Genomic DNA, 1,153,433 nt, shown 5'->3' with positions numbered 1-1,153,433 from the left:
ACAGTCAAAGACTGCATCATGAATATCAACGTTACCAAAATATTTCCCATTGTAATAAGCAAATTTCATCCTGTTAACTTGTGCAAGGCTACTTCTCCAATTGGAAATATTCTCCAAGTAATTTACCCATTGATTTTTCTACTTAATATTCTCCTTATAATTAAACAAAATAAGTGAAAGAAATATAGAAAATCTGGATTTTGTATTTACTTAACATTATTGAATCTTTTGAATGAAGTTTGGTTATATTCAACTTTACTTATCAATTGGACACTCAGTTGACTTGAATATGGCTTATGAATGTATGTGATGTGATGCTGAGGCTTTATGAGGCACTGGTGAGCCTCACCTTGAGTATTATTAACAGTTTTGGGCCCCTCATCTCAGAAGAGATGTGCTGGCATTGGAGAGGGTCCAGAGGAGGTTCACAAGGATGATTCCAGGAATGAAAGAGTTATCATACAAGGAATGTTCGATAGCTTTGGGTCTGTATCGCTGGAATTCAGAAGGATGAGGGGGCATCTCATTGAAACCTTTCGAATTTTGAAAGGCCTTGATGTGGAAAGAATGTTTCCCATAGTGGGAGAGTCTAGGACAAGAGGGCACAGCCTCAGGATAGAGGGGCACCAAAGGCTGGTGAATTTGTGGAATTTATTGCCACATGCAGCTGCAGAGGCCAGGTCATTGGGTGTATTTAAGGCAGAGATTGATAGGTTCTTGATTGGACATGGCATCAAAGGTTATGGGGAGAAGGCCAGGAACTGGAGTTGAGGAGGAGATGAAAAAAAGGATCAACCATGATTGATCAGCCGTGATTGAATGGCGGAGCAGACTCGATGGGCCAGATAGCCTAATTGGGCTCCTATGTCATGTTTTTATGGAATTCATGTCTTGCAAGTGTGACTAATTTAACTGACAAAGTTGAGTTGGATTGAAGAGATTATAATTCAGGGGAACTCAGCAGATGAGGCAGTATCTATGGAAAAGAGTAAACAGTCTGTCAGAAAGGTGCATCGGCTATGATTTATAATATTATTATGAAACTTAGGAAAGCTCCATTTGATAAGATTAGGGTAGATTGGGAACAGGAATTGGGGCTTACCATTTCTGTGGATGATTGGGGGCAGATTTTACAATTAGTTAATACTTCCTCTATTTGTGCTAAACATTCCCTAATTCAATTTAAAGTGGTTCATAGAGCACATATGTCCAAAGATAAGTTAGCGCGTTTTTACTCGCATATTAATCCTTTCTGTGATAGATGTTCGGGGCAGATAGCCTCTTTAACTCATATGTTTTGGTCTTGCCCTACTTTGGAAACTTTTTGGAGAGATATTTTCAATATTATTTCTAAGGTATTAAATATAGATATCTCTCCTCACCCTATTACTGCTATCTTTGGACTACCTAAAATTTCTAGTAATCTTTCCCCTTCAGCCCGTAGAATGATTGCATTTCTTACTTTAATGGCGAAAAGATGTATTTTACAACATTGGAAAGAGCTTAATGCTCCAACTACCTTTTTTTGGTTTTCTCAGACGATTTTATGTTTGAATCTGGAGAAAATTAGAAGTAACCTTTATGATTCTTCATTTAAATTTGAACAGATTTGGGGACCTTTTATTCGATATTTTCATTTAATGTAATATTTACCCTTCTTGTTTTTTTTTCACTGTTTTAATGGAGGTCGGGATTGAGGACGTGATTTTAAGTTTAACTCTGTTTGGTTTCAAGTTAGCCCATTGCTTTGCTTTGCTTTTAGGTAGTTGCACGGTGGGTTTTTTTTTGGGGGGTTTTTTTTTTTCTTTTTTTTTTCCATTGATATATATAAAATCTAGTATACTATTATGTTATCTTGGTTTCTTATGCTTAAATTACATTGTTTGTAGTATTTTCTTTTTGGTATTGTTATCTTTTGGAATTTTATTGTACTTTAACATTGTATTAATGTTTATATGGCTTACCTTTTTTGTATACTTACTCAATAAAAAGATTTAAAAAGAAAGAAAGAACAGTCAACGTTGAAAGGGTCTCGGACCAAAACGTTATTGTTTACTTTTTTTCTGAGATGCTACCTGACCTGCTGAGTTCCTGCAGCATTTTGAGTGTTTTGCTTTAGATTTCCAGCATCTGCAGATTTTCTTGTGTTCATATCAGGGCATTTTTTCTCCACAAACTTCACTAAGAAACCAGTCGATTCCAACTTTCTGTTGATGATGGTGGCAAAAACACTGAACAGAACAGATTGACATAGCTCAGTTAAAAAAATTATGTCAAAATGGTTGGCCAGTGGTGGGGTAGATCTTTCCTATTTTTGGTCTCATGGTTATTTGGGCTTCCACAGCCCTCTGTCACCCCTCTCCTCTGATTATATATTTATCCCTCACCTCCAAATTCTTAATTATATCAAGCGGTTTTCTTTCCTGATGGTAGTCTGTCTCCTCTTCTGCCGCAAACCCCACAACCCACCAACTATTCTCAGTCACAGTTGCCACTTTGAAATTATTCTCATCGATTCCATTGGAGGCCTAGATTAAGATTAAGTGATGACGTACAGTTATACTCCCAGGTTTTATAATCTTGAGAACATAATCCACATTTTACATCTTCACATCACTTTTTCCAGCACATTGAAATCCTGGGGGGATGATGTACCTTTTATGTTACAACTGCATCCTTTCAGTTTGTTTAAGGTCATTAGTTTCCAGAAACTGAATCAGCCTTGCTTTCTGCATTATGACACATCTTAAACAAACAGATGGCAAATTCTTTTAAATGCCAAGCTCATATGAAGCTTTATACTTAAGTCATCTCTGAAATGCCTCACCGATGAATCAATGTTGTTATCAAGCCTTTATTCCAAGACCCTTAGGGATAGTGACAAAGAAAGGGAATTAATTTTGCTTGAATTAGTATCTGTCAGAATGACTTTAAAATTGCATACAGTTGTAATAGGCCATCATTCCCTAGTTACACACTATGTACTGTAATTTCAGATCATATTCACACTTTGATGTCTGAAGTGATTAATTTAATAATATGTTCTTTCATGAGTACAGGCTTGGCAAGCCTCCTGGGGGAAGTTGGGATTGTTTCTCTGAAATGTGAAAGATACATGCACTAAACTATCATCAAACCATACCGATTTTATGTTAATTAATTTAGAAAGAATTAAGATGGTAAAGATTGGCATCTCTGAAATAAATGTAATGATGCAACATAATGGTTACCCGTGGAAGCATCGCCAATTAATATTAAATTATTAGTAATTATTAGTGTTTAGTAACAGAGCCTTTGTTTATCAGAATAATTTGCCATTTTTGCTTTTGAGGATAAAGCTTTGTCATGTTTTTTGAAAAAATTATCTTCCACTGACTCTTAAATAAAGGGATATTGCATATGAACTGTTAGAGGCATGATGTGATGGACCAATAACACTTTTTATATTTTTATCTTGTATTGAGGGTTGTGCATCTGTTTCACAAGTTAGAGTACAAAATGTTTCAGCTCAGAAACTTCCTTCCCACCCGCCACCCCCCACCCCTGACTTACAGAAATTTAACTTTACACAAATTCTTCCATACATTTTTGAAGGATTTTACAAGATTTTACAATAACAAAATGTTTACTGATATTCATGAATTACTAGGTACAGTATACAGTAATGTACAAAAGTTTTAGGCATACGTATAAAGCTAGGGTGCCTAAGACTTTTGCATAGCACAGTAGCAATTTGATGTGTTGCACTGTACTGCTTTTTCATAACAAATTTGATGTCATATGTGAGTGATGATAAACCTGATTCTGAAATGGGTCTTATTGTGGACTGAGAGTGGGAAGGAGTCAGGGAGAGGGGAAACGTGGTTTGGAAAAGGAGAGGGGAGGGAGTGGGAAGCACCAGAGAGACATTCTGTAATGATCAATAAACCAAGTGTTTGGAATCAAATGACCTTGCCTGGTGTCTCAGGGCTGGGTGTGTCTGCACCCATGCCACGCCTCACCCCTGGCACCCTTTCTGTGCCACTTGTCCCACATCCCTCCACGGCGCTCCACCCTCACCATTCCCAACAAGCTTTGCTCCTGCCAGATCTACAAACACACTGTCTGCTCCACGTTGACAAATACAGTAGTGTGCAAAAGTCTTGGGCACCCTAATAATAACGTAAGTCGCATCCGGAATTTTTCCGGGTAGCAGACGACTTCCTCCCACGCCATTCTGACGTATTGGGAAATTGTGTACGAGGCAAGTTACAGCAGTGGTTTGCTATTGACTTCTGCCGGGTGAGTTTTTTTTTCCAAAGAGATCACCAGCTCTTAACCCCGCAGGGATGGAAAGCGTGCCAGGGGGAGCTGGCTAGATTTGAACTATGGAACGTCTGCCCCGCAGTCCAGTGCTGATGCCACTATGCCACCAGCTGACTTGGGCACTATATATATCTCAGACTTTTGCACAGTACTGTATAATCCATTAGTTTAATTACAGACAGTAGCGTTAGGAAAAATATTCAATGAAATGAAATATTTATGGCAAGTCTATGTAGAGTAATGCATGGGTTGCTGTAGATGTTCCTGGCATACAGAGAAATCGGATTTTGTATGGTTCTCATGAAACTCCTCGTGTCATTGACCTGTGATATTGTGTCCAGAAAGCTGAGGCTCACACACTACCATATAGTTCCATTTACAACGAGAGATATTTTTTGTGGATAACTCAGATGGAAATCCAGTTTGTTCTACTTTCTCAAACAAGAGAAAATCTGCAGATGCTGGAAATCCGAGCAACACGCACAAAATGCTGGAGGAAGTCAGCAAACCAGGCAGCATCTATGGAAACTATGCTGTTTTCCATAGGTGCTGCCTGACCTGCTGAGTGCCTCCAGCATTTTGTGTGTGTTGCTTGTTCTACTTTCTGTGTGTGGGTGGGAGTATTTGCTCCCAGGGTGCGTGTGAAGCGTCTAGTGCGGTAGTGTTGTAGTGCTTGTAGTTAGTGCATGCTGTGTGCCACTCAGTGCTCTCTGCTTGTTACTCTCTGCTTACAGCTATTGCCACTGGCTAGCCTTCTTAATAGAGGGTGAAAAGAGGAGCTGAGTGTGTAAGCCTCCTCCCGCCAGTACAGAGCCTCTCCACCGCCAAGACTCCTGCAGTGCCTCCTCGGGACCATACACGGAAAATGAGTATTTTGTGGTCTCAGGCAAAACTACAGGGGAACTCAGAGCAGCAGTGGGCCCCCGAGACGTGGCGTGCGGGCGCACCACTGTGTGGACACGCCCTAGCACCCATCAGCCACTGTCCCAGCTATGGACAAATAGCCCCACTGCCTTGTGGTAAGTCTGTTGAGACAAGGCTAAGGGAGCAGAAAAGCAATGCGCTGGTGGCGTGCAGTAGGTGGGCCTTAACAAACAAAGGACCCGGCAGCCTCCTGCAGCCAAGATGTGGGACCGGTTGTCCTGGGATCACCCTTGCCACCGGGATTTACCTCATCATAGTGAAGATAGTGCTACTGGGGATGGTGCACCCCCAGTGGCACTTTAAAATCTTCTTTGCGCAGGTTTCCACCTCTGACCACAGTGAACAATACCTGGACCTTGCATATGGTTGAAGTCTGACGGTGATGGGGCGTCTGGCAATGAGAGCAGGTACGAGTGGACTGGAAGCTGCTAGTCAGAACCCTGCACAGCAGCGGCACAGGGTATTTGGTTGCTAGCAGCTGGGACTGAGTGGCAGCTGTTTTCAGCAGACCCCTGTGCGACTGAGCAGCCCTATTTAGGGACCGCACTGCTCACCCTAATTGGGGAAGGGCCTAGAAAAGGTGGCCTAAAAATTGCCCGTTCAATCACTCACCTGGATAGGTTACCGCGCGTGTTGGGTTATTCCACTACTGCGGTCAAAATAAGAAACAATACAATCTAAAATTGGCAGCGTGGAATGTAAGGACTCTCCTGGACTCGTACGGCATCTCTGACAGACCTCACCGGAGAACAGCCTTGATCGCTGCTGAGCTGAGGTGCTACAACATCGACATTGCTGCCCTGAGTGAGACCAGGCTCCTGGACGAAGGCTCTTAAACAGGGGAAGGGGTGGGTTACACCTTCTTCTGGAAAGGTTTCCCCCCCAAGTGGAAAACATCTCCATGGAGTAGGATTGGCCAACAAGAACACCTTTCTACCAAGTCTCACAGAAACACCTGTTGGCATTAGTGGAAGACTAATAATCCTCCGTATCTCCCTGGCAAAGAAACGTTATGCCATGCTTCTCAGTGCCTATGCACCAACTTTACCATTTGAGAATGAGGCCAAGGAATGCTTTTATCAGTCATTGGATGAAGCTCTTTGCCGGATCCCTAAGAATGATAAGATCCTTTTGCTTGGGGACTTCAACACTAGGGTGGGACAGAACAACAGGATATGGAGTGGAGTGCTAGGTAGGCATGGTATTGGCAAGGTGAATGCAAATCACATGAGGCTACTTACTCTTTGCTCTGAGCATAACCATACCATAGCTAACACCATCTTCCAGCAGAAGGCAAAATATAAGACCTCGTGCATGCACCCTTGCTCTATACATTGGCACATGATCAACTTCATCATTGTGAGACGTAGTGACATTAAGGGTGTTCTTATCACCCGTGCCATGAGAGGTGCAGGGTGCTGGACTGATCACCGTATGATTGTGGCCAAGCTCCATATGAAAGTGCGTCCCCCCTTGCAGCTGCAAAACCCCAATAAAAAGCGGCTAAATTGCAACCGCCTGAGAAACACGGAAGCAAGGAGTGAGTTTCGACGCATCCTAGCTGAGAAACTAAGGGAGCTGGAACCTTGTCTGAGCTCAGAAAATACCATGGAACAACGGTGGACCTATATCAGCTCTGCGCTCTGTGAGGCAGCAGCCCAATCCATCGGCCATAAGAGCAGGAACCACCCAGACTGGTTTGACGGTAACTCAGACACCATCCACAACTTGCACAAAGCACACCGGGCAGCTTTAGACAACCCGTCATCCACCAGCATCAGGCAGCTCGGAGGAAAGTGCAAGAGGCGATATAGGCCATACAAAATGAGTGGTGGACTGAAAGGCATATGAAATCCAGTCCTATACCGATAATAATGACATGCGGAATTTTTACAGTGCTGTCAAAACCACCTACGGCCCAATAAATCGATGCGTTACTCCCCTGAAAACAGCAGATGGTCTAACACTTCTGAAGAATCAGAATACTGCTGAGGTGGGCTGAGCATTTTAACACCCTGCTTAATCAGGACTCTGATGCAGACCCCACCATCCTGGAAGAACTGCCTGAACTTCCTCCTATCCACGACCTCAGTCTATCACCACCCTTCCAGGAGGTTCTATCAGCTGTCCATTCCCTTAAGAACAACGAGTACCCTGGCACTGACAGTATCACTGCTGAGTTACTGAAGAACAGAGGGTACATGTGTATGCGCACCCTCTACCAGTACATCACCAAGGCCTGGCCTGATGAGAACATCCCACAGCAATGGAGAAATGCAAAGATCGTTGTCATTTATAAGAACAAGGGTGACAAGGCCACCTGTGGCAATAGTACAGGCATATCACTCCTTTCTGTTGCTGGAAAGGTCCTGGCTAAGGTGATGCTTCAGAGACTCACCAGCAACATCACCGAGTCAATGCTGCCTGAATCACAGTGCGGATTTAGGAAGAACAGGAGCATGATCGACATAATCTTCACAGCCCGGCAGCTTCAGGAAAAGTACTGGGAGCAACATCAGGACCTGTTTATGGCCTTTGTAGACCTCTCCAAAGCATATGATACTATGTAAAGAGAGCTCTTATGGGATGTCCTCCTCAGGTTTGACTGTCCCAATAAATTTGTTAACATCCTCCACCAGGTCCACGATGGGATGACTGCTCAGGTGACCATAGGAGGACAAGAGTCTGAGACCTTCCTTGTATGCACAGGGGTGTGTGCTAGTGCCAGTGCTCTTTAATATCTTCCTCTTGTGTGTTACCAAGCTTCTCCACAACGAGATTGAAGACAGCAGCGGTGTGGCAGTGGACGTCAGATTAGATGGCAACCTCTTTGACATCAGGAGGCTCCACGCAACCACCAACCTCCATAGAGAGCGGGTCCTGGAGCTGCAGTGTGCAGATGACTGTGCTCTTGTGGCCCATACTCCGGAGGATCTTCAGACTGTCCTTGCTGTGGTGGTGAGAGCGTACAGCAGGATAGGGCTGACTGTCAATACCAGCAGTCCCCAACCACCGGGCCGCAAAGCATGTGCTACCGGGCCGTGAGAAAACGATATGAGTCAGCTGCACCTTTCCTCATTCCCTGTCACACACTGTTGAACTTGAACATAGGGTTGCCAACTGTCCCGTATAAGCCGGGACATCCCGTATATTGGGCTAAATTGGTTTGTCCCATACGGGACCGCCCTTGTCCCGTATCTCCCCTGCTAAGGTAGAGCGTTCCTATGAAACCTTTCGTGCCGAAATGGCATAAAGCGAAGAAGCAATTACAATTAATTTATATGGGAAAATTTTTTGAGCATTCCCAGACCCAAAAAATAACCTACCAGAATAACACTAACATATAGTAAAAGCAGGAATGATATAATAAATACACAGCCTATATAAAGTAGAAATAATATATGTATAGTATAGTCGGGAAGATTAAGCCAAAACCGATTTGTGGAAAAAAATCGGCACGTACACGCATGCGCACATAGCTGCCCGCGCAAGGCTTCATGGTCATGGTAGTCTTTCTCGGGGTAAACACAAGTGTGTCGTATTTGACTGCTACTTTTGTCCCTTATTTGGGAGTGAGAAAGTTGGCAACTCTAACTGTAAAAGACATAAACAACAGGAATTCTGCAGATGCTGGAAATTCAAGCAACACACATCAAAGTTGCTGGTGAACGCAGCAGGCCAGGCAGCATCTCTAGGAAGAGGTACAGTCGACGTTTCAGGCCGAGACCCTTCGTCAGGACTAACTCTTCCTTCAGTTAGTCCTGACGAAGGGTCTCGGCCTGAAATGTCGACTGTACCTCTTCCTAGAGATGCTGCCTGGCCTGCTGCGTTCACCAGCAACTTTGATGTGTGTTGCTGTAAAAGACATGTTGAGGTGAGTTTAACCCTACTTGACCCCCCCCCACAACCCGGTCGGCCAGTCCACAAGAATATTGTCAATATTAAACCGGTCCACAGTACAAAAAAGTTTGGGGACCCCTGGTCAATACCACTAAGACAGAAGTGGTTTGCCAATGGAGTGCCAGTGTCCCACCCACTCTACCTGCCTTCACTGTTGGTGATGAAAAGCTGTCAGTAGCCATCTTTCAAATATCTGGGGAGCATTCTCTCTGAGGATAGCGGCATTGAAAACGGCATCCAGAGCCGCATTAAACAGGCCTCAGCTGCCTCTGGGAGACTTTGGCATAGAGTCTTTCAGAACAGGAGCCTTCATCCCTCCACAAAGGTCGCCGTATACCAAGCGGTCTGTGTTACCACCCTCCTGTATAGCTGTGAAGCTTGGGTAACCTACAGCCGTCACATCAAGTCCTTGGAGCGCTTCCACATAAGCTGCCTCCAGCACATTCTGGGAATTACCTGGTGTGAGTGGGTGCCTCACACTGAAATACTTGTAAAGACCAACTGCAGAATTATTGAGGCCATGATCACCCAGCGTCAGCTGCAGTGGCTGGGGCATGTGATAAGGATGTCCCCATGTCGGCTACCCCGCAGAGTGTTATACGGCCAGCTACATCATGGTTGACGCTCAGCTGGAGGGCCGAGGAAACGCTATAAGGATCAGATGAAGAATGCTTTAAGGAAGTGCAAGATCGGACCCGAGGACCTGGAGGATGTTGCTGCAGACCGAATCATGTGGCGACAGCTGTGTAGGGAGGGGGTTCGTATTCTGGAGATGGAAAGAACAACCAGAAGACAGCAGAAGAGAGCCAGGAGAAATGCAGTCATGGTTACCACCACTACCACATATACATGTCCCACCTGCAATAGAGCTTGTGGGTCCAGGGTAGGACTGTATAGTCATCAAAGATCTCACCGTTAAAGGAGTGGACGTCGTCATCAGATTTCGATGGACAACCGAAGAGGAAGAAGACTTTCTGTTGAGTCTCCTTAAGTCACCAGAAATAAATAATGATTTCGCTCTGAGTTTTAGATATTTTGCTCTCCAATCAGTGATTTGGCAATAAGATTACAGACTGCATTCATTCATATCTGCAATGGTGAAATAATGGACGTGATACCAAAGACCAAAGGAAATTACAGAAATGGTTAGTAAGGCAGTGAAACTTGCAAAAGGTGAAATTCAGTGTCAGTAAATCTGAGGTCATATACTTGGAAACAAGAATTATTATATTTTGGATGGAGGATGAAGCAGATAGATTTGGGATTCAGATAATCAATGCACAAAGTTTCACTTGTATGTGAATCAGACAGTGGAAAAGCAGTGGAATACTAAGTGTTATGGTGAGCAAAAGAATAAAAGTTTGGATATAATGGTAAGTCAAGACTGCACTTCAATGACACGACATCTGGAGTTTTTCACCACACTCTACAAAGTATGTTGAGATAATGGAGAGCAAAAATTAAGATTCACAAAGATGCTATCTAATATGAGTAAATGTAAAGACGTGCAGTCTTGAAAACATCAAGTGGTTTTTGTCAAAGGATTTTAAGGACTGACTTGATGCAGACATTAAAATGATGAGGGATGGAACACAGATTATTGCTTCTGATAGTTAAGGTTCTCAAAAAAAGAGAGCACCAAACAGACCAAAAGCAAGAGAAACTAAAACTATTTTATGTACCATAAGAAATGTGTGGCTGTGAAATATAGAACAGAAATTTGTGGAATATATACTTGCCTGAGATTGCAGACTATTACAGCTGAATGTGTATCATTTTACACTCCACCTCGTTTTCTATTGTTGGTTTAGCGCCTTGTTTCTAATCTTGAATATCAGGTTTTATAATTGCAAGTTAAACACTGACGTTACAGTATAACGTGTTGCTGACTGGACTGAGGACCATGACCGGTGTCTTCATCTAAAGTGTGGCATGGAGAATGGATTTAGGTTCGGTTATGGCAGTACTTTGCTGCTGAAGTTCAAAGTCACAAGCTTGAACCTGCCTTTTCTCAGTATTGTCCTGTGATTCTGATACATATAGAGAGAATCACATTGCATTCTGTCCTCATAGTTTTCTTAACTGTATCTAGTTTACAAGACATCAGGGTAGAAAGCTACAGTGTGTACATTATTTGGAATTTATTTATATGGTGAGGGGGAGGGAAAAAACAAGTAATATCCTTCCAAATATAACGTTATCTTCTACCTTCAGTGTTGAATTTGTCTGCAGCAAATGGACTCATTCATAAGAATGTGGCATACCTTTTTGAAAGCTACTTTGCTGTCAGATGCAAAGAATGCTTTCAAGGATGAAGTGGTTGTAAATTCAATTAGATCCACAGTGACTTGACCATTTGGATTTTGAATTGGCTTGCCATAGAAGACGGAGGGTAGTTTCAATGGGACTTGTATTCCAGTTGCAGATCTTTAGCTAATGGTGGTCCACAGGGATTTGAACTGGGACCTCTGCTGTTTGTGATATATAAATGCTGCCGATGAGTGGGTTAATTAGTTTTCAGGTGACAGAAAGATTTGTGGTGTTGTGGATAATGTAGAAGATTGACAAAGGATACAGCAGAATATAGATCAGTTGCAAACGTGGGTGGAGAAATACCAGACAGAATTTAATCTGGGCAAGTGTGAGGTGGTGCACTTTGGGAGATGAATTGTAAAGAAAAAATTGGCATCTCATGGCAGGATCCTTAATAGCACTGACGTACTGAGGAATCTTGGAGTCCAAAGTCCGTCACTCCCTGAAAGTGGCCACACAAGTTTATAGAGTGGTAAAGAAAGCATATGGTATGTTTGCCTTTATTAGTCGAGGCACAGAGTTAAAGAAACAGGAGGTTATGTTGTGGGTTTATAAAGCTCTGGTTTGGCTGCATTCAGTTTTGGTCACCCCATTACAGGACGTATGTAGAGGCTTTGGAGAGAGTGTGGTGGAGGTTTGCCAGGATGCTGCTTGGATGAGACGGTGTGTGCTGTAAGAAGAGGTTGAACAAACTCATGTTGTTTTCTCTGGAGCGGTGGAAACTAGAAAGGAACCTGGTGGGAGTTTTTAAGATTATGAGAGGCATAGGTAGAGTAGAGAGCCAATCTCTCTTTCGCAGGATTGAAATGTCTAAGACTGGAAGGCTTGCCTTTGAGGTGAGAGGGGAAAAGTCTAAAGGAGATATCTGGAGCAAGTTTCTTTTATGCAGAGAGTGATGGATGCCTGAAATACTCTGCCATGATGGTGGTGGAGATGTTTGGTAGGCACAAGAGTATTCAGAGAATAGATGGAGCAAGTAGAAGGAATTGGTTTAATTAGATGTTATTAACTCAATTAGGTGAGCACAATGTTGTGGGCCAAAGGATCTGTTTCTGTGTTTTACTTTTCTATGATCCATAATTCTTAGTCAGTATACCTAAAACCTGCCCTTTACACAAGTAGATACCAGGGCCCTAAATTTTCACAGGATCTTCCTGGTAGCTGATGGCAACCATGGCAGAAGGTTAGTGAACCCCCCAGCAAAGCAGCTGTAGTGACCAAGATCCTCCCCGAGACTTGGTGCAGAAATTGCAGGTGCCACGGAGTCCTACTGTAATGGACATGCGGCCAGCTACACAGGCCAAACAGTAAACAAAACATGGGAAAAATTAATTGTACTATTTAATAAAAGCTGAAAAAGTATATCATTTTCAAAAAATTATTTCTTTTGTGAAGAATCTAGTTATATGGCTGCTATACTGGCATTTAATCAATTGTCTTCTAGTCCAGGAGCTACATTTACACAGCTTACACAGTTTAAAAGTACATTTTGAACTCTTTGCACTCTAGACATTCAACGTTGAAACTTTGAGAGCAATGGTAGGCACAGGTGTACTTCTTCAACATTGAAGATAATCAACTCATGAACATTTTAATGGTCAGATAAACATGGAGACAATAATGACAATCCAGACACATTTCAGTGTGATCACTCATGGGTATGCAAAGACATGAAGTTTAGCTTTATTATCATGAGGGCATTTGTTAAATCTGCCCTTTTATGGCTGACATTCAAAGAAAAATGTTGAAGCAACATCCAGTGTTGGAGGAGATTATCAGATGAAAAGACTGAAGTGTACTCAAAGTCTTCTTGCAGAAATGCAGTTATCGTATTGACTCCTGTGAATCTCTGGCCCACAAGCACTCAACATTTTCACTCGAGCAAGTGAGAACCTTATATTCACACATCAGAGCACAGTGGAACACACAGAAAGTACATTTCAAACTCTTTTTCTAGACACCCAATGATTAAACAGCAGAAAGAGTACTCCACAAGCTCATACCTTTTGCCCCATGTATTGAAGAGTCTGCTTTTTCCACCGTGGGCTCATCGGCTGCCTTCAGAACCTGTAAGACTGGAATGAAGTAGAGGGTTTTGGGCGTCTCTTGTTGGGCATGCAAACCATATGGTTGGCATATTGGATCTGGCAAAGCATAATCAGGGCCTCAGTGTTGGGAGGTTAGTTTGGGAGTGGGCACATGTTGTTTTACTCATCCTTCAGTGACTGTTGTGGTGACATTTTGATGTCTTTCGAGTGCCTTGAGGAGCACGTTCCAAGCAGTACAAGTTTCAAAAGTATAATATAGGAGTGCTGGGATCACTGCTACTCAATTGATAGCAATTTGGTGCCAAGTTTGAGGCCTTGACCTTCAATATCCTTTTCCTCAATGAACCAGAGCCAGTACTGGTGAATTATGAGCGACTGTGTACATCATCAATGCTTTCACCTAGGGGTGGTGGTTCTCAAAATATAAAGGGGGCCAATATTTTCCAGGGTGAGCATGCACCCTTACAGTTGGGATAATGAACATGAATCTCTAGTCTGTGAGGCGGCAACTCTACTAGCTGTGATTAGTAAGTTTGTAAATGATGTACACAACACACATAAAAGTTGCTGGTGAACGCAGCAGGCTAGGCAGCATCTGTAGGAAGAGGTGCAGTCGACGTTTCAGGCCGAGACCCTTCGTTAGGACTAACTGAAGGAAGAGTGAGTAAGGGATTTGAAAGTTGGAGGGGGAGGGGGAGATCCAAAATGATAGAAGACAGGAGGGGGAGGGATGGAGCCGAGAGCTGGACAGGTGATTGGCAAAGGGGATACGAGAGGATCATGGAAGTTCCGCCACCTCCAACTTTATCCCACCACTAAGCACATCTTTCCCTCCCCCCCCCGCATTCCGCAGGGATCGCTCCCTATGCGACTCCCTTGTCCATTCGTCCCCCCCATCCCTCCCCACTGATCTCCCTCCTGGCACTTATCCGTGTAAGCGGAACAAGTGCTACACATGCCCTTACACTTCCTCCCTTACCACCATTCGGGGCCCCAAACAGTCCTTCCAGGTGAGGCAACACTTCACCTGTGAGTCGGCTGGGGTGATATACTGCGTCCGGTGCTCCCGATGTGGCCTTTTATATATTGGCGAGACCCGACGCAGACTGGGAGACCGCTTTGCTGAACGCCTACACTCTGTCCGCCAGAGAAAGCAGGATCTCCCAGTGGCCACACATTTTAATTCCACATTCCATTCCCATTCTGACATGTCTATCCACGGCCTCCTCTACTGTAAAGATGAAGCCACACTCAGGTTGGAGGAACAACACCTTATATTCCGTCTGGGTAGCCTCCAACCTGATGGCGTGAACATCGACTTCTCTAACTTCCGCTAATGCCTCACCTCCCATCTGTTACTTATTTTTATACACACATTCTTTCTCTCACTCTCCTTTTTCTCCCTCTGTCCCTCTGAATATACCTCTTGCCCATCCTCTGGGTCCTCTCCCTCTTTGTCTTTCTTCCCGGACCTCCTGTCCCATGATCCTCTCATATCCCTTTTGCCAATCACCTGTCCAGCTCTTGGCTCCATTCCTCCCCCTCCTGTCTTCTCCTATCATTTTGGATCTCCCCCTCCCCCTCCAACTTTCAAATCCCTTACTCACTCTTCCTTCAGTTAGTCCTGACGAAGGGTCTCGGCCTGAAACGTCGACTGCACCTCTTCCTAGAGATGCTGCCTGGCCTGCTGCGTTCACCAGCAACTTTGATGTGTGTTGCTTGAATTTCCAGCATCTGCAGAATTCCTGTTGTTTGTGTTTGTAAATGATGTGGTGTCTTTGATAGTTGTAGGGTAGTTCTAGGCTGTGGGATGATATTAATTATTCAGTAAGGAAAATATGGAGAGAAGCTAGGATGGTGAGAAACATATTTAGAGAGAAATAGCGCAGGAATAGGCCCTTCAACCAACAGAGTCCATGTAGAGCATCAACCACAAATACTATACGAAGCCCACGTTCCCATCAATTTCCCCAAATTCTACCACTTACCTGCAGACTAGGGAGAACTTACATTGGTGAAAGAAGGCTTATGGGGCTGTTCATAGAATATATAGCAGGATGGTTACGGATTAACTTTACAAAATATTGGTTAGACCTCAATTGGAGTACTGTAGCTGGTTTGGTTTGCCATACTACAGGGAGGACATTATTACACTGGAGCGGGTGCAAAGAAGGTTGACTGGGTGACTCCGGGATGGAATGTCCTGGTAGGCAGGGTTTGGTGTCTTTGAAGCAGAGATGAGTTGAGTCTGTTTGACCGTGGTGGGACGAAGGCCCTGTTCCACCTCTGTACAACCCTGTGACTTTGTCTTGATGGTGTTGAATGTAAGGTCCTTCTTTTCAGGGAATGAAGCAACAGTGACTTCAATCAACACACACAAAATGCTGGAGGAACTCAGCAGGTCAGGCAGCATCTATGGAAATGAGTAAACAGTCGTTGTTTCGGGCCGAGACCCTTCTTCAGGACTGAGAAGGAAAGAGGAAGATGCCAGAATAAAAAGGCGGGGGGTGAGAGGGGCAGGATTCTAGCTGGAAAGTGATAGGTGAAGCCAGGTGGATCAAGGGCTGGATAGGAAGGAATCTGATAGGAGAGGAGAGTGGACCATAGGAGAAAGGAGAGGAATGGAGGAGGGTTTTTACTAAAGGAGAAATTGATGTTCATTCCATCAGGTTGGAGGCTACCCAGACAGAATTCAGGGTGTTTCTCCTCTACCCTGAGGGTGGCCTCATCTTGGCCCTGGACTGACATGTCAGAACAGGAATGGAAATAGAAATGAAGCTGTTTGACCACCACTGTTTTGGCAGATGGAGCAGAGGTGCACAACAAAGTGGTCCCACAGTTTATAATGGGTCTCACCAATGTAGAGGAAGCTGCATCGGGAGCACTGGACACAATAGATGACCCCATAAGGTTCACAGGTGAAGTGTTGCCTCACCTGAAAGGACTGTTTGGGGCCCTGAATGGATGTGAGGGTGGAGGTGTTTGGGCAGGTGTAGCACTTAGGCTGTCTGCAGTGATTTCAACCTTTAAACACCTGCAGACACAAGTGTCTCTGCTTTCTGCAGCTCACTACTGAGGTTCTAGTTCAATTGTTCTATTGGAATAGTTTCTCAATAAGATTAGTTCCAGATTTACAGGAATTTTGATGGAGGTGAAGAGCAACATTAGAGTGAGAACGTTTGTTAAATGTGTCAGGGAATAGCACGGCTTTGTTTGACTGTGCTGTTCACTGAAGTTGACTGTCGTTAACCCATTGATTGGAATCATAACTTGCATGCTATTTGGACGCAGATGAGCTTCTGTGGCCACCAAATTAGAAGAGGTCGTCAAAAAACTTGAGTGGCATCAAAAATCGACACTGTTGCTGTTCTCTGCACTTTTCATTGAATTGTCACACTATCTGCCTTGCAGATAATGGAATCTGCACTGTGATTTGGGCAGCAGCATTGACAGGGGATGATTCAGCAGGACCTTGGCAATAACATTCCCTGTGACAGGAGGATAGGAGATCCCTCAGTATTTACCACACTCAAATTCATTTTTCTCTATTTTGTTGACCATGATTAAGATATCTCTAAGATCCCCTGGTATGTCCTACTTTTCAAAGATGTGGACAATAAAACTGGATTCTGATGACTGAAGCTCTTCCCTGGCCAGTTTTAAAATTCCTGTGGGGATATCATCTGCTCATGACACCTTGATTTCTTTGAGTTAGAATATTTTCTTACTCATAAGAGTGGGAACAAGACTTAACCAAATGGACTATGTGGAAATGAAGTCAAGAGTGCTCACATTAAGGCTAGGCACAGCTGAAAATAGCTTCAAAGCATTCCTTTTAGTAAGCATTGAGTGCCTCTTTCCATCTACATTTGCTCTGTAGATATCCTTGATTATCCTAAAGCAGGGGTCCCCAACCTTTTTAGCAATGGTTTAATATGACAATAATCTTGCGGACCGGCCGATCCGTGGTGGGGGGGGGGGTAGGGTTGTCAGCGGACAAGAGTAGCAGTCAAATACGTTGAGCTTACCCTGAAAAAGACTACAATAACCATGAAGCCTTGCGCGGGCACCAGTGCACATGCGTGACTAACGAATGCGTGTTTGTGCCGATTTTTCTCTACAAATCGTTTTTGGCGATTCTGTTCGGGAGGGGGGTTAATCACGACTGAAATATAGGTGATAAGGTGCTAATACATTCAATTTCGTTTCTAAAAGGGTTTATCTAACGAATTTAACGTTAAACACACAGCGCATATTTTCCTCGCATGAATATAGTGATAAGTCAATTATCAGGGGAGGACAGGGGAGCTTGAAATAAGCGTTGAACGAACTTCCAGTAGAAGTGGTAGAGGCAGGTTCCATATTATCATTTAAAGAAAAATTGGATAGCTATATGGACAGGAAAGAAATGGAGGGTTATGGGCTGAGTGCAGGTCGGTGGGTCTAGGTGAGAGTAGCGTTCGGCACGGGCTAGAAGGGCAGAGATGGCCAGTTTCTGTGCTGTGAATGTTATATGGTTATATAAAGTCACTTATAATTCAATAGCATCATTTTAAGTAACGTTTGGATATTAAACACACAGCACATATTTTCCCCATATGAACATATAAAATCATTGCAACGCACCAATATCGCTGAATCAGGAGGAGCCCTGGGCTTGTTTCCCTGCAACAAGACGGTCCCATCGAGGGGTGATAGGAGACAGCGATACTCAAAGGGGGTTTTTATGTCCAGTCTATTCTGCAATTTAGTTTTCGTTGCATTCATTGCAGAGATATGTTGGAAATGGAAGCAACGTTTTCAGTGCTTTCGTGGCTATCTCAGGATATTTAGCCTTGACTTTGATCCAGAATGCCGGCAGAGATGTTATGTCAAACATACTTTTCCGCCTGCCGTCATTTGCAAGCTCAAGGAGTTGCTCTCCTTCCCGCGCTGACATGGATGACGCGTGGGTAATGACCTCGCATGCGTAATGACCTCGCGTGCATTCAAGCTCAACAGTGTGTGACAGAGAATGAGGAAAGGTGCAGCTGACTCATATCACCAAATCATATCGTTTCCTCGCGGCCCGGCAGCTCCTGCTTTGCGGCCCGGTACTGGTCCATGGCCCAGTGGTTGGGGACCACTGTCCTTAAGAACCCAGAGATGTCACAGCTTCTGAACCTTCTACGCTCAATCTCTTCATTACAATACTGCTTTTCTGCTGGATAACTGTCTTCAAATGCCTACAGTGCCCCTTCTTTTCCTGGAGGATCAGTGGAGCTGTCAGTCCTGGAATGCCTTACCTTTGTCCTCGACCCCACATTGGTAAGGTACCCAGCATGTGCACGCACACCTATATATGTGGGCGGAATGTACCTTTATAGTTACACCTCTCTTTTCTTCTTTAAGCCAAACCTCAAATCCCCTATCAGTTTGCTCATCTTGATTATCCTCTTCTTAATATCACCTGATGTGCCTAGGTGTCAAATTTTGTTTGATAAAGCTGACGTGTCATGCTTAAGGGTGTTCAATAATGTGAAATGCATTACAGCAATTTGGGATGATGCCGATGAAAGGAAGGATCATGTTACCATTTCAATTCTGTAGCTGACATGAAAAGCAGTTGATTTTTTTCCCTCATCTCTAACATCAATTGGCCTTCAAATCTGTTTGTTAAGAAACAAAATCTTGCAAGTCTTCTCATAGGTCACTAGGTCCCAGATGATGTTAATCAGTGAATTTTTTCCCCAGACTGACATCAACAAATGTCCGCTCCTCAGTCTGGTGACTCTAGTAAAATAACTACAAACATCCTGATGGGGAGGTATTTGAGGGTAGAGGCTGTGTTATCAGGCAGGAAACAGAACTTTGTCCACTTCCGCCAGCTTCAGAACCTAATTCCCAAACTTGGGAAAACAGAATTTGGACATGCTTAGTTGATCAGATTCCTTTATGTTCAGTGACTCAGAACTCAGTACAATTTGGTTCTGAGAACTGACTTTAGATTGCATTAGTCTGTGCTAATTCGGAAAGAAACAATTTTCTGAATTGATATTTATTATGTACATGTATAATTCAGTTACAAAGCTGTCAAAGTTTAAATGATGAATTTCAACAAAGCAATGTGCAATTGAAATGGGGAAAGATTTTAACATTGAACCATAAGGTTCTAATTCAAGCATCTGAATACTAATGTGTACACAACTTTAATGTCTTCTCCATTATTTGTTTACTTGGAGACGAGGGCAGAGCTGTGGAGCTGTTTATTTTGGCCTTGATGCAGAAGCCTCAGGGATTCTGTTAGATACCAGTGAGAAACTGGCAGAACTTCAAGAACATACATCTGAGGCTGGGTCCAGCTGGCTACCCGACATTTGCGGGATTTCCAAGGGAAACCTGTAAACCTATTAATGGCAAAGGTTTGGTGAGAGGCTGAGCAAAGCGTGGAATTGGCATAGGGATGCACTGTGCTACAGATTTCCCAGTTCTCATTTGGGTGTTTGGCAATTTGATGGCCATCTTGTGGAAACTGAGATTGGGCTTTCTGTTTTCCAGGTGGGAGTAAGTGGAGCCCATCAGGAAATTGAGGCCAAGAAAATGACTTCTGAAAACAAACATTCATTTGAACTTATTGCACAGTACGCTGAGCAGAAATTTCACAAAGGTGCAACAAATGGAATCAGGCAACTTCTTAACCCTTTGTGAAGGTGCCTGAGTTTCTGCTTGTGATATATATTGTCAAACCAGGTATCTCCTTTGGTCCTTTGTAATTCTCTTATTTATCATAAATCTTGACAAGCCTGGTGGGATAACACTAAAAGACTGGAATTCATGCCAGAAGAGTGAGGGGTTAATGCTGGAACTGTGTGTGTGACGTGATTTTACAATTATATTTGCTGCAGGGACATTGGATTATAAATGTATTGATGTATGAAAATATACTATAGTAAGTGTAAAAATACTTCACCTCAGAATCAGGTTTGATATCACCGGAATATGTCACGAAATGTGGCGTGCTGCAACAGCACATTGCAAAACATTATAATTAAAATGTAGTAAGGTTGTGTTCATGGGTTCAATGTCAATTCAGAAATCGGATGGCAGAGGGAAAGAAGCTGTTCCTGAATCATTGAGGGTGTGCCTTTAGACTCCTGTACCTCTTCCCTGAAGGAAGAAATGAGAAGAGAGCACGTCCTGGGTGATGGGGGGGTCCTTAATGCAGGATGCCACTTTCTAGAGGCATCACTCCTTGAAGTTGTCCTGGGTGCTGAGGACACTAGAGCCCATGATGTAGATTACTGAGATTACATTGTAGAAACACCTTTAACATTATATAGCAATAATAATGTCTAAGTTTGAGAGAGAGGAACTCTTGGGTTAGAAACATCCATATTTTATTTAAACAAAAGGAAATACAATGGAACGAGGATGGAGTTGGCTAGAGAGGATTGGCAGGAGTGGCAGGCAAGCAGTGGCAAATACTTGAGATAATTTATGACACTTAGCAAAAATGTACTCCAATTAGGAGGAAAGATTGTAATGGAGAGGAGAATTAACCATGGGTAGCCAAGGATGTCACAGAGTAATTGGCTGGGAAAGAAAATATATATGAAGGCAAAGGTTGACATTAGATTTGAAGGTCATTAAGAAGGTAAAAGTAAGCTAGCCAGTAATATTAAAGATTAAGGAGGATACAAAAAGTTTCTTCAGATAGATAAAGTATAAAAGATGAGTGGGAGTGGATATCAGACTGCTGGAAAATGATGCTGGAGAGGTAGTAATGTGGGACAGGGAAGTGGTGGATGATCTGAATAAGTATTTTGCATCAGTCTTCATTGTGGAAGGCACTAGCAGTGTGGTGGAAGTCCTAGGTGTCAGGGGTCATAAAGTGTGTGAAGTTACCATTACTTGAGAGAAGGTTCTTGGGAAACTGAAAGGTCTCAAGTTTGATAATCATCTGGACCAGATGGTGCACACCTCAGGATTCTGAAAGAGGTGGCTGAAGAGATTGTGGGGCATTAGTAATGATCTTCCAATAATTGCTAGGTTCTGGAATGCTTCCAGAAGACTGGAAAATTGCAAATGTCACTCCAGTCTTCAAGAAGGGAGAGAAGAAGAAGAAAGAAAGTTATAGGTCAGTTAGTTTGACCTCAGTGGTTGGGAAGCTGTTGGATGAGGTCTCAGAGTACTTGGAGGCACATGATAAAATAGGCCATAGTCAGCATGGTTTCCTCAAGGGAAAATCTTGCCTGACAAATCTGTTGGAATTCTTTGAAGAATTAACAACCAGGATAGACAAGGGAGAGTCGGTTGATGCAGTGTACTTGGATTTTCATAAGGCATCTGACAAGGTGCCACACATGAGGCTGCTTAACAAGCTATGAGCCTATGGTATTACAGAAAAGATTCTAGCATAGATAAAGCAGTGGCTGATTGGCAGGAGGCAGAGTGCGGGACTAAAGGGAGTCTTTTCTGATTGGCTCCCTGTGACCACTAGTGTCTGTTTTAGGACCACTTCTTTTTACATTATATGTCAATGATTTGGGTGAATGGCATAGATGGCTTTGTTGTAAAGTTTGCAGACAATATGAAGATAAGTGGAAGGGCAAGTAGTTTTGAGGAAGTACAGAGGCTACTGAAGGACAGACAGATTGGGAGAATGGGCAAAGAAGTGGCATAAAGCACAGGTGAGGCCTCACTTGGAGTATTGTGAGCAATTTTTGGCCCCTTATCTTAGAAACAATGTACTGAAGCTGGCGAGGGTTCAAAGGAGGTTCACGGAAATGATTCCAGGATTGAATGACTTGTTATAAGAAGAGTGTTTGATGGCTTTGGGCCTGTATTCACTAGAATTCAGAAGAATGAAGGATGGCGTAATTGAAACTTATCAAATGGTGAAAGTCCTCAATAGAGTGAAAGAGGAGAAGACGTTTTCTATGATGGGGGAGTCTAAGACCAGAGGACATAGCCTCAGAATTTCTTTAGCCAGAGGGTGGTAAATCTGTGGAATTCTTTGCCACAGTCAGCTGTGGATGCCAAGTCTTTATATGTTTATATTTAAGGCAAAGGGTGATAGATTCTTGATTGGTCAGGCAGGAAGGAATATAGGCAAAATGTTGAAGATTGGGGTTGAGAGAAAAATTTGGATCAGCCGTGATGAAATGGCAGAGCAGACTTGATGGGCCATATGGCCTAATTCTGCTCCTATATCTTATGGTCTTGAAAACTGGAATAAATTCAGAATCAGGCAAAGGCAGGAAAAAGATTGGGAAAAGTATTACAATCCAAATTAACAAAATAACAAATGACATTTGGGAAATCGTAATTCTATGGAGCAAAGTCAGCATGACTTCATAAAAGAGAAAGGCATTTGGCAAAGTTTTATCAGGATACTTTGAGGAAATCTTAACGGGGATGGATAGATTGGAGCCAGTGGATGAAATGTATTTGGACATCTAGGAGGTATTTAACAAGACACCTCATAAAAGGTTAAGTCACAAGATAAAAGACCATTGGTGTTGGAGGTAACATAGTTATATGATAGAGAATTGGCTAATAAGCAAGAAACTGTGAGCGTAGACAAGGAAATCATTTTCCTGTGACCAGTGAGTTTACCACAGGGATATGTGTTGGGTCCTTGACAGTTCACGATATATATTTATGATTTGGAGGAAAGAGGGAAATATAGAATAACCGGACAGAACAAAAATAGGTGAGAAGCTAAGTTGTGAGAAGGATGCAAACAGTTTAACAAGAGATATTGATAGGCTGTTTACAGGGAAATAAGCTGGCAATTGGGTGTATAGGGCAACCCTCACATGGCGGCTGTTTAGGTAATGGAAATTTTCGCTCACAAATCACCACCCAAAAAATTGAGAGGTAAAATAAAATTTGTTGTTAAGATTGTAGGTGGGCGAAAAGCTGAATGCAATTGCACTTCACTCTGAGATGTCTGTTCACCTGTCCTAGGACAGGTGGGGGTGTGGCAAAGGAGGGGCTCGGAAATACTTGGCATCGTGCATCATATCCAAATCATATATTCCACAGTATTGAGAGACTAAGATTAAAATAGACAAAATAATTGTTTCTTTCACAGGACCCTTGCTCATCCCAAGTCTAATGTTGGCCTCAGCTGTCAAATAATGGTAGCAATCAACAGGAATTCTGCAGAAGCTGGAAATTCAAGCAACACACATGAAAGTTGCTGGTGAACGCAGCAGGCCAGGCAGCATCTCTAGGAAGAGGTACAGTCGACGTTTCAGGCTGAGACCCTTCGTCAGGACTAACTGAAGGAAGAGTTACTAAGAGATTTGAAAGTGGGAGGAGGAGATCCAAAATGATAGGAGAAGACAGGAGGGGAGGGATGGAGCTAAGAGCTGGACAGGTGATTGGCAAAGGGGATACGAGAGGATCATGGGACAGGAGGTCCGGGGAGAAAGACGGGGGTGGGGGGGAACCCAGAGGATGGGCAAGGGGTATAGTCAGAGGGACAGAGGGAGAAAACGGAGAGTGAGAGAAAGAATGTGTGTATAAAAGTAAATAACGGATGGGGTATATAAAAATAAATAACGGATGCGGTATATAAAAATAAATATAAATATAAAAATAAATAATGGTAGTAGGTCACTTTCTCATCATCTATGAGAGAAAAAAAATCCCATAGGAGTGTACCTCTGCTTATAACATGGAACTCAATGAAAACAGTGTTTTACATTACAAAGAATCACAATATGGACAGTTTTCTAGGAACGTGACCTCTCCAGGAGAAAGTGTCAAGTTTGGAAGGTCGAACTAAAGAACCATACTATGTAAATAGAGAAAAACTGCAGAAAGCAGAGGCTCTAGTGGATTGGAGGGTTCTTATGCATGAAACATTGACGTGCCTTGAAGATGTTTGCTTTCATGATACGTTTTTAAAACTGGAGGGCATAGAATCAGATTAGAGAAATACTCATTTAATACTGACAGAAGGGAGGGTTTATTTTCAAGGGGTTGTGAGTCTTTGGGACTCTTTGACACAGAGAGCTATAAGACCAAAAATTCTTTGGATATGTTTAAGGTTGAGATACATTTCTAATCGGGCAGTTCAAGGGCAATTGGGTAAAGGACAGGAAAGCTGACAAGGAATTTTGGATAAGCCATGACTATAATGAATGTTGAAGCAGGTTGGCGAGCTTGTGTAGCTTATTCTTGCCTCTACATTTTACGGTTTTATTGTGGAGTGCGCAATAACTATTCCAGACCAAAAAAATAATACTGGGCAATTGCAAAGGGCATGTGTGACGAAAGGTAACCAGCAGCTGACTTCTAAATGGAGAGTGGAGTCAGCCTGGTATAGCACATTATACCAGCCAGCATTTAGAACAGTCACCTTGAGACAAAGTAGAACTTGCAAAAACTGAACAGGAACCTGGTGATCACATTGAGGTGCTGTGGCTGACAGTCCTGCTCATACCAGGATTTGCACTGTTTTAATGGTTTTAGGTCCAATGGACTTAATTATCACTGTCCTTTACAGAACAATTTCCAAAATACCTGTTTGTATTTTGAACCATCCCAACAACTCCACAGCCACTTTCCTCATCAGCCTGGTTGGGATTCTGAACAATTTTTGTTTCCAGTGGAAGTAAACAATATCATTGAGGCACACACAAAATGCTGTGGGAGCTCAGCAGGCCAGGCAGCATCCATGGAAAAAAGTACACTACTCTTTTCCATAGATGTTGCCTGGCCTGCTGAGTTCCTCCAGCGCTTTGTGTGTGTTGCTCGGATTTCCAGCATCTGAAGATTTTCTCTTGTTTGTGAATATCACTGAGTACTTGCTTTGCCCATTTTTTTTCAGAGGATAGGTGGTGGAACATTTGATTGCAAACTGATAAACATATTAGAGTTGCCCCTGCTCTTACTATTCTTCTGTTTTCCACCCTATCTCACTCAATTTCAAACGTTCCCAATTGTATTTGTAGTTCACGTTGTCAACCTTTATTTATCTAATTGTCTTAACTCGGTCTCGGTAAAGTTTGGGAGAATGTGTTGTTTATATATATATATATATATATATATATGATATCAATATTGTCTCCTGTAAAGGGAGAATGCAGTTCAGGAGGCTGGAACGTGAGTTATCAAAGAGCACTGCAAGAGCTCGTTAATGTCATAACCATGATGCCCATGCACACGTACAAGAATCCCAAGAGATGTCTGGCAATGGACCAGCTCACTGAACAATGTGACCAGTGACAGGAGGTTTCAACCTTTTTGATTAATCAGTGCATCAAAGTTCTGGGGGAGAAAGCAGGAGAGGGAGGGATAATACATCAGTCATGATGGAATGGGGGAACAGACTCGATGGGCCTAATGACCTAATTCTACTCCAATGTCTTATGGTCTTATTTTGTTGGTCTTTCAAAGCTGACTGCAATCACCGGGCCGCAGTCCAATTGATTACTTTACAAATCCTAAGTAGTCATGCTGTTTCCAGAATATTAAATTTGACCAAATCTGGACATTTTTTAAATTGGATTTAAAACATACAAAGTGTAAACATATGTTTACATACTTCTTGATCTGGAATTGACTGCATGGAGAGTCAATTCTAGATCCAAAAGTATGGAGAGAAACTAATGTATAGGGTTGTGGGAGAAGACCAAACAAATGTGACCAGCTCAGGTAGGCAACTTGGTCAGCAGGTACAAGTTGGGACAAAGGGAATGTGTCAGATGGGATTGCTCTATCAGGAGCTAGCATAGGCATTTTGGGCTGAATAGCTTTTATTGGTGTTGCAATTTTACGATTCTACTTTCAAAATTGTTAAACATTCATGAAACTGCAATTAAATTTCCATAAAACATTTATTGGAAGCATAATTTGTGATTTATTCAGTAATAATTCTAATCATTTAAAATTTCTCAAACCAGTAAAACAGTATGCAAACAATTGAAATCACAAGGCTTACAATAACCAACTGGAATAAAAAAAATGAAACAATCACTGGATTCTTAAACACATTTTGCAAGCTCTTTACAAGCACAAACATATCAGACTAAAGTTTGGAAAGCAAATAGTTAAAGTACTTAGCAGTTTCATATTTCACCTTAGAAACAAAAATGATTTCAAACCAGTATAAATATTTTGGTTGTTTTTCATTTATGAAAATTATTACTGGTTCATTTGAAAACCCTGAGGAAATTTCCAGTCCAAAGATCTTTGTAAGTAATACTGTTATTGGCCAGTAAAGTTCTAGTGCATTAATATTGGGACTAGGAGCCATTATAATATGCTGCAGTAGCATCAGCTAAGACTGAAATTAGACTCCTCTCTGAATTTGTGCCTCCCGATGGACTCACATCATGTAAGTGTGAATTCATTACCATCCCTGCTTGATGCAGTTGACTGGAGGTGTTCAAATATTGATCAAACTCATTGCGGTCCACTTCCCCCAACAGCTCAGCCTGGCTGATATGCTCCAGATTATCTAGGTGATGGTGGTCCCGTGGGGGAGAAAGGTGGACTGAGGTGCTTGAATTCATGGGCTGGAAGGCTGGATGTTGCATTCGGTTATAATAAGGAGGCGGCGGAGGGTGGCTGACTGAAGGGTGCATGATGGGTGATCTGTTTTGGGGGATAGAGATCTGATTGAGATTTCCACATTGAATGGGGCTTTGGCTGTATTCTGACTGATATATCACTCCATTCATCTGAGAAGGAGAATCTTCCGTACATGGAGGTGGAAAGAAGCTGTGATCAGCATCCACTACGTCTAGAGGGGACATCTCGGGTGTGGGTAGCCCATAGTTGTCGAAGTTATTCTTCGTGCTCTGTGCATCCCTGAATCTGCTGATTGCAGGAAGCCTTGAGGTTGCTAGATAGCCTTTATCCTCTTCCTCCTCCAGAGGGCCCCTACAAATTCTTCCACTGTGAACAGCAGTCTGATCGTGGGGGAAGTTGTTGAGCAGGAAGCTGGGGTCCACACGTTTGCACAGTCGTTTGATCTGTTTTTTCCTCCGAGGTCTGTATTTGTAATTGGGATGATCCTGCATGTGCTGTACTCGTAATCTTTCAGCTTCTTCTACGAAAGGTCGTTTCTGTGAAGGTGTGAGGGCTTTCCATGATTTGCCTAAAATGTATTGCAGGGTTTAGATCAGATGTAGCACAATCATATTTATTTGTGATTCATAACCAAATAACAAATCCTTCTAACTTCACTTTGTTAACCAAAGCTAAATTTTTGTAATTAATATTTTGCCATAAAATATAGAGTATATTTGTTTATGAAGAATAAATATTAATGCACTGTTATGGATAAAATTCACTCGTCATATACAAAAGGAAGCTAAACTGCCTTCTGTATAATAAAAATATAAGAAAATAATTTTAAAATGGAGCATTTAGTATATTCAGTGTTTCCAATAATGTTTATTGTTGGGAAACCATTGGATAATGAAACCATCCAAAAGGAATTACTCACCAGAAAAATTAATCTTGACTGCACAGTTTTCATTTTCATTTGACACAAGATCAATTATGTTTCAAATCTCTCTCAATGACATTATTGCCATGCCTCCATCGGCATACACCTTACCCTTCCACTCCTGAATATAGATAACCAGCAAGGCTTCTTGTGCAGGAGGCAAAGATATGCGTGTCATTGAATCGTGAATATGGGCAGAATACCTGGGTATGAACGTCCTTTCAGCAAACCCCATTCCTGATGTTAATTCGAGACTACACAGATGTGTTGATGACTTGTATCTTTTTTACGTTAACCCTAGCTGGGACCAACTTAGACTGTCTGGAAAAAAAAGAGATTTCTAGGTGTTCATGTTTACAAAGGATTTAAAATACCTAAGTGTATTCAAGAAACACTGAATTTTGTTTAACTGACGAAGTTCAACTTTCAATTTGTATCTTCTGTGTATTGCTGGTTTTCATTTATGGATGGACAAGATACCATTATCCTTCCAGAACATGAGAATTCAGTCTTTCCCAAGTCACAGGAATAAATCCTTTTCAAACCGTTGACGAATGTTTGATCAGAGGTACCTTCACTAAGTAGTTGTACGATAGCACTGGTGATGAATTATTAGATAAGTAACATCGTAAATCTTTTGCCAAGATCTCGGTCATTTCTTCTGATAGCCCGGCTGATCAGACCTCATAGGGTTTTATTCAATTATTTTTTCAGCTACATCAAATTTATTTAGATTCTTGATGCAAAATAATTAATCCTTTACTCATTTCAGCATCACTAGTCTCAAATATAGATTTCTGAAGATACTCACTTTGTAATCTAGAAAAATGAGTAACTTTTATATTTTCTTTAATGTAGCAATATGAGGATCATAACGTTGCGCTTGTCAATCACGTTATTCTGTTTAAATTATTATTTGTTTATATGGGTAAGGAGATGGAAAGCAGAAAGGAATGAGTGTGGTAAAATAAATGACATGAGTGTGTGCCAGGACAATAGACGTTATCATGTATGTGTACTGTGTGTAAAATGAGTGGGTTAGTAATGACTGGATTATGGAAAACAAAGAAGAAAAAGACCGGAGTGACGTACGGGGGTTGATTTTTCGCTGTAATTATAGATACCCGAGTCCAAAAATTGCTTTAGATGGCTTTCTGGAAAAAAGCACAAGAGACATGGGAGTAAGGGCAAAAAGTGGGCTTAGAGTAGATGAAGAAAATTGCCTGTAGTTGATGTGCCTTTTCTCTGCGTTCACAATAAATGAAATTTAAATTCCTACTTCTGTTGAACAAAGCCTTACATTCTTGATCTGTAAATAATTTGATTTCACAGCCTTTCATACCAAAAAATTTTTGAAAAAATGTTATGGGATGTTCATCTTCATGACCTCTGAATATGAAACATTCATCCTCTTACATTGACTGCTACCTTAAAGTCACTGAAAGTGAACTTACTCATAGTATGAACTGTTTGTTTCATCTTGGGCATCTGAACACGGACATGGGCAGGAGTAATTATTACACGTTCAGAAGCTGAATGCAAAGGGAAATATAAATTTATAAAGCTAGACCTCTGTGCTTGGAAAATACCAGTTTCAACTCAATATTAGTTTTCCTTGTACTATTTTTACATTTTATTTATTCATGGTTTAAATTAAGTTTACACTGGAGTACTTTTGGAATATAGTAATTCATGAGTTTTATAATTTTTAGATTTAAAACACTTTTTTCACACAGAGAGTGGTGGGTGCGTGGAATGCACTGCCAGCGACGGTGGTGGAGGCAGATACAATGGGGTCTTTTAAGAGACCCTTAGATAGGTACATAGAGCTTAGAAAAATAGAGCGCTATACGGTAGGGAAATTCAAGGCAGTTTCAAGAGTAGGTTACATAGTCGGCACAACATTGTGGGTCGAAGGGCCTGTAATGTAATGTCGATGTCTACATTCCATGTTCTAAAAGCTGGTTGCAATAAACTGTTCTACTATTTCCTTAAGATTATGTTTTAAAATATGGATTATGCAATAGGATATAAATTAATTAAACCCTCATAAACAGAGGAGCATTTGTAAATTATGTTGGCGTATTTACACATATTTCAAATAGCGAATTAGATTATATAAATCGTGGTTAATGACTCTTAATTTCAAACAACAGTGGGAAGGAGGGTTAGCCAGGTCTAAAAATAATTTCTGCAGAGGAACATCCTGTTCTTATATGGGCTTCCAACATACCCTTTGATAACTTTTGGAGCCTGTTGTTTCAATAAGAAACTCCTATATGGAAGGGAATAACAAAAGTGTCTCTATGTCATGAGAATGAACTATTACTGATTTAAGATTGCTCTTTACTAATAACTGTCAGGTAATAAGAGCTAAGATCAAATTGCTGGAAGAGATACAAGGAATGCAGGTTGCAATTAATATAAACATAATATAATTAAGATGTGGCTGAAAGGTCAGTTGAATCGGCTTTTGTAATTTACATTAAGGAAAGCAGTTGATCCACGACCTTCCTTCAGAATGTAATCCTGACTCTTTATATTTTAATCCATCCATTTTCAGTACGGTATAACCTCCTCTCTGCAAGTGTATGAAACCTTTTGCAGGCCATTTAGTCTCTGATTGCTTTCTTAGGGTATGTTTTGTATTCATTTACCGAAGGGGGACTTTGGTAGTAAGACTAGCACACTAGGATCCTCAGAGAGAATCCAATAAGCATTTATTGGTTCAGAATAGAAACAAACGTTCAGAATACAAATAAACGTATTCACTGCCACTGTTTTTTTTAAATCAAAACACTAATATTAATTGTTTGAACTTGTTCAGATCCTTTTTCAGATCATTTCTCTAGTATATAACCCATTGTTATCTTAAAATTAGAAGAAATAAAATAGCAACGTACAACCGTGGCCAATTCTAGAACAGCATGCCAATCACAAACAAGCAATTCATTAACGTTTCACGGAGTTGAAATTTTGCTGGTATTTATGCTACTCAAGTTCTCTATTCACTTTAAATGTGTGTTTTCTTGTCACTGCTTCGCTTAAAGCAATGCTTTAAATTTACTTCTCCTGTTTTTTTTCCCAATCTATTTTTCGTCTATATCGTGGTCCCTTGCAAGCCCTTTTTTTATGCTCTTTCCTTATTAGATGAAGTCTTTGACACAAGGGAGTAACTTCCAAGTGTCTTTCCATCCCCTTCTGTCCCTTGAATGTCTCTTGGTAACCAAAACTGAGAACAGCATTTGGGGTGTAGATGGATTAGGTTTTCACAACATCCTCGTACACTATCAATGCATTTCAGCTGCCTGTCTGTTTTGTTAGCTGCTGATTCACGAGGGCTGGGAATGTTAGCCTAGATTTTGGATCACCATTTCTTTTTTTACGGCCGTTAGCCTGTTTAAAATAAGTAGGTCAAGCGGTTAAAATAACAAATCCAAAGGGAAAATCTAGGCTGTTAAATGTCAAGACCTAGATTTCTATGGAATATTTGACACAATGCTTCCCCCCACCACCCCCCAATGCCTCTGCCAAGTTAACTGTACAGAATTTCAACTGCCAAAGGTTCATGTCTACCCAGATGCCAGTCACCCCACTTTGCAGCTGCATCTTATGTCTTAACCAGATTTAGCATAATCGGCAAGGTACAAATAGTAAATGGTCAGCCATCTTGGACCATTCGAGTAATTAGGGGAAAATTAATTAACCTTATTTTCCTTGTTTTACATATTTTTGCTATTGGATTATGCTGGAGTAATTCTTGTTTGTGAGATAGTTCGGTGTAAATACCATGTTCCGTCCTGGGCTGTACTTTAAATTTGACTTGAAGGAAGGAGGACTATCATTGAAACAAACTGACACTACTGCATGTCTGGAACTTAGCAAATGCTGGATGTTCTCAGTGTTTCTTTTCACATTTTGAAATGTGAGATTTAGGGAGGAATAGTACCACAAATATTAGACCTTTGTAAATAGCTCCCAGCGGGTTGGTGAACAGTAGAATTTGGGGGAGTTGTGGAACAGGGGGAGAATAAAATAGGGTAAGGTAGGGTTAGTGTAAATAGTGCTGAACGGTTAGTGTGGATTTAATTGTCTGAAGTGCCTATTTCCTTTCTGTATCTCACTATGACTCTGTACCTCTTCCCACAGTCTCCAAGCATCTCACCAAATCCCTTTCCCTCATATTTTCTTTTATTAAAGGCTTATTCTTGAAGAAGCTGGTAGTTAGCTGCCACCTAGTGGACATTCTTTTATTCACTTTGATCAAGATGAAAAAATTGATTAAACATTGAATTAAACAAAATTTGATGAACGAGGAATCTTTTTATTTGCAGTGTTTTGCTGCAAATTATTCCGAATGTTTCTGCATTAAAATGTAAAGTTTTGGTGTCTGTAAATGACTGATAACGTGGCCCGTTTAGATCCACTTCAAATCCAATCCAGGCATAAAAGCAGGAAGTATCTCAGCAAGGGAATAATGTGGAAATAAATTTAGAATTAGTTTTTTTGTGTAAACTAGCACCTTACTTGCATTTTTACGAACTTATCACCTCCATAGCTTTCCTGTTTAGCAAGCTAATTTTGTAGGATGGCATATAGCATTAGATACCCTGTTTCTTTATGGAAGTATAATTTGAAAGTCATGACAAGACAACAACAAAACAGTGACACTTTCCTCAACTACTGAGTAATTTTGGTTGAGAACAGCCTTGAAGAGACATCTTTTCACCTTCATTTGAATAGGAAAGTTAATTCAAAGTTATCAAGTTTCCAACAGAATTGGTCCTAGAGAATTGGGGACGGAGGCAACAGTAAATTCAATCCTTCGTAGACTAAATTTGCCAACAATTTTATAGAGTAAGCTTTTTATTAGTGTGACACTGAAACTAAGTACAACGATATTGTGTTCACTCAGCTTCAAAAGTATTTATGACTGTAAGCTTCAACAATGCTACTCCAAGGTGGATGGAAATATACCACTAAGTTATTAGAAATTCTTAATAGCAGTCCTATTATAGTTCTTATAAGATCATTGATCACAAAAGCAATTTTAAAAGGCACTCTTTTCTCAAGTTTTTGTTTCTTCTATTTATGTGGTCTGTAAATGAACAAAGTACAGTGTAGTAGGTAACGTTCACACTTGATTAATGGGCCACATTTTGGTGGTAGATTATCTTTATGCTCAGTTTTTTATTCAGCAGTTAAAAGCTCCGTCTAAATTGAAAAATCCTGCACTACATGTTTAATACAAAGGGTAAAATTTAATAATCAAGTAATTACAGCTCATCATTCAATTTACAAACATAAAATGGTGAAAAGGATGTACCATTAATTAAAACTCTGTGATAGAATGTTTCCTTTCTGTTGTGATGATCAGGTTCATTTCCATTACAAATAAATTTTATCTGAAAATCTTATGATAATTTGTATATTCTGCTTTACTTGTATGGTTACAGAGATTAAAAAATAGAGTAGACGATGTCTTGCCTTTAAAATAACTTGAAGTATTTGAAAAAGAGATTACAAGTTTTCCAATTGCATTGATATGCAGTTAGTTGTATAAGTTCCACTAAATAGCTTTGGTTAAGATTAGCGTTTGATAATATATTGTTTAAGTTGTTGTGCATACTTACCCAGCATTTTGCTAAGTTCTGCATTGTGTAAATCGGGGTTCTGGATGGCAAGTTTCTTCCTCTCATCCTTCGCCCAGACCATGAAGGCATTCATGGGTCTCCGGATTCGTGGCTCAGCTTTGTTTCTGGCTGGAGATTCGTGATCTGTGAGTCCAACCCTGGGCTTGCCTTCCCCAGCAGGAGAGTCCAAACCCTCTGTCCACGAGAACGGGCTCCCTATTGTAGCCATCACGGTGGATTGGGCTGCTTTGATTTTAAAAAATAATCCGTATAACTTTTTGAAACTTGTGTAAAAAGCAAGTAGGTTTAAATCACTGTGGTGCTGATACGTAAAGGTGGTGAGATCAAGTCCCAAATCAGGAAGAGAGACTCCCAGATTCATTTATTCCCACTGTCAGTTGATGGCAACTTTAACCAATTGCCATGAGCCTGTTTTAATAGAAGCTCCTCCCTTTAACTAGTTCTACAATCAAACAGCTCAAACGTAGCAACAAACCTGTAACTACAAACCAGTAAACTGAGTGTATATTTTGATCCTCTCAGCATCTATACAAATCAGTTTAGCCTGTAAGAAATTCCATCAACTGTGGATTAAATGGACTAAGTGCAGTATTTTGTCAGTTTATAATTATGTTGCTCATCTACTATTTAGAATGATAGTATTTTTAAGAAATGCTGTCAAACCAAACACTTTCTTAGAAACAGTTAAAAGAGAATGGAAACTGATGAGTACAAATTAAGAGGGGCGGTACGGACGTAGTGAGCTGGAAGGGTCTAGCGATACTGATCCCAAACCCACAGTTTCCCAGCTATGGTATTCGAGGTGCTTATCTAACTACATTGAAATGTTGTAAGATAGATGCCTCCACCACCCCCCAGGCAGTGTGTTCCAGATTTCATTCACCCTCTGTGTGGAAAATGTTCTTTGTCAAATCCTCTCTGAATTTGATTATTTATACAGATGTTCTCTAGTTATAATTGGTATTTGGTTTACCATTGTCATTGAAAATCATTGTTTTGCATGCCATCCATACGAATCATTTCGCATCAATGTTTCGAGGTGGTACAAGGAAAAAGCAATAACAGAATACAGAATTTAGTGATGCAGTTACATGGAAAGTAGACGACACAAAGATTGTTGGTGTAGTGGACACTGAAGGTTGTCATAAGTTACAACAGGATATTGATAGGATACAGGGCTGGGCTAAGACGTGGCAGATGGAGTTCAATTGGAAACGTGTGAAGTGACTCATTTTGTAAAGTCCAAACTGAAGGCAGAATACAGCGTTAATGGCAGGATTCTTAATGTTGTGGAGGAACAGAGAGATCTTGAGCTCACATCCATAGTTTCCTCAAAGATGCAGTACAAGTCGATAGGGTGGTTAAGAAGGTGTATGGTGAGTTTGCCGCTAGGTAATGTTGCAGCTTTATAAAGCTCTGGTTAGATCTTTCTTTGAGTACTGTGTTCATTTCTGGCTGCTTCATTTTGGGAAGGATGTGGAAGCTTTAGTGAGCATGCAGAGGAGATGTACCAGTATACTGCCTGGTCTTATGAACATAAGAACATAAGAAATAGGAACAGGAGAAGGGTCTTACTGTGCTGTACTGTTCTATGTTGTAAAGTACAGACAATAAGCTGCAAGGTCATGACAAGGTCAACTGAGGTCAGGAGTCCGTTTTACCGTACAAGAGGTTCATTCAATAGCCTTATAATAGTGGGATAGAAGTTGTTCTTGAACTTGGTGATACGCGCTTTCAGGCTTTTGTTGTTTCTGACTGATGGAGTGGGGAAGAAGTGAGAATGTCTTTGAAGGGGGAGTCTTTGATTTTCAGAATCAATTTTATTATCACTTGACGTGTGCCGTGAAATTTGTTGCTTTGTGGCAGCAGTACAACACAGGACATAAAGTATATTGTAAGTCACAAAGATAGATAGATAAATGATGCTAAAGCGGATAGTGAAGTAGTGTTCATGGGTCGGTGGACCATTCAGATGTCTGATGGTGAGTAGGAAGAAACTGTTCCTAAAATGGAGAGTGTGGGCCTTGAGGCTCCTGTACCTCCTCCATGATAATAATAATGGGAAGAGAACATGTCCCAGATGGTGAGATTCCTCAATGATGGATGCTGCCTTCTTGAGGCAGCACCTTTGCAGATGCCCTGGATGGTGAGGAGTATTGAACTGGATGGGCCTACAATCCTCTGCAGATTCTCTTGATTGTGTCATTGGAGCTTCCAGTGATGCAGCCAGAATGCATTCCATTGTAATTTTCTAAGTCTTTAGTGACATACCAAATCTTCTCAAACTCCTAAATGATGTATAGCTGCTGGTGTGTCTTCATGTTTGCACCAATGTGTTGGGCTCAGAGTAGGTCCACCGGGGCGTTGACACTCGGGAACTTGAAGCTGCTCATCCTTTCCATTGATGAGGACTGGTGTGTGTTCTCTCAACTTTCCCTTCCTGAAGTCTACAATCAATTCCTTGGTCTTGCTAACATTGAGTGCAAGATTGTTGTTGTATCGTCACTCAACCAACTGATCTATCTCATTCGCGTGTGCCTCCTCATTGCCATCTGAGTGCCAGCAGCAAATTTATAGATGGCTTTTTGAATTATACCCAGCCACACAGTCTTGAGTGTAGTGAGAGTAGAGCAATGGGTGAAGCACACATCCCTGAGGTGCGCTTGCATTGAATACCAGTGAGGAGGTGCTATTATTTCTGATCTGTACTGACTATGGTCTTCTGATGAGGAAGTCAAGGGCATAGTTGCAAAGAGGGGTACAGAGGCCCAAGTTTTGAAGCTTGTTGATTAGTAGTGAGGGGATGATGGTTTTGAATATTGAGATGTAATCAATAAACAGCAGCCTGATGTGTGTATTGCAGTTATCCTGGTGCTCCAGAGTTGAATGAGGAGCCAGTGAAATTGTTTCTGTTTAGACCTGTTGGAATTGAAGCCAGTCCATATCCTTGCCCTTCCAAGGCCATGAGAGATGCAGACAGAGTCTATTGTGGGGTGGTGGGTGGGGGTTGGGGAGCGTGGACGCCAGTTTTTGTGATATGCTGAGCAACAGCCACAACTCTCTTGCAGTTGTGAGCAGAGCAGTTGCCATGGTGCATCTGTCAAAATTGCTGAGGGTCAACGGAGGACATAACCAATTTCCTCTAAAATATAAACATGTCCTCTAAGGAGAAAGATTCTATGTACCTTATCTGTGCTCTTCAATTTTGATGCTTCAATCATAGAAAACCTAATCTATCCAAAGTCAACCCAATCTCTTCATAGGTGAAATATTCCATCCAAGATAACTCCCTGGTGAATGTCCCCTGAATATTCTCCAGTGCAGTCAGAATGTGCTGAACACTATACAGTACTCCAGCTGTGACCTAACTGATATTTTACACAATTCTGCCATGACCTCTCTGATTATCTTTCTATTGCTTAGCTAAAAGGCAAGTACTTTGTATGCTACTTTAATACTATCTACCATACAGGAATGCTTGGATCTGTTCCTCACTATTTCCGAGGATCCTTCTGTCCATGGTGCATTGTCAATCCTATCAATCCTCCAAAATGCATCACCTCATGTTTTCAGGATTAAGTTCCATCTGTCAATTCTCTTTCATCTTACTAAATGATCAGTACCATTCTCCTCACTATCAATATCACTACCAACCTTCTAACTAATAAATACCTCCTGCATTTGTACCCAGGTTAATGTACTTAACAAAAAGGTTGGGTCTAGCACTGATCTTAGCTGAGAATGTCACAGACCAGAGCTTGAGTTAGATTGTCACCAAGTACAGGCAATAGATAGTTGGGTGACTACCAGGAAAGGCAGAAGAGATAGATAGGCATTGGACCATAAGACCTGAGGACATAGGAGCAGAATTAGGCCATTCAGCCCATGGAATCTATTCCATCATGGCTGATCCTGGATCCCACTCAATCCCATACACCTGCCTTCTCACCATATCTTTTGATGCCCTGACTGATCAGGAAATGATCAACTTCCGCCTTAAATATAAGACTGTAACACCATAGATATGGAGCAGAAGTAGGCCATTCAGCTCATCAAGTCTGCTCCGCCATTCAATCATGGGCTGATCCAATTCTTCCAGTCATCCCCACTCCCCTGCCTTCTCCCCTACCCTTTGATACCCTGGCTAATCAAGAATCTATCATCCAGTATAATGCCAGAATCTATTGATTCTTGAAAGATAATTGTTAAATCCTCCACAATCTCTTCAGCTACTTCCTTCAGAACCCGAGGGTGCACTCCATCAGGTCCAGGAAATTTATCCACCCTCAGACCATTAAGCTTCCTGAGCACCTTCTCAGTCGTAATTTTCACTGCATATACTTCACTTCTCTGACACTCTTGAATGTCTAGTATACTGCAGATGTCTTCCACTGTGAAGACTGTTGCAAAATATACATTCAGTTCCTCTACCATCTCTGTGTCTCTCATTACAATATCTCCAGTGTCGTTTTCTATTAGTCCTATATCTACCTTCAACTCTCTTTTAACCTGTATATACTTAAAAAAAGCTTTTAGTATCTTCTTTGATATTAGTCCCCAGCTTCCTTTCATAATTCATCTTTTCCTTCCTAATGACCTTCTTAGAGTTTCCTTCTGCAAGTTTTTAAAAGCTTCCCAATCCTCTATCTTCCCACTAGCTCTGGCTTCCTTGTATGCCCTCTCTTTTGCTTTTACTTTGCCTCTGACTTCAGTTGTCAGCCACGGTAGTGTCCTTCTTCCATTCAAAAATTTCTTCTTATTTAGAATATATCTGTCTTGCACTTCCCTCATTTTTAGCAGAAACTCCAGCCATTGCTGCTCTGCTGTCCTTCCTGCTAGTGTCCCTTTCCAGTCAACTTTGGCCAGTTCCCTCTCATGTATTGTAATTTCCTTTTTTTCATTAAAATGCCGACACATTGGAATTTACAGTTGAAGTCAGAAGTTTACATACACTTGGGTTGAAGTCATTAAAACTCATTGTTTAACCACTCCAAGATTTCATATTAGCAAACTATAGTTTTGGCAAGACGTTGAGGACATCTACTTTGTGAATGACACGAGTAATCTTTCGAACAATTGTTTACAGATTATTTCACTTTTAATTGACTATATCACAATTCTCGTGGGTCAGAGGTTTACAAACAAACTCAAAAGAAATCAGCCAACACCTCAGAAAACAAAATTGTGGACCTCCACAAGACTGGTTCATCCTTGGGAGCAATTTCCAAACACCTGAAGGTACCACGTTCATCTGTACAAACAATATGAACACCATGGGACTGCACAGCTGTCGTACTGCTCAGGAAGAAGACGCATTCTGTCTCCTAGAGATGAACGTACTTTGGCGCGAAAAGTGCAAATCAATCCCAGAACAACGGCAAAGCACCTTGTGAAGATGCTGGAGGAAACAGGTAGACAAGTATCTACATCCACGGTAAAATGAGTCATCGACATAACCTGAAAGGCTGCTCAGCAAGGAAGAAGCCACTGCTCCAAAACCGCCATAAAAAAGCCAGACTACAGTTTGCAAGTGCACATGGGGACAAAGACCTTACTTTTTGGAGAAATGTCCTCTGGTCTGAAGCAAAAATTGAACTATTTGGCCATAATGAGCATTGTTGTGTTTGGAAGAAAAAGGGTGAGGCTTGCAAGCCGAAGAACACCATCCCAACCGTGAAGCATGGGGGTGGCAGCATCATGTTGTGAGGGTGCTTTGCTGTAGGAGGGACTGGTCCACTTCACAAAATAGATGGCATCATGAGGAAGGAAAATTATGTAGATATATTAAAGCAACATCTCAAGACATCAGCCAGGAAGTTAAAGCTTGGTCGCAAGTAGGTCTTCCAAATGGACAATGACCCCAAGCATTCCTCCAAAGTTGTGGCAAAATTGCTTAAGGACAACAAAGTCAAGGTATTGGAGTGGCCATCACAAAGCCCTGACCTCAATCCAATAGAAAATTTGTGGGCAGAACTGAAAAAGCGTGTGCGAGCAAGGAGGCCTACAAACCTGACTCAGTTACACCAGTTCTGTCTGGAGGAATGGAACAAAATTCCAGCAACTTACTGTGAGAAGCTTGTGTAAGGTTATCCAAAACATTTGACCCAAGTTAAACAATTTAAAGGCAATGCTACCAAATACTAACAAAGTGTATGTAAACTTCTGACCCACTGGGAATGTGATGAAAGAAATAAAAGCTGAAATAAATCACTCTCTCTACTATTATTCTGACATTTCACATTCTTAAAATGAAGTAGTGATCCTAAGACAGGGAATGTTTTCTAGGATTAAGTGTCAGGAATTGTGAAAAACTGAGTTTAAATGTATTTGGCTAAGGTGTATATAAACTTCTGACTTCAACTGTAGTTTCTCCTTCTCAAATTTCAAAGTGGACTCGATCATATTGTGATCACTGTTCCCTTAAGGGTTCCTTAACCTTAAACTCTTGTGATCACTGTTCCCTTAAGGGTTCCTTAACCTTAAACTCTCTTATCACCTCCGGATCATTGCACAACACCCAATCCAGCACAGCTGATCCCCTAGTGGACTCAACAATAAGCTGTCCTAAAAAGCCATCCCTTAGTAATTCTACGAATTCTCTTTCTTGAGGTACAGTACTGACCTGGTTTTCCCAATCCACTTTCATGTGAAAATCTGCAACGATTATCATGACATTGCCTTTCTGACACACCTTCTATCTCCTGCTGTAATTTGTAATCCACATCCTGGCTGCTGTTTGGAGGCCTGTATACAACTGCCATTTGGGTCCTTTTATCTTTGCCATTTCTTAACTCAACCCATAGGGACTCCACACCTTCCGATCCTATGTCATCCCTTTCTAATGATTTAATATTATTTCTTATACACAGGGCTACACCACCCCCTCTCCCTACTAACCTATCTTTCCGATACACCGTATATCCTTGGACGTTCAGCTCTCAATGGCAGCCATCTTTTAGCCAAATTTCAGAGATGGCCACAACGTCATACTTTCCAATCTGTAGCTGAATTTCAGGATCGTCCATTTTATTTGTTATGCTGCGTACATTCAGATATAACACTTTCAGTCCAGTATTTGTTGCTTTCTGTTGTAAATCATCCCACTGGCTGTGACTATGCCTCTTCTCCTGCCTGTTCTTTCTATCATCTCTGTTGCACGCTATCTTTGATTTATTTCTGTTTTCCCCTTCCTCAGCCCTTTCACTCTGGTTTCCATCCCCCTGCCAAATTAGTTTAACCCCTCCCTAACAGCTCTATGAAACCTGCCTGCTAGGATATTGGACCCCTTTGGGTTCAGGTGTAACCCGACATTTTTGTACAGGTCATCCCCCAGAAGAGGCCCCAATGATCCAGGAACCCGAAGCCCTGGCCCAAACACCAGTCTCTCAGCCACGCATTAATATGCTTGATCATGCTATTCTTGCACTCGTTAGCATGTAGCACAGGCAGCAGTCCTGAGATTACTACCCTGGAAGTCCTGCTTTTCAGCTTCCTCCCCAACTCCCTGAATTCTCTCTTCAGGACCTCATCCCTTTTTCTACCTATGTCATTGCTCCCAATGTGTACCAAGGCTCCTGGCTGTTCACCCTCTCCCTTCAGGATACTCTGCACCCGATCTGAGACATTCTGCACGCTGGCATGCACTTGGCCTTCACCGTGGTCTGTGACACAGCATTCCACAGATTTACAACCCTCTGGCTAAAAAAAAAAATTCTCCTTACCTCTGTTCTAAAGGGCCCTCAATTTTGAGGCTGTGCCCCCTAGTTCTGGATGCCCCCACCAGAGGAGGCATCCTCTCCACATCCACCTATCTAGTCCTTTCAATATTTAGTAGGTTTCAATGAAATGCCCGTGCATTCTTCTAAATTCCAGTGAGTACAGGCACTGGAAAACACACTTCATATGCTAACTCCTTCATTCCTGGAAACATCCTTGTGAACCTCCTCTGAACTCTCTCCAATGACAACACATGCTTTGTGAGATAAGGGGCCCAAAACTGTTGAGGGTACTCCCAATTGTGACCTGACTAGTGTCTTATAAAGGCTCAGCATTATCTCCTTGGTTTTATATTCTATTCCCCTTGAAATAAATGCCAACATTGCATTTGCCTTCTTTACTACAGATTCAACCTCATGGGGGTCTTGCACGAGGACTCCTAAGTCCCTCTGCAACTCTGATGTTTGACCCTTCTCCCCATTTAGATAATAGTTCACTCTATTGTTTCTTTTACCAAAATGCATTATCGTACATTTCCCAACACTGCATTTCATCTGCCACTTTTTCGCCCATTTTTCCAATTTGTCTAAGTCCTGCTTCCTCAGCACTACATACACCTTCACCTATCTTCGTATCATCCACAAACTTTGCCACAAAGCCATCAACTCCATTATCTAAATCATTGACAAACAATGTGAAAAGTAGCAGTCCTAATACTGACCCCTGAGGAACACCACTAGTCACCAGCAGCCAACCAGAAAAGGTCCCTTTTATTCCCACTCACTGCCTTCTGCCTGTCAGCCATCCCGCTAACCATGCCAGTATCTTTCACAGTATTTTATCTTGTTAAGCACCTTATCAAATGCCTTCTGAAAATCTAAGTAAATGACATCCACTGCCTCTCCTTTGTCCACCCGGCTTATTACTTCCTCAAAGAACTCTAAAAGATTTGTCAGGGAAGATCTCCCTGCACAGAAACCATGCTGACTTAGACTTATTTTATCATTAGTCCCAAATACCTTGAAACCTCATCCTTAATAATACTCCAAAACTTTCCCAACCACTGAGATAGGCTAACTGGCCTATAATTTCCTTTATTTTGCCTTCCTCTTTCTTAAAGAGTGGAGTGACATTTGCAATTTTCCAGTCCTCCAGGACCATGCCAGAATCAAGTGATTCTTGAAAGATCATGATCAATGCATCCGTTATCTCTTCAGCAACCTCTCTCAAGAATATGGAAAGTAGTCCACCTAGTCCAGATGACTTATCCACGTTAAGACATTTGAAATTGGCTCGTACTTTTTCCTTTGTAATAGTAATGGCACTCACTCCTGCTCCCTGACACTCACAGATCTCTGCCACACAGCTAGTGTCTTCCACAATAAGATAGATGCAAAGTACTCATTAAGTTCATCTGACATTTCTTTGTCACCCATTTCTACTGCACCAGCATCGTTTTCCAGTGGTCCAATATCAACTCTCACCTTCCTTTTACTCTTTATATAACTGAAAAAACTTTTGGAATCTTGCTTTATATTATAGTCTAGTTTGTCGTCATATTTAATCTTTTCCCTTCTTATAACTTTTTTAGTTGCCTTTTAGTTGCAGATTACTTCTGATCAATCCTGTCTCTCCAAGAAGATTTATTCCTGTCACAGTATGTGGACAGGCCGACTAGGGGGAATGCCATACTAGATCTAGTACTTGGCAACGAACCGGATCAAGTCACAGATCTCTCAGTGGGTGAGCATCTGGGGGACAGTGACCACCACTCCCTGGCCTTCAGCATTATCATGGAAAAGAATAGAATCAGAGAGGACAGGAAAATTTTTAACTGGGGAAGGGCAAATTATGAGGCTACAAGGCTAGAACTTATGGGTGTGAATTGGGATGATGTTTTTGCAGGGAAATGTACTATGGACATGTGGTCGATGTTCAGAGATCTCTTGCAGGATGTTAGGGATAAATTTGTCCCGGTGAGGAAGATAAAGAATGGTAGGGTGAAGGAACCATGGGTGACAAGTGATGTGGAAAATCTAATCAGGTGGAAGAAGGCAGCATACATGAGATTTAGGAAGCAAGGATCAGATGGATCTATTGAGGAATATAGGGAAGCAAGAAAGGAGCTTAAGAAGGGGCTGAGATGAGCAAGAAGGGGGCATGAGAAGGCCTTGGCGAGTATGGTAAAGGAAAGCCCCAAGGCATTCTTCAATTATGTGAAGAAAAAAAGGATGACAGGAGTGAAGGTAGGACTGATTGGAGATAAAGATGGGAAGATGTGCCTGGAGGCTGTGGAAGTGAGCGAGGTCCTCAATGAATACTTCTCTTCGGTATTCACCAATGAGAGGAAACTTGATGATGGTGAGGACAATATGAGTGAGGTTGATGTTCTGGAGTATGTTGATATTAGGGGAAAGGAGATGTCGGAGTTGTTAAATACATTAGGACGGATAAGTCCCCAGGGCCTGACGGAATATTCCCCAGGCTGCTCCATGAGGCGAGGGAAGAGATTGCTGAGCCTCTGGCTAGGATCTTTATGTCCTCGTTGTCCATGGGAATGGTACCGGAGGATTGGAGGGAGGCAAATGTTGTCCCCTTGTTCAAAAAAGGTAGTAGGGATAATCTGGGTAATTATAGACCAGTGAGCCTTACGTCTGTGGTGGGAAAGCTGTTGGAAAAGATTCTTAGAGATAGGATATCTGGGCATTTGGAGAATCATGATCTGATCAGGGACAGTCAGCATGGCTTTGTGAAGGGCAGATCATGTCTAACAAGCCTGATAGAGTTCTTTGAGGAGGTGACCAGGCATATAGATGAGGGTAGTGCAGTGGATGTGATCTATATGGATTTTAGTAAGGCATTTGACAAGGTTCCACACGGTAGGCTTATTCAGAAAGTCAGAAGGCATGGGATTCAGGGAAGTTTGGCCTGCCTGGTGGATTCAGAATTGGCTTGCCTGCAGAAGGCAGAGGGTGGTGGTGGAGGGAGTACATTCAGATTGGAGGATTGTGACTAGTGGTGTCCCACAAGGATCTGTTCTGGGACCTCTACTTTTCGTGATTTTTATTAACGACCTGGATGTGGGGGTAGAAGGGTGTGTTGGCAAGTTTACAGACGACACAAAGGTTGGTGGTGAAGTGGATAGTGTAGAGGATTGTCGAAGATTGCAGAGAGACATTGATAGGATGCAGAAGTGGGCTGAGAAGTGGCAGATGGAGTTCAACCCGGAGAAGTGTGAGGTGGTACACTTTGGAAGGACAAACTCCAAGGCAGAGTACAAAGTAAATGGCAGGATACTTGGTAGTGTGAAGAAGCAGAGGGATCTCGGGGTACATGTCCACAGATCCCTGAAAGTTGCCTCACAGGTGGATAGGGTAGTTAAGAAAGCTTATGGGGTGTTAGCTTTCATAAGTCGAGGGATAGAGTTTATGAGTCGCGATGTAATGATGCAGCTCTATAAAACTCTGGTTAGGCCACACTTCGAGTATTGTGTCCAGTTCTGGTCGCCTCACTATAGGAAGGATGTGGAAGCATTGGAAAAGGTACAGAGGAAATTTACCAGAATGCTGCCTGGTTTGGAGAGTATGCATTATGATCAGAGATTAAGGGAGCTAGGGCTTTACTCTTTGGAGAGAAGGAGGATGAGAGGAGACGTGATAGAGGTGTACAAGATAATAAGAGGAATAGATAGAGTGGATAGCCAGCGCCTCTTCCCCAGGGCACCACTGCTCAATACAAGAGGACATGGCTTTAAGGTAAGGTGTGGGAAGTTCAAGGGGGATATTAGAGGAAGGTTTTTTACTCGGAGAGTGGTTGGTGCGTGGAATGCACTGCCTGAGTCAGTGGTGGAGGCAGATACACTAGTGAAGTTTAAGAGACTACTAGACAGGTATATGGAGGAATTTAAGGTGGGGGGGGTTATATGGGAGGCAGGTTTTGAGGGTCGGCATAACATTGTGTTCTATGTTCAGATTTTCTTCCGATAAATTTCAGTCATTGATGATAGATTTATCCCTTTCTCCTTGCTTGTGTAAAGTTACCATACTTATGTGGCCCTGCAGTCATGCGATATCTATTCTGTGGCTAGAGAAGTTCAGAAAATTTATTTTTGAGCCCTAGTAATCTACTCCTTTGCCTCACATGGCAGCTGAGATATATCTCATGTTGTCTCATTACTGAAATGTTCCCAGAACCTCTGGACACACTTTCAAGGACTCTTAATCTCATGTCCTCAATATTATTGCTTATTTATTTATTTATTTATTTATTATTACTATTTCTTTTTATATTTGCAGTTTTTTTGCATACTGGTTTCCACCCTGTTGGTGTGGTCTTTCATTGATTCTATAATGGTTATTGGATTTATTGAGTATGCCGGCAAGAAAATGAATCTCAGGGTTGTATATGGTGATATATGTACTTTGATAATAAACTTACCTTGAACTTTGAAAACATCTGAACATCCTTTCAAACAGTAATTTGTCATAGCATTCGATATTTTCCCACCAGAATATCCTTCTTGATTGTGAATACAGATGAAAAGTATTCATTCAAGATCTCACTTTTCTCCTGTGGCTCCAGATTGCCTTTTTGATACCTAATTGAATCTTCTTTTTCCCTAGTTACCTTCTAGTCCTTAAGGTACTTTTCAAATGTTTTATAGTTTCCCTTAATCTCAGTCACCAGGGCCACTTTGCACTGACTCTTTGCCTCTATAAATATTTTTTTTAATCGCCCCGCTTTGTTTGCTATACTTCTGTTAGGCCGCATCTGTTTTCAGTAATCTATACCACCTATAGACAACTATTTTATCCAATATCTCTTTAAATCCAGGGTCCCTTGAAATAGTCAGCTCTATGTTTCACCTCTCATAACTGCCCTTAACTCATAATTTCTCTGCCACAGGAAACTGTTGAGGCCAGTTCATTGGCTATATTTAAGAGGGAGTTAGATATGGCCCTTGTGGCTACGGGGGTCAGGGGGTATGGAGGGAAGGCTGCGGCGGGGTTCTGAGTTGGATGATCAGCCATGATCATAATAAATGGTGGTGCAGGCTCGAAGGGCCGAATGGCCTAGTCCTGCACCTATTTTCTATGTTTCTATAATATTACATTTTTGAAATACAGTTTTCCCACTGAGTGCATATAGACTTGCCTACAAGTAGTTGCTCCCATTCTGCTTTTAACCCAGTCCTGGCATATCATCCTGAAATCAGCTTTCCCCCAATTCAGGCCTTGACCTCATAGCTCCCTAAAATTTAAGAGAGTAATGATCACTGCCCCTTAAATGCTCTGCCTCCACTGGTCCACTGCATTCCCAATTAGATTAGATCCAATCTTGCCCCTTTTCTAATAGGAATATTGATATACTTGCTTAAAAACCTCTCTTCACCACTCGTAGAAAATTTCATCTCCTTGCCTTTTACACTGAGGTGATCCCAGTTAATATTGGTGAAGGTGAATTCCCAACTACTATCAGCCTGATATTTTGCAATCCCCTGCATTCCCCTATGTATCTGTCTCTCTACCTTCCGTTGACTGGAGGTCTCTTGTACATCCCTCGCCTGTTTATTTCTGAGATCCAGTCAGGAATGGTGAACCTTTTTGAGATGTGTGCTCAGATTGGCAATCATCAAAAAAAATTCTCTTGCAGGCCATGGTAACTTTGAACATCATTGATTAATGAATTAGTAAAAACCATATGGTTAATACTGCAATGCCAACTCCTCTGTTGCATCAGCCCCCCCCAATCCATCACACCTTATATTTTCCACCCCCAAAATGCTAAGTTGCCAGTTCTACTACTATTTCAGTGTATCAGTGCAACATTCCCACTCAATTAGGTTCATAATTTTATTAGATGCTAAATTAACAAGTGGAGACAAGATCTTCTAAAAGATGTGCAACTGCAGATGTGGAATCTGGAACAACATGCAATCTGCTGGAGGGACTCATCAGCTGAGCAGCATCTGTGGTGGTGTTGGGGGCGGGTGGCAGAGGGAGGAATTGTTAACATTTCCGGTTGAAATCCCACATATGCATTAATGCAAACTTTTAACCTGAAATGGCGATATTTCCTCCCACAGATGCTGCTTGACTCATTGAGATCCTTCAGCAAATTGTTTATTGCTACCAATGTTTGAGTGTTATTACTCTCAATTTTATTCAATTCATGGTATTTTATATTTTATTGCACTTGTTGCTCTACTGAGTTGGTGTAATACTACCTCAAAGACAAAGTCTTTAGTATTGTGCTTCCATTGGTCTCTTTGCCAATTTCTTTCTCAACAGTATTGAAAAAGATATTGTGTTTATTGTACTGCAGTTTTTGGGATCTTGTTCGGCATTTACTGTTGCATTCCCTAAATTAGACGGTAACAGCACCTAAAGGTACTTCATTAACTGCAGTGCTCTTCGCGAGAACCTAAAGGAGATGTAAATGCTATAATACGTGATTTATTTTTCTCGTTTTTGCATCATGCCTTTGTGCTATCAGAGTATTAAACTATAAACTGTACAGCAAAATGTGGAAATTGTAATATTCAATACCTCAATTAGCAAACTTTGCAGATTGATGTTTAGTTGTCCAGATTTTTCTACTTATTTTCATTTGTTATGTGCAGAATTAATATGATAAAACACCAGTACAGGGTAAAAAAAAATGGTACGTTGACTCTTACTTATGAACGTATAAGCAGGAATAGGTCACTCATCCACTCAAGCCTGTTTTGCCATTCAGTGAGATCATGCTAATCTGATTGTAACTCACACTCTTCCTACCTCCTCATGCTAACTTGCTTTCCTAATGGAAAGAAGTGTAGCCTTTGAGCCACAAGTTAGGAAAACACATTGAAGCAAAATGGACAGTAAAAATACTGAACTTCTGAAAACTGCATGCTGCTGAGGAAGGTCTAGGTTTAAGGGACAGGTTGGAGTCAAACTCCTTTTTGTGGGGGAGCACACATCTAGTCCTTTTCCCTTTGTACCTACTTATTCCTCCATCTGTTTATTACCCACATACTCCTCCCCCTGGGTTCCCCAACCCCACTGTTCCTATCTGTACACCCACTGCCTTGTCCTGTGCTTCAATTTCCTTTGCTATCAGATGCCGTCATTATTTACACCTTTCCCTTTGCCTTAAGCTGTTCACCAATGATCCATATACAAGGATCCATCTACCACTTGCCAGCTCCTGCCCCATCCCAACTCCCTCTGTATACTAGCTATCTCCTCTCTACTCTCCCAGTCCAGATGAAGGGTCTTAACCCAAAAGATTAACTGACCACTGCCTGCAGTTTATTTCCTGCTGCTACATGCCACACTTGGTCAGGTGCTGTCTTGATATGAAGGGCAATGACATCATTTTAACTCTAGGATTTAGTTCTTGGCCCACCCTGTGCGGACCAAGGCTGTGAGAATGTCTAGAGCCTGGTTGTGCTAGCAAAACTTTAAGTTATTGATGAGAAGAGCCCATACACAGCACTGTTGCTAACACTGTTACTTTGCTGATGTGTTGGCATAGCTACTCAGATTGAATTAGACCTTTTGTTCTGCTAAGAACATACCTTGTTAATTTTCACATTGTTAGCAAATTGTCTAAAGGCTTCAATACTACAGTAGTGGACTATATACAACCTCAGGAGCAGCTGTGGACCTAAAAAGCAGGCCCAGTCTACCTTGATATGGGGAGGAATTTCCCACGTTCACATTGATAGAACAGAAGAGGCATTAGCAGAAGTGAGAGGATAATGTTTAGTAGGCTTATGATCCAGAAATGCTAGTACTGTTCCATGGGGGTGGGGGTGGGGGTGGTGGTTAAACTAGATTTGCAGGAGAATTGCGAACCAGAGTGTTAGAGCAGATAGTGAGGTGGAGGAGGATAAAGGTCATGCAAGAACTGCAAGTATAGTGCATGGAGTAAAGCCAGATCTAACATATAAAAAGGCTCTGAGGAAAGAGAAGCAGAATAAAGGTTGTAAGGGTAGTAAGGTAGAAGGGCTAAAATGCATGTACTTCAATGCAAGAAGCATCAGGAACAAAGGTGATGAACTGAGAGCTTGGATACATACATGGCCATTGCAAAGTCTTGGCTGGCACCAGGGCAGGAATGGATTCTCAATATTCCTGGATTTCAGTGCCTTAAAAGGGATGGGGGGGGGGGAAGGGAGGAGGGGTAACATTACTGGTCAGGGATACTATTACAGCTACAGAAAGGGTGGGTAATGTAGCAAGATCCTCTTTTGAGTCAGTATGGGTGGAAGTCAGGAACAGGAAGGGAGCAGTTACTCTATTGGGAGTATTCTATAGGTCCCCTGGTAGCAGCAGAGATACCAAGGAGAAGATTGGGAGGCTGATTTTGGAAAGATGCAAAAATAAGAGGGTTGTTATCATGGGTGACTTTAGCTTCCCTAATATTGATTGGCACCTGATCAGTTCCAATGGTTTAGATGGGGCAGAGTTTGTTAAGTGTGTCCAGGATGGATTCCTGTCACAAAATATGTGGACAGGCCAACTAGGGGGAATGGCATACTAGATCTAGAATTAGGTAACGAACTGGGTTAGGTCACAGATCTCTCAGAGGGTGAGCATCTGGGGGACAGTGACCACCATTCCCTGGCCTTTAGTATTATCATGGAAAAGGATAGAATCAGAGAGGACAGGAAAATTTTTAATTGGGGAAGGGCAAATTATGAGGCTATAAGGCTAGAACTTGCGGGTGTGAATTGGGATGATGTTTTTGCAGGGAAATGTACTATGGACATGTGGTCAATGTTTAGGGATCTCTTGCAGGATGTTAGGGATAAATTTGTCCCGGTGAGGAAGATAAAGAATGGTAGGGTGAAGGAACCATGTGTGACAAGTGAGGTGGAAAATCTAGTCAGGTGGAAGAAGGCAGCATACATGAGGTTTAGGAAGCAAGGATCAGATGGGTCTATTGAGGAATATAGGGAAGCAAGAAAGGAGCTTAAGAAGGGGCTGAGAAGAGCAAGAAGGGGGCATGAGAAGGCCTTGGCGAATAGGGTAAAGGAAAACCCCAAGGCATTCTTCAATTATGTGAAGAAAAAAAGGTTGACAGGAGTGAAGGTAGGACCGATTAGAGATAAAGGTGGGAATGGTATTGGAGGGAGGCGAATGTTGTCCCCTTGTTCAAAAAAGGTAGTAGGGATGGTCCGGGTAATTATAGACCAGTGAGCCTTACATCTGTGGTGGGAAAGCTGTTGGAAAAGATTCTTAGAGATAAGATCTATGGGCATTTAGAGAATCATGGTCTGATCAGGGACAGTCAGCATGGCTTTGTGAAGGGTGAATCGTGTTTAACAGGCTGATAAAGTTCTTTGAGGAGGTGACCAGGCCTATAGATGAGGGTAGTGCAGTGGATATGATCTACATGGATTTTAGTAAGGCATTTGACAAGGTTCCACACGGTAGGCTTATTTAGAATGTCAGAAGGCATGGGATCCAGGGAAGTTTGGCCAGGTGGATTCAGAATTGGCTTGCCTGCAGAAAGCAGAGGGTCATGGTGGAGGGAGCACATTTGAATTGGAGGGTTGTGACTAGTGGTGTACCAACTGCCGTAAAACAAGATACATAGAAACATAGAAAATAGGTGCAGGAGTAGGCCATTCGGCCCTTCGAGCCTGCACCGCCATTTATTATGATCATGGCTGATCATCCAACTCAGAACCCAGCCTTCCCTCCATACCCCCTGACCCCTGTAGCCACAAGGGCCATATCTAACTTCCTTTTAAACATAGCTAATGAACTGGCCTCAACAGTTTGCTGTGGCAGAGAATTCCACAGATTCACCACTCTCTGTGTGAAGAAGTTTTTCCTAACCTCGGTCCTAAAAGGCTTCCCCTCTATCCTCAAACTGTGACCCCTCGTTCTAGACCTCCCCAACATCGGGAACAATCTTCCTGCATCTAGCCTGTCCAATCCCTTTAGGATCTTATACGTTTCAATCAGATCCCCCCTCAATCTTCTAAATTCCAACGAGTACAAGCCCAGTTCATCCAGTCTTTCTTCATATGAAAGACCTGCCATCCCAGGAATCAATCTGGTGAACCTTCTTTGTACTCCCTCTATGGCAAAGATGTCTTTCCTCAGATTAGGGGACCAAAACTGCACACAATACTCCAGGTGTGGTCTCACCAAGGCCTTGTACAACTGCAGTAGTACCTCCCTGCTCCTGTACTCGAATCCTCTCGCTATAAATGCCAGCATACCGTTCGCCTTTTTCACCGCCTGCTGTACCTGCATGCCCACTTTCAATGACTGGTGTATAATGACACCCAGGTCTCGTTGCACCTCCCCTTTTCCTAATCGGCCACCATTCAGATAATAATCTGTTTTCCTATTTTTGCCACCAAAGTGGATAACTTCACATTTATCCACATTAAATTGCATCTGCCATGAGTTTGCCCACTCACCCAACCTATCCAAGTCACCCTGCATCCTCTTAGCATCCTCCTCACTGCTAACACTGCCACCCAGCTTCGTGTCATCCGCAAACTTGGAGATGCTGCATTTAATTCCCTCATCCAAGTCATTAATATATATTGTAAACAACTGGGGTCCCAGCACTGAGCCTTGCGGTACCCCACTAGTCACCGCCTGCCATTCTGAAAAGGTCCCGTTTATTCCCACTCTTTGCTTCCTGTCTGCTAACCAATTCTCCACCCACACCAATACCTTACCCCCAATACCGTGTGCTTTAAGTTTGCACACTAATCTCCTATGTGGGACCTTGTCAAAAGCCTTTTGAAAATCCAAATATACCACATCCACTGGTTCTCCCCTATCCACTCTACTAGTTACATCCTCAAAAAATTCTATGAGATTCGTCAGACATGATTTTCCTTTCACAAATCCATGCTGACTTTGTCCGATCATTTCACCGCTTTCCAAATGTGCTGTTATCACATCCTTGATAACTGACTCCAGCAGTTTCCCCACCACCGACGTTAGGCTAACCGGCCTATAATTCCCCGGTTTCTCTCTCCCTCCTTTTTTAAAAAGTGGGGTTACATTAGCCACCCTCCAATCCTCAGGAACTAGTCCAGAATCTAACGAGTTTTGAAAAATTATCACTAATGCATCCACTATTTCTTGGGCCACTTCCTTAAGCACTCTGGGATGCAGACCATCTGGCCCTGGGGATTTATCTGCCTTCAATCCCTTCAATTTACCTAACACCACTTCCCTACTAACATGTATTTCGCTCAGTTCCTCCATCTCACTGGACCCTCTGTCCCTTACTATTTCTGGAAGATTATTTATGTCCTCCTTAGTGAAGACAGAACCAAAGTAATTATTCAATTGGTCTGCCATGTCCTTGCTCCCCATAATCAATTCACCTGTTTCTGTTTGCAGGGGACCTACATTTGTCTTTATCAGTCTTTTCCTTTTTACATATCTATAAAAGCTATGTACAGACTAGTGGTGTCCCACAAGGATCAGTTCTGGGACTTCTACTTTTCATGATTTTTATTAACGACCTGGATGTGGGGGTAGAAAGGTGGATTGGCAAGTTTGCAGACGACACAAAGGTTGGTGGTGAAGTGGATAGTGTAGAGGATTGTCGAAGATTGCAGAGAGACATTGATAGGATGCAGAAGTGGGCTGAGAAGTGGCAGATCGAGTTCAACCCGGAGAAGTGTGAAGTGGTACACTTTGGAAGGACAAACTCCAAAGCAGAGTACAAAGTAAATGGCAGGATACTTGGTAGTGTGGAGGAGCAGAGGGATCTGGGAGTACATGTCCACAGATCCTTGAAAGTTGCTTTTCAGGTAGATAGTGTAGTTAAGAAAGCTTATGAGGTGGGTGTTAGCTTTCATAAGTTGAGGAATAGAGTTTAAGAGTTGCGAGATAATGATGCAGCTCTACAAAACTGTGGTTAGGCCACATAGGAGTACCGTGTCCAGTTCTGGTCGCCTCACTATAGGAAGGATTGGAAAGGGTAGAGAGGAGATTTACCAGGATGCTGCCTGGTATAGAGAGTATGCATTATGATCAGAGATTAAGGGAGCTAGGGCTTTACTCTTTGGAGAGAAGGAGGATGAGAGGAGACATGATAGAGGTATACAAGATATTAAGAGGAATAGATAGAGTGGACAGCCAGCGCCTCTTCCCCAGTGCACCACTGCTTAATACAAGAGAATATGGCTTTAAGGTAAGGGGTGGGAAGTTCAAGGGGGATATTAGAGGAAGGTTTTTTTTTACTCAGAGAGTGGTTGGTGCTTGGAATGCACTGCCTGAGTCAGTGGTGGAGGCAGGTACACTAGTGAAATTTAAGAGACTACGAGACAGCTATATGGAGAAATTTAAAGTGCGAGGTTATATGGGAGGCAGGGTTTAAGAGTTGGCACAATATTGTGGGCCGAAGGGCCTGTACTGTGCTGTACTATTCTTTGTTCTTTTTGTTTTGAAAGTTTCAATAATCCTAGTGAACTAAAGGAAGAGCACATTGCTGGATCACTGCAGGAACCCACAAGGTGCTTTTTGTCAGCAAGGCAATCAGTTGCAGTGATGGGACTCTGAGCTGCACATCATTGTTCAGAATTTTGGTGCTGCTTGTGCTGAAGTAGAAACTGTAATGTCAAGTCATCAGATGCCACATGATGTTTAGTAACTGGTTCTCTGCTAGAAAGGATGGGTTTAAATTCATATATACAGCCTGATGCCAAGTTGGTGCAGGACTCCTCCATGACCCTTGGAATTATGTTAAGGCTTTCTGGCAGCTCTACCAATGCTCTTATTATAATCCAGGCCCATGTCTGATGAATAGTTATTTTGGTTAAATAATGCATATCCCTCTATGCTGAGGCTGTGCCTCTTCTTCTGGACTCTTCCACTTTCGGAAACATCCTCTCCAAATCCACTCTAGGCCTTCCAATATTTGGTAGGTTTCAATGAGATCACCCTTCATTCTTCTAAACTCCATCAAGTTCAGGCCCAGAGCTATCAAATGCTCTTTATATATTAACCCTTTCATTCCTGTAATCATTCTCCTGAATCTACATGGAGCGCTGTTTCAGGACCCCAACTATCCAGGTCATGCTGTATTCTCATTGCCGCCATCAGGAAGGAGGTTAAGGAGCCTCAGGACCCACACCACTTGGTTCAGGAATAGTTATTGCTCCCTAACCATCAGGCTCTTGAATCGGGGGGGTTAACTTGACTCAACCCAACACTGAACTGTTCCCACAAACTATTGACTCACATTCATGAACTCTTCATCTTATGGTTTTGATATTTACTGCACAGCATTGTATTTGTCAACATGGAGCAGAAAGCGAATTTGTAAATCTGGTAGAGCAAAGGATATTGGGAATGGTGAGGGTGGGGCAACTTAAGAAGGGTGTAGGAAAGGTGACAGAGGAATGACCCAGGTGCAGACACACCCAGCCCTGAGACACCAGACATGGTAATTTAGTTCCAAACAACTGGTTTATTGATCATTACAGAATGTCTCTCTGGTGCTTTCCGCTCCCTCTCCTCTTCCTTCCCCTCTCCTTGCCCTCTTCCCACTCTCAGTCCATAGTAGAGACTCATGACAATAGAGTACTTATTATTATTTTGGGTTTTTTTTTTGCAGTTTGTCTTTTGCACATTGGATGTCCATCTTATGCGTTGTCTTTCACAGATTCTATTTGTATTTACTAAGAATGCCTGCAAGAAAATAAATCTCAGGGTTGTATATGATGACAATTTTCTTTGAACTTTACTTTCACCAGTATAATGAATATGTTCCAAATTTATGCTCTTAACTTACAGTAATACATATTGAAAATTTAAACACCTTTTGAAGTTCTTGATAAAATTGTGTGCAGGATGCATCTAAACATCTGCAATGTCCTCCCATTAAGAAGAAACCTCTGGCTGAAAGTCAAAGGCGAGTAATATAAAATATTTAGTACTTGTAATACCTGCACCATATATTATTTGGTGCATTTCTAAAATGTATAAATAGTATCATGTTTTTTTTAAACTAATTTCTTCATTACCAACTTTATTTAACTGAGAACATAGAATCATTATGACCATAAGATATAGGAGCAGAATTAGGCCATTTGGCCCATCATGTCTACTCTGCAAACAACAAAATCCTTAAGTGGTTTCTCAACACTTTATTATGTTAAGTTGTTTTGCAATTAATAAAACAACTTAAGATGCTTTTTATTATAAAATGTATTTCAGCAGATTCTGCTTTATATATTTATTGTTGTGTGTTAATCAAACCGAACTTCCAACAATTCAGCTTTTTCTAGAGGCAAATCTTCTGCTTAAAAGACTGTGGGTGTTTCATTTTTTATTTTACTTTCTTTTTTGACTTTTTGGTCCGAGGCTTTTCTTTAACTTGACTGTCTTCTGTCAGTCCATTACTTATCTCTCGGTCTCCATCTTTTATTTGTTTTTTGGATATGGATGGATCATCAAAGTTACAAATCTTCTCAATGCTTTTCTTCCGTTTTTTCTTTTTGGATTTAATTCTCACTTCTTCATTGGACAGCATTTCATGTCCTACAAGTTCCTGGGCATCAGTGGCTTGTTCGATCTCTTGTACCATTTTACAATTTTTACGCTGTGCCATTCTACTGGCAAAATACTCCTGCATTGTAAGGGAGCTGGTCACAGTATTGGTTTCAACTTTGAGCTCTGAGTCATCAGCAGTTTTTGGGGCTGATATATTGGCGTTGTCCTGAAAAACAACCACATATTGTTAAAAAATACAGATACTGCTTGTTTCATCTAAATAGAAGATCCATAAATAATTACTATAGATGTATTATTATTCCCACAACATTCAATGCATTTACAGGAACCTCTATAAATGGCACATGCAGGAAAAAATTAACTCAAGTTTGTTATTTCACCATAAACAATTACATATAATGGGAGAAAGTAGATTTTAAATAGTGGAAACATTCAGGTCAGGTAATGTTGTGGAAGAGAAATGGTTAACAATTAAGAACAGCTCATCCTGCATGGGAAGAAGTTAGTGCTAACCTCTGCTTTTGCATGTGTTTAAAAGTATTGGTAGAGTTGGAAGAGCAAAAGGAAAGTGAAGCTCGTAAAAAGGTGATAATCAGACAGGATGGTTGTGTTCAGCAAACTATTTGCGTTGGCTTCCCCTGGTCTCTCAAGCATGATGAGATGCTGAATTGTATGTTGCAAGCCTTCCTGCACTACACAATCCAACTACAATAAAAAGTTAAATGTGATTAAATTGCAGATTTTGCACAAGTTATGCAATTTCCATTCTGGGTCCTTCTGTTTCACAATACTCCTGCATAGATGACAGCAGACATGAGCAAAGCATCATCATTTTTATTTGTGCATGCACATCATACCATCCTATGGGTGAGACCTAAATTTATAGGCTTTCATAACACATGTGAAACTTGTTTCAATGTGCCTCAAGAGTGACAATCCTGAACACGGGTTAGCATTACCAATTCATATTTGTGCTCTTTAATATTGGTGCTGAACACCTCTCCTCTGCCCATTAACTCACACTTACTGACCACCAGGCAGTGGTGACTACAAACCCCCACTTGTCCAAGAGCAAAATGTCTTATTAGCCCCACTTTGCTTGATGTACATTTGTAACAACATTTTTCACTGATCATGTTCCAATTGACTTAAGAAAAACTGTTATGTTGTGATATTTAGATTCCTCCTAATTGCATTAAGTGAGCAAGTATGAGAAAAGGTAAAATCACTTATTTGCATCAAAGGCTTGTCTAAAGATCATGACCTTAATCTGAACTTCCTTTTGTGACTTTACAAACATACTGGTATGTGCAAAGGTCCCTTACAGACTGAAATTATAGTGGCTATACTGGGGCATGAGGAAGTGTATGAGACAGTAAACAAGTACAGAGGATTTCAGTTAATTGGGACCAGTACATTGTGCCCAATTAAGTGGCTTCCCCAATTAGCCAGTTTCATGGAAATAATTAAAAGGTATAAAAAAAGACAAACAAGTAACAAATTATATATTTAAATAAAATGCAGAACAAATTAGAATATTACCAAAACTATGACAGTATTATAAAACTGTATTAGTTTCTAATAGTTATCAAAGGAATTCATTCATGCTTTGACTGTAAATGAAAACAATCAGCGCACACACCTAGTGCAGATAATAGACTGCCTTTATATAATACTTTTGACAACTGCATCCTCCAAATCCTCTTTATCCTCATAACATTCAAGATGATTGCCAATACATTCAAATTCTTTGTTGTTCGTAATTTGGGGAGTAATGAAAACATTTTATTTTTTACTCCCGGCATCTCCAAACCTCAATGCTTGAAACCAGAGTGCGCAAAACAATTTTGAATTGTCTTTCTGCTTATCAATAGGTTCAAGAGGTACATTTAATGTCAGAGAAATGGGTACAATACACATCCTGAAAACCTTTTTCTTCGCAAACATCCATGAAAACAGGAGTGCCCCAAAGAATGTATGACAGAACATAAATCACTGCTTTTTGAACATAAACACACACTTCTGACAATTTTTTTAAAAAACTGTTCACTCTAAACACAGTGTAGAGTTTAATGGCTGCACAAGTGCATGTAACTGATGCTTGTTAGAAACTGTTTAGCAACAGTCTCCTGTCCCAATTAAGTGGCATAGAGTCCTAAATAAGCAGCTGCCCCAATTAACTGGAACCCACTATATTTTGCATCTGTAGTTTCACTAACAAATAGAAATCCTAGAACTTACACCTAATTACTTTTAAAAGGTGATGGTAGAGGCAGTGGATACGTTAGTTGAATGCCATAAATAATCCCAGTGAATTGGAAGATAAAAAAGATAAAAGGAGAGATAAAAAACTGACACCAAAGGTTTATTACCCAAACAATCTTCAGAGCCATGAATTGCTTAAGATTCAATATAACTAGGTAGTTAGGCTGAAGTGAACACCCTTATTTTTTTCTGCAACTATAAACAATTGTGTATTAGATGAGTATTGCACGAATTTATACAGTTGGGTGATTGCAGCAACTTCACACTGCATGTCTTTCCTTTTCAGTCTCAAGGAGTTGCTACAAGTGTCCAACATAAAATTTTTTGCAATACAGGTGTCCCCCGCTTTTTGAACGTTCGCTTTACGAAACCTCACTGTTACAGAAAAAGCAGCGCGCGAAAAACATCAGCGCGCACCCCGAGCAGGCACTCTCCCCCCGGATTCGGAACGGCATTCTCGCTTGCATTGCTTAAACACATGTCTGTGAGCAGCCGTTTGCAAGATGAGTTCTAAGGTATCGGAAAAGCCTGAAAGAGCTCGTAAGGGTGTTACACAGCATAAAACTAGACAGAATTAAGCGTTTCGATCGTGGTGAACGAAGCAAGGACAAAGTGAGTTTGGCTTGTGGGAGCTGACAAAGATGATGTTGAAGAGGTTTTGGCATCCCATGACCAAGAACTGATAGATGAAAAGCTGATACAATTAGAAGAGGAAAGGATAACAATCGAAACCGAATGAGTAATAATAAAGTACGACTTTAATTTTGAAACGGTACGGCGGTTTAGGGGATATTTGCAGGATGGTTTGAGTGCTTACAAAGAACTGTATGATCCAAAAATGCGCGAGGCTCAGCAGTCAAGCAAGCCTTCCACATCAGCCACAGCAGACGACGAACCTCGACCTTCGAGATTGAGGCCAGCAGTCATAAGAGAAGATGAGCTGTCTGCTCTAATGGAAACAGACGACGAGATGACACCCCAGTGTCCCACCACACCAACACCCAGGCCGTGGACAGATACTGATTCGTGGAGAATGCAGCAGTAGCCAGGAGACACACAGCACATCTTTAAGAAAAAAGCTGAAATAAACATGCTAATTAATTAGGTGCTGCCCGACACGTAATTGTCGGCCCAGATCAGAGGTGACGCACTCGGCAACTGGCACTGATCTGGGCCAACAATTACGCGCCGGGCAGTATCTAATTAATTAGCATGTTTATTACAGCTTTTTTCTTAAAGATGTGCTGTGTGCCTCCCGGTTACCGCTGCACCACAGCATGCTTCGCGGCAATGTATCGCTCGGCGGCCTGGAAGGTGGGGGCCACTGCACCACCCAAACTCCGACAAGTCTAACACACCATCATCAGTGTGCTCAGCACTGTCCCAATTCCGGTAAGTGATACTACACTGTACATACATTATTTCTACTTTATATCGGCTGTGTATTTTTATGTGTTATTTGGTATGATTTAGCAGCTTCATATTATGACTTAAAGGTTACTGGAGAGCTCTTGCAACATGTTTTTGCCATCAGCGCTTGCATGAGACAGTGCAGGCAATGATTGTGGAAAAGTATTTCTACCTTATATAGGCTGTGTATTTATCATATCATTCCTGCTTTTACTATATGTTACTGTTATTTTAGGTTTTATGTGTTATTTGGCATGATTTGGTAGGTTATTTTTAGGTCTGCGAACGCTCACAAAATTTTCCTATATAAATAAATGGTAATTGCTTCTTCGCTTTATGACATTCCGGCTTACGAACCGTTTCATAAGAACACTCTACCTTCGGATGGCGGGGGAAATCTGTAAAGCATTCAAGTTTGTGATTTTAAGCATATACAAGACCATAAGATATAGGAACAGAAGCAGGCCATTCAGCCCATCAAGTCTGCTCCGCAATTCAATCATGGGCTGATCCAATTCTTCCAATCATCCCCACTCCCCTGCTTTCTCCCCATACCCTTTGATGCCCTGGCTAATCAAGAACCTATCTATCTCTGCCTCAAATGCACCAAATGACTTGGTCTCCACAGCCGCTCGTGGCAACAAACTCCACAGATTTACCACCCTCTGATTAAAATAATTTCTCTACATCTCTGTTTTAAACAGACGTCCTTCAATCCTGAAGTCGTGCCCTCTTGTCCTTGACCCCCGTACCATGGGAAATAACTTTGCAATATCTAATCTGTTCAGGCCCTTTAACACTCAGAATATTTCTATGAAATCTCCCCTCATTCTTGTGAATCTTCTCTGAACCCTCTCCAACGTCAGTATATCCTTTCTAAAATAAGGAGCCCAAAACTGCACACCATATTCCAAGTGAGGTCTCACGAGTGCCTTATGGAGCCTCAACATCTCATCCCTGCTCTTATATTCTATACCTCTGAAAATGAATGCCAACATTGCATTCGCTTTTTGCACCACCGACTCAACATGGGGGTTAACCTTTAGGGTATCCTGCACTTCTGCATTGCACAACACCCAATCCAGCACAGCAGATCCCCTAGTGGGCTCAACAACAATCTGTTCTAAAAAGCCATTTAAACATTCTACAAATTCTCTCTCTTGGCCTGGTTTTCCCCAATCCACTTTCATGTTAAAATCCCCAAGGATTATCATGACATTGCCCTTCTGACACGCCTTTTCTATCTCCTGCTGTAATCTGTAATCCACATCCTGGCTGCTGTTTGGAGGCCTGTATACAACTGCCATTAGGGTCCTTTTACACTTGCCATTTCTTAACTCAACCCACAGAGACACTACATCTTCCAATCCTACGTCATCCCTTTCTAATGATTTAATATTATTTCTTATACACAGGGCTACACCACCCCCTCTGCCTACTAACCTCTGAAAGTTGTTCTAATCAAGGTATGGTGCACATAAACAAATCTTTCTTGAGTTGAGCAGACTGTGTCAGTAACCCGACTTTGTCTTTTTTTTTAAATATAGAGCAGGGCACTTCTACAACTCACACCTCAAACTTTCTGCATAATCATTCAAAGAGTTGAACTGCATGTGCATGTAACGAGAGTGTATAACTCAACTCCTTCTACTTCAGGCCACGAACTTATCAATCACCCCTGCTGTGGACCACTTTCTAGAGGTCCAGGACGCCGACCTCTATAAAGAAGGAATCCGTATGCTCCACAAACCGCTGGACTAAGTGTGTAAATGTAGGAGGGGACTATGTTGCAAAATAAATGTGCTAGGTTTTCTAAAACTGACTCCTTCTCCTTTAGGCCACGAACTTATCAATCACCCCTCGTACTAAGAATACTGCAAGTTGCAGTGAATTAATTCCAGATCCCCAAATCCTGCTAAACTTGCAAATGCAAAATCACTATTAAAGGAAGTGAAAAGACACAGAAGAACTGTAGACCAATTTTCTTATGGCTGTTGCCAGAGAAGTTCTGGCATCCAGAACTATTCAAATTCTAACTTACAAAAAAGCATGATTAGGCAGAGTCAAAATACTGTAGATACTTAACGATTTTTGAGGTCATAATAAGCACTGTAGATAAGGGGAACAAAGATGTATCATAATTGGATTTTCTTAATGCGTTTCATAAGATGTTGCATGAAAAATTAGGCTTGTGGGCGTGGTTAATGTATAAGCATGGTTACAGAACACGAGGAAGGAGGGATCTTTCTGGTATAAAGTCTACAGTTGAACATGAAGCAATTCACACCAAACATTTAAGCAAAGGAGCTCTCTTGCTCCTTGCCCATCTGACCATCCCCTGCACAACAACAGGAGTAGAGCTGAGGCCTGTTACCTGGTGAGCAAAGTATCAGATGATCAGGTTGGTTCCATCTTCACTCCTACTAAGTGTCCGGGCACATTTAACCCACTCTCCCATTAGTGTGATTAAACGACACTTTACAAAACTACCATTTTTGTATCATCCAGAATTACAACCTATTGCGAATATTTTCATTTTCTCATCTATATTCTTATTGGACACGGCATCAAAGGTTATGGGGAGAAGGCCGGAGAGTGGGGCTCAAGAGGGGGGATATAAAAAGGATCAGCCCCATGATTGAATGGCGAAGCAGACTCGATGGGCCAAAGGCCCAATTCTGCTATGTCTTATGGTCTTTTGGTCTATATTGGAAATATTAATCAACTTGAAAAAATTAAATCTCGTGACAATGGACTGAAATTAGTCCTGACGAAGGGTCTCGGCCTGAAACGTCGACTGTACCTCTTCCTAAAGATGCTGCCTGGCCTGCTGCATTCACCAGCAACTTTGATGTGTGTTGACTGAAATTTATACTGTTTTCAGCTCAAACAACAGGAATTCTGCAGATGCTGGAAATTCAAGCAACACACATCAAAGTTGCTGGTGAACACAGCAGTCCAGGCAGCATCTGTAGGAAGAGGTGCAGTCGACGTTTCAGGCCGAGACCCTTCGTCAGGACTAAATGAAGGAACTGTTTTCAGCTGTTAGTTCAGAGACAAAACAGAATGTTGGGGAAAAACTCTCAGCAAAAATTTGATCCATTACTTTCAATGTTACAAAGATGTAAAAATTTCCAGGCATAGCTTTCTCTCTCATATTTTCTACAACGTAAGTATTTTTCAAGACAGTGACCTGGGATATTTGTACATCCCTACTGTCACTCATCCTTTTATTCAAAAGATCTAGCAATACCATTCTTTTGCTAAGCTTGTTCAGGCCAAAGTTGTAACATAGACATAGAATAGTACAGCACATTACAGGCCCTTCGACCCACAATGTTGTGCCGACCCTTAAACCCTGCCTCCCATATAACCCCCCACCTTAAATTCCTCCATATACCTGTCTAGTAGTCTCTTAAACTTCACTAGTGTATCTGCCTCCACCACTGACTCAGGCAGTGCATTCCACGCACCAACCACTCTCTGAGTAAAAAACCTTCCTCTAATATCCCCCTTGAACTTCCCACCCCTTACCTTAAAGTCATGTCCTCTTGTATTGAGCAGTGATGCCCTGGGGAAGAGGTGCTGGCTATCCACTCTATCTATTCCTCTTATTATCTTGTACACCTCTATCATGTCTCCTGTCATCCTCTCCAAAGAGTAAAGCCCTAGCTCCCTTAATCTCTGATCATAATACATACTATCTAAACTAGGCAGCATCCTCTGTACCCTTTCCAATGCTTCCACATCCTTCCTATAGTGAGGCGACCAGAACTGGACACAGTACTCCAAGTGTGGCCTAACCAGTTTTATAGAGCTGCATCATTACATCGCGACTCTTAAACTCTATCCCTCGACTTATGAAAGCTAACACCCCATAAGCTTTCTTAACTACCCTATCCACCTGTGAGGCAACTTTCAGGGATCTGTAGACATGTACCCCCAGATCCCTCTGCTCCTCCACACGACCAAGTATCCTGCCATTTACTTTGTACTCTGCCTTGGAGTTTGTCCAAAGTGTACCACCTCACACTTCTCCGGGTTGAACTCCATCTGCCACTTCTCAGCCCACTTCTGCATCCTATCAATGTCTCTCTGCAATCTTTGACAATCCTCTACACTATCTACAACACCACCAACCTTTGTGTCATCTGCAAACTTGCCAACTCACGCTTCTACCCCCACATCTGGGTCGTTAATAAAAATCACAATTAGTAAAGGTCCCAGAACAGATCCTTGTGGGACACCACTAGTCACAATCCTCCAATCTGAATGTACTCCCTCCACCACCACCCTCTGCCTTCTGCAGGCAAGCCAATTCTGAATCCACCAGGCCAAACTTCCCAGAATCCCATGCCTTCTGACTTTCTGAATAAGCCTACCGTGTGGAACCTTGTCAAATGCCTTACTAAAATCCATATAGATCATATCCACTGCATTACCCTCATCTATATGCCTGGTCACCTCCTCAAAGAACTCTATCAGGCTTGTTAGACACGATCTGCCCTTCACAAAGCCATGCTGCCTGTCCCTGATCAGACCATGATTCTCTAAATGCCTATAGATCCAATCTCTAAGAACCTTTTCCAACAGCTTTCCCACCAGAGACGCAAGGCTCACTGGTCTATAATTACCCAGACTATCCCTACTACCTTTTTTCAATAAGGGGACAACATTTGCCTCCCTCCAATCCTCCGGTACCATTCCCATGGACAACGAGGACATAAAAATCCTAGCCAGAGGCTCAGCAATCTCTTCCCTCGCCTCGTGGAGCAGCCTGGGGAATATTCCATCAGGCCCTGGGGACTTATCCATCCTAATGTATTTTAACAACTCCAACACCTCCTCTCCCTTAATATCAACATGCTCCAGAACATCAACCTCACTCATATTGTCCTCACCGTCATCAAGTTCCCTCTCATTGGTGAATACCGAAGAGAAGTATTCATTGAGGACCTCGCTCACTTCCACAGCCTCCAGGTACATCTTCCCACCTTTATCTCTAATCGGTCCTACCTTCACTCCTGTCATCCTTTTCTTCTTCACATAACTGAAGAATGCCTTGGGGTTTTCCTTTACCCTACTCACCAAGGCCTTCTCATGCCCCCTTCTTGCTCTTCTCAGCCCCTTCTTAAGCTCCTTTCTTGCTTCCCTATATTCCTCAATAGACCCATCTGATCCTTGCTTCCTAAACCTCATGTATGCTGCCTTCTTCCACCTGACTAGATTTTCCAACTCACTTGTCACCCATGGTTCCTTCACCCTACCATTCTTTATCTTCCTCACCAGGACAAATTTATCCCCAACATCCTGCAAGAGATCCCTAAACATCGACCACATGTCCATAGTGCATCACACCCGCAAGTTCTAGCCTTACAGCCTCATAATTTGCCCTTCCCCAATTAAAAATGTTCCTGTCCTCTCTGATTCTATCCTTTTCCATGATAATGCTAAAGGCCAGGGAGCGGTGGTCACTGTCCCCCAGATGCTCACCCACTGAGAGATCTGTGACCTGACCCGGTTCATTACCTAGTACTAGATATAGTATGGCATTCCCCCTGGTCGGCCTGTCCACATACTGTAACATCAATATAAAAACTGGTTTCCATTGATGAGGAGAAACTAACTCCTTCTAACACAAAGGGCCCTGGTAAAACCAAAATCAGTCTGTAACAGGTGCAAACTCAGAGTCCTAGCATGGACAGTTCCTGTAGTTGTTAGAAACAAATCCGATGTGCTCAACTACAGTATATCACCATATGATAGTTAATTTTCCAAAGGATTAAATGTAATTTTTATTACTGTGAAATATTTAAACATCTGCCTCTATGCTTCTCTTTATGGCCATTTAGCTCCAGAATCCATAAATCACTGTGCATATTCTCGAATTCCACCTGTAAAAGCACACCCATCACCATGCCTTGCCTATGCAAATTGCTCAAATTCCATAAATCTAATCTATAAGCATGTATCACACATATAATTATTTTTCCAGCAAAGTTGGTTTCAGAAATAACAAAAGCATCTCTTTAAAATCGCACCACTTGGAGCACGTGCTGAATACAGAATTCAACAATTTTGCAACTAAATATAAGAGCTTCATCATGACTGTTCCACTTCAATTGTGATTTTTTTTGCACACTGCCTGCTTTTTCTAAGACTGAACAGCAGAGCTCTATCATGAACATGATTATTAAGTTAGGACTTGTGGTTTTTTATGATTGTCTACATAACACAAAAACACACCACTGGAAAAGAAATACTTGAATAGCTTTTACAATATTAAATTAGGAGGACTTTACTACATAAAATGCACTTTAAAAAGTTACATTCAGGGATAAGAAACAGGAAGAAGTTTTTAAAACTCCATTACCAGCGAGATGTATACAACAGGCCAAAATGTTAGTACAACACAGAAGTGGAACGCAAGCCAAAAAAGCTCTTTGGCATTAGTTACACAACAGTAATTGTTTTGATCTCTGATATAGTAACTCCGGTAGCATATACCTGAATTTATGGGAATGCTGAGACTTGCGGTCCACTGAACACAGAGCTACCAGGGCATGGAGACAGCCAGCTGAATGCCTCCCCCTTGTTAAACAAATTCCTGACTGATGAATGTGGGATATTTAAAGTATCATTGAACAGTTGGGAAACCTAAGTAGGCAATTCAAAAGATATAATTACCATGAACCAAATATCTCATTGTAAATGTGCAAATGGAACATTTATGCAACTGTGACATTAGGATATTTCTAGCAATTACAGAAGATTAAGATACAGACAAGTTCCAGATTTCAGTATTTAAAACCTACCTTCCTTAAAATCTTTTTGGATCCAAGATATGATTTGCTGGCAACTCAGGCAAGAAAGAGCCTTTTACCATGATTTCAACTAACCAGATTAAGTCAGACTTCCGATCAGATTTGCTGACAAACTTCTGAATGGTACAATGCTAAAGAGATGAAAATAATACAGCTTCTGAAACAATCAGTGGTAAAAGAAAAGATAACAGCAGCAGCCAGAATAACACCCTTCATGAAGTGGGAGTCAGCAGCGAGAGAACAGAGTGCATGTAAGAGGCTGAAGTTTTAAAAGGTAGATGGACCACTTAGGTTTTCAGACAAGAGTGAGGGCAGAGGTAATGTTTCCAAACTGAACTGTATTTGTAATATCTAAATTTTCTGTTGCAGAAATTAGTATATACTGATTTAGCCCAACTCTTCATTAGAAAGGAGAAGCTATTTGTCATGGGATAGCAAAAACAAAAATTATTAGCAATGCCATGAAAAGGGTACATAAAAGCCAAATTAAAAGACACTGTCCGGCTGAAATGTGATGATTGCCTCATTCGGCCTACCCACAACACAATTTAGAATTTCAGGTAACTTGACGATCTCAATCTCTGCTTGCCAGTGTCAGCATCAACTAATGCAGAGTAAGAGGCTCACAAAAGTGGGGGAAAAAACTTATAAATTTAACATTAATCTTGTACTTACTTGCATTTTTTCAGTTTAGCTCTGCTATCATGGAATAAAAACAGAAACCTGGCAAGAGCAGTTTAAGTAGCATCTGTGGAGATGAGACAAAGTTAAATTCAACAATGTCTTAAGTCAGTGACATTATCATCATAAAAGGGAAATATTAGAAATTAAACATGTTTTAAGTTATAGAGAAGTGGAAGAGGGGCAGCCTTCTGTAAGACACTGGAAAGTTCGGATACAGTGGCCTCAAAGGTGTTTTTGTCTTTTTTTTTTAAACATCTCTTTTATGATTGCAAGACAATGCAGGACATTAAGAACTTCAAGTACTGCAAGTCTACCCCATCAACAGCAGAGGAGATGGACTTAGTCCAGATAGTGTTACTGCCTGCTATAGAAAAGCATCGAATTCAGTGCATGAAGGCAGTGTGTAGTGATTGACTTGGATGTTTCTCTTGTAAATACAAGACCCTGTTGGACATTCGTAAGGTAAAATGCTGCAAGTCCATTTCTCTGTTTTTGTGAAGACTAAGGCTCAATACGTGGCCTTGCCTGTTGCAGCAGTCCAGAAAAGGAGATGCCAGAGGGGGTCCGTGCTGTCCTCAAAAGGTAGAACGATGAGCAGGATTGTGTGTGTATGTATGTTCACCTGCAGACTGCTGAAAACTGTTTCTTCTTGCTGATAACACCCATGTGCAATCAATTTACAGGACATTTCAGTCAGGGACAGTTTTTTTTTGAGTGATTATATGTTTATTTACTATCTTATGTGCGCCTTGTGCTGTGTATGACTGTTTGTACTGTGATTTACACCTTGGTCCCGAAGAAATGCATGGGTATTTATGTATGGTTGAATGATAATTAAACTTGAATTTGAGTGTACAAAGTGAATGTCTACGATAGGAGGGAGAGTGAATGAGACTGGAGTGGTGCCAGTTGAAAAAAGCAATTATCATTGGTGGTCACAAATCAGGCAGCATTGTAGGGAGAGGGAAACAGTTAAGATTTCAAGTCAATGAACTTTCATCAAAATGAATCAATTTTGAAACATACTGGAAAAGCAGATTACCTGAAAAGGCTGAATTTCTGTTGGATTCTGAAGTCTGCAATGGGCAAGACAGCAAATGGAGATGTTGTTACTTGACCTTATGTGGGCTTCATTATGACAGTATTTTATTGCAAAGAGACCTACAAATAAGGCAGATGAACAGAGGGCATTGGAATGGGTTCATTACATTGTTGTTACCTTGGAGATATAGCTGAAACTACTGCAGGAAGAAAGGAGGATATCCACAAAAGTTCTTCATTTAAGACCATGTGGGTATCCCTCAAACAAAAGGGATATACTACAGTCTTCAAACTGTTTGTTGGAGGTATGAAGTAGATATATAAGCACATTACAATGAAGTGTAAAACTATAAAATGATAGAAGGTGGAGATTTCAGCTTTCCTAATATTAACTAGATTACCTTGACGTAAACACTTGGTAGAGGTGAAATTTTTAAAATATGTCCAGAAGGGATTTTGAGGTATATAGACCTACAAAAGAGAAAAAAAACTGGTCCTTATCTTTGAGATTGGAACTAGACAAGTGGAGGGAGTGCTGATGGAGAACATTTCAGAGACAGTGGTCACGACTTAGGTAGTTATGCAGAAGGACGAGGATATACTGAAAATACTAAACTAGGAGGTCAACTTCAATGTGTTAAGACAAGCTGTGAGAAAATTGGACTGGGATCAGCTATTGTAGGCAGGTGACTGGAAGAAGTAATTAAAACATTAAAGAGAGTTCAAGCCTAAAATGTTCCAAAACTGAAAGGGAGGGTCAAGTATAATGAACCCTGGTTGTCAAGGGCTGGATAGAAAAAAAAATAGCTAATGGGAAATGTAAAGAATCAAAATCAGGAGGGAAGTCACAAGAGTAAATTGAGCAAAAGTGGAGTGGACAAAATGACATTTAAAGGCAAAATAATGGAAAATTCCATTAGCAATTTATGAGTATTTTAAGAGTAAGAAAGCACCCAGAAAAATAATTGGGCCTGTTAGGTGTCAAATGGTGTGTCTTTGGACCTTTGTGTGAACCGAGAGTAATAGGTGTATTCTTAGTGAATACAGATGGAAGCATTCATTTAAAGGAAGGACATAAGTCCACAAGATATAGGAGCAGAAGTAGGCCATTCAGCCCATAGTCTGTTCCGCCATTCAACCATGGGCTGATCCACTCCTTTCAGTCATCCCCAGTCCCCTGCATTTACCCCATACCCTTTGATGTCCTGGCTAATCAAGAACCTATCTATCTCTGCCTTAAATACACCCAATGACTTGGCCTCCACAGCCACTCATGGCAACAAATTCCACAGAATTACCACCCTCTGACTCAAGTAATTTCTCCGCATCTCAGTTCTAAAAGGACATCCTTCAATCCTGAAGTCGTGCCCTCTTGTCCTTGACTCCCTTACCATGGGAAATAACTTTGCCTTATCTAATCTGTTCAGGCCCTTTAACATTCGGAATGTTTCTATGAGATCACCCCTTGTTCTCCTGAACTCCAGGGAATAGAGTCCAGGCATTCCTCATTTCATTCCTGGAATCATCCTCGTGAATCTTCTCTGAACCCTCTCCAATGTCAGTATATCCTTTCTAAAATAAGGAGCCCAAAACTGCCCACAATACTCCAAGTGTGGTCTCATGAATGTCTTATAGAGCCTCAAAATCACATCCCTGCTCTTATATTCTATACCTCTAGAAATGAATGCCAACATTGCATTTGCATTTGACTCAACCTGGAGGTTAACCTTTAGGGTATCTTGCACAAGGACTCCCAACTCCCTTTGCATCTCTGCATTCCACATCCTCTGATAATTCAGAGAGGAGACAAAGAAATTCTACAACTTACATTAGAAAGGAGGTATTAGCAGCTGGATAAAAACCAAGGGCCTCACAAGATGTACCCTGAACAGGAGATGGTTGGGGAAATTTTCAAATCTCTTCTGTTATAGAAGTGGTGTCTGACACTACAGGACAGTCAACATGGAACCTTTATTCAAAAATAGGAGCAGGGATAGGTCAGATGTTTACAGGCCAGCAAGTCTAATGGCAAGGAAGCACCTGAATCTTCAATAATTCCATATCCTCTACTGATACTGCTCAACCCGCTGAGTTCCTTCAGGAGAATATTTGTTACACTTGAGAAAAGTTGAATTCAATTGAACTGTTAAAGCTAGTTTGAGGAATAAAATGTCCTGCTCCTGTTTCTATTTCCATGGTCTTCTTTCAAACATTTTGACTACTACATCTCTAATCTCTTATTTCTGTTCAAACTTCAGAATAAAGGGTTCTTTATAGCAAATTGTATTATTTTCATCAATAACATTTAAAAAATGGAACATTATGTCCACTGATATTCAATAAATTGCACTGCTAGCAATTTAATCACTTTACTATGAAAATGGTTATAAAATACAGGTTTTCTATGTCACATATGATGGTGAGGCATTGCAGTGAGGACCATAAATAGTAACCCAGAGCCTAGTGAGCCAACCAATAAGGAACCAGTACAGAAAGTCGTACAGTGCTGGTCTGAAGAAATAGGAGTTCCTATACAATTACTCTGAGTCAGAAAACTGGTCCATCTTCAAAGACCCAGCTGACAACCTAGAAGACTTTACAGACCATTAACAAGTGTGCAGAGGACTGTGTACTGAAGAGGTCAATCCAGATGTTCATAAATAAAAACTATGGATGAACAACTTCCGACTGAAGTCAAGGACTGTGGCATTCAAATCAGAAGCCCCTGGCTTATACAAGAAATTGAAACCTTCATAAAGCTATTGGGAATGCCAAGCGACAATATCAGTCCAAAAGCAAGTCCCAGACCAGCAGCTAGTTGTGACAGGGCTTAAATGCTATACGGACTTCAACACGATTTTGGGTAGCATCACTACCAACAATGCAACCCTTCCTGATGAGATTAAAGCATTCTATATGTGTTTTGAACAAAACAAATAGAATGTCACCACCCACCCTGACAGCCTCCAAAGCCACAGTCACCGTTGTGGATACAAGATCTGTCTTCCATAGAATAAAACTGCGAGAAATATCTGGCCCAGATGGAGTCCCTGGCCTCAAAACCTGAAACAACTTTTTATAAAAAAAAACAAATGTAATTGAACACCACTGCTGTGTCATAAAGATATAGTGTGAGTTGGCTTGCCCACAGTAGGCAAAGAGTGGTTGTAGACAAGTCATATTCTGCATGGAGGTTGGTGACCAGTGGTATGCCTCAGGGATCTGTTCTTGGACCTCTACTCTTTGTGATTTTAATAAATGACCTGGTTGAGGAAGTGGGGGGATGGGTGAGTAAATTTGTTGATGACACAAAGGTTGAAGGTGCTGTGGATAGCGTGGAGGGCTGTCAGAAGTTCCCAAAGTGGAAACCATGGATGAACCAGGAGATGCACTCCCTACTGAAGTCTAGGACTTCAGCAGTCAAATCAGATATCTGTGACCTTTACAAGAAATCAAGAGGCAATACCAGTCTAAAATAGAGTACAAGACCAGCCATCAGTGGTGGCAGGGCTTACACACCATAACAGGCTCAAAACAAAGTTAGGCAGCATCACCAACAATAGCACATCCCTTCCCGATGAGCTTTAACATAGTCTGTGCATGTTTTGAATTGAAGGGAATTGGAATGTCCAGACAGCTTCAAAGCACGTGAACCCACAATTACCGCTGCAAAAGTAAGGCCATTCTTCCAGAAAGTAAACCTGCAGAAAGCATCTGGTCTGATTGGCATCCCTTTAGATCCTGCGCAGATCAGCCGGTGAAGGCATTTGCACACATTTTTAACCCCTCCCTGCTTCAGTCTGTGGTTCCCACCTATTTTAAGATGACCACTGTGAGCCTTGTTCCATGAAAAGCAAACTTGAATGACTGCTATTCGATGGTTCTGACATCTACCATCATTGAAGAACAGTACTTTGAGAGGCTGGTCATTGCATTCATTACCTCCACCTTCCAACCATATGGAATTTACCTACCGCCTAAACAGTTCTACAGTTGACACTATTTCCCTGGTCCTACACTCATCTCAAGCGTCTGGACAATAGAGGCCTCTTAAGTTAGGCAATTGTTTATTGAGTACAATTCCACCTTCATTCCTATAATTCCAAGCAAACGCATCTCCAAACACCTAAATGTGGACTTAACTCCTCGCTTTGCATCTGGATGCTTGACTTCCTCTCCAACAGACTGTCATAATAGGGAAAGACAGCAATACCTTTGCCACGATTATTCTCAACACTGGCATCACCCAAGGCTGTGTTCCCAGCCCCCTACTTCATGATTGCATAGCCAGACTTTGCTCTAACTCCACCTGCAAGTTTGCAGATGATACCACCACAGGAGGCGTATCTCAAATAATGATGAGTCAGAGTACAGGAAGGAGATAGACTAGTGACATAGTGTGGAGATAGAGAGCCTAGTGATATAATAACCACCTTTCCACCAATATCAGCAAATCAAATGAGATGATAGTTGACTTCCAGCAAGGTGAGCACAGTCCTGTTTATATCAATGGTGCTAAAGTCAACAGGGTTGAGAGTTAAGTTCTCAGCAGTGAACATCACCATAGCTTTTTGTGATCCAATCACATTTACGTCATAGCCGAGAAAGCTCACCAGTGATTTTGTATTCAGTGAAAACAAAATAACACATTAAATGTGCGGCATATCTGACATTTTAATAGCACCTGGACTTGCATAATATTTTTACCATTGATCGCGATCTGATACATGATCTACACATCTATAAGCTGATCAAACAGTACCATATCCATATATGTGAAGAAGCTTGGGCCACCAGCACAGAACTGGATAGCCTGGGTTCTTCTTGGAGCAGATTACGCTGAGAGAGGATCTGAAAGGGTATACAAAGTTAGGCATAGACAGTGGAGACTGTGAGAAACTTTCCCATACCAGAGGTGTTTAAAAACCACAGCCATAAATTTGGGATTAGAGTAGGTGAACAGGAGAGGTTTGGAGGAGATCTGAAGTGTGGTTTTTCCGCCAAGGGGAAGGTTGAAATCTGGAAAGCACTGCCTGAAAGCATATGCAAACTATACACTTAATCAATCTCAGAAGCCAGAAGAAACTGCATGTCTCACATTGGCTTCATCTTCAGCTCACAATCAACAAGTCATCCTCAAGGGGCTATCTAAGGAGGAGAAGCAACATAGGGACTGTACTGTGCTGCAGGATACAAAAACTTAATTATAACTTAAGCAGTGCATTTAATTATATTCACTGATTTATGGGTCCTACCCTTCTTTTGGATATCAGAACTAGAAGCAAGAAGGCAGGACTACCGCAAATAAACCTTACCACTGAGCTTTACCTCCCATTAAGGCAGGCAGCAGACTAAATCTGGGATGGCACAGTATCGTAGTAGTTAGCACAACGCTTTACAGTACCAGTGACCTGGGTTCAATTCCCACACAGCCTGTGACCGCGTGAATTTCCTCCGGGCGCTCCAGTTTCCTCCCACAATCCAAAGGTGTACCAATTGATGGGTGAATTGGTCATTATAAATCACCCCACGATTAGGTTAGGATTAAAACGGGGGCAGTGGCTCAGCTCAAAAGGCCGAAGAGACAGATAGACAGAGCCAGACAAACAGATAGATGTGTTCTATAGAGTCCAACAGAGAAACATGAAGTTGTGACACTTCCCAATCTTATCTTATATATCCCTCCCCTAATGTTGCCTGACTTGCTGAGTTTCTCCAGTACTTTGTGAGTGTTGACAAACTAGTGCCAACAAGTTTGGAAATTTTACTTTTAAGCATGCTCACATGGAATTGTTCTGCCATGAAATTTAACCAATGTCTTTTCTCATCCAAACTTCATGAATTTGACGTCTTAGCATTTTAAAGCATCAACTAAATGCCTGTTTTTAATACGTTTTGCATTTAAGATAAATCGAATAAGATGAAACTAAGCATTCAGATAAATTATTAGGTTTAGATAAAACCAACAATTCAGTGGTTCGAGGAATGAGAAGGTGCGTTTATGAACACCAGAACTGAACACGTGGCATATTCCTTTAAAAAATACCGGCAGGCAGTGAAATAAAATGTATGCCTTAGCACTCGGAATTATGCTTTACAATTGGAAACAATGGAATACAAGGGAGGGGCCAGTACCATAAACCGGTGATGTGTTGGGAAAGTGAATACCAATAGGCTAGAATGGAAAAAGAACACATTTCCCTTTATTCTTCCGGATTTTGGTAAACAAGTTAAGTAATTAAAATATACCACTGCCAGGTATTTACTGGCAGAGAAAATTGTGCAACAACATAATGTCTCAACTCCTATAATCAATACCCTGACTGAAGGATAGTGTGCTAAAGGCCTTTTTCATCACCGTCTACCTGCAATGCTGCATTAAATGAATTGTGCATTGGCACTCCTAGATCCCTCTATTACATTACACTCCCCAGTGCCCCACTATTCATAGTACAAGTCCTGTGCTGGTTTCACTTTCCAAAATGCATCAACTCACACTTATCTGTAATGAAATCCATTTGCCACTCCACAGACCAGTTCTCCAACTGATCAAAATTCCTCTTTAATCTCGGATAACCTTCTTCGCCATCAACAACACTTCCTAATTTTGTTATTTCACAAACTTACAGATCAAGCCTGTCATTCGTATTGAAATAATTTATATAAATAATGAATAACAAGAGTCCCAACACCAACCCCTACAGAACACCACAGCTCACTGGTCTCCAATCAGAGAAACAACCTTCAACTGCCACCCGCTGCTTCCTACTGCCAAACCAATGTTGAATCCACCCAACCAGCACTACCTGGGTTCCATGCTTCCTAACTTTCCACAGCAGTCTGTCATGAAAGATCTTCAGTTTTACTATTGACATTTGTTTTATGGCAGAGGTACAGTGGAAGTATTAAAAAATACTATAAGTTACTATAAAAATAAATAAATGGTGCGAAAGAGGATCCTGTCAAAGGCCTTGATGAAGTTCTTCCTTTAGTGGCGGAATCAAAGACTGGGTGACATAATGGTGAGTTTCAAATGAATAAAAAGTAATGCAAGTTATTTTTAAATACAGTAAGTAGTTTAGCTGTAGAATGAATACGTTTCTAAAAATAGTGGTGGAAGCAGAGTTCGTAAGTACTTTAAAGAATTTGTAGGTGGGAAAAGAGACTACCTGAATTGCTCATACATATAGCCAATTCACTCCCTCTGCGCTGGAATGATTTTAGAGAATCTGTCAAGTATTTTACTTTTTCCAAAACAAAAATGTGCACTGGCAAGATTACTGCATAGTTTAACTCAACTCTGATACCATCCATTACAGAAAACAGTAGTATGTGGAGGTATTTCTGTTTTTAAACTTAGCAACAAATACCAAGAATGTATTGACCCAAATACTGCTGATGCTGGAAGTTTCTGCAATCTTGGTTGATATCAAAATGATATTTGAAGGCAGACATGTCATTAAAAAGAAATGTGAAGCTCCTGATCAAATGACTGGCTTCTGTAAAGATAGAGGGTAGCACTTTCAGACAGCAGATCATGGCCTTGGTATCACCATATATGAATTACATAGAGCTTATTACTATTAAATGAAATAATTTATTACAAATTTTAATTTAGACCAGTTGAAATTCTCATCCAAAAGACAACATTAAACAGTTCAGCATGAATTTGGTACTACACTTCAATATCAATGTAGATTATGTGCTCCTTAGGTAAGTCTTCATGCTTAAGTACATAATTTTCTAATTCAGAGACATCAGGGCCAACAACAAGGTTAACACTATTAACAAAGACATAAAGCAACTGACAGATATGTTATATAAGCAAATTCTAAGGCGTTACCTTTGCTTTCAGTTCTCTAATATGCACACTATTCCATGCAACAGTCACATCCTGACAATTTTCCAAAACTCTAATCATGGCCAACTTGCAAGATTCCTTCCACCCAACCCTTGATTATGCCCTGAACGCAACATTCTCCCAAGATTCACACTGGGAGCACCGATTCCCCACTTACTCGGTCTTTGTCCTGACCCCATACCCCAAACATACCAACCTTTACAAATAACTGCCAATGTTGTGTGTGGATTTTCATGGACTCTATTGTATTTCTTTGTTTTCCGGTGGATGCCTGCAAGAAGATGAATCTAAAGGTTGTATATGGCATACATACTTTGATGGGGGCGGGGGGGCTTGGAGTGGTATGGGCCAAATGCAAGAAACTGGGTGGGCACCAGAGTCAGCATGGATTCACTGTGTTAAAGGAAATGTATCTGTGCAATTTTGCTCAATGACTCTAGAAAGACATAACCAAAAAAAAACTTTTATCCCCAACTCTCACTTAATCCCATCTCGGCATTCCAACTTTTATTTTAGTTTTTGCACACAGTTAACTTAATATCTAGCAAGTTGGTGGATGTAGTAATGCTCACATTTGAAAACAGCACTTGGGTGTGTACTTAAAAAGCCAAGACCTTCAGGGAAGTCCTGATGCTAGAAAATGTATTAAAGTGAGTACGTTTTTTTCAAACAAAAGCAAACACAATGGGTTATACACTTTGCATATTAAAATTTCAGTGATTACTTATTCCAACAGCGGAAGTAAAATGGAGCAGACAAACCTACGCAATCCCAAAACCAATGGTGTCACATGTTACATAGTGAACAATTCAGTAGCTAACAGACGGAAGTGTATCATTGAGTAAAATGACAGATGATAACATCGACGGCAGTACCAAATAGCACCTAACCTACTCAAAGATGCTTGCTTTGGATTCTGCCACAATCTGAAACCCATAGGTATGCACCTCCAGAAAAACCAAACAAAACAGAAGACAGTGGGAATCTCCAAAGACATCACTACAGAAGTTCCTCAGGACTGAACTGAGACTCACTAATTTTCAACTCAATCATCCATGATCATCCCTGATTTTGGAAATTACGTACACCAATGAATGAAAAAGGTAGCATTACATTAATAAATTAGTATGTAATTCTATTCAAGATTGAACTTACAAGTCATGTGTAATGAACAAAATCAACAAAATAAAACTGTGGCAATGGCCATCTCCAAGAATCTATTCACCAGAGCTTCACATTCAAGAAAATCATTGCTAAAATCGTTATATACATTCAGAGGATCACCGAAACAAAACTATATTAAATATGAAACAAGAGTTATGGGGAACAGGCAAGAGTCATAGCTTCACACAGCATGAAAGCAGGCTATTTGGCCCAACTCGTCCATGCCAACCAACATCCCCTTCTAAGCTAGTCTCAGTTACCCATATCTTTCTAATCCTTTGCTATCTATGGATTATTCAAATGTTGTTAATGTACTTGCCTCAACCACTTCCTCTGGCAGTTCATTCCATATTCTGACTACACATTCATACCTCATAATTTTATGCACCTCCATAAGACTTTTTTTTAGCATGTCGTACCAGACAGTCAGCCATTCTTGTCTGGCGCGTGGTGTCAGGTTTGGTCTCCCTTCACATAAACTGGGTCACGATATGAACGTTCCTGACTCAACCCTTTTTTAAACGAGGCCGAGTGGCTAGCTCAATGCTCAACCCGGCACGGATGGAAAGCATGCTCGGGGGGTGGCCTGACCTGGATTCGAACTCGGGAGTCTTCACTCCGGAGTCCGGCGCTGATGCCATTGCGCCACCAGCCAGCCTTCCATAAGATCATTCCCTCATTCTCCTAATGCTCCAATGAAGGAAGTCCTAACCTGCTCCGGCAGGTCCTAGCAACATCCTCATAAAGCTCCTTTGCATTCTTTACAGCTTAATTAAATCTTTCCTACAGTGGGATGACCAAAACTGACCACAATATTCCAAATGAGGCCTCACCAGCATCCTGTGCAACTGCTACATAGCATCTCAACTTTTATACTCAGTTCCCAAATAGATGGAGGCCAGCCTGTCAAAGCTGCTTCACCACCTTCAGGGAACCATACAAAAATGAGAAAATCTGCAGGTGCTGGAAATCCAAGGCAAGATACACAAAATGTTGGATGTATTCAGCAGGCCAAGCAGCATCTATGGAAAGGAATAAACAGTCGATGTTTCAGGCTGAGACTCCTCTACACCTCTGATGTTTGAACCTTCTCCCCATTTAGATAGTAGTCTGCACTATTGCTCCTTTCACCAAAATGCATTTATCATACATTTCCCAACACTGTATTCCATCTGCCACTTCTTTGCCCATTCTTCCAATTTGTCCAAGTCCTGCTGCACTTGCATTCCTTCCTCAGCACAATCTACCGCTCCACCTATCTTCATATCATCTGCAAACTTTCCCACAAAGCCATCAATTCCATTATCTAATTATTGGCAAACAAGTAGTGGACCCAATACTGACCCCTGAGGAACACCACTAGTCACCGGCAGCCAACCAGAAAAAGCCTCTTTTATTCCCACTCACTGCCTCCTGCCTGCCAGCCATTCTGCTATCCATGCCAGTATCTTTTCTGCAGCGCCAGCAATTTAACTTGTCAAGTGGCCTCATGGGTGGCAACTTATCAAACGCCTTCAGAAAATCCAAGTATGTGACATCCACCGCCTCTCCTTTGTCCACTCAGCTTGTTACTTCCTCGAAGAACTCTTAACAGATTTGTCAGGCAAGATTTCCCTTTACAGAAACCATGCCGATTTTGACTTATCATTCGTTTGTCCTGCCTCCTCACTATTCCCCATTCCTGTTTCCCTCTCTCACTTTTTTCCTTACCTGCACATCACCCCCCCCCGATGATCCTCCTCCTTCCCTTTCTTCCATGGTCTTCTACCTTCTCCCAACAGATTCCTCCCTCCTCCAGTCCTTTATCTCTTTCATCAATCAACTTCCCAGCTCTTTATTCCCTTCCCTTTCTCCATATTTCACCTATCACCTTGTACTTCTTCCTCCCCTCCCCCATCTTCTTATTCTGACTTCTAATCTTTTTTTCCCAGTCCTGATGAAGGGTCTCAGCCCAAAACATTCTTTCCATTGATGCTGCCTGACCTACTGCATTCCTCCAGCATTTTGTGTGTTGCCATCTACCTGTATTCCTAGGTTCCTCTGGTCTATAACACTCCCCAGAGGCCTACATTTCACTGTGAAAATCCTATCCTCATTTGACTTCCCAAAATGCAAGTGCTGAATTATCTTGATTATCCCCATTGCTTCTTTAGGATATATTATATTAAGACAGTCCAATCTATCTATGTACTCACAGAAATGAATACACACTTTTCTTTGCAATAATGGACACACCCTTTTCAATTAATTCATGCTTAAAATTGCAAGCACAGACCCAGCTGATCCCAGCTGTTCTTTAAGAGTGAGATGACCTGATTGATCTGTCCCTCCCTAAACTAACACAAAAGATTCTCTTCTCCATATTTAAATTTTCCACATTCATTATGACAAATCTAAATTGTATGATGTAACTTGATCAATTATTTCAGATTTTAAACCCAGTAAAACATTGGATAAATCAGTTGAATGTGACAGGAGATTAGCTGTACCTATGTTTAAAAATTTAAGAGCCATGTTATTCTGGGTTTAAACTGGATTTCACTGCATCATATTCATTACTTTTCCCTCTTTGGAAATCAGTTGGGGAGTTAGGGATTAGTGTAGTTGAGTGCAACTCAATTCAATCCTCCATGCTTCTAAAGAGATTTCTAATTTTATACATTTTTTGGCAAGGCTTAAGGATAAGCATCTCCAAGGTTTGAGGAAGGATCTGATAAAGCTCCATCATTTTAACTCACTTTAAAGAGTGGCAAGTCATAATGAGGACGCAATTTCTTTTGGTATTACAGGTTTCCCCTGCCATCCGAAGGTAGAGCGTTCTTATGAAACGGTTCGTAAACCGGAATGTCGTAAAGTGAAGAAGCAATTACCATTTATTTATATGGGAAAAATATGTGAGCATTCGCAGACCCAAAAAATAACCTACCAAATCATGCCAAATAACACATAAAACCTAAAATAACAGTTATAGTAAAAGCAGGAATGATATGATAAATACACAGCCTATATAAAGTAGAAATACTTCTCGACAATCATTGCCGCACTGTTCTGGAGCGAAAATCTCACGCAAGCGCTCTCAGCAGAAACACTCTCTCCAGTAACCTTTAAGCTATGAAGCTGCCAAATCATACCAAATAGCACGTAAAAATACACAGCCTATATAAAGCAGAAATGATGTACAGTGTAGTATCACTTACCGGAATCGAGAAGTCAGCGCCGAGCACACTGATGATGGTGTATTAGGCTGAGTCATCAGAGGTTGGGGTGGTGCAGTGGTCCCCAACCTCCATACCGCCAACCGATACCGATCCGCGAAGAATGCAACGGTAGCCAGGATGCACCCAGCACATCTTTAAGAAAAAAGCTGAAATAAACAAGCTAATTAATTAACAAGCTAATCGGCAATTGCCTCTAATCTGGGCCGACGTTTACGTGCCGGGCAGCACCTAATTAATTAGCATGTTTATTTCGGCTTTTTCCTTAAAGATGTGCTGGGTGTGTCCTGGCTACCGCTGCATTCTCCGTGGCAATGTATCGGTCCGCGGCCCAGGGTTTGGGGTGGTGGGACACTGGGGTGTCATCTCATCGTCGTCTGTTTCCATCAAGGCAGGCAGGTCATCTTCTTCTATGTCTGCCTGCCTCGATGTCGAAGGTCAAGGTTCATCGTCTGCTGTGGCTGATGTGGAAGACTTGAAAAATGACAGTATGCTTGACTGCTTAGCCTCGCGCATTTTTCTATTATACAGTTCTTTGTAAGCACTCAATCCATCCTGCAAATATGCCCTAAACCGACGTACCCTTTCAAAATTAAAGTCATACTTTTCTGCAATAATTGCAGCGAAAATCTCACGCAGTTTCTTCACTTTCAGTTCCTGGACTACTTCACTTTCGGTCTGTTCGCTACTGCATTCGGTTTCAATTGTTATCCTTTCCTCTTCCAATTGCATCAGCTCTTCATCTATCAGTTCTTAGTCATGGAATGCCAAAACCTCTTCAACATCATCTTCGTCAACTTCCACAAGCCAAACTCACTTTCTCCTTACTTCGTTCACCATGATTGAAACGCTTAACTATGTCTAGTTTTACGCTAAGTGTAACACCCTTACGAGCTCTTTTAGGCTTTTCTGGTACCTTAGAACTCATCTTGCTAATGGCTGCTCACAGGCACGTGTTTAAGCAATGCCGGCTAGAATGCAGTTCCGAGGGAGGAGCTTGGCTGCTCGGGGCGCGCGTTGCCTTTTATTGCGCGCTACTTTTTTCGTGCACTACCTTTTCTCGTAACAGTGAAAACACCTTCTGTTAATGAAAACAGGTAACTAATGTAAGTCTTCCATAACAGTGAGGTTTCATAAAGCAAACGTTCGAAAAGCGGGGGACACCTGTAATCATCTTTGTAGATAATCAGACACTTTTTCAAATATTCATTTAAATTTATAGGAATACTTCTGGAAATTTGCAAACCTATACAAATGATTTTACATAGGTCAGATATTGTGCAACAACATAACCTACCAATGACCATGAAGAAAGCCACATACAAAAATATAATGATCAACGTGCCTCTAAATTCTCCTTTTTTGAGATGGCTATCATCAGGATTACTCCTTGGGGATTCCTGTTGAGGCATCAGTGACGTTGCCATGCAGACTTAACAACTGGGCAATAAAGTATCCTCCCACTAGGGCACCAGCATGGCAAAAGCATGAATTTTATCTTTAAGAATATATTTTAAAGAATGTAAAATCTAAATTGTAATATTTTAAGACTGAGAAATCAAGATATGAAAAAAAATTTCAAAAACTAAAATAAACTTTGAAAACATTGAAGAGCACAGGATCTTATGAGGAATGATGGTGTGGTTGTGTAAAATCATTTCTATACAATTAGAAATATAGCAAGCAGTAGTCTGAATGTGCCTTTAAAATTTTATGCAACAAAGCATTATACTTTCATACCTTCCCCCACCCCTTTATTATTATTATAAGATGTCCTTCTTTATAACAGCAAGTGCTAATTCCAGTTAGTGACATTTGAATAAGCTATAGGGACCGTAAGACATAGGAGCAGAATTAGGTCATTCAGCCCACTGAGTCTGCTGTGCCATTCCATCGTGGCTGATCCCGGATCCCACTCAACCCCATCCATTGTCTTCTTGTCATATCCTTTGATGTCCCGACCGATCAGGAAACAATCAACTTCCGCCTTAAATATACGCACAGACTTGGCCTCCACCACAGTCTGCGGCAGAGCATTCCACTGTTTTACTACTCTCTTGCTTAAAAAAAAGTCCTCCTTACCTCTGTTCTAAAGGGTCGCCCCTCAATTTTGAGGCTGTGCCCTCTAGTTCTGGGATAGGGTGAGTTCACCCTATCCTAGAAACTTATTATGGTTTCACCTAAAATTTCTATTTGTGCTTTTTTGGTAAATTTTATATGAACTCACATTACCTTTAAGAAACAAAATACAATATAACTTCAGAACATTACTGAGGGAACCTGGGGCCCCATGAATTTTGAAAGTATAGGAATGTATTTTTTAAAAAATTGAGTTAAAAATGAGAAAGTGTTCCATGAACTTAAAAGCAGTGTCTGAACAGATCAGGTGTCTTTGAAAGAAACATGGGATTCAAGGCTGGCTGTTGTGCATTTAAAGAAGGCATGGAAACCAAGGCATCAGTAAGTTCAAAGAAAATATATGAAGATGGTGGTTCTGCAGCGTTTAAATAAAATGTGGGCAGTAGGGCACCGGTGTTTAAAGGGACGATGTAATCCACCTAACAGGGTCTACAGCAGATGCATTTTCACTGGTTTTCCACTCTGCTTTGGAGCACTTACACAACATAACAGAAGTCAGATTGCCATTTAAAAACATGATCCTCGGCATTCAAAAACATGATCCCCTGAATATTAACCATCAAGCCTCTGTATCTCCCTCTGCAATTGGATCCAAGTCCTCATCACCAGTCAGGAGGGATCAGAGATGACACCTCCTCCTCACTGACAATCAACACAGAGACACCTCAAGGATGCAGTGATTAGCTCACTGCTTTACTCTCTCTACATCAAGTATCGTGTGGTAAAGCACAGCTCAAATACCACAGTTGTTAGTAAAATCTCAAATAGCAACAAGGAGATGTACAGGAGTGAGATGGATCAGAAGATTCAGTGATGTCATAATAACAATCTCACACTCAGCATGAGCTGAGGAACTGATTGTAGACTTCAGAAGAATACTCATTAGTCCTCACTGAGGGGTTAACAATGGAAAAGATAAGCAACCTTAAGATCCTGGGTGTCAACATGTCAGAGAATCTGTCCTGAGTCCACACATTGATACAATCATGAAAGCGTACCAGTGGCTTGATAGGACTCCAATGCACAGGATCACAAGAAGCTGCAGAGGGTTGCAGATTCAGCCAGCACCATCTCAAGCACTAACCCTCTCCATCATTCAGGACATCTTCAAGAGGTGATGCCTCAAGAAGGTGGCATCCATCATTAACTACCTTCATCCTTCACTGCCTGGGATATGTCCTCTTCTTACAACACACTGGAGGAACTCAGCAGGTTGGGCAGCATCCGTGGAAATGATCAGTCAACGTTTTGGGCCGGAACCCTTCGTCAGGACTGAAGAGGGAAGGGGCAGAGGCCCTATAAAGAAGTGGGGGGGGGGGAGGGTGGGAAGGAGAAGGTTGGTAGGTGCCAGTGAAAAACCAGTAAGGGGAAAGATCAAGGGGTGGGGGAGGGGAAGCAGGGAGGGGATAGGCAGGAAAGGTGAAGAAAGAATAGGGGAAAACACAATGGGTAGTAGAAGGAGGCGGAACCATGAGGGAGGTGGTAGGCAGCTGAGGGAGGGGGCAGAGTGAAACTGGGATGGGGGAAGGGAGGGGGAGGGAATTACCGGAAGTTGGAGAATTCTATGTTCATACCAAGGGGCTGGAGACATCCCAGATGGTATATCAGGTGTTGTTCCTCCAACCTGAGTTTAGCCTCATCATGGCAGTAGAGGAGGCCATGTCGGAATGGGAATGTGAAGCAGAGTTGAAGTGGGTGGCAACTGGGAGATCCTGTCTGTTGTGGCAGACGGAGCAGAGGTGCTCAAAGAAGCGGTCCCCCAATCTGCATTGGGTTTCACTGATGTAGAGGAGGCCACGCTGGGAGCACTGGATGCAATAGATGACCTCAACAGACTCACAAGCATTGCCTCACCTGGAAGGACCGTTTGGGGCCCTGAATGGTGGCAAGAGAGGAGGTGTAGGGACAAGTGTAGCACTTGCGCTTACAGGGATAAGTTCTGGGTGGGAGATCCGTGGGGAGGGACACGTGGACTAGGGAGTCGCGGAGGGAACGATCCCTACGGAAAGTGGAGAGGGGTGGAGAGGGAAAGATGTGCTTAGTGGTGGGGTCCTGTTGAATTTAGCGGAAGTTGCGGAGGATAACATGCTGGATCTGGAGGCTAGTGGGGTGGTAGGTGAGGACAAGTGGAACTCTGACCCTGTTGTGGTGGCGGGAGGATGGGTGAGAGCCGAAGTGTGGGAAATGGAGGAGATGCGGGCAAGGGCATCATTGATGACAGCAGAAGGGAAACCATGATCCTTAAAGAAAGAGGACATTTGAGATGTCCTGGAACAGAAAGCCTCATGCTGGGAGCAGATGCGGCGGAGACGGAGGAACTGGGAATAGGGAGTGGCATTTTTGCATGTGGCAGGGTGGGAAGAGGTATACTCAAGGTAGATATGAGTCATAATGGACGCTGCCTTTCTGAGACACCGCTCCCTAAAGATTTCCTAGGTAGTTTGTAGGCTAGTGCCCAAGATGGAACTGACTAGATTTACAACCTTCTGCAGCTTCTTTCGTCCTCTTCTTGTTGCTACTGTTAGGGAGAAGATTTAGGAGTCTGAAGATCCACACTCAATGTTTCAGGAACAGTTTCTTCCCCTCAGGTCATCAAATTTCTGAATGGTCCATGAATATTATTTCATCGTTCCTTTCTTTAATGCATTATTTACTTATAGTAATTTTATGTATTTGTACTGTACTGCTGCCACAAGACAACTTTTTATATTATACATGACAATGACAATAAACTTGATTCTGATTCGGAATTGGATCCCAGAGCGTGATTAAAGCATGGGAACTGGGCCCTGATGAGTTGAAAAAGAATGTGGGAAGGTTCAAGAGTTCCATGTCCCTCTGTTTTGTTGGGAACCATGAAAAACCAGAAGATCAGAATCAGGTTTATTATCAACGGCATGTGACGTGAAATTTGTTAACTTAGCAGCAGCAATTCACAATCTAGCAGAGAGAGAGAGAAAATAACAACAATAATAAATAAAATAAAAAATAATAAAAAGTAAATCAATTACTTATATTGAATAGATTATTAAAAATGTGCAAAAACAGAAATACTGTATATTTAAAAAAAGTGAGGTAGTGTCCAAAGCTTCGAAGTCCATTTAGGAATCGGATGGCAGAAGGGAAGAAGCTGTCGCTGAATCGCTGAGTGTGTGCCTTCAGGCTTCTGTATCTCCTACCTGATGGTAACAGTGAGTAAAGGGCAAGCCCTGGATGCTGGAGGTATTTAATAATGGATGCTACCTTTCTGAGACACTGCTCCCTACAGATGTCCTGGGTACTTTGTAGGCCAATGCCCAAAATGGAGCTGACTAGATTTACAACCTTCTGCAGCTTCTTTCGGTCCTGTGCAGTAGCCCCTCCAAACCAGACAGTGATGCAGCCTGTCAGAATACTCTCCACGGTAGAAATTTTTGAGTGTATTTGTTGACATGCCAAATCGCTTCAAACTCCTAATAAAATATAGCCGCTGTCTTGCCTTCTTTATGACTACATCAATCTTTTGGGACCAGGCTAGATCCTCAGAGATCCTGACACCCAGGAACTTGAAGCTGCTCTCTCTCTCCACTTCTGATCCCTCTATGAGGATTGGTATGTGTTCCTTCGGCTTACCCTTCCCATATACAAAATTTACAAACCTTTGCTCTGTTTAAAGAAGAAAACAAGATGAGGCAGGTGCTAAACCATCACAATTTCTAAATAATACAATAGCAGGTCATCAGAAATTACCTGTTCCTACATTTATTTGGCATCTTGACCTAACTAGAAGGACTTCAAAGCCCTTTTGAAATGCAGTCACTGGTATTATCCAGACATCTGCACACAGAAAGCTCCCTCCAAATACAAACAAGCTTTTCTGAGTAGCAAAAATAGCTTTTTTTAAGTGTTGGTTAAAAGCCAGTGTTGGCTAGGGGCACATTATGCTTTTCATAGTGTGCTCGTGGTTTGCTTACAACCACAAGCATGCCAAGGGAGCAAGCATCCTTTTATCATTCATCCATTGATAAATGATAATATTGTACTGAAGCATTAGACCAGTTTGAGGTTGAAATTTAGGATGAGCCTCAAACCTTCAGTGTTCTCTAACTCTCCCAAATTGACATTTCATACCTTTCGTGGCAATCCTCAAACTCTGCATCTACGGCCAGAAATCCACTTAAAATAGAAAAAAACATGCAAATTACTAATACTAATGCCAAATGAAATTAAGGGGACTGATTAATGTAGTATCTAAAATAATTTATTTTTGGATATATGAAGATAGGGACTCTAATTTTTTTTTAAATGTTCCATTTACATATTTAGGTAGTTCTGACATGATAGCCCGAAGACTAAGTCACGAAAATACTGACCCTTGCCAAACATTCCTTCTAAATTCTGTAACTAAGATATACTAATCAAACAGTAATTACTACTTAAAGAAATGGAGTGGTGGAGGTCCACAGTAATCAATTTGTATCAAAAAGTTCACAGTCCAATTAACATATGAAGTATTTATTGTCAAATATAGCCTGTTCACCAACAGCAATGACAGAGATCCAAATTGTCCAGTTTACTTCAATGTGAAGGCAGCTACTTCATCACTGGTTTATCTGTATTACTAGTTACAAATTAATTTTCTGCACACGTAATCAGTAGATTACTTGCAATAAACTTTAAAGGAATTGCAGTGAATTAGAAACGCAAACATGAGGAACTCTGCAGATGCTGGAAATTCAACCAACACACATCAAAGTTGCTGGTGAACGCAGCAGGTCAGGCAGCATCTCTAGGACGAGGTACAGTCGACGTTTTGGGCCGAGACCCTTCGTCAGGACTAACTGAAGGAAGCAATTCAGTTTCACCTTCAGTTAGTCCTGACGAAGGGTCCCGGCCCGAAACGTCGACTGTACCTCTTCCTAGAGATGCAGCCTGACCTGCTGCGTTCACCAGCAACTTTGATGTGTGTTGCAGTGAATTAGATTAGCTTTTCTGAGCATTGCTATGAAAACAGACAATTGTTGAAAGATCATGGACTCCAGAATTGGCTACACTCCAGTAGGTCAAGTCTTGATCTGTCCAAAAATACTTGGATGTTGGTGACAATAATGCAGTTAGCATTGTTTTACAACTTCTCTGCAAGGCCCACAAACATTCATACAATTGAAGTATTGCTAATATTGCTGCTGGAAACCTGATTTTATCAGTAGTACATCAATTTGTACTCTTTTGGCTCCTCTCACATGCAACAATGCAATAGCAACAGACTAAACAAAGAGAGTAGAAAAGAAAGTAGGGTGGAAAAGATGATGAAAATTGGTCAAATCAATGGATTTTAACGAGAATAACCAAGAACTACACAAAGTTCTACATCTGTTGATTGATTCGGAAATGATAGTAAAGGCTATAAGATCAATTATGATAACTACGTCCAGGCAGGAGCGAAATTTCCCAACATCAAAAAAACTTTTTACTCATAAAATTCCCTACAGAGATCTATAATACGGTTAAAGTTAAGAGCAACTACAACATGGTGTAAAATCTTCTGGAACAACTTAGACAGAGTGCACCAATATTCTGATCTAAATGACAACTTTTGTTTATTTAAAGTCAAAATTCTATGAGCAACTTTTTATTTTAAATCAAATACAAGTGAAGCTTTAATGAACACAAGCAAAACTTATTAGATGAATAAATGGTAGCTTTTCATTTTGTTCACCTATTAAGGTTAACTGCCTGACTATAGGGACATCGGCAAGTGTTTTTTGGAATACTCAATAATTTCAAATAAGAAAATTACACAAAATCAAGATTTTCCTCAGATTTCAATTATAGAATCACAGAAGTTTATTTTTCAAAATACTCAAAAATATTTGCTCAGAAACCAGAAAATAATGATTCTACAGTTAATTGTTCTCATTTTTGCCTTGGTTGAAAGTAACACTTACAGATTTTCTAGACTAGCAGCACCAGACCACAATTTAGATCAGAAAGAACCATCATACAACATTTCACTTTTACTCCCCCCCCGCCCACATTTCATGAATACAAATCTATAGATTTGCCAACCAATAGAGATAAAAACGCAAGTGCTCAGTATAAACAGTTGCTCGTTGGTATAAAAGTTGTAGTTTCCTGTGCAAGGATCCATTTTGAAATGCAAAGCAATACAACACCCGACTGAACAATTCATCAGACATGCATCAAAATATTGACACACAAATACAAATTTATAGAAAAATTACAAAAATCAATGTACAGAGCAACGACATAATTCATCACATTCAAAAATTATTTTTCCCTGTCACAGCAAGGTCACAAATTTCAAAACTCAAATTCTGAACTAACTGAAATCTGTTTTATGAACTACAAAGCCAGTAAACATGTCAATTGGATCAGCATTGCAATATTCAACGTAGCAGCGCTTGTGTTAAAGGATTTCAAACATGTCTTCCACAAAGATTGTGAATTTTCACCATGATGCTTGACGTTTACAGCCTTCCCCATATACAAGATAGCAGTAGTGCTGCTGCCTCACAGCTCCAAGGACCTGAGTGCGATCTTGACCTCGGGTGCTGTCTATGCAGCACTTTCATGCTCTCTCTCTCTTTGACTGAACAAGTTTCCTCAATATGCCCTGATTTCATCCCAAATCCCAAAAGATATTCAGGTAAATTATACCTTACTGCTGGTAACTCCGTTGTCGCCAGTACAATCTTCTATGTGGCGGTGTGCTAGGGCAATGGCGTTAACACAATTAATGCCAACTAGCTCAATAAACTGATTAGAAAGACTGACTCTGTTACAAGACCATAACCATAGAACACTACAGCACAGAAAACAGGCTATTCGGCCCTTCTAGTCTGTGCTGAAACATTCCACTAGTCCCATTGACCTGCATCCAGTCCATAACCCTCCAGACCTCTCCCATCCATGTACCTATCCAATTTATTCTTAAAACTTGAGTGAACCCGCATTTACCACAGAAGAGCAGAATTAAGGCCATTTGGCCCATCGAGTCTGCTCCGCCATTCAATCATGGCTGATCCTTTTTTCTCCCTCCAAAGCATTCTCTCCGTAACCTTTGATGCCGGGTCCAATCAAGAACCTATCAAGCTCTGCCTTAAATACACCCAATGACTAGGCCTCCACAGCTGTCTGTGGTAATAAATTCCACAAATTCACCACCCACTAAAGAAGTTTCTCCGCATTTGTTTTAAATGGACGCCCATCTATCCTGAGGCTGTGCCCTCCTGTACTAGTCTCCCCCACCATGGAAAACATCCTTTCCACGTCTACTCTGTCTAGGCCTCCCCTCATCTTTCCAAATTCCAGTGAGTACAAGCTCAGAGCCATCAAACATTCTTCATATAACCCTTTCATTCATGGAATCATTCTTGTGAACCTCCTCCGAACCCTCTCCAAAGCCAGCACATATTTTCTTACATAAAGAACCCAAAACGGTTCACAATACTTGAAGTGAGGCCTCACCAGTGCCTTATAAAGCTTCAGAATCACATCCCTGCTCTTGTATTCTACACCTCTTGAAATGAATGCTAACATTGCATTTGCCTTCCTCACTACCGACTCTATCTGCAAGATAACCTTTAGGGTGTTCTGCACAAGGACTCCAAAGTCCCTTTGCATCGCAGATTTTTGAATTTTCTCCCCATTTAGAAAATAGTCTGCACATTTATTTCTACTACCAAAGTGCATGACAATACATTTTCTAACATTGTATTTCATTTGCCACTCTCTTGCCCATTCTCCTAATCTGCCTAAATCTTTCTACAGCCTACAACACGCTGGAGGAACTCAGCAGGTCGGGCAGCATCCGTGGAAAAGATCAGTCGACGTTTCGGGCCGGAACCCTTCGTCAGGACTGTAGAGGGAAGGGGCAGAGGCCCTATAAAGAAGGTGGGGGGAGGGTGGGAAGGAGAAAGCTGGTAGGTTCCTGGTGAAAAACCAGTAAGGGGAAAGATAAAGGGGTGGGGGAGGGGAAGCAGGGAAGTGATAGGCAGGAAAAGTGAAGGAGGAATGGGGGAAAACACAGTGGGTGACCCGAGCACCTGCAGATTATTTTGTATTCTACAGCCTACTTGTTTCCTCAACACTACCTGCCCCTCCACAAATACCACTACGTCAGACTCTACTTTCTCCCTATCAAATTTCACATGCCTCCTAACGGCTCTTTTACCTTAAACTCCCTAATCACCTCCGGTTCATCATATAAGACCAAATCCTACATAGCTGATCCCCAAGTAGGCTCAATGGCAAACTGCTCTGAAAAGACATCTTGTGGGCATTCAACAAACTTACTCTTGAGATCCATTTCGAGCCTGATTTTCCCAATCGACTTGCATGTTGAAATCTCCATGACTATCATAACATTGCCCTTTTGACACACCTTTTCTATTTCCTGTTGTAATCTGTGGTCCACATCCCTGCCTGTCTATAACTGCCATCAGGGTCCTTTTACGCAGTTTGTTAACCCAATGCACAAGTATTCAACATCTTCCGACCCTATGTCACATCATTCTACTGATTTGATGCCATTCTTTACCAGCAGAGCCACGCCATATCTTTTGACTACCTTCCTATCCCTCCACGTGGCCAAGCGGTTAAGGCATTGGACTAGCGACCTGAAGGTCATGAGTTCAAGCCCCAGCCGAGGGAACGTGTTGTGTCCTTGAGCAAGGCACTTAATCACACATTGCTCTGCGATGACACTGGTGCCAAGCTGTATGGGTCCTAATGCCCTTCCCTTGGACAACATTGGTGTCGTGGAGAGGGGAGACTTGCAGCATGGGCAACTGCTGGTCTTCCGTACAACCTTGCCCAGGCCTGCGCCCTGGAAAGTGAAGACTTTCCAGGCGCAGGTCCATGGTCTCGCAAGACAAACGGATGCCTTTACTATCCTTCCAATACAATGTGTAACTTTGGACATTCAGCTCCCAACTGCAACCATCCTTCAGCCACGACTCAGTGATGGCCACAACATCATACCCGACAATCTGTACAACTGCAACAAGATCATTCACCTTATTTGCTATACTCTGTGGATTGAGAGAGAACACCTTGAGTACTGTATTTGCTACCTTTTTTGATTCTGCATCCCTAATACACAGATACTCACCCCATTGGCTGCAATTATGTCCTATCATCTGCCTGCTCTTCCTAACAGTCTGACTACACACTATCTTTGCTTTTTTACCATCCGTCCTATCCTCAGTCCCTTCAGTCTGGTTCCCACTCGCCTGCCAAATTAGTTTAAACCCTCCTCAACAGCTCCAACAAACCTACCCGAAGAGAATATTGGTTCCCCTTGAGTTCAGGTGCAACCTATCACTTCTGAACAGGTTATACCTCCCCCAGAAGAGATCCCAATGATCCAAGAACCTGAAGCCCTGCCCCCTGCGCCAGCTTCTCAGGCATACATTAATCTGCCAAATCATCCTGTTTCTACCCTCACTAGTGCATGGCACATGCAGCAATCCAGAAATTACTACCCAGGAGGTCCAGCTTCTCAGCTTTCTACCTAGCTCTCTAAGTACTCTTTTCAGGACCTCTTTGCTTTCCCTTCCTATGTCATTGGTACCAATATGTACCCGGACATCTGGCTGCACTCCCTCCTTCTCCAACATGTTGCGAATGCGATCTGAGCCGTCCATGACCCTGGCACCGGGGAGGCAACATACCATTCATGTGTCCCATTCACCTCCACACAATCTCTTGTCTGTTCCCCTGACTACTGAGTCCCCTATCACTACCCCTCCCTTTTCTCCCTCTTTCCCTTCTGCACCAAGCTCAGTGCCAGTAACTCGGTCTCTGTGGCATTCCCCTGGGAGGTCATCACCCACAACAATATCCAAAACGGTAAACTTATTATTGACAGGAATGGCCTCAGGGGTACTCTGCGCTTTGGCCTAAAAATAAAAAATAATTGAGCATCCAGATCAAGGCCAATTTAAGCTAACTAATCAGTAACAGGCAATTCAGATTCAGCCAATCAGGGTCAAGCATTAAGCCCCACCCACACCCAGCTCACTCGAGAGGGTAATCAAGAGGTGGTGCTAGTGGGACTTGTCACTTGTGCCTAAGGAACATGGTTGGGTTTACTGCTAAAATGTTGCAGTCAGTATCTGTGAGCATGTGATACTTACATACAAGTATTGTTATGGCCAAAGTATAGTATGGATAGATTTGATAGCCTGTAACAAAGCTTCAGTAGTCAGTTACATTTTACATGGACAAGTGCATGTTTAGTTTTTGTAATTTTGCTTTTCTTTAAAACATTTTGTAATAAAATATAACAACCAAAGATTTTCCATTGTATCAGATTGTACATAGACTAACATACATTTAAATCTACTTCTGGTTCTTTTAAATAATTAGTGACATGTTGAAGCCACCAGCTTTCAATGCCTATTCTTAAATGCATTTGGTGGTGAGATGTCTTCTCGGTAGAGTCCTCATCGACAATACACTTTCTGTTTGGTAAGGATATCTCAGATGTTGATTCTATTGATGAATGATTGGTAATAAATTTACAAATCAGGATGACAAGTGCCTGGGGAAAAATTGTTGCTTCCATGTACCTTTTTGGCTCATTATCCAAGAAGCAGATGTTAGGGGTTTGGGAGGTTTTGTCCATTGCAAAATAATTTAAACCACAATGGCAATAATGTTTTACTGAGCGGGTACAAAGCTTCCTTAAAAAAAAACAGGTCAGAAGCTGGCTTGTTGCAGGATGTTTGGTAGAGGGTACTTACTGGAGCCATAGGGAAGAAAGTGAATAATACAAGTACCCTGCTTTGTTGTGCTGATGGAGCTGTAGTCTCAAGGCATATGGAGACTATGGCTTCACTGTGTTCCTTGTATCTTTCATATGCCTGAAATGCTCTGCAGAGTTACAAGCTCTGCTACTTGCTACTGGATATCCAAGTTAAAGACAGAGTTATAGACACACAAATGGACCAAATTCCTTGTCAGTCAGTCTGCCCAGTTATACTAATCTTGTTTACTTGCACTAGGGCTGCATATTTCTACGCCTGCATTTTCAGTCCCTTTCTATAGATGTAAGAAAAAGTTTGTGAACCCTTTGCAATTACCTGGTTTTCTGCATTATTCATAAAATGTGGTCTGATTTTCATCTAAGTCACAATATGGACAAATGCAAACTGTCTAAACTAGTAACACAAACAATTGTACTACTCATCAATACTGAGTGCACTATTTAAACAACTTTGAACAGTCTAGGTTCAAAAAAGTATGTGAACCTCTGTGGTAATGCCTTCTATAAAAGCTATTTGTAGTCAGGTGATCCAATCAATGATGAAATGGGAGGTGTGGGTTGTAGAGTTACCCTGCCTTATAAAAAAAGATACAGTCAGGTTACTGAGAGAGCTTGCTCTTAAGAAAGATCTGTTTATTTGCACCGTGCCTTGATCAAAACAACTTTCACAGGACTTAGAAGAATTATAAAGATGCATGATGCTGGAAAAGGCTACAGAAGCATTTTTAAAGACTTGAGTGTTCATCAGTCCACAGTAAGATAAACTGTCTGCAAATAGAGGAAATTCAGCACTGTTGGTACTCTCCATAGGAGTGGGCATCCTGCGAAGATCACACCAAGAGCACAATGTGCAATGGTGAAGGTCACCCAACATCACAAGACCTGCAGAAATCTCCAGAACTTGCTGAAGTCTCTGTTCGTGCGTCCACCATAAGATAAACACTGAACAAGAATGGAAACCATGGAGGGAACCCCTGCTCAAAACAAAAAGCCCTTGCTGCATGTCTCAACTTTGGGGAAAAAACCACCTGGATGTCCCAGAAGCATTGTGGAACAATGTTCAGCAGACAGATAAGACAGAAGTTGAACTTTCTGGCAGAAATGCACTCAGCTATGTTTGGACGAAAAAGGGCACTATAAACCAACATCAAATCCTCATCCCAACTGTGAAGCATGGTGGAAGGAGCATCATGGTTTGGAGCACTTTGCTGTCTCAGGGCCTGGACAGTTTGCAATCATGGAGGGTACAATGTATTCAAAATAGTAACAAAGACATTTTACAGGAGAATGCCAGGGTAGCAGTCCGTCACCCGAAGTTTCATTGAAGGTGGATGATGCAACAAGACAATGATCCAAAATACAAGAGTAAATCAGCAACAGAATAGTTTAAAAAGAAGAAAATTCATGTTTTGGAATGGCCAAGTCAAAGTCCAGACCTTAACCCAATTGAAATGCTGTGGCATGACCTGAAGAGGGCTGTTCATGCAAAGTATCCCAGGAATATTGATGAACTGAAAGTTTTTTATGGAGGAATGGTCTAAAATTACTTCTTGCCATTGCGCAAGTCTGATCAGCAGCTACAGGAAACATTTGGGAGGTTACTGTGCTAAAGGAGGTTCTACCAGTTCTTAAGTACAAGGGTGCACATACATTTTCTAGCCTAGACTGTGAATGAATAAACAATGTGTTCAATAAAGACATGAAAAGTACTACTGTTTGTGTGTCTTCACTTAGATGAAAATCAGACCACATTTTGAGTAATTAATGCAGAAAGCCAAAGTAATTGCAAAGGGTTCACAAACTTTTTCTTGCAGCTATAAATGCCTCTAAACATAGTGATGTTATCTGACTCCACCTTTCTCCTCTGGCAGCAATATCAACCACTGTGGAAAGATAACTTGGCCCCCTTATTTTTGCACCCCAAGGTGGGAAAAGATTGTGGCCTTGCCTATGTTTCTTATTTTATATACTGTACCTCTGTCAGGTCACCCCTCAGGGAAATAAACCCAGCTTTCTTATCTCTCCCCATAACCGATTACCTCCAATCTGGGCAAATTCCTGGTGAAATGGCTCTGTACCCTCTCCAGTGTAACCATATATAGTGTGGCATCAGAAATGCATATAATACTCCAAATCTAAGGAGCAGATGATACAAGTTACTGTTGTATGATCCAACATAGTATTTTGAAGCAGCTAAGATATCATCACAGTATCCTAGATGTTTCACCTGTCACTCAGCCAGCCTTTCCTGGTGATGTTTGTTTGAAAGAGACATGTGGCACATATCCCTGGCATGTGAAACACTGGAATATGTAATCAGTCAGTATGTTATAGTAAACAGAAATTTTTAAACAACTGCAGATAATGTAAAATTGTAACCTAATATCTCAACTTTTATACTCCGTGTCCTGACCTATGAAAGCAAGCCTGCCATACATACCCCTCCTTCACTATCTACCTGCATTGCCCCTTTCACAGAACTTTCGACTTGAACATGCAGGTTCCTCTGCATGAACATTCCTTAATGCCCAACCATTTAATGTATGTTCTGCTTCTACTTAACTTCACAAAATGCATCACCTTGCGCTTGTTAGGATTAAACTTTGACCAGCTTTTGAAAGCTCCTGAAAACAAGTTTCATAGGCAGCTTTGTAAAACATATCGTCACTGTGGTTTAAGTTGTCTAATGACCAACACATCCAACATCTCAGCACAGCACTGAAATTTCATTCTAGATTATGGGCTCAGGTGCTTTATACACGAGCTCAGAAACCTGAATAGTAAGCATGTGCAGTAAAATCTCAATAGTCAGATAAATTAATCTTCTTTTGCTCCAAGTTGCTGAAATTTGATAAGTAACCCAAGCCAAATCAAAGAGTAAATGCCTGACATTTCTGCATTCAACAAGATCACAAGGCCAGAATTACTTAACCACAAGTTTTACGCTGTCAAAAGTAATTAAATTTGCACTCCTATTTCTCTCATCAGTTAAACTTAGGTAACACTACTTTTGATGAGTAATTACTTTCCATTTTTTTTTTAAACTGAATCATCTGTCAAATAGTTGTACAGGTAAGTCCAGTGACAGAAAATATTTGTGCATCAGCATTTGCTATAACGTCTGAAAACATCAACACACCCGTTAAGACTCTGAAGATCATGAATTAATTTACACAATGTTAGATTATAAATTCTGCTGATTCATCTCCTAGTTTAAGTGACTTCGCTTGTGTAGAAAGTTAGCTGTCACAATGACCTACGTAACATGGCACAAATAAAACAGTTATTTATTCATTTCAGTGAACAGGAAAGCCATAGTACTAAACAAGTTGTTTATTCTTGCTGTTCTCTACTCATTTTCAAGATCCATTGCAGGAAAGGTCAGCAATGAAAAGTGAACTGCCACCTTGAACTGCTTCAGGTTCTGTGGTAAAGGTAAAGGTGCTCCAACAATGTGCTCACAAGGATTTAGATCCAGCAGATCCTGCTAGTCCTGATGAAGGGCCTCAGCCTAAAATGTGGACTGTTTATTCCCCTTCATAGTTGCTCCCTGACTTGCTGAGTTCCTAGCATTTTGTGTTCCCAACAATAACCTTCAACAAGAAACTTACCATGTATTGTCAATATTAAAGACATTATCATTGCTGAATCACCCACCACCAGAGTAGGTCAGAGCTCATGCATCTTACAGCGAGTAATTTATCTCATGCATGATCCCAAGTTTCCAGTTACCAGCCACTTCACTGTCCCACTTCACCAGAATTCAGTGGAAGTGGGACAGTGATGTGGCTGGTAACTGGACACTTAGGATCATGCTTGTGTACTGAAGAAAGGTGCTTTGGAAAGCATGCCCATAATCCACATTTGGTCTTCCAATGCAGAGGACTCTGCTTCACCTGGGACATGCCTGAAACCCTGAGCAATTCAAACTTAGAATGTACAAAGGAATAAAGTAAAATGCATTGTGCCAATGCTTTTGAAAAAACAGGATGATGCAAAATTTATTCTGCACTGAATGGTTAACCTGGTTAGTTTAAATACAATTATATAATTAAAATGCATGGCGGGGAATTCCTAAGTATTATTTAGATATTTATTTCTATGAAAACAAAGCAGAAATTATTACAATCACATCTGTTTGACTTAACATTATCTTCAATGTTCGTATTCTAGAGAGAGGATTTGTATTCTGGAGATGGAAAGAAGAACTAAGAGACAGCAGAAGAGAGCCAGGAGAAATGTAGCCATGGTTGCCACCACCACTACCACATATACATGTCCCAACTGCAATAGAGCTCGTGGGTCCAGGATAGGACTGTATAGTCCTCAGAGATCTCACAGTTAAAGGAGTGGAAGTCGTCATTGGATTTCGATGGACAACCGAAGATGATTTTCAATGTTAATGCTACAGTTACTGTTCATCTCAGAGTACGGAGTTGCTGAAAACTGCTTTAATCCCCAGTTATAATGTTGAAAATGTGAGCTCTGGAATATACCTGAACCTTTTTAAACATCAGGTTATTTTGCAATGAAAACTTAATCTGCATTAATGCGTGTGATTAAAACAAAGTGCAATAATCTCACATACTCATCTTAAAAGAACACAATTTTAAAATTGCTTTAGTATTATACTGTAGTGTGAATCAAATGGGTAGATTCACAGGAAATTGAGCAGGAGGGATGGGTCAGGGCTAATGGGAAAGAGAGAACAGTTGAGAGAGAGGAGAGACAGTAGAAAGGTTGACTGGGAGGGGGTGGAATGTAACTCAGGGGAAGAGGTATAGCAAAGACCTGACTTTTCCAATGCTCAGATTTGATCTCTGGAACCCTGATTCTGCTGAATGCTGATTCCAAGTTTAATATGCCAGCTGCTCTCCAGCCATTGATCCTAGACCAGCACAATGTTTCTGGTGCTTCCTTAAGAACTGTTGGGAGCTGCTTTTGCTTTGGGTCTGCAGTTCCCCCTAGATTTAAATTCCATCCATAAGACCGTAAGACAAAGGAGCAGAAGTCAGCCATTTGGCCCATCCAGTCTGCTGCGCCATTTTATCATGAGCTGATCCATTCTTCCATTTGGTCCCACTCCCCCGACTTCTCACCATAACCTTTGATGCCCTGGCTACTCAGATACCTATCAATCTCTGCCTTAAATACACCCAATGACTTGGCCTCCACTGCCACCCGTGGCAACAAATTCCATAGATTCACCACCCTCTGGCTAAAAAAATTTCTTCGCATTTCTGTTCTGAATGGGCGCCCTTCAATCCTTAAGTCATGCCCTCTCATACTAGACTCCCCCATCATGGGAAACAACTTTGCCACATCCACTCTGTCCATGCCTTTCAACATTCGAAGAGCGGACAAACGTTCCTCATATGTCAACCCTCTCATTCCCGGAATCATTCTAGTGAATCTTCTCTGTACCCTCTCCAACATCAGCACATCCTTTCTTAGTGTGATTAATGCTCTTCATGTTGTTCTAAATCTGATTCTGGTTAGTGTTAGACTTTAGTCACCATCATCCAGAACAGGTGAAGAGGGAAGAACAGGAGTCGTATCAAACTAATCTGGAATGGGACCCACTCTTCCCATGACGTGCTGGGGGATAAATTAGCATCAAACTGGGACTGCAGATAGGATGGCGGCAAACAGAATTCAATTCCTGCTGCTCTCCCTTTAGAACAGATATACTGTAGAAAGTATCCTGACTGGTTGCATTATTATCTAATGCAGCAATTCAAATAAGCAAGAACGCAAAAAAATGTAGTAGTCTCTGCCCAATAAATCACTGGCACATCCTTCCCCACCATAGATTGTATTGACAGGAGGTGCTGACTCAAAGCAGCAACAACCATCATTAAAGATCCCCACTATCCTGGCTACCATTGAGCAGGAGATATAGAAGACTGAAATACCACACCAGAAAGTTCAAGAACAACTATTTGGTTCTCTTGAATCAACTGCCAAGACCCTAATTATTACAGTTTAGCAACACTGAATCTACCTTGCACTAAAATGGACTTTGTTTTTGTTGGCTATTGCCTACCAATCACCTCCCCCTTCCTTTTCTTCTATGGTCCCTCTCCCTTGCTATCAGATTCCTTCATCTCCAGCCCTTTATCTTTCCTACCCACCTGGCTTCATCTATTGCCTTCCAGCTCTCCTACTTCCCCTTCTTCCCACCTTTTTATTCCGGAGTCTTCCCCCTTCCTTTCCAGTCCTGAAGGGTATCAGCCTGAAACTTTGACTGTTTATTCATTTCCATAGAAGCTGCCTGACCTGCTGAGCTCCTCCAGCAATTTGTGTGTGTTGCTTTGTTTGTTGTTTTCTTGTAAAAAAAAGAAGTAAAGCTAATGTTTTATTCATGATGTCATGTGCCAGTAAATATGCTAGTAAATTTTTCATTGCACCTGTGCATACATGCATCTCATCAACATATACTACTCTTAGGAAATTAGATTTACTGTTGGTGCAATCAGTTTATTTCATTCTGGTCAACAATGATAAGCCAAAGGAAATCAGTATGTGCCAAAGGATAGAATTAAACAAATATCCAAGGATTTTAAAGCCAAAGAAAGTACAAATTTCAGAAACATGAAATGAAAACTAAGCAGGTTATACAGAGTCTATAGAAAGAGGAACAGAGTTAACACTGCAGGTTGATAAACTTTCATCAATATCATCACAGATTTACCTTTCTGCTAAAAAAGTCTGTGAGGCTTTCTCTCTACTAAGTATACTAAGTACTGCCTGACCTGCCAAGTATTTCTAGCAGGTTTCATCTCTGGATTATGGGACCAGCAGAGGTCACAGCAGTAGGGAGGGGAAATTCAAAGATTATAAAGCCAAAACATTTTCCACTGACTGATTAAAATTTAAAGACAGTGTGTTAGTATTATATTATTGTTAAGAGCAATTAAGATAACAATCTACTTGCACATAATTTTTCTTAAGAATTATTTTGAAGGTCTGCAATCACCAAGCTCCTGGTTATTTCACTCCAGAAATTGATTTACTCCAGGTACTGCTGACTTACTCAGTCTCCACTTTTTAGGATTATATGGAAGAGCGATACCTTTATTGTCTGGACAGGAAATATATTTTATATCAGTAGTTCAAAAAGACAGATTCAGACCAATCCCCCAACATATTCATCAACCTATTCAAGTCCTATATTTGGAGCTATGATCAATTACTGCTTTACTTGGATTCATAATCTATAATGCAGCATTTTTAATGCAACTCCAAAAAAAATTCTTCTAACATTCCTCTCCAAACAAAACATTTGTAAATTGAAGAAACTCTTCTTTAAAAAAAAATTTGCACCTTTGACAGGTTGAAATATGGCTACTTAAAATACAAAATATTCCATTTAAAAACAAACTGTAAACCAACAAAATTGATAATTTGAAAATGTGGCATTGTTTTTAGGAATCAAAACCAATGTCAAGTTAGATTACAGGTACAAATGAAATAGTAAAGTGAACAAATTAAGTGCCCTGGTAAGTTTTCTTTCACAAATATCACAAGCTGCTCAATAAAACTGGCAGTATATCTAAGCTTTAAAATTTACAGATGTCACATTTGTTTGCTTCAGAAGATAACACATCTAAACCAATAGCACTTATGGATATTTTAGATAGTTTAATGGATGGATAACTTAAGTCATTGAAAATTGTAATTATCAATAATTTAAAGCCATCTCATTTAAGGTACCAACACACTTTCAATAAATGCATTTGCTAGTTAATTACAAGTTATGAAGCTTGAACACTAGCTTAGTGGAAGTGTGGCATCGGTCTTCCTGCTGTACCTGCAGTTCACTGTAGCAGTAATTTAATAACTACAGCAAACGGGAGAAGGCATCTGCAATCTGCCTTCACACAAACTCAGGTAAAAAATTACTAAGTATTTGTGATATATGAATTCGGGAACAAACCATTTATCAATAGACTGGTTTACCTCTTCAGCCTGGTCCCTCAAGCCAAGCGCCATGTCATTCCCCTTTGACTGATTAATTAACCAATCACGGGACATTTTTCAAAGGGAGCAGGATGGTTTATTTCAGCTAATGTTCAGTCTCTAATGGTGACACGTTACAGCCAACTCTGCTTTCTGGTCGGATAAACTGACGGAACAAAGGGTTGCCGATAAATCAAAGCCTCTCCCTTCAGCTCTGCAGTGGAGCTTAACAAAGCCCCGAGGAGCAAGTACCTAGGGCAAGTCTCTGCCAAAAACTACCTCAACTGTCCGATTAAAAGTGGGTTTTTCCTAGATTTTCAAATGTACATCGGTCATCTCCTATGAATCTTTGTTACTATAAAGAGTAGAAACCATAAAAAGTTCAGGTATGATCCTCACGCTATGAAGAAAAAGGAAGTGAAGCATTTCAATGTTTGCCAATGTCACAATGCTGCTAACCGTTGCAGCAAAATGTGAGGGGGGGGGGGAGACAGTTATTGACACTGTCTCAATGAGAGAGTTTGAACAGGAAACACCAACAGTACACAAGCAGCAGCAAGGACTAGTAAAGTAAAAAATGGAAAAAAGTACACCTAGAAACAGTCAGTTGATGCAATTGGCTTAAAGGTCTCCCAGGTTTTCCCATCTGCAAGGCACTGTTAAGTCCAGAACGTCAGCTGATTTCAGTGACTGCTTCAAGCATTTGCCACATTGCTCAGTATAACTGAACATTGCTTCTGCAGACTCTCTCCCACCACTTCATTTACCATAACTTTTCTTATGACCAAACTTGCACTTAAGACTCCAGATAAACAGAACAAATTAATTCATCCCTCCCAATAAACAGAACCACAAACATTAGAAAAGGTAGATTACAAAACTTTGAAAGAAATTTATAATTTCTAAGCTAGAGTGCTTGTGTAGGAAGGAGTACTGACTGTAGGAGGACACAAATAAGTAATATTTATGACTATTATATGAACAGGCTGCTGCACTGTTTCTAGATACTGCAAATACAAACAAGAAAACATCACAAAAGCAGCAGATTACAAATGACAACTACCCCTCACCACCCACACCCACCCCAACTGGCTCTGTTGATAACACTTTAAATTGTTTCCTCTGTGATGCTATTCTTAACTTTTTTGACCAATACCAATTAAGCTAGCTTTAAGAATGCCATTCACCTCTGGTTTTCTGAGTAGTTAATGTTTACCTAATAATGGGTTCATGTTCACTCTACTTCCCCTTATGAAATTTTCCTTTCTCCACTGAAAGTTTTGACTCCTTGCTGCACTAAAGTTCAACTAGCATCTCAATCAAGTAGTCGATACATGAAATCTGACATGTCATTGTTTAAACAACCTGTCATAGGCGAGTCCACCTTTGCCAGACAAGATACAGTTGCTGCTTGCCATGGCTAATAAAAACAAAAAATGCTAGAAACACTCAGAAGGTCAGGTGGCATTTGTGTAAAGGAAAACAGTTAATATTTTAGGTCTACAACCTTTCATCAGTCCGCAAAATAGAGAAATCAAGTTAAAGTAACAGGAAAGGGAGGAGAATGAATGGAACACGGAACACCCCTGAAAAGGTGAGACTGGGTGGCTTGATATTCAATTGAAGCAGTTACCAATCATATTAAAGCTTCTTTATTTGCATCATACGTTACTAATGGCAAGGGTATGGTACATGCTCAGCAGATTCTCTTTTGGTTTCCCATTTCCAGCATGTTTATCTAATTTTCTTGCCAGGGCCATCAGATAAGACTGGTCAGTGTTTTTAAACCAGCAGTTATTTAATAAGTGAACTATTCCAAATAATAATCAGTAATGTTCAAGAATGTTTCATTTTTCATGGAGATATGTTTATATGTAATATCTAATCTAATGTAATATGTTGCTGATACTATGGTCAACACCACTTTGAAATGCTAAAATATACATCTTCACGCATATTGTTTTACTTGGGTAATGTAATATTATTTATAGCTTTATAAACTTATCTATAAAACAGGTGCAATAAAGGAGACCACCAACAGCCCTGATGGACGAAAGCAATACCTCCATTAGCTTGCTGCTTATTGATTACAGCTCAGGAGAACATACACCAAACGAGAGGTCAACAGTGAAAAAGCAGCTTCAAGTCCTGGGTGTCAATATCTCAGAATCTATATTGGGGTCAACAATATTGACACAATTATGACAAAGGAGCACTCGCAGCTTTACTTCATTGAGAGTTTGAGTAGATTTGGTATATTACCAAGGACTCTTAGCAAATTTCTACAGACGTAGCATGCATTCTCACTACTTGCATCACCACCTGGTACATAAGTGTCAATGCACACGATCACAAGAGGCTTTAAGGGTTGTAGACACAGTCAGCTCTATCAAGGGCAAAACCCTGCCCACCATCTAGGTCATCTTTGAAAGTCAGTGCCTTAAGAAAGCAATATTCATCATTAAGGACCCTCACCACTCCATTTGGGACATGCCTTCTCATTACGACCAGTGGGAATTGGGTACAGGAACCTGAAGACCCACACAATGTTTTAGGAGTAGTTTCTTCCTCTCTTCCATCAGACCTCTGAACAGACCATGAACACCACTATAAGTTGCCATAAAAATAGTGTGAAAGAGAAATAGCAAGGTAATTTGTTACACCTGCACTGCTGCCACAATTTAAAAAAAACACATCTTTTATCATGGTTCCGGGAGACTGGAAGATTGCAAATGTCACTCCGCTATTTAAGAAGGGGGCAAGGAAGCAAAAAGGAAATTATAGACCTGTTAGCTTGACGTCGGTGGTTGGGAAGTTGTTGGAGTCGATTGTCAAGGATGAGGTTACAGAGTACCTGGAGGCATATGACAAGATAGGCAGAACTCAGCATGGATTCCTTAAAGGAAAATCCTGCCTGACAAACCTATTACAATTTTTTGAGGAAATTACCAGTAGGCTAGACAAGGGAGATGCAGTGGATGTTGTATATTTGGATTTTCAGAAGGCCTTTGACAAGGTGCCACACATGAAGCTGCTTAACAAGATAAGAGCCCATGGAATTACAGGAAAGTTACATACGTGGATTGAGCGTTGGCTGATTGGCAGGAAACAGAAAGTGGGAATAAAGGGATCCTATTCTGGTTGGCTGCCGGTTACCAGTGGCGTTCCACAGGGATCAGTGTTGGGGCCGCTTCTTTTTACATTGTACATCAACGATTTGGATTATGGAATAGATGGCTTTGTGGCTAAGTTTGCTGATGATACGAAGATAGGTGGAGGGGCATGTAGTGCTGAGGAAACGGAGAATCTGCAGAGAGACTTGGATAGATTGGAAGAATGGGCAGAGAAGTGGCAAATGAAGTACAATGTTGGAAAGTGTATGGTTATGCACTTTGGCAGAAAAAATAAACGGGCAGACTATTACTTAAATGGGGAAAGAATTCAAAGTTCTGAGATGCAACGGGACTTGGGCATCCTCGTACAGGATTCCCTTAAAGTTAACCTCCAGGTTGAGTCGGTAGTGAAGAAGGCGAATGCAATGTTGCCATTCATTTCTAGAGGAATAGAGTATAGGAGCAGGGATGTGATGTTGAGGCTCTATAAGGCGCCGGTGAGACCTCACTTGGAGTACTGTGGGCAGTTTTGGTCTCCTTATTTAAGAAAGGATGTGCTGACGTTGGAGAGGGTACAGAGAAGATTCACTAGAACGATTCCGGGAATGAGAGGGTTAACATGAGGAACGTTTGTCCGCTCTTGGACTGTATTCCTTGGAGTTTAGAAGAATGAGGGGAGACCTCATAGAAACATTTCGAATGTTAAAAGGCATGGACAGAGTGGATGTGGCAAAGTTGTTTCCCATGATGGGGGAGTCTAGTACGAGAGGGCATGACTTCAGGATTGAAGGGCGCCCTTTCAGAACAGAAATGTGAAAAAATTTTTTTAGTCAGAGGGTGGTGAATCTATGGAATTTGTTGCCACGGGCAGCAGTGCAGGCCAAGTCATTGGGTGTATTTAAGGCAGAGATTGATAGGTATCTGAGTAGCCAGGGCATCAAAAGGTTATGGTGAGAAGGCGGGGCAGTGGGACTAAATAGGATAAAATGGATCAGCTCATGATAAAATGGCGGAGCAGACTTGATGGGCCGAATGGCCTACTTCTGCTCCTTTGTCTTATGGTCTTATCAGTGACAATAAATCTGATTGGGATTCTGAACAGCAGTAAGGAACTAAGTTATGGTTTTGCAATTAAAGTAGTATACATCTTCAATTTGCTTGTAAATCCCTTGAATTTCACGGCACATGCTGGTGATAATAAATCTGAATTGAGGAAATAGCACCCTCTACTGCTCAAGCCAATCTGTACCAGAAATTCAACAGACTAAATTTATGTACAAATCTCTTCTCAGGCTTCTAGCCAGGTCTAGGTGTCAATTTTAACCGATGTTTTGATGACAAGCTCTGCCATCTTTCTCAGGGACTTCATAAGATGGCGTTTATCATCAAAATGTGGACCTACTTGGAACCCCAAGAAGAGCTTCATATACACCAGGAAAGCACTAGATCCTTTTTCAAAAAAACACTGAACTCATCTTTGCAAATGTACAAAAGTGCTAAACACACAATATTAGGTGGCAATCCATTCTTGTATTTTCCTCAACTAATCAATCCCGATCATACTAGCTACTGGCACGGGCAAATAGTACGTTCTTTGTGGATTAGCTGGTAATCACTTTGTTTTTAAATGAGCTATTAATGGAAAAAAACAAACTCCAGAGGCTTCCCAGAAACATAGAAAACCTACAACACAATACAGGCCCTTCTGCCCACAAAGTTGTGCCAAACATGTCCCTACCTTAGAAATTAGTGGCAGTCATACTTTATTGATCCCGGGGGAAATTGGTTTTCGTTACAGTTGCACCATAAATAATAGATAGTAATTAAGCCATAAATAGTTAAATAGTAATATGTAAATTATGCCAGGAAATAAGTCCAGGACCAGCCTATTGGCTCAGGGTGTTCGACCCTCCAAGGGAGAAGTTGTAAAGTTTGGTGGCCACAGGCAGGAATGACTTCCTATGATGCTCTGTGTTGCATCTTGGTGGAATGAGTCTCTGGCTGAATGTACTCCTGTGCCCACCCTGTACATTATGTAGTGGATGGGAGACATTGACCAAGATGGCATGCAACTTGGACAGCATCCTCTTTTCAGATACCACTGTCAGAGAGTCCAGTTCCATCCCCACAACATCACTGGCCTTACAAATGAGTTTGTTGATTCTGTTGGTGTCTACCCTCAGCCTGCTGCCCCAGCACACAACAGCAAACATGATAGCACTGGCCACCACTGACTCGTAGAACATCCTCAGCATCGTTGGATAGATGTTAAAGGACCTCAGTCTCCTCAGGAAATAGAGACGGCTCTGACCCTTCTTGTAGACAGCCTCAGTGTTCTTTGACCAGTCCAGTTTATTGTCAATTCGTATCCCCAAGTATCTGTAATCCTCCACCATGTCCACACTGACCCCCTGAATGGAAACAGGGGTCACCGGTATCTTAGCTCTCCTCAGGTCTACCACCAGCTCCTTAGTCTTCTTCACATTAAGCTGCAGATAATTCTGCTCACACCATGTGACAAAGTTTCCTACCATAACCCTGTACTCAGCCTCATCTCCCTTGCTGATGCATCCAACTATGGCAGAGTCATCCGAAAACTTCTGAAGATGACAAGACTCTGTGCAGTAGTGGAAGTCCGAGGTGTAAATGGTGAAAAGAAAGGGAGACGAGACAGTCCCCTGTGGAGCCCCAGTGCTGCTGATCACTCTGTCGGAAACACAGTGTTGCAAGCACACGTACTGTGGTCTGCCAGTCAGGTAATCAAGAATCCATGACACCAGGGAAGCATCCACCTGCATCGCTGTCAGCTTCTCCCCCAGCAGAGCAGGGCGGATGGTGTTGAACGCACTGGAGAAGTCAAAAAACATGACCTCACAGTGCTCGCTGGCTTGTCCAGGTGGGCGTAGACATGGTTCAGCAGGTAGACGATGGCAGCCTCAACTCCTAGTCGAGGCTGATAGGCTAACTGGAGGGGATCTAAGTGTGGCCTGACCATAGGCCGGAGCAGCTCCAGAACGAGTCTCTCCAGGGTCTTCATGATGTGGGAGGTTAATGCCACCGGTCTGCAGTCATTGAGGCCACTGGGACGCGGCGTCTTCTGCACAGGGACAAGGCAGGACGTCTTCCACAGCACAGGAACCCTCCGGAGCCTCAGGCTCAGGTTGAATATATGGCGAAGTACTCCACATAGCTGAGGGGCCCAGGCTTTGAGCATCCTGGTACTGACACCATCCGGTCCTGCAGCCTTGCTTGGGTTGAGACGTTTCAGCTGTCTTCTCATCTGTTCAGCTTGAAGCCCACCGTGGTGGTTTCGTGTGGGGAAGGGGTATAGTCATGAGAGCAGGGTGGGGGACTGTGAGGAGGGGTAGGAGGGGAGAATGGAATATGTGTTGGTTGGGGGCCGACAACAGATGGCTCATGTGGTGGATGGGCAGAAGCCACAATGTCAAATTACTAGGCTTACCAATAGCCCTCTATTTTTCTAAGCTCCATGTACCTATCCAAAAGTCTCTTAAAAGACGCTATCGTATCCGCCTCCACCACCGTTGCTGGTGGCCCATTCCACGCACCCACTACTAAGTAAAAAACTTACACCTGACTTCTCCTCTGTACCTGCTTCCAAGCACCTTAAACCTGTGCCCTCTTGTGGCAACCATTTCAGCCCTGTGAAAAAGCCTCTGACTATCCACACGATCAATGCCTCTCATCATCTTATACACCTCCATCAGGTCACCTCTCATCCTCCGTCGCTCCAAGGAGAAAAGGTCGAGTTCACTCAACCTATTCTCATAAGGCATGCTCCCCAATCCAGGCAACATCCTTGTAAGTCTCCTCTGCACCCTTTCTATGCTTCCACATCCTTCCTGTAGTGAGGTGACCAGAACTGAGCACAGTACTCCAAGTGGGGTCTGACCAGGGTCCTATATAGCTGCAACATTACCTCTCAGCTCCTAAATTAAATTCCATGATTGATGAAGGCCAATACACCGTACGCCTTCTTAACCACAGAGTCAACCTGTGCAGCTGCTTTGAGCGTCCTATGGCCTCAGACTCCAAGATCCCTCTGATCCTCCACACTGCCAAGAGTCTTACCATTAATCTATATTCTGCCATCATATTTCCTAGGTACTCTGAGGGTAATCCCTTTTGTTTATAATTCAATAATGAAAGAACACATCAAATGTTTTGTTTAATTCCATTAAGCATCAATTTAAAAATAATAATATCTACATGGTTGTAATATTGAAAACACATTTATTTTTATTGCATCACCAGTTCTAATACACCTTTCACTATTCTCCCATCCATAAATAAAAACTAAACTTGATTTACTTTATAACCGGAGATCGAAAGACAATGGAAAAAGGATCGTTAATATTATTTTTTATCATCAGTTGGACCACAAAATTGATATAGGAACAGTCAAAATTGAAGGCCACTTTTGTCTAAACTACCCGATTCTGCCTCTCCTTCAACTGTGTCTAAACTGCTAATGAAAAAGTATGTCCATCATCAAGCTGCTCACTAATACAAGACAGCAAAAGGTAAAATTATGTAAATCTCTTACAAATACTATGTGGATGCAAACAAAAATTGCTCTTCAACCAACCTTCACAAAAAGTAATCTCACTATAATTTGCCAATGGAATAACTGATAATATGGTGAGCACTCAAATCATATTCAAAATATGATTAACTATACCATTACCTTACCAAGAAATGCAGACTGCTTATCAGAAAAAAGGCATATGCAGATTTCTTTATCTAAAGAACATAATTTGATAAGCTTCCAGTCAAAGTTATTACATGACTTCCCTAGCTTATGAACCCTCAACATATGTACAGCCTGCACATACAAATAAGCATTTAGAAGTCTGGCAGAATGGATTTACTGGTTGATGCAGAGCTGCAAGTATCTTCCGCTCTTTGTGAACTTGCTTCATAGCATTTGAACAATGCACTCAAACAGAGCTCTGCCATAACCTAGAAATGTTCAGCAAGTTCTTCTCATATCATTCATACAGAGCTAAATTTTATTACTTATTTGTACAACTACTTCCTGCTCAATTTGATTGTACAGGACTCCATGCCATAGGGAATAATTATACCGAAAGAATAACTTAAAATGGAAAGTAAAAAAGAAATGAGTAATTTTGCTCAAGTACAGATATCATATTGATGAAAGAGGGATCATAGTAGCACCAATGACACATGCTTCAGTATTACTTACCAAGACCATGAAACAATATTTCTCAAGGTTAGGTGTCTATTTTGCTTTATTTACACAATGAATGGGTAACCACTTTGTTCTGTCCATGGTGAATTCTTAATTATTTGATGACCCTTGGAGCACTTCTATAGCTTTCTAGATCAATATGCATCAGATGCCCTTTCTTTAATAGATTCATTAATTTCACCACTGCAATAATAAGTTCTACCATAACATCAATAAAGATTAAAGTCTGTCACGAGCCTTGTGGCCCATCAGGCTGGTGCTTATGCCAGTTTCCGTGGCGTGAAGCGACTGAGAGTACGAGACTCACCCCCCCCCCCACCCCGGATAGGACACCAGTCTATCATGAGGTTAACCCCCAGCATTTTTGCTGGTACCCATTCTCAGCTGGCTAGACTAGAACACTGTGTGGTTAAGTACCTTGCTCAAGGACACACACGCTGCCCCGGCCGAGGCTCCAACCCACGACCTTCAAATCGCTAGTCCAATGCCCTAACCACTTGGCCACGTGCCATACATAACATTAATAGAAGCACAGAAATTGCAGTGTTCATCAACATTTCTGGAAGTTTAACTCAACTGAATCCTTCTAAGTGCCTACCATAGTAATACTGATGCAGCAAATCATTTATTCACACAAACCTCCACAAAACGCCTCATGGCAGAAGAAACAGTGTGACTATTGTAGATCACTGCAAAACAACGAGAGAGCAATGTTTGGATTCTATAGTATAACTTTAGCAGCTGCTTCGTAAAACTGCAAGGGCAACGCAGGAAGAGGTTTGCAGAGGAATATCCAACTTTATTTCTTATGAACAGCTAATATAATGATCCAAGAGCAAGTGGAATCTTAAAAAAAATGTTGCACTCAATTCTTAAAGAAAATATGAAAATGAAATATGCACAAGTGATTGGAAAATTATTTTAAATACCAATTAAGGTATTTGTATGTGCATTAGATTTCATATTCACATTTTTTTTAAATATGGAATTTTCTGACATTTTGCTTAATGTAACCCACTGATGTTCCATTTTCCCACCAAAACTATAAATCATTAGTCAGAGTAATAATCCCTCTTACAATAAGTAGGAAGCTAGCATGACTTATTGTAAGAATGCACAGCTGAATTCCTCACATTTGTAGGGCTTGTATAGAAATTAAAAATAAAAACATAACACGTTATTATCATAACTCTTTGCTTCCTTCTTTCCTTTTGTTTCAGTTAAACTTGTTATTGAATTTGAAAATCCCTGCAAGGATATCACATACAATTTAAAGGGGATGTCTATTTAAATAAGGTGTAGATGTATTTGTCAAATATTTTGCAATTTACTTCAATAACAATAAAGGCTAAAGTGGACATTTCCTGTGGTGCCATTTTTAAATAGCTTACTATAATTTTTCTACAACATCACCTCAGTAAACATCTGTGCATCTCACATTAACTACATAATCAAAATGAAAAGTGTCACATAACCCAGCATTGCTTTTCGTTTAAATGTGCAATAAAAGATATTTTTGTTTGTTTGAACCTCAACTGTTTTTATTCACCTCATTTACGCAGTAACAGATGAATTAAAAACATTAAATACTCCTGATTAGAGGAGAGGACAAAAAATTAAGCTGAAACAAGTATCAGTTGTTAAACTCAGTTGTTGACGGAAGAGCTTGCCAAACTTGATCCAAACCTTGACCATTTTAGAACTGCACTGAGGAGCAAACAGCTTCCAGCATTCCTAAATTGCTCCCGAGGAAGCAGCAGTAAAAAATCTCAAAGCCATTGAAAAATGATTAACAACACCAGCGTCTGAACGACTGGCATAATGTTTTGAGTAGCTGGTCAAGGACTACATTTGCAGCATGCTGCCACCCACACTGGACCCCCTACAATTTGCCTACCGACACAACCGATCAACAGATGACGCAATAGCCACAGCTCTGCACACTGTCCTTACACATCTGGAGGAGAAAGATGCTCATGTGCTTGGTCTGCAGTTCAGCATTCAACACCATAATTTCCTCCAGGCTTGACAAGAAGCTCAGAGACCTCGGCCTTCATCCTGCCTTGTGTAGTTGGATCCTGGACTTCCTGTCAGGTCGCTGGCAGGTAGCAAGAGTGGGCTCCCTCACCTCCAACCCTCTGACCCTCAGCACAGGTGCCCCTCAGGGCTGTGTACTAAGCCCCCTCCTTTACTCTCTGAACACCCATGACCGTGTCGCCACCCACAGCTCCAATCTGCTAATTAAATTTGCTGACGACACTACATTGATTGGCCTTATCTCAAATAATAATGAGGCAGCCTACAGAGAGGAAGTCTTCACCTTGACACAGTGGCGTCAAGAAAACAAATTCTCCCTGAAATGTCACAAAACAAAGGAGCTGGTTGTGGACTATAGGAGGAATGGAGACAGGCTAACCCCTATTGACATCAATGGATCTGGGGTTGAGAGGGTGAACAGCTTTAATTTCCTCAGCATAAACATCACCAAGGATCTCACGTGGTCTGTACATACCAGCTGTGTGATGAAAAAGGAACAACAGTGCCTCTTTCACCTCAGACGGTTGAAGTAGTTTTGTATGCCCCCCCCACCAAATTCTAAGAACTTTCTATAGGGGCATGATTGAGAGCATCCTGACTGGCTGCATCACAGTCTGGTATGGGAACTGTACTTCTCTCAATCGCAGGACTCTGCAGAGAGTGGTGTGGACAGCCCAGCACATCTGCAGATGTGAACTTCTCACTACTCGGGACAGTTGTGTAAAAAGGGCCTGAAGGATCATTGGAGACCCGAGTCACCCCAACCACAAACTGTTCTAGCTGCTACCATCCAGGAAACGGTACCGCAGCATAATAGCCAGGACCAACAGGCTCCGGGTCAGCTTCTCCCACCGGGCCATCAGACTGCTTAATTCATGCTGATGCTACTGTATTTCTATGTTATATTGACTATCCTGTTGTACATAATACAAATATTTATTATAAATTACTATAATTGCACATTGCACATTTAGACTGAGATGTAACGAAGACTTTTACTCCTCATGTATATGAAGGATGTAAGTAATAAAGTCAATTCAACACATATCATCTCAATGATGCTGTAGTCTATTAGTTAATTTCAGATCCACGTTAAATCTCAAACATATGATTGAAACCAATACAACCTAAAACTGAGCACAACATTTTAGTATATGGGTAGTTAATCTCAGAGATGAGATAAACGTAGAGTTTTTTTTTCCAGTTTATATCTGGAGGCCACATAAGTAAAATGAGAAGAAAGTTTCTTCCCAGGGTGGCAAAATCAATTCCATAAAAACATACAAGCGAATCAAACTTCGCAAGGCTGGGAAGAAATTTTCTAGTTTGGATAACTCTTTCAGATAGGTAGCATACAAACACACTACAGGCTAAATGGTCCCTCCTAAGGGAGCTTAGGAGGCGATGGTGCCTAACTATGACTCCTTTGCTTGAATCTTCAGAAACAGCTCCATTTCTATCTTTAATATCTCTATTTTTCCCTTCAGGGTTCTTTTGAAGACCCTGACCTGGAGTTACACACTAACTTCAGTTATAGCAGGAATGGGACCAGCTCTCGGGGTCTCATGACTGGCCACTATTCGATATACCATGGATACAGCTGAGAAGATTAGCGCGCCGTCAGGGTTCTGGTATTTTGTGGCTCTGGAGGTGGGTGGACTCAAGGTCGGTGCCACTGCCTGATGTGTTGTGGGAGTACATGGAATAACAAAAGCAGCAAGCTGGCCGTTTGGGCCAGGATTGAGTTCTTTGGGCACAGTGCTCGGAAAAAGCGATGCAACAGACTTTTAACATCATAAATTAGTGAGTTGCTTGATATGTCTCCCTTCTCACTGTGTTATGGGGACACCCTTTTTTCCTTTATAAGAGAGAGAGAGCGAGCGCCTGCGGTATGTTGAATTATCCGGTGAATGAGTAGTCTTCGGGGTACTGCGATTCTGTGTCTTTATTGATGCCTTGCTGTACACTTGAGTGCTCAGTGGGGGTTGCGCCAATGCTTTTTTTGCTGGTGGGGGGGGGGAATTGTGGCTTTGCTACTGCTTATGCATGGAGGGTGGAGTTGGGAGGAGGGCTGTGGGGTTCTAACATTTAACTGTCACTCATTCTTTGGGGCACTGCTCTGTTTTTGTTGATTGTTGCGAAGAAAAAGAATTTCAGGATGTATATTGTATACATTCCTCTGACATTAAATGTACCTTTGAAACTTTTGAAACAACTAGATCCTTAACTTCCTCACCAGGATACCACAGTCTGTTTGGACTGGAAATAACATCTCCTCCTCAGAGACAATCAACATTGTTGCACCTCAAGGAGGTGTGCTTAACCTGCTGTTCTTCTCTCTCTACACCCATAACTATGTAGCTAAGCAATACCATCTATAAATTTGCTGATGACACAACTGTTGTTGGCATAATTTCAGATGGTGCTGAGGAGGCATACAGTCATCAGAGCTATTGAGTGTTGAAGTAACTACAGCCTTGCACTCAATGTTAGTAAGACCAAGGAATTGATTTTGGACTTCTGGAAGGGGAAGTCAAGGCAACACACACCAGTCATTATCGAGGGATCAGCAGTTGAAAGGGTGAGTAGTTTCTTCAATCTCCTGCGTGTCAACATATCTGAAGATATCTTGGACCCAACATATTTATACAATTACAAAGAAATCATGTCAATAGCTATATTTCATTAAGAGTTTGATGAGATTTGATATGTCACTGAAGTCTCCAGCAAACTACTACAATTGGACCATGGAGAGCATTCTAACTGGTTGCAAGATCATCTGGCTCGAGGGACCACTGAACAAGGTCAGAAAAGGCTGCAGACAGTTGCAAACTCAGCCAGCTCCATCATGGCTAGCAGCCTCTCCAGCATCCAGGACACCTTCAGAAGGCAATACCTCAAAAAGATGACATCTGTCACTAAGGACCCCAATCACCCAGGACATGCCCTCTTCTCATTGTTACCATCAGGGAGGAGGTATAGGAGCCTGAAGGTACACACTCAACATTTTAGGAACAGCTTCTTCCCCTCCACCATCAGATTTCTGAATGAACAATGAACCAACCCATGAATACTACCTCACTATTTTTGCTCTCATTTTGCACTACTTAATTTATTTTTAAAAGATATTTCTTATTGTAATTTATAACTTTAATAAAATGTATTGCATCATACTGCTGCCACAAAACAACAAATTTCACAACACACATCAAAGTTGCTGGTGAACGCAGCAGGCCAGGCAGCATCTATAGGAAGAGGCGCAGTCGACGTTTCAGGCCGAGACCCTTCGTCAGGACTAACTGAAGGAAGAGTGAGTAAGGGATTTGAAAGCTGGAGGGGGAGGGGGAGATGCAAAATGATAGGAGAAGACAAGAGGGGGAGGGATGGAGCCGAGAGCTGGACAGGTGATAGGCAGAAGGGGATACGAGAGGATCATGGGACAGGAGGTCCGGGAAGAAAGACGGGGGGGGGGTGACCCAGAGGATGGGCAAGAGGTATATTCAGAGGGACAGAGGGAGAAAAAGGAGAGTGAGAGAAAGTATGTGTGCATAAAAAAGAGTAACAGATGGGGTACGAGGGGGAGGTGGGGCCTAGCGGAAGTTAGAGAAGTCAATGTTCATGCCATCAGGTTGGAGGCTACCCATACGGAATATAAGGTGTTGTTCCTCCAACCTGAGTGTGGCTTCATCTTTACAGTAGAGGAGGCCGTGGATAGACATGTCAGAATGGGAATGGGATGTGGAATTAAAATGTGTGGCCACTGGGAGATCCTGCTTTCTCTGGCGGACAGAGCGTAGATGTTCAGCAAAGCGGTCTCCCAGTCTGCGTCGGGTCTCACCAATATATAAAAGGCCACATCGGGAGCACCGGACGCAGTATATCACCCCAGTCGACTCACAGGTGAAGTGATGCCTCACCTGGAAGGACTGTTTGGGGCCCTGAATGGTGGTAAGGGAGGAAGTGTAAGGGCATGTGTAGCACTTGTTCCGCTTACACGGATAAGTGCCAGGAGGGAGATCAGTGGGGAGGGATGGAGGGGACGAATGGACAAGGGAGTTGTGTAGGGAGCGATCCCTGCGGAATGCAGAGAGAGGGGGGGAGGGAAAGATATGCTTAGTGGTGGGATCCCATTGGAGGTGGCGGAAGTTACGGAGAATAATATGTTGGACCCGGAGGCTGGTGGGGTGGTAGGTGAGGACCAGGGGAACCCTATTCCTAGTGGGGTGGTGGGAGGATGGAGTGAGAGCAGATGTACGTGAAATGGGGGAGATGCGTTTAAGAGCAGAGTTGATAGTGGAGGAAGGGAAGCCCCTTTCTTTAAAAAATGAAGACATCTCCCTCGTCCTAGAATGAAAAGCCTCATCCTGAGAGCAGATGCGGCGGAGACGGAGGAATTGTGAGAAGGGGATGGCGTTTTTGCAAGAGACAGGGTGAGAAGAGGAATAGTCCAGATAGCTGTGAGAGTCAGTAGGCTTATAGTAGACATCAGTGGATAAGCTGTCTCCAGAGACAGAGACAGAAAGATCTAGAAAGGGGAGGGTGGTGTCGGAAATGGACCAGGTAAACTTGAGGGCAGGGTGAAAGTTGGAGGCAAAGTTAATAAAGTCAACGAGTTCTGCATGCGTGCAGGAAGCAGCGCCAATGCAGTCGTCGATGTAGCGAAGGAAAAGTGGGGGACAGATACCAGAATAGGCACGGAACATAGATTGTTCCACAAACCCAACAAAAAGGCAGGCATAGCTAGGACCCATACGGGTGCCCATAGCTACACCTTTAGTTTGGAGGAAGTGGGAGGAGCCAAAGGAGAAATTATTAAGAGTAAGGACTAATTCCGCTAGATGGAGCAGAGTGGTGGTAGAGGGGAACTGATTAGGTCTGGAATCCAAAAAGAAGCGTAGAGCTTTGAGACCTTCCTGATGGGGGATGGAAGTATATAGGGACTGGACATCCATGGTGAAAATAAAGCGGTGGGGGCCAGGGAACTTAAAATCATCGAAAAGTTTAAGAGCGTGAGAAGTGTCACGAACATAGGTCGGAAGGGATTGAACAAGGGGTGATAAAACAGTGTCGAGGTATGCAGAAACGAGTTCGGTGGGGCAGCAGCAAGCTGAGACAATAGGTCGGCCAGGACAGGCAGGTTTGTGGATCTTGGGTAGGAGGTAGAAACGGGAAGTGCGGGGTGTGGGAACTATAAGGTTGGTAGCAGTGGATGGGAGATCCCCTGAGCGGATAAAGTCGTTGATAGTGTGGGAGACAATGGCCTGGTGCTCCTTAGTGGGGTCACGATCGAGGGGTAAATAAGAGGAGGTATCCGCGAGTTGTCGCTGTGCTTCGGCAAGGTAGAGGTCAGTACGCCAGACTACAACAGCACCCCCTTTATCAGCGGGTTTAATAATAATGTTAGGATTAGTGCGGAGGGAGTGGAGAGCAGAGCGTTCCGAAGGAGTGAGGTTGGAATGGGGACAAGGTGCGGTGAAGTCGAGACGGTTGATGTCCCGTCCGCAGTTGGCAATAAAGAGATCCAGAGCAGGCAGAAGACCAGAGCGGGGTGTCCATGAAGAAGAGGAGGGTTGAAGACGGGAGAAGGGGTCATCGGTGGGGGTGGAAGAGTCCTTGCCGAAGAAGTAGGCTCGGAGACGGAGATGGCGGAAGAAAAGTTCCGTATCATGGCGAACACGGAACTCGCTGAGGAACAGGGTCTCGGCCTGAAACGTCGACTGCGCCTCTTCCTATAGATGCTGCCTGGCCTGCTGCGTTCACCAGCAACTTTGATGTGTGTTGCTTGAATTTCCAGCATCTGCAGAATTCCTGTTGTTTGCGTTTAAATTTCACAACATGCGTCTGCGATATTAAACCTGATTCTGATTCAGCAGGCTTCATATATTTCAAATTAATGATAGGATTGTGGGAAATTTGAAATTCTGCAGAGATGCTTTCCATTCAATTTCACTACTTTTAAATCTTGGTCAAGAGGCTCAAAGTTGTCCAGTTACTGCTCTTTATAAGAACTCTTGCAAATATAACAGAAGCACTGCAGATCATTATTCTGATTCCTCCAGTAACAGATTCTGAAAACAAAAGCTGCTGTTTTTCAAACTGAACCATCCAATGCAAGATTTAGCACAGCTAAATATCAGCTTTTACTGCTTTTGCACAATAAAACTAGATGCCTGAAACACCAAGGTGAATTTCATAACCTATTATGCAATGAAGGGTTATCACCTGCTAGGAATTTTTTTTTAAATCTTTTATTGACTCAACTATAGAGTCATGAATCAATGGTTACTTGACCTCCAGTACACCCTGCTTCAATATAATTTATCCTATTAAGAAGCCGATTTTCATACAGTCTTATAAAAATTGGTAATGCTTGATAATTAATAGAATATTATGGTCGTAAACACGAGGAATTCTGCAGATGCTGGAAATTCAAGCAACACACATCAAAGTTGCTGGTGAACGCAGCAGGCCAGGCAGCATCTCTAGGAAGAGGTACAGTCGACATTTCAGGCAGAGACCCTTCGTCAGAATATTATGGTGTTATTTTTGTTGTCAAAACATTTTAAATGAATAAATAAGGGAAGTACAGGGCTTCATTTGTTTTAACAATAGGTTTCAACTGCATGACTCCCTTACCAATGAACTGATCAATCATTAAGTGCAAACTCTATTAGTTTTCAGGAGAGTCGGAAGATAGAGCACCATGGTCAATCAGTACTACCTATCCACTACCAACAGAATAAAAGTGATTGCAATATATTAAACAAAAAAAATGACCAAGTCAGGTGCGGTCAATCGAAAGTAATAAGACTAGTAAGGAAATCATGTCATTGAAAACTACTGTTAAAATAAATTACCTCTTGTACTTCCATTGTAGAGCTACCTTAAAGTGTTTAGACACAAAAATACCATTCTATCAGTCAATATCACCAACTTACATAAAAATATAATAGCATGAAAATTACCTGCATGATAAGTTATGCTGAAGTAGACTGGCGAACAGAGGATGGGCCGCAACAACATAACAAACAATAGAAAATCGGGAATGCTATTATTCAAGATTCAAAATGAAAGAGATTAAAATGGATAATAGAGGCAACCAAAAAACGATCCATGTTTCAGTTTTGATCAGTGATCAGTTAATATTAAACAGGATGACTGATAGATGGAAGAAGGCCAATGTTTCGAAGTCTGGGTCTTTCCTTGATGAAACTGGTTGCCATTTAACAACGACAAATTTGCACTTAGCTATATTGTCTTTGCAGATAAACATCATTCTCCAGACTCATTAATCCTCAAAGTTCCTAGCATCTTTAACCCCCATGTTAGTGCCTGCTGAACTGTACTTTCATATATCACATTAAAGGAAGAAATACTTCAAATCAGAAGTATTAAGATACAAACAAAAATATACTATATGTTATATAAACAAAATATAATATCCATTTCAGGATTACCTATTTAATAAACAAGCACTTGAGAATAAAATTGCATGGCACTACATAAATAGAAGAATAAATACAAAAGCTTCAGCTTCAATTATTTTACTTCCGGATAAAGAAATCAAATCACCATAATGTGATTTTACTTGGTTAGTGAAATTTTAACCCCACGTCAGGTAGAGCACCAATAGGTTTCAACTGAAGTCATGAAATGTAACCACAATTAAACAATTCATATAACTGGCCAGAGCTGACATTTATTTATTTAGTGGTGCAGCATGGAGTAGGTCCTTCTGGCCTTTTGAGCCACGCCGCCCCAGCAACCTCAAACCCCGATTAACCCTAATCTAATCATGGGAAAATTTACAATGACCAATTAATCTACCTGATACATCATTGTATTGTGGGAGAAAACTGGAGCACCCAGGTAAAACCCATACCTTCCATGGGGAGGATCCATAGAGACTCCTCACGGAATGGCGCCAGAACCGAACTTCAAACTCCAGAACACCCCAAGCTGTAATAGAGTTGCGTGAACTGCTATGCTACCATAGTGCCCAATGGAATACACAGTACAGCTGGATTTTAGTGCTTATTAAGATTGTAATTAGTTTGTATTATTAACAGCATTTCACTGAAACAATTAATATGATAAAATGGAACGGAACTTGGAAATATTACAGTCTCGTTTGCTTGTTTTTGTTTCTAAAAAAAAAAAGCACTTTATCTCAGCTCAGTGTTAAATTTTGCTTGCATTCTTCCAAAGAATCATATGGTTCACAGCGATAAGATGCACTGCATTTCTTGAGTTACACCAAGGCATCACAGTCAAACAATTTGAATCAAGTGAACTCAGTGCACCCAAATCTAAGAAGTGAGTCCCTTCCCAGACGCAATCTTTTTGCAGGAACATATTGTTTAGTTGCAAAGTTTGTGACTGGTGTATGCCAAGCTCCTGTCTATCCTAGATCATTTTCTGCAGTGATAAGGCCACATCAGGAAACACAGCTGTAAGAGGAAGGAAGTAGTGTCTGAACCAAATGGGAAAAAAAACCTAAAGCTTCAGGATGTTCAGTTTGATAGAAAGCAATGGAAGCAGTACTTTGTATTTTCTCATTCTACACAAACACAGGAGCAAAAATAATTTTTTTTAAAAATGTGGAAATTTCTGGCACTGTGCATTTTGGGAGGTCCAACTATAACTTCAATTCAATATTTTCAAACTTTCTATCAACTTCTGAGAAAACTGCACGTTCCTGAAATGTGTACCGATATTCAAAACATACTTAAATACAAGAGGTTCTGCTTGTCTTTAATACAAACAAAAATAAGACCTGCATAGATAAACAAGATTACTTCCATGAATTGCTTCCCCCACCTCCCCCAAAAAGAAAGTACTTCACTAAAATCTAATTGCAAAGCAGAGAGACTGGTCATTCAGACAGTAAAATCTGCACAAGTATTTTTCCTTTTTATAAAGCAACTAGTCTAATAACACTCGTTTTGCTTCCCGCACATTTTAAGATTCAAGTCTCAAACAACTGTGTTCAAGTACACTGCTTTCAGATTTCCTCATATTAACTACAAATTAATAACAACTGGTTTCTCTTTTAAGTTACCTTTTCTCTTTAATATTTAAAGTTATACAATCATTGCTTCACACTCAATTTATCACACACTTCATAACCAATTTCACAACATGCACTTCCAATTCAGAGACATTTGCAAGTCTCTAATGAATTTTTCCCCCAATTACTAGGTACTAAATGTGCCTGCAAATAGTTTTTCAATAAAGAGTGAACAAAAGACAAGTAGAAATAAATAATCCTACTCTATTTCACATTTTAGTTCAATTAGTACATAGAACAGTATAGCACAGTACAGGTCCTTCGGCCCACAATGTTGTGCCAACCTTTAAACCCTGCTTCCCATACAACCCCCCACCTTGAATTCCTCCATATACCTGTCTAGCAGTAAAATAAGTAAATACATGTAATAGCCTCACCTCTGTTCTCTTATCATCTCCCAATCCTTTAATTTGCTTGAACCGTTTTCCAAATACACAGGCAAGATCAGTGGCACTTCGAGAAGAGAGATCCTTTCCTGTTAACCGATTGCAAAGAAAAAAGGTGATGATTAGAAATTATGCAAAACATGCTCAACTCAACTGAATTAACCAAAACTCTACCAAATGTAATGGGCCATAATCACCCTATTTGAACATGCAAAAGCTTGGGCACTCCGATCAAAATTTCTGTTACTGTGAATAGCTAAGCAAGTAAAAGATGAACTGATTTCCAAAAGGCATAAGTTAAAGATGACTCATTTCTTTAATATTTTAAGCAAGATTACTTTTCTTATTTCCATCTTTTACAGTTTCAAAATAACAAAAAAGGAAAAGGGCCCAAAGCAAAAGCTTGGGCACCCTGCATGGTCAGTACTTAGTAACACCCCCTTTGGCAAGTATCACAGCTTGTGAATGCTTTCTGTAGCCAGCTAAGAGTCTTTCAATTCTTGATTGGGGGATTTTCGCCCATTCTTCCTTGCAAAAGGCTTCTAGTTCTGTGAGATTCTTGGGCTGTCTTGCTCTTTTGAGGTCTATTCACAGATTTTCAATGATGTTTAGGTCAGGGGACTGTGAGGGCCAAGGCAAAACCTTCACCTTGCGCCTCTTGAGGTAGTCCATTGTAGATTTCGAGGTGTGTTTAGGATCATCATCCTGTTGTAGAAGCCATCCTCTTTTTCTCTTCAGCTTTTTCTTTTAAACAGACAGTGCGATATTTGCTTCCAGAATTTACTGGCATTTAATTGAATTCATTCTTCCCTCTACCAGTGAAATGTTCCCCATGCCACTGGCTGCAACACAAGCCTAAAGCATGAACGATCCAGCCCCGTGCTTAACAGTTGGAGAGGTGCTTTTTTCATGAAATTCTGCACCCTTTTTTCTCCAAACACACCTTTGCTCATTGCAGCCAAAAAGTTCTATTTTAACTTCAACAGTCCACAGGACTTGCTTCCAAAATGCATCAGGCTTGTTTAGATGTTCCTTTGCAAACTTCTGACACTGAATTTTGTGGTGAGAGCACAGGAAAGGTTTTCTTCTGATGACTCTTCTATGAAGGTCTGGTTAGGCCACACTTGGAGTACTGTGTCCAGTTCTGGTCACCTCACTATAGGAAGGATGTGGAAGCATTGGAAAGGGTACACAGGACATTTACCAGGATGCTGCCTGGTTTAGAAAGTATGCATTATGATCAGAGATTAAGGGAGCTAGGGCTTTACTCTTTGGAGAGGAGGATGATGAGAGGAGACATGATAGAGGTGTACAAGATAATAAGAGGAATAGATAGAGTGGATAGCCAGCGCCTCTTCCCCAGGGCACCACTGCTCAATACAAGAGGACATGGCTTTAAGGTAAGGGGTGGGAAGTTCAAGGGGGATATTAGAGGAAGGTTTTTTACTCAGAGAGTGGTTGGTGCGTGGAATGCACTGCCTGAGTCAGTGGTGGAGGCAGATACACTAGTGAAGTTTAAGAGACTACTAGACAGGTATATGGAGGAATCTAAGGTGGGGGCTTATATGGGACGCAGGGTTTGAGGGTCGGCACAACATTGTGGGCCGAAGGGCCTGTACTGTGCTGTACTATTCTATGTTCTACATCTAAGGTCATATTTGAGCAGGTGTTGCTGCACAGTAGAACAGTGCACCACCACTCCAGAGTCTGCTAAATCTTCCTGAAGGTCTTTTGCAGTCAAACGGGGGTTTTGATTTGTCTTTCAAGCAATCCTACGAGCAGTTCTCTCGGAAAGTTTTCTTCATCTTCCAGACCTCAACTTGACCTCCACCATTCCTGTTAACTGCCATTTCTTAATTATATTATGAACTGAGGAAATGGCTATCTGAAAATGCTTTGCCTTCTCCTGCTTTGTGGGCATCATTTATTTTAATTATTTATTTTAATTTTCAGAGTGCTAGGCAGCTGCTTAAAGGAGCCCATGGCTGCTGATTGTTGGGACAAGGTTTGAGGAATCAGGGTATTTATAAAGCTTTGAAATTTGCATCACCTGGCCTTTCCTGATGATGTCTGTGAACAAGCCATAGCCCTAACAAGCTAATTAAGGTCTGAAACCTTGGTAAAATTTATCTGAGAGCTCAAATCTCTTGGGGTGCCCAAACTTTTGCATGGTGCTCCTTTCCTTTCTTTCCACTCTAAAATTGTACAAAACAAAAATAATACACTAATCTTGCTTAAAATGTTGAAAAATAATGTTTCGTATTTAACTTTATGACTGTTGGAGATCAGTTCATCTTCTACTCACTTAACTATTCACAGTAACAGAAATTTTGACCAGGGGTGCCCAAACCTTTGCATGCCACTGTAATCCCAGATTACTGTAACATTTGAGCTACAATCAACATTTGCAGCTCCAAAAAAATTATTTTTTTTTATAAGCATACACTTGAAAGTTTCTGTTGTATACTGGAGTTATAACATTGTAAACACTGTACTGGCATGTAACATGATTTGCTGGGTTACAGTGTTTAATGATCAAAACAACTCTTTTTCTCCATTCTAACTTTTTGTTCTTAACTTCAGAATTGGAGAAAAGGATATTATTCTGCATACTGGGTAGAGCTTACTGCAACATTGACATAAAAGCAATCTAATCAACCAGAAGACTAAGTGGAAAAACAAAAATACATTATACTTGTTCATTTATTTTTTTGAGGAAAATGATCCAATATTGCATGTAACAACAGGAATTCTGCAGATGCTGGAAATTCAAGCAACACACATCAAAGTTGCTGGTGAACGCAGCAGGCCAGGCAGCATCTATAGGAAGAGGCGCAGTCGACGTTTCAGGCCGAGACCCTTCATCAGGACTAACTGAAGGAAGAGTGAGTAAGGGATTTGAAAGCTGGAGGGGGAGGGGGAGATGCAAAATGATAGGAGAAGACAGGAGGGGGAAGGATAGAGCCGAGAGCTGGACAGGTGATAGGCAAAAGGGGATACATGTATTTGTTGGAAAAAGTATGTGAATCTCTGGAGTAATGCATTCCACAAAAGCTATTTGGAGTCAGGTGCTCCAATCAATGAGATGAGATTGGAGGTGTGGGTTGCAGGGGTGCTCTACACTATAAAAAGACACACAAAGTCATGTTATTGACAGAGCCTGCTCTTCTCAAGAAAGATCGGTTTATGTGCACCATACCTCCATCAAAACAACTTTCTGAGAACCTTAGGAGCAGAATCGTAGAGACGCATGAAGGTGGAAAAGGCTACAAAATATTTCAAAAGACCTGAGTATTCACCAGTCCACACTAAGAGAAGTTGTAAACAAATGGAGGAAACTCAGTACTGTTACTACTCTCCCTAGGATTGGCAACCTGCAAAGAGCACAACATGCAATGCTAAAGGTGGTAAAAAATAACCCAAGGGCCCTGACTTCTTGGCCCAAGGACCCAAGAAGCCAAAGCCCTGTAGAAATCTCTAGAACTTGTTAAAGTCTCTGCTCATGGGTCCACTATAAGAAAAATACTGAACAAGAATGGTGTTCATGGAAGGACACCATGGAGGAAACCTCTGCTCTCCAAGAGACTGCGAATGCTGTAATCTGGAGCAAAGTACAAACTGCTGGAAAAATTCAGAGATAGGCAGCATCTGTAGTTGACATTTTGAGTCAAGACCCAGCATTAGCCCTCTCAAGCTAAAGAACAGTGGTGGTGAAGTGGACTAAACTGCTTCCATACTTGCAGTCACAACTTAAAAGTGCCTGAATGTGGACAAGAGACTCAACTGAATGGATCATAGTCTCAGTTCTAATTCTGAAAATAATCATTGTGAACAGTATAAGCTTTAACAGCAGATAGTCATTATGCAGAGGGATTAAAGAAATGCCTTCACAGTCTAATAACATGATCAAGGAAGTCTATCACAGAATGAGATTGAACAGGCTTTAGCAAATTTTTCCATCTTAAATCAAACTTGCGTAAAGTCGAAGGAAACTAATGGCACATCAATCTAACTATACTTTTCTAACAAACCATAGGCAACCTCAAGCTTAAAGTTAATATTTCTGGAGCTGACTACTCCATTGTTGAGAATCCCTTGAGGGGAAATTGGAAATATGGATCCCCATCGGCACAGCAGTACTATGGAGCTTTGACTTATTAGTTGGATTGAATGAATGATTTGATTTTTCTCATTGAGATTACAGCTGAGCACAAAATAGCAATCCAAAACCATAGATAGCATGAAATGATTTATCAGTCTGAAAAAACGAGGAGAAGCTTCTTCAGAGACTACATCAGTATTCTCATGTCAAACTATACATTTATGAAATATACTCCATCTGGTTGTTTATGACTTGTATCCATCCACTTCTGCCCACTAATTAAGCATCAAAGTAGCGTTGATAGGGGAAAATTAATTGCTTCAGAAAACACGGCTTTTGCAGGAGCTCTTGTATGCTTTACATTTTTCTAGGAAGTGTTGCAAGATTGCCACTCATCTTAATAGAGAATACCGCTTGGAAAGATGTCTAAGCTGAATTTTTTCTTTACAGGTTTCAATGGAAAAAAAGTGATAAAGTAAGATTCACATTAATACAAAAAATGCCATTAAATATAAATCCTTTACTTTTCAGTTATTTTTGTCATGTATTTATATTTACCCAATACAGAAATTAATTTTATTCAAAAGCATTTAATTGTTTGAAATAAACAAAATTTGGAATTTTCAAGCCTTATCCTCAATGTTATTTTAACTTTAAAATCATAGCAGATGCTCGATGTCACACATCAACTACAAATAAGTTAGCACACTTTCAGCAATAACTAAGTTCTGGAGATAGGGTGAGGGAGGTACAAGGTTTTTCAAAACATTTTGTCATTAATAAATAACCTACTGTCCTACATATTTTTCTTTACCCCTTAACAGACACTTATACAAATCATAAAAGTTAGGGATTATTCTGTTATGAAATTATGGATTAATTAAAAATTGAAAGGAACCTGTTAACATTTTAACAAACTGATGCTTTGTGCTCACTGAAACCAATCATTGTGTGTGAGATATTCTGATTCTGTACCATTGAAACTATAAAGGGGAATACACTTAAATAATGAAAGGTCTTGAAGAAGAGCCTCGGCCCAAAATGTCAACTGTTTACTCTTTTCCATCCATAGAAGCAGCCTGACCTGCTGAGTTCCTCCAACATCTTGTGTGTGTTGCTTGGATTTCCAGCATCTACAGATCTTCATGTGTTAGTGACATTAAATGAATGTCCACATTACACTAGATGAATGCCCAAGTGGTCATTGAAAACTTCAGGATGAGATCAAGGAAGGCTTTAAATGGCATTCCCTTGTTTTGACATTGTTAAAAGCGTACTCCTGCCACTTAATGTGCACTTCAGAGCAAAGCTATTTTGTCACTCAATATTATGGCTAGTTCTACATTCTGGGACCCATTTCACAACACTAAAATAAATGATTTATATTTTGAGTGTCTGGGGTTTCTGTTCAGAAGTTTTTGGATTAGCAAAAGGTATTTAAACATTCAAAGGGGTTCTACTAGTTGGGATATTCTACCATTGTGAATATACAATCTTGGAAAGTTATCTATATTTAAAAGCTTAATGTTAAGAAGGTAATTACAGGTATTGAGAGTGTAGTTAATTTGTTGTTCACTTTGTGTTCAGAAGTATAAAATATTGTGTCAGGACAGGAGAACTAGATTCTCTCCAGATCTGCTGTGTCGAATAAAGCCTTTTTATATCTTCCAATTACAGTCCTGTGTCTCAGTGCAGTCAGTTACAACAGCACACATAAATCATCCACCTAACAAGTAAATATCATGCTGTTAAAATTATGAATGTCAAAATTTGGATAAGAATTAATATCAACTACTCAATACTGCATACAAAGTGCTGCAACTTACCTTTGGTATATTTCTGGTAGTGGACTCGTTTCTTGGAAGATTTAGATTTTGCTTCAAGGCTAAATATTGTTTTATTCTCAGCCACTGATGATCCTATTAAAAACAAAAGCTTATAATATTTAGTCAGAAATAAGACCACAGCTAGAGTGAATTGATATTACTCTAATTTTGGTATCAAGGGAAAGGCTCAGAGAACTTTACTTTGTGAAATTATATTTTACTATACATCCATGATGGTTGGGATAACATGGGTAAAGTACCAATTATTTTAATCAGGTCCATGATCAATGACCAAAAACTAATTAATTTTTTTTGTAATTTATTTTTTATTGCAGTTCATCATCAAACATTTCCATAAGATGTATTTCAGATACTGTACATATATATCATATCATATTTGTCACAAATCTCCACATAATATTTATCTGAGGTATACACTTATAGAAAGGAGATGAAAGAAAGAACAATCAAAAAAAGAAAACTATGTACAAAGTAGGGAGCGATTTTTTTTACAACATATTCATTGACTTGTGAGAATAAAATCCGGCCTATGAGGTGTTATGTAGTTAAACCATTTTTCCCCAGTATGAATCAAATTGATCCAACTTATGATTAACAGATGCTGGATTTTAATTAATTTTTAATATACTGTACAACTGTCTTAAAAGGCAGTTCAGTACATGCAATTAATATCTATTTGCTTTCAATCAATGCTATATCCACAATTTTAAGCCTTTTCCACCATCCGATTTCAGAATAGTAGTTCTGTTCTGCTTCTTAGTAAATTATTAGAGATGAGAAACCAGGCACTATATAACTCTTAACCTTAATCCACGCAGGAAACATCATATGCAACTTCTGTAAACTACAACAAAATTTCAAAACAGACAATAATCTCAACAAATTTATGTCTGATTAACTATTCATATTTTGAGTAGCCAGATCATGTTGTTTTCTTCTAACCGTTCCTGTTGAATCATCTACTTTTGGGTGAAGAAACTGAAAGCAAAAACCTAATTTGTACACATTCATTGTAAAATCCAGAGGACTGATAAATTTGGAAAGGTGAAATTATCAGCTGGCTTTGCCAAAAGACTCTCTACACACTATCAATCTGCAGGTAATGGTGTTGTCAAGAATCCCCGGCATTATGCTGGATTCGTCATTTGGACGTAGCACAGGATCCAAAACCCCAGCAATTCAAATTAGAATTGAGCTTTAATTATTTTTCTTTAGTTTAATGTATTTAATACTCTGTAACTTTTGTTCATATAATTCTGTTATTTATAATTTTCTAATATTGTAATAATTTCAATTTTCTCAATGTACCAGATGTTTAAAAATTGATAAAAATAGCACATTTTACAGCTGGCAAAGCCCTATCCCCAGCAACATCCAATACCCTGTCATAGATTGGCTTTCTCTATCAAGTACTTTCAGATGTTTTACAATTTTGAAATTACAATATAAATAAAGATTTGGCCTTTTAATAAAAATTAAATATTCATCATAATGACAAATAATGCACAGAAAACAATGAAAGGAAACAAAATGGGATGAGAGAGCCCGAGTGCCAGAACAGACAGGGGAAGAGGTTGTTGAAAAAGACGTTAAGACTTCAAAGTCAAAAAGTTGAGCATCATGCTACTAATGTTATGAGTTCAAAGCAAATTTTATTATCAGAGTACATAGATGTCACCACATACAACCTTGAGATTCTTTTCCAGCGGGCATACTTAGCAAATTTATAGAACACTAACTGTAAACAGGATCAATGGAAAACTGTGCAAATGCAGATATAAATAAATAGCAATAAATAACAAGCATGAAATAACAAGATTAGAGTCCTTAAATGAGCATAGATATCCCTTTTCATTCAAGAGCCTGATGGCTGAGGAGTTCTTGAACCTGGTGATGCAAGTCCTGAGGCACTTATACCTTCTACCTGACAGCAGTAGCGAGAAAAGAGCATAGCCTGGGTGCTGAGGATCTTTGATAATGGATGCTGCTTTTCTAAGACAGCATTTCATGTAGATATCTCAATGGTTGGGACAGTTTTACCCATAATGTACTGGGCCAAATCCACTACCTTTTGTAGGATTTTCCACTCAAAGGCATTGGTGTTCCCATACCAGGCTGTTATTCAGCCAGTCAGCACACTTTCCACCACACATCTATATAGGTTTGCCAGGGTTTTTGATGACATGCCAAATCTCTGCAGAATCCCGAGGAAGAAGAGGCGCTGCCATGCTTTCTTTGCAGTTATATTTATATGACGGGTTCAGGACAGGTCCTCTGAGATAGTGACACTCAGGAACTGAAAGTTACTGACCCTTTCCACCTCTGATCCTCCGATGATTACTGGCTCATGTATCTCAGGTTTCCCTCTCCTGAAGTCTACAATCAGTTCCTTGGTCTTAGTGACATTGAGTGAGAGGTTGCTGTTATACTAATGTGCAGCCTAATTTTCAATCTCCCTCCTGTATACTAATTCATAACCAGCTTTGATACAGCCCACGACAGTGGTGTCATCAGCAAACTTGTATATGGCGTTGTATGCATTTCAATGCAAGAGGTATTGTAGGAAAGGCAGATGGTCTCAGGGCATGGATAAACACCTGGAATTATGATATCGTAGCCATTAGCGAGACTTGGTTGCAAGAGGGCCATGACTGGCAGCTCAATATTCCAGCGTTCTGTTGTTCTAGACGTGACAGAGCGGGAGGGATTAAAGGGAGAGGGGTGGCGTTACTGGTCAGGGAAAATGTCACAGCAGTGCTAAGTCAGGACACACTGGAGAACTTGTCTAGTGAGCTTTTATAGATGGAACTGAGGAATAAGAAAGATATGACCATGTTAATGGGGCTATATTATAGATCACCCAATAGCCCGTAGGATTTAGAAGAACAAATTAGTGGAGAGATCACAGATTATTGCAAGCAACACAAGATAGTGATAGTAGGTGATTTTAACTTTCCACATATTAACTGGGACTCCCATACTGTGAAAGGACCAGATGGAAACAGTTTGTCAAATGTTTTCTGGAAAGTTTCATTAATCAGTACACAGAAGTCTCAACGAAAGAGTGTACGGTACTTCATGTGCTATTAGGGAATGAGACAGGGCAGGTTACAGAAGTTTGTATAAGAGAACACTGCATCAAGTGATCATTATGCCATTAGTTTCAAATTAAATATGGAGAAAGATAGGTCTGGTCCGTGGGTTGAGATTCGAAATTGGAGAAAGGTCACTTTTGATGGTATCAGAAATGATCTGGCAAGTGTGGATTGGGACAGGCTGTTTCCTGGCAAAAGTGGGAAGCATTCAGAAAGGTAACTTTGACAGTACAGTGCTTATATGTGCCTGTAAGAATAAAGGGTTAATATAACAGGTTTAGGGAACCTTGGTTTTCAGGAGATACTGAGGCCCTGGTTAGGGGGAAAAAAAAGGGGCGGGTATATAGCAGGTATAGGCAGGTGGGAACAACTGAGGTACTTATGGAGTGTAAGAAATGGAAGAGGGAACTGAAGAAAGAAATCCAGAGGACTAAAAGAAGGCACAAGGTTGCCCTAGCAAACAAGGTGAAGGAGAATCCTAAGAGAATCTATGGATATATTAAGAACAAAAGGATTGCAAGGGACAAAACTGGTCCCCTGGAAGATCAGAATAGTAATCTCTGCATGAAGCCAAAAGAGATGGGGGAGATCCTGAATGGATGTTTTTGTATCTGTATTTACTCGGGAGACAGACACATAGAGTCTGTAGAAGTTAAGTAAAGCAACAGGGAGGTCATGGACTCTATACAGATTAGAGGAGGAGGTGGTTTCTATTTTGAGGCAAATTAGGGTGGATAAATCTCCAGGGCTTGATAAGGTGCTCCCTCGGGCACTGCAAGGGGCTAGTGCAGAAATCACAGGAACCCTAGTAGAGATATTTAAATCATCCTTGGAAACAGGTGAGGTACCAGAGGATAGCTAATGTTGTTCCACCGTTTAAGGAAGGATCTAAAAGTAAACCAGTAAGTTATAGGCAAAGTAGTGCAAAGGCTATTGAAGGCTATTCTAAGGGACCAGATACATGAGTATTTGGATAGACCTGGAATGATTAGTTAGCATAGTTTTGTGCACGCTAGGTTGCATTTAAGTTATTCGTTTGGTTCCTTGTCATAGCCAGGGGTGTAATGAGGACAAGCTCCCACTACCTATTAAATGCTTCCAATGGTGTGCACCTCAAATAGCCTCTGCCAACCCTGCTCTGGGACTTCATGTAGCTTAACTACTCAGCCCGGCAGAACCGTTTCTACTGACAAGAGGGGCAAAGGCAGGTTACTAGCGCCTTAAAACCAAACACTTCAGACAGATGGCGCTCATCAGCCATAGTTGGCAGCTCATCCAGGAGAAGGAAAACTCCGATCCCAAACCTTAGAGATACCCACTCATGGGGAAGGCTTCAGGAGTAAACCCAGAGGGAAAAATCCGGAGCTGGAGTCCCTAAGGCAGTCCTACATTGAGTTCAATGTTGTCTAGCAACTCCTCCAATGCTGCTGGCACCAAACTGTATCGGTCTCTGCCGGCCCTTTGGGTACATCAGACGCATGGAGAGGGTGAGCTTGCTACATGGGCAAAAGCTTGCTCTCCATATCATATTGCCTAGGCTTGCATATCCAGACAGCTAGGACACAATATTCTTACCGACTGAGGCCCTCACCTCACATTCCAGAGTTTTTTGAGGAAGTTATCAGAAAAGTTGATGAAGGCAAAGCAGTGGACATTGTGTACATGGACTATAGCAAGGCACTTGACAAAGTCTCACATGGAAGGTTGGTTAAGAAGGTTCAGTCGCTCGCATTCAGAAGGAGGTAGTAAATTGAATTAGACATTGGTTTTGTGGGAGAAGCCAGAGAATGGTGGTAGATGGTTGCCCCTCTGAGTTGAGGCCTGTGACTAGTGAAGTACCACAGGGATTGGTGTCGGGTCCATTATTGTTTATCAACTATATAAATGATCTCTATGATAATGAAAACTGGATCAGCAAATTTGCGGATGACACTAAGTTTCAAGGAGTAGTGGACAGTGAGGAAGACTATCAGAGCTTGTAGCAGGATCTGGGTCAGTTGAAAAATGTCTGATGGAATTTAACACAGACAAGTGTAGTGTTGCACATGAGAGGACCAACCAATGTAGGTCTTGCATGGTGAGAGGCAGAGCACCGAGGAGTGCGGTAGAACAGAGCAATCGGGGAATACAGGTCCATAATTAATTGTAAGTGGTGGCACAGATTGAAAGGGTCATAAAGAAAGTTTGTGGCACATTGGCTTTCATAAATCGAAGTACTCAGTATAGGAGATGGGATGTTATCTTGAAGTTGCCCAATACGTTGGTATAGCCTAATTTAGAGTATTCTGTGCAGTTTTGGTCACCTACCTACAGCAAAGATGTAAATAAGATTGAAAGAGTACAGATAAAATTTACAAGGATGTTGCCAAGACTGAAGGACCCAACTTATCAGGAAAGATTAAATAGGTTAGTGTAGCAGTGTGCTACACACAGCGCTAAAATAACCACACGTAGTCGGTGAGTTAGAGTTGTGATAAAAGAGATTTATTCAAACTTCGCAGCCTGCTTTAAAGCCTTCCCGTTCCTGCCCTCCCCGGGCGGGACTGCTGTGGGGAATGCATAATCGCGACACTTTCCGCGTGTGGGATTTTCTCCCTGCTGGTGAAGATGGCCTGGCACCCTTTTTGGGGCCGACCCCTCCGCTGGCGCGCGCTGGTTCATGTGTGCTAGAAAGTGGGTCGCCACATACCCCGCCCCCCACCCCCCAGAACCAGCGATATATCCCCCAATGTCCAGAGTCTGGATCGGCCTCTGTTTGGGAGGTCTGCCCCTGCGCCGTGGTGCCTGAGCCCGGACCGGCTGCGCCAAGTCCACATGGGCCGGTTTGAGTCGGTCCACCATGAAAACCTCCTCTCTCCACCCAATGTGCAGCACTACCGTGGACCCATTGTTCCTGATCACCTTAAACGGCCCCTCGTAGGGCCGCTGTAGCGGTGCCTGGTGTCCGCCCCGTTGTACAAAAAGAAACTTACAGTTCTGCAGGTCTTTGGGTACGCAGGTCGGGCTCTGTCTGTGCTGTGAAGTGGGCATGGGGGCCAGGTTACCGAGCCTCTCAAGTAGTCTGTCCAGGACTGCTGCGGGTTCTTCCTCCTGCCCCCTTGGGGCTGGTATGAACTCTCCTGGGACGACCAGGGGTGCGTCATACACCACCTTGGCAGATGAGGTGTGCAGATCTTCCTTGGGCGCCGTGCGGATTCAGAGCAGGACCCAGGGAAGTTCGTCCACCCAGTTAGGCCCTTCCAGCGGGCCATGAGAGCCAACTTCAGGTGACGGTGGAAACGCTCCACTAGTCCGTTCGACTGTGGGTGGTAGGCAGTTGTGTGGTGTAGCTGTGATCCTAAAAGGTTGACCATAGCTGACCATAGGCTGGAGGTGAACTGGGCACCCCTGTTGGAGGTAATGTGGGCTGGTACCCCGAAGCGTGCTACCCAGGTTGCGATCAGTGCTCGAGCGCAGGATTCGGAGGTGGTGTTGGTGAGCGGGACTGCCCCTGGCCATCTGGTGAACCGGTCTATCATAGTTAGGAGGTACCACGCTCCTCGTGACACTGGCAGGGGCCCCACGATATCCACATGAATGTGGTCGAACGTCCGGTGGGTGGGTTCGAACTGCTGTGGCGGAGCCTTGGTGTGCCGCTGCACCTTGGCCATTTGGCACTGCATACACGTTTTGGCCCATTCACTGACCTGTTTACGCAGCCCATGCCACACGAAACTGTTGGCGACCAGCCGGACGGTTGTCCTGATGGAGGGGTGCGCTAAGTTGTGAATGGACTTGAAAACCCGCCGGCGCCAGGCTGCTGGGATAACGGGGCGGGGTTAGCCAGTAGCTACGTCACATAGTAGGGTCCTCACACCCGGGCCTACGGGGAGGTCTTGGAGCTGCAACCCGGAGACTGCAGTCCTGTAACTGGGGATCTCAGCGTCTGCCTGCTGTGCCTCCGCCAGCGCTGCATAGTCCATCCCCTGGGACAGGGCCTGTATGGTCGGTCTGGAAAGTGCGTCCGCCACGACGTTGTCCTTTCCAGAGACATGCTGGATGTCCGTCGTGTACTCGGAGATGTAGGACAGATGTCGCTGCTGGCGGGATGACCAGGGGTCGGACACCTTCGTGAATGCAAAGGTAAGCGGTTTGTGGTCCGTGAACGTGGTGAAGGGCCTACCTTCTAAGAAGTACCTGAAATGCCGGATTGCCAGGTATAGTGCCAATAGCTCCTGGTCGAAAGCACTGTATTTGAGTTCGGGTGGTCGTAGGTGTTTGCTGAAGAACGCCAGGGGTTGCCAGCGACCCTCGATGAGTTCTTCCAGCACTCCACCGACTGCTGTGTTGGATGCGTCCACCGTGAGGGCAGTAGGAACGTCCGTTCTGGGGTGTACTAGCATCGTGGCCTTTGCCAAGGCTTCTTTGGTTTTAATGAAAGCGGCTGCGGCCTCTTCGTCCCAGGTAATGTCCTTGCCCTTACCCGACATCAGGGTGAACAGGGGGCGCATGATTTGGGCTGCTGAGGGGAGGAAACGGTGGTAGAAATTCACCATACCCACGAATTTCTGCAGGCCTTTGATTGTGTTGGGTCGGGGGAAGTGGCGGATCGCGTCTACCTTGGCGGGCAGCGGGGTTGCCCCGTCTTTAGTAATCCTGTGGCCCAGGAAGTCAATGGTGTCGAGTCCAAACTGGCATACGGCCGGGTTGATTGCAAGGCTGAATTCACTCAGGCGGGAGTAGAGCTGACAGAGGTGGGACAGATGCTCCTGCTGGCTACAAGGATGTCATCCAAATAGATGAATGCAAAGTCCAGGTCACGTCCCATCGCATCCATTAGCCGCTGGAACGTCTGTGCGGCATTCTTTAGACCGAACGGTATTCGGAGGAATTCGAAAAGGCCGAACGGGGTGATGAGTGCTGTTTTGGGGATGTTGTCCGGATGTACCAGGATTTGATGGTATCCCCGGACGAGGTCTACCTTGGAAAAGATCCTTGTGCCGCGTAGGTTTGCTGCGAAGTCTTGAATGTGCGGCACAGGGTAGCGGTTTGGCGTTGTAGCCACGTTCAGTCTGCAGTAGTCACTGCATGGTCTCCAGCCCCCCGTTGCCTTGGGCACCAGGTGCGGGGGGGGGGGAAGGCCCATGGGCTGTCGGACCGTCGTATGATGCCCAATTCCTCCATCTTCTTTTACTCTTCCTTCACCAGTCGGAGCTCATCCAGGGAAAGCCTTCGAGCATGGGCGTGGAGGAGTGGTCCCTGGGTCGGGATGTGGTGCTGTACTCCGTGAACTGCAGTGTCAGTACTGATGGGAAATCTGCTAGGACCCTGGTGAATTCATCGTCGGACAGCGTGATGGAGTCCAGGTGTGGGGCTGGCAACTTAGCTTCACCCAGGGAGAACATTTGAAACGTCTTGGCATGGACTAATCGCTTCCCTTGCAGGTCGACCAGCAGGCTGTGGGCTCCTAGAAAATCCGCCCCCAGGAGTGGTTGGGCCACGGCGGCCAGTATGAAGTCCCACATGAACCGGCTGGAGCAGAACTGTAGCCGCACCGTGCGGGTGCCGTAGGTTCGTATTCTGCTGCCATTTACGGCCCTCAGGGTGGGTCCCGGTTCTCTGTTGTGGGTGTCGTAACTCGTTGGAGGTAAGACGCTGATCTCCACTCCGGTGTTGACCAAAAAGCGGTGTCCCGACTGCTTGTCCCAGACATACAGGAGGCTGTCCTGATGGCCAGCCGCCGCAGCCATCAGCGGTGGCTGGCCCTGGCGTTTCCCGGGAATTTGCAGGGTGGTCTGCAGCGGTGGGCCTCTGTGCCTCACCACTGGTGGTAGAAGCACCATTGTTCGTTGGGCTCCTCACTCCCGTTGCCGGGTGTTGTTGGATCTGCTGCCGGGCCTGGTCTGGTCTGCCGTTGGGCACGCGGCTTGATGATCTGTGCGACAGACGCCCCCCTCTCTTTCCTGGCATTCCACAGCACATCTGCCCGGGCTGCCGCCGCGCGCCCCAGGGGTTGCTGAAATCTGTGTCGGACAGCAGCAGGCATATGTCCTCGGGCAGTTGCTCTAGGAACGTCTGCTCAAACATGAGGCAGGATTTGTGTCCTTCAGCCAGGGCCAGCATTTCGTTTATTAATGCCGACGGCGGCCTGTCTCCCAAACCATCCAGGTGCATTAAGCGGCGTGCTCGTTCACACCATGAGAGTCCGAAAGTCCTTATGAGCAGGGCTTTGAATGCTGTGTACTTGCCGTCCTCCGGGGGCGACTGTATAAACTCCTCAACTTGTGCAGCTGTCTCCTGGTCGAGGGAGCTCAGCACGTAGTAGTAGCGAGTGGACTCTGAGGTTATCTGCCGAATGTGGAATTGAGCTTCTGCTTGTTCGAACCATAATTGGGGTCGCAGCATCCAGAAGCTTGACAGTTTTAACCAAACTGCGTGAACAGATGCAGCGTTGGTCATCCCTGGTCCAAATATCGTTTGGGCCGTCGAGGTCACCAATTGTAGCGGTGTGCTACACACAGCGCTAAAATAACCACACGTAGTCGGTGAGTTAGAGTTGTGATAAAAGAGATTTATTCAAACTTCGCAGCCTGCTTTAAAGCCTTCCCGTTCCCGCCCTCCCCGAGCGGGACTGCTGTGGGGAATGCAGAATCACAGACCCTTTCCGCGCACGGCATTTTCCCCCTGCTGGTGAAGATAGGCTGGCACCCTTTTTGGGGCCGACCGCTCTGCCGGCGCGCAACGGTTCGTGTGTGCTAGAAAGTGGGTCGCCACATTAGGACTTTATTCCTTGGAATGTAGAAAATTGAGGGGAGATTTGATAGAGTATACAAAATTATGAGGAGTATAGATAGGGTAAATGCAAGCAAGCTTTTACCACTGAGGTTGGGTGGGACTACAACTGGAGGTAATGATGGGTTTAGGGTGAAAGGTGAAAAGTTTAAGGGGAACATGTTTACTCAGAGCGTCATGAGAGCATGGAATGAGCTGCCAGTGAAAGTGGTGCATGCAAGCTTGATTTTAATGCTTCAGAGAGGTTTGGATAGGTACATGGATGGTAGGGGTATGGAGGGCTATGGTCCGGATGCAGGTCAATAGGAGTAAGCAGTTTAATTGGTTCAGCATGAACTAATGGGCCGAAGTGCCTCCTTATGTGCTGTACTTTTCTATGACTATGAGAGAGACGAAATATAGAAAGGTAAAACTAAATCTCCAACAATAATTAAATACTGAGGACATGAGATAAAATTAAATATTCAGTACTGGAGAAGTTATCTGATGCAATACTACAGCATTAAAAATTCACCTATCCTTGAAAGAAGGAGCAATGTTTCTTGTATCATATCCATCTTGCATTGAATAGTGTAAGTATAATATTAGACTAGCCAAGGTGTTAAATTAGTAGGAAAACTACACAATGATTTTCTGATTTCTGCATTTAAATCCTTGTGATAAGTTGTTTAGCTTACCCTTTAACCATAATTGTTATTAATAGCCTCACCACTGCTACTACAAAGACCATTTTATACCAAAACCTGAAGATCAATCCCTACCCTTATGCATTTTATTCTACTCACTTCCACACTAGGCCAAGTTACATTGTTCAATAAACATACTAATCTGCACATTTTTGGGATGTAAGAGGAAACCGACACAATTATGGGGAGTCATAGAAAAGTACAGCACAAAGGCCTTTTGGCCCATCTGATCTGTGCTGAACTATTTAAAACACCTTCTCCCATCAGCCTGCAAAATTTACAGAATGTACAAAGTTCACACAAACAGTATCGGAGGTCAGGTTTGAACTGTAGTTCCTGAAGCTACGAGGCCATGCACTAGCTGCACTGCTTTGTTACCCTCACTAATTTTTGATGAGCAAATCTGTGAAGGATATTAACATGCCTTATTAATAGCAGAAAAAATATTGTAGAAGTATCCTCTGCAAATTTAAGGCATTAGTCTTGCAGAACAAAAGTGGGGAGTGTAATAATTTTAAACTTTGAAAGAAACAACTAATTTCATCAGCTGAAAATTTCAGGCTACAATAGGTTAAATTTGATCTTGAGAACAAGAAAGCATGACATGCCTACATTTGACTTTAAGAATCAGCCTACTGTCCTCAAAAAAAACACCAGGTATAACATTAATCTCTCTAACTCCCAGTAATTTCTGCCTGTCCCCCATTTGTTTTACCATTCCAACTTTTGGCTCCCCTTCCCTTTTTGACACCCACCTATCATCTCCCTCTGATGCCTCTCTTTCTCCCCTTTTTCCCATGGTCCACTCTCTGCTCCCATCAGATTCTTCCTTCTTCAATACTTTATCCTTCCACCTATCACCCTCTAGCTTTTCTCTTCAAACCCCTCCTCACCCACCTACTATCCCCCTCACCTGGCTTCACCCGTCACCTTCCAGCTTATACTCCATCCCCTTCCCCCACCTTCTTAGTCTGGTTTCTTTCCCCTTCATTTCCAGTTCTGAAGGTGGTTTCCACCCGAACTGCCAACCTAGCAAAGAGCAGAGGTTCACAACAGATTCCTATCGGGTGAATGTCTTTTTCTAAATAGGTACAAAGTATATATTTGTGACTGCCCATTCTCCAGGTTCAAGAATGCCAAACTAATCAGGTACAATATATATTTTATAGTGACTGACAAGGAAAGCAAATTTTTTTTTCACTCCAATAGGCAAAAGAGAGCAATCCGTCAATCTTAGCAAAACAAGATACTGTTTTAATACAGGTTTCCCCTGCCACCTGAAGGTAGAGCGTTCCTATGAAATGGTTCGTAAGCCGAAATGTCGTAAAGCGAAGAAGCAATTACCATTTATTTATATGGGAAAATTTTGTAAGCGTTCACAGACCCAAAAATAACCTACCAAATCATGCCAAATAACACATAAAACTTAAAATAACAGTAAAATATAGTAAAAGCAGGGATGATATGATAAATACACAGCCTATATAAAGTAGAAATACGTCTCTACAACGATTGCCTGCACAGATCTCCGTAGCGAAAATTTCACGCAAGCGCTCTCGGCAGAAAATCTCACGCAAACACTTTTGGCATAAACGCGCTCTCCAGTAACCTTTAAATTATGAAGCTGCCAAACCTACCAAATAACACGTAAAAATACACAGACTATATAAAGTAGAAATAATGTATGTACAGTGTAGTATAACTTACCGGAATTGGGAAAACAGCGCCGAGCACACTGATGATGGTGTGTTAGACTGAGTCGTCACAGGCTGGGTGGTGCAGTGGCCCCCACCCTCCAGGCTGCCGAGCAATACATTGCCGCAAAGAATGCAGCGGTAGCCGGGAGGCACACAGCACATCTTTAAGAAAAAAGCCAAAATAAACATGCTAATTAATTAGGTGCTGCCCGGCACGTAAATGTCGGCGCAGATCAGAGGCGATTGCAGATTGCATCGCCTCTGATCTGGGCCAACAATTACGTGCTAGGCGGCACCTAATTAATTAGCATGTTTATTTCGGCTTTTTTCTTAAAGATGTGCTGTGTGCCTCCCGGTTACCGCTGCATTCTTCACGTATCGGTACAATATCTGTCTGGGGCCCGGGTGTTTGGGTGGTGGGACACGGGGGTGTCATCTCATCGTCGATCAGGGTAGGCAGCTCATCTTCTCCTATGACTGCCCACCTCGATGTCGAAGGTTGAGGTTCGTCATCTGCTGTGGCTGATGTGGAAGGCTTGCTTGACTGCTGAGCCTCATGCATTTTTCTATCATACAGTTGTTTGTAAGCACTCAAACCATCCTGCAAATATCCCCTAAACCTATGTACCCTTTCAAAATTAAAGTCGTACTTTATCATTTCAGCCAAAACCTTACGCAGTTGCTTCACTTTCTGCATTCCGTTGCATTCGGTTTTGATTGTTATCCTTTCCTCTTCCAATTGCATCAGCTCTTTATCTATCAGTTCTTGGTCACGGGATGCCAAAACCTCTTCAACATCACCTTCGTCAACTTCGACAAGCCAAACTCACTTTGTCCTTGCTTCGTTCACCACGATCGAAACGCTTAATTATGTCTAGTTTTACACTAAGTGTAACACCCTTACTCTTTCAGGCTTTTCCGACACCTTCGAACTCATCTTGCTAACGGCTGCTCAATGCAACATATTAAAGCAATGCCATTCCGAATCCGGGGGAGAGCGGCTGCTCGGGGTGCGCGCTGCCTTTCTTCATAACAGTGAAAACACCTTCTGAAAGCGAAAACAGGGTACTGATGTAGGTCTTTCATAACAGTGAGGTTTCATAAAGCGAACGTCCGAAAAGTGGGGGACACTTGTACTAGGGGCAGCATGGTGGCGCAGTGATCAGCACAACACTTCCAGTGACCTGGGTTCAATTCCTGCCACTGCTTGTTGGGAGATCCCACATTCTCCCAGCATGGGTTTCCTCTGGGTGCACTGGTTTCCTTCCACAGTCCAAAGATGTGCCAGCTGGTAGGTTAATTGGTCACTGGAAATTGTCCCGTGATGAGGCGAGGATTGAGTTTGGGATTTGCTGGGCAGTGTGGCTCGGAGGAAGAGAGGTAGATACTGGGAATCACATACTCATAATTCTAAATAATACAAAAGCAAATTGTGTTGAAATTTCTAAAAGTGCACTGTAATTTATTAATTTTCAGCACAACAGACAGTAAGAAAGCAAATAAAAACCTAATTGTTAGAAAATAGTAATTGATTTTAGTGAACCAACCTTAAAAAAAGGCAATGACATCTAGTCAGATTAGACACGAAAAATAAAAACACACTATAATTAAGTATATATAAATCAAGTTTATGCACAGTAAGGAATCTTGAGTTTGAAGAAATACAGCAATGAAACTTGCACAAATGGCACTCCAATTGCATCCTCAAGTAAGGCTTCAATACAAGAACTAGATGTGAAAACATTTCTTGACCAAGGTGTTGCAATGCCGCAGATCTGCCTGACGCAATTTTTCTAAAAGTTGTGGAAGTTTTAATCACAGAAAGCAATAAAAATTAGACAACAGTACCCTCTAGTGACAAATACTTTACACCAACATAATTGTCACTGTACCATAACCACATGCATTAATTTGAGATAAAGTATGCAGAACATCAAGCTTTCTCTTTCACCAATTTTGTGAATATTTAAAGACTTCTCAAATCTTTGAAGTAGGCCTTCAAAATATGTACTAAAGATGCAACTGAAAGAGATATCCTGCTTTATACATAACACCTACAGTATATTCTATCCCCCAGAACAGTAAAAAAATGGGAATAATGGATGGTAGGTTTGGGTCATTGTTAGACGTGAGGTCACAAAACATGAGGAATTGCAGCATGATCTGACAAACACTGCAACAAATTCAGCAATTTTCATCTTAAAAAAATAATTTTTCCTCACGGAAAGTACGATCCAACTTCAATAACAAAGGCAGAGTACAACTTAGGAGATTTGTCAACAGCTCCAATCAAATGCATCTGAGTACAGAAAACAAAATATCAGCCCACATCACGTGAACTATGGTCATACAGTGATTTTAAACATAAATGAATACTATCAAACTAAACGCGACTGCACTTACCATTCTGTCCATGGCAATCATTTAGTTTAGATAAAAGTTCATTAAATTCATCTTGATGTGCAATCCAGTCATCCTAATCAAAAGTAAAAGGTTACAGTTGTTTTTTTTTTAATTTATTAGTTAATGCACATAGATAATAGCAGAAATGTGAAATAAAGAAAGATCAAGTAAAACACAGCTTAAACAATATACCAACAGAAAGGAATATTTTAGATGATACATTTCATCAATATCCAGACCCAATAAGATCTTCACTATTCATAGAAAGATAGAATAGTTACAGCACAATCTTGTGCACCATGGAATCTGTGCTGTCACTTGCCATTGCTTTTTCCACTCCCATAGATGAAACATTGCATCTCGCAGCAAGGACAATAACTTGTGTACAAAATTAACTGATAGAGTAATGGGAGTCTAGAAGCCACTAGCTGAAAAGGTGATGGAAACAAAAACTCTCACCATATATAGCAAGTACCTTGATGAGCATCAACCTACAAGCCAATGGACCTAGGTGGAATATCGACTGTCCATTTCCCTGCACTGATCATGCCTAACCCACTGACTTCCTCCAGCAGCTCAGTTCTTTGCTCCAGATTCCAGCATCTGCAGTCTCATGTTGAAGCCTTTATCTAGTTCTCTTTTGAAAGCTGCAACTAATACAGCAATTATGCCACTTACGGGCAGCATATTCCACATTTAACTTCAGCTCAGAACATTTGCCAGACGTTTACAAGACCTTGTCTAGTGCACCATGATAATTTTATCAACACAGTTTCTATTTATCCCATCCAAACCAATCAGAATTTTGCTCACTTTTAAACCTCTTCTCAACTTTTTTGATACTGCAAGAACAACCCAAAAGCCCATGCTAAAACCGATCTCTCATCCCTGGAATCATTTTATGGAACCGCTAAGGATTTCTCATTCTTTCCCTTTTCAGCTACAGATTTTAAATTTATGGTATGTATTGATTTTTAATAATTCTTTATTGTTTAAATCCATATATTATTTTTAATATTTAGGGACTTAGATTTAAGATTCAGCTTCAACTTTCTTATATTTTATAACAATATTTAGAGTCAGAGAAGTACAGCACAGAAACAGGCTATACATCCCATCCAGTCCATGCCAAAACCATTTAATCTGCCTCCTCCCATCGACCTGCACCGGGACCATATCCCTCCACATCCCTTCCATTCATATATCTAACCAAGCTTCTCCTTAACATTGAAATTGATCTTGCATGCACCACTTGTGCTGTCAGCTCATTCCACGCTCTCACAACCCTCTCTCTGAGTGAGGATGTTTCCCCTATGTTCCCCTTAAATTTCTCAACTTTCACCCTTAAGCCATGACCTCTGGTTGCAGTCCCAACCAACATCAGTGGGAAAAAAAGCCTGGTTGAATTTACCCTATCTATACCGCTCATAATTTTGTATAAATCTCTCAATCTTCTATGTTCTAAAGAATATAGTCCTAACCTATTCAATCTTTCTTTGTAACTCAGGTCCTCCAGACCCGGCAACAATCTTGTAAATTTTCTCTGCACTCTTTCAACTTTCTTTACATCTTTCCTGGATGTAGGTGACCAAAACCAAACACAACACTCTAAATTAGTCCTCACCAATGTCTTATACAACTTCAACATAACTGTCTTCTTCTGTACTCAATACATTGATTTATGGGGCCAATGTGCCAAAAGCTTTCTTTAAGACCCCATCTACCTGTGACACCACTTAGAATGAATTAGAGACCTGTATTCCCAGATCCCTTTGTTCTATTACACTGCTCAGTGCCCTACCATTCACTGTGTAAAACCTACCCTGGTTGGTCCTACCAAAGTGCAAAACCTCACTGTCTTCATTAAATTCCATCTGCTATTTTTAGGCTCATTTTCCCAGCCGATACAGATCCCTCTACAAGCCACGATAGCTTTCCTCGCTGTCCGCCACATCCCTAATCTTGGAGTCATCCACAAATATGATTATCCACTATCATCCAGATTATTGTTATTTGTCATCTATATCAAAGGATCCAGCACCGATCTCCAAGGCACACCAGTTGTCACAAGCCTCCAGTCAGAGAGACAATCCTCTGCTACGACTTTCTGGCCTCTCCCATAAAGCCAATGTCTAATCCAATTTACTACCTCATCCTGAATGCCAAGCGACTGAACCTTCTTGACCAGCCTCCCAAGAAGGACCTTGTCAAATGCCTTACTAAAATTCACGTAGACATCTATTGCCTTGTCTTGATCCACCTTCCTGGCAACTTACTTATACATGACCTACCATGCATGAAGCCATGCTGATAATCCTTTATCAGTCCGTGTCTATCCAAGTAGTTATATATCCAGTCCATTAGAATACCTTCCCAATAACTTTCCCGCAACTGATGTCAACTTCAATGGCTTAATATTTCCTGGATCCTATTTACAGCCTTTTTGTTTTTAAAAACAGTGGAACAACACTGGCTATCCTCCAATCCTCTGGTACCTCTCCTGTCACTAAGGATGTTTTAAATATCTCTGCTGGAGCCCATCAATTTCAGCACTTGCCTCCCGTAGGGTCTAGGGGAATACCTTGTCAGGATTTATCCACACTGATTTGCCTCGGGTAGCTAACACCTCCCCCTTGATAATCTATTCAGGATCTATGAAGTTGATGCTGCTTTGCCTAACATCTACGGACTCTGTATCAGTCTCCCAAAAAATACAGATGTGATCTCCCCCATCTGTTTTGGCTCCACACATGGATTACCATTCTGGTCTTCTGGAGGACCAATTTTGTCCCTAGCAATCCCTTTGCTCTTATATACCTGTAGGATTCTCCTTCGCCTTATCTGCTAGAGCAACTTCCTGCCTTCTTTAAGCCTTCCTGATATTTTATTTTAAGTGTTTTCTCATATTTCTTGTACTCCATAAGCACCTCATTTGTTCCTACTTGCCCATAACTTCTATGTACCTCCTTTTTCTCCTAACCGGGGACAAAATATCTCTTGAAAACCACAGTTCCCTACACTTATTATAAAATGTTTCAGAAATCAATTAAAATTTGCACTTTTTGCTTCCAGGTATATTGTGAGACTGGCTGCTCAGCAATTTAGTGATCACAAAGCTGTCAGGCAGCCATGACATCATGCTGACTGAGAAAAGACAAACTTCTCGTTACTGAGGGAACTTTCTTTTTGATGTCAACTTCAAAGGAGATGTTTTGTGATGGACTAAAAACTCTGGAAAACTTATCTTTCAACATCTCCCATGTTGAAATGCAGCATGTGCAGAAAGGTGGGTAGGAAAACTACCTCTCATTAGGCATTACCCGAGAGCCAGAGCATATTCCAATCATAAACGCATTGCAAAAAACAACAGAATTTTGACTTCACTGAGCTTTAAGTTGCTGGGTGTCAACATCTCACAGCATCTGTCCTGTGTAATCATGAAGAAAACACACTAACAAAAGTATTACGAGGAGATTTGGCATATCAAAGACCCTTAGGAATTTTTATAACTGTATAGTGGAGAACAATCTGTTTGGTTGCATCACAGCCTGGTATGGAGGCTGCAATGCACAGAATGGCAAGAGGCTGCAGAGCTGTAGATTTAACCAGTTCCGTTGCACAAGGCAGCAGTATTGTAACTACCCAGGCCGTACCTCTTGTCATCATCAGGGAGGTACAAAAGCCTAATGAACCACAATCAATGATTTGTAAACAGCTTCTTCCCCTCCACAAACAAGAGAAAATCTGCAGATGCTGGAAATCCAAGCAACACATACAAAATACTGGAGGAGCAGAAGGGTTTTGGCCCAAAGCACTGACTGTACTTTTTCCCATAGATGCTGCCTGGCCTGCTGAGTCCTCCATCTTGTGTGTGTTCTTCCCCTCCACCATGAGATTTCTAAATGGTATATGAATACTACCTTGTTATTCCTTTTTGCAGCAATTATTTTGTAGAGTGGTAGGGTGAAGAAATGTCTCTACCAAAGGAGGTACAAGGTCCTTACCCTCTGCTAACCTGCAGGTCACCCGTGGGCAAGTTGTAGCACCTGCTTAGCCCCCTAATATTGGTCGTGTGAAATCATAGGCACAGGTGGTGGATGGTCATATAAGCAGCTAGTGCATATCACATCCTGGTTATGTGACTACTGATGCCAAGCAGATAATCTCTGAAGAGTATTGATAATGGCTGGGGTATCCTGGCTTATAAAGGCACTGCCTAAAAGGCAAAGGCAAACCACTTTTGTAGAAAAATTTGCCAAGAACAATCGTGGTCATGGAAAGATGACATGGAAAGATGACTTCAGATGACATGGCACATAGTGAACGAACTAATTATTTCGTAATTTATAATTACTTTAGGTCTTTGCATTGTATTACTGTTGCAACACAACAAATCTCACGTCATGTAAGACAGTGATAGTAAATCTGACTCTAATTGTATCTTTCTTTTATGTCAGAATAATTTAATTCAATAAAGAAACATTATTTTTCTCAATTATACTTCTAGAAACTCATTTTAACATCATGCAACCTTCACTTATGTTTTAACCAGGCGAATAATTTTCCAGATAGAAAGTCAAAACTACATCAATGAAAATTTCATGTTTTAAGCCTCTCAATGCTCTCCATGGCAAATATAAAGTAGCCTCAAATTCCAGATTCAAAACCTTGGGCAAATTATTAAATTATAAGTTATACAAGTGATGCCAATCACTTGAAAATTTAAGTGAAACATTTGAATCTGTTGGCGCTCACAAATTAGAAGTGATTTTATAGCAGATGTCAAAAGAATCAGTTGCTGAAAAAATGGTGATTTCTCATTTGGAGAGATTCAAGATATTTATATTCTTAAGTATCACCTCATTCTTGATTCATGGCAACCAGAAATTTCATGCATTCAATAACTGGACTAAATTTGTGTAATATCAGAAAACTCACTTCATGATTCTGGGTTGCTCCTAAACCCATTTTGTTGTTTTTGATTTGGACTTTAATGTTTTCAGTTTCCCCTTGTTCATGAGCTCCAAGTCCCTAGAAAAAAAATAAATAAAATGAGCTGCTTTTTGTAAATTAAATGTATGAAAAGCTCACATCTAATTTTAATTGTTTTCCTTGGTTAACTTAGTGCCTATAAAAAGTATTCACCCACCGCCGCCTTGGAAGTTTTCATGTTTTATTGTTTTACAACAGTGAATCACAGTGGATGTAATTTGGCTCCTTTTTGATACTGATTAATAGAAAAAGACTATTTCGTGTCAAAGTGCAAACAGATCTCTACAAAGTGATCTAAATTAATTACAAATATAAAACACAGAATAAATGATTACATAATGATTCACATCCTTTAATATGACACACTAAATCATCACTGATGCAGCCAATTTCTTTTTGAAGTCACATAATTGGTTAAATGGAGATCACCTGTATGCAGTCAAGGCTTTCAATTGATTGTAGTAAAAATACACCTGTATCTGGAAGGTCCAACTGCTAGACCGAGGCTACATCCACACTAGACTGGATAAAGCCATATCCGAAGCTTCTTCTCTTCGTTTTGACCCTCCGTCCACACTGAAATGGCGTTTTCCTCCCCCGAAAACATAGCTTTTCTAAAAAGCTTTCCAGAGTGTTTAAATCTGAAAACACCAGTTGGGCGGTGTAGTGTGTATGGTAACCAGAGCTTTTTAAAAACGCTGTCATGACGTGCTGAAACAGATGGTGGCGGTAGCGCGGCATTTCATTGTTTTCTTGAACACAACCTCCAACACCACAACAACAATATCTGACAATAGATGTGTAACAGCCTAATGTAACATTGTATGGAAATACAAGATAACACTGATGCAGACATGTTTTATACATTTAACAAGGTACTTTATTAATGTATTGCTTGTGCAAACATTCAATAGATGCAATTGTCACTACTTCCAAAGTGTCATTTTTAAGTAGTAGCTTATGTTTGGCATAGACGTGAAAATGTTAAGGCCAAAAAAGGAAAACTGTAAGTTTCACTTTTACTCAGGCACAAATAAAATCACTTTTGCCCAGTAACTCGTTTCATTGCACATGTTAAATACAGCAAAATAATACAGAAAGACATGGCAAAAGTAAAGGCAAACAAATGAGGTAACAGCAAATTATTGCATTTAGTTGTAGCTGTCGTCCCTTTCATCGGTGAAGACACTATGGCTGTAGGAAAAGTTTCCAGGCTGACCCTCTGTGGGAGTGGGGAAGATGTTGGTGGGGCCACCCAGAGGGTCTGTGTGCCCGTATGTGTAGCTATTGTAGTGGCTGTAAGGCTGGTATTGTGGTGGTGAAAAGTACTGGGGGGGGGGGGCATCATATTCCTCATCATTGCAAATCCCTCTGCAACAGAGCTAGTCAGTTTTTCAATGTTCGTCGTCAGCCAAGTCATACTGTCCATGAACTCCCTGTCGGTTCCCTCCATATGCTCCAGTATTCGTTTTTTTAGTTTTAAGTCCTCCTGCGCAAGAGCCAATGTCGTCTGGCATTTTCGTTTTAAGTTTTTCTAATCTGTAACTGGACAAATGCACACCAAGTATACCGTTTCATCTTCGCTTGTTTTCTGTAGATGTGCATGCCCAGTAGGAGGAGATTCACCCAAATACCCATTTTAATGTGAACCGAAGTATTTTCAAAAACGCCTGGTGTGGACATCTACTGTTTTTACGCAAAACCGGCGTTTTCAAAATTATCCGGTCTAGTGTGGATGTAGCCTGAGTTGGAGTTGGGGTTGGCAGCAAGGAGGCATGTTGCGGCAGTATGTCGTGGGAAACTAAAATGTCGTAACTGTGGTGGGGAACACAAGTATGAAGATTGTGAAGGTATAAAGGTTAAATGTAATTGCAGATGAGAACATAGTGTAGCTTATAGAGGATACTAAATACTTAAGAAGGCAACTGAAGTTCAACAGGTTAAAGTACAGTCAGGTAGTACAGTTAAGTACAGAGGCCTTGCAAAAGTTAAACTGAATGTTGATAAAGTATTACCAGTCAGAGAATAGAATGTGATCAGAGGCTATATGTCCACTTCATACTAAAAATACTTTATTAGTTGATAACATGAAGCTTGTGATGTGGACTTACTGAATTGTACTGCTCAGACATCTAGTCATACTGAGAAAATTAAAATTATTGTGAAAGCTGCTGAAAAGTATCTGCGTATAGCTGGTGTTACGTGGGAAGCTGTAAATGAAGTCCTGATGGGTGGGGTATCTGTATTTCAGTCTCCTTGTGAAGGTACATAATGGGTATAAGAATTTTGCAATGAAATGAAAGAAGCCTGATTTCAAATGGTCAAGACTTTATGAAGTACATTTCTGATTTATCAAATCCACCTGATGTTGTATGTATTCAAGAAACTTGGTTGTTACCACATTTAAGTTTTTCCCTGCAGGATCATATTGTAATTAGGCATGATAGATTAGTTGGTAGAGGAGCTGGTGTTGCAAGTTTTATAACAAAAGGGATAGGACACAGCTGTGGATATAATTGAAGTATATGAGGCACTTGTAGTAAAGTACTTGATTCAACAGGTTAGGGCAGTAAAGTGGTAAATTTTTACAACCCTTGAGGAAAGCAGATGTAGTTCTAGCTCACCAAGGGTTGTATGGTGTGAGGATTTTAACACACATAGTTCACTGCGGGGCTGTTCACAGAATAATGGTAATGGTTTGACTGTAGAAGAAATTTCAGATATTTCACATCTTGTGTGTCTTAATGATGGGAGGGGTATGAGATTTAATGTTCATAACAGTTCTGAAACTGTTATAGATTTAAGTTTAGTTTCGAACATTTTGGCTAGAGAGCGAGAAGGATGTCATGGGAGATGAAACATGGGGGAGGGGCGAGGCAATCATTTTCCTATATTTATAAGCTTGGGTTTGGATTTGTACAGGGGTCAGTAGGCTGCATTTAGGAGGTGGAAGTTTGGTAAAGTAAATTGGGAGAAGTTTGAGGTTTTACGTGATGAGCATCTGCCTAGGCTGAATGTTGTGGATGATGTGGATTTATGCAACGGAAGGTTACGTTACATTATTTATCAAACTGTGGTGGAAATCATTCCTATTAAAAAGGGCATTAATAGGAGAAAATCAGTACTATGGTGGACTGAGGAGTGTGCAGAGGCAGTTAGGGAGAGAAATAAGGAGTTTAGGAAAGTTAAGGAGTATCACTCTCCGAGTAACCCTATTAAGTATAAAAATGGCACAGGCCGTGGAGAGGAAAGCTTGTGGAAAAAGGTTTATTGGGGGTCATATTGGAAGGGATATTAAACTTGGAGATTTTTGGGGAATGATTAAAAAAAATGGGGGGGGGGGTGGGATTCACAGGGCTACTAACATTCCAGTATTGATTAAAGAAGGTAATACGATTGTTACTGAAATAGAGAAGGTTGAGTTATGGACTTGGTCGTTTGCTGCAATTCATAATCAAAATAACTTCAGCAAAGAGACTAAACAATGTCAAAATAAGGCTCTAAGTGAATACCCTGATGTGTTGGAAGTCAGCTGTAGCAATAATAGTATTAGTGATAGAAATTTTTTTGTGTAAATTTAAGAAAACTATTAAGAGTACAAGTCGGGCAGCTCCAGGAAAGGATGTTATGTTATTGTATGTTTAAACATATGGCCGACAACACTCTTAAGATAATAAAATTTTTGAATTGTATTTGGAGTTTAGGCCATCTTCCCCTCAAAATGGCAGTAGTAGTGCCTATTCTAAAGCCTGATAAACCTCCCATCGGATCCTTCTAGTTATAGACCAGTATCACTAATGCCCCATTTTTGTAAACTTATAGAACGTATCGTAATAGAGGGCAGAGGGGGAGGCGTGGCTTTATTGGTTACTAATGATATTAAATCATTAGAAAGAGGTGATATAGGATCAGAAGGTGCAGAATCTTTATGGGTTGAGCTAAGAAATCGCAGGGGTAAAAGGGCCCTGATGGCAGTTAATTATAGGCCTCCAAACAGCTACAGTGATGTGGACTACAAATTACAACAGGAAATAGAAAAGGCTTGTCAGAAGGGCAGTGTTATGATAATTGTGGGGGATTTTAACATGCGAGTGGATTGGAAAAATCAGGTCGGCACTGCATCTCAAGAGAGAGAATTTGTAGAATGTCTGCGAGATGGCTTTTTAGAACAGCTTGTTGTTGAGCCCACTAGGGGATCGGCTGTACTGGACTGGATACTGTGTAATGAACCGGAGGTGATTAGAGATTGAGGTGAAGGAACCCTTAGGAGGCAGTGATCATAACATGATTGAGTTCACTGTGAAATTTGAAAAAGAGAAGCCGAAATATGATGTGTCGATATTTCAGTGGAGTAAAGGAAATTAGTGGCATGAGAGAAGAATTGGCCAAAGTTGACTGGAAAGGGACACTGGCGGGAAAGACGGCAGAGCTTATGTGAGAAGTGAGGAAGGTGCAAGGCAGGTATATTCCAAAAAAGAAAAAATTTTCGAATGGAAAAAGGATGCAACCGTGGTTGGCAAGAGAAGTCAAAGCCAAAGTTAAAGCAAAGGAGAAGACATACAAGGAAGCAAAAATTAGTGGGAAGACAGAGGATTGGGAAGTTTTTAAAACCTTACAAAAGGAAACTAAGAAGGTCATTAAGAGGGAAAAGTTGAACTATGAAAGGAAGCTAGCAAATAATATCAAAGAGGATACTAAAAGTTTTTTCAAGTATATAAAAAGACAGGTGACAGTAGATATAGGACCGATCGAAAATGATGCTGGAGAAATTGTAATAGGAGGTAAGGAGATGCCAGAGGAACTGAACGAGTATTTTGCATCAGTCTTCACTGAGGAAGTCATCAGCAGTATACCAGACACTCAAGGGTGGCAGGGAAGAGAAGTATGCGCAGTCACAATTACGACAGAGAAAGTACTCAGGAAGCTGAATAGTCTAAAGGTAGATAAATCTCCCGGACCAGATGGAATGCACCCTTGTGTTCTGAAGGAAGTAGCTGTGGAGATTGTGGAGGCATTAGCGATGATCTTTCAAAAGTCGATAGATTCTGGCATGGTTCCGGAGGACTGGAAGATTGCAAATGTCACTCTGCTATTTAAGAAGGGGGCAAGGAAGCAAAAAGGAAATTATAGACCTGTTAGCTTGACATCCGTGGTTGGGAAGTTGTTGGAGTCGATTGTCAAGGATGAGGTTACAGAGTACCTGGAGGCATATGACAAGGTAGGCAGAACTCAGCATGGATTCCTTAAAGGAAAATCCTGCCTGACAAACCTATTACAATTTTCTGAGGAAATTACCAGTAGGCTAGACAAGGGAGATGCAGTGGATGTCGTATATTTGGATTTTCAGAAGGCCTTTGACAAGGTGCAACACGAGGCTACTTAACAAGATAAGAGCCCATGGAATTACGGGAAAGTTACATACGTGGATAGAGCATTGGCTGATTGGCAGGAAACAGAGAGTGGGAATAAAGGGATCCTATTCTGGTTGGCTGCCGGTTACCAGTGGTGTTCCACAGGGGTCCGTGTTGGGGCCTCTTCTTTTTACATTGTACATCAACGATTTGGATTATGAAATACATGGCTTTGTGGCTAAGTTTGCTGACGATACGAAGATAGATGGAGGGGCTGGTAGTGCTGAGGAAACGGAGAGTCTGCAGAGAGACTTGGATAGATTGCAAGAATGGGCAGAGAAGTGGCAAATGAAGTACAATGTTGGAAAGTGTATGGTTAAGCACTTTGGCAGAAGAAATAAACGGGCAGACTATTATTTAAATGGGGAAAGAATTCAAAGTTCTGAGATGCAACAGGACTCGGGAGTCCTCGTACAGGATACCCTTAAAGTTAACCTCCAGGTTGAGTCAGTAGTGAAGAAAGCGAATGCAATGTTGGCATTCATTTCTAGAGGAATAGAGTATAGGAGCAGGGATGTGATGTTGAGGCTCTATAAGGCGCTGGTGAGACATCACTTGGAGTACTGTGGGCAGTTTTGGTCTCCTTATTTAAGAAAGGATGTGCTGACGTTGGAGAGGGTACAGAGAAGATTCACTAGAATGATTCCGGGAACGAGAGGGTTAACATATGAGGAACGTTTGTCCGCTCTTGGACAGTATTCCTTGGAGTTTAGAAGAATGAGGGGAGACCTCATAGAAACATTTCGAATGTTGAAAAACATGGACAGAGTGGATGTGGCAATGTTGTTTTCCATGATGGGGGAGTCTAGTATGAGAGGGCATGACTGAAGGATTGAAGGGCGCCCATTCAGAACAGAAATGTGAAGAAATTTTTTTAGTCAGCGGGTGGTGAATCTATGGAATTTGTTGCCACGGGCAGCAGTGGAGGCCAAGTCATTGGGTGTATTTAAGGCAGAGATTGATAGGTATCTGAGTAGCCAGGGCATCAAAGGTTATGGTGAGAAGGCGGGGGAGTGGGACTAAATGGGAGAATGGATCAGCTCATGATAAAATGGCGAAGCAGATTCGATGGGCCGAATGGCCGACTTCTGCTCCTTTGTCTTATGGTCTTATGAATTATATTTTGGGAGGGGATAAAAGAGGTGATTATAGTGTTTTTTCGGAAGCGTAGTATAACACTGGATTCAGTTTTACATTTGGAAGATGCTATTAGGAAAGCACAGGTAAAGTAGTTGTAATAGCAGTATTTTTTGATAGAGAAAAAGCATGTTATTGAGGGAGGGTCTTTTGATTAAATTACAGAAATTGGGGGAGAGAGAGGAAAGCTATATTTTCTTTGTTTTTTTTTATTTGGACAGTCTATGCAGGTAGGGTATATTAGGGCTTCTGAGATAGGGAATGGGACCCCACAAGGTAGTATTTGTAGCAGTTTATTGTTTATTACGATTTTTTTTCTCTGAGATGGGTACTGGGGTGGGTAAATCATTTTGCAGCTGAAGGAGCTTTATGCGTCAGAGGTAGAAATTTCAATTTAACTGTATTTAGGATCCAATTTGCGATTAAGGCGGCCGTAGAGTAGGCAAATAGATGGGGTTTTAAGCTTTCAGTAGCTGAAACACAAGTTGTATGTTTTACAAAGAGGATCAATAGACCTGCACTTAATTTGAAATTGTAGAGTCAAGCTCTTGAAGAAATATCAGTGGTTGGATTTCTTGGCATATGGTTGGATAATAAGCTGACATGGAAGCACCATATCAGTAAGATAATTGACAAATGTAAAGGGGCATTAAATATCCCAGTGTCTATGTGGGTATTCTTGGGGTGCTATACAAAAATCTGACCATTTATATTTGTTTAATTAGATCTGTAAATTGATCATGGCTGTGTGTGTTATGGATCAGTTTCTTCTTCAAATTTAAAATGTTTGGCTTTAAGACTACGTTGTGCGGTAAGGTCGTCCCCTGTTTCAGCTTTTTAGTGGTTGAAATATAATTACCCTTACAGTTGCAGAGGCTGAAGTTGTTAACATACCGGATTAATCTGAAGGGGCAGAGGAATGATCACCCCGTTAAGTGTGTTGGAAAACTGTTGGGAACATCACAAGAAGAGGGTTTTTAGTTTTGTGTGGCTGGATTCTTATCACACTAGGAATATGGGTTTGCTGGATTATACAATATGTCCCACTGTAGCTTTTTCAGTAACCCCACCTTGGTTTCCCCCCCCCACCCCAATGACTTTAGATGATTTTAGGCTGCATGATTTAATGAAGTCCAAGGATCCTGATATGTCTGAGAGTCTGTTGATTCATCAATATGTTAAGGAAAATTATTGTGATATGTTAACCATTTTTACTGATGGATCAAAAGATAAATTAACAAGGCACATCAGTGCGGCTGGGTTTTTTTTGTGCCTGTATTACAGGTAACAATAAAGAAAGGTCTTATCAACATATACTGCAGAGCTGGTTGGGCACTTTGGGCTTGCAGTGAATGGAGGAAATTTGTTCAGATTCTTTTTTGTTTTGACAATCTTAAAATGGGCCATTCAAGCAGTAGGTCAGATTTACTGATCTGCATGTCTTCTTATGGGTCCCTGCACACAGAGGTGTTGAAGGGAATGAAAGGGTTGATCGTTTGGACAAAAAGGCTGTTAAAAGTTCATCTGTGGATCTAGACCTTCCACTTAGCAAATCAGAAGCTAAGGGGTTGGTGAGGTGAAGAGTTAGGGGATTATGGCAAGATTTATGGAATAATGGCATAAGGGGAGACACCTTTACGAAATACATAAAACTGTTGGATTGATGGGAGAAGGGGGCAAGACAAGAAGGGAAGGAATTATATTGACACCTTAGAATTGGGCATACTGTGCTTAACTATTCCTTGTATCTTGTTGAAAAACATCACTAGGGCGTGTAGGTTCTGTTATCATTATGAAACAGTTGAACAATTTTTTTTTACGATGTGAAGTATATAAGGCTAAACGAAAGCAAGTGCAAGCTGCATTACCATCTTTGGGCGTTTAAAGTTTTTAAAATAAAAACTGTCAGTTATGCAAGTGATTTTAATTTAATTCACAATATTGTCTTTCATTATTGACAATCTATAGGGCTTTTTGGGGTAATTTAGTTTTCATTTGATGAAGAACTAGTGGGGTTTTTAATTTCCCAACACTCTACGCCACACACCAGTCCAGTTGGTGGCAGTAAGGCATCCTTACGTTGGACTGCCAACCAGAGGAAGAGGAAGAATACAACTGTTGCCTGGGTGCTTCACCAGTCACAGCTTTATGGGAGAGTGGCCACTGTTGGGGGGGGAAAAAAGACTCACATGAAATGTTGGCTAGAGTTTGCCAGAAGGCCTGTGGGAGACTCAAGTCAGCTCGAAGGTTCTATGGTCTGATAAAACCAAGTTTGAGCTTTTCAGCTATCAGACTAAAACAAACATCGCACATAATCAAAACAAACCATCCCTACCCTGGAGCATGGTGGGGGCTGCATCATGTCATGGGGACGCTTCACAGCAGCAGGCCCTGGAAAGCTTGTGAAAATAGAGGGTAAAATAAAGGGAAATCTTGGAGGAAACCCTGATGCAGCCTACAAGAGAACTGCAACTTGGGAGATTTGTTTTCCAGCAAGTCAATGACCCCAAGCATAAAGCCAAAGCTACACAGCAATGGCTTAAGAACTAGACACTAGAATACTACAGCTCAGTATAGGCCCTTCAGCCCTCGATGTTGTGCCAACCCATATATGCCTAAAAAAAAAAGTACTAAACCCACACTACCCCGTAACCCTCTATTTTTCTTTCATCCATGTGCCTGTCCAAGAGGCTCTTAAATACCCCTAATGTTCTAGTCTCCACCACCATCCCTGGCAAGTCATTCCAGACACCCACAACCCTCTGTGTAAAAAAACTTACCCCTGCTGTCTCCCCTAAACTTCCCTCCCTTAACTTTGCCCTCTGGTGTTTGTTATTTGTGCCCTGGGAAACAGGTACTGGCTATCCACCCTATCTATGCCTCTCATAATCTTGGTAGACCTCTATCAAGTCCCCTCTCATCCTTCTACGCTCCAAAGAGAAAAGTCCCAGCTCCACTAACCTTTTTTTTTCTTTTTAAATCTTTTTATTGAATAAGTATACAAAAAGGTAAGCCATAAAGGCACTAATACACCATTAGAATATAATAAAATTACAGGAGATATTAATACAAAAAAAAGATACAATGTAATTTAAACATAACCTACTAAGGTAACATAATAGTATACTAATTTTTATATATATATATATGTCAATAGAGAAAAGGAAAAAAAAAACCACTGTGCAACTAACTAAAAGCAAAGCAAAGCAATGGGCTAACTTGGAACCAAGCAGAGTTAAAAAACTTAAAATTACGTCCTCAATCCCGACCTCCATTAAAAACAGTAAAAAAAAACAAGAAGGGTATATAAATATGGAGCAAAAAAAGAGGAGAAAAAAATTACATTAAATTAAAATATTGAATAAAAGATCTCCACGTCTGTTCAAATTTAAGTGAGGAATCATAAAGATTGCTTCTAATTTTCTCCAAATTCAAGCATAATATCGTCTGAGAAAACCAAAAAAAGGTAGTTGGAGCATTAAGCTCTTTCCAATGTTGTAAGATACATCTTTTCACCATTAAAGTAAGAAATGCAATCATTCTACGGGCTGAAGGGGAAAGATTACTGGAAATTTTAGGTAGTCCAGAGATAGCAGTAATAGGGTGAGGAGAGATATCTACATTCAATACCTTGGAGATAATATTAAAAGTGTCTCTCCAAAAAGTTTCCAGAGTAGGACAAGACCAAAACACATGAGTTAAAGAGGCTATCTGCCTCGGACATCTATCACAATTAATACGAGAATAAAAGCGAGCTAATTTATCTTTGGACATATGTGCTCTATGAACAACTTTAAATTGAATTAGGGAATGTTTAGCACAAATAGAGGAAGTATTGACTAATTGTAAAATCTGCCCCCAGTCATCCACGGAAATGACAGACCCTAATTCCTGTTCCCAATCTACTCTAATCTTATCAAATGGAGCTTTCCTAAGTTTCATAATAATATTATAAATCATAGCCGATGCACCTTTCTGACATGGATTAAGGTTAATTATAGTATCTAAAATGTATGTAGGAGGAAGCATTGGAAAAGAAGAAAGTATAGTACTTAGGAAATTTCTAACTTGTAGATATCTAAAAAAATGTATTCTTGATAAATTATATTTATTACCAGCTCTGCTAACCTTGCCTCATAAGACTTGTTATCTAATCCAGGCAACATCCCGGTAAATCTCCTCTGCACCCTCTCCATAGCTTCCACATCCTTCCTTTAATGAGGTGACCAGAACTGAACACAATACTCTAACAACATACATCAAAGTTGCTGGTGAACGCTCGGCCTGAAACGTCGACTGCGCCTCTTCCTATAGATGCTGCCTGGCCTGCTGCGTTCACCAGCAACTTTGATGTATGTTGCTTGAATTTCCAGCATCTGCAGAATTCCTGTTGTTTGCGTTTAAAAACAATACTCTAAGTGTGGTCTCACCAGAGATTTGTAGAGTTGCAACATGACCTCTCTACTCTTGAACTCAATCCCCCAATTAATGAAGCCTAGCATCCTATAGGCCTTAACTATCCTATCAACCTGTGCAGCGACCTTCAGGGATGTATGGATTTGAACCCCGTGGTCCCTCTGTTCATCCACACTCTTAGGTAACCAACCGTTAATCCTGTACTCAGACTTCTGGTTTGTCCTTCCAAAATGCATCACCTCACACTTATCTGGATTGAACTCCATCTGCCACTTTTCTGCCCAAATCTACATCCTGTCTATATCCTCTTGTAACCTTCGACAACCTACAGCTCCATCCACAACTCCTCCAACCTTCGTGTCATCTGCAAACTTACTCACCCATCCTTCCGCCTCTTCATCCAGTCACTTATAAAAATCACAAAGAGCAGGGGTCCCAGGACAGATCCTTGCGGCACTCCACTAGTCACCGACCTCCAGGCAGAATACTTTCCTTCCACTACTACCCTCTGCTTTCTTCCTGTAAGCCAATATTTTTTTTTATCCAAACAGCCAGGGTTCCACTGATCCCATGCCTCATGACTTTCTGGATGAGTCTCTTGTGGGGGACCTTGTCAAATGCCCTGCTAAAATCCATGTAGATCACATCTACCACCCTACCTTCATCAATTTCTTTTGTTACCTCTTCAAAAAACTCAATTAGGCTCGTGAGGCACGACCTTCCCTTCACAAAGCCATGCAAACTATCCTTGAGTAGACTGTAACTTCTCCAAATGCTCATAGATCCTATCCTTAGGAATCCTTTCCAATAGTTTGCAAACCACCGACGTTAGACTCATTGGTCTGTAGTTCCCAGGATTCTCCCTATTACCTTTTTTAAACAAGGGAACTACATTTGCCATTCTCCAATCCTCCTGCACTTCCCCTGCAGCCAAAGAGGTTTCAAAAATCATACCTATTGCTCCAGCGATCTCTTCTCTCACTTCCCACAGCAACCTGGGGTATATCACATCCGGCCCTGGGGACTTATCAATCTTGACGTTTTTAAGAAGACCCAACACTTCTTCTTCCTTAATCTCCACATTGTCCAGCATACAGGCCTGTTCTATTTCAACCTCACCTTGATCAAGGTCCTTTTCACTTGTGAATACTGAAGTATTCACTTAGGACCTCCCAAACCTCCTCCGCCTCCAGGCACATATGTTGCCTTCTTTATCCTTTAGCGGCCCCACCTTCATTCTTGTCATCCTTCTGTTCTTCACATGCGCATAGAATGCCTTGGGGTTCTCCTTACTCCTACATGCCAAGGCCTTCTCATGCCCCCTTCGAGCTCTCCTAAGTCCTTTCTTAAGCTCCTTCATGGCTATCCTATATTTCTCATGAGCCCCTCCTGCTTCCTGCTTCTTATATCTAACATATGCTTCCTTCTTCCTCTTGACGAGTTGCCTCACGTGTTTCGTCAGCCACAAGTTAAGAACAACAAAGTTAATGTCCTAGAGTGGCCAAGTTAGAGTACAGACCTCAAACAAATTGAGAATTTGTGGCTGGACTTGAAAAGAGGTTATTCACTCACAATCTCCATGCAATCTGACAGAGCTTGAGCAGTTTTGTTAAGAAGAATGAAGAAAAAATTGCAGTGTCCAGGTGTGCAAAGCTGATAAGAGACTTATCCACACAGACTCAAGGCTGTAATTGCTGCCAAAGGTGCATCTACTAAATGCTGTCTTGAAGGGGGGGGGGGGAGAGTAATTATGCAATTATTTTGTTTAATAATTGTAATAAATTTAGACCAAGTTGTAGACATCTGTTTTCACTATGACAAGAAAGTGTCTTTTTCTGTTGATAAAACATGGAAAATTCCAGGGGGTGGGTGGGGGAGTAGGCACTGTATAAACACCTGAAATATTTCAATTATTAATAGCTACAGAAACTTGTAAATAAAATTTACGGACACTTCCCTCCATTATAGTCTCTCCATATAGCTTCAAAAATATTGACTTTTCCTCTACATTATCCAGCAAGTTAAAAACTCCAAACCAAATAAAAAGAATTCATTTTGAATGCTATTTTTTCCACAATAAGATTGGTGGTGTTATAGCTAACAAGGGTGGTTGTCTAAGGCTGAAACATGATACAAGCCAAGGAAAGTTGGACAGAGCAATGCATGGTGGAATTTAATCCTGACAAGTGTGAAGTGATGCATTTTTGAAGGGCAAATAAGGATAGAAGCCTGAGGGAGTTATAATGAACAGAGGGACCTTGGAAGAGGAAACACAGGTGGAAAGGGTGAAGGCAGCATATGGGATATTGGCCATCAGACATGGCAAATAATACAGGAATCGGGACATCATGTTTCAACTTTTTAAAACAGTAGTTAAAACAAAAGCCTCCCGTTTGCTTCTATAAAATAATAGCTTTCTTCTAATATTTAATAGAAGAAAATATTGAATTTTCTTCCGGCTGATGTTTACTCCGTAGCAGTCCAGCATGGATCAGGAATGAATGATGTAAATGCTTAGAATGCTTTAAATGTGGTTGGAAAACTCCAAGCCAAATAGTGGTTTGATATAGACAATAGGTGCAGGAGAAGGCTATTCGGCCCTTCGAGCCAGCACTGCCATTCACTGTGATCATGACTGATCATCCACAATCAGTATCCAGTTCCTGCCTTATCCCCATAACCTTTGATTCTGCTATCTTTAAGAGCTCTATCCATCTCTTTCTTGAAAGCATCCAGAGACTTGGCCTCCACTGCCTTCTGGGGCAGAGTATTCCACATATCCACCACTCTCTGGGTGAAAAAGTTTTTCCTCAACTCTGTTCTAAATGGCCTACCCCTTATTCTTAAACTGTGGCCTCTGTTTCTGGACTCACCCATCAGAGGGAACATGCTTCCTGCCTTCAGCGTGTCCAATCCCTTAATAATCTTATATGTTTCAATCAGGTCCCCTCTCATCCTTCTAAATTGTGTATACAAGCCCAGCTGCTTCAATCTTTCAACATATGACAGTCCCGCCATCCTGGGAATTAACCTTGTGAACCTACGCTGCACTCTCTCAATAGCAAGAATGCCCTTCCTCAAATTTGGAGACCAAAACAATATAGCGGCAATAGATAGTGGAGGATAGATGGAGACTACTCTTGGCTACATGAAAATTAGGCAAAATTGAGAAGGGAACAAAATGGAGAAGAAACTATTGATTCAAGATTTTGCAGCATTTCAGAGGAATAATTAATTTAAATAACTTGGATTTTAGACTTAAAAGGAAAAAGGAGCCAATACACTGCTGATGTGATGTATACTATAGGAACAGTGGAAACAAAGCATCTAGAAATACTTGACAAAATACAAAATAAAGCTAATACAAGAAATTCTAATGAAGGACTTCAATTATCTTACTAAAAACTGACAAACTACCAATGTAAGGGACAAAGTACAGGAATTTCTGAAAAATGCACAAGTACTTCAAATCAACAAATTGTAGCTAAATTAAGAAGGAAACAATGATGGATTTAGGATTGAAGAATGAAATTGTTTTAATGGAAAGTGTGTCTGTAGAGAGTTATTTTGTAAACAGTGATCACAACAGGATTATACTCCTGTGTTATATCATGCAATGAATTCAAGTGCGCAATACTGTAAACTCAACTATTACCATAGATGATTTAGCCAGCTCAGCACAGAACAGAAATTGGGCATACATGTGACAGATAAAGTTTAACACAGATTCTCTGTATTTAGAGAAATATAATTGCTCATATATAATTTATACATCTGACTCTCCTTTAGATACACTATAATTACCTTTCCTTTAGACCATCCCATTTTCTCCAACATCTTTAACCCAAATCTGGATTCATCATTTTTCCAGTTGTTATTTCTCGGATCCACAGACCACTTCTGCTTCCTACGGGCTAAAAAGAAAACAGTTAAAAATCATTTGGTACAAGAAATTCTATGTTTCTTTATTCATTCACTGAATGTGGGCATCACCAACAAAGTCTTTTCGAAAAATGCCTGAATGGGTGTTAGTGAGCTGTCTAGTTAAATCACTGCAGTCCTTCAGGTAAAAGTACAGTTACATTGCTGTTTAGGGCATAGTTCTAAGATTTTGACCAATGATAATAAAGAAACAATTATACATTTCCAAGTCAGGACAGTATGTGGATTGAGTTAGTGTCAACCTAGGCAGTAAAGACAGTGGGTAAAGTCATGAGTGAGTGCACACTGCAGCCTTAGAATAGTAGTGAAAGGAATGAATCTTCACAAATACAGTACTGTGCAAGAGTATTAGGCACCCTGGATTTTTTTTTAAATATATAAACTTTGTTTTAGATGTTCAGTTTTTTGTCTTCTGTATTAGTGTGTCTGTAGAAAAGAGCAAATGTTAAATTTTCAAACATTCATTTTCCAAAAAGTTAAATGTTTACAAAGAAATTTTTGTATTCTGGTTGAAGAAAGTAACATGAAGTAACAGACCACTTTTCAAATTCTTTGTAGATATATAGCCCAGTGCATGATTAAACAAAGATAACAGACAGATGCTAATGATCAAAGACAATGAGCTAAATGACCTAAACTGATTAAGGCTATGTCCACACTAGACCGGATAATTTTGAAAACGCCGGTTTTGCGTAAAAACGATAGGCGTCCACACCAGGAGTTTTTCAAAATACCTCCGTCCACATTAGAACGGACATTTGGGCGAATCTCCTCCTCCTGGGCATGCGCAGGACACATCTATAGAAAACAAGCAAAGAGGAAATGGAATACAGTACTTGGTACCCGTTTGTCCAGTTACAGACTAGAAAAAAAAACTTGAAAGGAAATTGCCAAACGAACGACTTGGTGCACTTTTGTCCAGAAACATATCCTACAGTCAGAAAAAAAATCAAAAAATTTTATTGTCATTCTAACCGTACATCAGCTCTGCAGGGCAGAATGAGACAGCGTTTCTCAGGAGCAGTGCAATCATAACATAACAAATGCTACACTAAATAATAAACATAACAATAAATAGTAAAACATAACAGCCACGTCATTTAAAATCAAGTTGTAAGTGTCCAGTGCAAGTTAAAAGAGTCCAAAGCAGAGTCAGGTAGAGCAGCTATTTAGCAGTCTGACTGCCTGTGGGAGGAAGCTGTTTAGTAGCCTTGTGGTTTTAGTTTTGATGCTCCTGTAACGTTTGCCTGATGGCAGAAGAACAAACAGTTCATGGAGAGGGTGTGAGGAGTCTTTAATGATGTACCATGTCTTCTGGAGGCATCGACTCTGAAAGAGGTCTTGGACAGAAGGTAGGGAGACCCCAATAACCTCTCCGCTCCCCTAACCACCCTCTGCAAGGCTTTTTTGTCGACAGCACTGCAGCTGGAGTACTAGGTTGTGATGCAAAAGGTCAGCACACTCTCAACCACGCCTCTGTAGAATGTAGTTAAGACGTTAGTGGGGAGTGATGCTTGTTTAAACTACCTCAGAAAGTGCAATCTCTGCTGGGCCCATTTCACAATCCCAGTGGTGTTCCTGGACCAGGTGAGATTGTCTGAGATCTGCACCCCAAGGAACTTGATGTTTTCCACTCTCTCCACTGATGAAAGGGATGACAGCTACAACTAAATGCAATAAGGCTTGTTACTAGGCAGAAGTGAAATTTGCTGTTACCTCATTTGTTTGCCTTTACTTTTGCCATGTCTTTGTGTATTATTTTGCTGTATTTAACATGTGCAATAAAACGAGTTACTGGGCAAAAGTGACAATTATATCTACTGAATGTTTGCACAAACAATATATTAATAATGTTACACAAGCATGGCAGTGGACAAACCCAAGTGCAGAAGGCAGGGGCAGAGTCGGGTTCCAGGAGTCTTTACCCAAAGTCTTGGGTTTGGAGAGAATACAGGAGCGATGCTAGACTTAGAACTAACAGTCTTAAGAACCATGAAACAAGGTTACTCACACCAGAGTCAACCAATGAACTGGCAGCTCCTTCTCATGATCACAGGGTCTTTATCCTGCATTTTCTGATGGAAAGCAGGTGTGTGTAGTTACTGGAACCTGGGAATGATTGGAAAATAAACGAGGGGATTGAGGCCCAATTCCTGAGGTAAATAGTAAGGTGGGGGATTGCCAGAAGGGACCATGATGAATAAAGCGCCTTGTTAAAGGTATAAAACGTGTCTGCATCAGTGTTATCTTGTATTTCCATCAATGTTACATTAGACTGTTACACATTTATTGTCAGATATTGCTGTCGTGGTGTTGGAGGTTGCATTCAAGAAAACAATGAAATGCCGTGCTGCCACCACTTGTTCCGGCACATCATGATAGCGTTTTTAAAATTAGCCGGTTACCCCATACACACAACAACGGCCAACTGCCGTTTTCAGATTTAAACACTCTGGGGAGTGTTTCAGAAAAGCTCCGTTTTCGGGGGAGGAAAATGCCGTTTCAGTGTGGACGGAGGGTCAAAACGAAGCGAGAAAAGCTTTGGTTACAGATTTATCTGGTCTAGTGTGGATGTAGCCTAAGTGAAACAGAAATGGGTGTAGAATCAAACTGGGTGACAAACAAACAAAGAGTGAAGGTATGGCACATGTGAGTTTAACCTTTAAATCATCAATTCTTACATCATGGCAAGAGCATAGCAACAAGACACAAGACATCCTGCATCAGCAAGGTCTCTCCCAAGCAGAAATCTTGTGACAGACAAGAATTTCAAGACATGCCACCCAAGCTCTTCTGAAGCACAAAAAACAAGGAAGGTTGAGGACCAGTGGTTGGCCACAGAAAATGAGAGCAGCAAAGGAGAGATATATTAAATTGGCATCCCTTCTAATTTGGAAGAAGTCTACAACTGCTTTCAGCTCTTAAATTACAGAAACCACTGGAACTCAAGTACATCCCTCTACAGTCCAGAGAAATCTTGTCAGAAGTGGTCTTCATGGAAGATTTGCTGCCAAAAAGCCATTCCTCCGAAGTAGAAACAAAGCCAAGAGACTTGGTACATGTAAAATCCCAAGGACTGCGGTACTGAACAATGGCATCAAGTGTGCTAAACTGACAAGTCAAAACTTGAACACTTTGGCTCAAACAGAAGCCAGTTTGTCCATAGAACAGCTGGAGAGTGCAACATAGTTGAATGTCTGCAGCCGACAGTGCAGAACAGCGGAGATGCCCTGCAGGTTTGTGGCTACATTTCTGCAAATGGAGTTGGTGATCTGGTCAAAATTAATATTTTTATTTTATTTTTTTTTCTGCTAGATTATATATTGCATTGAACTGCTGCTGCTAAGTTAACAAATATCACGTCACATGCCGGTGTTAATAAACCTGATTCTGATTCTGAATCCTCAAAGCTGAGAAGTACAAGCAGATTATTATCCATCATGCAATACCATCACATCAGGGAGGCATCTTATCAGTCCCAACTTCATTCTGAGCAGGATAAAGACCCCGACCACACGGCCAAGGTCATAACGAACTATCTTCAGTGAAAAGAACAATGAACTCTGCAGCAGAAGGTATGGCCTCCACAGAGACCTGATCTCAACATCAAGACATTACCTGGAGAGACAGATGCAAGCAAGACAGCGAATGTCTGCAGTAAAAGGTGTTGCACTGCGGTAGGACCAACCAGGGTAGGTCTTACACAGTGAACAGTAGGGCACAGAGAAGTGTAGTGGAACAAAGGGATCTGGGAATACAAGTCCAGAATTCATTGAAAGTGGTGACATAGGTAGATAGGATCGTAAAGCTCCAAGTACTGAGTACAGGGGATGGGATGTTATGTTGAGGTTGAATAGGACGTTATTGAGGCCTGATATGGAGTATGTCTACAGTTTTAGTACCTACCTACAGGAAAGATGTAAATAAGGTTGAAAGAGTACAGGGAAAATTTACAAGGATGTTGCCAGAACTGGAGGACCTGAGTTCTAAGAAAAGATTGAATAGGTTAGGACTTTAGCCTTTGGAACACAGAAGATTGAGGAGAGATTTGATAGAGGTATACAAAGTTATGAGGCATATAGATAGGGTAAATGCACTGATTTTGTAGACCACACTAGTCTTGTCTAATAGCTTGGTTCATTCATTTCGTCTATGAAGTTCTCTCCTCAATGTTGCTGTTGGCTTGTGCGTGACTGAAATTCAATGTTCTTGAAGTAGTCAGCCCATCATTTCTGACATAATTTGAATGTATGGAAGGACAACCCATTTCGTCGCTTCTTGGTTGATGCGCTGTCAACCTTGTAGGCATCTTTGTACAAAGTTCTGCAGGTATCTGTTTCATGTGAGTACCTTAGAGATGTTTCTCTTTATCCTCTAGTTCCACTGTGTTACAGTGGGTCACTGCTCTTTGGAACAAAGTTTTGATACAGCTCTTCTTCTGTGCATTTGGGTGGTTGCTGGGATAATTTATGATCTGATCTGTATACGTTCCCTCGTCTCAACTCGACCCAACCATAGGATGCCAATGTTATTTTATCCTCACTCTGCTTCCTGCCAATCCTCAATTTGTGTCAAAATACATTACCCACAGCACCATGGATTCTTCTGATTTACTTGTCTGCCAATCTCTGCCTTGAATATATTCAAAAAGTCTGTCTCAACAGCTTTCTGGGATGGAGAAATAGGCTACCCCTATTTTGAAACAATCCCCTCTAAATTATGAAAGACATAGACTCAGTGTAGAAATGTCAAACACCAGAAGTCATGTTTTTCAGGTTGGGTGTAGTGGGGAGGTTTAAAGGTGATGTGATAGTCATAGCCATACTTTATTGATCCCGGGGAATTGGTTTTCGTTACAGTTGCACCATAAATAATAAATAGTAATAAAACCATAAATAGTTAAATAGTAACATATACAATTATGCCAGGAAATAAGTCCAGGACCAGCCTATTGCCTCAGGGTGTCTGACCCTCCAAGAGAGGAGTTGTAAAGTTTGACGGCCACAGGCAGGAATGACTTCCTATGACGCTTTGTGTTGCATCTCGGTGGAATGAGTCTCTTGCTGAATGTACTCCTGTGCCCACCCAGTACATTATGTAGTGGATGGTAGACATTGTCCAAGATGGCATGCAACTTGGACAGCATCCTCTTTTCAGACGCCACCGTCAGCGAGTCCAGTTCCATCCCCACAACATCACTGGCCCTACGAATGAGTTTGTTGATTCTTTTGGTGTCCGCTACCCTCAGCCTGCTGCCCCAGCACACAACAGCAAACATGATCGCACTGGCCACCACAGGCTCGGAGAACATCCTCAGCATCGTCCGGCAGATGTTACAGGACCTCAGTCTCCTCAGGAAATAGAGGCGGCTCTGACCCTTCTTGTAGACAGCCTCAGTGTTCTTTGACCAGTCCAGTTTATTGTCAATTTGTATCCCCAGGTATTTGTAATCCTTCACCATGTCCACCCTGACTCCCTGGATGGAAACAGGGGTCACCGGTACCTTAGCTCTCCTCAGGTCTACCACCAGCTCCTTAGTCTTTTTCACATTAAGCTGCAGATAATTCTGCTCACACCATGTGACAAAGTTTCCTACCGTAGCCCTGCACTCAGCCTCATCTCCCTTGCTGATGCAACTATGGCAGAGTCATCCGAAAACTTCTGAAGATGACAAGACTCTGTGCAGTAGTTGAAGTCCGAGGTGTAAATGGTGAAGAGAAAGGGAGACACGACAGTCCCCTGTGGAGCCCCAGTGTTGCTGATCACTCTGTCAGACACACAGTGTTGCAAGCACACATACTGTGGTACGTGTGGTTGTGTGATGGTAGAGTTAAAAAAATGCCAACAGTGGTAGGTGCCTAGAGCAGGTTACCAGAAGAGCAGTGAAATCTGGCAGTTTGGCGGAGTTTAAGAGGCCTTTAGATAGACAACAATATGAAGGAAATGAAAGGATATGGACGACACAAACGGAAGAACATTTAGTATAAACTGACAGCAAAACATACTAGGCTAAATGGTTCAGTGCTGTGCTGTTCTACTTTCTTTGACTCCGTGATTTTAGTGTTCAGTACCAGAATCAAATCAAAGGTTGCCAGTCCAGTTATCGTGGACAGTTTAACAATTAGAAAGACTTGGAAGCTCAGTATACATCCATGTCTTCAACAATAACCATGACAGCACAAGCAAGCCCTTGCAACCGCTTTCAGCCACCAAGATCCACATTTGCCCACTTCCCAACTCCCATCCTTTTTTTTAAAAGTCACCTGCTAACCAATAATCTCAGCTCTAAGGCTTTACTGCAGGCCCTCATCATGGTGGTAACGCAACATCTTCAGGTATTCCTTCATGTCATTAACTGTCCTGAACCTGGTAGTGTGAGTAATAGACAATCTCTCTCCATTTAATTCTGCCGATCTTGCTTTGGGACAGGTGACCACCCTGGTTTCTCTCACTTTTTATTCCTTTAAAGCATTCCACATTAACTTAACCAAATCGTCCGATCAGTTCGCCGTAACTCCGTGTGGACGTTAGAAATGCTGGGGGATCTCAGCCAGCCTTTGGAGTAACTCGGCGACTGGGGCCACATCAGGACGGCGGTGGAAACGGGGCCGCTCGAGCGCCCGAGACCCGGCAGCGGCGCACGTGCTGCCTCATACTTACGCTCCGCCAGCATCGCCATCCGGCCGCCGTCTTCCACTCGCCACAGCACCCTCCGGAAAAAGGCCGACCAGCTTTTCTTCTTGTTAAACTGATTCAAAAGGCAGCCAGGAGTCTCCCCATTATATCAAAAGTAGCTTAATCCACATTCCTCGGCCTCTGAACCCAGATTTAATTTCCCATCAAGCAGGAGCTGAACCCTACCGCGCGTGCGCAGAAGAGCGCCCGTGACTGCGCGTGCTCACAAGCCCTGCTCCGAGGGTCAAACGAGCAAGTGGAGGTGCTTTGGCTGGCTCTGACTCAGAAAAAACTGTGGCCTCCTTGAATACTAATATCACAAAGGCAAGTAACGAGGAGAGTGCTTCTCTACTAAAGGTTAAAATAAAATACTGATGGGGTTCGATTTCCTTCAAAGTAGAAAAGATTGAGCAGGAACCTGGTTGAGCTATATATACAAAGTTAGGATGGTGTAGTAGATGGTGAGAAATCTCTCCTTTATTAGTGGTGTCTATAATCAAGAGGGTATAGATTTAAGGAAAGAGGCAGGGGGATTAGATGGGATTTGTTTTTGCTTCTCATCTGGATCGCAGTGCCGAAGTAGGTGGTTGGGTTAAGTACTCTTCACAAGCATTGGGATGAGCGTTTGAAGCACCAAAACGTTGAAGACAATGGATCAAGTGCTGGGAAATAGAGTTAGTATTGAGAGGTACGATGACCAGCATAGGTAAGATAGAATGAAGAGGCCCGCGTTAACGTTCAACAAACGAATGTGGCTAATTCAGTAATGCATTCGTTCTTAAAAATATCTTTCTTAATTATATCTTTAATATATACCGTATACACAATTGTATGCACTTAATATACATAACATACACCACTACTTTTCTCTCATGAAATTTCCACAATGTTAAAGAATAACAATCTGTACATTGCAGCATATTGTCAAGAATCATTTACCTACTTATAATAGTTCTGAATAAGCATACAGTCAGCATTAATAGATATGACCAATCAACATGTTTTATTGACCTCTGCAATCTCCAAAGAAATGGATCATTTTTTGTTTGGCAAGATGATATATCATAGAACCAATCCAAATTCAAATTTGAGATTATTTTGTGCGTTATGTTCTCAATTTCAGTGCACCAACTGATGGGCTTGCAACTTTCAGCATCTGTCATCCATAGAGTCACACAGCAAAGAAACTGGCCTTTCCATTCAATTCATTATTGCTCTCCAAGATGTCCATAATGCCACTTGCTTTCATTTGGCCCTTATCCCTTTAGGTCTTTTCTAACCACCTATAAAGTCCCTGGATTCCTCGAAGTTGCTGCACAAGTTGATAGGGTGGTTAAGAAGGTATATGGTATGCTGGCCTTCATTAGTCAGGAGATTAAGTTCAAAACCTGCAAGGTAATTTTGCAGATCTTCAAAATTCTGGTTAGACCTCTCAGAGTATTATGCCCTGTTGTGGTTGCCTCATTATAGGAAGGATATAGAAGTGTAAGAGGTTTCTTCTTTTATGTTACTGCGTAGTCTAATTAAAATGGCTCTTTGTTATGTTATAATTGAAATGGCTTCTTTGTTACGTTAACTGCTGAGAAAGTCCTCCGGCTAGCAGTTTGTTTGGATTATGTTATTGATAAGAGGGTGTTACGAACCAATTGGGCGGAAGGCGAGAGAGAGAGAGAGACAGAGGATGGACAAGGTGCTGTGAGTCCGCTAACGGAGTTGGACCCTGCGCAGGAGTCCGAGATCCAGGGTGTTCGGCGAGGAGAGGAGACGGAGACTGCACACAATACTCCCGAGTATGATCTGGTCAACAACTTGATGATAGTTGCAGCATGGTGTTCCTAACTGCTGTATTCCAATGCTACCAAATAACTTCACCACCCTGTCCACCTGAGTCGCTATTTCCAGGAACCTATACCCTAGGTCTCTCTGTTCTACAGCTCTCTTCTGGGTCCAACCGTTTAACGTGTCTTGATTTAACCAACCAAAATGCAACACTTCGCACTTGTCTGAGTTTACAGTGTAGGTCGTGACTTACAAGAATATTTGAAGAATGTAATATGCAAAAATAAAATATGCTGGAAATACTTAACAGGTTGTTCAAAGTCACAAGGGAGAGAGTGAGTGAGTGACATCTCACAAGGTGGGAGCCATTTGAAAACTGCAAGTCTTGTCTGGAGTGAATCACTGGTTGAAGTAGTGGGTGAGAGAGCAACACCTTGCAGGGTGAGAGCCATTTGAAAACTGCAAGTCTCATCAGAGGTGAGTCATTGTTTGAACCAATAGAAAGAAAGGTGTAAACGGAGTAGCAACTGTGTGAGTCGGGAATGTTAGAGTGGTTCAGCTTTGGTTTAACAGGCTTGGACAAGCATAGATGCAGGCTCTAAGCAAGTTTCCAGTAAGCTTTTTTTTCCTCTCTTAATGCATAACTAGTGTGCTGAGAATGGGTCCAGAGTTGGTGGAATGTTCCTTGTGTAAGATGTGGGAACTTAGGGAGACTTCTTCTAGTCACCATAATAACAACACATGCACAAAGTGCACTGAGCTGCAGCTCTTCGGAGGCTGTGTTAAGGAGCTGCAGCTCAATGACCTTCGGCTCATACAGGAGAATTAAGAGGTGATAGATCGGAGCTACAGGAGGGTAGTCACCCCTAATTTGCAGGAGTTAAGTTTCTGGGTGACTGTCAGGAGAGGTAAAGGGAATAGGCAGCCAGTGCAGTGTACCCCTGTAGCTATTCCCCCCAATAATAAGTATAGCGCTTTGGATACTGTTGGGGGTGGGGGTACCTACCAGGGAGAAGCCACAGCGAGCAGGTCTCTGACACTGAGTCTGGCTCTATGGCTCAGAAGGGAAGTTGGGGGGGGTGGGGGGGAAGAAATGTCCAGCTGTAATGATTGGGGATACGTTGGTCCGGGGAACAGAAAGCAGGTTTTTTGGATGAAAATGAGATCCTGGATGGCTTGTTGCCTCCCGGGTGCCAGAGTGTCAGGGACATCTCAGGTTGTGCCGGTTAACTCTGTGGTTAAGAAAGCATAGAGTGCATTGGCCTTCATCAGTCGTGGGATTGAATTTAGGAACCGAGAGGTAATGTTGTAGCTGTATAGGATCGTGGTCAGACCCCACTTGGAGTACTGTGCTCAGTTCTGGTCGCCTCACTACAGGAAGGATGTGGAAACCATAGAAAAGGTGCAGAGGAGATTTACAAGGATGTTGCCTGGATTGGGGAGTATGCCTTCTGAGAATATGTTGAGTGAACTTGGCCTTTTTTCCTTGGAGCAACAGAGGATGAGAGGTGACCTGATAGAGGTGTAAAAGATGATGAGAGGCATTGATTGTGTGGATAGTCAGAGGCTTTTTTCCCAGGGCTGAAATGGCTAGCACAAGAGTGCACAGTTTTAAGGTGCTTGGAAGTAGGTACAGAGGAGATGTCAGGGGTAAGTTTTTTACTCAGAGAGTAGTGAGTGTGTGGAATGGGCTGCTGGTGATGGTGGTGGGGGTGGATATGATAGGGTCTTTTAAGAGACTCCTAAGTTTCTATGTTTCTATCCAGTCCACAGTGTTCTTTAGTGGGATGATGAACAGCTTCCATTGTTGTCCAATGACATGAGTGGGAGGGGTGACAAGATCCTGGAAAGTTAATTCTGGCAGTTAGATGGTAAGCTAAAGGACAGGACCTCCATGGTGTGATTTTAGGATTGCTACCCATGGCATGTGCTAGTGAGGCCAGAAAAAGGAAGGTCATACAGTTTAACACATGGCTAAGGAGGGAGGGCTTCAGAATTTTGGATCACTGGGATCTCTTCCAGGGAAGGTGAGACCTGTACTGAAGGGACAGTTTGCACTTGAACTTAATATTCTAGAGAGGTTTGTTAGTGCTGCACAGGGGGAGGATTAAACTAGAGTTACAGGGGGATGAGAACTAGAGCGTCAGAACAGATTGTGGAGCGGTTGTGGAGAAAGAGGGTATTAAGCCTATATACAAAGTCAAAAATCATAAGGTTGAGCATGGAGGGACTAATATTCTGAGCTGCGTATACTTCAAAGCAAGGAGTATTGTAGGAAAGATGGATCAGTTTAGGATATGGATTAACACATGGAACTATTGTTGCCGTTAGTAAGGCTTGGTCGCAGGAGGGGCAGAACTGACAGCTCAATGTACTGGGGTACCATTGTTTTAGATATGATAGAAGGGAGGGGATTAAAGGGGGAGAGGAGGCGTTACTAGTCAGGGAAAATGTCTTGGCAGTGCTCAGTCAGGACAGACTGGAGAGCTCATCTAATGAGGCTCTATGGGTAGAACTGAGGAATAAGAAAGGTATGACCACGTTGATGGGATTACAGTCTGTTGGATTTAGAGGAGCAATGTAGAGCGGTTGCAGAATGTTGCAAAAATTGTAAGGTAGTGGTTGTAGGTGATTTTAACTTTCAATATACTGACTGGGACTCGCATTGCAAAAGTGCTGAATGGAAAAGAGTTTGTCATATGTATTCTGGAAAGTTTCTTCAATTTGTGTTTAGAAATCCCAACTAGAGAGAGTGCAATATTAGATCTCCTATTAGGGAATGAGACAGGACATGTGAGAGAAGTTTGTCTAGGGGAACACTTTGCATCTAGCAAACATAATGCCATTAGTTTCAATGTAATTATGGAAAAGGATAGGTCTGGTCCTCAGGTTGAGATTCTAAATTGCAGAAAGGCCAATTTTGATGGTATCAGAAAGGATCTCAAAAGTGTGGATTGAGACAGGTTGTTTTCTTGCAAAGGTTTGGTTGATAAGTGGGAGGCCTTCAAAAGTGAAATTTTGATAGTACAGTTTGTATGTTCCTGTCAGAATAAAAGGGAAGGATAACAGGATTAGGAAACCTTGGTTTTTGAGAGATATTGAGGCCTTGGTTAAGGAAAAGAAGGAGGTACATAGCAGGCAGGAATAGACCTGAGCATAAGAAATGCAAGAGAACACATGAACAAATCAGGAGTGCTAAAATGTTGCTCTAGCAGACCAGGTCAAGGAGAATCCCAAGGGCTTCTACAGATATATTAAGAGCAAAAAGATAGCAAGGAATAAAGCTGGTCCTCTGGACTATCAGGATGGTAATCTATAGGTGGAGCTGAAAGAGATTGGGGAGATTTTAAGTGGATTTTTTGCATCTGTATTTACTCAGGAGATAGACACAGAGTATATCAATATGAAGAAATGCAGCAGCGATGTCATTGTCCCCATACAGATTACAGAGGAGGAGATATTTGTTATCTTGAGGAAAATTATGGTGGATAAATCCCCAGGACCTGACAAGGTGATCTGTTAGACCCTGTGGAAGGCTAATGCAGAAATGGCTGGGGCCCTGGCAAAGATATTTAAAACATCCTTAAGTGTGAGTGACCTCCAAGAGGACCACAACCTTGTTGTTGGGTTTGGAGGCTTGTGCGCCTCACAGATCCCTGAAAGTTGCCTCACAGGTGGATAGGGTAGTTAAGAAAGCTTATGGGGTGTTAGCTTTCATAAGTCAAGGGAAAGAGTTTAAGAGTTGTGATGTAATGATGCAGCTCTATAAAACTCTGGTTAGGCCACACTTGGAGTACTGTGTTCAGTTTTGGTCGCCTCACTATAGGAAGGATGTGGAAGCATTGGAAAGGGTACAGAGGAGATTTACCAGGATGCTGCCTGGTTTAAAGAGTATGCATTATGATCAGAGATTAAGGGAGCTAGGGCTTTACTCTTTGGAGAGAAGGAGGATGAGAGGAGACGTGATAGAGGTGTACAAGATAATAAGAGGAATAGATAGAGTGGATAGCCAGCGCCTCTTCCCCAGGGCACCACTGCTCAATACAAGAGGACATGGCTTTAAGGTAAGGGGTGGGAAGTTCAAGGGGGATATTAGAGGAAGGTTTTTTACTCAGAGAGTGGTTGGTGCGTAGAATGCACTGCCTGAGTCAGTGGTGGAGGCAGATACACTAGTGAAGTTTAAGAGACTACTAGACAGGTATATGGAGGATTTTAAGGTGGGGGGGTTATATGGGAGGCAAGGTTTGAGGGTCGGCACAACATTGTGGGCCGAAGGACCTGTAATGTGCTGTACTATTCTATGTTCTAATAACCCAGAGAGCTATGTTGGTTGGAGTCAGGGCTATGTGCTTTGGCTTTTGGTAGGGTCACCAATGCCAAACAGGTCAAGGAGTAGATTACAGACTGAGAGTGGTCCACTGGTCCTCTAGATTCGGGGATTCAGCTCAGGGCTAACAACTCTGAATGGTAAAACAAAATTGATATGGGAACAGTAATGAAGAATCCTTCTACATCTGAGTGCAACGATATTCCTGAGTCTTCTCCCACGACTTGCGTGACTGACAGTAGTGAAAACTGAGAGGAAGCTACTGATATAATGAAGGAAGCCCTGAACACCGCCAGAGATGGAGGATCTTCATTGCTGCCCTAAACGCCGAGTTGGAGGATCTTCATTGCTGCCCTAAACACCAGTAGGCGTAATGGGTAGTAAATGAGTAAGTAGCTATGAGTGAAGTGCTGGAGGATTGGAGGATAGCTTACGTTGTTTATGAAAGACACTAAGAATAAGCCAGGGAATTAGAGGCCAGTAAATCTGACATCACTAGTGGGAAAGTTATTGGAAGGTATTCTAAAAGACCAGATATATGAGTATTTGGATAGACGTGGACTGATTAGGGATGGTCAGCATGGCTTTGTGCATGGTCGTTCATGTCTAACCAATCTTATAGAGTTTTTTGAGGACATTACCAGTAAAGTTGGAGGCAAGGCAGTGGATGTTGTCTACAGAGACTTCAGCAAGGCATTTGACAAGGTCCCATATGGGAGGTTGGTCAAGAAGGTTCAGTCGCTTGGCATAAATTGCATTAGACATTGGCTTCACAGAAGAAGCCAGAGAGTGGTTGTAGATAATTGCCTCTCTGACTGGAGTCCTGTGACTTGTGGTGTGCCACAGGGTTCAGTGCTGGATCTGGTGTTTCTCATCTGTATCAACTCTCTGGATGATGATGTGGCTAACTGGATCAGCAAATTTGCAGTTGACTCTGCATGTGTAGTGGACACCAAGGAAGACTATCAGAGTTTGCAGTAGGATCTGAATAAGCTGTAAAATTGGGCTGATAAATGGCAGATGGAATTTAATGCAGACAATTAGGAGCTGTTCCACTTTGGAAGGACCAACCAGGGTGCGTCTTACATGGTGAGAGATAGGAGTGTGGTAGAACAGAGGGATCTTGGGATACAGATCCATACTTCTTTGAAAGAGACATCACAGGTAGATAGGGTTGTAAAGAAAGATTTGGCACATTGGCCTTCATAAATTAATGTAATGAGTACAGGAGTTGGGATGTTATGTTGAAAGGCCTAATAGGGAGTAACGTGTGCAGTTTTGGTCACCTACCTACAGGAAAGATGTAAATTAGATTGAAAGAGTGCAGAGAAAATCTATAGGGATGTTGTTGGGACTTGGGGCCATGAGTTATAGGGAAAGGAATAGATTAAGACTTCATTCCCTAGAATATATAAAATTGAGGGGAGATTTGATAGAGGTACAGTATATAAAATTATGAGGGGCATAGATAGAGTAAATGCAAGCAGGCTTTGTCCACTGAGGTTGGGTGAGACTACAACTAGATGTTGTGGGTGAAGGGTGAAAGGTGAGAAGTTTAAGGGGAACAACTTCACTCAGAGGTTGGTGAGAGTGTGGAACGAGATGCCAGTACAAGTAGTGGATGCAAGGTTGATTTCAACACTCAAGGAAAATTTGGATAGGTACATGGATTGTTGGGGTATGGAGGGCTATGGTCCAGGTGTAGGTCAATGGGACTAGGTAGACTAATGACTTGGCATAGACTAGATGAGCCAAAGGGCTTGTTTCTGTGCTGCAGTGTTTTACGACCATGATTCTATCAAGTAATACCAATGGAGAAGGCAGCAAAGTTATTAGTGTCTCCCTGTAAAATTATTTAAAACATAAATATTAAACTAAATAAATATTAACATAAACATAAACTTTGGGCCCACAATGTTGTGCAACCTTTTAACCTACTCTAACATCAATTTAATCCTTTGCGCCCACATAGCCCTCTTTTTCTTTCATCCATGCATCTATCTAAGAGTCTCTTAAATGACTGTAATGTATCTGCTTGAACCACCACCCCTGGCAATACGCTCCATGCGCTTAATGCTTTCTGTGTAAATACCTGTGACATCCCCCACTATATTTTCTTCCAGACTTCTTAAGAGTATGTTCTGTTAATTTAGATATTTCTGCCCAGGGACAAAGGCACTGGCTGTCCACTCTACCAATGCCTGTCATCATCTTATGCATCTCCATCAAGTCGCTTCTCATCGTCTATCATCCTTTACATACATCGTTAATGTAACTCCTTTTACAACGGTGTCATTTAATTTAATTTTATCAGTTTGATAGTATCTTGTGTATAATCTTTATATCTTAAGATCGTTCAGTGGCTTGTAACACAACACATTCACTTTTCTTACTAGTCTTGCAGCTCATCTTCAGGGCACAGGTGGGTGTCAGCCTTTACCTATAGTAGCTCTTGTCTGTAGATTTGTCAATTTAACAAACTTTCAAAGATAATCAAGAGTGATGTCAATTATTGACTGATACCATAAAGTTAAACAATACTGTATCAGTGAGTATTAAATGCAGGTCCACACCTGACCACAAGATGCTACTGCAGAGCTGCCTATCAACTCAGCAGCTATGCTGGTACAGAAGTGAGGTGCAAGAAGATGCAGATTCTCCAATCTGGGGCAAAAAAAATCTGCTTGAGGAACTCAGCAACAGTTGTGGATGCAAAACAATAGTTGACTTTTTGGGCTGTAGCTCTGCACCTATCCTAAATTTGGATTCAAGTCCTATTCCTTGAATAAATAAAATCATTTACAAGAAAGAAATTTCAGAAGCAGCTGAAAATCAAAATAAATCTATTATCAAAGTACATATATCACCATATACTATCTCGTGGTTCTTTTTTTTGCTGACATTTCAGGAAAATCAAAAAAGTACGATACAATTTATGAAAAAAACGTAAGTTAAGATTAACGAACAACCAATGTGCAAAAGGAGACAAATTGTGCAACTAAGTAAATAATACCTGAGTTGTAGAATTCTTGAGACTGAGTCTGCAGGTTGTGGCATGAGTTGAGGTTTAAGATGAGTGAAGTTATCCACACCAGTTTAGCAGACCGGTGGTTGTAGTGTAATAATTGCGCCTGAACCTGGTTATGCGAAACTGAAAGGCTCCTGTACTCCAATGGTAGTAACCAGAAGAGGGCATAGCCTGGATGGTCGTTCCTTCATGATGGGTGCTGCTTTCTCATGGCAGCCCACCTTGTAAATGTGCTCAGTGGTGGGAAGGGCTTTGTCTGTGATAGACTGGGCTATACCACAGCTTTCTGCAGACTTATTTGTCCCTGGGCATTTGTGTTTCCGTACCTGGCTGTGATGTAACCAGGTTAGGACACTCCATTGTGTATGTATAGAAATTTGTCAAAGTTTTAGGTAGCATGCCAAATCTGCACAAACTTCTAAGAATGTAGAGGTGCTGTTGTTCCTTGTTTGTAATGGCACTTCTGTGTTGCTCACAGAACAGATCCTCTAATATAATACCACAGAGAACACTGTGATGAGGGCCACATTCTTGGTTGTTGATTAACAGATGAGAATTGAACTAATCACTAGTATAATTCTAGAAAAGAGAGGAGATCTGATGAAGATCTTCAAACTTATGAAAGGGTTCAATGAAATTGGATGTAGAGAAAATATTTTTACAGAGGTTGGATTTGGGATTCTGAGAGTTGAGGCCATAACTATCACATAGTCAAATTAGAAATTTAGAAATTCCTTTATTCATAGAGAGGTGGCTAATTGATCTAAATACCATAGATTTACATGGAAGGTAGGTAAGTTCAAGAGGGAGAAAGAAACATAAAGTACACTTATGTGAGCATAGGTAGAAATGTTTTCTTCCCCTCTGCCATCAGATTTCTGAATAGTCCTTGAAGCCATGAACACTAACTTATTATTTTCAGGGGTTTTTGGGGCTATTTATTGACTTTGTAATTCATAGTAATTTTATGTCTTTGCACTATACTGCTCCCCCAAAGCAACATATTTCATGCCATATAAACAGTGATAGTAAACTTGATTCTTGATGATTAGGCTAAATGGCCTTATTCAGTGATGTAAAATGCTGTATATCTGGGATCTCTGCCGCTCAGCTTTTTCTCACAACACTATGTTCAATTTAGACTAATTAAAGCTAACACCTAAATCAATGCTAGCCATGTTTAAAGAGTTCTTTATGAAGGCCTTTAACAAATTCCTGCATAGGAGGCTAGTCCAGAAGGTTAGATGAAGTAGACCAATGGATTTGATATTGGCTTAGAAGGAGAAGCCAGTGAGTAGTGGTAGATGGTGTTCTATCTCAGTGGAGTCCTCTGACTAGTGGTATGCCACAGGGATCGATGCTGAGTTCGATGTTGTTTATCACATGTTAGTGATTCAGATGACAATGTGGTAAATTGGATCAGCAAATGACACCAAGATTGAAGCGTAGTGGATGATGAGGAAGGCTATCGAAGCTTGCAGCGTGATCTGAACCAGCTGGAAAATGGGCTGAAAAATGGCAGATGGAATTTAATGCAGACAAGTGTGAGGTGTTGCACTTCGTGAGGACAAACCAGGGTAGGAGTTACATAATGAATGGTAGGGTACTGAGGTGTGGACCTGGGAATACAGATTCCTAATTCATTGAAAGTTGCATCACAGGTAGATAGGGTTCTAAAGAGAGTTTTTGGCACATTGCCCATCATGAAATCAGTGCATTGAGCAGAGCGGTTGGGATATTATGTTGAAATTGTGTAAGATATTGGTAAGGCCAAATTTGGAGTATTGTGTGTAGTTCTGGTCACCTACCTACAGGAAAGATATCGATAAATTTTGAAAGACTGCGGAAATAAACTACAAGAATGTTGCTGGGACTTGTGGATCTGAGTTATAGGAAAAGGTTGAATAGGGTAGGACTTTATTGACACAAGTGCAGGAAAATTTCTGGGGGAAGGTGACATCAGAGCAGAAGTGCAGGAAATGAATAAATGTGAATGATGTATGTCTCCATCAACCACAGAGCACAAGTTATACTACTTGGAAAAAGGGAGATATTATACAATGATAAAAAAAGTTATGAGGGGTATAACGAGTGTGAATGCCGGCAGGCTTTTTCCACAGAGGTTGGGTGAAGCTAGAACTAGAGCTCATAGTTCAAGAGTGAAAGGTGAAATATTTAAGTGGAACCACGGTAACGTTAAGGTTAGCTTGCCACTTTTCAGTTCCAGCAACCTGGGTTCATTTCCCACTGCTGTCTGTAAGGAGTTTGTATGTTCTCCCGTGACTGTGTGGGTTTCCTTCTGCCACAGTCCAAAGACGTACCGGTTGTAGTTCAAGTGGTTATTGTACAATTGTCCCATGATTAGGCTCAGATTAAATCAAGGGTTTGCTGAGCAGCGTGGTTTGAAGGGCCAGAAGGGCCGATCCCACGCCATATCTCAATAAATAAATAACTTCATCACTCAGAGGATGGTGAGAGTGTGGAACAGGCTGTCAGCGGAAGTGGTAAATGCAAGGCCTTTTGTAACTTTAAGGGAAGTTTAGTTAGTACAAGGATGAGAGGGGTATGGAGGACTGTGGTCCAGGTGCAAATAGTTGGAACTCAGTGGAAGACCAAGCTGGCATGGACTAAATGGATCAAAGGGCCTGTACATTAGTTGTACAGTCGGCCCTCCGGATCCGTGGGGGCTTGGTTCCGGGACCCCCCGCGGATACCAAATTCCGCAGGTGCTTAAGTCCCGTATATAAAAGAGGGCAGTATTTGCATATAACCTACGCACATCCTCCCATATACTTTAAATCATCTCTAGATTACTTATAATACCTAAGACAATGTAAATGCTATGTAAGTAGTTGTTATACTGATTTGTTTAGGCAATAATGACAAAAAAAAGTCTGTACATGTTGAGTACAGACGCAACCATCGTAGCTCTTCCGTGAACCCCGAGCAGCGAGAGTGGCGAAAAGCGAAAATAGCGTTCAGCCTTTGTTTTGCAGCGAGCCGTTACAGAGGCAACGTGCACCCTGAGCAGTGAGAGTGGCGAAAAGCAAAAATAGGGTTCAGCGTTTGTTTTGCTCTCAGCATCAGGCTACCATAGCTTTGAACTGCGTAAGATTTTCGCTACGATTGACAGTGATTGCAGAAAAGTATGACTTCAATTTTGAAAGGGCACGTAGGTTTAGGGCAGGTTTGCAGGATGTTTTGAGTGCTTACAAAGAACTGTATGATAGAAAAATGCGTGAACCTTCCAGTGTGCTCGGTGTCTTCCCGATTCTGGTAAGTGAAACTACACTGTACATACATTATTTCTACTTTATACTGTGTACATACATCTATTGATGCTTCTGGACACATCTTCATTTATGTTCCTGGAATCATCGGGTGTTTCGGGTCTTTCAACATCATACAACCTCCTCCAGGTGTCCCAGCCGGGGCTGATCAGACCCCAGCTTGTGTACAGATGGCTAGCTACTTATGACTCCATGGCTCCCCTCTTTTGAGCCACAGCCATCTTGAGGCCTTCTCTGCCGCATCGGTGATACTGCTGATGGCTCTCCTCTTCCTCTTTCCCTCGATGTCCAAAATGCTGAAGGCTCTAACTAAAGAATGGGCTACGAATCCCCCACAACCAACCTCCACTGGGAGACACCTCGCTCTCCATCCAGCCTGCTTACAGTTGCTGACCAGTCCTGCGTACTTGGAGAGCTTCCTTTCAAAGGCCTCCTCCAAGCTATCTTCCCATGGGACTGTCAGCTCCAGCAGCACCACTTGCTTAGTAGACTCAGACACTAGGACAATGTCTGGTCGCAGGGTGGTGGCTGCGATATGGTTGGGGAACTTCAGCTGCTCTTCGAGGTCCACCAACAGCTGCCAATCCCTTGCAAAGGTCAGAATGCCTGCAGATGTTCTTTTGGCAGGTATTAGCTGCTCCCCAGCTCTGACAAAGGCAATGGTCTGCTTGGAGGGTCGAGACCGCTTCACCCACTCAACTCCTGCGCTGACGGCTTCAGCGATGGTCTTCAGGACCTGATCATGCCTCCACCTGTACCGTCCCTCACCAAGTGCCCTTGCACAGCCGCTGAGGATGTGCTCCAGGGTTCCTCGCTTGGAGCACAGTGGGCACGTAGATGACTCTGCCTTGCCCCATGTGTGCAGGTTTGATGGGCTTGGAAGCACATAGTACACTGCCTGGATGAGAAATTGGATGCGGTGTGGTTCGGCTTTCCAAAGATCAGCCCAGGTCACTTTCCTCTCAACCGCATTCTCCCATCTTGTCCAAGCTCCCTGGTGCTTCATTCCCACCGCCTTGCAGGCTCTCATCTCCTCCACTACTGCTCTCACCTCCTCCTGAACTAGATGATGCCTTTCCTTCCCTCTGGTGTCCATTTGGGGAGTTGGAAAGGATCCTAGCCCAGCTCGGCCTTGTGTGACCACTCCCACCAGCCTCCTGTGACGCAGCCTCGCCTCTGCCTCCTGAACAGCTTCCTCTGCCCTCCACTTCGTGCCAGTACTTACTTGGATTCCTGCTCTAGCCAGCTTCGGGTCACTTGAGTCCCTATACTGTAGCACTTCTCTGGCTTTTGTTACCTTGAATTCTTCCTCCAAGGATTTGAAGGGCAGTTGCAGTTTGTTGTGGTGCCCATAGAGTGCGATGCTGCTCAGGCTCTTTGGCAGCCCCAGCCATCTCCTGAGGTGGTTGCTAACCCTCCTCGCTAAGGTTTCGACTGTCGAGATCGGAACTGCATAGACGAGGAGGGGCCACAGGATTCTGGGAAGAATGCCATGCTGATACACCCAGGCTTTAAACTTCCCAGGTAGGCCAGACTTGTCCACAGATTTCAGCCAGCCATCCAACTCGGTGCAAGTTGCCTGAATGGATGTTGTGTCCCTTAAAGAGCTGTCAAAAACTTTGCCTAAGCTCTTGACTGGCCTGTCTTGTGATGGTTGGGATGGCTGTGCCTGCGATGCTGAACCAGAACTTGTTCTCCACCTTCCCTTTCCTCAGCACCATCGATCTTGATTTGGCAGGTTTGAAACGCATCCGGGCCCACTCCACCAACTTTTCGAGCCCTTGCAGAATCCTCCGGCAGCCTGGGACTGATTCTGTGGTGACTGTGAGGTCATCCATGAATGCCCTGATAGGTGGTTGCCGTTGAGCGGAATTCATTCTGGGCCCACTGGACTCTGGTTCAGCAGACTTAGTGAACATGTTCATGGCTAGGGAGAACAGTGTCACTGAGATAGTGCACCCTGTGATGATGCCGACCTCCACCTTGTGCCGGGTTGATGTAATTGCTCCTGAAGAGACACTCATCCTGAAGTTCCTGTAATAATCAGCGATAAGGTCTCTGATTCTGCTGGGGATGTGATATTTGGTCAGTGTGAGCTGCACCAGCTTGTGCAGAATGGAGCCATATGTATTTGCCAGGTCGAGCCACAACACTGACAAGTTGCCCTTGTTCTCTCTGGCCTCCCTGATGAGCTGTGTCACCACACCGATGTGCTCCAGACAGCCCGGCATCCCTGAAATGCCACCCTTCTGGACTGATGTATCAATATAGGTGTTCTTTGCCAGGTAGGTGCACAGCCGGTTGGAAACTGCACTGAAGAAGATCTTCGCCTCGACACACAGCAGGGAGATGATGCGAAACTGATCTATCTGGGTGGCATTTTCCTCCTTCGGGATCCACACCCCTTCAGCCACTCTCCACTGTTCTGGGATCTTCCCCCTTCTCCAGAACATTCTAGGATCTTCCACAGACGCAGCCGGAGTTTGGGGCAGTTCTTGTACACTTTGTACGAGGTGTTGCTTGGTCCTGGAACCGAGCTTGCCCTTGCTTTGCGGATGACCTCTCTGACTTACTTTAGTTGCAGCTCTGACATGTCGAACTGCACATCCGGTTCAGGTGGGTCTATTAGGATGTCGCACTCTCCCAACTCCTGCTCTCTTTCAGGATCATTATATATCTTCTTCAGATGTTGGTCTATGTCTTCCTGCGAACAGGCCAGTTTCCCAGTGCGCTTCTCCCCCAGCAACTCCTTGGTGAACTTGAAGGGGTTGGCGATAAAGGCAGCACGTTTTCGGGCCCTTTCACGACGCCGCCTCCGATGCCACTCTGCCCAGCGGAGGACCCTGATCCTCTTTTGTAGTATGCACATCAGCTGGGCCAAGCCAATGCCCTCCTCTTCTCCTGCCTCCTTGTATTGGGACTTCAGCGCTTTCATCTCCTGCCTGATGTTGTGGATCCTCAATACTCTTTGGTTCTTCAAGTAAGATGTTTCGGAGCCTTCCTTCTCCTCTTCTCCAAACCGTTCAGCTGCGATACTAACAATAATTGTTGTCATGGCTTGCAGCTTCCTATCAACCCCTCCCTTCGCCGTTGCCTCCAGAATTTGGTTAACATCGTCATCAAACTGCTTCCACAGTGAAGTCATCTTAGCTGCAGGTTATCTGATCCGCCTCCTGTTAGACTTCATGTTAGAGGGATTAATTTGCAACACTTGGAGGTTCCGGGCACTATGGGGTGACTCCGGGCCTGGCCCCTCCTTCGTCTCACCAGGTTGGACACCTGCGCGTTGTGCTGCTCCTGCTCCCGCCAAACACTTCATCCTCGCTTGCTGGATCTTCTAGCCGTGATCGTTCTTGCAGATTTTGCCACATGCACACTGCTTCCTCGTCGTTTGTTCATTGCCTGGGTCTGATGTTGTTGTGTCCCTCCGACTGGGGTGCTCATCCTCCCCCCCTCTCGGGCACCCCTGGGGGTATCTTTTCCTTAGATTCTTTGTGGCTATGTAATTATCATATCATTCCTGCTTTTACTATATGTTAGGGAAACCTGTAAAATGGGAATGCTATGTAAATAGTTGTTACACTGTAGTCAGGGAATAAGAAGAAAGGGAGAAGACTTCCGGGTTTTGTTTTTCGATCCCGATCCGCGGTTGGTTGAATCTGCGGATACGGAGGGCTGACTGTAGTGCTCCATGACACTACTTCTTGCATTTGGTTCCATAAATTCTAATGCATTGTCTTTGTTAGGTTCTTTATTTTAAATATGCTGTAATAACTCCAGATTACTAATGGACGGGTTTTATTTTTCATATTTTTGTCAAGCAATTTAATGATATAGTATACAATCAATAATCAGTTAGCTCCCATGAGACAGACATTCCTACATAATATATGGATCAAAATAATGGAAATGATGATCTGAAAATTAAGTCCACTTGATTATATTTGACTTTCTCACTCATGTATAAATATATTCCAAACATTTCCATGACGTGAAGGTGTTTACATTTACCAATCCATTTTAAAGATCATGTGATAATGGCATGTTGTAATATCGCCAAGTTACTAGCAGGCAGCAACTGATCTTACTTTTCATATTTTTGTTAAGTATTTTGATGACATAGTATACAGTCAATTAAGTCTGTTATTTGCCACAGTTCTTTCTACATAAAATACAGTTTAAAATAATGGAAATAAAACTTAAGACTATTTGATCATGTTATGACCTTCTTGCTCACATACAAATGAATTCCATGCATTTCCTTGATGTGAAGGAGTTAGAATTTACCAATCGGTTTTCTGGAAATGATGTGAAGGAGTTTGTATTTACCCATTCATTTTCTGGAAATGAAATGTATTCATAACTGCAAATGTTTTCAAATGCCTAGCTGTTTTTTGTAGTTTTAAAATTATCAAGATCTTGACTTTTTGTTATATTAAAATTAATCTTTCCCTGACCTGGAAGTGCTGTTTCGGCCCCTGATGGTAGACAAGTGCTGCATCATGATTACAGGAGGAAGAGAAGAGTTGGATGATTAGGGACTAACAAATGCTGGAGCCATGGAGATAGTGGCCCCTGGCAAACTCAAAAAGGGATGGGAAGGGATGATGAAACTGGTGATGGAATCCCATTGCAGGCTGCTAGAGTAACATTTGAGGACCAAGGGAATTTATCTCTGTTCTGTCTATGGGAAGATGGGGTGAGAGCAGGTGGACAGGAAATGATGAAAAGCAAGTGATTCGTCCATGAATTACAGAGCAAGCTCACAGTTCTTGGGAAAACAGACGTCCAGGAATAGAAAGCCTCATTTTGAAAATGGATGTGCCAGATTTAGAGAAACTAAGAGAAAGGATGGCATCTGGGTGGGAGGAGATGTAGTTAAGTTATCTGTGGGAACCAGTGGATTTGTAGTAAATATCAGTAGATGGTCTCTCTACTGAGATGGACAGAAAGATCCAGAAAATGGAGAGAGGTGTCAAATTGCCAGTGATTCAGACAGCAGGATCAGATAATGGGTGGAGGGAGAAATGATGTTGAAATCAATGCACCTCATCAAAACTGGCATTTATGTTTTTGGCCTCACCCAAACTCTGGTGGGAGGATTAGCAGCTGGGATTTGCAAGAAACAGAAAACATGAACAAAACTATCTCAGAGGGTTGTAAGAAGTTAACATTGAAAAGAAGAAGCAAGGCCAAAGTGGTATGAAAACTAAGGACAAGAATCTTATTTGCAACACTTTGCTTTATTTCAGGAATTTAAAATCAATATGTTTTGAGCCATTGAAAATCAGTGAATGCAGAGATGGTGATTCAGTAGATCACAATGAGAAACGCACACCAGGTGCTGGAAGAACTCCGCCAGTCAGGCAGCATCTATGGAGAGGAATAAATAGTCGAATGTTTCGGGCCGGGATCGCTTCCCACCCTGTTTCCTGTAAAAGTGCTATTTCATTTTCTCACGCAAACACGAGGAAATCTGCAGATGCTGGAATTTCAAGCAACTCACATAAAAGTTGCTGAAAGAAGAGATAGTAAGAGTTGTAAAAGTACTAGCTCTTTCTTTCAGTTAGTCCTGACAAAAGGTCTCGGCCCGAAACGTCGACTGTACCTCTTCCTACAGATGCTGCCTGGCCTGCTGCGTTCACCAGCAACTTTTATGTGTGTTGCTTGTATTTCACTTTCTCAGTTCCTTCATCTCCACCGCATCTGTTCCCAGAATGAGGATTTCCTTTCCAGGACATCAAAAATGTCCTCCCTCTTCTAAGAATGGGGTTTCCCTTCTCCACAATTGATGCTGCCCTCACCCACATCTCTTCCATTTCCCAAACCTGAATTTCGCACTCACCCCCATCTTCCCGCCGCCTTAACAGTGATAGAGTTCCTCTTGCCCTTACCAACTACCCCATGAGCCTCCGCATCCAACACAGTATTCTCTGCAACTTCCACCATCTCCAAAGAGATCCTTTACCTCAAACATATCTTTACCTCAACACCCTCTCTACTTTTTTCAGGGATCAATCCCTCCATGATTCCCTTGTCTATTTGTCCCTCCTTACTAGTCTCCCTCCCAGCACATCCCTGCAAGCAGCCAAAGTGCTACACCTGTCCACTCACCTCCTCTCTCACCCCTATTCAGGGCCCCAGACAGTCCTTCCAGGTAAGGCAACACTTCACCTGCCAGTCTGCTGGGGTCATCTATTGTGTCCAGTGCTTCTAATATGGCCTCCTCTACGTTTGGTTAGACCCATTGTAAATTGAGGGACCACTCTGTCAAGCACCTCTGCTCCATCTGCCAAAAGCAGAACCTCCTGGTGGCCAAACATTTTAATTCCAATTCATATTCTGACATGTCCATCCATGGCCTCCTCTTGCTGCACAATGAGGCTACCCTCAGGGTTGAGGAGCAACCTGTCTGGGTAGCCTCCAACCTGATGACATGAATATTGATTTCTCCATCTGGTTAAGAAATAATTCCCTCTCTCTCACTTGTTCTTTTCCTAGCTCTGGGTTCTTACCTCTTTTCACCTGCCTATCACCTTCCCCTGGTGTCCTCCTTCTGCTCCACCCTGCACATTTTTACTCTGGTGTCTTCCCCATTCCTTTCCAGTCCCAAAGAAGGATCTTGGCCCAAACTGTTGACTGCTTTGTTTGCTTTTTCATTTTCATGGATACTGCCGGACTTGCTGAGTTCCTCCAGCATTTTGTGTAAGCGTTGCTCTGGATTTCCAATATCTGCTGAATTGCTCGTGTTAATCCTTCATCAGGAGTTTATAACAGCCACAGTGGATATTTTCCAGCATACAAATATTTTCTTAAGCATGCCTTGTGTAAAGTGAACTAATGGAGTTCAGATTATTGTCTCTTTGATAGCTGTTTTAACAGAATCCTTTCTTCCTGAAGCCTTTACTGACCATTATTTTTCCTCCAGATGCTGTGGTTTCCTCCCACGAACCAAAGACCTAGCAGGTAGTAGACTAATTGGTCATTGTAAATTGTCCTGTGATTAGGCTAGAGTTAAATAGGTGGTTTGCTGGGCAGCCTGGCTTGAAGGGCCTATCTCTAAATAAATAAATAGATTATTAGTTGACTTTAGATGTCAGAACATGCTGAGTTAAAATTAAAAATGTGAAATGCTGGAGATACTCAGCATGTGGCATAACATCTGTGGAAAGAGAAACAGATGATGAAAATCCTAAGTCTGAAACATTAACTGTTTCTTTCTCTTCCCAGATGCTGTTTGACTTGCTCAGTATCTTCAGAATTTTGTATTTTGATTTCACATTTCCTGCATCTGCAACATCTTATTTTTTGAATATGTCAAATCAGTAGATACAGTGGTGTCTCTCTTACCTGGCAGTTGTCTTTGCACTACTGCTGCTGTTCTGTTTCTGCACCATTGTGGTTCTGTCTTTCCCCTTGCATTTGTGGCTATTGGGCTCTAATTTTTTTCTCACTTGTTTCTCTTTGTCTGCACTGGTTTTCCTTTATGGTGGGTGTATAGCATGATAGGGAAGGGAACTATTGATTCATGGCAACATGAAAATAATGAGAACAGGCATTTGGAGAATGACATTTCTCCTCATCCAGGGTGTTGCCTGGATTGGAGAGCATGCCTTATGAGCATAGATTGAATGAACTTGGCCTTTTCTCCTTGGAGCGACGGAGGATGAGCGGTGACCTAATAGAAATGTATAAGATGATGAGAGGCATTGATCGTATGGATAGCTAGAGGCTTTTTTCATAGGGCTGAAATGGCTAACACAAGAGGGCATAGTTTTAAGGTGCTTGGAAGTAGATACAAGGGGGATGTCAGAGGTAAGTTTTTCACACAGAGAGTGGTGAGTGTGTGGAGTGCACTGCCAGTGAAAGTAGTAGAGGCGGATATGATAGGGTCTTTTAAGAGACTCCTGGATAGGTACATAGAGCTTAGAAAAATAGACTATGCGATAGGGAAATCAGATTAGATTATGAGGACACCCAGTCCTCGTTTATTGTCATTTAGAAATGCATGCATTAAAAAATGATACAATGTTCCTCCAGAATGATACAAAAACAGGACAAACCAAAACTAACACTGACAAAACCACATAATTATAACATATAGTTAGTGCAAAGCAATACCATAATTTGATAAAGGGCAGACCATGGGCACGGTTAAAAAAAAGTCTCAAAGTCCTGATAGCCTCATCATCTAACGCAGGCGGCAGAAGGGAGAAACTCTTCCTGCCATGAACCTCCAAGCACCGACAACTTGTCAATGCATTGGAAGCACCCGACCGCAGCTGACTCTTGAGTCCGTCCGAAAACTTCAAGCCTTTGACCAGCCCCTCCAATACAGCCTCTCCAAGCACCATCCTCTGCCGAGCGCTTCGATCCCGCCCCGGCCGCCGAGCAACAAACAAAGCTGAGGACTCGGGGCCTTCTCCGGAGATCTGGACCACACAGTAGCAGCAGCAGCGAAGCAGGCATTTCAGAAGTTTCACCAGATGTTCCTCCGTGCTCTCACATCCGTCTCCATCAAATCAGGATTATGCACGGCCCCCTACTTGACAAATAACAGACATCACCACCGGAGTGGCCGCTGCGAGCTGCATCGCGCCGCCATCTTCTCCTCCAGCCTTTGAAGCAATTTCTAGAGTATGTTACATGGTCAGCACAACAATGTGGGCTGAAGGGCCTGTAATGTGCTGTAGATTTCTATGTTTGTCCCCTTGCTGTGCACTCATACACTACGCATACAGTCTTAGCCCGGTACTGCCATAATTCTCTGCAAGGCTCTGTCACCTTTGACTCATTTTCTGAACTGTTCTCATCTGTTCTCCTTTTAATCTGCCTGGTTTGCCTTTCATGTGTTTCTGTTCATTACCTTTAGCACTGAACTTTAACAGTTTGTCCTTCTATTTCTTCAGGTCATGGATGGGAGTTGTTCTAACACAATGCTTCTCTGTCTGATGCTTCACACATACACCACTGTCAAGTTTTTACAACAACTTGACTTTCTGTGTTGTAGATAAACATGAATACTTCTCTTTTTACTTTCACTATTACTCATAGGGGTAACCGCACGCCTTTTTAATATTTTTAAAGATATCTTTGCAACACAGAGCAGAGAATAACCACAAAACACGTGGTAATCATCGAGTAATGCACAAGGGTCTGGCTATGATGACTGCTGAAAACAAAATGGCAGCAACAGGGCCCCACTCAGCGTACTTGAGGTCACTTCTCAGAACTACCCGCAGTGTGCAGAGACCTGCACATCACCTGGGAACCTTCTCAGCACCTGGTGGAATTTTCCATTTGTGGTGTCGTGTCAGTGCCCCAAAAAAATTGGGATTTCACATGTTTTTTGATTTTGGATTTTTGGATAATGAGTGCTCAACTTGTATCTATTCAGCCAGTAATGTGGCAGCAACATGCAGACAAGGTTAACAGGTTCATTTGCTGTTCAGACCAAACATCAGGATGGAGAAGATGTGATTTAAGTGGCTTTGACATTGCAATAATTATTGGTGGCAGACAGGGTGATTTGAGTATCTCAGGAAGTGCTGATCTCCTGGGATTTTCACACAACAGTCTTTAGTGTTTACAGAAAATGGTGCAAGAAACAAAAAACATCCAGTGAGCAGCAGTTCTGTGGGTGAAAACACCTTGTTAATGAGAGAGATCAGAGGAGAATGGCCAGACTGGTTCACGCTGTCAAGAATGTGATAGGAACTTAAATAACAACCCCCGCCCCGCCCAATTCACTTGTAGTCAAGTACGACTCTTCTCCTGGTGGTTGATCTGGTCACTTGTGGGTCTTGAGATGACTGAAGAGACCGATCCATGATACACAAGTCTTATTGCAGTATTGAACGGTGTAGGTCATTGAAGTGGTGGTAGATGTAGCTGGTTGGGCCTTTTTCAGTCTCTCCTTACATTGAAACCGCTTAGTCTCACTGGCACAGTGGAGATGTTCTTTGAGCTGTGCAGTCCCCTCCTTCTCCAGCTTTCCCCATCCTGTGCTAATTTCTCCCATCATTTCAGGTTGATGTGGCACTTCCTCAGTTGAGTCTTGATTTTGTCCTTGAACTGCTTTTTCAGCCCTCCAGGAGTGCACTTTACATCCTTGAGTTGGCTGAACTGGAGTTGATTAGGGAGGCGAGAGTCTGGCCAACTCATTGCAATTGGCGTTGAGTCGCGATTGTGGCTATGGAGTTAATGTTAGCTTCCTCCAGGATGCTGGAGACAGTACACCTGTTTTTCCAGCTAACTTTCAGAATCTTTCGAAGATTGTAGGTAAGTTTCTAGGGATTTTATGTGTCTGCTGTATGTTGTCCAAGACTCTGCTCCATATAGCAAGGAGGGAAGGACTATAACTTTATAGACCAGAAGCTCAGTGTTGGTCTTGATATCCCGATATAACCACAAATAATGCTCAAATAACCACATGTTACAATACAGGTGTGCACAAGAGCATCTCAGCGCACAACATGTCAAACCTTGAAGTGGATGGCACACAGCAGCAGAAGGCCATGAATGTGTACAAGAAGCACCAAATAAAGTGCCCACTGAGTGTTATCCAATGAAACAGTTATCTGATGTATGTAATTTTGTTACAATAGGAAGTTGTTTGAGTTTCCATTGGTTTTTATGATACACTCAAAGCAGGTAAGATATAATAGAAACAAATAGGAATTGATTTGCAAGCAAAGCTACTTATCAATTGAAAAGTATAGTTAAGCACAAATGTCAGAAACTGCATCAATTCAGTACTGGTTTATTTGTGAAACCTGCTGCTTATGATCCAAGTTGCTGTTTAATTATGAGCAATAAGTGTTTTCCTCCAATTTCAGGTAACAGAAAAATCACAAGGGAAAAAGTTTATGAATATTTAATTATCTCAAATTTAGTTATAGTGATTACTCAACTGCTGTTTTAAGTTTTTCTTTCCAAGATTTTAAGACTTTGAAACTGTAAAGTTTTGCGGGTTGGAAGAAGGATGATATTGGTCCTCCTACTTTTCACAATGCTGTCTGTTAGGATGATTAGATAAACACATGCCAAATTATGTGGGGCCTGCGTTCATTTCCCAGTCCTCGCTAACATGTTCTCCTTAAACACAAAATAATCTGCAGATGCTGGGGTCAAAGCAACACTCACAACACGCTGGAGGAACTCAGCAGGTCGGGCAGCATCCGTGGAAACGATCAGTCGATGTTTCGGGCCCGAACCCTTCATCAGGACTGTAGGGGGAAGGGGCAGAGGCCCTATAAAGAAGGTGGGGGGAGGGTGGGAAGGAGAAGGCTGGTAGGTTCCAGGTGAAAAACCAGTAAGGGGAAAGATAAAGGGGTGGGGGAAGGGAGGCAGGGAGGTGATAGGCAGGAAAGGTGAAGAAAGAATAGGGGAAAACACAATGGGTAGTAGAAGGAGGTGGAACCATGAGGGAGGTGGTAGGCAGCTGGGGGAGGAGGCAGAGTGACATAGGGATAGGGGAAGGGAGGGGGAGGGAATTACTGGAAGTTGGGGAATTCTATGTTCATACCAAGGGGCTGGAGACTACCTAGACAGTATATGAGGTGTTGCCGCTCCAACCTGAGTTTAGCCTCATCATGGCTCATACCAAGGGGCTGGAGACTACCTAGACAGTATATGCGGCCTCCTCTACATCGGTGTCCCAGTGCAGCCTCCTCTACATCGGTGAAACCCGACGCAGATTGGGGGACCGCTTCGTCGGGCACCTCCGCTCCGTCCGCCAAAACAGACAGGATCTCCCAGTAGCCACCCACTTCAACTCTGCTTCCCACTCCCATTCAGATATGTCCACACATGGCCTCCTCTACTGCCATGGTGTGGCTAAACTCAGGTTGGAGGAGCAACACCTCGTATACCGTCTAGGTAGTCTCCAGCCCCTTGGTATGAACACAGAATTCTCAACTTCCGGTAATTCCCTCCCCCTCCCTTCCTCTATCCCTATGTCACTCTGCCCCTTCCCCCAGCTGCCTACCACCTCCCTCATGGGTCCGCCTCCTTCTACCCATTGTGTTTTCCCCTATTCTTTCTTCACCTTTCCTGCCTATCACCTCCCTGTCTCCCTTCCCCCACTCCTTTATCTTTCCCCTTACTGGTTTTTCACCTGGAACCTACCAGCCTTCTCCCTCCCACCCTCCCCCCACCTTCTTTATAGGGCCTCCGCCCCTTCCCCCTACAGTCTTGACGAAGGGTTCCGGCCCGAAACGTCGACCGATTTTTTCCACGGATGCTGCCTGACCTGCTGAGTTCCTCCAGTGTGTTTTCCTTAAAACTTCCTCATCTGGAGTGTGTGGACCAATGTTTAAACTATGCATGTTCTGACTGGAGTAAAACTTGATTTGTTGTGCCTTTAGCACAAGCTACAGTTTGTGGCTTTGGGTGTACGTATCTCAGTTAGCTGGATTTTACTCCAGGGGAAACTGCCCATATTTGTCAGCAGGATAGGGAGAAGTCGCTTCTCTTCATCCTTAGATAATTGGAAAAGTTGCTCTGGATTGAGACTGCTGTTGTTTCATACACAGGGACAACCATTTACAATGAAGGCATACCTGCAGTAAGGAAGACTAGCAATAATGAAATAAAAGATGAAATCCATTAACAATCATGTGGTTGCTTGATGTGTTGTGTAAGCAAATTTCCTTCAAGTAAACAGAATCCAATATGTTAAATGGGTGTTAAACTGTAATGTAGCAGAACTGCTTAGATGCTGATGTAATTTATTTACAGTGATCCTGAGTGCCATAATTCATCCCCACTTCATTGTACCATATAGTGTGTAGGAATACGACAGACTCCCAGGTTATAGCATCAGAAAATACAGGTTAACAAGGTGTCACATATTAAGGAACCTGGATCAATAGTATTATTTTTTAGCCTGAATGCAAAAGTATGGATGTTGCTTGTTACTGTTCTTTGAATGCTTAAATGAGCACAAATACCGTGCAGTTCTGTTCCACTTTATTATCAATTTATTTTGAAGGTTATGATGTATCAATTATGTAGCTGCAGAAGGTTACTTTTGATGAGGTAAACAATGTGCCGCATTTGTCCGGAAACAACAGAATGGTTCACTGGTGTTAATTGAATTGCAACATGGAATTGTGTGCACACTGTCTCTGACCTTTAGCAATCGGATCTCTTCAATGTGACGTAAGAGCATACTAATCTGTTGTGTCAACCTTTCAAAATTCCACAAACTTTTTCATATTGATCTTTGCTAGATAAAACTTGTCTATCAAAACAAATAAAGAAAATGTATGTAGTAAATATGGATATCCTTTATCTGAACTAAATATGTAGCTGTGAAAGCTGATCTTTCTAAAATAAGATGTATTGTGGGAAGCACAGAATGTTTTGGTTATGATTGAATAGCAAATCTCTGTACCCACCCCTACGGACTGTGCAATAGCAAGAGGGGAATGTAATCCTGCCCTCTTACATATTGGCTGTCATTCAGTGTTGGTAATTTTAGCCAAGGAAAACTAACAGTAGTGTACACTGAGTGAATGAAGATAAAATCCACACTAACTAAGAAATAATGGTTGAGAAACTTAATACAAATTAAAGTCTTAAGGATCTGATTTCTGATTTCACAGACTCGACCCTGAAACTAATGCCCTTTCTTAAACATGTATGGCTGGACAGCAACTCCCACCAGCTCTACTATAATTTATTACTCGCAGATCAGCTGGTGTTGGATTTCTTCTGACTATTGCTGCTATCCCATGTGTTTGGTAATTTCCAGAGTTGTTTCAGTTTGCACAGATCTACACAGAGTTGTGTGGTGGGGCTGAAGGATTGGCTGCACTTGAAGCTGTAGCACTAATTAAGATATGAGCATATTAGCTCACAAAACTCCAAGAATACAGTGTACCTGGAGTACAAGCCACCTCTGGGTTATGAACTTTCAACTTGCAGACATGTACAGATGAATGAATTCCCATAACATTGTTAAATTCAAAGTCTGATGTACGTATGAACAGCAGAACTAGTTTCATCTCGATCCAATTTAAGTACTTGTTCTTATTAGCCCAATATTTTGATGCCATTCAATTACCAGACTGTGGAGGTATAGCTGCCATATTGAGAGATTTTTGTGTAGTTTCCAATGCATGGACAAATTTATCTTGAGGATGTCTATAAATACGGAACTTGTTCATTATCTGGGAATAATGTGTATAAGTCTAACTTAAGATAATCCAGCTTCCCAAGCACCTTCTTCAGTCACTATTACTAAGAAGTGCTTGGGAAGCTGAAAGGTCTGAAGGTAGATAAGTCACCTGAACCAGATAGACTACACCCCAGAGTTCTGAAAGAGGTAGCTGAAGAGATTGTGGAGGCATTAGTAATGATCTTTCAAAAATTACAAGATTCAAGAAAGGTTCTGGAGGACTGGAAAATTGCAAATGACACTCCACTCTTTTAAGAAGAGAGGGAGGAAAAAGACAGGAAATTATGGGCCAGTTAGCTCGACTTTAGTGATTAGCAAGATGTTAGAATCCATTATTATGGATGAGGTTTCAGGGTACTTGGAGGCACATGATAAAATAGGCCAAAGTTACTTGGTTTCCATAAGGGAAAATCTTGCCTGACATAGCTGTTGGAATTCTATGAGGAAACAACAGGCAGGATAGACAAAGGAGAGTCAGTAGATATTGTTTAATGGATTTTCAGAAGGCCTTTGACAAGGTGTCACATGTGAGGCAGCTAAACAAAGTAAGAGCTAAACAAAGTATTACAGTGAAGATACCAGCATGGACAGAAGAGACGACGAGGGGAAATAAAGGGGGCCTTTTTTGGTTGACTGCCAGTGACTAGTGTTGTTCCAGAGGGGTCAGCTTTGAGACCACTTCTTTTCATGTTGTATATTAATGATCTAGATTATGGAATTGATGGCTTTGTGACCAAGTTTGCAGATGGTACAAAGATAGGTGGAGGAGCAGGCAGTGTTGAGGTAGTTTTCAGAAGAGCTTGGTCAGATTAGGAGAGTGGGTAAAGAAGTGGCAGATGGAGTATAGTGTAGAGACATGTATGGACATGCACTTCAATAGAAGGAATAAAGGTGTAAATTATTTTCTAAACTGTAAGCAAATTCAGAAATCAGAGATGCAAAGGGACCTGGGAGTTCAAGTGCAGGATTCTCTGAAGGTAGTAGGGAAGGCAAATGCAATGCTAGCATTCATTTCTAGAGGACTAGAATGTAAAAGCAAGGGTATAATGCTGAGGCTATATAAGTTATTCATCAGATCACATTTAGAGTATTATGAGCAGTTTTGGGCTCCTTATAAGACCATTAGATATAAGAGCAGAATTAGGCCATTTGGCCCATAGAGTCTGCTCCACCATTACATCATGGCTGATCCATTTGCCCTATCGGACACAAATAATCTACTGGAGTCTTAATGTGAGATTTCAACCCAGAACATCAGCAATTCCTTTCCTCCCACAGATGGTGCTCAACACAGTGTTCCTCCAACAGATTGTTTGTTGCTTCTGGAGTAATTATCTGACTTAAATCTCAATGAGGAAATATATGTGAGAGACATTAGGGTTCTTCAAAAAACCAGTCTTGTTTGAGCCGCAACTGCACTGCAGCAGACTCAGAAGTGCGGTATGTGTAATGCCAATTGAATTTTACACATCTATATCTCCCGGGCTTGAGTTGAAACATTTTAAGTACCTTGCTGCTTATCACCCATTCATGAAGGAGAAACATCATTGACACACTCCATTTGAAGGCAACAGAACATATTCCATTGATGAAGAAAAGTGTGAGGCCAATGCACTTTGATCGGAAGATTCAGAAAGTAGATTATTACCTAAAATGGAAAGAGACTGCAAATTATGGAGAGGGATCTAGATGTTCTTGTGCATGGAACACAAAGTAAGTATGCAGATGAAACAACAAAGAAGGCAAGTGATATATTAACCTCTTTGCTCTTATCCATGCCAGGTCTTCACCATACCCTCTGACCTTTCCCTCTCTGAGGCAGAATTTTCTGTCCTCAGTAAGGGCCTCACCTTTGTCCCACCTCCACCTACACCTTAGTGTGTTATGCACCTGCCATAGTGCTGAGCTTTTCTTCTGCCACCTGCATCTCTGAGCCTACTTTGGCAAGGACTCTGTACTCCACATCAATGACCCCTTCTCTCATCTTCAGCCCTCCTCCTCTTCCTGGCCACCCCACCCTGGTCTTCTTCCAGCTCTGGAAGTTTTCATTGCCAACTGCCGACAGGACATCAACTGTCTCGACTTCAACACTCCTCTCTCCAATTCTTCTTCCAGCTCTGGAAGTCTTCATTGCCAACTGCCGACAGGACATCAACTATCTCGACTTCAACACTCCTCTCTCCAATTCTTCTTCCAGCTCTGGAAGTTTTCATTGCCAACTGCCGACAGGACATCAACTGTCTCGACTTCAACACTCCTCTCTCCAATTCCAACCTCACTCCTTCTGACCATTCTGCTCTCCACTCCCTCCGCACTGATCCTAACCTCACCATCAAAAACCGCAGATAATGGGGGTGGGGGGTGCTGTAGTAGTCTGGCATACTGACCTCTACCTTGCTGAGGGTCAGTAACAACTCTCAGACACCTCCTCTTACTGCTCAAACAGGACCCCACTAGGGAGCACCAGTCCATTGTCCCCCTCACCATCACTGACCTTATTAGCTCTGGGGATCTCCTATGCACTGCCACCAACCTCATAGTTCCCGCACCCCGCATCTCCTATTTCTACCTCCTGCCCAAGATCCACAATTCTTTTTGTCCAGCTTGACACCTTGCTTCAACTTGTTCCTGCCCCACTGAACTCATATCTGCAAACCTAAACTCTGTTTTATCCCCCCTCGTTCAGTCCCTTCCTACCTACATCCATGATACTTAACATTCTCTGATCTTTACAATGAATTCAAATTCCCTGGCTCCCATCATCTTATTTCTGTCATGGATGTCAAGTTTCTATCCACTTCCATCCCCACCAGGAAGGGCTCAAAGCTCTCTGTTTCTTTCTGGACACCAGACCCCCCAGTTCCCCTCCGCCACCACTTCCTTCAAACATGGGCACTTGCATGGGTCCCAGCTATGCCTGCCTTTTTGTCAGCTACGTGGAACGGTGTTCCAAGCCTACACTGGTGACCATCCCCTACATTTCCTATGCTACATTAATGACTGTATTGGTGCTACTTCCTACACCCATGCAGAACTTGTCAGCTTCATCCACTTTGCTTGCAACTTCCACCCTGCCCCCAAATTTACCTGGTCCATTTCTGATACCTCCTCCACCTTTCTCGATCTTACTGTCTCTTATCTTTGGGAGACAGCTTATCTACTGATGTCTATTATAAATTCATGGACTCTCACAACTACCTGGACTATACCTCTTCCCATCCTGTTACTTGTAAAAACACTATCCCCTCCTCTCAATTCCTCAGTCTCTGCCGCATCTGCTCTCAGGATGAGGCTTTTCATTCCACAACGAAGGAGATGTTGTCATTCTTCTAAAGAAGGGGCTTCCCTTCCTCCACCATCAATGCTGCCCTCAACTGCATCTCTTCCATTTCACATGTCTGCTCTCACCCCATCCTCCTGCCACCCTACCAAGGATAGGTCCTCTTGTCTTCACATACCACCTGACCAGCTTCTGCATCCAGTACATAATTCTCTGCACTTTGTCATCTCCAATGGGATCCCACCACCAAACACATCTTTCCTTCCCTCCCACTTTCTGCTTTCCATGGGGATTGTTTCCTACATGACTCCCTTGTCCATTCATTCCTCCCAACTGATCTCCCTCCTGGCACATACCCTTGCATGTGGAACAAGTGCTACATCTGCCTGTATACCTTCTGCCTCGCTTACCATTCAGGACCCCAAACAGTCCTTCCAGGTGAGGCTCCAATTCACCTGAGAGTCTATTAGGGTCATCTACTAAGTCTGGTGCTCCTGGTGTGGCCTCCTGCATATCGGTGAGACTCAATGTAGATTGGGAGACTGCCTCGCCGAGCACCTATGGTCTTTCTGCCAGAAAAAGCAGACTCTCCCAGTGGCCACCCATTTTAATTCCACTTCCCATTCCCATTCCAATATGTCTATCCATGGCCTCCTCTACTGTCATGATGAGGCCACACTCAGGTTGGAGGAACAACACCTTATATTCTATCTGAGTAGCCTCTAACCTGATGGCATGAACATTGATTTCCTAAAACTTCTGGTAATGCCCCCCCGCCTCCTTTTCCTTCTGTCACCTTGGTCCTTCGCCTCCCTCTTCTTTCTTCTGCAGCCTGTCCTCTCATTAGATTCCCCCTTCTCTAGCCCTGTATCTTTTTCACCAATCAACTTTCCAGCTCTTTACTTCATCCCTCCCCCTCCTGGTTTCAATTATCACCTTGTGTTTCTCCCTCCCCTCCCCCCTTTTAAATCTAATCATCATTTTTTCTCCAGTCCTGCTGAAGGGTCTTGGCCCAAAAAATCGACTGTACTCTTTACCATAGGTGTTGCGGGGCCTGCTGCGTTCCTCCAGCATTTTGTGTGTGTTGCTTGGATTTCCAGCGTCTACAGATTTTCTCGTGTTTGTTATTGACCTCTTTCGCTTGATAACTTCCAACCCTCTCATGGCTGAGTCTGTGGTTGCCATGTCGGCCTGATCAGCCACCTCATAACCCACAACAGAGTGGAAGCATGGACCTCCTTAAAAAGGTTATATTGAACCTGGTTTATTCTAATTGGTCTGGCAAATGCCAAGTTGTATTTTTCTTTCTTGTGAAATGCATGTGATGCTACAGCTTGTCAGTTCTTTGTTGCATCTGTGCATACATGGGTACTTGTGTGAATGACAATAAACACAACTTTGAAGTACATCATATGTTTAGTAAGATTTTGATATGAACAGTAAAAGGTAACATATTACTTACAGTCTTGAATGTGCCATCCTTATCCACACTAACACAAATGTTCATGTAATCCATGAATTTACTGACCTGTAGCCTCCTGCATTATGGCATGGTATGTTGGTGCAGGAAATGTAGTTACACTTGCCCCCAGCACAATTGTTGTTCATTTGTTTTGACACAAACACATTTTACTCGTGTTTTGATATTCTGATGTATGCATGACAAATATATCAATAACTTAATGTAAACGTAAAGAATAAAATGATTAACTATATCATGAACAGCAAAGATCCCAGCGCCAACCAATCCATTATCATCATGCCTTTGAGTACTGCATTCTTCAAATAAAAGGTATAATAATGATAATGGATGCTAATCTGAAACCAGAATAGCAGTTTTTTGCACATTAATGAATTTCCCTTATTTAGGGCTGTATAATACAATCCTATTTTCTGAATATTTCTGTTTTCATTTAACAGATATGAGAACAGCAAGAGAAATTAACATTGCAGGTTTTGTGAATGCAAATTTAAATGCATGGATTTTTTTTAAATCACATTTTCTATGTTTATGAAGCAGAATTTATTTCTTGCAAAATAAAATCCAAACATAATTTTTCAATAAAGTTAACTATGGATTCTTTCCCATTGGAAATGGAATCCAGTAAGAGGATCCAGCCTTCATTTCCTCATGCTCCTCTATCACTACTTTAGAATAAGGAAAAACACTGGCTAAATTCAAACAAATTCATGCCAAAGCATCTCAGCAGCCACTGCAAAAACAGTTGGTTATGAAATGCAATGACACAAGAATATTACAACCTCAACACCAAAAATATTCAGATGTGCATTACCTGCTGTATTTCTACACTGATGATCACTGTAGTGCGAAACACTGTTATTCTAAGCAATGGCCAGAGTTCAAAAATTCTACAAATGTTATTAGTATTTGATAGAATTATGTATACCCATATTCATTTTTAATATTGGAAACTAAATTTTTTGTAACAGTGTAACATTTTCTACTAACATCTTCAACAGAATTAGATAAAGAAACTGCAACCAAAGTAACCATGAACTCAACTCATTCAATAGTATTAAAAAAAATCAATGGCTCAAGATCAAGTCGCAAACATGGATCTTGTGACAGTAAGTTTTTTTTGAAGATTGACTGCACCTTCACTTTACCTTACCCCATCACTACCTCCTCCCTCCATATTCCAGCATAAAATGAAAATAATTTTAGAAATAAAACTAAAAGTAAAAAGGTATTGACCTAAATGCTGACACTTTTGGTAAAAGCATTATCTGTAGACCAAACACTTCAGCAACGTTGATGTATTTTGAACCAGTCAAGTCAGATTATCAACACCAATTATTAATTGAATTTTCTATCCACAAGATATACATCAAATCATAGCTGTCAGGTCAGTTCAAGTACAGATAAAGAAATATTTAAAAAGTTTTACAAAGTAACTCCTGCAGAAAGTTCTATGTACATTGGATCCCCTTGAAGATTCTGGTCCTTCAGAATTTTCACTCTTCATTTCCTAATTTGCTTGCCTCAGCTGTTTGTAAGTTGTGCTGAAATTCAGCATAGTAAACACCAGCTCAGGAAGATCATATTCATGCTTCCAGCCCCAGTCTTGCCGAGCATTGTGGTCATCAAATTCCATTGGCCAGCTATCAGCTAAGAGGAGAAATAGTTTTTAACATTTTAATATCCTTGATACTATTACAAATCTTATAAGAAGATTAGAACATTCACATCTTCCCAATGCAACAAGATTAATCTTTTAAGTGACAAACATTATAGAAACTATTTTTGAAGCACAGGACTGAAACTACTGTCCGAAGTACAAAACTCTTAAAGCCACGAATTTCCTGAACTTTTATATATTTGTACTTTACATACTCAGACTTCAGAGCAAACTAAAAGCAAGTTGGTACATTGGTTTCGCTTGAAGATTATGATCCTTCAGAATTTTCTCTTTAGTTTCCTAATTTGCTTGAATTTGTGGGTGAGGGACAACCAATTTGTTGCAAGACACTGATCCATGATAAATATTGGCCCAGATATTATACTGAGAGTTTTGGTGAGGCTAAAAGCGCTGTTTTATTCAGGGGCATGGCACTCTCAAAATGGGCAAGAGTTAATTACACCAAATTGTCAAGTTTAAGCAATTCAGTTATTTGACAGGCTGTGCGATGATGGTTCTGTCCATAGACTTACCAATTTCCTGGCGTACGTTATCAACTTTGTAAGTAACCTTCAGGTCAGTCAGATGCTTTTGGACTTCAGCTACCAGCTCTTCAGGAGTAAAACTTATGGCATTGATATTATAGGTTCTCATTCTGAGCTGCTCTGCTGGTGCTTCTAAGATTTCCAGTGTTGCACGCAGACAGTCATCAATATACATCATGGGGAGCTTTGTGTCAGGCCTTAGGTAGCATTCAAATTTTCCTGTTTTTATACCATCGTGGAAAATCTGAACAGCATAGTCTAAAAAATAAAATAAATATATAGTAATTGGGCAAAGTTAGCTCCCTTTCTTCAGTTAAACGGCAAAACATGTACACTCATCTCTTATTGTATGGATCTGATTTTGTAAAATACTCTACCTGTAGTACTCAAGCTGCTTAATTTTTTCTGAACGCAAATCCAAGTACATTTCAAAATAGCTCTAATCTTGAATTAAAGGCATACAACACATAACAGGTAGTCTATCATGCCTATGCTAATGATAAAGTACCCATCTACTTTAATCCCATTTTCAGAACTTGGTCCATAGCATTCTATACTTTAGGAGCACCTGAATTGTTAAAGTATAGAATGCTATGGACCAAGTTTAGTGTAAATACCTGCCTCTGTACCCTTCTCAGACAAAATATTATGGAAAATAACCACCCTAAAACTATTATTCATATTCACTCTAAAAACCCTTTCCAAATATTCACATAAAACAAATCCCTTATTTTATATATCTCTATCAGGTTCCCTCAGCCTCTCCCATCAAGGAAAACAAATCTGCTATCCTGAATGAAAGGGCTCCAAGTCAGGCAACATCTTGGTGAATATCCTCTGTACTCCCTCCACTGCAATCATGTCCTTGTGACCAGAACTGCACACAGTACTCCAAACTGAGACTTAATATTTTTATAAAGTTGTACTATAATTCCCTGGTCTTATATTCAATGCCCCAGATAATTAACACAAGAATCCCTTACGCCTTTTTCACCGGATTATCTGCCTGTGCTGCCACCTTCCCAGATCCTTGGCATTATCCATCAAGGACTTTGTTTCTCACTAACAGAGACCCACCATTTATTGGGCATACCTTGCCTCAATCATCCCAACATTATATACAGTTAAATTCCATCTAAAAATGCCCTGCCATCTTAATAACTGATTTAATATCTAAAGCCATTTTATTCACCAAACTATACACCAATTTTTGTGTAATCCAGCATCTTACTACAGTTCCAAATTGTTAACGTATTTAACTGGTCACAGACTTCACCTACCATCATCTATGAAGCCAACATGGGATGTACAAAAATTAAATATTAAGAATTTGACATTTACAACTTCTCAAGTAAAAAATGCATTCACATCTCTCACTCAAATATACAAAATAAAGAAAAATGCAGAAAGCCTTTGCAAGAAAAAGCGGTGATGCTCTTTAGAATAGTTTGCCAAGTTGAAATTGCAACTCCAATTTCAGCAGAATAGAAACCAAAATTAATGAAAATAGTAATAGTTTCCTCTCCAAATTACAGCACTTTGAAAACACCTGCCTCTAGAAAACAAGCCTCAAAACCTTTTCTGAGAAGTTCCTAAAAATCTAAGTGATTTTGTTTCACTTTTTCTTGGTGTTCATTTACACTGCAATAGCCACCTGATAATTTTTAGTATATTAAGTACACAATGCACCAAACTGTTTCTCAGAAATACAAATCAGAGAAGTCCCAAATGCAACCTTCAAACACCATATTGACTTCTGTGGGCCAGAGGTACATTTCGGTTCTGTAATATGTGCAATTGGGGAAGAGGAGCTTGGTTTCCTTTTTTTTTGATTGCTGGCAAGCCAAGTCCTTCCAAAACTTCCTCAACTAAACCCTATGTTCCTATCTTACATCTGCCTCACTAATCTGGTTTAACATGTTGGAATAGTTTAATACTTCTTACAGTTAAGGTTACTATGGAATGACTATTGAGCACTTTGGAGAACAACAAGCATCCAACTAATGAAAAGGTGGAATTAAGAGGCAAAAGTGTAGAAGGTGGTGGTTCATTTAGAATGAGTAAAGGTTCAGTTTCACATGTTGTATAACCTTTTCAGGAACCACAGGAAAGTAAAATGGTACAAAGAAAAGGACAAAAATTGATGACAGTAAAATTATACAAAATAACATGAAGCACTACAAATGAAGTTTCTACAAAAATGCTTTTATAATAAATCCCTAAAATAACCAAAACATACCGTGCCTTCTTGGGAAACCTAGTGAACTGCAAATTATGTAGCAATTTTAGATTTGCAATGTGTTCCATGTTCAAAAATAGCTAATGGCCATATGGTCACTTGTACGTAGGTTTTGTGTATCTATTTCATATTATGTCTGCTGCAACCTTAGCTGTGTGCAATTATTTGAGCACTGAACTCCATATTATTCCTATAATTTTTCTGGAAACCTCAATAAAAATTCTGGGTTCCATGCAGTTTTGCAGCATTTTACTAAAGAATAGCTGCAATTTTTATTGAAATAAACTATCAAATTAATGATGACAATAATTACACGTTGATAGTGATTGACAATCTTATACACTACTCAGCACTTGCATTGCAAGGACCCAAGCAGCTTTATGAATCAGGACAAATAAACCAGGCCAGAAACCACTTAAGATTGACTAAGTATAGTTGAAAAATGAGGGTTGATTATTCTTTTTTTTAAAATGCAAGATGAACTGAAAGGAGGGGAAAGCAAGGCACATTCACAAAGGGCTTTGCAGCTCCTCCTACTTGAGCGTGGTCACCATTTTATTGGAAATGCTGCAGAATGCATGTCCAAGTTCCTTCAAATTAATAATGACTACTGTAAGTGCAGGTCTAATTATCGGCCAAGAGATAGCAGGAGAAACAGTGTAGAAGTAACCCTTGTTTATGTATCTCTTACACTCACCTTAAAAAATGGACAAGGCCTTGATCCTCCAGCAATGAAACATACAGTATTGCATTGGAGCAAGTCGAACTTTTGTACTCAGATAGAACATGACGTCACAAACTACTGGTTCAAATCTCTTTCAATTGCTAAAGGAAATAATGCCTAACACCAACTTAACAAAAGTGGGCAGTTTAGGGCAGCAATATATACCTAGTTTATTGGAAAAATAGGTAATATCTGTATATTAAACAGATCCTGTGTTTCTGTCTTGCTGAAAGTTGAGATGGAGGAATTTACCCAGTTTTGTTTAAAAATGGATTTCTGAAGAGTTTTTATTGAAGCTAACTTTTCCTAAACTGCTTTGTTTGGTACAGTAATAGACAACTAATGCCGCTTTCTACTGCCTAGTCAAGGGTTTACCAGTATCTGGGATGCAGGAATATACAGCCTCATTTATTTCAAAGAGTTGCTCATCAAATTCTGGCTGCACATGACACCTTGGTATGGAAGGACTGGTGTAGTAGTCAAGTGATCTCTGTCTGATTCAAATCCTGGACACAGGGACGGTAGTCATCAGGATCTCTAATTTTTTTCTGACTCTCTAGTCCCTTTCCAAGGTTATTTAAAAATTCTCTCTACTCTCAAACTATTATTGGCCTGTTAAAATATGCACATTAATGTTGCTTCAGGCTCATGAGAAAGAAGATAGTTTGAATAGGGGTGGGGGAGAGGGAGAGGGGGAGGGGGAAATTACATCAGAAAAAGTGCTTGTTTAAAATTTCAATCTCAAATTTCCAAGTCCATCAATTAAAACTTAATGACACTTCACATTCATATTGATCGAATTTCAAGTGGCAAAGAATCTGACCAGTACTAAATAATATTTAGGTCCTTGTTAACAGTGTACTAGCACTTGAAACAACTTGCTTCAAAAGCAATGTTTGGACACTTGCATATAAACACCACAACCATTGGTTGGTTCCTATCCTTTTATCTTCTATACAGGGCCCATCACCTGTACCATCATCACCATTCAAAGTTTGGCAATAGACCAAAACCCTATTTGATTTGTATTAACAGCTTATCAATTTGATCAACCTTTTCTTACTAATATTTTTGAGGAAGCTGTTCATTGTCATTAAAATTAAATGGAGCTGTGAGGTAGAGGGTGTGGGAAAGGACAGAGCAGAGTGCACCAGTATGTTTATGCTGATATCTACATATTCGTGAGCCAAGTAGACACAGCAAAGCCTAATCTCCAACCATGGACTTCCTTATCAGTGAACCAAGGGCTCTCATTCAATTAATTCACTGATGGCTTCCAATGACAATGAAGTTAAACCATCCTCAATCCCACTTTATATCAAGCAGCAGCAGCAATGTAAGTTTTGGAGAGAAGAGCAGTCGAGGTCCCAGAAAGCAAAACAAGTTGGTCTGTGCCTTATCACTAAATGACGCAGTGTTTGCAGTGTGGTCAGATACAAGGAGCTTTTGAGAAAAGGAAAGGCCTACAGATCCGGAAATAAACTATGAAGTGTGTCAGAAGACTGCAAACTAAACACACAGTCATCTAAAAGTTGAGGACAATTAGAAAACTGGTTAGCTTCAAACTATTTTTTTAAAAAAGCGACAACAATAGCATGTATATTGCTCAAACAATAGGCAAGTTAATTCAGCCACGAGGAATTCTGCAGATGCTGGAAATTCAAGCAACACACAAAGTTGCTGGTGAACGCAGTAGGCCAGGAAGCATCTCTAGGAAGAGGTACAGTCGACGTTTTGGGCCGAAACCCTTTGTCAGGACTAATTCAGTTAATTCATCAGGCAGTATTATCAGAATTAACAGCTTCTCATGGGACAAAAATACATCATTTGTTTCAGCTTACAGCCAGGTCTGTTAGGTGGCTGAAAACATCTATTTTCTCTATAATGTTGAACTGAAATACATCTAATCATTTAGGCTGTAGAAATGGTAATGTTTGTTCTTGATACACGCATGTTGACTATTGTGTTGTGGGCAATCTTATAAAGCAAAATGTGGATAAAAGACCAAGGAGAGATTCTTGGAACCCTGGAATAATGCAAAGGAAATGGAAACATTGTTCATGTTAGGCCGGTTAGCCTAACGTCGGTGGTGGGGAAACTGCTGGAGTCAGTGTGATAACAGCACATTTGGAAAGCGGTGAAATGATCGGACAAAGTCAGCATGGATTTGTGAAAGGAAAATCATGTCTGACGAATCTCATAGAATTTTTTGAGGATGTAACTAGTAGAGTGGATAGGGGAGAACCAGTGGATGTGGTATATTTGGATTTTCAAAAGGCTTTTGACAAGGTCCCACACAGGAGATTAGTGTGCAAACTTAAAGCACACGGTATTGGGGGTAAGGTATTGGTGTGGGTGGAGAATTGGTTAGCAGACAGGAAGCAAAGAGTGGGAATAAACGGGACCTTTTCAGAATGGCAGGCGGTGACTAGTGGGGTACCGCAAGGCTCAGTGCTGGGACCCCAGTTGTTTACAATATATATTAATGACTTGGATGAGGGAATTAAATGCAGCATCTCCAAGTTTGCAGATGACACAAAGCTGGGTGGCAGTGTTAGCAGTGAGGAGGATGCTAAGAGGATGCAGGGTGACTTGGATAGGTTGGGTGAGTGGGCAAACTCATGGCAGATGCAATTTAATGTGGATAAATGTGAAGTTATCCACTTTGGTGGCAAAAATAGGAAAACAGATTATTATCTGAATGGTGGCCGATTAGGAAAAGGGGAGGTGCAACGAGACCTGGGTGTCATTATACACCAGTCATTGAAAGTGGGCATGCAGGTACAGCAGGCGGTGAAAAAGGCGAACGGTATGCTGGCATTTATAGCGAGAGGATTCGAGTACAGGAGTAGGGAGGTACTACTGCAGTTGTACAAGGCCTTGGTGAGACCACACCTGGAGTATTGTGTGCAGTTTTGGTCCCCTAATCTGAGGAAAGACATCTTTGCCATAGAGGGAGTACAAAGAAGGTTCACCAGATTGATTCCTGGGATGGCAGGTCTTTCATATGAAGAAAGACTGGATGAACTGGGCTTGTACTCGTTGGAATTTAGAAGATTGAGGGGGGATCTGATTGAAACGTATAAGATCCTAAAGGGATTGGACAGGCTAGATGCGGGAAGATTGTTCCCGATGTTGGGGAGGTCTAGAACGAGGGGTCACAGTTTGAGGATAGAGGGGAAGCCTTTTAGGACCGAGGTTAGGAAAAACTTCTTCACACAGAGAGTGGTGAATCTGTGGAATTCTCTGCCACAGCAAACTGTTGAGGCCAGTTCATTAGCTATGTTTAAAAGGAAGTTAGATATGGCCCTTGTGGCTACAGGGGTCAGGGGGTATGGAGGGAAGGCTGGGTTCTGAGTTGGATGATCAGCCATGATCATAATAAATGGCGGTGCAGGCTCGAAGGGCCGAATGGCCTACTCCTGCACCTATTTTCTATGTTTCTATGTTTCTATGATACAGTAAACATGTAAAGTATAATAGTAATATTCACTCAACAGATTCCAGTTTATAAGCAGTGTGGAAAACATACCAGATGTACCCTAAAAACTGCAAAGAAAGACTGACACATAGTCAAGTAACTCCACAATCCACATAATCATATAAAAGCTATCTAACCTTGCCACTACCAGAATCAGATTTAATATCACTGGCATATATCATGAAATTTGTTAACTTAGCAGCAGCAGTGCAATGAAATGCATAATAAATAGAATAAGTATACATTAAATTAAAAATAGTAATGCAAAAACAGAAATAATTAAAACATGTTGGTATTCAATGTTCATTTAGAAATCAAATAGCTGAGGGGAAGAAGCTATCCCTGATCACTCCTGGACCTTATATTCATATTTTGCTTTATAAGGTTGCCCTCAACACAATAGTCAAATGTGTGCAAGGTAGTTTTTTGGAGCAATACATAGAGAAGGGGCAGTGTTGGATCTCCTGTTAGGGAATGAGACAGGGCAGGTGACAGAGGTATATGTTGGAGAGCACTTTGGGTCAAGTGATCACAATACCATCAGTTTCAGTGTAATTATGGAGAAGGATAGGACTGGACCTAGGATTGAGATTTTTGATTGGAGAAAGGCTAACTTTGGGGAGATGCGAAAGAATTTAGAAGGAGTGGATTGGGACAATTTGTTTTATGGGAAGGATGTAATAGAGAAATGGAGGTCATTTAAAGGTGAAATTTTGAGGGTTCAGGATCTTTATGTTCCTGTTAGGTTGAAAGGAAAGGTTAAAAGTTTGAGAAAGTCATGGTTTTCAAGGGATATTGGAAACTTGGTTCAGAAAAAGAGAGGGATCTTCAATAAATTTAGGCAGCTTGGAGTTAATGAAGTACTCGAGGAACATAAAGAATGTAAAAAGAATCTTAAGAAAGAAATTAGAAAAGCTAAAAGGAGATATGAGGTTGCTTTGACAAGTAAGGTGAAAATAAATCAAAAGGGTTTCCACAGTTATATAAATAGCAAAAGGATAGTAAGGGATAAAACTGGTCCCTTAGAGAATCAGAGTGGACAGCTATGTGTGGAACCAAAAGAGATGGGGGAGATTTTGAACTATTTCTTTTCTTCGGTATTCACTAAGGAGAAGGATATTGAATTGTGTAAGGTAAAGGAAACAAGAAGGGTAATTATGGAAAGTATGATAATTAAAGAAGAGGAAGTACTGGCGTTTTTAAGGAATATAAAAGTGGACAAGTCTCCGGGTCCGGACAAGATATTCCCTAGGACCTTGAGGGAAGTTAGTGTAGAAATAGCAGGAGCTCTGACAGAAATATTTCAAATGTCATTAGAAACGGGGATGGGGCCAGAGGATTGGCATATTGCTCATGTGGTTCCATTGTTTAAAAAGGGTTCTAAGAGTAAACGTGGCAATTATCGGCCTGTGAGTTTGACGTCAGTGGTGGGTAAATTGATGGAAAGTTGACGTGGATAGGCTTTTTCCATTGAGAGTGGGGGAGATTCAAACAAGAGGACATGAGTTGAGAGTTAAAGGGCAAAAGTTTAGGTGTAACATGAGGGGGAACTTCTTTACTCAGAGTGGTAGCTGTGTGGAATGAGCTTCCAGCAGAAGTGGAAGAGGCAGGTTCGATGTTGTCATTTAAAGTTAAATTGGATAGATATATGGACAGGAAAGGAATGGAGGGTTATGGGCTGAGTGCAGGTCGGTGGGACTAGGTGAGAGTAGGAGTTCGGCACGGACTAGAAAGGCCAAGATGGCCTGTTTCTGTGCTGTAATTGTTATATGGTTAACATGCATGTATCAAGAACAAACATTACCAGTGATGGACAATTATAACAGATCAATAGAACAACTTTAGGAACATATCCATCATCAAATGGCACACACAAAATGCTGGTGGAATGCAGCAGGCCAGGCAACATCTATAGGAAGAGGTACAGTTGACGTTTCGGGCCGAGACCCTTCGTCGGGACATCATCAAATAGTATAGTCTACCAAGTGATTGCTAAAGACCAAAAACATTTGCAGCAGTTTGCCAGAAGTGTAGTGGACAATATATCTCAGTTTTGTCCCAAAGTCCTCACCATATAACTGGTCAGCTAATTCAATTTGCTCTTCACAACAAATGAAAACAATATAAAGTCTTTTGGGCCAAGCAACATCCTGGTTGTGATGCTGAAAACTTACAGAACCAGTTATACCTCTAGCTAAGCTGTAAAAGCATAGTTATATTGTTGGCACCCACTCAAAACACATGGAAAATTGCCAGAATATATCCATGTCTACAAAAGTTAGTACTACTCCAATCTAATTAATTACAGCTCTTCTATTTATAATCATTAGCAAAACAATTAACAAACAACACTATCAAGTGGCACAGACAATAGTCTGCATACCAATGCTCAATTTGGCTTTTGCCAGGATCACCCAACTCCAGACTTGAACAAATATTGAGTAAAGAGCAGAAGTCAAATGGAGTGATATCAGGATGTAATGTAACGAAGGATGATATCAAGGAGTCTGGAAATCAAGAGCAAACTCAGCAGTAGCTGGGGTGACAATGAAGTTACCCCCGCTGCAAGAGTTGCAAACAACCTTCAGATATGGAGTTAGTCACTGAAGATTGCAGTTTGTTCAATTTCATTTGGAGCTCTTTGAAAACTGAAGCAGCGCACTGCAAGATCACCTTCCTCTGAAACCTAAAGGCATGATTACCGACATTGTCCAATATCGGCTTTCTTGATGTTACAATTGACGAGGTTCCAGCTTAACAATCCACATAAACACCGTGGTTCAGAGAACAAGTCAGAGGCTGGGTTTCCGACAATTAAGTGACTTGACTCAACAATGACATTCTATTTTCTTAAAGTCAAACAATCAGGAGTAAGACCACAAGTTGTAAGCGCAGAATTAAGCCATTTGGCCCATCGAATCTGCTCTGCCATTCAACAGCATATTGCTGCAGATGCTGAAAATTGGAAGAAAGACAAAATATTGGAACCAATTAACAAGTCACATAGCGTATGTGGAGAGTATTATCAAATTTCATCTTATTTTTGCCCATTGTAACATCATGGCGCACAATTTGAGCATTGGCATTCCACAATATACACCGATGTGTAAGCAACATAATTAACAAACCTGTTGTGCCCCCACCGGGCTGGGTGCCTGCCGAAATTATGCCAGGGTACCTCAGACATCGGAAGTCCAGGCCATACTTATGGTGGTAGTACTAATGAACATATACACAAGACATTACATAAATCACTATATGGTCAAATACAAAAAAAAATTAAATGAGCTCTGACATTTAGATAGATACTTTATTGATCCCAAAGGAATTACAGTGTCACAATAGCATATAAATATTAGAAGGGAAGTAGAAAGAAAAAACACAAGTTACTACAGTCTAACAGGAGGGGATCATCACTTCTCTGGCTACAGGTAGACTCATTATAGAGCCTAATGGCTGAGGGCAAGAATGACCTCATATAGCACTCTTTGGAGCAGTGCAGATATCTTAGTCTATTACTAAAAGTTCTCCTCCGTTCAGCCAACGTGGCATACAGAGGGTGAGAAACATTGTCCAAAATTTGACCAAAGCTGCTGTGGTTGCACTTGACTATTCCAGTTTCTGTTGCTATAGTCTCTGGAATCTAGGAAACTTATTAAGTTTATCTTCCAAACACTGTAAAAAAAAGTTTATACCTTGTGACAATTTGCAAATGTTTTCAGTTATTAGTAAATGTGAGAAAGTTAAATTTTAGATGAAAAATATGAAGGATATTTCAGAATTGAGAGATTGAACAGATAAACAAAGTTACAGGATGAAACAGGGGTAGAGGTTATTCTGCTATATCTTCCGTAATCCACACACAAGCTGGTTAGCTCAAAATTGTGTGGTACTCAAGTGTACTGTGTATAAATACTAAACTATCAAATCCCTCCTCCTAAGCAATGCAAAACAAACTTTAAGAATTCCTGTCTAACCAACATAACCAAGTTACTTCTTTTAAAAAACATTTTTTCACATTTTCTGTATAACAGTTCTCTTTCTACACTCTTTATGAAGTAAACCAATCAACTAATCAACCCCTCCAATTACAAGTTCTTGCAACCCCTCCAATTTTCTTCCACACAATTTGCATTAACTAATTTATTAATTGCAAGTGTCAGAAAACTGCTCTAAATAATTCCCCTTCCTGTGCATCATTGCTAATTTATTTCTAAATCTTGTTAGGTAACTTGTTAATTTGAGGGTGTCCTCAAAGCTTTTTTGAAGTTTAACATTCCATAAGACATAGGAGCAGAATTAGACCATTCAGCCCATTGAGTCTGTTCCACCATTCAATCATGGCTGATTTATCATCTCTCTCAACCCCATTTTCATGCCCCATATCCTTTGATGCCTTTACTAATCAAGAACCTATCAACCTCTCAATGACATAGCCTCCACAGCTGTCTATGGCAATGAATTCCACAGATTCAGTACCCTTGGCTACAGAAATACTTTGTAGTCTGTTCGGAGAATGTGTCCTATGGTCCTAGACTCTCCCACTATTGGAAGCATCCTCTCCAATTTCATTCTGAGTCTTTCAATATTCAATAGTTTTTTTAAAGAGATTCCCTCTCATTCAGAATCAGAATCACTTAATTGCCAGTATTTGAAACATACCAGAATTGACTGTGGTTCAATGCCAAGCATAAAACATGGGACAATACCATAACAGACAATACAACAGCAACCAACAGTTTACAAAACAACAGTGCAATCAGCCATAAACAATCAACAGAATGGTCACGTGGAAACATCAATGATCAAACTTAAATAAATGTGAACATATGAACAGACTAAACAATTATCACCAGGAGGAGAGCAGGAAGCAGATGTTGTGGCAGGACATTTAGGGACACCCAAGTTTTCTTGAGAAGCTGGATAGCTACAGGAAAGAAACTTCAGAGATTACGTGTAGTCCTGGTGGCGATGGACTTGTAGCATCTACTTAATTTCAGTTTGGTTAATAGGTGACTGCCGAGTTAGGTGGAGTCAGCAATAATTTCTTTCAGCTTCTAAACTCATTGACTTTTGGAGGAATTTCTTATGCTTCTAATCCCTAGTAAGAACTGGCTCAGAGCCATCACACACATTCTCATACATTAACCCTTTAATTCATGGACTCATTCTTGTGAACCTCCTCTGGACCCTCTCCAATGACAGCACATTCTTTCTTACACAAGGGGCCAAAAGCTGCTTACAATATTCCAAACGTGGTCTGACCAATGCCTTGTAAAGCTTCAGCACCTCATACAGTCGCCTCCCACAAGCTCAAGGGGACACTTTATCAGGCCCTGCAGATTTATCTATCCTATTTTGGCAAGGCAGCAAGCATCTCCTCTCTTCTGTAATCAGGATACAGCCCATGAACTCATAAACCCTTTGCCTCATGCTATAGACCCTGTATGGCTACTAAGTATATATAGATGTTAAAAAAAAAATCCATTTAACATCTCCTCCACCTTCACTCCTATATAAGCACCCCGATCTTCAAGAGGAATAATCCATCCCCTGTTATGTTTTTTCTGTTAATATACCTGTAGAAGTTTTTAAGAGTCACTTTCTCTGCTGGAACTATCTTGTTATCGAGGAAAGAAAAATGAGGGCTAATACCTAGTAAATAGGGATGTGGATTGTGCTAATGTGATAACAGGGAACAACCAAGTAGAAATAGAGACATGGAATGCAGCAGCAACAGCCAAGTTTCAGGAACTTCACTAATTATGTTATGGCATGCACCTGTTGTTGTGATAGAAAACTGGATTTGCTGTTAGATTATGGATAATCATTCTATTCTCTAATCAGGACCTAGTGTGTTACTTCCTGTAGCCACTATTCTGTTATCAAAATGTAGTTTTACTGGTAATCTCGTCAACTGTAAAAGCTGTACCAAATTCATGCCCAGGTTGCACCAGTTTTTAATAAATTAGCCCATGATTTCAAACACAAACTGTATTGCCTTTCAGTTTGCTTATACATACCTCATTGTCCTCCTTTAGTTCTTCTGATTTCCCTCAAGTGTTCTCCTGCATTTCTTAAACTCAAGTGCCTGATTTGATCCTAACTGCCTATATATGTGCCTCCTTCTTAACCAGCATCCTCCTCTCATTTACCAAGCATCCCTTTGCCTGAAAACAACCTATTTTAAACCACACATGACAGATCTTTCCTGATGCCATCAAAATTTGCCTTTCTCTAATTTAGAATCTCAACTCAAGGATCAGTCCTCTCCTTCTCCATAATTACTATCTCAAAACTAATGCACTTCCATAAATAGAGCTTCCTCACAAATGCAGTTTTTGGCCAAGACATTTTAAATTACAAGGAACAGCAAGTAAAATCATAATTCAGAATCCATGAGCAGCTAACTAAACTTAATCACAATAGTCAAAACTAACAACTGCTGGGGGTCAACAAACCAACATGATTATAGCATGGTGAGAGGCCACTCGGCCCACTGAAACTATAACAAAAGAAATCTGGCTAACCCCTTTGCTCTTTTCCCCCAAAGCCTGTAATTTTTTCCTCAAGTAGTTATCCACTGTCTTTTTGGAAAAAAAAGTAATGAACCTGCTCTGCACAAGAAGTTTAATTCATATTAGTTTTGAAACTATTAGCCAATTTCCTTTATAAGGGTGTCAAACGATACCAGAAGGCTGGAGAATGGAGCCGAGAGGAAAAATACATCTGCTACGTTGGAATGGTGGAGCAGACTCGACTGGCTGAATGGCCCAGTTCTGCTCCTGTGTCATAAACTTGTTTTCCTCTTGTTCTTGACTTTCCACTACTAGAAACAGTTTCTCTCCATCTACCTCCAGATCCTTATTAATTTTACACACCCTCATTAGATCCCTCTCAGCCCTTCATTTCACGCAGAAACCCAGCCTCTTCAATCAAGTAAAAAAAATCAAACCACAGATAAAGTAACAGTATATGTACAGCTGTGACCATCATTCTGGCGAACAGCCTCATGCAACAATACTTTCAAGGTAAAGTTCAAAGAGGACAATGGAGGAAGATATACTAGAAGATCAATCAATGATTTTTTTTGCTCTGGTCACAATTAGAATACAGTTGAAGAATGTCTTTTATGATGCAGTCAGCAATTAACAAACCAGGTAGATTCAAGTACAATAAATAAACCATTTTGCATTCTATTAGCAGGATTTTTTTCTAAAAAGAGGCAAAAACAGCATTATTTTCAAAAATTAAAATTCAATCTTGAAAGGCCACATACCTCACCCATTAACTCTGCATGAACCTTAGAGACCCCATAGATAGTCCTAGGTCGCTGTATACAGAGATCAGGAGTTGGATTTCTTGGCGTAGTTGGCCCAAATGCACCAATTGTACTGGGAACAAACAGGCGAAGATTATGTTCAGTTGCAATATCCAAGACATTGTGTAAACCTGCAAAATAAAGGTATTTCTAAGAAATCTGAACATCACAATTAATGAAGTATTATTATTATGTTTAAGCAAAACCCAGGATTAGAAAGGGAAATGTGTCCATAATTATGGGTTTGGTTACACTGAATCTCATTAGGCAAGTAAAAATAGTTGTAATCTCATGGAAGCTTTGCACAAACAACAAATGTCACACATTTCTCACCTGTAATATTGACACTGCGTGCCAGAGGTACATTTGCTTCCCCAACAGCACTTAGCAAGGCACTGTAGTGAATCAGCCATGTAATACGATTATTGACAACAATTTCACGTAGGTTCTTGTAGTCCAAAATATCAGAATATATAAATGGCCCTAAACAAGGAAGACAAAGATTCCTAAATATTTACATTATTTTTCTCCTGCTGAAAGATAAACAATTTTTAAATGATTTTGAGTGCTTACCGCTGTGAAACACATTATCTGGTGGTTTTCTGATGTCAGATAGTATTATATTGTTTTTACCAAAGTGTTTCCTGTGAAAGGAATTAGGGGACTTTTTTGACCAAAGTTGCAAAAGAGACCCAAGCTTAGTTAATACAAAGATCCCTCCTGCCACCTACTCAAAAATTATCTGGGCTAAAATGTTTTTTTCTACCTGAAGATCATACTTGGTTGAGTAAAATATGTATTTACAAGCTAAACGCGTATTCAACAAACAAGTGATACTTAAATATCTATCAACACTTTGCTTACACATAAAACTTCAGTGGTTTTAAACTGTTTTTGTCAATTTCTTCATTAACTTGCAAGTGAGCAACTCACATCAGTTTTGACATTTAATTATTTGTTATATACATAATTTAGTCCTTTATCATTCAAATGTAATGTTACAGTTACATACCTGAGCAATTTAGCAAGCCCCACGCCAAGCTGGCCTAACCCACCTGAAAAGCAAAATATATTATGAGGATCAAACTGAAATATTGAACTGTTTTCAAAAGTGAAAGGCAAATGCCACAAATCCAGCTTGGTCCCGATTACCGCATACAAATAATAAAGAAACTCCTAGCAAGTTTTTGCTGAGCATCTTTTTCCCCTCCCCACACGTGGAAAAAAATGTGAGTACATAAAACATTCAATGTCTTGATAGAACAACATCCATAAATATGAGCTAACACACTATTGAAGTATCATTAGTTAAATTGTTCATAACACAAGTATTTTATTTGCCCAATAGTGCAACAGAGCAACCACACAATATCAAATAATTTGGCTGTGAACATTTTACAGGTTGCTGGGCAACAGAACAACTAATTTGTCAAATACAGAAGAATTATTTGAACATTATGGGATAATAACTTAGTCGTGCCGCAAACATTACATAATGCCAACTGAGTCTTTTGTACACAAGTCAACTTTGTAAACAGTACATGTAGTCACACCTGTTGGTCAGAAAAGGCTCGAAAATTGCTCTGGAAATCTACTGCTTTGCTTAAGAGCAGTGAAAGCAAACTAACTTTTATACGATCTCTTTTAAATTGGTAAAACATACATCAGATTGTTTTTTTTACTAAAAACACATGCTTAACTCCTCTGTAATAGTAATCTAATGCAAGGGAAGCATCATGGGGAGGGGAGGAGAAGATAGGGGCACGACGCAGTGCGCGCGGCCACTCCGAATTGATATCGTATTCGTGAAGTAGGATGCCATGCACAATCCTGATTTGATGGAGACAGCCATGAGAAGCACGGAGAAACATCTGAAATGCCTGCTTCACTGCCGCTGCTACTGTGCGATTGTGAATCTCCGGAGGGGGAAGGCCCCAAATCCTCAGCTTTGCCTATTGCCTGCTGCCAGGGCCGGGGTCGAAGCACTCGGCAGCTATGGTGCTAGGTGCTCGGTGTCGGAGACTCAAAGTTTTCAGATGGACTCGGAGTCGGACTGTGTTTGGGTGCTTCCAGGATGCTGCATCGGCAAGTTTGCGGCGCTGGAAGCTCATGGCAGGAAGAGTTTTCTTCCTTCAACCGTCTGCATGAGATGATGAGACTTTTGAGAGACTTTGAGATTTTTTTTACCGTGCCCATGGTCTGTTCTTCTATCAAATTACGGTATTGCTTGCATTATTGTAACTATATGTTACAATTATGTGGTTTTTGTCAGTTTTGTTTTTAGTCCTGGTTTGTCTTGTGTTTCTGTGATATCATTCTGGAGGAACAAATTGTATCATTTCTTAACGCATGCATTACTAAATGACAATAAAAGAGTACTGCGTGTCCTCATAATCTAATCTAAAATGGTGCCTTGTACACAATTTGTTTTGCACTTTATGAATGTTTGCATTTTAAATGTGAAACATACAAGCACAAGAACACAGGAAGGTAGCAGGAGAACAACCAGTTCTCTCAAGCCTGTCCTGCCATTTAAGATGATATTGACTTTTATTTAAATACATGTAACCACTCTCATCTTTTGATTTCGTATTGGTAGCAGTATTCTACATGCTAGTGCCGTTAACCATGATATTGATCTCTTATTGTGGCCATGATTTTACAGACTTAGAATGAAGACAGCAGTAGATTCCTGATTAAAACTATACAGTTAATAGCTCATTGACACTACTTTAGCCATTTCTGTTCTGGGTCTGCCACTGCGCTAAAGTGTCACTGGGACATGTTCAAAATACTTTTGAACTTTGGCCTCACTTACTCAGTGACTCATACCATAAATGCCCACAAGGAGCTGGCACATCAAATATGTAGCTATGCGAAATATTAAAGTCAAATATCCTAATGGTATTCATAACTATCATTCATACCTGAACAAACTTGATACAGTTGTCAGATGGTGCTGACTACCATGAAAGTTAAAGGTCTTTAGGGAGAAAAAAAAGTTAGAAAATGGGACTAAATTTGTACAGTTTTAAATTTGTTTTGTTGTATTAATTTAAAAGCGCTTTGGGAGTTTCCTGGGAGGTCATGTCAACAAGTAAATTGAAGTGGCTAATTGTACATGGAGACATTTTACACAAATATTTCAAATGCTACAAAAAGACTGAAGATACATACCAGTGATAAGAATACGAGGGTGATCTGATTCAGCAAAAGACACGGAGTGAAAGCTAGCATCTGCATTTACTTGTCTGGGACTCCAGCTCATTGGCCTGACAGTCACAGCAGAAATCTGGCAACTGCAACCATTGCTCAGTAGTGCCCGTTTGGCTATCTTGGTCAAGTTCCTAAAGAGTGGCATAATTCACACCTAAACAAGAAATAATGGCAGGTTTATTTGAGTAACTAGACATTTATACCAAATATGCTCGTTAAATTTTAAAATAATCTTCAGTAGCACACTCCTATTTGAATTTGCAAACAGAAGGCCAGGTATTCTAATGCATTGATTTTTGTTTTGTTTCTGTTCCACGGGAACCCACTCCTCTTCATCCATTATTATACCCTTCCACGCCTTTCCACAACAAATACCTACCTGGTTCCCCTGCAGTAAACATCTATTACATCAACTACTTATTATATTCCACATTCTAATTACTGAGTTTCTTGAATAATCTGATTTTGGACTATGCTTTTAAATTGAAATTGTACTCTCAGTCAGAACAATCTAGGCAGTATGTTTTCCTTTGCCTGCTCATCTCCGCTGTAATAACACTAAATTTTATTCCCATATGGCTGTGTAATTGGGCATTAAAACTAAAATCTCTGGCAAAGGCATACGTAACTGTCCATTTGATTCAACTACAAAATATCAGTAAACTATAAATGGTGCATACAAACTGTCAATCAAGATTATGAAAACATTTAATGGATTGGAAAAAAATTGCAACAATGATACAAGGATATTCAAGGTGAAAACATCAGTGAATAATTTGTTACAGATAAACAGTATTTACCTCACTTTACTGCCAACTGATAAGACTACATCACTGCAAGCTTACACTCTCCTTCCTGACTTTTTGAATGGTCATCCAATTATTCCTAATGTAATATGATTCCAGTTGTAGTGAATTATTTCGTGGAGCAAAGCCAAAATAAGCTGATCAAACTATGTCATGCACACATTATAAAAACTGCATCCTTTGGAAGTTGGGTTGATCGCCGAGCTCGGCAAAGTGTGCGAACATTTTGCAAGCTCGGTGATTAACCAAACTTCCAAATAGCCAACCTGAGCTACCAATATGTCAAATTGGAATCTTTACTGAACCCACCCCCACAACCATATTGATTTTTCCAAAACTTTTTCAGCCAAAATACAGTCAGATCAAACTAGAAATAATTGGCAACAGTTTGCCTACACCTTTTAATGACTTAACCACAGTAAACAAAGCAAAGTCATTGGAAATATCATCCCGGTCAGGAATCTATTCTAAATTTCTTTCAGTACACAATCTATGCAGATTGTAAATAACATCTTCACCTCACTGACAATTAACACTGGTGCACCTCAGGGATGCATGCTTAGTACATTACTCAACTTCCTCTACACCCATGACTGGGTGGTTAGGCTTAGTTCAAATGCAATCTATAAATTTGCTGATGATACAACCATTGCTGTTGAAATTTCAGATGATGACGAAAGGGCGTACAGTAGTGATATACCAGTTAGTTGAGTGGTGTTGAAACAACAACCTCGCACTCAACATCAGCAAGGTCAAAGAGCTGCTTGTGGACCAAAGGAAGGGTAAGACGAGGGAACACAAACCGATCAGAAAGCATGTTGAATGATTTCAGCATTTCTGTTTTTACATAATTCTGCATGCCTTGAAATTCAACTATTCTCCCTCTACATTTCCACTTTCACCAAATTTCCATTTGGAACACCTTTCCTCTGTAGTTGCTTTCACAGCTCACTTCTGCTAGTACTTCTGGACTTAAAGAGGTAAAGCAGTTTCTGTGATGTGGAAACCATAGAAAGGGTGCAGAGGAGATTTACAAGGATGTTGCCTGGATTGGGGAGCATGCCTTATGAGAATAGGTTGAGTGAACTCAGCTTTCTTTCCTTGGAGCGACAGAGGATGAGCCGTGTATAAGATGATGAGAGGCACTGATCCTGTGGATAGTCAGAGGCTTTTTCTCAGGGCTGAAAAGGCTGGCACGAGAGGGCATAGTTTTAAGGTGCTTGAAAGTAGGTACAGAGGAGATGTCAGGGGTAAGTTTTTTTTATACACAGAGTGGTGAGTGCATGGAATGGGCTGTTGGTGACGGTAGTGGAGGCAGATACGATAGGGTGTTTTAAGAGCCTCCTGGACAAGTACGTGGAGCTCAGAAAAATAGAGGGCTATGGGTAACCCTAGGTAATTTCTCAGGTAAGGACATGTTCGGCACAGCATTGTAGGCCAAAGGGCCTGTATTGCGCTGTAGGTTTTCTATGTTTCTATGTTAAAAGAGTCTTTCAATAGCACAATGTAGTCAGTCAGACCCAAGAAACAGTGATTTTAGAAGCTTTTAAAAGTATCAGTAATAATGGCCCTGAAGGGTAGGTATCATTCCACAGAATGAAGCCTCCCATACTAGTATTTGTCATTCTCACAATTTATTGCTCTTCCAAAAAAAAGCTCCACCGCAAGGGCCAGTTTGTACACATACCTAAGCAAATTTGCACTAATTGAAATGAAAACCGCAAGCTTGCAGATCTAGAAATATAACCCAAAACATGAGGGGAAAATAGGTTTGACATCACTTCTGTAAAGAAAAACTGATTTTAAGATAGTTGACTTTTCATCAGGTTGTTTATCGTTATAAAACTTTTGCCGTTTGCTTCCTCGCAGACGCTGCTGCCCTGCTGGATATTTTCTGTATTTTTTCCGCGTTGTTCTACAACGAGAATGGATGGGGGCAGGGAAAGGTTGACTTCGCAGTTGGCTGACATTATGGCCAAACTGCACGCACATATTTCTGCGTCACACACATTCGTGTCTTTCACTTGATCTTTAAGTCTACACCCCGCCTTTAGTTGGGATGGAAGTTGTTTAACGCATAAAGTTACTTGTAAGGTCCCCTACCTCAACCTATCTACATCCCGACAATGCCCATCCACTTCATTTCCCAAACAGTGGATTTTGAAAACAGCCGGCGACTTAAACAGGGCGAGATGACGGGAACCCCGGGGGCAAACGCGTGCGCCGAACACGGTATTAAGGACACAACACGATTACGGATGAACCCCGGCAGAACCTGAGCCAAGCACCGTCGCAAGTAGCGTAAAGGGTCCGTTACACACCGGCCCGGGCCAGGGCCCCGCTCAATCCCACACTGCGCTGTAGCGATCTGCTATGTCATCCCCCGTGAGAGCCGGGCACACTTTAACTCGCCGAACAGCCAGCGCAGCTGCCGGAGCTAGCTGATCAAGCCCAAAACGTTATCTCCCTTCCCGACAAATGCTGCCCGATCTGCCAGCCACCAACAGGCTTATTTCGGATTTCCGGCTTCTGTCTTTACACTTCTGTTTATTTTTCCGACCCATCGTAGGCATGACCTGATAGGGAGAGAGTTGTCTATAATGTATGTTATCCTTGTCCATCCCACTGGCCGGGGACGAGGTTTCATCTTACCTGGACCAGTCGCTTGCCAACCACCCTCCACACGCGTTACCATTTAGATTGCATCAGCCGCCTTCACGCTCCTCTTTTCTACCGGAGAACCGGGCGCTCGACTGCACTGTGATTGGCTACTGATGCCGACGCCTCAATTCCCATTGGTCTCGCTGGAGAAGTACTGACGTCGATCATCCTGCCGTCCTCGGCGATCTCAATCCCGCTCCGACCGTCTCCTAGCAACCCAGGGGCAGGTCCCCACGTGGCGCAGGTTGATGGATTTGCCAGATTGCTTTCGTATGTATCAAATTGCATTCCGGCTGCTGCGGCCGGGAGATTGGTCCGTCGCGCTGAGCATGACCTGATAAATTTGACTTTGTGCAGATACAATGAACAGAGATGCCGTTTCGCATTGCAGCAGGGTAGAGGAAAATAATTTCCCCCTTTATAAGCGCGTTGTTTTTATCAGGATTCATTTGAAAAAGACTGCAGTACAGTATGTACCTTGTTTCTATCAGATAACGCAAAAGCGTAATATTAACCCACGTATTAAACTAAGTTAAACATACTCGTCATCAAGGAAGATTTCAAGAACTTCTCGAAAGTGATTTGCTCTGCGCTTGCAGAACTTGCCGAAGGTTGGATTAAAATCTTAAAAACTCAGAACAATCCACATTGAAGTTGCCTGTTCCTTTGATTTTCCGTCCCAATTCCATCTATATCTTCTGTTTTCTACGTGGCATCAATAAAGCTAATCGGCTTGAAAAAGCATCTCATCGACCAAACAGGCACCTTCGAACATTAACCATAAACCACATGGGCAAAGGGTCAAGCACGACTTTAACCCTGTGGTATAGCAGGAAAGAGTCGTGCATACATCGGAAGCACAAAATTCCAATGTGTACTCTTTAAACACGCGAGAATTCCAGAGTGGAGGAGGTGAACACAATTCAGCAATGCGACAAGAAGTAGAGGTTGCAGGAGAGGTCGGATTTTTTTCATGTCAACTTTAGAGACTTTAGATAGTGTGGAGGGCTGTCAGAGGTTACAGCGGGACATTGATAGGATGCAAAACTGGGCTGAGAAGTGGCAGATGGAGTTCAACCCAGGTAAGTGTGAGGTGGCTCATTTTGGTAGGTCAAATAAGATGGCAGAATACAGCATTAATGGTAAGATTCTTTGCAGTGTGGAGGATCAGAGGGATCTTGTGGTCTGAGTCCATAGGACACTCACTACGCAGGTTGAATCTGTTGTTTAAAAGGCATATGGTGCTTTGGCCTTCATCAATCGTGGGATTGAGTTTAAGTGCCGAGAGGTAATGTTGCAGCTATATAGGACCCTGGTCAGACCCCACTTGGAGTACTGTGCTCAGTTCTGGTCGCCTCACTACAGGAAGGATGAGGAAACCATAGAAAGGGTGCAGAGGAGATTTACAAGGATGTTGCCTGGATTGGGGAGCATGCCTTTTGAAAATAGGTTGAGTGAACTTGGCCTTTTCTCCTTGGAGCGACGGAGGATGAGAGGTGACCTGATAGAGGTGTACAAGATAATGAGAGGCATTGATTGTGTGGATAGTCAGAGGCTTTTTCTCAGGGCTGAAAAGGCTGGCACAAGAGGTGCTTGGAAGTAGGTACAGAGGAGATGTCAGGGGTAGGTTTTTTTGCGCAGGGAGTGGTGAGTACGTGGAATGGGCTGCCGGCATCGACAGTGGAGGCGGAAACGATAGGGTCTTTTAAGAGACTCCTGAATAAGTACATGGAGCTTAGAAAAATAGAGGACTATGGATAAGCCTAGGTAGTTCTAAGATAAGGACATGTTCGGCATAGCTTTGTGGGCCGAAGGGCCTGTATTGTGCTGTAGGCTTTCTATGTTTTTAAATAAAATCATGCGATTATTAAAAATTAACTTTGAACATACAGTAGTTACAGTATAGACCAGAAGGCCATAAGACATAGGAACAGAATTAGGCCATTTGGCCTATTGAGTCTGCTCCACCATTTCATCATGGCTGATCCAATTTTCCTCTCAGCCCCTATATTCTGCCTTCTCCCCGTATCCCATCATTCCTTGACCAATCAAGAATCTATCAATCTCTGTTTTAAATATACATAAGACTTGGCCTCCACAGGTGCCTGTGGCAAAGAATTTCACAAATTCACCACTCATTGACTAAAAAAAAAAATTCTTCCTCATCTCTGTTCTAAAAGAATGCCCTCTATTCTGAGAGTGCGTCCTTGGGTCTTAGATTCTCCCTCCACAGGAAGCATCCTGTCCACATCCACTCTATCAAGGCCTTTCACTATTCAATGGGTTTCAATGAAGTCACCCTCATTCTTCTGAATTCCAGCACATACAGGCCCAGAGCCATCAAATGCTCTTCATCTGACAAGCCATTCAATCCTGGAATCATTTTCATGAACCTCCTTTGAACCCTCTCCACTTTCAGCACATCCTTTCTAAGATAAGGGGCCCAAAACTGCCCACAATAGTCTAAATAAGGCTTCACCAGTGTTTTTATGAAGTCTCAACAATACAGTCTTGCTTTCGTAAGACCATAAGACATAAGGGGCAGAGTTCTGTTCCTGAGTCTGCTCCGCCATTCCATCATGGCTAATCCCAGATCCCACTCAACCCCAGACACCTGCCTTCTCACCTTTTGACCATATCCTTTACTGCCCCAACCAATCAGGAAACTATCAACTTTCTCTTTGAATATATCCATGGACTTTGCGTCCACTACAGTATGTAGCAGAGCATTCCACAGATTCACTACTCTTTGGCTAAAAAAAATTCCTCCTTACCTGTGTTCTAAAAGGTCGCCCCTCAATTTTGAGTCTATGCCCTCTAGTTCTGGATACCCCCACCAGAGGAAACATCCTCTCCACATCCACCCTATCTGGACCTTTCAACATTCGGTAGGTTTCAATGAGATGCACCCCCCCCACCCCCCGCATTCTTCTAAATTCCAGTGAGTAGAGGCCCAAGCTGCCAAACACTCCTCATATATGTTAACCCCTTTATTCCGGAAATCATCCTTGTGAACATCCTCTGGACTCTCTCTAAAGACAACACATCCTTTCCGAGATATGGGGCCCAAAACTCTTGATAATACTCCAAGAGTGGCCTGACCAGTGTCTTATAAAGGCTCAGCATTACCTCCTTGCTTTTGTTTTCTATTCCCCTTGAAATCCCCATTGCAAGTGTACGACCATACACATCCTGACATTGTATTCCATCTGCCATTTCTTTGCTCATTCTCTGAAAATGTCTAAATCCTTCTGTAGCCTCTCTATTTACTCAAAATTACCTGCACCTCCAACTATCTTCATATCATCTGCAAACTTTTCAACAAATCCATCAGTTCCATCATCCAAATGATTAACATATAAATAAAGGGGCACATTGTGTAGTTCTGAGCAGACTTATACTGGCAAGTCCCTGAACTGCAGGATGAACCTTTGAAAAACTATGACTGAATGGTTAACATGACAATAACATGGCAGTAATTTTGTACAAGTGAGCATGCATTTGTTTCTTGGGGAACACATTTTATATCTTCTTGTCTTGTATTTTCCATTGACCACTGACTGTTATCACTCCTCTGCCAGCAGCCAATGTTCTTCAGCAAGCACTGATCCATTCCATCAGACAAATGACACAGGCAAGAAGGGTGCTGAGATCCTGCTAAGTGAGTTCAAGAAGCTAGGTGCAAGTTAAAGGACGGGATCTCCCAGATGGTGATCTCGGGATTAGTATCTGTGCACATGCTTGTGAGGCTAGAAATACGAAGGTAATACAATTTAATACATTCTAAAGGAGATGGTACAGGAAGGAAGGCTTCAGATTTTTGGATCATTAGAAAAGGTGGGACATGTACAAATGTGACAGTTTGCACCCGAACTGGAGGGGGACCAATGTCTAGTGCTGTTCTGGGAGATTTAAACGAAAGATGCAGGGCGATGGGGCTCCAATAGAATGGTTGTGAGGAAAGTAGATGTTAAGCCTGCGCATAAAGACAGGAACTGATAGCTGAGCATAGTGTGACTAATGTTCTAAGCTGTGCCTATTTCAATACAAGGAATATTGTAGGCAAGGCAGGTGAGCTTAGAGCATGAACTAGCTCATGGAATTATGATATTGTTGCCATTAGAGACTTCATTGCAGGAGGGGCAGGATTGGCAGCTCAATGTTCCAGGGTTCCGTTGTTTTTGATGTGATAGAGGGGGATATATTAAAGGGGTAGGCATTACACATCAGGGAAAATGAAACAGCAGTACTCAAGACAGTCAGGCTGGAGGGCCCGTTTGCTGAAGCTATATGTGTGGACTGAAGAATTAGAAAGAGGCAACCACATTATTTGGATGATATTACAGAGCCCCCCCTCACACACACACACAAATAGTTAGTGGGATTTGGGGGAGCAAATTTGTAGGGAGACAGTAGACTGTTGTAAGAAACACAAGTTTGTGATAGTAGGTGATTTTAACTTTCCACATGTTGTCTGGGACTTCCATACAATTAAAGGACTGGAGGGGATAGAAATTGTCAAGTGTGTTCAGGGAAGTTTATTTAATCAATATATAGAAGTCCCAACTAGAGACAGTGTGATACTGGATCTCCTTTTAGGGAACAAGACTAGGTAGGTGACAGAAGTGTGTGTAGGGGAACACTTTGGAACAAGTGATCATAATTATATTAGTTTCAATATAGTTATGGATAAGGATAAGTCTGGTCTTCTGGTTGAGATTCTAAATTAGAGAAAGGCTAATTCTGATGGCATCGAAAAGGATGTGGCAAGTCTTGATTGGGATAGGTTGTTTTCTGGCAAAGGTTTACTTGGTAAGTGGGAGGCCTTCAAAAGTGAAATTTTGAGAGTACAGTGTTTGTATGTGCCGGTCAGAATAAAAGACAGGGCTAACAGATTTAGCAGACCTTGGTTTTCAAAGGATATTGAGGCCTAGTTAGGAAGAATGAGGAGGTGCACAGCAGGTATAGGCAGCAAGAAACAAATGAGGCATGAGGAGTATAAGAAATGCAAGAGAACACTTAAGAGGGAAATCAGGAGTGCTTAAAAAAAGGCACAAAGTTGCTCTGGCAGACAAGGTGAAGGTAAATCACAAGGACTTCTACATATCAGAATCAGGTTTATTATTGCTGGCACGTGACGTGAAATTTGTTAACTTAGCAGCAGCAGTTCAATGCAATACATAATATAGAAGAGAAAAAAATAAACAAAATAAAATAACAATAATAAATAAATAAATTATAATATACATATATTGAATATATTTATACATATATAAAAATGTGCAACAATCAGAAATACTGCATATTAAAAAAAAATGAGATAGTATCCAAGGGTTCAATGACCATTTAGGAATCGGATGGCAGAGGGGAAGAAGCTGTTCCTGAATCGCTGAGTGTGTGCTTTCAGGCTTCTGTACCTCCTACCTGATGCTAACAGTGAGAAAAGGGCATGCCCTGGGTGTTGGAGGTCTTTAATAATGGATGCTGCCTTTCTGAGACACTGCTCCCTAAAGATGTCCTGGGTACTTTGTAGGCTGGTACCCAAGATGGAGCTGACTAGATTTACAACCTTCTGCAGCTTCTTTAAGTCCTGTGCAGCACCCCCCCCCTCCATACCAGACAGTGATGCAGCCTGTCAGAATGCTCTCCACAGTACATCTATAGAAGTGTTTGAGTGTATTTGTTGATATGCCAAATCTCTTCAAACTCCTCATGAAGTATAGCCACTGTCTTGCTTTTTTTTATAACTACATCAATATTTAGGACCAGGTTAATCCTCAGAGATCTTGATACCCAGGAACTTGAATCTGCTCACTCTCTCCACTTCTGATCCCTCTATGAGGATTGGTATGTGTTCCTTTGTCTTACCCTTCCTGAAGTCCACAATCAGCTCTTTCGTCCTACTGACGTTGAGTGCCAGGTTGTTGCTGCGGCACCACTCCACTAATTGGCATATCTCACTCCTGTACGCCCTCTCTTCACCACCTGAGATTCTACCAAAAAAACTGTACATTATATATTAAGAGCAGAAGAATGACTTTAAGAGGTTTGGATAGGTACATGGATGAAAAGGGTATGAAGGGCTACGGTCCAGGTGCAGGTAGATGGGAATAGGCAGAAGACCAAACTAGCAGAGACTAGATGGACCAAAGGCCTGCATCTGTGCTGTAGTGCTCTACAACTCTGCCTCTTTTATTTAGCTCTACTATACATTCCAATACATTGTTTGCTGGGTTCTTGGTTTTAAATAACCTGTTTCCATGTTGTAATAACTCCAAATTACAAGCAAGCAGACAGCAATTGATTTTACTTTTCATATTCTTGTCAGTATTTTGATGATATAGTATACAGTCAATTAAGTCTGTTATATTCCTCATCAAGGCTTTTCTACATAGTTTAATTTTCATTTCATTACTTCCATTTGATCAAGCCATGACTTTCTTGCTCTAATACAAATGTATTTTATGTATTTTTTGATGTAAAAGAATTTATTTATCAATCCATTTTCTCAAAATGAAATGTAATCAAATGCGCAACTGTTTTTTTAATTTAAAATTATTTTAAAATGGATCTTTCCGTGACTTGGAAGGGCTGTTTAGGTCCCTGGGTGGTGGTGAGGAAGGAGATGTTGGAATATATGCTGCAACCCCTGCACATACAGGGGAAGGGGGATGGTTGGACAGTTAGGGATTAGCAAACAAGGGAGGCATGGAGATGGTAGTCCCTGCAAAAAAATAAACAGAAAGGAGTGCGAAAGGAAGATGTAACTGGTATTGGAATATAGAAAGCCTCATTTAGAGAAGTTATGTCAGATTTCGAGAAACTTACAAGATACTGGGTGGGAGGAGATGTAGGGAATCAATGGGGTTGTGGTAAATGTCAGTAGACAGTTTGTCTCCTAAGATGAAAATAAAAGGATTCAGAAAAATGGAGAGAGGTGTCAAATTTCACTGATGAACGTGTTCTAAACATTTCTTTGATGTGAAAGATTTTATATTTACTGATCCATTTTCTATAGACAGATCTTCTGATCTGGTAACACTGCAGGGAGCCCTATAATGAGGACCAGATTTTCTGTTGCCTGTGATGTTGATAGAAGAATAAACATTGAACCAATCATCCATATAACTCTAGAAAAGAGGTGACATGATGGAGATCTTCAAATTCATGAAAAGGTTCAATAAAATTGTGTAGAAAAATATTTTTATATTGGTTTGATGGGGGATTCTGACCATAGACCGTAAGTATAACAAATTAGATATTCCTTTATTGATAGGAGAAGTGTAGTGCAATCACTAAAGTCAAGTAAGATGTTCTTCTAAAGGGGTTGTCTATTGGTGGGTCCTCAGGTGGCTATGGAGGTCGATCTGGGATCCACATATTCTGGTGCATTGGGGGCAAGAGAAAGTGGTGGCTGTGGTTAGTGGTTGGGTCTTTTGGTTGTTTAGTTTTCTCTTTTGCAGCTGCTACGTTCTCTGTACAACTGTGGAGGTCACTGTCAAGTAAGGCAGCTCCTCTTTGAACAGATTTCCTCCAAGTGTATCTATTGAGTGCTATATCTTCCCAGTTTTTGGATGTAAAGTTAATTTTCTTTGGGCTGACTTTGTTGTTATCCTTGAAGCCCAGCAAGGGCTGGGATCTGTTTGGGGAGACGCGAGTTAGACTACTAACCATTGGAGTTGGTGTTGCTTTATTGTGGTGGATAGGTTATTCATGTCAGCCTCCTTCAGTATGCTGGTGTTAGTGCAGTTATCCTTCCACTTGATCCGCAGAACCTTTCATGAGGATTGTTGGTGGTATTGTTTCAGGGGTTTCAGGTGCCTCCTGTAGGTTGTCCATGATTCAAAGTTGAAAGTTCAAAGTAAATTTACTATCAAAGTACATATATGTCACCATATACGATCCTGAGAGTCACTCTCTTGTGGGCATTCACAGTAAATAGAAACACAATAGAATCAATGAAAAACTGCACATGACAAAGACAAACAACCAATGTGCAAACACAACAAACACTGTAAATACAAAATAAGGAGAAAAAATAATAAATAAATAATAAACATCGAGAACATGAGTTGTAGAGTCCTTAAAAGTGACTCGATCGGTTGATGAATCAGTTCAGTTTTGGGGTGAGTAAAATTCTCCCCTCTGGGTCAACAGCCTGATGGTTGAGGGGTAAAAACTGTTCCTGAACCTAATGGTGTGGGCCTTGAGGCTCCTGTACCAACTTCCTGATGGCAACAGCAAGAAGAGAGCATGACCTGGATGGTGGGCATCCTTGATGATGGATAACGCAGTGCTCATTGTAAGTATGCTCATTGGTGGGGAGGGCTTCACCTGTGATGGACTAGGCTGTATCCACTACTTTTTGTAGGTCACTCTGGCTATGCTAGTGAAATATTTGATGTGCTTCTCTATTTGAGCAAAAAACTGTAAGTCACTTACAAGACATTGAAGATCAGCCACATGGGATAGGTCCGGAGTCACATAGACATGGGTCAGGCGAGGTAAGGGTAGGGATGCAGCTGATAAAGATACTGCTTCACAGCTGCAGTGAGAGATTCATTTCCAACCTTAGCTGCTGGCTGTGTGGAGTTTGCACATTCTCCCTGTGATTGGACGAATTTCCTCCCACGTTCCAAATATGTGTGGGTTGCTATCATCTGGAGTAAAGAATTGATGGGATGGGGGCGGGGTGGAGAATAAAATGGAAGGATTATTGATGGTCAACACATGACTCAGTGGGCTGAAGGGCCTGTTTCGATGCTGAATGAATAAAAGCACAGCACGTTGCCTCCCCTGAAGGGTATGAGTGAATAAGGTGTTTTTTTAAAATATAAAATCTCAGTGTTGTATTGTGGTCGTCATTCCTAATCCGACAGTGAGACTTTGGTTTAGGCACCTGGATTAATAATAAACAACAGCACTAGTTTGCCCTATGCCCTGCTCCTTCCTGGTTCTGTAACCTTCTCCAGCTCCACAACCTCCAAGAATTTATCAGTTCTCCAATTCTGGCCTCTCACAAACCTTGAATATAACCAGCACTCATCATACATGTCTTCAGATGCAAAGGTTCCATAACCAACATTCACAACACGCTGGAGGAACTCAGCAGGTCGGGCAGCATCCGTGGAAAAGATCGGTCGACGTTTCGGGCCGGAACCCTTCATCAGGACTGTAGAGGGAAGGGGCAGAGGCCTTATAAAGAAGGTGGGGGGAGGGTGGGAAGGAGAAGGCTGGTAGGTTCCAGGTGAGAAACCAGAAAGGGGAAAGATAAAGGGGTGGGGGAAGGGAGGCAGGGAGGTGATAGGCAGGAAAGGTGAAGAAGGAATAGGGGAAAACACAATGGGTAGCAGAGGGAGGTGGTAGGCCGCTGAGGGAGGGGGCGGAGTGAAACTGGGATGGGGGAAGGGAGGGGGAGGGAATTACCGGAAGTTGGGGAATTCTATGTTCATACCAAGGGGCTGGAGACTACCTAGACGGTATATGAGGTGTTGCTCCTCCAACCTGAGTTTAGCCTCATCATGGCAGTAGAGGAGGCCATGTATGGACATATCTGAATGGGAGCGGGAAGCAGAGTTGAAGTGGGTGGCTACTGGGAGATCCTGTCCGTTTTGGCAGATGGAGCGGAGGTGATCGACGAAGCGGTCCCCCAATCTGCGTCGGGTTTCACCGATGTAGAGGAGGCCGCACCGGGAGCACCGGATGCAATAGATGTCCCCAACAGACTCACAAGTGAAGTGTTGCCTCACTTGAAAGCATTGTCTGGGGCCCTGAATGGTTGCAAGAGAGGAGGTGTAGGGACAGGTATAGAACTTGCGCTTACAGGGATAAGTGCCAGGTGGGAGATCCGTGGGGATGGACGTGTGGACCAGGGAGTCGCGGAGGGACCGATCCCTGCGAAAGGCGGAGAGGGAAAGATATGCTTAGTGGTGGGGTCCTGTTGAAGGTGGCGGAAGTTGCGGAGGATAACGTGCTGGATCCGGAGGCTAGCAGGGTGGTAGGTGAGGACAAGGGGAACTCTGTCCCTGTTGTGGTGGTGGGAGGATGGGGTAAGAGCCAAAGTGCGGGAAATGGAGGAGATGCGGGTGAGGGCATCATTGATGACAGCAGAAGGGAAACCAGGATCCTTAAAGAAAGAGGACATTTGAGATGTCCTGGAACAGAAAACCTCATCCTCGGAGCAGATGCCGCGGAGACGGAGGAACTGGGAATAGGGAATGGATTTTTGCATGTGGCGGGGTGGGAAGAGGTAGAGTTGAGGTAGTTATGAGAGTCAGTGGGCTTGTAGAAGATGTCAGTGGATAGTCTGTCTCCAGAGATGGAGACCGAGAGATCGAGAAAGGGGAGAGAAGCGTCCGAGATAGACCAAGTGAATTTGAGGACAAGGTGGAAGTTAGAAGTAAAGTCGATGAAATTGACGAGCTCAGCATGGGTGCAGGAAGCAGCACCAATAAGCAAAGTTTTTCTCCCAGAAATTGGGTCTCAAAAATGGAAACTAAAAGCATTTTGGAATCTCTGTTTAAATTTCTTCCCATTTACTTTTTATGATAGTTCTTCAAATCATCTTTCTGATTACTGCATTCGTGAAGGCTGGCCAAGATCCTGGGAAAAAAAGGTTAATGGATAAGGAGTGTTTGGTGTCTCTGGGGCCTCTACTCATTGGAGATCAGCCCCATATATTAATGTGAGAAGGATGATTGTTCTATAGACCAAAGTTTTGTTTGGACCTATCGTCCTGTGGGGGCATGCCTTATTCCGATTGTTGAAAGCCGCTTCCGTTGTGATTGGTTAGTTTAGAAGGTGCAGCTGCTTTTCCCATTGGATAGATGCCTGGTGTCCAATTTCAAATGTCCTGGATGTATAAAATAGTACATGGAAGGGGCTTGCTCTCTTCTTCCTTTGTTTCAGGTGAGACCATTTGGGGAAGTATGCTCTGTGTGCACTTCTAACCAAGTATATTTCTTGAATGTATGCATGTTTGATGAGTATTCAGCTTTGTAGTGTGTAACTTGGGGGCCTTGAATGCTTGGTCTAATTTTTATTGTTTGTAAATAAATTATTAATACACCTATTCAAAGTCAGTGCATTTCCTTGTCTCACTTGCTAGACATTGAACATTACACCTATAGGTTGCAGTCTTCAAAGACTCCCTTCCTTAATTACCACTAGCACCACGTAGGAGGTGGTTGGTCTCTAAGTTGATGTCATAGAGAGGTGACTAACTGATGTCAATTTAGGAGGAAACAAAGGACACTTAGGTTAGCATTGCTAGGAACAGCTTCTGTCATCAGATTTTTGAATACTTCCCCAAACCCATAAACACTACCTTGTTATTCTGTTTCTTTTTGTGTGCTATTTATTGATTGTGTAATTTAGTAATTTTATGTCTTTGCACTCTGCTGCTACCACAACAAAACATGTTTGATGTCATACTGATAATAAACCTGATTCTGATCTATTAGGCTGAATTGCCACCACCTGTGATGTGAAATGTTGTGTTATTATATAGTCCTTTATATCTGGGATGTCTTATCACTCAGGATTTTTCTCATAGTGCTATCTTCAAATTAGACTAATTAAAGTTAACACTTAGAAATCAATGCTAGTGATAGGAGAATAAGGAAAATTTAAGAGAGGTATGCATAGGGTAAATGCAAGCAGGCTTTCCCCACTGATGTTGGGTGGGACCAGGCCTCGATATCATAGGTTTAGGGTTAAAGGTGAAATGTTTAAGGGGCTCTCTTCATTCAGAGGGTGGTGCCAATGTCGAAGAGCTGCCAGCAGAAGTGGTGATTGTGTGTTCAATTACAACATTTAAGAAACTTTGGCCAGGTACATCTGGGAGAGATATGGAGGGCAATGGTACATGTGGGTTGATGGAACTAGCTAGAATAACAATTTGGCATGAACTAAAAGACCTATTTCTGTGCTGTAGTATATGACAATTAGACTAGGGGGAGGTGCAAACACAAATTATTTCATCCAACTGTTACCTGCCACTCACAGGAGTTGTAGGCTCCACTTACATCGCCATCAGCTGTACATTACTTCCCCCCAGCACACAACGATGGTTTCCCAGCTGTGATGCAAGCCACACACTGAAAATAACATGCACTTCTAACTCGTGTTACCATTGGTGTCTCACTGCCATTTCTCTCTCCCCTTTTTTGACAATGACAGCTGGTAGAGTTAGTCAATGTGAGAGGGAGAGAAAGAATCAAAATAAGGTTCATTATTACTGATATACGTTGTGAAATTTTAAGGACTGTTCAGAAATCTGATGAAGGCATATTTTATAAAGCCACTCTAGCGAGGGCCTTATTGAATGAATACTATTGTAATTTACAAGCAGAATATTAAAAATGACTAATTACAGTATAACTTAATTATGAAAATATTAATTCAATTTTTGCACTAAAATTACCAAAACTTTTAGTTATTGCTTCTCTTCCTTAGTATAACCTTAAGACATTTAATTTTATAACATGGTTAATAATAGGCAAAATAGTTTATTCAGTCAAGAGAAGCAATTGCCAGGCAGGCAGAAGATTCAAGGTTATGTGCAAAGCGTTCGCAAAGAAATGCCTCATCCACAGTGACTTCTGGGAATCTATCGCCAACGAGTACTCAAAGTAGAGAAGTACTTGAGAGGAGACAAACATTGAAACCATGCACCATAAGCATGCAGAAATCCACTGTGTGTAGCAGAAACAGAAGACAACCTCCTGAATTACTTACCTCTCCCATCTGTGGAAGTGTCTGTAGCTCACACAGTGGCCTCATCAGGTACCTCAGAACCTACAAAACCAGACTGAAATTAAGTCAGTGATCCTGTTAGTTCATGTCGTGCATGTTAGTTCATATGAAGAACAAGGTGTCTAAACTTTTGTAGAGCATCTTAAACTTCAGTGCCATACAGTTGAACTTACAGTACATCAGATTTACAGATCGGAATGCAATGATTAAGAATTAGTGGTTTAATTATTAATAGGACAGAGAACTCCCATACTGCTAGACTTGGGGAGTCATGGGACCCAGAATTTCATACAAGAATTAAACAAGAAATATAACCCCTGATTGTAATTTTAAATTTCATTTCAAAATGTCAAATTAAAATAATGCAAAATGATTTTGTTGAAAATAAATATAAATGAACACAACAGCTAGGGTCATGTGTATTTAAAACATTTAATGCCAAAAAAATTACATTTCAAGGCAATGCATGCATAACATAATTTAGACAGTACTTAATTAAAGATAACAGTTCACACAAATAAACATCCCGTTGAATTTGCAGAAAGACTGAAGTTGCATTAACTTCAACTATCGCATCACCTACATATCATCTGGTTCACATAATCATAGTTTGAAATCAGCTGTTTTCATATACATGCATTACATTGGTCATACAGTATTATAAAATGATTTAACAGTATTTCTGATTTTAGCATAAAATGTTTCACAACCATAAACACTAACAGAACATTTTAATGCTAATTACTCCAGTCCATGAGAGATTAATTATTGAGAAAAATTACATCCTTTTCAAGATTCTCTACTGTCCCTATTAAGCAAGCTCCTACTACAGAAGGTAAAAGGGGCAACTATCAGAACTGCAAGTCATATTTTCTTGATACAATCTAAATGAATTAGCATTTACATCATCTATTTCAAAATCATGTTGCCACTGGGAAAAAAATATATTCCCAACTGTACTTGAAATGTATCCATCTTTAATGGACTATAAATACAGAACATGAAGTTATTTTGTGAAAGTATTTAATGAGGTTTATCGCAAAATTGTATCAGCAATAGTCACACTAACTTTAAAAGTTACCTGACCATAGACTCTACCGTAAGCTCAAAACTGGCATAAATTGAACTGGCTCCACAAAGGAAGAGGTCACTGTTTTCCCTCTTGGATGAGATGGGATTTCAGGTTGAAGGGTAATAGGTTGTAACATTTAAAAAAAAACACTCACTCTACAAGAAAGAGGTTTGAACATGTTATTAGTATCTCATTGTTCTATTAATGTGACCATATTCTCTCATACTTTCTGGATCCAAACTTTCTGGAACTATAAGCATTTATTCAATTATACAATTTTCAGAATATTGAAAAATAGTAATTTGACATAATAGTCAAAACAATTTCAAAAACCTCCAAGGACATCTCTGATATATTGGACTTTGTGTTCCCCTCCAAAATATCCAGTTTTTATAATGTAGTGTAACAAAGACAGAAATATACTTTTTTTAAGTATCTAAACAAGCACTTGCATAGAGATGGAAAAATGTATTGTGCCATGATTTCCTACATTGATTTTGCAACTTTATCAGCAACAATTACTTCAAGATCATTACAAATGATAATTGGCAAAGCAAGAATTCCAAAGAATTACAAGCAAATGCAGATTAAAATTTCAATGACTTTGCAGGTTGAAGGTTAAAGTGCGAGTCCAACTAAAGACTGGAAATGATTGTTAGAAACGTGCACATAGTGTACTTTCAAATCCTCTTAACTACAGTTTCTTCAGCAAAATGATATACTTGAATTGTGCAACTTAGTGGTCTGTTACAAAAAAGCAGCCACTAAATTTTATGAAGATATTCTACTTAGAGTAGTCCTGGATTCATTTAACATTTACTATGTTAATTTCATAGAACAAGTTACCACCAGATGATGATATAACTGAAGTATATTCTTCATAAAGTGCAAACAATGGTTTCACAATCCAGAAATAGATTACATCCACGTATTAATGCCTTGCCCTTCGAAGAACAGTCTTTAATATTCTTGACAGGAACTTTTGCTGTCTAATTTTGCAGTTATTTTTGTCTGCTGAATACAAAAAAAAACTTTCCATCTTTGCAGCTAGCTTGGTCCTCTTCCATTTCAAATTAAAATAAGCTGATCATTTCATTATAAATGAACTTACAGTAATAATTTACATAATTCACCTCAGTCTGAAAAATCCTATTTGTCATTGAAAAGAATCATTGCCTCCGATTTGTTTCATATTTTAGTACGATAACCAGCACGATGAGTGTTTCTAAAGCTTCAAGTGATAACAAATAGGTCTGAACATCTATCAATAGCAATCCGGCACTGTCGGCAGAAATCATTACCTGCGACATGTAGTATGTGCAATATTTCTGCATGAGTAAGTTTTAGTAACTGGTGAAAAGATCATTTCCAACAAAGTCATTTTTTCCCAACCAGAGTAGAGATAGATTTAAGCACAATAGCTACTAGAAGTATCAAACTCAAATTAGTAATTTTCTTTGCATTGGCCAAAGATTTGCAGCCTGAAGTACATTACCTACATTAAATTATACTCTCCCATTGAGATACATATTACCTCATGTCAAAATACGTTTCTAAAAAGATGCTGCTTCTGAATGTTAATTTTTAAATTAAACAAAGGTATATTTTAACAAGTTCTCAATGTGTTAATACTTCCATAATTCATTCATCCTTCTGATTCAATAATTTGATTGTTTAACGGTTCCCATAATCAATGATTTGCTCAGACTTTCCATAAGGATAGGACCTAGTAAACAGCAGTGACACTACATTAAGATGGAAAGCGGAGGTACACAGGCAAGGTTCTATATAAGGAATGCCTTTCAAAACTTGATGGTTAGCAGCTCTATTTGCAGATTTACTTTAAAACCGTACTGAAAAATATTTCTCCTCAAGAGTAGTTTTCAGGGCAACTGAATTATTACCATGTAACTAAAAGTGAGGGTTTATCTAAACGTCCTCTTCCTGTAGATAACTTGATGTTTACATATATTTAAGGATTAACCCATACGCAGCATTATATACAAAGTATTACTTTTTTCAATTGAGGAAAATGTAATAATTGCTAAATATTTTTCAAGGACTTTCAAGTTCTCCATCTTCTGTTTGTAGTTCAGCTAACTGACGTCGAAGTGCATTTACTTTTGCCTGTAAATCCTTATTGTATTCAATAATATGGATTATTTCATCCCAGGCCTCATCCAAATATTTTGACGAACGATTCCATCGGAGAAATACACCTAGAATTGAAAATTTAGATAAATTTCCTTTAAGATATAGCCAGTCTTCTTTATATCTGCAAAAATCTACAGCAATTACATCATGACAGTGCACACTATTAATGACTACACAGAGCCGAACCATTTTAATCTGGATAGACTTTTTTTTTCTGCCTTCTCCGAAAGACTAAACAACACCTTTCCACATCTTTGTGATGATTGCACTACCGGCAGGTGATGTACACTTCCTTTAGTCATGTGGAATTACTGTACATGTTTAAGACACTTCATGGGAGATTTAACAAAAAGAGATGTATGGCCACAAATAGTAAAAAATTCAGTTATCTAGAATTTCGTTAACTGTTATTTCAAAGGAAACAAGGGGGCTGACATTGGGGCAGTTTTGAGGAAGCAGTCATACTGCTGTTGAGTTAACCAGAGGATCTGATTAATAGTCTACTGAATGAAAGAGCTTCATCCGCAAGATCACACAAGGACTTAAAAGGTTGAATTGTTTAAAAATAGAGCTAAAGGCCAGCAAGTAAAATTGATTAGACTATGGTGAATGTTAGAATGCAGGAAGAATTGTGTATGTCCTTAAGAGTAGAAAATGAGGACCTGGCCAAGAATACTTTGGAATAATGTAATAAAGATTTGAATAAGATTTCATCATATAAACTGATCTGTAAGCGATTTCAGTTTTCCCCTTAATTTACCTAGATATCAGTATTACTGACAGATGTTTGACAAATCTTATTGAATTTTTTGATGAGGTTACTAAGAAAGTTGATGAGGGTACAGCGGTGGATGTTGTCTATATGGATTTCAGAAAGGCCTTTGACAAGGTTCCACACAGAAGGTTAGTTAGGAAGGTTCAATCGTTAGGCATTAATATCGAAGTAGTAAAATGGATTCAGCAGTGGCTGGATGGGAGACGCCAGAGAGTAGTGGTGGATAACTGTGCGTCAGATTGGAGGACGGTGTGTAGCGGTGTGCCTCAGGGATCTGTACTGGGTCCTATGTTGTTTGTCATATATATTAATGATCTGGATGATGGGGTGGTAAATTGGATTAGTAAGTATGCAGATGATACTAAGGTAGGTGGCGTTGTGGATGATGAGGTAGGTTTTCAAAGCTTGCAGAGAGATTTAGGATAGTTAGAAGAGTGGGCGGCTGAAAGATGGCAGATGGAGTTTAATGCTGAAAAATGTGAGGTGCTACATTTTGGTAGGACTAATCAAAATAGGACATACATGGTAAATGGTAGGGCATTGAAGAATGCTGTAGAACAGAGGGATCTAGGAATAATAGTGCATAGTTCCCTGAAGGTGGAATCTCATGTGGATAGGGTGGTGGAAGAAAGCTTTTGGTATGCTGGCCTTTATTAATCAGAGCATTGAGTATAGGAGTTGGGATGTAATGTTGAAATTGTATAAGGCATTGGTAAGGCCAAATTTGGAGTATTATGTACAGTTCTGATTACCGAATTTATAGGAAAGATGTCAATAAAATTGAGAGAGTACAGAGGAGGTTTACTAAAATGTTGCCTGGGTTTCATCTCCTAAGTTACAGAGAAAGGTTGAACAAGTTAGGTCTTTATTCTTTGGAGCGTAGAAGGTTGAGCGGGGACTTGATAGAGGTGTTTAAAATTATGAGGGGGATTGATAGAGTTGATGTGGATAGGCTTTTTTCCATTGAGAGTGGGGGAGATTCAAACAAGAGGACATGAGTTGAGAGTTAAAGGGCAAAAGTTTAGGGGTAACATGAGGGGAAACTTCTTTACTCAGAGAGTGGTAGCTGTGTGAAATGAGATTCCAGCAGAAGTGGTTGAGGCAGGTTCGATGTTGTCATTTAAAGTTAAATTGGATAGATATATGGACAGGAAGGGAATGGAGGGTTATGGACTGAGTGCAGGTCGGTGGGACTAGGTGAGAGTAGGAGATTGGCACAGACTAGAAGGGCTGAGATGGACTGTTTCCGTGCTGTAATTGTTATATGGTTATGGTTATATGGTTACAATGGCCTTTCATCTCCCAACTGGCCTGTCCTTGGGCGTGTCTATACTTTGCTAATAAAGGACTTGCTAAACTAGGATTGACAACCTCACTGTTTAATAATGTTTCAGATTGCACCGAGATGCTGCTACTACTGTTTTGATTCTGTCCTATTCTAGCACACTGGAAATGCCATTCAAAACAATAGGGAATGATCTCAGTATGAAAAAGTGCATTCTTTTCTGAAGGATTAGGTGGTGATTTCACCTATATACTGTCCAAGATAGCCACATCTCTGAAAGGTAGATTACTGACAAAGTCAATGAATATTAGGTGTGCTTCTCTCACCTTCTACCAGTGACCCAGGACTGCATCAGAATGCAATTCAAGTGATAAATAACAGGAAAATTACAATGAAGATAATTGAAAGTAAATCAAAAATATAATCTCTGCACCATGATCTAATTAATTAATTCTTTATTTAAATCCTTTCAGCTCTGTGTGCATCAATAATGTTGATAGCAATTCTATACACTAGGAGCAATCCAGTCTGTACTTAGTTGCTGATAATACACTCAGTGGCCACTTTATTAGGCATCTCCTTTACTGCTGTTGTAGCCCATCCAATTCAAGGTTTGACGTGTTGTGCATTCAGAGATGTTCTTCTGCACACCTTTATTGTAACACATGGTTAATGTCACCTTCCTGTTTGGTGGCCGCTCCCAGTCTGGCCACTCTCCTCTGACCCCTCACATTAACAAGGGGTTTTTACCTACAGAATGATGGTTCACTGGATGCTTTTTTAATTTCACACCATTCTCTATAATCTATAGAGACTGTTATGTGTGAAAATCCCAGGAGAACAGCAGTTTCTGAGATAATCAAACCACCCTGTCTGGCACCAATAATTATTCCATGGTTAAAGATCACATTTCTTCCCCATTCTGATGTTTGGTCTCAACAACCATTGAACCTCTTGACCATGTCTGCAGGCTTTTATGCATTAAGTTACTGCTATATGATTGGCTGATTGGATATTTGCATTAATGAGCCGGTATACAGGCATACCTAATAAAGTGGCAAATGAGTATTTCAAAAGAATAGAAAATAGTGGAAACACTTTGGTTACACTGAGTTTATTCTGTTCCTCTAGAAAGGCTAGATGTATATGATGCTAGACCTGCTGAGTATTTTTTTTACCATATTTTGTTTGTATTTTTAATTTCCAGCATTTTTCAATTTACAATTGGTAATACACTTTTTAAAAAAATATAGACTATTTAAAATCCTTAATGTAGAAGTCCACGGTGGGAACTGAATTTGTGTTTCTGGCCTGATACTCTAGGATTCTGGTTTAACAGAACAGTATAAATGAACTAACACCACCAATCCCAAACCTGGCAAGAAAGTGCATTACATTTGCGAATATCAGTACCCTAATTAAGCAAATTTAATCCTATGCCCCACTGAATCCAAAATAAATGCAAAGCTATACAACTAACTTTAAAACGATTGGGAGCTGGGAGTACATAAAGAAGTGAGTGACTATGTTTAACCTCTACAAAGTCATCAGAAATATATATAACAGCACAATATTGTGTGTAAAGTAGGAGTATCTGCTGAACACTGTCAGGAAGTTGGCAAAAACAAACAAACTGAGGAAATCACAATCTGTAGAAGAATGAAATCACCTTCCCAAAGCTGTAAACTTTGTGGTGCCACTGAAGGCCAGATGACTAAACTGTTTGCTTCATACAGAGGGTTTAAGTACTTTTCCAGCTCTTTTGGTCTATTCACCCAAGACCATAGAGAGACAGTTTTCTGCTGAAGCTTCAGTTTGCGCCTGGACCAATAAAGAAAAATAAATTTCAGCATCTTTCTGTGTAAGTAATCAAGTAATATAAATTCATATTTACCAGCACCTAGCTTAAAATAAACTTAGTTACTAATTTATCAAATAACACAAATCAAATTATTTGGTGCTCCAACATAATCTCACTCATATCGCAAGTCAGCACATCTTAAATCCGACATCTGAAACTGTTCTCTGTCACAACCTCTTATGGTTTGCATTTAAGTTACCAAAAACAATCTGGAGGCCTGGATGAACAATCCATAGAAATTCCTCAGAATTTTTTTTTCTTTTTCAATCTTTTTATTAAGTTTCAGGTTAATAAGCATAACAATAATAATGATACAAATAAATCGGGATCACATTAATAACAGTTAATGTATACAGACACAAATTCCAAGTAAGATATGTAATTTAAACCCCCCAATCTGTTAATAATTGAGCATGAAAAAGAATTTTTAAGCAAGAACCCCCTAAACTAAAAAAAAATTCCTCAGAATTTGGTACACCAATGGAAAGAAATAGCCTTGAGAGTTCTCAACAATGATTGTAGACTCACTGCATCAGGCCAAACATGAGCACATATACCTCCTGATTATCAATACAGTCCTTCCTCAACCAATGAGCTAGTGTTCCATGTTGGACAACACTTGGAAGCATGGAGCAGCAGAGGGATGAAAATGCATTGTTTACTACAAAGAATGGCTTGACAGACTCAATACTGGCCGACTCCTGAAGACCTTTGTTACCAATCAGAGTACAGTATGTAGCAAATAGCAAGCAAAACATCATAAGGGTTAAACCATCTTGACTTCATTCCACCTATAATGGATTTATCCATCTACAGAGGAAGGGATCACCATGTAATCTTGTGAAGATAAAGTCTCAGCATCATACTGAGAATGTTCTTCTGTTGCGCTATACTGAAATTGTACCAAATGGAATAGACTGAGAACGGATCTGGTCAAAAACGGGCATCCAGGATTGTTAACCATCAAAAGTAGCAGGAATGAATACCACCATAACCTGTATACTTCGATTCCTCACTACAACTTCTACCAAGTCCTCAGATCAGCCCTGGTTCAAAGGGGAGTGTAGAAAGACCAGCCCAGGGCAACACCAAGCTTACCTAAAAATGAGGATGTGACAGCTTATTGAACTGCCAATTGCAACCATATTTAAAATGAAAATTAAAAAGCTTCTACCTTAATCTTAAATGTATTTTCCCATCTTTACGTATAGCATGCATAACTACATTTTAGTTTACTTCCACTATGTGGGAGAATTCTTTAATGTGATTGCATGATAAGCCAATTTAAAAATCTTCCGCTGCAGCTGCAGGTCAGTGATTTTCTTGAGCTGAAGCCTGAGAGCAACTCACATGTGAGTGTTAGAGTGAGTTTTTGGGTAGATGATTTGTTTACACTTGAATGACTTTGGCCACCAGACTTCTATTTGACAAAGTACTGTGGATTGAGTCCACAACAATGCGCTTCCTAAAAGGGTGTGAATACCAGATGTTTCTGACGCCATAGTTTGACCTGATGCTGTAGTTTCGAAGACAGTATTATCTATACATTATAAATATTAATTGTCTTCTATGTTAGCACGGGAAATGCCAAATAAATGTATCGTAGACTTAACTTGCATTCCTAAAGACTGTGGATGCCAACCCAGACACGTTGGTGTCGGAAGGAAAGGATGGTGTGATATTTTGTATGTAGCTTCAATAGGAAGCATTGTCTATGCATTGTCTATAACTTTTTAAGTAGTGATTGCCTTTGTGTTTAGCATATAAATATCGAGCCCACATTGAGCTAGCAGACCTTTCTCCCGAAAGCGTCTCTGTATGATGCCTGCTTGTTGTGTCGAATAAAGAAGCTGCTTTGTATCTATCAGTGACCCTGTCTCTCCGCTGATTTCATCCATGCTACAACAGTGAGAAAAGGATGGCCAGACTAAACCAAATGCAAAATTGCTGTAGCCATCTGTTTGAGGTCAGCAACCAGTGCTGCTGCTGGATAAACAAGTGTAAAATCCAGGAGATTATGTCATAAAATTAGAGACTGATCTTAGCTGAAGATACATACACAACATGAAGATAATAAATATTACTTTTGATGGATTGCTAATTAGTGCAATTTTAGAATTTTCTTGGACATTTTAGGTAAATTAGTTTTATAGCAGCTTCTAAATCTCTAAAAAAAATGACTCCCTGTGGAGGAAGGAAATAATCACATTTTCTTCCTCTGGCCTCATAAACTTCAAAACCCAAAATCAGAGAGAAAATTTTGTGTGGTAAATGCTAATATTCATCACATTCCTCCTCTTTCTAAATAACTCAAAGAACTGAATCATATATTTACTGTTTTTATTGGAATACCATTTACTAGTAAGGGTAAAAACCTATCATAGTGCTTAGTCTAAAAATCTCCAGACCTGTGCCAATATTTCTAGTTCCAACTGTTGAAAAATTAGTCAGAAATACTAGAACTACTTCATCTGCTTAGGTTACATTGTAAGAGAAAAAAAAAACATTGCCCAAAGTTTAAGTAGATGTGATCTGTGATCTTGAATTTATAATATTCTAATTATCTCTGCTGCAAGATCAGGTTAATTGTGATTGAATGACCTGGAAAAGGAATCAAAATGCAATGTTTTCAAGTACAATGATCATGTGAAAAAACTATGTGGAAAGGAATGTGCCACCAGTAAAATAATATAGCTTTAAGAAAGGAATGGTGATATGGCAGGGTAATGGGATTGCAGAATTCTCTCAAAGAGGAAGGGTGAAATGGCCTTTCTCAATGCTGACAAGTTCAAGGATTTAATTTTATTTGCCTGACATACCACTGAATAAGATCACAGTTGATCCTTCACTTGAAAAGTATTTCCTCCCTTCGACTATGAAGTCTGTTCCTACATGGACTCCAGTAAATGGGACTGCAGAGATGTTCTTAACCCCAGCATTTGCCAAGCAACAAGGCCTTCAGACTTAATTGTGCCTGGAAATAAACATATTGTGTCTCTCCCAGTATACTGTTTCTCATTACCACTATATTCCTTTTCACTTCCCTAATTTAAATAACCTTCTATACTATAATAATTTGCTCAATTATACTCACAAGTCCAATTAACCTACTAACCAGAGTAGGTCTTTGGAACATGGAAGGAAACCGCAACACCCAGAAGAAACCCATACAGTCAAAGGGAGAATTGTATAAATTCCTTACAGAGGGCGATGGAATTGAACCTCAGTTGCTATTAGATTATGAAGACACGCAGTCCTCTTTTATTGTCATTTAGTAATGCATGCATTAAGAAATGATACAATATTTCCTCCGGTGTGATATCAAAACACAGGACAGACCAAGACTGAAAAAACTGACAAAACCATATAATTATAACATATAGTTACAACAGTGCAACAATACCATAACTTGATGAAGAAATCCATGAGCACAGTAAAAGTTCAAAGTCTCTGAAATGTCCCACATCTCACGCAGATGGGAGAAGGAAGAAAAACTCTCCCTGCCATGCCCGACCACAATCCATCTCTGAGTCATCCGAAAACTTCGAGCCTCCGAATCAGCTCTCTGACACCGAGCACTGAGCGCCATCTCTGTCCGAACGATTCGACCTCAATCTCGGTCGCCAACAGCAGGCAAAGCCGGGGATTTTGCGGCCTACCCGTTGAAAGATTCCCGGCCATGCAGTAACGACAGCAGCGAGCGAGCATTTCAGGAATTTTTCCAGATGTTCCTCTGTGCTTTCACATCCGTCTCCATCAAATCAGAATTGTCCACGGCCCCTATTTAATGGATATGATATCATTTTTCATCGGAGGGCTGCGCACGCGCAGTGCGCTGCTCTCTCTCCTCCCGCCATTTCCAGCATTGTGCCAATACGCTACAGTTACTACAATCAGGGAGTGTTGTGCTAAAATCATGCTCATCTGAAAGATGGCATCAAGGACAGTGCTATCCTCTCCTTCATGGGACTCAAGTTCAATTTCTTTACCAACTTCAAACCCTAACAAATTTCATCACTAAACCACAGGTAACACCTATTACAACTCCGGATAACTTACTTTTTTAAATGATTTGCCTAACATGCCTTAGTTAATATAGTGTCTACTACAATATGTAAATACTTACCATTAAAAACTACAGCTATCAAAAAACTACTCAAAACATTAATTAGTTGTGGCTACAAAAAAAACCCCGAATACTGCAAAGATACACTCATTTTGGGTCAACTTTAGAAAACCATACACATTAATGGTCACATCAGGATTAAAATGTAGTGTCTTTGGTAAACCCATGGACTGAATGCCATTATTACAACTCTGAAGCCTGAACTAAAGTGGTATCCAATCACTTTAAATACATCCAGGGGAGGAATGGATTATGTGCTAAGCTCAAGATAGAGTCAAGCATAGATAATAAATGTAATGTTAGCAATGATCACAATTCACAAAGAAAGAACCAAAAAGTGAAATGAGAACTGTAAAAGCCAAACCCACTCCACAAAGATACATTGATCACTTGGTCACCAACAATGGAGAAGTCGGACTTTCTTGTTCTCATAGTTAAAAGAATTATATGAAAATAGGAAATGGGACGATTGCAGGTTGAGGGGAAAAGCTACTCTTTGGGGAATGCAACAAATTATTTCTATCTCAAGGGCCACTCACCTTTCATTTTCATTGTTACCCAAGAAGGTCCCAAATTGGGAGGCATAAGCGTGTTCAAATAACACGATTAGGAACTGTTCATTAAACTCAAATGAACATGGAAATTGGTGCTGGATCTGCCAGCAGCAATCCAGAAAGAGGAGAAATGTAGGAGCTTCATTCTTCTGCTTGGAATTGGAATACGCAGACTGAGCACACCGTTGCTGGAATGGATGGCCAGCCTAAAACAAATAAGCAATATGAGTATAATTATTTCGGGTATTTAAAAAATCTTCCCTTCAATGCAGAAGGTGATAAGGACATCAAACAACCAACATTCACGAGAACAAAGTAGTAGTACAAATCAGGTCTGCCTTTCATAGACACATAGAAAACCCACAGCACAATACAGGCCCTTCGGCCCACAAAGCTGTGCCGAACATATCCTTAGCTTAAAAATTACCAAGGATTACCCATAGCCCTCTATTTTTCTGAGCTCCATGTACCTGTCCAGGAGTCTCTTAAAAGACCCTATCATATCTGCCTCCACCACCATCACTGGCAGCCCATTCCACACACTCACCACTCTCTGTGCACTCTCTGTGTAAAAAACTTACCCCTGACATCTCCTCTGGACCTACTTCCAAGCACCTTAAAACAGTGCCCTCTCGTGCTAGCTATTTCAGCCCTGGGAAAAAGCCTCTGACTATCCACATGATCAATGCCTCTCATCATCTTATACACCTCTATCATGTCACCTCTCATCCTCTGTCGCTCCAAGGGAAAAAGGCCAAGTTCACTCAACCTATTCTCATAAGGCATGTTCCCCAGTCCAGGCAACATCCTTGTAAATCTCCTCTGCACCCTTTCGATGGTTTCCACATCGTTCTACACTGAGGCGACCAGAACTGAGCACAGTACTCCAAGTGGGGTCTGACCAGGGTCCTATATAGCTGCAACTCTTGGCTCCTAAACTCAACCCCACAACTGATGAAGGCCAATGCACCGTATACCTTCTTAACCACAGAGTCAACCTGCGCAGCAGCTTTGCGTGTCCTATGGACTCGGACCCCAAGATCCCGCTGATCCTCCACACTGACAAGAGTCTTACCATTAATACTATATTCTGTCATATTTGACCTACCAAAATGAACCACCTCACACTTATCTGGGTTGAACTCCATCTGCCACTTCTCAGCCCATTTTTACATCCTATCAATGTCCCACTGTAACCTCTGACAGCCCTTCACACTATCCACAACACCTCCAACCTTTGTGTCATCAGCAAATTTACTAACCCATCCCTCCAATTCCTCACCCAGGTCATTTATAAAAATCACAAAGAGTAAGGGTCCCAGAACAGATCCCTGAGACACACCACCGGTGACTGACCTCCATGAAGAATATGACCCCTCTACAACCACTCTTTGCCTTCTGTGGGCAAGCCAGTTCTGGATCCACAAAGCAATGTCCCCTTGGATCCCATGCCTACTTACTTTCTCAATAAGCCTTGCATGGGGTACCTTGTCAAATGCCTTGCCGAAATCTATATACACTATATCTATTGCTGTACCTTCATCAGTGTGTTTAGTCACATCCTCAAAAAACTTCAATCAGGCTCGTAAGGTACAACCTGCCTCTCACAAAGCCATGCTGACTATTCCTAATCATATTATGGCTCTCCAAATGTTCATAAATCCTGCCTCTCAGGATCTTCTCCATCAACTGATCAACCACTGAAGAAGACTCACTGGTCTATAATTTCCTGGGCTATCTCTACACCCTTTGTTGAATAATAGAACAACATCCGCAACCCTCCAATCCTCCGGAACATCTCCCGTCCCCATTGATGATGCACCGATCATCGCCAGAGGCTCAGCAATCTCTTCCCTCACCTTCCACGGTAGCCTGGGATACATCACATCCATTCCTGGTGACTTACCCAACTTGATGCTTTCCATAAGCTCCAGCACATCCTCTTTTTTAATATCTACTTGCTCAAGCATTTCAGTCCTCTGTAAGTCATCCCAACAATTGTCAAGATCCTTTTCCGTAGTGAATAGTGAAGTGTTCATTAAGTATCTCTGCTGTCTCCTCCTGTTCCATACACACTTTTCCATTGTCACACTTGATTGGTCCTATTCTCTCACGTCTTATCCTCTTGCTCTTCACTTACTTGTAGAATGCCTTGGGGTTTTCCTTAATCCTGTCCGCCAAGGCCTTCTCATGACCCCTTCTGGCTCTCCTAATTTCATTCTTAAATTCATTCTTGCTAACATTATAATCTTCTAGATCTCTATCATTACACAGTATTTTGAACCTTTCGTAAGCTTTTCTTTTCTACTTGACTAGATTTACAACCGCCTTTGAACATTTGCCACATTTCTTCCATACATTTCCCTGAGAACATCTGTTTCGAATTTATGCTTCAAAGTTCTTGCCTGATAGCCTTATAATTCCCCTTACTCCAATTAAATGCTTTCCTAATTTGTCTGTTCCTATCCCTCTCCAATGCTATGGGAAAGGAGATAGAATTGTGATCACTATCTCTAAAATGCACTCCCACTGAGACACCTGACATCTGACCAGGTTCATTTCCCAATAAAGATAAGTACAGCCTCTCCTCTGGTTGGCTTATCTACATATTGTGTCAAGAAATCTTCCTGAACACACTTAAACTCCAATCCATCTAAACCCCTCACTCTAGGGACATGCCAATCGATATTTGGGAAATTAAAATCTCCTACCATGACAACCCCGTTATTATTACACCTTTCCAGAATCTGTCTCCCTATCTGCTCCCTTCCCTTCCGCTATCCCTATGTCACTCTGTCCCCTCCCCCAGCTGCCTACCACCTCCCTCTTGGTTCCGCCTCCTTCTACTACCCACTGTTTTCCCCTATTCTTTACCTTCCCCTCCCCCACCCCTTTATCTTTCCCCTTACTGGTTTTTCATCTGGAACCTACCAGCCTTCTCCTTCCCACCCTCCCCCCACCTTCTTTATAGGGCCTCTGCCCCTTCCCTCTACAGTCCTGACAAAGGGTTCCGGCCCGAAACGTCAACCCATCTTTTCCACGGATGCTGCCCGACCTGCTGTATTTAGCAGTTGTTGCTTTGGTAAAATAGTGCACAATAAAGCTGCATTTTTCACATTGTGGCAACGGCACATCAAAGATAGAAAAAGGCAAGCACCTTTTCCCCAGGGTAACGAAGGCTAATACAAGACATCACAATTTTAAGGTGACTGGAGGAAACTATAGGTGATGCCAGATAAAGGTAGGTTTCCTTCATTCTTTCTTTTTTAAACACAGAAGGGTAAGTATACAGATCTCAGTGCCGGGATGGTGGTAGAGACAGATACTTAAGGTTCATCTACAAGACTCATAGATAGGCATATGAATGAAAGAAATATGGAGGGCTATGTAGAAGTGAAAGTTGTCACTTATGCCGCTTGATTTTACTTTATAAGAGGTGATAGCATTCAAATGTTGTCACAACTATTAAGCGTCCTTTGTTTATTCAAGTTTAGTCCGGAATTGCCACTTCGCTCGTGATGGCTTTCCGGAGATTATACCTGGACCTCTTGTAGCTTTCTCGGTCACCATGAATAGCTCTGACCTGGCCCTCAAGACGATTGCGGATCTCATGGTTAATCCAGGGTTTCTGGTTGGGGAAGACTCTGAATGGTTTTGTGGGGACACACTTGTCTACAACTGCTTTAATAAAGTCTGTGACAACCATGGTGTATTCATTCAGATGAGTCCATGAACATGGCCCAGTCACCCCACTCGGAATGTAGCTGCTCCTCTCCCTCCCGCGACCTTTTATTTGTCCTAATCTCTGGACCTTTTCTCTTTAGCTTCAGCCTGAATGCAGGTAGAATGACAGCCAAGTAATCCGATTTATCAAAATGCAGTCTGGGCAAAGAATGGTAGGCCCTCTTTATCTTAGTATAACAGTGATGGGACCTTTGATGCTACTGGTTATATGCTGATGGTAGTTTGGCAGGATTTTCTTCAAACAAGCCTGGCTGACGTTGCTTTGATTTGAAATGCGTCAATATGGACTGTTCTGTGTTTGAAGATGCATCATGCAGTATCTCAAGCACTTGAATATTTTTGGCCACTGGTGGTATGTAAACTGTGGCCAGGACTCTGGAGAACTTCCAAGTTAAATAGAATGGATGACATTTGACTATTAAGTGTTTAAGGTTTGTGTACACCAATTCAACAAAACTGCCGGATCATACCACCACTGAGAGTTTACTATGAAACATACACCTCCACCTTTTGCCTTTTCCAAATCAAAAGAATGGTTCATCCTGTGAAATGTGGAATCTGTAGGTCTCATCGCCATATCTGGCATGCTGGGAGTAAGCCATGTCTCCGTCACACATACAACACAACATTTTCTCATTCCCTTCATATACAGCAATCTTTCCCTCAGGTCCTCAGTTTTGTTCTCTAGTGATGGCACATTTGTTAAGAAGATGCTCGGGTTGGGGGTGGGGGGTGGGGGGTGGTGGTTGTGGTCTCATTCCTCTGTTTTGGCCTGGAGTGACCCCACTCCTGCCTCGCTTCCAGCCATGGTGATGAACCATCATCTGCTTAAAGGTGCTGTACCTGCTAGCTTGAGAGTCATCCACAGAGTCCATCAGAAGATCATGAAATATGCAGTTCATTAAGTCAATTTAACAGTACATTGCTTAAAAGGGAGTAACATGATGCAGATTGCAGTTAGAGTAATTCAAAGAGTTATATTTAGAGGTATTGTATAAAGCCTGCAGAACATCACCGTAGTTCACTGGCGCCATCTTTCCCATATGACTTTGGATTATGGGAGGAAATCAGAGCACCCGAAGGAAACCCACGAGGTCACGGGCAGAATATACAAAGTCCCTACAGATGGCACTGGTATTGAACTCTGGAATCCTCAAGCTGTAATAGTGTCATGTTAACCATTACGCTATTGTAGCATCCTACTGTGAATGCCCACAAGAAAATGAATCTCAGGGTAATATATGGTGACATACATGTACTTTGATAATAAAATTTGCTCTAATTTCATTTCAACAATGGGCTGTTTCTATTGTTCTCACTGTGCTCTTTCTTGCATCATTTATGTTTTTCTTGGGAATGTTCTGTATCCGATGCTACGTGTGTGCGATGCTATTTCAAATGTATTTTAATGCAACTCTGCTTACATGTACAGTTGCAAGGAAAAGCTTATGAACCTTTGCAATTACCTGGTTTTCTGCATAAATTACTCATAAAATGTGGTCATAAAGTACTCATAAGATTACTCACCAAGTGTTTCCTGTAGCCGCTGATCAGACTTGTACAGCAGTGAGGAGGAATTTTAGACCATTCCTCCATATGAAACTGTTTCAGTTCATCAGTATTTCTGCGTTACCTTGCATGAACAGCTCTTTCAATTCGGTTAAGGTCTGGACTCTGACTTGGCCATTCCAAAACACAAATTTTCTTCCTTTTAAGCCAATCTGTTGTTGATTTACTCGTGTATCAGATCATTGTCTTGTTGCATCGTCCAACTTCTATTAAGCTTCAGGTGTCAGACCACTACCCTGACATTCTCCTGTAAAATGTCTTGTTACAATTTTGAATTTGTTGCACCCTCAACGATTGCAAGCTGTCCAGGCCCTGGAGGCAGCAAAGCAGCTCCAAACCATGTTGCTCCTTCCACCATGCTTCACAGTTGGGATGAGGTTTTGATGTTGGTGTGCAGTACCCTTTTTCCTCCAAACATAGCGGTATGTACTTCTGCCAAAAAGTTCATCTTTGTCTCGTCGGTCCACAGAATGTTGTCTCAGAAGCATTGTGGAACATCCAGGGGTCTTTTGCAAACTTGAGACATGCAGCAAAGTTTTTTTTGGAGAGCCGTGGTTTCCTCTGTGGTGTCCTTCCATGAACACCATTTAGTTCAGTGTTTTTCTTATAGTGGACACATGAGCAGAGACTTTAGCAAGTTCTACAGGTTTCTGCAGGTCTTTTGCTGTTACTTTTGGGTTCTTTCCCACTTCCTTTACGAATGCACATTGTGCACTTGGTGTGAACTTTTCAGGATGTCCATTCCTAAGGCGAGTAGCAACAGTACGGAATTTCCTTCATTTGTAGACAATTCTCTTACCATGGACTGATGAACATTCAGGTCTTTAGAAACGCTTTTGTAACCTTTTCCAGCTTTATGCATCTCAACAATACTTCTAAGGTCCTCTGAAAGTTGTTTTGATTGAGGCATGATTCACATAAACAGATCTTTCTTGAAAAGAGCAGGCTCTGTTAGTAACCCGACTTTTGTGTGTCTTTTATAGGGCAGATGAAGATCAGATCACATTTTATGAGTCATCAATGCAGAAAATCAGGTAACTGCAAAGGGTTCACAAACTTTTTCTTGCAACTGTACGTACGTATGACACTAACCTTAACTTTCACTTACTTTCTCTCACTTCCTTCAACTGCAACCAAATCATAGCAACAATATTAAACATATTTATATTGTGGCTACATCTTTTAAAAGAATAATTCCATATTAATGAGCAAAAGCAGCCAAATTAGATCCATTATACCTGCAACCATTCACGTTCTATTAAGGCTTCAAATCCATTAATTGTTCTTGATTGTGGATCTAGGATAATGTGGGCAAGAGAGGTGACTTGCAAGGTGGAGTCAATGCCTTCACTGCCATGAACCAATACAGATGCACCTTCTCTAAAACAGGAGAAACAGAAAGAATTATTTGAAAAAAAAAGTAGGTTGTACTATGAATAACCTCAAGAAAAATACAAATTTGAACTCTATGGATCACCAAGCGCCCCAAAAAATTACTTCTCCCAATGTTACAATTCCAAATAAAATGTTTTTGTTGTTAAAGCTTTATCTTAGTCTCTACTAGTATTGATTGCAAACAAAATGAGAAATTCAAATCATAAACAAGCAATTCTGCAGATTGTGTAAATATATCTGTAACCCTAAAGTCTTTATGAATTTGTAACTTCTGTAAAATGTAAAGTGACAAAATGGAACCCACAAAATCCCAAGGTGTTTTGCTGGTTTGAATGCAAGGCTTACAAGTCTGTTTGTGTGTTTTATGATAAGAAGCTGTATGTGTGTATGTGTTTTATAATAGGAAAGTGTGTGTGTGTTATATAAGAAGCTGCATGTTTTTTTTATGACAGGGGAAGTTTTGATAATAGAGGTAAACAGACACAGTTTCTAACGAACAAATGCCAGAATAAGACAATGGAGGAATGTTATGCACTGGAGCATCCCAATTCCTCGTCTCTCTAAAAAGTATAAAAGTGCTTTGTTTATGATATACAGCAGCTCGCAACTATTCTCCAACAGGGCGAAGAGACAATTTCGAACGAAGCTGGAGGCTATATCAGATGCACAGCAACTCTGGTAGGGAATGCAAGATATTACTTCCTACAAAGCGAAACCCAACAGCATGAATGGCAGCGATGCTTCACTACCAGATGAACTCAACACCTTCTATGCCTGCTTTGAAAGGGAGAACACAACTACAGCTGTGAAGATCCCTGCTGCACCTGATGACCCTGTGATCTCCATCTCAGAGGCCGATGTTAGGCTGTCTTTAAAGAGAGTGAACCCTCACAAGGCAGAAAGTCCCGATGGAGTACCTGATAAAGCTCTGAAAACCTGTGCCAACCAACTAGCGGGAGTATTCAAGGACATTTTCAATCTCTCACTGCTACTGGCAGAAGTTCCCACTTGCTTCAAAAAGGCAACAATTATACCAGTGCCAAAGAAGAATAATGTGGGCTGCCTTAATGACTATTGCCCAGTAGCACAAACATCGACAGTGATGAAATGCTTTGAGAGGCTGGTTATGATTAGACTGAACTCCTGCCTCAGCAAGGACCTGGACCCTTTACAAATTTGCCAATTGCCACAATAGGTCAATGGCAGATGTAATCTCAATGGCATTCTACACGGCTTTAGACCACCTGGACAACACAAACACCTACTTCAGGATGCTGTTCATCAACTATAGCTCAGCATTTAATATCATCATTCCCACAATCCTGATTAAGGAGTTGCAGAACCTGGGTCTCTGTACCTCCCTCTGTAATTGGATCCTTAACTTCCTAACCAGAAGACCACAGTCTGTGCAGGTTGGTGATAACATATCTTCCTCGCTGACGATCAACACTGGCACACCTCAGGGGTGTGTACTTAGCCCACTGCTCTACTCTCTGTATACACATGACTATGTGGCTAGGCATAGCTCAAATACCATCTACAAATTTGCTGACAATGCAACCATTGTTGGTAGAATCTCAGGTGGTGACGAGAGGGCATACAGGAGTGAGATATGCCAGTTTGTGGAATGGTGCCACAGCAACAACCTGGCACCCACTGTCAGTAAGACGAAAGAGCTGATTGTGGACTTCAGAAAGGGTAAGACGAAGGAACATGTACCAATCCTCATAGCGGGATCAGAAGTGGAGAGAGTGAGCAGCTTCAAGTTCCTGGGTGTCAAGATCTCTGAGGATCTAACCTGGTCCCAACATATTGATGTAGTCATAAAGAAAGCAAGACAGCGGCTATAATTCATTGGGAATTTGAAGAGATTTGGCACGTCAACAAGTACACTCAAACACTTTATAGTTGTACTGTGGAGAGCATTCTGACAGGCTGCATCACTGTCTGGTATGGAAGGGGTACTGCACAGGACCGAAAGAAGCTGTAGAAGGTTGTAAATCTAGTCAACTCCATTTTGGGCACTAGCCTACAAAGTACCCAGGGCATCTTTAGGGACTGGTGTCTCAGAAAGGCAGCATCCATTATTAAGGACCTCCAGCACCCAGGGCATACCCTTTTCTCACTGTTACTATCACGTAGGAGAGACACAAGCCTGAAGGCACACACTCAGCGATTCAGGAACAGCTTCTTCCCCTCTGCTATCCGATTCCTAAATGGACATTGAACCCATGGACACTACCTCACTTTTTTTTTAATATACAGTACTTCTGTTTTTGCACATTTTAAAAAATTTAATCAATATATGTAATTGATTTACCTGTTTATTTATTATTGTTTTATTTGATTTATTATTTTTTCTCTCTCTGCTAGATTATGTATTGCATTGAACTGCTGCTAAGTTAACAAATTTCACGACACATGCCAGTGATAATAAACCTGATTCTGATTCTGATTCTGACATTATGTCTGGAGGTAGCTTCCCTTATAAAGTAAAGGCATCTGTTAGTCTTGCAAGACCATGGATCTGCGCCTGGAAAGTCTTCACTCTCCAGGGCGCAGGCCTGGGCAAGGTTGTATGGAAGACCAGCAGTTGCCCATGCTGCAAGTCTCCCCTCTCCACGACACCAATGTTGTCCAAGGGAAGGGCATTAGAACCCATACAGTTTGGCACCGGTGTCGTCGCAGAGCAATGTGTGATTAAGTGCCTTGCTCAAGGACACAACACATTGCCTCCGCTGGGGCTCGAACTCACGACCTTCAGGTCACTAGTCCAATGCCTTAACCACTTGGCCACGTGCCTTACAAGTGAATAATAAATGTGCTATAATGTGATCCACTCTGAATTTGCTGTAGTCTTTTTCCTGTATATTAGGAGACTTAGCTGAATGGTATACAACAAGATGCTAGAAATGCAAATAATATTTTCAGTATTGGATTTCATAAACTCAAATTATAACCTGGCAATAACTACTGCAAGACCTACAAGGCAGTTTTTGAATAATTAACTAAGTTAGGGGTAGTAACATGTATTTTTAAACATTTTGCAGATAAACGAGTATTGGAAAGCAAATACACTGATAATTTATGAGAATGAGGAAAAACAGTTTTTAGTCAGAATCACTGGAGAAAGTCATGTATTAAGAACAGTTATAGAACATAAGCAAATTTATCAACTGATGGTTCCAATTTAAAGCATGATAATAAATGTTTGTCTGGTATCAAAAAGCTTTGTTATAAACAAGAAAACTGTAGATGCTGAAGATCTGAAACAACAAAAGGTACTGGTACAGGTTAGTGATGCATTGGCAATATTAGGAAACAGAGATGCAAGTTAACTTTCTGTCAGAGAGAAGGTGGGAAGGGATATGTGCAACAAATGCAGTACGTTGGTAGGATCTGTTGGTAGCTAGATTTAATGAGTAGGATAAAAACAAACCAATAAAAAAAGCAGAAAATGGAAAATGCTGGAAAAACAAGTCAGATAGCATCAGTAGAAAGAGAAACAGTTAACATTTCAGACAAATAGCAGAACTGAGAATGAGAAAAATAGCTTTGTTTAGCTCACAGCAGAATGGGTGAAACCAAGAGAAACAATGAAACCAAGTCGAATCAAATCAAATCAAGCAACACACACAAAATGCTGGTGGAACTCAGCAGGCCAGGCAGCATTCATGGAAAAGAGCATAGTCTATGTTTTGGGCTGAGACCCTTCAGCAGATTTTCTCTTGTTTGAAATCAAATCAAGTCTACTTATCATTCAAGCCATACATAAGATATAGCTGAACGACACAAGCCAAGCCAAGGTGTAAAACATACAAAATAGCAAGTAAACATTCAAAAATAGCAAGTATCATGATTCAAAATATCAAGTAAAAAAGCATATTCACTGGAAAAAAAACATATATAGTCCAAGACCCTAAGCGACAATGTCCAACAATCTCCTGGCAATGTACAGATGCATGCACTCCAGCACACACTCCAGCGTGTGTTGTGAGTGTTGCTTTGAGTTTTTCACCTGGAACCTACCAGTCTTCTCCTTCCCACCCTCCTCCCACCTTCTTTATAGGTCCTCTGCCCCTTCCCTCTTCAGTCCTGACGAAGGGTTCTGGTCTGAAACGTTGACTGATCGTTTCCAAGGATGCTGCCCGACCTGCTGAGTTCCTCCAGCATGTTGTGAGTGTTGCTTTGACCCCAGCATCTGCAGATTATTTTGTGTTTAAGTTTAGAAAAGAAGTGTTTTATTTGGAAGAATGATGAAAGGAATATGACATGAGGATATATGCATAGAAATCCAAAATGGAACATTTTGTTTCTATTAATCCACTGAGTAGTTGTGATCCGAAATGCACCGCTTGAAAAGGTTGTGGTATTAATCAATGGCTGAAAATACAAGGACAATTTTGCTACAGGAGTAAGTTCCTAGCACGATGTGAGTGTTTCATTCCATGCCTTTGTGAAACAAGGTCTTACCTGTCAATACACTGTGCAGCTAGGCAAGCAGTGGTTAATATTTCCTTTATGTGTGACAACCAGCTAGAAGCCTCCAATTTGCTCAGCCACCTATCCATGTTGTGGGACTGGTCGTTAGAAGCTTCAACCAGTTTAATTAAACTTTCCTGAAGAATGTGGTACCTAATTAAAAGAAACAGAACATGTAACCATGAAAGATTCTTGTACTTAGGATATATAACAGCAACATGGAAGGCTTTCAATGATCTGTGTAACCAAATATTTTTGCACAGTCGTAGAACAATCAACAATATGGATACACTATACTTGCTTCATTTTGTGGTGCAAGACCCCTACTCTAACATGTAACACTGCTAGACATTAGGACTTCCACTTTTCCCCTTAAATAATACAAAATTTCAGGGCCGGAGTAAGTGTCAGCCTTTATTTTTGCACGATGGAGACATAAAGAGACTACAGATGCTAGAATCTGGAGCAACAATCTGCTGAAGGAATTCAGCAGGTCCAGCAGATCTCCAACACATTGCTTGTTACTTTATTTTTACAGTTTTAAAATTTTAAGTGTCATCATCTTTCGACAGATACTTAGCAGATATGGTTTGGCTTCTGGCTAATGCTACCTTAGATCTAGTCCTGTGCAATGAGACAGGTAAGATTAACGATCTTGTAGTCAGAGATCCTCTTGGAAAGAGTGTTCACAGTATGATTGAATTTCGCATACAGATGGAGGATGAAATAGATCTAAACTAGTGTATTATGCTTGAACAAGGGAGACTACAATGGGGTGAGGGAGGAGTTGGCTAATGTGGATTGGGAGCACATGCTGTTTGGTAGGACAATTGAGGAACAGTGGAATACTTTCAAAGAGATTTTTCACAGTGCACAACAAAAGTATATTCCAGTCAAAAGTAAGGACAGTAAGTGTGGGGCGAGCCAGCCTTGGATAACTAAGGAAACAAAAGATAGTATCAAATTAAAGGTGTGTGGCGCGTGGCCAAGTGGTTAGGGCATTGGCCTAGCGATCTGAAGGTCGTGGATTCAAGCCTCAGCTCAGGCAGCGTGTGTGTCCTTGAGCAAGGCACTTAACCACACAATGCTCCAGTCTACCCAGCTGAGAATGGGTACCCGCAAAAATGCTGGGGGTTAACCTCGTGATAGACTGGTGTCCTATCTGGTGGGGTGGGGTGGGGTGGGAGTCTCCAACTCTCAGTCGCTTCACACCACGGAAACCAGCATAAGCACTGGCTTGAAGGGCCACAAGGCTCGTAACAGACTTTAATCAAATTAAAAGCTCGTGCACAAAGTCGCAAAGAGTAGTGGGAGACTGGAGGACTGGGAAAACTTTAAAAAGTAACAAAGAACAACTAAACAAGAAATAAGGAAAAGGAAGATAGAGTATGAAAGTAAATTAGCACAAAATATAAAAACAGATACCAAAAGTTTTTATAAATATATAAAGCAGAAGAGGGTGGCTAAAGTCAACGTAGGTCCCTTGGAAGAAGAGAAGGGGAAGTTGATATTAGGTGATAAGGAAATGGCTGAGGCATTGAACGATTATTTTGTGTTGGTCTTCACGGTGGAGGACACATCATATGTTATGGACAAAATGGGAGGTGAGGACATCGATAAAATCACTGTCACTAAAGAGATAGTGATGAGCAAACTAGAGGGCCTGAAGGTAGGTAAGTCCCCTGGTCCTGATGGGATGCATCCCAGGGTGCTGAGGGAATTGGCGGAGGTTATAGTAGACGCGTTGGTAATCATTTACGAAAATTCTCTTGACTCTGAGCAGGTCCCCGCAGATTGGAAGACAGCAAATGTCACGCCACATTTTTAAAAAAAGGATGTAGGCAAAAGTCGGGCAACTATAGGCCAGTTAGCTTAACATCTGTAGTCGGGAAAGTGCTTGAAGCTGTCATTAAGGAAGAAATAGTGAAACATTTAGAAAGGAGTGGTTCCATTAGACAGACGCAGCATGGATTCAGAAAAGGCAGGTCCTGTTTGACAAATTTACTGGAGTTCTATGAGGACATAATGAGTACAGTGGATAGAGGGGAACAGGTGGATGTCGTATATGTGGATTTCCAGAAGGCGTTCAATAAGGTGCCGCACAAGAGACTTAGAAATAAGATACGGATGCATGGGGTCGGAGGAACTATATTGGCATGGATAGTGGATTGGTTAACCAATAGAAGGCAGAGAGTTGGTATAAATGGGTGTTTCTCCATTTGGCAGTCAGTGGTGAGTGGGGTGCTGCAGGGGTTGGTGCTGGGCCCGTGGCTGTTTACCACTTGCATTGTTGATTTGGAAGCAAAATTTGCTGATGACACTAAACTGAGTGGAAAAGCAAATTGTACAGAGGATGTGGAGAGTCTGCAGAGGGATACAGATAGGTTAAGAGAGTGGGCCAAGGTCTGGCAGATGGAATACAATGTTGGTAAGTGCAAGATCATCCACTTTGGAAGGAATAACAGAACAGCAGATTATTATTTAAGTGGTGAAAGATTGCAGCATGCTGTTGTGCTGAGGGACTTGGGAGTGCTTGTGCATGAATCACAAAAAGTTGGCTTACAGGTACAACAGGTCATTAAGAAGGTAAACGGAATGTTGGCTTTCATTGCTAGAGGGATTGAATTCAAGAGCAGGATGGTCATGCTGCAACTATACAGGGTACTGGTGAGGCCGCACCTGGAGTACTGTGTGCAGTTCTGGTCTCCATACTTGAGGAACTCCATACTTGATGTCTATCCCAGCATGTGAAGACAGACTCCGGCGGATTGAGCGGACGAGACCAATGGAAGGTCCAACGGTCAAGAAGGCGGTCTCTGCAAGCGTCGTGGAACGTGTAGAGCAGGACAAGACACAGAAGATGTCCTGGTCATCCACTGCGCCTAGTCCCATCTCCAGCCGTCTAGACTCTGTCTTGCTACTGGATCCAGATTGGAATTGGGAAGAGAGAGTGAGGCTGACGCTGCGCAACTCTCCCTCACTTAAATCCAAATCACGCGCTAGTCTCGACACCATCATAATGGTGTCGAGGTCCTCATCGACATCAATGATGGACGAACAACTTGAGGAAGGATAAACTGGCTTTGGAGGCAGTGCAGAGGAGGTTCACCAGGTTAATTCCAGAGATGAAGGGATTAACCTATGAGGAGAGATTGAGTTGCCTGGGACTATATTCTCTGGAATTCACAAGAATGAGAGGGGATCTTACAGAAACATACAAGATTTTGAAAGGGATAGATAAGATAGAAGTAGGAAAGTTGTTTCCATTGGTAGATGAGACTAGAACTAGGGGGCATTGCCTCAAGATTCAGGGGAGAAGATTTAGGACGGAGATGAGGAGAAACTGTTTTTCCCAGAGAGTGGTGAATTTGTGGAATTCTTTGCCCAGGGGAGCAGTTGAGGCCTCTTCACTAAATATATTTAGGATACAGTTAGATAGATTTTTACATAGTAGGGGAATTAAGGGTTATGGGGAAAAGGAAGGTAGATGGAATTGAGTTTATGGACAAATCAGCCATGATCTTATTGAATGGCGGGGCAGGATCGATGGGCCTGATGGCCTACTCCTGCTCCTATTTCTTATGTTCTTATGAAAACCTATAATACTAGGTTTCAATACTGCAAAAGCATCCTTTTTTATTACTAAGTGTAACCAGATTTTTTAAAAAAAATGCAAGCATTGTTTGAGCAGCAAAGGAGGAATTTTGCTTGCAATAAGTACAGTCAAACTCTGAGAACCATCTGGAAATCTCGAAGGCTCAGCAGGCAGTTTACAGTGCTCCTCCTAAACCACATTCTACCCTACCAAATCACATCCATGCAGTTCTGTTTCAGATCTCGATTCCTTTTCACTATTTTACAGTATAGGTTATTTCAGCCATGCCATTGGTTTTCTTTCATGTCTTCCTTTCAGCTGAAAGGCAACAGTTTTCCATGCTTTGTACAGCATAGTGAGAAATCTCTTCTCCTATCTACCTTACATTTGCCTATTGGCCCAAATGTATCCAGTGTGAGGGAGTGATGTTATGTATTAGAATGACATTGGGAAGCCAGTGTAATACCCTGGGAAGGTTTCACTGCTAATGTAATGGTCTTTCTGTAGAAGCAGTGTTTGGGTTACGGTTAGAGATAACGGGAGTTTTGGAATGTGAGCTGTCCAATGAGGGGAGTGTGTTTTCGTGCTGCGTGCTTGATACTGAGGTGATCTGGGTCCTTTGTTCAACGGGAGATAGAGAGAGAAGACACCAGAAAGGAGAGGTTGTAGACACCAGAAAGGAGTGGACGGAGTGGGGCCAGGAGTCAACAAAGCCAAGGGAGTCAATGGAGGATCGACAAAAGGGAATCCGTAAGCTCCAACTACTGCACATTAGACAGTGTCATTAAAATGGGCCCTTTTCTTTTTGTTTTTCTTTACCAACCCTTTAGTCAACTTAAGAATTATAAAGCTAAATCGTTTAATTGCATATGGTATTCTGTCTGTTATTTCGTGGTACTGATTGGTAACACATCACACGGCATCCACACAAACAGGAGGTTTGCACCTCAATCTTACACGTCTGGAGGAACCAGAGATCGTCCTGCCTAGACTTACACAGCCGACAACAAAACCTTAGTATTCACAATTATTAGAAATTATTATACTTACTAATTTATATGGGATATAAATTATAACGGGAGATAGAAAAGGAACGTAATAAGGGCAAAATTACAATCGTCGGGATTTCAATATGCAGGTTGATTAGAAAAATCAGGTTGGTGCTAGATCCCAAGAGAAGAAATCTGTAGAATGCCCATGAGGTGACTCTTTAGAGTAGAGTGTGGTGGAGCTCACCAGGGGAAAGGCAATTCTGGATTGGGTGTTGTGTAATGAACCAGATTTGATCAGGGAGCTCTTAGGATACAGTGCTCATAATTTGATAGAAGTCAGCCTACAGTTTGAGAGGGAGAAGATAAAATCAGATATATCAGTATTACAGTAGAGTAAAGGGAATGAAAGAAGCATGAGAGAGGAGCTGGCCAAAGGTATTGTAAGGAGACACTAGCAGGGATGATGGCAGAACAGCATTGGCTACAGTTACTTTGGACAATATAAAAGGCATGGGATGCCAAAGATGAAGACATCATTCTAAGGGGAGGACAAGGCAACTGTGGCTATCAAAGGAAGTCAAAGACAACATTAAAGCTCAAGAAAGGGTATAAAATGTAGCAAAAATTAGTGGGAAGTTAGTGGATGAGGAAGCTTTCAGAAACCAACAGAAGGCAACTAAAAAAGCCATAAAGAAAGGAAATTATGGAATACGAAGGAAAACTAGCTAATAATATAAAACAGTATACCAAGATATTTTTCAGATATATAAAGAGTAAAAGAGAGGTAAGAGTGGATATCGGACTGCTGGTAGATGACACTGAAGGAGGTAGTAATGGGAGACAACTAAATGGTAGACAAAGTGAGTAAGTATTTTGCATTAGTCTTCACTGTGAAAGACACGAGCAGTGTGCCAGAAATTCGAGAGCGTCAAGGGCAACAATGAGTGTAGCTGCTATAACTAAGGAGGTGGTGTTTGGGAAGCTGAAAGGTCTGAAAGTAAATTAAGTCACATGGGCTACAAAGAGATAGCTGAGGAGATTGGGGAGGCATTAATAATCTTTCAAGAATCACTAGATTCTGGAATGGTTCTGATTGGAAATGCCACTCCATTCTTCATGAAGGGAGGGAGGCAGAAGAAAAGAAAATACAGGCCAGTTATCTTGACTTCAGTGGTTGGGAAGATGTTGGAGCGTATTATCAAGGATGAGATTTTGGGATACATAGAGGCACATGATAAAGTCAAAATCAGCCTGGTTTCCTCAAGCGGAAAATCTTGCTTGACAAATCTGTTGGAATTCTTTGAAGAACAGGGTAGACAAAGGAGAATCAGTGGTTGTTGTTTACTTGGATTTTTGAAGGCCTTTGATAAACTGCTGTACAGGAGGCTGCTTAACAAGATAAGAGCCCGTGGTACTACAGGAAAGATACTAGTGTGGATAGAAGATTGGCTCACTGGCAGGAAGCAAAGAGTCAGAATGGCGGTGACTAGCAGCATTCCACAGTGGTTGCTGCAGGGACTGCTTCTTTTCACAATATCTGTCAATGATTTGGATGAAAGAATTGATGGCTTTGTAGCCACGTTTGCAGATGAGGGCTAGAGGGGCAAGTAATGCTGAGGCAGCAGAGAGTCTGTAGAAGGACTTAGATGGGTTGGGAGAAGGGGCAAAGAAGTGGCAGAATGAATATAATATAGGGAATTGTATGGTCATGAATGTATGGTCAGTAGAACAATAACAGTAATAATAATAAATATAATATTAATAATAAAAATAAAGAATAGTAATATACAGAATAATTTACCAATGTGCAGTACTGTGCAATAATAATGTACAAAATAATAAAACAGATATTTTCTCGTTTGCTGTTCTGTGATGCATGTTCTCCTGTCGCACAGAGATGAACTGTTGTATATGCTTATTGCATTTGGTAGGAAAGATTTTCTGTAAGATTCCTTGTGCTGGTGGAGCTGAATGAGTCTGTTTGTAAGGGTGCTCCGCTGCTTATTCAGTAGATCATGGAGAGGATGTGCCTGATTGTCCATAACAGTTTGTTTAGTGACCTCCTTCCCACCACTAACTCAAAAGAGTTTACGTTGTAGCCAAGGGCGGATCCAGCCTTTTTGATCAGTTTATTTAGCCTTTTTGCGTCGTCAGCTCTGATGCTGCTCCGCCAACATAAAGCTGTACAGAAGACTGCACTCGCTACAACAGACTGGTAAAAGTTTTCCAACATCCTGCTGCACACATTGAAGGATCTCAGCTTCCTAGAAAAATAGTGGCATTGTGTATTTTCTAAACAGGGAGAGAATTCAAGAACCAGAGGCGGAAAGGGACTTGAGTCCTTGTACAGGATTCCCTAAAGGTTAACTTGCAGGTTGTGTGGGTGGTAAGGAATAAAAATGCAATGTTACCATTCCATTTTGAAAGGACAAGAACACAAGAGCAAGGTTGTAATTGTGAGGCTTTACAACACATTGGTTAGACCACACTTGGAGAAGTGTCAGCAGTTTTAGAAACATAGAAAACCTACGGCACAATACAAAGCTGTGCCGAACATGTCCTTACCTTAGAAATTACCTAGGGTTACCCAGAGCCCTCCATTTTTCTGAGCTCCGTGTACCTGTCCAGGAGTCTCTTAAAAGACCCTATCATATCCACCTCCACCACCGTCGCCGTCAGCCCATTCCACGTACTCGCCTCTCTCTGCGTAAAACACATCTGACATCTCCTCTGTACCTACTTCCAAGCACCTTAAAACTGTGCCCTCTCGTGCTAGCTATTCCAGCCCTGGGAAAAAGCCTCTGACTATCCACATGATCAATGCCTCTCATCATCTTATACACCCTCTTATCAGGTCACCTCTCATCCTCTGTCACTCCAAGGAAAATAGGCTGAGCTCACTCAACCTATTCTCTCAAGAGTCATGCTCCCCAATCCCGGCAACATCCTTGTAAATCTCCTCTGCACCCTTTCTGTGATTTCACATTCATCCTATAGTGAGGTGACCAGAACTGAGGACAGTACTCCAAGTGGGGTCTGACCAGGGTCCTATATAGCTGCAACATTACCTCTCAGCTCCTAAACTCATTCCCACAATTGATGAAGGCCAATGCACCATATACTTTCTTAACCACAGAGTCAACCTGCGCAGCAGCCCCTTACCTAAGAAAATATGTGATGGCATTGGAAAGGGTACAGAAGAAGTTCACAAGAGTAATACTGGGAATGAAAGGGTTTTCCTATGGGGACGGTTATATAGCTCTGGGCCTATACTTGCAGGAATTTAGAAGAATTGTGGGGGGTGGGGGTGGAGGGAAATCTCATCGAAACTAATTGAATATTGAGAAGTCTAGACAGAATGGATGTGGAGAGGATGTTTCCGATCGTGGGTAAGTCTAGAACCAGAGGGCACAGCCTCAGAATAGAAGAATGACCCTTTAGAATGGAGATGAGGAGGAATTTCTTTAGCCAGAGGATGGTGAATCTGTGGAATTCATTACCACAGATAGCTGTGGAGGCCAGTCATTGAGTATATTTAAAGTGGAGTTTGATAGGTCCTTGATTAGTCATGGCATCAAAGGTTATGGGGAGAAGGCAGGGGATTGAGATCGAGAGGAATAATAAATCAGCCATGATAGGATGGCGGAGAAGACTTGATGGGCCAAATGGCCTAATTCTGCTCCAGTGTCTCATGGTTCTATAGTCTAAATGTCATACATACTGCAAAAATATTCTGCTATTATACAGAAATCTCAATAGTTCAGGATCTGGCTCATCAAGACCTTCTTCCCACTCTTTTTAAATACAACAAGGCCTTTTAACCAAGCTCCTTTAAAACACATTTTGTTTCCCACACTCCCTTTCAACTCATTCTGTATAATGGAAAATTTATTATGTTACTGATGAGACTAAATTATATGTTGTTGTTGACAGTGAACCTGTTTTCAATCAATTACAAAGAGAAGGGCTGAGGAATGACAAATGTATTTCAACTTGGGTAACTGTGTGGCATTTTTCACATTCAAACCTGAGTAGGACCTATTCAGTGAATGGAAAGGCATTGATGAATGCTGGGGAACAGAGGGACCTGGGAATACAAGAGCACAGTTTGCTAAAAACAACCATGCAAATAGACAGGGTGGCGAAGAGGACATTTAGCATGCTGGCTTTCATGAGTCAGGGCACTGAGTTTAGGAGTAAGGACAGTATGTTGCAGTTATACAGATTGTGGGTGAAACCGCACTTGGAGTATTGTGAGCAGTTTTAGTTATACTGTTTTTGGAAAGACATTTCAAATTGGAAAGCATGCAAGAGATTTATGAGGATGCTGCCTGGACTAGAAGGCCTGAATTATAGGGAGAGGTTGGCCATGTTGGATCATTATTCCTTGGAGTGTAGAAGGATGAGAGGTGACCTCATAAAAGTTCATAAAATTATGAGAAGCATGGATAAAGTTGACGGTCATAGTCTTTTCCCCAAGGTTGCGGAGTCCAAAACTGAAGGGCACAGATAGAAGAGGGGAAATATTGAAAACATATCTGAGGGATAGCTTCTTTACACAGAGGGTAAAGAGTACCTGGAATGAACTTCCAGGCAAAGTGGTTGAGGTGGGTACAAAGGCAAAATTTACAAGGCATTTGGATAGGTACAGGGACAGAAGCGTCTTGGAGGGTTATGGACCGAACACAGGCAAATGGGACTAGCACGAAGGATGCTCTGGTCTGAATGCATCAAATAACTTTCTGTAAGTATTGTCCCCTATGTATTATATGGTATAAAGCACGCTGAAATTCTGTTCTGATTACATCATTTTCCTTCATTAAAATTTTCAAGTGGATTCTAGTTTCCAGAGCTTAGGGGGCAATGCTTTATTTAGTGGTCCTTTTATTTTAAAGAGAATTCTGACAAAAAATAATTTGGTTATAATTAAACATTTGATTTTGATTCTAAGCTTTCATTTTGAAGTGTTTTCGCTAAATTGTTCCAGAAAAAGATGAACATCCTTTTGCACGCTATACAACATAAACAAACACTTATGAAAGCAGTATAAAGTGAACAGCTGTGGTTCTTACTTACCTTTCAATGGACTTGTGAATACGTCGCCACTGAGGATAATGTGCCTCTTGTTCAAAGCCACCTCCTCTGGCTCTGGCTTGCTGAGCAGCAGTAAGTGGTCTGGTGTCAATTATATAACCACGTTTCCCTGCTCGTAGAGTGGCATTAATCAATCTTTCATCTTCCTTGCACCTTCTTCCGTTGGTTCCAGTCAATGGCTGTGCGCTGCGCATCATTACCTAAGTACGTTCCATTATTAAATTAAAAAATTGAAAAATTGGATATAGCTAAACAAATATTCTTATTTTAACACAGTTAATCAGAAGTAAAATCATGAACTTGATTCAATTTGTTAAAGATACATTTGCCCCAGTGTTGCAGAAACTATTTTTCCTGCACATGAAACAAAATACATGATGAGACTTCGGATTTTATAGTCAGTAGCATTGAAACTTGCTATTGATCTTAACAAAATCTGCCAAGTAAATGCAAGTTGGAATGTGCCATGTTGGTTGCATAGTTAAACACTATAGTTTCACAGACTATAAAGCAAGAAGTAAATAAGCACCAACTTTAAGTGACTTTTTTAACGTAATTAAGAGGAAAATGAAATAATTGAGACCATCAAGTAATTAAGGGAGAAGCTAAAATGTCAAGTTAAAAATACTAGATTTGTAAAAAGCAAGTAATTTAAAAATAAACTATGGGGATAACAATCAACATTTTTAATAAAGAGTCTTAGGGCCAGAAGGGTAATTATGCCATAATTATGATTAGTATGCCATTAAAAGCTAAGCTACTTCACATTCAGACATTATTTGACAGCATTTTTTCTTAAACAGGAGGCACAGTTCATGACTCAAGTTTGTCAGTTTCTCCCAACTATACTAAGCATACTTACAACACTACATACTCTGAAGCTGCAGGGAACTATTAACTGCAAATTCTGGATTCTTAAGCTGTAACTGCACATGTGCAAACTCTGACATTTGTAAACTTTCATAGCCTCTCCATAATTTCACTGTAAATTATAGACCAGTTTAAATAACTCCAGATGTTTTCTGATCTGTTTTTAATTTGCTAACATTATGAAAAAAGTAACTGAGGAATCCTCCTATATCTATGAATGTCAGGTTGCTATTCAGTGTGGTTCATCATTTCAATGAAGCCATCACTTCAACATTAGAAGTTATTTTTAACTAAATACATCAGCAGAGCCATACTGGTACAGATCACAATCCTTCAGTCACATTTCACAGCCAGGCTGTACCACAAAATTTCCTACAAAGTTGACTGAAGTAGGATGGCTTGGTTTCCACAAAACCTCTGTTTTCAGACATGTTTTTTTAAAAAATAAATACTTAGTTTCAGATATCCAAAGCATTGAAAAAGGACCTACATCCAACAAGAATTAACACCAACACAGCCAACATTTTCAAGAAGGGTGCTTACGTGGTCATCCTACAAATTCCTCTCATTTCTGTGTTCTCATTACTCTTAATTCTAACGTGTTCATGTAATGATCTGAAGAAAATGTTGCCACATTGATTTCACTGCCTCTCAAAAATTTGTAAGGTTGATGGTCTACCAAAGCAATCCACCCCCTTCCCCACAATAAAAATGAAAGTGAAAGAATAAAAATGAGACTTCCTCTCGCCCAGCAGACTTTCAGTAACTGTTCTTCCATACCATAATCAAGTGACCCCTTTCCACTGGCTATTGCTCCAGATTTCTTGCCTATTTCCAATGGTCAGGTCTCTCAGTCTGTGACACTCCTCTTCTAAGTGTCTTAAGGTGCTCATTGTCTAAAGCCCAATATAGGTGCTATAGTTATTGCATATAGTTATACATAAGTTTAAAATGCCCAATTAGAAACTTTCTGCCATCTTGTCTTGGTTAATGTCATCTTAAAATTTTAGCTGAACACCTGCAGTTGAAAATTAAGTAAGCCTCAAAATTGTTTCATCAAAAGTTATACAATATTATATGCCCAGAAATTCCATCAACTTTTAAAGCACCATTTATAATTAAGAAATAAAATCAGCAGTTTGAAGAACCTATAACCCCATTCTCTGATCCATTCCTTTGCCCATACTGAGAAACAATCCTAAAGGAAAACATTACAGATCCAGTTTAGTTGTACTTTGAAATGCAAATTAACAAGCAGCCCTTCGTGATTGAAGTTTCTCATTCCAGCTGGGTGGGTGCAGTCAACTCTGAACTCTTAAAAGGGCAACTGACATGATCATGATGAAGCAAAACAAATGGCAGCATGTGACCCAGGAGTGCCGATGTCAAGTTCTGCTCTAAATACATAAAATACCCAATATCTCAGCTTTAAAGCAGAGATGTCTGCTACTATATCTACATATCCTATTCCTTCCTATTTGGTTTGCAACCAATCTATTTTTGTCCTACTTTTTCCAATCCGCCCACTTCTATCTTTACATCTCCACTTCATTTTTTTTTGCCCTCAGCTGCCACTGCAGCCAGTCCACTTCCTCTCCCACAAATGACCTCTATCCATTGGGGAAATGTTAAAATGATAGTGCAACTTCCTGCCACTTTAACAGGGATGGAGTTCCTCGTCCTCACCTACCACCCCATGAGCCTGCACATACAACACATCATTCCCCACAACTTCCACCATCTTCAACGGGATCCTAACACCAAAATCATCTTAATCTTCCCTCCCCAAACCCCCACCAACTCTCTGCTTTCTGCAGGGATCGCATCCTCCATGATTGTCATGTCCATTTACCCCTCCCCACTGATCTCCGTCCCGGTACATATCCCTACAAGCGACAGAAAGCTTCACCTGCCCATTCACCTTCCCCCTTACCTCCATTCAGTTGCTGCAGGTGAGGCAACACTTTGCCTACAAATCTGTTAGTGTTGTATCCAGTGCTTTCGATGTGGCCTCCTATACATTGGTGAGACCCAAAGAGGACCGCTTTGTCGAGCACCTCCACTCCATTCACCAAAAGCAGAATTTCCCAGTAGCCAGCCATTTTAATTCCCATCCCCATTCCAACATGTCAGTCTATGGCCTCCTCTTCTGTCACAACGTGGCTACTCTCAGAGTGGAGGAGCAACACTTCACATTCTGTCTAGGTAGCCTCCAAATCGATGGTGTGAACATAGATTTCTCTCTCCAGTACTTCTTTCCTCTCCTTCCCTCTTCTATTCTCCACTCTGGTTTCCTACCTCTTTTCCTCACCTGCCTAACACCGCCGCACCCCGCCCCCCAACCCAGTATACATCCCTCCTTCCTTTTTCCTATGGTTCAGTTTCTTACCCATCAGATTCCTTCATCTCCAGCCCTTTACCTTTCCCACCCACTTGGCTTCACCTATCACCTTCTAACTACCCTCCTTCCCCTCCCCCCACCTTTTTATTCTGGTGTCTTCCTCCTTCCTTTCCAGTCCTGATGAATGGTCTTGGCCTGAAATGCTGTTTATTCATTTTCACAGATGCTCTCTGACCTGCTGAGTTCCACCAGCATTTTGTGTGTGTTGCTCTAGATTTCCAGCATCTACAGAATCTCTTGTGTTATTGCAACTTTAAAATGGCTACTTAACTGCATCTGTGTACCCTTATCCAATGCTCCTTCACTTGAAAACTGTAACTATTTCCACAGTAAAAACCTGAAAATGTCTACATGTAATATTTCCCTTCCCAATAAAATAATCTGTTGTTTTCTTTCATAGCCACTCCTATATCGTTTGCTGGAGTGTAAGCAAATGAGAATCTTAAATTTTAAAATTAGATGACTACTGTAAAATCCCATTTCTAACCCTGGAGAATTGGTTCTTGGTCCTACAAAATTTATTATTCACAAACACACATTTCAAATTGAAATTAAAATTTTACAGACAACAAAATCTGAACTCTAAACAGAGAAATAGATGTAAACAACTGCATAGCAAAATAAAAATTTCTCTCATGTACTTTGCAGACCCTTTGCAAAACCTACATGGCAACACAATCTGTCACTAGATTAAATATTTCTAGCAGTATCATCTTTCACTGTGTATTTTTGGCTGCGAAATTAAAATTGCAAGTTTGGCAGACATAATCCTCCACTTGAAAACTGAGCTTCCAAAGACATTATCACATGCTTCCACCAAGCTGATGCACTTCTCACTGCAATCAATCATGTCATACTAAGCCAGACATGATAGTTAAGGATTTCCCCGAAAAAATGCCTTCAAGAAAATTGCAGTGTATTTTTAAAAAATTCTCATGTAGGTAGAAAATAGTGCAATGATAGGACTAACTACAATTGCACAGACTTTGGAGAGCATTATATTTCAATTATGGCCAGAACCGGACGGCTTGAGCTACAAGGAGAGACTGGATAGGCTGCTGTTTCCCTGAGGCATAAGAGGGTGAGGGGTGACCTTACAGAGGTGTATCAAATCATGAGGAGTGTAGATAAAGCAGATTGTTACCATCTTTTTTTTCCACCCTGGAGTAGGGGAGTCAAAATGGTACTGGTGAAAAATGGCACCGCTTTGCAGGCAGCTTAAAAAACTTCTAAATATATAGCCTGATGAAGGGTCTCAGTCCGAAACTTTGACTGTTTACTCTTTTTCATAGTTGCTGCCTGGCCTGCTGAGTTCCTGTGTGTATTGCTTTGGATTTCCAGCATCTGCAGATTTTCTCATCTTTGTGGGTCTAAATATACTCTTCTGAACTACTCTCACTGCAATCTACAGGATGTAATTTCCCTTCAAGTAGCGTACTTTCAAGCCATCTTAATGAACTAGCCATTTCAGTATCTGATGAAGGACTCGGTGGATTTAACTCTCAATGCTACTTGTACTGCAAGGTACATCACCATAGCCGTGAGGAGGCAAAGTGTGGGAATAAAGGGAGCCATTTCTGGCTACCAGCCGGTGACTAATGATGTTCCACAGGGACCTGTGTTGGGACTGATTCAATTTAGGTTATATTGTCAGTGATTTGGATGATGGAATGGCTTTGTTGCAAAGTCTGCAGACGATATGAAGACAGTTGGAGGGGCTGGTAGTTTTGAGGAAGTAGAGAGGCCACAGAAGGACTTAAGACATTTTAGGAGAATAGGCAAAGAAATGGCAGATGGAATACAGTACAGTATTGGGAAGTGTATGGTTATGGTAGAAGAAATGAAAGGGTTGACTGTTTTCTAAATGGACAGAAAATACAAAAAACTGATGTGCAAAGGGACTTGGGATTCCTTGTGCAGGATTCCCTAAAGGTTAATTTACAGATTAAGTCTGAGCTGAAGAAGGTAAATGCAATGTTAGCATTCATCTCAAGAGGAAGGATATAATGTTGAGATTTCAGAAAGCACTGGTGAGGCCTCACTTGGTGTATTTTGAGCAGATTTGGGCCCCTCATCTTAGAAAGGATAGAACATTGAAAACATAGAAAACCTACAGCACAATATAGGCCCTTCAGCCTACAATGCTGTGCCAAACCTTAGAAATTACCTAGGATTACCCACAGCCCTCTATTTTCCTAAGCTCCATGTAGCCATTCAGGAGCCTCTTAAAAGACCCCATCGTTTCCGCCTCCACCACCATTGCCGGCAGCCCATTCCACTCACCACTCTTTGCATAAAAAACCTACCCAACATCTTCTCTGTACCGACATCCAAATACCTTAAAACTGTGTCCTCTCGTGTTAGCCATTTCAGCCTTGGGAAAAAGCCTCTGACTATCCACACGACCAATACCTCTCATCATCTTATACACCTCTATCAGGTCACCTCTCATCCTCCATTGCTCTAAGCAAAACAGGCCAAGTTCACTCAACCTATTCTCATAAGGCACACTCCCCAATCCAGGCAACAACCTTGTAAATCTCCTCTGCACTCTTTCTACGGTTTCCACATACTTCCTGTAGTGAGGTAACCAGAATTGAGCACAGTACTCCAAGTGGGGTCTGACTAGGGTCCTATATAGCTGCAACATTACCTCTCGGCTCTTAAGCTCAAACCCACGATTGATGGAGGCCAATGCACCATATGCCCTCTTAACCACAGAGTCAACCTGTGCAGCTGCTTTGAGCGTCCAATGGATCCGGACCACAAAGTCCCTCTGATCCTCCACACTGCCAAGAGTCTTACCATTAATACTATATTCTGAAATCATATTTGACCTACCAAAATGAACCACCTTGCACTTGTTGAACTCCATCTGCTATTTCTCAGCCCAGTTTTGCATTCTATCAATATCCCGCGGTAACCTCTGACAACCCTCCACATTATCCACAATACCCCCAAAGTTTGTGTCATCAGCAAATTTACTAACCCATCCCTTCACTTCCTCATCCAGGTCATTTATAAAAATCACAAAGAGGAGAAGTCCCAGAACAGATCCCTGAGGCACACCACTGGTCACTGACCTCCACGCAGAATATGACCCGTCTACAACCACTCTTTACCTTCTGTGGGCAAGCCAATTCTGAATCCACAAAGCAAAATCCCCTTGGATCCCGTGCCTCCTTACCTTCTCAATAAGCCTTGTATGGGGTACCTTGTCAAATGCCTTGCTGAAATCCATATACACTACATCTACTGCTCTACCTTCAATTTGTTCAGTCACATCCTCAAAAAATTCAATCAGGCTCATAGGGTATGACCGGCCTTTGACAAAGCCATGCTGACTATTCCTAATCATATTATTCCTCCCCAAATGTCCATAAATCCTGCCTCTCAGGGGATCTTATCCATCAATTTTACCAACCACTGAAGTAAGAATCACTGGTCTGTAATTCCCTGGGCTATCTCTACTCCCTTTCTTGAAGAAGGGAACAACATCTGCAACCCTCCAATCCTCCAGAACCTCTCCTGTCCCCAATGATGATGCAAAGATCATTGCCAGAGGCTCAGCAATCTTTCCCTCGCCTCCCACAGTAGCCTGGGTACATCTCGTCCGGTCCCGGTGACTTATCCAACTTGATGCTTTCCAAAAGTTCCAGCACATCCTCTTTCTTAATAAGTATATGCTCAAGTTTTTCAGTCCGCTGTAAGTCATCCCTACAATCACCAAGATCCTTTTCTGTAGTGAATACTGAAGCAAAGTATTCATTAAGTACCTCTGCTATCTCCTCCGGTTCCATACACACTTTTCCACTGTCACACTTGATTGGTTCTATTCTCTCACGTCTTATCCTCTTGCTCTTCACATACTTGTAGAATGTCTTGGGGTTTTCCTTAATCCTGTCTGCCAAGGCCTTCTCATGGCCCCTTCTGGCTCTCCTAATTTCATTCTTAAGCTACTTCCTGCTAGCCTTATAATCTTCTAGATCTCTATCATTACCTAGTTTTTTTGAATCTTTCATAAGCTTTTCGTTTCTTCTTGACTAGATTTACAACAGCCTTTGTACACCACAGTTCCCTGTACCCTACCATCCTTTCCGTCTCATTGAAATGTACTAATGCAGAGCTCCACGCAAATATCCCCTGAATATTTGCCACATTTCTTCCATTCGTTTCCCTGAGAATATCTGTTCACAATTTATGCTTCCAAGTTCCTGCCTAATAGCCTCATATTTCCTCTTACCCCAATTAAACACCTTCCTATCTAGTCTGTTCCTATCTCTCTCCAATGCTATAGTAAAGGAGATAGAATTGTGATCACTATCTCCAAAATGCTCTCCCACTGATAGACATGAAACCTGACCAGGTTCATTTCCCAATACCAGATCATGTACAGCCTCTCTTCTTGTAGGCTTATCTACATATTGTGTAAAGAAACCTTCTTGAACACACCTAACAAACTCCACCCCATCCATACCCCTCACTCTAGGGAGATGCCAATCCACATTTGGGAAATTAAAATCTCCCACCATGACTACCCTGTTATTATTACACCTTTCCAGAATCTGTCTCCCTATCTGCTCTTTGATGTCCCTGTTACTATTGGGTGCTCTATAAAAAACACCCAGTAGAGTGACTGACCCCTTCCTGTTCATAATTTCCACCCACAGAGACTCCATAGACAATCTCTCTGTCTTCCTCCTTTCCTGCAGCCATGACACTATCTCTGATCAACAGTGCCATGCCACCACCTCTTTTGCCTCCCTCCCTGTCCTTTCCGAAACATCTAAAGCCTGGCACTCTAAGTAACATTCCTGTCCCATTCAAATCTCTGTAATGGTCACAACATCACAGCTCCAAGTACTGATCCACGCTCTAAGCTCATCCGCTTTGTTCATAATACTCCTTGCATTAAAATAGACACATCTCAAACCATCTGTCTGAGCACATCCCTTCTCTATCACCTGCCTATCCTCCCTCTCACACTGCCTACAAGCCTTCTCTATTTGTGAGCCAACCGCCCCTTCCTCCGTCTCTTCAGTTCGGTTCCCACCCCCCAGCAATTCTAGTTTAAACTCTTCCCAATAGCCTTAGCAAACCTCCTAGGCAGGATATTGGTCTCTCTCGGATTCAAGTGTAACCCGTCCTTTTTGTACAGGTCACTCCTGCCCCAAAAGAGGTCCCAATGATCCAGAAATCTGAATCCCTGCCCCCGGCTCCAATCCCTCAGCCACGCATTTATCCTCCACCTCATTCTATTCTTGTACTCAGTGTCACGTGGCACAGGCAGTAATCCATGGACTACTACCTTTGAGGTCCTGCTTCTCAACTTCCTTCCTACCTCCCTGTAGTCTGTTTTCAGGACCTCCTCCCTTTTCCTACCTATGTCGTTGGTACCAGTATTAACCATAATCTCTGGCTGTTCTCCTTCCCACTTCAGGATATCGTGGACTCGATTAGAAACATCCCGGACACTGGCACCTGGCACCTGGCACTGTGACACATCCGTGTTTCTTTCCTGCGTCCTCAGAATTGCCTGTATGACCCCCTAACTGCACAGTCCCCTATCACTGCTGCCAACCTCTTCCTTTCCCTACCCCTTCTGAGCAACAGGGCCAGACTCTGTACCAGAGGTACGGCCACTGTTGCCTCCCCCAGATAGGCCAAACCCTTCCAACAGTACTCAAACAGGAGGGGGGCAGCCACAGGGGTACTCTCTAGTGTCTGACTCCTGCCCTTCCCTCTCCTGACTGTTACCCACTTATCTGTCTCCCAAGGTCCCGGTGTAACTACTTACCTATAGCTCCTCTCTATCACCTCCTCACTCTCCCTGACCAGACGAAGGTCATCAAGCTGTATTTCCATTTCCCTAACCTGGTCCCTAAGGAGCTGCAGCTCGACGTACCTGGTGCAGATGTGGCCATCCGGGAGGCTGGCATGTGCTGAAACTGGAGAAGGGTTAAAGGAGGTTCACGAAAATAATTCCAGAATTGAATGGCTTGTCATATGAAGAGTGTTTGATGGTTCTGGGCCTGTATTCACTAGAATTCAGAACTATTAAGGGTGACAGGCCTTGATAGAGTGGATGCCGAGAAAATGTTACCTATGGTGGGAGAGTCCAAATCTAGAGGACACAGCCTCAGGATAGAGGGGCGTCCTGTTGGAACAGAGATGAAGAGGAATTTCTTTAGCGAAAATGGTGAATCTGTGAAACTCTTTGCCACAGGCAGCTGTTGAAGAGAAGATCCCCAGAGGCAGGATTTATGAACGTTTGGAGAGGTATAATATGATTAGGAGTAGTCAGCATGGCTTTGTCAAGGGCAGGTTGTGCCTTACGAGCCTGATTGAAGTTTTTGAGGATGTGACTAAACATATTGATGAAGGTAGAGCAGTAGATGTACTGTATATGGATTTCAGCAAGGCATTTGATAAGGTTCCCCATGCAAGGCTTATTGAGAAAGTAAGGAGGCATGGGATCTAAGGGGACACTGCTTTGTGGATCCAGAACTGGCTTGCCTACAGAAGGCAAAGAGTGATTGTAGACGGGTCATATTCTGCATGGAGGTCGGTGACCAATGGTGTGCCTCAGGGATCTGTTCTGGGACCCTTACCTTTCGTGATTTTTATAAATGACCTGGATGAGGAAGCGGAGGGATGGGTTAGTAAGTTTGCTGATGACACAAAGGTTGGAGGTGTTGTGGATAGTGTGGAGGGCTGTCAGAGGTTACAGTGGGACATTGATAGGATGCAAAACTGGGCTGAGAAGTGGCAGATGAAGTTCAACCCAGGTAAGTGTGAAGTGGTTCATTTTGGTAGGTCAAATATGATGGCAGAATATAGTAAGACTCTTGGCAGAGTGGAGGATCAGAGGGATCTTGGGGTCCGAGTCCATAGGGCGCTCAAAGCAGTTCTGGCCGCCTCACTACAGGAAAGATGTGGAAGCCATAGAAAGGGTGCAGAGCAGATTTACAAGGATGTTGCCTGGATTGGGGAGCATCCCTTATGAAAACAGGTTGAGTGAACTCGGTCTTTTCTCCTTGGAGCGACGGAGGATGAGAGATGACCTTATAGGTGTATAAGATGATGAGAGGCATTAATTGTGTGGATAGTCAGAGGCTTTTTCCCAGGGCTGAAATGGTTGCCACACAAGAGGACACAGGTTTAAGGTGCTGGGGAGTAGGTACAGAGGAGATGTCAGGGGTAAATTTTTTACTCAGAGAGTGGTGAGTGCGTGGAATGGGCTGCCAGCAACGGTGGTGGAGGCGGATAGGATAGGGTCTTTTAAGAGACTTCTGGATAGGTACATGGAGCTTAGAAAAATAGAGGGCTATGGGTAAGCCTAGTAATTTCTAAGGTAGGAACTTGTTCCGCACAACTTCGTGGGCCGAAGGGCCTGTATTGTGCTGTAGGTTTTCTATGTTTCTGTGTTTCTAAGTCTTTATGTATATTTAAGGCAGAGGTTGATAGATTCTTGATTGGTCAGGGAATGAAGGGATACAAGGAGGAGGTATGAGATTGGGCTGAGAGAGAAAGTGGATCAGCCATGATGAAATGGTAGAACAGACTTGATGGGTCAAAAGGCCCAATTCTGCTCCTGTATCTCATGGTCTTAGGAGGGGGAGGACTCCAAGCCAGACTGAAACACTGGGGTATAAAAAATCCTCTTGTCTGTATCTTGATAGCAAACATACAGTCACTGGAGAACATGAATGAGTTGCTAAAGGCATGAATGCTGCATCGGAGGGAAATGAAGGATTGCTGTGCTCTGTGTTTCATGGAGACATGGCTAATTCAAGACATGCCAGATATGTCAGTAAGACCTTAGGGCTTCTCAATACACAGCATGGACAGGACCTTTTCTGTATCTTTTTGCAAATTTTGCACAGTTATTGTCTTTTGCACATTAGTTGTTTGTTGTCCTGTTGGATGCGGTCTTCATTGATTCTATTGTGCTTCTTGTATTTACTGTGAATTTCTGCAAGAAAATGAATCTCAGGGTTCTATATGGTGATATATATGTACTTCGGTAATAAGTTTACTTTGAACTTTGAACAGTGTTAAGCTGAGGGAGAAAATTTTGAAAGGAACCCAAGGGTTCCACATAGAGGGTGATGGCTGTGTAGAATGAGCTGCTAGGGAGAAGCAAAAACAGGTAAAACTACAGTATTTAAAAGACATTTAGGCAAGTACATGAATAGAAAAGAATCTAAACGAAATGAGCTCAGGCAAACATCTTGATGGGCATGATCATGTTGTGCTGAAGGGTCCATCTCTATGTTGTATAACTATGACTCCGTATCTAATTTTAAATGAGACTTCTTATTGTTATGATAGCACAATCGTAATTACAGTACTGCTAATAACACTCCTGTTCTGCAAATGTGATGATGCTATTTTCATGCTCTACCCATCTATCAATTTCTGCCAGTGACTACATTCCAGTTCATCACAATGGATTTGCCCCAGGCTAAAAACCTGTAGTTGTATTGCATGTAATTCAGTGTTGCAATAAACAGTTATTTTATGTCCTGATACTTAAGCACTTTTACTTTCTTTGAGACTTGTACTGTATTTTGTCCCCTTAAATTATTTTTTCAGAGTTTGAGTTACTTCCTGTTACGAGAATACACATAAAATTAAGATGTTTGCTGGCCTGGGCTAGCATCAGTGGCATCAGCAGTTGGTCTGCCACCTGCCCTCAGGGGAAGGAGAGATAAGGAACAATGGAGCAGCGTCTGGAGATGTGTAATGAAGGGATGTGGGAGGAAGAGCTGTCTGGAGCGGCTCCCCCCTTTGAGCCCTGAACTGTTTGAAGTGATGGACAGGCGATACCCCAGCAGGGGGATAAAAAGGGACAGGTTCGCTAAGACAGACACACACGCCACCCGAGGTAACGAGACCCTGGAAGCGGTGCGCTTCTCACGAGTGGGTGAGAAGTGCCAGACAACGACAAGGGTGGAAAGGTACGATCAGCGGGAACCCGGTGTGTGTCCGCCCTTGCCTGGGTGCCGGGTTCACTGCAGAGGATCGACCGCATCTGGAGGAGGGGTCACAGTCGGTGACCTCAGGTGACATCACCAAGGACCCGCCCAAATGCTGTTTGTGAGCCATCTCGCTGGTCTGTGAGCCATCTTGTTGGTCTGTGAGTGAAGCCGTTCTGAATGATGAGTTGTTCCTATTCTATCTCTCTCTTCCCCCACGTTGTCCACCGCCATGGCAACGATTACTGCGAACTGAACTACTAAACTGGACTGAACTTTGAGTCATTTTGAAATTGGTCATTTACCCCTAGACAACGATAGAGCTTGATTGATGCTGTTATCTTAATTCTGTGCACATGTGCGTTTATCATCACTGAACTGTTGCATTTATTATCCTTTCGATTACTGTGTTGCTTGTTTCTTTAATAAAACTTTCTTAGTTCTAGTACTCCAGACTCCAACTGAGTGATCCATTTCTGCTGGTTTGGCAACCCAGTTACGGGGTACGTAACATAAGTGGGGTTCTCGTCCGCGATTTTGAACGCTAAATTTGGGACGGAGTAAATTGATTGGGTTAAAATTCCCGAAAGAAAGAAAAGACAAACAGCAGAAATGGAGGTTGAGGAATTTATAAAGGCGCCGACCTTGGAGGCATTAGAGGATGCCAGGAAATCGGAATTGATAGCTGTGGCAAAACGGGTGAATCTTGCTAAGGTGAAGTCGACAATGAGGAGAGAGGAGATACACAGAGCTATTGTAGAGCACTATGTATCTAAAGGTGTGTTTCCCCAAGGTGAGCTGGGGGAGGTGTCTATTGAAAAACCTGCTGGAGACGCGGTACAGGTACAGCTTGAAAAACTGAGACTCGAGCACGAGTTCCGGGTACGGCAGTTAGAAAGGCAGGAGAAAGAGAGAGAGGTAGAAAGGCAAGAGAGAGAAAGACAGTTGGAGAGAGAAGAGAGAGAGAGGGAAAGACAGTTGGAGAGAGAAGAGAGAGAGAGGGACAGACAGTTGGAGAGAGAGGAGAAACAGAGGGAAAGGGAATTTGAGCTGGAGAAGTTAAAGATAAGGGCCGAGCAGGGGCTCGTGCCGAACCAAGGTGGAGGGTTCCGGGCGACCCAGGAGGTTAGGCTGGTTCCCCCATTTGACGATACCGATGTGGATCGGTACTTTCTCCACTTCGAAAAAGTAGCTATAAGTCAGGACTGGCCGAGGGATAAGTGGGTTGTTTTACTTCAGAGTGTACTGAAAGGGAAAGCCCAACAAGCTTACTCCGCTTTATCCCCGGAAGATGCCCAGAAGTATGAGGTGGTGAAGGAGGCCATCCTCAGGACTTATGAGTTGGTCCCGGAGGCATACCGGCAGAGGTTCCGGAATGCGAGGAAGCGGTGGGACCGCACGTATTTGGAGTTTGCTCGCGAGATGCAAACATATTGTGAGCGTTGGTGCGCCTCGAAAGGGGTAGAGGGGGATTATGACAGACTGCTGCAGCTGATTCTGATTGAGCAGTTTAAAGGTTGTGTCCCTGAGGGTATGAGACCCTACCTCGATGAGAAAGAGGCAGCCACGTTAGCCGCAACTGCTAAGTTAGCGGATGAGTATGCGTTGACGCATAAAATGAAGGTTGCCCCGAGTAAAGGCTACCAGAAGGGTAGTCAGGACGGCGGGGAGAGTCCGCCGGAAAAGTCAGAAAGTAAGCCGGGGACTAGTGAAAAGGATAAGGTAGACCGGGAGCAGCCTGGTAGGAAGTCTCCTGGGGTCGTCTGTTATAATTGTGGGAAAGTCGGACACTTTGCGTCCAGGTGCTTTGCCCCAAGGAAGGAGACGGGGAAAGGAAAAGCGGAAATTTTGAATGGCTGTATTGAGCTGTTAAGCGAACCGCTAGGGAAGGACAGGTCTGAAAAAGTCCAGGAAGGGCGCGAGAGGTTTATCTCGGCCGGACTGGTGTCAGTGAAGGAGAGGTTAAAACCAGTTCCAGTGCGGATCTGGAGAGACACGGGAGCGTGTCAGTCACTAATACTGAAGAGTGTATTAGAGTTTAGCTCAGAGACCCAGACTGGGGAGGTAGAGGTCAAAGGTGTTGGGGAAGGGACAGAGTCAGTCCCTTTGCACCAGATACATTTACAGAGCAACCTGGTCTCTGGACTAGTCACGATCGGGGTGAGGTCCGAATTACCGATGAAAGACGTGGAAGTCTTGCTCGGTAATGACATCGCCGGAGGAATCGTGTTCCCAGTCGTGAGATTGACGGGTCAGCCTGCCAGCATGGAGGCCCCGCCCGCGATGGTGAATTTGGCTGAAACATTTCTGCCAACCTTGTATGAGACAGGGTGTAGTGAGATAAGAGGTAGTGAGGGAGCTGGGACGGACGTAGCAGTAGCCGGGAAAGAATTTGTGCAGACGCAGGAGCGAGACGAGGGGCTGATGGTTTTTGCCGAGACCGCTCTCTCTGACACAGCCTTGACAAGCTATTGTGCAGAGGAGGAAGTGCTAAGGAAGAAAGGGAAATCAAGTACAGTACCCGCAGATGAGGAATGGGGGGTGGTGCAAAAGAGTTATGGGGATGAGGTTTTTAACATGGCCCACGAGGTACCCCCCGGTGGACATTTTGCGGTGCTGGAGGAAACAGTTGGTGGAATCATGAAAGAGATTTACCGGCTGCCCAGGGGGAAGAATGTTATTGATCATGACCGACGCGAACTGAGACGGTCACCGGTTTTTGATATGCTAACAAACCTGGTCGGTGTTAGCGTGGAAATCAATGAAGCTAGGGGCCCCCTGCTAAGAGGAAAAAACCATTTTGAAAAGATTAGGATGGGATCGGTCAGATGGGAGAAGGCTATTGTTTTGGCCAGGTCTACTGATAAGGTCTCTCCCTTAATCCCCGAAGGAGTAATTACACGACTCGCACCCATGTGTTTGATTGTCCCGAGGAAATGCAAAGAACTGGGACGTTGGGTTATGTCTGTTACAATAGGGCAGCCAAGTAAACAACACCCATATTTTTCGAGTAATTCAGTGACTAAAGGGCTGATGAACACAGAGGTGTGTATTGGCAATTTAACACGGCTGTCTGAAGCCAGTTTGATAGTGAACCTTGAAAAAAATGAATTCGGCCACACGAGAGTCACTTACCTGGGAATTGTGGTGACACAGGGGCAGCTGGCAGTGATGCAAGCTACAGTGCAGGCTATCGCTGACCTCCCAACCCCGACAGACAAGAGGGCCCTCAGAAGGCTTTTGGAGATGGTGGGGTACTGCAGGAAGTTTTGCAATAACTCTGCGGTCAATACCCGTCCCCCTCCTACTAAGCCCTTGCGAGGGAAAATTGAGTCGGAATGGGACGACCCTTGTTGTTGTGGTCCGGGACAAAACCAAATGAGAGGTTACATTGGTCGCAATTCATCAGTGTTTTTGGCCACTATGAAGTTTGCTGAGTTGGAGCCTGGTCTAAGGGATTATTAATAACACGTGTAAAAGGAACAGAAAATGTGATGACTGTCTGTCAAGGTGTTGACAATTTCAAATTCTCTGTATTAGCTAAATAACTGTTAAAGATGTATATTGTGTATGTATCAGATAATGTAGTCATGTTTGTAATTTTTACCTCCCGGTAAAAATCCTTAAAGGGGGGAAGTGTTACGAGAATACACATAAAATTAAGATGTTTGCTGGCCTGGGCTAGCATCAGTGGCATCAGCAGTTGGTCTGCCACCTGCCCTCAGGGGAAGGAGAGATAAGGAACAATGGAGCAGCGTCTGGAGATGTGTAATGAAGGGATGTGGGAGGAAGAGCTGTCTGGAGCGGCTCCCCCCTTTGAGCCCTGAACTGTTTGAAGTGATGGACAGGCGATACCCCAGCAGGGGGATAAAAAGGGACAGGTTCGCTAAGACAGACACACACGCCACCCGAGGTAACGAGACCCTGGAAGCGGTGCGCTTCTCACGAGTGGGTGAGAAGTGCCAGACAACGACAAGGGTGGAAAGGTACGATCAGCGGGAACCCGGTGTGTGTCCGCCCTTGCCTGGGTGCCGGGTTCACTGCAGAGGATCGACCGCATCTGGAGGAGGGGTCACAGTCGGTGACCTCAGGTGACATCACCAAGGACCCGCCCAAATGCTGTTTGTGAGCCATCTCGCTGGTCTGTGAGCCATCTTGCTGGTCTGTGAGTGAAGCCGTTCTGAATGATGAGTTGTTCCTATTCTATCTCTCTCTTCCCCCACGTTGTCCACCGCCATGGCAACGATTACTGCGAACTGAACTACTAAACTGGACTGAACTTTGAGTCATTTTGAAATTGGTCATTTACCCCTAGACAACGATAGAGCTTGATTGATGCTGTTATCTTAATTCTGTGCACATGTGCGTTTATCATCACTGAACTGTTGCATTTATTATCCTTTCGATTACTGTGTTGCTTGTTTCTTTAATAAAACTTTCTTAGTTCTAGTACTCCAGACTCCAACTGAGTGATCCATTTCTGCTGGTTTGGCAACCCAGTTACGGGGTACGTAACATTCCTTGCATGCATTTTTCAGCATTCTTTTCTTAATATTCATGATTCAGAACTTAAAGGAATACACGGCCTTTAATTTGGTACTCTCTTCATCCTGAATGTTTACACTGCATTTCCACTTCTTAATTCAGGTTTATGTTAATGAGGAGCAAGTTCAAAAGAAAACTGAAATAAAATCTTCTGAAGGAAACTAACCCAATTGCTTAGAACTAAATTACTGTTAATAATTGAATCAGATATAACCTAAACAAGTATCCTGCAGAAATTAAAACATTTTTGAAATGAGTCTCCTGTAGTTTAACAAGGGAAGTTTTACTTAAGGGTTATTGAAAACTGAGTGTTTGATTTATTTGTTTAAATAAGGATTTCTGAGTGGTCTACAAATCAAAATTCTGCTGAAATCAAAAGAAATATGATTCTGCCAATTTATAAAGCAAAAATTTTAAAGCAATTACTTAAATACTTAAAACTTCTTACAAATCCAAGTTTTAAAATGAAAGATTCTGAGAAAACCTTCAATTATTAAACACTTATCTGCTTAAGTTAGAATTGTTCTGAGATTTCCTTTATTTAGTATTCTCAGTCCTCCCTCTTTAACTGGATATTTAAACTTTTTGACATTGATAGCCATGAAGTAAAGAAGAACAATGTTCTTGTGCAAGGAACCAAAACTGAAAGTTTGGAAATATCTGAGCTTTGTTGTATTCACAGATTATTGAACATACAGAATCTACAGCACATATGACATTTCTTATATTTTCACCACCCCTCTCGATTTCTCAGCAAGTTATTATTAATTTCTAATTTTTCCTTGTTCTGATGAAAGTCTAAACAAAAGAAATTCCTGTTTCTCACACTACAAATGTTCCCTGACCTGCTTAGTACATCCTTTTTATTAGGAGATATATTTAAGACCACAAGACATGGGAGCAGAATTTGGCCATTTGGCCTATTGAGTCTGCTCTGCTATTCAATCATGAGAGATCCTTTCTCCCCTCGCCTCAGCCCCATCCCAGCCTTCTCCCTGTAACCTTTGATATTGTGTCCAATCAAGAACCTATCAGGCCCTGACTTAAATACACCCAACAACCTGGCGTCCACAGCCGCCTGTGGTAAGAAATTCCACAAATGCAACAACCTATTCATGTACCTCTCTAAATGTCTCTTTGGACAGTAGATGAACATCTTGGTTAAACAAACAAGTTTTAAGGACCAAAACAGAAAACTAATTTAGGGAAATTTAGGGTGGATATTCCACAGCTTGGAGTTTTAACAAATAATGGCACAACCATGTGAATGACTGTGATGCAAATTCTGGGAGTACAGTATTTGGAAACACAGGCTTAGGCCTAACAGGCTCATGCAGTTGCTCCCCATTAAGGTTGGCACTCATTCCACAAACTGGAAAGCATTAATATTTGGAGGCAAAAATTCTTCACAATTCTCAGCAAGAGAAAGCATCCTCATTCTTCCTGTTTAATGCTTGCTGAACCAACAGTCCAGCTACTAGTCTGCAGAGCACTTAGCAAAAAAAAAAAAGCAATAACGGAATTTTTGTACAAGCAACACACACAAAATGCTGGTGGGATGCAGCAGGCCAGGCAGCATCTATGGGAAGAAGCACAGTCGACATTTCAGGCCGAGACCCTTCATCAGGACTAACTGAAAGGAGAGATAGTAAGAGATTTGAAAGTGGGAGGGGGAGGGGGAGATCCAAAATAATAGGAGAAGACAGGAGGGGGAGGGATGGAGCCAAGAGCTGGACAGGTGATTGGCAAGAGGGATACCAGGTTGGAGAAGGGAGAGGATCATGGGACAGGAGACCTAGGGAGAAAAAAAGGAGAGAGAGACAGAAAGGGGGAAAAAAATAAAAATAAATAAATAAATAAGGGATGGGGTAAGAAGGGGAGGTGGGGCATTAACGGAAGTTAGAGAAGTCAATGTTTATGCCATCAGGCTGGAGGCTACCCAGACGGAATATAAGGTGGTGTTCCTCCAACCTGATTGTGGCTTCATCTTGACAGTAGAGGAGGCCATGGATCGACATATCACCCCATCACTCATTCATTCATTCATTTTTTTTCTCTCTCTCTCTGTCCCTCTCACAATTTCTCCTTGCCTGCTCTCCATCTTCCTCTGGCGCTCCCCTCCCCCTTTCTTTCTCCCTAGACCTCCTGTCCCATGATCCTCTCCCTTCTCCAGCCTTGTATTCCTTTTGCCAATCAACTGTCCAGCTCCTAGCTCTATCCCTCCCCCTCCTGTCTTCTCCTATCATTTTGGATCCCCCCCCCGCTTCAAATCTCTTACTAACTCTCCTTTCAGTTAGTCCTGACGAAGGGTCTTGGCCTGAAACATCGACTGTGCTTCTTCCTATGGATGCTGCCTGGCCTGCTGCATTCCACCAGCACTTTGTGTGTGTTGCTTGTAATTCCAGCATCTGCAGATTTCCTCGTGTTTGCGTTTTTAAATAATGGAACTACATTTCTTTTCAAGCTCGGAGTACTGTGCTCAGTTCTGGTCGCCTCACTGCAGGAAGGATGTGGAAACCATAGAAAGGATGCAGAGGAGATTTACAAGGATGTTGCCTGGATTGGGGAGCATGCCTTATGAAAACAGGTTGAATGAACTCGGCCTTTTTTCCTTGGAGCGACGGAGGATGAGAGGTGACCTGATAGAGGTGTATAAGAAGATGTGAGGCATTGATCGTGTGGACAGTCAGAGGCTTTTTCCCAGGGCTGAAATGGTTGCCACAAGGGGACACAGGTTTAAGGTGCTGGGGAGTAGGTACAGAGGAGATGTCAGGTAAGTTTTTTTACTCATAGAGTGGTGAGTGCATGGAATGGGCTGCTGGCAACGGTGGTGGAGGAGGATACAATAGGGTCTTTTAAGACAGCGGTCCCCAACCACCGGGCCACGGACTGGGTCTGGGCCGCAAAGCATGTGCTGCCGGGCCGCGACGAAACGATATGAGTCAGCGGCACCTTCCCTCATTCCCTGTCACGCACTGTTGAACTTGAACATAGGGGGTTGCCAACTGTCCCGTATTTGCCGGGACATCCCGTATATTGGGCTAAATTGGTTTATCCCATATGGGACCGCTCTTGTCCTGTATTTCCCCCGCTAAGGTAGAGCGTTCCTATGAAACCGTTCGTGCCGAAATGGTGTAAACTGAAGAAGCAATTACCATTAATTTATATGGGAAAAATTTTTGAGTGTTCCCAGACCCAAAATATAACCTACCAAATCATACCAAATAACACATAAAACCTAAAATAATACTAACATATAGTAAAAGCAGGAATGATATGATAAATACACAGCCTATATAAAGTAGAAATAATGTATGTACAGTGTAGTCGGGAAGATTAAGCCAAAACTGATCTGTGGAAAAAAAAAATCGGCACATATGTGCACGTCATGCAGGCGCATGCAGGCGCACACATGTGCCCACGCAAGGCTGCATGGTCATGGTAGTCTTTCCTGGGGTAAACACAAGTGTCCCGGGATTTGACTGCTACTTTTGTCCCTTATTTGGGAGTGAGAAAGTTGGCAACCCTACTTGGAACACCCCCCACTCCACCCCCCCCCAGTCAGCTGGTCCGCAAGAATATTGTCAATATTAAACCGGTCCGTGGTGCAAAAAAGGTTGGGGACCCCTGTTTTAAGAGACGTTTAGATAGGTACATGGAACTTAGAAAAATAGGGGGCTATGGGGAAGTCTGGAAATTTCTAAGGTAGGGACATGTTCCGCACAACTTTGTGGGCCGAAGCGCCTGTATTGTGCTGTAGGTTTTCTATGTTTCTAAGTGAATAATATGCTGGAAAAAATTCAATCATAGAATGGTGTATAGTCTGGAAAAGCATACTGGAAGAGATCATAAGACCCCGGAGCAGAATAATGCCACTTGTCCAACAGGTCTGCTCCGCCATTCCATCATGGTTGATTGATTATCCCTCAAAACCATTCTCTTGCCTTCTCCCCCTAACTTCTGATGCCTTAGTTAACCAAGAACCTATCAACCTCCGATTTAAGTATACTCAATGACTTGGCCTCCACAGATTCACTACCTTCTGGCTAAAGAAATTCCTTCTCATCTCTGTCCTAAATGGACACCCCTCTATTCCGAGGGTGTGTCTTCTGGTCCTAGACTCACCCACTATAGGAAACATCCTCTCCACATTCACAACATTTGGGTCTTTCAATATTCGATAGGTTTCAATCAAGCCTGCTCAGCCATTTAATCATGGCTGATATTTTTCTGTTCCCCTTCCTCAGTTCCACTCCTTGGCCTTCTCCCTGTAACCTTTGATGCTGTGGCCAATCAAGAATCTATCCATCTCCGCCGTAAATACACCCAACGACCTGGCCTCCACAACTGCCTGTGGTAACAAATTCCACAAATTGAATTCCGTCTGGCTAAAGAAAGTTCTCCACAACTCTGTTTTAAATGGACGCCCTTGTATGCTGAGGCCGTGCTCTCTTATCCTAGACTCCCTCACCATGGGAAATATCCTTTCCATATCTACTCTGTCTAGGCCTTTCAACATTTGAAAGGTTTCAATGAGATCCCACCTCATCCTTCTAAATTCCAGTGTGTACAGGCCCAGAGCCATCAAACATTCTTCATATGATAACCCCTTCATTCCCGGAACCATCCTTGTGAACCTCCTCTGAAGCCACTCCAATGCCAAAATATCTCTTCTTAGATAAGGAGCCCAAAACTGTTCATAATACTCAAGGTGAGGCCTCACCAGTGCATTATAATGCCTCAGCATCATACTACTGCTCTTGTGCTCTAGACTTCTTGAAATGAATGCTAACATTGCATTTGCCATCCTCACGACTGACCCAACCTGCAAGTTAACCTTTAGGGTGTTCTACACAAGGCCTCCGAAGTCTCTTTGCATCTCAGATTTTTGGATTTTCTCCTTGTTTAGAAAATACTCTGCTCATTTATTTCTTCTACCAAAGTGCATGACCATGCATTTTCCAACATTGTACTTCATTTATCACTTTCTTGCCCATTCTCTAAATCTGTCTAAGTCCTTCTGCAGCCTTCCTCTTTCCTCAGCACTACCTGCCCCTCCACCAATCTTCATACCGAGCGCCTGGGAGACAACATACCATCTGGGTGTCCAGATTTTGTCAGCCACGCATTTATCTGCTAAATCATCCTATTCTTATCCTCACTAGCACGTGGCACAGACAGCAATCCAGAGTCTGCTACCCTGGATGTCCTGCTTTTCAGCTTTCTACCTAGCTTGCTAAATTCTCTCTTCAGAACCTCCTCACTATTTCTACTTTTTTAGCTGGTGCCAATATGTACCAAGACTTCTGGCTGCTCTCCCTCCTCCTTTAGAATGTCATGGACCCATCCGAGAAGTCTTTGATCCTGGCACCTGGGAGGCAACAAACTATCCGGGTGTCTCTATCGCGTCCACCTAATCTCGTGTCTACTACTCTAATCCACTATCACTACTGCATTCCTCTTCGTTACCCTTCCAGAGGCCCGGTCGGTGTGGCTCATCCACCCCCCCTGTCCCCGGTAGGTTGTCCCCCTCAACTGTATCCAAAATGGTATACTTATTATTGAGGTGAGCGGCTGCAGGGATACTCTGCATTGGCTGCCCATTTCCCCTCCCTCTCCTGAAAGTCACCCATTATCTTGCCTTTTGCAACATAAGGATGACTGTCCCTGTCGCTCCTATCAACCATTTCCCTCAATTTCCTTTCTTCAAGCAGCAGCTCCAGTTCTTTAACACATTCTGTGAGGAGCAGAGGCTCTGTGCAACTGGTGCAAATGTGGTTATCCGGGAGGCTGGCGCCCTCCCAGAATTCCCACATCTCACACAAAGAACACAGTACAGCCCCTGGAGCCATTCTTTGTACTAATAAACAAAGAATGATGAATGAAGCTTACCCGATATTTACCTTGCCTAATCCTGATAGCCAAAGCTTCCCCAATTTAACACTGGCCCGCTCCCACAACAGCTGCTCTGCTTGTTCTAGCCTTACTTTTATTTGCCTTTGTTAATGCATGAGGCCTCTTGCGCCAATTTGATTGCAACTACGCCATCAAAATTCTGTGAAAGCTTCTTTATTAAAATCTCTTGCTCTACGACTTGTGTAAGGCCTCCTGCATTTATTCGACTGTTGTTGTGCTGCCTTAATCTCCCTAATCAAATCTGGTTCAGTACACAACACACAATCCAAAATTGCCTTTCCCCTGGAGAGCTCAACCATAAGCTGCTCTAAAAATCCATCTCGTAGGCATTCCATAAATTCCCTCTCTTGGGATCCAGCACCAACCTGATTTTTCCAATCTACCTGCATATTGAAGTCCCTATTACTACCATAACATTGCCCTTATTACATGCCTTTTCTATTTTCCATTGAAATTTATATCCTACATCCTGGTTATTGTTTAGGGACATATATTTAACACACATCAGGGTCTTTTTCACCCTTGCAGCTTCTGAACTGTACCCACAAGGACTCTACATCTTCTGATTTTATCTTGCCTCTTTCTAAGGATTTGATTTCCTTTTTTACCAACAGAGCTATCCCACCCCTTCTGTCTATCTGCCTCTCCTCTTGACACAAGGTATATCCTTAGATGTTAAACTCCAAACTAGGATCATCTTTCAGCCACTTCTCAGTGATACGCTCAGCTTTATAGCTGCCAATCTCTAACTGTGCTACAAGATCATCAACCTTGTTCCGTGCACTATGTGCATTCAAATATAGCATCTTCAGTGCTGTACTCATCATTCTTTTCAATTTTGCTTCCAGGTCACAGTTCACCTCATCCCACTGAATGCAATTTTGCCCTGCCATCTGCCATCCTTCCTCAGACTCACACTGCATCGAGTTGTATACCAACATCTCCATCCTCAGCCCTATCACTCCAGTTCTCATCTCCCATCAAATTAGTTTAAACCCTCCACACCAGCTCTAGCAAATCTGCCTGCAAGGATATTGGTCCCCCTCGGGTTCAGGTGTAACCTGTCCTTTTTGTACAGGTCGTACCTTCCTCAGAAGAGATCCCGATGATCCAGAAATCTGAAACTCTGTTCTCTGCACCAGTTCCTCAGCCACTTATTCATCTGTACGTGGTACTGAGAGTAATTCAAAGGAGGTCCTGGTCTTCAGCCTCTTCCCTACCTAGCAGTGACATAGATGGAAAGGAGGAAGAGCACACTAACAGTAGCAGAACATGAAATATTGATTTTGTACTGCACTGTAATTTGGAACGCTTCTAACGGCAAACATCTTTAGAAAAGTCAAATGTTTAATTAATTAGAATTAGTTAAGAAACCTCCATAAATAGATGACTGGTTTCATATATTTAAAGAATTTATAATAACGGGTAATTTTAAAACAGCTTAGGCTAAAATACAATATATTCATCAATACAGTAAACACTTGCCTGGAGTAAGTCAAGGGAATTTATGAAAGCAATTTGGAGATTATTAAAGAAAACTTCTCTCAGTGAGACATTATCTTATGAAAATAGGAAATGTTTGTAGATCCCAAGTCTGCGGATAGATGCAAGAATATAGTTAAGTATAGTTAGAAAATGATTGTACCTGGTGTGCTTTCAAGCCTGCTTTTCTACACAAAAGCTACAACCATCTCAGATGCTCACCATTCCATTCTTCTTGTGATAGTAGCTGAGGACAGGGAAGCGACCACCTTGACGAAACGTAGCAACCTTTTTCAGAACCTCATCCTCAATTGACTTTGGCACGGTGACAATGGGAGGGTAGGACAGGCAGACAGCGAAATCTTTGTTCACGTAACTAAGTCGCCACTCATTAGTCTGATATTAGGAAGAGCAAAAGTTATTTTCAAAATCAAAATATTCATTCTAAAATTAAACAATTCTTTTGAAACACTTAAGGAGATTCACAACAGTCTATTTATATTTTTGAAAGATTATATAATTTTACATTTCGCAGTGATTTTTTGACGAATGCATGATTTCAAAGACATAGCTTTGAATTCATGCAGAAAAATTAGCATTATTTATAGCTTAAAATATTGTACAGGATTTTCCTTAACCCAAATGTAATAATCTTTTTTGAAATAACGAATCAAACCAAACTTGGACAATCCCACAAAGAGAAGATCCTGTTCTATTCCCAAGATCTTATTTCTTGCTAAAAACAACAAATTTCATGACTAACTGCTTATAATAGCATACTGATGGCAAACAAAACTGTTTAGAAATGTATGTTTTCAGAAGACAGCAAAGTTTAATCTATTTAAGGCATACAGAACAGCTGGACAGAAGAATTCTCTTTCCATATTTGGCAGCATGGATTGTATATCTCAGCTTCATACCAGGGCATATGCAATTCAGGCATTTTTGGAGCATCTTTTTTGCCTGAGCCAGACAGGCAGGTAAATGCTGAAATGACAGTGAAAGCACTTAAATTTCTTTTGATCCAATAAAAAGGCCTGGAACTGGATTCCATTTTATGTCTTCCTTCATTTTCCATCCCAATTTCTCACTCACATCTCCTAACTGACCCAGAAGAATGCCTTTGGCCACTTATTGAAACTACTACTGCCTATAGAATACATGCTGCTCTCATTCTTTCAAAGGGAGATCCTCACAATAATCTTTTCCCACATTAGTCCAATTACTTGCCATTTATTTCCACATTAGTCCAGTTATTCAGCAGACTCTCTAGCCAGCCCTGTCCAAGAGCCAAACCATCACCTTTGTCCACAAGGTCCTAGAACCCAAGAACTCAATTCACCATATCTTTGCCAATTTTCATCTTCCACAACATCTTATATCAGCTTTGCTATACATTTCTGTATTCTTTGCTTAAAATTTCCATAGACATCTTTGACCTCTCACTGTTTATTCACTACTGAATAAATAGAATGAACAATCCACAGTTAGTACAAACCCTATTTCCAGAAAAGTTGCGATATTTTCCAAAATGCAATAAAATCAAAAATCTGTGATATGTTAATTCACGTGAACCTTTATTTAACTGACAAAAGTACAAAGAAAAGATTTTCAGTAGTTTTACTGACCAACTTAATTGTATTTTGTAAACATACACAAATTTAGAATTTGATGGCTGCAACACACTCAACAAAAGTTGGGACAGAGGCATGTTTACCATTGTGTTACATCACCTTTCCTTTTAATAACACTTTTTAATCGTTTTGGAACTGAGGATACTAACTGTAGTACATTTGCAATTGGAAATTTTGTCCATTATTGCTTGATATAAGACTTCAGCTGCTCAACAGTCCGTGGTCTCTGTTGTCTGATTCTCCTCTTCATGATGCGCCATACATTTTCAATAACAGATAGATCTGGACTGGCAGCAGGCCAGTCAAGCACACGCACTCTGTGTCTACAAAGCCACGCTGTTGTAGCCCGTGCAGAATGTGGTCTGGCATTGTCCTGCTGAAATAAGCGTGGACGTCCCGGGAAGAGACATCACCTTGATGGCAACATATGTCTCTCTAAAATCTTAATATATGCCTCAGAGTCAACGGTACCTTCACATACATGCAACTCACCCATGCCGTGGGCACTGATGCACCCCCATACCATCACAGATGCTGGCTTTTGCACCTTTCGCTGATAACAATCTGGATGGTCGTTTTCATCTTTAGCACGGAGAACTCAACGCCCGTTTTTTCCGAAAACTAGCTGAAATGTGGACTCATCTGACCACAGCAGACGGTTTCACAGTCTTTCGGTCCATCTGAGATGAGCTCGGGCCCAGAGAACTCGCTGGCGTTTCTGCATAGAGTTGATGTATGGCTTCCTCCTTGTGTAATACAGTTTCAAGTTGCATTTCTGGATGCAGTGACTGACTGTGTTGAGTGACACTAGTTTTCCGAAGTACTCCCAAGCCCAGGTGGCTATAATTGTCACAGTAGCATGACTTTTCTGCACACTTTTCAGTCTTATTTTAACTCTGTCCCAACTTTTGTTGAGTGTGTTGCAGCCATCAAATTCTAAATTTGTATATATTTACAAAATACAATTACGTTGGTCAGTAAAACTACTGAAACTCTTTTCTTTGTACTATAGAACCATAGAAACTACAGCACAGAAACAAGCCCTTTGGCCCTTCTTGGCTGTGCCGAACCATTTTCTGCCTAGTTCCACTGATCTGCACACGGACCATATCCCTCCATACACCTCCCATCCATGTATCTGTCCAATTTATTCTTAAATGTTAAAAAAGAACCTGCATTTACCACCTCGTCTGGCAGCTCATTCCATACCCCCACACTCTCTGTGTGAAGAAGCCCCCTCTAATGTTCCCTTTAAACTTTTCCCCCCTCACCCTTAACCCATGTCCTCTGGTTTTTTTCTCCTCTTGCCTCAGTGGAAAAAGCCTGCTTGCTTTCACTCTATCTATACCCATCATAATTTTATATACCTCTATCGAATCTCCCCTCATTCTTCTACGCTCCAGGGAATAAAGTCCTAACCTATTCAACCTTTCTCTGTAACTGAGTTTCTCAAGTCCCGGCAACATCCTTGTAAACCTTCTCTGCACTCTTTCAACCTTATTTATATCCTTCCTGTAATTTGGTGACCAAAACTGAACACAATACTCCAGATTCGGCCTCACCAATGCCTTATACAACCTCATCATAACATTCCAGCTCTTATACTCAATACTTCGATTAATAAAGGCCAATGTACCAAAAGCTCTCTTTACGACCCTATCTACCTGTGACGACATTTTTAGGGAATTTTGTATCTGTATTCCCAGATCCCTCTGTTCCACTGCACTCCTCAGTGTCTTACCATTAACCCTGTATGTTCTACTTTGGTTTGTCCTTCCAACGTGCAATACCTCACACTTGCCAGTATTAAACTCCATCTGCCATTTTTCAGCCCATTTTTCCAGCTGGTCCAAGTCCCTCTGCAGGCTCTGAAAACCTTCCTCACTGTCGACTACACCTCCAATCTTTGTATCATCAGCAAACTTGCTGATCCAATTTACCACATTATCATCCAGATCATTGATATAGATGACAAATAACAATGGACCCAGCACTGATCCCTGTGGCACACCACTAGTCACAGGCCTCCACTCAGTGAAGCAATTTTCTACCACCACTCTCTGGCTTCTTCCATCGAGCCAATGTCCAATCCAATTTACCACCTCTCCATGTATACCTAGCGACTGAATTTTCCCAACTAACCTCCCATGCGGGACCTTGTCAAAGGCCTTACTGAAGTCCATGTAGACAATATCCACTGCCTTCCCTTCATCCACTTTCCTGGTAACCTCCTCAAAAAACTCCAACAGATTGGTCAAACATGACCTACCACGCACAAAGCCATGTTGACTCTCCCTAATAAGCCCCTGTCTATCCAAATGCTTGTAGATTCTGTCTCTTAGTACTCCCTCCAATAACTTACCTACTACTGACGTTAAACTCACCAGTCTATAATTTCCCGGATTACTTTTCGATCCTTTTTTAAACAACGGAACAACATAAGCCACTCTCCAATCCTCCAGCACTTCAGCCATAGACAGCGACATTTTAAATATTTCTGCCAGGGCCCCCGCAATTTCAACACTAGTCTCCTTCAAGGTCCAAGGGAACACCCTGTCAGGTCCCAGGGATTTATCCACTTTAATTTTCCTCAAGACAGCAAGCACCTCCTCCTTTTCAATCTGTACAGTTGCCATGGTCTCACTACTTGATTCCCTCAATTCCATAGATTTCATGCCAGCTTCCTTAGTAAATACAGACGCAAAAAACCTATTTAAGATCTCCCCCATTTCCTTTGGTTCCGCACAAAGCCGACCACTCTGATCTTCAAGAGGACCAATTTTATCCCTTACAATCCTTTTGCTCTTAATATACTTGTAAAAGCTCTTTGGATTATCCTTCACTTTGACTGCCAAGGCAACCTCATGTCTTCTTTTTGCCCTCCTGATTTCTTTCTTAAGTATTTTCTTGCACTTCTTATACTCCTCAAGCACCTGATTTACCCCGTTTCCTATACATTTCATACAACTCCCTCTTCTTCTTTATCAGAGTTGCAATATCCCTTGAGAACCAAGGTTCCTTATTCCTATTCAATTTGCCTTTAATCCTGACAGGAACATACAAACTCTGCACTCTCAAAATTTCCCCTTTGAAGGCTTCCCACCTACCAATCACATCTTTGCCAGAGAACAACCTGTCCCAATCCACGCTTTTTAGATCATAGAAACATAGAAACATAGAAAATAGGTGCAGGAGTAGGCCATTCGGCCCTTCGAGCCTGCACCGCCATTTATTATGATCATGGCTGATCATCCAACTCAGAACCCAGCCTTCCCTCCATACCCCCTGACCCCTGTAGCCACAAGGGCCATATCTACCTTCCTTTTAAACATAGCTAATGAACTGGCCTCAACAGTTTGCTGTGGCAGAGAATTCCACAGATTCACCACTCTCTGTGTGAAGAAGTTTTTCCTAATCTCGGTCCTAAAAGGCTTCCCCTCTATCCTCAAACTGTGACCCCTCGTTCTGGACCTCCCCAACATCGGGAACAATCTTCCCGCATCTAGCCTGTCCAATCCCTTTAGGATCTTATACGTTTCAATCAGATCCCCCCTCAATCTTCTAAATTCCAACGAGTACAAGCCCAGTTCATCCAGTCTTTCTTCATATGAAAGACCTGCCATCCCAGGAATCAATCTGGTGAACCTTCTTTGTACTCCCTCCATGGCAAAGATGTCTTTCCTCAGATTAGGGGATCCTTTCTCATTTCTTCAAATTTGGCCTTCTTCCAGTTCAGAACCTCAACCCTAGGACCAGATCTATCCTTGTCCATGATCAAATTGAAACTAATGGTGTTATGATCACTGGAACCAAAGTGCTCCCCTACACAGACTTCCGTCACTTGCCCTAATTCGTTGCCTAACAGGAGATCCAATATTGCATCCCCTCTAGTTGGTCCCTCTATATACTGATTTAGAAAACTTTCCTGAACACATTTTACAAACTCTAAACCATCTGGACCCCTAACAGTATGGGAGTCCCAATCAATGTATGGAAAATTAAAATCCCCTACCACCACAACTTTATGTTTCCTGCAGTTGTCTGCTATCTCTTTGCAGATTACTTTTGTCAGTTAAATAAAGGTTCATGTGAATTAACATATCACAGATTTTTGTTTTTATTGCATTTTGGAAAATATCCCAACTTTTCTGGAAATGGGGTTTGTATAATAGTTTTTTGAATATACAAGTATTCTGATAGTGACCAGGAAATTTACATCTTCCATTGGTGATAAATAAATACCACCAGTTATCTACAATAAACCCGGGACAATTATTTTTTTTTACAGGTTTTGTTTAGTCGGTTGTAATTACTTAAAAGCCACCTTAGCAGCCAGCAGAGAATAAACAATAGTTGAGAATGACAATTTTCTCAAATCTATATGGTGGTACCTCAAATGACTGCAATTTTAATTTTCAAACTTAATTTCAATCAAATAACAATCCTGTATTGAAGTCTCCATCAAAAATTCTTTACAAATCTCACAGTAATCTACACCTTGATTAAAAAAATCTCACCACTGATAAAAAGCTACAACAAATATATAAACACTGAATTTGCAACCAACTTTCTTTTGACAGTGTGGACTCACCATTGCAGAAAGCAAAGTGAATTCGTGCTCTGGAAGGAAGGAATGCCATCCATCTTCTAAGACCTCAAACATCGGTCGAAAAAAGAAAGGATACATTAATGTAGTGGAATCCAGAGTGGATAAAGCCTGAATAAAGGAAAATAAGAGAAAAAAAAATCACGAATTCAATCAGCAAAATAATTCCATAATATTTTTGCAACATTTTTTAAATAAACAGTTGTACAGAAAGTTTACAATTCTATTCCCTTCTCTACAAGTTTTTTGTTTAGGTATACTTAGATCACCTGCATCATCTCCACGGATGTCACTACAGGTTAACCACGAACTGGGGCATAGCCAATGTGCCCTGAGGCTTGCAAGCCAGCTGCAGCATTCCAACACCAAATACCTTACCTTCATTTGTTAGCAAGTAGGAACAAGAAACCAAAGAATGAAGAGTATACCAAGAGTTTCCTCACAGGATTGAGTTTCAGCCCACTTGCCTGCACTGATTCTACCAAGAAAACATTATCTGATTGCACCAAGGTTTGAAACTCAAAGTTCAAAAGGTCAAAGTAAATTTCAAAGTATATATACATGTCACAATACACAACCCTGAGACTTATCTTCGTGCGACATACTCCATAACAGAATAATGACCTTGACAGAATCAATGAAATATTACACCAACTGGGTGTTCAACCAGTGTGCAAAAAAACAACAAACTGTGCAAGTACAAAAAGAATGAAATAATAAGAAAAAAAATTACAGGTGTCCCCTGCTTTTCGAACACTCGCTTTACGAAACCTCACTGTTACGAAAAAAGCAGCGCGCAAAAAAAAGCACCCACTCTCCCCCGGATTCGGAACGGCATTCTCGCCGGCATTGCTTAAACACGTACCTGTGAGCAGCCGTTAGCAAAGATGAGTTCTAAGGTATTGGAGAAGCCTGAAAGAGCTCGTAAGGGTGTTACACTTAGCGTAAAACTAGACATAATTAAGTGTTTCGATCGTGGTGAACGAAGTAAGGACAAAGTGAGTTTGGCTTGTGGAAGTTGATGAAGATGATGTTGAAGAGGTTTGGCATCCCATGACCAAGAACTGATACTGTATATGAAGAGCTGATGCATTTGGAAGAGGAAAGGATAACAATCAAAACTGAATGCAGTAGCGAAAGTGAAGTCGTCCAGAAACTGAATGTGAAGCAACTGCGTGAGATTTTCACTGCAATGATAAAGTACGACTTTAATTTTGAAAGGGTACGTCGGTTTAGGGCATATTTGCAGGATGGTTTGAGTGCTTACAAAGAACTGTATGATAGAAAAATGCGCGAGGCTAGCAGTCAAGCATACTGTCGTTTTTCAAGCCTTCCACATCAGCCACAGCAGACGATGAACCTCTACCTTCACCATCGAGGCAGGCAGACATAGAAGATGACCTGCCTGCCCTGATCGACGATGAGATGACACCCCTGTGTCCCACCACCCCAACCCCCGGGTCGCGGACAGATACCGATTTGCGGAGAATGCCCCGGTAGCCGGGAGGCATTCAGCACATCTTTAAGGAAAAAGCAGAAATAAACAAGCTAATTAATTAGGTGCCGCCCGGCACGTAATTGTCAGCCCAGATCAGAGGCGATTGCCAATTGTGTCGCCTCTGATCTGGGTCGACATTTACGTGCCGGGCAGCACCTAATTAATTAGCTTGTTTATTTCGGTTTTTTCTTAAAGATGTGTTGGATGCCTCCCAGCTACCGCTGGACCACTGCATTCTTCGCGGATCGGTATCGGGTTGCTGCCTGGAGGGTGGGGGCCACTGCACCACCCCAATCTCCGACGACTCAGTCTAACACACCATCATCAGTGTGCTCGGAGCTGTCCCAATTCCGGTAAGTGATACTACACTGTACATACATTATTTCTACTTTATATAGGCTGTGTATTTTTATGTGTTATTTGGTATGATTCGGCAGCTTCATAGCTTAAAGTTACTGGAGAGAGTGTTTTGCCCAGAGCACTTGTGTGAGATTTTCTGCCAACAGCGCTTGCGCCGTGTTTCTGCGGAGAGCTCTTGCGTCAGATTTTCGCTATGGATAACAGTGCAGGCAATCGTTGTAGAGAAGTATTTCTAATTTATATAGGCTGTGTATTTATCATATCATTCCTGCTTTTACTATATATTACTGTTATTTTAGGTTTTGTGTGTTATTTGGCATGATTTGGTCGGTTATTTTTGGGTCTGCGAACGCTCACAAATTTTTCCCATATAAATAAATGGTAATTGCTTCTTCGCTTTACAACATTCCGGCTTACGAACCGTTTCATAGGAACGCTCTACCTTCGGATGGCGGGGGAAACCTATCACCAAAAAATATCAAGAACATGAGTAAAGAATCCTTGAAAGTGAGTCTAGAGGTTGTGAGAACCAATGGGTGTGATGCAGCCAGTCAATATACTCTTCACTACACATCTACAGAAATTTGTCAAAGTTTTAGATGCCATGCCAAATCTATACAGACTCCTATGGAAGTAGAGGCACTGCCATGCTTTCTTCGTATTTGCCCAGGACGGGCCCTCTAAAATAATAACCATGAAGAATTTGAAGTTGTTGACCCTCTCCACCACTGATGAAGTCTGGCTCATGGATCTCTTGTTTCCTGCTCCTGAAGACAATAATCAGCTTCTCAGTCTTGCTGACATAAGTGTGTCACATCCCCCGTGACGGGTTAAAGAACCAGCAGAAATAGAAAACACTTTGGAGTCTAGTATTGTTACTAACTAATACTATTTATTAGTAACTACTCAATACAGTAGTATAAATTTAGATATATCAAACAGGTTAGCAAAGATTATATGTATGTAAGTGTGGAAATATAGAAACCAAGCTTCTTCAAGCCTAGGGGTAAATAGATACATGTCTTACGGTGATGGGTAAAGTTTAGTTCAGTTCGTGGTATCGAGTTGTGTAGTGATGGAGAGAGATATTTGTAATCCAGGGTAAATGTTGAGAGAAATTCCAGAGATTCCACAACAGCAATACAAAATAACAATAGTAGTAGGTTTTAGCTCTGAAGTTGTTCTACTCCACACACGAAGTATCACCGACAGTGATCTTCAACGAATATCCTTTCAACACAAGTAGTACCACACCCGAATTCAGCTACGAGTCATTCCAAAGTGGTGGCCACAGGATACTCAAACAGAATCCACATATGGATTATCACCAATAGTAGCTTATCACTAAGGGGACTTTCTTCAAGGGAACCAACCCCAAACACACAATATGATAGCCACTTATCCAGTTCCATGACAGAAGAAATAACCCCAACAGTGATCTGCCACAGGGATGCCTTTCTTCAGTGAACTACCACACCCAAACAAGGGTAACACACAAGTGGTATTCACAAAGGTACTCCCCTCACCAGAGAACCCACTCTTGTGGATTAACTACGTGACAGTCACATCTTCGTATTCGAATGGAACTCAAACTCACCCTTACGGGCTACTTAGAGAGAGAGAGTCCAAACAGTGACCTCTTTGTCACTAGATTTCTTCTGTTTCAAACCTTCCTCTCCCCTCTTCTCTTCCTGCAAACTTGATCTAGTTGCAGAAAACTTGTGAGTCATTTATTAATACTCAGGATCGATCTCAACTCACCCCTTTTGGGCTACTGAAAGTTTAAACGAGGACCTCACTCACTTCATTGATCGAACCCATCTTGACTCTGAGCATGTGTTTCTCTGTGTCTGTAAGAGGTCCTTGTAAAAAGTAAACACTCTGCAGAGAAACCATAACATCGATTGTCCATCAAATAGCTCCTCCCGTCTCTCTTTGTAGGAACACAGAAGCTGGCAGTGTCCTTGCAAAAGTGTAAACATGAGTTGAAAGGCAGACTCAGCCCCCCTCTCTCTCAGCAGAAATCCAAAAGTTAGTCTCAGTTCTTTCTTGTGCCTTAAAGTGACAGTCCACAGCAAAAAGGAACCCCAGGGGTACATAACAAGTGTCATGTCAGCTTATGACTTATAAGTATGACCACGCAAACACGAGGAAATCTGCAGATGCTGGAAGTTCAAGCAACACATATAAAAGTTGCTGGTGAACGCAGCAGGCCAGGCAGCATCTATTGGAAGAGCCTCTCAGCTCAATTACATGATGTAAGCAATTAAGCTACTAATCTGTATGAATTTGGGATGTGGGAGGAAATCCACATGGTCATGGGGAGAATGTACAAACTTAGAGACAGTAGTGGGAACTAAACCCCAGTCACTGGCAGGAACTGCTACGCTACCACACCGCCCACAGTGTATCACATGAGTTGATATTACATAACTAGGGCTGTGGATTGGGCTTTAAACTAAATAGTAGGGGGTTGGGGGTTCAACAGATTAGAGAAGTATGGATAAAGTAAAAAATAAAAGTGTGGATAAAGATAGAGTAAAAGCAAAAGATTAAAAAAAAGAGAAAAGTAAGAGTGGAGTGAAGAAAAGTCAAGTGCAAAAGAGAAAGATTACAAGATTTTAAAAGCACAATGAGTGTAAGGGCAATTTATTTGAACGCCCGTAGTATTCGAAACGAAGTCAGTGAAATTGTAGCACAAATCAGTACAAAGTAGTATGTTTTAAACGGCCATTACAGAGACATTGTTGCAGGGTGGAGAGGATTGGGCATTAAATATCTAAGGATATCAGGTAATACGGAAGGATAGGCAGGAAAGTAAGGGAGGCGGGATAGCACTTATTAAAGATGAGATAGTGAGAGACGATATAAGATCTAAGGAGCAGAATTCTGAATCCATCTGGGTAGAGATTAGGAATATTAAAGGGAAAAAAGTTACTGGTGGAAGTTGTCTATCGTCCACCGAATAATAACATTACAATGGCACAGGCAATAAACAGAGAAATAAATATCTGAGGCACGTAAGGATAGAATGGCAGTTATCATGGGGGACTTTAACTTGGGTTAAAGATTGGGTGAATCAAGTTGGTCGAGGCAGTCTTGAGGAGGACTTCATTGAATGCATCTGTGATGGCTTTCTTGAACAGCATGTTACTGAACCTACAAGGGAACATGCTATCTTAGATCTGGTCCTTTGCAACGAGACAGGTAAAATTAGCAATCTTGTATTTGGGAATTGTCTTGGAAAGAGTGATCACAGTATGATTGAGTTTCTCATACAAATGGAAGGTGCAATAGTTCGACCTAAAACTGATGTATTATGCCTAAACAATAGAGACTGCAATGGGAAGAGGGAGCGTTTGGCTAGTGTAGACTGGGAACACAGGCTTTATGGTGAGACGGTTGAGGTACAGTGGAAAACTTTCAAAGAGATTTTGCACGGGGCTCAACAAAAGTATATTCCAGTTAAAAGCAAGGACAGTAAGGGTGGGGAGAGCCAGCCGTGGATAACTAAGGAAATAAAAGAAGGCACCAAACTAAAAGCTCGCGCATACAAAGTCACCAAGAGTAGTGGGAAACTGGAAGATTGGGAAAACTTTAAAAAGCAACAAAGAGAGCGATAAAGAAAGGAACGATAGACTATGAAAATAAACTAGCACAAAATATAAAAACAGATAGTAGAAGTTTTTATAATTATATTAAGCGGAAAACGGTGGCTGAGGTGATCACAAGTCCCCTGGAGGACGAGAAGGGGGAATTGATAATGGGTAAAGAGAAAATGGCAGAGGCTTTGAATGACTATTTTGTGTTGGTCTTCAGGGTGGAGGACACGTGTAACATGCCAAAGTGAGATGTTATGGATGTGATGGGAGGTGAGGACCTCAATACAATAGCTATCACTGAAGAGGCAGTACTGAGCAAACCTGTGGGTCTGAAGATGGATATGTCTCCTGGTCCTGATGGAATGCATCCCAGCATACTGAAAGAAATGGCAGAATTTATAGCCAAGGCTTTGGTGATAATATACCAAAATTCTCTGGACTCTGGACAGGACCCGGAGGATTGGAAGACAACGTATGCCCTGCTACTGTTCAGAAAAGGATGTAGGCAAAAGGCAGGTAACAGTAGGCCAGTTAGTTAAACATCTGTAGTTGAGAAAATGCTTGAAGCTATCATTAAAGAAGTAATAGCAAAGCATCTGAAAAGAAATAGATCTATCGAGCAGATGCAGCATGGATTTGGCAAAGGCAGGTCCTGTTTGACAAACTTACTGGAGTTCTTTGAAGATATAATGAGTGCAGTAGATAGAGGGGAACAGATGAACGTTTGATAAGGTGCTGTGTAAAACACTTATCTAGAAGATAAGGATGCATAGAGTTGGGAATGATGTATTAGCCTGGATAGCTGATTGGTTACCTAATAGAAAGCAGAGAGTTGGGATACATGGGTGTTAACCTGGTTGACAATCAGTCGTGAGCGTTGTGCCGGGCCCACAACTGTTCGCGATGTATGTTAACGATCTGGAAGAGGGGACCAAGTGTAATGTGTCAAGGTTCAATGATACTAAATTGAGTGGAAAAGCAAGTTGTGCAGCAGATACAGTGAGTCTGCAGAGAGATATAATAGGTTAAGTGAGTGGGGAAGGGTTTGGCAGATGTTGGTAAATGCGAGGTCATCCACTTTGGAAGGAAAAATGAAAGAGCAGATTATTATTTAAATGGTAAAATTTGCAGCTCGATGGGCCAGATGGGCCTGCTCTTATTTCTTATGTTCTTATATTAGGTCAGAAGGCCACAGATAAACACTGCTTCAGTCTTAAATGTGGAAAGCTAAATAGGCAGAGGTTCAGGGAAAGAATTCTAAGATTAAGTAACTGAAAGCATGACTGCTTATAATGGGATGATTCAAATGTGGGGTGATCATTCAACCAGACTTAGAAAAGTGTTGTTATCTTGGGTTCAGAAATTGGAAGATATTAGAGAAAACAATTTAAAAACTGGAATGAGAACTTTAAATTTGAAGCTTTTTTAACTGATAAGCTGCTTTGGTCAATTAGAGGGGTTGCCTGAGAGTTCATTGGAAATCTCAAGGAGGAAGAAGTGGTCAAGTGTTTTTGCACGTGATAATTTGTAGCAAGATGGCGACGGTGAACCATGGCAACATTCTGCAGGATTCGTACAATACTTCTAAATTACCTCTTTTGAATTATTCTCACTGCAATCTGCAGCATGTAAATATCCCTTAAACTCAAATTAATGATCTACAGATTTCACAATCTTCTGAAAGACTCTGAACCAATCAGGTATGGCAACTTTAAGTGGATGAAGGTTCATAGTCACAGTCAGAAGGAAGGCAGGAAGGGGGACTCCAAGCCATACTGAAATGCAAAGGGGTAAGACTTCCTTTTACCCAGCATTTTGTTAGCAGATGTGCAGTTGCTGGAGAACAAAATTGAGGACCTGAGGGCGAGATTGTTGTATCAGAGGGAAATGAGAGATTGTTGTGTTCTATGGTTGAATGAGAAGTAGTGTCCTCCTAGCATACCAGATAGTCGATAAGACCTGAAGGCTTCTTGATTTACAAATGGACCAAACTGCTGATTTGGAAAAGGCAAAAGGTGGAGGTGTGTGTATTATGATAAACTCTCAATGTTGGCTTCGATTATACCAGTGCCCATGATGAATGAGGTAACCTGCCTCAATAACTATCATGCAGTAGCACTTATATCCACAGTGATTTAAACAGAGGTTAATGATTAAACATATCAACTCCTGTCGGAGATGTTACTTGGATCCAATCCAATTTGCCTACTGGAGCAATGAGTCCACAACAGATGCCATCTCATTGGCTCTTCACTCAACTCTGGATATTTAGACAGCAAAGGTGCTCTTTAGGATCATCAAGATGCTCTTTATTGACTACAGCTTGGCACTGTCATCCCCTCAAAACTAGTCAATAAGCTTCATGGTCTTGGCCTGAACACCACCTTGTGCAATTGGATCCTCGATTTCCCCACTTGCAGACCCCAGTCACTTCAGATTGGCAGCAACATCTCCTCAATCTCCATCAACACAGGTGCAACCACAAGGCTGTGTGCCTAGCCCTCTGCTCTACTCACTTTACACTTATGACTGTGTGGTCATACTTATCAAGCAACACACATAAAAGTTGCTGGTGAACGCAGCAGGCCAGGCAGCATCTCTAGGAGGAGGTACAGTCGACGTTTCAGGCTGAGACCCTTCGTCAGGACTAACTGAAAGAAGAGCTAGTCAGAGAATTGAAAGTGGGAGAGGGAGGGGGAGATCCGAAATGATAGGAGAAGACAGGAGGGGGAGGGATGGAGCCAAGAGCTGGACAGTTGATTGGCAAAAGGGATATGAGAGGATCATGGGACAGGAGGCCTGGGGAGAAAGAAAAGGGGGAGTGGGAAAAAACCCAGAGGATGGGCAAGGGGTATAGTGAGAGGGACAGAGGGAGAAAAAGGAGAGAGAGAAAAAGAACGTGTGTATATAAATAAATAAATAACGGATGCGGTACGAGGGGAAGGTGGGGCATTAGTGGAAGTTAGAGAAGTCAATGTTCATTCCATCAGGTTGAAAGCTACCCAGACGGAATACAAGGTGTTGTTCCTCCAACCTGAATATGGCTTCATCTTTACAGTAGAGGAGGCCATGGATAGACATATCAGAATGGGAATGGGATGTGGAATTAAAATGTGTAGCCACTGGGAGATCCTGCTTTCTCTGGCGGACAGAGCGTAGGTGTTCAGCAAAACGATCTCCCAATCTGCGTTGGGTCTTGCCAATATATAGAAGGCCACATCGGGAGCACCGGATGCAGTATATCACCCCAGCCGACTCACAGGTGAAGTGTCGCCTCACCTGGAAGGACTATTCTGTTCCTGTCCCATTCTTATATGTCTATCCATGGCCTCCTCAACTTCCGTTTATGCCCCACCTCTCCCTTGTACCCCATCCATTATTTATTTATTTATATACACACATTCTTTTTCTCTCTCTCCTTTTTCTCCGTCTGTCCCTCTCACTATACCCCTTGCCCATCCTCTGGGTTTTTTCCCACTCCCCCTTTTCTTTCTCCCCAGGCCTCCTGTCCCATGATCCTCTCATATCCCTTTTGCCAATCAACTGTCCAGCTCTTGGCTCCATCCCTCCCCCTCCTGTCTTCTCCTATCATTTCGGATCTCCCCCTCCCTCTCCCACTTTCAATTCTCTGACTAGCTCTTCTTTCAGTTAGTCCTGACGAAGGGTCTCAGCCTGAAACGTCGACTGTACCTCCTCCTAGAGATGCTGCCTGGCCTGCTGCGTTCACCAGCAACTTTTATGTGTGTTGCTTGATAAGTATGACCACACAGTCATAAGTGTAAAGTGAGTAGAGCAGAGGGCTAGGCACACAGCCTTGTGGTTGCACCTGTGTTGATGGAGATTGAGGAGATGTTGCTGCCAATCTGAAGTGACTGGGGTCTGCAAGTGGGGAAATCGAGGATCCAATTGCACAAGGTGGTGTTCAGGCCAAGACCATGAAGCTTATTGACTAGTTTTGAGGGGATGACAGTGCCAAGCTGTAGTCAATAAAGAGCATCTTGATGATCCTAAAGAGCACCTTTGCTGTCTAAATATCCAGAGTTGAGTGAAGAGCCAATGAGATGGCATCTGTTGTGGACTCATTGCTCCAGTAGGCAAATTGGATTGGATCCAAGTAACATCTCCGACAGGAGTTGATATGTTTAATCATTAACCTCTGTTTAAATCACTGTGGATATAAGTGCTACTGCATGATAGTTATTGAGGCAGGTTACCTCATTCATCATGGGCACTGGTATAATCGAAGCCAACATTGAGAGTTTATCATAATACACACACCTCCACCTTTTGCCTTTTCCAAATCAGCAGTTTGGTCCATTTGTAAATCAAGAAGCCTTCAGGTCTTATCGACTATCTGGTATGCTAGGAGGACACTACTTCTCATTCAACCATAGAACACAACAATCTCTCATTTCCCTCTGATACAACAATCTCGCCCTCAGGTCCTCAATTTTGTTCTCCAGCAACTGCACATCTGCTAACAAAATGCTGGGTAAAAGGAAGTCTTACCCCTTTGCATTTCAGTATGGCTTGGAGTCCCCCTTCCTGCCTTCCTTCTGACTGTGACTATGAACCTTCATCCACTTAAAGTTGCCATACCTGATTGGTTCAGAGTCTTTCAGAAGATTGTGAAATCTGTAGATCATTAATTTGAGTTTAAGGGATATTTACATGCTGCAGATTGCAGTGAGAATAATTCAAAAGAGGTAATTTAGAAGTATTGTACGAATCCTGCAGAATGTTGCCATGGTTCACCGTCGCCATCTTGCTACAAATTATCACGTGCAAAAACACTTGACCACTTCTTCCTCCTTGAGATTTCCAATGAACTCTCAGGCAACCCCTCTAATTGACCAAAGCAGCTTATCAGTTAAAAAAGCTTCAAATTTAAAGTTCTCATTCCAGTTTTTAAATTGTTTTCTCTAATATCTTCCAATTTCTGAACCCAAGATAACAACACTTTTCTAAGTCTGGTTGAATGATCACCCCACATTTGAATCATCCCATTATAAGCAGTCATGCTTTCAGTTACTTAATCTTAGAATTCTTTCCCTGAACCTCTGCCTATTTAGCTTTCCACATTTAAGACTGAAGCAGTGTTTATCTGTGGCCTTCTGACCTAATATAAGAACATAAGAAATAAGAGCAGGCCCATCTGGCCCATCGAGCTGCAAATTTTACCATTTAAATAATAATCTGCTCTTTCATTTTTCCTTCCAAAGTGGATGACCTCGCATTTACCAACATCTGCCAAACCCTTCCCCACTCACTTAACCTATTATATCTCTCTGCAGACTCACTGTATCTGCTGCACAACTTGCTTTTCCACTCAATTTAGTATCATTGAACCTTGACACATTACACTTGGTCCCCTCTTCCAGATCGTTAACATACATCGCGAACAGTTGTGGGCCCGGCACAACGCTCACGACTGATTGTCAACCAGGTTAACACCCATGTATCCCAACTCTCTGCTTTCTATTAGGTAACCAATCAGCTATCCAGGCTAATACATCATTCCCAACTCTATGCATCCTTATCTTCTAGATAAGTGTTTTACACAGCACCTTATCAAACGTTCATCTGTTCCCCTCTATCTACTGCACTCATTATATCTTCAAAGAACTCCAGTAAGTTTGTCAAACAGGACCTCCCTTTGCCAAATCCATGCTGCATCTGCTCGATAGATCTATTTCTTTTCAGATGCTTTGCTATTACTTCTTTAATGATAGCTTCAAGCATTTTCTCAACTACAGATGTTTAACTAACTGGCCTACTGTTACCTGCCTTTTGCCTACATCCTTTTCTGAACAGTAGCAGGGCATACGTTGTCTTCCAATCCTCCGGGTCCTGTCCAGAGTCCAGAGAATTTTGGTATATTATCACCAAAGCCTTGGCTATAAATTCTGCCATTTCTTTCAGTATGCTGGGATGCATTCCATCAGGACCAGGAGACATATCCATCTTCAGACCCACAGGTTTGCTCAGTACTGCCTCTTCAGTGATAGCTATTGTATTGAGGTCCTCACCTCCCATCACATCCATAACATCTCACTTTGGCATGTTACACGTGTCCTCCATCCTGAAGACCAACACAAAATAGTCATTCAAAGCCTCTGCCATTTTCTCTTTACCCATTATCAATTCCCCCTTCTCGTCCTCCAGGGGACTTGTGATCACCTCAGCCACCGTTTTCCGCTTAATATAATTATAAAAACTTCTACTATCTGTTTTTATATTTTGTGCTAGTTTATTTTCATAGTCTATCGTTCCTTTCTTTATCGCTCTCTTTGTTGCTTTTTAAAGTTTTCCCAATCTTCCAGTTTCCCACTACTCTTGGTGACTTTGTATGCGCGAGCTTTTAGTTTGGTGCCTTCTTTTATTTCCTTAGTTATCCACGGCTGGCTCTCCCCACCCTTACTGTCCTTGCTTTTAACTGGAATATACTTTTGTTGAGCCCCGTGCAAAATCTCTTTGAAAGTTTTCCACTGTACCTCAACCGTCTCACCATAAAGCCTGTGTTCCCAGTCTACACTAGCCAAACGCTCCCTCTTCCCATTGCAGTCTCTATTGTTTAGGCATAATACATCAGTTTTAGGTCGAACTATTGCACCTTCCATTTGTATGAGAAACTCAATCATACTGTGATCACTCTTTCCAAGACAATTCCCAAATACAAGATTGCTAATTTTACCTGTCTCGTTGCAAAGGACCAGATCTAAGATAGCATGTTCCCTTGTAGGTTCAGTAACATGCTGTTCAAGAAAGCCATCACAGATGCATTCAATGAAGTCCTCCTCAAGACTGCCTCGACCAACTTGATTCACCCAATCTTTAACCCAAGTTAAAGTCCCCCATGATAACTGCCATTCTATCCTTACGTGCCTCAGATATTTATTTCTCTGTTTATTGCCTGTGCCATTGTAATGTTATTATTCGGTGGACGATAGACAACTTCCACCAGTAACTTTTTTCCCTTTAATATTCCTAATCTCTACCCAGATGGATTCAGAATTCTGCTCCTTAGATCTTATATCGTCTCTCACTATCTCATCTTTAATAAGTGCTATCCCGCCTCCCTTACTTTCCTGCCTATCCTTCCGTATTACCTGATATCCTTAGATATTTAATGCCCAATCCTCTCCACCCTGCAACAATGTCTCTGTAATGGCCGTTTAAAACATACTACTTTGTACTGATTTGTGCTACAATTTCACTGACTTCGTTTCGAATACTACGGGCGTTCAAATAAATTGCCCTTACACTCATTGTGCTTTTAAAATCTTGTAATCTTTCTCTTTTGCACTTGACTTTTCTTCACTCCACTCTTACTTTTCTCTTTTTTTTAATCTTTTGCTTTTACTCTATCTTTATCCACACTTTTATTTTTTACTTTATCCATACTTCTCTAATCTGTTGAACCCCCAACCCCCTACTATTTAGTTTAAAGCCCAATCCACAGCCCTAGTTATGTAATATCAACTCATGTGATACACTGTGGGCGGTGTGGTAGCGTAGCAGTTCCTGCCAGTGACTGGGGTTTAGTTCCCACTACTGTCTCTAAGTTTGTACATTCTCCCCATGACCATGTGGATTTCCTCCCACATCCCAAATTCATACAGATTAGTAGCTTAATTGCTTACATCATGTAATTGAGCTGAGAGGCTTGTTGGGCTGGAAGAACCTGATACCGTGCTGTATCTGTAAATAAAATTTTAAAATACCTGCTACATCTTTTGATAACATTTCTCTGAAATGACCTGATCTTGCATTAAAGATAACATTGGGGTTAATTATTTATTAACCATCATGTCTCCTTAATTGTAACCTGCTTAATATCTCATCTGACACATGCAACTTAAATACTGCAGCGATCCCTTTGAATGGAAGTGGGAGTAAATAATTACCTCAAATGTATACAATAATCACAACATTCTACAATGCTAAGGCAAATCAGTTTGCAATTGAGCCATCCAGATAAGGTACTTCAAACCACAAAACTTAATTCTTGTTAATGCTTCACTAACATAACTTGCTAATTTTGATTGTTGCAGACACTGACAATGAAATAAGTTTATTACGTATTATGATAAAACCGTTAAGTCTCCTTTAGCTTGAACCGATCCCACTTACCCTAAAAAAAGATACATTTCATAAATTTGAAAAAAAAAATTGGATTTGGAAACCACATGCTCCTCAAGTCTGCCGAGTCATTCAACAAGACAAAAAGTTGAACTCAGCTTCAATTTCTTACCTGATCCCATAAACCTATCCTAATGCATAGAACAAGAATGTCTAATTTATCCTTAAATACAGTCAATGAATCTGGCTCTCCAGCACTCTGGATTAGAGAATTTGAAATGTTTATTGGAGTCAGAATCACACAGTATTAAAACAAGCCTTTCAGCTCAGCTGCTCCATGTTGACGAAGATGACCCATACAAACTTGTCTCATTTGCCCACATTTGGCCCAGAACCTTCTAAACCTTTCCTATCCACGTACCTGTCCGACTGTATTTCAACAACTTTTATTATACCTGCCTCAGCACTTCCCTGGGCAGCTCATTCCATATACATGCCATCCTGTGTGTAAGAATCAACCCTCAAGTTCCTATTAAATATTTCCCCTCTCATCTTAAACCTAAGCCCTCCAGTTCTTGGTTCCCCAACTCTTGAAAGGGAATGACTGCATACATCACATCTATGACTCTATAAGAACACCTCACAGTCTCCTATATTCCAATGAAAAAGTCTTAGCCAGTCCAACCTCTCCCTATAACACAGTCCCCTGAGTCCTGGCAACATCCTTACCCTCAAGAAATTCCTCATCTTCACAACAAAGGATTACATTGAAAGATTAGTAGAGCACTGTGGGCTGAAGAGCCTGTACTGTGCTGTCTGCTCTATGTTCTATGTTCATCTTAAATGGGCAACTCCTTATTCTCAAACTTTGTCTCCTAGCTGAACATGCCCACCCTATAGAAAACACTCTCAGAATCAATCCTGCCAAACCAATTTTCAAACCTTCACAATTTCAACAAAATTTCCACTCTTTCTCCTAAACTCCATGGAGTGTAGCAAACCTTCTCAGCCCTCCTTCGTCAGCTAAAGCCCTTATCCCAGGAAACTCCAAGAACCTTGTCTGAACTGCCGCCAGTTCAGTATGTCCATCCTTATAAAAGAGAGTAAAATTGCCCATAGTATTCCAGGTATGGTCCTACTAGCACTCTGTATAATTGCAACAAAATTTCTCAATTTTGTAGGCAAAACCTATTCTACTCCCTATTACCTGTACTATGTATGATACGTTAACTATAGGCAAACTTTCTGTATTACTTGTTCAAGGATAATGATAGCTATGCACACCAGCATTCAGCAGTCTCAATTTTAACCAATACTCTGATTTGTTGTTTTACCTGCTTAAGTATTCCATATTCCAGAGTAACACACACAAAACACTCTCGTAAGTGAGTACCATGACCAGGGATTTTAGTCAATTTAACTGAGAATTTTTTTTATCTGTGAATCACATGCTTTTTTCTCCCCCACAGTAGAGCACAAAAAAATGGGGAAAATTGTAAAGCATGAAAAAGTAAAAGTTCAAAAATTGAAATGTCAAAACTTCAAAAGTATTCATCCCCCTTTGCTCAGTACTTAGTTGAACCACTTCTCACAGCTATTACAGCCAGTGGTCTTTTTGAATTAAGTCTCTATTAGCTTTGCACAACATGATGAAACACGATTTGCCCATTTCTCCTTGCAAAATTGCTCAAGCTGTGCCACCTTAGTTGGGGAATGGTGGTAGACAACAATCCTGAAGTCCTGCCAAAGATACTCGATAGGATTATGATCAGGACTCTGACTGGGCCACTCAAGGACATCATTTTTTTTCCCCATTTGAAGCCATGGTTGCTCTGCTAGTGTGTTTTAGGTCATACTCCTGTTGAAAGATGAACTTCGTCCCCAGTTTAAGCTTTCTGGCAGAAACAAGCAGGATTTTATCCAGAATCTCTCTGTATTTATCAGCATTTATTTTCCCATCAATCCTGACTTGATTTTCAGTCCCTACTGCTAAAAAGCATCCCCATTGCATGACGCTACCTCCACCACACTTTACAGTTGGGATGGTGTTACCTGGCTGATGTGCAGTATTAGATTTACGCTACATGTACCACTTGGTATTGAGGCAAAAAGTTCCATTTAGTCTCAAACAACCACAAGACCTTTTTCACATCTTTACAGTATCTTCTAAGCAACACTTTGCAAAACCTTTACAGGCAAAGATATGATTTTTCTAAGCCAAAGCTTCTTTCTTGTCACTCTTCCATAAATACCTTTTTGAGGAAAGCCTTAGAGATTGTAGAGCCATGAACTTCAGCTCCAGTTGTAGACACTGGCTTCTGCAGCCCACTCAGAATGACTGTTGCATCACAGTAGCCTCTCTTACAAGTACAATTCTCTTCTAGCGACTAAATTTAGAGGGATGGCCTCACCTAGGAAGTATGTCTATACTTTCATATTTTTTCCCACTTCTTCAAGATAGACTGCACTGAGCTCCAAGGTATGTTCAGTGCCTTTGAGATGGTCATGTACCCATCCCCAGATTTGTGCTTTTCTATTATCATTTCCCTGTCTTGTCTTAAATGCTCCTTTTCTTCACTTTGGTTTGGTCCGTTGAAAATTTACCATGCTGTTGGATCTTACAGAAAGAGGAGGTATTTATTCTTATGAACTCATTGAAAGTCCTCCAATTTTGTACATCAACCAAGTTGGTAAGACAATATACAATACCGCATCTGAGGAAAGTTAGTGCAGTAATGCCAAAGGGGACGAATACTTTTTCATCCTCACAATTTTAGTTTTTAAAGTAAATTGTTGACAGGTTTTGGAATTTTTCTTTTGATTTGACATGCTGTTTTGTAGATTAGCTCAAAAAAAAAATCCCACATCAATACATTTTAAATTTAGAAAAGGAGATACTGAAATGTTAAAATAGTTGTGGGGACAGAATACATTTTCAGGGCACTGTATGAAGAAGAATAAAGAGTTGATGAAGTGTCTTGGCTCGAAATCTTGACCCTAATTCCTCTCCGTAGATGCTGGCTGAGCTGCCAAGTTCCTCTAGCATTTTGTACGTGTTATTCTGGATTTCCAGCAACCGCAGAAATTCTTGTGTTTATATATTCCATATTCTATATGTTGTTGTTTCTGTCTACTCCTTAATCTCTCTCTTAACAGCCTGTGTCCTGATAACTTTCACACTCTTCTTTCTATTGGCAGCAAAGCACTATGCCAAAGCATTATGTTACAAGAGACTATTCAGCCCATCATATCCATGCCAGGCCTCAGCACTGATCGCCATGAGCACCAACCTGAAAATGATTTCAACCCAGCTGATATCCTGGCCCAGCATGACAAGGAATTGAGTTTCTTAGTAACCAATATCAATATTTTAAAGTCTACTACTTTAAATCATATAATACTCACAAATTTCTGTCTTTTAAAAAATTGCTCACGTACTGCTGCTTCTATTCTATTTTCACATAAAATCTTTCCTCACGACCATTCATTTGGGTTTCATGCAAGGCAACCTCTTGTTTTAGGAAATACACAGGGATAATCGTCCAAAACTGGTCTTAAATTAAAGACGATCCTGTCAGATGAGCCTGCTTCTTGCCAAATCCCTGGGGCTGTCCACAGAAAATGAATAATGTAAAATTAATGCACTGCATTTGGCAATAATATTTTCTAAAATTGAAGTATGCTAAACTCATCTTAAAAACAAAAGGATAAACAAAAGACTGATGTTGCTTTGTTGCTCAGATTAGTCATTTGCCCTCCTGATGCCTGAATAGAGCAAAGTAAGACAGAGCAATACTTTTTGTTGAATCGACATCAAGTCGTTCCAAATTAAGATTTTATTGAAATATACAAGTACAGAGATTGTAGTGCTACAAAGTTATCTTTAACAAAGTAATGCTTAAGATTTACTCTCTGCTTTAGGATAAAGGTTGAAGAGTTTATTTTAACACATACAAACCAACTAAATTATGTTTTCATGGTAACGTGGACTTTTTTGACTAAGGCCGTCTGTACCAAGTGCTACCAACACTCCTTCAGATTCAGATTTTTTTGGTTTATTACATGTACATCAAAATGTACAGTGAAATGCCTTGTTTGCATTAATAACCAAAATAACCCAAGGATGTGCTGGGAGCATTCTGCAAGTGTCACCAAACATTCTGGTATCAACATAGCATACTCATGATGTTCAGCAGAACAATACAAGCAATAATAACAAAACACAACAACAGCAAAACAACCAGCCTCTGATACAGACACACAACCCAGAAAGGAGAGACAACTGGAGGAATGCACATAGGGATCAGGTTGCCGAGACATGGTCAATTCTGATCTCGTGTTGCCCATGTGAAGCTTAATGTAACACATGTGACATTATAGGCTTTCTTCCCACATCCCAAAGAAATGTGGGCTGGCAAATTAATCAGTCACTAGTGCTTAGGCAAATAGTAGAACAAGGAGGGAGGGGGAGGGTGTGACTGGATGGTAATAGTTATTATTTTTATTTTGGGATACAGCGTAGAATAGGCACTTCTGATCCTTAGAGCCATCCCACCAAACAAACAACCCACCGATTTAACCCTGGCCTAGTCACAGGACAATTTACAACGACCAATTAACCTACTAACCAGTACATCTTTGGATGGTGGGAGGAGACTGGAGAATCCAGAGGAAACCCACACGTACGTGGGAAGGAACGCACTAGCTTGCTTACAGATGACAGCAGAATTGAACTCTGATGCCACGAGCTGTAACAGCATTGCGCTAACTGCTACACTACCATGGTGTCCAAATTCATGGTATAGGGATAGAATACAGTACATGGAATTAGGACTAATGCACAGCCTTAGGGGGATGAATGGTCTGCTTTGTGTCATAGATATCTGATTGAATATTCTTTTGTTCTGAATGATTCAAATGACTCGGCCTTAACATCCGTCTGGGACAGAGAAATATTTCCTCTTTCCCTTTGCTAAATGACCTACCCCTCATTCTGAGACTGCTCTAGTTTTCAAGTTCAAGCTCTAAATAGTTTGTAAATTTCAACAGCATAGAAACCATAGAAAAACTACAGCACAGAAACAGGCCTTTTGGCCCTTCTTGGCTGTGCCGAACCATTTTCTGCCCAGAGAACTCGCCGGCGTTTCTGCATAGAGTTGATGTATGGCTTCCTCCTTGCATAATGCAGTTTCAAGTTGCATTTCTGGATGCAGTGACTGACTGTGTTGAGTGACACTAGTTTTCCGAAGTACTCCCGAGCCCAGGTGGCTATAATTGTCACAGTAGCATGACTTTTCTGCGCACTTTTCAGTCTTATTTTAACTCTGTCCCAACTTTTGTTGAGTGTGTTGCAGCCATCAAATTCTAAATTTGTATATATTTACAAAATACAATTAAGTTGGTCAGTAAAACTATTGAAACTCTTTTCTTTGTACTATAGAACCATAGAAACTACAGCACAGAAACAGGCCCTTTGGCCCTTCTTGGCTGTGCCGAACCATTTTCTGCCTAGTCCCACTGACCTGCACACGGACCATATCCCTCCATACACCTCCCATCCATGTATCTGTCCAATTTATTCTTAAATGTTAAAAAAGAACCCGCATTTACCACCTCGTCTGGCAGCTCATTCCATACCCTACACTCTCTGTGTGAAGAAGCCCCCTCTAATGTTCCCTTTAAACTTTCCCCCCCTCACCCTTAACCCATGTCCTCTGGTTTTTTTCTCCCCTTGCCTCAGTGGAAAAAGCCTGCTTGCATTCACTCTATCTATACCCATCATAATTTTATATACCTCTATCAAATCTCCCCTCATTCTTCTACACTCCAGGGAATAAAGTCCTAACCTATTCAACCTTTCTCTGTAACGGAGTTTCTCAAGTCCCGGCAACATCCTTGTAAACCTTCTCCTTATTAATATCCTTCCTGTAATTTGGTGACCAAAACTGAACACAATACAGGTTTCCCCCGCCATCCGAAGGTAGAGCGTTCCTATGAAACGGTTCGTAAGCCGAAATGTCGTAAAGTGAAGAAGCAATTACCATTTATTTATATGGGAAAATTTTGTGAGTGTTTGCAGACCCAAAAATAACCTACCAAATCATGTCAAATAACACATAAAACCTAAAATAACAGTAATATATAGTAAAAGCAGGAATGATATGATAAATACACAGCCTATATAAAGTCGAAATACTTTTCCACAATCATTGCTGAACTGTTCTTCACTTATTTTTCTAAATTCAGCGGAATACAGGCATAATGCATTCAAGTTCTCCTCAGGGACCAACGTGCAGAATGCGGTACATATATCACATACAGCAAATAAAATAATATTCACAGACAAATAAAAGTATTCTGTAGATATAGAAGTTGACATAGTACATATATGACAAACAGTTAAATACATATGCACTTATATTATTGTATTACTGTTACTAGCACTGTCATAAGTAATGTGAACTGGGTACTAGCAGGGTGTTCAGATGTCTCACAGCCTGTGGGAAGAAGCTGTTACCCAGCCAAACAGTCCTCGATCTTGCACTGTGGTACCTTCTGCCTGATGGTGGGAGGTCAAAGAGATTGTGGGACAGATGGGAGGGGCCCTTGACAATGCTGAGGGCCTGGTCTTGGATGTGGGTGTGGACAGACACCCTGATGATTCTTTCAACAGTCCTCACAATCTATTACAGGGTCTTGTAGTCCACACTAGCCTTACAATTCCATACCAGGTCAGCAGACTCTCAATGCTGCTCGAAGAAAATGTGGTTAAATTGGGGGTGTGAAGACTCACTCCCCTCAATCTCCAAAGGAAGTGGAGGCAATGCTGTGCTTTCTTGACTAAAGAAGTGGAGTTGAGGGACCAGGTAAGATCACCCAAGATGTGCACTTCCAAGAAACTTGGTGCACCAACTCTTCCACAGAGGAGCCGCTGATGTGCAGTAGGAACAGTCCTGATGTCCACAATCATCTCTTCAGTTTTGTCCATGTTGTTGCATTCACACTAGTCTACAAGCTGCTCTACCTTCTCTCTATATGCTGACTCATCTTTGTTGCTGATGAGGCCAACCACTGCTGTTTCATCCATGAACTTAATGATGTGGTGAGAGATGGATCTAACATTACAGTCGTGCACCAACAGTGTGCACAGCAGCAGGCTAAGCACGCAGAGATGTTACTGCCAACATGGACTGTACGAGATCTCTCAGTCAACAATCAAGATCCAATTATAGAGAATTGCTGAGACTCAATAAAAACAGTTTACCAACAGCTTCTGAGGCATGATCATTTGGAATGCTAAACACTATTTTCCAAGAGGGACAGGCCTGAGTAGAGGGCAGAGGCTATTGTACCGTCTGTGAATACATATCAAGTGATATGCAAACTGGTAAGAGTCCGATGCAGTGGGAAGGCAGGATTTAATGCAGTTCATGACCAGCTGCTCCGAGCACTTCATTATTATCGAGGTCAGTGCCACTGAACAGCAGTCGTTAAGCATGTTACCATTAACCTACTAGGCACAAGGATGATGGTGGCGGACCTGAAGCCTGCAGGGAGATTGAATTGTTTCAGAAAGTTGTTCAAGATGTCTGTGAGAATATCTGCTAGCTGGGCTACACAGTCTCTCAGCACGTGACCAGGTACGTTGCTAGGTCCCGCAGCTTTGCATGGTTGATCCTAACTAGGGTCTTCTTCACATCAGCAGTTGTCAGACAGAGTGCCCATTCCTCAAGGAAGATACATCTTCCTAGCCGGCACATTATTCAGTGCATCAAACTGTGAGTAGTAGACAACTTAATTTTTAAAATTTATTTGTTGGAGTACAGAGCAGAATAGGCCCTTCTGACCCTTCTAGTTGCACTGGCCAGCAAATACTCAATTTAATCCTAGCTTAATCTTGACAACTGACAAGACCAATTAACCTACCAAATGGTCTTTGGACGGTGAGAGGAAACGCACGCAATCACAGGGAGAATGTTTAAACTCCCGATAGGCAGTAGCGGGATGAGACGTTTACACCACTATGTGCTGAACTGAGTGTGTAGTCTTGTTTCACCTTCCTGATGACATGTAAAGCGCAGACAGATGCCTTATCACCCAAACTGAAGGCAGCATCCTGTTCTTTCAGCATTGCCTCTCCTGTTAGCCACGGCTTCAGATTGGACCGAGTGGTAAAGGAGTTAATGACAGTGACGTCTTTGATGCACTTCGCTATAGAACCGGTCACAGATCGTGTATATTCATCCAGATTTATATGATGATCATAGCTAGCCACCTCCCTGAACATACTCCAGTCCATGCTTTCATAATTGTCCTGTAATGTTGAAGCTGATCCTACTGGCCAGATCCTGATTTCTTTGTGTACTGATTTGACTCATTTTGGCAGTAGTCTGTATGCAGGAATTAGCATAAAAGATAAGTGATCGGAGTATCCAAGGTGGGAGCAGGGTAGGGCAGCCTTGTAGGCCCACAAATGTTAGTGTAAGCCAGGTCTAATATGTTCTCTCTGCTGGTAGCAAAGTCGACATGTTGATAAAATGAATTATCACCATTCTGAGGAATTTTTATTGCACTTCCTCCATGACATCCTGTCTTTAAAAAAAAAGTAAACCAAAATTTCACACAATACTCTATCGACAATGTCCACTGAAGCCCTATATAGTCGCAGTAGCATCCCTTTACTCCTACACTCAAATCCTCTCAGAATGGAAGGCATTTTGACTCCTTACTGCATTTCCATATTAACATTGTGAGTTTCATTCAAGAATACCCAAGTCTTTTTGAACATCAATATTTCCAAAATCGTCATCGTTGAAAAAATTCTCTTTTTGTTTTCTACGCCAAAGTGGATGACCTTAATTTATACTGTATTTCAACTTCCATGATGATGTCTACTTACACAGCTTATTCTCGTGAAGCATTTTCTCACCCTGCTCACAGTCATGCTAATGTCATGAGCACCAACTTGGATATAATACTGTGCAAAAGTCTTAGGCTAGCTAGGGTGCCCAAGACTTATGCACAGTACTGTATCTGTCAACGTGGAGCGCAGAGCAAGCTTGTAATTCTGGTGGGAGCAAAGGATATTGGGAATGGTTTCTTTTTTTATATATATCGGTTTAAGATGGTGTTGCTGAGGGCGAGTGACATTTTACTGGCGGTTAACAAAACACGAAATACAGCTAAATACTTCATCAATAACACCTTTTCTGTAAAAAAAATTTATGGTGAATGAACACAATGAAGAGGTAAGCAAAAGCGAGGCTGAGTCGAGGGTTGAAGCATGCGGATGCAAAACAAAGCTGAAGCTAGGTTGAGGCACGTTCGAGGCATATTCAGAACGGAGTCGGGGCGGACGGAGCAGAGGAAAGTTGGAGCAGGTTCAGGGGCAGTCCACCTGAGCAAGGTTTGATTGATCTAAGCACCGAGCCAATTGAGAAAGGTCAGATACAGACCAAAATGTGTCAATGGAGTCCAAGCCCAGAGCTTATTGATACAACAGGGCAAGCACGAGGAAATCTGCAGATGCTGGAATTTCAAGCAACACACATAAAAGTTGCTGGTGAACGCAGCAGGCCAGGTAGCATCTCTAGGAAGAGGTACAGTCGACATTTCGGGCTGAGACCCTTCGTTAGGACTAACTGAAAGAAGAGCTAGTAACAGATTTGAAAGTGGGAGGGGGAGGGGGAGATCCAAAATGATAGGAGAAGACAGGAGGGGGAGGGATGGAGCCGAGAGCTGGACAGGTGATTGGCAAAAGGGATATGAGAGGATCATGGGACAGGAGGTCTGGGAAGAAAGAAAAGGGGGAGGGGGGAAACCCAGAGGATGGGCAAGGGGTATAGTGAGAGGGACAGAGGGAGAAAAAGGAGAGAGAGAGAAAAAGAATGTGTGTATATAAATAAATAAATAACAGATGCGGTACGGTGGGGGAGGTGGGACATTAGTGGAAGTTTGAGAAGTCAATGTTCATTCCATCAGGTTGGAGGCTACCCAGACGGAATATAAGGTGTTGTTCCTCCAACCTGAATGTGGCTTCATCTTTACAGCAGAGGAGGCGGTGAATAGACATATCAGAATGGGAATGGGACGTGGAATTAAAATGTGTAGCCACTGGGAGATCTTGCTTTCTCTGGCGGACAGACCGTAGGTGTTCAGTGCAACGATCTTCCAGTCTGCGTTGGGTCTCGCCAATATACAGAAGGCCACATCAGGAGCACTGGACGTAGTATATCACCTCAGCCGACTCACAGGTGAAGTGTCCCCTCACCTGGAAGGTCTGTCTGGGGCCCTGAATGGTAGTGAGGGAGGAAGTGTAAGGGCAGGTGTAGCACTTATAACCATATAACAATTACAGCACAGAAACAGGCCATCTCGGCCCTTCTAGTCCATGCCAAACTCCTACTCTCACCTAGTCCCACCGACCTGCACTCAGTCTATAACCCTTCATTCTCTTCCTGTCCATATATCTATCCAATTTAACTTTAAACGACAACATCGAACCTGCCTCAACCACTTCTGCTGGAAGCTCGTTCCACACAGCTACCACTCTCTGAGTAAAGTTCCCCCTCATGTTACCCCTAAACTTTTGCCCTTTAACTCTCAACTCATGTCCTCTTGTTTGAATCTCCCCCACCCTCAATGGAAAAAGCCTATCCACGTCAACTCTATCTATCCCCCTCATAATTTTAAACACCTCTATCAAGTCCCCTCTCAACCTTCTCCAAAGAATAAAGACCTAACTTGTTCTTCTGCTTACAAGAATAAGTGCCAGGAGGGAGATCGGTGGGGAGGGATGAGGGGGACGAATGGAAGGGAGTCAAGTAGGGAGCAATCCCTGCGGAAAGCGGGGGGGGGGTGTGGGGAGGGAGAGATGTGGTGGTGGGTGAGGACAAGGGGAACCCTACTCCTATTGGGGTGGTGGGAGGATGGAGTGAAAGAAGATGTGTGTGAAATGGGGGGCAAGCGTTTGAGAGCAGAGTTATTGGTGGAGGAGGGGAAGCCCCTTTCTTTAAAAGAGGAGGACATCTCCTTCGTCCTGGAATGAAAAGCCTCATCCTGAGAGCATATGCAGCGGAGACGGAGCAATTGCGAGAAGGGGATGGTGTTTTTGCAAGAGACAGGGTGAAAAGAGGAATAGTCCAGATAGCTGTGAGAGTCAGTAGGCTTATAGCAGACATCAGTAGATAAGCTGTCTCCAGAGATAGAGACAGAAAGATCTAGAAAGGGGAGGGAGGTGTCGGAAATGGACCAGGTAAACTTGAGGGCAGGGTGAAAGTTGGAGGCAAAGTTAATGAAGTCAACGAGCTCAGCATGCGTGTAGGAAGCAGTGTCAATGCAGTCGTCGATGTAGCGAAGGAAAAGTGGGGGACGGATACCACAATAGGCTTGGAACATAGATTGTTCCACAAAGCCAACAAAAAGGCAGGCATAGCTGGGACCCATACGGGTGCCCATGGCTACACCTTTAGTTTGGAGGAAGTGGGAGGAGCCAAAGGAGAAGTTACTAAGAGTAAGGACTAATTCCACTAGATGGAGCAGAGTGGTGGTAGAAGGGAACTGGTTAGGTCTGGATTCCAAAAAGAAGTGGAGAGCTTTGAGACCTTCCTGAGGGGGAATGGAAGTATATAGGTACTGGACATCCATGGTGAAAATAAAGCAGTGGGGGCCAGGGTACTTAAAATCATCGAAAAGTTCCAGAGCATGAGAAATGTCACGAACATTCAACAGGGCCTGTGTCTTAGAGCAAGGAACTTAGAAGGAGTATCTTGGGCCAGTACTGTTTCTTTGATCTAATCTTGTTGACCACCCATCTGTGTGGCTCTTTAATGAAAGAGTGTTTATGTACGTAGAACATAGAATAGTACAGCACAGTACAGGCCCTTCGACCCACAATGTTGTGCCGACCCTTAAACCCTGCCTCCCATATAACCCCCCACCTTAAATTCCTCCATATACCTGTCTAGCAGTCTCTTAAATTTCACTAGTGTATCTGCCTCCACCACTGACTCAGGCAGTGCACTCCACGCACCAACCTCTCTCTGAAGAGTAAAGCCCTAGCTCCCTTAATCCCTGATCATAATGCATACTCCCTAAACCAGGCAGCATCCTGGTAAATCTCCTCTGTACCCTTTCCAATGCTTCCACATCCTTCCTATAGTGAGGCGACCAGATCTGGACACAGTACTCCAAGTGTGGCCTAACCAGAGTTTTATAGAGCTGCATCATTACCCCGCGACTCAAACTCTATCCCTTCTCTTATGAAAGCTGACACTCCATAAGTTTTCTTAACTACCCTATCTACCTGTGAGGCAACTTTCAGGGATCTATGGACATGTACCCCCAGATCCCTCTGCTCCTCCACCCTACCAAGTATCCTGCCATTTACTTTGTACTCTGCCTTGGAGTTTGTACCACCCCACACTTCTCCGGGTTGAACTCCATCTGCCACTTCTCAGCCCACTTCTGCATCCTATCAATGACTCTCTGCAACCTTCGACAATCCTTTACACTATCCACAACACCACCAACCTTTGTGTTGTCTGCAAACTTGCCAACCCACCTTTCTACCCCCACATCCAGGTCGTTAATAGAAATCACGAAAAGTAGAGGTCCCAGAACCGATCCTTGTGGGACACCACTAGTCACAACCCTCCAATCCACATGTACTCCCTCCACCACCACCCTCTGCCTTCTGCAGGCAAGCCAATTCTGAATCCACCAGGCCAAACTTCCCTGGATCCCATGCCTTCTGACTTTCTGAATAAGCCTACCGTGTGGAACCTTGTCAAATGCCTTACTAAAATCCATATAGATCACATCCACTGCACTACCCTCATCTATATGCCTGGTCACCTCCTCAAAGAACTCTATCAGGCTTGTTAGACACGATCTGCCCTTCACAAAGCCATGCTGACTGTCCCTGATCAGACCATGATTCTCTAAATGCCCATAGATCCTATCTCTAAGAATCTTTTCCAACAGCTTTCCCACCACAGACATAAGGCTCAGTCGTCTATAATTACCCAGACTATCCCGACTACCTTTTTTGAACAAGGGGACAACATTCGCCTCCCTCCAATCTTCCGGTACCATTCCCATGGAACACGAGGACATGAAGATCCTAGCCAGAGGCTCAGCAATCTCTTCCCTTGCCTCGTGGAGCAGCCTGGGGAATACTCCGTCAGGCCCCGGGGACTTAGCCTTAGTCATAGTCATACTTTATTGATCCCGGGGGAAATTGGTTTTCGTTACAGTTGCACCATAAATAATAATAGAACCATAAATAGTAATATGTAAATTATGCCAGTAAATTATGATATAAGTCCAGGACCAGCCTATGGCTCAGGGTGTCTGACCCTCCAAGGGAGGAGTTGTAAAGTTTGATGGCCACAGGCAGGAATGACTTCCTATGACGCTCTGTGTTGCATCTCGGTGGAATGAGTCTCTGGCTGAATGTACTCCTGTGCCCAACCAGTACATTATGTAGTGGATGGGAGACATTGTCCAAGATGGCATGCAACTTAGACAGCATCCTCTTTTCAGACACCACTATGAGAGAGTCCAGTTCCATTCCCATAACATCACTGGCCTCACGAATGAGTTTGTTGATTCTGTTGGTGTCTGCTACCCCCAGCCTGCTGCCCCAGCACACAACAGCTAACATGACAGCACTGGCCACTACAGACTCGTACAGCATCCTCAGCATCCGTCCTAATGTATTTTAACAACTCCAACACCTCCTCTCCCTTAATATCAACATGCTCCAGAACATCAACCTCACTAATATTGTCCTCACCTTCATCAAGTTCCCTCTCATTGGTGAATACTGAAGAGAAGTATTCATTGAGGACCTCGCTCACTTCCACAGCCTCCAGACACATCCTCCTAACTTCACTCCTGTCATCATTTTGTTCTTCACATAATTGAAGAATGCCTTGGTGTTTTCCTTTACCTGACTCCCCAAGGCCTTCTCATGCCCCCTTCTTGCTCTCCTCAGCCCTTTCTTAAGCTCCTTTCTTGCTACCCTATATTCCTCAATAGACCCATCTGATCCTTGCTTCCCAAACCTCATGTATGCTGCCTTCTTCCACCTGACTAGATTTTCCACCTCACTTGTCACCCATGGTTCCTTCACCCTACCATTCTTTATCTTCCTCACCGGGACAAATTTATCCCTAACATCCTGCAAGAGATCGCTAAACATCGACCACATGTCCATAGTACATTTCCCTGCAAAAACATCATCCCAATTCACACCCGCAAGTTCTAGCCTTATAGTCTCATAATTTGCCCTTCCCCAATTAAAAATTTTCCTGTCTTCTCTGATTCTACCCTTTTCCATGATAATGTTAAAGGCCAGGGAGTGGTGGTCACTGTCCCCCAGATGCTCACCCACCGACAAATCTGTGACCTGACCCGGTTCGTTACCTAGTACTAGATCTAGTATGGCATTCTCCCTAGTCGGCCTGTCGACATACTATGAGAGGAATCCGTCCTGGACACACTTAACAAACTCTGCCCTGTCTAAACCATTGGAACTAATCAGGTGACAATCAATATTAGGGAAGTTAAAGTCACCCATGATAACAACCCTGTTATTTTTGCACCTTTCCTAAATCTGCCTCCTAATCTGCCCCTCGGTATCTTTGCTGCTACCACGGGGCCTATAGAATACTCCCAATAGAGTAACTGCTCCCTTCCTGCTCCTGATTTCTACCCATACTGACTCAAAAGAGGATCCTGCTACATTACCCACCCTTTCTGTAGCTGTAATAGTATCCCTGACCAGTAATGCCACCCCTCCTCTCCTTTCCCCTCCCCCCATCCCTTTTAAAGCACTGAAATCCAGGAATATTGAGAATCCATAACTGCCCTGGTGCCAGTCAAGTCTCTGTAATGGCCACTGCATCATAATTCCATGTATGTATCCAAGCTCTCAGTTCATCAGCTTTGTTCCTGATGCTTCTTGCACTGAAGTACATGCACTTTAGCCCTTCTACCTTACTACCTTTACAACCTTTATTCTGTTTCTCTTTCCTCAAAGCCTCTTTATATGATAGATATATTTTATGTATTTTAAATTGTTTACCCCTTGCCAATATAGAAATTGGTTAATAACTTTTTGAAAATGTCTGTAATTTTTTCTCTTTCATAACTCAGGCACTAATTTTTAAAGCAAATTGATATCAAGGGTTAATCATAAAATTAAATACGCTTACTGTCCGTGGTTTACAAAGCTTAACATTTTCGTAATATATAATTGACAGCAAAACATGAAATATTTGTATTATATATTCAATCAATCTGCTTGATAAATTTACCTCTGAATTTGAGGTATACCCCCTAAAACATTGCCTGGTCAATCTTTTGAAAGGTTCTCTTTAATTCTATGTCTATTGGTGATAATTCTATCTTCATTAGCAGACTTCTGTAGAATTATCTACCCAATATGGAAGGGTCGTTTAACTGGTCAAGATATAATCAAGATAAAGTCTTTTTTAAAAATTGATTCTTTTTCCAAAGGATAGCAATACAATCCTGTTTCTTTTGAGAAGGTTATAACTTTCCTGCTTCCTTTGAATCTGCAGCCTTTAATCACCTAGATGGGCATCATATGGATGTATATATCATAGCTTTGCCATGGACTTCTTGGCATTCCTGCTATCAAGAGGCTGTCCAGTACCATCTATGGAGCAGAATCTGAGAGAAGCAATGAATACTGGACATGACTGTAATGCCTAAATTCCAGGAATAAATTAGCGCAAACACGAGAAAATCAGCAGATGCTGGAAATTCAAGGAACGCACACAAAATGATTCTTTGAAAAAATTCTCCAAGTTTGACTTTCCCTATAAGTAAAAGCATCTATGCGTAGATTTAGTCACAATAAATCAATCTCACGAACAGAGGCTAAGTGAATTGGAAAGAGTTTTGGGAGACAAAGACAAAGTGAATTCAACAGGAGTGCAAGCCACAGAGACTAGGTGAACTTGAAAGGAAATTGGACAGCAGAGGTGCTGCAGAATTAAAAAAAGCACTTTAAAAATCTTTCACAGCATATAAAATAATAAGTCACCTAATGGTAAAGGCACTTTCGTATTTTCTCCATTAGCTGAGTTACATTAATAGAGACATAGCACAGCCTCTTAGATTCATGGAGTGCATAATTTGCACCATGTGGGAACTCCAAGATACATCAATCTGTCTTGCACAACTTTAAGGAGGGAATTCATAGTTTTTAAATTTGAACAGTAGCTGATGTCAGTGCAGTCCAATACAAACTGCACAATTAAGATGATGCTCATCCTGTAGGTCAAAAATCAGACAGAGAAGGAATTAAGAGAGGTAAGTAAGCTGATAATTCAAGAAATCCCGAGGTCATCAAATTCAGAGTACTTTGTCCAAAGTAAAGCCAGAGTCGACACCATAGCACCAACCGTACAGAAAAGGAGCAGAAGTGTCAAAATTAAGGAAGCATTTCCACAAAGTGATTCCAAACAGCTGAAAATACATAAACACTCTTTCAGTGAAGTCCCACACAGGTGGGTGGCCAACAGGATTAGAGTCATACAGTTATACTACATGGAAACAGACTCTTTAGATAAAGTTTAAGGGAATGGGGAATTCTCAGATCCCTGTAAACAATGGATTCAGTACTGACCATGTCTGTGACTGCAGTGTGTTTGAATAATGTCTCACAGCTGCCTTTTTTGGAGCAAGATAATTAAAGTTTGCCCAGATCCACACCAGATGTCTCTGGGCTTTTCACACCTTTTGATTTTGACAAAAAGCAGTACCTGATGGAAATTAGACAGAATATTCCTTTCTTAATTAAAGCACAAATTTGACGGATGTTCTTATCTTTGTAATTAAGTTGTGGCTCCAGCAAACCAGGTAGGACATTCTTTTCTTAATTAAGGTGGCTGGAGTGTCTAACAAATTGATCGTACTTCTGTATCAGTAGTCCATTGACTTGAGCGGAATGGTTATCAAACTGATTGTTCTTTTGTATCGGTGGCCTTATAACTTCTGACAATTCTGATATCGGGCAGTGAACTTGTAGAACCGCTGGGGAGATGAGAAAGGTTCTTTCCCTGATGACGGGTCCAAGTTCACTCGCCGGCTGAGCTCGAAAAAATAAACGGGTGGAAAGATAAATAATGATCTTTTTGTGCTGTCGTTATTTGATCCAGCAAAGTTATGTTTACACTTTGGCCCAAAGGATCTACGCTAACCTGGTGCCAACAGTAAACATTGCACTACTAAAAATACTGGTGGAAGTGAATGATCAGAAATGACTCATGGTCTATGTCAGTATTAACGTCATAGACAGAATAAAGAAATAAAATGCTCAGAACTGACTCAGACTAAGGAAAGCACAAGGTCAAAAGGTATTACTCATACACTACATACCAATAGGTTTAAAAGTAGGAAGAGCACCCTGATAATTGCATGGCTCCAAAAATGGTGCAGGATGCGGATCATTGAGAAGGGATCTGCTTCATCAAGACAGATTACACATTGGACCCAACACCAATATCCTTGCCACAAGGTTTGGTCGTGCTATAGGGCTATTTTAAACTAATTTGGTAGAAGGATTAGTTATAGGAAGACAGCGCAGAAAAAATAAAAACTGGGCAGATACGAATGAGTGACAGAAATTGCATTATAGCAGAACCATAGTAAGTCAAGTTTATAAATACTAAGAAGTGTATCTAGTAAGGCTGATGAGTTGCAGTTGCAATTAACTATGTGGGATTATGATCCTGTGGCAGTAACAGATCCAAGGATAGGAGTAAGTTCCTTCCAAATATTCCTCAATACAAGGCAATTCAAAAAGATCAAAGGAGACCACCTGCTGTTTTCACCAAGATTATTGCCGGGTTTGAGAGACAAGATGCCTTGGAACAACCAAATGTAAAATCAATCTGATTAGAGTTATGAAAAAATGTTCTTTTGCAATCTGGGATAAGAGAACTCTTTGACTTAAGATTGCTTGATTTATAAATTTTTGTTACTACGTCACTGATGTTTTACAATTGTGTTTGACTAACAGGACAACTTTTGCTACATGTCAAGTGCGCTACTTTTCATTCATTTTTGGTAATTAAACCATATGCATTCCACTTAGCAAAAATTTAAAGATATTTTCCAGGAATTTTGAGGAACCAATAGGTAAGGAAATTGCAGAAATGTGCAATAATATATGCACTAAGATGGTGAGTTTCTCAAGCTTATAGGAACTTCCTTCAAAGTTCAAAGTAAAATTTATTATCAAAGTACTTATATGTTACCACAAACAATCCTGAGATTCTTTTTCTGCGGGCGTACTTAGCAAATCTACAGAACAGTAACTGTAAATTGTAAACAACTGTGCAAAAGCAGATAATAAATAAATAGCAAAAAATAATGAGTGTGAAATAACAAGATAAAAGGGTCCTTAAATGAGTGTAGTTATCCCCTTTTGTTCAAGACCCTGATGGTTGAGGGGTAGTAACTGTTCTAAAATCAGGTAGTGCAAGTCCTGAGGTAACTGTACCTTCTAACTGATGCAGCAGTGAGAAAAGAGCACGGCCTGCGTGGTAAGGATCTTCGATGACTGATGCTGCTTTTCTACAGCAACGTTTCACGTAGATAGAAACATAGAAACATAGAAAATAGGTGCAGGAGTAGGCCATTCGGCCCTTCGAGCCTGCACCACCATTTATTATGATCATGGCTGATCATCCAACTCAGAACCCAGCCTTCCCTCCATACCCCCTGACCCCTGTAGCCACAAGGGCCATATCTAACTTCCTTTTAAACATAGCTAATGAACTGGCCTCAACAGTTTGCTGTGGCAGAGAATTCCACAGATTCACCACTCTCTGTGTGAAGAAGTTTTTCCTAATCTCGGTCCTAAAAGGCTTCCCCTCTATCCTCAAACTGTGACCCCTCGTTCTGGACCTCCCCAACATCGGGAACAATCTTCCCGCATCTAGCCTGTCCAATCCCTTTAGGATCTTATACGTTTCAATCAGATCCCCCCTCAATCTTCTAAATTCCAACGAGTACAAGCCTAGTTCATCCAGTCTTTCTTCATATGAAAGACCTGCCATCCCAGGAATCAATCTGGTGAACCTTCTTTGTACTCCCTCTATGGCAAAGATGTCTTTCCTCAGATTAGGGGACCAAAACTGCACACAATACTCCAGGTGTGGTCTCACCAAGGCCTTGTACAACTGCAGTAGTACCTCCCTGCTCCTGTACTCGAATCCTCTCGCTATAAATGCCAGCATACCGTTCGCCTTTTTCACCGCCTGCTGTACCTGCATGCCCACTTTCAATGACTGGTGTATAATGACACCCAGGTCTCGTTGCACCTCCCCTTTTCCTAATCGGCCACCATTCAGATAATAATCTGTTTTCCTATTTTTGCCACCAAAGTGGATAACTTCACATTTATCCACATTAAATTGCATCTGCCATGAGTTTGCCCACTCACCCAACCTATCCAAGTCACCCTGCATCCTCCTCACTGCTAACACTGCCACCCAGCTTCGTGTCATCCGCAAACTTGGAGATGCTGCATTTAATTCCCTCATCCAAGTCATTAATATATATTGTAAACAACTGGGGTCCCAGCACTGAGCCTTGCGGTACCCCACTAGTCACCGCCTGCCATTCTGAAAAGGTCCCGTTTATTCCCACTCTTTGCTTCCTGTCTGCTAACCAATTCTCCACCCACACCAATACCTTACCCCCAATACCGTGTGCTTTAAGTTTGCACACTAATCTCCTGTGTGGGACCTTGTCAAAAGCCTTTTGAAAATCCAAATATACCACATCCACTGGTTCTCCCCTATCCACTCTACTAGTTACATCCTCAAAAAATTCTATGAGATTCGTCAGACATGATTTTCCTTTCACAAATCCATGCTGACTTTGTCCGATCATTTCACCGCTTTCCAAATGTGCTGTTATCACATCCTTGATAACTGACTCCAGCAGTTTCCCCACCACCGACGTTAGGCTAACCGGCCTATAATTCCCCGGTTTCTCTCTCCCTCCTTTTTTAAAAAGTGGGGTTACATTAGCCACCCTCCAATCCTCAGGAACTAGTCCAGAATCTAACGAGTTTTGAAAAATTATCACTAATGCATCCACTATTTCTTGGGCTACTTCCTTAAGCACTCTGGGATGCAGACCATCTGGCCCTGGGGATTTATCTGCCTTCAATCCCTTCAATTTACCTAACACCACTTCCCTACTAGCATGTATTTCGCTCAGTTCCTCCATCTCACTGGACCCTCTGTCCCTTACTATTTCTGGAAGATTATTTATGTCCTCCTTAGTGAAGACAGAACCAAAGTAATTATTCAATTGGTCTGCCATGTCCTCGCTCCCCATAATCAATTCACCTGTTTCTGTTTGCAGGGGACCTACATTTGTCTTTATCAGTCTTTTCCTTTTTACATATCTATAAAAGCTTTTACAGTCCGTTTTTATGTTCTCTGCCAGTTTTCTCTCATAATCTTTTTTCCCCTTCCTAATTAAGCCCTTTGTCCTCCTCTGCTGAACTCTGAATTTCTCCCAGTCCTCAGGTGAGCCACTTTCTCTGGCTAATTTGTATGCTACTTCTTTGGAATTGATACTATCCCTAATTTCTCTTGTCAGCCACGGGTGCACTACCTTCCTTGATTTATTCTTTTGCCAAACTGGGATGAACAATTGTTGTAGTTCATCCATGCAACCTTTAAATGCCTGCCATTGCATATCCACCGTCAATCCTTTAAGTGTCATTTGCCAGTCTATCTTAGCTAATTCACGACTCATACCTTCAAAGTTACCCCTCTTTAAGTTCAGAACCTTTGTTTCTGAATTAACTACGTCACTCTCCATGTTAATGAAGAATTCCACCATATTATGGTCACTCTTACCCAAGGGGCCTCTCACGACAAGATCGCTAATTAACCCTTCCTCATTGCTCAAAACCCAGTCCAGAATAGCCTGCTCTCTAGTCGGTTCCTCGACATGTTGGTTCAAAAAACCATCCCGCATACATTCCAAGAAATCCTCTTCCTCAGCACCTTTACCAATTTGGTTCACCCAGTCTACATGTAGATTGAAGTCACCCATTATAACTGCTGTTCCTTTATTGCACACATTTCTAATTTCCTGTTTAATACCATCTCCGACCTCACTACTACTGTTAGGTGGCCTGTACACAACTCCCACCAGCGTCTTCTGCCCCTTAGTGTTACGCAGCTCTACCCATATCGATTCCACATCTTCCCGGCTTATGTCCTTCCTTTCTATTGCGTTAATCTCTTTTTTAACCAGCAACGCCACCCCACCTCCCCTTCCTTCACGTCTATCCCTCCTGAATATTGAATATCCCTGAACGTTGAGCTCCCATCCCTGGTCACCCTGGAGCCATGTCTCTGTGATCCCAACTATATCATAATCATTAATAACAATCTGCACTTTCAATTCATCCACCTTATTACGAATGCTCCTTGCATTGACACATAAAGCCTTCAGGCGCTCTTTTACAACTCTCTTAGCCCTTTTTAATGCTTGCCCTGGATTTGTCGGCCTGCCACTTTTACTTTTCCCCTTTGCACTTTTTGCTTCTACGCTCACTTTACACCCCTCTGTCTCTCTGCACTGGTTCCCATTCCTCTGTTGTGAACTAACTTCCTCACACCTAGCCTCTTTAATTTGATTCCCACCCCCCAACCATTCTAGTTTAAAGTCACCTCAGTAGCCCCCGCTAATCTCCCTGCCAGGATATTGGTCCCCCTAGGATTTAAGTGTAACCCATCCTTTTTGTACAGGTCACACCTGCGCCAAAAGAGGTCCCAATGATCCAAAAACTTGAATCCCTGCCCCCTGCTCCAATCCCTCAGCCACGCATTTATTCTCCACCTCATCGCATTTCTACTCTCACTGTCGCGTGGCACAGGCAGTAATCCCGAGATTACTACCTTTGCGGTCCTTTTTCTCAACTCCCTTCCTAGCTCCCTAGATGCGCTCAGTGGTTTGGATGTTTTTACCCATGATGTACTGGGACAAATCCACTACCTTTTGTAGGATTTTCGCTCAAAGACATTGGTGTTCCCATACCAGGCTATAACGCAGTCAACGCACTTTCCATCACACATCTATAGAAGTTTGTGAAAGTTTCTGATGACATGCCGAACATCCGCAAACTCCTGAGGAAGTAGAGGCGCTATCATGCTTTCTTTGCAATAATAATTATATGATGGGTCCATGTTCACCAGTACATTTCTGGCGAAACATTGGTCTAGATTTTCTGGAACAAGTATCAATAGAGAAACATCTAGAAAGAGTAATTATGTTTTTATTAGTATAGCTATATGTCCAGCTACAGATCACTCCAAAGTAAAAACAGTCATTTGAAGAAGGGCCAATTTCAATATGACTAGACCTGGTCTACATAATTAGAATCAGCCTGGCAGGCAAAAATGTAATTCAATAATAACACAACCATAAGTAGGGGTGTTCCAGATACAGTCTAGTTAAATTCCTATAAGGGAGAATAGAAAGGAACTTAGAAGCCAGAGCTCCATGATGACAAAATGTAAGATGAGGCAGAAAGCAAGAACATATGACAGGTTGTTAACATACAACTAGATACAGTATGTAGAAAGCAGAGGAGAGGAAGTAAAAAGAAAAGGAAATAAGAGATAAAACGAGCACAGAAAAGGGCAATCAGCTAAGTTAAAAGGAAATGTAGAAATAATCTAAGGGCATATCAACAGGAAACGGTTGCAAAGAATTTGGGGCTGATCAGACACCAAAATGGAAAATCAGTTTGAAAAAAAAAGGACGCAATAAGATTTTAAGTGCCTTGCATCAATCATCATCAAATTTCAAAGTAAATTTAAATGGGCTAAAATCACTGTGAAAAGTTGTTCATTGGTGACACAATTTGAGGTTTAAAAAGAGTTTCGATGCTTTTGGGACCGTTCAGTAGGCTGCAATCACTAACAATCTAGGCACTCCACAAGGGCCAATAAAAAGAAGCAACGTGTAAGCAGAGAGTTCATTGTGTGGGAGGACAATGTTAGAGTGGTCAGGCTTGGGCGAGCACAGGCGAAGGCTTTAAGTAAATTTCTAGTAAGTTTTTTTTGTCCTGTTAGTACATAGCTAGTGCAATGAGAATGCGTCCAGAGTTAGTGGTATGTTCATGACAAGAAAAGGAAATGAGAAAAACAGTTTGGGTGCTTTTGGGACTTTTCGGCAGGCTGCAATCATAACGTGTGAGATACGAGAACTTTTGAAGAACTCCAGTCGCCCTTATAACCGCATCTGCACACAGTGCACCATGCTGCAGCTCCTTAGAAACTGTGTTAAGAAGGAACTGGAGCTGCAGTTGAATGAGCTTTGGCTTGTACGGAAAAATGAGGTGGTGATAGATAGGAGCTACGTTGCAGGAGGCAGGTACCTGGGTAACTCTCAGGAGAGGGAAAAGCAATAGGCAGCCAGTGCAGAGCACCCCTGTGGTCATTCCCTCAATGATAAGTATACCATTTTGATTACTTTGGGGTGGGAGGGGGGAGAGAAGGGATGAGAATGATCTACTGCTGCCTGATCTCCAGCATTGAGTCTCTCTCTGTGGCTTAGACAGGAAGAGTCGTAGAAAATACAGTGAAAAAACAAATTCTTCAACCCATTTTGTCCGTATCAAACCATTTATACCGTCTACTCTCATCGATCTGCAACATGGACCATAGCTCTCCATGCCCCTACCCTCCATGTACCTGTCTCTTAAATGTTGAAATCAAGCTTGCATGCACTACCTCCGTGGGCAGCTCATTCTGCGGGGGGGGGGAGAGAAGAGGAGTGCAGTAGTATTATGATTATGAAACTGCATAATTAGAGAAGCAGATAGTAGATTCTGTAGACATGAAAGAGACACCGGATAGTACGTAGCCTCCCAGGTGCCAGGGTCAGAGATATCTCAGATCAGGCCCAAAGCATTCTAAAGGGGGAGAGTGAACAGCTGGAAGTTGTGGTTAATACTGGTATCAACAACATAGGTAGGAGAAGACAGGAGGTCCTAAAGAGAGAATGTAGGAAGTTAGGTAGAAAGCTGAAAAGAAGGACCTCCAGGGTAGTAATCTCTGGATTGCTTCCTGTGCTGTGTGCGAGTAGGATGGTTTTGCAGATGAATGCATGACTGAGAAATTGATGCAGGGGGCAGTGTTTCAGATTTCTAGATTATTGGGATCTCTTCTGGGCATGACCTGTACAACAAGGACATCTGAATCCAAGGGGGGCCTCCTTGCGGGGCAGGTTTTCTCGATCTGTTTGTGTGTGTGTGGGGGGGGGATTGAACTACTTTGGCAGGGGGATAGGAACCAGAGTGATAGGGCTTAGGATTGGATGCACTAGATGCAATGTGTAGTAACAGTGTGAGAAAAGACAGGCTCTTTTAGAGTAAAATTGCAGTCAGTGGGATGAATTAATGTGTAACAGGGCCAGAATCGAAAAGGATGATGAATAGAGACTAAAGGTATTATATTTGAATGCATGCAGTACATGGAATAAAGCAGATAATCACGCAGTTAAGAGAGTGGCAGGTATTAGTCGTGGCTGAGAAAAAGAGCATAGTTGGGATTTTTACAAACAAGGATACACATTGTACCGAAAGGGCAGGCAGGCAGGCAGGCAGAGGAGGTGCCATGGCTCTGCCGGTTAAAATATGAAATCAAATCCTTAGAAAGAAGTGACATGGGATCAGGAGATGTAGAATCCCTGTGGGTAGAATTAAGGAACTGTAAGAAAAAAAGACCCTGAAGGGAATTATATACAGGCCTCTAAACAGTAGCTAGAACAAGGCCTAGAAATCGAGAAATAGAAAAGGCATGTAATAAGGGCAATGTTGTGATAATCATAGGGGATTTCAATATGCAGGCTGATTGGAAAAAATAAGGTTGGTACTGGATCTCAAGAAAGAGGGAGTCTACAAATTCCATGAAGTAGCTTTTTAGAACTGCTTATGGTTGAGCCCACTAGGAGAATGGCCCAGATTTGAATAGGGAAGATAAGGTATTAGAACCCTTAGGAGGAAGTGATCAAAATATGACAGAATTCATCCTGCAGTCTGAGGAGAAGGTAAAATTGGATATATCAGTATACCAGAGGAGTAAAGTAAATTACAGAAGCATGAGAGAGCAGATGTGTATTGGAGGGGTCGTGACTGTCACGTGACAGCACTGCCCATTTACCTGGTCGAACGACACGCCACCTGAAGTCACCTGAACGTCATTGAAGCTATTGCATATTGAAAGGCTTAGATAGAGTGGACACACATCAAAGATGCTGGTGAACACAGCAGGCCAGGCAGCATCTCTAGGAAGAGGTACAGTCGACGTTTCAGGCCGAGAACCTTTGTCAGGACACTTCGACAGCAACTTTGATGTATGTTGCTTGAATTTCCAGCATCTGCAGAATTCCTCGTGTTTAGATAGAGTGGATGTGGTGAGGATGTTTCCTGTTGTGGTTGAGTCTATGACCCGAAGGCACAGCCTCAAAATAAAGAGACATGCACTTAGAACAGAGATATGGAAAAATTTCTTTTGCCAGAGGATGATGAATGTGTGAATTTCATTGCCACAGATGACTGAGCAGACAAGATATTGGGTATATTTAAGGCAGAGTTTGATAGGTTCTTGATTAATCAGGGTGTCAAAGCTTCAGTGAGAAGGCAGGAGAATGGGGCTATGAGGGATAATAAATCCGCCATGATGGAAAGGTGGAGAAGACTTGATGAGGCAAATGGCATGATTCTGCTCCTATATCTTAGGGTCCTATTTATTATCAAAGTACATACAGTATATGTCACCATATAGAACCGTGAGATTTATTTCCTTGAGGGCATCCACAATAAATAAACAGAAGCATAAAATAATAAGCACAAGCACAGGCTCTTCTCAAACATGAAAAGAGAGCCTTTAGATCAGGAGATAGGGAGGAATTGAAACATGCAGAGGGAGCTAAAGGAGAAGATCAAGGTATCTGAAGAGGAATACAAGAGAGAGCTGGAGAACAAGCTTGGGCATAATAGCACATGAAAGGTGTGGAGAGGCATGAACACTATCAGCCGAGCTGTACAGCCTCAGAATGCAGCCATGAATGGGCTAATGAATTCAACCAATTCTTCAATAGATTTGACACTTGCCCTTCTGTGAACACCTCCCTCAGCACACCAACCCAGGTGCCAAGGCACCCAATGCTCCCTCAACACCAACACCTCATCTCCTCTCACCTCAACACATGGATGAACAACACAGACTACCACTGTCTAAATCCCCTCCTTGCCCAAGCACCTACCATCCATGCCTCCACATACCAACTGCTATCGTCCTGATCTTCACCTCCCCCAGTCCCTACCTTCCACCAACTCCCCAGTCATCATGGACTCACCTTCACTTCTGAGCAGGTGAGAAGGGCTCTGGGGAAGCTCAGAGATGGCAAAGCATGTAGACTGGATGATGTGAAAGCCAAGTCCCGAAGGAGTGTGCTGAGCAGCTGTGCGAAGTTCTTCAGCACAGTTTCAATCTGACTCTCAGCCTGGAAAGGGTCCCGACTATGTGGAAAACACCATGTGTGGTCCCAGTACCCAAGGGCCAACCAAAGTCTTGAATGACCACAGTCCAGTAGCCCTGACCTCACACATCATGAAGATCCTGGAGAGGCTGGTCCTGGCTCTCCTCTGACCCCTGGTCAGATCAGCCCCCGATCCTCTGCAGTTTGCCTACCAGAACACATTGGAGTCGACAGTACTGTCACCTACCTGCTGAACAGAGCCATTTGGATAAGCAGGGCAGCACTGTGAGGATCATGGTTTTTGATTTCGCTGGTGCCTTCAATGCAATACAGCCCTCATTGCTGGGGGTAAAACTCCATTCAATACAAGTTGGCACTTCTATTGTATCCTGGATAATGGACTACATAACAGTTCGTGCGGCTTCAGAACTGCATGTCAGACACGGCTATAAAGCAGCACAGGGGCCCCACGGGGGACTGTATTGGCTCCCTTCCTGTTAATCCTGTATACCTTGAACTTTAGATACAACACTGCGCCATGTCATCTGCAGAAATTCTCTGATGATTCAGCAATAGTTGGGTGTAGAAAGAAAGGATGGGAGGATGAATACAGGGCCCTGGTGGAGGACTTTGTCAAATGGTGCAAGCTAAATCATCTACAGCTCAACATCAGGAAGACAAAGGAGATGGTGATGGACTTTAGGAAGACTAAGCCTGCACTGCTCCCTGATGGTGAGGACCTGTAAGTAGCTGGGGGTGCACCTGGATGAGTGGAGCACCAACAAAGATGTTGTGTACAAAAGGGTCAGAATTGCCTCTACTTCCTGAGGAGACTGAGGTCATTTGGAGTATGCAGGCATCTCCTTCACAAGTTCTACCAGTCTGTTGTCGCCAGTACAATCTTCTATGTGGTGGTGTGCTGGGGCAATGGCATCAACACAAGTGAGGCCAACAGGCTCAATAAACTGATTAGAAAGGCTAGATCTGTTATAGGAATCAAAATGGACACACTGTGGGCTATGGTAGAACAAAGGACCCTATGGAAAATCCTGACAATTCTGGAAAATAATTCTCACCCTCTGCATACCAACTTGGCTGAACAGAGGAGCACTTTTAGTAACACAACTGCACTGCTATATGAGGTCATTCTTGCCCTCAGCCATTAGACTCTATAATAAGTCAACCTATAGCTGGGGAAGTGATGACCTCCTCCCATTAGACTGTTTGAGGTAATTTATTTTTTAGTCTCTCTATTTGTCTACTAATATTTGTATATCTGTGCACTTGTAATGCTACTGTGACACTGTAATTTCCTCTGGGATCAATAAACCATCTATCTAAAATAATAATAATAAATAAGCAATAATAATTATCAAGAACATGAGATGAAGTGTCCTTGAAAGTGCGTCCATCGATTGTGGGAACAGCTTAGCATTGGGCTGAGTGAAGTTATCCCCACTGGTTCAAGAGCCTGATAGTTAAGGGGTAATAACTGTTCCAATATTTGGTGGTGTGGGTCCTGAGACTCATGTGTCTCCTTCCTGATGAATACTGGGAAGAGATCATGGCCTAGATGGTGAGGGTCTCTGATGATAGATACTACTTTCTTGCAACAGCGCTCAATGGTGGGGAGGGCTTTACCCATGATGGACTCGGCCACATCCACTACTTTTTGTAGGATTTTCCATCCAAGGCCATTGGTATTTATACCAGGCTGTGATGCAACCAGTCAACATACTCTCCACTGCATATTATACAAGTTTGACAAAGTTTTAAATGACATGCCAAATCTTTACAAACTTCTAAGAAAGTAGAAGTGCTGCTGTGCTTTCTTCACAATTGCATTTACGTGCTGGACCCAGGACAGATCCTCTGAAATGATACACTGATGAATTTAAAATTGCTGACCTCTCTCTACTGATGAGGACTTGCTCATGGACCTCCAGTGTTTTCCTCCTGTAGTCAATAATCAGCTCCTTAGTCTTGCTGTTATTGAGTGAGAGTTTGTTGTTGTGGCAGCGCTCAGCCAGATTATATACCACCTTTGATTCAGCCAGCCAATGACAGTGGTATCGTCCGCAAACTTGTGGCACTGGACTGTGCTTAGCCTCTCAGTCCTAAGTATAAAGCAAGTAGAGCAGGGGACCAAGTACACAGCTTCATGTTGCACCTGTGCTGATTGCTTTTTGGAGGCGAGGCTGTTGCCAATCCAAAATGACTGGAGTCTGCAAATGAGGAAATCAAGGATTCAGCTGCACTAGGAGATACTGAGGCCCAGGTCTTGGAGCTTATTGATTAGTTTTGAGGGGATGACAGTATTAAATGCAGAGTTGTATTCAATGAAGAGCATCCTGATGTACGCATCTTCACTGTCCTGCTATTCCAGGGTTGAGTGAAGAGCCAATGAAATGGCATCTGTTGTTGACCTGTTGTGATAGTAGGTCGGCTGGTGGCGCAGTGAGATCAGCACCGGGCTCGAGAGTTCCCGAGTTCGATCCAGTGACAGACTGCCCCTGTGCGTGCTCTCCATCCGCGCCAGGTTGATGTCGAGCTCGCAACTTGGCCTCGTAAAATAATACTACAAAATATCTGTGCGAGGAGCGGCACCCCACATGGCCTTTCGAACTGCACCTTGTAAGGCATGAAAATGCCTGACGCTGGCCTCTCAGGTCTGAGTCGACATCACCATCATCATGTGATAGTAGGCAAATTGGAACAGACCAAAGTCACTCCTCAGCAGGAGCTGATATGTTTCATCCCAATCTCTCAAAGCACTTCATCACAGTGAATGTAAACTTAGGTTCTCAGCCTTAGCCTCTCTGTGTTTGTAGCCCGGATACTGAGCTTTTTGCTGTTGGACTCTGGCCATATTATTTGCCAAGGGAAATCTCGCATGCAATTGTGGTTGTTGTGTACATCCCTCCCTCTGTCAACCCAACGTCGGCGTGTAACATCATTTACACCGTCACAGCCAGATTACAAACCCAGCACCCGAGTGCCCTCATTACCATCTTGGGTGACTTCAACCATGTTACCATGGCTAGAACACTGCCCAACTTCACGCAGTATGTCAGCTGTACAACCAGAGGGGAGAGGACTCTGGATTTGATATATGCTAATGTTAAGGATGCATACAGCTCCTCTCCGCTCCCCCCATTGGGAAGGTCAGATCACAACATGGTGCATCCAAAACCCTGCTACGTGCCTCTGGTGAAGAGTAAACCTGCAACCTCGAGGACAGTGAGGAAATGGTCGGAGGAGGCTCATGAGGCGCTTCAGGGTTAAACATAGAAACATAGAAAATAGGTGCAGGAGTAGGCCATTTGGCCCTTCAAGCCTGCACCGCCATTCAGTATGATCATGGCTGATCATCCAACTCAGAACCCTATACCAGCTTTCCCTTCATACCCCCGATCCCTTTAGCCACAAGGGCCATATCTACCTCCCTCTTAAATATAGCCAATGAACTAGCCTCAACTATTTCCTGTGGCAGAGAATTCCATAGATTCACCACTCTCTGTGTGAAGAAGTTTTTCCTAATCTCGGTCCTAAAAGGCTTCCCTTTTATCCTCAAACTGTGACCCCTCGTTCTGGACTTCCCCAACATCGGGAACAATCTTCCTGCATCTAGCCTGTCCAATCCCTCTAGGATTTTATACGTTTCAATAAGATCCCCCCTCAATCTTCTAAATTCCAATGAGTATAAGCCTAGTTCATCCAGTCTTTCATCATATGAAAGTCCTGCCATCCCAGGAATCAATCTGGTGAACCTTCTTTGTAGTCCCTCTATGGCAAGGATGTCTTTCCTCAGATTAGGGGACCAAAACTGCACACAATACTCCAGGTGTGGTCTCACCAAGGCCTTGTACAACTGCAGTAGTATCTCCCTGCTCTTGTACTCGAATCCTCTTGCTATAAATGCCAGCATACCATTCGCCTTTTTCACCGCCTGCTGTATCTGCATGCCCACTTTCAATGACTGGTGTATAATGATACCCAGGTCTCGTTGCACCTCCCCTTTTCCTAATCGTCACCATTCAGATAATAATCTGTTTTCCTGTTTTTGCCACCAAAGTGGATAACCTCACATTTATCCACATTAAATTGCATCTGCCATGAATTTGCCCACTCACCTAACCTATCCAAGTCACCCTGCATCCTCTTAGCATCCTCCTCACAGCTAACAATGCCGCCCAGCTTCATGTCATCCGCAAACTTGGAGTTGCTGCATTTAATTCCCTCACCCAAGTCATTAATATATATTGTAAATAACTGGGATCCCAGCACTAAGCCTTGTGGTATCTCACTAGTCACTGCCTGCCATTCTAAAATGGTCCCGGTTATTCCATTGTTTTGAGGTGACAGACTGGCAGGCACTCTGTGAGCCACATGGAGAAGATATTGATGGGCTCACAGAGTGCATCGCTGATTACATCAACTTCTGTGTGGACTGTAATGTTCCGACAAGAACTGTCCTTTGTTATTCAAATAACAAGCCATGGGTAACAAAGGACATTAAGGACATCCTGAATGCTAAAAAGAGGGTGTTTAGAGATGGAAATAGGGAGGAGCTGAGGGCAATACAGAGGGACCTGAAAGCCAGGATCAGGGAGGCTAAAGACAGGTATAGGAGGAAGCTTGAGTGGAAACTCCAACAGAACAACATGAGAGAGGTCTGGAGTGGAATGAGGATCATCACTGGGTTCCGGCAAACTAGCAACAGAGGAGCTGAAGGCACTGTGGACAGGGCCAATGAACTTAACCTGTTCTTTAACAGATTTGACATTGTGGCCCCTGCCCATCCCCCACATGAGTCATCTGTTGTCAGCTCCCAACCAACACATATTCCACTCTCCCCTCCTACCCCTCCTCACAGTCCCCCACCCAGCCCTCATGACTGTACCCCTTCCCCACATGAAACCACCACGGTGGGCTTCACAGCTGAACAGGTGAAAAGACAGCTGAAACGTCTCAACCCAAGCAAGGCTGCAGGACCGGATGGTGTCAGTACCAGGGTGCTCAAAGCCTGTGCCCCTTGTGGGGTACTTCGCCATGTCTTCAACCTGAGCCTGAGGCTCCGGAGGGTTCCTGTACTGTGGAAGACGTCCTGCCTTGTCCCTGTGCTGAAGACGCCGCGCCCCAGTGGCCTCAATGACTTCAGACCGGTGGCATTGACCTCCCACATCATGAAGACCCTGGAGAGACTTGTTCTGGAGCTGCTCCGGCCTATGGTCAGGCCACACTTAGATCCCCTCCAGTTCGCCTACCAGCCTTGACTAGGAGTTGAGGATGCCATCGTCTACCTGCTGAACTGTGTCTATGCCCACCTGGACAAGCCAGTGAGCACTGTGAGGGTCATGTTTTTTGACTTCTCCAGTGCGTTCAACACCATCCGCCCTGCTCTGCTGGGGGAGAAGCTGACAGCGATGCAGGTGGATGCTTCCCTGGTATCATGGGTTCTTGATTACCTTACTGGCAGACCACAGTACGTGTGCTTGCAACACTGTGTGTCCGACAGAGTGATCAGCAGCACTGGGGCTCCACAGGGGACTGTCTTGTCTCCCTTTCTCTTCACCATTCACACCTCGGACTTCAACTACTGCACAGAGTCTTGTCATCTTCAGAAGTTTTCGGATGACTCTGCCATAGTTGGATGCATCAGCAAGGGAGATGAGGCTGAGTACAGGGCTACGGTAGGAAACTTTGTCACATGGTGTGAGCAGAATTATCTGCAGTTTAATGTGAAAAAGACTAAGGAGCTGGTGGTAGACCTGAGGAGAGCTAAGGTACCGGTGACCCCTGTTTCCATCCAGGGGGTCAGTGTGGACATGGTGGAGGATTACAAATACCTGGGGATACAAATTGACAATAAACTAGACTGGTCAAAGAACACTGAGGCTGTCTACAAGAAGGGTCAGAGCCGTCTCTATTTCCTGAGGAGACTGAGGTCCTTTAACATCTGCCGGACGATGCTGAGGATGTTCTACGAGTCAGTGGTGGCCAGTGCGATCATGTTTGCTGTTGTGTGCTGGGGCAGCAGGCTGAGGGTAGCGGACACCAAAAGAATCAACAAACTCATTCGTAGGGCCAGTGATGTTGTGGGGATGGAACTGGACTCTCTGGCGGTGGTGTTTGAAAAGAGGATGCTGTCCAAGTTGCATGCCATCTTGGACAATGTCTCCCATCCACTACATAATGTACTGGGTGGGCACAGGAGTACATTCAGCCAGAGACTCATTCCACCGAGATGCAACACAGAGTGTCATAGGAAGTCATCCCTGCCTGTGGCCATCAAACTTTACAACTCCTCCCTTGGAGGGTCAGACACCCTGAGCCAATAGGCTGGTCCTGGACTTATTTCCTGGCATAATTTGCAAATTACTATTTAACTATTTATGGTTTTATTACTATTTAATTATTTATGGTGCAACTGTAATGAAAACCAATTTCCCCCGGGATCAATAAAGTCTGACTATGATGAAGTCGATAGTCAGTGAGGCCGGTGAGCACCTCAGATTGCCAAAGCGAGAGGTTAAAGATGTCAGCGAACGCTCCAGCGAGATGATCAGCACAGGTCTGGAGTACTGGGCCAGGAACCCTGTCCAGATGCTTTCTGTAGGTTCACCCTCGTGAAGGATGTTCTCACATCGACCTCAGAGACCGAAATCACAAGGTCATCAGGGACTGTGAAGTTTACGAATATTCTTCACGTTTTGACAGTCAAAGCGAGCATAAAAGGCATTGAGCTCACTTGGCACTGAAATGTTCTTGTTATCTCCGTCGATTGTTTTCACTTTGGAGGAGATGTAACATTCGTGCCCTGCCAAAGCTGTTGAGCGTTCTTCAGTGATGCAAGTTTGAATGAAATTGCTATTTCACCTATTGTATTTTACTCAGTCACTAAACCTGAATGACCCTCAGCAGATCTGACAAGTCCTTGTACATGGCCCAGTCCACTGACTTGAAGCAATCCCATAGCCAATTCTCTGCCTCCTGTGAGCACTTCTTTGTTATCTCTGGAGTCTTGCTCTTTATCCACTGCCTGTATACAGGTAGGAGGACAGATTTTCTGAGTTGTGATCTAGGGAAGGGACGGCAAGCAGTCCTAATCGTAGTATAACAGTGCTCAATTGTGCTGCAGCTGATATGTTGATAATTGGGCAGCAATTTCTTCAAACAAACCTGATAGACATCCCCGAGAATGATTAGAAAGGCATTGAGGTAAGCTGTTCCTTGGCTTCTAATCACTGCACTGCTCGAGTGATTGCTTAACATCGGCATAATGATGATAATACCAGAGACTGAGTAAAAAGCTGCAATTCAAATAGTACAAGGAGGTAGAAAAACTGATAAAAAATTATCCTGGAAAGGCCTGATGCACTTGTGGATAAAACACCTGAATGATAGGAGGGCCAAGATCATTAAGGGTATTGAAAAAGTGAATACAGAGAAACGAGGAACGAGTAGGGAGAGAGAGGAGGGCTGTTACAGAAATTATCTTCTGGACATCTATATAGCCAAGGGACTTAATGACTGGAAAACTGTAAAAGCTAAGACACTTATTTAAAACAGGTACAGGCAAGCCCTGCATTATGCCCACTAGTGCAACAGAAATAACTTATAGAGAATTCAAAAATTTGAGGTATTGAATAAAGTTCATGCTTATTTATGTGCCATAAAAAGTAAATAAAGACAACTTTTCTTGCAACTTATTTAATGATGCATGCATAGATACCACAGTTCCACATTACTGAAAATTATATAACATGGCCTGTTTCCTAGGAACCAAACACCACCCGTCTCACACTCTGCTGTAACACAAGGGCGACAGGGATGAACACGGTGGCGGGGAATTATGTTATGGAGAACCCCAGTTATTGGTGGGAAGGTCACTAGCACTTCATAGGGCATAATTTTCAGTTCTCAGGAGCACAATGAACTGTGAAGAGCAGAGCAGAAGACTTCAAGGATGTGATGGCTGCATTCCTAAAAAAACTTTATGTTATAGAAAACCATGTTATTACAATGAGAAAAATTAGGTTGGGGGCTAGAGCTTGAGATTCGCAAAAAAAAAGTTATTTTTTTCCTGCAAGATTTTTTAAAAAATAAAGGTTTTTTTACCTACAAGTTTATTTTGTTACCGTGAGCTAAATATGAAAGTTGCACGTCTGACTGTTTGATAAAGCATCCTCACACAAGAGTTAGTGGAAGCAAATGCTGGTCAGTTATCAATGGCCTCCCATGGTGAAACTGGTAGCCCACATAAGAGACAGTGCTGTCAGATTACTGTGGGGCGGTTACATGGAAAAAGGAACTTTTCTCCAAAACTGTTCCTACCTCTCAGACAACTTTTTCAATTTTTGTCAATTTCCAAAGTAACTCTCAATTCAATCAAAATTATGTTTTTATATTCTAGTCCCCTCAAAATGGACGCTAACAATGCATTTCCATTTTGTACTACTGGCTCAACCTGCAAGTGAACCTTCAGGGAATCTGCACGAGGACTCCCAAGTCACTTTGCACCTCTAATTTCTGAATTTTCTCTGTTTAGAAAATAACCCTTGCCTTTATTCCTTTTGCTAAAAGCATGACCATACAGTTCCCTACACTGTATTCCATCAGCTGCTTCTCTGACCATTCTGCTAATCAGTCTAAGTCCTTCTGCAGACTACCTGCTTCTTCAACACTACCCAATCCTCAACCCTTCTTCGTATCATCTGCAATCTTGGCCACAAAGCTATCAATTCCGTCATTTAAATCATTGACATACAATGTGAAAAGAAGTGGTTCCACCACTGACCCCTGCAGGACACCACTATTAACCAGAAAAGGTCCACTTGCTTTATTCTCACTCCTTGCCTCCTGCCAATCAGCCACTGCTTTATCCATGCTAGTAGCCTCAAGTGTGGCACCCTGTCAAAGGACTTTGAAAATCCAAGTAAACATCCACTGACTCTCCCTTGTCTATCCTGCCTGTTATTTCCTCAAAGAATTCCAACAGATTTGTCGGACAAGATTTCCCTTCCGAAAACCTTGCTGACTTTGGTCTATTTTATCACGTGCATCCAAGTAACCCAAAACCTCACTCTTAATAATGGACTCCAATACCTCCCAATCACTGAAGACAGGCTAACTGGCCTATAGAAAAACATAGAAAACATAGAAAATAGGTGCAGGAGTAGGCCATTCGGCCCTTCGAGCCTGCACTGCCATTCAGTATGATCATGGCTGATCATCCAACTCAGAACCCTGTACCAGCCTTCCCTCCATACCCCCGATCCCTTTAGCCACAAGGGCCATATCTAACTCCCTCTTAAATATAGCCAATGAACTGGCCTCAACTGTTTCCTATGGCAGAGAATTCCACAGATTCACCACTCTCTGTGTGAAGAAGTTTTTCCTAATCTCGGTCCTAAAAGGCTTCCCCTTTATCCTCAAACTGTGACCCCTCGTTCTGGACTTCCCCAACATCGGGAACAATCTTCCTGCATCTAGCCTGTCCAATCCCTTTAGGATTTTATATGTTTCAATCAGATCCCCCCTCAATCTTCTAAATTCCAGAGGCATGAGAAGTACTGGCCAAAGTTGATTGAAAGGAGACACTAGCAGAGATGACTTACTTAAGCCCATCACCTGTACTGGAGCATAGGCCGCCGATAGCATTATCTTCTATAATTTCCATTGTTCTGCCTCCCTTCCTGTATAAAGAGTGGTGTAACATTTGCAGCTCTCCAATCCTCTGGAACCATGCCACCTCCAAACCCACACCTTCAGAATTGCTCCCAGAAACTCCAGTCGTTGCTGTTTTGCTAACTTCACCACGGATGGTCCCAAGCCCAGCTACGAAAGGAGGAGGGTTTGCATGGGGCTAGCAACCCCATCCCATAAAAACTCAGTGCTACAGAAACGTCAACAGATGTTCCAAAGGCCTCATCCCTGGGAGAGGAAAGATACACCACGAAGATAGGCTACACCTGGGGAGAACTTGAAAGACTGGCCCAGGACAGAGGACTCCGTCGAACTGCTGTCGGCGGCCTATGCTCCAGTACAGGTGATGGGCTTAAGTAAGTCATCTCTGCTAGTGTCTCCTTTCAATCAACTTTGGCCAGTACTTCTCATGCCTCTGTAATTCTATTTACTCCACCATAATACTGACTGTGTTAAATAGTGTTTCCTCATTCACCATTGCTTATACATATGGCGCATATCCAATTCTTGTTATGGAAACATATTATAGCAGCACTACCTAAATTTAAAATCATTAAAAAAGTGAATATAGAGCATCTGCTCCCGGTGGTGTTTGGGTCAAAAACCAGAACAACAGTGATTGACAAATAAGCTCAAAGTGACATGAAGATTTTTTTTCTTTACAAAGCAAGACCTTAGGGTCTAGAATGTTCTGCTTGAAGTGCTGCTCCAAAAGAAGATGGAATAGTGTCCAAAAGCAGAGGCATGCAGATAGGAAATGGAAGAAATCCTCTTACATTTTCAGAGTGAATACTTAAGAGAGGGTAGGAGACCATGGTCAGTTAAAAATGATAGTCACCACCCCCAAAGTTATTTTCCCTTTTCAGGACTGGCACATTTAACTAATTTGCATCAACTCCCACAAAAGCGAGAAAAATTATAATTACAATATGGAATTTAATACTGTACTTGCATCATTTTAACAATGAAAATGAGCAAACTAGCCTGTCAATCTAGTAAAATCACTAGCCTATCAATTTTCAAAGCAGTATCTAGTTCTTCAACCATATCCAACTTATTTTCTTAACCTCAATAATATTTACACAATTCCTTTTAAAAACTGTCATGCAGGTATCCATATGAACAATCCATCCAACTTAAAAGTTCTATTGCATTGATGCTAAGTATTTTGAATTGAAGTTAGCACAAATTGACTGCTCTCAAAAAATTTAATAAAAGCCAGAAGGCTACAGCACTGTAATTTTTCAGCTACATAAAAATTTTGATTTTTCTGTGTTTTGGTGACAGGTGAAGTATTAGAAGAAAGTTGGAACAGAAGTGCTGTGACAATTAGGGCAACATAACAGTTGCCCTGTTATGGTAGGATCAATGAATAGTACAGATGTTAAACTGAACTTGGAAGTTTTTTTTTGCAACATTGGATTTCTACTCATTTGGAATATTTTAACTAGTTATCCACAGAAAACCTTGTAAATACTTATACAGCTATTGAATATCTTCATTTTCCAGTATATTCAATTAGTGTATTCTTTAACCATTAATTGTTGCTCACATTATCACTCTCATGAAATGTCAGAGTCCAACTTAATATTATTGAGCGGAACTTGAAATCTAAATTCTAGCAAGATCAATGAATCTAAGCCACGCAAATCCAAAATGAAAAAGCTTCAATCCAATTTGGTACATTCAAAATTTAACCAAATCTATCCATAATATCGAGGCCATTACTTAAACAGACTTAAAACAGACCACGAAATATTTATCAATAACAATAAGGGTGAGCTGAAGTTAGATCTATGGTAAACGCTGGACCAGAAAAGAATAATATCTTTCATCAAATATATACCACATTGATCACTAAAACTACAGGTACTAAAACTAATCCTTTATATAAAGTCGTATCAGAGAAATAGTGTTTCAATAATAATTGCAACACAAAAATAAGAATAAATCTCACCTCAATAGAACTAGCAATGTTTAAACATTCATCCATGCCAGGAATGTCCAACTGGATAATACGGAGATCTTTACATTTAATCGTAATGGTACCCAATGTTCCTATAAACCTAAAGATAAACATACACATTTATTAGAAAAAAATTCTTGTGATTTTTCAGTGTTCTTAAATAATGTATTTTAGCTATTGGATCTCAAGCGCACGAGGTATCCTTTGTTCTAGAATTAAAGACTGTAAGATCTATTTTGAACACTGTTAGTGACCTGACATCATCCACCGCACTGCTCTTTGTGTACACTATCAATAATATAGGAAAAAGTGGCAGAACAATTGTGATTTTAGGTCAGGACTCTCAAGCCTGAATTAAAATTAGATTAGGCAAAGAAATTGCCTCTGAAAAAGAGGAGCAAGACATACAAGGGGTGATTGATAAGTTCGTGGCCTAAGGTAGGAGGAGTCAATTTTAGAAAACCTCGTACATTTATTTTTCAACATAGTACCCTCCTACATTTACACACTTAGTCCAGCGGTCGTGGAACATGTCAGATCTTGGACCTCCAGAAAGTGTCCACAACAGGGGTGATTGCTAAGATTGTGGATACAGCTCTCGTTACATGCACATGCAGTTCAACTCTGAGTGATTATGCAGAAAGTTTGAAGTTAATAACTCATCCCCATCTTCCTTAGACCACAAACTTATCAATCACCCCTGTTGTGGACACTTTCTGGAGGTCCAAGATCTGCATGTTCCACGACCGCTGGATTAAGTGTGTAAATGTAGGAGGGGACTATGTTGAAAAATAAATGCGCTAGGTTTTCTAAAATTGACTCCTTCTACCTTAGGCTACAAACTTATCAATCACCCTTCATATGTCACTATCCATTTTAAAATGCACCTTTCCAAAAGTGACATTCAATGAAAAATTTATAGACTTTCAGATAGTGAAGATACACATTACACAGTCTATGTGCACTGTAGAAGCGTAAATCAAGGAACATGAATAAAGCAAAAGGCTGGAGGCAAAACTGGAAAGATTTGCCAATGCAAACAACAGGAATTCTGCAGATGCTGGAAATTCAAGCAACATACATCAAAGTTGCTGGTGAACGCAGCAGGCCAGGCAGCATCTATAGGAAGAGGCGCAGTCGACGTTTCAGGCCGAGACCCGACGAAGGGTCTCGGCCTGAAACGTCGACTGCGCCTCTTCCTATAGATGCTGCCTGGCCTGCTGCGTTCACCAGCAAGATTTGCCAATGGTCTACTATAGATCAAAATACTGGGCTTATGTTTTTTACGTTTAAGATTCAAGATTTGTTGATAGACAAAAATAGTTGTTTCGATAAACATGTTTTGAACAGAAGAGGATCACCACCCATCCTGACAGCCTCCAATGCACCTGAATCCAGTCAGCATCATGTTAACCTCTCCCAGCTTCAATCTGAGGTTCCCACCTGCTTTCAACCTTGACTTGCTACAATTCACCACCTGGCACAACAGTCACCCTAAGCACCTGGGCAGTAAAGACAGCTAAGGTTAGCATGATTACTGACTATGGCTCTGCCTACAATACTATACTTCCGAGTAAACTCATCTTCAAACTCCTAGACCTGGAACTTCATCTTACCCCTTACCCCTTCTGCAACTACAAACGTTTGTACATCTTTCACTTCCTGACCAACAGAATGCAGTCAGTAAGGATAGGCAACAACAACCCTGCATGGTTATCCTCAGTATTGGTGTCCCACAAGGCTACACCCTCAACCCCCTACTTAAGTCACTTATAAAGGCGTGGCCAGATTCTGCTCGAACTTGATCTACAAATTTGCAGATATCAGCGTAATAGCTGTACCTCAAATGACAGTTAGTCAGACACAGGAAGGAGATACCGAGCCTAGTGACATGGCATCTTTAAAACAACCTTTCCCTCAATGTCAGCAAAACAAAAGAGCTAGTCATTGGCTTCAGGAGGGGGCGGTGCACAAATCGTTTACATCAACAGGGCTGACGTCAAGAGGGTTAAGAGCTTTAAGTTCCTAGGAGTGAACATCATCTGCCGCCTGTCCTGGTCCAACCTCATCGACATCACGCCTAGAAAGTTCACCAATGCCTCTACTTCCTCAAGAGGCTAAAGAAATTTGACAGGTCCCCTTTGACCCTCACTAGTTTTTAGTGATGCAACTGCTCTACCTATGACCGCAAGAAACTGCAAAGTACTGTTGACACGGTTCAGCCCATCACAGAAACCAGCTTCCCCTTCATGGCCTCTGTCTATATTTCTCACTGCCTCAGTAAAGCAGTCAGCATAATCAAAGACCCACCACTCCGGACATTCTCTCACTTTTTAAATATACAGTATTTCTGTTTTTGCACGTTTTTTAATAATCTATTCAATATACGTAATTAATTTACTTGTTTAATTTTTTTTTCTTTTTCTCTCTGCTAGATTATGAACTGCTGCTGCTAAGTTCCCTCACCTGTTGTCAGAAGATACAAAAGCCTGAAAGCACATATCACCAGACTTAGAAACAGCTTTTATCTTGCTGTACAAGACTATTGAATAGTTATCTACTATGATAAAAAGGACTTTTGACTTCACAATCTACCTCATTATGAACCTGCACTGCACTTCCTCAGTAACTGTAACACTTCATTCTGGACTCTTGTTCATCTTGTATTACTTTGATACACTCTTGGAATGAAGTGCCCTGATCTGTCTGAACAGTATGCAAGACAAGGTTTTCCACAGTACTTCAATACATATGACAATACAAACCAATTTGTTTACCAATTCTTACTACAAAGAGGACAGTTTAAAATTCATGCACAGGACATAGTTCAAAGTATTTTTTTATTATCAGAGTACATACATGTCACCAAGTACAATCCTGAGATTCACTTTCCTGTGACCATACTCAGCAAATCTACAGAATGGTAACTAGAAGAGGATCAATGAAAGATCAACCGGAGTTCAGAAGACAACAAACTGCACAAATGCAAATATAAATAAATAGCAATACATAACCAGAACATGAAATAACAAGATAAAGAGTACTTAAAGTGGAATCATCTCAATAGACAGGCAAGTGAGTGTAGTTATCTCTTTTTGTTCAAGGGATCATTGTAGGGTAGTAACTGTACTTGAACCTGGTGGTGTGAGTCCTGAGGCTCTTGTACCTTCTACCTGATGGCAGCTGTGGCCTGGGTGGTGGGGATCTCTGATGATGAATGCTGCTTTCCTACAACAGCATTTCATGTACTTGTGCTCAGTGGTTGGGAGGCTTTACACGGTTGAATCCATTACCTTTTGTAGGATTGTCTGTTCAAGGGCATTGGTGTTTCCATACCAGGCCATGATGCAGCCAGTAATTCACTCTCCACTACACATCTATGGAAGTTTGTCAAAGTTTTTGACGTCATGCTGAATCTCCACAGACTCCTAAAGCAGTAGAAGTCCTGTCGTGCTTTCTTCGCAATTGCATCTACTTGTTAGGTCCAGAACAGATCCTCTGAAGTAGTAACACCCAGGAATTTAAAGTTGCTGACCCTCTCCACCTATGATGAGGACTGGCTCATGGACCCCTGGTTTCACTCTCCTGAAGTCTATAATCAGTTCCTTGGTCTTGCCAATATTGAGTAAGAGGTTGTTGTTATGACACCACTCAGCCAGATTTCCAATCTCCCTCCTGTATGCTGATTCATCACCCCCTTTGATATGGTCCACAACAGTGGTGTCATCAGCAAACTTGAATATGGTGTTGGAGCTGTATTTAGCCACACAGTCATAGGTGTACAGTGAGTAGAGCAGGGCACTAAGTACACAGCCCTGTGGTGCAACTGTGCTGATGAAGACTGTAGAGAAGATGTTCTTATCAATCTGAATTTATTGGGGTCTACAAGTAAGGAAATCCAGGATCCAATTGCATAAGAAGGTCTTGAGGCCAAGGCCTTGGAGCTCATTGATTAGTTTTGAGGGGATGATGGTATTAAATGCTGAGCTATAGTCGATAAAGAGCAACCTGATGTATACATCTTTGCTGTCCAGATGTTCCAGGGTTGAGTGAAGAGCCAATGAGATGGCATCTGCTGTGGACCTACGATGTTGGTAGGCAAACTGGAGCAGGTCCAAGTTCCCTCTAAGGCCGGAGCTGATTTGCTTCATCACCAGCTTCTCAAAACCACTTCATCACTGTGAATGTTTCCAGCATGGCCAGCACCAATTGAACATAACTAAATCAATTCAAAACTGTGGCAAGCCATCTTTTAAGAACTTTGAACTTCAATGTATATAGTGAAAGTACCCCAACGATGAAATGAAGCTCATTTGAACCAAACAGCAAGGATTAAGAAATACTTCAACATCAGCATGAATAGAAAGAAACTTGCCAGGCATTTTCTTCACATGTGCATCAGCTGTATCACTCCAATTGTTAACCACAGGGGTTGATGAGGTACAAGCAAAAATGTGTTGGTGAATTGATCTTAAATATTTTATAGATATCATACAGACCTGTAGATAGTCAGTGGTGTAAGGATGCCAATAGACTACTTTTACCTGGCAGATGGTAGGCATTGAATTATGTTTAAATTGCATTCATTATATTTCAGCTTTGTCCTCGAAACCTGGCCAGTAACAATGGCAACCTTAGTAGGCAAGTGAATTTTCTAAATCGCAATAATGTAGTCAAAAGTGGAATTGCTTTATTTTTATCTCGTGTTCCGAGATAGTGAAAAACCTGAGCATACTGTTCATACAGATCACATCATTACACAGTAAGGCAGTAACTACACAGTGAAGTAGAATTAGTCCAACAAAAACACTTCTTTTGCAGAAGGGATTCGTTCCTTTCGGTAGAGGTCTCTTAAAAGCAAAAAAGAAACAGAAACAGGAGTCATTCGTTCCGTCTTCGGCTATTCAGAGGATTGAGGCTGGTCTGGAACCCAATTCCATGTGGTGTTTAATGTCTTACAAAAAATTATCAACCCCAGATTTAAGATTAGCCTTACAAAAAGTATCCCGTATCCCGTGTTTGAGTCGAACTAATTCCTGCCTCTGTGTGTGTGTGTGTGTGTGTGTTTGTTTGTTTGTGTGTTTGGGGGGGGGGGGGTTGCGACAGGGAAGGGAAGCCGGCAGCGCCAAAGGTACATCGCAGATGACAGATTCCAGCTAGGCGCCGATAGTATGAACCAAGCACCAACCTCTTCTCGATGACATCGATATTGCTAAGTAGCAGCCACAGCTCTTCATTGTTGTCCTGTCGGGACGAGAGTATAAGGTGGTGACCAGTCAGACAGAGTGTGCCCTCTACCCTTGGCTGGAAGGGTCGATGAAGGACGGCACCATCGACCCGCGGAGTCTTAATCAGCTCGGCGAACTCCATCTCCGGGCCGCTATCAAAATCCACGCCAGGACAGGCCGGACCGGACCAAAACAAGCCGCGTACCACTCAACTCAAAGAAATGGCCACCCGTGCAACGCGCCCAATGGCTCCCCCAGCTACGAGATGTGGGGAAAATTCGTTCCGCTCTGTACCAGTTCAGGCAGAGGTGCTCTGACGTTCTGGCTGAATCTATTGGCAGATTGGTTGATGGTCACCGTCGACGTCCACGCACTGCTTTGACACGATTTTTTTGGTCCTGATTTTTGTTATTCTCTCCAATCAATGCAGAGAGCAAAGGGCGATAAGACTATACCAAACTGCTTCTTTGCCCGTTCCCTTCATAATTCAGCCTCTAAATTTCAGCATAACAGAGGCATAACCGCACCCATATCCCTACATCAGCAGCAGGCTGTCCGACATACTGCGAAGACTTTCCTGCTCTGGGAAGTGTGCTTTCCCATCTTCTCCAGGCTGGCCGGAGAGTTGGTGTATTAGAAGAAAATGGTGCATTTTCAGTGCCACTGCTTTTGACCCAGTTACTGTGTACGCTGCTCTCATGATTTTATACATATCTACAAGATCATCTCTTAGTCTCCTACACTCCAAGAAATAAAGTCCTAACCTGTCAAAGCCTCTCTTCATGTATCCCTTGCATCCTGGCAACATCCTCACAATTTTTTTTTTGCACGCTTTCTAGTTTGATAACATCTTTCCTATAGCAGCTTGGTGATAACTGAACACAACACTCTACTGCAACCTTACCAGAGTAACTGCACCAAGACCTCCCAACTTTTACGGGAATGCATCTGCTTAAGAAGGCCGGTAGTATGCCACAGGTCTTTTTCGCCACTTTGTCTAAGACTCCACTTTCAGTGAATAATGTACAGTACCTGTGCTCCAAAGACCCTATTCTACAACACTTCCCTGGGCCTTGTCATTCACTGTGAAAGTCATGCCTGGATTTAACTTTCTAAAATGCAACACCACGCGGTTATCCGTTCCTCGGCCCACTTACTCAGCTGATCAAGATCCCACTATAATTTTTGATAACCCCCTTCATTGTCCACTATTCCAATTTTAGTGTCAGCTACCAGGCATCCCCAGACATCCCACCTCTCCCGGAAGTTCCGGGAGTCTCCCGCATCTCGGTAGTGGCTCCCTGACGCCAGGAAATTATATACAATATCCCGGAAATAGATTTTTTTGAGAGGGAGAGGGAGAGCAAGCATCCTGATTGGTCTCTCTTCGTGCTAAGAGTGCTCCCCAACCACCGGGCTGCGAGGAAACAATGTGATTTGGCAATATGAAACGATATGAGTCAGCTGCACCTTTCCTCATTCCCTGTCACGCACTGTTGAATTCTAACGCACGCGAGGTCATCAGTGACCCGAGACGTGCAAAGGAATGGGTCTGTGACCCATTAGTGAATGTCCCCAGTGAATCATCCATGTCAGCGCGGGAAAAAGATCAACTCCTCCAGCTTGCAAATGACGGCCGGCTGAAAGTATGTTTGACATAACATCTCCGCCGGCATTCTGGATCAAAGACAAGGCTGAATATCCTGAGATAGCCACGAAAGCACTGAAAACATTGCTTCCATTTCCAACGTATCTCTGTGAAGCGGGGTTTTCTGCAATGAATGCAACGAAAACTAAATTGCGGAATAGACTGGACATCAGGAACCCCCTTCGAGTATCACTGTCTCCCGTCACCCCTCGACAGGACCGTGTTGTTGCAGGAAAACAAGCCCAGGGCTCCCACTGATTCAGCGATATTGGTGTGTTGCAATGATTTTATATGTTCATACGGGGAAAGTATGCTCTGTGTGTTTAATATCCAAACGTTACTTAAAATGTTATGATGCGATTGACTTATCACCTATATTCCGGTTGTGATTAACACCACCGCCCCCCCCCCCCCGGTCGGCCGGTCCGCAAGAATATTGTCAATATTAAACCGGTCTGCGGTGCAAAAACGATTGCGGCCCCCTGCTAAGTAGACCTATCAGTTTTCTCTGTGAGCGGGCTTTACAGTCGACCTCAAAAATAATGACAGCGTTGCTCGCTGCACTGTTTGTACAATGACCTTTCTATTGCCCATGGTGGGTTAAAATGTAAAAGACATGTTGAGGTGAGTTTAACAGGTGTCATTCGGTCATTAGCATAGCTAACGTTATTTAAACTAGCTGGCTCGCTGCTAAGGAGCTACTCTATTGATGTCCTACGTGATGAGGCCAAACTCCCTGTAGACTTGCTTAAAGTTGTAATAGAATAAACATGATAATATATTATAAGTACATATTTTAATGTCACATTTTCTGCCTATACCCAACTTGGTTTACAGATTAGACAAAATCACTAAACAAAGTATTACATACACTCTTGGAGGTCGACCGTGGGGGCGGGGTGGGGATATGGGGTTGCGGGGGGCGGGGGTGCTACCTCCCTGAAATGAGTTTTTACAGGGTGGGATGTCTGCATCTCACCCTGCAAAAACTCACTTCAGGGAGATCTCAACTGGAAGTCTCAACCTCATAGCAGTCTGTGGCAATGAATTTGTTAATTTTGCAAGACATCAGATTCACAAGAGAGCTGACTTCTGAATTCTGTCTTAATGTGCCATGTTCACAATAGCTGCTGTCTTGGTTGATGAGCAGACATAGTTTTTTGCTATTTCTGAATCAGAAAGCATTTTCCTGAATAGCTTGCCTGTGTGCTTCCACACCTGGAATGGCAGGTTACGCTCAACGATGAAAGATGTAAAGTACACCTCAGCTCTAGTGACCTCCTCTGTCAAACTTCGGTTTTCTGCTGAAAAGAACTGTGAAATACTTGTGTAGCCTTCCCTGTGCTTAGCCTCCCTAATATGTTGTGGTCCCTAAAAGAAATAAAATCATAAGGTGTATCCTTATTACAGGTGTGCGCCACTTAACGTCCATTCGGACAACGTCTAATCGCATAGTCTCTCTCACATACACACACACACACACCCTGCAATAGTCGGGATCAGAACTTACTTTCTTACATCGAAATGGGGGGTTTTAAATGAGCGATTTAGAAGTTCTGTATCTTCAAGTTCAAGTTTATTGCCATCTGGCTGATTGTCCACAAATGAAACATCCTCTGTCCGGACCACGGTGTAGCCACAATACATACATCATGCACACCACATAAAACAATATATTACCATATTATTTCATAAAGTGTAATTCAAAATGCATATAAAGTGCGCAGCACAGGTAAACAGTTCGCTGTCCTAATGACGAGACCTCGGTGGGGGCCGGGTATTTATTAAAATCGGTTTCTCTTCTGAAAACAGCTGCACTTAAACCCAGCCCATCGTGGGCTTCGATGTACCTGTAAGTGGAAGTGTTTCAGGAAAAAAACCCCCGAAGAATTTGCTTGCTGCGAGCGCATTTTTAAAGATGTCTTAACAGACGATTTTGAAATTTTGCTCCAATTTAAACCCTGCTCTAATCCCCTTTAAGATGCCAACGCACCCCACCCGTATAGGACAGCCTCGCGTAGTCAGGTTGTCACCGCCAGCCTTGGGAATTTCTTCTCCAGGCTTTTGTACTTCATCACCGACAGTTGTCCGGATGATTTCAGCATCATTACAGACGGCAGTAACTGAACTGATGGAATATGGAAGAGAGAGAGAGGTCGACTGTAAAGCCTGCCCATAGAGAAAACTGATAGGTCTACTTAGTACAAAGAGAGATCAAGCAGGATTCATTAATTTTCTTTCTTTCTTTTTTTTCCCTCTCCCTCTCCCTCTCGAAAAAATCGATTTCCGGGATATTGTATATAGTTTGCCGGCATCAGGGAGCCACTATCTCCCGGAACTCCCGGGAAAGGTGGGATGTCTGAGCTACAAACACGCTAACCATCTCTAATACACGTTTATCCAAATCGTTGCTATTAATGAGAGGCATCAATGAGCCCAGCACCAGCCAGAGTCACGGGCGTCCAGTCTGAGAAAACAACCTTCTGCCATCATCCTCTGCTTTCTACCATCAATTGTGTATCCAGTTAGCCAGCTCTGCATGGATTCCATGTGATCTAACCTTTCAAAGCAGCCTACATGTGGAACCTTATCAAAAGTCTTATTAGAGTTCTATAAACCATGTCTACTGCCTTGCCCTCCTCAATTTTCTTGCTCACCTCAATAAAATACTCAATCAAGTCTGTAAGACATGATCTCCCATGCACAAAGCTATGCTAAGTACCCCTAATCAATCTGCCTTTCCAGATGTATGTATATCTTAGTCTTCAGAACCTTCTCCTGTAACCTACCACAAATATGAGGCTACCCGGCATATAGCTCTGGCATATATAAAGATAGCCACCTTTCTTAAATAAAGACACGATATTCGTTACATTCCAGATGAGTAGCACCTCTGCCATGCCTAATGATGTTGCAAATGACTCAACCAGGGCTCATGCAATTGCTTCTCTACCCTCTCAGTGTTCTTGAATAAATCTATTCAGGCCCTGGAAATGTGTTTACCTTCATACCTTTTAACCTATCCATCATTTCCTTCACAGACTGCCTTAAGGTGTCTCCATTTACTTTCCCTAGTTCCAAAGTCTTCATGGTAAGAGTAGAGAAGCAATATCCATTTTGGCAGCACCGTAGTGCAGTGGTTAGCACAATGTAAGATTGAGGTGCAATTCTGCTGCTGTCTGTGAGGTGTCTGTGTGTTCTCCTCCGAGTTCTCCAGTTTCCTCCCGCATTCTAGAGAAGTACGGTTAGGGGGAGTGAGCTTTTGCCGGAAGTGTCGCAACATTTGCGGACTGCTCAGCACAACCTTTGATGTAAACGATGCATTTCATCGTAAGTTTCAATGTACATTTGACAAATCAAGGCAATCTTTAAGGACCTTGCCCATATCTCTTGCAAATTGGCCCAAAGTTGTCCCCTTTGACTTGTTCTTCTTCTCTCTCTATTTACTCTTCTTCTCTCTCTATTTACTCTTTTTTGCTTAATATACCTACAAAATCTCTTTGGATTTCTCTCAATCTTCTCAGCTAAAGTTATATCATGCCCCCTTTCTGCCCTTCTGATATGCTTTTGAATACACATTATACTCCTCCAGTTATTCACTTGCCAGTACCCACTCCTTTTTCCTGCACCAGAGTCTTCGCATTCCTCATCATCCAGAGTTTCCTACTCCTATCAGCCTTGCCCTTCACTAACAGGAACATGCAGATCTTGATCGCTTCACTTTCTCACCTTTAAGAGCCTCCCACATTCCAGATGACCCTTTGTCTGCAAACATTCAACCTTTGCCAGCTGTTCTCTCAGCAGGCCAGACTGCATCTATGGAAAAGAGTAAACAGTCGGTGTTTCGGGCCGAGATCTGACCGAAGAAAAAAAAGATACGGAGCAGATTTAAAAGGTAGGGGAAGGGGACGGAAAAACACAAGGAGATAGGTGAAACTGGGAGGGCCAGGGGTGAAGTAAAGAGCTGGAAAGTTGATTGCAACAGTAGAGGAGGCCATGGATTGACATATCAGACTGGGAATGGGAAGTGGAACTAAAATGAGTGGCCACCGGGAAATCTGGCTTTTTCTGGCGGACGGAGTGTAGGTGCTCAGCAAAGCAGTCTCCCAATCCACGTCGGGTCACACCGATAAACAGGAGGCCACATTGGGAGCACTGGGCACAGTATACGACTTCAACAGGCTCACAGGTTAAATGTCACCTCACCTGGAAGGACTGTTTGGGGCTCTGAATGGTAGGGAAGGAGGAGGTGTAGGAGCAGCTGTAGCACTTGTTCCTCTTGCAAGGCTAAGTGCCAGGAGGGAGATCAGTGAGGAGGGGCGAATGGACAAGGGAGTCATGTAGGGGGCAATCCCTGTGGAAAGCAGAAAGTGCAGGGGAGGGAAAGATGTGCTGGTGGTGGGATCCCATTGGAGATGGAGGAATTTGTGGAGAATTATGTGCTCAAGGAGGCTGGTGGGGTGGTAGGTGAGGACAAGAGGAATCCTATCCCTGGTAGGGTGGCTGGAGGATGGGGTGAGAGCAGACGTGCGTGAAATGGGAGAGATGCGGTTGAGGGCAGCATTGATGGAGGAAGGGAAGACACTTTCTTTGAAAGAGGAGGACATCGCCTTCATTCTGGAATGAAAAGCCTCATCCTGAGTGCAGGTGCAGTGGAGATGGAGGGATTGGCGAAAGGCGATGGCATTTTTACAAGTAACTGGGTGGGAAGAGGTATCGTCCAGTTAGCTGTGAGAGTCCATAGGTTTATAGTAGACATCAGTAGATAAACTGTCTCCAGAGATAGAGACAGAGAGATCAAGAAAGGGAGGGAGGTGTCAGAAATGGACCAGGTAAAGTTGAAGGCAAAGTTGATGAAGTTGACGAGCTCCGTATGGGTGCAGGAAATAGCACCAATACAGTTGTCGATGTAGTGTAGGAAAACTGGGGGTGAACACCTGTGTAGGTTTGGAACATGGACTGACAAACAGGCAGGCATAGCTGGGACCCACGTGAATGCCCATAGCTACACCTTTTGTTTGTAGGAAGTGGGAGAAGCCAAAGGAGAAATTATTAAGAGTGAGAACCTTCGCCGAGAACCTACGCTCCATCCACCAGAAGAAGCAGGATCTCCCAATGGCCAACCATCTTAATTCCACTTCCCATTCCCATTCCAATATGTCACTCCATGGCCTCCTTCCATTACCGGAAGTTTGAGAAATCGACGTTCATGCCATCAGGTTGGAGGGACAACACCTTATATTCCGTTTGGGTAGCCTCCAATCTGATGGCATGGACATTTATTTCTCAAACTTCTGGTATTGCTCCCCCCACCTCCTTCACCATTCCCCATCCCCTTTTCCCTATTTCACCTTATCTCCTTGTCTGCCTATCGCCTCCCTCTGGTGCTCTTCTCCCTTTTTTAATTCCAGCTTTCTGTCCTCTCCTATCAGATTTCCCTTTCTTGAGCCCTCTATCTCTTCCACCAATCAACTTCCCAGCTCTTTACTTCACCCCTCTCTCTCCCGGTTTTGCCTATGACCTTGTGTTTCTCCCTCCTGTCCCGCCCCCCCCCCCCACTTTTTAACTCTACTTCTCATCTTTTTTTCTCTGGTCATGTTGAAGGATCTCAGACCGGAACGTTGACAGTACACATTTCCATAGATGCTGCCTGGCCTGCTGAGTTCCTCCAGCGCTTTGTGTGTGTTGCTGTCACCTCCCATACCTATTTTAAAGCTAATAGAATGATGATCATTGGTTCCAAACTTCTTCCCAAACTGACACCTGTCACTTTACCTGACCTATTACCAACTGAGTTTTGTCCTCTCCTTTTTATATTGCCCAAGAAAATTTTCCTGAATGCACGTAAGTTCCACACCACCTTAGCCCTGTACAGTCGGAGAGTGCCTGTGTCTATAGGAAAGTGAAAATCCCTTACTATGACAATATTATTATTCTTACAACCCTGCACAATCTCTCTGTATATTTGTTCTTCTAATTCCTGTTGCCTATTTGGGGGAGGGGCTGATAGTACAATCAAAAGGATATGATCAAGCCCTTATTATTTCTAGCTTTACCCATAAAGCCTCTCCGGATTATCCTTCAGTAAATTCATTTCTCGCTACTGCAGTAACGTTATACTTAATTAAAAATGCATCTGTCTCTCCCCTCTTTCTGCAGCCTCTATCCTGCTTAAAGAACCTGTCCCCCGGAACATTAAGCTGTCCCTCCCTCAGCTATGTTTCCATAATGACTATAATATGACATTCCCACGTAGCCATCCAAGCCCCAGGTTCATCCGCCTTACGTATCGGATGTCTTGCAGTGAAATATAGGCACTTTAATGCGATTGACTTTTGTCATTCTTGGCCATTCTCCTGTCTGTCATGCCTATTTAATCTGCAGTCACTGACTTCTACATCACTTTCCACCTCTCATTTGCCTGCCTGATACTTGGGATCCCACTGCTAACCCCCTCCCCCAACGGCTTTGCCAATCTAGTTTAAATCCACTCCAACAGAACTAGCAAGTCTGTCTGTCAGGATCTTAGTCCCCCTCTGGTTCAGATGTAACCTGTCGCTCATGTACCATTCACCTCTGTTGTTATATTTAATATTTCCATAATATTGAAGTAATATTATAAATATATTGTTTGATAAACATTCTTTGTTGTTTACACAATTCATTATGGGTTACATGTAGAAGTTTGTGAATGGCACCACACGGTATGTTATTACTCCATTATTACTTAAATGTGCGCCTCACTAAAAGTAAAACAAAGCTAAGACACGCATCTCCCAGCTCCATGTTTTTCTTTCAAATAGCTTTACGTTTTAGAGTTACAAAACATAACAGTGGCGACAAGGAACTTTTAAAACGGACCCGAGACGACTACCTACCTGTTGAAATACAGCAAGATGTTTGCATTTTTAAAAAGCACAACATGTTTGTTTTTTTGCAAGAGTTTTTTAAAAAAGGCAGAAATGGATGAATTCATGGGTTCATAAACAGTGATTAAAATCCCAAATAAAAGACAAGAGCAGAAATGGCTGACAACAGGAATTTTGCAGATGCTGGAAATTCAAGCAACACACATCAAAGTTGCTGGTGAACGCAGCAGGCCAGGCAGCATCTCTAGGAAGAGGTACAGTCAACATTTCAGGCCGAGACCCTTCGTCAGGACTAACTGAAGGAAGAGTTAGTAAGAGATTTGAAAGTGGGAGGGGGAGGGGGAGATCCAAAATGATAGGAGAAGACAGGAGGGGGAGGGATAGAGCCAAGAGCTGGACAGGTGATTGGCAAAAGGGATACGAGAGGATCATGGGACAGGAGGCCCGGGGAGAAAGACAAAGTTGGGGGGGGGACCCAGAGGATGGGCAAGGGGTATAGTCAGAGGGACAGAGGGAGAAAAAGGAGAGTGAGAGAAAGAATGTGTGTATAAAAATAAATAACGGATGGGGTACGAGGGGGAGGTGGGGCATTAGCGGAAGTTAGAGAAGTCGATGTTCATGCCATCAGGTTGGAGGCTACCCAGATGGAATATAAGGTGTTGTTCCTCCAACCTGAGTGTGGCTTCATCTTTACAGTAGAGGAGGCCGTGGATAGACATGTCAGAATGGGAATGGGATGTGGAATTGAAATGTGTGGCCACTGGGAGATCCTGCTTTCTCTGGCGGACAGAGCGTAGGTGTTCAGTAAAGCGGTCTCCCAGTCTGAGTCGGGTCTCGCCAATATATAGAAGGCCACATTGAGAGCACCAGACGCAGTATATCACCCCAGCCGACTCACAGGTGAAGTGTTGCCTCACCTGGAAGGACTGTCTGGGGCCCTGAATGGTGGTAAGGGAGGAAGTGTAAGGGCATGTGTAGCACTTGCTCCACTTACAAGGATAAGCGCCAGGAGGGAGATCAGTGGGGAGGGATGGGGGGGGACGAATGGACAAGGGAGTCGCGTAGGGAGCGATCCCTGCGGAAAGCGGGGGGGGGGGAGGGAAAGATGTGCTTAGTGGTGGGATCCCGTTGGAGGTGGTGGAAGTTACGGAGAATAATATGTTGGATCCGGAGGCTGGTGGGGTGGTAGGTGAGGACCAGGGGAACCCTATTCCTAGTGAGGTGGTGGGAGGCTGGAGTGAGAGCAGATGTACGTGAAATGGGGGAGATGCGTTTGAGAGCAGAGTTGATAGTGGAGGAAGGGAAGCCCCTTTCTTTAAAAAAGGAAGACATCTCCCTCGTCCTGGAATGAAAAGCCTCATCCTGAGAGCAGATGCGGCAGAGACAGAGGAATTGCGAGAAGGGGATGGCATTTTTGCAAGAAACAGGGTGAGAAGAGGAATAGTCCAGATAGCTGTGAGAGTCAGTAGGCTTATAGTAGACATCAGTGGATAAGCTGTCTTCAGAGACAGAGACAGAAAGATCTAGAAAGGGGAGGAAGGTGTCGGAAATGGACCAGGTAAACTTGAGGGCAGGGTGAAAGTCGGAGGCAAAGTTAATAAAGTCAACAAGCTCAGCATGCATGCAGGAAGCAGCGACAATGCAGTCATCGATGTAGCGAAGGAAAGGTGGGGGACAGATACCAGAATAGGCACGGAACATAGATTGTTCCACAAAGCCAACAAAAAGGCAGGCATAGCTAGGACCCATACGGGTGCCCATAGCTACACCTTTAGTTTGGAGGAAGTGGGAGGAGCCAAAGGAGAAATTATTAAGAGTAAGGACTAATTCCGCTAGACGGAGCAGAGTGGTGGTAGAGGGGAACTGATTAGGTCTGGAATCCAGAAAGAAGCCGAGAGCTTTGAGACCTTTCTGATGGGGGATGGAAGTATATAGGGACTGGACATCCATGGTGAAAATAAAGCGGTGGGGGCCAGGGAACTTAAATCATCGAAAAGTTTAAGAGCAGAAGTGGCTGGCTACATCAGAAAGATAGATGTGTTTGATTGCACAAATGATAACTGGATATAGTATACTAAGCAGGTTGAGTTATATTTTGAGACAAATGAAATAGCAAATGAAAAGCGAGCACCAGTTTTGTTGAGAGAATTTGGTGGTAAGGCATGCAGTTTGCTTAGAAGTTTAACTGCTCCAACCAAATCAGATGAAATGAACTTTGCCGATATCGTGAAAGTAAGGTGGGAGCATTTAAAACCTAAACCATTGTTGATTGCCAAATGCTTTAGATTTCATAAATGGAACCAAAAGGAAGGAGAGTCCATTTCAGCATATGTGACTGAATTGAAGAGATTATCTGAGCATTGACAGTTCAACAATGGAGTTAATGATGCACCGAGATGGTTTAATTTGTGGAATCTTACAAGAAAGCATTCAAAAATGGCTCTGAATCACAACTTACATTTTAAAAAGCAATTGAAATCAATGGAAATTGCAGTCAGAGAAATAATTACGTTGCAATCAGTAATAAAAGTGAACGTGGACACAATTGCCATGTCTAGATGAGGCCAGCGTGGCCAAACAAACTGTACTACTCGTTTTGTGGCAGGGGCTCACATACACCAAACTACCACCTGTGCCACGTGACAGTGAGTATAGGAATAGAATGAGGTGGAGGATAAATGCGTGGCTGAGGGATTGGAGCAGGGGGCAGGGATTCAGATTTCTGGATCATTGGTACCTCTTTTGGGGCAGGCGTGACCTGTACAAAAAGGTCGGGTTGCACTTGAATCCCAGGGGGACCAATATCCTGGCGGGGAGGTTTGCTAAGGCTACTGGGAAGAGTTTTAACTAGAATTGCTGGGGGGTGGGAACCGAACTGAAGAGACTGGGGAAGAGGCAGTTGGCTCACAAATAGAGAAAGCTTGGAGACAGTGTGTGAGGGAGGATAGGTAGGTGATAGAGAAGGGACGTGCTCAGACTGACGGTTTGAGATGTGTCTGTTTTAATGCAAGGAGTACTGGTCATGTCACAAGAATGAGCAATGATTGTTTACCCAAAGCTGTTTTCTCTGGCGAGCTACATGAAGGAAAGAGGAAGCACGGTGGTCAGAATCTGTGCTACAGAGACATGCTCAAGCACCGTATGAAGAACACTGACATGAATGTCAACACCTGGGAGAAAGATGCTTTGAACGGAAGAAGTTGGCACTGCATTGTCAAGAAGTCAATCCCAGCTATCGAGGAGAAAAGGCAGAAGAAATATGAAGCAGGTCATGAACACAGACATTCGGTGCTAGACCAGTCAAATCACAATTGCAACCGATGTGGGAGACAGTGCTGATCCAATGCTGGTCTTGTGGCCCATAAACGTGAGACTAAACTCTCAGCACAGTCAACATTGAAATCGATGGACAGCCGAAGAAGAGGAAGAGAAGATTTTAACGCAAGGAGTATTGTGAACAAAGCGGATGAGCTCAGAGCATGGATCAGTACTTGGAACTATGATGTGGTGGCCATTACAGAGACTTGGATGGCTCGGGGACAGGAATGGTTACTTTAAGTGCCGGGTTTTATATGTTTCAGAAAGGACAGGGAGGGAGGCAAAAGAGGTGGGGGCGTGGCACTGTTGATCAGAGATAGTGTCACGGCTGCAGAAATGGTGGATGTCATGGAGGGATTGTCTACAGAGTCTCTGTGGGTGGAGGTTAGGAACAGGAAGGGGCCAATAACTCCACTGAGTGTTGGTTTTTACAGGCCACCCAATAGTAACAGGGACATCGAGTAGCAGATAGGGAAACAGATCCTGGAAAGGTGTAATAATAACAGAGTTGTCGTGGTGGGAGATTTTAATTTCCCAAATATCTCCCTAGAGCAAGGGGCTTAGATGGGGTAGAGTTTGTTAGGTGTGTTCAGGGAGGTTTCTTAACACAATATGTAGATAAGAAGAGAGACTGTACTTGATTTGGTTTTGGGAAATGAACCTGGTCAGGTGTCAGATCTCTCAGTGGGAGAGCATTTTGGAGATAGTGATCATAATTCTATCTCCTTTACAATGGCATTGGAGAGTGATAGGAACAGACAATTTAGAAAAGCGTTTAATTGGAGTAAGGGGAATTATGAGGCCATCATGCAGGAACTTGGAAGCTTAAACTGGGAATGGATGTTCTCAGAGAAAGTACGGAAGAAATGTGGCAAATGTTTAGGGGATATTTGTGTGGAGTTCTGCATAGGTACATTCCAATGAGACAGGGAAGTTATGGTAGGGTACAGGAACCATGCTGTATAAAGGCTATAGAAAACCTAGTAAAGAAGAAAAGAAAAGCTTACGAAAGGTTCAGAGAGCTAGGTAATGTTAGAGATCTAGAAAATTATATGGCTAACAGGAAGGAACTTAAGAAGGAAATTAGGAGAGCCAGAAGGGACCATGAGAAGGCCTTGGTGGGCGGGATTAAGGAAAAGCCCAAGGCGTTCTACAAGTACGTTAAGAGCAAGAGGATAAGACGTGAAAGAATAGGACCTATCAAGTGCGACAGTGGGAAAGTGTGTATGGAACCGGAGGAAATAGCAGAGGTACTGAATGAATACTTTACTTCAGTATTCACTATGGAAAACGATCTTGGTGATTGTAGTGATGACTTACAGTGGACTGAAAAGCTTGTGCATACAGATATTAAGAAAGAGGATGTGCTGGAGATTTTGGAAAGCATCAAGTTGGATAAGTCACTGGGACTGGATGAGATGTACCCCAGGCTACTGTGGGAGGCGAGGGAGGAGATTGCTGAGCCTCTGGTGATGATCTTTGCATCATCAATGGGGACAGGAGAGGTTCCGGAGGATTGGAGGGTTGTAGATGTTGTTCGCTTATTCAAAAAAAGGAGTAGAGATAGCCCAAGATATTATAGGCCAGTGAGTCTTACTTCAGTGGTTGGTAAGTTGATGGAGAAGATCCTGAGAGGCAGGATTTATCATATTTGGAGAGGTATAATATGATAAGGAATAGTCAGCATGGCTTTGTCAAGGGCAGGTCACGCCTTACAAGCCTGATAGAATTTTTTGAGGATGTGACTAAACACATTGATGAAGGTATAGCAGTAGATGTAGTGTATATGGATTTCAGCAAGGCATTCGATAAGGTACCCCATGCAAGGCTTATTGAGAAAGTAAGGAGGCATGGGATCCAAGGGGACATTGCTTTGTGGATCCAGAATTGGCTTGCCCACAGAAGGCAAAGTGTGGTTGTAGACGGGTCAGATTCTGCATGGAGGTTGGTCACCAGTGGTCTGCCTCGGGGATCTGTTCTGGGACCTTTACTTTTCGTGATTTTTATCAATGACCTGGATGAGGAAGTGGAGGGATGGGTTAGTAAGTTTGCTGATGACACAAAGGTTAGGTGTGTTGTGGATAGTGTGGAGGGCTGTCAGAGGTTACAGCGGGACATTGATAGGATGCAAAACTGGGCTGAGAAGTGGCAGATGGAGTTCAACCCAGATAAGTGTGAAGTGGTTCATTTTGGTAGGTCAAATATGATTTCAGAATATAATATTAATGGTAAGACTCTTGGCAATGTGGAGGATCAGAGGGATCTTGGGGTCCGAGTCCATAGGACACTCAAAGCAGCTGCGTAGGTTGACTCTGTGGTTAAGAAGGCATATGGTGTATTGGTCTTCATCGATCGTGGAATTGAATTTAGGAGCCGAGAGGTAATGTTGCAGCTATATAGGGCCCTGGTCAGACCCCGCTTGGAGTAATGTGCTCAGTTCTGGTTGCGTCACTACAGGAAGGATGTGGAAGCCATAGAAAGGGTGCAGAGGAGATTTACAAGGACGTTGCCTGGATTGGGGAGCATGCCTTATGAAAACAGGTTGAGTGAACTCAGCCTTTTCTCCTTGGAGTGATGGAAGATGAGAGGTGAACTGATAGAGGTGTATAAGATGATGAGTGGCATTGATCGTGTGGATAGTCAGAGGCTTTTCCCCTGGGCTGAAATGGCTACCACAAGAGGGCACATGTTTAAGGTGCTTGGGAGTAGGTACAGAGGAGATATCAGGGGTAGGTTTTTTAAGCAGAGGGTGGTGAGTGCGTGGAATGGGCTGCCAGCAACGGTGGTGGAGGCAGATATGATAGGGTCTTTTAGGAGACTTTTGGATAGGTACATGGAGCTTAGAAAAATAGAGGGCTATGTGTAACCCTAGTAATTTCTAAGGTAGGGACATGTTCTGCACAACTTTATGGGCCAAAGAGCCTGTATTGTGCTGTAGGTTTTCTATGTTTCTGTGTTTCTATTACTGCAGGTTTAAAGGTGAAAATTGCAGAAAAGGCAACAATTGTACATATAATGAAAACTGACACAGGTCATTGTACATACAATGATACATACAAAGAGCATGTCAGGCAAACAAAAGTAAATGGACTGCACAGGGAAGAATAAAGATAAAATGTCAAATTGCAGTTTCAAAAAGAGCACCAATTTATGTGCTGTTGATGAAAAATCTGATAATTATGTGAGTGACACAGAACTGGATAGTCTTGAGGTTCAACATGTGAAAACTAACAAGAGACAAGCACATGGATTACACCAGAACCAATGGCAAATTAATTAAAATGGAATTAGATATTGGCTCAACTGTTTCAGTCATTTCACAAAATGAGTTTGAATGGCATTTCAAAGGTACTAAGCTGAAGCCTACAGATACCTAAAAACCTATACTGGAGAAAAGATAACTCCTGTGGGAATATTTGTAACAGTGAAATACGACAACCAATAACCTAAATTAGGCTTGTATGTGGTTAAAAAAACAGAGGGTCAGGATTGTGGAGGTGTGATTGATTGAGACAACTGCATCTCGATTGGAGATCTGGTCACCATTTGCATGCCACATCCCCTGCAATAGGGTCAAATGAAAGCGAATTAAGAAAGGTACTGGAAGGTGCCACATATGTCTCCATGCTTTACACCACAAACAATTGCCAGGTCATGGTACACAGGAGGAAAACCAGGTGTTGGTGCCATCCTCTAACCTCTGTACCTCTGGTTGGAAAGCATATTGGAACGAGGAAGGACCATGCTGCTCAGAGGAATCATGAAAGTGACGAAATCAGTGGTGCAACTACAGCAGCCTTTGTAGGTAACATATCCGAAAAAGCTTTTGATATGCTAATCAGGAAGTTACTTGCGAAACGTGCCTTAGCTTTAAGCCAGAAGAGAGTTCAAGAAGCTTCAGGAAAGCTGCAAGCATTAGGCTTTTGTGAATATAAAAATCCAGGATCTACTCTGTGTTGTTACAAGGATTACCCCTTAGTAATAGCGATCACTTAGACACAGAGAGAATCTGCATTTACTGACAAGTACTTCTAGTGGATCAGTTCACAAGCACGTGAATCTCCACATGTCTGATGAGGGGTCCTCCACGTACTTGAGGGTTGGTCTCTGGGGCGTTTTCACTGCCTGTGCTCCCAAATCCTTTCATTTTTATCCCTTCACTTATCAGATCAATCTCTGATGTTTCAGTTTTGTTGCTGTAGGTCATCTGACTGACCTGTGTCAGTTTTCGATGGATGTATCCCAGGGCTACAAGCCATGTTGTTTTATGGCCTTCACTTTCAACTTTGTTCCCTTGGTTACTTCTTTTGTTCTATTCAACTCTGACTGGTTCAAACCAGTCAAACCAGGTCACCTAGATTACTTCTGCAAATCTGCCATTTTACACAATTAACAGTTTCTTACCTGAGAATGGTCCCAGGTTTTACAGATCATTAGCAGAAACTCTTTGTGCCCATATTCAGTTGCTCTGATTAAGTTATCCCAGAACAAGAACCAGTTCATCAAACAGTTCACGGAATGGCGACTGCAAGGGCAGTCTCACAAAATGGCCACCTCCATTCCTGTTCAATGACTTGAGTTCATTCTGGCCACAGTCTGTATTAAGGTTATGGCATAAACTTCAAGTGGGAGACAGAAAGATACAAAGACAAAGGTACAGCTGGATGAATGGAAGGCCAAAGAGAAAGGAGTCAACTGAGATACGAAAACAAAAGATCCCTCAGATAATGCTGTGAATGAGGAAACCAAGAGGAGAGATCAGATTGTAATGGGAACAATAGAAGGATTAATAAGAGAGTACCCCTGTGAACTAAATGCACCTTGCTGTAATCAAGATGTACAAACTAGAAGAAAATAAAGGAAGGAGAAGAAAGGTATGCAGAGCTGTCAGAACCACTTCCTGCCATCAGAGTCAAATCCTACAGCCACCACGAGGAGGCCCCTGAGATTGTTTATAGCCACAAGTCTCACCTGCTAGGGAGAGTGACCCCCTTGTGAGGAAAGACGTTATCCCACCAAAGTAAGAAATCCTTCACGATGATTAAATTTTTAGGTCTGTATGGGACAATTATAAAAATTTACTATGCTGTAGATGTCTGTATATAGTTGCTGTATTATATAGTATACTGTGTAAGTAGTTGAGATGCATTCTACATTGAGCTGGAGGTTATAGCTAAGCAGGGAGGAGTGGTGTTCATTTAGTATTTCGGTAATCTTGTAAATATTGTTTAATTAAGCAATCTTGTTCGTTTAACTAATTCATTACAGGTTACATGTAAAAATAAGTGAATTGCATACGTCATGTGATACCTGCATGCCTCATTTAAAGTAATCACAAACTAGGGCTCGCATCATTTTGGACTCCTGTCTTTTTATTCCAATTAGTTTTTATGTTTTGAAGTCACTAAACAGAACAACTACTGTCAACGTCCTTCGTTTGAAATTCTTCCCTAGCCCCGTATATCCACTCTGCAGCTCCCCAGCCCTTTCTCTCCCCACAAAATCTCTGTCGGCTTGCTCACTGATTTCTAGCTGCTCACCCTCCCCCTTTGTGTATGTTTCTGTACACTCTGACCCTGGCTCCAGAGAGGCAACACACCAGTATAGAGTCCTTTTTTTGGGGACAGAATCTCTTGTTCATCCCCCACCCCCAGCTAATAGAATTCCCAATTGCTATAGTCAGCTCTGCCTTCACCCTTTCCTGCTGAGCCCCAGAGCTACAGTTCTGGTGCTACACACCTGACCACTGCTCTTCCCCACCCCCTTACCAACAGTATCCAAAGCAGTATTATTGTTCTTTAGGGGAATGGCTACAGGGGCTCTTGCACGATCTGTTTTCTCCCTTTTCCTTTCCTGACGATGACCCAACTACTTTCTGTCTGTGCCTCAGGTGTGATCACCTCGCTAAAACTCTCAGCATCTCACAGGATCCTGAGTGCATCTGGTTCCAAATCCAGCTCCTTCACGCCGTCAGTCAGGAGTTACGGCTGGACACACTTCCAACAGGCGATGTCCTCAGGAACACTGCAAGTCCTCATTATCTCCTACATCTTACAGGAGGAGTATGTCACTGCCCTAACTGCCACCTGAATACTCTAAAATTCAAAGAACCTTCCTGAGATTCTGTTTGCCAAAGCCTTTTAACTTACCGCATGAGCCTACTCGATGGACCTAACGACCTAATTCTGCTCTAATGTCTTAAAGTCTAAACACCAGCCCACTCTCAATGGCTTCACTGGTAGAGCTTATGTTCCTTTTATTGGCTGATGTATCTCACAATTAACCAATAGGAAATGCTTTTCTGAAGTACTATTAGCCAATCAGAAATGATTTTCCTTAAGCTTCCTGCTTCTGCTCTGCCTCTTGCCTCTCAGGACCTAAAGGGAATGATTACTAAACATAATGTATATTAAGATTTTTAAGACCATACCTTCAGACTCAACGGGTACACAATATATTATTATTTCTCCCCTTTTTTTAGACTATCCCCTGGTATCCGGGATATCTTGTTCCCACTCTCAGCTTGAGGGTTCTGAACTGCTAAAAGAAGCCAATGTAGGAACCGCAAACCCTTCAACAGGTCGGCCAGGAGGTGATGGATGGTGTGAGCTTGCGTGTACTTTGTGAGGTTACACAGTTTATGCAGGGCTGCCAAACATCCCAGGCACATGGCATCAAGGTCCTCAATACTGTAAGATGTATAAGCAGAATCTTGTCATTTAGCCCATCGAGTCTGATCCTCCATTTCTTCATGCCAGCCTGAGTAAACCTTCTCCACTATTGATATATCCAGGCTATAGGTTCCCATGAGTCAGTGGATTGGTGCACCCTCATGAAAGCATTGAGCACACCCATGAACTGGAGGAGTTTTCTTATACCATAAAGACATAGGAGCAGAATTCGCCTATTTGATTGTGGCAGAATTATTTCCCTCTAAGCTCTATTCTTCTGCTTTCTCCCCGTAACTTTTTACAGTTTGGAGATTGTTTAAGTGATCCAGTGCTTTGCTGTCTCCAAGAAGATTCTGGGAAGCGGTTATGAGTTCAAACGCCCTCGAGGTGAAGAAACTTCGAGACATTCGGCTCCATTTCGCCGATTAAAGCATTCATTAATTGCCGATTAGAGCGCGAGAAAGATTGAAACTTTCAGGTGAATGTGTCGACTGCCGGCCTTTTGATCACTGGTGGGATTCCTCTTCTGTCAAAGTAGGAGACTGTGTGGCAGCTTGCTGTGCCTGGAGGGTGTTTGAGTGGAGTCTGTCTCTTTCGATGATGTTGGAGGACGTTATCGAGGTTCTGTGATTATGCATTTATGGATTGGACTATGACTTTTTCAGTCTTATGTATACTATGTTTTTGCCTGTTCTTTCTTGTTTTTTTGTGCAGGGGAGGTGGTTTGGGGTTGATGTTATTGCTGCATTTTGTTAATTTTTGTGTGGGGGAGGGGGGTTTGGAGGTCAATGTCCTTGTTGTGTTTGAGTGGGGGGGGGTGGGGTTGATAATCATGTTGCCATTCTTTTTTGTGTGGGTGGGGTGGGTGGGTTTGCTGTTTCTCTTTGAATAACTTCCATGGTTTTTCTGTGTTTCATGGCTACCTGGAGAAGACAAATCTCAGAGTTGTATTCTGTATACATACTTTGATAATAAATTAATCTTTGAACCTTTGCTGCTCTTATTAATCAAGAACCTATCAACCTCCACTTAAAATATACCCAATGACTTGGTCTCCATAGCCATCTATGGCAATGGGATTGAACAGATTCAACAACCTCCTGGCTAAAGAAATTCTTACTCATCTCTGTTCTGAAGGGGCTTCTTCTACTTTAAGGCTATGTCCTCTGGACTTAGACTCTCCCACTACAGGAAACATCCTCTCCATGTTCCCTTTAGACCTTTCAAGTGAGAACAGGCCAAGAGCCATTAAACTATAATTTGCAGATACAGTGTTGGTGATATTTTCCCAGTTTGTTGAGTTGCACTGTTGTTGGTATCACAGAATCACATAAAAGACCATGAGTTGTGTGACGGGTTCTGATTTTCAATTACCTGCTCATCGAAGGATCAAAGACAGTGCGAAGGCAGGCATTGATGTTGTAGTTCAATGTGCCCCTCACTATTTGTGTGTATCATTCACAACTTTTGAATATGACTCAGGTCATGTTATTGGAATTAACAGGCAAAAGATTAATGACTCTTAAGAGGGAATTCAGAAGGGCAAAGACAGGGTATGAGATGGATCAGGCAGGTAATGTTAAGGAAAATCTCAAGACATTCTATAATTATATTAAAAGAGAAAGGCTGGGAAGGAAGACAGTAGGTCTCCTTCATGATCAACAGAGCCACCTTTGCCTTGAGCCACATAAGATGGGTTGGAGTTTTAACAAATATTTCTCTGCACTTTTATTTCACTTTTCCTTGCTTAGTAGGGGTGTTTCTTTTTCTTTTCTTTTGTCACCAACATTTTTTCAATCTTTAAAACAAAGTTTTTTCTTTCTTGAGGTAAGTGTTGCCTACTTCGATATACTCTTGTTAATTTTGGATAATAATAATAATAAGATTTGAAAGAAAATATTTCTCTGCAGTGCTTAATGAGGAGAAGATCGTGGTTCCTCAAGAGATAAAGAAAACATGTGGAGATATTTTGGAGGATATTTATAAAACTAGGGAGGAGGTATTTGCAGCCTTACAGTGCATTGAAGAAGGTAAGCCTTCAGGGCCTGATTAGGTGCATCCTCAGACTTTGTGGGAGGCTAGGCAGGAAATTGCAGAAGCCCTTGCTGTGATATTTGCTTTGTCATCAGCTAGTGAAATTCCCAAGGGCTGGAAGTTGGCTAATGTTCTGTCATTTAAAAAAGGTAGCAAGGACAAGTTAGAGAACTACATGCTGGTCAGCCTGACATCGGTTGTGGAGAAGTTACAGGAGGGAATTCTGAGGGACAAGATCTACCAATATTTGGATAATCATCATCATCATCATCATTATTTCATGCTGTGTTGTATAACATGGAGAATCATGGTCTTCACCATGATTGCTCTCGGGAAATTTTCCTCCAAAAGTGGTTTGCCAATCTACTTGTCAGAAGGTGCATTTTTGAAAGTCAGATCAGTGTAGCATTTACTGTATACTATGAATGGTAGAGCATCAGGGAGTGTAATGGGATAAAGGGTCCTGGATGCATAAATGCACAGTTCATTGGAAGCGGAGTCATGAGGAGACATTTAGCATGCTAGTCTTCATCGGCCAGGGCACTGAGACTAGGAGATGGAACATTATTTATTTATTATTTAGAGGTACAGTACTTAACAGGCCCTCTTGGCCCAACGAATCTCTGCTGCCAAATTCCCCCCGTGACCTAGTAACCTACTGACCTTTTCATCTTTGGAATGTGGGAGGAAAACAGAGTGTCATGGGGAGAACCTCCAAACTCCTTCCAGACAGTGGCGGATTGGAACCTGGGTCGCTGGTGCTGTAGAAGCATAATACTGATTGCTATTCCACATGCCACTCCTTTCTGTTGCAGTTGTATAAGTAATTGGAATTGGGTGTATCGTTGTCACAAATACCCAGATACTTGCCTAGCATGTTGCTTATACAGATCAATTCATTACACAATGCACTGAGGCAGCACGAGGTAAGACAACAGAATGCAGAAACAGCTACAGAGGAAGTGCAGTGCAGGTAGATGATAGGTACACAAGATCATAACTAGGTAGATTATGATTATGAAGACACGTAGTCCTCTTTTATTGTCATTTAGTAATGCATGCATTAAGAAATGATACAATGTTCCTCCAGAATGATATCACAGAAACACAAGACAAACCAAGACTAAAAAAACTGACAAAAACCACATAATTACAACATATAGTTATAACAGTGCAAAGCAATACTGTAATTTGATGAAGAACAGACCATGGGCACGGTAAAAAATAAAGTCTCAAAGTATCTCGAAAATCCCATCATCTCACGCAGACGGTAGAAGGGAGAAACTCTGCCTGCCATGAGCTTCCAGCGTCGCAAACTTGCCGATGCAACATCCTGGAAACACCTGACCACAGCCGACTCTAGAGCCCGTCCGAAAACTTCGAGCCTCCGACCAGCCCTCCGACACCGAGCACCATCTCTGCTGAGTGCTTCGACCCCGGCCCCGGCAACAGGCAATAGGCAAACCCGAAGATTTGGGGTCTTCATCTCCAGAGATTCTTGATCGCACAGTAGCAGCTGCAGCAAAGCGGGCATTTCAGAAGTTTCTCCAGATGTTCCTCCGTGCTTCTCATGGCTGTCTCCATCAAATCAGGATCGTGCATGACCCCTATTTAACAAATACGTTATCATTTTGGAGCGGCCGCGCACGCTGCTAGATTGTGAAGTCAAGGGTCCATCAGTAGGGTAGAAGCTGTCCTTGAGCCTGGTGGTACAAGTTTTCAAGCTTTTGCATCTTCTGCCTAATGGGAGAGAGGAGAAAAGAGACTGATCGGGGTGGGTGGGGTCTTTGATTATTCTGGCTGTTTTACTGAGATGGCAAGAAGTGTAGACAGAATCCATGGAGCTCTGGCTGGTTTCTGAGACTGCTGAGCCATGACTACAACTCTCTTCAGTTTCTTGCGGTCACAAACTGAGCAGTGGTAAATCCAGATAGGTGAGGCCACACTTAGAATACTGTGTGCAGTTTTAGTCACCCTGTTATGAGAAAGATGTGGTTGAACAGGAAATAATGTAGAAAAGATTTATAAGGATATTGCCAAATCAAGAGGGTCTGAGTTTTAGACAGAGGTTGGTAGGATGGGTCTTTATTCTTTGGAACATAGGAGATTGAGGGACAATCTCGTAGAAATATTTAAAATTGAGGCATAGAAAGGTGGATGGTAATAATCTTTTCACCAGGACAGCGGAGTTCAAAACCATGGGGCACAGACAGGGTGAGAGAGGCAAGAGTTAAAAGGATCTTTTTCACGCAGTGTGGGGTGATTATATGGAATAAGCTGCCAGAGGAAGGTACGATATTATCATTTACAAAGCATTTGCATAGGTACATGGAAAAGTGAGACTTAGAAAATGTGGACCAGCATTGTGGGCACCGTGTTCAGCATGGATTCATTGGGTTGAAGGTCCTATTTCTGTGCTGTTTGGTTTATGAAAATAACACACACAGAAAGCACTAGTTGTGCATGTCATATCTCAAAACCTGAGATTGAAACCACCATTAAGCATGAAGGTCAGTACTGTACCTTAATGCAAAACCAACTCTTCAAACTTTCCATATGTAGAGTACATGTAAATAAATATCAACACACCTGACTCATGAGGGTGGAGTTTAACTCCCGAGTGGGAAGGCAGAGGGAGCCAAAGATCTTCCGCAGCTAATGGTCTCTGGAAGAGGCCTTGGTGATTTTAATGGTAATGATTAATTTATAACCTACTGTCAATCAACCTGTCCAAATGAGGTGGAAAGAAACAGCTCATTAATTTCAGTACGACTGAAAATCATGCAGCTCAGTGCAACCTACTGGCACCAAGAAAAGTTAAGGCAGAACATGAGGAAGTAGAAGCAGGAATAGATCACAAGGTCTCTCAAGCCTGCCTCCCCATTCAATACAATGATGTCTGATCTATGCTGGCCTCAGCTCCCGTTCTGTGCTAATTCCTCATAATCCTCAATTCCTCAATCTTTCAAATATTCATCCAGCTCTATCATGAATTTAGCTTATGATCTGGCTGACACCATCTTTGGGGACAGAGAATTACAGAATTTCACTACCCTTTGGGTTTTAAATGACTGGTCCTTTATTCTATAGATATGTCCCTTTGTTTGTGCTGCTCCCACTAATGGAAGCAATAAGAGGGCATTAAGAACAAATTGCATAGTCTTCTTTAGCAGGAAGCAAGTTTTTGGGAGATATGATTGAGGTGGATGGGCTAATGGTTGTGGTGCTGGTGTTAGGTAGAAAAGAAGAAAAAATAATGTCAGGGAGTTTCAGTCCTTGACAACATCATAACTTTCTTTTTATAGCATGGAGTTTACTCCCATCCCCCCGAGAATACAGCAAATGAATGGACAGGACCAGTAACCGGCATCCAGCAGACAAAAGGACACTATGAGGTGTATTGATTTTTGTGCTTATATATCTCACGTTCATAGATGTCTGGAGAATGGATTTCTTTAATTTATGTTTCACTCAGTGAGAACTGAGTAAATAATAACAAAATGGTAAATATTAGCAATAAATGTCTGAATCATTTGTGGCACTCCACATTCATGAGTCTCTGGGGCAAGACCACGAAGTTCAAAATTACAATCTATTGTTCCTGGGTTTTGAACTGCTGATCTTTAGTCTCCTAGCCTTGACTAAACCCTGCTCTGCTGGAAGCCAAAGAGGTCCTGTCCTGGTGTTGCAAGACTGTGTGTGCATGTGGGTGCATGGGTGGGAGGACCAGACCCTATTCTGCTGTTTTTCTCTTGTTGCTTGTTGTGTTCTGTGCTGTCCTGCCGAGCACTGTGGGCAGACTATGTAGGCGCGATACCCGTGGGCTGCCCACAGCGCATCCACGGGTGTGTTGGTTGTTAACACAAATGGCACATTTCACTGTATGCTTGTTTCAATGTTCATGTGATAAATAAATTTGAATCTTGAATCTTAAATCTCATTCTCATTCTGCTCACCACCACTGATATCCTTGCTGCCTCCATCTCTCGTCCCCTACAATTGACTTGCTCGAAATTTTATAGGTGGTCTTGACTACTCGTTACTTCGATGGTTTTTAACGGTCCATAGTGAGCTATAGGCACTAGCTCACCCTGTTCCTTCGGCTTCACCCAGAACAGAGTCTCTTAATAACACAAAGAACTGGGTTTCTTCTTAACCACCACCTGCTACAAAGTCCTACCATCTATAATCCATTCTTATTCAGCAGTTACCACATTTTTCTCTGGCTTTGGAATTATTCGATCTCTTCATAACCTTCAGTCCAAGATCTGCATTTGGCTTGCTTGCATTCCAACCTTGCTTATGTAATTCAATTCAATTCTTCCTACTTGAGCTTCTGATAATGTCAGAGTGGTTTGCTCTCTGAGATTTTCCTGATGACTCCATTGACATTGATATTAACTGTCCTGATAATAAGATCTGAGGTTCGGTGTTTTGAGCACCTCAAGCCTTTATTGTCTTTCAGCATCCTTCCATTTTAGGACCTTGTATTAACCTTGCCTTATAATGAAACAATGGCATTTAGATTATATTCTGGTGACTATTTATACTTATTCATTTGCTGTGAATTTTGTATTCATTATGATAGCACTAAGGTACTCACTGGAAAGAAAGTTAATTTATTCTTAATGTCAAGTGGTAACGTCAACCATTCCCAAATCAGTAAAGCAGTGTCACTTCGTTATTTTTACTGTGCTGACATAATTTGTTTTTTTTTAGTTCACTGCAGACTGCTATTTATTTCTGGAATTTAATTCTTGGTTTCTCCATCAGGACTGCGTGTGTACTTATTTGTTAATTAAGATGCTTTTATATATGAACTGTATTCAAAGAAACATTGGTACATACAAGTGAACCACCCATGCAATTACCAGTACGTGCCTCGCAGTGAAAAGAGAGAATTAATAGTATCACAGACATGTAATTGGGAAACAAATCTCTAATCTATTATTAAGCCTGTCAACAGATTTGCTGGAAAAGCCACCTTCTGTGCCTTCAGATGGAAACAAAAAATGGAATTCTCTACATGAATCAACTGTTTTTATTGTGGCTGGAAACTTACCCCTGGTCACCTACCGCTGTTTCTGAACTGAAGTGTCACTGCTCCTCCACATTGACTGGGATGAAGTGCCAACATTTGGGACAGAACAAAATGTAATCTGGTTGGGGCTGAGGTAGGCTAATGTTCAGTCATTAGAAAACAAGACTGAGGACCTCAGAGTAAGATTGCTTTATCAGAGGGACTATTGTGTATTATATTTCACAGAGAGATTGCTCATTCACAACTCTCCTGACACAGAACTCCAGGCTGAGGATTTTACAATCCACTGCATGGACTGGACAGCAGTGAATAAGGGGAATGGGGACAGCGTCTGCTTTACGAAAAAATCGTCATGGTGCATGGACGTGACAGCCTCATATCATTCCTGTTCCCCTGACCAGGAACATCTGGCAGTGAAGTGCTGACCATTCTACCTTCAACAGGAATCCTCCACCATAATCCTGACTGCAGTCAACATCTCATCTCAGGCAGATATCAAGCTAGCACTGAAGGAACTAAGTGCTGCGATCTACAAGAATGAAACAGCGTACCCTGATGCCTGTCACATTGCGGTGGGAGACTTTAATCAAATTAGTTTGATGAAGTCTGCCTGACCACTGACAACATATCATCTGTAATACTGGAGGATCCAATACACTTGACCACTGCTGCCCCACCACCAAGTGTGCCTCACACTCTATCTTCACCGCATGTTGGTATACCAAACAGCTGCCTGCGCTTCTGCCAGTATGCAGACAGAGACCGAAGTGTGTGGCATCAGTGAAGGGGGCTACAAAGAGCTGGATGGAAGAGCTGAAGGAGATTGTTCAGGATTGTTTCAAATTGGTGGACTGGACCATGTTCAAGGACTTATCAGCAGATCTAAATGAATATGCCACAGTCATCACCAGTTTCATAAGGGCATGTGTAACCACGTGTATACCCACCAAAACATGTTGAGCCTTCTCCAACCAGAAGCACTGGGTGAACTAGGAGATTTGTAATCTGCTGGAGGCTTTGTCTGTGACAATTAGGGCTATAAGAAGTCCAGGTGTGACCTCCAGAAGGCCATTGCTGGTGTACAGAGGCAAGTTTGGACTAAACTGGAATAACAGATGGATGCTCAATGGCGGTAGCAGGGTTTGCACAATATAACCTCCTACAAGGCAAGATCGGGCAGCATGAGTGGCAGCAAGCATTACTCACAGATGTAATGCCATTGATAGGCAGAGCTGATACACACCCACAAGTACCCCTGCATTTCTGGATGGCCCTGTAATTTCAGTCTCCAAGGCTAACATCTGGGCATCCTTCAACAGAGTGAATCCATGAAAGGCGTCTGATCCAAACGATGAACCTAGCCGAGTTCTAAAGATCTGTGTGGACCAGCGTATTATCGGACACATTCACCTTTGTGCCTATGTGGTCTGAGATTTCCACCGGCTTCAAAAAGACCAAGAAGACTGCGGTAAGCTGTCTCTATGACTACTCCTGCAGAGGCTGTAATGAAGTGCTTTGAGAGATTGGTTATGGCACAAATCAATTTTGCCTCAGAAATGTCCTGGATCTGCTTCAATTTCTCTGCCGTCACAGTAGGTCAACAGTAGATGCGATTTCTCTGGCTCTTCACTCTGCTCTGAACTATCTGGACAACAGGAGTTCATATGCCAGGCTGCTGTTGATCAATTACAGTTCAACATTCAACACAATCATTCCACCCAAACTCAGGACCTGGCCTTCAAGACCTGGGCCTCTGTATCTTCTTCTGCAACCAGATACTTGATGTTGTCATTGGGGTACCTCAGTCGGTGAGGACAAGTAAAAATATTAAAGTAACTGTCAGCACTGATAATAGAATAACTGAAGTAACCGGGCCCAGAACACATGCACTCTTACGATTTAAGCAATCCTTTTGTTTTATTTGTGCTTCAGGAGAACAGCATGGCCCACGTCACCCACGTTCTTCTGAAGACTGAATACAAAACTGTTATTTTTATATAGAATTGGCTGTATTTTATACAGTTCAGGGTACTGATTATTGCAAATTGTATATGTTTGAATTCCTTACTCGCAAGACCATATGCTGTTCACAACAGAGGTGATAAGACCTGACTGTCCGGGTAAGCCTATTGTCCCTGCCTGCTCCTGCCCCACTCCATTCTGTTTTGCTTGGTTCAGTCCCTTCCCTCCTACATCCACGGCTCTTCTCAAGGTCTCAATCTCCTCAGTAATTTTCAATTCCTTAGCCCTAACCACCTCATTTTCACCATGGATGTTCAGTTTCTATACCCCTCTATTCCCCCATCAAGAAGTCTTCAAAGTTCTCTGCTTCTTTCTCAATAAAAGAATCAGCCAGTTCCTCCACCACCACCCTCCTCCATCTGGCAGAACTGGTCCTCATCCTCAACAATTTTACCTTCAGCTCCTCCTACTTTTCCAGACTCTGGGCTTAGCCATCGGCACCTGCAAGGGCCCCAGTTATGCCTGCCTCTTCATTGGTTACGTCGAACAGCCCATGTTCCAAGTCTTCCTTGGTAATGCTCCCAAACTCTTCCTCTGCTACATTGATAACTGCATTGGCACTGCATCACGCACCCATGCTGAGTTCATCAATTTCATCAACATTGCCTCTAACTTCCATCCTGCCCTTAAATTCATTTGGACAACTTCTGACACCTCCCTCCCCTTTCTCAATCTCTCTGTCTCCATCTCTGAAAACAAACTGTCAACTGATGTCTTTTATAAATCTTCTGATTCCCATGGTTTTCCTCACTATAGCTCTTCCCACATTGTCTCCTGTAAAAATGTCATTCCCTTTTCTCAGTTCCTTCGTCTTTGCTGCATCTGTTCCCAGGATGCAGCTTATTTCCCAGGACATCAGCGATGCCCTCCTTCTTCACAGAATGCGGTTTCCTTTCCTCCACTACTGATGCTGTCCTCACCCACATCTCCTCCATTTCCCGAACATCCACACTTACCCTGTCTTCCTGCTGCCTTAAAAGTGATGGAGTTCCGCTTGTCCTTACCTACCATCCCATGAGTCTCTGCATCTAACATGTCATCCACCGCAACTTCCACCATCTCCAAAGGGATCCTATCACTAAACATATCTTTTCCTCCCCCACTCTCTGTTTTCCACAGGGATTGTTCCTTCCATGATTCCCTTGTCCATTCGTCACTCCGCACTAATCTCCCTCCAGGCACTTCTCCCTGCAAGCAGCAGAAGTTCTACACCTGCCCATTCACCTGTGAATCTGCTAGGGTTGTCTACAGCTGACGCGACCTCCTCTACATTGATGATACCTGTTGTCAATTGGGGGAATGTTTCGTCAAGCACTACTGATCCATCTGCCAAAAGCGGAGCTTCCCTGTGGCTAAACACTTTAATTCCAATTCCCATTCCCATTCCGACATATTGATCGATGGCCTCCTCTTGTGCCAAGATGAGGCCACCCTCAGGGTGGAGGATCACCACTTTATATTCCGTCTGGGTAGCTTCCAACCTGACAGCATGAATATCGATTTCTCTCCCCCTTCCTACTCTGGCCTCTTACCTCTTCTCAGATGCCTATCACCTTCCCCTTGAGTCCTCTCCTCCTTCCCTTTCTCCTACGGTTTAAATTCCTCTCCTATCAGATTCCTTCTTCTCCAGCCCTTTTTCATTCCAACCCACCTGGCTTCACCTATCACCTTTTAGCTATCCTCCTTTCAGCTATCTTCCTTCCCCGCCCCCAGGCCTTTTATTCTGGCATCTTCTCACTTCCTTTTCAGTCCTGATGAAGGGTCTCAGGCTGTAATGTTGACTGTTTTTTTTTCATTTCCATAGATGCTGCCTGGCCTACTGAGTTCCCCCAGCATTTTGTGTTGCAGAGATATTAAAAGTCAATTGAAACTTTGAGCAGAGAGCAGACAATATTTTGAAGTCAGTGAGCCTTGTTGGGTATGTTTCACATCCTTCCGTTGTTTTTTTTTATTTACTGAGATACAGTGCAGAATAGGCCCTCTGAGCCGTGCCACAGAGCACCCAAACCAGCTCCTCTTTAAATGCCACTCATTCCTCAAATACGGTTGTACCTGGCAATTTTTTAATCTGATCCGGATCCTTTCCCATCACTTTGAAATGAGCTCTTGTCCAATCAACACATTTTACTCTAGGTTGCTCATTGCCCTAAAAATTATGATACTGTAATCCCTGTCCCCTTAAATGTTCCACCACTAACACAGAGACTGCTTGGCCTATCCACCCCTTTGCTCAGAGCCAGTGATATTTTGTTTGTTTGTAGACAAGCTTAAAGTTCTCTTAAACACACATTTGATATCCCTTCCACTCTTTGCCCTTTACTCTGATACTGCTTCAATCAATATTTCAATTATTGGAATCCCCTAAACTCAACTCACTATAGTTCTTGTAGCTCTCTAATTTCCTCCCCAGCCTCTTTCCCTCCATTTGCTAGCTCAGGGAAAACACATTGTGGTGTAAAAGTGCCTGAATTATTTCTTACACCTAACCAGTACCAAATTTGTTTCAAGTTAGAATGGAAGGACTCCAACTCCCTGCACTGTCGGTGTGGAATTCCTCTATGCTTCTTGACAAAGGACAAAAAGCTTTCCTGGTGTACCAAATATATTGGTGCATCAATTATTAATATTCTTCAAGACTGAAATCTCTTTCTGTATACAGTATAGGTAGCCTACAATAACCTTGGCCTTTTGAGGTGGCCAGTAATTCATCAGAGCACTCTACCTTAATTCCCACTAAAGATTCCAATTAGGATGTCTGATCCTGATAAGATCCTACTGGCTCTTGATGGAGTAGCTGCGCTTTTATAGGTGATCCTACTCTTTTTAATTTACTGCTTCTAATTTGTTTTGAAAATTTACTTTTAAATGCAATATTGCTTTGTGATGAGTCGTGCTAAAGCTTCTAAAAAAGAAGAGGACCCTCCTGTAACTTTGGAATCTATTATGGAGACACTTCGGAAGCATAAAAATGAACTTTCGGAGGAGTTCCAGCAACTCAGCACTGAATTTAAATGGATGGATGGAAAATTGGATTCTATTCAAAAAACTTTAAGTGAACATGATAAACGGATAAAAGAGAACGAAGATACTTTGACGACGTTCGACACGAAGATTGATGACCTGGAACAGATCTGTGATAAACAGTTAAAGGTTAATGAAACATTAAGACAGAAGATTATCGACTTTGAAAATAGAAATAGAAGAAATAATCTATGTATTCTGGGTTTTAAAGAGTCATTGGAAGACAATCAGCCTTCGGAATTTTTTGCAAACCCTTTGGCTAATTTATTTCTGAATATTTTAAAATCTCCACCTATAATAGACTGAGCTCACAGATCGCCTGTACCAAGACCTCCTCCAGGAGGATGACCCCGTTCAGTGATAATTTGTCTTCATGACTTTCAAACAAAGGAACTTCTAATTCGTGAATCTCGTCGGAAAAGTATGATTGATTATGAAGACCAGAAGTTCAGAATTGTGGAAGGTTTTCCACCCCAGGTGTTGAATGAATGATTCAAGTTCAAAAAGAGTCATGTCTGAGCTGTTTAATAAAGGTGTTAAACCCTCTCTTCATTACCCCGCTCATCTTAGAATTATTTTGAAAAATGGCTCTCAGAGATGGTTCCGTTCGACTCAAGAGGTGCAGGATTTCTTGAGTGCCGAATCAATTTCAGAAGTTTAACTGTTCAATAGCTCTTTACACAAATTTATGTCGCATCTGCCGGATAGATCCTTTTTTTAGAATCAGCAGTCTAACTGTTCATTAATTTCTTTTATTAACAATTGTTCTTTTTACTTTTGGTATACCTTCGTATCTAATTTTTTCGTACTTTTATTTCCTTGTTTAGAAAATTAAGGACTTAATATTGGTAAGTTTTCTTTGAGTTAATACTTTCTAAGTTAATATGTTTTGAACTTGCATATTTCTTTCTAATATTTTTATACTATAATTTTTTCTGATTTTTTTTCATATGTTTAATTTTGCTCTGTTTTTTTTTTGTTGTGTCTTGTTGGAACGCAGTTTTGCCTTGAAAAATTTTTTTGGAGCTCAGCCCGTAGATTGTTTTGGGAGGAAATGGTAGGTTTAGTTGTCGATTGCCCTTTGGTTGATTTTCTCTCTTTGGGCGGGGGGTAGAGGGTGGTTTTCTTTTTTTCTATCAGCTGTTTGGCTCCCTTAGCTTCATTTGTTGCTTGGTTACTTTTTCTTAAAGCTCATTGTTAGGATTTAATATCTCCTTTAAGCAATATTTAAAATTAACCATATATTTAATTTACTTAGTTTTAATGTGAAAGGATTAAACCATCCTGTGAAACATAATAAGATATTTAATTATATTAAGAAATTGAATGTCTCAATTTTTTTTACATGAAACACATGTTCGTAAATGTGATAATTTACATCTTTTCAGCCGTTGGAGGGGTTTATCTTTCCATTCCACCTTTCATGCTAAAGCAAGAGGAGTTTCAATTTTTATAGACAATTCAGTTTCTTTCGTTCAACATAATGTAGTATCTGATAGCAAAGGGCGTTTTGTTATAGTCTCAGGGAAATTAGATAATAAATTAATGGTTTTTGTTAATTTGTATGCCCCGAATATAGATGATCCAGGGTTTTTTGAATGCTTTTTTTTCGCTTCTACCAGATTTAAGTTTATATTCTTTGGTTTTAGGAGGAGACTTAAACTGTTGCTTATATCCTGTTTTAGATCGTTCTTCTTCTAAATGATAGACTTGTAGTAGATCTGCCTCCTTAATCCAATCTTTTCTAATGAAATGTGATATTGTTGATACTTGTTTTGCATCCAACACAAAAAGAGTATTCATTTTTTTCTCATGTTCATCATTCGTATTCCAGGATTAATTATTTTTTTGTTGATAGCCAATTGATTCCATTTGTTCGATCCTGTGAATATAAAGAAATTGTTGTTTCAGATCATGCTCCTGTGTTTTTATCTTTAAATCTTCCAGGTGTCTCCCAAATGAATAGATTCTGGCGTTTTAATCCAATTTTCTTATTAGATAAAGATTTTTTACAATTTTTGGAGAGACAAATTATTCTTTTTTTTGAAGAGAATACACTAGAAGAGACTTGTAGTCTTATTTTATGGGATGCTTTTAAGGCTTATATTAGAGGTCAAGTTATTTCTTTTACTGCAAGTGTTAAGAAAAAACTAATAAGGAGAGAATTGAATTAGCTAATCAGTTGAAACAATTAGACCAAAAATATGCTTTGGCTTCAGATCCTGTTTTATATAAAAGACGTGTTGAAATTAAAACTAAATACAATCTGTTCTTAACATATCCAATTGAAATGCAACTTTTAAAAGATAAAAGTCAGTTTTATGTTCACAGAGATAAAAGGGGTAAACTATTAGCTAACCAATTAAAGACCTTTATAGTTAAACGTCAAATTAAAGAAATTTGTAAAACTAATAGTGATAAAACATCTGATCATTTAGAAATAAACGATGCTTTTAGAGAATTCTACTCTAAACTTTATAGTTCTGATCCTCTGAAAGATAATACTCTAATGATTTTTTTTTTAGATTGATTAAACATTCCTACACTTTCTGATGATATTCGAAAATTGTTGGATCAACCTATTTCCTATGAGGAAATTGCTGAGGTTGTTCACTCTTTGCACTTGGGGAAGGCTCCAGGTCCTGATGGATTTTCTGGAGAGTTTTATAAGGCTTTTTCCTCTTTGCTTATACCTTGTTTATATTCAGTCCTTTCTGACTCTTTTAAATTAGGTAAGGCGCCACAATCTTTTTATGAAGCCTCTATTTTGCTTATTCATAAAAAGAATAAGGACCCAATTGAATGCTCTTCTTATAGACTTATTTCCTTACTTAACGTTGATACTAAAATTTTATCTAAACTTTTGGCTTGTAGAATTGAAAATATTTTGCCATCTATTATCTCTGATGATCAGACTGGATTTATCAAAAATCGATACTCCCACTTTAATATTCGTAGTTTATTGAATGTTATTTATTCTCCTTCTAAAGAGATTTCGGAATGTGTGATATTCTTAGATGCTGAGAAAGCCTTTGATCGGGTTGAATGGAATTATTTATTTAAAACTTTGGAAAAATGTAACTTTGGGCCCAATTTTATTCAATGGATTAAATTACTTTATTTATCTCCCTCCACTCAGGTTCTTACTAACTCTCAGTACTCTAAACCATTTAAACTTCATCGTGGAACTAGACAAGGTTGTCCTTTGAGTCCTTTGCTTTTTGATTTGGTCTAAAAACCTTTAGCTATTGCTTTCGGGGTATCTAATGATACCACTGGTATTTTAAGGAGGGGTATTACCCACAAAGTTTTGCTTTATGCTGATGACCTTTTGCTCGACATTTCTAATATGGAGTCTTCTTTACCTTCTCTGCTTTCTTTACTCTCCTGCTTTAGTCAGTTTTCAGGATATAAACTTGATTTTTATAAGAGGGAAATTTTCCTTTGAATAACTTGGTATTAGCTAATACTAACCTTCCTTTTAAAATTGTAAGAAATTAATTTACTTATTTGGGTGTACCAATTACTATGAATTATAAACTCCTTTTTAAAGAAAATTGTTTTACACTTCTGAATTATGTTAAGAAGGCACCTTCAAATTGGTCACCCCTCTTTTTACTGTTGATTGGCCGAATCAATTCTATTAAAATGAATATTTTGCCTAAATTTTTATATTTATTTCAAGCCATACCTGTTTTTATTCCTAAATACTTTTTTGATTCTTTGGATTCTGTTATATCTTCTTATATATGGAAAAATAAAATTTCTCAATTAAATAAAGTTCATCTTCAAAAAGCTAAAAAGAATGGAGGTTTAGCCTTACCTAATTTTAGGTTTTATTACTGGGCAGTCAATATACGGAATCTTACGTTTTGGTTATATTATATTAATCGAGTGGACTGTCCGGTTTGGGCTTCTTTAGAAGCTAACTGTGTTAATAAATTTTCTGTCATTCCTCTTCTCGGATCCTCAGTTCCTTTACCTTTACGTAATTTAACTGATAACTTTGTAGTTAAACACACTTTGAGGATTTCGGTACAATATAGAAAATATTTTGGTTTATTGAATTTTTCACTTTCCACTCCCATTTTTTCTAACTTTTTTTTTAAACCTTCTATGTTTGATGTAATTTTTAAAGAGTGGAATAGATTGGGTATTAAATGTTTTCATGATTTGTTTGTTGGAGATAGTCTCTCTTCATTTGAACAACTGTCAGTTAAGTATAGCCTACCGAGAGCTCACTTTTTTCGATATTTACAAATTAGAAACTTGTTGCGTTCTCAAATACATACATTTCCTAAAAGTCCAGATAAAAATTTACTTGATATAATATTAAATTTGAAACCCTTCCATAATGCATCTATATCTAATATTTATGGTATGTTGTTGGGAATGAGAAATATTCCTTTAGGTAAAAATAAAAAACCTTTGGGAACAAGATTTACAGATTTCAATTTCTGAGGACACTTGGAATGAAATTTTTAAATTGGTTAATACCTCATCGTTATGTGCCCGTCATTCCCTTCTACAATTTAAAGTGGTTCATAGGGCCCACATGTCTAAACACAAGCTGTCTCGTTTTTATTCGGATATATCTCCCCATTGTGATAGATGTAACAATGGAGAAGCTTCACTAATCCATATGTTTTGGACTTGTCCGTGTCTTGAAAAATATTGGAAGGAAGTATTTCAAACTTTTTTGGTGCTTTTTAAGGTAAATTTTAAACCTAATCCTTTGACTGCCTTATTTGGTATTGTTGGAGGAAATGATATTATTTTGGAGACACATGATCTGCATATTTTGGCCTTTATTTCTCTCACAGCCAGGAGGGCATTGTTGCTTAAATGGGAGGATGCCACTCCGCCTGCTCATACTCATTGGTTACATGATGTTATGTCATGATTAAATTTGGAGAAGATTCGCTGTTCAATTTCGGAACCTAGACAAGATTTTTTAACATTGTGGGGACCTTTTTTGAATTATTTTTGAAATCTTTGATTTGATATTAAGCACAGATGTTGGCTAATAATATGTTTTACTATATGTTAAGGATTTTTTCCTTTTTTTTAAACTAACCGCTGTTCTTTTTCTGGTAGTGGGTTTAGATTTTTTTGTGTAATAAAATGATCTCTTTTCAATATTATGTTTAAATTTAATTTATATGGATATGGGGTAATTACACTTTATCTGTGATTTCAATATATTGTAATCGATATATATTATATATCCTACTGTACTCTGTATTCTTTTACGTAAGAAATTAATAAAATATTGAAAAGGAAAAGAAAGCCTGATCCTCTGAGTATGCATTTCATTTTAGACTTGGTCTAGCTCGTTTGGACGAATTCTTTCTTCTCACCTTCCCCTCTCCGACCAAAAATCAAGACCCATTGCAAATGTTTCTACTGCAACTAATTCATTTCCATGAACCCGTGTAATGGGCTGCCGTAGCCCCTTCAGACTGTGTAAGCAATCGAAGCCTCTTCCAATACTTGCTGATTTATCCAGTCCTTCTTCTTCTCAGCCATGGTGCTGTTTGGTACTCTGGACTTTAGCTTATTCAATTTTCTTTCACAACGGTACCAAAAGTACTTCACAGATTAATTATTATCTATTCTGCAAATTTACATTGAAGTAGGCAGATCACTGTCTCTAAACAGATAAAGTCCAGGGATACATGGGATGCAGAGAATGTCGGCTAGTGCTGCTCCAGGAATTGATAATATTAATTTCTTTGAAGAATTTACATGCTACTTTGATATTTTATGGACGTTCTGATTAGACAGCAGTTTTAAGGAAAACAATATATGCACACAATAGGAATTTAAAGCGATCACAATAAACTGCTGGTAAGTATAAAACTATTTGAACATGTAATGCAGTTAAGGATCAAATTTGCTGACACATGTAATTATCACAACACATAGCAAGTGGTCCTGCAAGGGGTCATGATGCTATAATGAGTGGAATGTGAAGAAGGTGATGGGGTAATGCGATTGGTTGTGAGGGTGTAATAATGTGATGAGTTTCGATTTGATACACTCTGATATCCAATGAAAGTGAGTAGAATGTGGCAGGTAATGATGTAATGGGACGGTGTGTGATCTTAAAGATGGGCAATTGGATGGATATGCGGGAGCTAGTTTATTGACTTGGGGAGTGAGGAGTAATAATGTTATTATGGGTACGAATGATGAGTAATGACCGTGTAATAGATGCAATGCATGGCATTGACAGTGTAATGGGTGGAGTGTGCAGTAACAATGGTGTGATGGAGTGGAATACAAGAGTAATGATGGTGTAATGGAATGGAAGGTATAGTGATGACCATGGAATGGAATGGAGTGCATGGTAGTGACAGTGTAATGGGATGGTCTGTGTGGCAATGACTGTGTAATGGAATGTAATATGAGGGTGATGGTAGTGCAGTTGGAATGGAGTTCGTGGTAATGAAGGAATGTGTAAAAGAATGGGCTAGAGATATGTAATAATAGCAAAATGGGAAGAGTTACGAGAAGTAATAATGGGGCTGTGGGATGGAGAGACACACTAACGGTGCAAAGGGCTGAGATGTAATATTGGTGTAATGGGGTGAGACAATGAGGAATAATAATTTTGCAGTAGGCTGGGGTGGCAAGCAGTAATGATGTACTTGGGGGACAACACTGTATGCTGGATATTCTCTTTGTTGTTTGATCAGAGACACAGGTTGAAACCCAAGATGAAATCCAGCTCCCTTACTTCACAGCAGCTGCAGCTTATTGTGCTGAGAGTCATGCTGGTTTACCAGTTCTGTAATGCAGGTAGGTATCTACATTTCATACCACAACATTAATCATCATTCACAAACACGGTGTTTCCCAAATGTGCTTACTCACCCATAGGTTTAAGTGTCCAGCACTTCCCTTTCATGACATCGGCCAAAATTAATTCTGGGAGAGGTGTGAAACAAAACGTAAATGTGCCGAAAAACCAGCCGTGCAGGTTGAGTGAGAAGCATAGTTAACATCTGACATCTATAATCTTTCAGCAAAACCAGGGGAAGTTCCAAAATCAAACATAGACTAAGCAGCAGAGAAATGAGGAGCGAGCAAAGGAAACATCAGTGATATGGAAGCAACACACATAAAAGTTGCTGGTGAACGCAGCAGGCCAGGCAGCATCTGTAGGAAGAGGTGCAGTCGACGTTTCAGGCCGAGACCCTTCGTCAGGACTAACTGAAGGAAGAGTGAGTAAGGGATTTGAAAGCTGGAGGGGGAGGGGGAGATGCAAAATGATAGGAGAAGACAGGAGGGGGAGGGATGGAGCCGAGAGCTGGACAGGTGATAGGCAGAAGGGGATACGAGAGGATCATGGGACAGGAGGTCCGGGAAGAAAGACGGGGTGGGGGGTGACCCAGAGGATGGGCAAGAGGTATATTCAGAGGGACAGAGGGAGAAAAAGGAGAGTGAGAGAAAGAATGTGTGCATAAAAAAGAGTAACAGATGGGGTATGAGGGGGAGGTGGGGCCTAGCGGAAGTTAGAGAAGTCAATGTTCATGCCATCAGGTTGGAGGCTACCCATACGGAATATAAGGTGTTGTTCCTCCAACCTGAGTGTGGCTTCATCTTTACAGTAGAGGAGGCCGTGGATAGACATGTCAGAATGGGAATGGGATGTGGAATTAAAATGTGTGGCCACTGGGAGATCCTGCTTTCTCTGGCAGACAGAGCGTAGGTGTTCAGCAAAGCGGTCTCCCAGTCTGCGTCGGGTCTCACCAATATATAAAAGGCCACATCGGGAGCACCGGACGCAGTATATCACCCCAGTCGACTCACAGGTGAAGTGATGCCTCACCTGGAAGGACTGTTTGGGGCCCTGAATGGTGGTAAGGGAGGAAGTGTAAGGGCATGTGTAGCACTTGTTCCGCTTACACGGATAAGTGCCAGGAGGGAGATCAGTGATATGGTGGAGGCAAAGTGAATGACAGGTGTACCGGCCGAGAGAGGAAGGTTAACAACAGATGATTCAGTTGCTTATTGGTTTAACAGAAACAAACCGCTGGAGGAGCATAACGGGCTGGGCAGCGTCTGTGGGAGGAAAGGAATAGTTGACATTTCAGGTCGAAATCTTGCACTTGGTGGGTTTCAAAAAGGTGTGGCCTGCTGGGTATCTGCATTATTTTAGATGTATTTTGCTAGATTTCTAGCATCCACTTCTTTTAATTTAAAATGCACAGCCGGTGCAGAGTATTCCTGTGGCCATTCCCCTCAATAATAAGTGTACCACTGGATACTGCTGGGGGTGATGGCCTCCTCGGGGCAAGCTGCAGTGACTGGGCTCCTGGCACTGACTCTGGTGCTGTGGCTCAGAAGAGGAGCGAGGCGGAGAGAACTGCAATGGCGATAGACAGAGGAGCAGAGATGAGATTCTGTGGACGTGGATGATATATTACCTCCCAGGCACCAGGGTCAGGGAGGTCTTGGATTGGGTCCATGATGTTCTTAACGGGAGGGGTGAGGAGCTAGAAATCTTGGTACATATTGGCACCAGTGACCTAGGTAGGAAAGGCGAGGAGGTCTTGAAGAACATTTTAGGAAGCTAGGTAGAAAGCTGAAAAGCAGGACCTCCAGGGTAGTAATCTCTGGATTGTTGCCTGTGCTACAAGTCAGTGAGGGTGAAAACAGGATGATTTGGCAGATGAAGGTGTGGCTGAGAAATTGGTGCAGGGGGTTGGGGTTCAGATTTCTGGATTATTGGGATGTCTTCTGGGGAAGGTATGACCTGTACAAAAGGGTTGGGTTACACCTGAACCCAAGATGGACCGATATCCTTGCGGGCAGATTTGCTAGGAGTGTTCAGGAGGCTTTAAACTAATTTGGCAGGGGGAATAGTGCTAGGATGATGTAGCTGGTTTACAAATAGAGGCAGAGTGTAGTGAGCCTGCTAGCAAGGAGAGGCTGATAGGCCAAAATTGCAGACAACAGGATGAGCTGCAATGTAAATGGAGGACAAAATCGATAAGGGTGAACGCAGGACTGAAGGTGTAACATTTGAATGTGTGCAGTATAGGGAATAAGGTAGATGAACTTGTAGCACAGTTACAGGTTGGCATGTATGATGTTGTGGGCATCACTGAATTGTGTCTGAAAGAAGATTAGAGCTAAGGAACTGTAAGGGTAAAAAAGACCCTGATGGGAGTTATATACAGATGCCCAAACAGTGGTCTACAAATTACAATGGGAGATAGAAAATGCATGCCAAAAAGGCAATGTTACGATAGTCACGAGGGATTTCAATATGCAGGTAGATTGGGGAAATCAGGCTGACGATAGATCCCAAGAGGGGTATTCTAGAGTGCCTTTGAGATGGCTTTTCAGAGCAGCTTTGTGGTTGAGCCCACTGGGGGCCAGCTATTCCGAATTGGGTGTTGTTCAATGAACCGGAACTGATTGGAGACTTGAGGTAAAGGAACCTTAAGGGACAAGTGTTCATAATATGATAGAATTCATCCTGCAATTTGAGAAGGAGAAGCTAAAGTCAGATGTATCAGTATTGCAATGGAATAAAGGGAATTGGAGTGGCAGGATTGATTGGAAAAGAACACTGGCACGGATGGCAGCAGAGCAGCAATGGCTGGAATTTCTGGAAGCAATCCCTAAGGCACAGGATATATACATTCCAAGTACAGTATTTTAAAGGCAGGATGATGCAACCATGGCTGACAAGAGAAGTTAAAACGAACATAAAAGCCAAAGAGAGGAAATACAATAGAGCAAAAATTAGTGGGGAGTTAGAGGATTGGCAAGCTTTTAAAAACCAACAGAAGGCAACTAAAGAAGTAATAAAGAAGGAATAGATGGAATGCGAAGGTAGGCTAACCAATAGTATTAAAGAGGACACCGAACGTTTCTTCTGATACATAAAGTGTAAGAGAAAGGTGAGAATAAATATTGGACCACTGGACAATGATGCTGGAGAGGTGGTAAAGGGGAACAAAGAAATGGCAGATGACCTGAATAAGTATTTTGCATCAATCTTCACTTGGAAGACACAAGCAGTATGTCAGAAGTTTGAGAGAGTCGGGGGGCAGAAGTGTGTAGTGTTCCCATTATTAAGGAGAAGGTTCTTGGGAAACTGAAAAGTCTTAAGGTAGATAAGTCACCTGGACCAGATGGTGTATGGCCCAGGGTTCTGAAAGAAGTGGCCAAAGTGATCTTTCAACTATCAATTTATTCTAGTCCTGGACGTATGAAACCTTGCAAATGTCACTCTACTCTTCAAGAAAGGAAATTATAGGCTAGTTAGTCTGACCTCAGTGGTTGGGAAGATGTTGGAATTGGTAGTTAAGGATGTGGTTTCAGGGTACTTGGAAGCACATGATAAAATAAGCCATAGTCAACATGGTTTCTTCAAGGAAAATCTTGCCTGACAAATCTGTTGGAATTCTTTGAAGAAATAACAGGATAGACAAAGGAGAGTCAGTGGATGTCATGCACTTGGACTATCAGAAGACCTTTGACAAGGTGCTGCACACAAGGCTGCTTAATAAGTTAAGAGCCCCTGGCATTACAGAAAAGGTACCAGCATGGATAGAGCAGTGGCTGATTGGCAGGAGGCAAAGAGTGGGAATAAAGGGAGCCTTTTCTGGTTGGCTGCTGGTGACTAGTGATGTTCCACAGGGGTTTATGTTAGCATTGCTTCTTTTTACATTATATATCAATGACTTGGATGATGGAATTGATGGCTTTGTGGCCAACTTTGCAGATGATACAAAGACAGGTGGAGAGGCATGTAGTTTTGAGGAAGTAGAGAGGTTACTGGTGGATTAGGACAGATTAGGAGAATGGGCAAAGAAGTGGTAGATGGAATACAGTGTCAGGAAGTGTATGGTCATGCACTTTGGTAGAATAAGTAAAAGTGAAGGCTGTTTTCTAAATGGAGAGAAAATTCAAAACTCTGAGGTGCAAAGGGACTTGGGAGTCATCATGCAGGATTTCCAAAAGGTTAATTTGCAGGTTGAGTCTGTGGTGAGGAAGGCAAATCTGATGTCAGCATTCATTTCAAGATGACTAGAACATAAAAGCAAGGATGCAATTTTGAGGCTTTATAATGCAAGTGAGGCCCCAGTTGGTGTATTGTGTGCCGTTTTGGGCTTCTTATCTAAGAAAGGATGTGCTGACACTGGAGAGGGTTCAATGGAGGTTCATGAAAATTATTCCAAGATTGAATGGCTTGTCATATCAGGAGCAGTTGATGGCTGTAGGCCTGTATCCACTAGAATTCAGAAGAACGAGGGATGATCTCACTGAAACCTAGCAAATGTTGAAAGGTCTCGATAGAGCAGATATTTTGTATTTTGGGGGAATCTAAGACCAGAGGACACAGCCTCAAAATATAGGGGTGTCCTTTTAGAACTGCAATGAAGAGGAATTTCTTTAGCCAAAGAGTGGTGAATCGGTGGAATACGTTGACACAGGCAATTGTGGAGGCCAAGCAATTGGGTATATATAAGGCAGAGCTCGATAGATTCTTGATTCGTCAGGGCATGAAGGGATACAGGGAGAAGGCAGGAGATTGGAGCTGAGAGGGAAAATGAATCAGCCATGATGAAATGGCAGAGCAGACTTGATGGGCCAAAATGGCCTAATTTTGCCCCTATATCATATGGTCTTATGAAAACAAACTGCTTGCACTTTTCACCTATTTTACACAACAGTACTAAATCAAAACCTGCTTACATGAGAAAGGCTACGTAATACTGCAATGAGATTTGATCATAGTACCTTGCAGAATGATGTCTTGTACGTACATTACATGTAAATCATGTAAACATATTACAACTTTACTGTATGCCTCACAGAAGAAATAAACTGCAGACATAGAGTGTCTATAAAAACCATGTGGAGCACATTATTAAAATTCTGATAAGCAATATATAAAGGGAAGCTGACTGGAGAATGGCTGTGATGGTGAGAGACAGATGTACCAGTATTACTAACGATTTAGTCTCTGTCCAATTGAGTTATTAACATTTCTTCCTCTCTGTATCAGTACCCTGGTGTTAAGAAAACACTGAAGAGTGACATGTTCCCAGGATCCAGTGATGTTTGTCAGAGCATGCCAAAAATGCTATTGTTCCCCTTTGTAGCCTTTCCAAATTCCCTTATTTTGGGAACCATTTCCTTAAATTGGAAAATTGTGCTTCTTACTCCACTGCTTAGTAAATATAATGGAAAAGAACTTGAGAATGTAGATTAGTTATCCTAATAGCTGTTGTTAGGAAATCACTAAATGCCTTAAAAAACTTCATTTATTCATAAAGAGCTAGAGTAGATATGTGAAGAGTAAATGAAGCCAGATGAACCCAATTAATGTTCTGGAAGTTGTAAATTATAATGGACAGGAAAATGTCTACACATATCATTTATTAGGTGGCATCCAGTGAAGTTCCTTTGGTTAGGAAGCAGAAGGGATTATGGGTAGCAATTCAATATTTCAGGATCTTTTGGGGCCTCAACTATTCATTTTATGTATAAACAACTCAGATTATAGGACGAGTGTAACAAATCCAGTTAGGTGGAAATATAAGAAGTGTGAATGGAAATGATAAAATAAGAGGGTATTGTCACAACTGTGCTAACGAAGGTGATCACTTACTTTGTAACAGAACAATGTACTCTATGTACATACATCTATTGATGCTTCAGTGATGTTCCTGGAATCATCGGGTGTTTTGGGTCTTTCAACATCACACACCCTCCTCCAGGTGACCCAGCCGGGGCTGATCAGACCCCAGATTGTGTCCAGATGGCTAGCTACTTGTGACTCCATGGCTCCCCTCTTTTGAGCCACAGCCATCTTGAGGCCCTCTCTGCCGCATCGGTGATACTGCGGATGGCTCTCCTCTTCCTCTCTCCCTCGATGCCCAAAATGCTGAAGGCTCTAACTAAAGAATGGGCTACGAATCCCCTACAACCAACCTCCACCGGGAGACACCTCGCTCTCCATCCAGCCTGCTGACAGTTGCTGACCAGTCCTGCGTACTTGGAGAGCTTCCTTTCAAAGGCCTCTTCCAAGCTATCTTCCCATGGGACTGTCAGCTCCAGCAGCACCACTTGTTTAGTAGACTCAGACACTAGGACAATGTCTGGTCGCAGGGTGGTGGCTGCGATAAGGTTGGGGAACTTCAGCTGCCCTTCGAGGTCCACCAACAGCTGCCAATCCCTTGCAAAGGTCAGAATGCCTGCAGATGTTCTTTTGGCAGGTATTAGCTGCTCCCCAGCTCTGACAAAGGCAATGGTCTGCTTGGAGGGTCGGGACCACTTCGCCCACTCAAGTCCTGCGCTGACGGCTTCAGCGATGGTCTTCAGGACCTGATCATGCCTCCATCGGTACCGTCCCTCACCAAATGCCCTTGTGCAGCCGCTGAGGATGTGCTCCAGGGTTCCTCTCTTGGAGCACAGTGGGCACGCAGATGACTCTGCCTTGCCCCATGTGTGCAGGTCTGATGGGCTTGGAAGCACATCGTACACTGCCTGGATGAGAAATTGGATGTGGTGTGGTTCAGCTTTCCAAAGATCAGCCCAGGTCACTTTCCTCTCAACCGCATTCTCCCATCTTGTCCAAGCTCCCTGTTGCTTCATTCCCACCGCCTTGCAGACTCTCATCTCCTCCACTACTGCTTTCACCTCCTCCTGAACTAGACGACGCCTTTCCTTCCCTCTGGTGTCCATTTGGGGAGTTGGAAAGGATCCTAGCCCAGCTCGGCCTCATGTGACCACTCCCACCAGCCTCCTGTGACGCAGCCTTGCCTCTGCCTCCTGAACAGCTTCCTCTGCCCTCCACTTCGTGCCAGTACTTGCTTGGATCCCTGCTCTAGCCACCTTCGGGTCACTTGAGTCCCTATACTGTAGCACTTCTCTGGCTCTTGTTACCTTGAATTCTTCCTCCAAGGATTTGAAGGGCAGTTGCAGTTTGTTGTGGTGCCCATAGAGTGCGATGCTGCTCAGGCTCTTTGGCAGCCCCAGCCATCTCCTGAGGTGGTTGCTAACCCTCCTCTCCAAGGTTTTGACTGTCGAGATCGGAACTGCATAGACGAGGAGGGGCCACAGGATTCTGGGAAGAATGCCATGCTGATACACCCAGGCTTTAATCTTCCCAGGTAGGCCAGACTTGCCCACAGATTTCAGCCAGCCATCCAACTCGGTGCAAGTTGCCTGAATGGATGTTGTGTCCCTTAAAGAGCTGTCAAAAACTTTGCCTAAGCTCTTGACTGGCCTCTCTTGTGATGGTTGGGATGGCTGTGCCTGCGATGCTGAACCAGAACTTGTTCTCCACCTTCCCTTTCCTCAGCACCATCGATCTTGATTTGGCAGGTTTGAAACGCATCCGGGCCCACTCCACCAACTTTTCGAGCCCTTGCAGAATCCTCCGGCAGCCTGGGACTGATTCTGTGGTGACTGTGAGGTCATCCATGAATGCCCTGATAGGTGGTTGCCGTTGAGCGGAATTCATTCTGGGCCCTCTGGACTCTGGTTCAGCAGACTTAGTGAACATGTTCATGGCTAGGGAGAACAGTGTCACTGAGATAGTGCACCCTGTGATGATGCCGACCTCCACCTTGTGCCAGGTTGATGTAATTGCTCCTGAAGAGACACTCATCCTGAAGTTCCTGTAATAATCAGCGATAAGGTCTCTGATTCTGCTGGGGATGTGATATTTGGTCAGTGTGAGCTGCACCAGCTTGTGCAGAATGGAGCCATATGCATTTGCCAGGTCGAGCCACAACACTGACAAGTTGCCCTTGTTCTCTCTGGCCTCCCTGATGAGCTGTGTCACCACACCGATGTGCTCCAGACAGCCCGGCATCCCTGAAATGCCACCCTTCTGGACTGATGTATCAATATAGGTGTTCTTTGCCAGGTAGGTGCACAACCGGTTGGAAACTGCACTGAAGAAGATCTTCGCCTCGACACACAGCAGGGAGATGATGCGAAACTGATCTATCTGGGTGGCATTTTCCTCCTTCGGGATCCACACCCCTTCAGCCACTCTCCACTGTTCTGGGATCTTCCCCCTTCTCCAGAACATTCTAGGATCTTCCACAGATGCAGCCGGAGTTTGGGGCAGTTCTTGTACACTTTGTACGAGGTGTTGCTTGGTCCTGGAACCGAGCTTGCCCTTGCTTTGCGGATGATCTCTCTGACTTACTTTAGTTGCAGCTCTGACATGTCGAACTGCACATCCGGTTCAGGTGGGTCTATTAGGATGTCGCACTCTCCCAACTCCTGCTCTCTTTCAGGATCATTATATATCTTCTTCAGATGTTGGTCTGTGTCTTCCTGCGAACAGGCCAGTTTCCCAGTGCGCTTCTCCCCCAGCAACTCCTTGGTGAACTTGAAGGGGTTGGCGATAAAGGCAGCACGTTTTCGGGCCCTTTCACGACGCCGCCTCCGATGCCACTCTGCCCAGCGGAGGACCCTGATCCTCTTTCGTAGTATGCGCATCAGCTGGGCCAAGCCAATGCCCTCCTCTTCTCCTGCCTCCTTGTATTGGGACTTCAGCGCTTTCATCTCCTGCCTGATGTTGTGGATCCTCAATACTCTTTGGTTCTTCGAGTAAGATGTTTTGGAGCCTTCCTTCTCCTCTTCTCCAAACCGTTCAGCTGCGATACTAACAATAATTGTTGTCATGGCTTGCACCTTCCTATCAACCCCTCCCTTCGCCGTTGCCTCCAGAATTTGGTTAACATCGTCATCAAACTGCTTCCACAGTGAAGTCATGTTAGCTGCAGGCCATTTGATCCGCCTCCTGTTAGACTTCATGTTAGAGGGATTAGTTTGCAACACTTGGAGGTTCCGGGCACGATGGGGTGACTCTGGGCCTGGCTCCTCCTTTGTCTCACCAGGTTGGACACCTGCGCATTGTGCTGCTCCTGCTCCCGCCAAACACTTCATCCTCGCTTGCTGGATCTGCAAGCTGCGACCATTCTTGCAGATTTTGCCACATGCACACTGCTTCCTCATCGTCGTTTGTTCATTGCCTGGGTCTGATGTCGTTGTGTCCATCCGACTGGGGTGCTCTTCCTCCCCCCCTCTTGGGCACCCCTGGGGGTATCTTTTCCTTAGATTCTTTGTAGCTTTTGTGGGGGTCCTCCTCTCAGAGGACACGGATTGGGTTGCCAGCCCGTTCTGCCCTGGTTGCCGTCTCTCCGGGCTGTCATTGACTCTCCAGTCGTCACCACTCTTTTCGTGGTTGTCACCCAGTCTTTCCTGGTTGTCACTGATTAACTCAGGGTGTAAGCTGTGTACGTACATCCACTGATGCTTCTGGACACATCTTCAGTGATGTTCCTGGAATCATCGGGTGTTTTGGGTCTTTCAACATCATCCAGGTCACCCAGCCGGGGCTGGTCAGACCCCAGCTTGTGTCCAGATGGCTAGCTACTTATGACTCCATGGCTCCCCTCTTTTGAGCCACAGCCATCTTGAGGCCCTCTCTGCCGCGTCGGTGGTACTGCAGATGGCTCTCCTCTTCCTCTCTCCCTCGATGCCCAAAATCCATAAATGGTAAAATAACTGAGGGAGTGGAACTCCAAACAAAAACTTTGGAGACCACGTTCAGAGGTCTCATGCTCAAACGTAATTAGTAATAAAAGACTAATGGAATCCTGACCATTACACCTACAGAATATTGCAGGGGTTTAAAAATCACGATATAAAATGCAGACTAAAATAGATTTGGAGCACCACAGTCAGATCTAGGCACCGTATCTTTGGAAAGATGTATTGGCAAAGTGTAGAGTTGATTAGATATCTGATTACCAAGGAATAAAAATAAGAGATTACATAGAGTTAGTTTATATTTTCTGAAATTAAATGTTCAACATCGTAAGCCATATGAATAGGGCAGTTTGAGGTGTAATTGGTTTGGATATCTAGTGCTGGATATGGAACATATCTAAAGCAGCAAATGGCTTTTGATACTCAGTCAATGGTTCATGTTAAATCTGAGATTAATTTTTATGAAACAAATATATTGAGGAATACAAAGCAAATGTGAATACATGGATCTTGGTCACAGATCGGCCCTGATCTCAAGAGCAATTTGGCTGAAAGGGCAGGAGAAGGACTGGAAGGAAAATAATGAGAAATTTTTTCACCTCTGTTCCTGTGGGTGGAATTAAAAGACTGCAGATCTGAAAATCCCGAACAGAGACAGAAATCTGCTGGAAGTACTCAGCAAATCAGGATCTGTGGGGACAGAGAGAGCAAGAGAGCATAAATTTGTGGTTAATTACCAGCATTCTCTGCTTTTCTCTCCACAAGTTGCCTTACCTGTTATTTCCAACATCTGTTTTTCTTTTTCCTGTTCTTATATGTTTTTCTAGTGTTCCTTGGCCATAATGTGCCCATGGTGTTCTTAATGATTTTTTTTAAACTGTTGCTTCTACTATATCTGTGGTGTCTTCATGAGCTCTGCTTCTTATAGCAATGTAGCCTTTGTGGATTTGTTAATGACTTTTGCCTTTGGTCCCAATGTGCCTGAGGAGATGTTTTTTTGCCTCTACTCCCCGCTTGTACATGCAATATTAACGCTGAGTTTTAAAGAATACATTTGGTGATGCTAATGATTAACATGTTGTCATAAGTGAATACTGAGGAACTCATCAGATTAAGGGTCTTGATCCGAATTGTTGACTTTTGCTCTACGGATGCTGCCTGAACAGCTAAGTCCCTCTAGTATCTTATTTGTTGCTTACTAATGATTAACTCGCTAAGCTAATACAATGATCCTTAATGTTTAATGTCATTTTGCAGTGATGTCACAGTGCAGGATTCTCAGATGCAATTCTCAGTTTGTTTCTGCTACGTCCCGTCTCGAAGCTTCTTTGAATGAAGACTACTGCATTGCCTTACGATCTTACTCGCGCTGTACCCAACGAACTGCTTGGTTCTGCCGCGGGGACCTGGCCTACCACTCTGCTGTGCAAGGGATTGAGGATTTAATGATCCAGCATAACTGCTCCAAGGAGGGAGAAGTCTCGTTACCACGGCGACGGGAGCCAGCGGATAATCAGGAAAATCCACACCTGCCAGACACCTGCACATACGAGAAGAGTTTCTACTTCAAGCAGCGCCAAAAGCCAACCTACCTCTACTGTGGCATCTTTGGGAACCTCCACATCCGCACATTTCACAATGATTTTCAGACATGCCGAGTTCAGGGCGCGTGGCCAGTGATTGACAACAATTACTTATCTCTGCAATTGACTAATGCACCAATCTCATCACATCATAACATCTCAGCAATCAGTAAGGTAATATCCTTTGGTGTAGCTGACAGATTTAATAAATGAATGAATTGGTTCATTGATTAAATAAATGAACTAACTTTCCAGTGTACTATAGTCATCACTACTGCTGGTATAGTGCACCAGAAAGTTGATTTAATTAATTTAAAATTTGCTTTACTTCAACGTTCGCAAATTAAGTTGCATTAGCAATCTCTAAAGGAACGGTATTAATGTTCAGTAACATAATAGTGTTACTGTCAGTGATACCCACATCCTACAAATAAGTTAAAACGTTGACAAATAATGATGTTAATAGTCTAAAACAGAATGTTGCTAATACTCATTAAAAGAATGGCATTAATTATCACCACAGATGTTAATTTCCATTGATACGGTACTAATGATGAATGAAATTGTTTCCCAATAGGAAGGTGACTGTGTAATTCACTGACGTTCGGAAAGAAGGATGAAGGTGCCTGTTACAAAGTCAATTTGCTCATAAGCACCATCCTAAGTAGTGAGGTCCTGTGAGGCGTGTGGGCAGAGCAGAATAAGTTATCCCACTGCAGCAACTTGAAAGACGCTTTCCGAGTTTGCAAGGCCTTTGCTGCAAGCATTACTGGCTGTTGAAACAGTCAAGGGAATTGAATGCTTCCAAATGTCCCTGCGGTTCAGTAATATATAGAAGTGATGAAAAATCAGTTAGATGATTTTTTTTTTAAAGTTGCTTCAGTGCTGACATGACAAGTGTGTTTACAGCAAACGACTGGGGAATTAATAACAGCTCTGCTTATCAGACTGCCCTTTCAGTTCAAAGATTAAGATCGCTGAAAAACTAAAAATAGCTAACAATAAATTCAATATTGTACATCACCTTTTTTTTTCCTTCCTGTATCCTTCTTAACCCTTCATTCCACAGAGCAGGCATGCAGTTTTTGCACCAATTCCATCAGCAGATGGATTTCCCAGCATTACTACAAGAGAATTCACTTGGTGTTCTGTGAAATAGTTGAGGTACAACACAGGAGAGCAGCAGGGGAAAAGTTCACCCCATCTTCCCACCTCCCTAACAGGGATAGAATTCCGCTTGGCTTCTCCTACCATCCCACGAGACTTCGTATCTAACACAACATCTCCGCAACTTCTGCCACCTTCAACGGGATCCTACCACCAAGCACATCTTTACTTCACTACCCCCCACTCTCCACTTTATTCAGGGATCGCTCCCTCCGCAATTCTCTTGACCCTTCGTTGCTCCCTTCTAATCTCCCTCTCTGCACATATCCCTGCAAGTGGCAGGTATGTAATACTTGCCCAGTTACCTCCTTTCTTATCTCCATACAGGACGCCAAATATTCCTTCCAGGTCAGGCAACACTTCACTGAGGGAGCCTCCAACCTGATGGCATGAACCTCGATTTCTTCTTCCAGTAAAATTTTTTCCCTTCCTCTTCTCTCTTCTTCTATTACCCATTTTGGCCTCTTATCTCTTCTCCTCACCTGCCTATCTCCTCCCCCCAGTGCCCCTCCTTTTATCCTTTCTTCTGTGGTCCATTTTCCTCTCTGATCAGATTCCTTCTTCTCCAGCCCTTTGCCTTTCCTGCCCACCTGGCTTCACCTTCCATCTGGTCCTCCCTCCCCACCCTCCAACTTTTTATTCTGGCATCATCCCCCTTCCTTACCAGTTATGATAAAGGGTGCCGAGCCAGAAATGTCGGCTGTTTATACCTTTCCATCGATGCTGCCTGGCCTGCTGAGTTCCTCTAGCATTTTATGTGAATTTCCTTCAAAGTTTGTCCAGAAAATTCAGTACATTTCTTCCAAAATAAACTTAATTCATAATAAAGTACATTTACAAGAATAAACCATGCAATGCCTTTTCATTCTTACACTCGTAGACAATGTGCTTAGTGTTAAATTACATTGTTTATAACGTTGCCACTCATGTGGCCCCTGGGATGGTACAGTGCTACAGTAGTTGAAGATCTTCCTCACCCAATCCATCAGTGAAAGAACCCAGTACTGTGGACTTCCTCCACTCGGCCTTGCAGTGGTCACACTGGGGTTCAGTGTCTCCCTCAGCACATAATCGTGCAGCCTGGAGTGTGGCGGGTGGCAGCACTCCTCTATGGGCATCTCGATGTGCTGGCGAAGCAGTAAGTTTTCGGGCAGACCAAGTTACCGAGTTGATGACCTTCCAGCATCACTTGATGTCCATAGATCAAAGGGCCCTCCATCACACAGCTGCTTGGGATGAACAGTGACCCAGGCCCTTGCATCTTTCTCCACACCCTCTTTGTATATTGTACCAACGACCTGGAAAGAGGTAAGTGACCTTCGCATCCCCACTACCGCCCGCTTGGGGACAGTGGGAGCCATGTCCTGGCCAGGAAGTAAATCCTAGCAGCTTGGTCTGGAATTGCAGGTGTTTCCCAGAATGTTCTAGAGCTTTGAGTATTACGAAGGGAATGGGACACTGATGAAGAGCACTCAGTATGCGAGAGGCAGCGCAAAGGCACTGAAGATGCAGAGGAACAGGGTAAAGGAGAATAATATTGGACTGTTTCAGTAAATGTGAGTGACAGAGAGCGTAAATTACAGAGAAAATTGACTTTTTCTTTCATTGGTTTACAGGTCACAGCTATTTTTAAGAACTCCAAGGAATGCATAGACCAGAAAGTGTATCAAGCTGAAATCGGCAACGTTCCTGCTGCGTTTGTTGATGGCTCTGTAAATGGTGGTGATAGAAATGGGGCCAACAGTCTGGTTATCAAGAGAAAGCTAAAGGCCAGCCACGTGGAGATCCAGGCCAGTTACATTGGCACAACTCTGATAGTGCGGCAGGTGGGACAACACCTGAGCTTTGCCATCCTCATGCCAGAGGAAGTGGCCAGTTCACACACAGAGGAGCAGGACCTGCAGCTCTGCTTATCAGGATGTCCACTAACAGAGAGGCTTCCCTGGAGCTCCCTCTTCCATAATGCACAAAGGGCCAAAGCCAAGTGCAAGGAAGGTCTTCTGGTCGAAGATGCCTACTTCGAGTGTTGTGTCTTTGATATCCTGGTGACTGGTAATCCTAATATTTCAATGGCAGCATTCAAGGCTGTGGAAGATGCAAAAGCTTTATATCCAGATAAGGAGCTGCTTCATGTTTTCAGGAACTGCGTGCCTGTCAGAACAACCCCTGGCCGCCTTCTACTGTTTGCTTCTGTGCTGTGGGTGCCCTTCTGCAACAAGGACATTTTCTTCCAAATCCTGGGTTTCTAAACACTGTGTCGGTGCATGATGTTGCACTGGAATCTGTCGTACTTACCTATAATGAAAACCAATCTGAGAAGTGGACCCAGCATTGCAGCCTGTTGAAATCAATGTAATGCTGCTATTTCAGTCATTTGGCCTCTGATGTTTAACCCATAAATACTTGATTGTAGCAGATAGTCGTGAATGTTGCCATGCTGGTGTAGTCAGGTTGGCTGCTATACCCACTTCTCAGTCTTGTCAGATATCCACTCTGTCCAGTATCCACCCATACACAGTCCAATCAAATGTTTTCCAGTGCCTATTTTCTGCTCAAAGATACAGTCCTATAGAGTTCTCCCTTATACACAGCCACGCCAGGCAATCGTCACTACATAGTCTCTGTACTGGCATAATTTTGCCTCAAAGACTCTTGTCTAGTACGCAACGCTGTTTACCTTATTTAGAGATACAACATAGTACAGGTCCTCCTGGCCTAACCAGCACACACTGCCCGATTACACCCCTGTGATCAAATAACCTACCAAACTGCACGCCTTTGGAATGTGGAAGGAAACCCATGTGGGCACGGGAAGGAAACATAGAAACATAGAAAATAGGTGCAGGAGTAGGACATTCGGCCCTTTGAGCCTGCACTGCCATTCAGGATGATCATGGCTGATCATCCAACTCAGAACCCTATACCTGCCTTCCCTCCATACCCCCTGATCCCTTTAGCCACAAGGGCCATATCTAACTCCCTCTTAGATATAGCCAATGAACTGGCCTCAACTGTTTCCTGTGGCAGAGAATTCCACAGATTCACCACTCTCTGTGTGAAGAAGTTCTTCCTAATCTCGGTCCTAAAAGGCTTCCCCTTTATCCTCAAACTGTGACCCCTCGTTCTGGACTTCCCCAAAATCAGGAACAATCTTCCTGCATCTAGCCTGTCCAATCCCTTTAGGATTTTATACATTTCAATAAGATCCCCCCTCAATCTTCTAAATTCCAATGAGTATAAGCCTAGTCGATCCAGTCTTTCATCATATGAAAGTCCTGCCATCCCAAGAATCAATCTGGTGAACCTTCTTTGTACTCCCTCTATGGCAAGATTGTCTTTCCTCAGATTAGGGGACCAAAACTGCACACAATACTCCAGGTGTGGTCTCACCAAGGCCTTGTACAACTGCAGTAGTACCTCCCTGCTCCTGTACTCAAATCCTCTTGCTATGAATGCCATCATACCATTCGCCTTTTTCACCGCCTGCTGTACCTGCATGCCCACTTTCAATGACTGGTGTATAATGACACCCAGGTCTCGTTGCACCTCCCCTTTTCCTAATCGGCCACCATTCAGATAATAATCTGTTTTCCTGTTTTTGCCACCAAAGTGGATAACCTCACATTTATCCACATTGAATTGCATCTGCCATGAATTTTCCCACTCACCTAACCTATCCAAGTCACCCTGCATCCTCTTAGCATCCTCCTCACAGCTAACACTGCCGCCCAGCTTCGTGTCATCCGCAAACTTGGAGATGCTGCATTTAATTCCCTCATCCAAGTCATTAATATATATTGTAAACAACTGGGGTCCCAGCACTGAGCCTTGCAGTACCCCACTAGTCACTGCCTGCCATTCTGAAAAGGTCCCGTTTATTCCCACTATATAATATAAACAACTTTCATACAGTGGTGGAATTGAAGCCGGGTCACTTTTGCTGTAATAGCATTATGCCAACCGTTAGGTTACTGTATAATTAAATATCTATTTATACTCAATGTAAAGCAGGTGTTCACTTGTAACGTCAGATATTTAACCAGTCCATGAAATCACTCTCTCTCAGATTTACAAATCTGTAAAATCAGCCTTGCATCAAAGCAATGAAGACTCCTCATTGATGGGATGGAAGGAGCGGGCTGGCATACCAAGGTCACAGAGGTAAGAGGGGAGCAAACAAAATATCATAAAAGGTGCAAACCCAAAATAAAGTTAAAAAATGCTAGAAATGCTCATCAGGTCGGGTGGCATCTGCGGAGGGAGGAAAATGAACAAGTGTGCTGAGCAGTGTGGAAGTCCTGGGCCATTCAGAACCAATTACACTAACCAGCAAGATCTATTGCAATACAACTGCTGCAATTTCATAAGTTGACGGTTTAATGAATGAGAATCCAAGCCAGGTTGGGATATACGGACACATTGGTATGTGGCCATGAGACATTCTTAAAACTTTTGTAGGTAGCCCTTCAAATCCAGGGGCATCCTGATTTTCTCTTTCTACTCGTTATTGATGGTTGAACATGTCCAAACATGACTAAGAGGATAATTTCAAGAGCATACGATCAGAACTGTTGTTTTAAATGAATGCCAACGTGAAAGTTAAAGCAATAAATAACACTGAAGATGCCTTGACTCAGCCAACTGCAGCTGATAGATTTCAGCCAGGCAACAGAAACCTTTGTGCAAAAGCCACAAGAAAGGACGGTGTACCATTCTACACTAACATATGGAAGCAACTGTTGGACAATATCAAAGCAAAATGAGGGAAGGCTCAAAGCTGCAGAGATGTGTTTTTTCAGAAAGGTGATGAAAATATTATGGAAAATATTATGGAAGGACAGAGGAACAAATGAGGAAATGTTGCGAAAAGCCTGAATAAGAAGAGAGCTGATATCATCAATCAGGAAATGGCAGATGGAATTTCTGGGATGTGGACTAAGGAAAGAGAAGCTCGAACATCTTGCAGTGACAGGAAAAATTGATGGAAGAAAGTCGCAGTCGAGAGCGTATGACATTCATGAGTGACATCAAGAAATGGGCAGACAAAAGTTTTGAAAAACTTATTAGAACTTCTCAGACGAAAAACAGATGGAAGACCGTGGTCGCCTACATCATCCGTAGCAAAATGATGATGATGTACAAATAATGTGGCTAAGGTGACTTCAACAGAGGTGTATGAAACCCTTGCTTTCACCTGAGTGACTTTTTGACATGGTGGAAATCAACTGTGATTAAATTGTTTCACAAAGTAGGCATGATTCTGGGGACTCCATTAGCACAATTGGACAGCAACATTCACCAAATTAGCATGCTAGCAGAAGGAAAAACTGACCTGATTACTGACTGTGGAAAATTGTTGTTAATATAACATGTTGTGCTTCCCATTTTAACTAAGTCCCCTTCCATACAGATCGTTTGTGATGATGCCGGGGGTGGGGGGGGGGTGACTTTTATGGCATATATATATCAGTTCTGTTACCAAATTTTCTGCTTTATTTTAAATACATCTGCTACTTTTAACAAGATCTTTCATACAACGAACACACAGTTTGCAGAATGTTCGTGTTTGTTCATCCATTAATTTCTCCTCAGCAACTTAACATCAGCAATTAACATTCTAACATGCATCCCCACAAACTCAACAGCCTGCAATGCCAGGGGTTACTCTGAGAAATCCAGAATGCACAATGGAATATTAGATATAGGGATGCAGAGAGAAAAGAAGATTTTACACGAGTGCAATCTTTTCAAAGGATACTCTCCGTCATTTATTTGTAATAAAAATTGCACCAACTTCTGTAGCTCTGCAGATAGTTCAGAATGTATGTATTCTCCATCAGTTTGGTATCCCCTGCAAAAGAACTCTACAACACCATGTGCTTTGCATTGTATTTAATGAGTAACAACAAAAAGAAAAGCCTTCAATGACCGTGGCCATCTTTTTAAGGTGATTAGTTAAATGGAAGGTTTTTATAGCCTTCCATAGCCCCTACCTAGCCATAAACACAAATATCCTATAATTCAAAGCTAGAGCTTCCATTTCCACTTGATAGAACTGCTCAAGGCATGGTTCAACCCTTTACCTTCTAACTCAGTGGTGAAATTGTGATAATAGAGCCAAAATCTTTGTCATGATCGTTGAAAATGCAATTAAAAGTTTCACCAACTGTGGGTCATTTCTACAGACGCAATTCTCTTCACATTATCTAATCATATATCTTGGCCAATATTTTTCCAGGTAAGTGATGGTAAATTGTGCCACACATTACCAATAGAAAATAAGGTAGAATTCAGAAGAATTGAGTAACATGGGCAACTGATGCAAGTTACAAATCACCATGAATTGCTTGGTAATCTGTGTCATGGCATCATTAGCCTCGTTAATTGACTGATGACGGGTTTCAACTCTTTTCCCCCCACAGATGCTGCTCAGTCTGCTGAGTTCCTCCAGCAGATTCTCTGTACGTTATACCGCACATTTATCGTTAGCCAATGATCCTTAGAGAACCACTAGGTATCCTCCACTGGCTCCCCAGCTTCTTCCTCTTGCATCTGACTTTCCACTCTGATGATTTCACCAGAGTCCAGTGATACAGCACAACTGTAGCAAGCAAAGGAGCTGAATAGTTGTATAAGAATTACATCCCATTCATCTGTATAGGCTTGCTGACCTTATTAAAAAGCTAGGAGCAGGTGCATCATTTATTCACTTTACATAATCTTTTTTTTAATTACTTGTACTTTAAACTCAAATCAATCTTTGTCATTTTGATTTTAAAATTATATTTTGCAATTATTTAAACCTACTTGAACACCTTTATCAGAGTTTGTTATCTAGTTTAAGTTTAGAATTTTCGATCACTTTCAAATTTCCTTCTCCAGCTTTTCATTTTAATTAAAATTAGTCTGTTTGGGCTGATGGCCTTGAGAAAGCAATTTATTAAAATGCAGTCCTATCTGAAATCTGGATTTGCTTGTCGGTGCTCATCAAAGGGTCCGACCATCAAAAAATTTCCTCTCTTCTCATCACTCACCTTACCTGTTAGCAGCAGACATTACTTTCCCTTAGCCTATACCTTTGGAATTCACTATAATGCACAACAGCATGGTACAATCAGACCACATTAACAGAGAGGGTGTAAATTAGATATTATTCACCAAGGGATGTAACAATGGTGCCATTATAAACCTTACTAAGGAAATGCAGATATGCAGATTCTCATTTTCACTTGGACCAACGAGGCAACCCGGCTGTTTCCTGCAGGAGAACATTGGCCAGTGTTGGCTGCCCCCCCTCATCTTCACTGATGTAAACTGAGGTTTTGGCAGATTTGCCGCCAGAAGCCCAGCAATCTGTGTCTGCTGTTAACTACCTTCAAGAAGACATATAGCCCCAAGCGCGTGAAAAAAAACAACTCGTCCTTTTCTGTCTCTGCTTCCTTTGACTGGGTTTCCCAATTGAATCTATCACCATTCAAAGTGCAAAGTTGAAAGTAAATTTATTACCAAAGTACATTTTCTGTATGTCACCATGTACAACCCTGAGGTTCATTTTCTTGAAGGCACTCACAGTAAATTCAATAAACACAATAGAACCAATGACAAACCACAGGACAGACAAATAACCAATGTGCAAATTCAGCAAACGGTGCAAAGACAAAAGGAGAAAAAACAATAAATATCGAGAAAATGAGATGAAGAGCCCTTGAAAGCGATCCCATAGATTGTGGGAAGAATTCAATGATGGGGTGAGTGAAGTCTAGTCTACTGGTTCAACAGCCTGATGGTTGAGGGGTAAGAACTGTTCCAGAACCTGGTGGTGTGGGTCTTGAGGCACCTGTAGCTTCCTCCTGATGGCAGCAGTGAGGAAAGAGCATGGTCTGCGCAGTGGGGGTTCTTGATAATGGATGCTGCTTTCCAGTGTCAGCACTCCATGTAGATGTGCTCAAAGGTGGGAAGGGCTTTATCTGTGATGCACTGGGCCATATCCACTACTTTTTTTGTAAGATTTTCCATTCAATGGTATTGGTGTTTCCATAACCAGGTCAATGTTCCCTCTAAGGGGGTGGGTGGGTGGGTGGGTGGGTGTGTGTGTGTGTGTGTGTGTGTGTGTGTGTGTGTGTGTGTGTGTGTGTGTGTGTGTGTGTGTGTTCCTCTTCTGGTTCCTGATGTATAGCACAAGATTCTTATGTAGACTGGTCATTGCAAATTAGAGGGAACATTGTACCAGGTCATACACAGTAAATCCAAGAAACTCCCCAGCACAGATCTATAGAACTTTGTCAGATTTTTAGATGTCATGCAGAATCTGTAGTTGATAAAGAGCATCCTGATGTTTGCATCTTTGCTGTCCAGGTGTCCCAGGTTTGGGTGAAGAGTCAATGAAATGGCACCTGCTGCGGACCTGTTAGAGCAGATCCAAGTCACTTCTCAGCAGGAGTTAATATGTTTCATTACCAACCTCTCAAAGCACTTCATCACAGTGCATGTTAGTGCTACTGGACGATAGTCATTGAGACAGATTACCATGTTCTCTTAGTATAATTGAAGCATGTTTAAAGTAGGTGGGTACCTCAGACTACTGAAGTGCGAGGTTAATGATGTTGGTGAACACTCCAGCCCATTGATCAACAGGTTTTTAGCACTCGGCTAGGAATCCCACCTGGGCTGAATGCTTTTCCTGGCTTCACCTTCCTGTGAAGAATGCTGTCATGTTGGTCTCACTGACTGAAATTACAGGGTCATTAGAAGCTGTGGGAGTACATAAATGTTCCTTGTTTTTGATTTGAAAAAATGAATAATAATCCAGCTACTGATTCAGTAAATGCTCCTTCATCTTCTAGTCGTCTCCCAACCTATTGCAGCAGTATTATCCTTTTAACAGCTGCCTCCACATTTCTATTCACAGTAGCGGATTACACCCGTTTTCCAGGGATTAATGCCAGTCACTGCTAACTTCCTGTGTAAATATGCTCACTTGTAAATGATCCCCAGACCACAGGCAGGAGTTGATCTCCTCTCATTATATAAAAGCATTGCAACCTAATTCACTCTCACAATCTCATACTTCTGTAGTTGGAATTGCACCACCATAACTTTGAAAAGTACGTTTTAATTACTACGCTGCATACCAGAATCCAATTTATTATCACTGACCTAGATGACGTGAAATGTGTTGTTTCGCACCAGCTGGATTATTTGCGATCTAATCTAATATTTCTAGTTATCAGTCCTTAATTTCATACTTTCCAATATGTGGGAAGGCTGACACTGGAATTCATCACAATCAGGATGCCAGCACAATCTTTGACCTTTTCAGAAATGGAGCATTTAATCATCAAGGCTCTCATGGAACAGCAAGCAAAATTCTCATGGTTCTGCCCTCCTATGTGTTTCTGCAACGTAAACCTACTTTAAGCAGACAATTCAAAGCTCTGGAGCAATAACACCAACACCATATCTACAAATTTCCCAAATCCGTTGGAAGACTATGCAAGACTATGTAGGCAGGAGGAGAGAATGGCAGCGCGACGCAGCGTGCACAGCTCACTAGTGAAATATATCGTATCTGTTAAATAGGGGAAGTGGACAATTCTGATTTGATGGAGACAGCCATGAGAAGCACAGAAGAACATCCGGAGAAATTCTGAAAAGCCCGGTTCGCTGTGGCTGCTACTGTGCAATCGAGAATCTCCGGAGGGAGGGCCCCCAAATCCCCGGCTCTGCCTGCTGCTGGCGACCGAGGCTGGGGTCGAAGCGTTCGGCAGAGATGGTGCTTGGTACTCGATGTTGGAGGGCTGATCAGAGCTCGAAGCTTTCGGACGACTCAGAGTCAGACTGTGGTCGGGCATGGCAGGGAGAGTTTTCTTCCTTCTCCCGTCTGTGTGAGATGCAGGACTTTCGAGAGACTTTGAACTTTTTTACTGTGCCATGGCCTGTTCTTCATCAAGTTATGGTATTGTTGCACTGTTGTAACTATATGTTATAATTATGTGGTTTCTGTCAGTTTTTCAGTCTTGGTCTGTACTGTGTTTCTGTGATATCACACCGGAGGAATATTGTATCATTTCTTTAATGCATGCATTACTAAATGACAATAAAAGAGGACTGTGCATCCTCATAATCTAAAAAAATCAACCTTAGCATTCTTCCCGAGCAATAAGCAGTGATGTCTTTACACCAAATAGTTTCCATTGGGCTGGCTCCATTGATTGCATACCTGATATCAGAATCCCAAAGCAGACATTCTATTCCGAGCTTGACAAGGGAATGAGATTACCGGTTAGTCAAAGGAAAAGATTCCACAATGTTCTTAATTTCCTTGAAAACAGTGCAACATTCCCACCATCTCCTGGAAATCCATGGCCCATAATCACTCAAAGTGGAAACAAAGAATTCAGCATAACACTGAGGACCTTGGATTCATGGACTGGGAGCACACAGAAGCCTATCATTAACAGCATGGGCATGAAATACTTCCTGCCCTCTGCATTTATAATAGTGTGTGGTTCCATCAATCAGCTCAGACTCACAAGAGCAAATATTAATCCTGAAGAACAGCCCAAGAAGAAATGGACAATTGCATAATTCAGTTTGGAAACAAATTAATTATATCATAATAATTATTTTGCTCTTTTCAGTTTTATTCATCTGAAGAACATAGGAAATGATTCTTCCATTACAATAATGATTCAGGAGATTAGACTGGAGTTAGCTAAAATTCAGAATAGTTTAGATACATTTTAAATATCAATACACAGCAGTAAACTAAAATAAAATCTCTTAAAATGGGGATATTGAACCTCTTATGATCTGTTGCTTGGTGAATTACCAAACTATCTGGGCATGCACACAGTTCCACATTCCAAGGGAGTATGGGTTAGGGCGTGCTCTGTTGGCATTGGAAGTATGGCAACACTTGTGGGCCGCCCCCAGCACATATTTGGATTGTTTTGGTTATTGATGCAAAACAACACATTTCACTGTATGTTTTGATGCACCTGTGACAAAGCTAATCAATTTAAATCTTTTAAAAGTGTTTTTTTTTAACTACTGCCCTAACACATTGTTCCTTGGCACTGTTAAGATATGGCTAATATTACTTTTGAAATAAGTCCTGGTAAATGGGGAGTAAGTTAAAAAAAAAACTCTCATCCATCAGATGTTCTTTCTAGTTTCAGCAGAAATGTCTGAACTCATGGAACATAGGTGCTGGAAAGGAATGGCTATGCTAAATCACCGGTTCCTGAGCTGTACACCCAGTGCCCACTTTATTAGGTACCTGAGATAATAACATGGCCACTGAGTGTATGTTCGTGATCTTCTGCTGCTGTAGCCCATCCACTTCAAGGTTCAACGTGTTGTGCATTGAAAGTCGGTCAAAAAGTGAAAGTATGTTTATTATCATATACAACCCTGAGATCATTTTCTTGTGGGCACACTCAGCTAATCTATCAAAGAGTAACTCTAACAGGATCAATGAAAGATCAACCAGAGTGCAGAAGACAACAAAACATGCAAATGCAAATATAAATATGCAGCAATAGGTAACAAGAACATGAGATAATGAGATTGAGAGTCCTTAAATTGAGATAATTGGTTGTGGGAATATCTCAATGGATGGGCAAGTGAGTGTAGTTATCCCCTTTTGTTCAAGAGCCTGATGGTGCAGGTCCTGAGGCTCTTATACCTTTTACCTGATGGCAGCAGTGAGAAAAGAGCATTGCCTGTTTGGTGAGGATCTCTGATGATGGATGGTGATTTTCTAAGGCAACTTTTCATGTAGATGAGCTCAATGGTTGGGAGTGTTTTTACCTGTGATGTACAGGGCTGAATCCACTACTTTTTGTGGGATTTTCCACTGAAAGGCATTGGTCCCCTGAGATAGTAACACCTGGGAATTTAAAGTTACTGACCTTCTCCACCTCTGATGTGGACAGGCTCACAGACCTCTGGTTTTCCTCTCCTGAAGTCTATGATTAGTTCCTTGGTCTTAGAGATGCTCTTCTACACACCATTGTTGTAATGTATGGCTATTTGAGTTACTATCACCTTCCTGTCAGCATGAACCAGTCCAGTCATTCTCCTTGAAACTCTCTCAAAAACAAGGCATCTTTACCCACAGAACTGCCACTCACTGGATGTTTTTCATTTTCCACACCAATCTCTATAAATTCCAGAAACTTTTGTACATGAAAATCTCAGGAGATCTGCAGTTTCTAAGATACTCAAACCACGCCGCCTGGCACCAACAATTATTCCATGGTCAGAGTTACTTAGATCACATTTCTTTCCCATTCTGATGTTTGGTCTGAACAACAACTGAACCTCTTGACCATGTCTGCATGCTTTATGCTTTGAGTTGCTGCCACGATTGGCTGATTGGATATTTGCATTAACAAGCAGGTGCTCCAGTGTACCTAATAAAGCAGCCACTGAGTGTGTAACCAATGTAATCTTGAACAAGTTCCAGTCAGTAAATCTTCAGTGGTCTGGCTGTTCCTTCATAAAGTCTTGCATTACAATCACAATCACATGGTGACAAATTGCAGACTTCTCAGCTAGTTATACAAATATTGTATATTGAAAAGACAAATGTTTGATCTGCACAGCAGGTCAATATTAAAGTAACTAAAAGGAACAGGTACATTAATGTATGAATATATCAAGCACATGCAAGATGCTCTTTTAGCACTAAGCAACATTTCACTTAAATTAGTGATCGTTTCTTTTTATAGTACACTGATTGAGAACAAATGCAGTAGCATATATTAAAAGTTTACAATAACTTTTATTTTGAAACAAAGCTGGCCTCACCTAATACTTAAAAAAAATTAATGTAATGTGGGATACAAAAAGATTTGTATAGTAGGTTTAATACATGTTCCTGTAAGATGACAGCGCACTCAGGCACAGAGATCACTTCGGGTCCCACAAATGGCGGATTTTTTCATGACTTTTTATGATGGTGAGTCACTGCTGGATACCACTAACATCAGTACTGCCGGACAATCCCATCAGCCAGTTGCTCGACAGTGATGGAGCTGGATTATTGCGAACTGTTGTTGTGATGTCGCCCGGACTTGTTGCTTACCACTGTGCCGAGAAACTGCACGGCCCATCAATCAGCGTGAGTGATTGTCTTGGACATTTTTATTAGGATCACAAGAACCTGTTGGATATTGGTAACGTAGAACAGTAGGAGTCCAGTTCACTGGATCATTGGCAAGACTGACGGCAGGGGGCTGTATTGCTTCCATTATGGCAAGGTCAATGCCTAGGCCATGCAGTCACCTGTCGCAGTTGCCCAGGAGATGAGACGCCAAGGCAGTGTGGGGAGGGCCTCTGTGGGGCATGCCAGAATCCATAATAGGTTGGGGCTGGCCCCTCCTCCTTCAGTGCTGCCCTCCAGTGTTCACTCGATGCTGCCCTGGGGGTGTTCGCTTGGTATTGATGTGCATTCAGTCAGTTCTGCCCTCCAGGATGCATTGAAACTGGAGCGGGTTCAAAGGAGGTTTACAAAAGTGATTCCAGGATTGAAAGGCTTGTCATATGAGGAGTGTTTGATGACTCTGAGCCCGTACACTGGAATTCAGAGGAATGAAGGGGATCTCATTGAAACCTATTAAGTATTGAAAGGCCTCGATAGGGTGGACATGGAGGATAGGGGGAGTCTAGGACCAGCGAGCACAGCCTCAGTATAGAAGGCTGACAATTTAGAACCGTTGAGAAGGAATTTCTTCAGCCAAAGAGTGGTGAATCTGTGGAATTCATTGCCATAGACGGCTGTGGAGGATGTCATTGGGTATATTTAAGTTAGAGTTGATTAGATTAGATTATGAGGACACGCAATCCTCTTTTATTGTCATTTAGTAATGCATGCATTAAGAAATGATACAATATTCCTCCGGTGTGATATCACAGAAACACAGGACAGACCAATTCTGAAAAACTAACAAAACCACATAATTATAACATATAGTTACAACAGTGCAACAATACCATAACTTGATGAAGAACAGGCAATGGCACAGTAAAAAAAGTTCAAAGTCTCTCAAATGCCCCACATCTCACACAGACGGAAGAAAGAAGAAAAATTCTCCCTGCCATGCCCGACCACAATCCGACTCTGAGTTGTCCGAAAACTTCGAGCCCTGATCAGCCCTCTGACACCGAGTATCGAGCATCATCTCTGCCGAACGCTTCGACCTCAGCCTTGGTCGCCAGCAGCAGGCAAAGCTGGGGATTTTGGGGCTCCGGAGACTCTCTATTGCACAGTAGCAGTGGCAGCGAACTGGGCATTTCAGAAATTTCTCCAGATGTTCCTCTGTGCCTTCTCACATCTGTCTCCATCAAATCAGAATTGTGCACAACGTCCTACTTACAAATACGATATCATTTCACCGGAGAGCTGCGCGCGCTGCATCGAGCCGCCATCTTCTCCTCCCGCCTCATAGATTCCTGATTAGTCAGGGCATGCTTGATTACAGGGAGAAGGTAAAGGAAACAGATCAGCCATGTTGCAGACTCGATGGGCGAACTGGCCTAATTCTTCTCCTCTATTGAAAGGTCGTACATTCTTATTTGTACTGTGTGCTTTGTTCTGTTGGTAATTTCTTTTGCACCTTGACACAGAGAAACAATGTTCTGATTGACTATATTCATGTATGGTTGAATGAACATTAAACTTGAACTTGAGAGATAAACAGTAAAGATTCTGCAGATGTTGGAAATCCAGAATAATACACACACAGAATGCTGGAGGAACTCGACAGGTCAGGCAACATCTCTGGAGAGAAGTAAACAGTCACCATTTCAAGTGGGCTTGCTGCAGTGCAAATAATTGTTGGTTTAAAATTGAAATATGTTAATCATTTTTGCTTTTAACAAGGCAAAGTACAGAGTAGAAGCAAAGTGCAAACTGGTTTGTATGGTTTTTAGGGTTTGAAGGGACAGTTTTGGGGACAGAGAGAGGAGTTAAGGGTCAGGTTGGAGTTTAGGGACAGGGATGTGATGAAGTTAGAGGTCAGGCCACAGTCTGGGCTTCTGCTCTGCACCTGTGGGATGAAGGACATCCTTGGCTGGGTGTCAGGCCAGTAGACCAGTGAGGACGACGGCAGTTTGGCCCCATGGGTCAATTCATCATCGGCGGGCCCCAGGATCAGTTTTCTGTGCAGGCACGAGTCACAAGGACTCGTGATTCCTTCCCAAGGTATGTGAATCAGCGAAACTGGAGTTTCAGGCCTAGTGTTTGGGCTGCTGGTTATCTTAGAGCCTAGAGTTCCAGTCCTGGAGTTTGAGGTCGTCATCCATCATCATTGGCAAATACTGGGGTTTATACCGAAGATCGTAGCCCAAAAGTTGATCAGAAGGCCAGAAGTCGAGGCCCAATGGCCAAAGCCCCGAAGCTGTGAGTCTGCAACCCAACTGTTGAAGGTAAAAGCCACTTGCATCAAAACATGCACACTGAAACATACAGTGAAGTGCGTCATTTGTGCTAGGGGCTGTGCTGGAAGTATCCTGCAAGTGTCGCCACACATCCTGGCGCCCACATAGCATGCCCACTGTGCTCTGCAAGTCCACTGGAGGCTGGAGGCCTGGAGATGGCCTGCCCTGAGGTTACAGAACCATCTGTTGGAGGATGCGTGGGAGGGAGGGACAGCGCTTGTTGCTGTGGTTGTTTTGTTGCTTGTGTTGTTTTGCAAACATTGTGGGCACATTACGTTGGCGTCGGAATGTGTGGCGACACATTTCACTCTGTGTTTTAATGTACATGTGATAAATAAGTGAACAAATTAATCTGAACACGTATTAGCATTGTGCTTCAAATTAATTTACATTTACTCTGCAGTACATATGATGTCTTGCTAAAGTGAGTAATAGTTTATTACCCAGTTTAATTGAAATCTCAGAAATTTAAAGCAAGTGTTATATATTTAAAGTACAATTTTTCAATGTATTATTTTGCTTTCAGCGACAAAGTATTCTGAAGGGCAACAGTATTCATTATTACCCCATGCACCACTGGCTTGTTAGTCAGGAGTGAAAATGAAATGATTTCACGATTCAACAAGCTAGAAATTACGAAGAATTTGAATTCATCAACAATCATTCTGAATTTACCTTTCGTCCCCACAGAGACACTCAGCTCTCACCTGTGGCTCCAAGTAGCTGTTTGCATGCAACAGTGGCCACGCTGCCGTACCCCACTTCGACAGGCGGGATAAATCAGATGATGGTAGCTAGCGGGCTCCATACCCCGGTGAGATAGGGACATGCCCGTCTTAGCACGCGAAGTCAGCTCCGGCAGGCTGGGTAGATGAGATCTACAGTGAGAGTAAAGTGTGTGGTGAGGCACAGTAGAAGCCATGGTCATCCACTGTAACCAGGGAAGACACCAGTTGTGAAGTTCACTTATACCACTGGACCTTAACTTTCGAGGTCAAGAGAGTGGAACTACCCCAGTGCAATGTCTTTTCCACTTTAAGAACTCTCCCATGCAAGTTTTCTGTCTTCACTGAATATGATGGACTACCATCAGTAGTATTGGTGGTGTTTTACTTTGTTCTGTATTTCATTTAAATGCAGAATTTCTTACTCAGTTAAATGGCTGTTTGTCTTTTTTATACCTTTTAACTATTTCCATGAAACTTTGGCTAATTGCAGCAGCCAGTTAGTTGGGCCCAAAACATACTGGTCCCAACGTGTTCCAATTAACTAGAATCCACTGTGTACGCCTTCCAAATAAATGTCAAGATGTAAGCACAAGTGATTCTGCAGATGATGGAAATCAAGGCACAAAATGCTGGAGAAGTGGATAAAAACGGGAAAGAAGACAGAACAAGGTGGCGGGGGAGGGGAAGAACTCTGCCATGGATGGTCCCAGGCCTGGCTGCGAAGGGAGGAAGGTTGGGCATAGGGCTAGCAACCCTATCCTGTACAGAAGGTCTAAAGAGCTCATCCCTGGGAGAGGAAGTACCTTTGAAAGTCGGCTACACCTGGGGACAACTTAGAAGCCTGGCCAGGACAGAGGACTCTGCGAACTGCTGTTGGCGGCTTAAACCCCAGTAGGGAGATGAGTTTAAGTAAAATAGGAGGGGAGGGGAGGGAGTAAACTGGCACCCTCGCTGACAATCAACCCTGGCACACCTCAAGGTTGCATGCTTAGCCCACTGTTCAACTCACTCTCTACACCCACATTTATGTGGTTGGACACAGCTCAAATGCCATCTATAAAGTTGCAAGGAACACAGCTATTGGCGGCAAAATTTGAATGGTGATGAGCTGGTGTTCAGGAATGAGCTAAGTCAGCTTGCGGTCAATGTCAGTAAGATTTGTTGTGGAATTGATGGTGAACTTCAGGAAGAGGAATTCAAGGGAACACACACCAGTCCTCACTGAGGGATCAGAAGTGGAAAAGGTGGACAGTTTCGAGTTCCTGGGAGTCAACATCTTTGAGGATCTATCCTGGGCCCAACATATTGATGCAATTACAAAGAACGCATGTTAGTGCCTGTATTTAATCAGGAGTTTGAGAATTGGTATGTCACCAAAGATGCTCACAATTTAAAAAAATGTATTCATTTACAGGATGTGGGAATCACCAGCTAAACCAGCATTTATTGCCCAACCCTAGTTGCCCTTGAGAAGGTGATGATGAGCTGCCTTCTTGAACCGCTGCAGTCCCTGAGGTGTAGGTACACCCACAGTGCTGTTAGGGAGGGAATTCCATGATTTTGATCCAGCAACAATGAAAGAACAGCAATATGTTTCCAAGTCAGGATGGTAAGTGACTTGGAGGGGGATTTCCAAGTGGTGGTGTTCCCAGGTATCTGCTGTTCTCGTCCTTCTAGATGGTAGTGGTCGTGGGTCTGGAAGGTGCAGCCTTAAGAACTTTGGTGTGTTGTTGCAGTGCATCTTGTAGACAGTACACACTGCTACAACTGTTCGTCAATGGTGGAGGGTTTGGATGCTTGTGGAAGGGGCACCAATCAAGTGGGCTGCCTTGTACTGGATGGTGTCGAGCTTCTTGAGTGTTGATGGAGCTGAACTCATCCAGGCGAGTGGTGAGTATTCCATTACACTCCTGACCTGAGCCTTGTAGATGGTGGACAGGCTTTGGGGAGTCAGGAGGTGAGTTACACACCGCAGGATTCCTAGCCTTTGACCTGCTCTGATAGGCACAGTGTTTATATGGCTAGACCAGTTCAGTTTCCTGTCAATAACCCCCAGGATGTTGATAGTAGGGGATTCAGTGATGGTGATGCCACTGAATGTCAAGGGACGATGGTTAGAGCCTCTCTTGTTGGAGATGGTCACTGCCTGGCACTTACGTGGCTCGAATGTTACTTGGCACTTGTCACCCAGGCCTGGATATTGTCCAGGTCCTGCTGTATTTGGGTTTGAACTGCTTCACTATCTGAGGAGTCACGAATGGTGCAGAACATTGTGCAGTCATCAGCAAACATCCCCACTTTTGACCTTACGGCGGAAGGAAGGTCATTGATGAAGCAGATGAAGATGTCTGGCCCTAGGACACTTCCCTGAGGAACCCCTGCCGTGATGTCCTGAGGATGGGATGATTGACCTCCAACCACCACAACCATCTTCCTTTGTGTCAGGTATGATTCCAACCAGCGGAGGGCTTTCCCCTTAATTCCCATTGACTATTTTAGCTAGGGCACTTTGATGCCATACTCGGTCAAATGCTACCTTGATGTTGAGGGCTATCACTCTCACCTCACCTCTGATATTTAGCACTTTGGTCCATGTTTGGTTATTGCCGAGAAGGTGCTGTAGGATAGCACTGTTGATGACCCCTTCCATTACTTTGCTGATAGGGTGGTAATTAGCTAGGTTGGACGTGTCCTGTTTCCTGTGTACAGGACACAACTGGGCAAGGTTCCACATTGCTGGGTAGATGCCGGTGTTGTAGCTGTACTGGCACAGCTTGGCTAGTGCTGTGGCAAGTTCTGGAGCACAAGTCTTCAGAACTATTGCCAGGATTTTGTCTTGCCCATAGCCTTCACAGTATCCAGTGCTTTCAGCCATTTTTTGATATCACACAGAGTGAATCGGATTTTTTATATAAAAGAACCCCACTATTCTCTATGAACAAAAACAAAAGGTTAAAAAAAAAGGGACTGGGCAGCCCCTACTGAGAGTAAAAGCAAGAAGAAAGAAACTTTCTGATCAAATCCAAAGTTTTGAGAAACTGGAAGAGCAATAAGTCAAACCATATGAAAATTTTGAATCAAAGGTCACCAGGTTTCTTCAAATTTAAAGGATGTATCAAATGTCCGACTTCTTATTTTCTCTAAACTGCGGGGAGGAGAGAGAGCAGCGCGCCGCGCGTGCGCAGCCCTCCAGTGAAAAATGATATCGCATCCGTTAAATAGGGGCCATGGACAATTCTGATTTGATGGAGACGGACGTGAAAGCACAGAGGAACATCTGGAGAAATTTCTGAAACGCCAGTTCGCTGCTGTTGTTACTGCACGATCGGGAATCTTTCTGAGGGAAGGCCTCAAAATCCCCGGCTTTGCCTGCTGTTGGCGACCAAGATTGAGGTCGAATCGTTCGGACAGAGATGGCGCTCCGTACTCGGTGTCGGAGAGCTGATTCGGAGGCTTGAAATTTTTGGATGACTGTGGTCGGGCATGGCAGGGAGAGTGTTTCTTCCTTCTTCTGTCTGCATGAGATGTGGGACATTTGAGAGACTTTGAACTTTTTACTGTGCTCATGGACTTCTTCATCAAGTTATGGTATTGTTGCACTGTTGTAACTATATGTTATAAATATGTGGTTTTGTTAGTTTTTTCAGTCTTGGTCTGTCCCGTGTTTTGTGATATTACACCGGAGGAAATATTGTATCATTTCTTAATGCATGCATTACTAAATGACAATAAAAGAGGACTGCGTGTCTTCTTCATAATCTGAATGTCCGACTTCTTATTTTCTCTAAACTTAGACAGGACAAAATGGAGGAAAGCCAATAAAAAACAGTAGGTGGATTAGAATCCTTCCATTTGAGCAAAATGGCTCTCCTAGCCAATAAAGTTGTAAAAGCTATCATCTGCTGAGCTGAAACAGGAATATATCCTGCTTCCGGTGGAATGATCCCAAAATTTGCTGCAAATAAATTCCGTGGTAGGTCCAAATTCAAAACTTTTGATAAAGTTTTAAAGACATCTTTCCAAAAATTATCAATCTTGATATAAGACCAAAACAAACGAGTTAAAGTAGCCACCTCAATATTACATCTGTCACAAATAGGATTGATATTGGGAAAAATACAGGCTAATTTATCCTTTGACCTATGTGCCTGGTGTACTACCTTGAACTGTATCAAGGAATGATGGGTACAAATAGATGAAGTATTTACCAAATGAAAAATTTTATCCCATTGATTATCTGAAAGTGACTCTCGAAATTCCAGTTCCCACACACCTTTAATTTTATCATTAGATACCTTTCACAAATTCAATAACCATTTATAAATTATAGCTATCAGTCCTTTTTGAAATGTTTTAACCTGAAAAAGAGTATCTATCATATTGGGTGGATAAGCAGAGAGAAAATTTGGAAGTAAACTAATTCCTAATTTGTAAATATCTAAAAAAGTGTGCATTGGATAACACAAACACGAGGAAATCTGCAGATGCTGGAATTTCAAGCAACACACATAAAAATTGTTGATGAATGCAGCAGGTCAGGCAGCATCTATAGGAAGAGGTACAGTCGACGTTTCGGGCCGAGACCCTTCGTCAGGACTAACTGAAAGAAGAGATAGTAAGAGATTCTATCACTTCACCTGTGAGTCGGCTGGGGTGGTTTACTGCGTCCGGTGCTCCCGATGCAGCCTTCTATATATTGGCGAGACCTGACGCAGGCTGGGAGACCGTTTCGCTGAACACCTACGCTCTGTCCGCCAGAGAAAGCAGGATCTCCCAGTGGCCGCACATTTTAATTCCACGTCCCATTCCCATTCTGATATGTCTATCCACGGCCTCCTCTACTGTCAAGATGAAGCCACACTCAGGTTGGAGGAACACCACCTTATATTCTGTCTGGGTAGCCTGCAACCTGATGGCATGAACATTGACTTCTCTAACTTCCGTTAATGCCCCACCTCCCCTTCGTACCCCATCCGTTATTTATCTTTTATTATTATATATTTTTTTCTCTCTCTCCTTTGTCTCCCTCTGTCCTTCTCACTGTACTCCTTGCCCATCCTCTGGGCTTCCCCCCCTCCCCCTTTCTTTCTCCCTGGGCCTCCCGTCCATCCCATGATCCTCTCTTATCCCTTTTGCCAATCAACTTTCCAGCTCTTAGCTCCATCCCTTTCTCCTCCTGTCTTCTCCTATCATTTCAGATCTCTTACTATCTCTTCTTTCAGTTAGTTCTGACGAAAGGTCTCGGTCCAAAATGTCAACTGTACCTCTTCCTATAGATGCTGCCTGGCCTGCTGCGTTCACCAGCAATTTTTGTGTGTGTTGCATTGGATAAGTCATATTTGTCCACTAACTGAATGAAAGACATTAAACAATCCCCCATAAGCAAATCTAAAAAAGTTATTATTCCCTTGGCTTTCCAAATTCAAAAGGTCTGATTGGAAATTGATGGTTTCAAAAAACAAAAATGGATTTTACTAGAAAGAACAAAGTTATTAAACTCAAAAAAATCTACGAAACTAAAACCAAATTCTTAATGTATGATTAATTATAGAATAGTACAGCACAGTATGGGATTGAGATCTCGACTACCAATATTAGAAAGCAAAAAAGGAAGAACAGCTCCCAGTAAAGAGACTAGAGAATACCCCTTCACCGAGTTTTTCTCCAAATCCACCCATAAAGGACAGTCATGTATGTCTGAATAATGAATACAAAACAAAATATATCGAATATTAATTGCCCAGTAATACATTCTAAAATTTGGCAAAGCCATACCACCATGCCTTTTTAATTTCTGCAATACAGTTTTAGTCAATCTAGGATTTTTATCATTCCAAGTACGAAGTATAAGATAAAATTTTAGAGTCTATTCTATCAAAAAACAATTTAGGAACAACGGAAGGGATTGCTTGAAATACATACAAGAACTTTGGTAGCACTATCATTTTAATAGCATTAATCTGCCGAATTAATGATAATGTCATAGGAGACCATTTAGAAAGTATTTGTTGCGTGTATTCAATTAATGGAGGAAAGTTATATTTATACAAGTCCTTAAAATTTTTGGTAATTTTAATACCAAGATAAGTAAAGTTATTTTTAGCAGTGCTAAAAGGAATTTGATCATATTGATCCAAGTAGCTATTAATAGGAAATAACTCACTTTTGTGCAAATTTAATTTATATCCAGAAAAACTACTAAATTTAGAAAATACAAATAACATAGAAGGAATAGATTTCTTAGGATCTGAAATATAAACTAACAAGTCATCTGCATACAATGAAACCTTATGCACTTTATCCACTCTCTTAATACCTTGAACATTGTTGGAGTCCCGAACAGCAATAGCAAGAGGTTCTAAAGCCAGGTTAAATAACAGCGGACTAAGAGAACAACCCGGCCGGGTACATCTGTATAGCCTAAAATAAGGAGATTTTTGATTGTTAGTTATAACTGCCGCCATAGGAGCTTGATAGATCAGCTTAATCCAGGAAATAAACCCTGGACCAAAATTAAATCTTTCTAAAGCCTCGAATAAATAAGACCACTCTACCCTACCAAAGGCTTTCTCTGCATCAAGAGAAACAACACATTTGGATTCTTTAGATGGAGAGGAATGAATAATGTTCAATAATCTCCAAATATTAAAATATGAATATCTATTCTTAATAAATCCAGTTTGATCCTTAGAAATAACCTTAGGTAAAATATTCTTGAGCCTGTTAGCTAAAATCCTAGAAAGAATTTTAGAATCCACATTTAATAAGGAAATTGGTCTGTAAGAGGCACATTCAGATAAATCTTTTTCTTTTTTGGGAATTAATGAAATTGATGCCTCATAAGAAGTTTTCGGAAGGGTCCCAGAGGATATAGAATCAGTGAAAATTTGGCATAAAATGAGGTGCAAGTATTTCAGTAAAAGTCTTAAAAAATTCAACTGTAAATCCATCCGGTCCCGGAGCTTTACCTGATTGAAAAGACGATATAGCCCTCGCTATTTCCTCTTGTTTAATAGATGCATCTAACGTATTCATATCTTGAATAGAAATTTTGGGTATATTCAATCTTTGCAAGAATCTATTCATAAAAGTAGTATTGTCTGGAAAATCAGATTCATAAAGGTTAGAGTAAAAATCCAGAAATACCTTATTAATTTCCTGACAATCTGACTTTCAGTTCTATCAGTTCTTTGTATCTTCAAAATCTGCCTTCTAGCCATAGTTGCTTTAAGTTGGCTGGCCAGCAGTTTACCTGACTTATCCCCATGTATATAAAATTGACTTTTAGATTTCAAAAGTTGCTGCTCAATGGGAAAAGTCAAAAGCAGATCATGCTGTGTTTGAAGTTCCACCCTTTCCTTATATAGATCTTCACTAGGTGTTACTGAAGAAACTTTATCTAGTTCTTTAATCCTGTTAGTAATCACTAAAAGTCCTGCTTTAGTTTTCCTTCTTAAAGCTACTGAATATGAGATTATCTGTCCCCTAAGAAAAGATTTCATCGCATCCCAAATAACCAAATTTGATATACCCTCGGTTGTATTTAATTCAAAAAATAGAGAAATTTGCTCTTTAATAAAACTTACAAATGCTGAATCATGCAGCAGCGTAGCATTAAATCTCCACTAAGATGCATTCTGTATATTATCAGGGAACTTCAGTATTAGTTTCGTGGGTGCATGATCCGACAACGCAATAGCGTCATATGCATAGTCAGCAACAAAAGGCACCAATCACGTATCCAACAGAAAATAATCAATTCTTGAATATTTATGACGTACATGTGGGAAAAAAAAAGAAAAACCCTTATCTTTAGGATGCAGAAATCTCCAAATATCAACCAAACCGTATTCTAGTGAAAAAGAATTAATACAGGTCGCAGCCTTATTAGGAAGCCACAGATCGGTTGATGACCTATCAATCGAAGGATTGAGACAACAGTTAAAGTCACCGCCCATAATCAACTCATATTCACTTAAATTCGGCAACGCAGAAAATAACTTCTTAAAAAATTCAGAGTATCTACATTAGGTGCATACACACAAACCAAAGCCATCTTTTGGCCACATAACAAACCAGTAACAATTAAGTATCTTCCAATTGAATCAGTGACAGTATTCAAATGTACAAAAGGGATTTTAAAATTAATAAAAAGATACCCCTCTAATTTTAGTTACTGATGAAGAGTGAAACTGAGAGCCCCTCCAAAATTAAAAAAAAAGTTTTCATCCTCCCTATGGATATGGGTCTCTCGCACAAAAATAATATCAGCTTGGCGTGTTCTTAATTTCTTAAAAATCTTTCTATGCTTAATAGGTTGGTTCAAGCCATTCAGGTTCCAAGAGATTATACCAATTTTATTAACGTCTATAATAAGGCTTTAATTTAAGATTTTATAAAATAAGTTAGTGCGCCAGCACTGACTAAACCAGCAGGGAAGAACAAATTATGGATTCGATCAGAGAGGAAAAAACAACATGATTGACAGGAAAACCTCTCAGGACTGCCCAGTCAAAAAAGCCTAAAATAATAACCTCACCCACTTCCCCCAAAGCCTGAGAACCATCCAAAAGGTGGACAGCATGCTAAACTATAATCCCTTAACCCCTGTCTCCAATAGGCAGACTCTTCTTAGAAAGTTATACTTTAACACCACTGACTAAAGACACAACAACACATACATGGAGAAATAATTCCAAATATTTTGGTATTATATCTAACAGAGGTTAAAATGTAGTTAACAGCGGTCATCTGAAATTCATTTAATAAAAATTGATCATATTTTCAAAAAAGATAAATCCAACCAAGTAATATGTTACGACTAGTGTTGAACTCTTACAAATCAAGGGAAAAATAAGTACATACAGTATACATATAATAAATCCAAAACTGTATTTAGTATTAAAGCAACCAATTCTAAGTATTTTTATTAAGAAAAAGAAAAGAAGGAAAAATGAAAACAGCTAAAAAAAAACAAAAGATATAAAAGAAGAAAAGTGAAACCTAAAGGAAAAAAATAAAACAGCCAAAATGATGTCTGGGCAGACATAGAACGTAGATTAAACTTTCAACGATCCAGCTACGAATGACTCCCAGCTGAGGATTAAGTGTTTAAGTTGCTTGCAAGACAGGCTTAAACTCCTTTATAAATTTCCAAGCCTCTTCTGGGGAGTCAACCCATTTTGGACAAGTGTTAGGCACAGAAATTCTCAAGCTAGCTGGATGGCGCAAAGAGGGACGACAGTTCTTCTTATAAAGTTCAGCCATCACTTCCCGATATTTAATTCTTTCTGCATAAACCTCTGGGGCAAAATCTTCAACTATACGAATCTCTACTCCATTATAAATTAGCTTTCCCTGCTTCTTAGCATCTGGAAGGATTGCTTCTTTAGTAGTAAGGTAATGCAAACATAAAATCACAGGGCAAGGTTTCATCTCAACAGAAGGCTTCAGACTGAGAATTCGGTGAGCTCTATCATTGGAGGAGCTTCAAGTATCTCACTAAAAAGTGAGTATAGCATGTTCATAAAAAACTTTAGTGGCTCACCGGTTTCCATGTTTTCAGACAAACCCAGTATGCGTAAATTCATCCTATGACTTCTGCTTTCCAGATCAATCGTTTTCTTCTTAATTCTTAATAATTCCGAAGAAACCGCAACAATTTTCTTTTCTTTTCCATAGTAGATATCTTTAATTCTTGTTCTTTAATCACTTGATTCACTGTCTCCTGTTCTCTTCCGATTCTATTCGTGTCCTTTTTAAGCGTCTGATGTTGAAATTCCAGATTCCTGGACAGCAGAGACTGTTTTTCAAGCTTTTCATTAGCATTCACCATTCCGATCTTCGTATTAAGATCTTGCAACAAAGAAAACATTCTTTCTGAAGTAGAGACTTCCCCTGACTCCTTAGTTTGTTCAGCTTCAGAAACAATTTTGCCACCTCTTAATTCGATTCCAGTTCGGGTTCCAGCCATCGTAATTAAATCATAAATCCTTCACTAAAAGTAATAAATCTTCAAAGTTTAAACAAAAGTAGCAGTGGAAGGCAAGTTGTAAAAGGAAGGAGTAGTGCCAACATGCGTCTTACTCCATGGGCTGCCGCAAGGAGACTCCATTTTTTCTGATTTGTTCTATAAAACTTATTTTATTTCTATTTATCCTACCATCTGCAAAGACTCCAATCCCTCTACTTCCATCATCCTTGCTCCGATGACATTCTGCACAGGTGCCTGAGGAATGTCTTCTTTCCAAACGGTGGATTCTCCTCTACACTGCATCTCATCACATTTCCACATCAATGCCCTCACCCCCTCTACTCCCGGACAGTGTAACAGCAGTTTCCTGCTGGCCCTCATGTTCCACCACCAGACTCTACATCCAATGGTGCTTCCTCTGCAATTAATACCCAGAATCATCACCAGACACATTTCCTCTAACCTTTCAGTAGTGGAAAAAAAATCATTCCCTTCACAATTCCTTGTCCTGCACTCTGTACCCATCAATCATTTCCATCAAATGGCACTTCCGTGTACACTAACAAGAGATACAACACCTATACATGTACCTTTTCCCTTCCTATTTTCCTGGAATCATCTTTCTAGATGAGGCAATGAGGTATTTGCACTACTTCTACAGTGTAGAAACCAAAGATTGGGTGATATCTTTCTAGACCATCTATAAAGGTGTTTGATCTACAATCTGCACTTTTACAGATTGGCAGATAGGATGTTCTGGCCATCACTGAATCATGGTTGAAGCATGGTTGTAGTTGGGAGCTGAATGTCCAAGGCTACATGTTGCATTGAAAGGATAGGAAGGCCAGCAGAGGGGGTGGCATAGCTGGTTAAAAAAAAAGGCATCAAATCAGTAGAAAGATGTGACATAGGATTGGAAGATATTGATTCCTTGGGGGTTCAGTTAAGAAATTTCAAGGGTAAAAGGACCCTGTTGGCAGTTACAAACAGGACTCCCAACAGTTGCTGGGATGTGGACTATAGATTACGATGGGAAATAGAATAGGTGTGTCAAAAGGGCAGTGTTATGGTAGCCATGGGAGATTTCAACATCTACTTGGGAAAATCAGGTTGGTAATGGATCTCAAGAGAGTGAGTTTTTGAAACCCTACAAGATGGCTTTTTAGAGCAGTTTGTCATTGAGCCTACTAGGTAATTAGCTATACTGGATTGGGTGTAATGTAATGAACTGGAGGTGATTAGAGAGCTTATGGTAAAAGAACCCTTAGGAGGCAGTGATCACAATATGATTGAGTTCAACTTGAAATTTGATAAGGAGTAAGTCTGACGTTAACAGTATGTCGGTGGAGTAAAGGAAATTACATTGGTATGAGAGAGGAGTTGGCCAAAGTAAAATGGAAGGAGATGCTGGCAGGGATGACAGCAGAGCAGCAATGACAAGAGTTTCTGAGGAAAAATGTGGAAGGTGCAGGATAGATGTATTCCAAAAACAAAGAAATACTCAAATGGCAAAATAGTACAACCGTGGCTGACAAGGGAAGTCAAAGCTAATGTAAAAGAAAAAGAGAGGGCATACAACAAAGCAAAAATTACTGGGAAGAGAGAGGATTGTAGGCTTTTAAAACCCTACAGAGAGCAACTAAAGAATCATCAGGAGTGAAAAGATGAAATATGAAAGCAAGCTAACAAACAATATCAAAGTGGATAGTAAACACTTCTTCAAGTATGTAGAAAAATAAAAGAGAGATGAGAGTGGCTATGGACTGCTAGGAAATGAGGCTGGAGAAGTAATAGGGATCAAGAAGATGGCAGATGAACTAAATGAGTATTTTGCATCAGTCTTCACTGTGGAAGACACTAGCAGTGTGTCGGATGTTTAAGGGTGTGAGGGAAGAGAAGTGAGTGCAGTTACAATTACAAGGGAAAAGGTGATCAAAAAGCTGAAAGACCTAATCGTACATAAGTCATCCAGACCAGATGAACTGCAACCGAGGGTTCTGAAAGAGTTAGTGGTAGAAATTGTGGAGGCATTAGTAATGATCTTTCAAAAATCATTGGACTCTGGCATGGTCCCAGAGGACTGGAAAATTGCAAATGTCACTCCACTCTTTAAGAAAGGAGGAAGGCAGCAGAAAGGAAATCATAGACCAGTCAGCATGACCTCAGTGGTTGGGAAGATTTTACAGTCAATTGTTGAGGACCAAGTTATGGAGTACTTGGTGATACAGGACAAGATAGTACAGAGTCTGCACGGTTTCTTTAAGGGAGAATCTTGTCTGACAAACCTGTTGGAATTCTTTGAGGAGATTACAAGTAGGATAGATAAAAGGGATGTAGTGGATGTGTATATTTGGACTTTCAGAAGGCCTTTGACAAGGTGCCATGCACGAGGCTGCTTACCAAGTTAAGAGCCCTTGGCATTAAAGTAAAATTACTGGCATGGTTAGAGAATTGGCTGATAGGTAGGAGGTAGCGAGTGGGAATAAAAGGTTCCTTTTATGGTTGGCTGCCAGTGACTCATGGTGTTCTGCAGTGGTTGGTGATGGGACCGCTTCTTTTTATGCTGTATATCAATGATTTAGATGATGGAATAGATGGCTTTGTTGTCAAGTTTGCAGATGATACGAAGATCGGTGGAGGAGCAGGTAGTGTTGAGGAAACAGGTAGGATGCAGAAGGCCTTAGACAGATTAGGGGAATGGGCAAGAAAGTGGCAAATGAAATACAATATTGGATAATGCATGGTCATGCGCTTTGGTAGTAGAAATTAATGTGCAGGCTATTTTTTAAATGAAGAGAAAATTCAAAAATTTGAGATGCATAGGGACTTGAGAGTCCTTGTGCAGAACATCGTAAAGGTTAATCAGCAGGTAGAGTTGCTGGTGAGGAAGGCAAATGCAATGTTAGTATTTATTTCAAGAGGTTTAGAATACAACAGCAGGAATGTGATGCTGAGGCTTTATAAGGCAATGGTGAGGCCTTACCTTGAGTATCATGAACAGTTTTGGGCTCCTCATACAAGAAAAGTTGAGTTGGCATTGGAGACTGTTCAGAGGAGGTTCACAAGGATGATTCCGGGAATGAAAGGTTTATCATATGAGGAACATTTGATGGCTCTGGGTCTGTACTCACAGGAATTGAGAAGCATGGTGGGGGGGCGGGGGGGAAATCTCATTGAAACCTTTCAAATGTTGAAAGGCTTGGACAGAGTAGATGTGGAAAGGATGTTTCCCATGGTGGGGGAGTCTAGGACAAGAGGGCACAACCTCAGGATAGAGGGGTATCCATTTAAAACAGAGATGCAGAGGAATTTCTTTAGCCAAAGGGTGGTGAATTTGTGGAATATATTACCACAGGCAGCAGTGGAGGCCAGATCATTGGATGTACTTAAGGCACTGCTTGATCGGTTCTTGATTGGACATGGCATCAAAGGTTACAGGGACAAGGCTGGGATTTGGGGCTGAGGAAGGGGAAATAGAAACCGCCATGATTGAATGGTGGAGCAGACTTGATGGGCCAAATTCTGCTTCTACGTCTTATAGTCTATATTCAGTCTGCAGGAGTGATCACAAGTCCTGATCTGACAAGTTAATTCACTATCTCACTCTGACCAATCCATTCATGGCCTCCTGCACAGTCGTTATGCTAAGACTCCCTATAACCTTGAGGAGCAGCTTACTAGATTCAATATCTAATTTCCTAACTTAAAGTTTAAAAATAAAATTACTTTTATTGCCATTTTGGCACAATTTGCTCCCGCTTTTCAATTTGCATATTTGGTCTGCCACATGTCCCACAGGTGTAGTTAGCAACACAATATACAAAGAAACATAATTTGATCCTAACTGCCCCGTTAATAGGTCTCACCATACCAGAGATGCTTTCTTTGCTCTACCCATCCTTCTTCTATCTTCACTGCTACTGAAAACAAACATTGCCTCTTGTTCCCATTTCTGATAAAAGCTTACACTGAAATATTAACTGCTTCACTTTCTGCATATACCCTCCAACTTGCTGAATGTTTTCAGGTTTTTCTGTTTGTAAATTGCAATTTTTTAATACTTGGCTCAGGATGTCTATTAAGACCATAAGACATCAGAACAGAATTAGGCCATTCCACCCATCGAGTCTGCTCCACCATTCCATCATGGTTCATTTATTATACCTCTGAACTCCATTCTCCTGCCCAAATCCAGCTGCAGACTCCCTTCTTCCTCAACCCTTAACACTATGTGCCCCTCCATCTATCTTCACATCATCTGAAAATGTAGTCACAAGCATCATTTCTGTCATCCAAATCACAGACATATAACAGGACAAGAAACAGTCCTAACACCAAACCCTGTGGAACACCACTAGTTACCAGAAGCCAGCCAGAAAAGGCTCCCTTTATTCCCACTCTTTACCTCTTGCCGGTCACCCAGTCTTCCATCCATGCTGGTATTTTTCCTGTAATACCAAGAGCTTGTCTTGTTAAGCAGCCTCATGTGCTGCACCTTGTCAAAGACCTTCCGAAAATCCCAGTAAACAAAGATTCAAAGTATATTTATTATCAAAGTATGTATACAGAATCCAACTCTGAGATGCATCCTCCCACAGGCAGCCACGAAACAAAGAAACACCATGGAACCCATTCAAGAATTTATCAAACACTCAATGTGCGAAAAAAAGAACAAATTGCGCAAACAGCAAAAAGCTAGCAAACAACACAGAGAATATCAAACCAGGAGTCCAGTAGTATTCAGTTTAGTTCAGTTCAGGACTGCGCCACTAACCCACTGTAGCCCGCAAGGCCATTCTTCACTGAAGCGCCCAGTCTGCATTGATTGCCCAGATTAAACCAATCAAAACAGCAAAAGAGTAAACAGAATCCAGTAGCACATGCAACATGAACCTCAAAGTCCCCAAAAATGAGTCCACAGCTTCCCAGATCAATCCTTGCAATGTGAATCCCAAGACTCCTGGACTTTCCTCTTAATGCAGCTCGCAAGAAGGAAAGGAAGACCGACGATACGCAGGCAGCTGGCGCCAAACACCCGCCCATCCTCTGCTCTCAGCCTTGGCGATTTTGCTCAACACATCAATTGGAGAGAAGCAATGGAGTCCATCATGAACTCACGACCCGACTCTAGGTTTCCAGGTCTCCAGACTGTCCACTCCGCCCAAACCTCACTGAGCTCCCTCAGAGATAGCAAAGTGCCAGGTCACTCAATCAGCCCAAAAACTTGTCATCAAAATGTAAATCACTGGTTCTAATTGCACACAGACTAATAGTAGAATCATATTTGGAAGAAGTAAAGTAGTTTTGTGAACCGTCTGCAGAACATCACCATTGGTCGTGTTGTTCCTGGCACTACTGACTCTCCTTTGTCTATCCTGCCTGTTACTTCCTCAAAGAATTCCTACAGATTTGCCAGGCAAGATTTCCCCTTAAGGAAACCTTGCTGACTTTTGTCTATTTTATCATGTGTGCCAAGTATCCCAAAACCTCATCCTTAATAATGGACTCCAACATCTTCCCAGGCTAGCTGGCCTATCATTTCCTTTCTTCTGCCTCTCTCTCTTCTTAAAGAGTGGAGTGACCTTTCCAACTTTCCAGTCCTCCAGAACTAATCCAGAATCTAGTGGTTCTTGAAAGATTATACTACTGTCCCACAATCTCTTCAGCCACCTCTTTTGGCATCTTGGATTGTAGCCCATATGGTCCAGGTGACTTATTCACCTTCAGACCTTTCAGATTCCCAAGCACTACTTAGTAATAACAACTTGAAACACTTCTACCCTAACACTCTCAAATTTCTGGCATACTGCTTGTGTCTTCCAAAGTGAAGACTGAAGCAAAGTAGTCGTTAAATTCAACCGCCATTTCTTTGTCCCCCATTACTAACTATTCAGTGTAATTTTCCCAAGGTCCAATATCCACCATCGCCTCTCTTTAAATATCTGAAATTTTTTGGCACCTCTTTTATATTATCAACTTGCTTCCCTTCCTTTCTCTCCTTATGGCTTTTTTAGTTGCCATCTGCTGCTTTTTAAAAGTTTCCCAATCCTCTAACTTCCCATTAATTCTTGCTGTGTTACATGCCCTCTCTTTTGGTTTTATGCTGTCCCTGACTTCCCTTGTCAGCCATAATTGCCTCATCCATTCTTAGAATACTTCTTCACTTTTAGGATGTAGCTATCCTGCATCTTCCAATTTACCTTCAGAAACTCCAGCCATTGCTCCATTGCTGTCATCCCTGCCAGTGTCCCCTTCCAATCAATTTTGTCCAGCTCCTCTCTTATGACTCTGTAATTCCATTTACTCCACTGTAATACTGATACAGCTGCATCTTCTCTCTCTCTTACTACAGGGTGAATTCTATCATATTATGCTCGCTGTATCCTAAGAGTTCCTTTACCTTAATTCACTACACAAAACCCAATCCAGAAAAGCTGATCCCCTAGTGGGCTCAACCACAAGTTGCTCTAAAAAGCCACTTTGTAGGCATTCTACAAATTCCCGCTCTTAGCATCCAGCACCAACCTGATTTTCCCAATCTACTGCATATTGTAATCCCCATGACTATTGTAACATTGCCCCTTTTGTCTTGAACTATGTAGGTCATGGAGCTACATGCCTTTTCTAGCTTCTGTTGTAATTTGTATCCCACATCCTAACTACTGTTTGGAGGCCTGTATATAACTCCCATAAGGTCCTTTAACCTTTGCCGTTTCCTAACTCTACACACAAGGATCTGACATCTTCTAATCCAAGGTCACCTCTTTCTAAGGATTTGCTTTCAGTCTTTTTTTTACAAACAGAGCAACCCCACCCCCTCGGCCTATCTGTCTGTCTGTCCTTTCAATACAAGGTGTATCCTTGGATGTTAAGCTCCCAACAGTGATCTTCTTTCAGCTATGGCTCAGTGATGCCTGCAACGTCATACCTACCAATCTCTAACTGTGGTACAAAATCATCGACCTTATTCCATATACTGTGTGCATTCAAATATAACACTTTCAGTCCTGTATTCATCACCCTTTTCAATTTTGAGCTTATGTTACACTTCAGCTCATCCTACAGACTGCAATTTTACTCTATTATCTGCCTGTCCTTCCTCACAGTCTCACTACGCACTGCATCTGTTTGTATCCCAACTGCCTCATCCCCAGGTCCATCACTCCTGTTCATATCCCCGTCAAATTAGTTTAAACCCTCCTCAACAGCTCCAGCAAAGCGGCCTGCAAGTATACTGGTCCCCCTCGGAATCAGGTGTAACCTGTCCCTTTAGTGCAGGTCAAACCCTCCTCAGAAGAGAGCCCAAAGATCCAGAAACTGAAACTTTGCCTCCTGCACCAATTCCTCAGCCATATCGTCATATTCTTACCCACACTGGCACATGGCACAGGCAGCAATCGAAAGATTACTACCCTGGACGTCTTACTTTTCAGCTTTCTACCTAACTCCCTATATTCTCTCTTCAAGACCACCTTCAATTTCCTACCTATGTCATTGGTCCCACGACTTCTGGCTGGTCACCCTCCCCCTTTAACCAAGCCATCTCTGACTCTGGTACCTGGGAGGCAAATTACCATCTGGGTGTCTCCTTCACGTCTACAGAATCTCCCATCTGCTCCTATAACTATAGAATCCCCTATCTACTGCACTGTTCTTCCCCCTTCCCTTCTGGGTCGCAGAGCCAGACTCATTGCTAGAAACTGAGTCGCTGCAGCTTCCCCTGTTAAGTTGTTCCCCCCAACCGTATCCAAAGCAGTATACTTATAATTGAGAGAAACGGCCACAGGGGTAGTCTGCACCAACTGCCTACTCCCATTCACTCTCCTGAGTTACCCAGGTACCTACCTCCTGGAACTTAGGGGTGACTACCTCCCTGTAGGTCGTATCACTTCCTCATTTTCCCATATGATGCAAAGGTCATCCAGCTGCATCTCCAGTTCCTCAACACATTCTCTCAAGAGCTGCAGCTCGATGCCCTTCATGCAGATGTCATTATTAAGAAGACTGGAGGTCTTCCAGAATTCCCACATCTCACACAAAGAACAAACCTCTAACTCTGACCCATTATTAGCACTCTAGCTATGCACTAATAGATAAAGAAAGAGAAAAATGTCTTACTAGAAACTTACTTCGAACCTCCACCTGTGTTTGCTCAAGCCTGTTGAGCGAAAGCTTTCTACTCTAACACTGGTCCGTTCCAACAATGACCACTCTGCTTACATCTCCCTTTTTATTGGCTCAAATAAAACTCACCCCCCCACAAGACTTTTCAAATGGCTCCCGCCTCTCACTCACTATTTCAAATGATGATTCATTCCTGACGAGACTTTTTAAATTATTTCCAAATACTAGATTACTCAACAATCACACAAAACACAGCAGATTCACGCTAAATTTGAATAAGGGCCCTGCCTTAATCCATTAAAAATAATCCAACCGTTATCGATTAGGTATTAGCTCTCCGGTAGAGGCATCACGCCAGGGGGTACCCATCCAGATTTCCAACTATCCCAAGAAAGACAGGAATTGAAAAATCGCTATTTGCACACGTTGACGGACATTAGGCCACTACTTGTAACAACTCTTACTTAGGCATCAACCTTGTAACTGTCCGTCCACTGAAACTAAGTTTCGAACAAGCTTGGCATCAGATTTTACTGAGTGAGGTACGGTATCCGCATTCACTGCGGGAATCAATCCAGCGACTGGTCACAGTTCGCTTCAAAAGACAATCTGTGCGAATGCCGCGCCCCACGCAGGTCTCCGTGTAACATCATGTGGGCGAAATGGGCGGCACACGGCAAACCCCGCCTCTACGAAGATGTAGCTGTCAAAATTTCTGAAATTTGTATTTTTAAAATAATTTTAATAATTTTTAAAGGATAAAATGAAACGTATAAATATTTTGAAAAATATAAAGCACATCTGCAAACCAAGTATATTTAAAATACAGTATAGCAATTAACTCGGATAAAATCTCCATTTAACTGAATTGATTTAGCGGATCCCGCGATGGGTCTGATCTCGAACGAAAGGTATAAGCGAATTTCTGGAAACTCCTGGTATACAGGCAGCCAGCAAATCACAAGCAGAACTTATTCGGTAGGTTCGAGACATCCGCAATAGTGGGAGAATTCCTGAATTTACTTGTATTTGACAGGAAAAAAATATTAGCAGTTCTACATTGAGCTATCAGCAAACTTGAGAAAAATCGGGCTCTTTAATGTTGCACCGAGCACTGCCACAAGAGGGAAGACTTCTTTGTAATCAATTATGCGACCAGGTAAAGATTGAACAAAATTTGTACTGTTACGCATCAGCGCGGGATTATTTAAGGAATGCTGTTCATTCGTATGTGTCTGTTTTCCAAAATTCCTTATGTTTTGAATTACTTAGGACAAATAATATTTCATTCTCATTAGCTTCATAAATTTTGTGGACCGCACACAATCGGTATACTCGCTCTTCGATTAAGTTTTTTCCCCAAATGTTGTACGTACGGGATAAACGTTGTTAGTACAAAGTACGAACTCGCTGTAATTCCTTTGCCAGTTGACCCAATATTTAACGCAGTAAGAAGTACAATGTAAAATTCTGAGGACGCTGGGAAATTAATCAAGCGAAATGACTTTGTGATCCAACTCAAATCATTTGGTGAAGTAGAAGCTTTGTGAAATCCATTCAAGTAAAGTCAAAAGTGTTTAATATAAAGAGTAATTATGCGTTGTCATTATACGGCTGTTGGTCGTTGATACTCGGTGCCCAGTTTGATGGGTACACGAGTGGAACCTGGTGTGGTCTTCTGCTGCCCTAGTACATCCACTTCAACTTTCGAAGTGCCGTGCGTTCAGAGACGCGCTTCTACTCACCACTGCGTGGTTATTTGAGTTAATATTGCCTTCCTGTAAGCTCGAAACAGGCTGGCCAAGCTTACAAGTTTCTCCATAGAACCATAGAAACTACAGCACAGAAGCAGGCCCTTTGGCCCTTCTTGGCCATGCCGAACCATTTTCTGCCTAGTCCCACTAACCTGCACACGGACCATATCCCTCCATACACCTCCCATCCATGTATCTGTCCAATTTATTCTTAAATGTTAAAAAAGAACCCGCATTTACCACCTCGTCTGGCAGCTCATTCCATACTCCCACCACTCTCTGTGTGAAGAAGCCCCTCCCCTAATGTTCCCTTTAAACTTTTCCCCCCTCACCCTTAACCCATGTCCTCTGGTTTTTTTCTCCCCTTGCTTCAGTGGAAAAAGCCTGCTTGCATTCACTCTATCTATACCCATCATAATTTTATATACCTCTATCAAATCTCCCCTCATTCTTCTACGCTCTGGGGAATAAAGTCCTAACCTATTCAACCTTTCTCTGTAACTGAGTTTCTCAAGTCCCGGCAACATCCCTGTAAACCTTCTCTGCACTCTTTCAACCTTATTAATATCCTTCCTGTAATTTGGTGACCAAAACTGAACACAATACTCCAGATTCGGCCTCACCAATGCCTTATACAACCTCATCATAACATTCCAGCTCTTATACTCAATACTGCGATTAATAAAGGCCAATGTACCAAAAGCTCTCTTTACGACCCTATCTACCTGTGACGCCACTTTTAGGGAATTTTGTATCTGTATTCCCAGATCCCTCTGTTCCACTGACCTCTGACCTCTCTCTTTACAGAAGCGTTTTCACCCTCTGGACTGCCGCTGACCGGATTTTTTTTTGTTTTTCGGTACAGCCTTTGTAAACTCCAGGGACTATTGTGCGTGAAAATCCTGGGAGAATTTCTGAGCTACCCAAACCACCCCGTCTTTCACTCTGTCAGCAAGACCAAGGGGCCGATAATTGACTCCAGGAGGAAGAAGCTGGAGGTTCACGAGGCAGTCCTCGTCGGGGGATCAGAGGTGGGGAGGGTCCGCAGCTTTAATGTCCCCCATGCTATCATCTCAGAGGACCGGCCCTAGGCACGGCACGCAAATGCAGTTACGAAGAGAGCGTGAGAGCGACTCTACTTCCTTAAGAGTTGGCGAAAGTCCGGCATGAATCTAAAACTTTGGCAAACTTATAAGAAGTGTGGTGGAAAGGATATTGACTGGATTCATGACAACCTGGTATGCAAACACCAAAGCTCTTGAACGGAAAAGCCCCCTGCAGAAAATGGTGGATATAGCCCGGTCCATCACAGTGAGACCCTCCCCACCGTTGAGCACATCCACAGTGAACACAATCCCAAGAAAGCAGCGTCCGTCATCAACGACCCCTCCCCCCACCCCGCACCAAGCTCGCTTCTCACTGCTACCATCAGGAAGAAGGTGTTGGAGCCTCAGGACCCACACCACCAGCTTCAGAAACATTTATTACCGTCAACCATCAGGCTCTTGAACCAAAGGGGATAACTTCACTCAGCATCATCTGCCCAATCATTGAAATGTTCCCATAACCTATGCATTCAATTTTAGGGACTCTTCATGTTCTCTATATTTATTGCTTATTATTATTTTCTTTCTGTATTTGCACAGTTTGTACCTTTTCCAAATTGATTGTTTGTCTTTCCTATTGGCTTTTCATCGATTCTGTTGTGTATCTTAAATTCACCGTGTATGCCCGCAAGGAAACAGATCTCGGGGTTGCACTGTATATGGTGACATATTTGTACTTTAAAAATAAATTTATTTTGAATTTTGAACATTGAACAATCGTTTTATGGTTAAAGTCACTTAGAACACACTTCTTCCGCATTCTGATGTTTGGTCTGAATGACAGCTGAAGTGCTTGACCATGTCTGCAGGTTTTTATGCATTAAGTTGCTGCCACACGATTGGCAGAGTAGATATTTGCATTAATAAGCAGGTGTACAGGTATACCTAATAAAGTGGCCACTGGGTGTATTTGCCTAACATGGAGAAACAGGGATTAGATAGGGTGCAGATATTTAATGTTTGACACAATTTCAATTACAGTTGATAAAATTGCCAACTGTGAAATTGTTTTGGTAATGTCATCATTAACAAAAACCTACCACTGCAGCCACAGCAGTCAAACAAATGATTTGCTTTAACTAAAAGGTAATGAATTATACGGTTCAACAAGATTTGTTTTAAATTTAAATACTATTTGCCTTGGAAAATATAATGCAGAATCTAGGAATGCTACATGCAATAACCAAAGTTCGGAAGCAGTCTTAATAACACAATCATCAAGTCTGTCAATTTAGCTCTCAATAATCCAGTTTATGCAGAAAAATCTTGCATGAACAAGAGTTAAGTGACATTGCATTTTTGATAAGTATTTCTAATGTTACATTGGTACGTTCCAGTTCATTGCTGTAGAAAATATTGGGATAAATCCCTTAATGTTTGTACAGCCATATCTGCTGCCAGTCACAATGCCAACACTTTAAATAGAGAATTCCAGCTTGGGGTCTGCTCTTTTAACAAACAAAATGAGCAAATATGTGTTTTATTCTAGTATTTATTTTACTTCCACTTATGCAAGAAGTCCATCAGTTGAAGAACAGACTTCATACCAGCTTTGGTATCATTGGGATTATTCCTTTTGTTACCTCAAATGTTAGAAGTTAAACATGTATACCAAAATGTCCTTGAATACTGAATATTCAAGATTAATGTATTTGTCATAAGCATTACAATAACTCTGAGGATCTTCTAAATTATGGAAAGAATCTTTGTTGTAGGTACTGATGCTGTGACAATGCATGCTGTCTGATTACAAAAGATTGTTGCATTTTTGGAATTTATTATGGTAGTTGCTCATATGGGCTACACGTACTAGTAAAGTCTCAGTTGTCTCCAATCCAAAAGGCATTATTCAAAAATATTTCTTAATGAAAACATATTAATATTTAAAAGATATACAATGTTGTTAGCCCACTTTAAAGCTCTTATCAGCATTAAGATCATAAGACTTGATGGTACTTGACATCATTACTGCATATTATAATGTTATTTAGGTCTCAGTACATACTGCTTTAGGGAACTTTCATACAGTTCCTTCAATTGGGCAGCCATTGGAAATGCTATTCCCATAAGGAAATTCCTGGGAAATTTGTGAAGAGCAAATACATGTTTAACAATGCATGTTATTTTTTAAATATTTCAAGTCATACATCAGTTTACTTGGTAAGGCATGACACTGATTCACATTCTGTCAGCTTCAGTTTGGATTCAAAATTAATTGCTGGAGATACTACTTACAGCACAATGGTTTATGCTTTGTCGTATTGATATTGTATTAAACATAGGGTTGGTTTAAAAGAATTATCCAGGGAAATAAACACACAGGGTCAGAAAAGCCAGTTAACAAATGGAAATTTCTGAAGAATTTTAATACCCCAAAATCTATACCATTTCATTTATTTGCTATCGCATGAATTTGATTCTACGCTTGACACTGAGACTGGTACTGAAGTATTAATCCCATTGATAAAAGCAGCATTGTCATTCATTTGGTAAGAGTTTATTGATTCAACAAGTGGTAAACTGCTTTTGTGGCTAATCAAATCCAGAATTGTCACTACTTGCTTGGCCAATGAATTGGAAGCGAGGGTTTCCTTTCCATAGTGAAGCATATTTATTTACTTAGCAAACCGAGTCTATCTGATCAGCCAGTACAAGAACAAACTTTAATGAAGCCTATTCAGATGAGAGCATTGACCAATAAAGCACCAGCTACGATGCTGATGGAAAGAAAGACAATCACAAGAGCAGTAAATGGAGGAAAATCAAATAATACAAAGTGATTAATAATTTATGTGCTTAAAACTAATCCCAGTCACCTAGGTGATTGCATTTCCGAGGCAAGTTTAGAACATGACAAACAGAAATAACAGCAGACTATTAGCCCCTTGTTCCCCAGCACTCAAGATCATGGCTGACCTTTCACCTGATCTTTACCAGCACTAACCCAGATATCTATTAATATCTAAAAACTGTTCTCTATGCCAACTGCATTCAGTGACTGAGCCTCCACTGCTCTTTGGGTAAAGAATTCCAAAGATTCACTGAAAAAAAAATCTCAATGTTTCTCAGTCAAAATACGTAACTTCATATTTTTCCACATTGTATTTAATTGGCTATTTTCCATCACTTAGCCCCCTCCTCACACTGGAACTTGGATATATCATGTGTGGTTCCATTCATCATCATCATCATCATCAGGATATGCCATGTTGTATGACATGGGCAATCATGGTCTTCCATCTGTCCACCGTGCGAGAGATGGTTGCCGGCGAGGAAGACACCTTTCACGCTGTTGCTCTATCCATGATCTTAACGGTTCTAGACAAATTTTCCTACAGAATTTGTTTGCCATTGCCTCCTTCTGGGCAGTGACTTTACAAGATGGGTGACCCCCATCTCTTCAGAGATTGTCTGCCTGGCATCAGTGGTCGCACAACCAGGACTTGTGATCTGCACCAGCTGCTCCTACGACCATCCACTACCTGCCCCGATGGCTCAAGTGACCCTGATTGTTGGGGGGTAGGGGGGTGGTGGTGTGGGGAGGACTAGGCAGGTGCTACACCTGGCCTAAGGATGAAATGTAGGCTAGTGGAGAGAAGGGGTGCCTTCCACCTCCTTTGGTAGAGACCTATCTCCACCCCTCTACCCTATGGTTTCTTTATCTAAATCATTAATACAATTTGTGAAAAGTTGGAGTCTCGGCACCAATGCCTGTGGTAGTCACTGTTCATTACCTTTAAATTTCCTTTTTATTCCCACTGTGTTGTTCAGCCCATTAACTATTAAATTAAGTAAGTGGTGTAAGAAGAGAGCAAAAATAAAGTGAGGTAGTGTACATGGGTTCATTTTCCATTCAGAAACCTGATGGTGGAGGGGAAGGAAATGTTCTTGAAACATTGAGTGTGTGTCTTCAGGCTCCTGTACCTCCTTCTTAATGGTAGCAATGAGAAGAATGATTTGCCAAACTTGATTTCCTTCTTATAAATCTATATTGATATCGCCCAGTCCTGTTATTATAACACTCTGTTATTTCCACTTTCTTAACAGATTCCAACATTTTCCCCAATGCTGAAATCGGATAGGAAATATATGTCCAAGGGAAATAAACTGCAGAGAGTTGTAAACTTAGTCGGCTCCATCATGGGCACTAGCCTCCATAGTATCCAGGACGTCTTCAAGGAGTGATGCATTAAAAAGGCAGCATCCATCATTAAGGACCCCCCACACCCCAGTCGTGCCTCTTCCTATTGCTACCGTCAGGAAGGAGGTACAGAAGCCTGAAGGCACACGCTCAACTCCTTCCGCTTTGCCATCTGATTTCCGAATGGGCATTGAACCCATGAACCCTACCTCACTACTTCTTTCGTTCTATTTTTGCATTAGTTATTTCATTTAGCTATTATATACATTTACAGTAATTCACTTTTTTCTCTATTATGTTCTTGTGTTCTTTTGCTGGAGATTGCCAATGCCTAGTACTTCTTTGGGATGAATAATACTTGTTGCTATCAGTACATGTATTCTTTAAAATAAGTTGTTTCAGTGTCATTCCCAGCAATGAAAGAGTATTTCTGTTCAGTAGCTGGTGTCTCCAGTATTTTGAAATGGAAGACTTAGCCATTAAATTAGAATTGTCACTGTCAAGTGACAATTTGTGAATATATTCAATAATTATATTCACAAAGAAAATGTCAGTGCCAAATTATTCTCAAAAGTCAGCCTCCAGATTAGTAAGCTTCCATGGTGATCCATCTGCTCCTGTTTCTCACTTATATGCCTTTTCCTTGGAACAGTTTTGTGTTTGTATTCTCAGCTTTTGCCTCACTCTTTGATTTGTTTATCTGTCTGTGGCTTAGCTTCATTTTCCCTTTTCTCAGCCACTTTCTATGTTAAACAAAAGCAGTGTTTTCTGATCAAATTCTGTAGATACAATGTCTCACAGTCTCAGTTCCTATCTTTTCCCCCTTAGAACTAAGGGGATTACAAGTTTTTCCCTGATGTTTTTAATTAAAAGAGGTATTGCTAGTCTACTTATTGATTCTTTACAGGCACAGTTTATTGTTTTGTGAACTGTTTCACAACCAATTGTGGACAGAGGTACCTGTGAATTCAGTGGTAAATGAGTACAGTGTGTATTGGGAGAGCAGTGATAATACATTTCTTATGATCTTAGTGATGGAACTAAGATCATGATGTCAGATTTAACAACAAATTGCATTTATACTGCAAATGTAACATAGGAAAATAGTTGGATATTAAATCATGAAAGGTATCCAAATGCAAGGAGCAAGTTTAGGCAAGAAATTCAGAGCATGGGCAAACATAGATCAAAAGATAACGGAGATGCATGAATCGATGTAGAGAAATCATAAAGTGCAGGGCTGGAAGAGATAATTGTGACATGGAAGACCAAGATCATGAATAAATCTAAATACATGGCTAAGGCTTTGAAGCTTTGACTTCGGGAATGCGGGGAAGACAAGTAACTGTTGTGTAAAATCTAGACAACAGAGTTTGGAATGAGCTGTGGAGGGACAAGATAGGGATAGGGAAGCTGACCTGCATACTTTAGGCAAAGTCAAACCACATTATCAAAGACAAGCTAATAGTTTCACTGGGTTGGAAAATGGCGGGTGATCTCACGGATGTGGAATCAAATGATCTTTGTGTTCTTTCAGTTATGATTGTATCATCTTGTCTCAAACTAGCTGAAATTTATTCTGTTTATCTAAATGATGAAGAGCCATTTGGAAGATAACAGTAAATGTTGGAAATACTTAACAGATCAGATACCATCTGAAATGAAAAAAAAGAGACATGTCAATATCCACTTTCATTGATCGAAGAATTATTTAGTGTTAATAAAGCGATTCTGTAAGCAGATATTTATTTTCTCAATATAGAAGGCATGGTATCTGGCATTATCTGTTTTTATTTTGGATTTCCAGCACTTGCAGTATTTTGCAATATTTCTTGCATTTGCATTTTCATATAATTGGTAAAATAACAATTTGGGTGGCAATTGCGTTGTTGGATATTTCAGGTATAACGTCTAGAGACCACTGTGGAAGTGCAGAAAATTCTGAAATGTTTCAATGTAAAGCACTACAACAGTGGGAACAATCATAGAGATGTTTTATTTCATATCCTTGTTCTTTACTCTTCACTGTTCCCATCAAAGCTGCCAAGACATCAATGGCCTCTCATAGTTATCATTCTAACCAATTGCGAGATATGGAAGCTGAGATCAGAAAAAAATGCGTGAAAATCCCCGAGCGTTCGTCGGCACTTTAAGTAGTTGGTTGTATTTTTCTCAGCTGAACCCGATGGCACTTGACTTCTGCGCCACTTCCCGCTTTTCTAGTGTGATTCTATCACTAACTATATGTGCTACAGTTAACAGGGGTTAATTATTACTTCAATTTAAGAATTTGAACTGTCACTACTTGGGAATTTGTGACTGCAACATAATGGTCACGACTATACCAGTCAAGTCTTGTTGTTTTATTTAGGTGTAAAATGAGCACTACTTGCAATTTTCAGCAGAGCACCTTCCACTAAAGGGGTTCGGAGTTGTCTTTGCGTTAAAAGTCCGCATTTTCCCGGGTGTCGTGACGGAAATGCTTTAAGTTAAGTTGCCCTGGCACTCTTCGAACAGCAGCAAACGATCTGCTGCGGCAGGCGATCTGTCGGCGTCCAGACTTGCCAGGGCAATTGGCAATTTGACTTGGCACTGGATTGCTTTGAACGGTGCCGGGGCAGGCAGCCGGGCACGGCCGTGCTCTCTGCAGGTGTGCCCGCTGACCAAGGGGCTGTGCCCCCCGGCTCTCACCCCGATGCTGCACCCCATCCGAGCGGCTGCACATGCCGGGGCAGAGTCACCAGGGCGGGTGGGTGGAGGGGCGTGGCGTTGTCGGGGGGGGGGCGGGGCGTCACTGGCCACACCCCTCCGTGCCCTGCCCCGCCTCCTCCCTGCGGCATCCAGGAAGTGAGGTCATCGTCTCCAGCTCTCCGCGTCGTCCCCCCTCCGCTCCGCTCCATACCCCCCCATCTCTTCACCAACCACCCCCGCCCCGCCCCCCTCAACAGTTCCGCGCGGCCGCCGTAACCCCGGAAGCTGAGCGTGCCAGGCACCCGCCAAGATGGCCGCGAAATCTGACGGTGTTGGGGTTACCGGTTTCGCCCAGCTCCACAATCTGGACGAGTCGGTGACCGAAGGGGGCGACGAGCAGCAGCAGCTGGACGGGGGACCGGAGGCAAGCAGCTCTTTCCACATCTGCCACTGCTGCAACACCTCCTCATGTTACTGGGGCTGCCGGAGTGCCTGCCTGAGGAGATCGCTGTGCAGCCTGAAGGGGGGCGACCATCCGGTGCTCGATTGCCTCTGGATCGTGATCGCGCTGCTCATCTTCTTCTCGGACGTGGGTACCGACCTCTGGCTGGCGGCCGACTACTATCTGAAGCAGGACTACTGGTGGTTCGGCTTAACGCTCTTCTTCGTGCTAGTGCCGTCCGTGCTGGTGCAGATTCTCAGCTTCAGGTGGTTCATGCAGGATTACGCCGGCGGGGGGCTCGGGGGTGTGGAGGGTCTCAGCAGCAGGCGGCCCGGCGTCACCGGCTACAACCGCTGCTGCAGGATCTCGGTATGGATCTGGCAGTCGGTCATTCACATCTTGCAGCTGGGACAAGTGTGGAGGTATTTAGTGTGTGTGTGTGTGTGTGTGTGTGTGTGTGTGTGTGTGTGTGTGTGTGTGTGTGTGTGTGTGTGTGTGTGAGAGAGAGCGTGTGTGCGCACCGGCGGGCGAGGGCGATGCTAAGTGTCTCCCTTCCCTCTCCCTGGCTAATCCTTAGGGTTAAAATTTTCGTTGGAGGGTCATCTCCATCGAAATCGGAGTCAAGAAAATGTAAGGTTGTCTGGCAGGATCTTTAGGCATTCGTGTCCTGCAGTTGGAGCAAGTGTAAGGTCCAGTGAAAAATGACATATTTTAAAATATCTTCCCCCTCCCATTCAAAGATGTGTTTTAGGGAGTCGGTCTGCGAATTCCTTGGGCATCAGAATTGGTATTCGAGTTTGTAGTTGATCAGTTATCACTACAGGTGTTGTACGGTCTGCGGATAGCGGAAAAATGGCGCAGCGGTGAGAATGAATCACAGAAGATGATTCGTGGCTCCCGTATCAGCTTTTGGAGTAGTGTGGGGGTGACCTCCATTGAGAAATGCTCATTGATCCATGCAATATTAATTGACTTTACTGTAGGTGGATTTTAATAAATTCTGCAGGTGTGATAAACATGGAAAATTGCAAATGTGTAATACAGTCTGCCTTTTAGAAAATGGAGCGTCTATATTTCAAATGGCCCTTTTGGATATATTCATTTGAAACACGAGTTGGACAGGTAGACTAAAAAAAAGTCAGTGATTATGTTAACGTATTTACTGTCATAATTGCAGTGGTGGTTGACAGCATACTAATAGAGCAAGAATAACTTTGAAGAATAGAATTGCTTGCTGCATATTTGGAGAAGCATAACGCATAATATTGAAATTTGCATCAAAGGTAATCACTGTGCAGAGAAATTATATCAGAGTTATTAAGCTTTTATGAAAATGTGCGAATGTATTAATTCTGGTTGATCTTCTTGAAAGTGTGGGTAGCACAGCTATTTAGACTAAACGAAAGAGCACTGTTGTTATGTCCTTTGAAAAATTCATCATATTTGCAGAATAAGTGTGTGGGAAGATTTTGGTAAATCTGACAAAATGTAATAGCACATAATATTTGAAAAAAATCAAGGTCACCTCTTTGAAGGAGAGTTGTGATATCCACTTGTCAAGTTATGTTTATGTTGTATAGTGAATAGGAAGACTCTGGTATAAATGCTTAAGTTGTCAAACTTCTTCCAGAAGTAATGGTCATTTTTATCAAACGAATGGTGTAAGGCAATCTTACTTGGTGTAATTGATGGTGTAAAAAAGCTATATCGTTTACATAGTATCTAGGCAGGACATCTAACTTCCTAATTGAAAGTGTATTGAACATTAATGGCCGAATGTCCTATATATTGCTAAGTTTAGTGAAAATGTTGCATTTCTCATGTATATTTCAGAAATGAAGCTGCTTTCATTGAGTGATATTGTCAGTCAATTTGTGCTAAAATCAAAAGTTGCATTATGCTCCATGTCTGGAGAAAGAATAATCATGATTTTTTTTGAGAATCTGCATATTTTCTCAGCATTTTAACAACTGCACATTAATAAAACAATGCTGTTGGTAAGGCAATTTCTTTTGGCTGGGTGGGCAGCATATTTGCTCCTTTTCTCCATTAGGGTGGACCAATCATTGTTCCTTTGGCCATTTGCAGAAGAGTTTTCTTTGATTGTCTTAAAATACAAATTAAAGTATACAATTTTGTGAAATATTCTGTAATTTCCATTGGCGTTGGAGATAGACATGGAGGACGCTATTCTCTAATGTCTGACAAACACTGCTAAGAGCTGCTTGAGTCTGATAATGTGCATCATAATTTTTGCCATTTCTCTTTGATTGTAGGCCTACTGGATGTGGGTTTAATGATTGTTTATACATTCACTCATGTTATTGTTTGTAGATTTTCTAGTACAGTTGAGATTACGTAAAATATATCACTTTCCAGTAAAGTATTTTCAATCTAGTATCTTTTTCATAATTTAACCTCTTGTAGCAGCAGATTGTTTTCAAGTTGATAGATAATGATATCATCTTGAATGATATTGAAGGTTGGTTTGCTAGAATGATCTTTGTTATCTCTTGTGTGATCAAGACCCTTGTTCTTCAAGGGAATTCCTCTTAGGCTTTTCTCCTTCTTCCCCTTTCATTGTTGATGAATTTTAGTGAATGTATTGTGTTCTGATTTAATGTGACAATCAGGTTCCCTTCGCTTGGTGTTATTAGCAATCTCTGCCCCATGCTGATAGTTCTGCAAAACTTTTAACAAAGCTGCCGATATACAGTGGATTCCAGTTAATTGGGACACATCACAACCAGTACATTTTCGTCCAATTAGACAAGGTTTCATGGAAATTGTTGAAAAGGTATAAAAAAGACAAACTGCCGTTTAACTGAGTAACAAATTATGTATTTAAATGAAATACAGAACGAATTAGAATGCTACGAATACTACTACAGTGCTAAAAAACTGTATTAGTTATCGACGGGGGAGTTCATCCAGTGGACACTGCTGTGTCCTTTTGATTGACTGTAAGTGAACAAAATCAACACAGACACTTAGTGCAGATTATGGACTGCCTTCATACAACGACTGCATCCTCCAAACCTTAATTTTCTTTGTAACATTCAAGATGATTGTCAATATCTTCAATATCTTCAAATTCTTCGTAGTTCCTAACTTGTTGAAGTAGTGAAATAGTTTCATTTTTGCTGTTTTTAACGTTTTCAAGCCTGAATGCTTGAAACCACAGTGAGTAAAACAGTTCTGAATTGTCTTACTGCTTATTTCTTGGCAACTATCAGTAACAAAAATCACTGCTTTTTGAACACAAACACACATAACTGATAGTATTTAAAACCTGTTTACTCTAAGCATGGTGTAGTGTCCAACGACCTCACAAGTGCATTCAACTGTCAGTAGTTAGAAACCATGTGGCAACACTCTGCTGGCCTAATTAAGTGGCAGAGTGTCCCAAATAAACAGAGGGAATCCCGGCTATTTCCTGAATTAGTTTTTGTTCTTTAGAAGTTGTTCCAAGTAAGAAGCTGCATCAAGCTGTCAATTTTCCACTCCTTCAGAGATTAAAACTTTGCTTAGTCATTTTAGGTCTTTCCTACCTCCCAACCCTTTTAATTCCTTTGAGTAGTTTCAGCTTCTTTTAAATTGGTAAATAAATTGGTTTGTTTGTCACATATACTGAGTTACAGTGACACATCAGTTTTGCATGGTGTTATACAGATCTATTCACTACAGCGATGCTTTGAGGAAGTGCAAGGTAAAGTAATAAAAGTGCGGAATAAAGTACAGAGTGCAGTGCGGGCAGATGGTAAGGTGCAAGGTAGCAACAGCATAGATTATGTAGTCACAAGTCCATTTTATCATACTAAGGAACCATTCAGTAGTCTCATAACAGGATAGACACTTTTCTTGAGCCTGGTGGTATGTGCTTTCAGGCTTTTATATCTTCTGTCTGATGGGGTGGGGGAGAAAAAATGTCTAGGGTTTGTGGGATCACCCCTCCATAGATTCTGACTACACTTTTTGTTGCCTGAGTGAAGCAACCAGTTGGTTTCCATGATGTGCTGAGCTGTGTCCATAACTCTGTAGTTTCCTGTGCTCATGTCCAGAGCAACTGCTGTAACAAGGTGTGATGCATTGGATAGGATGCTTTCTATGAGGCATCAATAAAAATTGGTGAGGGTCAAAGGGGACATGCCAATTTTTTTTTAGCCTACTGCGGAACAGAGGCGCGGGTGAGCCTCATTGGCTGCGGCGTCTACGTGACTAGACCGGGACAGGCTACGAATGGTGTTCATTCCTTGGAACTTGAAACTCTTAACCCTCTTGATCTCAGTACCTTTGACATAAACAGAAGCACATATACTGTCCCCACTTTGAAGTCAATGACCAGGTCTTCTGTTTTGCTGACATTGAGGAAAGGTTATTGTCATGACACTAGATAGAGAACTATCGATAATCATCATAAGTTTCAGTGTAACATTTTATTTGTGGAGTGCCTTATGAAGGGGAAAATCCCTATGATAGTGCTCTAATTCAAAGGATGAATTGACATTTTTCTCATCAGGCAACCATCCCCATGTCCCCCCAAAATTTGCAATTTACTGACTTGACTTGCAAATTCACTCGATGTCTTCACTTAGAGTTATTGAAAATTAGGAAGTAGAATCCATCTTCTCTGTACAGAACGATTATGTAATATCTTAATGGTTTTGTGTTACAGTCTGCTAAAATATTTTTAAAGTACCATCTTGGTGAGAAAATGCAGAGAAATGGTTGTGTATATAATGTTCTTCATGCCACATTTTGGTTTCTGTACAAATCTGATATTCATTTTGTTTGTCCACACTAGTCTTAACTACAAACTCGTTTTGGCTTGGTATCTCTACGTCTACAAAGTAAAGTTGTGTATGCATTTTCTTCAAACTTAAATCAGTTCTAGTGTTACTTTCAGTATTTTAAATGTGATTGAATAACTTTTTAATGACTCAATCACATGAAAATTGACTCTAGGCTGAAGGATATACATTCTGTGCAAAAGTTTTAGGCACATGTGAAAAAATTCTATGAAGCAAAAATGCTTAAATAATGAAATGAAGTGTCTAAATATCAAAATATTTACTGTAAAGAGAAGTAAATAGTAAAAATCTATATCAAATCAATATTTGGTGTAACCACCCTTTGCCTTTAAAACTGCATCAATTCTGTTAGGTACACTGTCAGGCTGTTTTATAAGAAAATCGGCTGATCGGTTGTTCCAAGTATCTTGGAGAACTTGCCACAGTTCTTCTGTAAACTTTGGCTGCCTTGCTTTCATCTGTCTCACCAGGTAATCCCAGACAGCTTTAATGATGTTGAGATCAGGGCTCTGTGGAGGCCATACCATCTGTTGCAGAATCCATGTTTTTCTTTTTGTTGAAGGTAGTTCTTTATAACCTTGACCGTATGTTTGGGGTGATTGTCCTGTTGCAGAATGAAGTTGGGACTGATCAGTTACCTCCCTGATGGTATTATGTGATGGATGAGAATCTGCTTGTACTTCTCAGCATTGAGGATTCCATTCATTCTGAGTAGATCACCAACTCCATTTGCAGAAATGTAGCCACAAACCTGCAGGGAATGTCCGCCGTGTTTCACTGTTGGCTGCAGACACTGAACTACATTGCACTCTCCAGCTGTTCTGCAGACAAACTGCCTCCTGTTTGAGGCAAAAATTTCAAATTTTTGCTCATCAATTCAGAGCACTTGCTGCCACTAGTTCAGCACCGCAGTCCTTGTGTTTTTCTCTATGTAGGCGAGTCTCTTGGCTTTGTTTCCACTTTGGAGGAATGGCTTTTTGGCAGTAATTCTTCCATGAAGATCACTTCTGACAAGACTTCTCTGGACAGTAGAGGGGTGTGTACTTGGGTTCCAGTGGTTTCTGTGAGTTCAGAGCTGAGAGTGGTGCTGGACGACTTCCGATTTAGATGGAAGTCAGTTTGATGTATCTCTTGTCTGCTGCACTCAGTTTCCATGTCCAACTTCTGCGTTTCTCGTCCTTAACTTTGCCCATATCTTTGTGCTTCTTCAGGAGAGCTTGGACAGCACATCTTGAAGCTCCTGTCTGCCACAAAATTTCTGCTTGGGAGAGACCTTGCTGATGCAGGTCCTTGTGCCTTGTTGCTATGCTCACTCTTGCCATGGTGTAAGAACTGATGATTTGAAGGTTAAACTGTCACATCTGCAACACACACTCACCTTTTAGTTTGGTTGTCCTTCGCCCAGTTTTATTCCTTCTACACCTGTTTCTTTTTCACTTAATCAGCTTAGTTTATTCAACTCGTTATGTCATTGGTCATTAGCATCCTGTTTGTTATCTTTGTTTAATCATGTACCTACAAAGTAATCAAATTTTTATTTGAAAAGTGGTCTGTTACTTAATATGTACTTTCTTTAATGAAATACAAAAATTTCTCTAACACTTAATTTGGAAATCTAAAATGTGCTATTTTCTACTGACGTACCAATGTAGAAGACAAAAAATAAACATCTAAAACAAAATTTATATAAAAAATCCAGGGTGCCTAAGACTTTTGCACAGTACTGTATTTGGATGACTAAAACATGGCTAATAAGATGTTCTGAAGATGAAGGGGTTGAGGGCTGGAAAGTTCAGCTGAGGTATTCTGGAGGTTAGTTATAGAAGTAAAGGCATTGATGGGGGAAATTACTGATAGTCAATGTTGATGAAATGTATAGCTGTAGAATTTGGAGGAAGATTTTGCAGTAAGATGGACTATAAACAAGGATATATGTTTTGGTTAAAGAGGAAGAAAATTTTAAATTCAAACCTTTTTGGTTTTCTCAGTATGTAATTGAAGGAACTCCCATCAGTTCGGAGAAATAAGAACGGAACCTAGATCAGGATGCTTGACTACTGTGGCAGGAGTGAAGCTTTGTTGGAGAGTTTTAAACATTGAATAAAAGATGGGCACTAATTTGGGAGGCAACAATTACATCCAAGATATTTTGGACTGGTGTTTTATGGTGAGTCAGAGACTGTTGATGCCCTCCTCTGTAGTTTTGTGGCTTAATGTACAGATTTTTGATACAGTTGATGCAGCAATTAGAATTCTTTGCTTATAGAAGTTCACTTTCCTATGCCATTCTAGGGAGTATGTTCGTCCTTACTATTATTTATAGCTAAGGACATGGTCACAGTTGTGCTATGTTGAAGAAAGTAGATATCAAGTTTTTCATATTAAGGGACAAAAATAGAAGGTGCACCCTTTTGAATATGTTGTAAATTTTCCATTTTGAGGTGCTTATGTCATAACTTACATTTAGTAATGTTTTTGCCATCAGTGATCTCAAGCACATCTCCTGTGCTCGCTGATTTACCTTATGCAGTTGCGTCTTGAATTGGCATGACTCTAAACGCTGGAATTTTCTCTCTGTCAGTCTTTTTTTTCCCCCTTTTATACTGTTTCTTAAAACCTACCAATTTTACTAAGCTAGTGGTTTTTCTTGTAATAGCTTATTTTGTGGCTCGGTTTGAATCGCACAAAAACGTTCCTTTAAATCATTGGATGTCTCATTTAAGGAATGCCAGTGGCTGTATTGTTCTTCTTTTATTAGCATATAACATTGAAATGATGAGGCTTCTATGTCATTGTAACTTTTTTTTGTCACAAGTATTCTGCTTGTAACAGCCTTCTGCAGTCTATTCTTGCCTTGGGCTTAAAATTGTACATGTTCCATTACAGGATCTTATGAATCACTATCACCTTTCTGTAGTTGTTAACTTTTCTCCAAGCTTAACTTTGAAGACTATAGAGCTTGTCTTGGGGTTTTGCTGTCAACGCACTGACAAATAGTGTGTATTGAAACTCTTATGCAGTCACATATTATGTTGACATTGAAGCCAAATAGTAGTGCTGAAGATGTTACTTTGGAAAATATGTTTAAAGGACATTCTGTTAAATTTTGAAACTAAATCTGTCTAAGGTCATGTATGTGGTGACAGGCTGTGCTGCAATGTTCAGTTACAATGGTAGCATTTTTCTGTACAGAACACAATGTCTCTCAAAGGTACCTCCTGTACCTAATAAGGTGTATGTTCATGGTCTTCTGCTGCTGTAGCCATGGTTCAACGTGTTGTGCTTCTGCACACCACTGTTGTAATGTGTGGTTATTCGAGTTACTGTTGCCTTTTGTTTCAACTCAAACTAGTCTGGCCATTCTCCTCTGAACTCTCTCTTATTAACAAGGCATTTTCGCCCACAGACCTGCCACTCACCGAATATTTTTTGTTTCTCGCACCATTCTCTGTAAACTCTAGAGACTGTTGTGCATGAGAATCCCAGGAGATCAACAGTTTCGGAGATACTCAAACCACCCCATTTGGCACCAACCATCATTCCGTGGTCAAAGTCACTTAGATCACATTTCTTCTCCCATTCTGATGCTTGGTCTGAACAACAGCTGAACTTCTTGACCATGTTTGGATATTTTTATGCATTGCGTTGCAGCCACATGATTGGCTGGTTAGATAGTTCCTTCAACGAGCAGGTGTACCTAATAAAGTGGCCACTGGGTGTATCAGTGCACTGGGCCATTTCTAGGGCTATAATTGTTTTTTGTTGAAAAGTCTCTTGTATCAACATAATCTTGAGTGATTCTGTTTTACTGATTAGGTACTTGGATTCTTCTCCTGTGCCCATGATTTGACTGTTCCTTGAAGTTGTTATCATTAATTGATACTGAAGTACCATTGATGTTGATTAGAAACACGAGATTCTACAGATGCTGGAAATCTTGAGTAACGCATACAAAATGCTGGAGGAACTCAGCAAGTCAGGCACTATCTATGGTTGGGAATAAACAGTCAATGTTTCCAACAGATCCTTCATCAGGACTGGAAAAGAAGTGGGCAGAAGCCAGAATAACAAAGTGAGACCATACTCAGATTGGAGGACCCCTTCCAACACATCTGTTCATGGACTCCTCTACTGCCATGATGAGCCCATACTGAAGTTGGAGGAACAACACCTTGTATTCTGTCTGAGTAAATTCCAACCTGATGGCATAAGCATTAGTTTCTCTAACTTCTAGTAAATTCTTCCCCCTTCTCTCTTTTTTCATTCCCCATTCTGGTTCCCCCTCTCACCTCTTCTTTTCACCTCACCTGCCCACCTTCTCCCTTTGGTGCCTCTTCTCCTTCTCGTTCTTCCATGATCCACAATCTTTTCCAGTTAGACTCCTTCCATCTATCACCTCCCAGCTTCTTACTTCATCTCTTCTCCTCCACCCACCCACCTTCCTCCTTATCTACTTTCACCTATCACCTACTAGCTTGTGCACCTTCCTCTCCCCCCCCACCACCTTTTTCTGGCTTCTGCCCCCTTCCTTTCTAGTCTTGATGAAGGGTCTTGGCCCAAAAGGTCAAATGTTTATTCCCTTGCAGAGGGAATTCTAACAATTAATGTTGATTGATTTGTTACTGATCATGGAATTTTACAGATTATGACATTTTTTGGATAATCTCAAAATAATCCATTATTCTGTGGAAAAATTGCATAGCATTTATGGTTTTGGACTCTGCTTACCAGAAGTGTTTAAAGTCAGCCTGAATCTCCATGTGCACCTTTAATGTTCATTTCATTGGTGCTACTGGACATAATTAGGGAAAGCAGAAAGATCAAAGATTAGCACGAATTAGGGTTTTGCACTTCTGAATTGGGAACTGATCACAATTAGATATATTATATTTTAAGTAAATGCAAGGCATTTTTATATTCCAAGGTAAGCAATTACTTCCACAGTATGTTTTGTAACAATCCAGTGTCATGTTATATGGGGGTCATGTCAACAAAGGTTATTCTTGTATGTAAATGCTGAAAGAGTTTGTTAGTGTTACTGCAATTAGTTTTAATTACAGTAATTATGTGAATTAGGTTGCTCATGATATTCCACTGTGACAAACATTGTTACTGTGGTAAATAACATATACAGCATTGTTTTTTATGACATAAATGATTCTTTTTGTTTTTTCCATGCATAGAATTGTGATTGTTTTCTGTACATATTGCAAGCCACCATCCCGAGGAGACACCAGATTGCTTGGAGGGAGAGAGAATTTAAAAGAAGTGAGCAGGGACATTTGGCACATTTTGGATTTCAGAATCCCCAGAAGACATTGGATTGTGCATAATTAGGCACGTGGCAAGGTCCAATAAAAGAAGTTATGTTTAAGTGGAGCAACCATTGTGAGTGGGGAATTGAGGCTTTAGTGAGGAGAGACTAAGCTGCAGGTAGATTTTTTTTTGTTTATTTATTCTTTCTTTACTTCGTATTTCTTATTGCACATCTAGAGCAGTGGGGATGCCAGGCAGGATGGTAGAATGTTCTTCTTTCGGGCTGTGGGAAGGCAAGGAGACCTCCAGTGTCCATGACAACTACACCTGCAAGAACTACATCCAGTTTCTTACAGACTATGATAAGGAGTTGGAGCTGGAACTGGATGAACACCAGATCATTCAGGAGGCTGAGGGGTTGATAGACAGGATATACAGTGAGGTAGATACACCCAAGGTGCAGGATGCAAGATGACCGTCAGAAGGGAAGAAGGGGATAGGCAGCCAATACACAGTACCTGTGGCTGTTCCTCTCAACAGCAGGTGCTCTGCTTTGAATACTTTGAATACTTTTTGGGGGAACGACCGAGCAGAGGAAAGCCATAGCGATCAGGTGTCTGGCCCTGTGACTCAAAAGGGAAAGGGGAGTGAAGAAGCGAGCCATAGTAGTAGGGGATTTGTTTGTTAGGGGAACAGAAAGGAGGTTCTGTGGATGAGAACATGATTCCTGGATGGTTTGTTGCATCCCAGGTGCCAGGGTCCGGGACATCTGCGATCGAGTCCTCAACATTCTTAAGTGGGAGGGTGAGCAGCCAGAGGTTGTGGTCTATGTCTGTACCAATGATGGGTAGGAGGGTTGATGAGGTCCTGCAAAGTGAGTTCAGGGAGTTGGGTACTAAGTTAAAGGACAGGACCTTCAGGGTTGTGATCACAGGATTGCTACCCATGCCTCATGCCAGTGAGGCCAGAAATAGGAAGATCACAGGGTTTAATACATGGCTAAGAAGTTGGTGCAGGAAGGAGGATTTCAGATTTTTGGATCATTGGGCTCTCTACTATGGAAGGTGGGACCTGGACAGAAGGGATGGTTTGCACTTAAACTGGAAGGGGAGTGATATCCTAGTGGGAAGGTTTGCTAGTGCTGTGCTGCACGGGTGTGGGGGTGGGAAGTGGGTTTAAGCTAGAGATGAGGGGGATAGAACTAGAGCACCCGAACAGCTAATGGAATGTTGTAGAGAAAGTTGTTGTTAAGCTTACATACGTATCAGGACTCGAAAGATCGAGCGTGGTGGGACCAATGTTCTGGGCTGCGTGGATTATTGCAATGGTTATTGTAGGAAAGGCAGATGAGCTTAGGGCATGGATCAGCACGTAGAATTATGACATTTTAGCCATCTGTGTGATTTTGTTGCAGGACTGGCAGCTCAGTATTCTGGGGTTTTGTTTTAGATGTGATAGAGTGGGAGGGATTAAAGGGGCAGGGGTGCATTACTAGTCAGGGAAAATACCCCTTGCCCATCCTCTGGGTTTTTTCCCTCCTCCCCCTTTTTCTCCCTGGGCCTCCTCTCATATCCCTTTTGCCAATCACCTGTCCAGCTCTTGGCTCCATCCCTCCCCCTCCTGTCTTCTCCTATCATTTTGGATCTCCCCCTCCCACTTTCAAATCTCTTACTAGCTCTTCATTCAGTTAGTCCTGATGAAGGGTCTGGGCCCGAAACGTCGACTGTACCTCTTCCTCGAGATGCTGCCTGGCCTGCTGCGTTCACCAGCAACTTTTGTGTGTCGCTTGAATTTACAGCATCTGCAGAACTCCTTGTGTTTGCGAGGCAATACTCAGGACAGTCTGGAGAACTCGACTGAGGCTTTATGGGTAGAACTGAAGATATGATCAGACTTATCTGATTATGTTATAGACCACCCAGCAATTTGCGGGACTTAGAGAAGCAAATTTGTGAGAGATCATGAGACATGAGGCTGTAATAGTAGGTGATTTTAACTTTCCACGTATTAACTGGGGCTCCCATACTGTAAAAGGGCAGGATGGGAAAGAGTTTGTTACATGTGTTCAGGAAAATCTCTTTAATCATAGAAGTCCCAAAGAGAGAGTGCGATACTAGATCTGCTATTAAGGAATGAGAAAGGGTAGATGACAGAAGTTTGTGTAAGGGAACACTTTACATCTAGTGATCATAATGCCATTAGTTTCCAGGAAACTATGGAAAAGGATAGGTTTGGTCCTCGGTTTGAGATTCTGTGTTGGAGAAAGGCCAATTTTGATGGTTTCAGGATCTGTCAAGTGTGGATTGACAGGTTGTTTTCTGGCAAAGGGGTGCATAGCAGGTTTAGGTAGGTAGGAACAAGTGAGGTGTTTGAAGAGTATAAGAAATGCACGAGAACACTTAAGGAAATCAGGAGAGCTAAAAGAAGACATGAGGTTGCTCTAGCAGACAAGGTGAAGGAGAATCCTAAGGGCTTCCACAGATATATTAAGAGCAAAATTGGCCCTGGAAATTCAGAGTGGTAATCTAGACATGGAGCTGAAAGAGATAGGGCAGAATAGATTTTTGGCATCGGTATTAACTCATGAGACGAACTATTAACTCGTAGATGTGGGGCGATACACCAGCGAGGTCGTGGACCCTACACTAGTTACAGAGGAGGAGGTGTTTAGTGTCTTTAGGCAAATTAGGGTGGATAAATTCCCTTGGCTTGTCAGTGTGTTCCCTTGAACCCTGTGGGAGGCTAGGGCAGAGATATTTAAAACATCCTTTGCCACAGGTGAGGTACTGGAGGATTAGAGGATAGCTAAAGTTCCATCTTTTAAGAAAGGCTTTAAGGATAAGTCAGGAAATTATAGGCCAGTGAGCCTGATATCAGTCATGGGAACATTATTGGAAGGCATTCTAAGGCACCGGTCCCCAACCACTGGGTCATAGACCGGTACCGGGCCGCAAAGCATGTGCTACCGGGCCACGAGGAAACGATATGATTTGGCGATAGGAGTCAGCTGCACCTTTTCTCATTTCCTGTCACACTCACTGTTGAGCTTGAACGCACGTGAGGTCATTGTGCATGTGAGGTCAAAACGCACATGTCATCCGTGTCAGTGCAGGAAGAAGAGCAACTCTTCGAGCTTGCAAATGACAGTGGGCTGAAAGTATGTTTGACATAACATCTCTGCCGGCATTCTGGATCAAAGTCAAGGCTAAATATCCTGAGATAGCCACGAAAGCAGTGAAAACGTTGCTACCATTTCTAACGTATCTCTGTAATGAATGCAGCGAAAACTAATTTGCGGAATAGACTGGACATAAGGAACCCCCTTCGAGTATCGCTGTCTCCCATCACCCCTCGATGGCACCATCTCGTTGCAGAGAAACAAGCCCAGGGCTCCCACTGATTCAGCAATATTGGTGTATTGCAATGATCCAAACGCTACTTAAAATGTTATGATGCAATTGAGTTATAAGTGACTTATATAACCATATAACAATTACAGCATGGAAACAGGCCACCTCTGCCCTTCTAGTCCGTGCCGAACACTTACTGTCACCTAGTCCCACCGACCTGCACTCAGCCCATAACCCTCCATTTCTTTCCTGTTCATAATCTTTCCAATTTTTCTTTAAATGATAATATCGAACCTGCCTCAACCACTTCTACTGGAAGTTCGTTCAACACTTACTTAAAGCTCCCCCGTCCTCCCCTGATAATTGACATCACTATATTCATGCGAGGAAAATATGCGCTGTGTGTTTAATATTAAATTCGATAGATAAACCCTTTCAGAATCGAAATTGAGTGTATTAGCCACTTATCACCTATATTCCGGTCGTGATTAACATTCCCCCTCCGGAACAGAATCGCCAAAAATGATTTGTAGAAAAAAATCGGCACGTATATGCATGCGCAGACAGGTGCCCGCACAAGGCTTCATAGTCATGGTAGTCTTTCTCGGGTAAACAACATATTTGACTGCTACTCTTGTCCGTTGGCAAGCCTACCACTGCGCCCCCCCCCCCCCCCCACCGGTCAGCTGGTCCACAAGAGTATTGTCAATATTAAACCAGTCCGCAGTGCAAAAAATGTTGGGAACCCCTGTTCTAAGGCACCGGATATATTAGTATTTGGATAGACAGGGACTGATAGGGATAGTCAATATGGCTTTGCGCGTGGTAAGTCTTGTCTAACCAATTATATCGAGTTTTTTGAGGAATTTACCAGGAAAGTTGATGAAGGCAAGGCAGTGGATGTTGTCTCTACATGGACTTTAGCAAGGCCCATCCATTGACAAGGTCCTGCATGGGAGATTTGTCAAAAAGGTTCAATTGCTTGGCATACAAGATGAGGTAACAAATTGGATTAAACATTGTCTTTGCAGAAGAACTCAGATGGTGGTAGTGTTTTGTTAAATCTCTTACTGGAGGCCTGTGACAAGTCATGTGCCACAGGGGTCGGTGCTGGGTCTGTTGGTGTTAGTTATCTATATCAATGAACTGGATGATAATGTGGTAAATTTTTGGATGATACCAGGATTCGGGATTTCATGGACAGCAAGGACCACTATCAAAGCTTATAGTGGGATTTGGACCAGCTTGTGACATGAGCTGAAAAATGCCAGATAGAATTTAATGTAGACAAGTGTGAGGTATTGCTCTTTGGGAAGACCAACAAGGATAGGTCCTATACGGTGAGCAGCAGGGCACTGAGGAGTGTGGTAGAACAGTGGGATCTGAGAATACAGGTCTATAATTCATTGAATAGTGGTGGGCCAGGTAGATAGGGTCATAAAGAAAGCTTTTGGCACGTTAGCCTTCATCAATCAAAGTACTGAGTACAGGAGATGGAATGTTATGGTGAAATTGTATAAGACATTATTGATGTCTAAGTTGGAGTATTGTGTGCAGTTTTGGTCACTTTCCTACAGGAAAGGTATAAATAAGATTGAAAAAGTGCAGAGAAAGTTTTCAAGTATGTTTGCTGGGACTGGAGGACCTTAGTTGTAGAGAGAAGTTGAATAGGTTAGGACTTTATTCTCTGGAGTATAGAAATTGACAGGAGATTGGATAGAGGAATACAAAACTATGGGGGGTATAGATAGGGAAAATGCAAGCAGGCTGTTTCCACTGAGGTTGGTTGAGACTAGAGGTCATCGGTTAGCAGTGAAAGGTGAAATGTTTAAGGGGAACATGTGGAGGAACTTCTTCACTCAGAGGATGGTGAAAGTGTGGGTTCGATTCCAGCACTTAAGAGAAATTTGGGTAAGTACATGGATGGGAGATGTATGGAGGGCTATGGTCCGGATGTAGATCAATGGGACAAGGTAGAATAATGGTTTGGCATGGACTAGATGAGCTGAAGGGCCTGTTTCTGTGCTGTAGTGCTCTATGACTCTATGTACATTACAAACTTTCGAATGGTCCCCCCCCGAAGTGTAAACCATGCTCTTTTCCATAGATGCTGCCTGGGCCTGCTGAGTTCATCCAGTATTGTGTGTGTTGCAAATAATCAAGATACTTATCAATAAAATTAGCAAATTATTTTATTCCAGTTTGTTGTGTTTATGACGTATATTTTTCTTTTTCTGCTAACATTTTAATTTTCAGGGAAATGGTATTAGTGATGAATTATTTGGACCAGCAGTAAGATAAGGAATTGGAATTAGTTTATAGTTGTCGACTGTACTGGGCGGCACAGAGGCATAGTGGCCTTTAAGTGCCAGCAATTCCTGCAAAGAACCGTAGTCAGCTTGTAACTCCAGGTCAGGGTCTTCTAAAGAACCCTGAAAGGGAAAAATAGAGATTTTAAAGATGGAAATAGAGCTGTTTCCAAAGATGCAAGCAAAGGAATCACCGTTAGTGCCAGTAACCCTCCTAAGCTCCACCTTTTTATTATTTAAATAGTAATAAATTGCAACATGCTGCTATGCAGATGGATTTGGGAATGAATCACAAAAGGTTGGTTTGCAGGTGCAGCAGGCTATCAAGAAGGCAAATGAGATGTTGGCCTTCATTGCTAGAGGGATTGAATTAAAGAGCAGGGAGGTTATGCTGCAACTATGGTACTGGTGAGGCCACACCCGGAGTATTGCATGCAGTTCTGGTCTCCTTACTTGGGGAAGGATATACTGGCTTTGGAGACCGTGCAGAGGAGGTTCACCAGGTTGATTCCAGAGATGAGGGGGTTAGACTATGAGGAGAGGTTGAGTCGCCTGGGACTGTACTCGCTGGAATTCAGAAGAATGAGAAGAGATCTTATAGAAACATATAAAATTATCAACCATGATCTTATTGAATGGTGGAGCAGCCTCGACGAGCCAGATGGCCTACTCCTCCTATTTTTAATGTTCTAATGTTCTATTCCACACTATTTCAATAAATTAGATAAATAAATACACACATAGATACAGTGAAAAGCTTGGCTTGTATACTCTTCATATAGATTAGATCATGATATAGTGCATTGAGGTAGAACAAGGTAGAACAATAACAGTGTAGAGTAAAGTGTAATGGCTACTAAGAAAGTGCCATGGAGGTAACAATAAGGTGTAAGGTCATAATAAGGTAGATTGTGAGGTCAAGAGTCCAACTTACTGTACTGGGGAACTCTATAATTATGTAGTAACTTTGTTTCGCTTTGTTGCCTTTAAACTTGTTCTGTTCAATATTTTCTTCAGAGGGAAAATAAACTCACTGCTGATAAAAGGTGTTCATATTAGTTACTTTAATTGCTCTAGGACTTATGCATTTAACAACCCTTCATGAGATGAGTAGTAGTCAAATAGGGCTGCCAGTTTTCAAACACAGTGCAAAACAAACATACTGATAGTTCTAATTGCATTGATCCATATATGAAATACTTTTTGTATTAGAGGTGTTTCTAATTTTAGCATACTGAGTATGTATTTTGCATCAGTAAAAGTCTTTTGCAGTCAACCCCAGTAATAGTCTATTACAAACTTACCGAGCTACTGTTATTAGGACCGAGGGGTTGACACTTGAAATAATATGACGTTGCCTCAGCTACTTGTCCTTCATATGGTTTCAGTGAAGTGGCATATGCAAAGAGAATGCCTGGCTGCATTTCCCAGTAGGTTCCATTTAAAGGATGGTTAAGAATCTTCTTGTGTAGTGGAAGCTGCAAAAGCCCGGTCAAATGCATATTGGGTTTTCCTGGGGTTGTAATTACAAAGGAGTAATTAGCTAGTTGCTTCTTGGTAACTATCATGCCAGTTCTTGCCTATGATTATGTTTCTTTTGAGTCTCTAATTGAAGTGCTAAAGATGATTAGGGGATTTGATAGAGAAGATGTAGTGAAGTTGGTTCTTATGTGAGAGTTCCAAGCCAGGGAATGGATATGGTGGTTTAGTAGATAAATTACTGGACTAACAGCCAGACCCAGATCATTAATCAATTGGCATGTTTGAATCCCACTATGGTAGCTCAGGAATTTAAATTGAAATAATTAAATTTTAAAAATTGTGGAATTAAAAGCTGGCGCTTGTGTGGTAACCGTGAGACTACCAGATTATTTTAAAATGCAATCTGCTTTACTAATGTCCTCCAGAGAAGGAAATCTCCTAACCTTATTTGGTCTAACATAAATATGATTCTGATCCACCAGTGTAGTAGGGTTTTAACTATTTAGTGCTTTTCATACACAATTTGATTGTCTCTTCTGTATCTCTCGATTTGTGTGCAATTAAGGATCGGTAATGAAATATACAATCTGTGAACTAATAAATTTAGAAGAATCTGCTGGGAGTTGAAGCTGATCATCTTCTAGAATTATCCTTGTAGCCCAATTGCATTGATCCATTTATTAAAGACTTCTACAGCACAGAAACAGCCCCTTTGACCCAACTGGTCCACGCTGATCAAGATGCCCATCCCAGCTAATTCCATGTGCCTACATTTGGTGTCACACCTTCTAAGCCTTTCCTACCCATGTACATGTCCAACTGCCTTTTAAAAGTTGGTATAGTACCTGCCTTGTCCACTCTCTCTGGCAGCTCAATCTATATACGTACCACCCTCTGCATTCATTTCTTTTTAAGTTTGTTCCTCAAGTTCCTATTAAATCTTTCCTCTCACCTTAAACCTATGCCTCTTAGTTCTTGAATTCTAATCGAAGGAAAAAGACTACGTGCATTTACCCTATCCATGCCTCATATGATTTTATACACCTTAGTAAGATCATTTCTCCGTCTTCTACATTCCAAGGAAAAAGTCCTAGCCTGACCATCTTCCCCCTGTATCGCAGTACCTTGAACCTTGACGACATTGTTGTATATCTTTTCTGCACTTTTCCCAGTTTATAGAATATAGAATAGTACAGCACATGAACTGGTTCTTTGGCCCATAATGCCAAATTGAAGTAACCCTTATGCTTGTGTGTGATTCATATTCCCCCCCCCCCACTCCATTTCATGCATTTTCATGTGCCTGTCTAAAAGCTTTTTGAACGCCAGTATTCTGTCTGCTCCCACAACCACCCCTAGGAGTGTGTTCCAGGCCCCAGCTCCTATCACTTTGTTTAAAAAAAACACAAAAGAAAAAGCACCAATCTCTCCCCTTTCAACTTCCCCCTCACCTTAAAGCAACTGCATTCCCTATAGTATTTGGCATTCTAACACCAGAAAAAAGATTTTGGCTGACTATCTGATCTATGCCTCTCATAATTTTATAAACTTCCAGTTCAGCCACCGGTCCAGAGAAGACTATTCATGTTTGTCCAATGTGTTTAATAACATCTTTCCTGTGGCAGAATTACCAAAACTGAGCACAATACTCCAAATGTCATCTCACCACCATTTTCTACAACTCCGTTGTAGCCTGTGAACAATGCACTGATTAACAAATGCCAGTGTGCAGGAAGCCTTTTTCACCACCCTGTCTACTTTTGACTTCACTTTCAGGGAACCATATACCCAATTTCCAAGGTCTCTCTGTTCTACAACATTCACCAGGGGCCTATTGTTTACTGTGAAATTTCAATCTTGATTTGACTTCCCAAAATGCTACACTTTGAATAAAACTACATTTTCCATTCCTCAGCCCATTTATCCAGCTGATCAAGATCCCAGTATAATAATTGGTAACCTTCTTCACTGTCATGGGCCTCCAGTCTGAGAAACATCCTTCTACTTATCACTATCCAATCAGCCAGCTTTCCTTGGATTCTCTGAGATCCAGCCTTCTAGAGTAGCCTAACAAGCATTTTAATCAAAAACGTTGCTGGTTCATATAGATCATGCCCTGTCCTCAGCGATCTTCTTGGTCATTTCATCAAAAAATGCAATCAAATTCGTAAGATGTGATCTCTTCTGCTCAAAGCCATGCTAACTACTCCCAATCAACCTGTCTTTCCAGAACTAAATATTTCTTATCTCTCAAGATCCTCTTCAGTACCTTGCCTATCACAGATGTCAGGCTTACTAGTCTGTCATTGCCAGGATTTTCTTTGCAGTGCTTCTCAATTAAATGCTCAATACTTGCTAACTTCCAGATTTCTGGCACCTCACACTCTAATGCAGATGTTTCAGCTAGGCTTCCATGGTGTTCTTGGATGTGCTTGGTCAGGTCATAGTGATTTCTCTACCTTCATACATCTTAAGACATCCAGCACCTACCCTACTGTAATGTGGACTATCTCCAAGAAATTAACTCCCATTAACTTACCTGGTTTCCAAGTGCTCATATCTTCCTCCATGATAAAAACGTTGAGGACCTTGCTAGTTTCCTGTCCAGTTTGGCCTTTGAGAGGCCTCTTTCTCAATGTGCTTTCCCCCTTAATGCACTTTAAAAAAAATCTGTGGATTCTCCTTAATCTTGCTCTTGCTACTTTTTTAGCCAGTGCTTTCTGGCTTTGGTCTTTGGATATGTGTACTGCTTTTCCTCTGGCATTAGCTGCTGGGTTAGAACTGCTGATGTGCTCTGTACTGCACAAAGCAATGTAGTCTCAGTACTTGAAATTCCATTCTGTAAGTTGCCTCTGGAGTGATGTAGATCAGAATGTTATTTTGTGGAAGATCACTATTGTTCTAGATTGCTATGGTCCAACATGTTGAACTACTGTAGTCCATGCACTGAAGGCCCTTTTGATGCCAAGTCAAGTCGCTTTTTATTGTCATTTCGACCATAACTGCTGGTACAGTACACAGTAAAAATGAGACATTGTTTTTCAGGACCATGGTGCTACATGAAACGATACAATAACTACACTGAACTATGTAAAACAACACAAAAACTACACTAGACTACAGACCTACCCAGGACTGCATAAAGTGCACAAAACAGTGCAGGCATTATAATAAATAATGTTTCCTGCGAGGATGAGAGAATAATGTACCTTTATGTTAAAATGTTGTGTTGCTTTGTGGGGAAGTTGGAGATCATCATTTTCCTATGCACCAATCTCTTTTGTCCATTTAGGTTGTAAACATTGAGCTTTTGGAGATGATATTGTAGAAGCTTTGGTGATCTGCTACTTTGTACTTGTGATCTGTATTAACATACACCTGGACAGAAACTTCACTGTGCACCACTAGAAATTAAGCGTTTGATCAGGTCAATATCCTTTTATACTGTCTGATATTCGAGAATTCCTTTTGTCATATTGTTGTAGGCCTTTTAGAAACTAAGTGATATATATTGCAGTTTTGGTTTGCACAGGATTCAACAGCAGCAAAACAATTGACTGTTAGCACTTCTAAGGTACAATGTATTGCACAATAAATTGCACTGCAGCCAGTGTACCTTATTGCTTTGTCAATGCATTCAGACTTGATTGGCAATGGCTTCAAATCACACCTTCTGCTTCCCCATACACAATGGAAATTTAACTGTCAGCGTGTTAACCTGATGTTATATTGTCAAAATGTAGGAACAAGCTAGATTTCAAAGAATCAAAGATCTTTGTGCTTTAATGAGATTTTTGCAGTTCAAGAGGGTATATACAGTGAGGCAGATTAACATTTAATTCTTTTTGTGACGTCAAGTCATCCCAAAGCACTTGTTAACTTTTGAAGTGTAATCATTGTTGTAATGTAAGACACTCAGTCACCATCTGCAGACCACGTTATTTCACGACAGCAAAGTGCTTAATGAACAGTTTTAGCTGTTTATTGAGGAGAATATTGGCAATTTTATCCATAAGTTGGTAAAACTATCTTAAAGAAGGTGATTATGAACCATGACATCCAACCATTATAGTCTATGCAGATGTAGGACAGGATGTTGTAGGATTATTTACTTTCACTGGCATTAGATATATTTCCAGAAGTGATAAAATGCACTGCATAACATCACCACGGATTCATTTATAATATCTTGACCATTATAAACGTGTCACTTTATATAGCACAGATATTAGTTCTGAAGAATAATGTTCTGTAGACAGACAAGGAGGTGTTGACCTGTTAAGGCCAAAAGTGAATGTCACATATTGCTGAGGGATCCTGAAAGATAGTAAATGAGTACATTGTATTTGTCTTCATCAAGAAGAGGGTACTTCTCAGGGAATATTGAAAGCGGAAATAATTAAGGCAATGGATACTTTAAGTACTAAGGTATTAAGAAAAACATTAAAAATAAATCATAAAACCTTAAAATGGCTAACAGAGAATTTTAGTAAATGGCTACTGTTTTGGACCAGAGCAGGGTTTTCTCCAGTGGTTGATGATAGGGCCATTGTTTTATTTGGTACTATATTAATCTGAATTTGGGAATTCAAGTCAGAATTTCTAAATTTGTAATCTCTAATTTGAATGAAACAAAAATTGGCAGTATTGGAATTTCAAAGAAGATAGTGATTGCAGCAGAATATAAATGGGCCATTGGAATGACTGGTACGTGGTACAACACAGAGAAATGTGAGGCAATTCATTCTGTAAGAAAAAAGGAAAAAAATATGGTACCCCCTATCCTCGTTATATGCGTCTTCAGACAATGTGGATTCACAGTTACGCGAGGAACCTATTTCTACCAACATCTCATTATATGTGTCCAAAACTCACAGTTATGCGAGGAGCACCGCTTTCCCGCCAGTATAAGTCACATGCGCATACCTCACAGTCTCACTGTTGGGATGAGAAGCACCGTTTTCCCGCCAATACAAGTCAGGTGCACGCACCTCACAATCTCTCTCCCGCCACTCTCGCATTGGTTTTGGCAAGGTGTGGATGTGCGATCTTAAACTTCTGTTGGTTTTACCTACGGTGCAGTGATTTTGTGCTTGAAATATTTAACTATGCCTCCTAAGCGTCCGATGTCATGTCCTGGGCCGTCAGTCGAGCGGCAGAGAACCACTTTAACACTTGAAAAAAAGTTGGAGATTATAAACAGCGCGGTATCAGCTGAAGGTAACACAGCTCTGGGACGCTACTGCCGGGAACAGAGTCTTGCCTTTAAAATTCTTTTGTTGCCTGACAATGCGCCAGCCCATCCTGAACATTTGGACAGCATTCATCCTAACATAACAGTGCGTTTCCTGCCGCCTAACACACCATTGCTGATTCAACCACTCGATCAAAGTGTAATCCACATTCAAGGCGTGCGTATTTTTTTACCGCTAACTATCTCTCAGATGCTGCAAGCAACAGACAGTTTTGAAAATCCCGGGAGTTTACCAACGGTGAGGGAATGGTGGAAGTCGGAACACAAATGGTGATGGACATGGACCCACATTTAGAATGGAGACAGCATTTCAGTCGTTCCCTGCCATCAACCTTTTTCCCTACAAGCAAATTTAAAACAAAATGAGGCCAAACAAACAACCCTCACCACTTTATTCAAATTGGTAACACCTTCTGCCAGCAGTTCTAAGAGTTCTGTGAGTCTTCCTTCACCCCTTGCTATGCTTGATATGATCCTGACAACCACAACCATCCACCTTATCTATGTAAAGCTGCCCAACACCACAACAACCATTTATCTCCCAGAGCGAACACACCTGCCACTGTTGGTGAGTACTGTACACCCTCGGATGTTAACTTTTTATGATTTATTATATTGAATATTACCTTAAATTGATGAAATATAATACAAATGTTGTCTTATAGTACTGCTTTTGTGTCGTATTGGTATGAAATTGTGAATAAATTACAGATAAAACATATTTAGGAAGCCCTCTGGAACGCATCCCTGTTTTCTCCATTTAAATAATTATTCACATTATGCGATTTCACATTTTGCGTCAACTTTGAGGAACATATCCCCCGTATATAACGAGGATAGGGTATATAAAGTTATCATGAACCTTTATAAATTAGGGTTCTGGTATTAGCTGGAGTATTATGTTCAATTTATAGTTGCCACATTTTTGGAGGAATGTGAACTCATTAGTGAGATCAAAAAAGATTTATAAGAAAGGCTTCTGGAATGAGGGTCTGCAGTTAAAAGTATAGAGAGTTTGAGGCTGTTTTCTTTGGAGAGAGAGGGCTGAAAGGAGATTTGATAGAAATAGAGGGGTCTGAATAGAATGGATAGTAGCAATCTAGTCCCTTTGGTTGAGCTGGCCATAATTATTACATAGGAAAAGAATTAAGTGTGACATGAAGATGTAGCACCCTGGGGAAAGGTTTCACTATTAATGTAATGGTTTCTCTGCAGCAGCAGCCTGTTTGGGTTATAACTAGAGATAATGGGGACTTTGGAATGTGCGGCGTCCCATGAGGGGAGTGGTTTTCTTTCTTGTGTGCCTGAGAGCGAGGAATTGCGGGCTTTTGTTGCAGAGAAAAGATGCCAGAACAGGGAAGTGGTAGACTACAGGACGGAGCGGACTTGGAGTGGGGTCGGCAGTTAATGACGCTTAGGAGAAATCGATGGAGAATGAACAGACGGGAAAACAGTGAGCTCCGACGTTGAGCATTAGACTGTTTCATGAGAATGGGCCCTTTTCTTTTTGTTTCCTTTACTAACCCTATAGTCAAATTAAGAATTATAAAGCTCAATTGTTTAATTGCATATCATGCAATTGTGTGGTTGTGTGTTTGTGTGGTTGTGGCGGAGCACACATCAGGCAGTATCCACCCAAACAAGATTTCTCAAGTTTGGCCGGGCCAGAGGCTGTCTTCCCCTAGGCTGAACCTGAAGGTTATATAGATAACTTTTATTATCCACCAAGAGGTTGGGGTCCGGAATACTACTCTGCTTGCAGATATGTTGGGGCTTATATTTGACTCCCAAGTATAACATATCCAAATACTATCTCCTTCCAGAACAGGAGTGCAGGTACAAGTATTTTGGGGTTTAGATTCAAAGTATTTTAGAGTGTTGTGTCAATTAGTGTCATGGTGTTGGATAGAGTGGAGAAGTATAGTCTGGTAATGTTGTGTGGTAAGGGGGTTATTTGAGGTTTGAATGTTGCAAGGTTGTATGGTGACCTTAAAAATAAAATACTTCAAGCTGGATGATTAAAAGCAAAGGTCTCACTCACTAGGGTGTTCCGAAGCATTTTATGACCAGTGAATTTTGCTCTGCACTTACTGTTGCAACTAGTTTTCCAAAGAATGTCTTTAAAAAATAAACAATGAAAATGAAAAACATTTATTCCTGTTTGGGGAAGGTTGAATGAGAAAAAATTTGGCTGACAGACTGAAGGAATTCCCAGCCTATGGTGGGATCCTCTGTAATCAGTCAAATCAATTTTATACCTGTATATATCTGTTCATTACTTCATTGGAAAGATAATGCTGGTAATGTAGCTGCACTGAAATAGCTATGAAAGTGCTTGTGTGCAGACTTGGACCATGTATTTTTTGTGGTAGTGGAGGAGGATGCAGAAGATGTGTGGAATTTCGGTAGCAGAAGTTCTAAGTGAAAGATCATATTTGCAGGAGGGAACTGCTGATAAGGATTGGTCAGATCTGGATGGATAAGCCATGGATATGGTAGAAATTAAGTATGGGAAAAGTGAAGATGTAGCAAGTATGCTGCTGTGAATCACGGGGCTAAATTACTTGTAGATACACTCATTTGCTTAAGTGCAATGGAAGTGCACAGGTAGCAAGCGTAATATTTGCAGGTAAACTTGCATTACAAGGGAATGATATGTGTGTTGCTGAGACTTCACTGACTGCATGTTGCTTCAGGATATCATGAAGTTAGGGATTCTACATTATATAGGTGTTAGTTTATGCAATAGGCAATTTTCAGGAACACTGATATATGACAACTTGTCTAATTTTCTTTAAATTACTTGAGTTTTGCGATGAAAGTGCTTAATGAAGTGTGATTCAAGATAATGTGCAGTATGTATATGAATATTGTATAATATGGTATTGCTCATCATTAAGTTTGAAGTGATTTTCTTAGTTGCCATCTTCCTGTTGCAGATTTTTTTTGGTTCTACTCTTTCTTCCTTGGTGTTGCTTTGAAGTTCATTATGCTTGTTTATCTTTTGCCTGATAAAAAGGGACGTTATTGCCTGGACATCGTCTTTTATTCCTATTATTCTCCAGTGCTTTTAGTTTTACATGATACCTTTTGTATTTGGATCACTTTCTTACAGCTAGGAGCACTTGAAGTATGTTCTGAACTGTTTTATTTACTACTGTGCCTTGTTTTTTTGCTGTTGTGTACAGTTTAACATCCTCTTTGACCATCTGCACGTAATGAAGGAAGGAGGATTGAAGTTGCTTTCTTCTAACTTCCTACTAAATTCAGACCATATTCAGAACCAGAATCAGGTTTAATATCACTGGTGTATGATGTGAAGTTCCTTGTGCGGCAGTGGTACATTGCAATACATAATAACAACTGTGAATTACAATAACACACACACATATATAGGTTTCCCCTGCCATCCGAAAGTAGAGCGTTCCTCTGAAACGGTTCGTAAGCCGGAATGTTGTAAAGTGAAGAAGCAATTACCATTTATTTATATGGGAAAAATTTGTGAGCATTCACAAACTCAAAAATAACCTACCAAATCATACCAAATAACACATAAAGCCTAAAATAACAGTAACATATAGTAAAAGCAGGAAAACTTTTCCACAATAATTGCCTGCACTGTTCTCCGTAGCAAAAATCTCGCAAGCGGTCTCTGCAAAAACTCGGCGCAAGCGCTCTCCAGTAACCTTTAAGTTATGAAGCTGCCAAATCATACCAAACAACATGTAAAAATACACAGCCAATATAAAGTAGAAATAATGTACGTACAGTGTAGTATCACTTACCAGAATTGGGACAGTGCTGAGCACACTGATGGTGTGTTAGGCTGAGTTGTCGGAGGTTGGGGTGGTGCAGTGGCCCCGACCCTCGGGCTGCCGACCGATACTGATCCGTGAAACATGCAGCAGTCCAGTGGTGCCCGGGACGCACCCAACACACCTTTAAGAGAAAAGCCGAAATAAACAAGCTAATTAATTAGGTGCTGCCCGGCACGTAAATGTCGGCCCAGATCAGAGGCGATGCAATTGGAGTCATTGCAGCGAAAATCTCACGCAGGTGCTTCACGTTCAGTTCCTGGATGACTTCACTTTTGGTCCGTTTGCTACTGCATTCGGTTTCGATTGTTATTCTTTCCTCTTCCAATTGCATCAGCTCTTCATCTATCAGTTCTTGGTCATGAGATGCCAAAACCTCTTCAACATCATCTTCGTCAGCTTCCACAAGCCAAACTCACTTTGTCCTTGCTTTGTTCACCACGATCGAAACGCTTAATTATGTCTAGTTTTACGCTAAGTGTAACACCCTTACGAGCCCTTTCAGGCTTTTCTGATACCTTAGAACTCATCTTGCAAACGGCTGCTCACAGGCACGTGTTTAAACAATGCTGGCGAGAATGCGTTTCTGAATCCGGGGGAGAGCGGCTGCTTGGGGCGCGCGCTGCTTTTTTTCGTAACAGTGAAAACAGGTAACTAATGTAGGTCTTTTGTAACAGTGAGGTTTCGTAAAGCGAACGTTCGAAAAGCGGGGGACACCTGTACAAAATAGTTAAATAGTGTAGATAAACCCCTTCATCAACCATGTTAGTTATCTGGCAGCATCATATCTACACTTGGGAAAATCTGTTGTTAAAATTGGAGCCTATTCATCTTTTTACTGTTGGCATGGTAGGCGGGTCAATTTACACTTTAATTCCATGATTGAATATTACATTTCTTACCATATACCCTTTCGGTAAACAAAGTTTATGCTTTCAGTACATTTTCATAGATGTCATACATCTGGGAAATTCTGAAAGTAATGGTAAATATAAATAGAGAAAAGAAAGCTATGATAGTGATGTTGCAAGTACATTATAGAATAATGTTTTCTCAGTGTAATTGCTTCTTAATACAAAATGCACATAATGTAGATTTTTCAACTTGGAAGGAAGTATCGATAAGTTACAAAGTTGTGACTTATTTCTTATGACTGATTATAGACTGAGTTTAATTCCATCTGTGCTGCTGACTTTCTACTTAAGTATTGTAAGACGAGAAATGGTCAGTAATGCAAGGCAATAATTTCCCACTTTCCAAGGAATTTTAATCACATGCTTGCTTTGGTCTGCTCATGTAATGATGCTTAATAAATTTAGTATACCTGAATACTGTTTGAGTTTAGTGAATGATTGTGTCAAATTGGAGTAACATTGAAGTGATTCTTTTTCTGTAATCATTATTATCTGTGGATGACCATTCTACTCTTAAGTAGGTATCTTTTGTAAGATAGTGTCATCTCTACCTACCCTCGTTATTGGAAAGGTCACTTTGAGCTGAGGTTTAGAGTGACATATGACTGAAAGAATATATGATTCAGATCACATGCAAACATTGTTGTAAAGTGCCCGGATGGAGGAAGTAACTCTATTTCAATGGATTAAAGATGTGTTAGTAGATCTGGACATCCTTGTATGATCGTTATCTGATTGTCAGCTCTTTAGGCAATGTCACAGAAACCAGCATGTCTGTGTAATCCTATTGAGTTGTGACTGTTTCTTAGCAGTTACTCTCAGCAGGTACTTCCCTGAACATCTTTGCTTGTGACACAAGACCCCTGTGAAGATTTTTCTGTTGCTTGGTGAGTTTCTGTGATATGTTTTTCTGCTAACACTGATACTGGTAATGATGAAGGTTAGCTGCTCATTTTGTATGGGTTGAGTTCACTGTAGCCTCCAATCATTCAAGTGTTCACTTTTCTAGACTTATCCAAGAACATCCTCATCATCAGTGGAATGTTTGCACTACATTCAAGGCTGAAACATTGGCAACTGTGTTCAGGCACCAGTATGAAGTAGATAATCTATCTTGAATTCCTTTTGAAATTCCCACCATCACAAAAACAGTCCTAAGCAAATTCTATTTATGTTCTTATGTCATGCAATATCTTGAAGAAAGGACACAGTTAATCTTTTAGTTCAATGTTCTGCAAGAGCTGTGACCAGCAGAGTAGCCAAATGCTGGACGTTGGGATTGGGTTGGGCAGCTGTTTTTTGACTGGCTCAGTCATGATGGCTGCCTCCTGTGTCATAAATTTTCTGAGGAGGGACAATCAATTAAAAAGTTATCCCTGTGTCTCCCTCTCCATGATGCTGCCTTGACCTGTTGAGGATTTTCAACTTTTTCATGCATTAATCATGCTGTCTAATTGTAATCCAGCACTATGCAATTTAACATATAAAGATGAATCCTTCTGAGACACAGCTACTGCTGTACAAGAGGCCTGGCATTATCTTCTTCTGCAATTATAGCAGTCAGATTTCTTTTCAAAGAATAAGTAGACAACATTATTCCAATGCTATTTGTGATCCAAGTTTCTCATTTGTTTTGGGCCATGTTATTGGTTTTTGTAGAATACTATTTGATGTTGATGCAATATAGAAGGTATTTTGATATGCTTCATGTTGTTAAATTATAGTTGCAGTATCAAGTAACCAAACATGATGTTTATAAGGAAGTTACACTTGTAGGTGAAAGTAATTTATCTCTCATTGGCAATTTATTAAAAACAGCTGGGTATCGCTGATTTGAAATGTTTCTACATCTTTCAAAAGTACTTAAGTGCCTCTTCAAGAGTTGAAAACCACTATATAATTACATTTAAGAGAAAGTCTGCAGATTCTGGAAATCCAAGTAACACACACACAATGCTGGAGGAACTCAGCAGGCCAGGCAGCCTGATATGTCGACTGTACTCTTTTTCCATAGATGCTGCCTGGCCTGCTGAGTTCCTCCAGCATTTTGTGTGTGTTACTAATATAATTACATTTATTTAGTGATTGGTACCTTTGGGTAACATTGCAGGGGAAAGTATGTGCAAAACCTGGGGGTTATAGATCAGCGGTCCCCAACCACCGGGCCGCAAGGCATGCACTACCGGGCCGCGAGGAAACGATACGATTTGGCGATATGAGTCACCTGCACCTTTCCTCATTCCCTGTCATGCCCGTTGTTGAGCTCGAACGCACGTGAGCTCATTATGCATGCGTCATCCATGTCAGAGCAGGAAGGAGATCAACTCCTCGAGCTTGCAAATGACGACGGGCTAAAAAGTATGTTTGACATAACATCTCTGCCGGCATTCCAGATCAAAGTCAAGGCTAAATATCCTGAGATAGACAAGGAAGCACTGAAAACATTGCTTCCATTTCCAACACATCTCTGCAGAGAATGCAACGAAAACTAAATTGTGGAATAGACTGGACATAAGGAACACATTTGAATATCGCTGTCTCCCATCACCCCTCGATAGGACCATCTTGTTGCAGGAAAGCAAGTATTCGGCCCAGGGCTCCCACTGATTCAGCGATGTTGGTGTGTTGCAATGATTTTATATGTTCATATGAGGAAAATATGCGCTGTGTGTTTAATATCCAAACGTTACTTAAAATGTTTTGATGCTATTGACTTATAAGTGACTTGTATAACCATATAACAATTACAGCAGGAAACAGGCCATCTCTGCCCTTCTAGTCCGTGCCGAACGCTACTCTCACCTAGTCCCGCCGACCTGCACTCAGCCCGTAACCCTCCATTCCTTTCCTGTCCATGTAGCTGTCCAGTTTAACTTTAAATGATAATATCGAACCTGCCTCTATCACTTCTACTGGAAGTTCGTTCAACACTTACTTCAGGCTCCCCTGTCCTCCCCTGATAATTGACATCGCTATATTCATGCGAGGAAAATATGCGCTGTGTGTTTAATATTAAATTAGTTAGATAAACCCTCTTAGAAACTAAATTGAGTGTATTAGCCACTTATCACCTATATTGCGGTCGTGATTAACACCCCCCCCCGAACAGAATCGCCAAAAACAATTTGCAGAAAGAAAATCAGCACGTGCACTCATGCGCACTGGTGCCCGCGCGAGGCTTCATGGTCAGCCGCTCCGCAAGAATATTGTCAATATGAAACTGGTCCGCAGTGCAAAAAAGGTAGGGGACCCCTGGTACAGATGGGTTTTTTTTGCTACTGTAGGCAATTCAAGCTCTGTGACCTCTTGTTCTTTTAAGGTGTAATCCAAGCTTTATACTACTTTTGAAATGTTACTAATGAATTCTCTTGTTCAAAAGAATAAGATCTTTTTGACCAGCATGTATGGTGGGATACAGGCAGTCCCCGAGTTACAAACATTGGACTTACGAACAACTCGTACTTACAAACGGAGGAAGGAGAACGCCGTCCGCCATGTTAAGTCGTTGCCGTTAACACTGCGTTGAGTGTGTCACTTTGTATTTGGCTTAAATTTTTCTTAGCAAGATTCACCCTGACCCCCCCCCTTCCAGTCAGCACCACTCCCATTTGTCCCATTTAACCTGTCTCAGTGTGGGTGGACTTTAGGACCTGGGGGAGCTCAGGTTAGGACCCACCGCTTGACGGAAAACAATCATGATTGAAAATAAAGTGGAAATAATAAAGCAATCGGAAAGAGGTGAAACGCCATCGGGTATTGGAAAAGCGTTAAGCTACAGTCGGTCAACGATTGGAACAATTTTAAAGTATAAACGATAAAGTGAGAATAATGGAGCATGTGAAAGGCCCTGCCCCGATGAAAGCTACAATTATTACTAAGCAACACACTGATTTAATTATTGAAATACATACGTTTCTTAAGTGTTTTATATGCATAGAAAGGTAAAATATATACTATATACTAAGACAAACATTTGACTAACTGACGCTAAATAATACCGGATGTACCTGTTCCGACTTGCGTACAAATCCGACTTAAAGATGGACTCAGGAACGGAACTCGTTTGTAACCTGGGGACTGCCTGTATATGTTTTCCTCCAGTGCTATGTATTTTTTGTGAGTATGATCTTTGTGTATTGCAAAATATGGATTATGCTGTGGCAGTATTGTTTTATATATACAAAGAGGAAATCTTTCAAGTCTTATTTCTGGCCCTTATTTGAATGGGCAGATTGCTGTGTGTATTGGGTGCATTTGACTAGATTGTTTGTGGTGGTTCCAAACATTCATTAAAGTGGCTGTTGATATGGGGCCAATCATGCTAAGGTGATTTTACTTTATTTATTCTTTTAAAGTATAGGTTGTGAATCAAATATGTCTAACCTCCACATTTGGAAGATCAGAAGCATGTGATATTGTGGACTTAGGATGTCAGAGATAAAAATTGCCACTGAAATTTACTTCATCCACTGTATCAAATTGTTGCAAAATGATATGTGTTGGTTTTGCAGTCTTCAAGGAAGCTAAACCAACTGTTTTGTTGTATAGGGTGCATTTTATTCCTGCAAGTGGATATGTAACTGTAATATTTGAAGCAAGGTGAATTGAGCACCAGAGAACCAAAGGCCAATGGAAATAAGATGCTGCTACTTTGAAGTTACAGCTGCCTAATGATATACTGCAAACCGGTATGAGCTCGGAAGTCCTCAACAGAATGTTTTATACTGGCACTTCAGGGGAAACATATGACACATTTGGGGCAGTGGGTCAGTAGGTTCTATGTGAACAAGGCATAAAATAAAAAAAAAGTTAACGTAGGTCATAGCCATTGCGCTCACTAGCAGGCTTGATCTGAGTTGTAATGTTAAGTCTGCTGGTGAGATTCTCTTCAGTGATTATCAGAATTTTGGATTACAGTAACTTTTCATCACTTGTACTTAAGTTATCAGTCTTGTGAAATGTTCGAGATAAACTATTGTGACAAGTTTCTTTGAGAGCAAGGATATTTGATAAATATTTGCTCTAGTTCACTGCTCTGTGCTATTTCTGTTTTGTGTATATCTTTATAATCATCTTTCCTTGTAAGATGATCATCTTTTGTTTACTATATTGTGATGTCTGATGTGTAATTTATAGTATCTATACTAATGTGTCTTTGCATTTATTTTAATACTTAGTTTATTCCACCAGAACAGATATAATGAAATCCCCTAATAAATTGAGAAAACTTCTAATTTCTCTCATTTCACACTCAGTATTTATATTTCACCTTGTATTGCAGGGAGAATGTAGCTTTGGTAGGGATTCTAAATAATACAACCAAAAACAAAGCTCTGAGATACTGGAAATTTGAAATAAAAATCAGACAAAAGTCATCATCGCAAAGCATAAATTCTGTTTCTTTCTCCACGGTGACCACCAAACCAGCTGAATATTGCAACAGGAAAACCTCAATTTGATTTTTATAGATAGGGATGACAAGGGAATAGAGATGCTCAAGTAGAATAACTTATGATCAGGAATTTAGTGGAAAGCAAATATTGGTTGCACGGATTCAGGAATAAAAGATGTTCGAAAGGAGATGACAGGAGCTCTGACGTTTTAAGTGTCCTTGGATATCAAGTGATGTCAGTAGTCTGACATTTGCTAATGCAGTATAATTCTGTTCAAGAACTAAGCGAGCACAAATAATGTAACTTTAGTCAACAAAGCTTTGGAATAGTAAGTTTCTCAATACTTAACTATCTGTCTTTCTAACAAGTAATTTAATAATAGTCTGGGGTTTTCAGTGTTGATATAAACTACTGAACAATTACATCTTTTGTGGGACTGGTTAATGGTGTTGCAATAAGGAAAAATAATTGCAAACAAAAGTATTCATGATTAGGTGAAAGAAAAAGATGTTATCTAGAAACTAATTAAGGTAAAGCTTGAACTAGTCTGTAATTGTTATTATTACAGATTTCAATTAATTTGTGCTGTATGAATTTTAATGATCTATTTTAATAATGACAAATATCTGATTTCACCAAACACTAATAAAAAAGAAAGAAAATTCTCACACTGTAAATAAAAAAAAAGCCCTAATTATGTCTGAGTGTTCTCTTTCTTTTAATTGACAGATTGATGTCCATTTCCTTGCCATACACCTATCAGCTTGGAGCAGCTTATTGCCAAACAAATGGCAATAAACTCGGTTAACTGTGTGGAACCAGTTTTAAAAGGAAAAGAAAAACATGTATCAGAGGTATATATGACACACTTTGGTAGATGACTTAAGCAAAGTTACCAACCTGTTGGGAAAGGAGCACCTACTGAAAGGCATTTTGGATAAAATACAGATTTTTAGTAATGAGAGTAAGGCTTATTGAATCCATTATGTTGTTTCACTCAATATTTTGAATACTCTTGGGTGGGAGCTGTAGTGGAGCATATTAATCCCAATGTAAATTTTCAGTTTGGGTTATGATTATTTATAATTAGGGAAATAATTTGAGGGTTTGTTTTTAAGTATTAAATTCACTTGAAAGAGTGAAAGGTTTTGTTTCCCATATTTATTCTGAGACTTTTGCATGTAAGTGTGTGCTGTGCAGTGATTTCCAAAAATCAGTTGATCAAACAAATTTGAATATATTGTGTTGCCTGTGGGAGTTTCCTTGGTGTAAACCAAGCAAGCAAGTAAGTTCTTGGGGAAGCATGATAGCATAAAATTTCTGTATAATGACTAGTCTACCACCTTAATTGAAAAAAATACATTGATTTCTGTATGTATTCCAGGCTACCTTCCTGTCAGACAAAGACTTCTTCCAGAGTTGATTTTCTTTTAGATATATAATTATTTAATAATTTACCTACCGATGTCATATGTATGATGTTTCTTGCCATCTTTCTCAAATAAACGTGTAAATTGAATTATAGCTAATCCTTTAAAAGTTTCAAGAATTTTTGCCATAATGAGGTCTTGGTAGGTTAGATACTAGGAGAATGTTTTTCCTGATTTATCCTGAAATAAAGGGGTCAATAATCTAGGATTGAAATGAGTAATTTCTTCACTTTAAGTCTGAAATACTTTTGGTGTTCTCAGTTCTGGAAGTGCAGTGAGTGACTGTGCTGAGAACAGAAATTGATACATTTTTGTTGGTGGTGAATCTGTGGAATCTGTTGTTGCAGGCAACCATAAGACCATAAGACGAAGGAGCAGAAGTAAGCCATTTGACCCATCGAGTCATTTTATCATGAGCTGATCCATTTTATCCTATTTAGTCCCACTGCCCCGCCTTCTCACCATAACCTTTGATGCCCTGGCTACTCAGATACCTATCAATCTCTGCCTTAAAGACACCCAATGACTTGGCCCCCACTGCTGCCCGTGGCAACAAATTCCATAGATTCACCACCCTCTGACTAAAAAAATTTTTTCGCATTTCTGTTCTGAAAGGGCGCCCTTCAATCCTGAAGTCATGCCCTCTCGTACTAGACTCCCCCATCATGGGAAACAACTTTGCCACATCCACTCTGTCCATGCCTTTTAACATTCGAAATGTTTCTATGAGGTCTCCCCTCGTTCTTCTAAACTCCAAGGAATACAGTCCAAGAGGGGACAAACGTTCCTCATATGTTAACCCTCTCATTCCCGGAATCATTCTAGTGAATCTTCTCTGTACCCTCTCCAACGTCAGCACATCCTTTCTTAAATAAGGAGACCAAAACTGCCCACAGTACTCCAAGTGAGGTCTCACCAGCGCCTTATAGAGCCTCAACATCACATCCCTGCTCCTATACTCTATTCCTCTAGAAATGAATGCCAACATTGCATTCGCCTTCTTCACTACCGACTCAAGCATGGAGGCCAAGTCTTTACATATATTTAAGGCAGAGGTTGATAGGTTCTTGATTGGTCAAGGCATGAAGGGATACAGGGAGAAGGCAGAAGATTGGGCTGAGAGGGAAAATGGATCAGCCAGATTGAAATGGCAGAACAGACTTGATGGGCCAAATGGCCTAATTCTGCTCCTAAATCTAATGGTCTTGAATTTCTGGATATCAGAGGAAGTGCATAGGGCAGGAAAATTGTGAAGAAGTAGAAGATCAGCCATGATTGATTGAATGTTGGAGCAGGACTGAGAGCCAAATGTCAAGTCATGCATTGTAAATCTGCATTTGTGCAGCAAAGTATTCAGTCTCTCAGAAGAAGGCCTTGTAGAATGACTCCAAATATAGCAAATACAAGCTTCAACACTATGCTTCATGGCTGACAGTTAAATTCTTTGTATATTCGATGTTGGCTTGGCAGCCTAGATCTAATTTGCTTTACTCTCAGGCACGTTTAACAATAATCGTTAATTAAATTTTGATCTGTTACTACTAACAGGTTCCCATGCAGGTGTAAATGTACTTGGAGATTTACGATTTCAAATGCATAATACTATACTTGTTAACATGAGTTGTCATCTTATACCCTGGGTCTATTGACCCAATCTATCTAAATTGGTCAGCAGTTTACAGTTTAGAAGTGTTCATAGCATGCATGTATGTATTGTGCATGTTTATTTAACATAGATCTGTTTAAATCTTTCATGCAAACAATGATCAGTACCCAGAACAGAGCCGAATGGAATTCGACTTGTAACCAGACTCCAGTCTCTTGCATTCCCATTAGTAACGGGTTTCTGCTTATGTGCTTTCATCCAGCTAATTATTAACCACAACAGCTGCTCTGTAATCTGCATATGGTCTAATTGCTTCTAATGAATGTTTATGCAGCATTTTGTGGAAGAATTCTAAGATGTCAGTGTACCAGATCAACCATCGTCATCCATGATTTGCTTGAAAAATCCAGTGAAGTAGAACTTGTGTATCTTTAGGAATACTGGATGATCTTCATTAACACCAGAAGCACAAAGTGATCAATAACATCAGAATCAGGATCACATTTATTATCACAGACATGAAATTTGTTGTTTTGTGGCAGTAGTACCTTGTAATATATTAAAAAAAATTATAAATTACAATTAGAAATATTTAAAAAAGTGCCAGAAGAGATCAAAATAGTGAGGTAGTGTTCGTGATGGTGGAATGGAAGAAGCTGTTTCTAAAGCACTGAGTGTGCATCATCAGGCTCCTGTACCTCCTCCCTGATGGTAGTAATGAGAAGAGGGCATGTCCTGGATGGTGAGGGTCCTTGATATTGGATGCTGCTGCCTTGACGCAATGTATCTCCTTTTAAAGGTGTCCTTGATATTGGAGAGTCCAGTGTCCATAATGAAACTGGCTGAGTCTACAACCCTGTGGAGCTATTTTTTTTGACCACATGATTAAGGACTCCATAGCAGGTGGACAGGAAGAAATTGGAAGGTGATAGGTGGAAAATGCAAAGGGCTGGAGAAGAAGGAATCCGATAGGAGAGGAGAGTAGGAGGAGGGCCACCAGGGGAAGGTGTTAGGCAGGTTAGTAGAAGTGGTAAGAGGCCAGAGTAGGGAATTGAAGACGAGGGCAGGGGGAGATGGGGGAAGAACTACCAGAAGTTGGAGAAATCAATGTTCATGCCATTAGGTTGGAGGCTAACTAGACAGAATATGAGATGTTGCTCCGCCAACTTGAGGGTGGCCTCACTGTGACAAAGGAGGAAGCTGTGGACCAAGATGTTGGAACGGGAATGGGGATAGAAATTAAAGTGGCTGGCCACCGGGCAATTTTTTTTTTTTTGCAGATGGAGTGGAGGGGCATGGCAGAGCAGTTCCACAGTCTACGCCGGGTCTCATCAGTGTGGAGGAGGCCACATCTAGATGACTTCAACAGATTTGCAGGTGAGGGAGGAGGGCAGGTGTAGCACTTCTGCTACTTGCAGGGAGAAGTGCAAGGAGGGAGATTAGTGGGGAGGGATGAATGGATAATGGGATCATGGGGGGAGGATCCCTGTGGCAGGCAGAGAGTGGGGGAAGAGGTAAAGATGTGTTTAATGTTAGAGGCCCGTTGAAGTTGGTGGAAATTGTGGAGAATGATGTGTTGGTTGCGTAAGCTCATGGTGCGTTAGGTGAGGACAAGAGGCCTACAGAGAAGAAGTCATCATGCTGATACAGTGGTGTCAAGTAAACAACCTCTCCCTCAGTGTTGCAAAAACAAAGGAGCTGGTTGTGAACTACACCTCTGTTGAAATCAATGGATCTGGGGTTGAGAGGATGAACAGCTTTAAGTTCTTCGGCATAAACATCACTGAGAATCTCACATGGTCTGTACGTACTGGCTGTGTGGTGAAAAAGACACAACAGCAACTCTTTCACCTCAGACGGTTGAAGAAGTTTGGTGTGGGGCCCCCAGATCCCAAGAACTTTCTACAGGGGTACAATTGAGAGCATCCTGACTGGCTGTATCACTGCCTGGTACAGGCACTGTACTTCCCTCAATTGCAGGACTCTGCAGAGAGTGGTGCAGACAGCCCAGCGAATCTGTAGATGTGAACTTCCCACTATTCTGGACATTTACGAATATAGGTGTGTAAAAAGGGCCCGAAGGATCATTGGGGACCCGAGTCACCCCAACCTCAAACTGTTCCAACTGCTACCATTCGGGAAATGGTACCACAGCTTAAAAGCCAGGACCAACAGGCTCTGGGATAGCTTCTTCCACCAGGCCATACTGCTTAATTCATGCTGACACAACTGTATTTCTATGTTATATTGACTATCCTGTGGTACATACTATTTATTATAAATTACTATAAATTGCACATTTAGACAGAGACGTAATGTCAAAATTTATACTCCTCATGTATATGAAGGATGGAAGTAGTAAAGTCAATTCAATTCAATTCAACTCTATCCCTGTGGAAGCAATGGAAAGCAGGTGGTCATTTATGATGTTAGGTTTTGCCTTTTGGGAAGCAATGGCATGTAAACCCTGATACAGCTGCCATGAATCCAATTGTGTCTGGAGCTTCATTCATAATTGCTTTTTGCTGTTACAATAGCCCTCTGTAGGTCATAGCTGGACTTGCAGAGCTCTGGATCACTAATCTTGTATGCCACAGATCTAGCCCTCAACAAACTGCGAATCTCCAATTCATCCACGCTTCTGGTTTTGGTAAGTCCGGTATGTTCTCAAAGGCACACAGATCTTGATGAAGTCAGTGACGATTGTGGCATATTCATTCACATCAGAAGATAAATCCTTGAATATGGTCCAGTAAGCAACCTCCTGCTCCCTTGGCCTTTCCTTTGTGGTTCCTCACCAGTGGTGCTGCAGTCCTCAGTCTCTGCCTACTTCTACACTGGGGGTAGAGGTACAGCTATGTGGTCACACTTGCCAAGTGTGGGTGTGGAATAGCACGGTTCACGTTCTTATGGTGGTGCTGGTGCCTCCTGTTCCACAGATGACATGTTGGTGGTAATTTGGCAGAGACTTCTTCAAGCTGGCCTAGTTGAAGTACCCCTCAATGACCAGGATGGCATTAGGATGTGCTGTCTTGTGACTGCTCAGCTCCACCAGTGCCAGCGTGATATTGATCAGGGTGGAACGTACACTGCAGATAGAACAGAGACACTTAACCACCAGATGTTCCAGTACAGGGGAGTAGGACTGAGACGGAACTGCCACGTCTGTGCACCTCACTAAGTTAATCATGAAGTAACCACCGCTGCCTGTGTCTTTACCCGACATCGCTGGCTGGCCCATGTGGTGGAAGATGAAGCCCTTAGGCTGGAGTGCATGTCCAGAATGCTGGGGGTGGGAAATATGCAGCAGTCCTTGATGTCCCTCTGGAGCTGCAATCTTGCTCTGAGGTCTTCAGTTTTATTTTCCAGAGACTGTACATTAGCCAGGAGGATGATAAGGAGTGGGGGCCTGAAGGCTCTGTCTTTCAGTTTTATCCACAGCTCAGCCTGGTGGCTATGCTTCCTTAAGCATCATCAGTATGTTGCTTGCTAGCTACCTATCTATGTCTAAAATTAAACGCGGGTTAAATTTCCAGCCACCGATTTCAAACTTTCCTGAAATAATAGGGTACCTTGAACCTACTATTCTCTTCATGAGAACAAATCCAGAAAGAAGGAAGTGTAAAAATATTGATGTTATTGAAGTAATTTCCTGTACTTGTCCAGGACTATAAAGTTTCATCCAGCATGCTTTCAGTTTCTAAGCATCCTTCATCATCAGATGTCCATCTCTGACTCTTCCAATCCCTTCTATTTTTTATTTTTATTTTTATTTCCATTTTTGGGAACAGACAAATGACTAATATTTTGTGGAAGCATACTGCCATTGCTACCTCTGTTGTACTTGCTCTTCTCCTGCTTTCAGTAGGAGCATTTATTGCCCTCTTTCCGAATATCCTCAGTGTTCAAATAGCTTAAAACAGTGGCATATTTTTCAGTGTTAGCATATCCACACGAGTGGATTTGATTTGTCTCCCCTTTTTTTTTGTTCAACTGAAGATTCTTTTCCACTGTGGTTAGAGGGCCTTCTTTGTGTTTGAACTAACTTCTTTATTCGTGCTTTCTCTCCTCTTGCCCTCAACAATGACAGGATTTGCCTCAGCAGCAAATCAATTTCCACATTCAACTGGTAGTGCTGTGCTGTGCTGTTTCTCACATTTGTATGAATCCGTTACCAAACATATCTCAGACCTCATGTCCACAAATCTCACATGCCCCCACCCCCACCTGCATGACAGGACCATTCCTTCCGTGAAATTTTGGGGATTCTTTGGTATCCTTTTCCTTTTTCACTCCATTATCACATGCCAGTTCATTAGAACAATATGTTTTATTCCTCTTGTTCCTCTCAAGGGGACAAAGACTCCTGTTAATTTATTTAATTGTGTTCATTTCTCACAATGTTATTGTATTTTCATTGTGGAGAACAAGTACAAACTGGGTGGTTGCTTTATAGAACATTTCATTTCAGATGGCATATGATTAAGGTTTCCAATAATTCTCTGCTTCAGTCTCATTTTAACCCTCTGTCCTCATTTTACTCGGCTGTGCTGATAAATGACACTTCACCATACAAGGTGTTACTTGATTCTACTGAATTCTATGTTGAGTTTAATAATTCCAGATAATGATTCTGCATTTTCAATTTTTCTTCCTCCTATGCAAGTTTTAATTATTGCTCCAGTATTTCCTCCTTTGGCCTTCTGTCATTATCCTCTTTGCTGTATAATCACCATGTCTTCTGTTTTGTCACATCATGCGACTCTTTATTGCTAGAAATCCATTAAATTGCTCATTTATAAAGAAATGTCATTTAAAAAAATGTGTTTCTTGCTCCTTGCAGGTGTTGCCCCATTAGCAGAATATTTCTAAATTTTTAGATATTTTTTCAAAATTTCACTGTTCATTTATTTTCTTTTTTAAAAGAGGATCCTTGATGAGCAATCCTCTCTATCAGAAAACTCTTCGTATGGACAAATGAATTCACCAAACCCTTAAGGTCTTGAGAATGTAAATCTTTTTGATGGTGGATTTAGAATTTAATTCTGATACAGATGTCAAGGAACAATTTTCAAGTTTCTAGATTTATGACTTTAGAGTTTTCACCGAAAAATGTAGATTACAACATATCCTGTTTCAATAAATAGACAAACCATAGTAAGTAGAGTGAAGAAAGTATAAGGAAGGGGTGGAGAGGAACAAATGGAAAAGTTTAGACTTTGATTTTATCGTAATCATGAAAATAAAGGACTCTGTTTGATCTGTGTAGAAGGGATGTGTGAATTTACTTTGGATATTGTTGATATTTTGTGGAACAAAATTTTACTTTGAGCAGTGAAGGCAGATTCACTGGATATTCAAATGCCAACATTTCCAAAACAGTATAATCATATTTGGTGACAACCTGCATATTAGTGGAACTCTTGTACTACATTCAAAAAAATTGCCAAAATATTTTTTCCCCTTGTATTTCAAGACATTGTTTTCTGTCTAGTGGAGGGGAAATAATATAAATATAGACAAAGTTATGGAAATGTCATGCCATACCAGTTTGGCAGTGGCTATTGGAGCATGGTCTATTTTCCTTTGTTGCATGTTTATTTGCAGGTCAGATAGACTGTTAGAAAGATTAAAGTGCTAAAGCAAACCCCCATGTATGCAGAAAATCAGAAATGCAATATACTGGAAATATTCAGCAGATCTGGTAGTATTCTGGAGATTCATCAGATCATTGACTTGGGATTGGAAGAGTCAGAAATGGACCATCTGAAGATGAGGGAAGGGTAAAAATTGGTAACATGACCAACGGAACTTTCCAGTCTTGGACAAGCACATTGTTACATGTCAGCGTTGTTTTGATTAACCATAAGTGTCATTTAGGTGCACCTGGACGGGTCGTTGGTGGGAGGGGCGGGGGGTCATTTAGGTGCACCTGGACAAGGCGTGTGGAGGGTGTCGTATAACAAGCAAGTAAAGGCTTTTTTTTCCTATTCAGTTCGGGAGGTTTCTGGAAATTTTGGCAGCTAAGCGATACAACAGGCTGTGAGCTACCAGCGAGAGAGTGAGTTGAGTTAGTTGAAGAGTTCACTACAGCAGTGGGCATTCCCAATATTTTTCCGTGTCCAGAAGATTGTGATAATTTGCGGCACACAGTGCATATTGGATACGTGACTTTGTATGATCCATACTTGGAGTTCTGGAGTATTCTGTGGCGATCACTTCTTGTTAATCCATACATGGATTCGGGTGTGTTATGTGGCGACCACTTGTGTTAAGGAATATTCCGTGACCATCACCTTGTGATATCCCTACGTGGATTTTGGAACTTCGGTGTCACTTTCTTATTCCTGCATGGACACTAGTATTTAAGTGACGACCACTCGACTTCTGGAATCTTCTGTGACTGTCACCTCATTATCCCTGCATGGATCCAGTGTGTTACGTGATGATCACTTGTCCTCTGGAATTTTCCGTGATCATCACCTTCTGTCCTCTTAATGTGGATTTATCAACCCTTCCTCACAGACACCTGTGCTGGTTCCCGTGGATTCCGGAACCTTCTGGATTGCCATCCTAGGACTCTGTTTGAGTAAGACTTGGGAAGAACTGTTTCCAGAGCTCCACAGTTTGTGAGCTAAGATGCATTGCACGGTTAATTTTTGGTTAGGGGAGTAATTGTTTTAATTGTCTATATTATGAGTAGATATTGAAAATATATTTGTTTAACATTAAAATCTGTGTCTGTGGTCTATTGCTGCTGGCATGTAACAACATGAAATGACACCAATAAACAGCAATGTTTTTTATCCTTTTTTTCTTTCTGTATTTGTTCCCATGGTTGAAATGGTGGATTGAAGTTGATTTATTATTTCAAAAGGGATGAAATTGGTGGCTTAATTTCAGTAGTAGACAAGATGTTGGGAATTAATGCTGATAATGTTAATGTTTAACATCTTTCCTTGAGATGCTGCCTGTACTGCTGACTCATTTCCCACATTTTTTTTGTGTCAGGAAGGCAATAATTTATTGTCTTCATCCAGTTTGGGAATAAAAGGTCATATTCCAACATCTCTTTGATCTGTAATGGTCTTTGTACAAACTATTGTCAACAGGTAATTTCAAAGGTTACTTCCAAAATAATGGGATCTTATAAAATTTAAGCTTGATAGTTTGCTCAACAAGACAGAGTGATTATGCATCAGATAGCCTATTGTTGCAATATTAAGGATTCAAAGTACTTTTATTATCAAATAATGTATAGATTTTACAACATTGAGGTTCATCTACTTACAGGGTGCCATAAAGCAAGAAACCCAAAAGAACCCCAATTTAAAAAAGCCAACTCCCAATGTGCAGAGAAAGAGGGAAAAACACATAATGCAAACAACAGAAGCAGGCAACAGTATTCAAAACCAAATTGAGTCCATAGACCCGGAACCTGGAGCAGCCCAAGTAGGCCCATAGCCTCAGTTCATCACACAGCGGAGCAAATCACCTCAAAGCTGACAGGTACGAAGTGAGTACCAGCTGGAGCAGTCTCACAGCCTTAGTGTAATGGACAGAGGAGTAAATGTCGTGGAAGAGCGAGTGGTATTAGTCCAAACCTCGCCTCCTGTACTGACATCCTGCCTTTTCAGCCTATCTGGGCCAGCATTAAAGTTGTCCAAGCACTAGGATTTGGGTCCCGCTGCATCGATATACTCTGGGCCTGTACTCCTCTGTACCAACTCCTCCCCGATTCTCTTGCTCCAGCTCCAACACTGTCTCGACCATGCTTCTCTCTGGAACATGCCACATTCCAACTTTGCACCCATATGGCTCAACCCTCGCGTCAACCTCACCTTCGTTCGCCTCTTTGTTTGCGGTGATAACTTACCACAGAAAATGTGTTATTAATAAAGTATTTAGTCATATTTCAAATTAATATCATGCTCTTAGTATTTGTAGTTTCTAAGTATTCAATTAACCTGCACCCTGTCATTCACCATTTACTGATGAAGGGAGAAATTCAGCAAATGTTTTTTTCTCCTTGAAGTATAATCTAAAATTCAGTGTTTTGATGACAGTCTGTTTTCAGCTATTTTGTTAGTTGCACCTGATTTGTGGACATATTACACAAGTGTGGTCAATTTCCGTGTAGATTTGCATCACTTGAAATTTAGACCTGATTTGGGTTAGATTGCTGGTGCATAAGAAGAGGTGGTATCACTCCAGATTCTGCTCCACCTTTGAGGTTTGTTGCACAGGGTGACATAGCTGCTGAATTTTGGGGACATTCAACTAATGCGTTGGTATGAAAATGTATGATCTAATCTTCTGTACATCAGTTATCATAGTAGTTGTAGTAGTATTGGACTTGTGGAAGGCTTCACTCTTCCCCCTCTGAGAGTTGCAGTATAGGTAGATTGAAAATTAAGTCATTTTTATTATTTCTGAATAAAAGCAAATTCTTCTGTTCTATGTTGCCAGTCTCATTGCAGTGTGTTTCACTTCTCTCTCTGGTTGATAATTCCAGATGGCTCAAAATTGTGGAAGACACAATTAAATGAGCTTAATCCCTAAGTCATCTGAAAGACACCTGATGTGCATCGATACTCTGCTGGTAGTTATATTTGTGTTCTTAAATGTTACTTTGCACACATTCACAAATGTTTGCTATAATTCTGCCAGTCTAATTCAGTAAACAATTTTCTGGAATCCAAGCTATGATTTCTTCTTACTCATTAGTGAAGTTTGGACATGTTTTGGGTCACTGAGATATCTTTAACTTTTTGATGAGACATTATGTTAGGATCTAATTTTCAGCAACTTAACAGTTTAGTTCATCAGTTTGACAATTGTGCTGGGATGAATAGCAAGAGCCTATAATGATTTAAGTCTTTAGGACTGAAGTGCAAAACCTACGTTCACAACCATCTGTCAGCATGGTTGAGTGTACATTAGCATATTCAAAAGATTTCTGTCTTCCATCTTATGAAGGCTTCAAGCCATTTTAAAAACAATGAGGTCTGTAGTGCCTGGCATTTTGCTGAACACTCAAAGCAAAAAGGCTATGGATACTGAAAACCTAAAATAACAAAGTGCTGGACATACTAATGAAAGGTAATTAACCTGAAGCATTTACTTTCTCCAGAGATGCTGTCTAACCTTGAGTGCTTGCAGCATTTAGTGTTTTCAATTCTTGATCAGTTATTTTTGTTGATCAAGAAGAGATGAGGAAGTAAGGGTGAGTTTGGCTGTTGGGTTGTAAAGATGCTTGAAGGTGCCAAGATTTTGAAATTCTTGTATGTTAAAGCTTTGAACCAGGATAAGAAATGCACTTTTGCTAATACATACACATTTTTTGTTTACCCATTGACACTAAAATTTAATTCTGGTGCAAATTGACTTTGCAGGATGTCATTTTCAGATTCCGGTGTGCGGCAATTTTATTAACAACATTTCAGATCTTGGTGTACTAATTCCTAACAGCTCATTGAATAGATAACAAATATTTGGGAAGAAAATGAAAATATCTGTTCGCCTTGGGGCTGCCCCTTTTCTGTGGTTTGCTTGAGGGACAGAATGATAAACATTACTACAAATTTGAAGAATATTGCTTCCTTCTCGTCTGGATATTTACCACCACTGTTGAAAATAAGGAGTCTTTCATAACCCAGTTTGGTTTCTGAGTTTTTAATAATTATTAACAGACTCTTAAGTTACGTTAAAGCATGATGAGCATTTTTTCAGTATCATCAGAAATTACTGGTATTTGCTGTGTCATGTGTGAAGCCAAGCAGAGCTGCAGAATGGATGATGCTAATGAGAGAGATAACGAGAGACAACGGAGAACCATTCAAAATGCTAATAAGAGAGAAGAGAGAGACACACATAATTCAGTATGTGGCGTCTGCCACAGACAGTTTGCTTTGAACCTGAACTGTTCACTAACAAATCCTGCTGAGACAATAGGAAGTGTGAAGTTTGATGGACAGGTGATACCCCATCAGGGGGTTAAAAATAGTGGGTTTGCTAAGGCACGGGACACACACCACGAGACCCCGGAAAGAGCATTGTGCCCCACGAGTTGGTGGGAGTTTCGTGGGAATCGGTCAGAGGCTCACAGGGCGTAAAGGTACGATGGGTGGGAACCTGGTGTGTGTCCGCCCTTGCCTGGGTGCCGGGTTCACCACGGGAGAACGATCGCATCCGGAATGGAGGGGTCACAGTCGGTGACCACAGCGGGATCGGAAGGCATTGAAAGGTTTGCCTGAAACCAACTGTATCTCTCACTCTCTCTCTCCAACGGTACAACAACAGCGATTACTTTGAACTACACTAGACTGAACTGAACTCTGCTTCACCTTAAGACTGATCATTTTACCCCTAGACTGCGATAGAGCTTGGTTGATTCCTATTACCCTATTTCTGTGTATATGTGAATACTATCATTGCTAACCTGTTACATTTATATCCTTGCGGTTAGTGTACTGTATTACTTATTTCTTTAATAAAACTTTATTAGTTCCTAGTAATCACAGACTCCAACAAGTGTTCCATTTCTGCTGGTTTGACAACCCAGTTACGGGGTACGTAACAGCTGTTTGATCAACACAGATCCAACCACCTCTTGTTTTCAACTCACTTCAACTCAAATACTCTTTCCCACCTCAATTCTCAAGATGAATAATAGAAAACCTCAAAAATGTAATCAGGAAGTAGAGTCTAAGACACTTTCTTACTGGCAACATACTTTAATTACTTAGGACCGATGGAACTTAAGAAATATTGAGGAAATGTTATTCTTAATTCATAAAGTAACGCATGATTTGAACCTTGATTTTGATTGTCTATCATTGCAGTTGAATTTGACTTTTCGTGGAATTTCGTGGCTGCAGGAATATTAGTCGTCTTGTCTGTAGCGAGTAAAGCGATCTGTCAGTTTGTCCCTTTTAACTTTTCTGTAGAGAATCTGGATGAGCCTCACACACACCATTTTAAGCTTTGGTCTAATGGTATCAATTTCCACTTGATGACCTGGAGTAGTGAGAGATAATTTATAGCTGGCTGAGATCTTCAATGAAGAACAAAATCAAGAGCTACATTTTCTATGTATTCCAGGTCATCAAATGTATTTTGTGCTTTTGACTTATTTCACCATGCAGCTGGCTAACAGCTAGTTATAATGGTTTCAAACAAGCTCCTGGAGGAATTCAGGGGGTTGAGCAGTGTTATGTGAGGAAAACAATTGTCGATGTTTTGGGTTGACGCCCTGCATTTGGTCTAAGGGTGGAGAAGGAAGAGTATTGTGTTTGATGGATGGCTGTAGCTGTCTGTTATTTTTGTTAATCTTGCTGGTTAGTTATCACTTGTAGTTTATGCTGGGTGTTCTACAATTGTGCTGTTTTCAATACCCCAACCGCACTATTCCTATTCTCGCTCAGACTTTCAAATAAGACTTAATATATAAAGGAATGAATCTTACAGTTTTTCCCATTCCTGAAAAAAATGTAGCATTTGTCAGCTAATGGATTTGATTTTGGCTGGTAGGTTGAACATATAATATGTTTTCAAGTTAAAGAAAAAGTAAGGAAAGCTCACTGGGTTGTGCAGCATCTATGGAGAGGGAAATGGGCTGTTGACTATTAACAGTTTCTCTCTCCACCATTACTGCTTGACCTACTCAGTATTTCTGCATTTTTGTTTTAATTTCAGCCTTTGCAAGCTTCTTTGCTTTTAGAATACTTTTTCCTAAGGGGGAGTGCTCCAAGTTCTGTTTAAACTTCTACTGAAATATTGCTGCTTGAAATTCTCCTTGTCCTATCTCACATTTTTGCCATATTTTAATTTTAATGAAATTTTTATCTGTTACCGCATCTATATTTCTTCAGATCTCCATGGAGTCGTTTTAATGTCGGTGCAAGTTGTTAATGTGGCAAAGATGTTTTTGATATGATTACCTTTTGTTATTTCAGATATTTCATATATTTATCCAATATTCTGGTGAATTTATAATAAACCTCTCCTGAGATATAATTGATTAAAGACTAAAACTCTTATAAAATCTGTTTTCCCATTGAATATAATGTTTACTCACAAGATGCTGTAAGGTTTTTCAGATTGTATCCATTCAAAGCTACAGAATATATAGATAGTAAGCTCTGCATTGTTAGCTTTTGAGAATATAGTATGGCAGACCTTTTAAGGCATGTGCGTTATAAAGAAGCTATATAATGTTGAATGTTATAGCGAGAGGCTTGTGTTATTTGGAGGTGTTATTAAGTGGTGTCATAATTCATCCATTTGTTTTTCTACAGTAGCTCATCAGAGGAGTGATGGCAGCGATATAATGGTCAGTGTCTGTAGTCTAAAAGAAGCTGAAGTCTAGCAGTCTCTGAGATGCCCAGGAGTGGGAGATGAAGTCTACAATATGAATGGTAATGGAGAAAATACTAAAGAGTCCAGATCAACATGTGGCATTTTTCTCATCCCCTGACTACCTCACACCAGTGTGCCTGGTTTTTCCAGTTTCTCATGTCAATACTATCTTGAGATTTAACCCCCACAATAGTTCATTAAATTAAAATACAGAATTCACCCCTCTGGTGGAAAGTTCAGTTTTTTTTTACATAAACTGGATTTTGGATTCTGTTCTTGTTGGGTGCCATGCTTTGTTGGTAGCAGAGTGTCACATCCTGCATTGATTGGGTGTGAGAAGTGGGTTTGGGGAGCGAGAGTGGGATGGAGAGAGAGGACTTAAAAGTAAACAGATTTGTTTCAGAGGTAGCATGCCTTAACTTGGCTGATTGTAATGTGACTTATGTGTAAAACTTCAGAACTTGCATGTTTTGCTCAGCTAGATTACTTAGAATGTGGTATAGAGGGGATGGGTATATTTGGTGGATTAAAAAATTGACTGAGAGTTTTATAACTAGATAGTCTTAGCGTCCTAAGTATTTATTTGGGATATTTGTGTAAATAATTGACTTAATAACAATATAAAGCTTTTTTTTGTTATCCATTTTAAGTTGGTCATTAAGCCACTTATGATGGGGTCCTTGGATCCAGAGGAACAGACCAAGGAGTCAAAGCTGAAGGCACTGGTCTTGCTTGCTTCTTTCAAGACAAAATATTGTAGGTTTGATTTGGCACCAAAGATAAGAATTCTAACAGCTGTTCATAAATTGTTTCATTTTTAAGAAATGGCAACTGATTCCATTAGAAACATTTTATGACTTAAGTATATACATCCGTAAATCTTAATTTTAACATTAATTTGATTAATTTTATTAAATTCATCTTTGTTTTGTTTTTCTGCACTGAATTCATTTTAATTAATGTTTTTGTTTTTCCTTTTATCTCCTTGTAGGTTTTGCAGAATTTCAGTGATGTCCACTCATAAGAACATGATGGCTATATTTATTTTAAAAGTACAAGTATTATTGACTCTGATTAAAAATTATAGTAATGTTTCTCTGTAACATGAACATTTAGTGCTTGTGTGATCTGTAACAAAAGCAACATAAATACTGAACAATCAGAAATTGTATTCTTTTACATTCCACCAACAAAATAATGTAACAATCCCTAATGAGTTTCAGTCTATTAGTTCAGAGGTATAAATAACTTCATGATTCAGCTACTTATTTCAGTTTGTCAACATTATTAATTTAATTTCGCTTTTTCACCATACCCAAGCATTTTAAGAGTGTTCGCACCAATCATTTTTTTTTACTATCAGCTGGAAATATGATGTATGTACAAAACTATCCTAGCTTTCAACATCATTAAGAATGATAGCACCAGCATGGCATTACCAATTAAGTGTTCAAAATATAAATTCAAAACCCTACCAGTTTGTTATTTCAATACGGATTATGATTGCTGTCCCCTGTCTTCCCCACAATCCCCCAGCACACGCTCTGAATTTTGATTCTTCCTCTTCCATTTAAAAAAATTAAATGTATGAACAGAGTAGATTGGGAGAAATTGTTCCCAGTTGTGGAGACAAGAAGAATGAGGGTGTTTAGAATGAAGACAATAGCTAAAGAACCATAAATGATGTTGGAAAAATAACTTACAGGCTGGTGCATATTATGTTAATGGTGGAGAAATTAAGGGATAGAATTTACGTACATTTAGAAAGGCAGGGACTGAGCGGGGATAGTCACCAGGCTTTATGTGGTGAAAGTCTTGTCTCACTAATTTAATAGAGATTTTTGAGCAGGTAACTAAGAATATTGATGAAGGTAGGATAGAAGACATGGTTGATAGGAACTTTAGAAAGATGCTTGATGTGGTCCCAGTTGGTGTGCTTGTCTGGAAAGTTAAGTCATAATGAATCCAAGGCAAACTGGTTAATTTGATCAAAAAATGGCGTGGTGACAGGAGGCAGAGGATAGTGGTGGAGGGATACTTTTCTGGTTGGAAATCTGTAACCAGTGGTGCATTGTAGGGATCCATGCATCTCTTGTTGCTTGTGATATACAGTATGTTAAAGACTTTGATTGAACATAGGAGGAATAAATAATATGCTTGTAAATGACTCAAAAATTGATGGTGTTGTGGATAGCATGGTAGGTTGTCTAAGATGACACAGCAGATGTCAAGCAGATAGAAAGTTGGACAGATTGTTGCCAGTTGGAATATATTCCTGATTGGTGCAAGTTGATGTATTTTGAGAAGTCAAGTGCATTAAAGATGAGGGTTCTAAGGAATGTTGATTAGAAGAGGTATTTTGGGGTTCAATCTATAGTTCCTTGATAGTGGTGATGTGAGTAGGTAGATAGATGGTAAAGGCATGCTTGTCTTCATGGGTTGGAGGAGAGAATATAAAAGTTGGCATGTGTTGCAACTTTACAAAACACTGGTTGGAGTATATTTAACGAATTGTGTTTAGTTTTGGTTACATTCAAGGAAGGTTGCTGCTTGGATTGGAAGACTTTCGTTATGGGGAGAGATTGCATAGGCTGGGCTTATTTTCCCTGGAGCGAAGAGGTGATCTGATTGAGGTATATAAAATTATAAGAGGCATAGATATGGGAATAGTGAGAATCTTTTATGTATTTACACATAGTCTGAGGGTAGGATGGTCTTTAAAACAAGCAGGCAGATTTTAAAGTAGGTGTTTTAATTGAGATTTGAGAGGACAGGTTTTTATATATAGCGAATGCTCACGGCCAGAAGGAGCAATGGAAATGGATGCAAGCTTAGAAGTTTAGGCATAAAGGATATGGACCTAATGTGAGCATTACTGGGATTAGTATAGTATAGATGGGCAGAACAGTAAGGTGAAGAGCCTGTTTCCATGGTGTATAATTCCAAGACCTTGTGAATCAGTTCTTTGGGTTGGAGTGCACTGATTTTGCATGTTACTAAAACAACAAAATAGGGAGATGTGACGACCAATGAATAGATTCTATGATTTAACATTGAAGGTCAATTGATTCATAATTTTCTTTCCTCTTTGGAAATTATTTGGGTGGCATCTTTTAACTTGAAATGAGATGATTATGTGGATTTTTTTCCCATTGCTCAGAATCTCCATATTGAAAATTCAGACAGTTTTGTACAGGTTTTCAGTCTGCAGTAAAGAAAATTTGATTGGTTAAAGTGTGCAAGGACTGGTTTGAAAGAAATTGCCGCGGGTTCATTCTCATTGCTAATTTTCACAAGGCAGTCTTATAAAGAGTGAGCATAAAATGCAGGTTAAAATACTGGATGGCCAAAAAGTAAGAGAGTAAAATAGAACAGTCTAAAGCATGTGACAGAGGACAAGTTGTTAATGCAAAGTAGAATCAGGTTTATAACAAAAGGTTCAGAGGCAAAGTTTAAAAAAGATTTGAAAGCAAAAGTAGAGTACTGTATTAGAATAGTGGTGTGGCGGCCCACACACGCGGGACTCGAGCTGTCATTGGGAGCCGTGGGCAGACACGCAGTAGCGCGTTTGGAACTACCCGCTTGGGGCAGACCTTCCGGGGACAGTCTGACGTCACGTCCACCCCCCGGGTCGCAGGGGCCCGTGGAGGGGAGATTTAAGCGCGCGATTTTGAATCAGTAAAGGCATTCTGAGTTCAGCTCTCTCTCTGCCTCCGTGTGTTTCTTTAGTAGCGCATTTGCACGCGACTACATTGGTGACCCCGACATTGATGGCATCTGGAGCCTGCGACTCAGTGACCAGCCATGAGTTTGAGCAACTCGCACAGCGCTGTCTCTCTGAAGCTCCCGACTTTCTGGGCCACTCAGCCCCACGTTTGGTTCGAGCAGGCTGAGGCCCAGTTCAATATCAGAAACATTACAGTGTACGCCACGCGGTACAACTACGTGGTCAGCACGCTCAACCAGGAGACGGCAGGCCAGATCATCGACTTCCTACATCAGCCACAAACGGAGGACAGGTACACTAAGCTTAAAGGCGCTCCTGATCCATACCTTCGGACTCTCCCGCTGCGAACGGGCCGCGTGGCTCCTACACATGGACGGCCTGGGTGACCGCACGCCATCCGAGCTCATGAATGATATGCTGGCGCTGACGGACGGCCATAAGCCGTGCCTTTCATTTGAACAGTTGTTCCTCGAGCAAATGCCAGAGGACATTCGCTGCCTCCTCGCGAGTGAGGATTTCAGCGACCCACGCAGGGTCATGGCTAAAGCAGACGTCCTTTGGCAGAGCAAGCAACGTGGAGCAGCCTCCATTGGCCTAGCCATGATTGCGCGCCCCAAAGCCCAGGTCCCACAACCAAAGCCGTCGAGACTCATGGGGGAGAAAGACGAAAGTTCGGAACAATGGTGTTTCTATCACCAAAGATGGGGCTCAGGTGCGCGCCACGGCCGTCCACCATGTGCTTTTCCGGGAAACGCCAGGGCCAGCCGTCGCTAATGGCTACGATGGCTGGCCACCGAGACAACCTCCTGTACCTCTGGGACTGACACTCCGGGCGGCACTTCCTGGTAGACACCAGGCCCGAAGTCAGCATACTCCCCTCCCCTCGAACATGGACATTCGTAACTTGGTCCCAGGCCCCGAACTCATCGCTGCAAATGGCACCAGTATTCGGACGTACGGCCCGTGAACTATCTCACTGCAATTCGGGTCCAGCTGTTTCACTTGGACTTTCACGTTGGCAGTGGTGTCACAGCCACTACTAGGGGCAGATTTCCTACGAGCCAACTGCCTCCTGGTCGACCTAAAAGGCCGGCGTTTGGGCCATGCCGAGATATTCCAGATTTTCCAGCTGGGAGAATCCAAGCTACCGGCCCTCCACCTGGATTCCATGACCCTCTCGGGTAACGAATTCGCCAGGGTGTTGGCGGAATTCTCCTCCATAGTCACCCCGCAGTTCTCCACGGCTGACCCCAAGCATGGTGTGCAGCACCACATCCCCACGCAAGGACCGCCGCTGCACGCCCAAGCTCGCAGGCTCCCACTCGACAAGCTCCACCTCGCCAAGGAGGAGTTCTGTAAGATGGAAGAGATGGGAATCATATGGCACTCAGACAGCCCGTGGACATCCCTGCTGCACATGGTGCCCAAGTCCACAGGAAGATGGAGGCCCTGTGGAGACTACAGAATGCTCTACGATGCCACAACCGCCGACAGATACCTGGTACCCCACATCCAGGACTTCATGGCAAACTTGCACGGAGCGACCATCTTCTTGAAAATCGACCTGGTCAGGGGGTACCATCAGATCCAAGTGCACCCCGACGACGTGCCCAAGACAGCCGTCATCACCCCGTTCGGCTTGTTCGAATTCCTGAGGATGCCTTTCAGTCTCAAGAATGCAGCCCAAACTTTCCAAAGGCTCATGGACTCGGTGGGACGCGGCCTGGATTTTGTTTTCATTTACTTGGACGATACCCTGGTGGCCCGCAGTTCACACCAAGAGCACGTGGCACATTTGTGCCAGCTCTGCCAATGCCTGAGCGACCACGGACTGGCAATCAATCCAGCGAAGTGCCAGTTTGGGCTGACGGAGGTCGACTTCTTGGGCCACAGATCAACCGACATGGCACAGTTCCCCTACCGGACAAGGTCCAGGCCATCCGCCAGTTCCCCAAGCCCAGCACGGTCAAGGGCCTGCAGGATGGTCAACTTTTATCATCGGTTCGTGCCGGCAGTGTCATGCATCATGAGACCCTCGTTCAGCCTGATGGCCGGCAAGGCCAAAGAAGTGGCACGGGACGCGGAGTCTACGGAGGCGTTCGAGCAGGCCGAGGAGGTACTGGCAAAGGCAGCCCTCCTAGTGCACCCGAGAGTCAATGTACCCATGGCACTCACAGTCGACGCTTCCGACACGGCAGTCGGCGGAGTCCTGGAGCAGCTTGTCGAGGACCAGTGGCGACCACTCGCTTTCTTCAGCCGGCACCTATGGCCACCAGAGGTGAAGTACAGTGCTTTCAACAGAGAGTTGCTAGCGCTCTACCTGGCTGACCGGCATTTCCGGTACTTCCTCGAGGGAAGGGAGTTCACCGTGTATACAGACCACAAGCCCCTCACCTTCGCACTGGCCAAGGTATCGGACCCATGTCAGCTCGGCAGCAGAGGCACCTGTCCTTTATTTCAGAATTCACCACGAACGTCTGCCACATCGCAGGGAGCGTCATCGCTGACACACTGTCTCGCTCCTGCCTCTACTCAGTAGGCATATCGTCCTCAGGAATAGACTACGCAGCACTGGCGGAAGCACAACGGTCGGACACCGAGATCCCGGCTTACTGCACCGCTGTTTTGGGGCTCCAGTTGGAGGACGTCTCCATCGGCCCGGCAGCGGATCGACTCCTGTGCGATGTGTCTACCGGCAAACCCCGACCTGTGGTACCAGCAGCATGGAGGTGCCGGGTGTTCGACATGCTGCACGACCTGGCCTACCCGTCCATCCGGGCATCCATCAAACTGGTAGCGGACAGATTCATCTGGCACAGTTTGCGCAAACAGGTCGGACACTGGGCCAGGACCTGCGTACACTGCCAGACCGTCGAAGTCCAGCGGCACGTGAAGGCTCCCCTCCAGCAGTTCCAGCCGACGCACAGGAGGTTCCAACACATCCACGTGGACATCGTCGGCCCCCTGCCAGTCTCCCGGGGCACCAGGTATATCTTTACCATGGTAGACAGGTTCACCAAATGGCCGGAAGCCGTACCACTCGCAGATACGTCCACTGAGTCCTGCGCCAGGACGCTCATTGCAAACTGAATCGCCAGGTTCGGCCTCCCAACTGATATCACCTCCGACAGAAGGGCACAGTTCATGTCTGGTTTGTGGACAGCACTGGCGCCGCTCCTGGGCACCCAGCTGCATCACACCACAGCGTACCATCCCCAGTCCAACGGTTTGGTAGAGCGATTCCACCGGCATCTTAGGTTGGCCCTGATGGCACGCCTCAGGGGCCCCAACTGGACAGATGAGCTTCCCTGGGTCCTACTGGGCATCCACACAGCCCCCAAGGAGGACTTGGACACCTCCTCGGCGGAATTGGTCTATGGCGCCCCCCTGACAGTCCCAGGCGAGTTCGTTCCAGAGGCCCGAGGTTCGGGAGAAACTCCAGCAGCGGTGCTAACGAGGCTGCGGGACAAGGTAGGGACCCTGGCACCGGTCCCAACCTCCAGGCATGGTCCCATGCCATCCTTCATCCCTAAAGATCTCCAAGACAGTGAGTATGTTTTTATTCGCAGGGGCATGCACAGGTCACCTTTACAGCGGCCGTACGAGGGACCTTTCAAGGTGATCCGGCACAATGGAACCACGTGTGTCGTGGAGGTGGGTGGCCGGGAAGAAACTTCTACAGTGGACCACCTCAAACCGGCACACTTGGACATTGAGCAAGCAGTGAGGGTACCCGCACCGTGCCGGCGAGGCCAGCCACCCAGGCAAGCCACACAGACTGGAGGCTCCACTCCCCCGACAGACGTTTCTGGGAGGGGGGTGGTGTGGCGGCCCGCACACGCGGGACTCGATCCGCCATCGGGAGCCGTGGGCAGACACGCAGTAGCGCGTTTGGAAATACCCGCTCAGGGCGGACCTTCCGGGGACAGTCTGACATCACGTCTGCCCTGTGGGTTGCAGGGGCCCATGGGACGGGAGATTTAAGCGTGCGATTTTGAATCAGTAAAGGCATTCTGAGTTCAGCCGTCTCTGCCTCCGTGTGTTTCTTTAGTAGCGCGTTTGCGCGCGACTACAGTAGCAAACATAAAAGGGAATCCGACAATTCTCTATAGATATTTAAAAATAAAAGGGTTGTAGGTGGAGAGATGAGATTGATCAAAGATCAAAAAAGAATTTTGTTAATGGAGGCATATTGCATGGATGAGGTGGTAAATAAGTGTTTTACATGTCTTCATTGAAGAAGATGGCGTTGCTAATTATAATTGAGATTATGAACAGACTAACTGCACTTGATGGGTCTGTATCCTTGTTTATAGGGAAACATATAATGAAAATTAGAGAAGAAATTGCAGAGATCCTGGTCATAATCTTCTAAATGTTGATAGATTCAGGCTGTCTGAGGATTGAAAATTGCAAATGTTCCTCACACCTTGTTCAAAAAGTGTGTAAAGATATACCCAATACATAGAGACCAGTCAGAATAAACCAGTGGTGAGGAAAGTTCCAGAAACAATAACTGGAGACTGTATAAGCAGTTACTTGGACAACTGGATTGATTTGAGAAAATAAGCATGCATTTTTTTAAAAAGGCAAATGCGTCTAGCTAATGTGATTGTGCTTTGACAGAGAAGGTCAATGATGGAACTTGGTGTGGTATATATTGACTGCTGAAAGACTTCAATAAGGTGCAACATAGTGGACTTGTCACCAAGATTGAAGGCAATGGAATAAGACGGTCTGTAGAACATTTGTTAAGTAACAGGTAGTTGTGAAAGATCAAAGTTGAATGCAGTATATGGACCACAGTTTCCAAATATGCAGATAACACAAAATTAGCTATACTGAAAAAGACTTTAAGTAGATATGGGTAGTATGGCAGTTAAATGATAAATCAAATTTAATGCTTTAATTAAGGTTTTATATTTTGATAGAAAGAATGAACAGAAACAATTTTAAAAAGAGATCATAACTCCAAAAAGGTTTAAGATTGGAGAGATTATTGTTCACTTAAAGTGGCAGGGCAGGTTGAGAAAGTGGTTGAAAAGATCCTGGGCTTTATAGACAAAGGCATAGGGTATACCAGGTGATTTTGAAGTGACTTTATACATTTTAAAAATGCCCTTCAATTGAATCACTAGTTCTGAAAGACATTGTAATATGCAGAATTAGTCCTAAACATGATCAAAATTGCCATGTTCAATGAGAAATATGAAGTACTGCAGGCATTTAACTTTAATAACAGCCAGTTAATCACATCTGAAGAGATGTTTTCTGTCCAGTGGAGAAATGTAAAACTTGGCTTTCTTTAATAAGTTGTTGGCAATCATAAGAAAAATGGCGAAAGGAATTAAAGTGAATCAGATAAGATGCTTGCTGATGTCGACTATATTTTTGTCAGTGATATCAGAGACAGATGTCCATAAATGAAGAAACTTAACTGGATGCTGTTTTTCTATATGACTTGCATTTTAAAGTAATTTAATTTACTTTCTTCCTGAAAAACCACCTGCTCTCCTCCTCTTGGACAGTTTTGTTAATTTAAAAATAAGTGGAATGCTTCTGGGTATATCCTTTCCATTGCTTCACAACTGGTCCATCAGAATGCTTATAGTGAATCTTGAATGTACAGGTCTCTGCTTTGGTTAGTTGATTATACATTTGGTTTTTGTCATCTATTACAATGGTTAATTGGGAGATGTACTTCTTCAGCTAAATTTTAACTTGTACGTATGTTTCTCTGATTTTTGGTTAAAAATATTTTATGAACATTTGCACTGTTTTAGAGGCGTTTCACATTTGTTGCATCTACACAATTGTTTTGTGTATATTAAAAATAAATCAATAAAGATTATAATTCTCTTTAAACTATTAGGGTGCTGACCTGATGGCAAAAATATTAGAATTGCAATTTCACACATCTAATATCAAGAGTTCAAGTTTCCAAGGTTAATTTTCACATTATCTGATGCATTATGTAGTTGACAATATGAATGCAATGTTGTTTTAGCTTTGTACACAATTGCACTTCACGATAGTGTTAATCTACCTTTTAAAACCCTCAATTATTTTGCTTGAATCTTTTGATAGGTTCATGCAGCTCTGGCTTTCCCCTGTGTACTTCCTTTTAGTGGCTCTGTATAACCATACTGATTGAGGGTAGGGAAGATCGAGGGGAGATTTGATACAGGTACATAAAATTATGAGGGGTATGGATAGGGTAAATGCAAGCAGGCTTTTTCTACTGAGGTTGGGTGGGACCACAACTAGAGGTCATGGATTAATGCTGAAAGGTGAAAAGTTTAAGGGGAACATGAGGGGGAACTTCTTCATTCAAAGGGTTATGAGAGTGTGGAATGTACTGCCAGTGCATGTAAGCTTGATTTCAATGTTTAAGAAAAGTTTGGATAGGTGCATGGATTGTATGGAGGGCTTTGGTCCAGGTGCAAGTTGATGGAGTAGACAGTTTAAATGGTTCGGCTTAGACTAGAAGGGCCAAAGGGCCTGTTTCTGTGCTTATTTTTCAGTGACTCTGACTCCAGTATTTCTAATTCTCTTCATTTTTGTAGTTTACTCAAACTCAAAGTTCAAAGTAAATTTTATTATCAGAGTACATAAAATGTCACCACATACAAACCTGAGATTCATTTTCCTGTGAGCATACATAGCTAATCTATAGAATAGTAACTATAACAGGGAGAGTGAGAGATCAAGATCGAAAAGAGTGCAGAAGACAACAAACTATGCAAATGCAAATCTAAATGAATAGCAGTAAAAAATGAGAACATGAAATAACAAAATAAAGGGTCCTGAAAGTGAGACCATTGGTCGTGGGACCATTTCTGAGTGTAGTTGTAGTTATCCCCTTTTATTCAATAGCCTAATGGAGGGGCAGTAATTGTTCTTGAACCTGATGGTGCAACTCCTGAAGCTCTTATACCTTCTACCTGATGGCAGCAGCAAGAATAGAGTATGGTCTGGGTGTTGGGAATCTCTGATGATGGATGCTGCTTTCCTACAACATTGTTTAATGTAGATATGCTCAATGGATGGGAAGGCTTTACCTGTGATGTACTGGGCTGAATCCATTACCTTTTGTAGGGTTTTCCCATTCAAAGGCACTGGTGTGATGCAGGCAGTCACTACACATCAACAGTAGTTTGTTAAAGTTTTTGATGTCATGTTGAATTTCCACAGACTCATAAGGACGTAGAGGCACTGATGTGCTTTCTTTGCAATTGCATTTATATGATGGGCCCAAGTCAGTTCCTCTGGGATAATAACACCCAGGAATTTAAAAGTTACTGACCCTCTCCACCTCTGATCCCCTTGTTTCCCTCTCCTGAAGTCTACAATAACTTTCTTGGTCTTGCTGAAATTGAGTGAGAGATTGTTATGACACCACTTAGCCAAAGTTTCTATGTTCCTCCCCACCACCTTTGTTATACCCATAACATCAGCAAACTTGTAAATGGTGTTTGAGCTGTATTTAGCCACACAGTCATAACTGTAAAGTGAGTAGAGCAGGGAGCTAAGCAGACAACCCTGTGGTGCACCTGTGCTGATGGAAATGGTGGAGGAGATGTTTTTGCCAATCCTGACTGACGGGGTTCTGCAAGTGAGGAAATCCAGGATCCAGTTGCACAAGGGGTATTGAGGCATAAGCTTATTGATTAGTTTTGAGGGGATGATGATATTAAATGCCGAGCTATTATCAATAAAGAGCATCCTGATGTTTGCATCTTTGCGGTCCAGATATTTCAGTGTTGTGTGACGAGCCAATGCCATGGCATCTGCTGTGTGTACCTCTTGCTCCGGTAGGCAAACATATCAGCCAGGAGCTGATGTACTTCATCACTGTGGATGTAAGTGCGACTGGGCAGTAGTCATTGAGGCAAGTCGACAGACTCTTCTTGGGCACCGGTATAAATGAAGCCTGTTTGAAGCAGCTGGGTACCATACACTGCCCAAGTGAAAGGGTAAAGACATCAGTGAACACACCAGCCAGTTGGTCAGCACAGGTGTCCAGTACATGGCCAGGTGCCTTGTCCAGTCTGGATGCTTTCCTTGGATTCACTCTTCCGAAGACAGCCCTCATGTCAGCTTCAGAAGTGAAGTGAAGCCCTGCTGTACCCCATTCACTTGATTTAAGCTTGTTAGGGGTTAGAAAAAGAATTTGGAGCTTTCCGATGTATATGATGAATAAACTCTTCTCAGGCTTCAAGCCAGGTACAGATATCGATTATAACTGACATTTCAATGACAAACTCTGCCATCATCTTCAGGGATGATGCCTGGGGCCTCCCTAGTCAGTTTATTTGTAGGAGGTGATGGCATTCAAACCCTGCCACAGCTTTCAAGCATCCTTCGTTGATTCCAATTTGGTCTGGAATCTCAACTTTGCCCGTGAGATGGAGATAATACCTGCAAATCATGTAGCATTCTTGGTCTCCAGACTTGAATGCCTCTGATCCGGTCCTCAACAAATTTTGGAACTCATGGTTCATCCTGGGCTTCTGATTGGGGAAGACTCAGTGATTTAATGGGGACACACTCAGCTACAGCTGTAAATAAAGTCTGTTATAAACCTGGTGTATTCATTCAGATCCACAGATGAGTGCTTGAACACAGCCCAGTCCCACTAAATCAGTGCAATCCTGTAATCGTTCCTGTGCCTCCGTGACCACCTCTTAGTTGTTGTAATCTCTGGAGCCTTCCTCTTTAGGTTCTCCCAATATTCGAGGAGGAAGACCGCTAACTAATCAGATTTATCAAAATGCGGCCTTGGCAAGCAATGGTAGGCACTCCTCCTTGTGTCTGTACCATTTTTCACTTTCACCAAATAAACTTCTTTTCAATCTTCGTTCCTTTGTTATTCTTTAGATGCTTCCTGCTTTGGGCGCATTCAAATTCATCATGATAAATGTGCAGATTGCTTTTGTTCCTTCCTCAGCCTTCTCTATGATGTAGAATAATCAGAACCAGCAGACACTTCAGCCTGACTGGTCAACGTCTATATTTAAACATACTCTCTTCCCTCTTCATAGTGAGACGTTAGCATCTCTCTTATTTTTATGCCATTATCTACCATCTACTAAAATATATTCAGTTAATTTGCCTCAATAAAAGGAGTTCTGAATTTTCTCATCCTGAATTTATTTGTACACTTTGACACCTAGTATTGCTCTGTTTGACAACATACAGGAATATTTTCTGTCTTCCCTGTCGAGCGATTTGCATTTTCAAAATCTTTATTAATTCAGCCTCTGCCTTGCATTCTGGGAAGGAACCAGTCTGTTTAGTTATTCCTGGTAGTTCAATGTAACTGATTTTCTCTTCGGTTCTCTCCCTTAAGGACTACCATGCTTTGCATTCGTGGCTTATGTTAACTTTTATCACTATTTTGCAGGTCCCTATATCCTTGCATTTTCTATTTCATCTATTTGCTTATTTTTCCACCACTAATCTATATTCAGTGACCATTTTATTAGGTAGTAAAGTGGTAATTGAGTGTACATGGACTCTTGTTGGTTTAGCCCATTCACTTCAAGGTTTGATGTGTTGTGCGTTCAGAGATGCTTTCCTGCATGGCACTTGTAACGTGGTTATCGGAATTTCTGTTGCCTTCCTGTCAGCTTGAATCAGTCTGGCTATTCTCTGACCTCTCTCATTAACAAGACATTTTTGGCAACAGAACTGCTGCTCACTGGGTTTTTTTGTTTGCTTTTCACACCATTCTTTGGAAAAAACTGCATGAAAATCCCAGGAGATCAGCCGTTTCTGGGATACACAAACCATCCTGTCTGGCACCAGCATTCATTCCGCAATCAAAGTCACTTGGTTCACATTTCTTCCCCATTCTGATGTTCAATATGATCAGTAAATGAACCTCTTGGTCATGTCTGCATGCTTTTATACATTGAGTTGCTACCACATGATTGTCTGATTAGATATTTGCATTAACAAGCAGGTAAATAAAGTGGCCATTGAGTGTAAATTGCCAACAACACTCCCAGTTCTATAAACTTGAAAATATTCTTTCTTTGGTTTTTAACTAGACTTCTCTCCACCAACCCAATTTGGATGATTATAAAATTGCATTTCTGAATTTGTTGTATATTTAAATTGTAAATATAAAATCCCAGCGTCAATCAGGGTGGCATCACCATTTCTGGCTTTTTCATTCTCAGCATCCACGTACTCTTAAAACCTTTATTCTAATTCTGTTTTACTTGTTCCCTGACTGCACGTGCATCTACTGTGTGGTATTCATTCAGGATTATTTGAAAATCCGGATGTCTTGTATTTCCTGCAATTTGCTGTCTTGGCCGGGAATTACTAGGAATGACCTAATCCCGGGAATTAGAAACATAGAAAATAGGTGCAGGAGTAGGTCATTCGGCCCTTCGAGCCTGCACCACCATTCAGTACGATCATGGCTGATCATCCAACTCAGAACCCTATACCTGCCTTCTCTCCATACCCCCTGATCCCTTTAGCCACAATTAACTAGGAATGGTCAATTTAGACCTTTTCAAGTCTGTTGAAATTTCTTTATTGGATTTCTGCTTTTTCTGATAACTTTCTAAATTAGGATTTAATTAATTTCTTTCCTTTTTTATTCCATTTATTTCATTTTTTATCTTTTGCTTTATCTCCATTTTTAAATAACCTATAATGTGTACCACATCTATGACACCAAATCCTTTACTGGACTCTCCATTGTTTTTTCTGGATCTGGACTATACCAGCATTTATTGTCCTTATTAAGGAAATGAATTGCTGTAGTCCTTTGTTGAAAATGCCTTGGAGCTCTGTTGGGTGGGTACTTCTGCGATATTGACTGTGTTATCATTTCTCCAGTTTACTTTTATGTATGCAGTTAGAAAGGTTTTGTCTTTTTAAATTTTGTGTAGTTTATCTATTAACTCTGCTCTTCTACTTTCTGGCTCTTTTTGAGCAACATTGTTGCAACTCAATTACTAATTAACATTAATTATTTCTCACATGAGTAAGAGCACTGAAACATAAGATTATGGTGATGCATAAGAGTGTTTAGTATGACGTTATTACAGCTTGGTGTGATCTGCGTGTTGCAGTTCAATTCCGGCACCTTCTGCAAGGAGCTTGTACATTCTCCCCATGACTGCATGGGTTTCCTCCCACAGTCCAATGATGTACTCGTTAGTAGGTTAAGTGGTCATTGTAAATTGTCATGTGATTCGGCTAGTGTTAAATAGGTATGTTGTTGGAGTGTGTTGCTTGTTTGGCCAGAATGCCCTATTCTGCACTGTATCTCTGAATAAAAAAAGAAATAATAACCATATTATATTGTTATATAATTTGGTCAGTTTGTACAATGATATTGGCACTGATCCAAAGCCAATATTTTTTTCAAAAAGAAGTCTTGAGTTTGATGACACTTTTTGCTACAAAATTGCACCAGAAAAAATGTGGCCCTCATTTCCAAGTTGCACTTTGAGTATCATGCTCTATCCAAGTCCTTGCCTCAGTTTAAATTCCTCAGCTCTGATAACTTCCTTTGAGCTGCCTTTTCCCTCCTTAATCACAGCTCTGATACTGTCTCATCCTTAAAATTTCAGTGAAAAATCACAGTTACATAACAAAATGTTGACTTTGGCACCCCTCAGGGTAGATTTGAGCAGCTGACTTTTGGGCTCTGTATCTAACAAAAGATGGTCCAGTCCTGGTGAGAGTCTGCAGGAGGTTCACAGGAATGAAATTCTCAATAGATGAAGAGTGTTTGATTGTTCTTGGCCTGTACTCAGTAGAGTGCAGAAAGATGAGTGGGGGATCTCATTGAAACCTATCAAATACTGAAGGGTTTGGATAGAGTGGAGATGGAGAGGGTATTTCCATTTGTGGGAGAATCCAGGTTGTGAGAATACAGCTTCTTAAAAAAAGGACTTCTCTTTGAAACCAAGATGAGGAAGAATTTCTTCAGCCAGAGAGTCGTGAATTTGTTGCCAGTTTGGAGGCCACATCATTGGATGTATCTAAGAGAGAAATTAATAGGTTCTTGATTTGTGAACTTGTTAAGGGTTATGGGGAGAGGGCAGGATAATAGGATTGAAAAATTAATCAGCCGCAGTTGCATAGCGGAGCAGATTCATTGGGCTGAATGGTGGAATTCTGCTTATATTATCAAGGTTTCATTGTGGCAGGTGCTCAACAGACAACCCATTTAACTGCCTCCACAAAGAAGAGAAAATCTGCAGATGCTGGAAATCCAAAGCAACACACACAGAATGCGAGAGGAATTCAGCAGGCCAGGCAACATCTATGGAAAAGATCTATGGAACAGTTGATGTTTTGCGTCAAGACCTTTCATCAGGACCGGGAGGATGTTATACTCCTTTTCTCTAGTTTTGGTCATGGTTACAATAGGGTCCACTCTTTCCTTGTCACTGGAGCAAACTACATTGTCTGGTGTTCAAATGAGCGTTGGATCTGATTGGGTTTGAATACACCTCACATTTGGAAGCATTAAAAAAGTAACTGCTGTATTTCCTCTTGTTACCACTAATTCTTGTACCAATCACTTCGAGCATTTACTCTGTACTGCTGTGCGAATGGGAACATTCTTTCTATTTATCAGATTTTTTGTACCTCTTAAATCCATTCTCAATATTCTCTGCTCCAATGCCAAATGCCCCAGTTTTGTTTTAGTTTATCATGGCAAGTGAAACTGCTCATCTCTAGAACCGTTCTAGTATATCATTTTTTTACCCACTCTACAGCCACTATGACTTTCCCAAAGTCCAGTCAAGAGAATAGTATTTAGCACTGAAGCTGTAACATCAACTAATATTTCAAATGGTCAACTAATATTTCAAACTAAAATTACAAATGGTTCAACCTAACCTTTTTGGTTCTGCACTCTGCCCAGGATAAAATATACTTTGCTATCTCTAAAGATTTATCCACATCAGTGTCTGTTCCTTCACCTCTTTAAAATTCAATGGACATCGTTTCATCTTCTTTAAATATAGTGCTCACTCTGACTTACTTTTTCCTGGGTTTGCTGTATGTTTCCAGCCATCAATTTGTGAAGATTGTTTAAGCTCAGTATACTTTATCTAAATTATTGTAAGATACTTTATCTTGTGTATCGTGAGCAGTTTTGGGCCCTTTATCTAAGAAAGGATGTGTTGGCATTGTAGAAGGTCCAGAGGATGTTCACAAGAATGAACCCAGGAAAGAAGGGGTTAAATTATGAGGAATGTTTGATGGCTCTGGGCTTGGACTCTCTGGAGTTTAGAAGAATAAGAGGGGATCTCATTGAAACCTCTTGGATATTGGCTTAGATTGAGTGGACGTGGAGAGGATGTTTCTTGTAGTGGGGGAGTCTAGGACCAGAGGGCATAGCCTCAGAGTATAAAAAACATCCCTTTAGAACAGTGATGAGGAGTTTCTTTAACCAGAGGGTGGTGAATCTGTGGAATTCATTGCCACAGACAGCTGTGGAGGCCAAGTCACTTGGTATCTTTAAAGTGAAGGTTGATGACATTGAAAGGTTATGGCGAGAAGGCAGGAGAATGAGGTTGAGGGGGTAAAAAATCAGCCATGATGGAATGGGGAGCAGACTCGATAGGCTGAATAGCTTAATTCTGCTTCTACACTATGTCTTATCGTCTTAGGGCCATAACTGTTTTGTATAAGTCATCGACTGTTGATTTTACCTTACTGCTCTTATTTCTTTCACCAGTGGTGCTCAGTTAAAACAAAATTGGGGAATTTCAGATGGATCTTGCCAGTAGATTAGATGAGAGTAAGTAGGAGCAAATAAAATTGTAAACTTAGAGATAATCTAATAGATGAGAAATGCTCAATTATTAATTCTAGTGTTATTTTTGAGAAGTTTTGGAATCAAAATATGAAATGGGAACAAGGGAGATTAAAATTGGATTATTCTAAATCCTTTGTCTAAACATATTTGGTTTTCGAGGATGAAGCTTCGCTCAACAAATGCAAAACAAGGAGGTAGGTCTATGTAGATGGAGCTATGTGGGAAATATGAAGCTTCTTGACCAAAATTCCGGATGTATAAGTAACTTGCATAAAAAATTGTTATTTTCAGATCAGAATTGTTTATCAAGAATTCAATAAATTCTCATTCATAGAACATAGAGATCTACCGCACACACCTCTCAGCCCACAATGTTGTGCTGACCAAGTATAACCTACTCTATAAACTGCCTAGAGTTACCCAGCTGCATAGCCCTCTACATTTCTAAACTCCATGCACCTATCTAAGAATCTCTTAAAAAACCACCTGCACCACTGTCGCCGGCAGTGCATTCCATGGACCCATCACTCTGTGTGAAGAACTCACCCCTGTCATCGCCTCTGTACCTACTTCCAAGTATCTTAAAACTATGCCCCCACCTGTTAGCCATTTCAGCCCCAGGAAAGAGCCTTTGGCTGTCCACACAACCAATGCCTCTCATTATCTTATACACCTTGTACACCATCATCTTATTCAGGGAAAGATATTAGAGGGAAAAAACAGAAATATTTCATTATTAGGCTGTTTAAATAAATTTTGAGATGGGTTATTATGCTGAATGCTTTAGAAATAAAATGTTCCCGACACATTGTTTCTTTGTTTTGTTTTATTGCCTTTGAAAACTCTTGGTTTTATGTTTAAAAATAAACCAAGAACTAAACCGAAAGTCAGTGAAAAGCAAAATAGAAATGAAAGATTAAGTAGTTAAAATGCAAAATTTAAAATAAAAAATAGTTGACAACACAACTGAATTTACTTTGTTCGTCCCAGACCTTGTATCTAAATAGGCTTCTGAATGATAGCATGTCCAAAGACTCTATTGTCTAAAATAATGGAGAAGAAAACTTGCTGACCATAATCCATGTGAAACAAAAAACTTTCGGGTAATCCCATTCATTATGCCATATTTATGCATGGACCTTTTAAGACCTTGGTCTTCAGTAGGAATGTTTTGCATTGTCCCCTGAGCTAAAACGAACCTAATAGGAACAAGCATTTGGAAGGTTAGCATGTTGGAATTGTGTGGCTACAAGTATCCCTGTCATGTGGGATTGGGACATTAACACATCTCTTCTCTCTTTCTCTCCCTTTCTCAATACTATCTGTAGAGAAGAGGAGTGTATTATGGTTCTCAAGAAATATGAACACCTTTGCCTTACAGGAGTCCTCAATTTATTCATTGCCAGGCATTAGATCCTCGATTTCCTAACCAGAAGACCACAATCTATGCCAATTGGTGATAATATCTCTTCCTCGCTGACGATCAACACTAGTGCACCTCAGGGGTGTGTGCTTAGCCCACTGCTCTACTCTCTCTATACTCATGGCTGTGTGGCCAGCCATAGCTCAAATACCATCTATAAATTTGCTGATGGCACAACCATTGTTAGTAGAATCTCAAATGGAGATGAGAGGGGTACAGGAGCAGGATATGCCAACTAGTGGAGTGGAGTCGCACTACAACCTGGCACTCAACGTCAGTAAGACCAAAGGGCTGATTGTGGACTTCAGGAAGGGTTAGACGAAGGAACACATACCAATCCTCATAGAGGGATCAGAAGTGGAGAGAGTGAGCAGTTTCAAGTTCCTGGGTGTCAAGATCTCTGAGGATCTAACCTGTTCCCAACATATCGATGCAGCTATAAAGAAGGCAAGACAGTGCCTACACTTCATTAGGAGTTTGAAGAGATTTGGTACGTCAACAAAAACACTTAAAAACTTCTATAGATGTACAGTGGAGAGCATACTGGCAGGCTGCATCACTGTTTGGCATAGAAACATAGAAAACCTACAGTACAATACAGGCCCTTCGGCCCACAAAGTTGTGCCGAACATGTGCCTACCTTAGAAATTACTAGACTTATCCATAGTCCTTTATTTTTCTAAGCTCCATGTACCTATCCAAAAGTCTCTTAAAAGACCCTCCACCACCGTCGCCAGCAGCCCATTCCACGCACTCACCACTCTCTGCATAAAAAAACCTACCCCTGATATCTCCTCTGTACCTACTTCCAAGCACCTTAAAACTATGTCCTCTTGTGGCAACCACTTCAGCCCTGGAAAAAAGCTTCAGACTATCCACACGATCAATGCCTCTCATTATCTTGTACACCTCTATCAGGTCACCTCTCATCCTTCATTGCTCCAAGGAGAAAAGGCCGAGTTCACTCAACCTATTCTCATAAGGCATGCTCCCCAATCTAGGCAACATCCTTGTAAATCTCCTTTTCACCCCTTCTATGGCTTCCACGTCCTTCCTGTAATGAGGCGACCAAAACTGAGCACATTACTCCAAGTGGGGTCTGATCAGGGTCCTATATAGCTGCAACATTACCTCTGGGCTCCTAAATTCAATTCCACGGTTGATGAAGGCCAATACACCGTACGTCTTCTTAACCACAGAGTCAACCCGCTCAGCTGCTTTGAGCATCCTGTGGACTTGGACTCCAAGATCCCTCTGATCCTCCACACTGCCAAGAGTCTTACCATTAATACTATATTCTGCCAGCATATTTGAATGAGAAGGGGGGCTACTGCATAGGACTGAAAGAAGATGCAGAGGGTTGTAAGTCTAGTCGGCTCCATCTTGGGTACTATCCTACAAAGTACCCAGGATATCTTCAGTGAGTGGTGTCTCAGAAAGGCAGTGTCCATTATTAAGGACCCCCAGCATCCAGGGCATGCCATTTTCTCATTATCAGCATCAGGTAGGAGGTACAGTAGTCTGAAGACACACACGCAGGGATTCAGGAACAGCTTCTTTCCCTCTGACATCTGATTCCTAAATGGACATTAAACCCATGAACACTACCGCACTTTTTTTAATACACAGTATTTGTTTTTGCACGATTTTTAATCTATTCAATATATATATACTGTAATTTCCTTCGCAAACACAAGGAAATCTGCAGATGCTGGAATTTCAAGCAACACACATAAAAGTTGCTGGTGAATGCAGCAGGCCAGGCAGCATCTCTAGGAAGAGGTACAGTTAATGTTTCGGGCCGAGACCCTTCGTCAAGATGAAGGGTCTCGGCTGGAAACGTCGACTGTACCTCTTCCTAGAGATGCTGGCCTGCTGAGTTCACCAGCAACTTTTATGTGTGTTGCCTGTAATTTACTTATTTATTTTTTCTTCTGTATTATGCATTGCATTGAACTGTTGCTGCTAAGGTAACAAATTTCACGTCACATGCTAGTGATAATAAACCTTATTCTGATTCCTACTAACTCCTCTATTAAGAAATTCATTGAGTTTCTTCCTTAACTTTATCTGTGTTTGATTCTGTTTTTCTTCAATGTTTACTTCCTTCTAGTGGTCTCTTCTGTTTTGTATTTTTTAAAAATTTTATAGACAATAGACAATAGGTGCAGGAGTAGGCCATTCGGCCCTTTGAGCCAGCACCGCCATTCACTGTGATCATGGCTGATCATCTACAATCAGCATCCAGTTCCTGCCTTATCCCCATAACCTTTAATTCCGCTATCCTTAAGAACTTTATCCATCTCTTTCTTGAAAGTATCCAGAGACTTGGCCTCCACAGCCTTCTGGGGCAGAGCATTCCATATATCCACCACTCTCTGGGTGAAAAAGTTTTTCCTCAACTCCATTCTAAATGGGCTACCCCTTATTCTTAAACTGTGGCCTCTGGTTCTGGACTCACCCATCAGCGGAAACATGCTTCCTGCCTGCAGCGTGTCCAATCCCTTAATAATCTTATATGTTTCAATAAGATCCCCTCTCAGCCTTCTAAATTCCAGAGTATACAAGCCCAGTCGCTCCAATCTTTCAACATATGACAGTCCCACCATCCCGGAAATTAACCTTGTGAACCTACGCTGCACTCCCTCAATAGCAAGAATGTCCTTCCTCAAATTTGGAGACCAAAACTGCACACAGTACTCCAGGTGTGGTCTCACCAGGGCCCTGTACAGCTGCAGAAGGACCTCTTTGCTCTTATACTCAATTCCCCTTAGTATGAAGGCCAATTTTGTTCCCAAATTGATATTTCTGTATAATATGTCTTCATAATTTCTTGTATATGTTTTGTACACTACAGTGTATGTTTTTGTACACAGTTGACTAGGGCGTACTTCATAAAATTCTCATTGTATTATTTCATAACATCATATATATTTCTGGTTGTCACAAAAAACTGTGGGTCAATTGTTTAAGAAAAATAACCAGATGGCTTGAGTCACAAAAATAAATTGAGGTGCTTTTATTTACCTCAAAACAAGACTAAAACTGGGGGGGAGAAAATATATATAGCCACCCTCAGACTAAACACAAAAGAAAACTAACCCCAAAGCCTTGGTAACCTGAGGCTTATAACTGCTAAGCCCCTCCCCCTAGACCAACCAAAAGCTAATTAACTCAATTATCCAATTCAAGATGGTATCCTCCACCATCAGCACACCTGTGCAGGTTGCTGCTGCCTCTATATGAGACAGCTCCATGCAGCAGCTCTGGTTCAGACGCAGTCACTATTACTGCTGGGGATGAGTGTTTTACCGAGTGCGCCATGTGCCGTCCGTAGTTAGTGACTGGCCTTCGTCACACTGGTAATGCTTATAACTTTCAAGAAAATAATGCCATTAATTTCTTGCCTTTGCATGAAGTTTAACTTCATAATATAGCTTGCAGGATGTTCAGTGTTTTGAGATTCCTCCACATTTTGAAAGATAATTGTTGAACTTCTAGAACCTGCTGCGGTAGATACAGCGTCTGCCATGTTACCATAACCTCCAAAGCAGCAGCTTATCATTCACATCTAGCTGTCTTTGGTGTGCTGGCATTGTGGAATACTTTAATGAGTTTCCTTTTACAAAAGTCTTGGCTCACTTCATGTCAGCAGATTTTGTTTCTGCCACAAACTCAAAGCTGCAGCGCAATGATTTTCTACTCGTGTTGCAGTCTTTGTACCCTTCAGGACTTGCGTCATCTCAGCCTGCTCACATCCACTATCATCTGCATCTGTACAAGACACTTCTGAAGTGATTTTTGCACAAAGCACTTCAGCTGGGTTCAAATTCCAAATGAACCAACTGGGTATATTTGCTATAATTGAGTAATTGGTTACAGAATAGCACGCCGTGGTGCAATAAGTGGAATACAAGACTTGCAAACCTGTGATCTGTCCTGTATGGCAGTGAGGGTGAGGAACTCCCAAGCATTCAGCCTTTGTTCTATTCTCTCATCGTTATGTTATCCTTTTGTAATTTGTTTTCCTACCCAAGTTTAAGTAGTCACTTAAACTTGATTGTATATTTAATGGCTTAATATTTTCTTTTGACAATCCCATTTGTAGCTTAAATAATGCACAAGCCTGCATTCACCTCCAAACTGTCTTCTCCATGAACATCTGTTTGGAAGTTGAAGTTGAAGATTCAGGATCACCAATCTTATCAATGCTGCATCATGCTTGTCTTTGAGATAGGTCTTCCTTCAGCATCTCACCTTAATGTCAAGCGCAAACTGTATGAAATTTCAAGACATTCATAAAAACAAAGGCAGGGCAACCCATTGATTACTACCTGTGGCAATCAGGTGAATCAGTCCACACCAATTGAATAACATTTTGGAAAAGTAGAGTGTAGAAAGGGAACAATATATTTCGTCCTCATTACTAAAAGCTGTCACATTTGTATTGCAATTGCTAAGGCAGCTGAGTTCTGAAGGGTATGGTTTCCACAAGGAATCTGTGACAAATGGCACAATAATCAATATGATAGCTAGGCCAACTTGACCTGATCCTCACCAATCTACCTGTTGCAGCGATTTCTGTAGGACTTCGCAGGCAGGATGGCCTCTTCTACTGCCATGATGAGGCTAAACTCAGGTTGGAGGAGCAACACCTCATACACCGTCTAGGTAGTCTCCAGCCCCTTGGTATGAACATAGAATTCTCCAACTTTCGGTAATTCCCTCCCCCTCCCTTCCCCTATCCCTATGTCACTCTGTCCCCTCCCCCAGCTGCCTACCTCCTCCCTCTTGGTTCCGCCTCCTTCTACTACCATTGTGTTTTCCCCTATTCCTTCTTCACCTTTCCTGCCTATCACCTCCCTGTCCCCCCTCCCCCACCCCTTTATCTTTCCCCTTACTGGTTTTTCACCTGGAACCTACCAGCCTTCTCCTTCCCACCCTCCCCCCACCTTCTTTATAGGGCCTCTGCCCCTTCCCCCTACAGTCCTGACAAAGGGTTCCGGCCCGAAACGTCGACCGATCTTTTCCACTGATGCTGCCCGACCTGCTGAGTTCCTCCAGCGTGTTGTGAGGATGGGATTTTATCTTCATAGAGTGCTATCTCCATCAAGTTTAGCAGTGCCCTTGTGTTAATTGAGGTTGGTTCAGGACACATCCAGCGGTTCAAATCTGGTTACTCTGCCATCAGCAGCATCAGAATTTTATTGCACCGCATTCTGTATCATCATTGTCCAGAATACCCCTAATTCTATCAATTACCCTGAGCGCAGGGAACCAACCCTAATTCAACAGGGTGTATGCAAGCATATGCTGGGAGCAGCACGAAGTCTACCTTAAAATGAGGTACCAATTATGCATATGTGGTTACAAAATAGAGTTACTTGTATTAACTTTCAAAAGGAGCATACAATAGATTGTGCTGCCATTGAGTGTAGCTGTTTCCCTCTCACTTCATCTTCTACACACTTGGTCCAAGTGCGAGGTCTTAACTGAAAATGTCAACCATCCATTTGCCTCCACAGATGTTGCTTCAACAGCTGAATTCTCCCAGTAGTTTGTTTTGTGCATGCAAAAGTAGTGCTAGGCGATCCCATGGCAAATGTATCAAAGATCCTCTTAGAGATGCACAGTTAAGGACTGAAGGGTGAGGAGGATTCTGTGATGGAGCATGTTGAAGTTGGGGATGGAGCGTGCCTAATGTAAAGTCCTGATACAAATATCGAAAACATTCTAAAGTAATAGGTCTTTTGGCCACCTCCTGAATGTCTCCATCACAGAAGTCCATCTTCAACCAATTTGATTCACATTCTACAGTCAAAGAACGCCAAGTAGTGTGAAGACGACAGAAGCTAATGACAATCCAGTATGAAGCTGAAAGCAGGTACCTCAGAACTATTTGTGGCTTAAAACTAAATGTTCCAGTGTAACTAAAATACTGGCATCTATTGGAGAATGTGGAAAATGGCCCAGATTTGTCCTCCCACAAAAAGCAGAATGTAGTAAATTCCCTTGTTATGGTGTCGATGTGGGCTGTTATGAGTGATGTACTGCCCCCAACCAACACATATTCCACTCTCCCCTCCTACCCTTCCTCACAGTCCCCCACCCTGCTCTCATGACTATACCCCTTCCCCACACGAAACCACCACGGTGGGCTTCACAGCTCTGCAGGTGAGAAGACAGCTGAAACATCTCAACCCAAGCAAGGCTGCAGGACCGGATGGTGTCAGTACCAGGGTGCTCAAAGCCTGTGCCCCTCAGCTATGTGGAGTACTTCGCGATGTATTCAACCTGAGCCTGAGGCTCCGGAGGGTTCCTGTATTGTGGAAGAAGTCCTGCCTCGTCCCTGTGCTGAAGACGCCGCGCCCCAGCGGCCTCAATGATTACAGACCGGAGGTATTGACCTCCCACATCATGAAGACCCTGGAGAGACTTGTTCTGGAGCTGCTCCGGCCTATGGTCAGGCCACACTTAGATCCCCTCCAGTTCGCCTACCAGTCTCAACTAGGAGTTGAGGATGTCATCGTCTTCCTGCTGAACCATGTCTACGCCCACCTGGACAAGCCAGCGAGCACTGTGAGGGTCATGTTTTTTGACTTCTCCAGTGCGTTCAACACCATCCGCCCTGCTCTGCTGGGGGAGAAGCTGACAGCGATGCAGGTGGATGCTTTCCTGGTGTCATGGATTCTTGATTACCTGACTGGCAGACCACAGTACGTGAGCTTGCAACACTTTGTGTCTGACAGAGTGATCAGCAGCACTGGGGCTCCACAGGGGACTGTCTTGTCTCCCTTTCTCTTCACCATTCACACCTCGGACTTCCACTACTGCACAGAGTCTTGTCATCTTCAGAAGTTTTCGGATGACTCTGCCATAGTTGGATGCATCAGCAAGGGAGATGAGGCTGAGTACAGGGCTACGGTAGGAAACTTTGTCACATGGTATGAGCAGAATTATCTGCAGCTTAATGTGAAAAAGACTAAGGAGCTGGTGGTAGACCTGAGGAGAGCTAAGGTACCGGTGACCCCTGTTTCCGTCCAGGGGGTCAGTGTGGACATGGTGGAGGATTACAAATACTGGACTGGTCAAAGAACACTGAGGCTGTCTACAAGAAGGGTCAGAGCCGTCTCTATTTCCTGAGGAGACTGAGGTCCTTTAACATCTGCCGGACGATGCTGAGGATGTTCTACGAGTCTGTGGTGGCCAGTGCGATCATGTTTGCTGTTGTGTGCTGGGGCAGCAGGCTGAGGGTGACAGACACCAACAGAATCAACAAACTCATTCGTAAGGCCAGTGATGTTGTGGGGATGGAACTGGACTCTCTGGCGGTGGTGTCTGAAAAGATGCTGTCCAAGTTGGATGCCATCTTGGTCAATGTTACCCATCCACTACATAATGTACTGGGTGGGCACAGGAGTACATTCAGCCAGAGACTCATTCCACCGAGATGCAGCACAGAGCGTCATAGGAAGTCATTCCTGCCTGTGGCCATCAAACTTTACAACTCCTCCCTTGGAGGGTCAGACACCCTGAGCCAATAGGCTGGTCCTGGACTTATTTCATAATTTACTGGCATAATTTACATATTACTATTTAACTATTTATGGTTCTATGACTATTTATTATTTATGGAGCAACTGTAACGAAAACCAATTTCCCCAGGGATTAATAAAGTCTGACTATGACTATGACTATGACTATGACGATGACTACTATATCCTATATGCTTTCTTTTACAATTTATTTGGATAATCTTCATATTGATATCCACACTTCTTTCATCATCTACAAGTTAGAAACTATGAGTGAAATCACATGTGCTAGGTTATCAACAGTATTTCCTGGTGCAATTCATGAATTATATTAATATTTACTGATGTAAGATTTTTACATCTCTATTTACAGTTTTGAATATGAAATAGGGCAGCATCACTATAATTACATCTATGCACAAACAAAATATGAACATTTTATTGCCTTCTCTTTGAAACAGACTACTAATCCAAATGATCTTAATTGGACTTCATCTTTTAAATCAGAAGTGACTTTTTAAAAATGGCATTTTATTAATTTCAAGCTGAATGTTATGCCTTTAAGCTCTGTCATTGGACCTGAACCTGTTACTCAACATGATGTTGTTGACTTGCTTTTGAATTTCAAAGTTATTCCATTTTGAAAATGTCATATTTCTGGGATGGAGTCGACCAAACAAGTTCATATACAGGATGATGTTGGTTTGAAATCACTGCAGACCAGCGTTCCTAAAAGATTTGTCTTTCGAGAAAGGCTCCAGGCAGCAAAGTGAAGTGGAATTGGACAATGTCCAGCAATCATTCCCCTCACTTGACTCGATCTTTGGAGCAGTTTGTGAACCTAAAATGAAATATTGGTTATACTTTCAATCTTGTTTTGTGCTTTTTGTCATCCAGCACTAATGTTTATATTATCCAATGAATGTGCAGCTTAGAAACACATGATCTAGCTTGTCCATTTAGAGTTATAGAGCAGCACATCACATAAAAGCCATTCAGTCTAACAAGTCCATGCCAATCTCCATGCCTGTCCAGCTAGTCCCAAATATCCTGCATTCCACTCATATCCCTCCAGGCCCCTGCCCTTCCATCTGCCCATCCACGTGCTTCTTAAATAATACCTTTGTAGCTGTGCAACAGCTACCACTGCGGCTTATTTCATATACTCACCACCATCTACATGAAATAGTTGTCCCTTTTAACTCTTTCCTCTCTCACCCTAGGTCTATGCTCATCTAGTTTTGGACTCCCCTACTGTGCAGAGAATACTGTTGCCATCCACCTTATCAATGCCTCTCATAATTACAAACATTTCCATAAGGTCTCCCTTCATTCTATTATGTGCCAAGGAATAAAGACCCAGGTTGCCCAACCTCTCCCTATTACTCCAGCCCTCCAGTCCTGGCAACGTCCTTATAAACCTTTTCTGCACCCTTTCCAGTTTAACCACAATAACAGGGTGACCAAAACTGTATGGTTATCCAAGTGAGGCCTAATGAATGACTTATACAACTGCAACATAATGTTTCATCTCCCATACTCAGTGACACTGTTTTCACTGCCCTATCAGCGATGTCTTCAACTTTATTGTCGTCTGATGTACATGTATACAACCAAATGAAACAACGTTCCTTTGGACCACAGTGCACCCACAATACATATATCATACACTGCACATAAAGCAAACGTGCTCCTAAGGCCCTTTGTTTCTTTACACTCCCTATTCACGGTACAAATCCCACCTGGTTTTGCTTTCCAAAATGTATCACCTTGCACTTTTCTTTATTGAAATTGATTTTCCAATCCATGGTCTACTTCCCTAACTGTTCAAGAATCTCCTGAATCCAGCTTGACAGAGAGCACCGTGATTTCTTCACTCCTCACCTCATCTAACTGAATAGCAGCCTGCGCACTGCAAGCCAATGCTGATTTCATTGTTAAACCCACTGACAGGGGGAGATACCATTGTTTTTCTGATGAAACGATCTCTGCCTCACAGAAACCAAATATTATCTATTTATTTAGCGATACAACGCAGAGTAGGGCCTTCCTGCCCTTCGATCTGCACCACCCCAGCCAAGCCCACAGCCCCGATTAATCCGAACCTAATCATGGGGCAATTTACAATGACCAATTGACCTACCTGCTATGTCTTTGGACTGTAGGAGGAAATCAGGGCCCCTAGGGAAAGCCCCCGCATTCCACAGAGAGGACGTACAGAGACTCCTTACAGAATGGTGCCGGAATTAAACTCTGACCTCCACAAGGCAAGGCCTGGGCTGTGATAATGTCGCGTTAACTGCTATGCTCATGTGGTGTAACAGGCACATCCTCGTAGCTCCCTCTGAACCACTGATATTAGCCTATTGTCTCCCAGATTGTCACAGATCTCATTTCATCAGGGGATTTTCCTTTCATAGCCTCCAAGCTAGTTATGCCCCAACTTTGTACTGCCTGCTTCTGCCTCCTATCCAAGATCTACACATAGGACCCACTGACAAGGGAAGATACCCCTGTTCTAGTGAATTAATTTCTCCCGATTTTAACTCAATCCAGTTGCGTTCTGCTTGCCGCTGTGACAATTCTGATGCTGTCTGCCATTTTGACAATTTCCATTTCCTTGGCTCATCTTCGCAATGGATGGTCATTCCCTTTACACCTCCATCCACATCAGGAAGGTCTGAATACCCTCTTTTTTTTTCCTCGAACGGAGTTCCAACTAGTTCCCCTCTGCCAATATGTTTATTCAACTGGTGGAACAACTTCTACTTCCATTTCATTCTCTTTCTCCAGAAAGTAGCTATGAGAATTTGATTGGATCCCAATTACACTGGTCTTTTTGCTGGATATGTGGAACAGGTCTTGTTCCAGGCTAATGTGACCAACTCCTTCTCCAATACATTATCAACTGTGTTACTGCCATATCCCAAATTTCATCACATTTACTGACAATTTCTGCCCTGCTCTTACATTTATCTGGTCTGTCTCTGACGGTTCTCTTCCCCTTCTGCATCTCTCCATCTCCGCCTCAAGATGAACATCTTTAACAATCTCATAGAGTTCTACAGCAACCTTGACTATACACCATTCCTCTTCCTATTTTCTTTGACACCACTGCATTTGTTTTCATGATGAGTCTTTCCATTCAGGTTGTTCTGTTGCATTCTCCTCCTTCCTTGACTGTGGCTTCTCTGCAATAGTAGATGGAGTTCTCATCCAAATTATATCTATTTCCTGCACATCTGCTTTCAAACCTCTGCCCCAGGGCAGAACAAAAATAGAGTAACATTATGTTCTGCATTCTGTTATTAGTTGCCCCTTGTATTACCTTGATGTAATGTTGTGATGAAATGACAAACAATAATAATAAACTGATAAATAAATCAATTTCCAATACCACAATCCAAAACGTTGTTGGTCCATTTCTCTCCACAGATGTTGCCTGACCTCCTCTAGCACTTGATATGTTAAACCAATTATTTGCCTTCCATCCTACAGGCTTTTGCATTCAACACATTAGCCTTTGCACTTTTCATCAGCTTCAATATGGTCCCATTACCAGACACACTTGTCCTTGCCTTCCCTTTCTGCATTTGTGCAGGGACTTCTCACCTTGTGAATCCCTCGTCCTTTCTTCTGTCCCTACCCCATGCTGTGGCATTATCCCACGCAACCAGATCTGTCAAGTCACCTCGTCCCTTCTCGTCAGCCCGATCATCTCAGGTCAAGCAGCAACTGACTGGCACGTCATCCAGACTAGTGTACTGCATTTCGTGTTCACAGTATGACTTGGAGAAACCAAACCCAGATTGAATGATTGCTTCATGGAGCAACTGTGCTTGGCCTGCAGCAGTTGATTCTGAATTACCAGTTCAATGGCACCTTAATTCTCATCCTTGCTCTCTTTCCAAGTGGAGGCAAAATAAGCAGGCAATTGTTTAATAATGGGAACACATGAAAAGTAGGATTAGAGGGGAGGATTTCCTGCTCTGAAATTATCCATATCATCTCAACTAATTTAAGATTTAATTATCCCTTGGTGCAAATGCTTAATTACTGCGTGTTCAAACAACGCAGTGACTGGGTAACAACATGGTACTTTCACTTCATACAAGTGAAAATTTATGAAAAGATGTTGAGGTTAGTAAATGACCTCTCAGTGAGTGCAAAGATTGGTAAAATTCAATTAAATATGAATATTAAGAATGCAGGTTTTACCACACTTTTAATATATTTCATTTCAAATTATATGGCTTCAGTAAATATAACAGAGGATCAAAAATCAGTTCATTCCCATGGTTAAAATCACTTGCCCAGTGCTTCATTGAACATTACAGTTTTCAAATGCATAATTATAGTGATATACCGAATTAATTTTGCAGTTTTCAATTTTGAGAAGTAAATGTTATACTGGAGGTGAAGAGAACACTAAAACCTATTAAAGTCTTCCTGTTTTAAGACTCACTTATTCAAGCTTTATTTCTCAGTCACCAACTGACTCCTTAATTGTCTTTCTCCCTCTCATTTCCTTCAACAAATGTAAAGGGCTTGTATGTATCCTTGTCACTGAGACCATCTACTGAGATACCACTGTTGTTTCCCCATTTTTCTTACTCGTTTGGTCAAAGCCCTTCCATGTGCTGCTGCTTCCAAATTCATTGCTTGGATCCCATGTTTGAATCCTGCTGTAGCAAAGAAACTGACTTAATCAAGGTAACAGAGTATGTTTCGGAGTGTGCCATGATTTTCCCTTATCATTCTCCGTAGCCAGGGAATTGTCAGTCATTCATCACTTCTGCTCCTGTTCCTTTAATTTGGATCCAATTTCTATAATGCCTGCAGACAGTTCTTAAAACTTGTTTCGATATGATTTTTTTTGGTTTCTTATTCTTAGCCACAGAGACGAAACCATTATCATTCAGTGGTTTCCTGCCCAGTGGCAAAGCTCTTCCTTGATTCCACTCTAACATATCCATTTCTCTACAGCATCACCAGAAATGGATCTTCCCCTTTCTGCACATTGCTTTATAGATTTCAGAATAGCTTGTTTTTGGCCCTGTATTCCTTATTTTCTACCTGTTGCCCCTCATAATATTAGCAGTAAGCTTGGGAACCAGGCTCCACTTTTCCACTAGCCTCTCAACATCTGACTTTACTTATGCGTAACTTTCCTTAACACATCCACTGTCTCTGTATTTTTCTGCCGTGTGAGTATTCAGATTGGTACAAGAAGCAGTTCATTGAATTAATGTATGCATTAGTTTTGGCCTCCAATATAAATAATTGTTTCCATGTTTACTGAGCCAGGTTCATTCCAATTGAACCAGGCCAAATCTGTTCCCATCACACTGAAACTGGCCCTTCTTTGATTGAATAATTTTACATAGAGTGTTCCGTATTCTCTCACATAGCGACTCTAAAACCCACTCCTTTCTCTCCAGTTCCCCACTTAACCTGGTCCATTTCCCAGAACCAATTCCAGCAAATCCTCCTTCCTCACTGGACGGAAACCTATGGATCAGAAAAGTTGTTACATGAGAGAAGATTTTCTCCCTGTCTGTCTCCCATTCCTATCCCTTCATTCCAGTTTATATTTGAATAATAGAAGGCATGATTATCAATGTTCAATTGCATTTGCACACATTTCCTGCAATATATTCCTTTTCACACATTGGCAGCCAAGAGAATAGTCAGTGATGTAATTGATCTCTGGTTTCTTAACTTAAAATGTATAGATTCTGTCCTTAATTCTTCCAGAAGATCCTGTCTCTCCAGCACTGCAGTATTTTCCTGAATCAATATTGCCACTTTTGCTCCTACTTGGAGCATTTAGAACCCATTTCTGCCTTTTTTTTTAGCCTTAGAAACCATAGAAACCATAGAAAAACTACAGCACAGAAACAGGCCTTTTGGCCCTGCCGAACCATTTTCTGCCTAGTCCCACTGACCTGCACACAGACCATATCCCTCCATACACCTCCCATCCATGTATCTATCCAATTTATTCTTACATGTTAAAAAAGAACCCGCATTTACCACCTCGTCTGGCAGCTCATTCCATACCCCCACACTCTCTGTGTGAAGAAGCCCCCCCAATGTTCCCTTTAAACTTTTCCCCCCTCACCCTCAACCCATGTCCTCTGGTTTTTTTCTCCCCTTGCCTCAGTGGAAGAAAGCCTGCTTGCATTCACTCTATCTTTACCCATCATAATTTTATATACCTCTATCAAATCTCCCCTCATTCTTCTACGCTCTGGGGAATAAAGTCCGAACCTATTCAACCTTTCTCTGCAACTGAGTTTCTTAAGTCCCGGCAACATCCTTGTAAACCTTCTCTGCACTCTTTCAACCTTATTTATATCCTTCCTGTAATTTGGTGACCAAAACTGAACACAATACTCCAGATTCGGCCTCACCAATGCCTTATACAACCTCATCATAACATTCCAGCTCTTATACTCAATACTTCGATTAATAAAGGCCAATGTACCAAAAGCTCTCTTTACGACCCTATCTACCTGTGACGACATTTTTAGAGAATTTTGTATCTGTATTCCCAGATCCCTCTGTTCTACTGCACTCCTCAGTGCCTTACCATTAACCCTGTATGTTCTACCTTGGTTTGTCCTTCCAACGTGCAATACCTCACACTTGTCTGTATTAAACTCCATCTGCCATTTTTCGGCCCATTTTTCCAGCTGGTCCAAGTCCCTCTGCAGGCTTTGAAAACCTTCCTCACTGTCTACTACACCTCCAATCTTTGTATCATCAGCAAATTTTGCTGATCCGATTTACCACATTATCATCCAGATCACTGATATAGATGATAAATAACAATGGACCCAGCACTGATCCCTGTGGCACACCACTAGTCACAGGCCTCCACTTGGAGAAGCAATTCTCTACTACCACTCTTTGGCTTCTTCCATTGAGCCAATGTCTAATTCAATTTACCACCTCTCCATGTATACCTAGCGACTGAATTTTCGTAACTAACCTCCCCTGTGGGACCTTGTCAAAGGCCTTACTGAAGTCCATGTAGACAATATCCACTGCCTTCCCTTCATCCACTTTTCTGGTAACCTCCGCGAAAAACTCCAATAGTTTGGTCAAACATGACCTACCACGCACAAAGCCATGTTGACTCTCCCTAATAAGTCCCTGTCTATCCAAATGCTTGTAGATTCTGTCTCTTAGTACTCCCTCCAATAACTTACCTACTACCAATGTTAAATTTACCAGCCTATAATTTCCCAGATTACTTTTCGATCATTTTTCAAACAATGGAACAACATGAGCCACTCTCCAATCCTCCAGCACCTCATCTGTAGACAGCGACATTTTAAATATTTCTGCCAGGGCCCCTGCAATTTCAACACTAGTCTCCTTTGAGGTCCGAGGGAACACCCAGTCAGGTCCCAGGGATTTATCCACTTTAATTTTCTTCAAGGCAGCAAGGACCTCCTCCTTTTCAATCTGTATGGTTTCCATGATCTCACTACTTGTTTCCCTTAATTCCATAGACTTCATGCCAGTTTCCTTAGTAAATACAGATGCAAAAAACCTACTTAAGCTCTCCTCCATTTCCTTTGGTTCCGCACATAGCCTTGTGTCTATTATTACCATAAAATCATAATTCCCTGTTCATAATTGCACCCGGTAGTCTTCTGTAATGCACTTCTCAAATTTCTTTGAACATACATTGTAAACTTATTCTAGACTTTATACCTTTGCTTATTCTGGTCTGTCTGATTTTTTTTTCTCTTATCAGAATTATCTCTGACATGAAATTTGTTGTTTTGCAGCTGTAGTTCAATGTAAAAACATTACTATACATTATTCTCTTTTTTGCACTTTTTTTTGTACAATGAGGTATTATTCAGGGTTCTATGGACTTCAGAAAGCTGATGGCAGAGGGGAAGAAGCTGCTTCTGAATCATTGACTTGTGGGTCTTTGGGCTACTTCCTGAATTATATCCTGGCTGGTGAGCATCCTTAGTGATGGATGTTTCACTTAAGGCACCACCTTTTGAAGATGTTTTCAATGGTGGAGAGGGTTGTTCTTAGTTTCCTAATTTTTGTGCCTTTTTCATTACAATTTTCCTCTGCTTATCCTCTTACCAGCACAGTAATTGTGAACTTACCCATGAGGACATTGGTCTCAGCTGTATCGAAATGCAAATGGAATGTGCAGGTCCTACCATCCATAGTACCAATGTTTCAGGAATCTAGGCCCTCCCTCCTGCATCGTATCAGCCACTGTATGTGCCTATCCTCCTATTGTCTTCGCACAGGTAATATTTTGGAGATCAACATTTTGAGATCCTGCTTGTAAGTTATCTTCATTAATCCCTTAAAATGTTCCTGCAGGACACAATTATTTTTCCATCTATTATATTAAATATATGCAATAATGCAGCTCTATAAAACTCTGATTAGACCACACTGGGCGTATCGTGTTGTGGTTGCCTCATTATTGGAATGATGTGGAAACTTTAGAGAGGGTGCAGAGGAGCATTACCAGGATTAGGGGCAAAGGTTCAATGAGCTAGAGCTTTGCTCTTTGGAGTGAAGGAGGATAAGAGGCGACTTGATGGAGGTGTACAAGATGATAAAAATCATGGATAGAGTGGACAGCCAGTGCTTGTTTCCCAGGGCTACAATGAGAGGGTATAATTTTAAGGTGATTAAGTATTGGGCAGATATCAGAGGTAATTTTTTTTACGCCCAAGGAGTGATATGTATCTGGAATATACTGCTAGGGGTGTGTAATGGTATTGGGGCACTTAAGAGACTCTGGGAACATTGATGAAAGAAAAATGGAAGGCTGTGCCGGAGGGAAGCATTAGATTGACATTGGAGTATGTTAAAAGGTTGACACAACATTGTGGGCTGAAGGGACTGTACTGTGCTGTTATGTTCTACGTCATTGATGCCAATATTGACTGGGTAGACAATCTATCAATCTGGAATAACATCTAACCACGTAGACATTGGTATGTTTTCTCAACTATAAAATCATCTCTATGCATTGCTATTTTCACCTTCTTTCCCCAAAGTTGCCACTGAGTCTGTCATGTTACTCTGACTGTACTCTTCAGTAGATATCTCTGCTTCATCAGTGCTCAGAACGGACCTTCAGAGGCCTGTTGAATCACTTGCCTGTTTCATTTGGTCTGTCTTACAGCCACCCATTCCCTTCGTGCCTGTTTCCTCAGGAGCTGCTGGTGGGCCTTTTTCTTAAACTTCCTTTTGTGAATCCCTCAGCACTGAATGGACCACAGTAGAGTCAGTTGCCAATCAAACTCCAAAAAAAAAATGCAAATCGGTATAAACACCTCCTGCACATGCTGCTGTTTAGGACAGGGAATGTACTCCTTGTGTCACACCATGTCATGCCCATAGATTAACTGAACTCATTGATCAGTGCTTCCAATAATACCACAATTAAATTACTTACTTGTACATACATTGAAGGAGTTTTTTTAAGCTTTCTGGCTTGTTACATCACTGGAGCTCTTTTAGTGCACATCTCTTTGCCTTGGTGGGCCCTGATTCTTGTGCTCTTCTTACTCACTCAGGTTGCTTCATTGTTCTTTAACTTATCAGGCCCTTGATTTCCTTGCTCTCTGGTCTCTGTTTCCCTTGCTCTCCACGTCTCTGCCTCCTGTATTCCTTTTACTTGAAAGCTTAATACTAAATTAAGGCATCAAAGGTTACTGGGCGGAGGTAGAAGACAGGGTTGAAAGGGAAAATAAATCAGCCATATCAGCAGACTCGATGGGCCAAGGGGCTTTGTTCTGCTCCAATGTTTTATGATCTTATGGTTTAAGTAAATGAATATCTTATTTTTTATTACTTCTGGAGGTGCCTTTAAGATTTCAGCAATGGTTTTGACACTTAAGATAACTCTAAAATTTCAACTAAAATGATTGCTCTTGACTTTAAGAGACTCTCAGGAGAAACAGCAAATCTAAGTTCAAAATAAAAGGCATATACTGTACGTATGTAGCATTGATGCCTAGATTTTGTTCTATAAATCTTTCTCTTGTATCACTTAACAACACTTATTCATCAGTGATATTCAATGAATTCAGTTGTGAGCTTTTGAATATTAGTGTACACTTGGCTTCTCATGACAAGCAGACTCTATATGAAATCTTCCTAGAAATGATGGTCTGAGAAGGGAAAAAAAAACATGATTTTGAATAATAATATACTTTCTTGTTGTGGCTCTTCTGTAGCACAAACTGAACAATCCACTGCAAGACAGCATGCATTTAATAATTTTGTAACAAATTTAAAATGATCAAAATGTTTATTATAAATCAGTGTATATTTATACAAAACACAACTGAAAAGCTTGCTGGACCTTGCAATATGCATTGCATTAAAATAAGTAAATGTGAATTAGCATTTTCCTCAACAACTGTCATATTTTAAAGTTTCAGCAGGCACTATTGATTCATCTTTTGAGACTACTTAAATTCCAACTTCTGAATACTTCTTGGTGTTGAAGAAGATATTGTTTCATCTGGCCAACACTTTGCCAAACTTCGGTCATTTCCATCAAATGTAGGGTATCCCAGAGTGCCAGAGTCCCGAGGACTCCCCTAAGGCAAACCATTTTTGGAAAGAATTCTTAGGGACTTTGAGCATCTTACTTGCTTGTTAAAGGGTCTAAAGTATGCGTGCTTAGCCCACTACTCCACTCTCTCTTCTACACTCATGACCATGTGGCTAGGAACAGCTCAAACACCATCTATACATTTGCTGATGACACAACTGTTGGCAGAATCTCAGATGGCGACACGGAGGTGTAGAGGAGTGAGATAGATCAGCTGGTTGAGTGGTGTCTCATCATTAGTAAGACCAAGGAATTGATTGTGGTCTGCAGGACAGGGAAGTTGAAGGAACACATGCCAGTCCTCATTGAGAGGCCAGCAGTAGAAAGGGTGAGCAGTTTCAAGGTTGTGGGTGTCAACATCTCAGAGGATCAGTCCTGGCCAAATACATTGCAAAGAAGGTTTGTCAGTGGCTATACTTCATTAGGAATGTGAGGAGACTTGGAATGTCACCAAAGACTCCAGCAAATTTCTACAGATGTACCATGGAGCCAATTCTGACTGGGTGCATCACCGTCTGGTGTGGAGGCTCCAATGCAACTAGTTCCACCATGGGTCCAACCCTCCCCATCATCGAGGGCATCTTCAAAAGGCAGTGCCTCAAGAAGGAGGCATCCATCATTAAGAACCCTCACTACCCAGAACATCTCTCTTCTCCTTACCATCATCAAGGAAGACATACAGGGGGTAGAGTGCACCCTCAACATTTTAAGAACAGCTTCTTCCCCTCCACCACATCTCTGAGTTGTCCACGAACCCATGAACACTACCTCACTATTCCTTTTTTGCAACATTTATTTTATTCTTAATTGTAACTTTTTTTTTATGTCTTGCATTATACTGCTGTCACAAAACCACTAAATTTCAGAACATATGTCAATGATAATAAACCGGATTCTAATCCCTGTTTCAGGCATTGATTTTCTTCATCCTCTGCCAAAGTGCCCGATAGTGCATTCCAGCTGGTAATTTAGTATACACCCACTTTGTTCTTGCTAAAGTATATCGTGCTGCATTTCTTTCAATAAAGTTTAATCTACTATCTGCTAATCTAGTAACTTGTTTCTTTTCTGAATTTGATTGCGCTTTCCTCAAAGTTGACAATTTTTAGTCCGTCTGCCTACATGACTAATGTGCTGCTTTTATCTGAGTTCTGGCCGTTCCTGTATTTTATAAGCAATGACCCTAATGGTGACACATGAGGGACATTACTGTTGAAACTTTACAGCATAAGAGGAATGCATCAACAGGGTTCCCTTTCTGCGAATCTATTCAAAATAGTTTAATAATTACTGTATTTCTAATCACACTGGACAACAAGTTTTTTGGAAAGTTTTGCTTCCTCAATTTTTATTTCTTTATGATAAAACATAGAACATAGAAATCTACAGCACATTACAGGCTCTTCGGCCCACAATGTTGTGCTGACCATGTAACCTACTCTAGAAACTGCTTAGGATTTCCCTACTGCATGGCCCTCTATTTTTCTAAGCTCTATGTATCTACCTAAGAGTCTCTTAAAAGACACTATCGTATCCTCCTCTACCACTGTCGCTGGCAGTGCATACCTTAAAACTATGCCCCCTCATGTTAGCCATTTGAGCCATGGGAAAAAGCCTCTGGCTATCCACACGATCAATGCCTCTCATCATAATTATACACCTCTGTCAGGTCACCTCTCATCCTCTGTCGCTCCAAGGAGAAAAGACCAAGAACACTCAACCTATTTTCGTAAGGCATGCTCTCCAATCAAGGCAACATCCTTGTAAATCTCCTTTGCACTCTCTCTATAGTATCCACTTCTTTCCTGTAGTGAAGTGACCAGAACTGAACACAGTATTCCAAGTGGAATCTAACTAAGGTCTTATATAGCTTTAACATTTCCTCTTGGCTCTTGAACTCAATTTCATGGTTGATGAAGGCCAATACCACTTGAAACTGAACAACAATATAATTTCAGACCACTTGTATCACATAGGAATTTGGAGAAACAAGAAATTATCTTTTATTTAATATAATGTGTTTAATTGCATAACGGTGCAATATTTCAACTAAGCTAAAAAGGTTTTGTTGATGATTTTCATTTGTGCTCAGTGTCTGAGGCTTCTCACTTAAGTGTCCAAAAATAATCAGTCAGCATTGATGGATTCCAGTTGCGCTGATACCGATTCTCCATGACCGCAATGTCCTGGTGAGACCTTCCACCATGCTCATTACTGACAGCGCTAAGATTTGTAGGGAAGAAGTCTAAATGAGAATGCAGAAAATGAATATTCAGTGACATGTTGTACTTCATGGTTTTGAATGCTTGAAGCATGTTGTCAACCAGCTGCATGTAACTTGGTGCCCTAGTTGCCAAGAACATTTACAACAGCTTCCTTGAATGACTTCCGTGTGATTTTCTCTGGTCTCACTAGAGGCTTTTTGAATTGCCTGTCATTGATGACCTGTTTGATTTGTGAACCAACAAAAGTGTCTTCCTTAATCTTGGCTTCAGTTATTCTGGAAACATCAGAATCAAATATTGACGTCCTTTACAGAAATTTATAGTTTTCTAAAACCTGTCCTGCCATGCAGCTTCCACCCTGCCTAAGCATACCCAGGTATGCCTGGACAAGATAGAAAACTTTTCAGCTTACATTTGAGCAACATTTTAATTGACTTGAATTGAAATAAAAAATATAGGTGATTTCTAAAATAATGGTGCATGATAGGGAAATTTCATGGTGATTTTCATGATCAGCAGCTGAAAGTCTATAAGATACACCCAAAAGTATTCAGGAACCAAAATCTTTGTTATCCAATGTCATCACATTCCCATGCTCTGTTAACTGGGTCTCTGCCACCTGTCTTCCTCTTACTTGAAGAGCCAGTCCTAACATACATAGGTTTTTTACTGTTGGTGACAATATCTGTAAGATTTCAATGGTAGTTTTGGCTATGGACGACTATATTTCCTAAATCAGCCAGGTCCTCCCTTCCCTAAAATAATGACTGACCTAAAGCCACAGTTTTAAGGAAGTGTTTTTATTTGTATAATGTACTGATACTAGGTGACTGGTTCATGGTTACTTGTATTTTTCCCTTTTTTATGAACTGTAGTGTTGAAATAGTACAAGTCCCACAGCAAAATCAATTTGAAAGGTTGTGGTCAACTTCTGCTCTTTTCTTTGTTCTTTCTCAGTACTGTAAATACACTAGAGTTGAGAGCATTTTCTTCTTTGGGTGCACTAGTATTTTTGTAATTCTACATTAGCCGTGACTATCCTAATTCTCCAGCTACTTCTCTATCTTTATACCATTATCACTTTCCTAAACTCTAAGATAAGAGACTGACTTCTATGTTTTAATGAGAACATTTCATTTTCTATCCTTAACTTATTTCTTCCATCAAATATTCTTCTCCTTACAGGTTTATAAAAATATTCAAGACTTTATTAAAGTTTTTTTCTAATATTCTTCCTTATTATACCTCTATAAATTAAATTTATTTTTGTCACAAGTGGAAAAATGAAGGGAACATTAAATATAATATTGATCTATCTTGGGATCACTTTATGCACATGCATTATACAGGTCAAAACCAACCCAGATTGATATCTCTCATCATAGTTCTTCGAAGAAGTAATGGGAAGAGTTAATGAGTTTGTTGTGGTAATTTTGATGTTTTGGATTTTCAGAAGATGCTTAACGAAGTATCACATATCAGCTAAATCAAGTGATTAAAGGGAGTAGTGTTAGTAAAACCATAAGATATAGGGGCAGAATTAGACCATTTTACCCAAGGAGTCTGCTCTGTCACTTCATCATGTCTGATCCATTTACCTCTCAGCCCCAGTCTCCTGCCTTCCCCCTGTAATATTTCATGCCCTGACTAATCAAGAATCTATCAACCTCTGCTTTATCAACCCAATGACTTGGCCCCCATAGCTGCCTGGAGCAACAAATTCCATTGATTCACCACTCTCTGGCTTAAGAAATTCCTCCTCATCTCCATTCTAAGTGGACGCCCCTCTATTTTGAGGCTGTTCCCTCTGGTCCTAGACTCCCCCACCATCGGAAACATCCTCTCCACATCCACTCCGTGGAAGCCTTACGACATTCATAGGTTCAAAGTTCAAAGGTTAATTTATTATCGGTGTATACAGATCTGAAATTCTTCCTCTCCACATAACCATGAAACCAAGAAAGTAAAGAAAGGCAGCACAATCATTAACCCCCAAATCCCACTTCCCCAGACACAAAAAAAGCGAACAATAATGGAACAGGCACATCGGCCCTCAAATCCCTCCTCCCCACACGCAATGGAAACACAATGAACACAATGAGATTCCCCCTCATTCTTCTGAATTCCGGTGAGTACAGGCTGGAGCCATATTTCTGATATAATTTCGATGACTGGCCCTGGAGAAACAGAATGCTGGAATGCTGTTTCTGGATTTCAGTTCGGCATTCTACACTCTTATCCCACAGACCTCAGTGAACAAACCCTGCTCCTTGGTCTAAAGATACCACAGTGCAACTAGGTGTTGGACTTCCTAACCAACAAACCTCATATAGTGAGAATGCACAACTGCTCCTCCCAGGGTGCCCCCAGGGCTGTGTGCTGTACCTCTGCTGTACACTCTGCTCACAGACGACTGCACAACCAAAGACCCAAGCAACACATTGTCAAATTTGCCAGTGATATAACAGTGGTGGGGCTCATCACCAACAGTAATGAAACTGCCTGCAGAGAGGAGCTGGAAGAATGCCAGGCAAATAACCTCTTCCTTCATGTCAACAAGACAAAGGAGATGGTTATCGACTTCAGGAGAACTTCCACCACCTACAACTCTCCCCTTTACACTGCCAGATGAGCAGTGGAAACTGCAAGCAGTTTCACAACTCCTGAGAGTGCACATCTCACACACAGCCTCTCATGGACCTAGAACACATCCTGCACAGTCAGAAAAGCTCGACAATGCCTCTACATTCTGAGGAGGTTGAAGAGAGCTGGACTTTGTTTCCATACTCACATCATTCTGCAGATGCACAGTGGTTAGCATCCTAACAAGATGCATCACTGCTTGTTGCAGACATTCCACTGCACAGGGTAGGAACGCTCTACAAGGGGTAGTTAAAACTCCCCGGCGCATCACCAGCAGCAGCCTACCCACCAGCAAGGACGTATATACAGAAAAGTGCCGATAAAGGGCTAGTGATGTGATGAAGAATCCCGCCCACCCTGCTCATGGAATGTATGTCCCACTCCCATCAGGAAGGAGGCTACGCAGCATTCACAGCAGGACCACCAGACTCCGAAACAGTTACTTTCCCCAAGCAGTAAGGCTAATCAACACCTCCACCCACTCATTCTACCAACTCTTTATTATTTCCTGTCAGTCACCTTATGTACAGCCCAGTGTAATGATGGTAAGATGATAAGAGATGACAGAGATGGTAAGAATTGGAGGAGATGGCAGATGAATGTGTGGCTGAGGAGTTGGTACAGGGAGCAGGGTTTTAGATTTTTGGATCATTGGGATCTCTTCTGGGGAAGGTGGGACCTGTACAGATTGGATGGGTTGCACCTGAACTCGAGGGGGAGCAATATCCTTGCAGGTAGGTTTGCTAGCATGGTTCGGGAGGGTTTAAACTAATTTGAAAGGGGGATGGGACCCAGAGCGATAGAGCAGTGAAAGAAGTGCATGGAGTAAAGCCAGATCTAACATACAGAGAGGCTTTGAGGAAAGAGAAGCAGAATAAACAGTGTAAAGACAGTAAGGTAGAAGGGCTGAAATGTGTGTACCTCAATGCAAGAAGCATCAGGAACAAAGGTGATGAACTGAGAGCTTGGATACATAGATGGAATTATGATGTAGTGGCCATTACAGAGACTTGGCTGGCACCAGGGCAGGAATGGATTCTCAATATTCCTGGATTTCAGTGCTTTAAAAGGGATAGAGAGGGAGGAAAAAGGGGAGGAGGGGTGGCATTACTGGTCAGGGATACTATTACAGCTACAGAAAGGGTGGGTAATGTAGCGGGATCCTCTTTTGAGTCAATATGGGTGGAAGTTAGGAACAGGAAGGGAGCAGTTACTCTGCTGGGGGTATTCTATAGGCCCCCTGGTAGCAGCAGAGATACAGAGGAGCAGATTGGGAGGCAGATTTTGGAAAGGTGCAAAAATAACAGGGCTGTTATCATGGGTGACTTTAACTTCCCTAATATTGATTGGCACCTGATTAGTTCCAAGGGTTTAGATGGGGCAGAATTTGTTAAGTGTGTCCGGGATGGATTCCTGTCACAGTATGTGGACAGGCCGACCAGGGGGAATGCCATACTAGATCTAGTACTAGGTAATGAACCGGGTCAGGTCACAGAGCTCTCAGTGGGTGAGCATCTGGGGGACAGTGACCACCGCTCCCTGACCTTTATAATTATCATGGAAAAGGATAGAATCAAAGAGGACAGGAAAATTTTTAATTGGGGAAAGGCAAATTATGAGGCTATAAGGCTAGAACTTGCGGATGTGAATTGGGATGATGTTTTTGCAGGGAAATGTACTATGGACATGTGGTCGATGTCTAGAGATCTCTTGCGGGATGTAAGGGATAAATTTGTCCCGGTGAGGTAGATAAAGAATGGTAGGGTGAAGGAACCATGGGTGACAAGTGGGGTGGAAAGTCTAGTCAGGTGGAAGAAGGCAGCATACATGAGGTTTAGGAAGCAAGGATCAGATGGGTCTATTGAGGAATATAGGGAAGCAAGAAAGGAGCTTAAGAAGGGGCTGAGAAGAGCAAGAAGGGGACATGAGAAGGCCTTGGCGAGTAAGGGTAAAGGAAAACCCCAAGGCATTCTTCAATTATGTGAAGAAAAAAAGGATGACAGGGGTGAAGGTTGGACTGGTTAGAGATAAAGGTGGGAAGATGTGCCTGGAAGCTGTGGAAGTGAGCGAGGTCCTCAATGAATACTTCTCTTCGGTATTCACCAATGAGAGGGAACTTGATGATGGTGAGGACAATATGAGTGAGGTTGATGTTCTGGAGCATGTTGATATTAAGGGAGAGGAGGTGTTGGAGTTGTTAAAATACATTAGTACAGATAAGTCCCCGGGGCCTGACGGAATATTCCCCAGGCTGCTCCACGAGGCGAGAGAAGAGATTGATGAGCCTCTGGCTAGGATCTTTATGTCCTCGTTGTCCATGGGAATGGTACCGGAGGATTAGAGGGAGATTACAGGGTTGTTCCCCTGTTCAGAAAAGGTAGTAGAGATAGTCCGGGTAATTATAGACCAGTGAGCCTTACGTCTGTGGTGGGAAAGCTGTTGGAAAAGATTCTTAGAGATAGGATCTATAGGCATTTAGAGAATCATGGTCTGATCAGGGACAGTCAGCATGGCTTTGTGAAGGGCAGATCGTGTCTAACAAGTCTGATAGAGTTCTTTGAGGAGGTGACCAGGCATATAGATGAGGGTAGTGCAGTGGATGTGATCTATATGGATTTTAGTAAGGCATTTGACAAGGTTCCACACGGTAGGCTTATTCAGAAAGTTAGAAGGCATGGGATCCAGGGAAGTTTGGCCAGGTGGATTCAGAATTGGCTTGCCTGCAGAAGGCAGAGGGTGGTGGTGGAGGGAGTACATTCAGATTGGAGGATTGTGACTAGTGGTGTCCCACAAGGATCTGTTCTGGTACCTCTACTTTTCATGATTTTTATTAACGACCTGGATGTGGGAGTAGAAGGGTGGGCAAGTTTGCTGATGACACAAAGGTTAGTGGTGTTGTAGATAGTGTAGAGGATTGTCAAAGATTGCAGAGAGACATTGATAGGATGCAGAAGTGGGCTGAGAAGTGGCAGATGGAGTTCAACCCAGAGAAGTGTGAGGTGGTACACTTTGGAAGGACAAACTCCAAGGCAGAGTACAAAGTAAATGGCAGGATACTTGGTAGTGTGGAGGAGCAGAGGGATCTCGGGGTACATGTCCACAGATCCCTGAAAGTTGCCTCACAGGTGGATAGGGTAGTTAATAAAGCTTATGGGGTGTTAGCTTTCATAAGTCGAGGGATAGAGTTTAAGAGTCGCGATGTAATGATGCAGCTCTATAAAACTCTGGTTAGGCCACACTTGGAGTACTGTGTCCAGTTCTGGTCACCTCACTATAGGAAGGATGTGGAAGCATTGGAAAGGGTACAGAGGAGATTTACCAGGATGCTGCCTGGTTTAGAAAGTATGCATTATGATCAGAGATTAAGGGAGCTAGGGCTTTACTCTTTGGAGAGAAGGAGAATGAGAGGAGACATGATAGAGGTGTACAAGATAATAAGAGGAATAGATAGAGTGGATAGCCAGCGCCTCTTCCCCAGGGCACCACTGCTCAATACAAGAGGACATGGCTTTAAGGTAAGGGGTGGGAAGTTCAAGGGGGATATTAGAGGAAGGGATTTTACTCAGAGAGTGGTTGGTGCGTGGAATGCACTGCCTGAGTCAGTGGTGGAGGCAGATACACCAGTGAAATTTAAGAGACTACTAGACAGGTATATGGAGGAATCTAAGGTGGGGGCTTATATGGGAGGCAGGGTTTGAGGGTCGGCAAAACATTGTGGGCCGAAGGGCCTGTACTGTACTGTACTATTCTATGTTCTATGTTCTATGTAATTTATAGGCATGCAATCAATCTATGTACAGTACATAAGCTATCTTATGTATTTATATTAATTGTATTTATTATTATTATTATGCTTTATCTTTTGAACTTTTTTGTGCTTCATCAGATCTGGAGTAAAAATTATTTTGTTCTCCTTTACATTTGTGTCCAGGAGATGACATTAAACAATCCTGAATCTTAAAGCTTGTGAAATTGTAGGCAGAGGTGGATAACAGCAGTCTATGGGAGGATTTTGACAGGCTAATGCAATAGGCAGACACTAGGGAGATGTCATTTGGCACACAGCTAGCAATTAATTTTGATGGAGGTAATGGAATCTATAAAAAGTAAATAGTCAAACTTTAATGAGAGCGAATGCACACAAATCATTGAAAGTGATAGGGCAAGTGGAAAAGAGAAACTGTTGTCTGTATTGATATATGTGGAGTCCAAAACTGAGATTACGCCACTATTTTAAAAACATGTATTAGGGGAACTGTGTCAATTTTGGGTACCAGATTTCAGGAAAGATATCAGGTCTTCTACAGGATGAGGAAGAAATTTACTGCAATTAAACCAGACATGGATTACTTCATTTATTGAGAAGAGACTGGAGAAGTTGTGCTTGTTCTCCTTGGAGCAAGGAGGTTTTGAAGGCATGAGGGGCTTGCTGGAATTACTAAGAAGAAACTGCATTCTAGTGACAGGAAGGTTGTTGACTATTGGACATCTTTTTACCATCCAATATACATCACCTTTATTTTTGAGTACAGGAGTGTTCATTCTCATTGTTGCTCTCCTCTTCCTGCTTTACTTTGTTGCAAAGCACATTCACTGCTCCACTAACCTGAGCTGTATTTTTGCTGTAGATCAAACTTTTCCACGAGTAGTTGTTCCACCTGCCCTTTAATTTTATACATTATGTTTTACTAATATACATACTGCTCAGACATAGCCTACTGCCCTGAAGAGAACCAAACGTTTCAGGAATTTCTTTCCTACCACATATTCAACCATGCAGACACTGTTTCAAAAGTTCAAAGTTCACAGTAAATTTATTATCAAAGTACATATACGTCACCATATTAAACCCTGAGATTAATTTTCTTGCAGGCATACTCAATAAATCCAATAACCATAATAGAATCAATGAAAGACCAAAATACAAAAAACTGAAAATACAAAAGAAAAAAATTAAATAATAATAATAAATAAATAAACAATAAGTATTGAGAGCATGGGATGAAGAGTCATTGAAAGTGAGTCCATAGGTTATGGGAGGAGTTCTGAAGTGCAGCGGGTGAAGTTGAGTAAAGTTATAACCTCTGGTTCAAGAGCCTGATTATTGGAGAGTAATAACTGATCCTGAATCTGGTGGTGTGAGCCCTGAGACTCCTGTACCTTCTTCATGATGGCAGCATTGAGAAGAGGGCATGAGCTGGGTAGTGAGGGTCCTTGATAATGGATGCTGCCTTCCTGCAGCAACGCTCCGTGTAGATGTGCTCAATGTGTTTATCTGTGATAGACTGGGCCGCATCCACTTCCTTTTGTAGAATTTTCCATTCAAGGGCATTGGTGTTTCCATACCAGGCTGTGATGCAGCCAGTCAATGTACTCTCCACCTCACATCTACACAAGTTCGTCAGAGTTTTAGGTGTCATGCTAAATCTTTGCAAACTTCGAAAGAAGTGGAGGCGCCAGCATGCTTTGTTAAATGCACAAGTTGCTAACCCTCTCCACCTCTGATCCCCGATAAAGGACTGCCTCATGAGCCTCCAGTTTCTTCCTCCTGAAGTCATAGAATCATTGCGAAGTCCAACACAGAAACAGTCTCTTCAGCACTAGTCCAGCGGTCCCCAACCACTGGGCCGTGAGGAAACGATGAGTCAGCTGCACCTTTCCTCATTCCCTGTCACGCACTGTTGAACTTGAACATAGGGTTGCCAACTGTCCCGAATTTGCCAGGACATCCTGTATATTGGGCTAAATTAGTTTGTCCTGTATTTCCCCCGCTAAGGTAGAGCATTCCTATGAAACCTTTCGTGCCAAAATGGCGTGAAGAGAAGAAGCAATTACCAATAATTGATATGGGAAAAATTTTTGAGCGTTCCCAGACCCAAAAAATAACTGAACAAATCATACCAAATAACACATGAAACCAAAAATAAATAACACTAACGTATAGTAAAAGCAGGAATGATATGATAAATACACAGCCTATATAAAGTAGGAATAATGTATGTACAGTATAGTCGGGAAGATGAAGGCAAAACCGATTGGTGGGGGAAAAATCGGCACGTATGCACATGCGCACACAGGTGCCCACGCAGGGATTCATGGTCATGGTAGTCTTTCCTGGGGTAAAGTGTCCCGGGATTTGACTGCTACTTTTGTCCCTTATTTGGGAGTGAGAAAGTTGGCAACCCTAACTGTAAGAGGCATGTTGAGGTGAGTTTAACCCTACTTGAACACCCCCAACCACCGCCCTCCCCAGTCGGCCGGTCCGCAAGTATATTGTCAATATTAAACTGGTTGGCAGTGCAAAAAAGTTGGGGACCCCTGATCTACTCCATGCCGAAACTATTTAAAACTGCCTACTCCCATTGACCTGCACCAGGATCATAGGCCCCCATATCCCTACTATCCACGTACCTATCCAAACTTCTCTTAAAGTTTGAAATTGAGCTCTTATGCACCACTTGTGCTGGCAGCTCATTCCACACTCTCACAACCCTCTGAATGAAGAAGTTTCCCCTCACGTTCCCCTTAAACTTCTCACCTTTCACCCTTAACTGACAGTCTCTGGTTGTAGTCCCACCTAACCTCAGTGGAAAAAGCCTGCCTGCATTTACCCTATCTATACCCCTCATAATTTTGTATACCTCTATCAAATCTCCTCTCAATCTTCTATGTTCTAAACAATACAGTCCTAACCAATTCAATCTTTGCTTATAACTCAGATCCTCCAGACCCAGCAACATCCTTGTAAATTTTCTCTGTACTTTTTCAACCTTGTTTGCATCTCTCCTATAGGTTTGTGACCAAAACTGCACACAATACTCCAGATTAGACCTGACCAACATCATATACAACTTCAACATAACATCTTATCTTCTAAACTCAGTACATTGATTTATGAAGCCAATGTGCTAAAAGCTTTCTTTACGACCCTATCTACCTGTAAACACAGGAATTCTGCAGGTGCTGGAAATTCAAGCAACACACATAAAAGTTGCTGGTGAATGCAGCAGGCCAGGCAGCATCTCTAGGAAGAGGTGCAGTCGACGTTTCAGGCCGAGACCCTCTTGGCCTGAAACGTCGACTGCACCTCTTCCTAGGGATGCTGCCTGGCCTGCTGCGTTCACCAGCAACTTTTATGTGTGTTGCTATCTACCTGTAATGCCACTTTCAACGAATTATGGACCTGTATTCCCAGATCCCTTTGTTCTACCACACTCCTCAGTGCCCTACCATTCTCTGTGTAAGACCTACCTTGGTTGGTCTTACTGAAGTGCAAAATCAAAACCTTGCACTTGTCTGCATTAAATTCCATCTGGCATTTCTCAACCCATTTTTCCAGCTGATGCAGATCCCACTGCAAGCCTTCCTCACCATCTATTACACCCCCAATCTTGGTGTCATCCATAAATTTGCTGATCCAGTTAATCATCCAGATCACTGATATACATAGGTGATAAACAACAAAGAACCCAGCACCAATCCTGTGGCACCCTCTATTACCACTCTCTGACTTCTCCCATAAAGCTAATACCTAATCCAATTTACTACCTCATCCTGAATGTCAGGTGACTGAACGTTCTTGACCAGCCTCCCATCGGGACCTTGTCAAATGTCTCACTAAGGTTCATGTAGATAGCATCAATTGCCTTGTCTTCATCCACTTTCCTGGTAACTTCCTCAAAAACTGATGAAAATTGATTAGACATAACCTACCATGCACAAAGCCATGCTGATTATCTTTAATCCGTCCATTTCTATTCAAATACTTATATATCTGGTTCCCTAGAATATCTTCCAATAACTTTTTCACGATTGGTGTCAGATTTACCGGCCCATAATTTCCTGGTTTAGGGTTAGAGCCTTTTTTAAACAGTTGAGCAACATTGGCTATCCTCCAATCCTCTGGTATCCCTCCTGTTGCTAAGGATGTTTTAAATATCTTTGCTAGGCCCCAGCAATTTCTGCACTTGCCTCCCGTGGGGTCTGAGGGAAGTCCTTGTCAGGCCCTGTGGATTTATCCACCCTGATTTGCCTCAGGGGAACAAACACCTTCTCTAGTGTAATCCATGATGATGCCACTTTGCCTTTACTCTTTATCTGTGTCCCGAGTAAATACAGATACAAAGAATTAATTTAAGATCTCCCCCATCTGTTTTAGCTCTACACATGGATTACCATTCTGGTCTTCCAGAGGACCAATTTTGTCCCTTGGTCTTAATATATCTGTAGTATCCCTTAGGATTTCCTTCATCTTATCTGCTGGAGCAACTTCATGCCTTCTTTAAGCCCTCCTGCTTTCTTTCTTAAATGTTCTCTTACATTTCTTGTACTCTATAAGCACCTCATTTGTTCCTAGTTGCCTATACCTGCTATGCACCTCTTTTTTTCTCTTAACCAGGGCCTCAACATCTCTTGAAAACTAAGGTTCCCTGCATTTGTTATCTTTACCTTCTATTCTGATAGGCACATACAAGCTTTGTACTCTCAAAAATTCACCTTTGAAGGCCTCCCACTTTCCAAGCACACCTTTGCCAAAAAACAGCCTGTCCCAATCCACACGCCAGATCATTTCTGATACCATCAAGAGTGGCCTTTCTCCAATTTAGAATCTCAACCCATGGACCAGGCCTATCTCTTAACATATTTACCTTGAAACTAATGGCATTGTGCTGTCTTGTTGTAAAGTGTTGCCCTACAAAAGCTTCTGTCACCTGCCCTGTCTCATTCCCTAATAGCAGATCCATTATCACATGCTCTTTTGTTGGGACTTCTACGTACTGATGAGGGAAACTTTCCTGACCACATTTAACAAACTCTATCCCATCTAGTCCTTTTCCTGTATGGGATTCCCAGTGAATACATGGAAAGTTAAAATCACCTACCATAACAACCTTATGTTTCTTTCAATAGTTTGCAGACTCTCTACAAATTTGTTCCTCTAAATCCCTTGGACTGTTGGGTGGTTCTGAAATATAGTTCCATTAACATGGTCATACCTTTCTTATTTCTCAAATCCACCCATAACACCTCACGAATCGAGTTCTCCAGTCTGCCCTGCTCTGACATATTTCCCGAGTGGTAATCCCATCCTTTCTTTTTTAATCCCTCCTGCCAGTCCGGCCCCTCTTGCAACCAAGTCTCACTAATGGCCACAACATTGTAATTCCAGGTGTTGATCCAGGCCTGAGCTCATCCACCTTTCCTGCGATACTTCTTGCATATGCATCTCAGGACACTAGTCGCTTCATGGTCAACCTTTTGATTCCGAACTTTGTCTGAGGTCTTTCCAACATCTGCCCCCACAACCCCTCCACTAACTGTTCTGGCAATTAGGTTCCTATCCCCCTGCATCTCTAGTTTAAACTCCATTGTGCAGCATTAACAAACTTTAGCGCTAGTTATTAATCTACTCCTTGGTTTTGCTGACACTGAGTAAGAGGTTGTTGCTGTGGCACTACTCAGCCAGATTTTCAATCTCCCTCTTTCATGCTGATTTGTCACCACCTTTGAGTTGGCCAACGACAGTGGTATCATCAGAAAACTTAAATATGGCATTGGAGCTGTGCTTAGCCACTCAGTCATAAGTATAAAGTGAGTAGAGCAGGAGTCTAAGCACACAGCTTTGTGATGCACCTGTGCTGATGGAGATTGTGGAGTTGCCAATCTGAACTGACTGGGGACTACAAGTGAGGAAATCAAGGATTCAATTGCACAAGGAGGTGTTGAGGCCAAGGTCTTGAAGCTTTATTGATTAGTTTTGAGGGGATGTTGGTATTGAATGCTGAGCTGTAGCCATTAAAGAGCATCCTCGTGTGTACATCTTTGCTGTCCGGATGTTCCAGGGTTGAGTGAAGAGCCAATGATTCTAGTTGATAGCTGATTCCTAAATTACTGCCTTGCCCTTCAATCTATCTCTTCCAAACTAAAAAAAAATTTTGTAAGATTTCAATTCAATACCTTATAATGTTATCAGTTTCAACCTTAATCGCAGTTTCTGCTGTTCCCCTTCCCTCCCGATCTTTAAGATTGACACATTTAAATTTTTCCCCAGCAAATGGGAGACGGCATACAATCCGGGATTCTCACTAGTAGCTTGAAAAACAATTTCCTTTTGCATTGAGGCCCTTTTAAATGTTTTTCTCATTCATATTTTGCCAAAAAAAAGCTGCCAAAGAAGCAATTATTTTGGTGTCCTGATCAAGTATTTGGCCAGCTGAAATGTTCACTGAGGTAAAGAATGCAGAGTATAACAAGTTACCCTACCCTTTGCCCTTTACCCATTTTTCTTCCAGTCTTCAAAGTTGCCAATGTAATTTCTGAGTAAGACGATGAAATTAGAATCATTTTGATAGCACTGTGACCCAAGAACGAATTTTGCATGGATTGATTACAGCCTGATGTGAATGCTGATTGCAGGTTGAGGGTCAGTGAATTTCTCCTCAGCGCCACCACTTTTGCTGGTTTCTTGCAGGAGACGGCGCGTGGCGATTGAGAGCTGATGTAAACAGAAAAATAAACAAAGAAAGAAAACAGAATTTAAAGAATAAAATTGAGCTGTGTCATCACAAGAAGGCAAAGAAGTGAGTGACTGGTTGAAATTAGCACAAGGGGGAGGAGGTGACCAATGTATCTAGTAACTTGAGGGAGTGACCATAACTCTGCTCAATTAAGCATTGTGGTGGAAAATGTGAAATATAGGTGTTAAAACTCAGAATTGTGGGTAGGACAACCTTAGACTGAGATGTGATTTAGTGAAGGTGGATTGCTGATTAATCAGTGTCAGTGCAATGGGAGTTCAAAGACTTCAGAGTAAATGCATTTCCACAACGGAAAAGAGTAGGGCAGCCGAATCAATTTAGCAACCACAGAAATGATTATTTGCTCCCCTGACTTGATAGTCTCTGGTACTCTTTTTGATTTCATCTCCTGGATCCATGACTGGATGTCGGCATAGCATTTCCACCGTTCTGTTCTGAGCCATGACATCCACGCTTCCAATTCACTGCCATTTCCTCATTATAACAGGCTGAAGTACTTCCAGCTCATCCCTGGGTGTACCAAACCTATTGCTCAATATGAACAGCTGGTGATGGACAGTAGATAATACCTCTTTCTACAGCATCTACATTTTGAAAATAAGTAGGAAAACATCACAATGTAAAAATTAAAGTAAAACAAATTGACAAGGTTAAAGAGAAATCAAAATACATAATCAGACTGAGAGAGAAAAGTCACAAAATGATTAGTTTAAGCAAATGAATATTTTTTGTAGAAACCTTTTTATCTTTGATATTTTACTCATTGGTTATCTTAGAAAAAAAGCTAGTAACAGCTGTATTGTAAAGGAAGTACATTATTTTTAATTGCAATGTGCTGTTTCAAAATGTGCTTTGGCCTGTGACAGACACAGAGAAAAATAACCAGCATTCAGAAGCATCTGGTACAATTAGGGAGATAGGCTAAGAACGCAAATAGATTTTAATGTTTGCTACATATAGGAAACTGCACTTTGGAACAGGAAGTGTGCACATGATAAAGCAGAGTCCATTAGCAGAAATGAGAAAGGACTTGAATATAATTATGGATCCATGTACGATATGTACATACTGTCATATGTACATACGATACGGTCCTGAAAGGAGAATACAGGGAGTTAGGAAGGGAGTTGAGAAAAAGGACCGCAAAGGTAGTAATCTTGGGATTACTGCCTGTGCCACGTGACAGTGAGAGTAGAAATGCAATGAGATGGAGGATAAATGTGTGGCTGAGGGATTGGAGCAGGGGGCAGGGATTCAAGTTTTTGGATCATTGGGACCTCTTTTGGCGCAGGTATGACCTGTTCAAAAAGGACGGGTTACACTTGAATCCTAGGGGGACCAATATCCTGGCAGGGAGATTAGCGAGGGCTACTGAGGTGATTTTAAACTAGAATGGTTGGGGGGGGGTGGGAATCAAATTAAAGAGACTAGGAGAGAGGAGGTTAGTTCACAACAGGGGGATGGGAACAAGTGCAGAGAGACAGAGGGGTGTAAAATGAGGGTAGAAGCAAAAAGTAGTAAGGTGAAAAGTAAAAGTGGCAGGCCAGCAAATCCAGGGCAAAAATCAAAAAGGGCCACTTTTCAACATAATTGTATAAGGGTTAAGAGTGTTGTAAAAGCAAGCCTGAAGGCTTTGTGTGTCAATGCAAGGAGCATTCGTAACAAGGTGGATGAATTAAAAGTGCAGATTGTTATTAATGAATATGATATAGTTGGGATCACAGAGACATGGCTCCAGGTTGACCAGGGATGGGAGCTCAACATTCAGGGTTATTCAATATTCAGGAGGGAAAGGAAAGAAAAGGAGGTGGGGTAGCATTGCTGGTTAGAGAGGAGATTAACGCAATAGAAAGGAAGGACATTAGCCGGGAGGATGTGGAATCAATATGGGTAGAGCTGCATAACACTAAGGGGCAGAAAACGCTGGTGGGAGTTGTGTATAGGCCATCTAACAGTAGTAGTGAGGTTGGGGATGGTATTAAACAGGAAATTAGAAATGTGTGCAATAAAGGAACAGCAGTTATAATGGGTGACTTCAATCTACATATAGATTGGGTAAACCAAATTGGTAAGGGTGCTGAGGAAGAGGATTTCTTGGAACGTATGCAGGATGGTTTTTTGAACCAACATGTCGAGGAACCAACTGGACAGCAGGCTATTCTAGACTGGGTATTGAGCAATGAGGAAGGGTTAATTAGCAATCTTGTGAGATTGTGAGGTTGTGAGATGCCCCTTGGGTAAGAGTGACCATAATATGGTGAAATTCTTTATTAAGATGGAGAGTGACATAGTTAATTCAGAAACAAAGGTTCTGAACTTAAAGAAGGATAACTTTGAAGGTATGAGACGTGAATTAGCTAAGATAGACTGGCAAATGACACTTAAAGGGTTGATGGTGGATATGCAATGGCAAGCATTTAAAGATCACATGGATGAACTACAACAATTGTTCATCCCAGTTTGGCAAAAGAGTAAATCAAGGAAGGTAGTGCACCCGTGGCTGACAAGGGAAATTAGGGATAGTATCAATTCCAAAGAAGATGCATACAAATTAGCCAGAAAAAGTGGCTCACCTGAGGACTGGGAGAAATTCAGAGTCCAGCAGAGGAGGACAAAGAGCTTAATTAGGAAGGGGAAAAAAGATTATGAGAGAAAACTGGCAGGGAACATAAAAAACTGACTGTAAGAGCTTCTTTAGATATGTGAAAAGAAAAAGATTGGTTAAGACAAATGTAGGTCCCCTACAGACAGAAACCGTGAATTGATTATGGGGAGCAAGGACATGGCAGACCAATTGAATAACCACTTTGGTTCTGTCTTCACTAAGGAGGATATAAATAATCTTCCAGAAATAGTAGGGGACAGAGGGTCCAGTGAGATGGAGGAACTGAGGGACATACATGTTAGTAGGGAAGTGGTGTTAGGTAAATCGAAGGGATTAAAGGCAGATAAATCCCCAGGGCCGGATGGTCTGCATCCCAGAGTGCTTAAGGAAGTAGCCCAAGAAATAAAGGATGCATTAGTGATAATTTTTCAAAACTTTTTAGATTCTGGACTAGTTCCTGAGGATTGGAGGGTGGCTAATGTAACCCTACTTTTTAAAAAAAGGAGGGAGAGAGAAACCGGGGAATTATAGACCGGTTAGCCTAACGTCGGTGGTGGGGAAACTGCTGGAGTCAGTTATCAAAGATGTGATAACAGCACATTTGGAAAGCGGTGAAATCATTGGACAAAGTCAGCATGGATTTGTGAAAGGAAAATCATGTCTGACGAATCTCACAGAATTGTTTTAAGGATGTAACTAGTAGAGTGGATAGGGGAGAACCAGTGGATGTGGTATATTTGGATTTTCAAAAGGCTTTTGACAAGGTCCCACACAGGAGATTAGTGTGCAAACTTAAAGCACACGGTATTGGGGTAAGGTATTGATGTGGATAGAGAATTGGTTGGCAGACAGGAAGCAAAGAGTGGGAATAAATGGGACCTTTTCAGAATGGCAGGCAGTGACTAGTGGGGTACCGCAAGGCTCAGTGCTGGGAACCCAGTTGTTTACAATATATATTAATGACTTAGGTGAGGGAATTAAATGCAGCATCTCCAAGTTTGCGGATGACACAAAGCTGGGTGGCAGTGTTAGCTGTGAGGAGGATACTAAGAGGATGCAGGATGACTTGGATAGGTTAGGTGAGTGGGCAAATTCACGGCAGATGCAATTTAATGTGGATAAATGTGAGGTTATCCACTTTGGTGGCAAAAACAGGAAAACAGATTATTATCTGAATGGTGGCCGATTAGGAAAAGGGGAGGTGCAACGAGACCTGGGTGTCATTATACACCAATCATTGAAAGTGGGCATGCAGGTACAGCAGGCAGTGAAAAAGGCGAATGGTATGCTGGCATTCATAGCAAGAGGATTTGAGTACAGGAGCAGGGAGGTACTACTGCAGTTGTACAAGGCCTTGGTGAGACCACACCTGGAGTATTGTGCGCAGTTTTGGTCCCCTAATCTGAGGAAAGACATCCTTGCCATAGAGGGGGTACAAAGAAGGTTCACCAGATTGATTCCTGGGATGGCAGGACTTTCATATTGACTAGGACTAGGATCGACTAGACGTATACTCGTTGGAATTTAGAAGATCGAGGGGGGATCTTATTGAAACATATAAAATCCTAAAGGGATTGGACAGGCTAGATGCAGGAAGATTGTTCCCAATGTTGGGGAAGTCCAGAACAAGGGGTCACAGTTTGAGGATAAAGGGGAATCCTTTTAGGACCGAGATTAGGAAAAACTTCCTCACACAGAGAGTGGTGAATCTGTGGAATTCTCTGCCACAGGAAACAGTTGAGGCCAGTTCATTGGCTATATTTAAGAGGGAGTTAGATATGGCCCTTGTGGCTAAAGGGATCAGTGGGTATAGGGGGAAGGCTGGTACAGGGATCTGAGTTGGATGATCAGCCATGATCATACTGAATGGCGGTGCAGGCTCGAAGGGCCGAATGGCCTACTCCTGCACCTATTTTCTATGTTTCTATGTTTCTATGTTTAAAGTCAATGTACAGCTTTTATCAAAGAATTAGTTAAATGCTGACATGTACTTGGCTGTAAATTGAGTATTGTATTCTTGCGAGAGTAATTGGTTCTGTCAGCTTTTAAAAAAGTGAGGTAAATATTTGAATGATAGATTTAGTCTAAAATGATCAAATATGATGCACTAAGTCTAGGGATAGATCAGGAAGATGTACCATATATATAGAGAGAAAAGTTTGAATAACAGTGAGGTATAATGTATCATTCCATTTGGTTTAGGAATATATTGCGAGACGGGGAGGAACTAAGTGTAGTCACTATTATCAAGGAGGTGATGCTTGGGGAGTTGAAAGATCCGAAGATGGATAAGTCACATGGACCAGATGGACTACATCAGAGGATTCTGAAAGAGGAAGCTGAAAAGATTGTGAAGGCACCTTTCAAGATCACTAGAGTCAGGAATAGTTCCATTGGATTTGAAAATTGCAAATGCCACTCAATTCTTTAAGAATGGAAGGAGGAAAAGGCAGAAAATTTCAGGCTGACTAGTCCGACCTCAACGGTTGGTAGGGTTTTTGAGTTCATAATTAAGAATGAAGTTTTGAGGTACTTGGAAGCACACGTTAACATAGGACAAAGTTAGCATAGTTTCCTTGGGGGGGCGGAATCTTGCTTGGCAAAAATGTTGGAATTCTTTGAGGAAGTTAAAGTGTCCATTAATCGCCGATTAAAGCATCGAGGGAGATTGAGACATTGAGGCGAATGCGGATGGCGAGCGTGAGTTCAGTACTGCTGCTGGAGAATGAATCTGAGAGTGGCCTATCGCTGTGTGGCTCCCTGTGGCTGGCGGGTAGGCCCCTCTGCCTTGTGTGGAGTCCCCCTCTTTCGACGAATGTCGGTGATAACAGAGGATGGTAGCGAGGTTCTGTGTTTATGGATTGGACTATTGCGTTTCTGGACTGTAGACTTTTTTCAAATTATCGCTTTTATATTCTGTGTTTTTATCACCCGTTCCTTTTCCATTTTATTGTGCAAGAGGAGAGGTCTTTGGGATTTGATGTTCTGTTACTTTTTTTGTGCGGAGGAGTGGTTGTTTTTAGGGAGTCAATGTTCTTGTTCCGTTTTTGTGTGGGTTTGATGATCGGGATGCCATTCTTTTTTGTATGGGGGGGTGGGGTTGATGGATCTCTCTGAATGACTTTCATGCTGTTTCTTTGTTTCGTGGCTATCTGGAGAAATACAGATTTCAGAATTGTATATGGATACATGCTTTGATAATAAATGAACTTTTGAAGTAATGAGCAGATAGACAAAGGGGAGGCAATGGATGTTGCTCACTTGGACTTTCAGAAGGCCTGTAGCAAGTTGCTGCACATGAGGCTGCTAACTAAGATAGGAGCCCATATTATTAGAGGAACATAGTAGTATTGATAAAAGATTGGTTGACTGGCAGAAGGCAAAGAACACAAGTAAAGGGGGCATTATCTGGTTGACTACCAGAGACTATTAGTTTTCCATAGGAGTTGGTGTTTGGTCAACAATCTTTCATGTAACAGTATAGTTAATAATCTGGATGGTGTAGTTGATGGCTTTGTGGCCGTATTTGCAGATGATCTAAAGATAGGTGGAGGGGCAAGTGGTGTTGGAAGCAGGGAGTCTACAGATGGACTAGTTGGGAAACTGAGCAAAGAACTGGCAAATGGAATTACAGCATAGAGAAGAGTGTGGAATGAATAAAGGCATAGACTACTTTCTAAATGGAGAGAAGATTCAGAAGTCAGAGGTGCAAGGGCTCTTGGGAATCCTAATGTAGGATTCTCTAAAGGTTAACTTGCACGCTGAGTCAGAAATAAGGAAGGCAAATACAATGTTAGCATTCATTTTGAGAGGACTAGAATATCCACGAACGGATGTGGAGAGGGTTCAGAGGAGGTTTACAAGAATGATTTTAGGGGTGCAATGCTTGAGGAGCATGTTGATGGTTCTGAGTATGTACTTGCTGGAGATTTAGAAGGATGAAGCTGGGAATCTCTTTGAAGAGGATTTTCTTTAACCAGAAGGTGGTGAATCTGTGGAATTCATTTCCACAGTCAGCTGTGGAAGCCAGGTCATTGGGAATGTGTTGGAGGGATTCAGCAGGTCAGGCAACATCTATGGAGAAGATGCAGGTATTTTGAGAGCAGAGGTTGATGGGTTCTTGGTAGTAAGAGTGTCAAAGGTTACGGGAGGGGAGGGGAGGCAGTACAATGGGGTTGAGAGGGAAAAGTAGATCACTCATGATTGACTATTGGTGTGAATTTGATGGGCCAGGTAGCCTAATTCTGTTCCTATGTGACATGGTCTTATCGTCTTATATGAATAACTTTCTTTTCATGCTTTGAATTAGCTGTGGTAGCCTTTATTGGGTGTATTTTCTTAAAATTATTCTAAAAATAATCTGAAGTGATTTCATTTTTTTTGTTTCCTTGAATAATCAACATGTTGTATTGATGTGTAATTATAATAGAAGAATCCTTCTTTCCAATTGAAGAAATGACAAATTGATTTCCTCTTTCATGCCCACACGCTACATGACTTTATTGTCATAGTTGTAAATAGTTAGTGCGTTAAACAGATTTCATATCTTTATATATGCTCTCTTAAATTAGCACATTTATTTTAAAAACGTTGCACATTAGCACTAAATTCCTCTTTGTTTTGAGATCCTGCTAAGGGAATACAGTGCCACAGCATGTGGTACTCCACTTCTGAAATTCATGCCATTAATTTAAGTAGAACGAAACCAAGAAAGTAGAGTATGCTGTACAGACACTGCTGTCTATATATACGTATTTAGTCCAAACGACAAAGTTACATTTCAACGCCTCTGTATTCCTGAGTGTGTACTCATTCAACTTTTGTGATACTCATTGGAAAAGCTATCCTGATCAATTGGACAAAATTGCCCCCTGAAACAATTATGCCATAACTATCCCAGAGGGAAAAAAATCCATGAGATTAACACAGAACTACTAATGGAACAATTCTTTATGACATTCTACTCTCACTCCCAAGTGATGTTAAGCAGGACATTCCACAGTAACACATTTTTCCTTCTTTATTTCCTTCATCTACCTCTTTGCTCCTTCTCCCCAATTACTGCCACATTAACCTACACATTGTGATTTCCTTGAAAGAAGCATTTTACGGCACAGTGTTAGGTAATCTTTCTGCAAGAACTTTCAAGTTCAGAGAACACACACACGAGTCCCCACTAAGGGGTCAGCATTGGAAAGGATGAGCAGCTTCAGTTTTCTGGGCATCAACACCTCAGAGGATCTATCCTGGGCCCAGTACGTCGATGCAATATTGAAGAAGGCCTGCCACAATAGCTATATTTCATTAGGAGTCTGAGATTTAGTACGTCAACAAAGACTCCAGCAAGTTTCAACAGGTGTACTGTGGAGAGTACCCTGACTGGCTGCGTTACCGTCTGGCGTGGAGGCTCCGATGTGCAAGATTGAATAGGGCTGCAGGGAGGTGTAGTCTCGACCAGCTCCACCATGGGTACAAGCCTCCCCTTCATCACGGACATTTTCAAAGAGCCGTGCCTCACACAGGCAGAATCCATCATTAAGGACCTTACTATCTGGGACATGTCCTCTTTTCATTCCCACCGTGGGGGAGCAGGTCAGGAGCCTGATGACCCACACTCAGCATTTTAGGAACAGCTTCTTCTTCTCCTCCATCAGATTTCTGAACAGTCCTGGAAAACTGCATCACTGTTCGTCCTTTACACTATTTATTTATTTGTAACTTATAGTAATTTTTATGTCACGCACTGTACTGCTGCATCAAAACAACAAATATCACGACATATGTCAGTGGTAGCAAACCTTATTCTGATTCTGATTCTGACAGCTGTTGCCTCTGCTAGTGCAAATGAGAACTAGGATTCAAAACCTTACAGTTATTGGAAAGGTTCTAGGAGCTGGCATTCTCAACCTGAAGAGAACTGGAGAGAGGCGACTGTAATAACACGCACTAAGTGCTCATACAGCAGATGATGAGAACACAGGGTGGAGTGTTTCATGGTCTGCGTGTCTCAGAAGAGGATCAAAAGATTGTGAGCAGAAAAGGAATGAGAGGCAAATGGCTCAAGGAAAACCCCTGAATGTATTGGAGTTCTGAGTATTGCAGAGGGACCCTTTTCCACAGAGCCAAAATGCTGACGTTATGGAATTGGTTTATTATTGTCACACGTACAGTGAAAAAATTGTTATGCATACTGTTCATACAGATCAAATCATATACAGTGCGTTGAGGCAGGAGAAATGAAAACAATAACGCAATGCGAATAGTTATTGAGGATTATGAATTTAGATTCCAAAGGGGAGCAAATGGTCATTTTTGCAATTGCAGAGGTGATTACAGAATTGAATACTGACTCCCTGGTGCTAGACTGAAGAATATTGCTGAACAGCTGCTGCAGACTCTACGGGACAGGTCATGGCTGAGAAAGGAACAGAGAAGAAATTGTTTGAGCAGATTTTAAGGAGTTAAAGAAATTTAAAAATCAGAACCTCCGTTGTATAATCTCCAGATTTCTCAATGTTACACGTGCCAGTGAATATAGAAACAGCAAGAAAGCTCAGACAACTGACTGGCCGAAGAGACAGTGAAGCAGGGAGGGTCTAACATTCTCGGGCTGCTGTAATCAGTTCCTCGGGAAGTGAGATCTGTACAGGTCCAATAGGTTGCTATATGGACTGGAAGCGCATCACCTGATGGGAAGGTTTATAAGCTGCTGATGATGTTAGTGGGATTGTGCACAGTCACGGCTATCAGTGAAAATAAAAAAAGATGAAGAAAGGATTCAGAGAGATAAATAGCATCAACCCTAGTGTTAGAAAGTTTTGAGACAGAACCAGCTGGAGTGAGAGGACAAGAATATCTAAGGAGAGTTTCTAAAAGTGCATGTTACAAGCTTGTTGAGCTGCTGGAACACAATCCTGGAATTGTGATTGAATTGTGGCTGAAAAAACAACAAGGAAGTGTTTTATTTGACTATACAGTGGGGAAAATAGAGAAAGGCAAGAAGGAGGTGGAGGGGCAATTTTGATTTCAAAGAATATCGCACTGCTGAAGAGACAAGATGCCTTGAAAAGTCAAGGACAAATTTATCTGTTTCAAGTCAAGAAACAACAGGGATGCAGTTACAGTGCTGGGGCAGCTGTCTTGGCTGCCAACCAAGGGAAGATACAGAGGACTAAAGTGGCATGGAAATTGCAGAGATGTGCAGAAACATAAGACCATAAGACATAGGAACAGAATTAGGCCATTCAGCCCATCGAGTCTGCTCCGCCATTCCATCATGGCTGATCCTGGAGCCCACTCAACCCCATGCACCTGTCTTCTCGCCATATGCTTTGATGCCCTGACCAATCAGGAAATGATCAACTTTTGCCTTAAATATACCCATGGACTTGGCCTCCACTGTAGTCTGTGGCAGAGCATTCCACAGATTCACTACTATCTGGCTAAAAAAATTCCTCCTTACCTCGGCTGTAAAGGTCACCCCCTCAAAGCAGGAGGTAAGAGGGCAAAGATTGCATGCATTAGAGGTGGGGGGAGAGAGAGAGAGAGAGATACAGTGTATATTCAGTTAACCAAATATAGACAGGAAATGAAGGATAGCAGTAATGTTAGATGCAAAGAAAGTGAACTGTTTCTTTTGGTTGCCTAGAGGAACCTTTCCTGATCAGTTTGTTTCTGCCCCATTGTGGAAGGAGACATTGCTGGACTTGTTTTCAGGAAATGAGCCAGGTCAAGTGGAGTGGTATCAGTGGGGCAACGTCAAACAGAAGGCAAAGAAAGATCATGAACATACGTGGCAACAAACTGAAAAGAAAATACAAAAATACTCCATAAGCATGTGAACTAGAGAAGTTTGAAATGGGATACAAATGGTGGAGCCTGACAAAGACCAAAAGAGAAATCTATTTATGGAGGCAGAGGGCATGGTTGAGGTTCAAAATGAATATTTCACATCAGTCTTCATCAAGAAAGGAAATGCTTTTGGATGCCTGGCAAAGGAAAATGTGATTAAGATTCTTGATGGCCTGATGAAGAAGTGTTGGCAGGTTAGTCACACTTAAGGTGATAAATCATCTGGGTCCTAGTTTGCTAAAGGAAGTAAAGTTAATGTGAAACATTTACTGCTTCTCTTTCCATAGATACAACCTGATCTGCTGAGTGTTTCCAGCATTTTCTTTTTTTTTTAATTTCAGATTTCCAGCATCTGCATTTGTTTTGATTTCCATTAGTGTTATCTACCTGAAGAATATGGCCAAATTATCAGATAACACACAAAATATGTGGTTGAAACATACATAAAATCACCCTTTGTCTTGGAAACTAATTTCAAAATAGTTTGGAAACTAATTTTAGACTTTAAGACCATAAGATATAGGTATAGAAGTAGGCTATTCGGCCCATCAAGTCTGCTCTGCCATTCAATCATGGGCTGATCCAATTCTTCCGTCATCCCCACTCCCCTACCTTCTCCCCATATCCTTTGATGCCCTAGCTAATCAAGAGCATATCTATCTCTGCCTTAAATACACCCAATGACTTGTCCTCCACAGCCACTCATAGCAACAAATTCCACAGATTTACCACCCTCTGACTAAAGTAATTTCTCTGCATCTCAGTTCTAAAAGGACGTCCTTCAATCCTGAAGTCATGCCCTCTTGTCCTAGAATCCTCTACCATGGGAAATAACTTTGCCATATCTAATCTGTTCAAGCCTTTTAACATTCTGAATGTTTCTATGAGATCCCCCCCATTCTCCTGAACTCCAGGGAATACAGCCCAAGAGCTGCCAGACTTTCCTCATACGGTAACCCTTTTATTCCTGGAATCATTCTCGTGAATCTTCTCTGAACCCTCTCCAATGAGGTTTAGCATTCATTTGAAGAGAACTAGAATATAAAAGCAAGGGTGTAATGTTGAAACTTTATAAGGCACTGGTGAGGCCTCACTTGGAGTATTTTGAACAGGTCTGGGCCCCTTATTATAGAAAGTATGTGCTGAAATTAGAGAGGATTCAAAGGAGGTTCACGAAAATGATTCCTGGTTTGAATGGCTTGTCATATGAAAAGCGTTGTTTTTTGGCTCTGGGCCTGTATTCACCAGAATTCAGAAGAATGAGGATGACTTCAGTGAAACCTATTGAATGGTGAAAGGTCTTGACAGAGTGGATGTGGAGAGGATGGTTCCAGTGCTGAGAGAATTTAGGACCAGAGGACAGTGCCTCAAAATAGAGGGGTGTCATTGGGGGTATTTCTTTAGCCAGAGAGTGGTGAATCTGTGGAATTCTTTGCCACAGGCAGCTGTGGAGGCCACCTCTGTATGTATATTTAAGGCCGAGATTGATAGATTCTTGACTGGTCAGGGCAAGAAGGGATGTGGGGAGAAGGCAGGAGATTGGGGTTGAGAGGCAAAATGGATCAGTCATGATGAAATGGCGCAGCAGACTTGATGGGGCAGATGGCCTAAATCTGGTACTATGTCTTATGGAAACAGAATTAGCAAATTATTCGCTTGGGCATAATTATAAATGTTAACAAGCCCATAAACTTGCTCATGCTCATCTGTCAGATGCACGTATATGTCTTTATCCATGCAATTTATAAACCAAGGGAAAAGATTCTTACAAATTATGTGCATATGTAGTCATATTCTATTTTGCCAGCATTTTCCGATGTCAGATGCAGCCAGCAGATTCAATAACTATTTTTTGTTGGCACAAATTGGTGTTTTTGGCAGTTAAGTGTTCTTGGCTCTGAAATCTCGAGCCCACTTCAAACCTTGCAGCATTATGGGGATGAGTTTTCACTTTGAGCATAATTGGAAGCCTAGTAGCAAATTGCAGTACAAATTCCTGCACTGGTGAATATGCACAAGGACAGATGTAAATTCTTCAGGGTAACTTTATTGGAATGTGATCATTTATTTTCCCTTTGCATTAAAACAGCCCTTGGTGCATTTAAGGGTGGTAACTTGGGGCAGTTTCATTATTACAATTGAAAATTAATTTCTCAAAAATAAGCATTTTATTAGCTACACAGCCCCTGATCAATATAAAACTTTATCTTGAGTGACTGAAAATGACACAAAAACTTTGCTGAGATATTTACTCCTGCCACTGAGTGTATATTCACCACCGTCTACATTCTATCAATACATCTATAATGCACATCTTTGCGTGCATTAGTAATTTTCTTTGTAAACCAGATGGTTGTTAGATTGGCCTTTCATTCCTGCTCCCTTTGCATATACTGTTTATCAGCTGAAGAGAAAATTCCTAAATCAAGAGAACTTTGGAAGATTAAATACCTGTAAAGATCTTATCCACTTTATTTAACAGCGTGGAATCAGTCAGATCCTGGAGATTTGTCAGATTGGTGTCTTCATTGGAATCAAATTTTAAAAGTAACTTCATAGAAAATGTCTGCAAAATATTTAATAAATCAATATCAAATACTTCTCTTGGTATCTGCCCAGCCCTATCTGTTAATGCAAATATCTAATTAGCCAATCACATGGCAGCAACATAAAAGCATGCAGACATGGTCAAGAGGTTCAGTTGTTGTTCAGACCAAACATCAGAATGGGGAAGGACTGTGATCTAAGTGACTTTGAGCGTGGAATGATCACTGGTGCCAGATGGAGTGGTTTAAGCACCTCAGAAACAGCTGATCTCCTGCGATTTTCACACACAATAGACTCTAGAGCTTGCAGAGACCGGTGCAAAGAAAAAGATCCAGTCAGAGGCAGTTCTGTAGGTGAAAATGCCTCATTAATGAGAGAGGTTAGGGGAGAATGGCCAGACTTGTGCAAACTGACAAGAAGGCGACAGTAACTCAGATAACCTAACAGCAGTGGTGTGCAGAAGAGCATCTCTGTATGTACATCACATTGGACCTTGAAGTGGATGGGCTACGGCTGCAGAAGGTCACACCGCGTTCCACTCCTGCCACTGAGGGTATATTCACCACCGTCTGCACTCTATCAATACGTCTATCAAAGTGCTAACTGAAGATACAAATATACTGGGTAGTCAGGTCAAAATCTGGGACCTCCTTGAAGATTTGATCTTTGGGTGATTTTCCACGGGCTGTTATTCCCGTGGATAAATGAATCATCTGCTTCATACTAGGAGGATTAAAATGAAAGGCTGGAGGATAAGAAATACAAATATTGAACAGAAATATTATGTACAAAGTACAATAGAGTAGTTTGCCGGTGTTGTGCTCAATAAAAAGTGTCATGTGGTATGGCAGACTCGACTGTTCTCATATTATTTTCCACTCAGCCGTTGGGAGAATGCAGTGATGGAGAGTGTACATTACCTTTCTGGGATGTCTGCTTTTCTTTCATTAGGTGTGTTTGTGCGTTGTTTCACCTCTGCAACAGCGCACATAGTATTGACAGTTCAATGTGCTCAGGGGCAATCATAGCAAGGAAGTTGCCATGGTTACAGCTGGCACTCATTGTGCAACGTGGTGAGAATGGGCGCACAGCTGTTTCACTTTCAAAGTGCTGGTGACTGAGAAATATTTCTGATCATTGCAGATATAGAATAAATTCCGCACTATTTATACAAAAGCAGCAAATGTTGGAAATGTTCAGCAGGCAACTTCTGTGGAGAGAGAAGTAAAGTTAACATTTCAGGTTGGTGACCTTTCATTTATTGTGTATGTCTAGAAAATATTCTAACTCAAGTGGTCTTGTTATAGTAGGCTCTCAGAATGAGAATCAGGGTTATTATCACGGAGCTGTTGTGAAATTTGTTGTTTTGAGGCAGCAGTACAGTGCAAGATATAAAAAAAAAGAATATGTTATAATTAATAGATACATAGTGCAAAAAGGAAATAGTGAGTTTGTATTAATGGGTGCATGGTCCATTCAGAAATATGATGGCAGAGGGGAAGAAGCTGCTCTTAAGTCACCTTGTGTTGGCCTTTCAGGCTCCTGCGCCATTTGATCCTGAAATGCAAAAGGGATAACTTTTGGAATCTGGACCTGTTCATCAAGCACATCCAACTTAAGAGCTTTTAGCCTTTGACTAGTATTTGTATTCCAAAAATATAACGAGAAAATGGTTCAATGGTTTCATTTAATATCAGAGCATGTATACAATACACAACCTGAAATTCTTACTCTTCACAGACAGGCACAAAAACAGAAGAGAACCCCAAAGAATGAACATGAGAACCCCGCAGCCCCCTCTCCCCCCTCCCATGCACAAGCAGCAGCAAAGCACCAACATTCCTCCCTCCCCCTCTCTCACCCATTTCAGCAGGAAGCTTCAGCGCCCACCACCACCAAGCAAAAGAAAACCCCCCCAAAGAAAGACCATGATCTGCAGTCCAGCAAAAAGCATTGTTTACCCAATAATTCGACCTGCTACAGGTTCTCGTTCTCTGTCTCTCTCTCTCTCTCTCTGTCTCTCTCCTCTCTCCTCTCTCCTCTCTCTCCTCTCTCACTAACAAGGAACAGAGAAGTGTCATCCATTCCACAGCAAGAGGGAGGCCAACAAACAGTCGCTGTTATGATGTTATAGCCTGCTGCGTCGCCTCTTATTTCGAGATCCTCCAACTCATGAATCGGCAGCAAGTACTCCCATACCATCAAGAGAACGGGAGGGGGAGTGAACGATTGCCAGAGTACAGAGGCCTTCGACGGCCGCATCAGCCATTGCGATGTTCCGATTCTCCCGCGATGTCTCAGTTAGTGACGCTGGCATGCAGTTGGTCGTCTCACAGCGCTGACAAGGTTGCACTCCAAAGGTGTGCGTCTTCCAGGCTGCTCCTGGATATGTTGAAAACGGCTGATGGCTGAGCTCCTGGGGCAGGAACGCATTCACTGTGAAAAACTGCAGTTTGAGTGCAGCTGCAGATCACAGCCACCCTGAAAAGGTAAAAAGAGACATTAAAGAGAAGAATTTAAGCAGTTTTCGCAGATGAGCTTGAAGAATCCACCATCTGGTGACATCTTAACTCTAAAACTAAAGTAAAGGCATCAGTTAGTCTTGTGAGACCATGGATATGTGTTTGGAAAGTCTTCACTCTCCAGGGTGCAGGCCTGGGCAAGGTTGTATGGAAGACCAGCAGTTGCCCATGTTGCAAGTCTCCCCTCTCCACGACACCGATGTTGTCCAAGGGAAGGGCATTAGGACCCATACAGCTTGGCACCAGTGTTGCCGCAGAGCAATGTCTGATTAAATGCCTTGCTCAAGGACACAACACGTTGCCTCAGATGGGGCTCGAACTCATGACCTTCAGGTCGCTAGTCCAACGCCTTAACCACTTGGCCATGTGCCCACACACCTTAACTCTGCTCCCCTGCTAACTGAATAAATAAATATGATTTTAGCCTTTTTTTAAATTATACTTTTTACCTCATAAGTGACTGAAAGTTTTGTGATAAGCAAAATTGAACTTGCCTTGATTTAAATGAAGTGATCCCTTTTATCTCAAAATCATCCTATTAATTGCAGGGTGCAAGGTTATGTTCATAACTAAACAACTGCTGCCTAGTTTTAAATGTTCCGCTACACCAAATATGCTATTACGTGCATCCTCAGTCATCATGGCTCCACCTTGAGCAGCCGTGTGTTCGGTAGCCAGAACCCTGCGATGTGGAATTCCCTCGCTTCACCTCCTTCTTGCTTTTTCTTCCTTAAGACATTCCTTAAAACCAAACGATTTGAACAAGCTTTCTGTCATCTGCCCGAAAATCTTTAAGTGGTTTGGGGTCACATTTCATTTAATAAATCTCTGAACAGCCTTTTCTACATTTATGTTTAAATCAAATTATTAATTTAATAGTTTCAATATACCAAAGCTGCATCAGAGAACTTACAGTAAACAGAATCTTGGCATTTTGTTAAAACCTTGTCTACTGCATTTGGTGCTCCTGACAGGGTCGCCTCTATCTTGGTGAGACAAAGCGGAGACAAAGTGACCAGTCGGCAGACCACCTGTGCTCTGTCCGTAACTATCACCCTGAATTCCCAACTGCATGCCACCTCAATTCCCTTTACTGTTTCCATTCCCATTATTCCTCCTCAGAGTTCTCCACTGCCAGGGTGAGGCCCAATGCAGGCTAGAGGAACAACATCTCATATTCTGCCTACAACCCATTTGCAGGTCACCCTCACCCCCAGTTGTTTCTCTGTCTTTCTGTCTCTCGTCTGTGGCTGGTGGTATGTGCATTCCAGCTCGGTAGTCCAAGGTAAAACAGTAACACTGTGCAGAATAAGAGTGTTATAGTTGTGGAGAAAGTGCAGTGCACTAGAAAGTAAGGTGCAATATCGCAGTGAAGTAAATTGTGAGGTCAAGGGTCCATCTTATCGTACTTGGGAACCATTCATTAGTCTTATAATAGCAGGGTAGAAGCTGTCCTTGACCCCAGTGCCCAGTGTTTTCTGGAGGGGAGAGGCAGACATCCCACCCTGCAAAAACTCATTTCAGGGAGGTAACACCATCAATTTGCGGGAGACTCCTGGAACTTCCGGGAGAGGTGGGATGTCTGCAATAGAGTAGCTTCTTAGCAGCTAGCCAGCTAGTTTAAATAACGTTAGCTATGCTAATGAAGGAATGACACCTGTCAAACTCACCTCAACATGTCTTTTACAGTCTTAACCCACCATGGGCAATAGAAAATTCACTGTTACACACAGTGCAGCGAGCAACACTGTCATTATTTTTGACCCCTATTAGGCAGGGGTACACTTTAGGGTAGTCTGGGGTGACTTACGTTTTATATTTTCTTTTTTTGGAACACTTTGCCATGGTGCTCTCTCATGCTCTCTCTCGTGGTCGCTCTCGCACTCTCTCTTGCTTTCTCTCTCTCTCGCTCGCTCTCAAAAAAATTGATTTCCATGACATTGTATATAATTTGCGGGCATCAGGGAGCCACTATTAATATGCGGGAGAATCCCGGAACTTCCGGGAGAGGTGGGATGTCTGGAGAGGAGAAGAGAGAATGTCTGGGGTGGGTGGGGTCTTTGGTTATATTGTCTGCTTTACTGAGGCACTGAGAAGTACAGACAGAACTTGTGGAGGGCTGAGGGCTAGCTACTTTCTGTGATGTGCTGAGCTGTGTAGTCGAAAAGAAAGCATGACAGCGTTTCTGCTTACTTAGGAGACTGAGGAGATTCGACATGTCATCAAAAATCTTGACGAGCTTCTGTAGATGTGTGGTTGAAAGGGTATCGACTGGCTGCATTATGGCCTGGTATAGGAACGCCAATGCCTTTGAGTAGAAAGTTCTACAAAAGGTAGTGAATTTGTCCCAGTACAACACGGGTAAATCCCTCACAACCATTGAGAACATCTACATGAAACATTGTCATAGAAAAGCAGCATCCATCATCAAAGATCCTCACCATACTTTTTTCTCACTACTGCCATCAGGTAGAAGCTACAAGAGCCTCCAGTCTTGCACCACCAGGTACTACCCCTCAACCATCAGGCTCGTGAACAAAAGGGGATAACTACACTCATTCTACTTCTGGTGTTCCCACAACCAATGATCTCACTTTAAGGACTCTTTATCCTGTTATTTCATACACTCGTTATTTATCTTTATTTGCATTTGCACAGTTTGTTGTTTATAGATCCTGCTTACAGTTTACAGTTACGGTTCTATAGATTTGCTAAGCAGGAAAGAGAATTTCAGGGTTGTAGGTGGTGACATGTACTCAGATAATTAATTTTACTTTGAACTTCTTGTGCACAAGGTTCTTGCAGACCAGTTGCCATGCCGAGCGGTGATGCAGCTAGATAGGACTATTTCTGAGGTGCATTAATAAAAATTGGTTATGGTCAAAGGAAATATGCCAATTTTATTTACCCTGCTGAGGAAGTAGAGGTGTTGCTGAACTTTCTTGGTCATGAAGGCAAGTTGTTTGGACCACAATAGACTATTGATGATGTTTCCTCCTGGGAACCTGAATCTCCCAACCCTCATGACCTCAGCACCATTGTCATGAAGGAGCATGTGTGCTGTTTCTCTTTCTGAAGCCAATAAACAGCTCTTTTAGTTTCCTGACAAGGGACCAACATGTGAGTGCCATCATAAATCGCAGCGCCTCTACTCTCTTAGAAATTTGCGTAGAATGTTATCTCAAACTTTGACAGACTTGGTGGATGCAGCTCAGTCCATCACAGGGAAAGCCCTCCCCATCATCAAGGATCACCATCACACTGATTATGCTCTCTTCTTGCTACTACCATCAGTCAGGAGGTACTGGAGCCTTGCATCCCACACCACCAGGTTCAGGAGCAGTCATTACCCTACAGCCATCAGGCTCCTGAACCAGTGTTGATAACATCACTCACCACAACTCTGAACTAACTCTACAACCTACAGGCTCTACTTCAATTACTCTACAGCTCAGTGTTATTTACGTATTTTAATTATTTGCATGATTTGCCTTTTTTTGTATATTGGTTGTTTGTCAGTCTCGGTTATTTATGTTTTTTTTCATAAATTCTTTTGTATTTCTTTGTACTCCTGTGAATGCCTGCAAGGAAACAGATGTCAAGATAACATATGGTTACATATACTGCAGTGTGGCCAAGTGGTTAGGGCATTGGGCTCATGATCTGAAGGTCATGGGTTCGAGTCTCAGCCAGGGCAGCGTGTTGTGTCTTTGAGCAAGGCACTGCTCCCGTCCACCCAGCTGAAAATGGGTACTGGCAAATGCTGGGGGTTAACCTCGAGATTGACTGGCGACCCATCTGGATGTGACTTCACGCCACAGAAACCGGCATAAGCACTGGCCCAATGGGCCACAAGGGTCGAGACAGACTCTAACATATACTGCAGGAGGCAGATAACTGGGTGACTGCCTGAAAGGGAACAGGCACCCAGTGCAGAGTACCCCTGTGGCTGTTTCCCTCAATAGTAAGTATTACCACTTTGTTGAGGGCGGGGGGATGACCTACCAGGTAGCTGCAGTGACTGGGTCTCTGGTGCTGTGGCTCAGAAGAGAAGAGAGGTGAAGGAGGCTGCAGTAGTGATAGCGGATTCCATAGTTTGAGGAATAGAGGCGAGATTCTGTGGACACAATAGAGACACCTGGATGGTATGTTGCCTCCCAGGTGCTAGGGGCAGGGATGTCTCAGATGGGATCCACAGCACTCTCAAGGTGAGCAGCCAGAAATCTTGGTGCAAATTGGCACCAATGGTAGGAAAGGTGAGGAAGCCCTGAAGAGAGATTTTAGGGAGCTAGGTAGAAAGCTGAAAATAAGGATCTCCAGGGTAGTAATCTCCGGACTGCTGCCTGTGCCATGCACTGGTGAGGATAAGAATAGGATGATTCGGCAGATGAATGCGTGGCTGAGGAACCATTGCAGGGGGCAGGGTTTCAGACTTCTGGATCATTGGGATCTCTTCTGGAGAAGGTATGACCTGTACAAAAGGGACAGATTACATCTGAACCCAAAGAGAACAATATCCTTGTGGCCAGGCTGCTAGAGGTTTTTGGGAGGGTTTAAGCTAAATTGGCAGGGGATAGGGATGGGAATGATAGGGCCAAGGGTGAGGTAGTTGATGTACAGAGGCAGTGTGTAGTGAGACTGCAAGCAAGGAGAGGCTGATGCTAGGGCAGAGTTGCAGTGAATGAGATGAGTTGTAATGCAAAAAAGGGACAAAATTGAAAAGGGTGATGAATACAGGACCGAAGGTGATATATTTGAATGCACGCTGTGTACAGAATAAGGTAGATGAACTTGTAGCACAGTTAGAGACTGGCAAGTATGGGCATCGCAGAATTGTGGCTGAAAGAATATTATAGCTGGGAGCTTAACGTCCAAGGATTGAAAGGACAGGCAGGTAGACCGAGAGGGTAGGGTGGCTCAGCTGGTAAAAAATGAAATCAAAACCTTAGAAAGAGGTGACGTAGGATTGGAAGGTGTAGAATTGTTGTGGGTAGAGCTAGGAAACTGCAGGCATAAAAAGACCCTGATGGGAGTTATATATGGACCTCCAAACAGTAGTAAAGATGTGGTCTACAAATTACAACAGGAGAGAGAAAATGCATCTCAAAAGGGCAATGTTACGATTGTCATGGGGGCTTTCAATATGCAGGTGGATTGGGAAAGTCAAATTGGTGTTGGATCCAACGAGGAGGAGTTTGTAGGATACTTGCGAGATGGCTTTTTAGAACATCTTGTGGTTGAGCCCACGAGGGGATCAACTATTCAGGACTGGGTGTTGTGCAATGATCTGGAACTGAGGGCTTAAGGTAAAGGAACCCTTAGGGGATATTGATCATAATATGATAGAATTCACCCTGCAACTTGAGAAGGAGAAGCTAAAGTCAGTTGTATGAGTGTTACAGTGCAGTAAAGGGAATTACAGAAGCTGGCCAAAATTGATTGGAAGGGAACATGGATATTAGCAGAATACCATATTTGCTACCCTTTTTGATTTTGCATGCCTAATGTACTGATACTCACCCTGTTGGCTGTGACCATGTCCCATCACCTGCCTGCCCTTCCTGACAGTCAGACTGCACGCTATCTTTACTTTTTTACCATCCGTCCTATCCTGAGTCCCTTCACTCCGGTTCCCACCCCCCTGCCAAATTAATTTAAACCCTCTCCAACAGCTCTAACAGACCTGCCCATGAGAATATTGGTCCCCCTTGGGTTCCAGTGCAACCTATCTCTTTTGAACAGGTCATACCTCCCCCAGAAGAGATCCCAGTGATCCAAGAACCTGAAGCCCTGCCCCCTGCGCCAGCTTCTCAGCCACGCATTTACCTGCCAAGTGATCCTGTTTCTACCCTCACTGGCATGTGGCACAGGCAGCAATCCAGAAATTACTACCCGAGAGGTCCTGCTTCTCAGCTTTCTACCGAGCTCTCTAAATTCTCTTTTCAGGACCTGTTTGTTTTTCCTTCCTATGTGGTTAGTACCAATATGTACCGAGACATCTGACTGCTCCCTCTCCCTCTCCAAAATGTTGTGGACGTGATCTGGGACGTCCCTGACCCTGGCACCTGGGAGGCAACATACCATCCGGGTGTCCCGTTCATGTCCACAGAATCTCCTGTCTGTTCCCCTCACTATTGAGTCCCCTATCACTACAGCCCCTTTCTTTTCTCTTTTTGTCTTCTGCCCCATGGACATATGCTCAGTGCCTGTAATCTGGTCACCATGGCATTCGCCCGGAGGTCATTCCCCCACACAACTATCCAAAGCAGTATACTTATTTTTGAGGGGAATGGCCTCAAGTGTGCTCTGCTCTAACTGCCTTTTATATTTCCATTCCTCTTGGCAGCCACCCAGCTAGATGTCTCCTGCAACTTTGGGGTGATTACTTCCCTGTAACTCTGATTGATCATCTCCTCACTCTCGTGTACAAGCCAAAGGTCATCCAGCTGCTGCTCCAGATCCCTAACATGGTCTTCAAGGAGCTGCAGCCGGATGCACTTCAAACAGATGTGGTTCCCTGGGTGACTCTGGGAACTACAGAGTCCGGCAATATCCGGCATGAAGAATACACAACTGCCATTTATTATTCCAGGAATACGAAGATAAGCTAGCCAATAATATTAAAGAGATACCAAAAGTTTCTTCAGATATATAAAGAGAGGTGAGAGTAGATATCAGGCCACTGGAAAATGATGCTGGAGAGGTAGAAATGGGGGACAAGGAAATGATGGATGAGCTGAATAAGTATTTTGTATCACTGTTGAAGACATGAGCAGTATGTTGGAAGTTCGGGAGTGTCAAGGGTCACAAGTATATGATGTTGCTATTACTAGGGAGAAGGGGCTTGGGAAACTGAAAGATCTCAAGGTAGATAATTCACCTGGACCAGATAGTCTACACCTCAGGGTTCTGAAAGAGGTGGCTGAAGAGATTGTGGTGGCCTTAGTAATTACCTTTCAAGAATTAATGGTTTTTGCATGGTTCCAGAGGACTAGAAAATTGCAAATGTCACTCCACTCTTCAAGAAGGAAGAGAGGCAGAAGAAAGACCATAAGACCATAAGACAAAGGAGCAGAAGTCGGCCATTCGGCCCATCAAGTCTGCTCCGCCATTTTATCATGAGCTGATCCATTCTCCCATTTAGTCCCACTCCCCCGCCTTCTCACCATAACCTTTGATGCCCTGGCTACTCAGATACCTATCAATCTCTGCCTTAAATACACCCAATGACTTGGCCTCCACTGCCGCCTGTGGCAACAAATTCCATAGATTCACCACCCCCTGGCTAAGAAAGGAAATTATAGGCCAGTTAGCCTGACCTCAGTGGTTGGGAAGATGTTGGAATTGATTTTTAAGGATGTGATTTTGGGTTACTTGGAGGCACATGATAAAAAAGGCGATAGCCAGCATGGTTTCCTTAAGGGAAAATCTTGCCTGACAAACCTGTTGGAATTCTTTGAAGAAATAACAAGCAGGATAGAGAAAGGAGAATCAGTGGATGTTGTGTACTTGGATTTTTAGAAGGTCTTTGACAAAGTGCCACATTTGAGGCTGTGTAACTTGTTAAGACCTATGGTATTACCAGAAAGATACTAGAAAGGACAGAACATTGGCTGATTTGTAGGAAGCAAAGGATGGGAGTAAAGGGAGACTTTTCTGCTTGGCTATAAGTGACTAGTGTGTTCCACAGGGTTCTATGTTGGGACCATTTCTTTTCACGTTTTGAGGAAGCAGTGAGGATACAGAAGAACTTACACAGATCAGAAGATGGAATACAATGTTGGGAAGTGTTTGGTCATGCACTTTGTTTGAAGAAATAAAAGTGTAGACTATTTTGTAAAGGGAAAGGAAATTCAAAAATCTGAGGTGCAAAGGGACTTGGGAGTCCTCATGCAGGATTTTCTAAAGGTTAATTTGCAGGTTGAGTTGGTGGTGAGGAAGGCAAATGCAACGTTAGCATTCATTTCGAGAGGACTAGAATTTAAATGCAAGGATATAATGCTGAGGCTTTATAAGGCACTGGTGAGGCCTCACTTGTATTGTCAGCAGTTTTGGAGCCCTTATCAAAGCAATGATGTGCTGACATTGGAGAGGGTTTAAGTGAGGTTCACGAATATGATTCCAGGATTGAAAGGCTTATCATATGAGGGGTGCTTGATAGCGCTGGTTCTGTACTCACTGGAATTTCGAAGAATCAGTGGGGATCTCATTGTAATCTATTGAATATTGAAAGACCTTGATTGAGTGGATGTGGAGAGGATGTTTCCTCTGGTGCTGATGCTGCCTGCATTGCAGTCTGTTGGTTAGAAATTCATGTATCTAGCTGCAAAGGGAGATGTTGAGTCCCAGGTCTTGGAGTTTGAAGTTGAGTTCACTTGGAATTATTTATTGTTTTTAGTTATTGAGATGTAGTGTCAAATAGGCCCAGCCCTCCATGCCCCACAGCCCAGCAATCACCTGATTTGATCATAGCCTAATCATGGGACAATTTATAATGACCAATTAACCTACCAATGATACATCTTTGGACTGTGGGAGGAAATCGGTGCACCCGGAGGAAACCCACGCGGTCATGGAAGAACGCAGTGGCGGGACTTGAACCCTGATCGGCTGAACTGTAAACCACTACATGACTGTGCCACCCATGGTATGGAAGATGGAGCCATAGTCAATAAACCATATTCTAGCATAAGTGTCTTCACTTTCAGATGCTTCAGTGAGGAGTATAGATTTAGGAAGATGGTATGGGCTGTAGATTTGTTTGGGTGGTAAGCAAATTGCAGTGGTTTAAAGTAGCCTGGGAGGCTGCAGTTAATGTATGCCATGACCAGCCTCTCAAAGCACTTAATAATGGTGGACGTCAGAGCTACCAGGCTGAGTAAACTTCCATTTACATCAATAAATATAATTTATCTCCTTCGCATTGGGAATAAATTCATATCTAGTTCTGAATGAAGTAGAAGGTTGTATATAAATGTCTATCAAGAATATTGCCAGTCTGCATTTGCATAATAGATAGTAGGAATAAAATATTAGATCTGCACTTCTATCGGGAATTTAATTTCATGCATGTTCTGCCCTTTGTACTTTGTTTAACCAAATGCTCTTTATATGTGTGGAGGGAAAAATGAATGTAACTTCGACAGTGATCAGTCTTGACCTTACCCTTGTGAGGCCTTTACAATGGCAGGGTTAATTAAATATAATTAAATATGAATATGGATAGTAAATGCGGTAAATGTGGTGTTTTCTTGGCTGTTATTTTCAAGTGGACGTTACTGCACAACGTTTGGGATCAGCAACTGCAACAAAAGATCTTCACTCCCATCCAGCTGATAATGTCAAAACCAATTGTGGTGCCTCTATCAGACTCAAAATAACTCAGCACAGATGATGATCTGATCTATACAGTTCAGTTACAAATAACATATAGCTGTTTAAGCATTAAAAACATCTAAGTTTATTTTAGTTCAAAATGGATTCGGATATTCAACACTCAATATATTGCAAATAAATATTCCATTGAAATAGCACTGTTTTAGAAATGTTGAATAAGAAGCTCTGATAATCTACTCAAGTTAAACCAAGAAAAATAAAGCTATTTATTTGAGGTATTTATACATGATTTGGTTATGTTTAAACAATTATGTACTGTAGTTTTATGCCTTTGGGTGATTTAGATATAATATACCAGACAAAAAATGGATATACACAAATCAAAGTGATACATCCCCTGACAATTTTAATAGCTTAACATATTGCTGCTGTCTTTTCTGTGACATTCCATTCTATTTTACCAAATGTCTATGAAGAATGTTATTTTGAAGAATGTGGTTTACTTTACAGTAAATAGATTTAGAGTAAGATTGATCCTCTGCAATCCAATTATGTATCTTTTTGTAATTTTCTCTGTTAAGCAGCCAATACCAGTTTCTCATTGATTTGACCAGTGCAACAACAATTGCGCTCTTTTAAGGCAAAGGAAGAACAAAAGTCAATTTAAAGTTGAGGTCAAAATTATTGATTACAAAGGTTTGTGATGCAAAATTGCTGATGTTCCTGTTCTTTATTCCCAATAAAGTGACCACTGAGTGTACAGTATTCCTGTTTGTTCCTGGCCTTCTGCGGCTGTAGCCCATTCACCTCAAGGTTTAAATGATGTGCGTTTAGAGATGCTCTTCTGTGCACCCCTGTCGTGACACGTGGTTACTTGAGTTGCTGTTGCCTTCCGGTCAGCTTGAACCAGTATGACCATTAAACTCTGACTTCTTGAACCAGTATGACCATTAAACTCTGACTTCTCTTGTTAACAGGTTGTTTTCTCCCACAGAAATGCTGCTTACTGGATGTTTTGTTTTTGCTTTTCTATAAGTCATTTTCTATAAACTCTAGATAACTGCTGTGTTTGAAAATCCCGGGAGATCAGCAGATTCTGAGATAGTCAAACCACCCTATCTGGCACCAACAATCATTCTCAACATCATTTACCTCACATTTATGATGGGGCCCTAATTCATTCTAGTATATCTATTTGCTAATTAGTTCAACCAGTGAGGACAGGTTTGGATATTAGAAATGCATTCCAAGTTCAAGGTTAATTAATATTCAACTGTACATGACTACCCATGAATATAGCCAAATGAATCAGTGTTCCTTTGGAGCCAAGGTACCAATAGTCATACACAGCGCAAGACACATATAGCACATATATATAAATGTACAGTCACACACAAAAACAATATACATAGCTCAAGCCCCTGAGCTCAAGAATCAGTTAATGAATAAAGCTTCACTGTCTGATTCAGACTTCTCTGGGCGCTTGCCCAGCCCCTTTCAAACCAAATTAAATTTTCCCAACGGGTCTTCTAAAATGTGAATCTGATTTGCTTTTGGGTCAACTTGTTGATTTTCTCCTGCCTGTTTCCCTACATGCTCTCTCTGTGTTAACACACCCGGCCTTTGTGATTGTTTTCCATGTGCCTGCCATGGGCTACCCACAGTGGCTTTCTTGATATGCCCGATAAGTAAGAGCACATTATGTGCCTTGCCATGAAATGAAACCATGCATTCACGCTGAACTTCTGTCATTTTGTACACAAGTGCACATGGTTGGGAAAATTAGGATTAATAAGTTCAGTGTAAGTAAGGAATGTGTATGCAGTGCTAAAGAAGGGCAGCAGCAACGTTTAAGGAAACCACATAAAAATCATCAACACGTGTGGTTGTCTGGAATCCAATAGATTGCCATATGTCTGTGAATCTTTAACTTGCTGAATGTGGGGAAAAAAGCAAATATGCCTATAAAAGTGAAACCAAGTCAGTCATACATTGCCATATGTTGTGGAGCAAAATTTCAATATGTATAAAAAAAAGAACCATTTGTCTTTGAGATGGGAACAAAATGAAAAAGAGCATTATATTTTGCTCGAGGCTGCAGATGAATTCTTCGGCAAAAATAAATTTGGAGATCTTTATCTTTCCGTGGAGTGCTTTTATTCACAGAAGCAACATTGCATTTATTAGATTAATTTTAAATTTGGTTCCTCTCAAAGTAACCTAAGGGGATTTGGGGGCCTTGCAGTGCAGGTTCTCTTTTCTGCTCCGTTACAACCTGGAGCAGGGGTGGCAAAAGCTCGGCCAGTGAGATAGAAGTTTGGCTTGAGAGCTTCTAGTAGGCGTCCATTGAAGTTAGAGTGAACAGCCGATGGAATTCGGATGGAACACTGCCCCTTTTTTCTTTATGGAGAAAATGACAAACCCTTGAGAAGCCAAGGGCCAGGTGACTGATTCCTAATGGCAGCAGAAATTGCAAACAAGGAAGTGGGCGAGTATATATTTGTATACTTCTGAAATATCCTTGCTTATTTTATTCATCTGCTTTTCTCTCTCTCTCTCTGCTGTTATATCTTAGTGCTTCCTGCCTCATGATTCCTTCTGTGCTGGTTGGTCTTTGGTACTTTGTCAGAATGCCCACTGCTTATGTGTCAGTCTGGGCAGTGAATGTGGACATGCTCATCGCCTACCAGAGGTGTTACAAAACATGTCTTGGGCTGCAGTTAACAAGGAGGGAGATGAAAATCCAACAGCATAGGTGCATGCAGAAGAAATCTGAAAGGGAGTTTGAGAGACATCTGCCAGTGTCAGAATGCTTTGGCAAGTACCAAGGCACAGTGAAAAACATGTATACTGTTCATACAAGTCATTTCACTGAGGTGGTACAAGGTTAAGCCACAATAGACTGCATAATAAAGTGTTACAGTTGTTGAGAAAGTGCAGTTCAGTTAGACAATAAGGTGCAATGTTATAACCAGGTAAGTCAGCCTTTGGCCCCGCCAAACTGAGTAATCACATTTGTGTGGATGCTGTGTAATGTACCCCCAGTTACAAACCCACAACGCAAAATATCAGACAGTACACCATAAGCAATTAGATGATAGACTTTATTAATCTTAATCTGAATATAGGGTTAGTAATGAAAATAAACAAAACAAAAAGAAGGGCCCAAGTCAAAGCCAAAGTCAAGTTGGGGCTCACTCAGTAGTCATTCTTCCACCATTGGTCTCCTTCGAACGTCGCCGACCTTCGGGCCCTCAGATCCCAGTCCACTCCGTCTGGTGGTCTACCAGCTCTCTCCACACGCGTCTTCCCTCTTCATCTCTCCTCGACAAAAGACCGCAAGAAACCCAGCTCCCAGACACACAAGAAAGAACAACATTTCTCCCGTTGCATAGTCACTGAATTCCAAAGTCCCGTTATCTCTAGTCATAACCCAACCATTGCTGCTACAGAGAAACCATTACCTTAACTCAGTGGTCCCCAAACTCCTGGCTGCGGACCGGTACATTGCCGCGAAGTATGCAGCGTGCAGTGGTGGCCGGAATGCACCCAGCACATCTTTAAGAAAAAAGCCGAAATAAACAAGCTAATTAATTAGGTGCCGCCCGGCACGTAAATGTTGGCCCAGATTGCCGATTGCGTCGCCTCTGTCTTAGACACATTCAGTATTTATAGCTAGGGTGCCTAAGACTTTTGCACTGTATTTGTCAATGTAGAGTAGAGAGCAAGTTTGTAAATCTGGTGGGAGCAAAGGATGTTGGGAATGGCGAGGGTGTACGACAGTTGTCAGAGAAAGGGTGCCAGGGGCAGGGATGGCATGGGTGCAGACACACACAGCCCTGAGTCACCAGGCAAGGTCATTTGACTCCAAACAATTGGTTTATTGATCATTAGAGAATGTCTCTCTGGTGCTTCCTGCTCCCTCCCCTCTCCCTTCCCCTTTTCCCAACCATGATTCCCCTCTCCCTGCCCGCTTCCCACTCTCAGTCCACAATAGTAACTCATACCAGAATCAAGTTTATCATCTTTCATATGTCATGAAATGTGTTTATTTTGTGGCAACAGTACAGTGCAATTCAGAAAATTACTACAGTACTGTGCAAGTGTCTGACGCACTCTAGCTATCTATCTATATATGTGCTGAAGACTTTTGCACAATACTGTAGATGCTGCCTGACCTGCTGAGATCCTCCATCATTTTGTGAGTGAAGATGGCTTTGCAGACCAGATCCTCCAGAGATGAGTGGGATCACGTCTGTTTCTGGATATGTGACCATATGTGCACCATAACACAGAGAGACGAAAGGCACATTATAATATTTGATCTAGTGAATACTTGCTGTCATTAACTAGTGCAAAATCTCAACCATCATTACCTGTGCATATATATGTGAATGTCTATGAGAAATGAAGATGTCTGCCACTTACTATTCATTTAATTATACTTGGTTTAATCTTAAGACAGAATGATACATCATGAATTGCATAAGAAGTTACTACTTTACATATAAATGGGAAAGCATCTCATAAGCATGAGCTGAAATATCTGGCCACGCTTGCAAATGAATGGGAAAAGGATCTTTGCCAAATACTTGTTAAAAAATCCTCCCTAATGGCACTATAGACTTATGTTGCTTTTAAAATAGTTGGATTCTCTGACAGGAACATATGACTTTACCGGATATCTTCCACACCACCGTCTGAGCAGCTGCCTGTCTGCTTTCTGCTAAGTGTAGTATCGAATGTTCATAAATTATTCATGAAGATTGTTTCTATGAATGAAATCCATCCGTGCAGGAGAGAGTATTCGTCAAGTCTAAATTCAGATCTTAAAAACTAGGACGAAACCTCGCTTCTATTTGTTAGCTAAGTATTACAAGTGGCTGACTTTAAACCTGTTTGATGAAGTTTTATTTAGTTTGCAGTTTGTAGACATGGAATAAAATATTGTCATTGCATATGCATGATAAAATGACAATTTTTTTATAGCTTTCCAAAAGCTCTAAGTTTCACAATATCAGTGCTTTTGTAGACCAAAGTCACAATGGAATCCCTCATTTTAATGATGCAGACTTTGACGATCACCATATGTTCAGTGAAGCTTAGGCTGTATTATCCTTGGAATATTTTATATTGAATTACGTGTATGTTTTTATACACAATTTATCTTCTTTTGCACATAAGTCTCTCTTTATGTACAGTTTTTCTTGAAGTTTTTGTATTTCTTTATTTCCCTGTAAATGCTTACAAGACAATGAGTCCCAAGGGAATACATGGTGACAAATTGATACCTTGATAATAAATTTACTCTGATTTTGCCTTTGGCAGATCTCCTAAAGCAATGAGTGGGGTTTGCAGGAAATAACAGGGCAGGTGGATAGAGAAACCTAGTGAGGGACTAATTCAGGTTGGCAACATTCCATCAGGAACCTTGTGACATTAAATAAGGAGAACTTCCATGATTAGCAAAACATCAGTCTCTTGCAGGATGTTTCCAGTCAGTAGTTCTGTAGTGTACAATAGATGACTACGGATAACCAAGGGCCACTGATAGGCCGACCACATTTTTCCTTCATAGCACGGGATAATATATTGGCATCACTGGAATTATACTTCTAGTTTGTTCCTGGTAGATTGGGCTGTCACTACGGAAGTTCTCTTCAATTTTGCTTACTTTCTCCCCGTGACCACGTTTCCTTCGGATGATCCGGTTTCCTCCTATATTCCAAAAACGTCCAGGTTAGCAGGTTAATTGACTACAATTGGGCAGTGCAGGCTCGTTGGACTGGAAGGGCCTATGGTCATGCTGTATCGCAAAATAAATAATAAATAAATGTAAGAAGTTCTGATCTTACATGCATTAAACTCTAAATAATTGCATAGTTCGTCTTCACTACTCTTGCCTTCCTCCTACCATTACCCTTTCCCTCACTTCCCCTCAGCATGTCTCCTCACATGAACAGGCCGCTGGGCGGAATGAGCTTATTGTGGATGACTGCGAACTTGAGGCTGGAGGTGCGTCTTTGACCATCGGTAAAGCCTCTCTGCTTGCCCATGCCTTTCTGCAGCTGTCCCGCCCAAGATGGCAGAGTGGCCCTTCTCACAATATCACCGGTCTACACAGTCGACGCAACTCAGTCACAGATGTGAGCATTCACACCAGCCTCACTTTAGGAATTCATCTCCTCAGTCATTGTTTGGGCCAAGTCTCAAATGAGATTTCCAGCTATATTATCCTGGTGAAACCAAAACTGGGCATTAATGCTGCTAGACTCAATTGTTGATCACTTTGCTAATTACTGACAGCAGACTGATTGGATGATAATTAGTTGGAATGAATTAGTGCTGCATTTTGTGAACAGGCAGTTTTCCACATTGTTGGGGAATTCATAACTATCCTAGACCATCTTAATCTTTACTCCTTTATAAAGTCTCCAATCCATAATTATGCATCCCTGACCTCACTATCCCAATTGGCCCTACTGTCCTTATCACCTCAATCAATAAAAGGCCAACTCCGATCATTTCTTTTGTATCCCTCTTCCTCCATATCCCCTTCCAACTTTATTCTTCCTTCTCAAATTATCGCTGGAAAAAAGCTCTCTTGCAACACATTCCAGCCGCACTTTCAAAATCCCTGTTTTCAGCCATTTGCCATAACATTTCCATAGCAACTGATCAGAATCAGAAACACACCTCTATTTTTGAAGGTCCAGTCTCCATTAATATCAGTAGTCTCTGTCACACTGGTCTTTCCTCCGCTCATCTCTGAGTCAAACAACCCAATGACCTGGCAACAGCAACTTTGCCTAGGTGGCTCACCCGAGGAAGTGGGAGACGTAGGCGGTGTGAGAGGAAGCAGTAATGTGGCAAGAGAGCCAGGGCACGAGCGAGGATGGGAGCTAACCTAACCAGACCAGTGATACCGTCAGTTTTTCTGGCCAACGTCCGCTCGCTGGAACATAAAATGGACTCACTGAGAGTGAGAATGAACACACGGAAAGATGTGAGAAACTGCTGGCTTCTGGTTTTCACTGAAACGTGGCTAAACAACAACATGCCAAACTCGGCATTTCAACTCAATGGAATGACTCTGTTCTGTGCAGATGGAAACTCCCTGTTGGGGAAATCTAAAGGAGGAGGATTCTGGGTGTACATTAACAAAGGCTGGTGCACAAACTCATCTGTTAGTAGTAATGACTGTTCTGGAGCAATTGAACATCTTCCACTTACGTTTGTAAATCCATTACCTGCTCAAGGAGGTTACTGTTGTGTTCATCATCACTGTCTACTTCCCCCCCTAGTGCAAACGAATGGTCGCTTCATAATTGCAAGGGACTTCGGTCATGTTAACCTACAGGGCATTTTACCCAAATTCCACCAACACATCACTGTGGCTACTGGGGAACAAATAGTCTCAACTATGTTTATACAAACAGATGCAGTACTTACAAAGCCTTCCCATGCCCTCATCTTGGCCTCTATGACCATATCTCCATAATATTAATCTCAGCATATTGATCACTGCTAAAAACGGAGAAACCAGTCAAGAGGACCATCACTGTGTGGCCTAATGAGGCAATCTCTATGCCTCAGGACTGCTTTGCATGGACTAACTGGCAGATATTCAAGGTAGCTGCCACAAACAGAGAAGACACAGACCTCGAGGAATACGCCTCCTTTGTCATGGCCTACATCGGTTAGTGTGCACGTGACGTTGGTATCTCAGGAATGGTCACATCACAGTCCAGCCAGAAGCCCCGGCTGAACGCTGAGCTTCCCTCCCTGCTAAACGCCCAGGATGCTGCCTTCAAGCCTGTAGTGACAGAACAGCTCTCAGAAGCTCGGAGAAAACTCACCTTAGACATCAAGAGGGCTAAGACCACTTACGCTCAAGATATTCAGGAATACCTGCCTGATAATGTTCCCTGGCATATGTGGCTGGGCATCAAGGGTAATATTGCAAGAAAAAACTGCATCGATTGTACCAGTGACACCTCCCTCCCTGATACTCTCAACAACTTCTATGCACGCTTTGAGGATTGCAATGCAACGCCTTCCCTTTCCCAGGTGAGCAGCCACCGTATGTAACAGCAGCAGAGGTGAGAAGGGCTCGGCAGGGGTTCAGCCTCCATAAGGCAGCCAGGCCAGACAATGTCCCAGGCCAAATACGCAGGGAGCATGCACGCCAGTTCGCTGACATCTCGATGGACATCTTCAACACATCACTTATCCCGGCTGCTGTCCACACAGCCTTCTAATCAGCCACCATCATCGCTGTACTGAAGACCTCTACACCTTCAGAACGAAACAACTGCTGTCTGACGGCACTGACACCAATTATGATGAAGTGATTTGAAGGGCTGGTAATGGCACATAACAAAAATTCCATTCTTGCCACATCGGACATTCACCAATAAGCTTACAGACAGAAATGCTTTATGACAGATCATCTGTCATGCACTTGGCCCTGACACATCTGGAAAGCAAGGAAACATGCCATCTTATGTATTTATATTTATCATGTTTTTAAAAATTTAACTGTGTTCTTTATTTGTTGTATCTTTGTGCTGCATCAGATCCAGATCAACAATTATTTCACTCCCCTTTACTCTTTGTACTTGAAAGGACATTAAACAATCTTGAAGTGACAACTAACAATTTTTTCTTCGGCTGTTTGATCGAGCCACAACTGTGCAGGCGCATGGACGTCAGCAAGTTAGACCGGTGGGAAGAGTTTAAAAGGAGGACAGCTTTATAAAGCGGGTGTCAGAGTAGGAGGGCTTTGGCTCAACAGGGCTTCGGTGATAACGGGTTGAGGCGAGGTAAGTTACTTGAGAAGAATAGGAATAGGAAGTATGTCTGTGAGGCTGGTGTTCTGTACTAGCTGTCGGATGTGGGATGTCCGGGAGAATCCCAGCCTCTCGGACAGCCACATCTGCACAAGGTGCATTGAGCTGCAGCTCCTTAGGGACTGGGTTAGGGAACTGGAGCTGCAGGTTGATGGCCTTCGTCTGGTCAAGGAAAGTGAGGAGGTGATAGAGAGGAGCTATAGGTAAGTAGTCACACCGGGGCCTCAGGAGACAGATAAATGGGTAACAGTCAGGAAAGGGAAGCGCAAAAGTCAGATACCAGAGAGTACCCCTGTGGCTGTCCCACTTAACAGTACTGTTGGGCGGGGGACAACCTACTTGGGGAAAGTAACGGTAGTCATGCCTCTGGCACAGAGTCTGGCCCTATGGCTCAGAAGGGTAGAGAAAGGAAGAGGATGGCAGCAGTGATAGGGGACTCTATAGTTAGGGGGTCAGACAGGCGATTCTGTGGATGCAGGAAGGAAGCATGGATGGTAGTTTGCCTCCCAGGTGCCAGGGTCCGGGACGCTTCTGATCGCGTCCATGATATCCTGAAGTGGGAAGGTGAACAGCTAGAGGTTGTGGTACATATTGATGCCAACAACATAGGTAGGAAAAGGGAGGAGGTCTAAAAACAGACTACAGGGAGTTAAGAAGGAAGTTGAGAAACAGGACCACAAAGGTAGTAATCTCGGGATTGCCTATGCCACGCGACAATGGGTATAGGAATAGAGTGAGGTGGAGGATAAATGTGTGGTTGAGGGATTGGAGCAGGGGTCAGGGATTCAGACTTCTGAATCATTGGGACCTCTTTGGGGCAGGAGTGACCTGTACAAAAAGGATGGGTTGCACTTGAATCTAAGTGGGACCAATATCCTGGCGGGGAGGTTTGCTAAGGCTATTGCGGAGAGTTTAAACTGGAATTGCTGGGGCTGGGAACCAAACTGAAGAGACGGAGGAAGGGGCGGTTGGCTCACAAATCAAGAAAAGTTGTAGACAGTGTGAGAGGGAGGATGGGCAGGTGATAGAGAAGGGTTGCCCTAAGACTGATGGTTTGAGATGTGTCTATTTTAATGCAAGGAGTATCATGAACAAAGCGGATGAGCTTAGAACATGGATCAGTGCTTGGAGCTGTGATGTTGTGGCCATTACAGAGACTTGGATGGCTCAGGGGCAGGAATGGCTACTTAGAGTGCCAGGCTTTAGATGTTTCAGAAAGGACAAGGAGGGAGGCAAACGAGGTGGGGGTGTGGCACTGCTGATCAGAGATAGTGTCACGGCTGCAGAAAAGGAAGAAGTCATGGAGGAATTGTCTACGGAGTCTCTGTGGGAGAAGTTAGGAACAGGAAGGGGTCAATAACTCTACTGAGTGTTTTTTATAGACCACCCAATAGTAACAGGGACATTGAAAGGCAGATGGGGAGACAGATTCTGGAAAGGTGCAATAATAACAGGGTTGCAATGGTGGGAGATTATAATTCCCCAAATATCGATTGGCATCTCCCTAGAGTGAGGGGATTAGACGGGGTAGAGTTTGTTAGGTGTTTTCAGGAAAGTTTCCTGACACATTATGTAGATAAGCCTACAAGAGGAGAGGCTGTACTTAGAAACATAGAAACATAGAAAATAGGTGCAGGAGTAGGCCATTCGGCCCTTCGAGCCTGCACCGCCATTTATTATGATCATGGCTGATCATCCAACTCAGAACCCAGCCTTCCCTCCATACCCCCTGACCCCTGTAGCCACAAGGGCCATATCTAACTTCCTTTTAAACATAGCTAATGAACTGGCCTCAACAGTTTGCTGTGGCAGAGAATTCCACAGATTCACCACTCTCTGTGTGAAGAAGTTTTTCCTAACCTCGGTCCTAAAAGGCTTCCCCTCTATCCTCAAACTGTGACCCCTCGTTCTAGACCTCCCCAACATCGGGAACAATCTTCCTGCATCTAGCCTGTCCAATCCCTTTAGGATCTTATACGTTTCAATCAGATCCCCCCTCAATCTTCTAAATTCCAACGAGTACAAGCCCAGTTCATCCAGTCTTTCTTCATATGAAAGACCTGCCATCCCAGGAATCAATCTGGTGAACCTTCTTTGTACTCCCTCTATGGCAAAGATGTCTTTCCTCAGATTAGGGGACCAAAACTGCACACAATACTCCAGGTGTGGTCTCACCAAGGCCTTGTACAACTGCAGTAGTACCTCCCTGCTCCTGTACTCGAATCCTCTCGCTATAAATGCCAGCATACCGTTCGCCTTTTTCACCGCCTGCTGTACCTGCATGCCCACTTTCAATGACTGGTGTATAATGACACCCAGGTCTCGTTGCACCTCCCCTTTTCCTAATCGGCCACCATTCAGATAATAATCTGTTTTCCTATTTTTGCCACCAAAGTGGATAACTTCACATTTATCCACATTAAATTGCATCTGCCATGAGTTTGCCCACTCACCCAACCTATCCAAGTCACCCTGCATCCTCTTAGCATCCTCCTCACTGCTAACACTGCCACCCAGCTTCGTGTCATCCGCAAACTTGGAGATGCTGCATTTAATTCCCTCATCCAAGTCATTAATATATATTGTAAACAACTGGGGTCCCAGCACTGAGCCTTGCGGTACCCCACTAGTCACCGCCTGCCATTCTGAAAAGGTCCCGTTTATTCCCACTCTTTGCTTCCTGTCTGCTAACCAATTCTCCACCCACACCAATACCTTACCCCCAATACCGTGTGCTTTAAGTTTGCACACTAATCTCCTATGTGGGACCTTGTCAAAAGCCTTTTGAAAATCCAAATATACCACATCCACTGGTTCTCCCCTATCCACTCTACTAGTTACATCCTCAAAAAATTCTATGAGATTCGTCAGACATGATTTTCCTTTCACAAATCCATGCTGACTTTGTCCGATCATTTCACCGCTTTCCAAATGTGCTGTTATCACATCCTTGATAACTGACTCCAGCAGTTTCCCCACCACCGACGTTAGGCTAACCGGCCTATAATTCCCCGGTTTCTCTCTCCCTCCTTTTTTAAAAAGTGGGGTTACATTAGCCACCCTCCAATCCTCAGGAACTAGTCCAGAATCTAACGAGTTTTGAAAAATTATCACTAATGCATCCACTATTTCTTGGGCCACTTCCTTAAGCACTCTGGGATGCAGACCATCTGGCCCTGGGGATTTATCTGCCTTCAATCCCTTCAATTTACCTAACACCACTTCCCTACTAACATGTATTTCGCTCAGTTCCTCCATCTCACTGGACCCTCTGTCCCTTACTATTTCTGGAAGATTATTTATGTCCTCCTTAGTGAAGACAGAACCAAAGTAATTATTCAATTGGTCTGCCATGTCCTTGCTCCCCATAATCAATTCACCTGTTTCTGTTTGCAGGGGACCTACATTTGTCTTTATCAGTCTTTTCCTTTTTACATATCTATAAAAGCTTTTACAGTCCGTTTTTATGTTCTCTGCCAGTTTTCTCTCATAATCTTTTTTCCCCTTCCTAATTAAGCCCTTTGTCCTCCTCTGCTGAACTCTGAATTTCTCCCAGTCCTCAGGTGAGCCACTTTCTCTGGCTAATTTGTATGCTACTTCTTTGGAATTGATACTATCCCTAATTTCTCTTGTCAGCCACGGGTGCACTACCTTCCTTGATTTATTCTTTTGCCAAACTGGGATGAACAATTGTTGTAGTTCATCCATGCAACCTTTAAATGCCTGCCATTGCATATCCACCGTCAATCCTTGAAGTGTCATTTGCCAGTCTATCTTAGCTAATTCATGTCTCATACCTTCAAAGTTACCCCTCTTTAAGTTCAGAACCTTTGTTTCTGAATTAACTACGTCACTCTCCATGTTAATGAAGAATTCCACCATATTATGGTCACTCTTACCCAAGGGGCCTCTCACGACAAGATCGCTAATTAACCCTTCCTCATTGCTCAAAACCCAGTCCAGAATAGCCTGCTCTCTAGTCGGTTCCTCGACATGTTGGTTCAAAAAACCATCCCGCATACATTCCAAGAAATCCTCTTCCTCAGCACCTTTACCAATTTGGTTCACCCAGTCTACATGTAGATTGAAGTCACCCATTATAACTGCTGTTCCTTTATTGCACACATTTCTAATTTCCTGTTTAATACCATCTCCGACCTCACTACTACTGTTAGGTGGCCTGTACACAACTCCCACCAGCGTCTTCTGCCCCTTAGTGTTACGCAGCTCTACCCATATCGATTCCACATCTTCCCGGCTTATGTCCTTCCTTTCTATTGCGTTAATCTCTTTTTTAACCAGCAACGCCACCCCACCTCCCCTTCCTTCGTGTCTATCCCTCCTGAATATTGAATATCCCTGAACGTTGAGCTCCCATCCCTGGTCACCCTGGAGCCATGTCTCTGTGATCCCAACTATATCATAATCATTAATAACAATCTGCACTTTCAATTCATCCACCTTATTACGAATGCTCCTTGCATTGACACATAAAGCCTTCAGGCACTCTTTTACAACTCTCTTAGCCCTTTTTAATGCTTGCCCTGGATTTGTCGGCCTGCCACTTTTACTTTTCCCCTTTGTACTTTTTGCTTCTACGCTCACTTTACACCCCTCTGTCTCTCTGCACTGGTTCCCATCCCTCTGTTGTGAACTAACCTCCTCACACCTAGCCGCTTTAATTTGATTCCCACCCCCCAACCATTCTAGTTTAAAGTCACCTCAGTAGCCCCCGCTAATCTCCCTGCCAGGATATTGGTCCCCCGAGGATTTAAGTGTAACCCGTCCTTTTTGTACAGGTCACACCTGCGCCAAAAGAGGTCCCAATGATCCAAAAACTTGAATCCCTGCCCCCTGCTCCAATCCCTCAGCCACGCATTTATCCTCCACCTCATCGCATTCCTACTCTCACTGTCGCGTGGCACAGGCAGTAATCCCGAGATTACTACCTTTGCGGTCCTTTTTCTCAACTCCCTTCCTAGCTCCCTATATTCTTCTTTCAGGACCTCATCCCTTTTCCTACCTATGTCATTGGTACCTATATGTACCAGGACCTCTGGCTCTTCACCCTCCCACTTCAGGATATCTTGGACACGATCAGAAATATCCCGGACCCTGGCACCAGGGAGGCAAACTACCATCCGAGTCTCTGGACTGCGTCCACAGAATCGCCTATCTGACCCCCTTACTATCGAGTCCCCTATCACAACTGCCCTCCTCTTCCTTGCCCTACCCTTCTGAGCTACAGGGCCAGACTCTGTGCCGGAGGCAGGGCCACTGTCGCTTCCCCCGGGTAAGCTGTCCCCCCCAACAGTACTCAAACAGGAGTACCTGTTGTTAAGGGGCACAGCCGCCGGGGTACTCCCCATCACCTTCCTTTTCCCCTTCTCCCTCCTAACCGTGACCCACTTGTCTGCCTCCCGTGGCCCCGGCCCCGTGATCTGGTATTGAGAAAAGAACCTGGTCATGTGTCAGGTCTCTCAGTGGGAGAGCATTTTGGAGATAGTGATCACAATTCTATCTCCTTTACCATAGCATTGGAGAGGGGTAGGAACAGACAAGTTAGGAAAGTGTTTAATTGGAGTAGGGGAAATGTGAAGCTATCAGGCAGGAACTTGGAAGCATAAATTGGGAACAGATGTACTCAGGGAAATATATGGCAGAAATGTGGCAAATGTTCAGGGGATATTTGTGTGGAGTTCTGCATAGGTACGTTCCAATGAGACAGGGAAAGGATGGTAGGGTACAGGAACTGTGGTGTATAAAGGCTTTTGTAAATCTAGTCAAGAAGAAGAGAAAAGCTTACAAAAGGTTCAAAAATCTAGGTAATGACAGATCTAGGAAATTATAAGGCTAATAGGAAAGAGCTTAAGAAGGAAATTAGGAAATCCAGAAGAGGCCATGAGAAGGCCTTGATGAGCAGGATTAAGGAAAACCCCAAGGCACTCTACAAGTATGTGAAGAGCAAGAGGATAAGACGTGAGAGAATAGGACCAATCAAGTGTGACAGTGGAAAAGTGTGTATGGAACAGGAGGAGATAGCAGAGGTACTTAATGAATACTTTGCTTCAGTATTCACAACTGAAAAGGACCTTGGCAATTGTAGGGATGACTTCGTTGTGGCTATCCCTCAAGGCCGAGGATGATAGTCTTCATTCTGAAGAAGTGGCCCACAGAGTGAAGATGCCTGTGTGTGTATTTGTTTAACGTGTACTTGATGTTGCACTCCAAGAAGCAAACGATACTTCACAAATAAACCAACTGATTCCAATGGCATGGAAACCACGATGATTGGAGCTGATAGATTTGTTGCAGCCTTCATCCGCCTTCACAGCCGTTGAGTTCGAAGTAACTTCATCCGCCTGTTCCACTGTTGAGGTCTTGGTTGAATTGTTCTTTGCCAGGGAACCTACCCTCGACCTTACCGCCATTGGTGACCCTACCAGGAGCATAGCTCCAGATGGCATCTCTCTCGGGATCACAGGACCACACAAGATTCTCCACCACAACAAGGTGACAATCCATGGAGAAGAGGGATGACTTACAGTGGATTGAGCATATAGACATTAAGAAAGAGATTGGGCTGGAGCTTTTGGAATGCATCAAGTTGGATAAATCACAAGAACTAGACGAGATATACGCCAGGCTACTGTGGGAGGTGAGGGAGGAGATTGCTCAGCCTCTGGCGATGATCTTTGCATCCTCAGTGGGGATGAGAGAGGTTCCAGAGGATTGGAAGGTTGTAGATGTTATTCCCTTATTCAAGAAAGGGAGTAGAGATAGCCCAGGAAATTATAGACCAGTGAGTCTTACTTCAGTGGTTGGTAAGTTGATGGAGAAGATCCTGAGAGGCAGGATTTATGAACATTTGGAGAGGTATAATATGATTAGGAATAGTCAGCATGGCTTTGTCAAAGGCAGGTCATTCCTTATGAGCCTGACTGAATTTTTTGAGGATGTGACTGAACACATTGATGAAGGTAGAGCAGTAGATGTAGTGTATATGGATTTCAGCAAGGCATTTGATAAGGTACCCCATGCAAGGCTTATTGAGAAAGTAAGGAGGCATGGGATCCAAGGGGACATTGCTTTGTGGATCAAGAAATAGCTTGCACAAAGAAAACAAAGAGCGGTTATAGACAGGTCATATTCTGCATGGAGGTTGGTGACCAGTGGAGTGCCTCAGGGATCTGTTCTGGGACCCCTTCTCTTTGTGATTTTTATAAATGACCTGGATGAGGAAGTGGAGGGATGGGTTAGTAAATTTGCTGATGACACAAAGGTTGGGGGTTTTGTGGATAGTGTGGAGGGCTGTCAGAGGTTACAGCGGTACATTGATAGGATGCAAAACTGGGCTGAGAAGTGGCAGATGGAGTTCAACCCAGGTAAGTGTGAGATGGTTCATTTTGGTAGGTCAAATATGATGGCAGAATATAGCATTCATGGTAAGACTCTTGGCAGTGTGGAGGATCAGAGGGATCTTGGGGTCCGTGTCCGTAGGACAATCAAAGCTGCTGCACAGGTTGACTCTGTGGTTAAGAAGGCAAATGGTGCATTGGCCATCATGAACCGTGGGATTGAGTTCAAGAGCCGAGAGGTAATGTTACAGCTATATAGCACCCTGGTCAGACCCCACTTGGAGTACTGTGCTCAGTTCTGGTCGCCTCACTACAGGAAGGATGTGGAATCTATAGAAAGGGTGCAGAGGAGATTTACAAGGATGTTGCCTGGATTGGGGAGCATGCCCTACGAGAATAGGTTGAGTGAACTCGGCCTTTTCTCCTTGGATGAGTGGAGGATGAGAAGTGACCTGATAGATGTGTATCAAGTGATCCACACATTGATCGTGTGGATAGTCAGAGGCTTTTCCCCAGGGCTGAAGTGGCTGACATGAAAGGGCACAGTTTTAATGTGCTTGGAAGCAGGTACAGAGGAGATGTCAGGGGTAAGTTTTTTACTCAGAGAGTGGTGAGTGTGTGGAATGGGCTGCTGGCAACTGTGATGGAGGCGGATGCAATAGGGTCTTTTAAGAGACTCCTGGACAGGTACATGGAGCTGAGAGAAATAGAGGGCTATGTATAACCCTAGGTAATTTCTCAAGTAAGTACATGTTTGGCACAGCACTGTGGGCTGAAGGGACTGTATTGTGCTGTAGGTTTTCTATGTTTCTATGTTCTGTGAATCTTGAAACATAAGCAGTCTTGAATACAATTGGCTTTATCCATTACTGTTAGATCTGGACCACATCAAACATGATTGTTCTCCTCTGGTAAGTGTTTCTTCATCATTCTGCAAAAATGTCTTAACTCTCAAACTGTCTTCTTAACACCTGATCCTCCAACTCCACCACCACTCCTGCTTTGACCTTGAAGATCCAATCCTTCCCCTCCTTCCCACTAAGTTTCTGACCACTTTTCCTTCCTGTTTGAGTCCAATGCTTCTGGTAAATTGCCTTTCACAAACGTTTGATTGTTGTCATCAAGGTTACAAATGGCATTGTTTATGAATGCAACAAATTTATCAATCTATCTTCTCTCATTTGCTTTGACCTTTTCAGCCGCCTTCAACTTGACTGACCAAACCATCCACTTCCTCTTCTTCATGCCAGTGTACTCACCTGGTTCCATTCTTGTGAATAATTTGAGTGAAAGGTTATTGATCTGAAGAACTAGCTGTTTTCTCTGTCCAATAATGCTGCCTGAGCTGTTGCCTATATTCAGAATTCAAGCATCTGATGTCTTTTGCTGTTCCACTCTTACTGATTGACATGTAGTCAGAGAATCGCATGGACTAGTTTTGGTTCCTACTCTAATATTGTTAACTTTGTTGCCCTTTCTTACTTCTCGTCTACCACTCTTTCCATGTCCTAGATTACCCACCGTCTCGTTCTCTGATTAATCCAATACCTAATGATTTCCAGGATCCAGCTACACAAGGTAGGGTCAAGGCCGAGGTCTCTGAGCTTCTTGTCGAGCCTGGATGGAATTATGGTGTTGAATGCTGAACTGTAGGCCAAGAACAGCATTCTCACATAAGCATCCTTCTTCTCCAGATGTGTAAGGACAGTGTGCAGAGCAGTGGCTCTTGCGTTGTCTGTCGATTGGTTGTGTCGGTAGGCAAATTGTAGGGGGTCCAGTTTGGGTGGTAGCAAGCTGCAGTTGTCATCCTTGGCCAGTCTCTCAAAGCATTCCTTAATGCTCATTTTTCTAATCTGTCTATGGCCACATTTCACTCGGTTTCTGTAATCTTCTCCAAGTGATGCCCCGCCATTTATAACCTCACAATTATCCAGATTGTAACAGCTGCAGCATTAGACATTGTGTTTCTCAGTTGCCAAGGCTGTAGTTTCTGAAATGTCTTCTCCAAACTTAAGTTCCCTATTCCCTCATTGTAGACACATCAATACCTATCTCTTTGATCTAACGTTTGGTCATTTGCCCTGATACATCCTTGTGTGACCTAGTGACCAATTACACTGAAACTTGTGAAACACCATGGGATGTTTTATTATGTTAAGTTTAGAGCATAAATCCATTACATCAAAAGAAATTAAATTTTCAATTAACTTAGCTCATTTTAATATTCCTTTCCCAAATTAATTGGGATTAGATTTCCATAAGTTGTTTATGTGCAACTGAATATCTTAAACTTGGTTTCTTGATTGTTATCTGGATGATTGTGAAAACGATATATTCTGAGTGGATACCAGGATTTGGCTAGGCGCCTACTGTATCTCTGTTTTCTCAATGGAATGAAACGATTGGCTGTTTGCCAGATACTATGGTGTCTCTGAGCTTTTATCAATTGGCCCAGTTGTTTTTAAGTTGATTGTTTGATGCAGTTGCTGAAAGATCAGATTGCTTTTGGTTAATGTAATTTATCAAAGAAATCATCCTGGAATTCATCAATGCTCTCAACTCTTCAACCCGAGCCAGTGTCGTTTGACACTGTGAAATTCTCCTTCCTGAGTGCCTCTGGGACCTTCTTAGGAGAGTACTGTATTTCTACTGAAATCTCTGAGAACATTCATTCTTGATTTCCTTTACAGAAAGCAAGTGCGTGCTTGTGCTTTTGTATTTGAGAAATATTAGTCAGCATTGCAGTGCATAGGGGGATTTCATGTGGAGTGACTGATTGAACTCGATATGCCTTCTCTGGAGTTCAGAAGAAGAATGACAGGCAAGCTTAATGAAAATCCTTGCAAATCTCAAGCAATTGAATGCAAGGAAAATGTCTTCCCTGGACGTGGAGGCTAGAATCGTGGGTCATAGCTCAGAAAGGAGAAGAGGCTGTTTTTGGACTGAGATGTGGTGTTATTGATACTCATTGTCCAAAGCCGGGCCCTTTTTTACCTTCCAAGCTCAGTCTTCCAACACAGCAGCTGAAACTTCTAGCAATCAAAGAGTTGCTTTTGAAAAAGTTAAACTTCCAGCTAATAATAGTGCTGTTTGTTCACAAAGCTTTTAACTTCGCATGCCATTTACATTAAGAACTGAAGACCGGCTCCCATTCACACCAAGAAGCTAAACAAACAGCACTGTCTTTAGAACACAGGATGCTGGCTCACAGCCACCTGGAATGACTGCTCAAGAGATGCTGTGTAAGACAATGGGTTATTTTAATTGGCTTGTTTAACCTGACAACACTGCATAAGTTATTTAGTTCAAGGAAGCTTGCATACCAGATGGATACTATTATTTAGCACAGCAAATAGACCATAAGACCATAAGATATAGGAGAAGAAGTAGGCCATTCGGCCCATTGAGTCTGCTCCACCATTCAATCATGGGCTGATCCAATTCTTCCAGTCATCCCCACTCCTCTGCCTGCACCCCATACCCTTTGATACCCTAGCTAATCAAGAACATATCTATCTCTGCCTTCAATCCTGAAGTTGTGCCCTCTTGTCCTAGAATCCCCTACCATGGGAAATAAGTTTGCCATATCTAATCTGTTCAGGCCTTCTAACATTCAGAATGTTTCTATGCGATCTCCCCTCATTCTCCTGAACTCCAGGGAATACAGCCCAAGAGTTGCCAGACGTCCCTCATATGGTAACCCTTTCATTCCTGGAATCATTCTCATGAATCTTCTCTGAACTCTCTCCAAAGTCAGTATATCCTTTCTAAAATAAGGAGCCCAAGACTGCACACAATTCTCCAAGTGTGCTCTCACGAGTGCCTTATAGAGCCTCAACATCATATCCCTGCTCTTATATTCTATACCTCTGCAAATGAATGCCAACATTGCATTCACCTTCTTCACCACCAACTCAACTTGGAGGTTAACCTTCAGGGTATCCTGCACAAGGACTCCCAAATCACTTTGCATCTCTGCATTTTGAATTCTCTCCCCATCTAAATAATAGTATGTCTGTTCATTTCTTCCACCAAAGTGCATGACCTTACACTTTCCAACATTGTATTTCATTTGCCACTTCTTTGCCCATTTCCCTAAACTATCTAAGTCTCTCTGCAAGTTCTGTTTCCTCAACACTACCTGCTCCTCGACCTATCTTCAGATTATCGACAAATTTAGTCACAAATCCATTAATCCCATTGTCCAAATCATTGATCTACTGTACATCGTAAAAAGCAGCGGTCCCAGCACCGACCCCTGTGGAACTCCATTGATAACCAGCAGCCCGCCAGAATAGGATCCCTTTATTCCCACTCTCTGCTTTCTGCCGATCAGCCAATGCTCCACCCATGCTAGTAACTTCCCTGTAATTCCATGGGCTCTTATCTTGCTAAGCAGCCTCATGTGTGGCACCTTATCAAAGACCTTCTGAAAATCCAAGTACACTACATCTACTGCATCTCCTTTGTCTACCCTGTTTGTAATTTCCTCAAAAAATTGCAGTAGGTTAGTCAGGCAGGGTTTTCCTTTCAGGAAACTATGCTGGCTTTGGCCTATTTTGTCATGTGTCTCTAGGTACGCCGTAATCTCATCCCTAACGATCAATTCCAACAACTTCCCAACCACTGATGTCAGGCTAATAGATCTATAATTTCTTTTCTGCTGTCTCCCACTGTTCTTAAATAGCGGAGTAACATTTGCAATTTTTCAGTCATCCAGTACAATGCCAGAATCTATCGATTCTTGAAAGATCATTGTTAATGCCTCCACAATCTCTCCAGCTACTTGCTTCAGAACCCAAGGGTGCATTCCATCAGGTCCAGGAGATTTATCCACCCTCAGACCATTAAGCTTCCTGAGCGCCTTCTCAGTTGTAATTTTCACTGCACATACTTCACTTCCATGACACTCGTGAATGTCCAGTATACTGCAGACGTCCTGCACTGTGAAGACTGATGCAAAATACGCATACAGTTCCTCTGCCATCTCTGTGTCTCTCATTACAATATCTTCAGCATCATTTTCTATTGGTCCTATACCTACCCTCGACTCTCTTTTACCCTTTATATACTTAAAAAAGCTTTTAGTATCTTCTTTGATTTTAGTCGCCAGCTTCCTTTCATAATTAATCTTTTCCTTCCTACTGACCTTCTTAGTTTCCTTCTGCAAGTTTTTAAAAGCTCCCCAATCCTCACTAGCTCTGGCTTCCTTGCATGCCCTCTCTTTGCTTTTACTTTGGGTCTGACTTCACTTGTCAGCTACGATAGTGTCCTTCTTCCCTTTGAAAGTTTCTTCTTATTTGGAATTACCTTGCACTTCCCTGATCTGTTAATAGTTGGAAGGTTTGTGTACTCTGGGTTCTCTGTCTCCAGAAGTTTTTAGTCCATTTGTGTAAAAAGGTATCTGAAAAATATCACGCGTGTGGAATCATCCAAGTGGAGAGAGCAATCAGACTTGTTAGAAATGGTAAAGAACAGCAAGAAGAATGACAGAAAGATGGGGTGACTAGAACCAATTCCTCTACCTTTGATTTCTACGATGGACGATTTGTTCATTTGCAACTTGTTGGTATGTCTTTTTTGCTGATGGGAATTGTATCTGTGGTTTGGAATTCCTTTGTGTTTTAGAAATCATTTGTAATTTGGAGATATTTTACAAGATAGAAATCCTCTGTGAGTTTTAGATGTGTTTTAAGAATTTTGTCTGGATTTAAATGTTTATCACTAAAATAGATGAACTATGTTTAAATTACTTTGTTAACTGGAGGTGTCTCCTCCTTGGTAGTTTTGTCACTGATAGTAAAATAAAATAACTACAAACGTAAAATAACTGAGTAACTGGGCCCAGAAGACACACACACTCTTACGCCTCAAATATTCTTTTTTTTTACTTGTGCATGAGCAGAACAGCATGGGCCCCTGTCACCCACACCGTTCTGAAGCCAGGACAGAAAACTATTATTTTTACACAGAATTGGCTGATCAGTTACGGGCATTTGTTTGAATTCCTTACTTGCAAGATTAATCGTCATTCACAGTAGGGTGTTAAAAGTCAATCAAAACTTCAAGCTGACAACCAATGATATCTTTCAGTGTCGCCTAGTCCTTGGGTGCGCTTCACATCCTTCTGTTATTCCTATCTTGCCTGTCTCCGGCACCCCCTATTGTGTAAAGGGATGCTATGTTTTCAGAAGACCTCTCTGGGAGTCTCACTACAGAGGTCTCACTCAGCTGGTTGAGTACACACTGCTTGCCGCATCTGTAGTAAGCACAGGTATCTCCAGTGGTTAAACTTCAAAGGTCTTAATTGACTACAAATGCCTCAGGCTATACTTGTCCAGATGCTGACTTTAACCCTTGCATTACTGCAACTTCCACAGTGGGGGCATACCCACCACTCAAATAAAAGGTATTGGTAGCTAATCCCACTGTGGAGGGTAACCAGGAAAGTGAGCTTTGAAGGTTTGGTAGTTACAATATAGAAACATAGAAAATAGGTGCAGGAGTAGGCCATTCGGCCCTTCGAACCTGCACCGCCATTCAGTATGATCATGGCTGATCATCCAACTCAGAACCCTGTAGCTGCCTTCTCTCCATACCTCCTGATCCCTTTAGCCACAAGGGCCATATCTAACTCCCTCTTAAATATAGCCAATGAACTGGCCTCAACTGTATAACCTCTCTTTTGTCAGATAGGGCTTAAGATTTGAGTTTAGAACTTCACAGTCAGCAAACTCAACACCATCGCAGTGGAGAAAGCACTTCACCCGGAGAGCAGTGAATGCTTAGAATTCTGTAACCCTGAGTATTGCGGAGGATCAGCCATTGAATTCATTTGGAACAGAGATTTACGGATTTCTGGATATTTTGGGTAACAAAGGAGCTTGGCTTAGTGAACTAAAGTGGAAATGAGGCAGGAGATCTTGACAAACAATGGAGAAGTTTCATAGGGCCCCTAATTCTTATATTCTTAAGTTGTAATGCTACTGACTGAAGTGAATGCAAGGCACAACCAAGTTTCTGTTTCTGCAAATTACCCATCCAGTTTTGTCTTCTCAGTGGGGAGCATTTTTTGCTGAGCTTGGAATGGAGTTTACATTGACTTACTTGTATATATTTTTTTCAAACATTAATGATCAACAAGTTATACTGTGAGTGCTGGAATTTTGGCAATGGATCGCTTTTGGTTGTATTTGTTAAATTGGAAAGGAAAATATTGCAGGTGTTGGAAATTTTCACATCATCTTGTAATTTTGCATTTCATTGACCATGTTCTCCTGTTTATATGATCCTTGCTTGTCTCATTCAATCTCTCCTGGTCTCATCACAATTTTTTGATCTCTGTGCCTCTTCCTCTTCCTCTGCAATTTAAAATTTACTTCACTTCCAACCTTTCCTGGCCCTGATGAAAGGTCAAAAGGCTATCGCTTCTCCTCTCTTCACAGATGCTGCTTGATTTGTTGAATATTTCCAGTTGTAACCTTTCTGTTTTTAATTTTTTAAATTTATTTACCCTTTCACAATTGATATCACATTATCTTATATTTTTTGCTTATAGCAAGAATAGATTCAGAAGTCATCAGATTCTTAAACAACAATGTATATGGATACTCAAAAATGTTATTTTTCTTATGCTACTGAGAATTCTCTTTAGAGACTCATGGATCAAATAAAGTGATGTTTCACTAACATGTCTAAACATACTGTACCTCTTAACCCACTGCCTTGCTGTGAATATCAGTCCTTGTAACGTGAACAGTGGCTGCAGTGCTCTGTCAATTCACTTGGGAGCTCTTATCCAACTAATATTAATTTACTGAAGTTTTATGATGAAAAGCCTCTTTACCCATTAGTCCACAGTAATTAATGGTTATTTATCACTGAGTAATCCTGTATTGACTCATAAGAAAATCATCCTTTAATGTATTTATTTCTACAGGCAAAATTTCCTCTTTGGTCTCGGTGAAGGATCCTAGAAGTAGAAAAGAAAATTGGGCACAAGGCATTTTGCTCCTGCTCTTTGTACATTGAGACAATCCTTTGGTTTTTCTCACTACATCACCACAGCCAAGTGCCATTACGGGTTGGGAGCAGAGTCAACTTTTTCTTGTCTCTGTCAAGTTCACTACATTTGTCATAGCTTCCATAGCTCCATAACTAGAAAGTGTTCATTGAACCTAGGACGAGTATTGTTCCAGTGGAGACAGCTGCTTGCTATCTGATCAAGTTAGGCCCAGCACTTATCTGTCAATGGTGCAGGCTCAGTTGATTGTATTGTGCCTCTGAGGAGGGAGGTTGCAGGTTCAAGTCCAGCTCAGCAATGAAAATAAGACTGACTCCATTGTGTAGTACTGTCAGAGATATGTCTTCTGAGATGGAGTCTTGCACTTACGGATTTTTCTGCTCTTTCAGGATATTGCAAAGGTAATTCTTTACTTAAGACACATTGATATCTCTGTCCTGCAACCATTCCCAAACTTCTTTTATTCTAACCTTTGCTTTTTTTCCTGATATTTCGCATTCATTTTCTTATATTACACGCGAACCCGAGGGGGTCCAATATCCTTGGGGGCAGGTTTGCTAGATTTGTTCGGGAGAGTTTAAACTAATTTGGCAAAGGGATGGAAACCAGAATGATAGGGCTGAAGATGAGGTACTTGGTTTACAAACAGATGCATTGTGTAGTGAGATTTCTACAAGGAGAGGCCGATGATTGGGCGAAATTACAGTCAACAGGATGAGTTGCAATGTGAAAGGTGGACAAAATCGAAAAGGGTGAATACAGGACTGAAGGTGTTGTATCTGAATGCACGCAGTATACGGAATAAGGTAGGTGAACTTGCAGCACAGTTGCAGACTGGCATGCATGATGTTGTTGACATCACGGAATCATGGCTGAAAGAAGATTGCAGCTAGGAGCTGAACATCCAAGGATACACATTGTATCGAAAGGACATGCAGGTCGGCAAAGGGGGTGGCATATGCTGCCTGATGCACTGAGTAACCCCACCATTTCCTGTTTTACTTCAGATTTCCAGCATCTATGCTCATTTGCTTTTCAATTACTTTGGAAAGACTCAGACTTCCTGAAACTATAATCCCTTATTGCATGCAATTGTATTATGGTTTTATGGAATTAGGTTTACTTTTTGGCTATCTTACCACGTTGAGCTCATCCAAATTTGCTGCACGGATCCAAGTAACAATAAAGAAGTGTGGTTAATGAATGCTTGTGCGATTGAAACTGACAGAATCTGAATAATAACTTTGTGTCCCACTGCTCATATCTTATACAGTTAGAAGGAAGTGAGCCACTTCTCAATCAGGCAAATTCTGGAATACTGTACACACCTTGCAGGAAACAGTGTTTTTATGTTGCGTCCTTCATGACTTTGGCACTCCAAAACATTTTACTGCCGTATAGAATCTCTGAAGTCACTGTATTGTGGAACAGGCTATCTTAAGAGCTTCAACTATTTTAGTGGCAGCTTCTGCTCACACTTTCTGCAATATTAATGACTACATTGGTCTTGAGCAGGAGCCTACATGCTCAACATTTTCTGTCCAGCTTCCTTTATTTTTGCTTTCTTTTTGCACTACTTAATTTATATATATTTTATTGTAATTTATAGTATGTTATGTATTGCACTGTACTGCTGCCACAAAACAACGCATTTCATGTCATATGTCAGTGATAATAAACTTGATTTTGATTCTGATTTTGAACAGTCAGCTGTTCCTGTGTTACAAATTCACATTTAATAAGTTCATATAAAAAATTTAAAGGATGGTTTTTTGGCATGCAATCAACTGATCATTGTTTGAAGTTATTGTACAAAATTTAGATTTAATGAATTGCCAATAAAACGGATACAAAAAACATTGTTTGTTTTTGAAATAAATTTCATAGTGATTCAAAATGAAGTAAATGCAAATTCAAGATAACCATAATATCCGAGGAGTGATTTTTATCATGTAGTTCTGGGAATCTTGCCGAAAACGCACCAAAAATCCCAAAGCTCTTCAACACGATTATGGAAAGTTATGGGCAGTATAATCTGCAGTCCAGGTTTTCACACATTGTAGTCAAGACTTACTTCCAGGGTGTGGTGGGACTTGTGGGGTTGATTTTTTCTGACCTCAGTTCGAACAAGTAGTGTTCGGCTTCTCCAGTCCTCGTTACGCAGTCTGGAGTTTTCTGTGAAGTACAGCACACAGACAGGCCTTTCAGCCCTTCTAGCCCGTGCCAAACCATTTAAGCTGCCTACAGCCATCGATCTGCACCATAGTCCTCCATATCCCTACCATCCGTGTACCTATCCAAACTTTTAAACGTTGAAATCGAGCTCGCATGCACCATTTGTGCTGGTAGCTCTTTCCACACTCTCACGAACCTCTGAGTGAAGTGAAGAAGTTTCTCCTCATGTTCCCCTTAAACTTTTCACATTTCTCCCTTAACCCATTACCTCTAGTTGTGGTCCCACGCAACCTCAGTGGAAAAAGCCTGCTTGCATTTACCCTATGTATACCCCTTATAATTTTGTACACCTCTATCAAATCTCCTATCAATCTATGTTCCAAGGAATAAAGTACTAACCTAATCAATCTTTCCTTATAAATCAGGTCCTCCAGACCCGGCAACATCCTTGTAAATTTTCCCTGTACTCTTTCAACCTTATTTACTTCTTTTTTGTAGGTAGGTGACCAAAACCACACACAACTCTCCAAATTAGGCCTCACCAATGTCTTATATAACGTCAACATAACATCACATTTCCTGTACTCAGTAAATTGATTTATGAAGGCCAATCTCTTTATGACCCTATCTACCTGTGATGCCACTTTCAGCGAATGATGAATGCATATTCCCAGATCCCTTTGTTTTACCGCACTCCTCAGTGCCCTACCATTCTCTGCATAATTTCTCTAACATAATTGGTCTGACTGAAGTGCATAACCTCACACTTGCCAGCATTAAATTCCATCTGCCATTTTTCAGCCCATTTTTCTAGCTTGGTCCAGATCCTGCTGCAACCCTCAGTCATGGTGTCATCCACAGATCTGCTAATCCCCTTTACCACATTATCATCCAGATTGTTGATATAGATGACAAACAAGTTACAGCACTAGTCACAGGCCTCCAGTCAGAGAGGCAACCATCTACAACCACTCTTTGGCTTCTCGCACAAAGCCAATGTCTAATCCAATTTATTACCTCAACTTGAATGCTGAGAGACTAAACCTTCTTGGCCAACCTGCCATGCAGGACCTTGTCAAATGCCTTGCTAAAATCCATGTAGACAACATCTACTGCCTTGCCTTCATCCACTTTACTAGTAACTTCCCACAAAAAACTCTATAGGATAGGTTAGACATGACCTACCATTCACAAAGCCATGCTGACTATGCTTAAAAAGTTCATGTCTCAGTCCCTTAGAATACCTTCCAATAACTTTCCTACTATTGATGAAAGGCTCACCGGCCTATAATTTCCTGGTTTATTTTTAGAGCCTTTTCTAAACAGCGGAGCAACATTGGTGCTATCATCCAATCCTTTGGTACCCTACCTGTCGCTAAGGATTTTTTTTCCCATAAGACATAGCAGCAGAATTAGGCCATTTGGCCCATCGGGTCTGCTTCTGCTCCACCATTCAATCATGGCTGATCCATTTTTCTCCTCCTCAACCCTATTCCCGGCCTTCTCCCCATAACCTTTAATGCCATGTCCAATCAAGAAACTATCTATCTCCGCCTTAAATACACCCAACGACCTGGCCTCCACAGCTGCCTGTATTAACAAATTCCACAAATTCACCACGCTCTGGCTAAAGAAATTTCTCCGCATCTCAGTTTTACACGGACTAGACTCCCCCACCATGGGAAGCATCCTTTCCACATTTGCACTGTCTCGGCCTTTTAACATTTGAAAGGTTTCAATGAGATTCCTCCTTATCCTTCTAAATTCCATCGAGTACACACCCAGAGCCATCAAACGTTCCTCGTATGATAACTCTTTCATTCCCGAAATCGTCCTTGTGGTAATCCTATCAGGGATATTGTTCCTTGAAGATGTCTTAGGTACTATGGAGGCTGGAGACCATGATGGAGTTGACTAATTTTACAAAGTTCTGCAGCTTACTTCAATCCCGTGCAGTAGCTCCCCACACCCCATACCAGCGGTGATATAGCCAGTTAGAATGCTCGCTGTAGTACATCTGTAGAAGTCTTTAAGTGTTTTAGGTGACATACTGAGTCTCCTCAAACTACTAATGAAATCTATCTTCTGTTTTCCCTTTTTTATAGCTGCATCATTATGTTGGGACAAAGTTAGGTCCTCAGAGATATTAACACCATATTCGGGAACTTTAAATTGCTCACTTTCTCCATTTCTGGTTCTCTATGAGGACTGGTGTGTGTTCCCTGATCTTACCCTTCCTGAAATCCATAATCAGCTCCTTGGTCTTACTGACATTGAGTGCAAGGTTGTTACTGTGACACCACTCAACTAGCTGGTATATCTTGCTTCTGAACGCCTTCTCGTCACCATCTGAGAATCTGTCAACAATGATCTTTTCATCGGCAAACATATAGATAGCATTTGAGCTGCAGCTAGCCACACAGTTATGGGTGTAAAGAGAGTAGAGCAGTGTGCTAAGCACGCACCCCTGAAGTGTGCTAGTGTTGATCATCAGTGAGGTGGAGATGTTATTACCAATCCCCTCAGATTGTGGTTTACTGGTTAGGAAGTCGAGGATCCAGTTGAAGAGGGAGGTACAGGGGCCTATGATCTGTAGCTTTTCAATCAGGACTGTAGGACTGATGGTGTTAAATGCTGAGCATAGTCAATAAACAGCATCCTGACAGAGGTATTTGTATTGATTCAGGAATCAGAGTTTCAAATCTGCTGGGAAGTTTAAATTCTAGCAATTAAAAAATGTGGGTTGTATGGGTAATTATATCCTTGAACATACTGGTTAGAAGTAAGAGCACTTCTAGATCACCAATGCCTTTTGGGGAAGAAAATCTGCCATCTTCAGAGCTTGACCTATCTGTGACTCCAGACCCACCTACTTTCCTGAAAAATGGCCCAGCAATTTGAAGGCAATCACTGAAGGACTGTACATACTGGCCACATGTGATGTTCACCTCTTGTGAACAAATAAACAACAAAATAACTTTATTTAACTTCTCAATACACAAGTTTCCATTTCATGTTTGGCTTGCTAAAGTGATACAGATGTACTCTTACTCCAGGTCTAGATCTGACTTGGGAGTTCTCATGCAGGATTCCCTGAAGGTTAACTTGCAGATTGAGTCGGTGGTAAGGAAGGCAGATGCATTGCTAACATCCGTTTCAAGAGCACTAGAGTATAAAAGCAATCATGTTGAAACTTGGTCAGACCACACTTGGAGCATTATGAGCAGTTTTGGGCCCCTTATCTGACAAAGGATGTGCTGTCATTGTAGAGGGTCTAGGGGAGATTCATGAGAACGAGTTCCCAGGAAATAAAGGGTTAATGTATGAGGAGCACGTCTTGGCTCTGGGCCTGTACTTATTGGAGTTTAGAAGAATGGTGGGGGGGCGGGGGTGATCTCATTGAAACTGACCAAATATTGAAAGGCCTAGATAGAGTGGAGTAGAAAGGATTTTTCCTACAGTAGGGGAGTCTAGGACAAGAGGACACAGCCTCAGAATAGAGAGATGTCCACTTAAACCAGATATGAGGAGGAATTTCTTTAAGAGGGTGGTGAATCTATGAAATTCATTGCTACAGATAGCTGTGGAGGCCAATTCATTGGGTGTACCTAAAGTAGAGGTTGATAGGCCTTGATTAGTCAAAGTTTACAGGAAGAAGGCAGGAGAATGGGTTGAGAGGGATAACTTAGCCAGGATGGGATGGTGGAGCAGGCTCAATGGGTTGGATGGCCTAGTTCTGCTCTTATGTCATATGGTCTTATGGACCTGTGCCGAACAATATGGAAGTTGTCATTGACTGCAAAGAGCAAAGCACTTCTCATTCTGCACTAACATTATTTCCAACCTCAATAAATTTAATTAGCACATAAACCTTACGGAAATCTCCGGATTATTGCAACTATTCACTTTATTGCTTTTCATTTCAGAATTTGCTCCCCAAATTAACTTGTGTGTCTGGTGTCAGCAGTTCGGTGAAGAGTATTGACGTACCTTTGTCAGCAGTGAGAGCAATTGATCTGTTCTGAAGTTTGAGAAGTGATTGTGATAGTGATAGTTTCTGAATGGTCTAATGGTATTTTCTCTTTGTTGAATATGTGCATGTATGTCTCTAATATGTTAATATTTATGCAATCAATTTACCACTCCTATTTTCATATTGAGGTCTGGTATCTGTATTCAAATCTACCAAGGCAGGACAGAGATCCAGGCAAATCACAGAGTCAGTGTCTGGGTCTGGTTTGAGTGTAACTCAGCGCTCAGTATAACACTGACTTCAAAATGAAGTCTGAAATTTGGCAGTGACAGTTATTTATGGAAGCAATGCTAATGGTTTCTGTTTCAAGGACGTGTTTTTAGTATTGATTAAGTTATTGTTACAGTAAATCCACTTCCAGATATGCATATAGTATGGTTTTATTCAGAAACTGGGGGTATTGTTGGTAAAGTCATATTTACTACCCATCTTTAGTTGCCTAGACTATGGTGTCCTCACGTTGATGGTGATTCCACAAGGATGCTGAGAAAGGTTTCCCAGAACTTCTACCTATAAAGAATGGAAGAACTATGATACATCAAAGTCCAAAATAATTTTATCATCAAAGCACCTACGTGTATGTCACCATATGCTGTACTACCTTAAGATTCATTTTCTTGCAGGCATTTACAGGAAAATAAAGAAATACATTAGAATTTATGAAAAACCATGAATAACAAAGGCAGACAAAAAAAGCAGTGTGCAAAAGAAGACTGACTGTGCAAATAATAAAAAAACGTAAATCAGTAACGTAGAGGTCCTGATAGTGAGTCTGCCGGTTGTGGAATCAGTTCGGAGTGGAGTTAGGTGCGGTTGCCCACGCTGGTTTAGAAGCCTGATGGTTGTTGGGTAACAACTGTTCCTGAACTGGTGGTGTGGGACCTAAGGCTCCCGTACTTCCTTTCTGATGGCAGCAGTGAGGAGAAGACATGACCTAGATGGTGGGGGTCCTTGTTGAAGGATGCTGCTTTCTTGTGGCAGTGCTCCTTGTAAATGTTCACAATGATGTGGAAGGCTTTGCCTGTGATGGACTGGTGTGTCTCCACCACTTTTTCTAGACTTTTCCACTCCTTGGCATTGCTGTTTCCATACCGGTCCATGGAACAATCAGTCAGGATGCTCTCCACTGTGTCTGTCAAAGTTTTAGGTGTTATGCTGAAGAAAGTAGAGATGCTGTCAAGCCTTCTGTGTGATGGCACTTTGTGCTGGGCCCAGGATAGATCATCTGAGAGAGCAATGCCAAGCAATTTAAAGTTACTGACCATCTCCATCTCCGATCTCCGAATGAGGACTAGCTCATGAATCTCAGAATCTCTGACTTCTTCCTTCTGTAGTCAATAATCAGCTCTTTGATTTTGCTGATGTTGAGTGAGAGAGTATCATTATGGCACCATTCAACCAGATTTTTGACCTCCCTCCTATATGTTGATTTGTCATCAACTTTGATTCGGCCAGTGGTGTGGCATTGGGTTGTACTCACAGTAGCCACACAGTCATAGGTATAAAGTGAATAGAGCCGGGGGGGGGGGGGGTGGTCGGGGAAGCACGCAGTCTTGTGGTGTAACCGTACAGATGCTTATTGTGGAGCTCGGGTTTCTGCCAGTCGGTACTACCTGGGGTCTGCAAGTGAGGAAGTCAAGGATCCAGCTGCACAGGGTGGTACCAAGCACTAGGTCTATAAGCTTAGTGATTAGTTTCCTATAAGCTTAGTGGTTAGTTTTGAGGGGACGATAGTGTTGAATGCTGAGCTGTATTCGTTGAAGACCATCCTGATATATGCAACTTCATTGCCCTGATGTTCCCAAGCTGAGTGAAGACCCAACAAAATGGCATCTGCTGTGGAGTGGTGCCTTAGGAAGGTGGCGTCCATCATTAAGGACCCCCACCACCCAGGAAGGAGGTACAGAAGCCTGAAGGCACACACTCAGCGAATTAGGAACGGCTTCTTCCTCTCTGCCATCCAATTTCTAAACGGATATTGAACCCATGAACACTAACTCACAAACAAGAGAAAATCTGCAGATGCTGGAAGTCCAACCAGAACACACAAAATGATGGAGGAACTCAGCAGGCCAGGCAGCATTTATAGAAAAAAAGTACAGTTGACGTTTCGGGCCGAAATCCTTTGGAAGGACCTCACTAGAAACCATAGAAACCACAGAAAAACTACGGCACAGAAACAAGCCTTTTGGCCCTTCTTGGTTGTGCTGAACTACTTTTTTTTATTTCTGTTTTTTTTGCACTAATTATTTTTTAACTTAACTATTTAATAGACATATTTTTTCTATATTTTTTATCATGTATTTCATTGTACAGCTGCTGCAAAGTTAACAAATTTCACAGCATATGCCGGTGAAATTAAACCTGCTTCTGAGTCTGGCCTGTTGTGATGGTAATAAATTGGAGGGATCCAAGTCACTCCTGAGGCAGGAGTTGATATGCTTCATAACCAACCTCTCAAAGTACCTCATCACAGTGAACGTAAGTGGTACTGGACGATAGTTGTTGAGGCAGGTTACCTCGTTCTTCTTTGGCACTGTTATGGTTGAAGCCTCCTTGAAGCAGGGAGTTACCTCAGGTTGCCAAAGTGAGAGGTTGAAGATGTGAGTGAACACTCCAGCCGGTTGATTAGCACGGAAATTCAGTACCCACCCAAATGCACAGTGTGGGCCAGGTGCTTTTCTTGGGCTCTCACATCGGCCTCAGAGACTGAACTGAAATCAGAGGATCATCTGGGGCTTCTCCAGGTGCCTCCATGTTCTGCTGGTCAAAGTGAGCATAAAAGGCATTGAGCTCATCTGGGAGAGAAAGCTTATTGTCAATTATGATCCTTGGCTTTGCTTTGCAGGTTGTGATGGCATTCAAGCCCTGTCTCAGTTGTCAAGCATCCCTCTGTGATTCACGTTTGGTCCAGAATTGCCACTTTGCCTGTGAGATGGCTTTCCGGTGGTTGTACCTGGATCTCTTGTACTATCCTGGATTGCCAGTCCTGAATGGCACCGATGTAGTCCTCACCAGACAGTGGATCTCTTGGTTCAACCAGGGACTATGATTGGGTAACACTTTGAATGACTTTGTCCTACACACTCATCAATGAGTGTCTTTATGAAGTCAGTCCATCAAAGCACATCTATCTTATGATTCTATGATTTGAACAGGAAGTTGTGAGTGATTGGCTTCATCATTTGCTGATTTTATCCTATTCTTTCGTCAAGGTTGCAAGCTGGGATACTGTTAATGCACCTTACCAACTACAGTAAATGGTTAATTTACAGTTATATTTCACACTTGAACCTCATAGATGATAGAATGACTTTGGGGATGATGAGGTGGACAGCTCCTCGCAGAGCACCAGGACTTGCTCCTGCTCTTGCCCCCATGTTATGGATGGGATTGATAAAGTTAAGTTTTCAATTAATGGAAGAGTCAAAAGTGAGGATAAAAAGGGGTGATGAGGTGGTGGGTATGCTTGATCATGTAATTGAAACCCCGTTTTCCTTGGGCTGCTTAAGTCTAGGAAATACATACTCGGGTTCTGCCAAATTCGTGAGATTCGGACAGCTCTCCCACCCCGAACCCCGGGTTGTGTGGATGCTGTGTAATTTGCTACCCTGTTACAACTCAAGGCCAAGAAATAACAGACAGCACACTGCAGACAATTAACGGAATTATATTTATGAATTTTAACTAATGGGCTAGTAAAGAAAAGAAAGAAAAAAACAGAAAGGGCCCGTTATAATTAAACAGTCAAATGTGCACAAGTTGGAGCTCAACTCTTCCAAAAGTCACACATATTTACCGATCCTCAGTAGACCCCGGCACCTTGCTCCATTGAATCACAGTCCCCCACCGAGTCGAATCCTACAATTGGTTCTCTCCAGTGTCTTCTCTCTTCATCTCCCGCTGAACAAAGACCCCAATCACACCGGTGTCAGGCACGCAACAGAAAAACCCACTCCCCTGATTGGATGGCTCACATTCCAAAGCACCCGCTATTTCTAACCATAACCCAAACAGTACTTCTACAAAAAGACCATTATGTTAGCAGTGAAACCCTTACCAGGGCATTACAGGTTTTCCCCGTCATCCGAAGGCAGAGCGTTCCTATGAAACGGTTCATAAACTGAAATGTCGTAACGTGAAGAAGCAATTACCATTTATTTATATGGGAAAATTTTGTGAGCATTCGCAGACCCAAAAAATAACCTACAAAATCATGCCAAATAACACATAAAACCTAAAATAACAGTAACATATAGTAAAAGCAGGAATGATATGATAAATACACAGCCTACATAAAGTAAAAATACTTTTCCACAATCATTGCCTGAACTGTTCTCTGTAGCGAAAATCTCACGCAAGCGCCGTCGACAAAAACACGGCGCAAGTGCTCTCTGGTAACCTTTAAGCTATGAAGCTGCTAAATCATACCAAATAACACGTAAAAATACACAGCCTATATAAAGTAGAAATAATGTATGTACAGTGTAGTATCACTTATGGGAATTGGGAAGACATCGAGCACACTGATGATGGTGTGTTAGGCTGAGTCGTCGCAGGTTGGGGTGGTGCAGTGGCCCCCACCCTCCAGGCAGCGAACCGACACCAAACTGCGAAGCATGCAGGGGTACAGCGGTAGCAGGGAGGCACACAGCACATCTTTAAGAAAAAAGCCGAAATAAACATGCTAATTAATTAGGTGCTGCCCGGCATGTAATTGTCAGCCCAGATCAGAGACGATTGCTGATTGTGTCGCCTCTGATCTGGGCCGACAATTACGTGCCAGGCGGCACCTAATTAATTAGCTTGTTTATTTCGGCTTTTTTCTTAAAGATGTGCTGTGTGCCTCCCGGCTACCGCTGCATTCTCCGTGAATCAGTATCTGTCCGTGGCCTGGGGGTTGGAGTGGTGGGACACTGGGGTGTCGTCTGTTTCCATCAGGGCAAGCAAGTCATCTTCTTCTATGTCTGCCTGCCTTGACGTCGAAAGTTGAGGTACATCGTCTGCTGTGGCTGATGTGGAAGTCTTGCTTGACTGCTGAGTCTCGCGCATTTTTCTATCATACAGTTCTTTGTAAGGACTCAAACCATCTTGCAAATATGCCCTAAACCAACGTACACTTTCAAAATTAAAGTTGTACTTTATCATTACTCATTTGGTTTCGATTGTTATTCTTTCCTCTTCCAATTGCATCAGCTCTTCATCTATCAGTTCTTGGTCATGGGATGCCAAAACCTCTTCAACATCATCTTCGTTAACTTCCATAAGCCAAACTCACTTTGTCCTTCTTTCACCACGATCAAAATGCTTAATTATGTCTAGTTTTACACTAAGTGTAACAGCCTTATGAGCTCTTTTAGGCTTTTCCGATACCTTAGATCTCATCTTGCTAATGGCTGCTCACAGGCACATGTTTAAGCAATGCCGGCGAGAATGCCGTTCCCGGGGATAGTGGCTGCTCGGGGTGCGCGCTTTTTTTTTCGTGCGCTGCCTTTTTTCATAACAGTGAAAACATCTTCACTTAGCGAAAACAGGGAACTAATGTAGGTCTTTCATAACAGTGAGGTTTCGTAAAGCGAACGTTCGAAAAGCGGGGGACACCTGTACATAATCATAGAATTTTTGGTACACTGATGGAAGCCAAAGATTCAAAGAGTCAAAGGTTCAGAGATTCAAATACATTTATTAGCAGTATACAACCTTGAGATATGTTTTCCTACAGATGGCCATGAAACAAAGAAACACCATGGAACCCATTCAAAGAAAATATGAAATACCCAACGTACAAAAAAAGAACAAATCAAAGGTTCAAAGGTTCATTTATTATTGAAGTGTACAACTCAGAAATTCTTCTTCTCCAGATAGCCATGCAACCAAGAAAGAAGAGAAAGGCAGTATGGTCATCATCCCCCAAATCCCTCCTGCTCACACAAAAAACAAACAAAACTGGAACAGGCACATTGACCCCCAAATCCTCCAACCCTCCACACACACAAAAAAATGAGAAAGATTGGGCGATAAACACAGGATGCAAATAAAAACCATCAGCTTAATTCAATTCAGTTGTTCGCTTTTCGTTGAGTGCAGGCTGCAGAGGCTGTCTAACCCGATCAAAATCGCAGAAAATAGCAATAACAAAAGAGTAACCTGAAACCAGAAACACATCACAACGTCCTCTAAAAACAAGTCCAATCCACAAACTTCACCACACAAACCTTGTCCAAGTCCCAAGACTCCTGCACCTTCCTCCCGCCGCAGTGACCAAGGGGGAGAAGGAAACCGGTCAAATGCAGGTAGTTGGCACTGAATGTCTGCTCACCTTTTGTTCTTGTCCTCGTTGATTTCAATCTTGCTCAACACATTAATTGGTGAGGTGGTGGAGAATTGGAACCGATTACGGATTCGTGCTCCACCATTAGGGCCACACATTCCATTCTCAACCTTGCTCTCAACCACACTGAATTCCCTCAAAGACAGCAAAGGATCGCTTAGTTGACCCAAAAACACATTATCAAAATGTAAATTACAGGCTCTAATCGCACACAGATTAGTAGTAGAAATATATTTAAAATAAGTGCTCTTGTGAACCACCTGCAGGACGTCGCCGTTAGTGTCGTTGGTCGGTGTGATTGTTCAATTGGTTCACTGAAGGAAACCACTAGATGGGCCAATGTGAAGTGCCTCTTTCTGTACTGTAGTTATCTATGACTCCCTGACTCAAGATGGCTCTTGAAATCTATGCCAGCTCCTTATCGAGCAAATTAATCAGTCCGTTCCCTCACTCTTTACAAATAGTCATCTCCTTTCCAATACTTATCCATTTCTCTGTGAAGCTACTGATTGTTTCTGTATCTATCATCCCTAAATGCTGAGAATTCAAAATCAAAACCATTCCCTGCAATGAGAAGAACTTTGCTTCACACTCCCAACTTTATTTTATCTGAGACTTAATCAAATGCTTTCTGAAAATCCAAGTCTTTTTCCTTTATCAAACTTTTCTGTTACCTCATTAAAAAAAAGGTGGGCGTTTTCTACCCATTTACACTATGAAGATGTTTTATTTCAGGCAGGTTTACAGAGGAATGAAAACAGAAAATGGTACCAATATACAACAGGTCAGGCAGCTCTGGAGAGAGATAAAGATAGAGATAGAGATAGAGATAGAGAGAGATAGAGATAGAGAGAGATAGAGAGAGAGAGAGAGAGAGCGAGAGAGAGAGAGAGTCATTGTTTCAAACTGATGACTTCATTCAGGTATGTCTGTAGAAATGCTAAAGACTTATAAATGTGTTTTCTTCCACTGGATAATATTAGGACTTGTAGTGAGACAAAGGCAGACAATGAGCAATCTTTAAAAAGCAATCTGTTAGCAGGATGGCCAAAGTTAGAGAAACATACAAGTCCATGATAAAGATGTTTTGTTTCAGGCAGATTTGCAGAGGACAAAAACCAGAAAATGCTACCAAATGCATAATACTTCATCTTACAGAAGGGGCACCAACATTGAAAATTGTGCTTAGAACACAGAACAGCACACCACAGACATAGAACGGCACACCACTCCGTCGATATTTTGCCGAAGTATGTAAAAGTATACAGACTTATGAAAGAAATGCAAATCCTTATAAACTCAGACTAATGGACTTTGATAAGTCAGTAATTCATGGAGTTTAATGTAAGCCTATAAATCAGAGATTAAAGCAGCTTACAAGTTCAGCGTACCCATATAAAGCTGCATCAATGACATCTAAACATGGATCTCCACTGCTGTGTTCCATTAAGTAAGCAATTAGCTACGTAATTCCAAACTTCTAACTGTGCAAAATAGTCAGATTAAGACTGTTACCAATAGTGTGATCAAAATCATAGTTTGACAGTAATGATATTAGTTGCATAAAGACATTGTACATGGGCCACTGGAGGTTATGTTCTTGCTTTTAATTGAAAGCTTGCGATGGTTATTAGAACCTGATGGTGAAGATTCTTTGCTCCTCTTTTGGCCCCACAAAATACACAACCTTTTTGAATCTGTGTGGGTGGTAAGATATGAGGAAGAAGAAGCCTTTCTACACAGGTATCAGAGGAGTGTACAGCAAACAGCTTGCCCAGTGGTTCTAGAGAACCCTTTGAGGACTATTAAAATACTCAGATTATACCTACCTAAAAACCGGTGAATAAGGAACAGAGGCTAGGTATCCTCTTGACTGTCCTCTGCCATTCAAAAAGATTTCTCTTGTGAATACAATGAATGACCAAGCCTTCACAAATCTAAAGAATATAGACTTTTAAAGATTTGTTTGCCTTCTGAATGAAGATACTTCTCCTCATTTAGACCCATTTGGTCCATTGAGTCTGCTCCACCACTTCATTATGGCTGATGCATTTCCCTCTCATCCTTACTATCCTGCCTTCTCTGTGTAACCTTTCAAGCCCTGACAAATCAAGAACCTATCATCCTCCACCTTAAATGCACCCAGTGACCTTGTCTCCACAGCCACCTGTGGCAATGAATTCCACAGATTCTCCACTCTCTTGCTAAAGAAATTCCTCCTCATCTCCATTGTAAAAGGACTCTCCTCTGTTCTGAGGCTGTGCCCTCTGGTCCTGGACTCCCCCACCAAAGGAATCATCCTCTTCGCATCCACTCTATCTAGTCCTTGCAGCATTCAATATGCTTCAATGTGATTCCCCCTCATTCTTCTAACTTCAAGCCAGTGCAGGCCCAGAGCCTTCAATCGCTGTTCATATGATAACCCTTTCATTCCCGGAATGATTCTTGTAAACCTCCTCTGAACTCTCTCCATTGTTAGGACATACTTTCTTAAATAAGGGTTTCAAAGGTGCTCACAAGTGAGGACCCACCAGTGCCTTCTACAGCTTTGGCAGGGAGTGTGTACTAATTAGGTTCTGAATGGCACATACTCCTTGCCAAGGGAAAGACCTTTCCCTGAATCTACACAGTTAAGCTGTCGAAGAATCCTGTACATTTCAGTGAGGTCATCTCTCATTCTTCTAAATTCGAGGGATAGAGGCGTAGTCGACTCAATCTATTCCTTAATGCCAGAGCCATTGGTCTGCTGAATCATCGCTGTGCTCCTTACTTGACAAGTATATTCTATTTCACCTGAAGTAAACAAAATTCAGCACTCCAAATGTGGTCTCAGTAAGGTCCAAAGAATTCTATTCAGGGATCTTTGCTTTGGTACTCATAATCTCGTGCAGTCAAGGCCAACCTATCTTTTGTGTCTGCATGTTAGCTTTCAGTGACATACAGACTCTTTGGACATAAGACTTTGGAGCATAATTAAGCCATTTGGTCCATCAAATCTGCTCTTCCATGGGTGTTTTTTTAATCCCTCTCAACCCCATTCTTCTGTCTTTTCCCCATACCCCTTCACACCCTTACTAATCCAGGACCTATCAACTTCCACTTTGAGAATACCCAGTGCCTTGTCCTCCACAGCTGTCTGTGGCAATGAATTCCACAGATTCACCACCCCCTTGCTAAAGAAATTCTTCTTCATCTTTGTTCTAAAGGGATGTCCTTGTATTCTGAGACTGAGCCTACTGGTCATAGACTGCCCCTCTATAGAAAACATCCTCTCCAGAGCCACTGTATCTAAGCCTTTCAATATTCAGTTGATTTCAATCAGATCCCACTCATTCTTTGAAACATTGCTTTCCTCTTATCTACCCTACTAATTACATTCTGAAGCCTCAATACATAAGTAAAATATGATTTCCCTGTCATAATGAATCTACTGGCCAAACATTACTTGTTTTACAAAATCTGTCCAACAATGACACTGTTTTTGAGGGGGTGGAAAACAACTTCTATACTTCCACTGGTTATAATGGAATGGGAAACTTTCGAAGTGTTAGTCACAAAAGCTTTCAAGGATTTTCACAAAGACCTCTTGATAAAACAGAAATAATGGACAACTTGGTGCTCCAGGGAATAAACATACACTAATGAGCCTCCCACACACTGAGCTTCACAATTCAAATATGTCATTTTGAGTGGGGCCTCACCGAAAACCTTCTGTAAATGCAAGCACACCACATTTACTGGCTCTCTCTCACCTACTTAACAAGGTACATACTCAAAAAAAAAGCCAATAGATTAGTCAAACATGATTTATCTTTCAGAAATCCATGTTGAATCTGCTCTTGTGTTTTGATATTATATCCTTAATTACAGGTTCCAGCTCTTTCTTAACCAGCCATGACCTTAAAGAATACCAATAGATTATTAAAATCTGATTTCCTGTACATGAATCTATGCTGGTTCAGCTCAAACCTATTATTCTTTTCTAAATTACCTGTTATTATATCCATCTTTGCTCCCAACTCCATCATGAAGGATCTCTGCCACCCAGGCCATGCTCTCTTCTCACTGCTACCACCAGGAAGGAGGCACATGACCCTCTGAACCCACACCAACTAGTTCAGGAACAGTTACTACTCCTCAACCATCAGGCTCCCGAACCAGAGTGGATAACTTCACTCACCGCAACACGGAACTGAATTCCACAATCTATGAACTCACATTCAAGGACTCTACAACTCATTTTCTCAACATTATTTATTTATTTAATCTTATTTTGCTCTTTTTTTTTCTTTTTTTGTATTTGCACAATTTGTAGTCTTTTGCACTTTAGTTGTTTGTGTTCTTCATTGATTTTATTGTGCTTATTTGTATTTACTGTGAATGCGTTCAAGAAAAGGAAAGTAAATATATATGCACTTTGATATTAAATTTATTTTGAACTTTGATCTGTATAAATTCCTATAGTTTACTAATTACTGATTTAGGAATCCTTGCAGGAACCTTTGCCAAGTTTATACGTTTGTAGAATCCTAGAAGCTGATAACATGAGTCCCCATAGTCACAACTTTTTGGAATTCTGGGATTACATCATCAGACATTGGGAATTCTCTAATTTCAGATAATAATTCCCTTGAGGTATCTTTCCTTTATTTGCACCGAGCACTTGGTTCTCCAGTATCTGTGAGAGGTATTGGTTTTGTGAAGACAAACACAAAATATTTATTTTCTGTATTCCCCAGCCATTTCCCTATCACCCATTAGAAATTCACTTTTATCTATGTTTCCCAGAATTGATTGTTAAGTGTTTTTTTTTGCTTTCTTTAGCTCATTAATAAATAAGCTCACATCATGTCACTAAACAGCAAATGCAGGGGAATCAGTGTGGCTCCCATCTTATGGCAATCTTGCCAGGGCCCTGCCATGTGCCTTTTTGGGCTGACCTTCACATCCACACTCGTTCATGATCTTTTGTTATTTCTTAAATTATGGAAAAAGGGCACAGCACCAGATTCTTTTCATAGACGTGACAATGTGCTGAGTTAGGAAAACCAGCAATCAACTGTCCTCCACAAATGCTCAAGTCCCTGAAGGGTTAATGTGTCTTTTCCCCAAAAGCTGTTCCTGTATTGTGCTAACAAGAGGAATTCTGCAGATGCTGGAAATTTAAGCAACACACATCAAAGTTGCTGGTGAATGCAGCAGGCCAGGCAGCATCCCTAGGAAGAGGTACAGCCAACGTTTCAGGCCGAGAACCTTCGTCAGGACCTGTATTGTGTACAGTTCTGGTCACCGAATTATAGGAAAGATGTCAACAAAATTGAGAGAGTACAGAGAAAATTTACAAGAATGTTGCCTGGGTTTCATCTCCTAAGTTACAGAGAAGGGATGAACAAGTTGGGTCTTTATTCTTTGGAACGTAGAAGGTTGAGTGGGGACTTGAGAGAGGTATTTAAAATTATGAGGGGGATAGATAGAGTTGACATGGATAGGCTTTTTAAATTGAGAGTAGGGGAGATTCAAACAAGAGGACATGAGTTGAGAGTTAAAGGACAAAAGTTTAGGGGTAATATGAGGGGGAACTTCTTTACTCAGAGAGTGGTAGCTGTGTGGAACGAGCTTCCAGCAGAAGTGGTTGAGGCAGGTTCGATGTTGTCATTTAAAGTTAAATTGGACAGCTATATGGACAGGAAGGGAATGGAGGGTTATGGGCTGAGTGCAGGTCGGTGGGACTAGGTAAGAGTAAGAGTTCAGCATGGACTAGAAGGGCCGAGATGGCCTGTTTCCGTGCTGTAATGGTTATATAGTTATATGGTAAGCTCCATCAGTAGAGACATCTGCACGAATGAAAAGATATCTTTTCAAGAGTCCAGAATGAAATGTTGCAAATGTAGATATGAATATTCAATATTTGTAGTCACAGAACTATACTGCAGAGTAACAGATCCTATGGCTGTGTCAACCAGGTTGTCTAACTGAGCTGGTCCTGCTTGCCTGTGCTTTACTATACGCTTCTAAAAATTTCCCTTCTAAGTAACAGTCCAAATATCTTCTTTTGCTGTAATTGTATCCGTCTCTACCTCTTCCTCTGGCAGCTCATTCCATACACCCACCACCTCTGTGTGAAAAAATTACCCCTCATGTTCCTTTTAAAAAGTTTCCTTCTCACTTTAAACCTCTGTCCTTTGGTTTTTCCTCTACCCTGGGGAAGGAGTTTGCGTATTCACAGTTGTATGCCTCTCAGGATCTTGTAACTTTCTATAAGATTACCTTTCAGCTTCCTAAGCTCCAGGGCAAAAAAGGTCTAGCTTCTGTAGCTTTCCTGATAACCCAATTCCTCTTGTCCTACTAACATGTGAATCATTTTTGTACCTCTTTAGTTTAATAATATTCTTGCTATAGCAGGGTGACTAGAATTGTCCAGAGCACTCCAAATGTGGCCTTACCAACATCTTCTGCAGCTGTAACATGATGTCCCATCACCTACACTCAATATTCTGACCAAAGGTGACAAGCGCCAAATGCCTTCTTCCTGCCTCTTCCTGGTTCGCCTCTTTCAAGGACCTAGGTCTCTCTGTTCCACAAGACTCCATAGGGCCCCACTATTTACTCAGAGAAACAGCCTGTATTTTCAAATGAATTATGACTCTGAGTAACATGAAATATTAGGACAGGTAACCCCAAATTTGGTCACAGAGAGTGTTTAAAAGTCCATTCTGAAATAGAAAGTCCAGGGACTGTGGTGGCAAGTGTTAAGACAGGCATTCCAGAGTTCAAGTTCTTTCCAGCTGGAGGCAAGGATGCCATTAGTGGAATGATTAAATTAAGGGATGGGCTAAAGGACGGGGTTGGAGCAACACAGCGGTTGTGCATGGAAGGATAACGCCCATTGACAGAGTTTTTAATATGAGGGATATTTGCTTGTATTGGCTTATAATTTCCTGGGAGTAGCCAGTTGCCCATGTGCAGTATTCTCCTGCCCAGTAGGACTGTCCTTAACCTTGTGTGTAATTTTAGGTCATAACATCATGCACAAAACCAGCTTTGACACCACATATTGGCATCTAAACAAACTCCCCATCTGTATGATTTGATAGCTTACTAAGTTGTGCCACCAGCATGAACCAACTCTTAAAACTAAAGCATTTCTAATATTTGAGAGTATGTCTCAGATTCAAATGTATTCAGCACAAGTGAATCAATATTCAAATTATTTGTAACACATAAACATATATGTAAATTTAGTTACTTAAAAGAAATGTAACTTACCTAAATGCTTCTCCCACTTGCAGCTCTTCCCCTCTATTCAGATAATAGGCTCACTAGTTGTGGGCCAGGTCTAATCTGAATCGGAATCAGAATCAGGTTTATTATCACCGGCATGTGTCGGGAAATTTACTAACTTAGCAGGTCAATGCAATGCATAATGAAGAAGAAGAAGAAGAAGAAGAAGAGGAAGAGGAAGAGGAAGAAGAAGAGGAAGAAGAAGAAGATCGATTTAGAGTATACATATATTGAATAGATTAAAATCGTGCAAAAAACAGAAATAATTGCATATTAAAACAGTGAGGTAGTGTTCACGGGTTCAATGTCCATTTTGGAAACTGATGGCAGAGGGGAAGAAGCTGTTCCTGAATCACTGAGTGTGTGCCTTCAGGCTTCTGTACCTCCTACCTGATGGTAACAGTGAGAAAAGGGCATGCCCTGGGTGCTGGGGGTCCTTAATAATGAATGCTGCCTGTCCGAGACACTGCTCCTTGCTGCAATTTTACCAATAATACTTTTGTCTTAAATGCTGGATACAGAAGGACATTGTTCAAATTTCAAAGTAAATTTATTATCGAAGTACATATATATGTTGCCATACGTATATTATCCTGGAATTCGCAAACACGAGGAATTCTGCAGATGCTGGAGTTTCAAGCAACACACATCAAAGTTGCTGGTGAACGCAGCAGGCCAGGCAGCATCTCTAGGAAGAGGTACAGTCGATGTTTCAGGCCGAGACCCTTCGTCAGGACTAACTGAAGGAAGAGCTAGTAACAGATTTGGAAGTGGGAGGGGGAGGGGGAGATCCAAAATGATAGGAGAAGATAGGAGGGGAGGGATGGAGCCAAGAGCTGGACAGGTGATAAGCAAAAGGGATACTAGAGGATCATGGGACAGGAGGTCCGGGAAGAAAGCCAAAGGGAGGGGGAGGGGGGAACCCGGAGGATGGGCAAGGGGTATAGTCAGAGGGACAGAGGAAGAAAAAGGAGAGAGAGAGAAAGAATGTGTGTATATAAATAAATAACGGATGGGGTACGAGGGGGAGGTGGGGCATTAGTGGAAGTTAGCTAATACCCTCGTACCCCATCCGTTATTTATTTATATACACACATTCTTTCTCTCTCTCTCCTTTTTCTTCCTCTGTCCCTCTGACTATACCCCTTGCCCATCCTCTGGGTTCCCCCCCCGCCCCCCCGTCTTTCTTCCCGGACCTCCTGTCCCATGATCCTCTTGTATCCCTTTTGCCAATCACCTGTCCAGCTCTTGGCTCCATCCCTCCCCCTCCTGTCTTCTCCTATCATTTTGGATCTCCCCCTCCCCCTCCCACTTTCAAATCTCTTACTAGCTCTTCCTTCAGTTAGTCCTGACGAAGGGTCTCGGCCTGAAAAGTCGACTGTACATCTTCCTAGAGATGCTGCCTGGCCTGCTGCGTTCACCAGCAACTTTGATGTGTGTTATCCTGGAATTCACTTTCTCGCAGACATTCATAGTAGATCAAAAAATACAATTAAATCAATGAAAAACTACACACAACCAATGTGCAAAAGAAGACAAACTATGTGAGTACACAAACAACTAATAAAAATAATAAAATCAGTAAATAAACAAGACTGAGAGCATGAGTTGTGAAGTCCTTGAAAGTGAGTCTGTGAGTTGTAGAACTAGTTGATGTGAGTGAAATTTTCCATGCTGGTTCAGAAGCTTTCCCATTGGATGTTGTATTGGATTCCAATGTTGTTATACCATTGAATTACACAGGAGTACAACTGAGAATTTCCTAGCCAACACCTTCCTGGAAATTTGAGATTTCTGTGTGTGCACAATTGTGCGCGTTTTGAATTTTTTGATGATTACTGCGATAAGATGTAATAATTTCACATGGAACTGCCAAAACTTCTTAGGCTAACTCGGGATAATATTTATCTCGTGTTGATTTTTCAATGTTACAAATATTTGTTTTGCACAAGGTAAGCTAGCAAATTGTGAGCACTCTTTATTCCCTGAAAGACAGAAGTCATAATGTCTTGTAACTGCTGGCTTCCTAATGCATAATGGCTTTCCTGTTTTGATACCTAACAGTAATTGAACAATACATTTTGCCTGTTCTGGTTAGTTATTCATGTATCTTTCTTGCAATTGATTTTTGAATGAAACACAAGTCTTACTTGTTGACTGAGTGTCTTCTGTCTTCCATTTTGAAAAGAGAACAGTGTCCATTTTGTATCCCAATTGTTTAAAAGAAATTCACTGGAATTATTTTTCATTATGCCTGCCTTCCAATCCCTAATCTTGTTTCCAATGGGAGCTGAACATCCCCCTCCTCATACAGTACATTATCAATGGTTGCATTTATTTGTGTAACCTGTTTTACGCATCTGTGCTAAAGTTATTACACAAAACCATGTTGTTCAAGTCTTTTATCTCCTTTGTACTGCAGATGATTATTGATTACTCACTCAGTCTGGCAGAATATCTTTCCCTTTTGCTTCCACATTGACATGTACTGAAAATAAGCTTCAATTTTACAATCACAAACTTGAGAAAATCTGCAGATGCTGGAAATTTAAGTAACACACACAAAATGGCAGAGGAACTCAGCAGGCCAGGCAGCATCTGTGGATAAGGTCCTTTTGAAGGGTCTCGGCCCGAAATGTCAACTGTATCCTTTCCATAGATGCTGACTGGCCTGCTGAGTTCCTCCAGTATTTTGTGTGTGTTACTTCAATTTTACAATGTCCTTTTCCCTTACTTGGCTTCAGAGTTTAAAGATAAGGAAAGGTCTGTTGATAAGACTTGATTCTTTTTCATTGTATTAAATTCAGAAAATGTCAGTGAAAATGAAACTTGATGAGATTATCTTCAGGGCAAAATTTTCCATTGTGTTTCCTTTGGTCAACAAGTTTCACAGATAAAATTCTCCAGGCACCTGGAAAATGAAACTATATACCAACTTTAATACATCAATTTCATGCGTGCCTCTTCATGCAAAGTCTTATTGTGGGCTTGATTTTATTTACTAGCTACTGAGATTTGCTTAGAAAAACATTGATACTCAAAAGCTTAGCATTTTGATTCACTTATTATTGGAAAAGTAAGAGATTTCTGGGGACTAGGATCTAAAGTAACATAATCATATTTTCAAAATTCAACGTTCAACGTAAGTTTATTATTAAAGAACATATATGTCACCGTATACAACCCTAGACTCATTTTCTTGCAGACAAACACAGTAAATACAAGAAGTACAATAGAATCAATGAAAAATTGTACCCAACAGGGTGGGCAAAACCAATGTGAAAAAAACAACAAAATGTGCATAGACAGAAAGAAAGAGAAAAAAGAAATGGTAATAATAATAAATTAATAAGCAATAAATATTGAGAACATGAGATGAAGAGTCCTTGAAAGTGAGTCCACAGGTTGTGGGAACAGTTCAGTGATGGGGTGAGTGAAGTTTCAGTAAGAAATAATGTAGGATGCTGGACGCCACTTCAGGAGCACAGAATGCAGTACACTGAATTGGAAAAAACTGAAAATAAACTGGTTCACACAAGAGTGCTTGGGGCTTTGGATGGAGTGAAAGAAAGTGCAGGTGTGCACCCTACAATGGAGAAACTACAGACCATTGGCTGCCTTGTGGAATATCTCCGTACAGTCCAAAAGGAAGACCGTGAACTTCATTTTAATTCTTCATCTCATTCTTACTCTAACCCTTCTGCCTTCGGCCTCTTGCGGGGATCAAATGAAGCTTTAGCGAGGGTGCAGAGGAGACTTACCAGGATGCTGCCTGGATTTTAGGGCATGTCTTACGAGGAGAGGTTTTGTGAGCTCTTTGGTGAGAAGGAGGATGAGAGGTGACCTGATAGAGATGCACAAGCTGATAAGAGGCATAGACTGAGTGGATAGCCAGAGGCTTCTTCCCAGGGTGGAAATGGCTAATACGAGGGGGTCATAATTTTAAGATGACTGGAGGAAAGTATGGGGAGGAGGAATGTCAGATGTATGTTTTTCACACGTAAAGAGCAGTGAGTGCATGGAACACCCTGCCAGGGGTGGTGAAGAGGCAGATGCATAGGAGCATTTTAAGAAACTGTTAGATAGGCACACGGATGATAGAAAACTGGAGGGAAGGGTTAGATTGATCTTAGAATAGGTTAAAAGGTTGGCAGAACATCATGGGCCGAAGAGCCTGCGGTATGCCGTAACCATCAGTATTCTATGTTCAAAGTCTCATCAGCCATTGCAGCTCACTTCACCCTTGGGGCGCATCATCAAAGTCAACAATCTTATTTAACTATCCTTCCAAGTTTATGTCAGATCCAAACACACCTGGTATTAGAGCTGGGAATACTGGGGATACTCCATGGGTTGAGCTGTGTCTCTGCGGAAAGGGATGGGAGTGGCGTTTTGGGTTAATAATGTCTCACGATGCCCGCCTCAGAGAACCTTTTTATCTTTTTATAGACGATGTCTGACCTGTTAAATATTTCTAGCATTTGGTTCTATTTTAGGTTTGAACTGTCCCTTCCCCAACCACTTCCTCGACCCCAACTTTGTCATTTTGGATGTAACTTAGTTTTTCTCTCCAGAGATGCTGCCTGACTACTGGGGTTTCCCATTTCCTTTATTTCAGGTTGCTGTATCTCCCAGCTTCAGCAGATGTGCTCTTGCCCTTCTCTGCCATCCCTTTCCATCTTCTGACGGGCTTGTACTCTGCTGTACAGTTCTACATTCCATGCTCTCCAGCCAGGTCAGCTGCCGTTACATCCTCTTAGTGCAGACAACAATCTGTGCCTCTTCTTGGTCTCCACCTTATCATTGGTATTCAATTCGTTCTTTCCACCTCCCTGCTTCTCTCTTAATGTTTCCAGATGAAAAGTTTTGACATTTTCCTAGCTCCGAAGAAGTTGGCAACCTGAAACATTTACATTGTTTCATTCTTCACAGATGCTGCCTGACCACAGATTTCCAGGATCTTCTATCTTTAAAACAAAAAATTCTCTTGCTTCCTACAGTTTTAAAGTTGGACTAGGAATGCCACAGAAATTATGAATTGAAAATGATGAATTCATAAGGTTATATAGTAAAGTTCAAAGTAAATTTATAATGAAAGTACATTTATTATCAAAGTATGTATACTTTATACAACCTTGAGATTCGTCTCCTTACAGGCAGCCACAAAACTAAGAAACCCAATAGAACCCATTGAAACAAAAGAAAACCGTCAAACACTCAATGTGCAGAGAAAAAAAAAGTGCAAACAATACAAGTAAGCAAACAGCGCAGTTTTTTATTTGTCACCATATATGAATCTGAGATTTATTTTCCTGTGGGTATCCTCAGCCAATCTATAGAGCAGTAACTATAACAGGATCAATGAAACAGAAACCAGTGTGCAGAAGACAACAAACTGTGAAAATGTGACTATAAATAAATAGCAATATATAACGACAACATGAGATAATGAGTAAAGAGTCCTGAAAGTGAGATCATTGGTCATGGGAGCATTTCAAGGATGGTGCAAGTGAGTGTAATTATCCCCCTTTTATTCCAGAGCCTGCTAGCTGAGGGGTAGAAGACTTTCTTGAACCTGGTGGTGTAAGTCCTGAGGCTCTTGTCCCTTCAACCTGATGGCAGCAGCAAGAAGAGAGCATAACCTGGATGGTGGAGGTCCCTGATGATGCTTTCCTGTGACAGCGTCCCCTGTAGATGTGCTCAATGGTTGGGAGGGCTTTACCCATGAAGAACTGGGCCGAATCCACTGACTTCGGTAGGATTTGCTGTTGAAAGGCATTGGTGTTTCCATACCAGGCTGTGATGCAGTCAGTCAGTACACTCTCCACTACACATCTATAGAAGTGTGTCGAAGTTTTAAATGTCATTCTCAATCTCTGCAGACTCCCGAGGAAGTAGAGGCAACTGCTGAGCTTTTCTCACGAAAAGAACCCAATAGTCTCTGAAAGGAAGTGGCAAATAAAGAGATTGTAAGGTTGGAGTGGTCCTGATTCTCTCACCCATCTCCTTAGGCTTCAGGTTTAAGCATTGAAACGCCAGGAGGAAAAGCATTGCTTTTATTGTAAGAGTTTATTAAAAATAGAGGCTTCTCATTTTAAAAAATGAAAGTGGCGCTTAGTACTTATATTTGCCAAAGGTCAGCTAATGACCTTGTTTCACGTGGGGCTGCGAATGATTCCTTGTTCAGCTCTTTGTTCTTATAAATGGACTCCACAACCCTAACTCATCAGAGCCAGTACAAACTGCCCAATTAATATTGAAGCAGTCTGTTTCATGGATGAAAGAGTTTCCCCTGATAATCTATCTGTAAACATATCTTTTGGTCCAATGGGCCCTCCTAATCCTTAATCACAGCCTTTCTAAAACACTGCAGGGCAGCTGTAATGATCCAATATGCTAACACATTATCATGCTAGGTTGCGTCACCACCTGGTATGGACGGGTCACTGCACAGGAACAGAAAAAGCTGCAGTGGGTTGCAAACTTTGCCAGCTCCATCATGGGCACGAACATCCCCAGCATCGAGAACATCTTCAAAAGCTGATGTCTCAAATAGGCTGCACCCGTCATCACCCAGGACATGCTCTCTTCTTATGACTGCCGTCAGAGAGAAGGCACTGGAGCCCGAAGACACACACTCAAAGTTTTAGGAACAGCTTCTTTCCCTCTGCCACCAGATTTCTAAGCCAACAAAGAACCAACCTATAAACAATACATCACTACTTTCGTTCTCGTTTTGCACTAATGATTTAATTTAATTTTGTTTCTGTATACAGCTCAGTGTAATTTATAGTTTTTAAATGTACTGTCACATGACATACAGCGTGTCAGTGATATTCAATCTGATTCTGATTCTATACAATAGTGTAACAATCTCTTAAAAAACGTCAAGTCAAATTTATTTATAAAGCACATTTAAAAACAACCCATGTTGACCAAAGTGCTGTACGAATGTAACATGCCATGTTTTCCACATTTAGTGTCTCACATTGCTTAAATTAAACAACTTAAATCCTCTCAACTATTCTGCATTCTGCTCCTGTGCTCCGTGAAAATGTGCCCTGCAGCATTCGGCTTTTAAAATAAACCAACTCGCTTTTTCTCCCCTCCTTGTGTTCACTGTACGATATCATCAAACACGTGCCACATGATCTGTTCCAGTTGTCATAACATGATACTCTGTGGGATCAGAGTCACTTGTAAGGAAGCGTCTTCAGCACCAATTTACAATCCCGTAGATAGCATCGGATGACTTCAGAGGCTGTGGGAAATTTTATTCACAAAATAATCTGCAGATGCTGGGGTCAAAGCAACACTCACAACACGCTGGAGGAACTCAGCAGGCCGGGCAGCATCCGTGGAAAAGATCGGTCGACGTTTCGGGCCGGAACCCTTCGTCAGTCCCGAAGGGTCCGGCCCGAAACGTCGACCGATCTTTTCCACGGATGCTGCCTGGCCTGCTGAGTTCCTCCAGCGTGTTGTGAGGGAAATTTTATTGGCATTTTAATTTTTGTTCACATATCCCACACAGATAGGTTGAAAGCTATTCACTTAGTTGGAATCAGCTATATAAAGATATTGTCATGGCATACTTGGTGCTATATAGAAATGCGGCTTCAGTGGGTGGGTTAACGAACTGCCATCTATACTTTAGACTATTGAAATGCTGAGTTTTAAAATGCTGTGTGTTGTCCCCATGGAAGCCATGAGAGAGTCCAATTCCTCAGCACCAGCTGTGTGACTTTTTGCTCAGCAGAGCAGCATTTTTCAACTTCGCTGACTCCAGATCTCTTAGTTGTTCAGCTGTCTTGGCTGAGCTGTGATGCATTGATCACATTATTCAACTATTCTAAAAGTCTGGAGTTTAAATTCCACCAGACGGAGAATTTGAATTGTTTTTAAGAAAGGCTGTGAATTGCTGGAATCCGAGGAAGAAAAAAGATGTTCTTTGTCCTTTAGGGAAATTAACCTTTCTGCTGTTTCCCAGTTTGGCCTCTGTGTGAACATTAAATTCCGCTTATCAGAGAATCATTCACTTGTACCACAGCATTCGCGAGGCAATTAGGGCAGGACAATAAACGGTGGCTTTTAAACCATGAGCATTGTTTTTATTAAAAAAATTAAAACTATTCTCTTTCCTCTGAAGGAATTGATTGCCGATGTACATCATGTTACTCTCATTATCAACTTGTTTTGTTCAGTGGCCCAAAATCTTTAGGAACATCATGGGGGAAGATGGCACCTTTATCTCCAATAAACTCACACGTAAATAATTTATTCAGATACTTTTACATGTAAAGGTTTCCAGTCGTTAATGGTGTTCTAATCCCTTCTTTAGCTTGCTTACATTTCTCAACCTTGGCAAAATATCTAGGGACCCATGTTTCTAATTGGACATCCTTTGTTTCAAAATTTTAGTTGTTATAGGACCTGTTCTGACAATTACTGGGGTTTGGTAGAATTTTACTGTCATGTTTGCAAAATGCTTACTGAGATCTACACTGTTTCTTTAAATGTTCTTTTTTTTGTGATGCCAGAGCCCATCAGGTTAAAGAACAAACTTCCACAATTGTCATTTCTTAAACATTCCAGCTAAATATGTAGAAATGCTGCTTTGAATGCTTCAAATTTAATTCCTATTCATCAGTAAATTGAAATGTGACTTTGGGAATTGGCCTGATTTCCATTCATTCACAATGGCGAGTCTCACCCGGGAGACTTGAGCAGAGAAATCTAGGCTGGCACTGCAGTGCAGCACTGGGGGAGTCTGGTACAGGGACATCAGTCCGAGGCTCCATTGCCTCCATCAGTGAAGGAGAGTTAACTCTGGCATTTCAGCTGGCAGTTCTCCCATCATGAACATTTCTAAAACAGGTTGCGTGGCCATTATCATGTAGCTGTTTGTGGATGTTTGCTGTGCACCAAGTTAGATGTTATGTTTTCTACCTTAAAGGAATGAATGCATTTCAGATGAAGATCATGGGATGTAGTGTGCTGGGAGATCCATACAGTGATGTGAATGCCACTGTAAAATATTATATCTTGCTTTCTTGCTAGTCAATCACACTTGACTCAGAACGTCAGTTCTGCGTAAGGATATGATGGGTTATATTTTACTGTTGTTGCAGTGTGCACATTACAGCAGACTGAAATAATCCATTAATAAACTTGTGATGGCTTCCCCGTTTTCTGTTTTATTTCTTCAAATAAATCTAAACACATTTTCCATAAGGAAGTCCAGGATCAAAGCAAAGAAATTTGACATACCCACACTGAATTGATTCCTGAAATCAGGGCAGTGCTTTGAGTGAATTTAATTCTCCCACCCTCTTCTACTCTTTTACTTCATCCTGACTCTGTCAACCGAGGTCCAAGTAGGACTTCCCGACTGATAGTAAAATCATTTTGGTTTCAGCAACTTAATCCTTCATATTAGCCAGAAATAGATTTTTAAACAGTTTCTTAAGGGCTAAACAATATATATACAGTTCTGCTAAACTATTAGAGTTGCAGTCACTATTCTTAGCATTGTTGTCTTTCCCTTTATGATCCCAGTGGCCTTTGTGACGAGAATACACATAAATTAAGATGTTTGCTGGCCTGGGCTTGCACCAGTGCCATCAGCAGTTGGTCTGCCACCTGTCCTCAGGGGAGGGAGAGATAAGGCGCACAATGAGGCAGCATTTGGAGGTGTTAATGAAGGAGCCATCAGTCTGGGTATTGTCAAGAGCGGCTCCCCCTTTGAACCCTGAACTGTTTGAAGTGATGGACAGGCGATACCCCAGCAGGAGGATAAAAAGGGACAGGTTTGCTAAGGCAGGACACACACGACACCCGAGGTAACGAGACCCTGGAAGCGGTGCGCCTCTCACAAGTCAGTGGCAAGCTCTTGGACGGCTGATCGGGGGATCAGCCTTAAACGCACAGGGTGGAAAGGTACGATCAGCGGGAACCCGGTGTGTGTCCACCCTCGCTTGGGTGCCAGGTTCACTGCAGAGGATCGACCGCGTCTGGAGGAGGGGTCACAGTCGGTGACCTCAGGTGACATCACAAAGGACTCGCCCGAAAGCTGCTTGTGAGCAATATCGCGAGTCTGTGAGTGGAAGCCGTTTTGAATGATCATTCGTTCTTGCTCTCTCTCTCCTTCCCCCCACATTGTCCATCGCCATGGCAACGATTACTGCGAACTGAACTAAATGGACTGAACTTTGTGTCACTTTGAAATTGGTCATTTACCCCTAGACAACGATATTGATTGACGCTGTTATCGTAATTCTGTGCACGTGTGTTTATCATTGCTGAACTGTTGCATTTATTATCCTTTCGATTACTGTGTCGCTTGTTTCTTTAATAAAACTTCCTCAGTTCTAGTAATCCAGACTCCAACTGAGTGATCCATTTCTGCTGGTTTGGCAACCCAGTTACGGGGTACGTAACACCTTTAACTTACAATCTCTGATGTTGAAAATGTTATGTCACACCTTTCATTCCAAGGATATACAGTGATTAGTTGCCAGTGTTGAAACTTTGCAGTGGATGGAGAACCATTCATGTTTTCATTTCTCAGGCTACAAATTCTGTTAAACTGAATTTTATAGACTCTAAAGCTATTGTCAAAGGTCTTTGTTGCTGTTGAATATCACTGTCAACATTAATAGAAAGATAAATACAAAATTGAGGATAACTTAGAGAAATTATGTCACTGGAAATTTGCTACTGAAAACAATTGCCCTTCCTTTCTAGCAGGTGTGTGTGTGTGTGTGTGTGTGTGTGTGCATCCCAAATAAAAACAGTAAATTCTCTGGTCAGACAACATCTGTACAGAGATGACTTTTCATCAGAATGTGAATCATGAGAAAAGTGTATATGTATGCTCTTGTTTGAAATGATTAAATACTTTAAATACTTGTTCTATAGTAGACTGCCATCTGTTCTAATAGAATAATCCAAAAATGAAAATACCTCTGAGCTGCTCTGAAAACTGGTTCTGGTTATCATTTAGGGAAGATTTGCTATTGCAGCAATTTGCCAAGACTAATTTGCTGTCAGTTCCTCTTACTCTAAAAGACAAGAGTATCATGGAACCATTACCAGTTCAAAGCTCTCCTTTAACCAACACACCATCCTCACTCTAATATCCTTGTTGTATTCTCAATGAATTCTCAGGTTGTATTAACACGCTGAGCTAACGCCAATGTGGAAGCACCGTCACATCAGAGAGTCTTGCAATTCAGAGAGAACATCCTCCATTATAGAGGTCTGTGTGGGTACAAAGTTAAAACTCCCTCTGAACCTCACGCACACCTGAGTACTTACAATTCTGACATGAGCTGGAGATGACTCGCAAAATAAAGCAAAACAAGAAGATTTTCTTTGCTGTGGATATATTGTTGTTGATCAATAACAGAGGACACATACAGCGATGACCCAATTTGAGTGCTTATCAGAAAATAAAACTGGCATGATCTGCACCTGACACATACGGTGAGGTTCCAAAAAGTTAAAGGCAAGTAACCATGGTCTTCTGCTTCTTTGAGGAATGAGACCTCGCACTCAGTGTCAACAAGACCAAGGAGCTGATTATTGACTACAGGAGGAAGAAACCGGTGGCCCATGTGCCAGGCTTGATCAGGGACGAAGAGGGTCAGCAACTTTATATTCTTTGGTGTTATCATTTCAGAGAATCTATCCTTGTTCAGCACAAAAGTGCTATTACAAAGAAGGCATGGCAGTACTACTACTTTCCTAGAATGCATAAACTCTTCTCAGGCTTCCAGCCGCCTTGTCCAGGTGTCGATTTTAACTGCTGTATATAGGCGGTATATATTCTCAGAACTATTGTGCCGCGCCAATGGCTTTTGGGATCACCTAGTGAGGGAAGCCATTGAAGTAAGACTAGAGAATAATAATTTCAACAATGATGAAGGTCTTGCTCTGAGTAAGAACTGTTATATGACTTTAAACAAGGCCGCAAATGGAAACTTGATTGGTTGAGGACTAACCAGTCAGAAGGGATGGACGATGGGAAATGAGTACATATACCACTGGACTAGACATGCCTAGGCATCATCCCTGATGAAGATGGTGGAGTTTGTCATTGAAACTTTGGTTAAAATCGATACCTAGGCCCAGCTGAAAGCCTGAGAAGAGTTTATGTGTCATGTACGTAGGAAAGCAGTTTTAGACACTTTCTTACTTTAAGTTTGAGGAGATTCGGCATGTCATCTAAAACTTTGACAAATTTTTATAGATGTGTGGTGGAGAGTATATTAACTAGTATGGAAACACCAGTGCACTAGATTGGAAAAGCAGTACATTGCAAAAACTATAAGTATATGTGAAAAAAGAAAAAAAAATTAAATAAGTAGTTCAAAAAGAGAGGGAAAAATGCTGAGGTAGTCTCCTTGAGTTCATTGTCCATCCTGAAATTTGATGGCAGAAGGGAAGAAGCTGTTCCTCAAATGTCTTCAGGCTCCTGTACTCATCCTTGACGGTGGCAATGAGAAAAGGGTATGAGCACATCTACATGGAGTGCTATCACAGGAAAGCAGCATCCATCACCAGAGACCCTCACTATTCTGGCTATGCTCTCTTCTTGCTGCTACCATTAGGTAGGAGGTACAGGAGCCTCAGGACCCACACCACCAGCTTCAGGAACAGTTTTTACCCCTCAATTATCAGGTTCTTGAACCAGAAGGGATGACTTTGCTCAGCTTTATGCACCCCAATACTGAACTGTTCCCACAGCCACTCAATTTCAAGGACTCCTCGTTACATGTTCTTAATATTTATTTCTTATTTTACTTACTATTGTTATTATTTTGCTTTTTTTTGTTTCTTCATATTTACTGTGATTGCCCACAGGAGACTGAATCTCAGGTTTTACGTGAGTCTTACACAGTTCCATCTTGTTTGCTGTTAACATTATTCAAGGACTGGGCAGCTAACCTCGATGAGTATGCCTCAGCTGTCACGGACTTTATTTGGAAATGTACGGAGGACTGTGTGTCTCGCAAGACGATCCGGGTATTCCCTAACCGGAAACTTTGGATAAATTATGAGGTCAAGTCCTTTTTAAAGGCTAGAGCTGCGGCTTTTAGGTCCGGGGATACCAGTCACTGCACAGAATCCAGACGTGAACTCCGGAAAACCATTAAGGGTGCCAAGAGGCAATATCGGGCCAAGTTGGAAGCCCAGGCTAACCAGAGGGATGCCAGTAGACCATGGCAGGGTCTAAATGAGATCACTGGGTGCAAAGAAAAGGCTGGGAATATCAATAACTGTGACGCTTCTCTTCCTGACGAACTTAACGTATTGTACGCAAGATTCGAACAGAAGAGGAGCGTCCCGTTCCTTCCGGATGAACCGGACCTGGTGGCATCGAGGTTCATTGTCACCGAGGAGGACGTTAGAAGAGCCTTCCTGAAGATAAATCCAAGGAAGGCGACGGGCCCAGATGGCGTCCCAGGACGGGTTCTCCAGGCCCGGCCAAGCGAGCTAGCTGGAGTGTTTGCTGACATCTTCAGCTGCTCTTTGCTTCAGTCTAAGATCCCCTTGTGTTTTAAGAAGGCAACGATAATCCCAGTGCCGAAGAAGAGCAAGGTGGCATGCCTGAATGACTATCGACCTGTGGCTCTGACATCAATTGCTATGAAATGCTTCGAGAGATTGGTTATGGCACACATCAAACACAGCCTACCGGTCAACCTTGACGCTTTGCAATTCGCCTACCGGAGCAACAGTTGGTCAACGGCAGATGCCATCTCTCCGGCCCTACATTCCTCCTTAGAACACCTGGAGAATAAAGACGCATACGTAAGGCTCCTTTTCATTGACTACTGCTCTGCCTTTAATACCATCATTCCAAATAAACTGATTCCTAAACCCCAGAACCTGGGCCTTGGCACTCAGATCTGCAGCTGGATCTTCAACTTCTTCACAGACAGGACCCAGGCTGTAAAAATAGGGGACAAGCTCTCCTCTACGATCACTTTGAGCACCGGTGCCCCGCAAGGCTGTGTACTCAGCCCCCTGCTGTACTCACTGTACACCCGTGATTGTGTAGCCAAGTTTCCATCAAACTCAATATATAAGTTTGCTGATGACACAACAATTATAGGCCTTATCTCGGGTAATGATGAGTTTGAGTACAGAGAGGAATTTAAGAACCTGGTGGCATGGTGCGAAGACAATAACCTATCCCTCAACGTCAGCAAGATGAAGGAATTGGTTGTTGACTTCAGAAGGAGCAGCGGACTGCACGACCCAATTTACATCGGTGGTGCGCAAGTGGAACAGGTCAAACGCTTTAAGTTCCTTGGAGTCAATATAACAAATGACCTGACTTGATCCAGCCAAGCAGAGTTCACTGCCAAGAAGGCCCACCAGCGCCTTTGCTTCCTGAGAAAACTAAAGAAATTTAGCCTGTCCCCTAAAACCCTCACTAATTTTTATAGATGCACCGTAGAAAGCATTCTTCTAGGGTGCATCACAACCTGGTATGGAAGCTGTCCCGTTCAAGACCAAAAGAAGCTGCAGAAGATTGTGAAAACGGCACAGCACATCACACAAACCAATCTTCCGTCCTTGGACTCACTTTACACTGCACGCTGTCGGAGCAGTGCTGCCAGGATAATCAAGGACACGACCCACCCAACCAACACACTTTTCGTCCCTCTTCCCTCCGGGAGAAGGCTCAGGAGCATGAAGACTCGTACGGCCAGATTTGGGAACAGCTTCTTTCCAACTGTGATAAGACTGCTGAACTGATCCTGACCCGGATCTGGGCCGTACCCTCCAAATATCCGGACCTGCCTCTCGGTTTTTTTTGCACTACCTTACTTTCCATTTTTCTATTTTCTATTTATGATTTATAATTTAAATTTTTAATATTTACTAATTTTGACTATTTTTAATATTTAATATTTGTAATTCAGGGAGTGGGAAGCGCAGAATCAAATATCGCTGTGCTGATTGTACGTTCTAGTATCAATTGTTTGGTGACAATAAAGTATAAAGTATAAAGTATGAATTGGCTAATGAAGAATTTATATGCCTTTTCAACTACCATCTTTCCATCTCAGGGTAACCATAAGGAAGAGGTACAGGAGCCTCAGGACACACACCACTAGGTTCAGGAACAGTTATTATCCCTCAATCATTAGGTTCTTGTAGCAGAGGGGATAACTTCACTCGCCCCATCACTGAACTTCTCCACAACCTATGGAATCACTTTCAAGGACTCTTCATCTATTATTATTTATTTTCTTTTTCTTTTTGTATTTGCACAGTTTGTTGCCTTTTGCATGTTGATTGCTTGTCCATCCTGTTGCATGCAGTCTTTCATTAATTCTTTGTGTTTCTTTATTTACTGTAAATGCCTGCAAGGAAATGACATACACTGTTTGTACTTCTCCTCTCTGACTTCCTCTTGGCACTTTCTTCCCAACAGAATTAATCCATTGACATCTTCACTAGTTGCAACATTTTTCCAGTGCCAATCACCGAGTCCATTTTTGAGTATCAGTGATCTTTTTAATCATAGATCCAACCAATGTTCAATTCGATGACTTTTCAACCACTCCTTTCTGTGAATAAGCTTTCAAGCACTATTGGTCATTTTCAGCATGTAGTCTGAGTCTCCTGGAGGCACTCCATGGGTCTTACTTCCCCGAGTTTTAAAGATTGTACTCAAGATAGTTGATATCTTCTGCCTTTGGCTGAAAGGTATTGAAGGTTACTATGTCTTCCTCACTTTCTTTGCTCTCATTTTCATTGATACTGACTGCAGTGATGATACTATAGCCTCGCTGAGATCAGTACACTGTCAGTGAATTTCTCCTCATAATGGGGCTGTCTGGCCTAGTAACCTAGTTAAAGCCCAGTGATGTTATCCATCTCACATTTGCTACATAGGTAAGGACATCTGATATAGGTTGTAAAACAATACTGTCCTTCCATTGGAGCTGTGTCATATAATCTCAGTGGAACTGTATATTAATCTTTCCACTAATACCCATTTATTAAAACTGCTGTCTATAAGGTGCATTCCCTAGAACATATCCCATGCTATTTCTGTTATCCTATTTTTATCTTCCTTGCTTGTAAGGTTTAAAAATGTAACCTTCTGCTGTATGTGCTGTATACTTATCTCAGATTGAGCCTTCTCAGCTCCCAATTTAAGATTGCAAATCAGGTAATTATGCACTCTGCAGCGGTATTATCTTCAAGTGAGTAAACATCAAAAGAATCGCCCTATGGTGCTTCCCACTATCTCCTCTGACATTGTGTCGTGTGGAGGTTGAGTACGTGCCAATAAATGGTTCACGTCCCCAAGGTCGTTCCGCTACATCGCAGACTTGACCCAGGAAGATAATGGAAAACTCACCACTCACTTACAGTAATGTTTAAGATATAAGACATCATCCAGATGAAGAATAACTCGCCACTACTGCATCCAGGTTGCGATAATTCTCCAGTAGTTAGCCTGGTGCAGAAACAGCATTACCTTTTATTTGAATTCAAATGGAGAGGAGAGGCTGTTTAAGTTCACATTTATTTTTTTAATAAATTGACTTTAGATAGCTTTTAAATTTTTATGGTTCTTAAGTGGTAATTACTTTATAGATTTTGTTTTTAATAATTTGGCAGTTTTCAAAAATTGATGAAATTTTTAATAACTTTTGAATGCTTTTGTAATTTATAGAGTGTCAGAGACATTCAGGATCATTAAAAATAATCATCAGTTTGACAGTCTCCTTAGCTGGAGGCCATGGCTCAGCCAGCTTTCAAAGCTGCTTTAAGCCTTTTCCTGGGAATATATCTGTGCAAAGTCCTGCTGTCAGAGAGGTCCTTGCCAGTGAAGAGCTGGCTGACACTGAAGGAAGTTAACGCAGAGGAATCTGTTAAAGACCACTGTGGGTTTGGCACACCAGCCAGCTGCAATCGCAGGTGGCTCACCATTGGCGTGAAATTCCGAATCTTCGTATCTGCGCCAAGAAAAATGCAGATCCTTCAAAATAACCTCATGGAACAGCTGAAGTAAATATGATCACAGGAGACAAAACTTCGTACTGATGAAAGATGGTTTGTATCAATTGCTGTTAACATAAATCAAAATTGAATCCTCTTGGGAGTCAAAATTGTAGGTGGGGAATACTAGTTCAGAATAAAGAAGTAGGTCGGAAGACTAGCAATGGCAAACCTTAATATGGGAATCTCCGGGGAAGTAACAACACCTGAGGCTTTCAAAACTATTTTACAGTCCAAATGGACCACCTTTTAACATGAACTCAATCTGTCATGCCATCACATAATTAATTGGATTCTGGTGCAACATTGATAATACAAACATTATTAATTTAGACTGTTTCAGGGAGAATTTATTCATGTTCATGAATGCAGTGATATTCCAATGCAATGCAAAAATGTGAAAACAGTGCAACAGTAGTAATTAGCACGCAATGCTGCTGTATTCTGTTAATTTGTCAGGCTATTTCAGAGGAGCACTTTTGAAATGGGTATTTTTTTTTCTTGCTATGCAGCACCGGCTGGCATTCTGTTTAAAAATATATCCTGGCAAGAAGTTAGCATGCCAGCATGTATTACTCAGTTGTTCAGTACATGACTCAGAGAGATAGTGAACTTAGACTTGAAGGTTCTTGGCTATCATGTAACTCATCACAGCTAGGAGTGTAGAAAAGGACTCTCTACCTTCTGGGTTATAATGAGGAGAACTACCTGGAGCTCCACCATTCCTGAAAACTCGTTATTACCTGGATGAGGAAGTGGAGGGATGGGTTAGTAAATTTGCTGATGACACAAAGGTTGGGGGTGTTGTGGATAGTGTGGAGGGCTGTGAGAGGTTACAGCGGGACATTGATAGAATACAAAATTGGGCTGAGAAGTGGCAGATGGAGTTCAACCCAGATAAATGTGAGATGCTTCATTCTGGTAGGTCAAGTATGATGGCAGAATATAGTATTAATGGTAAGACTGTTGGCAGTGTGGAGGATCAGAGGGATCTTGGGGTCCGAGTCCATAGGACACTCAAAGCTGCTGCGCAGGTTGACTCTGTGGTTAAGAAAGCATACAGAGCATTGGCCTTCGTCAACCATGGGATTGAGTTTAAGAGCAGAGAGGTAATGTTGCAGCTATGTAGGACCCTGGTCAGACCCCACTTGGAGTACTGTGCTCAGTTCTGGTCGCCTCATACAGGAAGGACGTGGAAACCATAGGAAAGGTGCAGAGGAGATTTACAAGGATGTTGCCTGGATTGGGGAACATGCCTTATGAGAATAGGTTGAGTGAACTCGGCCTTTTCTCCTTGGAGTGACGGAGGATGAGAGGTGACCTGATAGAGGTGTATAAGATGATGAGAGGCATTGTTTGTGTGGACAGTCAGAGGCTTTTTCCCAGGGCTGAAATGGCTAGCACAAGAGGGCACAGTTTTAAGGTGCTTGGAAGCAGGTGGAAGGAGATGTCAGGGGTAAGTTTTTTTACTCAGAGAGTGGTGAGTACGTGGAATGGGCTGCTGGCAGCGGTGGTGGAGGCGGAAACGATAGGGTCTTTTAAGATACTCCTGGATAGTTACATGGACCTTAGAAAAATAGAGGGCTATGGGTAAAGCCTAGGTAGTTCTAAGGTAAGGACATGTTCGGTACAGATTTGTGGGCCAAAGGGCCTGTACTGTACTGTAGGTTTTCTACGTTTCTATGTTTCCATCTTTTCGTAAGGGTGCTAAGTGATGATAGGACTGAGCTCTAATATGGTGCCTGTCAATGAAATAACATGCTACCATTGTGCAACTTCAAAACTCTCATAGAATGATCGTTTAAGCAACGAACCATGAGGCATTTATATAGCCTCAGCTCTTCCAAATAAAAGGCTGGACTATCTGACAGGTACATTGAGATAATTAGAAGGAAATATTGAGGACATTGCTACCATTTTATAAGAACATAAATAATTTAAACCATAAGACCATAAGATATAGGAGCCATTCAACCATGGGCTGATCCAATTCTTCCAGTCCTCCACACTCCCCTGCCTTCTCCCCATACCCTTTGATGCCCTGGATAATCAAGAACCTATCTATCTCTGCCTCAAATGTACCCAGTGACTTGACCTCCACAGCCACTCATGGCAACAAATTCACAGATTAACCACCCTCTGACTCTCTGTATCTCTGTTCTTAATGGTCGTCCTTCAATCCTGAAGTCGTGCCCTCTTGTTCTAGGTTTAATATTGTTTAAAATCAACTATTATTGCATTAACCAAGCCAATCTGATAATTTTTACAGCGGGTCTCTGACATTCTAAGGTTGAGGAAGATCTGGCCACATAACAAAATCTGAGTGCTACTATATGAGAGGCAAAGAGCAATTAATTATATTATGATATTGTTCACTGTAGGAATGTCAGTACCACTTTAAAATGCTGAATCATGTTAGAAATTTTACTATGGTGTTTGTTGATGTTTTCAACAATTCAGTGTTGCTCAGTCCCCAAAATGGGTATTCAGCTTTAGGACTGTGACCACAGAGATGACAAGGAAATCGCATTTTGCTGTAAAACGATGGACTTGAGGGACCAGCTAATTTCAGAATTATACTTCTCCTTGTTTTGCTCTGATAGATTTGTACCCCTGGAAGGTGTTTCGAGCTAATGATTTTTTTTGCCGTATGAAGATCAAATATTTTACAATACACCCAAACAATAAAATAAACTGCTCTTTTATTTGGCTCAGTGTGGGGTTGTGGGGGGCGGGGTGAGGAATGATTGAACTGTGAATATATTGAAAGTGATTACTCATCAATGTTTCAAAGATTTGGATGAAATGTGAAAAAGCGGATGGTATTAGCTGTGTGAATGGCTCCTTCAGGCGGATACAGCTTTCGATAAAGTGTGCCAAAGTGAGAAATTACACACCACGGTGTGTGCGACCACAGCATCTTCATTCGCTGAACAATATAAGCCCACTGAAGCTGCTGGACCTGCTGTGATTATATTAAAGATGCCCTTATCTGCTGCTATTTATTAATTTCTGTACTTGTTTTAAGCAACGCTTCCTACAACTTACTGTTTTGTCAATACGATGGTACGTTCTGCCTCTGATGGATATATTGGCAAGGAGTGTGAGCCGTGACCGGAATAGAGAACATCAGCAATTTGTATGCCGACATGGGCATGAAGCCAGAGAAAAAAGCATTTTGTTCTACAACACAGCAGTCTTTGGTTGTCCAAGCAACACACACAAAATGCTGGGGGGAGCTAAGCCGGCCAGGCAGCATCTATGGAAAAGAGTACAGTCGACGTCTTGGGCCGAGACCCTTCATCAGGTCGTCTCAGACCAAAAAGTCGACTGTTACTCTTTTCCATAGGTGCTGCCTGGTCTGCTGAGTTCCTCCAGCATTTTGTGTCTGTTGCTTGGATTGCCAGCATCTGCAGACTTTCTCTTGTTTGGAAGTCTTTGTTATCTTGTACCAAGAATATGCAATTTTTCAAAATATCTTGAAGGATCTACTATAGAAACTTACAAATAATCAGTGCCATCCATTCAAAGATATAACTTGCATTTGTATAGTGTAAAGGTGTAAATTTAAGGAGTTCACATTTTGGAGAGTGTTAGATTGCTAAGAAATTTATCATGCAGAAATATTTTGCACTGTTATATTCAGTCACAGTATCTGGTTATACTCTCAGTGGCCACTTTATTAGGTACTTCCTGTACTTAATAAATTGGCCACTAAGTGTACGTTCATGAGCTTCTGCTGCTGTAGCCCATCCACTTCAAGTTTTGTCGTGTTGTGCTCTCCTGCACACCACTTTTGTAATGCGTGGTTACAGCTACTATCGCCTTTCTGTCAGCCGGAATCAGTCTGGGCGTTCTCCTCTGACCTCTGTCATTAACAAGGCATTTTTGCCCACAGAACTGCCACTCACTGGATGTTTTTGTTTCTCGTACCATTCTCTGTAAACTCGAGAGACTGTCGTGCGTGAAAATCCCAGGAAATCAGCAGTTTCTGAGATACTCAAACCAGCCCGTCTGGCACCAAGTCATTCCATGGTCAAAGTCACTTCGATCACGTTTCTCCCCCTATTCTGATGTTTGTTTTGAACAATAACAGAACCTGTTGACCATCATTTACATTCTTTCATACATTGAGTTGCTACCACATGATTGGCTGATTAGATATTTGCATGGATGAGTAGGTGTTCAGGTGCATCTGATAAAGTGACCATTGAGAGTACTTAAACATGAAGAAATTGGCAGATGCTGGAAATTCAAGCAGCACACACAAAATGTTGGTGGAATGCAGCAGGCCAGGTACCATCTATAGGAAGAGGTACAGTCAATGTTTTGGGCTAAGACCCTTTATCAGTTCAGAATACTTAATTGTTTGATAACTTTCTGTGTGGCAAACTTCTTAAGCATCTTTAATAATAACAAACTCTTCTCCAAAACTGTGAATTATTTAATGTGGTTACTCTAACTTGCTTAAGAAAGTTTTCTGAACTTTCCTACTGGATTAAGAAAGTAGAACAGAAGCAGAACTGAATTTATGAATACTTTAAACTGTGTTGAGAACAAATAAATGCTAAAAACTGAAAGCTATTGGGATTAATGCTAATTCTACTATAGGCATTGTATAGAGTGAGGAATCTGTCAGTCAGGATCAAATGTGGATGCTGCATCCTAGCTGTCTAGATATTCAAGCCTAATCAGTACAATATGGAGAACAAACTATTGCCCACATAGGAAGCTCCCCCTTTCCACGCAATGGAGCGGCAGAGACCAATACAGTTTGACACCAGCGGCATCACGGGAGTTGCTGGTCAGTATTGAACTCAATGTCGGACTACCTGAAGGATTCCAGCTCTGGATTTTTCCCTTGGACTTTACTTCCAAAGAACTTATCCATGAGTGGGTATAGCCACAAGGCAGTGGATGGTTGAGATTAGAGTTTTCCTTCTCCTAGATGAGCTGCCAACCACTGCTGACAAACCCCACTTGCCCGAAGTGACTGGTTTCAAGGTGGCAGTAACTCACCTTTGCCCCTTCTCCTGTCAGTACAAATGGTTCCGCTGGGCTTAGTAGCCAAGCCATGTGTGAAGGCCAGGAACTCGATTTGGATGTCAGAGGCTATTTGAGGTGCATGCCATTGGGAGCATTTAATAGGTAGAGGGAACTTGTCTCTATTACCATCCCCGGCTGTAACAATGCTAAGGAACCAAGTATTGTATTAGTTGCACAATTTTAAATCTGGGGTAACCAAAGAAATAAAATTGACACAGGGCTTGCACGTGGGCCAAAGCTTTTCTCTCTTACCCTCACCGCCGTATTTGTGTTTGCCTGGTGCAGATAATCTTACTAGTCTGGGTGTCCTGAACTCTAGAGATAGAAGAATCTAAAAGTCCCACTGAAGAAGACTTGTTTCCAAACTCTCTCGAGCAGCACTGAAAACTGCAAAGCCTCATTTACAGCATTTTTGACTTTCAAAGTTGACATGATCTTTTAATTTTTTGGTCAAAACTTCAGAAACATTTAAATGTTATTTAACAGCAAAATGAAAATATATATTTAGCCTTTTTTAAAGAATTACATTTATATGAACCTTGGTTAGGCTGCATTTAACATAGAACATAGAATAGTACAGCACAGTACAGGCCCTTCGGCCCACAATGTTGTGCCGACCCTCAAACACTGCCTCCCATATAAGCCCCCACCTTAAATTCCTCCATATACCTGTCTGGTAGTCTCTTAAACTTCACTAGTGTATCTGCCTCCACCACTGACTCAGGCAGTGCATTCCACGCACCAACCTCTCTGAGTAAAAAACCTTCCTCTAATATCCCCCTTGAACTTCCCACCCCTTACCTTAAAGCCATGTCCTCTTGTATTGAGCAGTGGTGCCCTGGGGAAGAGGCGCTGGCTATCCACTCTATCTATTCCTCTTATTATCTTGTACACCTCTATCATGTCTCCACTCATCCTCCTTCTCTCCAAAGAGTAAAGCCCTAGCTCCCTTAATCTCTGATCATAATGCATACTCTCCAAACCAGGCAGCATCCTGGTAAATCTCCTCTGTACCCTTTCCAATGCTGCCACAGCAGCCTACTCGCAATCAAGGACATAAAAGAGAGCCAGTAACGTCATGAAGGATCCTGCCCAACCTGCTCATGGACTGTTTGTCCCGCTCCCATTAGGAAAGAGGCTACGTAACATCCACGCCAGGATCACTAGACTCAAACAAAGTTACTTTCCCCAAGCTATAAGTCTGACCAACACCTCCACCACTACTTAATTACATCCCATTAGTCACTTTATGTACAGCCCAGTGTCATTTCATGGACATACAACCAGTCTGTGTTTTTCTAAACTGTCTTATGTATTTATTGAGTGTTTGTTTAGTATTATTATTATTAGTAGTAGTATTGTACTGTCTCAGTACTTTTATATTTGTGTGCTGTAGCACTTTTTATTCAGTTATTTTGTAAATAACACTTCTTTGCATTTCTGGTCAGATGCTAAATGCATTTCATTGGCTTTGTATCTGTACTTAGTACAATGACAATAAAGTTGAATTTAATCTAATCTAATTACGTTCTTTATATTTTGTGTCCTGTTTTTGTTCTGCTCCATATCCAGAGTAACGATTATTCTGTTCTCCTCACACTTGTCTACAGGAAATGACATTAAACAAACTTGAATCTTGAATGTTGGATTTAGAATGTTGTGTGCCATTCTGGTCACCCCATTTTAGGAAGGAGAGGGTTCAGTAGAGATTTAGTAGGATGCTGCCTGGGTCAGAGGGAACCAGCTACAAGGAAAGATTGGATTGTTCTGCCTGGAGTGTAGGAGGTGGAGGGAAAGACTTGATAGAAGTTTAGGTAGGGTAGATGGTCAGAGTCTTTCTCTCAGGGTATGAATTTCAAATAGTATAGGGTTTGGCTTTCTGGTGAGAAGGAGAAAATTTAAAAAAGGATTTTTGTGGAACAAGTTTTTTGCACAGGTAGCTTTGACTTGGAGATTGCTGCCAGAGGCGGTGGTGAAAGGAGGCACGAAAGTGACAGTTAAGAGGCATTTAGGCAGGCAGGTGAATAGTCGTGGAGGGTTATGTTTCATTCACATCATGGTCATCATGGGCTGAATGGGCTGCTGCTGTGCTGTGTTGTAGCTTCTATTTTTAAATGGATTGAAATCAACCGAAGCTCAAAAGGTTTTCAAATAATTAAAAAATTAAACGAAACACAAATAATTTTCACAAAGGAACTTGCCTTCTCAATACTTGTCTTCCCAGCAGACCAACAATCCCCAAGCGAAATCAAGTCACAGATGCTGGGCAGGTCTAACGTAGTACAAGATGTGAGAGTCAGCTCCCCAGTGTAATTATGGGTAATCTTGCTAAGACAGAGCTCTGTCTCTGAATTCCACAGGGAGTGTGACTACAAAGGACGCGAAGCATATGCCACCAGCATACAGCTGGGATTTTCCTTTTTGACAGTGTCCGCATGGACATACTGGAGATGCCGACATTTAAACAGGTAGAAGTCGGTGGCTCGGAAAAGAATCAACAGTATTTTTGATGGAAATCCAAGCTCTTGTTCAACTAAATTGAAATCTGAATGGTGAATGTTGGAAATCTGAATTGAAATCCCGAAAATGCACAAATCAGGCAGCATCCCTGGTGGGAGATAGAGCTGATATTTCTGGCCGATGATTTTTTTTTAAACATAAACTTGCACAATTTATGAAAGCAGAGAAGGGAAATTAGTTACCACATTGCTAGTGACCTGATTTTCTTTGTTGCACTCTAGGGTGTGAAAAGAGCATAGCCCCAAGTGACTGACAGGGCCCCATGCGGCAATGAGGTCCTGTCCCTCAAGCTCACTGGTTGTCAAAGATGTCACAGGAATCAAATGTCTGATATTCATAAACATTTATAAGGAGTTAAGAAGTTTTAGAAAATAAAACTATTTTTAGAGTCATAGAGTCATGGAACACTACAGCACACAAGCAGGCCATTTGGCCCATCTAGTCCATGCCAAACTATTATCCTGCCAAGTCCCATCAACCTGCAGTGGGATGATAGTCCTCCATACCCCTCCCATCCACGTACCTATCCAAATTTCTCTGGAATGCTGAAATCAAGCCGACATCCACCACTCGCTCGTTATACAGAGAGATATAGTGAGGTTAAGTGAGTGGGCAAGGATCTGGCAGATGGAGTACAATGTGAGGTCATCCACTTTGGAAGGAACAATGAAAGAGCCGTACTAATTAAATGGTAAAATATTGCAGCATGCTGCTGTGCAGAGGAACTTGGGAGTATTTGTGCATGAATCACAAAAGGTTGGTTTGCAGGTGCAGCAACCTATCAAGAAGGCAAATGGAATATCGTCCTTCATTGCTAGAGGGATTGAATTTAAGAGCAGGGAGGTTATGCTGCAACTCTACAGGGTACTGGTGAGGCCGCACCTGGAGTACTGCGTGCATTTCTGGTCTCCTTACTTGAGGAAGGATATACTGGCTTTTAGAGGTGATGCAGAGCAGATTCACCAGGCTGATACCAGAGATAATGGAGTTAGACTATGAGGAGAGATTGAGTTGCCTGGGACTGTACTTGCTGGAATTCAGAAGAATGAGAGGAGATCTTATAGAAACATATAAAATTATGAAAGGGATTGATAAGACAGAGGCAGGGAAGTTGTTTTCACTGGTAGGTGAGAAACTAGGGGACATATCCTCAAGATTTGAGGGAATAGATTTAGGACAGAGATGGGGAGGAACTGCTATTCTCAGAGAGTGGTGAATCTGTGGAATTCTCTGCCCAATGAAGCAGTGGAGGCTACCTCAGTAATATATTTAAGACAAGGTCGGATAGATTTTTGCATAGCAGGTTAGGGGATAAGGCAGGTAGGTGGAGATGAGTCCATGGTCAGATCAGCCATGAATTTATCAAATGGTGGAGCAGGCTCGATGGGCCAGATGGCCTACTCCTGCTCCTATTTCTTATGTTGTTATGTTCACACTCTCATGACCCTCTGAGTGAAGACCTTCCTCCTCATGTTCTCCTTAAACATTTCATTTATCACCCTGAACCAATATCCAACCAATAAGTATCTAATATTGTATCAAATTATTTACATAATATAAAAATATAACTGAGCTTCCAGCCCTTGAATGCTTAAACTGGCAAAGTTAAGTTGATCAGGGTTGTAGTTTTAATTTTTATCTCTATAATAACAGAATTAATTATTTGTATGTTTTCCATGTATATAAAAATGACTTCCAATTGTTGATGCAAATATGTCATCCTTTTCTGATTCTAAACTCCTGTGTAAACTTGTCACAGTGTAATTGCATTTTACTGTCACACATGATGTCGTGACATCTCACTTGTGCACCTCATAGGCTGCACTTGTAACCAACTCAAATGCCCTGACTTGCTTTCTTTCTCCACTTCCCAAGCTGCTCTACATTTTGACAAAATGTTATATATCAGTCCAAGTGTTAAATGAAAATGAGACTGAATGACTCAGGAGCTAGTCTTCTGCATTAAACACATACACATGGGTCTAACTATTTCATATGCTGCTTGCAGCAATTTAATACTCAAGAAATAACATCCAGAAATTAGGCCCATTTGTGCTCATATTTTATGTAAAAAAAATTATTTCATTTGTCCTTAATGCAATTGCAACTATTTCCTGTTGAAATCTTGCCCACTGTGAATCTGGGCGCAATTAATGACATCAGCAATTAGCGCAATGCTCCATTTCGCCTTAACAACAGAAATTGGAGCAATAGCCTGCAATTTATGACCTTTGTTTTTCTTTCATTCCTAATAAACAAGAGGCAAGCCCTGCAGTGAGGAGACGAGAGTTAAAATGTACCCCCCAGGGCACCAAATGTTTGGCTGCCTGCATCTATCCGCTGGAGATTTTATTGTTCCACATATTTCTCACATCAGTGCTGGGTCTGACATCAGTTACTGCAGCTGTGCCCAGAAGCAACACCTGCCATATCCCTGCAGGATGATCAGGCCGTGAGTAAAGCTGGCATAGGCCACCCATGGCATTAGAGGAGATCTGTCTGGACTGTATGGAGAGGTGGGTGATGGGGGAGAGGTTGAGGTTACAAGAGAGTGGACACACATATTTTCACCCTCCCTTCGCTTTCATGGTAGCTTTTCTTGCTGTTACAATGTGACTGGCACGAAGAGAAGTCTTTAAGTTTGAGACATTTCCCATGATCCCTGGCAGCAATTGCATTTGAATACTATCCTCTGACTTTTCTTTCAATGCTTGATTTTCCCAATTTCTATATTTTTTTGGGTCCCTCAACTGAATGTTAGTGATAAATACAGCAATTCTTTAGCATGCCAGTTAGGGTGAAATCCATTATCTAGGCTCACATATGTCAAAATATTAGTCATTGCAGAACTGCCTGTGAGTTCATACAATGCCTATATTGGATGTTGCATGAATGATTCTGCTCTGCTGCTACCAAGGGTTTTGTTAATGACCATGGAGACATCGCGTACATTTCCTGGGTCCACACACTTAAATCATTATCAATAGATGGAGACACAAGCAATTTCCCTGGAGCATGCTTTTGATGGGCCAAGGATATTTTTGAGTAGAAATTGCTCTTCCATCTGTTGTTGGCACTAAGACGTAGTAACCTTGCACAAAAACAACGATCTTCACTATGTTGTTATTCAACTGAAACTGGCAACAGTGGTCTTGCAAATTTCTGCAGATGTACCATGGAGATCATTCTAACTGGCTGCATCACCATCTGGGATGATGGGTGGGGGGGTGAGGTGGGTGGGTGGGGGTATTGTACAGTAGTGAAATAAGCTGCAGAGAGTTGTAGATTTAATCAGCTCCACCATGGACACTAGCCTTGCTAGGATCTTTAAGGAGCGATTCTTCAAAAAGGCGGCATTCATCATTAAGGACCCCCATCACCTAGGTCTTGCCTTGTCTCATTGCTACTATCAAAGAGGAGGTACAGAAGCCTGGAGGCACACGCTCAGCAAGGAACAGTTTCTTCCCCTCTCCCATCTGATTACCGAATGGAAATGGAACCCGTGAACACTACCTCACGACTTTCCTAATTTCTATTTTTGCACTACTTATTTAATTTAGCTACTTGATATATGTATACTTCCTGGGGCGGCACTGTAGTGTAGTGGTTAGCACATACGCTTTACTGTACCAGTGACCAGGGTTCAATTCCCACCTCTGCCTGTGAGGAGTGTGAACGTTCTCCCTGCGACCGTGTGGGTTTCCTCCGGGTGCTCTGGTTTCCTCCAAAAGATGTACCAGTTGGTAAGGTTAATTGGTCATTGTAAATTGTTCTTGTGATTAGGCTAAGGCTAAATTGGGGGATTGCTGGGCAGGGATCCAAAGGGCTGAAAGGCCTACTCCATGCTGTGTCTCAATAAATAATAAATACATACTGTAATTCATATTTTTTTCTATTATTAGGTATTGCATTGTACCACTGCTGCATAGACAGCAAATTTCATGATGTATTAAACCTAATTCTGCTCATTGCAGGTTCTCTCTGCTGTCTGTTTGAAAGGTTCGTCCCACAGTGCGGGCAGACTCCTTCAGCAATGTCAGGAGAGTTTGTGAGAATGCTTCCACGCGGGCAGAGAAAGCTCCATAAGGCAGGGAAACTTAGTGTGTGCAGGACGCAATCGCTTGGTGCTGGAGTGTTTGTGAGACATAGGTATAAATAGTTGTTTCTATCAGGACATTAACAGCGAGGTCTCTGTAATGGTATCAGTGCAGACACATGTGCCTCCTCTGAATGTTCATGTAGGCAGAAGGAAATATCGATAAAGTCACCTGTCCTTGAGATATGGAGTTAGGGAGAGTTCGCTTATGAAACAAAAAGTGAGCAGCAAACTGTAGAATATGGCAGAGATTGACAGCAATGAACCTAGAAAGATTAGAGGGACCAGCATCCTGATAGCCAAGTCAAAGCAGACCAGGCACGAATGCAAGGCTGTGTTTGAGATTACGGGAACTCACCGAAAACAAAGAGCATGGTTGAATATGGTGTCACATAGCACACTTTCAATGGAAGTAGGTTAATATAATCCAGTTGTTCTGCCAGAACCTGCAAACTGTCATTTCTTGGACTGTGAAGTTGAAATTTTCACTGGAAACATATTTTACACGTTGCATTATTTTTGACATCATTTGGGAGAGATTTACCCTGGAGAAAAGAAGAAACCGAGAACAAAAATCCCATTGAAAAAGCAGAGATCAGATTTTCCCGATGAATGCTGAGACATCAAGAAACACCAACAGGCACTAACTGTACTTGCAAGAAAAGGTAAACATCACACCCTGAATGATATTTCTTTCTTATTCCTTTTATAATTACAGGAAAAGATTCCTGACATGTCCAACTGCTGCGACAGTAACATTTAAAAAACCTAATAGATGCTCTTGGGTGGTGGGGTGGAGATAAGTCTCTACCAAAGGAAGTGTAAGGCTCTCCTTCCCTCCACAAGCCTGCAGGTCACCTTGGGCAAGGTGTGGTACCTGCTTAGACTTCCGATCAGGGTCATGTGAAGCCAAGGGAGTAGATGGTGGATAGTCGTATGAGTATGTGGTGCATTTCACAAGTCCTGGTTATGCGACCACTGACGTCAGGTAGACAATGTCTTGAAGAGTATTGGTAGTGGCTGGGGTCACCTATCCCAGAAGACACCTGCCCAGAAGAAGCCAATGGCAAACCACTTCTGCAGAAAGATTGGCCAAGAACAATCATGGTCATGGAGACCACATTATATGGCACAGTACATAATGATAATGATGAGTAGACACTCGGTGGCCACTTTATTAGGTACACCTCATTAATGCAAAAATCTAATCAGCCAATCACGTGGCAGTAACTGAATGCATAAAAGCATGCAGACATAGTCAAGTGCTTCAGTTGTTGTTCGACCAAACATCAGAATGGGGAAGAAATGTGACCTTAGTGACTTTGATTGTGGAATGATCGTTGGTGTCAGACAGGGTGGTTTCAGTACCTCAGAAACTGCTGATCTCCAGGGATTTTCAAGCACAACAGTTTCTGGAGTTTGCAGGGAATGGCGCACAAAAATAACGTTCTGTAAGCAGCAGTTCTGTGGGCAAAAATGTCTTGTTAATGAGAGAGGTCACAGGAGAATGGCCAGGCTGGTTCAAACTGACAGGAAGGTGACAGTAACTCAAATAAGTGGTGTGCAAAAGAGCATCTGTGAATGCACAACATGTTGAACTTTGAAGTGGATGGACTACAGCCGCAGAAGATCACAAACATACACTGAGTGGCCATTTTATAAGGTACAGGAGCTACATAAGTAGTGGCACTGAGTGTAGGGCACGCTTCATATGGGATGTGACTTTACCAAGTGTGCTGACCTGCGTGCAGTGCAACTTAATGCTAATACACCAAAAACTGGCATGCGGAAGGCCTTGCGATCAGAAAGATAATCATCTGTGTCTACAGCATATATTCATTCCTCATTCTGTCCCTTGATGCTTTAAACAGTATTTGGCAAACTGACTTCGAAGATCCCTTTCAACTTTTGTAAAAACTTTATCTGCTTTTGATCGCTTTATTGTACAGAGTCTCAAGTTCTGTGAAGTACTGATAATATAAAAGGAATGGAATTTACAATGCCCATTTTTTATATCTACGGTTACCTCATAAGTGTTGAATAAAGCCACTCATATATCATTTCAGGAAGATTATGTACTATTGAGAAACCAGCTAAAATAACAAGCTATTACTAAGGTTTCAAATGATAACAGCATTCTAAATAAAGACGTGTCAATAAATAAAAAGCAGAATAGTGAGCAGATAAAAAAATCAAGTATACTTTGCTCTGGAAGTCAGTTGCTTTGGTAAAAGCTGTACAGTTCCAAGGTTGCTTTATAGTTATAAAAATGTTTCGCACTTAGAGAGGAGGAGTGGTAAAGCAGTATATTATGTAAATAGTGAGACCTATTTGCAGAGTTTTCTATTTTCTCATATGAAAAAAGCTAAAGATAAAGGTTCAGAAGGCAATAATAGGTTTTTTCAAAAAGACCCTTCTTTGGGTATTTCTGAAGTTGGGGATGCTAGGCTGGTGTCGGCTTGTCGTGTGGGTGAGGGAGATGGTGGAGAGAGTTGGAGCTGGCTTCAGGGGAAGGGTTGGCAGCACAGGACACAATGACATTATGAGGTGGGAAATTAAAGGAAGAGATACTGGATACGGGGGTGTCTTGATGAATGTTTGGCTTCTGGGAATGGTTTGGGACAAGATTAGAGACAACACAATCAGTGAACTGGTAGTGCGGGTTGGGGAGAGAGTAGAAGTTCAGAAAAATTGTGGTGCAAAATTCTTAAAGTGGTCTAAACTGCTGGATAATCAATGGCTTGGTTGACATGATAGTGAAATTGGTGATGCTACACCCTTTCAGGGGTGCAGTAAGAAGTCCCATCTCTCCATCTCAGGTGTGTTTTGTGGGAGGACCAGTTTCTTATGACCTTGAAATCTCTTAAGTAGTTTTGCACAAGTATGCAAATCCCACTTTGTTGATTTGGTGTCATATGTCCTCCTTGTCCATCAGTGATCATGTATGTACAGGGTAGGTGCTTGATAGAAAACTAGGAACAAATCTCCGAAACTGCACAGCCTGCACACCAAGAACTCAGCCATGTTCAATGACTGTTCTTCGCTAAGTTCCTTTGCGCACTGCACAAAATGTGGAAGAATTTCTAATCCACAATTTTATGTTGTTCTATTTATTACATGAGAAAACACAGAATCGTGGAAATATTTTGTCATTTTAAGATGTTATGTTTCCTCATGCTTTGCACCAGGTTTGTCACGATACTTTGTCCATTTTAATAACTCTGGGGCTCCTTCTCACACATCTTTTAAAAATATCACTTGATCTCTTGGATTACTCTGGCTCCGAAGTATTGTGAGAAGTCGTCCTCTGTCCCGCTGTTACTTCACTGGGAGAACAGTGACAGCAGAGGAACTTCTCAATTTCATGTGGGAAACCCGGTGATCCAATGTGGAACTTCATTAGGAATAGAACATAAAGCATAGAAATTTACAGCATATTACAGGCCCTTTGGCCCACAATGTTGTGCCAACCACGTGACCTACTCTATAGACTGCCTAGAATTTCCTAGTGCATTGCCCTCTACTTTTCTAAGCTTCATGTACCTATCTAAGAGGCTCTTAAGAGACCCTATTGTATCCGCTTCCACTATCACCAGCAGTGCAGTCCATGCACCCACCACACTCTATGTGAAAAATTTACCCCTGACATCCCTTCAGTACCTGTTTCCTATTTCCTTAAAATTTTGCCCCCTCATGTTAGCCATCTCAGCCCTGGGAATCAGTCATTTTCTTCGTCACCAGAGTGGTAATATGCACTCATTGGCCAATTTATTAGGTACACCCGTACGCTGCCTGTTAATGCAATATCTAAACAGCCAATCATGTTGCAGCAACTCAATGCATAAAAGCATGCAGACATGGTCAAGAGGTTCAGTTGTTCAGACTAAACATGAAAATGAGGAAGAAAAGTAAGCTAAGTGCTTTTGACTGTGAAATAATTGTTGGTGCCAGACGAGGTGGTTTGAGTATCTCAGAAACTGCTGATTGCCTGGAACTTTCACACACAACAGCCTCTAGAGTTTACAGAGAATGGTGCGAAAAACAAAAAAAAGGCATCCCGTGAGTGGCAGTTCGTGAGCGAAAGTGCCTTGTTAATGAGGGAGGTCAGAGGACAATGGTCAGACTGGAAAAGTTGACAGGAGGGAAACAATAACTTGGATAGCCAGGTTACAACAGTGGTCTGCTGAAGAGCGTCTCTGAACGCACAACATGTTGAAACGTGAAGTGGATGGGTTGCAGCATCAGTAGCCCACACTTTATTAGGGTCCTCCTGTGCTCAATAAAGTAACGGCTTTAAATATTGTTTATATTTTCTACCCTCTCATCGGCATTGTGATGGAAAAAAACTTGACCTTTCTATTCTAAGTATTTGGCTTTTGGACTGTGATTGGATGGCTCTCTTCTGGCTCACTTGCTCAGTTTGATTTAGCTTGCTGGGCCAATATTTTGTTTACCTCAGTCACCTTCTCTTGTTTTGGTTCCAGCTTTTTGTACATTTGATGAGATTTGTTCTGTACTGCCTTGCTGGAAGATTACCTGCTCTCATGACATAGGCACTCGGCTCATCTCTTATGCAGAAACAGTCACTGATTTGCATTTATTTTCTCTAATTGCGTGGATTCTCACTGAATTTTTCAGTGACGGTGATTGAAGGGATGCCATCTTTGGCCAAGCAGCATCTGCTTGTTCTTGCGTAGGTCAGTGTGTAAATCCTTCGATTATTTATAGTTTCAGCAGTCATTGAGGAGCGAAGTGCCCACAGCCTATCAGTAATTGGATTGGTACTGCTCTAGCAGCTTCCAGCAGCGTATGGTAATCAAGCTGGTTTGACCTTTTACTGCCGACAACTACTTATTGCTGTGCAATTTAAAGAGTCTTCTCACTGTACTGTGAATATTTTGAAAATGAGACATTGTTTGATTTCAAGGCTTTGCTAAATTTCTGAACTCCATGATCAAAAAATGAAGATCTTCCTCTGAAGTAACTTTGTGTGATTCCCATTCTAGGAAACTGACAAATATTAGTTTATATTCTATTCTGGTAGGTTTTATTCTTAAGTGCATGGAGCTGAAATAAACAGCGGTGCACGATGTAATTTCCAGGCCTGTCAGTGGGACGAAATTTGCTTTGTAAAAACAAACTTAAAGAAACTGAAAATCCATAAGAGTGGCCATATTGTTCCAATGTGTCAGCGCAAATTGCCAAAATGGTTGGCCAGTATTGTAAATCAGCATGGTAGGAAAGAGTGCAACAGTTCTGTAGTGCCCAAGGCCTAAAGCATTGGGATGGCACACAAAAAGCACATTATGCGTTTCCACCAGAACACTACAAAGTTTAGTCTGGGAATATTTGCAGCATTTGGTCTTAAACCCACTACAATAATCAGAAATACTAGTACAAATGGCTCTCAGAATCAGCTTCCAGAAATCTCCCTAAGGACAGTAATTTAAATTTTACTCGGTTTCTGTTGTCTCACATGATAGGTAAGAGGATGGGTTTGTTTCATGCAGTTACTTGGTCACCTATGCCATCTTTCCTGTTAGTTTTAGTTAGATACTTCTTATTTTGGTACAACATCCAATTCAGCTCCGCGCCATTCATTTAATTTCTGTCAAATCATAGATGCAATGTGCTCTTAATGTGATTTCATGCAGCGGCTTGCTGTAGCTTCAAATCGTAGTATTTCAGAATTTGGGTTCTGTTGCTTTTTATGGTATTTTTCCACAAAAATCATCAGTCCAAATAGCTTTCTTATCAGTTTTGCACAAGTTTAAATGCCACGATACTGCATTTCTCTTCTGATGCCACTATTTCTGTTTTTTTTAATTGAGTCACCCATATTCTGTTAGATTTTTGTTCTGCAGCCATAAAGTGTGAAACCAACATCTTGCACTCTGACCTCTTGACCTTGCACACATTCATATTCAGTTTCACATTACTTTTACTGACTGTTTAATATTCTCTCAGGATGTCATCTATCACATCCGAGCCATCAGTGTCATGTAACATATTTGTCTTCCTAAATTAGAAATTTCTTAAATTTAGATAGGATTATTTAAAAGATCCATTAAATTGTGTTCAGTTTCATCCATTTGTACCTTTCACAAGCCACAGTTTACATCATGTGCTAAAGTTTAAGCTCTTCTTTCCTAGTGCACATTTACTCAGGTTGCCTCTGTACTCTGTATTTATACAATCATTCTTGCTAGTTTACTGACTTCGCTACATTCCCTACTTGCTGGCCTGGTTTGCTTTTAAACTTCATTACACCACTTATTAACCCTACACGACATGCATGGAGCCACTCTGCAACAAGGAAAGCAACACTGCACGCCATTAACGTGTTGCATCCACTGCACGCCATTAACGTGTTGCATCCACTGCCAAGACATCCCTGGAGAAGTCTGGTAATACACAGTGAGCAGGGCTGAAAATTTATACAACACACATAAAAAATGCTGGTGGAACGCAGCAGGCCAGGCAGCATCTATAGGATGAAATACAGTCAATGTTTCGGGCCGAGACCCTTCATCAGGACACAGGGTCCACTGACTCTTCTAGGACCAGTCTACTTCCCTCACTAGCCTCTGTGGTGAATTCTAACTACCAATAACCACTGCTTGAGTAGTGGAGATGCTTCCAGATAACAAAGTAGTTTAAACACAGCTATTTTATTTTTAATGATACTCGTTTAAATTTAGTCAAATATTTCTTAACACACAGTTAATGCTCACAGATGAATTCTGATTTATAGAATGATTTCCAAATTACAAAAGATTTACAAACTACAAAGGGTTTTCAAACACGGGTACAATTTTTACGAACTAAAAGAACGTACCAATGATTTGCAGCTGAACAAGTTGTCCATCACAGAAACTGAAGGAATTTCAGTTTTGCTTTCTGTCACCCCGTCTTTCTGTCATTCTCCTTGTCATTCCTAACGATCCTCAATACATTCTAATATTTATAAGAGTTTTTGCTACTAGATGACATTATCTGCATGTGATATTTTCCAGATACTTCTACTGGGACAAAGTAACTCACACAGGTAGTCTTAAAAGCTCCTGATGACCGAGATCTCAAGTATCCACAATTACTGCTGGGGCTGACTCTCTGAGTACAGAAACATTCTAACTTGTAATGATGTTTGATGTGTTAAGTGACAGTATTCCATTTTCTTGTGTTTCGTTAATGTAGACAAGAAGTCTCCTGGTCACTCCACATTGCAAACCACATCCCTTAGAAGCCAGTTGTGCCTCCAATTTCAGACTGATTGCTACTTGTAATTTACATTGAAGGCTGGTTCTTGTTCTTGTTTATCATAAAAAGCTGAGCAAAGAGTACTTATTAAAACTTTATCACCAACAATATCTGACCCTTTGGAAAGAAGGCCATGCCACTGTGTTAGACAGCTGAGGTTAGCAGTAAGCCTTTTGGGCCCTGGTAAGTGAATATCCATCACAAAGCCCTCTGCAATAATCTTTCCCTCAGAAAGACTGTCATGAGTGGGCCTCAGCATCAGCTCTGGAGATCTTTCAAAGTTCAATAAGTTTTTAAGTTTTTAGGAGGTTATACTTAACCTTCTAACTTCTGTATGTCAATGCTCCCAAGGGTCCTGCCATTTAATGTACATGTTCATCTTACTAAGTGAAACATCTCCAGCCAACTCCACCGGCCACTTGTCTGCCCATATTTCCAACTGATCCACACTCTGCTGTGTCCTTTGACAACCGTTCTCGCTCTACACTACTCTGCCAATGTTTATAACCTTAGTTAACAAAGGAAATTGAGGCTTTGAACAGGAAAAGGAATGAAGCACATGCCAGGAGTAGGGAATTATTATTAAGTAAGTGCTTTGAAGTTTATAAAGGATGAAGGAGAGATTTTAAGAAAGCTGTTATGAGGGCATAAAAAAAGGACATGAAAGAACCCCGGTCAACAGAACTACAGAGAATTCCAAAACTATATTAGAAGCAAAAGGGAAGCAAAGGAAAGATTTTCCCACAGGGACCAAAAGATATGTCTTTGCAGGGAGCCAGGAAAAATGTGTGTCCTGAATGAATACTGAAGACTTGATTTTTCTTTGCATAGATAAATCTTTGCATAGCATAGTGGTTACATAGAAACATAGAAAACCTACAGCACAATACAGGCCCTTTGGCCCACAAAGCTGTGCCAAATGTGTCCTTACCTCAGAAATTACCTAAGCTTACCCATTGCCCTCTATTCTTCTGAGCTCCACGTACCTCTCCAAGAGTCTCTTAAAAGACCCTAGCGTTTCCGCCTCCACCACCGTTGCTGGCAGCCCATTCCACACACTCACCACTCTCTGAGTAAAAAAAATTACCTCCGACATCTCCTCTCTACTTACTTCCAAGCACCTTAAGACTGTGTCCTCTCGTACTAGCCACTTCAGCCCTGGGAAAAAGCCTCTGACTATCCACATGATCAATGCCTCTCATTATCTTATACACCTCTATCAGGTCACCTCTCATCCTCTGTTGCTCCAAGAAAAAAGGCTGAGTTCACTCAGCCTATTCTCATAAATCATGCTCCCCAATCCAGGCAACATCCTTGTAAATCTCCTCTGCACCTTTTCTATGGCTTCCACATCCTTCCTATAGTGAGACGACCAGAACTGAGTACTATACTCCAAGTGGGATCTGACCAGGGTCCTATATAGCTGCAACATTACCTCTCATCTCCTAAACTCAATCCCACAATTGATGTGAGCCAATGCACCATATGCTTTCTTAACCACAGAGTCAACCTGAGTAGTGAGCGTCCTATGGACTCGGACCCAAGATCCCTCTGATCCTCCACACTGCCAAGAGTCTTACCATTAGTACTATATTCTGCCATCATATTTGAACTACCAAAATGAACCATCTCACACTTACCGGGGTTGAACTCCATCTGCCACTTCTCAGCCCACTTTTGCATCCTATCAATGTCCCGCTGTAACCTCTGACAGCCCTCCACACTATCCACAACACCTCCCACCTTTGTGTCATTAGCAAATTTACTAACCCATCCCTCCAATTCCTCACCCAGGTCAATTATAAAAATCACGAAGAGAAGGGGGTCCCAGAACAGATCCCTGAGGCACACCACTGGTCACTGACCTCCATGCAGAATATGACCCGTCTACAACCACTCTTTGCCTTCTGTGGGCAAGCCAGCTCTGCATCCACAAAGCAATGTCCCCTTGCATCCCAGGCCTCCTTACTTTCTCAATAAGCCTTGCATGGGGTACCTTGTCAAATGCCTTGCTGAAATCCATATACACTACATCTACTGCTATTCCTTCATCGATGTGTTCAGTCACATCCTCAAAAAATTCAATCAGGCTCATAAGGCACAACCTGCCTTTGACAAAGCCATGCTGACTATTCCTAATCATATTCTGCCTCTCCAAATGTTCATAAATCGGACCTCTCAGGATCTTCTCCATCAACTTACCAACGATTGAAGTAAGACTCACTGGTCTATAATTTCCTGGGCTATCTCTACAGCCTTTCTTGAATAATAGAACAGCATCTGCAACTGTCCAATCCTCCAGAACCTCTCCCGTCCCCATTGATGATGCAAAGATCATCACCAGAGGCTCAGCAATCTCCTCCCTCGCCTTCCACAGTAGCTTGGAGTACATACCTAGGAAGAGGTACAGTCGACGTTTTGGGCTGGGACCCTTCGTCAGGACTAACTGAAGGAAGAGCTAGTAAGAGATATGATACTTTCATATCTCCTACTAGCTCTTCCTTCAGTTAGTTCTGACGAAGGGTCCCGGCCCGAAATGTCAACTATACCTCTTCCTAGAGATGCTGCCTGGCCTGCTGCGTTCACCAGCAACTTTGATGTGTGTTGCTTGAATTTCCAACATCTGCAGAATTCCTCGTGGAGTACATCCCGTCCAGTCCCAGTGACTTATCCAACTTGATGCTTTCCAAAAGCTCCAGCACATCCAAGATCTAATATCTACATGCTCAAGCTTTTCAGTCTGCTGTAAGTCATCCCTACAATCACCAAGATCCTTTTCCGTAGTGAATACTGAAACAAAGTACTCATTAAGTACCTCTGCTATCTCCTCCGGTTCCATACACACTTTTCCACTATCACACTTGATTGGTCCTATTCTCTCACGTCTTATCCTCTTGCTCTTCACATAGTTTTAGAATTCCTTGGGGTTTTCCTTAATCCTGTCCACCAAGACCTTCTCATGGTCCCTTCTGGCTCTCCTAATTTCATTCTTAAGCTCCTTTCTGCTAGCTGAAGCTCTTCTTTTCTTCTTGACTAGATTTACAACAGCCTTTGTACACCATGGTTCCTGTACTCTACCATCTTTTCTCATTGGAACGTACCTATGCAGAACTCTAGGCAAATATCCCCTGAACATTTCTGCCATACATTTCCCCGAGAACATCTGTTCCAAATTTATACTTCCAAGTTCCTGCCTGATAGCCTCATATTTCCTCTTACTTCAATTAAACACTTTCCTAACTTGTCTGTTCCTATCCCTCTCCAATGCTATGGTAAAGGAGATAGAATTGTGATCACTATCTCCATAATGCTCTCCCACTGAGAGATCTGACACCTGACCAGGTTCATTTCTCAATACCAGATCAAGTACAGCCTCACTTCTTGTAGGCTTATCTACATATTGTGTCAAGAAACCTTCCTGAACACACCTAACAAACTCCACCCCATCTAAACCCCTCACTCTAGGGAGATGCTAATCGATATTTGGGAAATTAAAATCTCCCACCATGGCAACCCCGTCATTTCCAGAATCTGTCTCCTTATCTGCTTCTCGATGTCCCTGTTACTAATGGGTGGACTATAAAAAATACCCAGTAGAGTTATTGACCCCTTCCTGTTCCTAACTTCCACTCACAGAGACTCCGTAGACAATCCCTCCATGACTTCCTCAGCCTTGACACTATCTCTGATCAACAGTGCCATGCCCCCACCTCTTTTGCCTCCCTCCCTGTCCTTTCTGAAACATCTGAAGTCTGGTACTCTAAGTAACCATTCCTGCCCCTGAGCCATCCAAGTCTCTGTAATGGCCACAACATCATAGCTCCAAGTACTGTTCCACGCTCTAAGCTCATCCATTTTGTTTATAATACTCCTTGCATTAAAGTAGACACATCTCAAACTATCAGTCTGAGCGCGTCCCTTTTCTATCACCTGCCTATCCTCCCTCTCGCACTGTCTCCAAGCTTTCTCTATTTGTGAGACAACTGCCTCTTCCTCCATCTCTTCAGTTTGGTTCCCACCCCTCCAGCAATTCTAGTTTAAACTCTCCCCAATTGCCTTAGCAAACCTCCCCGCCAGGATATTGGTCCCACTGGGATTCAGGTGGAGCCTGTTCTTTTTGTACAGATCACCCCTGCCCCAAAAGAGGTCCCAATGATCCAGAAATCTGAATCCCTGACCCCTGCTCCGATCCATCAGCCACACATTTATCCTCCACCTCACTCTATTCCTATACCCACTGTCATGTGTCATAGGCAGTAATCCCGAAATGACTACCTTTGTGGTCCTGCTTCTCAACTTCCTTCCTCACTACCTGTAGTCTGCTTTTAGGACCTGCTCCCATTTCCTACCTATGTTGATGGTACCAATATGTGCCACGTTCTCTGGCTGTTCTCCTTCCCACTTCAGGATATCATGGACGCGATCAGAAACATTCCGGACCCTGGCACCTGGGAGGCAAACTACAATCCATGTTTCTTTCCTGCATCCAAGAATTGCCTGCCTGATCCCATAATTATAGAGTCCCCTATCACTGCTGCCATCCTCTTCCTTTCTCTACGCTTCTGAGCCATGGGGTCAGACTCTATGCCAGAGGCACGGCCACTGTTGCTTCCCCTAGGAAGGTCGTTTCCACCCCCCCACCCAACAGTACTCAAACAGGAGTATGTATTGTCAAGGGGGACAGCCACAGGGGTTCTCTATAGCCTCTGACTCCTGCCATTCCCTCTAGCACAATGCTTTACAGTGCCAGCACTTACTGATCATGGTTCAATTCCTGCCACTGTCTGTGAGGACTTTGGACATTTTCCCTGTGACCAATGGGTTTTATCTAGGTGCTCTGGCGTTCTCCCATATTCTGATGTATGGTTTAAGATTAGTAAATTGTGGGCATGCTCTGTTAATGCCAGATGCATGGTGACACTTACAGACAACACCCAGCATGATGTTCAGACTGTGTTCTTCATGATGTGAAACAAAATGATGAATAGCACTGTGTGTTTCAATGCTTTGATGGACAGGTGACAAATGAAGCTAAGTTTTATCCTCATTTGGTACAAAAAGTATTGAGTGCTACAAAGTAGAATGGATATGTTCTGCTTATATATCAAAATCAGAATCAATTTTAATATCACCAGCATATGTCATGAAATCTGTTGTTATGCAGCAGCAATACATTGCAATAAATAATAATAAAAACTGTAAATTAGGGCAAGAAGTATATATATACACTTAAAAAGTTAAATTAACTAAGTAGTGCGAAAGAGGAATGGTGAGGTAGTATTCATGGATTCAGTGTCCGTTCAGAAATCTGATGGCAGAGGGGAGGAAGCTGTTCCTGAGAAGTTGAGTGTGTGCCTTCAGGCTCCTGTACCTCCTCCCTGATGGCAGCAATGAGAAGAGGGAATGTTCTGAGTGATTGGGGTCCTTAATGATGGGTGCTGCCTTTTTGAGGCATCACACTTTGAGGATGTGCTGGATGCTGGGGAGGCCAGTGCCCATGACGGAGCTGATTGAATTCACAATTTTCTGTAGCTTATTTTAACCCTGACCCTAACCCACCCCGCCCCCACCATGCCAAACGGTGATGCAGCCAGTTAGAATGCTTTCCACGGTACATCTATAGAAATTTGTGAGTGTCTTTGGTGACATATCAAATCTCCTGAAACTCCTGAAGAGATATAGCTGCTGTCATACCTTCTTTGTAACTGCATTGATATGTTGGGCCAAGTATAAATCCTTAGAGACTTTAACACCCAGGAACTTGAAATTGCTCGCTCTCTCCACTTCTGATCTCCCGATGAGGAGAGGTGTGTTTTCCCTCACCTTGTCCTTTCTGAAGTTCACAGTCAATTCTTTGGGTCCCATCTGACTTTGAGTGCAAGGTGGTTGCTGTGACACCACTCAACCAGCTGATCTGTCTCACTCCTGTATGTCTTCTTGTTGCCATCTGAAATTCTGCCGATAACTGTTGTATATTCAGCAAATTTATAGGTGCATTTGAGCTGTGTCTCGGCACACAGTCGTGAGTGCAGGGAGAGTAGAGCAGTGGGCTAAGCACACATCCCTGAGGTGCGCCAGTGTTGATTATCACGGAGGTGGAGACGTCATTTCTGATCCTCACGGACTGCGGAGAGGAAGCCGAGGATCCTGTTGCAGAGAGCCAGGTTTTGAAGCTTTTTGATCAGAACTGTAGAAGTGATTGTGTTAAGCACTGAGCTGTAGTCAGTAAGCAGCAGCCTGGCATAAGTGTTAGTATTGTCTAGGTGATCCAAGTCTATGTGAAAATTCAGTTCAGTCATATCCACTGTAGACCCTATAGTGGTGATAGGCAAATTGCAGTGTGTCCAGGTTCTTGCCTCGGCAGGAGTTGATTCTAACCATAACCATAGATGTGAGTGCTACTGGGTTATAGTCATTTAGGCAGCTCACCCTGGTCCTTGTGGGAATTGGTATGATTGTCATCGTTCTGAAGCAGGTGGGAACTTCCTACAGTAGCAATGAGAGATTGAAAATGTCTATGAACACAGTTGGTTGGCACAGGTTTACAGAACCCTGCCAGGTATGCTACTGGGGCAACTCAGCAGGCCAGGCAGCATCTATTGAAGAGGACAGTCAGCATTTCAGGCTGAGGCCTTTCAGCAGGACTGGAGGGGAAAAAAAAGATGAGGTTTAAAGATTAGAGTTAAAAGGTTGGGGGAGGCAGGGGAGGGAGAAACAAAAGGTGATAGGTGAGACCAGGAGGGGAAGGGGTGAAGTAAAAAGCTGGGAAGTTGATTGATGAAAGAGATACAGGGTTGGAAAAGGGGGAATCTAATAGGAGACTACAGAAGGCCTTGGAAGAAAGAAAACGGGGAAGGAGCACCAGAGGAAGGCGATGGGCCAGCAAGGAGATAAAGTGAGAGAGAGAAAAGGGGATGGAGAATGGTGAAGGGGGTGCATTACTGGAAGTTGGAGAAATTGATGTTCATGCCATCAGGTTGGAGCTATCCATATGGAATATAAGGTGTTGTTTCTCTAACCTGAGAGTGGCCTCATCGTGACAGTGGAGGAGGCCATGGATGGACATATCGCAATGGGAATGGGAAGTGGAATTAAACTGGGTGACCACTGGAAGATCCCACTTTTTCTGGTGGACGGAGAGTAGGTGCTTGGTGAAGCGGTCTCCCAATCTATATTGGGTCTCACTGGTATACAGGAGGCCACACCGGGAGCACCGGACACAGTATCTGACCCCACAGACTCACAGGTGAAGTGTTGCCTCATCTGAAAGGAGTGTTTGGGGCCCTGAATGGTAGTGAGGGATAGGGTGGAAGTTGGGGCAGGTGTGGCACTTGTTCCATTTTCCAGGAGGGAGATCAGTGGGGATGGATGAAAGGACAGGGGAGTCATGTAGGGAGCGATCACTGTGAAAAGCAGAAAGTGGGGGGAGGGAAAGTTGTACTTGGTGGTGGGATCCCACTGGAGATGGCAAAAGTTATGGAGAATTACGTGCTGGATGCAGAGACTGTTGGGGTGGTAGGTGAGGACAAGAGGAACCCTATCCCTGGTAGGGTGGAGGGAGGATGGGGTGAGAACAGATGTTTGTGAAATGGAAGAGATGTGATTGAGGGCAGTGTTGGTGGTGGAGGAAGGAAAGTCCTTTTCTTTGAAAATGGAGGATATCTCCTTTGTTCTGGAATGAAAAGCCTCATCCTGAGAGCAGATGCGATGGAGACAGAGGAATTGAGAGAAGGGGATGGATTTTTACAAGTAACAGGGTGGGAGGAGGTGTAGTCCAGGTAGCTGTGAGAGTCCGTGGGTTTATAATCAACATCAGTACATAAGGTGTCTCCAAAGATAGAGGTAGAGAGATCTAGAAAGGGGAGGGAGATGTTGGAAATGGTCCAGGTAAATCTGAGGGCAGGGTGGAAGTTGGAGGCAAAGTTGATGAAGTTGATGAGTTCCATATGGGTGCAGGAAGCAGCACCAATGCAGATATTGATGTAGTGTAGGAGAAGTTGGGGAATGATACCAGTATAGGCTTGGAACATAGTCTGTTCCACATAGCCAACAAAAAGACAGGCATAGCTGGGATCCATGAGAGTGCCCATAGCTAACCTTTTGTTTGAAGGAGGTGGGAGGAGCTAAAGGAGAAATTATTAAGAGTGAGGACAAAGTGAAGAGTAAATTAATAAGAATGATGGAAGAGAGTGGTGGAGGGGAATTGGTTGGGTCCAGTGTCCAGAAGGAAACGGAGAGCTTTGAGGCCTTCCTGATTGGGGATAGAGGCCTATAGGGACTGGACATCCACAGTGAAAATATGATGATGGGGCAGGAAACTTGAAATCATTGAAAAGATCCAGAGCATGAGAAGTGTCACAGATGTAGGTAGGAAGGGACTGAACCAGGGGGGATAAAACAGAGTTGAGGTCTGCAGATATGTGTTCGGTGGGGCAGGAAGAAGTTGTAACAATGGTCTACCTAGACAAGCAGGTTTGTGGATCTTGGGTAGGAGGTAGAAATGGGAGGTGCAGGGTGTGGGAACTATGAGGTTATCTTGTGGCCTATGAAGTTATCAGGTCACTATCGGGGCCTGTCTTGCAAGGATTCACCCTCTTGAAAGACATTCTGAGACAGAGATCACAGGGTCATTGGATGCTGAATGGATCTTCATAGCCGTAGTATTATTCTTCCTTTCAAACCGTACATAGAAGACTTTGAGTTCATCTGCGAGTGAAGCATCACAGCTATTCATGATGTTAGGTTTCACCTTGTAGGATGTAACGGTCTGCAAACCCTGCCAGAGTTGACATGCATCCAATTCCACCTCCAACCTCAATTGGAATTGTTCCTTTGCTCATGAGGTAGCCCTCCATAGGTCATACCTGGCTTTCTTGTACAGATCTGGGTCATCGGACCTGAATGCTACAGATCTGGCCTTCAGCAGAGTATGAGTCTCCTGGGTCATCCACAGCTTTTGATTTGGGTATGTATGGTATGTTCTCTTAGGCACATACTCATCCACACAGGTTTTAATGAAGTTAGTGACAACTGTGGTGTATTCATTCAGACCTGAAGATGTCCAGTCCACCAACTCAAGCAGTCCTGTAAGCACTCCTCTGCCTCCCTTGGCCCTACCCTCTTGGTTTTCTCTACTGGTGCTGCAGTCCTCAGTTTCTGCCAATACTCAGGGAGTAGGAGTACAGCCAAGTGATCAGACCTTCCAAAGCGTGGGCGTGGGATGGCACAGTAAGCGTTCTTGATGAGCAGTATTCCACTGTGTTGGCAGCTCTGGTTCTACAAGTGATATGTTGGTGTTAATTATTTAGGGACTTTTTCAAGCTGGCCTGGTTAAGACCCTCCAGAATTATGGGAGAGGCATCAGGTGTGCTGTTTTATGTCTGTTGATTATGTTGCTCAGTTTGTCCAGAGCCTGTCTGACACTGGCCTGAGGTGGAATGTACACTGCTACCATGGCTGAAAACTCCCACAGCAGATAAAATGAACCAGACATAATCACTAGATGTTCCAGGTCGTGTTCACACTGAAAGGGTTCTCATTGTCCCAGCTGGTGAAACACAACTACCATAAGGGCTCGGGAGTACATTTATTTAGGAACCATTCTGTTTCTCAAGCATGGTCCAATATTCTGGAAGAACATCTGTACCTCAAGCTGTTTCTTGTTCCTTAACCATCGATACTCCAAACTGATCAGTCTGGATCTTGAAAGTCTTATTTGAGCCAACAGCCACAGTGTTCTCGAGAATAAGTTGCAAAATTGGATTTCTCTTTGTATGTAAAAGTCCTTCCTGACCTTACTCTAATACAGGTGTCTTTAAAATTAACATTGTGCCTCTTTATTCTGAATGCCCTCAGCAGAGGAAGTAGTTTCTATGGATTTATGTTGTTCATTCCATTAATCTGTATCAATATCTTGCATCTGCCTTCTTCCCTCTCCCAACTTGAAAAACTTTATGGAATGTAAAACTAGGCCTAAATAATCTTGTTACCAGAACTGTTTAAGGCCAGTTTACTTGGTGAAGATTAGATTATTGCCATGCACACCAGAGTGCAATGAAATCTCCTGTATGCATGAAGTTCAGAGAGTAAACAGTATATATGGTAATAACAAGCATATCAATGAATACAGAGCTGAGCACAAAAACAATGGATTGGAGCAACATTTAGCAGTAGGACCTGAAGTAGTGAAAGAAGAAATGCTGAAGTGACAATAATGGAAGAGATAGGATTAACAGTTCAAGACCATGGCAGCACCACTGAAAAGGGAATGTGAAAGAAGTGACTGGATTTCTGATAACAGTGGGGAAGAGACTGTGCTTGAGTCTGGTCCTGTGACTTTTTCCTCTATCTTCTCCTAGAGATAGAAGAGAAAAAAGGGGATGGTCAGGATGACAGGCGTCCTTCGCAATGCTATAAGCCTTCCAGAAGCAGCAGGAGGACACTAAACAAACTGTTGTCCATTATGGACAATCAGGCACATCCCTTTCATGATCTAGGGAATAAGCAATGGAGCACCCTTACAAACAGATTCATTCAGCTCCTCCAGCACGCGGATCGTTACAGAAAATCTTTCCTACCAAATGCAATAAGCATATACAACAGTTCATCTCTGTGCGACAGGAGAACATACATCATAATACAATAGTCTGTTTTATTATTTCATATGTTACTATTGCGCATTATTGTACATTGCACATTGGTACATTATTGCATATATTATTAATCTGTATTTTATTATTAGTTAAGTCTGCACACTGCTCAGTGTGTTTTCAAATGTTGCTGCTGTGACGAAAAAATTTTCAACTCAGGATCAATGAAGTATTTATTATTAATATTATTATTATTTTGCTAAAGTCGATATGACTTCAACGAGAGAATGCAAATCAAGCAGATGCTGAAAACCTGAAGTTCACAAGAGCTTGGCAGTTCAGGCAGCACAGAGTTGGCACCGCTCTGAATGAAATGCCGCAGGTGGAGTCTGTTCTACTGAAGCACTACTTTCCTATGTTTTACTTCCATCTCCTGAGAAAAAGCCAACATTTTGTACCTGTGGGCTGACTGCTATAGTACAGACTCAGTTAATAGAACACACCCAGAGGCCTACACTATCGATCTAGAATTTGAATCCCATTTGAGTAGCTGAGGAGTTTAAACTCAAGCAATCAAATACATCAGGAATAAAAAGCTTCAATCAGTAATGGTGACCACAAAATTATTGGCAGATGTATCACCACCATTGCCTATCTATGTCATGGTCCGGATCGGGGTCCCTTTAAATTTACCTTGTTTATGTTACGATCCGGAACGTTGATTCCCTGTTTTCCTGTGTCCCTCGACTTTGGTGATTGGAGGCAATTAACGTTCAGCTGAACCGGTAGTTTATAGTCTCCGGCTTTCAGCCATTCGATGCGGGAGCGTCTGTAAAGGTACGGCGTGCCAATGTCATCTGGCCGGAGCAAGCCTAGTCTCTGCCGAAGCGAGTGCCGGTAATTCGCCTTTCCTCACTGGAGCAACCCTGTCCCGTTGCCTCGCCGAAGCGAGCCTGCAAAGTTTCCTCATCAAGGTGGGTCCGTCAGTTAACCAGCCAGAGGGAATCAAGAACCGCTGTCTGCTGTTCCCGGGCCAAGTCGAGAGCTCAGCTCTACCCAGAGGTTTCAAGCACCATGTCCTGGCTGTGGCGACATCCAAGTACCACGTCCATGTCCTGGCTCCAGTGGTATCCAAGTACCACATCCACATCCTGGCCCTGGCGGCGTTCAAGTACCACATCAAGTCCCAGTCCTGGCGGCGTTCAAGTACCTTGTCAAGTCCTGGTCCTGGCGGCTTCCAGTTCTGAGTCTACTCCTGGCCCTAATGGTCTGTGATTCCTGTCCTACCCCCTTGTCTGAATCCCTTCTCTGCCCCTCTCGCCTCTAGCCCTCGTCTGCAGCCCCCGCCTGCACTTCGGCCTAGTTGTATCGCCGGAGCTAGATAGGTACTGTCTGGTGTTCATTCGTGTTGGTCTCGTCTCGTCCTTGCCTCCGTTGGGTAAGTCAAGCCGTCTTGCCGTTGCCCCATGGAGGGTCATGAGTCCCGGCCCTATGTCCTGTACCCAAGGAGGGGTCCTGACTCTGTGTTCTGTGTATGTGTCCATGATTCTATGTACCTGCTCCCCGAGACCGAGGCTCTGTGTTCCCATATTCCTCCTCTCCCTAGTCCATGTCATGTCCATGCCTGGTTCTGGGGTCCGAGCCCGAGGCAAGACCCAGGTACTGGGTCCTTGCCCAGTCTCGGGCTCGGAGTACATACCCTAGCCTCTTCATGTCTCCTCTAGTTCTGGGAGCCGATTCTGAGTCCAAGCCCAGACCCTTGGTCCCAGCCTAGTCGTAGTCCTGAGTCCTTATCCTGTTCGCTATTCCTGCTTCTGTCTTGCTCTCCTGGATCATACAATAAACTAAACCTAAGTAATCTCACACGATGTATCTTGCATTTGGGTTCACCCTTGCTCCCAATGCCCCCGCCATTGTGACAATCTAATTCACTAATATCCATAAAAAGTGTCATCCTTCTCTGAATTAGTCCTGCATGTAATCCAGTCCTACAAAAATATTGTTCAGTCTAAACTGCCTTCTGAAAATAACTAGCAAGATGGAGGCAAAATGGAATGAACCTCACTAGAAACACATCTCATGAATGAGTACCAAAGCTGTATACTCAGAATCTAAATCCTTCACAGCTCCTTCATTAGGTAAATAATTTGAATTATTTTTGTCAGGTTGAAAGTTACATTGGCCTCATTGAACTCTGTTTGCCATAGTTTTGAGCAGTACCTGGTGTACTGTAACTACTATGAGTTGAATAAGATCCCACAAACAACAATGACATAATGCAAGATAATCTGAGTTACCAATATTGCTTGGGAGATAAATATTGATCTCAGGGAAAGCTTCCAGAGTTTCTCAAATAATGTCCTGTCGTAAGCAACACAGGTGGATAAAAGAGTACACTTAAGGATCAGCATTAATTTAGATGAGTGGGGGGAGAACCTTGAGGTGAATAACTTGGACCTGATCCAGAGAGAGCTTTGGTGCAACAACTTACTTGAAAGGTTGCAGCTGAAGTTTCTCAGCTAGCTTCAAGAGCTCATCTCTAAGATGGAAGTTGGACCTTCCTAGCCATGGAGTTCAATGTTCAAAGTAAATTTATCATCGAAGTATATATATGTCACCATATACTACCCTGAGATTCATTTCCTTGTAGATACACAAACAAAGAAATAGAACAGAGTCAATGAAAAACTAGAGTTAGTTTTGGAGCCACGGTTGACACGTTTTCTGAGAGTTTTCAGTTTGGTTAACTCCTGTTGGGAAGTTTCATTTCCTTGGGTACGTACACAATCACCTTTTACCAAATTGGATATTTGTAATGCAAAATAAGTTAAGAAGAATTAGCCGGTGAGCTTCCTCTTGCTTTTTCCCCACTCTGCCATCAGCACTTTGGTGGAGTTATATCTCTAAATATTCCCTGTCCTGATGCATAGTCCTTTTCACATAATGTTGACAATGCTCTTTGCCCACAGATGCTGCCTGACTTGCTGTGTTTCTCCAGCAGTTTTTTTTTGCTTCAGTTTATGACAAGGGCTTTCAAGCTGATTTCAAATGTCTTTCAGTCATAGACTATTAAAAGCTATTTACAGATATCTAAAAAAATTAGAAAATATAATTATTTAAAAATATTAAAGTATCTTAAAATACTAATAAATAATTAATATTAAACAAAATAATTAAAAACTTACTGTACTCTACAATGTCAGCAACCAAGTTCCAATTTGCTTTCCGACCAGTCCTGGGGTTAGGCTGAACTTTGTGTCTAACCTCTTTCCTTTGTGCTCCAACACTGGGCTCAGTGGAGGGTTCAGAGTGGAGCAAGTAGTCAGATTCACCAGGACAACTTGTCCCAGATATCAGCAATTGTCCAAGCATATACAGAATCAAAAGTTGTTGAGGCCCAAGTGATTAGTGCTTTGCTGCTGTTTAGGTCATGGACAATGGGAACTGGGAGCTGGGATTTCTAAACCACAAGTTCAAATGAAAGGAGATTGTGCTGAAGAAAATACATATGAACAAATGTTCAAAGTAACTGATTAATCAAACCGATCCCAGTCATTCAAATTGCAAGCTGAGTCATCACAGTCCTGGTACAAAGTAAAGAGGTAGAACTTTTTAAACCAATATAGGAAAGAGCTGTACAAAGTTCCCTTGTAATAACCAGAGGTAACTAAGCAAGGTGAAGAAGATCATAATGATTTTAAAAACAGCTGCTCCAGGCTAATCATTTGGTTGTATTGTTGCAAGCAGTGCTATTTGAGTCAACACGATACACTGTTGAAAGATGCTACCTGTGTGTTTGTGTCATTTCTTCATTCCATCCATCCAGTCAATCCTGTCCTCTTTCCTCACAGCCCTGACAACAATTTCCATCAATCACTTATCTAATTCCCATTTGAATGTTACAGCTACATTATCTGTTTCATTCTCCTTTTCGACCATGATTTCAGGATGGTAGCATGGTAGAGTCACGATAGTGTAGCAGTTAGTGTAATTCTTTATGTCGCTGGTGATCAGGGTTCTATTCCCGTCACCGGCTGTAAAGTGTTCTCCCCATAACCGCATGGGATTCTCCGGGTGCTCTGGTTTCCTCCCATTTTCAAAAGACTTATGGGTTAGTAAGTTGTAGAGATGCTATATTGGCACTGGGACCATGGCAACACTTGCAGGCTGCCCCCAGCGCACCTTTGACTATGTTGGTCATTGACATAAATATCACATTTCACTTATAGGTTTCAATGTTTTGATGTACAGGTGACAAGTAAATCCAATCTATAGTCTTTAATCCATTTCCTGGTGTACCCTGATTGTCAATTATCTTAAACTGGTATTTCTGGTCACTAACTCTTGGCATGGATGGAAGGAGTGGAAGCTAATTCTTCTTTCAGCTGACTGATGCCCATTTATGGTTTTGAATACAAATAACAAGTTTTCTCTCAACTTCCTCTGCTCCAAGGAGAAGAGGTTTGTCAAATCCATTCACTCCGCTTAACTGAAATTCTGCATCTGAGCCACTGCAGTCTTTGAACCATCGCTGTGTCTATAACACTCTTGCCAATATGCGATGTCCACGATTGATCTTGATGCATCTCAGACCCAGGTAGTATTTAGTAAGAGTTATAGGCACCACCTTGTGAGCACTGCAGAGGTGGCCTCAAGCTCCATACAGTCTGGGCAAGATTGCAATAAAGATCAAGTTGCAGATGTGAAATCTCTCAAGGTTGCTCTCATTGCTTCCAGGTCATGATTGCATTTCCTGTAGACTAGAATTTCCTTTTCTATATTTTGTATTTATTTTTGTTTCATTCATTTGTGATCAGCAAAGTTGACCAAAGCTGTATCTCCAGGGAAGAACTGAGAGAATACGAGCATAGCACTAACTTCAGTGGTGATGATTAATTCTCTTGGCCTCTAATGTTCTGGGATTTCTCTCCGCTCCTGTGTTGTCATATATTTCCTTTTCCTGGGGTGCTTCTTATTTTTTCTCTTCTCTCCTTGTTCCTGTCTTTGACACTGTTGCTATTTTTTTTGCCATGATTTCTTCAGATTGCCTGCTGTAATTGTAATGCTCTCACTGGTTGCTGCTCAACTGCTTCAACAGCGGTCACAGCCACGGAAACCCTGGAGAAATCGAAGCTCCAGTTTGAAAAAGGCACAGCCAACAATAATACAAAATCATGACATTGACCGCCTTTTCATGGTGGTCTCTGCATTTGCATCGGGAACCTTCAGCAAATCTGAAACATTGCACGTGACCATGGCCATTCTGTGAGTTGTGGCTCTTAGAGATAATTTCATAATGCTGGAACAAGCTAATTGCCTGCAGTGAAACTGGGAAGGCAAGCCCGTGTGGCAATTATGCTTAATGAAAAATCACGTTGAAGAACATCAGTTAAATGTCATGCCATGGTGTGTTACAGTATGTAGTGATATCATTTTACTCCAGCTAAAAACATTTGGCTAAATTTTAATTTTTACGTTTCAATTAAACACAATTTTTAGCTGTGTTTTGCTGAAAGATATTTACAGAAGACAGTGTCATCAAAATAATATTTCCTCAATGTAAATTTATTTGCTGTGTTTTTCTTTTGCCTATGAATAGGAGGGAGCAAAACCACAAAATCATCTAAATCTCCCCCTTTGCTATAGCAAATGCTGGAGATAATGAATTGTATTTTCTTAGCATGTCATTATTGACAACAATGTTCTGTTTTTGATATAGTAATTTCAAAAAATTATTTTAAAAATCCATCTGACCTTCGTTCATGACTGTTCCTAAATTCTCTATAGCATAGTCTCCTTTTCCAACTGTCATCTTATAGTAACAGTGTTGATTGGCTTTTAAAGGGGGTATTTAAAGTCTAAGTGTAGCACACCATGAAATTACATTAATGTTGCTATGGCAACTGGACACTGCATAGTGGTACAATACTTCAGCACAGGCATTTGGCTAGCAGCGAGTCAGTGCCTGTTTGTCAAATCAGGCTTTCTCTGCCCGCAGAACTGGTTTTGTTTCCAATTCTCCAGTTCTTCACCTCAGCACCCATCTCTCCCCCTTCTGCCACTGCTCCAAGGATTAAACACCACAGAGCACACACTGGGTAGGAATTCAAATGCAGTCAAGAATTACAATCCATAGTTTGAGGCACTACTCACTGTCCTGGACACCAGGAGACAGAAACTGAAATTGGCACTCAGGACTGACAGAGCAGAGGGTGAAGAACAGGGCTGGAGGCCAGAAATGGGGGAGATAGGTGGATGGTGTCTATATTTTAAATTGTTGTCAACAAGTCTATCCATTTCAAGCTGTAGGTTGTTGTGTATTTAATAGTTCAGTAATACTTGAGTAATATTGTAAATATATTGCTTGATTAAGCATTCTTTGTCGTGTACATAATTCATTATGGGTTATATGAAAGAAGTAAGTGAATGGCACACGTTATTACGCCACCATGTCATATGTGCACACCTCACTAAAGTAAGAATGAAGTAGACACGTCATCCCTGGCTCCGTGTTTTTCTTTTGATTACTTTCATGTTTTGGAGTGACAAATCATAAAAGTGGTGATTAGGTAGTTTTAAAATGAACCCGAAATGATTACCTACCTGTTGAAATGCAGCAAGTTTTTTTCTATGGAAGGGGGAGCGAAATACTTTTCAGTTAACAAGAAAAATGCAAGATTTTTTTTGGATGCGCAGCAAGATGTTTGAGCTAGAAAATGGGTGAAATTCATGGTTCCATAAACAGTGAGTATCCGGTGATACTAATAAATTTAACAAAACAGAAATGGCTGGCTGCATCAAGAAGGTAGATGCATTTGATTGCACTACAGATAACTGGTTATTGTATACTGAACGAATTGAGCAGAATTTTAAAGCAAATGAAACAGCCAGTGCAAAGACAGTGCCAACTTTGCTGAGTGTAATAGGTGGAAAAGAATACATCTTGCTTAGAAGTTTGACTGCTCCAACGAAACCAGTCAAAATAAGCTTTACTATGAAAGTAATGCAGAAAGATTTAGAACCAAAACCATTGTTAATTGCAGGTTTCATAAGTGGAATCAAATGGAAAGGGAGTCTATTTCAGCATACGTGACTGAATTGAAGAGGTTGTTTGAGCATTCACTGATGGGCTTAATGATGCACTGAGAGGTAATATAGTTTGTGGAATCTTACAAGAAAACATACAAAAATGGCTCCTAACTGAGGCACAACTCACATTTAGAAAAGCAGTTGAAATCAGCATATGAATGGAAAGCGTAGCCAGAGATACAATTAAGTTGCAGTCAGGAATGAAAGTGAGTATGAACACAATTGCAACCCCTAAAAAGAAACCTCTTTGGCCAGACAAATTGCGTTACCATTATGGCGGGGGCTCATATACACCAGACTAATGCAGGTTTAAGGGTAAAACTTGCAGAAAATGCAACAAAGTAGGACTAAGTAGAGTAGGTTGGACAGACAAAAATAAATGGTCTGCACAGAGAAGAGAGAAAGATTAAAAAGTCAAGCTGCAGATTCAAAAAGAGCACTAATCTGCACGCTTTGGTGAAAAATCTGATGAAGATGGGAGTGACAATGAGTGGCCCTGAGACTTATAATGTGAAAACTAACCGGGGACAAGTAAACAACAGGAATTCTGCAGATGCTGGAAATTCAAGCAACACACATCAAAGTTGCTGGTGAACGCAGCAGGCCAGGCAGCATCTCTAGGAAGAGGTGCAGTCGATGTTTCAGGCCGAGACCCTTCGTCAGGACTAACTGAAGGAAGAGTGAGTAAGAGATTTGAAAGTTGGAGGGGGAGGGGGAGATCCAAAATGATAGAAGACAAGAAGGGGAGGGATGGAGCCAAGAGCTGGACAGGTGATTGGCAAAAGGGATACTAGAGGATCATGGGACACTCAGGTTGGAGGAACAACACCTTATATTCCGTCTGGGTAACCTCCAACCTGATGGCATGAACATCAACTTCTCTAACTTCCGCTAATGCCCCACCTCCCCCTCGTACCCCCATCTGTTACTTATTTTTATACACACATTCTTTCTCTCACTCTCCTTTTTCTCCCTCCGTCCCTCTGAATATACCCCTTGCCCATCCCCTGGGTTCCCCCCCCTTGTCTTTCTTCCCAGACCTCCTGTCCCATGATCCTCTCGTATCCCTTTTGCCTATCACCTGTCCAGCTCTTGGCTCCATCCCTCCCCCTCCTGTCTTCTCCTATCATTTTGGATCTCCCCCTCCCCCTCCAACTTTCAAATCTCTTACTCACTCTTCCTTCAGTTAGTCCTGACGAAGGGTCTTGGCCTGAAACGTCGACTGCACCTCTTCCTAGAGATGCTGCCTGGCCTGCTGCGTTCACCAGCAACTTTGATGTGTGTTGTGGGGACAAGTAATATGGCTTAATCTGGAAGTGAATATCAAATTAATTAAAATGGAATTGGACTCTGGCTTGGCTGTTTCAGTCATTCCACAAAATGAGTTTGAACGGTATTTTAAAGATAATGAACTGAAGCCTGCTGGTTTCCAGCTAAGAACTTATGCTGGAAGGGAAAAAAACTTCTGTGAGAATGGCATTCAAAAAAGTGGGATACAACAGCCAACAAGCCACATTAAGATTTTATGTGGTAGAGACATGAGGCCCAATGTGGGGCCATGACTGGCCAAGACAACTACAACTTGACTGGAGATAGATTTGACATTTGCATGCCACATCCCCTGCAATAGAGTCAACTGAAAGGAGATTAAGAAAGGTACTGGATGATGCCACAGCAGTGTTCGAAGATGGCATTAGAAAACTCAAACATATCAAGGGTAAAATAGTGTTATATGAAAATGCCTCACCCAAGCTTTGCAAAGCCTGACTAGTTCCTTATATTATCCATGATAAAGTAGTCAGTGAACTAAGCTGCATGGAAGCTCAAGAATATTTTCCAAGGCTGAGTGGAATCCATGGGCAATGCCATTGGTCCCAGTGGCCAAGGAGGATGGGTCCTCGGGATTTGTGGTGATTTTAAGGACATCATCGACTCATTACTGAAAGTAGATCAATACCCACTGCCTAGGAAAGAGGATATCTTTGCAAACCTTTTTTGGAGGAAAACACTTCAGCAAAGTGAGAACAGAGTGTTTCTTACCATAAATACTTACAAAGGACTTTATCACTTAAATAGGCTTATTTTTGGAGCAGCATCTACACCTGCACTCTTGCAGAAAGCTATAGATGAGGTACTGCAAGACTGTCCAGCTACTCAGTGTTACCCGGATGACATCATTGTTACTGGTTAGGATCACAACAAACATCTCCAAAATCTCAAGACAGTGTTAAAAACATGAGAAGATTGTGGGTTCAGAGCATGACACAAGTGTGAATTCTTTAAATCAAGCATCACTTACTGTGGTCACACCATTGACACACAAGATTTACATAAGTGTGCTGGGAAAACTCAGGCAGTACTGGATGCCCCAAGGCCAAAGGATGTGTCACAGTTGTGGTTCTTTTTAGGATTTGTCAATTACAAATGTGGCTACCATGTTCCCCTCCTTGAACTCATTACTACAGAACTGGCAATGGACAAAGCAGTGTGAAGTGGTGACGTCAGACCCTGTACTTGTACGTTATGATCCACTTTGTCCAGTAAAGCTTACCTGTGATGCCTGGCTGTATGGTATAGGTGAATTTCACATGTTATGAGCGATGGAGGTGAGTGCCCCATGGCCTTTGCATCATGTTCCCTTACTGCTGTAGAGAAACATTACACACTGATTGACAGAGAGGTCTTGATTCTGGGTTGGGGTGTAAAATGATTCAACTAGAACTTGTAAGGGAGAGAGTTTACTCTCATCACTGATCATCAACCACGAGTGTTCATTTTCAATCACAGAAGGTTGTTCCACTAACAGCAGCAGCATGAGTACAGATATGGGCTCTGTTTCTTGGGAGACACGATTACATGATCGAACTCGAGTATGATAAATCATGGAAATTTTGATGGATTGTCCTGTTTACCCTTGGGAAAGGAAATACCTGAAAAATTTACAAAAGAAGACACTCCTCTTGACATATTATTCTTAATGCAAAATTGAAAATCTCCCTGTTACAGCTGAGGTGATCCAGAGAGAAATCAGAAAGGACCCCACACTGCCTCAGGTCTACATGGCCACCCAAAATGGCTGGAATGTGCAGCAGAACTCCCAATTCCCCGTTTTTACCAGCACTGGGATGAACCTGCTCTTGATGGGGGTTGCCTTATGTGGGGATTGAGAGTTGTTGTACTAGCCGAGTTGAGGACGGAAGTGTTACAGGAACTACATGTTGTTGATGTTGGTGTGGTCAAAATGAAAGCATTGGCTTGAAGCTTTGTCTGGTGGCCTGGGATAGATCAGCAGCTCGAGCAGCTTGCCGTGCAATGTTTGGAATGCCAACATCTTCTGAAATTGCCAAGAACAGCACCGCTCTATCCCTGGGAAGGCCCACTTTTGTATTGCAAATGATTCATGTGGATTTTTCCAGGCCATTCATGTTTCAAATTTATTGGTAGTAGTGGATGCAGTTACAAGATGGTTAGAAGTGTTCCCAACAGCCTCCACTACAGCCTTGCACAGCGCTGATGAATTGAGAAGCCTCTTCTCAAGGACTGGTGTTCCAGAACACTTCGTCAGTAACAATGGACCACAATTTGTTGGGAAACAGTTTCCATAATTCCTGAAAGCTGAATAGAAAAAATGGAGAAGATAACAGCATCTGTTAATCATAAGTTGGAACAATTTTATTCATACTGGAAAAAATGGATTAAATACATAACACCTCATACGTCTGATTTTATTCTCACAAGTCAATGAATATGTTGTAAAAAAAAGATCACTCCCTACTCTGTACATAGTTTTCTTCTTTCGATTGTTCTTTCTTTCCTCTCCTTTCTATAAGTGTATACCTCAGATAAATATTATGTGGAGCTTTGTGACAAATATGATTATATGATATTTATGTACAGTATCTGAAATACATCTTATGGAAATGTTTGTCTGATGATGAAATTCAATAAAAAATAAATTACATAAAAAAAGAAAAAGACATTTTACATCTGCACCGTGCCATCCTGCTGCAAACGGTTTGGCGGAAAGGCTTGTCCAAAGTCTAAAGTACACAATGTCAGCAGAATACACTACACTGGCAATGAATCAGAAGGTCACCAATTTCCTCCTTTCATATCACAATGCAGCACAGCTAAAAAGTCCCTAGATGTGCTGTTCCTGAGTCATCCCTTGCATTCCCGCTTGAATCTCCTCAGACCCAACCGCAGAAGGAGTGTGCAGGAGAAACAGCTGCGACAGATTGAGGGCTCCTCAAACAAGCAGTTTTGATGTTTCACTCTTGGACAAGCAGTCCTAGAGGGGGACTTCAGAGTTGGTCACAAGTGGGTACTTGGCAAGGTTGAGGTCAGAACTGGACCACTCTCCTGCACAGTGGAGATTGTGTCTCTGATGTCACCTGGAGATAACACATCAACCAGTTGAGTAGGACATAGCCAATTGTTGGAGAAGAAAGGTGTGGAGAGCTGTCAGAACCTCTTCCTGCACTTCCAGAGTCAACTCCTACCACCACTCCAGAGGAGGCCCAAGAACTTGAGATTGTTTCACAGCCACGATTGTCACCTGCCAAGCAGAGTGATCTCCCACCCCCCACTTTGTCAGAAATGACATCATCCCACAAGAGTAAGAAATCCTCCACAGTGATTAAATATTTAAGCCTGAATGGGACAACTTTAAATTTACTATGATATGGATGTGGTAGCTGTATTGTACAGTATACAGTGTATATAGTTGAGATGCATTCTATATTGAGTTGGAGTTTATAGCTAATGGGAGGAGTGTTGCGTATTTAATATTACAATAATATTTTAGTAATATTGTAAATATACTGTATTGTTTGATTAAGCATACTTTGATTACATAATTCATAACGAGTTATATGTATGAAGTACATGAATGGCTCATGTCTTTACATCACGTCACATGTGGTCGCCTCACTAAATTAAGAACGAAGTAGACAGGCTATCCCTAGCTCTGTGCTTTTTGATTTGTTTTATGTTTCGGAGTTACAAAACATTACCTAGAGCTGACAGAAACTCAGTGAATGAATGGATTGTGATTCGATGGAAGTATCAACTGGAAGGGACAGAGGTAGACATGTGATCCATAATGGATTGAGAGGGGACATGGGCTGGTGGAAAGAGGGGATGACCCAGTGCTAACCAGGGTTTATGGGGAAAAAGAGCATCTTCGAACTTGCTGTGATATAAGAGCAAAGAAGGCAGGCATGAATGGTCAACTAGAGGTGGGAAGAACATACTTAGCACTGCACTTTGACTGCCTTCTGTTGACTAAAATGAAAATCTTCAGGTTGGCCAGTTTTTAAAATACTTTATTTTCAAAAAAAAAACCAATGAAATCAACAAAAACATACTGGCTCAGACATGCATAAAAATGAAATAAGCAAAAAAAAAAGACATAACATTAGAGGGATGCCTATTGTACAAAGTGCTCAAAAATACTAAACATTAAATCTCAAATGAAGGCCGTGAGAAATCATCTGGGAGGAAATTGCTCATCCGCCCCCGGCCTCATCCAGGTGGGCAAGAAATGAATCCCAGATAGCTGAAAAATTTTAATTGCATTGGTTCTCAAGAACCTAAGTTTCTCCATCTGTATGACTGAGATCTTATCAACCATCCATCTCCGAAAGGAAGGGGGAGAAGGTGATTTCCATTCCCTCAAGATGTCATTTTTACTACAAAAAGATAACCTCTCACTAAAGATTAAGCAAGATTGGGAGAGAGAACTTAATATGACTTTTGTTAACGAAGATTGGTTGCGAGTTCTGAAAATGGTTAATTCTTCTTCGATATATGCCAATCATTGTTTAATTCAATTTACAATTGTTCACCGTTATTATTTAACAAAGGAGAGGCTATCCAAAATATTTCCTAATATAGACAATTATTGTGATAGGTGTAAAAATGAAGTAGCTACTTTGTCACATAGGTTCTGGTCATGTTCCTCATTGAAATCTTTTTGGAAATCTTTATTTTCTACAATTTCTAAAGCTTTGAAAATTAATTTACAACCTAGTACAAACGTTTGTACATTGACAGTTCTATTTGGAATAGTTCCATATCATATTCAGGGTATTTCATTTTCAAACCAACATGTCATTGCATTTGTTACATTGTTGGCAAGAAGGGCTATTTTATTGAAGTGGAAAGATACCTCTGCTCTGACACTCATTCAATGGTTTTCCCAAGTAATGTTATGTCTTAGTTTGGAAAAAATTAGAAGTAGTACTTTTGATCCCCAATTCGATTTTGAGAGAAGGTGGGGCTCTTTTGCCAAATATTATCATTTAATTTGAATTAATTTATATAGTTTCCTTCCAATTTTAATTATATAATGTGATTTGGTGGTTGTTTTTTTTTCTTTTTTATATATATAGATGATTGTAAGACGTATTGCTCTGGGAGTTGGTTCCTAATGTTTTTTTTGTAGTTAGTGGGGTTTTTTTTAGTTGGGGTTCTCTTTTTTCCTTCTTTTTCTTATATAAAAAAACGTTTTTTCATTAGCATAGACAAGTTTTTTTTCTTCAGCTTTATTAATTATATGTATACTAATTTGTTGAACTTTCGTATTTTATAGCTGTAGAAGATTATATATCAATGAAAAGAATTTAAAAATGAAAATGAAACAAGATAAGTCTTTTGGCAATAATCATCCCCAGCGTCAGAGACTGTTGTATGGCTTCAGGGAAACAAATAGTAGATTGCGAGCAGCCAAGTATAGTGAGACCAGCTTCCAAGGGGAAGGATCTTTTATAGGCCTTTGAGTACCAGTCGAATATTTTGGACCAAAATCCAGTCAGTAATGGGCAAAACCAAAAGGTGTGTGACAACGTGGCTTCCGTCCCTTGGCATCTATCACACACTGGCGAGACAGAAGGGTAAATTCTGTGCAATCTAAGTTTAGAGTAATGGAGATGGTGGACAACTTTAAACTGGATCAGTTGGTGCCTGCTGTTAACAGAGCAAGCCTGTATCATAGACAAATGCTTATTCCAGGCAGCTTCAGATAATTCAATGCCCAACTCCTCTCTCCAGGCGTCTCTAATCTTCACGGTAAACGTTACAGTGCAATTATCAAACAAACCGGGTTGGCTATTTTATACAGGATTTTTTTTTTTGCTCTTGTTTTGCCCAATTCATTCAAGAGTGCCAGTCTATCACTGCAGTGAGTGGTCAAAATTAAAGCATTCTTTCTCCAGAACTCCCTGGTGCTGGCCTGGTATCTCTGCTGAAAATGATCTCGGCTATGGGCTATTAGAGTCATGCACTCAAGTGTTCCCCAGTGTTTCAGGCCAAGTGTTCTGCTCCTTTCCATGAGGGGGCATCTCCAGGTTCTTGTGAAAGAACGTAACATGGTGTGGCAACTGTGGTGCAGAGGCACTTTAACCCTAGATTAATATTTGTCTGCTATAGACCAAGCCCAACACAGGAAGCTCCATTCGTTAAGCCTTTGTCTTCTCTCATAACTCAAGAGAGGATAAGCTACCCATTACATGCAGCCTGTGACTGGGTTGTGAGCAGGAACTGAACACCTGCTGCCAAATTTCCAACCTCTAAACCTGTGTGTCCAGTGCTGTTCCAAAACCTTTGACCTGTCTGCAGATAGCAAGATTATCCATGTCTCTAGATATGCCAGTTTCCTCCCGAGTATTACGGAGGACCTCCACCATGCTTTACGACATGGCGTCTTGGTAGAACAAGAAAGGGAGGTTTATTTGCAAAGCAGAACATCTTACCGATGTACAAGTTGTTTCCAAGCTCCTGCTGAAACCAGTGTTTCACTCAGTGTTTCATTGTTACAAAGGTCTGCTGTTCAACAGGATCATGGTATGTCCAAATACAGATATATATATATATAGAGAAAGTTACGTAAGTCCATATATATAGGTACACTATATTGCTCATCCCTTCTTATGAAACTAAAGATATTTTTATGACAATTATTTTTCTACTTTCTATAGTATGTTGAGGTTACCCGTGATATCAATAATATCAGTATACCTACTTCACATAATTACAAATTGTGTTCCATTTTAAATAAACAAACCTGGCCTAGTATCTTGTTTCTGGAGTCATCCTGTTATCCTGGAAGTTGATTTAACTTTTGGACTGTTTGATTCTGGATTTGAACTTAAAAAAGGTTTTGCTTGGATTTAGGACTTCACTTCCAGAAGTCTGCAATGGGATCCAACTTGGATATAACTGCAAGATCAAGGGGTTTAACATCCAGACTTGGCTCAGCTTTGATGAGGTCACTTGAGCAAAAGGATCACCTTGTATTTTGTCACCAATTTCATCTTAATTGGTTCCCTCCTCCAATTTGTGTGAGGTCAAAATGCTAGTTGCGCTAAGAACAAGACTGCACTTGTTTAGCTTGAAAATGCATTCCTTTTAATGAGAGTGGTAGTGACTTTTACTTCTGCTCTAACAGGTAGAATGAAGCTTAACTTCTCAATCTTCGCTTTTGTTTTCTTAAACCTGACATAGCATCCAGACATTCTGCAATTTCACTTACTTCATGAAGATCTTTGTAACTATTCTGACTGACCTCTTGGCTGTTCTGTTTGAAGCTAGGTGATGTGAAGGAATAAAAGTATGCTTGATGCCATTTCCAGTGTTTGTGAAAAGAGTCTATCAAATCAGTGGCCGTTATCATAAACCTTTCAGGTAAGCCATGAGATGGAGATATTGAGCTCAGCTCATCTAAAGATGAGCCCACAAGTGTCACTTCACTCCACTTTGAGGGACTATTGTTCAATACCAGGAAACTATCAATTCCTTTTTCACATCTACAGTATTCACTAAGAAAAGTCTCATATGCCATCACCCACTTAGTATACTTCCGGGCAAATGAACTCTCATTGTAACATGTGTGGAGCAGGTTTAATTCCTCACCTATACATTGGTCTAATTTTGTCCATTCTTTCAGTGGAGTCTTTTTTGACACTTTCTAATCTGTCTGGAATTTCAGATGCAATCACTATAAAGTCCTCATTGACTGCTTTTAAACATGTATATCATATTTTTACTTCCAACATCAGATTTCACAAGCAGTGGCAGTGATGGAGCAATGACATTATACTTGAAATTTCTGTGCTAGGCTTTTTAGTTGTTCTGTAGTAGAAGGCCCATTAACTAGTTTATGCCTTAACTAGCTTATATCCTGCTATACTTAATTATGGTTAATTTCTGTTATAGTAGAGGACTGGGAAAGTAAAAACTGATGGATTTTTTTTTTGATCGATACTACTCCAGGAAATTTATTCTCAATTTGCACATTGAAGTGAATCCTTTGTACATCCTTTGAAGTGAAAGCGATTTGGTTCTTTTCACCATCACTGAATTATTACAATACCTACTCCATTACTTAACTCATCTCACACTAACTTCAACTCACATGAAAAAGGAGAGCTTTGCTAGCCAGCCTGTGTATATTTTGTTGTTCCTTGGTCTGCACTGATTTCACATGCTCTTTCCCCAAGTGAAGCAATGACAGAGGGAGGATTGCCAGGTCTAGAAGGAGTCACACACAAGACAGCACCATCCTTCACAAAGACCCCAAATGTGCCACTTTTTCAGCCTTTGGTTCATAGGAAGTGGCCAGTATATTTTATCTTCACAGGTTCCAGGCCTGGCTTCAATCTTCAGATCAAGCTCCACTACTTCTTGTGATATAAGTGCTTATTTGCTTTGCTTCAACTTCAGAATAGTCCCATGTAATTACATGAACTTGTCCTTCAAAAGACATTTTCTTTGTTTTTAATGAAGGCATTCAACAGACCATCTTGGTTATATACACAACAATCCAGGTCTTGCAATGTGGGTCAAGATTTGACTCCAAAGGATATCCTTGTTTACGAATTGAACTTCTTTGTCCATCTGAACACCCAGGTACAGCAGATTATCTCTGTTCACATTAAATTGTGCTTAGCCATGTGAGAGGTCCAGTTCTGTGAATACATTTCATCTTGTAACTGTAAGATATAGGAGCAGAATTAGGCCATTTGGGCCATTGAGCCTTCTCCATGGCTGATCCATTTTTTCTCTTAGTTCCAATCTCTTTTCCTTCCCCTTGTATCTCTTCATGCCCTGACTAATCAAGAATCTATGAACCTCTGCCTTAAATATACTTAAAGACTTGGCCTCCACAGCTGCCTGTGGCAATGAATCTCACAGATTCACCACTCTCTAGCTAAAGAAATTCCTCATTGTCTCTGCTCTAAATGGACACCCTTCTATTCTGAGGCTATGCCTTCTAGTCTTAGACTCTTCCAGCGTAGGAAACATCCTCTCCACATTCTCTCTAACATTATATGAGAGTCTTGTGAACTGGGTGGTAGATATTATTCACACTGTCCTACTGTTTTGATTACTGTAAACACAACAATTCCAGTGGCCAATCTGCTGGTCAGTCTAAGACTTTTGCACAGCGCTGTAGTAATTTTATGCATTGCACTGTACTGCTGCTGCAAAAAAATCCAAAATTCATGACATATGTGCGTGATGATAAACTTGATTCTGCTATGGGTCCCTAATGTGGACTGGGAATGGGAAGGGGGCAGAGAGAAGGGAATCATGATTGGGAAAAGCGGAAGGGAGCGGGAAGCACCAGAGGGACATTTTGTAATGATCAATAAACCAATTGTTTGGAATGAAATGACCTTGCCTGGTGTCTCATCTTACATGTAAGATAGCTTATAGATTTAAAGTACATTTATTATCAAAGTGTGTGTACAGAATACAACTCTGAGATTCATTCTTCCGCAGACAGCTACAAAACAAAGAAACACCATGGAACCCGTTCAAGAAAACATCAGACACTCAATGCGTGAAAAATGAACAGATTGAGCAAACGGGAAAACGTGAGCGGTCGACATAGAGAATATCAAACTAGGAGTAGTATTCGGTTTAGTTCAGTTCGGAACCGTGCCTTTCACCCATTGCTGGCCGCAGGACCATGCTTCACGGAAGCGCCCCAGTTGGCATCGATCGCCCTGATCAAACTGCTCAAAAGCAGCAAAAAAAATGAATCCTCAGAATCTAGGAACACATGCAGCATGACCCTCAAAGTCTGCCAAAATGAGTCCACAACCTTGCCAATTTATCCTTGCAACATGAATCCCAAGTCTCGTGCACTTCCCTCCAACAGACATTAGTGAGAGGGAGAGGAAGACCGATCAAACGCAGGTAGACGACGCTGAACAAGCACCCATCCTCTGCTCTCATTCCTGTCGACTTCAACCTTACTTGAAACCTCAGTTGCAGAGAAGCAATGAAGTTGATCATGGGCTTGTGCCCTGTCTCCAGGCCGTGCACCGAGCTCCAAACCTCACTGAGTAAGGAATAAGGTAGATAAACTCGCAACAGAGTTGTAGTTTGGCAGGTATGATGTTTTAGACATCACTGAATCATGGCTGAAAGAAGATTATAACTGGGAGCTTAATATCCAAGGGTACACACAGAATCGAAAGGGTAGGCAGGAAGGCAGAGAGGGCGGCATTGCTGTGTTGGTAAAAATAAAATAAAATTGTCAGAAAGATGCGACATTGCGTTTGAAGGTATTGAATCATTACCGATAGAGCTAAGGAATTGCAGGGGTAAAAAGACCCTGATGGGAATTGTATACAGACCCCTAACAGTAGTAAGGATATGGCCTACAAATTACAATGGAAGATAGAATGTACATTTCAAAAGGGCAATGTTACAATAGGCATGGGGGACTTCAATATGCAGGTAGATTGGGAAAATCTGAGTGGTGCAGGATTCCAGGCAGGGGAGTTCCCAGAGATGAGTTTTTTTAGAGCATCTTGTGGTTGAGCTCACTAGGGGATCAGCTATTCTGGATTGGGTGTTGTGCAATGAACTATGGAGCCTAAGGTAAAAGAACCCTTAAAGGTAAGTGACTGTAATATAATTGAATTCACCCTGAAATCTGAGGAGAAGCTAAAGTCAGATGTGTGAGTAAAGGGAATTATAGAGGCATGAGAGAGGAGCTGACCAGAATTGATTGGAAAAGAACACTGGCAGGGATGACGGCAGAGCAGCAATGGCTGGAATTTCTGGAAGCAATTCAAAAGGCACAGGTTATATACATCCCAAAGGGGAAGAAGGATTCTAAAGGAAAGATGACACAATTGTGGCTAACAAGAGAATTCAAAGCCAAAATAAAAGCCAAAGAGAGGGTATATAATTCAGCAAAAATTAGTGGGAAGGTAAAGGATAAGGGGAAGCTTTCAAATACCAATTGAAGGCAACTGAAAAAGTCAATAAGAAGGAATACAAACGTAAGCTAGCCAAAAATATTAAAGAGGATACCTAAAGTTTTTCAGATACGTAAATTGTAAAAGACAGTGGATATCAGACTGCTGGAAAACGATGCTGGAGAGGTAGTAATGGGGGACAATGAAATTGTGGAGGAACTGAATAAATATTTTGCATCAGTTTTCACTGTGGATGACACCAGCTGTATGATAGACTTTCCAGGCGTCAGGGGACATGAAGTGTATTAAGTTAATATAGCCAGAGAGGTGCATGAGTAGGCCATTCGGCCCTTCGAGCCTGCACCGCCATTCAGTATGATCATGGCTGATCATCCAACTCAGAACCCTGTACCTGCCTTCTCTCCATACCTCCTGATCCCTTTAGCCACAAGGGCCATATCTAACTCCCTCTTAAATATAGCCAATGAACTGGCCTCAACTGTTTCCTGTAGCAGAGAAATCCACAGATTCACCACTCTCTGTGTGAAGAAGTTTTTTCTAATCTCGGTCCTAAAAGGCTTCCCCTTTATCCTTAAACTATGACCCCTCGTTCTGGACATCCCCAACATCGGGAACAATCTTCCTGCATCTAGCCTGTCCAATCCCTTTAGAATTTTATACATTTCAATAAGATCCCCCCTCAATCTTCTAAATTCCAGTGAGTATAAGCCTAGTCGATCCAGTCTTTCATCATATGAAAGTCCTGCCATCCCAAGAATCAATCTGGTGAACCTTCTTTGTACTCCCTCTATGGCAAGAATGTCTTTCCTCAGATTAGGGTACCAAAACTACACACAATACTCCAGGTGTGGTCTCACCAAGGCCTTGTACAACTTCAGTAGAACCTCCCTGCTCCTGTACTCGAATCCTCTTGCTATGAATGCCAGCATACCATTCGCCTTTTTCACTGCCTGCTGTACCTGCATGCCCACTTTCAATGACTGGTGTACAATGACACCCAGGTCTCGTTGCACCTCCTCTTTTCCTAATTGGCCACTATTCAGGTAATAATCTGTTTTCCTGCTCTTGCCACCAAAGTGGATAACCTCACATTTATCCACATTAAATTGCATCTTCCATGAATTTGCCCACTCACCTAATCTATCCAAGTCACCCAGCATCCTCTTAGCATCTTCCTCACAGCTAACACTGCCGCCCAGCTTCGTGTCATCCGCAATCTTGGAGATGTTGCATTTAATTCCCTCGTCTAAGTCATTAATATATATATTGTAAACAACTGGGGTCCCAGCACTGAGCCTTGCGGTACCCCACTAGTCTCTGCGTGCCATTCTGAAACAAATTCCCATTTGTTCCCACTCTTTGCTTCCTGTCTGCCAACCAATTCTCTATCCACATCAATACCATACGCCCAATACCGTATGCTTTAAGTTTGCAAACTAATCTCCTGTGTGGGACCTTGTCAAAAGCCTTTTGAAAATCCAAATATACCACACATCACTGTAGGTAGATAAGTTGCTTGGACCAGGTTGTGTACACCCAGAGTTCTGAAAGAGGTGGGTGAAGAGATTGTGGAGGCATTAGTAATGATTTTTCAAGAATCACTAGATTTTGGAATAGTTCTGGAAGACTGGAAAATTGGAAATGTCACTCCACTATTCAAGAAGGGAGAAAGGCAAACAAAAGGAAACTTTAGGTCAGTTAGTCTGAACTCAGTGGTTGGGAAGATGTTGGAGTCGATTAGTAAGGATGAGGTCTCAGGGTACTTGAAGGCACATGATAAAATAGACAATAGTCAGCATGGTTTCCTCAAGGGAAAATCTTGCCTGATAAATCTGTTGGAATTCTTTGAAGAAATACCAGGTAGGATAGACAAAGGAAAATCGTTGATGTTGTGTACTTGGAATTTCAGAAGGCCTTTGACGAGGTGACACACATGAGGCTGCTTAACAACCTACGAGCCCATGGTATTACAGGAAAGATTCTAGCATGGATAAAGCGATGGCTAATTGGCAGGAGGCAAATTGTAGGAATAAAGGGAGTCTTTTCTGATTGGCAGCCAGAGTCTAGTGTTGGGGGCTGTGTTGGGACTGCTTCTTTTTAGGTTATATGTCAATGATTTGAATGACGGAATTGATGGTTTTGCTGCAAAGTTTGCAGATGGTATGAAAATAGGTGGAGAGGCATGTAGTTTTGAGGAAGTAGAGAGGCTACTGAAGGACGTAGACAGATTTGGAGAATGGGGAGAGAAATAGCAGATGGAATACCCTGTTGGGAAATGTATGGTCATGCACTTTGGTAGTAGAAATGAAAGGATTAACTATTTTCTAAGTGGAGAGAAAACACAAAAAAAAGAGGTCCAAAGGGACTTTGGATTCCTTGTGTAGGATTCCCTAAAAGTTAATCTGTGGTGAGGAAGGCAAATAGAATGTTAGCATTCATTTCAAGAGGACTAGAATATAAAAGCAAGAATGTAACGTTGAGACTTTAAAAAGCACTGGTGAGGTCTCACTTGGAGTATTGTTAGAAATTTTGGGCCTTATCGTAGAAAGGATGTGCTGAAACTGGAGAGGGTTCAAAGGAGGTTCACGAAAATGATTCCAGGATTGAATGGCTTGTCATATGAAGAGCGTTTGATGGCTCTGGGCCTGTATTCACCAGAACTCAGAAGAATGAGTGGTAAAACCTATCAAATGGTGAAAGACCTTGATAGAGTGGATGTGGAGAGGACTTCTCCTGTGTTGAGAGAGTCTAAACCAGAGGATACGACCTCAGAATAGAAGGTGTCCTTTTAGAATGGAGATGAGGAGGAATTTCTTTAGCCAGAGGGTGGTGAATCTGTGGAATTCTTTGCCACAGGCAGCTGTGGAGGCCGAGTCTTTATGTACATTTAAGACAGAGGTTGATAGATTCTTAATTGGTCAGGGCATGAAGGGATACGGGGAGAAGGCAGGGGATTGGTGCTGAAAGGAAAATTGGATCAGCCGTGATGAAATGGTGGAGCAGACTCGATAGGCCACATGGCCTAATTCTGCTCCTATATCTAAAAGACCATAAACTTCCTTGGAGATAGCAAAGTGCCAGTTTGCTCAATTGTCCTAAAACACACCATCAAAATGTAAATCACAGGATCCAATCACACACAGCTTAGTAGTAGAATTTTATTTGAAATAAGAATAGAAGTAGCTTCATAAACCATCTGCAGGATGTCGCCCTTGGTTGCATGGTTCGCTGGTGCCTTCCTGACAATGCTTCTATATATAGATTGATTGTGTGTCCATAAAGTAACGCTAGGCAGGGCTATCTGACAGGAAATGATAAAGTAATGGTGGCTGGGGTTGTGGAGGGCTGGGTTAGTGGATGGAGGTGTCGATCAGCCTTACTGCTTGAGAAAAGTAACTGTTTTTGAATCTGGTGGTCCCTGGCATAGATGCTATATAGCTTCCTCCCTGATGGGAACAGGACAAATAGTCCATGAGCAGGATGAGTAGGATCCTTCTTGATTTTACTGGTCTCTTTCTGGCTCCTTTCTGTATCTATGTCCTTGACTGCGGGTAGGGTGGCACTGGTAATGCGTTGGGCAGTTTTGACAACTCCTTGTTGACCCTTCCCACCTGTCGCAGTGCAGTTTCTGTACCATGTAGTGATACAGCATGTTGGGACACTTTCTACTGGGCACCTGTAGAATGACATGAGTACTGATGTGCATAGTCTCTTCAGTCTCCTCAGAAAGTAGAGGCATTCATGACCTTTTCTGATTGTGTAGAATGTGTTCTGGGGCCATGAGAGGTTGTGTGAGATGTGCAGTCCCAGGAATTTGACACTGCTCACAGTTTCCACCACTGTGCCGCCGATGTAAAGAAAGGTGTGAGTGGTGCGAGTTCTCCTGAAGTCTACTCTGTTACTGCTCCCTAATTGTGAACTGCAACTGTACCCGTTCCCTGTTATAGATTGAAATCTCTAGCATTCCTGGATGCCAGTTCCCACAGTGCAAGATTCTTACATCTTCAAAATGCTGGAGGAATTCAGCAGGCCAGGCAGCGTTTTAGACCATAAGACAATAAGATATAAGAGCGGAATTAGGCCATTTGGCCCATTGAGTCTACTCCGCCATTCAATCATGGCTGGTCCTTTTATCCCCTACTCAACCCCATACCCAGGCCTTCTCCCCATTACCTTTGATGTCGTGTCCAATCAAGAACTTATCAATCTCTGCTTTAAATACACCCAACAACCTGGCCTCTACAGCTTCACGTGGAAACAAATCCCACACATTCACCACCTTCTGGCTAAAGAAATTTCTCAGTATCAGTTTTAAATACACACCCCTCTATCCTGTGGCTGTGCCCTCTTGTCCTAGGCTCCACCACCATGGGAAACATCCTTTCCACATCTACTCTGTCTAGGTCTTCCAGCATTTGAAATGTTTCAATGAGATCTCCCCCCACCCCCTAATCCTTCTAAATTCCAGCGAGTACCGTCCCAGAGCTGTCAAATGTTTCTCATATGATTACCCTTTTTTTCCCGGAATCATCCTTGTGAACCACCTCTGGACCCTCTCCAGTGCTAGCACATCTTTTCTTAGATGAGGAGCCCAAAACTGTTCACACTACTCAAGGTGAGATGTCACCAGTGCATTATAAAGCCACTTGAAATGAATGGTAACATTGCGTCTGCCTTCATCACCACTGACTCAACCTGCAAGTTAACCTTTAGGGTGTTCTGCAGAAGCACTCCCAAGTCCCGTTGCACTTCAGATTTTTGGATTTTCTCCCTGTTTAGAAAATAGTCCAAACATTTATTTCTACTACCAAAGTGCATGACCATGCATGTTCCAACATTGTATTTCATTTGTCACTTTCTTGCCCATTCTCCTAATCTGTCTAAGTCCTTCTGCAGCCTACCTGTTTCCTCAACAATACCTGTCCCTCCACCAATATTCATATCAGCTGCAAACTCGGTCATCAAAAAGATGTATTCCATCATCTAAATCATTGATATACAGCATAAAAAGTAGTCCCAACACCAACCCCTGTGGAACACCACTAGTCACTGGCAGCCAACCAGACTTGGACCCTTTTATTCCCTCCCACTGTCTCCTACCAATCAGCCGATGCTGTAACCATATTAGCAACTTTCCTGTAATACTTTTGTGTGTGTTGCATCTGCAGAATTCCTTGTGTATATCTTACACCTAGTTGGATTGTTTGGATTTGCATGTTCAACAACTTTGAGCTTGTTACCAAACTAGATCATAGAATGGTTACCACACAGGAGGCCATTCCATCTTTCTAGCATTGCAACTCTCTAGTTGCACCCATCAGCTCTTTGTAGCCTATCAAATTTTCCTTCATCGTGTCCTTACCAATTTCCCCTACGAAGCCACCAAGTAACCTTCTTCTACACCAGGTGTTCCCAACCTTTGACTTGGTGACCCCTGCTCTGCACGTACCTGAAGAAAAGTATTTCCTTATAATAAGTACACGATGGTCAGTGGGGGCATGGTGGATCAAAGGGCCTCTTTCTTTTCTATCTGACTCCATGAATACTTCTCAGTTAATTCACTTCCCCAGTAGTTTGTATGTATGACTTGTACTCCTCAACAGCTGCATCAAAGGCAACAGCTTTCCAATCACCACTTCGTCCTGACATCTGATCATTTTATATATCTCTATAAAATCTCCCCTTGGCCTTCTCTTCTCCAAAGAAAACAGTCCAAGTCTTTCTAATATATCCTTCTAACTATAGTCCATCAACTTTGGAACTCATCTCAATAATCTTTTGTGGTACCCCTGTAATGCTTTCCATCTCCTGTGTAATATCACAACCAGAATTGAACACAATATTCCAGCCGAGGCCAAGGCATTGTTTTATGAAGGTTCAGCTGTGGTATGTACTTTAACAGGAAAGCAGAAAGACCATAGACAAACTGAGATCCTGTGCAAATGGATGCAGGAAAACATGCCAGTTTTGGTGCTATAAGCTCATTAAAAACTGTTTCGTGTGCATCATCCAATGTTGTTCAATAATCCCAAATGGAAAAATACATGAGAATCCTCAGCTGTTCCCATCCTCGGCATTCTCATCGTCACTCCAAACATCTTCGTAAGTTCATCATCATATTATATATAGAAGGTTTACCAGTAAAAAAGAACATGACCCATATGCTTGTGAAGTCTTGGAACTCCTGTAACAGAATGTGTTCCAATCTGTCACAAAGCAGGAACGCCATATGACGTTCCTGTAAACATGGTCACAATATGTCCATGCACTCAAAGATAAACACTAGAAAATATGTTTATGGATTTAAATATGTGTTTGGAAACACTGGATCAAAATGAGAAGGTCATGGTGAAGGTAAGTCTATGAGAAAGCAATTCACTTCCCTCACAAACAGCTTCCCTAATACTCACATCTACTTTATTCCACTCAGACTCACCATTTTTAAAACTTCAGGCAATTTTCATGTTCCATTAGTTTTGCTAGCAACATACCCATGTTAAATTCATTCCAGTGATGTCCTGGTTCAGCTAGATTCATGATAACTCTAAAGTGCAACTTGATTCAGTCATTTGATATAGAACTACATAGAGGCTACAGCACATATTCAGATCATTTAGCACAACTGGCCTATGTCAGTGCACACTCCTTGTCTTTCTCAGGATATAAATCTCTTCCTTTCTTCTTCTGCTTTATTTAGCTTTCTTGCACGTGCATCTGCACTGTTTTCAGCTATTCTCAGTGGAAGCAGCTTTCACATTCCAGCCATTCTTTGAGAAGAGAGGCTGTTCTGAATTCCCTTTTGGGTTTCTTGGTGACGGTTATTTTTATGAAACTATGGTTTGGTCTCTCCCGAGCAGGTGTGTTGTCTGGTCTACCTTAATAACTCCTGTTATAATTTTAGATACCTCTGCACAGCTTTCCCTGGCTTGGAACAAATATCCCAGCGCTTCTGGATCAGTACCGCTCCTGCTGAGCGTTTTTGTTCTCTGCTGTTCTGTTTCTGGCTTTTTCAGCAATCATTCCCGAATGTAATTGCTCCACTTCTGATGACTATGTCAACAGCTGCCAAGGTCCTATGTCAAGGTGGGCATGGTATAAGATGGTGAGATGAGCAAGGAGACAGGGTATTTAAAATAGAAGGGTAACGGAGCTAAGGACGCAATCTGGTTCGGAATGTGTTGTTTGCTCCTGTTGCATGATGTATGTGTGTTTTTTTTTCCTTTCTCAGTGCAGTGGTTAATGTCTTCCTTTTTTTAAAATTGGGTTCTTCGGGTTTCTTGCTTAGTGGCTGCCTGTAGCCAAGCAAATCTCTAGGTGTATAACTTATACGTTATTTGATAATAAATATACTTTGAATCTTTAAATAAACTAATCAAGTTCAAAGAAGATAGATTTTCCAGCTTGGATGCAATTACACATTTCAAAAAGTTGCTTAGTTAAAAAAGAGACTGTGTCAAAGTTAAGAAGGTAGATAAAACACTTATAGACAATTCAGTTAACTTCATTGTCAGGAAAATAAAGGCATCCCTAAAAAAATGAGAATAAAAATAAATACTCAGAAGCAAAATAAAATGTATTACTAAATCATAAAAACATAATAGAGTTAAACGGAGAAATATTGCCCGATCAGCCTTTCATTGATATTTCTGGAGAAGATAACAACAGTAATAGATATAGGTAATGCAGTAGATATAATTTATCAAATATTCAAAAGGCCTCTGAAGAGACAATCCAAAATTAACTAAAGAGTTAGTTCAGAGGATGCAGGGTCGAAGGACAAGAAGTAGAATGGATTCAGTACTGAAAGGAGAGAATGGGAGTAGAGGGTTGCTCTTTACAATGGAAAAAGGCAGGTGCTGGTGCTTATTAACAAGTATCAATGCAGGTATATTGCTGTTCAAAACTTTTATTAACTAATTTGACTCTAGAACCCAGAATACAGTTTCTAATTTCGTAAATGATACAAAATTATTAGGGATGCTGCAGGGTCTGGGATCGTAGTCGCAGGGTTTCAATAAGTTGAAGAACATGTTGTTTTGAAGTCAAATTTGAGCTTATTGTCATATGCATAAGTACATGTGTAATGTCCTGGTTAAGATTTTTACTGCTATGCTGTAGGTATTTGATTTTAGCAGTTCTGTAAGGGCAGTCTGTTCTGCTTTCAGCCTGTTTGGGTTTGAGCTGAGGTAAGGGGCTTTGTTGTTCAATTTAGGAATGTGGTGTCAGTCAATTAGGACGGTGGAATTGGGAGAGAGTTTTGTGATGGGCACTGCTGTGGGTTGAGGTCTTTTTGGCGGGAGCTGGGAGAAGACAGGAGGGAAGATGTCTGAGGATGCCGGTGCCTTGAGCAGATGAATGGCTTCAAGAAGGAAGGACCTCCAGTGGGGGAGCCCGTTTGTTGAGGTGAATTGCGAGCGACTTTCAGAATGTGGTGTGTGCTTTCACGCAGACCAAGGGTCCAGCATGTGAGTTATAGACAACTTCACAATGGACTCCAGCTTATGTGTGCGTTGACTGTTTATTTATAATGCACTCTTCTTGTTTTTTCTTCCTTTATTTAACAATAATTTGGTTAAGTTAATGTTCACAAATATACTTCCTTTATAATTGAATGCAGCCTACGATCTGTTATTTCTTGCCAATGGGCGAATGCATAGCATTCACACAAACCAGGGTTTGGGCGGGTGAGACAACCCAACCTCACGGGTTTGGCGGGACTGAAGTAGTATACACCCTAGACGTACAAAGCCTGAGGCTACGTCCACACTAGACAGGATAATTTTGAAAACACTGGTTTCGAGTAAAAACGACAGGCGTCCACACTAGGCGTTTTTCAGAATATCTCTGTCCACACTAAAATGGATATTTGAGCGATTCTACTCCTACTGGGCATGCGCAGACACATCTACAGAAAACAAGTGAAGAGGAAACAGTATTATATTTACGTTTCCACGGCGGCGTTATGCTATTTCCATTGGTCAAAAACTAGATTACCACCAACAACAGCGAAAGAAAGTTTTCAACAATGTCTTCAAGGAATACAAAGAAAACCTCCGCTGGAAAAAGCAGACCAGACTTCTTCATTTAGACAGACAATGAAGTCGAGCTGTTTCTGCGAGTTACAAACGACTACAAAGTCAGCAAAGCAGTGGAGAACGTGGAGATGTTTAATTCCAAACAAGCTATTAACGTAGACAATAAAGTAAACAACACACGCATGAAGCCGTCCTCTACCCAAGATCAACAAGAGAGTGGAATCTTCTGCCGCCAGACCTGCGCAGTATTTCTGACATTAATATTTTTAAAGATAGACTCAATCAAATCAATTTAGAGGATCTAGTCAAAAAAGCTCACTTTACAATTTAACTGTCACACCGTTCACACCGACTGCGCGTTATAACAGCTGTACGGCAGTGCTTGCGCAGTACCAAGCAGAAGCAGAAAAAGCATTGTTGTTGTGGTGTTGTTATGACAGCATTTTTAAATACCTCCATTTACCCCGTCCGCATTACAACGCGCAACAGTCGTTTTCAAATTTACACACTCTGGAGAGTGTTTGAGAAAAGCTCTGTTTTCGGGGGATGAAAACGCTGTTTCAATGTGGACGGAGGGTCAAAATGAAGAGAAAAAGCTTTGTTTTCAAAATTATCTGGTGTAGTGTGGACGTAGCCTGAGAAAGGTGTGTTTCTCGCCGGGGAGTCCAGTGGCTGTTATTGAGGGGCTAATGAGCCGCATTTCCAGGGACGCCCAGGAGAAAGGGGTTTCATATGTATGACTGATGCAATGAAAAATTTACTTGCAGCAGTATCACAGGGACATATGCAGCATTTACAAGAAAAACATAAATTAAAGATGATTTATACACAATTTTTATAGGAAAGAATGCATTTAGAACAAAATGGCAACAAAGTCCATTTTGGTGTGAAGTGATCACAATTATCATTGTTTCGCTAAACTCGAATAATTAGGCTTTTGCTGGTTGGTTTCAGAACCGAATGGTTGAAGGGAAGTAGCTGTTCCTGAATCTGCTGGTGTTGGACCTTAAGGCTTCTCTACCTCGTGGCCGCTGGTAGGTGTGGGAGGGTGACATGGCCCGGATGGTGGGGGTCTTTAATGATAGATGTTGCCTTTTTTGAGGCAGTCCCTCATGTAGATACTGTCTGTAATGGGGAGGGATGTGCCTGCGATGTATTGGACACAGTCTGCCTCTCGCTGTGGTTTCTTCCATTCTTGTGCATTCCACTTGCTGTACCAGACCACAATGCAACCAGTCAGGATACTTTCGACAGGATTTACATAGAAGTTTGAGTGCTCCGTGACAAGCTCTTGATGTCTTTGATTTCCGAAGAAAGTAAAGATGCTGGAGCACTTTCTTTATTCTATCCTATTTATTTGGAGATACAGGTGTCCCCCGCTTTTCGAACATTCGCTTTACGAAACCTCACTGTTACGAAAGACCTGCATTAGTTCCCTGTTTTCGTTAACAGAAGGTGTTTTCACTGTTACGAGAAAAGGCAGCGCACGATAAAAAGCCACGCGCGCACCGAGCAGCCGCTCTCCCCCGGATTTGGAACGGCATTCTCTCTGGCATTGCTTAATCACGTGCCCGTGAACAGCCATTAGCCAGATGAGCTCTAAGGTATCGGAAAAGCCTAAAAGAGCTCGTAAGGGTGTTATACTTAGCATAAAACTAGCCATAATTAAGTGGTTCGATCGTGGTGAACGAAGGAAGGACAAAGTGAGTTTGGCTTGTGGAAGTTGACAAAGATGATGTTGAAGAGGTTTTGGCATCCCATGACCAAGAACTGATAGATGAAGAGCTGATGCAATTGGAAGAGGAAAGGATAACAATTGAAACCGAATGCAGTAGTGAACAGACCGAAAGCGACTGCGTGAAATTTTCACTGCAGTGATAAAGTACGACTTTAATTTTGAAAGGGTACATCAGTTTAGGGCATATTTGTAAGATGGTTTGAGTGTTTACAAAGAACTGTATGATAGAAAAATGCGCGAGGCTAGCAGTCAAGCATACTGTCTTTTTTCAAGCCTTCCACATCAACCATAGCAGACGACCAACCTTGACCTTAGACATTGAGGCAGGCAGACATAGGAGAAGATGAGCTGCCTGCCCTAATGGAAACAGACGACGGTGAGATGACACCCCAGTGTCCCACCACCCCAACCCCCAGGCGGCGGACAGATACCGATTCGCGGAGAATGCAGCGGTGGCCAGGAGGCACACAGCACATCTTTAAGAAAAAAGCCGAAATAAACATGCTAATTAATTAGGTGCCGACAACTACGTGCCGGGCGGCACCTAATTAATTAGCATGCTTATTTCGGCTTTTTTCTTAAAGATGTGCTGTGTACCTCCCGGCTACCGCTGTACTCCTGCATGCTTCGCGGATCGGTATTGGTTCGCTGCCTGGAGGGTGGGGGCCACTGCACCACCCCAACCTGTGACAACTCAGCCTAACACACCATCCGTGTGCTCTGCGCTGTCTTCCCGATTCCCGTAAGTAATAGCACACTGTACATACATTATTTCTACTTTATATAGGCTGTGTATTTTTACGTGTCATTTGGTATGATTTGGCAGCTTCATAGCTTATAGTTTACTGGAGAGAGTATTTTTTGCCAACAGCGCTTGCGTGGGTTTTCTGCCGAGAGCGCCTGTGCTGTTTTTTTGCTGAGTGCGCTTGTGTGAGATTTTCGCTACGGTGGACAGTGCAGGCAATGATTGTGGAAAAGTATTTCTACTTTATATAGGCTGTGTATTTATCATATCATTCCTGCTTTTACTATATGTCACCGTTATTTTAGGTTTTATGTGTTATTTGGCATGATTTGGTAGGTTATTTTTGGGTCTGCGAACGCTCACGAAAGTTTCCCATATAAGTAAATGGTAACTGCTTCTTCGCTTTATGACATTCCGGCTTACGAACCATTTCATAGGAACGCTCTACCTTCGGATGGCGGGGAAACCTGTACACCATGGAACCGGCCCTTCCGGCTCAACGGGCACCCACATATTTACTACTAGCCTAATCACAGCACAATTTACCATGACCAATTAACTTCCTAACCGATATGTCTTTGGACTACAGAGGAAACTGAAGGAAACTCACGCGCTCATTGGGGGAACATAGAAACCCCTTACGGGCGGCTCTGCATTTGAACTTTGAACTCTGAACTCCAGTATGCCCTGAGCTAACCGCTACGCTATTGGAGCATCCTAATTGTTTTCACCTATGTTCTAGGGAGTGGACAAGGAGCTGGAGGATGTGAGATTTAGTAAGAAGAAAAGGATGATCACTTATTACTTGGAAGATGTGAAACCAGGTGAAGTACAAAGTGATCTCAGAGTCTAAATACAATCCACCAAAATTTGTGCCGCAGGTTGACAAGGCTGACTAAGCCTTTGGGACTTCTAAAGTTACAGAATTGACCAGTAGGGATGGTAAACTGAATGGGCTCCATGCTTATTCTGCATTTAGAGTGCTGCTTACTGTTCTGGTTGCCACATATACTTACGAAGGTGATGGGGAGGGTTCAGTGAAAATTTACAAGGATAATACCAGAACAGAAAAGATACAATCATCAGGGTAAGGATAAATAGACTGGGTCTACATTCTCTTGAGAAAGAAAAGGCTAACAGAGGCCAATGAAGCCATGAAACGGGAAAACATCAGGCAAGGCTGAAAAGGGTTAAAAAGCATAGCAAATTGGTGGACAGGGAAGTCCTGCTGAAATGAACAGGAGCACCTTATTTGTTTCTTTTGTTGTGCTTTTCCAGACAGACTCTTTTCAAACTGATAACTTAGCTAGAGGCTGACCAATGACAAAATACTGTAGCCAAGGCATCTTAGTGATGGATCAGCGGCTCTGTGGAGTGTGGAGCAAGAAAAGTTGAGGGTCAGGATCAGTGTGGGCCAGAGACTGAGCGGGGGGAGAGGGGTGGCGGAATTGGTTGGAGATTGCACAGCTGTGGTTGGTGCACCCTAGGCTTCTTTGAGAGACATTGGGAGGGCACTCCTGATTGTGATGGCTCACGAGGAGTGATCAGGAAGTGTCCTGGAGTCAATGTTGACCGCAGCAGGTGGTATAAACCCACTGTGAATGGCTTTCCTCTTCCCGGCCCACAGGAATGCCTGAGACATAGAACATAGAATAGTACAGCACAGTACAGGCCCTTCGGCCCACAATGTTGTGCCGACCCTCAAACCCTGCCTCCCATATAAGCCCCCACCTTAGATTCCTCCAAATACCTGTCTAGTAGTCTCTTAAACTTCACTAGTGTATCTGACTCAGGCAGTGCATTCCACGCACCAACCACTCTCTGAGTAAAATACCTTCCTCTAATATCCCCCTTGAACTTCCCACCCCTTACCTTAAAGCCATGTCCTCTTGTATTGAGCAGTGGTGCCCTGGCGAAGAGGCGCTGGCTATCCACTCTATGTATTCCTCTTATTATCTTGTACACCTCTATCATGTCTCCTCTCATCCTCCTTCTCTCCAAAGAGTAAAGCTCTAGCTCCCTTAATCTCTGATCATAATGCATACTTTCTAAACCAGACACTGAAGAAAATTGTTTCTGACTTCTCTCCTGGGTTTGCTCTCATTTGCAGTCAAGTTTTCCTGGTGGAATCGGCAATGTATCAGAAGCCCCGTGTTGAGAGTACCCTGGGTTTTCACTGACATGTTTTTGGCAACTCTGCCTTTTGTGGAGAGGAACAGAAACAAAAGGAAAGCAAGAACTATGAATTTGAAACCTCATATGAAGGACGCTAAAAACTGATGTTGTTCACTTCAATTGAACAATCCGAGGAATTTAAGTTCTGTATATCTTTTACTTTTCGTTCCATCAGCTGTATGAAATACAGGCTGCTGAAGAACCAAACGCTTAATTAAGATAATTTACGCAGTCTTTGTGGGATCCTATGGAGGCAGTAAGTGTTCTAATTATGTGATGAGCCTAGCACAAAGTGAAGTGACAAGACTGCAATTTTGTCATTACTTGCTGTTTAGTTGTATGCAAACAAGCAACTATAATTACCCAACACAACGTCACTTCTTTAGCATGCTATGGAGGACACACTCCTCCGAATGATAAATCAGCCACAGAGGGCATGATTTGCTGTCACAGTTGATGATACCTTCACTGACAGTATTTCTCCTCTTCTTTCTCCCTTTCTTCCCATTATATTAGAAGCTGCTGTCCAGGATGACTTTTTGTAAGAAAGAGGAGCAGCAGTAACCTGCTCTATTATTAAATAAGGCTGATCCAATAATAGCCTAACGTCACTTTCCTGCCCTCCCTCCATACTGAATGCTACTTGATTTCCCTGTAATGCTTTTCTTTGCAAATCAATGATCATCATCACAGTCTTCCAGCTTAAAACATTCCAGAAAATACATGACCTTTGAGAGAAAATATTCCTTTTCATCTCTGGGTGAAATGGATAATGACTTATCCTGCAACTATTCCCCCTTGTTCCAGATGCTCCTAATTGCAAAAACAACTTCCAGACTCTTGTTTCTTTCTATAAGACCTCTCTGTTTTCAATGAGCATTGGCCCAATGTGTTCAACCTCCCTTCATACCTATTAGCGTCCTCTGTATGGTCTCCAATACAGGTACATCACTCTTAACTATAGAGACCAAAACTGTACATAGTCCTCTAAATACAAATTCGCCAGCACTGTCGCAATGTATATCAAAATCTCCCTACTCTTGAGCTCCTTGCAATAAAGGCCTTTCCTCTGAATTCAGTTCTTTCAAGTGCCATCAATCCATCTTCACTCACAGAACGAGCAATTTCCCTGTAATCTGGAGTGAAATAAAACTGAGTACTACCATGATATATATCAGTACTTCAGTTTAAATGACACAATTCCACCTAGTTTCTGCTGTCTGTTGTGTCACATGTTCAGCTGAGGGAAACATCCAAGTCCTCACGCATTCAGCCATACCATTAGACCATAATACATTAGAGCAGAATGAGGCCATTTGGCCCATCGAGTCTGCTCTACCATTTTATCATGGCTGATCCTATTTTCCTCTCAGACCCAATCTCCTACCTTCTCCCCATATCCCTTCATGCCCTGACCAATCAAGAATCAATCAATCTCTCCCTTAAATATACATACAGACTTGGCCTCTACAGCTACCTGTGGCAAAGAATTCCACAGATTCACCACTCTCTGGCCAAAGAAGTTTCTCCTACTCTCCATTATAAAAAGACACCCCTCTATTCTGAAGCTGTGTCCTCTGGTCTTAGACTCTCTCACCAAAGGAAACATCCTTTCCACATCCACTCTATCAAGACCTTTCACTATTTGATAGGTTTTAATTAGGTCATCCCTTATTCTTCTGAATTCCAGTGAATACAGGCCCAGAGCCATCAAATGCTTTTCATATGACAAACCATTAAAGCCTGGAATCACTTTTGTGAACCTCCTTTGAACTCTCTCCAGTTTCAGCACATCCTTTCTAAGATAAGGGGTGCAGAACTGCTCACAATACTCCAATAATTGTCGATATATATATATATATAAATATATTTTAATAAATGCTTTCATTATCCGATCCAGAAGTTGATCAGTCAGATTACATGTATGTAGATGATCTACCTGCAATTGCAGTTGTGATTGGTTAAATCAAGGCTTGAGAAGAATGGGTGAGTTGTGTTTCCTCAAGGGATGGAATATGGCGGCTCGATGGCACAGCGGTTAGTGCAATGCTTTATAGCGCTAGCTGTAAGATCGGGGTTCGATTCCCACCATTGTCTGTGAGGCGTTTGTACACTTTCCTCGTAGCTACCGTCAGGAGGGTGAATCCAAGGAAAGCATCGGACAGGATGGGGTACCTGACCGTGTTCTAAAGACCTGTGCTGACCAACTGGCTGGCGTGTTCACTGATATCTTTAACCTCTCGGTTCGGCCGTCTGGGGTACCACTTGCTTCAATCAGGCTTCAATTGAACAGGTGCCCAAGAAGAGCATGGTGAACTGCCTCAATGATTATCGGCCAGTTGCACTTACATCCACAGTGGTGAAGTGTTTTGAGAGGCTGGTGATGAAGCAGATCAGTTCCTGCCTGAGAGGCGATTTGGATTTGCTCCAATTTGCCTACAGGAACAGCAGGTCCACAGTAGGTGCCATCTTATTGGCTCTTCCCAAAACCTTGGAACATCTGGACTGTAAAGCTGCATACATGAGGATTACGGCTCGGCATTTAATACCATCATCCTTTCAAAAAGAATCAATAAGCTCCAAGACCTTGACCTCAATACCTCCTTGTGCAATCGGATTCTGGCTTTCCTCATTTGTAGACCCCAATCAGTTGAGATTGACACCGACATCTCTTCTACAATCTCCATCAGCACAGGTGCACCACAAGACTGTGTGCTTAGCCCCCTGCTCTACTCACTTTACACCTACGACAGTGTGACTAAGCACAGCTCCAACAGCGTGTTGAAGGTTGCTGATGACACCACTGTTGTGGGCTGTGTCAAAGGGTGTGATGAATCAGCATACAAGAGGGAGAGTGAAAATTCGGCTGAGTGATGTCATAACAAGAACCTCTCACTCAATGTTGGCAAGGCCATGGAATTGATTGTAGACTTCAGGAGAGGGAAACTAGAGGTCGATGAGCCAGTCCTCATCGGAGGATCAGAGATGGAGACGGAGAGGGTTAGCAACTTTAAATTCCTCTGTGCTACTATTTCAAAGGATCTGTTCAGGACCCGGCATGTAAATACAATTGCGAAGAAAACACAACGGCATTCTGCTTCCTTAGGAGTCTCTGGAGATTTGGCATAAGATCACAAACTTTGACCAGCTTCCATAGATGTGTAGTGGAAAGTCTGTTGACTGGCTGCATCACTGTCTGGTATTGAAACATCAATGCCTTTGAACGGGAAATCCTACAAAAGGAAGTGAACTTGTTCCAGAACATCACTGGTAAAGTCCCCCCAACCACTGAGCACATCTACATGAAACGCTGTTGTGGGCAAGCAGCATCCGTCATCAGAGATCCCCACCACCCAGACCATGCTGCCATCAGGTAGAAGGTAAGTGCCTCAGGACTCACACCACCAGGTTCAAAAGTGATTCCTACCTAACAACTATCAGGCTTTTGAACAACGGGGTGGGGGGTGGGGTAACTGCACTCACGTGCCCATCCATTGAAACGTTCTCATAGCCAATAATCTCACTCTAAGGACTCTTCATCTATTTATTTCATGTTCTCATTGTTTATTTCTATTTATTTATATTTGAATTTTCACAGTTTGTTGTCTTCTGCACTCTGGTTGATCTTTCATTGATCCTGTTATAGTTACCGTTCTATAGCCTTACTGAGTATGTCCACAGGAAAATGAATCTCAGGGTTGTAAATGGTGACCTCTATGTACTCTGATAATAAATTTACTTTGAACTTTGAATTGAGTGGGTTTCCTCCAGGTGCTCCAGTTTCCTCCCAGATTCCAAAGATGTACGGTTATGTTTAGAGAATTGTGGGCATGTCACATTGGCGCTAGAGGTGAAGCAACACTTGCGGGAGGCTCAGCACTACCCTTGATCATTTGATTTTATGCAAATGATGCACTTTGTCATATACATGTGACAAAGAGAGCTGATCTTATTCTTAAGAATTTGCGTCTTTACTATTGTTTACTAAGTTGCCCAAATCTTGCTTTGCCTGAACTCTTCAATATGCTTTATGGATTGTTTACCTGTAATTTTATCTTGGATTTCCCCACTAATCATACTTAGACGGTCACACTAGGGAAGTGTACATCAACACCCCCCCCCCCCACGCTCCCCCACCTTCCTGAATACTGGTGCCCCCTAGGGGTATGTACTTAATCATCAGATTTGAAGATGACACAACTTGGCCTAATCACAAGCAATAATTAACCTGCTTATAGAGAGGAGTTGCTGAAACTGTCTGATTGGTGCAGGAACCACAACCTATCACTCAACATCAAGAAGAGAAGAGAAATGATAATTGACTTCAGGAAGGCAAAAGGTCCCGAACAAATCCAACTATTCATAAATGGTGAGGAAGTGGAAAGGGTCTCCAGTTTCAAGTTTTTGGGGATGAACGTTGCCTTGGAGCTCCCTTGGTCCGTCAACACAACCTTGATAGTAGGGAAGACACAACCGTGACTATACTGCCTGAGATGCTTAAAGAGAACTAATCCGCTCTAAAAATTACTAGCCAACTTTTAGTGATGTGTGATAGAGAGCATACTGACAGTGTGGTATTCTAGCTGCGGCAAGACAGATCACAAAGCAGCCCAACAGGTGATTAGGATGGCTCTGCACACCATTGGGACTCAACTACCAGACCCGGAGACAACAATCAACAACCCTTGATGCCTACGACACACTCGTAATTTAAAGACCCATCCCATCCTGGACACTGTCTATTCAATATCCTGCCATTTGGTCGGAGATACAGAAACATCTCAGCCAAGACAATGAGGATGAAAACAGCTTCTTTCAGAGGGCTATCGTGCAGCTGAATAATGCTACACCCGGCTTGCCAATGGCCTTTGAGTGTCACGGACTATCAAGGCATTTGCTGCATCTTTAAGTTAAGCTGTACCATGTGCATTGTAAATATCTGTTTTGCACAGAGTGGAGAAGCACTGGAATCTCAGTATCTTGAGCAATGACAATAAAGTTCTGTTCTATTCTATGGATGGAGTAAGTACAACTTGACAAGTCCGCTGTGGTTAGGGGGTAGTCAGACAACCTTGTGTTTGTGAGCGGTGAATCACATTCTTTATCTTGTGGCCATTCAGCTGATTCAGACCATCTTCTTTTATTTCAGAAGAAATGCCAAATCATCTTGTGGACTAACGCCGAGGAACTACACAGCAGTTTGATGGTTGGTGTAGGTACAGTAACTCTCTGGGTGACAAATGAGAAGCAGTCAAAAATGAAAGCGTTCAAGATCAAAATACTTCCTCAAGGAGAAGGGCGAGATTAACAAGTCAAAGGATGTTGAGGGCTGGATTAAAGAAAAACTATAGCTTATGGAAGGTTTATCGAGTGAGTGTGTGTGTGTGTGTGTGCGTGTGTGTGTGTGTGTGTGTGTGTGTGTGTGTGGGCATGTGTGTGTGTGCGTGCGTGCATGCTGCCAATCGAAAATTGAGTGACCCCAGAAATAATGGTCAACATTTCCTTTCCATTGTGTGAAGCAAATTTTCTCTTTGGCGGGAGAAGTGGAGCTATTTGGCTACTCATACCGTCCTCGCATAATGTGAAGACGGCTGGAGGTATCACTCAGTTCTGTAATGGATAACATAAGTCACGATGAACCAGGAATAATTAACTTTTAAACTTTGCTCAACATACAGTACGTAGTTCATGCCCCTGTCATCTCTCCTCACTCAGAGCCAGGGCTGCTGTTTGCCTAAGTATTTGTGAAGAGAACTCAATGTGGTGGTCAAAACCAGCAAGGAATGTGGGAAAAGAAAGACCTCAGTTGCATTAACTGGCTCTATAGGGGCTAATACCATCACTACCATCTCCTGGATGGGTCTCTGCCCATTCTGGTCAATTCTGAAGGCCAAACTAACAATTCCAGGCTGCAGAAAAGCACCTTTGCTCTCCATCAGTTGTACATTATGGTGATGCAGTGTGGCACGCACCTCCATCAATATTTAAAATGCTCCTGTTAGGTCTCCTTGTCAAAGAGAATGTCACCTTTGCTGTACAGATATTGAGCAATACTGTACAACATTTTGTCCATTACAAACTGAAAAATATTCCTGGCTAACCTGGTGCAGATAACATCACATACACTTCTATGGTCTGGTTGCTCTGACTTTCTGAATCCATGTATAGTTGTGTGCAAGAATGAAACAGGCCCATCTGACTGAAATGCTGAGAATTTATCATCTCTGCAAACAAACCTTGTGTTCCACTTTCTGGATACTTTCGTTAACTCATCTTAGAGGCATTGAAATGTTTCCTATCAGATTCCTTCTTCAGCCCTTTATCTGTCATCTCCTAGCTTCTCACATCATCCTCTTTCATCCCCTCCCCAACCTACCTGCTTTTCTCCTCACCTGCCAGCTCCTCCTCCTCCCTCCACTGCCCCACCTTTATATTCTGGCTTTGGCCCCCTACCTTTCCAGTCCTGATGACAGATTCCTGCCCGGAACACTCACTGGTCATGTCCCACCACTGATGCTACCTGACCTGCTGAGATCCCCCAGTATGGCATGTGTATGTTGCTGTTATAATGACATGCTGTCATTTCTTAGGCTCTTTTTTATTTGAAGATTTCTCTTTGAAGAATCTATCACCCTTTTTGGAATAAAAATCTACTTTTGAAAATGATCTCAATAATGTAAAAAGCATTATGAAACAAAATAAGTTTGTTCCTTTCACAACCTTAGGAAGGCCCAAGAGCAGCTAATGGTAAAACATTCTGAAGTATAGTATAATAATAGGCATCCGCTAGTCTCGTGAGACCATGGATTTGCGCCTTGGAAGGTTTCCAGGGCGCAGGCCTGGGCAAGGTTGTATGGAAGACCGGCAGTTGCCCATGCTGCAAGTCTCCCCTCTCCACGCACCGATGTTGCCCAAGGGAAGGGCACTAGGGCCGATACAGCTTGGCACCGGTGCCTTCGCAGAGCAATGTATGGTTAAGTGCCTTGTCCAAGGACACAACACGCTGCCTCAGCTGAGGCTCGAACTAGCGACCTTCAGATCACTAGACTGATGCCTTAACCATTTGGCCACGTGCCATCACGAAGTACAGTATAACTGATTAAGCAAACGTACTTAAGAAGGTTTGTGCTGCAGACGGCTCTCCATCAACATCTGTGTGACAGTTAGTGATTAATAATTAATGTTGATCTTGTCAGCAATGCTTGTAAAGGAACAGATCTGAGTTCTATAAAACATAGAACAGCACAGCTCAAGAACAGGTCCTTCGACCCACAGTGTCCTTCCGAAATTCATGATTAAATGGATAATTAATCTCTTCTGCCTACACAATGTCCATATCCTTCCATTTGCATCACATTCACGTTCATATCCAAGTGTGCCTAATGTTTCTGCCTCCACCATCACTCTCTGTGTAGGAAAATGTGCCCCTTGCATCTCCTTTGAAATTACCCCCCCTCACCTTAAATATATGCCCTCTGGTAGTAGACATTACGATCCTTGGAAAAAGCTATTTTTTCTGTCTTTTCTACCTGTGCCTCTCATAATCTATAAAATCTCCCCTCAGCTTCTGCCGCTCCAGACAAAAAAAAACCCAAGTTTGTCCAACCTCTTATCCAGGCAGCATCCTGGTAAACCTCTTCTGCATCTTCTCAAAGCCTCCTTCCTATAATAGGATGACTAGAACTGTGCAATACTCCAGATACAGCCTAACTAGAGTTTTATAAAGCTGCAAGATAATGTCCCAATTCTGGATCTCAATGCCTTGAGTAATAAAGGCAAGCATGCGTATGCCTTTTAACTATCCTATCAACCTGTGTAGCCATTTTCAGGGAGTTTTGAACTTACACTCAAAGATCTCTCTGCATGTCAACACTGTTAAGATTGGCCCAAAATGTTGACAGTTTACTCTTTTCCATAGATGCTGCCTGGCCTGCTGAGCTCCTCCAGCATTTTGTGCGTGTTGCTTGGATTTCCAGCATCTGCAGATTTTTTTGTTTGTGATTGAACACTGTTAAAGATCCTACTCTTAACAGTGTACTATCTCTTTGCATTGACCTACCAAGATGCAACACTTCACATCTGGCTGGGTTAAACTCCATGTGCCATTTCTCTACCCGTATCTGCAAATGTCCTATATCCCACTGTATTCATTAACAGTCTTCTATGCTATCCACAATACCATCAATCTTTGTATCATCTCCAAACTTAATAACCCACCCATCTACATTTTCATCCATGTCATTTATATACATGACAAACAGCAGAGGTCCCAATATTGATCCTTGAAGAACACCACTAATCACAGACCTCCAGCTAGAACAAGTCACTTCAAACAGTACCTTCTATTTCCTATAAGCAAGCCTGTTCTGAATGCAAATGGTGAATTCACCATAGAACCTATTCATTTTCACCTTCTGGATGAGCCTCTCGTGAGGGTCCTTGTCAAACACCTTACTAAGGTTCATGTAGATAACATCCACAGCTCTTTCTTCACCAATCACCCTTGTCACCTTGTCAGAAAACTCAATCAAGTTAGTAAGACACGACTTACCCTGCATAAAGCCGTACTGACTCTTCCTAATTAGGCCATGGTTTTCCAAATGCTTGTAAACCCTATTCCTAAGAATTCTCTCCAGTAACTTCCCTACCACTCTTGTGAGACTCACCGGTCTATAGTTTACATAATTATCTCTGGTTTCCTTCTTGAATAAAGGAACAACATTAGCTACTTACCAGTCCTCTGGGAACTAGGAACAATAAGAAGATATCTCAGCAACCTCTTCTCTTGCCTCGCTCAATAACCTGGGTTTTATCACATCAGGCCCTGGGGACCTATCCATCTTAATGCTCTTGAAGAGATCCAACACTACTTCCTCCTTTACCTAGCATATCAGTACACTCACACAGATCTCTTTATTCTCCACATCCTTCTCCTTGGTAAATACTGATGTAAAGTACTCATTAAGGATCTCATCCACATCCTGGCCATCCAAGCAAACGTTCCCCCCTTTATCCTTGAGTGGATACCCTTTCTTAAAAAGGCACTATAATTGCGCATATCATCCATCTTCCTGCCACTGGGACCAGGCAGATTCTGGAACCTGAGCTGAATCATCATTGTTATTCTGAAAGCAGCCTTTGAGATGAAGTGGAATATGACTAGGAGTGAGCACTATAACTGCTAAACTGGCGCTGTTCTGTGAAATATTTCTATTGCAAGGGTTTCAAGGAATCTTATGGGTTACCTTTGTGCTTACTTGAGTCTGGGAGATCCAAGTAACACCTCTACAAGTGAGTTATGACACTCTGCTGCATATGTGAAAGGATACCTGGAAACAAAGGGAGACTGAAAAAGATGATGTTGGCTCAGTTTGTACAATGCCATCAGCACTTTATCAAGTCAACACAGAAGTGAACACTGATTGCTGTTGCAAGTTGTTAAGTGTCATTCCACCTGTGAAATTACAGTTCCCAGAGTGTAAAACAAAATCCTTCGAATTGACAACAGTAAATAAGAAAAAAAACATTGCATCATGGCTCTTCGAGGCGTTGAGTCAGTCCACAAACATGCCTCTGAACTCATCCCCACTTTGTCCACAGCATGTAGTCATTGCTTGAGTTTTTTGGTGTAACTTATGACAGACAAAATGAGCTAAGTATTTGTTAAGTACTTACAATGCTCCATGGTGTCCCAGAACCCGGGCAGTCTTTATATCTACAGTTCTCATATCTACGGCTCATTTAGTTACAGGCTTTCTTTTCAGACTTTGCCAGGTCTAAACTGAAAATCTTCTTCAGGTTAGTTATAAAGTCATGCAATTCAGAAGCAGGCCCTTTGGCCCAATGTATCTACGCTGAGAACTTGCCTATCTGATCAGGTCCATTTGCCTGAGTTTGTCTCGTCTCCCTGCAAATCGTTCCTATCCATATATCTGTCCCAGTGTCTTTTAAACCTGTTTCCATAATAGTTACATGTGTTGATTTATGCTTTGCTTTTATTTGTCTTATCTATGAGGCTTCCTGCATTAAATTCAACACGGTTTAGGTTGGAAGATGTGTGTGGCACCAAGGTGTGGGTTTTCCACTGTACTGGGAAGGTGGCAGATGTTCAGTTTCATGTCTCCTCTGCTCAGCTGAAGGGTGGTTTCTCCCAACACCGAGGCCTTCCTGAAGTTGTGGTCTTTGTCAAGTTGTGCTCCTCACTGTTTGCTGAGGTAGCCCTGCTGTAGTAGGGAATTTGCTAAAGAGTACATCATGTGGTATGGGCAACAACCTTTGTGCCCTCATTGGTACCTTTTGAGTTAAATTAAAGGCAGTTTTAGCCAAAGCCGTGAATTGCTCCTACAGCTGCAAGAGCAGGCACGTGGAGCTAGGTCACAGGCCCCTTGTAATGCCATTGAATGGTAGCCAAAGCTTGAGGAGATCAAAGGCGACCTACTGATGTTGTTCTGCTCCATTCCTCCATTGGCTGCATTCAGTTGCACAAGCCCTTTGGCCTTTACAAATGTTGTCCCTTGGGAAATAGGGCAAAGCCCAGTGTGGACATCACCAGGCACTTCCTAATGGCCAGCATCGTCATTGTGAAATATCCAAAATCTTTTGTTACTGTCATGTGCGGTCATCCAACTAGGGTCTCAGGTGATTTCTTGTAACTGAAGATTTGCAGTGGAAAGTCTTAGAAATGGCAGAAGGCTGGAGCAGTTCCTTCTTTCATTTGCTGGAGTGGTGCCAGTGGTGAACTGAACACAAGGGTAAATCTTGGGCTTTAGGCACATGCAGAAAACTCCATGTAGGTTACAATGACTCAAACATTGTTTCTGTAGCATAATGCACATCACAAACATCATGTGGAGAATATTTATAATCATACTGTTATGGCTTCTGTGTCCATGAATAGAGTGGCTTTTCAGACGAATAAAGTAAATTCCACACCGTAGTCCAGGATTGTGTCGGTAATTGAGGACCTGAGTTATAGGGAAAGGTTGAATTGGTTAGTACTTTATTCGCTGGGGTGTGGGAGAATGAAGGGAGATCTGATGGAGGAATACAAAATTATGAGGGGTATAGAAGGGTAAATACAAGCAGGCTTTTCCCACTGAGCTGGGGTGAGGACATGGGTTAAATGAGAAAGGTGAAATATTTAAGGGGAACGTGAGGAGCAACTTCTTCACTCAGATGGTAGTGAGAGTGTCAATGGAAGTGGTGGATGACAACATTTAGTGTGGGTTTGATTCCAACAGTCAAGAGAAAGTTGGATAAATACGTGGATGGGAGAGGTATGAAAGAATATGGTCCAGGTCCAAGTTGATGGAACTAGGCAGAATAATAGTCTAGCATGGACTAGATGGGCTGAAGGGCCTGTTTCTGTGTGGTAGTGCTCTATGGTACTCTGACTGTTGAAATCAAATGCCTATTAAATAAAAGTTGACATTGGGACTGGAATTCCAACTGCAGTCATATTAATGCTCACTTTACAGTTGGCAGGGTATGGATTAGAACTGAAGGCAGCCTGACACTTCAGTCTTCCAGATATCATGGTGGCAGGGGAAATGTGATGTTAGCTCCGTTAATACTGTAGTTCAATTACTGTTATCTGATTGCTGTTAGGGATTTGAGTGCAGAAGGAGGCAATTAAACCTGTTGTGGAAGTGCTGACTCCAGTGTACTTGACTCAGCTTCAACAGTCATTACTTCCCCACGTTCCAGTAAGTCTGTTCCGGAAAAAAAAAGCCTTCTCATCTCATCTTCTGCATTTTAAATATTGATCCTAAATTTATGTTTGTTATATTACAACTCCTGCCAGTGGTAATAATATTTCAACAATTGCACTCTCATATCCTTTCAAAACTGAAAAATCTTCCGTTGGATTCGTATTATCTGTCTCTGTTCTAACAAATAGCTAATTTTTTGCTGAATGAAAGGTTTTAATCATAATTATTAGTTCTTATCCCCTCGTAACGCATGCTCTATCACCCCCATAGTTTTCCCATGCTTCATTGAATGGACAGGCCAAAATTGCATTCAGTTCTTGTAGCTTTTTTATAGCCGGTGTTTTGTAATAGTTAACATTAATGTGTCCTTTTCAAATTCAGTATTATATATTATATGATATAAATTGTATGAATTTTTATTACAGTTTTTTTCTATAACATTCCTGCCCATAAAGATCTGTCTGTCAGTGTTAACAAACGAAATGTTGAAGGAACTCATTGAGTCAAGGAGCATCTGTGGGGTGGGGGGGAAGGAATTGCTGATATTTTGGATTGAAAAATCATCATCAGCTTTAATATCACTGGAAATGTCTTGAAATTCTGCATAAGGGCAAAGAATGGATAGCGGAGATAGCCAGTACAGAGAGGAGCGAGGCAGTGGTGTGACAGGGGTCAGAACTGATTGGTGGATGGACTGAGGGTGGGTGAAGGATGACGGCAGGTGGGGCCAGGTAGGGGAGGGTGGGGGTGGAAGGTGGAGTTGGGAGATAGAGCCAATGAGTGTTAGACGGAGGCAGGCAAAAACAGAAGTAGATGGAACCAGGTTGGTGGGGGGGGGGTGATGGGGGGAGAGGAGGGTGAACCTACTGGAAAGTGATAAGCAGGAACATGAAGGCTGCCAGTTTTGGAGACAGAAAAGTAAGGAAGATGAAATCAGAAATTGGGAGTCCTGGTACAACATTCCCTGAAGGTAAACTTGCAGGTTGAGTTGGTAGTAAGGAACATTCATTTCAAGAGAACTAGCATATAAACTCAGGCAGAAAGAAAGAATACATTGTTAAGGGAAAAAACCCTTGATAGTGCTGAATAGCAGAGGGATAAAAACATAGAAACATAGAAAACATACAGCACAATACAGGCCCTTCAGCCCACAAAGCTGTGCTGAACATGTCCCTACCTTAGAACTACCTAGGCTTTACCCATAGCCCTCTATTTTGCTAAGCTCCATGTAGCCACCCTGGAGTCTCTTAAAAGACCCTATCGTTTCCACCTCCAATACCGTCGCTGGCAGCCCATTCCACGCACTCACCACTCTCTGTGTAAAAAAAACTTACCCCTGACATCTCCTCTGTACCTACTTCCAAGCACCTTAAAACTATGCCCTCTTGTGCTAGCAATTTCAGCCCTGGGGAAAAGCCTCTGACTATCCACATGATCAATGCCTCTCATCATCTTATACACCTCTATTAGGTCACCTCTCATCCTCCGTCACTCCAAGGAGAAAAGGCTGAGTTCACTCAACCTATTCTCATAAGGCATGCTCCCCAATCCAGGCAACATCCTTGTAAATCTCCTCTGCACCCTTTCTATGGTTTCCACATCCTTCCTGTAGTGAGGTGGCCTGAACCGAACACAGTTGGATCTAAGTTCTAAGTTCATAGTTCATAGTTCCCTGAAAGTGGCTACACAGGTTAAAAGGCACATGGCATGCTTGCCTTTATTGGTCGAGGCATTGAGTTCAAAAATTATGTTGCAGCTTTGTAAAACTCTAGTTAGGCTGCATTTGGAGCATTGCAAATATTTCCAGCATCTGCAGATTTTCTCATGTTTACTATTGCATGCAGCCTTGGTTGCCCCATTATCAGAAGGATATCGAGGCTTTGGAGAGGGTACAGAAGTGGTTGACCAGGATGAAGGTATGTGCTATAACAAGAGGTTGGACAAACTTGGGTTGTTTTCTTTTGAGCGGCAGACACCAAGGCAAGACCTGACAGAGGCTTATAAGATTATGAGAGTAGACAGCCAGTATCTTTTTTCCCAGGGTTGAAATGTCTAATACCATAAGGACGTGCATCTAAGATGAGAGGGGGTAATTTTAAAGGAGATGTGAGGGGCACATTTTTTACACGGGGAGTGGTAAGTGCCTGAAAGGTACTGCCTGGGTGGTGATAGAGGCAGATACACTGGGGACTTTTAACAGACATTTAGATAGGCACATGGGTGTGAGGAAAATGGAACGATATGGACATTATGTAGGCAGGACAGATTAATTTAGTGAGCCACTTGATTTCTAATTTAATTGGTTTGTCACAAAATTGTGAGCCAAATGGCCTGTTCCTTTGCTGTGCTGTTCAATGTTCTGTAAAAGCTAGGATGTAATACTGAGGCTTTCTAAGGCATTGGTCAGACCACATTCAGAGAATGAGAGCTGATTTGGGCCCCTTATCTCAGAAAGGATGTTCTGGCATTGGAGAGGGTCCAGAAGAGGTTTGTGACAATGATCCCTGGAATAATAGCTCTGGGCCTGTAATCATCAGAGTTTGGAGGGATGAGAGGGTATCTTATTGAACTCTACCAAATATTGAAAGGCCAAGGCAGAGTAGACATGGAGAGGACGTTTCCAATAGTGGGAGAGTCTAGGACCAGAAGGTATAGATAGTCGGCCTTTAGAACAGAGGTGAAGAGAAATTTCTTTAGCCAGGGGGTGGTAAATCTGTGGAATTGTTAAGTTATTGATTAGTAGGGCCATCACCGTTATGCGGAGAAGTCAGTTGAATCGCGTTGAGAGGGAAAGTAAATCAACCATGATCGAATGATACGGCAGGCTTGATGGGCCTAATGGCCTAATTCTGCTCGTACGTCTTATGATACTGCATATTGGTACTGTTGCCTCTAGAAATATAGCATATTTTAGGTGTCTGTAGACAGATTGAGTAACGTTAAGGATTAGATTTCTGTAGGGGATCAACTGATTGACCTTTCTTATCTGAACTTTTCTTCAGGAACTTTGTGGTTCTTGCTGGAAAATGCCATTTGCATGCTCAACAAAAAGGGGCTCTATTACACTGCCATTATTGATGAGGAGCCCAGTTAATCATTGTGGTTATACAGACGCTGCAGCGAACAGTTTCTAAGTTCCAAGGTTGAGTAGGAAGTTTCTTTTTCGCTCAGTAGAGAGGTTGTAACGAAAACATGTGGACTCAGGTAAATGAGCAACAGGTTTCATGGGAATGAAGGCAAAATTTTGTATTCAGTGGTTGGTGGAATTCTTGGATTCACAGCCTGAAAAGGCAGTCACAGTTGAAGCCCTTAAATCATCTAAAAGGCAGCGAGATGAGCCTTTGATGGGCATTCTCTACAGCTGTACATGCTTGGAATTGGAACGTGCGATTAGTCCAAACAGCTCTTTGAACTAGCGTGGACACAATGGATGGAGAGGCCTCCTCTATGCTGTAGATTTCTGTGGTCCGTGTCTAGTACATGGCAGCACAGGTCAAAGTTCAGGTAAAAGAAGTAGGCATGTGAATTCAAAGCTCCTCAGGCCCAAATTTCTTGGGCTGACAAAAATTACTTTTGTTCATTAGTTATTGGTATATTATTGTCGCATGTACCGAAATATACTAAAAAGCTTCGTTGACGCGCTGTTTAGACGAATTATGCCATTCATAAGTACATCAAGGTAGTAACCAAGGAAAGCAAAAGCAGAATGCAGAATATACACTCATGAGCCTGTGTATTAGGTAGCTCCTGTACCTAATCAAGTGCTCACTGAGTGTATGTTTGTATTCTTCTGTTGCTCTAGCCCATCCGATTCAAGTTTCGAGGTTTTGTGTGTTCAGAGATGCTTTTCTACAAACCACTGTTGTAATGATTTGAGTTACTGTTGCCTTCCTGTCAGCTTTAACCAGTCTCACCATTCTCCTCTGACCTCTCTCATTAAAAAGGCATTTTTTGCCCACAGAACTACTGCTCACTGTTTTTTTTTGTTTCTCGCACCATTCCCTGTAAACTCTCGACGCTGTTGTGCATGAAAATCTCAGGAGATCTGCAGTTTCTGTGTTACTCTAGCACCCCATCTGATGCCAACAATCATTCACTTAGATCTTATTTCTTCCCCTTTCTGATGTTTGGTCTGAACAACACACTGAACCTCTTGACTATGCCTGCATGCTTTTATGCATTGAGTTGACGCCACATGATTGGCTGAATAGATATTTGCATTAACAAGCTGGTGTACAAGTGTACCTAATAAAGTGGCCCCTGAGTGTAAATTGGTAAATGTAGTGCAACACAGCTAAATACAAGGTTGCAACACAGCTAAATACAAGGTAGCAACACACACAAAAAATGCTGGTGAACGCAGCAGGCCAGGCAGCATCTATAGGAAGAGGTACAGTTGACGTTTTGGGCCGGGACCCTTCGTCAGGACTGGTCCCGGCCCGAAGTGTCAACTGTACCTCTTCTTACAGATGCTGCCTGGCCTGCTGTGTTCCACCAGCATTTTTTGTGTGTGTTGCTTGAATTTCCAGCATCTGCAGATTTCCTCGTGTCTGCATTTTTAAATGCAAGGTAGTATATTTTAATCAAAGAGGCTAGAGAGGTCATTTATTATTTGGAAGATGGGTTCAGAAAGGGTGGAGGAACAAAGGGAACTTAGAGAGCAAGTTCACCAAAGATTGGCAAGACTGTAATGAAAGCAAACCAAACTCTAGGTTTATATCTAGAGGGATAGAATTGAAAAGTAAGGCAGTTGAGCTGAACTGGAATGAATCTTGATAGAAACATAGAAAATAGGTGCAGGAGTAGGCCATTCGGCCCTTCGAGCCTGCACCGCCATTTATTATGATCATGGCTGATCATCCAACTCAGAACCCCGCCACAGCCTTCCCTCCATACCCCCTGACCCCCATAGCCACAAGGGCCATATCTAACTCCCTCTTAAATACGGTATATTTACAGAACTGCATGCAGTACAAGTCACCATGTTACAAGAAGGATAAGAAGCTTAAGAGATAGTGCAAGGAACGGACACCAGAAGGGACAGGAGATAAATATCAGGATAGCATAAACATTCTTTCTTGAGGATAGAGGGTTGAGGTGTGACTTATTAAGGGTCTTTAAATATTATGAGGGACCATCAGAGTGGAATGTAGATGAACTGAACACACTGATGAGGGAGAGGGAGAAGTGGAGAGTCCATCATCGTGCCCGACGCTGGCCCCCTAGGCCTGAGTCGACGTAGTAGTAGTAGTCAGAGTGGAAGCTGACTGAATGTTTAAATGTGTAATGAAGAGCATAATCAGAATCCGAAAGGGTGAGAATGTGGAACTCATTGCCAGAGAGAGTGGTAGAAGCAAACAGTATAGATGGGGAATGTGAGGAAGAGCAGAACAGAGGGTTATGCTGTAGATTTAGATGAGGAAAAACAGTGAGCATAAATGCTGTCATAGCCTTGATGGGCTGAATGGTGTGTTTCCAACCTGTATATCATATGTAATACTGGTCCTACATGGCATTTTCACTTCAATATCTTCCCACTGGTTTATCCAAGTACTTTCATTCATTGTCCTTTTTGCTGTGATGCACAATCTTACAAAACCACTCTAACCTTGACATAACTCCCCCATGTTGTGGCACTGCTCTTTCAGTAGGTCAGATTTTTGCAGCCACGTTGTCAGTAAATAAGTTTGTACTGATGTGAGAAGCAGACATAAGACGTAATTTCCTCCAAATTCCTCCTGAGTTACCAGTCCACAGAGAATAAACTGAGATACTGCTGCTGTTGCTGGTAAAGGAACACTTTCCAACAATGTGAACTGCTGTTAAAATTAGAGGCTAGTTTCCTTACTACCTTTGGTCATAAGGAATTTTAACAAGTAGAAGGAAGAGCTAAGTCTGCCAAACACCTGGACGGCTGTTGCCATTGTTAAGAGACAGCTGTTAGAACCTGTTCTGGCAGAGGCAGTCCGGGGTATAGGATATCCGAGCAGAATTAGGCCATTTGGCCCATCGAGTCTGCTTCGCCATTTCCTCATAGCTGATTCATTTTCCTTTCAGCCCCAGTCTCCTGCCTTCTCCCCATATCCCTGCCTAAATCCCTGACTAATCAATAATCTATCAACCTCTGCCTTAAGTATACCCCAAGACTTGGCCTCCACAGCTGCCTGTGGCAATGAATTCCACAGAGTCACCACTCTTTGGCTAAAGAAATTCTTCCTCATCTCTGTTCTAAATGGGCATCCCTCTATTCTGAGGCTGTGTCCTCCGGTCTTAGACTTCCCCCACCGTAGGAAACACCCTCTCCACATCCACTCTATCGAGGCCTTTCAACATTCGATAGGTTGAAAGGCTTCGGCAGAGTGGATATGGAGAGGATGTTTACTGTGGTGGGGAGTCTGTCAGCTAATAGTTAAACAGTGCACATATACTGTAAATTTGTTTCACAACTACCCAGGTCTACAAAGGCACTCCATACTCAACAGATTTTATGCCTGTGGTGTGAGTTTACTGATAACAGCCTACTTCAGACGCTTCTCACAATGCTGCTGTAACACTGCTAATGACAGTACTTCAGTGCTTATAGAACACACCAGACTCAAAGTAAATAGAAACAGTGGGAAGGTGATGGTAACTGAAACTGTGAGGGGTAATAATGGTAGGTTGATAACTCTGACTAGGATAGTGCTCTATTCTAGATTAAAGTGCTTTCTGATGTGTTTAAAATGTATTAGCTTCTGCCCTGGATCTCATGTTAAGTGGTTGAGTTGTTGAGGTGAGTACTTTCCTATAAGCTATATTGGTTACGCAACTATGCATTTAAATCAGCGTCACGGCCTGTACCTCATTGGAGGCTACAGCTGCAGACAAGATCCTGCAGAGAAGATTTATAACCAATTATTGAACACTCTGATTCAGATATTAAAAATAGGCCTGAAATTTCAAGGAAGCAAAGCAGCTGGTTTTCTGACACCATACTATACCAGAGGTGTCCCCAGCCCAACTCAGGAAAATTGGAATCATTCAAATAACAATGTTTGATAGCCCGCTTCCTGCCCAAAGTACTCTGTGAAGGATCGTAGAAAAAAAACACAGAGAAAGTGAAAAATACTCTATAATTCCACCCCCCCCACAAAAAAACCACAAATTGGTAAATTGATTGTTGTCTTCCAGATATATTCAAATGAATAGGACTGGAAAAGAACTGACACTCTCCCAAGCACCACAGTGATTCCCAGAATAATCCTGGACAGCTACCTGTCTAGTTTCTGACAGTGGAATGACTGTTTGTACCAGACAAGGTGCTTTGAGTATCTTAGAAATTGCTGATCTCCTGGGATTTTCATGCACACCAGACTAGAGTTGACAAAGAATGGAGCAAAAAGCGAAAAAAAACATCCAGTGAGCAGCAGTTCAGAGTAGATGTTGACAGAATGGTTGGCTCAACAATGTGCTTATCCTTGCAGATTCATGCCATGTACTCTAGTAAGTGAATCAATGTATTTTCTTCATACAGAATATACAGCCATAGACAGTAATGTGGTACAGGTACAAAACAGCATACTTGCACTTAACGATATTGTTCTTTATTTATTCTTATAAAACATTGAGTCTTATATTGATGAAAAATATCCTTGTGCATTCCTGCAACAAAATTTCTTGCTATTGCTTAGGAAGTTAAATACGTATTATATCTCTAGTTTGTTTTTAGTTGGATGCTATTTCTTTCTGTGCTGAGTTGGTGCATAGTTTTGCTGATCTGATTTCGGCTATTCCTGCTGCTGCTGAAGTAGCGTTTAACGGCGTTGCAAAGCTGCTGATGTTCCTGGTGTTATTGTGGAAGATAAAAACCATGGAAAATGGTGGAAGTACCCAAGACCGATTGGAGAAGAAAGAATTAAATTCAGGTCTGTTTCTCTCTTCACAGATGTTGTCTGATCCTCTAAGCATTTCAAGCATTATCCAGACATCCCACCCTGTAAAAACTGATTTCAGGGAGGTAGCACCATCAATTTGCGGGAGACTTCCAGGAGAGGTGGGATGTCTGCAATAGAGTAGCTCCTTAGCAGCTAGCCAGCTAGTTTAAGTAACGTTAGCTATGTTAATGAACGAATGACACCTGTTAAACTCACCTCAACATGTCTTTTACAGTCTTAACCCACCATGGGCAATAGAAAAGTCACTGTTGCAAACAGTGCAGTGAGCAACACTCATTATTTCTGACCCCTATTAGGCAGGGGTACACTTTAGTGTAGTCTGGGGTGACGTACGTTTTATATTTTCTTTTTTTGGAACACTCTGCCATGGCGCACTCTCACTCTATCGCTCGCGCTCTCCCTCTCTCTCTCGCTTGCTTTCTCTCTCGCTCGCGTTCTCTCCCGTTCTCTTGCGCTCTCGCTCGTGTTCTCTCTCACGCTTTCGCTTGCTTTCTCTCACTTGCTCACTCTCAAAAAATTGATTTCCGTGATATTGTATATAATTTGCGGGCACCAGGGAGCCATTATTAATATGCGGGAGACTCCCGGAACTTCCGGGAGAGGTGGGGTGTCTGCATTATCTGTTTTAGCTTAAGGTCCAGGGTGTCTTTGCTTTTTGATTATTACTGATACTTGCTCCTCCATCACCTCAGGTCCAGGTTGAAGATTAGTTTCATTCTTTCTCATCTGTTGATCAATTGTAATCTTGATGATGCATGATCCTTGCATATTGACTTTATCAGTAACATTAGCCTGATCCATATTTCCATAAATGGACTTTAAACATGTGCTGCTGATCGTCTCCACAGTCCAATAATGATTTAACATGGTTGTTGGTCAGTTAGCTTCTTCTTATGTGTGTATCGGTCAATCATTTGCTTATTTCTTCTCGGTCTTAAGGAGGCTGTATTATAATTGGTGTTTACTTTGAACTTCTGTAATTCAGTAGCTTGGCTGATGATTCTATGTCAGTCTTGAGACAGGCATCCCACCTCTCCAGGAAGTTCCGGGAGTCTCCAGCATATTGATAGTGGCTCCTTGACGCCCAGAAATTATATACAATATCCCGGAAATAGATTTTTTTGAGAGGGAGAGGGAGAGCGAGCATCCTGATTGGTCTCTCTTCGTGCTAAGAGTTGTCCCTAACCACCGGACCACGAGGAAACGATATGATTTGGCAATATGAAACTATATGAGTCAACTGCACCTTTCCTCATTCCCTGTCACACACTATTGAATTTTAACACACGCGAGGTCATCAGTGACCCAAGACGTGCAAAGGAATGGGTCCATGACCCATTAGTGAATGTCCCCAGTGAATCATCCATGTCAGCGCGGGAAAAAGATCAACTCCTCCAGCTTGCAAATGATGGTGGACTGAAAAGCATATTTGACATAACATCTCTGTTGGCATTCTGGATCAAAGTCAAGGCTGAATATCCTGAGATAGCCACGAAAGCACTGAAAATGTTGCTTCCATTTCCAACATATTTCTGCAAAGAATGCAACGAAAACTAAACTGCGGAATAGATTGGACATGAGAAACCCCCTTTGAGCATTGCTGTCTTCCATCACCCCTCAATAGGACCGTGTTGTTGCAGGAAAACAAGCCCAGGACTCCCACTGATTCAGCGATATTGGTGTGTTGCAATGATTTTATATGTTCATACGAGGAAAATATGCGCTGTGTGTTTAATATTAAATTCATTAGATAAACCCCTTTAGAAACAAAATTGAGTGTATTAGCCACTTACAAGTGACTTATAGTTATCACCTATATTCCGGCACCAGTTAACAGCCCCCCTCCCCCAGTCGGCCGGTCCGCAAGAATATTGTCAATATTAAACCGGTCCACGGTGCAAAAAAGGTTGGGGCCCCTGATTTAAACTAGCTGGCTAGCTGCCAGGAGCTACGCTATTGATGTCCTACGTGATGAGGCCAAACTCCCTGTAGACTTGCTTAAAGTTGTAATAGAATAAACATGATAATATAAGTACATATTTTAATGTTACATTTGCTGCATATACCCAACTTGTTTTACAGATTAGACAAAATCACTAAACAAAGTATTGTGGCACCCACTTTCTAGCACACACAAGCCGGCTCACAACAGCGCACGCAGGCAGAGGTCGGCCCCAAAAAGGGCGCCAGGCCATCTTCACCAGCAGGGGGAAAATCCCGCGCGCGGAAAGGGTCTGGGAATATGCATTCCCCACAGCAGTCCCGCCCCAGGGAGGGCGGGAATGGGAAGGCTTTAAAGCAGGCCGCGAAGTTTGAATAAATCTCTTTATCACAACTCCAACTCACCGACTCCATGTGGTTATTTGCTACACCGCTACATTTGGTGACCCCAACAGCCCAAACGATATTTGGGCCAGAGATGACCGATGCCGCATCTGTTCACGCAGTTTCGTTACAACTGCCAAGCTTTTGGCCGCTGAGACTCCGTCTGTGGTTTGAACAGGCAGAAGCACAATTCCACATTCGGCAGATAACCTCGGAGCCCACTCGTTACTACTACGTGCTGAGCTCCTTCGACCAGGAGACAGCTGCACAAGTTGAGGAGTTTATACAGTCGCCCCTGGAGAACAGCAAATACACAGCATTCAACTGTCATGGCGTGAATGAGCACACCGCTTAATGCATCTGGATGGTTTGGGAGACAGGCCGCCATTGGCATTAATGAACGAAATGCTGGCCCTGGCTGAAGGACACAAACCCTGCCTCATGTTTGAGCAGGCGTTCCTAGAGGAACTGCCTGAAGACATATGCCTGCTGCTGTCCGACGCAGATTTCAGCAACCCCCGGGAGGTGGCGGCCCGAGCAGATGTGCTGTGGAATGCCAAGAAGGAGAGAGGGGCGTCCGTCGCACAGATCACCAAGCCGCGTGCCCAACGACAGACCAGACCAGGCCCGGCAGCAGAGCCCAACGAACAATGGTGCTTCTACCACCAGCGGTGAGACACAGAGGCCCGCCGCTGTAGACCACCCTGCAAATTCCCGGGAAACGCCAAGGCCCAGCCGCCGCCGATTGCTACGGTGGCTGGCCATCAGGACAGCCTCCTGTACGTCTGGGACAAGCAGTTGGGACGCCGATTTTTGCTCGACACCGGAGTGGAGATCAGCGTTTTACCTCCAACAAGTTACAACACCCGCAACAGACAACCCGGACCCACCCTGAGGGCTGCAAATGGCAGCACAATACGAACCTACGGCACCTGCACGGTGCGGCTACAGTTCAGCTCCAGCCGGTTCACGTGGGACTTCATACTGGCCGCCGTGGCCCAACTACTCCTGGGGGTGGATTTTCTGCGAGCCCACAGCCTGCTGGTTGACCTGCAAGGGAAGCAATTAGTCCACGCCAAGACTTTTCAAACGTTCTCCCTGGGTGAAGCAAAGTTGTCAGCTCCACACCTGGAATCCATCACGCTATCCGATGACGAATTCACCAGGGTCCTGGCGGATTTCCCATCAGTACTGACACCGCAGTTCACGGCAGCCATGCCCAGACACGAAGTACAGCACCACATCCCGACCCAGTGACCACCCCTCCACGCCTGTGCTCAAAGGCTTCCCCCGGACAAGCTCCGACTGGTGAAGGAGGAGTTCAAGAAGATGGAGGAATTGGGGATCATACGATGGTCCGACAGCCCATGGGCCTCCCCGGGGCTGGAGACCATGCGGTGACTACAACGCTAGACCGCTACCCTGTGCCACACATTCAAGACTTCGCAGCAAACCTACACGGCGCAAGGATCTTTTCCAAGGTAGACCTCATCCGGGGATACTATCAAATCCCGGTACATCCGGACGACATCCCCAAAACAGCACTCATCACCCCGTTTGGACTTTTCATATTCCTCCGAATGCCGTTCGGTCTAAAGAATGCCGCACAGACGTTCCAGTGGCTAATGGACACGGTGGGACGCGACCTGGACTTTGCATTCATCTATTTGGACGACATCCTCAGTAGTCGTCAAGAGCATCTGTCCCACCTCCGCCAGCTCTACTCCCGCCTGAGTGAATTCGGCCTTACAATCAACCCGGCCAAATGCCAGTTTGGACTCGACACCATCGACTTCCTGGGCCACAGGATTACTAAAGACGGGGCAACCCCGCTGCCCGCCAAGGTAGACGCGGTCCGCCACTTCCCCCGACCCAACACAATCAAAGGCTTGCAGGAATTCATGGGTATGGTGAATTTCTACCACCGTTTCCTCCCCTCAGCAGCCCGAACCATGCGCCCCCTGTTCACTCTGATGTTGGGTAAGGGCAAGGACATTACCTGGGACGAAGAGGCCGCAGCCGCTTTCGTTAAAACCAAAGAAGCCTTGGCAAACGCTGCGATGCTAGTGCACCCCAGAACGGACGTTCCTACTACCCTCACGGTGGACACATCCAACACAGCAGTCGGTGGAGTGCTGGAACAACTCATCGAGGGTCGCTGGCAACCCCTGGCGTTCTTCAGCAAACACCTACGACCACCCGAACTCAAATACAGTGCTTTCGACTGGGAGCTATTGGCACTATACCTGGCAATCCGGCATTTCAGATAGTTTTTAGAAGGTAGGCCCTTCACCGCGTTCACTGACCACAAACCACTTACCTTTGCGTTCACTAAGGTGTCCGACCCCTGGTCGTCCCGCCAGCAGCGACATCTGTCCTACATCTCCGAGTACACGACGGACATCCGGCATGTCTCTGGAAAGAACAATGTCGTGGCAGACGCACTTTCCAGACCGACCATACAGGCCCTGTCCCAGGGGGTGGACTATGCAGCGCTGGCAGAGGCACAGCAGGCAGACGCTGAGATCCCCAGTTACAGGACTGCAGTCTCCGGTTTGCAGCTCCAAGACCTCCCCGTAGGTTCAGGTGAGAGGACCCTACTGTGTGACGTAGCTACTGGCCAACCCCGCCCCGTCGTCCCAGCAGCCTGGCGCCGGTGGGTGTTCGAATCCATTCACAACTTAGTGCACCCCTCCATCAGGACAACTGTCCGGCTGGTCTCCAACAGGTTCGTGTGGCATGGACTTCGTAAGCAGGTCAGTGAATGGGCCGAAACATGCATGCAGTGCCAAACGGCCAAGGTGCAGCGGCACACCAAGGCTCCGCCGCAGCGGTTCGAACCCACCCACCGGAGGTTCGACCACATCCATGTGGATATCGTGGGGCCCCTGCCAGTGTCACGAGGAGCGCGGTACCTCCTAACTATCGTAGACCGGTTCACCAGATGGCCAGAGGCAGTCCCGCTCACCGACACCACCTCCGAATCCTGCGCCCGAACACTGATCGCAACCTGGGTAGCACGCTTTGGGGTACTGGCCCACATTACCTCTGACAGGGGCGCCCAGTTCACCTCCAGCCTGTGGTCGGCTATGGCCAGCCTTTTAGGAACACAGCTACACCACACAACTGCCTACCACCCACAGTCGAACAGACTGGTGGAGCGTTTCCACCATCACCTGAAATCGCCTGCCTGGAGGGGCCTAACTGGGTGGACGAGCTTCCCTGGGTCCTGCTCGGAATCCGCACGGCGCCCAAAGAGGATCTGCGCACCTCGTCGGCTGAGCTGGTGTACGGCACACCCCTTGTAGTCCCAGGAGAGTTCATACCAGCCCCAAGGGGGCAAGAGGAAGAACCCGCAGCAGTCCTGGACAGACTACGCGAAAGGCTCGGTAACCTGGCCCCCATACCCACTTCACAGCACGGACAGAGCCCGACCTGCGTACCCAAAGACCTGCAGAACTGTAAGTTTCTTTTTGTACGACGGGGCGGACACCGGGCACCGCTACAGCGGCCCTACGAGGGGCCGTTTAAGGTGATCAGGAACAACGGGTCCACGTTCGTGCTGGACATTGGGGGGAGAGAGGAGGTTTTCACGGTGGACCGACTCAAACCGGCCCGTGTGGACTTGGCGCAGCCGGTCCAGGCTCAGGCACTGCGACGCAGGGGCAGACCTCCCAAACAGAGGCCGATCCAGACTGTGGACATTGGGGGAGGTATCGCCGGTTCTGGGGGGGGGGGGCGTTATGTGGCGACCCACTTTCTAGCACATACGATCCGGCTCACAACAGCGCGCGCAGGCAGAGGGCCGGCCCCAAAAAGGGCGCCAGGGCATCTTCACCAGCAGGGGGAAAATCCCGCCCGCAGAAAGGGTCTGGGAATATACATTCCCCACAGCAGTCCCACCCAGGGAGGGCGGGAACGGGAAGGCTTTAAAGCAGGCCGCGAAGTTTGAATAAATCTCTTTATCGCAGCTCCAACTCACCGACTCCGTGTGATTATTCTAGTGCTGTGTGTAGCACGCTGCTACAGTATTACATACACCCTTGGAGGTCGACGGTGGTGGGGGGGGGGGCGGGGTGCTACCTCCCTGAAATGAGTTTTTACAGGGTGGGATGTCTGCTTGAGAGGTGTGGCTTGGGTTGACAGCAAGGCAAATTCTAGCTCTTTCTTTGTCTCACTGTGATGGATTAGGATTTTTTTGACTACTTGAAGATATCTCTCCATAGAATGATGTCCTCTTAGATAATATGACCATAGGTCACAATGTTGGAATACCTTTACTCTTATATGGTTTATTGTTGTAGCTCTTAAGTTTCTTGCCTTTCTGAAGAATGGAAATGAGGTACTAATCTACAACAATGAGAGGTTGTTCTGGATTATATTTGAACAAACAGCCCTATGGCATGCTGTGATCTTGGCCATACGCTGGGGTCATCATCTCTTTTTCCATTCCATTTCTGTACTTCTGGTATATTGTGCATCATAACACCATTTTGTACGTACATCTGTGCAGATAGCAAGCCAGTATGCAGTTGCTGTCATTCTCCAAACCCATATGGCTTTCGTACATCTTCTGAAATGTTCCTTCTTGCACCTTGCTTTGGGTATGACGATTCCTACCTAGCTAGCATAACATTAACCTGTAGTGAATTACTGTCCCTGTTTGACCAATAGCACCTCGTTTCTGGCTTTGTATCACCTTTACAGGTCATCCCTGAATCGGTTGTTAAGAAATCACATGCAGATTTTCTTGGATTTTACTTAACTTCATAGGTGTCACATTTATTCAGTCGTGAATTTGTCAGATCTAATCTCCCCTCTTGTGCAGCAGTCGAGATATTGCTTCTGCTAGCAACATTTCTCTCCCTCATTTGTATCTGAGAGCAAAGTGAAGCCTCGAGTGTGATCTCTGCATATCTTGCTGGCATCTACATTGGTTGTTCTTGTAGATTTTGGGTGGTACAGTAGTTAGAATTGCAGCCGGCCTCAGGGCTGCACTGACACAGGTTTAATCCTGAGCTCCATTACCGCCTGAATGGAAATTTCTCATTCTTTCATTGACCAAAGTCAAAGTCAAAGTAAATTTTATTATCAGGGTACATGTATGTCATCACATACAGCCCCGGGATTCATTTTCCTGCAGGCATACTCAGCAACTCTTTAGCATGGTCGCTATAACAGGTTCAATGAAAGATCAAGCAGAGTGCAGAAGACAACAAATTGCGCAAAAGCAGATATAAATAAATAGCAATAAACAGCGAGAACATGAAATAACAAGACGAAGAGTCCTTAAAATGAGATAATGGCTGTGGGAGCATATCAGTAATTGAGCAGGTGAGTGTAGTTATCCCCTTTGTTCAAGAGCCTGATGGTTGAAGGGTAGTAACTGTTCTTGAACCTGATGGTGCAAGTGCTGAGGCTCTTGTGTCTGCTACATGATTTCAGCGGTGGGAAAAGAGGAAAAGAGCGTGGCCTGGGTGGTGAGGATCTCTGATGATGTGTGTTCCAGCGTATTCCAGTTTCCTCCCTCCTAACTGGCATATTAGGACAGACAATATTGATCCAAGACTCGATGGGCTGAGTGATTTTCTTCTACATCGTAAGGAAATATGAGAGATTTGCTCCACAGAAATGTGTCTACTAATTGTCAGACTGCCAATGCTGCTGTTATGCCGTTTGCAAATCTCATTTCTGCTGATGTTGGTGCTCTCGCTGCAAATGCGATCAGCTTGCTATTTTGTACCGGAGTTGCTACCTGACCTGTAATAGGAGTATCTTTTTCTGTGTTATAATGTGACAGGCTTGTCTCTGTGCACACCATTTCTGTGAGTTTATTGAAACTCACTCCACTGTATAGTGTCTGTTTGTATTCTGCATTTTCTTTCATCCGTTCTCCCACGTGTGTCACTTGTTCCGAACAGTAAGGGGCAGAAGAATTTGTGTGTCAGTTCTTTCTTACCTCTTGATGATTCCATCTTAACCATTGCTTTGACGATATTTGGGATTGAATTCACCTTGCCTTGTGTTCTTTGATCTTTGCATTCTTTGTTTCATTCTTTTACCTGGTGCAGATAATGGTCATCTACTGCATAGGTGTGGATATTAATTGTATTCATTTTTTGTTTCTTTATTTACTTTTATGATGTGGGCTTTGCTGGTAAGGCCAGTATTTATTCCTTCACTGCATTTGCTCCTGAGAAGGAGGTGGTAAGTCCGCTTATTGAACCATTGAAGTCCTGCTGACGAATTTATCCCCATGGCGTTGTTGGTGGGGTGTTCCAGGATGGAATCCAATCATGCTGAAAGAACACATATATATTTCAAAATCAGGGAGGTGTGTGGCGAGGAGGGGAATCTTCTGACAGAGCTACTTTCTTTGACTGTTTTGCTCGCTGTGGTTGTGGGATTAGGAGATGCTCTATGTTGCATTAATCATTGCATGAGTCCAACTGCTTTGTTCTTTGGCTTCATGGAGATAATAGTCTTGTGCATTGTCATTTATTCTAAAGGTCTGGATGTTATCCTCTCTGAGGCTCATCAATTTCTGCTGCAACATATCCTGGTCTTATCCTATAATTAACAGCAAATCATTATTAATGCTTTGAAGTTTGCTCATCAAGCTTCATACTTCTTTATGCATTTCTGGCATCAAGTTTGCCAACATCCCTGGTAATGCAATATTCAAAATCTTCAATGGCATGAGACTTTTTGATTAAAATATGCTGAGTACATTTGCACTAGGCCGGTTTTGTCTACGATTGGACAGTCCATTTTACTTTCAGTTTCACTGTTGTCTCCTCACACTACATTTGGCATGACTCCCTAGGAGTTATGAGTAAACTTAGTTCAATATTTTGCATCAGATTCAGGATCCCAGGTAGGCACAATTAAATTAAGAATAGCACAATAAGAATAAGAAGTTAAAGGGCGAAAGTTTAGGGGTAACATGAGGGGGAACTTCGTGTGGAACGAGCTTCCAGCAGAAGTGGAAGAGGCAGGTTCGATGTTGTCATTTAAAGTTAAATTGGACAGCTATATAGACAGGAAAGGAATGGAGAGTTATGGGCTGAGTGCAGGTCGGTGAGACTCGGTGAGAGTAAGAGTTCGGCACGGACTAGAAGGGCCGAGATGGCCTGTTTCCGTGCTGTAATTGTTATATGGTTATATTGTTATATGGTAATATATAATTCAAAAATGGCAGCCTCGTAAGAAACTGACACTTGCACTTTCCTTCCAATTTCTGAATTGTGTGGCTCCCATTATTGCAGCTTCTTCCAGATCACCCAGCTGGAGAAATGGTCCCATAAAGTTACCTGGTTAAGGGGGTGAGGCTTTTCAAGTCAAATCAAGTTCAATTTTATTGTCATTCAACTGTATACATGTATATTACCAAATGAAACAATGTCCCTCCACTCTAAGGTGCACAACACAGTACAATACATTCCAGAAATATCATAAGGTTCATTTAGGACACAAGTAAAAAAGTAAACAGTGTAATGTGACTGGGATTCATAAGTGATGAGACCTGACTGGTGGCAGGGGGTTCAGTAGTCTTACAGCCTGGGGGAAGAAGCTGTTTTCAATCCTTGTTCTTGTTCTAATGTTGTGGTATCTCTAGCCTGATAGTAGGCGGTCAAAGAGATAGTGGGACGGATTGGAGTGATCCTTAACAATACTAAGGGCACTGTGTTCGCAGTACTCCCGATAAATATCTTGAATGGGTGGAAGAGAACCCCAATGATGCTCTCAGCAGTTCTTACAATCCTTTGTAGGGCCTTGTAGTTGGATGCCTTGCCAGATGGTGATGCAGCTGGTCAGGGCACTCTTATTAGTGCTCCGTTAAAAATTGATTAGAGTTGGGCGGTGGGGTGGGGGGGGGTGGATAGTTGGAACTGCTGTGTTTTCTTGGCTAAAGAGGTGGTGTTGAAGGACCAGGTGACGCCATCTATTATGCACACTTCCAGAAACTTGTTGCTCCCAACTCTTTCCACAGGGAGGCCATTTATGTGCAGTGACGATGGTCAGCCGGAACTTTCCAAAAGTCCACAATCATGTCTTTAGTCTTGTCCATATTGAGACTTGCACTATTCTACCAACCACTCTACATCCTCTCATCGTCATTGTTGAGGCCAACCACTGCTGTTACCTCTCTAGATTTTGTTGACGGTCATTAGGCATGTATTTATCAAATGTCTCACAACTCTCTATGATAATTTCCAGCACAATATCAAATAAGGCATAAAATGCTACAAGTTACTCGGCAGGACAGGCAGAGGAAGAAAATTAACTTCCTGGTGAAAGAGCTGCGGTGAAAGTTCATCAACAAGAATATATATCTATTTCTCTCTCCAGACTGCCTGTTTTGTTTCATTTATACATTCACAAACTTGATTTTCCATCCATATTCACCCTTGATGTTTAACATCATGACATATTGGTGAAGAAGGCTGATAATTGATCCTTAATTCTGAAGATTGTTTCAATTGTTTATCTTTTACTTATTATTAATAGTCATATGAAAAAGAATTTTGAGAGTGAACTTGAAAAATGTGTATCGTATTGAAAATTTTCATGTCTATCATATTTTAACTGTAGATAAGTATTGTAAGATTCCCCACAATTAGACTATCCCAGATAGCTGAGCATCTGAAGCAAGCGGTTTCAAATTTCTCAGCCTAGTGGTTGTGCATCATAGAAACCAGGACCCACATGTAATGTTTAAATGAAGGTTCAACAAACTTACTTAAATGTTAACTTGCTAATGCAAGCACATTGCTGCTCTGCTAAGAACTTATCAAACAATGAGGCAGCAAAACTTCTCTATGATTCCAGACTCACAACTTTCAGATTGGACAAACACAGGAAGTAAAGCTGTTTGTGCAAACAGGATCGTGTTGACTATATAAGCCAGTCATGGTGGAGATGCTGCTTGTCCTAAAGTCACAGGTTAAGAATCTCTCATTTTGGTAAGGGTGAGCTCGCAATTGGAAAGACATTTTCCCAAATAGAAGTAGAATAGGGGTACAGGAGGTAATTTATGGTAAATATAATAGAATCAGAATTTTATTTCTTACATCCATCTCACGGCATGAGGGAGTAAAAATCTTCATGTTGTGTCTCCATCACTATGTACAAACCATGAGGAAGGGTAATGTGGGAGGATATTTCTCAAATACTAAGATTGTATACATCATTGTTTTGTATACATGCATGTACAGTCAGATATGCAATTAGAACAATGTGTATTGATAATATGGTATATTGCTGAGAATATACATTTGTAAGAATATGCAAATGATTACTATAGTGCCACAATTGGTTCCCAGTGTGACTTCGCATCTATAAGAATCAAATACTGAAGGCAATGGTGAATCTCAAAGGCTTTCCTTTTCGGGTAAGAAACCAACTGGAATTTGTTTTCATTTGAACCTACCCTACAAAGAAGATGTAAACAAGGTTGAAAGAGTGCAGAGGAAATTCACAAGGATGTTGCCGTGTCTGGAGGACCTAAGTTATAAAGAAAGATCGAATAGGTTAGGACTGTATTCTTTAGCATGTAGAAAATTGAGAGGAGATTTGATAGAGGTATACAAAATTATGAGGGGTATAGATAGAATAAATGCAAGCAGGCTTTGTCACAATGGGAGCATTGGTGGCAAGGGTGGACCCAAATGCAAGACACATCTAGTGAGGTTAATTAAAATTAGTTTATTGATCGATACCAGGAGAGCAAGGCAGGAGCAGGAATAGCAAACTGGACAAGTACTCAGGACTACGACTAGGCTGGGACCAAGGGTCTGGGCTTGGACTCGGAATTGGCTCCCAGAACTAGGGACGAAATGAAAAGGCTACGGTATGGACTCCGAGCCAGGGAAAGGGCCCAGTACATGGGTCTCGCCTCGGGCTCGGACCCCAGAACCAGGCATGGACATGGCATGGGCTAGGGAGAGGAGGAACATGGAAAACAGAGCCTTGGTCTCGGGAGAGCATGGAACCATGAACACATACACAGAACAGAGAGCCGGGACCCCTCCTTGGGTACAGGACATAGGGCCGGGACTCATGACCCCCCGCGGGGCAACGGCAAGTCGGCCTGACTTACCCCACGGAGACGAGGACAAGACAAGACAAAACATAACCCCCCGTGGGCAGTGGCAAAACGGCCTGACTTACCCCCATGGAGGCGAGGACAAGACAAGACATGACCCCCCGCGGGGCAATGGCAAGACGGCCAGACTTACCCCCACGGAGGCGAGGACAAGACAAAACAAGACCAACACGAATGAGCACCAGACAGTACCTATCCAGCTCCGGCGATGGAACTAGACCAAAGTGCAGATGAGGGCTAGAGGCGAGAGGGGCAGAGAGGGGATTCAGACAGGGGGGTAGGACACGAATCACAGACCGCCAGGGCCGGGACTCGACTCGGAACTTGGAAGCCACCAGGGCCGGGACTCGACTCGGAACTTGGATGCCGCCAGGGCCGGGACTCGACCCGGAACTTGGAAGCTGCCAGGGCTGGGACTCGACTCGGAACTTGGAAGCCGCCAGGGCCGGGACTCGACTCGGAACTTGGAAGCCGCCAGGGCCGGGACTCGACTCGGAACTTGGAAGCCGGCAGGTAGTGGCGAGCTCTCGACTCAGCCTGGGAACAGTAGACAGCGGTTCTTGATTCCCTCCAGCGGGTTAGCTGACCTCGGTGAGGAAACCTTGCAGGCTCGCTTTGGCGAGGTAACTTGACAGGGTTGCTCCAGTGAGGAAAGGCAAATTACCGGCACTCGCTTCGGCAGAGACTAGGCTTGCTCCAGCCAGATGACATTGGCACGCCATACCTTTGGTGACTTTGCAGATGCTCTCACCCGAACAGCTGAAAGCAGGAGACTATAAACTACCTGTTCAGCCGAGAGTAAATTGCCTTTAATCACCAAGGCTGAGGGACACAGGAAAACAGGGAACCAAAGGGAAACAGAGAGTCAACGGTCTGGATCGTAACATAAACAAAGTAAATTTAAAGATACCCTGATCCGGACCATGACAGGCTTTTTCCACTGAGGTTGGGCAGGACTACAGAGGTCATGGCTTAAGGGTGAAAGGTGAGAAGGTTAAGAGGAACATGAGGGTTACACTCAGAGGGTTGTGAGAGTGTGCCAGCACAAATGGTCCATTCAAGCTCAATTTCAATATTTAGGAGAAGTTTGGATAGGTACATAGATGGTAGGGATATGGAGGGCTATGGTCCCGGTGCAGGGCAATGGGAGTAGGCAATTTAAATGGTTTTGGCATGGAGTAGATAGGCTGAAGGGCCTATCTGTCCTGTACTTCTCTATAATTCTATGAATTAACAAAGTTGTACTGCCAATTGAATTTAGCACAGCTTTACAATCATTCAGAAGGCAGCAGGTGCTCATAGTTTATTTGTGTGTTCATTACCACTTATTTGTCCCCCATATAGATAATTATTAACTATCTAAAAGCAGATTACAAGTGTGTAAATCAATCAGGAGATCCAGATAAAAAAAAGCACCAAGGCATGTCTATTTATGAGCATCAAAGAGGGTGAATTACTTAAAAACATCAGAGGCAAGATGAGAACAGAAGCAGTCAACACTTCGAGCCTGTTCTGTATTTCAGTTGGATCCAAACGGCACCTCTACTTACCCTCCTTTGATCCATATCCCTTGACACTATTGCCTAATTAAACTCTTCCAATCTCAATCTTGAAATTTTGGTTGAGACAATATCCAGTCTTGATTTTTCCCTCAAGTGACCTAATTCTAGTTTAAGATTCTAACCTCCTCTTTTGGCTTGCGATTCCAAATGAAGCAAACATCCCTGCATGTACGCCATTGAAAAGCTTTACTCCTGCACACTGCATCCTGAACATGTCAACTTTAACCAACTACTGAATTTTTCACTCCATGTTGTGTGGGCACGTGGCCAAATGGTTGAGGCATTGGACTAGTGACCTGAAGGTTGTGAGTTTGAGCCCCAGCTGAGGTGCTGAGCCCCAACGTGTTGTGTCCTAGAGCAAGACACTTAATCACACATTGCTCTGCGACGACACTGATGCCAAGCTGTATGGGTCCTAATGCCCTTCCCTTGGACAACATCGGAGTCATGGAGAGGGGAGACTTGCAGCATGGGCAACTGCTGGTCTTCCATACAACCTTGCCCAGGCCTGCGCCCTGGAGAGTGAAGACTTTCCAGGCGCAGATCCATGGTCTCACAGGACTAACGGATGCTGTTATCCCTCATTATTTACCATTCCCTACCAAGACATCTTGCTCCTTGCAGTATATGGGTGAAACAGCGAAGCAGCCAGTCAAGCTGCTTGGCCTGTGGGCTGAAGCACCTGAGTCCGTGCTCCATCATTCCTTGACTCTACAGATGATCCAAGGTAATGAACCTTCCTTCACACATGTCCTTAAGTTGATTTTGTCCGTAATTCTGAAATGTCACAAAATTAACTGAACATGGTAGTGACACGTTCCACATTATTGTAATGAATGGCATCAAAGCGCACAAGACTGTTAAGAAAGAATATCTTTGAAAAGTGGAGAGAGAGAGACAGAGAGAGAAAACTAGTTCTGTAGCTCAAAGAGATAAATTTATGTCTGTACATTTGACTTTTGAATTTAATAATAGTATAGGAGTTTGATTATATGTAGGGTGTCCATAAGTCAAGTTCAAACCCCAGGAATGATCTGTAAGTATTCTGATCATTTCTATGCGATGGGGCGAGAGTAGCTGCAGCTTTGCTTGTTCAGGTGTGTGTTTTATCTGCGTCCTCAGTGCTGAGTCCACAACTTTTATTGCCACTTTATTATCTCAACCTTTCATTCTGTTCTTATCAATTATCTCCTATTATTATGCTTTCTTTCATTTCTACATTTTGGTGTGGTATTCTTTATGTCCATTCAATACTCGCTGACCAATCTTTCTAAAGCTCTTCCAATTTTACTGTATTTTCAATAGGCTTGTAGCCTTTTTGTTGTTTCCGTAGGATCAACAAACTCAACCAATCATCCTCCTTCTTGACCTGAACTTCCTCCTGGGCGACACCAAGGAGTAAATTTGCAAGCTCTTCTACCTCCATTTCACCCTTCATGGAGTTCCTTGGCTTGTACTTTGCCACCCACAATTGGTGATTACTGTTGGAGATTACGTGGCCTTACTAATAAACCGAGAGAGTGTTGATGACTATTCTCCCTAATTGCAGTCTCGATGCTCAGCTTGGCGCAGGTCGGAATTCTTCCTCCTGACTACTCAGTAGGTCATTTATTTGTTTATGTAGTGGTACAGCACGGATTAGGCCTTTCAAGCTACAGTGGCAGCAACCCCAATTTAGCGCTAGCGTAATGACAGGACAACTTACAATGGCCAAATAACCTAGTAACTGGTACATCTTTGGATTGTGGAAGGAAACTGGAGCACCTGGAGGAAACCTGTACATTCCAGGGGGAGGACGTACAAACTCCTTACAGAGGACGCTGGGGTTGAACTCCAAACTCTGTCGCTGTAATGGCATCGAGATAACCACTATTTCACTGTGGCCTCCCTTTGTTTCTTATCTTTATCTGGCCACTCTTTCCCAGCTCTCAAATCTACTCTTTTCTCTGGCACCTGCCCAACCTTCAACCACACTGCCTGCAGCCTTGGTGTTTGTTATACTTGACTCCATGATGAGTTTTGGACTGCATCTCTTTCCTATCGATTGGGTTCATAAAATTAAGTGAACATGGTAACCACACTTTCCATATTATTGTAATGAATGGCGTCAAAGCACACAAGACTGTTAAGAAAAAATGTTTTGTCCACGTTGTGCACTATATGAATCTCTGCCAAGTTCATTGATTGTACTGATAGAACTCTCAGCCATGGCTACAAGCACTGAGCTTGACTTTTTTTGTAATTTTATTTTTTTATTTATTCATTTACGGGATGTGGGCATCACCAGCTAAGCCAGCATTTATTTCCCATCCCTAGTTGCCCTTCAGGAGGTGGTGATGAGCTGCCCTCTTGAACCGCTGCAGTCCCTGAGGTGTAGGTACACCCACAGTGCTGTTAGGGAGGGAATTCCATGATTTTGACCCAGCGACAATGAAGGAATGGCGATATGTTTCCAAGTCAGGATGGTGAATGACTTGGAGGTGGATTTCCAAGTGGTGGTGTTCCCAGGCATCTGCTGTTCTTGTCCTTCTAGATGGTAGTGGTCGTGGGTCTGGAAGGTGCAGCCTTAAGAACTTTGGTGTGTTGTTGCAGTGCATCTTGTAGACAGTACACACTGCTACAACTGTTCGTCAATGGTGGAGGGTTTGGATGCTTGTGGAAGGGGTACCAATCAAGTTGGATGCCTTGTACTGGATGGTGTCGAGCTTCTTGAGTGTTGATGAAGCTTCAATCATCCAGGTGAGTGGCGAGTATTCCATTACATTCCTAACCTGAGCCTTGTAGATGGTGGACAGGCTTTAGGGAGTCAGGAGGTGAGTTACATGCCTCGGGTAGCCATGGTGTTTATATGGCTAGACCAGTGCAGTTTCCTGTCAGTGATAACCTCCTAGATGTTGATAGTAGGGGATTCAGTGATGGTGATGCCACTGAATGTCAAGGGATCACATTCAGATTCCTCTCCATTTGAGACCATCACATTCCTGTTCCTCATTCTACAACCTGTAGGTTTGAGGTCTGCTGCTGCTTGTCTAACTTGCATCATGAGAGCGGTATTAGGATTTAGGATAAAATTTCCAAATGGTGAATGATACCACTGGTGGAAGTACAATAAACATTGAGGAGAGTAGTGTTAAACTGCAAGAAAATTAGATATTCTGGCTGGATGGACAGATAGATTCCAAATAAGAGGAAATTTTCAAAGGGAAGAAGGGCACTATCGTGGCTGACAACTGAAGTCAGAGCCAAAGTAAAAGCAAAAGAGAAGGCATACAAGGAAGCCAGAGCTAGTGGGAAGATAGAGGATTGGGAAGCTTTTAAAAACCTGCAGAAGGAAACTAAGAAGATTCATTAGGAAGGAGAAGATGAATTATGAAAGGAAGCTGGCGATGAATATCAGAGAAGATACTAAAAGCCTTTAAGTATATAAGGGGTCAAGAGTAGATATAGGACCAATACAAAATAACGCTGGAGATATTGTAATGACAGATGCAGAGATGGCAGAGGAACTGAATGCGTATTTTGCATTAGCCTTCACGGTGGAAGATGTCTGCAGTATACCGGACATTCAAGAGTGTTAGGGAAGTGAAGTTTGTGCAGTGAAAATTACGACTGAGAGGGGTTCCGGTGATGTCATCATTCAGAATGGCAGCTTAAATCAACAGCTCCTCTGGAAAAGCGCATATTTTGCCCCGTTAATCCATCAAGTATAAGATCTTTCGAAAATATCTGAATTGATAAGGGGGGCAAGAACGAGGAGAAAGAATGGAGATTAAAAAAATCACTGCGGAGCCTATGGAAGAGAGAGGTATAGCGCGCGGCTCTCCTGCACGTGCGCGTGGCGGCGAGGCTGACAACGGACCTCGTGCGGGCGAAGCGGCAAATATGATAAAGATTCTGGAAGAGATAAGGGAAGTCCAAAAAGATATAAAGCAACAACTCAATGATATAAAGTCAGAGCTCGCCAGCATCAATCAGAAAATAGCGGTGGCAGAGACTCGAATTGAGAAGGTGGAAGATCGCGTGCAAAACGGGGAACAGATACTAAGTAAGACGATAAAAATATTAAATCAACAGGAAAATAAATTGCTTGACCAGGAGGGAAGATCGTGACGGAAAAATATCAGGATTTATAATGTTCCCGAAGGAGCGGAGTGGTTGTCGATGATGGACTTTGTAGAAAAGCTGCTGCGGGAGGCGCTGGAGATTCCCTAGACTATGGGGATTGAAACAGAGAGGGCACAATGTTCGCTCGTCCAGTGGCCTCCCAGAGACAGAGAAAGTAAACCGCGCTCAATAGTACTTAAATTCCTTCGATTCAAGAGCAAGGCGGAGATTCTACGAAGGGCCTGGAGTAAGAAGAGGTTTTTTTGGAACGGGAAGTTAATATACTTCAATCATGATTACCCCCTGGCAGTCCTACAGAAACGGAAGGAATATTCTGAAGCAAAACAAATATTAAAGCAAGAAAAGATTAAATTCCAAACCCCGTACCCTGCTAAACTGAGGGTATTTTACCAAGAAGGGATGTGACTGTACCAGACGGTGGAGGAGGCGACTACAGACATGAAGAACAGAGGACTGTCCATTAGCATGGTCAAACCAAGGGAAAGTCTGGCTGAGCAGTTATCCTGAGCTGCTTGGGAAATAGTAAGAGAACCTAGAAAACGGGATGGGAGCAGGACGAGAGAAGGTTATTAGGAAGCGACTGTCTGTTCTCTGAGGGCAGCTCTCACCTCCTCCAGAAGAGCCATAAGGTTTGGCTAACTTAAAAAGTGCTGATAAACAAAATGGAAGCAAAAATACACGGTGATATACCTGTCTCGAGAAATACGTGTTATAATGTGGATTTTATATTACTTAATTTTTTTAATTTCATGTATTCATTCCTTTTTCCCCACCTAAATGAGAATATATACATGGGAGGTATACACAGGGAAATCATTTCTGAGTAATGGACATAGTTTTTTTCACTTACTTTTATAGGTACTGCAATGGGGGCCCTCAACCCATAGGTAGGAAGGACTATTCCCCACGGCTAGACGTTTCTTCTAGCCCAACCCAAGGTCATCTAGAGACCCCAGCCTTGGAATCACACCTTCGTTACCTTTTATTATTATTCACGTTTCTTGTCTCTTATTTGTTCAGGGAGTAGATCGATTAAGTTATATTCTGCAAATTTCAATGATATACTAACAGATAAATACACATGGCTAACGACAAAGTAAAATTCATTTCTTTTCATGTCAATGGGCTGTTGAATCCAGTCAAGTGCAGTAAAATTCTATCGAAAATGAAAAAAGTACAAGCCCATGTAGTATATTTACAGGAAACTCACTTAAGTGATAATGAGCATGGAAAAGTAAAGAGAATGGGTTTCACTAATTTGTTTTTCTCCTCATATAAATCAGGACATAGAAGAGGAGTTGGTAGTCTCATCTCAAGTAAGTTAAATTTTGAAAAAGTATTCAAAATGGGAGATGAGGGCAGATATATTCTGGTAAGGGGGAATACAGATGGAAATCCAGTTACTTTATTGAATATATATGCACCCCCAGGAAGTGATATTAGTTTCTTCGAGAAAATTACTAATATTATGGTAACGGAAACAGAAGGTCTCTTGATATGTGGGGGAGAATTAAATTTACAAGTACAACCAAAGTTAGACTCTTCCAATAGAAAAACTTATGAAACAAAGTCCTTACATAAGAAAGTTAACACTCTTTTTGAGGATGTTGGTCTAATTGACATATGGAGAGACCTTTTCCCTGACAGAAGGGATTACACTCATTATTCTGCCCCCCATTCCGTATATACAAGAATACACTATTTCATAACATTTGGAAAAGATAGAGACAAAATAATCACCTATGGAATTGGGACAATAGATGTAAGTGACCATGCACCCATATATTTATCTGTTGATTTTGACCTACAACCAAAGAATACTATTTGGAAACTAAATTCAAGTCTACTCAATTTTAAGGAACAAATTAAAAAAGAAATTGGTCTTTGCTTAGAATTCAATGATAATGGAGAGGTTTCACCTCCCATTCTATGGGATACTCTGAAGGCTGTCCTAAGAGGGAAAATTATAGCTATATCTTCATATAAGAAAAAAATAAGGAATAGAATATTAGAGGAATTACAAAATGAGCTGAAGGAACTAGAAAAAAAACACAAATTGAGTTTGGCACAGGATACACTGGAGGAAACTTAAAAAATTAGGAATGGAATTGATAGTTTAGCTACACAAGAAATTAGAAAAAATTTAATGTTTCTGAAACAGAGACACTATGAAAGTGGATCTAAATTTATGAAAATACTGGCGTGGGAACTGAAAATAAAGATAGCAGAAAATACAATTCATAGAATAAGGGATCCAAGAACAAAAGTGATAAAAAATAAACTAAATAAAATTCAAGAAGCTTTTGAAATGCTTTACAAAACTCTATATTCCAAAGTTCCAGGGGGAAGCATAACCCAAATTGACACCTTCCTGAATTCTCTAGAGTTACCCACTTTAAGCAAAGAACAAAATACAACGATGACTGCTGACATAACTGAAGCTGAACTAAAAACTGCAATTAGTAGGCTTAAATTAAGCAAGTCACGGCCACTCCAAAATGATATCGTATTTGTGAAGTAGGATGCCGTGCACAATACTGATTTGATGGAGACGGATGTGAGAAGCATGGAGGAACATCTGGAGAAGCTTCTGAAATCACCTGTCCAGCTCTTGGCTCCATCCCTCCCCCTCCTGTCTTCTCCTATCATTTTGGATCTCCCCCTCCCCCTCCAACTTTCAAATCCCTTACTCACTCTTCCTTCAGTTAGTCCTGACGAAGGGTCTCGGCCTGAAACGTCGACTGTACCTCTTCCTAGAGATGCTGCCTGGCCTGCTGCATTCACCAGCAACTTTTATGTGTGAAACTTCTGAAATGCCTGCTTCGCTGCCGCTGCTACTGTGCGATCGAGAATCTCCAGAGGGGAAGGCCCCAAATCCTTGGCTTTGCCTATTGCCTGTTGCCGGGGCCGGCGTCGAAGCGCTCGGCAGAGATGGTGCTCAGTGCTCGGCGTTGGAGGGCTGGTCGGAGGCTTGAAGTTTTCAGACGGACTCAAGAGTCGGCGGTGGTCGGGTGCTTCCAGGATGCTGCATCGGCAAGTTTGCGGCGCTGGAAGCTCATGGCAGGAAAAGAGCTTCTCTTCCTTCTACCGTCTGCGTGAGATGATGGGACTTTCGAGAGACTCTGAGACTTCGTTTTTACCGTGCTCGTGGTCTGTTCTTCATCAAGTTACGGTATTGCTTTGCACTGTTGTAACTATATGTTATAATTATGCGGTTTTTGTCAGTTTTTTTAGTCTTGGTTTGTCTTGTGTTTCTGTGATAACTTTCTGGAGGAACATTGTTTCATTTCTTAATGCATGCATTACTAAATGACAATAAAAGAGGACTGCGTGTCCTCATAATCTAATCTAATCTCATTATCAGGATACAAATTCAACATAGATAAAACCCAACTACTTTCATATAACTATAGCCCACCAAGAGAAATTGAAAGTAGATATCCAAAAGATTTGACAAAATTATCAGAACGCAATTATCAGCCTATATATAAAAAATTAAGGAAGATATAACAAGATGGAACCTAATTCCTTTTCTTGGTCTCAGTTCAAGGATTGAATCTGTTAAAATGAATATACTGCCCAAACTACTATATCTCTTTCAGACCTTACCAATAGAGATTAACCAAAATCAATTCAATGAATGGAACAAGTCATATATGGCAAGGTAAAAGGCCTAGGGTTCGTCTCAAAACTTTGCAATTAGCCAAGGAACAGGGGGGATGGGGCCTACCTTCTCTTAGAGATTACTATTTTACAGCACAGTTGAGAACCGTGATATGCTGGTGCAACCCATCATATGGCACTCAATGGAAAAACATTGAGGAGAGGATTCTTTCCATCCCCATACAGACAATTTTGGCTGATAACAACCTACAAAGTTACATAAATAATATTGACAACCCGTGGGTGAAATGGACTCTTAAAATATGGAAAACTATTATAAAAGAACATAAACTAGAGAGAGACATTGCAATTCTTAAATGGTGTGCATATGACTCGGATTTTACACTGAATAAACTGGATGCTAGATTTAAGGACTGGACAGCTAAAGGAATAACAGCTATTTGCAATATAATGAAAGAAAGAACACTGTTCAGTTTTGAAATGCTCAAAGAGAAACACTTACTAGAAAAACAAGACTTTTACCAGTATTTGCAGATGCGACAGTATGTTAACAGGACGGTTAAAAATGTAACCAAGGCAAGTACATGTCTGATAGAGCTATTTAGAAAAGCATATAATTCAGACAACGGTAGTAGAATAATTTCAAATGTTTATAAGGGTTTGTCAAATCTTAAAACACATTCGACTTCATACATTAAAACAAAATGGGAGAAGGAAGGAGGGATAATAATATTTGAGGAAGACTGGACAATAATATAGAGGTATCAATGCAGACATCCCACCTCTCCGGGAAGTTCTGGGAGTCTCCCACATATTAATAGTGGCTCCCCGATGCCTGCTAATTATATACAATATCCCGGAAATCAATTTTTTTGAGAGTGAGAGAGAGAAAGTAAGAGAGAGCGCGAGAGCGACCACGAGAGAGAGAGAGAGAGCGTGAGAGAAAGCAAGCGAGAGCGACCACGAGAGAGAGAGAGCGCGTGAGAGAGAGTGAGAGCAAGCAAGCGAGAGCGACCACGAGAGAGAGAGAGCGCGTGAGAGAGAGTGAGAGCAAGCAAGCGAGAGCGACCACGAGACAGAGAGAGCGAGAGTGCGCCATGACAGTGTTCCAAAAAAAGAAAATATAAAACGTATGTAACCCCAGACTACACTAAAGTGTACCCCTGCCTAATAGGGGTCAAAAATAATGACAGTGTTGCTCGCTGCACTGTTTGTAACAGTGACTTTTCTATTGCCAATGGTGGGTTAAGACTGTAAAAGACATGTTGAGGTGAGTTTAACAGGTGTCATTCGTTCATTAGCATAGCTAACGTTATTTAAACTAGCTGGCTCACTGCTAAGGAGCTACTCTATTGCAGACATCCCACCTCTCCCTGAAGTCTCCCGCAAATTGATGGTGCTACCTCCCTGAAATGAGTTGGGATGTCTGTCAACGGAAGTGTACCAGTTCACAGAAATGGAGGGAGTTCGGGTGGAAAAATCTTGATAAGATATTTTATTACACCTGCTCAGAAATCTCATTAAGATAGTAACCCCCCTGTTTGCTAGAGAAATTGTGGAAATCAAAATGCAAACCATTATCATATTTTCTGGGAATTCCCCGTTATCAAAGACTATTGAAGTGGGATACATAATGCCCTACAAGACATCTTGAAATGTGAAATACCCTTAGAGAGTAGGACCATAGATTTTGGGTATATACCTCAAGAATGGTTGAAAAGAGATAAATATTTAATGAATGTACTGCTGGTGGCTGGTAAAAAGACCCTGACCAGGAAATGGTTATCACAGGAGAGCCCAACTTTAAATGTATGGATGGAAATTACAATGGATATTTACAAAATGGAGAAGATAACAGCATCTGTTAATCATAAGTTGGAACAATTTTATTCATACTGGAAAAAATGGTTTAACTACATAACACCTCATAGGCCTGATTTTATTCTCACAAGTCAATGAATATGTTGTAAAAAAAACACTCCCTACTCTGTACATAGTTTCTTCTTTCGATTGCTCTTTCTTTCCTCTCCTTTCTATAAGTGTATACCTCAGATAAATATTACGTGGAGATTTGTGACAAATATAATTCTATGATATATATGTACAGTATCTGAAATACATCTTATGGAAATGTTTGATGATGAAATTCAATAAAAAATAAATTACAAAAAAAAAGAAAATTATGACTGAGAAGGTGCTCAAGAAACTTAATGGTCTGAGGGTGGATAAATCTCCTGGACTTGAAGGAATGCACACTCAGGTTCTGAAGGAAGTAGCTGGAGAGATTGCAGAGGCATTAACAATGATTTTTCAAGAATCGATAGATTCTGGCATTGTACCGGATGAAAATTGCAAATGTTACTCTGCTATTTAAGAAGGGTGGGAGGCACAGAAAGGAAACTATAGACCTGTTAGCCTGACATCAGTGGTTGGGAAGTTGTTGGAATTGATTGTTAGGGATGAAGTTACGGAGTACCTGGAGGCACATGACAAGATAGGCCAAAGCCAGCATGGTTTCCTGAAAGAAAAGTCCTACCTGACAAACCTACTGCAATTCTTTGAGGAAATTACTAGCAGGGTAGACAAAGGAGATGCAGTAGACGTAGTGTACTTGGATCTTCAGAAGGCCTTTGACAAGGTGTCGCACATGAGATTGCTCAGCAAGTTAAGAGCTCATGAAATTACAGGGAAGTTACTAGCATGGGTGGAACATTGGCTGATCAGAAGAAAACAGAGTGGGAATAAAGGGATTTTATTCTGGCTGGTTGCCAGTTACCAGCGGAGTACCACAGGGGTCGGTGTTGGCACTGCTGCTTTTTACAATGTATGTCAATGATTTGGACTACGTATTAATGGATTTGTGGCTAAATTTGCCGATGATACAAAGATAGGTGGAGGAGCGGGTAGTGTTGAGGAAACAGAGAGCCTGAAGAGAGACTTCGATAGTTTAGGGGAATGGGCAAAGAAGTGACAAATGAAATATAATGTTGGAAAGTCTATGGTCGTGCACTTTGGTGGAAGAAATAAACGGGCAGACTATTATTTAGATGGTGAGAGAATTCAAAATGCAGAGATGCAAAGGGACTTGAGAGTCCTTGTGCAAGATACCCTAAAGATTAATCATCAGGTTGAGTCGGTTGTGAAGAAGGCGAATGCAATGTTGGCATTCATTTTTGGAGGTATAGAATATAAGAGCAGGGATGTGATGTAGAGGTTCTATAAGGCACTCATGAGACCACACTTGCAGTGTGTGTAGTTTTGGACTCCTTATTTTAGAAAGGATATACTGACGGAGAGGGTTCAGAGAAGATTTACAAGAGTGATTTCTGGAATGAAAGTGTTACTGTATGAGGAACGTCTGGCAGCTCTTGGGTTGTATTCCCTGGAGTTCATGAGAAAGAAATTAGGACAGCCAGAAGGGGCCATGAGAAAGCCTTGGTGAACAGGATTAAGGAAACCCCCAAGGCATTCTACAAGTATGTGAAGAGCAAGAGGATAAGACGTGAGAGAATAGGACCAATCAAGTGTGACAGTGGAAAAGTGCGTATGGAACTGGAAGAGATAGCAGAGGTACTTAATGAGAACTTTGCTTCAGTGTTCACTACGAAGAAGGATTTTGCGATTGTAGGGATGACTTACAGAGGACAGAAAAGCTTAAGCATGAAGATATTAAGAAAGAGGATGTGCTGGAGCTTTTGGAAAGCATCAAGTTGCATAAGTCACCGGATCTGGACAAGATGTACCCCAGGCTACTGTGGGAGGCAAGGGAGGAGATTGCTGAGCCTCTGGCAACGATCCTTGCATCATCAATGAGGACGGAAGAGGTTCCTGAGGATTAGAGGGTTGCAGGTGTTGTTCCCTTATTCAAGAAAGGGAGTAGAGATAGCCCAGGAAATTATAGACCAGTGAGTCTTACTTCAGTGGTTGGTAAGTTGATGGAGAAGATCCTGAGAGGCAGGATTTATGAACATTTGGAGAGAAATAATATGATTAGGAATAGTCAGCATGGCTTTGTCAAAGGCAGGTTATGCCTTTGGAGCTTGATTTAATTTTTTGAGGATGTGACTAAGCACATTGATGAAGGTAGAGTAGTAGATGTAGTGTATATGGATTTCAGCAAGGCATTTGACAAGGTACCCCATACAAGGCTTATTGAGAAAGTAAGGAGGCATGGTATCCAAGGAGACATTGCTTTGTGGATCCAGAACTGGCTTTCCTGCTGCGGGTAAAGAATGGTTGTAGATCAGTTATATTCTGCATGGAGGTTGGTGACCAGTGGTGTGCCTCAGGGATCTGTTCTGGGACCCTAACTATCAGTCATTTTTATAAATGACCTGGATGAGGAAGTGGAGAGATAGTAAGTTTGCTGATGACATGAAGGTTGGAGGTGTTGTGGATAGTGTGGAGGGCTGTCAGAGGTTACAGCGGGACATTGATATGATGCAAAACTGGGCTGAGAAGTGGCAGATGGAGTTCAACCCAGATAAGTGTGAAGTGGTTCATTTTGGTAGGTCAAATATGATTTCAGAATATAATATTAATGGTAAGACTCTTGGCAATGTGGAGGATCAGAGGGATCTTGGGGTCCGAGTCCATAGGACACTCAAAGCTGCTGCACAGGTTGACTGTGGTTAGGAAAGCAAACAGTTCATTGGCTTTCATCAATCGTGGGATTTAGTTTAAGAGCCGAGAGGTAATACTGCAGCTATATAAGACCCCGGTCAGACCCCACTTGGAGTACTGTGCTCAGTTCTGGCCACCTCTCTATAAGAAGGATGTAGAAACAATAGAAATGGTGCAGAGGAGATTTACAAGGATGTTGCCTGGATTGGGGAGCTTGTATTATGAGAATAGGTTGAGTGAACTCGGCCTTTTCTCCTTGGAGCGACGGAGGATGAGAGGTGACCTGATAGAGGTGTATAAGATGATGAGAGGCATTGATCGTGTGGATAGTCAGAGGCTTTTTCCCAGGGCTGAAATGGCAAGTATGAGAGGGCATAGTTTTAAGGTGCTTGGAAGTAGGTACGGAGGAGATGTCAGGGTAAGATTTTTATGCAGAGAGTGGTGAGTGCGTGGAATGGGCTGCCAGCGACGGTGGTGGAGGCGGATACATTAGGGTCTTTTAAGAGACTCCTGGATAGGTACACAGAGCTTTGAAAAATAGAGAACTATGGGTAACCCTGGGTAATTTCTAAGGTAAGGACATGTTCAGCACAGTTTTGTGGGCCGAAGGGCCTGTATTGTGCTGTAGGTTTTCTATGAGGGGGGATCTCATAGAAACATTCTGAATGTTAAAAGGCCTGAACAGATTAGATCTGGCAAAGTTATTTCCCATGGTAGGGGAGTCTAGAACAAGAGGGCATGACTTCAGGATTGAAGGACGTCCATTGAGAACTGAGATGCAGAGAAATTACTTTAGTCAGAGGGTGGTAAATCTGTGGAATTTGTTGCTACAAGATGCCGTGGAGGCCAAGTCATTGGGTGTATTTAAGGGAGAGATAGATAAGTTCTTGATTAGCTAGGGCATCAAAGAGTATGGGGTGAAGACAGGCGAGTGGGGATGACTGGAAGAACCGGATCAGCCCATGATTGAATGGTGGAGCAGACTCGATGGGCTGAATGGCCTACTTCTGCTCCTATATCTTATGGTCCTATGGTCTAGGTGAGTGGAAGTTGAGATTTAATCAGAATTATAATCAGACTGACATACGTTGTGATTTTTGTTGTTTTGAGACAGCAGAACAGTCCAACATGTAAAAAAACTGCTATAAATTACAGAAATAAATATATACAAAATAAGTAAATAGTACAAAAAGAGAAAAAGAGTGAGGTAGGGAAAGAAGCTACACAACAGAGTAATTTTTGTAGTTAGTCTTCGCCCTTCCTTTCCAGTCCTGAAGAAGGGTCTCAGCCCAAAACATTGACTGTTCTTCTCCATGATGTTGCCTTACCTGCTGAGTTCCTCCAGCATTTTCTGTGTGTTGCTAGGGAAAAGCTATTGATGAAACGCAAAGAAAGGGGAAGAGATACATTTTGGCAGAAGAAACGCATTGAGACAAATGATTATATGGCATAGTTTTAAAGAGTGTTGAGGAACTAGAGGTTTGGAGCCTGTACAAATGAATTCTTGACAGAGGAAGGGTATGTTGAGAGGTACATTAATGAGGCATGTGGGATATGTTTAAGGCAGAGGTTGATAGCCTACAAAGCTAAATCTTGTGACATAGAGGATGGCAGAGCTTCACTTCCAGATGAGCTCAATGCCTTCTATGCTCCCTTTGACCACCAGAATAGGGAGGAACCCCCATGTCTCCCAATGACACTTTGGTCTCAATATCTGAAGATGACGTGTGGACTGTCTTCAAGAGATTGAATCCAAGGAATGCATCCAGGACTGGCTGAGTACTGAAAACCTGTGCCTACCAAGTGGCTAGTGTGTTCATGGAGATCTTCAACGTCTCGCTTCAGCAGTGTGTGTTGCCCACCTGCTTCAAACAGGCTTCAGTTGTACTAGTGCCCAAGAAGAGTGTGGTAACCTGTCTAAATGACTAACGCCCAGTGGCACTTATTATCAGTGATAAAGTGTTTTAGTGTTGAAGCATCTCAGTTCCTGTCTGATTGTTGATTTGGACCCGTTCCAATTCGCCTACCGAAACAACAGGTCTACAGCAGATGCCATCTTGTTGACCCTTCACAAAACCCTGGAACATCTGGACAGCAAAGATGCATACATTAGGATGCTCTTTATTGATTGCAGCTCGGCATTTAACACCATCATCCCCTCAAAACAAATCAGTAAACTTGAAGAACTGGACTCCAATACCCCTTGTGCAATTGGATCCTGGATTTCCTCACTTGTAAACCCCAGTCAGTTCTGATAGCACATAAAATCTCCTCCACAATCTCTATCAGCACAGGAGCATCGCAGGAATGTGTACTTAGCCTCCTGCTCTACTCGCTTTACACCTACGACTGTGTGGCTATGTACAGCTCCAACACCATATACAAGTTTGCTGATGACACCACTGTCGTGGGCTGTATCAAAGTTGGTGATGAATCAGCATACAGGAGGGAGATTAAATACTTGGCTGAGTGGTGTAATAACAACAAATTCTCATTCAATGTTAATAAGACCAAGGAACTGATTGTAGACTTCAGAAGAGGGAAAGCCCAGAGGTCCATGAGCCAGTAATTGTTGGAGGATCCAATGTGGAGAGGGTCAATAACTTTAAACTCCTGGGTGTTGCTATTTCAGATGATCTTTACTGGACCCATCATATAAATATTATCGCAAAGAAAGCAAGACAGCACGTCTACTTCCTTGGGAGTCTGTGGAGATTTGGCATGTCATCAAAAACCTTGGTAAACTTCTATAGATGTGTGGTGGAAAGTGTGCTGGCTGGCTGCGTTACGGCCTGGTACGGGAACACCAATGCCTCTGAGCAGAAAATCCTACAAAAGGTAGTGGATTTAGCCCAGTACACCATGGGTAAAACCTTCCCAACTATTGAGCACATCTACATGAAATGTTGCCGTGGAAAAGCAGCATCCATCATCAAAGATTCTCAGTACCCAGGCCATGCTCTTTTCTCTCTGCTGCCACCAGGTAGAAGGTAGAAGTGTCTCAGGACTCGCACCACCAGGTTCAAGGACAGTTACCACCCTTCAATCATCAGGCTCTTGAAGAAAGGTGAATAGCTACACTCATTTAAGGACTCCATTAAATTTTTGTTTAATGCTCATTGCTATTTATTTATAGCTGTATTTGCATAGTTTGTTTACAGTTAACAGTTCCTGTTTACAGTTACTGTTCTATAGATTTGCTAAGTATGCACGTAGTAAAAGAATCTTAGGGTTGTATGTGGTGACAGAGTGTTAAAAATACACTTGGACTAACATGTTAACTGTCCTGTGCTATCACCAGTGGGATCATCAGTTGATCTGCCACCTGTCTTCAGGAGTTTCGGCCCACTTATGATCAAGACTCCCTCGAGGTGGTGGGCCAGCAGTGCTAAAGCACCACCTCCCACTGGTGAGCTTAAAAACTTGGCATCTGCCTCTATCAGTCACTTCCATCCAACAGATAGTCTGCTCTTCAGGTGTCTATGCAACTACTGAAGGGTTTGCAAGATATGTATACACTGTCTGACTATCTGCCCCTCTGGACATACTTGGTCCACACCCATGCTGATCCTTTCTCTGCTGCCTCAGCTACAGCTCTGCTGGTTGACTTGATCTCTCTTCTAGTGAAGCCAAGGTCACGCAGCCACTTCTGGAAAGTGAACACAATAAACCCATGGCAGCCTACTTCAAATGGATAGCATGAAACCTTCCAACCTCTGTCTCTGCACTCTGATCTTAATTCTGCATACTTGGTTAACTTGCGCTCATGGGCTTCATCGATGTTGTCTTCCCAGGGGACTGTGAATTCACCAACAACCACTTCTCTACTGGTGTCAGACCATACGATTATATCTGGACACAATGTGGTGAAAGCTATTTGCTTCGGGAAACTGCCCTTCCCGTCCAGGTCAGCCTTGACGCACCAATCACTGGCTGAAGAAAGTATGCTTGATCGTGAGCCTGTGCTGTACACCCTTGACTTGGAGCCTTCTTTCACAAATGATATGCGATGTTCTGTGCAGCATGGGGCATGAGGTAAGTTGTGCTGCAGTACTCTCTGCTCAACCGCTTCTGTTACAACTTTGAGAACGTTGTTATGTCTCCAAGTGTACATGCCGCTGGAAAGATTGACTCTGCATACACTCAAAATATGTCGAAGTGTTCCCTTCTCACCACAAGCAGCACACCTGTCTGTCTTATCTTCATACCAGGTGCTGAGGTTGGCAGGTGTTGGGAGCAGATTGTACACTGATTTGCATAGAAAAGAAATGCGGAGCGGTTCCATCTGCCACAGAGCATTCCAAGATAGATGTCGTTGTTCTACACTTTCCCACCAGGTCCAAGCCCCTTGTTTGGCTAGGCCAGCTGTTTTAGCTAACCTCTTCTCTTCTTCTACCTCTCATACTTCTTGTGTTACAAGCTCACAGCGCTCCTTACCTATAGAAGATGACCACCACTTGTGGGTTGTCCACCCAAGTCCCTAGTGGCCTAGCTGGATAGCCCCAACAGTCTCCTTGTGCTTCAATCTAGACTCTGCCTTATTAACTGCTACATGGGCTGACCACTTCCTGCCTGATCTCACATCCGGCTGGGTGTTCTTGATGACAGGTATATGGAGGAATCTAAGGTGGGAGCTTATATGGGAGGCAGGGTTTGAGGGTCGGCACAACATTGTGGGCCGAAGGGCCTGTACTGTGCTGTACTATTCTATGTTCTCTATGTTCTATGACAGGGTCTTTTGAGTCTCGAAGTATCAAGAATGATCTTACCTTGGCAACCTTGACCTCTTCAACAAGGGGTTGCACTGGAATGGTAAGCTTTGTCTGGCTACTGTAGATTGCAACATTGGTGAGGCTGCTCGGTACTCCAAGCCACTTCTTCACATACCTGTTGATCTTCTGTTCCATTGCCTCAACATGGGACATTGTCACTTCATAGACAGTTAGTGGCCACATTATCCGTGGCATCAGTCCGTACTGCAAGCACCACAACTTCAACTTGCCAGACAAGCCACACTTGTCAACAGACATCAGACCTCTGCTGATCTGTCCTCCTGTCTCTTGAGCCCTCTTGGTGTCTCTCAGCTCCTCTGTGTACCATTGCTCAGAGTACATGTATGTACTCTGATAATAAATTTTACTTTGAGCTTTGAACTTTAGACTCTTGATTAGTCAGGGCATGATGGGATATGGGGAGAAGGCAGGAGACTGGGGCTGAGAGGGAAATGGATCAGCCATCATGAAATGGTGGAGTAGACGTGATGGGCCAAATGGCCTAATTCTGCTCCTACATCTTACGGCCTTTTGGGATCCTGGAATTCATAAACAGTGAGTAATTTTTTGTCGAACAGTCTTGTTGGGCCACAATTAAAGTATTGAACCCAGGTCAAAGTGTATAACACATCTGTTTTACCATCTCTGCTTTATTCAGCTGAAACGATGACACTGTATTGGAAGCACATCAAGAAATTGACCAAGACACAACACAGGCATTTACGCCAAATATTACACATCAAGTGGCAAGAGAGGGTACCAGATGTGGAGGTGCTCAAACGTGCTGGGACAGTCAGCGTAGAATTGCTCATTACAGCTTCTCAGCTGCGTTGGACTGGTCATGTCACAAGAATGAGTGATGATTTACCCAAAGCTGTTTTCTATGGCGAGCTACATGAAGGAAAGAGGAAGCACAGTGGTCAGAATCTGTGCTACAGAGACATGCTCAAGCACCATCTGAAAAACACTGATGTGAATGCCAACACCTGGGAGGAAGTTGCTCTGGACAGAAGAAGTTGGCACTGCATTGTCAAGAAGTCAATCCCAGCTATCGAGGAGAAAAGGCAGAAGAAATATGAAGCAGGTCATGAACACAGACATTTGGTGCTAGACCAGTCAAATCACAAATACAACCAATGTGGGAGACAGTGCTGATCCAATGCTGGTCTTGTGGCCCATAAATGTGCCTGCAGAGACTAAACTCTCAGCACAGTCAACATCGAAATCGATGGACAACCGAAGGAAAGAATCTCATTCTGATCGCTAGACTTTGAGAAGAATATGCAGGCTAGAGGGAGTGCAGAGAAGATTTGCCAGAATGGTTTTAGGGATGAGAAATTTCAATTCCCAATTGAGGACAGGATATTTTTGTTTCCTTGGCTGGAGGTGCACATGCTCAATAAAGGGTAAAGGCAGGTCATCCATTCCATTTACTGAATGGCTCAAGGAGCAGGGGACAAAAGATGCAAGGGGTATGTAAAGAGAAACTTTCTTACTCTGAAACATGTTTTGAAATAGAATTCAACGTCTGTAACCTGCATGCAGTATAACTTGAAGAACTTAGGGAAAAGAGCAGTGGAATGTGACCAATAGGATTGCTTTGCTAAGAGCCAACATAAGCCCGATTGAGGAAAGGCTTGATTTTAAAGTTCTCTATTGTGATTTAAAATTCTTCCTTAGCATTGCCACACACCCATCGCTCTTCCATTCTTTCCCACAGTCCATGCAATTGTGTTCTTCCAGTTTTTGCCTCTTAACCATCCCTGGTCTTGATTGCTCCATGCTTAGTTGTACCTTCATCACCCAAGGCACTTGGCTTAGGATTCCCTCTCCAAACTTAGTTACTTCTCTGCCACCCTTTCCTTCTTTAAAATCTCTCTGAACACGATTTTGATCATACTGTATGTCATACCTTCTTACATGGCTCAGTGTCTGATACCACGCAGTGAAGTGCCTTGAGGTGTTTTACTACATAAAGGTATTGCATAAGTGTAAAATGTTGATGTTTCATAAAATCAATGTTAGTCTGGGTCAGCTGCCCTAATATTATGACTGGGAATCTGTGCTGTTCCAAGGTCAGTTTTGCTTTCCTGAACTGTAGTCTCCAAAACTGAACATGTACTTTAAACGCCATAAATTCACAGGTGCAAGAAGCTTATGGAGGAGAAAAACAAAACTGAATTAACTTTATTACTTACATCCTTAATTATACATGAGGAGTAAACATCTTTATGTTACATCTCCGTCTAAATCAGAAACGGGTTTAGTATCACCGGCATGTGACATGAAATTTGTTAACTTAGCAAATGTGCAATGTGCAATTTATAGTAAATTATAATAAATAGTATGTACAGCAGGACGGTCAATATAACAGAGAAATACATTTGTATCAGCATGAGTTAATCAGTCTGATGGCCTGGTGGAAAAAGCTGTTCAGGAGGAGCCTGTTGGTCCTGGCTTTTACGCTGCGGTACCATTTCCCGGCTGGTAGCAGCTGGAACAGTTTGTGGTTGGGGTGACTCGGGTCCCCAATGATCCTTCGGGCCCTTTTTACACACCAGTCTTTGTAAATGTCCTGAATAGTGGGAAGTTCACATCTACAGATGTGCTGGGCTGTCCGCTCCACTCTCTGCAGAGTCCTGTGATTGAGAGAAGTACAGTTCTCATACCAGGCAGTGATGCAACCAGTCAAGATGCCCTCAATTATGCTCCTGTAGGAAGTTCTTAGGATTTGGAGGCCCATACCAAACCGTCTGAGGTGAAAGAGGCACTGTTGTGCCTTTTTTCATCACACAGCTGGTATGTACAGACCACGTGAGATCCTCAGTGATGTTTATGCCGAGGAACTTAAAGCTGTTCACCCTCTCAACCCCAGATCCATTGATGTCAATAGGGGTTAGCCTGTCTCCATTCCTTCTGTAGTCCATAACCAGCTCCTTTGTTTTTGTAACATTGAGCGAAAGGTTGTTTTCTTGACATCATTGTGTCAGGGTAATGACTTCTCTGTAGGCTGCCTCGTTATTATTTGAGATTAGGCCAATGGATGTAGTATTATTAGCAAATTTAATTAGCAGATTGGAGCTGTGGGTGACGACACAGTCATGGGTATATAGAGAGTAAAGGAGGGGGCTTAAAACACAGCCCTGCGGGGCTCCTGTGTTGAGGGTCAGAGGGGTAGAGGTGAGGGAGACCACTCTTACCTCCTGCTGGTGATCTGACAGGATGTCCAGGATCCAGCTGCATGAGGCAGGGTGAAAGATGAGGTCTCTGAGCTTCTTGTCAAGCCTAGGGGGAATTATGGTGTTGAATGCTGAACTGTAGTGCAAGAACAGCATTTTCACATAAGCATCCTTCTTCTCCAGACGTGTAAGGACAGTGTGTAGAGCAGTGGCTATTGTGTCTTCTGTCGATGGGTTGTGTCGGTAGGTTAATTGTAGGGGGTCCAGTGCGGGTGGCAGCATGCTGCAGATGTAGTCCTTGACCAGCCTCTCAAAGCATTTGTTTATTAGATTAGATTAGATTAGATTCAACTTTATTATCATTGTGCTGAGTGCAGATACAAAGCCAACGAAATGCAATTAGCATCTGCCCAGGAAGTGCAAAAGAATAGTACTATTTACAAAATAACTGCAAATAAAAAGTAAGCGCTACAGCATACAAATATAAAAGTATGCCTTGAGATATAATATAAAAGCAGCCTTGAGACAGTCCAACATGAGTGCATTACTGCTTAGCGCTGTGATGTGAGGTTCAGCAGGGTCACAGCCTCAGGGAAGAAGCTCTTCCTGTGCTTGCTGGTGTGGGAGTGGAGGCTCCTGTAACGCCTACCAGACGGGAGGAGAGTAAAAAGTCCATGGTTAGGGTGAGATGCATACTTGATAATGTTTTTCACCCTTCCCAGGCAGCGTTTATGGTAGATGTTCTCAATGATGGGCAATTGGGTGCCAATAATCCGCTGGGCAGTTTTCACCACCCGCTGGAGTGCTTTGCGGTCCAAAGGTGAGTGTGACAGGACACTTGTTCAGACATATTTCCTTGGTCTTTTTGAGTACAGGAACAATGGTGGATGTTTTGAAGCTGGAAGGCACTCTACACTGGGAGAGGGAGAGATTAAAAATGTCTGTAAGCACACCTGCCCATTGTGCTGCGCACACTCTGAGATCCCCCCTGGGATGCTGTCCTGTCCCGCAGTCTTGCGACTGTCCACCCATTGGAAATACTTCTTACATTATAATGCATTAAATTAAGATGTTGAACCATACCCCAATGTCCATCACTGTTGGTAATATAACATAAAAGTAACACAGATTATTTTTCAACTGGCCATTGCTGTCACAAGCAGCACAGTCTGGGAAACTACAAACACACAATCACTGACTCATCACCGACCCTTTGAGTGTCACTCCTCATTGGACGTTGGGCTGACACACCAGTGTGGGCAAAGGCTGGTGGACCCTCCCAGGCTCAGTGAGTTGTCCGTGTGTTCCAGAGATGGAGTTCCGTGCGGTAGGAGGAATGAAGTTTGATGACTTCTGGGTTCATGAATTGGGTGGGATTGGAGTTCCAGGCCTAGTGATCGGGGTGTCATCATCGGTGAGTTCAAGGCTTGGCGTCCAGAAATCGGTGGTTCCTGGGGCTGATGCTGAGAATCGAGGCCTGAGGGTTGAATTGAAGGTCTGGAAGGCCCTTTGGCGGGAGCACTAGGATCTGTGAACCTCTGAGGTAGTCACAGGTTCAATGTCTGCATGTATGAGTCAGAATCCAAGTCTGCTGGTGTGATGGTTGTTATTGAAAGCAACTCATTTCACTGTATGTTTCGATGTACAAGTGATAAATAAACTTGAATCTTGGAAACATAAAATCACTCTTCATATTCAATGACAGGGAACTTGAACCTGTAATTATTTTGATCTTGTTCGGTGCCATTTGATCAAATAATGGGAGTTTCAGCTATGTATTATTTCCAGCGCAACAGAAATGGAAGATGTTGGAAAGCTCCCAGCTTTCTTGTCAGAAGTTAATGTTTCAGTTCAATGACCTTTCATTAGAGCTGGAAGTTGTTAAAGGTGAAACGCCTTTAAACTGGTGCAAAGCTGGAAACATTGAAGAGGACAAAAGGGAAATGAAAAGCCTACAATTGGGTGGAAGTGCTGAGAAATTAAAAGGCAAAAGGGATGTTGGTACAAGAATGGCAATAGGCTTATAAACCATGGAAATATGAGGCCAATGTGGCTATCAGTGACCATAGCTGACTTACAATGAGTGGGAACATGGAAATTTTGGTATAGAAGAGGAGTAGCCCATGAGTTGGAGGATGAGGAAAGACAAGGAGATCAGTGAAGGATGGACTGTTCCATCAACCAGTACACTGATGGCTAACAGACAATGGTTCCCTTTCAGAGCACCAAGACGTTCTTTAATATGAAAGAATCAATCTGTTTCTTTCTTCATAGGTAGACCCAAAGTTAGTGGGTGTGTCCAGCATTTTCTTTTTTCAGTTCTGTTTGAAATGGTGGCTTCAAATTATTCTTAGCACTACGACAGAGAATTGAATTTTCCCCAAGTGAAATGCCATTATGACTATTTCTGTGATATTCATTTCAGTTTGGAAATGAGGCTGGATACTTTAGATCTGATCTACCTGTTGTGAATTCCATGTAAGACATGCATGGGATGATGAACTACTCCTTTCGGAGATTGTAGGGATCCTAGAGCAAGTTGTCCCAGGACCCACCCCTGCTGAACACTACCAGAATGACTAGGTTTCACAGTGCAGCACTGGACTGTAATATATGTCCGAAATTTACCTCTTAACACTATCTTACCCCTGATTTCAAAGATCAAACTTCAGCATACATATATGTCATCATACACAAACTTGAGATTTGTTTTCTTCTGGGCATACATGGTAAGTCAACGAAACACAATGCCAACAGGATGGACAAACAACCAGTGTGCAAAGGACACCTAAATATGCAAATATGAAATAGAAAATGGCATAAATAAGCAATAAATATCAAGAACGTGAGATGAGAAGTCTTTGAATGTGACTCCATATGTTGTGGGAACAATTCAGTGATGGGCAAGTGAAGTTATCCCGTCTGGCTCAAGAGCCTAATAACTGTTCATGAACCTGGTGGTGTGGTCTTGAAGCTCCAGTACCTCTTCCCGGTGGCTGCAGTGAGAAGAGTTCTTGGCCTGGGTGGTGGAGGTCCCTGATGATGGATGCTGCTTTCTTGCGACAGCACTTCGTATATTGTAGATGTGCTCAATGGTGGGGAGGCTTTACCCATGATGGACTGGACTGTATACTGGCTTTTCTGTTCAAGGGAACTGGTGTTTCCATACCAGGTGCGATGCAACCAGTCAATAGACTCTCCAACGCACAACTGTAGAAGTTTGTCAAAGTTTTAGATGTCATGCTGAATCTTCGCAAACTTCCAAGGAAGTTGAGATGTTGCCGTGCAATTGTTGTAATTGCAAATATGTGCTGGGCCCAGGACGGTTCTCTGAAATGATAACACCAAGAAATTTAAAGACAGATCCACTGATATGATAATGCCAAGGGTTCAAAGTTGCTGACCCTCTCCACCTCTGATCCTCCTGGCTCATGGACCTCAGGCTTCCTCCTCCCAAAGCCAGCAATCAGCTCCTTGGTCTTGCTGACCTTGAGTGAGAGTTTGATATTGCGGCACCACTCAGCCAGGTTTCAATCTACCTTCTATATGCTGATTTGTCACCACCTTTGACTTGGCCAACGTCAACGGCGTCCTCAGCAAACTTAAATATTGCATTGGAGCTGTGCTTAGCCTTGAAGGCTGTTGTCAATAAGGAGCATCCTGATGTATGCGCCTTTGCTGTCCAGATGTTCCAAGGTTGAGTGAACAGCCAATGAACTGGTATCTGCTGCAGACCTGATCCAAATCATTGCTCGGGCAGGAGTTAATATGTTTATCACCAACCCCTAAAAACACAGTGGATGTAAACGCTACTGGACAATAGTCATTGAGACAGGTTACCACACTCTTCTTAGGCACTGGTGTAATTAAAGCCTGCTTGAAGCCAGTACTTACCTCAGATCACCGGAGTGGCTGGTGGCGCAGTGAGATCAGCACTGGGCTTGAGAACGGAGGTTCCCGAGTTCGATCCAGTGACAGACCTTCCCCGTGTGCACTCTCCATCCACGCCAGGTTGATGTCGAGCTCGCAACTCGACCTCGTAAAAAAAAACACTGCCACCTCCAGTTTAAATTCCCACGTGGAGTATTGTGGAGGATCAAATACCACCCTCCACCAAATTTCACCTACCACCTGGTGTTTCTCTCTCCCCTCCCCCAGAAAAAAAAGACATTGGTAAACACTCCAGCCAATTGATCAGCACAGATCTTTAGTGCTCAACCAGGTGCCCCATCTGGGCCGGATGCTTTCCATGGGTTCCCTCCTGAAGGATGCTCTCACTTCAGTCTCAGAGACTGACATCACAGGGTCATTGGGGGGTTGTGGGAGTGCATGAAGTTTCCTCCGTTTTGAAGGTCAAAGCGAACATTAAAGCCATTGAGCTCATCTGGGAACGGAACTTTGTTGTCACCCTGCTGCATTCAGCAGCAACTTTGATGTGTGTTGCTTGAATTTCCAGCATCTGCAGAATTCCTCGTGTTTGCGTGTCACCCATGTTGCTTGGTTTCACTTTGTAAGAGGTAATTCATTCAAGCCCTGTCACAGCTGCTGAACATCCCTCAGTAACTCAAGTTTGGTCTAGAATTACCATTTCACATGTGGGATGGCTTTCCAGAAATCGTCCCTGGACCCTTGTATCTTACTTGGTCACCAGACGTGAATGCTACTGATCTGGCCTTCAGCAGATTATGGATCTCATGGTTTTTCCAGGGCTTCTGTTTGGGGAAGACTCTGAATGATTTTATGGGGGACACACTCGTCCACAACTATTTTAATTTACATGGCAAGGACTCTTACGCCATAACCCCTGACCCTCCTGACACTCTACTCCAGATGCCCCAAGCTCCCAAGGCTCAAACTCAACTTCTGACCACTTGTCCTAATGTCCAGTCTCTGTGCAAACTCTCCATGTGTCATACTTGTTCGATCTCCTCCACACTTGACTCTCAATCCAGACATCGGATCTGATTTTTCAGTTATATTCTCTCCAGGTCTATCAGTCTGACTACAGGCCTGCTCACTTCCTGAACCCTGGGACCCAAATACAAATCACACAACCCTCTTCCTGAACTTCTGGGCCAGATCTTTGTTTTCAGGCCTGGTTCACTCATATGCTGCAAGGAAGGAAATCTGCTGCCATTATCTTATGTGGGACTCTAGCACTGCAATTAGCTCCAAAAATGTCTTTTGAGAAGTCCTAGCAAATCTTGTGCTTGGGGGTGATGAGGGATGGGCAATAGATGGTGGCCTTGCCAACAATATCCACGTCCCCCAAAAAATACACTGGCTGTCAATTACAATCTTTTTACTTAATTATTTTTCTGCAGACATCATACCGCAGTATGTTGACATCTAATTAACACCAATGAGGACTGGTACATCCAGTTGAATTTAGTGTAATTATTTGACACAGCCTGCTTTAAGTGGAGATATTGTTTCAGAAACCATTCACATGAATTCTCTATAGATTTTTGAATTTCCAACATTTCAGCAGGTTGTGGTCAATTGATGGTAGGAAGGAACCTGTTATATTCATGTCATGTCATGGGAAGTATTAAGAAGTTCTGATTTAGCTCAGTAACCAGAGGTTGCACAAGATAGAATGAGAATGCTGATTCACTTTCACAGGAAATGAGTCAGAACAAGTTCATCTGACCAAGAATAGGTGAATTAAAAAAAAGTCATTATGGATTTATTAAAGACATATTGTGTCTTACTAATTTGAGTCTCTTGATAGGACAGCAAATGAGAAATGTTGCCTGCATGAGCATTCAAATGAGTGACTTCGGTAAGAATAAGCAAACTGTTTCAGAGGGAGAGAATTCAATAGTGTGTCTATAAAAAAGGGTCCAAGTTGGGAAGAGTGAGAGGTCTAAATTAAGGGCAGCATTTCTCAATGCAAAAAGCCTTTGTAACAAGATGATTGAATTCATGCCATAAAAAGAGATAAGTGGATTTGAATAGGAGCTAAACGTTCCCCTCAATTTGAAATGCTGGGATCAAGCATCACAATCACATTGTGGACCTCTTTTGTAATAAGATAATGCTGGAGGGCTTTTAAGCAACTTAGAATTTGGGAACGAGATGGTAAAGAGGTTTATTCCCGAGATTATATTCCAGAAAAACAGCAAAATTTCAGCGGTGGATGTGATCATCTGGTCTGAAGACAATGCTTACTGCTTGGAAAAATGGGGGTGGGGGGGAGCACTTTTGGGAGGGGTGTGGTGGATAGCCCTAAAAAATGTAAGATACAGTAAGGACATAGGTCAAAAATAAATAAACTCAGAGATCAGAAAGTAGAATCACAATGAACAGAAACAGGAAAGGTAAAGAAGGTGACATGAGTTGGGGTACTTCATTGGCTTTATACAGTAACTGCACATGTAACATTGGAGAGAGAATTAATTAAGAAATAAGAAAAGCTTGTAACAAAGGGGACATTAGGGCACTTTAATCTGAAGTAATGAGGCAGTCAAGAGGGTAAATTCATAGGATGTATATGAGACAGTTTCCTAGAATTTAACCAAGCAAGGAACAGGTTAGTTTAGATCTTATTGTGCATAAAGCGATTGGTGTTAATTAGTAATCTCTTAAGAAAGGATCCTCCGGGGAAAAATGTGATCATAATATCCTTGAGTTCCATGTTGAATTTGATACTGCATTCGAAAATCCATAATTAAAGTCCAAAACTTAAATAAAGCCGATTAAAGAGGAATGAAGAGAGCTGGATAAGTTGGATTAGGGAAAGGCACAACACTAAAAGAGCAATTATACACAATCAAAGAAATATGTGAAATTCTCAACTAATTTACAAGTGATTTTGAATTAAATACTACAGAGAAATAAGGTACCATTTAATGTTAACCAAAAAGTGTCTTCCCGTATTTGGATGAAAGAAATGTTGATTATTGATTAATTGTATATTGATTCATCAGACTGACAATTTATTGGTTATTAATTTATTATTGACACCTGTATCAAGATGCAGTGAAAAACTTTGTTTTGCAAGCTATTCATATAGACAACATTCAAACTTAAAGTTATTGAGTTATTACAAAGGGAAAAACAATAATACAGAATAATAATGTTAAAAGTACAGTTAACATGAAGATCTCACTCTTGTTAGATCAAGAGTTCAGCTTTATTGTACAAGATTTACATTCAAGAATCTTGTATCGGGGACAGAAACTGTTCTTGATCATGGGCAGTGCGTATTTTCAGACTTTTTATCTTCTGTCCAATGGAAAGACCATAAGATAAAGGAGCAGAATTAGGCCATTTGGCCCATTGAGTCCACTTCACCATTTCATCACGGTTGATCCAATTTTCCTCTCAGCCCCAATCTCCTGCCTTCCCCCCCCCATATCCCTTCATGCCCTGACCAATCAAGAATCTATCAACCTCTGCATTAAATATACATAAAGACTTGGCCTCCATAGCTGCCTGTGGCAAAGAATTCTGCTGTTTCACCAGTCTGGCTAAAGCAATTTCTCCATTCTAAAAGGACATCCCTCTATTTTGAGGTTGTGTCCTTTGGTCTTAGACAACCCCACCATAGGAAACATCCCCTCTACATCCACTCTATAAAGGACTTTCACCATTCAATTAGGTAATCCCTCATTCTTCTGAATTCCAGTGAATACAGGCCCAGAGCCATCAAGTGGTCTTCATACGACAAGCCATTCAATTCTAGATTCACTTTTGTGAACGTCCTTTGAACCCTCTCCAGTTTCAGCATATCCTTTCTAAGATAAGGGGCCCAAAACTGCTCACAATACTCCAAGTGAGGCCTCACCAGTGCTTTATAAAATCTCAACATTACATCCTTGCTTTTATATTCTAGTCCTCTCGAATCCATAGAGTGGAAGTTGGTTTTCCTGATTAATCAAGCTGAGTCCAGATCCTACTGCAAATTTCTGGAGTTTTTGGCAAAACCTGTAATAGTGAATATAATTTAATGACAGGAAATGGGGACGTGTCGAATTTCCCTAGCGTTCTGAGGAAGCACAGGCATTGGTGAGCTTTCTTGGCCATATCGTCCATGTGGTTGGATTAGGAGAGTATATTGGTGATGTTTACACTGAGGAACCTGAAGCTCTCAACCATCTCCACCATAGCACCATAGAGGGGCACGTATTTTGCCCCACTTCCTGAAGTCAATGTCCAACTCTTTTGTTTTGCTGACATAATGCAAGGGTCAAGATGCTTTCAGATGCTGTTGCTGAGAGATAACAAGTGTATGAGAATGAGGGCCCAAGAATAAATCTGTGGGAAAACAGCAAAGATAATGATGCTGAAGCTGGAAGAGAGGCAGCTGCTGGTGATCTGATAGATAAGGATGGAACCATGTAAGTGTGCATTCCCCTGGTGGTGGAGAGGTCATCAGGAAGGACGTTGTATTGAAGATGAGAGGGAAGGAGGAGGAAGAAGACTTTCTCACAGTACCAATTTACTTTTGGTGATTGCTGCCTTTTATGTACAACTAGTACAGCCACAATTCTTCTTATCTTGTTCTTGTGGCAAGCCGTACCTGTGAAGTGTGGCTTTACAGGCCCTCCCCAGTTCCTGTGAACTGTCCATCGCCAAATGCAAATGCAGCTGAAAACTGTGTTATCTCATGGCAGAAGATCCGTTCACCCCTGTATTAGTTGGTAAATTCATCCCGCCAGACTCAAAAATGCTCACTTGCATGCACGGGCTGCACATAATTTGGGGGGGGGGGGTGGAGGTGGGGAGGAATTTAAAGTGCAAATATATTAAGTTACAAAGTAAATCACTGTGGAAGTAGTTGGACCAGGTCCATGGCATGAATGGTGTTGAAGAAACCCAGGCTGTTGTACAAAGACCTGCCTTGCTTTGTGATCCTTGAAGGTTACAACTCTAATCTCATTGACTGTAATAGTCATTCAGTGATATGTCCCTGGTTGACTGTTAGAGTTGACTGTACAGTTTTTATTCAGAGCTCATGATAAAGAACTGCCATTCAATATGTCCGTTATGTCTACTTTCTGACAATGATTTCTGCAGTGATGTTGAGTTTCCTTTTAAATATTAATATAGCCCATTTGTGGCCCATTAATTAAATACCATCAGATGAACAGTATGTTTCTATTTTTGGCTTCAGCTACTTCATAGAGGTCAACGGTGCTGAAAAAATTCAGTCACTAATGCATTACATATAAAGAATCTGGATTAGATTACCTAGTCTTATCGGAGAGAGTGTTCTATTGTGAAGAAGTTGTTTCTGTGTAGATTGACACTCCCTTTGGGTTCTGGTGTTCTGGTTTTGATGAGACCAAGCTATCAACAGTATAAATGTGCATCATGACCTATGATATCATAACTGCAATGGCTGAGCTTGTATCCTCAGTGTTGGTACCAAAATAACTCAAGCCCCTAATGGGCAACTGATGAGCAATGTTAGCTACTCTGTTCTTCTGCCGTTGATTCTATTTGGTATTCATTGCCTGCTTCACAGTAGAGTTCGTCTTCTTCTTGGGCTTTTAGCTTCCAGTGGAGCATAGGCCTTTGATAACCTCCCAACTCCACAGTCCAAAGTCGATGGTATGATTGCAGTTAATCAATATTTCTGTAATCTATTGTATGAATTACCCATCTCCATCTCTCACAACAAGGATGTAAGGTTGGACTTTGAGGGGCCCCAATAATGTTGGCAGGAGACAACGCTTTGAGCAAATTAGATCATCACATTGTGCATGTAGGCTAAGGAGAGTCAACAACATTCAGTAATTAACACAAATAGAAGGTTTTAATCCAGTGCAAAATCAATTTTTTAAAGTTTCAAATGAAAATAGACAAGATACTACAGCTATGGATCATTGCCGATGCAGTAAGTAATGTGTACCAGAAGCCACAGTTACCAAAGAAAAATATATTTGAATATTAGAAATATTTGAGTGGATATGCAACTATAATGTTGAGGTATAAGTGTCCATTTGTAAAGAAAAAAAGACCATAAGACATAGAAGCAGAATTAGGCTATTTGGCCCATCAAGTCTGCTCTGCCGTTCCATCATGGCTGATTTATTATTCCGCTGAACCCCATCCTTCTGCTTTTCTCCGTAACTTTTTAACCTTACGAATCAAGAACCTATGAAACTCTGCTATATATATATACCCAACGGCTTGGCCTCTGCAACTGTCTGTAACAATGGATTCGATAGATTCCCCACCCTCTGGCTAAAGAAATGCCTGTTTCAATTGTGCATGGACAATTGTGGGTTCAGCAGATGCAAAGCAGATTGCAACATAGAAAAGGTGTAAGTAATTGTGATGACAAGAGAGCTGGAGATATTATTGCTGGTTGTTTCTAGAATGGTCCAGTTGATGTCTCAGGTTTTCCTGATCTTACAATAGTTTGATGTTATTGTAGTAGTTATTCTAAAAAGGCAATAAATTGATTTCTGGCATTGAAAGACTACCATATGATTTAGGCCAGAAGCTCTGAAAAATGAGCGTTTGCTACTTTGCAATATGTACATGGGAATTTAGGTGTAATACTTCAAACAATGGAGAAAGGGATCTCGTAAATTACTCACCGAGATGGTCAAGGAAAAGCCATTCATGTTCACAACGTATACATTGACAAAGATAGAGAAAATCTGCTCTGAGTGAAAAGGTTTAATTGATTCCTATTCGATAGCCTTTTATCCCATTAGCTGTTCTTAGTCCTAAACTGACAATACTGAATGCAGCAGTGGGCCATTTCCTTAAACAGATTTCAGGAATGAAAGCAGATCTTCACACTGAAAATGTGATATTCCACCTACAGCGATGGAGACCACAGAATGATTTACACAAAATCCTAGAGGTACTCAGCAGGTAAGGCAGCATCCATGGAAATGAACAAACAGTCAACATTTCAGGCCAAGATCCTTCTCAGGTCCTGAAAAGTTTGCTGACTGACCTGCTGAGTTCTTCCAGCATCTCGTATATTTTGATTTGGATTTTCAGCATCTGCAGAATTTCTTGTTTAACGAAATAATTTGTTTCAAAATACCTCTGTACCTAATAAAATGGCCAGAGAGTATGTTTCTGGTCTTCTGCTGTAGCTGTCCGCTTCAAAGGCTAATATGTTGTGCATTCAGAAATGCTCTTTTACACAGCACTGTTGTAACAGGTGGTTATTTGAGTTATTGTCACCTTCCTGTCAGCTTGAACCGGTCTGGCCATTTTCCTCCAGCCTCCCTCATTAACAGGGTGTTTTCATCCACAGAACTGCCACTCACTGAATGCCTTTTTTGTTTTTTGCACTTTTCTCTACAAATTCTAGACAATGTTGTGTGTGAAAATCCCTTTACTCCCTGTATACCAATGACTGTGTCATCACCCACAGCTCCAATCTGCTAGTTAAATTTGCTGACAACACTACACTGATTGGCCTAATCTCAAATAATAATGAGGCAGCCTACAGAGAAGTAGTCATCACCCTGACACAGTGGTGTCAAGAAAACTACCTCTCCCTCAATGTCGCAAAAACAAAGAAGCTGGCTGTGGACTGCAGGAGGAATGGAGACAGACTAGCCCCAATTGACATCACTGGATCTGGGGTTGAGAGGGTGAACAACTTTAAGTTTCTCAGCTTAAACATCAGCGAGGATCTCACGTAGTCACGTAGTGGCTGTGTGGGGAAAGAGGCACAACAGCACCTCTTTTACCTCAGACGGTTGAAGAAGCTTAGTGTGAGCCCCCAGATCCGAAGAACTTTCTATAGGGGCACATTTGAGAACATCCTGACTGGCTGCATCACTGCTTGGTATGGGAACTGTACTTTCCTCAATCACAGGACTCTGCAGAGAGTGGTGCAGACAGCCCAGCACATCAGTAGATGTGAACTTCCACTATTCAGGATATTTACAAGGACAGGTGTGTAAAAAATGCCCAAAGGATCATTGGGGACCTGAGTCACCCCAACCACAAACTGTTCCAGCTGCTACCATCTGAGAAATGGTACCACAGCATAAGAGCCAGGACCAACAGGTTTCGTCCACTAGGCCATCAGACTGATAAACTCATTCTGACACAACTGTATTTCTATATTATATTGACGATCCTGTTGTACATACGATTTATTATAAATTACTATAAATTCCACATTGTATATTTAGACGGTGATATAACGTGAAGATTTTTACTCCTCATATATATAAAGGATGTAAACAATAAAGTTAATTGAATTCAATCCCAGGTGATCAGCAGTTTCTGAGATAGTCAAGCCACCCTGTCTGGCACCAATGATCATTCTATGGTCAAAGTCACTTAGGTCACATTTCTTCCCCATTCTGATGTTTGGTCTGAACAACAACTGAACCTCTTGACCATGTCTGCATGCTCTTATGCACTGAGTTGCTGCCACGTGACTGGCTGATTAGATATTTGCTTTACTGTGTACTTGACAAACTGGCCACTGAATATATGTTCAGTGTGACACTAATGTGGATATAAGGAAAATTTGAATGGCTAGGCAAGTACAATGTTAAGATATGTTTGTGCATTTGTACAGCATAGCAGTGGTTCATCTTGGATTAGAGCAGATGCCATTGTCAGCTGCTGACGGATGAATATTATATTAAATATGGATACGGGGTTTCATGCCAAGTGCATTGCAAAGAGAAATTTTATCAAAGTTTGATACTGAATATTTTGGAATAGGGAGCTTGCTTTTGCATATTGGCTGTTTATCAAGTCTTTGTGCATAACTTTTCCTTGATTCTATTGTATTTCTTTGCTTTACTGTGAATACCTGTAAGAAAGTGAATCTCAGGGTAGTATATGGTGGCATAGATGTGCTTTGATAAATAAGTTTAATTACGGGAGATTTTATATTGTCTGGGATTAGCTACTGAAGAACTGAAAGACTGTTGTAAGTCAATGACAAACAAAATCTTTTCAGAGTCCACACTGATTATTATGTGGAGATTGATAACATGTTGCTGCTTGAAATAGATTGAGATGCCACAACTTGGTCCAGTATTACAACTGAACATGCTATCGAAAAGATGAGATCCATGTCTGATACTAGGGCTTGGTAGAAGAACCACGGTCGGGTTGGGTTGAGTTGTTCTCTGATCTTGGCAATACACTTACAAACATTTTGTCACCATACGGGGATACATAATCAATGCGCTGTTCATTTGTGGCATTCCTGTGAACGCTTGCCCTTTGTATACTTATCAATCAGCTGATGGCTCGTCATTGTGGAAACTCAAATGTGATGTAGCAAACAAGCGGCAGGCAAGAGAATTCCTAGTGGGATGGTTTTCCGCAAAGAATTCTGTAAACAGACATGCAGACCTTGAAACTATTTATAAGCCAATGCTGGCAAAATTCCAGACCACAGTGTACAGAGTTCACCACACAACCAATCAGCAATGAGACTCCCTCCCTATGTGACAATTGAGTTTCAGCCAATCAGTGGGTTGATAAGTACATAAAGGCATTCAGAGGACAGACCACAAGTGAACGGCACACTGATGATGTCTCCTCATATCGTGATGAAACGTTTGCAAGTGGATTGCCAAGATCGGAGAACATCTCAACCATCCGAGCTACACATTTTTGGAGTTATTTTCAACTAGAGTCAGATTACCCAGTTTGTTCTTTGTATGTGAGTGCTTTATGAGACAAAATGTAATTTCACTAGCATCTGTAGTACAGGGATCAGTGACAAAAGCTAAAGTGCCTTGGAACAGACAGCTATTACTTGTGTGTTCAAGTTTAATGATGAGACATTTGATTAGCAAACTTGTCAAATTTCAGAAAATGTCACAAAAAGTCTAATAAGAAGTTCCTTATATTGTTTAATATATACCTTAATTTAGTCAAGCCCTGAAAGAAGAAAAGACAGGTGAAATTTTGATTCAAGTCAGGGAGAGGAACACTGTGTTCATTTGTTCATGATAGTTGCCTCTATTATGAACACAAGAAATCTCTTGCGTTTATGATAGTTCTGTTAATATCACCCAATCAGTCTGACACTCAGAAAGGTATTCTGGAGTGATGATCAAAGTATGAGATACAATGAGATGCTTTGTGAAAATAAGAGCTGAAATCAGAAGTGATGATCATACTTTGATCATCACTCAAACATCCCTTTCTGATTGTCAGACTGGTTTTACACTTAATTCCAGTAAGAAGTACACAAGGGAATATCAGAGTTATTGATCATGAGCGTTTTTCAAGAGTGAATTCAGTGGAGATGCTGGAAGAATCGAAAATAACTGACTGAATTGACTCAAGAAATCATATTATTAAGTCAGGAAGTGGATACAACACAAGTTCATTTGAGAAGATCCAAGTAGCTCAGAGAATCTGTGAAAAGGTTAAATTTATAAATAACATGAATGCAACAGTCAAAAAGCGAAGTCAAAATGCCTGATGTATAATGTATGTGCATGCTGGAATTAGGGATGAATGTGTTCTAGTAGCTGCTTGTCTCTCTCCATACCCTCAGCATCACTCACAGTTAAATTAATAGGGTGTGTATTCATTAATGCATTGCTTCAAAGAGAGGCTGTTTTTAGATTGGCTTTCCCCTTCTGTTAACATCCATTTGTGGCTGGAGAGCTCTTCATGGTCTACAAGGGTGTAAGGAGTAACTGGGGTATATAGTGATCATCTATGCTTGGAAATAAGCTGTATCATTTCACAGTGAAACTCTGCAAATCTTCCCATCCCTCATATACAAGAGCAACACGAGCACTCTAAAGCCTTGCAGAAGCAGCCTGGTAATTCAGAACTGACTGCAGAGTACAAAGCAAGCAGATTCCATAAACGAGAGAAAATCTGCAGATGCTGGAAATCAAAGTAATACTCACAAAATACTGGAGGAACTCCTCAGGCCAGGCAGCATCTATGGAAAAGACTTCATCAGGACTGGAAAAAAAGAGGAGAAGTCAGAGTAAGAAGGTGGGGGAGGAGGGGAAGAAGTACGGGGTAGTAGGTGATAGGTGAAACCAAGAGAGGGAGAGGGGTGAAGTAAAGATCTGGGAAGTTGATTGTTGAAAGAGATAAAGGGCTGGAGAAGAGGGGATCTCATAGGAGAGGACAGAAGACCATGGAAGAAAGGGAAGGGGGAGGAGCACCAGAGGGAGGTGATGGGCATGTAAGTAGATAGGTGAGCGAGGGAAATGGGAGTGGGGAATAGTGAAAGAGAAGGGGGCAGATTCCATGGAAGTTTTTACCAAACAGCAGGGTGGAATGTCTCATCCATAGCATCTGCTCAGAATGCCACCTTCATTCTTACTTTGGTGTCCCCTTTGAAACCCACAGACCCACACTCTAGGACAATTGCCAGAAAAGAAACACAACTGGCTCTCCAGTAATCTCCAGTAATCAGTGAGTGACAACGGTCACTTCGCAGCTTAACTGCTCCTCTTTTACATTTTAACTGGACTGGTGTAGGAGCGACACAAATCTTCGGAAATTTGCAAGGCATCTGTCAGATCGGAGTAACATTTGTTCTGTTAAAAGATCGAAGGTGCATGTGCTGAGCACACTAATAGCATAAATAAACCCAAATGTGATGAATGCCAATTTTCTCAGTTCTTTCGGTTCTTAATGTCATGTGTTTAACTTAATAAAGAAAAGTAGTCAATTATTTCATTGCAAGCTGTCTAAAGGTATGTATTTATTTTGAACACAAATAAAGCTGCCTGGCCAGAATCCAAACTCATAGGGAGAAAGCTGTATTGACAGACTTACTGGTGAATTACTCAACAGGGATGGAGGAGAGAAGCCGTTCTTTTCAATAGGTATAAAACCAAAAAAATGCCTGAGGTCTATCATTCCATGAAAATCTTAGTCTTTAGCAATCCGCATTAGCACGAGAGAAGTTTAAGACAGAATTTGCACAGAAATGAGAGGTTAACATAAAGGAGGCCTTCAATATAGAAAATTCTAGTGGTTTATCATTGCTCTCATTCATTAGCAATCGTTGGATATCAAAACAACTGGTTGACTTTTGATTTTGGACATTTCCTCTGCATATTCTGGGGGGGGGTGGGGAGAAGATGGCGGCGCGATGCAGCGTGCACGGGGCTGCTCGGGAATGATATCTGTATTTGTTAAGTAGGGTACCGTGCACAATCCTGATTTGATGGAGACAGACGTGAGAAGCACGGAGGAACATCTGGAGAAACTTCTGAAATGCCTGCTTCGCTGCCGCTGCTACTGTTCAATCGAAAATCTCCGGAGGGGAAGGCCCCGAATCCTCGGCTTTGCCTGGTGCTTGGCGGCTGGGTCCGGGGTCGAAGCGCTCGGCAGAGATGTTGCTCGGTGCTCAGTGTCGGAGGGCTGGTCGGAGGCTCGAAGTTTTCGGACAGACTCAAGAGTCGGCTGTGGTCGGGTGCTTCCAGGATGCTGCATCGGCAAGTTTGCAGCGCTGGAGGTTCATGGTGTAACGATATTTTATAATTATGTGGTTTTTGTCAGTTTTTCAGTCTTGGTCTGTCTTGTGTTTCTGTGATATCATACTGGAGGAACATTGTATAATTTCTTAATGCATGCATTACTAAATGACAATAAAAGAGGACTGTGTGTCATAATCTAATCTAATAATCATATTCACATACAAATACCAGACAGAGTAATTTAACGATCTGTATCTGGCTTCTCAATTAATTGTTTTCAGTCCATTTACTGAAGTATCCCTGCAGACATATGCAAAGGATAAGAGATCACAAATCACAGAAGGGTGTTCCTGTCACACTATGCATGAGGTATTTGTAATAAGGTAACTGGCAGCATGGCATGGTAGCGTAGTGGTTAGCACAATATCATCATTAAAGCAGCAGCAATCCGGGTTCAGTCCCTGTCGGGGTCTGCAAGGAGTTTGTACGTTCTCCCCGTGACTGAGTGGGTTTCCTCCCACATTCCAAAGGCGTATGGGATAGTAGTTTAATTCGCCACAAGGGTCTGATAGGGTGCTGTGAGCTTGTTGAGCTGGGAGGGCCCGTTACCATACTGTATCTTTAAATAAATAAACAAATAAACAGACATTCTCCAGAAGTAAGCAAAGACTGTCAATTCGGATTCAGGTTCATTTATTTGTCACATGTACATGGAAACACACGATAAAATAAGACCATAAGACCATAAGATATAGGAGCAGAAGTAGGCCATTTGGCCTATCAAGTCTGCTCATGGGTTGTTCCATTCTTCCAGTCATCCTCACTCCCCTGCCTTCTCCCCATACCTTTTGATGCCCTGGCTAATTAAGAACCTATCTATCTCTGCCTTAAATACACCCAATGACTTGGCCTCCACAGCCGCTTGTGGCAACAAATTCCACGGATTTACCACCTCTGACTAAAGTAATTTCTCCACATCTCTATTCAAATGGACGTCCTTCAATCCTGAAGTCGTTCCCTCTTGTCCTAGAATCCCCTACCATGGGAAATAACATTGCCATATCTAATCTGTTCAGGACCTTTAACATTCGGAATGTTTCTATAAGATCCTCCCTCATTCTCCTGAACTCCAGGGAATACAGCCCAAGAGCTGCCAGATGTTCCTCATACAGTAACCTTTCCATTCCTGGAATCATTCTTGTAAATATTCTCTGAACCCTCCCCAATGTCAGTATATCCATTCTAAGATAAGGAGCCCAAAACTGCACACAATACTCCAAGTGTGGTCTCACGAGTGCCTTATAGAGCCTCAACATCATATCTCTGCTCTTATATTCTATACCTCTAGAAATGAATGCCAACATTGCATTTGCCTTCTTCACCACTGACTCAACTTGGAGGTTAACTTTTAGGGAATCCTGCATATGGACTCCCAAGTCCCTTTGCATCTCTGCATTTTGAATTCTCTCCCCATCTAAATAATAGTCTGCCTGTTTATTTCTCCCACCAAACTGCATGACTATATACTTTCCAACAGTTTATTTCATTTGCCACTTCTTTGCTCATTCCCCTAAACTATCTAAGTCTCTCTGCAGACTCTCTGTTTCCTCAGCACTACTGGCTCCTCCGCCTATCTTTGTATCAGCGGTAAATGAAGCCATAAATCCATTAATAAATCCAGGTGAACCTGCCCACCCTCCCACCTTCTTTATAGGGCCTCTGCCCCTTCCCTCTTCAGTTCTGACGAAGGGTTCCGGCCTGAAACGTTGACTGATCGTTTCCACGGATGCTGCCCGACCTGCTGAGTTCCTCCAGCGTGCTGTGAGTGTTGCTTTGACCCCAACATCTGCAGACTATTTTGTGTCCCCCCTCATGCCATTGTAATTTTCTTTATTCCACTGAAATACTGACACATTGGATTTTATTTTTTCCCTCTCCAATTTCAATGTGAACTCGATCATATTGTGATCACTGTTCTGTAAGGGTTCCTTAACCTTCAGCTCGTTTATCATTTCCAGATCATTGCACAATACCTAATCGAGCACAGCCAAATGTGCAAATGTGTTAACAACTTACACTTAAAGTTGTGCTGGGGGCAGCCCGTAACACTCAGCAAGATCTGGAACTTCAGGCATGACAGTTCTGCATACTTTAATGGAGATTATTGATCTTCATGCTTTCAGCCAAAGTATTTATGAATAATTTGTGTGGTTAGGTTGATTCATGTACATACCTATGAAAATATAGTTAGCCTTTTACCATTTTCTTCCTTACAGAGAAAATGTGCATCCTCGTTAAATGCAAATGTAGGTTTCTGGTTCAGCTGCTGATAAATCCCAGGAGTCCCAGAAGAAGCAGTAAATAATCTGGAGAAGCCGCTGAAGCGAGGCGTCCTCCTGAGAAAGCAGGAGTATTGTGACGAAAGTATGATTGCCTGGATGCCCTTGCTTGTTTTAATGAAACATGCTGAGCTGACATCAAAGATTGTTATGGCTACTGCCTTCACTGGCAATAGGAAGGCTTGACAAATATTAACCAAACCAAAATCCAATTTTAACTCATCGTACTAGAATCTAGCATTTACACCATGTGGTATCATTTATACCATGAAGATTGAAGTAAATGCTGTGTGAACATTAATATCCAGGGTCTTTTTTTTAAACTGATTTGGATCACAAACCTCCTAAAACATCTAAATTGCACAGATATAAAACCTGTCTATTGCAAAGGAAATGCACGTTGGCAAAGTACTCACAGTCTATAACAATACATTAAATATAATACAAAGTGCATAGCTCACAAAGTATAATTGCTTCAGGCATTTTGCAATAGAATTTAGCTCACTGGACTAGTCAGTATCTTATATTGAAAATACTTGTCCTGCGATGACAACTTTCTCATTTGAGCCAATGTTTCCATTTTATCTTTGTTCCACTAAGAATAGCTGAACAAGACCATGAAATGATTCTTCCGAGTTGATTGATGGGGTTTAAAACAGCAAAATGCATTTTTAAAAATAATTACTATGCAGTTTCAATGTTTTATTGAATTTTAAAATATACATATATATATAGCTATTTTAAGTGCTGGCAATTACGATAACAAAAGTGAGGTTTTTTTTTGCTTGACGCTGGCAGATATGAACTGCAGTGAGCTCGCTGTAAATCCTGGGAGGTCTTTGAAGAAATCACTATGTGGGAACAGGTTAATGACAACTGATATCTGCTTTTATCTGTGTGATCGTGTTTTCTTCAGTTTGACTACCTTTGGAACAAGAAGAGTCTGTTTTAATTTATGAGTCATCACAACCAGCTTAAAATTTTGTTTAAATATTTGAACATATTTCCTCCTACCACAGACTCGCATCCTCTAAAACATTTTTTTTTAGAAACACACAATTAAAAGCTGCAGGAACTCAATGGGTGCCATTAAGCAGATACCTCTCCCCTCCCAACAAAGAAGTTTCATGAAGGAAATTTCCATTAAGAAAGATTACATTATAAATAGTCTAACTAGGAATTATTACATCCGGAAACGTGACTGGCAATTAACCAATTATAATGAAACTATTTGGTGCTATCCCTAATGTTGCCACAGTTGCCCATAGTCTTTAATATCTGCATGTATGCAATTAAGTAAATCCATTCTGGATCAGTGCACTCTTGATACAAACTTGGAAGGATAATTCTTTGCATTAAGTTTAGACTATCTTTGCGTTAAAAGATGCAATGGAACCAAATTTAAGTATCTGACTTATTGCTTATGTTCTTCTATGGAGTTAAGTAGTTTTTCACATGAATTAAATGTTCGCTTTGGGCATAATTGCTAGCTAGAGAAATGGAAAAGGAGAAGAATGACACGGATTGCCCAACTTTTACCGAGTTCACAGACTATGGATCCAAGTCTTCTGGGTTGGGATCTATATGTGGCATTCACGGGTTTACCATTCAATAATATATTGGAAAAATACAAAGTTAGTGACATTGGATGGTTTAAAGTAGGGAAAAGTCAATGCAAGTTTCTAGAGCAATTACTCAAAAAGTAAAATACTGATCCCATGCTGGAAGACTGAAGAAGCCTAAAGCAATGTGTATATTGTGCTGACACCTTCATCTAATTTAATTGCAACAGTTCAAGTTTAACATATGGACTGGATTAGATCCCCAATGTAGGAACAAATCAGTTTATGAAATCGACAGTGAAGAAGATACAGTGGTACTGACATAAATGGTGACAGTATGGAGTTCATTGATGAGACAAATCAATACCATGAGGTGAACTATTGCTGCAGTTTGGAGTTCTGGTCTTGGTAGTAGGCTCTAGCAGATTAGAAAAGAAATTGAAGTAAGGAAGAGAAGAAACTTTCCACGCAGGGTAGGGAACATGGAAAGAACACAACAGAGTTCCGAGTATGATGCTAATCGTCGGCAGCCTCAATGCAATGCTCAGTGTAAAGCAGATGAGTTTATCAACAATAATTGACACAGACTGGTAAAAGGATGGTTAGAAGTCTTGCTAAGATTTTACAGTACTCAATTTGACCAGATTTGGAGGAGTATCTGTCACTTTGTTCACTGCACTGTATATAGGATATTCTGCTCTGGGAGCTTGTGTGGTACATATTTATAACAGGATTCATCATTGAAAATGTTACCCTGCAAAGAGTGATTGTGAAGCTTGTTTGATGTTCATTATAAGAATGGAGGATTATCTAATTGAAAGGAATAAGATTCTTCAAGACATTAATAGGGTATTTGCATGAAGTTGGCTTCTCTTGATGGACAGTCCCGACAAGAATGCAGAGGCTTAGGAGAAGGACTGCTGCGAGAAGGAATTTATATTTTGAGAGGTTGCAGATCTTTGGAATTACCTATCTCGGAGTTTTGCAGATGTTCAGACATTGAACATATTGAAGTCCAAGGTCAAAAGAAGTTTGGATACTAACAGCCTGAGGGAAGAAACTATTTCTCATCCTGACCATTCTTGTTTTTATGCATCATAGCCTCCGGTCTGATGGTAAAAAGTCAAAGAGGGTGCTGGATGGATGGGTGGGATCCTTAATAATATTAAGGTCTCTATGTACAGAGCATTCCTGATAAATATCCTTTATGGATCTTGGGGAGGCCTCTATGATCCTCTCAGCTGTTCTCACAGTCCTTTGTAGGGACTTCTGGTCCGATGCTCGACTGCTCCCATACCAGATGGACATGCAACTTGTCAGGATGCTCCCCGTGGTGCTCCTGTAAAATGCAGGTAAGGTGGAGGGCGTGGGAGCCTTACTTGCCTCAATTTTCTAAGGAAGTGGAGGCACTGCTGTGCCTTCTTGGTCAGGGAGGTGATATTAAGGGACCAGGTGAGGTCATCAGCAATGTGAACTCCCAGAAATTTGGTGCACTTAACTCTCTGTATGGAGAAGCCATGTATTTGCAACATGTCCAGCCAGTATGAAAGAGAAAACCTAAAGCAAAATTCATTGCCCAGTGTTTTTAATTGTATTGACACTGAAACCACAAGCATTTTCTGCCATTACTAGATGAAACTGATAGCTACTGGGAAACAAAAGTGCGCATTGAAACATGTAAATCAAAATCTCCCTCTCCCTTGAATTAGACATTGGCTTAGTGGGAGAAGCCAGAGAGTGGTAGTAGATGGCTGGTTGCCTCTCTGACAGGAGGCCAGTGACAGGTGCTTTGCCGCAGGGATCGATGCTGTGTTTGTTGTTGTTTGTCATCTATATCAATGATATAGATGATAATGAGATGAACCGGATCAGCAAATTTGTGGATGACGCCAAGATTGGAGGCATAGTGGATAGCGAGGAAGACTATCAAAGCGTGCAGCAAGATATGGGCCAGCAGGAAAAATGGGCTGAAAAAAGGCAGATGGAATTTAATGCAGACAAGTATGAGATGTCGCCCTTTGTGAGAACCAGCCAGGATAGGTCTCATCCAGTGAGTGGTAGGGCACTGAGAAGTGTGGTAGAACAGAGGCATCCATAATTCCTTAAAAGTGACATTGCAGCTGCTGTAGATAGGGGCATAAAGAAAACTTTTGGCACATTGGCCTTCATAAATCAATGTATTGACTACAGGAGTTGGCGTGCTGTGGTGGAACTGTGCAATATGTTGGTGAGGCCTAATTTGGAGTATTGTGCCCAATTTTGGTCACTACAGGAAAGATGAAATTAAGCTTGAAAGACCACAGAGAAAGTTTACAAGGATGTTGCCGGGACTTGAGGACATGAGTTATAGGGAAAGGTTGAATAGGTTAGTACTTTAATCCCTAGAATGTAGAAGATTGAGAGGAGGTTGATGGGCATACTGTATACAAAATTATGAGGGGTATAGATAGGATAAATGTAAGCAGGCTTTTATCACTGAGGTCCGGTGAAGCAACAAGTTGAGGTTATGGGTTAAGGGTGAAAGGTGAAATGTTTCAGGGGAACATGAGGGGAAGGGCCTATTTCTATGGTGTAGTGTTCTACGACATCATATTTTATTTCCCACCTATTATTATCACACAGCCATTGATTTGATGAGAACATCAACATGACAATTTATTTTTGCGTAAAAATCATTGGGTTGCTACATAATGACATGTTCCTTATATTTTTAAAATTCTGCAATAAGCCATTAGTATTTATGCCCAATCTTAATTTGCTTTCTGAAAAATAATTTCAACATTAAAAACATCTGATCGTGTTTTTTCTTGATATGCATTCATTCAAAACCTTCATTCCAATTGGGAGCAGAGCAGATCAGCTAACTTAATGACATAAGACCATAGACATAGGAGCAGAATTAGGCCATTTGGCCCGTCAAGCCTGTCCGTCATTCAATCATGGCTAATTTACTATCCCTCTCAACCCCATTCTCTTACCTTTTCCCCAGAACCTTTGATGCCATGACTAATCAAGAACCCATCAATCTCCACTTTAAATATACCCAGTGACTTGGCCTCCACAGCCATCTGTGGCAATGAATTCCACAGATTCACTGCCCTCTGGCAGGAGAAATTCTGCCTGACCTGTTCTAAAGGGATGTCCTTGTACATCACTATATCTTGATCCTTTGATCCCACATAGAAGCTGCCAAACTTTAACTCATGCCAGGGAAAGGGAAATCCCGGGCTGAACCTCTCCCTGCTTGATAATTTTCTTTGAGATCATTGCTGCTTTGTCAGAATTGATCTAAAAATCAGAACAGTAGTGATGTATAATATCAAGTCAGTAGTATAGTCACTATAAAACAATATCAATGTAATGAAAGCTACAAACTACCTGGTTAAAATAGATGTTTGCATTTTGGGCTTTGTGTTTGTACCTGAGAGTTCTTCCTGCCTTTCTTTGCACTGAGTTGGTTTCACTTTGATCTTTTAGTACTACAAGGGGAAATTGTCTTGGGGTTGGATCTGTTGTATCCAATTCCGTGGTGAGAGCTTGTGTACTGGAGGTGGCAGGTAGCCTAGTACCACCAACTATGCCACTGATTTTGTCTCAGAGATCCTGAGGCCTTCTGCTTCTCGTGGGAGACTGACTTGCTTTTTTGTCGCTTCAAAGGATTTTTTTTTAGTGAAGTTGCTATTGCAACAAGCTCAATTTTGACTAGATTGTCCTCGTTTAAAAACAGGTGTACCTATCCTAATGGAACTGTAGTTCAGGGAACCTACAGTTCCTAATTTAGTTGGCAGACAACCAAAGGATAATACTCAATTCCCATCAATTCTTCAGACAGTGTGGGGTCTTCCTTCAAATGTCAGCCGGACATACATGCTGAGCAGATTGAACGCCAGCCTCTTGTCAGTTTTACTAAAGTGCACACTGGCCTGAAAGCTTGCAGGGCAGCTTCCAATTTACCTTACAAGCCATTATAGAGCCCTCCAGAGCTTGCAAGCTTGGATGATTACTTGTCATACACATGGTGGGAGTTGCACTGGTTTCTCCGGGGCCCTTATCTGCATGGTTGGAGCAGGATTTGGGGTAGGGCTGAGAAAGGGCGATCCCATCTTGGATTAAGGTGAACTATATGAACTAGCAAAAAAAAAATGCAGTTTTAAAAGAGAAAATCTGCAGATGCTAAAAGAGTAAACAGTTGACGTTTTGGGCCGAGATCCTTCATCAGTCCTGATGAAGGGTCTCAGCCCAAAATGATGGCTGATTACTCTTTTCCCTAGATGCTATCTGGCCTGCTGAGTTCCTCCAGCATTTCGTTTGTGTTGCAACATACATGACATATCCCAATTCATGTCTGCCTTATTAATGCTGGGCAGAAGTAATTGAATCATGGAAGGACATGATGCAGAAATGGACCTTGTGCCTGTGGCAGATCTTTGGTAGACCTCTATAAACAATTGCCTTTCAGATGACAAACACCTTCTGTGCCCTATGGTTACCAATCTGTTTATCACTGAAAGATATTCTTATTTAGTCCATTGGGAGCAACACATACAAAATGCTGGAGGAACTCAGCAGGTCAGGCAGCATCCATGGAAGTGAATAGTCAACATTTCAGGCTGAGTCCGGTCATCAGGACTGGAAAGTAAAGGAGAAGATACCAGAATAAAAAGGTGGGGGGAGGGGAACTAGAAGGTGATGGGTGAATCCAGGTGTGTGGAAGAAGAGGGATGAAGTAAGAAGCTGAGAGGTGATAGGTAGAAAAGGTAAAGGGATGGAGAAGAAGAAATCAGATAGGAGAGATGTGTGGACCATTGGAGAAAGGGGAGGAGGAGGGGCACCAGGGGAGGTGATAAGCAGGAAGAAGAGAAGAGGCCCGAATGGAAAATTGAAGAAGAGGGGAGGGGGAAAAGTTATCTGGAGTTGGAGATGCTGAAGATGTTCAGGCATCAGGTTGGAACATCAGGTTAGACAAAATGTGAAGTGTTGCTCCTCAAACTTGAGTGTGGCCTCTTCACAGCAGAAGAGGAAGCCACGGACCAACATGTCGGAATGGGAGTGGGGATGGGAATTAAAATAGTTGGCACTGAGGCTCCCTGCTTTTTGCAGAAGGAGCGAAGGTGCTTGACAAAGTGGGCCCCAATCTATGTTGGGTCTCACCAATGCAGAGGAGGCTGCATCAGAAGCACCTGATACTGTAGATGATTCCAACGGAATTCTATTGGGAATGTTTTTAGCTTTGAGCAGCTCTGTCAGAGCTCTTGTTATTTGCCGGGAGAGCAACACTCAGTTTACTTGTCTCTCCATACTCCAGGTACCGTTTTATTCCCTAAATTCCCTGAATGCAAGATACCCCAGCTGAGGCCTATCTAATGGTTAGTAAAAGTTTAGCCTAATCTTATTCAATGTTCTTATTAATAAACGATCAGATTCCATATGCACTTTAATAGTTTTCTCAGCAGCTTGTGCTACACTCTGAATTAATTCACACATCTCTATTCTCAGATTGACTCTCCTCATTCTTTCCAAACCATTTTGCTTCAAACACATGGGCGTTCATTTGCGATTTCCATAGGTTTCAAAAGGTACATTTAATGTCAGAGAAATGTATACAAAATACATTCTGAAATTCTTTTTCTTTGCAAAGAATGAATGACAGTTAAAGCATTAGAACCCCCAAAGCCCTCCCCCAGCTGCCCCTCCTTTGCACAAGCAGTAGCAAGGCAACGACCCCCCCACACTCAGCAGCAACAAAGCATTAGCACCCTCCATCGAGCATGCAAACGTGCAGCAAGCACCAATAAAGACACAGACTTGCAGGACCCCAGGAACTGCTCATTCACCCGGTAATTCCACATACCACAGGCTCTCTTTCTCTCTCCCTAATAAGGGGAAAAAGAGGTGTCCCTGTTTCTCCAGGCGCTGTTACAAAGGGCACCTTAGGAACAGTGATTACAGTATCATAATATTTAGATAGCCACAGTGAATGGCAAAAGGCAATCTAAAATAGAAGAACTCAGCCAGGTGTTGGTGGGGATCTGGCCTTGAACGGAGCAATGCAAATGAATAAAGTACTCATAAAAAGCTCATGCAATGCTATGGTTTATCATGAAGCAGAGATGATAAACTTGAGAATTCACAAAAACCCGCATAAAACTTTACAAAGACCACCATTCAAACTACTTTTTGGCCATGTTATTAAAGTGGATTTTGCTATTATTTAAAGCTCCCTCATTTGTGTAGTATTATGGGGTCTTTTATGGGTGACAGTATCGTGCAGCTGGTAGATCTGTTTGTCAGCTCCTGTGACCCAGGTCCACTCCTGACCTCCAGCGTAGAGTTTGCTTGTTCTGTCAGTGACTCCCTGAGTTGCTTCCAAGTGTTTCAGTAGGCTAATTGGCTACTGTAGGTAGCACAGTCATTAGTGTAACGCTATTACAACACCAGTGACCCAGCTTAAATTTCTCTACCGTCTGTAAGGAGCTTATACATTCTCTCTGTGAGCTTGTGGATTTCCTCTGGACGTCCTAGTTTCCTCCCACATTCCAAAGGGTCAGTAGGCGCTTCCGCAATCCAGATTTAAAAGGCAGAGCTTTGCGGCAGTTTCTCGGAGTTGGGCTGTGACCAGTCACGGAGAGGGATTCATTAGAAAGGGCGAATAACAACAACACAAAGTGCAAGCAGAGCGGCCATTCTTCTGAGAGTGCCAGTGTTTGAAGTGACTCTGGATTTTAAGGAGCTAGGTAGAAAGCTGAGACATGGGACCTCCAGGGCAGTCATCTCTGGGTTGCTGCCTGTGCCATGCGCCAGTGAGGGTAAGAATAAGATGATCTGTCAGGTGAATGCGTGGCTGAGGAACTGGTGCAGGGGCCGGGGGGTTCAGATTTATAAATCACTGGGATCTCTTCTGAGGAAGGTATGACCTGTACAAAAAGGTCAGGTTACATCGGAACCCGAGGTGGGCCAATGCCCTTGCAGGCAGGTTTGCTATGGTTGTTTGGGAAGCTTTGAACTAATTTGGCAGGGGAATGGGAACGTAGGGATAGGCTGAGGATGAGGTAGTTGGTTTACAAGCAATGGAAATGTGTAGTGAGACACTGAGCAGGGAGAGGCTAGTGATGGGGCAATAGAATGAGTTGGAATGTAAAAGGTGGACAAAATTGAGAAGTGTGAAAACAGGACTGAAGGTGTGATATTTGAATGCGCACAGTATACGGAATAGGGTAAATGGACATATAGCACAGTTACAGACTGGCATGTATGATGTTGTGGGCATCATGGCTGAAGGAAGATTATATCTGGGAACTGAACATCCAGGATACACATTGTATCAAAAGTACAGGCAGGAAGGCAGAAGGGGTGGCATGATCCTGTTGGTAAAAAATGAAATCAAATCATTGGAAAGAGGTGACATAGGGTCAGAAGGTATTGAATTATTGTGGGTAGAGCTAAGGAAATACAAGGGTAAAAAGACACAGATGAGAGTAATATACAGAGCCCCCAAACAGTAATAACGATATGGTCTACAAGTTACAACAGGAGATAGAAAATGCATGCTAAAAGGGCAACGTTACAAGAGTCATGGGAGACTGCAATATGTGGGTAGGTTGGGAAAATCAGGTTGATGGTGGATCCCAAGAGAAGGAATTTCTAGAATGCCGATGAGATGGCTTTTTAGAGCAGCTCATGGATGAACCCACTAGGTGATAGGCTATTCTGGATTGGGAGTTGTGACGTGAACCGGAGGTGATTAGAGAGCTTAAGGTAAAAGAACCACTTAAGGTAAGTAATCATAATATGATGAAATTCACCCTGAAATTTGAAAAGGAGAAGCTAAAGTCAGAGGTATCAATATTATTGAGGAGGAAAAGGAATTAGAGGCAGGAGAAAGGAGGTGTACTAGAATATAAAAGCAAGGATGAAGTGGTGTAGCAGACTCAATGAACCAAATGGCCTAATTCTGCTCCTATATCTTATGGTCTTATGGCCATGTTGGCACTGGAAGCATGGTGACACTTGAGGACTGCACCCCCAGCACGTCCCCAGGCTATGTTGGTCGTTAATGCAAACGACACATTTCACTATATGTTTCAATGTTTTGATGTACATGTGACATAACTTACTTTATTTGTAAATTGTTCTCCAGTGTGTGCAGGCGATTGGTATGATCCGACTGGAATTGATGTGGAGAATAGAGCAGAACTAGTCAGTATGGAATCAGTTGGCCAAAAATCTTTTACTGTCTTGTACAATTGAAATTCTATTTCAATAAAAATTTATGTTATAGACAGTAGGCATAGAAATGTTAGAACAGTGGTTAATACTATTCTAATTAGGAAATTTATTCACACTATTTCTTTCAATAGATTCAGAAATTCAAAGATTCGAAGTAAGTTTATTATCGAAGTATGTTTGCAGTACAGAACCCTGAGATTAGTCTCCCCCCCCCAGACAGCCATGAACAAAGAAAACCGTGGAACCTGTTCAAAGAAAAACATCAACCCCTCACGCGCAAAAAGAAATCACACAAGCAGCAACAAAAAAATGAACAAAAAACACAGAATATAAAAGACGAAATCAAAAGAGCCCAGGCATATTCAGTTCAGCTCATTATTCATTATCTGCAAACTGCCCTGGATTAAAATCTCACAAGACAGCACATAAAAGGGAGCAACTAGAAACACATCATAACGTGAACTACAGAGTCCAACCCACAAACTGCGTCGATGAAACCTTGCTCAGGACCCAGAACAACTCTAGCATCATCCTTGGTCAGCACTGAGTGAGAGAGAGAGAGACAGTCCCATGCAGACACCGTCCTTTGGCAGTAGTGAGCAAGAGGCTGGTAGGGGGCACTGAGCACTCCCTTGCTTTGATAATTTCAATCTTCCTTGGTGCTTTAATCGGCGAGAAATTGAGTCGCTCCTGGGCTTGTGCCCTGTCTCCAAGCTTCTTGGCCTCACAGAACACCCTCAGAGACAGCAAAGTGCCAGATCGCTCAATCAGCCCAAAAACACACCTCCAAGATGTAGATCACAGGCTCCAATAGTAGCAGAGCCACATCTTAAAGAAAATGAAGATGTAAAAGAAGTGAAAGAAGTAGTTTTATGAACCGTCTGGAGGACATCGCCCTTGGTCATCTTGTTGCGAGCCTTGTTGCATCAAACTATGACTATCAACTTATTTGCATTCAAAGCTAAATCGCTGTTCATGCAGCAAAAGATGAAATTGACTTAATATCATGATTTCATTCCAATTCAATATATTAGAAAACCCCCCAAGACTTTTGAACAAACCTTCTGGACTATGTACCATCAGAATTAAGCTTTCGGCTCAAGATTGAGGACACGTTTTGGATTAAATCCAATATTCTATTGCTTTCAACAACTCTTTCAGGATCTTGGGCTAAAGTAATTTATGTATCAGGAGTCAGTGAGGGGTGTGAAATAGAGTTTCCTGAGCTGCATGACACTGCAGAATATTTGTATAAACTCTCAATCCACTCACTTGTTCCCTGTGAGAGAAAACACAGCCAATTTCTATCTAATGAGCCTTCAAAGCAGCTGATATTCATGGTACGATGACCCAGAGAAACCTTTACAGGCCACTGATTGTGAGATTTCATGTAGCCTTCAGGCTTGCTGCAATTGTCAACTCTCCAGATCGAAATTACTTATTGAACTCTGGAAGATTGAGGATATGTATTTACCAGTCTATACTCAGCAGTAATTGAGATCCTTGCTTGTTCTCCAAGGTTAGGGCCATTTCCCACTTGCCTAGAACAACAGTTTGATAATACCATGCCTCATGCAACTTCACAGAAAAATGGATGCGAGTTGCATCAAAGCCCCGTTGCTGTTGCCTTTCCAATTAAGAACTTCCATAACACTGGGACTATGGTGGCTTTCATTCCAGATGAATTGCCAGTCGTCCCTGGGGAATGCTCTTTAGATTCCAACTTTAGGTGCCACAGAATAATGTCCTAATTGATGACTTTTGTCACCAGGCACTTTAGACGCAGCACGATGCAAAAACTCTCAGCTTATAGGAGCAAACTCACATGAATGTGGGGTTGCCTCAATAACGTCAAACTGCAATAATTGAACTGTTTACCGAGTAAGGATACTGACTGCTACTTACAATGAAATTTCACATGGTACCAGGATGTGGGATTTTAGTAGAAATGTGTAAGTTCTGCAACAGAGAAAAAAACAACATTCCTCTATACAAGCAGGTGCCCTTTCCTTCTACACTAACATTTGTGTACAGTTAAATTTGACTGAGTCACTCATGCAGACTGTGTCTAGTGATATCAGGAATACTTTGCTGTATTCTGTAACATTTTTTTGCTGTAGTAGGCAAACTAGTCCTCCAAATGGGAAGTTGTTTCCAGACACAAGAAAGTGTACATTGTAACCACCATATACCTCTGGATGAAGCTTGCTGTTAAACCTATTTTTTTAATCATTAAAATACAAGCATGTTAAAAACCATTTTTTGGAGGTAAGATTTTATATGCTGACTGGCAAAGTATTACAATATGTGTGGCAGCTGCTTTTCCCACTTGGAAGTTTTCACACTGTACGTTGTAAAATGCAGAGTAATGTCTATGATCAAGGAGGAAGGAAATGGCCGCAGATGTTTGTGGGTGATTAATTACTTGCATTTACCCTCCATTTTCTACCATTTTCACATTCTTAATTATCTCCCATGCGCTCTTCATAAATTATGTAATTTTATGGGAATTGGCTGTACATAAGTAGTAAATGAAATAATCTCTCACAACCTTGGTTGTGCTTTTGACACTGGCATTCCCACTGGATTTGGAATAAAAACCAGCATAGTTGAGGGCTAATATTTTTTAGGTAGCTTCTCTACAGATGACTTACAAGCACTCAAAGGCAAAATCAAACTCATACCTAGTAATGTGAAATCACAGAATATTTCTTTCTGCGTTTACTCTGACACGGAAAAGAGATTTGATTTCTAGTACCAGAATGGCTTTGTCATTGTTTTCAAATCCCACTGCAGCTTTGTGACCCTACTGGACAATTCTGTTCGTATGTAGCTATGCTGAAGGTTCACGATTTGTGCTGCTTACATGTGAATTCTTGTCCTGACGGCTCAGGAAGAAGCTAAATTCAAGACGACGCCCTCCATAGTCTATGTCCCACTCCCTACACTTCACTGTCAGTGATGCCTTTTGCCATTGTCATTCACTTGGAAAAACAATTTGAGCTAGAAATTCAAACAACAGAAATTCTGCAGATGCTTAAAATTCAAGCAACACACGTAAAGGTTGCTGGTGAATGCAGCAGGCCAGGCAGCATCTCTAGGAAGAGGTGCAGTCGACGTTTCAGGCCGAGACCCTTCGTCAGGACTAACTGAAGAAGCTTCCTTCAGTTAGTCCTGACGAAGGGTCTCGGCCTGAAACGTCGACTGCACCTCTTCCTAGAGATGCTGCCTGGCTTGCTGCGTTCACCAGCAACTTTTATGAGCTAGAAATTCTATCTTCTGTTTTGTTAAGTTTAAGAGCAAATTTATCCGTAGTGTTGCCTCATTTCAACCTTGGTAGTTTTGAACAGCAGAAGTCATTCTACTCCAAGGAGTCATACAATCAGGAAAATTTTAGAATTTTGTGGAAGAACAGAGTTTGTGTCTGGCAGCACTTTTTTGTTGTTGTTCAGATGCTCCTGGTCTTCAGAATCAGAATCAGAATCAGGTTTAATACTACTGCCCTATGTTGTGAAATTTGCTGTTAGCAGCAGCAGTACAGTGCAGTCTCCAGGCAGTCGACAACTTCACCTACCTGGGCAGCATACTCTCTCGCACAGTGAACGTAGACGCTGAGGTCAACAACACGATTGCCAAAGCCAGCGCCGCCTTTGGGAGACTCCGTGAGAACGTCTGGGAGCGGAGAGGACTCAGCCTTACCACCAAGCTGAAGGTCTACTGTGCAGTGGTCCTTACCACCCTCCTTTACGCCAGCGAGACCTGGACTGTCTACAGCAGACACGCCAAACAGCTCAACCATTTTCACCTGAGCTGTCTCTGCAGACACCTCCACATCAGGTGGCAGGACAAGGTCGCCGACACGGAAATTCTGGAACAAGCTGGGCTCTGCAGCGTCTACACCCTCCTGCTGAAAGCCCAAGCCAGGTGGGCTGGACATGTGGTCAGAATGCCAGACAGCCGATTGCCTAAGCAGCTGCTGTACGGAGAACTGTGTCAGGGCAAGCGCTCAGTCGGGGGGCAGAAGAAACATTATAAAGACTGCCTCAAAGTGTCCCTCAAAGGCCTGGGTGTCGACATCAACACGTTGGAGACGCTTGCCCTCGACCGTCCAGCTTGGCACAGCAAGATCACCACAGGAGCCCGTGCAGCTGAAGTCAGGCGCATCATCGAGGCGCAACGAAAACGTGCGAGCAGCATCCACTGCCACGACAGCACCCACCCACTTGTGTCCCACATGTGGGCGAGCCTTCAGGGCCCGGATTGGCCTCATCAGTCACCTCCGGACCCACAGCCACCAATCTCCCATTTGACTTTGAAGCCATGGTCATCTTCGACTACGAAGGACGAACAACAACAACAGTGCAATACACAAAGTAACTACAATTTACAAGACATATATACAATATAAAAAAGTTAAACTAAATAAGTAGTGGAAAAAGAGAATAAAAGTAGTGATGTAGTGTCCATTAAGAAATCTGATGGCAGAGGGGAAGAAGCTGTTCCTACAATGTTGAGTGTGTATCTTCAGGCTCCTGTGCCTCCTCCTTGATGGTAGTAACAAGAGAGAATGTCCTGGGTAATGGGGGTCCTTAATTATGTATGCCACCGTTTTGAGGTATCAACTTTTGAAGATGTCCTTGATGCTGTGGAATTCATTGCCACAGGTGGTGGGGGAGGCTGAGTCATCAGGTATACTAGAGGCCAAGTTTGATAGATTCTTGATTAGTCAGGGCATGAAGGGATATGGGGAGAAGGCAGGAAACTGGCGATGAGAGGGAAATGTTTTAGCCATGATGAAATGGCAGAGCAGACTCGACTGGCCAAATGGCATAATTTTGCTCCTATAAATTAAGGTCTTACGGTCCTTTGCTGGAGTGACTAGTGAGAGAGCTGCCTGAGTTTGCAATGCTTTGCAGCTTTTTCCAGTCCTGAGCAGTAGCCCCTCCATGCCAGATGGTGATGCAATCCATTGGAATGCTCCTCATGGTGCATCTTCGAAATTAGAAATCTCCTCAAAACCTTAATGAAATATTGCCACTGGTATGCCTCTTGGTAATTGCATCAATATATTGGGTCCAGGATAGAACTTCAGAGATGTTGACACCCAGGAACTTGAAACTGCTCACCCTTTCCACTGGCAATCCCTTAATGAGGACTGGCGTACGTTGCCTCGACTTCTCCTTCCTGAAGTCCACAATCAATTCCTTGGTCTTACTGACTTTGAGTGTAAGGTTGATCGCTCAACCAGCTGATCTATCTCACTTCTGTACTTTGATTCTCTTATAAAATTATACAAATCCCAACCCTCACAAGAAGGCACAGGTGAAAAGTTTTCTCTCAAAAGGTAACTCTCAGGAAGAGGATATCCCACACCACTGTATAGTCTCTGACTCATTTCAGTGCATATAGGATCCAACTAAAAATATAAAGCAAAAGCAAAAATATTATTCTAAATTCATTAAACATTAAATGAGACACACCAGCACATCAAGATGACTGGTGTACAGAAACACTGCGCAAGTTTAGTGTGACTTTTCCAACCTTGAATATGTGCTGACGAATGAGAGAGAATCTTATTGAAACCTATTGAATATTGAAAGGCCTAGATGGAGGGGACATGCAGAGGATGTTTCCAATAGTGGGAGAGTCTAGGACCAGAAGGCACAGCCTCAGAATTGAAGGACACCCTTTTAGAATAGAGATGAGGTGGAATTTCTTTAGCTAGAGAATGGTGAATCCATGGAATTCATTGCCACAGGAGGTTGTGGAAGCCAGGTCATTGGGTATTTTTAAAGTGAAGGTTGATAGGTATTTCATTAGTAGGGGTGTCAAAAGTTAAGGGGAGGAACCAGGAGAATGGAGTTGAGAGGAAATAAATCAACCATTACTGAACGGAAGAGCAGACCCAATGGGCTGAATGGCCTAATTCTGCTCCTATGTCTTATGGAACCTGATGGGAAAAAAGAAGGTAAAAAAGTTCTGAAAGGAAGAATTTTTTTTGTAAGTTAAAAAGGCAGTCCTTGTTGTGCCGCCGCCAGATAGTTTATCGCCAAAGTCAGACATTGGATCTTCACTGACAGATTAAATATCTCTGATGTTGCTCTCGAAGGGGTGTCCATGATTCCGGTGGTGTTCGGCATCCCATTGGAAAGCTGGATGCTCAGTCCAATTCTGTCTCAGTACTCCCACAGTAATTAATCAATCCCACCGCCTGAAGTGGTTGTTCTAACACTTAACAGCTCTGTCCATTGTGGGAGTTTGGGCATCTCGCATGTTTTCGCAAGTTGCCTGTGGTTACCATGTGTAACAGCGCTGAAGATTCACAAGTTGTTGTGCTTACATGTGGTTTCCTGCCCCGAGTCAAGAAGCAGTGTTCATTTGATAGCCTTGTCACAGTCATATATTCAAAGAGCTTCTTAGCTTAACCATGTTATTTACCAGTGCTCTTGCAGACTTGGGGTCCAGCTCACCAAAATTTGCACAGTATGGTAATGAGAACCTGAAGGTAATGGTGGCAATGTCTTCTCCCTCATTTCACCCTGCTTCCTTAGTCTCCTAGCTACTCCTTCAATTGTTAATTTTGTTTATATAAATAAACATTCATTTAACAAGGAGTAGGAAACCTGTGCCAGATCTGTGTCATCAACTGCTACCTTCCTTCATGCTATAATCTTGAACTCAGTTTGTAATAAAGATATTTTTAGTGGCTGTTACTGAGTTTGGAGCCAAGTTTATTAATGTTTCTCGCTTGAGGAAACTTGGTCATTTTCACTGCAAATCAGCTGAAGAACTCCTGCCACTGCTTTATTTTCAGCGAAAGAAATGGAGATGACCTAGGTTGTATCACTGCTTAATTGAGGAGATGTTTGGCTCCAGCGTTAATGTGTATTCATGCAAGATATTAATTCAGCTATCTAGTTTTGGATGTCTCAAAGGGAAATCAGCTCAGATGCCCAGAAGGAAATGCAGTTCATTAAAATGAAGCTAAGTATCTATCCGGGCTGAATTCAGTATAGGCTTTAGCACTTTACATCTCAAGGTAAGTTTTCATCTTTAAGTTTTGGACACAAAACATGTCTAGGCTCAAGGCAAAAGAAGAAACTGAGTAGGGAAAATTGTACATCGGTTAGATAAAAAGGCAGACATTCTGCTCAAGAGATGAAATTCCCTGCATACACTTTTCAAATTTGTATTCTGAAGACAATGCTTTCTGTACAAGTAATGGAGAGGTAAATCTCTACCTTGGTATTTATGATTTTGACTTTAGTTATTCTTTGTGAATATTGAGTCTCCTAAAAAAGGGGTTCTTAATTTTAACTATGCCAATTTCAACAAAAAGTGACTAGTAATTCCTCCCTATCGCTAAATGCATTCAACTGCATATCCAAAACTCTATGTCATTGAACTTTGGAATCAGAGCAAGAGATAAAGCCACTGCTATATTTATCAATAAGGACTAGGGCTGAATTTCTGGTAGAAAATCTAAAGTTTTATCCAACCTTCTGTCCTGAGGGGGCACCTATTCTGTTGCATACTTCTATTTTCATTTTTGAGTTGTGGATTTTACAAATGTTGTCTTCCTTTCTCTGTTCTATTATCAACATTTTAAGGTCATATAATATTTACGAAGAATTACTGTTCAATGCTTATATATTATCAGATAGTATGCCACTAACAGTATTTGTTTTCAAGGTGTGTTTGACCATTTTCATAACATGGATTTATCATGGAATGCATAATTCATATATTGACAACTATATTGAACTTATAATCTTCTTTTAAAATGTGTTGTCAAGTATATTTCAATTTTTCTCCATATCTCATAACTCAAAACTAAAATACAAGGGAATTTAGCAAGTTGGGTTTAAGAAGTTAAGTCGGAGAAACTTGCAAAAATGTAAAATAATTCATTAAGAAGCCAGTAAAGTCAAAATGCATATGAGCAGCAGAAAGAGAGAGGAGAGGAGGAATGGACCATTAGTCCCAGCAATTGTTTTATAGTCCCTGTTCTTTATTTTTGCCTTTCCACTGATGTTCAAGTTGTGAATGGACTGACAGACTATACAATAAAACTCAGAGTTGGGTCTGTGTACAATATTGAACTTGATTATGTCATTCATGGCATCACATCTCACTCAGAGAACCTTCAGAAACAGAATAAGGCAAAGTTACAGCTCCTAACTGAATCCATTCCTCTTACCAGAAAGCCTGTTATTTCATATGTCAGATGTGGTAAATGGAATGCTCTGCCACCGTTCCATGAAGAATAGCTGTCTCAACGCGATGCCAGAGGGTTCCTGGGAATAGCACTATTCCCAGGATCTAAATAATGGAATTATGACTGCAAGTTTGAAGCACTGCATATCATAAGGATAGAACTTATTGAAGTTCAAAAATTAATTATGCTGTATGATGTTACAAAGAAAAGTTCTGTCATGAGTATATATTCAAACAATTATCAATTTAAAAATACAGTATATGTTTGAATATTCCTACTTTATTCCCTTCATCAATTTTGTTTTTGATGTTAATAGATCAGTCAATAAATATATCTTCTCCATGTGGGTAAAGGCGGTCACTGCTTCCATCGGTATTCTAAGAAGCTAGGTACTCTCAACCAAAGGCCTTTCCTACACAAATTCCTCATGCTGAATACTTTGTTCTTAAAGTGACTCATGAATTGGAGTTGGTAAATATCTTATTTTACATAGGTCAAAAGTTTAACAAGTACGCCAAGGACTAGAATATAAAAGCAAGGATGTAATGTTGAGGCTTTATAAAGCACTGGTGAGGCCTCACTTGGAGTATTGCGAGTAATTTAGGGCCCCTTATCTAAGAAAGGATGTACTGACATTGGAGAGGGTTCAAAGGAAGTTTACGAAAATGTTTCTGAGATTGAAAGGTTTGTTATATGAAGGGTATTTGGTGGCTCTGGGCCTGTACTCACTGGAATTCAGAAGACTGAGGGGCGACTTCTTTGAAACCTATCGAATGTTGAAAGGCCTCGACAGAGTGGATGTGGAGCGGATGTTTCCTATAATAGGGGGAGTTTATGACCAGAGGACACAGCCTCAGGATAGAGGGCCATCCTTTTAGAGTGGAGCTGAGGACAGATTATTATTTAGATGGGGAGAAAATTCAAAAATTGGAAGTGCACAGGGACTTGGGGATCCTCATGCAGGATACCCTAAAGGTTAACCACCAGGCTGGATCGGCAGTAAGGAAAGCGAAATGCATTCATTTCACGAGGAATAGTGTATAAAAGTAAGGAGGTGTTGATGAGGCTCTATGGGGCACTGGTGAGACCTCATTTGGAATACTGTGTGCAGTTTTGGGCCTCCTATCTTAGAAGGGATGTACTGATGTTGGAGAGAGTTCAGAGAAGATTTACAAGGATGATTCCTGGAACGCAGGGGCTAACATATGAGGAGCGTTTGTCGGCTCTTGGACTGTATTCATTGGAGTATAGAAGAATGAGAGGGGATCTCATAGAAACATTTCGAATGTTGAAAGGGTTGGACAGAGTAGATGTGGAAAGGCTGTTTCCCTTGGTGGGAGAGTCCAGGACAAGAGGCCACAGTCTTAGAATTAGAGGGTACCCATTTAAAACAGAGATGAGGAGAAATTTTTTTAGCCAGAGGGTCGTGGATTTATGGAATTCGTTGCCATATACAGCTGTGGAGGCCCGATCATTGAGGGTGTTTAAGGAGGAGATTGATAGGTATCTAATTAGTCAGGGTATCAAGGGATACGGGGAAAAAGCTGGAACTTGGAACTAGATGGGAGAATAGTTTAGCTCATGGTGGAGTGGCGGAGCAGACTCGATGGGCCGAATGGCCTACTTCTGCTCCTTTGTCTTGTGATCTTGTGAATTCTTTAGCCAGAGAGTGGTGAATCTGTGAAATTCTTTGTCACAGGCAGCTGTGGAGACCGAGTCATTTGGTATGTTAAGGCAGAGGTTAATAGATTCTTGATTAGTCAGAGCATAAAGGGATACTGGGAAAAGGCAGGAGATTGGAGCTGAGAAGGAAAATGGATCAGCCATGATGAAATAGCAGAGTAGACAACATGGCCTACTTCTCCTTCTATATCTTATGGTCTTATATTGATGATATGCTATTATCATGACTTATTACTGCCAGAAGTTTGCAATTTTGCCAGTCTATGTTGTTTCTGACCGTCTTTACCTTCTTATCATGACTGACCCAATTGACTTATATTGATAATGCTTCCATCACTGAAGTTGTCTATAATTGGGGATAATTTGCCCTCTGTTTTCCTGGTATAAGGATATGTATGTGGAGCATGTATTTATTCCTCATAGACTAATATTGGTTTTCCTTATAAGATGGGATGAATACTATTAGGACTTTGGTTGCACAATTTAAAGGATTTCAATTAATTCAATTTATTTATGTGTTGTAATATTACTAAATGTATCTCTAATCTGACTATAAATAGATTGAATAGTTAATAACATGACAATGAATAGAAATACCTGGTCTTTGAGTATATTTCCTTTTCTATGTAGAGATCATTAAAGCATAAGCCATAGGAACAGAATTAGGCCATTTAGCCCATTGAGTCTGCTCCATCATTCGATCATGGCTGATTTATTTTCCGTCTCCTGACCTCTTGATGTAACCTTTGACAACCTTACTAATCGAGAGCTTATCAACTTCATCTTTAAATACAGACAATGACTTGGGCTCCAAGGTCCTCTGTGGCAATTAATTCCACAGATTCACCACCTTCTAGCTAAAGAAATCCCTCCTCATCTATCCATGCTAGTATCTCTCCTGTAATATCATGGGCTCTAGCCTTGTTTAACAGTCTCATGAGTGGCACCTTGTCAAAGACATTTTGAAAATCCAAGTAAACAATATTTAGTGACTCTCCTTTGTCAATCCTGCCTGTTATTTCCATAAAGATTTGTCAGGCAAGATTTTGCCTTAAGGAAACAATGCTGACTTTGACCTATTTTACGTTTTGTCTCAAAGTACCTTGAAACCTCATTCTTAATAATGGACTCTAATATCTTGCCAATCACTGAAGTCAAGTTAACTGGCCTATAATTTCTTCTTTATTATCTCTCTTATTTCTTAAAGAGTGGAGTGACATTTGTGATTTTCCAATTGTCTGGAACTACTCTAGAATCTAGACATTTCTGAAAGATTACTATCTATGCCTTCACAATCTCTTCGGCTACCTCTTTCAGAACACTGGTGTGCAGTCCATCTGGTCCAGCTGACTTATTTACTTCAGACCTTTTAGCTTTCCAAACAACTTCTCCTTAGTAATAGCCATTACACACACTTCATCTCCCTGACACTGGGCATGCTGCTGGTAGCCAGGATATGGGGTACAGATTATAATGGAAAAGGCATGTAAAAGGGGCAATATTATGATGGTTATGGGGTATTTCAATATGCAGGTAGATTGGGAAAATCAGGTTGTGCTGATGTAAATGCATTTCACTGAATGTTTTGATGCGCATGTGATTAATCAATATATATCTCATCTAATCTAAAGTGCTGGAGTACAAGGAAAGGAATTTGTAGAATGCCTACCAGATGGCTTTTTAGAGTAGATGGTGATGGAGTCCACTAGGAAAAAGGCAATTCTGGATTGGGTGTTGTGTAATGAATCTGATTTTATTAGGGAGCTTGAGGTAAAGGAGCCCTTGGGAGGCATTGATCATAATATGATAGAATTCACCCTGCGGTTTGACAGGGATAAGCTAAAATTGGATGCATTGGTATTACAGTTGAGTAAAGGTGACTACAGAGGCATGAGAGCAGAGCTGGCCAGAGTTGATTTGATGGGGACACTTGTAGGGATGATGATATTCGCAGTCTTGTGGCCATCATGGTATAATTGAAAACATCCTACTGTCAACACAGGTATAGAGAAATAAGCTGGAAATACTATTTAAAGACTCACCAGATTTATTCATATATGTTTCCTAAGTTCCATCATTTTATTTCAGCTTCTTTTTACTTATGCATTATGTCATACACCCTTGTATTTATTGTGCTTCATCATTCTGTTTACTTACAACTCAATGCGTTGTTTATTTTAACCCATGGAATTAGAACTGTGTTTGATAGGAACTAACCTGCAGGAAGCAGATCAATGCAGGTAAGGCAGTTGTTAGTCCTTCCATCATGCTCGTCAGCAAAGGCAGATTTCAGAATTTTTACTCCACCTAAAATGTTTATTTATGGAAATCACTGCACATTTTTTATGAAGGGAAAACAGTACTATAAAACCTGTGCCAGGAATTTCTGCATGGATTATCCGGTGGAAGATTGCTGAAGCCCCAGGAGAAACAGTATAAATAGCTAAAAATGTTCAGTTTCAAATATTCTGTTCTTCACAGAGAATACAGGTTATTCCCTTAATTGGAAGAGACCTACTCTTTCCTAGGTCTGTTGAACCCTCGGGCTCTAAACCATCAAATCAAATTTATCTCACGCAGTTTATTCAGCTATGATGCTGTTAAAAGATTCTATCAATCTGGACTATAGGCATTTTCTTAGTTGCATCAGCCTCCTTTTGATTTCTCCAAAAAAATAAACAGTTATCAGGGTTATAGGACATAGAACATTACAGCACAGTACAAGTCCTTCAGCCCATGATGTTGTCTTATTTCTTCTTCCTAAGCCTATCATCTCTACTGGTGCATGGGCCGATGACAGCAACTTCCTGAGCCCTCTGTCCCGGGCCGAAGTTTGATTGGTCGTGTGGCATCTGCTTTCACCACACCACCTCCAGGCGAAGATCATTCCCCTCCCAGGGATGAGGTCTTTGGAATTTCTGTAACTCTGGGTTTTATGGGAGGGGTTATAGCCCCTTGTGTAACCCTCCTCCTTTCACATGGTTGATGTTGTGCCAACCTTCAACTTAACCCTTCCCGCCTACATAACCCTCCATTTTTCTATCATCTATGCGCCTATCAAAAAGTTTCTTAAATGCCCATAATGTATCTGCTTCTAACACCACCCTTTGCAGGATGTTCCATGCACTAACTACACTCTGTGTAAAAAACTTACACCCTATACATTTACTCTATACTTTCCTCCAATCACCTTAAAACTATGCCCTTTGGTATTAGCCATGGTAAAAAGGCTTGATCTATGCCTCTTATCATTTTGTACACCTCTATCAAGTCTTCATCCTCCTTCACTTCAAGGAGAAAAGCCCTAGCATGCTCAGCCTAACTTCATAAGAAAAAGTCTCAAAGTCTCTCGAAAGTCCCATCATTTCACGCAGACGGTAGAAGGAAGAAAAACTCTCCCTGCCATGAACCTCCAGTGCTGCAAACTTGCTGATGCAGCATCCTGGAAGCACCCGACCACAGCCGTCTCTTGAGTCCGTCTGAAAACTTCGAGCCTCCGACCAGCCCTCCGACACTGAGCACCGAGCAACATCTCTGCCGAGCACTTCGACTTCGACCCCGGCAACAGGCAATAGGCAAAGCCGAGGATTTGGGGCCTTCCCCTCTGGAGATTCTCGATCGCACAGTAGCAGCGGCAGCGAAGTAGGCATTTCAGAAGTTTCTCCAGATGTTCCTCTGTGCTTCTCACGAATGTCTCCATCAAATCAGGATTGTGCACGATACCTACTTCACACATACGATATCATTTCAGAGCAGCCGCATGCGCTGCATCACATTGCCATCTTCTCCTCCCCTCCTTGTTGTACTAGACTAGAGGTCTCCCAGATCTACTACATCAAACATGAAGAACAGACCACTGACCTTGAGCCCATTCTCACTACACTTGCTAAGGAGTAATAGAGAAAGAAAGAAGGGAACTTACCAGAAACCTATGTTAGCAGCTGCCACCTCTCCTTGCAAAGCCACTTGAGCTTCAAGCTTTCCACTCTAACACAGGCCCACATTCACAATGGCCGCTCCATTTAAAGCTAACTACTTTTTATCGGTCCTTTTCAAGTGCCTAATTACCTGTGATTTCAGGCATGCAGAATGTCCCAAATGGTACCGATCACTTTTCAAACCTCGCTCCCACAATGCACTATCCAATGGCTCCTCGTGATCTCAGGTGTATCTTTTGTCAGCAAAGACCCAGTTAAGGTACAGAAGCAGCCTGAAGTATAAAGATGGTGATCTGTTATAGCTAAACTTTCACTGTGAAGGCTGTGAATAGCTTGGAAATGAGTGAAAGTTAGAGTCCACAGACTAGCTGGGGCTTCACAGATATCCATCTGAAAGTCATTTTCCTGAGGCTAAACCCTTGTGAGGTTTGGGATTTGTGCATTTTTATAACAGAATCAAACCCTGGGAGAGTCTGAGCCACATAATGTGCTGATGGACAGGTAGCTCCCTGCTAACTCCTGGTTCTTCCGCAAAAAATGCTAACTTTCTTCATAAGTTTGCTGATGACACCACCATTGTGAACTGAATCAAATGGGGTGATGAATCAGCAAACAGGAGGAAGATTGAAAACTTGGCTGAGTGCTGCCATAACAACATCCTCTTACTCAATGTCAGAAAGGCTAAGGAACTGATTGTAGACCAGGAGAGGGATGCCAAATGTCCATGAGCCAGTCCTCATTGGAGGATCAGAGACGGAGAGGGTTAGCAACTTTAAATTCCTGGGTGTCACTATTTCAGAGGATCTGTCCAGGACCCAGTATGTAAGTGTGTGGTAAACCATATATATATATGTTGTAACTGGGTTACCTGTCTGGACACGCCCCTCTGCTGACTGCTCCTGTGGCTCCTCCCACAGACTCCTGAATAAAGGCGATTGTGCCACTGCTCCTCCTCTCAGTCCAGGGGCAGATACTCAGCATGATCGAGGTCACATTTTACTGCTAATAAAAGCCTTTCAGTATTTACTCTTCTTCCAGTCTTTTGGAGTTATTGATGGTGCATCAAAGTGCAATTAGGAAGAAAGCATGGCAGCATCTCTTAGGTGTCTGTAAAGATTTGGCATGACATCAAAAGCTTTGACAAACTTCTATAGATGTGTACTCGAGTGTATTGACTGGCTTCCTGATGGCCTGGTTTGGAAGCACCATTTTCTTTGAATGGAAAATCCTAAAAAGGGAAAAAGGGTAGGGGATTCAGCCCAGTGCATCACTGGTAAAGCTGTCCCAACCACTGAGCACACCTACATGAAACTCTGTCATAGAAAAGCAGCATCCATCATCAGTGACCCCTATCACCCAGGACACGCTCTCTTCTTGCTGCTGCCATCAGGTGGAAGGTAGAAGAACCTCAAGACTCACACCACCAGGTTCAAGTCTGATTCCTACCACACAACCATCAGGAGCTTGAACAAAAGGGGTTAATTTGCCTGTGCACTGAGAAGTTCCCAAAATCAATAATTCACTTTAAGGACTCAATAGCTTGGTATTTCATGTTCTCATTATTTATTAAGATTTATTTATATTTGCATTTTCACAGTTTGTTGTTTTCTGCACTCTGGTTGATCTTTCATTGATCCTGTTATCATTACTATTCTATAGATTTGCTGAGTGTTCCCACAGAAAAATGAATCTCGGGGTTGTATATGGTGACATATATGTTATTTGATAATAACATTTGCTTTGAACTTTGAACTTCGATATGGTGTGTCTCCTTGAGTTATGCTGTCCATGACAATCAAGGCTGAAATGTGGTGAAGTCAGATTAGGACCACTGCAACAAAAAAAATGTTCCAATACTTCAAATGAGAGTGTGGCTTCAGACAAAAGGAAAATTCTATAAATCTCAGCTCTGTAAAGATCCTGACATGCTTGTGCATTCTCTCTAGACACATGTAAATTTCCTTGTGATTGGGTCACTAGGTGACAATCTGACATCCAATGTCAACCCATTTTTTTCTTGCTTCTTCTGCTCCAGTCGTTGACGTAATGCCCCAAACCTTGAACCTGGAATTTCTAGCTGCTTTGGAACATGCAGGGCCAACTGCGAGCTGTCCCGTGAAGTGGAGTGTCCTTTGTGCTATTATAGGTCTCAGCTGACAGAACTGATGCCAGGTCTCAAATGTACCTTATCAGTTTAGAGACTGTTTTAGAATGTCTCTGAGTTATATTGACAAGAGTTTCAATAATTAAAATAATGTAACAATTGTTAAATATATTAAAAAGAAACAATCAAATTTAATTAAGATCGTATGAAAGGTCTCCAACCTTTTTTGGCACCGTGGACCGGTTTAATATTGACAATATTCTTGTGGACTGGCCGACCTGGGTGGGGGGGGAGGTAGGGTTGCCAACGGACAAGAGTAGCGGTCAAATACGTTGTGTTTACCCCGAGAAAGACTACCATGACCATGAAGCCTTGCGTGGGCACCTGTGTGCGCATGTGTGTACGTGCCGATATTTTCTACAAATCGTTTTTGGCAATTCTGTTCAGTGAAACTACACTGTACATACATTATTTCTACTTTATATAGGCTGTGTGTTTATCATATCAATTCTGCTTTTACTATATGTTAGTGTTATTTTAGGTTTTATGAGTTATTTGGCATGATTTGATAGGTTATTTTTTGGGTCTGGGAACACTCAAAAATTTTTCCCATATAAATTAATGGTAATTGCTTCTTCGCTTTACGCCATTTCGGCACGAATGGTTTCAGAGGAACGCTCTACCTTAGCGGGGGAAATACGGAACAAGGGCGGTACCGTATGGGACAAACCAATCTAGCCCAATATATGGGATGTCCCAGGTAATACGGGACAGCTGGCAACCCTGGGTGGGCGGGGGGGGGGTGTTAATCACAACCGGAATATAGGTGATAAGTCAACTATAAATCACTTAAAAGTGGCTAACACACTCAATTTCTTTTCTAAAAGGGTTTATCTAATGAATTTAATATTAAACACACAGCGCATATGTTCCTTGCACGAATATAGCGATAAGTCAATTATTAGTCACTTATAAGTCAATAGCATCATAACATTTTAAGTAACATTTGGATATTAAACACACGGCACATATTTTCTTCTTATGAACATATAAAGTGATTGCAACACACCAATATCGCTGAATCCTGGCTGGGCTTGTTTCCCTGCAACAAGACGGTCCTATCGAGGGATGATGGGAGACAGCGATACTCGAAGGGGGTTCCTTATGTCCAGTCTATTCCGCAATTTAGTTTTCGTTGCATTCATTGCAGAAAACCCCGCTTCACAGAAATATGTTGAAAATGGAAGCAACATTTTCGGTGCTTTCGTGGCTATCTCAGGATATTCAGCCTTGACTTTGATCCAGAATGCCGGCAGAGATGTTATGTCAAACGTACTTTTCAGCCCGCCATCATTTGCAAGCTCAAGGAATTGATCTTCTTTCTCTGCTGCCATGGATGACACGTGCGAAATGACCTGGTGTGCGTGCAAGTTCAACAGTGGGCGTGACAGGGAATAAGGAAAGGTGCAACTGACTCATATCGCCAAATCATATGGTTTCCTCATGGCCCGGTAGCACATGCTTTGTGGTCCGGTACCGGTCTGCGGCCCGGTGGTTGGGGATCACTGAAATAGGAGAAAGATTGACCTATTCTGCTGTTCATCAAGGACGTGACTGACCTGCACGTTCCCCATATTCATTGATGGCCGAATAGATAGAAATTTATCAAATTCGGTTTTAAATGAACACTGGGTCCAAGCCTCTGGTTCTATCTCTAACAGAAAACTCCAAAGCTTGACTATCTTCTCTCAGTCCTCAGTGAGAGACTTATTATTTTCAAACCCATGGTCCTCAGTCAAAGGAAACATTCTTTCTACATTTACCCCTTCATGTCCTTTTTGAATTTTGTTAAGTTTCTTTTTCTGCTCAGACTCTCCTCTTTTAGCATATGTCCTGGTTCTCTCCCTCTCACTCAGGGTTGAAACCATATTTTTGTAAATCCTTAGAGCACAGAAGGAGACCCATTTTGGCATTTGAGTCTACTCCTGCTCACTAATCATCTCATTAATTACCTGCAATGCTCTGTAAGATTTCATTGCTAATGTAACGGCCTCTCAGTAATGTTTCACTACTAAGGTAATGGTTTCTCTGTAGCAGCAATGTTTGGGTTACGACTAGAGATAACGGGGGGGGGTTGGAATGTGTGCTATCCAATGAGAGGCATGTTGTTCTTTCTTGTGGGGCTGGGAGCAGGGATTTCGTGGTCTTTTTGTCGGCGAGAGATGAAGAGAGAAGACGCGAATGGAGAGAGTTGGTAGACCGTCGGACGGAGTGTACTTGGGCCGAAGGTCTGAAGGTCAGTGACAGTTGGAGGAGGTCGATGGGGAATGAATGGACGAATCTGTGAGCTCCAATGTGCACCTCAGACTGTTTCATTAAAATGGGCCCTTTTTCTTTTCTTTACTAACCCTATAGCTAGATTAAGATTTATAAAGTTCAATTGTTTAATTACATACGGTGTACTGTCTGATATTTTGCGGTTCTGATTTGTAACCAGGCAACACATCACGTAGCATCCACACAAATAAGATTTCTCAGTTTGGCTGGGCCGGAGGCCGTCTTCCTCTAGACAAATGTAGGCCGAACCTGAGGGGGTATCGTTCCAGGATTGATTCTGCTGGATGCTGTGAGATTGCCCTGTGCATTGAACCAGTGGGTTGTGTGTTTAAATCTGTGCTGGTATGGATACTAGCGGGGTGGAGCTCTGGTGTGCCTCCACGGGGTTACTGGTAACTAATACGTGCATGTTGAGTGGGGTGGATATTCGTACCCCGGATGAATTGTTAATTCGATTTTTGAGTACTGTTAAAGTTGTTAGCAATGTTGAGGTTTGATAAAATGGCGCACTCAGACCTTGTTTTAGTTCAGACTAGCGCTGACATAGTGGCAGTGGAACTGCCAGTGTTTATCGGTGCCCCAGGTGAGGCGGGGCCGTGGCCTGTCCATACTGTCAGGGAGGAGGAGAAGGTAGCAGAGGGGGCAGGGTCACAAGTTGAGTTTCCCGTAGCTGGGGGCGGAAATTTCAAAGACAGGGTTCTATCGTTTCGGAGGAGTGAGGGGAAGGAGTGGTCGGATTTGGAATGTCTAATTAGTCCCCATCCCACAGGGGAGAGTGGGAATTCTGAGGTAGTATCCGCCCTTACCTCTCTGGCGAATAAATGGAAAAATGCCCAGGTTCAAAATCCCAGCTATGGTAGGCTCCGCCTATTCTCTGGAATAACGCCCATCCCTGAGGGGGAGGAGGAGTATGAGACCTGGATGGAACAGACCTGTCAGTTGTTAGATGACTGGCAGTGCTCTGATGATGTAATGTGACAGAGATTGATTGAGAGTTTGAGTGGGCGGGCAGCTGTGAAAACATGCCAACCTTTAGCTAACCTTGCCAATTATCTGGGTGCATTGGAGAGCACCTTTGGTATGACAGGGAGACCAATGGAGCTCGTGGTGGGGTTTCAGAACGTGCGTCAGGAGAAGGGGAAGAAGCTTTCTGCTTTTATTTTTCGTCTAGAGAGGCAGCTAAATTGCTTGTGGCGCCGAGGGGTCATTCAGGCTGCTGAGGTGGATCAGTTAAGAATGGACCAGATAGCCAGGGGCGCCCAGTCCCATGACCTAATTGCTTGGGGTCTCCAACAGTTTCATAAGACGTACCCCCCCTCCATCTTTTATTGAGCTGATCAGAGAGGTACGGGAGGAGGAGAACGCGTCAGAACCGTGGGAGGGTTCCGTCAACAGGGTACAGTCCTCGGTAGTAGCCCCTTGTGGTGAAGTGACCACGGATAGCCTGCCCCAGGGAGCGGTAGAGGAGATTGTGGCAGAGTTGAGAACGGAGATATATTGGCTGTTATCAGCAGCTGTGACCCCCCCCACCCCATATGATGGAGCTGATGGGGGGGCAGAAACTCCAAGGGAACGAACAATATGGAGGCCTGCTGGCAGCCGGTGTCACGTGAGAAGGAGAATAAGTCCCCGGATACCTAAGCAGAGCGAGTCATTGGGGAAACTTACAGGAGACCCAGTGAGGGAACAGCCTGGTGTCTCTGGGGGAGTCCGTTCCCAGCAATATAACAAGGAACTCCCGAAAGTAAAAGACCCGGAAAGCTTAGTGGGACCATGTTCCAGTGTGTCACTATGGAAGGAGGGTATTTATGCTAAAGCCATACTCGACACCGGGTCACAGGTCACGTTGTTGTACCGTTCGTTTTACAACTGGTATCTGAAGCACTTACCATTGGCACCATCTGGGGAATCAGTGCTGGTGATTATCCGTACGATGGTTATTACGGCTGGTCTGTCTGAACTCCTGAAAGCTGAAGTTCTCGGAGGCTGATGTGGGAGTGTCTGAGATCCTTGACACATTGGTGCTGGTCTGTCTGAATCCCAGTGAGAAGGATGGCACTTCAATTCTGGTGGAGACCAACACCCCTCTTGTGAGGAGGCTCATGGGGGCCTGCAAGGAGAAGGCTGGCGAGAGCTTTCTGGGGACATTGTCCGTGCAGCCGGTGTTTTGAGCTGCTTTTGAGGAAGTGCGTGGCTGCATTAGGCTGGATTTAGGTGAAGGCCTGTGTGGTTCGCTCAGTCGAAGCCAATGGTGGTATGGCCTGGGGAAGTAGCGAGAGTGATGGGACCCCCAAATTTCCCAGAGTGCCTGAGGGTGAAACCCTCTTAGTGGACGCTCCGGACAACGACGAGAGGGAGTTGGGGTTTCTTGCTAGGATACTGGTGAGGCCTGAATTGTAGAAGCCCTCGGTTGTACAGGCGAGCAGGATGGCAGTGATTTTTAGAAAGACTACAAAGAGGGAGGTCACCTTCAAGTGGGGGATGCCCTAGTGCATCTGTTCCCAGTGACGGTAATGTCTAGTGTCCCTGTGAGACAAGCCAGGGAGAAACTATTGGAAAAGGGGGAAAGTTGACCGCTGAGTCATTCAACTTCAGGGACTCCCCGGTTCCTGTGGGTTGGTAGAGAAGATGTTGAAATTGGAAGGTGTCTTTTCCACTGATGAGTTTGATGTGGGTTGTTTCAAGAGCACTCATCACACTATCTGGGTGACCGAGGACAGCCCATTCAGAGAGAGGTCGTGGAGACTGGCCCCTGCAGAGGTGGAGGATGTTCAACAGCATTTGTGTAAGTTGAAGGAAGCTGGGATCATCATCGAGTCCCAAGGCCCCTATGTGTCCCCAATAGTAGTGGCCCGAAAGAAGAATGGGAAGGTACAGATGTGCGTGGACTCTAAACAGGCCCTGACCAGTATATGGTCCCAAGGGTCAAAGACGCGCTGGCCTGTCTGAGTGGTGTGAAGTGGTTCAGTGTGCTGGATTTGAGGAGTGGATATTACCAGATCCCGATGAGTGAGGCCGACAAAGACGGCATTTGTATGTCCCATGGGGTTTTTCCAGTTCGAAAGGATGCCTTTCGAGTGGCTCAAGGAGAAGACGGTGGGGGATATGAACTTGCTTGAGGTATTGGTGTATCTGGATGACCTCATAGTGGTTGGATCCACCTTGGAGGAACATGAAACGAGGCTACTGAAGGTGCTCAGTCGCCTGAAAGCTGAAGAGTTAAAATTTTCCCTGGACAAGTACCAGTTCTGCAAAATGTCTGTTAGCTACGTTGGGCACATAGTCTCATGGGATGGAGTAGTTACAAATCTGGCTAAGATAGAGGTGGTGACTACTTGGCTAAGACCCCAGACTGTGAGTGCACTGCGCTTGTTCCCTGAATTCTATGGTTACTATCGGAGGTTCGTGAGGGGCTACGCAAAAGTGAGTCACCGTTGATTCAGCTTCTGTGCGGTTACCCTCCCTTGAGGAAGAAAGGGAGGGGGAGGAAAAGGCAGGAGGGTGAAGAGTATCTTAGCCCGTCGGAGTCCTTTGGACCGAAGTAGGATGTGAAATGTGAAGAGGCCTTTCAGTCGCTAAAGGAGCTGCTGACCCAGGCACTGGTGCTGGCTTTTGTGGGCCCCCAATTGCTGCATGTACTGCACACGGATGCCAGCCGAGAGGACTTGGGGAGTGTCCTCTATCAGGATCAGGGCACCGTGTTGAGACCGTTGTGTTCGTCAGCCGGAGTCTGTCATACTCTGAGAAAAACTATTCCACGCACAAGTTGGAATTTCTGGCATTGAAATGGGCGGTAGTGGACTACCTCTATGGAGCCAAGTCTGAGGTGAGGATGGACAACAACCCCCTAACTCATATCCTGACCTCAGTGAAACTGGATGCCACAGGCCATCAGTGGTTGGCGGTGTTGTCTGCCTATAAATTCAACCTGAAGTACTGGCCGGGAAGCCAGAACATTGATGCTGATGCTTTGTCCCAACAGGTGCATGAGGGGCTGGACAGGAACGAGGAGTGGGAGAGCGTTCCTGCCCCGAGGGTGAAGGACATGTGTCAGTTTGCCATCACCGTGAAGGTAGAGAAAACGAGGGTCAGGATTGAGTGGTGGGTCAATTGGGAACTTTGATGACGCTATCCCCCAAGTTTACTGTAACCTGACTGCTCTGAAGGCAAACCAGCTGCCGGAATTGAATTCTGAGGAAGTGGCAGCTGCTCAGTGAAATGATCTGGGCATCGGTACCATCTGGTCAGCAGTCGAAAAGGAGATGCAGCTCAGGTGGAGAAGCCGAAACACGTGTCGGTGCTTCCATTACTGAGAGAGTGGCCTCAGTTGGAGTTGCGGAACCAGATCCTATACCGGGTCACGTCACCCCCAGACTGTCTTTGGCGTTGCCAGCTGGTTCTGCCAGAGAAGTGATGGAGGACTGCATTAGAGTCACTTCATGATGATTCTCTACATTTGGGGTGAAAAATACCTATGGATTGCTCAGAGACCGGTTTTACTGGTCCCAGATGAAGTCGGAGGTTGAAGAATATTGCAATTCGTGCATTTGATGCATACGGCGGAAGACACTGCCTAAACAATCAGCTCCCTTGACCCACTCGCAGAGTGCAGGGCCCCTGGATCTGGTGTGTATGGATTTCCTGTCAATAGAACCCAATACCAGCAACACGGCGAATGTCTTAGTCATCACGGACCACTACACCAGATATGCTCAGGCTTTTCCTACCAAGGATCGGAGGGCGTCAACAGTGGCCAAAGTGTTATGGGAGAAGTATTTCATTTATTATGGCCTTCACAGAGTGATCAGGGACTGGATTTCAAGAGAAGACTCATCCATGAGATACCGGGCATGCTTGGAGTCAAGAAGTTGAGGATCACACCCTATCACCCGCAGGGTGATCCCCAGCCCGTGAGGTTTAATCGGACTTTGCTGGCCATGCTCGGGACCCTGGAGATCAGCAAGAAGAGCAGGTGGAGTCAACTATTGGACATCTGGTTCACAGTTACAACTGTACTGGAAATGAAGCTACTGGATACTTGTCATATTATCTGATGTTTGGGTGCAAGGAGAGGTTGCCCATTGACCTTTGTTTTGGGACTGACGAGCGTGACTTAACGTCAAAGACTTATCTGAAGTATGTGTCTGACATGAGAAGAGAGCTGAAAAGGGCTTATGAATTAGCTGGGGTCGCGGCTGCCAAGTAGAATCAAGGGAATAAAAGGAGGTATGATCAAAAGGTGAGGTTCTCCCAACTCTGCTGGGAAACCGGGTCCTCATAAGGGATTTGGGGCTACCTGGGAAGCATAAGTTGTCAGAATGCTGGGTGGCTAAGTCCTATGTGGTGGAGAGTCAGATGCCAAAGCTTCCAGTTTTCCGGGTGAAACCAGAGGATGGGAATGGACCTATCAAGATTCTCCATCAGAACCACCTGCTGCCCCTGGGACAAGAGATGCAGGTAGACCCAGAGCTGACTTGGAGCCTACACCTAGTCAGAGGACTCTGTGGAAACACAGGGCGACTGCAGGGCCCACAGCAGGAAAGGTTAGGCTGGCCCCCACCCCTGAGAGGGATACTGATTCGGAGGATGAGGACCTGGAGGTGAGGTATATGCTGCCTTTTGCTAACTCCCCATTGACTGAAGAAGAAACTTCCAGCCCTTCTCCCGCTGAGTCAGGTGAAGTGGGGGGACAGCCTGGGTTGCAGTGGGACCCTGCAAGGGATGAAGCGGGGCTTGTCCACGGGACAGAGGGGTCCGAGTTGCAGGTAGGCATGAGTGATTGGTCGGGAAGGCATCACCAGGTAGACCAGAAGTATCCCGGGTAGTGTCTGAATCTGAAGGGTTAGGTGAGGGGGTGCGGAGGTCTTAGAGTATTAGAAGACCACCGGATAGCCTGGCCTACGTAGCACCGAGGGAATAGAGTGTGACCTCTACCATTTTGGGGAGCTATGTCACTGCCTTTTACACCTGGGTTGGGCTTTGTGTTTTGCGGGAATGGTTGGCGAATTATCTCAATGTCATGAGGATATGTCTAAGTTTGGTGGGGCGGGGGGGAGAATGTAATGCACTGTAAGGTTTTACTGCTAATGTAATGGCCACTCTGTAATGTGTTACTGCTAAGGTAATGGTTTCTCTGTAGCAGCAATGTTTGGATTTTGACTAGAGATAACGGAGGCTTTGGAATGTGTGCTATTCAATGAGAGGTGTGTTGTTCTTTCTTGTGGGGCTGGGAGCAGGGATTTTGCGGTCTTTTGTCGGTGAGAGATGAAGAGAGAAGACACAACTGGAAAGAGCTGGTAGACCGGTGGACAGAGTGGACTTGGGGCGAGGGTCTGAAGGTCAGCCATGCTCGGAGGAGGTCGGTGAGGGACGTGAACAAATCCATGAGCTCCAACATGCATTTTAGACTGTTTCATTAAAATGGGCCCTTTTTCTTTTTATTTTCTTTCCTAACCCTATAGTCAGATTAAGATTTATAAAGTTCAATCGTTTAATTGCATACGGTGTACTGTCTGATATTTTGCAGATCAGATTTGCAACTGGGCAACACATCATGCAGCATCCACTCAAATGAGATTTCTCAGTTTGGCTGGGCCAGGGGCTGTCTTCCTCTAGACAAACGCAGCCCGAACCTGAAGGTTACATACCTCACAAATGTTTCACATTTTTCTCCACATTCCTCCATCATCTCAACTCATCAATTGAAACTAGGGAGAATTTTCAGTGGCTAATTAACATACTGTTTTTGTGTGTGTGTGTGTGTGTGTGTGTGCCATACTCTGCCAGAGCCTCGGCGACCACTTTTCAAGTGGTTGTCTTGGAGGAAGGATTCTGTGAGTGGTCCCCCACGTCCTTCTCACAGTGCAGTCTTTTTTTTTATGAGGCCAAGTTGCGAGCTCAACACTCAACCCCGCACGGATGGAAAGCGTGCCCAGGAGCGGCCCGACTGGGTTCGATCTTGGGAACCTTCGCTCTGGAGTCCGGCGCAGATGTCACCAGCCAGCCCAACTGTTAGGTTAATTAACCTACTGTTAATTAACCTAATTAACCTTGTGACTAAGATGAAGGAGGAAACCAGAGCATCTGGAGGAAACAATTGGGCGAACATGCTAATTGGCTATAGACAGCACTGAAGGTGAAGACTGAACCCAAGCTGCTGGAGATGCCTGATTTAGACCTCTGCGTTGCCCACATCTACATTTTCCTGTGTATTCAGAACCCCACTTACTGTTGTTTGGTGTCACTAGTAAGTCTGGAAGTAGGTATGACTTTTCTTCTATTCAAAGTTCAAAGTTCAAAGTAAATTTATGATCAAAGTACATATATGCACCATATACAACTCTAATATTAATTTAACGTACTCAATAATAGAAACATAACCATAATAGAATTAATGAAAGACCATACCATTTGAGTGTTCAACCAATGTACAAAAGACAACACACTGTGCAAGTACAAAAAGAAAGAAATAGTAACAATGAATAAATAAGCAATAAATATCAAGAACATGAGATGGAGAGTTCTTGAAGTAAGTCCATAGGTTGTGAGAACAACCAAGTGATGGAGCAAATGAAGTTGAGTGAGGTTATCTCCTTTGTTTAAAGACTGATGGTTGAGGGATAATAACTGTTCATGAATTTGGTGGCATGAGTCCTGAGGTTCCTGAACCACCTTCTTGATGACAACAGCAAGAAGGAAGCATGACTCGGGTAGTGGGGGTCCCTAAGGATGGATGCTGCTAAAAGGCTTCATGTGGATGTTGTCAATGATGGGGAGGGCTTTACCTGTGATGGATGGACCATATCCATTACATTTTGTCCTTTTACCAGGACAAAAAGGGCAAAAAAAAACAATAAAGACCCCCAACGTTCCTAAAAACTACAGACCGACTTCCTTGCTCTGCACCCTCTATAAACTCTACGAGAGACTCGTACTGAAAAGAATATCCCCCTTAGTCGAAGATCTTCTAACACCAGACCAAGCCGGGTTCAGGCCAGGCCGCCCTTGCTGCAGTCAAGTCCTGAACTTAACCCAGTATATTGAGGATGGCTTTGAAATGCGACAAATTACAGGGGCAGTAGTCGTTGACTTAACAGCAGCATACGACACTGTGAATTACAGAGGCTTTCTACTGAAATTATCTAAAATGTTAAAGAACGAAACCACAGTCAAAGTAATGAGAAGCCTTCTAGAAAATCGTAGATTTTATGTAGAAATGAATGGAATTAAGAGTAGGTGGTGTCCACAAAAGAACGGACTACCACAGGGATCAGTCCTGGCAGCTCTACCATTTAATGCTTACACAAATGACCAACCAGCCTTTCCTAACACACGCAGGTTTATCTATTCAGACGACCTATGCATAGCAACACAAGCTAACTCCTTCCAAGAAGTTGAAGTACGACTCACAGCAGTCCTTGAAGCAATGAAGCAGTATTATGAAAAATGATCTCTGAACCCAAATCCATCAAAAACTCAAGTGTGTGCATTGCACCTGAGGAATCGAGAAGCAGCTTGGAAACTCAAGATCTTCCAGCTTGAACACCATCGGACTCTAATTTACCTGGGTGTGACAGTGGATAGGACGCTCTCATTTGCCACCCACATCCAAAAACTCCGAGGGAAAGTTAGCTCTCGCAATTCTGTCTTGAAAAAATTAGCAGGCACGAAATGGGGAGCTAATGCTCACACACTTAGATCAACTACCCTAGCACTCTGCTATGCACCTGCAGAATACTGTGCACCTGTGTGGGGCTGATCAGCCCATGCGAAGAAAATAGACCCATTGCTTAACGAAGCCTGCTGAATAATCACGGGCACACTGCGCCCCACGCCCACTAACATTATTTACAGACTTGCAGGCATTGCTTCCCCAGAGATCCGAAGCCACCCTACAACAAAAATTGAAAAAGGTAAACAGAACTCGGATCCATAGCACCCACTACATCATCATGTGCCAGTTTCCAACCACCTAAAATCAAGGAAAAGCTTTGCTACAGTGGAGGAACTACTGCACGGAACATCCTCCCAAACATACAGGATTGACCTCTGGCAACAAACAGAAGCCAGAACCCCACCAAACAATACAGTGCAAGACCCCACAGAAATGTTACCAGACGGGGCACTGCTTGACAGATGGAAGTAGAGCACTTTCAACAGAGCGAGAGCGGGAGTTTGTAGGACGGGAGACAATATGGTGAAGTGGGGTTTAGAGACCAGCGAATCCTATGAGTGTGGCGAAAGGGTGCAGAACATTGAACACGTTCTGCGCGACTGCCCACTCTCGCCTGATTTAGCTGACACTGACCCGCTCAACATCAACCAAACAACACTAGAATGGCTGGCTGTCTGGTGTGACAAGCTATGATGATGTTGGTTACATTTTGAAGGATTTTCCATTCAAGGACATTGGTGTATCCATACTAGGCTGTGAGGCAGCCACTCAATGTACTCTCCACCACATATCTATTGATGTTTGCCAAGGTTTTGGATGTCATTGCTGAATCTCTTCAAACTCCTAAGGAAGTATAGGCACTGCCGTGCTTTCTTCATAATTGCACATGTACTGGGCCCAGAACAAGTTCTCCACAATGATAACACTGAGGAGTTTGGAGTTGCTGACAGTCTCCACCTCTGACCCTCCGATAAGGACTGGCTCATGGCCCTCTGGTTTCCTCCTCCTGTAATCAACAATCAGCTCCTTGGTCTTGCTGACATTGAGTGAGAGGTTGTTGCTGTGGCACAACTCTGCCAGATTTTCAATCTCCCTCTATATATGCTGATTCATTAGCACCTATGATTCAGCATTGTGTCATCAACAAACTTGAATATGGCATTGGGGCTATACTTAGCTACACAGGCATATGTGTAAAGTGAGTAGAGCAGAAGGCTAACCACACAGTCTTGTGGTGCACATGTGCTGATGGAGATTATAAAACCATTAGACCATAAGACATACGAGCAGAATTAGGCCATTCAGCCCATCAAGTCTGCTCCGCCATTCCAGCACGGCCGATCTCAAATCCCACTTAACCCCATACATCTGCCTCGCCATATCCTTTGATGCCCTGACCGATCCGGAAACGATCAACTTCTGCCATAAATATACTCACGGCCTTGGTCTCCACTGCAGTCTGTGGCAGAGCATTCCACAAATTTACTACTCTCTGGCTAAAAAAATTCTTCCTTACCTCTGTTCTAAATTTTGAGGCTATGCCCTCTAGTTCCGTATACCTCAACCACAGGAAACATCCTCTCCACATCCACCCTGTCCAGTCCTTTCAACACTTGGTAGATTTCAATGAGATCCCCCCACATTCTTCTAAATTCCAGTCAGTACAGGTCCAAAGCTGCCAAATGCAACTCATATGTTAACCCCTTCATTCCCAGAATCATCCTCTTGAACCTTCTCTGGACTCTCTCCAATGACAACACATCCTTTCTGAGATATGGGCCCAATAATACAAGTGTGGCCGGACTAGTGTCTTATAAAGGCTCAGGATTATCAGCTTACTTTTATATTCTATTCCCCTTGAAATAAATGCCAACATTGCATTTACCTTCTTTACCACAGACTCAACCTGTAAATTATGGAGAGGATATTGTTGCCAATCTGAAATGACTGGGATTTGCAAGTGAGGAAATTGAGGATCTAATTGCACAATGAGGGATTGAGGCCAAGGCCTTGAAGTTTATTGATTAGTTTTGAGGGGATGGTGGTATAGAATGCCGAGCTGTAGTCGATAAAGGGGATCCTGATGTTTGCAGTCTGGATGTTCCAGGGGTGAGTGAAATGGTACTTGCTGTGGACCTGTTGTTCCAGTAGGCAAACTGGAGTGGATTTAAGTTGCTTCTCAGTCAGGAACTTATATATTTCATCACCAACCTCTCAAAACACTTTGTCGCTGTGGATGTAAGTGCTACTGGACAATAGTCATTGAAGCAGGTTACCATGTTCTTCTTCGGCATCGATATAAATGAAGTCTGCTGGAAGCAGCTGGGTACCTCAGACTGCTAAAGTGAGAGGTTAAAGTTCTTAGTGAACACTCCAGCCAATTGATCAGCACAGGTGTTTAGTACTTGGCCAGGTATCCTGTCCGGGCTGAAAGCTTTTCATGGGTTCACCCTCGTGATGGCTGCTCGCATGTTGGCCTCAGAGACTGAAATCACATGGTCATCGGGGACTGCTGGAGTTTATGATAGTTTTTCGTGTTTTGACAGTCAAAGTGAGAAGAGATAACATTGAGCACATCTGGGAGTCAAACCCTGTTGTCACCTACGTAGCTTGAATTTACTGTATAAGAGGTAGTGTTCACCCCCTGCCACAACTGTCGAGCATCCTTCGTTGATCCAAGTTGAGTCGGGAATTGCCACTTCTCCTGTGAGATGGCTTTCCAGAGATCATACCTAGACCTCTTGCAACTTTCTTGGTCACTGGACTTGAGTGCCTCTGATCCGGCCCTCAGCCGATTACAGATCTCATGGTTCATCCAGGGCTTTTGGTTGGGGAAAACTCTGAAAGATTTTGTGGGATATAATCTTCTACAACTCTCTTAATAAAGTCTGCGACAACTGTGGTGTTTTCATTCAGATCCACAGACGAGTCCTTCAACACTGCACAGTCCAACAACTTGAATCCATCCGGTAGCCACTCTTTTGCCTCCCATGACCATCTCCTTGTTGTCTAGTCACTGGAGCTTTGCTCTTTGGCCGCTGCCTGTGTGTAGGCAGGAGAAGGGCAGCCAAGCGATAAGAGTTACCGAAATGAGGTCTGGGCACAGAACAGTAGACATTCCTTATTTTAGTACAACAGTGGGTCCTCTGGAGCTACAGGTTATATGCTTATGGAAATTGGGCAGAGTTTTGTTCAGAGGTGGCTGGCTGAAGCCTGGTTTGAAATGAATTGGGATGGACTGTTTCTTGTTTGCAGTCAGCATCATGCAGTGTCTCAATCGCTTGTTTATAGCTAATGATTAATATAAATGGAGAAAAGTGGGATCTAAAGCACTGATAATTGTGGTACTCCATTCATCTCAGCCTGGTAACCTGAGAAGGATCTGTTTATTCCCACTTTCTATATTTGCTTAATAATGAATCCTCAATCTAAGACAGAATATTATCCAGAATTGCACATGCTCCAAGCTTGTTAATCAAATTCCCATGTGCAACTTTATCAGTAGCCTTTCCTAAATTTAAGTCTACCTCATCCATTAGTTTCTCTTTATTTTCCTGCTTGTCATATTCTCCAAGGCTCCAACTGTTTAGTTAGATGGATCAACTCACCTTGGCAAAAACCTGATATTCTCCTTTCCTTTGACATTGTGGAACACTGACTAATAGCTCTTGCGCAAAGAATCTCTCTAGGGTCTGAAAACCACTCTTGACTGGAGATTACCGGTTGTCAAATTAAAATTAGAGAATGAATGAAGAGGGAAAATATATGAAACTAATGGCCATGTAAATAAACGGAATAAACGGGAACTTTTCAGAATGGCAGGCAGTGACTAGTAGGGTACCGCAAGGCTCAGTGCTGTGACCCCAGTTGTTTACAATATATATTAATGACTTAGATGAGGGAATTAAATGCAGCACCTCCAAGTTTGCGGATGACACGAAGCTGGGCGGCAGTGTTAGCTGTGAGGAGGATGCTAAGAGGATGCTGGGTGACTTGGATAGGTTAGGTGAGTGGGCAAATTCATGGCAGATGCAATTTAATGTGGATAAATGTGAGGTTATCCATTTTGGTGGCAAGAACAGGAAAGCAGGTTATTATCTGAATGGTGGCCGATTAGGAAAAGGGGAGGTGCACGAGACCTGGGTGTCATTATACACCAGTCATTGAAAGTGGGCATGCAGGTACAGCAGGTGGTGAAAAAGGCGAATGGTATGCTGGCATTCATAGCAAGAGGATTCGAGTACAGGAGCAGGGAGGTACTACTGCAGTTGTACAAGGCCTTGGTGAGACCACACCTGGAGTATGTGCAGTTTTGGTCCCCTAATCTGAGGAAAGACATCCTTGCCATAGAGGGAGTACAAAGAAGGTTCACCAGATTGATTCCTGGGATGGCAGGACTTTCATATGATGAAAGACTGGATCAACTAGGCTTATACTCATTTGAATTTAGAAGATTGGGGGGGGATCTTATTGAAACGTATAAAATTCTAAAGGGATTGGACAGGCTAGATGTGGGAAGATTGTTCCCGATGTTGGGGAAGTTCAGAATGAGGGGTCACAGTTTGAGGATAAAGGGGAAGCCTTTTAGGACCGAGATTAGGAAAAACTTTTTCACACAGAGAGTGGTGAATCTGTGGAATTCTCTGCCGCAGGAAACAGTTGAGGCCAGTACATTGACTATATTTAAGAGGGAGTTAGATATGGCCCTTGTGGCTAAAGGGATCAGGGGGTATGGAGGGAAGGCTGGTACAAGGTTCTGAATTGATTTATCAGCCATGATCCTACTGAATAGTGGTGCAGGCTCGAAGGGCCGAATGGCCTACTCCTGCACCTATTTTCTATGTTTCTATGTAAATGATAGTCATGATTCTCGAACCTCCTGTAAAAACTAATCAATTTATGGAGCAAAAATAAAAACAAAAACTGTTGGTTGAACTCAGTGTGCCTTGGAGATGAAGGGATGGTCAATATTTCTGGTCAAGACCCCACATCAGGGAAGGTAACTCGTACAGAGAGGTGAGCGGGAGGGGTAAGGCAGAGGCTGGTAGGTAATAGATGGTGAGGCAGGGGATGATGGATGGACGGAGTTCATTGTTTTAGTGTCCCTGTCTGCTTCCACCTATCACCCCAGCCTCTGTACAAAAAAACTCTTTCTCCCCTACCTGGCACCATCTGCCCATCACATTCACTCTTAGTCCTGATCCAGGGCCTCAGCCTAATATATTGACCATTCACCAATCTGCTTGACCCACTGAGATTGTCCATCAGTTTGCTTTTTGCTTCAGGTTCCAGCATCTTGAGAATACGGTAATGGTGGATGATCAGATTTACTATCCAAACCAGCTGCTGTACTGTGCTCGAAGAAAGTTCACAAATCACAGAAGACACAGTGTATCCTCACTCTAATAAATATGTTTTAATACCCTGAAGCTTCAGGCAATCTAGTTTCATAACTTGATGCACTTGAGCGTTAGTGAGGAAATAAAACCATCTTACTCGGAGCTCAGGTACCCAAATCAATATGCATCCCTGTTAGGAAGTGTAGAATAAGCCGCTCAGTGATTTTGTCCATTTTCATTAGCAGTGCATGTCGTGTCTGTGCGGTGTGCAGTGTGGATATAGCAGGCAGAAATGGCTTGCTACTGTTATACGGGCATACCTGCCTCATTGCTTCTGCACCAAAACTGCTACTAAAGCTTTTTGTTAATATTGATTTGACATGATTTTATTTCACACAGTAACAGGTGACTGGATTTGATGTGAAGAGGCAGAATGTTTTGATTTATGAATTTTATTCCCCTTGAACAGTTGTGGTTTCAGTTTCACGCCTGTCGGGCTGACTTTGTGATGAGTACTTCTGTGTGGTGTACGGGCTGGTTTACCATGGATGCTGAAAACAAACTACAAATCCGTGATTTCCAGTGTACCAATGTTACTGTCATGTTGCAGAAAAAGGAAAATGATTTTAAATCTCTTCAGTTAGTGGAAAACAGAGGTTTCAGGGTAGCTTATAGGATTAGGGATCAATTTTATTCACCATATACATTTACATTTGTTGGGAATTTGCTGTGGTGTGTTAGTGTAATATGCAACAAAAAACAACAGCATTCAACAATTACACAAGACGGCAAAGATTTTGCTTCCTGAATACTTTTGGGTGTATTTTATGGATTTTGGGCTGCTGATCATGAAAATCACCATGAAATTTCCCTCTCATGCACCATTTTTTTGAAAATCATCTATATTTGTTATTTCAATTCAGAATTCAAGTCAGAATAACTGATACCAAGATTAAGGAAGGCATTTTTGTTGGTCCGCGAATCAAACAGGTCATCAATGACAGGCAATATAAAGAACTTATAGTGGGACTGCAGGAAACTGCGTGGAAGGAATTCAAGGATTTTGCTGAAAATTGTCTTGGCAACTTCAGAGCACTCAACTCTGTGCAGTTGGTTGACAACATGCTTCAAGCATACAAAACCATGAATTGCAACATCTCATGAAAGATTCATTTTCTGCATTCCCATTTAGACTTCTTCCTCGCAAATCTTGGCGCTGTCAGTGACGAGCATGGTGAAAGGTTTCGCCAGCAGATTGCAGTCATGGAGAAATGGTATCAGCACATCTGGAACCCATCAGTGCTGGCTGATAATTGTTGGACACTTCCACAAGAATTCTCAGTCACTGTACAAATGAAAATCAACAAAACATTCTTAGCTTATTTGAATTATTGTAAAGCATCAGCACCGCTATGCGATTAAACCCATTATATTCAAAAAAAGTTAATTTCTTGTTCTCCAATTCCTACGTGATACAAGTATTCTGAAATTATATTTGCGTTCAGCTTCAAGTGGTCTATCATAAACAAAAAAACTTCTGAGGGAGCAACACTTTCAAAAAAAATTGTTATCTGGTGTTATAAGAAAAAAGAATTGTATTAAAAAATAACTTAGAGGTTAAAGTACAAATATGGAATAAATGCATAAATACCATAATGTATTTACAATGTAAAGAGCATTATGAAAAGTGTTTTAAAGTGTTTACAATGTGACTAGGGTGATAGAAAGAAGGGGTGGGAGTGGCTAATGAGAATGGTCGATCAGATTAACTGCCTGGGGGAGGAAGACCCCGTAAAATTTTTACAATGGAGTAAATTTCTACCTTCACTATTTGGGTGGAAATTCAGCAGAACCAATATTATCTTTCACTGAAAGGTTATATTCCATTGAGCATGGATGATTAAGAGTGATGTAACTGAATTACCTAAATTGATGTTTTAATGGTGTAGATAAGAGGATCTATTTCCTCTGTTGAACAGTCCGGAACAGGAAGCAACATTCTTAAAACTGGAGCCAAACCCTTCAAACAATGATGCTTGGGAGCATTTCTTTACACCAGGTAGAGATCTGCAGCTCCCATCTAAACTCTGCTGAATATGAACCAACCCTGAGGCTGATAGATTCTCATAGGCGAGAGTTTGAAGTGGTTAAGTTCAGGCCAGCCATGAACTAATGGAATGGGAAATAGTTGTGAAGAACTGATTGGCTTACTTCTGTACCAATATGCCTAACTCATTGAAATAGTTATCTGGTTATTTATCTCATTTCCATTTCCAGTTCTATGTTGAATACAAATTAGCTAATATGTTATAATCAATGTAAAACTGTAGAAGGCTGTTGTGGTGTGACTTCACATCATCACCATGTTTCATGAGATGTCCTGTCCAGACACCCTCTCCCACTGCTGGATGGCCATCCATATTGCGATCTGGCTGTACCTCAATGAACTGAGGTTTCAGAACCACCTTTCAGGTGATGACCTTCATCCTTCAGCTATCCTCAGCTGGGACCTTCAACCAAAGGGGCTAGAGCACTTTCCAGGCACTCTCAGGGGGTGTCCATGCATGGTTACTAATCGGAAAGGACTAACATTTCATCCTTACTCATAGGTTGCCTGAAGAATTGTTATGTCAAATGTTTATCACTAGGGCATTTCGTGGCACAGACTTGGAATCCATTACCCATAAATCAATGGTCCCATGTCCGGAAATATAGTTGTTATCAACTATGGATGAACTAAAGAGTTGCTCCTGAAGAGTTGTGTGTGAAAGGCAAGTATTGGAATTGTAGAATTACTTGGGGTTCTAAAATGAAATAAACATAGTTTTTAAATTCAGGCATCTTCGTTTTTATGAATGATTTATAAAATTTATAATTGTACACTTCAAATTAGTTGTCTACACTTGCGTACCTTTAGAATAAAATTAATTTTAGTGCACCAATAAATATCAGAAGTATTGTGTGTGTGAATAAGTAAGTGAGCTGAAAAGCATGATTTTACAGATTCTGATTATTAATGAAGAATGTTCAATACGAACTCAACATAAATTGGTTCACAGTTGGAAGGGCTAAAATTATCATTTAAAAAAACATTTAATTCCATTATCCTTCAAAATAGTAATGAGTACAAAAAAGATGATATAACATGCACTATATCTAACATTTGCTGACATCTGTTTTAAATTCTCTGTTTACACCAATTGATAAATTGTGCAAATACATTAACACTACGTAGCTTGTGCAATTAACGATGACAACCTTTGGAGTAATTAAGATTGTGATAAGCCGTCAATCACTTCCCAGTTCTCTAGAGCAAAGATGTGCAATTGCTATCTGAATCATTGAAACCATGAACTAAAACTATTTCAGGAACTGTGATATGTAAAGCAGGAGGTGCATGAAGGAAGGGTTAGACCATAAGACAATAAGACAAAGGATCAGAATTCAACCCATCGAGTCTGCTCCACCATTCCGTCACGGTTGATCCTGGATTCCACGAACTCCCAGACATCTGCCTTCTCGCCATAATCTTTGATGCCCTGACCAATCAGGAAACTATCAATTTTCACTTTAAATATACCCGTAGTCTTGGCCTTCACAGCTGTCTGTGGCAGAGCATTCCACAGATTTACTGCTCTCTGGCTACAAAAGTTCCTCCTTATCTCTGTTCTAAAGGGCCACTCCTCAATTTTGAGGCTGTACCCTCTAGTTCCCCCACCATAGTAAACATGCTCTCTACATCCACCTTACCTAGTCCTTTCGAAGTAGGTTTCAAAGAGATTCCCTGCATTCTTCTACATTCCAGTGAGTTCAGGCCCAAAGTTGCCAAACGCTCCTCAAGTGTTAACCCCTTCATTCCTGGAATCATCTTCGTGAACCTCCTCCGGACTCTCTTCAATGACAGCACAACCTTTCTGAGATATGGGGTCCAAAACTGTTGACTGTTACTCCAAGTGAGGCCTAACTAGTGTCTTATAAAGGCCCAGCAATATCTCCTTGCTTTTATATTCTATTCCCCTTGAAATAAATGCCAACTTTGCATTTGCCTTCTTTACCACAGACTCAACCTGCAGATTAACCTTCTGGGAGTCTTGCACAAGGACTCCTAAGTCCCTTTGCACCCCTGATATTTGTATTTTCTCTCCATTTAAATAAGTCTGCACTTTTGTTCCTTTTACCAAAATGCATTATCTTACATTTACCAACACTGTATTCCATCTGCCACTTTTTTGCCCATTCTTCCAATTTGTCTAAGTCCTTCTGCAATCACATGGCTTCCTCAGCATTATCTACCCCTCTGCCTATCTTCATATCATCCGCAATCTTTGCCACAAAACCATCAATTCCACTATCCAAATCATCGACAAGCATTGTGAAAAGTAGCAGTCCCAATACAGACCCCTGAGGAACACCACTAGTCACTGGCAGCCGACCAGAAAAGGCCCCTTTTATTCCCACTCGCTGCCTCCTGCCTGTCAGCCATTCCTCTGTCCACGCCAGTATCTTTCCTAGAATGCCATAGGATTTTATCTTGTTAAGCAGCCTCATGTGTGGCAACTTATCAAATACCTTCTGACAATCCAAGTAAATGACATCCACCGCCTCTCCTTTGTCCACCTGCTTGTTACTTTCTCAAAGAACTCTAATCAATTTGTCAGGCGAGATTTCGCTTGACAGAAACCATGCTGACTTTGACTTATTTTATCATTAGTCTCCAAGTGCCTCGAAACCTCATCCTTAATAATGGACTCCAACACTTTCCCAACCACTGAGGTTAGGCTAACTGGCCTATAATTTCCTTTCTTTTGCCTTTCTCCCTTCTTAAAGAGTGGAGTGACATTTGCAACATTCCCGTCCTCCGGAACCATGCCAGAATCGAGTGATACTTGAAAGATCATAACCAATGCATCTGCTATCTCTTCACCAACCAGTTTCAGAACTCTGGAATGTAGGCCATCTGGCCCAGGTGACTTATCCACCTTAAGACCGTTCAGTATGCCTAGCGTTTTTTCCTTTGTAATAACAATGTCACTCACTCCTGCTCCCTGACACTCATGGACCTCTGGCACACTGCTAGTATCTTCCACAGTGAAGACTGATGCAAAGTACCTATGAAGTTCATCTGCTATTTCTTTGTCCCCCATTACAACCTCACCAGCATCATTTTCCAGTGGTCCAATATCAACTCTCACCTCCCTTTTATTCTTTATATAACTGAAAAAACTTTTAGTATCCTGCTTTATACTATTGGCTAGTTTGCCCTCATATTTAATTTTTTTTTCTTCTTATGGCTTTTTAGTTGCCTTTTGTTGGATTTTATAAACTTACCAATCATCCAACTTCCCACTCACTTTTGCTACATTATATGCACTTTCCTTGGTTTTTATGCAGTCTTTAACTTCCCTTGTCAGCCATGGTTGTTTACCCCTGCTACTTGAGAACAACTTCTCTGTGGGATATATTTATCCTTCGCCTTGTGAACTATTCCCAGAAACTTCAGCCATCTCTGCTCTGCCATCATCCCTGCCAATATCCTCCTCCAATCCACCTGGGCAAGCTCCTCTCTCATGCCTCTATAATTTCCTTTATGCCATTGTGATACTAGTATATCTGACTTGTGCTTCTCCCTTTCAAATTGCAGTACGAATTCAATCATATAAGGATCACTGCCTCCTCAGGGTTCCTTTACATTAACTCCCTAATAAGATCCATGTTATTACAGAACACCCAATCTAAGATAGCCTTCCCCTGAGTAGGCTGAAGCACAAGCCACTCTAAAAAGCTACCTGGTAGGAATTCACCAAATTCTGTCTCATGCGATCCAACTCCAATCTTATTTTCCCAACCCCCTTGCATATTGACGTCCCCCATTACAATTGTTACAGTACCCTTATTACCTGCCTTTTCCAGCTCCCTTTGCACTCTCAACCCTACGTCTTGGCTACTATTTGGAGGTCTAGATATGATTCCCATAATTTTTTTTTACCCTTGCAGTTTCTAACTCCAGCAACAAAGATTCAATATTCTCTGACCATATGTCACCTCTTTCTAAAGATGTAATTCCATCTCTTACTAATAGAGCCACACCACCACCTATGCCTTCCTGCCTGTCCTTTCGATACAAAATATATCCTTTGATATTAGGATCCCAACTATGACTTTCTTTCAACCATGACTCTGTGTTGCCTACAACGTCACACCGACCAATCTCTAATTGTGTCACGAGTTCATCCACCTTATTCGGAGTACTACATGGATTTAAATACAGCACCTTCAGTTCTGCATTCTTCACCCTCTTGAATTTTGCCTCTGTGTTACAATTTAACTCTTTGTACTGTCTGTCTTTGTACCTAATCATTGGCTTGTCCTTCCTTACATTCATGTAGCACCTAGCATCTACTTGTAAACCTGCTGGCTCATCCTCAGCTCTATCATCCTGGTTCCCATCCTCCTGCCATAATAGGTTAAACCACTCCCTAAAGCTTGAGCAAACCGACCTGCAAGGATATTGGTCCCACTCAGATTTAAGTGCAACTGTCCCTTTTATACAGGTCCCACCTGCCCCAGAAGTGGTCCCAATGATCCAGAAAACTGAATTCCTGCCTCCTGCTCCAATTTTTCAGCCACGCATTTATCTGCCACCTCCTTCTATTCCTATCCTCACTGTCGCATGGTATAGGCAGCAATACTACACTGAGGTTGAGGTTGAGAAGGTGTTGGTTAATGACTACTTCAAACTCATTCCCCAAATACGTTCTTGAACAGATTGTTCTACACTATGAGTCACACCTCTCAGATTTAGATTTGTTTATTTATCTCATGTATATTGAAGCATACAATGAAATGCCACGAACGAAACCGAACAATGTGATGGGGAGTCCGCAAGTGTTGGAACATAGAACACAACAAGCAATGAAACAACAACAGGAAAACAATCCTTGTTCTACCTCCCACCCACCATGCACAAACACAGACCTCCAACCCCATGCAGGCCGTCTTCAGCCTCCAGGGGACTCAGACATTGGGCATCAACATCCCTAGCAAACTCATAGAGGGTCATAGGCCAAGGCTTCTGCAGACATCCAGACCTTCAGGCTTCGATCTTCAGAATCAACCAGGAACTCACCGGTGTTGATGAATGAAAACCCTGGACGAGGACCCCAAACACTAGGCCTCAAACTTCAGACTCTCCTTTGCAGTTTCATGTCATCATAGTCTGTCAATTTAATTATTACAGAATCGTGGGAAAACAATGCAGCAATCCTGGTCAGAGGTGCAAATGAATATAGAAACCATGAAGAATGCAACCCAAATAACGTATTATAATTACCTGAATCAAGAGTCCAGATTCTATATGCAGGCATAGCTGAGCCAACTTTCTCACTCCCAAATAAGAGACAAAAGTAGCAGTCAAGTATAGCACACTTGTGTTTACCCTGAGAAAGACTACCATGACCATGAAGCCTTGCACGGGCACCTGTGTGCGCATACATGATGTGTGCATGCGTATTCGTGCCGATTTTTTTCTGTAAATCAGTTTTGGCTTAATCTTCCCGATTCTGGTACACTGTGCATACATTATTTCTACTTTATATAGGCTGTGTATTTATCATACCATTCCTGCTTTTACTATATGTTAGTGTTATTTTAGGTTTTATGCGTTATTGATATGATTTTGTAGGTTATTTCTTGGGTCTGGGAACGTTCAAAAATTTTTCCCATATAAATTAATGGTAATTGCTTCTGCGCTTTACGCCATTTCAGCTTACGAACGGTTTCAGAGGAATGCTCTACCTGAGCAGGGGAAATATGGGACAAGGGTGGTCATGTATGGGACAAACCAATTTAGCCCAATATACAGGATGTCCCGGCTAATACGGGACAGTTGGCAACCCTACTGGGGATCAATATTTTATCTATGCATAGTTCAAAATACTAACTTCATAATTCTGTTCTGTTCACTTGGCTGATTTGAGGTAATGTCTGTTGTGCCATAGTGTTCATCCTTGTCTGGATGATGAAAACTGTATGTTTCTTCTCGAACGGTATTCTCTGTAGACATTACGTGAGGCGCCAGAGCAGGTTCTAGAGCTCTGTGAGCTGAAGTACTGTAGCAGTCTGGTGCCAAGGCACCAGCTAATGCCAATTGTGGAGGCAGTGGGAAGGAGGAGCAGCAGATTGGGAAGCAAGCCGTATGCGTTAATTACTGAAATAGCAGTGACGTGGAAACACAGAATACAGGAGCAGAAGCAAACATCCAGCCCTTTTGGCCTGCTCCCCCTAGTCAACGCGGTCATCTAATTCAGTACCCCGTTCCTGCTTTTGTTTGTATCCCCGATCTTTTAGATAGTAATAAGTATTTTCGAAAGTGGGGATGGTGAGCAGCCAGAAAGCTTGGGACATATTGGCACCAATGATAAAGGTAGGAAAAGGGAGGAGGTCCTGAAGAAAGAGTTTAGGGAGCCAGGTGGAAAGCTGAAAAACAGGACTTCCAGGGTAGTAATCTCTGGTTCGCTGCTCGTGGCACATGACAGGATGATACTGCAGATGAATGCATGGCTGAGGAACTGGTGAGAGGGCAGCGTTTCAGATTTCTGGATCAGTGGGATTTCCTCTGAGGAAGGTACGACCTGTACAAAAGGGACAGGTTACACCTGAACCTGATGGGGACAAACATCCTTGCAAGAACTGTTGGGAGGGTTTAAGCTAATTTGCCAGGGGGATAAGAAACTGAGTGTTAGGACTGAAGATAGGGCAGTTGGTATACAAGAAGAGGAAGTGTGCAGTGAGACTGTGAGGAAGGACAGGTAGATGATAGGGCAAAGTTACAGTCAGTGAGACGAGTTGCAGCGTAACAGGGAGACAAAATCAAAATGGGTGATGAATACAGAACTGAAGGTGTTATGTTTGAATGCACACAGTATATGGAATAAGGTAATTGATCTTGTAGCATAGTTAGAAATTAGCAGGTATGTTGTTGTGGACATCAATGAGTCGTGGCTGAAAGATTATAGTTGTGGCCTTAACATCCAAGGATACACATTGTATTGAAAGGACGGGAGAGAAGGCAGAGGGGGTGATGAGGCTCTGTTGGTAAATAATGAAATCAAATCCTTAGAAAGAGGTGACATAGGATCAAAGATGTTGAATCATTGTAGGCAGACTTAAGAAACTGCAAGGTTAAAATGACTCTGATGGGAGTTATATATGGGTCTCCAAACAATAGACAGGAGGTGAGCTACAAATTATAATGGGAGATAGAAAATGAATGGGCAGTAGTCATGGGGGATTTCAATATGCAAGCAGATTGGGAAAACTAGGTTGGTGCTGATTTTGGATACCAAGAGTGAGAATTAATAGAATGCCTACAAGATGGCTTTTAGAGTACCTTGTGCCTGAGCTCTCTTGGGGAAAGTCTATTCTGGATTGGGTGTTGTGCAATAGAAACATAGAAACACAGAAAACCTACAGCAAAATACAGGCCCTTCGGCCTGCAAAGCTGTGCCGAACATGTCCTTACCTTAGAAATTACCTAGGGTTACACATAGCCCTCTGTTTTTCTGAGCTCCATGTACCTAACCAGGAGTCTCTTAAAAGACTCTGTCGTATCCGCCTCCACCCGCCGCCGGCAGCCCGTTCCACCCACTCACCACTCTGTGTAAAAAACTTACCCCTGACATCTCCTCTGTCCTACTTCCAAGCACCTTAAAACTACGCTCTCTCATACTAGACATTTCAGCCCTGGGAAAAAGCCTCTGACTATCCACACGATCAGGGCCTCTCATCATCTTATACACCTCTATCAGGTCACCTATCATCCTGCGTCGCTCCAAGGAGAAAAGGCCGAGTTCACTCAACCTATTATCATACGGCATGCTCCACAATCCAGGCAACGTCCTTGTAAATCTCCCTTGCACCCTTTCTATGGTTTCCACGTCCTTCCTGTAGTGAGGCGACCAGAACTGAGCACAGTACTCCAAGTGGGGTCTGACCAGGGTCCTATATAGCTGCAACATTACCTCTCGGCTCTTAAACTCAATCCCACGTTTGATGAAGGTCAAAACACCGTATGCCTTCTTAACCACAGAATCAACCTGCATAGTAACTTTGAGTGTCCTGTGGACTCGGATCCAAGATCGATCTGATCCTCCACACTGCCAAGAATCTTACCATTAATGCTATGTTCTGCCATCATATTTGACCTACCAAACTGAACCACCTCACACTTATCTGGGTTAAACTCCATCTGCCACTTCTCAGCCCAGTTTTGCATCCTATCAATGTCCCGCTGTAACCTCTGACAGCCCTCCACACTATCCACAACACCTCCCACCTTGGTGTCATTGGCAAATTTACTAACCCATCCCTCCACTTCCTCATCCAGGTCATTTATAAAAATCACAAAGAGTAGGAGTCCCAGAACAGATCCCTGAGGCACACCACTGGTCACTGACCTCCATGCAGAATATGACCCATCTATAACCACTCTTTGCCTTCTGTGGTCAAGCCAGTTCTGGATCCACAAAGCAATATCCCCTTGGATCCCATGCCTCCTTACTTTCTCAATAAATCTTGCATGGGGTATCTTATCAAATGCCTTAATGAAATCCATATACACTACATCTCTGGCTCTACCTTCATCAATGTGTTTAGTCACATCCTCAAAAAATTCAATCAGGCTCGTAAGGCATGATCTGCCTTTGACAAAGCCATGCTGACTATTCCTAATCATATTATGCATCTCCAAATGTTCATAAATCCTGCCTCTCAGGATCTTCTCCATCAACTTACCAATGATTGAAGTAAGACTCACTGGTCTATAATTTCCTGGGCTATCTCTACTCCCTTTCTTGAATAAGGGAACAACATCTGCAACCCTCCAATCCTCCGGAACCTCTCCTGAACTCATTGATGATGCAAAGATCATCACCAGAGGCTCAGAAATCTCCTCCCTCATTTCCCACAGTAGCCTGGGGTACGTCCTGTCCGGTCCTGGTGACTTATCCAACTTGATGCTTTCCAAAAACTCCCGTACATCCTCTTCCTTAATATCTACATGCTCAAGCTTTTCGGTCCAGTGCAAGTCATCCCTACAATCACCAAAATCCTGTTCTGTAGTGAATACTGAAGCAAAGTATTCATTAGGTACTTGTGCTATCTCGTCTGGTTCCATACATATGCTTCCACTGTCACACTGGTCCTATTCTCCCACGCCTTATCCTCTTGCTGTTCACATACTTGTAGAATGCCTTGGGGTTTTCCTTAATCTTGTCTGCCAAGATCTTCTCATGGCCCCTTCTGGCTTTCCTATTTTCATTCTTAAGCTCCTTCCTGCTAGCCTTATAATCTTCTAGATCTCTATCATTACCTAGTTTTTTGAACCTTTCATAAGTTCTTCTTTTCTTCTTGACTAGATTTACAACAGCCTTTGTACACCACGGTTCCTGTACCCTACCATCCTTTCCCTGTCTCATTGAAACATACCTAAGAAGAACTCCACACAAATAGCCCCTGAACATTTGCCACATTTCTTCCATTCGTTTCCCTGAGAACATCTGTTTCCAATTTATGCTTCCAAGTTCCTGCCTGATAGCCTCATATTTCCCCTAACTTGTCTGTTCCTAAAGGAGATAGAATTCTGATCACTATCTCCAAAATGCTCCCCCACTGAGAGATCTGACACTTGATCAGGTTCATTTCCCAATACCAAATCAAGTACAGCCTCTCCTCTTGTAGGCTTATCTACATATTGTGTCAAGAAACCTTCCTGAACACACCTAACAAACTCCACCCCATCTAAACCCCTCACTCTAGGGAGGTGGCAATCAATATTTGGGAAATTAAAATCTCCCACCACAACAACCCTGTTATTATTACTCCTTTCCAGAATCTGTCTCTCTATCCTCTCCCTGCTCCTTGATGTCCCTGTTACTATTGGGTGGTCTGTAAAAAAACCCAGTAGAGTTATTGAGTCTTTCCTGTTCCTAACTTCCAACCACAGAGACTCTGCAGACAATCCCTCAAGGACATCCTCCTTTTCTGCAGCCGTGACACTATCTCTGATCAACAGTGCCATACCCCGCCTCTTTTGCCTCCCTCCCTGTCCTTTCTGAAACATCTAAAGCCTGGCACTTGAAGTTGCCATTCCTGCCCCTGCACTGTCCAAGTCTCTGTAATGGCCACAACATCATAGCTCCAAGTGCTGATCCACGCTCTAAGCTCATCTGCTTTGTTCGTAATACTCCTCGCTTAAAATAGACACATCTCAAACCATTGGTCTGAGCACATCCCTTCTCTATCACCTGCCTATCCTCCCTCTCACACTGTCTCCAAGCTTTCTCTCTTTGTAGCCAACCTCCCTTTCCTCCGTCATTTCAGTTTGGTTCCCACTCCCCAGCAATTCTGGTTTAAACTCTCCCCAGCAGCCTTTGCAAACCTCCCTGTCAGGATATTGGTCCCCCTGGGATTCAAGTGCAACCCGTCCTTTTTGTACAGTTCGTACCTGCTCCAAAAGTGGTCCCAATGATCCAGAAATCTGCATCCCTACCCTCTGCTTCAATCCCTCAGCCACGCATTTATCCTCCACCTCATTCTATTCCTATTCTCACTGTCGTGTGGCACAGGCGGTAATCCCGAGATTACTACCTTTGAGGTCTTGCTTCTCAACTTCCTTCCCAACTCCCTTCCCAACTCCCTGTAGTCTGCTTTCAGGACCTCCTCCCTTTTCCTACCTATGTCGTTGGTACCAATATGTACCACGTCCTCTGGCTGTTATCCTTCCCACTTCAAGATATCATGGATGCGACCAGAAACATCCCAGACCCTGGCACCTGGGAGGCAAACTACCATCTGCGTTTCTTTCCTGCGTTCACAGAATCGCCTGTCTGACCCCCTAATTATAGAGTCCCCTATCACTGCTGCCATCCTCTTCCTTTCCCTACCCTTCTGAGCCACAGGGCCAGACTCAAACAGGAGTACTTGTTGTCAAGGGGGACAGCCATTGGGGTACTCTCTAGTATCTGACTCTTGCCCTTCCCTCTCCCGAGTGTTACCCAGGCCCTGGAGTGACTACCTGCCTATAGCTCCAATGAACCAGATTTGACTAGGGATCTTAAGGTAAAGGAACCGTTAGGAGACAGTGATCATAGTATGATAGAATTCACCATGCATTTTGAGACGGAGAAGCTAAAGTCAAAGGTATCAGTGTTACAGAGGAGTAAAGGGAATTACAGAGGCATGAGAGAGGAGCTGGCCACAGCTGATTGGAAAGGAAATCACCAGCACAGCAATTGCTGAAGTTTCTGGGGGCAATTTGGAAGGGACAGGATATAATCATCACAAAGAAGAAGAAGTCTAAAGGCAGGATGACACAATTGTGGCTGACGTGAGAAGTCAAAGCCAACATAAAAGCAAAAGTGAAGGCATATAATAGAGCAAAGGACTTGCTTACAATGGAAGGGTTCAGAGGATATTCATGAGAATGAAAAGCTTATCATAAGAGGAGCATCAATGGCTCTGGGCCTGTACTCACTGGAATTTAGAAGAATGAGCGGGAACCTATTCAAGTCTATTGAATGTTTCAATGTTTAAAGTAGATGTGGAGAGGATGTTTCCTACAGTGGGGGAGTCTAGGACCAGAGGGCGCAACCTCAGAACAGAGATGAGAAGAAATTTATTTAGCCAGAGGGTGGTGCATCTATGAAATTCATTGCCATAGGCAGCTGTGGAGGCCAAATCATTGGGTGTGTTTAAGGCAGAGGCTGATAGATTCTTGATAAGTCAGGGTGTGAAAGGTTATGGTAAGAAGGCAGGAGAATGGGATTGAGGGGGAAATAGATCATCCGTGATCAAATGGCAGAGCAGACTCAATGGGCCAAATGGCCTAATTCTGTTCCTATTTCTTACGGTGCTCTGGTCCATATTGACCCTGTGCTCTGATGATACAACCATTGTTGGTAGAATCTCAGGTGGTGACGAGAGGGCGTACAGGAGTGAGATATGCCAACTAGTGGAGTGGTGCCACAGCAACAACCTGGCACTCAGTGTCAGTAAGACAAAAGAGCTGATTGTGAAATTCAGGAAGGGTAAGACAAAGGAACACGTACCAATCCTCATAGAGGGATCAGAAGTGGAGAGAGTGAGCAGTTTCAAGATGTAGTTATAAAGAAGACAGTGGCTATACTTCATTAGGAGTTTGAAGAGATTTGGCATGTCAACAAATACACTCAAAAACTTCTATAGATGTACTGTGGAGAGCATTCTGACAGGTTGCATCACTGTCTGGTTGTGGGGGTGGGGGGTGCTGCACAGGACTGAAAGAAGCTGCAGAAGGTTGTAAATTTAGTTGACTCCAGCTTGGGCACTAGCCTACAAAGTACCCAGGACATCTTCAGGGAGTGGTGTCTCAGAAAGGCAGTGTCCATTATTAAGGACCTCCAGCACCCAGGGCATGCCCTTTTCTCACTGTTACCATCAGGTAGGAGGTATAGAAGCCTGAAAGCACACATTCAGTGATTCAGGAACACCTTCTACCCTCTGCCATATAACCATATAACCATATAACAATTACAGCACAGAAACAGGCCATCTCGGCCCTTCTAGTCCATGCCGAACTCTTACCACATCCTAGTCCCACTGACCTGCACTCAGCCCATAAACCTCTATTCCATTCCTGTCCATATATCTATCCAATTTAACTTTAAACGACAACATAGAACCTGCCTCAACCACTTCTGCTGGAAGCTCATTCCACACAGCTACCACTCTTTGAGAAAAGAAGTTCCCCCTCATGTTACCCCTAAACTTTTGTCCTCTAATTCTCAACCCATGTCCTCTTGTTTGAATCTTCCCCACTCTCAATGGAAAAAGCCTAACCACGTCAACTCTATCAATCCCCCTCATAATTTTAAACACCTCTATCAAGTCCCCCGTCAACCTTCTACGCTCTAAAGAATAAAGACCTAACTTGTTCAACCTTTCTCTGTAACTTAGGATATGAAACCCAGGCAACATTTTAGTAAACCTCCTCTGTACTCTCTCAATCTTATTGACATTTTTCCTATAATTCGGTGACCAGAACTGTACACAATACTCCAGATTTGGCCTTACCAATGCCTTATACAAATTCAACATTATATCCCAACTCCTATACTCAATGCTCTGATTAATAAAGGCCAGCAAACCAAAAGCTTTCTTCACCACCCTATCCACATGAGATCCCATCTTCAGGGAACTATGCACCATTATTCCTAGATCCCTCTGTTCTAAAGCATTCTTTTATGCCCTACCATTTACCATGTATGTCCTATTTTGATTAGTCCTACCAAAATGTAGCACCTCACATTTTTCAGCATGAAACTCCATCTGCCATCTTTCAGCCCACTCTTCTAACTGTCCTAAATCTCTCTGCAAGTTTTGAAAACCTACCTACCTCATCATCCACAACACCACCCATCTTAGTATCATCTGCATACTTACTGATCCAATCCGATTCCTAAATGAACATTGAACCCTCGGACACTACCTCACTTTTTTAATATATAGTATTTCTGTTTTTTGCACGTTTTTAATCTACTCAATATATGTATACTGTAATTGATTTACTTATTTATTTATTATTATTATTTTTATTTTATTCATTTTTTTCTCTTCTATATTATGCATTGCATTGAACTGCTACTACTAAGTTAACAAATTTCACATTACATGCCGGTGATAATAAACCCGATTCTGATTCTGATCTCTCTTTACACATCAGTCCTGCGATCCCAGGAATCAGTTTGGCACCCCCTCCCCTTTTATGAATTTATTCTTTTCATTGTCCAACCAACCACACCTCCTAATACAACTGGTAATTTCATGATTAGTTCTTCAATTGTCAACATTCATAGTTTCAGTGTCCGTCTTCTTTCTGAAGTGGTGCTGAAACTGTTTGGAGCTGTTGCAGGGAAGGCATTTAAGTAAAACGTTGTGATCTCTTGCTGATTAGATTGACAGTCTGGCCAACAGACTGGAGTATACACTATCATCAGCAGTCTATAGTCAAGGGGTGGGATGACATTGGTCTATGACACAGGCTGGGAAAAGGAAAGTCTTGTGTGATCAGACCATGGCTATAACTCATGATCCCCTTGTCCTGTCTGCACAGAAACCTAAAAAATGAAGCTTGACAATCTGTGCTTTCTCTGGTCAGATTCCAACAGTTTGATCTGATGTGGAATCAGCACAGCAGCCACCGATACCACCGACTTTCTCAACCTTAAATTACCAATTGGTCCTAATGATATCCGTAGGCCCAGTCTGCAACTTACAGCAAGGCCTGTTCACTTCCTGCTCAAAGGAACAGATTAATTTTGGAGGACATGGGGAAGGAAACATTGTTAGTGAGGACAGCCTCCACCTTTTTACAAAAATCTGAACAGTCTACGAGGAAAAGGTATCGGTCCAATTGGCAGAATCTCTCCAGTCAGGGTTTAGTATTCTCTCCTCTACAGTCTAATTTCTGGTTTTCTGCCCCCTAACTCATTCCTTGGTAGGTTTTCAAAACCTCAACTTCCTGAAATTCTCCTTTACTTTATACTTTATACTTTATTGTCGCCAAACAATTGATACTAGAACATACAATCATCATAGTGATATTTGATTCTGCACTTCCTGCTCCCTGTATTACAAATCGATAGTAAATACTAAAAATTTAAATTATAAATCATAAATAGAAAATAGAAAAATGGAAAGTAAGGTCGTGCAAAAAAACTGAGATGCAGGTCCAGATATTTGGCGGGTACGGCCCAGATCCGGGTCAGAATCCGTTCAGCAGTCTTATCACAGTTGGAAAGAAGCTGTTCCCAAATCAGGCTGTACGAGTCTTCAAGCTCCTGAGCCTTCTCCCGGAGGAAAGAGGGATGAAAAGTGTGTTGGCTGGGTGGGTCGTGTCCTCGATTATCCTGGCAGCACTGCTTCGACAGTGTGTGGTGTAAAGTGAGTCCAAGGACGGAAGATTGGTTTGTGTGATGTGCTGCGCCGTGTTCACGATCTTCTGCAGCTTCTTATTAGAAACTTATTGTCCCATACGACTTTCTGGATATGTGTTGTGATTTAGCAAAACTAACACAGAAGCCAGGCTATTGCAATGTCAAGGGAATTCAGTTTAATCCTCACTGTGTGTCAGCAGGCCCAAATAGTGGCCCTGAGTAAACCATGCACAATTAAGCAGAAAGGAATGATCAGACAGGCATCAAGGTGATAGTCATGTTGGATTAGGGTACAGAATTGTTATTTTTCTTGCATTTTTCCTGTAGTTTAATCCTTTCTATGCTTGATTTTATATTTATATCATCAACTTTCTATGTGTAATTGCTCAGTTAGCTTTCCAGTAACTGCAGTTTCGCTAATTCTGTATTTTCCAGAAGCTTCTCAGTTTTTCTGCAGCCCCTGTAATGTCACTTGAATCTGGATATTTTAAGGCTGGATAGTCAGAGTCTTTTTCCCAGGGCTGAAATGGCTGCTACAAGAGGACACAGGTTTAAGTTGCTGGGGAGTAGGTACAGAGGAGATGCCAGGTGTACGTTTTCTATGTAGAGAGTGGTAAGCGTGTGAAATGGGCTGTCGGTAATGGTGGTGGAGGCGGATATGATAGGGTCTTTTAAGAGACCTTTGGAAAGGTACATGGAGATTAGAAAAATAGAGGGCTATGGGACAACTTTGTGGGCCGTAGGGCCTGTATCGTGCTGTAGGTTATTCTATGTTTCTGTGAAATGTTATTATCTCTGGTCTGTGTATGAAATGACCACAACTTCTTTTCTTTGTTTCTTCTTTGTTCTTGTAACACTTCATAAAATGGCCACTCTTGTCTCATTCTTGACTTCTGAACAACCTCAGGATCAATATCACCAGATCCAACATTATTATCCGGGTTTGCAATTCTATAAGTCTGTATTTCGGTCCTAAATAATCACTTCATTGTTGACTCAACATTGCGAAACTTTGGGAACTTCGGGCTAGACTTTAGCTTATGTGAGTAACTAGGCTTTGGGGCATGAGTGAGATTAAAACGGTTGACAACGTCAATGTTTTAGGAAGTTATCTCCAACCCGACAATTTTTCAATTAACCTGAGCATGTCCAGCTGAGCAAATGCCCCTGAGAGAGGCAGGTTGTCACTTTCAATGTTAATCATTCCGTTCAAGTGATATTAATGCAGGTTTGTAGGATTGGCTTCCTGGACACTCACCGCTGAAAGCAAAGTGAGCACGCAGCATCATTGGCTGGTTCTTCAGAAAGGACAGGCAAGACTGTTAACAATGTTGTAACATCATAGCTGCTTTCCTTGAATAATTTGTTAAGGGCTGTTCACTGAACTGATAATGAGAGCTAACAGTAAACCCTACGAGTTGCTGTTTACTTGAGACTGTGTGACTTGCACATTGAAGCTCTAAACTGCCACATCAGTAGGGTGCTGCTGATCCTGTCTTCTTGTGGATCAGAGAAGAAGCAAGAGGAATGGTGAAGAAACGAGAGAAAATCTGCAGATTCTGGAAATGTGAGCAACACACACAAAAGGCTGGAGGAACTCAGCAGGCCAGGCAGCATCCATGGAAAAGAGTAAACAATCGATGTCTCGAGCCGAGACCCTTGGTGACTCCTGGTGAAGGGTCTCGGCCCGAAACATCTTGATGAAGGGTCTCAACCTGAAACCTTGACTGCTTACCCTTTGCAATAGATGCTGCCTGGTCTGCTGAGTTCCTCCAGCATTTTGTGTGTGCTGCTTAGAAACCTCATGGGGGGGTGGATACTGAAGAATATAATGCAGCCAATGCCACTGGAACAGCAAACACTGCCTGAGACATCCTCATTATTGTGAAGTTCAGTTAAGTTCCACCAGTCCATTCCTCTGACATCCAGTCCCTCATGAGGCTTTGGTATTATGCATGTTATCTTTCGTCAAATTCTCAATGAGCAAACTCCTGTTAAAGCCTTTATGCATTCGCTTGTCTTTTGATGCTGCACGCAGGCATTTTTCCCATGGATAAAACCATCAGTGCCATGCTTGAGAGGGTCCTCTCATCTCTGCAGGAATGCCCAGCGAGGTTGGGAAGCTTGCCAGCCTCTTGTACATTTCATCCTGTCGCTCAGAGGTATCCTGTTCATTGACGATCCCTGAAGTGCATTTGCAGCAGCTGAACAGCCCCTCACCCATTAATGTGTTCTCTCTACTGCCGTCTATTTTTGCCATCTGCTTTAGCTCACCTAGTACGATGAAATGTATGAGTCACCTAGTTACAATCCTCGTTACCTTTAACGTATGTTGCACCAGTACGTGAGTATCTTAACTGCAGCGCCTCTGCGTGAATTGTCTATTAACTCGTTGTCAGAGAGGCTGACTCATTCTGAAATGTTAACGTCATCATCCCCTGCAGGTCTGCTCGAGAAGCTTGAGTTCAGGAAGCTCAGTACGATGTGTAGAGGCTTCTATACTGCACACTACTTATCAAGAAACCGGGGATGAATCTCTGAGATAGAAACAGAAATGCCAGGAATATGGTAGAGGTCAGGCAGCATCTGTGAAAAGCAAAGCAGGGACCTATGACTTGATGGAAATTCCAGATGTTCCTTGCTAGACTGCCAGTATTCATCCTTGTAGTTGCAAATTTGGGAATTCCGGATGACATTCCAAGTTCTGCTGACGATTTCTGAACTGGTTCCGTGTGGAGTGCAGTGGTAATGCATGAACTTGTTGAGTTACTGAGAACTTGCTGGGCATTTTTGGTTACTGAGAAACCCTGACTGCTTTGACAGGTGGCTTTTGCTACCTGTCAGAGTCTTTTGGGCTATTTGTGAGAGTAAGGCATGTTCTGAACACCCACATAACCGCCAAAGTAAATCAAGCAAGACGCTGCCACTGTGCATTTTGGATCTGGACGTACCATTCTACAAATTCAACATTTAGAACAGGGATGGGGAGGAAGATCTTTATGCCATGGACGGCTGTGGAGGCAAAGTGTTTGAGTATATTTAAAGCGGAGGTTGATAGGTTCTTGATTAGTCAGGGAGAAGGCAGGAAATGGAGTTAAGAAAGATAATAAATTAGCCATGATGGAATGGCGGAGCAGGCTTGCTGGGCTGAGAGGCCTAATTCTGCTCCTATGTTTTGAGGTTCTATGGACTTCCTGAAAGACTCATTAAACATAGCTTCCCAGACCTCCATTTAAGACTGGCTTTTCAAATTATCAGACAGCACTCCCACAATTACTTAGTATTGAATGTACAAACGTTCCAATACGCCAAGCCTTGACCTTCTACCACAGACATAAAATCACTGTGCCAGATCTAGTTCTACTAAACTCCTTTATTGATCAGGTCATTGTTCCTGGAAAAACACCACGGATTAAATCTATAATCATAATCATAGTTTCGTAATAAGACCAGGAACGGAATTAGGCCATTCAACCCATTTAGTCTGTTCCACCATTCGGTCATATATGATTTATTATGCTTCTCAACCCCATTCTCCTGCCTTCTCCCCATAACCTTTGATACCCTAATTAATCACGAAACTATCAACCTCCTCTTAAATGTGGCAAAGAATTTCATAGATTCACCACCCTCTGGCTAAAAAAAAATTCCTCCTCTCTGTTCTAAATAGATGCCCCTCAATTCTGAGGCTGTGCTGTCTGGTCCTAGAATCCTCCATTATACGTACTCTCCTCATCCACTCTATCCAGACCTTTCAATATTTTATAGGTTTCAATCAGATCCCCCTCCCCCTTCTTCTAAACTCCAGGGAGAACAGGCCCAGAGCCACCAAACACAGAAAAGGTCCACTTTATTCCCACTCTTTACCTTCTGCCAGTCAGCCAATCTTTACTCCTTCTAGTATCTTTCCCATATACCATGGGCTCTTACTTTGTTAACCAGCCTCATGTGAGAGACCTTGTCAAAGGCCTTAGGAATTTAAATAAGCAGAATTCATTGATTCTCCTGTTAATTCTTCTGAAGTCCAACAGATTTGGCATGCAAAATTCCCCCTTTGGAAAGTGAAGATGTGAAGATACCCACAGTAATAAAGAAATTATATGTGATTATCATGTTAAGGCGCCACAAAGAAAACATGAATTCAAAATAGCAATAGCGAGTAAGTTGCAGACTTATAAACAGGATTTGTTGTATACATTTATAATTTTATAATGGTGGAAGATATAAACAAACTAATACAGCTTCTATAAGCATTATTATTACAACCCACATAAGCAGAGTAAGGGTTAAAATGGAATACTGGTCACAGCATGTCAGGCAGCTCTTGTGTAGGGAGGAACAGGTATGAGGATGGTCAAATAATCTTCAACTTTGAACATATGCATTAGTAGATTAATTGGTTGCATGGTGTAATTGGGTGGTGTAGGGTCATTGGGCTAGAAGGGCCTTTTACTGCGCCTTGTTACCTAAACAATAAATAAATAAACAAATAAACTCTGTTCATCTTCCTACAGATGCTGCCTGATCTACTGTGTGTTTCCAACGCTCTTTATTGTTTCTGATTTCCAACTTTTGCAACATCTGTTTGATTTTCACGCAAAGTGTATATTTTACTAAGTGCAGCATTACAAATTATAATCTACCTGAGCAGCAATGGACAAAGTAAAATATATCTAAAACAAATACAGAGATCAAGGTAAAAGTCACATGATGCTTGGGATAGTTTAAGGTGCTCATCAGGAGTAAAGGTCACGTGGATAATGAAACCATCGTTGGAGTTTTGATATTTGTTTTCATTTGACGTCTGCTGTCAGTATTCTGCATCTCCTTTGCATTCACGGAGGGGACAATTTCAGCAACAAATCTGAAAACTAAAATGGATGCATCTGCAGCCAGAACACACTGCAGATGGTGTCATTTACACTTGGGATGGCATTTTACTGCATGGCAGCTAAATGCTGTGAGCCGCTGACACTCTAAAAGGTCTCTCTTAGAAAAGGCAGGACTCCATTCAATATCATACCATTTTTGTAACATAGCCAAGCTTTCAAGTATGTGCGGTCTAATTTATTTTGGAACATTATTAAATTGTTATTTTGAATTCATATTTTCTTTGTGATATCTTAACAAGAGAATCACACGCAATTTCTTTATTGTTGCATGTATTTTCACTAATGAATTTATGATCATGATTTATAGAAGTCGCTCCATATGTTGTAATGATACAAACTTTTTAATACAGTAATAGCTCACAAGAGGAAGAATTATAATTTTCACTCTGATTTTTAATTCTTTTCCATTGTTTTAAGATTATTATTGTGACATTTGGCTCAAGTTCAGGATTTTATTTCAAGCTTGGTGCCACGAATATCTCCTAGAATTGTGGTCTACCGTTTATTTTACCTAGTCATTAAACTCTGGACTACACTATTTCACAAAAAATCTTGAATTTGAGAAACCAGGAGCTTAGGAACTAATATCAAGGAGCAGTCAATCAATATGGTGGTGGAACCTTGGCGTGTTTAAGGCTGAAGTTTATGGAAGCCAGCTATGAGCACATAACTTATGTCAGATAAAATGTGTATGGAGGCGGATTTCAGGACTGAAGGCTTTGACGTTATGGAGCTGGAACAGTTACTTTTTATAATGGATACTCTGATGTTAAGTGACTGCCAGGAGCTGAGTGAAGCTGGTAAAAGACTGGAGGAATGGAACCAATGGGGAATGTACAGATTTTGCAGCAGGAAAAGTGATACTGAGTCCAAAAGCAATCATTCCTTCTTTTTGACATGAGTTACATATGAAAGTTGTGATCTCCTGCCCTCTCATTTAAGCTTTGTAATCTCAACAGGATATTTGGGCTGGGCTTTATGTTCCTCACATTAAATGCTGACTTTTTTTGGTTGAAAGATGAATGAAAGGAAAATACAACGGAGCCAGTGTGTACATAGTATTCACAGTGATAGGGAAAACTTTCATCACTAGATATCGGGATACCCATACTTTACATCTTGTGGCCTTCATTTGCCCTTCCGTATGTGAAATTAAGACAGAATATTAGAAATTCTGCAGCTGCAGTCTGTAAAGAAAAAGGCAAAGGATATAGAAATAGAGGAATAATAAGGTGGGGTATGAAGCTTTGGATGGAGGGAACAAAAATAATATAAGCTATTCAGCCTTCCTTTCCATCCCATTTCACAAATGGGCTATGCCTTTTTCGACTATTGTTTAGGTTTTTGATCTGGACTGACTTTAAACTTTTGAAAATCTCACTTCCAGGATTTCCTCTTCATAATCACTGGATAAGTGCGTGGAAAATATCTTGATGGCAGCTTAGTATTGTTACATTGTGTATTCAACAATGTTGCGCTCAACATCAGTAAGACCAAAGGACTGATTGTGGACTTCAGAAAGGGTAAGATGAGGGAGCACACACCAACCCCCATAGAGAGATCAGAAGTGGAGAGAGTGAGCAATTTCAAGTTCCTGGGTGTCAGTACCTCAGAGGACCTCACCTGGACCCAGCATATCGATGCAGCTAGAAAGAAGGCAAGACAGCGGCTATATTTCAATAGGAGTTAGAGGAGAATTGGCATGTCTCCAAAAATACTCACAAATTTCTATAGATGTACCGTGGAGAGCATTCTAACTTCATTATCGTCTGGTATGGGGGGTTTATGAAGTAAACTGCAGAGGGTTGTAAAATTAATCAGCGCCATCATGGGCACTAGCCTCCGTAGTATCCAGGACATCTTCAAGGAGCGATGCCTCAGAAAGGCAATGTATATCATTAAGTACCCCCACCACCCAAACTTACTATTATCATGTATTGTACTGCTGCCGCAAAGTTAACAAATTCCGTGACGTATGCTGGTGATATTAAATCTGATTCTGATTCTGATTCAACTGCTGGGATTGCATTGCACAAATTGCACAATTTCTTGTTCATAACTTTATTATGAACGATTAGTTAAGATGTCCAAAACAACAATCTAAAGACATGCATGTCGAAAAATCCTAGTAGATTTTGTATTTATATTACAAAATAGAGCCTCGGGATTTCATAATGTGCTGTTTCACACTTGGTGAACGCTATTGTGGAAATCAGATTTGTATGCAGCCGCACCCTGCAAAGTGTCTTGTCATGATGACTATATTATCTCGTTTCATGTTCATAGTGAAGCTTAAACAAAAGCTTTCTGGTTCTATATCTGGGCCAATACAAAGAAGAATTATTTCAACAGCATTCCAATCTTTAAAATTCAATCAGTTTTAAATGTTAATTTAGTTTTAATCCACTTCTTTGTAAGTTTGTAATTAATGAGAACACAAAGTTTTGGAAAATCACAAATGGGAGATAATCAAGTAAACTTGCAAGAGTATTCCTTCAAAGGAACAATTAAGTTAAATTGCTATGCCTCATTTACTAGGGCGGAGTTTCAAGGCAACTGTAAATGCAACGAACGTGGATGCTGGGAAATTACACTATAGAAAGAAAGTACTGGAAATTTCAGCAGCTATAGAGATGGAAACCACTTGGCTGGAATTCTGAAAGGTCATCCAGCTGAAACATTGACTTTGTTGCTCCCGAGATGCTGCTTAACTTGTAAGGAATTTCCAGTGTCTCTCTGTTATTTCAGATGTCCAGCCTCCGAAGTATTTTCCTTTAAGGTTTCAGCTTATAAAACCTTATGCATTGATATTGTTAGCGAATGATCTTTTATTGAATAATCTTGTTATTAAATTAAAAAGTTAAATATTTGTGTTCTGACCAATGGTGATATTGAGTGTAAATATCAAATCTGTATCCACATTTTAGACCCACTCTCATTATCTATATTTGGATGGCCTTGCCAGGCACAGATGCTTGCCGTGCCGGTGGCACAGAAACATTTGGCAGAGTGAAGCTTTTCTCTGCATGTGAATGCCCTTTTAAAGAGACAGACCATCTGAAACACAGCCAAGTTCTAAATAATCTAAATTGGTCTAAATTTGCATTGTGTTTACCTGAATGCTCAAACGTAGTCAAGAGTTCTTCGAACGCTTGTGCCATCTGGCATCGTCTGCTCATATGAAAACAAATTGCGTGCTTTCCAATTTGTTACTTGGATTTCTTGGATCTTCATTTACATCCCTACTTAAGCAGTGTTATCTGTTACACATTGACACATTAATATAGACAAGCAATTTATAGGAGAGAAATTTCATGGAGGTAATTTACCCAGATAGTAGATTAACAAACATGAGGGAATCTGCCGATGCTGAAAATCCGAAGCAACGCACACACAATGCCGGAGGAACTCAGCAAACCAGGCAGCATCTATGGAAAAGTGTAAACAGTTGTCGCTTTGGGCCAAGACCCTTAATCAGGACTGGAAATAAAGATGAGAAGTCAGAATGTGGGGGGAGGGTAGGAAAAAGTACAAGACGGTAGGTGATAGGTGGAAATGGGGGGGGGAGGGTGTGAAGTAAAGAGCTGGGAAGTCGATTGGAGAGAGAGATAAAGGGCTGGAGAAAGGGGAATCTGACAGGAGAGGGTAGAAAACCATGGAAGAAAGGGAAGAAGGAGGAACACCAGAGGGAGGTGATGGGCAGGTACGGAGATAGGTGAAGGAGGGAAGCAGGAACTGGAAATGGTGAAGTAGAGGTGAGGGGCATTTACCAGACGTTCAAGAGATTGATGTTCATGCCATCAGGTTGGCGGCTACCCAGACGGAATATAAGGTGTTGCTCCTCCAACCTAAGTGTGACCTCATCACAGCAGTAGATGAGGCCATGGACTGACATGTCCGAATGGGAATGAGAAGTAGAATTGAAATGGGCGGCTACTGATAATAGATTGTTGGATTTTTTTTTGCCAGCAGACTTCCCCTTAAAATGAGGCACTCATTTGCATTAATTTGCCTATTCTTGTACTTGGAATTATTGGATCACTCAAGTGATGCCAAGAGTAATTGACCTCAACTAAGCCTGCCAGTAGTTCTACCTATCAGTTAATATTAGGTCTGCTTTTATACAGACAGCCAGAGTCCAGTGGTAGAAATTTCAAACGTTTTATTCTGCACCGAACAGCGTAGTTACACTTAGATATTTCCAAGTGTTACTTACTCAAAAAAAAAGTATAACAACAAAGAATGGAGACAATAGGAATTTTGCAGGTGCTGAAAATCTTGAGCAACACACACAAAATGCTGAAGGAAATCAACAGGTCAGGCAGCATCGATGAGGTGAAATAAACAGTTCACGTTTCAATCTGAGACTCTGCATCAGGACTCTTTTAGGCACTGCTGCCCCCTGATAAAGCATGTTGGCCTGATTCATTGATTGTTCAACTCTTTTGTGGCATGTCTGTGAACCATCTTTGTTTGGTTTTCAGTGTCTTGTGTTTGCATGTAGCTGAGCCCCCAACTCACTTCTGCACTCTGGCTTGCTCCTTGTGACGAGATCAATACTACAAGATCTCCAAGCAACACACATAAAAGTTTCTGGTGAACACAGCAGGCCAGGCAGCATCTCTAGGAAGAGGTGCAGTCGACGTTTCAGGCTGAGACCCTTCGTCAGGACTAACTGAAGGAAGAGGGCTAACTGCAAGATCTCCAATTGGTTCCATGACTCAGAGTCAAGCTAGCAACTAATGTTAACTCTATCAATTAACTTCCATAAATTTTAGGAGTGCCTGGAGATAGCTTATTGATCTGAAATGCTAACACTCTGAGTCCCTATAGATTTAGCCTGACCTTCTGAGCATTCACTATATTTTCTGTTTCTGTTTCAGATCTCCACCATCCACCTCATTTTAATATTTGTTTCTGTGAAACCCCGGTTTTTCAATAACCACAAGCAAATGCACAAGAAAATCTGCCTGCATGTTCAGAGATACAAGCCCACAAACATCCTACAATAAAACCAATTTGCTAATTTCTTCAGTTTTATCTGTTCCGCTTTTCTAACATTGGCAGAAAAACATACACTCCGTGGTCACTTTATTGGGTGCTCCTGTACACTTGATTGGTCTAATCAACCAATTATGTGGTAGCAGCTTAATGCGTAAAAGCATGCAGACATGGTTAAGAGGTTCAGTTGTTGTTCAGACCAAAACATCAGAATAGGGAGGAAATGTAATCTAAGTGACTTGACTGTGGAATGAATGTTGCTGCCAGGCGTGGTGATTTGTTTACCCCAGAAATTGCTGAACTCCTGGGATTTTCACACACAACAGCCTCCAGCAGGGGTTCCCAACCTGGGGTCCAATAACCCCTCGGTTAATGGTAGGGGCCCATGGCATAAAAAAAAAGGTTGGGAACCCCTGATCTAGAGCTTTCAGAGAATGGCGCCAATGCAAAAGAAGAACGTCCAGTGAGCAGCATTTCTGTGGGTGAAAATGCTTTGTTAATGAGAGAGCTCAGAGGAGAATGGCCAGACCAGTTCAAGTGGCAGTAACTCAAATAAGCTTGTGTTATAACAGTGGTGTGCAGAAGAGCATCTCTGGCCAGGCAACATATTGAAGTGGATGGGCTACAGAGCAGAATACAACGGGCATACACTCAAGTGGTCACTTTATGAGATACAGGAGGGATTGAATAAAGTGGCTACTGAATGTAGTTTGACTGGATATTGTACTGGGCCACTGTTTAGATACCTAGCTTACAGCCTGAAAAAGAAGGAGTGCTATTTTGAGGTCCCTTTGGGAGACGGTGAGCTGGAAGAGCAAAGCAATGGATGGACAGGCTGCACCTTGTACTATTCTGCATCCACTATATCCTAACCAGCTATCAAAAGGTAAGTGTCATACATCTAAAATTAAAAATAACAGGATTTTCTTTAAAACTTTCTTTGTAAAGAGCAAAGAGTAGAAGAGGTTTAGCCACCTGTATAGGGATGTATGGAATGAGAGAGACCATATGTACAAAGGCCATCAAATACATATGTTCCACCATTCACGTGCACTCCATTCCATCACAATCTCCGACCATTCTGCTTAAACTCTTAAGGGAAAAATCTGCACATAAATTTCCCTAATCCCTAAATGTAGCTAAGCAAAGCTCTACAAAATGTATACCTCATTATTCAAGGCTGGCAAGCTTACTTCCACAGACATCATGTGCATGGTCCCAGCAGCAGAGAACCCATTAACCTAGAAATCATTTGCGACAATATTAGCATGTGAACACTTAACACATCTGTATGACATTTCACTATCCTGTATCTGAATACAGAGCTTAACCCTTTTATTTTCACCAATACTGAATTCAATTAGATGATGTCCTTTTACTTACTCAGTGTGCAATCTGCTGACACTCCTTGTCACTGGGCACACATGAAGATGGGCTGCTTGTGAGGAGTCTGAGATTTGCAACTGTTGCCTGCAGAACTGTGTACTGCTGTGACGAAGGAAGGAAATTTGGTCACAAGAAAAATGTATAATCACAGAGCATTTATTGCTGTGTGGAAAGGCTTTGGGTTAAATACTGCAGGAACTTTATATTAACTTCACCTACAGTCAAAGAGAGTAAGTAGCCTGAGAGTATTTTGACTACAAGTTTTGACATAGAACAAATTATTTCAACTTTTATTTCTATAGTGCTTAGGACTCACACCACCAGGTTCAAGAACAGTTTCTACTCCTCAGCCATCAGGCTCTTGATTAAAAGAGGATAACTACACTCACTTGCCCCATCATTGAAATGCTCCCACAACCTATAATCTCACTTTCCAGGATTCTTTATCTCATGTTCTCATTATTTATTTATATTTGTATTTACATAGTTTGCTGTCTTTTGCACTGGAGTTGATCTTTCATTGATCCTGTTATAGATACTATTTGATGGATTTGCTGAGGATTCCACAGGAAAATTAACTCAGGGTTGATGTGGTGATGTACAAGTACTTTGATAATAACATTTAGTTTGAACTTTGAACTTTGAACATGGAATCCTTATAGCTGATTATGCGAAAATACTAATTTTAATTGACTAGGAGGTGAACTTGTTACCTTATGTACCAGCTGCCCTCGTTGTTGTAGCACTAGGTCAATATCCTTCTATATCTTGCCGATTTAAATGCCTGTTTAAATGTCTCAGAAGCATAGTGATTGTCTCTGACTCCACCAACACCGCTGGCAATGAGATCCAGATTTCAAACATTTTCTGTGTAAAAACTTTCCACTTAAATCCACTATAAAACTCCTTCCTCTCACTTTAAATCTAGAAGCCCCTGAGAGGAGTGCATTTTACAAGTACAGCTCACAACAGCTACAGCTATATACTGGTATATGGCTGAGTGCTTTTAGTGGCTTGTTAATGAGAGTCATGAATGGCATTGCAATGTCTGTGTTGTTGGAGGAGTTCATTCACAAACCCAGCTGCAATCATGTGGCTGGCTCAGTAAAGTTTATAGGAATGGTGACCACCTGCGTGACAAGTTCCTGCTGTTAACATCTCTGAGGACCTAACCTGGTCCCAACATATCAGCTGTAAAGACAGCAAGACAGTTGGCTATATTTCATTTGGAGTTTGAGAAGATTTGTCATCTAAAACACTCGCAAATGTCTACAGATGTACCGTGGAGAGCATTCTAACTGGCTATATCACCGTCTGGTATTGGTGGGGTGCGGGGTGGAGGCTACTGCACAGGATTGAAGTGATCTGCAGAAGAGTTGTAAAGTTAGTCAGCTCCATCATGGGCACTAGCCTCCGTGGAATCCAAGACATCTTCGAGAAGGTGGCGCCCATCACCCAGGGCATGCCCTCTTCTTATTGTTACCACCAGGAAGGAAGTACAGAAGCCTGAAGGCACACACTCAACAATTCAGGAACAGCTTCTTCCCCTCTGCCATCCGATTTCTGGATGGACATTGAACCCATGAACACTACCTCAATACTTTCTTATATATATACTGTAATTCAGTTTTTTTCTATATTATCAAGTATTGCATTGTTCCGCTGCCACAAAGTTAGCAAATTTCACCACATATGCCGGTGATATTAAACCTGATTCTGAACCTGACCTTCAGAGTACTGATGGTGATCATTCCGTCACATGGCTAAGGAAGTTGGTTTATTTCCCTTCTTGACAATAGTCATTACTTGGCACACAGATGGTATGTCACACAAAATACCTAAAGCTTCACTATTGCTCCAGTCTTAACCTCGTGAGATCAAGGACTATTATAGCTTTATCTAAAGTTACTGATGGAACTGAGTACTGGAATCCTCAACGGATGTCCCCATTTCTGACCTTTAGGTGCTTGGAAGGTCATTGTTAAAGCAGCTGAAAAGGGTTGTGGAACTATTTTGAGGAACTCGCCAATATTGGACAGGATTAAACTTCAACCATCACATTCGGTGCTTGGCAAACTCCAACTAGTGGAGTCCTTCACCTGCATTGACTTCAAAATCACTTAGACTGTTTGAAGCCACACTTGGTCAAATTTTGCCGTGATGCCCAGGGCTGTTACTATCACCTCAGGAATTTGCCTCTGTTTCAACGTTTGGACCATGTTGTGCTAAACTCTGGAACCAATCTAGGTACCAATGAGCAGGATTATTCATAACTAAGACTTGCTTGAGAGGACTGCCAGAAACATCTTCCTTCAATGTGCTAATGATTGAGAGCAGATTAATATGTGGTAATGAGCTATATTGAATTTGACTTGCTTTTTTTTAACAGGGTCACATTCTGTGGCTTTCTATATGTATTAGGAGCTCTGCTGAGTTAGCCTGATGGGTCCCATGACAAGTTCTGGAACATGTGTTCAGTGGCATGGTGAAGACATTGTTGGGGCCCGTGGTCTGGAAGTGCCACACAACACTAGGGAACGTACACCTAATTTAAAGACATTGTCACCTCTGGGCGTGTGTTGTGGACACTGCGACCCCTGTTGCCGAAGACAGAGCACATGTAGTGATGTGGCAAAGATGAGGTAAAATAGATCTCTTGATGTCTGTTCTCCCACCACCTGTTACAAACTCATTCGGGAAATAGCATTAATCAGCAATGGCCAGCTCCACTTATGGTATTGGTTATCAACCTTTCTCAGCCAGGGTACATTCTGGGTGCTTCCCTTTGTACTTCTGGGTGCTATTCACTGTTGAGTGAAGACGCATCTGTTGAGGATGGACAGTAGGTGGACATTTGACCGGACAACATGAGATTTCATGTAGGTCAGAGTCACTGTTGTGGGCTCCAAGAGCTATGGTTTCCTGACTGGATAGCATCGTACGGCCACCGCTGGAGATGTGGCCCTGTCGAAAGGTTAGGGCAGAGGGAGGGGGAGTGAAAGACGAGTGTGGGGCATTGGATGAAAACTATGAATCTATGTGAATGGCAATATCAGGCTGTTGCCTGGTTAATCTGTGAGGTAGCTCGCTGAATTTTGGCACAAAGCTACAGGGAGACAGTCAGGTGGCTTGCTGGACTGGGTACCTGAATGTGATATCTTGGTTACTGACAGATAATGTATCTGGTTTCAGTTTTATTATCTTTTGTACAAACGAGGAGTTTGCCTGACAACTTCAGGTGGGACCTAGTCGCTGACATTCAGTGAGCTGGGTGGTTTTAGTGGACAACAGATAAACTGTGAAGTAAATATACAAACTAAAGAAATATCAAGCTCCACTTATTTCATTGAGTGCACAGATCTCAACACAAGTGATAAATTATCATTGTGTTTATTGGTCTATAACCCTTTTTTTTACTGGTGTACCAAAAATTTATGTGAAAGCTTGTAAAGTAAAAAGCCTCTGATTTGCAGCTCTTTTACTTAAAGGCATGCAGTACTATCCTCAGAGGTCTGTGGAAATAATTTACATTGTTAAATGGCCTAGATTCATATTTGCTTGTCTCGGTAAATTAATGGCCATCATTCTTTGTGGCACTCAGCGGTGTATCCACTGATAATTGGACCAGCTCCCACGCAAGCACATGACAAACAGCTTGTCATCAAAGATCATGCTCATACTATTTAGATGAAGCTGTACCTTACAGGATGAAGGCCTGCGTTGTAGTGAATGTGACTGGAGGAAGGCCTGCTTGTAGTGAGTGTGACTGGGTGAAGGCCTGCGTTGTAGTGAGTGTGACTGGGTGAAGGCCTGTGTTGTAGTGAGTGTGACTGGATAAAGGCCTGCGTTGTAGTGAGTGTGACTGGGTGAAGGCCTGCGTTGTAGTGAGTGTGACTGGAGGAAAGCTTGCGTTGTAGTGAGTGTGACTGGGTAAAGGCCTGCGTTGTAGTGAGTGTGACTGGGTGAAGGCCTGCGTTGTAGTGAGTGTGACTGGATAAAGGCCTGTGTTGTAGTGATTGTGACTGGGTGAAGGCCTGCGTTGTAGTGAGTGTGACTGGATAAAGGCCTGCATTGTAGTGAGTGTGACTGGGTGAAGGCCTGCGTTGTAGTGATTGTGACTGGGTGAAGGCCTGCGTTGTAGTGAGTGTGACTGGATAAAGGCCTGCGTTGTAGTGATTGTGACTGGGTGAAGGCCTGCGTTGTAGTGAGTGTGACTGGATAAAGGCCTGCATTGTAGTGAGTGTGACTGGGTGAAGGCCTGCGTTGTAGTGATTGTGACTGGGTGAAGGCCTGCGTTGTAGTGAGTGTGACTGGATAAAGGCCTGCATTGTAGTGAGTGTGACTGGGTGAAGGCCTGCGTTGTAGTGAGTGTGACTGGGTGAAGGCCTGCGTTGTAGTGAGTGTAACTGGATAAAGGCCTGCGTTGTAGTGAGTGTGACTGGGTGAAGGCCTGCATTGTAGTGAGTGTGACTGGGTGAAGGCCTGCGTTGTAGTGAGTGTGACTGGATGGAGGCCTGCGTTGTAATGAATATGACTGATGAAGGCCTGCATTGTAGTGAGTGTGACTGGAGGAAGGCCTGTGTTGTGATGTGTGAGTGTGTGTAGATGGTAATATGGTCTGTGTTGCACTGAATGAGTGACAGGAACACCAATAATCATTTCCGGGCGTAATTGTGCCAATCAGGAAATTGACCAAAGCAATTCCATGACTTCTGGCATGACGTGAGGCTTTACAGTGCATTCTGCGACCTTAAATGATCAGGGTGCAGAGATTGGTAATGGGGGGTCATCACAGAGGCATTAACCTCTCACACACAGCATCTGCCTGTCTCAGTTTTAAATAGTCAGGTTTATAGAAACTGTCTCATTGTTCACAGCCTTTATATACTGCCCTGTTTTGTGATCACTGCCTACTGATACGTATGCCTGCATCTCAGTGTAGTACAAGGCTCCTGATGGAATGACACTAGATTGGAGCTGACTATTGTGGGGTGAGTTCCAGCCACACAGGAGGTCGTGGTGTTCTTTCTCCCATTGTGTTTTCTCTCTCCTCTTCGTGGCCTTCGACCTCTCACACAATGTTCTGCCCTGACCTGCTGTAGTTCTGTGTCATGAGTGGTCTTGTGTCATGGCACGACTGCATTAAACCCAGTGATGAGTGCTGTAGTAACCCAGCAGCTGCCAGTTCTGTGCAGAATGCAGAAAACTAGATTCTGTGTGCTAAAGACCAAAGAGCTGTTGTTTTCCAGAGATACAGCACAGTGACAGGCCCTCCAACAAGTCATAGTGGTGTCCAGGGAACAACCCTCAATGTCGCAAAAACAAAGGAGCTGGTTGTTGTTTACAGGAGGAATGGAGACGGGCTAACCCCTGTAGATATCAATGGATCTGGCGTGGAGACGGTGAACAGCTTTAAGTTCCTTGGCATCCACATCACCGAGGACCTCACGTAGTCTGTACATACCAGCTGTGTGGTAAAAAAGGCAAGGCACAACAGCACCCCTTTTACCTCAGACGGTTGAGGAAATTTGGTACGGGCCCCCAAGTCCTAAAAACTTTTTACAGGAGCACAATTGAGAGCATCCTGACTGGCTGCATCACCACCTGGTATGGGAACTGTACTTCCCTCAATCGCAGGGCTCTGCAGAGAGTGGTGCGGACAGCCCAGCGCATCTGTAGATGTGAACTTCCCATGATTCAGGACATTTACAAAGACAGGTATGTAAAAAAGGCCCGTAGGATCAGTGGGGACCAGGGTCACCCAACCACAATCTATTCCAGCTTCTACCATCCGGGAAACGGTACCGTAGCATAAAAGTCAGGGCCAACAGGCTCCAGGACAGGTTCTTCCACCAGGCCATCAGACTGATTAACTCACCCTGATTTGAGTGTATTTCTATGTTACATTGACTGTTCTATTTATTATAAATTATTATAAATTACTATGAATGCACATTGCACATTTAGACGGAGACATAACATGAAGATTTTAACTCCTCATGTATATGAAGGATGTAAGAAATGAAGTCAATTCAATGTGACCAATTAACCTACTAACCCGTATGTCTTTGGAAGCTCCCGGAGGAGACCCACGCGGTCACAAGGAAAACATATGAACTCCTTACAGGCAATGGCGGTAACCTAACCAGTCTCCACCGTGTTGCCCCTGAAGCTTCTGCTGATCCATACCCATTTTCTTTCATTTTTTTTACTAAACATTAATGCTACTACTATCCCTTGATTTATAAATTGGAGGTGTACTTGGACGCATTTTGTTGAACAATTTTTTTGTGAATTAAAAAGGCTGGGTGAAATGCATGAAGAATATTTTGATCTCCATCCCTATGGTGGAGAGTGGTGGACTGTTTCTTGGAGTGAAAATTAGATCCATAAATAGTAGAAAATAACGCGAAGATGCAAATGCATTACGGTGAGAATTGGTAAGATAGGAGATCTGTAAATTGAGGAAAGCAGCACATGTTTAACTCCGGAAAAGAAGGTGAAATCCACTTTCTAGGTATACAGTATATGTTTATGGAAACATTATATTTAAATGACTTTGCTATTTATAATTAATTTTGCTGTGCCTGATGAAGATTTGGGACTACTTACAGATTCGGGTACCATCTGGTGAAACCCAAAAATAGTAAAGTCATAAGGGTGGATATTTTTCTGAAGGGCAAGCTGGAGGACCATAATGCTGTCCTGCCGCAGGAGAACTGACCTACTTCCAAAAAGCAGTTAGCAATGTGATAATGACAACCATATTGGCTGCAGGTTCAATTGTTAATACCTTAGATAGATTGAGTATTATCAAGGAGCCCTGCACCAACCAGTCTGCAAACCAAATGAGTGAAGAAGCCAACAATACTTTGCATTAACAAATGCTCGAAAGGGATAATAACCACTTGCTTACAATGTATACAAGCAACAGGATTCAAAATGACCCTCTGTCTCTAAGTCCTACATTTTCTGTGCTTTAAAGATTTACCCAACTTTTCCCTTAAAAGATGTACTTGGCTCCATCTCTTTGTAGCAAAGTGTATCTCATTACAATAATCTTTTATTGATAAAAAATGCTAAATTACCTTCCCATTCTTGATGGTGTTAACTGCAAATTGATGATGCCTTGTCACTGATTCCACAATTACAGAAAATAGTATTTCTCAATTCACAATCAAAATTCTTCACTGTTTAGAAAGCTGATTAGGTTTAATTATTTGTGATACATGGACTTGCCTCTCCCAGATATATTTAATTTTAATAGGTTTGCACTATCAGTCATCCGCCACCTTTGATTCTGTAGCTGTGTACCCAGAGGAGAGTGGAGCTGGATCCTTTGCACCTGACACCAGGTCAGCCTGATGGCTTTCTGACAACTTACTGTGATCAAAAACCCTTTGGCTATATCACATACCTCAAATAACTCAGATACGTGTTAACTCTACACAAAGAAAAAAGGCATAATATTTATAAATGGAAGACATGCTTTGAAATTATATAACAAGACTAAATATGAACTAAAACCAAAGGTAAAATAAAAGAGAACTAAACAACTCACTTATTTGTACTTCCTATTCTGTTCAATGTTACTAAGGTTAAGAAGGCATACAGTGCATTGGCCTTCATCAATCGTGGGATTGAGTTTAAGAGCAGAGAGGTAATGTTGCAGCTATATAGGACCCTGGTCAGACCCCACTTGGAGTACTGTGCTCAGTTCTGGCTGCCTGACTACAGGAAGGATGTGGAAACCATAGAAAGGGTGCAGAGCAGATTTACAAAGATGTTGCCTGGTTTGGGAAGCTTGCCTTATGAGAATAGGTTGAGTGAACTTGGCCTTTTCTCCTTGGAGCGACGGAGAATGAGGGGTGACCTGATAGAGGTGTACAAGATAATGAAAGGCATTGTTTGTGTGGATAGTCAGAGGCTTTTTCTCCAGGGCTGAAATGGCTAGCACGAGAGGGCACAGTTTTAAGGTGCTTGGAAGCAGGTAGAGAGGAGATGTCAGGGGTAAGTTTTTTATGCAGAGAGTGCTGAGAGTGTGGAATGGGCTGCAGGCAGCGGTGGTGGAGGTGGAAACGATAGGGTCTTTTAAGAGACTCCTGGATGGCTACATGGAGCTTAGAAAAATAGAGGACTATGGGTAACCCTAGGTAATTTCTCAAGTAAGTACATGTTTGGCACAGCTTTGTGGGCTGAAGGGCCTGTATTGTGCTGTAGGTTTTCTATGCTTCTATGTTTTTAATCCTAGCTGGTGTGAAGCCGAGGGATCAGACCGTATGTTCATTCTAGCCCCTCAGCTTTGTTGAGTACTGACATGGTTTGGGAGTTCAGATACATCAATATCTGCCCTCCAGTTTGTCTCTGACTTCCACATTTCAATGTGCAGGCACAAAATAAGATAGCCTGACTTATGAGGAGGATATAGCTGGCAGTCCTCTATGAGACTATGGGTAGAGGTAAATGCATTGCATTCCTTAACATCTTAATGTTATCCCCTTTACTTCAGCAAAAGTGGCTTCAGCAACCCAATTACTTCTGCCTATCCATTATTTTTCACCATTACTATGTTGTATACTGTTCAGCTTTACTATTCTTGTCCCTAATTTGCTGGTCAGGCCTATATGTAGTATTCAAATTTAATACTTTAATCTTACACTCTAGCCTCCATTTAAAAGGTACTGACAATTGTCCATGTAGTATTGCTATGATATTGTTATTTTATTTTTACGTATTCCCTCTTTAAGAACACTATGCGAATTCTGTTGTTGAGAATGCTGCGTATAATTATGGAACACAGGACATAGGACATAGAACATACTGTAAGTATCTCAGGTGAAGCGATAGCTGAAACAAATCCTTGTAATTAATCAGAGGCATGAGGGATAATTCGGTCAAAGCTCATAGCCTATTTGATGGTGTTATCTTCATCTACCAATGATTTCAGGAGGGGTTGATGATTAAATCTATAAGCCGTACTTTCATGCTCTCAAATTGCCATCGTTCTGTTGAAAGGAACTAGTATCATTACTTCACACCTAGCAATATTGAGTTGTGTTTGCCATGTGTTTTCTCATTCATTAATTTGCATATCTTTCTGAAGCATTTTTCACAGTTTATCAAAAACTGTGCTATCAGCAAATTTGGAAAATACCAGGCTGCCCAAGTGCAAATTGTCCATGTGCTTTCTAGTATAAAGGCAACTCTAACACCATTCTGCACCTGATGAGCGAATATTTATCGAAATTCTGTCAACCAACCAACTTCCAATTTATGTTATTATAATTCCTCTTACAATGTAACAACACACACAAAATGCTGGAGGACCTCAGCAGGCCAGGTGGTATCTATGGAAAAGAGTAAACAGTTGAATTTTCGGGCTGAGACCCTTCATCAGGACAAGCATTTTGTGTGTGTTGCTTGGATTTCCAGCATCTGCAGATTTTCTCGTGTTTGTGGTCCTCTTACAATTTGTCTTCTTTCTGTAAGTTTGCTTATGGATTCTCTGTAAGAAAACTCTAAAAATCTATCTATATGTATATACACACACACACACACACACACACACACACACACACACACACACACACGTTTTATATATATAAAATCTGCTGTGTTTTTTGCATATCTATTCAGAATTTTTTCATAATACCTCTTTAAGAGTAAATTGTGAAGTACAATATGCTTTTGTCAAATTAACACAGGCTATCTTTGATTAACCTATTGATTTTTAAAAGTTCATCTTGAATTGTGGATTTAGTAGGATTTCACACAGCTGTCAGTTAAACTATGCTCTGACTCTGAACAAAGACCAGACAAAGTTGGAGTCAAAGTAAATTTATTATCGAGGTACCTATACTGTACATATATCACCATATGCTATCTTAAGATTCATTTTCTTAGGCATTTACTGGAAAATAAAGAAATACAATAGTATTTGTGAAAACCATAGATAAATAATGACACAAATGTCCAATGTGCAACAGACTCAAATTGTGCAAAAAAAGTTTTCAGGTCCTTCAAAGAGAGTTTGTAGGTTGTGGAGTCAGCTCAGGTTGAGATGAGTGAAGTTATCCACATTGGTTTGGAAGCCTGATAGTTGTAGGGTAGTAACCGTCCCTAAACCTTGTGGTGTCCAACTGAAGACTCCTGTACCTCCTACCTGATGGGAGTAGCAAGAAGATATCATGGCCTGCGTGGTCCTTGAAGATGGATGCTTGTTTCTTGTAGCAGCACTTCTTGTAAATGTACCCACTGGTGTGGAGGGCTTTGCCTACAATGGACCGAGTTGTGTCCACCACTCTCTGTAGACTTTTCCATTCCTGGGCATTGGTATTTCCATACCAGGCTGTGATGCAACCAGTCAAGATACTCTCCACTGTGTGTTTATCAAAGTTTGTCAAAGTTTTGGGGGACATGAGGAACCTACGCAAACTTCGAAGAAAATAGAAGTGCTGTTGTGCCTTTTTTTGTGATGGTACTTACATGCTGGTCCCAGGACAGATCCTCTGATATGATAACACAAAGAAATTTAAATTCATTGACTCTCTGCATCTCCGATCCCCTAATAAGGACTGGTTCATGCATCTTTGACTTCTTCCTCCTGTAGTTGATAATCAGCTCTTTGGTTTTGTTGATGCTGAGTTAGAAGTTGTTGTGGCAACCAATGAACCAGATTTTCAACCTCTGTCCTTTATGCCGATTTGTCACTACTGATTTCTGTCATCAGCAAACTTAGATATGGCATTGAAGCTGTATTTAGCTGCTGCCTTGAGGTAAGTTAGGGTGGATAAATCCCCGGAGCCTGACAAGATATTCCCTTGGACCCTATAGGAGGCAACTGCAGAAATTGCCAGGGCCCTAGCAGGGATATTTAAATCATCCTTAGTGACGGGTGAAGGACCAGAGCACTGGAGAATAGCCAAAGTTGTTCAACTGTTTAAGAAAGGCTCTAAAAATAAACCAGGCTGGTGAGCCTGACAACAGTAGTGGGAAAGTTATTGGAAAATATTCTAAGGGACTGGATATATGAGTATTTGGATAGACGTGGACTGATTAGGGATAGTCAGCATGGCTTCATGTGTGGTAGGTCGTGTCTAACCAATCTTAGAGTTTTTTGAGGAAGTTGCCAGGAAAGTGGATGAAGGCAATGCAGTGGAGGTTGGTCTAAATGGACTTTAGCAAGGCATCTGACAAAGACCTGCATGGGAGGTTGGTCAAGAAGGTTCAGTCATTCAGCATTCAAGATGTGGATGTAAATTTATTCGACAATGGCTTTGTGGGAGAAGCCCAGAGAGTGGTAGTAGATGGTCGCCTCTCTGACTGGAAGCCTGCAACTAGTGAAGTGCCAAAGGCATCGGTGCTGGGTCCATTATTGTTTGTCATCTATATCGATGATCTGAGTGATAATATGGTTATCTGGATCAGTAAGTTTGCAGATGACACAAGATTGGAGATGTAGTAGATAGAGAGGAAGACTATTATGGCTTGCAGTTGGATCTGAATCAGCTGGAAAAATGGCAGATGGAATTTAATGCAAACAAGCGTGAGGTTTTGCACTTTGGTATTACCAACCAGAGTAGGTCTAACAGTGAACGGTAAGGCACTGAAGAGTGTGGTAAAACAAAAGGATCTAGGAATACAGGACTATAATTCATTGAAAGTGCTGTCACAGACAGATAAGGTCGTAAAGAAAGCTTTTGTACATAGGCCTACATAAATCCAATATTGAATAGAGGAGATGGGATGTTTTATTGATGTTGTGTAAGACATTAGTGAGACCTAATAGGGAGTAACATGTGCAGTTTTGGTCATCTACCTACAGGAAAGATGTAAACAAGATTGAAAGAGTACAGGGAAAGTTTACATGGATGTTGCTGGGACTGGAGGACCTGAGTTATAAGGAAAGATTGAATAGGTTAGGACTTCCTATTCCTTGAAATGTAAAAGACTGAGGGATTGACAGTGGTATAAAAAATTAGAAGGGGTATAGATAGAGTAAATGCCTGTTTCAGTTCTGTACTTTTCTATGACTATGACATAATCATGGGTATATATATAGCAAGCAGAGCAGGGTGTCAGCTCACAGCCTTGTTGTGCACCTGTGCTGATGGTGATAGGGGAGGAGATGTCGTTGCCAATCTGAACTAACTGGGATCTGCAAGTGAGGAAACTGAGGATGTAGTTTCACAGGGTGGTATCAAGGCCCAGGTCTTTGAGCTTAGTGATTCACTTTGAGGGAATGATAGCATTGAATACTGGGCTGTAGGCAATGAGGAGAATCTAGATGTATGCATCTTCATTGAGCAAACATTCCAGGGTAGAGTGAAGAGCTAATGAAGTGGCATCTGCTCCTAATCTGTTGTGACATTTGGCAAATTGGAGCAGATCCAGGTCAGTCCTCAGGCAGGAATTGATATGCTTCATGACCAACCTATCAAAGCACTTCATCACAATGGATGTTAGTGCTACTGGACAAAAGTCAGTGAGGCAGGTTGCTACTTTCTTCTTGACTACAGATTTAGCAAGAAATGGGAAACTGCCAGAATCTTTGCTATTTCCTCTTTGATCTGTTTAATCAACTTAATATTATCTGTTTGTATCTGTTAAAAATACTACTTGGGTGTTACGTTATCCTGGGCAGTGTGTGCAATAGTACACTTGCAGTAGAAGAGAATATTGATCCATTTGAGTGAGATATATTACATGACATCATGTAGCCTTGTATTAATGGATGCATTGGACTCTTCAATGTCATTAAGGTCTGAGAGAAAAACATTCAGATTCTGCATTCCAATATTCCTATATTCTTCAAGTTCTGCCATCAAATCAATAACATTTTTTTCTTAGTCTTTTCAGGTGCAGTCCTTGATGTGATAGTAAGAATGGTACCACTGACAATGCAGTGCTTCCACAACATTCAGCTTGAGTATAAATGGAACTTGTAGTCAAGAGGACATGCAAGGTTGATTCTCAGCTTTCTTACTTAAGGAGTTACTTTACCTTCAGAGTTGAAGTATATCAGGGAACAGAAATAAGTAAGTAGAATAAGGAAATAAATTGGGAAGGTTAGATGATTTTGATGCAAATTTCTGGATTTTCTAAATGTTGTAGGCAGCCCGTCACTCTTCAGTGCTAAATTATTTGATTAGAGTGTGCAAATTCACACCAGAAACCACAGAAGCTCCACAACACTTTGCTAGTTAGCCCTAACAATCTGACAACTTTTAACTAAGGCTTCTATTATACCCTATATAAGCACCTATTCAAACTAAAGTGCAGCAGGTAAGAGAAACATTATTAGACTTCTTTCTTTCAATGTTTTCTTTCCAGCTAATTAAACATTTTTGAGAGTTGGAGTGAATCTGTGAATGTGCCAAAAAGGGATTCATATTTCACATTGTTTTCAAAATACAGTAATTTATACATGTATTACTTTTAGGGAAATAAAGAGCTAACACAATGTTCTACTTGAATTTGTCAGCTCTGGCTGTCAGGCAATCAAAAACTGCAGGGACATGACAGAATCAACAAAAAGACATGCTGTAGGAGTTAGCTTGATGGAAAGAGAAACCATCTGCTTTAACACTGGGTTTTTTGCATATAAAATATCCTCACCACCTTTTAAAAGAATGATAAAAAGGGGAAAAAAACAAAAATTTTGGGCCAAAATGTTTATTTCAGAAAGGGTCTTGTACAAGGAGGGAGTGGCAGGCAGGTAGGAAGATTCAGGGAAGGAATGCAGCTGAATCAATGCTGGGACAAAGAGGAAGAGCAACAGATCAGATGAAGGTCATAATGTTGGGGAACTTTACAGAAACCATGAAAGAATTCAGAAACCAAAAGTTAAAATTTAATCAGCTGCAGAATTGGGAGGCAATACGTGTATAACGATCGCAGGACCATAGAAAAGGATAGAATGGAGTGGCTCGGAGGAATTTGGAATAAAGGTTTATGGAGGATGGGAGAAGAAGGATTGGTAAACTAAGACTGATGATTTGATAGCTCAACGAAGAATAGCAAATTTCTACAGATACCTGGAGAGCATTCTGATGGCCTGCACCACCATCAGGTATGGAGGCACCAATGCACAGGATCAGAAAAAGCTACAGAGGGTTGTAAACTCAGCCAGCTCCTTCGTGGATACCAGCCTCCCCACCATCACGGACATTTTCAATAGGCAATGCCTCAAGAAGGTGGCATCCATCATTAAGGACCCTCACATTCTTAGACAAGCCTTCTCAATGCTGTCATCAGGGAAGAGGTACAAGAGACTGGAGACACACATTCAACATTATAGGAACAATTTATTCCCCTCCACCACCAGATTTCTGAATGGAACATGAACCCATTAACTCTACCTCAATTTTCCTTTCTTTTTTAACTACTTATTTATTATTTTAGATTAGATTAGATTAGATTATAAAGACACGCAGTCCTCTTTTATTGTCATTTAGTAATGCATGCATTAAGAAATGATACAATGTTCCTCCAGAATGATATCACAGAAACACAAGACAAACCAAGACTAAAAAAAACTGACAAAAACCACACAATTATAACATATAATTACAACAGTGCAAAGCAATACTGTAATTTGATAAAGAACAGACCATGGGCCCGGTAAAAAAACGTCTCAAAGTCTCTCGAAAGTCCCATCATCTCACGCAGACGGTTGAAGGAAGAAAACTCTCCTTGCCATGAGCTTCCAGTGCGGCAGACTTGCCGATGCAGCACCCGACCACAGCCGACTCTTGAGTCCGTCCAAAAACTTCGAGCCTCAAGTTTTATCTTCGAGTTTTATACTTTTTATTATAACTTGCAGTAGCTTTTTTAGGTATTGCATTGTACTGCTGTCGCAAAAGAGCAAATTTCCCGACATATGTCAATAATAATAAACCTGATTTTGATTCTGAAGATTGGATTGAAAAGGAAGATGAGGTCAAGGTAGCAGTGAAGATGTGTGTTGTTACGGGGGCAGTTGCTTGTGGTGGAGATGCTGAGAAGAACTGGGAATCAAATGTCAGTGAGAATAAGAACATCTCAATTAGCTGAAAACTGTGGAGTACCCATGAGAAGTTTTGTTGGGGGCAATACTCTTCCCACTCTCCACAAGGAGGAAGTTAATCCTCATTTGAGCCTGGAAGCTGAATAAATGGTTGAACGATGAAGAGAACTGGTGATGCCTCACCGATTCCTCTGGATGATGTTATAAAGGTGAAGTGCTGTATATTGATGTCAGATTCACGGCAGGCCCTTGTGCAGCTTTTATGGGAGAGGAAAGCAACTGGCGGGGATGCTTGCTATAATTTAAATAGTTAGTAATGAAACACTACAAGGACTGTGTCAGGGAGATGAACAGTGGAGGAAAGGAAAATTGTGTAATGAAACACGTTTAAAGAGCTCAGAAGTGGAGGGAGCATGAGGATGAGAAAGGCAATTCAGTCACGATAAAAATAAGGTGAAAAATAAAACGGTATCAGAATCAGGTTTATTATCACTAACATATACTTAGTGGCACTTTTCTTGGTACAAGAGGTACCTAATAAAGTGGCCAGTGAGTGTATTTCTGCAACACTCACAACACGCTGGAGGAACTCAGCAGGGCGGGCAGCATCCGTGGAAAAGATCGATCGACGTTTCGGGCCGGAACCCTTCGTCAGGACTGAAGAGGGAAGGGGCAGAGGCCCTATAAAGAAGGTGGGGGGAGGGTGGGAAGGAGAAGGCTGGTAGGTGCCAGGTGAAAAACCAGTAAGGGGAAAGATCAAGGGGCGAGTGAAGGGAGGCAGGGAGGTGATAGGCAGGAAAAGTGAAGGAGGAATGGGGGAAAACACAACGGGTAGTAGAAGGAGGAAGAACCAAGAGGGAGGTGATACCAGCTGGGGGAGGGGACAGAGTGACATAGGGATGGGGGAAGGGGAGGGAATTACCAGAAGCTGGAGAACTCTATGTTCATACTGTGTATTTCTGTATGTTTGTGGTCTTCTGCTGCTGGAGACCATCCCCTTCAGGGTTTGACATGTTATGTGTTCAAAGATGTTCTTCTGCACACTACTAACTTAAGTGTGTGGTTATTTATGTTACTGTCGCCTTTCTGTTAGTTGGAACCTGTCTGGCTATTCTCCTCTGACATCTTTCATTAACAAGACATTTTTGCCCAAAGAACTGCTGCTCACTGGATGTTTTTTATTTTTCGCACCATTCTCTGTAAACTATTTTGTGTGAAAATCCTTGGAGATCAGCAGTTTCTGAGATATTTAAACCACCCCATCTGGCACCAACAAATATTCCGCGAAGTCACTTAGGTCACCTTTGTGCCCCATTCTGATGCTTGGTCTGAACAATAAATGAATGTCTTGACTATGTCTGCATGCTTTATGCATTGAGTTGCTGCCATGTGTTTGGCTGATTAAATATTTGCATTAATGAGCAGGTGTACGGGTGTAGCTGATAAAGTAGCCAGGTAGATTATGTCATGAAATTTGTTGTTTTGCAGCAGCAGTGTGATACATAAAATTACGTTAAGCTACAATAAGAAATATTAACTAAATAAATAATACAAAAAGTGAGCAGAATAGTAGGGTGGTGTTCAGAGGTACATGGACGGTTCAGAAATCTGACGGCGGTGGGGAGGATGCTGTTGCCGAAATGTTGAGTGTGAATCTTCAGGCTCCTGTGCCTCTTCCTTGATGACAGCAATGCGAAGAGGGCACGTCCTGGATGATGAAGGTCCTTGAAGATGGATACCACCTTCCTGAGACATGGCCTTTTGAAGATGTCCACAATGGTTAGTGCCCATGGTTGAACCTACTACCCTCTGTGGATTGTTTCGATCCTGTGCATTGGAGCTTCTATACTGGGCTGATTTATCAAAGCATGAGGAAAGGACTTGGGAATAGTTGTTCCTTAGCTAATTAAATTAGCCAATATTACAGCACAAGATTAAAACAGAATTTGAAATACATGTGCACCCTCTAGTGGGTGAAAGAAAATGATTTATAATGATTGTACTCAAACAGCCAGCAGAATTGTAACATCCAAATTTTATTCCACTAAATCATTTATTTAGTTCCATGGCAAACATATTAATATTTCTTTATAAGTGCAAAGATTAAGTATTTCGGGTTGTATACCGTATGTATTCTCTGGCAATAAATGGAGCCATTTGAATAACAATAAGAAAGGTGGTGATTCAATTGTAAATGTTGTTTATGGTCAACAGCGACTGACGGATCTCTTCCGTTGCCTATTCTATGAAAATTGAGAGGCAGCACTTTGAATATTATGGTATTTACACTTGATACAAAGATGTCAAGCCCCAGGATGCCAAACAACACTCGGATACAACACTCAAAATTTTCTCTCTTCGCTCCTTGCATTGTATGTACACTGGGCGGTGCTAGTGAAAATTGGTTTAAGTCAGATTACAGCAATATTGTGCTCATTTCTGGATTTCTTGGCACCCATCAGGAAATTTGGCTCAGGCAGTCTGGTGGGGATTTTCATTTCCCGGAGCAAGGCTTTTCCACGGTAAGCTCCCAACATTATGTCCACAGTAACACAAAATGCAATATTTATCTCCAGCATAATTTCAATGTCACAGCCTTGTAAAGAGAACCATTCTTATGTGCTGACAGGCTTCACTAATCTCGATTCTGTGGCATTGTAGGACTGACATTAAAACTGTATGCTTTGACTTCTTTGAAATCTGTGACCTCCTGCAACCTCAAACACAATTTCACAAGTTTGCCATGACTGCTTTCTTCATGGAGATTCAGTTCATCTATATTCAAGTGTGCAAAAGATACAGTACATTGTCAAGGAAAAGCTTCATCTGTAGTCAAGGGAAAAGGCAACTGAGGCAAAGTGGGAAGATATAACTGAAGTGGGATCCTTTTTTGAATTATAAACACTACAAAAGATTAGATGAACTCTATAAACTGTTGTGATTTCACTGTAAATGCTAAATTAATCTGTGACATTCTTGGAAAAGTGGCCAGCTGCAGTGATGCACAGCAGGGTTTGTCAAGATCCAGAGTTTTGCCTTGTACTTCAAACAGTTTTTGCCTCAGCATGAATCCAGACACACAAGGGAAGAAACAGTCAGAAATTGTTCATGCTTTGGGCATACTGTAGATATGAGTGAAACTGCAGATGTGGATATTTGGTGTATGTCTGCTTTTCTGCCCAATTCATGTTGGAGGAGCAACACCTCATATTCTGTCTAGGTAGCCTCCATCCTGAAGGCATGAACATCAATTTATCCAACTTCTGGTAGATGTTTCCCTTCCCCTTCCCTTTTCTTCATTTCCCCACTCTGGCAACTTACCTCTGCTTCTCACCTGCCTATCACCTCCCATGGTCCATTATTCTCTCCTATCAGATTCCTTCTCCAGTCCTTTGCCTTTTCCACATCAACTACAAGTTTATGACTTTATCCCCCCTCCCCCACCCACCTGGCTTCACCTATCACCTTCCATCTTGTCCTCCTTCCCCCACCTTCACTTTCTGGCATCTATCCCCTTCTTTTCCAGATCTAATTCAAGGTCTTGGCCTGAAACATTCATTCCTATAGGTGCTGCCTGACCTGCTGAGTTCCTCCTGCATTTTGTGTGTGTTGCTCCAGATTTCCAATGTTTGCAGGATCTCTTGTGTTTTTGATTTGCTAGTCCACTGCGGTCCCTTTAAGGGATGCCTACCTTGAAGAAGTTTAAACCTCTCTTCAGCTGGAGTTCCATGAAACCCTTTTCTCACTGCCCCCCCTCTGAGATCTCAGTTGCTCTCCAATTCTTCAACTATGTGCTCACCCAGACTCACTACCGTAGCCATATGTCTGTCAGGGGAGATCGTCTTTGCTGTCGTCTTGTTCCATATGGCTTCCAGCTCTGTTTACAGGCCTCCTTCTTTGGACCCTCTGAGGATCCCGGATATCTGCATCTCCCCCTGTATTTACACAACACCCTCTCTGCTCCAGGCCTCACGCTCCATCGCCTGCCACGAACCTGTCTGACATTTCATCCTCCACCGGATCCACGTCTTAAACTGTCGGTTCTTCTCCTTCCTTGCATCCGGCACGACCAGAAGATCATATGTCTCCAGACCGCAAACCTGCTGCCTCCCGCTCAGAACTCGATTCGATCAGACGGCTCCAGCCCACTGACTTCTACAGCTCTGGACACCTCTAGACACAGATTCCACCATTGCCAACTCCAGCTCCAATGACTTCAGGCGACTCCAGACTGCAGATCCCACCTTCACCAACGACTTTCAGACCCCAAATTATCCACCCTCCAGTACTGATCTCAGCTACCCACCTCCAGGCAGAGACTTTTCCCACTGCTGCTGAGGTTCTGGGTTCCACTTTCCTTAACCCCAGGTCTCTCATGCTCCCCCTCACCACTTGGGTGCTAGTAGCCTCCATTTTCCTCCCACCCTACCTTCCCTGAACACCCCAAAACTCCCTTTTCCTCTGATACCACCAACTTCCTTCTCGCCTCTCATCTCAGCTCTAATCCCTACCATGGCTTTACCTTTCCCTCTGAACTTCCCTTTCTTTGAGCCGAAACATACTGTCCTCAGCAAGGCCTTTACCTTTGTACCCCTTCACCTGAACCTCAGTGAGGTCCACGCACGCCACAATGCTGTTCTCTCCTTTCGCTGCCTCCGTCTCTGAGCCCGCTTCTTTGGCAGAATTCCCCATCCTGCTAAGAAATGACTGTTGGTGCCAGATGGGGTGGCCTGAGTATCTCAGAAACCGCTGATCTCCTGAGACTGCATAACAGTCATTGGTGCGAAAAACAGAAAAGTCACTTAGTGAGTGGTGGTTCTGTGCTTGAAAGTGAATTGTTAATGAGAGAAGTCAGAGGCCAAACTGATTTAAGCTGACAGGAAGGTGACAGTAACTCAAATAACCACATGTTACAACAGTGATGTGCGGAAGAGCATTTAAGTAAACAATAGTTGAACCTTGAAGTGGATGGGCTACAGCAGCAGAAGGCCAGGAACATTAACTCAGTGGCCACTTTATTAGGTACAGCAGGTACCTGATACTGAGTGCATTGTCCAAGTGCTCTTGCACTCTATAAAGAATTTCATTGTTGGGATTCTGAAAGTATCATCCACCTAATAGGTTTAGCTTTGATTACCCATTGACATCAGCATGGGAATATATGTAGTTACTTTTTCATATGACACTTAATATGAAACTTTTAAGGACAAGTACAACTATCCTCAGGTATTTAACTTTTGCATTAACATCTGATTCATACAGGTGATACTTCCCATTCCCATACTGACATGTCTGTCCATGACCTCTTCTACTGCTGTGATGAAGCCAAACTTGGGTTGAAACTCCTCATATTCTGATATTCTGTCTGGGTAGCCTCCAATATTCTAATGTGAGAGCATGGACATCAATTTCTTTCATTCCACCCCCCCCCCCCACCCCACTTTCTCTATTTTCCATTTCTCATGCAGGTTATCCTATCACCTGGCCATCATGTCTCTCTGGATACTCTCCTCCTTCTCTTTCTTCCATGGAGCATGCAACAGTTTGTCTGAGACTTTTTAGTACTTCAAAAGGAATGTTTACAAGGCTAATAGACTTTTCTGTGCTTTATATACATAGCCGTCTCTTATGAAGTGAACAACGTTGACTATAAAATTGTCAAAGAGTTTGGAAGGAGACAATATCTACTCCTCAATTATGGTTAGCAAAGATTGAAGCACACCAGCCCATCTTGCTAAAATCCTCTACATGAGGATGGGGTTGAAAATAAAACCTTTTAGTCATACTTTATTGGTCTCGAGGGAAATTGGTTTTCGTTACAGTTGCACCTTAAATAATTAAATAGTGATAAAGCCATAAATAATTAAATAGTAATATGTAAATTATGCCAGGAAATAAGTCAAGGACCAGCCTATTGGCTCAGGGTGTCTGACCCTCCAAGGGAGGAGTTGTAAAGTTTGATGGCCACAGGCAGGAATGACTTCCTATGATGCTCTGTGTTGCATCTCGGTGGAATGAGTCCCTGGCTGAATGTACTCCTGTGCCCAACCAGTACATTATGTAGTGGATGGGAGACATTGTCCAAGATGGCATGCAACTTCGAGAGCATCCTCTTTTCAGACACCACCGTCAGAGAGTCCAGTTCCATCCCCACAACATCACTGGCCTTACGAATGAGTTTGTTGATTCTGTTGGTGTCTGCTACCCTTAGCCTGCTGCCCCAGCACACAACAGCAAACATGATCGCACTGGCCACCACAGACTCGTAGAACATCCTCAGCATTGTCCGGCAGATATTAAAGGACTTTAGTCTCCTCAGGAAACAGAGGCGGCTCTGACTCTTCTTGTAGACAGCCTCAGTGTTCTTTGACCTGTCCAGTTTATTGTCAATTTGTATCCCCAGGTATTTGTAATCCTCCACCATGTCCACACTGACCCCCTGGATGGAAACAGGGGTCACCGGCGCCTTAGTCCTCCTCAGGTCTACCACCAGCTCCTTAGTCTTTTTCACGTTAAGCTGCAGATAATTCTGCTCACACCATGTGACAAAGTTTCCTACCATAGCCCCGTACTCAGCCTCATCTCCCTTGCTGATGCATCCAACTATGGCAGAGTTGTTGCCAATGGCCCATCTTGGCCGAATAATTTGTCTTATTTAAATAGTGTGAGAATGCAGATCTCAGAGGTACAGAGGGATCCACAATTCAGTAAAAGCAATAATGTGGGTAAAGTAAGTAATTAAGAAAGCTTTCAGAATGTTGTTTATTGTGAGAGAAATTGAAAATAAAAGTAAGGAAGTGACAATTCAGTTAAGTGGGATACTAATGAGAATTCATGCAAAGTACTGTGCACAGAGTGGTCTCCCTGTTTAAGGATGAAAGATAATGCATTGGAAGCAGTTTAGAGATTGCCTTGAAAGATGTGTTGTCCTTGATGAAAGGCTGGATAGGCCAGTCTCTTATCCGTTGAAATTTAGAAAAGAAAGAGAGAACTTGATTGAAACACATGATATGATGTGGACATTAAAAGGATGCTTTCTCGAATGAGAATCTAGGACCACATCTAGGTTCTCCTACAAGAAAAATCTTCTGTTTAAAAAAAGCGGTTATCTGTTAACAACAGATGAGGCATGTTTTTTTCTCTCTAATGTTGTGTAACTCTTTGGACCTCACTTTCTCTTAGAAAGATGGAATAAGAATCTCAGAATATTTGTAAAGCAGAGGTACATCCTTGATAAGCAAGGGGATTAGCAGAGGTAGTGAGGAATGGAGAGTTGAGGTTACAATGAGAGTAGTATTGAATAGTAAAAATAGACAACAGCTGACCACTTCCTGCTCCTAATTGACATGCTTGCCTCAGTCAACATAATGTGTGTATAATTTGCTTGTGTTTTATTTGTGGTGTGAGTGCGTGTCTGTGAGTTGCGAACTGCGATCTTTGTGAGCTGAGAACAGCTACGAGGAGAATGATGCATGTTTTGCAAGGCTGCAGTTGACAGGTAGAGTTATAACATTCACCTTGACTGAACATGTGAGAAAACGGAATATTTTTCCTCCACCTTTCCTGGCTTACATGGCTCACTGCTGACTATGATTTCTGTTGCTGCCGTGTCAGTGGAGCTACACTTTGATCCTGGTGCAGGGAACAGGCTTCCACCTTCCCACCTGCTGTGTCCAGTGAAAGGCTGAGGGTGCGGGGGGAGGGAGAGAGGCACGGGTAGCATCCACACACATACACAGCTGAACTTGTTTTGCAGCCATCTGTCCAGAATGCACCCCAGACTTCTGGTTCTGCTGTTGGGTACCCTCTGAGGGCTCGTGTCATGACGTTTAATAAGTGAGTCAGAAGGTGCTGTAGTATTAATAATCACTACTCAATCCACGCCAAACTTAAAAAACGAAGACTGCATACAGAAAGATATTGTTTACAATCAAAACTGAATACCACTTCCCAAGTGCACTGCATGAACACACATTGGATCCCCATGACTTGCGGGTTTAATGCTGTTGACATACAGATGAATTTATTGGTCTAATGAATTTACTCCTACTTTTTTGTTAAGCTAGAGAGCAGTCGGACTATGGGCACCTCTGTTCCATTCATTAGTACTGGAGGAGAAGGAATTCCTGAGATAGAGATTAACATGCCATTTTCTAGGGCTGAGTGTCCCAATGGAAGTAAATAGAATATCTCTATGTGCAGTTTGATAAAGACCTATTAATAAGGCTATTGACATTAGCTGCTGAAGTAAGTATGGCAATTAGCCATCAACCTGTCTTCCAGATGTGGGACATAATTTATTTTCCGTTGCTGCACTGTGGCAAAGATCACAGAGCAAAGAGACTGAAAGTGGCTTTAGTTATCCCAATGAGATCAGCAGATGTAATTGGAGGGATTTCCATGTAGTAATTACTTTTGCAATGCATGCCATTTTAATTACTCTAAAAGAACTATGCATGCACCAAAATAAATAGGAATATTTATTAATTAACTGAAAATACTCAGTTGATAAAATGCATTTTAAAAATCACAAGAGAATTGAAATGTGTCATGTTTTGTTATATTTTAATTTTCGTCCCTTTTCTTTTGATAGAGCGCTACATTTAGAAAATATGTGTGTCTATACCAATGAAAGGTATGCTGTCATCGGCCTCACTTGGATATTTGGCAACTGAAAACCTTTGGCTAGTAAACCAACAAATAGGATTACACCCTTCAATTATCCCCAATGAGAACTCCATCTGACTTTGCACATTCATGGAGAAAGCAGTTTGTGTAGTCCAAGTAGATTCCTGTAGACACTCAATCAGTTGATTGGTTGTTAAGATGCTCTAAATGCCAGAAGAAATGCTGGGTTCCACCATCACACCACCTCATCTCAGCCCACCAATGTCATTGGTTCCCTTTAAGTAATGGTATGTCAAATTTATTCTATTGTTAGTAACGCGTTACACCTTTCACACGTGGAACAGTGTGTTAACTCACGTGTGAAAGAAAATTGTCAATCATTAACAAAAACCTATCATTAATACAAAGACCTGTCTCAGTATCCTGGAGCAGAAACTACCAACTGAATAGGGTTAGAATGAATCTAATTACTTCAGTCACCAAAATACAAGTAAATGCAAAATATATTGAAGTGGTATTTCAATTGATTACATGCTCAAATGACAAACCGAGTTAAGGAACTGGAGCTGGAGCTGGATGAACTTCAGATCATTCGTGAGGCAGAGGCAAAAATAGACAGAAGTTACAGGGAGATAGTCACCCCTAAAAGTCAGGAGACAGGGCAGGGGAATAGACAGAATGAACAGAGCACTCCTGTAGCCGTTCCCATCAATAATAAGTATACCATTTTGGATACTGTTGGTGGGGATGACCTACCAGGGACAAGTTGTAGTGCTCGTGTCTCTGGCACCGAGACTGGACCCTCAGCTCAGAAGGGAAGGAGGGAAAAGAGGAGAGCAGTAGTGATAGGGAATTCGTTAGTTAGGGGGACAGATAAGAGGTTCTGTGGAAAAGATGGAGAATCCCGGATGGTCTGTTGCCTCCTTGGTGCCAGGGTCTGTGATATCTCAGATCGAGTTCTCAGTATTCTCAAGAGGGAGGGTGAGCAGCCAGATGTCGTGGTCCATGTAGGGGCCAATGACATGAATAGGAAGAAGGAGGAGGTCCTGCAAAGAGAATTTAGGGAATTAGGTGCAAAGTTGAAGGACAGGGCATCCAGGGTTGCAATCTCAGGATTGCTACCCATGCTACATGCTAGTGAGGCTAGAAATAGGAAGATAATGCATCTGAATACGTGGCTAAGGAGTTGGTGCAGGAGGGAGGGAGGGCTTCATGTTTCTGGACAATTGGGCCTTGTTCCAGAGAAGGTGGGACCTGTTCCGACGGGACGGGTTGCCCCTGAACTGCAGGGGGACTAATATCCTTGCGGGAAGGTTTGCTAGTGCTGCTTCGGGGGGTTAAATTAGATTTGCAGGGGGAGGGGAACCAGAGTGTTAGAGCAGATAGTGAGGTGGAGGAGGATAAAGGTCATGCGAGAACTGCAAATATAGTGCATGGAGTAAAGCCAGATCTAACATATAAAGAGGCTTTGAGGAAAGAGAAGCAGAATGAAGGGTGTAAAGGTAGTAAGGTAGAAAGGCTAAAGTGCATGTACTTTAATGCAAGAAGCATCAGGAACAAAGGTGATGAACTGAGAGCTTGGATACATACATGGAATTATGATGTAGTGGCCATTACAGAGACTTGGCTGGCACCAGGGCAGGAAGGGATTCTCAATATTCCTGGATTTCAGTGCTTCAAAAAGGATTGAGAGGTGGCGGGGGGGGACAGGAGGAAGGGTGGCATTACTGGTCAGGGATACTATTACAGCTACAGAAAGGGTGGGTAATGTAGCAGGTTCCTCTTTTGAGTCAGTATGGGTGGAAGTCAGAAGCAAGAAGGGAACAGTTACTCTATTGAGAGTATTCTATAGGTCCCCTGGTAGCAGCAGAGATACCGAGGAGCAGATTGGGAGGCAGATTTTGGAAAGGTGCAAAAATAACAGGGTTGTTATCATGGGTGACTTTAACTTCCCTAATATTGATTGATACCTGATTACTTTAGTTCCAATGGCTTAGACGGGGCAGAGTTTGTTAAGTGTGTCCAGGACGGATTCCTGTCACAGAATGTTGACAAGCCGACTAGGGGGAATGCCATACTAGATCTAGTATTAGGTAACGAACCAGGTCAGGTCACAATTCTCTCAGTGGGTGAGCATCTGGGGGACAGTGACCACCACTCCCTGGCCTTTAACATTATCATGGGAAAGGATAGAATCAGAGAGGACAGGAAAATTTTTATTTAGGGAAAGGCAAATTATGAGGCTATAAGGCTAGAACTTGCGGGTGTGAATTGGGATGATGTTTTTGCAGGGAAATGTACTATGGACATGTGGTCGATGTTTAGAGATCTCTTGCAGGATGTTAGGGATAAATTTGTCCCGGTAAGGAAGGTAAGGAATGGTAGGGTGAAGGAACTGTGGGTGACAAGTGAGATGGAGAAGCTAGTTAGGTGGAAGAAGGCAGCATACGTGAGGTTTAGGAAGCAAGGAACAGATGGATCTATTGAGGAATATAGGGTAACAAGAAAGGAGCTTAAGAAGGGGCTGAGAAGAGCAAGAAGGGGACATGAGAAGACCTTGGTGAGTAGGGTAAAGGAAAACCCCAAGGTATTCTTCAATTATGTGAAGAACAAAAGGATGACAGGAGTAAAGGTAGGATCGATTAGAGATAAAGGTGGGAAGATGTGCCTGGAGGCTGTGGAAGTGAGCGAGGTCCTCAATGAATACTTCTCTTCGGTATTCACCAATGAGGGGGAACTTGATGACGGTGAGGATAATATGAGTGAGGTTGATATTCTGGAGCATGTTGATATTAAGGGAGGGGAGGTGTTGGAGTTGTTAAAATACATGTAAGGGGTTTCTTCTTTTATGTTACTGCTAAGGTGAATAAAATGGCTTCTTTGTTATGTTAAAATAAAATGGCTTCTCTGTGATGTTAACTGCTGAGACAGTGGTTCTCTCTGTAGCTGCTTGTTTTGGGTTATAATTACTGATGGCGAGAATTGTATTCATTTGCTAAGCATTTGGGATAGATGTTATTCTTTCTTGTGTGTCTGTAAGCTATTGTTTTCACGGGCTTTGGGGCAGAAGGCACAATGGGGACAGAGAAAGGAGACGCGATGCTGTAAGCTGGGCGACGGAATGGACCCTGAGCAGGAGTCCAAGGTCCAGGGTCTTCGGCAAGGAGAGGAGACAAGGACAGACTCGTGTGGAGCATCTGGTTGCCCACCGTGGTTGGTCCCAGGCGGCGGGTTGAGGGGGTCGGAGGGGATCAAATGGTGGAAAGAAGACTCCGTTAATTGAGCTCCAACGGTTGTGCACGAAATGGTTGAACTCTGTTAAGTTTGGCACCTTTTACTTTTCCTTTTGTATGGTATCTCTATTAATTACATAGTTCCAGTAAGATCTATAAACTGTATTCTGTAAATCACATATGATGTATTGTCTGGTATTTGGTGTGGTGGGGTACATCACACAGCATCTACACAAACTTGATTACCCAGTTTGGCGGGGCCGAAGGCTGCTCCCCCTAGACGACAGTGAGCTGAGCGAGCCTGAGGCTTACCGGGGGGCTACATATATTAGGACGATAAGTTCCCGGGGCCTGACGGAATATTCCCCAGGCTGCTCCACGAGGCCAGGGAAGAGATTGCTGAGCCTCTGGCTAGGATCTTTATGTCCCGTTGTCCACGGGAATGGTACCGGAGGATTGGATGGAGGTGAATGTTGTCCCCTTTTTGAAAAAAGGCAGTAGGGATAGTCCGGGTAATTATAGACCAGTAAGTCTTACGTCTGTGGTGGGAAAGCTGTTGGAAAAGATTCTTTGAGGTAGGATCTACGGGCATTTAGAGAATCATGGTCTGATCAGGGACAGTCAGCATGGCTTTGTGAAGGGCAGATCGTGTCTAACAAGCCTGATAGAGTTCTTTGAGGAGGTGACCAGGCATATAGATGAGGGTAGTGCAGTGGATGTGACCTGTATGGATTTTAGTAAGGCATTTGACAAGGTTCCACACGGTAGGCTTATTCAGAAAGTCAGAAGGCATAATATCCGGGGAAGTTTGGCCAGATGGATTCAGAATTGGCTTGCCTGCAGAAAGCAGAGGGTCATGGTGGAGGGAGTACACTCAGACTGGAGGGTTGTGACTAGTGGTGTCTCACAAGGATCTGTTCTAGGACCTCTACTTTTCGTGATTTTTATTAACGACCTGGATGTTGGGGTAGAAGGATGGGTTGGCAAGTTTGCAGATGACACAAAGGTTGGTGGAGTTGTGGATAGTGTAGAGGATTGTCAAAGATTGCAGAGAGACGTCGATAAAATGCAGAAGTGGGCTGAGAAACGGCAGATGGAGTTCAACCTGGAGAAGTGTGAGGTGGTACACTTTGGAAGGACAAACTCCAAGGCAGAGTACAAAGTAAATATCAGGATACTTGATAGTGTGGAGGAGCAGAGGGATCTGGGGGTACATGTCCATATATCCCTGAAAGTTGCCTCACAGGTAGATAGGGTAGTTAAGAAAGCTTATGGAGCGTTAGTTTTCATAAGTTGAGGGATAGAGTTTAAGAGTCGTGGGGTAATGATGCAGCTCTATAAAACTCTGGTTAGGCCACACTTGGAGTACTGCGTCCTGTTCTGGTCGCCTCACTTTAGGAAGGATGTGGAAGCATTGGAAAGGGTACAGAGGAGATTTACCAGGATGCTGCCTGGTTTAGAGAGTATGCATTATGATCAGAGATTAAGGGAGCTAGGGCTTTACTCTTTGGAGAAAAGGAGGATGAGAGGAGACATGATAGAGTTGTACAAGATAATAAGAGGAATAGATAGAGTGGATAGCCAGCGCCTCTTCCCCAGGGCACCACTGCTCAATACAAGAGGACATGGCTTTAAGGTAAGGGGTGGGAAGTTCAAGGGGGATATTATAGGAAGGTTCTTTACTCAGAGAGTGGTTGGTGCGTGGAATGCACTGCCTGAGTCAGTGGTGGAGGCAGATACACGAGTGAAGTTTAAGAGACTACTAGACAGGTATATGGAGGAATTTAAGGTGGGGGTTTATATGGGAGGCAGGGTTTGAGGGTCGGCACAACATTGTGGGCTGAAGGGCCTGTACTGTGCTGTATTGTTCTATGTTCTATGTTCTATGCTCAATTTTATTGAAACCGAAGACTGCAGACAAGTGAGGCTGGTTTGTCAATGTGAACTCATTCATGCATCTTGTGGAAGTGGGCAGCCCGAACTACTTGCCCTTGGGAAAATTTGAACACTGGAGACATACCCTCCCCTGGTGAAGGATACTTTTCAAAATTGGGATGATGTGTAAATGGGAGGGGAATCTGCAAGCAATGCTGTGCTGGGCACCTCACTTGTAGTCCTTGTCTTTCTTTGCAGTAGCGGCTGAAAATCTGAGTTGCTGCTGGACTAGCCTAGGAAGTAAATGCAATGCATGTTTCAAATGGCAATTCAAATGAGAGGTTGGTCATGTGGGGCTGTGGGATAAATGTTGAAAATGAAGCATCTGAGAATGAGGTGACATGCGCCAAACCTGTTGTCACTGAACATTGTGTCCACAGTTCTCCGCAGGTTCTTGCATCCTTGGGCAGATCCGAATCAAAATCAGAGTCGGATAAATTATCGCAGTCTTGCAAGACATGAAATGTGTTGGTTTGCAGCATCAGTGCAGTGTAAAGTATAAAATTATTATGAATTTCAAAAATAAACATGGTGCAAGCAAAAGCTGATAATAAGGTATTGTTCATGGGTTCATGGATCATTGAAAACTCTGAAAGGAAGGAGCTATCTTTGAATCACTGGGGAACGTCTTCAGGCGGCTGTACCTCCTCCCTGACAGTAGTGATGAGATGAGGGCATGTCCTGGATGGTGAAGGTTCTCAGTGATAGTCTACTTCTTGAAGATAGTCTACCTCTTGAAGATGTGCTCAGTGGTGCAGTAGGGGAGGGGGGTTGTGTCTGTGATGAAGCTGTTGAATCTACAACTCTTTGCAGCTTTTTGCAGTCCTGTGCATTGGATCCTCTATGCCAGATTGTAATCCAGCCAGTCAAAATGCTCTCCACTCTACAGCTATAGAAATTTGTAAAGAGTCTTTGGTTACACACTAGATCTCCCCAAGCTTCTAATGAGGTAGAACCACTGGACTGCTGCCTTCGTGATCGGGACCCAAGATAGATCCCCTGAGATGCTGGTGCTCTGGAGCTTCAAGCTGCTCATCCTTTCCACTGCTGATCCCTCAGTGAAGACTGGAGTGTGTTCTCCCAACTTTGCTTTCCACAAACAACCCCTTGGTTGTTCTGACATTGAATGCAAGGTTGTCACAACACTACTTAACCAATCAATCTCTTTCACTCCCATTGTCATCTGAGATCCTACAACAACAGAGATGTCATCTGTGAACTCATAGATGGCACTTGAGCTGTGCTTAGCCACACTGTCACGATGTAGAGTAAGGCAATGGGCTAATTATACATCCTTCAGATGCACTTCTGTTGATTGTCAGTGAAGTGGAGATGTTATGACTGATACACACTGGCTGTGGTCTTCCAGTAAGGAAATTGAGGATCTACTTGCAGAGAGAGGTACAGAGGCCCAGGGTTTGAAGCTTGGTGATTAAAACTGGGGGTGGGGAGCGGGTGATGGTACTGAATATCGAACTGTAGTTGATAAACAGCAGCGTGACAGATTTGTGCTTGCCTAGGTGCTCTGAAACAGACTGAAGACTGTGTGAGATTGTGCCTGCCGTAGATCTTTGAATTGCAATAGGTTCAGGTTCTTGCTCAGGCAGAAGTTTACACTGTCCATGACAAACTTCTCATAGCCCCTCATTACAGTAAATGTGAGTGCTAATGGGTGACAGTTGCTGAGGCACTTGTATGATTGCTACCCTTTTTGAAGCAGTTGCCATACAGAGAGGATGCTTTCAATGGGGACATGCAAAGTGTTTTTAGTCTCCTGATGAAGTAAGGATGCTGGTGTGCTTTCTTGGCTGGGTTATCTATGTGGACCTGGACAAGCTATCGAATACAAATCAGAGCAGAATCAGATTTATTATCACTGGCATATGTCATGAAGTTTGTTGTTTTGTGGCGAGCAATACAGTGCAAGACATAGAAACACTACAATTAAAAAAAAACTAAATAGTGCTTAAGAAGAATAGTGAGGTACTGTTCATGGGATCATGGACCATTCAGAAATCTGGTGGCAGAGGGGCATAAGCTGTTCCTAAAACATTGTGTGCGGGTCTTTAGGCTCCTGTACAATCTCCTGTGAACAAAGGCAATCCTTGTACTTGGGCTTCATAGATTTGACAACAGCATTCGGTACAGTAGGCTGCCAAGCTCTCTGGCATATGCTATCAAGGGATGACTGTTCCGACAAGTATATATAAATACTGAGACAACTGCATGATGGAATGTCAGCCACAGTCCTTAGCAACAGCGATGCTGAATCCGAACCCTTCACTGTGAAGACAGGACTCAAACGGGACTGTATTATTGCGCCCACCCGATTTGCCATTTTTATTGCTGACATGTTTCACCTCAGTGGCCAAGACCTTCTACAAGAAATCACAATTGTGGATAGAATGGACGACAGGCTTTTCAAACCCATCTGGTTCAAGACCAAGAACAAGGTCAGCACCACCACTATGGTGGAGCTTCAGTATGCAAATGACACAGTGCAACTCCGAAGAAGACCTTCATTGTATCCTGAATGCCTTTGTCAAGACACATAGAGCACTGGGTTTTGTTTTGAATATTAAAAAAGACAGGACCTATATCAGCAACTGCCCAACCAGCCCTTTATCCAGCCCTCCATAAAGGTTGACGATAGCCCCCTTGAAAATGTAAAGCATTTTCAACAAAATACAATTTTGGAAAGTGTATGGGTATGCACTTTGGCAGAAGAAATAAATGGGCAGACTATTATTTAAATGGGGAGAGAATTCAAAGTTCTGAGATGCAACGGGACTTGGAAGTCCTCGTGCAGGATACCCTTAAGGTTAACCTCCAGGTTGAGTCAGTGGTGAAGAAGGCGAATGCAATGTTGGCATTCATTTCTAGAGGAATAGAGTATAGGAGCAGGGATGTGATGTTGAGGCTCTATAAGGTGCTGGTAAGACCTCACTTGGAGTACTGTGGGCAGTTTTTGGTCTCCTTATTTAAGAAAGGATGTGCTGACGTTGGAAAGAGTACAGAGAAGATTCACTAGAATGATTCCGGGAATGAGAGGGTTAACATATGAGGAACGTTTGTCCGCTCTTGGACTGTATTCCTTGGAGTTTAGAAGAATGAGAGGAGACCTCATAGAAACATTTTGAATGTTGAAAGGCATGGACAGAGTGGATGTGGCAAAGTTGTTTCCTATGCTGGGGGAGTCTAGTACGAGAGGGTATGACTTAAGGATTGAAGGGTTTGAAGGGTGCCCATTCAGAGCAGAGGTGCAAAGAAATTTTTTTAGTCAGAGGGTGGTGAATCTATGGAATTTGTTGCCACGGGCAGCAGTGGAGGCCAAGTCATTGGGTGTATTTAAGGCAGAGATTGATAGGTATCTGAGTAGCCAGGGCAGCAAAGGTTATGGTGAGAAGGTGGGGGAGTGGGACTAAATGGGAGAATGGATCAGCTCATGATAAAATGGCGGAGCAGACTTGATGGGCCGAATGGCCGACTTCTGCTGCTTTGTCTTATGGTCTTATGTCTAATCTTGGCAGCATTCTCTGCTGAAAAGCAGACATGGACCCAGAGATCAACCCACTGGCTGAGTAGTGTTAGTGGAACCTATGCAGGATTAAGGAAAAAAGGCTTTGAAGACCACGAGCTATGAGTCCAAACAAAACTTTTGGTCTATAGAGCAGCCAGCCTTCCTACAGTATGGTATGGAGCAGACTTATAAATCACCTGCAGTAGACACCTGAAAGCCCTGGAACAATACCACCAAAGAGCTTTACAAAAGGTTTGAGGGTCAGCCGGAAGGACAGACGCACTAATACCAGTGTACTGGAGGAGGCCAACGCGAGCAGCATCTCCACCACAATAACAACTCCGATGGATAGGTCATGTCATTCAGATGCCTAACACACATCTCCCCAAACAGGTCCTCTTCTCCCAGTTGAAGGAAGGTCTGCGAGCCCCTGATGGCCAAAGGACAACATTAAAATCAACCTGAAGAAATTCAACATTACGTCTAAAAACTAGGAAGACATTGCACTCAGCAGGTAGACCTGGAGGAAATCTGTTCAAGAGGGAGCTGTGCTACATGAAAGTGACCTCTGCTGTGCCGCAGAGAACAAATGGCAGCTGCGAAAGGAGACACCGAGAAACCAAAACACTCAGCCACCAACAACCTTACCTTAGTACTTTTACACGCTGGGCCAGCATTACTAAGGCAGGGATTTTCTTGGTGATTGCTCTTCCTTTTAGCAGTTTAATAGTCCACCATTGTTCTCGACTCTAATCAGCAGACCAACAGGCATTTTCCTTGACGCCCAATATTTGGAAATTCAGTAAAACATATTTTTGGTGTACTAATGAGTAGGCATTGCCCTATGAAAATCCTGTCATTCAGAACAGTGAGTGTGGGTGCTGGTTGCCCTGTGATGTAGATACCTGAACTGTGGTAGATCAGAAATTGGCAGGGTGGATTAGTGCTCTGGGATCAGAAGCGTTAGGGCTGATCATCAGGTAGAGGAAGCTCCTCCTCAATGACCATCAACATAGGCACACCTTTGGGTGTGTGTTTAACATCCTGCCCTACACTTTCTGTTGCTATGACTACATGACACAGCATATCTCCTACAGCATCTACAAATTTTCCAATGAGTCATACAGTTATAGAAAAGTACAGCAGGGAAACAGGCCATTCAGCCCATCTAATTCATGCTGAACCATTTAAACTGCCTACTCCCATCAACCTGCACAGCGAACCCATAACTTTCCATACCCCTGCCATCCATGTACCTATTGAAACTTCTCTTAAACATTGAAATCCAGCTCGCATGCACCACTTGTGCTGACGGCTCATTCTACACTCTCACAACTCCCCCATGTTCCCCTTAAACTTTTCACCTTTCACCCTTAACCTATGACCTCTCATTGTAGTCCCACCCAACCACAGTAGAAAAACCTGCTTGCACTTACCCTACCTATACCCTTCATAATTTTGTATATCTCTATCAAATCTCCCTTCAATCTTCTACATTCCAAGGAATAAAGCCCTAACCTATTCAATCTTTCCTTATGACTCAGATCCTCCAGACCTGGCAAAATCCTTATAAATTTTCTCTGTACTCTTTCAACCTTATTTACATTTTTCCTGTAGGTAGGTGACCAAAATTGCACACAATACTCCAAACTAGGCCTCACCAACGTTTTAAACAACTTCAACATAACATCCCATCTCCTGTACTCAATACTTTGGTTTATGAAGCCAATGTGCCCGAAGCTTTCTTTATGACCCTGTCTACCTGTGCCACCACTTTTAATAAATTATGGTCCTGTATTCCCAAATCTGTTTTTTCTACCACACTCCTCTGTGCCCTAGCTCTCACCATGTAAGACCTACCCTAGCTGGTCCTCCCAAAGTGCAACACTTCACACTTCTCTGCATTAAATTCCATCTGCCATTTTCTACCCTATTTTTCCAGATGGTCCAAATCCCACTGCAGGCTCTGATAGTCTTCGCTGTCCACTACTCCAATACACCCTTAATCTTGGTGTCATCTGCAAATTTGCTGATCAAGTTAACCCCATTATCATCTGGATCATTGATATTGATGTAAAACAACAACACACCCAGCACTGAACCCTGTGGCCCTCCACTAGTCACTGGCCTCCAGTCAGAGAGGCAACCATCTACTACCACTCTGTGGCTTTACCAACAAGGCCAATGTCTGATCCAATTTACTACCTCTTCTTGAATGCCGAACAACTGAACATTCTTCAACAACATCCCATGTGGGACCTTGTCAAATGCCTTGCTAAAGTCCATGTAGACAACATCCACTGCCTTGCCTTCATCAATTTGCCTGGTAACTTCCTCAAAAAACTTTATAAGATTGGTTAGACACTACCTACCACACATGCTGACTACCCCTAATTAGTCCATGTCTAACCAAATACTCAAATATCTGGTCCCTCAGAATACCTTCCAATAACTTTCCCAATACTGATGTCAGGCTCACCAGCTAATAATTTCCTGGTTTATTTTCAGATTGTTTCTTAAACAACAGAGCAACATTAACTATTCTCCAATCCTCCAGTACCTCACCTGTTGCTAAGGATGATTTAATTATCTCTTCTCAGGTCCCTGCAAATTCTGCACTTGTTTCCGAGGGAAACCTTGTCAGGCTCTGGGAACTTACCTACCCTAGTTTGCCTCAAGACAGCAAACACCTCCTATGTAATCTGCATAAGGTCCATGAAGTTAATGCTGCTTTGCCTCACTTCAGTAGACTCTGTGTCCATCTCCTGAGCAAGCACAGATGCAAAAAATCAATGGAAGATCCATTTGAGATCCCACCCAGCTCTTTTGCATTTCTTATACTCCATAAATATCTCATTTGTTCTTATCTGCCAATACCTGCTATGCACCTCCTTTAATTTCTTAGCCAGGGCACCAGTACCTCCTGAAAACCAAGGTTCCCTAAACCTATTACCTTTATCTTTTATTATGACAGGCACATATAAGCTTTGTACTCTCAAAATTTCACTTTTGGCCTTCCAATTACCAAGTAAATCTTTGCCAAAAGTCAGCCTGTCCCAATATACACTAGCCGGATCCTTTCTGATACCATCCAAAATAGTCTTCCTCCAATTTAAGATCTTGACCTGTGGGATGAGACCTATCTTTTTCCATATTTACTTTGAAGTTAATGGCATTGTTATCACTCTATGCAAATGTTACTGACAGTACTGTTGTTAGCAGAATCACAGATGATGATGAGGAGACATACAGGAGTGGGTAGGTCAGTTGGTTGAGTGGTGTTATAGCAATAACCTTGTGCATAACACGAGCAGAAATAAGGAATTGACTCTGGAGTTTAAAGGGGAAGTCGGTGAGCATGCACCAGTCCTCATTGATAGGTCTGCAGTGGAAAAGGTGAACAGCTTTAAGATCCAATGTGTCAACAGCTCAGATATCTTTACACTTTCATTCCATGAGATTTTGGTGTAATTTCACATGTTTAATGTACAAACATTTGTACAACGTATGACCATAAGACCATAAAATCATGAGATATAGGAGCAGAATTAGGCATTTCAACCCATCGAGTCAGATCCGCTATTCCATCATGGCTGATCCCAGATCCCACTAAACCCCATACACCTGCCCTCTCGCCATATCCTTTGATCCCCTGACCGATCAGGAAACGATGAACTTCTGCCTTAAATATACCCACAGACTTGGACTCCACTACAGTCTGTGGCAGGGAATCCTACAGATTCACCACTCTTCGGCTAAAAAAAATCCTCCTTACCTCTGTTCTAAAAGGTCACCCCTCAATTTTGAGGCTGTGCCCTCTAGTCCTGGATACCCCCACCAGAGGAAACATCCTCTCCACATCCACTCTCAAGTCCTTTGAACATTCAGTAGGATTCAGTGAGATCCCCCTGCATTCTCCTAAGTTCCAGTGGGTACAGGCCCAAAGCAGCCAAGCAATCCTCATATGTTAACCCCTTCATTCCTGGAATCATCTTTGTGAACCTCCTCAGCACTCTCTCCAATGACAACACATTATTTCTGAGTTATGGGGTCCAAAACTGTTGACAATATTCCAGGTGTGGCCTGACTAGTGTCTTATAAAGGCTCAGCATTATCTCTTTGCTTTTATATTCTATTCCCCTTGAAATAAATGCCAACATTGCATTTGCCTTCTTTACCACAGACTCAACCTGTAAATTAACTTTCTGGCAGTCTTGCATGAGGCCTCCTAAGTCCCTCTGCACCTCTGATGTTTGAAACTTTTCCCATTTAGTTAATAACCGGCACTAATGTTCCTTTTACCAAAATGCGTTATCATACAGTATTCCATCTGCCACTTTTTTGCCCATTCTTCTAATTTGTCTAAGTCCCGCTGCAATTGCATTACTTCCTCAGCACTACCTACCCCTGCGCTATCTTTGTATCATCTGCTAACTTTGCTAAAAGCCATCAATTCCATTATCCAAATCATTGACAAATAATGCAAAAAGCAGTGGTCCCAATACTGACCGCTGAGGAACACCACTAGTCACTGGCAGCCAAACAGAAGAGGCCCCTTTTATTCCCACTTGCTGCCACCTGCCTGTCAGCCATTCCTCTGTCCACGCCAGTATCTTTCCTGTCACGGCATAGGATTTTATCTTGTTAAGCAGCCTCATGTGCGGCACCTTATCAAATGCCTTCTGAAAATCCAAGTAAATGACATCCACTGCCTCTCCTTTGTCCACCTGCTTGTTACTTCCTCAAAGAACTCCAGCAGATTTGTCAGGCAAGATTTCCCTTTACAGAAACCATGCTGACTTTGACTTATTTTATCATTAGTCTCCAGGTACCCCGAAAGCTCATCCTTAATAATGGACTCCATCTCTTTCCCAACCATTGCTAACTGGCCTATAATTTCCTTTCTTTTGCCTTCCTCTGCTCTTAAAGAGTGGAGTGACATTTGCAATCTTCCAGTCCTCCGGGACCACAACAGAATCAAGTGATTCTTGAAAGATCATGACCAATGCATCTGTTATCTCTTCAGCAACTTCTCTCGGGTCCCTGGATGTAGTCTATCTGGTCCAGGTGACTTATCCACCTTAAGACCTTTTAGTTTGCATAGCACTTTTTCCTTTGTAATAGGAACAGTATTCACTCCTGTTCCCTGACACTCACGGTCCTCTGGCACACTGCTAGTGTCTTCCACAGTGAAGACTGATGCAAAGTACTCATTAAGTTCATCTGCCATTTCTTTGTCCCCCATTACTTCCTCATGACAAGATGCAGAACTTTCCTGAGGCCATCTCGAGCAGGCACAAATCAACTGAAAATATTGCATAAGTTGTCTGTCATACTTTCTTAACAAAGACTTTATATGTAGATAAGAGTGGTGGCTTAGTTGACATATGTTTAAACTGTTACAGGATTTGGCAGGGTAGATGCAAAGAATTTATCTTTGATGGAGAAATCAGGAATGAGGAATGTATTCTTAAAAATTATTGCTCAGCCATTTAGGAACAGAAGTACTTTTTTGAAGTAAAGCAGAGGAAAAATCATTTCCAGAAAATGCATTGGATCCTGAGACAATTAAAATTTTCTTGCCTGACAGTTTGCTGTATAAGACTTTGAGCCAAATCTACTCAGTAAAGCTGATGTGCAGTTTATGTCCAATGCAACAGGAGAATGGAGGAAATCAAAGGGATGAAGGACCTATTCCTGACTCTTATGTTCCTTTGCTCCTAAAATACATTTAATAAATACTTCAATTTATCTGAATTCAACAAAGCTTTGAAAATGCTAAGTGCAGAGTCATTAAGATAATCACACCTTAATGAGATGCAAGAAACCTAATGAAATACCTGCAATCAGCATCTTGTAAATAACACCTTCATAATTGATTAGGAGATGGTAAATGATTATGAGAAATTGCCTGATGTAAATTATTTTCCACAAAGATGTAGGCAGTCTAAGTGGTGGTGAGGATGGGTACTAGTTAATTATGTGATGCTTTTTCATAGGGCAGAAGTGAACACTGGTTAATCACAGAAAGACTTGCATGATTAATCTTGCATTAGAAATATTCGACTTTGGTTCAGAATGGAGAATTCACCCATAATATTTAAACAACAATCATGTGAATATTGCTGGACAATGCAATTCCAAACAGAAGCTCTTCTGCAGTTCATTAACTTTGGTGTCTGAGATTCTTAGTGCTTTCTACATTGAATTGTTTTGGAGAGAGTCCTCGGAGTCGCCTGATGCCAGTGGCTGGAGGTGGGGATATCGTAAGTGGTGTGTGAGGAAGCAGAAGCGAGGCAAGCGGGCAGGAGTCTGTGCCAGGAAAAAAGCAAGCCCTAGCCAACCGGCTCTCCCATCCATTCTGGTCCCCAATAGACATTAAATTGGACTACATCCGATTCCAACGAAATACTCGGCGGGAGTACAGCTGTTTATTTATGTAACAGTTTTTCCCTCAAGCCATCGGACTACCAACCTACTGCCCTCCGCTGTGCCTATTGTTTATCACTTATTGTAATGCCTGCGCTGTTCTGTGTACTTTATGCAGTCCTGGGTAGGTCTGTAGTCTAGTGTAGTTTTTGTGTTGTTTTACGAGTTCAGTGCAGTTTTTGTATTGTTTCATGTAGCACCATGGTCCTGAAAAACGTTGTCTCATTTTTACTGTGTACTGTACCAGCAGTTATGGTCGAAATTACAATAAAAAGTGACTTGACTTGACTTAAGTTGGGAGGGTTGAGAGACAAAAAGGCTCTGCCTGTAAATGTTATAGGATGAATGCATCTCATCTAAGTGGTCACTGGAGGTCCCTAAGAGGACTGATTGGACTGCTCAGTGTCTGGGGCTAATGTAAGAAGTCTGTTCTTTCCCCTGTGTTAAAATTACAAATGTGCGTTCACAACCACAATACTATTAAATTTAATATTTAAGTAGCCTACACTTTGTACGGGCACCATGGTTAGCCAGGGCTTTCCGGTGTTGCTCAACCATTCAGGGCAGGAAAAATGATTGGAATTCCACCCATCGCTCTCCCAAATTCCTGCCACTAACTTACAACAGTGTTCATGATCAATAGCCGATTGAAGTTTGCTAACTGTCCAAAGCCAACATATTCCAAATGTATCAATTAGCTTAATTTGGAATAGTAATATTTCTGAAATGTTTCAATCTTGTGTTTATTTCAGGTATATTCGTACAATGTACTTGGGCATTCAGAGCAGGAGGAAGAATGAACACCAGCGCCGATTTTACTGGGCCATGATGTATGAGTATGCAGATGTGAATATGCTGCGCCTTCTGGAAACCTTCCTGGAGAGTGCGCCACAACTGGTGCTACAACTCTGCATAATGATCCAGAAAAACCGGGCAGAAACTTTACCATGTAAGTCCCAATGTTGCATGAATGTGCTTATTTTGATACCCATTTTATGAAGTTTCCTTATTTGTAGCAAATCCCATGACGCAACCACAGACAGGTAGTTCGGCTATAATCCATGCTTCCATTATGTGAATTGCTTATAATGCAATTGATGGATTAGGGAACGTTATTTACATCATGCAAGATGCATTGATTATAGCGTGATTAGTTTCTTAGGAACTTAACTTTCATGTTATAGTAGAAGTACTTGTACAGTATTAAAGCATTTGTGTTTTGTGCATAATGACAATGTTATGAAATGTATTCCCACCTTAACATGCAAATATATTTGGCAAATTCAGTAATTTTTTGCAGATATTGCGGTTTAATCTGCAAGCTAATTGAGGCTTTTGTTCAATTTAGTTGGAAGCATTTGACATAATAATTCCAAATTAGAAACTGTGCATGCTAACTGCAAAATAAATGTTATATATTGTATCAACTTGGGTGTGTTTAACTTTCTTCTGTAAAAAGATATTGACAAGAACTTTGATGCAGTTGAAGTATCTTATGAACTCTGAAAATGTTTAGGATATTTTTTAGATGAACCTTGGATTTTTGTTTGAATGATATATTCAAAGTTGTAGGTTGTGATTCACACAGTTGAAAGGCAATTTTTTTAAAAATTTGTCACCTTATACCTGCTGTGCTGGTAAAATATGGTACTCAACCCTTTTGTGTATAGGATTCCAACACTGAAATTGTAAATCAAAAATGTTATGCTATTCATGTATGAGACAATGATCAAAAAGTAGTGAATACAGTTTGAAGCTCTTTTCAGCTAGAAAGAATAATGTTGACCTTGATATGTGGAGAAACAGAGAAAATAATTAAAGTAACAGAATTCTATGCACAAAGTGATCATTGGAAAAGGTGATAGAGTTAACTTAACAAAATTTTCTTAACGATAAGTGCTATTGTGGTCGTTAATGAACGCAAATAAGTTTCTCTGATTAGGGAGTCAAATATTCATGAACACATGTTGAGAGAGAAATCATGAATATTCCTTTATACAACAAGGAACGTTCCTCTAGAATGGTTGTCAGGAGAAAATTAAATAGGGTTTGTAAATAACCAGATATATTTCAGGAGATGATTGCGAATATAATCAGAAGGCAAGAAGGGTCTGATTCCTGATCAAGGCTCTCAACCCAAAACACCAACAGTTTATTCCTCTCCTTAAATGCTGCCTAAACAGCATTTTTTTGCGTGCTGCTCTGGATTTTCAGCAGAATTTCTTGTGTTTAGGAAGGCAAGAAACCTTCTTTGAAGATTTGGGACCTTTTCTATTTTTAACTGAGCTTCAAAATTGACCACTCTCATATCTTAAGACATGAAATTTCTGTTGACAAGCACTGGCCTTTTAATTCTCAAATGAGAATAATTATGTGTTCTGAATAATTTATTCAAATACAAAATTAAGTTTGGGAAAAATAGACTATGGGTGAAGAGAGATAAATAAAACCAAATATCAAAAAATCGATGCGCTTAGTCATTAACCGGAGAAAATCTGCAGATGCCGGAAATCTGAGAAACAAAATGCTGGAGGAACTCAGCAGGCCAGGCAGCATCTATAGAAAAAAGTACAGTCGATGTTTTGGGCTGAAACCCTTATTCCTGCTGAAGAGTTTTGGCCTGAAACTTTGTACTTTTTCTACAGATGCTGTCTGGCCTGCTGAGTTCCTCCAGCATTTTGTGTGATCTTAGTCATTAATGTTTCTGGAACGTGGCAATGTGTTCACATATGATATTCCTGTTTCATTATATTCCATGAGCAAGTTAGAAAAATAGAGAGCTATGGGTAACCCTAGTAACTTCTAAGGTAGGGACATGTTCCGCGCAACTTTGTGGGCCGAAGGGCCTGTATTGTGCTGCAGGTTTTCTATGTTTCTATGTTTTCTAAGTTCTTTCATTTTGCTTAAGAGCTGTTCTTTCTCTTTAGCATCGCTGGCTACCTCATGTATGCTTGTACCTCTTGTACCCAATACTGCTAAGAAGCTAATGATGGATAATTGTGGACGACGTCACACTGTCAAGTGTTCATTATTTGCAATATACTTAATCTACAGTCTCAATTTTAATATCCACCCCAATACCAATAAAGGGTCAAGCAAGAAGTCAAACACTAAAAATCAAGATAGCATAGCAAGTTGACTCAATTCTGGCCTTTGTAGTATTTAGAAAATTGATTTGGACTTTTGAGAAATTTACCCTTTAAAATTGATGAGTGTCAGTTTAAGAGGCCAAATTTACATCCTGATGATAACAGCAGTGATCACACCTATTTATAAAGTCCATGAAAAGGGCATCCCTTGATATCTGTTGTCAGGCAGCTGTAAAGAGAAGCCTGTGTGCAATTGAAAACTTTGTTTTAGTGAACTGGGAAGATCAAAATGGCTTCTTTCAAGTCACTGGAGGAGTTCTTTGACTTCTCTGCAGTTACATCCTCTTACTTCCCACAATGAAAATTGGAAGCTGTTTCTCACCCACACCCTGGCAGCCAGAGACTGAGGAGAATTTTCTAAGTCTCCCTCAGTTCCTGAGCATCATTTTCATGACTAACGTTAGAGTTAAGTACTTTCTTAGCACTTTCTTCAGTAGTTTAAAGTCAGACATATGCATGATGTAACCAAACTCTTTGAGACTTATTTTTGACTCAAGCTTGGGAGAGGATGCTGACTTTTAGTTGCATAAGCTGCCAGAAGTATTGGAATATTCTGCTGAGGCAGAACTGGTGATATTTTTCAAATGCTTTGAGATGTCTGTTGTAATATACTCATAGCTCTGATGCTTACAGCAAGAAATGGATCTCTGCTGCTCAGTTAATCATAAGTGTGGTGCCAGCTTTAAGGTCTTGATCTTTCAATGTTTTTTCCTGCAGGTGGCCAAAGACTTTGATAGTGCACTGTAGGTGGAAATGGATTTTTTTTCTTTGGTGTTTTCTCTTGCTAACAGGGTTGCTTCCAAGTTATTGGAAGTTATGTTGACCGCCTAAATTAGCAGGGTAGAACCCCTGTGAGGACAAGCCAATCTTTTAGATGTGAGATCCACTTTGTCTGCCTCAGGAGAATCCTTCATTAGTTTCATCCAGAACCTCTTCCTTATAATAATGAAGAACCTTCTCATAGCTTTACTGAGCATTACACAAATAAAGAGGTTCAATAGAGATGATTTTCATCTTAGGACAATCCACAAAGAGGTGTGCAGGGAATGGCATCAACCATTGAAGGTTGTCTTTTTTAACCTCTCAAAAGTGTTCAGTTCGATAAGCCAAGAAGGTTTATTGAGTATCCTTTCCAAAGACTGCTTTTTTTAGCTGTCCCACAAATTTGTTACACTCTCTCTCTCTGCTTCATGACGATATGCAAGCTGTGATTCTCACCAGCTGGTCTCAGTGAAGATAGGATCAAACAAGACACCAACCATTTTCTTTGTTTTCCTTGCCTCCACCTCACTGACAATCAACACCAGAGCACCTCAGCAACGTGTGCTTAAGTTCATGACTCTGCCCTCTCTACCCCCCTGACTGTGGCCAGGCAAGCTGAAATACCATCTGTACATTTGGCTGATGACACAACTGTTGTTGGCAGAATCTCGGATGGTAACGAGGAGGCATACAGGAGTGAGATAGATCAGCTGGTTGAGTGGTGTCACAAAATGACACTAGTGAACCAGGGCGACGTGTTGCAGGCATCATACAAAACTTCTAAATATACTTCTGAATGACTCTCACTGCAATCTGCAGCTTGTAATTTCCTTTTAAGTAACACAATTTTGAACTGTATTAATGAAGTAGCGATTTCATGATCTTCTGAAGGACTCAGTGGATTTAACTCTTCAGTATGCAGATACAGCACCCTTAAGTAGACAAAGGTACATTCCTCTGCCCAGTATCTTGTTATTTGCTCGAGAACAAGACTGGCTACCTAAGGCAAAGTTTGCTGTATTAGAGGGAACTTAGGAGGGAACTTTGCTGCATTCTCTGTTTCATGGAGACATGGCTCACTCCAGATATGCTGGATCAGCTGGTAAAATCTGAGGGCTTCTCAATGCACAGGATGGACTGAGCTACTGATTCGGATGAAGTGAAAGGTGGGCGTCTGCGTTTCATGATAAACTCTTTGTGGTGCTCAGATGCTGTGGTTTGGTCACAATCTTGCTCCTCTAACCTGGAACATCTAATGATTAAGTGCCGATCAATCTACCTACCAAGAAAGTTGTCCTCTGTGATCCTGACTGCAGCTTACATACTGTTAAAGGCAGACATTAAGTGGGCACTCGAAGTACTGATTGCTGCCATCAGCAAACAAGGAACAGCCAACCCGGACACCATTCAAATCATTGTCGGGGACTTCAATCAGACCTGTTCACAGAAATCGCTGCCCAATTATCAACATATTTCCTGCAGCACCAGGGGTCCCAACACACTTGACCACTGTTAACTATGATGAGGAACGCTACTATGCCATGCCTAGACCACATTTTGGAAAATCTGATCACTTGGCTGTTCTCCTCCTACCTGCATACAGGCAGGGGCTAAAGAGCAAAGCTGCAGAGACAAGGACAACAAAGAGCTGGTTGCAGGAGGCAGAGGAGCGGCTATGGGATTGCTTCGAGCCGGTGAACTGGACCACTTTCAAGGACTCATCAGAGGATCTGAACAAAAACATCACAGTGGTCACAGACAATCATAGATGAGTGTGTTCCCGGTGTCTTCAACCAGAAGCCCTGGTTAAACCATAAGATCCACAATCCACAACCATAAGATCTGTGGCTTTCAGGGCTGGCAACCAAATAAAATACAAGAAGTCTATGTACCATCCCCTGAAAGCCATCTCACATGCTGGACCAAACTTGAATCACGGAAGGATGCTCCACAGCTGTGACCAGGCTTGAATGCTAACACCTGATATAAAGTAAAACCAAGCAAGATATGTGACAACAAAGCTTCACTTCCAGAGAGCTCAATGCCTTTTATGCTCACTTTGACTGTCAAAACATGGTGGAACTTTCACAAGCTCCCACACTCTACAATGACCCTGTGATTTCAGTCTTTGAGGCTGGCATGAGAGCATCCTTCAGGAGGGTGAAACCATGGAAATCCGGCCCAGACCGGGTACATGCCCTAGTACTAAAAACTGATGAGGATCGACTGGCTGGAGTACTCACAAATATCTTTAACCTGTTCCTTTGGCAGTTTGAGATAACCACCCACTTGAAGCAGGCTTCAATTATATCAATGCCTAAGAAGAAGATGGTGACATGCCTCAATGACTATTGTCCAGTAGCACTTACATCACTCCCATCCACTGCTACCAACCTTATAGTTCCCACACCTCGCACTTCCCGTTTCTACCTCCTACCCAAGATCCACAAACCTGCCTGTCCTGGCCGACCTATTGTCTCAGCTTGCTCCTGCCCCACCGAACTCATTTCTGCATACCTCGACACGGTTTTATCCCTCCTTGTTCAATCCCTTCCTACCTATGTTCGTGACACTTCTCACGCTCTTAAACTTTTCAATGATTTTAAGTTCCCTGGCCCCCACCACTTTATTTTCACGATGGATGTCCAGTCCCTATATACTTCCATCCCCCATCAGGAAGGTCTCAAAGCTCTCTACTTCTTTTTGGATTCCAGACCTAATCAGTTCCCCTCCACCACCACTCTGCTCCGTCTAGTGGAATTAGTCCTTACGCTTAATAATTTCTGCTTTAGCTCCTCCCACTTCCTCCAAACTAAAGGTGTAGCGTTGGGCACCCATATGAGTCCTAGCTATGCCTTGCCTTTTTGTTGGCTTTGTGGAACAATCTATGTTCCGTGCCTATTCTGGTATCTGTCCCCCACTTTTCCTTCGCTACATCGACAACTGCATTGGCGCTGCTTCCTGCACACATGCTGAGCTCGTTGACTTTATTAACTTTGCCTCCAACTTTCACCCTGCCCTCAACTTTACCTGGTCCATTTCCGACACCTCCCTCCCCCTTCTAGATCTTTCTGTCTCTGTCTCTGGAGACAGCTTATCCACTGATGTCTACTATAAGCCTACTGACTCTCACAGCTATCTGGACTATTCCTCTTCTCACCCTGTCTCTTGCAAAAACGCCATCCCCTTCTCGCAATTCCTCCGTCTCCGCCGCATCTGCTCTCAGGATGAGGCTTTTCATTCCAGGACGAGGGAGATGTCTTCCTTTTTTAAAGAAAGGGGCTTCCCTTCCTCTACCATCAACTCTGCTCTCAAACGCATCTCCCCCATTTCACGCACATTTGCTCTCACTCCATCCTCCCGCCACCCCACTAGGAATAGGGTTCCCCTGGTCCTCACCTACCACCCCACCAGCCTCCGGGTCCAACATATTATTCTCCGTAACTTCCGCCACCTCCAACAGGATCCCACCACTAAGCACATCTTCCCCTGCCCCCTGCTTTCCGCAGGGATCGCTCCCTACGTGACTCCCTTGTCCATTCATCCCCCCCATCCCTCCCCACTGATCTCCCTCCTGGCACTTATCCTTGTAAGCGGAACAAGTGTTACACATGCCCTTACACTTCCTCCCTTACCACCATTCAGGGCCCCAGACAGTCCTTCCAGGTGAAGCGAGACTTCACCTGTAAGACGGCTGGGGTAATATACTGCGTCTGGTGCTCCCGATGTGGCCTTCTATATATTGGCGAGACCCGATGCAGACTGGGAGACCGCTTTGCTGAACACCTACGCTCTGTCCGCCAGAGAAAGCAGGATCTCCCAGTGGCCACACATTTTAATTCCACATCCCATTCCAATTCTGACATGTCTATCCACGGCCTTCTCTACTGTAAAGATGAAGCCACACTCAAGTTGGAGGAACAACACCTTATATTCCGTTTGGGTAGCCTCCGACCTGATGGCATGAACATTGACTTCTCTAACTTCCGCTAATGCCCCACCTCCCCCTCGTATCCCATCCGTTATTTATTTTTATACACACATTCTTTCTCTCACTCTCCTTTTTCTCCCTCTGTCCCTCTGACTATACCCCTTGCCCATCCTCTGGGTTCTCCCCCCCCCATTGTCTTTTTTCCTGGACCTCCTGTCCCATGATCCTCTCGTATCCCCTTTGCCAGTCACCTGTCCAGCTCTTGGCTCCATCCCTCCCCCTCCTGTCTTCTCCTATCATTTTGGATCTCCCCCTCCCCCTCCCACTTTCAAATCTCTTACTAACTCTTCCTTCAGTTAGTCCTGACGAAGGGTCTCAGCCTGAAACGTCGACTGTACCTCTTCCTAGAGATGCTGCCTGGCCTGTTGCGTTCACCAGCAACTTTGATGTGTGTTGCTTGAATTTCCAGCATCTGCAGAATTCCTGTTGTTCACTGTGATGAAGTGCTTTGAGAAGCTGGTAATGAAACTTATCAATTCCTCCCTGTGATCCCACTCCAATTTGCCTACTGCCACAACAGGTCAACAAGAGATACCATTTTAATACTAATAACTAATCAATAAGCCTCAATAACTCCTTGTACAACTGAATCGTCAATTTCCTCACTTGCAGAACCCAGTCAGTTCAGTTTGGCAACAACATCTCCTCCACAATCTCTATTAGCACACGTGCACCACAAGGCTGTGTGCTTAGACCCCTGTTCTACTCACTTTATACGTTTGACTGTGAGGCTAAGCACAATTCCAATGCCATATTTAAGTTTGCTGATGACACCACTGTCATTGGTTGAATCAAAGGTAGTGACGAATCAGTAAGTAGGAGAGAGAGATTGAAAATCCGGCAGAGTGATGCCATAACAACAACCTATCATTCAATGTCAACAAGACAAAGGAGCTGACTATTGACTTAAGGAGAAGGAAACTGGAGTTCCATGAGCCAGTCCTCATTGGGCAATCAGAGGTGGAGATGATCAGCAACTTTGCATTCCTCAATATTAACATTTTGGAGTACCTGTCCTGGGTCCAACACGTAAGTGTCATTACGAAGAGAGCACAGCAGTGCCTCTACTTTCTTAGAAGTTTAGAAAGATTCAACCTGTCATCAAAAACTTTGACAATCCTCAATAGATGCTTGGTGGAGAGTTTATTGACTCGTTGCATCACAGCCTGGTATGGAAACAGGGGACTGTCTTGTCTCCCTTTCTCTTCACCATTTACACCTCGGACTTCAACTACTGCACAGAGTCTTGTCATCTTCAGAAGTTGAGGGATGACTCTGCCATAGTTGGATGCATCAGCAAGGGATATGAGGCTGAGTACAGGGCTACGGTAGGAAACTTTGTCACAGGGTGTGAGCAGTATAATCTGCAGCTTAATGTGAAAAAGACTAAGGAGCTGATGGTAGACCTGAGGAGAGCTAAGGTACCGGTGACCCCTGTTTCCATCCAGGGGGTCAGTGTGGACATGGTGGAGGATTACAAATACCTGGGGATACAAATTGACAATAAACTAGACTGGTCAAAGAACACTGAGGCTGTCTACAAGAAGGGTCAGAGCCGTCTCTATTTCCTGAGGAGACTGAGGTCCTTTAACATCTGCTGGACGATGCTGAGGATGTTCTACGAGTCTGTGGTGGCCAGTGCTATCATGTTTGCTGTTGTGCGCTGGGGCAGCAGGCTGAGGGTAGCAGACACCAACAGAATCAACAAACTCATTCGTAAGGCCAGTGATGTTGTGGGGATGGAACTGGACTCTCTGATGGTGGTGTCTGAAAAGAGGATGCTGTCCAAGTTGCATGCCATCTTGGACAATGTCTCCCATCCACTACATAATGTACTGGGTGGGCGCAGGAGTACATTCAGCCAGAGACTCATTCCACCGAGATGCAGCACAGAGCGTCATAGGAAGTCATTCCTGCCTGTGGCCATCAAACTTTACAACTCCTCCCTTGGAGGGTCAGACACCCTGAGCCAATAGGCTGGTCCTGGACTTATTTCTTGGCATAATTTACATATTACTATTTAACTATTTATGGTTTTATTACTATTTAATTATTTATGGTGCAACTGTAATGAAAACCAGTTTCCCCCAGGATCAATAAAGTATGACTATGACTAAACACCAATGCCCCTGCACAGAAAAGCCTACAAAAAGTAGAAATATGGCTCTTTCAAAATGAATGCTAATCTTCCATTTGTCTTCCTTACCACCTCCCCAATCTACAAGTTAACCCTCAGGATATCCTACACAAGTCACCCAAGAACCTTTGCACTTCTAATTTTTGAATTTTCTCCCCATTTAGAAAATAGTCTATGTCTTTCTTCCTTCTACCAAAGTGCATGACAATACACTTACCTGCACTGTATTCCATCTGCTACTTCTTTGACATTCTCTTCATCTGTCCAGGTCTTTCTGCAGGTTCCCTGCTTCCTCAACACTACCTGCCCCTACACCTATCTTCATATCATCTGCAAACTTGGCCACAAAGCCATTGATTCCATCATCCAAAACATAGAAATATAACGTACAAAGTCCCAACGCCTGTGGAATACCATTAGTCACTAGCAGCCAACTAGAATAGGTCCCCCTTATTCCAACAGTCAGCTAATTTCCTATCCGTGCTAGTATCTTTTCTGTAACACCATAGGCTCTTATCTTGTTAAGTAGCCTCATGTGCAGCACCTTGTCAACGGCCTTCTGAAAATCCAAATAAACAACATGAACTGACTCTCCTTTGTCTATCTTGCCTGTTATTTCCTCAAAGAACTCCAGCAGAATTCAAATGTAGTGCTATAATAGGAATGCCCATCTGTAATCAAGGACTCCCAACATGCAGGCTATGCTGTCTTCTCACAGCTGAGAAGAAGGTAAAGGAGATTCAGGACCCATCCCATCAGGTTCAGCAACCATTATTACCCTTCAACCACCAGGTCCTTAAACCAGAGAGAATCAACTTCACTCACCCCATCATTGAACTGTTCCCACAACCTATGGACTCACTTTCGAGGACTCTACATCTTGGGTTCTCAATATTTATTGCTTATTTATTAATTACTATCATTATTATTTCATCTTTTTCTCTTTTTTGTACTTGCACAGTTTGTTGTCTTTCAGATATTGGTTGGGTTGTGATATTTCATTGGTTCTATTGTGTTTCTGTATTTACGATGAATGTTTGCAAGAAAATGAATCTCAGGGTTGTATATGGTGACATATATGTACTTTGATAATAAATTTACTTTCAAGTTTGAACTTTGAACAACCTTACATCCAGCATAGGTAAGACCAAGGAATTGACTGTGGACTTTAGGAAGCAAGAGTCATGAGAACACATACGATTTTCATCGATGGGTTAGCAGTGAAAAGGGCGAGCAGCTTCAAGTTCCTGGATGTCAGCATCCCAGGGATTCAATCCTAGTCCCAACCTATTGATGGAATCATGAAGAAGGCTCTCCAGTGTCTATACTTTATTAAGAGTTTGAGGAGAGTTGGTATGTCATCAAAGTCTTTCGCAAATTTCTACAGAGGTATCACGGAGAGCATTCTGACTGGTTGCGTCACCGTCTGAGGCTCTAATTAACAGGATTGAAAAAAGCTACAGAGAATTGTAGACACAACCAGCTCCATCATGGGCACTATCCTCCCCACAGCTGAGGACATCTTCAAAAAGCATTGGCTTCGGAAGGCGGCATCTGTCATTAAGGACCATCACCATCCCGGACATGTGCTCTTCTTATTACTACCATCAGGGTAGAGGAACGAGAGCCTGAAGATGTGCACTCAATGTTTCAGGAGCAGTTTCGTCCCCTCTAGTATCATGATCCATGACCCATGAACACTACCTCTCTATTTTGCTGTGTTTGCACTATTTATTCATAGATAGATAGGTAGGTAGATATACTTTATTAATCCCGAGGGAAATTTGGTTCCGTTACAGCCGCACCAACCAGGAATAGAGCGTAGATATAGCAATACAAAAAACCCCAACAATCAAACAACAAAATGCAAACTAAGCCAGATGGAAAATAAGTCCAGGACCAGTCTATTGGCTCAGGGTGTCTGACCCTCCACGGGAGGAGCTGCACGTTCGATGGCCACAGGCAGGAACGACCTCCCGTGCCGCCAAGTGTTGTATCACGGTGGAATGTGGCCGAATTCCAACAGTAAAAAGTTCAATATCCAGTCTGCAAACACGTTCCTCGATCGTAATATACCCCGGATTGCACCATCCGTTGTTAGCCAGATCAGTAAGCACCCCACTCCTTCACGCCGCTTACCACTCTCAGTGTACTTCTGGTCAGGCGGAATAGTATTACCCACCGAACCCCTCTTCTCCAAAAGTCTCTGTTGTCTCAACCTGGTCCTCTTTCCTTGGCTTTGTGATCCCCCTCTGTGTGTTTTCCTCCGGATTTCAGCAGGGGTGTCTGCCGCTCTGTTCGCTAAGCCGACCGGAATTTGCTGGTCCGTGGAATACACAATGCGACCTTGCTTCTGTCCCGCGTGTCGGGATGTAACCCGATACATATATACGTACATTAATAGTTCTTATTGTAAGCTGCAGTAATTTTTTTCAGGTAATGGACCGCACTGCTGCTGCAAAACAAATATTGTGACATGCTGTTTGTCAATGATAACAAACCTAATACTGATTCTGATAGTCAGAATCTTGCTCCCAGGGTGGAAATGTCAAGTAGTAGATGGCAGTAGAAGGTGACTGAAGGATGGTTGTAGTTGGGAGATGAATGTCCAAGGTTACACGTTATGGAAACATAGAAACATAGAAAACCTACAGCACAATACAGGCCCTTCAACCCACAAAGCTGTGCCAAACATGTCCTTACCTTAGAAATTACCTAGGGTTACCCACAGCCCTCTATTTTTCTAAGCTCCATGTACCTATCCAAAAGTCTCTTAAAAGACCCTTTCGTATCTGCCTCCGTTACCATTGCTGGCAGCCCATTCCACGCACTCACCACTCTCTGCGTAAAAAAACTTACCCCTGACATCTCCTCTGTACCTACTTCCAAGCACCTTAAAACTGTGCCTTCTTGTGTAGCCACTTCAGCCCTGGGAAAAAGCCACTGATCATCCACACGATCAATGCCTCTCATCATCTTGTACACCTCTATCAGGTCATATCTCATCCTCCGTCGCTCCAAGGAAAAAAGGCCGAGTTCACTCAACCTATTCATAAGGCATGTTCCCCCAATCCAGGCAACATCCATGTTAATCTCCTCTGCACCTTTTCTATGGTTTCCACATCCTTTCTGTAGTGTGGCGACCTGAAATGAGCACAGTACTCCAAGTGGGGTCTGACCAGGGTCCTTTATAGCTGCAACATTACCTCTCGGCTCCTAAACTCAATCCCACGATTGATGAAGGCCAATGCACTGTATGACTTCTTAACCACAGAGTCAATCTGCGCAGCAGCTTTGAGTGCCCTATGGACTCAGATCCCAAGATCCCTCTCATCCTCAACACAATGTGTTACCATTAATACTATATTCTGCTATCATATTTGACCTACGAAAATGAACCATCTCACACTTATCTGGGTTGAACTCCATCTACCACTTCTCAGCCAGGTTTTGCATCCTACCACTGTCCCGCTGTAACCTCTCACAGCCCTCCACACTATCCACAACACACCCAATGTTTGTGTCATCAGCAAATTTACTAACCCATCCCTGCACTTCCTCATCCAGGTCATTTATAAAAATCACAAAGAGTAGGGGTCCCAGAACAGATCCCTGAGGCACACCACTGGTCACCTACATCCATGCAGAATATGACCCATCTAGAACCACTCTTTGCCTTCTGTGTGCAAGCCAGTACTGGATCCACAAAGCAAAGTCCACTTGGATCCAATGCCTCCTTACTTTCTCAATAAACCTTGCATGGGGTACCTTATCATGGCCTTGCTGAAATCCATATACACCACATCTACTGCTCTACCTTCATCAATGAGTTTAGTCACATCCCCAGAAAATTCAATCAGGCTCATAAGGCATGACCTGCCTTTGACAAAGCCATGCTGACTATTCTTAATCATATTATGCCTCTCCAAATATTCATAGATCCTGCCTGTCAGTATCTTCTCCTTGAACTTACCAACCACTGAAGTAAGACTCACTGGTCTATAATTTCCTGGGCTACCTCTACTCCCTTTCTTGAATAAGGGAATGACATCCACAACCCTCCAAATAACCCTCTCCTGTCCCCATTGATGATGCAAAGGTCATCGCCAGAGACTCAGCAATCTCCTCCCTCACCTCTCACAGTAGCCTAGGGAACATCTCATCTGGTCCCAGTGACTTTTCCAACTAGATGCTTTCCAAAAGCTCTAGCACATCCTCTTCCTTAACACTCAAGCTTTTCAGTCTGCTGTAAGTCATCCCTACAATCGCCAAGATCCTTTTCCATAGTGAATACTGAAGCAAAGTATTTATTAAGTACCTGTACTATCTCCATCGGTTCCATACGCACTTTTCCACTGTCACACTTAATTAGTCCTATTGTCTCACATCTTGTCCTCTTGCTCTTCACGTACTTGTAGAATGCCTTGGGGTTTATCTTAATCCTGTCCGCCAGGACCTTCTCATGGCCCCTTCTGGCTCTCCTAAATTCTTTCTTAAGTTTCTTCCTGCTCGCCTTATAATCTTCCAGATCTCCATCATTACCTAGTTTTTTGAACCTTTCGTAAGCTGTTCTTTTCTTCTCGACTAGATTTACAACAGCCTTTGTACACCACAGTTCCTGTACCTTACTGTCCTTTCCCTGTCTCATTGGAACGTACCTATGCAGAACTCCACGCGAATATCCCCTGAACATTAGCTACATTTCTTCCGTATGTTTCCCTGAGAATATCTGTTTCCAGTTTATGCTTCCAAGTTCCTGCCTGATAGCCTCATATTTTCCCTTACTCCAGTTGAACGCTTTCCTAACTTGTCTGTTCCTATCCCTCTCCAACGCTATGGTAAAGGAGATAGAATTGTGATCACCATCTCCAAAATGCTCTCCCACTTAGAGATCTGACACCTGACCAGATTCATTTCCCAGTACCAAATCAAGTACAGCCTCTTCTCTTGTAGGCTTATCTACACACTGTATCAAGAAACCCTCCCGAACACACCTAATAAACTCCACCCCATCTAAACCCCTCGCTCTAGGGACATGCTAATCGATATTTGGGAAACTAAAATCTCCCACCACAACAACCCTGTTGTTATTACACCTTTCCAGAATCTGTCTCCCTATCTGCTCCTCGATATCCCTGTTACCATTGGGTGGTCAATAAAAAACAGCCAGTAGAGTCATTGACCCCTTCCTGTTCCTAACTTCCACCCACAGAGACTCCGCAGACAATCCCTCCATGACTTCCTCCTTTTCTGCAGCCGTGACACTATCTCTGATCAACAGTGCCGCGCCCCCACCTCTTTTGCCTCCCTCCCTGTCCTTTCTGAAACATCTAAAGCCTGGCACTTGAATTAACCATTCCTGCCCCTGAGCCATCCAAGTCTCTGTAATGGCCACAAGTACTGATCCACTCTTTAAACTCATCTGCTTTGTTCATAATACTCCTTGCAATTTAAATAGACACATCTCAAACTATCGGTCTGAGGGCGTACCTTCTCTATCACCTGCCTATCCTTCCTCTAGCACTGTCTCCAAGCTTTCTGTATTTGTGAGCCAACTGCCTCTTCCTCCATCTCTTCAATTTGGTTCCCACCCCCCAGCCGTTCTGGTTTAAACTCTCCCCAACAGCCTTAGCAAACCTCCCTGCCAGGATATTGGTCCCCCTGGGGTTCAAGAGCAACCCGTCCTTTTTGTACAGGTCACTCCTGCCCCAAAAGTGGTCCTAATGATCCAGAAATCTGAATCCCTACCCTCTGCCCCAATCTCTCAGCCACGCATTTATCCTCCATCTCATTCTATTCCTATACTCACTGTCACGTGGCACAGGCAGTAATCCTGAGATTACTACCTTTGAGGTCCTGCTTCTCAACTTCCTTCCTAACTCCCTGTAGTCTGTTTTCAGGACCTCCTCCCTTTTCCTATCCATGTCGTTGGTACCAATATGTACCACAACCTCTGGCTGTTCACCTTCCCACTTCAGTATATTGTGGACGTGATCAGAAACATCCCAGACCCTGGCACCTGGGAGGCAAACTACCATCCGTGTTTCTTTCCTGCATCCACAGAATTGCCTGTCTAACCCCCTAACTGTAGAGTCCCCTATCACTGCTGCCAACCTCTTCCCTTCCCTACCCTTCTGAGCCACAGTTGCTTCCCCTATGAAGGCCGTTCACCCCCCCAACAGTACTTAAACAGGAGTACTTATTGTCAAGGGGGACAGCCACAGGGTTACTCTTTAGCATCTGTCTCTTGCCCTTCCCTCTCCTGATTGTTACCCACTTATCTGTCTCCCAAGGCCCCAGAGTGGTTACCTGCCTATAGCTCCTCTCTGTTAGCTCCTTACTCTCCCTGACCAGACGAAGGTCTTCAATCTTCATCACCCGTTGCTGAATGTCCTGGTGGCTATTAGGGGGTTTGTACTATAACACCGTCAGAGTAATTTCATCTTTCTTGGTTTAGAGTTTTACCCATATAAACTCAGAGGAGGAGCTCTCCATTTCATCATCTCTGAGTGCAGCTTTGATATTGTTTCTGAATAATAGTGCAACTCTTTCACCACCACCCCCCCCCTTAACTCCCTCTTTATCCCTACCACAATATCAAAGCACTGGAATATTAAGCAATTAGTCCTGTCCCTCTCCACACCAAGTCTCTGTCACAGTTCCACATAGTGATCTATTCTCTAAGCTCATCCATTACACTTCAACTGTCCATCCCATTGTGTCTACTACAATGCTCCTACTCAACCTTCCTTAAGGACCTACCAGTCATGACATCCACCTTCCTCCCAATCCTTCCTCTTTCTGCCCTGGTGTTCTGGTCCTTGCTCCCCTGCCAAGCAAGTTTAAATCCTCCTGAGTAGCACTAGCGAACTTTTGGGCCAGGATATTGGTTCCCCTCCTGTTAATGTGTGACCTGTCCCTCTTGTGAAGGTTGCCTGTGCCCCAGAAGAAGTTCCAATGATCAAAGGACCTGAAACTCTACCCCATGCACCAACTCCTCAGCCACAAACGTGCCTGTTCTGTCTTTTGACTTCCGCCCTGACCTGGATTAATCAAGAATTTATTACCTTTGAGGTCCTGTTTTTAATCCATCCTGCTTTTATCTGTTGGGAAAATACTGGCATTATGTTCTGGCTTTCTAATATAGTATGTAACACTTCAACTTTTCTTTACCTATGGTCTAATGAAAGTTTAAAAGAATGCAGTAACATTGGCGTGATCAGAATTCTCACATTTTTAGTAAGTGGCTTGAGCATTTAATCATAATGCAGAAATAAAAACTGGAAACAAGTTTGAATTTTGGCTGCATTCAGATGTGATACAGGTATTAAATTTGTTTAATGGAGGATAACCATTTGAAGAAAAAGAAATATTGCAAATAAAGAAGATTTATCCATGAAGCTATTTACATTTTTCCAGATTTCTATTTGCAAGGGCCATTTTCCTGAAGCAATATCTTTTTGGCAGGAGATGTTGTTTCAGAATAAAAAGCAAAGATAAATTTAACTCTGCAAATTGCTTGTCTATTTTTCATAGCCAATTGTAATGATAATGGTTGTTCATAATAATGGTTGCTCATTCTCAAGGAACACACTAACGCTAGCACACTTAAAACTAGCACAGTTAAAATGAGCACACTTAAAACAAGGTGGTATCTTATCTGGAGAATTACTTTGTTCAGGCAGAAAAAAAGCTCTCTGTTATCTAGGTGCAGGGTGGAATTCATTCTACAAAATAAACATTCTTTATTTGATAGCAAGTTTACCCAAAGCTTTATCCAGAAAGCTGAGTAGATATTCAGATTCTGTCATTTTGAATTTAGACTTCATAGTAACAGAGAGCTGTCCTCACATCCACATGATTTCAAACTGTGTTTCATTTCAGACTAACATGGTGAAGGGAAGATGGAATGATGATTTCATATATCACTTTGAGTTCACACAGGACTTTAGGGCATGACTTTTTGGATGTGGTCTCGGACTCAAGTGGAGTTTATTGTCATTTAACTACATACATGTAAATAATGTATATAATGTGACAATGTTTCTTCAAACCAGGCTGTAAAGCACATAACACACATAACGCAGGATAACTTATGAAAGTAAGGATAAATCTTTAGATGAATCACACATAAATTACAAACTAAAGTGCACTAATATTAAGTATTGTAAGCTACAGAACAAATTAACCAGTGATGTTTCGAATACGATGTGGCTGGGAGTTCAGAAGCCTGCGGGAAGAAACTGTTTCCCATCCGACCGTTCTTTTATTAAGCCTGATGATAGAAAGTCAAAGAGGATGCTGGATGGATGGGTGGGATACTTAATAATATTAAGGGCCCTGCATATGCAGTGCTCCTGATAGATGTCCCCTATGGATGGTAGGGAGACCCCTATGATCCTCTCGGCTGTTCTCACAGTCCTTTGTAGGGACTGTGGTCTGATGCTCGGCTGCTCCCATACCAGATGGAGATGCAACTTGTCAGGATGCTCTCATTGGTGGTCCTGTAAAATGCAGTGAAGATGGTGGGATGGGGGAAGCTTGCTTGCCTCACTTAGAAAGTCGAGGTGCTGCTGTGCCTTCTTGTTCAGGGAGGTGATATTAAGGGACCAGGTGAGGTCATACGTGATGTGAACTCCCAGGAACTTGGTGCACTTAACTCTCTCTACAGAGGAGTCACGTATTCGCAGAGGGGGATGGTTCATCTGCACCTTCCTGAAGTCCACAAGTCATTTCCTTTGTCTTCTCCACGTTCAGGCTAGGGTTGTTCTTCTCACACCAATCCACCAGACGGTCCACTTCCTCTCTATACTCTGTCTTGTCATCCTTCTTGATGAGGTCACCCACTATTGTCATCTGAAAACTCAGTGACATGGTTTGAGCTGGATCCTACAACACAGTCATGCATCCGCAGTGTGAACAGCAGTGGGCTGAGCACACAAGCCTGGGGAGCACCAGTGCTCAGCATAATGGGATGAGAGATGTTGCTGGCCGTATAGACTGACTGTTAAGAATCCAGCATCCAATTTCAGAGAGAGGTGTTGAGACCCAGCAAGGACAGTTTCCCTGCCATTTTGGGGGGTATGATGGTGTTGGACACCAAACTGAAGTCTATAAATAGTAGTCTGGCAAATGAGACCCCATTTTCTACTGCTTAGTCCTTATGCCCCATGTAGGGGTATTCAGACACTAAGCTGGAAGGCTTGTTGTGTAAAGCCAAATACAGAATTTCAGGTCACATAAAGCCGGTTGCAGTTTTGGAGATTTTCTTCCCATTTCTCAGCAGCGACCTCTGTAAGGAAATCTTTTTCTTCTAATAACTAGAATTAGTAGCTTCTGGAAGCCTTTTCCTGATAGTATAAGAACCCAAAGTACTAGCAAATACTTTGCTTTCTCTGGCCCACCAGTTAGATTTAATTCACTTTATTTCTTGATTTTTTTTTGAATTGATGGCTGTTACTGTTCTTGGCAATTTTATTTATGAACACGTAGTAAATTAAAAAACACCAAAAAATAAAAGTAATGTATAATAACATACTCTGTTGTAACTCTCACTTGGGCTAGTGGCTTAATATAGGGGGTGATAGCCCCCGGCCTGGCCAAACTTAATAAGTCTCATTTGGGTGGATGCTGCGCGATGTGTCTCCTGTTACAAATCAGTACCCTGACATAACCGGAATGATAGAGTGGAGTAAGGGAAAACAGAAATAAATCTAAGATAGTGAGCAGTAAAGATGTCAGGAAAGACAGGCAGGTGATGGGGCAAATTTGTAGCCATTGGGATGAGTTGCAGTGCAATAAAGTTGCAGTGAAACCAATGCGGAAAGTATCAAATACTGGTCTTAAGGTGTTGTACTTAAATGCACGCAGCATAAGGAATAAGGTGGATGATCTTGTCGTACAGCTACAGATTGGCAGGTATGATATTGTGGCCATCACTGAGACCTGACTAAAGGATGCATTTCTCTGGGAGCTGAACGTCCAAGGATACACGGTGTATCGGAAGGATAGGAAGGTAGGCAGAGGGGGAGGCGTGGCTTTATTGGTAAGAAATGATATTAAATCATTAGAAAGAGGTGATATAGGATTGGAAGGTGCAGAATCTTTATGGGTTGACCTAAGAAATCGCAGGAGTAAAAGGACCCTGATGGCAGTTATTTATAGACCTCCAAACAGCTGCAGTGATGTGGACTACAAATTACAACAGGAAATAGAAAAGGCTTGTCGGAAGGGCTGTGTTATGATAATTGTGGGGGATTTTAACATGCGAGTAGATTGGGAAAATCAGATCGGCACTGGATCTCAAGAGAGAGAATTTGTAGAATGTCTGCGAGATGGCTTTTTAGAACAGCTTGTTGTTGAGCCCACTAGGGGATCGGCTGTACTGGATTGGGTATTGTGTAATGAACCGGAGGTGATTAGAGAGATTGAGGTGAAGGAACCCTTAGGAGGCAGTGATCATAACATGATTGAGTTCACTGTGAAATTTGAAAAAGAGAAGCTGAAATCTGATGTGTCAGTGTGTCGGTGTTTCAGTGGAGTAAAGGAAATTGCAATGGCATGAGAGAGGAACTGGCCAAAGTTGACTGGAAAGGGACACTGGCGGGAAAGACGGCAGAGCAGCAGTGGCTGGAGTTTATGCGAGAAGTGAGGAAGGTGCAAGACAGGTATATTCCAAAAAAGAAGAAATTTTTGAATGGAAAAAGGACGCAAACGTGGTTGACAAGAGAAGTCAAAGCCAAAGTTAAAGCAAAGGAGAGGGCATACAAGGAAGCAAAAATTAGTGGGAAGACAGAGGATTGGGAAGTTTTTAAAAGCTTACAAAGGGAAACTGAGAAGGTCATGAAGAGGGAAAAGATTAACTATGAAAGGAAGCTAGCAAATAATGTCAAAGAGGATACTAAAAGCTTTTTCAAGTATATAAAGAGTAAAAGACAGGTGAGAGTAGATATAGGACTGATAGAAAATGATGCTGGAGAAATTGTAATGGGAGATAAGGAGATGGCGGAGGAATGAATGAGTATTTTGCATCAGTCTTCACTGAGGAAGTCATCAGCAGTATACCAGATAATCAAGGGTGGCAGGGAAGAGAAGTATGCGCAGTCACAATTACGACAGAGAAAGTACTCAGGAAGCTGAATAGTCTAAAGGTAGATAAATCTCCCGGACCAGGTGGAATGCACCCTCATGTTCTGAAGGAAGTAGCTGTGGAGATTGCGGAGGCATTAGCGATGATCTTCCAAAAGTCGATAGATTCTGGCATGGTTCCGGAGGACTGGAAGATTGCAATTGTCACTCCGCTATTTAAGAAGGGGGCAAGGAAGCAAAAAGGAAATTATAGACCTGTTAGCTTGACATCGGTGGTTGAGAAGTTGTTGGAGTCGATTGTCAAGGATGAGGTTACAGAGTACCTGGAGGCATATGACAAGATAGGCAGAACTCAGCATGGATTCCTTAAAGGAAAATCCTGCCTGACAAACCTATTACAATTTTTTGAGGAAATTACAAGTGGGCTAGACAAGGGAGATGCTGTGGATGTTGTATATTTGGATTTTCAGAAGGCCTTTGACAAGGTGCCACACATGAGGCTACTTAACAAGATAAGAGCCCATGGAATTACGGGAAAGTTACATACGTGGATTGAGCGTTGGCTGATTGGCAGGAAACAGAGAGTGGGAATAAAGGGATCCCATTCTGGTTGGCTGCCGGTTACCGGTGGTGTTCCACAGGGGTCTGTGTTGGGGCCGCTTCTTTTTACATTGTACATCAACGATTTGGATTATGGAATAGATGGCTTTGTGGCTAAGTTTGCTGATGATATGAAGATAGGTGGAGGGGCCGGTAGTGCTGAGGAAACGGAGAGTCTGCAGAGAGACTTGAATAGATTGCAAGAATGGGCAAAGAAGTGGCAAATTAAATACAATGTTGGAAAGTTATGTACTTTGGCAGAAGAAATAAACGGCAGACTATTATTTAAATGGGGAAAGAATTCAAAGTTCTGAGATGCAACGGGACTTGGGCATCCTCGTACAGGATACCCTTAAGGTTAACCTCCAGGTTGAGTCGGTGGTGAAGAAGGCGAATGCAATGTTGGCATTCATTTCTAGAGGAATAGAGTATAGGAGCAGGGATGTGATGTTGAGGCTCTATAAGGCGCTGGTGAGACCTCACTTGGAGTACTGTGGGCAGTTTTGGTCTCCTTATTTAAGAAAGGATGTGCTGATGTTGGAAAGGGTACAGAGAAGATTCACTAGAATGATTCCAAGAATGAGAGGGTTAACATATGAGGAATGTTTGTCCGCTCTTGGACTGTATTCCTTGGAGTTTAGAAGAATGAGGGGAGACCTCATAGAAACATTTCGAATGTTGAAAGGCATGGACAGAGTGGATGTGGCAAAGTTGTTTCCCACAATGGGGGAGTCTAGTACGAGAGGGTATGACTTAAGGATTGAAGGGCGCCCATTCAGAGCAGAGGTGCAAAGAAATTTTTTTAGCCAGAGGGTGGTGAATCTATGAAATTTGTTGCCATGGGTGGCAGTGGAGCCCAAGTCATTGGGTGTATTTAAAGCAGAGATTGATTGGTATCTGAGTAGCCAGGGCATCAAAGGTTATGGTGAGAAGGCGGGGGAGTGGGACTAAATGGGAGAATGGATCAGCTCATGATAAAATGGTGGAGCAGACTCGATGGGCTGATTGGCTGACTTCTGCTCCTTTGTCTTATGGTCTTATAATAAATAGTATACAATATGTGATTAAATGATTAAGCTTTATAATTCTTACTTTAACTGTATGGTTAGTAAAGAAATGAAAATCTTATGAAACAGTCTGTTGTGCAATGTTGGAGCTCACTGATAGGCCGGTTGTCCACCATCGACCTCTTCTGATTGCTGCTGCCCTTCGGACCCTCGCTCCAAGTCCATCTCGTCTGGCGGTCTACCAACTCTCTCCATTACGTCTTCTCTCTTCATCTCTCCCCGGCAAAAGACCACAAAAATCTCTCTTGCAGCTCACAAGAAAGAACAAGAGTGTTCCAAACCCTGTTATCTCTAGTCATAAACCAAACATTGCTGCTACAGAGAAACTATTACATTGTCAGTGAAGCCTTACAGCAGACAATCCCCATAGGTGGACTGTAGGCCAGGTCCGGACTGCGAGAACCAAATGTCTGGACTGCGCCGACCCATTGACACTTACGTGAACGCACCTGTCATAACATGTAAATAAAGCTCACACTGCTCTAATTTATTTTAGCCTCATCCCACATCGTACACTTGACCTGTGCCCCTGTAAAGCGTGCAACCTACTGCGCGCTAAAGTCCTCGACTAGACAGTGGCACGCACCAGCTACCGGCCTGTCATCTAAGAAGCGAATCTGTCATCTAAGTGAATTGTTACCAGCAGTAAGTCACGGACCCCAAACCAAGAACACCATGGCCTGCGCGAAAAAGCACAAAGTCGACCAGGAAAACGGTCAGTTCAAATCTAACTGGACTGATCAGTTTTCTTTTATTTTACCGGACCATACCAATGCTAAACTAACATGCTTAATATGCACGCAGTCCGTAGCTGTCTGCAAATCAGAAAATCTAAAGTGGCACTTCAACACTATGCATGCTGCCAGTTTCAATGCCAACTACCCTGCAACATCAGATCAACGCAAACAAAAAATTGCAAATATGATAACATCATACAAGCACTCCGTTTCTACTATCTGTAAGTCAACACCTGCACAAGAGAGTGCATCAGCTGCATCATTGTATCTGCCATGGAATCTTGCCAAAGCTAAGAAGCTGTTTGCTGATGCCGAGTTGATTAAAACCTGTGCAATTGATATGGTTGGCGAAGTTTTAAGTCATGATGAGAAAACCAAGAAGACGGTTGTGGAGCTATTAAAGACGGTGCCATTGTTGGCTAACACGGCAACAAGAAGAGTAGAAGTTTTATCGGAGGATGGTTGGAGGAGCCTGACATCAGAACGATTGCCTCATCCCGTCACGGTCACTTCTCTCGCTGATTGGTGAGTGAATCAATTTATTTTTGTCCATTTGTCAATCTTATTGTGGTATAATAATATTACAACAACAATAATACTGATAATTTCATTTATTGCTACACTTCATACTTCAAATGCTACATAGCTTAATTAAAAAGAACAAATAGATTAAATGAGAGAACAGAAACAGTGGAAAAGGCAGTACTACTAAAACTCTGTGTGGAAGAGAAGAGTTCTTTGTATGGAAGAGAAGTGGTGAAGGCTACCATGTTTACAATGTGTGTGTATGTGTGTGTATTAAGTCCCAGATGAGTTCTCAATGTGTCAGCAGACAGTTGCGATAGCTAGAGTCATAATTAAATGGTTGGTTTTGGACTTATTTTGTTTCAAGAGTGCATTTTTTTCTTGTGTGACCCACAACACAGGCTTTGAGAATTCCAGGCCTAAATTATTACTACTACCACTACTACTACTACTACTAATAATAATGGTAATAGCAGCAACAATAACACCTGTCCATAAAACAACTTACTGGCGCAATGAAGAAAAACCCTGGACGTTTTGGCCCTTGGCTTGGCATGCTTGACATAATTAGGCCCTTGTGGAAAACTAATTGGGGAACCCTGCCTTACAGCATGTCACACAGCATGTTACACTATATACAAAAAATGTTCAGAATGTTGTTTGAAAAGACATTTTTCAGAAGAAATGGTAAACAGGCTCTAGAGTCTCAGAGGGATGTAATGCTTAGATTATGTTGGTATGGGTGTTGGGAGCTGCAAAAACATTTGGGTACTGGGGTTGAATTTTGATTGGCATTCTGGGGTCAGAGATTGGTAGAGGGTTGAGTGAGCAAGTGGAATTGGTAGTTGGATTTGTGGGGAGTAGGGTTCATTTTTGGAGATAAGTAGAAGAGTATGAATGTTGAGGGTTGAAGTTTGTTGGTGGCACCAAGGAAAGATACCACAATAATAATGGATTTTATTTAAAAGACCTACTGAAACAGGTTGGTCTCCCAAGGCCTTTCTGGTACCTGTTCAAGCTGATCTCTTTTTGGTTATGGTGAAGCAGGTTTTCAATCTTTCATGGACCGCAAAGGAGTCAAATGACATCACAGAGGTGGCCTTGAGGCATGGAGAGAACTTTTAGATTAGATTAGATTATGAGGACACTCAGTCCTCGTTTATTGTCATTTAGAAATACATGCATTAAAAAATGATAAAATGTTCCTCCAGTATGATATCACAGAAACACAAGACAGAGCAAGTCTCAAAGTCCCGATGGCCCCAACATCTCACGCAGACGGTAGAAGGGAGAAACTCTCCCTGCCGTGAGCCTCCAGCGCCGCAAACTTGCCGATGCAGCATCCTGGAAGCACCCAACCACAGCCGACTCTGAGTCTGTCTGAAAACTTTGAGCCTCCGACCAGCCCTCCGACACCGAGCACCATCTCTGCCGAGCGCTTCGACCCCACCCCGGCCGCCGAGCAACAAGCAAAGCCAAGGACTCGGGGCCTTCCCCTCTGGAGACCTGGACCCCACAGTAGCAGAGGCAACAGAACAGGCATTTCAGAAGTTTCACCAGATGTTCCTCCGTGCTCTCACATCTGCCTCCATCAAATCAGAATTGTGCACGGCACCCTACTTGACAAATAATAGGTATTCATCACCGGAGTGGCGCACGCTGCTTCGTGCCGCCATCTTCTCCTCTCCTCTTGGAAGGAATCATAGAATTGACAGGTGGAAGGCAATCTAGATGGTTCCACTCTCCAGGGCATCAAATATTTATTTAATTCCTTCTCAAAAGTTGAATTTATGCGGCATCTGACCATGCATTCTAGATCATAACCACTCACTGCACATAAAAGATTTTTAGTATATCACTCCGAGATTATTTGGCAATCCTTTCAAATCTCTGTAAACTGCTCTTTGTCCTTTTCACCAATGCAAACAATTGCTCCCTATACCACTTTCAAATCCCCTCCCGAATCTTATGCTGGAGGAAAACAAAGTCATTCAGCAGGGGAGGTTCTCTGTACATTCCCATAAATGAATTCTGGCATTCCAGATATCATTGCAGCAAATCTTCACTTTAATCAAAATGCAAAAAATGCCAGAAGCTGGAAATCTGAAATCTAGATGGAAAACACTGATAATGCCCAGCAGGTCAGGCAGCACCTGTGGAGAGAGAAAGAAAGTTATTCTTCAGGTATAAAATAAAAATCAAAAATGCTGAAACACTCAGCTGGTCAGGCAGCATCTGGAGAAATAGATACAACTAATATTTGAAGCTTGTGACCCTTCGTCAGAAATCAGTGTTACCAGCACTTTCTATTTCATTTCAGATTTTCATTAAGTGCAGTTTTTCAAGTTGCAATTGTTTTAGGTCAGTGACCATTCATGAGAACCAGGAAAAATCAGATATCAAAGATGTTCTAATTTGCAGGAAATAGCAATAGGGTTGAGAAAAGATGATGTCTGTGGAGGACAGAGGAGATTTGATGATTCCAGTGTTGATGCTGATGAATCCCACTGATCTGTCTGGAAGAAATGAAAATAGAAGGTAATTGAGCACACAGGAAAGTGAATTAAAAATGTACAGCTTAGAATTGGGAGATACAAAATACTGCTTGCTGGCACTCTAATGCTCATTTGCTAAATATTTTTCACAGTTTCTGTTTAAAATCCTAACTGTATTTAAATTGAGTTGCTGAGTATAAAGGAACTTTTCATGATGCGATCACATTTTGTGACAACCATTTCCTATAGAAAACTGGTGAAAAAAGTATGCCAGTACAAAGAGCCAATCATTTCAAAAAATAAATGTTCTTCTTTGCCTAGTAATTTGCAAGAATATGAATGAGAATAGACACTCGCACACACACAAAATGTTTTGATGGACATGCAACAAATAAAAACTAATCTTTAAACATCTTTATTGTGCTTCTGCATCACTTTTCATGATCTCAGAACATCCCAGCCATGAGGTACTCAATAGATGTAAAGTAGCTAATAGCTGAGATAACCTGAGATCACAAAAACTTATGCAGAAACATAATAAAGATTTTAATTGATAACCAGAACAGGCTATCAATCAATGTCCCATTGAAAAGACAACATTCATTGGAATGTATCGCCTCCTCAATATTGCACCGGATATCCCATCCCCTTCCCTCAATTCCTCCGTCCCATCCTCTTCTCTCAATTCCTTTGTCTCCGCCACATCTGCTCTCAAGATGAGGCTTTTCATTCTAGAACGAAGGAGATGTGCTCCTTTTTCAAAGAAAGGGGCTTCCCTTTCTCCACCATCAACGCTGCCCTCAACTGCATCTCTTCCATTTCACACACGTCTGCTGTTACCCCGTCCTCCTACCACCCCACCAGGGATACGGTTGTTCTTGACTTCACCTACCACCCCACCAGCCTTTGTGTCTAGCACATAATTCTCCAAAAATACTGCCACCTCCAAAGGGATTCCACAACCAAGCACATCTTTACCTTTCCCTCCCACTTTCTGCTTTCCGCAGGGATCGCTCCCTACGCGATTCCCTTGTCAATCCATCCTGCCCCACTGATCTCCCACCTGGCACTTATCCTTTCAAGCAGAACAAGTGCTACACCTGCCTCTACATCTCCTGCCTCACTACCATTCAGGATCCTGAACAGTCCTTTCAGGTGAGGCAACAATTCACCCGTAAATCTGTTGTATCTGGTGCTCCCAGTGTGGCCTCCTGTATATTGGTAAGACCTGATGTAGATTGGGAGACCGCTTCATTGAGCACCTATGCTCTGTCCACCAAAAAAGCAGATTCTCCCAGTGGCCACCCATTTTAATTATACTTCCCATTCCCATTCCGATATGTCCACCCATGACCTCCTCCACTGTCGGGATGAAGCCACACTTAGGTTGGAGGAACAACACCTTATATTCCATTTGGGTAGCTTCCAACCTAATGGCATGAACATTGATTTCTCAATACCGCCCTCCCCTTCACTATTTCCCATCCCCTTTCCCCTCTCTCACCTTATCTCCTTGCCCACTCATCACCTCCCTCTGGTGCTCCTTCCCCATTTTCCTTTCTTCCATGGCCTTCTGTCTCTTTCACTAATCAACTTCCCAGCTCCTTACTTCATCCTTCCACTCTCCAGGTTTCATCTACCATCTTGTAATTCTCTTTCCCCTCCCCCCACCTTTAAAATCTATGCCACAGCTTTTTTTCTCCAGTCCTGGCCCAAAACGTCGACTGTACTCTTTTCCATAGATGCTGCCTGGCCTGCTGAGTTCCTCCAGCATTTTGGATTTCTGTGCATTTGTTGCCAGAGTAGCAGGTGAAATTACTGCATAAGTTGGGACACAGAGAAAACAGTCCAACCACAGTCTGACCACAAACTGAATTCATTGTAGAATTCTCAGCACCACATAGGTATACTGCTTTTGGAAGAAGATAAGAAAGAATTTTTCCTGAATATAATTTGTGATTCACAGAACAAATTAGAAAGATAAATTACACTAGGTAGGGTTTATTCAAAGTTCAAAGTAAATGTATTATCAAAGTACCTACGTATATGTCACCATATACAACCCTGAGGTTCATCTTCTTATGGTATTCTCAATATTAGAATCAATGAAAGACCATGCCAACAGGACACACAGCCAGTGTGCAAAAGACAACCATCTGTGCAAATACAAAAAGAGAGAAAAAGAAAGAAATATTAATAATAATAAAGAAATAAATAAGCAATAAACATCGAGAACATGAGATGATGAGTCCTTGAAAGTGAGTCCAGATGTGGGAAGAGTTCAGTGATGGGCAAATTATCTCCTCTGGTTCAGGAGCCTGATGGTTGGGGGGGAATAACTGTTCCATAAAATTCAATGAAGTTTAAAAGATTAAGGGGTAGTCCAGAAGAAGGGTCTCAGCTGTTTATTCATTTCCATAGATGCTGCCTGACCTGCTGAGCACCTCCAGCATTTTGTGTGTGTAACTTTGGATTTCCAGCATTTGCAGACTTTCTCTGGTTTGTGATTAACTGGTTTTCAAAGTATTAAGGGGAATTGTCAAGGTATTAGAGAGAAATCTTTTCTGGTGGTTGGCTCACTTCAGAAAAGATGACACAGTCTCAAGCATAGACTCAGGAATGAAATTAGCACACTTGTCTACATTATAAACAAGTAGAAATTGGAACTTCCAGCCATATTGATATGTACGTAAATGTTAAATCAGTGACAGATTTATTTTACCAGAGGTGTTAACCAGTATATAATGTTACATCAGACGTCTGTTCTTCTGGTCCTTTGCAATGGCAAGCCAGTATAAAGAAGCTAAAAGATCATTGTCTGACAAGTTCAGCTTATTTGATACAATATCATATGGAGTGAAGTTTATGGCTGAGGCTGAAATTTTCAGACCATCATTATTTTTGGAAGCAGAATAGATTACTTATTGAAGTAAAAAACATAGAAAACCTACAATATAATACAAGCCCATCGACCCACAAAGCCGAACATGTCCTTACCTTAGAAATTACCTCGGGTTACCCATAGTCTTCTATTTTTCTGAGCTCCACGCACCTGTCCAGGAGTCTCTTAAAAGACCCTATAGTATCCGCCTCCACCACCACCACCGTCAGCCCATTCCAAACACTCACCACTCTCTACGTAAAAAACTTACCCCGACATCTCCTCTGTACATACTTCCAAGCACCTTAAAACTGTGCCCTCTCATGCTAGCCACTTCAGCCCTGTGAAAAAGCCTCTGACTGTCCACACGATCAATGCCTCTCATCATCTTATACACCTCTATCAGGTCACCTCTCATCCTCCGTCGTTCCAAGGAGAAAAGGCCGAGTTCACTCAACCTATTCTCATAAGGCATGTTCCCCAATCCAGGCAACATCTTTGTAAATCTCCACTGCACCCTTTCTATGGTTTCCACATCATTCCTGTAGTGAGGCAACCAGAATTGAGCACAGTACTCCAAGTGGGTTCTGACCAGGGTCCTATATAGCTGCAACATTACCTCTTGGCTCCTAAACTCAATCCAACCATTGATGAAGGCCAAAACACTATATGCTTTCTTAACCGCAGAGTCAACCTGCTTTAAGTGTCCTATGGATTTGGACCCCAAGATCCCTCTGATCCTCCAGACTGCCAAGAGTCTTACCATTAATACTATTAATATTTGACCTACCAAAATGAACCACCTCATACTTATCTGGGTTGAACTCCATCTGCCATTTCTCAGCTGTAACGTCTGACAGCCCTCCACACCATCCACAAAACCCCCAACCTTTGTACCATTAGCAGATTTACTAACCCATCCCTCCACTTCCTCATCCAGATCATTTATAAAAATCATGAAGATTTCAATCAGGCTCATAAGGCACGACCTGCCTTTCACAAAGCCATACTGACTATTCCTAATCATATTATGCTTTTCCAAATGTTCATAAATCCTGCCTCTCAGGATCTTCTCCATCAACTTACCAACCAGCATGTCGACTGTACCTCTTCCTAGAAATGCTACCTGGCCTGTTGCGTTCACCAGCAACTTTGATGTGTGTTGACTGAAATAAGACTCACTGGTCTATAATTTCCTGGGCTATCTCTACTCCCTTTCTTGAGTAATGGAACAATATCCGCACCCTCCAATCCTCTAGAGCCTCTCCCGTCCCCATTGATGATGCAAAGATCATTGGCAGAGGCTCAAGAATCTCCTCTCTCGCTTCCCACAGTAGCCTGGGGTACATCTCATCCGGTCCCGGTGACCTATCCAGCTTGATGCTTTCCAAAAGCTCCAGCACATCCTCTTTCTTAATATCTACATGCTCAAGATTTTCAGTCCGCTGTAAGTCAACCCTACAATCACCAAGATCCTTTTCCGTAGTGAATACTGAAACAAAGTACTCTACTATCTCCTCCAGTTCCATACACATTTTCCCACTGTCACACTTGATTGGTCCTGTTCTCTCACTTATCCTCTTGCTCCTCACATATTTGTAGAATGCCTTGGAGTTTTCCTTAATCCTGTCCACTAAGGCCTTCTCATGGCTCCTTCTGGCTCTCCTAATTTCTTTCTTAAGCTCCTTCCTGCTAGCCTTATAATCTTCTAGATCTCTATCATTACCTATTGTATTGAACCTTTCAGAAGCTGTTCTTTTCTTCTTGACTAGATTTACAACAGCCTTTGTAGCCACGGTTCCTGTACCCTACCATTGAAACCTGTCTCATTGAAACGTACCTATGCAGAACTCCACGCAAATATCCCCTGAACATTTGCCATATTTCTTCCGTATGCTTCCAAGTTCCTACCTGATAGCCTCATATTTCCCCTTACTCCAACTAAATGCTTTCCTAAGTTGTCTGTTCCTATCCCTCTCCAATGCTATGGGAAAGTAGTTGGAATTGTGATCACTATCTCCAAAATGCTCTCCCACTGAGAGATCTGACACCTGACCAGGTTCATTTCCCAATACCAGATCAAGTACAGCCTCTCCTCTTGTAGGCTTATCTACATATTGTGTCAAGAAACCTTCCTGATCACACCTAACAAACTCCACCCCATCTAAACCCCTTGCTCTGGAGACATGCCAACTGATATTTGGGAAATTAAAATCTCCTACCACGACAACTGTTATTATTACACCTTTCCAGAATCTGTCTCCCCATCTGCTCCTCGATGTCCCTCTAACTATTGGGTGATCTATAAAAAAACACCCAGTGGAGTTCATAACCTCCACCCACAGAGACTCGGTAGACAATCCCTCCATGTCTTTCTCCTTTTCTACAGCCGTGACACTATCTCTGATCAGCAGTGCCACATCCCACCTCTTTTGCCTCCTCCCCCCCCCCCCCACCCCCCGTCCTTTCTGAAACATCTAAAGCCTGGCACTGAAGAATATTTTGGAAAATATAAATCTTGAAGTTGTAATTAGAACTTAGCCTAAGAAGAAGTTATGGAACCAACTATGAATATTATGTCTTGATCTTCACCAGTTGTCTGTACCTTCTGGGCTACAAGCTATCATTGAACACTTGGGACTTTAATGTTTGGAACATTAATTCAACCTGTGATAGAGTCAATGGTCTGAAATTGGCTTAATATGAAGTGGTCAGAAATGTGTGAGATTTTATACCGACGTGGAATTTTCTACTTTCATTGCTAGAAATGTTTGAAGTTTGGTATAATCATTTAGAATTTCTTTGTGAATTTTCCATGTTTATGAAAACAAATCACATGACTACAATATTACTAAAACTAAGGTAATTAACATCCGCTTTGAAGCATTGGATTTCATCATTGAAGTAACAAAATAACCATAGATGGTTAATTGACTGTCAATCATTTATACAATGTGACAGTATTCTGCCACCAATCAGCTGGAGTCTTCAAAAACATATTAACAATGTGTGTTGAGTTGTGTTTCAGAACCGTGGCATTTTATGCAATTGTTGAATCGAATAACTAGCCTAAACTACATCAAAACTGCATTCTTATTCAGTTTCCTGAGGTTCATGATAGACATTGCTCTTTGAGAACTTTGAGAACTCAATGTTCTCCCAGCTTTTTGGCAAGGTGTCAATGAACCAATGCTAAATGCCAGTATGAATGAAGACTTCAAAAAATCCAGGTATTACAAATCTTTTGGAAGGTGAGGGCAATCTAGAAACAGATGTATCAGTATATATAAAAAAAGCTTAAGCCTGTCAGAATGAAAGGTAAAGGTAAGAGGCGTAGGGAACCTTGCTTTTCAAGAGGTATTGAAGCCCTGGCTTAGGGACGAATAGGAGGTGCATTGCAGGGAGAAGTGAGGTGCTTATGGAGTATAAGAAATGCAAGAGAACAGTAAGAAAGGAACCAGGAGAGCTAAAAGAAGGCACGAGAATGCCTTAGCAGAGAAGGTGAAAGAAAGTCCTAAGAGCAAAAGGATTGCAAGCGACAAAATTGGTCCTCTGGAAAATCAGAATGGTAGTCAATTTATGGAGCAAAAAGAGATGGGGGAGATCTTAAGTGCATTTTTTGCATCTGCATTTACTCAGGAGATGGACACAGTGTCTATAGAAGTAAGGCAAAATGGCATCAACTTCATGGTCTCTATTCAGATTACAGAGGAGGAGATGTTTGCTATCTTGAGATAAATTAGGGTAGATAAATACCCAGGGCCTCACAAGGCGTTCCCTTGGACCCTGTCGGAAGCAATTGCAGAAATTTCCGGGGCCCTGCCAGAGATGTCTGCTACAACTTTATGTCTTCTTTTAGCTCTCCTGATTTCTTTCTTAAGTGTCCTCTTGCATTTCATATACTCCATAAGCACCTCATTTGTTCCAACCTGCCTATACCTGCATTGAACCTCCTACGTTTTCTTAACCAGGGTCTCAATATCTCTTGAAAACCAAGGTTCCCTACACCTGTTGTTTTTACCTTTTATTCAGACAGGCACATACAAGCTTTGTACTCTCAAAGTTTCACTTTTAAAGTCCTCCCATTTAGCAAGTACACCTTTGCCAGAAAACAGCCTGTCCTAATCCACACTTGGTCCTTTCTGATTGGCAGATGGAGTTCAACCCAAATAAGTGTGAGGTGGTTCATTTTGGTAGGTCAAATATGATATAGTATTAATGGTAAGACTCTTGGCAGTGTGGAGGATCAGAGGGATCTTGGCGTCCGAGTCCATAGGACACACAAGGTTGCTGCGCAGGTTGACTCTGTGGTTAAGAAGGCAAACGGTGCATTGACCTGCATCCATCATGGGATTGAGTTTAAGAGCCGAGAGGTAATGTTGCAGTTATATAGGACCCTGGTCAGACCCCACTTGGAGTACTGTGCTCGGTTCTGATCGCCTCGCTACAGGAAGGATGTGGAAACCATAGAAAGGGTGCAGAGGAGATTTACAGGGATGTTGCCTGGATTGGGGAGCATGCCTTATGAGAATATGTTGAGTGAACTTGGCCTTTTTTTCCTTGGAGTGATGGAGGAAGAGAGGTGACCTGATAGAGGTGTATAAGATGATGAGAGGCATTGATCGTACGGATAATCAGTGGCTTTTTCCTAGGGCTAAAATGGCTAGCATGAGACGGGCACAATTTTAAAGTGCTTGGAAGTAGGTACAGAGGAGATGTCAGGGGTAAGATTTTTACGTAAAGAGTGGTGAGTGCGTGGAATGGGCTGCCGGCGACGGTGGTGGAGGCAGGTATGATAGGGTCTTTTAAAAGACTCCTGGACAGGTACATGGAACTCAGAAAAACAGAGGGCTATGGGTAACCCTAGGTAATTTCTAAGGTAAGGACATGTTTGGCATAGCTTTGTAGGCCGAAGGGCCTGTATTGCGCTGTAAGGTTTCTATGTTTCTGTGTTTCTATGATACCATCAGATTTGGCCTTTCTCCAATTTAGAATCTCAACCCATGTGCCAGACATATCTTTTTCCATATTTACTTTGAAACTATTGGCATTATGATCACTTGATTCAAAGTGTTCCCCTACGCAAACTTCTGTCACCTTCCCGGTCTCATTCTCTAAAAGAAGATCAAGTGTCACACACTCTCTCCTTGGGACTTCTATGTACTGATTATGGAAACTTGCCCAAACACATTTAACAAACTCTTTCCCATCTGGTCCTTTTATAGTATGGGATTCCTAGTCAATATGCGGAAATTTGAAATCAACAACCTTATGTTTCTTGCAACAGTCTGCAATCTCTATACAAGTTTCTTCCTAAGAAATTGCTTCTGAAAAAAACTGTAATATACCCACTAACTGATGGAAATCTGTGGACCATGGATACCTAAGATGGAGAAGAAGCATGCAGTCTCTTTATGGGAGAAAGAAAAAACTGAGTGAGATTGGTGGAAGGTGTGCATCCCATTCAAGCACCTCCTGACCCAAATTCTGCAGATTCTACATTGGCTTCATCAGCCAACTCAGAACCCATACTGCTGGAGCAGCAGTCAATCTTCAGCCACAAAGGGCTGCAATAGGAAAGAATCAGCTCATGAAACTCTGAAAAATATAGCAGCTATTTGCACAGAAACAAAAACCATTTCTTAATTCCTTAAACACCATTGCTTGAGGAAAACTGAACTAAGATCAGTGCAGGAAGTAGAAGAGAAATCAGAATCACATTGCGAACTACTCAAAGTTCCAATATTTAGAGGACCCAATGTGGCTATGTACGAACACAGGAAAAATTCCCTCTATATTTCTCTTGCAGGTTCTGAGGGAGAAACTTGTGTAACTTTAGTATCAAATGCTATTTTCCTAACCATTAGGATTTTAAATATGCTTCCAGGAGCTGGAATTTGGTCTTCCGTATGTTTTTGTCAAGTTACTGAATGAAAGTGCAACTGTGGAATATAGCATTGTAAATTAAATGTGTTGTGCACTGCAGAGGGAATTTATGTCATTGATCTTTTCTCAACCAATGATTTCTTTCATTAATCCCTGTGACTGCTGCGGAAGGATCTGTTAGCACACCACCTTATGGCTGTGAACATCCAGTTATAGAGGGGAAGAGGATGACCAATCTATCACATCACTTTAGAAACTTACATGTCTCAATAAGATTTTTTTTTATTTTTCAAAACTCCAAAGAATATAGACCCAACATATTTATCCTCTCTTGGTAGGACAATACCCTCATCCCAGTTTTTTAGACTGCCTCCAATACTATAGTACAAATTTAACTTAAGGCAAACAAAACTATGTGTAGTACTTTATCATATTCTTTCGATTCCTCTATCTCCATCATATTTGCTTTGATGATGAGATATTCCACATAGGTGCTTCTGAAATGTCTTCCTTCTTTCTTAACTGTGGTGTTCCTCTCTATCACAGTGTACAGAGCTCCCACTCCGAAATAGTAACTCTGTTTGATTTCCCACTGATGCAACCTGACCTATTAATATTTCCAGAATTTTCCATTTATATTTTAGCTTTCCAGCATCTTCAGTCATCCCACTCCTGCAACTCTACTCTCACCCCTTCTCCTCCTTGAGTTTCCCTTGTCCTCACCTTCTTCCCCACCAACCTCTGCAATCAAAGGATGGTCTCCATCAGTCAAAACAAGATTCCACTCCCTTTCCCCCTTAAGAATTTCAAACAGATTTACCTGTTTAGTCTGCAACTACTGCTCCACATTGTATTTTCCAATGCAACGCCAGGAGATGTAATAATATCTGCTCTTTTGTTTCTTCTTTCCAAAATAGTCTTTTCAGGTTCACTCACACTTCTTCCGATCTAGTATATTGCATTTGGTATTTAGACCATGGCCTCCCCTAGATTTTGAGAAATCAAACAGCTTTGCAGAGCAGTTGCGTTCAGTTGACCTGGGCGCCCCTCAGCTTTCCATTGTCTGCCATAGATCGCAAGGTCATACAGCATGGAAACAACCCAACTGATCCATTCTGACCAAGACCCCATCTAAACTGATCCCATTTTCCCATATTTGGCTCATATCTCTCTCAACTTGTTCAAGTATATTTTAAATGTTAACATATCTGCTTAAAACACTTCCTCTGGCAGCCCATTCCATGTACTGACCACTCTCTGGGTGAATAAGTTGACATCAGGGTACAATTAAGTCTCTCCCATCTACTTTAAACCAGGCCTTGTGCATTCTCATCTAAATCATTGGCATAGATGACAAATAGCAATGGACTTAGCACCAAACCCAGGTGACAGGACTCCAGTCCAAAAAACACCCTGTTTCCTACCATCATGCCGATTCTATATAGTCAGCTAGCCAATTCTCCCTGAATCTGATGCGATCTAATTCTCTGTAACACTGTAATGCCCTGGGAAAGGTTTCACTGCTAATGTAATGTTTTTTCTGTAGCAGCAGTGTTTGGGTTATGACTAGAGATAACGGGGGCTTTGGAATGTGCGCTGGCCAATGAGGGGCGTGTTTATCTTTCTTGTGTGTTGAAGAGCGAGTGATTCACGGGCTTTTGTTTGGCGGAAGATGGAGAGAGAAGATGCCAGAAGGGAGAGGTCGTAGACCGCAGGACAGAGTGGACATAGAACGGGGCCGGGAGTCGACGACACCCGGGGGAAATCGATGGAGAACGGACAGGAAAACTGTGAGCTCCAACGTGCACGTTAGACTGTTTCATTAAAATGGTCCCTTTTCTTTTTGTTTTGCCTTACTAACCCTCCCGTCAAATTAAGAATTATAAAAAGCTAAATTGTTTAATTGCATATGGTGTACTGTCTGCTCTTTCGTGGTACTGACTTGTAACAGGGGAACACGTCACGCAGCATCCACACAAACAAGAGGTTGTGCACCTCAGATTTCACAGGTTTGGTGGAGCCAGAGACTGTCTTCCCTAGACTAACACCACGCGTCAAACCTGAGGGTTACAGTTATGGGGGTATCGGTCTGGGAGACTTGGGCAGAGCAGACTTCAGTTGTTAGATGAGTGACAGTGCCCCGATGACGTAAAATGACAGCGATTGGTTGAAAGTTTGAGTGGGCGGGCTGCTGACGCTGTGAGAGCTGTAAAGTCACAGTACCCCTTACCACTACTGCCGCTTATGTGCGAGCACTGGAAAATGCATTTGGCGTGACAGGAAGCCCAATGGAGCTCATGACGGGGTTTCAGAACATGTGGCAGGAGCAGGGGGAGAAGCTTTCTGCCTACATCTTTCAGCTAGAGAGGCAGCTAAATTTCTTGCGGCACAGAGGGGCCACTCAGGTGGCTGAGGTGGATCAGTTAAGAATGGACTAGATAACAGAGGGCGCCCAGTCCCATGACCTGATCACTTGGGGTCTCCGACTGTCTTGTAAGACGTGCCTCCCTCCCTCGTTTGTTGAACTGATCAGAGGAGTATGAGAGGAGGAGAATGCATTGGAGGTGTGTCAGGGTACAGTCCTCAGTAGTGGTCCCCTGTGGTGAAGTGACCACTGATAGCCTGCCCTGGGGAGCGGTAGAGGAGATTGTGACAGAGTTGAGAACTGAGATATCCCGGTTGTTATCAGTGTCTGTGACCCCCTCCTCTCACCCCGTATGATGGGAGCCTACAAGGAGACAGCTGGAGAGAGCTTCCTGAGAACATTGTCCATTCACCCGGTGTTTAGAGCTGCTTTTGAGGAAGTGCATGGCTGCATTGGGCCGGATACCGAGTTTAGACGAAGGACTGTGTGGTTTATCCAGTCAAAGCCAACTGTGTTACGGTCCGGGGAAGTAGCGAGAGTGACAGGGACCCTCAAATTTCCCAGAATGCCTTGAGGGTGAGGACCCCTTAGTGGATGCGCCGGAAGACAACAAAGAGGAGTCAGGAGTGCCTGCTGGGGTACTGATGAGGCCCGAACTGCAGAAGCCCTCGGTTGTACAGGCAAACAGGATGGCAGTCATTGTCCGGAATACTACAAAGAAGAAGGTTTCCTTCAAGTGGGGGTGCCCCGGTGACGGTAATGTCTAGTGTCCCTGTGAGACAAGCCAGGGAGAAACTATCTGAAAAAGGAGGAAAATTGACCACTGAGTCCAGTTGAATCCAATTGACTCCAGTTGACTCCCTGGTACCTGGGGGTTGTAAGAGGAAGTTGATTGAGAAGATGTTGAAGCTGGAAAGTGCCTTTTCCACTGACGAGTTTGATGTGGGTTGTTCCACGAGCACTCGTCACACTATCCGGGTGACTGAGGGTACCCTGTTCAGAGAGAGGTCGTGGCAACTGGTCCCCGCAGAGGTGGAGGATGTTCGGCAGCATTTATGCAAGTTGAAGATCATCACTGAGGCCCGTATGCGACCCTAGTAGTAGTAGCCAGAAAGAAGAATGGGAACATACAGATGTGTGGTCTACAGGATTCTGAACAGGCGCACCATCCCAGACCAATATATGGTCCCAAGGATCGAAGACGCGCTGGCCTGTCTAAGTGGTGCAAAGTGGTTCAGTGTGCTGGACGTGAGGAGTGGATATTATCAGATCCCCATGAGTGAAGCTGACAAAGAGAAGATGGCATTTATATGTCTACTGGGATTCTTCCAGTTTGAAAGGATGCCCTAGGGCATCTCAGGAGTGCCTGCAAACTTCCAGCAGGTCATGGAGAAGATGGTGGGGGATATGAATTTATTTGAGGTATTGGTGTATCTGGATGACCTCATAGTATTTGGATCCACCTTGGAAGAACATGAAGCTAGGCTGCTGAAGGTGCTGGGCTGCCTGGAAGCTGAAGGGTTAAAACTTCCCTTGCACAAGTGCCAGTTCTACAAGACATCTGTCAACTATGTTGGGCACATGGTCTCGTGGAATGGAGTAGTATCGGATCTGTCTAAGATAGAGGCGGTGACCACATGGCCAAGGCCCCAGATTGTCAGTGCTTTGCACTTGTTCCTTGGGTTCTGTGGGTACTATCGGAGGTTCATGAAGGGCTACGCAACAGTGGGACACTTTTGATCGGCTTCTGTGTGGTTACCCTCCCTTGGGGAAGAAAGGGAGGGGGACAAAAGGAGAGGAAGGTAAAGAGTATCTTAGCCCTTCGGAGCTTTTTGGACTGAAGTGGGATGCAAACTGTGAAGAGGCCTTTCAGTCGTTGAAGGAGCTGCTGACCCAGGAGTCTGTGCTGGCTTTTGCAGTCCCCTGAGTGCCATACGTACTGCATATGGATGCCAGCCGAGAAGGCTTAGGGGGTGTCCTGTATCAGGAACAGGGCACCAGGTTGAGACCCGTTGTGTTTGTCAGCCGGAGTCTGTCGCTCTCGGAGTAAAACTGCCCCACGCACAAGTTGGAATTTCTGGCATTGAAATGGGTGGTGGTGGATAAATTGAGTGACTACCTCCACGGGGCCAAGTTTGAGGTGTGGAGGGACAACAATCCCCTAAGTTATGTCCTGATCTTGGCGAAATTGGATGCCACAGGCCATCTGTGGTTGGCAGTGTTGTCTGCCTATGATTTCAGCCTGAAGTACTGGTTGGGAAGTAGGAACGTTGATGCTGATGCTCTGTCCCGATGTGCACATGAAGGGGATGAAGAGTGGAAGAGTGTTTCTGCCCCGGGGGTAAAAGCCATGTGTCAGTTTGCCATCACGATGAAGGCAGATGGAACTCAAGGGCAGGATCGAGCAGCAGATCAATTGGGGGCTTCTGATGATGCCATTCCACAAGTTTACTGTAACCTGACTGCTCTGAAGGCAAACCAGTTACCGGAATTGAGTTCTGGGGAAGTGGCAGCTGCTCAGCGAGATGATCCAGGCATCGGTACCATTTGGTCAGTGGTCGAAAAGGGAGACATGGCTCAGGTGGAGAAGACGGGGCACGCTGCGGTGCCTCCATTACTGAGAGAGTGGCCCAGGTTGGAGTTGAGGAACCAGATCGTATACCGGGTCACGTCACCTCCGGACCGACCTCAGCATTCCCAGCTGGTTCTGCCTGAGAAGTATCGGAGGATAGTGTTGAACTCACTTCATGATGATTCTGGACATTTGGGGGTTGAAAAGACCTATGGGTTGCTCAAAGATCAGTTCTACTGGCCCCGAATGAAGCCGGACGTTAAGGAATACTGCAAGTTGTGCATTTGATGCATACGGTAGAAGATTCTGCCTATGAGGGCAGCTCCTCATCCCACTTGCAGAGTGCAGGGCCCCTTGACCTGGTGTGTATGGATTTCCTGTCAATAGAGCCAGATGCCAACAACATGGAGAATGTCTTAGTCATCACTGATCACTACACCAGATATGCGCAGGCTTTCCCTACCGAAGATCAGAGGGCATCCACGGTGGCCAAGGTGTATTTCATTAATTACGGGCTCCCCAGGCGGATACATAGTGATCAGGGATGGAATTTCGAGAGTAGGAATTTGGGGCTACCAGGGAAGCATAAGGAGTTGTCTGACCGCTGGGCGGCTACGCCCTATGTGGTGGAGAGCCAGATGCCAAACGTACCACTTTTCTGGGTGAAACCAGAGGATGGGAATGGGCCTGTAAAGATTCTCCAATGGAACCACCTTCTGCTTCTGGGACAAGAGGTGTGGGTTGACCCAGAGCCTGACCTGGAGCCCACACCTAGTAAGAGGACTCTGTAGCAATGTGGTGTGACTGAAGGACCAACAGCAGGAGAGATTAGACTGGCCTCCGCCCCTGAGTGGGATACTGATTCGGAGGATGAGGAAATTGGGGTGTGGTATATGCTGCCTTGTGCTAACTCCCAACTGATTGAGAAGGAGACTCCCAACCTTTCTCATGCTTAGTCAGGTGAAGTCGGGGTGGGGTTGGGGGGCTATCTGTGAACAGCCTGGGTTGCAGCGGGACCCTGCACATGATGAAGCGGGGCTTGGCCAAGGGACGGAGGGGTCCAAGTTGCAGGTGAGCACGAGTGATAGACCGGGGGAGGCCTCGCCAAGTAGACCGTAACTATCCCCAGTAGTGTCGGAACATGAAGAGGTAGATTGGGGGTACGGAGGTCTCAAAGAATCAGGAAACAACCAGACAGGCTGGCCTATATGGCACCAAGGGAACAGAGTGTGGCCCCTACCACTTTGGGAAGCAATGTCACTGCCTTTTACATCTGGGTTGGACTTTATGCTTTGCAGGAAGGGTTGGCAAATTATCTCAAAGTCATGAGGACCTGACTAAATTTGGTGGGGGGGAGAGTGTAACGCTCTGGGAAAGGTTTCACTGGTAATGTAACGGTTGTTCTGTAGCAGTAGTGTTTGGGTATAGTTGGAGATAACGGGGGCTTTGGAATGTGCATTGTCCAATAAAGGGAGTGTTTTTTCCTTGTTGTGTGCCTGAGACTAAGGCGATCTGGGTCTTTTGTTCGGTGGAAGATGAAGAGAGAAGATGCCTGACATGAGTGGACTTGGAGTGGGGCTGGGAGTCAACGGCACCTGGGGGGAAATCGATGGAGGACCAACATAAGGGAAACCGTGAGCTCCAACGTGCACGTTAGACTGTTTCATTAAAATGGGCCCTTTTCTTTTTGTTTTTCTTTATTAACCCTCTGGTCAAATTAAGAATTGTAAAGCTAAATCATTTAATTGCAACTGTCTGTTATTTCCTGGTACTGACTTGTAACAGGGGAACACATCATGCAGCATCCACACAAACAAGAGGTTGTGCACCTCAGTTTGGTGGGGCCAGAGACTGTCTTCCCTGGACTAACACCTTCGGCTGAACGTGAGGGTTACACAGCTTACCATGCAGAACCTGATCAAAGATCCTTCTGAAGTCCATATAGACCATGTCTACCGCCCCACCCTCTTTGACGTTTCTGGTTACTTCTTCAAAAAACTCAGTCAAATCCTTGAGACATGATCTTCTGCGCACAATGACAAGCTGACTGTCCCCAATCAACCCTTGTCTTTCCAAATGACTGTGCATCTTAACTCTCAGAATCCCTACTAGTAACTTACCTACCACAGGAATTAAGCCTGCTTGTCTATATTTCCCAGGTATTTCTTTGCAGTCCTTCTCAAATAAAGGCACAGCATTGGCCATCCTCCAGTCTTCCAGCCGGGGGGAAGCATGATTAAGAAAAATTGCGAGTATCTTGGAAGACTTCAGGGTGGAATGTTTCATAATTAGAAGTGGCGAAGCCAGTGAAACTGGGAGATTGGGAGGCTCTACAGGAAGCTGGGTGAAGAAGATAAAGTCAAAACACACTTATAACTCTTCCAATTTAGAGTACCATATTTGACGCTTGTGATATATTCTCGTCCCCATTAAGGAAACTAAATGCAGATTACATGTCTGCTTTGCATTGGACCTCTGTTCAATACACAAGGGCAACTCCGACCAATTTATTTCTGCAAGTCACAGCAGCTCTTCAATGGAGGTTAGAGTCAGTGTGATTTGTCTGCTACACTGCTCTGAAGAAGCCCAATGGAAGTTTAAGGAAGAGCATCTCACCTTCCCACTTGGTACATTTCTCCCCTTAGGACATAGCAATTTCAGAAAATTGGGCTCTCCTGATTGATTTGAGAAGCGTAATCATTGCATGGACTGTGCAGTTAAACAAAAGATCGTTGCACACTATGTTTAGACTTGCCACTAACTGAAACAATTATCTGAAGTTAATTTCACGATCTACTTTATAAAGAATAGGCTGTTGCAAAGGTTGCGTGATAAACATCCATCTGTTGAGTTAAGTCTAGAGCTAATTAGTGAAATGGATGATTTAAATGGTAAAAAAATATCTTAGAAGTGTTAGTTATATGAGGTAATATTCCTTCCAGGTAGAATAATACCAAAAATCACAGTCCCCTTTTGGTAAATATTTTAAGGATCATCCCATCCAAGACATTTGCTACATGCAGCACTTTTGACTGAAGGTTTGTTTGGTTCATTAAAATGTTCGGGAACTTTGTTGGCTTTGCTCCCAGCCTTATGTAGTCTGGAATGACATCTACTTTCTGTCCTCATCTTACAATTGGAGAAGGACTGATTCTGCCAGCAGTAAGGGAGGTTCTGAGTAAGGTTTTGCATTAGTCTTCAGACCAAATAATTAAAGTGATTCCGCCGACAACAACTCTGTTCAAAGATGAATAGATGAAATTTCTATGAATGTGGAAGACACATTGTGCAACAAACTTAAGACAATAGAATTTACTCTGGATTTGGATGAGTCACTGAATCAGGCAATGAATCTTTGCTTGTTGATTATGTTCACTTCGTAAAAGATGAACGCATGGTTTAAGAGTTGTTAGCTGCAAGGGGACTAGAAACAGATATGAAGGGAGAGTTAATATTTCAGGTTATTGAGCAATTTTTCAAAGAGAAGGACATTATTTTCAGGAACATTCTTGCTTGTGCGACAGATGGAGCACCATCAATGACAGGAAGACATCATGGGGGTTGTTGCTTTCTTGAAAAAGAAACTATTCCTAACATTTTTACCATCATTGTGCAATTCACAGGCAACATCTTGTCACAAAAAAACCTAAGAGATTGGTTGTACTCTTATAACAGCAGAAAATAAAATAAAGTCCCATGCTCTCAATTCTTGACTATTTTGAGAGCTTTGTACTGAGAATGATGAACAATTTGAATGATTGCTGTTCATACAGAAGTCAGATGGTCCTCAAAAGGAAACTGCTTGAGATGCGTTTATGCACTTTCTGAAACTGTGATAAAATTCTTTAAGGACTCTAATGCTTCATTCTGTAATCAACTCAAGAATGTTAGGAATGACATTGCTTATTTGTCATAATTATTTGCAAAGTTCAATGAAATCAGTCTTTAATTGCAGGGAAATGATGTGAATCTTATCTAAGTTCAAAGTACATATATGTCACCATATACAACCCTGTGATTTGTTTTCTTGGGGGCACAGTCAATAAATCAAATCACCATGATAGAATTAATGAAAGACTGAACCCAACAGGGCAGACAACCAGAATGCAAATGACAACAAACTGTGCAAGTATTATAATAATAATAGTAATACTAAATAAATGAATAAGCAATAAACAAAACTTACACACTTCCGTCCAAGTTGTCCCTATTTAAGCATAACATTGACCATCGCAACTCTTTCCAATTTCCGAGCCTCTCTAAGTTGGAAGAGAAAGCATGTTGATCTTTAAGTTTACTTTGTCCACCTGGGTGAGCTGCATAAAGATATGCCAGAGAGATTTCACTTTCTTCATTTGATCCAAATTCCAGATTGGGTAATAAATCCATTCTTGAACATTTGTGATGAGGAATTAACAGGAAGGATGGAAGAAGAACTGATTTCGCTACAAAATACCTTTGAGCTAAAACCAAGGATCAAAAAAATCATATCAAGACTTGACTGCAGAAAGAAATCTCTGATTGCTATCCTGCACTGTGGAAGAAGTTCAAGAAGAAAAGTAGATAACTTTACTCAACTTTACTCACCCCATCACTGAACTGTTCCCGTAACCTATGGGCTGTTCATCTCTTGTTCTCGATATTTTTTGCTAATTTATTTATTATGATTACTATTTCTTTTTTCTCTTTCTTTTTGTACTTACACACTGTGTTGTGTTTTTTTTTTGCATGCTGGTTGTTTGCCCATCCTGTCAGGTGTGTTCCTTCAATGGTTCTGTTGTATTTCTTATATTTACTGTGATTGTCCGCAAGAAAATTAACTCAGGGTTGAATGTCGTGACATACATGTACTTTGATATTTATTTTACTTTCAACTTTGAACTTTGCAAGGTTCATTGTAATAAACACTGCACTTTGCTCCCAGGAACAGGTCAGAACTCATGATCCCAAACAATAATTACATGCTTGATATTTGTCCCATTCTTTTTGTTCTTCCAGTTGCAGAAACTTAATAACAAAACTCCTTCTGCAGGATTTCCTAAAGAATAACTTGTAGGTTGAATCAATGGTAAGCAAGGCAAATGCAATGTTAGCATTCATTTCAAGAGGACTAGAATACAAGAGCAGGAATGTAATGCTGAGGCTTTGTAAGGCATTGGTCAGACTGCACTTGGAGTCTTGTGGGTAGGTTTGGGCCCCTTACCTAAGAAAAGATGTGCTAGTGTTGGAGAGAGTCCAGGGAGGTTTTCAATAATAGTTCCAGGAAAGAAAGGGTTAACATATGAGGCCTGTTTGATGGCTCAGGGCCTGTACTCACTGGAATTCGGAAGAATGAGTGGGATTTCACTAAACTTATCAAATATTGAAAGGTCTAGATAGAGTGGGTGTGGTGAGGGTATCTCCTGCATTGGGTGAGTCATGGACCAGAGGGCACAGCCTCAGAATAGAGGGACATAAACTTACAACAGAGATATGGAGGAATTTCTTTAGCCAGAGTGTGATGAATCTCTGGAATTCATTGCCATAGACATTCAGTATAGTTAAAGTGGAGGTTGATAGGTTCGTGGTTCGTCGGGTTATCAAAAATTACAGTGAGAAGGCAGGAGAAATGGATTGCGAGGGATAATGAATCAGCAATGATGGAATGGTGGAGTAGACTCGATGGACTGAATGGCCTAATTCTACTCCTATGTCCTTTGGTTTTATGTTCTTTCTTGCCTTTCCAACATCATATTTAGTGACGGGTGGCTTCAGTGCAGTCGCCTAACTTTCTTCAAAGGAATTATACAGACTGCAAATTACTGAACGTGGGGATCTGAGACTCCTTCTGAGTGACAATCAGCCTGATGTTGAGAAGCTGATTTCACTGCACCAAGCCCACCCATCTCATTGAAAGGTGAAAAAGCAATGACATGGTGAATAGTTGGACTACTTATGTACGCTCTAAGATTGTTGATGAAAATTGTTTTTACTGTAATTAAATAAAGGAATAATTTTATTTGTAGCTTAAATAGATTTGAATAATTTTGCTATTATTTGTCACTGCTTTAAATCTGCAGCTCTTATTTTCTTTCACTGTGCATTGTAAATCAAAATTTTTAATAGTTTTTATGTAATGGGGTGTGGTCTGTGAGCCAAGGAGGCAGCTGTTAAATGCTAGATCTCAAAATCCATCAATCCTGAAACATCAGCTTCCTCTTCTGCTGCGCAGATACCGCCACACTCCCTCAGGAGCCGTGGCATTTTCTGTTTTTTTTCAGATTCCCAGCATTAATCTTTTCAAATTTCTCTTGCAGCAGTTTGAGGCAAAAAAGTACTTTGCATGCCTGAGAACTGTTGTTTCACCCAAAGTTTGCATCTTATGAAGTTTGTGAATGAGTTACACATTTCATTTACCTATATCTTCTGAAAAAGCAGCTTTATCAAATGTAATTCTGATTAAGAATTTTGGGATTTCTGCATCAGTGGCTTTGTTTACTCTCACATTACTTATTTTAACATCTTCTGTCTACAACAAAATCTACCAAAATCGCACTTCTTGAAAAAAAAGTCATATTGTTATGCCATTATTATTACTATCAAATAACGCCTAGCCTCTTTAAGGCCAATTAAATATATTTAAAGCACATTCACTGATGTAAAATTAGAAATATTGCGTAATAAGAAAAAATATTAAAAAACAGGATTTTATGTCCAATGGTAACAGTACTCAAAATGGCGAATATGGTAAGGAATATAATATTTTAATGCGAACAATATTTGTTGCATTAGTTACATTTGGGGAAGCCTTTGTTTCAGCAGAGCCCTGTAAATGGGATTACCCATCTGAATGGAATGGGCAGGAGCCTAATGCCTGATTCAGGTTTAATAATGGACTCCACTTTCTTGTCCTTACCCTATAAAATGAGTGGACCACTTCAGAACGGTCCTAAATTCCATCCATTCCACCCTTGGAGACCTCAACCTAAAACGTGAATCAAAGACATGTAAGCGAATGAGCCTGCTGTTCATGCTTTAAATATGAATTGCTGTATTTATTGTTGTCAATAAATTGGAGCTGCTGCCATTGCACACATGAGCAATACAGCATGGATAAAGATTCACCAGCAACTTTGATGTGTGTTGCTTGAATTTCCAGCATCTGCAGAATTCCTCGTGTTTACGGATAAAGATTCTTCGGTCCAAGGAGTCCATGCCCACCACTGTACTCACCCAGCTAGTTCCAAGCTCCCACACTCAGCCCATATCTCCCCAAGCCCCATCCTTCATCTATCTATCTAAGTGCTTCTTAAATGATAATATTGTACCTGCCTCAACCATTTCTTCTAGCAGCTCATTCCATATACTCACTATCTTCTGTGTGAAAAGATTGCCCCTCAGGTCCCTTTTAAGTCATTCCCTTGTCACCCATAATCCATGTCCCCTAATTTTGGACTCCCCTACCCTGAGGAAAAGATTGTTACCATCCTTACCAGGCTTATCTAGGCCTCTCATTTTTTTGAATATTTCTATAAGGTTGCTCCTCATTCTCCTATGCTCCAAGGAATTAGGACCTAGCCTCGCCAACCAAGCTGTTACACAAGCCATCTTGTCCTGGTAACATCATTTTTGCACCCTTTCCAGTTTAACCACATCTTTCGTATAACAGGGTGACCAAAACTCTACATAGCACTCTAAGTGCAGACTCTACTATTGATTTACCAAATCAAATCAAATCAAGTTTAATTGTTATTCAAACCATAGATGGACACAGCCAAATGAGACAGCGTTCCACTGAGGCCAAGGTGCAAAAATATACACGTGCATTCAAAGTAATGAGAACGGGGAAAAGAAGACAGAAAACAAAGTTTTGGTCCAATTCCGTAAGCGACAAGTTCTGCAATTTGGTGGTTCCGGGCAGTCTGGCCTGTAATTCCACCGATTCAACACTGGAGGGAAGCACCAACAGGAGAGGCCACTCTAACAGAGCCCGATGCTACATTACAACGCGAGCTCGAGGATTGAGGCCTAGTCCTAATCCTAGCTACAACTGAGGTGATACTACTGCCTTGCCACCAAGCAAGGGAAGCAGGCCTGCAGCAATCAATGTCCAACAGAGTCTTGCAATCGCAAAAGAAACGTCCAAGAAAGTCACTCACAGTTTCACCGCATGCTGCCTTCACACTAATTTGAAGGCACCAACTCCAGTGACTCCGAGTAGCGGGCAGCAGCATGGTCTGCACCCAGGACAGCTTATCTGAACCCAATCCGGCTTCTCCTGTGGCCCGACAGCCCACTTGAATCCCCCAGCCCCATGAGACAACTCGAATTTCCAGGATTGAATACCCAGGCCCCACAACTCGGCACGAATCCCAAGACCCGACGGCCCATCATAAAATCATTGGCCCAACAGCTCATCTCATCATCCCCAGCTTGACTGCTTGCCTCGTGATCCCCAGCCCAATGGGCTGACTCAGCATCCCCGGCCCAAAGCGCCGACTCGCCTTCTCCGAACAGCCGGCGAGCTATTCTGAACAATGAGCAGTGATGGATCTACTGTACAGGTAGTTATTGGAGTCAAGCATAGTCTTACTCTGTATAAAAACACATTTAACAAGCTAAAAAGCACCTTTGGTTGGCTCCTGAGAGACCACTGCCTGTATCTTTCCAGGAGTATACAACAGCAATATAATGTCCCATCTCTTATACTCAATGTGTGAGAGATAAGTACCAGCATGCTAAACAATATTTTCACCAGTAATGAAGCTTCTAATAAACTATGCGTTTGGTAATCTTCCATCCCTCTGTTCTATTACACTCCATGGTACCATACCATTTATAATGAAAGTCCTACGCTGGTTTGACTTTCCAAAATTCATCACTTCATATTGAATTTCATTTATCACATAGAGATTTTTAGCTGTGAAGTTACATAGAAACATAGAAAACCTACAGCACAATACAGGCCCTTCAGCCCACAATGCTGTGCCGAACATGTCCTTACCTTAGAAATTACCTAGGGTTATCCATAGCCCTCTATTTTTCTAAGCTCCATGGACTTGTCTCTTTAAATACCCTATCACACCCACCTCCACTGCCGCCGCCGGCAGCCCATTCCACAGTCTCACCACTCTCTGCATAAAAAACTTACCCCTGACATCTACTTCCAAGCACCTTAAAACTGTGCCCTCTCATGTTAGCTATTTCAGCCCTGGGAAAAACCCTCTGACTATCCACATGATCAATGCCTCTCATCATCTTATACACCTCTATCAGGTCATCTCTCATCCTCTGTCGCTTCAAGGAGAAAAGGCCAAGTTCACTCAACCTATTTTTGTAAGGCATGCTCCCCAATCCAGACAACGTCCTTGTAAATCTCCCCTGCACCCTTTCTATGGTTTCCACATCATTCCTGTAGTGAGGCAACCAGAACTGAGCACAATACTCCAAGTGGGGTCTGACCAGGGTGTTACATAGCTGCAACATCACCTCTCGGCTCCTAAACTCAATCCCATGGTTGATGAAGGCCAATGCACCATATGCCTTCTTAACCACAGAGTCAACCTGCACAGCAGCTTTGAGTGTCCTATGGATTTGGACCCCAAGATCTCTCTGATCCTCCACACTGCCAAGAGTCTTACCATTAATACTATATTCTGCCATCATATTTGACCTACCAAACTGAACCACCTCACACTTATCTGGTTGAACTCCATCTGCCACTTCTCAGCCCAGTTTTGCATCCTATCAATGTCCTGCTGTAACTTACATAGAAACATAGAAACATAGAAAATAGGTGCAGGAGTAGGCCATTTGGCCCTTCGAGCCTGCGCTGCCATTTATTATGATCATGGCTGATCATCCAACTTAGAACCCTGCACCAGCCTTCCCTCCATACCCCCTGATCCCCGTAGCCACAAGGGACATATCTAACTCCCTCTTAAATATAGCCAATGAACTGGCCTCAACTGTTTCCTGTGGCAGAGAATTCCACAGATTCACCACTCTCTGTGTGAAGAAGTTTTTCCTAATCTCAGTCCTAAAAGGCTTCCCCTTTATCCTCAAACTGTGACCCCTCGTTCTGGACAACTCTGACAGCTCTTCACGCTATCCACAACACCCCCAACCTTTGTGTCAACTGCACATTTACTAACCCATCCCTCCACTTCCTCATCCAGGTCATTTATAAAAATCATGAAGAGAAGGGTTCCCAGAACAGATCCTTGAGGCACACCACTGGTCACTGACCTCCGTGCAGAATATGACCCATCTACAACCACTCTTTGCCTTCTGTGGGCAAGCCAATTCTGGATCCACAAAGCAATGGCCCCTTGAATCCCATGGTTCCTTACTTTCTCAATAAATCTTGCATGGGGTACCTTATCAAATGCCTGCTGAAATCCATATACACTACATCTACTGCTCTACCTTCATCAATGTATTTAGTCGCATCCTCAAAAAATTCAATCAGGCTCGTAAGGCGCGACCTGCCTTTGTCAAAGCCATGTTGACTATTTCTATTCATATTATGCCTCTCATGCTTTTAGTTCTTAAGCTTTTAGATTTACTCAACTTGTATGATGACGTGAATGCTGTAAGATGTTTCACATTTCAGTTGTTGAATTCTGTAGCAGAACAGTTACTTCTCATCTGCCATGAATCTTATGAAAATCTGCTACAAGAAGATTCCAAGCACAAGAAATTCTGCAGAGGCTGGAAATCCAAAGCAACACACTCAAAAAAGCTGGAGGAACTAAGCATCCATGGAAATGAATAATCAGTCAATGTTTCAGGCCGAGATTCTTCTTCAGGACTAGAAGATTCAATTCTACTAATTCAAGTTTAATTGTCAATCAATCATACATGAGTACCCATGAAGACAGCCAAACTGGACAGCGTTATTCCGGGGCCAAGCTGTAAATCACAGTACCAACATTCACACAGCACAAAGCACATGTAGTAAATACAAGGTAGAAAGCACATGTAAGTAAAGTACAGCCATACAGAAAAGAAGCCCAGACCCTGAGTGCATGAACGCCACAGAAATCTGCCGTCGACCACAATACAGCTTATCTTCTGCCAAGTGAACACTGGGGGGGCAGCACTGACTCCAGCAGGGATGCTGTACCACCTCACTCCTGGTGGAGCACACCAGCTCTGGCAGCTATAAACAAGTGACACCGTGGCTTGAGGCCTATTCCTCGCTATGACTGAGGCCATGCTGTTCCCCCGCTGTCCACCAATCAATCAGAGCAATGGACATGCAGCATTCCACATTAACAATGTCCGAAAGGGTCTCGCAATCACAAGAAAAGTGACTACGACTCGCTATTAGACTGCATGCCTCCTTCGCTCTGCAACTCCTCCGAAGCCTCTCTGATGCAAGCAGCAGCACGATCTGCACCAAGTCCAGCACCCTCACTCTCTCTACCAGTGAGCAACTCGCTGATGAGGTAGACCTGCAGTACTTTAAGTTCATAATGTCTAGCGGGATCTTGTGATCATAAAAAATACATTTAAAAATGACAGTAGCAATCTTCGTTGACTCTATAGAAGGCACTGCGATTGAACGCTCGGCCATCTTACCAGAAGATTCTTTTTTTGTAACAAAAATGGATACTTCATTATTTTAAAAAGCTCTTTAATAGACCTTTTCCTATTACCGTCTGTACTAGCAGTTACAGGTTATCTATCTGCTATTATAAAAATATTATTTTTATTTAGCTTATTCCCTACAACCAATGAAATTGATGCAAGATTTCATCCCATTGGAAATGCCGTCTTTTATATTTGTTGTTGTAGAAACAAAATGATCAGTCAAAAGAAAGGATTAGAATGCAAAGTAATTATTTTCTTATATTATACAATTGTGGCCTCAGTGGTTTTGTAGATTGGGTAGATTCATGCTTTTCAATTCTAATAACATCTGAGAAAATCTTAGCATATATCTTTGCAATTACTGCAAATCACCAGCAAAAGGTTAGTATGTAAGTCAAATGTGAGGTAAAAAGAAAAGCCAGAGGTGGGCTTATAATTAAGTGAAGTAAAAGCTGCCACACATTTGTTTCATTTACCAAGTCATATTTTTGTCAAGTCATTTTATGCACAAAGCTCATCAACTGACACAAAAAGAAAATAATGGAGCTGCTGGAAATCTGAAATTCTTTAACTTTATAAATAATTCAGGAACTTTTTGTTACTAGCATAATGTGACATAACAAGATCAACAGATATTTTTCAGAGAAGATTGTGAGTTAATATTGGAACTAGGATTGTGAATCTTTAGTTCCCGTTATCCTAGAGAAATCTCCTATACTAAAAGCAAAGCAGTCCAAGTGCTGGTCTTTTGCTGTCCTGTGGTCATTTTCAAGCTGGATGACAGAGTCACCCACCTGACTTGAAAAACATGAACTTATACCAATTTGATTGATGCCAGCTTTAAGGTCACCGCTTCTGTCTGACTGCAATAAGCTTCTTGGCCAGATGGAGGTGATCTAGAGCTAAAGCTTTGTCTTCTGGTGCCAGGAACTGCGTACTTGCCTTCCATTACTTCCACAAGAACTAAATGTGATCTGTCAGCTCAGCCACTCAATCAATCTGCATTCCTGAAAGCATCCAGATTCAACGTATAACAAGCACCACACACAAAATGCTGGAAGAAGTCAGCAGGCCGGACAGCATCTATTGAAAAGAGTTGCCTGGCCTGCTGACTTCCTCCAGCATTTTGTGTGTGTTGTTTGGATTTCCAGCATTTAACAACTACTTTGCTTCTGCCAGAAACCCAATTGGCGCAAATAGTTTAATAACTACATTAAAAAACTTAGGATATAATCAACACTCCTTGGTAGTGGCTATCAAATTCTGTCAGGTTAAACTAAACAGGCTAACTCAACACCTGACCCTATATATTTCCTATAGCCAAGGGGTTTACATTTTGTAAAAGGAATCTAGATGACATAATGGATGTGCAATGAAAGTGTAACAACAATGTTGTTAGCTACTTGTTGACAAAGCCCATTGGCCCGGATCTAACTAGTTAGAAAGATTTGAGACTTACCAGAGAATTCACTTCAATACATCTGAAATGTAATATGTCGGGTTGAGCCCACTAGGGGAAGAGCAATTCTGGATTAGGTGTTGTGTACTGAGCCAGATTTGATTAGGGAGCTATGGAACCCTTGATTATAATACGGTAGAGTTCACCCTGCAGTTTGAGAGGGAGAAGCTAAAGTCAGAGGTTTCAGTATTACAGTGGAGTAAAGGGAATTACAGAGGCATGAGAGAGGGGCTCGCTAAGTTGATTGGAAGGGGACACTAGTAGTGCTGATGACAGAACAGAAAAAATGGCAGAAGCCTCTGGAAGCAATTCAGAGGTACAGGATAGATTCATCCCAAAGATGAAGAATTATTCTAAAGGGAGGATAACCTAAGTGTGGCTGTCAAGGGAAGTCAAAAACACCATAAAAGGAAAGAGAGGGCATATGATGGAGCAAAAATTTGTGGGAAGTTAGAGGATTCAGAAGCCTTTAAAAACCAACAGAAGCAACTAAAAAAGTCATAAGAAGAGAAAAGATGAAATATGAAGGTAAGTTAGCCCTTAATAAAAAAGAGGATACCAACATATTTTTTCCAATACTGTATATAAAGAGTAAGAAGAGAGGTGAGAGTGAATATCAGATCACTGGAAAATGATATTGGAGAAGTAGTAATGGAGGGCAAAGGAATATTGGATGAATTTAATGAGTATTTTGGATGAATCTTCACTGTAGGGCACTACAGTAAGCTATATATTCAAGTGTGCCATAAGGCAGAAGTGAGTGTAGTTGCTGTTACTAAAGAATAAGTACTTGGGAAGCTGAAAGGTCTGAAGGTAGAAAAGTCACCTGGACCAGATCGACTACCTACCAGGGTTCTGAAAGAGGTAGCTGAAGAGATTATAGAAGCATTAGTAATGATCTTTCAAGAATCACTAGATTCCAGAATTGTTCCGGAAGACTGGAAAATTGCAAATGTCACTCCACTCTTTAAGACGGGAGGGACGCAGAAGGAAGGAAATTATAGGCCAGTTATCAAGACCTCAGTGGTTGGGAAGATGTTGAAGTCCATTATTAAGGATGAGGTTTTGGGATACTTGGAGGCACATGATAAAAGTAAGCCAAAGTCAGCATATTTCCTTAAGGGAAAATCTTGCCTGACAAATTTCTTGGAATTCTTTGAGAAAGTAACAAGCATGATGGACAAAGGAGAGTCAAAGGATGTTGTTTACTTAGATTATCAGAAGGCTTTTGACAAGGTGCGGCACATGAGGCTGCTTAACAAGATAAGAACCCGTGGTATTAAAGGAAATTTACTAGCATGGATAGAGGATTGGCTGACTGGCTGGATGCAGAATGAGGGAACTGCTGGTGATTAGTGGTGTTCTACAGGAGCTTGTTTGAACCACTTGGTTGACCTGGATGATGGAATTGATGACACAAAATAATCTGCAGATGCTGAGATCAAAGCAACACTCACAACACACTGGAGGAACTCAGCAGGTCGGGCAGCATCAGTGGAAACGATGAATCGACGTTTCGGGCCGGAACCCTTCATCAGGACTGAAGAAAGAAGGTGGGGGAGGGTTGGAAGAAGGCTCGTAGTTTCAGTTGAAAAACCAGTAATTTGAAAGACAAAGGGGTGGGGGAGGGGAAGCAGGGACGTCATAGGCAGGAAAACAATGGGTAGTAGAAGAAGGAGCCGGAACCATGAGGGAGGTGATAGGCAGCTGGGGGAGGGGCAGAGTGAAATAGGGATAGAGGAAGGGAGGGGGAGGGAATTACCGGAAGTTGGAGAATTCTATGTTCATACCAAGGGGCTGGAGTCTACCTAGATGGTATATGAGGTGTTGCTCCTCCAACCTGAGTTTAGCCTCATCATGGCAGTAGAGGAGGCCATGTATGGACATATCTGAATGGGAATGGGAAGCAGAGCTGAAGTGGGTGGCTACCGGGAGATCCTGTCTGTTTTGGTGGACGGAGTGGAGGTGCTCAACGAAGCGGTCCCCTAATCTGCGTCGGGTTTCACCGGTGTAGAGGAGGCCGCACCAGGAGCACCAGATGCAATAGATGACCCCAACAGACTCACAAGTGAAGTGTTGCCTCACCTCGAAGGTCTGTTTGGGGCCCTGAATGGTGGCAAGAGAGGAGGTGTAGGGACAGGTGTAGCACTTGCACTTACAGGGATAAGTGCCGGGTGGGAGATCCGTTGGGATGGGCGTGCGGATAAGGGAGTCGCGGAGGGACCGATCCCTGCAGAAAGTGGAGAGGGGTGGAGGGGGAAAGATATGCTTAGTGGTGGGGTCCTGTTGAAGGTGGCGGAAGTTGCGGAGGATAATATGCTGGATCCGGAGGCTCGTTCGGTGGTAGATGAGGACAAGGGGAACTCTGTCCCCGTTGTAGTTGCAGGAGGACGGGGTGAGGGCCGAAGTACAGGAAATGGAGGAGATGCGGGTGAGCGCATTGTTGATGACAAGGGAAACCATGATCCTAAAAGAAAGAGGACATTTGAGATGTCCTGGGATGGAAAGCCTCATCCTGGGAGCAGATGCGGCGGAGACAGAGGAACTGGGAATAGGGAATGGTATTTTTGCATGTGGCGGGGTGGGAAGAGGTATAGTCGAGGTAGTTATGAGAGTCAGTGGGCTTGTAGAAGATGTCAGTGGACGGTCTGTCTCCAGAGATGGAGACCGAGACATCGAGAAAGAGGAGAGAAGTGTCCGAGATAGACCAAGTGAATTTGATGGCTGGGTGGAATTGATGCCTTTGTGGCAAAGTTGGCAGACAATGCAAATATAGGTAGAGGGGCAGGTAGTGTTTAAGAAACAGGGAGACTGCAGAAGCACTGAGATTGATTGGGAGAATGAGTAAAGAAGTGGCAGATGAAATATAGTATAGCGAAGTGTATGGTCATACACTTTGGTAGAATGAATGAAGGTGTAGACTATCTTCTAAATATGGAGCATTTTCAGAAGTCAAAGGAAGGGAACTTGTGAGTCCCTAAAGGTTAACTTGTAGTTTGAGTGTGTGGTAAGGAAGGCAAATACAATACTAGCATTCATTTTACGAGGACTAGAATATAAAAGCAAGGGTGTAACGCTGAGACTTGTTAACACATTGGTCAGTCTGCACTTGGAGTATTGTGAGCTCTTATCTAAGAAAAGATGCGCTGGTATTGGAGAGGGTCCAGAGGAGGTTCATGAGAATGAATACAGGAATGAAATAGTTAAGGTATGTGGAGCGTTTGAGGCCTCAGGGCCTATACTCACTGCAGTTTAAAAGAATGAGAGGGTTTCTCATTGGAACTGATTGAATATTGAAAGGGGTCGAGTGGACGGGGGGAGGATGTTTCCTGTGGTGGGGGAGTCTATTTTTAGCACAATGAGGCAACATGTGTCTTATTGGATATATTGAGATAGAACCAATAGGAGCAGAATCAATCAGTGCTATGTTGGTCAATCCTTATTGTACATCAGATAAAAATAACTCATCTGGCTCAATGGACAAGAATAACCTATCCAATGATAGCAATGTCAGTTTGACACTAGAATAGCAGAGAATCTCAGCAATCATAAGGGTTATTTCTCAGGCGCCTGCCTCCAAAATATCTGGTAGAACTCATGAAAATATCTGATAGGGCCAAGGATAGATGTCAGAATTTCATTTATGTTTCTGATGCACTCTGTTGAATATTGTTTCAAGGTATTTAGATGTTTAAAATGTTTTGCATTATTGGTCTTGCTGAACAACCACTATTACTATCTTCTGCTGAACCTTTTTTGAAGAGTGTAATAAGTTTTGTACTGTTTTAAGGATGAACAACTCAATTCAGAAATTTGACCTGGTGCTTATAGTCCTGGATTGCTTTTGAGCTGGCAATATATATATATATTTTGCATATCTAATGGCATTATTATCTTTGCAATGTTGCCTGAGCATCATTGGCAACTTTTGTCATGCTTTTCTGGGCATTCTCAGGACAGGAAGGATTTAATAGTGTGATAAATATCAGAAAAAATCTGCAGCTCTGGCAGCACCTGACGTGATCAAAGGAGAGTTAATGGGCTAGATACTGCTGATGAGAAGGAACACTAACAGACAAGGCTGTGACAATGAGGAGCTGCCATCAGCTAGCTGCGATGTGTAATCAGTGCATTATAGACCTCTCAGCCTGTCTTCTGCAGTGCCAAAGCACATAATGCACTGGGTGTCAAATGAGTGCAGACATTTCAAAGTTCTGTAATGTCAGATTCATCAGTTCCACACCAGCTTCAACCAGTAGTGAATCTTCATTATTTAAAAGGAAACTTTAATTATGATTTTTGTATTTCACGCACTGTTTTTATATTTTAGTTTATTATGACTAATTTAATTAGTTTTAACATAATTTTTTCATAAGGGTATTGCCTCCTATTACAAGGTCCCAAAATCATTACACAGGTGAGAGAGCTCTGATGGAACCAGCACTAATAAAATTATTACAGCATAAACTATAATGATTTGTTACTGGCACCAATGATGTGATGCAAAGCAGGTGCAATTCTCTGCCCTCCACTTGCACTCCTGCAGTTATGGACTATTGTGGCTCAGTGTGGAGAGGTTGACTGTGAGAGGCAGGTCAGGGATTAGTGATGTGGATGCTTAAGGGTGAGAGGTATAGGATTCAGAACAATAGTGTGGCCGGAATGCGAGTGTTGGTCAGCACAGGCAACTGGCAACAGCTGCTTTAGGTAGTAAGAGACCGCCTGAACCCTGTGATCTCACCATCTCCTGTTGGATGTGACCACCATTAACCTTGTTGTCAAAAATAAATGCCCAGACTGGGGGCATGAACTCACAAAGCAGCAGACAGCAGCTTCCATTACATCCAATTGGAGCTGCAGAGAGAAACCATTGAAGGCAGATGGCCCGTCAACACGTGTCCCGGTGCTGTCAGTCCACACCAATGGCCTCATTCAGGACGTAGCCCTGAGACACTGCACCGCTGGCCCTAACCTGGCCAGACTAACGATCACAAATCTTCTCCACACCAAAGTCACAAAGAGATTCAGTTTCATGAGAGCACCAGTAGAAGGCAAGGATTACAACTTCCTAACAAAGCAGACTTTATATTTAGTTCTAATTGTGTTTACGTGAAAAAATTGTGCATAATCTGTGCTTGGCTTATGTTTTTCTTGTGAATGCTGTTTATCTGATGCTCTGTGCCTGTACTGCTACTGCAAATATGTTTCTCATTTCACCTGTGCAGACATGTGCTTGTACACATGATAATAAATTCAACTTGGATTTTAACTCTCTGGTGTGGCAGTGCAGAACACACAGCTAAGGCTGATGTTTCTCTTCTGAAGTCTGGCAGGACATATCACTGAATATTCAGTCTGTAGGACCAAGGACACTGGACTTTGTGAACTAGTGTTAAATGGAGAGTCTCCTTTCTTTTGTTTTGTTATGAAACATTCCCTTGTATTAAAGGGAGTCTGCCTGAACAGATCACAATCTGGCACAAATGTGACTGGGCTACATCCCCTTTGATTTATTTACTAACCTGTCTCCCCACAGATCCGGCCCCAACTGCGATAAACCGGGGTTCAGCATTACACAATGACAGACTAACACACTCCATGAAAAAGCTTGCCATTTATTACTATTGTGAATGAACTATTATTTACGCATCAATACTGAATATTCGTCTATGAGGTTTTATCAGTATCCCTATCAACAATTTGAAATCATTTGGAACTTTACACAATTTCTTTCTTAGTCGATTTGAATTTTAAAGTTAATTGTAACCTTTTAAAGTACAATAAAAACTGTACCAAAGTTGCATGTTCTCATGCTCTCTTGATGATTATTTCATGTAATGGTTTTGGAGTTGGTCTAATTCACAAGGAACGGATATGTTAACATGGCAGCCAATGGAGATGGGCATAATGGAAAGGTTGCACCATCTCCCTCCCCGCTGGCCTTTACTATGGCAATGGAAGTAATCATTAGAGCTTCTAAATGGGTAGAGAAAGAGAACCACTGAAGTCAGGACTACGTCTACCACCAATCTAGGCATTTATGGGTGATTTGACTATCCTGACAACTACCATCCCATGTACCAAACGGTTGCTTGAGGAGCTCCATTCAAACATCTAATGGGCCCGAATGATGATTAAAACAAAGAAATTTAGGAGCATTTTTATAGTCAGGGGAAGGCTGGTGGACTACAAGTTCCATGTCAGAAATGCATGTTAAAAGCTTGGGGCATTGGTACGATGTAAATCTCAGTGATACAAAGCAAGTGAAACTGCTGAAAGAAGAAATCATAAAAGAGCTTAAAGCCATCGATAAAACCTTGCTGACAGGAAAACAAGCTCTGGTGCCTTCAGTTTGGATTGCCCCCTTGTGTGTTGGGGCCACTGACTCTGTATGAAGTCCCGATCACCCATGTTGAAAAGATGGAGAGGACAGTTAGTTCCTTCGTTAAGCAGTGGATGGGCCTACCAAGATCGCTAAGTAACATCTACCTGTATGGCAAAGGAACTCTGGCGTTGATGGTCACGGGGCTGACTGAAGAGTTCAAGTGTGCCAAGGTGTGGCTTGAGATGACTCTATCAGAATCTCGTGACAGCGTTGTCCAGGATACTGTGCCCAGGACCTTAACATGGAGAAAGTGGTGTCCAGCAGAGTCAGTAAAACAGGCAAAAGCAGCACTCGGGTTTGCAGACATGGTGGGCCAGGTGCAATCTGGAAGAGGGGGCCTTGGCACGACACAAAATCAAAGGCGAGCTACGGTGGTGCAGGAAGCACAGCGACAGGAGGAGCAGATGAGGTATGCAAGAGCTGTGTCTCAGGCAAAACAGGGGCAGTGGACAAGGTGGGAAAACATTGAGAAAAGAAAATTCAACTGGAAAGACTTGGGAAAAGGAAGGAAGGAAGATTAGTTTCCTTAAAGGAGCAGTTCACGATGTTCTCCCAACACCCAAAAATCTGAACCTGTGGCTTGGTCAAGACGCAGCTTGTCCACTCTGTGGAAGAACAGCAGACTTCAAGCACATCCTCTCATCTTGCAAAGGCTGAATAACAACTCTAAGCCCCATGTGACTGAAAGAACCACCATCCCCTACGTCCAGCAAGGATAGTCAGTGCTACTCTCAGTGACATGCTTGGTGTCAGGCATGTTCGTGACTGGAACATGGCTGTCGACCTTGACAATGGGCTAATATTTCCCCTGGAGATAGCCACTACCACCCTCAGACCAGACTTGGTCCTGTGGTCCAGCAGTCTGAAGGCTGTAGTAATCTCCGAGCTACAGTGCCCTGGGAAGGTGCCGTCTGAGAGACATAGGAATGGAAACATGCAGGATACGCCGAGCTGGCCACAGATGGAAGGTGCAGATTTTCCCAGCAGAGGTTGGCTGCAGAGGATTTGTGGCTATTTCCATGGCAGATTGCTGAAGGGATTGGAAGTCCAAGGCTAGGGCCAGCGGCAAGCTATAAAAGAACTCTCGGAGGCAGCCGAACGAAGCAGCCACTGGTTATGGATGAAGAGGAGTGATGACAGCTGGGCCCCTAAAATGACCCATGCGTGGCCAGATGTGAAGAGGGGTGCACTTGGGATGCCGGGTCATATTGTTCAGCCCACAGGAAATGAAGGGGGCTTAAACTGACGAAACATCTAAGATGGGGGTGCCCCCCTGATGAGCCTTGGAAAGCATCTGCCACCCATCAATCCCCACCTCAAGATCTTTATGCTATGACCTGAGTTAGGATCTGCTTATCAAAGGGATTGAAACATTTAGTCCTATGAGCTTAAACATGAATCTTTCACACCACTGATTTCAAACCCACAAAATCAAATATCCGCTCAGAGTCAGTGAAGTCATATCCAAAATGATTATTTTAATCGCACAGCCTCATATACATCCCATCTGTAGACTATTTCAGAAACACAAAACTTTCCACGTGTCAATCCTACTTCTTCTGGACTTATAAAAAAAAGAGTTGTTAAACAAATAGTTTTGTATCCTTATTTGCACAAATCCACATCCCTGCTGCATTTTTTCTTTTGTGAAGAACATAATGTGCTCTCTGTTCAGGTCACCTAGTTAAAAGAACATAGTGTGAGCAAATCACTGGGTGGATGTCTTGTCAATTCTTTAGTTGTGGTTTCTGTAAGTAACCAGCGTGTGCTTGTTTGAGCAAGTTTGTTTTTTAATGATTACCCATCAAGGCTATTATTGTTAAATACTTCGATGGCTGAGCAAATCTTTGAGGAAAAAATGGACTACAGGAGCTTTCTGATAAAATTTATAACTAGATGGCTAACAAGAAAGGAATTTAAATGGTTACAGTATGAAACGTTTTAAGACTTCAAGGACAATGAAGTTTTCCAGTAATTACTAGCTTTCTTAAACTTTGTTGAACTAATCCTAATCTTTTGAAATTTAATATCTTTTATACTGGCAACACCTTCTCTACATTTCTTAAAATGGTTTATAGTTTTCACCCTTGCTTTGCTCAGGACAGTAAAGAAGATGTTTGTTTATTTTTAATCCTTTATCTAATAAACTTATATAAGGTATAAAAAGTATCTAAGTTACAAAATATGGATTCATTATGCTGTTTTATATATGTTATTACCTTATAATAACTTTCCCCAAGTCAATTTAGCAAGAAGTTCACATGACCAGGACATCAAAGAGTATGGCGAGAAGGGAACTGTAGGGGGTTGAGTGGGATCCGGGATCAGCCATGATGGAATGCTGGAGCAGAGTCGATGGGCTGAATGGCCTAATTCTGCCCCATGTCTTATAAATTATAGAAATGAATATATTTCAATGAAAAAATTGTCTTATAAATTATGTTTATATTTATCCACTTTACTATTGTTGTCCAATTGCTGTGAAAGGCAAATGATAAGACATAACTACTCATCGAAATATTAAATTGGTACCACTGATGTAGCTGATATGCAGATAAGCATTCTTTCTGTATTAAGGACTGAAGTTAGTTGGGATAGGAAAAACAAATCTTAGAACTTAATTCAACAAAACTTCGAAGTAGTGCATTTTCTTGTTAAGAAACCTTGAATCTACTGAGAAACAAGTAGGTTCATAATGTAATCCTGAAATTATTTCACATCGAGAATCTGCATTAACCAAAAGCACAACACATTGGCCAGCGATGGGCAATGCTACTATCTGAATACAGATTCTTATTATAGTTCCTTCCTTTGTCCTGAGGCCTGCCTGAACTAGTGTAATTAATATTGCAATTACTACGCTCACTGTATTTTTCTCTCTGTCATGCCAGGTTTGTCTTCTGCGGCCTCTCTGATGTCCCTTGCCTGGGTGCTAGCCTCATATCACAAACTGCTGCGGGACTCCAGGGATGACAAAAAAAGCATGAGCTACAGAGGTGCCCTAATCCACATCTTTTGGCGTTTGTTTACCATATCATCCAGAGTCATTTCGTTTGCATTATTTGCATCTATTTTTCAGTTATATTTTGGAATATTTGTGGTTGTGCACTGGTGTGCCATGGCATTTTGGATTATTCATGGAGGAACAGATTTCTGCATGTCCAAGTGGGAGGAAATTCTGTTCAATATGGTGATAGGAATCGTGTACATATTCTGCTGGTTTAATGTCAAAGAAGGACGGACACGATATCGAATGTTTGCCTATTATACTGTAATTTTGACAGAAAATGCTGCCTTGACTTTTCTTTGGTATCTTTACAGAGATCCCACAACCACTGACTTTTATGCCATTACAGCACTATGTACAGTTTTTATTTGTTTTATTGCTGGGGCAGCGTTTATGTTCTTGTATTATGGTTTATTTCATCCGATGGGACCGAGGACAAAGATCCTTGCCAGTTCTTGCTGTGCTGAACTGCTCTGGGGAATCCCTCTGCCCCCAGAGCTAGAGGCCATGGCAGCCACGCCAGCGGCACCTAGAGGATCCCAGACTACCCCGACCAGAGTGGCAGGCGACCAGGAGGAGGAGGATGCAGCTGAGACCTGCCTGCCTGTTTTCCAAGTGCGATCCACAGTGCCACTTACACCATCTGGCCGGCCCTACGTACCAGAGGGACCATTCATCAAGATTGACATGCCAAGGAAACGATATCCTGCCTGGGATGCCCACTTTGTAGACAGAAGGCTGAGGAGAACTGTTAATATTTTACAGTATGTAACTCCCACATCTGTCGGTATAAGGTATAGAGATGGACCACTTGTATATGAGCTGCTACAGTATGAATCTTCACTTTAAAGCTTCACCCATTGACACTGACAAAAGAAGTAATTATGTTTACGTCAGGCACTCAGACACTGTCATGCAATTCTCAAAACACAAAACTCACAGATATGTTTTTGTTTTCCTGGTAGCTGTCTGTATATAAAGATATTCTATATGTTTTGTACGTAACAAAAAAGTGAAAAAAAATCTTTTTACACAGCAAAATACAGTGCTTATACTGTATATTAAATGGCGGAAAATTTCATGGAGAATTTCCAATTGTTATTACAAGGAATCACAAATAGAGGTGCATATTCATTCACATGCAGACACAGATATCACAGACAAAATACACATATACATTCACTCAGTTTATCTGTATGCAGAGCATTAAAGGACTGATGATAAGTGGGACTGAAAAAGCAAGTCATACAACATCAATTAACTAGAAAACTTAAGTGGTGCAATTTTAAATCCCTTTCAGGGTTTTGTGAGCATGTGGGGTTTTTTCAGTTCCACAATCCCATCCTTGGCAAAAAAAAATATTTCTAAGTATATACTGTGTGTTTCTTTGTCTGTGTGAGCTTTTTATTCAAGTAATAACGATCTGTTATTACAGTTCAAGGTGCAACCATATGTCAAGCACACCACATCAGATCCTTGACATATAGTTTTTTTTAAATGGAATATTACTGTTTGATTTTGTAATTTACAGAGTTCTTTTTTAATTTAAATAGTTGCAGAAAAAGTATCAATTTTATAACTTGCAGCTTGGGAAAAAAACTGGAGTTTTTCTTTACCTGAATATACCTGAATTTTAAGTGGTTATAATAACGGTGTTATACAGGAGGTTTGTATCCATGATAGATCCATCAAATCTGTCTGCCATACAGGGAGAGGCCAAAGTACTCTGGTCAAAGCCATCTGGTGCAATTCAATAAGCCAATTTACAACCTACCCACAGAATAGCTTTCTTTTTAGCACTTGTGTGCCTAATCAGGCCTTTGCTTGACAAACACGTGCAGACCACTGAAAAAAGGGTTAATCTTTTGACTTCCTTGTGCAGCTCAGGTGTATTCTGGTGCAGAGATTTCCAGAAAAGCTTTGAGTTAGGAGACTAAAGGCTTCCTTGAATAATGTGGATAGAGATTTTACTGTTAGGAGACAATGATCAGTTATCTAATTATTGCTAATATTTTTCACTGTGCAGGAAAGATACAACTTGGGTATTTGATTTTTTTACGATTCGTATCCCAAGTGTAACTCAAGTTGTATATATCAAAATCGGTTAACTTATCCATAAGGCAAATTTGTTTAATCTTAGTGTGAGCATTTAGTAAAAGTATGTTCATATTGTCAGACATTGTAAATCTCCAACCTATTTGAAACTGCACATTAAATCTTTGCTTCATGTAAAGCTTACATAATTATCCAATCATTAAACACATTGTCCTTTTTAAAAATATGATGATTGTTTATTTGTCTTCCAGCCTTTCAGGCAGTGAGTTCCCACAACCTTCACTTCCATAGAAACCATAGAAACTACAGCACAGAAACAGGCCTTTTGGCCCTTCTTGGCTGTGCTGAACCATTTTCTGCCTAGTCCCACTGACCTGCAATAGAAACCATAGAAACTACAGCACAGAAACAGGCCTTTTGGCCCTTCTTGGCTTCCCTGCTAATATTTTTACCTAAAATCCATTACTAAGGATAATTGATTCTTCCAATCTTCTCCATCCAGGCCTCTCATTGTTCTAACACCTCAGCTAAATTTAATTTCAGTCACCACTGCTCCAAAAGCATCAATGCCACCTGCTCTTCCATTCTTTCCACATAGCTGAAACTCCTAGGTCCTAACAACAGATCTGTAACTTTCTTCCAACACAATTCATCCACTATTTATGCTTTTATCATGCAGATGATGTTTTATGCCTTATAATCTACTGACCTGTCAGTAACCTGCAAATAATTTTCCTGCCCTCCTTCAAAATCAAACAATGTCCTTATCCATGAATCAGACAGTAATCACCTACTGAGAAATAATATGTAGACTCAACCACAGATGATCAATGGTACAAAACTTTTTAATAAGTCTACAGCATTATGTAAAAGTGAGGAATACTTAATGGGTTGCATTGCTTTAAGTTATAGATAACTTCAAATGCCCGTTCTTTGCTTTGTCATTTAAGAAGCCAAATCAATTAATGACCAAGTAAATTATTTTGTATTTGTTACAAGGAATGTTTTAGCAGATTCTATGGGACAATTATATTTATCTACATTCCCAATCCACTAGTGCAGCAGTTACGTAATCAATTTGAATATAGGTAGCCAAAAATAAATTAATTGGCCAAGAACTCACATAGCTATTCATCTTCTCAGAGAGAAATGGGTTAACAGCCATTTCCAGATTTCAGCCAGATTTCCAGCATCTGCAGATTTTCTCTTGTCTGTGATTGAACAACCATTCCTGGGTTGTTTCCTCTCACATTAAACATTTTACATGCAACTCTCCTGTGTGAATCACCATTTCGATTTCCATGTCATGCTCTCCCCAGTTATGCTATTTTTGGTGGAACATTGCTTGGTCAATGAGACCACTTGTTCTGTGGAAATGAAATGAAATTAAATGAAATATCTTTATTGTTATTGCATAGTACAATTTGTCATGCACCAATACAGCGAAAATGAGTTTGCAACTCTCATACTCAATGCTATAAAACACAAATAAAATAAATAAACAATAAATAAAATCAAGTAACCAGCCATTACAAGCTTACTGACTGTTTTCACTCATCACTAAGGTAAGTCTCAATTATCCCTAGAGTTCTTTGAACAACACTAATCTCATAACATGATTCCCATGTGCCATTTGCTCCAACCTCTAACTACTTGATGGATCTAAGCCTTTACATTCTCCAACTGACACACTCTCCAGTAAAATACTGATTCTGCAAAGGCTGACTGCTTCATCACCTACCCCCAATGACATGCTTTAAACACCACCAGCCCTGACACTCATCGACCATAGCTATGGCCATTTTTGAACTCATTAAATGAGACAGATTAAGTCAATAAACCTCCGGTATAGGCTTTTAAAACGGATTCATTGTTATAGCAAATAAAACTGGCTAGCATGCCAGAATATAAGCTTCATCACCTCTTTAGCCCTCATAGGAAAATGCCTTTGATAGTTCAGGGTAAGGCCTTGGGACTTTGACTGAAATGATTGTTGGTGCTTCATATATCAATTGCACAGCACACCTATTATTGCACAATACATTTTCCAGAGATTATTTTATGCAAGGCCATCACTTCCTATTTCTCCTGGCATTGTTTGTAGTTCTTGGCAGTCATCTTGGCATTGCACATATCAGATGAAATAGTTAGTGACGTTTAGCAAGAAAGAAATGTAATTCAATGAGAAGGTTCACCTGATGACCTAAACTTCTATTTTAGTACTTCTATTGCAGTTCCTATTGATTCCGAGAAGGAGACACCTCATTTTCTCACCCAGCATTCTAAGAGACCATTAATAATGAGCTACTCTTGTTATACGAAAGTAAAAAATACTTGCAGTTCTATTCCTGAAAGATTCTTTTTTTCATGTAAGTTGGCATGGGAAGACTCTTTGTAGTCAGCTGCTGTGCACAATAAAAAAAATGTTGCAACTTTGAAGAAATCAGTTTGCCCTCTGGCGTTTCCTAACATAAGCTCTTCAATCGACATCTGCCTACATTAATGCAACCCCTTTATGCTAAATATTTCCCAGTTAATTTTAAATTTTGATATGGTCTGCTCGTACAGCCAATTGTAGTATATAATTCTCAGTACTAATAACCATTTGTCTGGAATAAGCAATTGTTTGACCGGCATCATTCCGATAATGAAAGTTTGTTGTCATTACTGACCTACCTACAAGTAGATGCTGTCTTTCACCATTCAATGTTACAGAGTCATAAACACATTGTCTTTCACTATTTTAAATCTCTTCTGTAATTAAACCTTTTCACTCTCTGTTTTATGAGCCTTTCCCACCTGATATTATTCCAATGATCTGTTTCTCATACCTCAAATACCCTCTAATCAATGCATGCAACATAATATACAACAACTCGGTTCCATTTATGTTTTCGTGGTCCTTTTCAACAGCACACTGAAGGAACTGTTCTTTATCTGGTAGGTGCTCATTGAAGAGCCTGATGTCAATCTGAAGCTGGTAAAAAGCTAAAAACAACACAAAGTACAGGACCTGCATTTGCATGGGAATGCTGAGCATGCTGGAAATTGGAAAAACTCCTCAAGCTTAGACCTCATGTCTACTCACTCATGCCTGCATACAAATTATTTAAGCAACAGATGGTCCAGCATTGATCCTTGGGGAAACAGCTTCTCATATCTTACTAATCTGTGCAATTATCTATTTATTCCCAGCTCTTTACTTTTTCCCTTTCATAGTTGCACATAGAAAAAGGGTTAGGTATCTAAGTATGATCAATCTTCACATTCACTTTTATATCATTGGACCTTTGCCCGAAAGAGTTCAAAACGTATTGAATGATAAAGTTTAATCCAAACCAATGTGATGACTAGAAGCCCATGAAGTCGTATCAGAGAGTGTATTTTTCCTCAGCAAATTAGACAATCGTATAAGACCATAACCATAGAAATTCCGAGCAGGTGTAGCTATTTAGCTCTTCAACTGTGCTCCAGTATTCAATAAGATCACGAATGCTGTGACTTTCCTCAAGTCCACTTTTCACCCTATCCCTATAACTCTTGATTCCCATTCTGAGTAGAAATCTGTTTAGCTCCACCCTGCAGATGCATATTTTCAGTTATAAACTATTCATGCTGAAGTTAGATGAGGACAAATCGGAGAAGTTTGGAAGAGAGGCTGTATTGACTGTTCGTGTTAAATAACCTGTTTCTGTTCCATGTATTCTCGAATTCAGTGACGAATGCAATTTTGGATGTTGATTCAAGAGCTTTGTGTCATTTCATCCTTATAAGAGAATGCAAGAATCAGTAAAACACAGAGTACTTTAATTGTGTAATCGTTACATATTGAAAAAATATATTTTTCAAATTGCAGTAATTCTGGGGTCATTGACCACAGCTACAATCCTTATAAAAGCACATGAAATGAGACAGATTAAGTCAATAAGCCTTCTGTATTTGCTTTTAAAATAGAATCATTGTTCCAGCCAATAAAAGGTGCTAGCATGCCAGAACAATAATACTCAACAACTCTTCTGTCTCAGATAAGCTGTATCTTCTCTTCTGGTAGGAAATATCCATTATAGAAGGCATAGCTTATAGGAATTTCTAAACATCATTGTGTAAGTATAGTGAAATACCTATCCACATTACTAAGGAATATTTTTTTAATTCAGATTGTGGTGCACTGTTGTTTGCTGGGGAGTCTAATGAGCTCAAGCTAGATGAAGCTTATTGCTAACAATGAAAAAAAAATCTGCCTTTTAATTTCTGGACTGCCTAGCACAATAGTCATTATTTGTTATACTAGAATACTTAGTATTATATCTTTACTCAATGTTAGTCAATGAACCCTTTGTGTACTGAGAAGACAGTTTCACTTCTTGTTAGACCACGTGCCACAAAAGACTGTGGTATCTCAAGTGACTGTAAAAAAAGCCCAAGTAATGATGCCATATTGAAAGTAATCTATCAGTTAGATGATACAGTAAATGTCTCTTCAGCACTCAAAGGGTTACAATAATTTAATTTCATTATATAATGCCAATGTCTATGTCGCCTAGTGTGATTGGCTGATAGGTATGTATTAGCAAACATAAAAAGGCATACCTTCCCTGAAACAACAAATTGCAAGGGTGCTAAATTTCCAAACACACTAAATTGATGTACTTTTTTAATAACAGAAATAGTATGATTTATTTTTATAAACTGACGTTTAATGCTTTGAGGCATTATATAATAGTGGTAATGAACAATATGGTATGTATTATTGGTTGGTAATTTGCACTTTAAGATAATCTGACTCTGGCACACATTACCATCTGATAATCACATTACCATCAGATTTCTGTTCCTTATCACTGAAGCAAATTAGTATTTTGTGTCATTGTATTTCATCATATGTAATACCATTGTACCTTTATACACATAAGAAAATGTGCTGCAGCATTTGCATGATGTAAAAGACGCAAGCAATTGTAATTTTACACCACTGAGAGGACCTAGTTAGTAAACCATGAATCATCCAAAGGGCTTTCAAGGTTAGCTAGTTTTCTAGTTTAACTCTCCGGACTATATTCATCATAAAATATTAATAAATATATTTGCTATTTTAATCGACATACAGATAGTAATTGCTTAAGTTGTTCTTCCCAGGAAATAAGCATTTGAGAGTGATTTCTTAAAGTAGACACGGTCAATCAGGTTTAAGTTTTTCAATGACAACAAGCTGAAAATCTTTTTAACAGCAGTGGGCCAAAGCAAAACATTTCACACTGGTGCTAGCGACTTGCAAATTTGCAGGTTGTATTTTACAATCTATGGTAACAAGAACTTGTCATCAGATAAACTAATGTGTTAAACCGTCAATGTGAAAATCTGAATTGGAAAGGTACAAGATGCCCACCAGTTATTTTGTTCCTTTAAATAAGTCATTGATTACTATACGACTAACAGAAAGTACAGTTGATCCTTATGTTTATGCGCCATTTATAGTTTAGCAAGTTCCTTTTACAGGCAGCCACTGTGTCACGTCCTTTTGGGTAACGGAAATTTGTCCTTACCGAGTTTACAATTCATTACCCAAAAGTCTAGGATTGGAAATTCAATTTGCTCTCATCAACTTTATGTGAAAAAAGGCAAATAAATAAACACAATTTTAGTTTCAACTTGCGTGTGCAGAAGAATAGCTTCATATTACAGAGAATTGCAGTGTTTTCTAAGAATACAGGAAAAACCTTTCCTCATAAAACTGGGGTCGCCTGTATCTCTAAATAAAATATATATCTTCAGTAGTACTGACAGCATTCAATAACACTGTCTCCTTTATAGACAGATCAAAATCCTTCGGACAGGTAGCTGCCTTTGTATATCAGTTAATGACATAGATTATGTGGTAATTAAAGTTACACTGGCTGGTCTTCTTCCAATCAAATTTGGACCAGTGTGTTTTAATGCAAGTGTAATAAATATCAAGAATTAACAATAATAAAAGAGAAAGGAATCCTAGAACTTTTGTGTCATTATCTGAAAGGAACGGTAGTTTCAATCAATCAATTTGGGCTAAGAGTTTAAATTCAGTAAAAAGCATGATCTTACTTTAATTAATCATTATAAAATACATTTTTAAGCAAATATATTCATCTTGTATGAACTAAAATATAACAATTTTCAATCCTCTCTACCCTCTTCATCATTTTTACCTCTTTCGTTCTACTGGGGAAACCCTGAGTGAAGTATTTCTTATTAAGGAGATTACCATGAAAATGGTTGAAACTAAAATCCCATTGTTTTGACAAAGCCTTGACCTTAAAACTCCCTCTTTCAGACTGTTGATTCACCACTGAGTGTTGAAATCTTTGGAAGTCATATCTATGTCGATGAAAGTAAACTATTATTTATTCCGCTGACCGTGAAAGCCCTATATTCTTAAATGATCTTAGCTTAGAAGGAAATTGTAAATGAATGAAAGAAAAACACTGCTTCTCAACCTTGTGGTGCCTTTTTTCTAGGTGCTTATGGTACTCCTATCAAGGCAGCCACACAGCAAACAACAATGCCAGTACCTTTACATTTATGTGCCAGTGCAGTAAAATACAAAATAATCACTGTATTATATATATTATATGTATGTATATATATTATATATAAATATATATAATATATTATATATAGTATAATGTATATAATATATACAACTTGTGAGGTTCTCATTCAGCTGCATGGAGAAATTATCTCCTGTAGTAACAAAATTGTTTCAAAAGATAAGGTTCTTAACAGGAAATAGTTACTGTGTTAATGGGAGCAACATCAATAATCAAAGGTGCTAACATCGAACCTCAGTTTTATAGTGTGGTTTTTAAGAAAACAAAAAATAAACCGAATACTTCCTGTGAAGCCTTACTGTAGAATGATATAGCTGTTTATCCAAAAACAACACAAAGAAACTGTAAATAATGTACCGAAGAAAAACTTTGCTATCTCCTATAATGTAATGTATATGTTCAAATGTATGTTTGGTTAGTGAACTACTCTTACCTCAAGACAGTTGAGAAATTTGTAGTTATTTTGTTTCCTTTTTCAAGTTGCAGCAATCCATTTGAAGCTGAACTTTGCCCAGGTGCTTTTCCCCTTCTTTCTGAGCAAGAGATGTGTCTGTGAGTTCAATTCATAGACTTAAAATGATAACAAATTTATTTAAAAGATGTGCATGAAGTAATTAAGAAAGGATATTTATAAGGCTATAAATGTTAGGAGTTTGTGAGCATGTGTGTACTGTACATACATTTCCTGTGTGAGACATACAGTTAAAATTAATCAAAGAAAAAATAAACAGAAATGATTTTCAAAGGATTTTTTTTTTTCTGGCAGTGCTCTTTTCACCTTGATACGAAGCACAGATCCCAACTATGCAAACTTCCAGCTACTCCAATTTCCAAATTCAGAATAGTTTTTCCCATTCTCTAGCAGTTTTTCTTACAATACTTCGTATCAACAAGGTGAAAACACTTCTTTAAATACATAGTTACGGTGAATTAATGTGATCTTGAAAAATAAAATGGCATCTTCTAACAATACCAGATTTCTTTCCAAATTAATATTGCTTCAGTTTTATCTTACTGTAGTAGTATCTACCTCATTATAATTTCTCTGATTTCCTGTGGATTTAGCATTTACTTTATATTTCTAAATTTGTTCAATGGTAGATAGTAGGCAAATAAAATTGCTTTTTGTTTAATAATCACTGATCACAGCCTTGACTAGTCCCTGCTATAATTATAATCAATTATATGAATATTACAGCTCTGTATAGAAAAGATGACCAGAACTATTAGTATTAGAAACAAGAAATTATTTTCCTGCTTTAAATAACTGCAATTTTGCATCAGTTTTCTAGTGTGTGCTAGGAAAAGACAAATGGCGCCAAGTAACTGCACCAGTTATTCATGTTTTGATGAGCTGTTTAGTGTAGGCAGCTCCAATCACCTAGATACTTGCTATATAGAAAAAAAAATCCTGTAGCCTATACCACATTTTCTTCTGTGGCGTCCTTTACATTATATATGCTGAAACCGTTTTGCCTACTTTATTTTTTCTTGAAGCACATTGTCCAGTATGTTCTATAAGAAATTACATTACTAACAGTACATTATAGTGTTAAATAATTTTGAAATGTCTTTTTGAATGTCATATTTCATGTCCTTAAACTCAACAATCCAATCAGTATATACAGTAATATATAACTATAATAGCGTATAGAGTAAAATCCAAAACAAAGTTAAGCAATGTTAGTGTTTTTCACAAAGAACTTGTATTGGGATGTGGTATCAATAAATTAAGTAAGTGATCTCTATTACTGTGGACAAATGAAGTTTTTTTGTCAGTTCTTCTTGTGTATTACATTAACTGTCTGCAGAAGGTAGAATTGTGAATCAGGTAGTAGATTGTAGATGGAACCTGGAATCAAAAAGATATCTGAAAAAGTTGTGAATACTTGAAAATAAACTTCCAAGTATTTTATTTAATTGAAGCAATATCACTCCCTTGTGCACTACCTACAGGATTAAATTAATAGTAGAAATTTTTAATTTTTGTAATGTTTAATGAGATGATTAATTTAATACGCTCCCTTTTAGTACAAGGAACAATGCTGATAAAATATACACTTTTCTATCATTGCTTTATTATAACTGATACATGACAAATAACTTTAATGCAAAACATCATAAAAGTAAAATACATTTTTATACTAGGTCATTTTCTAATTGAGATAACAAATTTGAACTGCTAAGGTTTAATCTCTTTCAAGTGCTTATGTCTGAGATCGGCATCTTTACAACTGAGTTGGCTTCTTATTTTAATGAATTCCTGTTGTGCTCAAAATTAACTTGACTGATCATTCCTTGAAGGAATTTTAGTTAAGGAGCATTTGTCTGTATGTTTTCAACAATAGGGTGAGAACTATTATAACCAAAATAACACAAACTTCAGTCTGCTACAATCCAATCATGATGCATATGCGAATAATATAGATCACTGTATATCAAAATGGAAGTGCTGGGAAACCTAGTTATTATGAATTAAGCGAAACGTAAACTATTCACTTTTTGGGTAAATTGGGCATCAATGGTAAGGACAACATTTATTGTCAGTTCCTAATTGTTCTTCAGCTGACTGGCTTGCTCTGTTTAAAAGCCAACTAGACTGATGGATTTGTAGTCACTTTTCGGCCAGACTGCTTAAAGTTTGTAGATTTTCTTTCCTGTAGGGATTAATGAACCAGTGGGTTTTTGCAACAATCCGGTAGTTTTTTAGTCAGTTTTTTAAAGATTCCATATTATTAACTATATTTAAATTCCACCGTTGTATCCCTGGTGGGATTTGAGCTCAAATCTCAGAATTATCAGTTTGGTGATTTAACCATTGCACCACCAGCATGTGACTGCTTATATATCTCTGTGTTTAAAATAATTTAGAAAAATGGCCAAATATAGATAATCATTAAAGTATATTCAAAATCCAACCCCTTTTTAATTGTTATTGTTTTTGGAATAATGAGCAACAGAATATATAATTCAGGCCTGGAAATCAAGGTTTAACTTCACTTTATATTTACTGAGTCCCTCAACTTATGTGGATTCTTGTTCATCTGCAGAGAAACAGAAATCTTTGACAAGGCAGATGAGCATGTTATGACCTTTTATATAATACCTTTACAGCTGTCTGAAAATTAATCTGAGAAATTCATAAAATTCCCAATGTTTTCTTGATAATGTAAAGAAATTCCCGGCATTTAATATTATAACATAGAAAACAGACATTTGGCTCATCGACTCTCAGAGCGATTCCTTCCCCCACTTCTTTTCCTTACCAATTTCCTTGTGTGGCAATTTATTTAACTTTCAATTGATTATTCATAAGCTTTCAAAAGAAGTAAATAAAGCTTTAAAATTACTTTCCAAAACAATCATTTGAAAGGACAATTTAACTAATAATGATGATGTTTTTAATGCTCACTGCAGTTTGCACTTCACTCTTATTAAAATAACAAATATCACAGACTATGATTTGGTCACATCCTGCTTGCATATTAATACAGATCAATGAGACCTAGTTGACAAACAGAGCTCCACGATATGATAGTACTTTACCTGATCTTGCTTCCAACGTATTCTAAAAAGGAGCCTTATAGAATTATATGTATTTGTCTTTTACATGACTTCAAATCATTTGACAGCTAATGAATTGTAATGGCTGTTGTTGAGAGCAAATCAGCCAATTTCTGCCCATCAAAATCTCAGTGATATAAAAATGTCCTGATCATTTGTTTTGTCATGTCACTGGAGAAAGCAAATTTTGGATTAGTATGGAAGTAACTCCCTTCTCTCCAAAGTAATGTCATACAAGAAAAAGCAGACCAGGTTTTGACAAAAGAACATAAGGTAGAGGAACAGAAGGTGGCATAACAGATGTTATTGCATTCGTAAAGTCACGAAGTCATTCAGACTCCTTGGCCCATTGACTCCTTGCAAACTGTCAAGCACTATTTACACTAACGGAGGGTGCCATAGTAGCATAACGTTTAGCGTGACGTTATTACAGCTCCGGGGTCGGAGTTCAGAGATCAATTCCAATGTCATCTGTTAGGAGTCTCCACGTCCTTCCCATGGAATGGTTGGGTTTTCTCCAGGTCCACAGGTTTCCTCTCACAGTCCAAAGACACAGTTCAATTAGCAGGCTAATTGATCATTCCTGTAATTAGGCTAGAGATAAATCGGGCTGTTGTTGGGCAGTGTGGCTCAAAGGGCTGAAACGGCCGAGCCTGCACTGTGTCTCTAAACAAAATAAAATAATCCTAATCTCATTTATTTTCTCCATATTCTTCTCAACACTTCTCAGATTCCACAATTCAGTTACACATTAGGATAATTATACAAGCAACAATTAATTTACCAGCATAGACATTTTTTGGATTCCTTCAACATTGTTCTGAATTGTTGGTTTTGATGTTGTTTTTTCTTTCATTCTGCAAACCAAATTTCACTAAACAGGCCCTGTTTAAATAACAATTTGAATAGGGACCAGCTGTGGAGTTCATTGAATCCAGCAGTATGATGCTCTATTAAATGTTTTAGTTTGCTAAAATTATCGATAATCATATCAATTAATGTCATTAGAAATTGTGAAGATATTCTCAGCTCATTCTGCCCTTTCTTTTCCAAAAAGAAGAAACATCATGATAAAGATTTATCACAAAGAAAAGATGATAAGTATTTTTTAGCTCTTTGATTCTCGTTGAACGATGCTCTTGCATGTAAGCCACAAAATGAATGGATTTTCCTAAGAAAGCTTGAATCACTTTGACCTAGCCACTGGTGCTGCTGACTCCACAAGCAAAGTTGGACACCCAAAGGATTCTCTTTTGATTTATAACATTTTCATACCTGAAAAGTGAATTAAATTTAAATTACATTTTTCACAAATGTGATTAAGGCGATTATAGAAACGCATATGAACAAAATACTCAAAGATACTTTTTCGTCCAGCTAATTTGCGACGCACCTTTCTAATTACATTTACCCGGACTGCCTACTGTGCATAACATGAAAATATTATTCCTTCAGTCATGTGCAGTCACCAGGGTATTTAAAACAGTGAAGGGCTTTGTAGCCATGTCTTCTGGGCTGGAGTGTTCATAAATCTATTGAACTTCCCATATGATCCAGAAACATTTACCCTATTTTTGCTGTCTTCTAAAATGGTTGCAGTTTAAATCAGAATCTAACCAAAGCGTATTCTGCAAACCAGCAGTAACCAACTTACTGAAATCAGTTGGGAAGTCAACTACATTAGCAGCAGCACAAAAAAAAACAACAGAGCTAAATTAAAGTTCAATCTGCATGTCTATATTTAGACTTCGATGAAGATAAAGATATGCTATCGATGCTAGGAAGGAGCTCATTCGAGATGATAAATTGCAAATGTTTCATTGAGATTGCTAGGTCACATGCACAGAGATATGTACACCCTCCAAAGTAGCTTCTACTTACTCGAAGTTATGCAGTTCCACGATAGTGAGGATGATGAGTTGGACTTACTCAGGTACAACCAGTTATCAGGCAAATGCTGTACGCGTATTTTAACGTGTGAGAAAATATCCACAGAGCTATCCCTGGATATACTTTTCTTTAGGTTAAAGTGCTATTTTAACAAGGGCTAGTGCTTCAAAACTGTTAATTGTTGCTGTTTTACTCCTGATAACTACTCCAAATGGTATGGGCTAGTTTTTAAAAGATGCCAACCACCTGCAATTATTTGAACTTCCTTAAGGAATTGTTCAATTTTCTAAGTCTGCTGTTGTAATAAAATAGTCTAGGATATACTCAAATTGCAAAAGGGAAATGTGTTTGTAATGACAACTGCAAAAGGACTCGATAGTTTCCTAATCACAAATAAAACAGAATATATGCTTTGTCATATCCATTTCCCTTTTAATAGCTTTCATATTTAAAATGTGCCTGCAAAGAGGTTAATGTTCTATTATTTATAAATCGTGAAAATTTAGAGTGGAATTTAGAATGGAAATTGCAAACTTAAAAGAGCATTTTTGTTTCCAATAATTCAAAGAAAAATATATACTGATGCTTTCAATAATACATATACCAATTTGTAGCCCTAATTATCTGCAATTTCAGAATACTAACCTGTGAGTAAAAATAAATGTGAAAGTATGCATAAAACCAAACTGGTTGTAACAAAAACCTTTTAATTGACTTACTTAAAAGCTTTTGATTTATTGATAATAGCACAATGAAGATGGAATGATACCATTCCTAGTTTCTGTTAGAAGCACTCTGCATCATCTGGCAATACTAATTAGTGCATCTGTTCTTTCCAACTAAACAGGAGTTATAGAGAAAAAAGGGAAGCAGTGTATCATAATTATTTGAACACTAATATCAAACGTTATCTGAAATTGCATTCAATATGTTAAGTATATTAATGCAGCTGTATCCAAGGGTAGGTGATTTGGTTATCTGGATTTTCTGTTTATTGTTTGTTGATTATTCTGGTAGAAGCTAATCGTCATTAAAAAGTACACTATCTATTTTTAATTTATTGTAAGCTGTCCCATAATTTAATAAACTCTTAGTAAGATTTAAAGAAGGTTCTAGATCAATGATTTAAAATAGTGGCGCACAATGGAGTAATACAAAGCTTTAATTAAATGGGATATTTGACTAATATGTGATTTTTTTATCTTCTTTCTTTGTATTTAGAAATTACTATATTAATTAACAAGATGTTTGTAAAAAGTAATTGTAATGTATCATTTTATAAATGTAAAACAATGCATTTGTTCTTCAAACCTTTATTGTGCTGAATTTCTCAATAATTGGTGCATATGTTAGAAATATTCTGTATAACATTTACAAAAGCAGACGGATTATGTGAAACTTTCCTTCAATCTAATACGATGGTAACTGCATAATAATGGTTAAAATGTAAAGCCTGTCTATTGACTGTAAAGTTACTTCTCAATAATCTTCAAAGAAAATATTTATATGGTGTACAGTAATTTGACCCCAATATCTACAGCTTTGGAAACAGTGGGAACAGACCCTGTTTAAATAAATGAATAATACATTCGAAAGGATTTTATATTCACAATAACCATGAGCATTGTTTCAAGTATTGTCAGTCTGGGCAATACTCATGTTTAATAATAATATGTAAAACAAACTGAGACAACATTGGGTTATGTGTATGAATGTTGACCATGAAGTTCAAAAGTAATCTATTAAATTGGGCTACTAACATAAAAGAATTAACATGGCTTTTATTTTGACTGCAAGCTCCATTTAATCCATTTAATTATTTCTCTTAAGGTGAATTGAAAATATTAATATTGTAGAAAAATGAATTCATATTTCAGTCTTGTTATAAAAATTATATCTGCTTTTCAAAATCCTACCAAAATTAACCTGATTTACAAATTTATGACTGGCATCCACTTTGGCAATGATTTTATCTCAGCTTCAAACAGTGGCATGCAGCTCTGATTCAGTTTGGTTTGGTAATAGTTTCAGGAAGACATCTGGAGCAAACCAACTATAAGGTTGTCGGTTAATGAATATGAACCAAACTTATACCAATCTCAGGATTTACTGAGATCAAATTGAAAACTTTAAACTTGAAACACAGAAAGGAAATCCTTTTAGAAAATATTCCAGAGTTTACTGACTGTCATGTTATACAATTTGTTCTCTCCAAATCTTGCGATGTGGGAAAAGTAAATCTAAATAAAATGTCCAAATACTTAAAAGTACTAATAGTGTTTTGTACTGTGCTGATTGGTATTGCCCAGGGTGATATTAGTGCACAATGCATCATGATGAATAGGATCCATGTTAACAACTTGCCCTCAAAAGTCAGAAATGTTAATAGGAATCAGACAGCATGATGTTAATGCTTCTATATTTTGAGAATATGCCTTATATGTGCTGTGTCATTGTCCAGTCCTTTATTAGCTTTTTAAAGGCCACTAAGCAATGTGGATGTATATTGTTTTGAGCAAGTTGATCCTTATTGTACTGTATTTTGTATAATTTCATGTAAACTTAAGTTGATAGTAAATACTTTTCCTATTCTTTGAGAAAGAAGTGTTTTCTATAATATATGTAATGTTGTGTTGTCCAGATTCTATATACAAAAAACAAAAAATATATGTATATGATGTATCTGATATTTGACAGCTGTTGGCTGTTACTTTAACCAGTATAATTATGAAGAATTGCATAATGTCAGTGTTTAAAAGTTTAAAACTAGTTAAGATGTTTGTGTAATCTTGCATGGTCAGATGTACTTAGTGAAATGTTGAGAAATGTTGTTGAGGTCTTCAGTGCACAGGACGGTTTCATTTTGACTATAATGGTGATTGGTTGTTGATCAGAAAATAACTCTTTTATCGTTTAATTGCATCTTGTTTCCAACTAGGATTTTTCTTAAGTTCACTGTACTTTAATACTGTTCCTTAAAACCAGGTTGTGGAAATTAAAGCGGTCTTTGGCAAATTATTGTCCAAGAACCACAGTATTTTTTTCTGTTGTGTTCAATAGCAACATTTTTTAATGACTGGTAAACTGAGTTAAACCAAATTTTAAAAAGGTCTTTTATTTAATTGAAATGTAAAGGTACCACACTGTATAAAGCAAAAAGGAGACATGTGTATAATACACAGAGAAGTTACTGAATTAGAATTAATTCCTTGATTTCACAAGTTCATTTACGGTAATGGCTCCACATTACACACATTTTCCAAAATACTGTTTACAATTAACACAGGTGCCCAAGGATAAATTTCCACACTATCCTATAGGATATTTTGACTAAAAAAAACATCACTGGATTACCCCTAGGAAGATGGTGAATTATTTAAAGATAATTCTAATCAAGCATGCAAGGGTCATCTTGGAATAGAGATCATTGTAGTCATTCAGCAGACCATGCAGATCTGTAAAGAGTTTCGTTTTGGAGAAATGGTTTGCTAAAGTAAGAATTGCATTTTAAAATGGCCTTCTTTAAAAAAGTTTTGATAAATTGTTGTCTATTTCTTTTGCATGGCATCACATTTCTATAGTATAATTTTACAAAACGAGGTAATAATTAATATAATGTTATAAAATTATGTAGTGTGATAATACTCTTCATGTATTGTGTTCTGACATCACAAGCTTTTTTATTTGAGGGGTGTTTTACTAATCATTTAATCACTCCATATCCTGTATCCTAGTCTTCTAAACCTTAAAATTACTGTTGCCAATATTAGTGGATAAACACTTAACATGTTCTGATTCCATTTTTCTTACATTATTCCACTGGAGATGTTAACTTATTTAAAATAAACTGTTAATGATGTGCTACAAATAGTGGGCAGAAGAGTATTATTTGAATGTGTTCAGTATTTGTCCCCTAATATCATTAGAAACAATTTCTTATCCATATTACAACTTTTTGGACTCCGTGTTCACCTGTTGTTCTTAGAACACAATAATCAGTGGATAACATTGTTCTGAAGCAATCTAAGATTAATATTTAACACTGCCCAATCAATGTGCTCCAAACTGATTGGGCCTCATTATCAAAACCAGCCAAAAGATTAATATTTAACTTGCCTTGTGCAGCCAGGTGTATAGATTGGAATTGGCTGTAGGGAAAGGTGGAGGTATGAGCTACTGCAGTTCCAGTAGAGAAGTACCTCTGCTCCTACTGGTCTTATATAAACAGTTTAAAAGTAAATTAAATTTGCAGTCTTTTGGTAACCACAATAAATAGGATCTAATGTCTGTGCTGCCAACCAAAAAAAAACCCTCAAATTTAGCAGTGGTATGAGTACATGTAATTAGGTATGCCAATATACAAGTTTATATTTTTAATAACCAGAATTGAGAATGCCATCATCTAAATTCCCAGTCACCCATAGTGCAATCTGTATTCTGATCAAGCCTAAGTATCAGTCTAAACAAATAAGTAGGCAAGTGACCTTTCAGATTTGGTTTAATTCAATATTTTTAACCTGTTTTTTTTAATTATTCACCTTAAAAATGTTCTTCTTTGTGTGTAAAGTTACTGCAGCCATAACAAAAAGTCTTTTGACCTTCACCAACACTTTCAATCTCTGTGGCTGTCTTCCCTTGGACATTAATGAATGTATGTATCCTAAGTGCAGAACATGGCTTGCTTATTTAGACTGATTGGAAATTGCAGTTTTAAAAATATATTTATTTAACAAATTCAAATTCTACTGTTTTCACCACTATTTACATGGTTTTGGGGAACGTAGTGTGTCAAGACATCACGCCAAAACAATTTTTTTTGTTGTATTTGTTAATGTTCTGTTTTCACAGAGCACATTTAAAACAAAAAGTGAAATGCCATTTAAAATGTTTTATTGTAACATGAACAGATAAAATCATCGGGACAAAAGGTTTATACATGAATCAGAAAATATTTATTTCAAATTTTGTACCTTTCCATTTTAATACATTATATGATGTATTGATTGAAATGAAAAATATATATAAACAGTTTTCATTTTATATCAACTTGTTCTTGTGCCTTTTCCTATACAAATATAACAACCTTGGAACTTCAATGCTTTAACAAGTGCGCTGATTATGGAAACATGTGGCTAGCAATAGGTTATTTACATCCTTTGTTGCTGCTTGACCTTTTGATTGAGCAATGTGACTACTATATAGAGCAGTACAGCTTAGTACAGGCCCTCCAGCTTTGATCAAATGTCCCATACCCAATCTTCTAAATTCAATGGAATGCAACCTTTGTTTATGTAATCTCTATTTGTGACCTGCCCTTTGGAATATGGATATCATTCCATCAAACATGTTCTGTGTTCACTTCAAGGCCAATATGCATCTCTCCTCAGAGGTGGCATCGACAATGGCTCCTGGGATACATGGTTTGATCTCAGCAGAGATCAGGAGGCTGCTGCACAAATTCTATCCCCACAGGTTAAAGTCCTTGAGATATACTGGATCCATGATTCCAATGACTAATTTAATTGCCCATCAGTGACATTTTAATGATCCTCCCGGAACACAGAAGTTACAGTTCTATCTTTTCTAGCCCCACATTTGCTCATGTGGGAATCCATGTGTACAATTTTACCCTTTGACTTTATCTTATATTTGGCTGTTTCTTGAAATGAATTACCAGCAATTCTGCACCAAACTATCTGCATATTTTGCGGCAGAATCACTAAGTACAGGACACCTCTGTTAACATCTAAGTCCCATATTTAGATAGATAGATAGACATACTTCATTGATCCTGAGGGAAATTGGGTTTCGTTGCAGTTGCACCAACCAAGAATAGAGTATAAATATAGCAAAATAAAACCATAAATAATCAAATAATAAAATGTAAATTATGCCAGATGTAAATAAGTCCAGGACCAGCCTATTGGCTCAGGGTGTCTGACCCTCCAAGGGAGGAGTTGTAAAGTTTGATGGCCACAGGCAGGAATGACTTCCTATGACGCTCTGTGCTGCATCTCGGTGGAATGAGTCTCTGGCTGAATGTACTCCTGTGCCCACCCAGTACATTATGTAGTGGATGGGAGACATTGTCCAAGATGGCATGCAACTTGGACAGCATCCTCTTTTCAGACACCAGTCCGAGAGTCCAGTTCCATCCCCACAACATCACTGGCCTTACGAATGAGTTTGTTGATTCTGTTGGTGTCTGCTACCCTCAGCCTGCTGCCCCAGCACACAACAGCAAACATGATCGCACTGGCCCCCACAGACTCGTAGTGCCACTTCATGCCTGTCATTTTCCAATTGTGCTCTGACATCAAACTGCTAGTGCAGTTCTGTTGCAGAGGGCAGTCTTCCCGTGTAACCTGTGCCGAACCAACAATTATTCATTATATGTTTTAAGAGTTGCATCTTAATGTTTCACTTCTTTGTCACTTCAGAGGGCTCATAAGCCCCGTGTTTCTAGCAAATTTGACAATCAGCTCAGCCAGGGTCATGGTTTAGCGGAATGCCAAAGATATTTACATGGGTGGGGCTTCTTCTGGACCAGCCTCCAAACCTCACTCCCCACCACTCAGACCCACAACCACAAACTGAAAAACAAACATTTGGCAACATAATGTGGCCAAGGCCTGGCTGAGGTGTGCAAGTTTCATGATTACATCTGCAGAATGAAAGGTACGTATATCCAATGTACATCTATATTGAGTATGGCTGGCTCACAGCGGCATGAGCTTCTGACTTACTTTGCAACCAAATATTCGTTAATAAAGTTTAAAAAAGCCACAAGTTGCATGAGCTCTAACTTTAGCTGATAGATTTTGATAAAGTTTTTCATTGAAAGCCTCATAGAAATTAATTACTTTAGTCACATCTTCAAAATACACAAAAACAGATTAGGAAACCATCCAATCTTTACAAATCCATATTAATTCTGCTACATCAAGCGTTTAACGCACTTAGTCACACTGTTCAAACTCTTGCAATTTGTCAGCAGTTATAAGGCTAACTAGTTCTTCTACACCTGATTTATCCCTCTTACCTTCTTCATAGCAAACTGACACATACTGCTTTCCAATCCAAACATATCCAAAACAAGAGACCCCTGAAAAATTACAAAATGACAACCATGATAGTCTCAGTTTTTTGTTGCTGATATTTTATATACACTAAGGTCGTTCAGTCTTTGTCCCTGATACAATATTACTTCCCTTGGAATATTTAGAAAATTAGTTGCTTCCCAAGTAATAATCAAGTACTTAGATATTGTCCCTTCATCACTCTGTTTTTGCATTCAAGTATCAGTTTATATACAGGAAGGTGTTGTGTGGTGAAACACATGGGTGCGTTTGATTCATGCTGTTATTTTGTCATTATCTGGAATAGAAACTGCACAAAAACTTAATTTACATTATAGTTGTCTGCTATGTTCTAGCCTTATCCATTCCAAAACACAATCTATATTCACCCTCCCTCCTCGTCACCACTCCAAGCCCACTGCCAACATCAAGAGTGCCAATTTACCATAGGGATTGAAACATCAAGTCCGAGTAGCTCTATTATCTACTAATTGAGTATTAATGGTATGAAAAATAAACTTCCATCTTTGAAAGGGCATCAGTGTAACTTTCCCAATAAACCGGTTAGGAAGTTCTGAATTCACTTAGTCTTCTGTTGGAAACAACCTAACAAATGAGTCAGCAACTGGATTCATAGTTTTACCTCTGGAACAACAATGACTATGTCGATTGTAATGGCCCTGACAGGCACAGCAGGTTATTGACCCGTGATGAGGAATCAACATTAAAATTGGCTTTACTAATTTATGTTTTACAAGCATGTTTTTTTCACGATTGATGTAACTACCCTAAGCCTGGAAATGTTAAGAATGTTGTCACAATGAACACACTTTTATGGTGTGCAAAAGAGTAAACATAGATTTAACAGCCCAAAATGGTATTCTTCAGGCACAATGGGCCAGTAACTCTGGCAATAATAAATACAAACACAATTAGCTATTATACCTTCTATCAGACTTCCTTAAATGATACGCAAGAAGCAATATTGAGAATACTGTATCAGAGAATGAAGCACCAAATTCGAAGTTACACCTGGCAAATTTGTCCGGTAAACAAGAAAGGTAGCCAGACATAGACAGAGCAAGCATTTCCATAAACACACACGAAATGCTGGAGGAACTCAGCAGACCAGGCTGCATCTATGGAAAAAAGCACAGTCGATGTTTTGGGCTGAAACCCTTCGTTTTCACAAAAACTTGCTTTTCATTGAATGAAGAATGGTCACATACAAGCATAAAATTAGTGTAAAGTGGAGGTTTGTCTAACAATGCCATTCTCAATCAAGCAAATTCAAGTACCTGTAGCCAATGATCAAAATTTCAAAGGTTTCAAAGATACAATTAATGTCAGAGAAATGTATACAATATACGAGGGGTGATTAATAAGTTCGTGGCCTAAGATAGAAGGAGTCACATTTATTTTTCAACATAGTCCCCTTCTACATTTACACACTTAGTCCAGCGGTTGTGGAGCATACGGATTTTGGACCTCCAGAAAGAGTCCACAGCATGGGGTGATGGATAAGTTCGTGGCCTAAGGTAGAAGGAGATGAGTTATTAACTTCAAACTTTCTGCATAATCACTCAAAGAGTTGAACTGCATGTGCATGTAACGAGAGCTGTATAACTCATCTCCTTCTACCTTAGGTCACAAACTTATCCATTACCACTGCTGTGGGCACTTTCTGGAGGTCCAAGATCCGTATGCTCCACGACCGCTCGACTAAGTGTGTAAATGTAGGAGAGGACTATGTTGAAAAATAAATGTGCTAGGTTTTCTAAAACGGACTCCTTCTACCTTAGGCCACGAACTTACCAATCATCCCTCGTACATTCTGAAATGCTTTTTCTTCACAAAAATCCATGAAAACAGAGGAGTGCCCCCAAAGAATGAATGACAGTTAAATGTTAGAACCCCAAAGTCCTCCCCAGCTTCCCTTCCTCCTGCACCTAAGCGGCAGCAAGCAACAACCACCCCTCCCCATAATGGCAAAAAAAAGCCTCAGCATCCGCCACCGAGCACTCAAGCGTGAGCAAAACAACAGCAAAGACACAGACTTGTAGTACTCCAAAGACCACTTGTTCACGCAGCATTCAACATACCACAGGCTCTCTCTCTCCCCAGGATAAGGGAGAAAGAGATGTCTCCATTTCACAACGAGAGGGGAGACATAACAAACAACTCGCTGGTTTACGATGTTAAAAGTCCGTTGCGTCATTTTTCCCCAGCTCTGTGCCCAATGATCTCAGGTCTCTAGGCACACAGCCAGGGATCTTCCGTCTCCAATGACACACTGATCTCCTGCGGAAGCACCGACCTCCGATCCCCCTGTTTTCAGAGCCATGAAATCTCCGTCCTCCGAAGGCGAGCTGAGCTCGTAGGCTGCGCCCTTGCCGTGCTGAATAACGGCCAGTCATGAAACCCCAAGTGCGGGTCCCATTCCTGTAGTCAGAGTGTAACTCCAGATCAGGGTCTTCAAAAGAACCCTGAAAGGAAAAAAATAGAGATATGTAAAATAGAAATAGAGCTGTTTCCAAAGATGCAAGCAAAGGATTCACCATCAGGCACCATTGATTCTCCTAAGCTCCTCCTCAAAGTGAACATCAGTGCTGAGCAGCAATGCGCAAATGTGGAAAAACTCAGCAGGTCAGGCAGTATTGGTGGAGGAGAGTTGACAGTTAACATCTCAAGCCAAAATCCTTTACCTGGACAGGGGGTGGAGCAAGTGCTGGCAGGCATTATACGGATGCAGATGAGGAGGGTTGACAGGCTGACGGGGAGGGCAGAGTGGGAAGGTCAGAAGCCGGGAGGTGGAAGTGACACAGTTGACAATAATGTATTCTGATAGGATGGGAAGGTGGAGCAGGAAATGAGGGATTGGTGGGGGGAGTGTGTGGGTAATGGGCAGATCCAGCATCTGCAGTCTCTTGTGCCTCCCTTCATGTCCAGAAACTGGAATTTAGGCATTTTGGCACATTAAATAAATGTGGCATGTGGATTTAACACCTTGTCCAAAGTCACAAAAAGATCACAAAATGTAGCGTACCTGCTTCAAGAAATTATTTTGCTGGCTCCCTTTAAAAGTGATAGAAGCTAACCCATTTGATTCACCTTCAGCAGGAGAGGGAAAGAGGATGTGAGAGAGTTATTGAAAAAAAAACAGGCTTAATGGCACAATTTCTAGGCACAATTCTTTGCATTCTCGTAAACTCCCAAAGTTATAAATGCTAATGCCCAGCTGATTCATTTTAGGAAACAGCCAAGAGCTCAAGGCTAATCAGCAATTTGATTGCCGTTGTTTGCTGGTGGCTTGAAAGATCATTACCCCTTCCAAAGTTCTGCTGAAGACATTTGCGGTGTCTTCCAATTAGTCTTACATGAATGCAAAAGACTGATGGGCTCCTTGACAAAGCTGGAAATTGCATCAACTTTGACATCTATGAAGCTAGCCAGTACTGGCAGGTAATTTGATCTGCAAGTTTCACCAGTTTCCCACAGATGTAAGGTGAGTCAGGCAATAAAAACACCTTTAATTCACCCAGAAATATTTATCAGCTGCAAATATTTCCATTCTCTCGACGTGTGACTGGAGTGCAGTTACGAAAAATCATCATGCAGATGTACACAAAAGAGTCCCAGGGGCTTGGCATGATGCCTTCCTCTGGTGCTATATAAGCCTCGCCTATCTTGTGTACATACTGGAACAGGCTTGTTGACTGACTTTTTGAATACAAGAGATGAAAGAGACAAAAAAAATGAAAAGATGATTGCCGATCATGAAGAAGTTGTCTCTTATGTTCCTCTTAAACTTTTCACTTTGCACCCTTAACCCATGACCTTGAGTTGTAGTCCCACCCAAACTTAGTAGAAAAAGCCCGCTTGTATTTACTCTATCTATACCCCTCGTAATTTTGTATACTCCTATCTCTATATAGAACTTCTTGTGTTGCAACTTCTCTGTCACCAGAAAAGACAGTGGTAATCTATTGAGTTTTCTACAGAAATGCTCTGGGTTCTAGAGCTTGTGAAGCTAGTCCAATAGACTGCTTCTTCTACGCCCCTGCAGAGACAGACTGAGCTAAAGAGTCACAGCACAGTACGTGGAGTATTGACCAAGGTAAGAGGGTAAGAGTAAGAATAATTCAATAAGAGACCACATTTCCACATTTTAGTCACAAGCCAGCCCTTGACAGCAATGAGTCAGTGAAGATTTCACCACAGATTAGTGGAGGAACACTGTGTATCATATTCACTTTGGCAGTGAAAGCTTGCTTTCATGCTTGATGCCCATGTAATTGGTCACTCATTCCCTGAAGGAAGATGACCTTATTCCATTCATGCTTGCAATAAATTCTTCCCGTGCAGCTGGGATACCTGTCAGTCCATCCAACAGCCATTGCTTTCGTCCCGGACTGATCCTGTTTGTCAATAGTCCCACATTACAATGTTTGTTTAAAGCTGAGCTGAGCCTGGGACTCATAGATTCATACAGCACAGAAACAGATGTATCAGCCACCCCTTTTACATTAATCCCATGTTTATGCTTTCTTAATTAACATCAGTTCTCCCCAGATTCTGTCACTTACTGACATACTGGGGGGGATTGACAGTGGCCGATCAACTTACCAACCCCTAGATCTTCAGGAAATAAACCAGAGCACTTGGAGGAAACCCACGTGGCCACAGGAAGAGAGCACAAATTCCAGAGGCTTAGATCTCTGGCACTGTACACTGTGATGGATTGGTTTTATCAGCTATAACTATACTGCTGCGCTCTCTGATATTAACCCTCCACCACTATTCCTGCCTCTACTTTCAGTTCTAGATCAACTGTGACGTGCAAGTCACCAGAAGAAAATCAATGATTCCACTAGTCCCTCTGAAGTGTAGGTGTCTGATGTGGTGCATGGTCTGGATAATTCCTGTGACAGACCATCTTCACAGTGAATGACCTCGTTTGAGCAGCAGCATTAATTGTCATTATGTATTTATTCATTTTCAACAACGGGCTTCAACGCCTTGATTGAATGTGGCAATGCAGTGCAGCTGGATGATATTGAAATTTGTCACCAGGTAACCGTACGGCCATATCTCCACCACACTGACTTTGCATTCAGACATTTCAGTTATCTCTAAGATCCCTCCTCTGTAGAAGAACTGATATCTGGAACAACCACTTCTGTCTCGCTATTGACTAAAAGGAAAAGATACAACATTGCAAGAAGATTAGATTGAGGATGGACGATGATGAAGTTTAATAACAATAAGAGGTGAAACAACATCTTAAGGTAAGTTTGCATACAATGCTAAGTGGGAGAAAATTGGAATATAAAAACATGCCACTTTCTCAGCTTTTCTCACCTTCTCTCTAGTTATGGTAAGATTTCATCGTTTTACAAACAGAAGAAAGTTTGCAGATGCTGGAAGTCAATTTAGTGGTGAATCCAAGAAATTAACACAAGGCTCTTTCTAGTAACTTTTACAGATATCTACAGCCATTTTTATTTATATTACTGACAGGTCTCTTTCACATGTCAGCAGACAATAATATCTCTTGCAGGTCTTAACACCCCCTAGCATGATTTCCAGTGATGAATCACTAAAATGAGCAGCAGTCACTGGTCATCTGTGCAGCATAGTTTTCCTCCTGCGTTGTGTGGTGCTGCAGAATTGACTGGAAAAGAACACTGGCAGGGATGATGGCAGAGCAGCAGTGGCTGGAATTTCTGGGAGCAATTTGGAAGGCACAGGATATATACATCCCAAAGAGGAAGCAGTATTCTAAAGAAAAGATAATACAACCATGGCTAACAAGAGAAGTCAAAGCCAACATTTAAACCAAAGGAAGTGCATATAACAGAACAAAAATTAGTGGGAAGTTAGAGGATTGGGAAGGCAACTAAGAAAGTCATTAGGGTAAAGATGGAATACGAAAGCAAGATAACCAATAATATTAAAGAGGATACCAAAAGTTTCTTCAGATACATAAAGTATAAAAGAGAGGTGAGAGTGGATATCGGACTGCTGGAAAACAATGCTGGAGAGGTAGTAATGGGGGACAAGGAAATGGTGGATGAATTGAATAAATATTTTGCATCAGTCTTCATTGTGGAAGACACTAGCAGTGTGGTGGACGTTCCAGGTGTCAGGCGTCATGATGTGTGTAAAGTTATCATAACTGAAGAGAAGGTTCTTGGCAAACTGAACAGTCTGAAGGTAGATAGGTCACCTGGACCAGATGGTGTACACCCCAGGGTTCTGAAAGAGGTGGATGAAAAGATCATGAAAGCATCAGTAATGATCTTTCAAGAATCACTGGTTTCTGGAATAGTTCCAGAAGACTGGAAAATTGCAAATGTCACTCCACTCTTCAAGAAGGGAGAAAGACAGAAGAAAGGAAACCATAGGCCAATTACTCTGACCTCAGTGGTTGAGAAAACATTGGAGTTGATTATTAAAGATGAGGTCTCAGGGTACTTGGAGGCACATGACATAATAGGCTGTAGTCAGCCTGGTTTCCTCAAGGAAATATCTTGCCTAACAAATCTGTTGGAATTCTTTGAAGAAATAACAAGCAGGATAGACAAAGGAGAATCAGTTGATGTTATATACTTGGATTTTCAGAAGGCCTTTGACAAAGAGCCACACATGAGGCTGCTTAACAACCTATGCGCCCACAGTGTTACGGGAAAGATTCTAGCATGGATAAACAGTGCTGGTTGGCAGGAGGCAAAGAGTGGGAATAAAGGGAGCCTTTTATAGTTGACTAGTGGTGTTCCACAGGGGTCGGCTGTGTTGACACCAATTCTTTTAATGTCAATGATTTGGATGATGGAATTGATGGCTTTGTTGCAAAGTTTGGAGACGATATGAAGACGGGTGGAGGGGCAGGTAGTCTTGGAGAAGTAGAGAGCCTACAGAAGGACAGACAGATTAGGATGTAACCCTCTCACAGGGGCTCATATACAAACTTGGCTCGTTAGCTAATTCTACTAATGTCACCATGATTCAGAGGTGAGAAGGCCACCTTTCATAAACAATATGCATCTAGGATCAGTATGATCTGGGGTTCAACCAAAAGGAACATTGGGGATTCCGATTACAGAAACCTTGAATTGAGTAAATGCTGTGTAAATACTGTCCATACGTAATTATCAATTGGCAAGAAATAACAGATCGTACACAGTATAAAATTATAAAGAAAATATATTTACCAATTTCAGCTGTATCAAACAGTTATTAGGAAAAATAAATGAAAGATAATAAAACGGCCCACTACAGCTAAACCAGTCTATATGTACACAAAAACGTATCGTGTTTGTAATGGTCGATTATACCACTTACTCACAGTGTTGAATTCTCATCACCAATCACAGGCGGAGTTTCCCTTCTTGGCCTTCGTTGTCTTGTAAAGCACTCCTTGCATTGGAGTCTGCCCTTTGGATCGAATCCTCCCAGGTCTTCTCCTCTCTGCATCTCCCGGCAAAAGACCACAGATCTGACCACTGTCCGTCACAAATCTCTCTTTACCCAGCTGTCTCTGGAACCTTCTCCCAATTCCATCATCCTGATTGGCTGACAATACGTTCCTAAGTTGAACAACATGGCTCCTTATCTTTAGTCAAAACCAAAACATTCTACCAGCAGGACACGCAGAAAACTGTTAAAACAAAATACCTCACAGCATAGCAGAGCATTACATTTTCTCCCCACCAAAAATAGTCATGTCCTCATGACCTTGGAACTTATTAAACCAATTTTCATGACACCATATTAAAATGAACTTTGTGATTTCAGGACCGCGCCCCCCCACCCCCCAATCCATTTGTAAATGGCAGTGACATATCTCACTATTAGGATAGACATAACACTCTGTTTCCCTGTTGCTTCATATGCCAACCTTTCTGGGGTCTCCTGACTCTCTGAGACCTTCTTATCTCATTGCCACCTTCTTCAGCCTCAGGCACTTCTTCTGTTCCTGTTCACTTGGAGATGCCACCCTCTGTAAATCACTCGTGCCTGCCGGTGACTCAGATCCCTTGGCCACCTGACTGTACACAGCTTCATCCCCAATTATATTGGAGCCCAGTTTCTCCTCACTGTCTATTATCACATCTGCCTGTCCACTGGTAGTCCTCCCTGTTACATCTGAGTCAGGGCTCGGAGATTCAGAAAGCTCTTCATCAATTCTTGGGGAGTTCACATAAGGTAAACCATACTATGCTCCTATTTCCTCATCCTCAGAGTCTGTACACTACTCAGTGGGCTAATCCCTCTTCAGGTCTTTCCACCGAAATCACACTGGTTGCCTCTCTGTTCTCCTCCTTCTGCGCAGAGTTCTCCTACTAGGTGTAGGTTCTGTGTCAGGGTCTGAGTCAACTTGTACTTCCTGCCCTTGGGGTAGAAGGTGATTCAGATGGAGAATGCTGACAGGACCATTCACCAGACTGGCATATATGACATCTGGCTCTCTACTATGTAGGGTGCAGACACTCAGTGTTCAGCCAAATTATGCTTCCCTGCAAAATTTTCTTATTAAAACTCTGTCTCCAGACATCAGTTGAGAAAACCTAGTCTTCTGATCATATTGTATCTCCTCTTGTTTCCTTGGTCTTGCTTGGTAGTAGAAACCACTGCTCATTCAGAAGCTTTTTGCTGTTCTTTTCTCATGTCAGACTTGAGATATGTCTTCTGTGGCAAGTCGTCACCGCCATCTCGAAAACACAGATCTACAGGTAATTTCACTTTGCATCTGAATCTCAAATAGTATGGCGAATATCTAGTAGATTCATTCTTGTACAGTGGGCCAAATGCTCAATATACCGAGTCCATTTGTTCGTCTTGTTGGCACCCAGGGCTCCAAGCATGTCTGGCAATGTCTGGTTGAACCCTACAGGCTGAGGATCACCCAGAGGGGGACACGGTGTAGCCCTTGACTTCTCGACTCCAAGCATGTCCAGTAACTCGTGTGAGTCGACTCTCAAAATCCCCTCCTTGATCACTGTGTATTCTTCTTAGGAGGCCATAATGAATAAAATACTTCTCCCATAACATTTTGACAACTGTGGACGCTCTCCGATCCTTTGTGGGGAAGGCTTGAGCATATCTGGAGTTGTGATCAATAATGACCAAGACATTTGCAGTGTTGCTGAAATCAGACTCTACCTTGGCCATGTGGTCACCGCCTCTATCTTGGATGTATCTGTAGCTACTCCATTTGTGAGACCATGTGTCCAACATAGTTGACTGACGTCTTACAGAACTGGCACTTGTCCAGTGACAATTTTAACCCTTTAGCTTTCAGGTGGTCTAGCACCTTCTGTGGCCTTTCTGTAGACCAAAATACTATGAGATCATCCAAGTACATCAGTAACTCAAGCAAGTTCGTGACACCAACAATCTTCTCCATGACACGTTAAAAAGTAGCCGGTGCTCTGATATGCCCTGGGGCATTCTTTCTAACCAAAAGAATCCAAGTGGACATATAAATGCTGTCTTCTCTTTATCAGCTTCGCTCATGAGTATCTGATAATACCTGCTCCTTAGATCCAACATACTGAACCATGTTGCTCCATGCAGACAGGCCAGAGCACCCTCAATCCATGGAACAGTATATTTGTTGGGACTGTACTCCTGTTCAGTATCCGATAATCAACACACATTTGTATCTTCCCATTCTTCTTCTTTGCCACCACTATGGGTGACGCATTGGGACTCCTTGACTCAGTGATAATTCCAGTTTCTTCACTTACAGCAGGAACGTCTTCCATCTTCAGTGGTGGTAATCGTCGATTCCTCTCTCTGAAAGGGATGTCCTCTGTCACTTGAATAGTGTGACGAGTACTCCTGGAGCAACCCACATCAAACTTAGCAGTTGAAAAAACATCTTCGATGTTCAACATCTTCTCAGTTGGTCTCCTTTTCTATTCCTCAGCTACTGGGGAGTCACCAAAGTTGAATGGCTCTACTGTTAACTCTCTCGATCCAGGAAATTGTCTCTCTCTCAGTTTTTTCACAAGGAAACTAGACATTATGGTCACTGGGAAAGGATGTGCCTTTGGCATCCCACATCTGAGAGTGACATCTCTCTCCAAGGTGTTCCTGACAATCACTGTCATCCTGTTTACGCGTATAGCTGAAGATTTCTGCAGTTCAGGTCTCACCAGCACTCCAGCAGGTAAGCATGACTCTTCATCAAGATCCTCCACAGCATTCACCATTTGGGGTTTCCAGTTACTCTAGCTATCTCTCCGGGATGTAAAAGGAGAAGTTTGGACTGGCTGTACCACACAGTTCCTCATTTCTGCTCATCATCCTGCTTAGGAGGAATTTACACCTTCTCAAAATTAGCTCTGAAACACTGGGTGAATGGACAAGGTTTTCAGAAAATTCTCTCCAATTCTCTCCTTGCATGCTCCCACGAGCCTTCTCACAATGGGAGTATTTGTTCCTTCAATAATGGAAATTTCACCTCTTTCAAATGGATCCAGACAGACCAACACTGGTGTATCAAGGATCTCAGCTACTCCAACATCTGCTTCTGAGAACTCCAACTTCAATGACAAGTAACCATCACGCTGGTAGTCATACCAGTGAGGTAGGTAGCGTTGAGGAAACAGGTAGGATGCAGAAGGATTTAGACAGATTAGGAGAATGGGCAAGAAAGTGGCAAATGAAATACAAATTGGAAAATGCATGGTCATGAACTTTGGTAGTAGAAATAAATGTGCAGACTATTTTCTAAACAGGGAAATAAATCCAAAAATCTGTGATGCAGATCCTTGTGCAGAACACCCTGAAGGTTAACTTGCAGGTTGAGTTGATGGTGAGGAAGGCAAATGCCATGTTAGCATTCATTTCAAGAGGTGTAGAATATAAGAGCAAGGATGTGATACTGAGGCTTTATAAGGCACTGGTGAGGCCTCACCTTGAGTATTGTAAACAGTTTTGGGCCCCTCATTTTAGAAAAGATGTGCTGGCATTGGAAAGGGTCCAGAGGAGGTTCACAAGGATGATTCCAGGAATGAAAAGGTTATCATAATGAGGGACATTTGATGGCTCTGGGTTTGTACTTGCTGGAATTCAGAAGGATGAGGGGAGATCTCATTGAAACCTTTCGAATGTTGAAAGGCCTAGACAGAGTAGATGTAGAAAGGATATTTCCCTTGGTGGGAGAGTTTAGGACAAGAGGGCACAGTATCAGGATAGAGGGGCGCCTTTTCAAAACAGAGATGCGGAGAAATTTCTTCAGCCAAAGGGTGGTGAATTTGTGGAATTTGTTGCCACGTTCAGCTGTGGAGGCCAGGTCACTGGGTTTATCTAAGGCAGAGATTGATAGGTTCTTGATTGTTTGTGACATTAAAGGTTATGGGGAGAAGGCCGGGAACTGGGGTTGAGGAGTAGAGAAAAAAAGGATCAGCCTTGATTGAACGGTGGAGCAGACTTGATGGGCCAGATAGCCTAATTCTATTCCTATGTCTTATGGTCTTATTATGGTATCAAGCACCAAATGTCGAGGGCATTGAGTGGCATCAATGGTAAATGTATCAAATACCAGTTATAAAAGGATCTGTAGAGTAGAGTAACCTGAGAACCTGTGTCAAGTATGCCTCTAGCATAAGTACCTTCAGTCCATATGGATACACCGGAACGGTCCCAAAAAGCCTTCAGAAATGGGGTTTTGCACTTTAGTGTTTTCCATGTTCTTTCTGAGAAGCCAAGCAGTTCCCTTACTGACTCCCTCCAAAGTTTTCCGACTTCCTTCTTTGTTCAACTGACTGTTGGGTTGCTTCCCGAAGGTTTTACTGTCCTTCACACTCCCGCTCGAAATGTCCAGCCTTACCACAGCTGCAACAGAAGATACCAGTCCCTTCCCTTGTCAAAAGACCCCTGTTAGCAGCAGCCGTCTGCCTAGTACATCCTACCGGTGGGTCCGGTGTCCTATCAGACTTGTCACGCTTGGCGGCAGCAGTAGCCGACACCAACTGAGACACCTCGTCTTGCAGGTCTTTTGCTGCATCCTACAAAATCCCCACATGTGGGGCATCAGGACTTGCTTCATCAAGAGGCTACTACAGAGGACTTTGCCCTACTGGTGTAGGCCTCCCACTCCTCCTCTCTCACTGCTCTGATCAGCTCGACAAACGAGGGAGGGGGCATGTCTTTTCAATCATTCAAAGGCTTAGGGCATTCACGTCGGTGACAGCTTGCCCTTCACAACTTGCCCCTATCCTTACCGGTTTATCTCAGCCAGCTGAGTGGCCCCTTTATGCCACAAGCAATACAGCTGTCTCCCTAGCCTGAAAACGTTGGCAGAGGGTGCCTCCCCTTTCTACTGGGATGTGTGCCTAAACCTCAGCGTGAGTTTGGCTGGGCTGTCTATCGAGCCAAAAACGTTTTCTAATGTTTGCATGTAGTTCCTGAATGTGACCAATGGGCTCTCTGCCTTTAAAGACCTCACCACCTCAGCAGCCAGACCTTCTAGACTTTTTCATATTATCTGAGCTCCGCCACTCATCCAGTAACTGAGCTGTCTGCTGTGCCCGAGCCTCGTATTCTTCTTCCCCTTCAGGGGTGGACTTGACGCCAGAGAACATTCTCAGCCTACAATAACTTTGGCTGTCCACCGGTACACTTTGGCATTCTGAACCAGCTCAGAATTTCCATCAGCCGCTGAAGGATGCATTCCACTCTTCACATCAGACAGCTCCTTTCCCTCACTTCACAGGAACGAGAACAACTTGCCTTAAGCTCGTTGCCCTCAGTTACAAGCAACTCATCTTTAAAGACTTCACTCTCAGCTACATTTCCCACTTCTCTCAAAATATAGACTGCACATGGCCCCACCTCTCCATGTCCTCCTAACGTATCAGGCCGTGCAACTGCACTTACATTATTGCTAGTCTGTACTAACATGACATCCTTACCATCTGATTGATCAAAACACTGCTTGACCAGTGTAACTTTCCCCAATACAGAACTCAGCACTCCGAGTAACAGTTCATCAGAACTTTGAATACCATTATTTGTGGATAACTGCTTTGAATCGCGCCAAACGTTAATCGGTGTGGCATCCATAATAAAGTACCTTAGTCACTTTCCCCAACAGTAGTTTAAGCACTGGCTTAAACATACAAACCACTTAATCAATCGTAAAACAGCATTCACAAAGCATCGCAAAACCCGGACGAAACCCCCCACAAGATGTAACCCTCTCACTGGGGCTGGTATACAAACTCGGCTCAGTAGCTAACTATGCTAACAGCCACGTAACTTAGCGGAGAGAAGGCCACTTTTCACTAACAAGATATGTCTAGCGTCAGTAAGGTTTGGGGTTCAACCAACAGGAACATTGGGAATTCCGATTACAGAAACCTCTAATTGAGCGAATTCTGTCTAAGTACTGCCTATACACAACTGTTGACTGGCACAGAATAACAGATCGTACACTGTATAAAATTATAAAGAAAATGTATTTACCAATTTCAGCTGCATCGAACAGTTAATAGGAAAAATAAATGAAAAATAATAAAAGGGCCCATCACAGTTAAACCAGTCTATATGAATGCAAAAACATGTCGTCTCTGTAATGGTCGGTTATACCACTTACTCACGGTGTTGAACACTCATCACCAATCACAGGTAGAGCTTCCCTGCTTAACTCCATCATCTCGCGAAGCACTGCTTGTATTAGAGTCTCCGATTTGGATCGAATCCTCCAGGCATCCTCTCGGACCCTCTCCTCCCTGCATCTCCCGCCAAGAGAAGATGAATCTGAGACTGTCCGTCATAAATCTCTCTCTGCTGAGCTCTCTCCAGAAACTTCTCCCAATCCCACCATTCTGATTGGCCGACACAACATTCCTAAGTAGAACAACATGGCTCCTTATCTTTAGCCAAAGCCAAAACTAAAACATTTTTCCAGCAGGACCCACTGCTTTTACAGAAAAATATTAAAATGAAATACCTCACAGTATAGCAGTAGAAATCTTAATTGGGGCATTACAAGGAGAATGGACAAAGAAATGGCAGATGGAATACAGTGTCGAGGAAGGTCATGCACTTTGGTAGAAGAAATGAAAGGGTTGACTATTTTCTAAATAGGGAGAAGATACAAAAAATAACTGAGATGCAAAGGGACTTGGGAGTCCTTGTGCAGGATTCCCTAAAGGATAATTTGTTGGTTGTGTCTGTGGTGAGGAAAGCAAATGCAATGTTGGCATTCATTTCAAGCGAACTAGAATATAAAAGCAAGAATGTAATGTTGAGACTTTATAAAGCACAGGTGAGCACTGTAAGAAGTTTTGGGCCCCTTTTCTTTGAAAGGATGTGCTGAAACTGGAGAGGGGTCAAAGGAGGTTCAGGAAAATGATTCCAGGATCGAATGTCTTGTCATATGAAGAGTGTTCGATGTCTCTGAGCCTGTATTCACTGGAATTCAAAAGAATGAGGAGTGACCTCATTGAAATCTATTGAATGGTGAAAGGCCTAGGTAGAGTGGATGTGGAGAGGATGTTTCCTTTGCTGGGAGAGTCTAAGACCAGAGGACACAGCCTCAGAATAGAGGGGTGTCCTTTTACAACGTAGATGAGAGGAATTTCTTCAGCTAGACAGTGGTGAATCTGTGGAATTCTTTGCCACAGGGAGCTGTGGAGGTCAAATCTTTATATGTATTTAACATAGTACATAGAACATAGAATAGTACAGCACAGTACAGGCCCTTCGGCCCACAATGTTGTGCTGACCCTCAAACCCTACCTCCCATATAAGCCCCCACCTTAGATTCCTCCATATACTTGTCTAGTAGTCTCTTAAACTTCACTAGTGTATCTGCCTCCACCACTGACTCAGGCAGTGTATTCCACGCACCAACCACTCTCTGAGTAAAAAACCTTCCTCTAATATCCCCCTTGAACTTCCCACCCCTTACCTTAAAGCCATGTCCTCTTGTATTGAGCAGTGGTGCCCTGGGGAAGAGGCGCTGGCTATCCACTCTATCTATTCCTCTTATTATCTTGTACACCTCTATCATGTCTCCTCTCATCCTCCTTCTCTCCAAAGAATAAAGCCCTAGCTCCCTTAATCTCTGATCATAATGCATACTTTCTAAACCAGGCAGCATCCTGGTAAGTCTCCTCTGTACCCTTTCCAATGCTTCCACATCCTTCCTATAATGAGGTGACCAGAAATGGACACAATACTCCAAGTGTGGCCTAACCAGAGTCTTATAGAGCTGCATCATTACATCGCGACTCAAACTCTATCCCTCGACTTATGAAAGCTAACACCCCATAAGCTTTCTTAACTACCCTATCCACCTGTGAGGCAACTTTCAGGGATCTGTGGACATGTACCCCGAGATCCCTCTGCTCCTCCACACTACCAAGTATCCTTAAGACAGAGGTTGATAGATTCTTGATTGGTCAGGGCATGAAGGGATACGGGGAGAAGGCAGGAGATTGGGGCTGAGAGGAAAATTAAATCAGTCATGATGAAATGGCAAAGCAGACTGGATGGGCCAAATGGCTTAATTCTGCTCCTATATCTCTTGGCTTATGTTGCATTATCCATCAAAAGTTGTTTACTGGTAGATATTTAACCTCAAAGATCATCATCATGTCTACAGAAACAAATTGGTCCAGTATGTACAAAAATAAGACGTTAATTGGTTAACATATGGTTGGGTTAAAAGCCTTTGAAAGGACGGGCAACAGAGATTTCTGTTTTCTTCCATTTGCGAGTAAGTACTCTGTCCACATTCCTCCACCACTCACCATGGTAAAATGCTTCTACTGTTACTATTATACATTTGACAACCGGAAAAATGTCCCTGGATGTAAATTTACAGCACCCTCTGGAAGTAGGCTTGCTTATCGTGCTGAAATCTGACCAAGAGGGCCTGCAAAGTCTGAGTCTGAGTGGGTACTAAAAGAGTGCACAAAGAGCTCTTCCTCTTCAGTATTTATACGGTTTTCTTAGTTCTCTATCATAAACCTTAGATCGGAGGCTCATTTGAGATGCCCTGTTGTCTACTTTTTGATATTAAAGTTTGCTAATTCAACAATAGACAAGATTTATAACAGAAAATGTTATCAGAAAACCCCCCACAAAATTGAATGAAATATGAACAAGCAAATGATGTAATTCTTCCTCATTCAACAACTGATAACTCTTCACAGCCATTACTTTGACTTATTGAAGATATTCTTTTACTTTTACTTGCAATGACATTGGAAGGCCAAAGCAATTCTTGGCTCTATCCTTCCTTCTCAAATTATGAAGGAAAGAAGTTATTTCTCATAACCCTCAACGTCCTGATGTAATCCAGTGTTTTGTTGTGCAGAAGCGAAATTGCACCAACTTTAAAACATGGCTTTTTTTGGCAAAAACATTTAATCGGACTCCTTGCAAAGAAAATTATGCCAACATTATGGTGGTTAGCTCCCAATGCATTTCTTGACAGGATTTCATCCAATATTGTGCACCTTCAAACAACATGCAGAATTCATAAAAGAGCATCACCCTCCATTGAACACATGCACTGTGGCTGCCTTGTAGAATAAAGAGACGAAAGGAAAGAGACAGCCAGCTCAGATATCAACTCAATAGATTTATTCATATAAATCCTAGTCAGTAACATGCCAGTAGGAATGCCGAGGGACCTGGAGACTTACTATAAACACATAGTTATATACATGACTATAAAGACATGGTTGTAAGAGTCTCCTCTAGGAATTCTCATGCAATAGACCAATGCTGAGAGAAATTTCAATATCTCATAAAATGATCTGCTCACTATTGAGCACACTGATGAGTGTAAGGAGGTCTGAGTTCTTTTAGCAAGGTGCTATTCATTAGGATTTAGAACTGATGCTTCAAGTCGTCAAACTTGAAGGGTCATTTTTACTAAATGGAAGCATGGCAGGGTAGTGGTTAATGCACTGCTATGACTGAACCAGTGAGCTGGGTTAAATTGCAGTATTGTCACCAAGGAGTCTTCATGTTCTCCCTATGTGAGGGTTTCGTCGGGATGCACCAGTTTCCTCGCACTCTCCAAAGACGTAGCTGTTAGTAAGTTAATTAGTCACATGGTGTAAATGGGCACCACACACTCATTAGGACAGAAGGCCCTGTTAGCATGCTGTATCTCTAAAAAATAACGAGCTAGGTTTTATTCATATTTTTTTCTGTGCAGCTGGACTTATGCAGCAGGATTTGGGGACTTTATGCATACTCGAGGCATTTTCATAGGATTATTGTGCAATGTTGGTCAGAATGCAAAATGTATGACTGCCACCACCACCATCCCAGTTCTTGACACCTGAGCTAGGGAAGTACCATGCCTGCGTCTACCTCATTAGGTCCTGTGAAACTAATAGTGAGACCACTTCTAGTTTTTCTAAATTCAAGATACTACAGGTCCACTCCGAGTTAATTACTTCACCCGTAACTAATTTTCTAGTCTGAGAATCAAAGAGAACATCTGTTGCACTCCGTTAATCACAAGTCCAGACCCTTGCACAATATTCTGGCTTATAATTGCAATGATGTGTTTTTAATCCTATACTGAAATCCTCTTCTTGCTGACCAACGTATTAAATTCATTTTCCCTTGGTCAATCTCCGATGACTCAATCTCCCAACATATTAAAGACATTGACTTCCCATTTTCTCTACTTAAAAAAAGTTCAAAGTAGCTCAAATGTAAACTTATTATCAAAGTATGCATATATCCTCATAGATAACTCTGAGTTTCATTTTCTTGCAGGCATACTCAATAAATCTATAGATTAATAACCATAACAGAATCAATGAAAGACTGTCCAACTTGTGTGTTCAACTGGTGTGTAAAAGACAACAAACTGTGCAAATACAAAAAGAAATAATAATAATAATAATAATAATAATAATAATAATAACAATAAATAAGCAATAAATATTGAGAACATGAGATGAAGAGTCCTTGAAAGTGAATCCATAGGATGTGGGAACAGTTCAGTGATGGGGTGAGCGAAGTTGAATGAAGTTATCCCCTTTGGTTCAAGAGCCTAATGGCTGAGGGGTATTAACTGTTCCTGAACCTGGTGGTGTGAGTCCTTAGACTGCTGTATCTTTGTCCTGGTGGCAGCAGTGAGAAGAGAGCATGACCTAGGTGGTGGGGTTTCTGATGATGGATGCTGCCTTCTTGCAACAATGCACCATGTAGATGTGCTCAGTGGTGGAGAGGGCTTTACCCATGATAGACTGGGCCATATCCACTACTTTTTGTAGGATTTTCCATTCAGGAGCTTTTGCGTTTCCACACAAGGCTGTAATGCAGCCAGTAATATATTCCAATTTCTTCGGAAGTATAGGCGGTGTCGTGATTTCTTTGTAATTACACTTACACGCTGGGTCCAGGACAGGGCCTCTGAAATAATAACACTGAGGAATTTAAGGTCGCTGACCCTCTCCACCTCTGATCCTCTGATGAGGACCAACTCACGGACCTCTGGTTTCCTCCTCCTGAAGTCAATAATCAGCCCATGGGCCTTGCTGACAGTGAGTGAGAGGTTGTGGTTATGGCACCGCTCAGTCAGATTTTCAATCTCCCTCCTATATCTCCGTCCTTATATGGACAACCTCACTTTTTCTCTACGTTATATTCCATCTACTATGCCCTTGCTCATTCACCTAGCCTATTTTTATAATCTTAAAGGCTCATTGCACCCTTCTGACATGTTGAATTGTCACCCAACTTAATATTAACAGCAAAATTGGTTATAACAAACTTGTTTTTCTCCCATCAAGCGATTGATATAGATTATGATTGACTAGGATCTAGGAAATAGCAGCTCACTAGTCATGGAATCTCAATCCCAAAATGGATGTTTTATTCTTACTCTCGATTTTCTGTCAGTTAATCAATCCTCAATCCATACTAGTATACTAAACCCAATCTCATGTGCTTGACTTTTGTTTGATACCTTTTGTGCAGTACTTTATCAAAGGCACAATCACTGATTCCCCCTGAAATTGTTCACGTAGTTGAAATTTAAAAGAGAACTCCAATGATTTGTCACAAGTAAGAGAAAATCTGCAGATACTGGAAATCCAAGCAACACACACAAAATGCTGGAGGAACTCAGCAGGTCAGGCAGCATCTATAGAAAAGAGTACCTAGGCTTTCCCTTTCACGAATCCTATTTCCTTGAATAACAGGGCTACTCCTTGAAGCACTGTAGGATATTGATTGACAATTGTTGCAAATATCACTAATGGTTGCATTAAATTATATAATTATCTGGAAGTTCAATGCAGTGATGACATTTACTATAATCATTAAGATAAAATCTCATCACTAGCTGGATTTTCAATGTTAGCCTCGCTCATAAAGCAAATTCAGCCAAATCAGATATCTTCAGGACCAGCAGAACTGATGTGCTGGTGCTGGGCAGAGGGAGGGGCGATTTCTAATACTTCAGCAAACTGAGGGCCGTAAGAACATTAGTAATGCGTGTGAAAACACATTTTATCAGAGGTCTTTTTAAACCAGCAAGTGCATTAATTTAATGACAGACTATTCTGAGAAATGCCAGCATCTAACTTCTCCGACTTTTTTAAATTTTTAATGACATTTTAAGATTTTGTTTTGAAATATGTTTACAGCTTTAGAATCATTTATTATAACTGACATATATCATGAAATTTGTTTGTTTCATGGTAACACATGGCCACACATAAAAATCGCTACAAGTTACTGTAAGGAAGTAAATACATTCACATAAATAATAGTGTGAAAGAGGAAGAACGAGTGGGTTCATGGACTGTTCATACATCTGATGGCAGAGGGGAAGAAGTTATTCTTAAAGCAGTGAGTGAGGGTCTTCAGTCTCCTGATGGTAGTGATGAGAAGAGGACATGCCCCGGATGGGGGGAAGTCCTTAATGATGGATGCTGCTTTCTTGAGAAGCCACCTTTTGAAGATGTCTGCAATGGTAGGAAGGATTTGGCCCATGATGGAGCTTGCTGAACTAACAACCCTCTGTGGCTTCTGGAGCCTCCGTGTTAGACAGTGATGAAACCAGGTAGAAAGTTCTCCACTGTACATCTAATAGAAAATTGCTAATCTTTAGTGACATCTCCTCAAACTCCCAATGAAGCACAGGAGCTGGTGGGCCTTTTTTACATGTGGGACGTGGGTGAATATACTATTGCACTCAACAATTCTGAACTGATGTTGCTGAATGTAGTAGCTAAAGACATGGTCAGCATTGGTGCTCACCACTCCTGGGCTCCCAACCAAATAGATACATTGTGTATGATTCAATTTCATTTCCACTGTGTGGAACACATGATGCACTCTGGAGTTACTTTTATCAAAGCCACCAGAGTAGAGAAAATGAAGAACAAAAGACCCTCTACAAGACTATGAAGATTGGAAATGAACAAGAGAAGTCTGCCTCTTAATGCTGTATGTGATTTAACAAGCCCATAGGATCTGGGACCTAGAGTAAAATAGAACGTTCATCTCTCTCTGAAACACACATCACTGGTAGATCACTCTTCCACATATATCCATGTGGAGGAATATTTAAGAATTATTCCCAACCAGACTATTAGTACAGGTGTTGCACATCCCAGGATACACTGCAAGCCTCTTACACAGCAATGGTAATAAATAAGCAAACAAGTTGTTGGGATGAACCTAACTACGATTAAGAAAGGCCAGGGTCTTGGTAGTAACTAAGCAATAAATAAAAATAACCAGGTGATGTTTGGAAAATTCTCCTACAATACTAAAACCAATTCCAAAGCAGTACAAATATGAAGTTGATGATGAAGGTAAGGTTTGGGTATGCCATCCTAAGTAAAAAGATAAGAAGCAAATACCACCAGCCCCCTACATGATGCACTGATTCATGAAGCCCAAGAAAAACTCGGATACAATCATGGTGGCAGACAAGCCACCCAAGCAAAATTAGCCATATTACATTGGTGGCCTTACATGTTGAGTGAATGTAAGCAATTCATTGCAAATAGTAAAGAATGTCTGGCCTATAATAAAGGAGCAGTCACAAGACCACCTGTTATAAGACAAACAAAACTAACTGCACCAATGCAGGTGTGGGACATTGGTTATATAGGCCTACTTCTGACATCCCAAGGCAACTCAGATTATTGGAAACCTTGTGATAAATGATGTTTGTACAGGATACGTGTGGTTTATCACAACTGCCACAAGACCCCAAAACTCCATATTCTCATATATTGGCTGAGGGTTTTCCTTCAGTAAAAAGGCTTTCCAAGCAGGTACACAAGTGGAGTACAGCACTCCATTCCAGCTGCAATCGTGTAGCTAGGTGGAGTGAAGGAACTGAGAGGTTAAAGAGGTCTGGCAAACTGGTCTAATCTAGAAGCTAAACAGGCTACATTTGTCTCTGAAGTATAAATCAGATTTAAAAGTTCAAAATAATTTTATTGTCAAAGTACACTTATGTCACCACACACAACCCTGAGATTCATTTTCTTGCGGGCATACTCAATAAAGCCGATAACCATAACAGAATCAAGAAAGACCACACCAACAGGGTGGACAACCAATGTGCACAAAGCAAACTGTAAGTACAAAAATCAAGCAAAAAAAGAAATGATAATAATAATAATAAACAAATAAGCAACACGTGTCAAGAACATGAGATGAAAAGTTCTTGAAAGTAAGTCCATTGGTTGTGGGAACAGTTCAGCGACGAGTCAAATGAAGTTGAGTGGGGTTATCCCCTCTGGTTCAAGAGCCTGATCGTTGAGGGGTAATAAGTGTTCCGGAACCTGGTGGTGTGAGTTCTGAAGCTTCTGTACCTTCTTCCTGATAGCAGCAGGGAGAAGAGCGGATGATCTGGGTGGCGGGGTCCCTGATGATGAATGCAGCTTTCCTGCAATTATGGTTCCTGTAGATGTATTCAATGGTGGGGAGGGCTTTACCTGTGATGACCTGGGCCAAATCGACTACTTTTTGCAGGATTTTCCATTCAAAAGCGTTTCCATGCCAGGCTGTTATGCAGCCAGCCAAAATATACTCCATCACACATCTATAGAAGTTTGTCCTAGTCTTAGATGTCATGCCGAATCTTCACAAACTTCTAAGGAAGTAGAGGTGCCGTTGTGCTTTCTTCATAATTGCACTTGCTGGTCCAAGGACAGGTCTTCTGAAATAAAAACACCAAGGAATTTAAAGTTGCTGATCCTCTCCAGTTCTGATCCCTTATTGAAGAGAGGTTCATGGACCTTTGGCTTCCTCCTCCTAAAGTCAATAATCAGCTCCTTGGTGTTGCTGACATTGAGTAAGAATTTGTTGTTGTGGTACCACTCATGTCCACCTAAATCCACCACTGATCACTAACAGAGGCCAACCATCACCTCCACCCGATACAACTGTGCTCAAGGAATGGAGAGATTTATAGGAATTCAAGAAAGAGCAAAATAACCTGACAAGACAATTTGGCGATCACAAAAAGAGGAACTGGGGGGTGGGGGTCCAGGAAAATAAATTCCATAAAAATAATTTCGACCCTAGTTTCTGTCCTAGATGGAACTTCTTATCTCATTACCCAGTTTATCAATGATAGGACTGTGGTAATCGAGACCAGGAGGGAAAACAAGACAGTAAGTAAACCTGGCTCCATAGATGACATGAAATCTGCTGCAGCGGGATTTATTCCACTAGAATTATTGAAACCCTTATTTTACACTGGTACATAGTCTGCCATAAAACCCCTACACCAACAAGATGTATTGAAAAGATAAAACATATGTTGAGATCTGAAAAGCAAAGTGGACTAAGACACTAGAACCCTTAATTCTTGCCTCTGGTAAAGTGATTGCTCCCATTCACATAAACATTCACTCAGGATGCATTGCAGATGAAATGAACATAGATATATCCAGCCCAGATATTGAAGGTAAACTAATAGAGGGATCCCTTGACATGGATCCCTCTACACTTAAAGAAAAGTAGACATTGAATGCTTCCACTCATGGGAATATGATATTGAAACCATTAGACTAGAATTTTGTGAGAAACCCAATGTTTTTAATGAAGGCTTCTCCATTAGACAGCTATCTTATTGCACTTGCCCTTTATGGCCAACAAGTATATGAACATACCTACTACAAAGATTTTTAAAGTTTACATGCTCTGATAAAGATCTTGGTCCCTTGGGGAAAGTAACGAATAAGTATACCAAGTTTATTTTGAACTCTATGGAGCATGTGGAAACCTTCCAACACTCAGGCAGTTCTTCTTTCTTCTTCTTTTTAGGTAGGACTATATATGGGGGGGGCAGGGTTAAGGGGAGGGGGGAGGGTAGACACTATCTTTTCATGTATTCATTTTGAAAATTCAATAAAAATTATACTAAAAAAAAATAAAAGTTTACATATCTCCAATTATGACTACTGTTCCACTCCATTGTTAAACATCAAAGTAACAAGACAATTTTCTGCACTTCTGGGTCATGTTCTTAATTTGTTCAGTGAAGCCCTTGATTCAGGTTTTTGCATGGGGAGATAAGATGGAAAACTGCACTGAAGCAGAAGTTAAGATAAAACAAGGTGTTTTCCACCACGATCAACTGAAACTGATAAATCCAATCAGATTTTTAGAGATTTCGGTCCCATAGACTAGAGTATCTACCCAGATTTTCTATTTTCCCTTGATCAAGCAGTAAGCAGTCATGAATAGTTGATTCTGTGGTGTGAATAATATCTTACAATGAAAATTAGTTCAGAATTACTGGTGTCCTTATGAATTCAATTATATTTCAATTGCTACGAGCTGAAAAATGGGAAAACAAGCCTGTACTAAATTTTACTGTTGGAGATCAATCGATAATGTTAAATTTAGTCTTAAACTGACAACATTACTTCCCAAATAGACAATGTTACATACATAGACAAGTCTCCAATTACACTGGATAACAATTTTTTCAAAAGTTTTGCTTCCTCAGAATTTTTTTTTGTTTGTGATAGACTGCTTGAAGCTGAACAAAAATATAATTTCAGACTACTTGTATCACGTAGGAATTTGTAGAAACAAGAAATTAACTTTTCTTGAATATAATACATTTAGCTGCATAATGGTGCTGACTCTTTGCAATAGTTCAGCTAAGCTAAAAATGCTTTGTTGATGATTTTCATTTGTCCTCAGTGTCTGAGGCTTCTCGCTTAAGTGTCCAACAATAATCAGCCAGCATTGAAGGATTCCAGTTGCCCTGACACTGGTTCTCCATGACCACAATGTCCTGCTGAAACCTTTCACCATGCTCGTCACTGACAGCGCCAAGAATTACAGGAAAGAATTCGAAATGGGAATGCAGAAAATGAATTTTTAGTGACATGTTGCACTTCATGGTTTCAGCTTACATTGTGGACAACATTTTTATTGACTTGAATTACAAATTGAAATAATAAATATAGTCGATTAAAAAAATAGTGCTTGATTGAGAAATTTCATGGTGATTTTCACAATCAGCAGTTCAAAATCTATAAGATACACCCAAAAGTATTCAGGAAGCAAAATCTTCTTTGTCCAGTGTTATTACTGCATATTCAGTCACCTGGTGTTGTCATCAACTGGAAGAGAAAAAAAACCTTTCGACCCTAAACAATTTTCATGGTTTTTAATAGAAATATATTGGAGTAAAGCTGCCTGTACAGCCATGCTTTGACAGTGCACACTCTCGTAATAGCTCTGACGTGATCCCTTAGCTCACTCGAAAGGTCGAAACTTCTGATGATAATATTAATACTAATAATAATATTGTTAATAATAATAACTTTATTTATACAGCACCTTTCATACATTAAGATGTATGCTTAAAGTGTTGTCAAAATAGTCATAAAATTACAAGACAAAATTAAAAATCATAAATAAAGACAAACAGTGTAATCAAATATGCTAAATTATATAAATATATTCAACATCAACAGGCATTAGGTATTAAGTAACCCCATAAGTAGGCCAGATTTAAAAAGTAGGTTTTCAAAGTGTTTTGAAAAGTTCTACAGAACTCGCCTGGAGTATCTAAGTCGGTAGAGTATTCCAGATTTTTGGGGCATGAGAGCAAAAGGCCACATCACCAGTTCCTGCATGCTTGGCTCTAGGAACACTATGCAAACGAATATTCAATTAAAGGTATTTTAAAATTTATCCTGAAGGACACAGCCAGCCAGCATAATGATAACAAAACCAGTGAAATATGTACAGATTTTCTCTATTTGATTGAGATTCGTGCAGCTGCATTTTGAACAAGCTGCAGCCAGTTTATATCTTTCTTAGGCAGTCCTGAAAAGAGTGCATTACAGTAGCCTAATTGGCTAAAAACAATAGTGTGTATCTTTTTTTTTGCATCTAGATATGTTATAAGAAATTGAACTCTTGCTGTGTTCCTTAAATGAAACAATGTAATCTTAGTAATATGGTTAAAATGTGATTTGAAATTTAGCTCAGCATCAATAATATCACTTAAATTCAAGAAAGAATGGGACGTGGAATTAAAATGTGTGGCCACTGTCCGCCAGAGAAAGCAGGATCTTCCAGTGGCCACACATTTTAATTCCACGTCCCATTCCCATTCTGATACGTCTATCCACGACCTCCTCTACTGTAAAGATGAAGCCATACTCAGATTGGAGGAACAACACCTCATATGACTCAAACTCGCTATCATAGCCATGTATCCTTTCTTGGAACGTGCCTCCGTCGCCAACTTACTCCAGTTGGCTTTAGGATTCGTTTCCAAGCCTCTCAATTTGGACCTTCTGAGGATCCCAGGTACTCACATTTTATTGACTCTGCCTCTCGCCACTTCTCCCGTCAAGCTCTGAAGGTGACGCTCTCCGCCATGAGGAGGTACTTGGTGTCCCTATCCCAGACCCTTCCACACCTTCGGGACACTTTCTTCGCCGTCTGTAATGGTCCTACCCGTTATTTCATCCTCCGGCGGATCCACGCCTGCAATCGCCGTTTTTTTGACTTTGTCATGTTAGGCAAAGATCTCAAGATCTTACATCTACGGACTCCAGAGCCTGCCGGCCCCAACGCTAGCAGGCATGAACTTTCAATTGCGGCCCCTGCCATTGATCTCGCCGGCTCCAACACCTCAGGACATATTCAAAACCCGGACTCCAGCAACGACCATGGACACATTCGAAATGATTACGCAACCACCAACTGCAACTCCAGCCTTGAACACCAGGCCGGGTCTTTATGTGCTGCTGTTGTGACTCCCGTCTCCCCTTCCCCCACCACCACTCCGCAGCCCAGTCTTCCTCAGATCCCACCGTCAGCTCCTGGGCCCTCAGAGGCTCCATCTTTCTCTCACCCCAACCCTCCCCTCTCCATTGACACCCCCAGCCTCCCTCCTCCCCCCTCTGATCCCAGCTCTCATCCGTGCCGGGTCTTTACCATCCCCTCCGACCTTCCACTGTCGGAGGCAGAACGCTCTGTCCTCAGTAAGGGCCTCACCTTTGTCCCCCTTTGCCCACACCTCAGCGAGTTCCGTGTTCGCCACGATGCGGAACTTTTCTTCCGCCGTCTCCGTCTCCGAGCCTACTTCTTCGGCAAGGACTCTTCCACCCCCACCGATGACCCCTTCTCCCGTCTTCGACCCTCCTCTTCTTCATGGACACCCCGCTCTGGTCTTCTGCCTGCTCTGGATCTCTTTATTGCCAACTGCCGACGGGACATCAACCGTCTCGACTTCACCGCACCTTGTCCCCATTCCAACCTCACTCCTTCTGAACGCTCTGCTCTCCACTCCCTCCGCACTAATCCTAACATTATTATTAAACCCGCTGATAAAGGGGGTGCTGTTGTAGTCTGGCGTACTGACCTCTACCTTGCCGAGGCACAGCGACAACTCGCGGATACCTCCTCTTATTTACCCCTCGATCGTGACCCCACTAAGGAGCACCAGGCCATTGTCTCCCACACTATCAACAACTTTATCCGCTCAGGGGATCTCCCATCCACTGCTACCAACCTTATAGTTCCCACACCCCGCACTTCCCGTTTCTACCTCCTACCCAAGATCCACAAACCTGCCTGTCCTGGCCGACCTATTGTCTCAGCTTGCTCCTGCCCCACCGAACTCGTTTCTGCATACCTCGACACTGTTTTATCACCCCTTGTTCAATCCCTTCCGACCTATGTTCGTGACACTTCTCACGCTCTTAAACTTTTCGATGATTTTAAGTTCCCTGGCCCCCACCGCTTTATTTTCACCATGGATGTCCAGTCCTTATATACTTCCATCCCCCATCAGGAAGGTCTCAAAGCTCTACGCTTCTTTTTGGATTCCAGACCTAATCAGTTCCCCTCTACCACCACACTGCTCCGTCTAGCGGAATTAGTCCTTACTCTTAATAATTTCTCCTTTTGCTCCTCCCATTTCCTCCAAACTAAAGGTGTAGCTATGGGCACCCGTATGGGTCCTAGCTATGCCTGCCTTTTTGTTGGGTTTGTGGAACAATCTATGTTCCGTGCCTATTCTGGTATCTGTCCCCCACTTTTCCTTCGCTACATCGACGACTGCATTGGCGCTGCTTCCTGCACGCATGCAGAACTCGTTGACTTTATTAACTTTGCCTCCAACTTTCACCCTGCCCTCAAGTTTACCTGGTCCATTTCCGACACCTCCCTCCCCTTTCTAGATCTTTCTGTCTCTGTCTCTGGAGACAGCTTATCCACTGATGTCTACTATAAGCCTACTGACTCTCACAGCTATCTGGACTATTCCTCTTCTCACCATGTCTCTTGCAAAAATGCCATCCCCTTCTCGCAATTCCTCCGTCTCCGCCGCATCTGCTCTCAGGATGAGGCTTTTCATTCTAGGACGAGGGAGATGTCTTCATTTTTTAAAGAAAGGGGCTTCCCTTCCTCCACTATCAACTCTGCTCTTAAACGCATCTCCCCCATTTCACGTACATCTGCTCTCACTCCATCCTCCCACCACCCCACTAGGAATAGGGTTCCCCTGGTCCTCACCTACCACCCCACCAGCCTCCGGGTCCAACATATTATTCTCCGGAACTTCCGCCACCTCCAACGGGATCCCACCACTAAGCACATCTTTCCCTCCCCCCCTCTCTCTGCATTCCGCAGGGATCGCTCCCTACACAACTCCCTTGTCCATTCGTCCCCCCCATCCCTCCCCACTGATCTCCCTCCTGGCACTTATCCGTGTAAGCGGAACAAGTGCTACACATGCCCTTACACTTCCTCCCTTACCACCATTCAGGGCCCCAAACAGTCCTTCCAGGTGAGGCATCACTTCACCTGTGAGTCGACTGGGGTGATATACTGCGTCCGGTGCTCCCGATGTGGCCTTTTATATATTGGTGAGACCCGACGCAGACTGGGAGACCGCTTTGCTGAACATCTACGCTCTGTCCGCCAGAGAAAGCAGGATCTCCCAGTGGCCACACATTTTAATTCCACATCCCATTCCCATTCTGACATGTCTATCCACGGCCTCCTCTACTGTAAAGATGAAGCCACACTCAGGTTGGAGGAACAACACCTTATATTCCGTCTGGGTAGCCTCCAACCTGATGGCATGAACATTGACTTCTCTAACTTCCGCTAGGCCCCACCTCCCCCTCGTACCTCAGCTGTTACTCATTTTTATGCACACATTCTTTCTCTCACTCTCCTTTTTCTCCCTTTGTCCCTCTGAATATACCTCTTGCCCATCCTCTGGGTCACCCCCCCCGCCCCCGTCTTTCTTCCCGGACCTCCTGTCCCATGATCCTCTCGTATCCCCTTTTGCCTATCACCTGTCCAGCTCTCGGCTCCATCCCTCCCCCTCCTGTCTTCTCCCATCATTTTGCATCTTCCCCTCCCCCTCCAGCTTTCAAATCCCTTACTCACTCTTCCTTCAGTTAGTCCTGACGAAGGGTCTCAGCCTGAAACATCGACTGCGCCTCTTCCTATAGATGCTGCCTGGCCTGCTGCGTTCACCAGCAACTTTGATGTGTGTTGCTTGAATTTCCAGCATCTGCAGAATTCCTGTTGTTTGCCCTCATATGCCGTCTGGGTAGCCTCCAACCTGATGGCATGAACATTGACTTCTCTAACTTCCGCTAATGCCCCACTTCCCCCTCGTACCCTATCTGTTATTTATTTATATACACACATTATTTTTCTCTCTCTCTTTTTTCTCCCTCTATCCCCCTCACTATACCCCTTGCCCATCCTCTGGTTCCCCCCCCCCCGACTCTCCCACTTTTCTTTCTCCCTAGGCCTCCTGTCCCATGATCCTCTCATACCCCTTTTGCCAATCAACTGTCCAGCTCTTGGCTCCCTCCCTCCCCCTCCTGTCTTCTCCTATCATTTCGGATCTCCCTCTCCTCCTCCCACTTTCAAATCTCTTACTAGCTCTTCTTTCAGTTAGTCCTGATGAAGGGTCTCGGCCTGAAACGTCGACTGTACCTCTTCCTAGAGGTGCACCCTGGCCTGCTGTGTTCACCAGCAACTTTTATGTGTGTTGCCTGAAATTCCAGCATCTGCAGATTTCCTCGTGTTTATGTTCTAGAAGGACTTGGTATTCATCAACAATGACTAGAAGAAACTTAATCAAATTTAAAAATATTTCTCTATCTATTACGAAGGTAACTGATCTGATATAAAGAGATAAGCGAGGCATCTTCCTTCACAAGTTTCCCCTGACTGGCTTAACAATCTGACAGAAACAATAGACAAAAAACTTTCCACCTGTTGCAAATTTAGCTTCCACAGCAGCAAATACAGTTTCTGGGTGAATTGGAGCTATTTTAAATTGGGTTACAAATCTTTTTGTAGTTTTCCAATGGATAATTCCCCTAACCATTGGAATTATTGTTTTTGTAGTGCTCTTTTTCTTGAGACGTTGAAGTCTGCAGGGATGGAACTTTGGTGACTTCTACTTTCTGTATGATGGCTCCACTCCTAAGAATTTGTTAATTCCAATACCTGACGTACTAGTATGGGTAATCTTTTGCATAATTGTTTTGCTATACTTTGCCTCTTTACCTATTCCTCTGGTTCGTCCTCAACCCTGGATGAGTGAAGAGCGGGGGCTGCCCTGATCATGTTATCCTTGTCCTCTCCTTTTCCTAGTCTTGATCACTATCATAACATACGGGTATGCATGTTTCCCGCCTCACCTTGATGGGGGTTGGGATGTGTCCTTCGCAAATAATTGGTCTAATAACACAATCCCACGGAAAGATGAATTGGCAAACATAATTTTTTACTTAACTATTTGGATATTACATGGAGTTACAGAGAAGTACAGCACAGAAACAGGCCCCTTGGCCCATCTAGTCCACGTCAGAGCCATTTTAAGCTGCCTGCTCCCATTGACCTGCATAGGGGTCATTGCCCTCCATAACCCTACCATCCACGTACCTATCCAAACTTCTCATTAACGTTGAAATCGAGCTCGCATGCACTACTTGTACTAGCAGCTCATTCCACGTGCTCATGAAGAAATTTCCACTCATGTTCCCCTTAAGCTTTTCACCTTCCATCCTTAAGCCATGACCTCTGATAGTAGTCCCACCCAACCTCAGTGGAAAAAGCCTACTTGCATTAACCCTATCTATACCTGTCATAATTTTGTATACCTCTATCAAATCTCCTCTCAATCATCTATGTTCTAAGGAATATTCAATCTTTCCTTATAACTCAGATCCTCCAAACCTGGCAACATTCTTGTGAATTTCCTCTGCACCCTTTCAACCCTATTTACGTCTTTTCTGTAGGGAGGTGACCAAAACTGCGCACAATACTTCAAATTAGGTTTCACCCAAATCTTATACAACTTCAACATAACATCCCATCTTCTGCACTCAATACATTGATTTATGAAGACCAGTGTGCTAAAAGTTTTCTTTATCACCCCATCTACTGTGACACCACTTTCAGTGAATTATGGACCTGTGTTCCCAATTCCCTTTGTTCTACCAGACTACTCAGTGCCCTACTGTTCACTGTGTAAGACCTACCCTGGTCGGTCCTACTGATGCGCAAAATCTCACACTTGTCTGCATTAAATATTTACTTTTGAACATGTGTAACTTTTCACAGATATGGTTCTTAAGATTTTATATAATTAATTTTGTAAATGTGTTGTTTACTGCTAATGATGGCATTATATGATCATGATTTACGCCTTTGACTTTAAAACCATCTGTCTTACTATATCTTGTGTGTTATATTGTAAAACGGTAAGAGACTTATCAGGAGGAGAAAACTAGCTCCCTTGGGGAATGCTCATAGTTCAAAATAAATGAATTATCAAAGTACATTTATATTGTTGTGTCTGTACAACTACATGTCAAATAAAGGCACACACTCAGAGATGAAGTTAACTTGTATACTTGTATATTCACTTTGCAGAGGGGGCAACAAATTGATGTGCATGTGCAAGTTATTAGTCAATAATTAGCACTAAGGGAACCCATTGCACTAAAAGAAGTAAATCTGTACACTTCATATGTCACCACATATAACCCTGGGGTTCATTTTCTTGCAGACATACTCAATAAATCCATAATAGAATAATATCTATAATAGAATCAATTAAAGGCTGCACTAACTTGGACATTCAACCATTGTTGCAGAAGACACAAACTGTGCAAATACAAAAGGAAAGAAATAATAATAATAAAGAAATAAGCAATAAGTATCGAAAACATGACATGAAGAGTCTTTGAAAATGAGTCCATAGATTGTGGGAACATTTCAATGATGGGGTAAGTGAAGTTATCCCCTTTGGTTTGAGAGCCTAATGGTTGAGGGGTAATAACTGTTCCTGAACCTGGCGGAGTGGATCCTGAGGCTCCTGTACCTTCTTCCTGATGGCAGCAGTGAGAAGAGAGCATTACCTGGGTAGTGGAAGTTTCTGATGATGGATGCTGCTTTCCTGCGACAACGTTCCATGTAGATGTGCTCAGTGGTGGGGAGGGCGTTCCTGTGATGGACTGGGCAGTATCCACTACTTTTGCAGGATTTTCCGTTCAAGGTCATTGATGTTTCCATACCAGGCTGTGATATAGCCAGTCAATATTCTCTCCACCACACATCTATAGAAGTTTGTCAAAGTTTTAGATGTCATACCAAATCTTTGCAAACTCCTAAGGAGGTAGAGGCATTGCCGTGCTTTCTTCATAATTATACTCACATGTTGAGCCCAGGACAGGTCTTCCAAAATGATAACGTCGAGGAATTTAAAGTTGCTGATGCTCTCCGCCTCAGATCTGATGAGGACTGGCTCATGGACTTCTGGTTTCCTCCTCCTGAAGTCAATGATTTGCTCCTTGGTCTTGCTGACATTGAGTAAGAATTTGTTGCTGTTTTCAATCTCCCTCCTGTACACTGATTTGTTACCACTTTTGATTTGGCCTACAACAGGTATGTCATCAGCAAATTTGAATATGGCATTGGAGCTGTGCTTAGCCTCACAGTCATAAGTGTAAAGTGAGTAGAGCTGGAGGCTAAACTCACAGACTTGAGGTGCATCTATGCTGAAGGAGATTGTGGAGGAGATGTTGTTGCCTATCCAAAATGACTATGGTCTGCAAATGAGGAACTTGAAGATTCTATTGCACAAGGAGGTATTGAGGCCAAGGTCTTAAAGCTTATGGATTAGTTCTTGAGGGGATAATGGTCTTAAGTTCTGAGCTGTAGTTGATAAAGAGCATCCTGATGTATGCAGCTTTGCTGTCCAGATGTTTCAGAGCTGAGTGAAGAACATCTGCTATGGATTCGTTGCACCAGTTGGCAAGTTGAAGTGGATCCAAGTCACTTCTCGGGGAGGACTTGATATGTTTCATCACCAACGTATCTGGTGCTCCAACAATGCAACAAGTAGGATCATTAGGTCTATTAACAGTTAATCATGTTATATTTGATGTTATTCAAATAATTTCTATATTAGATTTACAAAATCCCATGATTTGACAGAATAGATTGAGTAGTATTGCACAGTTTTCTAGGAAAAAATCAAAAATTGGGAAGATGTGTCAATTCTCCTCAGTCAAGTCCAATCCTGAACAGAGTAAAGTGAGAAGACCAGAACAATTACACCCAGAGTCCAGAGCCACAAAAAAGGGAAGAAACTTAAGCAGATAGTATGCTTGGTATCAGAAGTGTGGTAATCGGAATCTCCGGAGCTGAAGGCCTCAAAATCCTCGGCTTTGCGTGTTTCAGCAGCCGGGGAGAGGTCGAAGGCGCTCGGCAGAGGATGGCGCTCGGGAGGCTGTATCAGAGAGGCTGCTCGGAAGCTCGGAGTTTTCGGACGGATGGACTCAGGGTTGACTGTGGTCGGCTGCTTCCAAGGTATCGGCAAGTTGACGGTGCCTGGAGGTTTATGGCAGGGAGTTTCTCCCTTTTGCCTCCTGCTATCAGGGACTCGGGAGTCGATCGACTTGGGACTTTGAGACTTTTTTTTTTACTGTGCCTATGGACTGTTCTTCATCAAATTATGGTATTGCTTTGCACTGCTGTAACTATATGTTATAATTACAAAAACAACAGGAATTCTGCAGATGCTGGAAATTCAAGCAACATACATCAAAGTTGCTGGTGAACGCAGCAGGCCAAGCAGAGCTCTCGGCCTGAAACGTCGACTGCGCCTCTTCCTATAGATGCTGCTTGGCCTGCTGCGTTCACCAGCAACTTTGATGTATATGTTATAATTATGTAGTTTTGTCAGTATTAGTCTTTGGCCTGTCTTGTTTTCTGTGATATCACTCTGAAGAAACATTGTATCATTTCTTAATGCATGTATGCATTTCTAAATGACAATAAAAGAGGACTGAGTGTTCTCATAATCTAAAGAAGGTTACAATGGGTATTTACTCCCATGGAGGGAAATAACTAATCCCTATGTTCCAACATCTTTTTTTCTGAGAGCCAAGAATTAAAGGTATAGGCAGAATCCTCATCAAGAGAACTGTACTCTTCCTTACTTATTTAAAAATGTTCCATCTTTTATGTATATTATTATATTGTGAAATACTGATTCTATAAGATTGTTATAACTAGGGGTGGTTGTGGGGATAAGCTCCCACACCCTATTAAATGCCCCCAATGTCGTGTGTCTCAAATAGCTCTGACAGCCAAGTCCAGCTCCTGGCCTTCATGTATGGTTTTGCTACTAAGCCCAGGATAACCATTTTTATTGACAGGAGACGGGGCAAAGATGGGTTACTGGTGCCTTAAAACCAGTCTCTTCATGCAGATGGAGCTCATCAGCCACGGTTGGCAGCTCATCAAGATGAACAAAATTCTGACCTCAAACCTTTGCTCCCTTGTGGCTGTACCTACTCATGGGAGAGGCTTCGGGAGTAAACTCTGAGGAAAAATCTGAAGCTGGATTTCCTAAAGCAGTCTACACTGAGTTCAACACTGACTGGCAACTCCTGTGATGGTGCTGGTGCTAAACTGTAGTGGACTCTGCCGTTCCTTTGGATTCAGCAGCAGCATGGAGAACAGGAGCTTGCTACCTGGGCAACAGCTTGCTCTCCATATCATACTGCCCCGGCTTGCGTATCGTGTACACAGCTGGGACACAACATCCACAGTTGACCCCGACTAACAGAGGGCGAAATCATGTAGTTTATGAATATAATTTTCTATAACTAAGATGTGAGATTACTAATCCTTCGGTGAAAGGAGACAGCAACGCACAATCAGTAACTTGTTTACAAGACTCGTTTTCAAAAAATCTGAGTCATGCGTCACATCGAAATCGATGCCAAAACCCTGTGAAAGACATAAGCTATCTCCAGCTTAGTGAGAGGCATTGCCAGCTGACCTAATGAACTAATGACGACAGAGACAGTGATTCAAACTCGCACTAAGAAATGGCGAGAACGGTTTGTGGGAAGATTTAAAAAATGGACTAAAATGGACATATAATATGGAGATTGATGTGTCATTGTTGTGTGTTTGTGGAAAATTATAATGGAGATATTCCTTTGAGATTTGAGAAATGTGTGCAGCTGAGATTAAAGAGAAAATCACACAGAAACCCTTACATTGAGAAGTACTTGCTGAGTTCTCTGAGCTTTGGAGTGGAGAGAGCCTTTCTAGCACTGATAACCTACTGAAACAATTGAAGGAGTAATATTCTTTTCCCAAGAGGAGCCTTCATCTCGAAGCTGATGTCTGTAGGAAGAAGTTGGGTTAGAAACCTTCACTTAGCAAGGGGAGGGGTGTGATGGCTATTCACTTCCTAGGCCAGTGGGTTCTTTCTCTTAGTTGTTTGCTGAACTTGCTCTCTAAACACAGCAGCTGCTACATGTAAGATCACAAAGAGTTGTAAGAAATCTTCCAATTAATATTTCTTTGCTTAGCTTCTGGCTGTAAATGGGAGTCAGTCATCAGTTATATAACCATATAACCATATAACAATTACAGCACGGAAATAGGCCATCTCGGCCCTTCTAATTCATGCCGAAATCTTACTCTCACCTAGTCCCACCGACCTGCACTCAGCCCATAACCCTCCATTCCTTTCCTGTCCATATATCTATCCAATTTAACTTTAAACAACAACATCAAACCTGCCTCAACCTCTTCTGCTGGAAGCTTGTTCTACACAGCTACCACTCTCTGAATAAAGAAGTTCCCCCTCATGTTACCCCTAAACTTTTGCCCTTTAACTCTCAACTCATGTCCTCTTGTTTGAATCTCCCCCACTCTCAATGGAAAAAGTCTATCTACATCAACTCTATCTATCCTCCTCATAATTTTAAATACCTCTATCAAGTCCCCCCTCAACCTCCTACATTCCAAAGAATAAAGACTCAACTTGTTCAACCTTTCTCTGTAACTTAGCTGATGAAACCCAGGTAACGTTCTAGTAAATCTTCTCTGTACTCTTTCTATTTTGTTGTATCTTTCCTAAAATTCAGTGACCAAAATTGTACACAATAATCCAAATTTGGCTCACCAATGCCTTGTACAATTTCAACATTACATCTGAACTCTTATACTCAATGCTCTGATTTATAAAGGCCAGCATACCAAAAGCTTTCTTCACCACCCTATCCACATGAGATTCCATCTTCAGGGAACTATGCACCATTATTCCTAGATCACTCTGTTCTACTGCATTCTTCTATGCCCTACCATTTACCATGTATGTCCTGTTTTGATTAGTCCTACCAAAATGTAGCACCTGACATTTATCAGCATTAAACTCCATTTGACATCTTTCAGCCCACTCTTCTAACTGGCCTAAATCTCTCTGCAAGTTTTCAAAACCTACTTCATTATCCACAACTCCACCTATCTTATCTTAGTATCATCTGCAGTTCATAAAATGTAAGTGGCAAGCAGTAATCAGTTCGAGGCACAGAATATAAAAGCACCGAATCAAAAGGCGTAGTTCAGCATAGCTAGGTGGTAGCGTAGCAGCATCTGCACTAGGCTTCGAGGCGAGTGGTCCTGGGTTCAAATCTGGCCGGCTCCTTGCACGTTTTCCATCCATGCTCGGTTGAGCATTGAGCTAACAATTCTGACTTGTAAAAAACAGACAAAAAAAATCGCTAAAGAAATGGCAAGTTTGCTGCCCAGTGAGCCACAAGCTGCAGAAAGGAACCATCACATTTCAGTACAGTTCAGCTCAGTGTTCATTATCTGTAGGCTCTTTTGATTAATCGATTCAAAACTCGCCCAAAAAAGAGCAACCATGACTAGAACTGGAACTAGAATACATCATAAAATCTACAATCTGCATCGAGTGAACCTTGCTCCAGCACCACCTGCCAACAGTGTCGAGGGGAGGGAGAGAGAGATAATTTGAATGCAAGTTCCTTCCCTCGGGAGCAGCAAGCAAGATACTGCCACATGCAGATGCCTTCTCCAGCAGCAGCGAGGGGGAGGCTGGTAGACGCCGCTGAACACTCACTCGCTTCCACACCCTACTCAAGGATTTCAATCTTCCCTGGTCCTTTAAAGATTCAAAGGTTCATTTATCACCAAAGTATGTATGCAGTATACAACTCTGAAATTCTTCTTCTCCAGATAGCCACAAAACAAAGAAAAACCTTTGAAGTCAGTTCAGAGAGAAACAGAAAAAACCCACCCCCTCGCACTGCACAAATAAAGAACGGCAACACGATCATCAACCCCACCCCCCCCAACCCACTTCCCCTCACATGAAATGCAACAAGAACGTTGGCCCACGACTCCTCCTCCCCGGCACAAAACACAATTGGCCCCCACATTTTAAAAACGCAAACAACAGGAATTCTACAGATGCTGGAAATTCAAGCAGCACACATCAAAGTTGCTGGTGAACGCAGCAGGCCAGGCAGCATCTCTAGGAAGAGGTACAGTCGACGTTTCAGGCCGAGACCCTTCGTCAGGACTAACTGAAGGAAGAGTGAGTAAGAGATTTGAAAGTTGGAGGGGGAGGGGGAGATCCAAAATGATAGGAGAAGACAGGAGGGGGAGGGATGAAGCCAAGAGCTGGACAGTTGATTGGCAAAAGGGATACGAGAGGATCATGGGACAGGAGGTCCGGGAAGAAAGACAAGGGGGTTGGGGGGGAACCCAGAGGATGGGCAAGGGGTATATTCAGAGGGACAGAGGGAGAAAAAGGAGATTGAGAGAAAGAATGTGTGTATAAAAATAAATAACAGATGGGGTACGAGGGGGAGGTGGGGCATTAGCGGAAGTTAGAGAAGTCGATATTCATGCCATCAGGTTGGAGGCTACCCAGATGGAATATGAGGTGTTGTTCCTCCAACCTGAGTGTGGCTTCATCTTTACAGTAGAGGTGGCCATGGGTAGACATGTCAGAATGGGAATGGGATGTGGAATTAAAATGCGTGGCCACTGGGAGATCCTGTTTCTCTGGCGGACAGAGCGTAGGTGTTAAGCAAAGCAAAGTGTCCAGCTCTTGGCTCCATCCCTCCCCGTCCTGTCTTCTCCTATCATTTTGGATCTCTCCCTCCCCCTCCAACTTTCAAATCTCTTACTCACTCTTCCTTCAGTTAGTCCTGACGAAGGGTCTCGGCCTGAAATGTCAACTGTACCTCTTCCTAGAGATGCTGCCTGGCCTGCTGCATTCACCAGCAACTTTCATGTGTGTTGCTTGGCCCCCACATTTCCTCAGCCCACACAAAAAAACAAAAGCACAACAAGAACATTAACACCCTGACCCCTTTCCATCATACAAAATGCAACAGGTACATTGGCCCTAAAAATCTCCCTCCCCCTGCACAAAAAGAATGAGAAGGAACGGGTGAAAACATACAATACAACAACCATAACACTGAAAAAGTCTATAGTCCATATTCACAAACGCAAAACATCAGAACATTGGTAACATCCTCCGACATCATCAAAAGAGAGAGATTATGCAGGGGCCTACCCTCTAGGCATAGCGATAGGCCAAACAGACCCTTTCTGGTAGAAGAGCAGTGATGGGCATCACAGGCTCCTTCTCCTTCTCCTGCGGATCAGCGAACAGAAAGCAGCTAGTCGACACTCGCCTTCCTCATTTGTCTCCATGTTTCAGTCTTCCTCATTGCTTTAGGCAGCAAAAAATGGAAGCTTTGATAGACGAAATGGAGTCGAACATCAGCTTGCTCTCCTTCTCGTAGTTCCTTCACCCCAAGGCTCATGCTTGCTGCTTCCCGGAATCTTCCAGAGACTGCAAAGCGCTGGTCCTCTCAATCGATCTCCAAACTGTAAGTCGCAAGTTCTAACAGTTCCAGAGACACAATTAAGAGGAAAAACCAATGTAAGAGAAAGGAAATAATCGTTGATAAATAGTTTAGTTGGTGAGATCCGCAAGACACGGAGTGGATGATGGGTTCGCGGCCCAGCTCCAGGCTGCTTGGCCTCCACACTGCACACTTTGTTCATGGCCTTGTGGCACCCTCTTGGAGACAGCAAAGCACCAAATTGCCTGATTGGCCCACAATCACACTGCCAGAATACAGGCTTTTACAGTAGCAGAACCACATCTGAAATAAAATGATGGAAAAGAAGTGAAAGGAATTGCTTCATGACCTTCCTTGAAAATGTCGCCTTCAGTAGCGCTGTTTGCTGGCATCATCTTCTTTTGGACTCTTTATCGGACCATATACTATCATACTTACTGTACATATACTCGGATAAATGGTTGGGTTTTCGCCTAGTGTCTTACTCACTTAAAATAGTCTATTCGCAAATGGGGAAAAAAAAGACATTGGCATGAAATAAGGCTTCTGAAGTTACAAAAAACTCCCAGATGTGCAGCAGTTAGAATACTGCAGATGACATTGAGGTAATCAATGAGCGGGTTATTTTGGGAGCAGCAAGAAGAGTCAATGGATGTATTAATGGACTTGCTAATTGCACTGTATTGCTTACAATTGGAGAATGTGTCTTAAGCATGTTAGCCCTGATATTTCAGGTCTTGATCCATAAAATTTGTGACAACAGCCTTAAAAATGACAATTAAGTAAGTGCATGCAGACTCACCAAGGTTTGCACACCGTCAGTACTACCTTGATTATGCTGTTTGATATCCTGGAGTTTTAGGCTTTGAATAGTCCATTGATCTGCCGTGAAGTACTCTGCAGCTCATCGTTGTAAGCGAACTACAGGAGAGACAAAAGGAGAGGTGGAAGTTAGCATTGAAAGCACTTCCCTTTGTCAACTGTTGCCTGCCCCCTCCCTTTCAGTAAACAGCATATTGTTTTGTGTTCTGTGACTGAGAAACTCTTGAAGACTTTGGCAGAGGATTTCAACCAAGAATATATGAGAGAATATATGAGAGGTTTGTAATGATTCCCGTTATATAGATATTCTTCTCAACATTGCAATGTTACATTGCTATATCCAGCTCACATAAAATATATTTATTAACTGCATTTCCTGGTCTTCTGTACTGGTAAGGAATGCCTGCTGTTCCATGCCAAGACCACTTTCAGTAAATCAGATCACTTGGTTGTCTTTCTCCTACCTGCATACAGGCAGAGGCTAAAGAGCAAAGCTCTATAGATTAGAACAACAAAGATGTGGTTGCTGGGGGCAGAGGAGAGGCTATGGGATTGCTTCAAGTCGGTGAACTGGGCTGTGTTTAAAGACACATCTGTGGATCCGAATGAATACACTATGGTTGCAACAGACTTTATTAAAACAGTTGTAGATGACTGTGACCCACAAAATCATCCAGTCTTCTCCAACTGGAAGCACTGGATAAACCATGAGATCAGCAGTCTGCTGAGAGCTAGATCAGAGGCAGTCAAGTCTGCTGACCAAGAAAATTACAAGTGGTCCAGGTACAATCTCCAGAAAGCCATTTCATGGGCAAAGAGGCAACTCTGGCTATACTTGACACTTATAACTGTGTGGTTAAGCACAGCTCCAATGCCACATTCACATTTGCTGATGACACCACTGTTGTAGGCAGAATCAAAGGTGGTCACGGATCAGCATTTAGGAGGGAGACTGAAAATCCGGCTAAGTGGTGCCATAACAATAACCTCTTATTCAATGTCAGCAAGACCAAGGAGCTGATTATTGCCAACAGGCGAAGGAAACCGGAGGTCCAAGAATGTAAAACTTTGATAAACTTCAATAGATATGTGGTGGAGAGTGTATTGACTGGCTGCATCACAGTCTGGTTTGGAAACACCAATGCCCTTGAATGGAAAATTATGCAAAAAGAAATGGATAAGGCTCAGACCATCACGGGTAAAGCCCTCCCCACCATTGAGCACATCTATACAGAGTGTTGTCTCAGGAAAGTGGTATCCATCATCAGGGTCCCCCACCATCCAGATCATGTTCACTTCTTGCTCCTGCCACCAGGATGAAGGATTCATACCACCAGGGTCAGGAACAGTTACTATCCCTCAACCATCAGGCTCTTGAACCAAAGGGGATAACTTCACTCAACTTCAATTGCTTCATCATTGAAGTGTTCCCACAATCCCTTTGAAGGACTCTTCATCTCATTTTCTCAGGATTTATTGCTTATTTATTTACTATTATTATTTCTTCCTTTTTGTTTTGTATTTGTACATTTATGATGTTCAAAAGCCAATTGGACAGGTACTGGGATATGAAAGGAGAAGAAGGTTGTGGGCTAATGCAGGTAATTGGGATTTGGGGAGATAGATAGATATCGTGGTTGGCTTACATGATTTAGGCCAAAGCATCCATTTCTCTGCTGCGCAGCTTATAACTTACTAATAGACTCTGTTTTCATTATTCTGGAGGGAGAATTCCAAAAGACGTACTGATGGGTTAGTTGGTTAATTGACCACGTGTGTAATTGGTTCAAAAGGGCCTACTAATGCACTGTTTCTCTAAGTAAATAAGATCACAGAGAGCTAGCCATAGGATGTCCTGGACTCTTCGTGGAGTCTTAGAGAGCAACATCAACTTCCATGGATCTCCCAGACCTCAGTTTACTTGGCACAGTTACAGGAAGCCCATTGCAAAGAATGTGGGAAATCAGCTGCCTGTAGAAAGGTAAATAATTCATTTAAGTTGATTTAATTAAGATACACAGAAAGCATGTGTATACACAATGGAGTGCTCATGCTTTGCAGTTGTTGCCAGAAACCATCTTGGGTCAGTTCTGTGCTGAATGATCACCTTGTTGAAAATGCACCAGTTAAAGAGAAATGAATGTAATGCAGAACTAGTCATATAGAACCAACAATAAACAGAGTCAAACAACCAAATACATAACAATTCCAAAGTCTCTAGATTTAAGGAGATGTGTTTTGGGGAGAAACAGAAAAAAAAGCTAACAAGAGTAACAAACCTTTCTATTTTTTGCGTTCAGACTCTAACTATCAATCCACACTACCCACCTCTCCCAGAATCCTCAAGGAAGTGTGTACGTGTGTGGTATGTGCCCTCTCTGAGCAATCCATCACGAAACCAGGCAACATATTGATATTGCTTGCTGATCTATTGACATCCACGATAGCATTCTTCATCTTATCGTAAAAATACATGATGTACATTGTATGATTTAATTGGCTCTGTTCACAACTGCTTTACACTGATTGAAAATGTACAGTGATTGAACATTCATCATACTTAAGTTATTTTCCCTGTCCAGCTTTACTGTTCGTCAAATCATCTTGTGCATATTGCTGCTTTCTGACCCCCACACATATTCGAGTTCAATAAAATACTTGCACTATATTAAAATACATCTGTTATTCCCAAAGCATTCTGGTGAATTAGGTTGGATGCCTTTCACTTATATCCTGGTTATATCCCATATTCGCAGCAAATTTTATTAAAAGCCTGTTTCTCTTTTTCTCTGTTTATCTGTATATGGATGAACAACAGAAAGCCAGAATGTACTTTGTCGCTTCACTTTGTTATCTCCAAATGGCTTGCTGCTCTCCAAGATGGCACAGAAGTTACATGGCGCTGGTTTGCGGGCAGCTAACAAAATTTCTAGATATGATTCTTCTGAACGACTACTGTTGTGATCTGAAGCATGTAATTTCTTTTTAAGTAACGTAATTTTAAACCGGCTAAATGAAGTGGTGATTTTACAACCTTCTGATGGACTCAGTGGACTCAACTCTCAGGAATTAGGTAGGTACAGCAGATTTAAGTGCATGAAGGTACATCACCATAGCCGGAAGAGAGTTTGGCGAGGAGAACTCCAATCCATGCCAAAATGGTGGGGTGTAAAACTTCCTATACCCAGTATCTTGTTTGCAAGTGTATAGGCACTGGAGAACAGGATAGAGGATCCAAGGGCAAGATTGCTGGATCAAAAAGAAATGAGGAATTGCTGCAGTTTCTGTTTCACTGTGACTTGGCTCACTCAAGACATGCTGGATATAGTGATTATGTCCAAGGGGGTCTCTATCTTCCAGATGGATCGACCCACAGAATATTCAGGCAAGGCAAGAGATGCTTGGTCTTGTCACACTCTTATTCTCCCGAATTGGACCAAAGGCAGATGGTAAGCAAGCACTTGATGTATTGATCGCCACCATTAGCAAACTAAAAAAAAACTTAACCCAATGCCTTTCAAGTCTGCCAAAAACTTCAATCAAGCTAGCTTGAAGAAATCTCTGTCCAATTATCATCAAAATATGACCTGCTGCACCAGGGATCCCAACACGCTTGACCACTGCTACACTACCATTAGGGCTGCCCATCACTGGGACTCATCAGAATATATGAACGTCTGTCACAGACTTTATAAGGTCAGTCATGGACGAGTGTGTGACCACAAAATCATTCAGAGTCTTCCCCAGCAGGAAATCCTGGATAAACCAAGAGATCCACAATCTGCCGAGGGCTACATCAGTGGTGATCAGGTCTGGCGACCAAGTGAAATACCAGAGTTCCAGATACGATCTCCAGAAAGACATAACACATGTGAAATGGCAATTCCAGAACAAACGTGAATCACAGAGGATGCTCGACAGCTGTGACAGGGCTTCAATGCTATCACCTCCTATAAAGTAAAACCGTGTGACATAGGTGGCAACAAGGCTTCACTCTCAAATGAGCTCAATGCCTTTTATGCTTGCCTTGATTGACCAAACATGGTGGCACCTTCATGAACTTCCACAGTCCCCAGTGAGCCTCTGGAGGGCAGGCTGTGATGTATTGAGATTTCTCTGTAACTCTCTGCAGTTTCTTGCAGGCATCGGCAATACAGTTGCTATACCAAGCTGTGATGCATTCAGATATGGATCATGGATATGACGCATTGATAAAAATTAGTGAGAGTCAAAGGGGACATGCCAAATTTCTTTAGCTTCCTGAAGAAGTAGAGGCACTGTTGATCTTTCTTGGCTGTGGCATCAGCATGGCTGGGTGTCATGGTCCGGTCCGTGAAATCCGCATTCCGGTTCATGGTCCGGTTCACAGTCCAGTCCACGTTCCTTATTCCAGGTTTTCCGGTTTTCCCCAGTTTCTGTTGAGGCAGCTGATTCTCGTTTGGGCTGGCTTCATAAATGCCTTCAGGATTCAACCTCTGGCTGTGAGGGGTACAGGGGTTTTTTATAGAATATGACGAATAAACAGGAATAGGATACTAGGATGGTCAAAGATGGGAGGGTAAAGTGTAGGTTTGTATATGTGTGTGTGTGTGATTGGGTGAAGGGGTTTAGAATGTATGTCTAGTGCACATTCTGGAGCAGAGGGTGGTGGTAATGTACCACTAAGCTGGATGCCAACCGCCGTAAAACAAGATACAGACAGACAGACAGCCTCTGGCTGTGAAAAGGGTGTTGCAGACATGCTGGGAGAAGGAGAGGACACAAAAAGAAAGTTTTGGCTGGACAGGAGAGCAAACAGCAAAAGATATGGGTGTATACGATAAAGAGTTTTGTCCAAGTGTGGTGTGGCCTGTCAGACCTTTCTGGGTATTAGAAAATCCATCTGTAGATTTGGAATTGCTTAAGATTAAACACAGTAATAAAACGGGTGATATACTCAGTGAATATCATAATTATAGGGAATGTAAATATCAAGACATACAGATTTTTACGGATGGATCAAAGGATCCAGAAACAAGTGTAACAGGGTCTGCGATTGTTGTGCCAAGTTATCAAGTGGAAATTAGCAAGAGGACACCTGACTGCTTGAGTGTATATGCAGTTGAAATGTTTGCCATATTGTTAGCACTAGAATGGAGTGAGCAGGTTGATTGTAATAATATTGTGATATGTAGCGATTCTGTATCGGCCCTTGCAAGAATTAAGGCGGGTACAGCTAGAGGTCACCAGGATCTGCTTTATGAAATCCTGTTTGCAAATTCAAGACTGGCTAGACAAGGCAAAAATATCGCATTCATGTGGGTTCCAGCACATTCGGGTATTATGGGAAATGAGACAGCAGATAGGCTGGCAAAAGCAGCAGTCAAAAAAGGATCTGTAGAGGTCAATAGTAAACTATCAAAATCAGAGGGGAGGAGCATAGTGTGGAGAAGGATAAATCAACAGTGGCAGCAGCATTGGGATAGAGCAATAAAAATAAGACACTTACATTCAATTCAGAACAGAGTAGATACGAGAAGAAGTAGGGGAGTAAAGCAGAAGGAGCAAGTAATTATAAGTAGACTGAGAATTGGGCACAGCAACCTTACTGGTACTCTGGCCATCATAAATAAACATCCAACAGGTTTTTGTGATCTATGTCAGGAGACTGAAATAGTAGAGCATATCCTTATTTCATGCAGGGAATTTGCACAGGAAAGACAACAAATGTTACAACAATTACGCAAAATAGGACTAGTAGAGAACAGTGTTAAAGGTTTATTGGAATGTGGGGAGAGTGATCAGGGGAGGAAATGGTTGTTTAGTTTTTTAAGGGCAGTGGGACTGGAAAGACGGCTTTAAAGTGAATAGACATGAGGGACAATAAATCCTGAAGATGGCAGTAATGCCAACTGCTGTAAAAACTCAAGGAAGGAAGAAGAAGCCTCTGGCTGCTGGATTGTTCCTGTCCATACCCCCTGTCTGTATCCCTTCCCTTCCCCTGCCTTCTGTTTCCTCATCTGAAGCCTCACCTCGCCTGTAACCCATGCCTGCACTGCTGTCAAGTTCCATTGCTGGAGCAAGATAAGGAACTGTCTATTGTTGTTTTCAGCTGTCTCTGTGTCCATGCTTTCGCTAGGTAGGTCTGGCCATTTGCCGCTACCTAGTGTTGAGATCTGTCTTTGTGTACTCGCCTTCACTAGGTAGGTCCAGCCATTTGCCGCTACCTAGTGTTGGAAACCGTCTGTGTCCATGCCTTCGCTAGGTAGGTCTGGCTGTCTGCTGCTACCTTGTGTTGGGAACCGTCTCGTCATATTCTGCGTTCTGTTTAACGAGTCCTAGCCCTACGTCCTGTACCTAGTGAGGGGTCCTGCCTCTGTGTTCTGCGTATGAGTCCTGGCCCTACGTCCTGTTCCCAAGGAGGGGTCCCAGCTCGGTGTTCCATGTTCCTGTCTCTCAAGTCCATGGCCCCGTGTTCCTGTGCCCAAGACTAAGGCTCTGTGTTCCATGTTCCTGCTCTCCCAAGATCATATCATGTCCTTGCCTGGTTCTGGGGTCTGAGCCTGAAGCAAGGCCCAGGTTCTGGGTCCTTGCCCAGTCTCTGGCTCGGAGTCCATACCCAAGCCTCGAAGAACCCAAGCCTCGTCATATCTTCACCTAGGTCTGGGGTCCGAGCCCAAGTCAAGACCTAGGTTTCGGGTCCTTGTCCAGTCTCTGGCTTGGAGTCCATGCTCAGGCTCCTAGTTCCTAGTTCCTAGTTCCATGTCCTGGTTCCACTATCCTAGTCAAGTACTAGCTCAGGCCTTGTCTCGTCCAGGGCCTGTGTCATGTCCAGCGTCCTTTCTTCCCCACTTCTCTTGCTTCTTGACTAACCTAGTCCTGTTCCTTGTACTTCAGTGTCTGTGCCTTGCATTTGGGTCCCCTCCCAATGCCCCTCTTATGATACTGGGCTAGGACAAGTTATTGGTAATGTTCTCTCCTAGGAACTGGAAATTCTCAAACCTCTCAACCTCAGCACCATTGATGTAAACAGGGACATATACACCATCTCCCATCCTGAAGTCTGACTGAAATCGTGGGAAATGTTATAACACCATGTCTGTAAGCTCTCTATCTCCTTCCTGTACTCCAACTCATCATTATTTGAGATATGGCCCACTATAATGGCAGCATCTGCAGACTTGTTGTTGGAGTTAGAGCAGGATATGACCATACAGCTATGAGTATATAGGTAGTGGAGTAGGGAGCTCCACTTGTGGAGCACCGGTGTTGAGGATAATCATGGCGGAATATCACTACTTATCCTTACTGACTGCAATCTGTTGGTCAGGGAGTGAAAGATCCGGTTGCAAAGGGAAGTGTTGAGGGGTTTAGGGGTTAGGGATGATCTTCCTGGCAATGAAAAGCAGTCTCCCACCGAAACCATAGATTTACAGACTCATGCAGCACATCACCATGTCCATGCCAAACCTTCTGCACACCTTCACCAATCTGCATTAAGTCTGTATCCCTTTATGCCTTGCCTATTCAAGTGCCTCTCCAAATGCCACTTAAAAGGGGGTTGTTTGATTCCACCTCCTCCTCTGACATCACATTCCAGATAGCAACCACCCTCTGTGTAAAAATGCAATGGAAAATGGTACAGATTATCTACACTATCTATGCCTCTCATAATCCCATTGTATCCAGAGTTTTAAAAATCTATCCAAATTTTTCTGTTTGGCTGTCTCACCCACATATTCTCTTGCGAAGTTAGATTATGCATTACTCATAACAAAAAGTCACTTTATTTCAGTAGTTTGCCTCCCATTCTAAGATAATATACAAATATTGTATGATTACTAATGTACCAATTGTTTATAATTGAACATTTACAATAGATCCAATAATCTTGTTAACTATGACATAAAGAATGAATGGAAACTACAGATCCTGGGTGTCAATATATTTTTGCTGACATTTGTTTTAACAGTGAAATGCCCGGGTTCCTTTCAAGGTCTGGATCTAAACAGAAATGGCAAACTTTGTAAAACCAATTGCACATTGCCAACTCCATGCAGGTAAAACGACCCATGGTTGTATCAACAGAAGTAGAGTAGACCTTGGGAAAGCTGCTTACAATCATAAAGGAAATGACTGTATTTTGAACACTCCAATGGAAGTTAAAATTGACCTTCACAGGAGTTGTTTTATATACTATCAATACTCTATCTTAGAAGCAGAGTGCGTATTTTTGCTAATTCTGTATAAAAATGCCAATTAATATCCTAAGTATAATAGTTAAACATATAAACCTAGACAATTAACTATAAATCTGAAATTAGAAAACTAATATCAAAAATAGTAACCATGAAATGACTCAATTTTTCTAAAAAAAAATCTGGTTTGCTAAACATCAAGGAAGTTATTTTATCATTTATGGTTGCTCTGGCCCATGACACTTAAATGTGGTTGATTCTTAACTACCCCTTAAATGACCTTGAAGTAGGGGATGAACAATAAATGCTGTAAAAACTAGAATCAGCAGAAGTCAACTGACCCCACTTTGAGACTATTAATGTCCACTTTACCTTTACCTAAAATCTATCCATTGATATCAGGTCATTGAAAATAAAGCGTGCCGATTTGTGATGATTTTGTTAAATACAGGAAATATACGCTTATCCAGACCTTTTCCCCTTTGAATTACAAAACTTGGCAATCATCCTTGTTATTCATAGCAAGGTCACGAAGTGTACTTATGGGTTTTAAGGGGATAGTGGGGGAAGTCATTCAGCCATTTAGGGAAACACTTCAATCTCTGCTGATGTTGTGTTCGGCCAAACTGCGCAAAATGGGTTTGCTACCGGGGCTTTGTTTGGACCAGCCATTCGAGAAAGAAGAGTGGCAACAAAAGAAATCAGCACAAATCTATGCAGGCTGCAGTGTTACAAACCCACAGGTTTCGTTTACTGTGGACTGTTATTTTAAGAGCGCCTAAATGATGCGGGACTATGATGTTGTTCACTGACTGACTTGCAGCTTGTTTAACTATAAAAACAAGGTGTGTGGGGGGGGGGGTGAATAGATATATATCCCTCTGATGAAACTTCAGCTGGTCACGCTGATGGTTCAAAACTCTCTTATGCCCACAAGGGTGGGTTAAATATCTGCACTCGGTGCACTACGAATGGGTGTCTGTCACTACGTTTAATCCAAAGGAGTGGATTTTGTTTGGGATATCCTGTGGAGACCACTTATGTGTTAATCCTTGCCTGGGTATGTTTTGTGGCAACTCCTTGAAGACGATGTCCCTGTGACAGATCTCTTTCGGTGATAATTCGTATGTGGATTTGGAACGATCCGACGGACAAGATCTACAGCGACTGTTATCTCGTTTTACCATCGTGGAATCTGTGGTATATTTTTATTTACCTGTAGAATTCGACGTAACCACCTTTTCTCTACGTTTCACCCTGGATTACAAATATCTCTCTCCTATCATACATGAACTGAACTTTTCCTACTTTACCATCTCAAGGCTCTAAGCTTTGTTCCCCCAAGCTTAACTTAGTTTGGGAGCTATGTTACACACATACATACACATAACACTGTTAACATTTGATTATCTTGGTTAGATTACGATATTATAAGTAGATACTAATAAAGATAGTGGTTTTAACATTAAAACCCGACTCAGTGTGAAATCTCTCGTTGCTGGTTTATTTCTAAAGGTTACAGTACGTAACAGCAATAAGAGGTGAAAACAAGGTGTTGAAAAACACAAAGCATGGGAGTATTCAGAAACCAAACATCTTACATACCCAAGCAACACACATCAAAGTTGCTGGTGAACGCAGCAGGCCAGGCAGCATCTCTAGGAAGAGGTACAGTCCTGACGAAGGGTCTCGGCCCGAAACGTCGACTGTAACTCTTCCTAGAGATGCTGCCTGGCCTGCTGCATTCACCAGCAACTTTGATGTGTGTTGCTTGAATTTTCAGCATCTGCAGAATTCCTCGTTTTTACGATCTTACATACCCAACAGAGTTAGCAATGTATCCATCAACTTACAGGTTGTAAAAAGGTCCTTTCCCAATCTCTTTCTAAGATAAATTCTTAACCTAATTTAACAGGAATAATGGCGACTTGCATACCACTTTCATGTGTTCCAAAATAATTTACAATTAATAAAGTACTTCTTAAAATATAGTGGCACTTTCACAATAAAAAATTGTCCAGAATGGTTGTAAAGATAGAAAATATGACATCACATGATACTGACTTGAAAATGTTTAATGCATTTACAGTTTAATTCATGAATCCCAAACTGATTTTTGAGATTGTGGTGCTTACAGCTTTCTTCAGTAGAATTCAGAAAATTCATTTGAATTGGAATTGGAATGAACCGATATTTCTTGGTACAAAATATTCTGAATGTTTACCTCATATTGCATGGGAGGTGGAGTGAATGTTTAATGGCGTACTAATTACTAAATTTCAATTACTGTGCTGTGTTTACTGAGCATTATAGTTATTCACCCAGTCTCTTGGAATTCACAAACCTGCAACTTCTATCACCAAGAAGAATGAGTGCAGTCAGAGCTTGTTAACATTAACATGCTCCTAATCCCCTCTAAGTCACACACAATTCTGATTTGGAAATATTGTATATCAGCATTCCTTCATTATTCCAAGATCAAAATGCTGGAAACTACTTCCTTTCTCAGCCTCAACAAACAGCATTGTGAGAGTATGTTCATCAAATGGATTACAACAGTAAAGGAAGATGGCTCATCACCACCTGCTCAAGGACTAATAAGGAGGCTGGTCTTGCAAGCAGTGCTGACATACTGAGAAACATAAGGAAAGTAAAGAACAATCTCTTTGGCCTTGTAAGACTTATTTTTATGTAAGCTTAATTTAAGTTTAATGTGATTATACTAATGTTTATTTTGGTTTCTATAGATAGTTTATGCCCGCTTTGAAAGAGAGAACACAACTACAGCTGTGAAGATCCCTGCTGCACCTGATGACCCTGTGATCTCTGTCTCAGAGGCCGATGTTAGGCTGTCTTTAAAGAGAGTGAACCCTCACAAGGCAGAAGGTCCCGATGGAGTACCTGGTAAGGCTCTGAAAACCTGTGCCAACCAACTAACAGGAGTATTCAAGGACATTTTCAACCCCTCACTGCTACAGGCGGATGTTTCCACTTGCTTCAAAAATGCAACAATTATACCAGTGCCTGAGAAGAATAATGTGAGCTGCCTTAATGACTATCGCTCAGTAACACTCAAATCGACAGTGATGAAATGCTTTGAGAGGTTGGTCATGACTAGACTGAACTCCTGCCTCAGCAAAGACCTGGACCCATTTCAATTTGCCTATCACTACAATAGGTCAATGGCAGATGCAATCTCAGTGGCTCTCCACACAGCTTTAGACCACCTGGACAACACAAACACCCATGTCAGGATGCAGTTCATCGACTATAGCTCAGCATTCAATACCATCATTCCCACATCCTGATTGAGAAGTTGCAGAACCTGGACCTCTGTTCCTCCCTCTGCAATTGGATCCCTGACTTCCTTACTGGAAGACCACCGTCTGTGTGGATTGGTGATAAAATATACTCTTCACTGATGATTAACACTGGTGCACCTCAGGGGTGTGTGCTTAGCCCACTGCTCTACTCTCTATATACACATGACTATGTGGCTAGGCATAGCTCAAATACCATCTATAAATTTGCTGATGATACAACCATTGTTGGTGGAATCTCAGGTGGTGACGAGAGGGCGTACAGGAGTGAGATATGCCAACTAGTGGAGTGGTGTTGCAGCAATAACCTGGCACTCAACGACAGTAAGATGAAAGAGCTGATTGTGGACTTCAGGAAGGGTAAGACGAAGGAACATATACCAATCTTCACAGAGGGATCATAAGTGGAGAGAGTGAGCAGTTTCAAGTTCCTGGGTGTCAAGATCTCTGAGGATCTAACCTGGTCCCGACACATCGATATAGTTATAAAGAAGGCAAGACAGCAGTTATACTTCATTAGGATTTTGAAGAGATTAGGCATGTCGACAAATACACTCAAAAACTTCTATAGATGTACTGTGGAGAGCATTATGACAGGCTGCATCACTGTCTGGTATGGAGGGGCGACTGCACAGGACCGAAAGAAACTGCAGAGGGTTGTAAATCTAGTTGGTTCCATCTTGCATACTTGCCAACAAAGTACCGAGGACATCTTTCAGGGAGCGGTGTCTTAGAAAGGCAGCGTCCATTATTAAGGACCTTCAACACCAAGAGCATGCCCTTTTCTCACTGTTACCATCAGATAGGAGGTACAGTAACCTGAAAGCACACACTCAGCAATTCAGGAACAGCTTCTTCCCCTCTGCCATCTGAGTCCTAAGTGGACATTGAAACCTTGGACACTACCTTACTTTTTTTAATATACAGTATTTCTGTCTTTTGCTCTTTTTTAAAATCTATTCAATATACGCTAATTGATTTACTTATTTATTATTATTATTGTTTTAATTTTATTTATTTATTTTATCTTCTATATTATGTATTGCTTTGAACTGCTGCTGCTAAGTTAACAAATTTCACGTCACTTGCTGGTGATAATAAACCTGATTCTGATTCTGATTGTAATGTAAGTTAAAAGTTATACTTTGTGCTTAATTGGGTGAATTATTTAATGTGATTAGATATTGATCTATTTTGTTGATACCTAGATATCACAGATGCTGAAAGCAGAGATCCCTTAGAAATGATTTTTGATAGCAACCGAAGTTACAAAAAGGGAAATCCACATCAGTGTAATTGCTCGAGGTTTGAGGACAGCTTCCTCTGAGGTCAGTATCTCATGTAAATGTTGCAGTGCTTACCACATAGCTCACATTATGCTCAACAAACAATCTACAACTGCAATACTTTCCCATAGACAGAATCATGTAGTATATGAAGAACTTGTTAGGACTGAAAAAAAATAACTACGGTATAAAAGATGCATACACTGAACACTGCAAATTTTATTATGGCAGAAGCGGCTGTAAGATAGGACAAATGAGGGGTGAAAAGAGGAAAGAAAGTGAGATGTTTAGAGGGAATAAGAGGGTAATGTCTGTGCTATCTGTGGAAACCTAGATGAATCAGAAGGCTAACAACAGGAATTATGGGGCTTTGAAGCAGGAAACTCTGTGAATGAGGATTGGAAGCATAACTGATCATTTTGGAGGTCTGAATAATTAGAGAATGGAGGCCATCTTTTGAAAGCTGAATCTGTTATGCTTTGTAACTTCAAAACATAAAACTAGTCAAAAGAAAAACATGGAGCTGGGGGTAACATGTCTATTTCATTCTTTACTTTCATTTACCTCAGTGAGGTGTGCACATATGACGTGGCGGTGTAATGATGTATACCATTCCTATCCTTTACATATAACCCACGTAATGAATTATGAAAACAACACAGAATGTTCAAACAATAAATTTACAATATTACTCAAATATTACTGAAATATTGTTTACATCACCCTCCCTGTATAGCTATAAACTTCAACTCAATATGGAATATATATATATATAGGTAGATAGATAGATATACACACACTGAGTATATTATATAGTGCAACTACTATACATACATACACTGCATAGTAAATTTTAAATTATCCCATTTTGGCTTAAAGATTTAATCATTGTGGAGGATTTTTTTGTCTTGTGGAATAACATCTTTCCTGACAAGGGAGGCGGTGGGGGGGGGGTCACTCTACTTGGCAGGAGAAACTTGTGGCTGTGAAACTGTCTTAGGTTCTGGTGCTTCCTCCATGGTGGTTGACTCTGAGAGTGCAGGAAATGGTACTGACAGCTCTGGACACCCAAGTACCAACTTCTTGTCACTACTGTACTCCTTCACCAAGACTGCCCTTTCCAGGAGTATCAAACCTTCTTGTTGGAGGAGACCTCAATTTGTCTCAGATGTTGGTCCTGCTGAGATGGGGTTTGAGGAGATCCAAGTGCGAGCACAAGGGACAACTCATAAGCAGCATAGCTGGTGAGTTGTTGGTTGTGCAGTGCGCTGCATTGTGATATTCAACGAGGAAATCGGCACTTTCTGATTCAATGGCAGTGCAGTGTGTACTGCTGACATTGCTCACAGTGCATTCTTTAGACTCTGGAAAGGGTCTTTGCTTGGATTGTACAACAACTCTCAATCCCCACGTAAGACATCAGACAATCCTCGACATTCATCAGAACCCTTCCTCCAAAACATTTGTAGCTAGGTGGTACTGTTCAGAGATAATATGTCTTATTCCATTTATTTCCAGGAATTACTGAAACTGTTCTGCAATAAACAGTTGTCCATTGTTACTGACCAAGTGTTCTGGAACACCAGTCCTTGAGAAGAGGCTTCTCAGCACGTCGACAGTGTGCGAGGCTGTCGGCAACACTTCTGGTCACTTTGTAACTGTATCTACTACTACCAAGAAATCTGTTGCAAACTTTGCAACAAAGCCATCAATTTCATCCTCCAAACACGAGGAAATCTGCAGATGCTGGAATTTCAAGCAATGCACATAAAAGTTGCTGGTGAACGCAGCAGGCCAGGCAGCATCTCTAGGAAGAGGGACAGTTGACATTTCGGGCTGAGACCCTTCGTCAGGACTAACTGAAAGAAGAGCTAGTAAGAGATTTGAAAGTGGGAGGGGGAGGGGGAGATCCAAAATGATGGGAGAAGACAGGAGGGGGAGGGATGGAGCCAAGAGCTGGACAGTTGATTGGCAAAAGGGATATGAGAGGATCATGGGACAGGAGGCCTGGGGAGAAAGAAAAGGGGGAGGGGGGGAAAAACCCAGAGGATGGGCAAGGGGTATAGTCAGAGGGACAGAGGGAGAAAAAGGAGAGAGAGAAAAAGAATGTGTGTATACAAATAAATAACGGATGGGGTACGAGGGGGAGGTGGGGCATTAGTGGAAGTTAGAGAAGTCAATGCTCATGCCATCAGGTTGCAGGCTACCCAGACGGAATATAAGGTGTTGTTCCTCCAACCTGAGGGTGGCTTCAACTTTACAGTAGAGGAGGCCGTGGATAGACATATCAGAATGGGAATGGAACGTGGAATTAAAATGTGTGGCCACTGGGAGATCCTACTTTCTCTGGCGGACAGAGCGTAGATGTTCAGCGAAACGATCTCCCAGTCTGCGTTGGGTCTCGCCAATATAGAAAAGGCCTCATCGGGAGCACCGGACGCAGTATATCACCCCAGCCGACTCACAGGTGAAGTGTCGTTTCATCCTCCAAATCATTGACATAACATAAGAAGAACTGGTCCCAACACAGACTCCTGTGGAACATCACTAGTTACCGACAGCCTGTAAGAAAATGCTCCCTTTATTCCCAGTCTTTGCCTCCTGCCAATCAGCCACATCCTTATCCATGCTAGAATCTTTCCTGTAATACCATAGACTCGTAGCTTGTTAAGTGGCCTCATGTGTGGCCGTTGTCAAAGGCCTTCTGAAGATTCATCAACCGATTCTCCTTTGTTTATCCTGCTTGTTATTTCTTCAAAGAAGTCCAACAGATTTGTCAGGCAAGATTTTCCCTTGAGGAAACCATGCTGACTACAGCCTATTTTATCATGTACCTCCAAGTACCCTGAGATCTCATCCTTAATAATCAACTCCAACAGCTTCCCAGCTACTGAGGCCAGACTAACAGGTCTATAGTTTCCTTTCTTCTGTTTCTTTCCCTTCTTGAAGAGTGGAGTGACATTTGCAATTTTCCAGTCTTTTGGAACCATTCCAGAATGTAGTCATTCCAGAAAGGTCATTACTAATGCCTCCTCAATCTCTTCAACCTCCTCTTTCAGAACTCTTGGGTTAACACCATGTTGTCCAGGTGACTTATCTACATTCAGACCTTTCAGTTCTCTAAGAACCTTCTCTCTAGTTATGGTAATTTGCACACTTCATGCCCCCTGACACCTGGAGCTTCCACCATACTGCTGGTATCTTCCACAGTAAACACTGATGGAAAATACTTATTCAGTTCATCCACCATTTTATTGTCCCCCATTACAACCTCTCCAGCATCATTTTCCAGCTGTCCAATGTCCATTCTAGCAAACACGAGAAAATTTGCAGATGCTGGAAATTCAAGCAACACACACAAGATGCTGGTGGAACACAGCAGACCAGGCAGCATCTATAGGGAGAGGTACAGTCAACGTTTCAGGCCAAGACCCTTTGTCAGGACTAACTGAAAGAAGAGATAGTAAGAGATTTGAAAGAGGGAGGGGGAGGGGGAGATCTGAAATGATAGGAGAAGACAGGAGGGGGAGGGATGAAGCTAAGAGCTGGGAAGTTGATTGGCAAAAGGGGAGCAAAGCTGGAGACACGGGAGAAAGAAAGGGGAGGGGAGCGCCAGAGGAAGATGGACAGCAGGCAAGGAGTAATTGTGAGAGGGAAAGAGAGAGAGAGAAAAAAGGGAGGGGGAATAATAAATGAATAAATAAATAAAATAGGGGATAGGGTAAGAAAGGGAGGAGGGGCATTAGCGCAAGTTAGAGAAATCAATGTTCATGCCATCAGGTTGGAGGCTACCCAGACAGAATATAAGGTGTTATTCCTCCAACCTGAGTGTGGCTTCATCTTTACAGTAGAGGAGGCCGTGGATAGACATATCAGAATGGGAATGGGACGTGGAATTAAAATGTGTGGCCACTGGGAGATCCTGCTTTCTCTGGCAGACAGAGCGTAGGTGTTCAGCAAAATGGCCTCCCAGTCTGCGTCGGGTCTCACCAATATACAGAAGGCCGCACCGGGAACACCGGACACAGTATATCACACCAGCCAACTCACAGGTGAAGTGTCACCTCACCTGTAAGGACTGTCTGGGGCCCTGAATAGTGGTGAGGGAGGAAGTGTAAGGGCAGGTGTAACACTTGTTCCGCTTGCAAGGATAAGTGCCAAAGGGAGATCGGTGGGAAGGGATGGGGGGGATGAATGGACAAGGGAGTCGCGTAGGGAGCAATCCCTGCGGAAAGCAGGAAGTGGGGGGGAGGGAAAGATGTGCTTAGTGGTTGGATTCCGTTGGAGGTGGCATTCTAGCCTCTTTTTTACACTTTATGTATCTGAAGAAACTTTTGGTATCCTCTTTAATATTATTGACTAGCACACTTTTGTATTCCATCTTTACCATCCTAATGACGTTTTTAGTTGCCTTCTGTTAGTTTGTAAAAGATTCCTAATCCTCTAACTTCCCACTAATCTTTGCTCTATTATATACCTCTCTTCGGCTTTTATGTTGGCTTTGACTTCTCTTGTAAGCCATGGTTGTGTCATCTTTCCTTTAGAATACTTCTCTCTCTATGGGATGTATATATCCTCTGTCTTCCAAATTGCTTCCAGAAATTCTAGTCATTACTGCTCTGCCATCATCCCTGCCAGTGTTCTTTTCCAATCAATTCTGGCCAACTCCTCTCTCCTGCCTATGTAATTCTCTTTTCTCCACTGAACTACTGATATATCTGACTTTACCTCCTCCTCAAATTTCCATAAGACCATAAGATAGAGCAGAAGTAGGCCATTCAGCCCATTAAGTCTGCTCTGCCATTTAATCATGAGCTGATCCAATTCTTCCAGTCATCCCCATTCCCCTGCCTTCTCCCTATACCCTTTGATACCCTGGCTAATCAAGAACCTATCTATCTCTGCCTTAAATGCACCCAATGACTTGGCCTCCACAGCTCCTCGTGGCAACAAATTCCACAGATTTACCACCCTCTGACTAAAGTAATTTCTCCGCATCTCGGTTCTAAATGGACATCCTTCAATCCGGAAGTTGTGCCCTCTTGTCCTAGACTCCCCTACCATAGGGAATAATTTTGCCATATCTAATCTGTTTAGGTCTTTTACTGCACATAATACTCCAAGTGTGATCTCACAAGCGCCTTATATAGCCTCAACATCACATCCCTGCTCTTATATACTATACCTCTAGAAATGAATGCCAACATTGGATTCACCTTCTTCACCACTGGCTCAACCTGGAGGTTAACCTTTAGGATATCCTGCACAAGGACTCCTAAGTCCCTTTGCAACAGGATGAATTTCAGGATGAAATTGATCATATTATGATCATATTTTTCATCCAGAGAGTGGTGGATATATGGAATGCTCTTCCCCAGAAGGCTGTGGAGGCCAAGTCTCTGGATGCTTTCAAGAAAGAGATGGATAGAGCTCTTTAAGATAGTGGAATCAAAGGATATGGGGATAAGGCAGGAAATGGATACTGATTGTGGTGCTGGCTCAAAGGGCCAAATGGCCTACTCCTGCGCCTATTGTCTGTTGTCTATGATCATTTCCCCTAAGGGTTCTTTTACCTTAAGCTCACTTATTAATTCTGGTTCATTGGACAACACCCAATCCAGAATAGCTGATCCTCTAGGGGCTCAACCACGAGCTGCTCGAAAAAGCCATCTTGTAGGCACTCTAGAAATTGCCCCTCCTGTAATCCAGCACCAACCCAGTTTTCCCAATCTACCTGCATATTGAAGCCCTCCTTGACTATTGTAACATTGCCCTTTTGGCATGCATTTTTTATCTCCCATTGTAATTTGTAGGCCACATCCTTACTACTGTGTAAGGGTCTGTGTACAACTCCCAACAGGGTCTTTTTACCCTTGCAATTCCTTAGCTCTATCCACATTGTTTCAACACCTTCAGATCCTTTGTCACCTCTTTCTAATGATTTGATTTCGCCTTTTACCAACAGAGCAACACTGCCCCCTCTGCCGTCCTGCCTATCCTTTCAATACAGTGTGTATCCTTGCCCTATCAGCAGCCTCTCCTCACTACACATTACCTCTGTTTGTAAACCAGCTCCCACATCTTCAGCAATATTATCCGCCTTTCCTACGATACTTCTTGCATTGAAGTACAGGACACTAGTCGCACCATGCTAAACCTTTTGATTCCTAACTTCGTCTGAGGTCTTACCAACGTCTGCCTGCACAACCTCTCCACTAGCTGTTCTGCCACTCTGGTTCCCATCCCCCTGCAACTCCCGTTTAAACCCCGCTATGCAGCATTAACAAATCTTCCCGTTAGGATATTAGTCCCCCTTCAGTTCAGGTGCAAACCATTCCTTCTGCAGAGGTCCACCTTCCCTGGAAGAGAGCCCAATGATCCAAAAATCTTATGCCCTCCCTCCGACACCAACTCCTTTGCCACGTGTTAAAGTGTATAATCTTCCTAGTTCTGGCCTCACTAGCATGTGGCACAAGTAGCAATCCTGAGATCACAACCCTGGAGGTCCTGCCCTTTAACTTAGCATCTAACTCCCTGAACGTCCTCTGCAGAACCTCGTCCCTCATCCTACCCATGTTATTGGTACCTACAAGTACCACAACTACACTTCTTCCCGATATGTAGTAATCAGTTCAAGGGTACCCAGTGTTTGTCAGGAACCTGTTATATTAATTGACAAATCCTAAGAAGGACCAAAACTGTGACACATCTAATGACCTTGGAGCACCCACCACTGCTTGACTTTTCTCAAAGGGCCGAATGGCCTACTCCTGCAGCTATTGTCTATTGTCTATGCTCATTTCCCCTAAGGGTTCTTTCACCTTAAGCTCACTTATTTAATTGTGTAATTGGTGTGACTACAGTAAGTGATGCTTGGTTTAAAGAATTCACACCTGTGGCGTCGTGCTCTGAGCCCATAACCTTCTAAACTTTTTAACACTGTCTTGAGATTTGGGAGGTCTGAATGCTGCTGGTGAGAAATCTGATAATGATGAGAAAGATGCAGGAGGTAGCCTTGAGATTAACCATACAAAAATTAACAAGCAATATAGTTTACACCAGGCATTGCCCTTTTGACATGCATTTTCTATCTCCCATTGTAATTTGTACACAACATCATTACTACTGTTTGGGGGTCTGTATATAACTCCCATCAGAGTCTTTTTATCCTTGCAGTTCCTTTGCTCTACCCACAATGATTTTACACCTTCCAATCCTATGTTACCTTTTTCTCATGATTTGATTTCAGTTTTTACCAACAGAGCCACATCCCCCTCCAACCTTCCTGTGCTTTCAATACAATATGTATCTCTGTACAATGTTCCCAGCTATAATCTTCTTTCCGCCATGATTCAGTGATGTCCACAAAATCATAAATGCTAATCTATAACTATGCTACAAATTCATCTACTTTATTGCTTATACTGTACGCATTCAAATATAACACCTTCAGTCCTGCATTTACCCATTTCAATTTGGTCTGCTTTTTACTTTGCAACTCATCCTGTTGACTGCAATTTTGCCCTATCAGCAGCCTCTTCTTGCCAGCGGTCTCATTACACACTGCCTCTGTTTGTAAACTAACTACCCTGTCCTCAGCACTATCACTCTGGCTCCCATTCCCCTGCCAAATTAGTTTAAACCCTCCTGAACTGCTCTAGCAAACCTGCCCACAAGGATATTGTCTCATTTGTATCAGTTGTAACTTCCCTGGAAGTGATCCCAGTGATCCATAAATCTGAAACCCTGCACCCTGCTCCAGTTCCTCAGCTGCACATTCATCTGCCAAATCATCCTATTCTCGCCCCCACTGGCGCATCGCACAGGCAGCAGCCCAGAAATGACTACCCTAGAGGTCCTGTTTTTCAGCTTTCTACCTAGCTTCCTAAAATCTTTCTTCAGGACTTCCTCACCGTTCCTACCTATGTCATTGGTTCCAATATGTACCAAGTCTTCTGGCTGCTCACCCTCCCCCTTGAGAACGCTATAGACCCAATGCAAGATGTCACACCTGCGTAGCACCAGTCTTACCTTGTGTGACTAATTGTCCCCCTCTTCAGAGAAAATCAAATCACACTCCGTGCTAATGGGCCATCAGAAAGTCCTAGGTATGGGAAGGAGGCAATGAATAGAAACCACACGCTTCTGGAAATAAGGTTTTGTTTATTAAAAAAATGAACATGTACAAAATATTTACATGAGCAAGGACAATTCAAAATTCAAACATTCTGTTTACATTCCAAATCTTAGATTTCAACAAAAGCCAAATTCCTGTTTAGTTAGAATCAGTGATATTCATTAGAATAACCTTTGTTACTCCAATTTCTCTAACTAATTAGATCTAGTGTTATTCCCTATTTAAAAGTTTACAGACTAAACTTTCCTTTTTACTTATCCCTAGTTAGTTAGAAACCCAAATATAATTCCCATTCTCAAGTATTATAGTTAACTTCAGTTTCAGTTCCAGGCAATATATCTACAAGTTTAAATTCAAATTCAAGAATTATATACACACAGTTTAACATCTTTAACGACAATTTTCCAACATCACAACCCTTATACAAAGTAAATCTCATTCAGTAACTTATCAAAGTCTGTGCAAAAAGAATCGGTTCTTGCAGAAAATCAAATTCGGATTCTTTGTATGAAAATAAACTTATACATCCAACCATATTAAATCCTCTGCGTCATTACACATTTCGTTCCCGCGCTGGTTCTTCATCTGGGTGGCTCACCATCTTGGTTCGTTGGATGAAATAGTTGATCACCCACAGTAAGTTAATTCACAAACTTGACCAAATGCCTTGGTATGATTTTGCAGAACTGATTCCTGACTACACGGTAGGGAGTTTGGACACTGGTCTCTGCCGATATTGTCTCGTTATAGCTCTAGCTTCAATAAAACTTTCATCGTTATTGTCTCTCCTCCAGAGGTTTCACCCTGAGGTTTTCAAGTTAGTAGTGTAAAGATACTCACTACTAATTCCATTCTTAGCAGTTCATGACTTCAGCTTCTAATCGTTGCTGCGTTTCTCTCCTTGTCCGTCCTGTGTCCAGCACACCCCTCTCTCGCATTGCATTTTTTTCAAATTCTTTTTTTTAAAATCTGTAAACCTCACTTTCATCCCTCCGCAGGTTTCTAACATTACAATTTTGGGTTTAATTAACCTGCGTTACAAAAACATCCCTGACCCTAGCACCTGGGAGGCAACATACCATCTGGGTGTCTATCACGCCTACAGAATCTTGTCTCTGTTTTTCTGACTATGGAATCTCCTATCACCACTACAGTCTTCTTCACCTCTCTTCCCTCCTGAGCCACAGCACCAGACTCAGTGCCAGAGACTTGATCACTGTGGCTCCCCGCACCCCCCCCCAACAGCTACGTCTTCCTCCCCCAACAGTATCCAACGTGGTATGCTTATTATTGAGGGGAGCGGCCACTGGGGTACACTGCACAGGCTGTGCATTCCCCTTCCTTCTCCTAAGAGTCACCCAGTTACCTGCCTCCTGCAACTTAGGGTTGAATTCTTCCCTGTATGAGCTGAAGGTCATCAGGCTGCAGCTCCAGTTCCTCAACACATTCTCTGAGGAGCTGCAGCTCGGTGACCTGGTGCAGATGTGGTTATCTGGGAGGCTAGAGGTCTCCCAGAATTCACATACAGAACAAAACTCTGCCCCTGGAGCCATTCTCACTGCACCAACTATACCCTAACAGCCGAGGAATGAAGAATAAAGAAGATGAAGAAGAAACTTACCAGATACTGAATAATTACTTTGGTTCTGTCTTCACTAAGGAGGACATAAATAATCTTCCAGAAATAGTAAGGGACAGAGGGTCCAGTGAGATGGAGGAACTGAGTGAAATACATGTTAGTAGGGAAGTGGTGTTAGGTAAATTGAAGGGATTGAAGGCAGATATATCCCCAGGGCCAGATGGTCTGCATCCTAGAGTGCTTAAGGAAGTAGCCCAAGAAATAGTGGATGCATTAGTGATAATTTTTCAAAACTCGTTAGATTCTGGACTAGTTCCTGAGGATTGGAGGGTGGCTAATGTAACCCCAATTTTTAAAAAAGGAGGGAGAGAGAAACCGGGGAATTATAGACCGGTTAGCCTAACGTCGGTGGTGGGGAAACTGCTGGAGTCAGTTATCAAGGATGTGATAACAGCACATTTGGAAAGCGGAGAAATAATCGGACAAAATCAGCATGGATTTGTGAAAGGAAAATCATGTCTGACGAATCTCATAGAATTTTTTGAGGATGTAACTAGTAGAGTGGATAGGGGAGAACCAGTGGATGTGGTATATTTGGATTTTCAAAAGGCTTTTGACAAGGTCCCACACAGGAGATTAGTGTGCAAACTTAAAGCACACGGTATTGGGGGTAAGGTATTGGTGTGGGTGGAGAATTGGTTAGCAGACAGGAAGCAAAGAGTGGGAATAAACGGGACCTTTTCAGAATGGCAGGCGGTGACTAGTGGGGTACCGCAAGGCTCAGTGCTGGGACCCCAGTTGTTTACAATATATATTAATGACTTGGATGAGGGAATTAAATGCAGCATCTCCAAGTTTGCGGATGACACGAAGCTGGGCGGCAGTGTTAGCAGTGAGGAGGATGCTAAGAGGATGCAGGGTGACTTGGATAGGTTGGGTGAGTGGGCAAACTCATGGCAGATGCAATTTAATGTGGATAAATGTGAAGTTATCCACTTTGGTGGCAAAAATAGGAAAACAGATTATTATCTGAATGGTGGCCGATTAGGAAAAGGGGAGGTGCAACGAGACCTGGGTGTCATTATACACCAGTCATTGCAAGTGGGCATGCAGGTACAGCAGGCGGTGAAAAAGGCGAATGGTATGCTGGCATTTATAGCGAGAGGATTCGAGTACAGGAGCAGGGAGGTACTACTGCAGTTGTACAAGGCCTTGGTGAGACCACACCTGGAGTATCGTGTGCAGTTTTGGTCCCCTAATCTGAGGAAAGACATCTTTGCCATAGAGGGAGTACAAAGGAGGTTCACCAGATTGATTCCTGGGATGGCAGGACTTTCATATGAAGAAAGACTGGATGAACTGGGCTTGTACTCATTGGAATTTAGAAGATTGAGGGAGGATCTGATTGAAATGTATAAGATCCTAAAGGGATTGGACAGGCTAGATGCAGGAAGATTGTTCCCGATGTTGGGGAAGTCCAGAACGAGGGGTCACAGTTTGAGGATAGAGGGGAAGCCTTTTAGGACCGAGATTAGGAAAAACTTCTTCACACAGAGAGTGGTGAATCTGTGGAATTCTCTGCCACAGGAAACAGTTGAGGCCAGTTCATTGGCTATGTTTAAGAGGGAGTTAGATATGGCCCTTGTGGCTGCAGGGGTCAGGGGGTATGGAGGGAAGGCTGGGGTGGGGTTCTGAGTTGGATGATCAGCCATGATCATAATAAATGGCGGTGCAGGCTCGAAGGGCCGAATGGCCTACTCCTGCACCTATTTTCTATGTTTCTATGTTTCTATACTTACCCAGCTGAAGCCTGATGAGCCAAATCCACTCCAACAATGAGCACCCTGCTTGCCCCTGCATTCCTTTTATTCACTCTTTCTAATGAATTCTGTTTGCAGTCAAACTCCAAAAAACTGCTACAAAGCACTGCCTTTTTTTATCCTCAGCCGCGAATCTAAGTGAAAATTTACCTTCTTGTCATGCTCCTGCTTGCTGAAATAAGAAATTCTCCACAGCAATTAAATCTTTAGGCCTGAGTGGGTCAATTTAATATTTACTATGCTGTGGATATCTACATAGTAGTTGTATTATATATTGTACTGTATGTATATAAGTTGAGATGCATTCTATATTAAGTTGGATTTTATAGGCAAGCAGGGAAGAGTGTTGTCTATTTAACTGTATGTCAGTAATATTTAAGTAATATTGCAATTACATTGTTTGATTAAGCATTCTTTGTTCTTACATAATTCATTACTCATTGTACGTAAGTGTATGTAAATGGCATTCCACGTTACCATGTGATACGTGCATGTCTCACTTAAAGTAGAAATGAAGTTAGACCCACATTTTGGACTCCCTTATTTTTCTTCCAATTAGTTTCATATTTTGGAGTTATAAAATATAACAATCATGTGTCTATCTTGTTCTTTACTTATATTTTCTTCAGTGAGGCACGTACATATGATATGGTGATGTAATGCCGTATGCCATTTATGTACTTTTACATATAACCCATAATGAATTATATGAACAACACAGAATGCCTAACCAAACAATATACTTACAATATTACTCAAATATTACCGAAACATTAAATACACAACAAAATCAATATTCTTACACGGAACGTTTCATTCCTGATGCCAGACACAAGAGACTTATTGTAGAGGGAGAGCTGGAGTCCATCATGGTGCATATTGCAAGCAATGAAGAGGAGGAGACAGTAGCTTCTATGAAGAATATCAGCTGCTGGAATCTATGGAGCAGGGCACTAGGAGTATCATAGACAGAAATTTATGAGAACATGCATTAAATTGGCACTGAGAAGGGATCAGCACTGATTTCCCCTGATGTACAGGCAAAAAGATTTTCATCAGCCCACTTTGTCCAAGGTTTCATCTGTATGATAACTATTCAGCTCTGGATCACATAGATGATAAGATCACAAATATTGTTTGGATATTATTAATTGGTTACAGCTCAGCCTTCAATACCATAATACTTAATAAGCTCATCAATAAGCTCTTGGTACTTAGCTTTGCAGCCCTCTATCTTATAGTCTTTCTGGTCAGTAGTTGGTCATATCATTTCACTCACCTAGACCCTCAACTCTGTTGTTCTTCAGATTCTGTGTGCTCAGACCCTGCCTCTACATCCTGCATCCTCTTGACTATATAGTCAAATATTGTGCTAACCTGATGCTCGTTCGCTAATGATACCACAGTTGTAGACCAGATCACCAATAATGATGAGATAGAGTACAGAAAAGAGATTGTGAACCTTGTGCCATGGTGCTAGAACAACAACCTAGCCCTGAACAACAGAGAACAGGCTGTTGACCTGAAGAAACACTGGTGGGAGTGAACACAACTCAATCCTCATCAATGAAGCTGCTTTAGGTATGGTTGGCAGCTTCAAGTTTCTCAGCATCTATATTGCCAGCAACCTCTCCTGGACCCTCCATATTGATATGGGGATCAAGGAAGTACATCAGTTAATGTACTTTCTTTGGTAGCTGGGAAGAATCAGCCTATCCAGGGGGATTCTCTCAAACGTGTACACTATATAAAGTAGAGAAGATCTGCAGATGCTGGAAATCCACGCAACACACTCAAAATGTTGGAGGAACTGAGCAGGCCAGGCAACATCTATAGAAAAGAGCACCGTTGCGGTTTTGGGCCGAGAACCTTCAGCAGTCCTGGCGAAGGGTCTCGGCCCGAAACGTCAACTGTATTCTTTTCTATAGATGCTGCCTGACCTGCTGCGTTCTTCTAGCATTTTGTGTGCATCGCTACATAAAGTATCTCGGCGAGTCTGGGTTGGCAACAGTTCTGCTCCAGACCAGCAGAACCCGCAGAGAGTGGAAATCATTGTCCAATCCATCACAGTCTCATTACATCCGCAGAATCAGGTTTAATATCACTGGGATATGTGGAGAAATTGCAGCGGTAGTAATACAAATTACAATAAGAAGTATATAAATCAATTAAATTAAATAAGTAATGCAAAAAGAGGGAAAAATAGTGAGGTAGTGTTCATGGATTGACAGTCCATTCAGAGATCTGCTCCTGAAGTGTTGAGTGTGTGCCTTCAGTCTCCTGTACCTCCTCCCTGATGGTGGTAATGAGAAGAAGGCATGGGAGTCCTTCATGATTTGTTGCCTTTTTGAGGCATCACCTTTTGAAGATCGATAACGAGGCTAGTACCCATGATAGGGTTGACTAAGTTTCCAACTTTCTGCAGCTTTTTTCTGATCCCATGCAGTGGCCAATCCAACCAATCCATCCTCCAGGCGTGCTGATTTAGTAATGGTGACGGGATCATCACGGATGACCGCCATCTTGGCCATTACCTTTTCTCTCTTCTAACTTCCAGCAGAAGATACAGGAAAAAGCCTGGAGGACCAGGCTCAAGTACAGCTTCTTCCCCACTGCAATCAACCTTCTGAACCAAATACCTATTTCACATTCACCTATGAACAGTTATTACATTACAACCATCAGCCCCTGATCAGGTGTGGAAGCTTCATTCACCACAACTCAGGGCAGAGTCTACAACCCACAGATACAGCTTCAAGGACTCTTTACAACTCATGTTCTCAGTCTTATTTTTATTTGTCTTCTTTTTACACATTGAACATTGGCATTTGTCAGTCTTTGTTTATGTATCATTTTCAAAAAAAAATCTTATCCATTTCCTTTTTCCTTTAAATGCTTGAAATAAAATGAATCATGGTAGTATATGGTAACATATGCAAAGTTTGGTGTATGGGGTGTCAGGGAGGGGTAGCACCTCTGGTGGGGGAACATGTCGCGTCCTTTTCAGGGCGGTTAGTCCACCTTTGGTCCCCACCTGGCACTCAGCTCTGACCTGTGGCTCCCTGTAGCTGTTTGCATGTGACAGCGGCCACACCCCGGGCAACAGCTTCGACAAGCTGGCTAAACCAGGTGAGGGTAGCCGACGGGTCTCAAACCCTCGGTGAGATAGTGAGTTGTCTATCCCAGCATGTGAAGACAGACTCCGGCAGATTGAGCGGACGAGACCTATGGAAGGTCCAACGGTCAAGAAGGCGGTCTCTGCAAGCATTGTGGAACATGTAGAGCAGGACAAGACACAGAAGACATTCTGGTCATCCACTGCTCCTAGTCCCATCTCCAGCCATCTAGACTCTGTCTTGCCACCGGATCCAGATGGGAATTGGGAAGAGAGAGTGAGGCTGACGCTGCGCAACTCTCCCTCACTTAAATCCAAATCACGCGCTAATCTCGACACCATCATTATGGTGTTGAGGTCCTCATCGAGGTCAACGATGGATGAACAACCAACCATGCAAAGTTTTATAATAATTAACTTCGAACCTTGAATTTCCTTCACAGTTGCTGCCATGTTCTCGAACCCTTAATTCTAACTAATACTGTCACTTGGCATTACTTTAATTTGCACCACTATACCAAGCGTGACTTCCCAGTGACCAAACAATTTAATTCCCACTCAGACATGTCAATCCATGGCCTCCTCTTGTGCCAAGATGAGGCAACCCTCAGGGTGGAGGAGCAACACCTTATAGTCTGTCTGGGTACTCTCCAAACTGATGGCGTGAACATCAGTTTCACCTTCTGCTAAACCAATTCCACTCACCCCATCTCCCCCTTCCTCTATTCCCCACTCTGACCTTTCAGTTCTTCTCACCAGCCTATTACGTCCCCCCGGGTCCCCTCCTCCTTCCCATTCTCCAATTGTCCACTCTCCCCTCCTATCAGATTCCTTCCTCTCTGGCCTTTGACCTTTCCCACCCACCTGGCTTCACCTATCACCTCCCAGCTAGCCTCTTTCCCCTCCTCCAACTGCATTCTGGCATTTCCCCCCTCCCCTTCTGGACCTGAGGAAGGGCCCCAGCCAAAAACATCAACTCTTTATTCATTTCCATAGATGCTGCCTGACCTGCTGAGTTCCTCCAGCACTCTGTGTGTGTGCGTTGCTTTGCACCAGACCATTGTTTTGCATTTGTGGCTGCACTTATTATGGCCATGTCGACAAGTTACTCTATGAACTTCACACAAGAAAGGAAGTTCACTACACTCCATAAACTGTTCTCAATCTGAAACAACTGGTGTAATTCCTGAGGCTCTCTGCATCTGTATATTTTACATTAGGTCATGCTCAATCCAATGTGCCCCTTGGGCTTAAGCCCAATATTTCTGCAGCTGTATTTACTTATTGTGGTCCTGTGGGTCCAACTGAACTCCAGAAGTGACTGTTGAGCCTTCCCTGCAAAGTGGAGCATATCAGAGCACTAATGAATCCTGGAGCTCCCTGCTTCAAAGGTCTTTTTAATTATTTAACAGTTTTTAACTCTATTGATCAGAGACATTCAAAGGCAGTTAAATACATTTAAATAGTTCAAAAGTTAAACAAAAATAACAAAATTACTTAAAAATGCCTGTAATAAATAAAATTAATTTAAGCAAAAATTATTATGAAAACACCCACTTGCCAACCATGATGTTACAATTATGAGCCCTAGAATCTGACCTGTACTGGTGAACTCTGCCCCTACAATAAAATGCGGAGCCCACAGAAAAGCAAGAGATCGTCTGGCCCAGCTCAGTCTTTGTTCCCGTATTTCAATAATGGGTAAAGAAACCAAGCAAGGCACTGTAGTTATCCAGTGCTTCTTTACAGGGCTGCAGGGTAACGCAGGTGGTGGTAACTCACAGCCACTGACAGTGAGATGGGGTTTCACTTTAAGAGGCTGGTCTGACATGATGACGTAATTACACAAAGGGTTTTTAACATGCTTTTGTGTTCAGGTCTTGCAGTTCAACAAAATGTTTTATGGTTTTCCTTAAGCATAAAACGTCTCACTTTGTTTTATTTGTGAAAACCTACAGAGCCATCAGCTAGGTGAATGGCATGATTCAGTTCATTAATCATATTATGCACAATACAACGGACAGTTCCGATTTGAAATAAACCCCAAATCTCTTAAAGCAGATGTGTCCAACCTTAGTCACCATCTAAATAACCAGGCAGTTTTGGGTGTACTAGTTGGAAGAGTGCCAAGACAAACAAAGAACGAACTTCCCTGTTTTCCGACAATGACTTTGAGAATGTAATGGCAAAGACACAGAGAGCAGGCTGAAGGCCAAAACTCATTAATGAGCAGAAATCCTTTTATCTTTGCAGCTCAATTGACTCTATCTTTGTCAGTCTAAAGAACTTTCCAACAAGGTTTCATGTGCATAGGTGATGCATGTAATGATGCCGTAGATATCCGAGTGGTATTGTTTTGTTCCGTTAGTATTTAATATTTCAATAATATTTGAGTAATATTGTAAATATATTGTTTGATGAAGCATTCTTTGTTGTTTACATGATTCATTATGGGTTATATATAAAAGTATGTGAATGGCATACATTATTACGCCATTACGTGATAAGAGCATCTGCCTCGCTCAAAGTAAAATTAAAACTAGATCATGTTGTTCCCAGCTTTTTTTTTGCTTTCAATTAGTTTTTATGTTTTGGAGTTACCAACTGTAACAAAACTTTTCTGTCAAGACCAAACATGCTTTACTGTACGTCCACAGAAACTCTGTGTGTGTGTGTGTGTGTGTGTTGTGTGAGCACTACATAGAAGATCACTTTGGCCCAAACTAATTAAGCACATACATAAGCTACACAATGCCCATATCCCTCCGTTCTCTGCACATTCACATGCCCATATCCCTCCGTTCTCTGCACACTCACATGCCCATACCCCTCCGTTCTCTGCACACTCACATGCCTATTTAAGGGCCTTTTAAATGTCCCTGTCATGTTTGCCTCCACTGGCATTGCAGACACCTACCACTCAGTGCAAAAATAAATCTTGCCCCCTCTCACATTAAGTGCAGGCCTTCTAATGTTAGAAGCACTTTAAGAGAACACTTTGTAACAATTGTCCTTACTGCGGCACAATGGCACAGTGGTTAATAATGGTGCCTTAGTTCCAGACACTTGGGCTTGATCTTGACCTTGGATGCAGTTTATGTGGAGTTTGCATGTTCTCCCTGTGAAGATCTGGCCTTCCTCTGTGTGCTCTAGTTTCCTCTCACAAGCCATACCCATGCTGGCTTGCAGATTGATTGGCTACGTGAATTGTCAGTGAATGGCAGGAGGATCAGGATGGAAATGGCAGGAGTTGATGGGTCACGAGAGAGAGAAGTATGTGGATCAGATGCTTGACATTGGGCATGGACATAGTGGGCTATAGGCTCTGTTTCTAAGCTGTATGATTCTATGAACACATGTGCAGTTTGCCTCAGGTTTCTGCATGTAATGCACATGGAACCATGCAAATAAGTTTCAACATATGCTTAGCATCCTACGAGCTATCAATTGTGTTTAACAACGCAAACTTGAGGAAATCTGCAGATGCTAGAAATTCAAGCAACACACACAAAATGCTGGTGGAACGCAGCAGGCCAGGCAGCATCTATAGGAAGAAGTACAGTCAACGTTTCAGGCCGAGACCCTTCGTCAGGACTAACTGTACTTCTTCCTATAGTTGCTGCCTGGTCTGCTGTGTTCCACCAGAAAATTGTGTTTAACAGTTGATTTTACAGAATGAACCAGTCATAAAGAACATGAGCTTTGAGACTGAACTTCTAGACCATAATCTCTGGATTACCACCTGCCCCAAGTGCAAATCAGCACAGGATACTAATGGACTAGAAGCTTACCTCAGCGAATGGCAAACCAGATATGCCTGTTGTTTCCCAAACCACTTATTGGAAGTGGGTTTTCTATCGCAACCGAAGCAAGCTCCTGATGGCCCCAGAAATACTTTGTCACCCTGTTATACAATAGTTTAAATCTTACTGCTTTTTGAAATTGTCAAAGTCCTTGTCTCAGACGCATTGAAAAATATTCAAAAAACTATTAAAAATGTATCAACCATTAACTCGATCTGAAAATTACTAGTAATGTTAAAAAGTATTCATTCTAAAGTACCGTAATGTTGAAAAGCATTTTAATTTGTTAAATACAAATACAGTAAGTTAACCACAGTAATTCAAATAATTCCAAAAGTTGTAAATTATCTGAAACTTGCCACTCATCCTCCTAGCCAATCCAGTCCACTAGAATAAATAAAAGGGCAATCTGAGTGGAGTTACTAGAATATTTGCATCTTCTAAGGTCATGTGAGTGGACCTGAGAAATCAGTTTGTCCTTGTTCTGGTCCTCCTTACAAAATATTGTGCACCACTGACCAAGAGAAATGGTAAACATGTTGCTGAAGTAGTGATATGGAAAATATAGATTTTATTTTATGAACATTGGCATCAGAACCAACTCTGAGAAACTGTATCATTAGGAGAAGCTTTACCTGAACTGAGCTCAGTTCTGAAGAAAGGGTGCCCAATTGAAATATTAGTCCTGTTATGCTCTCCATCGATATTGCCTGAAATGCTGAATAGACGGAGATTTCCTGCATCGTCTATGTGAATTTAAATTCTGTGACTGACTGAAAGCATTCCTGAAGCCTGAAGCGACAGCACAGTCTGAGTAAGTCCTGAAACATGTACAGTCACTATTGAAAGAGAATTGATCTCAGACAGTGTAATTAATTAATTAATAATGAACCTTCCAATATGGGTTAACCGGTTGCAGGTGGTGCAGGGATCAAATTAAAGAAGAATATGCAGCACCATAACAACAGCACTGGGATACAAGCAGTATCATTACAATGAGTTGGAAGATGGTTGAACACTGATAATCTCTGCTCCATCTGCCAATGTCCCAATTGGCTTTCTTTATTTTTTTACGCCAACCAGTGGAAGATCACTGAAACAAAAAGCAATGTAGATTGCAAATGAAAGCTTCAAACAGGAAACAGTGAGAGCACGGGTGGAAGAATAGAAAAAGGAGTAGACAGTTGGAGTAGTGTCATAGAGCAATGCAACGCAGAAACAGACCCATCTAGCTCATGCTGAACTGAGCATATCGGTAAGCTGATAGAGTGCAGTAACTGCCTTGGGAAAGCTGATTTCTCCAGATGTGGCCTAAGAGATGAGAGCCACATATGCAGTGTCCATTTAGAGATGAGGGTTACTGTAATCAGCAACATAACTTCCTGAAATGTTGCTTGTGTTTGAGAGTTGTTACCATGCACTTATTTTCTGGAAAGTGAATGGATTTCCAAATTGATGTCTTTGAAGTACAAGTTTCCAATGGTCTGTTTAATTTACCACATCTCCTATATGATCATATTATCTGCTTATACAGCCTTGTTAACTTTTTTTTCCTTATTAAAAGGGGAAGCAGTGTGGTTGGTATATGCCCAAAAGCTGTGAAGATATGTTCACTTTGGCAGAGTTGCTATCACTTTAAGAGCTTTCTCGTTAATGAGAGAAGGTATTATATTCTGAGCATCAGCACATCGGGGATCAGAGTTGTGACGAGAAAGGTAGAGGGCTCTTGGAGGTTACTCATTAAGACTTTGAGAAACTGAAGATACAGTATATTAAATATTCGAATATTTGTCTTTTTAGACAGATGAAAAATATAAAACTTAAAATTTACTCAATGTTTGTACTTTGGCTATTCTCTGCGTCTTTTTCAGCCTCTTCTTGGCGATATTTTCATACTTGTCAAACAGTACAAGCAGTGCGGGTTACTGCTGTCGAGGACTGGCTTTCGTGATTAGTGGTTTCGGTCTGCGGGCGGAATGAATGGAAGTAGCGGTCTTCCTGGAGATGGCGCTCAAGAGCAGTAAGTGTGCCGGGAGGTCCTCCCACCTGCTGCTGCTGCTGCAGTCGCCTACTGCTGCTGGGGAGATGCAGCGGCAGCTGCAGCAACCCAACGGCTCCTGCAGGCGCTGCCCCCTGTCGGCTGGGAGGAGGTTTCAGCAGCCAGCCCGGTGCGAGTTGGGAAGACACGCCCAAGATGGCGGCAGGATTGAAAAGTTGCGCCCGGAGGAGAGTGCTGTGAGCGGCTGGCCGGTGGGTGGGTGGGTAGGTAGGTAACCGACCGACCATCTGTCTGTCCGCCCTACGTTGGGGAGCGGCCGACCGACCGGCTGGCTGGCGGCTGCTGTCGCCCGCTTTCGCAGCCGCGTGTTGAGGCATCCGTCGGCTGTCGTTGCAGTAATGTCATTGTGGGCAGGAGTCGAGGGGTCTGTCGCTGTCGTTGCCCGGGTTGCGAGGAGTTGTCGCTAGAGATGGAGGATGATGCGAAGAAAGGTAAAAAGGTGAGCTCTGGGCCGGGCGCAATCTACTGTGAGCAAGTGATGGTTCTTCAGTAACTATTGCCCCCCCCCCATCCTCACCCCCGACCGCTGGGTGTCTGTGTCTGTCTCCGTGGGTACCTTTACCCTCCCTCTGGCCTGACTATAGGGAGCTCGGGCGGGCCGAAGGAGTGTGTAGGGATTGGGGAAGGTGGGTGATGTGTAGTTACTGTCCGGGGAGTGGTGGTGGGAGGGGAGGGGGAGGGCAGGTTGGGTTCTTTTAAAAAACGGGAAAAGGTTAAACCTGTTTTTCGAAACTTGTGTTTGTACCGAAAATGAATGTTCACTTCGGAGGGGACGATGTGCGCGGCTGTAATGTAGATTGTTTGGAGCTGAGAGGATGTACCGAAAATAGAGACTTGAGATATTTTTTAAGTACCAGACACAGTTGGGTAAACTTAAAACGTGCTGTACACTGAAGGGCGTTCCTGTCGCTTGTTTTGGGTTGAGTTGTTTTCAATTGAGACTTTTTTAACTAACGTCCGTTCAGGAGCTTTAGGCGTTGGTACTTCGGTGGGTGATGATTTACTCGAGGTCTTCTGACCCTTATGCTGCCATCCTAGTGAAGGAAGGGTTCGTATTCGAAATGTAAACGTGTAGTTTCCAGTACATTCTGCATTATTTCCAGAGGCTGCAGTGTTTTGCTTCATATTTGGCATCTCGTCGGTCCATTAATGTAGATATGGCGCATAAATCTAATCATGAGATGTTTTGCTCGGAAATGATTTGTTCGTGTTTATTTAAAATTAGGATTCTTATAAAAGGCACTTTAATCTTCTTTTACAGGCAGCTTGGTTAGGCGCATACCCGATATTTAGTAATCTCCAGTTTTCAAATTTTAGCTGCTGTTTCATGAAGCGTGGCATAGTGTACAAACGGTAAATAGGTTTCAGTTTCAGCGAATTTCTGTAATATTCAGTATACACATAGACTACTATAACAGGTTTGTTCCACGGCTCAATCTTAACAATTCTGTTTGCTGGTTAGTTTTATAAGGCCTAGTTTTGGCCACTTCTTAAATTCCTGTTTAACAGTGTTGGGAATTCTGGCGTTGACAAAGAAGTTAATTCTAACCACACCCTTTTTAAAGCTTTTCTTGTATCCTTTTATTTCTACTTTTATAGTCCTGCCGATAATGTTACTTCTCATAAATCTTTGGTGTTGAACTCCAGGTGATTAACAAAAATGTGTTCTTCTAATTTAATGATGTCAATATATCTTTGAATGCCCTCTAATCAGTATCAATCTACAATATATTTTTGCCCTACTTGCCATAGTTGGGTGCCTAAAACTACAGCAATATCCTCCCAGTTGTCAGAATTCTTGTAGCGATTCAGTCTATGCATAATTTTACTTTTGCCCTTTCTTTAAATCAAAATCCTATCACAGAACAAATATTAAGTATACCTCTATCTAGTCTTCTGTTCTTATTCCACTTATCAGCATTTGGTCGATGGCATTTCTGATTCAAGTGCTTGTCTTGTGTTTGCCGTTGTTTCAGTGTGATGCAGATTCCAACCAGCCTCAAGTTTGGGAGGGAGGAAATCTCCCATCCTTTATCCTGCAAGGTATGCCTACTAGCTTTGCCCCCCCCCCCCCATACGGAGAAAAATTTTGTGCTGATACCCTTTGTCCCTCAAATTTTGTACATCTTTATCAATTACCCCCTTCACTTGTCTTTTCTGTAATAACGGCAAACAAACATTCTCTCCATGTTCTCCTCATCTGAAAACACTCCACTGCAGGCAATCTACTGTGCTCTCACATTCCTATAATGTAATGATCTGAATGAACTGCATAGCATAGCCCAATTAATGTTCTGTCAAGTTGTAATATAAACTGCCAGCTCTTTTATTGTGTGCACTGGCTGACAAAAGCAAGGACCTTGTCTACCTGTGTGGCTACCTTCTGTGATCTTTGGACTTGACCCACCAAGATCTCTCTTCCACAGCAGTCTGGGATCCTACCATTAATTGCATGTCCTACACTTGGCAGCTCTTAAAGTGTATTACCTCATACTTATCAAGATTAACTTCCACCTGCCACTCTTGCCCATTGATCAATATCCTACAGCAAACTGTCCTTTTCACCATGAATAGCACCAACAATTTTCATGTCAACAGATCAAGCTTTGCAGTTTTTGCCAGCCGTTTTTAAGATTTCACCACTTTACATTCCCTCTTCCCCCCCCCCGCCATTGCAGTATTTTGAAGAGATCGCTGTCGTCAAGACTTCCTGACTCGCTCTTCTGTCCCCAGCAACCATTCACTTTGTGTTTTCCCATGCAACTTATTCATTTCTTCCCTCTCTGCCATCCAGGGATCCAAACATTCCTGGTGAAGCCACAATTCATCTGCACTTCCATTCTGGTGATTGCATTCAGTGCACACCATCTCTTTTCTGCACTGGTGGAGCTGAATGCAGATTAGAGCTTACTTGCTTTTTTTCCCCACAGTAGCTCTCATTTGCCTGCTGCTTTAATTTCCCATCCTACACCTATGCCTGTAACAAGTGCACTGCTACAAGGTCCAGTGCCAGCTTGAACAACGCCTTGTCTGCCTGAAGCAAGCTACACTCCAGAATTCTAAATTGAATTTTCAGTTTAGGTAATTCATCATTTGCAGGTTTAAATGACACTGGTGAAGTACAGTGGTGTCTTGCTGGTCGCAAAACCATGTTACTGTAAAAACTATCAACTCTGCTGTCAAATGCATCTCCCCCATTTCACGCACATCTGCTTTCACTCCATCCTCCTGCCACCCCACTAGGAATAGGGTTCCCCTGGTCCTCACCTACCACCCCACCAGCCTCCGGGTCAAACATATTATTCTCCGTAACTTCTGCCACCTCCAACGGGATCCCACCACTAAGCACATCTTTCTCTCCCCCCCCCCCACTTTCCGCAGGGATCGCTCCCTACGCGACTCCCTTGTCCATTCGTCCCCCCCCCATCCCTCCCCACTGATCTTCCTCCTGGCACTTATCCTTGTAAGTGGAACAAGTGCTACACATGCCCTTACACTTCCTCCCTTACCACCATTCAGGGCCCCAGACAGTCCTTCCAGGTGAGGCGACACTTGTGAATCGGCTGGGGTGATATATTGCGTCCGGTGCTCCCGATGTGGCCTTCTATATATTGGCGAGACCCGACGCTGACTGGGAGACCGCTTTGCTGAACACCTACGCTCTGTCTGCCAGAGAAAGCAGGATCTCCCAGTGGCCACACATTTTAATTCCACATCCCATTCCCATTCTGATATGTCTATCCACGGCCTCCTCTACTGTAAAGATGAAGCCACACTCAGGTTGGAGGAACAACGCCTTATATTCCGTCTGGGTAGCCTCCAACCTGATGGCATGAACATTGACTTCTCTAACTTCCGCTAATGCCCCACCTCCCCCTCGTACCCCATCCGTTATTTATTTTTATACACACATTCTTTCTCTCACTCTCCTTTTTCTCCCTCTGTCCCTCTGACTATACCCCTTGCCCATCCTCTGGTTCCCCCCCGCCCCGTCTTTCTCCCCGGACCTCCTGAACCATGATCCTCTCATATCCCCTTTCCCAATCACCTGTCCAGCTCTTGGCTCCATCCCTCCCCCTCCTGTCTTCTATCATTTTGGATCTCCCCCTCCCACTTTCAAATCTCTTACTAACTCTTCCTTCAGTTAGTCCTGACGAAGGGTCTCGGCCTGAAACGTCGACTGTACCTCTTCCTAGAGATGCTGCCTGGCTTGCTGCGTTCACCAGCAACTTTGGTGTGTGTTACTGTATTAATCAGACTTTTTCTCGGAAACTATCACTGCAGTCAGTAGCCTGTAACTTCCCTTTTGGAGTTGAGCTTTTGAACTGGCTTTACGACCTGGCATTTTTGTGGTGTGAACCAAAGTCTGAAAGGTGCAGGATGGTTGTGGTGTAGCACGTACAGGTGGAATCGAAGTGGTGGGGCTCAGGCCCCGGCGAGTGGGGAATGAGCCAGTGCTCGGCCATTGCTGGAGAAGACCTGGAGGTGATTCGATGTGTTAGAGCAGAGTTTGGGTGACAGGGCTTGGACCTGAGAGTGAGAAACGGCCTGAGGTTTGACCAATTTAAACACCAGGCCAAATTGGAAAGGTTGACTATGGGCTGAATCATGCCAGTGGGGTCTGGGCCCGAGAGCGTATCAAAGCAGTGAGAATGAGTATTGACCGATTTTTAAGTGCCAGGCCAGATTGAAAAGGTCAGAGGTGTCAGGGCCAGAGGAGAGGGACAGATGATGTACAGCTCACTGCTCTGCAAGGTATACTCATCTCTGCTCTGAAGTGAGTCTGTGGCTCCTGAATTGGCTGCAGGGATAACTGGCTTCATGGTTGTCGACTCACTTCCATGAGCTTCAGTTCTGTATGTTACTTGCTCACTTTGGGTATTTGATGGTTTTTTTAATGGGCTCTATTGGGGTTTTGTTTTGTGACTGCCTTTAAAGAGACTAATCTCAAGGTTGTACAAAGTATAGATGCTTTGAATATAAATGTACTCTGAACTTCATTATTTCTTTGTTTCAGGCTGGACATTTCACTTGTCATAATTTTAAGATTTTTTTTCTTTCTCTACTTGACCTGTTGCACAAGTTTCAGCCTCGCTGTTAATGCATCGTATTAACAAACGGGTATTAACTGCTTCTGATTGTTACTGTGACTGCTATACTTCTACACTTATCTCATTTGATCTTGCTCTGAGATGGTCTCTTTGTTCTACCCATTCTTCTTCCATCCTTTTTCAATTAAAAATTAACTTGATTTCTCTTTCCTAGTTCTGACAGTTTTGGATCTGAATTATTGAATGTTTTACCTTCTCAGATTTACCTGATTTGAGTTTTTCAGCATGTTTCAAAATTCCAACTTCTACAGATTAAAATGATCATTTACTTGGAGACTTGGTTGTATCCAAAACCTTTCTGCCACTAACATTTCAAACATGTGCCTGGCTTTGTTTCCTAAAATTGCGTTTGGTATTGTCCCTTCCCTCCAGGGCTAACTGTGCTGGCTCACAAAGGTCCTCTGATATACTTTTTCAAAAATTTGTATTCCCCCTATCCTTTCCACACTGAAGGGATCCCAGTTAATATTCAGAAAGTTGTAATTCCCTATTGGATGATTGGGAGGCTTTGAAAATCCGACAAAAGGCAACTAAAAAAGCTATAAGAAGGGAAAAGATCAAATTTGAGGGCAAACTAGCCGATGATGTTAAATAGGATACTAAAAGTTTTTTTTAGTTGTGAAAAGGAGGTAAGAGTTGATTTTGGACCACTGGAAAATGATGCTGGTGAAGTAGTAATGGGAGAAGGAAATGGCAAATGAACTTAAGTATTTTGTTTCAGTCTTTACTGTGGAAGATACTAGCAGTGTGCCAGATGTCTGAGTGTCAGGGAGCAGGAGTGAGTGCCATTGCTATTACAAAGAGTCGCGGGGTAATGATGCAGCTCTAGAAAACTCTGGTTTGGCCACACTTGGAGTACTGTGTCTAGTTCTGGTCGCCTCACAATAGGAAGGATGTGGAAGCATTGGAAAGGGTACAGAGGAGATTTACCAGGATGCTGCCTGGTTTAGAGAGTATGGATTATAATCAGAGATTAAGGGAGCTGGGACTTTACTCTTTGGAGAGAAGGAGGATGAGAGGAGACATGATAGAGGTGTACAAGATATTAAGAGGAATAGATAGTGGATAGCCATCGCCTCTTCCCCAGGGCACCACTGCTCAATACAAGAGGACATGGCTTTAAGGTAAGGGGTGGGAAGTTCAAGGGGGATATTAGAGGAAGGTTTTTTCCTCAGAGAGCGGTTGGTGCGTGGAATGCACTGCCTGAGTCAGTGGTGGAGGCAGATACACTAGTGAAATTTAAGACTACTAGACAGGTACATGGAGGAATTTAAGGTAGGGGGTTATATGGGAGGCAGGGTTTGAGGGTCGGCACAACATTGTGGGCCGAAGGGCCTGTACTGTGCTGTACTATTCTATATCTATACCTATCTAAAGGAAACAGTGCTAGGCAAACTGAAAGGTCTTAAGGTGGACAAGTCACCTGGACCAGATGGATGACATTCCAGAGTCCTGAGAGAGTTTGCTGAAGAAATATTGGATGCATTGGTCATTATCTTTCAAGAATCTCTTGATTCTGGCATGGTCCTGGAGGACTGGAAAATTGCAAATACCACTCCATTCTTTAAGAAAGGAGGAAGAAAAAAGAGGAAATTATACACTCTTTCAGAAGGGAGGAAGAAAAAAAGAGAGGAAATTATAGGCCAGTTAGCCTAATCTTAGTGGTTGGGAATGTATTGGAGTCCATTATTAAGGATGAGGTTTCAGAGTACTTGGAGACTAATGATAAAATAAGTCAAAGTCAGCATGGTTTCTGTAAAAGGAAATCTTGCCTGACAAATCTGTTAGAATTCTTTGAAGAAGTAACAAGGAGGGTGGGCAAAGGAGAGGCAGTGGATGTTATTTACTAAGATCTTCAGAAGGCATTTGATAAGATGCCTCACATGAGGCTTATTAACAAAATAAAGTCCTATGGCATTATGGGAAATATACTGGATTGGACAGAGGAATGGCTGACAGGCAGGAGTCAGTGAGTGGGAATAAAGGGGCCTTTTCTGGCTGGCTGCTAGTGACGAGTGATGTTCCTCGGATAAGTATTGGGACCACTACTTTTCACATTGTTTATCAGTGATTTCAATTATGGAATTGATGGCTTTGTGGCAAATTTTGCGGATGAAGATAGGTGAAAGGATAGGTAGTGCTGAGGAACCAATGTGATTGGAGCAAGGCTTAGACAGATTGTAGAATAGTGTTGGGAAATGTATGATGCATTTTGGTAAAAGGAACAATAGTACAGACTATTATCTAAATGAGAAAATTCTGATATCAGAGGTGCAGGACTCCAAGAAGGTTAATTCACAGGTTGCGTCTGTGGTAAAGAAGGCAAATGCAATGTTGGCATTTATTTCAAGAGGACTAGAATATAAAACCAAGGAGGTGATGCTGAAGCTTTATAAGACACTAGTTAGGTCACACTTGGAGTGTTGTTGACAAGCAAAACGTCTCAGCCCAAAACATCGGCTGTACTTTTTTCCCCATAGATGCTGTGTGGCTTGCTGAGTTCCTCTAGGCTTTTGTGTGTATTGCTTGGATTTCCAGCATCTGCAGGTTTTCTCTTGTTTGTCAATAATATCTTTCCATGTGGAGATTAGAGTTCATCATTTACAAGTTCATTCAAGGGATCTGGGCTTCACAAGCTGAGCTATCGAGAAAATAGTGATGAATTGTTTTCAACTACTACAGTCCTTGAGATGTGTGTATGTTAAGAAGGCAGTTCTGAGATTTTGACCTCGTGAAGCAACAGCAGTATTTTACAAGTCAGGAAAATGTGTGGCTTGGAGGGCAACTTCCAGATAATGGTGTTCCTCTGCTTCTGCCTTATCCTTCTATCTGTTAGAAGCTGGGAGTTTAGAGCGTGCTGTCTAAGGAATAGTACGTCATCATTTGGGCTCCTTGTATTAAAACATATACAGTTTAACCGTACATTCCCATATGCCTCGTGTCCATGTCTGCTTTGCTTCAGAGTCAGTTTATTGCTGACCCCTGTGAAATTTGTTGTTTTGCAGCAGCAAAGTGCAGAGAAACAAAATCAATATAAGTTACAAAATAGTGTAAATAAGGAATAATGAGGTAGTGTTCATGGGCCATTCAGGAATCTGATGGCAGAAAGGGGGATAAATGTTGTGTGAGTCTGCAGGCTCTTGTACCTCCTCCCTTATGAAAGTAATGGAGAGGACATTTCCCAGATGATGAAACTCTTTAATAATGGATGCCACTACTTTGAGGCACACTGGAAGATGTCCTCGACAGTGGGGTTTCAGTCGGGCTCATTTGAGCCTCAATCAGGCAGTGATTCAACCAGTCAGAATATTCTCCAGCATCTGTAGAAATGACTGGACTTGCTTGGTTTTATTATTATATTTGACTGCACTTTAAGCTGCTCCTCATCCTAACTGTACATCTAATGTTTTCAATCCCCAATTAAATTGAAAGCCCTTTTTTCCGTCCTTTATGAGACTTCAAAGACTCAAGCCTAGGTACGTTTAAACTCTGTTCCCCGATGTACCCGAGCTTAGTGAATAGGCCTCTGCGTATTAAGTTTGGATCCTTGCCTAACTAAATCTGCAAAAGCTTTGCAAGACTGTTTAAATGTTTGATATTCAAAATCTAGTTCGGTTACTTTTCCCCATGCTAGCTTGTAGGGTGGCGGCATGAGATTCTGCAGGTGCTGAAAGTTAAGCACGTTACAGAAAATGCTAGAACTCAGCAGATGTGGAAGCTTCCATGGAAGGGAATAAACAGTCAACATTTCAGGCCAAGACCCTTCATCAGAAATGGAAAGGAAGGGGGCAGAAGCCAGAATAAGAACATGGGGAGACCATAAGATGTAGGAGCAGAATTAGGCCATTTAGCTCATTGAGTCTGCTCCACATTCAATCATGGCTGATCCTTTTTTCCCCCTCCTCAACCCCACTCCCCAGCCTTCTTCCCATAACCTTTGATGCCATGTTCAATCAAAAACCTGTTAAGCTCTGCCTTAAATACGCCCAATGACCTGACCTCCACAAGTGCCTGTGGTAACAAATTCCACAACTTTACCGTCCTTTGGCGAAATAAATTTCTCCACATCTGTTTTAAATGGACACCCCTCTATCCTGAGGCTGTGCCCTCTTGTCCTAGACTCCGCCATCATGGGAAACATCCTTTCCACCGCTACTCTGTCTAGCTCTTTCAACATTCAAAAGGTTTCAATGAGATCCTCACTTATCATTCTAAGTTCCAGGCTATCAAATGTTCCTTGTATGATAACCATTTTGCTCCCAGAATCATCCTTGTGAACCTCTTCTGAACCCTCTTCAAAGCCAGTTTTTTGAGCACCTTAGATGAGGAGCCCAAAACTGTTTACAATACTCAAGGTGAGGCCTTACCAGTGCCTTATAAAGCCTCAGCATCACATCCCTGCTCTTGCATTCTAGACCTCTTGAAATGAATGCTAACATTGTATTTGCCTTCCTCGCCACCAACTCTACCTACAAGTTAACCTTCAGGGTGTTCTGCACAAGGACTCCAGAGTCCCTTTGCATCTCAGATTCTTGGATTTTCTCCCCATTTAGCACATTCATTTCTACTACCAAAGTGCATGCCCATGTATTTTCCAATATTGTATTCCATTTTCCAACAGGTTTGTCAAGCAAGATTTTCCCTTGGGAAAACAATGCTGACCTTGTTCTATCTTCTCATGCGTCACCAAATACTCCATCACCTCATCTTTAACAATTGACTCCAACATCTTCCCAACCACTGAGGTCAGGCTATAATTTCCTTTCTGCTGCCTTCTTCCTTTCTCAGAGTGGAGTGACATTTGCAATTTTCCAGTCCTCTGGCACCATGCCAGAGTCCAATGATTTTTGAAAGATTACTAATGTCTCCACAATCTCTACCACTAACTCTTTCAGAACTGCACCCTGACCAGATGCAGTTCATCTGGTCAGGGTGACTTGTGTACCCTTGGGTCTTTCAGCTTCTTGAGCAACTTTTCCCTTGTAATAGTTACTGTACTCACTTCTCTTTCCTCACACCCTTCAGCATCTGGCACACTGCTAGTGTCTTCCACAGTGAAGACTAATGCAAAATACTCATTTAGTTCATCTGCCATCTCCTTGTCCCCTTAATGGGAGGGAGAGTAGTACAAGGTGTCAGGTATAGATGTGGGCTAAAGTGGGTGGGGCGGGGGTTAGAACAATGTGAGGAGCCAGAGGTGAGAGAAGAGGGCTAAAAGAGGAGGGATGTGATGGGAGAGGACAGTGGAGTAAAGGGATGGCGATGAGGGCAGAGGAGGAGAAAGGGGGTGAAAAATCCCCCAGAAGAGGCAGATAAAAAGGGGTTGTGACAGGAAGTTAGCAAAGTTGATGTTCATGCCATTAGCCTGGAAATTATCCAGATGATATGAGGTGCTTCTCCCCCAACTTGCTTTTGGCCTCATCGTGACAGTAGAGAAGAAGACAGAGGTCAAATTGAATGGGAGGCCACTAGACAATGCTTCCTTTTCTCGGCACAGTAGAGTGAAGGTGCTCGATTGAGTGGTCCCCCAATATGCATGTAGGGGCAGGTGTAGGGCTTGTCTTGGTTTTAGGGGTAAGTGCTGGAGGAAGATCTGTGGGAAGAAATGAGTGAACAAGGAGTCAGTAGAGACTGATCCCTGTGGAAAGTTTGGGGGGTGGGGGCTGGGAGAGATGTACATGGTGGTAGGATCCATTTGGGTATGGCAGAAGTTGCAGCGAATGATGTGCTGGATATGGAGGCGAGGGGGGTGTTAGGTGTGGTTCGGGGGAATCCTATCCCTGTTATGACGAGGTGGGGAAGGGGCAAGTTCAAAGTAATTCTTTTTAATCAAAGTACATATATCATCATATACAACCCTGAGATTTGTTTTCTTGCAGGCATGCTCAGTAAATCCAAGAAATATAATAGAATTAATGAAAGACTGCACCCAACAGGGCAGATAAATAGCAGGTGTGCAAATGAGGACAAACAGTGCAATACAAAGGAAAGATAATAAGCAGTAAATATCAGGAACATGAGGTGAAGAGCCCTTGAAAGTGAGTGCTATTGAAGTTGAGTGAAGTTATCCCCACTGGTTCAAGAGCCTGATGGCTGAGGGGTAATAACTGTTCCTGAACCTGCTGGTGTGAGTCCTGAGGCTCTTGTACCACCTTCCTGATGGCAGCAGTGAGAAGAGAGCATGACCTCAGTTGTCAGCCAGATTTTCAGTCTCCCTCCTATATCCTGATTCATCTGCACTTTTGATTTGGCTAAAAGCAGTGGTGTCATCAGCAAACTTAAATATGGTATTGGAGCTGTGTTTAGTTTAGCAGTCATTAGTACAAAGAGAGTAGGGCAGGGGACTAAGCACACAGCCTTGTACACCTGTGCTGATGGAGATCATGGAGTGCTGTTGCCAATCCAAATCGACTGCGGTCTTCAGGTGAAGAAATCAAGACTCCAATTTTGTACAAGGAGGTTTTGAGGTCAAGACCTTGGAAGCTTATTGATTAGTTTTGAGGGGGATGATAGTATTGAGTGCTGAGCTGTAGTTGATAGAGCACTCTGAAGTGTGCATCATGCAGCCATACAGGAAATGGAGGAGATGGGGTGAGGGCAGTATTAATAGTAGTTGAAAGGAAACCCTGTTTTCTGAAGGAAGATGGCATCTTGAATGTTCTAGACTGAAAAGCCTCATCCTGAGAACCGATATAGTGGAGCTGGTGTAACAGAAGGGAATAGCAATTTTATATGACAAAATACTTGAGAGTCTGTGGGGGGGGGGGTTGTTTAAAAAAATGTCTGTAGATAATCTGTCTTTGGAGATGGAGACAGATGAAGAAAGGGGGTGAGAGGTGTCAAGAAATGGACCAAGTAAATTTGAGGGTGGCGTGGAAGTTGGAGGCAAAGTTGATGAAATTGATAAGCTCAACATGGTGCAAGAAGCAGCTCAATACATTTTTTCAGTGTAGGAAGGAAGAGTTGAGAGCAATACCAGTGTGGGCTTGGAGCATGGAACATACCACGTAGGCAAACTTATCTGATGCCCATGTACATGCCCATGGCAACACCTTTGGTTTGGAGAAGGTGGGAGGAGCCAGAAGAGAAATTGTTGAGGGTAAGTACCAGTTCCACTAGACAGAGGAGGAGGGTGGTGGTGGAGGGGAACTGGTTACGTCTGTTGTCCAGGAAGAAGCTGAGAGCCTTAAGGTCGCCTTTGGGGGATGACAGTATACAGGGACTGGGCATTGATAGTGAAAATAAGAAAGTCAGGACCAGGGAACTGGAAGTTGTTGAAGGGATAGAGAGCACGTGAACCGTCACGGATATAGGTGGGAAGGGACTGAAGCAAGGTTGATAAAATGCAGTTGAGGTCTGAGGGAGGCCTACACCTCTTCCCTCACCAAATTAGTGTCCTAAACAGTCTTTCCAGGTGAGATGGCACAGTGCATGTGGATCTGTCAGGGTCTTCTATTGCAGGGGTCCCCAACCTTTTTTGCACTGCGGACCGTTTTAATATTGACAATATTCTTGTGGACTGGCCGACCGGGCCGGTGGGGGGGAGGAGGGGTAGGGTTGCCAACGGACAAGAGTAGCAGTCAAATTTGTTGGGTTTACCCCGAGAAAGACGACAATGATCATGAAGCCTTGCGCGGGCACCAGTGCACATGCGTGACTTGTGCGTGCATGTACCTGCCGATTTTTCTCTACAAATCGTTTTTGGCGATTCTGTTCGGGGGGGGTGGTGTGTGTGGTGTTAATCACGACTGCAATATAGGTGATAAGTGGCTGATGCACTCAATTTTGTTTCTAAAAGGGTTTATCTAACACATTTAATATTAAACACACTGCACATATTTTCCTCGCATGAATATAGTGATAAGTCAATTATCAGGGGAGGACAGGGGAGCTTGAAGTAAGTGTTGAATGAACTTCCAGTAGAAGTGGTAGAGGCAGGTTGGATATTATCATTTAAAGAAAAAATTGACAGGTATATGGGCAAGAAAGGAATGGAGGGTTATGGGCTGAGTGCAGGTCGGTGGGACTAGGTGAGAGTGAGAGTTCAGCACGGACTAGAAGGGCAGAGATCGCCTGTTTCCGTGCTGCAATTTTATATGGTTACATATGTCACTTATAAGTCAATAGCATCATAACATTTTAAGTAACATTTGGATATTAAACACACAGCACATTTTTTTCCCTGTATGAACATATAAAATCATTGCAACACACCAATATCGCTGAATCAGTGGGAACCCTGGGCTTGTTTTCCTGCAACAAGACTGTCCTATCGAGGGGTGACAGGAGACAGTGATACTCGAAGGGGGTTCCTTATGTCCAGTCTATTCCGCAATTTAGTTTTCGTTGCATTCATTGCAGAAAACTCTGCTTGACAGTGATATGATGTTGGAAATGGAAGCAACGTTTTCAGTGCTTTCCTGACTATCTCAGGATATTTAGCCTTGACTTTGATCCAGAATGCCAGCAGAGGTGTTATGTCGAACATACTTTTCAGCCTGCCGTCATTTGCAAGCTCGAGGAGTTAATCTCCTTCCCGCGCTGACATGGATGACGTGCGGGTAATGACCTCGTGTGCGTGACAGGGAATGAGGAAAGGTGCAGCCGACTCGTATTGCCAAATCATATCGTTTCCTCGCGGGCCGGCAGCGCATGCTTTGTGGCCCAGTACCGGTCCGCGGCCCGGTGGTTGGGGACCACTGTTCTAATGTACCCAGTGCTCCCAGTGAGACCTGACATAGATTGAGGAACTGCTTTGTTACTCTATGCACCATAAAAGAGAGGATCATTTCAATTTGACTTGTATTCCCACATTGACTTGTCTGTCCATAGCCTCTATTGTCATCTGGAAGCAAAGGACATTTTGGAGGAGCACCACCTCCTTCCGTCTGGGGGGTAGTCTCCAACCTGGTGATTACTGTTGATTAGGCTAATTTCCGGTAACAACTCTCCTCTGTTTTCATCCCCTACCATTTTGTTTTCTCCCACCATTCCTGTGGCCCTCTGTCCCATCACCTAGCTCCAGTTTCCCACCTCCCCTTCTCCACTGTCCTTTCCTGTTAAATTCCTTCTTCAGCACTCTTCTTCCACCTATCACCTCTGTCTCTCAATCATCTTTCCCACCCTCCACCTTCCTCCTCACCTATCACCTGCCAGGTTGCACTTCTTTCTGGCCCCCCCCCCCATTCTGGCTGCTGCCCCTTGTTTTCCAGTCCTGAAGAAGGGTCTCAGCTCAAAATGTCAACTGTTTAGTCCCCTCCATAGTCGATGCGGGAAGAACTCAGCAAGTCAGGCAATTTGTTATCTTGTAGCATTAGGAATGCCCATTGAATCTATGTGGGGTCTGGCTGGAATAGGACGGAGAGATCACTTCCACAGTATTAAGCAAGAAATCTTAATAGTTATACCTTGCTTCAGGACTGTAGTATATGGTGTGGTACGCATCAACATTTCTGATCCTCACAATGTTATCACTTATTACCAAGGAATAGCAAACGACAGATACTTTCAGAAAAGCACAAAGTAGCCAATTTAGATTGGCTTGGTGACCAGAAACATTTAGAATGAGAAGCTGCAGTACTGTGGTAGCCCTAAACTGAAATAATTTATGCATGAATGCAAATTAATTCATATGAGAATGCTGTCTCATAGAATCGGGTTTAATATCAATAGCATTTCGTGAAATTTGTTGTTTTGCAACAGCAGTGCATTGGAAAACAATAATTAAAACTATACTGTAAATTACAATAAGTGTGTGTATAGCTATATAGAGATAAAGTTAGTATTGCAGAAAAAGGGTGGACAAGACTGAGGTAGTGTTCATGGGTTCATTGTCCATTCAGGAAAAAAAACTTCCTGAAATGAATACATGTCTTCATGCTTCTGCATAACATCCTAGATGATGAGGGTGAATGGGTTCTTAATGATGGATGTTGCCTTTTTGAGGAGACTAGTGCCCATAATGAAGCTGGATGAGCTTACAACTTTTCTGCAGCTTTTTCCATCCTGTGCAGTGGCCCTTCCATACCGGATGATGATGCTCTTCATGGTATATCTGGAAATTTATAAGTGTCTTTGGTGACGTACTATTTCTTCTCAAACTCAATAAAATCTAGCAGCTGTTGTGCTTTCTTTGTAACTGCATCAATACGTTGGACCCAGGATAGAGCCTAATATGTTGACACCCGGGAACTTAAAACTGCTCAGCCTTTCCATTTCTGATCTCTCGAGGACTGGTGTGTGTTCCCTAGACTTCCCCTTCCTGAAGTCCACAATCAGTTCCTTGGTCTTACTGATGATGAGTGCCAGATTGTTACTATGATGACACTCAACCAGCTGATCTATCCTGCTCCTGTGCATCTTATCATCACCATCTGGAATTCTGCCAATAATAGTTGTGTCATTGTCAAATTTATAGATTGTGTTTGAGCTGTGCCTAGCCACCCAATTGTGGGTGTAGAGAAGGTAGAGCAGTGGGCTAAGTATGCATACTTGAGGTGTACCAGTATTGATTGTCAGGCAGAGAAGTTATTTCTGATCCACACTGACTCTGGTCTCCAGGTGAGGACGTCAGGAATCCAGTTGCAAAGGAAGGTACAGAGGCCCAGGTTTTGAGCTTGTTTATTGGAACTGAAGGTATGATTGTGTTGAATGTTGAGCTGTGGTCAATAAACAGCAGGCTCACTATTGTCTGGGTGATCCAAGGCTGAGAGGAGAGCCAGTGAGATTTCATCCGCTGTAGAGCTAATATGGCAATAGACAAATTGTAGCGGTCTAGATCCTTAGGCAGAAGTTAATTCTATCTATGACCAACCTCTCAAAGCACTTCACTGTGAATATGAGTGCTACTGGGTGATAGTCATTGAGGCAGCTTACCTTGCACTGATACGATTGGCAGCCTTTTGAAGCAGGTGGGAACCTCTATCTCAGTAGTGAGAGATTGAAGATATCCCTGAACACTCCGCCCAACCCTGCCAGGTACATCATCAGGTTCTGATGCCTTGAGAGAGCTATCGGCACAGTCAGACCGATGGGAGTAGAAAGTGTATGACTTGAAACTCCTTATTTCCCCTCATTTCCTTTAAGCTCTGATTTTTATTTTGCAGTAACACAAGTTAACCCTTTTTGTCCAGGAATCACTTGGAGAGTCTGAAAGTGCAATTCTATTGATGTTGTGAAGGATTTTAACAGCAATTTGCTCTTCCTTGTTCCAAAAACTGTAATCCCAGGTTATTCCCTCAATCTTATCCCACATCTCTCCTGTCCTTGCATAATTTCAATGCTTAATTTCTATATTTGTTTTCTGTATAGTCTCAATATTAAAGCATTTTCATCAAGTAGTCTGCCCATGTCCAACCTCTGTCTTAAGACCACATCAAGTTGCATTTTTGACGAGTGTATTTTTGCTTCATCATTCTTTGGTCTTTGTCATTGTTGGCCAGTCCACTTTAAAGCTCCCCCCCCCCACCACCCCCACTCTCCGACTAGTTTGGTATACACAAAGCTGTGGGTCAGTCACTTGTTTTGGGACAGTATTGCTCAATGCTGTAAATCAGCTTGGTGATCTTTTTCAAGCATATGAACAATGCTGGCAAGGCCGCGCTTGTTGTTTTATGCTGACGATGGTCCTAGGTGGTAATGGGATTTCAACATGCAGGTAGACTGGAGGAATCAGGTTGGTACTGGACCTCAAGAAAGGGAGTTTGTGAAGTCCCTCCGAGATGGATTCTTAGAACAGCTTGTACTGGAGCCCACCAGAGACAACGCAATTCTAGACTTAGTGTTGTGCAGTGAACCGGATTTGATCAGGGACCTCGAGGTCAAGGAGCCATTAGGAGATAGTGACCATAATATGATAAGTTTTAATCTACGATTTGAAAGGGAGAAGGGAAACTCGGAAGTGTCAGTATTACAGTTGAACAAAGGGAACTATGGTGCTATGAGGGAGGAGCTGGCCAAAGTTCAATGGACCAATACCCTAGCAGGGATGACAGTGGAACAGCAATGGCAAGTGTTTCTGGGAATAATGTGGAAGGTGCAGGATCAGTTCGTTCCAAAGAGGAAGAAAGATCCTAAGGAGAGTAAGGGGAGGCCGTGGCTGACAAGGGAAGTAATGGACAGTATAAAAATAAAAGAGAAGAAGTATAACATAGCAAAGATGAGTGGGAAGCCGGAGGATTGGGAAACTTTTAAAGAGCAACAGAAGCTAACTAAAAAGGCAATATGCGGAGAAAAAATGAGGTACGAAGGTAAACTAGCCAAGAATATAAAGGAGGATAATAAAAGCTTCTTTAGGTATGTGAAAAGGAAAAAAATAGTTAAGACCAAAATTTGCCCTTGAAGACAGAAGTGGGTGAATTTATAATGGGGAACAAGGAAATGGCAGACGAGTTGAACAGGTACTTTGGATCTGTCTTCACTAGGGAAGACACAAACAATCTTCCAGATGTAATAGTGGCCAAAGGACCTAGGGTAATGGATGAATTGAAGGAAATTTATATTAGGCAGGAAATGTTGAATAGACTATTGGGTCTGAAGGCTGATAAGTCCCCGGGACCTGATGGTCTGCATCCCAGGGTACTTGAGGTGGCTTTAGAAATCATGGACGCACTGGTAATCATTTTCCAATGTTCTATAGATTCAGGATCAGTTCCTGTGGATTGGAGGGTGGCTAATGCTGTCCCACTCTTAAGGGAGGAAAAGAAAACAGGAAATTATAGACTGGTTAGCCTGATGGTGGTGGGAAAGATGCTAGAGTCAATTATAAAAGATGAAATTACGACACATCTGGATAGTAGTAACAGGATTGGTCCGAGTCAGCATGGATTTACGAAGCGGAAATCGTGCTTGACTAATCTTCTGGAATTTTTTGAGGATGTAACTATGAAAATGGACAAGGGAGAGCCAGTGGATGTAGTGTACCTGGACTTTCAGAAAGCCTTTGATAAATTAGATAAATTTGATAGATTAGTGGGCAAAATTAGGGCACATGGTATTGGGGGCAGAGTACTGACATGGATTGAAAATTGGCCTGCTGACAGAAAACAAGGAGTTTAACGGGTCCCTTTCGGAATGGCAGGTGGTGACCAGTGGGGTACTGCAGGGTTCAGTGCTGGGACCGCAGCTGTTTACAATATATATTAATGATTTAGATGAGGGAATTAAAAGTAACATTAGCAAATTTGCCGATGACACAAAGCTGGGTGGCAGTGTGAAATGTGAGGAGGATGTTGAGAGAATGCAGTGTGACTTGGATAGGCTGGGTGAGTGGGCAGATGCATGGCAGATGCAGTTTAATGTGGATAAATGTGAAGTTATCTACTTTGGTAAGAACGGGAAGGCAGATTATTATCTAAATGGAGTCAAGTTAGGTAAAGGGGAAGCACAACGAGATCTAGGTGTTCTTGTACATCAGTCACTGAAAGCAAGCATGCAAGAACAGCTGGCAGTGAAGAAAGCTAATGGCATGCTGGCCTTCATAACAAGGGGAATTGAGTCTTAGAGCAAGGAGGTCCTTCTGCAGCTGTACAGGGCCCTGGTGAGACCACACCTGGAGTACTGTGTGCAGTTTTGGTCTCCAAATTTGAGGAAGGACATTCTTGCTATTGAGGGAGTGCAGCGTAGGTTCACAAGGTTAATTCCCGGGATGGCGGCACTGTCATATGTTGAAAGTTTGGAGCGACTGGGCTTGTATACTCTGGAATTTAGAAGGCTGAGAGGGGATCTTATTGAAACATATAAAATTATTAAGGGATTGGACACGCTGGAGGCAGGAAGCATGTTCCCGCTGATGGGTGAGTCCAGAGCCAGAGGCCACAGTTTAAGAATGAGGGGTAGGCCATTTAGAACAGAGTTGAGGAAAAACTTTTTCACCCAGAGAGTGGTGGATATATGGAATGCTCTGCCCCAGAAGGCTGTGGAGGCCAAGTCTCTGGATGCTTTCAAAAAAGAGATGGATAGAGCTCTTACAGATAGCAGAATCGAAGGTTATGGGGATAAGGCAGGAACTGGATACTGATTGTGGATGATCAGCCATGATCACAGTGAATGGTGGTGCTGGCTGAAAGGGCCGAATGGCCTACTGCACCTATTGTCTATTGTCTAGAGCTCTACTGTTCATGTTGCTGCCACTCTGGAGGAGACCAAAGTAGGGAAGTGCTTTTGGAATAAGTTGCACTCTACCATCTTCCATTGTTTGCTTCAGCATGGTAATGCAGTTAGTGAATACTGGGTCAAAATTGGTTAGCAGCGAAGAACAGGAGTTATCACTTGCCATGAAGTGTTAGCAGTTCTTAATCACTTTTCCAAACACTGAAGTGGAATAAAGCTCAGAACATAAAGGTATGATGAAGGGTGTTACTGGATTGGTAAAATTTAATTATTCAGTAAGCGGTGAATGAGTATTATGTGCCATCTAAATACTCAGTTCTTGTGTTTCGAAGATATCTTAAGGTGATAATAAGTGCAGAAAATTCAGGTCAGTTTGTGGTTTCCTTTAGTGCTACGGAGAAGTCTGCAAACAGTGCATTTTGTGACAGTGCTATATGACAACAGGATTGCAATACACTGTTTCATTATTTTGTATTAGTACTATTGCAAAATTTGGACCATACAGCTGTAGTAATCTGCATGGCAAAGAAATTGGCAGTGCTAATCTTGTACATTGCTTTAAAGCAGAAATCCATCAGAGACATGCAGGTTACAAGGTAATAGTAACCATTTTAAAAGATGGTACTAATTCCTCCTATTAACTGTCTGAAGCTAATTGTTAAGGGTAACCTGTGACAAGCTGTAGATCTGAGTGCATCAGATGTTTACAGATAAACTACCTTAAAAATATGTTGATAACCAAGTAAAGTCCACCGCATTTAGCATAATAAATGTTTTGTTTTAGAAACAGAAAACCTACAGCACAATACAGGCTTTTCGGCCCACAATGCTGTACCAAACATGTACTTCAGAAATTACCTGAGGTTACCCATAGCCCTTAATTTTTCTAAGCTCCATGTACCTATCCAGGAGTCTCTTAAAAGACCCTATCGTATCCACCTCCACCACCATCGCTGGCAGCCCATTCCACGCACTCACCACTCTCTGCATTTTAAAAAAAAACTTGCCCCTGACATCATCTCTGTACCTACTTCCAAGCACCTTAAAACTGCGCCCTCTCGTGCTAGTCATTTCAACCCTGGGAAAAAGCCTCTGACCATCCACATGATCAATGCCTTTCATCATGTTATACACTTCTACTAGGTCACCTCTCATCCTCTGTTGCTCCAAGGAGAAAAGGCTGAGTTCACTCAACCTGTTTTTGTAAGGCATGCTCCCCAGTCCAGACAACATCCTTGTAAATCTCCTCTGCACCCTTTGTGGTTTCCACATCCTTCCTGTAGTGAGACGACCAGAACTGAGCACAGTACTCCAAATGGGGTCTGACCAGGGTTGTATATAGCTGCAGCATTACCTCTGGGCTCCTAAACAATCTTACCGTTGATGAAGGCCAATGCACTGTATGACTTCTTAACCACAGTTGACCTGCGCAGCAGCTTTGAGTGGTCCTATGGACTTGGACCCCGAGATCCCTCTGATCCTCCACACTGCCAAGAGTCTTACCATCAATACTATATTCTGCCATCATATTTAACCTACCAAAATGAACCACCTCACACTTATCTGGGTTGAACTCCATCTGCTATTTCTCAGCCCAGTTTTGCATCCTATCGATGTCCCACTGTAACCTCTGACAGCCCTCCACACTATCCACAACACCTCCAACCTTTGTGTCATCAGCAAATTTACTAACCCATCCATCCACTACCTCATCCAGGAAACTTATAAAAATCATGAAGAGTAAGAGTCCCGGAACAGATCCTTGAGGCACACCACTGGTCACCGACCTCCATGTAGAATATGACCCGTCTACAACCACTCTTTGCTTCTGTGGGCAAGCCAGTTCTGGATCCACAAAGCAATGTCCCTTTGGATCCTATGCCGCCTCACTTTCTCAATAAGCCTTGCATGGAGTACCTTATCAAATGCCTTGCTGAAATCCATATACACTATATCTGCTGCTCTACCTTCATCAATTTGTTTAGTCACGTCCTCAAATAAATTCACTCAGGCTCGTAAGGCATGACCTGCCTTTGACAAAGCCGTGCTGACTATTCCTAATCATATTATACCTCTCATGCCTCTCCAAATGTTCATAAATCCTTCCTCTCAGGATCTTTCTCATCAACTTACCAATCACTGAAGTAAGACTCACTGATCTTTAATTTCCTGGGCTATCTCTACTTCCTTTCTTAAATAAGAGAACAACATCTGCAATCCTCCGGAACCTCTCCTGTCCCCATTGATGATGCAAAGATCATCACCAGAGACTCAGTAATCTCCTCCCTTGCCTCCCACAGTAGCCTGGGGTACATCTTGTCTGGTCCCGGTGACTTATCCAACTTGATGCTTTCCAAAAGCTCCAGCACATCCTCTTCCTTAATATCCACCTGTACATGCTCAAGCTTTTCAGTCCACTGTAAGTCATCCCTATAATCGCCAAGAAACTTTTCCGTAGTCAATACTGAAGCCAAAGCCAAGTATTCATTAAGTACCTCTGCTATCTCCTTCGGTTCCATATACACCTTTCCACTGGCACATTCGATTGGTCCTATTCTCGCACACCTTATCCTCTTGCTCTTCACATACTTGTAGAATGTCTTGGGGTTTTCCTTAATCCTGTCCGCCAAGGCCTTCTCATGGCCCCTTCTGGCTCTCGTAATTTCATTCTTAAGCTCCTTACTGCTAGCCTTATAATCTTCTAGATCTCTATCATTACCTAGCTTTTTGAACCTTTCGTAAGCTTTTCTCTTCTTCTTCTTGACTCGGTTTTCAACAGCCTTTATACACCACAGTTCCTGTACCCTACCATCCTTTCCCTGTCTCATTGGGACGTACTTGTACAGAACTCCACACAAATATCCCCTGAACATTTGCCACATTTCTGCCGTATATTTCCCTGAGTACATCTGTTCCCAATTTATGCTTCTAAGTTCCTGGCTGATAGCCTCATATTTTCCCTTACTCCAACTAAACGCTTCCCTAACTTGTCTGTTCCTATCCCTCGCCAATGCTGTGGTAAAGGCGATAGAATTGTGATCACTATCTCCAAAATGCTCTCTCACTGAAAGATCTGACACCTGATCAGGTTCATTTCCCAGTACTAGATCAAGTACAGCCTCTCCTCTTGTAGGCTTATCTACATATTGTGTCAAGAAACTTTCCTGAACACACCTAACAAACTCCACCTCATCTAAACTTTATCTCTAGGGAGATGCCAATCAATATGTAGGAAATTAAAATCACCCACTATGACAACCCTGTTATTATTACATATTTCCAGAATCTGTCTCCCGATCTGCTCCTTGATGTCCTTGTTACTATTGGGTGGTAAATATATTTTTAAAAAACACCCAGTAGAGTTATTGACCCCTTCCTGTTTCTAACTTCTACCCACAGACACTCCATAGGCAATCCCTCCATGACTTCCTCCTTTTCTGCAGCTGTGACATGCCCCCACCTCTTTTGCCTCCCTCCCTGTCCTTTCTGAAACATCTAAAGCCTTGCACTCAAAGTAACCATTCCTGACCCCGAGCCATCCAAGTCTCTGTAATGGCCGCAACATCATAACTCCAGGTACTGATCCACACTCTAAGCTCATCCACTTTGTTCACAGTACTCCTTGCATTAAAATACACATCTCAAACCATCAGTCTGAGCGCATCCTGTCTCTATTACCTGCCTATCCTCCCTCTTGCACTATCTCCAAGCCTTCTGTATTTGTCAGCCAACCACCCCTTCCTCCGTCTCTTCAGTTTGGTTCCCACCCCCCAGCAATTTCAGTTTAAACTCTCCCCAACAGCCTTAGCAAACCTCCCCGCCTGGATATTGGTCCCCTTGGATTCAAGTGCAACCTGTCCTTTTTGTATAGGTCATGCCTGCCCCAGAAGAGGTCCCAATAATCCAGAAATCTGAATCCCTGCCCCCTGCTCCAATCCCTCAGCCACGCATTTATCCTCCACCTCATTCTATTCCTATACTCACTGTCACGTGGCACAGGTAATAATCCTAAGGTTACTACCTTTGAGGTCCTGTTTCTCAACTTTCTTCCTAACTCCCTGTAGTGTGTTTTCAGAATCTCCTCCCTTTTCCTAACTGTGTTATTGATACCAGTATTAACCATGACCCCTGGCTGTTCTTCTTCCCACTTCAGTATGTCGTGATCAGAACCATTCCAGACCCTGGCACCTGGGAGGCAAACTACCATCTGTTCTTCTTTCCTGCGTCCACAGAATCACCTGTCTGACCCCCGAGCTATAGAGTACCCTATCGCTGCTGCCACCCTCTTCCTTTCTCTACCCTGCTGAGCCACAGGCCCAGAGGCGCAGCCACTGTTGCTTCCCCCAGGTAGGCGGTTCCCCCCCCCATCTCTCTTCTCCCCCCCCCCCCAAACAGTACTCAAACAGGAGTCCTTATTGTTAAGGGGGATAGTCACAGGGGTACTCTCAATATCTGGCTCTTGCCCTTCCCTCTCCTGACTGCTACCCACTTATCTGTCTCCCGAGGCCCCGTTGTGACTACTTGTCTATAGCTCCTCTCTATCACCGCCTCACTCTCCCTGACCAGACAAAGGTCATTGAGCTGCATCTCCAGTCTCCAGTCCTCGTCCTAAGGAGCTGCAGCTCGACACATCTGGCGCAGATCTGGCTGTCCTGAAGGCTGGGAGTTTCCCTGACTTCACACGTGACACCGAGTACATACTTCCTGTTTCTATTCTTCATAAATAACTGACCTCACCTCGACCCGCTATCGCCTAAGCCCCTTTGAGCCAAAGCCCTCTTACTCTGCCTACATCTGCTCTCTCACCCGCTCTATAAAGCTTCCTTCTTCTTAAACTCTTCCCGCTGTTCTTACTTGCTGACGTCCACGCGCTTGTGCAGTCATGCCTTGATTTCTTGGGAATCGGTGCCAAATGTGAAAGTGTGTTTGATTGGTCAGGTGGGTTGAATGGAAATACTCAGCAAAGTAATCACCCAAACTATTGTTACAGAGGAGATCACAAATAAATGCCAAATGCAGTACAGGTTCTTTTCTCCCAACTCCAGCTTGCAAAAGCTTGACTTGTGTACAGACTGTACATACTCGCAAGTGTTTGGGAGATTGGCAGGATGGATCTTCTGGCTGTTGAGACTGCAGATGTCTGCTGCATGTGAACTCAATTCATGACCACATTTCCAAACTGTTCACTGGATTGTACCCTTGTAGCTTGGAGCAACTTCGACAGTAGATTGGGAGAAGTGCATATAGATTGGAAATTCACCTGAAGGATTGTTTAGCTTCCTGTATGATAAAGGGAAGAGTTAAAAGGATGGGAGAAATTTCATTGGAAAGTGCCGTAAGATGGGGAATGATTGAGGGCAGGAAGGTATGATGTTTGATCCCATCAAAATCCAAAAGGGTATGTGCCTGGAAGTTGTATCTTGTTGGACCTGGCAATATTACTAAAGATGATCTGTTGTATGTGGAGACTGGTGGGATGGAAGGTGAGCAGCAGGGGAACTCTGTTCGTGCCCTGTCCGCAATGATAGACACTGTGGTGTGGGATTTCAGGTGAGCTGTGACACGAGGCTCTGAAGGTACAATTCAGGAACCAGAAGGTATTTTAGAGGCATATATCAGTGACTTCTCATCATCAAGCTGAATGCAATGCAGGTGGGGGATCTGGGAGAATTCAATTTGTAGTAACTGAAAGGAAAGCTGTGATGAATACCTGAAATTATTCTTGCGTTTATTGTTTGAGCTTTCAGCTCTATTCAGAGTCTAGTCAATGGACCTTGGTTGTGTTTAAGCAAGAGTCCTCTCTTTGTAAGCAGTATTCATACTGGTAGTAAAATCTTTAAACCTATTTGGGCATGGAGTATAAAATAGTAAGAACAAAGTTGCAGATGCTGATTTGGTTCTGCAAATCTATCTTCCCTGATAATGGATGTTGGTTTCCCTGCTGAATTCTGAATCTAAATACTGCAAATTATTTTCTAATAATTTAGAAGGTAACAATATTATGGTACTCTGTCAAAATAGTATGTATTGGGGAGCCACAGGAAAACATAGTCATGTAAATTCTAAACTTTGCTATATTAGCAGATTTCCTGGACTATTGTATGTTCTATTTTAAATTCCTCTTTTTCTGTGTAATAGGTGGTGTATTTTTTCTAGTGAATAGGGTAAATTTTAAAGGAGCACGAGAATCAGAAGCCTGTTGAAAGGGATATAGCATACAGTACCTGCAATTTCCAAATAGTCTGATAGTGGATCATTTGAGTTTTATTGCTCTAGGGAAATACTGTCAAGTTTTTTTTTTCATATTTATGCACTTCTGTATTAGCTACATTGAATTTTGATCTGAGCAGAAAACTGATGTTTTCTAGTTTTTATATAACCTTTTTATAAATGTACTCCCCTTTTGGATATGCAGCAAATTTGGTGAACACCATCATGTGATTGTTTTCCCCCCTTGTCTGGATGTAGACTTTTTACAACCAGATTGAAAGCAGTAGTAGAGCTGCTACCTAATGAACATTAGTTTATGTAAGAGAAAGTGACATAGTGACCATATGTAAGTGCATCAGATCTGCAGGGCATAAAAAAAACGGATGTTCACAGCTTTATTTGAGGTTGCATTGTTAACAGGAAAGATTGGTTTTAATCCTCGGGGTGTTTTTGGCTTTTTATTGTTTAGTTCCTATTAGTAAAATTTTCAGTAGTAAATTAACTTGTAATGAAATTCAGATAAAAGGCTAGAAATGTCAGTTAACATTGGCTCTATTTTAATCAGAAATGGAGTGGGCCCAGTCATTTTAATGGAAAGAAATGCCTGCAGGAGGTGAGAGGCATTGTTTTAGGATCTTTAGTTTCAGTTTTGATTGCTTGTGACTGATCAAATTTTGACCTCGTTGAGTGGTTAAAGAAGACTTGCCTGACTCTCAAAATAACTTTGGTGCAGAGCTTGTCATTTTTGTAGATCAGATTGATTCAAATTAAAAGCTCAAAATCTTATTCCATGGTAGTGTGGTTTTTGGGGATGAGGTGTAAGCAATTTTATATAGTCTGCAGATTAGTAGAAGGTTCATGCTGTTGTTTTTAGTGTTGAGCACAAAAATATTTAGGAAGTTTTTTCCTTTCTATAAGGCTCCTGGAGCAAGAATCATACATGTATGAATACGCTCATTCTTCCTTGTCTCAGTCTTGATCATATACAGTTTTCTATTGTTTATTTGTTCAACCCAAATTCATGAAAGTTTGAAAAGCTTCACATGAAAGATTCACAAGCTTCTTTCTGGAAGGGTGATATGATCTACTCGCCCTAATTATTTGTTTCTAAGGTTCTGGTTGCCATTCATTTTCTTTCAAGTTGTCTTCAGTCTGGGTGAATTTGTTAGGGCTCACATGTCATTTTTGTGCAATGCTCTCTAAAGCCTTTCATGTATAAAAATGGTAATTAAAATAACACTTTCAAGGCTAAATTCCATACACTTCCATCCAGCCGTTATAGACAATAGGTGCAGAAGTAGACCATTCGGCCCTTCGAGCCTGCACCGCCATTCTGAGATCATGGCTGATCATCTACTATCAATACAGGTTCCTGCCTTGTCCCCATAAACCCTTGATCCCCCTATCCATAAGATACCTATCTAGCTCCTTCTTGAAAGCATCCAGAGAATTGGCCTCCACTGCCTTCTGAGGCAGCGCATTCCACACCTCCACAACTCTCTGGGAGAAGAAGTTCCTCCTCAACTCTGTCCTAAATGACCTACCCCTTATTCTTAAACCGTGCCCTCTGGTACTGGACTCTCCCAGCATCTGGAACATATTTCCTGCCTCTATCTTGTTCAATCCCTTAATAATCTTATATGTCTCAATCAGATCCCCCCTCAATCTCCTAATTCCAGTGTGTACAAGCCCAGTCTCTCTAACCTCTGCGTAAGCCGGACATCCCAGGAATTAACCTAGTGAACCTACGCTGCACCTCCTCCACAGCCAGGATGTCCTTCCTTAACCCTTGAGACCAAAACTGCACACAATACTCCAGGTGTGGTCTCACCAGGGCCCTGTACAAATGCAAAAGGATTTCCTTGCTCTTGTACTCAATTCCCTTTGTAATAAAGGCCAACATTCCATTAGCCTTCTTCACTGCCTGCTGCACTTGCTCATTCACCTTCAGAGACTGATGAACAAGTACTCCTAGATCTCTTTGTATTTCTCCCTTACTTATCTCCACACGGTTCAGATAATAATCTGCCTTTTGTTCTTGCTCCCAAAGTGAATAGCCTCACACTTATTCACATTAAGCGCCATCTGCCAAGTTTCTGCCCACTCACCCAGCCTATCCAAGTCACCTTGAATTCTCCTAACATCCTCATCACATGTCACACTGCCACCTAGCTTAGTATCATCAGCAAACTTGCTGATGTTATTCACAATGCCTTCCTCTAAATCATTGACGTAAATCGTAAACAGCTGTCCCAATACTGAGCCCTGTGGCACCCCACTAGTCACCACCTGCCATTCCGAGAAACACCCATTCACTGCTACCCTTTGCTTTCTATCTGCCAACCAGTTTTCTATCCATGTCAATATTCTCCCCCCAGTGCCATGAGCTCTGATTTTACCCACCAATCTCCTATGTGGTACCTTATCAAATGCCTTCTGAAAGTCAAGGTACACCACATCCACTGGATCTCCTGCGTCTATCTTCCTGGTTACATCCTCGCAAAACTCCAATAGATTAGTCGAGCATGATTTCCCCTTGGTAAATCCATGTTGGCTCGGCCCAATCCTATCACTGCTATCAAGATATGCTGCTATTTCATCTTTAATAATGGACTCTAGCATCTTCCCCACTACTGATGTTAGGCTAACAGGGCGATAGTTCTCTGTTTTCTCCCTCCCTCCTTTCTTAAGTGGGATAACATTAGCCATTCACCAATCCTCAAGAACTGATCCTGAATCTAAGGAACATTGGAAAATGATCACCAATGCATCCGCAATTCCCAGAGCCACCTCCTTTAGTACCCTAGGATGCAGACCATCTGGACCTGGGGACTTGTTAACCTTCAGTCCCATCAGTCTACTCATCACCGTTTCCTTCCTAATGTCAATCTGTTTCAGTTCCTCTGTTACCCTATGTCCTTGGCCCATCCATACATCTGGGAGATTGCTTGTGTCTTCCCTAATGAAGACAGATCCAAAGTACTTATTAAATTCGTCTGCCATTTCTCTGTTTCCCATAACAATTTCTCCCAATTCATTCTTCAAGGGCCCAACATTGCTCTTAACTATCTTCCTTCTCTTCACATACCTAAAAAAAAAACTTCTGCTATCCTCCTTTATATTCCTAGCTAGCTTGTGTTCATACCTCATTTTTTCTCCCCGTATTTCCTTTTTAGTTAAGTTCTGTTGCTCCTTAAAAATTTCCCAATCATCCGTCTTCTCACTCACCTTAGTTCTGTTATACTTTTTTAATGCTATGCTATCTCTGACTTCCTTTGTCAACCACTGTGGCCACTTCCCCCCTTTGAATTCTTCCTTCTCCGAGGGATGAACTGATTTTGCACCTTGTACATTATTCCCAAGAATACCTGCCATTGCTGTTCCACTGTCTTTTCTGCTAGGATATCCGACCAGTCAACTTTGGCCAGCTCCTCCCTCATGGCTCCATAGTCTCCTTTGTACAACTGCAATACTGACACTTCTGATCTGCCCTTATCCCTCTCAACTTGCAGATAAAAACTTATCATATTATGGTCACTACCACCTAATGGCTCCTTTACTTCAAGATCACTTATCAAATCCTGTTCATTGCACAACACTAAATCCAGAATAGCCTTATCCCTGGTCGGCTCTTGTACAAGCTGCTCCAAAAATGCATCCTGTAGGCACTCTACAAACTCCCTATCCTGGGGTCCAGTACCAACCTGATTTTCCCAGTTCACCTGCATGTTGAAATCCCCCATAACTACTGTGACATTTCCTTTGCCACGTGCCATTGTTAACTCCCTATTCAACTTGCACCCAATATCCATGCTGCTGTTTGGGGGCCTGTAGATAACACCTATTAGGGTCGTTTTGCCCTTACTGTTCCTCAGTTCTATCCACACTGACTCTACTTCCCCTGATTCTGTGTGCCCCCCCTTGCAAGGAACTGAATCTCATTCCTCACCAACAGGCCCACCCCACCCCCTCTGCCCACCTTTCTGTCCCTTCGATAGCACGTATACCCTTGTACATTCAATTTCCAGGTCTGATCCCCCTGCAGCCATGTCTCTGTTATCCCAACAACATCATAGTTACCCATTCGCACCTGAGCTTCAAGCTCATCCGCCTTATTTCTGACACTTTGTGCATTCAGATATAGAATTTTTAACCTGTTTCTCCTCTCTCTGTTTAAATCGCTGCCTATTGTGCATAACCCAGCTCCCTGAACTCTCACCGGGCTATATGCCCCTTGAATTTTATTGTCCTTCTTAAATTTACTTACTCTTTCTGTACATTTAACTCCATGCTCTGTCAGACCATCCCTCTGCACATGTATCCTCCTTATCACTCGTTCCGCCTCACCTTTCTCTACTTCACACTTAATATTCCGGAACCGTGTTATCCCCACCTGTCCTTTATACTTTATCTTGCTATCCTCTCTCACATTCTGGATCCCTGCCCCCTGCAAATTTAGTTTAAACCCCCCCGAGCAGCACTAGCAAACTTTCCTGCAAGAATGTTAATACCCCTTCATTTTGCCATTTGGAGCTACTACTTTATATAGTACTTTACAGGAGCTACTTTATACTTGCATTAAAGAGATTTTTTTTTAACTTCAGTATCCCAGCTCAGTGGTGTGATTCATTGCAGTGCAAGTTGTATGAAAAACATGACAAATCTCTGGCTGTGCATACCTGCGTCCTATCCCTAGACTGAAATTTCTATCTGCTTGCACCAGGTAAAGAACATTAAAATGAGAAATGGTGAAGGTAAAATGCCAGGTGATGGAGAGTTAATGTATCAGGTCAATAATACTTAGAATTAGAAAGGTTAGAGTATGTGCATCGTTTAAATTGGAGAGATGATGAGAACAAAATGTTTCCTGAAATTGGAGTCTACTGATGACTCCAATATCAGGGAACCGTGTACCTGAACTCCCAAGGTCCCTCTGATCTACAGTATACCTCAGGATCTTGCTATTGCTACTTTGATTTGACTTTTCAAAATTATCTGAACTTTTTTTTTGTCATTGCTCACACCACTTGTCTGGCTGATCAAAGTGCACTCATAATTTTTGATAAACTTTACTGTTATCAGAGCAGCATCCATCAGGGACATCCATCACCCAGGACATGCTCTCTTCTTGCTGCTGCTGCCGTCAAAAAGGTGGGACAGGAGCCTCATGACTCGTACCACCAGGTTTAGGAACAGCTGCTACCCCTCCCATCGTGCTCTAGAACCAAAGGGGATAATCTCACTCAACTTCACTTGCCCCATCAATGAAAGGTTCCCACAACCTATGAACTCAACTTCAAGGCCTCTATAATCTCCTGTTCTTGACATTTATTTATTATTATTTTTCTTTCTGTATTCACACAGTCTGTTGTTTTTTGCACCTTGGTGGAATGCCCAATCTGGTGCGGTCTTTTCATTGGTTCTATTATCGTTTTATTGAGTATGCCTGCAAGAAAATGAATCTTAGGTTGTATATGGTGACTTGATGTACTTTGATAATAAATTTGCTTTGAACTTCACTGTTAATGCCGGTTAGTTTAGAGTCATTGGTAAATTTAACTATGCTATGTACATACTCAACAATTTCAATGATTTATGAGGATTTCCAGATTTCTTTCTTGTGTTACTAACCTCATCTCCAAATGATTAACTATATTTGTCATCTGGGTAATCGTTCTCTCCATCCTTTCATAGACATTCCCTATGTTCTTGCCTCTACTCTTCCCTCTTCACCTTAAAACATGTACTTTTACACTTTTCTATTTCTGTTGATAAATTATTGATCTGAAACATGAACTATTTTCCCCTTCATAAATGCTGAGTATTTTGTTTGATATGTTGTTTCTTTCAGTATTTGCTGTTTTTGTTTTTCTATTACAAACTTAATTCCTCAACCTTTAATCAAGACTCCCCTTGATCATGGTTGGTCCATTTAGTCATAGTCATACTTTATTGATCCTGAGGGAAATTGGTTTTTGTTACAGTTGCACCATAAATAATTAAATGGTAATAAACCATAAATAATTAAATAGTAATATGTAAATTATGCTAGGAAATAGGTCCAGGACCAGTCTATTGGCTCAGGGTGTCTGACCCTCCAAGGGAGGAGTTGTAAAGTTTGATGGCCACAGGCAGGAATGACTTCCTATGACACTCTGTGCTGCATCTCGGTGGAATGAGTTTCTGGCTGAATGTACTCCTGTACCCACCCAGTACATTATGTAGTGGATGGGAGATATTGCCCAAGATGGCATGCAACTTGGACAGCATCCTCTTTTCAGATACCACCGTCAGAGAGTCCAGTTCCATCCCCACCGTCAGAGAGTCCAGTTCCATCCCTACAACATCACTGGCCTTACGAATGAGTTTGTTGATTCTGTTGGTGTCTGCTACCCTCAGCCTGCTGCCCCAGCACACAACAGCAAACATGATCGCACTGGCTACCACAGACTCGTAGAACATCCTCAGCATCATCCGACAGATGTTAAAGGACCTCAGTCTCCTCAGGAAATAGAGACGGCTCTGACCCTTCTTGTAGACAGCCTCAGTGTTCTTTGAGCAGTCCAGTTTATTGTCAATTGGTATCCCCAGGTATTTGTAAACCTCCACCATGCCCACACTGACCCCCTGGATGGAAACAGGTGTCACCGGTGCCTTAGCCCTCCTCAGGTCTACCACCAGCTCCTTAGTCTTTTTCACATTAAGCTGCAGATAATTCTGCTCACACCCTGTGACAAAGTTTCCTACCGTAGCCCTGCACTCAGCCTCATCTCCCTTGCTGATGCATCCAACTATGGCAGAGTCATCAGAAAACTTCTGAAGATGACAAGACTCTGTGCAGTAGTTGAAGTCTGAGGTGTAAATGGTGAAGAGAAAGGGAGACAAGACAGCCAACCTTTGCAGTAATTTGCAGTAACCTTCCAATCTGATTCCACAAGGAAAAATGCATATTGCCAGAGATATAATCCCCAGCTCATTTCCTGTTTAGTGCTGTGGCTCTGCTTTGTACAGACTGATCACAGAATAGATTACTGTTCTATCTGATGTTTGTTCTTTTCTCAAATTCTTTATTTGGCCAAGCTTGGGCATGTTTGGCCTTTCAAACTTTTCCAAAGATCCTAAATAAAAATTAAAATGACATCACATATTATTCAGCTTTTTGTAGCCTCATAAAAATAAGTGGTTGTCCAAAGTGAAAGTACTTCAGTGATCAGTTGTGCACAAAGTTAAGTGGTTGTGATTATTAGAAGTCCACCATCCCAAAATGGAGATGCCTGTTGGTTACATGCTGTTATGGTCGATTAGCATCTTCTCAGCAAATGAAACCTTTGATTTCTTTCTAAAGGTAGTACTTCGGGACTGGATGATTTGTTTCTCTTCTTGTGGTAGCTGGAGGCAGTTTGCAGGCTGACACATTCTGTCATGTGAGGCAGGATGTAATTAAAGGGTCAGGCATTTGGGTAGTTCTCCAGTATTCTTTCCAACTGTGCTGGGCTTCTGTATATTCCTGATGAGCCTATGCAGTGCCAACCCAGATGTTATATATTTTGAGCAGTCATGCCAACAGTTCCCAGGAATTGATGGGAATGTTAGCTTTTCAAAAGAGACTTTGTGATTATACAAACCTTTTCATCTGTCCAGCTGGTACCCTTGCCACAAAAGAGTGTCGGGTTTGGAAAATTTTGCAGAGATAAAATTGATATCACTGGTGCTTGCTGTCACCATCTTGACTCAATTGTACAGGTGGAAGGGGGTCATTGCTCTCTATTGTGGGCTTTGTGCCCATTTTGAGTTGGTGATCTTCAAACATCCTCTCTGTCAGATGGCTGGAGGTTGTGCTGGTGGAGCCAATGGTCAACTTCATGATCATGTCTGCCTCTGACAGACAGATGCTGAGATTGGGGAAATTATTTGTATTTTCGAGGGTTCGTCATAGACTTTTATGGTTATAAGATGTTTGAAATGATGTCCATGCCTTGTGAAGCCTTGCATGAGTAAATGCAGGTATTGTGAATGTTATTGAATTGTGCACTGTCATGTACTATGGGTCACACGCATATGACTATTGTTAGAAGTGTTTCTTACATTGATACACTGAGAAGCTTCCCTTTTGAATCTAGATTTCAACTGGCTTTATTCCAGTAGAGTAATTTGAAGCTGATGAGTTTTATTGGCTGATTCTAAGCATTCTTTAGAATATGTTCGGGTATTTCAAAGTTTAAAGTACGTTTATTATCCAAGAATGTATACTATATACAACTTTTGAGATTCATCTTATAGGCAGCTTTTTGACTACTCTTTAGAAGTCTGTTCCCATTACTTTGCATTTACCTCAAACTGCTGGTAAGTGAAGCTGATATATCCTCCTCCTTTTTCCCTGCTTCCACCTTCAATTTTGTGAAAGATTAATAAGCCATTGAATCTACCCCTTTTTGCAGAAAAGAACTATTAGAACCTCTGTCAGCAACTGAACATCAATTTCAATGAAACGACATATCCCAAGTTCCACTTATACACACACTCTTTGTATTCGGAAGAGCAGTGATGTGGAATCAGTGTGAAAATAGACCAAACTTGTTTAACAAAATGCTCATGTTATTGGGGTTTAGACATTGCTAGCAAGGCTGCTATATATTGCACTTGAAGGTGCTAAGCCATTAGAATGGATTTCTCAGTCCTTACAAAGTAGCATGAATCAAATTGGCTGCAGACCAATTTTTGTGATAGTAGAGATGTCATGATGAAATATGCATTATTGGCTTGAAATCTCTGGTTAATAGACAATAGGTGCAGGAGTAGGCCATTCAGCCCTTCGAGCCAGCACCGCCATTCATTGTGATCATGGCTGATCATCCACAATCAGTACCCTGTTCCTGCCTTCTCCCCATATCCCTTGACTCCGCTATCATTAAGAGTTCTAGCTAACTCTTTCTTGAAAGCATCCAGAGAATTGACCTCCACTGCCTTCTGAAGCAGAGCATTCCACAGATCCACAGCTCTCTGGGTGAAGACGTTTTTCCTCAACTCTATTCTAAATGGCCTACCCCTTATTCTCAAATTGTGGCCTCTGGTTCTGGACTCCCCCAACATCGGGAACGTTTCCTGCCTCTAGCGTGTCCAATCCTTTAATAATCTTATATGTTTCAATCAGATCCCCTCTCATCCTTCTAAATTCCAGTGTATACAAACCCAGTCGCTCCAGTCTTTCAACATATGACAGTCCTGCCATCCCAGGAATTAACCTCGTGAACCTCTGCTGCACTCCCTCAATAGCAAGGATCTCCTTCCTCAAATTTGGAGACCAAAACTGTACACAATACTCCAGGTTTGGTCTCATCAGGGCCCTGTACAACTGCAGAAGGACCTCTTTGCTCCTATACTCTACTCCCCTTGTTATGAAGGCCAACATGCCATTAGCTTTCTTCACTGCCTGCTGTACCTGTTTGCTTACTTTCAGTGACTGATGAACAAGGACACCAAGATCTCATTGTACTTCCCCTTTTCCTAACTTGACACCATTCAGGGAGTAATCTGCCTTCCTGTTCTTGCCACCAAAGTAGATAACTTCACATTTATCCACATTAAACTGCATCTGCCCACTCACCCAACCTGTCTAAGTCATCCTGCATTATCTCAACATCCTCCACACATTTCGCACTGCCACCCAGCTTTGTGTCATCTGCAAATTTACTAATGTTACTTTTAATCCCTTCATCTAAATCATTAATGTATATTGTAAATAGCTGCGATCCCAGCACCGAGCCTTGCGGTATCCCACTAGTCACTGCCTGCCATTCTGAAAGGGACCTGTTAATCCTCACTCTTTGTTTCCTGTCTGCCAACCAATTTTCTATCCATGTCAGTTCCCTACCCCCAATACCATGTGCTCTAATTTTGCCCACTAATCTCCTATGTGGGACCTTATCAAAGGCTTTCTGCAAGTCCAGGTACACTATATTCACTGGCTCTCCCTTGTCCACGTTCATAGTTACATCCTCAAAAAAATTCCAGAAGATTAGTCAAGCATGATTTCCCCTTCGTAAATCCATGCTAACTTGGACAGATCTTGTTACTGCTATCCAAATATGCCGCTATTTCATCCTTTATAACTGACCACTGATGTCAGGCTAACTGGTCTATAATTCCCTGTTTTCTCTCTCCCTCCTTTCTTAAAAAGTGGGATAACATTAGCTACCCTCCAGTCATCAGGAACTGATCCTGAATCTATACAACGTTGGAAAATAATTACAAATGTGTCCACGATGTCTAGAGCCACCTCCTTAAGTACCCTGGGGTGCAGACTATCAGGCCCTGGGGATTTATCAGCCTTCAGTTCCATCAGTCTATCCACCACCATTTTCTGCCTAATGTGAATCTCCTTCAGTTCCTCCGTTACCCTAGGTCCTCCGGCCACTATTACATCTGGGAGATTGTTTGTGTCTTCCCTAGTGAAGACAGATCCAAAGTTCAACTTGTCTGCCATTTCTTTGTTCCCCATAATAATTCACCCGTTTCTGTCTTCAAGGGCCCAACTTTGGTCTTAACTAATTTTTTCCTTTTCACATACCTAAAGAAGCTTTTACTATCCTCTTTTATATTCTTGGCTAGCCTTCCTTCGTATCTCATCATTTCTCCCCGTATTGCCTTTTTAGTTATCCTTTGTTGCTCTTTAAAAGTTTTCCAATCCTCTGGCTTCCCGCTCATCTTTGCTATGTTATACTTTTTTTTATACTGTCCATTATTTCTCTTGTCAGCCACGGTCACCCCTTACTCCCCTTAGGATATTTCTTCCTCTTTGGAATGAACTGATCCTGCACCTTCTGTATTATTCCCAGAAATACCTGCCATTGTTGTTCCACTGTCATCCCTGCTAGGGTATCTTTCCAGTCAACTTTGGCCAGCTCCTCCCTCATGGGTCCATAGTCCCCTTTGTTCAACTACAATACTGACACTTCTGATTTTCCCTTCTCCCTCTCAAATTGTAGTTTAAAACTTATATTATGGTCACTACCTCTTAGTGGCTCCTTTACCTCGAGTTTCCTTATTAAATCCGGTTCATTACACATTAATCCAGAATTGCCTTCTCCCTGGTAGGTTCCAGTACAAGCTGCTCTAAGAATCCATCTGAGAGGCACTCCACAAACTCCCTTTATTGGGGTCCAGTACCAACCTAATTTTTCCCAGTCTACCTGCATGTTAAAATCCCCCATAACAACCGTAGTATTACCTTTGCGACATGCCAATTTTAACTCTTGATTCAACTTGCACCGTATATCCAGGCTACTGTTTGGGGACCTGTAGATAACTCCCATTAGGGTCTTTTTGCCCATACAATTTCTCAGTTCTATCCATACTGACTCTACATCTCCTGATTCTATGTCACCCCTCGCAAGGGACTGAATTTCATTCCTCACCAACAGAGCCACTCCACCCCCTCTGCCCACCTGTCTGTCCTTTCGATAGGACGTATATTCCTGAATATTCATTTCCTAGCCCTGGTCCTCTTGCGGCCATGTCTCTGTTATTCCTACAACATCATACTTGGCAATTTCCAACTGACCCTCAAGCTCATCCACTTTATTTCTTATACTCCGTGCATTCATATATAATACTTTTAATCCATTACTCCCCTCACCTTTCACATCGATTCCTATTGCACTTGGCCATACTCTGTGATCCCTTCCTGAGCTTTCTGCCCATTAATTCTGTTGTCTTTCTTAACTTTCCTTATTCTCTGTTTCCCTTTAACTCCATCCTTATATTTCCTTTCCTCCCCCCCTACTTAGGATGGTTAAGGATGGTTGCAAATTCTTTTCATTTATCTTTGGCTCATGCTAGGCTTTCCTGTGGAAGACTGGAAAGTGCCTGCTTTTTATTTGGTTAATTATCCACTGCAGTTCAAGACTATACAGTAGCATGCAAAAGTTTGGGCACCCCTGGTCAAAATTTCTGTTACTGTGAATAGCTAAACGAGTAAAAGATGAACTGATTTCCAAAAGGCATAAAGTTAAAGATGGCACGTTTCTTTATTTTAAGCAAGATTACTTTTTTATTTCCCTCTTTTACGGTTTCAAAATAACAAAAAAAGGAAAAGGGCACGAAGCAAAAATTTGGGCACCCTGCATGGTCAGTACTTAGTAACACCCCCTTTGGCAAGTATCACAGCTTGTAAATGCTTTCTGTAGCCAGCTAAGAGTCTTTCAATTCTTGTTTGGGGGATTTTCACCCATTCTTCCTTGCAAAAGGCTTCTAGTTCTGTGAGATTCTTGGGCCGTCTTGCATGCACTGCTCTTTTGAGGTCTATCCACTGATTTTTGATGATGATGTTTAGGTGGGGCTGTGAGGGCCATGGCAAAACCTTCAGCTTGCGCCTCTTGAGGTAGTCCATTGTGGATTTTGAGGTGTGTTTAGGATGATTATCCTGTTGTAGAAGCCATCCTCTTTTCATCTTCAGCTGTTTTGCAGACTGTGTGATGTTTGCTTCCAGAATTTGCTGGTATTTAATTGAATTCATTCTTCCCACTACCAGTGAAATTTTCCCCATGCCTCTGGCTGCCACACAAGCCCAAAACATGATTGATCCACCCCCTTGCTTAACAGTTGGAGAGGTTTTTTTTCATGAAATTCTGCACCTTTTTTTCTCCAAACACACCTTTGCTCATGGTGGCCAGAAAGTTCTATTTTAGCTTCAGTCCACAGGACTCGTTTCCAAAATACATCAGGCTTGTTTAGATGTTCCTTTGCAAACTTCTGACGCTGAATTTTGTGGTGAGGACGCAGGAAAGGTTTTCTTTTGATGACTCTTCCATGAAGGTCATATTTGTGCAGGTATTGCTGCATAGTAGAACAGAGCACCACCACTCCAGAGTCTGCTAAAACTTCCTGAAGGTCTTTTGCAGTCAAACGGGGGTTTTGATTTGCCTTTCCAGGCATCCTACGAATAGTTCTCTCAAAGTTTTCTTGGTCTTCCAGACCGCAACTTGACCTCCACCGCTCCTGTTAACTGCCATTTCTTAATTACATTACAAACTGAGGAAATGGCTACCTGAAAACACTTTGCTATCTTCTTATAGCCTTCTCCTGCTTTGTGGGCACCATTTATTTTCATTTTCAGAGTGCTAGGCGGCTGCTTAGAGGAGCCCATGGCTGTTGTTTGTTGAGACAAGGTTTGAAGAGTCAAGAGTATTTATAAAGCTTTGAAATTTGCATCACCTGGCCTTTCCTAACGATGATTGTGAACGAGCCATAGCCCTAACAAGCTATTTAAGGTCTGAGACCTTGGTAAAAGTTATTTGAGAGCTCAAATCTCTAGGGGTGCCCAAACTTCTGCATGGTGCTCCTTTCCTTTTTTTCACTCTAAAATTGTACAAAACAAATATAATACACAAATCTTAAAATGTTGAAAAGAATGTTTTGTAGCGATGTGCTACACACAGAGCTAGAAATAACGACACAGTCTGTAAGTCGCACTCGAGACTCGCTTATTAAAACTTCGCGGCGCTGGCTTTTAAGCAGTTCCCCTCCGGGCAGGAATGACGTCAGAGGTGCATTACAAAAGTCTCTCCCCGCACGCGGGCTATTTTATGAGCCAGTTTGCTTATATAGAAAGTGGATTGCCACTTAACCCCCCCCCCCCCCAAGAACTGGCGATACACCCCCAATGTCCACAGTCTGGATCAGTCTCTGTTTGGGCAGTCTGCCTCAACGCCGCGGTGCCTGAACCTCTACCGGCTGCGCCAAGTCCACATGGGCTGGTTTGAGTCGGTCCACCATGAAAACCTCCTCTTCCCCCCCCCAATGTCCAGAATGTACGTGGACCCATTGTTACTGATCACCTTGAACAGCCCCTCGTATGGCCGCTGTAGCGGTGCCTGGTGTGCGCCCCTTCATACGAATGCAAACTTACAGTTCTGCAGGTCTTTGGGTACGCAGGTTGGGATCTGTCCGTGCTGTGAAGTCGATACAGGGGCCAGGTTGCCGGGCCTTTCGCGTAGTCTGTCCAGGACTGCTGCGGGTTCTTCTTCTTGCCCCCTTGAGGCTGGTATGAACTCTCCTGGGGCGACCAGGGGTGTGCCGTACACCAGCTCGACCGACGAGGTGTGCAGATCCTCTTTGGGCGCTGTGCGGATTCCGAGCAGGACCCAGGGAAGCTCGTCCACCCAGTTCGGCCCTTTCAGGCGGGCCATAAGAGCTGACTTTAAGTGACAGTGGAAGTGTTCCACTAGTCCGTTCGACTGTGGGTAGTAGGCAGTTGTGTGGTGTAGCTGTGTTCCCAACAGGCTGCGCACAGCCGACCACAGGCTGGAGGTGAACTGGGCACCCCTGTCGGAGGTAATGTGGACTGATATCCCGAAGCGTGCTACCCAGGTTGCAATCAGCACTCGGGCTCAGGACTCGGCAGTGGTGTCATCGAGCGGGACCGCCTCTGCCATCTTGTGAACTGGTCTACCATAGTTAGGAGGTACAGCACCCCTCGCAACACTGGCAGGGGCCCCCTGATATCCACATGGATGTGGTTGAACCTCCGGCGGGTGGGTTCGAACTGCTGCGGCGGGGCTTTGGTGTGCCGATGCACCTTGGCTGTTTGGCACTGCGTGCACGTTTTGGCCTATTCGCTGACCTGTTTGCGAAGTCTGTGCCACACGAACTTGCTGGAGACAATCCTGAAGTTTGTCCTGATAGATGGGTGCGCCAAGCCATGTATGGAGTTGAAAACTCGCTGCCGCCAAACTGCCGGGTTGATGAGGCGAGGTTGACCGGTAGCCACGTCACACGGGAGGGTCCTCTCACCTGGGCCTACGAGGAAGTCTTGCAGCTGCAAACCTGAGACTGCGGTCCTGTAGCTGGGCATCTCATCGTCTGCCTGCTGTGCCTCCGCCAGTGCTGCATAGTCCACCCCCTGGGACAGGGCCTGGATAGCTGGTCTGGAGAGTGCGTCCGCCACGACGTTGTTCTTTCCTGAGACATGCTGGATGTCCGTCATGTACTCGGAGGTGTAGGACAGATGTCGCTGCTGTTGGGCCGACCAGGGATCGGACACCTTCGTGAATGCGAAGGTCAACGGTTTGTGGTCCTGCTAAGAAGTACCTGAAATGCCGGATTGCCAGATATAGTGCCAACAGCTCCCGGTCGAAGGCACTGTACTTGAGTTTGGGTGGCCGTAGGTGCCTGCTGAAGGACGCCAGGGGTTGTCAGCGCCCCTTGATGAGTTGCTCCAGCACCCCACAGACTGCAGTGTTGAATGCATCCACTGGGACGGCGGTTGGAACATCCGTTCTGGGGTGCACCAGCATCGCTGCGTCTGCCAAAGCTTCCTTGGTTTTAACGAAAGCGGCCGCGGCCTCTTCGTCCCAAGTAATGTCCTTGCCTTTACCCGACATCAGGGTGAACAAAGGGCGCATGATACGGGCTGCTGAGGGGAGGAAGTGGTGGTAGAAGTTCACCATACCAACAAACTCCTGCAGGCCTTTGACTGTGTTCGGCCGGGTGAAGTGGCGGATCGCGTCTACCTTGGCGGGCAGACATGATGCCCCGTCTTTGGTAATCCTGTGGCTCAGGAAGTCGATGGTGTTGAGTCCGAACTGACATTTGGCCAGATTGATCGTGAGGCCGAAATCACTCCAGCGGGAGTAGAGCTGGCGGAGGTGGGACAGATGCTCCTGGCGACTACTGCCGGCTATGAGGATGTCGTCCAAATAGATGAATGCCAAGTCCAGGTCGCGTCGCACCACATCCATTAGCTGCTGGAACGTCTGTGCGGCATTCTTCAGGCCGAACAGCATTCAGAGAAATTCGAACAGGCCGAACAGGGTGATGAGTGCTGTTTTGGGGATGTCTTCAGGGTGTACTGGGATTTGATGGTACCCCTGGCCGAGGTCTACTTTGGAAAAGATCCTTGCCCCATGCAGGTTTGCTGCAAAGTCCTATATGTGCGGCACGGGGTAGCGGTCTGGAGTTGTAGCCTCGTCCAGTCTGCGGTAGTCGCCGCATGGTCTCCAGCGCCTGGCTGCTTTGGGCACCATGTGCAAGGGGGAGGCCCATGGGCTGTCGGACTGCCGTACGATCCCCAATTCCTCCATCCTCTTGAACTCCTCCTTCGCCAGGCAGAGCTTGTCCGGGGGGGAGCCTTCGTGCGCGGGCATGGAGGGGTGGTCCCTGGGTCGGAATGTGGTGCTGTACGCCGTGTCTGGGCATGGCTGCCATGAACTGCGGTGCCAGAACCGATGGAAAGTCCGCCAGGATTCTGGTGAATTCGTTGTCAGACAGCGTGATGGAGTCCAGGTGTGGGGCCGGCAACTTGGCTTCACCCAGGGAGAACGTCTGGCAAGTCTTGACATGGACCAGTCTTTTCCCTTGCAAGTCGACCAGCAGGCTGTGGGCTCGCAAGAAGTCCGCCCCCAGGAGTGGTTGGGTCACGGCGGCCAGTGTGAAGTCCCACGTGAACCGGCTGGTGCCGAACTGTAGCTGCACTGTGCTGGTGCCGTAGGTCCGAATCATGCTGCCGTTTGCGGCCCTCAGGGAGGGTCCCCTCTCCCTGTTGCGGGTGTCATACCCCGTCGGGGGTAAGACGCTGATCTCTTCTCCGGTGTCGACCAAGAAGTAGCATCCTGACTGTTTGTCCCAGATGTACAGGAGGCTGTCCTGGTGGCCAGCTGCCATAGCCATTAGCGGCGGCTGGCCTTGGCGTTTCCCAGGAACTTGCAGGGCAGGTGCCCCTTCTGTGCCCCACCGCTGACGGTAGAAACACCACTGTTCATTGGCCTCCTCACTCCTGCCTCTGGGTTGTGTGCACTGCGTTGCTGGGCCTGGTCTGGCCTGCTGTTGGGTGCGTGGCATGGTAATCTGTCTGACAGACGCCCTGCTCTCCCTCTTGGCTTTCCACAGCACGTCTGCCCGGGCTGCCACCTTCTGGAGGTCACTGAATTCTGCGTTGGCCAGCAGCAGGTGTATGTCCTTGGGCAGTTGTTCTAGGAACGCCTGCTCAAACATGAGGCAGGGCTTGTGTCCTTCAGCCAGTGCCAGCACCTCGTTCATTAATGCTGACGGTGGCCTGTCTCCCAAACCGTCCAGGTGAAGCAAGCGGGCACCTCGCTCCAGGTCTCTATGTGCAGCACTTTGAGTGCTGCATATTTGCCTTCTTCGGGGGGTGACTGTATGAAATCTCCAATCCTTGCAGCTGTCTCCTGGTCAAGGGAGCTCACCACGTAATAGTAACGTGTGGATATCTGCCGAATCTGGAACTGGGCTTCTGCTTGGTCAAACCACGCGCGTGGTCGCAGCTTCCAGAAAGTTGGCAGTTTCAGTAAAACTGCGTGAACAGATGAAGAATCGATCGTCTTTGGTCCAAATCCTGTTTGGACCGTTGGGGTCACCAATGTAGTGATGTGCTACACACAGAGCTATAAATAACGACACGCACTCGAGACTCGTGTATTCAAACTTCACGGCACTGGCTTTTAAGCAGTTCCCTTCCAACCCTCTCCGGGCAGAAATGACATCCGAGGTACATTACAGAAGTCTCTCCCCGCATGCGGGCTATTTTGTGAGCCAGTTCACTTGTGTAGAAAGTTGGTTGCCACAGTTTCATCTTTTAACTTTATGACATTTGGAAATCAGTTAATCTTCTACTCAACTCTTCATAGTAACAGAAACTTTGACCAGGGGTGCCCAAACTTTTTTCTGTCCTGCTGGTCATGTGATTTTTTTGCTCTACATTTTATGTTGCTTTACTATGTAAACATGTAGCCTTCTGCCACTTGGCCTGACTGTTACATTTTTAGCAAAGCTTGTTGTGACTCCCAATTCTCATTACACTTATTGGACTCCAGCTTGACAATGGCAAGGGAAATTTTGGGCCTTCTGAGAACTTGGAACATAGAAATCTACAGCATATGAAGGTCCTTCGGCCCACAATGTTGTGCCGGCCATGTAACCTACTCTAGAAGCTACCTAGAATTTCCCTAGCATGTAGCCCTCTATTTTTCTAAGCTCCATGTATCTATCTAAGTCTCTTAAAAGACCCTCTTGTATCCACCTCCACCACCATCGCTGGCAGTGCATTCCATGCACCCATCACTCTGTGAAAAGCATACCCATGACATCCCTCGGTACCCATTTCCAAGCACCTTAAAACTATGCCCCTCGTGTAACCCATTTCAGTCCTGGGAAACAGCCTCTGGCCATATATACGATCAGTGCCCCTCATCATATTATACACCTCTTGTCAGGTCACCTCTCATCCTCCATCGCTCCAAGGAGAAAAGGCCAGGTACACTCAACCTATTCTCATAAGGTACTTCCTCCAATCCATGCAACATCCTTGTGAATCTCCTCTGCACTCTCTATAGTATCCACATCCTTCCTGTAGTGAGGTGACCAGAACTGAACACAGTAGTCCAAGTGGGGTCTGGCTGGGTGGTGCGGTAGCAGCACACTACGGCCTCTCTGGACCTGGTGTTACTGTATTTTTAAATTTAAATTAAAACATTACACAAACCAATCTTGTGTCTGTCCTTGCACTCACTTTACACCGCACTCTGTCAGAGCAGTGCTGCCAGGATAATCAGGGACACGACCCACCCAGCCAACACACTTTTCGTCCCTCTTCCCTCCGGGAGAAGGTTAAGGAGCTTGAAGACTCATATGGCCAGATTTGGGAACAGTTTTTTTTCCAACTGTGATAAGACTGCTGAACGGATCCTGACCCGGATCTGGGCCGTACCCTCCAAATATCCGGACCTGCGTCTCGGTGTTTTTGCACTACCTTACTTTCCATTTTTCTATTTTCTATTTATGATTTATAATTTAAATTTTTAATATTTACTAATTTTTACTATTTTTAATATTTAATATTTGTAATCCAGGGAGCGGGAAGTGCAGAATCAAATATCGCTGTGATGATTGTATGTTTTAGTATCAATTGTTTGGCGACAATAAAGTATAAAATATTAAAAAAAAAAAAAATTTTTTTACTAGGGCACTAGGGTACAATTTTTTTTATATAAGTAGGGCACATGGACAACAGAGCAACCAGTGTTCATATCTACCATCACCAGACACTGCTACAGTACAGAAATCGCTCAGCAACAAACCTTCATGATCTACTGGAGAAGCTACGCGATCTCGGCTTGCTGCGGGGTCCAGGCCTCCAGTGCTCGGCATGGCCGGGGTTGGGGACGTCATAAGCGGTGTGTGAGGAAGGGGAAGCGTGGCAAGCGGGCAGGGGTTTATGCTAGGTTGCAAACAAACCCTAGCTGGCCGGCTCTCCCGTCCATTCTGCTCTCCAATGTTTGCTCCTTGGACAATAAACTGGACTACATTCGACTCCAGCAGACTACTCGGCGTAAGTTTAGAGTCTGCTGCATTTTTGTTTTCACGGAAACGTGGTTCAGCAACAGAGTTCTGGACGCCACCGTTCAGCTAGACCGGCTCACTTTGTTTCGGACCGACAGTGATGCAGCTCTGTGCGGTAAGGCTCGTGTTTGTGGCTTGTGCATATACATCAACATGGAATGGTGCAAGAACTCTGTGCTAGTCTCTTGTTACTGCTCATCGCTAGTGGAGTTTGTGACTGTTAGATGCAGACCATTGTATTTACCACAGGATTTCACCATTGTCCTTATAGTCGGTGTGTATATTCCCCCAGCACTAATGCTAAGGAGGTGCTCTGTGAACTGTATAGGGCTATTAGCGAACTGCAGAATGCACACCCTGATGGACTGTTTATTGTTGCCGGTGATTTCAACCATGCGAATCTCAAGTCAGTGCTCCCCAAATTCCATCAGCATGTGGACTCTGCAACGAGAGGGGCGAACGCGTTAGACCTTGTTTATACAAACATCCCCGATGTGTACCGGGCGGAGCCCCGCTCCCACCTCAGCTACTCAGGCCACATCTCTGTTATGCTAATCCCAGCATACAGACCGCTCGTCAGGCGCTCCGGACCAGTTCTGAAGCGGTTGAAAACCTGGCCAGCGGGAGCCATCTCTGCTCTTCAAGACTACTTTGAGCACACTGACTGGCACATGTTCAGGGAGGCTGCAACCGATGGCAACTCTACCAACTTTAGAGGATTATACGGCATCAGTGACTAGCTACATCAGCAAGTGCATTGATGACATCACTGTGTTTAAGACCATCACTAAACGCTCCAACCAGAAGCCATGGATGACCGCGGAGGTGCGTGCACTGCTGAGGACCTGAGACTCTGCCATCAGAACAGGCGACAAGGCAGCCCTAACAACAGCAAGGGCCAAACTGTCCCGGGCCATCACAGAGGCAAAGCGTGCGCACGCCCAGCGAATCCAGAGTTATTTCCAGGACAGCAGCGACACGCGGCGTATGTGGAAGGGCATTCAGGACATCACCAACTACAAGACAACACCACCTGCCTGTGCTGGTGATGCCTCCCTCCCAGATGCGCTGAACAACTTCTATGCTCATTTTGAGGTGGAAAATGATGTGGTGGCGAGGAAGACCACCCCTTCTGCCAATGACCAGGTGCTGTGTCTTACCGTGGCCGATGTGAGGAAAACTCCATGCAGGGTCAACCCACGGAAGGCTGCTGGACCAGACAATATTCCTGGCAGAGTGCTCAGAGGATGTGCAGACCAGCTGGCAGATGTTCTCACTGACATCTTCAACATCTTTCTGAGCAGCGCCGTCATTCCAACATGCTTCAAGGCCACCACCATCATCCCCGTGCTGAAGTCTTCAGTGTCATGCCTCAACGACTATCGTCCCATTGCACTCACATCCATCATCATGAAGTGTTTCGAGAGGCTCGTCATGAGGCACATAAAGATCCTGCTGCCCCCCAAACCATTAGACTCCTGAATTCCTAGAGTCGAGAGGGAGAGGGAGGGGCACCAATTGGTGCTCATTTCTTTCTCAATTCCTGCTGAAACATTGTTGACATCTACATCATTTATTGTTATAGTGTAATTTGGCCTTTACCGTGCCTATTGTTTATTAATTATCATACTGTCTTGACCAAGGCCTTGTTTAGCTGTAACATTGTTTAGCTGTAACATTAGCTCACGATTCTTGAACTCAGTCCCGTGGTTGATAAATGCCAACACACTATATGCCTTCTCAACAACACTGTCAACCTGTGCAGCAGCTTTGAGTATCCTGTGGATATGGACCCCAAGATCTCTCAGATCCTCCACACTGCCAAGAGTCTTACCGTTATATTTTGCCTTCAAATTTGACCTACCAAAATGAACCACTTCACACTTAATCTGGGTTGAAGTTCATCTGCCACTTCTCGGCCCAGTTCTGCATCCTATTGATCAGCGGTCCCCAACCACCGGGCCACAGAGCATGCGCTACCGGGCTGCGAGGAAGCAATATGATTTGGCGATATGAGTCAGCTGCACCTTTCCTCATTCCCTGTCACGGCCACTGATCAGCCATTACGCATGTGAGGTCATGACCCGCGCGTCATCCGTGTCAGGACGGGAAGGCGATTAACTCCTCGAGCTTGCAAATGACGACAGGCTGAAAAGTATGTTTGACATAATATCTCTGTCGGCATCTTGGATCAAAGTCAAGGCTAAATATTCTGAGATAGCCACGAAGGCACTGAAAACGTTGCTTCCATGTCCAATATGTTTCTGCGTAGCAGAGTTTTCTGCAATGAATGCAACGAAAACTAAACTGTGGAATAGACTGGACATCAGGAACCCCCTTCAAGTATTGCTGTCTCCCAGCATCCCTCGATAGTACGGTGTTGTTGCAGGGAAACAAGCCCAGGGCTCCCACTGATTCAGCGATATTGGTGTGTTGCAATGATTTTATATATTCATACAGAGAAAATATGTGCTGTGTGTTTAATATCCAAACGTTACTTAAAATGTTATGATGCTATTTGCTTACTTACGTAGCCATATAATAATTACAGCGCAGAAACAGGCCATCTCGGCCCTTCTAGTCCGTGCTGAACGCTACTCTCACCTAGTCCCGCCGACCTGCACTCAGCCCATAACCTTCCATTCCTTTCCTGTCCATATACCTATCCAATTTTTCATTAAATGATCATATTGAACTTGCTTCCGCCACTTCTACTGGAAGTTCATTCAACACTTACTTCAAGCTCCCCTGATAATTGACTTATAATTATATTCATGCGAGGAAAATATGCGCTGTGTGTTCAGTATTAAATTCGTTGGATAAACCCTTTTAGAAACGAAATTGAATGTATTACCCACTTATCACCTATATTCCGGTCGTGATGTAGTGATTAACACCCACCCCCACGAACAGAATCGCCAAAACAGATTTGCTGGGGGGGCGGGAATTGTCAGGTCACGACGCGCATGCACATTGGTGCCCGCGCAAGGCTTCGTGGTCATTGTAGTCTTTTGGGTAAACAATGCGTTTGACTGTTACTCTTGTCCGTTGGCAACCCTACTCCCCCCCTCCCCCCCCCACCCCCCGATCGGCCGGTCCGCAAGAATATTGTCAATATTAAACCAGTCCGCAATGCAAAAAAGGTTGGGGACCCCTGCTATTGATGTCCTGCTGTAACCTCTGACAACCCTCCAGACTATTCACAACACCCCCAACCTTTGTGTCATCAGCAAACTTACTAACCCACCCTTCTACTTCATCCAGGTCACTTATAAAAATCACAAAGAGGAGATGTCCTAGAAGAGATCCCTGCGGAACACCACTGGTCACTGACCTCCATGCAGAATACGAACCATCTACAACCACCCTTTGCCTTCTGTTGGATCCCATGCCTCCTTACTTTCTGAGGGGCCTTGGATGGGGAACCTTATCAAGCGCCTTACTGAAAACCATCTACACTGCAACCACTGCTACATCTTCAGTGTGATTTTTACATCCTCAAAGATTCAATCAGGCTCGTAAGGCATGACCTACCCTTGACAAAGCCATGCTGACTATCCCTAATCAGAATATTTCTCTCCAAATGCTCATAAATCCTGCCTCTCAGGATCTTCTCCAATAACTTACCCACCATTGAAGTTAGACTCACTGGTCTATAATTTCCTGGGTTATCTCTGCTCCCTTTCTTGAACAAGGGATTTGGCTCTGGTGAAAGAATCTGGCGGGTATCACCATCAGTATCAACCTTTTTTTGGATGGGTGCTGGTGCTACTGAGCCATTCATGATTTTTGAATTTTCATTTCCTCTCCTTGCCAATCATGAAAACACAATACAAATGAGGACCTGATGAAGTGTCTCAGTCCAAAATATTGACTGTTTATTCTCCTCCTTCGGTGCTGCTTGCCTCACTGAGTTCCTTCAGCATTTCTGTGTTACCTTCGATTCTGAGCATCTGCAGAATCCCTTGTGTTTGTAATGCACATGGTGCCCTTGCTGTTCTCTTCCAAGTGTTACTCAATGTGGAGGACGGTTGATGAAGATTAATGACTAGTTTTTCCTTGTATGTGTTAGCTCTGATACCATAAGGCTTCAAGGACTCAGAAGTCAAGGTTGAGGACTCCCAGGCCATCCTCTTCTGATAGAGTGTTCAATGTCAGTTGTGTGATTAGGGTACGGGTGATTTTTATGAGTACAACTATTGGGCTTTTGCTTGACTATTGTTTGGAACATTCTGGGATCAGCCACAGGTGTCTGTGAGAATTTCAATGAGCTGGGAGTACCTTTTTCCTTATCTAGGTGTAATGTGTGATCTTTTGATATGAGTTGAAATGCCAGTGGCCTGATACAACTGGCTATCTGAGCCATTTCAAGGGGTCTTTGAAATTGATGTTATTCATCCAAACTAGTTAAAGGTGACAAAGTTCTGATTACTGCAATCTTTGAAAGCCCTCAAAAAATTTGCTGGTTGAGTGATACCACCATTGATTGGCTTTGTATTTGTCTAGTACAGCTAGAGAAGTGTCAGCAATAGCTTCTCTTGTGTCTGAACATTGCCTCTTCAGCTGTCTGTGATTACCAATTTTTCATTTAGGTGACATTATTTAAACTTTGCAATGTCTGTAATTAGACTACTTCAAATTAGTGAAAATCAGAAATTTCTTCCAAATGCTTTCTCACTTGTAAATGTTTTCCCACTTCTAAACCTTTGCCTGCTAGCTGATCAAGGGAGAGTCAGACTGTTCGACCTTGGTATCACATTTGACCTTGTGCTTCAAATTGTGTGACAGTGCTTATTCCACCTCCGAATGTTATCTCTGCCCCTATACATTTGTCCACTTTTAGTTACATCTGTACACCTACTCAATAATGCATATATCTGATCAGCCAGTCATGTAGGCTACAAATCAATGTGTGAAAGCATGCAATCATGGTCAAAAGATTCAGTAATTATTCAGACTAAGCATCAAAATTGGAAAAAAAATGTCATCTATGTGACTGAACGCGGAATAATTGTTTGTGCTAGGTGGGGTGGTTTGAGTATCTCAAACTGCTGATCTGAGATTTTCACTCACCACTCACCAAGAAGGGTGCGAAAAACAAAACAAAAATCCACTGAGGCAAAAATGCCTTTCTAATGAGAGGGGTCAGAGGAGAATGGCCAGACTGGTTCAAGCTGACAGGAAGGTGACAGTAGCTCAAATATTAGGGACATAGGGATAGGGGAAGGGCGGGGGAGGGAATTACCGGAAGTTGGAGAATTCTATGTTCATACCAAGGGGCTGGAGACTACCTAGATGGTATATGAGGTGTTGCTCCTCCAACCTGAGTTTAGCCTCATCATGGCAGTAGAGGAGGCCATGTATGGACATATCTGAATGGGAGTGGGAAGCAGAGTTGAAGTGGGTGGCTACTGGGAGATCCTGTCTGTTGTGGCGGACAGAGCGGAGGTGCTCGACGAAGTGGTCCCCCAATCTGCGTCGGGTTTCACTGATGTAGAGGAGGCCGCACTGGGAGCACCAGATGCAATAGATGACCCCAACAGACTCAGAAGTGAAGTGTTGCCTCACCTGGAAGGACTGTTTGGGGCCCTGAATGGTGGCAAGAGAGGAGCTAGTCTCTTAGATTCATCAGCTGTGTGGTGGGGGGGGCAGCTATGTGGGCAACACCTCCCATCACCTCCTTCTGGTGCTCCTCCCCCTTCCCTTTCTTCCATAGTCTTCTACCCTCTCCTATCAGATTGCCTTTTCAGCCCTTTATCTTTCACCTATCAACTTCCCATCTCTTTACTTCACCCCTGTCCCTATCCTGGTTTTACCTATCACCTTGTATTACTTCTTCCCCTCCCCCACCTTGATCTTTTTATCTAGTTATGATGAAGGGTCTCTGCCTGAACCATCGGTTATTCACTCTTTTCTATAGATGTTGCTTGGCCGGCTGATTTCCTCCAGCATTTTGTGTGTGTTACATGGGCAACAGCTTGCTCTCCTTATCATACTGTCCTGGCCTGCATACTGGTTTGGATATCATTTGGACAACTGGGACGCAACATCTATGGTCGACCTCTGACTAGCAGAGGGTCTCATGTTATCCTAGGTATATATTGACTTGGAGTACTTATTAACCTGTGTATGTTTTTTTAGAATACAGTATGATGAAAGTGGTACGGTTAATTCCTGGATTAAGTTCGAAGGAACTTTGGAGTCTTTTATTCAATATTTCCATAGATATGACTTAAGTTGATTTTTTTTTTTGAATCCTTTTTCCTAATACTTAATCATATATAGGAGGAACAAAGTCAAGGACAGAATAATTATAATTGACAAATTATGGCAGCCCAGTTTTTTTGTTTTGTTTTGCTTTCTGTTTAGTTTAGGGGATTTTTCTTTTTTTTGTTTTCTTTCTTGAACAAATCTTTTGAACTTTTTCCTGTTTCAATTATCAAGAGATCGGGTGGACTTGTCTGGATATGATACTGGGAACTTATGTTTGTATATTATTGTTGTAATCCTGTCTCTTGGTTTTGTTATTATGGATATGTTCATTTAACTGATTATAATGCAATAAAAAGATTTGAGAAGACAGTATGATGAAAGTCAATAGAATTTTTTTTAATGCTTGAATCTAACTCCTATAGGAAAGCCATTTGTGCCTATAAGGTCATAAGGTATAGGATCAAAATTGGGCTTTTTGGCCCATTATGTCTACTCTACCATTTAATTTTGGCTGATTTATTATTTCCTTTCAACCCTTCTGCACTACAAAAAATAGTGGATATTGCCCAATCCACCACAGATAAAGCCATCCCTGCCATTGAGCACATCTAGATGGAGCACTGTCACAGGAATGCAGTATCATCAAGGACCCCTACCTACCATGAAGAGCATGCTTTTTTTTTGCTGTGCCTTGCTTACCACCAACTCAATCAACATGTTAGCTTTTAGGGAATCCTACACGAGGTCTCCTAAGTGCATTTGCACATCTGAATTTTAAACTTTCTCCTCATCTATTCCTTTATTCCTACTACCAAAGTGCATGACCATATGCTTCCCAACACTATATTCCATCTCCCACTTCTTTACCCATTCTCTTAATCTCTAAATCCTGCAGACTCCCTGATTACTCAACACTATCTTTCCCTCACCTGTCTTGGTATTGTCTGCAAGCTTAGCCACAAAGCCACCAATTCCATCATCCAGAACATTGTTGTGCGTGAAAAGGAGTTCCAATACCAACTCCTGTGAAACACCACCAGTTACCAGCAGCCAGTCAGATGCATTCCACAACATGTTTGATGCCCATTTATTAGCATCTATTGGGAAACTATCAATAGGAATACTGACATGTTATTGAGTGAGAGCTTTGGATAGCTTCACTTATCCACTTGCTAAACTTATTCTTGAAATCTAATCAGATTTAAGAAGGTTAATCCACTGTAAATGATGAGACATGCAAAGTAAAGGCCTATTCATTCTGCAGCCCACGTGGAAAGAATTGAATACAGTTTGAATTTCTGCAGATGTTCATTTCAAATGTAATGGGTGAATGGGTTTCTCTGAGAAGTCTTGCATCACTTTAGTGGTGCAGCTTTAGATGTTATTTCAATACTGCAGATTGGATATGAAAATATACCAGCCCTAGAGTTTTTTCGGGTATGATTAGTTTCACTTAAGTTGAAAGTATACACTTCTAATTTCATTGTAAGAAAACTGTTATTTTTGCTTACATTTGTTTTCATTACATTATACATTAGCTTAGGTTTTAGTCAGTGCAGAATGCTAAGATCAGAATTGGTAATTGTGCAGCTGAACTGTTTTTCCAAAATGTCCTACTTTTCATTGGTTACAAACATAAATCTAATACAGAAGTTGAAAATGGGATTTTCTCATGGTTTAGTGCAGGATTATTATAAGCATTCTCAGTCTCTCGAATAGATTACATTTAATGTGCTTTAAATCCTTTCCAGTATCTAAAATGAAGGCTCTTAATTTTTCACTAATTGGTATAATCTTATTAACTATGTTATTTCCTTGATATAGATCGTGTGTGATTTTGCCATTCCCCTAATCTATCTTTTATATTCCAGCACTCAACTTGTATGCCAATCAAAAAAAATCTGAATTACTACTTTAGTAGAAGTATGAAAATCTCTTTGGCTTTATTCTAAAGCACTTATCTAAAATGTTGCATAACACACTTTAATATTGTATTGGTTCCAAGAAGTGTGCCTATCCATTGATTAAAAGTGCACAAAAAATCCTAAACAACATATACCTTGTGTTATGTCATTAATTGTATTTGCACTGAATATTGCAAGAGACCTTCAGTGAGAATGGTTGAAAAAATATTTGGGAAAGAGATTCCTCTAGATCTGGGAACACAGAACCTACTTCAGATTGTGTTAGCATGTAGTAAATATCTTGAATTCCGATCCTTCCCATCCATATTTTAGTATTTTGAGTATTTGGGAGAGGGCTACCACAAAGCATAAGGTAAGTGAAATGTAAAATTAGTAGGGATTAATTGTTTGTCTAAAATTCCCAAAAGCTAAAGAATTTTGAAGAAAAAGTAGATGATTTTCCTCTTGGCTCTGTCTCCTCGAAGACCTTCCTTAGAACTCAAATCTGAACTTGTACTCTTCAGGAAAATTCGTATTTTTCCTTTCTGGTACTTTTTCAAATAAACTGTTGATCTACTGTTAGAAAATAATCATTCTTATTTTTGTTACTTGTGTAAAAGCATGGTAGCATAGTGGTTAGAGTACTGCTTTACAGAGCTCTGCTGTAAGAACAGGCTTTAATTCTCACACTGTCTGTAAGGAATTTAGTACGTTTTCCCTGTGACTATGGGTTACCTGCAGGTGCTCTGGTTCCCTCCCACATTCCACATTACGTGGCGGGGGGGGGGGGGAACTGTTCACTAACTTTTCTAATTCCAATGAAAGGCTGTTAACCTAGGCATTGTTTCTCTTCACCGATGCTGCCTGATCTTGTGCTTCCAGTGTATTCTGCTTTTGGATTTGCATCGTATGCATTTTTGATTTTACACTGTTTTCATATATGGTTCTTGGTCAGTTCCAACACTGAAGACAGTCTTTCAAATTGTTGCTTGGAAACAGTTTTCTCTCATTGTACCTAGAGTGTATAAGTTGTAATCCAAGTTAGCTCGGTTTTAGCACTTGCATACTTGCATTAAGATAAGAAATTTTGTGAATTATTTCAGTTGGCATTCTCATGTAGACCTATGGGTTTTGGATAGAATATAATCAAATCAAATAAAGTTTAATTGTCATTCAAGCCATACATGGATACAGCTGAATGAGATGATGTTCCTCTGTGCCAAGATGCAGAAATATATACATGCATTCAAAATAATAAAAAAGGAAAAAAAAATCAAAAGAACATGGTCATGTAAGAAAACATATCTTTAATCCAAGACCTGAGCGGCAAGTCCCGCAAATTGTTGGTTCCTGAGAGTCCAGCTTGTAAATTCTACTGATCCAACACTGGGTCAGCACCGATGGGAGAAGCCACCCCCTAACTGAGGCGACACTGCTGCCTCCCTGTCTGTCTCGCCACCAGACAAGGGAAGCAGACCTGTGGCAATAGGTGTCCCAACAGGGTCATGCAATTGCAAAAGAAATATCTGAGATAGTCACTCATGGTTTCACTAAACGGTGCCTTCGCGCCAACAGGAAGGTACCAACTCCGGTACGTTCGAGTAGTAGGCAGCGCCATAGTCTGCAGCCAGATCAGCTCTTCTGAACCCAATCTGGTTTCTCTTGTGGTCTGACTTGATTTGGATGGAACAAAATAAATGGCTTAACTGGTGCTCTGGTAGTTGTAAAAAGATCCCATCTTGTTTTTTTTCTTTTGGAAACACAAGGGTATTGTTCCTGGTGTCTTGACCAAAATTATATCTTGGGGAGCTTGGGGTCCTGACGAAGGGTCTCGGCCTGAAACGTCGACTGCGCCTCTTCCTATAGATGCTGCCTGGCCTGCTGCGTTCACCAGCAACTTTGATGTGTGTTTCTTGGGGAGCTTGCTGAATGGAAGTTGCTTCAATTTCTTGCATTGCCAGTGATTACACATTGAGGGTTTCATTATCTGTACAGTGCTGATGGAATCATTAAGTGTGCTTAAGACTATGAACAAAGGAATGGATCTCTGAGAGAGTGGTCTCTTACCACTATGTAGTTGAATTAATGGCCTTTTATCTTAAGGAAATTTGTTTGTGTGATGTCACTGGTGGCTGGTATGCATTTATCTCTAATTAGCCTTGAATTGAGCCAATAGTCACCATATTGATGGATTTGAAGATACATGTAAGCCATGTTAGTGAAGCTTGGCATTTCCTTCCCTGAAGAGCATTAGTGAACCAGATGTCTTTTTAGCAAGAGTCAGGTAGTTTGAGATAAAAATTACAGAAATTATCTTCCGTTATTCACACCAATCTCAAATTTACCATCAAAGCAATAGGGGGGCTGTTGTAGTATGGTGGACTGACCCCTACCTTGCTGAGGCCAGGCGGCAACTCTTTGAAGAGGACCCCACTCCAAACAATCAGAAAATTGTCTCCACCACCATTACTGACCTCATCACCTCTGGAGAACTCCCATCCATTATCACCAATCTTTCCTTAAGCCCGTACTACTTCCTTCTGCCTCCTACCCAAGATCCACAAACCTGACTGTCCAGATAGGCGTATTGTCCCTGGCTGCTCCTGCCCCACTGAACTCGTGTCTTCGTACCTCGACTCCATTCTATCCCCTCTTGGTTCACTCCCTTCCCACCTACATCCGCAACACTTCTCATGCTCTGTAACTCCTCAGTAACTTTTAATTCCCTGGCCCTGACAGCCTCATTTTCACCATGGATGTCCAGTCCCTATACATAGTCATAGTCATACTTTATTGATCCTGAGGGAAACTGGTTTTGGTTACAGTTGCACCATAAATAATTATATAGTAATAAAACCATAAATAGTAATATGTAAATTATGTCAGGAAATAAGTCCAGGACCAGCCTATTGGCTCAGGGTGTCTGACCCTCCAAGGGAGGAGTTGTAAAGTTTGATGGCCACAGGCAGGAATGACTTCCTGTGACGCTCTGTGTTGCATCTTGGTGTGATACACCTCTATCCCCCATCGAGAAGGCCTTAAAGCTCTCCGCTTCTTTCTCAAAAAACAAACCATCCAGTTCCCCTCCACTACCACCCTTTGCCATCAAGCAGAACTGGTCCTCACCCTCAACAATTTTTCCTTCTGCTCCTCCCACTTTTCCAGACTCCGGGCTTAGCCATGGGCACCTGCATGGGTCCCATCTGTGCCTTCCTCTTTGGTTACGTAGAACAGTTGTTCTTCCAAGTCCTCCCTGGTAGTGCGCTCAAACTCTTCCTCCGCAATGTTGATAACTGCTTTGCTGCTGCTTCGTGCACCCAATTTCATCAGCTTTGAACTCATTTCGACCCTGCCCTTAGATTCACTTGGTCCATTTTTGACTCTTCCCTCCGCTTTCTCCATCTGTGACCATCTCTGGAGACATTGTAAACTGCTTTTATATACCTACTGATTCTCACTGTTACCTTGACTGCACCTCTTGCCACCCTGTCTCATGTAAAAATGCTATTTATTCACTTTTATGAGTTTCTTCATCTCCACCACAGCTATTCCCAGGATGCAGCTTTCCTTTCCAGGACGTCTGAGATGTCCTCCTGCTTCAAATACAGGTGTCCTCCGCTTTCCCAACGTTTGCTTTACAACATTTCGCTTTTACGATAAAAGACACCCGCTTTAAACTTGTGTTTACCTGGAGAAAGACTACCATGACCATGAAGCCTTGTGCGGGCAGGTGTGTGCGCATGCATGTATGTGCTGATTTTTGTTTTCTACAATCGGTTTTGGCTCAATCTTCCTGATTCTGTTAAGTGAAACTACACTATACATACAGTATTTCTACTTTATATAGGCTGTGTATTTATCATATCATTCCTGCTTTTACTATATGTTAGTGTTATTTTAGGTTTTATGTGCTATTTGCTATGATTTGGTAGGTTTTTTGGGTCTGGGAATGCTCAAAAATTTTTCCCATATAAATTAATGGTAATTGCTTCTTCGCTTTACGCCATTTCCGCTTATGAACGGTTTCACAGGACCGCTGTACCTTCAGATAGTGGGGGAAACCTGTTTCCAAACCATTGATGCAACACACATCAAAGTTGCTGGTGAACGCAGCAGGCCAGGCAGCATCTATAGGAAGAGGTACAGTCGATGTTTCAGGCTGAGACCCTTCGTCCTGATGTCGACTGTACCTCTTCCTAGAGGTGCTGCAGGCCTGCTACGTTCACCAGCAACTTTGTTGTGTGTTGCTTGAATTTCCAGCATCTGCAGAATTCCTTGTGTTTACGTCCAAACGATTGATGCTGCCCTCATTTACATTTTCATTTCCCGAACATCTGCACTCGTCCCATCTTCCTGCTGCCTTAACAGTGATGCTTCCCATGAACCTCCGCAACAATTCAACATCCTCCGCAACTTCTGCCATCTCCAAAGGGATCCTACCATCAAATATATCTTTAATTCCTCCTCCCCACTTTCGCTTTCTGCAGGCAGGAATTGCTTCCTCTGCAATTCCCATATCTATTTGTCCTTCCTTACTAATCTCCTTCCCGGCACTTATCTCTGCTTATTGATCTCTTCCCTCACCTCCATTCAGGGCCCAGACTGTCCTTCCAGGTGAGGCAACACCTAACCTGAGAATCTGCCAGGGTCATCAATTGTTTCCAGTGCTGCCGATGTGACCTCCTCTACATTGGTGAGACCCGTGGTCAATTAAGACAGCTTCGTCGAGTACCTCTGCCCCATCCACCAAAAGTGGAACTTCCCGCTGGAAACATTTTAATTCTTTTTCACCCTTCAGGGTGAAGGAGCAACACCTTTTCTTGTGTTTGGGTAGCCACTAACCTGATGGTACAGATATCGATTTCTCCTTCCGGTTTTTAAAAAATACTCTTCCCCTCCCCTCTTCTATTCCCTACTCTGGCCTTTCACATCTTCTCACCTGCTTATTACCTCCCCTGGGTCTGCCCCTCCTTCCCTTTCACCTGTGATCCACTCTCCTCTCCAATCAGATTCCTTCATTTCCAGCCCTTTTATCTTAACTGTTCACTGGGCTTCCTCTATTACTTTCTAGCTGTCCTTCCCCACCTTTTTGTTCTGGCATCTGTACTGGAAAATAAGTACAGATGAAGAGTCTCTGCCCAAAATGTTGCCTATTTATTCATTTCCAAAGATGCTGCCTGACCTGCTGAGCTGCTTCATTTTGTGTGTGTTACAGAAATTAGCCTCTTTTATATGAGCAGCTGTCATTGTGTTGTTTATGTCTGTGAACTAAGTGTCTGGATATCAGTTCAGTAACTTCTATGCTGCCACACCCCCTTCACCTGGTTTCACCTATCACCTGACAGCTTATACTCCTTCTTCTCCCCCACCTTCTTATCCTGGTTTCTTTTCTCTTCTCCCTAGTCCTGATGAAGGGTCTTGGCCCAAAATGCTGATTGTTCATTCCCCTGCATATATGTATGCTTCCTGACCTGAGTTCCTCCAGCACTTTGTGTTTCTCAAGATAGGATGCTATGGTAGCATAGTGGTTAGCATAATGCTTCACAGTACAGGGGATCTGGCTTCATTTCCCATCGCTGTAAGGAGTTTCTACTTTCTCCCTGTGACCGTGTGTGTTTCCTCTGTGTGCTCCAGTTTCCTTCCACAGTCCAAAGATGTACCGGTTGGTAGGTTAATTGGTTATTGTAAATTGTCCTGTGATTAGGCAAGGATTAAACTGGGGGATTGCTGGGCAGTGTGGCTCGAAGGGCCTGTTCTGTGCTATATCTGTAAATAAATATTCCTAGCATCTGCAGAATCTTTTGTATTAGTGATAAAACCTGATGTTTCTGCCAGTTAATTGAACCACCTGTAACGTGTGATGTGGAATGGAACACACATTTTAAACTTAATGACTTGCACATTGAATATTTGAGCATAAATTATTCACTGTCATCAGTAGTATAATTCAGTTGATACAGTTGAAAGTTTATAGCAGTTTTAAAAAAATTGAATCAACAATAGGATAGACAAATGAACTATGAAAAGTTTACTAGTCAACTATGATAAAGTATTTCACTTTATTCTTTCACTGAAATAAATTCAACAGCGCTAAAATTGTCCAAACGTTTTGGAAGTGTTTTCACACCTTGAACATGGGGCTTTAACAATATAAAAACGCATTCCTTTCTTTGGATGATCATGCTGGTTTTGCTTACGTGTGAAGTGCATATTATATCAAAACGTGAGATGCTTCTATTACCAGAGAGAAGGAAACTGGTGGCAAAATTTCTTGTTCTTTACTGCCATGGTATTCCTGATTCTCATTTAATCTACAGTGCAGGACAATTAACTCCAAACCAAGGAGTTTTTACATTTTATTGTGCAGCCTGTTCCGTGTTCATGTTAGTATGACTCGCAAGTTTAAGGGAAACACTTACATTGTTTTTTTATCTGTTAATGAAATTAGTCTACTGAAGAACTATTCTGACAAGTGCATGAATGATTTTTGTTGATTAATTCCTATTTCCCCCTCGGTCAACTTAGAAGATAGTCCTTTTGAAATGAATCATTTAAATAACATTGCCGTTCAACATACATTTGTACTTCGCTGAAAAACAAGTTAGTGGGTGGAGTGCATAATTGGGAAATAGTCTTCAATTGAGAACAATGCAACTAGACAGATGTTTAGAGAGTAGGAAAAGATATCTGAAAGAACAGTTGAAGGAGGAAACAAAATACACTGATATTGCAAGAATAAAGGGTCTGCCAACTTGAGCTGTTGACCTTAATCAATTTTCTGGATATGGTAAGCAGAAAGACATTGGCAAAGATGTTACAAACTTTTTTGTGTCTCCGTATATAAACTGGATGCCATTCTCTCTCCAGTTAAAGGCTAGGCCTGCAACTCATGCAGGTTCCACTTAAATCCTCAAGTTGAAGCCAGTTTTGCCACGTATTTTTCCTGTCCAGTATCCATTATTACTTACAATATCATCTTGATGCCCCTTCACAGTATTCAGTTTATTGATCTATATGGTTTAAACTTTGCTACTGGTAATGTCCATTACATTGTGTTGCCCTTCCTCTCAATGTTACCACCAAATGGGCTCCTTCACATTCGCGAGCGTGCTCTGCTCTGGAAGTTATTTGCTGTTTAAGTCTGCCAACAGGATCATTGCATTCCAGCTTGCTTTTGAATATTGACTTCTCTGGTTGTCCTTGAGGACGGTCCAATTAAATAAATCACAACAGTATTCTTCATTTGTCTGGGCACCAAATCAAGCCAAGTATTGGATATATTCAAATCAAGCTGTGTGCAGGGGATCAAGATGGATGTTGGTTACAGTTTTGGGTCCATGACTTTTCACTCTTGACAGGTAGTGTCGGACATAAGTGCTCTGATTTTAAGATGTCCAGCATCAAAATTTTGATTAGGTAATGGACTTGTTTTTCTTCCCATGTTGCTATACTTGAAGATTAGTTTTGGGTCTAGACCTGTGCTTTGAAGGTAGTTTCCTTATGAAAATGCATGCATCTATTAATGTGGATTGACTGATTATTAATCTTTACCTTCCAGCTGTAGGCTCTGTCTTCCTTGAAGAATCTGCCTGACTAGTACAAGAAATCCTGCATAGCTGCTTGTTTTAATTGTTTTCCCCTTGCTTTGGCAATTTGAAGCTCTATTTTCCAATGCAGACAACAGATGGATGTCATCTGGTATTTAGTGCTTCGTTTGACAAGGCATATTACTCAAATTTCTGGCTACGGATTCCATTTTGTGATAGTGATTTAATTTATAGCTGGGTTATTGGAAGTATTTCTTTTGGATGTGTGCCAAAGTGTAAGAAAAAAAAACGAATTATTAGATTAATAATGATAAGGCAAGAAGCTTGGAAAAATAGCTTTTTTAAAATCTCAGACTTGATCAATAGGTGCTCTGTACATGTTCAAGCATGTTGATTCTTTAGATGAGAAAATCTGTAGATGCTGGAAATCCAAGCAACATACACACATAATGCTGGAGGAGCTCAGTAAGACAGGGAGCATCCATGGAAAAGAGTAAACAGTCGACATTTCGGGCTGAGATCCTTCAACAGGGTACTAGGTCCTGATGAAGAGTCTCTGCCTGAAACATTGATTTTTTGCTCCTTTCCATAGATGCTATCTGGCCTTCTGAGTTCCACCAGTATTTTGATTCTTTATCATTTTATCATTTATCATTGATGTTGATTCTTTATCATTTTAAAACTAGTGTTAGATCAACATCACACAATTGCATAATGAGCCAAAATAATCTAGTTGCTGTCTACTGGTCTTATTTAATTTGCTTTTTACTAAGTTGTCAATAAAATTTTTACATGGTTAGCAGAGTATTTTTTTTTCTGAAAAGTCGTATTTATCTAAATCTGTATTTTATTTGTAGCCTGGAATCGTGTCACCATTTAAGCGGGTATTCCTGAAAGGAGAGAAAGGGCGTGATAAGAAGGCACAAGAAAAGGTCACTGAGCGAAGACCCTTGCATACAGTTACACTGGCCTTGCCAGATCATAGAGTTGACCCAGAGATTCTGTTGAATGATTACATTGAAAAGGAAGTAAAGGTATTTTTATTTTTACTATAATTTTTATGGATTTGTATCTGTCATTTTTGCATTAGTTGAAATTGCATTTGATGCATATGCATTTAAAGGATGTAATAACTTGTTATTCTAACGTATAACAATGGTGGATCTTTTCATAATCAATAGTTTTGATGTTTGTTTTAGAACTACTGTAACCACTAACTGTATAAATTTTTGAATTTGCTGACCTTTCAAGGTAATTTTTCTTGCCTTTTTTGAGTGTCTACATGTTTGAATCCTTATTATAATAGCATATTTGTTGTCCAGTATAGGTGGCCATTTTCAGCAGAAGTATGTTTTTGTTCATTGCCTGGAACAGATTACTACAGTGAATGGAGATTTGACTTTGGATGGTTTTCAGTTTCTCCCCTCCATGACCTGGGCACTTGAAGCAAATTGTAGGATTCTCAAAACGAAAACCTCTACAGCAGGATCAAACTCTGCATTAAATTGTAGATCCCATTTGTACACAGTATAATTCAACTAATTGCAGTTTTTAACCGTATGGATAACCACTTAAAAATATTTTTCTTTGATGGCATCTTTTTGTCTGTATTGATGAGGTCTGATCACAGATGATGTGTGGGTCATAAGTTGGAAGCATTCAGATAAGGTGACATCTGTAAACTTTGAGGAGACGAGTGCAATTGACTGAGCAACAACCCTGTAGACATAGTAAGTTGGAAGCAGGGATGAAGCTTGGAAAAGTGTGTGATATCCCTAAGAGAGGGCACAATAAATCACATAGTCTTGTGGGTTTCCCCTTTTTATTTAGCTTTGGGAACTAGAGAACAGCTTATTGGGGTATATGCTGTCTCTTAAATAGTTTTCAGCTTGTGTAACTTAACTGAGAATTTTTTTTTTTTTACTGCTTGTGGATCTTTTATTGTCCCAGGGAATGGAACTATGTGAATATGGATTATTTTCAGATTAATATTTTATTTTAATGAGCATCAGTGACTTTGAAGATGTTGGCACGTTCTTAGCTGTGCCCTTCTGCTAATTCTGGTTTCTAAACGATATTTAATACTACATTGTGATGCGTAGTTATGGGATGAATATACTCCCTACACAGCAGTGTTAACACGGGAAGATTGAAAGTATGGAGAATTTTGAATGTTTGATTCTTCGGCTGAGTTTGTATTAGAAATGTTGATCCTTTGTGATCCTGGCTCTTTATAAATTCAACTTATGGGTAACAACACACAAAAATGTTGGAGGAACTCAGCAGGCCAGGCAATGTCTGTGGAAAAGAGTAAACGGTTGGCATTTTGGGCCAAGACCATTCATGAGTCCTGAGGAAGGGTCTTTGCCGAAAAATATAGACTGCCTACTCTCCTCCAGCATTTTGTGTGTTGCTTGGATTTCCAGCATCTGCAGATTTTCTCTCGTTTGTGGGGGACAATCTCATTAGCTACTTTTATTTTTAATGAAAATCGTGGGTCAGCAGGCAGATATTTCATGAATACAAATGGCCAATCCATGTACATTGGGCAGTGGAGATGCTCTTTAGTTGGCATTTTTCTTGAATATGGCATTAAGTTGTACTAAGAGTGACTGGTGAATTTTCATGCCCTGAAGATTTACTACAAAGATGGAATTGAATGAAAGGAAATAAAATGACGGAAAAACTTAACACTTGTATAACAACTTGTTCAAGAGGCTGAATGAAATATTTTGGAAGTGCAAGTGAGAGGTCTGTGTTTTGCTAATGATGCCCCATCCCTTTCCAGCCTCTACAAGGCACAATTAAAGAGATCCATTTGATTGCAACTCCAACAACTTTATATTTAAAATAAAAATCTTGTCAGTTTCCAGGCTTGATTGGTACCTCATGCACTACTTTAAACATAAAGTTTGTTCCTTACAAATTTTTGAAATAAGTTTATTATCTAAGTACTCATACGTCACCATTTACAACCCTGATATTCATTTTCTTGTAGGCATATTCAGTAAATCCATAATAGAAAGGAAGACTGCATCAATTTGGGCATTCAATCAGTGTGCAAAAGACAAACTGAAAATACAAAAAGAAAGAATAATAAATAAACAATAAATATCGAGAACATGAGATGAAAAGTCCTTAAAAGTGAGTCCGTAGGTTGTGGGAACATTTCAGTGATGGTGCAAAAGAAGTTGCATGAAGTTATCCTCTTTAGTTCAAGAGTCTGATGGTTGAGGGGTAATAACTATTCCTGAATCTAGTGGTGTGAGTCCTTAGACTCCCGTACCTTCGTCCTGATGGCAGCAGCAAAAAGAGAGCATGACCCAGGTGGTGGGAGTTTCTCATGATGGATGCTGTTTTCCTGCAACAACACTCCATATAGATTTGCTTGATGGTGGGAGGGCTTTACCCATGATGGACTGAGCCCTATCCATTACTTTTTGTAGGATTTTCCGTTCAATGACATTGGTGTTTCCATACCAAGCTGTGATGCAGCCAGTCAATATGCTCTCCACCACACATCTATAGAAGCTAACATCTGGTAGTTGTAGCATGTATGTTTACAACATGCACAGCTGTTAGTTGCAGAAGTTACTCTAATTGCATTTCCGGAACTGCGTCCTATGTCAGAATCGTGTTTATTATCACTGACTAGTCATGAAACATGTTGTTTTGTGGCAGCAGTAGAGAAATAATCTATATATCTGCACTTCCGGTGAGCTTAAAGCTGAGCTGTGGTCTCAGAGGTCATGGCTCAGACATAGAAATGGCGGATGAACTTAATAACTTTGCTTCAGTCTTTACTGTGGAAGACACTAGCTGCATGCCAGAAGTCCATGAGTGTCAGGGAGCACGAATGAGTGCCATTGCTATTACCAAGGAAAATGCTAAGCAAACTCAAAGATCTTAAGGTGGATAAGTCACTGGACCTAATGGATTACATCCCAAAGTCCTAAGAGAGGTTGCTGAAAAGATAATACATGCATTGGTCATGATCTTTCAAGAATCACTTGATTCTGGCATGGTCCTGAAGGACTGGAAAATTGCAAATGTCACTCCACTCTTTAAGAAAGAAGGAAGACAAAAGAAAGGAAATTATAGAACATAGAATAGTACAGCACAGTACAGGCCCTTCGGCCCACAATGTTGTGCCGACCCTCAAACCCTGCCTTCCATATAAGCCCCCACCTTAGATTTCTCCATATACCTGTCTAGTAGTCTCTTAAACTTCACTAGTGTATCTGCCTCCACCACTGACTCAGGCAGTGCATTCCACGCACCAACCACTCTCTGAGTAAAAAACCTTCCTCTAATATCCCCCTTGAACTTCCCACCCCTTACCTTAAAGCCATGTCCTCTTGTATTGAGCAGTGGTGCCCTGGGGAAGAGGCGCTTGCCATTTAGCCTAACCTTAGTGGTTGGGAAAGTGTTGGAGTCCATTATTAAGGATGAGGTTTTGGGATACTTGGAGACTAATGATAAAATAAGTCAAAGTTTCTGTGAAAGGAAATCTTGTGTGACAAATCTGTTAGAATTCTTTAAGGAAGTAATAAGGAGGATAGACAAAAGAGAGGCAGTGGATGTCATTCTCTTGGATTTTTAGAAAGCATTTGATAAAGTGCCTTACATGAGGCTTATTAACAAAATAAAATCCTATGGCATTACGGGAAATGTACTAACATGGACAGAGGAATGGCTGACGGACAGGAGTCAGTGAGTGGGAATAAAGGGAGCCTTTTCTGGTTGGCTGCCAGTGACTAGTGGTGTCTTCAGGGGTCAGTATTAGGGCTGCTGCTTTTCACATTGTTCGCCAGTGATTTAGATAATGGAATTGATGGTTTTGTGGCAAAGTTTGTGGATGATACAAAGATAGGTGGAGGGATTGGTAGTGCTGAGGAAGGAGTGTGATTGCAGCAGGCCTTGGACAAATTGGAAGAGTCTGTGTTATGATCTTATAGTCTTAGTTGTTGTTTAGGTTCATAGGGATGGACTTGGGGGCAGACAGGAGTTGGGGATCAGGTTAAGGTTCAGGGATGGGGATGTGGATGAATTGGAAGTCATGCTAAAGTCTAGGCTTCTGCTCTGCATTTGAAGGCCAGTAATATGGATATAGGGCTCCTTTTACCAACTATTTTCAATTGCTCACCTGAATTCCAGGGGTTGTAGTTGACTGTAACCAGAATGGAGTTCCACTACAAGTTTTAAGTTGTTCTAGTATCTGGATATTTTGTTTGTCGTGTCTGAATCAAATCTCTTTACCTCCGTCTGTTCTAGCTGATATGCCATTTAACCTCCAAATCATCTACCTCAGATTCCCACGTTACTTTGCAATCTCTGTATTTTACAAATAAAAAATTACTATGTTGTTCCATCTTCCCTTCGTGTTTTCAGTGCCTTGTCATCAGCTTGCAATTTCAGAGGCTTAGTGTTAGTGCAGAAGGATCCAAGGGCAATTTATGAATGGTAGATACCCAGCACGTTTATGTCTGTGTTCAGCAGAAGTGAAAACAGAATGCCGGAAAGGTCAACTAGTCGGGTAGCAATTGTGGAAAGTTTCAGATTCTGGACTGTTCAGCATCTGCAGCTCTAATTTTCATGATCCATATTCAACAAGTTTGCTGCTTTGGTTTGCTGCATCAGAAGTTATTTTGTCAAAGCAGGGTCTTCTAAGAGTTTTTGTCATGTAGAAAATTTGTTAAGATTTTGTTTTTGATGAATATCTTGTAATTAATTGAAACATATTAGATTTTAGTGTAAAATCTTTGTTAACATCTATAAAATGTATTTATTTTGTAATTCTTGGCTAGTTCAATATCCTAACAGTTACATGCTTTAAATTGTAGTATTTGGGACAGCTCACATCAGTGCCTGGGTATCTGAATCCATCCAGTCGAACGGAAATATTGCACTTGTTAGATAATGCAAGGGTGAGTAATGCTGTTTTCATGATATGGTTGAGGAGGTTTTTATTTTAAAATTAAATCTTTTTTTCATAAAACTGAGACTTGGAATATTTAATGCTGAGTGAGCTAATGGTCGAGTTTACAAGTTTTCTATCAAGTAATCAAAACGAATACAATCCAGAAGTAACATATGAGCAGGGATGTTGTAAAAGTAGTAAAAATTCTTTAAATAGCAGATAGAATGCTGATTATTTTTTTAATGGTATAGTGAATCAAGGAAGATTATGAAACATCCTAAAGTTGTGAAAATTACCTGCTGTCCAAGTTTTTTTCTTCAGAAGGAGAGCAGCCATTTAAAAAAAAGATTACTTGTGCATTAAGATGACAAAATTATGTTGTGAAGATTTAAAATGTTTCTTTACATTGGTCAATTCTGTTTCCATTATGAAACCTTCCAGTACTATTTCTGATGCATGCTTTGATTCCTGAACATGCATTCTCAAATCAAGTCACTTTTTATTGTCATTTCGACCATAACTGCTGGTAAAGTACACAGTAAAAACGAGACAATGTTTTTCAGGACCATGGTGCTATATGAAACAATACAAAAACTACACTGAACTACGTAAAACAACACAAAAACTACACTAGACTACAGGCCTACCCAGGACTACATAAAGTACACAGAACAGTGCAGGCATTACAATAAATAATAAACAAGACAATAAGCACAGTAGAAGGCAGAAGGCTGATGTCAGTCCAGGCTCTGGGTATTGAGGAGTCTGATGGCTTGGGGGAAGAAACTGTTACATAGCCTGGTCGTGAGAGCCCGAATGCTTCGGTGCCTTTTTCCAGATGGCAGGAAGGAGAAGAGTTTGTATGAGGGGTGCGTGGGGTCCTTCATAATGCTGTTTACTTTGCGGATGCAGTGTGTGGTGTAAATATCTGTAATGGCGGGAAGAGAGACCCCGATGATCTTCTCAGCTGACCTCACTACCTGCTGCAGGGTCTCGCGATCCAAGATGGTGCGATTTCTGAACCAGGCAGTGATGCAGCTGCTCAGGATGCTCTCAATACAACCTCTGTAGAATGTGGTGAGGATGGGGTGTGGGAGATGGACTTTTCTCAGCCTTCGCAGAAAGTAGAGACACTGCTGGGCTTTCTTTGCTAAGGAGCTGGTGTTGAGGGACTAGGTGATATTCTCCGCCAGGTGAACACCAAGAAATTTGGTGCTCTTAATGATCTCTACAGAGGAGTCATCGATGTTCAGCAAAGAGTGGTCGCTCCGTGTCCTCCTGAAGTCAATAACCATCTCTTTTGTTTTGTTCACATTCAGAGACAGGTTAGCTGCTGCATCTCCTCTCTGTATGCTGACTCATCGTTCTTACTGATGAGACCCACCACGGTCGTGTCATCGGCGAACGATGGTGTGGTTCGAGCTGTGTGTCGCAGCACAGTCATGGGTCAGCAAAGTGAACAACAGTGGACTGAGCATACAGCCCTGGGGGGCCCTTGTGCTCAGTGTAATCGTGTTGGAGATGCTGCTTCCAATCCGGACTGACTGAGCCCTTCCAGTCTTGTAATATTACAGACTGCAGCTCTGTCAGAAGTTTTTATCTTTCCATATTCCTTATATCTGTAGTTTCCACTGGATTTCCTTTTGTTTCTTTCAGCTACTTTCAAGGCCTTAATCAGCACTGTTCATGTATTTCACCTCAGTATATTACTTTCTATGAATAGTACTTCGTTGCCAGTTAGCTGTTTTAGGCACTGATTAATTTTTATTGTGGCTATCCATTGAAATTCACAATTAAGCCATTTATTGGAGTTTCAATGTTATGTGGTTTTAAAATTAGGCTGGTTTGAATTTGTTAAAGTCAAATTTTACAAATGTCTGTGCTTAACTGTGAAAAATCACTCAAGTTTTTGTATATCTACTAAGAAAATAGCTGAAAGTTTAAAAAAAAACTCATTTACAATTTCATTTAGAGGGCACATCAAATCCCAGGACCACTAACACAAGAACAAGATGCAGTAATTACTGTGTCTGCATACAATATTAAATTGGTATGGCGGGATGGAGAAGATATCATCCTTAGAGTTCCAATCCATGATATTGCAGCAGTCTCTTATATTCGAGATGATTCCCTTCATCTGGTTATTTTTAAAACTGGTAAGTCCTATGTTTTTGGATTAAATCCTCAATTCAAGTAGCTTGGTTACAGCTTTTGTAACATAAACATAATAAAATGCCAAGATTTGTTGTGTTTTTTCATGTAGCTTAAGGTTTCTTGTGAGTCAGATAATACAAGTAAATGGAATGAGCATTTTAAGGAAACATCACTTAGCTTTCTTGTTAATAATTTTTGACCTCATTCAGTACTGTATATGCTGAAAGAAATTTCTGGTTCTTTTTTCCTGCTTGTTTAATTCCATCAACAAAGTTTTCTACCAGACCTGAATGAGTTTTTAAAGAGCCACTTTCTGATACTGGCATCAAGGCAGCATTTGTCAAGATATTCTCACCTTTTTGTCTGTAATGGTGCGGATTAAACAAAAGCATCAGTGAACAAGTTATTGATATGTGCAAATGAATAGGTTTGATTTTTTTCTTTTGGAATAAGAAATACTTGAAACTTCACACATTTTCTAAAAGACAAGAACTTTTGGTTAGGGTAGATATTCTTCAGAGCATTAGATTCGTCTGATCGTTCACCAAAGGTTGCTTTTGGTGGTAGTCAATGGGTGCAGAGAGGGTTAAGTGGCACTAGTTCGGAGAGGGGCACTTAGTTGTGTACTCATCTCAGTCTCCAAGACTTTAATAGAAATAATCAAACTACTTCTGTGTATTAATTAATTGGTGATAAATGACATGTTTATTATAGATGAAATGAGCATTGGATCTTGAATAGAATATGAATAAGTGGACAGAATATATTCCACCATTTAGGCAGGCTTTAATTGAAACTCTGTCCGTGAATAGAAAATTAATAAGTAAGCCTTAAAAATGCTGATTTCATACTTGGTTCTAACAAAGCATAAACAGCTCAGATATTGATTTGTGTCCATTGATGCTTTCTCCTTTAAGCTCTGTAATTTTGTCTATATATCTGGATACAATGCCTGTACAAGGGTCATTGTCTTGAATTGCTACTGTTTCCACAGATACTGTCTGATCTGGTTTTACTCAAGTCTAACGTTCACTGAGGGTGGTGGGGTAGAGATGCGTCTCTACCTAAAGAGGTGTAAGGCGGTCCTTCCCTCCACTAGCTTGCAGATCACCCTGAGGCAAGATGTAGCACCTGTTTGCCCCCCCCTCCCCCCCAAATCACGGTCATGTGAAGCCGTGGGAGCAGGTGGTGGATGGTTGTATGAGCAGCTGGTGCATATCGCAAGTCCTGGTTATGTGTCCACTGACCCCAGACAGACAATCTCTGAAGAGTATTGATAATGGCTGGGGTCGCCTGTCTTGTAAAGATACTGCCCAGAAGAATGCAAAGGCAAGCCGTTTCTGTAGGAAAATTTGCCAAGAATCATGGAAGGACCATGATGGCCCACATCGTATGACATGGCACATAGTGAGCAAGCAAAATGTTCACTGGGTACTGTAATAGAGTGCCAGCCTGGACTTGTGCACTCCAGGTGAGCTCACATTCCCACCCTGACCCTCCAAAAATAAAACCACCTGATTTAGAGGCAAGATATTAGCATGCGTAACCTCATGGTTTAGAAGGAGTATGGATTTCGACTCTACACGGGGACTTGAGTCAAAAATCCAGATGATTCTGCAGTGTTGAATCAAAAGATCTGCTTTTCAGATCCAAGTGTTGAACTGAGATTCTTTCTACCTTCTCATCTTTTACATTCTCTTGCACTTTTCAAAAACTCTAAAAGTTCTGGTGACTTTGTCAACATATCTCTTCCAGTGTAATTTTTAAAGGAAAGCTATATCAGACCTTTGTCACCATACTGCCTTTGCAAATTAATTGCATGTTTCTGGCAAGGACAGCATTCATCTTAATTATCTTGAACTAGAGGAACTTGCTGGGCTATTTTGTAGTGCAGTTAAGAGCTGACCTTTTTGCTGTGGGTTTGAGGTCATTGGTAGACACTTTAAGCAAAGGTAGCAGGATTTATACCTTGAAGAATATTTAATGAAATGTAGTTTCATGGTCACCAATACTGAACGTTGATTTTTCTCTCAAGGTTCATGAATTTAAATTTCAAATGCCATAGAAAATTTATACTCCAGTCTCTGTATCATTAGTCCAAGCTGTGAATTCTTTGTCTTAAAAATAACAGTGATCCTGTGCAATATATACTGCATTTCAGTTGCATTCCAATATCTTAAGGCTGGGACAGACATAAAACTATTTCATTGTTGGTGTTCTCTTTCAGCCAGCGACTCCGGAAATTCAACCAATCAGAGCACTGAAGGTTTCACTAAAATACAAACATCAGAAACTAGAGCTGGAACCATGGAAGCATGTAGTCTAATCATTGTTGTCGTAGAGAACAAAGTAAGAAGTTTTCAGTTTAATGAACCTGACGAATTGCATGAAAATGAGTTAATGATTAAATAACACTTAGACTCTGCAGCAATACATTCTTCAAAAGAGATGGCTGGTACAATTTTGGTTCACAGTGGTTGGTAATTCAGTTTTGTTCTATGGCCAACTATTTGATATTTTCTCAAATTATAATTATTTATTTTATTCAGTCTTTACAAACATACCCATCTCAAAGAGAGGAGAAAAGGGGACATTTATTTTTCTATTTGTAAAGTTTCCCCTTGTTTAAAAGGCTGCATGCATTCTGACCAGCAGTCCATAGAAAGCAGAAGGATCAGCTATAGCAGTTTCCTGAAGAGGTTTGCATCTCACAATTGGGAGATTATTTCGTGGACACTTGCTCAATCATTTGAAGGTTGTAAGCCCACCCGGTACTTGGCTAGTCCTAAAAAAACTGCTGATTTGGATCTGGTTCATCAGGCCTTGAAAACTATATTTTCCCTTGTTAATTGAAGTTTTTGATTTATAACATAGAATATTACAGCACAGTCCCTTCGGCCCACAATGTTGTACCAAACTTGTAACTATATGATTAATCTAACACTTAACTTCCTACATAGTTCTCATTATTTCTATCATCCATGTGCATATCTAAGTTTTTTTAGATGTCCCTAATAAATCTGCCATGACTATAACATTGTTGTACAGAGTCATAGGACACTACAGCACAAACCTGCCCATCAAACTGCACCCAGCCATAACCCTACCATCCACATTACCTATCCAAAGTTCTCTTAAATGTTGAAATCGACACTGAATCCACCACGTGCTGGCAGCTTGTTCCACACTGTCACAACTTTCTGAAGACATTACCCCTCATGTTCCTCTTAAGCATTCCACCTTTCAGAGTCCCATCCAACTTCAGTGGAAAAAACCTGCTTGTATTTATCCTATCTATACCCTTCACAATTTTGTATACCTCTATCAAATCTTCCCTTAGACATCTACATTCTAGGGAATAAACTCTTAACCTATTCAACATTTCCCTATAACTCAGGTCCTCAAGTCAATGATTTAAATCTTTCCTTAGGTAGGTGACCTGAAGTGGACACTGTATTCCAGATTAGACCTCACCAGGATATTGTACAATTTCAACATAACATCCCAAGTCCTGTACTTTATACATTGTATTATGAAGGCCAACTTTATTACTCTGTCTACCTGGGACACCACTTACAAGGAATTATGGATCTGTATTCCCTACTACATTCCTCAGTGCCCTACTGCTCACTGTGTAAGACCCACCCTGGCTGGTGCACCCAAGTGCAGCACTTCACACTTACCTATATTAGCTTCCATCTGCTATTTTTTTCTTCTCAGCCCATTTTTCCAGCTGATCCAGATCCCGCTGCAGTCTTTGGTCTTCTTCGCTGTCCACCACATCCCCATTCTTGGTGTCATCCGCAAATTTGCTAATCCAGTTTATGACATTATCATCCAGATTGTTATAGATGACAAACACAACGGATTTAGCACTAATCCCTGCGGCACACCTCTGGTTTACAGGCTTCCAGTCAGAGAGGCAACCATTTACTACCACTCTCTGGCTTCTCCCCAGAAGCTACTTCATCCTTAATGCCAAATGACTGAACCTTTTTGACCAACCTCCCTTGCTGGATCTTATTAAAGTCAAAGGCCTTGCTAAAGTCCATATAGACAACATCCTCGCCTACATCAACTTTCCTGGTAACTTCCACGAAAAACTCAGTAAGGTTCGATGAATACGACTTGCCGAGCCAGGTTGACTGCCCCTAATCAGTCTTTGTCTCTCCAATATTTATTTATTTATATATATATATATATATATATATATATATATATATACCCTTAGAATACCTTCCAGTAATTTTCCCCCTACTGATGTCAGGCTCATCAGCCTATAATTTCCTGGCCTATTCTTAGCATTCCTAAACAATGAAACAACATTAACTATCTTCCAGTCTTCTGGCAACTCACCCATGGCTAAAGATGTTTTTAATATCTCTGTTAGGGCCCCTGCAATTTCTGTACTAGCCTCTCACAGGGTTGGAGAGAACCTTGTCAGGCCCAGTGGATTTTATCCACCCTACTTTGCAAGACACCAAACACCACCTTCTCTGTAATCTGTATAGGGTCCGTGACCCTGTTGCTGCTTTGCCTCACTTCTATAGACAGTGTCCATCTCCTGAGTAAATACAGATGCAAAAAATCCATTTAAGATCTCCCACATCTCTTTTGGTTCTATGCATACATTACCACTGATCTTCCACAGGATCAGTTTTGGCCCTTGCTATACTTTTGCTCTTAATATGTTTCTAGAAGACCTTCGGATTCTCCTTCACCTTGTCTGCTAGACCAACCTCGTCTTATTTCAGCGCTCCTGATTTTCTCCTCAAGTGTTCTCTTGCATTTCTTGTACTTCATTTGTTCCAACCTGCTTATACCTGCTATGCACCTCCTTTTTCTTAACCAGGATCTCAATATCTTGAAAATGAAGGTTTTTAAACCTGTTATCCCTGACTGTTATTCTGACAGTAACATACAAACACTGTACTCTCAAAATGTCACTTTTCAAGGCCTCCCTTTGCCAGAAAACAACCTATCTCAATCCATACTGCTAGATCCTTTTCTATAAATACTTTGAAACTAATGACGTTACGATCACTAGATACAAAGTGTTCCCCTACACAGCCTTCTGTCACCTGCCCTTTCTCATTCCCTAATTGGAGATCTGGTATCACGCTCTTTCTCTATTTCGGACTTCCTGAACATGTTTGACAAACTCTTTCCCATCCAGCCCCTTTACAGTATGGGAATTCTAGTCAATATGTGGAAAGTTAAAATCGCCCACTATTACAACCTTGTGTTTCTTGCAACAGTACGCAATCTCTACAAATTTGCTCCTCTAAATCCCACAAACTATTGAGTGGTCTATAATATCTCATTAAGGTGGTCATATCTTTCTTATTCCTCAGTTCTACCCATAAACCCTTACTAGATTTTGCCATTATCTTGGGATTTGGGTTCAAATCCAATGACTGTATACAACACTTAAATTTTGCTGAAGAATTTTGTATGAAATTAAACTTGGAAGCCTGAATCTAGTTTCTGTTAGCTGAATAGTCTCCTTTTGATGATGAAGCAAAACATCTTTTATTAACTACTTACTCCTAGAATTTTAGATAAAATCATTTTGTCAGCCCAGGTTAATTTCCTCCACGCTAGAATAAAGAATAAGTTTGCATCATCATGGGATGTGGGGGGAAGAGTAATATTCTACAACCTCTCAACACTCCTGCTTTTGAATTAACTGAAAATTTTTCTTGTAGGCAGCTGCCGAAGAACTCTGTTCTCTTCTTAGTCAAGTCTTCCAAGTTGTTTACACAGAGTCCACAATAGACTTTTTGGATAGAGCAATATTCGATGGTGCTTCTACGCCAACTAAGCCCATGTCCATATACAGTGGTAGGTAACGTTGCTTCATTGGGGGGAGGTGGTAGTAACTTCAGGCTTTTTATTCTGACTTTCTCAATGTAATTCTACTTGCTTGATTGAAATTTTGATTTTTACCCACGCTTAGTCCATTGAAAGCAAATGTAATTGGATGATGAAAGCTGAAATGTTTTGACGTGTGTAGAATCACTTTTTAGAATCAGTTTCTAAAACCCTTAGCGCTTACTGGTGCATAATTTTTGGGAACTGTTGTGTAACAAATATGAGAAGTTGGTCATTTTAGGTATGATGTCTGCCAACTCTGCCTTTATTCTCAACTGATTACTATCTGGTTGACTTGACATCCTTGCAAAATGGTTCCTTCCCATTTCATTAACATTCAGTCTGTTCTATCATCTCTTACCTTTATAGTGAAGTCAGGTCTCTCCAACGTCTTGAAACTAAACCTTTGTTTTCTCCTAGTTTGCAAAGTAAGTAGTTACTGACTAGTTCAATGCTCTTTGAATCTATCCCTATTTCATTCACCTCTGCTTGCCAGTTTGTCCTACAGCTGAGAAGTATTCCCCTTGATTGATAGCTTATGTATTCTGTGGACCAGATCTGAACCTGGAAAAAAATCAACAATGAGACAAAAATTAATCTCCTAACCCTTGGAGAGCCTTCATAGGGCCACTTTGTAAAGCAAAGCAAAAAGATCACTGTAATGACAGAGAGAGAGAAGTAACTTGCTACTAGCTATAATTCACATTTTCGCCATGCAAATCGCAGCTGTACTTCAAATATCTTTGTCTTATCTGGCAGATGAAACCAAATTTTGTTATTTTGTAAGGATGTTACTTTTTTCAATTTTGTATTTTATCATTTGTAAAATTGCTACTTTTGTCAGTCATAAGATTTGTTTTAGTATTCTCATAACTGCAGTTTACAAAGCTCTAATATAAAATTTTCAACTTCCTTGCATTCAGTTTAATATTTCTTTTGGAACAGATGATTCAAGTAAAGCAGATGTTAAAGAGCCGTATGATGCAGAAATTAGTAATTTGTAAGTATTTGCTTTGGCTTTCAGCTTTTTAATTATATGAGAAAAAAGTGTAATTCCGTGTTTCTGCATTTAAAATCAAAAGTTCGAAGTAAATTTTATTATCAAACTACATACATACCACTATATACATCCCTGAGATTTTTTTTGTGGACAGACTCAACAAATCTATAAAATAGTAACTATAACATAATGAATGGTCGTCAAACTAGGGCTTTTATCCAGAGTGCAGAAGATAAACTGCAAATACAAAAAGAAAAACAATAATATAAATAAGCAATAAGTATCAAGAACATGAGAAGAAGAGTCCTTGAAATTGAGTCCATTGGTTGTGGGAACATTTCAATGATGAGGCAAGTGAAGTTATCCTCTTTGTTCAAGAGCCTGATGGTTGAGGGTAACTCTTGCTGAACCTGATGGTACAAGTCCTAAGGCTCTTGTACCATTTTTCTGATAGCAGCGAGAGGAGAGCATGTCCTGGATGGTGTGGGTCCTTGATAATGGATGCTGCTATCACATTAAAATCAGATTAATTATTTAGATTGTCAAGTTGTTTTATCCTGAATAATGTGTTTGTCACTCTGACAATTTTAAAAGAAAATTGTGCTGCTTGTACTTTCAGGAATAAGGTAATAAGATCCTCGGCTGTTTTGCTTCCGATTTCAAATTAACTGATGATTTCTGCACTTTTTAAATTCTGTGGCATCGCAGTATAGGCTGTGATTAAATATCTGCTTGTATCTGCATTTTCAATGGATTAGTGAGAAGCTATCTTGAGAAGCAATCCACCCCCATTTTTTATGATTCAAGCAATTTTAGGATTTTGACTTAATATTTCTTAGCTGGGATGGTAGATGATTTGCATGTGAAGTAGGTGATGGCTTTGCTACTATTCTATCCCATGCAGAGTTTTGGAAGCCTTTGGGATGTGGGCAGATCATCACTAGGTGGACAATGCTCATTCTTTGACCAGTTCTTGTGGCCAAGCTAATTACTGTAACCCTCTAAGTTTCTGGAGTTTTCAGCAACCTGTTAGATAATAGTAGTGGAGGGTTAATTGATAGAAATCCCTTTGAATATTAGTGACGGGTGTGTGAACTCTTATTGGAAATGGTCATTGTCCTGCATTTATCTGGTGTCAAATTGTTCCACATCAATCTATGTCTGAATTCTTTCTCAGATCTTAGCTGTATGTGGTTATTGGAGTGCCTCACCGTCTGAGTTGAGAAAGAAATCAGCCATTCTGTAGTTGACTGTGAATTATCCCCACTTTCTCTCCCACAAGATGGGGCTAAGACATAACTATGAAGAATTTCTGATCTGAAAGTGAAATAATTATTGGCCAAAAATTTGAACCACCTTTGGTGCAACTTCTCATTACAGCCACAAAAATATTTTTTGACTTGATGCTTAGTTCCATTTTGCCAGACTGCCTTCTGTAATGTTGAGCCCTTGAAGCAGATACAAATTGGCTGTTCAGCCTTTTTGGCTGAACATAAGATAGATAGGTAGATGTACTTTATTAATCCCGAGGGAAATTTGGTTTTGTTACAGCTGCACCAACCAAGAATAGAGCGTAAATATAGCAATACAAAAAACCCCCAACAATCAAACAACAAAACGCAAACTATGTCAGATGGAAAATAAGTCCAGGACCAGTCTATTGGCTCAGGGTGTCTGACCCTCCACGGGAGGAGCCGCATGTTCAATGGCCACAGGTGGGAACGACCTCCCGTGCCGCCAAGTGTTGTATCACGGTGGAATGTGGCCGAAGTCCAACAGTAAAAAGTTCAATATCCAGTGTGCAAACACGTTCCTCGATCGTAATATGCCCCGGATTCCACCATCTGTTGTTAACCAGATCAGTAAGCACCCAACTCCTTTACGCTTACCGCTCTCAGTGCACTTCTGGTCAGCCAGAACGATATTACCCACCGAACTCCTCTTCTCCAAAAGTCTCTGTTGTCTCGACCCGGTCCTCTTTCCTTGGCTTTGTGATCCCCCTCTGCATCCTCCTTGTGTGTTTTCCTCCAGATTTCCGCGGGAGTGTCCGCCGCTCTGCTCGCTAAACCGGCCGGTATTTGCTGGTGCATGGAATACACAATGCAACCTTGCTTCTGTCCCACGTGTCGGGATGTAACCATTTCCAGCGCTAAAGAAAACCCAAATAAAACTCTCTCTACCAGCATGTTAGAGAGGGTGCAGCTTCGATGTGTTACCGTGAGAAAAAAAAAACAAAAAATAACGTAAATTAAAAAGTAAGAAGAAGAAAGTAAGACTAGATCGGAACGGCTGTACCAGGCTGCATGCACGACTGGCGCATGCGCATAAATGGCAACATATCAGCCTTCTGCACTTCACATGCGGTACTTAGACATTTTCATGCTTAATTGTAGAATCTCCGTCCATTAGCTTACCACCATTCATAATTGTATGTGGAACACTCACAACACGCTGGAGGAACTCTGGTCGGGCAGCATCCGTGGAAACGATCAGTCAAAGTTTCGGGCCGGAACCCTTCGTCAGGACTGAAGAGGGAAGGGGCAGAGGCCCTATAAAGAAGGTGGGGGGAGGGTGGGAAGGAGAAGGCTGGTAGGTGCCAGGTGAAAAAAGCATCTGCAGGTTATTTTGTGTTTATAATTGTATGTGGATTTTGTGCAAACTCTGGAAAACAAGTTCAAGTGACTGGCCACGATGAACATTGCATTGCTGCTGTTGCTCGCGCCCTGCCGGCTCCCCCTTCCCCCAGAGGTTCTGTTAAAAACTGTAATTGAACTATCCATGTCCAAAAGAGCCTTGGTTCAGTTGTTGTACAAGTAAGATTGGTAAGGTTACTATAAATTAGCTTCAAGACTGCAACAGGATAGATTTGGATGAAATTGGGTTGACGAAACTGATTAGGATGCTCAGTTAGTTCTCATGACTATTGTCATTTGGTATGTGGAGCATAAAAACTTAAAACATATCCTTTATTAAAATATTATAACAATATAAACAAATAAAACTAAGCACATCTAAAATAACACTAAAAGCATATCAATATCAAGAGTCAATAAAATAACCTAAAAATATTGATCAGTCCTATAAGTGTGGTTTTGCTGATGTGAGAAATAAAGGATTTGTATTTTAGATCTTCACATCCTGATAATAAAGCCAGGAAAGAAACACAGATGGTAGTTCGCCTCCCAGTTGCCAGAGTTTGTGATGTTTCTGAATATATCCACATTATCCTGAAATAGGAGGATCAGCAACCAGAGGTTGTGGTACGACAGAGATAGAAAAAGGAGGAGGTCCTGAAAGCAGAATACAGGGAGTTAGGAAGGAAGCTGAGTAGCAGGATTTCTGGATTATTGGGATCTCTTCTGGGGAAGGTATGACCTGTGCGAAAATGACGAGTTACACTTCAACCTGAGGGGACCAAAGTCCTTGCGAGCAGGTTAGTTAGAGCTGTTGGGGAGTATTTAAACTAATTTGACAGGGAGGAGGGAGCTGGAGTGATGGGGCTGAAAATGTCCAGTTGGTTTACAAGTAGATGCAGTGTGTAGTGGGACTATAAGGAAGGACAGGCAGATGTTTGGTGAAATTTGCGGTCAGTGGGATGAATTGAAGTGTAATATGGGGACAAAATTGAAAAGGGTGAATACAGGACTGAAGGTGTTACATTTGACTGTACACAGTATACAGAATAAGATAGATGATCTTGCTGTGCAGTTAGAGATTGGCAAGTATAATGTGGGCATCACTGAGTCGTGGTTGAAAAATGATCGTAGTTGGGACCTTAATATCCAAGGATATGCCTTGTATCAAAAGGACAAGCAGGAAGGCAGAGGAGGTGGGGTGGCTCTGTTGGTTTAAAAATGCAATCAAATCCTTAGAAATAGGTTTAAGGATTGGAAGATCCTTATAGATAGAGTTAAGGAACAGTTGTGGGGATTTCATTATGAAGGTAGATGGGAATATGATGGGAAAATCAGGTTGATGGATCCCAAGAGAAGGAATTTGCAGAATGCCTGTGAGATGGCTTTTGAGAACAGATTTTGATTGAGCTCACTAGGGGAAAGGCTATTCTGGATTGGGTGTTCTGTAATGAACAAGATTTAATTAGGGCGTTTAAGTAAAAGAACCCCTGGGTGGCAATGATCATATGATAGAATTCACCTTGGAGTTTAAAAGTGAAAAGTTAGTCAGGTGTATCAATAATACAGAGGGGTAAATGGAATTAGAGGCATGAGAGAGAAGCTAGTCAAAGTTGATTGGAAGGGACACTAGCAGGGATGATGGCAGAACTGCAGTGGTTGAAGCTCCTGGGGGCATTTTGGAAGGCACGGGATAGGCGCATCCCAAAGATGAAGTATTCTAATAGAAGGATGAGGCAACTGTGGCTCACAAGGGAAGTCAAAGACAACATAAAAGCAGAAGAGAAGGCATACAATGTAGCAAAATAAGTTGAGAACTTAGAAGATTGGGAAGCTTTTAAAAACCAACAGATGGCAACTGAAAAGGCCATAAGGAGAGAAAATATGAAATAGGATGGTGTCCCAACAGGAGTAGGAAAATAAGAGGATGCCAAAAGTTTTTTCAGATATATGAAGAGTAAAAGAGAGGTAAGAGTCGATATTGGACCACTGGAAATTGATGCTGGAGAGGACAAAGAGATGGCGGATGAACTTGTTTTTCATCAGTATCACTGGAAGACTCTAGTATGCCAGAAATTCAAGAGTGTCAGGAAGCCGAAGTGAGTGTAGTTGCTATTACTTAGGACAAGGCGTTTGGGAAGCTGAAAGGTCTGAAGATAGATAAATCACCTGGCCCAGATAGACTACTCCCCATTGTTCTGAAAGGTTTAGCTGAAGAAATTCTGGAGGTATTAGTAATGATCTTTCGAGAACCTCTAGATTCTGGAGTGCTTCTGGAGTACTGGCGAATTGCAAATATCTCGCTACTCATTAAGAAGGGTGAGAGGTAGAAGAATGGAAATTGTAGGCCAGTTAGTCTGAATTCAGTGGTTGGGAAGATGTTGGAGTCCATAATTAAGGATTAGGTTTTGGGGTAATTGGAGGCACATAATAAAATAAGCCAAAGTCAGCATGGTTTCCTTAAGGGGAAATCTTGACTGATAAACTGTTGGAATTCCATTGGGAAATAAAAGGCAGGTTAGATTAAGTCATTGGATGTTTTTACTCGTATTTTCAGAAGGCCTTTGACAAGGCGCTAAACATAAGGCTGCTTAACGAGAGCCCATGGTATTACAGAAAAAATACTCGCATGTATAGAAGATTGGCTGACTGGCAGGAGGCAGAGTGGGAATAAAGGGGGTACTTTTGTGTTTGGCTGCCAGTGACTAATGGTGTTCCGCAGGGGTCGATGTTGGGACAGCTTCTTTTCACCTTGTATATTTGACCTGAATGACAGAATTGATGGCTTTGTGGCCAATTTTGTGGATGATATGAAGATGGATGGGGGAAGGGTAGATGGCAGAAGGACTGGATTGGGAGAATGGGCAAAGAAGTGGCAGATGGGATATAGTGTAGGGAAATGTATAGTCATGCACTTTGGTAGAAGCAAGAACTGTGTAGACAGGGAGAAAACTCAAAAATCAGATCTGCAAAGGTACTTGGGAGTACTCATGCAGGATTCTCTACAAGTTAACTTGCAGGTTGAGTTGGTCATAAGGGAAGCAAGTACAATATTCAAAGTAAATTTATTATCAAAGTACATATATGTCAGTATATACAACCTTCTGATTTTTTTGCGGGCATACATAGTAAATCCAAGTAACACAATAGAATCCGTGAAAAGCTGCACTCAGCAGGATGGATAAACAACCAATGTATGAAAGATGACAAACTGCAAATACTAAAGAAAGTAATAACTTTGGACAGGATAAGTGTAGAACATTAAACATGGAAGTGCAATAGAGCTAGTAGAATATAAAACAGAGCAGCAGGGTACTACAAGCAGTGGATAAATATGAAACATAAGTATTTGTGGTCCTTGTGGCAATACAGGACCAGGTGGTTAACAAAAAAATCAGAAATACATGATAATAAGATCAACAAAATCAAGACAATAAATGCAGAAAATGCTGAGAGAAACCGGAAACAGTCCAACACATTGCAGGATTCTGCAGCAGTTTAACTCAATCTGATTATTTACATGGGCACAATGAAGTGGCAAACATCATTCACCAAAATCTTGCTGTAAAATACGCCATACCTTACTATAAATACAAGCCTGATCTAGTTTTAGAGTCAGAGTCCCACAAATTAGACTACAACCGATCTCATGATTACAGATAAGATGATCTGTAATCACTACCTAGATATAATATTACAGGATCAGCAAGCAAGACAACTTACTTGATAGATATAACCATCCAAATGCACATTACATATAAAAATCAATAAGTGAAATCACCAGAAATATGCTGAATTAAGAGGAGTTTGAAAGATTATAGAACATAAATATGTTCCAATAGTAATATCTACCACTGGTATCACCCCAAAGTCACTACACAATAGTGTTAACAACTAGGCCTACAGAGAAATATTTATGTAAATCTCCAGAAAGCCATAATGCTAAACACCACAGACATGAGAAAGTCTACAGATACTGAAATCCAAAGCAATATGCACACAATGCTGGAGGAACTCAGCAGGCCAGGCAGCATCTGTGGAAAAGAGTAAACAGTCAACTTACCACTCTACAGTCCTGATGAATGATCTCGGCCCATTAGGTCAATTGTTTACGCTTTTCCATTGATGCTGCCTGACCTGTTGAGTTCCTCCAGTCTTGTGTGAAAGAGATACTAAATACCACTAAATAGTCCAAAGGTTCCTAGCAATTTTTAAATGAATGTGCTTGACTAAGCTTGTACCTCAGGTTTTAACAGCTTGCCCTGAGAAAAAAAATAAAAAATACAACAATAATAATAAGCAATAAATATCAAGAACATGAGATATCAAGAACACGTCCTTAAAAGGGATTCTATAGGTTGTAGGTCTGTGAAGTTATCCCCATAGTTTCAAAAATTGAGTTATTAGCTATTCCTGAACCTGGTGTGGGTCCTGAGGATCCAGGATAACCTTTCTGATGGCAGCAGAGAAGAAGAGAGCATAGCCTGGATGGTGGGGGTCCTTGATAATGAATGCTGCTTTCCTACAACAGCAGTATGTTTAGATGGGCTCAGTAGTAGGGATGGCTTTACCTGTGATGAACTGGGCTGTATCTACTGCTATTTGTATGATTTCCCATTCAACCAATCAATATTCTCTCCATCACACATCTACAGAAATATTTCAAAGTATTAAATATTATGCTGAATCTTTGCAAACCTAACAAAGTAGAGATCCTGCATTGTTTTCTTAGAAATGACACTTGCTGGGCCCAGGACGGACCCTCTGAGATTATAAACCTGAGGAGTTTAAAGCTCTGATACCCCGATGAGGACTGGCTCATGGACCTCCGGTTTCCTCCTCCTGAACTCAATAATCAGCTCCTTAATCTTGCTGACATTGAGTGAGAGGTTGTTGTTGTGGCACCACTCAGCCAGATTTTCAATCTCTCCCCCCTGCCCCCCCCCATGAATCACCACCTTTGAATCAGACAGCAACAGTGGTGTTGTCAGCAAACTTAAATATGGTATTGGGGCTGTGCTTAGTCAACAGTCTTAGTCAGAAGTGTAAAGTGAGTAGAGCAGAGGGCTAAGCACACAGCCTTGGGATGCATCTGTGCTGATGGAGATTGTGGAAGAGATACTTTTGCCAGGCCAGACTGACCGGGGTCAGCCAGTCAGGAAATTGAGGATCCAATTGCACAAGGAGGTATTGAGGCCAAGGTCTTGAAACTTATTGATTAGCTTTGAGAGGGTGATGGTATTAAATGCTGAGCTATAATCAATGAAGAGCTTGGTGATGTATGCACCTTCGCTGTCCAGATGTTCTCGATGTTTAAGGGTTGAGTTAAGAGCCAAGGAACTGGCATCTCCTGTGGGACTGTTATGATAGTAGTCAAAATGGAGCGGATCCAAATCACTTCTCGGGCAAGAGCTGATACGTTTCATCACCAACCTCTCACTTTCACTTCATCACAGTGGATGTAAATGCTACTGGACGATAGTCAGTCAGGCAGATTACCATTTTCTTTGGCACTGAAATATTTGAAACCTGCTTGAAGCAGGTGGGTGCATGCCTCAGACAGCCAAAGTGAGAGGTTAAAGACATCGCTGAACAGTCCAGCCAGTTGATCAGCACAGGTCTTTAGTACTCTACCAGGTATCCCATCTGGGCCTGGTACTTTCTGTGGGTTCACCCTCCTGAAGGATGATCTCAGGTCGGCCTCAGAGACTGAAGTAACAGGGTCATCAGGGACTGTGAGAGTTCGTGAAGGTTCCGCCATGTTTTGACAGTCAAAACAAGCATAGAAGGCAATGAGCTCATCTGGGAGCGAAGCCTTGTTGTCACCTATGTCACTTGGTTAGCATTCATTTCGAGGACTAGAATATAAGAGCAAGGACGTAATGCTGAGGCTTTATAAAAGGCAATGCTAGTATTGTGAGCAGTTTTAGGCCCCTTATCCACGAAAAGATATGCTGGCATTGCAGAGGGTCCAGGGGAGGTTCACAAGAATGGTTCCGGGAATGAAAGGGTTAATGTATGAGAAGTGTTTGGCTCTGGGCCTCTACTGGCTGGAGTTTAGAAGGTTGAGGTGGGATCTCAATCAAATATTGAACAGCCCAGATAGAGTGGATATTTCCTGTAGTGGGTGAGTCTAGGACCAGAGTATACAGCCTCTGAATAGAGAGGCATCCATTTAGAACAGAGATGAGTAGGAATTTTTTTAGCCAGAGAGTAGTGAATCTGTGGAATTTATTGTCATGGATGACTGTGGAGGCAAAATCATTGAGTATATTTAATATAGACTTTGATAGGTTCTTGATTAGTCAGGGCATCAAAGGTTACAGAGAGAAGGCTGGAAAATGGGGTTGACAGGGATAATAAATCAGCCATGATGGAATGGCGGAGCAGATTCAACAGGTTGAATGGCCTAATTCTGCTCCTATGTCTTATGGTATAAAATGCGATGACTGAAAACTAACATAGTCATAAATGAGGCGTGCTGATTCGCGCCTCATTTGTTTCTTCCTGTATTGGTACACCGTTGGCTATAATCTGTACATTCATAAAACATACTAAATTATCAAACAGACTCTCAAATCATTTACTTCTGTTAAAAATGAGAAGTGGAGGAGTATGAAAATACTGCCACCTGCTGCTTTCCACACACCATAACTTAAATCTAGCGGTGTTAAAATATTTTTGCTAAAACCTGGAATTCCTTAGCAGTTCTGTGGGAGCTCCTTCACAGAAAGGACCACAGCAGTTTACCTTGACAGCTCAGCTCCAGCTCCTTGTGCTGAGAACAGATGGCCGGCACCCCAGGGTTCTGAAAGAAGTAGCTGTAAAGATTGTGGAGACATTAGTAGTGATCTTTCAAAAATCACTAGATCCTGGAATGGTTCCAGTGGATTGGAAAATTGCAAATGACACTCCAGTCTTTAGAAGGGAGGGAGGCAAAAGGCAGGAAATTATAGATCAGTCATCCTGACCTCAGTGGTTGCCAAGATCTTAGAGTTGATTATTAAGGATGGGGTTTTGGGGTACTTGGAGTCAAACAATAAAATAGGCTGAAGTCAGCATGGTTTCCATAGGGGGAAATCTTTCCTGACAGATCTGTTGGGATTATTTGAGGAAATAACAGGCAGGATAGTCAAAGGTGAATCAGTGGATTTACTTGGATTTTCAGAAGGCTTTTGACAAGGTGCTGATCATGAGTCTGCTAAACAGGATTAAGAGCTCATGGTATTTCAGGAAGGATCCTAGCATAGATAGAAGAATTTCTGACTGACAGAAAGCAAAGAGTAGGAATATAGGGGCCTATTTCTGTTTGGTTACCAGTGACTAATGGTGTTCCGCAGGGTTTGATTTAGTTGTACTACTTTTCACATTATTGGTTAATAATCTAACTAATGTCTGGCCGAATTTGTGGACGATACAAAGGTAGGTGGAGAGGCAGGCTGTGGTGAGGAAGCTGAGTCTGCAGAGGGCATTGTACAGATTAGGAGAATGGGCAAAGAAGTGGCAAATGGAATGCTTTGTAGGGAAGAGTATGGTTGTGCACTTTTCTAGAAAGAATGCATAGACTATTTTCTAAGTGGGGAGTAAATTCTGAAATCAGAGGTACAAAGAGACATGGGAGTCCTAGTGCAAGATTCCCTAAAGGTTTACTTGCAGGTTGAGTCGGTAGTCAGGAAGGCAAATGCAATGTTGGCATGCATTTCAAGAGTATTATACTATAAGAGCAAAGATGTAATAATGCTCAATCTTTATGAAGCAATTGTCACACCAGAATTGGAGCATTGAGCAGTTTTTGGCCCCACGTCTAAGAAAGATATGCTGGCAGTGGGGAAAGTCCAGAGGAGGTTCACAAGAATGGTCCTGAGAATGAAAGAATAACATGCATTTGATGGCTCTTGGCCTGTACTTGCTGGAGTTTAGAAGAATGAGGGGGATCTCGTTGATCCCTACCGAATATTGAAAGGACTAGAGTACATGTGGAGAAGATGTTTCCAATTTTAGGAGAGTCTGGTGTACACTTTTAGAAACATAGAAATACAGAGCATTACAGGCCCTTCGGCCCACAATGTTGTGCCGACCATGTAACCTACTCTAGAAACTTCCTAGAATTTCCCTACCGCATAGCCCTCTATTTTTCTAAGCTTCATGTAATGATCTAAGAGTCTCTTAACGTGCATTCCACCCACCCACCACTCTCTGTGGGGGAAAACTTACCTCTGACATCCCCCTTGTACTTAGTTCCAAGCATCTTAAAACTGTGCCCTCTCATGTTAGCCATTTCAGCCCTGAGAAAAAGCCTCTGGCTATCTACACTATCAATGCCTCTCATCATCTTGTACATCTCTATCAAGTCACCTCTCATCCTCCGTCAATCCAAGGAGAAAAGGCCAAGTTCACTCAACCTATTTTCATAAGGTATGCTCTCCAATCCAGGCAACATCCTTGTAAATCTCCTCTGCACTCTCTCTATATATCCACATCCTCCCTGTAATGAGCTGACCAGAACGGGACACAGTACTCCAAATGGGGTCTAAAGAAGGCCTTGTAACATTGCCTCACAGCTCCTGAACTCAATCCCACGGTTAATGAAGGCCAACACACCATATGCCTTCTTAACAACGTTTTGTGAATAAAACATGTGAGAGTCATCTTATGTGCGCAACAAAAGCTGCAGCCCTTTCCTTCCATTACGAACAAGCCAAAAGCAGTTATCTTTATCAGTATAATCAGACACAGTTATTACATCAGACACAGTTTCTTAAAGTAAACACAACAACTCAGTGTAGGTGTTTGTGAACTATGTAGAACAGTTTCTATGAACAATGTGCGTTATCTGTCACCCATTACATTACCTTGTAAAAGCACCAGAGGGCACAGCCTTAGAATGGAAGAACATCACTGTAGAATGGATAAGGAATTTCTTGCTAGAGAGTAGCAAATCTGTGGAATTCATTGCTATAAATGGCTGTTGAGGCCAAATCGTTGAGTATATTTAAGGTGGAGTTTGATAGGTTCTTGTTAAAAACATCAAAGGTTATGGAGAGAAATGAAATTGAGAAAGTAACTAAATCAGCCATGATCAAGTGCAGAGCAGTTTTGGTGGGCCGAATGACCTGATTCTGCCCCTGTCTTGGGGTCCTGTGTGCAATTAAGAACAGGCAATAAGTACTAGCCATGCAATTGTATGCATCCCGTTGAAAATTAATGAAGAAATTGATAACATTCGCTTGCATTATCAAATGCAGTATTCAATATATAAATTAATTTCTGAGTTGATTACTTTTGGCTATTGCAACTTGCATATAGTTAAACTATTTTCTTTTGTTCCTGCAGGTCTTTTCAGGGATCTGATACTGGAGGAAATTCACCATCTTCAACTCTACCATCTCCTCAGATAAAAAATGTCAGTGAAAGTGAACTGAGCGCTTCTGCAGCTGAACTCCTGCAGGATTATATGATGACAGTAAGTTACTGTTCGAAGCATCAGAACACAGGCTTTTATGATGGTACTTTTCTCAGAGTGATCTCATGTTTTGTAATCCATAATCTTGTTGTCTTTAACGATGATAATAAAGTTCTATTCTATTCATGTTTGTCCTCTGTTAAGGCCAATAGAAATGTTTAAAATTGAATATCATCCTTGGAATATACCTGACAGAAATAAGCGTGGAATGCTTGTCTTGAATAGGTATAGGTAAGCAGGGTGAAGAAAAGTGCCATAGCTATTTGAGTTGCTGGCTTAGCTCCTGCAGTCTGGGTTCAGTTCTGACTTCTAGTGCTGTCCAGACATTGGCTCTATAATCCTAGAAATTAATATGAATCATTAGTGATCTGAGCCCTTTAAAACGCCTTTTTTTTTTACCTCAAAGTTGCTGGTGAACGCAGCAGGCCAAGCAGCATCTATAGGAAGAGGCGCAGTCGACGTTTCAGGCCGACCTGAAACGTCGACTGCGCCTCTTCCTATAGATGCTGCTTGGCCTGCTGCGTTCACCAGCAACTTTGATGTATGTTGCTTGAATTTCCAGCATCTGCAGAATTCCTGTTGTTTTTTTTTACCAATCATTTTACTGACAGCACGAGTATAACCACAGCTCTCAATTTGTAATTATCAATTGGGTACACATAAGTGTACTGAAAATGCAATTTCATTGACAAAGCAAAATTTTTGAATTATTAATTTTCTTGATATATTGACCAAATGGCTGTAGCTATGTACAAATGTTTCAAAAATTATGTTACATGTTCTGCTATTGCACTTGCAAAACATGGTGACATTTAATTTAAAGATTAGTGTTTCTCATTGCTTCTCAACATAGTGCATCAATTGATCAATTGGTTTGATTTCCATATACGCTAATTTTCTTTTGGGTTGATGTGCATAGGGTGGTGGTAGTTTGAGGGTAGGAAAGCAGAAAGATTGGAAATACAGAACCTTTTGAAATGGTGACCAAACAGCCACAGATGTTCCAGATTTATGCTGCTGCTAATTGATAAATTTAACCTTTGGCAGTAGCTCTGAGGTTTGATTGTTTTTTCAATCAACATTGAAGCAAATTATAAGTCTTAAAGTCCTTAGTTTTCTAGACTGAAAAATATCACTACCCACCTCCATATTTTCTCCAATTTTATAGTTATAAGAAAGTAATATTTGATAGCAGATCTTCACTCTGTAAACTCTAGGTTGAAAGCCATTCATAGTTTATTCACTACCCAGAATACTATTTTGTAAAAATTTACCTGAAATATTTAACATTGTGTGGAATTTACAAACGTTTAAATAATATGAACATAAGTAAATGTACAGAGTTTTAATTGTAGCTCCAACAGCGCAGTGCAGTCCGGATTTCATTTCTGTTGCTATCCCAAACTGTTAGCTGCACAATTTTGCAGTAGAGGGGAAACAAATGATCTGGTGAATGTTCAAGGGTGACACGAGATCAGCTGTCATCCTTTTATTTAAATTCTGTCAATAAAAATTTGACAGCTGGTAAGAAATATAGTAGGTTCAAGTAACATATTCAGGAACAACCTGATAGTTACCTGCATATATGATTATGGACTTGAAAATTAAGTTGCTGTGAATTATGTAAAACCTCTTTGTTGCCCAATTTTTGTGAAGATGTATTGAATAGTATTAGAATAGCATTTACTCAGATTGCTTCTGATTGTTAACACTGATCCATTACTGTATTAATTGTGAACTATGTTTTTGTAGTTGAGAACAAAGCTGACTTCTGAAGAAATCCAAAAGTTTGCTATGCTTCTGCATGAATATCGAAATGGTGCTTCAATTCATGAATTTTGCATCAGTCTTCGACAATTGTATGGTGATGGTAGAAAATTTCTATTACTTGGTAGGTTACCAATTAATTTCCAAGATTATTTGGATGACTAGTTACCAATACTGCTCGGTATTGCTAAGAATTGTATTTGCTGTGTTAACAAAGTCACAGCACTTAACAATAAAACCTTTTGTCTATCCTCCTTTTAACTTAAGAGTGGTAAATCGTGCAACTTGAATATCATTTTTTTGAGATTCAGGCAGATTTTTAATCTTTTGGGAATGGGTGAGGGAAGCTAACTTTGAAACTTGCTTATTTCAAGCTCAGTTTCAAAAATTGAACAATGCAACATCTAATTATTATGAACTTAAACCATAATTGCTTATTACATTTTTCATAATCACCTCATCAAAGCACTGCAAACTTACATTCATTTAAACTATTGACATACATATTTTTCCCCCAACCAATATATAGTTTCACAGAAATTCCTTTAACACACCTATCGTGCTTTAAATATACCTCTGCCTGAATTTTGTCTTGCCAATACATAAGAACATAAGAAATAGGAGCAGGAGTAGGCTATCTGGCCCGTCGAGCCTGCTCTGCCATTCAATAAGATCATGGCTGATCTAGCTGTAGACTCATCTCAACCTAACTGCCTTTTCCCCTAACCCTTAATTTCCCTAGTATGCAAAAATCTATCCAACCTTGTCTTCAATATATTTACTGAGGTAGCCTCCACTGCTTCATTGAGCAGAGAATTCCACAGATTCACCACTCTCTGAGAAAAGAAGTTTCTCCTCATCTCTGTCCTAAATATACTCCCCCGAATCTTGAGGTAATGTCCCCTAGTTTTAGTCTCACCTACCAGTGGAAACAACTTTTCTGTCTCCATCTTATCTATCCCTTTCATAATTTTATACATTTCTATAAGAACTCCTGTCATTCTTCTGAATTCCAGCGAGTACAGTCCCAGGTGACTCAATCTCTCCTCATAGTCTAACCCCTTCATCTCTGGAATCAACCTCTGCACCGCCTCCAAAGCCAGTATATCCTCCTTCAAGTAAGGAGATCAGAACTGCACACAGTACTCCAAGTGCGGCCTCACCAGTACCCTGTATAGTTGCAGCATAACCTCCCTGCTCTTAAATTCAATCCCTCTAGCAACAAGGCCAACATTCCAATTGCCTTCTTAATAGCCTGCTGCACCTGCAAAGCAACTTTTTGTGTTTCATGCATAAATACTCCCAAGTTCCTCTGCACAGCAGCGTGCTGCAGTTTTTTACCATTTAAAAAATAAACTCTTTTCCTTCCAAAGTGGATGACCTCACATTTACCAATATTGTACTCCATCTGCCAAACTCTTGCCCACTCACTTAACCTTTCTATATCTCTGTGCAGGCTTTCCATATCTTCTGCACAATTTGCTTTTCCATTCAACTTGGTATCATCAGCAAAGCTAGATACACATCACTCGGTCCCCTCTTCCAGATTGTTAATGTATATCGTGAACAATTATTAGGCCCAGCATCGACCCCTGCAGCACACCGGTCACCACCAATTGCCAACCAGAGTAACACTCATGTATCCCAACTCTCTGCTTTCTGTTAGTTAACCAATCCTCTATCCATGTTAATACATCAACCCAACTCTATGTATCCTCTTCTTATGGATAAGTCTTTTATGTGGCACCTTATCGAATGCCTTCTGGAAATCCAAGTAAATAACATCCATCTGTTCCCCTCTATCCACTGCGCTCATTATATCCACAAAGAACTTCAAATACAGTTTTGAAATTTTCATTTATGGTTTATTATACCATAAAGTCAGTTTTTGACTTCACTTCAGCAAAGCTGATCTCGCCCTCTTCCTCCCCTCATCCCTGCAAGTAATTTCACCGCTCAGCATAACAGCATGATTTTCAATCTGTAGAGATTGTTTTATCAATTTTAGATCTAATTTCCAGTTCAAGTTGTCACCCTTGGCTCAATTTAACAAGCAACAAGTTTTTTAAAGTTTGAAAGTTTCAGTTGTTGTAGTATCTATTATGTTAGAAATTTCCACAGCCCTTTGTCAGTAGTTTTCTGATGCAGCTCTTAAAGGGCCTTGCAGAAGAGGTTCACCAGGTTGATTCCAGAGATGGGGGGTTTAGACTATGATTAGATATTGCAAATATATTTGCTTTTGGTGGGTATATTGTTTTTGGTCTATGAAGGAGCTTTGTTACGGCAGCTTTTCTGCAAAACTAACCTTTAAACTGATACTGAATATGTTGCTTGATTATGAAGATTAACTAATTTCTATGCCTTTAAATTTTCATAAATTGCATCTTTACTTCTTGATTTTAACCATGTACTACCTTTCTTAACTTAGAACTGCCATATTATCTGTTAACTCTGCTTATTTATTGATTTGTCTTATTTTGATTTTGGGCCCTCTGTTGCTGGAAAATGTATCCACTTTTCTCTGTTACTTCCAGTGCTAAGTAAAGGGGTTCGTCACCATCATACAACTGGTAGTATGCTTTCCCTTTGGTTTGCATTATCTACCGAAGACTGGCATTAGTATTTTTTACGACTGGAACAGAATCAGAATCAGGTTTAATATCACTGGCAGGGAGGGAGGGAACGTCGACTCAGACCATGAGAGGCCTGCGTCGGGCATTTTCATGCCTTACAAGGCACAGATTGGAAGTCTGGGGCGCCACTCCTTGCTCAGATACTAGAGCAATGTGTGGTTAGGTGGCTTGCTCAAGGGCACAAACACGCTGCCACAGCTGAGGCTCAAACCAGCGACCTTGAGATCACTAGACGAATGCCTTAACCACTTGGCCACGTGCCCAACTAATATCACTGGCAAATGTGAAATTTGTCGTTTTGCAGCACTGGTATTACAATACATGATAAAAAACCTATAAATTGCAATATAAAATAAGTAGCACAAAAAGAGAAGGAAAGGTGAGGTAGTGCATATGGGTTCATTGTTCATTTAGAAATCTGATGGTGGAGCAAAAGAAGCTGTTCCTGAGACGTTGAATGTGTGTCTTCAGACTCCCGTACCACCACCTTGATGCTAGCATTGAGAAGACAGCATGTTCTGGGTGCTGGGGGTTCTTGATGGATGCTACCTTTTTGAAGCATTGCCTTGTGAAGGTGATCACCCTGAACAATTTTTCCTTTGGCTCCTTCCACCTTCTCCAAACCTGAGGAGTTCATGAGTACTCACATGGGCCCCAGCTATACCTGCCTCTTCGGCTCTGTAGAGCAGTCTGTGTTCAAAGACTTACCTGGGTATGTTACCCACCTCTTCCTCCGCTACATTGACAATTGCATTGGTACTGCTTCATGCACCCATGCTGAGCTCGTCAATTTCATCAATTTTGCCTTTAACTTCTACCCTGCCCTTAAATTCACTAGGGTGTCTCCCTCCCCTTTCTTGATCTCTCCGTTTCTATCTCTGGAGGCAAACTGTCAACCGACATCTTTTATAAACCTACTGATTACCATAGTTATCTGGACTCTACCTCTTCCCACCCTATCTCCTGTTAAAATGATATTCCCCTTTCCCAGTTTCTTCGTCTCCATTGCATCTGTTCTCAGGACGTGGCTTTCCACTTCAGGACATCAGAGAAGTCCCCCTCCTTTAAAGAACGGAGTTATTGATGCTGCCCTCGCCTCCATTTCCCATAAATTTCCCATAGAGATGTGCCATCTCCAAAGGGACCCTACCACTAAACTTATCTTTACCTCTTCCCCCCACCCTCTGCTTTCTGCAGGGATCGCTCCCTCCACGATTAATGTGTCCATTCGTCCCTCTCCACTAATCTCCCTTAGGCACTTATCTCTGCAAGCAGCCAAAGTTCTACACCTACCCATACACAATCTCCCTCACCTCCTTTCAAGACCCCAAATGGTCCTTCCAGGTGAGGCTACACCTCACCTGTGAAACTGTTGGGGTCGTCTATTGTGTCTGGTGCTCCCATGGCTGCCTCTTTTACATAGGTGAGACGCGCCATAAATTGAGTGACTGCCTCGTCAAACACTTCTGCACCATCTGCCACAAGCAGATTATGGCAAAATATTTTAATTCCCATTCCCATTCCTGCTCCAGTGTGTTGATTCCATGGCCTCCTCTTGTGCCAAGACAAGGCCACCCTCAGAGTGGAGGAGCTACACTTTATATTCCACCTGAAGGTATAAAAATCGATTTCTCCTTCCAGTGAACACAATTCTCTTCTCTCTCCAACCCCCCGCCCCCCCCCCCATTCCCCACTCTGACCTTTCACTATTTCTCACCTGCCTATTACTTCCCCCTGGGTCCACTCCTCCTCTTTCTCCTATTGTCCACTCTCCTCTCCTATCAGATTCTTTCTTCAGCCCTTGACCTTTCCCGTCCACCTGGCTTCACCTATCACCTTCAAGCTAGCTTCTTTTCCCTCTCCCCTGCCCTCTCAGTCCTGAAGAAGAGTCTTGGCTTAAAATATCGACTGTTTACTCTTTTACATAGTTGCTGCCTGACCTGAGTTCCTCCAGCATTTTGTGTGTGTTACCTTTTGAAGGTGCCCTGGTTCTGGGGAGGCTGCCCATAATGGAGCTAGCTGAGTTTATAACTTTCTGCAGCTTTTTTTCTGATCCTGTGTCATTGCCCCTCCATAACAGACTTTGATGCAACCAGTTAGAATGCTCTCCACAGTACACGTTTAGAAATTTGAGAGTCTTCGATGACATACTAATTCTCTAATGAAATATAGCCACTGCCATACCTTTTTTGTAATTACATGGATGTGTTAGTCCCAGAATAGATTCTTAGATGTTGACACCCAAGAACTTGAAACTGCTCACCTTATGCACATGTCATCCCTCGATGAGGACTAGTGTGTGTTGTTCTCAACCCCTTCCTAAAGTCCACAATCAATTCCTTGGTCTTACTGACATTGAATGCAAGTTTGTTGCTGTGACACCACTCAACCAGTTGATCTGTCTCACTCCTGTAAGCCTCATTGTCACCATGTGAAATTCTGCCAACAGTAGTTGTGTTGCTGCAAATTTATAGATGGCATTTGAGCTGTACCTACCTACACAATCATGGGTGTAGATAGAGTAGAGCAGTGGGCTAAGCACAATTCCATGAGGTGTGCCAGTGTTGATTATCAGTGAAGAGATATTATTTTCGATTCGCACAGACTGTGGTCTCCCAGTGAGAAAGTCAAGGATCCAATTGCAGAGGAAAGAACAGAGGTCCAGATTTTTACAGCTTGTTGATTAGAACTTGAGGGTATGATTGTGTTGAATGCTGAGCTGTAGTCAATAAACAGCAGGCTGACTTTGGTATTCCTATTGTACTGGTTATCCAAGACCAAGTGGAGAGCCAGTAAGATTGCATCTGCTGTAGACCTATTCTGGCAATAGGCAAATTGTAGAACCTCCAGAAACATGCTGTTACTTTGGGTTGATGAACCTTTTTTAGCATTGTGAAAAGTTAGAAATGAATCATGTTTTAACTTGCATTGGAGGAAAGGTGGTGAGAAGTAAAATGTCTGAGGTAAAGTGGAGACCAAGCAATTGTAAAATGGTAATACACACAAAATTCTGGAAGAACTCAGAAGGCCAGGACGTTTCGGTCCGAGATCCTTCATCAGACGTGAAACATCGACTGTTTACTCTTTTCCATAGATGTTGCCTGCCCTGCTGAGTTCCTCCAGCATTGTGTGTGCATTACTTTTGATTTCCAGCATCTGAAGGTTTTCTCAACTGTAAAACAGCATATCGGTGCTGGCTGAGTGAGTGGTGAGTCTTTATTTCAAGGATGTAATGTTAAGGCTTTATAAGGCACTGGTAAGGCTTCACTTGGAGTATTGAGAGCAGTTCTGAGCCCCTTGTCTATGAAAGGATGTGCTGACATTGGAGAGGGTTCAGAAGAGGTTCACAAGAATGATTCTGGGAATGAAAGGGTTACCACATGAGGACAGATTGATTGCTTTGGGCTAGAACTTAGAAGAATGAAGTGGGGGGGTTCTCATTGAAACCTATCGAATGGTGAAAGGCCTTGATAGAGTGGATGTGGAGAGGATGTTTCCTATGGTGGGGGGAAGTCTAGGACCAGGGCATAATAGAGGAATGTCCATTTAGTACGGAGATGAGGAGGAATATTTTAGCCAGAGAGGAGGAATCTGTGGAATTTCTTGCCTTCGACAGTTGGAGTCCAAGTCATTGGATATATTCAAGGTAGAGTTTGATAGATTCTTGATTAGTCAGGGCATGAAGTTTTATAGGGAGAAGGCAGAAGATTGGGGCTGAGAGAGAAATGGATCAGCCATGATGAAATGTATAGGTATAATTGTCTAATTCCGCTCCTATATCTTTCGGTCATATGCATCTCAGGCAGAGTCCTTTTGTGCCTGCACTAACAAAGCCTGGAAAAGCAATCCAGTACCCTTACTCCTATTAATTAGCATCTGTCATTCAGGGTTGTTGGATTTTTACCATCATGCATATTTTTTCTACTTGATGGTAGGATAATTTGCTTTGTTTTGGGATAATTTTCAGCAGTGTCTTGATAGTTGTGGAAAATTAAAAATTATACATGAATTCGCTGGAGTGTACTGAGATCTTTAACCTCTCGGTTCAGCTGTCTTGGGGTACCCACCTGCTTCAAGCAGGCTTCAATTATACCAGCACCTAAGAGGAATGTGGGAACCTGCCCCAATGATTATTGTCCAGTAGCACTTAAATCCACAGTGATGAAAGATATCAATTCCTGCCTGAGAAGCGACTTAGATCTGCTCCAACTTGCCTACCAGAGCAACAGGTCCATCTTATTGGCTCTTCACTCAACTCTGGAACATTTGTACAGCCAAGATGCATCAGGATACTCTTTATCCACCACAGTTTAGAATTCAATACCATCATCCCCTCAAAACTAATCAATAGGCTCCAAGACCTTGGCCTCAATATGTTCCTGTGCAATTGGATCCTTGATTTCCTCACTTGCAGACCCTAATCAGTTTGGATTAACAACATCTCCACGATCTCCCATCAGCACAAATGTGCACCACAAAGCTGCGTGCTTAGACCCTTGCTTTACACTTAAGACTGTGTGGCTAAGCATAGCTCCAATGCCATATTCAAATTTGCTGATGACCCCACTGTTGCAAGCTGAAACAAAGGTGGTGACAAATCAGGAATATAGGAAGGAGATTGAAAATCTGGCTGTGGTACCATTTTAAAAACAACCTCTTACTCAATATCAGTAAGACCAAGGAGCTGATTATTGACTTCAGGAGGAAGAAACCAGAGGTCCATGAGACAGTCCTCATCAGAAGATCAGGAGTGAAGGAAGTCAGCACTTCAGATACCTTGGTGTTATTATTTTGGAGGACCAGTCCTGGGCCTACTGCGTAAGTGCAGTTATGAAGAAAGCACAGCAGTGCTTCTACTTCCTTAGAAGTTTGTGAAGATCGGCATGATAACTAAAACTTAGATAAACTTCTGTAGATGTGTAGTGGAGAGTATACTGACTGACTGCATTGCAGCCTGGTAGGGAAACACCATTGCCCTTGAACAGAAAATTCTACAAAACGTAGTGGATACAGCCCAGTCCATTACAAGTAAAGCCCTCCCCACCTTTGAGCACATCTACATGAAATGTTGTTGCAGGAAAGCAGCTTACATCATCAGTGACCCCCACCACCCAGGACATGATCTCTTCTCACTGCTGCCATCAGTAAGACGGTCCCGGAGCCTCAGGACCCCCACCACCAGGTTCAGGAACAGTTCTTACCCCTTTGATCATCAGGTTCTTGAACCAAAAGGGATAACATTACTCAATTTCATGTGCCCCATCATTGAAATGTTCCCAAGACCTATGGACTCACTTTCAAGGACTCTTCATCTCATGTTCTCAATATTTATTGCTTATTTGTTTATTATTATTATTTATTTATTTCTGTATTTGCAGTTTGTTTTTTGCACACTGGTTCTTCACCCAAGTTGGTGGGGTCTTTCATTCATTTTCTTATCTATTATTCTATAGATTTATTGAGTGTCTACAAGAAAATTAATCTCAAGGTTGTATATGGTAACATACATTTTCTTTGAACTTCGAGCTGGTAATTGGATTTGGATTGAAGTGGTGTTAAGGTTGTTTAATTTATCAAAATCTGATTTGCTACAATAGAGTGTTCTCATGGAATATTTCTGAAGAACTATGAACAACCACCAATTCCCATAAATCGGGTGTACTTAGAATAACCAAGCAGCTGGTTACTGGGCTCTGACGTACTCTAAAAATAATTAAAATGCTGCCATCAGAAATTAAAACAATTTAAATGCTCACATTATGTTTTCTAGGACTCCGACCTTTCATTCCAGAAAAAGACAGCTTACACTTTGAAAACTTTCTAGAAACCATTGGTGTCAAGGATGGCCGGGGCATTATTACAGACAGTTTTGGCCGATGCAGAAGGACTTTAAGTAATGCATCCAATTCAACCACCAATGGGAATGGAGCAACTGCAGGCTCAGATGATCAGTCAGTGCCTTCAGAAGGTGATGAGTGGGACAAAATGATCTCCGACATCAGCCATGATATTGAGGCCCTTGGTTGCAGTATGGATCATGATTCATCTTGAAAAATGAAATATTTGCACATCCTGTTAATGGCCTTCAAGACTTCTTTCTTATACAGATGTGTTCTTTCATGAAGTTTACTACAATGTGAATATTTAAATGAATTGTTAAAACATTTCTACAAAATGAAGAACATGAAATCATGCCATATAACTTTTTTTATTGTAGATAATATTGCGTATTTGTATTCAAACCTTTTTGTAACAGTAGTTGTTAGGCTTGATTGTTCCACTAGTGGACAAGACTTTCCTGGTCCTATCACATGGTTTTGTATCCCATCTGCACAAGGTTACATAGTACAGTATACTGTGATGTCAGGGATGATTTAATACCATTCTGGACAGAATTTCAGTTTTTCTCCTGTCACTCCAACAATTTGAATGTCCCTACTCTGTAGCATATATGCAGCTTGATAGATGCTCCCTGTGTCAGCATTTAAACTGTACACTTCATCTGCATATGGCTGCACATAAAACGTAACTATAAATTTGTCTGAATGTGACCAAAATAGGTAATGTATTATTTGTTTGGGGAAGATGCAGGAGAGTTGGCATACTATTAAGGGAAAAATAATTTGTACTTGCACACTGCTGCAATGCATTATCATTAGTTCATATGACTTTTTAAAAATCTTCAATTAGCTAATTTTTATTTGGGAGATGCCAGGATGTTGCAGTAGACTTGGCATTCTACTGCTAGCCAGGTGCTTTAAGAATTTCTGCAAAAGTGTATTTTCCTTCAATATCAATATTTATCTCCCAGTTTTTTAAAAAGGAAATTGTTATTGTGATATTACATTAGAATTCATTTTCTTCAACACAAAGGGTTACTGTTGTAGTGAAATAAATAATAGGGTGCACCACAGTGGTGTGTCTGCATATTGATACTTTTTTAAACTGTCCTGTATATTTATGCACACCCAATGCAAATATTTTTCAAAGTCAAAATGACATTCTAAAAAAGACTATTCAATCATGACCCATTTAATTGAATATTTTTGCTGTTACATGCTGCTTTGTTGTCATCTATGGAAAACTGAAGTGAAGAATAAATTTGTCATGAAACTACAGCAAATAGTAACTTTAAAACTTGGATAATTGTCCTTTTGGGTGCTGTATATAGACTGCATATGAATGATGCCTTCACCCATTTTAATTCTACAAATTTATTTATTGGAATCCTCCAGGATTTTATACCATTGCATGTATTGTATTGTTATTTGTATGTGACAATGTGCAGTGGACAGACTGTGTGAAATTTTTGTGTAGCATGTAATCCTAGTAAACCTCAATCTGAATTAATGGGTTTTACAAGTAAAACCAGTATAATGGTCCTTGGAGCCACTTGCTTTCTTGTAAGGACTGGATGTGGATGTTTCAATAGCCCATCTATTGTTTTGGCATGAAGTCATTTAGTAGTATTTTAATTGTATTCTTGAGTTGTAAGCTCAATTGCAATATGCTACTATATCAGTATAATTGTTTTTGGAGTTATTGGCCTATAATTAATGTTATGTTTAACATTTTGAGTTCAATGCCAGTGACATTGGTTCTGGTAAACTGCATTGTTGGTTCCCAGTCTAGATGTTAAACATTAATTGCATATACCCAAGATAGTGGATGTCTGTGTGTGTGTGGTGGGGGGGGGGGTGGGGGTACAGTATAATTGCAGCAATCACCTTCTGTTAAATTTTGCAAAGGATTTGGGGAAGTACAGCCATGTCTTAGTGAAAAACATCAAATATAGGGAAATGTAGGGAATGTTGAGGGATGTGATAGGAGTAATCAAGCACATAGCCCACTCTAAGAATATTAGAATTCATTTTTGTCCTCATCAAATGACATTGAGATACTACTTTGGCTATTTGTTCTACTACATTGAGGTTGAAATCACTTGTAATCTTAAATTTGCACAATACTTGCCAAATTGGCAGAATTTTGCAGCAAGGCCTGATCTAATACCTTCTGACAAGTAAGCAGCCAAATTATCTCGTAGATACATTATTGCAGCCTGTAAAAATGTATTGAATTATTGGCAGCAGCATTGGAGGTTTGCGTTTTCAATCAAAAATAGGTAGAAATTCCAAAATGCCAGTTCTGAGGAGTTGACCCATCATTTGCTATCACAAAATCTGGCCATTTATGTATAAGAACTGTACTTAAAAAGTTACGGTCTTTTATACATTATGTTTAAATTTTAAGCTTGATAAGGCACTAAAAAAATCCCATGTAGTTTTATGAAGTTTTAGCCATTGTTTTCAATCTGTAGACTGAGCTATGATAGAGGGAATGATTGGCCATCTGACTGAATGGTGCTGCAATCTGCTATTAGTTAATGGATCAAACATTCGGTCTATTTGTGCACTGTCAGCTGAATTGTCTGATCGTACTGAAATTTAAAGTTAAGTTCAGGATTCTAACCCAGATAAGTATCATGGAAATGCAGTATAATAGCATGCACCAAAACCTCCTTTCTGTAGTCACTCATGGTATTTGTATTATAGCTTTATCATACATCTACTTCCATGCCAGTTTTAGTCCTTTTGCATGGGCTACAGTAATTCACTTGCTTTCTTTTATTTTTCCAGCAAACATCTGCTATATATGTCCTGATTCAATTGATTGGTGGGTAAGGAAGAAATAGAAGCCATGTCACAAATTTTTGTTTTGAAATATGCGCTACAAAGCGATGCTTTACATCTAATTTTACTCTTTACCAGTTGGAAATGGAACCACTGTAGAGAAGTATGATGACTTGGCAACTGAAGTTGAGTTTTCTTGATGTTTCCAAGATTAGCAGTATTATAGTTGCAGTCATTGCAAGTATGTCCTTTGGAAGACACCAGAAATGAACTGTGTTTTGCGGTTGTTTTGAGATGTACACTTTGGTCAGTGATACCTACAAATGTGTCCGAATTCAAACTTGTATTTCCTACACACTTAGCTGCAACATCCATTATTCACTTAGCACAATATTCTGGTAAAAAAAATAATTATCTGACCATGAAGAGCATAATTCTTTTCAGCGTATAGCAATGCTATATTCTAGATTAGGTCAAATGCATATTTATTTTGGGGTCTATTTATGTCAAATTATTTTAATAAATTTTGCATCTTTGCAGTATTCCTGTATAGGAATTATTTCAGCTGCATATTTTGCCTTTTATTAAAACATTTTTAATCCATGTTAACGTTGCTCCATTTAAAAGAAGAATTCTTACTTCTTAGTTTTCTGTCTCATGATTTAGTTTGTGTTAATGGTCAGTATTGATGTGTACTGTACATCCGTAGCATAGTTTTTGGTGTGATGTTTTTGCAGTAATTGCTTTACATTTCAGTTCAGATATTAATTGCACACATTCACAACTGAGATGAAGGTTGTCATAAATCAAATATATCATGTACACTGACAAAGATTAAAAAGATTTCACTTTGCAATTTGTGATATGCAATTTTATGAGAATAGTTATTCTGCATCTAAGCTGTCCAAAAAATATCTGCAGCTAAACAAAGTCCATCATGACAGTTGGATAAATTGTCTTAACTCCATTCCCGGTTTCCAAATGAAGATATTTCTATGCAAACAAGTTGTGGCCCCTCCTATACCTGTTTCTTTTTTCATGGAATGCATGGAACATTTGGCCTCAGTCCTGCTCTAATTCTTATGTTTTCAAATACATTATCTGTGCTACTACTTTCTGGCTAGAGCATACACATTGACTAGCTTCAAATATCTTCAGCTTCTTAAGACCAATTTTCAACTTCTGGCTTCTCTGGCATTATCATATTGTCAGCAATATTTATAGCGGTCTTTGAAGTGGTTTCTACTGTGATTAGCCAAGGATTCCCTTCAATTGATGAGGCATTCAACTGTTCCTCCTGGATGCTCACTGCTTTCCTTGTGTCACGTTACTAATGGTATGCTTGTCTTCACATTATATTTATTTTGGTTTGTGTAACACTAACATTAAACCTTCACTCACCCCTTCTCAATATTGAAGGGCCTGTGCTCTGATCACCCAATACCCACCCACCTTCCCATTGCAAGAGCAGGAAATGCATGTCCAGCCTTTTGAATGAATGTTCATAATGCAGGCATACTGTAGCTCTGAGCTGTCAATTGAAAATTATTTTGTTTCACCCACATCCTAGTCTGATGTGTCCTTTCTCTGTCACTTGATGAAAACTGAGTAGATGTTTTTGGAACAGGTTTTCATCTTTACTGTTATTCAAGATCTGCAGAATATATTCAAAGTAAATTTATTATCAAAATACATGTATGTCACTGTATGCAATCCTGATATTCATTTCCTTGTAGGAATACACAGTAAATACAAGAAACAATAGAATCGATGAAAGACCGCAAGCAACAGGACGGACAATAGCTATGTATGTAAAAAAAAACAGTGCAAATAAAAAAGAAAAATAAAGAAATAATAAATAAATAAGCAATAAATATGGTAAACATGAGATGAAGAATCCTTGAAAGTGAATTAATAGGATGTAATTTAAATTTCGATCAACCATTAGTCCAAGTTTTTTTGGGTGGTAGCTGCTGGTAACGATTTTGCATTAATGTTTTCGACCAACGATCTTTCATTTATGTGGATGTTTCTTGATTTTAGTGTTTCTAGTATTTTATCCAGACGGATCTTTTACTTATTCCATTACCTTTGCCTTGCTCCTCTTTGACAAATTAAAAGCTAGAAATTGGCATTATTCTGTACCTTTTCACTACTTGTTTGAAATATTTTGCAGATTTTAAGGCAGTTTTCAGAGCAATCCTGGAATGTTAATTCAGTAAAGAAATATTGGGCATGATATTGCTTTCCTTTATTCCAGAAGACTCAATATAGCAGAAATGGAAGGGAACTGAGAACACAATGATGGTAGAAATGTTTCCATCATTTTTAATAATGGGGAAGTACTGGAGACATTAAAGGGATTATAAGCAGACGAATTGACCTGGTAGATCAAATCATATAGTTCTCATGATAGAACTGGTAGTGAAAATCTTCCATGGTTCTATTGGAAAATCTGTAATACTGCAAAAAAAAAAATTGGGAAGGGAAAATGGAAAGTTACCAAATTATGAATTTCATCAAGAAAGTAATGAGAAACATCCTTGTTAAATCTCTCACTATCTCTTCTTTCAGTTAGTCCTAATGAAGGGTCTTGGCCTGAAACGTCGACTGTACTTCCTGTAGATGCTGCTTGGCCTGCTGCATTCCACCAGCATTTTGTGTGTGTGGCCTAGATAGTTTCAAAATTATTTTTTTCACTTCAGGAAATCATTTGATATGTCACAATCAAGAGAAAACCTGCAGATGCTGAAAATCTAAGCAACATACAAAATGCTGGAGGAACCAACCCTCCTGCTGAAGGGTTTCAGCCCAAAATGCCGACTATTCTCTTTTCCATAGATGCTGCCTGGCCTGCTGAGTTCCTCCAGCATTTTGTGTGTTGCATTTGATATGTCAAATGTTTCTAAGGATTTAGAAAAGAAGTTCTTCATTTCATTCTGAAATGAACGCTGTCTTTGTGATTCTGGAAACATCCTTTGAACGTTTAGTCTAGATCGTTAATACTTATTCAAGAGAGCTCCTTCCATTTTTCTGAACTCCATTGAATATAGACCAAATATGTTTAACCAATCAGAAGTTATTCATTCCATACCTAGGATTGTCTGAGTGAACTGACTCTGATCATGTAAGAAAGAGACTAGAACAGTAGATGTCTCACTAGTTCCTTATACAATTACACTAAGACTTCCTTACTTTTATTCTCCCAAGTATTCGTGAACTAAAGGCTAGCATTCCATTACATTTCCTGATTACCTGCTACACTTCTGCGAAGACTTTCATGTACAATACAAAGATATCCCAAATCATTGTTTTAATTTCATACAGTCTTTGCCCATTTAAATATCAATGTTTCTCATTCTTTCCAAAGTAATCAACTGTACTTTTTCCAGTGTTGTACTCTATTTGCCAACTTTATGACTAGTTCAACCTATTATCTCTCTCCATAAATTTTATATCCTACTCACAGTCTGCCTTTCTGTCTACTTTTTGTATCTTCTTGCAAACTTGGTGACTATAGATTTAGATTCATACAGTAAAATGAGCCTTTGCATTAACGACCAGCACACCCAAGGATTATGCTATCAGTCAATCAAATGCCTCAGCCTCACTCCCTGGCCACCTCCCCTTAACCTTTGAGGCCATGTCCAGTCAAGAACCTTTCAATACACTCAAGGACCTGGCCTCCAGAGCAGCCTGTAGTAACCAATTCACCACCCTCTGGCTAAAGAAATTTCTCCGCATCTCTGTTTTAAATGGACACCCCTCAATCCTGAGGCTGTGCGCTCTTGCCCTAGACTCTCCCACCATGGGAAACATCCTTTCCACATCTACTCTGTTCAGGCCTTAAAACATTCAAAAGCTTTCAGTGAGATTCCTCCTCATCCTTCTAAATTTCGAGGAGTATGGACCCAGAGCCATCAGACGTTCCTTGTGTGATAACCCTTTCATTTCTAGAATCATCCTTGTGAACCTACTCTGGACCCTGTTCAATGCCAGCACATCTTTTCTTAGATGAGGAGCCCAAACTGTTCACACTACTCACGGTGAGGCCTCACCAGTGTCTTACAAAGCCTCAGCATCACATTCCTGCTCTTGTATTCAAGAATTCTTGAAATGAATGCTAACATTGCATTTGCCTTCTTCACCACCAGCTCAACCTGCAAGTTAACCTTTAGGGTGTTCTGCACAAGGATTCCAGTCCCTTTGCACCTCAGACTTTTGGATTTTTTCCCCATTTAGAAAATAGTCCACATTTAATTCTACCACCAAAGTGCATGACCATACTTTTCCAACATTGTATTTCACTTGCCATGTTCTTGCCCATTCTCCTAATCTGCCTCAAGTCCTTCTGCATCCTACCTATTTCCTCAACACTACCTACCCCTCCACCAATCTTTGTATTATCTAAACCATTGATAGACGGCATAGAAGGAAGTGGTCCCAACATCAACCCCTGCGGAACACCACTAGTCACTGGCAGCCAACTAGAAAAGGGTCCTTTTATTCCCACTCGCTGCCTCCTACCAATCGCCATTGCTCTAACCATAGCAGTAACTTTCCTGTAATACCATGGGCTCTTAACTTGTTAAGCAGCCTCATGTGTGGCACCTTGTCAAAGGCCTTCTGAAGTCCAAATTACAGCATCCACTGCATCCCCCTTATCTATCCTACTTCTAATCTCAAAGAATTCGAACAGGTTTGTCAGGTAGGATTTTCCCTTAAGGAAACTATGCTGAACTTGTCCTAGCTTGTTCTATGTCACTAAATACTCCATAACCACCTCCTTAACAATTGACTCCAACACTTCCCAACCACTGAGGTCAGGCCAACTGGTCTATAATTTCCTTTCTGCTGCCTCTCACCTTTCTTAAAGAGTGGAGTGACATTTGCAATTTTCCAGTCCTCTGGCACTATGCCAGAGCCCAATGAATTTTGAAAGATCATTACTAATGCCTCAACAATCTCTACCACTGCCTCTTTCAGAACCCTAGGGTGCAGTTCATCTGGTCAGGGAGACTTGTGTGCACCTCCCCTATAATAGTAATTGCACTCATTTCTCTTCCCTCACATGCTTCAACATCTGGCACACTGCTAGTGTCTTCCACAGTGAAGACTGATGCAAAATACTAATTTAGTTCATCTGCCATCTCCTTGTCTCCTGTTATTTTTTCTCCAGCCTCATTTTCTAGTGGTTCAATATCCACTCTCATCTCTCTTTTATTTTTTACATACTTGAAAGATCTTTTACTATCCACTTTGATATTGATTGCTAGCTTGTTTTCATATTTCATCTTTTCCCTCCTAATGATTCTTTTAATTGCTCTCTGTAGGTTTTGAAAGCTTCCCAATACTCTATCTTTCCGCAAATTTTTGCTTTGTTGTATGTCCTCTCTCTTTGTTTGTTTCCTTGCTGTATTATGTTGTTTCTGGCAACAGGTTTTTGGCTTGAACATTAGCCTCTTATCCCTATCTGTTTTCTGCTAGCTACCTGATGCTCTGCTTGGTCAACTCACTTTACACTACCCTCTCTTTATTTTTGAAATTTCCCTTAATGCAATTGTTTTATATCCAAGATTTTGACACTCAGTCTGAATGCTAAATTATATCACACTGTGGTCACTACTTCAGGTATATTTTAACTTGGAGATCATTTATTAAACCTGCTGGTTGCACATTACCAGATCCAAAATAACCTGTTCTCCGCTTGGCTGTATTATGCTTGCTTTGACCGTCAAAACATGGTGGAACCATCAAGAACTCCAACAGCCGCTGATAATCCTGTGATTTTAGTCTCTGAGGCCAGCATATGAGCAGCCTTCAGGAGGGTGAAACCACAGAAAGCATCCGACCCAGACTGGGTACCTGTCCAAGTACTAAAAGTCTGTGCTGTTGATCAACTGCTGGAGTGCTCACGGAGGTCCTTAACCTCTCCTTTGAGCAGTCTGAGTTACCTACCTGCTTCAAGCAGGCTTCAATTATACCGCTGCCTAAGAAGGATGTGGGGACCTGCCTCAATGCCTATCATCCAGTAGTACTTACATCCACATTGATAAAGTGCTTTGAGAGGTTGGTGATGAAACATATCAACACCTGCTTGAGAAGTGACTTTGATCTGCTCCGATTTGCCTACTGGAGCAACAGGTCCACAGTAGATGCCATCTCATCGGCTCTTCACTCAATCATGGAACATCTGCACAGCAAAAATGCATATATCAGGATGCTCTCTATTGACCAAAACTCAGCATTCAATACCATCATCTTCTGAAAGCTAGTCAACAAGCTTTAAGACCTTGGCCTCAATACCTCCTTGTGCAATTTGGATCCTCGATTTCCTAACTTGCAAACTCATCAGTTCGGATTGGAAACAACATTTCCTCCATGGTCTCCATCCGCACAGGTGCACCACAAGGCTGTGTGCTTAGCCCCCGCTCTACTTGCTTTACACTTATGACTGTGTGGCTAAGCATAGATCCAATGGCAGATTCAAGTGGGCTGACGCCACCACTGTTGTAGGCCGAATCAAAAATGGTAACAAATCAGCATATAGGAGGGAGTTTGAAAATCTGCTTGAGTGGTGCCATAACAACAACCTCTTTTTCAATCTCAGCAAGACCAAGGAGCTGATTATTGACTTTGTGTGGAGGAAAGCAGAGGTCCATGAGCCAGTGCTCATCAGAGGTGAAGAGCTTTGAAGTCCTCAGTGTTGCTATTTCAGAGCACTTGCCCTGGGCCCAGAATGTAACTATAGTTACCAAGAAAGCATAGCAGCACCTCTACTTCCTTGGGAGTTTATGAAGATCAACATGATATACAAAACTTTGACAGTAGTGCAGAGTATATTGACTGGCTGCATCACAGTCTGGTATGGAAACACCATTGCCCTTGAATGGAAAATCTTACAAAAAGTAGTAGATACGGTCCAGTCCATCACAGCTAAAGCCCTCTCCACCATAACATCTACATCAAACGTTGTTGCAGATGAGCAGCATCCATCATCAAGGACCTCCACCTCCCAGGACATGCTCTCTTCTTGCTGCTGCCATAAGGAAGAAAGTACAAAAGTCCCAGAACTCAGTTATTACCCCTCAAACATCAGGTTCTTGAATCAAAGGGGATAACTTCACTTGCCCCAGCACTGAACTGTTCCCACAACCTTTGGACTCACTTTCAAGGACTCATCATTCTCGATATTTATTGTTGATTTATTTATTTGTATTATTATTATTATTTCTTTTTGTATTTGCACACTGGTTGAACACCCAAATTGGTGCAGTCTTTCATTGATTCTATTACAGTTATCTATTGTGGATTTATTGAGTATGCCCACAAGAAAAAGAATCTCAGGGTTGTATATGGTGACATATATGTACTTTGATAATAAACTTACTTTGAACTTTAAACCTTGAATTTCTCCAGGCAACTATTTCAAATGCATGCTCTTGGATCTCATTTCCAGTTTGATTAACACAATATGTTTGAAGATTTAAATTGTTTCTAATTGAAACACTTCACTTTTTTGCATGCCATATTTTTTTCTTGATTTATACCTTTTCCTGCAGTGTGGCTGATGTTTGGGTTTTATGCACTACTTGCACAACCTCGAGCTTTCCCAGTTATTTTATCTTTCTGCATCCCAACCTCCCACTCTACATCATCTTGGCTTAAATCATATATTTCAACTATACATCCTAAGGTTCTGTTGCTCTTTCATAATTTGAAGTGTGCAACCATGTGCTATGTTTATGAACAGAACTGGAAATTGGATAGGCACGACTTCAATCGTTAGCAAAGGCTTGATGAGTATCTGACCATGCCACAAATTCCACAATTCCCCAAAGAATGACAATTTCCATGGAATTCAAAGATGATGTTTTTGAGATCTTTAGAAGAATAATTTATGATCTGAGCATTTCCATTATGACAAGAACTAGAACATTTTTATTGTAAAACTATGAACTTTGAATATTTTCCTTTTGAGGGAATTGTACAAAGGCTGGTCAGCAGACTTTAAGATTAGGTTGCAGTGTAAGGACGCATCCAGTTGAGTGCAGCAGAGAAGAAGCTGAACTGTGATTATGGGCTGGAAATTTATAATATTCAGTGGTATAACAATTGAAAATGAGGCATTCTCTGCAATATGCATTTAAAATATTCCTATCCAGTAAAGTTGAAACTGATAATCATCTTCTGTAGATATATACAAGAACAGGAAGTTAATGTTTTTTAACCTTATTGGCAAGTTTGTATGTTTACAGGTCGTAGACAGTGGTGCTAGAAAGTTTGTGAACCCTGAAGAATTTTCTCTATTTCTGCATAAATATGACATAAAATGTGATCAGATCTTCCTGTAAGTCCTAAAGCTAGATAAAGAGAATTCAATTAAATAAATAACACAAAAAACATTATACTTGTTCATTTATTTATTGAGAAAAATGATCCAATATTTTTGGAAAAAGTATGTGAACCTCAGATAATGCCCTCTACAGAAGTTATTTAGAGTCAGCTGTATCAATCAATGAGACGGGATTGGAGTTGTGGGTTGTAGAGGTGCCCTGCCCTATAAAAAAAGGCACACAAAGTCAGGTTATTGACACAGCCTGCTCTTCTCAAGAAAGATCTGTTTATGTGCACCTTGCCTTGATCAAAACAACTTTCATAAGACTTTAGAAGTATTGTAGAGGTGCATGAAGCTGGAAAAGGTTACAAGAACAGTTCTAAAGACCTGAGTGTTCCTCAGTCCACAGTAAGAGAAACTGTCTACAAATGGAGGAAACTCAGTACGGTTACTACTCTCCCTACGAATGGGCATCCTGCAGAGATCATGCCAAGAGCACAACGTGCAGTGTTGAAGGAGGTGAAAAAGAGCTGTAGGGTAACAGCAAAAGACCTGCAGAAATCTCTAGAACTTGCTGAAGTCTCTGTTGATGTGTCCACTATATGAAAAACACTGAACAAGAATGGTGTTCATGGAAGGACACCTTGGAGGAAACCACTGCCTCCAAAAAAACCTGTTGCTGCAGGTCTCAAGTTTGCAAAAGACCACCTGATGTTCTACAGTATTTCTGGGACAATGTTCTGTGGACAGGTGAGACAAAAGTTGAACTTACTGGCAGAAATGCACGCTGCTATGTTTGGAAGAAAAAGGGCCCTGCACACCAACACCAAAACCTCATCCCAACTGTGAAGCATAGTGGAAGCATAGTTTGTGGCTGCTTTACTGCCTCAGGGCCTGGACAGCTTGCACTCATTAAGGAAACAATTAATTCAAAAATGTATTAAGTCATTTTACAGGAGAATGTCAGGATAGCACTCTGTCTCCCGAAGCTTAATAGAAGTTGGATAATGCAACAAGACAATGATCAGAAAAAACAAGAGTAAATCAACAACAGAATGGTTTAAAAAGAAGAAAATTTGTGTTTTGGAATGGCTAAGTCCTTAATCCTATAGAAATATTGTGGAAGGACCTGAAGCAAGCAGTTCATGCAAGGAAGCCCACCAACATTCAAGAATTGAAGCAATTTTGTAAAGAAGAATAGCCTAAAATTCCTCCAAGCCAATGTGCAGGACCAATTCACAGTTACTGAAAACATCTGGTTGAAGTTATTGTTGCACAGGGTGGGGGTCACACCAGTTACTGAAAGCAAACGTTCACATTTTTCCCAACAAATACAAATAATATTGGATCATTTTTCTCAATAAATAAATGAACAAGTTAAATGTTTTTGTGTTGTTTATCTAATTGGGATCTCTTTCTCTAGTTTTAGAATTTATGTGATGATCTGGTCACATTTTAGTTCATATTTATGCAGAAATAGAGAAAATTTTACAGGGTTCACAAACGTATTAGCACCACTGAAGGTCCCTAGCAGCTTTCATGTGGATATTTCGAAGGCAGATTTTGCTTTTTAATTGTTGGTGCATGCTTTATATTTCTGAAAAATCAAAACATTCAAATATCACCATGTCCCAGTATCAGTGGCCTATGCCGCTATTGAATAACAGTAACTATTGTCACTTGTGTTCCTGGAGGTCAAGATCTTTGAGGATCTAACCTGGTCCCAACATATCGATGTTGTTATGAAGAAGACAAGACAGCAGCTATATTTCATTAGGAGTTTGAAGAGATTCGGCATGTCAACAAATACAGTCAAAATCTTCTGTAGTTGTATCGTGGAGAGTATTCTGACAGGCTGCATCACTGTCTGGTGTGGAGGGGCTACTGCATAGGACTGAAAGAAGCTGCAGAAGGTTGTAAATCTAGTCAGCTCCATCTTGGGCCTACAAAATACCCAGGACATCTATAGGGAGCAGTGTCTCAGAAAGGCAGCATCCATTATTAGGGACCTCCAGTACCCAGGCCATGCCCTTTTCTCACTGTTACCATCAGGAAGGAGATACAGAAGCCTGAAGGCACACATTCAGTGATTCAGGAACAGCTTCTTCCCCTCTGCCATCCAATTCCTAAATGGACATTGAAGCTCTGGACACTACCTCACTCTTTTTTATAATATACAGTATTTCTGCTTTTGCACATTTTAAAAGATCTATTCAATATACGTAATTGATTTACTTGTTTATTTGTTATTATGTTTTATTTTGTTCATTATTATTTTTTTCTCTCTGCTAGATTATGTATTGCATTGAACTGCTGCTGCTAAGTTAACAAATTTCACGTCACATCCCGGTGATAATAAACCTGATTCTGATTCTAATTATGGCCAGGGTGTGATCAGATCTCCACTATGAGTTGTTTTTAAAAAAAACATAGGTAAGGGTGCTGAAGTAGAATATTTAACCTCAACAGTTGTGCTAGAATTATATCTACCATTATCTCTATGTCTCTTTTTTTATTAATAGTATTCTTGTAGTATTCTGAAGATCCATATACTTAAAATCCACTCAAATTTCTTTATCCTCTCCTTTCTCTTCAAAGAAAAAATATACATACAGTAAAAACTATGTTCTACTGTATATTAGTTGTGCAATATGTAAATTAAAGTTTATGATTCTCTAGACCTAATACAACTCCACCACTGTAGTTTAATAGAGACGTGCAACATCTTGTGTGACAGTCCCCAAAACTAACTTTGGGGTTAGTGAATTGATCCCAGTTAAGGTTGTCATAGGGGAAGCTTACTTAACTTAAAAGTTCTGGCATGGCAGAATAGTGTTCAGAACATTGCTTTATACCCCCAGCCACTAGGGTTCACCTCGTGCCGCTGTCTGTAAGGAATTTGTGTGTTCTCCCTGTGACCATGTGGACTTCCTTTGGGTGCTCTGGTTTCCTCCTACATTCCAAAGACATACTGGTTAGTAGGTTAATTGGTCATGTAGGTGTAATTGGTGGCCATAGGCTCACTGGGCTGGAAGAAATTTACCTGGAATTTATTTGGAAAATAGGCATAGGACTTACAGTACCTACTTCTTCATCTCTTCCTACCATCCAGGGACCCGAACAGTCTTACAGGGTTAAGCAGCAATTTTCTTGCACTTTCAGTCTAGCGTACCACATTGTGTTCACAAGTCCGGTCTCCTCTGCATTAAAGACTCCAAATGTGTATAGATTGGATAATTTCTGTGCAGCACTGTTGTATAGACCTGAGGTTTTTGTTTGCCCTGTCCCATAATCAGAGATTCCCTTTGTTCCATGCACTCAAGTTCTTGACAACTGAAAACTAACTTGTTTTCTCTCTTTCCTGGTTCTCGCAAAAGATCTCGGATCTGGCAGGTTAATTGTTTTTGTTTCCGCAGATGACTACCTGACCAGCTGATGTTTCCAACACCTTGTTTTATTTCAGATTTACAGCACCACAGGTCATTTACATAGAAAACTTGAAAAATAAGTTTGTACAATGGGTATTGAATCGTGCTTTTGATTTGCAAACTTCATTATTAATCCTGTGGATGTTATGCAGCATCAGTAATCCTAAAAATGGTTTTATTACACCTAATTCAACATTTGGCACCAGGAAATGGGGCAGTCTGTGAAACTTTTGATCATACTTCTGAGTCCTGATAAAATGTCTCAACTCAATATATTGACAGTGTTCCCTGCAAGGATGCTGTCTGACCCGTTGAGTTCATCAAGCTCCTTTGTGTGTTGCTCCAGATTTCAAGAATCTGCAGTTTCTTGTTCCAGTAAATACTGGAAGCACTCAGCACTACAAGCAACATCAGTGTGAAGAGAAACAGAGTTAACAGGAGAGGGGCTATGTGATGGAAATGGTGGGTGTCCGTTTTAATGAAATCCCTGAAGGTGACCTGTGAGGTTTGTAACTCATCCTTAGACATGGTTTATTGTTAAGTTACAGCCAGTATTAAATTTAAGTCTGAAAATATAAGTTTAGAAGGAGAATGATAGGATATTTTTCCATCTTGGGGATTAAAACAATTTGTAGCAGCTCAAGGAGTGAAGTGCGAAGGAGCTAAAGGACAATGACTCACAGTCAAAAATTTTTTAAAAAACAACTTTTTAAGTAATAATCACTTAGACCATAAGATGTAGGATCAGATGTAGGCCATTTGGCCCACCAGGTCTGCTCCTCCATTTCATCATGGCTGATCGTTAGAAAAATAGAGGGCTTTGGGTAACCCTAGGTAATTTCTAAAGTAAGTACGTTTGGCACAGAATTGTGGGCCAAAGGGCCTGAATTGTGCTGTAAGTTTTCTTTGTTTCTATCCAATTCTCATCTCAGCCCCAATCTCCTGCCATTTCACTGTATCCCTTCATGCCCTGTACAACCAATAACCTGTCAACCTCTGCCTTAAATATAGATAAAAACTTAGCTTCTACAGCTGTCTGTGGCAAAGAATTCCACAGATTCACCATCCTCTGACTAAAAAAAATTCCTCCTCATCTCCTTTTTAAAAAGACGCCCCTCTATTCTGATGTTGTGTCCTCTGGTCTTAGACTCTCCTACCATAGGAAACATCCTCTACACATCCACTCTATCAAGGCCTTTCACTATGTGATAGGTTTCATTGAGGTCACCTCTGATTCTTCTGAATTCTAGTGAATACAGTCTCAGCGCCATCAAACACTCAATTCTAGAATCATTTTCATGAACCTCCTTTGAACCCTCTCCAGTTTCTGCACATCCTTTCTAAGATAAAGTTACTAACCTGTTCACAATACTCCAAGCGAGGCCTCAAGAGTTTCAACATTACATTCTTACTTTTATATTTTAGTCCTCTTAAAATGAATGCTAACTTTGCATTTGCCTTCCTCATCACAGACTCAACCTGCAAATTAACCTTTAGGGAATCCTGTACAAGGACTCCCAAGACCCTTTGCATCTCATTTTCTCTCTGTTTAGAAAACAGTCAACCCTTTCATTTCTTCTACCCAAAGTGCATAACCATACACTTCCCAACATTGTATTCCATATGCCATTCCTTGTTCATTCTCCTAATCTGTCTGTCCTTCTGTAGACACTCTACTTCCTCAAAACTACCTGCCTCTCCACCTATCTTCATATCGTCTGCAAACTTTGCAACAAAGCCATCAAGTTCATCATGCAATTATTGACATACGAGGGGTGATTGATAAGTTTGTAGCCTAAGGTAGAAGGAGATGAGTTATTAACTTCAAACTTTCTGCATAATCACTCAAAGAGTTGACCTGCATGTACATGTAATGAGAGCTGTATAACTCATCTCCTTCTACCTTAGGCCACGAACTTATCATTCACCCATCTGTGGACACTTTCTGGAGGTCCAAGATCCGTATGCTCCATCGTCGCTGGACTAAGTGTGTAAATGTAGGAGGAGACTATGTTGAAAAATAAATATGCTAGGTTTTCTAAAACGGACTCTTTCTACCTTAGGCCACAAACTTATCAATCACCCCTCGTATAACGTAAAACGAATTGGTCCCAATACAGACCCCTGTGGAACACCAGTAGTCACCGGCAACCAGTCAGAAGAGGCTCCCTTTATTCCCACTCTTCACCTCCTGCTAATCAGCCATTGTTTTATCCATGCTAGAATCTTTCCTGTAATACCTAGGGCTCATAACTTGTTAATCAGCCTCGTGTGGCACCTTGTCAAAGACCTTCTGAAAATCCAAGTATATAACTTCAACTGATTCTTCTTTGTCCACCCTACTTGTTACTTCTTCAAAGAATTTCAACCAATTTGTCAGGCAAGACTTTCCCTTGAGGAAACCATGCTGATTACAGGCTGTTCTATCATGTGCCTCGCAGGTGCCAGGATCAGGGATGTCTTGGATTGGATCCATAGCATTCTAAAGGGGGAGGGGGAATAGCCAGAAGTCGTGGTATAAATAGGTACCAACAACATAGGTAGGAAAATGGAGGGGGTCCTGAAGAGAGAATACAGAGAGGTAGAAAGCTGAAAAGCAGGACCTCCAGGGTAGTAAACTCTGAACTGCTTCCTGTGCCACGCACCAGTGAGGGTAGAAAGGGGGTAATTTGGCAGGTGGATGTGTGGTTGGGGAATTGGTGCAGGGTGCAGATTTCTGGATCATTGGATCTCTTCTGGGGAAGGTTTGACCTGTACTAAAAGGTTAGCTTACACCTGAACCCAAGGGGGACCAAAATCCTTGTGGGTAGGTTTGCTGGAGCTGTTGGGGAGGATTTAAACTAATTTGGCAGGGGGTCGGGAACTGGTGTAAAAGGGCTGATGATGGGCAGTTGATATACAAGTAGATGTAGTGTGAAGTGAGATGGAGGGAAGGCAGGCAGATGACAGGACAAAATTACAGTCAGTTGAAGTGTAACATGGAGGCAAAATCAAAAAGGGTGATGAATACTGGATTGAATGTGATATATTTCAAGCGCACAGTATATAGAATATAGTGGGTGATCTTGTAGTGTAGTTAGAGATTGGCAGGTGTGACATTGTGGGCATCAGAGTTTAGCCAGAAAGAAGATCATAACATCCAAGGATGCATATTGCATCGAAAAGACATGCTGGTAGGCAGAGGGGGTGGGATGGCTCCAATGGTAAAAAAATGACATCAAATCCTTAGAAGTGACATGGGATTGGAAGATGTAGAGTCCTTGTGGGTAGAGTTAAGAAACTGCAAGGGTAAAAAAAAACTCTATTGGAGTTATATTCAGGCATCCAAACAATAGCCAGGATGTGGGATATAAATTACAACAGGAGATAAGAACAGCATGTAAAAAGGGCAACATTTACAGTCGTCATGGGGAATTTCAATAAGCAGGTAGATTGGAAAAATCAGGTTGGTTTGGTGCTGGGTCCTAAGAGAAGAAATTTATAGAATGTCTGTGATGGACTTTTAGAGCAACTTGTGGTAGAGCTCACCTGGGGAAAAGCAGTCTTGGACTGAGTGTGCTGTAATGTACCAGATTTGCTTAGGGAGTTTATGGTAAAAGACTCTGAGGAGGCAGTGATCATAATATGATAGAATTCAACCTGCAGTTTGAGAGCGAGAAGATAAAGTCAAATTTATCAGTATTACAGTGATTATTAAAAGGAATCAGAGAGGCAGAGCGAGGAGCTGGCCAGAGTTGATCGGAAGGGGACACTAGCAGAGATGACAACAGTGTAGCAATAGCTGGAGGTTTGTTATTTTTGAGGAAATAACAAGCAGGATAGATAAGGGAGTATCGATGGATATTGTCTGCTTACGTTTTCAGAAGGCCTTTGACAAGGTGCTACACATGGGGTTGGTTTAGACCATTACACCATAAGACAGAAGAGCAGAATTAGGCCATTTGGCCCATTGAGTCCGCTCTGCCATTCAGCCATGACTGATCCCTTTGTTCCCTTTTCATCCCCACTCCCTGTAACCTTTGATGCCATGTTCAATCAAGAACCTATCAATCTGCATAAAATATACCCAATGACCTGGCCTCCACCTGTGGTACAAAATTCCACAAATTCTCTACCCTCTGGTTTAAGAAATTTCCTTGCATCTCTGTTTTAAATGGATGCTCCTCTCTCCTGAGGCAGTGCCCATTTGTTCTAGACTCCCCCATCATGGGAAACATCCTTTCCACATCTACTCTGTCTAGATCTTTCAACATTCGAAAGGTTTCAATCAGATCCCACACCCCCGCACACTTCTAAATTCCATCTAGTACAGACCCAGAGCCATCAGACGT

The 1,153,433-nt window shown here is 42.1% G+C and overlaps 7 protein-coding genes across 13 annotated transcripts; 3 read left to right on the top strand and 4 right to left on the bottom strand.

The window, feature by feature from the left end:
- Positions 1-26,338: 26,338 nt before the first annotated feature.
- LOC134358544 (transcription factor Sox-7-like) lies at positions 26,339-34,166 on the bottom strand. 2 transcript variants are annotated; one of them, XM_063070890.1, is made up of 3 exons: positions 33,576-34,166; positions 29,397-29,474; positions 26,339-27,588 (listed from the first exon to the last, which is right to left on the bottom strand). In XM_063070890.1, exons 1-3 carry the CDS (start codon positions 33,955-33,957, stop codon positions 26,732-26,734), a joined length of 1,317 nt encoding a protein of 438 aa, XP_062926960.1. In that variant the 5' UTR covers positions 33,958-34,166; the 3' UTR covers positions 26,339-26,731. The 2 variants fall into 2 exon arrangements, with proteins under 2 accessions (XP_062926960.1, XP_062926970.1); XM_063070900.1 differs by lacking the exon at positions 29,397-29,474.
- A 20,575-nt stretch (positions 34,167-54,741) lies between these two features.
- pinx1 (PIN2 (TERF1) interacting telomerase inhibitor 1) lies at positions 54,742-168,363 on the bottom strand. Its single transcript, XM_063035601.1, has 7 exons — positions 168,148-168,363; positions 161,350-161,459; positions 146,528-146,620; positions 141,590-141,662; positions 126,917-127,009; positions 120,980-121,077; positions 54,742-56,012 (listed from the first exon to the last, which is right to left on the bottom strand). Exons 1-7 carry the CDS (start codon positions 168,164-168,166, stop codon positions 55,623-55,625), a joined length of 876 nt encoding a protein of 291 aa, XP_062891671.1. The 5' UTR covers positions 168,167-168,363; the 3' UTR covers positions 54,742-55,622.
- A 30,938-nt stretch (positions 168,364-199,301) lies between these two features.
- On the bottom strand, positions 199,302-222,360 carry tdh (L-threonine dehydrogenase). 2 transcript variants are annotated; one of them, XM_063035569.1, is made up of 9 exons: positions 222,176-222,360; positions 218,679-218,871; positions 216,514-216,556; positions 216,075-216,145; positions 215,835-215,984; positions 215,460-215,632; positions 211,309-211,399; positions 201,725-201,994; positions 199,302-201,181 (listed from the first exon to the last, which is right to left on the bottom strand). In XM_063035569.1, the coding sequence occupies exons 2-9, from the start codon at positions 218,860-218,862 to the stop codon at positions 201,042-201,044; spliced, it is 1,122 nt and encodes a 373-aa protein (XP_062891639.1). In that variant the 5' UTR covers positions 218,863-218,871; positions 222,176-222,360; the 3' UTR covers positions 199,302-201,041. The 2 variants fall into 2 exon arrangements, with proteins under 2 accessions (XP_062891639.1, XP_062891640.1); XM_063035570.1 differs by lacking the exon at positions 222,176-222,360 and adding an exon at positions 221,845-222,053.
- A 12,993-nt stretch (positions 222,361-235,353) lies between these two features.
- On the bottom strand, positions 235,354-355,318 carry mtmr9 (myotubularin related protein 9). Of its 2 annotated transcripts, XM_063035583.1 has the most exons (10): positions 355,040-355,318; positions 349,843-349,951; positions 298,059-298,184; positions 292,056-292,229; positions 267,621-267,838; positions 257,949-258,110; positions 253,319-253,460; positions 246,753-246,973; positions 241,896-242,047; positions 235,354-238,231 (listed from the first exon to the last, which is right to left on the bottom strand). In XM_063035583.1, exons 1-10 carry the CDS (start codon positions 355,219-355,221, stop codon positions 238,068-238,070), a joined length of 1,650 nt encoding a protein of 549 aa, XP_062891653.1. In that variant the 5' UTR covers positions 355,222-355,318; the 3' UTR covers positions 235,354-238,067. The 2 variants fall into 2 exon arrangements, with proteins under 2 accessions (XP_062891653.1, XP_062891660.1); XM_063035590.1 differs by lacking the exons at positions 235,354-238,231; positions 241,896-242,047 and adding an exon at positions 242,106-245,867.
- A 36,070-nt stretch (positions 355,319-391,388) lies between these two features.
- LOC134339193 (repulsive guidance molecule A-like) lies at positions 391,389-411,812 on the top strand. Of its 2 annotated transcripts, XM_063035567.1 has the most exons (4): positions 391,389-391,553; positions 392,405-392,507; positions 403,506-404,005; positions 406,615-411,812. In XM_063035567.1, the coding sequence occupies exons 2-4, from the start codon at positions 392,426-392,428 to the stop codon at positions 407,245-407,247; spliced, it is 1,215 nt and encodes a 404-aa protein (XP_062891637.1). In that variant the 5' UTR covers positions 391,389-391,553; positions 392,405-392,425; the 3' UTR covers positions 407,248-411,812. The 2 variants fall into 2 exon arrangements, with proteins under 2 accessions (XP_062891637.1, XP_062891638.1); XM_063035568.1 differs by lacking the exon at positions 392,405-392,507.
- Positions 411,813-449,189: 37,377 nt separating this feature from the next.
- xkr6b (XK, Kell blood group complex subunit-related family, member 6b) lies at positions 449,190-943,669 on the top strand. Of its 2 annotated transcripts, XM_063035566.1 has the most exons (4): positions 449,190-449,826; positions 880,890-881,086; positions 892,743-892,748; positions 942,705-943,669. In XM_063035566.1, exons 1-4 carry the CDS (start codon positions 449,273-449,275, stop codon positions 943,667-943,669), a joined length of 1,722 nt encoding a protein of 573 aa, XP_062891636.1. In that variant the 5' UTR covers positions 449,190-449,272. The 2 variants fall into 2 exon arrangements, with proteins under 2 accessions (XP_062891636.1, XP_062891631.1); XM_063035561.1 differs by lacking the exon at positions 892,743-892,748.
- Positions 943,670-1,036,919: 93,250 nt separating this feature from the next.
- On the top strand, positions 1,036,920-1,139,454 carry ccm2 (CCM2 scaffold protein). 2 transcript variants are annotated; one of them, XM_063035546.1, is made up of 10 exons: positions 1,036,920-1,037,246; positions 1,098,120-1,098,296; positions 1,103,106-1,103,189; positions 1,105,155-1,105,338; positions 1,107,564-1,107,685; positions 1,111,045-1,111,180; positions 1,112,156-1,112,210; positions 1,124,177-1,124,306; positions 1,126,059-1,126,197; positions 1,134,477-1,139,454. In XM_063035546.1, exons 1-10 carry the CDS (start codon positions 1,037,232-1,037,234, stop codon positions 1,134,755-1,134,757), a joined length of 1,323 nt encoding a protein of 440 aa, XP_062891616.1. In that variant the 5' UTR covers positions 1,036,920-1,037,231; the 3' UTR covers positions 1,134,758-1,139,454. The 2 variants fall into 2 exon arrangements, with proteins under 2 accessions (XP_062891616.1, XP_062891608.1); XM_063035538.1 differs by having other exon boundaries at positions 1,036,920-1,037,254.
- Positions 1,139,455-1,153,433: the final 13,979 nt, after the last annotated feature.

Source organism: Mobula hypostoma, chromosome 2 (genome assembly GCF_963921235.1).
Source record: "Mobula hypostoma chromosome 2, sMobHyp1.1, whole genome shotgun sequence".
NCBI classification, from domain to species: Eukaryota; Metazoa; Chordata; class Chondrichthyes; order Myliobatiformes; family Myliobatidae; genus Mobula; species Mobula hypostoma.
This window is presented reverse-complemented; position numbering and strand designations above follow the sequence as displayed.

Coding starts and splice junctions, on each gene's coding strand:
- LOC134358544 (XM_063070890.1), bottom strand. CDS start 33,957: ATGAATCTGGGAGTCTCTCTTCCTGATTTGGGACTTGATCTCACCACC. Junction 29,475..33,575: donor AGAACTTAGCAAAATGCTGG/GTAAGTATGCAC, acceptor CTTTGCATTCAG/CTTCTGAACGTGTAATAATT. Junction 27,589..29,396: donor ACAAACAGTTCATACTATGA/GTAAGTTCACTT, acceptor AATACATTTTAG/GCAAATCATGGAAAGCCCTC.
- pinx1 (XM_063035601.1), bottom strand. Junction 146,621..161,349: donor TGGGATGGTCTAAAGGAAAG/GTAATTATAGTG, acceptor TTTTTTTTCTAG/GGACTTGGAGCTCATGAACA. Junction 121,078..126,916: donor CTACCAGAAATATACCAAAG/GTAAGTTGCAGC, acceptor ATCGGTTAACAG/GAAAGGATCTCTCTTCTCGA.
- tdh (XM_063035569.1), bottom strand. CDS start 218,862: ATGCCACTCTTTAGGAACTTGACCAAGATAGCCAAACGGGCACTACTG. Junction 216,146..216,513: donor GGGCTTGCTAAATTGCTCAG/GTATGTAACTGT, acceptor TTCCTTTCACAG/GAAACACTTTGGTAAAAACA. Junction 215,633..215,834: donor ACGCAGTGTCAATATTACAG/GTGAGAAATGTG, acceptor TTTATTTTGCAG/GTTTACACAATGTCTTGGAT.
- mtmr9 (XM_063035583.1), bottom strand. CDS start 355,221: ATGGAGTTCGCCGAGCTGATTAAGACTCCGCGGGTCGATGGTGCCGTC. Junction 258,111..267,620: donor ATTCACAAGTCCATTGAAAG/GTAAGTAAGAAC, acceptor TCTTTTAATTAG/GTACCACATTCTTCAGGAAA. Junction 253,461..257,948: donor GCTGCACAGTGTATTGACAG/GTAAGACCTTGT, acceptor CTCCTGTTTTAG/AGAAGGTGCATCTGTATTGG.
- LOC134339193 (XM_063035567.1), top strand. CDS start 392,426: ATGAAATCCAGCTCCCTTACTTCACAGCAGCTGCAGCTTATTGTGCTG. Junction 392,508..403,505: donor TTACCAGTTCTGTAATGCAG/GTAGGTATCTAC, acceptor GTCATTTTGCAG/TGATGTCACAGTGCAGGATT. Junction 404,006..406,614: donor ACATCTCAGCAATCAGTAAG/GTAATATCCTTT, acceptor ATTGGTTTACAG/GTCACAGCTATTTTTAAGAA.
- xkr6b (XM_063035566.1), top strand. CDS start 449,273: ATGGCCGCGAAATCTGACGGTGTTGGGGTTACCGGTTTCGCCCAGCTC. Junction 449,827..880,889: donor CAGCTGGGACAAGTGTGGAG/GTATTTAGTGTG, acceptor TGTTTATTTCAG/GTATATTCGTACAATGTACT.
- ccm2 (XM_063035538.1), top strand. CDS start 1,037,225: ATGGAGGATGATGCGAAGAAAGGTAAAAAG. Junction 1,103,190..1,105,154: donor ACTTGTTAGATAATGCAAGG/GTGAGTAATGCT, acceptor AATTTCATTTAG/AGGGCACATCAAATCCCAGG. Junction 1,105,339..1,107,563: donor TCTGGTTATTTTTAAAACTG/GTAAGTCCTATG, acceptor GTTCTCTTTCAG/CCAGCGACTCCGGAAATTCA.